General features: G+C 38.8%; 6 protein-coding genes and 2 long non-coding RNA genes across 26 annotated transcripts; 6 read left to right on the top strand and 2 right to left on the bottom strand.

Annotated features, from left to right (window-relative positions):
* The first annotated feature begins 34060 nt into the window (after window positions 1–34060).
* On the top strand, window positions 34061–255299 carry robo3 (roundabout, axon guidance receptor, homolog 3 (Drosophila)). Of its 6 annotated transcripts, none has more exons than XM_088088606.1 (28): window positions 34061–34630; window positions 153837–154163; window positions 186535–186692; window positions 188062–188182; window positions 190343–190481; window positions 191784–191911; window positions 194553–194564; window positions 207467–207591; window positions 211975–212146; window positions 216680–216885; window positions 225337–225418; window positions 227154–227322; window positions 229805–229971; window positions 230101–230222; window positions 230350–230566; window positions 233036–233160; window positions 234268–234454; window positions 235988–236236; window positions 236585–236624; window positions 236828–236967; window positions 237736–238017; window positions 238666–238813; window positions 239355–239573; window positions 244694–244890; window positions 245035–245142; window positions 247071–247238; window positions 250502–250644; window positions 254440–255299. In XM_088088606.1, the coding sequence occupies exons 1-28, from the start codon at window positions 34477–34479 to the stop codon at window positions 254449–254451; spliced, it is 4317 nt and encodes a 1438-aa protein (XP_087944732.1). In that variant the 5' UTR covers window positions 34061–34476; the 3' UTR covers window positions 254452–255299. The 6 variants fall into 6 exon arrangements, with proteins under 6 accessions (XP_087944732.1, XP_087944731.1, XP_087944733.1 ...); XM_088088605.1 differs by having other exon boundaries at window positions 244691–244890; XM_042499029.2 differs by lacking the exon at window positions 34061–34630 and adding an exon at window positions 129495–129980 and having other exon boundaries at window positions 244691–244890.
* A 13656-nt stretch (window positions 255300–268955) lies between these two features.
* On the bottom strand, window positions 268956–302783 carry robo4 (roundabout, axon guidance receptor, homolog 4 (Drosophila)). 2 transcript variants are annotated; one of them, XM_088088685.1, is made up of 19 exons: window positions 302406–302783; window positions 293463–293789; window positions 288592–288749; window positions 284952–285072; window positions 284668–284806; window positions 282711–282838; window positions 282171–282286; window positions 281859–282090; window positions 281603–281724; window positions 280492–280663; window positions 280148–280345; window positions 279329–279371; window positions 278901–279013; window positions 276723–277046; window positions 276018–276122; window positions 275670–275805; window positions 274878–275123; window positions 273738–274087; window positions 268956–271138 (listed from the first exon to the last, which is right to left on the bottom strand). In XM_088088685.1, exons 1-19 carry the CDS (start codon window positions 302608–302610, stop codon window positions 270957–270959), a joined length of 3417 nt encoding a protein of 1138 aa, XP_087944811.1. In that variant the 5' UTR covers window positions 302611–302783; the 3' UTR covers window positions 268956–270956. The 2 variants fall into 2 exon arrangements, with proteins under 2 accessions (XP_087944811.1, XP_042355984.1); XM_042500050.2 differs by lacking the exon at window positions 302406–302783 and adding an exon at window positions 297410–297695.
* LOC148187353 (uncharacterized) lies at window positions 277170–280288 on the top strand. Its single transcript, XR_015778966.1, has 3 exons — window positions 277170–277517; window positions 278944–278993; window positions 280173–280288. It is a non-coding gene; the product is annotated as an uncharacterized LOC148187353 (long non-coding RNA).
* Window positions 302784–314699: 11916 nt separating the features above from the next.
* tmem218 (transmembrane protein 218) lies at window positions 314700–327616 on the bottom strand. 2 transcript variants are annotated; one of them, XM_088088374.1, is made up of 4 exons: window positions 327483–327616; window positions 327044–327221; window positions 325388–325490; window positions 314700–315123 (listed from the first exon to the last, which is right to left on the bottom strand). In XM_088088374.1, exons 2-4 carry the CDS (start codon window positions 327151–327153, stop codon window positions 314989–314991), a joined length of 348 nt encoding a protein of 115 aa, XP_087944500.1. In that variant the 5' UTR covers window positions 327154–327221; window positions 327483–327616; the 3' UTR covers window positions 314700–314988. The 2 variants fall into 2 exon arrangements, with proteins under 2 accessions (XP_087944500.1, XP_087944501.1); XM_088088375.1 differs by having other exon boundaries at window positions 327044–327168; window positions 327483–327568.
* pknox2 (pbx/knotted 1 homeobox 2) lies at window positions 315659–481013 on the top strand. Of its 4 annotated transcripts, XM_088088362.1 has the most exons (14): window positions 315664–316665; window positions 326365–326441; window positions 331675–331879; window positions 368132–368213; window positions 422378–422484; window positions 428101–428237; window positions 449281–449452; window positions 455429–455614; window positions 455792–455927; window positions 460707–460804; window positions 469345–469464; window positions 470564–470640; window positions 474387–474559; window positions 477561–481013. In XM_088088362.1, the coding sequence occupies exons 5-14, from the start codon at window positions 422398–422400 to the stop codon at window positions 477824–477826; spliced, it is 1452 nt and encodes a 483-aa protein (XP_087944488.1). In that variant the 5' UTR covers window positions 315664–316665; window positions 326365–326441; window positions 331675–331879; window positions 368132–368213; window positions 422378–422397; the 3' UTR covers window positions 477827–481013. The 4 variants fall into 4 exon arrangements, with proteins under 4 accessions (XP_087944492.1, XP_087944488.1, XP_087944491.1 ...); XM_088088366.1 differs by lacking the exon at window positions 422378–422484 and having other exon boundaries at window positions 315659–316665; XM_088088365.1 differs by lacking the exon at window positions 326365–326441.
* Window positions 481014–485638: 4625 nt separating this feature from the next.
* On the top strand, window positions 485639–498121 carry panx3 (pannexin 3). Of its 7 annotated transcripts, XM_088088373.1 has the most exons (10): window positions 485640–485834; window positions 486039–486131; window positions 487280–487397; window positions 487947–488513; window positions 488826–489018; window positions 493285–493427; window positions 493790–494004; window positions 495351–495426; window positions 495523–496102; window positions 497389–498121. In XM_088088373.1, the coding sequence occupies exons 5-10, from the start codon at window positions 488835–488837 to the stop codon at window positions 497445–497447; spliced, it is 1257 nt and encodes a 418-aa protein (XP_087944499.1). In that variant the 5' UTR covers window positions 485640–485834; window positions 486039–486131; window positions 487280–487397; window positions 487947–488513; window positions 488826–488834; the 3' UTR covers window positions 497448–498121. The 7 variants fall into 7 exon arrangements, with proteins under 7 accessions (XP_087944494.1, XP_087944493.1, XP_087944496.1 ...); XM_088088372.1 differs by having other exon boundaries at window positions 485641–485834; window positions 495351–496102; XM_088088368.1 differs by lacking the exon at window positions 497389–498121 and having other exon boundaries at window positions 485639–485805; window positions 495351–497375.
* A 4377-nt stretch (window positions 498122–502498) lies between these two features.
* Window positions 502499–606003, top strand: LOC148187351 (uncharacterized). The gene is made up of 5 exons (XR_015778909.1): window positions 502499–502709; window positions 514689–514800; window positions 595765–595900; window positions 602909–602988; window positions 603436–606003. It is a non-coding gene; the product is annotated as an uncharacterized LOC148187351 (long non-coding RNA).
* A 9726-nt stretch (window positions 606004–615729) lies between these two features.
* On the top strand, window positions 615730–1069428 carry opcml (opioid binding protein/cell adhesion molecule-like). Of its 3 annotated transcripts, XM_088088419.1 has the most exons (8): window positions 615730–616038; window positions 805983–806058; window positions 932834–933069; window positions 987660–987785; window positions 1061438–1061575; window positions 1062338–1062458; window positions 1064399–1064550; window positions 1064949–1069428. In XM_088088419.1, the coding sequence occupies exons 1-8, from the start codon at window positions 615978–615980 to the stop codon at window positions 1065047–1065049; spliced, it is 1011 nt and encodes a 336-aa protein (XP_087944545.1). In that variant the 5' UTR covers window positions 615730–615977; the 3' UTR covers window positions 1065050–1069428. The 3 variants fall into 3 exon arrangements, with proteins under 3 accessions (XP_087944545.1, XP_087944544.1, XP_087944546.1); XM_088088418.1 differs by lacking the exon at window positions 615730–616038 and having other exon boundaries at window positions 805416–806058; XM_088088420.1 differs by lacking the exons at window positions 615730–616038; window positions 805983–806058 and adding an exon at window positions 913472–913797.
* Window positions 1069429–1104857: the final 35429 nt, after the last annotated feature.

Here is a 1104857-nt window from a genome sequence, read left to right as displayed (position 1 = left end):
TATAATTGCTAGAAATTTGTATTTTAGTTTAGATAAGAACTTTGATGTTTGTCCTAAGTATCAGATGAGTAATGTAGATCAGTTAAGCTGGTCTTTTCCTGTGCTCTCCTGTCAAGTCTTTTTTTCTGACCAAATTCATGCAAAAATAATTTCATTTCATCCAAATGCTCAATGCACAATCATCTCTTTAAGATGGCTCATTGTTCTGTAATTCCGTAATGCTTTTATTAGCTGAGAACTCATTGAGAAACGCTGAACTATCAGAAAAGAGGGCCTCACCTGGGTTGGCACGTGAATCAGTGAGGTCAAGTCTTCTGTGGTCTCATTTGTGTTTTAATATTCCTGAGAGCACATCTGAACAAAATAGTGAGGATCTGTGTTAATCTATGTACCATCAAGAGACGGCCGTTATATTCTGGGACATGTACTGACATAACTTAGAGTTAATGAGACGGCTCTTTATTTGCACACGTTCAGGACACTGGCTTCACCTTTTAGTACCAGCAGTTCTGCTGACGCCTAATGAATCTGAAGTCTGAGAAGAGCTTTTTTTTGTAATTAGAGAGTGGTTGTGATCATAATCCTGGGCTTATCATCAGAGGGATGAATAGTTTTTTTCAAACTGTAATTGATTGCTGAGAGATTGAATTTGGCTGAGATGGAGGGAGGATATCAGTGTAAATGTTGTGTGTTGCTGAATGCAGATTTTCTCTTGGTGGACTGTAATGTACCTAATAGTGTTTGTGTTGCTTAATTTCATATGGGAAGGATGCTTTTAATTGTCTGCAGTTAGGGTTTGGTGGTTGGATGGATAAACTGGCTGGCGACAATAGGCTGAGTACATTGCAGGCTGTTTGTTTAAGGCTTTTTTTCCTTTTTATTTTTCTAATTCAGCGGTCTGCCTGTGAAAAACTAGAGAGCTGCTGCTAAATGGGCAACTGACACTAGATTTGGTCGGTATGTATTATTTCATATCTTCATAGCTTCCTGAAATTTAATTGAGGTATACATTATATGACATAAAAAAAGTGATACAGAGAGATACAGCTGTGCACCTTTTGAATTTAACTTTCTCTCGGTCACAGATGACTGATGAGGCTTAATTTCCTCTTTAACTCATCATAAAACACACATTCAAACTCAGCACTAGCAAAATAAAACTCAAACCATCTTCGTTCCTCTTGCTAGTAATCTAGTTAGTAACTTCATTGTTCAATGTACAATCACCAGCTTGACTGAAATAAATCCTTAATTCATCAAGTTAAATGTAAAAAAACATGCTGTTATTCCCCACAGTCTCTGACCAATTTGGTGATGAAAGCAGACTCCTGCTACCTGGAGCAACCAATAGCAAAATTTAATAGCAATTTCAGGTTTCAAACTTATAGGGCAGTAACTATGCATATATATAACACAATAGGATTTTAATATTTTGTGCTTAAATGTCAAGAGTTGGAACTAAATCATTCAACAGCACTACTAAACACCCAAATATTGAACTTAAATAAAAAACCTTAAAATTTACTTTTCAGCTGCAAAAAGTGGGTTGTTGGTTTAGCTACTCTTTAGGGAAAAGGCCTATTTGAAGAACAATGATTCACCACATTAACAGGATGAACAGGACTGTTGTCAAACTCAGAATGTTAACTGTATTGTTAATAGTCTTTGCATGTCAGATAATAATGCTAAAATCTATGTCAGTATGCAGAGTTAAGGAATTAACTCTGCATATTGACATCGTTTTATAGTAGGCTATATAATTAAACAGCAAAATGCTTTTAGTGCCCCCACCTTGTCACCCTTATGAAAAAATTTGGGGGCACCACTGGAGACAGAAAGATTTCCTCTAACTCCCGCTCCAGCACCAACAGCGGTGCACAGACCTTTGCATGTGACCTTGGGCTGGGGTCATCTCTATCCTTTGACCCCCCTCACAGTGGGCCTGTTGGTGATTAATGGAACCATGGAGAGATTCCAAAGGAAGGTTTCAGTTTTAAGTTGTTTCTGTCGAGTTTGAATGAAATGTGTTTTACAGTGAAAGAGAGAAATTTCAGAGGGCGTCAGACTGTATTTTTCTGTCTTCACATTTTGCGAGTTTATCGTGTTTATTCATTAGTCTAAAAACAGCTAAGAGAGCTTATATTGAACAAACCACTCGAACACATCCCACCGCTGAAACAAATCCTCCTCCTCAAGTTCAGTTATGTGAAAGGAGGTCTAAAAAAATCAACCTTTGTATTGCTGAAGGCTGTGAGATTAATTTTCCCTTTCAGTTGGGTGATGGATTTATTTTTGTCTCCATGCTCAGCTTTGATTTGGTCACATCTGTTACCCATGAGTCTCAGTGTTAATGACACTGCCAGGGATGCCCTCAAGTGTTTTCATTTAAGCATATCTGAGTGTAGTCCTACATATGGCTCCAAACTCATCACTTTACACTTGACAGGATGATTGTGGAGTTAAAGCGCATCCTGTCAGTTTATTTTCTTTTATAAGTTCAGGTTGGTAAAATTCATTTGGATACAGCAGCTTGTTTTCATACATGCTGGAAAGTTTCAACATGGAATTATTTCTGCACTGCAGCTGCCCAACATGGATGGCCCTGTTAGCGCTCTACAGGAATGTAATATTCATGTGTTAGAAATGGCAACCTGCACCTCACTCATCATACTCATTTTCAGGTGTTCTTTTCACCCTTTTTGCATTTTTATGTATCTGTAAAGATTCAGCTTCAACTGCACTCTGCAATGAATTGAAGCAACATGAAATACTCTGCATGCATGTCTAAATTACTAAAAGTTCTCAGATACTAAATAGTACTATGTTTTTACTGCATTTAACTCTTTGTGTCAGGCACACAGATTCCATAATGGATCCTGTTCTTTTCAATGCAATGTGCAATGAAATGACTTACTTTGTTGTTATAAAAATGGATGTATTGTGCAATTTGATGTACTGATTAACTGATCAGTTTATTGATTCATTCAGCTCCCAACATCCTTGCAGCCCAATATGCTCTTCTATCATCACATTAAACATTCATCCAGCATCAAAATGCTGCTAAAAACAGTAAAAAAAAAAAATTATGCAGTAAAATAACATAATTGCTCATCCATATTCAGTCTTTCAGACTTTTTCCTCCTACACTGTTTTTTAGGAAGTCTTTGAGAATGAGCCATCAGTTTTAGAAAAGGTTTTCCACATCCTGCATCAATTTTAGATGCCATCTCATCGCCATCATCACAGTGCTGCCACTGGATCATTACCAGATAGGTGTGAAATGACCATTACGTGGGCTGTTTCCTTGATACTGATTGCGGGAGACATGTCATCTCAAGCACACCAGGCAGAAAAAGAGCAGTCATGGTGGAAATCATGTCTCTGCCCCCTGCCTTTTTTTTTTTTTTTTTACACAGCAGCAGAGAGAGCAGTTGAAGTAGTTGAGCACTTTTTGAACTTTACTCTTTGTTGTAACAAGTTACTTCATAGGCTACTTCATAAGAGAAAACCTGCACATATTCATGCTTTAACTTAATCCGTGTACTCTGGTGACCTAGAGGATTAATGCAGTGAGCATCTCCAGCTGGACTTTGGCCATCAATGTAATCTTTTAGCGAGCTTTAACATGTTTTCCCCTCCGGATGCTCATCGCTGACACAGTTCAGAGCCCCAAACCCCCACTGACTGTGTCTGATACCAGACCACATAAGACTCGCTGCTCTCCACACTTCCTGTACATCAGGCCCAGTTCTGGACTGCTTTGAATGGGGGGGCAGTAAAAGATGTTGGCGGGTGATATGAGTTATTCTTTAGGTCCTTATGCAGAACTATTTCCAGTTTTATCCAAAGCTTTTTGATAACCAGGCTCAATGTTGAGCCTGGTTATCAAAAACTGATTCACACTGGGAATTGTTTTTGTACTTTTAGTATACATAAGGTGCCAGAGTGCATAAAACAGCATCAAAATAGAGCTTGTTTTATCAAAAACAGTACTAGTGGAGGATCCCCCACACCCCCCGACAGAGGTCCTAGCTAAGACCCTACTGTCTTAAAATCCTAGAAATGTCCTAAAATCCTAGAAACATCCTAAAATCCAAGAAATGTGCTAAAATCCTAAAAATGTCCAAAATCCAAGAAACTTCCTGAATCCTAGAAATATCCTAAAATCTTAGAAACATATATGGACAAGTTGAATGTCCTTGCTTTAGTGACATTATAGTAATAATTTTTGGTGACTAAAGATTCCTATGTTTTGCGTTAGTAGGGCAGGTGGAGCCCCCCCTTTCCATGTGTCCATGCCTAGAGCTGGCCTAGCTGTACATGCTAGTTTGATTGATAGACATGTTTTCATGCCTGCTGTTACTAATAATTGCTTTGCATTCGGATGTAAATATTCCAGGTTGTTCCTTATTTTTGCTTCTGTCATGATACAATATGCAAAAGAGTTGAAAGAGTTGATTTACTGTCAAATACACACACCCCAGATTTTGCTGCGGAGTGACATTAATGCTACTCTTTGATACAAAGGAGCTGCAGATCTGCAGACAGCAGCAAGGAGGAGGAGAGACCTTCTGCTTGGAAATGGTAAATTTACGGCTAACAGCAACTTCATGTGATGCAGCTTTTGTTTGACATTTAGTGTCTGCAAAAAAATCTTGTTGCACATTCATGACCCGTTAATTGTGCAGTTAGCTTGTTTACTATATTAGACGAGATGTCCAGCAGAGCCTGTTCAAACTTAAAAACGTTATATGGAAAACAATATGAATTGCTGAAAATTGTATTGAACAGCCAAATCCAAGTTGACATAATTGTGAGTCGGATACAGCCCTCATCTTTTTATACCTAGTTTTTATGTTTCAGATTTTTGTTCAGTTATTTAATAACTTATATATTTCTGATTTGTTTGTCGTTATGATCAACTTATACATTGCTGTTTGTTTTTAACTTACAAGTTGTCCTTGAGTGCTCTGTAAGGTGCCTATTAATAAAATGCATTACTATTATTATTAGCAGTAGTGGTAGTATATTAAGTAAGTACTGACACAACATACACAATATCAGTATGTGTTTGATGTTTTTATGTTTACTTGAAAATTACCAGCCCACTGTTTTGAGTACGGACACACAGTGAGGTGCTGACCAGGTTAAACCTCAATAAAGTTCACCAAAATAAAAACACATTTGATTTTTGTACTTGCCCATCACTAACATCCAATGACCCCCCCCGCTCTTACAGAAAAACCGTGAATCAATACGTTCCTCAACTCTGGAATTTTCCATAGGATAGTTTTGTTGGATTCTCCCACATGTCCTCAAACAAAAGAACCTCCCGAGGTCCCCCGTTGACTTTCCTGATGCTTAAACTCAAACACCTTTCTTATCCAAGCCAATCAGCATTTAGCTCTTTAACTTCTTCCAGCTGGGTCCACCCCCCACCCCCCCAGTGGATTCCCCTACCCTGAGCTAACCTCCCCCGAGCGACAAGGGGCCCAGGTGCCATCACTGAACGAGACGTTGGGGTAATTTGGCCCGACGCGCCCTAACACACACACCCTCCTTCCATCGGGGGCAGACAGGGACTGTGGACATTAAACACTGTCTCATTAGGTTTATTCTGAAGAGACGGGAGACCTAATGAGAGGCGGTGTAATGACCAAAAACATCTGATCTCCACACGCTCCAAACAAAACACCCAGGTAGGGCCCAGGGTCAGGGCCAAAGCCATGTCACGCCTCCCTGCCTCTGGAGGAAGCAGGAGGGGCGGGATGGAGTGAGGGAATCCAAGTTCAAGCACTTCAGAAGAAGAATGCTGAGGGACAATGCAGGATTCTTGAGTGAAGAGCTGCTCTTTGTCTTCTGGATGCTTCAAAGCTAATCCATCCATATTTTATAGATGGGTCGTATGTGGATTGGGTTTAAACTAAAGGTTTGTGCCCCTGTGTTTGATTTAGGCTTCTTTAATTTATGTTAACCCTTTGAAATGTGTGCAAATTGGCATGATTTCTCTCAAAGACATGGAAAGAAAGCAATGAGCAATGAAAGAAATGACCCCCAAATTAGCAAGAAAATAGAAAAAAAAGGATAAGAAAATTATCTGAAAATTAGCACAAAATAAATGAATAAATAAATACATGGATAAATACATTTTAAAAAAGAAAAATAAAGTTAGAAAACAAGGTTATGGCCTGAGAAAAGTGCTTAAAATTATAATAATTCTGTAACCTAATTTCATTGTGTAACTGTGATGATTAAAAATATAGTTTTCCAGGTAGTTTTTCCCTAGCTTTTAAAAAATAATATCTAAATATCTAAATGTTCTAATTCTTGTGGAATCTTTCTGATCAAGTTGCTCATTTTCTTTGTTCCCATATTTTGGAAAAAAATCAAAGGTGTAAATATTTGTGAAAGGCTTCTGAAAGCACCACTAGAAAACTGATGTCGTTCCAGATTTCACAGGGTTAATCAAAAGTTACCAGAAATGATCTCCACCACTTTGTTCACAATCAGCCCTCTCTGCAGATGTCGCCTTGTTAGTGAAGCAATTTTACACGATGTCCTAACCAGTGCATCTGAAAGTTTTTAATGCCACCCAAAAACGGTCAGCAGCTGGGCACCATTACCCAATTAAATCTAAATATCACAGAAAGCTTTTAGAATTAGGGCCATTTCTCAGCTCATTACCATCTCATGAATGTTAAATCAAGAAGCAAATAATTGGCGGGTGATGATATAGTTTGCAGTGTCATCACAAATGATATTCATAAATCACAATCTGCTTTTGTTTTAGTCATTTGACTTTTATTGCCAGACAGCACATTGGGGTATGTTCTGAGAGCTAACACGGTGAACAGATGTACTTTATGTTGCAAAGAGCTTTGGTTACTTAAATCAGAACCCCCATTTGTTGTTCCTGCAGTCAGTAATATAAGATGGACTGTGCTGGTTTGCAATTCCCCAAATGTCAGGCATCAGTGGAGAGACAAAGGCAAACAGCTGACAGAAATGAATAAAGGACTGCTAACGGTCATCGCTGTCCGCTGATCCGCAGTCCCCTCAGAGAGGGCTGTTTGGGGTGTGGGGGGGGCTGATTCATGAGGTGTTGGAGGTTGGAAAGATGGACTCGATGAGGGATGATGGAACCTCTTCATGGTGGAGAGGACTGCTGAGATCCACCACCCACCAACCCACCCACCTACACCCCCACCACCTCCTCTCTGCTGGACCCCAGGTGTGGAGCAGCTGCACCCCCCCGGCCTCTTGACCCTCAGTCTGTCCACAGCTCAATACACCATTAGCCTCTGCAGCTGACCTGAGTGCTGCGGCCACCTCACTGTCCACTGTCCGCTCTGCAGGATGCAATAATTGGTGTCTGCTACTAAGAAATGTTGGACAATGGAGCAGTGTATTCATTGTTAAATTATGGATGAGAATTACAAAATGAATAATTTCATTTTAGTTTCTTAAAAAAACTACTTAATTTGGCACTAATTAGGAGACACAGAGCTGAGTTGGGAAACTGAGTTGGGAAACTTTATATATATATATATATACATATATATATATATCTATATATATATATATATATATATATATATATATATATATAACTGGGGGGGGGGTTCCAATTGATTACAACTGAACCTTCTTAGGCGAAACATCTACAAGGAACTTAAACAAGTCCAATTGCCAACAAAATAGCACTAATAGGTTGTTGGGGGACTTCTAAAATCTTCAGTCGAAATTGACATGCACAGTCATTTAAACTGCCTCATTACTTTTGGCGATATATTAATTAATTCTATTAATTCTATGCCTGAGAAACGTGACAATAAATTAATCATAAATGAGCTATTGTAGGTCTGTGTTACACTTCTTGCAATAAAATGTTTAATTAATGGATCCAATAAGCTTCACATTTCAAAAGTAATAGATCCAGATTGTCACCTCACTTATTGCAATGCATTTTCTCCATGCCTCCAAAGTGTAGAGCAGAAATGGCTGTGTTCTACTTTTTTGTTGCTGTTTGTTTTGGTTAAGTTAGAGCCTGTCTCCTAACATAGCTTTTGTGTTCTGAAATCAGAAATTTTAAATTGATGTTTTGTTTTTCCATCATTCATCAAATCACATGGACATTTCAGCAAATAAATCACCACACTGGTTGCAAAAATAAGATGTCCCTTTAGAGTAAATATTGGTCCTGGATGGGGTTGTCTATTTCATTTTATTTTATTTTATTTTATCTTATGCTCTGATATCTATCCCTGTAAAGAGGCTAGGCTCTGATCAACTTTGTAACCCTTTCATCAGAGCTCAAAACGTGCCAAAGTTTTAAAAGTAATGATTTAATTTTACCTGACAGAAGTGAACACCCATGAATGACGCTTGTTTTATTAACTGAGCTTTTGTTTGAAACCGTCACAATACAGACAAAGGACACAGAAATCTCTGATTGATTTAAATAAATATGAAAGTCCAAATGTTAGCAGGCTTCACCAGCTCAGAGACTAAATTCTGCACCGCCCACTGATTCACTTATAAGTATACAGAGATGCAATCACTGAGTAACCGACATGGCCTTGAAATGGCCTTTAAATAATTGCACAGATGAGTGAATATTACTGACTTTGAAAATTCATATTCCTTCCCTAAGGAGTATTTTCAGACACTGCAGCGGGCAGGGAAGTTTTGATGATATTCTGAGCGTTCACACTAAATCCTTCTTTAATGTGACTTAGATAAAACAGTTAAGAGTGTGTCATTTTTGACCTTCATGTATCAAAGATGCCCTCCCCTCCCCCTCCTGCATTAACTGTCAGCACAACTCAACTCATATGAACTCATATGAAGCGTGCATCTGGTGTGTAAAAATCACAGTCCCAGGTGACAAATCAAAGCTCAAATGTGCTTGTCCGTGTTCATGAGATGTTTCTCCAGGAGGATGGAATGATCTGCAGATTTTCACTGAAACACATTTGGATTCAGCGCTAAGCAATAATGTTTTTAGGGTCTGTTGTGTTTGGGTGACTTTTGGTGTCGCTGACCAAATGTCAGCAAACAGAGAAGTGCAGGCAGATGGCACACTGTGTTTAAGTCCCTCTGTCTTCAAAAAAAAGATATTGTCAATAACTCAAATGAGCTGACATACTTAAGTTTCTGCTTGAAACCATGCACCTGTGTTTTTGGGCCTGCTTTAATATCACACACACTCATATCGCTCTGCACACAACATGCACTTTTCAAATTAAAGCTTTAAAAAATATTATAGATTAATATTATTTTCTACTTTTATTGAGTTTTTAACCAACGTCAGTCCTCATCATATATATCAAATACTCATTAATTTTCATAATGTCAACCCGTTTAATGCCAAGTTATGTAATGATGCAAAAAAACAAAAACAAAACAACAAATTATTTTCAGTGCACTAGATTATTTATTATTATTACAGCCTAGGATATGTCAATGATTCGCAGCAACATTGATTTTTATTTTTTGTGTAGTGTCAAATACTCACACTCATATCACTCTGCAAACAAAATGAGCTTTCAAAATCATGCTATCAAAATATTATACATTAACATGATTTGATGAGCCAAAATTATTAAAAACTAACGAATGAAAAATATGGAAAATGCGTCGAACAGTCCCTAAGGGTTAATGCAGTGGAGAATGAAGGAGTTCATTCCTTTCAGTTTTACAAACGCTGAATTCCCACTTAAGTTGTGGATTTTTTGCTAAAATGAGTTAAAATTAGATCTGAAAATTGAAATGATCTATTAATTAAAAGGCATAAAACACAACTTTCCAGAAATACATTCAGATATAAAACATAAAATTTGTGGTGTTCCTCTTTCAAATCTGTGAGGAAGAGGAAGAGGAAAGTTTAGTTTCCATGTGGTCTGTAAAGTGGTCACGAGTTCAGGCACATTTATCATGTTCTGGAGAACATCATGTTCACTGATCAGTCAGAGGGCTCTGTTTTCATCAGATGAAATGTGGTCGCCCAGAGGGAAAATATGAAATATGTCACATACCTGAGTTACCAAACAAATCACTACTGATGCATTTAACAATATCTTACTCTTACTCATTACACTTTTGTTAAATTTAATTTAATCTTGAAGCCACTGAAGTAAAACAGGACTTTCCATCCTAAGCCGCCACATAAAGCCGAGGGGAAAGGTGCTCTACGTGATTCTCCTCTCCTCCTCTCAGCCGCAGAAGGGTCACATGTGCGCCAGAGATTGAGGGGCATTAGTGCTCTGTGGCAATCAAAGGCAGAGGATAGAGAGGGAGGGAAGCTGGGATATAAAGGGACTCGGTTGGGCGCCAAAGCAGCCCCTCTGCACCCAGTGCCTTTTAATTAGGCTCACAGCAGGGACGCTGCTCAGACACACACACCGCTCATCACTCACACACAGATGCATACACGTGCTCATATAAACTGACACTTGCATACCTTTTTCTGCTTCATTATTCCAGAGTGTGTGTCATCTCTGTTTTCTGTTAAATTGGGGGTTTTCTATCCTGGAGCTGTCAGGGAGCAAAGACATTGTGGTCACGCGCTCTGTGACCCTTTGCTTTCAGGTAATCCTGCAATGTCATCGGCTTTTTGTCTGACAAAGGGATTATAGGTGTCATATATGTTCAACTGCATCAATTTATGACCTCTAAAATATTTAAGAGTCTCTGTATGTACACTGTAAAACTATACTATTTGTTTTTACTTAAAAAAAAGGTAGTGTCTGGGCTGCCATAAAAAATTTTAAGTGACTGAATTTGAGAAGACATGTTGAGGTAATTTTGTAATAATTCAACTTGTCTCCAAATTTGGTCAACCTAAAAACTGAAGGCAGACCGGACATTAATCTTTTGAAACCTGTATTGACACTGGGTTTCTTTTGCTGAGTTCAATCACCTTTCAAAATCAATTTAACCCTTTGAAAACTGAGCATATTGATACAATTTCTTTCAAAAACATATGGGGAAAAAAAAGATTAAAGGCGACAAAAAGAAGGGAGGATTGTTAGGAAATGATCAAATTCCTGGGGAAAAATTTTATTGAAACCTATATTTATAATTTTTACAATTATATATTTAATATTCTGTCAGTCAGTCAGTCATTTTCCATAACCGCTTGTCCTTGTAAGGGTTTTAATATTCTGTTACAAGAAAAAAAGTTTACATATATACAAGTATATTTTAATTGTAAGCACTTTTGGGGGGCATTTTCTTGTTTATTTTTGTTTTTTAGTGTATTTTTTTCTTGTTATTTTTTCCACTTTTTCAGATAATTCTCTTTTGTCTTCTTAAGTTCCTCATTGCTTTCTCCTTTTTTTAATTTATTTTATCAATGCATTTTACATATGTGAAAATGAATAGTTTATGTTTACAGTGTGATGTCTACCTACAAAATATACAAAATCATATTTTGATGGCAATGCAGATGATAAATCAGAGACTTGACAGATGATTAACACAAATCTATGTTTTCACTTTGATCTGTTATTTTAAGGCAATATTTGGTCAAGATGTTAATGTGATCACATGTTAAAGATTGAACTGGACATTACATTTGAGTTCATCCCATGAGCTGTAAAAATAAACTGTTTGTTTCATTGCCTTAAAGTTGACTCAGTTTGAGAATACAAGTTAAATCAATTCAAAATAACCTCAACATGTCTTCTCAAATTCAGTTAACTTTAGATTTTAAGGCAGCCTGGACTATAACTTTTTATAGTTGAAACAAAATAGTTTAGTTTTACAGTATATCACGTCCTTGTGATTGAAACACAGTCGGAACAAACTCCAGACTTTCATGCAGTCCTGAGTCCAGTGTTCTCTTCCTGTCTGAATTTGATGGGTTTTTTTCACCTTTTTCTATGTGCATGTTTTGCCTAAACCTAAACATCTGTGCCAGTATGTCCTTTTATTGCCTAAACAGAACCACATACAGCATAATCCCACTATGTGCATTTGTTGACATCATAGTAGCAGCATCCTGTCACATTAGTAGCAGACGCAGAAGGGTGAAATAGACGCAGAAGTTCACTGCAAAGTGGCAAAATGTGACAACTTCTGATAAGAAGTTGTTGGAGTATCCTGCCCCTCACCTTATGTCAGATGGGGCTGCTCCACCCCCCAGCTACCCACAATAAGACAGATATTCAGATCTGTATTTCTAGATTACAATGATGTATTGTAGATATGCTTCGTAGTGCAGACTCAGCTTCACTTAGAAAATGTTACTTGTCATTTTGTAGGTTGCAACAACTTCACAAAATAATTACAGTTAAAGCTCAAGTAAATTTAACACTTATGTGTAAAGTAAACATAAATTAAGATTAATATTTATATTTACTTTCCTTTTTCAAGGCAATTGGTTTCCAAGATTATTTAAAGTAAAATCAGCTTGTCAGATTGTACAGTTAATGTCCTCAATCACATCCAAGTCTGATGTTTAAGGTAAAAAAGCTGAGGGTTGTTGACTTTGAGCAACACGTTCCGTTCAGTTCAGCTCTGACACCAATGACAGTGGCAAAGGGTGTGTTGATCTGTCATGTAGAAGTACTGTAATACATCCACTTCACTGCAAAAAACAGTTTGAAGTCACATCTCATAAACATCAGAAACACTTTGAGTGTCATCACTCAGAACACAATATGAACGTCTTTTTGCCTGCTTCTTCAAAGGGCTGCTGCAGCCCAAACAGGAGGGCCTGCAAGATGAAACAGAGGCCTTGAGAAGGGGACCAGCTGCCAATAACAAGCCCTGCCACTTCCACATGCACAAGGAAAACATACACTTAAACACACACTGTGGCCAATTTGAGTTTATCCTAGTGTGGAGTAAGGGACATAATCCCCTGCTGTAATTGCATTCGGGAGGTTTCTGAGAGGCTTGATATGCCTTTAGCAGGGAAAGATGCGTCTCAGGTCTCTCCAAGGTCGCTGCTTGACAACATATGTCTCTCAATTCCTTAATCTCTCTATTCCCAAACAAGATGGCTAAAATACATGCATCAGGGCTGGTAATTAGTCCGGCCCTGTGATGCACCACTTGATTTGACATCATTTGAAATGAGCAGCTGAGTCGGGGAACAATGGCAGACATATGAAAATTGACTCAAAGAGAGAGAGAGAAAAGTAATGGGAAAGAGAGAGTTGTGGAGTGAAATGTGTTCATTTTCCACTCTGACTTTTAATTAAAGCAGCTTTCAAAGAGGTGTGGGGATGAAATTGGAAGAGATCAAGTCTGTCCTTGGCTGGAATTAGTGTGCGCACTGTGCTGGGTTCACTCTTCTGTAACCGTGGAACAAGAGAAAAGGGTGACTTTGGCTGGAATGACTTCATTTTGGGAAGAAGTGGTTGTTAATGTCACAGTTTATTTCAGTGCCATCATTTGTTCATAATTGTATGGATAATAATTTGCTTTATTGTAATTTTGTAGCAGGGAGGCATGCAGAGATCCTCCATTAACTATGGGCCCTGATTTAAACCCCAGAGTTTCAACATAGGTGCCATTAGGAAAGACACTGAATCCTTCTAAGATCCAGGGCAACTCTTCTGCCTCACTATGAGCCTTGAGCTCCGGGGGCCACATTTACAAACATTCAGAGAATCCTCTCAGAAAGCTCCTAACTTAGCCAAAACATTTCAAGCAAGGAGTTTGGCTTGAGAGTAATTTAGGGAAGGTCTCAGAGCAACTCTGAGCAACAAAGGGACAGAAACTTTTATCTGAGTGAGGAGATGTGATTGACCTCGTTGTCTGCTATGGTGCTTCTTTTTTAACAGATGTGATTGGTTATCACAAACATGCCCTTTTGTTCCACCCAGTGGAAATAAAATGAACTGTATCACATTATGAGACTGTGAGAGTACTGTTTGTGTGATCACATTTTTCCAGTTAACATCTTAGGGGCCATTTACACATCAATGGTTCTTACATGTAATCTTAAACTTCTGTTGCTGTCTGGCTTTTTGTTCACACAACAACGGTGTTTTGTGGGACCAAAAAAGTACTTTTGATGTTTGAAAGTCGAACTGTTGAACCGGGTTCCAGAGTGTAATCTTTAATGTTACACCTTCTGTCACCGTGTAAACTGGCAATGCGCGCATCCTGTGAGAACGGTGATGTCACAGCCGCACTCTGCTCAGGTGCATGTTGTTATTTTATGGTGTGCCATTACAAAATTACACTGTCACCAACTGGCCTGGCAGCATACTACAGTGTTTTTTGTTGTTTTTACATATCTGTGTACTCCAGGATTGTTTCACTATGTTATCACATGAATGTGGATATTTTTAAAGACACAAAGGAAATACTTTTCCATTTTAAGTAGGGCCGTGCTCATCTAAATGTGGCCTTTGTGTTGTGATCACTTTATTTCTGGCATTATATTATTATTTCATTGGCTGGAAGATGTGAGTGCGTCTCTAATGTGATTGACCACAAATATTATTCCTGTATGATGTCATCTGTGGTGTTTCATTGATTTACTGTTATCCAGCGTTTGGAGAATATTTCTCTTATTTCTTTGTATTTCTGTGATTTTATCCTCTGCTTGCGAATTGCTCAAGTATCTTAAAAGTCCTCCTTCCCAGTCCTGATGGAAAAAAAAACAGAATAATTCTAAGAATTTTTTAGTAATTTGTGACTTTAGCCCTAAATCTTTCTTTTTTTTTAAGATTATTTTTTGGGCATTTTAGCCTGTATTAGATAGGACAGATCAATAGTGTGAAAGGGGGACAGAGTGGGGACGAAATGCAGCAAAGGGCCTCGAGCATGAGTCAAATGAGGAGCCACCGACGCTCCAGCCCTAGATCTTTTGTGTATACCATCCTTCTTTACATGTCATTTCTAGCCCATTATCTGTCTTTCATCAGAGTTTTTTTCTCACCTCTTATTCTCTGCTGCTACATTTCCACAGTCTCTTTATTAACTCCAATGGAACTTGCAGCCCCTTTTGTTTCGGTGTGAGGGACCCCAGACGATGCCCAACCCGGGTCATCCATCACTCCTGTCACGTGTCCCTGCACCCACCAAACTACTCCACAACCCACGTCGCAGCATGCATATTCACAGGAGCTGGTGTCCCGTCTGAGGAAACCAAATTGCCCCACCCTGTGTATCTCTTTTCATCGTCAATATTAAAATGGGCTAATAAAGAGGGGCAAGATTCCCTCGTGGTAATGGCTCCCCAGAGACCCACGACTAATTAAAGGGCTGCCCCTTCCAATGAACAGTAATCACTCACAGCTTTGGAGAGACAAACACATGAGCCTGTGTGGAGGAACAAACAGGGGAGAAGGGTTTAAAGAGATAACACGCACATTAGAAAAAGGGTGACCAAAGCCTTCTTTTGTTGTTAAGAAGTTCATTACATGTGTCTGTGGGAATGACATCAGGGGACTGCACCCTGATCGTGTGGCTACAGGTAAAAGCCATTATCCTTCACTGATTTCACGAATGATATGAAATCATATTGAAGAAAAAGAGAACTGGCTTTTAAGAATTATTTTTTAAACTTGTAACACAGTTTAGAGGTGACAGCGTAAAAACTCAAGTCTAAATATAATAGCTCATTCACTGAGTGCATATTTTGCAGCTGAGTCAACTAGATTTTTTTCAAAGTGCAGTTTGATTATATAATAAAGGTTTTTATACTTAAAACTGATAGCAGTCTAGTTATTAACCCTAAACATGAACAAATTGTCTGACTTTCAAAAAATATGTGAAGAAGGCAATGAGCAACTTATGAAGAAAGTGACCCACAATTTTTTTTGAAAAAATATACCTGAAAATTAGCACAAAAAAGTAAAAACAAACAAAAAACAACCAGAAAGTTAAAAACAACAACAATAACAGGACAATGACCTAAAAAAAACCCTGCTTAAATATTACAATTCTTTAAAATAATTTAAAATTTATAATTATGAATTACACTGTGGTTCTCTGGAAATTGTTCCCTAATTTTTAAATTCAAAAAATAATTTCAAAAATCTGCTGATTTCTTGTTAAATGGTTCATTGTCTTTTCCCTTTGTGTGTGATTTTATTTATCAAACAGATTTACATATTCAGTTTTATCAACTATCAGCTGGAGCAAATTATTCATCTGTAAGATTTAAGATACTAACAATATGTGTAGCATACAGAAAAGGTCTGATGTGTTGCAGCATGCTGCTGGTTTAGTATTGGCTGTTGAGTGAACTGAGGCCTAACATGGCATCCTGTTCAAACACTAACATCCTTAAAAATCATCATAAAAGCGGGGAACAGTGCAAATAATCTGTTAATTTCCTTAAGAAAAAAAACTGTATTTTAATGTGTGTTGAGTCAGCCCGAACCAATATGTGACTCTGTGTGTCTGAGTAGGACCTGCTGTGATTGGATGAAAAAAATACTGTAAGCTTTACTCATGCAGTGATGTTTGTGTTGCTGCTGTCACTGTGCTGCTATCTGCATGCAAGAAGGAACAGTGGAATGAGGACCAAAAGGGACAGAAATTCTAAAGACATTAACAGCACCTCTCAACAAGCATATTCGTAGTCATTAATAATGCAAAATTCTTTGGAAAAATCTTTTTGTGCTTTAAGCTCGGGTGTTCCTTGTGATTGAGAACATACTGAGTCAGAGTCAGGGCCAACTCAAAATACTGAAAAAAAGGAAAAAAGAGCCTTTTTTGTCCAAACATGTTATACGTTTGCCAGACTGTGTCTGTGTCTGTTGCTGACACCACCAGGCTGCAGCTTCAGAGCTGATCGAGCATCAAATCTTAACAAGTCTCTCTTAATGATCTCAATGAAATGCTCAGTGACTTAATTAAATGATGTGCTGATCACTGTGCCACTGAGATCTGGTCTGTGTGTAAATGTGTGTGTGCAGGGGAAGGATCTCCAAAAAGATCAAATCTGGATTTTGTATTGTATTCTGATTTGTATTCTAAAATGTGTAGAAAAGGCTTTCGGTGAAAATGAGATCAAATTAAAGACAGAGGGTCTTATGATTTATTCACTGAAGTGACAGAAGAATGGTGTCAACATATTTTGCTTTATCAGAAGATGATTCTTTCACATACACCTGGTGATGATGTGGCCACCTTCAATATGGTCACACTTTTTAGCAACCATGTCCTAAAGAGAACAGATAGAATAGTTATCACATTAAATCCATTACTATGATGAACCATGCCGTTACACTTATGCACATATTCACTAGCTACAGTTAGATTGTAAGTTTACAATTTGTAAGAGCTGTCCCTGTTTTTATTTATGTCGGAGGTGCGACAGGCAGGTATGCCAAGCAGCTGGAGCCACCTGTGCTTACATCTAGCTTCTCTGGTTTGCCAGTGACTCCTGAGAAGAGGTTAGTTGACGTCCAGGAAAGACTGGAAGGGCGGCCAGGGAAGACTGGTTGACGGCAGCAAAGACTGCACCAGGGGTGGCGGGGCTAGTTACTCATGTCACATGTCCAAGTAGTGATCCCTACTTGAACACCCTAGCTAACTACAAGCGGAATAAGAAGATAACAGCCCAATGGTCCTCCGAGAGGTGGGATGGAAGATGGACCAACTTGGACAGACAACACGGTGACGAAACAAACGGAAAGGACAAACAACCAGAGGATCCCAAGACATTGCAACTGTGGATGGTCCAAATTAACAACCTACCAAGGTCTGCACATCCACCTTGGAAAGGCAAAATGTGTTGGCAACAGCCAGCGACAAGATTGCACTGCATTAGCAGGTAAGACAAAGAGGTATCACAGCCAGGTTGAGCACCACAGCACTAGTGATCCCAATCTTGCGGTTGGAGCAGGAGAGGAACACCAGTCTTCCCTGCAGATCTCACAGCAGCAGCAGAACACCCCACAGCAGGAGCGCAACATCACAAGTTCAGCACCCACAGAACGACCACCAGAGAAGTATGCCCACAAACCTAAAGTCAAGTGGCCAAAGGCCAGCGACAGGGACGCGTGGAGAAACTTTGATGAGAGCCTATGTAGCACCCTCCAAATCTCGCTAAGAGGCAGCACAACCTTCAAACTGAACATCGTTGGAGACCTCATCCACAAGGAAGGGAGAAGCTGCTTTGTAGACATACCCCCAAAGAAGCTTGCACCAAAACAAATGGGAAGACGAGAAAGGGAAATCCTCCAGCTGGTCAAAGAGCGACGCCTCCTGAGAAAATCATGGAGGAGAGCTGAGGCCCAGGAAAAAGACGGCCTAAAGATCCTTTGGAACAAGTTCAAGGAAAGGCTCGCACACCTGTGGAGAGCTGAAAACTCCCGCAGGGAGAAAGCAAGGACACGCTTCTTCCAGGACCCCTTCAGATATGCCAAAGCCAAGCACTTACAATATTGCAATATACATTGCAAAGTTGTTTTTTTTTCCTCACAGGAGCCTGCAGTTTATCATGGTGAATTATTATTATTATTATAATCTTTATACATCTCACCCGTTTATATATTTATTTAAGCTTAAAGTTAACGGTGGGCTGCTTTGAGGGACAGGATATCTGCTAGAAATGTCCTCAGCTTCATCAGATCCACCCCGCTCCTCCACAGCGCCTCCTTTTGCCCTAATATGGTCTATGGTCAAGTGAAAAAAACAAGATGACGAAGGACGACATGCTGTACTCAAGGCTTCGGAAGCCATTATGTATACAGTCAGTGGTAGGCTACCCAAGGGGACAACTGGTACGCATTAATGTAGGTTGTAATATGAAGTAATCATATTTCTACACTTGGCTATGTTTTGTCACTATTGAACCTTTAGTACTATCTGTTGATTTAAGAATGTATGCCATTTAGTCTGCCTATGCCAAAGTCCCTATCCAATGTTGTCAACAAATTTATAAAAGAAATAGTGTATTTGCCTCGTGATTTGGACCAGCTCCAAACCTCAATGGGTTCTTCCTTGGCTTATGCTACAGTCTTCAATGAAGTCTTTTAGTTCAGTTTGTCCAATACCGCACAGTGCCATTTAAACTCAGGTGTTACCAAGAGACTGCAGTGAATACACACTCCTCACCCATTTATTATTTTATTTTATTTTTTATTTATTTAAGTTTTTATTTGCTTCATACAGACAGTGTCATTATCTATATTTATACAACCTCAAGAGGTCTGTGAAAAAAACATTTTTATAATAGCTAAACTAGACACTTAATATTTCCTTTGGGACTTCCAAAATATATGGTAGTGGTTTGCAGATTGAGAGCCGCATTTCCTCCAGCAATGACAACTAACATTGCCATAGTGTACAGTTACACAAGGGGTAATAAAGCCACATTTTTCCAGCAAAACTCTTTCGATGCGTGGAATCTTGTGCTTTTCCACTGAAATACATAGATATCTTGCCATTCTTTATCTGTTACTGACAAATCCTTCTCCTGTCTGCTTATATATTTTGTCGAACTAGCTTTCAGACTGTGGAGAGACTTATAGATTTGGGAGATGACCAATTTTTTAATGCTTGATTTATGTGAATAACTCGATGAAGGGTTTATTGGCTTCTCTGGTATTTTTCTTTTTGACTAATTGGTTGTAGTAATTCCCGTAGTAAGTTGGAGGTATCTATAGAAATGTATTTTCTGATGAAAAAATCTCCCTTAAAGTTTGAAAAGACATAAATCTATCTTTCTGTATAAGGCAAGATAGGGATGTTATGCCTTTTTTGACCCAAAGTTTAAATCTGTCATGTAAACCTATTTGGTGTAAAATCTGAATCATAAGCGCACCAACTCAAACATTTTTTATCTTTTTCCATTTTCTGCTTTTTTATTATCTATCTCCACACCGTCAAATTAGATGTAATCCATGGGTTTTCCAGTTTATCTATATATCTTTGCAAGTTTTTATCTGGTAGTACAGCATGTACATGGACATTGGACATTATTCCACATTCTATGTCTTTCCACTGTGCTTTGTAGGATGGGTCACACAAATACGGTGATGCTTTAATCTGTGCTGGGATTAAATATTTTTTTTAGAAATGTTATACCCCAGCCTCCTTTTTCTTTTGGTAGTTGTAATGTTTTATATTGTATTCTGGGTCTTTCTCGGCAAAACATTGATTTTAAGTGCTTCAATTCTTGAGCTTAAACTTAATTGATTAATTGATTCCACCTTGCAAGATCACTCCTCACCCATTTAAACAATCAGACAGACATCAGTACCATTTACACTTCATTCCCAAGGCAGGTATATCCCACCTCGCTGTTCTGTATATATAATGTACAATTGTGGAATGGGGTGACAAAGTTGTCTTGCCTTTTAGCCGTCATGAGAGGGAGTAACAATGCCAAAATGGTGTCTGTTTAAACAGTGTAGCCAGGACGGGATCACGAGCAGGATGAGAGTGACGTTTTGATTGGGTGTTATGTGTGCAACCCGTTGCAGGAGATCTAAAAAGCGGCAAAGAAGAACAGTGGTAGTAAATGGGGAAAAAAATGGGGAAAAAAAGGTGATTCAAAAGCTCCTTACCCTCTGAGCAGTGGACCAGATCAGCCACCAAATAACAGAGAGGGTAAATGATTGTAATGATGATTTAGCGATGCCACATTCAGTCTATAATCACATGCTGGTTCTGTGTAAAAATGCAAAGGAGGCAAAAAGAAAAGACTTTGTGGTGGCTCTACAGCAGAATCTCTGTGTAATAAGGGCTGTTGCAATCACACACACACACACACACACACATTCCTAAGCACACTTCACAGTCTCCCAAACTCTACATAAAATGTGGTAAAAACTCAACCCTTAGCATACAGTTATAATGGAACTTTATATTGACCAGAATTTGGGTCATTTAAACAAGTTAAGACAAGATCAAAGTGCTTAGCAAAGTGTAATGGCACAAATATCCAATGACAGCATCTGAAACCTGTCCAGTAAAAAGTATGTCTGAGTTTTGAACACCTCCAGCCACTGTAAACCAAACGTCTCTGATCTCATGGAGCCTCTAAATGAAAGCACGACCATTAGAGCCACTGTCATTTCCTGAGAGGCCAACAATTAGTCGTTGCCAGCAGGCCGGCCGTGCTAATGGCTTCAGTGTGAAAGATGTGAGAGTGTGGGTACCAGTGGCAGAGGACGAGCAGTGGGTGCCTGGAAAAGAGCCACTCCTCTCTCCACCCTAATTGCCATGAAAACTCCATCTAGCTGGGTTTATGGAGTGGCAGGAGGGAGAGGTGAACTCTGAGAGGTTTTGTTAAGCTGGCCCTGTTTTCTCTTGCTCCCAAGCCCCCTGAGGGCCAGAGGAGGCACAAAATGGACACCAGATGGAAGAAGCATAACAGAGGAGCAGAGCAGGAGGAGGAGGGGGCTGAGCATGGAGCATGGTGGGCCACTTGGCTGGCTGCACGAGCCCTCTTGTTCTGTGTTGTATGGGCACATGTCAAAGTATTATCTAAGATGACTGTGGAAGAAGGCTGCTGTGAAAACCCTCTGCTGGGAGAAAGTTTAACATGTTCTCATCCCAGTTTGTCTCATGTTGCCACATTACATTGGACCTCCGTGTCTATTATGCTCTAGATATCCTTCTGCGTGTGCTCTTCATGTTCTGGGATGACGCTACCGTGATGTCAACAAATGCACATGGGCGGATGATGCTGCATGTGGTTATGTTTAACAATAACAGCACATGGCAACCAACGCTGGGACGTCAACAAATGCACATGCTGGCATGGATGGTTAGGATTAGGGGAAGAACGCATCTGGTAAGGTGTAGAAAACAAAACATCCCATTCAGACAGGAAGTGAACACTGGACTCCTGCATGAAAGTCCGGGGCTTGTTGGACCCATCCACCGTCCCTCACATCTGCCCTATAGGCAGCCTCGCACTCCCTACATTAAGTAGTTACCGGTGGTGTTTTAACCTGACGCCATTTTGCTGTGTTTCATGCAGACGTGACAGGTTTCATTCGACCGCATTCTCAAGTGACACTGCCCTTGTGTCTATCATGCAGATGCAGCAGGTGCTGTCCAGTCATCCAGTGGCATATACTAACACTGCAAACAGCTCTGTCTGGCCACACTCTCAGCTGATGCCATCAAGCAGCGTTTCATGCAAACTTTAAAGGTGGCTTGTGGTGTCATGATCTTACACTAAAAGCACTGGCCAAGCAGCAGTATTTTACAAGTTCATAATGAGAACGAGCTGGAAACGTAACAGTAAAAACGTAACAGTTTATGCTGTATTTAGCTGGTTTTAGCTGGTGGAAGATGATCTTAGATGGTCCTGACCCAGTTCTTGCTGGTCTTTGATGGTTTAGCTGGGTGGGTCACCAGCCGCACATGCTGGTGTGACGAGCCTGTCAAGCTGCTCACATTTATCCTTATGCATATCCCATGACAGCAGACTGAACTGATTTATGCCCTTTGCTTTTCATACTTCCTCCTCATGACACTGATATTTTTCCATACTCAAGGACATTGATTTGGTTTCAGTTTTGCAGGAACTTCAGTGGATAAACCAGCTAGATATGAGTAGCCATCAAAAATTATGCAAATATATACCTGAAGCAGGTCAAACAAGCTGGTCAACCAGCTTAACTATCTTAAACTGGAAAAGCTGTTTTTTTCACCAGGGATTTTGGGGGCAAAGCTCTTCTTCCCAAAAAAGTTTTCACTGAAGTCGTCCAACATTTTTAAGTTCTAAGAGAAACACAGGCACAAACAAACCTTGATTTTGGCACCCACGCTGCACCCGCTGTGTTATTCCAGCCAATTTTCTGGGGTCTGAACAGCGATGGCACAGTTAACCAAGCAAGGCTGTGCATTTGCATCACAGAGACAGCAGTGAAAATAAATGGATGGAGACTAAATTGAGAGGGAAAGGTTGACAATGGGCTTGTCTTGTTGTTGCTGTCTGTTAATCATTTTCCAAGCCCCTCTGGCTTCAATAAAGCAGAATAAAAGAATATAAAAGAACAATTTGGGCTGCCCCAGCTGTGAATAACCAACCCATCACATCGAACAATGGCCCAGTCACGCTTGCTATAATTCAGCTTGTGATCTCAGACACGCCCCTCTCTCTTGCCACATCTTTGTTAAAGTCGTCTGTCAGCCATATCATTTTCCTCTCCCCACCCCTTCTGCACGGCCAGATGGTTAAAATCCATAATTCAGCACCAAAAAAACAGACCCTTGGACCCCCACTTCCACATCCTTTTCTCACCACGGCTCATTATTGGCCAGTAGTGGCCCACCCCCTTGGTTAATTAAGCTCAGCTTTGTTGAGCCAAGGCGCAATAGCTTAGCGAGCTGAGAGGACGTCCCAGCACCTGGGGAGTCTACCTGTTACAGTGCCTGGCTCATCAGCCTCACAGAGAGGGAGAGGCAGGCAGGGCCCAGCTGGCCGGCCTGCGCTGGCACTTAGAGAAGAGGCGGGGTGGTGGCTGCTGGAGCGTGATGCAGTTGTTTTAGCAGCCTTGAGGGCATTTTAGGCAAGACACACCTCAGTGGGTATGCATGTAGAAGTACACATGCCCATGTTTGTGTAACTTACTAAAATACACTTAAGGAAGGATAAAATCATTAACCATAGAAAACTCTGTGCCTGGATAAGGACTGCAGGGCACCCACTAGCTCAGTTGGTAACGTCATCACTGCAGCGGTTGTGGGTTTGGGTCTGGCCTTGGCCCTTTGCTGCATGTCACCGCTTCTCTCACCCCCTTTCATGCCATGTCTGTCTTAGCATGGCGACTGTGGCTCAGAGGTAGAGTGGGTCGGCCTGTAATCGGAAGGTCAGTAGTTTGGTTCCTGGCTCCTCTGGGCAACATGTTTAAGTATCCTTAGGCAAGATGCTGAAGGAAGAAAACTCTGTGCTTGGACAGGGACCCCCTACTACATATATTGTATAAAGCTGAATTGCACTTGAGGTAATTCACTGAATATTTTTGTGTCTCTCATTGCTTGACTGTAGTTGCTGTTCTTTTAGTGGTTTCTGCAGTCAAGACGGGGAGTCAGAGTTACTTGCTTGCAAAAGTTGCAAAATAATAATTTGTGGCTCCCAAGAATGTCCATAAAATTGGAATAACAGTACAGCTAACTGGCCACTATGTTTCAATAGTATGTGCGCTATAGGGATATCCCAATCACATGTTTTCGCCCCCAATCCTGATCTGAGTCATTTAATATTGACTATCTTCCTAATAATAGCAGCCCCTGCACTGTGAAACTTTGAAGCATGTATAACGCCCCAAGACCTATAAAAAAGTCTCTTGGAGCCATACCGTAAACCCAACAAGAAGTCGACCATTTTGAATTGAAGTTTCAATTTTAGTGCATTTTTTTGTCATTTACAGGGGTCCTTCTTTTTTCAAACTCATCCTAGAGACTTAATCAGATTGATTTTAAATTTTATGGCTACCATCACAAGACCTTTAAAACCAAAAGTTATCAAAAGCCTGAGTTTTCGTCACACTGTGTGACCCTTACGAGACATCTCATTTACTTGTTCTGCCATGGACCAGGAAGTAAACAAGAAGTGGTATGTAACTGAAACTGCCCCAAACTTCACGTTTGATAAGAGTTCTGCCCTGAAAAAATCAATGACAATTTTAAGTGATACTCAGAGCGCCACCTACTGGCAACAGGAAATGTCATGTTTTACATTGTAATGTTTTGTCCACATCAAGTTGACCTGATTCATCTCAAAAATGGGCAAGAAAACCTTAAGACACTGATAATGGTTTATTATGACTATTTTGAGTTTTCGTTAAACGGCTTTCCTGTTGTGTAGTGAGAATTTCGATGTTTGGACATAAAATTGAAAATTGTTACATTATTTCACACATTTGATGAGGGCCCAGGCCTGATCAAATCTGCAGTCAAATTTTGAATCGTAGGTATAGTGCCACCTATTGGTTACAAGAAGTTACATTTTTTACACTTTGACGTTCTCCTGTTAGCAGGTTAACCCAATCAACCTCAAATTCACTTCTGAATAATCTCAAGACCTTGATGATTCTATTGAAGATATTAAGCTTTTGAGTTTTTATCAAACACTGTTGCCATGGTTACGCATTGTTTGCCATAAAACAGAGGTTGTGTTTTAGGGGCTAGGGAAGCTTGCATTGTCACAAAACTTGACACACACATCAAACGTGCTGAAATGTGATATCTGATATCTGATTTTTTTGCTTTGGTATGCCAACAGGGCTCTGTAGCACCCCCTAGAAAATGTCAACGAAGCAGCCCCTGCGGTATGTTTGGGAGTTACCCCAAGACCTACAAAAAAGTCTCACGGACCTATACTAATAGGATAATTTGGTGTCATCCCGTGCCACCTAGTGGCCACAGGAAGTACTACACCATGTCAAATAGCTCACTCTAGGGTCCAAACTCTCTGCGTGAATTAACTGATTTTCACTAAAATGAGCAACCACATCAGCCAGAGTCGTGCCAGTACCCCCGACGTGCTTGGAGGTGTGAGGGCCCGTTCATCATTGCTTGCAGCTTTAATAATATGTTGGATTCATGTAAATGTGCATCTTCAGACATGTTTTCATTTTTTTTTTAAAAATTAAAAGCTTACAACTTAAAACCTTAAATTTTCAAAAAAATAATTTGGCGGCCTCCATGCAGTAACTTTGAGGAGCCCCTAGGGGTCACGGACCCCCTTGTTGAAGACCCAGGCTCCATGCGTTTGTTATTTATCACCACTGTCAAATCTATTTTAGCTTTATTCTTTTTTTGTCACTGACAAGATGAATGGTCACTGTGAGAGAACTGAGTATTGCACCATTTTCATGGCTCTTAATTGATGAAGTGATTTTCATGAGATATCCGATTCATCAGATAACACGTTTGAGAGAATAACAACAAATGTTGGTAATCTCTCCAGGTGAGTCCCGCTTAAAGCACTTATTAGGCTGTGACTGCAGCTCACCATTGATTTTCCCCTGGAATGCGTGCTCTGTTTGAAGTTGGTCGTCTGCTGCGCACGTCACTGTGGGAAAGCAATCAGGCTCAAAAGTTTTCTCCTCCTTCAAATTCTAAAGCTGACAAATAACTCATCTTTTTTAGCTCCAATCAATACGACGCAGACCTCTTCACTCTTGCGCCGCAATATTTTCTCTCTCCAACTCTGATTGAAATGAACTCCAGTGTTTCAAAGGTCCACGTGCGTTGATTGTGAGCCTATCTCATTCAATGGTGCTAGGTCTTTTTTCCAAGCGAGTCATATCAAAAGTCTTGCTGCAGCATGGTGCACAGGGGTCAGTCTCTGAGAAGCACTTGAAAACGGTGGTGCTCCGCTGTAGCACTGGAGGGGTTTAACTTGAGGGAGCTGAAATGGTCTGGGGCTCACAAAAATTACCACCTATGATTTGGGAAGGTGGGGCCGGTTCTAATGCTAATGCATATTTAAATGACTACTTTGCATTTATCTGCATTCATCTGAAAATAAAATAGTATGAAAATAAGAACAGACTGAAATTGATATGATAAGGTGTGCGGAGGGGGATTCATGAGATGCAAATGTATGATAGGATAAATGACAGGTCCATCTTTGCCTACTTAATATCCATGGGGTTGCAGCTAATTGTGCTTTTGTTGTGCAATTACTCAGAGTTTGCTCAGGGTTTAGATAGCCGGGCCGTGGGGCGCGGCTAGTGCTTTGTTTAACTTCCTCCCCTTGTGGCCTCGCATGTAACTTAGGCCTCTGGAGATGAGATAATCCCCTGACTAAAGCATATTGGCTCTGTCACTCACGGTTATGCTACCCGCTATGTGACTGAGAAGAAATAGATATAGATGACACACAAAGATTCCCCTTGCTCTTAAAGAGGCACGGGTGTCGAGGTTTCAGCCGTGATAGTGCGGGCAGTCCCGACGCTTTGAAGTTGGCTTTGATGTTATGAGGCAATTGGAGGAAATGGGGAAATTGGCCGCAGGGTTTCCTGGAGAGCCAGTTTGTGAGAGGCATGATTGGACACAGCAGCCCACAGGGAGACAGAGGACTCTTTGCTCAGGGGGCCTGTCCTTCTGGCCGCAACGCTAAATGTATAGGACAGAGGCACCAATTATGGCACTTTGGCATATGGGCAGTGGCAAGCGCCCAGCTCCATTGATGGACCCTGCCAACTGCTCCAGGTTAGTGACTCACCCCCTGGAAAAAAAAACAGCCCCAATTACTGCCACCTTTCCTGATGGCAGTTGAGTATCTGTGTATCAGTGCAGGAGGCAAAAAACAAGGGGGGAGTATGACACACCTGCAGCCTGGTTGGGATGCTGCTGGATCTGGCTCTTTGCCTGCTTTAACCCTTTGAAACCTGAGCAAATTAGTATGATTTCTTTTAAAAACATGGGAAGCAACGCAAAAACTTGCAAGAAATTAGTAAAAACGTATGATAACATTGCCTGAAAATTAGCACAAAACAAAACAAAACAAAACAAAACAAAAAACAAAACAAAACAAAACAAAACAAAACAAAACAAAACAAAACAAAACAAAACAAAACAAAACAACCAAAAAAGCAAATGGAAAAGTAAAAAAATAAAAATAAAATAAAATAAAATAAATAAAGTTAAAAAAAAAAAGAGAAATTACCTGACTTTTTTCAATTATAATAATTCTGGAAAATAATTTCAAATTCTGATAATTAGAAATGTATTTTTGTGGATGTTTTTTCCTTACCAAGTTGCTCAAAAAAAATCAAACAAATTTGCTTCAGTGGTTTAAATACTTGTGAAAGGCATCTGAATGCAGCACAGGAAAAGTGATCTTGATCCAGATTTCAAAGGGTTAAGGCCTCCACTATCCAGCTGGGAGAGAGGGGTGAGGGACGCACCCAGCTGTCACTGCCCCAGCTCTGAGGTTCCCAGGGGAGCAAACTGCAGCAGCAGACCCCAGAAGTGCACACAGCCAGACCCGGGCACAGATGTTCCACCCCGGTGTCGTGTGGCGTCTAGTGGCACATCTTTACTTTCCCGATGCCCGTCTGACTGCAGGTGCTGGCAGTGAACGCGTCTCGCCGTTCAGGACAAGTCAGATGTTAACCACACTTCATTTCAGCTGACGCTCATCCAGGGGAATAGAACTCACACCCTGTCATTACTCTGACAGACAAAGCAGCTGACATGACAATGAGCTGCTGCAATGAGGCCAGAGTTTTCAACGGGAATTATGTTCAGAATCAGAAGCCCTCACCTTTAATGCTTTTAAAGGTAAAGCTCTCCAGGCCATAGCACATGCACACTGATGCATCAACGTGTTTGTAGTTTTTAGAAAGAAAATATTATTTATAAAATGTGCAAAAAAAACACAGTGAGATTCATGAAACATGCATGGGCCGGGGAGTTGGCTCTAATTCAAGTTTAATGAATCTAAAATGGTCACAGCTTAAGCAAGATATGATACAGCTCTTTCATTAAAGTTTCAAACATTTGAAGCAGTTATATCTGTGCAATATTAATGTGCCTGTGTGATCAATAAATGAAATGCAGTTCCCAAAGTCAATAATCAAAAGTGTCGCCCTTTATTAGTGGTTATGTTGGAGTGCCTCTGAGCAAAGAGGTTAACTTTAAAACTGCATGAGTGTCCAACTGTGTACAGATAGATATGGTTGAACTGAGCTGGTTCAAAGTTTTAAAATAATGTACCATGAGACAGTTCTGGGAAAATGCATGCAAATTCGGCAGATCTAAGAGAAAAAATGTTGAATGTTGCTCAGCTGTATTGTTGTTGTAGACCAGATCTCTCTCTGTAAACTATGGTGCTTCGTGGAAACTGTAAAATTGTTTCAATAAGTCAGCTTACACAAAAGAGAAAATCTAATACTCCTGTCTTTTTAACATGCAAGGTTGTGTCGATAGGTTCGGGCTGTGTGCTTCTCACTTCTCATCATCAGAAACACTGTGGGAAAGGGAAGTGGATATTGAGAGTTCAGTCAAGATTATGTAATATAAAACTGGTTTTCACCTACAAAAAACAGTTAGCTATCAAGTTCCGATCCACCTTGACTTTGTGCAGTCTGCTCTATTTCCCAGCTCAGGATGTTGAAATGTATCGACCCAAAAGAGGGTCAGGACCCTCTGTTGTTTCCAAATCATTTAAGAACATGAAGGAGCAACATGCTGGATCAGGGTGCTGCTATGCTGTGTATGAACCCATTAAGTATAATCTGTAGGCAACAGGGTAAGATTTTGGTATTGGAGGAGTTCTGGTTGGCGTCTGTAGACTGAGTAGTACTGATCAATCATGTTTGAGTGGAAGGTAAACAGTCAGAGAGGTACTGTGCACTGGCTGAAATGCAATCTTGGAACCCATCAGCTATCGACTGATGAATAGTTAGCTTTATGCTAGCTTTGTGTAAAAATGTATTTGCACATTCATTTACAGATATCTGTGTTTTAGCACTGGCTGACTAGCCACAGAAGAAAAAGTCTTGGCCCAATTATTTTTGTTATTAGAACAGATAAAGGCTCCCTGACTTTTCCTCCGGTGCCATCATCAGCTCAAAATGCTAACTTCGTCCAAAACTTTGGTTTACGATTGTAGTTGTTTCTTAAGTAGCAGTGATGTGTGGAAGATGAAGAAACCTCCACTGACACTGACTTGGTTGCATAATAATCAATTTATTACAACAAAGTTCAGCATCCACCAGGCACCATGGTCTGCCTGGGAGAGGATTCAGGACCAATGCGAATCTCTCTATCTTACAGCTCATGCAAGTCTCTTATATATGGGTACAGGCATCAATATATTCGTCAGTAAAGCTTCTCACCTGCTGTGATCAATCACAAGACCCCACAAATATGTCCTTTTATGAAAGGAGCCTCATTCCATGTTACTTTTAGCCTGGTGCCAGTATTCTGCACACTTGGCTTCCAGGCCTAACCATCCCTAGACCTTTGACCTCGAGGCCTCCTTGCCTAACTAAAATAAGAACCTTAAGAAACTGAGCATAATACACCACACGATGAATAATACTTTCAGTCAGCTAAAAATATTTCCAGTCAGAATCAGCTGTAGTTTGCATTACATGCCAACATAAACCAAGATGGCAAGCATGGTAAACATATAAATGACCTGCTAAACATCAGCATGTAAGCATTGTCCACCCCATTCTCATTCCGAACTTGTGAAATACGTCCGCTCTGTCAGTGCTTTCAGTGTATGAGTGTGACACCAAAAGCTACCTTCCACATCCACCTGGAATGCAGTTGAACAGCATCAGCTGAAAAGGTGGCCAGACAGAACTGGTTATTATATGTTGGCAAATGGCACGGTTGACGTCACTTGAGAATGCAGCCAAACAGAATTGGTCATCAGTTCCATCATGCAGACTCATGCAGGAGTCTAGTGTTCGCTTCCTGTGTGGATGTGAGGGTTTTTTATTTTTCTACACCTTACCATGTGCCTCTTTTGCCTAAACCTAACCATCTGTGACTTTGTTGCCTAATCCTAATCATTGTGAGGGTCTGTGTTGGTTGCCATGTGCATTTGCTAACATCACAGTAGGGGCATCCTGGAGTGTAAGGATACATGGAAGGATACCTAAAATGTCATAAGTAGACTCAGAAGGTCACTGCAAAGTGCTCCCCTTGTGAGGAGTTGGGATGAGAACCTGTTGTACTGTCACAGTGAGCATATCAGCATATTGATGTTGGCATATAGCTCAAAATACTGCAATGCCAAAGTACAGCTTTACAGAGTTCACAGCTGTACACAGGAGAGCCATGAGGATTATGGACAAGAGGACAGAATTTCCCCAAACTGTGGTCCTCGTCCACACACCCCTTCAGCACTAGCACAGAGGTGCATAGACCTTTGAATGGACCCCCCACTATGGCAAGTAATGATATAATAGTTATAAACTTGTATTAACTAGTGAGGACAAAATAAAAGTTTCTATTAGAATAATTATTCATTATGATGCTTCATTTGAAACCAGAATGTTGGTCTGATTCTGTCTATCCAGCTACAAAAATAGGTACAAGTAGTGATTCATTCATACCGATATGAGAGAATTTCACTGTTTTCTTTTTCTTTTGTAAGAGCTCTGTGGGAATGTTAACAGGATTCAAACTGGTAATGATTGTCATAGCGAGACAAAGACATCCATCCAACTGGATGTTGACATTAATGACCCATCTGCATCCATCTCTGCATTTACATTTGTATGAAAGGCCAAACAGTCAGTGTGCCACCACCCATCCCTCTGTTTGATGGATTTGCATGAAATTTGGTTTCATGCTTCAAACAGACGTCCTCGTGTCACTGACAAAAGCACCTCAGACGAAAGGTCACCATGCAGTTCCCCGCTATTCTAAACTGTGGTCACACTCAGTTAGCAAATCACTTCTTATTAAATGAGGGATTTTACTAACTGATATTACTATTGCCGATACTTTTACTGTTCCTCTCACTGTTATACTACAATATGGTTATTGAAATGATTTTGGATGCACAGGTAAATGTATAATGTTGTACCTGTGCACATGAATAAAAAAACACATGATAGTTTAAATAACTTTAGAGAAAAAAACAGAGGCCATAAAGCAGTGATACTTAAGTTATGGCCTGTGGGCCAAATCTGGCTCCTGATATGGTACTGGGTGGCCCCTAACCAATTTCTAATTGACAATAAAATTAAAGTGGAGAAGTTATGGCTAAGCCTGTAATGTCCTAAAATCCTTTAAATGTCCTGAAATCCTAGGGACGTCCTAAAATTCTATAAATGTCTGAAAATCCTATAAATATCCTGAAATACTAAATGTACTAAAATTTGAGAAACTTCCTAAAATCCGAGAAACGTCTTAAAATCCAAGAAATCAGTTCTGAAACATTGAGCTTCAAATTTTTTCAATCCAAATAGCAAAAATGTCATCAACCTTTTTGTTTTCTAAATAAAACATCCAAAAATGAATGTAACTTAAAAAAAAATCTCACAAAAAGGTAATAAATGTCACATATGAATATATGAATTAACTCAATTTTGACAAAATGCCAGATAGAATCTTGTAATTCTAAGGTGACAAGACATCCTAAAATCCTAGAAGCATGTATTGCGCTGCGACTTGCCCCTGGGCTCCTGTCATTTTGCAATAGTGGCCTTTGAGCAAAGCAAGTTGAAAATCACTGCACTACAGCAGCAATGGAAAGTAAAGTGCAGAACATGAGGTTGTCTGTGTCTAACCTGTGATACACATTAACTCTTCCCACACTGTGTTACATGGGGAAAGTGTGAAGCAAGGCGTTAATCACCTTGCTGAAGACCTGCCTGTGGAGGTGGAAAGTCTGTTCTTGAGTAGATTGATTGAGGAATTACTGAGTGTGAGTGTGCATGGAGTGTGTGTGAGAGCTTTTCAAGAAGAACAGAACACAATGAGGGCTGCAGTCATGCTGTATGAAACAATCATCCATCTCTATGGAACACACACAGCTCTCACATCTTCTCACTTTACAAGCACATCCATGTGAAATCACAGGAACACAATGACAAGATAACATTGACTCCCAAACAAAGTAGTCTGTCAGCAGCTATTGATCTTACACAAACTCACCCTCCTTCCATACTATGCCCATATTGTCCGCCCATTAGCGCCGTATGTGTGGATGTAGCTGGCACACATGCCCCATGAATAGAGGACCCTGTGAAATGAGGGGGGACCGGAAAGGACCCAGGAACGGGGCATTGGACGGGGGTCGTCACGGCAACTTTGTCGATGGGATGGCTCCCATTGTCACAGTGATGAAGCAGGAGGACAGAGTCCTGATGGGGGACGGGCATTGTTAATAGGAGTCACACTGAGGCTGTCAGCGGGGCCTCCGTGCACCACATGCGACCATACTGCTGTGATCGCATGTGCATGTCAATGATGATATGTAGACTATGCATTAGGGCTATAGCATGCTTGAGCATGATTGAAGGTATGTGGGTAAATGTGTTTCATCCATATGCACACACATGCACACACTCATGCAATCTCCTTAATGTACAAATGCATAACAACACAGAAGCCCAGCTGTCATGGTGGTTTGGTCATAATAGTGTCTTCAACGGAAACTGAACTGCACAATAGCAAATTAATAGTTAATGCAGAGCTGCTGTTTGACTGTGTGCGTCTTTGCTATTTTCCTTATGGAAAATTAATACTATGACTTTAAAAAGTAACCATTCTTGACTTTTTTTATTACCCATTCCAAGATCTGGGGCTTTCTTGGGCTCCAAAAAAAAATCTAAATATATTTCTTAGGCATTACTTAGTTGAAAACACAGTTTTTGCCATGAAAACAGGGAATGAAATGTTAAATGTCATCTTTTTGCAGTATGCAGCATTATCAAGCTGTTTTCTGACCCAAATTTTACAAGACATATCAACTCTGATCTTTTTTTTTTTACCCTTTGAAACCTGAGCAAAAAGGGTTGGTTTCTTTCAAAAACCAGAAGGCAAGAAGCAATAAAAGAAGAAATGACTCACTTATTAGCAAGTTGCTCATTGCCTTTTCCCACGATTTACAAATTAATAGCATCAATTTGCTAAAGGTTCAAAGATTTAAATACTTGTAATAGTCATCTGACAGCAGCACAAGGAAAGTGATGTCGGTGCAAGTTTTAAAGGGTTAATACAAAGTCCAGTTTGTGATGCTGACAAAGGAGAATTTGGAACTCTCTTTTCATGAAGATATTGCCATGCAATGTGTTTTTAGAATGTGTGACAGCAGAAAAACAAACAGTCTCTACAGACACAGCAGGAGTTTGGTGTGCCCCGTGTTTGTTTGTCTAACACATACAGTATGCCTACATTTATGTATATGAGAGTGTGTGTGGTTTATGGATAAGACTGTGACAGTAAGTCTATTCTCCCCCTTTTCTCCCCCGCCTCGATTCAAAGTCTCCTGGGATGATTATTAATCTAATAATTAAACATTTATTGCCAACAGCACCTGCTCTCTCTCTCTCTCCTGTGGACCCCCCGGGACCCCATCACAGAGAGGGAGAGAGGAGGAGAGCAGGCGATGGGAGGGAGGGACACAGGAGGAGCCAGAGGGAGGGGTTGGAGAGTGGAGAGCAGCAGCAAATCCAAAGGGGTCATCATCACATTGCTGGATTCTTTTACACCGGCGAGAGGCTGTTTTTGTGTGGTGGCAGACAGCGTGTGAAGTTATGTGATCCCAGAACAAAAGGAACAAGGAGGAAGGAACAATCCGATGCTGGGGAGGAACTGGAGGGGATCACAGCGAGGGGCCCCCAAACCCACCTCTGACATCTGCAAACAACTCATCAACTAAAAAGGCAAGTTGGCTTCTTTTAACCCACTTTTTCATCAAGATTTATGTTTTTCCCCCAGATTTTTGAAATCATTTTGAAATATTTGGGTCAACTTGGGATCAAAAGGACATCACTTTTAACTCCTGGAAAAGGACATTAAAAAGTGGACAGACTCCTACTTTTCACAAGGACAGATTGACAGAGAGACGGTGACAGCTACGGGGGAGTGCAGATCCCTCTGCGCGGCAAGATGCTGCGCTATCTGATCAAGACTCTGCTGCAGATGAACCTGTTCACCGACACCATCCGAAACCCGAACAACGGCACCGATCTGTTCTTCAACAGCTCCCTGTCCTCCTTCAACGGCTCCCTGCTCGACTGGGGAAACTTCACCGGCTTCAACGGTGAGCACATGGATTTTGCTTTGGCATGCTGTCCTCCGTCCTCCCTGTTTAACTTCCCTTCGGTTTGTCTTCTTTGCCCTCTTTTATTATCTGATGCAGGAGGACACATAGGGTTTCTGTGTTAAAAAGGCTGAAAACACTTACACGGGGGCGTCTTTTGTGATGGTAATGTGGAGCTGAGTCGGCGAGCGACTTGATAGAGAAAGTGGAAGAGTTGTCATGAGATCAGTGGTTTAGATCAGATAACGCGCTTTTGACAGATTATTTTCCAAACGTCACATTTCTACTCTCAGATAGAACATGCATAATTAGCATCCAAGAACGTGTAATGGCAGCTGATAATTATGCATTTTTATTACTAAAAGCCGATCATAGAATAAAGTGTTTTGGGAAAGTCCCATGCTTCCTGATTTCACAATAACAAGGATGAATTTATTATTTTAGTGAAAATGAATTACAGGACAGGGAGATGTTGCCATTGGATAAACTTCTTAACCAGATCTTTATCTCCAGTCATGACTTGTATCCTCGAGCCAAATACTGAACCAACACTTGCCTCAGTCTTCTGGAGATTTCTGTCTGAAAATAGTCTGCCATCCCAAAAAATAAAAAGGGGGTCAATAGATGATCGCAGCACGCTGGGATCACACGCCTGTCAGAGTGTTTTGTGGACTGTGAGTAAAGAGTGACAGAGAGACAGTATTACCCAATAACACGGTCGATTTTACAGAAGCATGAGCGGCGGCGCGCTCACTCTGTTAAATGAAGCCGTCTGCTGTCAGCCACGACGGACCGGAGCTGTCACATCTCCTTAACTTTTGCCACTGGGCTCTCTGTCAGTGTCGGAGCTCAGTCTCACTGTGCTCATCTGTTTGCTCCAGAAGGAATTCATAAAAGCTTCGTTTTTATGGCTGAGGAGGGAATTTTGTTTTTGCTGTGTGTCTGCTCAGGCTTATTAACATGGTGTAATGATCTGTCCCTGCTGTGTGCTGCTCTAACGACAGGGCTGAATGTGTGTACATGTAAGTGTGTGTGTGTGTGTGTGTGTGTGTGTGTGTGTGTGTTGATGTGTATTATAGGGTGGCGTTAAGTTAACAGATCACCTTGATGTCTGCTATAATGAGCCCACCATCTTTGTCTCCATGTCAGTGCATACCAATGAAAGCTGCATTAAGACACACACACACACACACACACACACACACACACATACACACACGTACGCACGCACATGCGCGCACCCCATTGTCAGGTGTATGTGCCATTTTCACTTCATATGTTACTTGGTTTTCAATGGCACCTTACTCTTATGTTCTTTCTTTCTTCCTTCCTTTCTTTCTTCCTTCCTTCCTTTCTGTCATTTTCCATTTCAGTACTGAGCTATATATTCATTCTATATGTTCCTTGGTTTTCAATGGTACCTTATTCTCCCTGTGCTTCTCCCTTTCTTGCTAATTTGTTTCCTTCCTTCCTCCTTTCCTTCCAGTCTTTCTTTCAATTCTGAGCTGCTTCCCAAACTATCCAGCTGCGCCCCAGCTTGCGTCCTTCGACTGATGGTAAAGAGTCAGTAAGAGGGTTACTACGTGGGTGTGTTCGTATATATGAAGGTAATTGGCATGTATTTTGCCAAAGAGGGGAGTGAGCTTCGCCTTTGATGAGTGGACATGGGTGTGAAGGATAGATTTGTCTCTGCAGCAATGGTGTTGTCTGTATCAATAATACTGAGTTTATAGCTTCTCTTTCATTGCACGCACACTTGTATTTCTTTCTCTCTCTTCATCCCTCCCCTCATCCTTACGCTCTAATAGAGTGTAGATTGAGCACGGTGTTCACTCAGAAGATCTATAGCTGCCCGATGAGAAAGTAAGCATGAGAGGCGAGGAGGAGCAATGAGTGTATTGAGAGGAATCTATGTGGTGCAGAGTAACATGGACTGATAAGCTGATGGATGGACGTGCCTTGTGTGCACCTGCCTTCATATTCTGGGAGATTTTTCCCCAGAGCTCACAAAATCTCCTTAAGACCTTTAGGTGGCATTGATGCATTCAGGGAGTGTAAATAAAGGCAGGGGGTAGATGGGATAGTTCTACAAACGAATGATCAATGAGATAAAGTGTATCAGCTTTGTCTATTGTAAACTGGTGTGAAGGAAATGGATTGACCACCTGGAAAGAATAAAACTCTGATATCTAAAATTCCACCTGCAACAGAGATCCGTATCACTGTTTCTCAACAAGTACATCCAGCTATTTTACTCATACAAATGTCCTTTTTCACGTTAGCCCACATTTGATACCCCACATGCTTTTATTTTTTGCCATAACAGAGATGTATTACGCTGGTCATTATCTGCTGATTCATCAGTGGGGGGCTGCTGGTCAAACCGTGGGTATCCAGGCGAGGAGCTCGATAGCAAGGCTGTGGGCGGACAGTCTGTGTGGGTCAACCTGGAGCTCAGAGGGAGGCTCAATGGGAAAATCAATGCCGCCCGATAACCAATTTAGGGAATAATGGACAATTCACTCGAACACAGCACTATAGTGGACTGCTGGGGCCCGGCCAGTTTATCTATTAGTTCTCTCAGTTGCTTCCTCTATAGCACCTTCTCTGGTTTCTCTATTGACAGTATTTTTTAGGGATCTGGGACTGATGCACGGCTGCTGACTATTAACTAATTATCAGTGACAGTCAAGTTAGTCACAAATGAAGGCTGATTAATGGAGGCTGAGTCAAAATAAATTATTTTTATAGTTCTTAAAATGTAAAGAAAGGTAATTATACTGTATGAATGCTACTATTTGTGATCTGTTTTTGTATTTATATTAGCATTTTTGCCTATAGACTGAACTTCTTTACAGCTTCAATTTGTCCTATTTATAGACAGTCAATGGAGCTACGGTTATAGCTCCATTAGGCCATTTAATTGTACTGCTGTCCTTGTCCCAGTATACAAGCAATTAGCAATCAGTTTATTGATAGAAGTATGTTCGACTCCTTTACAGTAGGTGGCAATTGCTATTAAGTCACATACAAAACAAGTTAGAGAGCGGTAAATAGGTTGCATGTCAAACAGTGACAACATAGATAACTTTTCAGCACTGTAGGGTTGCACGTACTCTACACTTTATTTGGTACCTTTGCCTTATTTTGTTTTCTTCCCCTACTTCTTCTTTTCCTCATTTGTCATGTAAAACTTTTGACTCTGACCTGTAATGCCATTTACTGGCTGTATTTACGCCAAAATAAAGGATGCAGTATGACGGCAGTGACGATTACAACACTTGGAACGGACATATGTTTTTCGTACGAGTCTTGAGTTGAGCTATCAAAATGAATGAATTAAGCATGTGCAAGCTCAAATCTTTAAAATAAAGCAAACCTTCAGTCAGAGACCTTTAAAAAAACTTACAGTGTAAGTGAATTTCTTTAATTTCAACTTAGAGTTTTGTTGTGTGATTTAAAAGCATTTTCAAAACAACTCCAGTAGAAATGACATCTGAATTAGCTTCTCTCTTTCCACCCACACTTCCTCCTGTCACACATTCGTTTGTGCTCTGGATGCAACTTTTGACTGTGGAGATACATTCATAATCCATAAGAGACTGCAGAATCAATAGGTGGTTCCCTCTGGGGAACAGGTGCACCTGCAAGAAAGACAGCTTTGAAGACGATGTTTGGCTTGTGAATACCATCTTTAAGAGAAGCACACGGGAGTCATAACACAAAAAGAAGCAAGTTCCTTTTCCCCTGAGTTGCTCTGATGATGTTAAAGCCCTCATTAGAGTGGCAACTGTGTAATCAATAAAACTTCAGGTCAATTTTGCCTGTATAAAGCTCAGAGTGAAAGGAGAGGAGGGAGGAAACTAAGCTCTTCATTTCCATCTGAAAGTGTTGTATTTGAAGTGTTAAGAGCTAATTTTTAGATGAAGTCGTGGTTCTGATGCTGTAAGCCCAAGTGCGTGTGTGTGTGTGTGTGTGTGTGTGTGTGTACACATACATATAGTCATCTTTGCGTTTAGGCAGCTGGCGATGTCTTCTGCTGTGCTGTGTAATTGTATGTGTGTATGAATTGTAATTTATGGGCGCTAATGCAGCCATTTGTCCCTTCATGGAGGTCAAGTAAGCCAACCTTTGCTCTTTTCACCATAAATCTGCCAGGGAGTCATTAACGCTGTCTGTGTGTGGGTCTGCGTGTGGGTCTACATATTTCCTTGCTAATTACGTCGAAATATTTCAATATGCAAATCCCCGCCCCCACCAACACAACTTCCACGTCTGATTTTGTGCAGAAGCAGAGCTGCCTGCAGAATCTTTATCAGTGCAAATCAGCATTTTGTGCAATCAAGCCTGCACACTGCCGGAGACACTCTGAATTCAAACTACAGATGAAACGCACCCACCATGAAGTCCTGATGCCCACCAGGAGCTCTGAGAGGAGTGTTAAACTTCCTTTACCACCCTGTGCTGGGTGTGAAGGGGCTGTTTGCTGCTTCTGCTTCTGTCAGTCTGCAGCTGTGTGCAGCCAGGTCCTGCAGAGGCTCTGGACATATAGCTCAAAATGTGAAGACGAGAAGAAAGTGACGAAAGTAGGGCTGCAACCAACGATTATTCTGATAATTGATTAATCGGTGGATTATTTTTTTGATTAATCGATGAATCGTATTTAAAAAAATATAAATAGAAATAATACTAAAACAAGCATTTTTTTTCTCCCATCAATTTGCCCAAAAACAGATTATCATTGACAACAGTGCAAAAAGTGCAGTGCATAAAGAGGAGGTTGCTTGAACATCCCTGAGCTGTCAAAATAACATTAAATTATAAATAATAAATAGCTACATAATAAAGCATGAAACAATTCAAAAACTAAATATTGACATTGTTTACACCATACCGTTACGTTTCCTTACTTTAAAACTGAACATACATGTTTTTTTGTCAAGACTTACTCTGCTGTTAAGCTTTCCTCCTCCTCACTTTCATTTTAGACGCTGCATCGTAAACATCGTGCTTGCGTGCCGTGCAGTGTCACTTTTGCATATTTTGCAGCTAACACACTTCCTTGTTTTGCATAACTTAAAGTGCTCCCAAACTTTTGAAGTTTTCGTACGAAATGTCCTATCTGCCTCTGCCATGCCTTTTCAAAACACGGGCTTCTCTCATGTGCTTGTGACATAACCAGTCCCGTGACACAGCGAGTGACGTAATAATTACGTGACACAACAAATCACCAATTTATTTGTCGCCAACAAATTTAATAATTGATTAGAATCGAATTTATCGATTAGTTGTTGCAGCCCTAGACAAAAGCAGTGATACTCAACTTATACATCGCAGGCCAAATGTGGCCCTTGATAGGGTGCACATCCATTTTCTAATTCACAATTAAAAAATAGAAAGATTTACTCCGGGAATATTTTTGTACTTTTATTATACATAAGGTGCTAGAGTGCATGAAACAGCATCAAAATAGGGCTTGTTTATCCAAAAAGAGCCAGTGGAGGATCCCCTGCAGCCCCCGACAGAGGTCCTAGCTAGTCCCCTAGTCCCCTGCTAGAAATGTCATAAAATCCTAGAAATGTCCTTAAATCCTAAAGATGTCCTAAAATTTTAAAAACATCCTAAATTCCAGAAATGTCCTGAAATCCTAATGATGTCCTAAAATCATAGAAATTTCCTAAAATCCTAGGAATGTCATAAAATCCTAAAACTGCAGCAACTGGCCCCTGGTCTCCTGTCACTTTGCTAAATTGGCCCCTAAATAAAGCATTTGAAGTATCCCTGGACTAAAGCAGGAGACAGAGAAAAATGGTAACAACAGTTTTCCTAGCTTCCCACCAGATCCTCTAAATCCATGCTGCTTTATTCCTCATTTATTCACAGGGAATAGCCGCCTAGTAGAGATGCATTATTAATAGATTTCTAGGGAGCGTTTGGGAAGCCAAACATCTTTATTCATAGCCAGAGCCAAGCGCTGGGAACCACCAGTTGTCTCACCTGAGCTTCACTCTGCCACAGCCGAAAGCCAACCATTAGACAACTGTGGCTGCGGTCTCTCTCACTAACTCGCATCACACACTTTGGCGTGCCTGCACAAACGCACTGACATGCACACTAATTCAAAGTCTCCAGAAATGCAGACACAATCACTGTTTCACCTCTGGACCCCGTACTTTCTGTCAAAGCTGGTTGCTGCTCCAGCGTGACGTCTGGATCATTAAATGTGACCTTTCTCTGCGCACTGGTGCTGATGCTGGTGGTGCGGCCATGACTGGGACTTTGTAGTCAGCTAGAAAGAGAATGTGTGATGACCGGGGAGGGCTCAGCAGCGGCTGGCTAGACAAACTATGGTGGAGATCAGGAGGTGGAGGGATTTCAGCCCCCCGCACCGATGGCATCCAGCCAAAACAAAGCCATTATTCTGAGGAGGGGAGGGGAGGGTCAAGATTTCTCATACACAGGCCTGGAAATGTATTTGCCCATGATGGACCTGTTTTTGTTGCAATCTCTTCATCGCTGATAACCAGATCCAGTATTAATTAATGGTTGTGATCACTGAGCAGTTCACAGTTTTGCAGCCTGATTATAAAATAAACCTGATGTTGACAGAGGTAGAGGAAATCAATTAACACCCTCTGCATCTGCATCATTCCTGACATGAATAAAAACAACCCGTTAGTGCAACTGGGGTGCAAACTATGCTCCACGTGGTCCAGAATACTCAATCAGGCCATCAGCCAACTCCAGTGTGCTCACAGATGCTTCTCTCAGTCAAATGTGATCCTTTTAGCACAGCTGCTGCAGCAACATTATGTGAAAAGTTTCATTTCAGATGGTAGTTATACAGTATATGGTGGATTATTTGCAGCACATGTGAGAAAAAAAGTTATTTAAATCTAAGATATTCCATTACAGTGAAGCTTGTACATTGCATTTATTGTAAATGTAGTGTTTCAGGGCTTTGTAAGGGATCAGTTTTTTCAATATAAATATCGACAATTCATTTTTGTTTTCATTGGTTTTTGCAAACATTTAGGAAATATGGTACTGAGAATTATGTTTTATATACCTTAGCTCAAAAGAAAAGATCCCTATATGCTGGTCAGAGATCTGGTGTTTTACCACTGATGCTTGAAACTGGACGGTATGTAATTTAGAAGAATAAATGCAGCTCTGTCGTATGTGTTGTTTGGCTGATACAGAAAACAAGTTTCATTTTGGTTTTTACTGCCCTTGTTTTGTGGGACTGCGCACATTTATGTTTAGTAACATTAAAACAGATATTGATTTAGTAAATGTGAATGATGCACAGAGATTCAGTTGGTTATTTAAATATGAAACATTAGATTAGCTCGTTATCTGGAGAAAGCATGGGAGATGAGAAAGCAAACTCTTTATCAAAATACAATGTAGATTTGTAAAATTTGTAAAATTGATTCTTCACTGTGCAGTTTCTTTTGAACTGTGATTGTGTCTTGTAATCCCATGTGGGTGGTCCAGAAATGGCATGGCAGAAATAAAAACTAACTAAGCAACTTACCAACTAACTAACTAACTCACTCACTCACTCACTCACTCGCTATATAGTAAACAAATCTGTTTAGCTCCCCAAGCTAAGGCTTTCTAACTACGTTAACGATGGATCAGAAATTTGCAAACTACTTTTTTTTTTTTTGACACTCAGTATCAAACAAAAGTCAGGGACTGTATCATTTTGAGTTTCTGTGAACTCTAAAGTCACTTCTGAACAGAAGAAAGAAGATGACCCAAAGCTTCCTCTGGCCAGCTGCCTCCATCTCTCCTAGACCCATCCCTGGGTCTGGGTCCCCACTGCCTGTATGCAAGAGCAGCATGAAAGCATGAAGTGCTTACTCTGAAGCTAAATCTGGGGACTGAAACAAAGTACAGTGGCTGATAAAAACAAAATAACGATTGCTTGACTTGAAGAATCTCAGTCTATTGAGGGGTCTTCATCTGATGATTTGAATCTTTGACTTTGGAGGGAGCAGCCCTAGTGGGATGTTACCCCAGTGATAATTAAGCATTTGGAAAATTAAATGATTTGAAAATCATCTCTATTAAGGATGGAAATTAATATGAATACATTTTATGATGTGAGCAGATCAGTCACATCACAGAGGGATAACTCAATGGCACATACACTGCATGTCACTCTTTACATATGTCGCAGGATTTCTGATTGGGGCCAGTGCATTTCTTACATATACTTTCACACTGTCAAAACCTGTATGTTTCGTTATTTTCCACCCCACTAAAAGACAGCTATATTGATGACTCAGATTAGATATTCAGACAGTTGTTACGCTTAACTTTCTGTGTTCCAACTTCTCCTGGCATGATTCTAAGCACAGATGTTTTTGTGAAATAAATTAAGTACAGATATTGGGTTTGTGTTACAATTGAAGTAGACATCTCTGTTTTTCACTTAAACAGGAAATAATAGGTTTTTTTTCATCATAGTCTGCAATCTGACCTGCTGCTCCTCACAGCAGAAACAAGTATGTCGAACTAAATGAGGGGATGAATTCAGTAGGGCTGCCCCCTGAAAGTCAGACACTCAAATCATCAGCTGTAGACCCCTCAGTCGACTGATTGATTTAACACACTGCATCGCAGTGTACTTTTGGTCCCCAGACTTTGCTGTGGAGTGAGTGCTCTAGACTGTCACGCTTCTCTTTGGTAGAGACTGTTGTGGATCATGCAGTTGCACAGAGGAAGAGAGTCTCTCCATTGTAAGGCTCCAGGATAACAATATCCTCTTCTTAGAAGCTGTGATTTTACAGCTCACAACAACTCAATACAACACTGTTTTAAATTTGTATTTGATACCTAGTGTCAAAATTCTGAAACTTAGTGATAAATGTCTGGCAAATTGCAAGAAATTAGTGACAAGAAAAATTACCTGAAAAGAAGAAAAGAGAGAGAGAGAGAAAATTATCATAAAATTAACAAAAAAATCAAAAACAAAACCAGAAAACAGTACTTCCAATATGTATTTATAACTATGTTATAGAAATAAAATCTATTTTTCAGCGCTTCATTTCCTTGTTTCTCTTTTTTGCTTGTTACAAATTTTCAGGTATTTTTTTGCAAATTTAATGATCATTTTCTCATCATTTTAACAAATTTATTGACAATATTTTGGTTAATTTCTAGTAAAGTTACTTATTATATTCTTGAATGAAATCAAGCTAAAGGGTTAAAACTTTATATGGAAAAACTGACAAATCTGTCTAAATAATAATAAACTAAGCTGGGTACAGCCCTAGAATTCATTGATGTGATAGTAAGAAATGGCTGGAAAAAAAGGTTAAAAAGATGGTTGTGCTCTATGTTGGTCATCACCATCACAGGGCAAATAGGCAACAGTAAAAACCTAAATCAAAGCAAAAATGGTGCAAAACTAAAGATGGATGAAGTAAAACTTTGCTCATATTCTCAGTCAAATCAAACAAAGATGACATCATGCTGTTTTCATTGGACACTTTCAGCATCCTCTCCTCTCCTTCATCACCTGCGCTGTACCTCATCTGTTTTATCCTGTGCACTGTTATCCTCCCTCCATCTCGCTCTGTATTTGCACCCCTCCCTCTGTCTCACTCACTTCAATTTTGTTCCAATTCACCTCGAGTTATCAGCAGGGCTGTTGCATAAACAGCAGTGCCACACTGTGTGAATACATAACCAAAAGGAAAACAAAAAAAACAACCTTTTATTGTATATCTGTGTGTAGTTTTTTGTATGACAGCATTTTGTTAATGAAGTCACTGTATATTCACCTCTCCTCCCTCTCTACCCATTCTGTGCTCCTTCACCTTATCCCTCCATCTGTGCCTCCTACCTCTTCCATTAAGAATCCTCCTCAGTCTCTCCCAGTAGAGGATGAATAAAATCAGGCGGTCCTCTGCAGCACGACAGCAGCTCAGCAGTCCAGCTAGGAGCCCAATTATCGTCTGATCGTCTCGACGTATTTTCAGTTGCCATCAGCTCTAGCCTCCCCATCACGGTTTCCATCAAGCAGCGGCCTGCCGCATCCCTGATACGCTTATCATCCACAATTTCACTTTAACGCCCCTATTGTAACTACAGCAGGGGTCTCCTGTTGAATCATCGCCGCCTGTCTGCTAACCTGAATGGACCATTTGAGCTTTTGCAATCCAAATAGAAGTTTCACTTCATTTTTTGTGATTGTAGAAGTTCATATGAGTACATTTCAATCTACTGACATTCTTCCCAAAAACTCTATGCAGACACATTTGGGATTGTTGCCAAAAGCACTCAAAAATTCAGCATTAGCAACAAACTGTTCTGGTTTTGTTCAAAGCAAAAAAAAAAATTTTTTTACTTTCAGACCTGTTGCGATGGACAGCATTTGCAGTGCGTTCCATGCTTAGCCTCCTGTGTCTGAGATAATATGCAGAATTATGTACATAACCGAGCAGGAATGGAAATTAGGCAGCATCTGTGGCGACGACCAGCACTGAAGGGGAAGGAGGAGAGAGAGAGGGGAGGGCATGAGATGCTACTTTGTACGCCGGAGACAGTTCTGCGTATGCTAATAGCGGCTTGGACAACTTCCTTCATCACGACGAGGATTTTTCCAGGTGGTGAGCACACAGGCAGATTGGATGGTGATGAAGATATAAGACGGTGGTTAGATTTACTCATAAGGTGCAGTATGGGGGCAGGGATTAGTGTCATGTATTTGCAAAAAAAACCTGGATCAGGGGAGACAATAACTCCCCGGAATTATAATTGGCTCGTTCAATTTCCCAACTGTTTGTGGGAAGAAGAGTAGCGACAAGCCACAGAGATGAGAGAATGATAATGCAGCTTTGTTCCTGGGGTGGGCATGCAGTTGACAAAATTATTGGAGTGAACGAGAATTGTGTCCTTTTTACTTTAGATATATTTAAATATTATTTACTTCATTTTCATTTTGCATTTCACAAACGATGGAAAATCAACATTTTGGTTTCCCGCCATCTTTCTCTTATTTTTCTGTCATTCTCGTACGACATGTTTTCTTGCAGTACAGGTTCGTTCTTGAAATAACATCTCCTGTGCTCTTTATTAAGATAAAATCAGCACCCAAAGTAAGAAAGTATATTTACAATGTTCCCGTTTCATGGCAGGATGTACACAGAGAGCGGCAGCATTTTCTTTGCATTTAACCAATCAAATCATTGCACAAAGTAGTCAACAATTTGCCAGTTTCATTGGCTAGGGGTAATGGCTAACATTACCAACAAGTTGCAAGTTTTTTTTAAATAAAATATTTTAATCTAATTCCAAATAATGTCCCTTTAAGGTTAAATATTAAAACGTGATGTTATAACGGCAACATTCTCAGGATGTTTTGGTGATGTTGAGAGGTGACAGATCATAGAATGTTCTTTTATAAATTGTTCCCACAATGTTACATGAGAACAAAGAAGGAATATTTTCAAAGCAAAATTAAGGACATGTTGTTAAGGCCTCAGATTAGTTAAAATCACATTTACTGACACTGGAAGGTGGCTCTGCCAGCTGAACTGTCAGTCAAACAGCTGCTGGTGTGAGCACGCCTTTTCCTTCAAGCGCCTGAGAATCTTTTATATTTAGATAGTTTTATATTATTTTAGCTGTGTCCGTGCACCACGAGCTACACTAGCCTCTCATTAACCGAAATCCAGAGGTTAGAGGATAATGGCCTGCTCACATTTGGGTTAGATAAATATTTATTTCAGGATCAACTCTGATGAACTTTGACATGCAAATTTGCGCCATTGAGCAATAGAAAGCCGTCCTGACGGTGCTGATCTTTGAAGGAGCGGAAAGCCAGACAGTCCTGAGGGAGCTATTATAAAGAAATGTATAAAATATAGAAAGCCTTTATTGTAATTGTATTGTGCAGGAAACAAGAAATTAGGAGTGCCACTCCTGGTTGATGCATGTGTTGTAGGTCATTAACAGTTTTTCACAAAAGTTTTTCAGGAAAAGCATAAAACATGCAATGGAAATGGATGTTTGGAAGCCATTACTGACATCTCTGTTACTATCATAAGACTTTGATTTTTGTAGTTTCATTTCCGACACATACTTGCAGGTGATGGCTATATTCTGTAACTGCCCCCACACAGCAGGCAGTGGGCTCACAGCAGACTGTTCTTGGCTATCCCTCTTGTTTCGGGAGGAGGAGGCGTCATATTCATGAGACGTTGGACAAAACTTTAGAGCCTGTAGTTTTTTGTTGTATGTGCTATTTGCATCCATTAAAAAATGTAGTTTAAATATTAAATTACTATGTTTTACCTTGTATTTCAGTCAGTATTCATCCATTTAAAATGTATCTGCCAAAAACTGCTTGAAAATAAATGTGGCATTGGGAAATAAATGTCCCCTAAAATATATATAACTGTCCTTTTGAAAATGCCCTTTTTTTCAAATAATGAATGTATTTATTGATTGATTGAACTATATCTGATTTTACTGTGCCACTTTCTTACATGACAAAAGCCTAGATATTTCCATTTTCACACATATATAAATGATTGATTTTTGTTAATGGTGGAATTTAGTTAAGATTCTTTAACACCCTATATGGTAATTCAAAACATCATTATACTGTATCTGTACTGTAATTCTCTGTTATTCTAATAATTTTACGAGTGCATGTGTTTCTAAAATTGAAGACATTTTCAATTTTCTTTCACAAAGAACATTTTTGTTAACAGCAATTATACAAATTATGTCTTAATGTTTTAAGGATATTAAAATGCACATTGTTTAAATAATCAATCACATCAATGGGATCACACTACGCTTGCTTGCACACTGCAAACACACAGGACACAAAAACAAAGCATTTTCCTCAATCAATGGCTCCGTAAATGATCCACACTTTAATTCTCAACAGCTCCTTCTTCACACTATTACAGAGGCTGGCTGCTCCATTCATGTGGGCGCTCACGTACAAGGAGGTCAATCAAAATGAGGGGTTAAGTGTGCTGATGACATAGGGGTCACCCAGAGAGGTCGTAACCCTTGACCCATCCAACCCCCCATAACCCCTTACACATCTTCACTGAGGGAGCTTCGTGGATGTATTGAGTGTGATGACACAGTCCTTTTGTTCAGCACATCTGCCCGGTACCATTGTTATTCCAATCAGTGCCATTAGTTATGAGTGGGTGTCAGCACTGTCCACTCCATGCCACATCGTTGCTTTAAATGTAGACATGTGTGCACAGTTTGAGTCAGATTCCAAAACTGAGCTTGAAGTAAAAGCATTGATGTGTCTGATTTAAAACACTTGTGTCATTGCTAAAGCATTGCTCGCCTGAAGTCAGATGTTGCATCATGATCATGGACTAATGGCTAAATTTGTATGCTTGGCATTTTTCTCTTCCAAGTAATCACTTTTTGCCTATGTTCGAAAACAGAGTTAAAACAGAGTGCTTGAAATGACAGCATGAGCGGAGTGAAGGGCTGAAGTTTATTTGGTAAACTGATTTTAGCACCTAACAGCGATTATTCAAGTAACTGTATTGTTGGTGGAGCAAAAATAATTTTACATTCTCCTCGATAAACACACACCTAAACAAGTCAGTGTCAATATACAAAAACACACACAGGTGAAATCACAAAAGCCATCAGTGTAAGCATGACAAATCTACCATGCTCTGTTTTTCCTTCTCTTACACACACACACACACACACACACACAAACACACACAGAGTTATACATATAGCTGTCTCCAAAATCCATTTCACATCACAATCCCGTTACCAATTATCTTCTGATCCCTTGGTGGGAGAGAAACACGCAATGACAGCCCTGCAGTGTCAACACAATTGGTCATGCATGCCTTTGAATAAGATTTAAAAACAGTGTGATAAGTGCAGACCACGCTGGCTTTGGGTCCCATACCATAAAATGTTCTCCTTCTGTTACTCTGGATGTTTTGGGTATATTAATTATTGGTGAGCATGCACAAATATGAGTGTTATGCAAAATGATTTTAATTCAAATCAATCAAAATAATAAGAAGTTTGTTTTGCATTTAACTTCTTTACTTTTTTATATTTTGTTTTTGTCTTTAATTGACCTTGGTGTAGTCTGAGGTCATTTCTCCTGAGGGAGGTAATATAAGCACGGCTGTCTGAAGGATTCTTGTTTCTATTTGTAAGGTCAAAACTGATGACACCATGGAGTATGAGTGTGCGGGAAACTGTCAAATTGCTTTCGTTAATGAGATTTTTTTTGACTGCATGTGTCACTGCATTCTTCTTCTTCTTTGTTCCCCCTTTTTTATTCTTTGTGCATGTAATTGTAATATCCTGTCTTGGCTAAATCTCCATTGGAAATGAGACCCATAATGTCAGTGGGACTACCCAGAATGAATCAGGTCGACATGAATTAAAAAATATTGCTCTTTTTTATTGTTGTTGCACTGTTAAAATATTTCTTAAATAAACTATTTTCATACTAGATCAGTACAATATTTGTATGTAGACATTTTATTTGTATTTTTTGTATTGTTTTTTAAATAAATATTTGTGTAATATTTAAAATAGAGTATCCACATGTGTGCATAGCGCCAAATTCTGAACGCTAAGTAGCCTAACTAATTCTTACGCATTTTTTTTTTTTTTTTTGCCAAACTCTTGAAACCTGGAGGGACATCACATTTCTTGTGCTGTGATCGAACGGCTTCAACAAGTATTCAGACCTCTGAACCCAAAGAGAAGTGGTTTTCTTTCAAGAACAAAAAGGCAACAAGGACCTTTACGAGAATTGTCCCACAAATTGCAAGAAATTCATAGATTTAATAAATCATCCAAATTATACCATATGTTCTAAAATAATTTTGCAGGATATTAAAGCACTCTCATTTTCACTTTTTTCTTCTTCTCCTTTCTAATGTTTTTCTTATAGTTTTATTTTTATTTAATTAATCTTTTATTTCTGGGTGTGTGCTGATTTTCAGGCAATGTGCTTGTATTTAAAAAAAAAGTTTTTGGGTCAGCTCTTATTTAGTAACGTATTGCCTTCTTCCCATGTTTTTGAAGAAGTCAAATCAAAGTGTTAAACAAAAAACTGACTTAACAGCTGTACTCAAGCATGAAGAAGAGGAGTCAGATTTGATATTAGCCTCCTTGCTCAAAGTCTAACATACAGTAAAAGAGGCTATAATGCTGTACAATACTGTAGCTATGATGCTAATTTATGACACTGATTAATTTATACAAGGTACTTACACTGTAAGCTGAGTTATGTTTAGCCCATTTTAATTTAGCAATGGTATCTTTGAAACCTGTCTAGACATCATTTTTTTGTGCTGCGTTCAGGCAAATTTCACAGGTATTCTACCTTTTAAAACCTGAACAAACTGGTTTGATTTCTTTTGAAAACATGGGTGAAAAAGTAATGAGCAACTTGGCAAGAAGTGCTCCGCAAACTGCAAGAAATTAGTAGATTTAGAATTTTGTAAAAAATGTAAAAAGAAAAAAACATCCAGAAAACTATATTTATAATTATCATAACTATATCATTAAATCTATAGGAGAATTATTGTTATTTTAAAACAGTTTTTTCAAATTATATCCTTGTTTGTTTTTGCTTTTTACTTTCTCCTTTTTTGGCCAACATTCTGGTAATTTTTTGCAGTTTTATTATAATTATTTCTTTTTAGAAATTTCTTTCACTTCCTTATTGCCTCCCATATTTTTGAAAGAAATCAAAAATAAATCAACCAATTTGCCCACGTTTCAAAGGGTTACTTTGGTGTCCTTGTCTCTAGCGGTTTTGTTTATTAAAATTAAAGAGTTAGATTTTTTGTATGTGTACACACTCTTGGCCAATAAGTGTGATTTTGCTACAGAATTATTCTTAGTATGCCACAGCAATAACCTGCTCATGATAAGATTTGTTCATTATTATTTGACGCATGATATCAGTTCATGGTTCAGTGTATCTGTCATGCCACATGCCAATATTGATTCATTAGCTGAGACTGTAATTGTGTGTGTGTGTGTGTGTGTGTGTGTTTGTGTGTGTGTGTCTGTGTGTGTCAAGAGGATAGTACCCATGGGCCGTAGCTGAAACAATCACTAGGCAATTACTGAATCAACACTAATTAATCAATAGAGTCAGCCTGTGACCCCCCTGACATCCTCCACCCATCCACACGCACATTAACAACACACACACACACACACACACACACACACACACACACACACACACACACACACACGTGCACAAAGCAAACAAACCTCCCAGTGAACTGTCTTGAGATAGTATTCTCATCTCCTCTTTGTCCATGTCCTCTCCTCCATCTGTCTCCGAAGGACCAACACGGTGATCCTGACTGAAGTTAACTTTTAATTGCAGTTCTGTAAAAATTATTATGTGCTCTGAATAATGTTTGCAGAATATTCTAATTTTGACATTTAGGATAATATTGCCTGTGTGGGCCGAAGCCACGTTCACTCAATTAAATGTGAAAGTATGACTTTGGGCTAATTAAGTGACAGTGGACTGTAAAGTAAATGCCACTTTGATTACATTCGATTTGATTTGACTAAATAAAAACATAAACACAGACACACATATATGTCTATCAATGTCACATTTTTTTATCTTAATTATGCATACAGTATATACGTATTTTTTATTGTATGCTCTGGGTTCTTTTAGTAATTTATTTTGGACTAAATATATGTACACACACACACATCTGCACAGTATATAGTATTAGGCTGTACATATATGTATCACCACAGTTCAACAGTGTACAGCTGTAATTTAAGAAATAAAACACAGCAACAGTAATCAGCTATAAGCAAACGATGATTGTTAGTGTTAACAACAACTGTAAACTTGAAAATATCAAAAACAAGTCAGAGCAAATCAATGCTGGCCTTTGTGAAGAGTTTTGCCTTTGTTCTTTTTTGGCCCCACCCTCATTATGTGAGCAGAGATACACACATTCACACCTGAGCGTCCCAGTATGACCAGTCCACCGGTGTGGGCCAAGTGGGGAGCAGATGGCAAGCTCACACTCAGTCCCCTCCCCTCCCTGTTTCTTCCTCGAAATAGTTAGTGACTCAATCCAGCAGCCATCCTGTCACAGACCGGCTTCCGTCAGCTTCAGGCTGTGTGTCACTCAAAATGAAAACAGTGGACTTTTGCAGTGGTTACTGTGTAATAATGGGATGTAGACAAAAAGCAGGATGACAGGCCCATTGCTCAACTTTCCAGTAAACTGATTATAACAAGCTTATCAAAATCTTCAAAGTGTCTCTGGTAGATAATCCATGTGTCCTCAGCATGTCACCCACCAGTGTGGTGGCTGCAATAGAAATAAATATGCTAATGTTTTCCATCACCATGCTTTTTGAATGTTATCGCCAGAGGAGAAGTGCACTCATTGAAATTACAGTCATCTCGCTATTGTGTTTTATCAACATTTCTGAAATATTGCTGAAGTTTTGCTCACATCTGTAATGGAACCCACCTTATAAAGGGTACACTAGAAAAATGATGGCAGGTTGAATTTTACAGAAATGGTCAGTAAACACACACCCTGTGAATCAGATGATGTAGGAGCAGATAGGCGTAGAGCAGCAAAGGTAGCAGCTGCTCTGTCAGCTTACATTGTGGATTGATACCACGTAGCCAATTCTCTCAAGGAGCGGAAGTCATGATGACTCCAATTTCAAACAGCAAGATTACACTTCTGTGAGAGAAGAGCTGAGGATCTTTAAAAGGAAGCAAACACTGAGGGTCTCAAGAAGTCTTCTACAGGTTTAGGGACTGAAACATAATGTTTTGATGCTCAGCCTTAGATTCTGTATAAAATGTTTGGCTTTTTTTCTGTCTGATCACTAATATTTGAACCTATATTTGTTCTTTAAACTGTGAGTATGCTACCTGGAAAATACATTTAAACATTTAAAGGAAAAAGAAGACATGGTTCCCATCATGATCGTGTTCACGATAGCTAATCTTGTTGCAGTAATTTACATCACTGCCGACATAACAAATAGAGGAAAAGAGACACTTTGAAATGTCAGAAGCAATCATTAAAACATATATCCTGTTAATCTCAGGAAAATGATGAAGATTATCATTAGTATGAAAACTGTTCATTCATCAACTTGCAGACTTTCGTGTAATGTCATCAAAATGCCACATTACAATAAATTCAGAATATTAATCACAATCAACTTTATTTATGGTTATCTTTTTTTAGACAAGTTCCAAAGGGAGGTTGCAGGCGGCAGAATCAAACATATAAATAACCAAAACATGGAACAAAAGGGTAAAGGTCTATCTATCTATCTATTGATTGCTAGATAGATCAACAGATAGATATACACATGTACAAAGTTTTTTTGAGAGGAAAAAGAAAATAAACAAACAGAATTCCAGAAGCAATATTTTGATGAATGAGCATATACTGAGGTGTGTCTGTGCTTGTGTGATTGTGTTTCCATTTGTATGTCTGACTCTCATGTGTATGTGTCTTGAGTAGATGTGTGTGTTCCTATATGTGTTTGTTCGTATATGTGAATGTGCTTGAATGTTGTATGGATTTGTTGTGGCAATAGCTCACTGGCAACTCAAGAGCCTTTTGAATTTTTTAATATTTTTCATTGAATTGTTCAAATTGTTTGTTGTTGTTGTTCTGAGTGTAGTTCCACTGTTACCTGTTCTGTTAAAAGATTTAACCCCAGTGAGGTATTGAGTTGTTTTTTTGTCAGAATAGTTTTAGCTTCGACACTCCTGTTGCATCTCCATACGGGGGTTGCACCGACAGACATCTACTGTGTAATACACTGGATAAGTGCCCAACAGAGCCCCAATTCAAAAAACCCAAACAACCCTTTAAATGTTAACAGTAAAATCAAAAACAGAGATATCCTCCTCCTCATGGATGTGGATTCTTTAGGCCAAAGCTAGGGGCTGAATGTCTTTGTAACCCCAACATGAAAAGAAGTGGAAACCTCTGGCCTAACACACTGACAGGGCAGCCGAATCATCACGTCACCTGTACTGAGAGAGGTGTGAACAGCGGCAGGATAAAGATGGTGGCAGCAGAGCAGAGTGACTGCCGGCACAGAGAGTGAACGTGAAGCGACGGTGTGGCGAAGGCCATGGGGCAACAAGGGAGCCTGACATTTTCAGGCACTTTAAAAAGTGAATTAAGATTGGCAGCTCCTCTTGCCGCTCAGCAGCCTGATTACCATAAAGCTATTTATTAGTCTGATTTCCCAGGCTGAGCAACGTGGAGCGGGGAGAGCAGAGGAGGGGGGAGACACCATGGGGGAAGGCTAGCAGAAGGTTAAGGGTAAGTTGCCATGGAAACAGACTGGGAGGGTATAGTGGGGAGTGATTGAGAATAGTGGATGTCCATTTACAGGTGGAGGCAAGACACATAGCGCAGGGTTAGAGGTCAGAGATGGCTATCTATTCAGACATTAACATCACGACAGGGAGTTCCTATAATAAACTCCAGCTCATGCTGACATTCATGCTGGTTTATGAAAAGTAAATATGACTCTTACAGGTTGAGCTCATGAAAACCTTTAGTTCAACTATGCGTGCACACATTTCACATGCAATTAGTCTCATTACAGCACCTTCAAACGCACACAGTTGCAGCTCTAATCTATGTACACCCCCTTACATGCTTGAAGACTTCCTGCAAGTCTTCATTAGCACTAATCAGGGTCTTGCTGCTGGCCCCAGCGGGGGCCACTGACACCTCTTTGAGCGTCCATGCTGCTCTAATACTGCTCACATTATGCCCAGGCAGGGGAGAGAACAATGGCAAGTATGTGTGAGTGTAACAGGCTGCAACCATTCCATGCAGGGCCGCTAATAGAATCCAACAAATTGCTGTATACAGTGACATGAGGTGTAAATAGGTTGTTGTTGTGCAAACATGTGCACATATCCACAGAGTGTGAGGGCCGAAACCAGCAGAGATACAATTGTAGTCTACTTTGTAACCATATCTTACACAAAACACACACACACACAAAAAGGAAAAAAAGGGCAAAACAAACACACACAAACAGAGGAAGTGATATAGGAAAATGGAAAAAATGGTAAAAACAAACAAACAAACAAACAAACAAACAAACAAACAAACAAACAAACAAACAAAAAGGAAATAATCCAGGAAAAGTGCTTAAAAATTAATTTTGTGCCATAATTTTACATCTTTATAATGATTTTTACCTAGTTTTCCCTTAGATTTTACATTTTCCAAGGCATTTTCCCTGGTTTTTTCCCCTTTACTATAGCTTTTATAAAATAATTGTTTAAATCTAGCAATTTCTTGCAATTTGTGAAAAAAATTTTTTCAAGGTGCTCGTTGCCTTTTCTCATGTTTTTGAAAGAAATTGCACTTATAAGCTCAGTCTTTAAAGGTTTAAGTGTCTTAAAATTTTGTCATATTGGGGTGCCTAGTAGCTCAGTTAGTAGAGCAGAAACCCCATGTACAGAGGCTAAGTCCCTGCTGCAGCAACCACAGGTTCGATTCTGGCCCAGGCGCTTTGCTGCATGATGTCCCCTTTCTCTCACACCCTTTCATATTTGAACTGTCCTATGTGAATGAAGGCACAAGCCAAAAAAAAAATCATTAAAAAGTTTTTAAATTTATTAAAAATTTAAAAATTTATTATTTTTTTTAATTTAAAAATTTAAGATGTTGCAACTTAGTTTTAGTAGTGAACTAGTTGCAATGCAGAGGTGATTGCTGGGTAATGAGTGTATGAGGTTGTCTAATCTTAAGTCTTTGTTTGATCACATGACAAGATGATAAGACTCTGGTTACATGAAACGCAAAATGTGTCAATACTGAAAAGCCACGCACACTGAGGCAAGCTGAGCGAGCAAGCAGGTCATTCAAACACAAAATAAAGGACAAATGAGAAAAGAGGAGGAGGAGAAGGTCGCAAAACTCCATAAATTGTTTTTTTAAAACAGTCTCCAGCTCATGGACAAGCCCCTGGCCGCTACCCTCAGTGTGTCAACAAACATGTAGCAGGTAAGCTAACGTTAGCAGTAAGCTACATAACAATGGTCTGAATAACTGTAACGTTTGGCTGTTGTGTTAGATATTCATTTTAAGACAAGGCAGACATGTTTGTATGAAGGCTAAGTTATAAGCTGCTAATAAATTAATGTACCAGGTGTTTATCCAGCCTATGAATTATTATGGGAAGCTAACTAATAGCCTAGTAGATGCTAAATGCTCCTAGCATTCGATAACCGTTATATTTACATATTTGTGGTTGCAGGCCGAACTAGTCAGAGACAGAAGCATTCAAATAGGTGAGTACAAGTGCTTTTTTTAAGAGGATTTGGTGTATCTGATGGGCCGCCCTGCTGTTTCAAAGGCTGGTATTATTTTGGAGTCAGGTTGCTGCTGAGCACCTGTGCCATTGTGTCTGTTTGTACTTTTATGGGTAAACTGTGCGTGTTCTGTCCAGTTTTTGGTGCTGTTTGTTGATGAGTATTGCTGCTCTCTTATTTGCTATGATATTTTGCCTTTACGTGGAGGAGGGCAGTTGTTGTGAGGTTGTTGTACTAAAAATGCTTGAAAAAGTCTGCAGTGGTTTCAGCAGACAGTGAAATATTGCGCTCTCTGCTCTCGGCTGCTTGTTGTCATGTTTGTGATGTTTGACTGTCACAGCATTGTTCTTGCTTCTGATCACTTTCTCTTTGACCTCTGGACTCCGCAAATACAGATAGGCAACAGATTCTCACTGTAAAGTCCAACTTATGGTTGGTACTGTCAATATGCCCCTAATTGTGTGTGCATATTTAAGTGTGTGTGTGTATGTGTGTGTGCTTTGTAATTAACAAGCCCATCATAATAGTCTGCACTAAGGCCTGTTGTTACTAATTTACTAAACTGGTCAGATAGAGTTTATTCATTTATTAATTTAAAACAGCTCACAGCATACAGGGTCAGGTGGCATGCGGTCATCATCTCCTACTTTAAATGCAGAAAATTAGTAAAAGGGGAAAACAAATTTACCTAAAAAAAAGTTTAAAAAGAGAGAGAATCATTGGATTTTTTTTTTCAAATAACAAAGGAAAAATAGCAAGAAAATTAAATGAACAATTATTCCAGAAATTGTCAGCATTATTATTGTTTTTATCAATATTAATGTTAACATTAACATTGATATTGATTTATTTATTTTATAGCACTTTTTAAAGACGATTCTTGTTTTGTTCTTTTGCTTTTCTTTTTTGTTTGCTAATTTCAGATCATTTTCTTGTAACTTTTTACTAATTTTAACTCATTTTTTTAAAGTTGCTCATTTCCTGCTCATGTGTTTTTGAGAGAAGTCAAATTTGCTCAGGTTTTTAATTTCAAAGACTCAAACACTGTGTTGAAGACCGCACACACACACACACACACACGCACACACACACAGAGTTAACAGACAGGTCACTTTGTTTACATCCCTCCATCCCAGCGGCCCTGTTAGCCTCATAACTTATTTATATTAATGGCTGCTGCTGGATCTCTGTGTTTAGCGTGTTGCAGAGGTAGCTGGCCTCCTGGCTGGAGCCTTGAATGTGTTTGTCTGTAATAGTGTGTGTGTGCTTATTTGCAACAAGTCACCATTATTGTGTCATAAGTGCATTTTTTGTGCATAACTGTAGCTAGTCTACACATACATTACCATCCAACATCACATCCATACACACATTCTGACTACATCTCATTTTGGTTGCTTGAATTTGATTTCACTTGCAACACTTGCTCGTTGCATTAGGCTAATTTGTGAAACATCACACGCTCTGTACAGCCTTTTAAAAATAGAATCACTTTATCAAATATACATGAGCTGAAATACATGGTGACGGGATTTTATTACAACGCTGAAACTATGAGGACTGCTTAATTAGTATCAATACAAGTGACTGAAAATGGTGACTTACTCTGAGTTACTCGCACGTTGGTGTGAGATCATACTTTGAGAATGAATGGCTGCAAAGAAAGGCTGTGTGTTACTTGACAACTAATGACCCAGATACATATAGAACAGACTCATGACTTCATTTCCAAACAGCTCCCCTGCTAAAATATGCATGTATCAACATTTCTATCTGACAGGGACAGTTCAGAGCACATTTCTGTTAAAACTATGATCTTATATGCAAATAAAACAGGTGAGCGCAGCAGAATACGCAGCTGGGCGAGGCTGACCTCACCAGTTTGGCACTGCGCATCATGACGTCCTGACAGGAGGTGATATCATAGCCTGACATCACATCATCTGACCTTGCGCTGCAGCTGTGCTCACCTTGACACAAAAGAACAAGCTGCTCGGTAAAGAATTGAAGGTGGGCAAGAAAAATGAGGCTACACAAGATGTGAGTCAGTGCTTCATGACGTCACCTCTGATTAACACAATTGCCAGGCCTCTCACTTCGTTTTGTTGCAGAACAAAGAGACACCTTTCCATGTATTTTGTGCCAAATTTAAACTTTTACTGAGTTTGAAATGCCTGCTCTTACTCACTTCCTGGCATGAAATTAAAGCATTATTTAATGTTTTCTGTACTGCAGACCAAATTATTTAATTTTAGAGTGGATTTATCTTGAATAAATAAGAGATTGTAGGTTCCTCTGAAAACAGAAGCATTTGGAAATGACACTAAAATAAACAGTGACTGAAAACACACAAAAGATGATATTGTTTTGGCCTTGAATGCACAATCAAAAATCTGTTATTTTCCTTTGGTAAAAAAGACAAACTTCACAATAAACCGTTGAATATATATATATATATATATATATATATATATATATATATATATATGTTTATATATATAAATTGTTTATGTATCATTTGTTAATTTTCACTTCTCTACATAATGTATTTGCAGTGGTGGAAAAAGTATAAACAAGTAAAAGTACTAATTCCAACCTGTAAAAATGATCTATTACAAGTAACAGTTCTACATACATAAGTTCACTGAAGTGGAAGTAAGTAAGTATAAACAGAAACACGTACTTAAAAAAAAAAAGAAATTATATACTAGTACAGATGAAAATCAGACAAGAGAACTAGCAAGAAACAAAACAGAACATACACACAAACAACAGCAACTAAAAAAAACAAAAACAAACAGATAATGAATATTTTATTTATGAAAATAAATAAATACAAGGGTTATTCATAAGGATTATAAACTTAGGAACGTGTAGCATAAGTATTTCAATAACACAATTCAGAAAAGAAAAAAACTCAAAATTATTCAAAATAAATTAGAAAACTACTGAAATGTTTATCAAAATATTTTTATATTATTTCAGTTGGCTAACCGATTCACCAAAGATCTACTTGTAAAAACTGTTGGGTAGTTTAATTTATAACAAAGAAAAACCCCAAACAAAACAAAACTCTTTTTTTATTATTATCATATTATTAAATCTTAATTTCTGGAGTAAAGCCTTCAGATAAATGAAGTAAAATAAAGAGCACACAATTTCCCTTTAAAATGTGGTAGAGTACAAGTGGCATGAGAAGAATCGAAGTACCTCAAATTTGTACTTAAATACAGAAATTAAGAACATGTACTTAGTTTGAAAATGTAGAGAATGGACAAAAGCTGAATTCAAGCAGGTGACAGGCAGATCCCCGTGCAGCTGTCAATGTAATTTCACTTAAAGGGAGTTAATTTGTTTCTTTTTTGTAATTTAAAGAAATAAAAGTGGCTTTGTGGCCTTATGGTGCATGCTTTGTACATATGAGAAAACAGAGGAGAAAACAGTAAAGATTAGAAATATGGAGTGAGGAGAGAGGAGGAGTAGGGAGTCACGTCTCCTCCAGAGGAAGCACAATCAGGAGTCGTGCTGCAGCATTTACTCCAACAATTAGCAGCCACCTTCCTACCTGGTGAGCAAGCGTATCGACAAAGGGAGTGTTGGGGAGGTGGCAGGGGACAGGGTGTGTCTCTCTATCCCTCTCTCTGCCCTTTCATACCCTCCTTCCCTCTCTCCATCCACTCTTTCAGCTCACTGCAGCTTTGCCTTTGAAAGAGCTCTGCCAGTCAAAGAAGCCCCCGCACATGAAAGCAAATGTCAGGGCCAAAGGGCGTCTCTGACGGAGCGTCAAACGCAGACGACTATTCGGACTCTCAGAGACGACGGCTACGTTTGGAGATTAAGACAGGAGAGCAATTATCATCTTAGATTAAATAAAACTTGTTTGGGAAAGTAGTGTGAAGATAATACAGCATTGTTGATGTTTGATGTTTGCATGTCCCTCTGCTCAGGGCATCAGCTGAATGAACTATAAAAACTCCCTGTCACGACTGAAACACTGCTCAAATATTCTATGCTTTATATAAGAATGAGGGCAACCTCCAGTGATCGCAGAGGCCTTTGTTCTTTTTGTGCCTCTAACCCTTTGAAACCCGATTGTATATATTTAGTTAGCTTTCTTTCAAAAACATGAAGAAAAGGCAACAACACATGACTCCAAACAATAGCAAGAAATGAGTAAAAAGCTATAATCTGAAACTAAGCAAAGAAAGAAAAGTAAAAGAGAAAATGTGCAGACAAGAAAAAAATATAGGTATATTTTTTCTGCAAAATAATTTTAATTTAAAGCAGAAATGGGATACAGAAATGTCTATACAACAACAGAAACATTCCAGCCGAATACAAGCGAGAAGAAACTAGGGTAGAGTTAGAATAAAATAAAACCAGAGGAGAAATAATGCAAGATGCAGGACGCATTATGTCAGTATAAAATAATACAAAGAAATAGACCAAAAACATCAGCAACTGAAGCAATAAAAGCAATAAAACCACAAATAAAAGGAAAAAGATAGATAAAACATAAATTAAGTAAGTAAAATAGATAAAAATAGACAAAAAGATTTCAAAAGATTAAATCAAAAGACAACATCACATAAAAATAAGTCTATAAAAATGGATTTTAAGAACTGATGTAAAAGAAGTCACTGACAATGATTGTAAAAAATGATTTTCTGGACATCCATGTTTTTGAATTGAATTGAATTTTCTAATAATTCATAATTTAACTAAATTTCAGGTCAGTTTCATCATCACCTTTTACCAATTTCTTGCAATTTGTGGGATGTCTCTTGCCAAATTTGTCATCACCTATTTCCCCATGTTTTCCTTTAAATAATTTGGGTTTTAAAGGGTGCATTTGTAACTTTCTCCAAGACAAATGTTCTGAAACCTATTAGCTGACGCCTCCACTGCAGCCATTAATTCCTGATAATGGGCACCTCTCCTGGCATTATCCCTGTCTTCTATTGTATTATTACTTTTGCCTCACAGGAAGTCCCAAACTTTGTTGGCAAATACATAAGATGACCAGTATGTAGATCTGTGGTTCCCTCTAGTGGCCTGACAGGCAAAGCTCAGCCACATCAAACTGGCAGCTAAAGACATGATGTCCTCTGATATGAGTTTGGTTGGCGTTAAACTGTTTTGTAACTCCAAAATATTCATCCCCACCTATAAAGCCTCTTAGCTATTAACATATTTGATTATAGTTTTTGAATGTTAATCTCTTTAAGACATTCACTGTTCGTGATGAGGAGCTTTCTAACAGCTGCTGGATTTATTCATGAACACAGTCAGCAGAGGAGAAAAGGTCCCCTGAGAATTCCCATGGGGATTATCACCCTCCTCACCACCCTGTCACTGTAATGCCTCAATCAAACACCAGAGGTCAGCATTACATCACAGTGAGCTGCTCACACACCAGCAGCACTGTTAGCACTGTATCCACGCCTGCACTGGAACATTAACCAGTGAAGGGTCAGATACACTGATGATGCACTTTCACTCCAACAATAGGTAAACATCATTTGAATTAATGTCATACACAAAATGATTACAATATTCTCATTTTGTAATCATTTTGTGTATAACATTTAATAACATTTCTCCTTAATTCAAGGAGTGTGTATAATACCTAAAATGCGTGGCTACAGATTTTATGAAGTCATATATGATTACTTACCTGGGTATGTTAGGGATTGAAAACTGTTCCTAAATGAATCAGTGTTTATTTTTATCAGAATACAGATTTTTCAATAGTTTCCGTTCATTTGTTTAAATCTTTACCTATCAGTGGGAAGATTCAGCACTTAGTTTCATTTCACATTTGGTACAAATGTCTAATTACTACTCTTACTGACACACGCAAAAATATCCTCAGTATCTGTAACATTTAGTGGGAGTATTTAGATTTTGGTGGAAAATTACAATAGATCAAATTCGATCAAATACTAATAATAATATTAAAATGAATTTATATAGCACTACACTACACTCAGTACAGCTGATCCAAAGTGCTTTACAGAACATAGAGAAAAACAAAAATAAGAAAACCAACACAGTAGAAGAGAAAAAAAATATTGGAGCACTATATTACATAATAATGATAAGAATAGTAAAGGCACATAGTCCAACACAGACCTACAGAGACCTCAGGAGAAACACCTGAGCTGGTTTTTAGGTACAGTTAAAAGCAAATAATCAGAAGTGTGTTTCATGATGACTTTTAAAGTTCACAGTGGTGGAGGAGAATCAGATTAGGGGAAGAAGAGAATTTCATTGTAATAAAGAAGGTCCTTTCACCAAAACTAATAGCCCCGGGCCCTGGGACAGGCACAAGTCTGGTCAGACAGACTGGGCTCTCTGACAGTTTAATATTGGGACGAGAGTTCTGTAATATAAGAGGGGGCAAAATAATTAAACATCTTGGGAAATAAAGATCAACTCTGTAGCTACTGAGCAGCCAGTGAAGAAGAGATTTGAAGTAATGTCCTCTCTGGCACCTGTAACAAGTGTAAATTATTATTATTATTATTATTATTATTATCATAATTAATATAACACACACACACACACACACACACACACACACACACACAAACACACATATATATACAAATAAACAAATGTATATAATAATAACTTTATTTGTGTAGCACCTTTGAAAAACACAGTTTACAAAGTGCTTTCACAAGCAAATCTGAGCAAAGGCAGAATTAAACAGTAGATTAGAGGCGGATACATGTTGTAAAAATACAATTATTAAATAAAGGCAGTTTACACAGAACATTAATAATATGATGATAATAATAAGCAGGATCAAGACATCATTAAAAGATAAGTTAATATATATATATATATATATATATATATATATATATATATATATATATATATATATATATATATATATATATATATATAAAAAGACAAACTAAAAGACACATTTAAAGATGAAAATAAGATAATGTTTAAATAACATAATAATACTTACAATAATATACATTTCTAGAAAAAAAGAACTGTAGAGTAAATAAATAAACCCCCTCTTTTTACTTTGTCATATTTCTTGAATTTTGTTAAGTTGGGGATGAGATAAACAAGACTGGGTTATATATAATGAGTTGTAATAATTGAGACCGGAAGATATAAAGGCATGCATGAAGTCAGAAGAACAAAAAACAGATTTGAGTTAGGAGATGATGCAGAGCTGCATGAAGCTTAATTCTCTACCTGAATGATTTGTTTGTCAAAAATCAATCCTGCATAGAATATGACAATAATAAAAAAATATTTTGCATTTTGGTTTAATCGAGAGGGCCATTGGGCTAAAATGAGTAGAAATAATGTTGATGAAATGCTGTGGTCCAAATAAAATCACTTCAGTTTTATTTTCAGTGAGCTGAGGAAAGTTTACAGTCATCGAGATGACAGTTATTGAGGTAGTAGACTCAAGGGTGAGGTAGATCTGTGTATCGTCCATGCAACAGTGAAAGCTGATGTACTGTTTGGTCTTTGTTGTACATTAAAAGAGTGTTGTGTTTATTTTTAACCACCAGAGGGCGACAGAGATCTTTAACATACAGTCCAATGGACAGAAAAATACTTAAGTTTAGGGCTTTCACCTCATATACCTACTTGATATGTTGGCTGCTATGTTTATGTTATGTATCTTTTAAAGGTTTTCCAACTCCACAGTATGTATCCTCCACTCTTGTATCTCTGCATATCAGATGTCAGTTCCATCATTAATTTGCCTGTGCTTTGGTGGCTTTTGTTGGGTGGCTGTGGCAGGTGAGTGGGCGTCACTGATGTGATACACCCTCCCTGTTGGCCCGCTCCGCCCTCAGACATACCTCCATCCATCACTCTCGCTGGCACGCAGACACGCCCACTCTCCATCTATTATGGATATGTGTGTTTGTGTGGGCGGGCCCACTGTCCTCTCCTCATGGAGAGCTAAAAGTATAAATGTATATGTATGCACCCTGAACGCTATGATAATGTTTTATGCAAAGTCGAAGTGAAGTGAAGGATGGGGCATAATGGCAGCAGCTTGAACAGAGCCTTGACTGTGAGAATCCCGTCTGTTCTGAATATCTTTCTGTCACTCTCACTGAAGATGCTTATTCATTCGTTGAGTGTGGATGTAATTAAAAAAGGTAAAAAAGGTTTCAAAAAGACATTTTAAGTATAAAGACGTCTTGACATTTTGAGTTCAATTTATGGTTTTTATCACATGGTGGAGGAAAATGTTCTACATTTCTACTGGCTGCTTGCAGGTATTCATTGTTAAAACTAAATTAAAACCCCTGTCCTTCTGCTGTGAAACGCTTTATGCTGGTGACTGGGTTTCAAAACCTGGTAATGTTGCTGCTGCATATGAAAGCTAAACTACAAACTTCATTAGAAATACTGCCACATGGTTGTATGTCTCCTGCACCAGTCAAGCTGCACTTATAAAGTTTACATCCATGTCTGTGAAAACATGGATGTTTCACGCACATCTTCCCCCAGACAGCACAGAAGATCTCTACAGTCAGCACAGTTTTAGGATTAGTGCCACCAATTCAGTATCTGACCAAATGTCTCCCCTTCTGTCCCTGAGATATGACTCTGAGTAATGGATAAGTGTTTCTGCACAACATAATTATGTCATAGCTGACATTTGACCTCTTATATAATATGTTTCAGAACTTCATCATTGTATCCTTAGACATTTGTGTGAAATTTGAGCATTTGAATTATTGAGTTATGGCCAGGAACATGTTTTATGAGGTCAACAGGACCATGACCTTTGACCTTCGACAACCAGATTCTAATCAGTTCATTCTTGAGTGCAAGTTTGCTATAAATTTGAGGACACTCTCTCCAGGCCATGTTCAGATATTACATTCATGAAAATGAGATTGATGCAAGGTCACAGAGACCTTGATCTTTAAACACCAAATTCTTATCAGCTCACTGATGAGTCCAAGTGAATGTTTGTGTCAACTTTTAAGAAATTCCCTCAAGGTATTCTTGAGATACCACTCCCACAAGAATGGTACAAAGGCAGGGTCACCATGACCTTTACCTTAAACCACCAAAATTGAATTAGATTATCCTGCAGTCCACTCAAGTGTGTGTGCCAAATTTGAAGACATTCCATCCAGGTGTTCTTGAGATATTGCACAGATCTTGTCTGCCTTATACTTTTAACTTGTCACAGTGACCTTGAGCTTGGACCTTTGTCTACCAAAATTTTTATCATTTTATCCTTTAGTCCCCAAATAAACATAGTGCCAAATTTGAAGAAATTCCCTCACGATGTTTAAGAATTAGATGTATGCAAGGTCACAGTGACCTTGGCCTTTGTCCAGCGGCCACCAAATTTTAATAAGTCCAAGTGTATGTTTATGTTAAAGTTAAAGAAATTCTCTCAAGGCGTTCTTGAAATAATCAAGACACCAACAGACGTACAAGCTGTAAACATAATGCTTACAGTCTTCGCTATCATAGGCGAGGAGACATAAAAACAGGTTTATGGCAGGTGCACACACTATATGTTAATGCGGTGACGGAGACACCTCTAAAAGCTCAAATGAATCCCCCACAGAGAAACACATCCTTCCAAACAATGCTACAGTCTATAGAATTAGAGGACACACTGAACAGCTGTGGGTTTTAATTGACCATGCAATCTCAGTCACATGTCAACATGTAAACATGATGTGTCTTTGTGCAGATGCTCATGAGAAGCACGTTTCTTCACAAATATCTTCAGGTGGCGTCCCAGTGACGGGGAATCTAGGAGGCGTGAGAGAGGTGGCAGCTTGTTGGCGTGTAAGAGCCCACATATGGTTCGCTTTGATAATGTGGGCCGCTGATATCAGATGTGCAGGTAATTGCTATAGGTGAGCAGCATCTGGCATCAATGAGCACCTCAGGGAGACTGGATGCGTTCCAGCGGCGTCCCCAACCTCAACCTCACTTAATCAATTAACTTAACACAAATCTCTGCTATTTCCTTTTTCTCTTTCAGTTTCTCTCTCTCTCTCTCTCTCTCTCTCGTTCTCTCTCTCTCTCCTCTCCGCTGCACTTGCAGGTCTTTTTTACCTTTCTAAATATATCTTTGCCATGAGCGATTTTGCCTCCCCAGCCCCCACCGTGCATTGATTCTCCTCTGGCATTGATCTGAAATCCACTGTCTGTGTGTGTGATTGTGTGGGCTTGCGTATCAGGGTATATGTGCACCTCTCTCCCTCAGTGTAGGTGTGTTTATGCGTGTACACAAGCCAGCATGGGTGTGTGTATTCTGTGTATGTGTTTTCGGTTTTGTAAATGGATTTTTGTGCCATCCTCACGTCCCTTTGGTTCTCCTCTCGAGCTCAGATTCCTGAATATAGACCCTGAAAGAATCTTTAAACTCTTACTGCTGGAGTCTTATTTTCTTATTTTAGTAGGACGCTGCTTGAATCAATGCGAGTATCTTAAATGTGAGCCTCTCAAAACACAATGGCTCCTCTCACTTAACAAATGAAAAGAGCTGCCGAAGCCAAAACGCCTTTTATCTTACAGTCCAATCCCACATCTCCTCCTGTTTTAATTATAATAATTGTCACGTGAAGCACAGAGAGAATGTCTGTATCGGTTTATCAGGGTATGAAATAATTCTACTCTGCTGTACATACAGAGAACAAAATACGCAATATATGATGCATATGTTTGGAGCACAGGTTTAATTCACATGTGTACCACAGTCACTTCCATTTACACTGACTCCAGGCAAGGCTACATTAACCCTCTGAAACAAATCTGGTTTGATTTCTTTCAAAAATCATGGGACAGAGAGCATATTAACAACACATGGCACAAACAATAGCAAGAAATTAGTAAAGGGTTACAAGAAAATGATCAAAAAACAAGCAAAAAGAAGAAAAAAAAATGAAGAAAGAAAAAAGAAAATTAACCATATTTTTCTACAATATAATTTCAAATATATATTTATTATGATTATAAATAATAATAATAATAAAACAATTATTTGATTAAGGACACAGAAAAAGATCCATGGTGCACTACATGAAAACAGACAATAGTCTTTGCACGAAAGTATAATAGATACAATAAATAAGATTTAAAAAAACAAACATCAAAAACAAAAACAACAACAAACAATAGCAAGAAATGAGTAAAAGGTCAACAGAATATTTCCTAAAAATAAACCAAAAAAAGCGATGATGAAAACTTAAAAGACAAAAACAAACAAGAAAATTATCCCACATTTTTTTGTAATAGAATTTTAAATATATAATTATAATGATTATATTAATAACAACAATAACAACAATAATAATAATAATAATATCCATTGCCAATGTCCATTGCGCACTTCATGAAAACAGATCATAGTCTATGTACAAAAATACAACAGATACAATAATAAGATTTTTTTTTTTTTTTTTTAATCAAGAAATACACAACAATACATTTTACAAAACAAACAGAATTTTCTAGACATTTTCCCAGTTTTTGATGATTTTCCAATTATTCTCTCCCCTTTTTTGTCACCTCTAACTGATTTCTTGCAATTTGTAGGACATTTCTTGCCAGGCTGGTCATTGCTTGTGAGAGGCATCTGAACACAGTGCAAGAAAACTGATGTCGAACCAGGTTTTAAAGGGTTAATAAAATAATGATGGGCAAAAGGGAAGAATTCACCTCAGTTCCCCCTTGTTGGGGATATCAAAACAAGACTCCGAAGGCTGAAATTCATTTTTCCCCTTTCCACAATCCTCATCACAACCTTCGATCGATGCCCAGGCAATATAGTTCTGATATATGCTGCTGCCAATGGGGTGTGATTTATGTCTGCTGCACTGTCGACATGCTGCGTGCACTCATAGTTGTGCCAAATTTCCTCACAAGTTATAAAACTGATTAGAGAAATCAATCTGAAATGCAGATTGTTTAGCTGGTGCTGAGGTAGTAGAGTAAGGTTAGAAGCTGGACTCAGGCAAAGGCTAATCTTTATCTTATCACCTGATTAATGAAGGGGTTCATATTTAATGATAACACGCTGCAGGTATTGTTTAATGTTTGCGATCAATTCCTCTTTCTCATACTCCTCAGGTACCCCCTTTCCACCAAATTAGCTACTGGTTTTTGAATGGGTTCCATTCAGGATTTTTTCCCACCAGTTTTGCATGGAACTATTGTAATCAAGGATGTGTAATCAATGGAAGGCATTGCACAGTGCAGAGTGAAAGTAATCAGTTATAGCAAAAAGGTGGTTTACACTGATTATCTACGAGCTCATGTTCTGTTAGAACAGAAATTTGGTTTTACCCCCCAAAACAAGCATGGGTCAACTATGAATGAAACCACTGCACACTCTTGTATTCTGACAGTTTCTCACTTGATTTCTTTATTGTTGTCTTCTCCATTCTATGCAACGAGTAGAATATGCCACGCCCACTGATGTCATCAGGGTTCACACTCCAGGTTATGATAAACGTGCTATTTTTTGCTTCCAGCTCAGAGCCAACTTTGAGGTTCCGAACCAATTTATTGTTGGTCGAAATGCTCTGAACAGATCAAAATTAAGTGTGGGAGCCATGACGGAACCAGTTCCATGTTGGTGGAATGGTGTCTCAGCATAACTAGAAACATCCAAGCTCAGGTTCCTCTCTGCAAAATTTGCCAGCAATCATTTTTCTCATATGCCTTTTCCTCCAACATGGAACCAGTTCTGTTTGGGTTCTGACACTTCACTTTTAAGACAAATATCTGTACAGCCCATTCTTATTCTGAGGTCATCAAATTCTGCCACTTTGTCAGTGATTCTGGCATAAGATACTGATGCCAAAAGTCACCTTTTGCGGTGTTATGATATGCCGCCAGTTTGCACGACAGCACCTGGCGCAGCCATATGATACAAGGACGGGTGGCATCATTTGGTGGATAAGGGGTATCAGAAAACAACATGAGGTTCGATCTTGTGAGTTGATGTATTCCTGCTTAGTGTCAATCACAGCTACAGGAAGGAACAAAAGACACAGGAAAAAATCTTTCAGACACCTGCTACAAACCTTATTGACGCCTGCATATTTTATTGACGGCATCTTTGTTTGCTGTTAATTTCAAGCTGTAAAGATTGCAGTCAAAATGTCAAATAATCAATGCAGAAAGCATAAATCAAAACAGAGCCCACTATGCACTGAAAAATCAACTGGATAAACGTAAAATGAGACATAATTCTGAATGTCACCAGTATTCCCCTTTGAGGTCAGTGTGTAGTAAGAAGGTTGATTCTGAGAAAATACACCAGAATGTGTGTGTGTAAGACAAACAATGTGATTATTTCTCACCTTTTTCTTTCTTCTTGTTCATTGAACTTTTGCAATTAAACTAAATGGAAAGTCCAGCATTGTGTGCAATTGCCAACCTTTTTGTTGCTAAGTGCATGTTATGAGCAGTCCCACACTGACCTGCAAGACATAATGGCTCACTAATAGCTGCCAGTTAAATAAAGCAGACCTAGTCTTTCTGAGCAGCAGGTATGAAGAAGTGCTGTATGACATGATTGCCTGGAAGTTGCTCTGTTGCATGCTTTGTTGATGACACTGTCTGTATCATTGCCTGCACTATACAGCAGTTTCTGAGATATCTCACATTTTATATCCAACAGTTATTTGCTCCCTGCTGGAATTTGCAATCAGAAATGTGCTTCACTGAAATCCTCCTATTTGTGCTTTATAATCTGATTACTTCCCATTTGACTCCAAAATCTATACAGCACGCGCTTTAACAATCTATTGTAAGCTAATTTACAAAGACTGCAATTTGCAGAACGCAATTATTACGTCCAGCCGTCATCAAGCATTATGTCCAGACGAGGGAAATCATCGTATGGTTTATAATTTTACAATGGAATTGTCCTAATTGCAAATCTATTTGTCATTGTCTCTTCAGTCGAGTTTTGGTGATAGCCTGTTTTCTCTCTAATTTGATTATCGTTTTTGCAGTAATTGAGACAAATTGGAGTTTCCTTTGGGGTAATTAGATTATTCCAACCTGTCACTCTGTAAATCTGGCTGTTACTGGATTAAACATGAGCCTGGAATCTTTTGACAGAAACAAAGCTGTGCACAAAGTGTTGACTCTCTTACTGACACTCAGTTATCTCTCATATTATCCAAGGAGAAAACATTTTATTGACCACAGCAGAGGATATAACCATGACGATAATACTGTGATGTCATCCAACCTGCATACGAACAGGTTACAAATCATAGAGGGAAAAAACATCATGAGGTCTCTTTGCAAGATGCTGTTTCCGTCACAGTTTTAGTAATCCTGCTCACAGAGATCAACAGTAAACCCGCTAAAAACTACGCTATAGACTCCTTTCCCATTGATAGTAGAACAGAGCTGTGTACATGGCTGTGCAGCAGATGATATGAGAAGGTTTTTCTGGTGTGTTATGTCACAGACAGGCCAAAAAAAAAAGATTAGTAAACAGCAAAAAGCAGCATGGAGGCCAGTGAAAACTTTACAATGATTGCTTCTTTTTATATTTGTCTCACTTATTCAGTCTCTCGTTAAACTTGGTGCTGACTAATTTGGATCAATGTTTGAGCGCTGCCTGGGCAGAGATGGACAGTATTTTGTGTCATTGCGTCATTGCCTCTGCCAGTTAGGAGCTAAAATTTGCGTTGACTGGGCAAAGAATGGCGATTGTAAGCTTTCCCATTTTCATTGATGAAAAGTGGGCTTGTTGCACTATAATATACAACACAGACAGCAGCACTGGGACCGATAGAATCTCACCGTTTATTAACAGATGGTCTTCCCACTGGTTTCCACTGACTCTGTATTTAAAATTCCATTCTCTCATCCTCAGTGCACAGTGTTTACACATCTTTGAGTATCACTCTGTGCATGAGGGGAAAATGGTCATTCTAATGAAGTGACCATGTGGTTGGCGTGGGATGCAGGATACAGGAAGGACAGCAGCCGTGTGTCCTGGGTTCAGGCTTCCTCCTCCACATCTGTGCACTGTGCATCCTTCTTTAACATCCTCGCGTATCGTCCGACGCCGCCTCTTCCAATCCAACACCAAGCAGGAAACGGAAGTCCTCCTTTTCAGCCATTGTCTGCATACGCGCTTACTGCTGTAGCTCTTATCTATATGTGGTTCGAAGGAAGCCTTTCACCATGAACCACAGCCAAACAAGACACTTCCTGTTTTTTAGTTGGAGAATAAAAGACATCACCTTTTCAGCTTCTATTCAGCCTGGAACGAACTGTATCTCTGCATCATTTTCTAGAGAAAAAAAGGAAGAAAAAAGAATAAAATGAGCTCTTTGAAAGGTATTAAATTCCATAATAGATCGTCTTCCTACCACAGAGGTGGTATGTAGGGGGATGCACAAATAAATCAATACAACAAAGTGGGCTGTGCAGGGAGGAGAGACAGTGGGCTGAAATATTAACCAAGCACCATAGGAACACAAGCCAAAGCCTATGAAATAGAGAATCCATTATGGGCAAGGCTGGCGTTGTCTGTGGAATTGGATTCTGTAACAGGAGGGAGGGAGTGTAATGCCCATTCACCGGTTTTATTGAGAACTCATTGCACGGCAAAATTGAGAAGCCATTGGTATCGATCAGCAACTGTACGAGAGAAAGAGAGAGAGAGAGAGAGAGAAAGGGGAGAACGCAGACTTCCAAACAGGCAGCATTTGCTCAAGTTATTTTTCTGTTACCCCTCAGGCGCTGGATGGAAGACACACTTCCTCACACACGTCTTTGTTGGCACATCTTTCTTTTATAATTTCTTCTTCCAAATTTCTAACTGTGCCATGAACTTTGTTTTGCATCTGCGGTTGCTGACTTTCCATTTCTTCCCTCCACAGTCTTTCTTGTTTTCCCACTTTCTTCTTCACTTTATCTTTCATTCTGCGGCTCAGGGTGTCCGTTAGTTGTATCAAGCTAGATAAAAACTTTTTAAAGATTTTTCAAAACCAATTATTGTGGAATCTCAGACAGAAGTCTCTGTGACAGGGCTGTGGACCTTGTAAAAACAATAAGAGTTTAGCAGATCATTCAGAGGAGCTTTTCTTCCACCTCTTTAAGCAGGCTCTCCACTGCCTCTCATCTTGTCTGGAGATATTCTGCTCATATTAACTAAAGGGATTTTCATAGCATTTTGGGGGAATTAACAGCAATCGTCTAAATATTATTGCACATACTGTAACAGGGCCCCGGATGCTCTCTTTGTATTTTGCTTAGATCTGTCTTTTGTCCTCAAATCTTTAGAAGCTCGGTTGTGTTGAGGAACTCATCCACAGTCAGTGTATTACCTACATTAGATGGCGGTCAGCTCAGTTTGGAGTTACAAAATGTCCAAGATATTTTACCCTATTACATACATCAAGATTAGTATTAGACAAGATTAGATTGGAACATTTTTTACCTTTGTCCTCTTTGGATGGACAAACGACCACAGGGTGATCTGCATACATCATATGATTTTACAGGAGTATTGCCAATCATGCAAGCTTGCCAAACTTTAAACCTTTGAACCTGAGAAAATTGGTGCAATTTCTTTCAGAAAACACGAGAAAAAGGCAATGAGGAACTTGCTTAGAAATGTTCCACAAATTGCCAGAAATTAGTAAATTTAGAATTTCTTTTTAAAGTTAGGGAAAAATGTCTTGGGAAAAGGCAAAAAAGCTAGGGGAAATTATTACAACTATAACTATATTTATGATTACCATAATTAAATATTCTAAGTTTTAAAAAAAAATCTATCATGATTTTTAAACACCTTTCAGGTCATTCCTTGTTCGTTTAACTTTCTTTTACTTTGTTCTTGTTTTCTTTTTTTTGTTGCTAATTTTCAGGTATTTTCTTTTTGGTACTTATTTTTATTTATTTTTTATTTATTATACTAATTTCTTGTTAATTTTCGGGTCATTTCTTCTTCAGTTGCTTCAGTTGCCCTTTTGCAGTGAACAAGTCCTATTTATTGAACAGGTCGTGACTAAAAGATGCTTTACTCTGACTGATTCATCATCATGAAAATGCAGAAATCAGAGACGTAGAAGTGAAGCACCCCTTTCTGTTTGGTTTCAAGTCTTTTGTCTTCCTGGATTCTAAATTAATGAAACAATGACATTAGATACTTTGAAATGCAAATGGAAAGAATAAGTTCCACTTACATCATACTGGAAGTGTAATTTAATGGCCTTGAGAATCATTTTTATTAAGACAGTTTCAGACACCTTCTGCGTATGAAAGACTCTCAGTGCATGTCACCGTGTCCTGCAGCATCTCAGCTCCTGTCCCTCCTCCACATCTTCTTTCCTTCTCCTCCTGCTCTCTTCATGCCACCCAGCACCTGCCTTGATAATGACTTTGGAAATCCCCAGCCACAGGTAGTGCCGACACAGCTCTTGAGAGCGCCTGAATGCTGGAGTTGGTCCTGTAAAGTTAGATTGCACGGTGAGATTGAAGGTGAAAGAGAAGGAGGGCGAGACAGAGATGAGATGGGATGGCGGTGGCCTCGTTCACAGGAGGGTGATTGTAGGGTTGTGTTGTTGCTGAGGTCAGGGAGAAAGCTCATCCCCTGGATTTACACCCACATGATGCTCACGCTACAGTACAGCAGGATTTGTGACTGCACTCCTGAAATCCATTTTCTCCTCCTGCAAGACTGTACATGAGCATGGACCCTGCTTTAACTGGGTAGGATTTATAGATCTCTGTGTTGTTACAAGTCTTCCTTACATGCTTCTTTTAATATGTCCCACTACACAGCCTTACAGTCGGCTGTTGGTGAGCACAGGTATCCCACCTCATCTATCCTCATCCTGTACTTTTTCTGTGTTTCTTAATAAAATATGCATAATCATTTGGCTGTGTTTATAAATCATTGCAATATAAACATACATGCATACAGTGCTGTTTTTGGTTGAAAAAAAGTGTAATTAACTATTTAAAACCCTAGCAAATTGGCTTTATTTATTTTAAAAACATGAGAAGAAGGCAAGAAGCAACGTAAGAAGAAATGACTCAAAATTTTGAAATAATTAGTACAAGAAGATTAGAAGAAAATTTGTAACACACACACACACACACACACACACACACACACACACACACACACACACACAACTTAACACAGAAAGTAAAGTTGAAAAAAAAACCAAAGAAATTACCTGGGAAAAAGAAAACTCTAGCGTAATTTTAAATATATAATTCTGATAATTACAAATATAGCTTTCTGGACATTTTTCCTGAACTTCTTTTTTTTTTTTAATTTCTAAATCAATTAATTGCACAATTTTAAAATTTGACATACTGCACTATTTCACATTTCCCCACACACATCTATCTCAGGTGATAATGTGACGGGGCACAGACTTGTTCTCCTTAACTTGCTGTTTTACTTTTCATACCTCGTTTGTATGCGTGTCAGCTTGGGTTGCCAGGTTGGCTCTGCAGAGCCCGGTGTTACAGCGTTGTGCTTCTGCTTTTATTGTGTGTAATCCTCTCAGAAATATGCTTGAGCTTCTTGCCCAAAAACCCCTGTATGCCTATACATACATATAGTATACTGTATGTACAGTATATATTGTATGTTCATCATCTACCGTGAAAAACAATGTTTGGCATTGCTATTGATTTAGAGATAACCTGATACTCAGTGAGTTTATTTTGGGTTTTGAGTCTCAGTATGATTTATTAAAAAAAAACCAAAAAAAAAACACAATTACCAGAAGAAAAGATCGTTTTAATGCATTTACAGGAAATCTATAAATGAGGAGCAAAAGCTGAAAAAGGTATTAGGTGTTATACAATGTTCAATGCCAGAGGAGGGAAAGTAAGTGCTTTTCAGTGTCAATTTAAAAATGAAAAACTGGTGTTAGACTAGAGGTCAAGTATTCCACAGCAGTGGAGCACAAAAAGAGAATACTTTGCAACCAACTGACATTAATGGGGAGAAGTCAGCTTGTACATTTAGCTTGTTGGTTATTCAACTACATTCAGTGATTCAAATGTTTAAATTTAGTTGTGTCACGTAACAAAGTAATAACACATAGTTACAGTACTACATTACTTTTTGGGAGTATCTGAACTTTACTCTGGCTTTTATATTTCTTGCTTTTACTCCTCTACTCCTACTATACATTTCCTCTAAGTGTTTTAGTTTCTACAAAATAGGGAAGGCAGGGAGGAAGGGACAGATAGACGAATGAAGGGAGGGAAGGAAAAACTGATAATGTTCTTTAAATTCTTTGAGTTGTAAAACGAAAAGGTTTTCCTTCAAGTGTAATGAATACTCTTTAAAAAATGTTTCACCGGCATGTTACCTTTTTATTATATTTTGATCTTATTTCATATCACATATACAGTAACAATATGATTTTTTTTTTACAAAGTAGTTTGAACTTCTCTTTCTAAGTAGCCCAGTTAACCAAAGTCCATCTTCTTCCACTGATGTACTTCTTAGCTTTCAATGCTTTCAGCGTTGCTTTCTCAACACTGCCAATAGATGCTCATCAGTCTTTGGAATAATGGAAGCCTTGGTCCTGTGGGTGGAGTGTACATGAAGGATGAGGATTAGTTTGTATAAGGAGTCAAATGAAGAGGTTCTTTTTCATGACAACTTCTATTGATAATAACACTTTGTAGTCTGACCTAACAAACAGTAGGTGGCATTTTTTAAATGCGACAGAAATTAAGACCTGAGATGAGCATGTTCTAATAGTCTGGATAAGACAAATGCAGGAACACGAAATCCTGCATTTGAATGAGCAAATATCTTTTTTGGCCATAATCATGATTTCAGTTTTGTCTTTGGTAGAAGAAGATTGACAATAGCCAAGATCTAAGCGTAGTACGTGAACAATAATCCAGTTTGAGAGCATCTCAGTACTAATCACTTTCATTTGTATTTCAAAATTTTTCTTTCCAACAAATAAAGCTAGTTTTTGCACCTGATAATGAACACAGAACACTATCAAAAAATGTCACAAAGATCAGAAAAAAAAGATTTTTGATTGATTTTAAAACAGAATATTACCAGCTTGTTCTCTGGAGATGAATTGTTTTTTTGTTTTTTGGAGTGCACATATATTTCAGGTAAAGCTGTACCAGGAATAGAATTATGTACAAACACAGTAACTGAGATCAAGCAAACTGGATATTCAGCTGATATTCACATACCTACAAAAAGAACATTCACATTTTGACAGCGAGGTGATGGCCAAAAATACCACTCGCTGCTTTCCAAATATTCTTAAAAGATCAGTGAAAGCTTAAAATCTCATGAAATCATAATGATGATAATGTAAATAAATGTTCTCCTGACAGGATGAGACAGTGCTTTGGAGCTCAGAGATGAGAGGTTGCTGCTATCAGGGCTGTACACTCCAACATGAAAGTGTGTGACTCAGATGTTTGATGTTACTGGTGGTGACTCTGGCATCATCAGTGTTCAGAAGAGAAACTTCATCTACGTGAATTTGTTGGAGAACGCGGTGTGTTGAAATGAATACAGAAGCAGTGACAGTTGTGTCGTCTTTCTCCATAGAGCTCGTTAGAACAGTTGATTTTATTCAGAAAGAGGCTTGTTTGACAAAAATCGTCAGGACACACATCAAGTGTGGCTCTCTCTTATTTGAAACGGTCGCTGTGGTTCCACTGCGACTGCTTCTTCAGCTTTTATATCTGCTTCAAGTTGAATGGGAGATCAAAAAGAGATACAGGTCCCAGAAGTTAGTCCAATTGCAAAGAGCAGCCTGTGTGTGTGTGTTTGTGTGTGTGTGTGTGTGTGTGTGTATGTGTGTGTGCACGCATACAGCCAGTGGGCAATTTAATTCTGATTCAGTGAAAGGGTGGGAATTGTTGTTTTCCCTAAACTGTGGGTCTATATCGTACATGAGTGAGGTATTAAATAATGTCAGCCAGCCAAAGCACGGCCTGGTGCTGGTCTCTCAGTCTGGCTTCTCAGGTGCTGCAGGAGACATGAAGGATTACGTGCTCAGAATACAACCGAACTGAGTGCTCAAGCAATACAAAAAAAAAAAAAAAGAAGTGAATTTCTAAAGAAATACCTTAAAGTAAAATCAGAATCACAGATGGATGAAGTCACATATTTCATTTGGAAACATAACAAGAAAACTATCCATTCATTCATTAATTGTCTGTAACCGCTTGTCCTTGCAAGGGTCGCGGGGGGGCTGGAGCCAATCCCAGCTGTCATCGGGCGGAAGGCGGGGTACACCTTGGACAGGTCGCCGGACTATTGCAGGGCCGACACATATAGACAGACAACCATACACACTCACAGTCACACCTAAGGGCAATTTAGAGTCACCAATCAACCTGCGCTGCATGTCTTTGGACTGTGGGAGGAAGCCCGGAGAGATCCCACACAGACACAGGGAGAACATGCAAACTCCACACAGAAGGGCCCCCGCCCCAAGAAAACTATATTTATTATTATTAATTATTATAAATTATTATTTTTATTATTATTTAAATGTATTGCTCTAGCTGGGCAGCATGGTGGCATCATGGTTTGCACTGTTGCCTCACAGCAAGAGGATCCCTGATTCGAACCCAGGTTGGAACGGGGTTCGGTCTGTGGGCGGGGGCCCCTCTGTACGGAGTTTGCATGTTCTCCCCGTGTCTGCGTGGGTTCTCTCCGGGTGCTCAGGCTTCCTCCCACAGTCCAAAGACATGCAGCTCAGGTTGATTGGTGACTCTAAATTGCCCTTAGGTGTGACTGTGAGTGTGTATGGTTGTCTGTCTATGTGTGTCCAGCCTGCGATAGTCTGGCGACCTGTCCAGGGTGTACCCCGCCTTCCGCCCGATGACGGCTGAGACTGGCTCCAGCCCCCCCGCGACCCTTACGAGGACAAGCGGTTACAGTCATGTCTTATTTTTGTTCCTTTCATTTTTTTCTTTCTTTTTTTGTTTCTTGGTAAAATTTTTAAAAGTTGCTCATTGCCTGCTTTACATGTTTTTGAAAAAAATCAAGCCAATTTGTTTAGGTTTCCAAGGGATTAATTAAAGTCCTCTAGTCATTATTAGAAGCAAGACACATATTTTGTTTAACCAAAACCAGTCTTTCCCTGGCCTTAAAGTGGCTACAATTAGATAAGATGAGGTAAGATAATCCTTTATTAGTCCCGCAGTGGGGAAATTTGCATTTTTACAGCAGCTATAATTGATATTTTTATAACAACAATGCCTAAAATAAGAGGGGTGGTTTGTTGTGATAAATCAACAGATAATTATTAGCTGAATCTGTGACTCTCTTTGGTTTCTGGAGCTTTATAGTGAGTTTCAGATCTGTAACAGCCACAGCAGGCAGCTGTTTTCAGAGAAAAAGCTCTAATAACCCACTGAACACTATACCTGCTCAGCAGTAACCTGCACACAGACAGATCAAGACTACCTGGTGAACAGTGGAATTAGGATTTAGCAGCTAAAGGTTCAGGTTTAACTAATTAGTTGTTGGAGATAAAGAACAGAGACAAACATGATCTCACAGAAATATGTAAAATGACCTTGCCCTCTTAACTTTTTTTTTTCTTTAAGATTACTTTTTGGGGCATTTTCCCTTTATTGGTAGGATAGTCTGAGATTGACAGGAAAGGTGGGAGAGAGAAGGGGGAATGGCACGCAGCAAAGGGCCACAGGCCGGACTCAAACTCGGGCCTCTGCAGAAGCCTCAGCCATATGGGGCGCACACTCCAGCAGCTGAGCTAGAGGTCGCTCCGTCCTCTTTACTCTTAAGGTTTAGGCACCAGCCACTTGGTTAAGTTTGGAAAAGGTTGTTTTCTATTGCAAAGATTTTGTTTTCCTTTAAACTATGTTTGTTATGTACGAATCAATGTTCTGGTTAAAAGTCCTGTGTTTGTTTTACCCACAACCTCCTGCCTACACTGACTTTTCATCCCGTTGTCATTCAGAAGTCGTCAAATACAACTGCTTTGGTAGTAATTTTGGTGCAAAGACACTGATGGCAAAAGCCACCTTTCATGGCAGAATGTTAATGTCACGACTGGGCAGCATCTGTTTATAACACCGCAGGTAATAATGTGATCTAAGGACTGCGAGAGTGCGGTAGGGTTGGACAGTCTTATATTTTCTATGTTATCAGAAACATACTTCTCATAGGTGGAAGTTGCTTTGTAGTTGCTGGATGTGTAAGTACGCAACCATTTGCTAAGAAGCACCTGCCCCCCATGTGGCCAAAACAATCAATCTTATTGCAGGTTTAAATACTGAAGAAGTCATAAGTGACTGTGAACCAAAAGGCAGGATGTGCTGATGTTCATTAGCTGTTTTTACCAAAGCCAGAACCAAAGTGTTTTTGCTGCATAGATCTAGCCACAGGCTGGTTTTCTAGTTCGACAGACTTCTGCAAGAAAAACACCCTTCACTGGAACAAAACATCTCCACTTACCATAACCTAGCAGCGATTACGTTTCCTCCAAAATGTATTTGACAAGACAAGTAAGACAAATGAGTGAGATAAACATAATTTCCTGAAGACCTAGCTGCAAAGGATTATTGGTAATCATAATATGTCTACAATGTAAGATGTGATGAAGATACAAGACATGCTCTTTCAGAAATCATGGTATAAAGTTGAACAAACACATTTTCAAATCCCAAATCACACGGTAACAGATGATAGAAATTTACATATTGGCCCTTTAAAGCTTTTGAGGTTTTGCCCTTGTGCTTTATTGAGAGTGACGCGGCACACGCTGCATCTGAATGACAAAGCTCGGGCCATGTGTTGCTCCATCTGGCTGGGATCCACAGACACACAGCTCCACGCTTTGACTTCTTTAAATGAAATGATAGGCCTCATCTGACAAGGCACGACATGCACTGTGTATACAACAGGGGCCAGTGCAAACAGGGGTCACCCTCTGTCACCCCTCCCCACCCTGAACCACTCTGCTTTTATCCCTTTCATTGGTTCTTTTTCTCCGTCTTTGCTGTCTGGGCGCCAGTTATGGCCGAGCTGGGGTCACTTCACTTTAATTTCTATTCATGTTGGGAAATTAACTGTAATTCAGACCACACTGCCTACAGATCCATCTTAACAAGTCTATTCATGTTGTATCCAGTTTGTATTTTCCACAAATCAGGTGTAAAATCTGCCAATGGGCTGAGAACAGTTCAGTTGTTTGAATGCAAACCAATTTGTCTCACAAATCAATAATAATTCCTTGAAGGTTTGGAGACGAGTGGAATTATCTCACTCCATTTTGTCTCAACTTGGAAAAACTACATTTTATGACTGGCTGAGAGTAAATAAATGTGGTGCATACTGTTATATTAAGAACGGGGATTTCATGTAATTACATGTAATTTCTGAGCCTTAATGAGGAATTTCCTCAATATATAAATCTTACCCCAACACAGAATTTAAAAGGACTTAATTGCACTGTTATGTGGTCCATGTTCTTGGTGGTCTCACTGGTTTGTGGTCATGTTAAAAACACACCAACAGTGGGGCAAAGGGAGGGGTTGTATTTGGGTGCTGGAGATATGGTGAGATTAGATAAGATGTTTATAGAGCCACAGAGAGGACTGTGTCTCACTGTAGTTTAAACAGCACAGTGCAGCGCTTTAAAATGTGCTCTTATCAGTGTGAATCTATTAGCGTGGCATCCAAATACAAAGTTATCAGATAACAAAATGCAAAAATAATGGATAGCCCAGACAAGAAAGGCTTATTGTGGAGAAAGTGACACAGTTACCCTATCGCAATCTCAGGTCAAAGATTTGTATGAGAGTGTTTCATGATTTTTTTTCTTTTCACTGTTTATGTTGTTAAGTTGCATGATACATTGCATGTCATCCACCATATCAACCCATTCTCATTCCCAGAACCAGGGCGTCACTGTCAATGGATTTACTTAATAATACAGTTATGTCAACAATTTCAACCAAACTGACTTGAATTAGATATAATTCAATATCATTAAGATTAATCGTTAATGCTAACATAAAGATATTTTATTATTGTGACTTAACATTTGGACCTACATTACCCAGCTGTATTTAGTAAGACAAATTAAATCATACCTTGTAGTTCCAGCTTAACTGACTAAACTGGCTTGCTTTCTTTCAAAAAAAAGAGGAAGAAGGCAATGAGTAATGACAGAGAAAATGACTCCAAAATTAGCGAGAAATTAGTGAAATGTACGAAAAATTACCTGAAAATTAGTTTTTAAAAAAAAGAAAGAAAGAAAAACATAGAAATGACCTGGGAAAAGCTTAAAAAAATATTACATTTGAAACATAATTTTAAATATGTAATTATGATAATTAGAAATTATTAATTATACAGTTTTCAAAATATCCTTTTTTTTATCTTGTGGAAATTTTCTCCTAATTGTTGGGCAATGTCTTATTAAGTTGTCCATTGCCTTTGGATGTTTTTTAAAAAAGGAATCAAGCTATTTTTTTAGACTTCAAAGGTTTAAATACTAGTGGAAGGCATATGAAAGCAGTATATATACACAATATATATGCACTATATTTGTGGAGGTGTGTGTTGATTTTTTTACTTTATTGTTTTAATTTTTAAACGTGTAGTCAACAGTGCCACACTACAGTTGCCAATTTCACACCGCTGAGGAGACACTAAAGGCTTAATTCAGCTATCACATACAGTATGCAGTATTGATGTGCTAGTGGAGTTCCCTTTAAAGTTAATGCCACTCCTGAAAGACTGAGCATTATTAAGACGTGATTTGAAACTTTCCTGTTTTGATTTTGGACTTTGGTGGTAGGACTTAAAACTTTCTGGACAATGACTTCATCCCACCTCTGGTTTCTACCTCTTTGAACTTACTGAGCTGAAACATTAAATCAGATATGGAGCCGTCCGCCTGCAAGAAGTATGGGCTCACATACAGACCAATACCAAAGACATTTAAATCAGGGAATGGGAAATATAATTGCTTGACGCTGACTCGGATCACCTGTTTCTTAGCCGCTTGACTCTCCTGCATTCCAGTGATCACCCCCTCTGTATGAGGACTGATTGATTATCCGGAAACTGATCACAGAGATTGATTTCTCTTTGAGGCAATCAATCAAGGTCTCTCTTCTTCTCCCCCCGTCCTCTCACCTTTTCTGTCTCCCATTGTGGAGATGAAATGTGGGATGGCGGGTGCGGTGGATGCAGAGACTGTTTTCTCTTCCATGCAGCCTAATGTACCTCTATCTCCTCTGATTGCTATTAAGCAGCCAGGTGCCAGGTGGTCTTAAAGCAGTCAGGATGCAGTTGAGACAAGACAGCTACACATGGACAAACAAATAATCCTGATTTATGTGTTTAGAGGAGGGTAGCAGCAGCAAAATGGAAATGAGATCATTAGAGTCCACAGACAGACAGATCTGATCCTGTCTGGGCTTTTATATTCCACTGTCTCGATTAAATAATGGCGTTTTCTTGATGATCTCGTTTTCTCTGGCGCTCTGCCATCGCGGACGAGCCAGCCGGGCCACGATCGATTCTCATGTTAATACATTACTTCTGATTGGCTATGGGCTCAACTGCAGGGTAATAGCGCTATGTGACCCATGATGCTGATGACGAGTCTCTGTGGGGTTCACGTACCAAAAGCGCTAATGAAGAGAGATGTTGGAAACTGTCAAAAGAAGATAAGAGTCAGGCAATGCAACAGAGGATGAAACTATTTCTGTCTGTTACAGTTGGTGGCAGATTGGAAGGTTTTGTCAGTTTTCCATTAGATTAACCCTTTGAAACTTAGACTGACATCACTTTTCTTATGCTGCATGCAAATGCCTTTCACCAATTTGAAGTAAATCAAGTATTAAGGACAGTAAATATATATAAATATACAAATAAATTTATGTAAACCTTTGAACCTTGATCAATTTGGCAAGGAATTTTGGCTACCGAAAATTGCAGGAAATTAGTCAAAAAAAAAAAAAGTTGGACAAAAGCAGAAGTGTCCAGAGAACTATAATTGTCATAATTATATATCTAAACTTATTTTACAGAATTATCATTTTTTTTTAGTTTTTCACAGGTCATTTCCTTGTTTGTTTGTTTGTTTGCTTTTTTAAATTGTTCTTGTGGTTATATTTTTTTGTGTGCTATTTTTCAAGTAATAGCTTAAATTGCTCATTGCTGTCTTCCCATTTTTTTTTCCAGAGAAATCAAGTCAATTTTCCTATGTTTCAAAGGGTTAAACATATAATAAAAGCAGAAATAATGCAAACTGATAGACTGTCATTAGAGAACATGATTCACATTAGATTTGGATGAAGTAAAAATGTGGTCAGCTGCAATAAATGTGAAATAGCACAAAAAAAGAAGCCAAATTTAACGGAATCAGTCCATTGTTCAGGTCATTTTAACAGCACAATCACATTCCACACATTCATTGTCATTCTTTTGTGTGACTCAAGACAGTTAGAGGTCCCATTCTGTTATTTCTGTTATCTGCCTGCCTGATAGTCTGCTCGGAGAAAAATGGTGGAGAATGGCTGTTGCCTGGCTATCACAGGTTGCTTATCAGAGCTGCATTGAATTGAAATGAACCACATTGCCACGGCCATAAATACAGACACGGGGCTCCATGCAGGCTTTGATTGTGGCTTGTTTGAAGGAGCCTGAAGGGTTAATGCCTTTCCAACATGATGGCCAAAGGAGAAGGGAGGAAAGGTCATTCCTTTTTGGTGGCAGCTCATCAGCTGGCCCTGCAGGAGTACACACACGGGTCACACACCAACATAAAGTACACTAACAGCAGATGCAACCAGAATAAATGTGTTCAAACATGCTTCCTCTTCTGTTATTGACTGTAGAGATTTGTGAGGACGGACAGTATGCATCAGATGTGGTGAGATTTGGATTTGGATTTTGTTCCAATGCGGAATTTCCTTTTTTTTTATTTTTATCATGGAAAAAGTGATGTGTAAAAGGGAAATTTTTCACATTTGACAAAATATTCACAAATAGCCAAAATGTCAATCTTAAAATAATAACTATATTAATTTAAGTTCTAGCTCGTCTGGGATTTAGTGACATCTAGGGGTGAGGTTGCAACCAACTAGATCTCTTTAGTGTGCCAAGCATGTAGCAAAATTACGAAAACACAAATGGGCTATTCTGGAGCCAGTGTTTGGTTTGTATTTTCTGGTCAACTGTAGACAAAACATGGCTGACTCTGTGGAAGAGGACTTGCCATGTCATTGGTTTGTCATTGTTTCATTGTTTGCCATTTCCCATTGAAAGCCCATTTCTTCCACAGCCAGTCATCCCAAAACCAAATGGCCATTGCTCCAAAAAAAAACTGTTCCTCTGAAAATGTACACAGTAGTAATGTACCTGCAGTTAGTCTCATTTTCCCTGCAGCATCTCATCCATTGATCCCTGCTGTTTTTTCAGACGCTTTGTGGCCTATACCAGCGGCGTTTTTGCCTCTGAGCATGGACATTTTCTGCCATGTCTCTGGTTTTCCAGCAACTTTTGTGCCACCAAATGTTGGTATTTTAAGCTAAAATCTTATCTTTTCATAACCATAACCAAGTGATTTTTGTGCCTAATCCTAACATGTTAACCAAAGCATTGTTGATGAATGCAATGTATCTGTGGTTTACAGAAATGTACAATGCCAACATTTTTTCTGGTGATTGGTTTGTTGAACTTGATTGAGTTTTAAATTTTGAGTGTTGGTTTTTGGGATAACGGGCTGTTGGAGAATTGGGCTTTCAGTCTAATGAGACATTATTCAGATTAACGGGGCTTTGGAAATTTAGGCCATCGGAACAATGAGCAGTCCCCCTCCATATGTATATAAACGGCTCATTCTACACTCTACAAAATAATTCAAAGGGACCTATCACCATCACTTAATAGAATGTGTTGTAGCAGGATAAAAAAATTGAATTTATTGATTAAGTTAATACCTTTTATTCAAACATTATTTTGATGAGTTGTGTTGACATAAAATTGTTGATAATTACATCAACCTAATACTGCCTTGATTGATTTAAAACATAATTCAAGCTGTAGTAAGGTGATAAAATTGGCTTGATATTTTAACTTTTCTCCACCTGCATTTCAGGAATTCAAGTCCCATCCTCTGACCACTTTACATGTCTGGACAAAGTCAGACACTTGAGACAATTTATTAGAGACCTGCAGGCCACAAACTACAACACAAAGGACATTTTCTTACTTAAAAACTTGCTATCAATTAGTAAGTAAGTACTACTTAACAATACATTTAGTGGTTGAAGAAAAGCTAATTTCCCTAACTTAATGTAGTGCATTCACTGCATGTGATGATGAGACATCATTCGTTTTTAGTCTAAGGTCAGGAAAAAAAAAGAATTCTTATTTTCAGGTAATTCTGAACAAATGACAACATACTCATGAATATCATAATTAATTTCTGCCAACATCTCCATCTGTGTCCCACACACTGCCTGGACCTTTAAATCTGCAGCAGAGAGAGGGACAAAGAGCTTCCATGTACATCACTGTAAAGAGCCGAATGTAAAGAGAGGCAACAAACTCTTTGTCTGTTGTCACTTATTGAAATGTTGGACAAATGCACCATGCAATTATGCAAATGTACATTTAAAAAACAACTTCCATATAAGGAGCTTCCCATAAAGAAAAATGACACTGTATATTCTCAGGCAACTTTTTATTTGTGTTTTACATGAAATCATAAACTAAATTGTACACACTTAACTACTGATCCATGTACATATGTTAAAAGATAAACAGCAGATTTCTATTCAAATTAAATTGTTGGTGAGCGCTAGTTTTTCGGCAGTAGACTGACTCACTTGTTGGACCTTCAGTCACCAGGTAACGGCTAATTTATTATTCATGAAAAGCCACTTGTATAAAGCCGCCCTCAGCTGCAGCAGCACCTAAATTGCCCAATTACGCTAATGGAAGACCATCTCTTTGTTCACAGCGGCCATATTGGCGCTGGTGGAGGTGATGGCGGTGGGAGCGTGTGGGAGGTAAAAAAGTAAAGAAAACAAATGTACGTGTGCACACAGGGACACACACACACACACACACAGCAATTTCATCGCTGTGTGTGTGTGTGTGTGTGTGTTGGAAGGAGGCCTCCATTACGCTTCAGAAGGGTCCAAGATTGGACTAAATTACTGTTCATGTGTTTGGAGTGTTCTGGTGGTGACGGCAGTTCGGAACGACGCTGGGGGGTTTGGATGAAGTGCAAAATGTCACCAAAGCAGCTGGAGAGGGCTAATGAGGCTAGCAGGGGTTACTATCTCCATCAGTGTATCTGTGGCCCAGGTCGGCTAAAACTGGAGGAAATCATCTGGAATTAAAAACAGCAGAGCTCTTTGGGTCAACCTCACAGCTCTCCCTCCACATTTATATTTTCAGCATCCAATTCTTTCCCGCTTTAGCTGTGAGTTTAAAGAAGACCTCTCTCATCCCTGCATGCCCTGCTGTCCTGTGCTCCCCTGCTCCTGCTACAAAAGAGTATTTTGCAGATATTAACATGGAAATGATTGGAGAGCGGCTCCACAGGCAGCTGACCACTGGTTTTTAGTCACTGTCGAAGGGACGCAAATGAAAAGCTGCCTGCTGGGCCTTGAAGTGAAGAATGGTGTACATGAGGCTCCACTGTGAGATCTGCAGCCACCGCGCATGCCTGTGTGTTAGAGAGAAAGAGAGACAGAGAGACATAGAGACAGAGAGACATAGAGACAGGGAGATAAAGAGACAGAGGTGGGTTCATGTTTACACTCATGCTTGTTCTCACTCCGAAATCATCAAATAAGTCCTCTCGGTCAGTGCTTTTCGGCTTATGAGTGTGATGCCAAAAGCCACCTTCCCCTTCCAACTGGATCGCAGTTTGACAGGTATTTTAGACTCACATGCCCATACGCACACTTTAATTCATGCACATCAACCTAAACTTTAAATTTTCTGTAATCATCCCCCCTGTCTCTGCCAGCTGTACAGAGATCATTTCTAAACCATGTCTTATGTGAAGGCCCAGGCACACCAAACCAACATCAAAGAACTTGCGTCGACAAAGGCTGACTCTTATGTCGCCCAGCGCTGCATGAGTATTGGCCAAACAGTTGCACTTGAACACACTGCAAAGACTAAAGTCAACAACAACTAGCACATACGATCTGCGCCTGTGTGACAGGAAATAACCCTCTATACCAGCAGACAGCGGCAGTCTGTAATCATTCTTCAAAAAAGGAAACCAGATGACTGACACAAGAGATTTAAGATGCAGGTTAGCCAGTTAGCACAACATGATGTTGAAATAAGGAATTAAATTTACTGTGTGCAAGCAAACAATAGCACAAACTATTACAAACTATTTCTGCTAAAAACCTTATCGGCCAAAAAAATAGTCTTGCTTAATAAATTTGTTCAGACTCATATCTCTTGACTATGTATACTTTCCTTACTTCAGTTTCTCTTCTTGTGCACCAAGCCAAAGGCAGTATTTTAACCTGATGATGTCCTGCCGCATTTCGCGAGACGCAACAGGTTCTGTCATACCGTGTTCTCAAGTGATGGCGCCCGTGCACCTATTGTGAACACAGCATGTGCTGTTCTCAGCTGATGCCTTCCGGAGACACTTCATGAGCATGCACGATGTGTCTTTGGCATTGCGTACTTACGACAAAAGCACTTTTAAAGTGGTGCTATTTCATGAGTTGGATATGAGAACTGGCCGGACGGCCTGACACTGAGCATCAGCTTAGGGCCTTTAAAAATGGAAGATAAAGTCCTTGCTCCCCATCCTGAGTAAAAAATACATTCTAAAGTTCAGCTGATTCCGCTCGAATCACATTAGGACGTGATTTTATTTTTTCAGGATAGTATCTGCTCACTATAGAGCCACCAATTAATTATTAATGCACATGTTGAATACATAATATCCATGTATTTTACAGTTGTACTGTAGGAAATAGGAGTGATATCAAGAGAAACTTGAAAAAATTTGAACATATCCTTTAATTTATCTTTCACATATCCAAATCACATTGTTAACTAGGAGACTACTAACCATTTTTTCATCACCACTCATAGATTTGATTTATTCTTCAATGCATTTTAATATTGTATGGATTTAAGGCTTCTTAAACACTTGATTTAAAAAGAAAAAAATAGAGGGCCAAACAGTTCAGGTAAAAAGTGCCACTGATCTCCAGTATGAGTATGCAGGTGCAGAATGTGCTGTATACCAGTGATCGACTTGTAGATCATTCAGCCCTTTAACCCGCATTTCCAAACATAACCACAGTACACCGCGTATGGCAGATTATAATTGCAAACATTCACCGTTTGACATATACGCGTGTTCTGACATTTTGATTCTGATTGCTTCGTGACAGCTACAGCCTTAATAAGCATGTGATACAAAGGTATGAGTCCACACACGCTTTGAATCACAGGCAGGAAGGAATGACTTTAATTAGCTGCAAATGAAAAAAGACCTAACACCTAAAAGTTTGCTCGCAATCTGCCACCAGTCCTTTAGTGTCTAAATAAAGAAATTACGATTCCACGGGAGTTTCAGCACACTTGCCATGATGCTTCATAATTGGCAAGCACACCGACGGGCCTCGTGTGACAACTGTTCTCTTCATTAACATTCCCAGCTTATATTGCTTTAATATCATCCCAGAGCTGTGATGGCGATTCGCACGCAGCCGCTGTGAAGTCCAGACCTCCAGTTTTTATGGCTATTGCTGCACAGCACATGAAATCCAATTAAGGCAATGACATCAAATCAAGGCAGCTACATCTGGATATGCTAATTTCTAACTGCTTTGCTGCTAAATCTAATTCTTTCCCAAAGGTCACTTTTTGACATGCATGTAGCGTGTTACCGTACGGTTCTGCAGAAGCCCCCTGAGGACATCTTTGTGGGAAGTGATTTGGCAAAGCTCTGGGTTTTTATTGGCTAAATTTCAATTAGATACAATTACAACCTGTTTTTGGTAATTGAGTGACATAAACGGCAGTCCTGTGTATATGAGCGTGTAGTTGCACATATGGCAGCTTTGTGTGTACTATGATGCATCTTTGTATCTGCATACACGGATGAACATGCCCAGCTAGCAGGGAACATTCCCACAACATTGGCTTACGATACGATACGAGTTGCAATAATGCATTAATCCAATTTTCAATGAAAGTTTTAAGGATTTTTATCATGTTCAGATAATGTCCCTATTAGGTTAAATGCTAACTGAAATGTAACATTATAACTGCAACAAGTGATTTCCTCTGGTGGAAATTTACGTTGACTTAAGTCAAAGTAGAAATACCACAGTCTCAAAATACTGTACCAAGAAAAAGTCTTGGATTCAAGCTGTTACTTAAGTAAAAGTTCAGAAGTATTACCAGCAAAATGTACTTTTAAATATCAAAAATGAATAGCAATCATTTTGCAGAATGGCTCCTTTTAAAATATCACAACCATATAAATACTATTTCTGTGATCATCGCATTAGCTCTTCCATGATAGAATATCATATGATTATGATGATTATGATTATCTATCTATCTATCTATCTATCTATCTATCTATAAATCTATCTATCAACATTCACAAGTAAGTACAAGCGTCAAATAGAAGGAGTGGAGTAAAAAGTACAATATTGCAAAGGTGGCGGAATTTAAGGTTTTGAATGGCTTGACTGGGTTTTGGAGGTGTGTTGCAGGATTTGTGTGACATGTGGTGATGGGACCCATGTCGTGTGGGACGTGATTATGATAACTTTTCATAGGGCCCAAATTTCCTCGCGGCGCCCCTGTCTGTGCACATGTGGACGGATATACCTCACAAACAAATATATCTATAGGATATACATTGTTATGGTTTTAATCCAAAGATGTGTGTAAAACACCTTGGTGCAGGCCTCAGTCACTATTAAGCCACCTTTAGGAGAGACAGACAGACAGACAGCCAGCCGACAGGACAGGAGGAGGAGGCCCTGTAAGAATGAAATATTAATGCCTTCTCTCTTGGTCGCTGGCCTTACAAGGTCATATGCTTGCTATTCATTGTTTGAAAACATCCTGACGGCTGCTGCAATTGAAACTGAAGAGATTTCCTCCTTGTCCTCACACAAATTAAACCAAGGAAGCCATGACTCTTTGTTGTATGACCTCGGTCCACACTGTTACCTGCAGGAGGGGGAGAGGGGGGAGAGGGAGGGAGAGATCTGCTTATGAGACAGACGAGAGCTTTACCTTCATTCATTTGCTCCTGTGTGTCTGCGACATGGCTGTCATACAACGGTGTTGTGTTATGAGGTGTGTGTGTCTGTGTGTGTATGTGTGTGTGTGTGCCTTTATGTGTGTATGTGAGAGGAAGGCGTTCCTGTGTTGGGGTGTTTTATGTGAGTCGTCTCCCCCGTGTTGAAGGACAGACACAATCAATAGAAGCAATCAATGTTGCATGAAGGCTGGAGGGAAGACAGTTCTAAGGTCTGCTGGACTACACACACACACGCACACACACACACACACACACACACACACACACTCTTACAGTAACGTATCCCAGGATTCAAAGCAGCTCAGCCAGCGGTGTCTGTGTACACAAATGGCCGTTCTTCATACACATGTACAGCAGCACGTCTTTGTGGGGACGCTTGCATTTGGCTTCGAATCTAACTACAGCCATCTTCTTTCATTACTCTCCCATGATGCCTTTCAACTCCCCCACCTGTGTGCACACAAACAGATAACCCGGAGCCAACAGCCGATTACAGCAGAGGGAACATGCAGGAATACTTCTCTGCCTGTTACTGTACACGCTGCCTAGCTGGCTGTGATCTGTGCAGCGCTGAGGCAGCTGACACGATAACAAGCAGGCAAAGCAAAGATTGCTTTTAGAGCTCTGTCATGCAGTGTTTCACTGATTCACTAATTACACATTTAAATTTCATTTCTGAAAAACTCATCGAAGATGGTTAACACAGATGTATGAAAAGTGTTAAACCTTGTGAATAAAAGAGAAAACAACTTTTTATAACTGCCCACTTGACATCAAAGAGACATACAGAGATGCTGTTTACTTTGCTACAGGTTTTTAGTGGTCTGGCTTCTGTCTCACACTTCTAAGTGAGTAAGTGCACTGCGCAGAGTGAAAGTCAGCATGCAGTGAAACTGAGTACTGTTGGTTTAGGCAACAAAAGCAAGAGGCAACTCGCAGCATATTACACGGCCACGCCAGCTGACCGTCTGCGTATTATAACACCGCGAAAGGCCGAGTTACAAACTGACGGCAACTGGGGATGCATCCCACCACCAGCGAAAAGTGGCTCTTGGTGTCAGAGTCTGGCGCTGAAATCACTAACAAAGCGAGAGTGAGAACGAGCTGGGTGGGCAGTGTGACGGCAGGCATGACAGTTTAAATACAACAGGAAGGAAAAAAGGTAACACCTGCACGCTTACTCCATGACAAGTTTATTCAAGATGTTTTGAATCTATTGGATCTTCGTCAGGTCAAAATGTTTGAAAAGAGGAAACCACACCTATATTTATACATAATGCACAACAGTAGGCTGACAAATTCTATGGTGGCAGGTGTGATTTACCATTCAGGGTGGTAAAACAACTGGCAATCAACAGTTAAATAAATTACATTACATAAATACATAGAAAAAGTACATAGTTTTGAATCCACAATTCCTCTGTGAAATTGTGGACTATCATCTCCCAGAAATCCCTCATATGTGTCCGCTCCTACGTATAAGGGGCTTGCCTTTCCATTATGGCTCCATAACATGCCTACGTGGCCTTGGATTGTAAATAATGACAGCTAGTGTGGTGGCTGCAATAGAAATGAAGCTGCTAATGTTTGAACATCCATCACCATGCTTCTTGGAATGTTTTTGCCAGAGGAGAAGCTGCAGAACATCATTCAGTGGAAACACAGTCATCTTGCAATTGTTCAAAAAGGTTTTGAAAATATAGCTTAAATTAAAATCAGAAATGGAAACCCTAATGATGCCTTTTCTCTGTTTTTTGAAATCATTAAAGGACTGCCTGGATGCACACCCAAAACAAATCAAGTTTGTTTGCCCGTGGCCTAACTTGCTACCTAATTTCACTCAAATCTGTTGGTAGATTTACAGATATGCTGATCAGCATACAGACAAATGAAACCAAATGCCTGGAATCATTGTGTTTAATGCTTCTGTTCCAAACTCATCTGTGAGTGCTTATAAAATAATCTGCAGCATGTTCCACTCTGAACCTCTTCACTCGACAAATTCACACTCTCGAGACTCAAGCAAACAAACACTCCAATCATTGTACTTCACACTGCTGAGACTTCTCTTTAATATTCATAAACACTTTAATTTGACTCATTAATCTAAGCTGGCCTTCAGATGCACGTGTGCACGCCATGTGCGTAGTGGAGCTGAGCTGTAAACACAAGACATTAATAACACCCACCAACATGGAAATGGGCTGTAAACAGCAGGGGTTGATGTGAGGAGACAAACATACTGGAAGAGACAGACATGTCATAACACCAGTCTGCTCCTTCAAATGAAGACGCACTCCTCTCAAAGTGTTTATCCACTAATGGCTGGAAAAAAGAAACAACTTGGGGTTCTGTGAGAATCTTTGCTCATCATCATACTTGAATAATTCACAAGTTGAGCTGCTATTGAACACAACATTCATTTCAATCAAAAGATGAAAGAGATGTGTGTGTTGAAAAAGCATGAGCTATATTACATCTGGCACATAAAGAAACATAGTGTTTTGACTTGATAAAAAAATCCATGACATCCCATGAAGGCATCTCTGAAAATGATGTTTAGAGTGTCACACATCTGTGCATTTCACAATTGCCCCGAATATGTTTCTGCATGCATTAATTGAAGTGCAGATTGAGTTCATTTCTGAAAAGTGAGTCATTTGAAGACAAACAGTGGAGGAAACAAAGCGAGGAACATCAGATGGGGCGACAACTATGAGGCTTTTTTCTAGTTTACAATCACATCTGTGGCCTTTCATGCCACTGAGCTCTTCAGTTTTCCACATTTCCAGACAAATGATACTCAAAAGCTCACTCCCACTCCCACATAATTAACACATTTTTACCGCACTAGCCTTCAACATTCCAAAACACTTCAGGCAATGTGCCCGTGCAATTTTAGACCGAGGCGAGCGGAGGCGGTGAAGGGAAGAGCTTTGTGAGACAGCTCTCTGATGTACTGCAGAGCGTTTTGCAGAGCTTTATTAGATTTAGTCGCAGTGTACAGACTGTGTGAAAATGGGCCGCTTGATGAGCTCAACATTGGTGTTGCCTCCCCCAGCGAGCATGACATCCGCACTGTCTCCAAGCATCTCAATCCCGCCTAAACAATCGGCCCCCCACTGTACTTGCCATTTTCGTTGGACGTTTTTTTTGTTAGATCTTGTTAATTATGTGGCTCATTTCTGCTAATGTTTTGAACAATTAGCTGAAAAGGCGTGAATTTCGTTGGTGACAGAAGCTGAAAATAGAAGGCGCAATCCCTCGTTATTCCATATGACAGCATGAGCTGAATGTACTGTGAGCTGTGTGAAGTGTTGCCTGGTTGGATCAAAAGACATTTGAGGTAGAAATTCCTGTGTGTAGACAATAGACACAAGGACTTTTAGGACAGCAGCCCCAAAGACAGATGGACTTCTCGTGTAAATGCCACAATTTAAATGATGTGGTTGACGACCAAATTTAAGTGACTATATTCTCGTTGCACATGAGTCAGGTAGACTGCAGCACAAACACTATCAAGATAAGATAACTATTAAGAATAATTTAACCCTTTAAAACTTTGAGTGACATTGCTCTTCTTCTTTCCGATGACTTTCACAAGCATTTAAACCTTTGAACCCAGAGCAAATTACAACTGTTTCTTTTAAAAATATGTGAAAAAAGGCAATGAGAAACTTAAATTAAGGTATTTTTATTTTATTAAGGTACTTTTTTACTTTTTGTGTAATGTAATACTAACGTTTGGGTCAATTCTTTCTTTTGTTGCTCATTGCCTTCTTCCCCTGATTTTGAACGAAATTAAGCCAATTTGCACAGGTTCATTGTCACTTTCCTTCTGTCAGATCCTTTTCACAAGTATTTAAACCTTTGAACCTTGTGCACATTGGTAATGAGCAACCTGTTGTGTTCCACAAATTGAAAAAAATAATTTAGAAAATAAAATAAATTAAAATTAAATTTAAAAAAGCTAGGAAAGAGTGTCTGGGTACAAAAGAAAAAAAAGCTAGGGAAAAACTATATTTATAATTATAACATGTTTTATTACATATTTAAAATTATGCTACAGAATTATTACATTTTTTAGTCACCATTTCCCATTCTTGTTTGGCTGTGTCTTGTTTTTGTTGTTTTTGTTTTTTAAGTAACTGTCAGGTAATTTTCTAGTTCTCTTTTACTAATTTTTTGCTGATTTTGGGGTCATTTTATTACCTTATTCCCATGATTTTTAAAGAAATGAAGCCAATTTGCTCAGGTTTCAAAGGGTTAACTGAACTTTTCATCCATTTCACATCTCTAATCTCCTCACATAGGCATAAAGATCTGAAATAAAGCAGCATAAACTATGTTTCAATGCAACCAGCACAGAGACACTGTATAACACTGACCGGGCCAGCTGCAGAACTGTTAGATATGCTCAAGGTCACTTGAGCGCGGTGGGTGTTTGCTGACACATGGGCTCAGCACAGGTTATCAGGTGAAAAGATAACAGTTTAACCATCGGACCACCCTGTTTTACCCCAATTCTGTCAGTTTCCTGATTTATTATCATTGCAGCAGCTCCACACCATTCATCAGTTAAACATCTCTGATAAGAGACTGCTTCCTCTGGTTCCCAGAAACCAGTTTGACATTAATTGAAATGTTCTTCACAAAAAAGTTATTGAGGATAATTTGGTATCATGTTTTGTCTTGAATCATGGTCACACCTAGTGTGTTTACATGATTCAGACCACAGAGTTTCATTGTAAATAGACAGTTTTTGTGTATTTGAACAGATTAGCAAGGCCACAGCCACTGATGGCAACTAGCACATTGCAAAAACACTTACAGAATACAAATACAGTGGGCCTCTTTTTGTTTTAAATTAGAAGCATATTTTGGCAATTTTACTGTTAGCAGTTGCTGAGAAACAGCTACGTCATGGTCTTCATGTAACATGACTGACTGTATCCATCCCAGTCCCCAGACAAATATGTTGGCATTGTACATTTCAATAAACCACAAATATGTTACATCTCATATGTATGGTATAAACGTGTCTAGAGTGATGTAAGCTGACTTTAATATCAGGAGGGGGAGGGGATGGTGGATGGCGTGTCACCACGGAGAGATGGCTGCTAAACTGTAGGGGTCCTAAAATGAATTGTTTCTAAGATGCGTCGCAATACAGACATGGACGATTCTGCATCGATGCAGTGACAGCACATAAACCATTATAGCAACATAACATTGCTTGTTGATTTTATGGCCGCAGCAGGACAATAAAGTTGAATAGTTCAAGAGAACTTCCTGGTAGCAACCAGAGCCGTGTGGTAGCATCTTCACATTGAATTGTGGGAGAACGGAGCTAGCTGCTGACTGCTTGTATTTATTGCCATGTGCATCAATATAGAAAACTGAGGTTGCAATACATCGTGATGCGTTGTGGAATCGAATAGAATAATATCATTGACATGATAATTGAATCAAAATTTGAGACCAGTGAAGATGCACAGTCCTACTAAACTGCAGACCACTGTTTGTGACCAACAAACAACAAAACTGGCTGTTTTAGTGAGTCATCTCTGCGTGTCTAGCTGCTTTTTAGCCACTAAATGTAAGAGTTTTATGGCAACCAGTCACTGTTTTTCAACTGGGGATGGTGCCACAAAAAGCCATTTTTATTTAATTGCTGCTTTTGCAGCCATCACTGTGCCTCTGAAACCGGCTATTTTACTCCAAACTTGATCTTTTTCTAACGATAACCAAGTGTTTTTGTGCCTCAACCTTACCACATGTTATCCATAACGTTTTTGAAACATTACATTTTTATGGATGCAGGGCATAATAATGTGCAGATGTAACATATCCACAGCTTGCATAAATGTACAATGCCAACATTTTTTTCTGGCAAATGCCTAGCTGTATGATGTTCTCTCATCCACCATGACTGCCTCTCATCTACGGGGCCGTTTACACTGCAACAGTTCTTGCATGAAATGCTAAACTTTTGTCACGGTTTGGCCTTTGTTCACCTGAAAACACAAACTTTTTAAACCAGACTCCGGAGTGTAATCTTTTGAAAATGCTGTGGCCAGACAATACACGGATTCTGTTAGAACAGCGACATCACAGCTGCACTTCATGCAGATGCGTGGTGTTCTTCTATACTCATACTCATACTACTGGCCTGGCATGCAAACTACAGCATTTTCGATTGTTTTTGCAGATCCGTGTACACGAGGATCATTCTCATAGGGTTATCATATAACCAGGGATTTGTTTGAAAACGCAAACACACTTTGTCATTTATAATAGGGCCTTAATCATGACTTTTTGTAGTAGTTAGTGTTTTTTTTTAGCATCTAAATGAATTTCAAATCATTGTGTTTTTATTTTTCATACAATGCAGTGCCGTTATTACAACATAATATTAAAATAAGTGTTTCATCTTCCCTAGGCCTACTGACACATTTGTCCTGTTTTGTCTGCTAATTTCTGAGTTCGGACATCAAATTCCACTTTATTAATTTCTTCTCATGAAAAAGTCTGAAATATAATAATTTGAAGAATTACACTAAAATACACGGCCGTAAAGATTGGATTAATTTAACAAGTAAAAATTATTTGAGGCAAACATGTTCAGGCCCTAGACATACAGGGTGGTGCATGAGTGTTTCTGTCTGCTGTTGACTATTGTGTGTTTTCGGCTTGAAAATGACTTTTGTCCCCCTCTGCAAACCAGGAGCAACTATTAAAAGCAGTGGCCATCCTGACATGCATTCATGGTGATGTGCAGTGCTTTGGATAAAAGCATCAACCCCTCAGCATATATTACGTTTGTGCGTCATGCTGAACAGACAATAGGGTAACACATCAAACCTCCAGCTCGTAGTACAATAAGTGGTGGAGGTACAGTTGTAGGGGAAAACAAAGGGGAGGTGGGGTGTGTTGTGAAAAAGATAATTGCATCTTTTTAATTAAATCCCCGGAGCACTGAAATGCTGGAAGGGTGATTGGAATCAAACCAGCCTTTGTTTCTCCCCTCTTCCATAAGCTAGAGCAAAGCATTCTGGGATATCATCTAAGATCTTGTGTAGTAAATTCATATCCATACCCCCGATGTATTTCTGTCTTGTTATTTTGCCCTCCACATTTTGATCTTCGTCGGTTCATCCGTTTGTTTACAGCTCTTGTCTCTCATGGTTTCTCCTCTGTCACTCTCCTCCTCCTTCCTTTAGTCTCTCCACGTGTGTGCATCTCTTTGTTGTTCCCTTGCCTGCATTGTCATGTCGCAATCCATCACAGAGCAACAAGTCAAAGTGCCTCTTTGTATTCTCTTCTCTGTTCATATTGTCGTTTCCCTCTCTGTCTTACCGGTGTTTCCTTATCCCAGCGTCACTCTTTCTCCTCCCTCCTCAGTTCAGGCCCAATTAGTGAGATTCATCTCTGATCAATAGACCGCCTCACGGGAGCACAAGAGGCAGAAAGTGACAACATGTGTGTGTGTGTCTGTGTGTGCACACATGCATGCAGAGTGGGGTGTCAAAGGGTTATGTGCAGAGTCTACTTAGCAAACAGATACTTTATGCATGCACACACACTTTTGTTCTTGGCAAATAGCCTGCTTTTTACTTTTTACACACGCTACTTTATTTATGCACGTATTATGACCTGACATGTTACAGTGACTTTAATTCATGTCTGCATCAGCTGTTAACATGCAATATATATTTACTTTTAATTGTTCATAGTGATATGGCCTAAAAATAAAATTTCAAGTTTTTTCACATCAAACCAGATTTTGATTTTGCTTTGATTTTAGCAGTTAGAATTAACAATGGCAAACTAAAACATATAAAGGGCTTTAAGCCAGTTTTGCATGTTGCCCAGTTTTGCAGTTGAAACAAAGTATTGTAAATGACCAATTCTGAAGTCATACAACAATAGTTCAACATTCCTTCCCTTCTGAGAAATAATGTGATTGGTTGTATTGAAATGACTGGACTGTAGGTGTGTTGTAGTGGAGTCAAACCACATCTGCTCCAGCTCTCTGGGATCTTTTCAGGTGTACAGTTGTACATGTGAGGCAGCTGGTAGCACATAGCTGGGTTAGATAGTTTTCAGCATGTGGATAAAACTACAGGCTTTTCCACTGTATATGTGGACACCATATCTTTGGTGATATGCAGCGTGACTGCATCAGTAACAGCTTTGCAGCGGGTCACTTTCCTGTCATACAGGACACAAAATGATTCCACTAATGTTGGCTGATTTGTACTGGCTGTTTGTGGGCAGACACACTCTTGTGCATCTCAAAGTCAAGTCAAGTCAAGTCAATTTTATTTATAGAGCCCATTATCACAAAACTTGGTTTGCCTCAGAGGGCTTTACAGTGTACGACATCCCTCTGCCCTTAGACCCTCACATCACCCAAGAAAAAACTCCCCAAAAAGAACCCCTGTAACAGGAAAAAAGGAAAAAAACCCAGGAAGAGTGGTAGAGGATGATGAGGGATCCCTCTTCCAGGACGGACAGACGTGCAATAGATGTCATAAATAACAAATCAAATACAATCATGGCAAAAAGGAAAGAGAAAGAGAGAGGGGGAGAGAGGCACAGCAATAATGGAAACAGATGCATGTCATATTACAATAACGATAGGTGTGAAATTATTAAATGCACTCTATGATGATGTTGAGGGTGATGATAAGAGTCTCATGTGTATATTGATAGGGAGGTGTCCAAAGGCAAGATCAACATCACGCAACCAGGACCAGACCACGAGCAGGGTGAGCGGGGGGTACAGTATCAGTACAGCCACAGCACGAGCACAACCAAAGGCAGGTCACAGCATCAGCACAGCTATCACCACGGTCAGGCACAGCCAAGGTTACGGCCAGGAATGAGACACATTTCTCCCACTCGGCTGCGTGCCTCTGTTTAAGATGTTGTAATAAACTGGTCGTGCTGCTGCCTTTAATTGCAATAGCCTAAAACAAACTTTGCAGCAGACCGTGGTCTGTTCCAGATCTGACGCCGCAAAACTGAGGCAGTTCCAAACCACTGACGAGACTGCCTTGCTGGGAACGTACTCTTTATTATCATTGACGCTATTATGTTGTAGTGTGTGTGTATCTCTGGGAGGTAAACACGGGGGGAGGGGTGGGCACAGGCCACTATGAACTATGGAAGCCCAAAGGGAGCAGCAGAGGAAGTTCGAGAGAAAATCTAGATTTTTGTTTTAAAAATCGTCTTAAACCACAAGTTCACAGTAATCTATAAAATCTTTTTATCTGTGAAAGCGGAAGTGTATTTTTAAAAGACACAATGCATGCAGCAAGCTTAAATTGACACAGTGTCCCTAAATGTCCAAAGCTGGCACAAGGCATCCCAAGCACGTCATGTTTTTTCAGGTGTAAGTCCACTGAAAAAGCGCTGGTATTTAAGAAGTTAGGACAAGAATGTGTCGATAAATGTCTGCTTATAAAACCTCAAAGACAAGTCAAGAAACAACTGAATGATAATGATGACTTATAACGATTCACATTCAGCAGCATTATTCATCCTTTGTTTATACTTTAATCCTTTTGTGAACTTACCAGCGTGCTTTATGCTGGCTCAGAGTAATTCACCTTTAAGGAGTGGGTTTGGCAGTTTAATTATAACAAATATATTTCATATTTTATTTTACGTATTTAGGTGGGTAGTTATGACTTATACAGCTTCATATAAATTCTTCCACCCCATAACCTCACCCAAACAAAGCCTGCCACTCGCACTACATCCATAATTAACAATACATTTTTGCTAATTTCCCCTGTTAAAGCTGACGAGGGACAGACTCTGCCTCAAGGTCACAGCAGAGGCAGTATATTAAAATTTAATCGCAGTCATACACAGATTTAAAGAGAGCTGTGCGGGGAATTAAGCAGCCAAGAAAAATCATAAAAGGGAGGCTGCATCTAATGAGTCAGGAGTGAATGATGTGAACGTGTTTACGTGCCACTGATGTGAGAGCAGAGGGCCCAGGGCCGCGGAGGGCCATCTGGGGCTCCGAATTTGACAATTACATGGAGCAGTGTGGCCACAGGCACATTCCCTTTGCTGCTGTCAAAGAATGTGTGTGTGTCTGTGTGTGTTTGTGTGTGCATCACACGTATATGTGTGTCCCCAGTCGTCTATTTTCATAGAAATCCCTCATAATCTTGTTGGAAAACAACAGCCAATTAAAATAACTGCAATCTGTATGCATAAGCCTCCGCCAATTTATCCTGGGAGCCTTGTGAAAGTACAAGGTTTCAATATGCAATGTGTTTGGGCTTGGCTGTGAGTAAGCATTAGCTATGCACAGCAATGGGGAGGCAGAGTTAAACAAAACTACAAGAACTAGCCACTGTACACAGACTCCAGAGAACTTCAGTCCCAGACGACTCATTAGCTTCTCTGGGAGGAGAATAAATTCAGCCCCTGCTCAATTAGTGAGGAGGGTCGGGGATATATATTTAGTTATATGGCATCAAAATTTTCTCCGTCTGTTGAATATCATGGATGCATATTGCAACTCTAGGCCATCACTTTTTTGTAATTTAATTGTTTGTCACTTGGATATGACAGCACATCACTTTTATCAAAACGGTTGTTTCAGCTTTTGCCCAGTTAGCTCAAATTAACACAACAGAAGTGGTTAATCTTTTCTCACCGGGGTCTGATCCTGAAACGCCAAGAGTTTTCCCCGCAGATCAGCAAACTGTCTGTTGATGCTATCTCCAGAGCTACCCTCCTCCTGGCGAACCATCATTTCACCTTCTGCATCTACTCATGATGTTGAAGGTATCCTTCTGCTTCAGCTGTTTAAGCTCTGGGCTGTTGTTAACATGGTTGGAATTAGGCAACAAAGTCACAGACGGATCGGTTCAGATGAAAGAGGTACATGGTAAAGTGTAGAAAAAAACCCACACATCCACATTGGAAGTGAACTCCGGACACACAAAAGTCAGTTGTTTTTTGGGACCCATCCACCTCCACACCCACCCGCACTAGAGGCGCTCTCGTACTCCTTATATGTCATGGTTACCAGCAGCGTTATTTCCTGACGCTGTACTTTAGCATTTAACAAGCTGTTCCTTCCAGACACGTTCTCAAGTAACGCTGCTCGTGTGCATTGCACGCGGACGCACCGGTGCCATCCTGCTGTCACCACCGTTTCAGTCCAAGGGCCCTTCTCATCTGACGCCATCCAGCTGCGTTCTGGTTGGACGCGTTAGGTGGCTTTTGGCGTCACGCTCCTATGCTAAACGCACTGACACAACGGCACAATTTGTCAAATTTAGAGTGATAACCAGCTGTCATTAGACACAAACCTCCATATGTACAGAGATGCTCATTATATTTTGACTTTTTTTTTCTCTATCACACTTGTGTACTCTACCTGTTTTTTCTCTGTGTGTGTGTGTGTGTGTGTGTGTGTGTGTGTTGCTGCCTCGGTACCGCAGCGTCTTTAGGCTGATTACTACATGCCTTTAGGGAGTACTCCATTGTTTATGTTATTTATGAGCTTGATATAATTGGGCTGAGAGTCGCGGGGCTCCGGCAGAGGCTCGCTCCTGTTGGCTTAAGCACAGTTCTCTGTCAGTACTGGGGCCTGTGTGGGATGTGAAGCTGTGATTAATGGAGTTTATTTCAGCATGTTGCAGGCAGATTGGAGGCATGATGTGACAGTTCACAAAGACCAGCTGACTGTCACACAGGAAGCCAATCTCTAAACTTTGCAGCTGACTTTTTTGAGATATTGTGAGGTAAATGCCCATTCCACTGACTCGTTGATTTCCTGTGTGGATATCTCTATTAAAGAAAGTGTCGTGCGCAAGACCTTACCTTGGATGCATTAATGCCTTGGATCAATACCAGTGAATGAATGAATACCAGTATCCCAGGTAATTTAGACATTTTACAGCGGTCTCATTCTGCATTCTTGCCATGTGCTGGAACTCAGGGGAAATTATTACTACAATGCCTCTTAAGTTGGAAGCATGACAGCAATATCTAACTGGAATAACACTTAGGAGGATCTTTTCCACTGAATTATTTTATCTATAAATTAGAGTAAGCTTCCCAATCTTTTCTAAGGAAGACATCGGTGCTAAATCATTTAAATGATTAAATGATCGATAGAAAATTAATTGCCAGCATTTCTGAAAGTCATTATATAGAAAAATAAATCAATTATTCTCTAGTTCTAGCTTCTCCTGTTTTGTTTTTTGTTTTTTCTTTTTTACATTTAAAAGGATCTCTGACTCAAAAAACAGTAATTGGCAGAATTATCAATCATGAAAGTAACTGTTTTGTTAAAAACCTACAAGGGCTGTGACGATAATACCATGGTTATGTGATGCTTACCTGCTGGTGAAAGTTACAAGAATGCGTATGGTGTGTGTAATGAAATATAAACATAGTAATCATTGTGTAGTTATTATCATCAGTAACTTTCTTCCATATGTTGGGTGAGGGTTTTTGGGCGGCAAGGGGGAGGTAAACCACCAAACCATGGCAATATGTTGCTCTATCACTGCAGTGACAAAAAAAATCATGTTGTCACAGCCCTAAGGCCTACATATATCTACATATCTAGGAAAATAACAAAATATATATTATTGTGTAACCTACTGTTTATGTATTAAACTAATGAATTCTTTTCTGAGAAGACAGTTGCTTTTTTTTACATGGTTGGGTTGTTTCTGGACAATTCACATCAACATCAAAAATACATATTTTTGCACGCTTCTTGTGTACGGTGATATGGTTAGCAGGTGTAGTTTCATGAAGAAAATAACTCCTTCATGAAACTGCTCACAACATGGTCTGTGATATGCCTTATGTAATCAGGTCATGTTTTTTGGAAAGAGGAATTACTGTCAAGGTTTTTAAATTAGTTTTTTTGGTGCTTTGAGCTCCAGCGGAGTGCCATCTAGTTCCACTATAGTGGAGAGAAGACATTTCTTTCCAGTTTTTACTTTTTAACATAACTGCTCGTCTGTATTAGATAGTAATTAGTTCGTAGTTTGTTAATAGTTAGTTCTATTGCTTTCCCACATGCTTATCACTAATAATGTTTAAAGTGGCAGTAAATTATCAACATATTATAGTGAGAATGTATCAGATAACAATATGAAAACAATGTGAAAGGGGTCACTCATAATGAAACACATATCTACAGCTCCCCTCGGCTTGATTGAGATTCAGCTCAGTGTTCATCTGTCTGACCCACAGCGTATCTGTTTTCGTCACTCTAACCGCTCTCATAGAGTCATCTTCGGCCGCAGCAGGCAGCTGTTATTAGAGAAAAAGCTCTGAAAGCCACTGTTCACACAGTGCTCAGCACCAGACAGACACAGTTGTATGTCAGTGTCAACACAGTATTAACACATCATCACCTTTTACATTTACGAGGCAAATTTTCTAGTTAACAGTTGCTCAATTACATATTCATCAGATACTGAGCAGCATTATTATTGATGTGGAGTCATGTGTGTATCCACTCACTTTTATCTCTGTTTTTCATCTTTTTTAACTCCTGAGGGAAATATCTGGAAACATCTTTAGCTGTTAAATCCTCCATTGTATTCATCAGCTTGTCTCTAACTGTGTCTGCCTGCCCTTTGGTGTTTGGCTTTGCTGGAAACAGCTGCCTGCTGCGGCCAAACCGACACTGTGACAGCAGTGAGAGTGAAGCAAAACATTCAAGTTTGGAGAAACAATGAGGCCCAAGCTGCCAGAGAGCTCTGTTGAGCTGAGGGGAACTGTGGAGTCGGGCGATAAGTCTCTGTCACTGAGCGATGCCTTTTCACGTAGAAGAAGTCATGTGATTCATTGTTCTTAACCCTTTGACACCTGAATGTACTGGTTTGATTTCTTTCAAAAACATAGGAAGAAGGCAATGAGCAAAGAAGGAAGAAATGACTGAAAAATTAGCAAGAAATTAGTAAAAAAGTACAAGACAATTCCCTGAAAAAATTTAAAAAGACAGTTCAAAAAGAAGGAAATGACCTGAAAGAAGTGCTTAAAATAATAATTCTGTTACATAATTTTAAATATAAAATTTTCTAAATAATACATTTCCTGTCCTAAATAAATTTCCTGAATTCCGTATTTTAAAAGTCAAACCAAAACAAACAACAACAAAAAACCCCAACAAAAGAAGGCAAACAAGACTTTGAAAAGGTGACTGAAAAATCCAAATAATTCTGTAACATAATTTTAAATGTATTTTAATGCGTAATAATTTTCTATCTATCTATCTATATATATATATTTATATATATGTTCTTATAGACATTTTCCCCCAGCTTTTTAAAAACAAACAACAACGTATTAATCTATTGCAATTTGTGGAGCATTACTTAATGGGTTGATTATTGTCTTTTTCCCATGTTTTTGAAAGAAATTGCACCAATTTGCTCTGGGTTCAAAGGGTTAAAATGATTGAATATAGCTGCTTCATAAAAAGAATTGTCCAAATGCAACCAGCAGTTTACACATTTGTGAGCATTCTCTTAAAATCTCATATAAATTTAAAACTTTAAACTGGAGCAATGAAACCATCCATTGTTTCACAAATAAGCAGATTGTTGTGTATTTTTCATATTTTGTGGAACCTCTGGCATGGCTTATTCACAATTATTGTATTCTAATGGCTTTATCAGCTGTCATTGTTTGCAGTCTGAGCTGTCACGTTCAACATTGTGGTTTGAGTTTTCTCACCAAGCCTCATTTTGGATATCAAAATGAAGCCCAGCTCAGGAGACACAGCAAGTCATATCCTAATGAGTTGTTGGCAGGCCGGCCCCGCTTTCGCCTGTCCAGAAAGACAAGACTGGCAGATAATTGGCCAATTCGATGGCTGGGATGTTTTCTTTGGCTTGAGACTGTGAATTAACGAGCTGACCATCACAATATCACGGGTCATTTCCAATGAAAAGGAAAAAAAAAGACAGAAAGTGATGATGCTCTACAAAGCTAATGATGCCTGCCATTAGCTGTGGGAGCTTTGCATCGTCACAGTCAGCTTTGACAGCGTCCGACAGGAGCTGCGCTGGCTGTTTTGATTGCATCATGAGTCACCTGGGGTTAGTCAAGTGAGAGGCTGTTAGTGTGCCTCATAACTGTTAAACACATGCATAGTATTAGCAGTGAGGATATGGATATAAAGAGCTCAGAATCTCTGATACACTATGCCAGGAAGGGAAGTGTGTTGACACAGGTTGACAACACATGGTGTCACTTGTCCCTGTTCTCCTTTTTTGACTAAATACCATGCTCCTTTTGGGTTTTTTTTAAGGCTTGGTAACAAGTCATAACCTCCAGGCTTAACAATGAAGCAAAGGTGGAAGTGCTAAAAACTGCAGTTCCTCAATTCGCTCCAAAAAAAGTCAATTTCCATAGACCCTCATGTTAAAATGCCCAACTTTACAGCAGAAGTAAATATGTTTACTGCCTGGTACAAAAGCAGTTTCCATCTTTATAGTTAATCTCAACATTCTTGACAACTATAAAGGTGGTAAATTTTAATATAACTCATCCATTTACATTTTATCAAGGCTCAAAGCTACGTATAGTTAAGAGCAGGGCTGCTTGAGTGACAGGCTTTCTGTTGGCAGCTACCACGGCTTCTCAGACAGATCAACCAGTTCTCATTCTCAAGTCGTCAAATACTGCCGCTTGGTGCCCTGTTCAGTAAGCTTGGGGAATGTGTAATACATTTCATACCTTCCTGATATTTCACAGGGGTATATGGTGTATCACAGCTATTTTTCTTACTAAACAGAGAAATACAACTGGACAACTTTTAAATTCAGCTTTCTCTCAGTCACAGAAGGCTGACGAAGCTTAACTGCCCCGATAACTCATCATAAAACACATTTTATCAAACACAACAGAAACAAAAATAAACTCACCCAAACCGTCTTGGTTAGACTGTTCCAACAATCAGCAGCTCTGGTTTGATCAAAGTAAATCATTTCAGCAAGTTAGATGTAAAAGACATGCTGATATTCCTCAAAGTCTCTGTCTGCCTGCTGGTTGCCAGCTGTTTACAGTCCTTTAACTTCTTCTTCCGCCACTCAGTGTCACTGCCTATCAGCTCAACCTGTTCTACCAGTAGAAACCAGAGACTGAGCTCTGGTGGTGTGTGCTGTGCACTACATACCGTGAGTTTAATAGAAAGAGTAGTGCCTGTATTCAGAATGCTAATAAAAACATACCTTCAGGATTTACACCCTGGTGTACCTTAATACCATGATACCGCCCCAGCTTACTTTTCAGCTCCTTATATTACATCATTACTGGCAGCGTTTGAAGCTGATGCTGTCCAGCAGTGTATTATACCACAGTAACAGGTAACATTTTTACCCTATGCCACCCCTCCGCACATCTCAATACCATAATAGATTCCATCCAGCTGCATTACAAACTGACACTGCCAGTTTGTAATGCTAGTTTCTGTGTTTAATACTGAAATCACTGATAAAGTTGCAGTATTTGACAACTTTGAAATGAGAATTTGCTGGTCACAGCTACCTCTGGCTCCTCCTCTGTCATCCAAATACTGTCACAAATGGCTCCAAAAGAAACAAACTTGAGCCTTAAAAACGGGAGTCCACAAAACGGTGGTGTCACAGTAGCTACGCTCATTTTTGATACAGTTTATGCTTGGGAAATTGTCAAATAAAAAACTGTCTGGTAGCAGTTTGATGGTTACTTTGGCAGCCTTGCAGCTGTGTGTTTTTTGTTTCAGTGAATAGCTGTCGACTGACAGTGAGTGTTTCAAGTGAGTGGTGGTGCCGACATAAATCAGTGATTTGCTGCTATGAAAGAGACTTTTATCTTTTGACGAGACACGAGGTTTTACACTTACGCTGGTTTGTGATGATTGTGAATGTTTTTGCTGTGTTTGGTTGCTTATGTTTGCTGTTTCAAGATCAGTTACGAGCTTTAGAGTTCTTCTGGGTTATAAGTATAAACTACAGTTTGTGTGTGCCATACAAGGCTACCCCTGCAAAATGTTTGGAATGTCTCCCGCTGTTCTTCAGTGTTATCTGTGTGAATAGGCAGCGTTAGTGCAAGTGTAAGATGGCATGTGAGGGGTAGCTGGTGCTTGATAGTGTACTGACTAGTGGAGTTGAAGCTGCAGCATGAACGACACAAGGCCAAAAAGATCAGCCAGCTGAATGTTAGTCTTCCATCCTGCAAATCCCAAGGCACTATTTTTCTTCACACCTCTTGAGTTACATTTAACCACTTTCTTCGCCGTTGTCTAATCAGCAAACCTGCAAAATAAGTTATATTCAAATCACAAGGATTTACTGGATGTGAGTGTTCTCCAGAAGTCTAAAAAAAAATGACTCGGAAGCATGATTTGGAAGACAAATACAGCAGACATAGAGATTTGTAAAGCAAAAAATACACAGTGCAACATCCATTGAATAATTTTGCTTAATCCACATTTCACCCGCAGCGGGTCAGCTTTTTAAACTCCCACTGCTCTGTTTCTTTTCAATGCTGGAGTGAAAAAACAGCCCTCAAGATGCATCTTTTCTCAGCGGGGACCATCCAATGAAGCAAACACACATTGAAGGTGCATTTGCACTTCTTTGCGCCCACACAATTTGGCCTCAGTGCAACAAATGCTCTCATGACTTGTTCACAGTTTGCCCTGCCATTTTTATTCCGTCCTGCTACAGTGGGAGTGGAAATGATAAGAATGGGGATTGCAGTTGACGCAGGCTAAATGTGATCTTTATGTGCATCCATTTGTTTGCACATGTACAGTATGTATGTGCTGTTGACACTGACCTGACAGGAGTGATGCATGTTGAGGGCTCCTTTTTCATTAGTATCTAAAGCAGCACAAATATTGTTGTCCTACTTTTATTCTCTTTCATGTCTCTTTAGGTACATTGGATTTTTAAGAGTTACCCAGGCCCAATAAGTACCTTTAACCCCTTAAAAACTAAGCAAATTGGCTTATATTTTCTTCAAAACTACAGGAAGAAGGCAGTGAGCAAGGGAAAAAAATAGCAAGAAATTTGTAAAAAACACAAGAAAATTACCCGAAAATAAGATATAAACAAGAAAATAACCCTAAAAAAGGGCATTTTTTTCTGTAACATAATTGTAAATATATTATATATCACTGATGTAGATGCAGGTTGTAGAGGGTTAACTGTTCAAGTAAGGTGAAATGTTAATTAAAGCTTGAGTATGATTTTATTGTTGAAGATAAAATATGCTTCAGATAACTTCTGAGAAACTTTTCAAATTTGTTTTCTCTTCTAAGCTCATCTTGTAATCACTTTCATGAAAACGTCCTCATTATGAACCAGTTTGAGGGATGCATCAAAATGAGGAAAGATTTAATTGGAGGATCCTCATCAAAATTCTCATCTCAGTGTATATCCATCCTAATCTACATTCATTTTGTTTCTTAAATGATCAGCGCAGTGTGTTTCTGCTCCCTTGGAAGTCTAATTTATGGGATCCACCATGCAGATTTTTTAACTCAGCGTGCGTTCTGCCTCATAAATGTTAACCAGGCTCAATAAGGAACTAAATATGTAGATGGTGCATGCCCTTTCTATGGGCGAGTCAGCCCTCTGCACACCCAGTGGTTTGAAGGTTTTTACATTAAATGGTGACCTATACATGCTTTAAATCATTACTTCTTATTTAAACTGGAACCCTTTGAAACCTGAGTAGCTTGGTTTGATTTCTTTCAAAGAAATGGAAAGAAGGCAATGAGCAATAAAAGCAGAAATTAATTAATTAGAGAGGACAAAAGAATTTAACAAAGGGAAAAAAGAAAAAGAAAAAGAAAGAAAAAAATTATAATACTTTTTTTTTTTACATAATTTTAAATATGTAATTTCGATCATTATAAATATCGTTTTTCCCAAGTTCTCTTTTCTTTTTCCCCCACACATCTTTCCCTTGCTTTTTTAAAAATAATTTTCTTAATGTACTAATTTCTTGCAATTTGTGAAACAGTTAATCAAGTTAAGCTTATTGATTTTTGTCCCCATGTTTTTGAAAGAAATTACACTAATTTGCTCTGGGCTCAAAGGTTTAAATACTTGTGAAAGGCGTCTGAAAGCAGCACAAGAAAAGTTGCTCCACGTTTTAAAGGTTTAAATCATAAAATTGAATTGGAGCTTGAAGTGTGCATGTGTATTATTGTAGCCAAATTTCCACTGCTCTGATGAACCCTGTCTGCCCTCTGCAACACAGCCTGGGTGTGTAAACACTGTCATGACCGTAGCCACAGGACTCAGGAAAAGGTAATGGAGTGTAAATAATGTGCAACAACAGTTGCCTGAACAGCTGTAAGGCTGATTCATATCAGGGCTTGTGTTTATTGAGGATGCTATTCTCAGATACTTGCAGAGCTACACACAGCCATCTTTCCTGCGACAAAGTGCTTCCTGACAGACTCGGGCCTTTGCTCTTTGGCCTGTCCACCTGCTCTAAAACTCTGTCAAACAGGTGTTCCTGCTTTGACAACCTATTCCACAGTCTGTTTAACAACCGCACATAGGTCATTACCTGCATGAGCTCTTTGTGGGCTCATGTCTTGACATGAGCTGCTGAGTCAGAGCTGCAGTGCCGTGCAGGCAGACCTATAAAAGGCAGTTGTTTGACAAGTGTTTGTGGCCTTGCTAGTATCATGGTGGTGGGGATGGCGATATTGATTCTGTTGGTTGGTCCACTGCTTTGATCCAGGCTGAAATGTGCCAGACAATAACTGATGGATTTCCATGGTTATCTGTATAGAAATTCATGGTCCACAGATGAAAAAAACTTTATCTAAAGTGCCACAATGTGTTCAACAATTGTGCTTTTAGTGAAATGTTTCAACATCTATTAGACGGATTGTCATGAAGTTTGATTTACACATACATGACCTCTGTAGGTGGAAGTGTAATAACTCAGATGATCTCCTGATTTTTTTTTTCAATACTACTAAAAAAAAGATTTATGTCCAAATACCTACAAAACCAATGACATCAACCTCAGCTGTAGTTCATGTTTAGTGCTAATTAGCAAACGTCAGCATGCCTAACACTGGCATGTTTGCTTTGTTGCTGTGAGCACTTAAGCTTGCTGATTTTAGCGTTTAGCTCAAAGCACTAATGACAGCCCCACATAGAGCGTTTTCAGATAGAAGGAACTTTTTCATACCATAAGAGCCCTCTTTTGTCAGCAACTTAAGAACTAGGAACAATTGGAGTTTGTAAAATGCCATTTTAAGGGTGATTCTTAGCTACCATTTCAAAATAGGTACTCTCCCCGCCCAAGAGAACCCATTAGTGATGTTTGGTGACTGGAACAGAAATAAGTGTATGTTTAGTGGTCTAACACATGAGCCAATATAGCACCAGCAACTGAATCAAAAATACCTATTAGTCATGTAAACAACAGACAATGCAAAACACAAACAGCTCATAGTAACAACACAAAAAAAGAAAGGAAGAAAACATGTTGAATAGACTGACTGTGAAATTGAGGTTTTACTGAGCATATAGTGGTGGAAATACAATGAGATCGTGACTCATCGAGTGAAAGTGAGTGCTATACAAATCGCTGGCTGGCTCACAGTACGTCACCTCAGCGTTCAAATGTCCTTGAAGATATGTAGTTCTTGGGGAGCTCCTCAGTGGGCAGCTCCTCTCAGGGACTCCCTTGAACTGTTTGGTCCTACAACATCTAAAGCTGCTAGTTAGACCCTTACCTGACTATGCTTGCATTATCAATCAGAGATGGGAAACGTGTGTCACTTGACTTGACTCGAGTCAGACTTAAGTCAGAAGTTTAAGGACTGCTGACTTGATTGACTGAAAAGATACTGATAAAAAAAAAAGTCAACTTGATTTTCGACTTGATATTTATGACTTGAGACGGGTGACTTGAAAAAAGTTTACTGCTTTATTAAATATTTGCATTTTACAATAGTTATGTTTTTGTTTTTGAAACCCGACTGGGGGATTTCTAGTGCAATGTGCACACAACTAGCTACCTACTGGGACGAGGCAGAACAGCGGGCAGTTACCATGGAGCAGGCTAGTCCAAAAAATAATAACATTTAGATTAAAGGATTGTGATTTTAATAAAAGTTGAAGAGGAGAGCAGTGGTATGCACTGTATAACAGTGACACAACCACCACAACAATTTCATTGGTCACTGAAAAAAACACAAAGAAAGGTGTGTGAATGTGTCTGTTTAGCTAACTTTTTAGGCACTTAGACGTTAGTTAGAGAGCCAATGTTTGACCAGATCATCCAAATTCCATACGATTTTGCCTTGTGACTTGTTTGAGCTGAACTATGACTTTACTTGCTTGATTCTCACCATAGTAACTTCAGACTTACCTGAGAATTGAAGGTAAAAACTTGTGACGTGCACATGTGTGACTTACTCGCACCTTTGCAAACAATTAATCATTATCAACTTAAATCATTACTTTCAATTATTCCAGTGTCATTTATCAATATGTTTTTTTTAATAAATTTGTAATATTAAAAAAAAGGTTTCAAAAATCTGTTCAAATGGGTATTGGAAGACGACATCCATCTAAATATTCAGTTTTTTCAGTGTAGTACATTTACTGGACACATAGATACTGATCAGTCAGAACACAAGAGTCAAAGAGAGACATAAATCAAGTGAAACCCAATGCTGCATTGCTGCCTGTACACGTGTTGAAACTGTTAAATCTTAAACGTGAAGGTTAGTTTGATCATGAAAACACATCCCACCAATATGGAGCCAACAGATGGTGAAAAGAAAAAGTCAAAGTGATCCCCTCTCTGTCCTTCACATTGTTCACTTTGGATTATAGAAGCATCAAGGTTGCTGCTTTCCATCAACAACATTGGACAACAATACAAAACATGTGACACCTCCCTGAGGGACGATGTCAGATGACGGCGGCAACACTCATTGTTACACTTAATGCGTTAAACCTCCCACTCCCCCCCTGCACTCCCAGACATAACCATTATTCACCGCTCATGGTCCAACCTTGCGTGCGATCCTGTGATAGCTCTCATTCACCTAAACTTCAACCCAGCTGACTCCCTCAGACTGATGGGCAGGGGGGCTATTGTTTTGTGATCAGCCAGAGAGCCACAACACACGGTGAGGTGCACCTCGGGAGTCACTGTCACTAGCGTGCCGCACGTTCTCCCTGGGGTCACGGCATGTCCCCGGTCAGGCTGGAGATATCATGAATAAAGAGAGACAGCGGAGAGAGAAAGAGAACAATGAATCCCCCCTTTCCCCTGCTTCCAGCATTGCCTCTCTCCCCCCGTCAGCCACCGGGGATGCTGTAAATCAGAGAGCAGGGGCGGAGAGAAACCTGAGCCGAGAGCAAGGGAGTAAGGCAAGGAGACATTAAAGTGGGAACCTGGCTCTCAGGGAGCCCGGCCGTTCCTGTCATCATTAGGGAGCGTGGGAGACAAAGGCAGGAAGAGATGATGATGAGGCATGGGATGGAGGGAGAGGGGGGTGGGCTTGGACACACACTCTTAGGTGGACATATATAATGAAAATTGCAAACACGAATACATGTGTCGTCCCTGTCGTGCTTTCTGCGTCACTCCCGCACTCGCACAGGTCATAAATCCAGGTTGGCGAGGTTTAGCTCTGACAGCAGCGCCGCTGGGAGACAAAGGTAATCCGGCAATAATTTTCAGTGAACAAGGGATTTTGATTTCTACCCTGCCAGGAGGGAGAAAGCCAAAATCATGTGCGAAGGGCTTTCTTTCAGTGCAGCGCTGCCTAGCCTTCAGCCAAGTGATGTCCTTGCATTCATGGGGATAAAGCCATCTCTGACAATGGAGCAAAAAAAAAAAAAAGAATTGCTGATGGAGAGGGAAGAGGCTGAAGTGAGGCAGTGATGAAAGGGATAAGACGTGTGTGTGTGTGTGTGTGTGTGTGTGTGTGTGTGTGTGTGTGTGTGTGTGCGTGTGTGTGTAAGTGAGTGATGGGTGAATGGTTGTACCTTTGTTTCTTATTGCCTTTGTGTGACTCACTGTACTGCCATTTTTTGACCACCAACAATCACAATAACAAATCACAAAAAGGAAGTCTTTGTAAAAGTAAAAGCATCCCACAAAATGAATGATCCTGACTTTATTATATCAGTTCGTTCTCACTCCTAGCTCGTCAAATCCTGTCAGTGATGTTAGCATCTGAAACCAACGCACTGAGGCTCCCTTTAAGGTGGTATTGTACAAAATGGGCAGTGGGCAGCAGCTTATTCTGATGCTGCAGTAACAACCCAATTTGTCAAATAATACTGACAAAAAAACATGTTCACAGTCTGTTTCTGTTGACAACTGCATGCTTCACGTGGGAAAAAAATGGCGAGCCACTGTTTCTCTTGATGTGCCGTGTCTGAGAGTCAGCTGAGAGTGCTTGGCCAGCGCTGCTTACAGTGTGGCTGCTATAACTTGTTAACATGGGCACTGAAAAAATTAAAAATGCTCACACAGGCAGTGTGTTACAGGCATCGTAGTCTCAGTTATGTGCAACAACAACAGATTGTATCATCTACAACTAAACTGAAGTTTAAAAATGAAAATGTATTTCAAAAAGACACAATGAATGTAGCAAGAGTAAACTGACACACAATCCATTAACGCCCAAAACTGACGCAGAGGGGTACCTAAAATATCATATTTTAATGTGAAAGCCAGTAGTGGCAATATTCGACGAGTTGGGTTGAGAACCGACTAATGATATATAATTTTAACTTTTTAACGAAGGAAAATAAAGATAAAAATAAATAAATCTGACAGCACCAAAAGTTTCACATTCACCTTCCCTGATACAGTCCCAAATCCTTCCTGGTTGATATATGTTCTCTCCATTCTCTTTGTTTACCGAGGCTGTCAAGATAGGTTTACTGAGTGCTACCTCGCTCTGGCTGACATTGATCAGTGTCCCTGTAGCCTCAGGTATCTCTCTCTTTCTCTCTCTGAGAGGTAACTAAGCCTTGTGGAATGTTTCGTGCCCCTCTCCCCGACCTCTGCAAGTGTTTGGACTCGACTCTCACCCATCATCTCACATTTTCCCCTTGAGGTAGTGAGGCTTAACCCTGACAGCCTATGAAGAGGGCTGAGAAGGAAAGCCAGTGCCACTTTTCACTGGACGCTTTACTTTTCCTCAGCGCTGAGAGGCAGGGAATGTAACTCTGCGTAAAAATAGGAAAGTCCTTGAGCGACCTTTAGAGCTTCTTTAAACCAGAGCTGTAGAGGAGCTCCCATAGGACTGCTGAGAAATCACACTACATTCATTCACACATTTAATGGAATTGTTGTGTGAAGTGCATGAAGCTCAAGGTTTTACAGTTTTGATTTCAGCTAATTAGGTAATACAGTTGTTTCTCATTACCACAGAGTAGCTTCTGACTGTAAGGTTGTACTTCATACAGTGGAGGGAGAATGTGATGTAATTAGCAGAGACAAAAGCAAATCAAAGCACCATAAACTATCCAATCTTGTAATTGATTACTCACATTTTTTCGTGCATGTTTTCAGTACAAGACCATGAGAAACATATTGTTTTTCTCTGTGTGTAAGGCACAGCAGTCTTCTACTATAAGTTTTATGTGAACGGAGACCAGGCCTCATAAAGGGCTGAAACAACAACTTCACTTACACTCAAATAGTAAAAAGGAACAAAGCAAATAATTATGAAATGACTTAACTGAAACAGCTTCACCACATCACTGTATGAAAATGATTTCCCCTGTTTCATTGTACTTCTCAGATCTGTATTTGAATGCTGGATGCTGTAGTAGGCAGGTTTCCATTACAGATTTGGGTAAAACTTAAGCAATATTTCTGAAATGTCAATAAAACACAATTGATGATGAGGATGATTTAATTTCCATTTAGTGATGTTATGCCACTTCTCTCACTAAGTTATGCCACTTCTCCTCTGGCGATAAAATTCCAAAAAGCATGGCGATCAATGTTCAAAACATGAGCAGCTTTATTTCTATTGCAGCCACCACTCTAGCCGCCATTATTTCCAGTCGAAGGCCTCATAGGCGTGTTTTGCGAACAATAATGGAAAGGCGAGCCCCTTATACGTGGGAGCAGCCACATATGAAGGATTTCTGAGACGAGATAGTCCACGATTTCACAGAGGAATTATGGATTCAAAACTTCAACTTTTGAAGAGTTATGTGATGCAGTAACACCTCTTGTAGCTCCTGCTGCATCATGAGAGAGCCAGCTCCTTCATCATGTGACCTAGAAAAGTGAAAAAAATGTGTGAAAAAGTGTCTCCATTGCAGTTTTGTGATATATGGCTTTTTCGAATCGACTGAAATACCACCTCATGCTGGTGTAAAAAACTTTTTTGTTATAAATGGGAGTTTTTTTTTAGATTGACATATTCCCATTAGGTGTATTTTATATTCACAATTTCAAGTTTAGCATTTTAAGCGTTAATGTAAACCCACCCACTGACTTTAGTGATTTTTTTGTCAAAACAATTTAAAACAACACTTACATACCTCTGCAGTGTAAAAGCCATGATTCCTATTAGCTTTTAATTTGAATGCCATGTGTTGAAGTTCAAGTGACAATTCAAAGCCACCAAGAAGGGCAAAAAAATCAAATACTACATTATGCAAACACTGATTATTTAATTGTTAGTGTATTCCGTGTATTTAGCGTATCATGCAAACGTGACAGGTTCCGTCCGGCCACATTCTCAAATGCAGCTGCCTGTCCACGTACCTGGCTGCCACGGCAGGTGTTGTCCTGCTGTCCAGCTGTGTATAATAACGATGATCAACTAGTTATGTCTCAGCTCATGCCGTCTGGTGGCGTATCATGCGGACATGAAAGGTGCTTTTTGTCGGGATCGTGTGCTAAAAGCACTTTCAAAGCAGCAGTGAATAACTTCAGAATGATGATGGGCTGGTATTGCTGACCTTATAAAAAAAACTTTGATTGCTGTATAAGCACATAACAGTAGCCAGACAACAAAAAGCACAAATATATTCTAATGGAATTTTAACCAGAGTTAAGAACAAACCACCAAAGGTTTTATTTTAAATAGCAATCATCATTAAAAAACACCCATAAAAGTCTCTGGCTTAAAGAAATTAAGTAAAAATAAGACCAGATATGCTTTCATGTATTTCACTCCTCTTTATTCCCCAACGACCTCTGAGACATTTCCATAAGGTCTGGCTGGTAAAGGTCCATGCTTTCAACAAATGACTGCAATATCGTATGCACAGTCAGTACCTCACTATTTATTGCCATCTCCCATTAAAATGGGAACATCTCTGCTGTGAGTGTTATTTTGCTTTATTAGATCCATTCTCAATACTACAAATGAGCTGGCTGTGTATATTCATGGTGTAATTACTTTCCCTTTCCAATTTGCCAGACACAACAGCTCTGTCCTGGAAATATAATGGGCTATTTTACATCAAACACAGCTAAAGTAATAACAGAATATTAGCTTACCTCTCAGCAGGAGTCCAATGAGATGGGGTCAAATTCAATGCAGGAGACAAAAGCTTCTGGTATTTGCTGTTCACAGTCAGTGTGGAAAACATAGCATTGTCTGATCTGTGCATGTTTGGGATAATTGCTCCCTGGAATTGGATATGATGAAACAGGGGTGCGATATGGCCAGTTTTATCAGGCGACAATCTCCCTTCCGATTCCAATCTCACAGATACTATCTTCATTTTTAATAATTTCATGTGACTTTCCCATCACATCCTGAGAAAGCCAACTGCAGATCTCTTGATGGGAAAACAGGCTTTGCATGCTATTCCACAAAAAGCAGCCGTAAATGAGAAGGCTTCAGGTGAATGAACTCTTTGCATGCTGATTCACTAGTTAGAAAACTCAACCTGTTCTCATTCTGAAGTCGCCAAATGCCGCCACTTTGACAGTTCTTTTGGGGTATGAGCCCAACGCCAAAAGCCCCTTTCATGTCCACATGATACGCATCACGGCATCAGCTGAGAACATGGTTGGACAGTAAAATCTCCTACATATCTATTTCATTCACAATTGAATTATTAATTATTCATCTGTATAATTATTAAGATGGATATGTTTTTAACTAAAAAAGCCACAAATCTTCAATCTACTGCATGTATGACGATGTTTTTATACTGATCTGTATAACTATCAATTTTTGCATGTTTTTGGACCTAAACATGGCAAAAGTCTTTGCTCTGGCTAAAAACATCAACAAACAGAATTTAAACAGACAGAGAGGGAAAGAATGTATATGTATATGTAGCCTACTCAGCCATAGTGCCATTACTAAAGTCAAGGAAAATGACCACAAAATCAAGGGAAAATGACAAAATAAGCACAATCTCAGCAAGTCTTCAGTATCAGCAGACAGGGAGCTCTGCTTCTGAAATGCTCACAGATGCTCCCGGTGGAATATAGAGATGTGTGGAGGACGGAGTAAAACAGCACCACTGACGTAATGTAACCAACACGCTGCTGGAGGAATCAAGGTGTGAACCATCTCTGCCAGCATGTGCATTTGTTGACTTGATGGCGTTGATTGACTTGTGCTTGTCTTGCCTGAACATAACACGTGCCCCATCATCCAACCATGTGCGGTCATTTTAGTCACCCTAACGGCATCCTGGAATGGGAAAAGCAGACACAGAAGGAAATCTAGTGTGTAATATGTAGATAAGAAAGTTCACTGCAAAGTGGCAACATGTGACGACTTTTGATGAGAACGTGTTAGAAAGCTACACGTTAGCTGATCAGTGGCTTTTCTTCCCTCTTGCCTGTGGCATTTCATGTATCCTGACTGAAAATAAGGCATCTTAGGAAAGGCAGCTAACTGCTAGGCTTGAATGGCTCCTGTCACACACCATAATAGCTTGTGTGAAAGGCCAGGACTGCCTGTTAATGTCAGGTGAGAGCAGGGATGGAGCCGGAGGAGCTTGTCTGTAGAGCACAGACAATTTTGTTCTGGCTCTCCAGCAGCTTCGCCAGAGTGTGTGTGTTGCAGGGAGGGCCGTAATTGCTGCCGCCACCCCTCCTCCCCAGAGCAGACTGGGAGAATTGGAAGAGTCATTTCATCTCTGAGGAAACGAACGGATGGGAGCTCTGTGGGGAGGGGAAGCAGAGGAGGCTAAATTACAGAGCAGTGCGGTGCGGCAGCCGGTTGTGTACTCTGACCCTCTGTCCTGACACCACTTGGAGCCAAAGAAGAAGGCTATTTCAAAGAAGATGCACATCTTCTGCCAGAACCACCACAGGCTGGACACAGTAACATGACATCCTGTGCAATATCATGCAATCCAATATGACAGCTGTGCAATAAATCATACCTTTGTAGAGATTATGTTGTCAAGTGATGAGACAATTTTGTCTCATTTTTCTTCTGTCCCAAATATGCTGTTAAGATGTCCAACAGTTTAAAACAACAAATCCACAACCTGTTGCCTTGGACATGACCAGAGAGTTGAATCAACACCTCGCTTTCACAGTCTCAACATGTGTTACAGAAGTGTTAGATGCTGCAGGGCTGTTGTATGAGGGCTGGAACTAAACACAAACCTTCACTGCTCTCCTCTGTTTGCTTGTAAAGCTGTGATAGTGACATTTCAATGAAGCTTGTTTGGCAAACATTCAGTATTGACTGAACTGGAGATACAGTCTAATACTTTTCTTAGGGGGAATAGTTTCCATCATACTGCACAAGATATTAGACGTGAGAGGTGAACATGAATGCACATTGTTTTATGTGTAATAAAAAATACTTTTGCTCCTGTAATGAGGATAACCTGACATGATAATAAATACTTTGAGTAGATGGAATGGTGCATGTTCTGCCTTAAGGCCCAGACATCAAACTGACCTTTAATGGAGACGAAGACCGGCTGTTCTGTTGCCCTCTGTGTCTTGGCAAAAAAAGTTGCACTTGAACAAACCGCAAAGACCACAGCCAATGGCCAGCTAAAATGTATGTGAGAGGAAATAACTGTCCATACCAGCAGTTGGCGGTCATCCACATTTATCATGCAAAAGGGGGAAACTGAAGACCGAGATGACCAATTCAAGATGCTAGTTACCATTTAGCACAATGACACAAACTGTTTCAAATTGTTTCTACTCTTTCAGAGCTCAATTGCTAAAAGATAATCTAATCATAAAGAACATTTGTCTCGGTCAGGGCGGCTGTGGCTCATAAGATAGAGTTGGTCGTCCACTAATCAAAGATTGGTTGTACGATCCCCAGCTCCTCCAGTAAACATGTGGAAGTGTCTTTGTGCAAGATACTGAACCCCAGATTACTACAGATGGCTGTGCTCATCACTGTGTGAGTGAGTATGAGTGTTTAACTGAGTACCATCTCATGCCTCTATATGAAAAAAATGCTTTGTGAAGTATGTTTGTGTTTACAGTGTACATCTTTATTTAGTGTCAGAAAGTGAGCACTTTAAAAGGTTGCATCTTGAAAGTTAAATGTTCTGTCAACAATAAAATTCATGAACAGTTTCATGGTTAGACACGTATATATTTTGCTGAGATATTATGATGTGACCTACCAGCCCACCCATAGGTCACCTCCAGAAAGTGAAGAGTTAAGAGTGTAGTAGCGCCGCTGGGTTTATGGTTAAGGTTACCTGTAAGCAGAAGGAGTGAAGGAGATGTTGAATCCTGCGATGAGTGCACTCTGTGTGGTATTGAAGTTAAACACTACTGACTCCATTAGTCCATTAGAGATGTGTGATTTCACTCACTGATGGGCTCTATCAGCTCAGACGGTTATTCAACATGTTAAATCTGTCAAAATTCAGCTGGTAAGGGCCAATCTTTGGCACTAGGCCAAAGGTACGGGACAGACTTTAAAAACTAGAGCAAAAGATGCTCATGGGCGGCCAAACTTTGACCAATTGCTAATCGTCGGCTTGGTCTGTCAGGACCATCAGGTCTAGTACAGATCTTATAAAGGACTGTGTTTACGGACTTTTAGTGTAAAGATTTCTCTCATTAGGAGCTTTATGTTGGTAAAGATTATCAGTCATCCAAGCTCTTTCTTACTCCAAACTCGTGAAATACATCTGCTCTGTCAGTGTTGTCGGCATACAAGCGTGATGCAAAAGCCACTGCCGATGGTGTTGTTATTATATAAGAACGCAGCGGGATGGAACCGGTAGTATCATGTGATAAAGCTGCCGCTATCAGCTTGATAAAAGATGTGCAGGTGCACTTATACGGCGGGCGGGAGGGGAAGTGGATGGGTCCTACAAAAAACTGACTTTTGTGCAGACGTTTGCTTTCAGTGTGGATGTGAGGTTTTTTCCCCACACCTTACCATGTTCCCCTTTTTCTGAAGTCTAACTGTGTTTTGTCACCTGACGGTAACGGCACCCCGGAGCATAAACAGCTGACACACAAGAAGTTGGGATGAGAACATGTTGGTCAATATTATTTCAAAGTGTAATACCTGAAGTAACTGGACTTGCTCGAGTTTCTTGAAGATGTTTCACCTCTCATCTAAAGCCTCTCTTATGAGAGGTGAACATCATCAAGAAACTCAAGAAAGTCCAGTTGCCTGTTATATAGCACTTAGAACTTATGAGCACTGGTGTGTCTGTGATGGCAGTTTGTCAACCCACAGAGCACCACTGGTCAAGAAATTGGTGGAATGAAAAAGCCATATGAAGCACATGCCATCTGTGTTACTACAAACCCCAGTGAACAATTAAGGGAGATTGCATAGTGACACCCTTGCTAAAATGTGTTCTATGATGCACTGGAGCTGCTCTGGCTCACTACCAAAGAAAACACATTTAGGATTACTTCCTGTCCTCATCATCTTGCAAACTCAAAAGACAGCCAAGTCATAAAACGCAAAATTGTGGTTAGACATTCAGAATAACCATTTTCACCCCATTCAGTCCCCTTTATGACCGATTTCCATTATTGGCAACCCTCGACTGCGGTCTTCAGAGAGAGATCCATAGAGCTCACAGTGTGCGTGCCAAATGTAATCCCCACTCATTACAAAATACAATCAGTATATGAAACCAGTTGAATGGTTGAACCCCAGCAGACAGACAAGAGGTTAATGTTGCCTTTGACACTCTAATCTGCCCTCCTCATCATGATGCGTGGTGGCAAACAGACGCCACAGCCCACTCTGTCTTCATACAGTCATATCAAATTGGTGGATTTGCAGAGAGCGGTTAGGGGAGGAACAGAGGGCACGTTTCGCTTCAGAGCCCCCAAATTAATAGGGGGCCCCTCATTACAGAGTAACAGGAAAGACAAAGAGGTCTCGGTGAAGAAAGGGGACATAGAGAGGTGGATTCTTATATAATGAGACCAGAGGAGAGAGTGTGAAGGAAAAGGGGAGAAATAAAATGATATATGTGAAAGAGAAGTCCAGCCTGAATTCAGCCCGCTGGATCTCTCATATTTCCTCACTGTGGGACTGATTCCAAGCTGAGAGAAGCCAGCGAGAGAAACAGGAAATTAGTTGCCCCCTTAACAGCCCTGCTTTACCTTCTCCCCCTCTTATTTTCTTCCCTTTTTTCTCTCTCCATCCCTCAGGGAGGTTGGGTAACAGCCAATCTCATTGAAAGGCAGATCAATAAAGAGATATATTGTCATCTCAGAGCACCACCCTCTTAATCAATTAATCTATAATAGAATCCATTCACTGGAGCCTCTTAAAGGGCCAGTCCTCCATTACCAGCTCTGGGTCAGAAAAGGTGCAGACATATAGGGGTCTCATTACTAGTAATGAGGGAGGGGGACTGAAGTCGGTTCTGATGCGTGACTATAGATACAGGTGATATGCATTTAATGGCGTTTCTTGGGAACAGAGCACATGTTTGATCAAGAACAGGCCAGCATGCTAAAATTCCTAACAGTCCTAATGACTTATTATCCATGCTCTGCTGCAGCATCAGATACAGGGACACATGCATTACATGACTCCCAAACTGCACACTGCGCTGTTGATGCTATCTTAAACCTTGAAAACCTGGTTCAACATCAGTTTTCTTTGGACACCTGAACTAGCTGTTTAACGCTTTGAATAAAGGAAAAAAGGCAATAACCAACTTGGCAAGAAATGTGCCGCAAATTGCAAGAAATTACAAAAAGGTGATGAAAATGACCTAAAAATCTATATCTACCTACCTACATACACCTCAGTCACATTAAACAAACAGTAAAATGTCCTGAAAAAGTGCAGAAAAATAAATGAATAGATAAATATTTATTTTTTGCACTTTTTTTCCTGATGATTTTTTTGTTTGTTTTTGTTTTTACCTTTCTTTCTTTGCTTATTTTCAGTTTTCAGGTAATTTTCTTCTAACTTACTGATTTCTTGCTGTTATTAGGCCGTGTGGTGTTAAGCTGCTCAATGCCTTCCCATGTTTTTGAAAGAAATCAAACCAATTCCCTCATGTTTCAAAGGGTTACCACACATTTCTGCTTCTTGCTTTGGCAGTGGTGTTGCAGCGGCCATAACCACATAATAAACCTTCCATCATGGTCAGCGACGTGGGGACTGTGAGGGTACTTTGAAGATGAACAGCCACTGCTGAGCAGGCTGTGTTTGGGGTGTAAATCATGCTCCTTAGGGTTGGAGCAACTAAACAGCAATATTTTTAAGCAACTTTTATTGCACAAATTTAACAAATGACACACTTTCAAAGAAAGCCTATCTCTGTCATCAACAGCCGTGGGCGTTTATATTGGTGGGACTTTCCCCCCCTCAACTTTATCAGCTCTAAATGCTAGCATGCAAAATTACCTCTTGAGTACTCCCAACTATATCACAGCTGCCATTACTGTAGGTCATACATGTTAAAAGGGATTAATACCCAGGAAGAAAGTGCTTCTGGTAAAGGATGTTGGCAATTTCTCAGCGGGCATATCGGCACAGAATTTCATATGGTGTTCTAAGGACAAAAGAAGCTTGTTCGCCTTTCAGTCGACAAGACAGCGATTGTTCTGTGAGGTTTGAGGCTATTTTATACCAAGGTTTGGCCCATGAAGTATCCACAGTCAGTTTTACACTCTGCATTTACATTATACATGTTGTGCTGGTTTATGTTGAGGGTTCTTGAGCACGAGGCCCTGTCATGTGCCACACAGCATTGCTCATTTCAGGCAATTCTGCATTCTGTTAAGAAAATATGATAGATAATACATATTGTTTAAAGAGAACATGTTGTGCCTATTTTCTGTGATGAAACACCTCTATTCGTCTTCTGTCTGATGAGGCTCTGTTTAATGTATGACTCTTGAGGCCCAGTCTGCTCTGATTGCTCTGTGTTTCCACGTCTCCCATATCTCTATGTGTCAGCACCACCATTACAGCAGAGGAATCACTGTAATGGAGAATAGTGATGCATTTTACCATGAGAGATCAACGATAAAAGCTTCTGAACAAAATCAGACATATTCCAACAGGGATATAATCTGAAATCAGAGAGAAATTTAAAACATCAGCACCAGGGTTTAGCATGTGGCTACATGGAGCAGTGTAGACTATGTAAACACTTGCAGCAGCATACCTGAAGCAGATGACCATTTAAGAAACCTCAGCAAATTGGCTTGATTTCTTTCAAAAACATGGGAAGAATACAGTTGGCAACTTAAGAAGACATGACCCAAAAATTAGCAAAAAATAAAAATAAATAAATAAATTAAAAACAAGAAAAGAAAAGTAAGTAAAAAACCAACAAACAAGGACATGACCTGAAAGGGGGACTTTAATAATAATAATAATAATAATGATAATAATTCTGTAACATAATTTTTCATTTTAAAATCAAAACAAAAAAAAACAAAATTAAAAAGGAAAAATTTAGTTTTATTTAAATGTGAAATTCTGTAATATAAGATGTAATTTATTATTTATTTTTATTTATTTAATCTATAATTTAAGATGTATAATTATTATAATTATAAATTTAGTTCTCTGTAAATTTTTCCATAGCATTTATTTATTTATTTATTTTTAATAATTTTCTAAATCTACTAATTTCTTGCAATTTGTGGTACATGTCTTGCCAAGTTGCTCATTGACTTTTCCCCATGTTTTCAAAAGAAATCAAACCAATTTCCTTCGGGTATGTTTAAATACTTGTGAAAGGCATCACAACGCAACACAAGAAAAGAAATGTTGATCCAGGTTTCAAAGGGTTAACTTTGGCCATGTTTAATAGGAATATCCTTCATTTTAACACATTGTAGTGACATGATGAGGTCCCCTTAAGGAATGTAATTTTTGTGGTTACACAAGTAATGTCTATACAGTGACACTATATGAAATTTATTACCAAAAATGTGCTCAAAATACATAACAGCAATAAAGTGAGCCTTGAATTCTGTCCTCAGTGGTCAGACTTCAGATACAACATTAATCGTTTAGCCACCAAATTAAACCCACAGCGAAAAGTATGAACAACTGAACCATGTCCCTTTTTCGTTTTATGAATACCTCCAAGGTCACATATTAGAGGTGAGAAGGTGAGTCACATCTATAGGTGTCCCTGGACAGGAAATATAGCTGTGCCTGACTATCCATGAATCATGGAGCTACAGGTTTGACCTGTGCATGCTGCTGAAAGGAAAAACATTGAGCAAATAGAAATAAACCTTTTCAAGAATGACTCTTTTTTTCAGAGCAATTGAGGCTGTTAACATTTTGTCATAAAATGGCAAAGCAATAATGTGGCTTCTGAGGGAGGAGCGTAAATTATAAAAAAAAGTAAAATCACTGTGCAGTTATTCAAACTTATGACTGACTCATCTTAAATTAATAACACTCTTGCAATCACTCACTTCTCTGTGAGCTACTCATTTTGTCTCAATTGAATTTTATTTCTGGGGAAAAAGTGGACTCTTGATATTACTCTTTCTTCTTTTAAGTAAGCATTTAATCAAGTCTAAACAGGGTGGAATAATGGAATTGCTTGTAGTGGCAGCTCAGGCTTGGCCAGAATAAATAAGCAGTCCAGGTCAGCATACATCATAGTCTCAATTCCTTTAAAGTCATTAGTTTATTCATGAACAGGATCCCAGTCGCCCAATGCATCACGCCGAGTACACAAGTTACTGCTGAAAACGATGACTCATGTCTCCATTTTGCTTGATTCATGGTAAATATCAGCTGTCTTTGTGGATCTGTGCTAATTATTGGTCTAATGTTTAAGATTTGTTATCATCTGTAAAGCTTTCACACACAGTTGTTCCTGTCCAGTATGTTTACATGCAAGTTTAGCTGAGCTATGGTTAAAGCTCGATTAGGTCAATTAATGGGACTACTGTCCTCGCCCAGGCTACAAGCAGCTAGGGAGAATTCATTTATTGATTGAAATATGTCTGACTCCTCCACGACAGGTAAAGATATGCACTCTTTCTTTCGTATAATCAAATGGTGCTGAGTAATCTCTGTCTTCACTGATTCATTTTAAGCCACCTAAAAAATTCAATATCAGTTTAAGTGTATGCTACATTTAGAATATTTTCACTGCTTTACTTTGCTGTCAGACAGCCCTTACTGACAGGGATTTGAAGCTATTATATCAAAAACACCAGACTCAACTGAGAAAAAATCATTTTACTCCACTGAACGGCGCTGCTGCTCTGCCGCTGCTGCTCTGCCGCTGCCTCCATCAGTTGTTGTGGAAGGTAAAAAGGAGACAATATTCAAGTAAAATCAACACTTAAGCCAAAATTAAAAATACAAGTCCCCGTGTCCGTGCCCCCCCGTCTCCTTGCTTGCATGTTTTAAAAGTACCTGACCTGTTTTGTAGCTCCGCTTCCCCCCTCATGAATACAGAACAGTCCCTATCTTTAAACACCGGGGTTAAAGTCTGACTGAGGTGCTGACATGATGGAATAGCTCAACTTTCAATTGAATGATCTGTGTGTGTTAGTCTGGTTTTGAGAAATTCAGTTTTGTCCGATTTCAGTTGGACAAACATGTTTACATATTTAAATGTCCAGTTTTAGTCGGACTGACACAGTATTTGACTTTTTCTAACATCATGTAAACGTGTTTCATAATCAACTTGATCTTCTAACTCTTCCACTATAAAAAGCCAATCTGGATTTATAGTTTATAAATACCAGCATTTGACTCCAACTATGTTGCATAAATGCTGAGAGCGAAGGATATGAAAACTCCCTGACCACCCAAAGCTCTCAGATGAATTACACTCTATAGATCATAGCGGTGGTCTTTTCATAATGCTACCAGGAAATGTTTTAATGCTGGCATTTCCCACAAGCTGACTCCGAAGGCCTTTACAATACATCCAGATGAATGGCAAAAATCACCTCATAAAAACGAGCCTTTGTGTGTGGAGAGAGGGCATAATTCTATGATCTATGGCTCAGCTGCAAGTGTGCCGCGCAGCAGAAAACCCCACTGATGGGCCGTCATTGTAATTCAGTCCCTAATGTGGATAATTAGTCTAAATTCATGGAGTGCTTGATTCCACTGACAGCAACGCCAAATGTTTGACGAAGACACCATAGTCGCAGCATCAGTCACAGACGAACGGAAATGCATTTAGTGGAGGGCCTCATCATGTTTTATTCAATCACAGAGCGATGCTCAATTAATCAGTTTCTGCAATTAAATTAAACATGTACATGCATAAAACATGAAAGAAATATCAGGGGTGTTTAAGCCCTGCATGGTTCTCAGTGCTCCCGTTAACCCAAAAAGAGAGTGTTTATTCTGTGCCCTCTACAACAGCCTCGGTGACTTTACTGATGTGGTATTATTCCTGTTTCACCCACTGTCAGGAGCCGCGTGTGGCACAATGTGTAAAATCTCATCTTAGTATGCGCTCCTTGATGCATACCACCATCCAATGCATTTCTATAAATGTCAAGAGCTGTATGTTTACTAGGTCTGTCTGACCCCTAATATTTATTCAGCTCAACAGCCCTCTACCCAATCTTTCCTTATTGCTTCATTGCGGAACCGTGGCTCCTGCTATGTCAAGTCTCATTGGCTGCAGTTTGCCATATCTCCTGGCACATGTAATATTGCTTTTCGCTTTCCATCAAGTATAGGCAAAGCCCGCACTCAGATAAATAGTGACATTTTGCAGTGGTGTGTGGGGTTTGTTTGTATCTGGTAGTGCCTGAGTCATTTCCATCGCCTGATTTGTATACATAGCACTGCAGTCGGCACGATCAAAGGTCTTTCACATGTAAGACAAATTTGCATTTGGATTCATACTACTGCCAACATAATTTATGCCTCTGTGCTTAGATGACAGCTTGGAGATAAATGTTGACATTTGCACCACATTGAATAGTGTGACTTCAATTAAATAAGGTTGTTTCTAAATAGATTTAATCCGAGTAGAATCTGCAGGATTATGAGGAGCCTTAGGAACTTTTCACATTTCCTATTTCTAAATAGGATTGCATGTTGCGTTGTGAAAGTATGAAAATATTAATTCTTGCTCTCATGATTTAAAGATACCAAATGCTGCTACATCCTTTGATGATGGTAACAGTTGTGTCTCGTCAATTGTGTTTCTCTAAGATGTTACCTCAGAAAGATGGTAAACTTTTGCAGCATTTAAGAGAAGTAAACATATAATCCAACATGATTTGGGAGATTATTCAACCCCAATTAACCAGAAGACAGCTGTAAACGTGTGGCAAAATTCAAATAAATAAATAAAATAATACAGCAACATACCTGTCTAATCTCTGTGGTCAAAACAAAGGTTGAAAACTATAACCTTGTATTTATGTTTAACATTTTTGAATAACTGATATATGAAATAATAATAATAATAATACTTGATCTTAAGATGGCTGTAAAAATGTGCTGATTGAAATAATAAAAATAGGAAACATACATTTCTTATTTACCTGACGACAATACAAGTTTAAACCCACAAGCTTGTATTTATGTTTAACATATTTAAATAACTGAAATAATAAGTAATAATGGTTACTTTATTGTTATCTTTATTTGCTGACACACTCAATACTGCAACTCTAACATTGCATTTAAAAACTATTTATGACTGTCAACAAGCAGAACCCAGATACAAGTTACTTACATAATAATTGTATCCAAATAGCTCAAGAGGTTTTTAAATAATAACCAAAAGAATGGTACTATTGCCCCCAGTCTCCCCTACATGTATGTCGTTTTGCTCGAATTAATGCTTTTATTAATAGAGAACACATTAAAACAGCATATGATGGGAGAGGATCTGCAGGCCACTTGAGAAATCGTCATACATCTCATTTAGAGTTTAAATTGTTGTCAATATTCCATGCTTATGTTTAAGTGAAGTGAAGAACCATCATTCAGGTGCCCGTCTGAGCAATGCGGTCGAGTGCGCTGGCCCTTTAAGAGGTCTGTGCTGGGATGAAGTCAGACACAACGAAGCAGGACCAAACCGGAAGCTGTATAAGTTTGCCTTCAACATAATATCACAGTAGGCGATAACCTGTCACAATTGAAACACAAATTGCATGTTTTAAGTCAAAGACCACAAAATCACAAACTGAAATCTCTAAGATAAAATCTTTCCTACAGTATCTCACCATGTCACATTGGATGTGTGAATGTATAGCTGGCTTTGTGAAGTATTAGCTAATAGAGCCTGGAAATGTATGGTAGACATTGGAAAAATCATTGAAAATGCATGGCTTTATATGGCCTAAAAAAGTGTATAAAATTCTTGAATGGTAATCTTTATCATGCAAAAAACCAAAACAAGCAAAAAAAGATGAATCAGTTTAATCACACAATTGTGTTCACCACAGAGTTACCGTATGGATTTGTTTTGAATTTTATTTTATTTGATAGGGTTGATGCCATATATTTAGCATAGTTCTAATACAGAGTATGATAATGGTGTGTTGCATAAAGAGTGTATATGTATTGCTAATTTGCAGCTCTTGTCACTAGTTGGGCTTTTATTCATAGACCTATGTTGTTATTAAATGCATTATTGATAGAAAAGCATTCTAACTAGAGCGGCAAGACGTTTGTAAATTTTGGTTTTATTTTGAAAGCAAGGCCGGAAGCTGTATCTCTCAGTGTGCGTGCTTTGACTGCAGTGTGTTTGGCTCCGGACCGTGCTCCGCGTTGATGTGGCTGTAGTAACTCAGTCCTAGCGGCGGAGCGGTGAGGAATAACGGAGACAGAGAGGAGAAATGGAGTTGTGTGTTTAACAAAGTGGAGTTTTCCTCTCAGCGCGATGACTTCATGTACTTTCGGACTAACTGAGTGTCAGAGGAAGGGGGCATGAGTGCTTTTTCTGTGACATTCATGTGAAAACGGGAGAGACCGGGAGTGAGTGAGTGATAGAGTGAGCGGGCGCTGCTTGCCACTCACAGCCGCCTCTCCTCTCATCACCTGCGGCTTGCTGTTCGCGGACTCTCCGCTTGTTTACGTGCAGTTTCGAAGCGGTCGGAAAAGTTGCCGTGTTTGACGCCTGCTGGACAGCGTGTCTCACAGACTGCTCCTCCTGAAGACTGGGACCAACCTCATTTACCTATGAACCATCTGAGTGTATAATGGAGTACCGCCACACGTTGGGTCCCCTACTGGTTTTATTTGCACTCAGAACTTTGGCATATGGTAAGTTTAAAATGGCATGTCTGGCTGCTTGTTTTTGGGGTGATGTTTGCACAGATGGAGCTTATATGCTCAATATCGGTGGCTCCCAAATAGCTCTCGCACACTCCCCAGGGCTTTAAAGGGGGTTCCACATAAAAGATGAGAATATTGCACATGCAGTTTAACTCACGCACTTTTAATATTTCACAGCCCTTTCCATACACTAATGTATGGCTCCTTGACATGAACCCTGGCATATATATGCCTGTGCAAAAGTGAGTAATCCTCTTGGATGATGTCATTTAAAAGGCCTCTTAAAACCTGCAGACACAAGAGTAGCCCATATGCAGCCTCACTGTGCGTCTTGCCCAAGGGACCTTGGATTCACACCAGCATCTGCTCCCCACTGAAATCTGACTTTGTTGTGATTCGAGCCTGCTCATTTATCTCTATTATTAGGCCCATTAGGTGGAGACATATCCTCTGCACAATGCAATGGTGAAACAGAAACAGCATGAAACATACAGTTTGCATTTACTGGTGCAGTGTACTGGAAGTGAGCATGGCAGAGTTTGGAGTTTGATTTCTCCCTGTGGGTAGCAGTGCTTAAAAATGCATGATTTTCTTTTGCTATAATGTGCTTTGGATAAAAGTCTTCACCAGATGTTGTATGTGAATTGTGAAACTGTTCTTCTATTTGCATTTGATTGCACTCTTGTGTTGTGTAGATTTGGGATTTCATAGTTGCGTTGAGCAGACAGATGATACAGTGATGGTGGGTGAAGATGTAGTCTGTGGTGCAAAGCTTAGTTTCCTTGGGTTTAGAATCCACTTAATCCCGAGATGTTCATATCCAAAGCAGCACAATGGCCATTTTGTTTAATCCTTTAAAACCTGAACAATTTGGCTTGATTTCTTTCAAAAACACTGAAAGAAGGCAGTTAGCAACTTAACAAGTAATGATCAAAAATTCGGCAAAAAATCTGTAGAAAGTTTCCAGAAAAATACCAAAAGATAATGGGAAAAAAGAAAAAGGATTAAAATAAAATATAAATGATAAATGTTTTTTCTCTGCAACATGATTTTAATACGTAATTGCAAATACTTTAATTGTTGTCTTATTTCTCCCGTTATTTGATATTTTCCCCCTCTCTATCTCTCTCTTTTTTTTTTAGCTAAGGTCATGTTCTTGTCACTTTTTACATTTTTTTTTTTACAATTTGCAGAACATTTGATGCCATTTCAATTGCTGATTGCCTTTTTTCCCCTATTTTTGGAGAAAAAAAACCAAACCAATTTTTAATGTTTTCAGTCAGTTCACGTCTGAACACAGCACAACAAAACTGATGTTGATCCACGTTTCAAAAGGTTAATTGCATATCTAAATCACTCTGCATACAGTGCCTTTATGCAGAGGGAAAGCTGCCACTGCAGGCACACCATCAGCCACAGTCTGTTTTTCACTTGTAGACTGAGTCACCTCTGGGATGATGAAAACCTGCTTAATTGAGCCTGGATCCTCAGCTCCTCCATCAGTCACACATGAATACCTGGTAAATGGCTGCCAGTGGGCTGCAGCCTCTTTGTCAACATACCTATGTCTTTGTGTTCTATGAAAACACCCCCGACTGTGATATGCAGACGCATATTTTTTTGCTCCAACATGAGTGGGATGTTATAGTTTGTGACAGCGTGGTGTCTTTGGGCCTGGACCTACAGCTGAGACTCCCTTTTACAAGGCTGTAAACGTTGGCTATGAACCCAGAGCATATGAAGTCAGCATCTGTGAAAGTGCTCCTTCAGTGACTCCAGATGCTCCTCTGGGACTACAAAGGCTGGATTAAAGCTTCTTATTTTCACTTTAGCAAACACACAGTGACTTTTAGAAAAAGTGTACTTTTTTTAGACACGAGACCTTTTTTTTTATTTTGTTGGAATTTACATTTGAATAGGCATTTGTGTCACATTCTGACACTGTTATCTAGAGCTGCTCAGATTAAAGGGAGAGTAAGCTTCAGATCAGCACCAGCGTGGATATGTTAGGCTGATACATTTGATAAAATGAGCTTTATACAGTATGATAAGAAGAACTTCAGAATCCTCCTGGCTGCCCGTCCCTGTTTTCCTTCTCATATCTAAAGGGCCCTTCATGTGGAGCCAGAGTCACGTTTCAGGGGCCTGCTTTTCAGTCTGTTTGGCCAGTAAGGTGACACTGGAGTCTGCACTGTTATTGTCAGTCATCTCTGTCGCCATCAGTCAACACAGCTCTCTCCCTCAGCGCTCCCCAAAGACCGTCAACGGGCCGTGTGTTTGCTGTGCTCTCATTGAAGTGATTGGGAGGCCGGGTTTGAAGACAGCTGCCTTGTTGTCTCATGACTGTCCCCAAACAGACCAGTAACCAGATCAAATAGCCCTCTGCCAAACCCTTATACCCACACTGTAATTACAGTCTGAGCGTACAACTCCATTTCCACCAGGGGAGGAAGTTTGGCAGTCTGCGATGTGGCTGAAATAGCACAATTAACAAGACGTCTCATTGTTCAGACTCCTTTCTTTGGTTACTGGCAGTTGTTTCAGTTTTACGTGAGGCATTTGAGACGCGCTGTCATCCACAGTGACTCACTGTGGAGGTTGGGAAGGCTTTAATGGATTGGTCAAGGACAGTTTGACAGGAGTTATAGCTGTTGCTGTGATTTAATTTGCGACATTCCAGCAACTGTATGGCCTCTCAATCTTGGGATACACTCACATCACTTAGATCCTAGAAACTAGCCAGTTAAAGGTTCAATTCACCCAAGTGACAACAGGAAAAAAAAAATCAACAGCAGCAATTTTTCCAGGAAAAAATGTCCCTGATACTCAGAATCATTTAGCCCACATTCCCAATTAAACCAGCTGCCAGTGGGCTCTATTGGCAGCTAGATTAATGGGGACTGTAGGCTGGATAATTTTGAAAACAATATAATTGCGATTTTTTTGACTGATATTGCAACTGGGATGCGATTTGTGATATAAAAAAAATGATGATTTTAACATAGTTATTTTCATATTCCTTGGAAAAAATAAATAAGTAATTAAAGAATTATTGTATACTTTTTGCTGGGACTTTTTCTTAAGTCTGAAGAATATGATGTTTACGCTAGGACATTTCTGCAGTGGAACAATATTGCATTTAAAATGGCATTCTGACACACAATTCCAAAATTGCAGGAGGCCGCATTGGGATTTTTTACAAAAATTTCAATTTTTTGTTTAGTCCGAACAGGGCCGATCTCTTTGTTAGAAGGCGTTGTTGGGCAGTTTTGGGGAATGGGACTCAGCTAAGGGTTGTCTTCATTACTGATCAATAAGTCTGTGGAATTTTATAGAAAAAAACAATGAATCTGTTGATAAAGAAAAAACATAAAAATAACAAAGATATAAAATAACTTATTGTTAATTCCCGAGCCTAAAGTGTTGTACTTAAATGGCTTGTTTTATCCGACCAGCATTACAAAACCCTAATGTTTGCTGACATAAATCCTCACATTTGTGGGACTGGAACTTGGAAAAGTTTGGCATTTTTGCTTGAAATTATATTTAAACAATGATTAGAAACTCGGTGTTTAATGATACATTACTCTGGCTCGACATATTGAATCAATGACCAGTGATCCAACATTAGCTTAGGCTATAAATGTTGTAGTATGTGGCATCAGTTTTATGCTATATACCTGTGCCGATACAAATAAACATGAAATGAAATTATTGATGCAAAGACTGAAAAACGTCGATTCTTATTGTCATCTACAAGACACGCCTTTATTTTGAAATTCCCATGGCACGTCTGTATCACAATTTTCATCCATTGACAGAGAGCTAGCGGTCTAGCACCAGACAGAGGATATTTACTGATATTGTCTTGTATCGATGACAGGCCTTAGAATTAAATCAAATCAAACTGAATCATGTTGTGGCTAGGGTTGCAAGTATGAGACTTAAATGGTACAATAACCATCTCAGAAAATGGTTTTGTTATCATGATGTCATGATATCAGGGTATTACAGAATTATTATTAGTATTATCAGTTACAGTGACTCCTAAAGGAATGAAAACAGTTTTTTTAAGTTAAGCAGATTATTACTATTATTGAAACTTTTGTAAGTATGTGTAGAACATCTCCCTTTTGAAAATAAATTAAATAAAGGTGAGGTTCTCCATCCAGATAAATTTTTCCCAGTATCACAGATAAGCAAATATACACAATATAATAACCGTCTGTTTTCATATCACAGTATACCTTCAAACCGGCATATTGCTTCAACTGGAATCATGGCAAATATTGAATCATTAAGAATTGATGTAGTATTGTTTAAAACTTGTGATTTCCACTTAGAGACCTGAACATATTATAGCAGAACTATCTGTATCTCACTAGAGGTAACTAAGAATCAGTACATGTGATCCAGATCCAGTTTGTTTGGTAACATATTGCTCACTCTGTCTTACTGCTCAGGTCATTAGTCGGAAGCTCTTACAAAGGGTTAATCCAGATCCAGTTTGTTATTTTACAATCACAGCTTACGTTTGTACGCCATTGTACAAACACAGTCCCTGTCTCGTCGTCATTTCCACGTAGTTGACGTGACTGACTTGTAACAGTGAAAGTGTGGAAGAGTCATAACAGCACAACAAGGCAACATCCAGCAGCTCGGCTTTTTGCTATCGGCATATTGACAACATGTTTTCTTCAGTAGAGAATAAAGAGGAGACAGTGAGCTTTGTAGTCATTTTAGAGGACCAACACACACTCACACACTCAGCGTACCTTCCTCCTCCCCCACCTGCCTGCCCATCTGTTCTTTACACATCAATTAGCCTGTCAATAGCTCAGCAAGCGCTGGTATGATACATGACAAATGAGCTCTGAAAATCGTTGAGGGACGAGTGAATCCTCATTTACGCCCATTGAAAAATAGTACTGAAAGGCAGGGCAAGAAACTAAACATCCTCTTCCTGTCATCAGACAATCAGCGACGTTAACCACTCGCTGAAATTGATGTTTGAAGCTTAGTTGCCTATTTCCGGCTTTTTTTTTTCTTTTTGTTTTTTTAAACACAGCTCCTTTCTTTCTAAATTTAGAAATAAGAAATGAGTAATGAAAAAGCTTGAGCTGTACTTTGGTATGCATGTCACTGAGCAGCCACTCATTATGTATACCCTTGATAATAGAATTTCACAGTCCCAAATATTCATTACACAACAGCCTGACAACGCCTCGTGATGCATTATTAACAAGTTATTTGTGCATTTGACTGTAATAAATGAAAAAAAAGGGAAAGAGAAAAGAACACGCCCCGTCACTCTCTTTCTCCAAATGTAACCGCAGGACTGCACTCCCCAGCTTAATGGCCATGTGTAATATCTCGCCTGCACATTCGTACCACTGAGAGCCAAAATAAACACATGATGGGACACCAGAGACGTCTCCGTCGGCCATCAAAGGAAGGGGAATAAACTGAACAGGAACTCTATTTAGCAGCGGGCGCTGACAGGACGAGTCAGCTTCTCGCTCTCCTTAAAGGTCTCAAGTGTGACCGCCTGAGGGGCCCGACACAATACTGCCTGAACTCCACCTCAGGCTGCAGACAGATGGATGGCCCCCAGCATTAGTTCCAGTGGTTTTAGGAGGTCTGACCTCTCTGTTGCTGCTCGTAATAGTGAAATAGACATGGAGTGAGGCGAAGGGCTGCAGCCGTCTGACTGTAGTGAGTCACAGAGCACAGGGTACCCAGTCCGTTTACATGCACAGTTTAGTGGGGCTATAATCACAGCTCCATTAGGTCATTTAACTGGACTACTGTCCTTGTTCCAGTATACAAGCACCGAGGGAGAATCCATTTATTTACAGAAGTCTGTCTGACTCCTCCACTGTAGGTGGCGATATGCCCCCTTTCAGCTAGTTGCAAAAACCTTTATCATTTATACAGTCTATGATATAGACCCAATGATAATCTTTGTTTATTTTAACACAACGTTGGGGTAGAAAACTGCTGTATCACGTACAAACAATGCTGAGCAAACTCTGCTTTCATTGATTAGTTTGAAGCCACCTAAAAAAATCTACATCAGTTTAAGTGTATGCTATATTTAGAATATTTTCACCGCTTTACTTTGCTGTCAGACAGCCCCTACCAAAGAAGTTTTTAAACTGTTATATCCAAAAAACCAGACTCTATTGAGATTCATTTTAGTCCTCTGAACGGCGAAGCTGCTGCTCTACAGCTACCTCCATCAGCTGTTGTGGAAGGTTAAGCGGAGACAAGATTCACATATAGTCAACACTTACACTGAGATCGATTTTTTCGGTGGCTAAAGAATGTTTTGCTGCGGCCCTGTCCACTGCAGGACATCGCTTAGCCTCCTTGCTGGTGCGGTAGGACTTTATTCATCAGAGGAGTACGGGTGGTTGGAGTGTGACTTATTTATTTTAAATAAATATAAGATACTACCTTTTTAAGTTGTACGTCCCCTACCTAAGCCAAAATTAAAAAGACAAGTCCCTCTTCATTGCTTACATTTATTTTGAAATGTTTGACCTGTTTTGCAGCACCTCATAAATAACGAACAGTGCCTATCCATAAACACTGACGGAGGTTGCCGTGGCGACTAGGAACATGCACAGAACGCCCAGTTAAAGTCCAACAGAGGTGTTTATGTGACGGAATAGCTTGACTTCCAGAATTATCTTGGTGTTCGTCCGATTTTAAAGAAATTCATTTGATTACGTTTTCAGTCAGACTATCAAAAGTCCAGTTGTAGCTGGACTGACACAATAATTTCTTTTTCTAACACCATGTAAACGTACTGAGTGTTGCTCTGGCGAGGCTGTTGTTGTGCTGCATGGGATAACACAGCTACTAATTGAACAATACAGGTGCTGAGGTGTTGTTTTGTGTTGCATTTACAGTATAAATATTATAATCGTTTTTCCCTCTAACTGGAGGAGTTCTCCTTACTGTCGCTGGCGGAGGATTAAAGTGAAAAAAAATATGTGACGTGCATAAATTCACACGCTGTGTCAAAACGTCCCCATCAAACACCGACTGCAACAATCTGCCAACTTCATCTCCAGAGAGGCGTCTTCCTTCCTGCGCTTTCTGCGCCCACAAATATGGGACACATCCAAAATGCCTTCAAAGAGGCCTTCTTTCTTCACAAATATGTGTGTAAGACAGAGATATGAAAAATGTGTGTGTTGTGATATAGATAATATCACACAAGGCAGCTGACCTACACACTGTGTACCTTCTATTACATTATAACATATATCCTTGATATAGAGATGTATTTGTGTTGAGGTCAGAGGTTCAACAAAACACGTGAACAAACATGAACAAAACACACAGCATACAAGTAATATAAATATTATTTTCTTTATTGATATACATGTATACGTAAGTCATCAAGCAAATACTTTACGATTAAATACGATTAAAAAATTATGTTTTCCACAATAAGGTTTGTATTTCCAAAAAAACACTGAAAGAGCTACATTATGACACAGCCAATATTCACCTATAATGGCCTTGAAAGAGATCTGATACTTTTTGATAAATATAAAGTAGTTATTATGATATTAAGTCATACTAACATTTCCAGTGTCAAAAAAGAATTTTTAAACTCAACAGATGTTTTGTTGTGCCCTTCACTGCAAAGAGTTCTGTCTTTTACTGCATTGTCTGCAAATGAAAACAGTTCAGTGATTTTTTATTAGATCTTTTTCAGCCCTGAGCAGACGACACAAGCTGCATGCAGCCCCAACAGCCTCCACCAACAGTAGAGCTTGTATGCGACCTGAGTCCAGCCCTGGCTTTAAAAATATATGGTTTATATACAACGAATTTGAAACAGCAAAGGGAAACACAACACAGAGAGAATGACTTTTTCTATTAACATTACGAAGACATGTTGCCTGGCAAGTCGCAAAAACATTCATACATAATGTATCAGCAATATGTTCACTGACAGTGTATTTCATCTCTCTCTTTAAAAAAAGGCAATTTTGCAATACACTATCCATTCATCGTGACTAAAGCATTATCTATTATGATTATTCTCCATCAACATAACCAAAATCATGATCTTTCCTTACCCTGCACCAGAATGCCTTCATTAGCTTTACCTGACCATAGACAGAAGTGTGGACATGAAACTGGCATTTTCCTGTCACAGCCCCGCGTCCTGCACGACCTCCATCCACCACCTCCTGTGAATCCTCAAAGCGCTTTACAACACAAGCACCATTCACTCATTCACACACTGGTGGCTGAGGCCACTGCACAAGGTGCCACCTGCTCATCAGAAGTGACAAAACAGTCACACGCACACTCACACACTCGTGTCTTCACCAAGGACACACAACATGTGACTGCTTGGTTTTTTAGGGATTGAAACTGCAAAACTCCTGATTAGTAGACAACCACACTATCTCTGCGTCCATGTGATGTCAGAAGGTCGTCGTTTCCGAGTGAGGAAGTCGTTCTTGCGACTTTGTCGTGTTCAAGTGCTTTGAGATCAAGTGGGATCAACATGGAAGCTACAAAGAAGCTTGCAAAGAAGAGGCTGCATTTTAACACTAAGAGCGTTTAAACAAGAGTTGTATAGCTGTTTCCAGTTTATTCATGTTTTCATATATTATTTTGTTTTATTTATTGTATATATTATAAATCATATTTTTATATTTAATCTAGGTCACTCTCCAGTAGTTAACATTAATATCATATTACATTTTACATGTGATCAAAAAATGATATTTAATAAATGACTTTTTAAAAAAGTTTTTTGCCATTGACTGAACGTCGACTTTTGCTCGCCATGTATATGCATTGATGACATAAAGTCGGCAACTCGTGTTTGCTTCATTGTTACAGCTAATAGATGCATATACTAAAATGTGCAACTACTAAAAGTTAATGACAGCCACTAGGAACAAAATATATAATTTTTTACTTATAAAGCTTAGAGTAATAACTAAGTATTTACTAAAAGAGATCCCTTTGCCTGCAATTGTTTCATTTGGAGAGGAACTAAACTGGCATAGCTGAGCAATGGACTACTTTTTGCATGGTTTTAAGAGAACACTGACAGCCCTCTCTTTTTTGTCTGTGGTGTCTGACCGCTCGTCTAACAGAAGCACATGCTTTTCATCAGGTTTGGCTGGCGAGACAGTCAGCCAGATCCTCATGTTTACCAGTTTTAACCGTCCTTAGACTTTTGTGGCAGTTTGAAGCCCGACCAAACTCTGCTGTGGAGTCAGAGGGAAAGCCCAGGGGCATAAAGCTGCAGCTGTCACCACCCGTGACTTTGTCATCGGGTTGGACGTATTTGTGAGAGTCTGCCACTTGAAAGCTCGGTGTGGGAAAGAGCCAACTGATAATGGATCATTTTCAGCAGCGGCGTATCAAGGTGATGCTGCGGTGGAGGGATTCTGACAGCCGCTGTCGATTATTTAATAGCTGGCTTCGGAGCTGACGCAGACAGCTCTTTTTGAGAAGTGACAGTCGCTGGGTACCTGTTATTTTGTGATGGGAGTGTTGATACACAAAAAGTGACTCGGGGATCGGAGCCAGAGTGTCTCTGTGGCTATTTGTTCACTGTAGCGGCGGTTTGATGATTGACGGTTATGCATTATGTCCTGAAGGGAAACACTTATTAAGGAAATGTGACTTGGGTGACAAGGCAATTAGAGTGACTCCTCTCCTTGTTATCTCTTAAGTGCAACTCACGGCAGAAGTCAAAAGCATTCAGAGAAGTGATAGGCAGTTAGATTTGAATCTTGCTCCCGCTCCTCTTAAACTTGTTTCCCCACTTCATGTCTTAATTATAACTCCAAACCTCCACATCTCTTCAGCAGTGTGTGAAGGAGGCATTTATCCATTTTCCTCTTTCACGGTAATGTTATTCCACTCATAAATACAATATTTTTCACGACAACAGCTACACATTCTGAGTGTTTCCTTTATGATTAGGGCTCATTCATGTAATAGTGTGATAATCTAGTCTCTTTACAGGGCTGGCAGTCTATCATCATGAAAAATGATCAGTGAAACCTTACATTTAATACAAGCACTCTGTAGTGCTGAGAGGAGGACAGAGCGGCACGTCGGGAGGCTGATTAGTTCACTCTGTCTCCCATCATCATTCACTGTTGACCCCTGAAGCTCAAATTATACATTTCCTCATGTAGATTATTTCAAGTTTGACATTAGAGTGAAAAAAAATAGCTAAAACTCAAAGCCATGCTGAGGGTTACTCTGCCTTTTCTAGACTCAGGCATATCAACTCTGATGGCTATCAGTTAACCCCTTGAAACCTGGATCAGCATCACGTTTCTTCTGCTGCTGTCAGAGGCCTGTCACAAGTATTTAAAACTTTGAACCCTGAGCTCATTGGTGCTCTCTCTCTGTAATTCTCTTTTTATTGGTTTATGTTTTGATTTGGTTTTGACTTTGATTTATTTCGAAATTGTAAAAAAGGAAATAGAGACATTATTACACAAAAGTAGACATCCAAAAAAAGAAATATTTACAGACAGTGAAAAACTGTAAGCAAATGAAATGGTCTAAACCATGATGACGTGGTTGACATATTCAAAAAGGAGTTGGAAGAAGTGCAAACTTACCCCCCCCCAATAAATCATTGAATTTTAAGTAACCAACTTCCTCATTAATTTGAACATACAAAGACAAAATACACAACCAAATGAACATGAAGACCTTTTAGTCATATAAAAATGGGAAAAGAATTAAATAAGTAGATAACAAAACAAAGAAAAAAAGGCAGTCAGCAACTTGACAAAAAATGTCCCAGAAATTGCAAGAAATGAGTAGATGTAGAAAATTCTTTTTTAAAATGGACCTGCACTTGGACCTGTGTAGCGCTTTTTTAGTGAGTTTAAAAATTCCTTGTTGACATTGGAAATGGTAGTTTGAGTTATTATAAGGCCAAATATCAATACTTGTCTTTATGGCTGCTTGTTTAGCGCTTTTCTAGTCATTGCGACCACCCAAAGTGTTTTCACACTACAAGTAATCCACACACACATTCATACACTAGTGGCCAAGGCTACCATAAAAGATGCCACCTGCTACTCAGGTTATCATATATTCACACACACTCACACACTGATGGGACAACCATCAAGAGCTAATTTGGGGATTAGTATCTTTCTCATGGATACTTTAACATGTTGACTGGAGGAGCCAGGGAATTTGTAATGATTATGCTTATATATTTTGATTTTTCAGGTAGTTTTTTTATTTTATTATTTTATTGTTTTTTTTCTTGCTAATTTCTGGGTCATTTTTTCTTACGTTGTTTTTCAAATAAATCAAGTTAATTTGCCCAGGTTTCAAAGTATATTTGATACTGTAACTCAGTTGTTTTTCTTTTGAGTTTTGGACTCAGGAAGTCCCTGTCTGGACCCTTTCCTCCCTCAGAGTGTGATCTATGTGTTCAGACGGAAAGGAGTAGATAGCAGTCAGCCTGTGTGTGTATGTGTGTCTAAGTGGTCAAGATCTAATAGGAGCTAATCTTGAAATATGTTGCTGTGGGACAGGAAACCAGTGGCATTTCCCCACAGCTGTGTTAGGCCACCCGCAACCAGTGCTGTGCCCGTACAGGGGCCCCTCAAGGATTTCCTCCCAAAGGGCCCAGACATACCAAGCCAACGTCAAAGATCTAGTGACGATGAAGGCCCACTGTTGTGACGCCTCATGATTGCTTTGTCTAGGCCAAAAAGTTGCGCTTGAACTCATCATAAAGATGACAGTTGATGACCAACTAACTTGTATATTCTACGCCTGCATGAGAGGAAATAACTATATATATCAGCAGGTGGCGGTTATCTGTATTCATTATTCAGAAAAAGGATAAGGATTGCTAACCGGTCTTCTTGTTTCTCTTTTTGAATGATGAACACAGACTGCCACCATCTGCAGGTATTGAGAGTTATAGTAGAGGAGTAGTAGTAGTAGTAGTAGTAGAGTAGTGAGTACGCAGAATGTGCATGCATGTTGACCTTTAGTTTGGTGTGTTCATGTGCAAATTGTGCCCAAGACATGGCGTCCAGAGGCAATGCAGTAGCGTCAAAGAAATATTAGCTCCACTGCTGCCTCACGTTGCCTGTGTCTCGACCAAAAAGTTGCTCTTGAAAACAGCGAAAAAACTACAGCCAATGGGCAACCAGCACATACGCTCATACATGCCTGCATGACAGAAAATAGCAGTTATCAGTTTCAGCGTTAAAAAAGTGAAACCAAAAGAATGAAAAGATGGATGTAAAATGCCACTTAGCCAATTAGCACATTAACAACACAATCTGATTTTGAAGAAACAATTTATCATGTGCTAGCGATCAGTACACAAATACTTACAAACCATTTCTGCTTAAGAGACAATGGCAAAAATAACAAAAAAAAAAACGATTTTACCTCATCGAGCGAGTTTGTATCGACCTCACTCGCTCTTGACTTCAGTTTGCTTTCCTCACATCAGTTTCTCTTCTTGCAAGATGAGCTGAACTGACAGAGTGATTTCACTCACTAGTGGGCTCCACTGTCTGCAATGCTGATTCAACATGATGAATCATCTGCAAAAACAGTGGCCCACTAGTGCCAATAATGCAGGAAACACCTCAAAAACTAGGGCACTCACTGATGCCCCGAATTTGACCGAGGGCGGACTGTCGGCTTGGTGTCTCAGAACAGCAGCATGGTGGAGAGAGAGCCCAGACACTGCTGTGACCTCAATGGTGAACCTTCATGGACCGATAAGTATTGATAAGAAATCATGCAGTTATCAAACTATCATTTAATGGTTTTTCAACCAGATGTTTGTCTTTTGTTTGCTTTTTTCAAGCATCACTCTATCTCTACTCCTCCTTCCCTTGCTCCAGGATTTTCTCCACCACTTCCTCTTGTCTCCTCTTGCTCTCATCACATACAACACTTACAGCAAAATCAAGTGAATAGTGAAAGTCTAGTTGCCACATACAGTATCTGCTCTGCTGGTCTTTCAAAGCCCAATCCAACCCCCCCCCAGTGGGACTCTGTGGAGAAAATCGATGCTTGTTACTGGCAGGCTACTACATCTCAAACTGACATCTCTTGGCAGGGTTTGTGATAACTTGAAGGATGCTGGACTGGTTATATTTAAGTCCTTGGGACTGCTTTTTGTGCGAATGCCCCTCTACGCTACATTCAGAGTTCTCTGAATGTTTAAATATGAGAGTTTAGCTCAACCATCCTCCACATTATCGATGGTGATATTTGATGTTTTTGCAGAAGTGCTTGATTATTCAGAGCAGGATGTGCTATAGAAACTTGAGGAAAGTGCATTTCAAAGTCAGAGTAAACAGTTGAAATGTCCATGCAAAGAAGTGTGGTGGTGGTGGGGCAGTGGGGGGTCTGTGTTTGGAACTCAATCAAAACTTAATCAACTCCCAAGCCTCTCAGCCGTGTTTCACTATGAGTAACTTTTAGTGTGAAAATGCTCTGTTAGACTCATCTGTCTGTTCCTGTCGGAGCAGAAAAGACGCCACTGTTTGCTCTCTATCTACAGCAAGCTGCTTTTGCCTTGTCAACTTGCCCAAACATCAAGCCAAAACTCATTTCAGCTGCTTTGACAGTGCAAGAGGCCACACTCACAGGGAGCATGTAACAGAGTTCTTAGTGGAAAGGGCATTTTGTGGAACTGCCGTGAGAGTTTGGATCTTTTTGCTCCCAATTTCGACAATGCCCTCTTCTAAAGGAGGAGCCGCTTCAGCCCTTCCTCATGAATCTGTTCACAGCCCCAAGAGAGACATGATAAAAACAACCAATTTCCTTTTGCAAAGTTGACCCTGCCCATTCAGACGCTTAGCATCAACACAGGCTCAATTAAGAAGGTTGTCTCTTTATGGCCGGCACGTTGTATTCTCATGCAAGTGCCTCATTTGGCCGTCCTGCAGGGTCAGAGACTCGGAGGCTGCAGAGAAAGAACTCCAGCCTGCCTCCCTCACTGCTGCCAATTTAACTTTGAATGCTCATTTGCAAATCAATTCCTGTGGCTTTGGTGAAACTCGAGAGACGGAGGAGGAGGTAACAAAGCTGTAAAACAACAAATTCTGAGAGAGGGAGGCCAGCCTACTGAAAAGAAATGCAGATGAGGGAGAGATGGGAAAAGGAAAGTTTTTGAATTGTTTTTGATCGTCTTGGTATGCCCTTTGACACCCGATAATGTAGTTATTTCCTGAAAATGGAATAAATCTTGCACTTAACTTGATGGAAAATGTACTAAAACCCTGATATAATTAAAATATTCCAACTGATGTTCTAATGACATTACAAATCACACAATTATCTGACCCCAACCTAAAATACTAAACACTAAACATAAATGCATAAATACATGCAATATAGAAGGGTTCCCAGTAGAACCCCCTGGATGGGTTCTAGATCAAACCCTTGGAACATGAAAGGGTTTTTGGTAGAACCTCCTGGTTTGGTTTTCATTTAAAACTTTGGAGTATGAAGGGGTTCTCAAAACTTCCTGGGTGGGTTCTTGTGTGCACCCTAACACTAAAGAACCCTCAGAGAAGGTTCTGGGTGGAACCATTACACCATAAAAGGGTTCCCCATAGAACCTCTTGTGGGGTTGTGACTGGAACTTTTCACAGATGGTTCTATTCCTCATGTTGGTTTCAATCGCTCTGAAAGTGTTCCCATTGGAACCTTAGTAAAAAGGTTCAATAATGAATCAGAAAGGGTTCTCCTATGGGAACAAGCTGAAGAACTCTATGGTTCCAGTTAGCGCCTTAATTTGCAGTAGTGTGGAGTTTACATTGTCAAAAAATGAAATCGTTGTGAATGTTGATGGTTTCAGTGGGCTGACATGTATTATGAATTTGGTGTAATTGCACAATTTGTATTTCTGAAAAATTGTCTGTATTGAGATCTTATCTGCTGAAGTTATTATATTATCAGTTTGAAAACAAGATCCACATGTAAGGTATTACATAGTCAATATAAGTGTTATTACAGTATCAAGCATTCAAGCAGGTTGCAAGCTAATTTTATTACATTTTTTAGGTGCTTTTGTATTTTCAGGAACTAAAGACATTAATGGGTGCTAGAAGGCCTTCCCCTGTGTCCTCTGTCCCTCCTGCACAGATTATAAAGCTCATTGTGTTGAGCAGTGGCAGGTCCTTTTATTGTACGCCGCTAGAAGTTCAGCTTAAAAAGACTTTTCTTAGCCATTAGCAGCTATGTCTTTTTAAGTAGAATTGGGAGGGGACTGGGGAGGGTTATCTCGAGTGCAGGGTGAGCTCAGCTTAGCCTTAATTTTAGTAGCTAAGCCAGAGCATGGTTTAATCTTTCTTTGTACCACAACTCACCAGCGAGTGATAAGAAGTGCAGGCTTTTGATATACAGCAGTGTTCTGATTTATTTTCAAGTCCTTCATGCTGAAATGAAAGGCATTTCTCACCCTGCCGTGACGTGATGGGGCTGAATGAAGTGCCATCCATGTTTTATGTCCTTTTCCCTGCAGGGCTGTAGTGAACAGAATATTTTTGAAGCTGTGTGTGATGACACACACACCTTGTATGATCTGGGAGGGTTGTCTTGGGGGCGGGTGGCATGTAGGAGCAGCAGCAGGGGGGACAGTTGGTAAGTAGGTGTTGAGGATTTTTGTCAACCTCAAGTTTGAGCCGCTTTTGTATCAGACAAAATGATCAGCTTGCATGGCTTTATGTATGAGTCAGAGCATCATCTGAGCATATCACCATCTGTGTTTGGGAAATCTGTGAGAGGCAGGGAACGATGCAGGGGAAAGCGCATATTTGCATACAAAGCTGTTGAGGTGCAGAAAACGGTTTAACAGCCTGTCACCTAAAGCCAATAGCTTGTCAAGTCATATTATGTTAAGGTGAACTTTTTGCAGCTGAATCAGAAGATCTACACAAGATAACAAATAGTTTTCTTTTCTTTTTAGTCTCCGTTTTTTTTTTTTTAATGAATAACCTTACAGGGCCTTTAGTCAAAGGCAGCATAGTGAGCACATCTGTGGCAACAAGTTGACAGTCTCTCATTTGACCTGTGACGTCTTGGCTGGAGATTATTTTTGGATAATTGGAGCAGAATTATTGCTGTGTTAGAAGAAGCTGCATTATCATTACATTGTCAGTCAAAGTATCATCTAACTCTGTTGAGGAAATTGGCTTGATTTCTTTCAAAAATATGGGAAGAAGACAATAAACAATGAAAAAAGAAATGATCCAAAAGTCAGCAAGAAATTAGTAAAAAGTAAGAGAAAATGACTTTAAAAAATTAGTTGAAAAATATCAACAACAACCAGACAAGACTTGGAAAAGGTGATTAAAAACTTGAAATAATTCTGTACATATTTTAATATATGTAATGAAATATTTAATAATTAGAAATATAATTTTTCCTAGCTTTTTTCTTTTTTCCCCCTAGACATTCTTTGTAAAAAAAAAGAAAAGAAAAGAAAAGTTGAGAATAACAACCTGTCTGGAAAAAGTGCTTAAAATGTATAAAATTCTGTAACACAATTTTAAATATGTAATTATGATAATTATAAAGCTTTTTTTCTTTTTTCCCCAGACATTTTACCCTTGCTTTTTAAAAACAATTTTCTAAACCTACTAATTGTTTCCAATTTGTGGAACATTTTCTTACCAAGTTGCTCATTGCTTTTTCCATGTTTTTTAAGGAATTGCACCATTTTGCTCTGGATTTAGGTTTAAATACATGTGAAAGCAGCACAAGAAAAGTGATGTTGCTCCAGGTTTCAAAGGGTTAATACACTTCTAATTTAGTATTAAAATAGAAAATATTTACTTTGAACATTTCGAAGTTGGTCTTCACAATCACAAAGATTTAATATCTCTCCCCTTCATGTCCATACTACAAACAAATCACCCCCCCACCAACAGTGATGGTGACGCGTGTGAGTTGCTAGCTGTTGTTCTGATGTTTTTGCCTTCTTAGAGGAAGTAAATCTGCTTAGGGATGAAAGCCCACTTGTGTTTGTGCTGAAATAAAGCTGGGGAGTTGGCAGAGAGGAGGGGCGGGGGAATCCACTGTAGATCTTTGGCAGTGGCCCTCTGTTTTTGATTTATATCAGCAGGACACAGCGAGCCACTTGTTCTTGTTCTCGATGAGAAAAAGTTGTGCCTCAGCACTTTGCCATCCTCCATTATGGAGAGGACATTACAGCAGGAGTTTGTGCTCCCCTTGGCTGTTTGCTTCCAATTTCTCTCATTTGTTTTGGTGCACTTTTGTCTGACGCACTATTTCTCTGTCACACTCTCAGTCTTCTTTATTCTCTTCCCCTCCCATCTCCCCGGTTAAAATGACTTTGAAGTAGTTTGACAGTAATTCACTGTGTGTATGCATTTGTCTTGATGTTTGAATATATGCTGAGTGCACCATGTGAGCCTTTTTGATTTGGAGTCTGTCAGGTTGGACACATCAGGCACGCACTGAGTTAATTAAAGAAAAAACAGTGCTCTGTTTTTCTCTGCTGGATTAACCAGCCATAATAATTACACCACAAGAGAAATTCAGGTGTATAATATTCAGAGGATGGAGTGTGGGCTCCTTCTTAGCTCTTTCAAAAATAGAGAAATTCTGCTCATTGATTTGTGATGATTTGTGAGTATATTGTGAGTTTTGTTTTGTTGTGTGTTGTAGTTGGAAAGTCTGGTGTGGAGGATTTATATCCTGTACCAGAAAAGTTTTATTAAATTTCACATTTCCAACTGAAGCAAGGCCCCGTTGTTTGCCACTGGTGTCAGTGGGTCTCTTATCGATATTTTTTCAGGCAGAAATCTGATAACTCTTAAGGCTATAGCATATGATTTACATCAATTTCATGTACATCAAAACATGTACTGTATAGAGGATTTTTTAGCTATAATGTTAAAGTTTGCTGTGGCCGTTGGGTGGTGCTTTGACTGTATCCAGCATGGCAGTTGTGTCACAAACTTTCTCAATTTAGAGCTAAACAGCAGACTAAAATATGTCTGTGAGAACATCTGAAGTGAAAAATAGGCGATGCAGTAACAGAATCTTCAGGGTTTCTAACACATTGATTTATTTATGACGGCCTACCACGATTAAAACATCTGCCACCACAAATAGATTTTCTAGTTTTGGAGCTGGGCTTTTGTTTAAGAGGGCATGAAGTATATATTGTAGTATACTTTCCTACTTGGAATCAAGTTTCTTAAAGGCATGGATATCAGAAATATAACATCTTTAATGAAGTAACAAAGACCTGAGTCAGTTTGCAAAGCGACTCAAGAAAGCCACATTTGACAGACAGTGATATAACCTTTAATAGGGTCAGTCCTTTTTCACACACACAGTCAAAACAGACTTTGGATTCACTCTTCCTGATTTTGAACCATTCCCCAAAATCATCTGATTGTGTTACCATGGAAACACATTTGTTCAATAAACAGAACATTAGATGTCCTCGTTCCAGGATGAAGCCAGGGTAACACAACCTGTTAAAGTGCCCTAATATTTGTCATTAACTTTGCTGAGTCATACACAAGTAAGACAAGAAGGACCGTCATGATGGTTGGGATTGGGCAACAAACTCACAGATGGTTAGGTTTAGGAGAAAGAGGCACGTGGTAAGGTGGTGGTAAGGAGGTAAAAAAAACCTCACATCCATATGAGAAGCGAATTTTGGACTCCTGTTTGTGGGACCCATTCATCTCCCCACCTGCCCAACCTATAAGGGCACTCGCGCTCCTTATATTATGTCCCTACTGGCAGCATTTTTACCTGATGCTGAAGCAGCGTTTCATGTGCATGCGAACCTTTCTGTCCAGCCGCGTTCTCAAGCGTCGCCACCCGTGTGTGTTGCATGTGGATGTAGAAGTTCACCACAGTTCACAAGCTGTTGACATGATTGACAGCAGTGCGAGAGGATCCTCGGCTCTGATTGTTTTTTTCCTTTGAGCTGCAGTAGATTCTAGCTAACACCTTTGGAGGCAATAGGAGGGGGAGGAGGGCCGTGATTTTGTGCCTCTAAAGGCAATTTACAAAAACATTTTCACTACGACTGATGACTGACAGCTGTCAGATCTACCAGAGAAATCACACATATATCTTTCAAGTGGACTACACCTCTCTTTTGGCATGGGAATTCAGACAGCAAGTCATCTTTTCTCCACGCACCATTCTTGTCAAACAGCCTCTCTCAGGCCGAACTCTCCCAGCATCCCTGTGGTTTCATTAGCTCACATGTAGCAGTGAGAGTTGCTGCCATCTTGGTGTAGTCCACCACCGGCAGGAGCTAATAGGTCCTTAGAGGGGCCAGACTTTCCTATTAGACACCCTTCTCCAGACAAGCAGTCGTACTCTCCAGACTCCGGCTGTCCATTTAACCCAATTTGAGTTCATCTTTTTCAGTCTTGCCCTTATCTGTTACATGCACTCACTGTGAGATATAGAGCCTGGGAATAAGCTGCTCAGAAATTCAAATGTCATTGAGTTGCGTGGCAGTCGGTCTACATCAACATGCAGATCTGCATTATTGTACTGTCATACTAATGTACAGCAGGCAGCTGCACAAAGGAAGCTTGTGCAAAGATTACTATCATTATAGTGATATCAGTGCAGATGTCTCATCATCTTGAGAAAATCATCTCAGATGTTATTTTTTTCTTTTCCCCAAGCTAACTGTGCATCTGTGTAACATCCCAGAGTAAGATGCCAATGCTTTTCTGTTTGCAGAAGACAGTAGCTGAGAGATCATTTCATTAAGTCTAAATTTCCTTGGATGATAGACGTATCATCTTTAAGAGCTGTTTCTCAGAGCTTGTCGCTGTGGTGTTCTCCTGGTGATATTTAGCTCAGTCAACATGGTGGTCTCTTCCTCTTTAAAAGCCTTCCCTTTACATTTCCACATGGCTTGTTCCAACCAGCTCGGACTGCAAAATTTATGAGTCAGCTCTTAAAGGCTCTGTCCTGCTGAGCTCCCACCCTAGACAAAACCCCATCCTCCATCTACACCCCCACCAGACAGAGGAATGGTCAGTCTGCTCAGAGAGCTTTAGGGAGGAGAGGCTGTCAGAAAAATAATGACTGTATTTAGTTCGTATTCCACAGGATAGATGGCTTACAACAAAGTGTTTGGGTTAGATGTGTATTGTGGATAGCACAGATAACACTGGACTTTCATGGATCTTCCAAAAAAAGCACTATGGTTAAGCCACGATAATTACTTTATCCTAATACTCTCTTTTTACCTCACACTTGATTTTACCTGTTAGCAAAATTTAGATTCACCTAACTCACTCCAAAAATTTAAAACCATATTCTTACACAAAACCTACCTTTGCAAAGTACTACTTGTATACCGATTTCCATTACCTATGTAATGCTTGACTTAAGGACAGTGTTGATTTTGTCTACAAAAATTAGGATGGAAATTATTTGTCATAGAGGAGAACGGAACGACCAACAACGGCCGTGTGTGCAAGACTAAGACTAAATTAAAATAACTGCCAAAATTGATATTGACTTAGAAAAAAATTACATGTCCAATAATCAGTCTTTGGTTGAAGCTTATCTTGAAATGTCTTCAAAAGTATTAAATTTAAGCATCTGATACCAGAAGATACCCTGATGTAAACCCAATTTATACACACACTTTAGACAGTTGAAAGATTTGATTAAAGGTATAAAACTGCTTTTAAAACCCTTCAGCTGTTTTTCTTCAGGTTGTTATGACTTAAATGCCATTTACCTATATAACCTATACATTACTAGACAATACAAGACAATACTCTGTGAGTTGCCAGTTTCAGAAAGAAAGAAACAAAGAAAGGAATTTGCAGTTATGTGTTTTTTTCTCCATTAATGGCAGTGAAATATAACCCTAAAAGGTATAGCTGATCCATTCTGCTGTGAGCTTGGAAGAAGATGTCAGACAGAAACCAGCTGCAATTTGATTCTAACCTAACTTCAAAGCTTCAGTACCATTTCCTCTTTTCCAGAGTTTCCTCTTTCTCCATCTCTCTGAATGTAATAGCATTGAGAGCAGGGCCATTAGACCGTGCTCTATATTCCCATCGGCGACAAGAACTTAAGTTGAGTTCTTAATCCCCTCAAAACCTTCTGGAGGATTTGTCACTTTGAGGGCAGGAATTTTGACTGCTTTTCTTATCAGGTGTTATCAGCAAAGTGTGAACCTTTGAACTCCTTCTCATTCATGCACCTGTGGGAAGAACCATTACAACGGGCCTTCTTATTACTCTGTTTGAAATGCTATATACCTGTGCTGTGTGCACATTCTCAGTTATCTCTCAATAGTGCAGCAGAGGAAGAACACAGGAAACACGTAGCTATTTTGATCACCTCCTGGAGGTTTGAACTCTTGCCTCTTTCTCTGCCGGATAAGTTGTGGCTCCATCTTCTTTATTTATTTTCCAATGCTCTTTGTTCACAAACTAAAACCCCACAGCAACAAAAACATCACCCCAGGTTATTTTTAATTCCTATTTAAACATAAGTTATTTAAACTTCAACTAAGAAATGACTTATTACACAAGAACAACATCATAAGAGTGGAACAAAACCCAAGTGACAGTGACTTCTAAACTCTTAAACGCTGCACAAAGCAGTTCTTGTTTTCTGTCTTCTTGTTATGTGCATAGCCGCTCCCGCCAATCTCCCACTGTGAATGCTCTGAAAATACAAAGTTGCATAATGCACCGCTTCATGGCATGGCTAAAGCGTGCAATACTGTGACAGTGAAAAATGGTTTTAGTTTAAAAGCAGCACAGAAATCTCCTGTTGCACAGTCATGAATGCGGCAACAATCATCGCTGGAACAAAACCTGGTTATTCAAAAAAAAAGAAAAAAAAAGAAAAACAGGCGAGATGCACCTCCTGTTGTCAGTCTTTCATATGCTCTCCAGGGGGAAATTTCACTTGTACCTCATGGTGCTTGAGTTTGTGTTATTGCTTTTCATACATAATTGTACCGCCAACGTACTGTCATTCAAATTGGAGGAGGAAGAGGAGAGATAGAGGGGGGGGGAAAGCAATTTCTGGCAAAAAAAACCTGTGGGAATTACCTCGCCTCCATCTCTGTCTGCTTCTGTCTCCGTCTTATTTTATTTCTTTCAATCAGACTTTCAGAAGAGAGTCTGCAGACTGCGTAACCACCACCCAGAAACACTATACATTTACATTGATGAGTCATTTTAAGAAGCTTGCACCTTGTGGAGCTTTTAAAAATGATTCTATTAAATAGACAAGATCAGTTTAACCCTTTGAAACTTAAGCCAATTGGCTTGATTTCTTTTAAAAACATGTGAAGAAGGCGATGAGCAACATAAGAAAAAATGAACCCCAAATTAGCAAGAAATCAGTAAAAATTTGAAGAAAATTGCCTGAATTTTTCTTGTGCTGCTTTCAGATGCCTTTCACAAGTATTTCATCCTCTGAACCCCGAGCAAATGTGTGTGATCTCTTCAGAAAACAAGGAAAAAGGGCAATGAGCAACTTGGTAATAAATGTTTCTCACATTGCAAGAAAGACGAGTAAAAGGAGCTAGGAAGAACTATATTTATAATGATCCGAATTGCATATTTAAAATTATGTTAAAAAATATATAATTTTTAATCACTTTTTCCGTGTTATTTCCCTGTGTTATAAATTCTTTCTTTCGTTTTTTCTTTTTTCATCCCTTCTTTTCCTTCATTTTTTTTTACAGACTTAAAGGTAATTATATTTTACTCTTTTTTTAAACAAATTTCTTGCTAATTTTTCAGTTGTTTCTGCTGTTGCTCATTGCCTTCTTCCCATGGTTTTGAAGGAACTCAGTCTAATTTGCTCAGGTTTCAAAGAGTTAAAAAAATTTGAATTATGTATTATCACTTTAAACATAGCCATAGCCATTCTATAGTTTTCTGAAAAAAAAAAAAATCCTAGCATTTTTAAAACATTGTTTATTAAATGTCCAAATTTCTTGCAATTTTGGGACATTTATTGCCAATCAAACCAATTTGCTCAGGTTTCAAAGGTTTAATCAGAAAAAAAAGAAAAGTAATATATTTATTGCTGTTGGCTGTATATTTTTGAATATTTCAATAGTTCAGTCAGCTCACTTTCCCATGAGCTTGTGATTAACACTGTTGTGTCATGTTTACTCCTCTCCTGTTTCCCCTCCACTGCCGCAGAATTTTGTTTCGGCTTGATAGATGCAGAATTTAGAGCATGTAATTTCACACGTCCTCTTGATTTATACTTTGAATATAAGCGTTGAGCAATTACATTACATGCTCGCTTCACACAGCCGTGTTGTCAGCGATAAAACTGTGTGTTTTTCTGCAGCCGTTCACACGCCAAGCTCGAGAGGTTTGGAGAGATGGCAGCTGAGTGTGCTTTTAGAAGCTGAGCCGCCCGCTTGCCTCTTGTGTGCAGCGGCGTGAATGTAAAAAAAGCAGAGGATTTTTATGTTCTGTTTATTATAGTCCTAACTCTTCCCACATGAGTGCATCCCGAGTCTGTGAACAATCTAAATGTACCGTGTTGTCACTCATGCTCTTTAGATACACTTAACAAGTTTCAACAACACGCACTGCTAAATCTGTACCTTTTTTCAATCTATTGTCTACTGTGTAGACTTTAAACACCAAACGGCTCTGGTTTGGAGAACTTTGAGGTCCTGTTGCTGACACTTCACACTCAGACTCTAAAATCATATTTGACCTATATTTAAAAACAAGCATCACAAAAGAGCCGTCAAAGGGCCCTTTGATGGACTTAATCTTAACCTCTTCTCTTCCCCTCTCTTATCTCCAGGATCCCGACTCAGGTCAGAGGATGTGGCTCCCCGGATCGTAGAACACCCGTCTGATCTGATCGTGTCCAAGGGTGAGCCGGCCACCTTAAACTGTAAGGCAGAGGGACGACCGACTCCGATGGTAGAATGGTACAAAGACGGGGAGCGCGTGGAGACGGATCGAGAGGACCCTCGATCCCACCGGATGCTCTTACCCAGCGGCTCCCTCTTCTTCCTGCGCATTGTTCACGGGAGGCGGAGCAAACCGGATGAAGGCGTCTATGTGTGTGTGGCGCGCAACTACCTGGGGGAGGCGGTCAGTCGCAATGCATCGCTGGAGGTGGCAAGTAAGTCTTTGATTTTTTGATGTTAAGACTTGGAGGCTCAGGAGTGTGAGTGTGTGATGGATCCATTGACAGAAACTGAATGCCGTTGAGTGCTAATGCAGGGAGGACACATGGGAATTGGAGGCAGAGGACATACTGTACAGTATTACATGAACATGTTACATACTACACTAAGGCCAAACCCCATATTTTATTTTTGCCCCTACTCTTTGTGTGTGAGAGTCCCTTTGTCCCTCAGAACAGAGGTCCAACAGGTAGTGGTTGAAATCTCCCCTTATAAAATGGGACAACTTTTCAGGACCCTGATATGTCATCAGTCGTGGGAGATTGATGATATTATTTAACAACGTGAAACAGTGTCAGAGTAAAGAGCGCTCACCTTGCATCAGAATCTGGGGACCACACTGAACACTGACCAGCGAAAAGAAAGAAGAAAAATGAACTGCGATTCTTGAAGGAACCTCAGCAGACTGTCACTGACTGATGATTCAAATGTCTGACTTTGTTGGGCAGCCCTAAATTTCACATTAGCTTGCTTCTTAGCTATTGAGACATCAGCATACTGAAGACAGTCTTACCCCGAGTGGTCACATATTGCTGCTTTGCTGTGGACTTTTGGGTCTTCATTACACTCTAGGTATCTGTGCTGGCACAGATGGTCAGGATCAGGGGAAGGAGGCACATGATCAGGTGTAGAAAAACATCACATGCAGACAGGAAGCTAACACCAGATTCCCTCATGAAAGTCCGGGGTTTGTTGGATCTGTCCATCGTGCCTCTGTCATGCTCCTTATATTACTGTCAGTGTTTCAACCGGATGCCTTCCTGCGTCATGTCATGCGGACATGACAGGTTCTGTCCGGCCGTGTTCTCATGTGACGCCGCCAATGCATGTATCATGCTTATCATAACAACTTGACCGGTTCTGTCCGGTTTCATTCTCAGCTGACGCTGTCCAGACGTGAAAGGTGTCTTTTGGCATTGGCGTCTTATGCAGTGAAGCCCTGCAATAGTGGTGTTATTTGATGACTTTGAAGTAACAACAGGCTGGCATATTGGTAGCATTTATTTTGTTGTTCTTACTATAAAGAAAGGAGCATAATGCAGCATTAAAATAAGATTGTGTGATAAGATCAGAATTTTTCAAATCTTTACTAACAAAGAAAATACATTTGTAGGCTTTTTGAGTATCCATCTTGCTGTTGATTTCTCATATCACTTGGTTTGGAGTGTACCTCTAAAAATTGAAGGGCCATGTTTTCTTATAACACAAAAGGATTGGGACACCCTTACCCTTGATGGAAATGTGCAAAACAGAGGGACAAGAGTTAAATGACAGGGACATTGAGTGCATTTGAATTGAGCCGAGCCTTAAGACAAAATATCAAGAATTCCCTTCGTCATGCTTATTAGTGTGTTTTCACTTGTAATCATTTTCATTGTGAAGTTTATGATGGTAGACTGAAATCCACAGGACTGTTTTAGAGGAAATGTTGAGTGTGTAGTGCAGAACAAGCCTGTATAGACCAGGAGAGACAGCAGCCCAGTGCTTGTCCACATATCAGGTGTCAGACATCATGTCTGGATTGTGTAGCTCCAGTTATAAAGACCAAATTAAATCCCAAATAAATTTCTCAGGTAATGTTAGCCGCACTATAACAGCAGAGCGTTGCAGAGGCAGCTTCAAATGGCTCTCTTATCATCGCCATCACTCGGCTGAGTTAACTTAAGACGCCAACCCTGACCTTGGTGTCAGATCTCTGCTCCCACCACCCCCATCCTCCTCTCTGGCCTCCGACATCGCGTCCTATCTTCTCTCGCTCCGGAGAGCCTGGCCTCTGTCGTGTTGTGACTGCGCCTCTGCGAGCGGGCCTGTTAATGCAGATGGATGACAGCTCGCTCTGCACACAGATAACAGTTGTCGCCACTGGACAGGAGAGCTAAAAAAAACTCTTGCGGGGAGGAGAGGAAAGGCCACTGCTGGTTGGCAACTTCTTTCCAGCAGATGTTAATTCCTTAAAATACAACAAACTCCTGTCAGATGGGTTTCCAACAGACACCCCATGTTTTTTTACCCTCCATAACAAGGCTGCTTGTGATCAGTGGCACTTTAATGAAATGCAGATAAGGCCAATTAAATCTAATTGCTGTTACCTTTAGTGTTAAAGTAACACTATGAAGTGTAACTTTGTTTTGACAGCAGCAGCATCAAGTGATTTCTAGAATCACTTTATATGAATATAAATAGAGTATATAGAGGACTAGTTTTTTGCTGAATCTAGCTTTTGTTTTGTTTAGGGCTGCACCTATCGATTATTTTTCTCTCCATCAATCTAACGTTTATTTTTTCAATTAGTCAACTAATCTAATGACTACTTTATTTATTATTCTAAAGATTTAGTTTTTATTTCTTGATTAATATAAAAATGAATTTATCCAAAAGTAAATCTTAAAACTTTTCTCATTAATATTTAAATAATTTTATTCCATCATCTTGTCTTAAAATACATGATAATTGCAGTAAATTTTAAAATCAATTTCCATGTCACTGCTGTGTTTAATAATAATTATTATGATAGACCATATTTTTCAGATGCCAGATCTGAAAAAAAATTCTGGACCTCAACCTCAAAAGCATCGCTGTGACACATTGCAGTGATACATTAATTAAAGCTCTTTCCCTGAACTGGAAAATCACTTTCTTTTCTTGAGTTCTTGATTATAACTTAAAATGGTTAAAAATTGATCTATTTAATCACTGGAGTAATATGAGGTTCAGATAAACACTGGCTAATGTGTGTTTGCACGAGTGTGTGACGAGGAAATTAACTGTAACGATTCACAGACTGTTATAGTGCTCTGTAGCGCTGGTTTAAGCTGTTTTCTCGCTCATGCATGGCTGTTAAAGTAACCAGAAAAAATAAAACGGCTGAATAACAACAATAGGTGATGCACTGTGTAAAGTTAGAAGCCGTGCCAAAAGTTTACATAACTACTACCAACAGAAACATGTTCTATGTGTTGATAATCCAAAAATACTCTTAAGTGAGGACAAAAAGGTAATCAGGACAGAGCTGTCTGCTGCCGTCGTGACAGAGTCTCCAGGATGCTTCCTCTTCAGTTGTCTGTGCAGAGAAGCTGCTCCCCTGTGATAAGTCATTTAAGCCACAGCTATAGGCACGTTTTGCAAATCGGCGTATGTCCATTCGATGATGTTGATTACGTGGATGAGTCACCCCAGCCCTGTCAGAAAATAATGTGACCTGTGTTTTTAAAATAGACTACAAATCAGGTGCTGTTGAATAAGTTATGTTATGGATAAAATCATTGAAAGTCCATGTGCATACCTAACGGAGAACTGAAATACTAAATCCAAAATGAACTTTTGCCTCCGTTAACCTCCCTTATCTACCATTTTAGGTCGAAATGAATCAGAACAGCAGCTTTTTCAGAAAGTAAAGATTTAAACCTTTCCACTAATCCCTTCACTCCAGCCTCTCCATCCTCATCATCCAACCTTAAAAACAGAAACCATCTCAGGAATTTCTCACTCCGCTAACACAAACCAGCTGAAAGCAGTAATACAATCTCCATTCCCAGTTAAAAATCAGTGAAACTCAAAACTTCAACACCTTACAGCCGGGCGTCATATTTTCCTGAAAGGCTCCAGCCCTTAACTTAATAATCAGGCTGAATTTCCCCTGACTGCCTCCACAGAAAAACAGCCCATGAATCATCCTCTTTCCTCCTGTAACAGCTGGGATGTGTGCAGTGTGCCCGTCACCTTTCCTAAAAGCAGTATGAAGAAGTACTTTTTACCTTTTTGCTCTGTTTTTTTCTTTCGTCAGCGTAGAGGCTGCGGGAGACTTGTGATATAAGCCGTATATGTTAAGCAAGCAGGTAGAATAGGCGGAGGTGTTGTGGATCAGGTTATAAAAAACAGTAAAAGAGTGGAGTAGTGACAGATGCTAGAATATTCTCACTCCCCATGAATAATCCCTAATGTGTTTTTCTGCTGTTTCTGCACACCGTGCTGGATTTAAGATCTCCTTTTAAGTTGTCTTTGCTGTTCTTTATTCATGACAGTATGATTGGCTTTAGTCAAAACTAGGACTGGACCCAAATATTCAGCTATTTGAGTATTTGGTAATTGGGTAGGTATTTGGTTTTCAATTTAGGCATTTGGATTTTTTTTGCAGAGGATGAATGCAATTTCAGTGTTTGTTATCCTGCTGCTGTGCCTGTAACACACACAGTGACAGGAATGATCATTTTACTCAACAGTTATTAACGGGTTTATTGACTAAGACACTTATCATTTCAGACACAGTATTTAACAGACTAATTTAGAACGCTGGGCACAGATTGTTGTAGCGATAGCTTTTGATCTTTTTTTACAAACTATAAAGTGCCACAACTGCTGACAAGCAGTCGGAGGCACACCGGGCTCTCTCTCACCTAACACTGAAGCTCTGTGGCGCACGGTGTCTCTCTTTCACCTGAAACACTGAAACTGTTGGGATCCCATCTCTCCCTCACCTCTCTCATCGTCACTCATTCTCAAAGCACAGGGTTTCTCCCCGTGTTCAGTGTGCTAAAATTAGTGTTTTTGTCAGTGGAGGTAGGTGGCTTTGATGAGAGCAGAGATCGTGAACTGAGGCCACTATCAGATTCCCCATCAGAACGGGCTGTCTGAGGTAACTGAAACCTGAGCAAATTGGATTTAAGACAACTTCAGAAGAAGTTCCCCAAAAATTAGCACAAAGTTTGTTAAAAAAAACCCCAACAAAAACCAAGTACAACAAAATTACCTGAAAATCAGAATGAAATAAAGTTGATAAAAGGCTAAGGAAATTAACTGAAAAAAATGCTTAAGAGATAATAGTAATTCTGCAACATAATTTTAAATACATAATTATGATAATTATAATCAGAATCAGAATACTTTATTGGGAAATTGTGGTTCATTGCAGTTGCTCTGATGCCAGCAAAGACAATTATAAGTTAAAAGGATTTGGAAATGCATTTTCCCTAGCATTTTTTAAAAAATAATCAAAATGTACTGTTTCATGCATTTGTCCCATGTATTTGAAATAAATCAAACCACTTTGCTCAGGATTCAAAGATTTACATTCTTGTAAAAGGCAACTGAACTCAGCACAAGAAAACTGATGTAGATCCAGGTTGTAAAGGGTTAAGCAGTGAATATACTCCAAATATTTCTGGTCTTGTTTCTCCAAACTGAGAGCATAACGACCGCCATCCTCTACACTCTGACTATAGATAAATACACCATGCACTTCCGAAAACTGGAACCATCCCTTTAAGATCTCACATACAGCTAGCTTTGTGATGTTACTCAGTCGCATGTTTGTAGTCAAAAGAGTTTGGTGTGTATTCTGAGCCTCTTGATTTTAATACCAGTGTCTTTCAGTGTGTGAGGCCCCGCAGCTGATGAGTTGATCTTTGTCTCTGTGTATTAAGCTCTCTGCTGCTCTCTCTCCTGATGCTGGGGTCCATCGGGAGGTGACATTCCCTGCAGCTGTCTGCAAACAGACACACGCACAGGGACTTAAACTTGGCACACAGCAGTTGTTCTGAAAAACAGTGGTAGAGGACAGTCTGCAAGTGTGTGTTTTACTTTTGCCTTCTTGCGTGCTTGTCTGCCTGCACAACCACACTAACACACTTTTGGAGTGTTGCCTCCGGAGAGCGAGAGAGAGAGGTTATATAGAACAAACAGTGGTCGGTGCCAAGGCCCAGGCAGTGCCAGCTCCTGCCAGCCCCCTCTGCATGGCACCAATGGGGCCGGAGATAAGGCCACAGGCGCATAAGCCGGCGCAGAGCTGCCAGGGGGCTCGGCGTGGCACCAGAGGAGGCGCAAGATGGCACTTTGTGGCATGGTGTCACTTTAGTCCCCAGCCTGTGACTTGGAAGCACTGGGGGCAAACTGAGAAGGAGCTGCATTGTGTATTGGTGTGTATATTTGGTATCAGGGTGGAAGCCAACACAGCGGGAAGGGTAGAAGGTTCAGGAGGTTTAACCCTTCACAGTCCATCTGCCGCAGGCTGAGAGGCAGGCAGGGTGATGGAGGCCACTGAGCTTCATTGTGGATGAACTGGCAAAATTTTGCTGACAAAAATACCTGACTGGAGAGTTTGTCTGAGACTTGTTTATTTTGTTGTGTTTCATTTCATATGTTAATCTCTTTGTGCGTGCACCGAAGGGGCCAAGAGCGCAGATCTGTTTGAAGTAGAGCTTCCACTACAGACAGCTTGTCTAGACATTTTCACATGTAGAACTGAAGCAGCAGTTGATAAACGAGTCCTTAGAGGTCAAACAAATGCAACAGCAGACACTCCATCATCCTAGCTGTATTTTGAAAGTGTGCAAAGTTATGGATTTCAGCTTTAAAGTGACACACCACCCGAAATCTATCACTTGAAGATCAAACACACTGTGCAGGCTTAAAGGTGGCTGTGAAAAGTTAGTAGATTCCTCACTGACAGAAAAGTTCTGCTGTAGTCAGCTTGAATACACCAATAGTATTAAAAGAAATATCTAAAAAGTGTTTCATGCAGTCTCTATGATCAATAATTTATAATCATCGGTTTCACAGCTCCCGTTGGATTTCCTGTTGTCAGTGTGGACAGAGGTTCTGTACCGTGTCAGGAATGGAGGACGGGTCAGTGACTGTAGTGGTGCCAATAGAAAGTCAAGAGATGACCAGATTAGGATTCGTCCCCAAGGCAGTCTGTTTAATAGTTTGGACTTTTCAGTTTAGACCAACATGTCAGACATGTCAACATCACCTTGACCTTTGTGACAAGTGTGAATAAAAAACACTCAAATTTCTCAATACTTTACCCACAAAATTACTATTCGTATACCAGCTACTCACCACTTTATGTTAAATTGGTTTTTATTGCAAGCCTCCACTGAGAACATAGAATCCAAAAAAGGTGAACTATGTTTTACACTGTTTTATATGTTTTCATTAAAATTCTCCCTGTAGAAGTGTGTAAAGATCATTTTTCCTGTGCAAACATTCATACTGACAATTAGGCACTCAATAATTCATAAGGAACGGTTCTGTTCAGTTACATCAGGGACAGTTTCACCTCATCATTAATGACAGGTTTGATAAATGGATGTTTGATGCATGACCTGTGAGAGTCTTTTCAAGCTCCGGTAGATGAAGTTTAACCTCAAATATGATGCAGCTGACAGGTTTGCTTATTTTTTAAACAAACATTGCACTGATGCCTCTGCACAGAAGTGTGTATTAATCCTTTGGAACCTGAGCAAATTGACTTGATTTCTTTCAAAAACATGGGAAGAGAGCAACGAGCAGCTTAAGAGGGAATGACCAATAAATTGAAAGAAATTCTCTGAAATTCCCTAGTTTTTAAAAATAATTTTCTAAATCTATTAATTTCTTGCAATACGCAAAACATTTCTCGCCAAGTTGCTCACTGTCTTTTCCCCCTATGTTTTGAGATAAAACAAACCAATTTGCTCTGAGTTCAAAAGTTTAAATACATGTGAAAGTTGTCTGAATGCAGCACAAGAAAAGTGATTTCTGTCCAGGTTTCAGAGGATTAAAGATTAAAGCTATAAACAAATGTGTCAAAGATGTAGGCTGAAATAAAAACACAACTTCAGCAAAGTTACCTAAATTCATATGTGCTGTAAGTGTAGCTGTCATCCTGCAGTAAGCCTTCGAAATCCTCTGTGATTTTCCTAACTGTACGTTCCATTATCTTGCATTAAGAACAGATCCCGCACCACGTTACTGAATATTTCCTTCCAAAATGTGTGTTTTGTGCCTCAATCCTATCCGATTTCACGCATTAAAAGAGATTCTTTGATCCTGAAAATGTGGCCCACAAAGTTATGTGCCAGGAGCAGAGGCCAATTCATGTCAGATGCATAAAAGTCAGTCAAGCACAATAGAGCTAACGGGCCAGACACCCCTGGGTGGGGATTTGACATTCAGAGTGACTCGCCCAAGCTCCTGGCGGCTGTTTCTTTGAGTGTTTTACACCTCTGACGTTTTTATTATGCCTGGTACGTCTCTAGCGCCTGGCTTTATGGCTCATGAATATTCACGCCAACAGGGGAGGGGCAGAGGTGCTTTTTCTAAGGTGCTGGGGGCGGAGTCAGAGACATTTCAAGTAATGCTGGCTGGGGTAACCTCTAAGGGTTTTAACCAACCCCGCCCCCCTTTTTTAAGGTTGTTTGGAGGTCAAGCCTTCAGTGTTTAAGGTGGCAGCTGCCTCCTGGAATTTAGGGAATAAACAGGTGAAGATGTGATCAAACTCCTGTCTTCCTGTGCTGTCGTGTGAATTTAATCTTTTGTATGTGTGTGTGTGTGTGTGCGCGCATCCTTAAGTCTTTGTAACGGCAGTCCGACCAACTTTCTCACCCGTGGTAATCCGAGACACCAGTGTGGGTGAAACAGCTGAACAGCACTGTCTCCACTTGGATCCTCCTTTCTCTTTCTGTCTCCTACTCTCTCTCTCACACACACACACACACCTGTCACACTGTTTGTGATCACTGAGCCCCCTGTGCAGAAAAATGGATTTCAGGGTTTATGCAGGGAAGGGAAAGGATTTTAGGGGAAGGTTGTGTTAGGGAAGAGTTATAGGAGAAGAGAGGTTGCAGGGCTCAGATAAAAGAGATAAAGTAGACCCCCACTCAGTCTTCTGTGCCCCGCTCCCTCTGCTGTCCGTGTCCCTGTTATTAACCTCAGTGGTCTGAAGCCATATGGGTCGTGATGGGAGCTTGGTGGTGCATGCAGTCATACGCAGTGGAGTGCAGTCACACTGATCTGTACATGTATACAGACTGTACAAGGACCTGCAGGGTGCAGCTAAGTGAGCGCTGACCTGCTGTCAGTTTCTGTAGACACCTGTTAGCATGATCAATCACAGCGTGAGTAAGGTCAGTGCTGCTCCAACCACCAGGTCAGTGTGTTTTAAATAGACTTTCCTTACCCCCATGCTGGGCTTTAAAGGAATACTTCACTGATTTTCAACCAGCTTTGCATCATAACAATGTGGATAGTATATGAGCTGTGGTAAACTTCCCTCCATCTAACCAGTGCGTAGATATCCCCTCAGCGAAAGTTTGCCTGCTCTTGGGGCTGTTGCTCAAACTTTAGGCTGTACTTCCACATTTTCTTACTGCCAACCAACTCTGCTGCCCTCATCTACAGACACAAAGAGTATAGCGTTGATCTGGAGACACACCCGCCCTTCTCTGGGTCTCTCAAACTCAGACTGAAATCAGACTGAACTGTAAAAAAAAGGCATGACAGCCGTGGCATGTAACACAACAGCGTCAGTTTGACATATAAAGTAGGTGCTGGCAGCACTTTATAAACAATAACAAAGGCATTTACATGGCTATAACAATCATTTATCATCTCTGTTACATGGCGGCTGATCTCATCCTCTGCTTAGGGGGTCAGGAGCTCATTGTTTTCACGATTTTTGGAAATTTATAGCTGCTAATCATCTTTGAGTTCGCGCTAACTGCTGCTAGCTGCTTTTTAAATCTCCCATGGCGGGTCACATGCATCACACATTTTTAAAATGTCATACTTATCTTGTCCATGGTCCTGTCCTGCCAGCTGTTCTTTTTATACAGCTGTTACTTATTGGTGTGCTGGCTTAAAGGCGAGACAACTCTGTCCCCCCATTCCCTGTTTGTATCTTATGTACAGAACACAGAAGAACAGCGCCATACTCCCGCCTTGAAGACAGTGTTAAAAGGGCTTTAGATGTAGACGTTAATGTTGGAGTGAAGCTTTTACCATCGAGACTAAATGCATCTCTTCCTATTTGCCGAAACTGAATAACTGTTTCTCAGTTTTTGAACCTGTTCTGTACGAGCTGCTTTTAGCCGTCGGCCTACTTTGCATGAGCTGATATTATCTGTTCAGCTATTAGAGACAGCTCATTTCATCTGTTTGTCTTTTGACCTATTGAGGATGAGCTGCTCTTGAGCCTGCCAGTCAAATGTTGGAAGACAGAGAGGCAGTTGACCTGCTGCAGCTCAAACCTGAAAATGAAATCTTAAGTGTTACTGTAATCACTGCATATGTATCTTTTACCTCTTTTAATAGTGTTAATTCTAGATGGCATCAAAGAGTAATCTTCACATTATTATTCATATTTGCAAACTTTATGAGTTCTGGCAGTAAGGAAGGATGGTTAGGTTCATATTAAAAAAAGTGATCTTTTTGCACTTATTCTGTCCTATTAAATAGCCATTGCTAACACCATGACAGGATGAGAAAAAGTAAATTTTTGGATTCTGTAAATGGTGTGAGTACACATCTGACATGTATGAGTTTCACATCCAGCCCTCCCTGCATCCCCCTGTGCATCCACAGGAGCATGACCATGTTCCCACCAGCTGTCTGGAGCCACTCAGATCAATTTTTCAAGACAACAACCGTTAAGTTTCATTTTCCAGTTACCTCCCACTCATATGCTTATACCAGTTGAGATATGTTGTGGACATCACAATATCTGAAACACCGTGCTTCGTCGTGTCCGTTCCTCACCATGGATGAGTTTGTGTGGATTTGTATTCTGCACAGTGAGCAAAGAGTGAGTGATAGAGAAACACCAGCTCTATCAGCTCTCACACTGAGCTCCTCAGCTCTGACCTTCTCAGCTGTCTGATGATAACAAGCTCTCCTCTCTGTATTTGTGTGTTTGTATGTGTGTGAGCACTAAGGTGTGTTCATGCTTCACTAATGGGATTGCAGGTCCCAGCCTTGTGGAGGACAGAGCCAGTGGCCATTCTGGTCTTAAAAGAAGGGGATCAGATGGCCGAAGTGAGGCCGAGGGCCTCTGGCTTATCCCCCTCTGTATGATCTGGCCGTCTGCTGGCCACCGAGCCAGAGCCACCAGCCAAACCCTCCTCCAGAGGATAGCCATGAATTAATTAGACCATACTAAGGGCGAGCGCCACCATTGACCAGCGTGTGTGTGTGTGTGTGTGTGTGTGTGTGTGTGTGTGTGTGTGTGTGTGTGTGTGTGTGTGTGTGTGTGTGTGTATGTGTCATAAAGGGTCAGTAGGACAAAAGCAGAAGGATGGGGGTGGTTCATGGGGGGAGGAGGCGTTGACAACAGGTGGTGTGAGGAAGAGCTTTAACCCCCCCGCCTTTAACGACAGTGTGGCTCAGGGGCCACGGGGGCCGTGGAGAACAATAAAGGCCCCTTGCTCCAACTGTTGTGTCCAATCACTCCCCATTATCTCTCCGAGCTGCTCATCACAGGCGCTGCGCTGTGCTGCCAGACTCACCAGTTCCTCTGTGATAAATGACTTTCCTTATTGGTTGTTTCCTGGGTTTCTTCCCACGTACTGAGTCTTCTAATGTATATGTCTTTTTATGTACTCATACATGTATGCACATACTGGGGGTGGACACATGGAGAGCAGCAAATCTGGTGAATACATACAGTATGGATGCACCATGAGTTTTAAAAGCAACAGACATCGCATAGACTTGTTGTAAAGTTGTATTTAACACTAAGTATGTTGGCCTGATGTTAGAAAAAGTCAAATGATTGTGTTAGTCTGACTAAAACTGGACTTTTATAATACATGTAAACATGTTAATCCTGTTTCATGCATGCGCCTCAACCGGACCTGAACTGACTGAGGTGTTCTGAGCGTGCTCCATAGTCCCCGCGCTGGGCTTTGACCTGGACATTGAACAGCACAAATAAGTAAAAGAAAGCCGGGAAAAACAAACGGGAAGAAAACAAAAGAAGATGAAGATACTGAGTAAAGCGTTTGAATATGTATGAAATGTACAGCGCTGAAAAGTTGTCCGTGTTTTCACAGTCCAACATGTAACCCGTTTGCTGCTTAATCTATTTTCTGAATACTTGAATGCATTTTCATGTTTTTTTTTCCTAGAGTATCTTGACTAAGATTGTAGTTAATTGAGAGTCATTAGTCATAGTCTTACAGGATGCAAATGACCCCCTGTTAGGGCTCTTTGAGCCAACAATAGCCCTCTAGCAAAACTACACAAGTGGCTGTGTGGTGTGAGAGTGTGCTTCAGGGTGCAGATTAAGAGAAAGAAAAACAAGCCAGGAAGTCCAGTTGGAAGCCTGATGAGAAACAAAGACTCTGCACAGCAGTTTCTACAGCTTTTGGGCAGAATCTGAAATGGAAAGTTATCAGCAATTATTTGCTGTTTTGTCTCAGTGTTGGTCAGACACACATGCTGTAAGGTATGCATTATGTAATTTGTACTTGCCTTTAGTTGATTTGTGCAGGGGCCAATTCCTTTCCCTAGACTTCTCTGCTTTTTTGAGCCTCTGCAGCAGTGCCCCAATGCAGCAGCCTCATTGAAATTAATGAGGAGCCTGTGTTTTTAATGTACTGCTAATGTCGGCCTGAATGCACCCATGGGGGGTCATGATGGGGGCATCACGATGAAACACAGTCAGCACAGAATCTGTAAAGAAACAACAAAAGACAACAATAATATGATGAGATGCAATGGGGAAATAGACTAAAGATAACACAAAAAACTGATTCTACAGCAAAGGCACACGGCAGTTGGGCGTGAGCAGTGCGCATGCGCAGAGGGGGAAGCTCAAACAAATCCATCAATTCATCACAAACAACACGAGAAGCGGGATACATCTGGGGAGTTTCAGGCGTCATTAATGACAGACAGTGAGCGCCAGAGGCCAACGCAATCAATACGAGGTTCAAACGAATCAGTTAAACGCAAACAGAGCATCATTACAGAGCGGATAAAAAGATCGAGCGGTAAAGAAACAGAGGGAGAAGAATCTGGTTGATGGTTACCAAGCTGGAAAATCAGTGTAGGAGTTAATGTTGTTTTAAAACCATCTTTACCCAGCCTGTTGTGGTCTTTGGATGGCATTGTGGTTATTGAATCAGTGGAGTCATTGGGAAAATCATTGTGTTCATTGAACAACGCTTTGTGGTGATTGAGACAGCTCAGAGTACTGAAGCTGAGGGACGTTTGACAGCAGAAACCAGACAATTTCATTCAGTTGCAGGACAATCCAGTGAAATTGTTATCTGTTAGCTTATTCAACTAATTGGAAAATTTAGTTAAGACATCAGATAACAAATTCTGATGGGTGGGAAAATGATTGTTGTATAACTCGTTCTAGCTTTTTGCCATCCCATTTTAATTATTGGATAATTTATTGCCGTGATTGGATAAGACATTCTAAGTTGGAAACTAATTTATGGTTGTCTGGAAACTTATTCTACTCGCAACCTGGACAACCCAAACCAATGATTGGACACTTGTTGTTGGTGAGAAATGTTAAATTAACATTATCTAAATTGACATGGTTCCCCTTCTGCATATGAATAAGGGACTTATGTTCTTCCTTTGTATGTTTACAACTTTTTGCTGTCATGTCAATAGAATCTTGAGCCGTGTGAGCATGCTAACAGTAGCCTAATCTTCCATGTCAGCTTTGTTGGATGTGCTGAGTATGTACATCTTTGTTCACTTCTGTCTTCTAGTCCTTCCTTTCCAATTCCTCGACAGGTAACAGCATAGAGTTTTTCAAAAGTCTCTCACTTAAAATTAACCTTTGAAACTTTTCTATCAACTGAAGCCTTCACCTTTGGGTGTTGCTGAAGTAATACTGGTCACCAGCTCTTTGTGGCCAAAAAGGTATTTCAGGGGGATTTAGGTATATTCGACCTGTCTGCGAATGGTAAATAGGAGGGCAAACAGCTGTAGAAAATGCTTATTGATTTCTACTCGTGTGTATTTGTACAAGATTCATTTCTCCTTAAGACGTGCTCCCACCTCCGAGATCTAAAAGGTCAGCGAATGGGGGCTTAAGTCATTCAAGTGGAGCTAAATGGATTTCTGCTCCAAGATCCATCTGTTTTTGGAGTTTGTTGACAGGGTGGAAAATTGGAACTGTTGCTCTTCCCTCCCCCAGTCGCACCAACACCTCCACCCCCCCTCCCCTCTCAGTGCAGGGGTATGAACAAACATGGCACAGTAGCAGGGTAAAAAGTGTGCAGGGCACGAGGCAGGATACAAGGCCTGACCATCTGCTCCAGCTATGTGAACACACTCAGTGTACGTTTGACAGCGAGGACTGCTGCTTTAGCTGGACTTTGGCCATAAGTTGCGTTAGCAGACAGGGACAGCTGACGATGGGGGGGGGGGGGGACATGGGACATGGGCAGACTGGACATGGGCAGACTGGCCATTTCTCCACCACAAAGACGCTGATGTCGGAGAGACGAGTCACCTTCTTCACCTCTCAGGCACCGGCAGGGAAAGTGGACAGTGTCTGAGTTAGCAACCTGACAATGAAACAGCACACATTCAGAAAATGACAGGGATGTGTGTGTATGTGTGTGTGAGAACAACAAGATGCACTACAGAGAATATTGACAAGACTCACAAGATGGTGAGACAGCAAAGAAAGCTGCTCACACACTGCCACCGTCTATCCACCAAAATTAGTGCACATTTGAGTCTTTGTTAAATGAGTAAAAACACGTTAAAAAATTATCTAGACTAATTTCCCATTGCCAGTGCACTGCTGTGCAACCGACTAGAATACCCCTATGTTTTTTCATACTTGTGTGGCATGTTTTATGTCAGAAACATGTTGAAAACTGAGTTAGTAAACAGGACAGTGTTTCCCATAGAATTAGAGTTTATGTGTGGCAGCAGCTGATAGGGGAAGGAATCTGGTCAGAGGTAATCAGATCAGCAAACTTCAGTGGTTTTTAATTTTTTTTGAATGTGTGTGTCCCTACTGCATCGTTCTCTGTCCCCTCTCTAAATTCAGAGGTTTTTGCCTGTCAGTGAACGCAGCACTTTTTTTCCTCAGCAGCAGTTTGTGACTCGGGGGGTGGATAATTAATCTGATGATCGGTTTGCAGCTGCTGCGAGTGAATGCAAACTTTAGACCCAGCAGAATGAACAATTAGCACCTGAAGTTCTGCTGCTCCTTTGTGCCCACTCTGCGCTCTGATAGTGTGGTGCAATGAATAACCAAACAGTATATATATATTTCAACAGCCTCCTCCTCCCACTGACGCCACAAACAAAAGAATGTTTGGGTGAAGCTGCTGTAGAAAGCACCTTATAGGCCAGTGAAAATGTTGCAATTGTTCTTTTTTGATATGTTACTTCTGTAGTCTCTCTTTTAAACTTGGTTAGAACTAAGTGCTTATCTATGCTGAACGTCAGATACAGAGACAGACGCCCTCCGTCCATTCTCTGCATTCATTTTGTCGGTATCAGTGCACGTTTTCTGAAGGCTTGTGGATACGGATGAAACAGAGCAGCACCACCGCAGATCATGGCCATAGGAGATGAAGAAGAAATTTAAATTATAGCAGAATGAAACAAATTGGTAATATATATTGAAATTAGAGAAAATATTTCTCTGTCCAATGTAGGGATGTATATAATGGCCACACACTTCTGACGTCTATAACGCTGCCTCAGTTTAAAGGTACAATATTACAACTTGGACCACAGGCACCTTGTTTGTTGTTGTCAGAAACTTTTGACTCCGCCCTTTAGGGCCATCCATTGGCTGTATATGTGCCAACAAAAAGAACACATGGACGAGGATATGAGGACAGTGACATTTACAATGTTTGAAATAGTCGTACGTATTTTTGTATTTAAAGGGAGTAAAATCTGGGTTTTTTCCACCAGCACTAGAAAAAGCTTTTATCAATACTTGCTGTGTTGATACACCTTTTCTTATTTTGGACAGCTCTGCATTTTTCTGTCAGTGCAGTGTTGTCATTGAAGTGAATGAGAGGGCTGTACCTTATGACGCAGTACTATAGTCGGTCTGACCGCAGCCTAAATCACCCCAGTTAAAATTTCACTTCACATTGTTGGAGTGGAATTCTTGGAGGTGTTCACTGCCACCATCCCACTGCATTGCTCAATAATTAATGGCCTGTGTGTGAGTGTTGGAGGGGGCACCCATTGTCCACCCCACTCCCCTCGAGGTCGAGTTAAAGAGTGTTTCTGGTTTTCCAGATGGGTGAACTACAGTAGCCTTGATTGGGCTGGGGGGTCAGCTGAGGGCAGTTCGGGGCAGGCGGGTTGGGGGGTGATGGGGGTGTTGAGGGAGGGGCTGTTTGCCTGACAATGGGCTTCTCAGCAATTCTTGGTGACCCTCTTACCCCGCTGCTATAGGCCGCACGACGTCGGCCATTACTAGATTAAAGTAATCCTCTTTTCAGGGCCAGACAATTGCTTTATTAGCTGACCACACACAGGAGCCCGACCACCTCTGTAATGGTATTGTTGTGGGGGGGCCCTCAGGGTCCCGGGGAGGGTTTTATTGGTGGAGGGTGGGCAGAGGGGGAGTTGACAGTGTGTTGCTGTTGTTTCTGCTCTTCTTAGCAATGCCATGCATACATTAATCTGCATTACTGCTTGTTGTTTAACCCTCTAGAACCTGACCAATTGGATTTCTTCAAAAACATGGGAGAAGGCAATGACCAATGAAAGAAGAAATGACCCAAAAATTACCAACAAATTCATGAAAAGTATGAGAAATAACTTAAAAATTTGAAAAAAAGATAAAAAAAGAAAGAACAAATTACCAATATGTAATATTGATAAGTATGCTTTTTCCCTAGACATTTTCCCCTAGCCTTTTAAAAATAGTTTTTCTAAATCTACTATTTTTCTGGCAATTTGTGGAACATATCTGACCACATTGCTCATCGCCTTTTCCCTCATGTATTTAAAATAATAAATTTGCAGCAATTTGCTCAGGGTCCAAAGGTTTAAATACTTGTGAAAGGCATCTAAAAGCAGCTCAAGAAAAATGATGTTGCTCTAGGTTTCAAAGGGTTTACTCTTCATACTAGCAGTATATGTATGTCATCTGAATTAGAGTCTGATCAATATATTGGTAAGCCAATTTTATCGAATGATATTGGCCCATCAGATACATCAGTGTTGGTCTATATGGTGTCAGATATGCATGATATGAAAAGTTTATTTCTAACAGAATATAATGCAGAAAAAGATGCTCAGGGAAATGTATAATTATCGTATACCCAATGAAGTTTACTGTTTCAGTGCACTGTCATTTTTGACGATAAAGTTTATTAAAAAACTGTAAAATATACTGTCTTTATAACATATTTTTGTCACAAAGATATAATAAATATCATCATCATCCCCAAAAACTTAGTATCGGTTGGGCTCTATTCAGACTGTATGTGTTGGCGGAGGGGAGGATCTTTGTTTTTATGGAGCAGCACACACATAGTATAAATTAAATGTACACATAGCCCCCTCCACACCTCATTTTCCATATAGCATATCGGTGGACATATTGCCTGAATTACAATCAGATTAAGAGCGGGTATAGATGTGCATGTTTGCAAATCCTCCTCCTCATAGTCCTCCTTTGTTAGCATGCGGTCCAGATTTTTTCTCTCTGAATCTCTCCACTGGCTTGTCTTTGCCAAAAAAAAAAAATCCCATCAAAATACTGTTTCATCTCCTCTATTCCTCAATTTCTAAAGGCATGGTGCATTTCCAACTAAAGCAAACATTTTCCCTTTAAAATCCACTCCAAATTGTGTGTTTTTGCTGACGGATTTTTCTTTTTTCAAAAGGGCATTTTTTTATGAGCCTGTCAATCAGGCACAAACGGCTCCACCTGATAATTTATTCAGCTTTATGAGGAGTGCGGAGCCACTCAAGCTGAATTAAGCATTGTCAAACAGTCTGAATATTTCATGAATAGCTGGGATAATTTGAAGAGACATGGTGTGTTTCTATCTATGCCATTTACATCATTGTGTCCATGAGAGATGCATACATTTTCTTTTGTGACACAGAGTTGCAGGGCTGCGGGATGCATCTCTGCACGCTCGCTATAGAATATACGCCAGATTCAATTAAAGAGGAGACTCATGCTGGGGCAAGTTTATCACGTCTGCAGTTCACTTATTTTCTGTCATCATGAAACATCTCACCTGTACACGGAAATCCTCCACCTGCAGACAGATAAGCAAGTAAATGCACGGCTTCATTAAGTTGATAGATGTGACAGGGACTGAACATGGAACCACCATTCACCTTGACTGTACTCCATGTGATGTATCTTTCCTCCTCTGAGGTCACCAGCCTTCATTGTTTATCATCACTTCCCATTAAGAGACTAAAGAGAGGGAGAAATAAATCTTAAACACAGCTTTTTGATAATGTGATATTATTGATCCACGCCAGGAAATTGTTTTTTCTTTCTCCTCACTGCAGGAGGTCAGAAGTCAGGGTCAGCTGCACGACAGTACCCTGCAGGAGGAAACAAATCATCGCAGCAACATTCTCTTAAATGTCTCTTATATTTCTTTTGATTTTCTGGCCTGTATGTGGCCCTTTCACTTCCCCGGAGCTAAACCCAGGATCCGCAGTGTTACTTTAATTCCCAGAGAATTACAGAGTCCATACTCTGCTGAGTTTGGTCTACAAGTCGTCAGGGGAGTCATGTGTATCCCATCAGGAATGGCAGAGATGAATTTCCCTGTTTATTGGTGTTTTTTACTTTTCTGTTGCTTTTTAATTGCTAATTTTCAGGTAATTTTCGTGTTATTTCTTTTAGATTTTTAAAAAATATATTTTTAGTTTACTATTGTTTTCTAAATGCTAATTGTCAGGTTATTTCTTTGTTGTTGTTGTTTTTTTTTTAGAATATTTTATTATTTATTTATTTATTTATTTGAATAATTCCCTTTTAATTTTCGGGCCATTTCTTCTTCAATCGCTCATTGCCTTCTTCCCATCTTTTTCAAGGAGATCCATTCAATTGCTCAGTTTTCAAAGGGTTAAACAGTTTAAATGGGATTTTCAAGTGTCAGTTCTGGTGTTACTGAAAAATCCAAAACCCAGTAATGACAAACATTTGCTGTGTCAGCAGCAGTAGTGGATGAAGCATTCAGATCTTAGTAAAAATACTAATACCACACTGTAAAAAATACTGTAACTAGTAGAAGTCCTGCAATCAAAATGTTACGTAACGAAAGGTATGCAAGTACAATCAGGGAAATGTATTGACGTATTAAAGGTATAAGTGCTCAGTGTGGAAAGTTTTAAATACATTTAATGAATCAAAATAATTACAATAACTAGAAGGAAAATTTAGCACATTCTCATAATTAATTTAATATTCTAATTAATCAACTTATTATTTTAGCTTCACTTTTGTATTTTGTATATTTTCAATTAATACATGAACTTGAAAGTTGTCAAAAAATTGTAATGAAGTGAAAAGGACAATATTTTCCTCTGAAGTGTAGTTCAGTAGAAGTGGAAAGTGTCATGAGATTAGAATATTCAGGTAAAGTTCCTCAAATGTGTAAAACAATACTTGTGTAAATGTACCAAGTTACATTCTGGTCAGCAGAGAGACACGCAGTAACTGAAATTACAGTAACTGGGATCAATGCACAAAGTATAGCAGTATTACTTGAGCCCTGAACTGTAATAATCCAGTCATTATTATTATTCTAAAGCATAATCTGAGTTATATTACATGAAATTCATGCATTTATTCAATGTTTCTCAAATACAAAACTTGTTTTTCCTTGCACTGGGAAACAATTTGTGGATTGTACAAAATGAGATGTTTTTCTCTTATCTTGGTAAACGGATCTGCACCTGTATAGTGCTTTTCTAGTCATTTTTGACCACTCGAACTGCTTGCACCGTACGAGTCACGTTCACACACACACCGATGGCCGAGGCTTCAGTTTAAGGTGCCACCAGCTACTCAGTTTTTACATATTCACACGTACTCACACACTGACAGAACAGCCATCCGGTGAAGTTTGGGGTTCAGTATCGTGCCCAAGGACACTTCTACATGTTGACGGGAGGAGCTGAGGATCGAACCACCAACCTGCTAATTAGTGGACGACCTGCTCTACTTCTGAGCCACAGCCGCCCTCGTAAGAGTGCTCTTGACCACTCGTAAAATTTTCTCTTACCTGAGTGAAGAGCAAAAATAAGAAAACATTGGTGAATCCCAAAAATCAGCAGGTACTAACAAAATAAGAACAAATTGTAGATGTGCCTTGCCCTGCCGTCAGGGCTCTCTGTTCGAACCATGTCTCTCTCACCAGCACTCTGCCCTGTATATAGCCCTTTCACTTCCCCGGAGCTAAACCCAGGATCCACAGTGTTACTTTAATTCCCAGAGAATTACAGAGTCCATACTCTGCTGAGTTTGGTCTACAAGTCGTCAGGGGTCGGGGGAGTCATGTGTATCCCATCAGGAATGGCAGAGATGAAAAACACAGATGAAAAATTGGCAGAAAAACACATGGACACACACACACACACAGGGCCAACATAGCATGCCAGGGGAGGTTTGCGGTGGATTAACCTCCGGGTTGCTGGGTGGGTGAGCACAGCCGGAGCAGCAGCAGCTCAGAATTGGGATGGGAACCTGCTGCTGAGCCTCACATAGGTGAGCGCTCCCCATGCCGGGAGACTGGGGGGATTTACACGCAAATGAGAAGAAGTTTGTGTCAGTGTGTGTATGAATTTACACATGTTTGTGTTTACAGTAGACTGGCTTTATCCGTGTCTGTGCACACACTTGGGTCATTTCGTGTAGCACCAGGTTAATGGGAGGGGCTGGATAGGGGAGGGGGCTTCAATGTGAGAGGATTTTTAATACGGCCCCCTCTTGACTTGAAATATGGCTATTTCAATCAAATGGGCTTGGCATGCCTCAGGCTGGTTCTACTCTGTGTGAGTGTGTGCATGAGTGTGTGTGTGCATGTGTGATGGGGGAAGGAAGGTAGATGGCTGAAGATCCTGCAGGATGGATGGAAGGTTATCCGAGGCTTTTAAAGCTCTCCAGACACACATATATATGCACAGAGTACAGTGTGAGGCTCATTACTAGATAAGTCATGTACTCCTCATTGATCATTAATCATTTCAAAAGTACCAATATTATTTCATCTTTTTTTATGTTGTCTTTTTTTGGATGGAACTACCTGGATGAACCTACACACGTCAATTAAAAATCTCTGGTGCAGCTCAGTAACCAAAGGAATTCAGGCTTAGTTTGATGGTTCTTTTGGGCATGATATATATCCAGTGCCAAACATTCAGCCCATGCAGCCAGTAATGTGTCCTTTAGCTGCATTTATACTTGAAGCAGGGGGTTAAAAAGAGTCCATCTGTAGATAAAAGCCCCTTTTAAACTGCTTCAAGGCAGAAAATTCCATGCCATTATGCCACCACGCCATACTGTATAAAGGAACAGTCGCAGAATGGAGGGACAGAGTTGTCTTGCCTTTAAGCTGGCATCAGTGGTAGTAACAGCACCGAAACTATGTCTGTATGAACAGCCGGCAGGGCGGGATCATGGCCAGCTCAGGTGTGATGTTTTAACGATGTGTTATGCAGTGGGAAATTTAAAAAGCAGTGAACTCAAAGAACAGCAGCTGACAATGTCTGGAAATTGGGAAAACAATAAGATTTGGAAGCTCCTCATCCTCCAAGGTGAGGACATGATCATCTAGTGTATAACAGACAGTAAATGATTGATATTGCCATGTGAAACCAATGTTATTATTTAAAATGGGCTGCCACCACGGAATTTATATGTCACGCTATAGGCCAGTATTGTTGTGTGACGTATCACTGCTGTCACACCTCTGTTTTATTCGCCATGCTAGCATGCTGTCTAAAATCACACACAGGAGTGACATGATGCTTCAGCTGGTTGGTTCTGCAAAGGCAGAACAGAGAAGGTACTTCATAATGTCCCTATAGTGCAATCTCACTTTACAAAGACTAAAGATGACGTTGGATTCGGTGTTGGATTTCATGCACTGAAGGCGTCCTGCCAAACTAAATTGATGTACTGTATGTGGTTCAGCCACATCACACTTCAATTCATATATAAACTGTTTAAATTCTGTCATTCACTTTGTGATAACAGGCTTCATTACTAAATATAAGACCACTCAAGGCGCGGTAGTTGTAATGTTGTGTACTATGATAGAGAGTGCCAGTTGCATTGAGCAGAAGGTTTGCAGTTCATGTGTGTTACAAAAAAGGAGAAGATAGCTGAGCCTTTTGTCAACTGGCTTCATGCTGTTTCATGTGGTTACAGAGGCACTGGTTAGCTATGGAGGAGCATACAGTGCAGCTATATGTGTAGGCTCCTCGGCTGCTCTGCATACCCTTAATGCAAAACCATAAATCCGGTAGAGAGCTTCTAGTAGTGGAAGGACATGCAGCGTACTGATTTTGGTGTTAAACATTATCCAGTGATAGGGTTTTTTGCTATGTGATGTACTGCAAGCTGCAACATTAGTTTGCATCATATTGCTGATTGTAGTTTTCGAAAAAGGAGAAATCATGCATTGAAACCTTTGTGTGACCATTGCATGAACATAGACATTTATCACTTTCACATTTCATGTGACGCCTGCGTGACTCATGGCTCGAGTTAAGTCCACATATTGACATCCCTCACCAAGAAAAAAAAATCATCTGAATCAGTCAGTCTTTGTTTCCTCCTCCTGTTTGCAGGCGGCTCAGTAGCATCTGTGTTTGTATCATATATACCTTGTAAGACTCCCCGGCACCCAGTCATTTTTGTAGGACTTACATAATATTGACCACGTGTGCTGTGCAACATGTACTGCCATGTAAAGCATGAGCCAGCTTACACATATAATCTTACTGTCACATGACTGCAGCTCTGTGCTAACAGGGTGCCCACAAGTTGGCCTGATCATCCTCAACCTCTGTTCTGCAGCATGTTACGGGCCATGTGCTTCATTATAATACACACACACACACACACACACACACACATACACACACTAGCACCCCATTTCCCTCTAGTGTCTGTGAGGCTGATAATGAGTGCCTCCTGTGCCGTCCGACTGCTGCATGTGGGGCCCACAGTCATATTGGCTGCAGAATAGACCACTGCCTAGTATTAAGCCCCCCCCATCAACCTACACCCCGCCCCCCTTCCAACACGTCTGGGTGTGACAAGACACTGTGGTGGGGCCAGGCTCGGCATTTATGAGCTCTTAAAAAGCTATGAAACGTTGCACCTTGACAGATAATCTCATCTATTTTTTTCTTAGCAGCTCTGGGGCCTCTGTGGGTCGTGGTGGTGTTTTCACATATTTTATCACTTAATTCAATTTTGGACAGTATTTTACATAACCTAGCGGTGGTGATAACACATAAAGCATCATAAACAGCATTGGGCAATATTAATTGAATGTAATTTTCTTGGGTTCGCCTGATGATTATGTTGTAAGATGAGGTTTATCTAATAGTTTTATAATCTGCCTGTAATGCATCATGGTGACTTGTGGATTTCATTTCAGTATTATCTGAGTGCAGCAGCTAATAATTGCTTTTCCTAAGGTTTGCTGTGAGAAATGCAGAGCTTTCATGTGATGTTCGTTTGTACTGTAGAGATCTTCTGTCTACTTCTGGCTCAAACTGACCATTTGATTCCATTTCCATCCTCTCACTAATCACACTAAAAAGATCTTCTGAGCATTTCCCTCAACCTGTAGGGCAGTGATACTCAACTCATTGCTCACAGGCCAGATCCGGGTGCTGCCCCCCCATAATAAATTACTAGAAATGTCCTAAAATCAAAGAAATGTCCAAAAGTCCTACAAATGTCTTAATATCCCAGAAATGTCCTAAAATCCCACAAATGTTCAAGAATCCTTTAAACGTCCTAAAATCCTAAAAACGTCCCCAAATCCTAGAAATATGTATGGTGCTGCTTGGACTGGCCCCTGGCCTCCTGTCATTTTTGCAAAAGTGGCCCTCAAGCAAAACAGGGTGAGTATCCCTGCTGTATGGTGTCATTTTTTGCATCTCTTCATGGAAATGATTTTTCATGCTCTTGTCATCATGACCAGTGGGACCAGCTGCTTTCCAACCATCAGCCCAGGTTTGGTGGCAGCATGGGTGGGAGGGCTCTAGATGAGGGTGCTGGGGATTGGGTGGGTGGGGTCGGTGCAGCTTTTGTGGCTGCTAAATGGACTCAGCTGACAGTACTAAGCAGCAGCGACGGCGGCCTAAATGGCTACGCCAGAGGATACGCTGAGGGACAAAAGAAAATGGAGGGAGTAAATTTGAGGGGGAAAATGCATCAGACATTGATGAACAGGTTATGTGTGTGTGTGTGTGTGTGTGTGTGTGTGTGTGTGTGTGTGTGTGTGTGTGTGTGTGTGTGGAGGGTAGGCGGTAACGCCTGGGCTGAGAAGGTGACCCTTCTGGACTCGTGAAAGGAGTAATTGAAATGCCCTGTCGCTGTGATTCCCATTCATTTAGCTTTAGTGCCGGCTCAATTTTGCTGTTGGCTATATGAGCATTTCCAGAGAGCTGAACCATGTTATGTCGTTTACTCAAGGCCATAAAATACCCTCAGGCCCAAAGAGCCGAATGACAGCACCATGAGAAAAATGGAATAACACTTTAAACCAAGTTGTTTTTTTTAGAAGAGAGGACATTTCAGGTCAGCTGTCAGAAAGTGTTGATAGAGAAATGGTAAAGGCTTTTTGACAGTGTGTGTGTCTGTGTGTGTGTACAATGCAGGGGAGTTACAGTCTCCAGTCAGCCTGTATGTTGGACTGAGCTGGTGATATTGGATGCAGACAGTGTTTTGCTGTATTTGCTGCTGCAGCTGCCGTGCAGCATATCTGCGCGAGTGTCTGTGTTTGTATTGGGGTGGGGTGGGGAGGTGGCGGGTGCTTAGAGGCAACACGGACATCTGTCTCCAACTGTGAGACCCCGCCTCCCCTCCATCGTCTCCAGACCCTCCCATCACCACACACACACACACACACACACACACACACACACACACACACACACACACACACACACACACACACACACACACACACACACACACACACACACACACACACAATATCCTGTGCGGGCCGTTTCATCATGGTGTAATAGTTGATAGGGATCGGAGGGGGTCCACTCTGGATAATGACAGTGGCTGATAGAAGGTGGCTTCTGATGGGGGCCCCTGTTGGGCCCATGGGCTTGGACAGATATTGCCTTGGGGACGAGGCTGCACCTATAGAGAGAACAGAGAAGATGGTTATGTGTGTGTCTCAGTGGTCTTGATAAACGGATAAGAATGATGTATGTACTTGGGCGAAGAACAAAAATGTTGGTGTGTTTTCGCATGTTCTGACACCAAAGCAGATTGCCTCTTGTCCGTACAGGCGGTAAGCTGACGGATGGACGGATAACCAGCTCAATCCACCACAACAGAGCATGAACCCGAGGATGCTTTTCTTGATTCCCTCCGTCCATGCCTGTCTTTGCTCCGCTGCCAAGGGACTATCCGTCACTCTCGCTCTGCCATCTGAATATTTATTCTTGAGGGGGTGCTGTCACACACACACACACACACTTGGAACATTAACGACAGCGATAAAGCCATTTAATTAAAAGTGAGCCTGGGCTTGCCCCAAAGGTGTTTTTTATGTCCAATTAAATGCTCAAATGATGCCCTGATCTACAGCAGGGTCGTGATACTGTGAACATGTGGTAAATCACACAACTCTAACAGTCGCAGATACATACTACTTCCATATAATAACACACTTTGTTTGGCACCGAGTAGATTACTTCCTTTTGTGATCTTTAATTTTCATAATGATTCTGCTTAATTTGCAATTCACACATCCATCAATGGACATCCCAAGCTGATAGATGCTACATGCAGATGGATGTCATTATTTTTCTGTGACTAATGTGTTTGTGAATGGCTGACAGCAATCTGTCACACACACAGACACAAAAAGCCTCACACATCTGATTTTGATTATTGTCCAGATTGAGATGTTTATGTTTAGAAGCGAATGATGAAATTTCTCAAGATATACATAATTTTATATGTTAACGTCGCTCTGCATGCATGGTTTCCCACACATTCATGTATTTGTAGTGGAGCCACAGTTAAACATCTGCTACCACAAATAGATTTTTGGAGCTGAACCATTCATAAGAAGTGCTATATATATATATATATATATATATATATATATATATATATACATGTACACCGTTGGGTTATTTAAAACACACTTGGGGTAGGAGTACGTTGGATGCATGGAAAGTGAAACTTAACAGTTCATTCTGCTGGGTCCAAAAGTTTGCTTTCACTTACAGACAACTGCTCCTCTCATCTATTTATGTGATCAGATCAGCTGTGAATGAAACAATACATCAATAATCCACCCAGCAAGTGATACACTGCTGCAGAGGAAAAAAATAAATAATTGAGAGCTCTTCCTGTGTAGGGTTCAAGGATCACTGAAAAACCTCCAAATTTGGGGGGGGGCATAGATAGATACAAGACAACACACAGGAATTAAAATGATGTCAAAAATACAAAAACAAACTAAAAGCAGTTTTTCAAGAAATTAAATGGAGAAACTATGAGGGCTGTGACCAACGATAGTTTCAGTGAATTGTTTTGTGTGAAATGCTTGCTTAAAAATTTAAATAAAAGCTATTTATATATCTTATTTGACCAGTTGTTCAAAAACCCAAAGAAGATGTTCGGTTTGGTATCACACCACAAAGAGAAGCATCAAATTCTCATATTTAAGAAGCTGGAACTCAAGAATGTTTGGCATTTTTTCTTCAGAAATGTGTTTTCCAATTTCTTTCCAATCAGACATGTATCTGAAATATATGCACCCGTAGCTCTTATCTTTTAGCCTGTGTGTGTTACTGTGTGTCTGTGCTCTGATTAAAGCACACCGTTCAGGCCCAGTGGTGAGGATTACTCTGGCTTTGTTGAAGGGGTTTAAAGAAAAGGTCAAAGTACACCCACTTAATATGGGCCCCAAAGGGCCTCATGGGTAATTGCCAGTGCCTAATAAACTTCTAGACACCCTCTTTTTGCTCAGATCTGGAGGGCAGAAAGGGAAAGATCAGGGGCCCCTGGAGCCATGATCTCAGAGTGGTGTGTCGGGTCATCACGGCGGTCCTTTAACCCTGTGGCATGGTAATTCAGGCCCTATTTCCCTCCTCACTCTGCATGATGGGACAGGTTACTGAACGATTTAGTCAAGGTTCGGTAATCTGCTGTGAATAGCGATTGGACGGACTGTCAGCGGCAGGTACAGATCAGGTCAGGGGTGTGGTTTGGAATATCATTGAAGGATTGCAAGGGCCAATGGGATTTGGAGTGCCCCAAATGCTCTGTGGATAAGTAATTGGGCATCAGGATATGGGTCAGACTGAAGCCATAAGTGGCAATTTGATCCCTGGAAGCGACGCCGATAAAAAAGACAGCACTAGCGGTTCAGGAGCCCACAGTGAGTTTGGTGGAGATGTTTTTATCAGGGCAAAGGCAAGCACAGACTCCGTCAGCTAATGAGGAAATGAAAAATATCCTCCTTTAACACTGACATGACCTTGATTACAAACAAAACAGGCTGATTTATCTCCTCACATGCACGCCCACGTTCCCACTCATTCAACGAGGACGCCGCGCTATCTTGACAAGAAGAGAAATGAGCCTTTGTGGCATACAGCCTGACATTGAGATACAATGTATTTCCCACACAAACACAGGTATTTCAGATAATGAAACAGTAGTATAAATCTGCAATAGAAATCAGTAGTGTGAGTGTAAGAGAGCTCATAAGGATGGAGGGAAGGATACACAGTCATTTCGATGGCGATAATAATGGTATAGTCCTGTGCTGTGGATAAGTAATATGTTACATTACTTCAGAATTTTTTGGGAGTATCTGTACTTAGCTTGAGTTTTTTTGTTTCTGTCAATTTTTATTTCATTTCCCCCACACATCTTTGTTACTTACTACAAAATAGGGGAGGAAGGGATGGAGGGACAAAGGAAAGTAATGGAAGGGAAGACGAAACTTATGCTTATTCTGCGTTCAGACATCACTCACAATCTATTTAACCCTTTGAAACCTGAGCAGAGTGGTTTGATTTTTGATTTATTAATTATCAAAATTAATGGAAAATGTCCAGTAAAATGTAGAAAATGTAGAAAAATATATTTATAGTCAGTATGGTAATATATTTAAAATTGTGTTACAGAAAACAATTTAACACAAATTTTATAGTATTATTTTTTGGGTTTTTTTTTTCTTGTATGTTTGTAGTGGGGTTTTTTTTTTGTTGTTCTTTTTTTTTACTTTACTTTTCTTTTTTTGTGCTTATTTTCAGGTTTCTTCAATTGTAATGTGCACTCCATTTTTACGTGGTGTGCTACGAAGAAATAAACTATAATTCTCAAAAGTCTTACCACTAGCTTTATATTAACAGCATTTACTTGTACTTTTGCTTTCACTACCTAAATACATTTATTATTATAAATTTACTTTTGATACTTAAGCACAGTAACAATCAGATACTTTTAGAATTTTACTCCAGTTATACTCAAATTGGTGACTTTAACTTCTACCAAAGTCATTTTATAGTAAGAAAAAAGTCTTTTGGGTACTTCATGCCGTTGTGTGCATACTCGCCCATGTACTTAGACATACATGCAGACATAAAAAAAACATGACGTGTGCAGTACACATTCAGTTACTGATCTATATTGTTAGATGCTTCGGACAAAATGCCTGCAGGATACATTCAATGATAATAACGTGTGCTGTTGCTGCTTTACATGAACATAAAGTCAGGTGGATGGGCAGAGTTAAATATTTGTTTTTAGCCTCTGGTACCAAGGGAAGATGCTTCAGAGCAACCACAAGCTTTACATTTTTTCCCACTGCAATAACACATCATATATTCTCTGTCTGCTTATTTGGTCCTCGAGGCTTCACATATCAAGTGAATGTGGGAATATGTCAACAGAGCTTTGAAAACGATCCTGTGTTATTTTCATTCTCAGGGCAAATGTAAAGAGAACACTTGTATATGCTACTGCAGACACATTTCAAAAGGACCACCCTTTGGATCCAGTACATGCCAAATAAATAAGGGTGTGCAGGGAGTTACGGAGGGACAAGTCCTGTTCCTCAGGGCTGAATAGGGCTGGAAGGAGAAAGAGAACATTCATTTGAAGAGCTGTTACTAGACTTACAGTACATATTGCTCATGTAGAAATGAAATGACTTGTGTTGTTGCATGGTGTTAATGAAAAGGCAAATATTAATTCAGTATGAGTGCTCCCCACCCCTCTGACAGTTCAGTGATGCTCGTGAATGTAGTGACCAGCATCAGTAAAGGTTCTGCTAAAGAGCTCAATGGCTAAAGAAAATTAATCTATTATATAAGAATTTTGTTCTGATCTCACGCCATCTTTATTTTAGCTCCTTGTTAACTTTCTTCACTTCTGTTGCTCTTCTCGTGCACTGAGCTGAACTAACAGTCAGAGTGTTTTCATTCACTGACTGGTTCCGCTTTCACCGATGCTGATTCAACATGCTGGATCAGCTGCAAAAAAGCTGACAAGAGCTTACAAGGACCAACAGTGTAGGACTCACAACAGCGACTACAGCAATGCTGAACGACAGCCCCACACTGACCAACAGCTGACCCTCAGCTTGGTGTGTCAGGGTCTTAAATGCTCACAACGCCGTCACTTGTATAGAGCTATAAGCTGTGCTAAACTATACGATACATTCTATATTATACTGTACAGTGCTTTACTACACTACACTGTACTATAATACAGTGTTTCCCACAGATTGCCAGTCAGTCTATGGCAGAGGTGTGTGGTGGTTTGTGTCGCTTTGTCTGTGGTGTCATTCAAATTTCCGACGTTTCTGCAAGTCCGTGAATGCAACACAGCAGGCAAAGTTCTTTTTATCTGTTTCGCAGCTCATTTGTGAGGTGGATAATTAATGTGTTGATATGTTCACAGCTGATCAGCTGGATAGATGAGAGAAGGTATTTCCAAATATTTGTAAGTAAAAGAGAGTTTTAGGTTGAGCAGAATGGATGGTTTAGTTTCACTTTTAATGCGCCTGATGTCTCTGCCTCTACTGTTCTATAAATAACCCAACTGTGTTTTAATACGGCTCTTAATTAACAGTCCAGCTCCATTGAGACTATGGCAGGACAAATTAGACTATGGCGGCCCGAAATAGTCTTCGTTATTAATGGGAATCACTGATACTATACTACCATCAACTATACAGAACATACCATACCATACCATACTTTACTATCTTGCCCAAGGATACTTTGACATGTTGACTGGAGGAGATGGGGATCGAACCCGAAGGTCCACAATTTGATCCCCGGCTCCTTCAGTCAATGTTGAAGTATTCTTGGGCAAGATACTGAAACCCAAATTGCTACCAATGCGGCATCATTGGAGTGTGCGTGCATATGAATGATTACTGAGCAGCAGATGGCACCTTGTACGGTAGCCCCGGCCACCAGTGTGTGAATGTGTGTGTGAATGGGTGAATGTGATATGTAGTGTGAAAGCGCATTGAGTGGTCAAAAAGATGAGAAAAACCCTATTCAAGTACAGTCCATCTATAAATCAGCTTTTAATTGTACACATTATCTCAGCAGATAAAATAATACGTACTTATTATCTTAGTGCCTCATTAGAATCCTATCCAGCAGAAGTTAAGTATTGACTCAGAAAAGTACAACTGTTTGAAAAAGCTGCTCAATCAGAGTAAAAAGAGTATTTACATAACCCCTGGTCTTGACTGTGTAAATGTTGCCTCTGTTAGCACATTTCACTTCAATTTGAAATGATGCTAAATATGCTTGGTTGAATCAGAAGGTGAGTAATCATTGAAGAACTGTGTGGCGAATAAGTGCTCAATTTGCACGTCAGTTCTATCAAGCTTTGCAGACGTACATGTTATGTAATATTAAGAGCACACTTTAAAATCTATTTCCCCCCAAATATAATGAAGTTATCTGTCAGTTTTGTACAAAACGGCAGTTTAAAGAAGCGTGTGCTTCGACAGGGATGTGATATCCTTGACAGCTTTTTAGCAGCAATGTTCCAAAGTCTGTGAGGAGTGTAAACGAGGACATGACTTGCACTTTTTAAGCTGAAGTAAGTACGTGAGTTCTCTGCTCGTCTTTCTGACAGCCTCAACAGCCCTGCAGATCTTTGCACACTCAGGAGAAGTTTGAGTCAAGACATGAGCGGAATGCCATTATATTGATATAACTTATTGATATCCTCAATGAGATATATCAATATAATGTATGAGAGTATGCAAATCCATCATGCTCTCCAATCACATCAATTAATCATCCGCCTACTCCTTGATGTCCAAATCTCACATCTTCCCTTCAAAGAGAACTTTGTGAAATATGTGAGGGTATAAATTTGGTACCCCCCCGAGTGATATTTTGAAAGAGTTGCCGCTTGACTTTGGACATTTCTTAATAAATGCCTAGAAATGTTTGTGATGTGAAAAGGACTTTTAGGGGCAGCTGATTTGCAACTGTCTTTTGGAGCGATGTCTTGCAGATTGGACTGAAACAGTCTCATTGGTTTACCCCCTTCAGAAATCCCTGGAGTGGCTGAGGTCAGACTGAGCCTGCGGGCCTTTGTGGCTTTGGCCTCTTCCTAGTAGACTGGTGTACATCATTCGAAACTACAAAGCCATCCTCCACACGTGTAATATGAGAGTTCACAGAGCCTTAGAGACCGAGATGAGAAAGAGAAACCCTGATGCCTCCAGGTTACAGGCACAAGATGTTGACAGAAGTAAAGAGGCGGGCTGACTCGAAGACAAAACTGTTTGTCTCTGTTTTATGAATAGACTCCATAAAAACAAAATTCTTACAGTGTTTTCTGAATCGCATATTTAGAGTGGCCTCCTGCAATTGATACCATTGATTTCTATGACACTGTTGTTTGAGTAATTTTCCTTTCCACCTATCCAAATCTATTTATACATGTGTATTTGCCAAGGGAGTGTGTTTGTGTGTGTGTGAGGGTAGAATGAATAATTCATCTACTTTGTGTGTAAGAGCCTTCATTATTGATGTGGTGTGATGCAGCACACATGTCACAGAGTCAATGAAGACCAAAGGGACTCAATGTTGAATTCAGTCCTACAGTATCGATAGCAATGTCCCATCATGTTCTGAGTTATTCTACTCAATCAGACTGCAAGAAGTGATAGTAATTTTTGATCTGCAGTCATGTTTGTTTGTTTTTGACTCCATGTATGCATGGTCTGAAGGTGACATCAACAGGTTGACTGTCAGCTGCAAGTTAGCAGAACCACAATCAGCTAAGAAGTCTGTATACATAATAACTAACCTTGTTGCTCTTCCTCTTTTCTATCCTTTTCCCAGTTTTGAGAGATGACTTCCGTCAGACGCCCAGTGACGTGGTGGTAGCAGCAGGCGAGCCGGCTGTCATGGAGTGTATCCCTCCCAGAGGCCATCCTGAGCCCACCATCTCTTGGAAGAGAAACAACATCCGAGTCAATGACAAAGACGAAAGGATCACTGTAAGTTTTTCTGAAAATTATTGGTTTGAACTGACCCCCCCGCCCCCTAAACTATTAAATTTACTTAAAATTTAGTTATATTTAACTTAAGTCTTTTAGCAACTTCAGTAAACAAAGTTTACTGTGCTATATATCTGTATCCTGCTGACTGCAACTAGTCAGTCATATTTGTATTTTCTTAAACATGTTAACAAACATCACTTCATCACTGGCGAAATCCTCTTCATCCTGATCAAGTCCAACTTAGATGTAAAGTTAACATAAATTTGGATTTTAATTTATATTAATTTTCCTTTTTCAAGGCAATTGGTTTCCAAGATTATAATAAGTAACATCAACTTGTCAGATTTTACAGTTTAACATCTGGCTTTTTTATTTAATAGGAAAGGTTACAATCAAGAATAATTCCTCCCATCAGCTTCAATGGAAGAAACACCCAAATTATTTTAGCCCCTTTGCTGGCACAGTGCCAGCATAAAATACCATTCGTCTCCACCCAAGAAGCCCTCTTTCATTATTCAAAATAATCTGATTTTTGCCAGTCAGTGACGTCAAACATGACAGTTCAGTGAACACACACACACAAAGGCATTCTCATCTGCTGCAGAGCCATGTACACAGCTCTGCTCTACTGGCAATGGGAAAGGAGTAAATAGCCATTTTTACTGGGTTTTCCAGCCTTTAAAAAACCAGTGTACATGGGCTACTAGATGGGCTAGTAGAAAAAGGGTTTTGAATTTGTGAACTGTTGTACAAATTGTGTTTGTACAAATAATACACTGCAACTTGTCAGGATTCTGCATTTTGGATGTTAGAGCTACTGAGCAATCAATAATTTCGAGTTTTAATTATTGATCAGAAACCCTTAATAAGAATCAATCCCTTTCCATCATTCTTGATAATTAAAAGACAGCATTGCTTATTTAATTGAATCCTTCAGGCGTGTTTATCAGAAATAACTTCAGAATAAAAACGAGATATGTCGACCTGCTGTTTGGGATGCATGTGTGTGCACACGATATGCCAGCATCAATCAATGCATCTATTATTACACACAGAGTGGTGGAAGATATTTCTATGGAAATTGGCCTGGAGCTAGACCCATTGTCAGACAGCGTAGGAACCAGCAGAGGAGCCATCTGTCATGACACACACTGAACATGGTGGCGTGGCCTCTCTCTAGATGAACATGCCTCAATATCCTGTTTCCAACCTCTCTCCATTTGTCTTCTTTCTTTTCCCTCCTCCTCCTCCACCACCGCCACCACCTCTCCTCCTCCTCGTCATCTTCAATGTCCTCCTTCGCTTACCTATTCATCCATTTCCTTCTTTGCCTATCCTCTTCCCCTCTTCTCATCATCATTTTCAGATCCGAGGAGGCAAGTTGATGATTTCCAACACCAGGAAGAGTGATGCTGGCATGTATGTGTGTGTTGGAACCAACATGGTTGGAGAGAAAGACAGCGATCCTGCAGAACTGGTGGTGTTTGGTGAGTGAGTCTTAAAACATCTCATTAAATTATGGTCAACATGCAAGAACTGCATGGGAAATTAAATATATGGGACTTAATGTAAACAATAGAGTTGGGTTCATTTCCGGTTTTGCCAGTCCAGTCAGGTGTGCGAGTTCAAATCGGTTAGATTTATGCAAACAATCTGAACAGGCATTTGGCATTATGTCTCTTTCTGGCAGTTTAAAAGTAGTCTTAGTCACAATTCAATATGCATCAGTAATAGCAATATGACAGTGTGATTAATATATCATGTTTCTAAACTTACTATTTAAAAAAAACTAGCGTCATACAGGTTGTGTGTAATTAACTGCTGTGCCGGTCTCAGCAACATGAGAGAGATCAAATTTCAGCAGAGGGGGGTGAGCGGTTCACATTTGTTTTGTTTTTGGGATGAAGAGAGGAGACATGGCGACATGTAGTTATTCTCTTAAAAAGACTAAAACTGCACCAATACAGCAAAGTTTGGATTTGAAGCCAACAAAAGCGCTGTCTTTGCTGACTGGTGTTTTTGTGAGCTGAACTTTAGGCAGATGCTGTGTTACTATTTATAGCAGTCGCTTGCTTTGAAAGCGCCGGAGTGAACGAGGACCAGCTGATTTATGAAGTTGAAATGAGGAATTATTTACACAGAACCTCCTTTTTTCACTACAAAAACCTAAACACAGTGTCAGCTGGCTGGAGGGAGATTGCTGGGAAGCAGAAAGTTTCTACTAGGACCATGGCTGAAAACAAGCTAGGCTAACGTTACTTGCTTTTGGATATATTGTATGCAATTTCCAGTAAATATAACAATATAAAACATGTTTTCTGAATTAGAAAGTAACTTTACAAACATTGGAAGATGGCAAGCAGGCTACTCATTTATCTTTTTAAAGTTCATGTCTCCAGTCTGATCTCGAGTACACAACTGAAAGCTGCATGGTTTGTTTACTTAACATAACAGAGGTGCAGATTTTGTGGCTTCAGTGTGGACAGAGAGCTCCGGTGTTGCACAGTGTCACGTAATAGACACTTTCTGTTGGGATACTGTGAATATGTTCCATTGAGGAATGACTGCTGAATCAAGTCAGATACCTGGTAAAGTTCAGTAAACCCGTCCTGTCTAGTGTTTAGCTTAATATCAAACTGTTTCAAAAATCTTAGCCAGCCCAACTCTGGTTAACAAAAGCATCGTTAGTTTTCTAATTACCCAAAATGCAAACATCTATATGTTTAAATAATTATGGTCAAGGTTGAATCTAAATTGGAATGAAAGATATTTAAATTTCCATGTAAATTTCCATGTAAATAATCAGTATAAGAGTTTGTCATTCATCTGCTGGACTTAAATTATTGTCTGTTTTGTTTGTTTTCTTCTTTGTATTTCTTTTCTTTTGGGCTGCACTTTTCTCTCCTCTGCTGATATTGTTGGAGCAGAAGATGAATGTCTCCTTCTCAGCTGCCCTTTACTTTGCTCTCTTGACCTCTCTGTTGCCTTCCCTCTCTCTGATTCTCTGCTCTGCTCTCAGCAGCATTCTCAAAAAGTGTATTGATCCAGGGAAACAGATAGAGGATTGATATTTTCTTTTCAGTCCCACCAAACCTCCTCCTTCCCCTCCTCCTCCTCCTCTGCACAACCACCCAGATGCTGCTTCTTTTACACATTGTGGTGCAAGACATAACCAAATTATCAATTTATGGAGGCTGCAAAATGCATGGCCTGACACACCATCTTATATTTAATATCACTGCCATCTGTCAAATTTGCAAAGTAACATCTGCACTAATTTCTCCAGGATGTCAGCATTTAAAAGTGATTATGATCATGATAAGAGCTTACACTGCATATCTGTCTCTCCAGACATATGTCTCTGGTGGGTTGTCTTTCTTACCTGTGTTATACAGTGTTCTGTACCTGTATCAGGCCTGTTACTCTCAATGATGCAGAATCTTCTTCTTCTTCTCTTTTGACAGTGTTACTAAGTTTAGTTGTGATGATTTGGTTTATTTTTACATTTTATTTCCTTAGTGGTCACTATCTGTCTTATTCTCACAGTCACTGCTGCTGCAACAATCTAATTACCCTGGAGAGGTCATTGAAATGTAATTTTAGCACCACACTTTAATCCTCTCTCCTCTGTCTCTGTTTAATTTCAGAGAGGCCAGTGTTCACCAAACAGCCGGTGAACCAGGTGGTGTTGGCAGACGACACGGTGGACTTTTTCTGTGAGGTGCATGGAGACCCGACTCCCTCTGTCCGCTGGCGGAGAGAGGAGGGAGAGCTGCCCCGGGGCAGGTACGCTAGAAACAACACTCTCTCGTTGTCTGTCAGACCTGATGATGCATCATCATACCAACAATGCGTGCTGGTTGCCGGGGTGTAACTGAGTAGCACGTTGCATCTCTGGTAACAAGTGTAGTTATCATTTCACTGATAATATAACAGCTTCCAATCAGAGAGCAACCGCCTGCATGTATAAGTGTGTGTAAGTTCTGTGCCAAGCAGGGCAGGATGAGAAAAGGTGATTAATTCAACAAAATAATCTCTGTGAGTGGATGTATTTCCACTGAGTTTATCAAAGAAAACAAAAGAGAAGATTTTTTTACCTCTGTTTGGCAGGGTAATGGACAACAAACTGAAACAAAGCCCAGCTCACATGGAGCCATGATAATTGATCAGTCCTTAGTCCCACCTCCCTCAGTTACTGTTGCAAAGTTGAACAAGATCAACAATTTACAGAATTAATTTAAGCCTTGTGAGATTAACTGAACAGACAGAAAATACTAATCATACACAACAGCAACAGCTGCTCTGAGCAAATCACATATACCATACAAGATGAAATAAAATTAATAATAATAATATCAGCATGATATACATACATATTGTTGCTGCAGTGTTCATTAGATTACTTAATTTATCTATTTAGATATTAAATATGGACCATGTACAGTTTAAATCATAATTGATAACATTTAATGCACAATATTGTATCTTATAGTTTGTTCGCATCTGCAGTCCCTCGGCAGGTCACAACAAAGACACAGCCCAATAACATAATGTAAAGTTGGACAAAACAAACAAACAAAAAACACACACAAGACAAACAACACGCACAATAGCACATGATGTAAAGTAAACAAAAAAACACACAAAACACACAACACAAAGCTACACACAGCAGCACATCACAAGTGAATGCTTGTCAGATTAAAAATCAGTTAAAAAGTCCAGAGTTCAGGTTCAGTGAGTACAGAGCTGAGTAGCTTTTTTAGTCATTCCAAGGTGGTTTTGAAAGTCCTGACAGAGCGGCAGCTCCTCACATCGTCAGACAGAGTGTTCTGATTTGTAGCTTTTACAGAAAAAGCTGATAGTATTTGACCATCAGGAGTTCTTAGCCTGACAGCACAACATTTCACTTTGTCCCATTTTTTAAAAGTTTAACAGAGCAGAAAACTTTGCAGTTTGCATTACAAAAAGGAAAAATTAAAAAGAAATTCAACAAATTGTGTGTATTATTTTATGTGGCAGCCTTTGTTCAAGGCAAAAATAATCTTAAAATTTTCTTTAATTTCTTTTGTATCACTTTCCTTCCAGATTTGAGATCCGCAGCGACAACAGTCTGCGTCTGACCCAGGTGCGAGGGGAGGACGAGGGCACTTACACCTGCGTGTCGGAGAACAGCGTTGGCAAAGCCGAGGCATCGGGCACCCTGCAAGTGCACGGTAAGACATGTGCATGCATCAGAAATGTTTCAGTTAAAGTTTGTTGTTGTAGCGACTGAATCCAGCTAGTGACAGTGCCAGCTGGCTGCTCACTCATACTGGAGCTGTTAAAATTTGAGAATGAAAACAAGCAGATTTGCAGAATGTCTAATTTGCAAAAACAAATCCTCATAGCAACTCATTTCATTTAATATTATGTGTGAAAAAAACAAAAAGTGACATAATATGTACTTATTTCCAATATATTGATACATTTCTAACTGACAATATCATTCTTTCAATAACACAAAGACAGATCTGCAACCAACTACGAAAACTCTTATCTGGCTTTATTTCAATGTGTATCGTTCAACAAGTGAAACTTCAGTGGTGGCAGCTCTGCACTGGCAAAAATTTGATTGTAACACTCAATACATGAAAAAATTAATTGCACAGATGGACAGTCTCTCTATGATGAATCACAAAATATCTCACCTACCAGAATCCTCTTATTTTGCTGCTCTTTTGATGAATTACATGTGCTTGATTTTGAAGATTTTCCAGGACAGGGGCAAACGCGCTGCTACTTAAGAACACAAAAGCGAATTAAACAAATTAACCCTTTAAAACCTGGAGCAACATCAGCTTTCTTGTGCTGCATTCAAACATCTTTCACAAGCAATTAAATGTTTTGAAAACTGAGAAAATTCATTTGATTTCTGTCAAATTATGGTAAAAATAATAATAATAATTAGTAACTTGGCATGAATGTCCCTCAAATTGAAAGAAATTAGTAAAAGTAAAAAAAGTAAAAAAGAGAAAAAAAAAGAAAATGATCAAAAAACTACTACTATTATTTACTATTATTTATTTTATTTCAGTTTTTAGCACTTTTTCCCCCAAGCAATTTCATTGTTTGTTTTTTTTACTACTCCTTTTTTCTTGAAAATTTTTGCTAATTTCCAGGTAATTGTAACTTGTAAATTGTAAGTCGCGAATTTTATATTTTCCAGGTTTTTAAAAGAAATCAAGAAAATTTTCTCAGATTGCAGTTTAAGAAAACATATTTATCAGTGTGAAGACACATGCACAGCATTTGGAGAATGCACTGCAAATACCACAGCACACACATTAAGAAAATGCGCTACAATGCAATGTGTTTCCAGATGACACTTAATTGTAAAGCACATATTGCACTTGTTTTGGTTGCAGATTTTGACTTGTTTCTGGAGTCGTCCATCCATCAGTGGTTTTGGAAAATGAGTTAATATGTAAGATGGTTTTACCAGCCGCTCCGTTGTCTAGTGGTTTGCGTATATGATAGAAATTATGGTGAGAGTGTGTAAGAAGTGACTTGAAACAGAATGATCCGTTTTAGTGAATCACATTCATTTAACAAGTCACTCAGTCAGTCTGTTATATATAAACAAATAACTAAATGAATGAATCAATGAATAAATAAATACACAAGTACAATTTAATACACAAATAAATAGAAAAGACAGATGAATAAATATAGCAAAATGGTTAATGTTAGATAATACTTTAAATCATAATACAACAGAATAACTGCCTGAAAACTGCATTTCAGGCAGAAAATAGGACTCTGTAGTAATCGCTGTTCTAACAATATAAATATAAATGTTTTTTGTTTTTTAGTGGTTTCATAATGAGGTCAGATGCTGCACATGTGTATTCTAATTGATGATGTTTTATTAATTTGCTTGTGTTTTTCCTATTTGCATGTTTTCTTAAGTTGCACCATGTTTGCCCCTGTTGGCCACTGTACAATGTTTATGCAATATTGCCTGAAAAAATGTCGAAAAAACAGTGAATAGAGAGCCAGGCAGACACTATGGCTGGTTAAAACTCCCCATAATGCCACTGCTAACACACTGTTAACTGAAACTACAAGAGAGGAAAAAATGAAAAATGGATTTTAAGTTCCTTTCAAGCGTCGGCTCATCATCCCTCTAGAGAAAAAGCCGAGATCAAAAAGCAGTGAAATTGCATTAGAATAAAGTCAGTCCCTTGAAGAGCGGCACTCGGAAGAGAAATCTGTCATTTGTGATGATAAAAGAGAATATTTAGAGTGTTACTCTGTAACTGTTAATTCAGTGAGCGGGCCCTCCAGTATGTAACTACATATCAAACATCTGTCAACACATTTATGCTCACATGCTATATCCACATGCATGCAATGACAAACAAAGCAACATGTACGCGCCCCTGCACATGCATAAATGCACTTTACTTGCAGCAGAATGAAGAAGTCGTTCTTGCAGCAGCTGTGAGACAAATGGAGATTGATTGTGGGTTGGTGCATGCAGCTGCAGTATTAGGGATAATAGCTAACCCCCAATGTCTAAAACCACGGATCAATCAGAGCACAGCATCTTATCTTCACCTGTGTGTCCACATTCAGCTCATCACTCCTCCTCCCACTCCTCCTTTCCTGTGGGACCACTTCATTTAAACAGCAGACACTCACTTCACATGCAGTGATTATTCATGTTGAATACACCTGAGTGGCTACAAAGTTTCACTCTGTCTTAATGAAATATTTCATCCAGTTCATCATGAGCTCATCGCCTCATTCTCATTCATCTTTCTTTTTCTATTTTCTTTTTTTTCCACCCCTTTCTGCATCACTCCATCGCAGTCGGCCCAACCAGTGAGTATTCCATTTCATCCCATCTTATATATCTGTGTGTGTGTGTGTGTGTGTGTGTGTGTGTGCGTGTGCGTGTGCGCGCGTGTGTGTGTGTGTGTGTGTGTGTGTGTATCTGTGTGTATCTGTGTATGTGTGTGTTTGAGAGAAAGAGAGTTATACGGATACAGACACTTAAGATGCCATGTTGGAGGTAAACCTCTGCTGCTACTGTTGCTTTCTTTTTTTTGCCAGTTAGGGATAAAGAACAGTCAATTAGTATTTAAGTACCTCTGAAAACTCAGGGAGGCGTTTGATTTTTCACAACTGCGCTCCGGTGATGCGTCTAGGTGGCTGGTTCCTGTGGATTCTTAAAAAGGCTTAAAAAAAACATTTAATTAATTTAGCTAAAAATAATGCCTTAATTGGTATTTACCTTTTGAAACCCGAACATATCGCCTTAATTGTTTTCACAAACATTGGGGGAAGGCAATGAGCGGCTTAAAACAAGTAAAAACAAAACAAGTTTAAAAATAATTACAAGAAAATTGCCTGAAAATAAGGGAAAAAAGAAAAGTAAGAAACAAACACAAATGAGAAAAAAATGCAGAAAATAAAAAATATATATTTATGTTTTTTTTATTTTCTTCAGCATTATTTTTAATTGTACAGTAAAACTCTTTATTAATATATTTTTTAGAACAATTCCCTAGTTTTTGATAATTTTTCCAAACAATTCTCCCCCCATTTTTAGAACAAAATTTCAGGTTGTTCTCTTTGTCACATTTTAATAATTTCTTGCAATTTGTGTAACATTTCTTGCCAAGCTGGTCCTTTCACCCCCCCAGTGCATGTAGACTTTGAAAAATAGTCATTTTACAGCTAACAGAGCAGTGTAGTTTGGAAGCTGACCGACTCATCGTATAACACCATCTGCTTGGGCATGATATCATTTCTAATTGTTCAGTGCACTCATGGTGATTAACTGGCAAAAAGCTGTGAATGAATGGAAGCACGGGATGCTTCAGTTGTGTGTTGTGAAGAGTTAAAAATAAACACTAAAGCGACCAAAGTAAACCTTTTTACCCTGGAAGCTGAAATGTTTTTTCAGCACAATGCATTACAGTGGAGGAGCTGTTCATTGGCATTCCTGGAAGGCAAACATGTAATTGAGAGGAGATGCAATTCCTCCCAGGTGTCTGAGGAATGGGCTGTCAGACGGTTCCTCTCTGCACTGTCACAGCGACAGAAATGGAATAAAGAGTAGGGAGTGTAAATGAGGGGTTTCAGGAGCAGTTTGGAGTGTTTGTTTGGAGAGCGGGTTGTCTCGGTGTATATCTGTTGTTTTGACTCCTCACTGTACATTTCTGAAAGGGCCTTGATGCTTTAAAGGTTGACATCATTTAAACTTTTCATCTATTCGGCCTCTCAGTCACTTTACATGTGCGTAGGCATGAAATAACCCTTTTAAGCTCTGAGACACACTAGCAGAGGGCACTGGCATATTTACGCCCATTAGAGAAACTTCTGAGGTTTGAAGAAATGTGAGCAAACAGTGTGAATTATCCCACAGTGATCAACATTACATGACATAAAGTTATCTTAACTCTTTGAAACCTGATCAAATAGGCTTGATCTCTTTTAAACTTAAGGGAAAAAGACAATTAGCAAGGAAAGAAGAAATGAACCAAAAATTATCAAAAAGTACGAGAAAACTACCTGAAAATATGTGTGCTTAAAAAAATTATAATAATTTGGTAATTTGATTTTAAATATGTAATTATGATGGTTATGAATTCAGTTTTTCCCTAGCATTTTTCTTTTTTCCCTGTACATCTTTCCCTAGCTTTCTAAAAATAATTTTCTAAATCTACTAATTTGCAAAGCATCTATTACCAAGTTAAGAAATCATCAGTTTGCTGGGGTTCAAAGGTTTTAATACACGAGACAGGCGTCTAAAAGCGACAGAAGAAAAGTGACGTAGCTCCAGGTTAAAAGGGTTAATACAGGTTTGGGTGAATGGGATAGATGTGGAGTGCCCAAATCACTGAAATTAAACTCTCATATACTCATCACAACAGAGAAATGTCAGAGAGCAGAGAGGAGAATATGAACATTTTCTAAAGCACAGATTCCTCATCTGACTTGATGCGTGTTAGATGGAGTTCTCGGATGTCTCGCATTACGTGGTCATGATTTCCATGTTGACATCGGTCAGAATAACAGATTAGCTCGTTGGATCGCTCCCTCTACAAGACCTCAGACCATAGCGCATGTATGATAGCGATCAGGACTTCCTGAGGAGGGCTGAGGGCAGGGCAGCAAATAAACTGGAGCACACCAATCCTCTCACAGCAGGGGGGAACAAGGCGCCACTGAGCCCTCGCTGACATGACAATACCAAAAAGTAATCTGCTCTAGTTGCCCATTTGCTTTCAAATGCACCAGAGGTGCTGTATGGAGAGGCTGAGTGCAATGTTTTATTTGCTCCATAGTCAGTTTGGATTGTTTACTAAATAAAAAGTACAGAACAGGGGCCTCATTACAGAAAAAAATCTGCCTGTCCTATCTTAACTTAACCCGTTCAGAACGTTTTTTTGATTAGGATACTTAACCATTTGTTTTTTTTTCTGTCTGTTCAAATGGATGAAGAATCTTAATGCAGAAATTGCCTGATTGTAAAAATGACAAGAAATGGTCTTTTTTTTAACAAAAAAGATGAAATTATTTATTTTTTTATTAATGATTAACTCATACCAATGAATAAATTGATGCTTTAAAAAACATTACTTACATTTTTAAAAAATCATTACTGTCATTGTTCCTCAAAATATCCTTAATTTTTTAAGTATATACTATTTTTGAAAAAAAAAATCCAGAGTAAAAGCTGTAAATCTTTAACGTGATATTCTGACGCATACAAGTAATATGATATCTCATATTGACTTTAAATTTACAGTTTAAACACAAATTATGCACTTTAACAATATGATTTATAGACAGAAATGTGTGTTGTGCTTCAGTGTAAAAGTAGCTTGTAGTATCAAACATCCCAAATGTCATCCTATACTGGGATAAAGTATGCTTTTAGACTATGGAGGTTTCTGTAATGAGGCCCCAGGACTAGAGAAATAAAGAAGGTTAAGGAAGGGAAAAACAAACAAAAAAACTGAAAGTTGTATCACAAATTTTGAGAACTAATGCTTTTGATATTCTATGTACAGACAGAGTGAGGGTGACTTTTCTATGAATGAGGGTCAACTTCTTTGTCTTGTAGCCTGTGGCTGCTTCAACAGTTTAAAAGCAAATACTCACAGTGCTGCTCTATAACTCACACTCAGCCCTTTTAAAACTGTACCAGACCTCCAGTTCATATATTGATGTTGGATAAATAGGCAGGAGTTGTGGGCACAAAGGTCCCACTCCAAATTAAATAAAAGCAAAGATGAATTATGGTCCTGTTAGAGTTCATTATGAAGTAACCACTTCCTCGATCATCATATCAGAATGGAAATAGCTTCTGGAAAAAGTGTGTATGTGTCTGAGAAAGAGAGGGTGTTCTATGTAAGGATAAAGCCAAAGATTCACCTAGCAGCAGCGTGAGAGTGTGTTAACTCAAGCGTACGTGTGTGAGACAGGCTGTCTGCATCAGCGTGGGACTGTGACAGCTGCCTGTCACATCCAGGCCCCTGAGGAACTCCTGCTGGGAGTGTGTGTGTGTGTTTTCGTGTTCCCCCATGTGTGATAGCTTCAGTATGTTGGTGCAAATCGCACGTCAAGTGTGCATTTGGGGGGGTGGAGGGGGTAAGATGCTTTTGGTTGTAAGCACTTTGTCTGCCTTTGCTATGTGATTGAGCAACACACCGTCTTCATACAGCCGCCGTGGAACAAATGGCGCCCTCTGATCTGTCTTAGTGGGAGCACAGTATGTGGTGAGCAGCTGAGCCGGCTCAAACATGTGTCTGCTCTATTTAGTTTTTAAGCATCTTCCATTGATTATGTTCCTTCCTAAAACCCAGCTGCACTAAAGAGGGGATCAGCAACCCCACCAGCAGACACGAATTTCCAGTACTGTATGACTGCAAAACCCCTGACTACTGTTAATGCCAACACTTTATGGCATTCTCGAAAGATTACAGTCTGGAACCTGGTTTCAAAAGTTTGCATTCTCAGGCCCCCAAAACGCTGTTGTCATGTGAACGAAAGGCAAAAGTGGGACAAAAGTTTAATGTCTCATGCAAGAACCCGTGCTGTGTTAACGGCCCCTAAAACACCTTGAGTCAGCATCTTATGTCTCCCTGCATTTAGCCAAACTCGCTACACACCCATCCACCACCTTGACCTCCACACCGTCACTTCCTGCCTCGCTACATAAAGGGCACACTACTTCCTTTATTATTAGCATATGACCATGATTCCCAGGTACTGATCTGGGATGACCCTAAAAGGACCAGCTGCAACAATTCTGAATGTCAAAATTGAAAATGAGGGCAAAAAAATGGCCTTTTATAGGTCTTGGATGCCACAAAACAGCATGTCAGATTTGTTGTGCCTGTTGTTGCAGACCTTGACAATAGCCGTTTTTACATAGATATCACATGATAAGGCCACAAAGTCCCTTTATTGTGCCACCTTTGCTTTTTTTACGCAGAACCAAATAACTGTGGCATCATTCGACACCAGTCTATCACCGCTTTGACACAATCACATTTTGGGCTGCAGTAAAGTCCCCTCTTTATACCACATTTGCATTTTTACACAGAATCAAACAACGGCGGCATCATTCCGCTCCAGTGCGTGATTGTACAATGCATTACGGCATCCGATGATCCAAAGAGGCATGATGGGCTTGACATGTGACACAACAGTGTCAGCCTCCAGTGTGACATATAATATAAGTGCTGGCAGCTCTTTCTAAACAAAAAGAAATACATAACATGTCAATCACAATCATTTACCTTCTCTGTTACATGGTGGCTCATTCTCTGCTCGGAGGGCAAGGAGCTCCTGAATCTCGCTGTGGACATTTACAGCCCCTATCCTTCTTCTTTGAATTAGCTGCTAATTGCTAACAGCTGCTTTCTAAATCTCTTGTGGTGTATTCGCCAACATTATACATGTTCAAATTAACACACTTATCAACTGTCCAGCTTTACTTTTTACCCAGAGCTTGTTTCGGTGTCATAACTACAATACGTAACAACGTTATATACAGAAAGGCAAGGCGGCATAACGGCACAAAATTCCGTCTTGAACAGGCTAATATTTGTTAGGATACAATATATAGTCTGACTTGGCATTCCGCTAAGTTGTTGCATGACCTCGATCCCCTGACCTGCCACAGAACTCTCTACAGACACATTTTGTGTTTTGATTCCATTATTAAAGTAATTCGAACCCTCACCACCTATTCTAAGCTTACCCTGAAAGGCTAAACTTTAAATGGCCATTTTAAAGAGGAAGGAGTGGCCGTATATATCTTCACTTTAGCAGGAGTCACACAGAAACACATAAACTCAAAGAGACAACGCACTTCACACTCAGACAAAACCTTCCTCCCTCAGTCTGACTCTTATCATAAAAGCATGGAAGTGAAACTCACAGACCTTGTTTATTTTTGCTTCCTGTTGGAATGTTAGCCTTGTTACGTGTTCTCACAGCTCTGGAGACATCCAGCAAAAAAAGAAGTCTCCAGGCTCCTTTAAATTCCTATCTCAAGGGTTTCTATTCTTTATTTAGATGTTCCTCAGTTTATCTTCCTGCCTCTCGTACTTATCAGTGTATGTGCTATCATTTTTGAAGACCTGGTTATATATTTTTTAAAAATCTAAAAATCAAGGTGCCATGGTGTTTGATAAGCAGTGACAATCTTTCTATCATTTTTTAAGGGCGCTTTAAAAAATGAAAGTTGTCATACCTAAAAGCCAGCAGCCAAGAATACTAAATTACTGTACAAGCACTGTTCTGTGCAAACAGCTTCCATGACATGCAGGCATTGTTTGCTGATTTTTGTCATGTATATTTTAGCTGCTCTGTTCCAATCCATCTCCCTAATTCCATCCCATGTGAGGATGCTAATGTTTCTCCCTGCCCTAAATCTAAAGCTCAGTGTCGCGCCGAGTGCACCCATTATTGCTAATTATTTATTACAGCCTCAGGCAATGTGCCGGCTTGCCTCCTCAAATCAAACATTGTTATTCTCCAGACACGGGTGCGTAGCGCACCAAAAACGGCATTTTAATAGCCTGAATATTCTAAGCTGTCACTGTATGTGGGTCAAAGTTTCGGCAACGTGTCAGGCGTGAGGGGAGAATGTTCAGGTGTTGACAAGTTTTTGTCAAATGGCCTGTTTAGCACTGTGGCTCGTATACAGCCTCTTAGGTCCTGTGTGTTTACCACATGTGTATGTGCACAAGCCTGGAGTCGCATTACATAAGAAGTGTGTATTACACTGCATTTCGTTAATATTTCAGGCCTTGCATCAGTCGTGACAGGGAGCCAGGAAGTGCAGGCAGGGTTTCAGTGCCACTGGCCCATATTGCACTCTGTGGTTCACATCCGAAACACTGGGATCATGTTTGACCTTTAGGGTTACTGGGATGTTGCTTCTGTGATCCCAGGATGTGACCCTGCCCACCCTGGCCAAGGCCATCTTAGCTGTGATTTATCCTGACGTTGACACATGGATCCCCTCCTGCTGTGTGAAGGGGCCCAGGGTGAAAGTGTTCTGAAGTCTTGTTTCCACTGCACAAAAGAAACGCTAACACCCGCTAACATCTGGCTTTTTAATGCAATGAGAATGTGTACAATAGGCATTGACCCCCAGGTCAAATGACTGCTATAGTTGCAGGTATATATCGCTTCTGGCTCCGTTCGGCATTGATGCAAAACGTGCTAATTTTTTAGCAAATGTTATGAAGGGCTACCACAAAATACTGTCCATCTCCTCCTAAGCAGCACTAAAACTTCCAAATTAATCCAAATTAGTCTGCAATGAGTTTGAAAGAGAGAGTAAATAAGCAGGAAATAAATAAAGAGAAGTAAACACTGTAAAGTTTTCACAGACGTCTGGCTATTCTGCTGTATACTGTTTACCTGTTTGCTGGCTTGTCTGTTACATCAAACTGACACACCAAAAAAAAAACATCACACACACACACACACACACACACACACACACAAAGGCATGCTCACCTACATGGCTCTGCTCTTCTGGCAAATGGGAAAGCAGTATATAGCTTATTGCTAATAGGTTACCATGTCTGAAAAATCCTGCGTGCACACAATAATGTTTTTTTTTTTAAGGGTATAAGGATAGCAAAGGGCAGATTAGAACTAAATTAGAACAAAACGTGTATGCAGGGCATGAAATTAAGCTTGTACACTCATCTGAGGTGAGCAATTAAAGGCAAGTCACAAAGAGGAAGGCTAGATATAAAACATTTCATGTCAGAGAAAATTTCAGCACTTCACACTCATCTTCTTTGAGTGACAACCTGTATTTCTGACTTGACTTTTCAATTTTTCACTGTTTATCTTGGTTTCTTTATCTTGCATGGTGCATCCTTCTCCTTTAAGTATTCAATTAAACTCTGACCCTCTCAACAAAATGTAAGAGACATCTGCCTTTTCTGTGGTAACTAATGTCAGCAAACAGTTCTGTAAGTGTAATTGCTTTGCTGATAAATTGAAGCAAAGTTAAAAAATACAGTACCTGTCATGGTCATTTTTTTTCCCTCACAAGGAATCTTTCCATCTATTGGCAGGGTTCATACGGCCATTAAAAACCTGGAAAAGTCACAAAATTTGCAAATAGCAATTTCCAGGCATGTGGGAAAACTGCATATATCCTGAAAGTTTTGGAAAAGTCATGGAATTTGGTTTCGCAACTTGTAGAATAACACATGATGTGTTCGAGGACCGTCAGAAATGTGAAAATTCAACGACAAATTCTGTTTGTACAGTTTCTGGCTGTGATAAATGTTGTCTTTTTGGCGATTTTTAAAGAAAAAAAAGCCAAAAAAAATTTAAAAGAAAAACAAACATGGCTTTTTATTTACAAAATAGAGCTATTTCAAGTTGTACTCCCTCCCCGAAACCGAAATAAAAGTACCTCCCCGGGGCTTAAAAAATGATTTGACATAGTACGGCTAAATACTATATTTAAAAAACTATTATATAGTCATGAAAAAGCATGGATAAGGAGTATCAATGGTTGTTCAGAGAATGTATGGCCTCAAAAATTTTGCTTCAGAGTCATCAAAATTTATTGGTAAAAATGTGTGTGAACCCTGTTTTGACTTATCATTTATTGGGTTTTTAAATATAAATGAAAGGCAAATTATTGCATGTTTACATGAGTATATACCTAATAACAAACCTAATAATTTAACACACTGTTTGCAAGAAACCCCAGATGCTCCACTGTGTATGTCAAGGTGCAATATGACATTAAATAGTTCCGCAATTTTGTTTTTTCTTTCATTTGTGCAAATTTCAATTTTATCGATGAAAATGTGGATGGAAACTCTAACTTTTATTCTCTCACTTTCACTTCAGCTGTTCAGTATTTTTTTTTCTGTTACTGCTCTTTGTATTCGTTAGGAAGCATCTCCATCTCCCCGTCTTTCTTTCTCTCCGTTTCTCTCGATGCTAATTGAGACAGAGAATGAAAGAGAAGCAGGAGATCAGGTGGGAAGATGAGAAATCAATTAGGACTGGTGGAGGGCATCATTATGCATTCACATCCCCTGTGGAGGAAGGGCTGTCACTTGCTACAGAATCAATAGAAATCAAAGACGTGTGTGTGTGTGTGTGTGTGTGTGTGTGTGTGTGTGTGTGTGTGTGTGTGTGTGTGTGTGTGTGTGAGAGAGAGAGAGAGAGCGAGGGAGAGAGGACACAAATGCAGACTTCCCCTCCTGCCCTCCATCTTGGCTCAAAGACATCTGATTAGCCTGGTGGCTGGGATCATAAAGGTGACCCACAAACCTGGATTCAGGCTCCAGTGGGTTCTGGGCTGGCCTTTTAAAAACACTCTCCACCCAAGCGCCCAAGCATAGGAGACTGACTGCGCTGGCATGCAATTTAACCAGTAAGCATCAGTCAAAGCCAAACAAATCAAGGACACAGATGATCTATTTTGTCGCCCCACCCTCATAATAACACTGAGGAGCCACTAAATTCAGCCAGCTGCTGAACGTTTTCTTCACATTCCAGTTTGCATCTGAGGACTTTAAATTAGTCTGATAATGGATTAAGAGCCACTAAGGTTTGTGCAAATTCTCACACACAAGAACACAACACAGATTCCTCTCTGTTTCACGGCTCTAATAAATGTGAGAAAAAGGCTGAAAACTCTGAACACCTGCCTCCAATTCAACCACTTGTTGAGCGTTTATTGTTTCATTATTTTTGTTTAATAGGCTTCATATCCATGATAAAACAATTAGCAAAGTGAGATTTGTTTCTCTGGCTCACATGTGTTGTTCCCTCATGGCCTCTCTCCCTCTCTCTAGTTCACCAGGTAGCTCTCTTTGCTCCTTCGCTCATTCACTCTCTTTAGGGTGCTCTCTTGCTCTTTTTTTTAACTAGTAGGAGGGAAACAACATTTTTTTTAATTCAGTTGACATAACAAGACACAAGACAAGCATTACACTCCACTTCTAATACTGCTGCTGGTCTCGTGCATGCTGCCCTGCTGGATTAACGAGGATTCATACTTCTGTGTTGAATCAATGCTGGACTGACGGCGTAGGCTCTGCATGGACATGTACTCTACCATGCCGTAACGTGCACCTCTTCATGAATTGTAACTACACGTCTTGGCAATGCAGACCCCCTGTGTATTTTTATAAGCTGAAAATAATTTCCCTCTGTGAAGACAGAACTTTAATTTACTTTCATTTCACAGATAAGATACAACAAATTGTGAAGACAATAAAGCCCTCAAACAATGCCATTTAAAGTCTTTTAATTTGAGCCGCCAGGCTTATTTATACAATGGAATATGCCACAGGCTTGTGCTGTATTTGTTGAGAGAAGATTTCTGGTATAAGACAAGTCTTTTGTCTGTGAACCTTGTCAGTTGTAATTAGCAGATTTGTGTTCTTGTGTTTGAAATTGTCACTATTTAGCCATGTTTATAGTGTGTTTCAGGTGTGTTTTAATTCGATCAAACTTCATAACACTACACCGAAACCTAACTGCCAACCAGTGTTTGGAGGTGTTACTGCAGAGAATCACACCACTGCACAAGTATAAATGCTCACAACAGCGTAGGCCGACATGACTTTAAATCCCCATTGAGGTAAAGCAGCTGCTGGGTTTGTGACCAATGTTCAGCCCTACAAACCCACCTCTATAGTTTCTGATCAATTGGAAACTCTGCCTCTTAAGCAGTTTTTTCTCGCTGCGCTGAAATGATACAACATTATATTAATTTTGAACAATTTTTGAATAATCTTCAATGGACTGGCCATCAGTTTTTGTGTCTTCCACCATTCAGTATCACAGTAACCAAGTTATTTCTTTTACGGCTGTGCCAGCCTGTGACCCAGCAACACTTCCAGGCAATCAAACCTCTTGCTGGTCTGCTTGCTGGAGAAGCTCCTGATCTAGTTTTTTTGAGCGTCTCTCAGCACTGTTCGCAGGGTCAGCAATGGTCAGCTGAAGATTTTTTGGTACACCTCATAAGTTCTGGTCACTCTTTCCAACTCCTACTTGATTCCAATTTCCACATAAATGCTTAGTAAGATAACCCATTAAAGTAATCCAGACTTGGTTATTTTTTATTTGTTGGCTTTCTTCTGCACCTCCATATTGATGTGTTGATGGCAATGCCTAAAGAACAACAAAAACTATCCCTTGAATTTGTGCTTTGACTACTTAACCATAAGAAATGTTCAACCCCTAAGGTCCCTATACTTTAAGGAAGTTCTTGCTCCCAGTAAAGGACCTTTGAAGGATAAACACGTCTCTTGAACTTATATTTGACCCTGGTGTTGAAATGCAATAGGTTCCTCAAAAGGTTTTTAGTTCTTGCAAAAAGTACTAGAGGAACAAAATGTAGTCCCTGGTTCCTCCTAGTGAAATGCAGTTAATGTGTCAGAGTCACTACAGCCATGAAAACAAAGAGCAAACACTGCCCTGACTGTGGAGACTACAGTAGTAATTTTCTAGTAAAGGAGAAGCTTAACATTTTAGCTGTTTTTATTGCTTTAATGCCGTAGAGTTGTATCTGTGCCGAGCCTTGTTTGGTATAATTCAAAAAGAATGGGCTTGTTTTGAATCACCAGTGATGATAACTTGCCTCTAACCATTCGCGTCATTTCTTAACCAAACATTTACAGCCAGGACCTGCTGTGTGCAAGTGTGTGAAAAAATACCGGCTCAATATTTGCTTCTCTGCTGAAATCATAAATAGGATTCTCTTTTTTTCTTCTCTATCCGAACTCAGAAAGATTGGTTAATTATCAACCATGATTGTCATTCTCTGTTTTTTGACCTTTTCCCCTCTCTTGCCTTGACATAGTGTGTTAGTACCTGATACAAAATCCTCTTATGTAAAAATATTCAATCAGTAACCTTGATTCAGCATGATGAATATCTGAGCAGAGCTAAGTGAGGGTTAACAGCGAGTAGCAGCTGATAATAGAGGAACAGCAGGGTGATTTATCAGCTGCCACAAGGGTGCTGACTTACATTCTCCTCAGTGAACTATGTTTATGAACTATGTTAATTGAAAATTTTAGCTCGTGTTTGAGAGAGAAACTTCTCTTGAGTTTGTTGCCTTGAAAAACCTTCATATTCATACTGTCTTTAAAAGATATGCCACATGTGACCTGTTCTGAGAGTGTTTAAGTGCTGAGGCCACCAGAGCAACACCTCCTGGTCTGTGTGACGCAGAGATAAAGAGTCAGGAGCACGAGAGAAAGATAGTTGTCAGTTATGAGTTGCTGCCATCACTGATTGCCTGTCACAGCTTAAAGGGGAACTATTATGCTCAGTTTTAGGGTTCATACTCATACAGTTTCTACTGGAGCATATTTGCATATTTTAATGTTCAAAAAACACTTTTTGTCATTATTACATAGAACTAAAGAACACCTAAATCCTCTCTACACGGCAACAGTTCTTACATGAAGTGTTTGGCCTTTCATTCATACGACAAAGGCCTGAAATTGCTTTTATGGTGTATCATTACAAAGTTACACCACCAACTACTGGCCTGGCATTCATACTACAGATTTTTGCTTGTTCTTGTGGATTTGTGTACACGAGGATTGTTTTCGCGATGTTTCTACATGAAAAATCACGTAAAAAGTGTCTTTACAACCAGACAGCACGAATATAATCTGAAATTGCATGTGTTCCTGACATTTGCATGTAAACACTTGCAGTAGTGTGCCTGAAGCGGATATTTTTCTTTCGTGTTTTTATTAAGCAAGGACCATACATAAAAATATTCCTCAAAATGAGAAAAGATTCATACCAGATTTAGCTATTAGCTAGTTTACATCTGCAGTCCCTGGCAGGTACATACAGGACAGATACCTAAAACTAAAAACAATTATCACACATGATAAAAACTTTACATTAAAACAGAAAATAGAAACAGATACAAATACACATCAACATACCAACACATCCATCAAATATATAATAATAATCAGACATCAGCTTGTCTCAAGAGTAGAAAAAACGTAAGTGGCAAAATCAGTATTTAAAACTTAGGTCATGTTCAATATAAACATCTGATATTGTAACAATATATTTGACAAATGGCAAGGAAAAACATAGTAGGTCCCCTTTAATGCACTCAATGTCACTGATGGCATATTGTCACTAGATTAAGCCCCTTTTTCACATACATGCACACATTTCCATTTTGCTCTGATAATGATCTCTATCCATTCTCTGTGTTGCAGTGCCCCCTCAGATCGTAGTTCGACCACGTGACCAGATCACAGCTCCGGGTCGCACTGTAACCTTCCTCTGTGGCACCAAGGGAAACCCTCCGCCAGCTGTCTTTTGGCAGAAAGAAGGCAGCCAGGTAAGAAGCTTCTTGTGACTTATATTTAAGTCAGCTCTGCTTTTGCCCTCTGAGGCATCCATCAGAGTCTCATGGTCAATTTGTGTCTGACAGCTGGTGTATTGGAGCACACTGTTTGAGTGGCAGGGTGGCCTCATGGGTAACAAGACTCCCACTGGTGATAGAAGTTTCTGTACTATCAGAGAAATAGGAGTTAGAATAGTGAAGCCATGGGGGATGAGGCATTTTTACAAATGTACACATCACAGGAATCTTCTGCATATATATTCAAATATCTTGTACTACTTGAAATGGATTCAGTGGTCGCTGTCAGCTGTTTCCAGTTGTGTTTTTCAAAGTATAGTTAGGGTAATATAGCATATACATCTTTCACGTACTTACATAAGAAGGAAGTCAAATCATCAAATCTCTAGCACCAAAGTGTAGAAAAACATTATTATAAAGGCTTGAGCCTGTGGGCGTCATCAGGGTGTGGACCAAATAAGTCAAACATTTGCCTTACTGTTTTACCTTCCTTTCATATCTACCCAAATGTAGATGTACTTGGTTGGAAATACCTCTAAAATTCAGATCACTGAAGTGCTTTAACCCTTTTAAACCTGGACAAATTGGTGGGATTTCCTCCAAAAACATGAGGAGAAGGCAATAAGCAACAAAAAGTATATAAATAACGTTTTCTGGACATCTTTTGATATATTTTATAAAATCCTTTCTTTTTTTTTAAACAAATTTTTGGGGCAGTTTTCTCCCAGTTTTCTCCTTTCCTTGTCACCTTTTACTGTTGGGTGTAATTCCACTTTTGGCCACTATGTAAAATTTGCTTCAAAGCCTAGCACACTTCCTGGGGGCTTGGTCTATGTGGATTATCTTAAATAACCAGGTCATGATTTCTGGAAAGAGAAATTGCTTTGGATTTTTTCAAATGTATTTTTTGGCTCTTTGAGCGCCAGTGTTAGGTGTGAGAGAAGTTTTCCAAACAAAGTTTGCTTTGGTAATTATTCTACACCCAGAATTCATTGTACAAAAATACAGCTCAGAACGTGTTCAGATACATCTTCAAAGGTGAAAATTACCCAACATGAGGGACGCGTTGTGTTTCCTTTGCGCTGTAGTTTACAGAAAACAAGCACAGCTCAAATGTGCTTCCTCTAAGTTAAATAACGACTGTGCTCACGTCAACATTAACAGCACAGCATGAGAAAGCGGCATCATCATGGTGGGAGCACTAACACAAGGACTGGAGTAAACAGACAGAAGCACAGAGCAAAATTCTGAATAACACAGCTCAACGTCTGCTACAAATTTACACAACGTAAAAAACATTTTAGCTGATTTCACCTATTTTTAGTAAATTAAAAGCATCTTAAAGATAACTTGTCATGATGCTAGATGAGGTTGGTTTCTCCACATGCCACCGCGATACACACACTTGAGAGAAGGAGAGCCTGCATCTCGTCTCACTAACATGTTCCTGACTCTCATCCTTCGCTCGTATCACTGTGTGCTGTTGTTTAGTGCCAGAGTGAGTCACACACACACACACACACAAACACACATTCATACACACCACATTTTCCCATCATCCACACTGGGTATTATTCACCAAAGCGTGAGTGTCACAGCCTTCTGTCTGTGTGTGTGTGTGTGTGTGTGCGTGTGTGTGTGTGTGTGTGTGTGTGTGAGTGTGAGAAAGGCGAACGTGTGATAAGCATTGCAGCCTGTTGGAATGCACTGAAAGGCCTGATGAGAGTGCGTGGGTGCCTGCAGCATGGCTCCCAGGTACAGATTACAGGGGGAAGAGTAAGTTTGGAGGAGGCCTGCAGAATGTGTGTGTGTGTGTGTGTGGGAGAGAGAGAATAAGAGTGGAGGAGAGAGATAAAAAGGGAGAAAGCATGGAGGAAGAGGGGGAGGAGAGGAAGTATGTGGATAGCATGTTGGGGAATATTGGCTTCCTCTTTGTGAAATACTCAGGGAATGTACAGTTATTTTCATCCTGACAAATGAAAAAGGGAAGTAGAGAAGTTTAGGGATAAAAGTTTAGAAAAACTTCTGGTGACATTCTTCTGTAACAGCACACTGACAATACTGAAAATTAGCTAAAGTAATTTGTTTAGTGTAGTGTAATATACAGTAGATCCTTCACAGACAGTGGGTCTCATTCATGAATTGTTATTAAATCTGTGAGTAGATTTGGAACTAAAAACTATGCAGGATTCAAATCATTCATAAACTGACAGCTTGTTCCTGCTAGTCAGCCATTAGCATACATCCCTGCACATGAACAGCCAGTGAGCACCTTATAAGGAGGTGATCATTATTATGGATAGGTGCTTTCTGTTCACCTGCAATCATCCCGCAAACAAAGATAAGATAAGATAAGATAAGTCCCACAACAGGGAAATTTGCATTATTACAGCAGCAAAGAGATATCAAAGGAAGGTTTGACAAGATAAATAAAGCAAAAAGAACAATATGAACAATATAAACATGACGCAAAACTCAACATTAAAAAAAATATTTTCACCAATGGCATTCTCAGTCCAAACTTGCCACATGGTGCCACTCTGTCAGTGACCTTCCATGTATACCTATGACATTTTAGGTAACCTTGTGCATCCACTGTTTACACTCTGAGATGCTGTTACTGTGATGTCTACAAATGCATGTGTGGGGGGATAAGGCTGCACGGTCCTTATGTTTACAACAGCGTGGACCGTCGTGATGATTGGGATTAGGCAAAAAAGGCACAGATGGTTATGGGAAGTGAACTCCCACTCCAAAGTCAGTTGTTTGTGGGACCCATCCACCTCCACACCCGCCCGCCCTGTGTGGAAGTGACGGGACTACTTCTGGAGAACCAGAGAGAGAGAATGCATGCAAGAGAGGGACGGAAAGCGAGAGAAAAATAAAGGAGGGCTGCAAAGTGACTTTGTCAGCAGTGTTTGCTTCTGCTTCCCCAGCAGTGGGAAAGATCTGCGTAACATGCGAACTACACGCATCAAAGAGCTTTGCCATGCACAAGATAACAGACCAACAGATGAATGAGAAGAAGGAGAAGTGGTTAGAGGGAACACGCCAGCCCTTGGCTTGTAATACATGTTTTAATAATGAAAAATATTTATTTTATAACATATAAAATATAATTTAATATAGGCCTATTTTTATAGTACAAATTTGTGTTTTTAAATAAGGCTAGGGCCAAAATCTGAACATAACAGAGCACAATGCAAGTTAAAATTGTAATTTCTAATAAAGATAAGCAATATTTATGTACACTTATATATATATTATATTTATTTACACTTATATGTACCACTGTCTTAAAATGATAAAAAAAAAAAAGTTTGCATCTGTTCGTCCATCAATCCTGTCTCTAGTTGATGCATTTTTTTTCTGTCTCGCCATCCTGCATGTTTTCATGAGTTTCTTAGTGTGAGGACAAAGAGTCAAATGTTCAGTTTCAAGGACTGCCATTTGAATGACAGGCCTTAGTTCATCTGTCCATGGTCACTCTCTGCTCTCTATTCTCTCTCAGGTACATCATTCTCTATGTCCTCTGCATCTTTATTATCAAGTTTTGTCTAAATCACCATGTTACCACAAGCTAACAAAAGGTCTTAACCTCGAACATTCAACACTCATTCACATTTCTGAATAATATTGTGTATGGCTGCAAAATTCATATTCTTAAGTGGAACAGCTTATGTCTGGCATTGACATCTGCGTTGAAGCTTGAGGGTTTCAAGACGTTTCTTTCAGTATCAGCTTACTCAGTAAAAGCACAAGAAATGAATGCCTGTGTGTTAAACTAATTACGAAAAATTGTCCACATAAAGGATTGATGAATACTTCTGCACCACACTGAAATCAATTACAAAATTTTAACCCTTTGAAAACTGAGCTATTGGGCTCAATTTTTTTCAAAAACTCAGGAAGAAGGCAATGAACAATTGAAAAAAGAAATGACCAAAAAATTTGCAAGAAATTAGTAAAAAGTCAAAGACAATTACTTAAAAATAAATTTAAAAATAGAAGGAAAAAAAGGCAAACAAAAGTTATTATTAAGAATTATAGTAATTTTCTAAGATAATTTTAAATATGTAATTCTGATAATTAGAACTGTAGTTTTCCCCAGACATTTTCCCTAGTTATGTTAAAAATGACTTTTTAAAAATCTACTAATTTCTAGCATTTTCTGACCATTTTCTGACCAAGTTGCTCACTACCTTTTTCCAGTGTTTGTAAAAGACATCCCACCAAAGCGTCTGAAAGCAGCACCGGAAAAGTGATGTTGCTCCAGATTTTAAAGGGTCCACGAAAGGACTGAGTGAAGGATCATAAAGACACTAGAGTGACTTATTTGCTTTTTTTTTTCGTCTCCAGATCTTGCTTTTCCCGATTCAGGAGCCATCACAGTCAGGCCGTTTCTCTGTGTCGCTGAGCGGTGAGCTGACCATCACCAATGTCCAAGTGGAAGACTCCGGCTATTACATCTGCCAGGCCATCAGTGTGGCAGGCAGCATCCTGACCAAAGCCCTGCTGGAGGTGGAGAGTGGTAAGTGGAACAATCAGCCATCACATTACCTAAATAGATGCACAGTATGGCTGCAGGCTTGATCTTAAAAGGTTATTGGCTTTTTTAATTTCATCTCAACCTTATCTGTGAGAGAATTTTATGAGATATTTAATTAATTTGAGATAAAGTAAGACATTAATGAATAAATGTTGTATGCTTTGTTTACAACAGCAGCACATCCATGCAAGAAAAACTGGAATGGACTCTTTTTACACACATATGCACATCCCTATTTTATGTGCAGCTACAGTTACTGCATGTACACCTAAACACAGTGTTTAACCTACCACTAAACTGGTCAAATCAACTTTATTTTATTTTATATATAGCGCCAAATCACAACAGGAGTAATCTAAGGTCACAAGTAACATAGGTCTAGACTGTTTTTTTATTAAATAAATTTACTAAAAAATATACTTATCTAATTATGTTTCAGTCTCTACTGCATCGCTGTCAACTGTCCTCCACTTCGACAGGGTTTTGCCCGACACACACACACACACACACACACACACACACACACACATACACACATACACACATACAGATGTGCACACACCCACAGTCAGACAGACAGTAGAGTGGAGCAAAGGAGAGATTCTACACGTGTTACGATAAATGTAGTGCAAAGCACTGCAGCTTTTGCAAGTGATACGTCACCTGAGAAAGACAGAGTCTGAAGGCCAACAAGTAAATCATTAATGTAGAGATGTCGACCCCAACTGGCTGAAAAACAGGAGAAAATATCGGCATTTTTTAGATGTACACAACATGAAATTAGCATAAGTGGCAAGGATGCAAACAATAGCTTTGCTGCTACTCAGAGTCCAATGGTCAAATCCCGAACAGAACTCTCCTGCTCAAACTGCATCCCCTGACATGCAGCACAGGACTCACCACAGGATAACAGGCTTTGATCCAACTTGAATGTCAGAGAGGAAATACTACTCTTGGCTCTATAATACTGAACTTAGTCAACTAATAAATAAGTAATAAATAAATAAGTAAGCTATAGATAAATACAGTGCAAAAGGAAATTAATAGGGAGTTATTTGAGTTTTCTTTATTGGTTGGTAATAGCAGTCACAGGCTGGCTTTAACTTTACCCATGTGCGCCTGCAGCCTTTAGTCATCACACAAAAACTCGTGGACATATAAGGCGGCGCTCTGTGTCTTTGTGTCTGTAAGTTGAATGTTAAATGTAAACATGGTGGTATGAGTGTTGCCAGCTAGTAGAGTTATGCTTAGTTTGGACTCAAATGAATTCCTGCACATTCACAACTGGCTGTGTACAACACTAAAACTTTTCTTGTGTTTCTGCCAACCGGCGCTCACAAAGTCCTCCCGCACAATGACTGAGCAAAAATAGAACATTTCACTCAACCTGCCGTTTGACATTTGCCTGCAGACGTGGAGCGTACCCTCATCAGTATTCTGGGCTGTACAGAGCTCTGATAGCATCAGCTAACTGAAGCTAACTGAAAGTGTGAAAAGTCAATAGAGGAGTTGGTGTAGATAGAGCTGAACAAAATCCCTGTTTACTCCCTGGATGGAGGGATGCAGGGGGGGCAGCATATGTTGCAGTGGGTTATTTGCATAGAACTATCACCAGTTGTCCCTTTTGATTACATCAGATAAGGAGTCCTGCTGTTCGCTCGTTTGGGGGAAGAATATTTTAATTTGAGACAGATTCAAAGGGTTTCTGGGTATATATCAGGGCAAAGGGGAGAGAGGTTACATCAACAGATTGTGAGAAGTGATTACTCAAATATGAAGCTTGAAATTTTAAATTTAAGGGGGTACCAAATATTTGTTGTTGGTGTTTATATTAGGCATGGTTTTTATTTTCAACGTAAGTCATTAGTCTTGTTTTGGTTTTTTGTGGGGTTTTTTTGTGTTTTTTTTTTTACTTCATCTAGTTTGCAGTGGAGAGGTTCACACTTTAAATTAGGTGCCAGTGGAGGACACGATTCAAGTTTTAAGAGAAATATCTATCCCACACAAATGCCAAAAAATGTCAGTCAACCAGTGTGTCATTTAGTTCAGTTATATCTTCTGAAAACCAATAAAAAGTTCTAGCTGCTGTGCAGCGATGAGTCGGGCATTTTGAGAAGGAAGAAGAAAAGGGGGTAGACGAGGAAGACAAATGAGAAATATGCTGCCCCAACAATAACTATTTAAAACTTCTTAAATTATTGTAGAAATCATGTATCTCTAATACGCACAGCACAGTGCCTGAGGAGACATTAGCATGTTCATTCTGCATCCCTCAGGATTCAAACTCACAACCTCAGACACTAATGACAAGTCTTGATGTTGTTGAGCTTTCTGCCAGGAAAGAAACAACAGACTGGCTTCACACTAACTTCCACAATTACCAGACTTACATGTAAAGGCAAATTCCAAACTAATGTAAAAATTCAGTTATCATGACAATGTTAAGAGAATCTATGTACTTTATCTAAACAATATAGAGATGTCTGTAATTCATTTTTACAAAGGCTGATCGCTCCATAAGTGATAAACCTAATGTTTGATCTTTTGAAACCTGAGCAAATTGGTTTGATTTCTTTCAAAAACATGGCAAGAAGGTTATGAGCAACTTCAAAGTTTCAAAAAAAAAAAAAACAATAAGTAACCATCATAATATTTTCACTGACCTCCATGCTGCTTTCTATTATTCTACTAACCTGTTTTTCACCCTGTCCTTGATGTCCAAAGTGACACACCGGAAAAAAGCACACACACAAAAGGCATACTTAACTAGAGCCATGTACACAGCTCTGCTCTACTGGTAATGGGAAAGCAGTCTATTGCATATTTTTAGTGGGTTTTTGCATTTTTACAAAATCCATGTACACTCTACTTTTTCGTGAAAATAACATTTGTATAAAATTATATGAAGCATATAATGGACTTCATCTATCTCCGTCATGGATGCTTCTATCCCGTTGGCTGTTTCAGCATCAAGGCCTCACTGTTATGGCACACCCACTTTCCAATGATCAAATCAAATCCCACCTGCCTATGTAATTTCACTCTGAAATACATCACAATACTGAAGCTTGACACTCTCAAAATACTGTTTTCACAAAGTTTTAGTTTGGTTTAGTGCCAATGTCCCCTCAATGTATGCCAAGGATCTCTCACCATTTATGTTCCTGGTACCAAAATGTGAGTGTTGTGTAATTACCTGGCTAACACACGCAATGCAATCGCATTTCAAATGTAATAGATACAACTTGGCGAGATACAGTAGATGTTTAAATGGTTAATAACCAGGTAATCAGGGTATTGAAGTCAATAATACCTCACTGACCGCATGTTATAGGGAGAACAGATTTAGGTTTTGGGTCATGATTGTAAAATGGTAAATGGACTATACCTGTATAGCACTTTTCTAGTCTTTGGACCACTCAAAGTGCTTTTACACTACATGCTACATTCACACACATATTCACACACTGGTGGCCGAGGCTACCATACATGGTGCCACCAATCGCAACGCACTCACACAATGATGGAACAGCCATCGGGAGCAATTTTAGGTTCAGTATCTTGCCCAAGGACACTTACTCAAGGATATGTGCAGACTAGGGAAGCCAGGGATAGAACGGCTATCTTCTGTTAAGTGGACGACATGCTCTTCCTCTGAAACACAGTGTATGTAACAAGACTGTATTCCAAAATTTCAAACTTGCTCAAATGTGTAGTTTTGGTCAAAAAGATACTTACAAGTATAATATAATTACTGTTTTCATTTAGGTACTACTCAATATCTTGTCAAGTGCTCCATCACTGTAACAGAAGGTGAATGTATCAACATATTCCTGCCGGAGATAAATGTACGTCATCGATTTGCATGCTGAACTGGGTTAGGACCTCAGAGAGGTGGAGTGGAGAGCCTCTGGGAGTGGATGTTCTCTTATCATGACATTTTACATCTCACTTGGCAAAGAAAGGCTCTTACAGGCAAACATGAAGACTTGTCGCCCAAAAAGCAACCTGTTTACTTGGAGTTTGACTTTATCAATAAATATGGTTTCCAGGACGATGATAACAAAACCAAAAAGTGACCAATAATTGAAAACCCTGCATCAAACTAATCTGCAATGGATTTGAAGCAGGAGGTGAGATGTAAAATTTCCATTTAGCCTGAGATTAAAATTAGGCTCCTGAAGTGTTGAACAGAATGCTTAAAGCCCTGAAGCTGTTTATTGTTGTGATGGATAGCGAGAGTAGAAAATACCAGATAGGATGTTGTGGATTTCATAGAAGCCCAAATGTCTTAACAAAGTCAAAGCAACATTCTGTAGGTTTCAATTTAGCCAGTAAGACAAGGTCGGTCATAAGGATTGCATCTGATCTATCTTTAATGCTGTCCTTAAAGATATTCGTGGTTGTTTTGGACATGAGGAGTTTTTTTGAGATTTTCAAAAACCTCTAGTGAATACCACCGTGAAGTTGACTGTGAGAGTACTTGATGTTACATTTCATTCTGTGTCCCTAAAGCACCCTCGGACCGCGTCCCGCCCATCATCCGACAGGGCCCAGCCAATCACACTTTAGCTCCTGGTTCCACCACTCAGTTGCACTGTCACATCATGGGCAACCCCATCCCCAGCATCCAATGGGAGAAAGACGGCCAGAGGATCCTGGGAAACGATGGTCGAATCAGCTTGATGGAAAACGGCACCTTCCAAATCACCAACCTCCAGGTATTTAAATGAAAGACTTCCACTTTAACTGCATGCAGTTTAGTTATTAATGTAATCTCAGACTAATAAAACAGGAAATGAGATCGAGATAGAGAAACTTTTCATTTGTCATTTTGACTTTATAAATGCCCAGCTTCCTACAATGACCTTCAGCTTATTTTAATTCTTTGTATAGTAATTCCTACTTGTCATTCCATCACTCCACAATTTCCACCGCACTCATTAAAATGTATTCACAGTCCTCATGCATTAATATTTGCACATCAAACATGATGCAGTTCACGCGATATAAACATTCCACAAGATAAAACACCACTTTTAATTATGGGGAAAGTAGAAAGCACTTAAACCGAGGACATTTTTACCGTTGACTCAAATGATGAGTTTTTATGAGAGCAGGAGAGGTGGGGAATGTAGCAAAACCGCATCTGTGAGGCGTGATCGCCATGATAATGAGCGCACGAGGCCATTAGCAGTCGTTAGCATCGTCTTACTCCATGCTAATGAAATCCATTCTGCCCAGAATTCCCTCCTGGGCACGAAGCAGCACCTGAGGTCACCACAGCCTCTGCGAGACTCGATGAGGCTCACACATTAATTGATTGTGGGTTCTCAATGATTAACGATCGCTGAGACTTGTAATTAAATCCTCGATATATCACTGCGAGTGAGGAGTGGATGAATGAGAGAAGGAGATAGAGATGCAGGAGCAGGAAGCTGAGTGAGAGGATAGAGGGAGACACACTAAGAAGCCAAAAGAACATTTTTATGCTGCATTCATGTCATGTAGGAATAAAAGGGAGTGACTTGACAGCTAAGAGCACCAACTTGGAAGTGCTCATGCTTTGGAACCCATTTGAAGCTGTCACACTGTGTGTTGAGGTTCTCTGTAGACTTTGGCTCCATTTGATCAGACTCTACACACTGACGAGACATGCCCTCAGTGACTCCCCTGTTTTTGATTTTATTGTTTTACAGCAGACACAACAACACATGGAATTCATGGCTTTGGATTTAAGAGATGAGATCTCAAATGTACTTGTAGAGGTCATTTGTTAATTCCCTTTTTAGATGTTGTTAGGCACACTGTAGTTTCGGCTTGTTAGTGATGTCAGAGGTTGGGCACCAGAGCCCATCACTGAAACAAAGAATTAGGCCCAACAGTTACATCAAAACACTGCAGCTGTATTGCATTTTGGATTTTCAAGTCAAGTCATAGACTGTTTCTCTCCATTCTTTTATGTACACATTTTTCTTGAGGTCATATGAATTGAATGATAAGCCAGATACATTTCAATCTTACTGGGATACTTGATACCCCTTTGGCAAGGAGACAGGTGTATAATCTAACTTATAATTCTATTATAGAAACTAAATCACAATATCTTGAATTTAAAATTCTATACGAAATCTCAGTCGAAAGCTGTCGCTTCTGTAAAACTGAAATTGAAGTAATGTTGCATCTTTTTTGGTTTTGTCCACATGTGGTGACATTTTGGAGGACCCTGGAAAAATAGCTATCTTTACAGGGCTTATTGTTACCAATGTGTCCTCAAACAATAATACTTAACTAACTTAATTACCCTTAAATTGTATGGCGGCTAGTGTGGTGGCTGCAAAGAAATGAACCTGCTAATCTTTTGAACATCCATTATAATTCAAAGAACATCACTCAGTGGAAACAGTCATCTTGCAAATGTGTTTTTATAGACATTTTGAAAATATCACTCAAATTTTGCTTTAATTTGTAATGGAAACCCACTTTCTTTCCTTCTATATCCAGTCCACTCAGCTGCATGTAACTAAGTCCTATAACATTGTAGGTGTGTTTGATTTCTGACCACTGAGGGGAGGTGGAGAATTTAATAAGGGGTTAATTGAGGTAAATTCAACATAATAGTATATAATAATCATTTTGCAAGGAATCAGTTTTCATGATATTGCACTGATTGAGTGAATTGCTGAGATCTGGCATGTCGCAGCATCACTAAAAAGAAGTTCAGTGGGTGAAAAACAGAAGCAGTCAGACAAACAGGCAGATTTTAAATATCCCCTCAGGTTAGTCAGAGAAAAGCATCCATCCCAGTTTATACACCAACAATCTGCTTTGGCTTTGACCTGCTGTACTTGCTGTTTTAGCACTTGTTGACTTAATACTTTAGCAATGTCGCAGTGGTTCAGCATCACAGCTTGGTGAGTACAACCGGTGCCAAAGCTATGATAGAAATGGAGCTGAAACAAACTGAAAATGTCCTTTCATCTAAGACTTTGATGGTAGTATTATCATCATTGTTAAATAAAAGTGCATAACACTGAAAAAGTCAATGTAGACACTCATTTCTCACATACGTTTATTTATTTGATTATCTAATGATATCAGGCAGTCTGGCTATTTTCATAAATAAGAATTTTACCAAATTGTCAATAGTAAAAAAACTTTGTTTTCCTCAAGATTCAGCATTCAACACTTAAGTATCTCTAAGTATCCTTGTACGTTAGCTCTGCTATGAATTAACTAACAGTTAAAATTGAAAGACAGTGTAAAACACCCATCATTAAGCATGTTCTTAATTTTGCATTATAGGGCAAGAAAGAGTGAAATCGGCATTCATAGAACACATGTAACCCTGAAATAATCAGGCTAAATAAGGCGATTTCATCGGGGCCCCTGCAGGGGGACAGATGGTCCGTTTGTTCCTCGTACCCTGGCAATGAGGAGGTGCCATTACCCCGGGATCTCTGCCAGACACACACCACCACGCTCCCTCGCTGCTGCCAAGGCATCCTGGACAGACGGGAAGTGTGTCTGTGTCTGTGTGCGCTGCTGGTGGGGGGGTTAAAGAGGTTTGTGCTGCCATTCTGCTAAACGGTTGACGTGGGCGTTGGTCAGGGGGTGTGTGCGGGTATGGCGAAGTAAAAAAGGAAGGGGAGAGGGACAGGTGGGAAACAGAGGAGCCCAGACAAAGCCTGAGGAGTGTGAGAGGGACGACGCAGACAAAAGAAAACAGATCACCAAAGTAATCAGGTTAGGGTAGAAAATCGAGTTCAATTAGTTTATTTCTTCACTTTTTTCAGGTCGTTGGCTGTTTTTCTTCTTTCACTTTTATTGTTTATTTGTTTTATTTTTTGCTTGGCTTATAACAGGTAATTTTCTGGAAACGTTTTACTTTTTTTTGTTGCTATTTTTGGGTAATTTTTTGAAGTTGCTCATTACCTGCTTTCCATATTTTTGAAAGAAATTAAGCCTATTTGCTCTGAAGGGTTAAATCCCTGTGTACATTTGTTGTAGTTGGTCATCACATGTCCCTTCTGCACCGTCCTAAAAAGCTCAGATCTCTCTGTTTGACTTGCAGATAAATTCAAGAAGTGCAGAGCAGAAATATCCCAAATGTCAAAGATGTAATCAAACTCTAATAAATAAATGATAGTCCCTCTTTAAGTGTGGAGCTCCTCTTCTCCTGCCTCCCTCCCTCCTCTTCTCCTCTTTTCTTCTTGCCTAATCCATTTTTCAGCAATCTGTTTCGCGCAGTGCCCAGAGCTGCCTGCCTTGATTAATAGTCAGGTGTCCCGGCTGTTTACCCCACCCGCCCTCCGTGCTGATTCCCCATCCACTGATCAAATGCCACCATCTGGGGACGCGCTTTTTACCCCCTCAGGGAGACGCACCATGAGCCAGCCCACAGGTCAGCTCAAGGTCAGGGCCTAAAGAGTGAGAGGCGGGGCAGCCAGGGAGGCTGTATGGGATGGAGAGTCACCTGTCCCAGGTCCTGCCGGACGCTCTGACAAGCCACTTAGGCTTGAGTAATTCCTCTGTCAGCTTTAGTGATGAGACAGCCCAGACGTGTACGTGTATGTGCACACCACTCAGCAGGGCATTAGTCATGATAGGCTCTGCCTTGCACATCCTCTGCATAATGTATAAGCTTTTCAATTGGAGTAATATGGGCTGTGTTCACAGAATAAGTGAATAAGGGGAGGCTGATTATGTTTGCGGTGGATTGGGTCTGCATGTAAATTGATGAACTACAGAGGACTGAAACCTCTAGCAGCAAAACAGATGAAAAACTAATTAAAATTCCCCAACACTCCCACACACATACCTGCACGCAGATGCACACACACACACACACACACACACACACACACACAGTGCAACAGGAGAACTATTTAGAGAGCTAGCAGCCCTCACAGGTGCAGTTAACATTAAAACACAGTGCCCTCACAATGTGACTGTAAATGGAGCCCAATTTATAATGTATCCAGTTTTACAGCTGCTCTCTGGAGGTTATATTGTAAACAAATGTGGTTTTGTTTCACACCAGAACACATTGTTTTCCCAAAAGACCCAAGCAAATTGTTCAATGCATTTCATACCTCCTAAAACCTTTGCAAAGTTTTAGCTGTGAATTTTTTAAAACCTGCATTGTTCACGTTTCTCGCTGTCTTTTTCTTCGCTGCCTGTTTAACGTGTGCTCAGCTACCTTTTTTGGTGCATTAAGGCCACCAGTATTTGACATCTCTTTTGCACTCAACAGAAATTTCTTATCACAGATTAGTGGCATGAGTGTGCGAGGGCTAGTTAATAATACAAGGTCATCTCTATGCAAACATTGCCCAACAGTACCACAAGTGCTGAAATATTCTGCAGGGCATATTTACTTTCAGGGTTTTAAAGTAAACCCTCAAATGGTCGTTCTCATTTTTTCCTTTTGCTGATGCATTGCTGTGCGTCTTGGCGTGTTGGCATCAGATTGAAAACAGCCCTTCTTTGAACAGAAGCTTAAGGGGCTTTGGTGACGGAGCATTGTTTCCTGTAGTAGTGAAATGATGAAATGATAATCCAGTTGGAGAAACAGCTGTTAGCATCCTTTGATTTGATCCTCTGCTGCGATGGCCAGGAGGTAAACAGTTGAGATATGGTGTTACCTTTACAAAGTCATGTACAGTGAATTAGTATGTGCACATATCTGAATACCGTTCGGTACTGTACAATACTGTTCTTGCCTTCAGAAGTATCACTGACCAACGATCAGTAAGAGAAATTCCAGTTACCTTTGCATCTTTGTGCTGCAAACATGTTTTGCTTGAATGATCTTGTAATTTGTAATGTATTTATTTAAGAGGGGACAATGTATATTAATCCACATTTAACAAATGTTAATGCACCTGAGTTAGCTGGGGAGCTGGTTTTCATCGGCAGTCCCTTGCCTACACAGTGGTTCAATGATACAATGGTTAAGAAAAACAACATTAAGATAAAAAGTATAGCTAAACATGTACAAGATAGGAGTATACAACGCAGTTTGACAATATGAATAGATAAAATCCAAGTAGCAGATGATGCAGGCACAGTGTAAGTTTAGTCATTTTTAAATGAGCTAAAATTAGCTTAAATCAGCTCTAACATGGTTGGTTCTTAATAAATAATGTATTTCTTTAATTTTTAGAAAAAAGAGTGTCTGGATCATATTTCATGGATCCATTTCCTTTGGTCTTCGTTATCAATATATTTTTTAAATGCTCTGAGCAGTAAAATACAACACAACTTCTTTGCAGCATTCATGTTGTTTCCACATTACAACTTAAAGCTCATGAATACACAAAAGTCAGAAGAATGACGAATAAACCACTGGCTGGCGAAGGTCTCGACTTGATTCAACCCAATAAAAACCGCAAGTTGGAAAAGTTTTGGATTCATGAGCACTTGGATGCTTGACCAGCTAACTCAGTACATACCTAAAAAAGACTTGTTTAAAAAGGTTTTTTTATCATTTGTGCCCAATTACTATTTTCAAATGAGTCAGGGGACAACTTTTTTTCATCTAGTGCTGTTCTCTCTTGACCTGCTCAAAAGAACCATTTCTTCATAGCTCCATTAGTTGTCAAAAAAGCCAAAGTGGAGTCACTCCTTTATTCACCAAATCTTCAAATGGTTTCCTGCTGCATTTGTTTATTCCAGAACAGGTTTATTTCTGCAGTTTATTCACACGTCCCTCAGCTATTAGACTGCAAATCATTTGCTAATCTTCTAGTGTCTTGTGTTTTCTAATGCCTATTTATAGATACAGAACATCCTACATCCTGAATTAAGGATAAACTGAAGTGAAAGAAAGTAAAAAGAAACAAAGAAAAACAAAAAGAGTGATGTGGAGCATTGGAGCAACAGAAACACGTTCAGAGGCTCTGCTCCTGTGAGCTGTTACCACCTCAGAGTCACATTCCCCAGCGTAGAGACCCCCAACATCTCCCTCTGTTGTAAGCAATTTCACAGCCCGTCTAGCTCTTGGCTTGTCTCCCCAAAAATTTGATAGCCAGCATTCACATGGGCAGACACGCACACACAGACACACACCCACCTCTTAATTACATCTGCTCGTAGCCTGTCCAGAATGCTAAGCAGTGGCTGTTGAGTATAAAGACTGGCGCCTCAGAATTTTCTAGACCTCTAGCTGGTCATTAAAATTCTGTCCTTTGATCCTCGTTTTAACTCTCCTCCTGTGCCGTGTAGGAATCAGACAGGGAACATAAAAGCCACCAGCTTGACTTCAAATAGGTCCAGTGAGAATTTATCATTTACGGAAAAATATTAAATAACTGCAATTGACAAAATGTCCAAAGTAAAAGCAGTTAATTAAGGCAGATGTTGTGTAAGGCAGGCCTAATGAGACTGCAAATATTCATATGCGGTTAGTGATAATTGATGCCCAAGAGAGGCAGGTTTATTTAATATAAAGGAGTAAAGATACAGATAAACATGCCCAATTTATTGGCTTAATGTTGCATTTTACTTAAAAAATAAACATTGACTGAAATTTAAAAACACAAAGTTATTAATGTTTAATACAAAGATAAGGGTTTTCACGTAAATGATCTGCCACCACAAATAGATATTTTGGAGCTGGACTGTTAATTAGGAGCAGTATTTGACTAGATATACTGTTCCGTTACTTATAGCACACTCACGGTGGAGACGATGCAGCAGAACGACAGGCACATTAAAAGTGCTGGGTCTAAAAGTTTGCTTTCACAAACAAATAGCTACCCCTCTCATCCATCCATGTGATCTGATCAGCTGTGATCAGACTGACATCAGTTTTTCACCTCGCAAGTGAGAAAACTGCTGCTAAGGAAAAAATTAAGTGATAGAAACGTTGCTTGCTGCGCTGCATTCACAGATCCACAAAACATCAGATTTTAAAGTGTGGAGACAGAATGATATGATTTATGAAAGTGATTTTAAAAAACTTAACCCCACATCAGCAGCTACTGCCATACTCACATGAGGCAAGTTTCTATTAACCCTCAAATTGCAGAAATAAACTGGGAATATAAAATGAGCTTAATGGAAACATGTCGATTTTGAGAAAAAACTCCCATTTAGCACAAAAACGTTTTTACGCTTGCATAAAGTGTTATTTCAGGCGATTCGAATAACCCATATTTCGCAAAACTGCAATGGAAACCCTTTTTTGGCTTTTCTAGGTCACTTGATGCTATGGCTATATGCCTGTCAGATCTTGATGCAGCAGAAGCTACATGAAGTGTTGTTGAATCACATAACTCTTTGAAAGTTGAGCAGATCATTGGAAAGTTTTGAATAACAATTCCTCTGTGAAATTGTAGACTATCGCTTCCCAGAAATCCCTCATACAGAGCATCACTTACTGGAAACGCAGTCATCTCACAATTGTTTTTTATTGAGATTTCAGAAATATTGCTTAATGGAAACCCATCTACTGTCATGATGTGTAAAGACTGAAGATATTACCCAAATTATTCCCAGGATGTCTCTTTACATCCAAACCATGCAGAATAAATCCTTTTTGCATGGCCTTGTGTGCCTCTGAAGTTCACCTGTCTAAGGACTAAAATGTGTTAATATATTTGTCCATGCATGATTCAGTCCCTACTGCCAGCAATACGTGCTCATTTTCCATCTTAGATACTTATGTGTTTTGATTTTCATGCCTGCAGAGGTGAGAAGATTCTTTCATGCCCTCATCATGATGCTATAATCATCCAAAAAATACAGAAAGACAAAAGGCAATGGCTGCTGACAGTGTTTAAGATCCACTTTTTAAAACTCACTGGCACCACTGGGTGTTACAAGCTGCTCTAAACTGATACCAAAAAGCCAGACTTACTTTGATGTGAAAGGGGAAAGAGTCACCTGGTCGACTCTGTGTGAATAACAGCTCTCTGTTCTGCCAGCTCGTCATCCACGCCAACTTCCCTCTGCTCAGTATTCTGAGTACAAACATTCTGCGCTGAGAGATATGACATTTAGTCTCAATCACTGGTAATGGCTACATTAACATAGTATCAAGGTGTCGCTCACATACACACACACACACACACACACACACACACACACACACACAACACACACATACACACACACACACACACTCTTACATACTAAACTAATGATACACGTTTTACTGTTGCCAGGAAACGGACTCTGGGGTTTACACCTGCCTGGCTTCCAGCTCCAGCGGAGAGACGAGTTGGAGTGGAGTGCTCACAGTCAAAGGTAAATTGTCGCTGTGTGATTTAAATACATGCAAATGACAGCTCTATGAAGTCGAACAACACAGAGAGAGATTAGTTTATAAAGAAACACAATCCTGATTATAACTCTGCTATTTTGACACTATTATTAAGTTGTCTAACTTTGGGAAAGTAAAACTTTCCTGTTTTAATGAACAGCAGTGAAGTTATAGAGATTATAGAGATTTAAGTGACTGCAGAAAAGCACATGTACCAATTGTGAAGTCATTCTTCAAGTGTGATTTCTTTTATCAAAAGTCTGAGTCACAAGGTTGCATGTGACCATTTCAGTGTTCTGATAAATCAAGTAGCCAATCAAAACATTTGCTGAGGCTGCTGACCAGAGGGCTGCAAATCAAGTGCTTCAGGGGTGACGTTGTTTGGAGGCCAAAAGGCGGCAGAAGTTAGCTTCACCTTGGTTACCTCGTCAAAAAAGCCAATGGGAATTTTTTGTTGAATCTTGGATTACTGCAAAATAAAGCTCTGTGTCAAACTAAAGGTTATTATACTTACAGGTTTTTCACAAATGAACACCACTTTCATGAATTTTGAAGCCTAAATGCAATTACTAGAAATAAAAAGCCAACTTTAAGCTACAAAAACGTCACCATGGTCATATGACTTCAGCAGCTCAGACCCACCAAACCGACATCAAAGAACTAGTTGGTGAAGGTAGACTGTTGCTTTGCCTCATATCACCTGTGTCTTCACCAAAAAAGGTTGCTCATATGTTCTGAACCTGCGCCAGCAGGAGGCAGTAGTCTGTGTTTATGATTAAAAAAAGGGAAACTAACAGATCAATTCAAAAAGTTATTTGCCAGTAACACAACCCAGTGTTGCAGAACAAAGCATATTCAATGACAATTACAATACGTTTCTGATGATGTGCTCACCCAGGAACATTGTCACAACACTGGATAATGACTAGAAAAGCTTCAAAATTCACAGTGGGGTATTTACTAATGTATTTTATGTTGTTCAACAAAACGTGAAAGTCTCTTTAAATTTAGGTGTCTTACCAAAAACCCATCGAAAAACCCACTGACTTTGAAACAAGGGAACTGGAAGTCCGAAAATTGTAATTCATTTCTAGGTTTTAGGACTCATCCCCGAACCACCCTATATAAATGTCTGTTAGTGTATAAACGTGAAACATGATCTAGACAAAGAGCACTTTCTGGTAATGAATAAAGGTTTAAACATGTTAATTGCCTCATTCAGGACATAATATAGAGATATTCTCAGCCGCTGCTGCAGCTGAAAGCACACACCACTTTGTCAGGCTTTGCCCTTTTTATTTCTTCCACAAGTCATCAGGCATAAGTACATAAAATATTTCAAGCAGTAGAGATTTCATTAGTGGCATTAAATGAAGGAGTAACGACTTAACAAGCTGCTCTGATTACACCTATGTTTGTTATTTGACTATTAGCGCCTTAATGGTTAATTAAGATCCAGCACTTGTGAGAAGCAAAATTGTGAAGTCTGTTAGAAGTGAAGAAGGCAGCCTGCAGCAGCACTGATGCAAATGTTCAGTCAACATTAGCGGGATTACACAGAGGACATTCTGAAGCGGTAATGATAAAGGCGGATGTTACAGTTCTAATCAAATGTGCACTCCCCTCCTCCCTCCACTTTTATTTCTCCTCCACCTCCCTCCTCTCTCTCCTCCTTCCTGCCTCCTTCTTTGCATCCTCCACTGCTTCATCACCATCCAGAGAGTGCAGACGCATCAGCAGCTCAGACCACAGAGCCCTTCCAGCTGCCAGGCCCGCCACACAAACCCATAGTCACAGATGTGTCCAAGAACAGCGTCTCACTGACCTGGCAACCCAACGCCCACGAGGGAGGAGCCGCCGTGACCTCTTACATCATCGAGGCCTTCAGGTGAGTTTCACAAATCTAAGCGACATCACACGCAGGTGCAAAAACATGTATGGGCACACGCTTTCCCTCGTTTTCACCGGATTCTGCAGTCAGACATCCTTCACTGCTTTACCAGTGTGCCTTTTATGCCTCAGTGCACACCATAGCCGAGGCCAAGGGCATTCGCTTTCTGGGTTGTAGGTACGTATGTACGTGTGTCCAGTCATGTGAATGCTATATCTCAAGAACACCATGAGGGAATTTCTTCAAATTTGGTACAAACGTTCACTCAGAGATGAACTGGTTAGAATTTGGTGGTTTAAGGTTAAAGGTCAAGGTCAGTGTGATCCATAAAACCTGTTTTTGGCCATAACTCAAGAATTTATTAATTTAAATTTTGTGTTAATGCCGAATAGGATAAAATTATGATTTGGTGACATTTTATATCCAAAAGGTCAAAGGTAAACTTCAGTGACACGCCAGTTCAGGCCAGGTGTACCGACTCGTCAATGGATAACCAGCCAAAGCATACACACAGTTCACAGTTAAGGCCTCTTTCTTGTCCTTCAGGGCTCATCTACACACTCATGAGTTTGAATGCACCTCAGCAGAAACTTTCAGGTACCGCCGCTTGAGAGGAAGTCCACGTTGAATTAATTAGGAGAAAAGTAGATTTAGCTGAGCAGGATGGGTGGCTCCGGTGATGGGAGGAGGCCTCCAGATGAAGATAGGCAGCGTTATGGGGAAATGTGTCCTTCCAATTCGATAAAGAGGAGAGCACCGGCAGAGCTTAATCAGATCCAGACGTCCACCGTGGCCCATGGCAGCGGCGGAGCGTTTCCAAGTAACGCAAACTGATTCTTTATAAAGCTGCTGAAGGGGACCGCTGGGATGTTTGCAATAACATTTCCTTGCCTGAGGTGCTAAGGTTTGTTTGTAGGAGCACAGGGAAGAGTCAGGGCTGGTGTGTGAGTGTGTGTGTGTGTGTGTCTGTGTGTCTGTGCATGTGTGCGCAATGTGTAATAGAGCTCATTTAATGTACGCAGGCACAATTTCCATTCTCTTGGTGAGAATGCATTTATTGTCTCCTTTCTGGTGCCCCAGACTCGTGTGTATGTGTGTGAACTCCCTCTGAGCATCTCCTCCTCAAAGTTACCTTGGATCTAGCCCCGACACAGGACAGTCTGCACACACACACACACACACACACACACACACACACACATACATACAAGAGATGAGTATTCACGAGCTGTTTTCCTCTTTGGTCTAATTGTGCAGTTCAGCAGTTCAGCAGTGAAGCTAGTTCACCACAAACCCCCACAGTACCCTTGGGGAAAATGTGAAAGTGTCAAACAAATGGTTGTGGAGGCCTTTGTGACTGCTGCTGTGCCAAGGTGACAGTAAATTCACAGACAGAAGAGGAAAGACGGTGGAACGGGGGTTGAGGGGGATGGGATAATGCATCTGGGGGAGTGCCACAAGGCTAAGAACATGCCCTCATTTCCTGCTGGCAGCTGTGCGAACTTCCAAGCCTCATTACATTATTCATCAGGACAGCAAATTGTATCATTTGGAGATCTTTTAGTGAGCACAAACTTCTCGGCACTGAGTGACTTTGCTCACATCTGCTATTGTTTACCAGATAAGGCATATTAGAGGAAGCCAAAAATAGATTGTGCTATTGCCTGGAGATCTTCTTATGCATTGGTGGCTTCACATCAAATCAGCATCGCAAAGCAGTCCTGAGTGCAGTTTGAAACTTGTGCAGACACACACAGTCCTTAGTGTGCAGTCTGCCAGTGGTGAAATGTTACTAAGTGAATGTACTTATACTACTAAGTACACATTTGTGGTGCTTGTACCCATTTTTATGCCTCAGCACAGGAGATAACTGCGGCCATTATGTTTTGGATGTTTTCTTTACATCCTGTTCTCGTGAACATGATTTTTTGAGAACACCTTGACAGATTTTCTTAATATTTGGTACAAACATCCACTTGGACTCAAGGATGTACTAATTAGATTTTGGTGGTCATAGGTCAAAGATCAAGGTCACTGTGTCATTTACTGGCAAATGAGCAGGGAGATCTATAATACGATGCTGGTCAAAAATTGGCAGTGTCCCTTTAAGTACATTTTGCTGATTATTCTATAAGGACAGGTATAGAAAGGTATACTTTGTCCACCACTGTTGTCTTTCCACAGTGAATATCAAATATATTTGATGTTTCTGCTCTCCAGTGAACTGTTGTTGTTGAAACAATTGGACATGACACACTGTACAAAGGTTGTACATAGAGATGCTTAGATTCTGTCTCAGGAAACATGTAGATGTGCAGTAGGTTTTAATGTACCAGCCAGCAGCGTCTGTCAAACACTGATGTAAGGCACAATCAAAGCTGACATGCTAAGTTAGTACCTGTGTCGTCTGAGATTACAGATCACAATATCATATTGCATGTGAAACAGAGCACCAGTTTTTCCCTCTATCCTTTCACAGCCAATCAGCAGGCAGCACCTGGCAGACTGTGGCCGACATGGTCAAGATGGAAACACACACCATCACCGGCCTACTCCCCAACACCATCTACCTGTTCATCGTGCGAGCTGTCAACGCATACGGCCTGAGCGACCCGAGCCCCATCTCCGAGCCTGTCAGGACGCAAGGTCAGTCTGCACCTCGCTCGCACCAAATAAAACATGACTCCCTTCCAGAACAGTGGAAAACACCACAGTGGTGTGTGCTAATGCATTGGCAGCAGCACTCTGAAAAGTGAATATGTGTGTTTCTTTCAGATGTGAGTCCTACAGGTCAGGGAGTGGACCACAGGCAAGTGCAGAGGGAGCTGGGAGAAGTGGCCGTCCAGCTGCAAGAGCCTGTCATGCTAACAGCGGCGTCCATTCGAGTGTCCTGGACTGTGAGTGCCTCTTTGTTTTATTTTAGGAAGCAGAGGAAGAGAATAGAGAGATTCTCTTTCACTTTATCCCCATCTCTGCTCTCTCCCTTCTTTTTCTAATTCCCCCTGTGTCACCTTTAACATCAAGGTGGACCGTCAGTCTCAGTACGTCCAGGGCTACCGTCTCTTCTACCGACCCAGCGGGGGAAACTGGCTCCTCCAGGACATCAACTCCCCCTCCGAACGCAGCACCGTCCTCACCAGCCTGCTCAAAGGAACCGAGTACGAGATCAAGATCCGTCCCTATTTCGATGAATTCCAGGGCAAGGACAGCCGGACATTACTGGTTCGAACCCAAGAAGAAGGTAACATATCCAGTGACTTCTGAAACCCGTCTGCACCACAAAGAGATTCAAAGAAAACCTGTTTTATTAACCCTTTGACACCTGGAGTGACATCACTTTGCTTGTGCTGCTTTTAGACATCTACCACAAGTATTTAAACCTTTGAGCAAATTGGTGCGATTTATTTCGAAAAACACCACTTGGTAAGAAATGTTGCACACATTGCAAGAAATTATTGGATTTAGAAAATTATTTTTTAAAAGCTAGGGGAAATGTCGAGGTGAAAAATAAAAAAAACTTGTGAAAAGCTACATTTATATGTTATTATGTTACAGAATTATTAAAATTAATTATTTGAGTACGTTTTGTAGGTCATATCCTTTTTCCTCCAGTTTAAATTTTTCAACCAAATTTTGAGGTAATTTTCTAGTACATTTTCTGTGTTTCTTGCTTACTTTTGGGTCATTTCGGTTTTTGTTGCTCATTCCCTTCTTTCCATGTTTTTGAAAGAAATCAAGCTAATTTGCTCAAAGGGTTAAATCAGCCTAGGTTTTCTTGAAAATAAAAAGGCTTTGGATTTCTAGCACTGAATATTTCTGCAATGAATTTATGTATCTGAATTTTGAATTTTGACTTGATCTGGAATCGACTACTTTTCGTTGGGTTCCGGAATGTTTACTCTGAATTTTAGACCTGGTATTCTGGCATTTGAATTTGGCCAACAGAATTTGAGCAACTTGAATATATATTATTACATTTTTTTAAACATGAATTTTTTTTTTTTTTTTTTTTGACCAAAACTTTATTGGCTTTTTAAACAATTATAACATTAAACCAACAAAACAACCATAAAGAAACTGCAAGGATACACAAAAAAAAAAAAAATAAATAAAAAAAATAAACATGAATTTTTTATTCTGAATTTGCGTGGAAAAAAAAGAGGTGAAAATGAGTTACTGAAAATTTGATTGATTTCACTCAGAGGCAAAAAATTCAGATACATATTGTCAATGCATGGATATTCAATGCGAGAAGTTCAATTGCTTTTTAATTTCAAAATCAGATGGAACACATTTACTTCCATATTAATTCAGCCAGGGTTTTCTTTGACATTGCAAGGCCTTGAAAATGGCTGTTCATTAGCCTGTCTGACACCGCATGAATCCCGGTAATGTTATCTCAATTTGGGGTTAATTTTATATCCACTACAATTTGGGTTCATTTATATTGATCCCTATTTCCATTAAATTCAGCCTCCACACACGGCCGTCTTTTCAGCCTGAGGTTCTCAGCAGGTTTATATTAGTTGATCCAAACTCTAGATTAAAAACAAGCGCGCAGACTTTTTCTTTTTGCCGTCAGCGTTTACAGACTTCGGATCGACCTGCCTGAGTAGCTCAGTCTGGCAAAAAAAAAAAGATTATTAACTTTTTAAAGCACTCAGAACTTAATTTCTCCTCCTGCTACAGCTCACACTCTTGTTTCTTGACTTGTGTTTTATATGTCCTCACTTTTATCCTTTCAGCCTCAAGATGTCAGATTTTTCAGTCGAAATGTTTTGTGCTCCCTCGTTAAGGGATAGTTTAGAGTTTTTAAAGTGGGGCTGTATGGACTGCTCATCCATAGTCAGTGTATTATCCTCAGTACATGTCAGTTTGGAGAAGCAGGTTGGAGTCAGATATGGAAGCTAAGCAATCTACCGCTGTGAATGGTTCAGCCCCAAAACACATTTTAGCCACTTATTAGTAGTTCCACCTCAAAAAATCTAAATCACATTAAGTGTACGCTATATTGAGAATTTAACAGCTTTGCCTTTCTGTCAGACAGCCCGTTCTGGCAGGGAACCTGTTAATGGCTTCAGTTACCCATCTACACTCTTGTCAAAGCCACCAGACTCCATTGACAAAAACATTTTGTCATTTTAGCTTCCTGAACACAGGAGCTGCCGGTCTGCCGCTGCCTCGATCTGTTAGTTAGTGTTATTGTGTGACTTTTGAAATTAAACATTTTAAACGGCAAAGTCACACAATAACGTGAACTAACTAACTGATTTGGTTGGCTGGAGACCAGCAGTTCATGTGTTGATGTTGAATTATTGTTTTACTTAATGGAGTTTGGCTTTTCAGAGAGCAATATAGTAGCTTCATTGTCCTGTCAGAAACCACTCTTTGACATTAAGGTAAAACAGTGAAAATGCTCTCAAAATAGTGCACACATGAACAGACACATTTATTTTTTTTTATGTGGGACTTTTTTTAGGTGGCTAAAATGCATTTTGTTGCTGATCCCTCCACAGCACGACATTGCCCATGTCACACTCCAGCCTGCTTCTCCAAACTTGCCAACTGACGTCTGCTGTATGTCATTTACTGACTCTGTATTAGTAGCCCATATAACCCCGCTTAAACAAAAAATGAACTGTCTCTTTAATTATTACTCTATAATTATGTTGATGAAATGGCATGAATGTTGTCTCTCCTCCTCTCACAGTCCCCAGCGCCCCACCCAGAGCTGTCACAGTGGTAACAGTGAAGCTGAGCAACAGCTCCAGCATCAGCGTCTCCTGGGAGCCTCCACCCAGCGACATGCAGAACGGCATCATCCAGGAGTACAGGGTAAACACACCTCAGCTGAGTCCGGCCACAAGTGTGACGCGTGAGCAGTGTCACTGTGTTATATCTGAGGGCAACAAGCACCAAACAGCTGTGGAAAAAGCTGCGAGAAAATACCTAACACATCAGGAAACACTCCTACTACTGCAGCACGCAAGCGTCTTCCTGTCGCATAAAACTTACACATTACATAAAAAATGTTATTATTAATGAAGTCTCCTTAACCCTTTGAAATCTGGCTCAATATCAGTTTTTCTCAAAGTCAGATGACTTTCACAAGCATTTAAGACCTTTGAAAACTGAACAAATTGGTTTGTTTCTTTTAAAAAGATGGAATGAAAGCAACTTGGCATAAAATTAGTTAAAAAAAAATAACCGGAACAAGAGGGGAGAGAGAGAATGAGAAATTTACTAAAAAATTAACAAAAAATAGAACAAAATGTCCAGAAAACTAATTATTCTAATTATTTAAATTAAATATTTATTTAAGTTTTTATTTAAGTTTTGAGGGTATGTTTATTTGCTTGTTTTTATTTCTTTAATTATTCATTCATTTATTTATTCAGGAAAGTTTCTTGTAACTTTTATTAATTTCCTGCTAATATTTTAAGTGATTTCTTATGAAGTTGCTCAATGCCTTTTTCTTATATTCTTGAATTAAGTCAGGCCAATTTGGTTTGGCTTCAAAGGGTTAATTCATTTTGTACCAGTTGCAAATAAGGATGCAGAGGGTTATTGGAGGACTCTGAAAAGTCACAAGAGGTTGCAATCCAGTCTCCAGATGACTTGATATTTTGTTCATTCAGTGTCCGCGCAAAGATAAAACCTCGTCAGAGGGAAAGAAAAATCCTCAGGCTGTTTTTAAAACTTCAAACGCAGAGCAGAGCCCACTGGTGAGTGGTCAAGTTCAATGACTACTGTACATTTAACACAGGGAATATCTGTCTGATCCAACTGATGAAATATTGCAGCCTATAGTTGGCTATTTCATCAGTGAATGAAAATTCAATCGCACCTTCAACTCTGGACTGATAAGTTTCGAAAAGTGTCACAAAAATGAATTGGAGAGTGAAATGAGGTGAATAACAAATTCACTGCTGAATCCGACAGGTTTGGTGTGTGGGCAGTGGCGGCGGCGACAACCAGACACGCTACTACATCAACAAGACGGTGGATGGAAACACCCTGTCCACGGCGTTGAAAGGCCTGATGGCTGGCGTGCTCTACCAGGTGGAGGTGGCGGCGGTGACCAGCGCCGGCGTCGGCACCCGCAGCCAGCCGGTGTCCGTCCTCATCAGTGAGTTACAAAAGCAGCTGTGAAATAAGATTAGATCAGCCTGAGACTAACTTATTTTTCTGCAGAGAAGTTAAAAGAGGCACATTTGTTACTTTGAAAATGAGTTCATAGATATTTTTAGCAACACATTCTCTCTCAAAACTCAAAACTACTGACGCTTGACCGACACATCAAAGTATGTTGCTTGTAGCATGCTTTGTGTCTTTTCAGAATATATAAAAACCTAGGTAAAAAGATTCCTTTTTTTTTTTGGTTTAATCTCTTACAAGGTTTGCACAAGGTGTGCGAGGTGCTTGAAGTACTTGTATTTGACTCTCAGAAATTTAAGTCCTGGAATATCAGACATGTTTTAACTGTCTCTGAAAAACATAATTGAATACAATTGAGAAGAGAAAATCATGATACATTATTTTAAAGTTTGAAACATTTTGTCCCTTTGCCAGCCCCATACCTGAGTAATTTAACCAGTTATGAATAACAAGGTTTTCAAGTGTCAGTGTTTGACAAGAGAAAGGGGGTGATTTTTAGCCATGCTAACAGTCTTGCCCAGTGGATGACTTTGCCTGTCCGCCATTGTCATGAAATGGCAAACACTCAGACGATGATTAATAACGATTTAAGTGATCAGTAATGTTGCATCTTAGGTAGAGCTGCAACGAATAGTCAGTTAATCGATCAGTCAATTGCAAGAAAATGAATCGCGAACTATTATGATAATGTATTATTCATTTCAGTCTTTTTTCAAGCAAAAATGTCAAACATTTGCGGGCTCTGGCTTCTTAAATGTTATCATTTGCTGTGTTTCTTTGTTACTTATGATAATAAATTAAGAGTCTTGGGTTTTGGACTGTAGGTTGGACATAAGCAGAAATTTAAAGACACCATTTTAGGCTCCCGGAAAGAAGAATTTTATTTTACTTTATTTTTTTACTATTTTTTTTCGATTTTATACATCATTCATTGGATCAATTAATATTTAAAATAATCATCAGATTAATCTGTAATGAAAATAATTTTCAGTTGCAGCCATAATCATAGGAGCATAACCCCTCACTATAATGTCAAAATCTTAATCTGTTCAACACTTTGGTTTATTAACCAAATCGCTGCAAAACTAATGACATCCTATTCAGCCTCGGCTGTCCTTTGTGTTTAAAACAACTAAGCAAAGGTTAAAAGGCTCACACGCTACATGCATGAGATTATAAATGAGTTATGTTATATCTGCTAAACATAAACACATGAGCATTGTTTTTTTGAACATGTTGTTGTGCTGATATTAGTGTTTATCTCAAAAGACCACTGAGCCGAGTCAACTCTCTTCCATTTCCCATCTGCTGTAGGCTTATTCACGCATTATAAGTGTATTTTTGCTGTGTACACATGGTTCATTTTTTTTATTGCATGCTCTGTTTGGCTTTGATAACATTAAATATATGCAATACAAGACACTGGACGGATGAAACAGATAAGCAATGAATTCTCATGATGTTGTCTTTTTTTGCCCTCCTCCCTCCTGCTCTCGTCCTCCAGAGCTGCCAGCTGAACAGCCCTCTGTGCCAGGCGGCGGGGGCGGAAGTGGCACCAGTGACAGCGGCGAGGAGAGCAGTGTGAGCCTGGCCGAGCAGATCACAGATGTGGTCAAGCAGCCGGCTTTCATCGCAGGCATCGGCGGCGCCTGCTGGGTCATCCTCATGGGCTTCAGCGTGTGGATCTACTGCCGCCGTAAGAAGAGGAAGGAGCTGAGCCACTACACCGCCTCATTCGCCTACACACCAGCAGGTTAGGGACGATGATCAAGATGTAGAATGAGAGATTGTTGCTGACCTGAGGCTCTCTGCGTCTGCAGTCGCGTGTGATACCTCGCACTTATGGCAGAAGTCGATGGAGTGAACTCCAGTGGCATTCAGATTGTAGCCGATGGCATTTATTTAAATACATTTCGAGAAGGTTGGATTTATTTAAAAAATGACCATTAAAAATAGTTGCCATTTACATTTGTGCAGTCCTGTGGAAATGGGAACAGCTGATGTTGGATAATAGAAACCTTGACTCAACAAAAAGACAAATTGGAAGTAAAGTAGGCCACGATAACTTCCCCCCCTCTCATCTCTCTCTCTGTCCCTGCAGTTGGTTTCCCGCACGGAGAAGGAGCAGGACTCAATGGAAGGTAATTAAATGATATCCTGAAGGACACCTTTATCCTGCGATGTATCTGTATTCTTCTCTGTAAAATAGACTGATGATTGTGAATGTTTCTAACCGTCTGTCCAGCTTGCTGTTTGCTGTTGTTGCTGTATTTCCATCTGGCCAGTTGTTGCTGTTGTTCTGTGTCCCACCATGTCTTAAACTAATGCCAGAATGTCTCTGTAGACCCGGCGTGCTGGGAGGCAACATGGGCAACTACCCATGGCTGGCAGACTCTTGGCCCACCACCAACTTGGTCCACAGCGGTAAAGAGGCAGTCAACTGCTGCACCACCAATCACGACACAGCTGAGAGATACTACAACGGTAGGCTGCTGCTGCTTCAACATGACAGTCTGGTAGATACAGTGCATGAATGCTGGGTTTTTAATTATTCTTCTGCTTATGTCATAGTTTTTTTGGCAGATTTTCAGACTAAATTGAGACATCATTGAGTACTGTGATAAGTAGTGTCATTTAATAGGAACAAAGCCTTTAGTTGTTATGCACTAACAGTATCTATATATTATAGTATAGTATATATTTATTTTTTTCATCATTATCTTTTTTTATTGTTATTATTATCTATTAATTACATTTTATTTTATTTTATTCTATTTGTTTTATTTTTACTTTATTGGTTTTAACTTGGATGTGTTTTTACCTTTACTACTTTTTTATTACTACTTTTTATTTTTTGTTTTCATTAGTTTTGTTGGTCTTACTTGTGATATCATCTTTTATTTGTCTATTTGTCTTATTTTATTCTATTTTATTTTTTTTTATTTATTTTAATTCATATGTATTATCCTCTTTAAATAGTCTACTTTTGGTATCATTACTTTAATCAATTTAACAAATTTTATTAGTTCTGACTCCCATGTCTTTCTATCTTTTATTGGTTTGTTCTTCATCTTAATAGTTACTTTATGAGTTTTTATTTTATATTTAATGGATTTCATTGACTTTTATGGTCAAATAACAGCTTTTTTTTGTTCCTGCAACTTGTAACTCACACTTTGTGCAACACATTGTGTTTCCACGCGAAATGATATGTGCTATATAAACAGGGTTTTGCTTGCTTGATCTATGCAGAAGCTGGTATCTCCAACTACCTGAATCAGACGGAGAAGTACAGCATGGGAGGCTCCACTGAAGGTCCCATCTACAGCACCATCGATGCCACCAGCGAAGACCTGCACAGCTTCACCTACGCGCAGCATACCTCCACCACTCCCTACGCCTCCACCTCCATCATGCCTTTCAGTAACCAGACGCAGGTGCCGGCCCACAGCGGCGAGCAGCAGGATGATGGACACTGGATCACCCAGCCAGGGCCGTCTGGAGCTCAGTACGCCCAGCCAGACCGCTGCAACGGTGAGGAGAGCTTCTCCTTTCTGTCTTTGTTCTGTATAGACGGATCTTGGAAGTTACCAGCAGCTATTGTTTGTTAAGAAAAGCTTTGCACCACTTTGCATCCCCAATCTCCTCTGTAACAAATTTTCTTCCAAGCGCTTCAGCTCTACTGAAAAATCACGACTTCTAATTCCATGCTCACAGTTAAAACCAGAGGTTGGCCTCCAGACTATGGAAATTACAGTATATCTAATACATTCTTCTTTTCTTAAGCTTTTTGCTTTTTAAATGTTATGATGACTACATAATTTCCCCAATTCTCCTTTTTATTCAGTGTTGTTTTTTAAAGATTTGTTTTTTTTTTAAAAATATAATAATTTATTTTCATTAGAGCTACCTGAACAAAATAGTTGCGCAACACTTTTAATTTTGCTCCCAGGTTGAAAATGTTGTTGCTTATATTAAGGTGATTTTCTCGTAATTTTTTGAAATTTCTTGCTTTTTTTGGCCATTTCTTTTGAAGTTGCTCATTGCCTTCTCCCCATGCTTTTGACTGAATTGAAGCCAATTTGCTCAGGTTTCAATGTGTTATTTAAGCCGATGGCATATCAGCTCAATGTGGCAAGGAATCTTTGAATGAATCATCGTGTTTCTCTGTTGGTTTCACAGGTAAACCCAAGCAGAAGGCGATGGGTAAGGCAGTCAAGACCCCGTCTTTGACCTGGATGGAGGCGTTGCCCCCACCTCCCCCAATTGGTGAGCTGGAACAGTGCGATGTGGACGAACAGCCCCCAGAGCACGAGGACATGGACATAGGGTGAGTCTGACTTTCACTCCTTTTCCTTCTCACACACATACAGATCTCTATAAATTAGTATTACACTGCTCCACCATCATTTCGACTTAGCATCACCTCTAACAGGCACATTAAGTATCGAACCCAACGCGGCTCTTATGCCTCTGGCTTTAACAACTCAATTACCTCAGCCTTGGTCAATTGCTTTAGTGATTAAGCTGTTTTCCCCAGCCTTAAAACACAATTTGCTGTGTTCCTCCTTAACAGTCGCTCTCTGCAGCCTCAGAGCAAACTATCATTCAGTATGACGCTCGTAGCAGCAATCCCACCCAAGTGGAAACTTTGCCTCCTGCCGTTTTGCCAACGGCAAGGCCCTTTAACTTAAGTCGAGCCTGAAAGAGCAACATTAATGTTTTAGTAGCCTCATAGCTCGCTGGAACTGAAGGCACTGATGAGAAAACAAGCCCCTCAACAATGTCTTTAAAGAGCATGCAGCAATGAGATCCAGCTCCGTGTCTTACGCTGCATCATCCTGCTTGAACACCCCTCTCTGTGTGTGTAGCTCTGATGAGGAGTGGTGCCCCCCCCTCCCGGAGAGGACCTACCTGATGGAGGGCTGCGAAGACGGACCCTCTCCCCCGCAGAGAAACAACGCCTCCTCTCCAGCCACCTCCTACAGTCACCAGTCCACTGCCACGCTCACCCCGTCGCCTCACGAGGAGACCCGAGCACCCCATGACCTCCCCCGCCACAACCAATCAGAGGGCCAGCAGCTGTCACGGTATGTGAACGGGCTCGAGGGGGTTGTGTTCCTATTTGAATCTATAATATCTCGTGAATCTGAACTCTTCTCTTGAACAAACACACTGCTTTACAAAGTGCAAACCTCCTTTCTGCTTTGTGGAAGAACATGTATTACATTATTAATCCTGTTTTACTGGGGATTTTACTGTCAGCTGCTCAGTTACGGAAAGACACTGAGACAGAAGGCATTATGTTTTCAGATTGTCCGTCCATCTGTCTGTCCCATTCTTGTGAATGCAATATTTCCAGAAAACCATGAGCGAATGTTTTCAAATTCAGCACAAACATCCACTTTGACTCAAAGATGTGCTGATTAGATTTTGGTGGTCATAGATTAAAGGTCAAGGTTCTTGCGACCTTGTCTGTCTCATTCTTCTGAAGGCAATATTGCATAAGAGATTTCTTTTTTCAAATTTGGCACAGATATTTACATGGACTCAAGAATGAACTGATTAGATTTTGTTGGTCATAAATTAATGGCCAAGGTCATGGTGACCTTGAATCCATCTCATTCTTGTTAACACGATATGAACACACAAACGTTCACTTGGACTTAACTATAAGTTGATTTGAATTTGGTGTGCAAAGGTCAAGGTCACTGTGACCTTGAATTTGTCTCATTCTTGTGAACACAATATCTAAAGATGGCTTTAAGGGATTTCCCTCAAATTGGCACAAACGTCCACAAGAGTGAATCTGGCTGTCAATGGTTGAAGGTCACGGTCAAGAAAACCTCATAAAACATGCTTTTGGCCATAACTCAAGAATTCATATGCGCCAGTTACACACAAATGTCTCATAGGATAGGAAGGTCAGCTGTGACAGCATAATGTTCTGCAAAAAGACTTTTCTGGCCATTAGTCAACATTTTATCTGAGAAACAGAAGGGAACACATTTGGTCAGAGACTGAATTGGTGCAAATTGTGCAAATTGACTGGTGCACTGGGGCATACAGCCACATGGCAGTATTTCTAGTTTGTTAGTGCTATTTCTAGCTTGCCAATAGCAATAGCTATTCAATGAATAAATAAATGTATTATTATTTTATTCAGATCAGTCTTTTAGCATGGAGAAATTCCTCAGTGACAGAAGGTTGTCAGTCGTAAAAGTTAACAGCACTCTGTTCTGTCTTTAGCATTATTTTAATTTGAGGCCTCACTGTTGACTTTAAAATTTTAAAATACCAATGTGTAACAAAAAAAAAATTCCTGTTACCAATTAGAAGTGAAATTCACAAGCCATACAACACGTTCGTACTCATTCAAATACACTCAGGGGTTTTGCCACCACAGCCTTAATTGGGCTGGTATGACCAGTAGCATGGGGGCAAATTTTTAATTATTTATTTTATTTAACACATATTTAACTAACAAGTCCTCTTGAAATCAACAATCTCTTTTTCAAGGAAGACCCAGCCAAGACAGCAGCATAAGAAAAAGTTACAAACAAAAACCACAATAAAAACATGACAATATACAGTATCATGTAGAGATATTAAAACACCTACACACAATGAAGAGTACCAACCGACTCATTCACCCTTGTGCCTATAAGAGCTTTAAAATCAGACGGAGAGAGCAGCTCTCGTAGTTTTAAATTACAGATTACAGACTATATCTACAGTCAGATCTCTGTTCAATCAAGGTGCGAATATGAGAGGGGAGTTTACCCAGTAAGACGAACAAATACCAGGGACTGAGCCTATGAGAGGTCAAAGGTGGCCATCCAGCTTGAGAGTAAAGCATACAGGGATGTGTGAGAGCTTTACAGTTTGTGACATATCTGCACTATGATATCCAGTATCTAACATGTATAAGAAATGTGCAGATGCATTCATGGACAACAGATCAATTTAAGATACTAAAGGCCAGATCCACAAAGAATTGTATTGGATTGTGGCTGCGAATAGCACCATGATTAGCACAGAATTAGCACGGACAATCTGCCCCGTTTTCACTCCCTATCCATTAAGAATTTGCACTAATTATATGCTGGCAATAACACACCCACAAAGTTTGGCAGCTGAGCTCAATTTGCCCTCCTTTAACATTCAATTGAGTAAGCAGATTTTTTTACCAGTGTTTCAGGCTTTTCTCCATATTTCAGAACACAGATTGGTTCATAATGAAAACTGCAGAAAGTAGGAAATGCAGAAAGCGTCAGTTTAGTTTGCTGCCCAGAGTTGGCTGTGTGTTGCAGCTGGCTCCATCATCTCACAGCAGCTGACGCTATACATGTATCTCCAAAATTAGACATAGGCAGTTCGCCTTTAAGCACAGTGCGACTGCTCATTAAGTGAATTGGCCAGGACTTGAAGGTAATTTATGTTCTGTCTTGTTCAACATCCTCACAGGTCGGCTGTTCAGATCCCAGATTTATTCGCTGAAACTGTTTGTAATAAGCCAGCTCTAATGGAATGAATCCTGAGCTCCATCACAACCGTTTCATTTCAAAATCTCATACAAGCTCACAAACCACTTGAATCCCCCCCTCTGTCGATTTCACCCATTATATCGCTCAATATCAATTTAACATCATTCAAAGCTCCAAAGCTTTGAAGACAGAGACACTGCGCCTATTTAATACATGAGTCTCAATCACAGCTAGCAATTTTTGGTTCTAAAACCTTGGTACAATGCAACCAATGCAGTGTTTTTGTAATGTTCTCAGCAGTAAGTTTTCTTTTAGTTTGCAGAATGTTCTTTATAAAGTTAGGGTAACATTCTCAATAAACATCAAAAATGTTAAAAATGTTTTTTTAATGTTTTCAGCTGCAAGTTTTCTTTTAGTTTGCAGAATGTTTTTTTTCAAAGTTAGGCTGACATTCTCTATAAACATCAAAGAATGTTAAAAATGCTTTTTTATTGTTAACGTATCACATTCCATTCCATTTTCATTTTAAAAAATAGTCTCAGGCCTCAATAACATTTTCTGAATGTCGCTCTGAAAATGTTCTTCCTTTGTTCTTATGTAACATTGTGGGAATGTTTTATAAAAGAACACTCTATGATCTGTCATCTTTCAGTATCACCAAAACATCCTCAGAACGTTATAGTTATAACATTACATCTCAGTCAGCAGTTAACGTTTTAGGAACATTACTTGAAATAATAAACATCCTTTAAACATTCTTTTAACATTAGATTAAAATGTTTTCTTCAGAACATTATTGCAACTTGAAGGTAATGTTAGCCAGTGTTGTGGGAAGGTTTCCTGCTAGCCGGGATGGTGTTAAATGGAAGCACTGTAACTGCCTGTGGCAATTAGCACTTGTCTTTGTGTATTCGATGATATTTGCAGCAAGGCCTATTTGCATAGGAAGGGGGCAATTTTGCACCAGATTCTTAAATATTTCATAATTTACATACATGCAAATGGGACAGGCGCACCCAGGACACTGTCTGCTTGGCAGTGCAGTTTGCGTGCATTTCGCCCTTTGCTTGTGCTTTGTGGATTGCATGGTATCTTTTTTGTCATTTGCACAGGTTTAGCAGACACAAAAGCAGCAAAATCCGTTTTTTGATCTTGTTTTACATCAGTAATGGCACTTTAGCTGCTCAGACTGCTCAATTAATAAAATTCTAATTTCGATCACTATTTCGACTTAATAATAAAATTAACATGATCAACTGTGATATTGATATATAAAATGCTCCACTCATAGAAAACTCTGCTGTATATCAAATCAACAACTTTCTAAACTAACTGCTGTCATGCTGCGCCGTGTTACAGCTACATTCTAGAGCTGAGCAGAAGAGTAATACACCACAGGCTGTAGAGCGGACGGGCAAAATGAAAATCTAATGTCTGAAGCAGAAGGCAAAGAACTAGTCCCTCCATCCAGATCAGATATGAGACATGTCTGTGCTGCAAAACAGTACATCCAACTGCTTTAACTAATGTATGTATTTTAATAATACTACTGCATGTACCTGAAAAAAATCTACAATCTGCAGTACGATTAACAAGCAAATTGGGCTGATTTCATGCAAGACCATGAGAAAAAGGCATTAAGAAACTTTATAAGAAATGACCCAAGAAATAATTGCATGGAATTAGTAAAAGTTACAAGAAAATTTCCTAAAAATGAACACACAAAAAATAGAAAATAATAATAATAAAAATTAAACAACAAAAATAAGAAGGAATTATCCTAAATTAAATAAATATATAATTAGAAGAATTAGTTTTCCGAACATTTTGTCCCAGTTTTTATTTTTTACTTTTACCATTTTTTGCAATTTGCAGGACATTTCATGTCAAGTTGCCCATGCCTTTTTTCCATCTTTTCTCAAGAAATCAAAACAATTTATTCAGGTGTCAGAGGTCTTAAATTCTTGTGAAAGGCTGAACACAGATTAAGAAAACTGATTTTGAGCCAGGTTTCAAAGGGTTAAGGCATGAAGGCCAAGATGAACAATGCTGCTAACATTACCTCACTGAATCCCTGTCCTTGTCCAGCGTCAGCTCAGAGAGACAACAGTTCTGGACAGCGGATCACCGTATGCGTCCAGCTCCCAAAGACGGACTGAAATAACTAATGCAGTCGTATCTCATTTGGCTAAAGACATGTGTCCAAAAACACTTTTATTTAAATTTTCCTTCCAGGAGATGCACCATAAATAAGGAACAGTCTTATTTTGATGCAAAGACTTGTGTTTTGGCAGAAATGTAGCACAACATGGAAGTGAAAGCAGTGCTCTGTGCATTTATATATGAAGGTGCAAAATATTCTTTTTAAATAGTCCCAAAAATCAATGAATAATGGTGGTGATTATCATTTTGGCCATTATCATGCAGGCCTAGTAGCTGCAGATTTTCACACATAAACCACAATCACTTTTTTTCCATGTTCAGCAAAAACTGCATCATTGTCTGTAATTTATTTATTTATTACAGCACAATGCACATTGACCATTGTTAGCCAAGTAGCTAATCCCTTGGCCACATGTTAAATGATTCATTTAAATAAAAATGATGCAGATAAAGTCATAACTCATAAAGAGAAAACAATAATGATGATGCACACAGTTTACTTTTTCCACTCAGTAGATTTGTTGCCTCCAGTAACACGTTGCCCTTACTTCCCATAGCAGAAGGTTACCCTGCGGTCCAGTGCCAGTTCCCCAGGCGCCGAGCCCGCTGCTCACCCAGTCCAACCCCAACCTCTCCGGCCAACAGCATCACGGCTCATCAGAGGCTGGCACACTGCAGTGCCAAAGTCCTGCCCATCGCTGCCTCCACAGCCAGGGGCCAGCTCTGAATGCAGACAGCGGCAGCGCCACAGCACCCGGTAAAGTGACTCTGCAGACACACACACACGCACACAAAGGCACGTAAGCAAACAAGATGAACATTCATGTATGCAACTGTGTTGACTCACTAATCCATACGCATGAGAAAAACTTTCTTACTGTTTGTCTCTTTCCTCGTACAGTGCAAAGCCGCTCATCCCCAGCAGATACATGCACTCCTCCCAACCAAAAATCACGCGTGAAAAAAAAGGTGTCGAAGAGTTCGGCGTACAGGAGAGACGTACAAGGAGGTGAGTGGATTTCATTTCAGGGACAGGGAACAATAACAGCTCCATTTCTGTTCTTCATTTTCACATTTTCTCAAATTCAGTGTTATTGAACTCACAGGGAAGAGTTCAGGAAGAAAGGTATTATTTTGCATGATTGTGACAATGACGCTGTCACAGGGCATCAATTTTTCTCAGCAGCTGAATATGCAGCTCTACTGCAAATGAGAAAATCATGTCCACGGTTATTTTCTGTTACTATTCATTGCATTTAAATTGTAAATTCATTTAAATTTCCTACTTCAAATTGTGGAGTGAAACTGTGGAACAGTCTGAATGTGAAGCTAAAGCCAAACATCCTCCAGCTTAAAAAGACGTATAAAATAGATTTATCATGTGGTACAGGGATGAGGAGGAGCTTTGATGATCAGCAGGAGGATACATAGATTTGTGTGTAGATAGGAATGTGTAAACAGTTTGTATGAATTATATTATTTTATATCAGATGCATTAAAAGACGATAAAATAGTAGGTCAGAATTTGCAGTGTTTGATGATAGTTTAATTATTGAATAAAATAAATTTGTACTTTTTTTGCATATGTAAATTAAGGCAATTTGTGGCTAGAATTTATTAAATCTTTTTTTTTCCTTTTTTTCTTTTTGTTATTCATGTGTTCTACCTATTGTTTGTGTTATAGACTCTCACAGATTCTCACATTGTTTGTTTTTTTATATATAACAGTCTAGTTGGGCTGGTTCCCTCTTATTTGTGTGCATGTGTTAAAACTAAAATCAATATGACCTGCGCTCACACAATGTTTTTTTGATGTAGGTTCCCTAAGGTTCACGCAGAACTTAGCAAAAAAGCTTTTAAATATGCTGCCCCTCTGACTGGAATAACTTACAGGAGGAGCTGAAATTCTCTGAGCACATAACTTTTGGGGAATTTAAGTTACTTTAAAAGATTGAGAAAATAGCATTCTTGGTTCATTTGATTGCTACTCTACTTCTAATTGAATTCAAAAAGTTTTTTTATTTATTTTATTTTATTTTATTTTATTTTATTTCATTTTATTTTATTTTATTTTATTTTATTTTATTTTATTTATTACTTGACTGTTTTGTGTTGCCTTTTAACTGGAGGTTGTGCTCGCTCTTTGGAATGTGTGTTAGTTGTATTTTTCTGATTGTATTTAATGCTGTAACAATATTTTAAGCTGCCCTCCTGGCCAAGTCGTTCCTGAAAAAGAGATTTTAAATCGACATGGTGGAGTGGTCTTTTATGTGGTCACCGGCACTCTTGGATTCGAGAGAAAAATAAGGAAAGAGTAGAAAGATGGGAAAAAACGCCAATGCGTTTCGGCACAGCGGCCCTTGTCAGGGCGTTTTTTTCCAGGTGTGCTGGGATATAAAAGGGGACTCTAAAAAAAGACTTGTTTTGTCCCAGATGGGTGTGGTTTATCAGGACAGAGTGCTGAAACGCGTCAGCTTTTTTTTCTTTCTTTTCTATTCTTTCCTACTTCTTTTTCTCTCCAATACAAAAGTGCCTGGGACCACTGAACACCCATGTCACTTGGAAATGATAATTATTTTGAGCTGAATTGCCGTATGAATCCAATAACCTTGAAACCAGCACATGGCTGCACGTGAGTCCCACAAACAGAAAGCTCTTTTTAACAAGCACAGTCAGTATCTATTGAAACGTGCTCCTGTTTTTTAGAGGATAACAGAGCTGGCACCAGTCTCTCGGGCTCTCTCAATTATGCACCAGAAAACAGACAACAAAAACAAAAAGCTCTCATTCTGTTGTTAAAGCATTATAAGGCTGTTACATAATAGAAATCTGACACTAAAATGAACTCATCAAATGCAAAAAGGAAGTAAAAACACTCTTCCTCATATCCCAAACTCCTGCATTCTAATGCATGTTTGTTTTTTACTCTGTTTTCAGACCTGCCCCCACCTCCAGAGCCGCCCCCAGGGGAGGACAGGTTGCAGGGACCCCAGGAGTGCATGGAGGTTGGCACTGTGGTGAACAGCGCTCTGTCGTCCCTGGAGAGGAGCGAATACAGCAGCAGCAGCCACCAACGGAAAGGCTCGGGACAAAGACACACCGACAGTGAGTTTTGCAGAGTGTTGCATTTCAATGTGAATTGAGTTTAAAGAAGTATTTCATATAAAGAGAAACGATGGCGGCTGGCCGGATCTCGCTTTCCAGTTCAACAGCGAGCCAAAACATTTCTGAAAACATTTGAGGTGAGAAATATGCAGCTCAGTAACAGAATCTTGGTTTTATATTTGATCAGCGTTGCTTAGTTTCATTATGGTGCATTAAAATAAGTTTCAGAAAACATGTTAAAATAATCTTTATTTCTATTCGATCAGCACTGTCTAGTTTTACAGTAGGACTGGATATTGTCAGAACTTGAGAGACAGAGAGAGGGGTGTGTGTGTCTTCATCAGCCTGTTATCATTCTGAAGTCTAATATCACTTCTTTGGCAGTACCTTTCAGCAAACGATCCCAATTCCAGAATCTACTTTTTGCATTTGCATGATACGCCACTTGAAACCTCGACTTTGCCCTCCTCTAGATAGTCGAGTTTTATTGTCTCCTCTGCGCTTCACCAGAGCTGTGACTGACCCCAGCTGGGCTGATCTGAGGACCTCACTAAACTATCCAATTGGCACTAGCGACAGGTGCAGTGTACAAAAGGGCACAGAACTGCATCAGTTTAAAAAACTGCCCGTAACACCCTTAATATAAGCAGCAGGAGCTCCCTACAGGGCGTGCAGAAGGGGCGATGGATGGACCCAACAAACCCAGGATTTTTATGCAGGAGTCCAGTGTTCACTTCCTGTCTGAATGTGACATTTTCTTTCTGTGCCTCGTTCCCTTAATCCTCACCATCCATCTTTGGGGCCAGAACAGTGACAGTAAACATTGGCCTTAAATATATGATGTCAATTTACACAAAACGTGAGGTGAAAAAGGAAACAACAGTCTTCAAAAATGAAAGTTTTTTCTTAATGTCTGTCTTTTTTCAGTGACAGGTTGTTGGTTTTTTTTTTACAATGTCACTATTTTTTCAGTCTCCTGGTTTTCAGTTTTTAACTTACTGTCACTGTTTTGGCGTAGGGAGGCAGGGTGTAAGGGGCGGGACACTATGCACATAGTTTACATATAATTTACATAGCCCCCAACATTAGCAGTTCCTACTAAACTAGCTTGCTAGCTGCTACCCCGCAGTTCCTCTCTGCCTCCTGGTCTAAGAGATTTCTTTTGCGGCAAGGAGAGTTGATGGCACCTCTGGAGAGGCAGAGACAAACCGGCTGCCTAAACATAACTGCGTGTAGCGAAATCTCACTGTGTGCTTGTGTGGAGATCACAGTAGCGGCTTTCTGAAACATCAGCAGCAGCATCAAAGCAGCTGCAGAGCGGCAATGTTTTAAGCAGTTGGGATGAGAACATGTTGATGAGCTGTATGATCTTTGTGGCAGGTTGGCGGGCAATACGAAAAAAATGCGCAAGTACAGCGTGTAGTTCAAGCAAAAGCTCCAAGAGCCCTCAACAGTGCATCACATGATGGAAAAATTGTTGAACTGCAGAGTTTGGCTGTAGGGGTGAAGAGAAGTCTAGACACTGATTAGATGGAGGGAAGTTTACCACACTTCATCCACACATTCTGCCTACATTGTTATGATACAGGGCTGGCTGAAAATCGGTGAAGTGTCTCTTCAAGAGTAGCACAAAGCACAAAGTGAATGTTCCCTCTGAAATATTTCTCTCCAGGTAGAAATCAGAAGTGGAATGAAAAGACAACACTTGTATATTCCACTAAAGTAGAGTAAGATTTGTGTAGAGTTTTAAGCACGTTCAGATATAGTATTTTCTATATTACTGTCCTTCTGCTGCACTGCAGTGTTCCCTCCTGCAGCATCTCACAGGAGAGTAAATGGAACAAAGACGTGTGTCCATGACTGCTTGCCAGATCATTCCTTATGAATGACTTTATAACATTTATAACACGCAGCTGTGGTGCCATAAATAAAACACAAGGAGTTGTCCACAAAATCCAGAAATCCTGCACCATGATGTCTCCCAGGAGCAGAAGATCACAGCTCTTTAAGATAAAATTATAGATTTCGGCTGCATTTTCAGTCACCTCCTTCTCCAGAGAACAGTTAGAGCTAATAACCATAGCCAACGGCAGAATTAAATATAGACAAATACAAGGAATATATAGCACAGAAGAATCCGGCCTGGAGCAGTTTTAAACCAACATTTATATCAGGAGATTTAGATTCACCTTCTGTTTCCCACCAACACCCTGTGCTTCCTTTTAACCCTTTGAAACTTGGTTGACATTGCTTTTCTTGTGCTTTATTCTGATTCCTTTCACAAGTATTTGAACCTTTGTTCCTGCAGCAATTTGGTTTGATTTCTTTCAAAAAAACATAGGGAAAAAAGTCAAAGAGCAACTAGGAAATGTCCCAAAAAAGTAAGGAGATTAACAATTACATTTATAAAAGCTGGGGGAAATGTCCATAGAACTATATTTAAGATTGTCATAATTGTATTCTTAAAATTATTTTACAGTTATTAAATTTCTAAGCATTTTTTTCTTTTAATTGTTTTTTGTTGTTGGTTTTTTTGGGGGGTTAAGCTTTGAGTTTTTACCAATTTCTCGCAAATTCTTGGGTCACTTATTCTTGAAGGACCAGAGTGTAAAATTTAGGGGGGTTATATTGGCAGAAATGGAATATGACATAGTAAGTATGCTTCCTTTAGTGTATAATCATCAGAAAATAAGAATTGTGGTTTTAAAATGGTTTTGCTTGCAACACTTTTCTTGCAACGCTTTGATTGCAACGCTTTTCTAGCAACGCTTTTCTGTGTGATCGGCCCTCTACACTGTTTGTGAGGTGAAAGTGTTTTTTTCAGTGTGAGAGAAAAGGGGTGAGCATGTTGTTGGCGAGCAGCCCCACTTTGAGATGCCAAACCACATTGAAGATTCACTGATTTGTAACATGAAACTGTTTTATTTGGTGTTTATAGCTGTTTTAATCTCCTGATTTGTTTGTTTTGGAGAGGAAGAAACCTCTGTGGATAATTCAGCTCCTGATAAAAACCTCCTGAACAATGAAAACTTAAGGATTTCTCACCAGGAGAGAGGTTTTTCATGGTTGCAATCTGCAACTGCTGGACGCCAGCAAATCTCCCTACATTTTACGTACTTCACCTTTAAGTTGCTCATTGACTTCTTCCTATGTTTTTGAAAGCGATTAAGCCAATTTGCGAAGGTTTCAAAGGGTTAAACAACAGACTGAGAGCCCTCGATGTCATTAACCCTGTCTTGTCTCTGTCCTCTTTGCCTCCCCAGATGAGGAGCTGATGGCGTACAGCAGTAAGGCCGGTTACCTCTCCAGGAGTCAGATGTCCAGTAACTGCTCCACCACAGGAAGCTCCTCATCTAGAGGCTCCACGGGCTCCCGGGGGCTCAACTCGGCCAGGAAACACAACGAGGTAAGCTACAGCCACGCTAATGATTTTATAATTTCCCGGTAGTTTTATGCAAGGAAAAATGGTCTCTTTTCACCTCAAATGGTTTTAATAATTGATGCTTTTAGATATTTATGAGATCAGGAACAAAGACGATCCCTGCCATCATGGAGAGGTTCCTGTGGTTTAGTTTTATCTACATATCATTACTCGCGCTCCATAAAACACACAGAATCTTATACGTGCAGGCGCATGAAAAGAGCCTCAGCATTCCCTTGTTGCCCACACATGCACGCGCGCACACACACACGCACACTGCAACATGCTCTTAGGCTCATACAGATCTACCATTACCGTCTGCTCAGGATCGGCTTTACAGTAAGAAACAATGTTAAGCGTGCACGCCCACCGCTCTCTCTGGAGTGCACTTCTGAGGCCGCACTGCACTGTGGGAGCGCTCCTTTAAACGCACCCCCCGCAGGCTCCCTCGTGACGAGCCGGAGTCTTTTATGGCAGAACAAGCTGTGCCAGCCGAATGGAAAGCTCTACGGGTATTTCATGCTACTGAGGCAACACTTACAGTGTCTGACATGTCCCTCAACATTACTGTAGGTAGACGGAGGCAGGAGCTGACAGAACGCACACAAAGTTATGTAAATCACTTTGCATAACTATGGCTTAGGAGGTTGTATTTTGTTGTGCTTCTAAGGATAATCAGGCCATTATTAAATGTTAACAAAAAAGGAAAATGTATTTTGAAATGACAAATTTTGAATTTAACCTTAATTTTAACCTTAATTTCCATCAAAGCTTTCTTTTCCAATAAAGGTTTTTCAGTTTTCTGTCCATTAAAAAGGTGATTTGTATTGCATATTATTTTTATAATAGTATTTCATTATCCAATTTTTCTTTTTAACATTTATTCATGATTATCCATCTTTGAGTGGGATTTATTCATTATATTTAGAGCTTTTACCAAGTCAAAGTAGGAATAGCACACTAAAAAACTGTGGCAGAAATGTGGTGATATTTTTGGTCATGGCTGTAAAACGGTGGTCCTACGTTGCACAGTGAGAGACGTGTGAGGAGGGCTGTTGTCACAGCTGTGCGATCAAAGACAGCCTGGGAAAAATATCTGACAGTGTCCGAAATTTGGGATGAGAATCTCAATGTGTGAAAGCTGTTATGACCTACGTCTACTGACCAGCCAATAGAAATGCAGCATGAAATGACGCACTTAGCAGCGCGGCAGTGCTAAATGCTAATAGATGCTAATACTTTTTTTGAGCTTGCATTGCAAAACTGGCGTGCAAAGATGGCCTCTTTCCCCCAACCATGACCGCATTCCTCTTCTCTAGTTTTTTCCCAACCTTCATTAATGCCGTTGATTTGTTTGTTTACATTTTTCTCTACCATTACAGCAGCGTAGAAGAACCAATAAGGAACTGTACACATGCCACAGTTTTTTATGCCCTCAAATCCACTGTTTTCAATACTTATGCACGGCATGTGCACTCCAAAGCACGACAAGCGCACACAATCCTTCCTGAGAGCCTGTTTTTCAGGGTTTGAGTGCATGACTTCAACAAAGTTTTGGAACACAGCAGTGTACACGGCATGTGTGAAAGGAACAGCCAATCACAGCCAGATATCGTTACCCTGTTCCATACATATCAGTCTGTGGCAAATATGAAGAAGAACTTTATTCTTTTAGAGCAAGGAAACCCACAGCTTCACATCTGTCCCACAGACTATGTTTTAATACACGAAAGACACAATAGAAGAAACGGCAGCTGGAAGAAGAGCAGCTCTGCACTCTCCTGCTGGTTATAGTCACTTAACAACCTCAGGCGCAACCTGCCTCTGCACTCTTGAAAGTTGGCACCTTGCAGGCACAAGAGTAGCACCCAGCACCCAACCTCACATTTTGCAGGCTGTATAAGACGCGGCATGTGCCCCGGCTCTAGGGATGTCAAAATTTGGACGTGAACATTATGACTTTTTCAGATGTTCGGTTTTGTTCTCCAAACTCTATGATTAAATGTCAGTGTTGTACCTCAAGATGATGTTGGCGTGAGACATTTGGAAGACATTAGATTTAATCAAATAACAAAACAACGTTAAACCAACAAAATATCAACGTCATCTGTCATCAATATTCTTCGTCAGATTGACATCGATATTAGACGACGTCCATTGACATTGAATTTTGGTCACACAACATGACAACCCAAATTCAATCAAATATCAACATCAAGTGATGTTGGTGGCCGACTGGAAAGACTCTTTAATAGCTGGTTAAATTTCAAGAGTAAGAGGTTTTAACCCTTTGAAACCTGGATCGACATCAGTATTCTTTTTTTTTACTAATGAGAAATATATATATATAGTACGTGTGGGTTTTCAGTACTTTTTTCAGTACTTACTAGGTCTTGCTTTTTTTAACCTTTTTTTTCTTACGTTCAGGTCTTTTTTATGTATTTTTTGCGCATTTTGGGCTGTGCTTTGTTAGGTTCCTTGTTACCTTCTCTCCCTGTTTCTGAACGACATTGAAACCATTTTGCTCAGGTTTCAATGCGTTAAGCCCATAAAAAAACACTTAATCCAGTTTATCAGAAAAAATGAAATTCAAAATCTCTACATATTGAGATGCGTGGTTTCAAGCCAGGAGGAGTATGAAAAACTGAAATCTCTGTTAATTATTAATTAGTTAGTTATAGTCCATAACTTAGTAACTTGCACCAATGCCTTTAGTGTACATCAAAGCGATCCTCCAAAGTAAAACTTTCTGTATACCAACAATCAGAGAGGTTGTAAGTGAACATTAGAGTTTACTTTGAGAGGAAATGAGCGGACTAAAGTGGCCAACATGAGCATGGCTTTATGAGGAGTGGACAGTGTAGCAGCTTTGATGCTCTGGTTTAGTGTCAGAGTTGTTAAGTTTAATGCTGTAACCCGAGGCGTCACCATAAAGCGGCCTGTGTATGCAGACAGAGAAAAGATGTCCATGTCACGGGTCAGTCCTCGCTGACCTCGACACACATCTGACATGGGAATGTAGCAAGGTAACTTGTAAAAGTGACACACTCACACACAACTGCTCTTTTCATTCACTCTCAACACGTACACACACACAGAGCTCCCTTATATCTGGTGGCTTTCAGGTCACCCCCCTGTGGAGCAGTAAGGAACACCTCACCCCCCTAACTGACCCCAACTGGCCTTTTCACGCCTTGCAGGGGACATGAAAGCTCCACACTGAGGTTAGGGGTGTTTCTACAGGAAGCCTGGGTTAGGTTTCCCCTTCTTCCTGCAGTGCTGCTGACTGCTATCTCTGCCCTTTGACCCCAGCGGACAGCCAGGCGGTTGTTGCATCCTCGGCTCTCTTACACCGTCTCTGAGGCTGGGGACACAATGCACACGTTAATCACTGGCTGGCATAAGGAAACTTTTTCTAATGCAGTCCTCCACAGAGAACGAAGAATCCAAAAATCTGAGAAAAATCTTGATGAACTGACGTCATTTCGTTTAGCAGCAGTAAAACTATATTACAAACATGTGTTTGCAAACTTTAACATAACTCCTGCAGAATTGTCCAAGTCTCATTTGTTCATTCATGTGCTCGGGACTTAACAAACACATAGATTTTCACTAAAACATTGCTATTTAAAACACTTCTGCGTGAGCATGCCATGGAAAAATATTTATCTCTTGTGGCTGAAACCTTCCTGATGTTCTGTTTTCTGTCCCTCCTTATCATCCATGTTCTGTGTGATATTTTGGCTTTTTCTTGATGTTGAAATGTTTTTCTGTTCCCAGGAAATGAGATAAGGACACCAGTGAGTGTCAGTGTACCTTCGATGCCTCCATCATCCTCCATCTCTCCACTGTGGACACACTGAGCCGGACACGAGGGAAGATTTTGTGTTTCAGGATAATAGACTCTGTGTCTTTGCTGTGAAAGAAAGCAACAACGGACTTTACATCATGTTTTTTGGTATTACCGCGATTATTTATGAGCAATCGAGTTCATTCCTCTCCCTTGATTTGTAAATACCTGTGTCTGTACTGTTCTTTTGTGGGCTCTGGATACAGGGAAAGAGACGTATATTGTATTTATGAGGATTAAAAAAAAAAAAAACAATGTAAAAAAAAAAAGTCTGTTATTATAAAAAAGCTCATGTCTTCTTGAATGTGCCAACCTTTTTTGTCAAAATGTATACTTTTTGGAAAAGCATTAACTACTGTTGCACTCTCTTGTTGTCATGGCAAAACAACAGAAAATATGAAGCACAAAGTGTGTTTGCTGTTTGAGAGGGGGCGGTCGGAAAAGCCAAAACGAGCGGGTCCTCGCTCCCTGGAAGGACGCCTCAGCCGGAGCGCTTCCCCCGCTGGGATCCCTGCACCCATCTAGTCCGCTAAGAATGTCATACTTTTCTATGTTTCCTTTGGTTTGGCTGCAGCAGTGTGCCGGCAGACAGACAGGCTTTATAAAAGTTTGATTGTAACCCCCCCGCTCCTCTCTCACCCTCCTACTCGTCGTCTGAGGGAGTGTTTGCTGCAGTTGTGAGATAGAATTTGCATATATACTCCTTCCAAAACAAAGAAAAAAATGTCTGTGGACTGACTTTTTTGTACTCTTGTTGTTTTGTAAATGTACAATAAAATACATTTGCTGATCTAAGGCTTCACTCATTTCTTTTGAATCCACAATTCCTCTGTGAAATCGTGGACTATCACCTCCCAGAATCCCTCATACGTGTCCGCTCCCACGTATAAGGAGCTCACCTTTCCATTATGGCTCCATAACACGCCTACGTGGCCTTGGATTGGAATTAATGACTAGTTAGACTAGTTAGCTAGTTTGATGGCTGCAATAGAAATAAAGCTGGTAATGTTGTGAACATCCATCACCATGCTTCTTGGAATGTTATCGCCAGAGAAGTTGCAGAACATCACTCAGTGAAAACACAGTCATCGCCACATTGTGTTTTATCCACATTTCAAAAGTAACGCTTAAGTTTTGTGCAAATGTATAATGGAAACCCGCCTGGTAATGTCATGCTCACACTACGAGCAACAAAGCAACAGCATTACCAGCTACATTATAGCCCGGTCACTGCTGAAATGTTGCCAAGTGCTTGTTACCATAGTAATGTTGTCACAGGATTTTGTTTACTCCTTGCCACAAAGATTTGTATTACTGCTGCAGTGTTCATTTATTGTCAGAATAATTGGAATGACAACTTTCTCACCGTGAAATTCATATGAACGGCCACTCGTCAGAAAAGAAAACTCTGCAACTCTAATTTGTATAGTCTTTTATTCTGTGAACTTGAGTCTCTATTAACACACATAGTTCTTTTGTAACATGGCCATGGAACATACTTACCTTCAACTGGCTCTCTATTTAATCAGTCTAACCGCTGATGTATAATAATCACTGGTTACTCCGATTTGTGGAACTAATGTTAATGTTAACTGCTGTCCATGTAGAGTGACCAAGCTTAGTCGGTTAGCTCTTAGTGTTAAAATGCAATCCATCTCCTTTGTAGCTTCCATGTTCCCACTTTACCACCACAAAGCACATGAACACTATCTGTGCTTATTGTGATGCCTCTCCCACTGTCCTGGGGGCAGTCCTTACAGACCTCATCAGGCAGCTGACTGACATGTGAGGGTCGTTACCTTGATCATGCTCACCTTGGCCTTGCAACTTTGAAAGCTGGCCCAGGTTTTAACTCGCTTGTTGTTGTTGTTAAATTCAGCCCAAATTCACTTAAATTCATCAAGAATGTTCACCTTTTTTGGATTCTTCTTTTACCATGGAGGTATGCAATAAAAACAACATTTTCTTCATGCATTCAAAGTAATTGTGGTGAGTTACTGATATACACATGGTCATTCTGTGGGTGAAAGTGTTCCTTGAAATGACACGTTTGTTTTTTATCAGCTCATGATGCCCATGTGTATGTCACAATAGCTTTTGGTTGCTGGTGTTCTTCTTCCTGTCCAAACTTGCTGTTAAGAGAAGTCTGAATGTGATTCCAGTGGAAAACAAAGTGTGCAGATTTTGTTCTTTGTGAAAATACATTCCAAAGGTCACCTGAAGCTAATGTGAGCCATCAAAACAAATCAAGTATCTTTCACAGTCAAAATCTTGTTATGATGAAATTCCACCCTAACCTTTCACTGTTTCCTTGATGAGCTGCAGTAAAGGGAAAGTGATAGACAGAAAATGTCATGATAAAAAACACTATAAATACTTGATTTGCCTCATAATAGCCACAGCCAAAAAATTAGAATGAATTTTGCACAAAACAAGGACAGTGGATGACTGATGCCTTCATGTGATGTCGGAAGGTCACAGTTTCTGAGTTGGGAAGTCTTTCTTTTGACTTTGTTGTGTTCACGTGCTTTGAGGTTGTAAAGTGGAACTGCAACATGGAAGCTACAAAGATGATGGGTTGTATTTCAATGCAGAAAGCGTTTAAACAAGTGGTTGATAGCTATTTCCAGTTTATTCATATTTTTATGATTTTATTGTTTGACATGTTTTATATATTATAATTTTAGATTTAATATTGATCACTTGACATGGGCAGCAGGTAACGTTAATACCATATTACAATTTACATTAAATCAAAAATTGATATTTAATACGTGAATTAATAAAGTTTCTTACCATTAACCAAACATTGACGTTTGCCCACCATGTTTATGCATTTATGATGTCAAGTCAACAACTAGTGTTATAAAATAATGTTATTAATGTTAGTATATTCAACTTGCATGCTTTAGAATTCAAAGTTTGCTTGCTTGCTACAGCTAATAGATGCAGATATTAAAATGCTAAAAAAAAAACTACTAAAAGTAAAAGATAGCTACAAGGAACAAAATAACGAAATATAGAATTTTTTACCGTCAGTTGTTGACACCGTTTCCAAAATTTCACAATTTCCCACTCGTAATTACATCTTAGGAGGGCTGTTCATGTGCTCTTAACTCGTAAATATGGTAAATTCAGTAAAAACAGTATTTCCGAGGGGGACATGAAGGCAGTTAAAGTCTTCCATCTTGTAAATTAGAATGAAACTCAGCAAGTATTGGCCCGACATACGAGCAGCCAAAAACCTTTTTCACTGTTCTTGTGGGCAAACGAATTTTACAATTTTTAAGGCCAATCACACATGAAGTACATAAAATACAAAATGTGATAAATTCATGTACAGCCAATGTGGTTGTGCATTGATACTCTACTGGTGAGTAGACCAGGGCATTTTAAACTGTCATCCAACTGTTAAAGGTCAGTCATACCTTGATGTCACATGAGAGTCACTGAGGTCTCCAGAGTCCTAAAGGTCACATGGCCTGATATCAGACACAACTGTCAGCTGGTTTCTCTTCATTTTCATCCTCAGTCTGACACTGTCCAATCAAACCGATTTCTGTAGGGGAGGGGGATTCTGTTTTATCCTAATCACTCACTGGAGACCAATGTATCCACTTGAATCCAGCATCATTTTACATACACACTTGTTTTGTCACAGAGGTTCCACACAAATTATGAAGTGGGGTGATACTGAGAATACATGTTAATTTAGAAAGGCCTCATTAGCAGCATCCACTATAGCACTAGCCATTTTTGCTATTACTACTCATTGGTTCCAGCACACCACTTGACAACACTTGACAACAGTGTAAGTGCTGTCATGGCCAACACATTCTCATCAGTCATCATATGTTGCCACTTTGCAGTGGACTTCCACATCTACACATCAAGCTCCAGATATCTTTCTGCAAATGTAATTTACATTCTGAATTGATGTTAACACAATCTCATAGTGGGATGATGCTGTACCTGGTTATGTTTAGGCAACAAAAGAAAATAGCAACCAGTGCTGGGACAACAAATGCACATGCAGGCATGGATAGTTAGGATTAGGAGAGGAAAAAAAAATCACATTCAGACAGGAAGTGAACGCCGCAGTCCTGCATGAATGTCCAGGGTATGTTGGATACATCCACCGCCCCTACAGCCTGCCCTGTAGGCACCTTTGTGCTCCTCATATTACATTGTTATCAGCAGTGTTTCAACCTGACGCCTTTCTGTGGCACATCATGTGGACACAACAGGTCTCATCCAACTGCATTCTCAAGTAACGTCAACCCGTCTGTTTTTAATAACATTGCAACTGGTTGTGTCTGGCTGCGTTCTCAGCTAATGCTGTCCAGGGGCGTGTCTTGCAGACACAAGAGGTGGCTTTTGACGCCGGGATCATGCAGTGAAAGCACTGTCAAAGTGGTAGTATTTGACAGCTTCACTGATTGGCTAAGTGTTAGTCCCCGCTGGCGCTCATTTGTTGTTTTTTCTAGGCTATGGCGGTATCAAGGTATTATTGTATACTTGAATATTTACAAAAAGAAGGTACGATTTTTCAATACTGTAAAAAATACCAACCCAACCTCTTTCTATGAAACTGATAATGCGATGCTAAAACGGGATGTAGTGCACAGTGCATACCACCAGAGGTCAGTCTCTGCTGGTGTGACAGGCAGCTTAGCTGAGAGAGATGGCGACGGTGAGTGGTGGGGATAACGTTACAGGACTAAATAAAAAACAATGTCTCTGCCTCTGTTTCGGGGGTTTGCCACATATAACTTTGATTTAGGATGACTTCCAACTACAAAATCATTATGTTAGCAAAATAATTGTCTTCACATTATCACCATTTACCCCGCTGATGTGTCGGTATCCACCAATAATAGATGTCATCAGGTCTTCTAGCAAGAAGGGTGCTTATTTCCTATCTTTTTATTATTCTATGAGCTATAAGTGTTTAACCACAGCAAGACTTATCTAAGGGGGCTTATTGCATATTAGACACACAGTGTTGTATGCTAGACAATCACATACATGCTAAAATTGTCACAGTCTTGATTTCTTTACACCTTTGGGCTGACTGGTCTAGTGTATAATACTCATTTAAGTTGCCTTTATTAATAAGTCTGTCACTTGGTCAGAATATTATGCAGATATTTTTTTGTTTGTTTGTTTTTTAGGTTTCAGTTTACTGTGTTTACCCTCTCCTGTGTGTTCCTGCCTTTCCCTCATTTAACATCCAACAGCTGTCCTGCATCAGCCCCGTTAGTCCTTCCTGCTTCTCACTTCAGCTGCCTTCCTGTTCCTCTGCCTCATCACCTGATTCCTCTTACCTGAGCTTCTCAGCTGTTTTCTCCAGCTGCACTTTATCCCCTCATCAGTCTCGTCTGTAGTTAAGTCCTGGTTTTCAGTTTAGTCTCTGTTTGCTCTTTGATTTGGTTGTGTGATGTTCAGTTGTTGGGTTTTTTGGCTTGAAGGGTGATAGTTTTGAGTTCATGTTGCCTGTTGTCTCCTGCTTTTGGCTCCACCTGCTCTGCATTACATGACAACACTGACTTCTACCACCAGTAGCTCAGCTTTTATATTTCATACACAACTGCTGTTACACCACAGTGAAATGTCAGTCCTGAATGAAGGCATGAAAAAATAGATAATGCCCAAGTTTAATTTCAACTAACAAATTGCTGTTTCATGGGTGAGCAGATGCCAATGTCTGGGCCCCAGCAGGTGGGAATCACATGAAAGTAATCAGTCACAGGAATTAGGGTGTAAATTTGAAAGACATGCATACAGCATTGAGTACACTAACGTATTTGGTTCCCTATCCATACTCTCACATTCTTCCAACATTTTTAGAGTATTTGCCCAAATCTCTGCATTAGATTCAGATCTAAGATTCTCCTTGATATTCAAGAAGTCAGTGATCCAACATGGGCCAAACCTGCCCTCAGATAGGGTGCAGGGTGTCCTAAAATCCTACAAACATCCTCAAATCCTAGAGACATCCAAAGGTCCTAGAAAAATCATAAAATCAAATATATGTCCCAAAATCCTAGACGCATCCTAAAGTTTGAGAAAAATCATAAAATCCTAGAAGCATATATGGGGCTGCTGTGATCGGCCCCTGGCCTGTCATTTTTCAAAAGTGGCCCCTAAGCAAAGCAGGTTGAATATCCCTGCAGCAAGTCATAAATAATCCATAAACTGAAGACAGACTCTGAAACAAACCTGGAACATTCAGCATCTAAACTTCTTAAAGCCTTAAACTCCCTGACCACACTTTCTCTTCACACCCAACTAAATAAATAAATAAGAAACTGTCTTATTGCTGAAGTTGTGTTTGCGTCTTAATCTCCTAATGCTCCATTCTTCCTCCAACTTCACAGTGCATTGCACCTGGCTGAGTGCTGTACGCGCCGAGGAGCATGAAATTGCCAAGCGCTCTACTCTGAGAGTGCAACACACACTCCCTCCCGCTGTCCACCTGAGACAAGGCATGCATTACCCTCTGGTGCTCTACAGATGCTCACTGTGTCTTGGCATCCACAAAGTCACTAACTCTGCAGCCCAGACACACTCTCAGCTCCACAGCTACATGAATAGCCCAGGGTGCATTTCTCTCTCTTGCAGTGATCAGCTGAAAGGAGTAGAGAAGATGCTGCAGCACAGCTTTGTGGCAGATACAGATGGTGGAGGAAGCAGCAGAGTAAACACATAAAAAAAATTTAAAGATATGTAACGTATAGAGAGAACCCATGTGAATATACTGACATTTGAATGACATGCCCTTTGAAAGGGACAGTTCACCCCAGATCAAAACTACATAGTTTCCTTCTTTAGTGCTGTGTATCTGTCTATATTGTCTTGTTGCCGAGTGATGAAAATATCGGCCATAGAGACGTCTACCTTCTCTCTGATGTAATGGAACTAGTTTGCACTGGTGTTGTGGTGCTAAAAGTGCCAAAAACATACATTTAAAAAACTCAACAGCAATGTCTCTTTCCAGAAATCATGACTGTATGACATGAATGTCAAGAGAATCCACAGACCCTGTTGTGAGTCTATTTAGAAACTATTTTATTTCTATAGAACTACACTTCCCAAGTGTTTACATTTACTTCATGTTTCTTCATGTCTCCATAATTCTACTACATTTCAGAGGGATTATTTTACTCCATCACATTTTTTCAACAGCTAACATTTTATTTTCTGATTAAGAATTTACATAAGAACATGATATTCTTGTAAATGCCATGTATAATAAAAGATAAAATCAGCAGCTCTAGATCTTTAATATTACACCAAAAGGCAAAGATGAAAGAAAACCACAGAATACGAACACAGACACAAAGACCACAAAGATGCAAAGGAACTAAAAACAGACCCCAAATAACTACAAAAATGGACAAAACAAAGAGACACAAACTGACAACAAAGCAACACAAATTGACCAATAAAAGATAGAAAATTACCTCAAAGACACACAAAAGACCACAAAGAGATGCTAAGGACACCCCCAAAAAAAAAAAACCAGGTAAAGCTATCACAAAATTACCAAAAAAAGACACAAAGCAACCACAAGGAGACACAAAATAACAATTGACAAAATATGACAATAAAGAGATAAAAAAAAAACAGCCAAAAAGGCACTAAAATGAAGACACAATGAGACACAAAATGAGACACAAAATGACTACAAAGACACATAAAAGGACCAGAAAACAACCACAAGAAGACAGGAAATGACGAAATGACAAAATTACCACAAAGAGATGCAAATTCAGCAGAAATTCCATGTGTGTCCTGTACCTATATCATCCCATAATTTAGACATGAGTGGACTTATGGTTGACTGTCTATTGTAGTTCACACTAGCAGCACCTGGAGCTATAAACTGTGAAAGTGGAAACTGAAGACTATTTCGAGTCTGAACAATGTGAGAATGTCCTCGGTAATAATCCACAGTCACAGGGAGCATATTGTCCACAGAATCACTGCTTTTAATTCTAATACTTAATGTCAGTTTTGCTGACAACATTTTTCTTGTGCTTTCATTTTTATTTGTGGTTTTTATGTGGGTTTTTTTTTACATCCTTGTATATGCACTTTTACTAATGTCAATAATAGTTATTTCACCACTGGATTAATTACAGTCATATCACAGTTATCCTGGAGCCCCTGACAGACTTTCACTCCATTCATTGCCTGGGCTGAGAGTTTTAATAAATAGTTGTTACTGAATAACTTATCTTTTCATTTAATTGATCTTAAGCCAACCAATAGAAATTGGGTGGTTTCTGAAAAGCATCAATTTATATTCTAAAAGGACTAAAGATGATTTATCAGACACAGTCTGAATGGGCTGTTTGGGACGGCTGCTGCTGCAATCATCTCAAGAGGTCAAAACTTTTTGTGTGGGACATATTTCAGATTTTCAGAGGGATTACATATTCTTCTAAACTGAGCCAAATATTTTTCTTCTTTTTAGGGCCCTCAAAGTTTTTTAAACTGTTTTTTTCTGTCCTTAAGTAGTTGCTGTCTTGGCAAGGACACCACATGTCCTTATTTGTCCTCACAGGGATTATTATGCATACGATGTTAGCAGGTTGTTAGCTTTTATGAGCCTGTGGAATTAAAAAACAAACATGAGCAAAGGACAACAGATAAGACGATGAGAAGATTTACGTTGCTGACCTTCTACAGCGTGACCCAGCACCCCTTACCCTTTGCATGCCCCCCTCATCTTTCCTCTCACCCTCCATCCCTCCCTTCTCCTCCTACTCCCGCAGCTATAAATCACCTCGCTCATTCATTAGGCTGGTGTCAGGGCCACAACGCCCACTGGGGCCAGAGGAAGAGGGCCGCCGGCCTGAGAGGAGAGAAAAGAGACAGAGACAGAAAAGGAAGGATGAAAGGGAGGGGACGGCGTCATTTAAAGCCCTGTTCCCTCATTCCAAAATGCAACACACCAATTTCCATGTTAATTTTCCCGCTGACAGCCGAGATGGATGCTGGTGACTTTTTGGCTGCTGTGATGCATACATAGAGAGGCTAAAATGAAGCCATTATGTAGGCAGCAGGGTCACAGAGTGTAGAAGGTAAATCATTTAGGGAAGTGATGCTCCACCTACGTCCCGCGGGCTAAATCTGGCCCCTGTGAGGGTGCCAGGTGGTCCCCCAACCATTTTCTAATTCACAGTAAAAATGTGATTCTGGAAATTGTTGTTGTACTTTTTTGTTTGTACTTTAGTATACATTTGTTGCCAGAGTGCATAAAACAAATTTAAAATAGCTTGCTGATCAAAAAAAGTGCCAGTGGAGGATCTCTCACACCCCCTGACAGAGATCTATGTTAAGACCTGAATGTCTCTAATTCTAGAAACTCCTTAATATCCAAGAATAGTCCTGAAATAAACATAAAAATGGTAAAACCCTAGAAACGTCCTAAAATCCTTCAACTGCATGCAGTCAGATTTTGTAGTATGCAGCATGCTTTACTGGCTATTCTGACCCACAATCCTCTGCACAGCAGAAGATATGTCACATCGACTGAGCTGCGAACAGATGACAGCTTGACAGCTGACCGAGGCCATAATAACGGATGAAAGCACATTTTGGTGACCAGTTGAGTTTAGTAATAGGAATGTTAATTTATTAAGTCAGGAGTTGGCAATCTTTAACATCAAAAGAGTTTTCCCCGTTAGTGTTTTTTGGGCTGAGTTTTTTCTTATCCACTTTGAGGGTCTAAGGACAGAGGGATGTCATCTGCTGTAAAGCCCTCTGAGGCAAACTGTGATTTGTAAATAAAATTGACTGATTTTTTTTTTTACTTTAAATGGCAGCATTTGTGATGGAAGCAAACAAATCTTTCCACACTATTAAATTTTTTATTTGCTTCCGAGACTTGTTTTATAGATTCTGAACCTAGCTAAGGAGACCTGAAATGAGTCACAAGGTGGGTTTCCATTAACCCTCAAATTGTGCAAATTGAAATTGCAAATATTAAATGCACCTAATGGAAACAGTGGTGGAAAAAGTGCGCCAGTTGCACAATACACCATAAGTTAAAATATTGCCTAAAAGCCAGAGTTAAGGTTTCTTTAGATGAAATCAGTTGCACACACTACTGAAGTTTTCCTTAAACTGTCTTTGAGGTTTTATCCTCATCTTGGCCCTATATTTCGGAAATCCTTTATTGTTGCACAAAACATGTGAGAAACCAAAGGGAAAAAAACTGAAGGTATTTTCAGGCATGTTTCCATTAACCCTCAAATAGTGCATATTGAAATTACATATGAAATAAGCCTAATAGAAGCAAATTAATTTTGAAAAATAAAAACCCTCCCATTTATTGCAGAATTTTCATAAGCTGGCATAAGGTGGTATTTCAGGCAATTTGAAAAAGCTATATTTTGCAAAACTGCATTGGAAACACTTTTGGCTTTTCTAGGTCACATGATGCTGTGACTATGCGTTTGTCAGTAGGAACTGGCTCCCTCATGATGCAGCAGGAGCTACAAGAGGTGTTATTGCATCAACATAACTTCAAAATTTGAAGTTTTGAATTCACAATTCCTCTGTGAAATTGTGGACTATCACCTCCCAGAATTCCCTCATACGTGGCTGCTCCCACATATAAGGGGCTTGATTTTCCATTATGACTCCATAACACGCCTATGTGGCCTTGGATTGTAAATAATGACGGCTAGTGTGGTGGCTACAATAGAAATAAAGCTGCTAATGTTTTGAACATCAACAATCAACATTTGTTAAATACATTTTTTTGAAAGAGCTGTGTGTGACTCTGTAGCCACAGTTTGCCTAGCCCAGGTTGAACTGAACAAAAAAAACCCATAAAATTATCAACAACAAAAGGACATGACTATTAAATAACAGCAACAGAGAAATGCATAGCCTATGTCATTTTACTGATGTAAATATAATATGTTAGAATCTTCAATGTTCGCCGTTATTCTGGAAAAGTTTATATTACTTACATTGCAAAGTAACAACAGCAGAGGCTCTTCATGTTGACCTCCATCTTTTGCTAACTCTGCGAATAGCTTTTTAATTTTCTCTCCAAGGTAACAATAATATGAACACAAGGGTCAAAGTTCAGGGTACAAAGTTATGGGGATGTAGTCCTGATTGTGTGTATACTGTATGCAACAGAATACTCTTTGTGAGGACAGCTGCAGCAAAAGGAAAAGGAAAAAGACTTCCATTCAGTATGCACTCATCGTCACAAAGCTGATGAAGCGATGATTTTAATTGCTTGTTAAAGGTTGATGTTCTGGAGATACGTGGTTTTCACAGGACAGTTACAACAGGCTAAAACAAAATGCTAAATGAACGGTGACATATGGACAAACCTGGTCTCCAGAATTATTGGGCAAGTTGACCAGCAGTCCTGTCTCCAAATGAATGTGCTAATGTGCAACAAAATCCTGTGTGTTTGTGTGTGTGTACCTGAGTAGTCAACTACCCCTGTGTGACTGACAGCGCAATATTGAAACAGATCACCCATACGGGTGCCATTGATTTCCAGTTAATTGAATGATTACCACTTCAGCATGCAACAGCACAGTTAACCACAGCTGTCAATCACTGTGAGCGCGTCGCTGCCACCTCGACTGCTGCCTGCGTGATACAAAGAATCTGTTTCAACCACAACACAGAGAGACTGTAATCCCACTGACCGCAGTGATGCTGCATGCATTTAGTGCAACAGTGTCTCCTTCTTTTTTCTGCTCATGTTATAGTCTATTTGTGTCTTATATTCTATTTCTTTAGATTCCCTGTAGTATTCTAATACTTTAGAGGCTGCAAAACTAACCTCATTTCCCCACAGATCAATAAAGATTCATTGTGTTGTGTAAATACTGGTGTCTGTAAAGGAACTAGATCGGAATAAATGGCCGAGGATTTGAACTATGACAACCTGATGATGTAAACGTAATCCTGTTATTCTGCTAAATGATTTATCACAAATAGATTACACACATACCTCCATAACTACCTCACCCTGCTGCTGGTGACACCAAAGCCCCCACCTCCACCTACCTAAAATACTCACAACAATAGCTAAACATTTATTTATTTACTTATTTACTTTATTTGCATTATTTATTTCTATTCTTTCTTAATCCCTCACTTATCATTATCTACCTGTTACTTTTCAATGTTTATTTCTATTATTTGATTATTGTCATTTGTCAATGATAACATGACAAAAAGTTAATAATAATGATAATAATAATAATAATAACATCAATAACAACAATAATAATAAAGAATAACATTTATTTAAAAAAAATTATTATTAAATGTATCATTATTATTATAATTTTTTTTTCCTCTTTTCTCTTCAATATTTCACATCTAACAGATTTCACAAACAACATTCTGTAATTCTGGTAATGTGACAGTAACTCCAAAATTTTAACAGTAGAATTATCCTTATTTGGTTTGCTGTATTTTTTGTATTTATTTATTTTTCTAATTAGTTAATCTTTTTTCATATACACCTTGTCAAGCTCTGTACATCATTCTTTTTTCTTTCTTTGTATGTGTGTATATCTGTTGATTTTATACATAATAAAAATAAATAAATAAATAAAACAGCAACAACAAAAAAATACATAGATTGCACATATAAAGTGATAAAACGGTTCTAGTTTCATGATCAGGGTCGTTTTCTCTCACGTTGGACTGGCAGGTGTATAATAAAGCTAGAAGTCGAGTTAATTCTACTCACACACTGCTGCCTGTGTCTGCTCTGAGGATATTAAAATAAAAGATGACAGTAAATCTACATGTGTATTGATTCTGTGTGTGTGTGTGTGTGTGCGTGTGTGTGTGCAGCGTGTCCATGGTTCCAGGCCATGTCTAATATGGGTCATTGGTTTGCTGACATGCTATATAAAGCTGGTATTTTGGCATAAACCAAAATCTGTGATGCACAAATCCCAAGGGCGGTGTGTGAGCATGTGTGTGTGTGTGTGTGTGTGTGTGTGCATATGAACTAATAAGACAGGCAGATGTACAGTAGTGTTTGATTCATTACTGTGTGAGCCTCGTAGCGTGTGGTCTGGTCTATCAGGGAGTGTGTGTGCTGCTCGCTGGAGCTCGGGGCTTCGTCAAGAAACATATGGCCTTTAGTGAAGGAGACAGATGATGGATAATCTCTCTGGCAGTCCAGTTCTCTCACACACACACACACACACACACACACACACACACACACACACACACACACACACACACACACACACACACACACACACACACACACATAGAGAGAAATAATCCAGTACTTGCTGCATTACTTATAGACCGTAAATGTGACTTGCTGTGATAGTTTCACAGTTTAAAGCTTTTTTTGCGCTATAAAGCCTGTTTTTGTTTTCATAATTATCCATGTTTTTAACCTGCTTTGACTCTTCCTGCAATTGCAGGTCTGTTGACTTTATCTGACAATAACTGCAACTGAATAGTGGCTGATTAATCTTCAAAATGAAATTCAAAAACAAAAACATACAAAAAAGAAAAAAGCTTTATCTTCATTCTATCGTATTTTTGCAGAAAAACAAAGCTTGCTCCTCTTTTGAAAAGAAAAAAAGTGACCCCTGTAACTCACATCCTTTTTTTTTTTTCCTCTGGTAATTATGGGCTGCTTTTGTTTTTGATTTTTAATACTCCACGCATAGATTCTGATCCCTGTGCAGCTTATAAATGAAACAGACAGCAAAGCACTTCTTAGCTCAACACTCCCAGTCTCATTTGACCCTAAGAGCCTGGAGACGAGACACGGATTACTTAGAAAAGAGCGTGTTGTGCTTTGCGGCTGCATGACAAACACTCATTCTGAACACTAAGTTATTGAAGAAATCATTTTAGATTAGATACATTTGAATATCTTCAGCTTTTCCACCTTAATACCTCATTCAGGTGAGGTTGGAGTGATACATAAAGTCAGAAGTGTGTTAAAAAAATCTGCTTTAAACAGAGAAAAACACCTGAAATTTTTCTTTTGGATTATTTTTAGTTAGTGAGTGAAAAATCCCATTTCCTGTTTCTGTAGAAACACAAATATACTGTAGATTAGAGTTTAATTATGCTCTCCAATGGGTTTGTAATTAGCAGCCATTATCAGGTAGAGCAGCATTGTTTTCTCTTGGTTAATCAAGCCCAACAGATGAGTTCTAAACATCACCTCCCTGCTCCACACAGCCATTAAGAACAGCAGGGGTCAATTAACATCCTGCCCACAGGCCACAAAGGGACACTGTGTAATGCAAAGATACTGTTCTTCCTTTATTCACTTCATCCACTTCCACTGAGACCACTGTACCGCGGCAGGCTGAGGCAGTGAAGCAGTGAAAATGAAAGAGAAAAACCCTCAAGAAAACAGAAAATGAAAGAATTGTCAAAATAAACTGTTGTCCAACTATTATTCAGAGTGTGTATAAAGATTTTTTTTATTTGGGACAAAAACATAGAAAAATTAAATCAATGTAAAAAATAAATGTAAAAAGGGAAAATAGCTTCAGTCAAACATTGTTAGGTAAAAAATATGACGTGGCAGGAGCTTTTATTCCACAGCTCAGTGAGGACACATTCCAAACAGTGGAGTCCTTGCAAAATGTAAAACTTTGTCAAAGATTTCAATCAATTCAAAGATTTTATTAAAAACTACACAACTTTAACGTGAACAAAATAAAATGGAAATTCTTAAAAAATTACATTTTCAATTTTGCTACCGTTAGTGAATTTCTATATAAAATAAATCACCACGAATGCAAAGACTAAGCCATGCAGAAAACACTTCAGTTTTTGCAATAGTTTTTTTTCACTAAAATTGAGTTATTCAAAAGGTAAAATCTCAGGTAAGTTCCATTAATTGTGAATAAAAGGACTTTATAAAAAGAACATTTTGTCTGATGCAAACTTAGGGAGAGACACCCCAGGTGAACACGATTAACTGTTTTTAGGAATAAAATGTTCAACTAACCAGGCTATGAATGCTACATGACCAAGACCTCCATAAAAACCTTCAGGATACAGACTGAAAATGCTGGTGAATGTAGGTGTTACTGAAGTGGAGAATTTTGGCTCAGAGTGTGAGAAAAAATAATTCTAAGAAAACTGCCTTTAAAGATATTTAATGTAAAATTCAGTGCAGTTTTAGAAAAAAAAAAACATTGGGGAAAAATTTGTTTTTAAAAAGCTACGGAAACATTGCGTCCGTAAAAACTCTCTAATTAAAATATTTCACAGAATTATTATTTTTAAGCCCCTTTTTAAGTATTTTTTCTTGGTATTGTTGTTATGTTTTTAATTCTTTTTCTTTGTTTTTTCTGATTTTTTAGGTAATTTTTTGTACATTTTCTTTGTTTTTGGCATATTTTTGCATCATTTATTCTTCAGTTGCTCACTGCCTTCTTCACATGTTTTTGAAAGAAATAAAGCCAAATTTGTTCAGGTTTCAAAGGGTTAGGACACTTATTTTAAGGCGTTAACTAACAAAATATCTGCTTTTTGCATACATTTCCAGAACAGAAATTGGATCTAAAATAAACATTTAAATCTGTATTTTGAAGGTTTTCTGAAGCGAAGTCACGGAAGCAAAATAGCCAAAAAACTCAAACTCACTGTTTATACCCAGGGTTTCTCGAGTAAAAAAATGGACAGTGTTCTAAGTAAAAAAAAAAATTTTTTAAAAATATAAAAAAGAGTTCCCAGAATGCAAAACAGATCACCAAAATAACCGAGAAGACAGACAAAGATTTGGAATATTTTAAATTCTTTAAATAACATTTGTCGAACAAGCTGAATATATACACTTGATCAGTAACACAGTCTGTACAAAATCACTATGCGAAGCTATGTTTGGCGGGACCTCAGCCCTAATAAAAAATCTCACAACAAACATGAGGAAATAAAAAACAAATGAGCCGGGAGGAAAAACTCCAGCGCTGTATTTCTGCCTAATGACTGCTTCCTCTCTGTCTCTCATCCCGTCTCTGTGTCTCTCTGGCCTTTTCAAAACACACTGGGTGAGAAGATCCCGAGGGAAGGATCTCATTATCCTATTCTCTAATGAGCGGGAAGGATGCAGAGAGGGGAGGAAAACTTTAAAGACTCAATGGAAGTCGTTTGAAGGATGCAAAATAGTAGCTGGACTGCCCTGAGGTAAACTTGGAAAACTATAAGAGACAAACAACAGATGCGCAGAGGCGTCCAAACATCAAGGAGCTGGCTGTAATTATTTCTTTCAAATCCAGATATTTACCTGTCTCTGACTGGGAAATCACATCAAACTCTGGAATATTTTTGACCTTAAAATTCCTGCGCTTTTCAATAAGTAAATGTCTTTTTGTCCTGCAGCTCTGGCGTTGCTTTGAGGTGTTTGTCAAGTTCTCAAAATCTTTTACCTTCTTGGCAGAGTCCCCTAAGTGTCAAAGGGTTTGGAGCTTCTGCCAGGATAGTGTGCTCTATATTGAGCCTCCATTTCTTCCACCCAGGCCATGTTCCAGTCCCACGCAGGAACCGGCTCCAGCTCGCCAAACGAGTCGCCTTCTGCCCGAAACGGCGGATACAAGGCGCTGAGCGGGGAGGCTGGCGGAGAGAAGTCTAAACACAGAAGAGGGCAACATGTTGACATGCATTTCAATATGAAGTGTGGGGATTCCATTAAAAGAGAAACCTTTTTTTTTCGCCCGTGGAGACGCTAACAGAATGAGCAAACATTCCAGGACCTCTGAGGAACACCTTTCACGCTGATTCTCAGAGGACTGGCACATTTGGAGGCGTCTTTGAAGCAGCTGTCTGTCACTGGAAATAAAACTATTCTAATATGTTTCAGGCACCAAAACAAACATTGCCAATTCAGAACAGCCTTCTTGTGGATTCTAAAGCTGCTATTATATTTCAAAGAGCTCAGAGAGTGTGGCTGTCCAGGAATAATAAGAGTTTATTCCAAGCTGAAGGGTTCGAGCTATAGAGGTGCTGCCAATTTATGTCAGTGTGAAGGTGCATATAGCTCTGCGTCCTAATCTGAGAGGAGCCTGTTTCTGCTGCTCCACTGTTTTCACATGATTAGTCCGCACTGTTTTTATCCTGCAGAACAGGTCTTTCCATAAGCTCACTTAGCCTCAGTGTGGAGAGCTGGAGGGGAGATGTGAAGCTTAATATATTCTCCTGACTGTCCCCTTACTGACAAAGCAGCTTGGATTCAATAAGAATATAAAAAGGGATAGTTCAGATTTCTGAAGTGGGGTTGTATGATTTAGTCATCCATAAACCGTATATTACATATAGCAGATTCAGTCAACACGCCCCCAGTTTGGAGAGGCAGCCTGGAGTCCTACATGGAAGCTAAGTAATGAACTGCTGTGGATGATGATCTGGAAGTTCGATTCCCATCATGCCCAGTGTGGAAAACTATAGCATTAAGTACACAGTGCCTTGCTACCTTGTTCCATGTTAAGCCATGCCAAGGAAACTTGGTTAAATAGCCAATTTGTATTTAATTTGCACTTCACCATGACATCAGGCCTTTTTAGAGATGATGCTTTAAAGCCGCTATAAGGTCCCTCTTTTACGCCTTCTTTGCATTTTTACACAGAACCAAACAACAGCATCATTCTCGTGTGTGATTTTAGACAGTATGCCAGCATCGTGGAACCAAAAGTGGTGTGACGTTTAACACAGCAGGATTGACCTCTAGTATGACACATGATATATGTGTCAGCAGTGCTTTGTAAACAAAAACAATGACAAAACATGGCAATAACAATCATTTTCCATCCTTGTTATATGCGGCTCATCTCATTCTCTGCTCTCTGCTCGCTCTTTTTTAAAGATATTTTTGGGCTTTTTTGCCTTTAATTGATAGGACAGCACAAGTGTGAAAGGGGGAGAGAGAGAGGGGATGACATGCAGCAAAGGGCTGAGGACGGAGTTGATCCTGTTACTGTATTTTTGATGTGTTTTTAGTTTTAACAATACAATGTTTTTTTTTTTAAAAACATTAATAAAATCCTATATGTCATGTTTTAGCATTTTTAAGATTTTTGAAGGATTGACTCAAGACATTTTAATACTAATTAAGGTCTTACTTTTAGATGAATATAATGAGCGCCTTATAAGGCGTTTTAAGGATCCGCAGGAACAATGAAAAAAAACGTTTTTGCCTCAAAGTTGCTTTTATATCCAGGCTTAATTATAACATGTAATCCCATGCATGAATGACCTAATTCTCTCTTTGATTCATATGATTCTCCAGATCTTAAAGATGAAAAATGAGCACAGCTCAGCTCAAGTTTAGTGTATCTTATCTGAGTTTTGGATGATATTAAAGTTTCACATCAGCCATTGCGAGACTGCATTGCAAACTGCAGAGAAAACATTTAGGGTTTCATTCACATTGTGCCTCTGTATGTGTGAAAAATAGCCGTGGCAAAAAACAGCTTAAAGTGCGAGTTTGGCAAATATAATAAAGCTGAACAGTGTGTGTGGAGGGAGAGCAGAGTGACTGATGAGGTGACAATGGGGGGACAGATGACTCATCTGGAGGTTCAATCTGCTGAAAGGTCTTAAGTAATTGCCTGGTGACACCTAAGAAATTAGACTTAATGTCTTTGTGTCTTACAGCAATAGACACATGCACAACCATTTGTGTTTAGTGACATAAACACACACTTTCTCCAACCCCCCAAAAAAGCTTTTTTAAAATTCTTTTCAGGGATTTAAATGCTTAAACACTGAAACTAACGTGTGTCGTGAGTTTCATGGTTGTGTTTGACGGATTTCCTGCATCAATAGTCTGTCTACAGGGCTGCTTGTTACCAACTGGAGTCATTCACTGACAGAAGGCTCCATCTAGTGGAGAGATGCAATAAACACAACAGACCACGATCATCTGTCTGGAGAGAATGTTTTACCCTTTGAAACCTGAGCAAATTGGCTTGATTTCATTAAAAACAATGTCCATCCACGTGTAAAAGGGTAATGCACCTGTTCTACTTTGTTGATTTGTTGTTGTTTCTGACACTTTGAAATAACACAATATTCTAAAAAGTGGTCCCCAACCTCTGCAAGGCCAATCTAACACACCTCAAGATGATTTCAGGAACTGAAAAGCAGAAAAAAACGTGTGTTCTTTTGTTTTTCTTTGTGTGTTTGCAGTGAGCATCAGTCAGACATGAAAAGTGTCTCCCCCTCCGCCTACCTGACAAAGAGGCTCCACTCATGCTCTCCGCTGCCGCAGCCAGCAGGCGGGCGAAGTTGGCGCTGTCGTTGGTGTAGCAGCTGTCCACCGAGCTGATGAGGCTGGTGCGGGCGCTGGTCATATTGCTGTCCATGACGGAGCTCCAGGTGTTCCACAGCGAGCTGTCCCACTCACTGTAGCAGGAGGAGGGGGTGCTCTGGAGGCGGGAGTGCCGCAAGCCAATCGGTGGGGCCTCTGGCTCTTCGGTGACGGGGTCCTCCTCCAGCTGAGGGGAGCGGGCTGGCCCACAGAAGTAGCCCAGGGTGGGGGAGAAGGAGTGGGGCAGGGAGGGGTGCTGCTGAGGCAGAGCACTGTGGACAGAGAGGAGAAGCATCATCACATGACGACGTGATACAACTGAAAGAGACTAACTAACTGCTGTATCAGTGTCAACATCTGCATTATAATAATACATGTACATACCAATCCAACAGTAAATCCTAATTTAGATCATTTACGACTGCATTAATTAAGCAGCTGATTAGTGGTCCAGCGTTGGTCACAATTTGTTCTTGCTCTCTGTTGACGGTCTTTGTGGCTAATTCATGGACTGATCATGAGACTAATTATGTGATTGTTATTAAATATATATCACTATTGGTGCTTCAGTGAACTTCTACCGTCAACTTAATGTCACACAAACTGAGGTACATGTGTGATGGAATTAAGGTGGGACAGATGTAATGCCGTGCACAGCGTCTTTTGTGATTAATCTAAGGTACATCACACACATGCCTGTGCACATGATATGATTATATGAATATGATGTAGTGAATTTTGGAGACAAAGAAGATCAGCTAGTGTCACTGGCATTAGCTAATGGGGATCCTTTTCAAATAAATATATGAATGAATGAATGAATAAATGTTTCTTCTTGAACACGATATGTATTACAAAAAATGTACTAACATCATCAAGGTCATTTTATTTTATGTTTTTATGTTCTTAGGGCATGTCTTTATGTCATTTATGGTGAAACTGAAGACAAATTTTCATATCTGTGGACAATAAAGTTTTCATAATTTCTTAATTAGTCAGCCGACTAGGATCAGCCGAGTAAAATTCAGCTGTACTGAACTTCAGTGTCCGCTGTGTCCTCACCTGCATCTCTCAGGTTTGGGGCTGAGCTCGAGATACTGTGTGGCCTCCTGTGCTGTCAGCGTGGCCCCCTGTTCTTCATCCACTGACGTGGAATATGATGTGTTAGACAGGTGGTTGTAGAAGGGGAAGCTGCTGCTGTTATTGCTGGTGGTGGTGGAGGCTCCTGGTTTCCCTCGGTGGGCTGATGGAGCACAAACCGACTGCAGAGAGCCCATGTCCACTGTGAGCTTTGTAGAACGACTGGAGCTAAGAAAAATGCAAGAGACAGGACGAGCATTTAAGACTTTTTCTTCCCCCAGATTCCTGTGTACACCACATAATCTACTTCCTCATGGGAGCTGCAGGGTGGCACCTGTGGCTGCTAGATAATAAGTCATGCATCAGCAATGCCTCTGTTCAGAATGAGAAATACTTTAATGAACTACAGTTTCTCCCGGGGATTAATAAAGTGGCTCTTCTAAAAGAGAATTATGGCAAACTGAAATAAGTACCAGCAAAAAGTATGTAAAAATATAAATATGTTAATACAGTAATAGTAAAACAATTGACACTCATATGTAAATATTTAAAAATATAAGTAGGTATAATGTACTGAGTATGTAAAGTGTGTAAAAATCTAGAATCAATAAATAAAGTAAAAAACAATTAGGTCTAGAATGTGAATATTCCAAATTTTAGATATTTATAATGTTCTGAGTGTGTTAAGTGTGTAAAAATATAAAACTGTGCACCTGTACAATGGACCACCCAGTCTGACCTGTGTGTGTGTGTGTGTGTGTGTGTGTGTCTCACCCTTCATCTGAGCTGAGGCTGTGTGTGTCCATGGTGTCCTCTATGGGCAGTGGTGGTGGGGGGGGCAGCATGTCCATCAGGTGTAATGATGCAGAGTAATGCAGCAGGCGAGGACAGCCAGCAACTTTATCACGCTCTGGATGGACAAAGACACAGGACACATTGAAGAAAAAAAATGGTAAACTTGCTAATTCCCAGTAACAAGTTTTAGGTTCGTGTTAAAGTACAATTTCTACTCAATAATGAGCAGCAGCTTAAATTACAAGCTAACAGTGCAGTTTGTAGAGTCTAAAACTGAGTGTGTCTGTCAGTCTTTGTGGTGAGACAGGTGCTGGTGTGTGGACATACCGTGGCGGCCTGATGGAATGTGACTGAGTCTCTGTTTGTAGACACTGGATGGACAGGCCTGGTTCCTGGTTGACACTAAGGGGACGCTGCTCACTGCATGCAACTCTGGAGAAAACAAATAATTTTAAGAAGTGTTTTACCAATATAAAGAGTGTCCTGACATACACATACAAAACACCAGGGGAAAGGTACAGCACAGGTAAAAAGAAAAAAAATAAAAACATGCAATATATCTGAAAGATATATTGCATGGATACAGTAAATACAGGATACAGTGAATAATAAATAAATAAAGAGCAAGAAACCAAACTAAGCAAAATGTTTAACAAGACAAATAAACAGATGTACAAACATACAAATACAAAGTACATTCAGAGGATTCTGGGAAGCCAGTGGCATCATTATCCAAAAACTTGACACTTTTATTGTTATTAACTAAGCTGACTGACTAAAGAAGAGTTCTCAGTTCCAGGAGGAAAGATATAAACGTGGAAGTTGACTTTCTGTTAAATTTCTGTTTCTGAATGAGAAATTTAGTGCTGGCTGGCTATTTCAAACAGACCAGTCCACATCATATCATTCACTGGCAGTAGCTTTCATTGGTCTGATCAGGCGTGCTGCATTGTGGTAAGAAGGCGGACTGTGAAAATAAAGAAAATAAACTAGTGTTATTAGAATCATTCCCAGCTATCCAGCACTCTATACCTTGCTTGCTGTGGCTTTTTTCCCATGACTCTCTCAGCACACCCATCCTGGGCTGGGGACGTATGGCCTGTTTCCATGGCAGCGCCTCCCTGCTCCCGAGGGGAGAGCTCTTTGAGACAGGCTGAGAGAAGATCTGGATGGTCTCGGCTCCTTGCTGATGGGGCGGACAATGAGGCATTTTAGGGCAGCGTCCTGGACTGTTGAAGGTCTTGAGGCCGTTGCCCATCAGATCCACGTAAAAAGTGCCATAAACGCCACAGCTGTCGGTCACGATGGGGACAGCTGAGTCCACACGGCTAGAGTCCTTCCAGGACACCGGGAGGCCTGATGAAATACAGACATATTTATGGACACTCTAGAGCAGATATGTCAGAAAATAAAAGAAATATTATTAGAATGTGATATTCTGTTAAGTTTCTGTTCATGTTTTTGTGTCCACTTGCTTTTTTTTAATGCGTTTTCTTGGTGTTTAGTGCTACTTTTACTTCTTGAGTTTTCCCGTCTTTTCTGATTGCCTCATGTGTCTCACCTGCGTCTAGTTTCACTCACCTGTGTGCATTCAGTAATCAGCTCTTGTGTATTTAAAGCTCAGTGTTTCAGCCTTTCACTTGACAGATTGTCTTTGTCTTCATGCTGTGTTTCTGCTCTGCAGCCTTTTCCTCCTGTTTGCTCACCTGGTTTTTAACTCTGCTTTGATTTATGGACTTTGTTTCTTGTGTTTATCCCCTGAACATATTTTCCTGCCTTTGCTGACTGCCTTCACATGTATGACCCCTGAACACCAATCAAGTAAAGGTTTGGACTTAATAAACTGTTGTTGGTATTTGGTGCTTTTCACTGCACTGGCTCCCAGTTTAGTACGAAACCTCTGCAGAGGTCCACTGTCAAAACACAAAGGTGTCTTTCTCATCTCTAGACAGTTTATTTTGTCTGGACCAAGGGACAAAATAACTTTTTTTTGTTCTGTGCTGTTTATGTCAACCCTGACTTAGCATGAACAAACCTAGAGGATAATGTAATGAGCACTGACAGATGACTCACTTATTAGACAGTTTTGATAATGTCAAAAAGGGAAATCAAATTCTGGAGACTGACAGTAAGTCATTTAGCACTTTACTGCAGTTTATAGGTTTATTAAGCTTCTCTGGTGTAACAAAGAGCTCACCAAGAAATGACTGGTTTTGAGCATAATGAGTTAAGACTTGTTGTGTATCATAAATATTGGAACAACTGTAAACAAATAGAACCAAAGAGGTATTTTTGCAGTAATATCATGAGAGGACGGTTGCTGCGTAGCCACTATGATTTATTCACTTTCTAAAGAGTAGCCATTGAAGTAAACTCATATGCTGATATGCACAAGTGTTACTATGGTTACTAAATGACCTTTTTTGGCAGACTTCTTTCTTTTTTTGTTATTTGCTTTTTATATGTTTTTATTTTACACATAAAACAAAAGAGATAAATATGTGTCCACCAGACACACAAACAAAGCTTCAAAAATATTAAAAACTAAGGGACGATCCTTCTTGGATACATGCAAAACCTGCACACATATACATACATACATATGCATACACATATGCACACACATACATATACATACATGTGCGAAAGTGAAGGACCATGTACACATTCTAGTCAACAATTCTGTACTTGGATAAAATAAATATAATAATATAATATAATAAATAAAAAATGACTTTAATTTTGAAAATATGCCCACAACATGTGAGTATTACTGCAATACAAAATCAGGCCTTACAACTGACACAATCATGGTTAAGACACTTAAGCTGATTTAGCAGATTATAAAAGTGCTGTACAAGTGGACTTCATTGAATAATAGTCAAGCTTTTGAAATCATACATAAAAACTACATCATTAAAAAAATAACATCAAAAACACATCTCATCCTTCTTTTCAGCCAATCTTTGTTTTTTTGGTTTTTCACCAGACTGACAGCTCCCATACCAGCCGAAACAAACCAAACTCAACAGTTCAACAACAAGTTAAATGTAAAAACATTCTAGAAACTTCTGATGTCTCACTCCAGCTGACCAAAGTAACCAAATTATCCATTTCATCTCAGTTGGATTTCCATTCATATCAAGTTTATCGTGATCAGCCAGAAATGTGTCATTGTAACACTTTTCATATGTGTCAGTCAGTACTCACTGGTGCTCCTGATCCCTGGATGCTTCTGATCTTGGGCCCACAGGTCCTGGTACTTCTGGCTGAAGGCAGGTCTCCAGCCTCCAGAGATCCACGGTGAGTCTGGAGCCGCCATCCTGCACATGAGGCAGCACAGGGAAAGTTTCTGAGATGTTTTATATTTGTCATTTCTAGTGAAAATAGTTATGAGTCATTCATTCTGAATTGAAACCATAAAAGTTCAAACTATAAAGGTAACAGTACTTCACTTTGGTTGAAGTGAATCTCAAATCTGCATCAGAAGTATCACATCGTAAACGAAGATGAAGAATGAAGAATCATAGAGCCACATTTAGCTTTAGTAGTTTGAACTTATTCTCATGATTTCAGTGTGATTATATTTTGATTCTAAACCATATTTGTAATAACAAACTCAACTGTTTGCACTTTACCTGTGTTTTATGATGAGATCTTCACTGGCTAGTCTGTGCAAACCTAAGATAAAAATACAAATAAAATGATTATAAAAATGTATACAGTGGTGGAGGAAGTATTCAGATCCTTTACTTATTTAAGTAAAAGTATATAAGTATTAAGTATTGTGCTTAACGGTACACTATGCAGGGTTGTTGTGAATTTGTCGGTTTGTAAAGACGCTGGTAACTAAAAGCAAAAGTCGACCTCAGATTCACTCTCGTTTGGCTACACACCACCACACACTGAGAGCGAGTCATGAGTGATGGTAAAGAGGAATTATCCTGCACGGTATAACTGTTAAGCTGTTGTTGGTAACTTTTGAAAAAGTAACCTTTGGTCATGTTTTCTAACTGTCACTATATTGACGTGGGTGGTACATAAAGTCCTCTTTTCTCTCTTTGTATTGACTCTAATGGCATTAACACATGAATATGAAAATGACTAATCAGAGCTGAGGAGTCAGACAGGTGAGCAAATGTTGTGATTTCACAACAAAACATGTTTTTGAATGAAAGTCAGAATCTTGATTCATATTGGATTAGCACTGCACTAGGCATGTTTCCATTAACCTTCAAATTGTGCAAATTGAAACAGCGAATGTAAAATAAGACTTATGGAAACACGTCAATTTGTTTGTAGTCTGATTTGTTGTAGACTATCAGTCTTGGGTACTGCGTACTGTGAACTGTGAACTGTGTACTGTGTACTGTGTGGATATAGTGACAGCTTCAGCAAATATTACAAAAAAATATTTTCATAGTCCTGCAGGTGATGCTGTTTGTCTGTAAATACACCTTTACTCCTGCCATGTCTCGGCAGCAGGTGACCTGTCCTGCTGTGGCGTCTGAAGAGGCAGACAGCTGCAACCATCAGGACGCACCACAGGAGGGCGCCAACACTACCGATCAGCACCGGATCCTGAAGAAGCGCCAAGACCTGAGACAGATCCTGTCTCTGGCTGTCTGACTCAGGGGAACCGCCTTTTTGTGGGTCTGAAAAATAAACAGATAAAAAATAAAATTAGATATGGAGTCATGATAATCGCTTTATAATGTTGTCAGTTTACACACTGAGGACACATTTTATCAGAGCACTGTCCTCATACAGAAACAAACAGCTCAATTTTGCTTCTGCTTACTGATGACAAATCCATGAGGGTCACTGAGTGTTCCCACTCCAGCTCCGTTGACAGCTGCTATGGTGATCCAGTATCGTTTCCCCGATCTGAGAGCAGAGATATCAAGGTTGTGTCGGCCACTGTCCACTGTCCAGTTCTGGGACAGCTGCTCCTCAGACTCCACACACCACACCTGGACAAACAGCGGTCACAGAAAGGGACACACTGTCAGGGATTATATGCGTCCTACGTGTAGTCCTAACAGTGATGTTCACTCTGCTGTTTTTAGGATTTTAGGACATTTCAAGGATTTTAGGACAATTCTAGAATGTTTTGGGATTTAAGGAGTTTTCTACAATTTCGGGACATTTGTGGGGTTTTAAGACATTTCTCCAATTTTGGGAGGCTTCAAGGATTTTAGGACATTTTTTGGATTTAAGGATGCTTCTCAGATATAAGGACGTTTCCAGGTTTTAAGGATGTTTTTCCAATTCAAGGATGTTTCAAGGGTATTAGGATGTTTCTAGGATTTAAGGACATTTTTCAGATTCAAGGAATTTTCTAGGATTTTAGGATGTTTCTCAGATTTTTAAAAATTCCTCAGATTCAAGGATGTTTTGAGGAATTTGGGACGTTTTATGGATTTAAGGAAGGTTCTCGGATTCAAGGATATTTCTCAGATATCAGTGTGTTTCTTGGATTTAAAGCCATTCCTCAGATTCAAAAACATTTTGAGGAATAGGACCTTTCTGGGATTTAAGAATGTTTCTCAGATTCAAGGATACTAGCACATTAGTACATAGTACATTTTTGGACATTTCTAGAATGTTGAGACGTTTCTAGGATTTATGACATTAGGGGCGTAGCTATGACCTCTGTCACAGTGTGGAGATCCTCCACCAGCACTTTTTTTGATCAACAAGGTATATTTTGATGCTGTTTTATGCAATCTGGCACCTTATGTATACAAAACCAATTCCCAGTGTGAATCACTTTATTTTTATTGTGAATCAGAAAATGGTTGAGGGGGTACCCGCCACTCTATCTGGGGCTAGATTTGGCTCACTGGCTGTAAGTTGAGTATAAGTGCAATACCACATCTGAGAGTCAGGACCTGTTCTCCAGTGATTACCTGGTAGCCTTGTATGATGCCGTTGTGGGTGTCATGAGGAGGAGGCTCCCAGCTCACATGGATGGTGTTGTTCTGCTCGTGGCTCACTGTTACGGACACAGCCAGTGGACAGGCACTGGGCACTGCGTACAGAGGACAGAATATACTGCTTTATCTTCTGAAGATGGCTGTACTGTATATTAAAGGTCTGACAACACATGAGTATTAAACAGCAAAAGAAAGGACACAAATATTCTTAAATTAAAACACTCCTCACCTGTCTCGGGGACTCTGAGGTGCCGGGTGTTGCTCTCCCTCCCGTACAAGTTGCTTCCATAGGGCCGTACTTTGAACTCATACTTGTAGCCCCTCTTTAAGGGGCCCACCTGAGTCTGGAAGCTGGGCAGCGTTGCCTTCTTTGCAGCCCAGTCGGAGCTGGCAGGCAGCAGAGAGCGATAGAGAACCTCAAAGCCATCGAGGTAATGAGGCTGATCTGGGAGGGACTGGAGCTGCGCAGAAAGAAAACACTATATGGATAACACACCTAGAATATTTCTTGCTTTCTCTGAAACTCTTAGTGTGCCCTTACCCTCCACTGGACTTGTGATATGTTGGAGCCAGGGGCCACGATGGACACGTTCTCCAGAGAAACTCTCAGGGCTGACAGCTCTTTGTGGAGGTCTCTCTGTGTGGTGCTGGGAGCCTCTGGAACACAGGTTTTTCTGTTTATAAATGTTATTTTGACCCAGTGGAATCTGGATCAACATCACTTTGGTGTTGCATTCAGATGCCTTTTACAAGCATTTCAACCTTTGAATTCTGACCAAATTAGTTGTTAGAATCTTTTGAAAACTTGGGAAGAAGTCAATGAGCAACTTGTCAAGAAAGGCCTCTCAAATTGCAAGAAATTGTTTTAGATTTTTTAGAAAACTATGTTTGTAATTATCATAATTAGATTTTTAAAATTATGTTACAACATTGTTAAAAAAATTTAAGCACTTTTTTGGTCATTTCCTTTTTTTACTTTCATTTTTTATTGTTGTAATTTTCAGGTAATTTTCTTGTACTTTTAACACATTTCTTTCATGTTACATTTCGGGACTCCCTGCTTTTTCAGACATCATCTTACCGTCAACAAGTAGCTGTGCGCTGGCCGTGACCACGCCTACATCATTTACAGCAGTGCAGGTGTACCTCCCAGCATCCTGGGTGGACACATAGTGAATCTGGAGAGTCTGGTCTGGGTTTACAAGATACCTATAGACAAACATATATAGCGTAGTTAGTTTAGACATTTACTGTCCTGATCTCTTCTACAGTTACTGAAATGCTGATTTAGCAGATATAAAAGCTGGTGTCGTTTACAACCAAGAATGTCTGGAAAGAGGGCCATGTTTATGCCTGTTATTAACAGTGGACAGCTTTAAGTGCAGGTGTGAGTGCACCTTGTGTCTGGAGGTGGTCTGGGCCACATATGGCCACATTCTCTGTACTAATGTGTTCTGGGCCACATTGAAGTACCACTTACTCAGCTGTCGTCCTTGCTTAATAAACTGACAACCAAAGTCAACCTGATATTGACTTTCTCTGCTGCAGAACAACTCCACTATGTCTTTACACCCATTAATAACCGTTAACAGATGACAGAAAACATTAGCTGTGTGATGCTAACAGTTAGCCCTGTCACGGTGTGTGATTGCATGTGTGTGTGTGTGTGGGTGGACTCTCATCAACTGTCCCCAGTGCAGAGCTCCCACTCCCACAGCAGCATTCTCAAAGCAGCAGAGAGGCAGAGATATGCTCCATAATGACGCATTTTGTCTTTGCAAACGAAAATGTCGTGTTTATTTGTATATAGAGCAGGAACATGAGATCCGATCACTAGTGGTAATTGGAGATTCATGTGGAGACACATTCTAATGCTAGGTGTGAACAGAAAGACATACAGCTGTCAACTTCTGATTTGATCACCCAAAATGCATGTTAACAACACGCCTGACTCTAAAAGTGAAAGGAAAACACCTTAAATGAGTGTATGGCAATATGAAACGAGATAATCAAGGCCATTTTGAAGTATATGTTCAACCTAATATTCAAGCAAATAGTTAGAAGCTAATGTTCAAGCTTCCAGCTACAAGTTAAATCGGTGCAAACTGTCAAACCAGAAAAGTCTGGCGTCAAGTCTTTTTTTAAAAATGTGAATATTTTAGAGCAAATGGAAACAAAGTTAGGCAGCAACACTGTGTCACAAATATTTCCTGTTTCTTGCATGTTACAGTAATCTAAATGCAAATAAATATATTTTAATAGATGAACATTGATCAGATGTTCACTCTATAAATGGAGTGTTGATTAGGCTTGGGCAGATCATGGTATTACGATATTGGGATATCCTGATGGTATGTTTTTTAATACCATCACAAATTCAGGTGTTCCTCTTTCTATTAAACTCATTGTATGTAGTGCACAGCATGCACCACCAGAGCTCAGCCTCTGGTCTCTCCTGGTGGAACAGCTAAACTTACACAGCGACACCTAGTGGTGGAGAAAGAAGTTACAGGACTGCAAACAGCTGGCGCCAGCAGGCAGAAAGGAGCGTGGGGAAGCACGGCATGTTTTTTACATCCAAATTGGTGAATTAAAGATTAATTTCGACCAAATAAATGTGGCGATTGTTGAAACAGTGGATTTACAAACTAGATTACTTACAAGAGTAACCAAGATGATTTGGTTGAATTTTATTTTGTTTCTGTCGAGTTTGAATGAAGTGCATTTTATGATGAGTTAACAAGGCAATTAAGCCCCATTAGTCTTGTGTGAGCAAGAGAAAGTTGAATTCAAAAGGTGTCCAGTTGTATTTCTCTGTTTAATAAATAAATGGGGGTGAGAATATTATTTTCTTATCATTTTGTGGGTTTGTATTGTATATTGACAAGCTGAAAGTAAGTAGCACGCTCGCCAGGGGGTGAACTTATACCATCATATACTGTATACCTTGGTGAAATTTCAGGAAGGTATGAAGCCATGACATATGACATACTGCCTAAACCTAGTGTGCATTTTTGTGTCTTGCCATGATGAAGTACCTGCCGTTGGGCAGTGGTCCCTGCTCTCTGCTCCAGACCACAGCAGGTGGGGGGTCACCTTTAGCTCGGCAGTGGAACTGGGCAGACTCCCCCAGTCTCACAGACACGTTTTCGGGTTTCATCACCAACACAGGCTTGGCTGTAGGAGAAGAGAATAAGAACTTAATGCTGCATTGTAGCATTCGGTACCAGAGTGTACATATGTTTGTATTCACAACATGGGGCTCCATGAAAAGCTGATATTGTTAAGGCAGTAAAAAGTAGTGATGGGAATGTCGTCTCACCGAGCACAGTGAGCCGGGCCGCCCTGCTCTCTCTCACTCCCACAGTGTTGCTGGCCACACACATGTAAGCACCAGAGTGCGTCCTCTCTGCAGGAGCGATGATGAGCTTCCCACTTAGCTCCTACAGAACAAGCACAGCGCAGACAGGACGGAGAGGACACAAGATGCACAGCATGTCAAACATACACTTCATACAGGTTGTGTGTTTGGCATCAAGCACTCAGCGTATGATAAAACTTCGAAGACTGTATATTTAAAATCAATATTAAAAATGTGTCTTTTGTGACACTTTCAATACCAAACAGCTCTGGTGGATTGTAGAGAACCGCAGCCACACGTCATATTATTATTGATTTTTCTATGACTTTATCAGAGTAAGAAGCCACTAAACTGGGGGCTCTTTGTGTGAGGAATAATATGTAGAAATATTTAAATAATAATGTGACCTAGCTTTATTCAGAGTTAATCTATCTCTTGAGGCTGACATGATTTTTTAAAATGTAATTCCAAGTTTCAAAATGCAACACAAATGAATTAATTGCTGATTGGACATCATGGTTTATCCACTTTTGAATTCATCAATATTATCATTATATTCTAACACAGCAGGAGGAGACCTGAGGCTTCACAGCGTGTGACTCTTTAGCTCCTCTCCACTGGCTCTCTGTGGCTTTAACAACAAACATCTGGAAATGAATAAGTTACTCTTTAACATTTTAATTATCATCTATCATTATTGCAGGTTGAAGATGATTTTAATATTCTCCAGGTGTAAAACTGTGTAGCCTATTTTGACCAGATTTGGCCCCTGGCTTGAAAGTTGTGTATCACTGCTTGATGTTTTTGCAGCTAGTTTTGAGCCTCCCTGGCTAGGCTGCTATGGATTCCCAAAAATGAAAGAATTTGGAGAAAAATATAGAATTAAAAGTGTGTGATCAGATTTGTTGGCTCTCATTAATGCTGCAAATGTAAAAGACCAGTTAATTATAAACAGCCCACTGCAGCAGAGTCTCCTTGTTTTAGAACATATTAATGAATGCTCATTTAGACATATTAGCAATGTTGATAGGCTAATTCAGCTTCAGCCTATGACCTTATAGACTGTGTTCCAGGGGTTATGCTCTTTCTATAGTAAATGTGTAAAATTTAGTTCTATTCAGTCAGAATATGCAACATAGTCGGCTTCGTTTATCTGCAACGAGATTCAGATGCCTGTTACATAAATGTTACTTACAGCTTTATTCAAATACAACAGCACATAGACAAAAAGACACACAATGAGTGATGATATTTAGACCTGGTGCACGATGATGAAAGTTGATAAAGAAGAGTTTTCTGTTTTCTCTGCATCACTGATGAATTTTTATAATGTAATTTGCCATTGAAGCCTTGAGTTATGAGCATAGTGAGCATATGAGCTTCTATCACAGTCACACTGATTTCTTTAGACTTCAGATTGGACTAAGTGGTAATTTAAGCTGCTTTTATTGGTTAATCTGTGTTTTTCTTCTTATAAAGACAATATTTTTTTGTTTACAGTTTTTTTCCTCTTGTGTTCCTGCCTTTCCCTCATTTAACATCCACACAGCTGTCCTGCATCAGCCTCATTCGTCCTTCCTGCTCCTCAGTTTCTCTCAGCCAATCAGCTGCCTGCCTGTTCCTCTGCCTCCTCTGAGCTTCTCCTCTCTTTTTCTCCAGCTGCACTTCATCCCCTCATCAATCTAGTTTGGATTTAAGTCCTGGTTTTCAGTTGAATCTCTGTTTGATGTTTGATTTGGTTGTGTGATGTTCAGTTGCTTGTTCTTTTAGATTTAAGAGTAATCTTTTTGAGTCCCTGTTGCCTGCCATCCTTTGCATTCGGGTCTGCATGCTCCACACCTCATGATAGCTTCCTGTTCTACAGCTTGATTTATGAAATCCAACTGTTGCATGAGTTGGGAACCTCATTTAATTTTAATTTGCTCACATACCGGGTCTAAAGCATTTTACCATATATTCAAAGCTTCATCCATACAGCTTGTATAGGAACGTGGAAAATAAAGGGAAGGAGTGTTGTGATTGTCAAGATTTGTTAGTTTTCCTGAAACTCTGGAAGCCGTCACATCCCTCCTTACACACTTTAATTGCCAATATGACGGGTGTTTTCTAAAATAGCAATTTTCACAATTTAGGCTAAAATAGACTACAAAATGCATGCATAATGCCAAATGCATTTCCAAATGGTTCAAGGTGATTTTGCAGTGTTGTCTGAATCACAAGCATTCATGGTTGGAACGCCTGTTCTGTCAATCAAATGCATATCAAACTTTGCAGTGCCTTACCTCGTTTCAGAAGAATGAGGAATTTACAGTCATTATAATCTCACAAGCAGAAGGACATGTTGTCTAAGAGCATGACTGATGAAATAAAAATACATGAGCTTTAGTGATTTGGGCGGCTTCAAACCACAATATGTAATTTTCTGCCTCTTGAGGTCTGTCAGTCAAAAAAATAACCTAAAACGGATTTTGATGACACTGTGAAGTAGCATTGGATCATGGCAGTTGTTGTTTTGATTTTTTAAACATCCACCATTGCTATTTTATTTTTAGGTTAGAATTCCCTCAGTATTTGTTGTTCAGGAGGTTACTGGGAGCTGAAATATCTGCAGAGGTCACCTCCTCCTCCTCTAATAGGACCCGATAATTAACTATTTAATTTCTTTTAAAAACACGTGAAGAAGGCAATGAGCAATGAAAGTCAAAATTAGCAAGAATTTAGTGAAAGTACAAGAAAATTAGTTTTAAAAAATTTTAATTAAATAAAAAAATAAAAACATAAAAAAGTAAAAAAAATTAAAAAAAAGAAATGACCTGGGAAATTATACCAATTTTGTAACATAATGTTAAATATTTTGTAAAATATGTAATTATGATTATTATAATCATACTTTTTCCCTAGCTGTTCTCTTTTTTCCCTAAACATGTTTCCCTAGCTTTTTGATGTAATTTTTGTAAATCCAATCATTCTTTGCAATTTGTGAAACATTTAGTGTTAAGCTGCTCACTGCCTTTTTCACGTTTATTAAAGAACAAGTCAAACCCAATTGTTAAGGGTTCCAAGGTTTAAATACTTGAAAATGTCGTCTGAAAAGCAGCACAAGAAAAATTATGTTGCTCCAGGTTTCAAAGGGTTAAAAAGAAAAATAAACTCACTAAGTAAAGCAGTTTTGCATTAAATATCAGGGTCTCTCCGGTGATATGGCTGACACAGGACATTTGGGGGGTACAGTGTTGGCTGACAGTAATGTTAACCTCCAATCAAGACGTTCAATGACTAAAATCTTCAGTCCATTTTCCATATTCATCTAAAAAGTAAAAATGAGATGACTTGAAACATCAGAAAGTAGTCAGCTGTATATTTTAACGTGCAGCCGTTCAGCTGACTGCTGGCGTTCACGGAAAACACCGCTTTTTTACCTCCTGCTGCAACCTTTACATTAATCTGGCAAACTCAGTTCAGACTTGTGCAGTGTTGGAAATGTCACTGTTTATAATCTGGTAACACTGATGTCTTCCCTAAAAGTGTCTTGTGTGCTTATTCAGACACGAGATCAACATGTTAACCTGCCATCAAAGTCACAATGAGGCAAAGAGCTTACAGTGTAGTGGTGATCCGAGCTGTTGATGGGCCAGCCATTCTTCTTCCACATGACATTAGGTTCTGGGTGTCCCACTGGGGGGCTGCAGTTTAGGACAGCCACCTCCCCCTCTGCCACCTCCACATCACTGGGCTGCACACTGAACTCCTCCTTCAACACTGCAACAACAAAGTCAGGGTTAATGCACACAGACATATGCAAGAACTGAATGTTATTCAAATTCCTACGGTGTCACCATCCTCTAATGTGCAAGCTGTTTGTGACAACGGGAATTACCATTTCAATACTTTTCTGCATATCAGATCATAACTAAATAAAAAAATAGCTGATTTTGTAGGTGTAGTTATTATCATTATGTCTACATAAAGAGCAGTGGGGTTTTTAAGCCCTATAGTTGCAGCGATAGGAGATTTTCACGGCACGATAACCTTTTCAGACAGAGGGTGGGTTTCCATTACAGATTTATGCAAAACAACATTTTTCAAGATGTCGATAAAAAACAATTGCGAGATGACTGTGTTTCCATTGAGTGATGTTCTGCAACTTCTCCTCTGGCGATAACTCTCCGAGAAGCATGGCGATTAATGTTCAAAACATTAGCAGGTTATTTCTATCGCAGCCACCACACTAGCCGTCGTTATCTACAATCCAAGGCCATGAAGGTGTGTTATGAAGCGATAATGGAAAGGCAAGCCCCTTATATGTGAGAGTGATATAAGGGATTATATAAGGGATTTCAGGGAGGTGATAGTCCATGATTTCAGAGGAATTATGGATTCAAAACTTCTGGATGATCCGCTCAACTTTTGAAGAGTTATGTGATGTAATAACACATCTTGCAGCTCCTGCTGCATCATGAGGGAGCCAGTTCCTACTGACAAGCACATAGCCATAGCATCATGTGACCTATAAAAGTAAAAAAAAGTGTTTCCAATGCAGTTTTGCGAAATATGGCTTTTTTGAACTGCCTTAAATACAACCCTATGCAATTGGAAAAACTTTTCTACTGTAAATAAGAGTTTTTTCAAAATTGATGCATTTCCATTAAGCATATTTTATCTTCCCAATTTCAATTTGCACATTTTGAGGGTTAATGGAAACCTGCTTGATATCATGATATAACAGAATTATCATTATCCTGGTTACAATGACCCTCAAGGAATGAAAACAGAAGGGCTTTTTTTAGATAAAAAACCACTGAAGATTGATACTTTTTACGTAAAAGCATCAATAAAAAGTCTAATTTTTTTTAAAAAAAAGGTGAAGTGAGAACTTTGAGGAACTTTGGTCAATGTTTGCCGAACACAGGGGTGACATTGGCGTCAAACTATGACCTCATACACAGTCAGAACAGTTTGAGGACTGTGTATGAGGTCATAGTGGATAGTTGCTGCTGTGTCTCTTTATTCAACATACAATTTATCCATCTCCACAATCCCATAAAAGTCATCCAAAAACACTGGCGCAAACGTCCTGAGTGAAAACTGCCAGGGCCTTTAATGTGACGTCAAAACATAAAACTGTACTTTTTCATTAGTACTGTGCATACTACTGACAATACACTAGTAGACATGCATGCAGCAGAATCAGTCGTCCCGTCTCTGACCAAATGTCACTGTGATTTAGAGGCATTAGTCAATAGCAGCTACAAAAACATGCAATAATACAACCTTTCAGCAGTTATTAAAGGGACTAACGCCTACAAAAGCAAACTGGTGACAACAGCAAACACTACTTACAGTACAATTAACCTGCAGTGGAACATAAAATACTGATGAGAAGACAGACATTTGAAAGATGTTTTCATACACAATCAGCGACTCTTTGATGCTGTTAATGTCTCTGTCCGTGCCAAAGTCAATGGACTTAAACAAAGCTTTCTTTTAACTTTAACTCTGTCTTTTTGTCCGCAGTTTTCAGTGTCCTGTAAATAGTCCAAGACAAACAGCTGCTGCATGTCGGCAGCCTCACTGGGATCCAGAGAAGTAAACAGTGAGGGTCTGCAGTCAATTAGCACACTGTTTGACCCCCTCCTGTCAGACAAACATTGACATTGGACCTCTGCCCCCCTCCTGTCACCACATACCTCTTCATCAGCCATCTGCATGAGCACGTGTGTGTGTCTGTGTGTGTGTTAGCTATGCCGTCATCTCCCCATCACTCTCCTCTAAAAGGGATTAACAATTCAACTTTCCTGTGTGTGTAAGAGTAAGAGGACAGAGATGCAGGTGATCATGCCTGTAAAAGCACACACTATATTTGTTTCCTTTGCTACTTGCTCACATGGTCTAAGAACAATGATATTTTTGGCATTGGAAAAGGCCAAACCTTTACTGACCATACACAGGATATGCAGTTACTTTAATAATAAGAGCAAGATTTAAGGGACGTAAAACTCTGAATTACTGCGCTGCCTGTTTCTTACCGCAAATGTTTTAGATTGTTTTTAGTACAAGGTACAAGGTAACTTTATTGTCATTTCTTCTTTAAGAAGAAAAGAAATTTTAAGGTGATCCTAAATCCTGCTCCATCTTTTGGCATCAAAGGAGGATTGAGTCGTATCACAGCCTGGGGAAAGAAGCTGCTCTGCGGATACTTGTCTATCTTTTTCCAGATGGCAGCAGGGTGAACAGACTGTGGCTGGGGTGGCTGCTGTCTCTCAGTATCCTTTGGGCTCTGTGCAGACACCTCACTTCACCGAGGTCACTGATGCTCTGTAGATGGGAACCAGTGATGTTCTGGGCACCTCCGCTGATGTAGACAGGGGTGTGTGTCTTTGCCTCCTTCTTTCTAAAATCAACAATCAGCTCCTTGGTTTTACTGACATTGAGCAGTAGGTTGTTCTCTGTGCACCACTCTGCAAGATTGTTGATTTCCTCTCGGTATGAACATTCATTGATTCATGAACTCGTTGTTTGTAACACGGCCGATGATGGTGGTGTCATCTGCATACTTCACAATAGAGTTCTCCTGATGTCTGGGAGTGCAGTCATGGGTGTACAATGTGAACAGGAGGGGGCTGAGCACACAGCCCTGGGGGTCTCCGGTGTTGAGCACAAAGGTAGAGGAGGTTTGACCACCAATCAGAACTCTCTGATGTCCAGTATCCAGTTACAGAGTGTTGTACTGAAGCCCAGAGTGTGAAGTTTTCCAATCAGCTTCATGGGAGAGATTGTGTTGAATGCTGAGCTGAAGTCAACAAACAGCATCCTGATGTAGCTGTTCTTATTCTCCAGGTGAGTGAAGCCTGAGTGAAGAGCAGTAGATATGGCATCCTCTGTGGATCTGTTGGTTCTGAAAGCGTACTGGTGAGGGTCCAGGCTGGCAGGGATGTTGTCTTTGATGTGCTAGAGAACCAGTTTCTCAAAGCTCTTCATCAGGGTGGGGGTAAGAGCCACAGGGCAGTAGTCATTAAGACTAGACACAGCAGAATTTTTGGGAACAGGAACAATGATGGCTGTCCTGAGGCAGGAGGGAACAGTCTCTTGTGAGAGTGAGGTGTTAAAAATGTCAGTTATAACATTAATAAGCTGATCTGCACGTCCTGGGATGTTGTCTGGGCCTGTGGACTTGTTTATATTGAGTCTCAGCAGGAGTTTGCTCACATCTGCTGTGGTCACTGAGGGTGGCCGGTCCTCTGGAGGCAGAGTAGACTTCACAGCTGAGTCCTTATTGTGGAGGTCAATGCGAGTGTAAAATGTGTTCAGCTCGTCTGGCAGCCTGGTCTCACATATGACGCAGGGCGCTCCTGCTTTTGTAGCCTGTGACATTTTGAACAGCCTGCCACATATCTGTAGTGCTGTTGCTGTTGAGGTCTCTCTCCAGTCTCTGCTGATGTCTCCTCTCAGCCTCCTTGATGCCAGCTCTCAGTCGTGCTTTGGTGATGATGTATGCCTCCTTGTCCCCAAACTGAGAGGCAGCTTTTTTAGCTCGGAGAATAGCCTTCACCTCCCCATTCATTTAGGCTTTCTGGTTGGGGAACTTACTGTCTTTGTGATCACCACATCATCAGCACATTTGCTGATGTTTGATGTCACAGAAGATGCATATTCCTCAAGACTGATCTTGTTATGTTGAGTGGCAGCATCTTTAAACATCTGTGTACTCAAAACAGTCCTGTGGAGCTGCTGTGGCTTCATCTGTCCACATTTTAACAGTTTGTTGGTTTGAACCTTGTTATCAGCTGACAATATGTCAGCAGAAGGAGCAGAGAAATATGATCTGATAGGCCAAAGTGAGGTCGTGGGAGGGCTTTGTAGCTGTCAAGAACATTTATGTACACATGGTCCAGGATGTTTCTTCCTCTGGTGGGGATCTGGACATCCTGGTGGAATTTAGGTAAGATGGATTTGAGGTCTGTTTGATTAAAATCAAATAGACCTCAAATCTGTCTCTGCTTACTGAGGTTGTTAGTTACCAGCCTCCATAGTCTTGAACAGGTGAGTTTGCATTATATCACCCTCTGGCCGGACTGTTTATTGGTCTGGTATGGTGCCTTCTGCAAAGTGAATGCCTAAGCCCTTTTCCTCTGTTTTCTCTGGTCATCAGTTTCAAAAGTATTTGGGTCTTTCTGCTGCAGAGACAGCTGAGTTTTATGAAAAGATCGTCTTTCTAGCAGTGAAATACTTCTTTTAAAAAATCTTCTAATGTTCGAGTTACAGTAATGGTTTGGAAATGTATGTCACTACACTATGCAGATGATATACACTGATCAGCCAAAACATTAAAACCACTGACAGATGAAGTGAATAACATTGATGTCGATGAATGCTTCTCTATCGTAGAAAAGTTGTGCTTCAGTTTTATTGCTTTTGTTGGTTTTGGTTGATATGTTTGTATTATTTTATATTGACATGACACATCAGACTTACCTGCAATGTACAGGGAAGCGTTACGACTGGTGGCCTTTCCTGCACTGTTCGTGGCCACGCAGGTGTACACGCCCTCATGCGACTGACTTCGCCTGCCTCCTCCCACGCTCAGGAAGAAGAGGCTCCCCTCTGACAAAGCCAAGGGCTGCATGTATTCATCTCCGTTTGTCATATCCAGAGGCTGCCCGTTCTGCAGCCACTCTATGGTCGGCTTCGGGTTGCCATCCGCCCGGCAGGAGAGCGAGGCGGGATTCCCAACCTTCACCACTACGTCAGAGGGCTGGTGGACGATGCGGGGCGGCGTCTCCTGTGCATGAACTCTGGAACCTGAAGGCGACATAGAGATTTTGTAGAGACTGTAAAGAGCATCCAAGTGTAGCAGAGTGGTAAAAACTGCATGTCGCAGTTTTGTTTAATCCTTGCCCTGAAGAAAAGACAAACTGGTTATTTTATTATGACAGAAATGTGAGTGCACTAAGCCCATAAGTGCATTGCAACTTTTTCGCTCCTGATACTTATTTTGTTATAAATATCAGAAAGGATTTGCTGATACCAAATGCCAATGTGACAACAGTTTTTCTATGTGTTTGAATTTTAAATTGATATCTCACTCCCTGAAACCCATTCTGATCATTTTTATTTTTGGGTTACGTATATCAAGAACTCACCCTGTGTTAGATTGAATTTGTTAAGAAAATGATTTCTAGCATAACTCATGTGAACAAAGAATTCCAAAAACTGAGAAAATTCTTGATGAAATGAAGTCATAGAGGTCCATGTTTAATGACAGCAAAACTATATCAAAACATATGTTTACAAAATATAAAACAACTCATGCAGAAAAATCCAAGTCTCATCCATTCAGTCGTACTTCCCAAAATAGACCACACCACTGACGGGGAACTTAAAGCCTCAGGAAACGTGGCTTGAAATAGTAAGAATGCAAATATTATATTAAAGGTAAGTGTCTCATGAGAGAGAGAGTGTAAAGAAATGTTCCAAACTATTAGAAAAGCGGGTTGAAAACTGCTCATTTTGAGAATAACAGCATTTCTCTGGACTGTGTGGGAATGGCAGATCCTTTGTCAACTGTCTCTCGTCTCCACAAGAAAATCCAATATGTCGCGCTCCGAATTTACCCACGGTCTAGTTTATGCTGGAGTGCGCTCTGGCACTCAGAATGAGTGTTTCTGAATTACTGAAAAGAGTGTTGAGGGATTTCACTTTGTTAAATTAGTATTAACTGACTCCTGGCTTTGAATTTTTGATTGTCTTTAGCCATATTATGTGATATGGATCTGGGATAAACATGCCCAAATCAACCCAGCTTCAGGAAACTGTGAAAAAACTAAAATTACAATATTTCACATTTGGATTGAGGCTGATGTCTGATCATGTTCAGTGCTTTTTATTATCCATGTATGACAATAAATTGCATATTGAGAAAGTTTTTGGTGATCTGGGTTCCCAGGGGCTTTAACAGAAAGTCAAACTTATCTTTGCTCTCTTCAAAGCCAGACTTCATTGACAAAAACAGTCATTTTGCCTCGCTGAACACAGGGGCTGCTGGTCTACCACTGCCCTGATTTGTAGTTTGTTTGTGTTATTATGCAACTTTGGTGTATTCAAACATTGAGGTAATTTACTGTTTTTGTCAATGGAGTCTGGCTTTAAAGAGAGCAGAGAGCATAGAGCAGGTGGTTTCTTTCTCCTCAGTTCCATGGAAAAGGCTGTTTTTTACTGCTGTTAAATGTGGTTGCCTATGACTTAAATTCATCAAGACTTTTTCTCAGTTTAGGACTCTGTTCACCTGAGGCATACAAGACAAGCAATATTTTCTTCATGAATTCAGTGTAACACCAGGTGAATAACTGGCAAACACGTGTTCAATTGGGGTATCAGCACTGGCTTTGATACAATCAAACAAATCAGTCAAATCAACATACTGAAGGGTGATTTAGGTGAATAACTTTTTCTATTTGAGTTTATTCTTCTGTGTTCTTCTGAGTGCAAAATGTAAATGTATGTAATGAGTATTATTTTTTCCTGCATAGAAGAGCCACACCTTACCAGCAGAGTTTAACACCATGCATCTCTGAGCTGATTCAACTGGAAACAGAACGCCCACAACAAACAGGTTTAAGCCTCACTACTAACAAACAATGTCTATTTGCAGCCCGCAGCAGAGGAATGCCATTGTTTGAACTTCCCATGAAGTTGGATGACCACATTGGAGGAAACCGGGAGACTGTGATCAGCTTCCTGACAGGAGAGGAAACTTGAGGGTCTCAGGAACATCAGCCCTAACAAAAGCTGCCTGGAACTCCCCCCATCAGCAGCATATCCGCAACAGAACAAAAGACACTCTGCTGGAACCTCACCATTTTGATTGGTTTGCAAACAAAAAGAAAACCTTGAAAAAATGAGGCTGCAGTCACTTAATGTCATAAATGCCCCTGAGGCTAAAGGGATTTGGGAGTTGAACCCTCACAGATGCTGCTTCCTGCCTCATACACACGTTGCTGAAATAAAAGGGCTCCAAAAAGATTCCAAAAAACATTAAAAGTCTGGAGACGCTTTATCGCTGCAAACACTAAGAATAATCTGAGAACGGCATTTCTATTTCACACTTTCACTTAATATAATCCTAATCTAGCCAGATATCTTTGGCTGGTTGATATGGGCAAGGACAATTAACAAAAGGGTTGTAATGTTGAGCTTTTCATTCATTCACTATAGCCGGAAATACCTTCAGATTACAGCTAACAATAGCCTGTTTAACCCCACTGTCACTGAGCAGAGAGTCAGAGGAAGATGCAGCCAAAACAGTGTGTCTAAACAGGGCTTAGTGCACTGTAGCATTGTAATTCATGACTCCATCTACTGGAGGGCCAAAATTATATGTATATAAATATACATAATATGGTGTTAATTCAAATGCAGACTTGATGATCAATAAAATTAGGTGAAAAAAGTGGATATATTGATATCGGCACCACTTGTCAGCCAAATGAGTTATATATATATATATATATATATATATATATATATATATATATATATATATATATCGGCATATTGGATATCAGCACAAATCTAATATTGTGCATCCCTATTATGTATTGTGATTATATCGTATCATCAGGCCTCTGGTGATTCCTGCCTCTAATGATTATTACCTGACAGCAGCAATAGCAATGTGTAATATCTAGGGCTGTCAGCTTTGACATATTTATTATGCTGTGATTGAGGTCCATAATTAATGCACTGATTTTTAAAGATTGCGTTAATCGCCAGTTGGCATTCCCATCTCTAAGACCAGGTTGAGTTATAAAGCTAGAGTGATGATACTGGTATTAAATGAAACTAGAAGACCTAGCATCTCAGTAATGACACAGAATAATGCTCTAAAATTAGGCTAAAATTTGGCGATGGCAAAAATGGCATGGTCATTTTACAAGGGTCCTTTACCTAAAGATGTCTTAATAAAACAGTGTTCTGTTGGTACCCATGAGTCTCCCCTTTCAGATATGCCCACTTTATCAATGTCCCATGCAGTTTTTTGCTGTCATTTAATTCCTAATCAAGACAATATGGAAAAAATAGCTTCACCTTGTCAGTATGGACTTAAGAACTGTTTTGAAATGCAAAATAATGGAATTGAAAACGTGGGATTAAAAAATGAAATTAATCGCCATTAACTAGAAATTCTGTGATTAATCGTAACTTTTAAAAAGGCCCTAGTAATATCATATAGGCCTGAGTATTACAGCCCAGTATATGATAAATAAACCATCAGCAAGATACAGAACTTGACAGAAGTAAAAATCAACAAGTCATGTTTGATGTCTTTAAAACGAACTCACTCTCAGCACGACAGTCAAGACTGGTACAATGTAGGTTATCTATCCCAGAATGTGGAGTTAAGCCATGATTATTTCACTTACCTGACAAGAGAAGTCCAAACACAGATGCCACAAAGCCCATGAAAACACTCCTGCTCATCATTAACAGTCACAGAGATCCTCTCCGAAGCAGATGATAAAAAAACGGTTTGTGGTCTAACTGTAACTTTTACAGCCTCACTGAAGGTCCAGCTTTCATCACTGTGACACTGTGTCCCCTCTTCTCTTTCTAACTACGACATTTTCAATTTAACGTCCAACTTAGCTTGAAAAGTCCCATTAAGAAGATCAGCCCAAACTTCATCTCGCGCTCTGAGTGACCGGCGACTTCAAGGTAACGCAGCGACCTCAGCTTCCTGTCAGATAGCTTTTCAAAATAAAACTTGAGGACACGTGCATTTCTCTTTCAACTCTTATTTTACATTATAGATCCTATTATCAGTTATGTAGTGAAAGGCATAAGCTACTACTACTACTACTACTTTTTTTTGCTCTTTACAGGATACTCACCTATCAGCCAAAAATCCATTAAAATATATAGGAGTAGTACTGGTACTGCTTGGTGAAGTGGTAGTATACCTACCTCATTGGTCACCATTACACCAGTGTGTGTAATCCTTATAGTCCTTTTAGTATTTAAAATGGTTTGGCACACTGCACAGATCATCATTTCTTACTTTAACCCATTAAAACCAGACTCCACAGAAGATTTCTTGTGCTGTGATCAGATGCCTTTCACAACCTATATGACCCATTGAAACCTGAGCAAATTGGTTTGATTTCTTTCAGGGGTAAATAATAATCTCTTGGCAAGAAATGTTCCATAGCTGTGAAAAATAAGTGTTAGTTGACAATTAAAAATTAGTTTTGTAAAAAGAGTGGAGGATTATCATAAAATTATTATCAAAAAAAGGAAGAAAACGTCCCAAAAACTATATATACAATTTTAACATTTTTTATGTTTAAAATTATGAAAAAAAAAAAAAAAAGAAAAAAGAAAGAAAAAAGATAAAATATTTAAAATAAATAATGCTTTTTTTCCAGAACTTTTTAGATCATTTCCTTTTTTTATACTTTGTTTTCTTATAACTTTTTTTGTGCAAATTTTTGGGCCATTTCTTGTTATTAGAAAAGTTGCACTTTGCCTATGCATATTTTTGAAAGAAATGAAACCAGTGTGCTGTCAAACAGTTAACTGAAATTGTATTGATTGTGTTGCTTAAAACACAACACAACAACTCTGTCAAACTGAAAAATTATTGACGATATTCTTATATATATTCTTATATATATATTATATATATATATATATTATATATATATATATATATTTCAACCACGGTAAACTCCTCTGATTCCTGAACAGGTGTTCAGCCAAACACAAACTTCCTACCCTGAAATCCCTCAGGAGAGTCTGAGTGTGACACAAATACTGTGTTCTTTGTATTTCACAGCAAACAAATTAAATTCAGTTTGCTGTGGTGGATACTATATATCCATTTTTACTGTCTAAACACCAGCCACTGTCCCGTCTTGGCTGATTTTCTTTGAGTTTGTTTTAAACAGTTTGTGGCAACAGCTCAGTCAACACTACTAGGAAACAGGAAGTTCAGAGTCTCCCATGTCTCTAAACAATAGAAGGAAATTATGTATCTCTCACTCATGCAATGAGTCCACAAAGTATTTCAACTGGAAGTAAGCAGTTTGTTTTGGTTTCTGAAATCACACTGAATTGGAAATAATTTTACTTGACCTTTGTATTTAAAAATATTGACTTTGTGTACAAATTCCATACATTCCATGCTATCTAAAGCATGTTTTGGTAACACTTTCTATGAAGCCCATGTCTATAATGCATTAAAATGCATTATGAACATACTTAGAATGTATTATAATGTCTTTATAGTGCTGTATAATCACAGTTATCAGCGCCCATGGTTATCTATAATGCTTTACAAAAATAACTCATTGTGATGCCAATGTCTATAATGAGTTATGCACATGCTTATAATGTGTTATAGTCTGCATATAGTTATAAGCATTTATAAATATGCTCGTAACTATTTATCAGTAACACTCATGTATGTTGTACTTTCTTATGTCATGAATCAGATGGCCATGAATGGCATATCTGTTGTTTCATCCTAACCAGTACTCCATTCAACAATTCAATCACTCTGAACAGCTTTGTTGTGCAATTCCCACTGTGTGGTAAGTTACAAAGCATTCTGAACTATAAATGAATTTATAAATGCTTATAACTATATGCACACTATAAAACATCATAAGTTAGTTCATAACTCATTATAGACATTGGCATCGTAACGATTTATTATTGTTATTTTTTTTATAAAGCATTAAAAATAACCATATGTGCTTATAACTATAATTATAGAGCACTACAAAGGCATTATAATGCATTATAAGCATGTTCATAATGTGTTTTAATGCATTATAGACATGGGCTTCATAGAAAGTGTGACCCAGGTGGGGTAAGTTTGTGTCAGTATACTAAAAAAAATGCACAAAGGAAATCTGATGGTGTAAAGTATAAAAAATATAATTTAGCTGAAATGTAAATTCTGAAAGGATAAAAGACACTCTAGGTGCTGCATTAGTTTCCAAGTTCCATCATGGCAGAGCAAGGCGACCCAGAAATAAGTGAACTACCACTAGTTCATTCCTCCGAATGGCTCACATAAATGAAGTATTGTTTAGTGAGCTGTTCATTGTGAGGCTCAGAAAGGCCTGGGCTAAGTGATGGATGTTTATATTGATCCAACAACTTGGGCTTGATGGCCCCGGCATCGGCCAGCTTTCAGTCTGCAACAAAAGCTTTAGAGAGGATGAAGGATGAGTCCCAGCTAAACACAGCCCATGGGAATGGTGCTGGGCTGAGATGTGCCGAGGGAAGGAACCTCTTTCAGCCCGCAGCCCAAAGGTCAGGAGAAGTATTGGAATGGGCATAGAGGGCGGGATGGAGTAAGAAAAAGAAAGAAAGTGTCAGCTCTGGTGAGGAATGTGATAAAAAGTGACTTCATAGTAAACTCTGAGTGTAATTTAAGTGTGTTTTGTAAAGGAATAAACAATCGCTGTCAGCATGAATGACAGCTTTGGGCAAGTTAAAACAAAAATGTATTCTGTGTTGTTACACATGCAGGCTTTTTTCTTAGTGACTCAACCTACCTGAGAGAATCCAAGACTGGTCATGAAGGCAACAATTTATCTTTAATGTGTTTCTCTCAGAAACAATGTAATTTAATTTAATCTTGATTCAGTTTTCCAAACTCTAATGAATTTGCATGAATAACCTCTGAAGAATACAACTTTAGATGAAATACTTTGACTTTCTTACAGAATATACACAGATATATGCAATTCCTTTACTGAAGTAAAAGTACAAAGATCACTCTGTGAAATGCCTCTGTTACAAGTAAAAGTCCTACACTGAAAAGTAAAAGTAAATAAGTTTAATCAGGAAATTGTACTTAATGTAATAAATGTTAAAGTACCCAATGTAATCTGAAATAAATAAATACATATACATGGAAATATGAATACATAAATGAACTGATAAATATATAAATAAATAAGTACATGAATTCATAAATAAATAGCTCAATAGATAGATCAATACATAAATAGAGAAAGACCTAAGTTCAAAAAAGTTTTAAAAAATAAATTTCTGTCAATTTTCAAACAGATTGATCAACTAAACATTTAAGTTGTAATTGCATAAACTATTTGGTAATATAATTATAAGAAAACATTATGTTTTATAAAACTCCTCTATAATTTCAATGCAAAAAAGAAAATCGTTAAAGCAACTATTAAGTCAAGCTATCAGATAAATGTTAAAGTAAAAAGTATAGTATTTGCCTCTGAAATGTGGTGGATCAAAAGGATAAAGTGGCATGAAAAGAGTAGACTTAAATAAAGTACAAGTACCTCAAAAGTATACTTCAATACAGTGCCTGAGTAACCATACATAGTTACATTCCACCACTGGTCTTTTGCAATTAAACTTTTAGAAGTGAGCAAATTAGTGTTGTGTTGTTGTGGTGTTAGTTTTGTGTGTAAAAATAAATAAATAAATAATAACAATAACAACAATGAGGACACTTAAACATATATACATCTGTGAAATCTTTAACACACTAATTTTTATTTGACTATTTCCTCAGAGACCGTTTAATGACGTAATCTCATAAAGTTTTCTAAGTATATAATAATTGCTTGTAAACACGACTTTAAAGTGATTGTTTTCATTTTCATGTAGTTCAGTACAATACATGTTCATACAATGTGTTCTATATCTGTAATACATGTCATATAATACTACACTTCTCAAATCTCAAACCTGATCTGTAACTTTTAAGTTTGTTTGAGATTCTGACCTGTCTGGGGTCTACCCAACATAAATCACATCACACATTTATTTGTAAAAACCTTTTTGGTGAATTATTATTTTGTTTTAATCTATTTGTGTGTGTGTGTGTGTGTGTGTGTGTGTGTGTGTGTGTGTGTGTGTTAGTGTGTGTGTGTGTGTGATGATGATATTTTCTATTTTTGGTGTAATTTTTATGGTCATTATTGTGATTTGTCACTTTGATCCAATGTGGTAGCTCAGTTTGTAAAAATTTACTTTTTTCTATATCATTTTTTGTTTGTTTCATTAGTCAAGTTTGAAATTATTATTTTATTTTTTACACATACTTCAGTAGCATCAGTGGGGCATTAGAAAATTATGAAGTTATTCTAAAATCATTTCCTACATGTTCAAAATACTCAAATTACCAGCTGATTTTAGTGAGACACTTTCAGTTTTATTTAATTGTAATATTATTGTATTATTTTAAAATAATTATTGTATTAATATATAATTAATTCTGATGTAATTTATTGAATATAATTACATCGATAATGTTTACCCCTACATGCACAGTCGTTGCATTTGAACACATCACATCGTGCGCAGGATGATGCAGGATCAGTTCTGTGTTCCTCTGGTTGAAAGTTGTTTGAGTTAAGTGCTCACCTTTCTTGCGGTGTGGCCTGCTCCTGTGTGGCGCGTGTGTGTGTCCGGCGCTGTGACGAACGTGCTCCTTGAAGCGACTCTTTGACCTCCTGTCCACTTCTCTGTCTGACTCTGTTGGACAGATATCCTGGCACACGCACCTCTGCGAGTACTCAGTCCAGGTGTAGAACCAGGACACCCAGAGCAGCCACGCAGTGACCCGCATCTTCAGTCAACACTTCCTGGATGCAAGACCCAAATTCTTATTGCAGCTCCACTGTAGCATCCATATCCTGACTGCTCACTACTGTGGCACTTCACACAGCATATAACATGTGACCTGTCCTATGCACCACTTGTTGTTTGGAGATAGTTAAACAGGATGTTTTCTTCATATTCCTTAAGCATGGCTGTGTGCTCCTCATCCCTCCCTCTCTAATTTGGCTGCTCTCCCCAGCTCCCTCCTCTTTGGGTCCTTTTTTCCCCCCGCCGAGGGAGAACTTGGGGGGGGGGGACAATGATCAAAAAACAAGTTTCAGACCTCATGCTGAGCGAGTAGTGAGGGAAAGGGGACTAAGGGGTACTGTCTTGTCTAACAACATCTGTGCCATTCATTCTGCATGGGATTGGGGGGGCAGAAAACAAGGCTCAGTCTCGGGGAGGAGGAGGTTGAAATAAGGGGGAGGTAACACAGAGAGGCCTGTTTTCTCCACTCACATCACTTCCATTAATCAAATGTCCAACATGTGACTGATCGAATGCAGCACAACACTTTTTCATTATGTAGACCATTGCTGGAGTAAAGTTATTAAATTTCTGCTTTAATTGTGTGTAAAGATTAGTATTTCACCTAAAGTTAACCCTTTAAACCTGGAGCTACAGCTTTCACAGGAATTTTAACTTTTGAACCCTGAGCACATTGATACAACTTCTGACAAAAATATGGAAAAAAAGGCAATGAGCAACTCTGCAAAAAATGTTCCTTAAATTGCAAGAAATTATTAGATGTAGAAAATTAATTCTTTTTAGAAAGAGCTAAGGAAAAAAGCTAGGGAAAAGCTGTATTTAAAATTATCACTATTACATATTTAAAATTATTATTTTACATAATTGTTATTATTTTTAAACCCCTTTTAAAGATTATTTCCTTGATGGTGTTGTTTTGTCTTTGTTTTGTCTTTTTTTCTTCTAATTTTTGGCAATTTATTGTACATTTTTCTTTTTTTCAAAAAAAAAAAAATCGAAAAATCAAAGCCAATTTGCTCAGTTTTTAAAGGGTTCACAATACATTTCTAAAAATGCGCAAAGTAAGGTATGAAACCCATAAGACGAAAAACTTCTTTCTCCTGCAATAAGTGCAATTTTTAGTTTTCATTTTGTTTTCACATGCAGGGATGTAAATGATCAGACCAGAAGAATGTTTCTTTTGACATCCGACAGCCTCAGAAAAGACAAAATGGGTACAAAGGCTTCTTTTTCTTTCACTGCAGTGCTTTAATGTGACAACTCTAGCCCCCCCACTCACCGCCCAGCCTCCCACCAGTCAACTAGCCAAGCAAATTTGTAGCTGCCTGTCTGCACAGTATGAGTCTCATACATCATCTTGGCTCACTCATAAGAAGCAGACCCAGTCAACCTTGTCAGAATGTTCTGCCTTAATTTCCAGCGCAGTCAGTTTGTCTGGTTTGAGTGGACTCCCAGAGTGTGCACAGATTACACTTCTGATTTGGTTGGTGTTTTATCTGCCTGTAAACAAAAACAACTGGGCTCCCATACAAAATACTGTCAAGAGTTTGCCATTTAGACATTTGTCTGTGTAATGCATTCCTGTATACCCCAAACCGGGATTATTTGGTTGTTTTCTTTTATAATGATATTATTATAGGCTTTCTTTACAACAATATATTTAACTCTCACTTCATGCAAAAACTGCTGCTCATGTTTTCTGTATGTAGAAGAAAATCTGGAAACAAAGAATTCCACTACAGGAATGATTAAAACCAAAAGAAATCATCAATTTCTGAGTTGACTTCAAATTTACTTTTAGTATATTTTGCACTCTGCCATTATTATTGATACTAATACATTGCCTTGTTAAGGCAGGCCAGTGTGCAGATGAAATCCAGCTGGCTGTTTCCAGTCCATTTTCATCCCAAAGCTGTCAAATACTACCAATTGGACAGTCCTATTGGCGTAAGATCCCATCGCCAAAGGACACCTTTTGCGTCCGCATGATACACCGCTGGATGGCTTCAGCTGAGAATGCAGCCATAGAGAAGCAGTCTTGGTGTAATACTATGCTGTCAGACAGCCCGATGGCACCTGCATGATTTGAAGACAGGCGACGTCACTTTAGAAAATGAACGTTTGGAAATTGTTATGTCTGTATGATATGCAATAAAATGGTGTCAAGTTGAAACATTGCCGGTAAAGACATAACTTAAGGAGCATGGGGGTTCCCTTAGGATGGGCGATGGGTAGGTCCAACAAGCCCCAGGTTTTCATGCGGGAGACAAGTGTTTGCTTCCCATCTGAATGTGATGGGGATTTTTCTACATCTTACTGTTTGCCTCCTTCCCCTAATCCTGCTTGTGTTGACATCACAGTAGCAGCATTTCAGCACATGCAGAAGGATACCTAGAGCGTGACATGTAGACGCTGAAGTCCAATGCAAAGCGGCAACATGTCACAACTTGGGGAAAAGAATGTGTTGCCACAGCGCCAACCAGCCAAAAATATTTGACCCTCTGATGAAAGTTTAATTTTCCCTTCCATAGCTTGTAACAAAGATAAGATAATAATAAATGGCTCATTTGAAGTCCATAAATATGACCCCATAACATCTAATACTGCAGACAACAATGTTGGCATTGTGATGTTTCTGCAAACCACAGATATGTTGCACGAGCGTGATGTCAAAAGCAACCTTCCATGTTCTCATGCAACGTGCATGAACTGCATCTCATGAGAGCATGGTTGGACGGAACCAATGGTGCTGGTATTGTACTCTGACGGATTGCTGCTAGGCACCTTCCACATGCGACATGCACGGATGGCCTGACTTTATAACTGACTGAACCTGCAGCACTGTTATCATATGCTAACCGTTTGTGTCTTTGTTGCCTATCCCCAAACATCATGACTGTCTGGGCTGTTGTGTGAATATTGGGACCGTGCTGCTCCATCCCATCATGTGCATTTGTTGACTTCACCTTAACAGAATCCCAGAGCATAAACAACTGATACACAAGGATAGCTAAAATGTCATAAGTAGACGCGGAAGATCCTGACAAGGTGGAACCATATGACGAGTTAGGATGAGAACATGTTGGTCTGTCCATTTTCTGTTCCTCCTCTGTGTGTGTGTGTGTGTGTGTGTATGTGTGTGTGTGTGTATGTAGTTTGTCTGGAGCTGGGCGGAGTCATGGAGTTTGGCACGCTGATTATCCACACACCTTCAGTTCATCACGCACCTGCTGCTAATCAGGCAATCAAGCCTCCTCCACTGCTGCAGGATAAAAGGAGCGGCTCATTCCTCCACTCTCCTCCAGATTGTCTGTTACCCACCAGTGCTACACTGTCTCCTTTTGTTCTCATGCTCTGGTTGTGTTGGTTACTGATATTCTCTGTGTGCGGATCCCTTGAATCCTGTCAGCAGCTCACCTCTAGCCTCACCTGTTTGTATGTATGAATATACAGCAGGGTTGGGGTAAAAACTAGTAAAAAGTAAATAAACTTGTGTGGCATGGAGTAATTGTGCAGGCGTTTCCTTTTTCCTAGCCTAATAAAAATGCATTATTAAAAGGGAGGTGTTTTTCATGCATTGTCACCATGTAAAGGAAATGCCTGTGATGGTGCTGATGATGTGAAGTGGAGCTTATTCATTGTTCACTGCAGCCTGTCTGCTTTTACAGAGCAAGCCATTTAAATCATAAAAGCAGGGAAAGCTAAGGTGTAACTAATGACAATAATGATGGCTCTGCTGTGTGAAGGTGTATTTATAAGCAATGTGAGTGAGCCAGCAGACACAACAGGCCTTTTTTTACGCCCCTAACACATTTTACTTTGGAAGAAAAGCACAGGTGTCACTAAAAACATTAACAATGGCTCAGAGTCCCACTAAGCTGTGAGAGAGAGACAGCGTGAAAACCACCACAGTGACCATGAAACTGAGACAGAATGGTTTTAACACACATGTATTATTAATGTGTCTGTTTGAACTGGCTTTACTCAAGTCTGATGGTCTAAGTCCTCACTGCCCACATGGTGCTTGTGGCTGCAAATTCCACAGTAACTCACAGGAGGTAGCGCATTGTGTTACCTGGAATGAAATCCCAACTAGCAATTTTTGGTTCTACAAACGCTCTGACAATGGTACAATACAAGGTTTAAATAATGTTTTCAGCAGAAACATTTATTTTAATGCCCAGAATGTTTCTCTAAAAGTAACATTCTCTACAAACATCATCATTTTTTTTTCTACGTTACAGGAACATTTCATAAAAAATGTGTAATATCAGGTTTCAATAACATACTGAAAACATGTTCTAAATGTTGCTTTGAAAATGTTCTTCTCCCACATAACATAATGTTTTTGTAAAACATTCTATGATCTGTCACCTCTAACATCACCAAAACATCTTCAGAAAATTGCAGTTAAAAGTTGCTCACTATTTAACATTTAGCCTTACAGGAACATATTTTAAAATAATAAACATCCTTAAAAGGTATTTCAAATATCAGATTAAAAGGTTTTTGTTTTTGTTTAAAAACATTAGCCAGTGTTGTGGGAATGTTCCCTGCCAGCCGGGGTCCCAGCAAGCAAATTTTGGCTCTAAAAACATTCTGAGAATGGTACAATCCCGTGTTTTAGGAATGTTTTCAGCAGCTGGTTTTCTTTTGGTTTCAAGTAACATTCTCACACAAGCACACTAGGTACACTATACTCAGGCCTCAAAAAACATCCTGAAAACATTTTCTGAATGTTGCTTTGAAAATGTTCTTCCTCTGTTCTCATATAATATTTGTACACTAGATTAAAATGTTTTCTTTAAAGTTTTATTACAACTTGTAACATTAACCAGTGTTATGGGAATATCCCCTGCTAGCTGGGGTGTTCTTTACTTTAGTTTGAATAATAACACACTGGCTATGGATAAATCACCCATACAACCCTGCTTAAAAAACTGAACTATCCCTTTCATGCAAGCATTCATTATGATTTTTTTTTTTAATTACAATTGTGTTTGACAGGACAAAATATCTGTCATATGTTAATTTATATGATCAGTATGTTAAAATATCTGTTAACATATGTTTATTTCTGCTGTAAAGTTGAGCGTTTTAATATGGAGGTCTGTTGGGACTGACTCTGTTTTGAAACCAGCCTCAAGTGGATCAGAGCAGGTGGACACTAGAACCTGAGAAAGGTGGCAGCAACTGAACTGTTGAGAGGCTCATGGAGTGCAGGTGTGTCAGCCTCACTCCTGATCTGTGATCCCTCCTGTGCACATGCTTCCCTGGTGAATAAAACAAATTTTGTATTTAAAAACCTAAAGGGCCTGCTTTAATATTACTCAGTCATGTAGCTGTGTGTGCAAAATGCAACATGTTTCAAAATAGAGCTTTAAAAAACACGATACATTAACATGATTTTTTACTTTCATTGAGTTAATTTTTTTAACATTAGTCCTAATCATAAATATTAAATATTCATAAAGTTTCAGAATTTTAACCCTTCAAATGCCAGATGTTTGTCATGATGCCACTGTGTATTTTCAATATACTACATGCAAAGTAGATTTTTTAAATCACAGCCTGGGATATGTCAATAATTGGCAGCAACATTGATTGTGACAGTGCACCTAGTGGATAAAGCAAACATTTTCTACACACACAAAAAAAAAGCCCAAACAAAAAAAAAGATGTCGTCAGGTAGAAAATGCAAAATAGCAAAAATGACAAATTCCAAGGCAAAAGTCCAGAATGACAAACAGAAATAATACAATGCATGTTTTTGTGCTTTGATGGGATCCAAAAATTCATTTTGAATGGGTTTCAATGGCACATTTTTAACTTAACAGCATGAATGTAACAATTTATAACAAATTTAAAATAACAAATTTCCACAGTGTATTCATTGTAGGAACTAAGCTGGAAATTCCACGATAAAAAAAAAAACACAATCTTGCCAAAATGTATGCCATTTGCATGAACACAGCCAAAATTATTTAAAAATGAAGAATGAAAAGTGCGTAAAACAGATTTAACTCTGAACCTCCAATTTAATGTTGCAGATTGTGATATTAAGTACTGGTATATTTCCATAATGATACCCAGCTATGAACATTTCCATCTATTTTTTATGAGCATCATCATATTTTGAAATCATTTCACTGTTGTTCCTCTGTTGATGGAGGCAGGTCAGTCTAAGGGCCTGTGCAACAGCTGAGCATGTTCTGGATCTCCGCGGCCACCCATGTTTAACCATTGTGAGCATTGTCTTTAATCAGTGTAGCCGTTGCCTTTTCTGAGCCCGGCCAATATTCAATCATGTCTTCAACACTGTCAAAATAGAACCCCCCACGGGGCCAAGCTCCGGCCCGCAATGGGGCGTCATGTCCGAGCAGCAGAGGGCCATTGGTGAGCGCCCTGACCTCTAATCTCTCATCACAGTCCAGCCGAGACCCGGAGCTTTAGGCTAATTCTGCCTGAGAGAGAGGTAAAAGGCCAAGGCAACACCAGGATCTTAGATTGAGGATTTTGCCCCCCTAGTGTGTGCTGCAATGATAGCATCCCCCAGCTTTACACAAAGTTTATAATAGAGCACAACCAGGCAGCGCTGAGAAAAAACTCCTGGCCCCAACGCTGCATAGTTTGTTGCTCGGGTGACAAGGCCCGGCTTCGTTTCCACCTTCTATCAGCAACTCTTTCACAGCGTAGTGAAATACCCAGCCAGTGAACCCTGATGTCTTCAGGTTTGCCAAACATCCACTTGTTGGCTAATAAACCCAGATTTAATCCATGCCTATATAAGGATTGGAAATTAACTGCTTCAAGTTTTACCCCGAGGAGCACTCATCAGAGTTTTATTTACCAAACTTTTTGAAAGGATTGCAAACATTGCCATCTGCTTGATTTAACATGAACTGAATCACATTCTTTGAGGATAAGTGCACCAACTTTGACCGAAATCTTTAATGGACATTGTGGGAGGTGGGTGGGGCGGTGACGGTATCCATATCACAAACAGAGGCCGAGATGGCCGAGGATGTGAACGGCAAGCCAGGAGTTCTGCTTGAGTGCGTCTGAATGCAGGAGAGGAGGGGGAGAGGAGCGCACCCCATCCCCTCCGCAGTTTGAAAACCAAGCATCCCAAGCTTTCTGCTCACACCTCTTTGCCCTCACATTGCTCCCCCCTTTCTCAATCTCGCCCGCCCCCAGCTCTTTATATGTCCAGCTGGCTGCGCCACAAAGACTCCGTCTCCCAGCTCCAAATGATCCTCAAACCCCCACATGCTTTGTTCTTGTCATTTTCCCACTCCCCAGAGACTGAGGTTAGTAGCAAAAATTAAAATGAGGAAAGAGGAACAGGATGATGGGGGAGAGAGAAAGATTCAAAAGGTGAGGTAGAGAGAGTGTGTGAGAATATGGGATCTTGTAGATGCAGACTTGAGGGATTCAGAGACCTTGAGTTTGCAGACTTCAAGACGGCAAGGAATTGATGTAAACATCTTTTGCATCATGACCTTGACACATAAACTGCAGCTGAATTATCTCAAACAGGAATTTAGTTGATGAGTCAACGTGATAGAAGCAGAAAGTTTCTGTTGAAGTTAACCCTTTAAAACCTGCTGCAACATCACTTTCTTGTGTTCATTCAGACGCCTCTCACAAGCTATTTAATCCTTTCAGATATTGATTTTATTTCACCCGTGTATGACAGTCACATCCACCTCCCTTCTGTACTTTCAGCTTTTCAGACTAATAAATACACAATAGAAACCAACAAAATGCCAAGAAAAGTAAGACTATCACATCTATTTTCCTTATTAAACAGAGAATAAAACAGTACAACTTTTTCATTCAACTTTCTCTTGGTCACAGTAGACTGACATGGCTTAATTATGTCATCAACTCATAATAAAACACATTTTAATCAGACTCGACAGTGACAAAATAAAATCACTCAAACCATCTTGGTTCCTTTTGCTAGTAATCTGTCCACTATTCCAACAATCACTAATCCACTAGTCCAATTTTTCTCGAAATAAATCCTTAATTCAACGAGATAGAAGTAAAAAACATGCTGTTATTCCCCACACTCTCTCTGCTAATTGGCTGCTGGCTGTTTTCAGTCCTGAAACCTCTCCCTCCACCACTAGGTGTCACTGTGTCTTTCAGCTCAGCTGCCTGTTCCACTAGTAGAGATCAGAGACTAAGCTCTGGTGGTGCATGCTGTGCACTATATACAATGTATTTCATAGAAAAGGGAGCCCCTGTATTTATGACAGTATTAAATACTCTGGTATACTCTAATACTGTGATACCAGCCACATCAACACACTTTTTTGTGAATCAAATTAGACAGTTTGGTTGCAACATAATTTCAGGGCAGTCCCAAAACATGTGAAAAAATGTTTCATGTGACATGTCATAGACTGTATATAAAGATGGATAACATGACAATTCTCCCAAACGTGTAGCTTTTCAATCTGGATCGCCCCCTGGTGTCTGACTGCAGTATAGGACATAAAGCCCTCTCCTCCCTGTTAGTATATGGGACATGGGCCAAACTAAAAACTCAAAGTACAAGCCAAATATTTTTTTCCAGCGATGGAAAAAAAACTGAAGGTAGTTCTCAGTTTTAATGAGTTATTCAATTCTACAAAAGGGGTATTTTCTGGCATGATTGACAGCAGTGTAAACAAATCCATATGCTCGCATTCAATCTGTCTGCTAGTGACTGGTCGAACAGGTGCTTTGGCGGGAACTCTCCAACGCAGAGATCGTTTCAGCGCAGACTCTGGCTCTGAATGATGTTACCAACACAAGATGGCAGTCGCCGTTTCAGGGATATTTTTAGGCTTCACTTAAGCGTAGCGGGGGTAAGTGGAGACACGTCATCCATTTTTAGATACAGTCTATGGGTGAACATTGATAGTGGTAAGATAAGCTCTGTGTAAGGGTGAATGTGCTGATGATCTGGGTTATAAGATGCCTCATGGATGCTGGACCACATAGCATTCCAGTCAAAATCCTGGCTTAAACCTGGGCCATCTAGTCTCCAAACTCTCTCCATTGGGAGTGTTACAAGCTCTGTAGTCAGCCAGTTTGAATACCGTAGCCTTAGTTTTCTTTCATTCAGTTTCGGTGCACTGTAATCGGCTCGTTTCCCAGCGCCACTTTCTGCGGGGGCTGGGATCATGTTTTGCGGTAATCATGCGGTCAATTACAGGCAACAAGTCCCTCCAGGTTGGAAGGTTTCAGATCCCCTGTCCCACCCTGCTGAAATCCCCTCCGTTCCCTAGCTTGTGTGAAACCATGCGGTGGATTGTTGTGCAGAAAGAGGACCACAGTATGGAGATGTGGGCTGGAACTAATAGGATTGGTTTTGATTCATTAGATTCTCTTTCATCATCCTGGTTGGAATTCCACTCCACGTCTCCTCGGGCTTCACACTTTTAAAATGGAGGTGGGAGGGGGGCAAGTGTTTATAATTGAGCCTCTAGACTGCAAAAGCTCATTACTCTCTATGGAATCATCTGCTTATTTATACCCCATGGAATCAGCATCATAACCATGTGAATGCAGCGCTGTGTTTGTCAGAGCGCTGACAACACAGGACAGGATATGATTCAATGGCTGGCAAAATGCGGAACCAGAATGCAGAATAGTAAAGCACAAAAGCAAAACGCAGTGATACATGTTTAGCCTCTAAATAACTTCTCACAGATAAATCTACAACCTGCTGGTTAATGTTACATATGCTGTGAAGGAAATGGAGAGGAATGAGAAATTTGCAACCCATAGATTGCTGGGTCGTAGTAGAAGGATAGTAGTAGAATAAATCACCTGTACAATCCTCCTTTAAACTTCTTACTACACACATAAACAAATGATGAATCTTAATATCAGTTAAAGCAGCTAGCAGTTTCTTTCCTGGTGATTCTAGAGGGATAGTTTGACACTTTTTGAAATACATTTGTAGAGCTGTCAGCGTTTAATGCCTTAATCATGATTTAATCAAGGTTCATATTTAACAGAATTTTTTTTGGTTTTGTAATCGTCTTAATCTCAAGCTGACATTTCCAAGTTAAGACAAGGCAGCCCTACTAAAAATGGAAAAGAATTTCCTTTGCGTTTTTTAAAAAAATCAGATGATAACACTGTGAAAACAAACTTTGTGTACAAGGATCTGCAAAAACAACTGCAAATGCTGCAGTTTGCATGCCAGTACACACCATAGAGAACACTACAATAGTGGTACAACAAATCTACACTTTACTGGAGGAGCATTAATAAAGTAATTAGAATCAGCAGCACAAACACAGCTCTGTAGTCCACTGTTTTGGTTATTGTTGTCCTTGTACTTGTGCATGGCTATTTGTCTGAAACGTAATACCCATGCAGCTGTGACGTTACCGTTCTCACAGGATCTGTGCATTGCCAGTTTGCACGGCGACAGAAGGGCTTTGGTTTTCAAAAAATTACATTCTAGAGCCTGGAAGCTTGCATTTTCAGGCCCACAAAATGCCGTTGTGTGAATGAAAATCCAAACCACAAAAAAAGTTTAATGTTTTAATGCAAAAACCATTGCTGTGTAAACAATCCCTAAATTTTGACGATGGAAATATGGTATGGCCATTTCACAAAGGTACCCTGACCTCTGACCTCCATATATCTGAATGAAATGGGCATGGGTACCCATGCGTCTCCCCTTTACAGACATGCCCACTTTATTTTTGTCCCATGCAGTTTTTTGGTGTCATTTGAATCCTAATTAAGACAATTTGGTGTGAATTGCTTCAACTTGTCAGTAAGGATTTTAAAACTGTTTTAAAATGCAAAATAATGGAATTGAAAACATCAAAAAATGTGATTAACCATAGAAATTGTAAATATCATCATTTGACAACCCTGCTTAAGGTAAAACTCCAATTAACAGCTCAGGCTTTTATTTGCTTAAACCATTAAACTCTGCAGGCTTATATTTGGGACAGGCATCTATGGGTCAGGCTTTTCATTCCCTCATTGTGGGAGGCCCACTTGTCTTGTAGTTTAGTCAGTAGTTTATTAACTGGTTAAGTCAACTTCTATGCAATATACACACGACTTCCTCATAAAAAAAAAAAATGAATGTGAGGAATTAGAATACTCCCTGGCACCATGAAAAAAGCCATATGAGCTTCTTAGTTAAGACTAAAAGACAGAAAAATGAAGAAAAAGTAAAAAAAAGAAAGCCTCTTTTAATGGCATCTGTTGGCATTATTTTAGAGTAAAATTGTCTTCATGTTTGCACAACGTCAGACAAACTATCTGCTCCAGTTTCAGATGGCTGTACAATTGCTGAATGCAATTAAATGTTTCTAAAATATCGGTATCCATGCAGCACCAATAGCAAAATTTTAATTGCAATGAAATTTACATTTCTTTGTGTTTCTATGTAGAACAAAAAAACTGCATTTTGTCACTATCATGTCAGTAAAATGCTGTATGCATATGTTCAGTGATATAAAAACTGTATGCCAACTGAATTGTTTATCACATTGTGTTATGTCATGTTTTTTTATGTGTGAAGTTACTCTGTGCGGAAGTTATCATCAGAGTAATGCAATTTATTGGCATAATTTAAATAATCTACAGCAAATAATAATAATACAAACGATTAACCATATTCACATTTTTTTCTGTTGTAGGGTTACATATTTGCAGGCTTCAGACACCTGTACTGTCAAGGGGGCATCACGTGAGATGCATTTAGAATTCAGATGAACTTTGACTGAGTGCACTGTTTCATCCAGAGATAAAAGTGTGTCGCACTGTTATTTACATTGACATTAACTTGACAAAATCAGCATGGCAATGTAAATATTTACTTTATTTATAAAAGATTGCGTAATTTATTTCTTTATTCATTATTATTTTTCTTTATTTTATATGACTATTTTCTCCTATTTTGGTTATTTGTGTAATGACAACCAAATATATACATGTATTCACATGTCAAACACTTTTATTTTGAAAACATAAAGTTGCAAAAAAAAAAAAAAGATGGAGCGTCTGTGCTGTTGAATTGAAAAAAACAACAACAAACAAACTCTACAACATTTATTCATATAATTTACTGACTGATACAAAGTGCTGTTAAAACAACCAGCGTACTGCTGGATATCTCACTTCTGTTGGTTGTACAGAAACAGTCAACAACCTACAAACAGTTTCCTTCTGAGGAAATGATTGGCTCTCCTGCTGTTTGTGTTTGGGATGCATTCTGTAGTCTGTTTCCACATGAAGAGGCAGTAGGGGCTCTTGTCGGCCCTGCTTGTCTTAAGTTGCGTACATCAGTTATGTGGTCCCGGTGCCAGCTCTGACCCTGGCAGCTCTAGTGTGTTCTTAAGGCCTTGGCATACACCGGCTCCAGGAAATGAAAGGGGAGCAGCATGAAGAACAGCAGCAAAAAGACCACGCTTACCACCGCCAGCAGCACGTAGCGGCCGATGAACAAAGTGTCCACTATCTGTAGAGACAAAGAGGGAATGCATTCACCTTTTGGAGGTCTTAAAGCACATACTGGAGCTGTTTTTACAGAGTAAATAGTGTTCAATGTATGCAAATGCATGGTTGTTCAAAAATTCAGTATTTGCTCTATCAGCCACTAGATGTCAGGAGAGGGCCTTCACAAAATCTGTGCGGAGAGATTTAATGTGGCATTATGTGAGGACTTTCTGCATACACACACACACACACACACACACAGACACAGACACAGACACATACATACACACACACACACACACACACACACACACACACAAATTAAAAATCCAATACCTTGTTTAAATTAACCCTGTGAAACCTGAGCTTTCCAAAGCATGGGAAGAAGGCAATGAACAATTAAAGAAGAAATGATCTGAAGTGTATGAAGTTTAAAAAAAAGAAAAAAAAAACACAGAACAAAATGACCTGGGAATATGTGTACTCTAAAAAAATGCAATCATCATTAGAAATATACTTTCTCCCGAACTTTTTTCATTTTTTTTCCCTAGACATTTTTTCCTTAGCATTTCTTACCATGTTTTTGATTAAAAATTAAGCCGATGTGCTCTTGGTTCAATGGTTTTAACACTTCTGATGACAAAATAAGTTGATATTATGTTTTTTCTGTTTTCTTAGTTGACATCTTATCATAACTGATGGTCAGCAGCAGTTGAGTTGTACCAGTGCTGAGATATATCTGCCCACGGACTGACAACTTTGCTGCCAGTTGCATTTAAGCTGACTTCTTTTTTTGTGGTGGACTGGTGACTGCTGTCTGCTGTGGGCTCTGAGAGAGGAGGGCATATTTGGCTCCATGAATGCACAGTTAGATTTAATTTGAGATATTTCTGAGTGATAAATTGCCCAACTCTGCTGCATTCGGCAGGCCTGCATTGACTGTTTTGTTTTGTTGTGAAAGTGACGGAGACCTCAAAGCCGACACAAACAAACTGTGTATGGTACATTTTGGGTCCTGAGTGGTGAAAAGAGGGCAGAAAAATAAGTACATTCCCTCTTCAGTAAGCACTCTCACTGCAATTTCAATTTGAGATCATACAGCTACTTTTACTATTTGGCTAAAATTAACACTTACGATACAATGCTTTATGAGTAGTGATTAATTCCCTTCATGTACTTATTGGAGCCATTTCCAGTAAGCACTTATAATTTCACTTTTTTGTGGGGGTTGCTTGAATGCATCACCTGACCTGGCATCTCAGGCTGCTCTCATCAAAGACAGGTGTGCTGGATGAGTCAAGCAGAGAAGAAGCCAGAGAGGATCTAGTCTTCAGCTGCTGTGTGTTTGGTTAAATCTCAGTTTTTTAGTTTGATAAATTCATTCATGGCCACATTGATTTGAACTTTGTTTTTGTAAAGGCCTGTGTGGGAATGTTTTTTGAGTTTTTTGGATTTTGTTTGAATGTGACAATCTGACATATCAGTTGAATGTCACACAGCAACTCTCCTCACATCCTGCAAATCAATGGACACCTGAAGCACCCTGGATCATCAAAAGACAACAGTGAGTACAAACGAATACAGCAAGCTGGTCACATATATATATATTTTTGTTAAGAGATTAAAGAGTAAAGATTATTTTCTTGGGCTTTTTTATTGCCTTGAGACATGCAGCAAAGGGCAGAGGCCAGAATCTAACCCACTGCCCCTGCAGCGAGGACGTAGCCTCTGCACATGGGGCGCCACTTTATCCACTGAGCCACCAGGCACCCCAAGTTGGTCATATTTACCATGATGTATGTGCACAGCTTTTTCAAGGTTATTTAGGAGCTGCAATAGTACTGGAATCATTTCTGTTGTATTACTGGCCTTATTTAACCCTTTGAAACCAGATCAAATTGCTCTGATTTCATTCAAAAACACTGGGAGAAGGGAAGAAGCGAGTTAGCATGAATAAGCAAAAAAGTTTTAAGAAAATTACCTGAAAATATGCACAAAAAAGACCTGTAAAAATGCAGAATAATATTCAATATTTTTTTACTGTAGCATAATAAAAAAAAAATTATAAATATAGTTTCCAGGATATTTCTCACTATATTATGGATAATGTTCTGAAAATAATTCCCTCATTTTTAAAACTATTTTTCTAGGGGTACTTTTCACTTTTTTTTTTTGCAATTTGTGGGACATTTCTTGCCAAGTTGCTCATTGCCTTTTTTTAAACAAACAACAAAATGGCCTGCTGGAAAATATTTAATTATATTTTTTCAGTAAAATAATTGTAAATAAAAATATTATAATTATAATTAATAATATAATTATTTTTTTAAAAAATCACTAATTTTGGATGATTTTCTAATAATTATGCCTTAAAACTATTTTTAGGTTAATTTTCTTGTCTCATTTTAGTATTTTCTTGTTGGATGTTTCTTGCCAAGTTACACTACCATTTTCCTCCAGGTTTTATAAAGAAATAAGTCCAGTCTGCTCAAGTTGGAAAGGATCATATAGCTTGTGAAAGGCATCTGAACGCAGCCAAAGAATGCTGAACGCTGTCAAAGAGTTAACAGATCTGCCAGACAGAACTGATCCACATTCAATACTGTTTAGGAGGCCATATTTACACTGATGCATTTTCATTTTAAAACAGCATTTTGAAATTAAAACAATCTCTGTGCATGAGCATTTTAGCACTGTTTCAGAAATAATATTCATCATGCTAGCATATCTGAATGTGTTTGTATGCATACAAATTAAATGCCTGTAGTTGTATTTATTTTACTGCTGATTTTTAATGCGAACATGCCCTTGCATATTTCCTGCATTTTGGCCATTTTTTTTTTCTTAATTTTTTTTTCGGCAGTTTTAGAAGAAATCATGTTTTCACCAAGAATTTGAGATGCAGCATCTACGACTAGTGACTTTTCAACAGATTTGACAGTCAAACCTATGCCTATCTCCTGATTGTAACCGAGCCCGTACCGTACGTAGGCTCTGACATCCAGTCCAGTGGCGATAACTGATTCAATTACGCTTGGGCGGTATGTAATATTTCATCTTCGTACCTTCCTGAAATTTCACCTGGGTACATGTTATAACAGTAAAAGTGTGCGGTGCTACTTTCTTGCAGTTTTTCAGACTAATAAATACAAAATAGAAACCCACAAAATGTTGAGAAAAGTAATAACCCTCACATCTATTTTCCTTATTAAACAGAAAAATACACTATACACTTTGTGCATTCAACTTTCTCTTGATTGCTGAAGACTTATGAGATTGAATTGCCTCATCGACTTCATTCAAACTTGACAAAAACTAAATATAACTCACCTAAACTGTCTTGGTTATTTAGTAAGTAAGTCCACTGTTCCAACAATCACCAGCTCTGGTTTAGTAAAAAAAAAATCCTTAATTCACTAAGTTAGATGTAAAAAACATGCTGTTATTCACCACGGTCTCTCTCTGCCTGCTGGCCGCCGGCTGTTTACAATCCTGTATTTTTTCCCTCCACCACTTGGTGGCACTCTGTCTTTCAGCTCAGCTGTCTGTTCCACCAGTAGAGACTGGAGACTGAGCTCTGGTGGTGCGTGCTGTGCACTACATACAATGAGTTTAACAGAGAGAGGAATGCCTGTATTTTTTGCAGTATTGAAAACCACACATTTAAGATTTCTAAATACCCTGCTATACCATGATACTGCCCAAGTCTAACCGGAATAAGACGTGTATGTTCAGGGAATAACTTGTGCAGTAGGGTATTTAAAGACATAGCCGGTTTGTTGTTCCACTGTTTCCTCACAGCTTCTAATTCTGGGGTGCTGTTTATTTTTTGATACTGCTGTTGTTTTATCTAGATGGATGATAAGTGGGGACACAACTCAGGGAGCACTGCGTGTAATGCGTCAATTAGCAGATCTGAAGCAAACGAGGCGCAGAGACAATAGATCTCCGAGATGTCATAAGTGTTGCTTAAGTTAGACAAAGTTTGGAGTTCATAAAGTTGCCATCGATAGATTTAATCAACACTTTGCTGATAGCTCTGGGTCTGTGTTAATATTTAGATCATAAGCCAACCCTGAATACACAAATACAAACTGAGAAAATGCCCTTAAGCCAGATAATACCAGAAGAGTATCAGCCCTACTGCTGACTACAGAGAGATTTCACAGGGACTGTTGTGGAATGAGTGTGTATGTGTGTGTGCGCAAATCCACTGGTGTCTAGGAGAGGTGGGGATGATATATGCCGTCTCTTATGGATGCATTTAACACATCTCACTTTTTAATTTGCCAATTACACAGCAAGCAGGAACCCAAAGTGTGGGCCATGTTTTATTAATGTGCCATTGAGCGCACGGGTGGTAGCTGGCAGGCGGGTGGGGGGCAGGTGGGAGAGGAGGGTGCAGTATAAACCACCCCCTTCCCTAGTCTGGGACTAGCCTAATTGGCACTATGATATTTTACTTTTAGTTAACAGCGAGAGGTTAGACATTTCTTACACAGTCTGCACACATTCTTACACAGCGGAAAACACACGCTATCAACTACTCTCTCCTAGCAAGCAAGATTTCAGGTTTTGTGTGAGTTAACTAATAATTAGTCTACATCAGAAAATGATATGAACACAAAATGTCATTGACTGTCCTCAATACAGCAGTTTTACACCTTCACATGCATTTTATTTTTGTTTAATGTAAGTATTGTATATGTCATGTATGTTGTTTTATACTCATAATTTAAGTTTTTCATAATTTAAGGGATACTCAGTGTTCTTTGCTTAGGGGCCACTTAACAGAAATGACAGGGAGCCAGGGGCAAGTCGCAGCAGCCCCATACATGTTTCTAGGATTTCAAGACATTTAAAGGATTTTAGGACATTTCTAGGATTTTAGGATGTGTATATGATTTTTGGAGTTTTCTAGGATTTTAGAATGTGTCTAGGATTTTAAGGCATTTCTAGATTTTTGGGACATTTCTAAGATTTTAGGACATTAGGGGCTTAGCTAGGACCTCTGTTAGGAATGTGGGGAATCCTCTACCTTCCGCTTTTTTGATAAACAAGCTCAATTTTGATGTTGTTTTAAGTACTCTGGCACCTAATGTACACTAAATGTACAAAAAACATTCTCAGCATGTATATCTCTTCATTTTAACTGTGAATGAGAAAATTTTGGGGGGCCACTCGGCACCCTGTTGGAGGCCAGATCTGGTCCACAGTCTGTAAGTTGAGTATAACTGAACTACAGGAAGCCTCTAGCTCACAGACTGTATAAATAATGGACATAGCCACCATGAAGTCACCCATTGGTTTGTAGACTGCCGTTCAGAAGCCTTGAACTGGCATTTCCACACATGAGCCCCTTTCCCACCACACACAAAACTCACTAACACTTACTAACATCTGGCTTTTGTATGTTATATGGAAAGGTTACAACTGGCAGTTACACCCGCATCAAATGACTCTGCAGTAGTAACAGGTATTTATCAGCTCCAGCTTGGCAATCAGCAGGGATGGAAATAAAATGTCCTGGGTAAACGAGCTAATTTTAGCCTCTTAGTAGTGCGGTGCAGTGTATAACCACACACTGGAGCAGAAAGATGTCACCATCGTTTGGTCCTGTGTAAAAATGCAGGGGTGGTAGGTATAAAGAGGGGACTTCATTGTGGCCAGATAGCGCCATCTCTGTTTGAGAGTGGCCAATGACAAAGTGACAGTATATGACAACTTCAAAATGAAAACTAAGCCATTTTATTCTATTCTAAAAACTACCCTTTAAAATATGCAAAAGATGACTACATTCCTTTCATGAAAAAAATTGCAAATTACTTTGAGAAGCCTCTTTACGATTGTTACACACTATAAACATGTGAGCTCCTCAAATGAAATATTTTGTTACAGATCGTCACAATTCAAGAAATAAAAGGGGACCATAGATTATTGATAAAGGTTGCTGTACAAAGCAAACCAATGGGGTGGTGATGACTTTGGGACTTTTTTAAATACTGCGGTCAATGTCTAAAGTAGCCGTGTGTTGACTTTAAGCCTTAAACAGAAAACCAGGAAGTCCCATTTTGCTGTGTCTCTCTGTTGCTAGTCTAGTATCTGCTTTTGCACAAAGGCTATAAAATGTGAGCTAGCCGGGACGGGGCTCTGCTCCGCTATTTCTATGGGGTGGCAGCTTGCTTGGCAGATCTGGCCGGCTTATTGGCACGACCCGGAGGCAACATGGGGGAGTGTTTGTTCTGTGTTGCTGTTGGACTAAGATAAAGCAGAGCAGGCCTTTATGACAAGCACATACACAGACGTGCACACACAATGACACATGCCATTTACAGGCACACAGCGGATACTGGCTTATATTAGAGTCTTTGGGATAGGTTGTTTAGAATCACCTACCTCAAAACTACATAAAACCTGAATCCTTAGTCAGAGGATTCAGAGCTTTGTCTGTTGGCATTTGCCCCCCACCCCCACACACACACTCACACTCACACAAAAAAAACATGAATTACCTTTTGACATACATTAACTGTAATCATTAGGAACTAAGAGAACTTTTATTTCATTTACTATTTTTAATGTTAAATAATGCATCAAGTGAACTGAGCCATGTGTGCTTGAATATCATTTTTGGGAGCATAAAAGTGAGTATGAGATGACCAGTGAGTTAAAATAAGCTGTTTGTTTTCTGGGCACTGAATCCTCTTTTTCAGTTGTCCCAAACATTTGGTAGTAATGAAAGCCAAATGGCCTCACAATAGAACTGAAAACATCCCAGGCCTGCTGTTATTTCCAGCTCAAGTACATTATGTTGTCATTATGCATTAGCCACAATAACAGACAATAAGAAAGCAAGACTCAGTGTTTTTAATGCAATAAAAGGTCTGATATAATACTGATTTGGAATATTTCTTTCGAATGGATTCCACAGCTGATTATTTTTATTATGCCTCTTCATGTAGTGAAATGCCCATTCAGCATGTTGGCACCTTTCAAACCAAATCATCGACATTTCTTAAACTCTAGAGTGAAATAATTTCTCTGTCGTTTTTGGATTTTAATGTAGAACAGCATACTCATTCATACCAGGATGGACCACTGTTTTTGCTAGAATGTGAATCACAATTGTTCTCTCTCAGGATTAAGATCACGATTTTCTCACACAACTCTTATTTTTTCATTTATTGCACTCTTAGATGCTTAAGTGAAAAAAACATGTCTGAGATGCTTGCTGGGTAGACAGGGCTTTATATAGACAACGCTAACATAAGACAAGTGCTCTTGTAACAAAAAAAACCCTCAAGTCTCTTTTTGTCTCTTAGATACATCAAAATGATGAACTTATATACTGTTAATTATACAAAATAGAGTGTAAAGTTACAGCTTTTGAATAAATAATACACATACTGAAGCCTCATTCCCACTGCACAAAAAAAACTACTAACAACTGCTAACATCTGGCTTTTCAATGCAATGGGAAAGTGTACAACTGGCATTCGCACCTGCGTCAAATGACACTGCAGCAGACAAGGGTATCCTTGTCCTAGCTGGCTCTGATAGGCTCCAATGGAAACTAGGGATGTAACAATTCACTCAACCCACGATTCGATGCGATTCACAATACTGGGTTCACAATATGATTTTCTCAAGATTTTTTTTTTAAATACAAAATGAGATTACAGAAAAGTTATGACTGAAAAATATTCCATTAATTATTTCAAACAAAAAATATACAAAATACTTCATTTAATCTTCTTTTTATTATTTCTAAAGTAGGGTATACATGCAAGACACCAACTATGCAATAAATGCATTTCTGGACATTCACAATGTCCCCTGATGTTAAAGAAAACCCCCTTTCACTGGGACAGAGGTGGCTGCTGTGGAAAGGGGAAAGTTGGCCATTTCCCACTCATGGATGATAAATTGGGCACTCTCTTTGGCTCTTGTACTCATTTGGGCAAGCAGGGTTGCAAATGCACTTGGTTTGACCGTGTAGTTGTGGTTAAGGAGTAACGTGCGTAGGCGGGGCTGACCGGAGCTCCTTTCTATGATGCCAGCTTACATGCTGCATCATGTTAGTTGTACTATTTGTGTAGTTCAACACCCTCTTGCAATATTTACAGATTGTTTTTGTCTTTTCTGTTATCTGCTCGCCTTTATTTCTTTCTGACTTGAGGAAGCTCAAATGCTGCCACACTCTCGATTTGAAACTGGAGGGTGCGTCTTCTATTTCAATATCACCTGTCGCAAAGCCTTTGTTTTGTCTTATTTATGTTTGCGAGTTGTCTCTTGTGTCAGACATGACGTAGGATGTTGAACACAGTGTCATGACACATTGAGCAAAGTCAAAAACAGATTACGCCCAATGCTGTTCAAAGAAAGTATCGCAGTTCATTTTTCATTTCACCAATTTGAATCTCACATATTTTGACTGATCAATTTTTAACTGCCTTGCAATGCATCATTACATCTCTAATGGAAACAAAACACCCAAGTGAAGACATTCATTTCAGCTACATAACCACGAAATGCAATGATGCGGCGTCACTAATTACCATCCGTCACCACCGAGGCAGTGTTAAAACTATCGATCCAAATTAGTCTGCACCGAATTTGAAACGGAGACTCAGTAAGTAAGATATATAAGGAGAAGTAACCACCATTATGTTTTCTCAGGCCTCCATGCTGCTTTCTGTTGTTTACTAACCTGTTTTCCGGCCTGTCCATAAAGTCGAACGAACACACCAACGACCCCGACACACAGAAAGGCATACTCATGTGCTGCAGTGCCGTGTACACAGCTCTGCTCTACTGACAGTGGGAAAGCAGTCCATTCCCTATTTTTAGCCTGTTTACTCGTGTTTGGAAAACCTGCGTGTTTGCACCAATTTTGTTGGGAAAGGGATATGACCAGTATATGACACACTTGTCTTGAGTGGCTGTAAAACAGTGGATATTTCATTTTCTGTAGATTCTTCACAATAAAAGTCCAACATTTTGCTGTATAATAGCTTTTATTGTGTAGCAGCCTACACAAGAAATATTGATTTTTCATCGAAAGAGACTTAATACTATCCATCCAAAAACGAGCATGAATCTGTAAAATGATACAGATATCTGAAAGTACAAACAGCAACGTGGGAGAAAAACTTCACATCAAACCACATAGTTAAAAGCTACAGTGAACACACAGGAAGTTTAAAAACTCCGGGCTATTGCACAGACATGAGTAAAGCCACAACACATGCAGCCTGTCAGCTCTGACGTGACTAATTTGGGGTCGACATGTGTCTATCTGTGGTTTAAAGTGGATTATAATAATAAGTAACACTTGTTTGTAAGATTTTATTGCACTTACAGTAATATAACGAGAGGTTAACTAATGTCACCTGTGTTGGTCACATTTCTTTTTCCTCCAAGCAACAGGAAATCAGCTCTCACACTGAGCTAAAAATGAAACAAGTGCACATAAACTAGCTAAATAACGTAAATAAAACACTGAAACACTGGATTGTTCCGTAGCAAAGAAGTCAACATGTGAATGCTGCATGACATGAATACATAGGGAAATAGGAGTGAGTGAATTATTATTATTTAGAAATTAGATCACAGGGCCGCATGAATCGAAATTGTGATTTTTTTTCTCAATTAATCCTGCAGCCCTAATTCATACTTAAGCCAGGACATGAGATGTGAATTTAAGTTCACTTAGTTGACAAACTAATAGCTGATAGATGCGATTTAAACTAACATATAGTTGTGTGAGTGTCTGAGCCAGTGTGTGTAAGTAGGGGTCGACAGATTAGCGGCCTAGCCAGTTATCAGAGCCGATGTCTGTGTTATCTGCATCTGCGTTTTATTTGAATGATGAAATTAATTATTAAAAAAGTGTGCGTATCACACTCAAGCAACACCAGGGAAGCCAGTCTGCAATATATGCAAAAAAGTGTAGCATGGGAGGGTCTTTTACTTTGTAAAATTTCAGGGAGCTATTTTCATTTATTAATTTTTTTATTAAAACATGTCATCAAATTTTATTTTTAAACAAGTTGCTGGGAACTTGTTGTATATGATGTTGAAAGATTCAGTTTTGATTAAGCATTTGCTAAAGGCATTTCAACGAAGTGTTGTATTAGTTTGTTATATTCCAAATTCATATTTGTTCCAAATATCAGTTATCAGTCTCATTAAGTACCAATAACTGGTATCGGTATAGCCCCTGAAAAACCAATATCGGTCGACCCCGAGTGTAAAGATGTGTGAGATCACTGTGTAGAGCTCACCTCTATCTCTTTGAATGGGGGAGCTGTCTCTGGGCTGCGAGGGAAAAACACCAGCACTAAAGTGATGGTGAGAGCCAGTAAGAAAATGGGGATGACGCCCAACCTGGAGAGACACAACACACACACACACACACACACACACACACACACACACACACACACAAGTTAAACAAAGAGAATGATACAAAGTCTCCCACTGCTGATTTGTGGCTAGACTTGCAGTAAACACAAGGTTATCTGAGGATAATGTTATTCTAAAGTACCAATCAAAACAATGGTGTTCTTTATTATGTTTATAAAAAAAGTTGTTAACTTCCCAATTAAGTAAACTGCACCATGTTTCACCCCATTTAAACGCCACTGTAATTGCCCCTTATACCAGTTGTTGGTTCACAGTGTATTCGACATAGAGATGAACATTTACTGACTTAAACAGTATTAGGTTCCGTTGCACTTGTATTAATCAGCAGGGACTGGGAGGTGTGCGCCCTTAGCAGTCCACTAGTATAGAAGCATGTGGGTATAACAAATTGTTTCATAGAATTTAGGTGAGAAACTATTTTTTTTTTTTTTTTTTTTTATCTATTTGGGTAGACAACTAAACAAATAAAATTATGAGTTACGTATTTGTTAAGATATATTTTTAAAGCATCTCTTTCTCATATTTTATGTGAATTTTCTATTAATTTATCTGTCTATTGCTTTTCCTTTAATTTCAGTATCCCAGTACAGAAATGATATGTTTATTGTAAGCACCCAAAACCTAGGCAAATTCCAGTAACACATTTTTCTCCATTACAAATAGATTAATAACTGCTAAAATCAGCTAAAGGTGTCTTATGAATCCACATCCACTCTTCAATGTGACACCTAATTCGACTATATTTCAGCATTAAATTTCTTTATCTCTACATCTTTCCTCCCTTTAACCCTTTGAAACCTGGAGTGACATCTCTTTTCTTGTGCTTCTTTCACAGGTATTCCTATGTATGACCCCTGAGCAAATAGTTGCAGTTTCTTTCAAAAGCATGGGGAAAAGGCAATGAGCAACCTGGTAAGAAATCTTCCACAAATTGCAAGAAATTAGTAGATTAGAAAATCATTTTTAAAAAGAAAAAAACAATAGCTAGGGAAAAAGATAAAATAAAAGAAAAAAAACAAGGGAAAAACTATGTTATGTATATGAACACATCTAAAATTATGTTACAAGTTACAGTTTTTCCTCTGATTTTTAACTTTCTTTTACTTAAAAAAGAGTTGTTTTTTTAATTCATTCATTCATTCAATATTTGTTTAATAATGTTCTTTTATTTTATTTTTGGGGGGTTAATTCGTCTGTCATTCTCCTGCGTTCAATAGTTAGTTTTTTTCCTCTTTTTCTTTGCGTTTTATTGTTATAAAGGGTTACCTCATTGGTCAAACATATGCCGAATTTTCGAGACAACCTTACTTATGTCATAGTTTACGTTATCTATGTTCCAGATGATGTGTGCTTTGGCTAATAAGCAAACCAAAATTAAAGTGAAGGAAATTTTAACGGGATAAGGTTTACACTGATAAATTCCCCCCTATCTGGACTACCGTCCACCAATCTCTGCAAACACGTTCAGACCGGGTGCGTGTCGGGAGTGTTGAGGAGCTGCTGTCAGCACTCACTTCGCGGATCCAGAAGCTCTCAGCAGCATCATCCCGAACACAAGAGCTGCGATCCAAACCACCGCGAGGACGAACACGCCCGTCCCGACCTCCAGCACGGTACTGGCCATTTTCGTTAAACGACGCTTCAAGGTAGTTTAGTCGACAGACAGAAGAGTTATTCCGTGAAGTGGTTAAACTGTGAAATTAAAACCGACGTTCGGGACATTACTAACAACGCAATGCTATCGCTAAACAGGTTAACTAACGCTACTTTATATACTGTAGTTAGCTACAAGCTAACTAACTTCCTCCGTTGTGTGGCTAAGTTTATGCTAACTCTAGCTACCTCTATGCTACGACCGACAGATGCATGCTTAGTGAAAATTCAAACTTATGGTGATCCTAACGCATTTTCCTTGTATATATCAAATTTGTTGTACAATTATTGAATAATTACTCAAGTAGTAAGCAGCTCGAGAGAAATATCAGTGGTTCTCCACCGCGTCTTTTGCTTCCTGGTAACAGCAAGCTGGAGTTTGATTGGATACACGAACGCAAGCTGGGCCAATCATATGCGTCGTTACTGAAAATCCAGTCTCATAACAAAACACCAATGGTGCACATGGCAGAAGCTTGCATTAAGAGAGCCAAACTTTTTTCCTTTTCTATTTTATCAACATATTATGTAGCTTATTAGGTCGATCAGTTCATCATTCAAAAGCCACATCATCAACCTCATCATAACTACCAACAACTCAGTAACTAAAGTCAACAAACAGTGTAGGACCATCATGCACCCACTAGACCAGTTATACTCAATTTACGGCCCTTGGGCCCAATCTACACTGTTGTTTTATAGTGGTATACATAGGGTGCCAGAGTGCATAAAACAGCATCAAAATAGAGCTTGTTTATAAAAAAGTGGCAGTAGAGGATCCCCCGCAGCCCCCAACAGAGGTCCTAGTTGAGCCCCTAATGTCCTTGAAATCATAGAAGCATCCCAAACTCCTAGAAACACCCTAAAATCCTTGAAAAGTCATAAAAAAAAATATTAGAAATGTCCCCAAATACTAGAAATGGCCTAAAATTCCAGAAACATGCTAAATATGTTGAAATGTCCCAAAATCCTAGAAATGTCCCCAACTCCTGGAAATGTCCGAAAATCCGAGAAGCCTACTAAAATCCTCGAAATGTCCTAAAATCCTTGAGACATGCTTAAATCCAGAAATGTCTCAAATTCCAAGGAACATCCTAAAATCCTAGAAATGTCCTAAAATTTGAGATGCTTCCTAAAATCCAAGATACGTACTAAAATTTGAGAAACATCCGAAAATCCTAGAAATGCCCTAAAATCCTAGAAAGATACATGGGGAAGCTGCGACTGGCTTGGTATCCCTGCATGATGCTGTAACCTACACAGACATGTTGAGTCTGGATTGGTATGCAACTTTAGATGCTATTTTAAACAAGCGACAGTAATGACTGGGAGCATAAAGCACATTTGATCCAGGCACACTCACTACAGCTCCAGCTCCAGTTATCACCACAGGTGTTAACATAGTACCTGGCTTCACTGGTGGCTGGTCACTGCAGACAGCCTCTGCAGCTTCTACCTGGTTGCTTCAAACATATTATTCAAAACAATTTTCTGGTTGTTAATGGACAGAGAGTGTTATAATGGTTATTTCACTGCCTCCGTTTAAAAGTTATAGTATTTTAGGATGTTTTTCAGATTTTAGGACGTTTCGGATTTTTGGATGTTTCTTGGATTTTAATACATTTTTTTTAGGATTTTAAGGATGTTTCTAGAATTTTAGGACATTTCTAGGACAATATCATGTTTCTTGAATTTGACAATATTTGTCATTTTAGGATTTTAGGATGTCTCTAGGATTTTAGGACGTCTTTACGATTTAAGGACCTTTCTCAGATTTTTTGGACTTTGAATGTTTGGATTTGAGGACTAGGATTTCAGGGTGTTTCTGGGATTTCAGAACATTTCTAGGATTTTGGGACATAAGGGGCTTCGCCAGAACCTCTGTCGGGAGGTGTGGGGGATCCTCCACATGCACTTTTTGCTCTATTTTGATGTTGTTTGATGCACTCTGACACCTTATGTAAACTCAAAGTACAAAACAAAATCCCACTGTGAATCACTTTAGTCTGCAGTGTGTTTTCAGCAGGGGGGTGTCCACTATTCAATAGAGGGACATTTCTGCTCTCAACAGGAATCTCCCTCTCTTATTTGCAGCAGTAGTTCAGGTTCCCACCAGTCCACCTGTCTCTTTGAAGCATGTAATTATTAATGCAGACCGACAGGGGGCTGGCCAGATCCGCGATTCAAAGGCGGCTGTTTCAGCGCGTGCCTGTATGTGCGTGTGCGCGTGCGCTCCAGTCCCACTCCGAAGTGGTGCTCTGAGAGCTTACTAGAGGAAGACATGTTGCCTTTAAGTGACCCTCGTAAGATCCATGCATGCAGCGTTCGTTAATGATCTGGGATACTTATGAAGTCACTGAGAGAAGTGAACCTTAAAGCAAACAGTTACCCTCATTTACACCAGAACACCACAGTGTGTGTGGCGTGGAGTATTCTTACTATTTTTTGGTTTTAATTGACAAAAATAAAATAACAAAAACCCCATCTAAATGATAACAGCACATGTAAACAACAACAGAATGGAGGACTTAGTGGGAGACTAACAATGTGATAGATTTAGATTATTGGTTCAACAGTCAAAAGAAGGAGCACAATGTGTGTTTTTTTTACTATGGTTGTTATTATTTTCCCTCCTCCTTATTTATTATTCTAATGATATATCCAAGGTCCAAAGTTACTCGCAATGTGAGAGAGAACATAAGAGAAGTGGACCTGAAGGGACGAGGGGAAGGGATTATTGTGTTAGTTCATTTATGACTTAAATATCTTATCTTTGTGAAGTCTCATGGTTTTTAATTTCGAAAAAAATGAAGGATAAAAAATTTGAATGATAGAGCCTATATAGCCTATATTTGAAGATTAGGAATGACAAAAAATAAATAAATAAACAGATGTGAATAAATAAATAAATAAATAAAAATAAACTAAATAAACAGGGCTTCAAGCTAAAACGAGTATATTCAATTAGAGTAAGCAGGAAAAAAATCCCTACGATTTCCAAAAGCTTTTTTTTCTTTTTTTTAAAAAATAAACTCATTTGAGGAGGGATATATACAGGAGGAATGATAAAAAATGCTGAACTGACTTAAATAATTTTTGTTTGTGAATAAAAATTGTAGAATTCAGAATAACAAAATTAGTTACATTCTAAAAAGAAATGAATTGTTTTAACTTAAAAAAAACTCTAGTGTCCTGGCTGCCTAAAAATATTACATCAATTTGAAAAGACAAATTCAGGTAATGCTTTCATGATTCAACTCGTTTTCTCAAATTCAGTTAACTTTAAAATTTAACAAAGCCCAGACATCAACATATTCAAGTGAAAACAAATAGTTTCTTTTAACAGTGTAGATATTCACGAATGCTGTTGTTGGTGTTTATGTGCATTTCCTCCATGAACATTATTTTCTGAATCCTGTCATAGGTGATAAAAATATCTGAATTAAGAGCATATTTGACACCTAGATAAATTAACAAATGTTAAAAAGAGTTTGTAGCCATACTGTACATGGATGTCGTGAATCAATTTTTCTGGTGTCTAATTCAGTAGTAACATATAGGTCAGAATGAGGGCATGAGCTTTGGCAAGGCTGCCCAACCTGCTTTGCTCAGGAGCCACTTTTGCAAAATGTGTGGTGGGCCAGGGGCCAGTCAAAGCAGCCTCATACAATTTTTAATTTTTATGTTAAGGATTTTAGAACATTTATGGGACTTTGGCATATTTCGAGGATTTTTTTTAAAAATGTTTTTAGGATTTTGGAATGTTTTCAAGGATTTTAGGACATTTCTCAGATTTAAGATTATATTAGGATTTAAGGGACATTTCTATGATTTTAGGAGCTAGGACCTCTGTTAGGGATGTGGGGGATCCTTCACTGGCACTTTTTTGATAAACCAGCTCTATTCTGATGCCGTTTTATGCACAATATCTTATGTATACTAGAAATATAAAAACTATTCCCAGTGTGAATCACTTTATTTTATGAGAATTACAAAATTGTTCTGGGGCCCCCTCGGCACCATATCGGGGGCCAGATTTGAGTATTATTATTATTATTATTATTACTATTTTTGGAAAACTGCAAGATGAGTAAGATGTATTTATCAACAACAAATTTAACAAAACATTATATGCGTTATCTGTCTTGCAGGCTAAAGTAACTGAAGGTTGTTGACTAATGTTCCTTACTCTCACAGCCTGCACCACACTCTTGCCATCGGAGATACACACCAAATCTGAAAGCAAATGAAATAACTGAATGTGATTAGGATTTATAATATTAAATGCAGTGATATGTTGGTATGTTGTTTTTGTGTGTCTTTATGCCTAAATAGAACAGTGGAGACATTTCTTGTTTATTTGTGATATCTAACTGGGACAAAAAAATTAATTCTAGGCAACAGGAAGAACAAAGCGTGATTTGTTGATTACTCTGAAGCAGTATCCCCAAACAACCTCAGCACTCATGCAGTGTTTCCTCTGTGGTTGCAGGGGTTACGTCGTGAAGCAACCCTTCCCCACGCGTGATTGCCGTATTTCCCATGGACACTGGAAGGCATCAGCAGCCCGGTGTTGGAGAAACGGGGAGCGGAGCTGGAGGTGGGAGGGGCCTGGCATGGCTGACGTCACCAGCTGTGTGGAGGAGTATAGGCTGTGCTGTCAGCCCAGTGTCAGTCTGATGAAGATTGGCATGCAGGTAAGCTGTCATTCATTTTCAATGTCAGTGCATGGGAGCAGGGCTTTACCACTTCAGCGTCCTTTTTTCCCCTTTCCCCCCCCCCTCCTTCATTACAAAAGGCAGGACATTATTCATACAGTCAGACAGGCAGCCAGGCCAGAGTGAGAGAGAGGGAGAGAGAGAGGGAGGGAAAGAAAGAGAGAGAGAGAGTCAGGGAGGGAGAGAGAGAGAGACCAAGGGAGGGGGGAGAAGAGGAGGGGGAGAAAAAAGAGAGAGGGAAAGGAGAGGAGATGCATTTTTGTGCTGGACTGAAAGACCAGTGGATTTTTTTTCTTTCTTTTGCTTGATGCTGCGTTTGGATTTTTTTTTGTTTTAAAATGAGTCGGTGATGTTTGTGATGCAAGTATCTAGGAGGTTGTGTTTAGCGGAGGATGCTTATGTGCAAAAGGTTTCAGTTTTAGAGAATGATCGCAATAATAGTGACAAGAGGACAGGACGAGCTGCAGGAAGCTGGCGTTTTATTTCTACGGCTTTGTCAATTAGCAGCGGAGCGCCACATCGCATTCTGATGATTTATATCTGTACTGAATATGTGACGGTGTGATTCTACCGCGCAAAAAAGCGTGTTATCTCGTATTTTGACTGCCATTGCAATTGTGTTGGTGTTGAAGTTGCGTGGTGTGTTAAAAATGCTTTTATTTTGGGTGGCCAAGGGAAAACGGAAAAGGATTTTCCGTGTAAAATAACTTTAGATTTTAAATTGATTCGGCCGTTTTATTTCCATAATACATTTTTATTATAGACAGTATTGTCTCTCTGTGTGTGTATGTAAGTGTGTGTGTGTTTGTTTGTAACAAAAACAAACAAATAACCAAGGCATATGTCAAAGTGAAGAATATGTCACCTTATTTAGAAATGTAGTTTTTCAAATCTGACTGCAATAGCTTTGTGAATTTAGCCCTTTTTTCCAACTTGTGAGAGGCATCTGTCTTTATTTTTTGCGTTCTTGCAACAGTAGTTTTTTCAAGTAAAACAAAAATATTATTATTTTTTTTACACAATGCATTTATTCCAGAAAAAAAACATGTATTTTCCTCACCTGTGTGTATTTTAAAAGGTCAAACAGGAAGTCTAACCCTCTTTGCATTTCTTGCTGAATCCATCTCTGATTGAAGTGTTTCTAAGGCTTAAACTATCTGCATCTCAGTGAGGTCTAATGTTTACTCCCAGCCTTCCCTGCCCTGCGAAACCTCTCCATACTGAACACTGGCCCTCTTTGTGCGCCACTCACCACTTTCTGACTAGTTTATTCCACAATTGCTCGAATGACTCTTTCATTCATATAGGAGACGCTTGACTGGCGTGAAATGCCGTCAGTGTGATTTGACGCTGTCTCTCAGACAGCTTGTCTCGAATACCAGGGCCACTGTTGGATTTGATTTGGATCGTGCAATTCAAAAGGCACAGATTCACAGGCTAATTTTTGTTAGTTTTGAGAGCGAAAGTCGACTCGTCTGTTCAGTCGCTCTCAGCTTTGACCTCTGCCCCTCAAATATCACATTACACAGATTTGGCAAACACGTCTAAATAAAAAAAAAAAGATGGTGCTCAATGCAAATAAATGCAAATAAATTTAGGATATATAAATCCAGTTTTACACTATAAAATGTTTTTACATTTACAGTAAATAACTGGCTGCTAGTTGCATTGCTTTTGCAGTAATGAGCTGCACCATTCAATAGTAATTTTTATGAAATATTACAGTTACATATTGTAAAATCCTGAATTTAATAACCACAGCATCTTGTATCTGTTTCATTTTTATAGTATTTTGATTTAAAATATTTCAGTTACATCCTATAAAACTCTGGGAATAATCACAGCATCTCCATATCTGTATTTCTCCACATTTTTACAGTAATTTATTGTGAAATATTACAGTTACATTCTGTAAAATCTTGAAATAATCACTGCATCTCTATCTGTATCGCTGTATCATTTTTACAGTAATTTATATTAAGATATTATTTACAGTCTTTTAAACCCTGGAAATAATCACATCATCTCCAAATCTCTATCAATGTATCATTTTACAGTGATTTACATTAAAATATTACAGTTACATCCTGTAAAACCCTGGTAATAATCACAGCATCTCTGTATCTGTATCAATTTTGCAGTATTTTATATTAAATTTTACAGTCACATCCTATAAACCCCTGGAAATGATCACTGCGTCTCCATATCTGTATCGCTGTATCATTTGTACAGTAATTTATATTAATATATTACAGTTAAATCCTGTAGAATCCTTAAAATAGTCACGGCATATCTGTATCTGTATTGGTTTATCATTTTTACAGTATTTTCTTATGAAAAATTAATTACATCCCGTAAAATCCTAGAAATATTAACAGTGTACTTACCAGTTTCTTTGTTGTCATCTGGTTAAAACGTTACAACTTTATATTGCAAAGTAAAGGCCCCTCACAGCAAAGACTATAGTCTGAGCTCTGGGACTACATTAGCTTAATTAAATATGCCTGAACCATTTGTTTACTAATCATCTGCTTCCCTGAGAAATCACAATGGCGATTTAGACCACTTCAGCTTCCTCCGTCAAACACATTCGGCAGGTGCAGAGTGCTGAGCATGAAAATCCCATGAGGAGCTCAACTCGCACCCCCTGTGAAAGTAAATGCTTTGAAAGACACCGTTGTTGTTGCTGTGAATCGCTGCTGAAAGACCAAAAGAGGGTCTGTTACCTTTTACATTATTCAAATGATTGTGTACCTTTGTCAGTGTCTCAAAGTGGATGATTCAGCTGGGAACGAATTCTGACAGCACACACGCACACACACACACACACACACACACACACACACACACACATGCTCAAACACATGAGTTGAAACGCATCACTACTAATCACCCTCAGTGATGTTTGTTCTTTGTTATGATGTACCCCACACGATTCTACATATTTTCAGAAAGGGATAATGCCAATTTAGTTTATCCCCAAACCCTGCTGAGATCTTAATTGATGATTTGTGTCATTGGACAAGCAGCCCCGGGGCATATTTGGTGTTGCAAAATACTCTCACAGTATTTGCATATTCCCATTTCTACTATATGGGTAAATTACATGATGAGGTGTGATGCTGTGCATTCCTGCAGCTTTTGAGGGGATAATCACTAATAAAGTGATTCAGTCACACTAAATGAAGGAAGTAAACAGAGCGAGGAGAGCATATGTTACAAACCAATTTAAGCATTTATGTATGGCCATAAAGCAATTGAGGAAATTAAACCACGAGCAAATGTCTTGTCATTTCCTTTGCCTTTTTCCCTCTAATTCCACCCTGCGTGATGCCAAAGCAACCAATACATCATTTCTGAGAAGAATAGATTTTTTTAATGTCTTGTAAGGCTAATAGGCCTTACGTTGCAAGATTCCAATCAGATTGTGAGTTGTCTAATTTGTTTTTGAGGGCCTCGCTCTCTTAAATCAGGCAGGAAAAAGAGGGAGGATGTTCAGAATTATTCATAAGGTTTTAGTCTGCTGGGTATCCTCAGTGGAGTGCATCTAGGTCCTGTTCCGGGCCCGTGGGCAATGTGATGTAGGCTAGTTTTTTCATGTTCAATAGAGCAGCAATCCTTAAGACAATTGTGTTGTGTAGCATGTTTTGGCCATGTCTGGGCCCTCACAGGTCATGCCCACTAAGCCCGCTTGATCCCTATTGCTCTCAGGAGGAGACAAGAGGCCTGTTTATACCGTCAGACAGCTCGGCTTAAGGACAGCCCTTGCATGCTTACCCTTGCTCATTCCGCAGCCAGTGCTGCGTTGGCATGGCTCTAAGTAAGCCACCAGGGAGCGGGGTCGGAGAGAGATGGATTGGCTTGATTTATGCTCCAAGAGGAGCAGCAGGCAAATTTAATGATCCTCCGCACTGTCAACATCACGAAGCGTTGTTTCTGGAAGGACATAGAGATGTCATGAAAATACATGCAGTATAGGACCTAAGTCAGAAAGTTATTGTGTGTAGCATTTTAACTGACAGACCAGTTAAACAATAAAAATAAATGTCTGAAGTTTCAAACAGATCAAACAAAAACTTTAACCCCTAACAACTTGAAAAGAGTAAAAAAAAAAAAAAAGATCATAACAATTTAGTTTCATTATCATTTTTTGTCATGTCTATCAATATCTAATGTGGTTTTTCTCTATTGAAACGGCCATATCAGTGCCTTCTTAATGAGCTTTCAAATTGAGACAAATCACATCTTGTATTGCTTCACTAAACAATAATGCCTCATGCAGCAACATTCTCTTAAATATTTTCTATTAATTTTCTGTTAAGAGAAAAAATGGGAAGTCAACTCCAGATGCAGAAAATGTTCTCAACCATCCAAATCTCTTCTGACCAGGTGTGCTTGATGATGAATGCCACCTGATCATTAGTCAGCTAGCATAGTTAACACCCCCTAAACACTACATAAGGGCAGGTTTTGTGCTGTGTGCAAAGCCTTTGGCACTTGGTCAAGACTGAAGACATGACACCAAAAAAGGCTGTAAAAAGAAGAACTTCTGCAATAGTCAAACTGATGTACTCTTTTATACAGAGTAAGTGATTTTCCAGAGTGTCAGTACTGGTGTTGAAGAAAAACCAATAACCTAGCTTAACAAAACATTTGCAGTGTGAGCAGCAGTGCTGAAAGATGTATTCAGATCCTTACCTAAGTAACAGTATTAATGCACACCGGAAAAATACTCAGTTTCTTGCAAAAGCCCTAGATTGAAAATGTAACTTAAGTTAAAGTATGGAGGTACAATCAGGGGTATGTATTGAAATATTATTGAAATATTAAAAGTAAAAGTACCCAGTGCAGAAAAATGTGAATAAATTTAATGAATCAAAATAATTGAAATAACTAATATTTTAACTAAAATTAACTAAATATTTTTGCATGAAAAATGACTCAGTGACTCAATTATGAAAATAGTTTCCATTCATTTTCCAGGTAACTGACCAATTGTTTCAGCTAGTTTTTCATATGGTTTGTGCACAACATTTTTGATTTGTAAAGGAGCTAGTAAATTATTGAATAATAGTAGTGGAGTAAAAAGAACAATATTTCCCTCTAAAGTGAGTGTAGTAGAGGTGAAAATGAGATGAAAAATACTTTAGTAACATAAAAGTTCCTCAAATTTGTACTTATGTACATTACCTGAGTAAATGTACTTAGTTACATTCGAGCTCTGGTCAGTAGAGGGATGCACAGTAACTGAAATTACAGTAATTGGGATTGATGCAGTATTTCTTTAGCCTTGAAATTTAATAATCCAGTCATTATAAATACTTAAAAATAGATTAAATATAAAATTTAAATATAAATTTAATTAATTAATTTAATTTAATATATAAATTTAATGAAATAAAATAAATACATTTTTGTGTGTTGGTCAACAATTTGTGGGCTGTGAAAATGAGATGTTTTGAGTACTCTTGACAACTCGGAAAATTTTCACTTGCCGAAGAGAAGAGCAAAATAGTTTCTTGCATGAGGCCCATTGTCGTTAATTTCAGTGCTTTCTTAGCCCTTGGAAATGGGGAGAGGGCAATGAGCAACTTAACATGAACTGGCTGAAAAAAATGGCAAGAAGTTTTAAATAAATAAATAAATATGTAAATAAATAAATAACTAAAATAACCTTACGAAAGAGAGAGTCTGGACATTTCTTTGTAGTTTTTTTTGTTTTTTCTTTACAATATCAGATAATAACTCTTAGCTAATTGTCAGCTTATTGCATTCCAAGTTGCTCATTGCCCTTTTCCTCTGTTTTTAAATGAAACTGGACCATTTCTTCAGGTTTCAGAGGTTTACTAACTTGTGAAAGGGATCTGACCGCAGCACAAGAAAACTGATGCCACTCCAGGTGTTAAACGATTAATGAGCATGTATTATTGTAAAAGTACGTATAATTTGGGACAAATCACATCTTATATTGCTTTACTACACAACATGTAACATTGTCCAAATATGGCTTTGTTCATCAAAACCTACTCTGCTGAAATATAGATATTCTTTAAAGGAGTCTACAGTAGTCTTTAGTGTGTGATTCAGTGGTTGATCAGGCTGACCTCATCTGAATCAGTCGAGCCTGCAGACAGCCAAACAAACTTCCCGAAATGCTCCTCTCTGCGCAGTTTTATGTGATGTGTGCTTGAACAGTGAAGGCCACAGCATGGAAGAAGTCATACAAAGGCTTTAGTCATTAGGTAATGATTTTAGCATCAGTACTCTGATTGCATTCCTTTTTTCAGACAGAGGAAATGAAAACCCAGCAGGGACACATTCCATAAACTAAGTCGAAGTCATGGCATAGAAAGGAGGACTCCAATACGACTTAGGTCTGTCACCAGCAGGATGCACACATACTGCATACAGAGTGTTTACTGTGGGTGAAATTTCAAAGATTTGTAAGAAGTAGGCTGTTTCCTCACTTTAATATCTTCAGTATTCATAGTGTTTGTATAAATTGCTTTTGATGTCATTATTTTTGCAGTAAAAACAATTAAAACATATTATTTTTAGACATCAGTGGTTATTATTCAAGGATCAAGCACAAAATCAAATTAGCAACAGCTTATTATATATTCTGCATTTAAAGACCTCTAACAAGACTCTGAACCTCATTGTGCCTTTGGTTCTTATCTCTGGTGGAATGTAGATAATCCTAATAAATGAGTAGAGCTTCACACAGAGAAATATGAAGCCTGCCAGTAAATCCTGAATTTATTATATTTGAGAGTCCTGGTAACAGCTGAGCTGGGTGAGGTTCAAAATATTTGATTTGAATTCAACAGCAGATCATAGCAGAGAAAATCCCACCAAGCACTGTGGGGCTGCATATTTGTGCTTCTCTTGAAAATGAATAAATGCATGGGCCAAAATGGTGTCACTACTATTGAAAATCTCCCCCAGTGTAATACTCTTTAAAACTTGGTTCTGACTGAAATGTTGTCAATGCTGGTTTTCTAGGCAGCTCTGACTTATACCATGCATTAATGTCTTCACGCAATATGGACCATAAATGTTGCATTGGCTTTCTCTTTCCAAGTGCGAATGTAAGTTTGCAGTTTGACATCTTCAGCTGAATTGCTATTGTTTTATGCTTCTTTTTTTACTTAAAATTCAGCCATTTCATACTGCAGGTTTAGTTCCAGCTTTTGTCAGCAGTGCAGTGCTTGTTCCTCCTCAATGAGTCAGAAGACAGGTTTCCAATAAAAAAAAATCCTAAATGGTATTAAATAGATATTTTCAGGGTAAAAATTTGCACAAACTTAAGTAACTCACAGTACTGGAGTTTATACACTCAAAAAAGACAGAAGTTTCTTTCACCATCTAAGTCTGTTGGAAAAAGTTTTTTTGGGCTCAATAGCGTCATGTGATGGACCCGGAAGTTGAAATTCTCTTTGGCCACTTTGAATATTGCCTTCAAAGCCCAGTGCGCTTCCTGGGGGCCTGGAGTGGGTCCAAATGGACTAAACAAACATTGGCTCCAGATAGACCCAATCACATTGGCATGCTGACCACCGAAGTTAGCAACCCTTCCACAACGAGCTGAACAGTGTGACAAAAACATACATTTTTAATGTGAAACTGCTTTATTCATCGCTTTTAGCCATTTAAGTCACTTTTGGACACATTTTGGACAGGAAGAGACCCTCTGTGGTTAATAAGTGCACGTGGTAAAAACCTCTGAAACTCAGGGAATCCTAACTGGGAATGTATACCTGGCACATGAGAGTTTCAGCTGGTTGTGGTCGAAGTGCTCACCGCTAGATGTCACTAAATTCTACACATTGCTGCTTTAAAAATTTTATTCATATGCCCTCAATATCAATTTTGCCTAAATGGTGTTAAATAGATATTTTTCAAGATATTGTGTTGAATTTAGAAAATTCCAGTATCAGGACAACACCACAAAGTGCACATAAACAGAAGCTACTTTTGTGAACACTAATCTAACTTGTATTACTATGGTAAAGTGTATCTCTGACAGCCGTCTGAAGTAGTTTTTTTATTTATAATTATTATTTTTATTGGCCAAGTCACATGTGAAAAGTGTGCTACAGAGATGAAAATTTTGCCTCTTTGAAATGGTGGTGGCTGGCCTTTTGAAATCATCCTACTTTGATTATTGGCAGAGCAGCCCGTTGAAGTCTGCTGCACTTTGAATGGAAATGCAACAATGCTAAAGTTGTGACCTCCAAAAGGCTATTTACTGGAGCACGGTTCCATTTTTCAGAATCCTCTCCAAAGATATTATTCAAGTGTATTGCTCTTTCTGCCACTCACATCTCATCTGAATGTTTCAGCCTATTGCACTCCAGGACACAATTGATCTGAAGGACAATATTTTCACTCAGCCTATAGCTGCTCCTTATTTTGACATTAGGCTTTAACTGAAACAGCTTTCTCTTCAAATCCATTTGTATACCTTGCTGTTAATCTCCAAGTGGTCTTTGCAGATGCCTGATGAAACACTTGTTAGTGTGCAGGCTCTCGGGTGAAACAGCAGCTTAACAACAGACTTTGGTAAAAGCTCTGTACAGTGGCAAGGACAGAATAATCTGCACTAATGCATTTTAGTGATCACTCTTATTAGCTGCAAATGACTTCCTTTATGTAGTTCTGTCCTCTGCTATAAAAGTGCCATGATTTTATGACGGCACAGGCTTCAGTCAAAGTGCATTTCATTTTCCATGGGAAGGCTGCCTCTTTTATGGTGTTTTAGAAGACTTTTGGCTCTTAAAATATTAAAAGAGGACTACACTGTCTCATTCTTGTGTAATCTTTCATTAAGGCTTTTGGCATCCCGGATGCCTTGGTGCTGCTGGATTTATCTCACTTCATATCCGTGCCCAAAGGATCTAAATGCTTCTGACACTGTATTACAAAGTCTCATGTTTCCATGGAGTTTAGCCAGTAGCTTTTAACTTAAAGTGCTGTTCATGCTACATAATGAGTCACATTTTATAAATATGGCACAATAAAAAAATAACAAAATGCACATTGTATCATAACCAGACACAGCAGCTCTGTCTGCTGAGACTGTTTTACAAAATAAAAGCACAAAGCTTTTTTTCACCAGCAGAAATCATAACCCATGTTTAGTTTTTTGCAGTAAGTCAGGTGACCAAGTATCAAGAGTGACAATGTCCACATAGATGGATGGACTGAGACACAGGACTTTCTAGCCAAAGCCACCTTTCCCGGTGGTGTTATACAGTGCCAGTCAGCTTGATGGAACCTGTTGTGGCCATATGATACACTGCTGGACAGCATAAGGTCGAAATACTGCCGGTAATGGCATAATTTCAGGAGCATGAGGGTCCCCATAGGGCGGCCAGGAGGGGCAGTGGATGGGTCCAACAAACCCAGAACTTTCATTTTGAGCCCTGGACTTTCACCTGGGAGTGTGGTGTTTGCTTCCCATATGAATGTCGAGCCAAACAATGATATTTTTTTCTTCAACCTAACCATCTGCTTCTGTTGCCAAAATCTAACGACCTGTGCCTTTGTGGCCTAATCCTAACCATGTGCTTTTGTTGATGTCTTGTTGGTTGCTGCATTCCTGACATCAACAGCAGACACAGGAGGATATATGAAGATGCGGAAGTCCACTGACAAAGTGGAGATATGTGACAACTTGGGATGAGGTTGTATTGGACTTTCATCCAGGAGACTGGTGGTTGTGTCCCATGTGAAACCAAAAGTCAATGTTAAGTTATTTGAACAACATAATGTAGTTTCCAAACACTTGTCTTGTGGGATGTCATTTTAAGTTACCTTAGTAACAAACCTACTTAATTTAAGCCAGACCATGAACTTTTTTCCCCACCTAACAATGTAGTTTTGGTGCAACTTCGACTGCTTTTTTACCATTAACTACGTGTTAAAAACTGCAACCTGTAAAGTTTAGCTATTCTGTTGTCCAATAGTAGGGATACTGGTGTAGGAAAAGCCCCTGTCGGCTGTACTAAAGGGAAGAAACATTTGACCTATGTGGCTGTAAGGGTTGGAGGACTTTCCCAGGAATGATGTTTGTATTCTGTATAGAACTAATTTGCAGCAGCAAATACGTTTTGAGAGAAATGCAATGCCACCCTAATTACTTTTCCCCAACAACATAATAAGGCAGTGTTTTAATGGACATATCTGCCAAGTATGTTGTAACAGAATGTCTCTGCAAAATGCTGACAATGTATTTAATTAGTTCTCCTACAATATACACTTATAAACACAATAAAAAGCATAATTATTGATGAGCACTTAAAAGGTGATGGTGTTTGCTGCATATTGAACTAGAGACTATCTTGGGACCATGCCAGCCGCAATGCATTTATACGCCATTTAAAAAGAATTTGCGCCAGTGACGTAAATTTAGAAGGCCAATGCCCCATTTCTTACTTCCTGCCCCCTCTCTTGCTTGGACTGCACCCATATGTGAACTTTGCCTTCATTATATGCTTTTACACTGCCTCTTCTTAAGGTTTTGTGCCAGCTTGCCGTTTTGTATATAACGATTGCCAAAAGGGGGACGAACTTGTTTCGCATCTGTACCGAGACCGGGAGTAGTAACAGCCCCGAAATGAGGTCTGTGTAAAACATAAAGCTAGAAAGACATGATCATGGGCGGGTAGGTGTGACATTTTGATTAAGTATTTTGTTAGTGACCACACGGCGGGAGATTTAAAAGGCAGTTGTTAGCAATTGAAAAAGAGCAGCGGCAAAATTCGGGAGCTCCTTACCGTCCGAGGATGACATTATACCCCAGTTATTATTAAGAGAGCGTTATGCATACGTTATATGCTGCATGAGAGGCGGACGCCATTGTTTTACATGCCATGCGTCTTTTGGTTCCACAAAACGGCAGACGCTATTTAAAATCACAAAATGGAGTGGAGTGATGCTGCTGTCATTTGGTTCTGTGTAAATATGCAAAGGAAGCATAAAGAAGGGACTTAGCAGCAGCCCTATAGTGTGATCTCTGTGTAAAAAAGGCTATTGTGATCTCGAAAGATAAAATTTATTCCTGCATCTTGATGTGCTGTCGCAGTAACAAAATCTGTCCACAGACAGACAGACATATAAACACCTGGCATAGTACTCAAAATCACTTTCTGTGGTAGTTCCTGCTCCAATAGTTGTCTGCAGGACCACATTTTGCCATAGTGCAACACAGAGACAGACTCACAATATCAGCTATCTCAGTGTTGTCACTGCTCATAAAAAAGCCGCTTGAAGCACAATACACTTGTACTTTATTAACATTTAGTTAATAAAGTAACTAACTTAAGTGCTTCTACTGCCTAAAATGAACCACACGTGAGCTCTGGTTTGAGGTGTACCATACACCCCCTCTGTTTTGTAGTAAAATAATGTAGCACTTTGTTCCCTAGAAAAAAACATGGTTGACATAATGTTGTCCTTTATAAATAACAAATAATTATTTTTATATAAAAGCATAGTAGACACATTTGACACACACTGCATTCTAAATCATGCCAAGGATTGTAATCTATATGGAGTTCCAATGTGATTATCACGTCTATGAGAAAGTCATTAATGCAGAATCATACAGTAGACTGGTTATTCCGAACATCAGCTGTCCATATGAAACAGCAATTGCTGCCTTGGCCGTATATTCATCGTCCTTGCTCTCTCCTCTCCTCACTTCATTACATTCAGAACATTATGACTTTGCTGAGAGTGTAAGGAAACATGAGTGCCGCCGATATTAACCTCCACTTTAAAGCTACAGAGCACAACAAGAGCTGTCGCCAAGTCCAGTCTCTTTGTTCACATTCGCTCAGCCATAATCTTTTCTGAAACAGGATCAACACCTACAGTGAGACATTTCTTCCAAGAACATGTTCCCGAGCTGATGTTTGGTGTGAATTTGAAAATCTGGCATTCCTGTTCAAAGCGACTCGGTATTGTTTGTGAGAGCCGTGCTCTGGACAACTCTGAGCTTTGTTGACTAGTGTCAGAGTATCATGTTTGGCCTGAAGCTGCGACTCTGCAAGCAATCATGAGTCAACTCCAGCAGTCCAAGAGAGACTTGGACTGGGTAATGGGTGACAGAGGTTTCCGGAGGAGTGTGAAGATGACGTGTGCACTCCTGAGTCACATAAATGTGCTTATAGTTAGAGGTCAGTAAGACAATCCTCCTGCTGATAATGTCTGTTAATATTGTACAAATTATGCATCAGGATGTTTTGTTATATGGGGTTATATAACCCCCATTTGATCTATTTATTAGTTATGTTTTCTTTCTTGCGTCTGCTGTGGTAATGGCTCAGTTTGTATTTTACACTGTAAAATCTGACGAGTTGGTTTTACTTGAAATAATCTTGAAAAATAATTGCCTTGAAAAAAGAAAATATAATTACTTAATTTATGTTACTTTGTATCAAAGTTTACTTGAAGTTTAGCTGCATTTACTTAATTTTGTGAAGTTGGTGCAACTTAAAAATGACAAGTGAAATTACCTGTTACCTGTTACTTCAGCAAAAGAGTTAGTCTGACTTCACTTGATCATCACAAAGAGTTCCCTTTTTGTTAATATATTTAAGAAAATACAAATATGACTGACTTGTTCTGTAACCAGCAGAATACTTCACAGTATTCAGTAAATATGACTCATTTAGTTTCCAGGATTCTACTGTTATTTTACAGTGTCAATACTGTATATTGTGTAAATATTATACAACCATTAAATTTATTACAAAGTTCTACAATAGAACATGACGGTCTGTGTGCTTACAGTGTAATACTGGCTCCAAAAAGCATCAAGCTTTACAGTGATTTACTGTTTTTTGGAAAAGCTGTATATTATCCTTAAAACTTGGCAGTATTTTTGCAGCAATTTCACTAAAACAACTTTTCCCATAAACTTGCAGTATTATTCAGTAGAATTTAAAGATTTACAGTGTTTTACTGCAAATTTAAGAAAAAAAACCCATTCATTACTTTAAGAATTTTGCTGTATTTTTACAACAATTTGTTACAGTGTAAACTTAACAATTCGATATAAAGTGAAAATCAGTAAATAATACTTATATTTTTAGGCAATCGGTTTCTGACATTCTTTTAAGTAGAATCAAATGTCAGATTTTACAGTGTATCCAAAGTATCCAAGAGCAGCCGTGAAATATTTCTTTCCTTCACTCTGAGCAAAGTGCATGCCGACATATTAAGCCCTGTCAAACTCTGTTTCCAGGCTGCCACATTCCATCACGTAAAAGTTTGATTTACAACATCATTCAAGCCAAAACAGTCCCAGAAAAATCAAATTACTGTGGAGTCTCTGTTTCCTGTGATTTGCGGCAGCAGGCGCACAATTTGTCAAAGAAAGCTGTGCTGTGTTAAGTATGTTTGTACAGTGGTGCGGGCTAACCGCACACCAGCTCTGATTTTAGAAGTGGTAATATTTAATGACTCTACAACACGCGTCTGATTTGCGAGCGCGAGACTCTGAGCACCACTCCTTCGCTTCAGTGTCCTTTCTGATTTGCTGCCGCTGACGAGACCCACGGCATCCAGTCATGTTGCCTTTCAAGTCGTAATGTAAACATGTCAGATTTCTGGAGTGTGTGAAGAGTCTCAGGGAGTGTGCATGCACAATTATCATAACAGACACATAGCTGTAAATGAATTGATGCAGAAAGCAATTCCTCAGCAGCCTTTATTTTTAAAATATTTTCTCACTCAGTAAAAAAGTCTATACATCCTCAAATGCTTACAACAATAACACATATCTGAGTTAGTGTAATCAAGAAAATATTCCTTCAACATTATCAGGGAGTGCAGACATGATTCCACATGTTAATTGCAGTGCTGTGAACTGAATGGAAAAAAAAGTAGACTGAACCCCCTTTTTTTCCAAACCGAGACTTCTTTCCACTACAAAGAATAATTACTTTTCCCAACTCCCGCACCATAATTGGTTACTACTCTTTTATCTTATCTATGTGCGCATAATTATCACAGTCATCATATTAGATTATTTCATGCATAATAAATGAACTCAAACTGTGTGTGGGGTAATTAGCATGTTAGGATATGTGCCACGATAAGAGCTTTGCTCTCTCAAAGATTGTATTGTTCAAGACATTCCTGAAAAGTGAGAAATGTGGAAGGAATGGAATATCTTAAGAAATTTAGTGACTGTTGTGTTAAGAAATAATATTCTTTTAAATGTAATATGTAGTGTTTGTGTGTGTGTGTGTGTGTGTGTGTGTGTGTGTGTGTGTGTGTTTGGTTTGCACGTCTGTTTACTTAAAGTAATGTACCTTGTAATGTATTTTACTTTGGATTGGACGTCTGGCGCAGACAGTAGTTCATATGCAGAAGACGTAACAAGAGAGACTATTGTGAAAGACAGACCAATATGCTGTTTGACTTTGGCAGCTGTCTGCTGCATAGATCCCCGACAATCCAAATGACAGATGTGCATCACTTCAGTCGAGCTTTCAGTCATAAGTAAGCAGCTTTTGATCGTGCTGATGTGTTGAGTTTTCCTGTAAATTTCTATTTTTTACATATTAGTATATACTATAGGGCTGTTGTTTCCAACTGGTGCATCGGGGTCCAAAAGTGGGTCGCAGTTCCATTCTGAATAGACTGCATGTGGCTCATGAACAGTTGGTTAAAAAAAAAACATTTTATTTTGAACTAACAGTGAATTTCAGGTACAGAGCTTTTTTTTTTTGAAGTGCTGTTTCTGTTTCTTCTTGTGTGGTGTTTAGATTTTGTGAAATGAAATTGAATTTGTGGCAATTTATTAAATGTGTGGAACTTGAACTAAGAACTAAGAACTGAGAGATCTGAACCCTCTGGCTGGACCAGTTGGGAGCCAGTGTAGATCAGGTATACCCATTTTGCTTTGCTTGGGGGCCACTTTTGCAAAATGACTGGAGGACAGTTGGATTTTAGGACATTTCTGGGATTTCAGGGCATCTGTAGGATTTTAGGACATTCTAGGACTGTAGGGTGATTTTAGGATTTTAGGGACGTTAAGGATTTTAGAATTTTTTTTAGGATTTAAGGATGTTTCTAGTTCTTAAGGATGTGTCAATGATTTTAAAACATTTCTAGAATTTTAGGGCATTTCCAAGATTTTAGCACTTTTGTAAGACTTTGGAACATTGCTAGGATTTTAGGACATTTCAAGGATTTTAGCACATTTCTAATATTTCAGGACATAGGATTTTTGGACATTTCTGGGATTTTAGGACATTAGGGGTTTTGCTAGGACGTCCACTGGCACTTTTTTGTTAAACAAGCTATATTTTGATGCTGTTTTATGCACTCTGGCGCCTTATGTAATTCCCAGTGTGAATCACCTTATTTTTATTGCGATGTAATGATTGGAGGGGCCACCCAGCACCATATTGGGGCCCAGATTTGGCCTGTAGGCCATAAGTTGAGTATCACTGCCATAGGTAATAAGGTAATTACAGGTTGCCATCAAATTTTGCAAAAGGTTTAATATTATTATGTAAATGTACAATAAGAAGAAAAATGTTTATTTTAGTGGGTTTTACAAATACATAAAGGTCATTCAAAGGTTGCTTTAAACAACTTCCACTGTGGTAAAGGGAGATCTGTCCTAATACGACTCTTATTGACCAACAACAGCAGTTCTTTCAATTCAAATGAGGTAAACCTGCTGCAGGATGCTTTTCCAGTTTACACTATCCTGCTTGGAAACATTTCAGGAGTTATTTAATGAGGGGAGCCAATCAGGACCAAGTCCAGTTGTGATGCTTTGCCTGGAGTTAATCTGAACTGCCTATAAAGTAATGGAGGTTTTTGAAAATGCAATAACTTCAAATTTTACCACCCAATTAAAGTCTAATTTTCACAGTGTATTAAACACCAGTGAAAAGTCATGTGTATAAAGAATATATGGGAAAATGTGAACCAGCAGTGATATAGAGTTAATGATCTCCATGTCCACAGCTTCATTTAAAAGGCCTTAATAAGTTGTACATTTAAGAAAACTTGCAGCCACACAAAATGATTAGCGAACCTAACTTATTGTAATGGCTTAAACGTTTCTCCACAAATCAGCCTCTCAGATTATAAATGTACAAAAAACATTTTTGGTCATATTGCAAAGCAGCATCTCAGAGTCTTTTTTTCCCACCACTAAATAACAAGAACAACTTCTTTGACGCCAAATGTTTCAGTTGCAGTTTTTTGGCCCTGCAGCATTTTTGGCAGTGACACCTTTCACTAACCTGTGCCAAAAGCCTGTAAAACACAAACATAATGAGCTATTTTCAGCAGAGATGGCTTTTTTTTTATTCAGTGAGTTGTTGAGGGGGAAAAAAGGCAGAAGAAATTCATATTCAGAATGTGATGACAGCCATTATTTAAAAAAAGATGGTTGTCAGAGATTATACAATTAAATTCTATGTGGTTCCTGCTATTATCAATTAATGGCACATAATTACCTCAGAAGACATCCTTGGTACAAAGTTTTCATCTTTTTTTGTGTTGATTGAAAGGTAAACAGCTTTAACTGCAAAGATTTTCGTTACATCTCTGTGCCTGGCAGACACAGCATGACAAAGCAAGGCCACATTATTCTTCCCACCAAGTCTCCATAGATACCCTAGTTAGTCGCATAACCCACACAATCTCTAAATAAAAATAACAATAGGATGTGAAAATGATCAAAACCCCACTGAGGTTCTTCCAAATACAAAAGTTTGCTGCCACAGAGGTGACGGAGGATCTCCGAGGAATACTAACGGAGTTTAGACAACTTTAATTATCACAGACTCAAAAATATTGAATAAAAGATTTAAAAAAAAAGAGAAAAAAAAGACCAATGTACTGACACACACCTCCAACTCCCTGTGTAACTTCATAAAGGTTCATCTCCAAAGAATGATGAGGGCTGGCTGCTAAAAGTGAGTTGGAAACAGCTGTCAGTGTGCTGGTAAATAAGGCAGCTTGGAGGCAGTACAGCGTCACGTCTGCTGCTATGTGGCGAGGAGAGAGAAAGCTTTCCAACTGTCCCTCCCCGCGGCCACTCTCCTCCGGTCAAGGTCTCACTACCCCTGTGGTATGTCTGTGCCCGTCTCCCTGCTGGCACCGCTCTGGCATTGCTGCAGTGTCAGTGTGGTGTAAATGGGAGTTAGTAACGTGATAGTGCTGATTGCGGGTCAGATTTGTTTGTTTAGCTTCAAAGGAAAAGTTTTTTTGGGGGGACTGGCGAGTCGGTCAACTGATCGTCTGTGTGAAATCATCTGTGACCTCAGTAGACGGCTCAAACGCTCCACTGAAAAGCAGAGAAATATACCCCTAGTGAAGGCCTTTACCATTTCACATGCAGTTAATATGCTCACAACATACACACAGCAGGAGATATGTGTTGTGTGTGTGTGTGTGTGGTTTGAACAGCTGTCTGTGGAGATTATGCTTAATTTTGTGAGCAAAAGAAATGGACTGAGAGTGCAAAAAAGGCAAGTAGGGTCTGAGGTATCTTGTGTCTCGCACTGTGTAAATTGTTACAGTTGGATAAAATAGAAGCATATCTACACTCTGAGACAGGTGTCTGACACTCTGTGAATTTTTCTATCGTGAAATTTTAAATCACATTCAGTTTCCTCCTCTTGAATTACAATTTAAAAGGTATCTTTAATAATTTTCAACTTGTTCACTTTTTTCCCATGTTTTTGTTTTTGGGAATAACAGTTTTTGAAGTTGGTCCAGTATTGGGTGACAGAACTACAGCCAGGAGCAGCAAAGACGGCTCTGTGTAATCACATGGGACAATTAGACACTATCACTTTAAATCCATTCAAAGTGTTTGTTTTTGCCACTGACAGGCTCAGATTGTTGGAAATGACCCCTACAGAGATAGACCTTTTTGTTACAGAGTCAGATCAATTCTGTTTAACCCTTCAAAAGCTGTGAAAAATGTCTTGATTTCTTTAAAAAACAAGGAAAGGCAGTGAGCAACTTAACAAGGAGTTACCCAAAAATGAGAAAGTACTTCAGTCAAAAGTTACAAGATGAAAATTAGCCCCAAAAAGTAAAATAACAAAAACAGGAAATGACTGCAAAAGTGCTACAATAAAATAGAATAAAAATTATGAATAAAAATATTAATAATAAATATAGATTTTCTGTGTAACCTCATTTTAAATAAGCCTGTGTAATAATAATTTTAATTAATTTATATTTATTTATTTTTTCCTAGTTATTTTATGGCTTTCAAATGATTTTCTCTCTCTCTCTCAGCCAACTTCCAGGCCATTTTCTTGTTACCTTTTACATTTTTCTGCAATTCGACTACCCTTTTCCCCCCCATGTTTTTGAAAGAAATTAAACCAATTTGCTAAGGGTTCAAAGGTTAAACTAATTGTGAAAGGTGTATGAATGCAGCACAAGAAAACTGATGTCCATCCAGGTTTCAAAGGGTAACCCACCAGACTCCATTTAAATAAACACTAATTTTAGTGTGTAAATTATTTTAAATGTTTGTGAAAGACATCTGAAGACAGTACAACAAAACTTGATCAAGGTTCTAAAGGGTTAAACAACAGAAAAACCCTTTTCTTTGTTTGTTTTTATGTTTTCATCTCTTTAAGCTCAACTTTACAAAAATCCAAATCTCCCCAAAAACTTGGTGAACTTCTTTAATGGATAAAGGTCAAAACGGAGGCGGGGAGATGCTTCTCTGAGAGTAGTGGCTTGGAGAGCGTGGTCAGTCGGACTATGAAGGTGAGACGTGCCATGGCAAGAGATGAGGAATGACTTGACGCCTACTTCAAAACGGACCTATTTATGTGTGTGTGTGAGTCTGTGTGTGTGTGTGTTTGTGTTTGTGTTTGTGTGTGTGTGTGTGTGTGTGTGTGTGTGTGTGTGTGTGTGTGTGTGTTTGTGTTTGTGTGAGTGTGTGTGTGTGTGTGTGTGTGTGTGTTTGTGTGAGTGTGTGTACGAGGAGGGACAGAGAACGAGGAGAGAGAAATTGATTGAGATGTGCTGTCTGAGTTTTTGTCGCCATGTGTTTGTGTGAATCTTTCTCCGTCTCAGTGAAGCGACACACTGCTTTCCCTCTTTCCCCCCGTGGTCAGTGGTATTTATAAACCGCCATAGACATTTAATACAGATGGCAGAGCACCTTAAATTTAAAGACACTATTTTCCATGCTGGGAAATGGAAAGAAAGTACTTTGTATTTAAGTACCCGGATATGGAGCTAAAGGGGGCTGTGAAACAAGTGATGCATCTCTTATGTGTTGAAATGCATAGGAGAGACTGGAGATATACCTGACCGTCAGTGCATTGTGTAGGCTCAGTCCATAGGGGTGGCTTGCTTTATTATGTGCACACTGAACAAGCAATTGAAGCAGACATGCAGCATGTCCGTGAAATGGTTAACTTTCTTCCTTTGGATTTTCACCAGGAGGGAAGAGTCAGAAGGAAAAAAAAGCAAAGCAAGGTTAGCTCACTTCAGACGCTGATGGGGAATTCCGAGTTCTGCCTCAGTCGTCTCTGCCAAGTCCATTGTGTTTGTGTCTTCCCTGCCTGTCCTGTCTGTTTCATGCCCAGACAGTGAAAGAGTGTTCAAATTCACCACGAAAAATATAATTACATTATACATAAGAGTTACCTGTATATAAAGCTGCATTCTCATCAGGCAGACGGCTTTAGAAACAGCGCAGGAACAAACATCCAGTCAGGCTGAATGGCAAGACAGTAAATGAAACACACATGACAGTACCCTGCAGTGTCATATTATTTACAAAAATATAATAAATAAAGAAAATAAATTATTTTTTCTTTTTTATTTTATGTAATTATTCTAGCAATGTCAAGTAATTGTCCAGAATGCTCCTGATATAGTTATAACTGCAATGACGTCTACTATTCCAATCCCCTGTATTCTCTGCTGGCCTTAGCTTAAGTTACCGTCCTGCCCTCAGCCAGTAAAATGATAAGCAGTTTGCCATGAACTGTCTGCAGGATTGCATGTGAACACAACATAAATAATGAGTACAGTTCAAATAATTGGTTTAAGGTGTATGTTTAAAATCATGTCACAGAGAGAATGATGCTGCTTCCATTGAAGCTTTCGTATGTTTATGACAGAAACTGAACTGTGATTGAAGTCACTCCCAGTTCATGTATTACTACGCCCAATATAATGTCTATCTATCTATCGATCTATCGATCTATCTATCGATCTATCTATCGATCTATCTATCTGTCTCTGTCTCTGTCTCTCTGTCTCTCTATCACTACATCTGTACATCGCTACCTATGTCTCTACATCTCTATCTATGTCTCTTTATCTCTATTTATGTCTCTATATTTCTATATCTCTATCAATTTCAAGTCAACTTCAATTCAATTTGCTTTAATGGCATGGATGTTTGTAAAACAATATTGCCAAAGCCTCAGATACAATTAAATGATAATATAAATAAATATCTATCTCTATGTACTGTATATCTCTCTATCTTACTGTCTGACTAAAATTTCCACCACAATTTCATGGCATTATACGCTTCTGGGCGTTGTCAGTGGCTGGTCAGGACCTTTTGTGGTGTTATGATATGCCACTGGTCAGCCAAACAGCACTTGGTGTAGCAGTAGGATACGCCCATGGAGCGGTAGATGGGTCCAGCAAAACCCAGACTTTTACTCAGGACGCTGGTGGTCGCTTCACTGTGAATGTAGAGTCCATATCAAGATGTTTTTTATAAACATAAGCACCTGTGCCTTTGTTGCCCAATGCTAACCATGTGCTTTTGTTGATATCCTGGCATTTGTTGCAGCATCATAGAAGGTCAACAGCAGACGCAGGAGGATACCTGGAGTGTAATATGTAGACACAAATGTCAGCTGATAAAGCAGCGGTATGCGATGACTTTGAATGAGAATGTGTTGGATATCCTATAAATTAGCACCCCATAGCAGCCAAAGATTGCCTCACAGCACGTACAGTAACGTAGTTAACGTAAAGTCACTGTGGTTAGGTTCAGGAAAGAGACACGTTAGGAACGTATCTTAAAATGACTCAAAGGTTTCTCAAATTTACACAGTTCCAAACAGGTGTCTGAGGGGAAAGTCTTGATTTCTGTGACCCATCCACATCCAGAAACTGCCTCCTTAGAAGATTGCTCAGACGGGTTCTTAACTCCTGCTTTGGTCACGTGATTACAGCCTTTCAAAATACCTGGGGATATGTACAAATTTGGGCGCATTAATTTTTGTAGGAATACATAGGAACAGCCTGACTTTGGAGAGCAGTACATCAAGATTTTTGACAAGTACATGAATAATTGTTCTTTTGAGTCATCACAGAGGTGTTGACTGGCACACTGTTCTTTTAGCATCTGTAAAAGGCAATGCATTGCATAGTGGAATTGTCAATAGAGAGCAGTGTGCATGTCATGGACACACTTTTTATTTTGCACTTAATACATTTCATGCTCTTCTGCTTAAAATAAAGATTTAAAAAATGATACAATATATATATATATATATACTAATAAAATAGTGTAGGGCAATGTATTGCAATAAGCAAAATCCCTAATTGTCAGTTAAAGAACAACTTCCTGTTTCCTGTTTGGGGCCATAAAGTTATCTCCTTTTCTGAAGTAAAGTAAGCTGGCATGTTTTCCTCATAAATCTGAGAGTTTGCTGATGGTTTTGTAAGCTACATTAGGATCACATAATATCTCACAGTCAATACAGTATAATGATTTTGAGTGGTTAGACTGTCTCATTGACCTCTTAATTGTAGTCTGCTGTAGGATGATGGTGCAAAAGTGAATCCAATCTGTGTTGAGTACAGAAAAGTACAAAATAAACATATTTATATTGTCCCTTCCACTATGCGCTATAATTTCACTGTTACATTATGGAGGCCATAACAAAAGGGATAATCAATTTCACTCACTATCAATGCACATCAGTTTATATTAGGTAGATTCATGTGCCATTTTCTTGATAATGAAGGGATAATTTCTGAGATATCTGAGGTCACTTGAAGTGCATTTGCACTGGAAAAATAACAAATTATTCATTTGATTAATGACAGATCTAAACACTTCGCCGAACTGCTACCTGTGGTGGATATGGCATAACACTCAGATGGCTTTGTATAACATGCTTTGACCTTCAGAGTAACAAGTATGGATTCAACATGGGATGTTTGGGCAGTGTCTCCTCTGTGTTAGATTTGACAGTCAAGACAGCTGGTGTAATGTGTGAAGACATGCTTCAGTTTTTGTCTGTATGACATGACTACTGTGTCTCTTTACCTGCTGTTTAACTCATACCATACAGCAGTGTTGACACATGATTGTGCATTAAGTTTGAGTGCACATGACGTGTATGCATTTGTTTGCATGTGAGTTTGTTTTGCTGTACAGTATGGCTGTGTTGTATTGCAGTTTGATATTAAAAATCATTATGATATTTGTTTGCTTTTCAACACGAGACCATTGGAAAAAGTTCACCTATAGAGGTTGTATATCATGAGTCATATTTCCAAAAACAATGCACATCACATTAGTCAGTCTTTCTGAGGTTTATTTTAGCAGGATAATTGCTATACTGCATATAAAAGTGGCAAATAAAATCATTTTTGAAGTAAACTGCCACATTTAGCTGTTGTTGTTCATTCAGTAAGTGTCATAAGAAAATAATAGATACAATATTAGGCCAAAATAGAAAAATCCTCTAAGTAGTAGAAGTGTTTTTACACCTATTAAGAATTTTAAGTATGACTTTTGACCCTTTGAGCTTGCTGTAGCTGGTTGTTGGAGAGTTGAAGAAGAGTCACAGGTTGAGTTCTAATGGGAAGTCAGTGGCTATAAGTTTGTTTTCTACAGAGCATAGAAGGTACATGCCTGTAAGTATGAGCACAGGTGTAGTTTTAGTTGCATGTGAGGTAAAATGGATCAACTGTTAAGATAATATCATCGTGATGCTAAATTCTGTTAGCGAGTTAACTGTAATTTCCATTATGTATTAGCATCGAGCTAATTGACTAAGGGCTTGCTTTATATAAAATCAATTCAGGAATAAAACATTAAAAAAGAAAAGAAAAAAAGAATTGTGATAGTGAAGTGAATCAATTTTCCCCATTTTTTCAGTATTTTGAAGTAATTAAAATTTTGTCCAATGTGTCATCATTTTGGTAAATTTTGAGATTTTAACCCTTTAAATTAAATGATTATTTAAAAAACAAAACCAAGAAAAACAAGAAAAGTAAAAAAAAAAACAAAAAAAAAACAACAACAAAGAAACAAGGCAAACAAGACTTGAAAAACATGCTTAAAAATTAAAATAATAATTATGTACCACAATTTTAATTCTGTTATTATGTCAGTAATGATAATAATTATATAAATCCAACTGTCTAAGATATATATTTTTTAAATCTACTAATTTCTTGCAATTTCTGGAATATTTCTTACCAAGTCTCTCATTGCCTTTTCTCCCATGTTTTTGAAAGAAAGATATTTGTTCAGGGTTTAAAGGTTTGAATTGCTTGTGAAAGGCATAAAAGCAGTATAAGAAAAGTGATGCTCCAGGTTGCTCCAGGTTTCAAAGGATTAATATGTTTACACAAGGCAGATCTGTTAAAATCAAGAAAAAAAAAGAAAATTTAGAAAACAGCTCATTTTGCTGGTGCATCATTGTGCAAATTCAATGAAAAATTATCTGAGTCTTGTACCTAGCATCATAGCGTGATAGATGTCTGTGATAGCAAACTATTCTAGAAACACACTTCTGAATTGAAAAAGACTGACTTCTGCATAGCTGTTATTCTCCCTGCACTCCACATCTCCCAACAGCAGCCTCAGCTGGATCCTGCCTGTTATGTCAGTCACGGCAGTAAAAACCAGAGCTTCTGCTCTTAAGTCTAAAATCCAGCAGGTCTTGTGTCCACCAGCATGACAGCCAGCCGCCTCCTTGCACCAACACAGGGTGTTTACTCTGGAGCCGGAGAAAGGATTCTGTTTCTACCAGAATCAGTGTAGTCCACCTCTGCTCAGATACACTTGCTGTGCAGTTAATGGATTTTTGCACTACAAAAATATCTTGTCTAAACAAGTAATTTAGTCTAGTATTGAATTTTTTTCTGTAAAACAAGTAAAAATATCTGCCACAGGACTGATAGAATGTATCTTTTTTCCTGTGGCATTATTCTGAATAACGATCTCTAAACTAGTGATCATGATCATCATTAAAAGGCACAAGAATGTGTGCATTAGCCCACTATTTAAAACATGTAACATAGCATTGCACAAAAAAGTGTAGCATGGTTTAAAACCAATTTGCTGCAGTTGAAAACCAGATCCTCATATTTGCCTTTGTGTAAGTGAGAGGGCATGAGTGCAACCTAAAGGGGTTAAAGAAGCATACTTCAGATCATAGACACTATGTGCAGTAGCATACTACTTACGGTACCTTACTTTTTATTGCGTTTGGGAAGCTGGTCTGAGGTAGAATAAGATCAATACACAGTGTAAAATATTGTATACAGTATTAAAAAGTCATGCTGAGTTGTGGCACTGTTGAATGGTTGATCTATGGAGAAATCATAGACTGTATAAACATAACGGATGTACCCATTGGTGTCATGGATGTATTAAAAAGACCCTGATATAGCCTGGAGGCGGGGCCCCATTTATTTCAATGAGTTCTACTCAGTTGCAAAAGAAGCAAAAAAGTACCCAGATCTTTCGCATTAGGCTTGTGTACTAGAGACTTGAGGAGGCGGAGCGACTGACTTCCAGTTTAGCACTTTGTTAGCTTAAATATAGATAGTGAAATGAGTCATTACACAGGTGTTTTGCTGCTCACAAAAACGTATCAACTGATTCACACATGGCTCTTTCCCAATGTAAGTCACTTGGAAAAAAGTCTTTCTGGACCACATGGCATCATGTGACAGACCTGAACGGTGTAATTCCACTTTTGGCCACTATGTAACATTTTCTTCAGAGCCTGGTGCACTTCCTGGGGGAAGGGGAAGAATCTCAGGTGGCAAGTGTTGCTAATTTTGTTGTGGACTTGAAGCTTCTGGTCAACAGTTGGATGTTAGTGGTAGCAGACAGTTAAACAGATACAGCGGTACCTTTAACAGTGAGGATTCATTCACTGTGAGCAGGCAACAAACTAACAGCTCTCCAGGTCATGTATTACTAATATGCATTGCTAATTTGCACTGGTGCTGCGTGGTCGCAAAATGTGACTAAATAGAGCTCTGCAAATGCAAACGCATGTCTCACCTGCTCACACTACCGCCACTACCACTCATTAAGTTAGACTGTTATGGTAAACATGATGATTTATTCTCTGTGAGATGGAAACAAACTAACTGCCCTCCAATTCATATATTAATAGTAATTGCAAATTGCAGTAGTGCTCCATGGTCACAATGTGACTAAATACTCACCGCCTGGAGCTCTGCAAAAGTCCTGTTTTGTGTGTGTGTCTGTGAGAGGCGGAGAGCAGTAGAAGAGAGTGAGAGAACCAAAACGCTGGTGGCTTAAAAAACTCGATGTTCGCAATATAGTCATTTTGTATTTTGCATGTGGTACAAGCCACAATACACTCAGTATATTCAATACATTGCCCCCCTAAGTACAATATAATATAAATGTAATATATAATTACTAATGGCCTAGCTATTAAAGCATTTTAGCTAGTAAACTAACAGAAAGCTTGTAAGAATAAGCTTGAAAAGAAAAGGCCTAAATTTCAGTTGATTTTTATTAGCTGGTCGTAGGGAAGGGAAAGACATTAAAAGCTTTTATTTCCATTTATTAAGTGTTGGCGAGATTGAGAAATTAATATACTGCCTAATGGTAGGCCTGTTTACTAATAGAGGGATGATACTTTTTTGTAGTTAGCTTCACCTTGGTTCTCTTGTCAAAAAGCCTGTGGGATTTTTCCATTTGATTTTGAATCATGGTTAAAAATAAGCTCTGTGGCAAACAAATGTTTGTGATACTTACTCATTTTGTTCAGTTACATAATCCTCACAAATAAACACCATTTCTTGGATTTTTGAGGCATAAATGCAATCACCAGATGTAAAAGATAATGTTAGGCTATATACGAATGACATCACTGTTGCATGATTTAGCAACCACAGGTCTTTTAAATGCTTTTCAGCACATTTCCGTGTGATTACTTTGTTTGCTTGTTTGTTTATTTCGAACAACTAAAAAGAAAGAAAGAAAAGAATAAATAAAATAAAAAACAACGACATAGTTGAAATAAAAATAAAAAGTAAACATAGCTTACAAATATGTTAGTCAAAACTGCAGCACCACTGTCTTGTGTTCGAAAGGGAGTTGGAAGAAGCTATCAGCTTATCTAGTCCTATCTCCACTCAAGCTGTGTCCATAGTATGCACTATATATTGTATGTACTATATGCAATACTATTACAATAATTACAATCATATTTACTAGTTAATTATAATAAAACAGTTATATATAGTACCTAGTAATAGTAATAGATCTGTAGTCTCATTTATTCCCCTGTTAATAGCAGCCATTTGTAAGACAGATAAAAGCTTCAAAGTTTGCAAATGGGGCAAAAGAACTGGAGGAGCTAAAATGCTAACTCATTTTAGGTTTTTACGACGCACTCCTAGAGCACTCTATGTAGAAATATTTTTGACTTGTCCATTGCGTTTTACTGACATAAGTCGGTTTTGGTTCTCCATACACATGATTGTGTGTGAAGTAGGTTGTCTGAAGTTTATACATCTATAATGAAGTCTATTAGCTGCCGAAGAGCGTCACTGAACACCCACAAACATCTCAGTACAAAACATTGTCCCCGCACCTTTATTCTCTTTAAGTCTGTGATCATTTTTCACATCATTAGCCTCCATTTAGATAATCTCTTTTTTATCCCACTAGTCTGCACATTTTTTTCCTCCCTTCTTGATGCAGCTCGATTCATTAAATAGAGAAATCCACTGGTGGCAGCGAGGATTGGAACTTCTTTTCTTAAAGTCTTTATCCAAAGCCCAGACTGGAGGATATTAGACTGGTCTCTTTTTGTTTGCTCAATCCATCCTGACTCATCACGACGTGGGTATTTTTAGCAGTGGATTCCTGTTTGGCTTTCCCCCCACTGTTCACAAGGGGCTATCATATTCTGTGAGACAAGGAGGAATAATCAATGTCAAATATCAGCTCAGAGTTGATTAGCGGCAGAGAGACAAAGTTGGAGAATCTTGTGTCATGCTGGAAGTTTCAGAGTGTCTGTTATAGCAGGAGAAAGTGCTTGTAGTTGTGTGTGTGGACTAGATGTGTGTGTTTGTGCTGTGTTTTGTCTGGCACAGCTGCCTGTATTAGCTGCATGCTCGTTAAATGTTGGGCTTAAACCTGCGCTGACGCCGCCCCGGCTCTGGTTACTCCTGTGGGAATACCTGCCATTGTCACCGTGATCCCCTTATAATTCCCTGGAATTAGCCTCAAATGGTTGAAGTTTGGCTGGTCACATAGAGACTGCAAGAACTTAGCTTTGACTAACTGTTAAATGCAATAAGCGTATTGTAATTTACTTCCTGCTTGTGATGCGTCACCTGAATTTAGATTCTATTGTCCTTCATGTAAACCCCAACTGAGGCTGGTTCATCGTGGCCCCTGTACAACAGTGTAAACCCCACCCCCCACAGAGTCTGATTCCTCACTGTTAAGGTGGCCAAGTGACCCGATATCCTGTTTGTCAGGAGAACAGAAATATTTCTGATTGTTGCACATCCTGCCGGTCAGTGATCTGTGGCACATACAGCTGCCGGGCATGAGGACTTATTTAGCTTCTATTGTATGAGCTGGGAAACAATCACACTCTGTAACGACTTAATCTTCAATGCCAGAGAATGATTTTGAAGTGTGAGGTTGCTGGGTTGGTTGTCACTATGCGTGGGAGATTCTTGTGAGTTCTGGGCGCACGAGCCACGGGCATTATCATGCAAAATTAATTATTTTCCCTCTTTTTTATGTCCCCCTGAATCTCAGTGCAGTAAAAAACCTGCCTGTGTTTTATTGAAACGAAATTATGGTATAATGTCACTTTTGCTATTAGCCCAGAGTCTGTGCATGCCAATTGATCCTGCTGTTGTCATAGCAACATGAACCACTAAACCTCTGCGCAGCTGTTGTTATGGAAGCCCTTGAACAGCTGGGGGGCTATAGCTGCGGAGGGATTGTGGGAAACGGGTCTTTTGGTCCTCCCTTCACACCTTGACCCCAAAACTCGTGCTTGCGAAAAAGAGAAGGATTTGGGAATCTTAAAGATGTCCATCTGGAGTTTTTCTCTCCACTGTACAGAGCCTCCATATGATCAGAGAGAAAGTTTCGGCAGGAAGTTGTGAATATTTAATCATGTCTGTGTCTTCTCCAAATCTGCTTTGCCATGAATGCGAGCAGTGAAATCAAATGAGTCAAATGAGGCTAGATTCTCTCCCAGGGTTTCCCTGATGCATCGGAGCATATCCCATTATTGATATGAGCAACTGTTGTACACAGTGAAACAATAAAACAATCATTTCACAAGAAGCACAACTTGAACGGGGAGCAGAACTCTCTGTCCAATTCCTTCAGCCATAATAATGATGAAACTCAAGCCAAGAGCAAGGTCTTATCCTCTCACTGTTTGATTTTATGCACAATTTATCAAATGTGGATAATAATTGGCTTGTGGATTATAATCAATGCATCAATTAATAATCAATATTGTTTACACTAGGATTAGGTAGTATCTCATTAATATGGTATATGCAGTTGACGCATTAACACTAACAGCCATTCTATATACATATACAAATTAAATATACTGTTACTGTAAACCAGGGTATTTAGAAATCCCAAAGGTATGTTTTTCAATATGGTCAGAAATATAAGTGCTCCTCATTTTATTCAACTCATTGTATGTAGTGCACAGCACGCGCCACCAGAGCTCAGTCGTCGGTCTTTATGGGTGGAACAGGCAGCTGAGCTGAAAGACACAGTGACACCTAGTGGTGGAGAGAGAACAGGTGTTTACTGGACAGTAAACACCTGGCAATCAGCAGGTAAAGAATAATAACTGTGTGGAATAATGGCATGTTTTTTTTTACATCTAAATTGGTGAATTAAGGATTTATTTCGACCAAACTGGAGCAGATGATTGTTGGAGCAGTAGACTTACTAACTAGATTACTCACGAGAGTAACTGAGACAGTTTGGGTGAGTTTTATTTGATTTTTTTTTCGAGTTTGAGTGAAGTCATTTTTATAATGAGTTAACAATGAGTTATCGATCTTTTGTGATTGAGAAAAAATTTAATTCAAAAGGTATACAGTTGTATATCTCTGTTTTAAAAGAAAAATAGTGTGAGAATATTTCTTTTGTCAACATTTTATGGGTTTCTGTTGTGTATTCATTAGTCTGAAAAGCTGAGAGTAAGTAACTTACTTGCCGTTGCGGGTGGGGAGTAGGGGTGGTGGGGTAAGCACCGCACACTTACATACCCTGATGAAGGTTCAGGAAGATTATGATGATAACGAAATATTACATACCGCCCAAGCCTAGTGGACACCGCCTTTTTGGGACTCAGAAAGTACTCAGATACTTGACTTAAGCAAAAGCAGAACTATGATGTAAGATATACTGTATTAGAGGTTTTACATTCAAATTCTTTCTTAAAGTAATATTATTTAGCTAAATGTGCAAGGCAAATATTGGCCAAAACTGATATGCAGCTGATAATTCAATGTATCTGAATGATCTAATTATTTAAAAAGTTGCTCATAAGTAATTTATTGTTAAACTAACCAACTAAATGGCAAATAGTTTAAACAAATTTACTGTCGGGTAAGTATACTGGTTGGTAGTTCTGCCTGTGGTGAACAATAGCAGAGGCTCACACAAACCTTTAAATTTACTCTCTAATGGATTGATAATACCAGCACTTTTAATAACTTCGACTGTCGTATTGTGCTATGTTTCATATTTTTGTTTTTATGCTGTCTTGCTGCATAAAGAATTTACTCTTTTGGGACAATAAAGTTTAAAATTGAACGGAACCTAATATTTTAGAGGGTGATTATATGCTGCATGAAAAATCTTGATCTACAAAGTAGATTATTAGTAGAAGATGCAAATAGTAAATAGTAAAATGACCATGCTGCTTGCTTTCACTGGCTGGATATGTGTACCTGTACACACATGCAGAGGCCGCAGTGAGTGATGGTGGGCAGATTCAGGAATGCTAATGTTTCCTCTGTGGCTTTTGTGAGGAAAACAGTGATTAGCCCTCCAGCCCCCTGGGTGGAGCCCCTCGCTGCACCGGCTCCCGCTCTGCTTTACTTTGACGTCAACAGGAAGGTCAGCTGGGTCCCAGAGGGGTCATGGTGAGATGGTGGTGCTTCGGTATACAGAGACGCTCCTCTAGACGGGGCCGGAGGGATGACCGAGGGAGGAAGGGCCCTTGGAGCTTAGGGAGGGCTTCGGGAAGGATTACTGTGAGGCTAAAATGTTTTCTTTGTGGCTGAAAGAAACCTAGGAAATGCTCTCACCCAAATCTCCCATGGTCTGAGGGGGCTGTTTGGCAGGGAAACTCAAGCTACATCTTAAACACTTTCTCCTTTTCTCTGGCTTTGAGCTTGTCTTTACTATCATTAACATAACCTATTTTCTTTCAGAGTTTGAGCTCCCAGTCTTTTATTGTAATGAAAGAGCTGAGTGGAAAGAAAGCCAAGTTCAACCCATACTATAGCTGGATTTCCCTCCAAATAAAGAGCATTCATATGAATTATGATGGAAGGAGTTGAATAGACAATATGGGAAAGGAAAGAAACTGAGATATACTGCTTAAAGTAATTTGCTCAATCAATGATAATTTCAATCAGCCTGCTCTTATTCCCAACTCATCAAATACTACCGCTTAGTCAGTGACTTTGGCGTCAGAAATGGACACACAAAGGCATGTGTCACAACTGTATGATAAGCCGCTTGATGGCGTAAGTTTGAAACACAGGTAAGATAAAATATAAGAAGCTGGAAACAGATGGTGGGTGGAAGGTGAATGGGTCCAGCAAACCTACGCTGTCTGATTACCTTGTGCTTTTGTTGCCAACACTTAACCACCCATTTTTGTTGCCAGTCCCTATCCACGTGCTTTTACTGCCTAAACCTGACCACCCACTTTTTTTTAACCTTAACCTAACAACCCACTTTTGTTGCCCAAACACCTAAACACCCCCCCACCCACCCCGGTGTATTTAACAGGCATAGATTGACACACCATCCCTGAGCACCAACAAAGGACGCAGGAGGATACCTTCTTCATCATATGTAGATGAGAATGGCCACTGACCAAGTTGTAACGTGGATGAGTTGGGATGAGAATGTGTTGTTTCAACCTCTCCAAACGTCTCCAGAACACCATCAGGCACACTCCGTTTTGTTTTCAGTAGAAAGTGTGAAAAATGACGGCACCAAAAAGTAATAGCAACTTGTTTAACATTAATTCTTCAGAAACCTCCCAAAAATGGTTCTGTAATTTTCTCATAAAATCTTCTCATGTCTAATGCAATGAACTACTTTATTTGCCACATTTCTGATGATGTGAACACTTCTTATTAAGGTTCCTCAAAACTGGCATGTCAGTGGGATATATTTTTAACTTTTTATTGTTTTTTCACTTGCCCTACCTTCAGAGAGACTGATAAAACTCTGAAAAGAGAAAAGTTTCGGCTCTCTCCTAAGTCTCCACAGCTTTCATTCCAACCCCTCCCATCCACTTGGGGCCTCTGGTAGTACCTACCACACACACAGTAGTCCCCACTGAGCTGTGCAGGACTGGATAAATACCATCCCTTCAGTGGCTCTGTGTTAGCAGATTGCTGGAGGTAGGCGGCCTGCTGTGAGGCCCAACCACACTCCCACTGTTCTGGAGGAGCTTTAAGCGAAAGATCAGGTGTCCAGCCCTGAATGCTTGATTGAACTTAAATCTTTTGCATGTGCGCCATAACTCCCTCTTCTGCGCTATGCCCCATGTGGCTCAGACACAGCCAGCCAGTCAATTGCTCAAAGGAATTTGAGTCACAGCGGCTCTCTGACCTCCCTGTTTTCACCTATGTCATTTAAAATTGTAATTTGATGCATTTTGTCTGCGGTGATTGGGAGTTGCAGTAGAGTGATGAAATTTAATTTCTGGTCATTATAAGGCAGTTACAACCTGACAAATATTGTCAAATAAAGCAGTAATTTATATACTGATGCCTTAAAAAGCATCTTTTTTTAAATACAAGTACTTTGATGTGAAATGTGTACTACAAACCTACAGGTAGTCAACCAATCTGAGTCCAAAATAATTTATTGACATTTAAAAGTTCAGTGTGTTGGATTTAAGGGGATATATTGGCAGAAATGGAATAAAATATAATAGGCATGGGCAGTATCACTGTATTATGGTAGCCTATACCAGGGTGTTTAGAATTCCCAAAGGTATGTTTTTCAATACTGTCATAAATACTGTTGCTTCCCTTTCTATTTAACTCATTGTATGTAGTGCGCAGCATGCACCGCCAGAGCTCATTCTCTGGTCTCCACTGGTTAAACAGGCAGCTGAGCTGAAAGACACTGCAACACCTAGTGGTGGATGGAGAAGTTACAGGACTGTAAACAGCTGGAGGCCAGCAGGCTGAGAGAGAGCGTGGGGATTGACACCATGTTTTATACATCTAACTTGGTGAATTAAGAATTTAATTTGACCAAACCAGAGCTGATGATTGTCAGAACAGTGGACTTACTAACTACATTGCAAGCAGCAGTAACCAAGATGGTTTGGGTGAGCTCAGCTGCCTGTTCCACCAGTAGGGACTGGAGACTGAGCTCTGGTGGTGCATGCTGTGTACTATATACAGTGGGTCTTGATCATGAAACACAAGCAGAATGAATTTGGGTCTAAAGTGTTAGCAGAAGGAAATGTATGTGTGTTCTGGCATTCATCAGTATTTTAGTATTTTCGTTAAGTATCTTTTTGTAGGTACAAACAATATCTACACCTACCTTCGACCACTTGTAGTGTGTGTGTAAAATAAGGAATGCAGATAAATGCTTAAGTGCTTGTCATTACAAGAAATAACAATTTGAATTCATATTTTGTTTTGTTCTGTTCACAATCAGAATCAGAATCAGAAATACTTTATTGATCCCCGAGGGGAAACTGCTTTTAGTTACAGATGCTCCCATTCAAAAGTCTTAAAAGAAGTAGGAAAGTATAGAATATATCAATAAAATGTAAACATAAGTACTAATAGAAAATAAATATATCTAAACACTAAAATAAAAATATAAATGTACATTTTGTTCTTGTTTCTACAAAATATTCTACAACATTTGAATATAGAATATTACACATGGATGTAGTTATTGCACTGGATTATTGCACATCAAAGTAGTTATTGCACATTATTAGGAGTCCAGAGTAGACTAATTGACTCACAACAACAACATACACAGATGCCTGTGAAACACACAAGTTAAACATAGCAAAAGAGTAGAAATATAAAACATTTAGATGAAATAGTTGGCAATTACCAGATTCAATGAGAAAAAAAAGAAAAAAAAAGATTAGTGATGGCTTTGAGAATGTAAAGCGATTTGCAGTCAGTCTCCACTACACAGGATGTTTACTGCCCCACAGTACATTTAATAAAGGTGAAGGCCTATTTTTATCATCAGCACACCCATGTGCAGACCAAAACCAACAGTGAATGTCTACTAACTCTGTGTGTGTGTGTGTGTGTGTGTGTGTGTGTGTGTGTTTGTGTGTGTGTGTTTGTACTGTGTGTATCAAGGCCTGTTGTCATTTCTCTGTGCTATAGAGCGCCATTGTTTTGCAAAAACACTAAACTAGCTCTATTATAAAGCGTGAGCCACACTGTTGCTCTGGGTGACGTTATTTTTTTTACAATGAACACACACTGTAGTTTATTTTGACTCCGTCCCACAAACACCAAACTGCTGCCCCAAATACTCACTAGAGCACCAAATGGGATTAATGTGCAGCCGAAAATAGACCCCAAGCAATATTTACTCCTGTTTGAGTGACGTTTAATAAAAATGAGAAAAAAGGAAATTACTGAGCCTTTAAAAAACAAATATACTTATATGTACACACCACTGCTTTTGGTCATTCTATGGGATTAGTTGACTTATGGAAAAATTGTCTAGACTGTATAAATAATGGATGTAGCTGCCAATATCTGACTCAAAAGGTGCGTGTCCACCGAAGAGATTTTTTCTAAGGCCCGCGTATTTTTTAACATTTTGCAATGGGAGTGCCACTTATTTATGCCATGCTACAAACACTTGCAGTGTGACGGGACTCTGGGGGTGAATTCTGTACAGAGTGCTGCCAGTTGAAAGATTTAGGTTTTTTTTTGAGTTCCCAAATTTGAAAGATTTTCAACTTTGGGTAGAATGGCTGCACTCGTCGCTAGGTGGGTTTCCATTACAGATTTGCACAAAACTTTAGCAATATTTTTGAAATGTCGAAAAAAACAATTGCAAGATAACTGTGTTTTCATTGAGTGATGTTCTGCGTCTTCTCCTCTGGTGATAACATTCTGAGATGCAAGGTGATGAATGTTCAAAACATTAGCAGCTTTATTTCTATTGCAGCCACCGAACTAGCCGTCATTATTTCCAATCCAAGGCCGCGTAGGCCTGTTCTGCGAGCAACAATGAAAAGAAAAGCCCCTTATACGTTGGAGCGGTCACATATGAGGGATTTCTGGAAGGTGATAGTCCACAATTTCACAGAGGAATTGTGGATTCAAAACGATTCAAAATGATCTGATCATATTTTGAGAGACGCAGAACACCTCTTGTAGTGCCCGCTGCATCATGCCCGAGGGAGCCAGTTCCTACCTACAAAAGCCAAAAAAATGTTTTCATTTCAGTTTTGTGAAATATGGCTTTTTTCGAATTGCCCAAGATACCACCTCATGCAAGCAAAAAAACTTTTTTTGTGATAAATGGAAGGGTATTTTACATTCCCAGTGTTAATTTGCACAATTTGAGGGATAATGAAAAACTGCCTATTGTCACTTTAGCCTTTCATCACAATGAAAGGGGGACCAATTTCGCAAAGACAAACATCTGACATGTACAAGTGCTAACTATAACAACAACAAAGCAAAACCTGTTTATATAAAGTATATAGCCAGTATATAGCCTAAACTATGTTTCCTCTCATTAACCCACGCAGACCGTCTTCTCTCCTTGCATGTTTCACCATTCTCCTCATCCAAAGCAAGGTTTCTATCTTGTGCAGATATGTTTACTTCAACAGATATTCTGTATCATAGTAACCAGAACCCGAAGCATCTCAACTGAAAAAATGCTGCGCCTCCAAAGTGCTTTCAATTTGCTTAGAATGTTTAGTTGTGGCATGTAAAACAGACTAATGCATTAACCACTGCCTCTGTGTCACTGCCAGAACTAATGCTTCAAAGGCTATCAGTGCTCCTGTGATTTTAAAGTGTTTTATCAAGTTAAAATAATGACATACTTATACTGCCAGTAAAAAATAACCCATATACTGCATCTGCTTACATGGATATCTTTCACATTTAGTCATTGTTTTTCTGCAGGTGGCCATTTGTAACCCTTTGAAACCTGACATCACTTTTCTTGTACCTTGCCTTTTACAAGTTTGTAAACCTTTGAGGGACATGATAATTGGTTTGATTTTTTTTTTTCAATGAAAACATGAAAATAAAGGCAATGAGCAATTTAGCAAGAATTTAGTTGATCCAGAAAATTATGTTTAACAAGCTGGAGAAAAATGTCCAGAAAACTATACTTCTAATTTTCATAATTATTTCTAAATTATTTTACAGAATTATTATATTTTTAAGCACTTTTCAGGCCATTTTCCTGTTTTTGTTTTATCTTTTTTTCCTGTTTGTTTTAGGGGATTGAATGCTCATTTTCACATAATTTTCTTGGATCCTTTTTCTAATTTCTTGCACATTTTTGGTCATTTCTTGTGAAGTTGAGCATTGCCTTCTTTCCAGGCTTTTGAAAGAAATCAAGCCAATTTGCATAGGTTTTAAAGGGTTAATGTCATTTTTATCCATAATGATCACCTTAATAAGTTGTAAATCTTGAATGTTTTCATCTTTCAACAGGTTTTGTGTGGAGACTTGGATATTGGGCCACAGAGCAGAGAAAACCTCAGAAAGCTGCTGCGTTGCTGTGGGCAAGCCAACAGTAAGTTTTCAGTTACCTTCCTATAACCCTCATAGTTTAGCCAGGTTGTAAGAACTTGTGCCTGTTTGTTAGTGTCATTAACAAAGCTGTGGGCATTTTGTGTTGTGCTGTGTGTGTTTCCTTGGAGCCCAACACCATTCTGATTTAATTTAAGAGCACACAATCAAATGTAATTCATGCTATAAACACGTTGCCATGCCAGAGTACACAGCTAACGATTACCCTGCTGTAGTTCACTCAAGCCGCTTGAAACCAAAAGAGCAAAAGAGCCCAATTCACTTGAGCATATTTTCTCAACATTTCTTCAACCCCTAGATGAGAATTTTAATTTCTGTACTCAGTTCTTGCTGGCACTTCAATCTATAGCTTTTTAAAAAAATGATTGATGATTCCCATTTTGAACAAACACACTATTTGCATCTTGGACCAGGATAAAAAAAAGCATGATGTTAGTGCTGTGTTCCAGTATTAGGAGGCCCATGACTTATACTGTAGAGATTATATTTTAACTTACTGGCTATTATTATGTTTTCCACAAATGTTCATTTCTGAAGCCCATAAGACCATAAAAGGGACCTTAAACACTGAACATGTGCTTGTTTGTGGTCTTGCCAAGACATAGTGAGGCAGTGACAACCATAGCAAATGTAAGTAGGCTCAGATGAAATATGGCAACCATTTATTTGCAAAACTCAGTGCTTCTAGAGATGAGTAGGGCAGTAAACTGTTTTTTAACAAGTGCCTGTCTTCAGTGATGCTCTGGAGTAGATAGTGGTTCTGTATTGTATTGCCATGACAGAGCAGACTATTGATGTCCAAATGGCCAAATGATTTGTAGATGCCCATGACTGGAACTTGAGTTCTTTCCACAATAACACTTGTAGCCCTTTTCCACCAAATTAGTTCTGGTCCTCGAAGTGGGTCTGGTCTGTTCAGGACTCTTAGAACCTTGGTGTTTCCAGCAGTTTTGAGTGGAATCATTGTGAGGATCAGGTGTGGAAGGCGTTGCACATTGCAGAACAGAAGAATACACTAATTGCAAAATCACAGACTACATTGGTAACCTGAAGACTTTTGTTCTGGTATTACAGATAATTATCTTTACAATCATATTGTTGCCTTCTGCATCCTCTCTTTACAACCTCTAGAATATGACATGCCCACGATGTCGTCACAGCGTTCAGGTCATAAACCTGGTACTTTTTGGTTCCAGCCTAGAAAAAACTTTTCAGGGTCAAAGTTGATGTATCTGTGGTTGAAATGCTGGTGTCATGTTGGTGGAAAAGGGGATAACAGTGAGTTTGCTGCTGAGTTATTCAGTACGTTTACATGATCTTAGTTGTATGTTGTGTTAGTCCGACTAAAATACATGTTAAGATGTTAGTCCGACTGAAATCTTACTAAGTTGAATACCTCAAAGTCGGATGAACACACCTAGATAATGCAGTTGGGGGTCGATTTACTCTTTCATGTATACGCCTCAACTGCAATTGAGCTGGCCTCAGCGTTCTTCACACGCTCCATAGTCCCCACACGGGGCATTGACCTGGAAATAGAAAAGCATACATTTGTAGAAGAAAGCCAGGAAACACAAAAGAAGATGAATGGAAGAAAACAAAACAAGACGAAGGTATCAAGTAAAATGTAGAGCACCTATGAAGTGTACAGGACGGAAAAGTTATCCATGTTGTCACCGTTTGACATGCAACCTGTTTGCCGCTTGCTAACGTGTTTGGTATGTGACGTAATCAACCAGAGGAAGGTCCGATAGCAACTAGCTGAAAGGCGGCATATCATCACCTAATGTGGTGGACTTGGACATACTTCTATCAATAAATATATTCTGTCCATGGTGCTTGTATACTGGGACAAGCACAGTAGTTCAATTAAATGGCCTAATTGAGCTAGAACTGTAGCTCCACTTAATTGTAAAGGTACTAACTAAGAAGGTGAGGAAACCATGTAGTGTCTCATGAGTCTGTAGTTACCAACATAGTGAAATCAGTGCAGGTTTGGTTTATCTTTCTTGACAAGTGGACATTTCATGGTGATGTTGTGTCCACGTTACATACAAAGACAGAATGAGCTTGATATGTCAGACGAGTAAGTTATTCCATGAATTGTTACTGCTTTAGGAAACTAACTGTTCTAACAAGTTCTTTTTGCTCTAATATAGTTCACAGAGAAGATAATGAAGTGTTCATGTTGCTGTAGCCGTTATAATCAGCAGTGTGTAGCATGCTCTGATGATTTTAGCTAATACAGCAAATAGCAATACTGGCATATCTCAAAATACTTGCTCTATTTAGAACTGCTCAAAAAGAGATCATAAAACAAAGAAGTACTTTAGGGATCACATCCAGTTGTTATTGGGCTACACATCTAATACTTAGTATGGTGATGAAGGATTAGATCACGCACAAAGACTTGTTAGCCAGAATTGTCTTGCTGGTTGTTGTTGCTGCCCATGCCCACCTCCACCTGAGTCCCTCCAAAGACAATGATGTTAGAAATTAGTTTGAAATTGCTGTCTTGGAGCATTTTGATATTACTGCCTGTCCCTGTGGTTCAGATTGAAATAAGCCAAAGGACTTTAATGTCCTCTGCAGTCCCATGTTTGCAACTAATTGCAAATTGATTTGAAGAGCTGAAAAAGTTGTGGCCGTTCCTGCTGAATTAAAATGATTCAGGTTTGTTTTTTTTTTTTTTAATCTGACGGCTTAATGAAAACCCCATTCTATGATTTTTTAAATTATTTTTTTAATTTATCTATGAATGTGAATTATTGTTCTCTTTTCAAGACACTGAGTTAATATTAAAAAGAACTGATGTTTGTGCCTTGGTGTAGTGGCTGGTTGCTCATAATTTTGTTTTTAACTATGGAAGGACGCCACCATTTGAGGAGTCCACCTGGTTGCTTGTAACTGACACTTGAGGGAAGAGTATTACATGGTCACTTTTGACACAGCTTTGTAGCCTTAGGATTTAGGTATTGGAATATGGGATCCAATTTTGATGATTTTGCACCTCACAATTTTCATTCAGTGCAATATTCTGTGGTAACATATTAAGCACAGCATGTCCTTTATATAGCAAGTAACAATTTAGAGGTCGGGTGGTAGGTGGGTGTGTAGAGTGTCTGACTTTCAGAGCTTGCATCTTATCCTAAACCTGCAATTACAATAGTGCTTATTAAGTGGAACTATGATCTTTCCCTGAGTTTCACCAAGTGTTCTAGTTGTCTAAAGCTGGGCTCATACTACAGGAGATTTAAAGTCTTTATAGATTTTGAAATCAGGTTGCATCACGCACAGAAGGAGAAACTACACAGATGTTCTTCCCTCTAATCTCCAACATGCACAGACTAGAAGATATGAGAATAGTGATGCATTACACTAGGGCTGGGCGATATGGCCTTAAAATAAAATCAATTTTTTTCAAACCAAACTCGATTTACAATTTTAATCGATTTTTTTCCCCTCTTTAAAACAAACTACAAATGACAAAGAAATCACTCAAAACAAATATTGCTTTGATTTTAGCGAGAAAAAAAGATGAAAAAAGGCAAACTGAAAAATGTAGAGGGCTTCAAGTCAGTATTCCGTATTGCACAGTTTTGCATATTGTACAGATTTACAATTGAAACAGTAGAGTATTGAAAATGACCAATTCTGAAATTATACAACCGTTGTTCTACATAAGTTCCATGTTAAGAAATAATGTTATTGGTTGTGTTGAAATGACTGGACTGTATGTTTGTTGTAGTGGAGTCAAACCACATCCCCTCCAGCTCTCTGTGATCTTTTCAGGTGTACAGTTGTACAGATGAGGCGGCTGTTAGCACATAGCTGGGGTGGATAGTTTTCAGCATGTGGATAAGTCCAGGCTGTACATATCTACTGTACATATGGGCTGAGGTGCTCTTTTGCATCTCGGAGTGAGACACATTTTTCCCACTCGGCTGCGTGCCTCTGTTTAAGATGTTGTAATAAATCAGTCGTGCTGCTGCCTTTAATTGCAACAGCCTAAAACAAACTTTGCAGCTGACTGTGGTTTGTTCCAGATCTGATACCAAGCCAGTTGTAATTGTCTGAAGAGACTGTACCTTTTTGGCAACGTACTTCAATATTCATTGTTATTAAAGCTTGCTGTCATGTTAGTGTGTGTATATCTTTAGGAGGTAAACCACGGAGGAGGGCACAGCCCACTGTGAACTGTGGAAGCCCAAAAGAGAAAAGCCCAGAAGCCCAAAAGAGAAAATCTAGATTTTCATTTTAAAAATGGTCCTAAACAACAAATGATCATTAATCAATAAAATCGATTTATCACCCGACCCTAAACCCTGCCAAAATCAAGAATTCCGATTTGTTTTATCAATGGCCTAGGAAAGGTCTATCACTAGTTGTGAGCATGAGCTACTCTGTCTTAAAGCCAGACACCAGAGAGGGAAGTTGCAAACTTGTTATGTCATCAGGTATAAAATCTGAAGCTACTTCATAGACAATGAATGGGACATTGTTTTTGTGCACCCCCAGAATGTTTGTTTTCTTTGTTTTTTTATACCCAAATGACCTTTATTCTGTTAAAGTATTTCTAATTGTGAAACAGAAAGCATTCCCCTGGCTGCTCTCTGTGTTATTTAGAGCATCTTTCACCATTCACTGTCTATGCAGCAGTTCCAGACTTTACACCCAATGACAAATACATTTTTTCTAGAGTTTCTAGAGTTTTAGGACTCTAGTTTTTGGATTTGGTAAATAGATGTTCATGTCTGCTAATATTTTTGGTCTGTCTTAGACCATAGGAATAACATGTATGAATTTTGAAAATGGGTGTAGTTTCTGATTGAGATTATTTTATCAGAGGAAGCCATTTAAGTGATCTCTTTAATGTGATTTTGTGGGTAAATGGATGTAAACACAACAGAGATTGACGTTATCTGACCACCTGCTATAATGTTAACAACTCTTGATTTGAGTCAAGATGAGGAAACTGGAGGTGAGGTTTTAACTTAACTCAGTTTTAATATCTGTCAATAGTAGTATGCTGTTTATCATTAGCGACCAGGTCTAGAATGTTAACCGCAGCTTGACACCACTTCCTGACTTAATCATAACCTTAATCATTCATATTTTCAATCCTACATGTCAAACACTGTCTTTCTCACATTATCAGATAATCTGGTCTAAACATTGATATCAACCAAGATCCCACACCAGATTTCTCCTCCAATTGTTGGAAGGGATGGATCATGGGCAAATTGGCCCAAAATTCCTGTAATCCTAACTTAACTTTAGCCATACTCATTATGCCATGACCATAGACTATATAAATAAAGGAAGTAGCTACAATGACTTCATCCATTGGTCTATGGGGATTGACTCTGTTTTGGAGGTTGCCTTGGGCGGGGGCCCTTCTGTGGGGAGTTTGCATGTTCTCCCCGTGTCTGTGTGGGTTCTCTCCGGGGTCTCTGGCTTCCTCCCACAGTCCAAAGACATGCAGCTCAGGTTGATTGGTGACTCTGAATTGCCCTTAGGTGTGACTGTGAGTGTGTATGGTTGTCTGTCTATATGTGTCCAGCCTGCGATAGTCTGGCGACCTGTCCAAGGTGTACCCCGCCTTCTGCCAATGACAGCTGGGATTGGCTCCCGTGACCCTTGCGAGGACAAGCGATTACGGAAAATTAATGAATGAATTGCCATTTGGTCATAACCACAATATTTCCCCAATCTAAGCCATAGCTTCCATTCGGGTTACAGTGCTATAAATCAAACCCAATATTCAGAACCTCTAACCAATGTAATCTTGCCCATGTTTCATTTTTTTGTGGGTTTTTTAGATTCTGGTAATCCTTTTCCGACCAGAGTTTCCAACTCTCACGCATCTGGCGTGTGTCTCATGCTCCGTCAGGCTCTGTCTCACACTCTCATGACACTGAGGAAAGTGTTGAACAATCATGTGATGCAGTGAACGACTCTAGAATACAGCTGAGTATTTGACAGTTGAGTCGTATTCAGATCAAACAGCTGATGGTCCGGCAGCAGCCTGCTAAGCCTGCTCAAAACTTTTTTTCTCCCAAGTAAATTGGTTAATAGCACACAGCAGAAGTTTAAGTCAAAGTCCTACAGTCAAGAGAGGTTGGCCTATTATCAGAACAATGTACTTTAATTAACTTTAAGTCTGTTTCAGATGGAGCGTTTTATTCTTATATAATGCTGGATAGTTTTATAAAAAACTATACATCATATGTTTATTACACTCCAACACACCATGGTTACATTAAAAACCGTGTCAGCCAGCTGTGAAGGAAAAAAAAAAAAAAAAAAATTAAAAAAGGCAAAAAACAAGTAATTGTTCATTAATTGTAATCGAGGTAAAATGTTCAAATCACCCAGTCGTAGCCGCCATGCACTCACATTGTTTAAAGGAATAGAAAAAGAACATTGTCATTGGATGTTAAAAAAATGTAGGGGTTGTGTAACCCTGACGCTCTTGTCTAGCAACTGGATTGTTCTGCAACAACTTTTCTCTTTTGACTCCAGCATTCAAACTTGCTATCCTCTGTCATTATCCTACTTCATGCAAAGTGTTGCTTTTGTCAAATTCTTCTAAATCCTAATTAGTCTTTGTAGTCAAACATTGCAAATGCTCTTATATTGGGTAGGGGCCTTATACAAAATAAGAGCAAGGACAATGGGGGATCTGTACACACATGGCGGTCTCTAGCTGATTGCCAGAGGAGGTCTGCTCATACTGAGCCATTTGTCTCTTCCTACACACAGTCCAGACTAATCGCACAGCCAGTCTCCATGTCCTCTCAGCCCCTAAGTGTTCCCCCCCTCCTGCCCTCCCCCCACCCAAAACCTCCAGCACGATTCCCCACCAAGGATTGTTTTACGCTTAATTTTGTTAGACTTAATGAGATTTCACTAATTAAATCTCCTCCTGGTTGGAGACCCCCCCACCTACATCACCACCCCACATCATCCCCCCCATCCACTTACAATCACTCCAGCCCATGGGGTGATTGCTTGTAGAGCTATTTTAGACAAATAAACTTTTTCATGAAGAACAGGGACAGTGGGTTGCACAAGGACAGGACTGTGTTACTCGCTGGATTTCCAATTTCGCGCCAAGATGCTCCGCTGCACTTGTGATAGCCAATAGGTTTCAAATCTGATTTGGTGTACAAGGGGAGGAAATAGTTGTCGAGTACATCAAGATGTCTCTGCATCATAAATATGAGCTGCAGAGGATTTTGTAGGGTAGTGTTGAGGCTGTTTGTAGCAGCTGTTTTGGTGATATTTGTGAAGTCATTTATGGTCCTTTACAACTGTTTTGTTCCAATTTGAACTCAAGAAACTGTTTAAAATCCTTTAAAATGATGATATAGTAGTAATTCCTTGTATTGCGTATCCCTTCACTGCTGTTTACCCCTTGAAACCTGAGCAAATTGACTTAATTTCTTTCAAAAACATAACAAGGCAACAAGAATTTTTAGGAGAAATGATTAAAAGATTAAGATTAAGAAAATTACGTAGGGAAAAAAGAAAAAATGTAAAGCAAAAGACCAAAAATTAGCAAAAAAGAAAACAAGTTAAATATTGTACCAAAACTAAACAATAAAATTACCTAAAATTTTGACAAAAACATTAAAAATTGTAAAGTAAAACAAACAAAAATAAACAAGAAAATTACTTGAATATTAGCAAAGAAGAAAAAAATGAAAATAATCAAGACAATTACCTAAAAATTTGAAAAAAAAGGAACAAAGAGATAAAAACCCCATAAATAACTTAACATGGGCCTGACCTAAAAAAAAGTGCTTAAAATAATAAAAAAAATACTATGCACACTTATCTGTAAAATACTTATCAATAAAAAAATAATATTAAAAATACTGTATAATTAAAATAATCACAAATATAGGTTTCTGTATATTTTTACCCTAGATTTTTTAAAATAATTTCTAAATTCACTTAATTCCTGGAATTTGTGGGACATTTCATGCCTCATTGCTTTTTCTGTTTTTTTCTTTAACATTTTCTAAATAAATCAAACCTATTCATCCAGGGTTCAAAGGTTAAAATACTTGTGAAAAGGTGTCTGAAGGCAGCACAAGTAATTGATGTCGACTCAGGTTTAAAGGGTTAAATAGTCATATATTATAGCACAGTAGCCAAAGCTGAAAAGCATATCCAAGTGACAGGACTTCACTGACAAAATGCACACATGTTCCAGATACATGTCCCTAATAATAATCCCTGCATTAGTTGTGTGGCAGCGCTCAAAGGGAAGTGCCGAAGGGTGGGAGAATCTCGGTTCAAGCAGCGAGGCCTTGGAGGTCATTGTTGACAGCAGCCACTTGCCCTGCTATTGTTGACGACCCTCTGGGACTCTGGCGCTGACTATTGTGGGAGCCAGCCTCCCGTTTCCCGTTTGAGCCCTGGACACCCGGTGCCAGCTCCGCCGCTCGGTTCTTCAGCCAAAAAGTCCATTATACCTCTCACCCCTCTCTCCCTCCCATGGCTGTGTGGCCATTGTAGCCCAGCTCCCCAATCCCCTGCCTCATTTATGCACACATACACACACACAAACACACACACACATTGACACACACCCTGTCCAGCCTCAGAAACCCCTGCGCTGTGGCCCTCGGGTGGGCGAGTGGGCAGCGTGCCCATTTCAGATGGGAGTGCTTCCTTGATGAAGGCCCGTCCTGATCGGGTTTCTGCCACCTGTCATTCAGCTTAGGGGGCAGGGAAGGGGGCAACAGTGGTGGTGGGCGGTGGGAGTGAGGGGGCGGGGTGGAGTTGGGGGGTTGATAGGAGAGATGCCATGGCAATCTGGCACCAAGCCTGCAGCCTGCTGTTGTTTCAGTTTAGCCTCCCACATTTCTCAAGTAGTCCTTTTAGCTCAGGCAGTGGTGAGTTCCCTTTTTGATCTAATCATAAAGTATTCCAGTTTCACACACTGTCAAATTATTTTCTCCTAATTTTACGTAACCTTATAACATTTTGCATGACATGCTATTCACTGAATATATCATACAAGACAAAACAAAGTGTAGTTCAGTGCTCTTTTTTATTGCGTAAGAAACATTTTAGTTCTAAAGTGAATCATATTATCTGTCACAGTCTATATACTACACATAAAGGTCAGAGTCTCAGGGTTTCGTAAAACTCATTTTCATTCAGTGTAGGTCTGATTACTTGATTTTCCTAGATATTTTTTATGAAATATATACTGGATTTTAGTATGTTTCATGTATTCTGTAGAAAGCTGAACAATTGTAACAAAGTTTTTAGTTGTACCTTGGTTGATGCTAGGGCTGTGCGTCGTCACTGGTCTCACGATTCGATATGATTACGATTTTCATGTCAATGATTCAATTCGATTCCACGATGCATAACAATGCATTGCATCCTCAATTTTCAGTATACACATGGCTACTTTTTCATCAATAAATACAAACAGTCAGATAAATATGAACTCCCTTTTTTTTATTAATATTACTGCTTCAGCAGTCTAGCTGCCACTTCTGACAACTGTCTCCTGCTTTAAGAAAGGAAACTGAATGTTGAACTAATATTTACAACAGTGGATATTAAAATGGCATCAAAGTTTTAAGTGGTTAATATAGTACAGTGTACTTCTCCATAAAATAATATATTTCAATGTCAACATAAATGTTTAAACATTAAATTAATGGCTGCTACCATAAGATTCTCTTTACCTGTAGAACTTTGTTGTCCAGCTGCAGCCAGAAAATCAGCAAGAATTGTTATGTAGTCCACATCTGCTTCACGATGCATCTTCGAAAAAAATAATTTCAACACCCCTGTATGATACTCATAGGACTACACATCGTGATGGCCAATGACAAATATTTTTGGACACTCCCTAAGTCATGGAATGTGTACAGTCATAAATTGTGCAGAATTTCAAGAGAGTCAAATAAATAGTACTGACATTGACCATTCATATAAGCCTTCTCACCGAAAAACAGGCGTATAAGTTGATCATAGGCCCGTTTCCACTCGTGGGTAGTTTTACTGGGTCTCATCTGTTGGTGTGTGTCTCCACCAGAGACAATTTTTGAGAACACTTACGAGGTGAAACAAGTCCCTGCCTCGGGGTAGGCACTTAAGTATGACCCCAAAAAACTGCCAGGTGGGACATCCCCAAAATGCATCGCACATTTTTAATGGCATTCATGTGATGTCTAAATATTATGAATGACGACTTTCCCACTGGAAAAATCCACATGAACGGCCTCTAATATTGGAAAAACAACTCAGCAACACAAAGAAAATATTATAACACGAGTTGCCGAGTTGATGTCATAAATGCATAAACATGGCGCCCAAAAGTCAATATTTGGTCAGTGGTTAGAAAATCTTTTATTAATTCATGTATGGAAGCAGTTATCAACCTCTTGTTAAAATGCCCTTAGTATTAAAATGCAACTCATCTTCTTTGTAGCTTCCATGTTGTTCCCACTTTACGACCTCAAACTCATAAACTCAACAAAGTCGGACAAACAACTTCCCAGCTCAGAAACTATGACCTTCTGACATCACATGAACACAGCGTAAAAACAAAACATCATAAAACCAGGAAGAAGAATAATAACACAGGGGCTATTCCTGTAAGTGTTCCCACCACCCAGATTTTACCCTAAAAGTTCCTGCAATGCACCTTATTACAAACCATACTTATATTTATTGTGGCTGCAGTAATTATCAAGGAAGCAGAGGATGAAGTGACGTTACATAGCATAAAAGCAAGAGTCTATGTAATGTTTTGTAAAGATGTAAGAAGTCTTTATAGGATGTGTGGGAGGGGTGGTGGATTGGTCAAAGAAGAACAGCGAGGTTTGCCAATATGCTAGTGATGCTAGTGATGTATTTGATGTGATGTGTGTCATGAAAATTAATTCAGGTTACATTAGTAACAAAAGCAATTATTTAAAGCCAAAGCATGATGTTTTTTTCTAAACCTAAATGCCTAGTATTGTTGCCAAAACCTAACCACAGAGTTTGGAAGCATAACAGCAACTGATGATGTTCAGGAAGTCTTAAAAACTATGAGCATTAGGACAGTTATATACGGCATTTTGCGGGCAGTTATATATAGTTTTGGAAGTCAGTGGAAATCAGCCTATTCTGTTTATGAATATTGGAGAGTGTTGATTAATGTGAATGTTGCTGTAGCCCCACCTGCCATTCAGTGCCGAGTTCAGTGACCAGTTATAAGCAAATGCTGCTTCACATCGGATACATGAAAAGGATCTTTGCAAATCATTCAAAATAATGTTTAAATCTAGTTGATTTGGTGTGAGTATGGTAAATATGGGTTGATGCATGTTGTAAACCAAATAATATATTACTTTTATACCCACCAACATCATAAAACCCCAGAAATACACATTTATAGGTGCATGCTATCCACCCCCAAAACTGTCATTTCCTCCTTGACCATGCCTAACTTTCCACCAAATCTATTAAGAATCTATTAAATCTATAATTTACCAAGGATTAGTAATTTGCTTAGTAACTTTTATCCTGCTAACACACAAACAGACAAAAACACTGGACCAAACACATAACCTCCTTGGCAGGGGTAACAAAATAATATAACCTGCTGTAATTCATCACAGGAATTCATCTCACTAACACAGCATGTTAGTACAAATGGGATGCTGGTGGAATGCTGGCAGTAAAGTGTTTAGGGCCTCATTTAGCCGTGCTCATGGAGAGAAATTCATTTGTCTTTCCTCCTGACTTAGAGGAGTTAGATTCATCCGTTGTGATTTTTTAGCCCTGCCAGGTTTATGTGCTCATTCTGTGAGATTTTAGTTAAATCAAGATGTCTGGGAGTGCATATTAATCATAAGTACTTCATAACTTTGGGAATTGAGCTAGAGGTAGTTGTTGCTGATAAACATAATTTTGAAAAAATGCTGTATCTATTAAAGATAGCATTTTAGCTTTTGGTTTTCGAAAACTGTGGCTGCTATTTCAAATTTGGCAGAAGCTGAGCTCATGGTGGAACCCCTTTGGTCTCTTCTAGGTTGATATCACAGCATCTTTAGCAAAGAGTTTGTCTGTTTCTTAGGCGTGCAATCTGGCCTTGGGTTAGGGGATTTTCTGAGGTAATGAAATGATTCTTGACTCTATTTTGGCTACAGGATGGAAAATCTGACTTTAATCAAAGATTGGAAGGCAAACTGGCACACGACAACACACTCTCTCTGACCTCTCCCTTACATGAATTTAGGGTCACGCTTATGCTCTACATTATTAGCTCCACTGCGTGATCCCACATTTCCCTCCATCACACTTGCTACCTCTACGCTTAACCATCACCGTCCAATCCATCCATATCCATTTCTCCCTCACCCGGGCTCTTTACCCTACCAACCCTAATTGTAATTATGTTGATTTAACTTAGACACATGCGGCTCCCTCCCCGTCATCTGAATGGAAGCTTATTAGTTTGAATATTTTTTTAATATTTATTTATTCCCATTTCTCAGGGTCCCTGTCGGCATTTCCAATTACTCTTGTCGTGCGGCTGTAATTGCCTCCATGCTAATGGCCGCCAGACAATCGTGCTAAATGAGGTGAGGCCGAGAGGCTAGGAGCCCGACTTCATTAAGAGCTAATGGGATTTTATAAGGGGGACTGAAGACCCAGCTCATCAAAAAGAGGGAGATGGAAGGAAAACAAAACAGATGGAGGGGGAGAGCCAAATCACCACCATTCTAACTTAGTCTGCTCCTTTTCCTGGCACTCTGATGAAAAAACGAACAGGTTAGTCTTCCTCTAGAGGAATACTAGATGAATATAGAGGAAGACAATGCTCCAAAAGACTCTACAGCAGAAAAATAGATGAACTGATAAACAGATAAGTGTGCATAATTCCTCTGGCTGTCCAGTTGAACATGAAAAGCAGCTATTTTTATGTGTGCCATGCTCTTGGAAGCTGTCTCAAGGCGACTATTTCATTTTTTGGCAAAGTAACAGCCGCAGATATGTATAAATTATATATTTTAGAAGTGAGTGGACAGTCCAGTCCAAATCCTCCCACATATTTCACACTTCATTTAGACAGAGAGAGACTTAGATGGCTGCAAACATAGATGGATATGAATATATGGCTTAAACACAACAGGATGTTATGAGACCGAGGCAATAACACATACTGTAAATCTGCATATGGGTTCATTGCCAGCCTATGGCTTCAGAAGCTCAGCAGGTCATGAGATAATACAGAGCAGTTTAATCTGTTCTTCTTGTTGCCTAATGATAAATTCTGCTCTAATTACTATAAAATATCTATAAAATATCTTGTCTGTCCTGTTTTTGATTGAAGATGAATGGAAAGAATGTAAGAGGCTTGGTCAGCACAGAAATTTCAAACCTTCCTGAAATTTCATGGGGTATATGGTATATGACAGTATGCTGGCTGTGAAGGCACTAATTACTTTCAGCTTTTCAGAAAAACAAACACAATTGAAACCCACAAAATATGAACAAAAGGAATATTCCCACACCTATTTCCATTATTTAACAGAGAAATACAACTGTACACCTTTTGAATTCAACTTTTTTCTCTATCATGGAAGACTGACGAGGCTTAATTGCCTCGTTAACTCATCATAAAATACTTCATTCATACAGAAACAAAATAAAATCCCCCCAAACCGTCTTGGTTACTCTTGCTAGTAATCTAGTTAGTAAGTCCACTGTTCAATCACTAGCTCTGGTTTGGTTGAAATAAATCCATAAGTCACCAAGTTAGATATAATAAACATGCAGTTATTTTTCACTGTCTCTCTCTCCCTGCTGGTGGCCGGCTGTTCACAATCCTGTAACTTCTCCCTCCACCACTAGGTGTCACAGTATCTTCCAGCTCAGCTTCCTGTTCCACCAGTAGAGACCTTAGACTGAGTTGTGGTGGTGCGTGCTGTGCACTATTTAAAAAGAGTTTACCAGAAGTACAATATTGAAATACATACCTTCAGGAGTTCTTAATACCTTGGTATACTGAAATACGGGTATATCAGCCAAGTCTATGTAAGAGTTCGGGTGAATGAAATAAATACTTTTTTGTGATTTCTCTGTAGTTTTGATGTGTAACAGAGCAAACCAAATCAATTCTTAGAACCATTTCATTGTTTTCATTGTGTATGTGTGCTGGAGCAGCATCACTTTTCTTGTGCTGCTTTCAGACGTGTATCACAATATTTAAAGAATAATATGTACAAAACATACAAAAACAATGCACTTTTACTTTTTCCTCTTCCATAAAAATGCTCAGTGCAGTCATGTTAAAAAAGTTCTCCATTCAGACCACTAACCCCCCACAGAAGTAATGATCCCGCACTGATCTGTCTGCCCTTGAAATGCACTGAAAGGCGGCCATCCATCTTGGTAAAATTGCTCTGTTCCCCATTGGAATATAGTTCCATTGTGCGCTCTGCAGTTGCAAGATCAGTTGCTCTATACTTTAATTTGCCGCGACATCTTAAAGCTGACACGGTTTGTCTGCTGTTGGTTTCAGCCCAATGGCCTTTTTGGCTCCTGCAGATGAGGGGCCTGCCAAATTCTATTACACGCTGAATAAACCAACATGTTCACCTATGAGAAGCAAGCATTATAGAGTCAGTGGGGTAATGGATACTGTAAAGTGGGTGTACTACTCCCATAACCTTCAATCAGATCCATTCCCTCACTGTTATGTATCTGCTAGTTTGTTTATGGGAGAATGAGAAAGAATCAGTCTGTCAGCTATTGATTATCAAGCGATAACATTACCGGGAAATATTTATTGACTTTTTGCACCATTGGCAAAGACAACATAAGCTGACGTTTGTGTATGTAGCAGAATGCACGTCCTATTCGAAGTTTAACAGCATATAAGCATCTGCAAATCACAAGTGTGTCTGACAGTTTCATAAAAAACGGCCAAATTCTCTTTTAATTGAACCAGCCCTTCGTCAGTAGTGAAGTTTAGGGCTACTTCTTCACAGTGCGGCCAAATGGGAGATAATCATCTCTTTTGGGGACAACATGCAGATAGCAATCACAGAGTAGGCATTGAGGGAAATTGAGCAATATCAGCAACAAGGAAGTGTTGTACTGACTGTCTAGACGCACACAGGATATTAGGCCAATTATCCACAGGCTATATATGTTGTGGTCAGTGAGCAAAGGTAAAACTATTGTCATTTGACAGGAAGATAATGCAGTCTGTTGTTACTCTTAGTTAAAAATACAATTTCAAAAATATATCACTGTGACTTTAGTGAAATTGTTACACTTTTGTGCATTAAAAATGCCACTAAGTTACCAAATAATACAAAATGCTAGTATGCATTGACCGAAGTTATAAAATTAGGTGACATTTGACTGTCAACCACACAAGATGAGACCTACCAGTACAGAACATGCTTTTATTCTAATTGGTATTTTAACAAATATTTTATTTTCTGCATTAAAATCCTAAAAAGTCAATAGGTTACAAGTGCTGATCACAGCAACTAAAAGTTAGGTAATGATAAAATATTTATTTTTGAATAAATACCAATAATTAAAAATGATTTTGTTTTTTGAATAGAATAAATATAAAGTCATGTTTTATTTTATTTTATTTTATTTTACATGATTTCTCTTAACATTTACCATACATATGGTTACATGAAAATGTAATGAATATGAATATGAATGAACATGAATATGTGCTGAAATGTTACTAATAATACTACAGCCCGTTCTCATTCCCAACTCATCAAATACTGCTGCTTGGTCAGTGATTTCATTGTCAGACACCGAAACAAAAAGGCACTTTTCGCAGCTGCCTGCTCAGTTTATAACGCCGCTGGATAGGGTTAGTTAGAAATGCTGCCAGTAATTACGTAATATAAGGAGCTGGAAAGTCCCTATAGGGTGGTCGGGCGGGACAGCAGGTGGATGGTTCCATGAAACCCTTGACCTCCACCTGGGATCCCGCTTTTCCGTATGACGTGCTTTTGTTGCACATGGAAATAAACGCAAATTTGAGGTGTTTTACCGATGTTGTAAGTTTATTTTGAAAAAGACTGCATGCATCAAGTGAGCAGAAACTGTGCATTTCCTGTGAAAACAGAAGTGTATTTTGAAAAGACACAATACATTTAGCAGGTGTAAACTGACACAGCGTCCTGGAATGTCAATAATGGATGCAGGAGTGGACTTAGAGTGTCATAACGTCTACTGACCAAGCAGTGGTATTTGATGGGTTGGGATAACAATGTATTGCAAAGTACCATCAGTACTGATTTCAAACCAGCCTTAAACAGCCAAACTTAAACTGTGTCAGAAAAAGTTTCACTAATAACTAAGGGCTGCAACTCTTCATAATATAGTATTTTTAAAGATTTGTTACATTGATTATACATCTGTGTGTCTCTTTTTACCCTTTGAAACCTGGGTCGACGTCAGTTTTCTTGTGCAGCATTCAGACGCCTTTTACAAGCTGTTTACCCCTTTGTAACCTGAGCAAACTGGTTTAATTTCTTTGCAAAACAAGGGGCAAAAAGCACAAAAGCAGAGAAATTTGGCCAGTAATGTGCCATAAATTTCAAGAATGTAGTAAAAGGTGACAAGAAATAAACCCTGAAAATTTTATTTTTTTTTAAATAAGGGGAAAATAAACAGGGAAAAATGTCTAGAAAACTATATCAAAATTATTATAATTATATATTTAAAATTACATCACAGAAAAAGATATATACTTTTTTTTCCTTATTTTTAGGTGATTTTCTTGTAACTCCTTGTACTAATTTCTTGCTCATTTTTGGGTCCTAAGTTGCTCATTGCCTTCTCCCCATGTTTTTGCGAGAAATCATCCAATTTGTTTCAAGGGGTTAATACAGAAGTCCAGCTGATCTATAATGTAGCATAAAGTTTAGTCGTTTTGAGTCATTTAAGCAAAGGAAACAAACCTAACGTGACTGTGTCCGTAGAAGAAATGAAAGCATGCGAGAGCTGACAGCATACTGAAATGTACAGTAAACTCAGTCAGGTCTTTATTGCACTGTGCATAATCTCCTGCTCCTTTCCAGACTTTTCTGAAGAATCCACTAAGTGAGGCAGATGTGTCTAATCATTTGGGCTGCAGGGTGTTTTTGTCCCCTAAAATGCCGTCCAGGCTGCGCTGATGGTAGGATGATGGTTGTGGTTTAAAGACTTGGGCCTGGTAGGAACAGCTGTCCTACAGCTGCCATCTCTCCGGCGTTTGGGGGGGAGGGGGGGTTGCAAAACAGTCCCAAACCTCCTGGGTCAGAGCCCTGGTATGGCGGTCTCCCTGGCAACTGGAGCTGAGACTGTGGTGGTGGTGGTGTGTGTGTGTGTGTGTGTGTGTGTGTGTGTGTGTGTGTGTGTGTGTGTGTGTGTGTGTGTGTGTGTGTGTGTGTGTGTGTGTGTGTGTGTGTGTGTGTGTGTGTGTGTGTGAGAGAGAGAGTGTGTGAGCGCACGCAGGGAGAACAATCTGGCCAGTGAGAAGCAGAGTATGGGGTTAAGGGTACAGAGTCGATCCTCACTTTATCTGTATCTCTTTCAATTCACAGACTCTTAGCATTGACTGAGACGATAAGAGACACCGTGTGACACAGTGTCACCTTTTTTCCCCCCAAAACCGAACAAACAACCACATCCAATAAGATGATATTAATAATCTGTCTTTCCTTTTTTTCCTCTAACTACTCTCTAAGCTCAGCACAAGGGAATGTGAAGCTCCCTGAGCAGGGCAAGACGTTGAGAAAGGGGAGAAAGGGGTGGGGGGATCAGTGAAAAGAGGAGAATGTGAGTTTAGGAAGAAAGACGAGAGAGAGCAATGGCGAGAGTGAGAAAGACGATGCGGGGAAGGCGAGGAGGGGGAGGGCTGTTGAAGATGGAAAAGCAGGGAGGACGGGATGAATGGGAGAGGGAAAGTGGATATGTGGAGATACTTGGCTTTGGCCCCATCAAAATAGCGGTTGTCATGCTAACTCAGCCCTCCCTCCTCTCTCTGTCTCTCATACACTCTCTGAGACTCTCTTTTCACCTTCAGACTCCAAAAAAACTCTCTGACAGTCTCTAATCAAATGCAATAAACTGGTTTTACCAACATATTAACCCTTAGGGACTGTTTGTCACATTTTACAATTTGTGCGCTTTTCATTCTTCATTTTTTGATAATTTTGGCTGTATTCATGTATATGGCAGACATCTTGACAAGATTGTGTATTTTTGTTTAATCTTGGAATTTCCAGCTCAAATTGTCACATTCAGGCTGTTAAGTGCAAAAAAATGTGCAATTGAAACCCATTCAAACTGTAATCTTTGATCCCACAGCCATCAAAGCATAAAAACACGCATTGTATTATTTCTGGGTGTCATTCTGGGCTTTTGCCTTGGAATTTGTCATTTTTACTATTTTTCACCCATTGAAATCATTTTTACCATATTTAGCATATGGAGAAAATACATGCTTTTTCCACTCAGGGAATTGTCGCAATCAGTGTTGCTGCTAATCATTGACATATCCCAGGCTGTGACACTAATAAAATAATCTACTTAGCATGTAGTGTATATAAATAATATAAATAATGAATTTGTTTGGGTTTCTTATTTATTTTATTATTATTATTTTATTCTAAAAACATAGTGGCATCATGACAAAATCAGCATTTAAAGGGTTGAAATTCTGAACATTAATGAATATTTGATATTTATGATTGGTAAAAAAAATTACTCAATGAAAACAGAAAATAATATTTATGTATAATATTTTTTTAAAGCTTGATTTTGAAAAGCGCATTTTGTCCGCAGAGCAATACAAGTGTGTGTAAATAAAGCGGGCCTTAAGGGCTTAAAACCAGTGTGTTGTCTCAGAGGAGTTTGTTTTTAACAAGTCAAAATGATTTCTTCCTCTGCTTTCTAAAATGTCAGGTTTTGCAGTGACTTAAGAATACATTAAGTTTTGCGCAAATGCACCAACAGGTCATTTTAAAGTTTTAATCAATGCTGTTTTTTTTTGTTTGTTCGTTTTTTTACTTTGATGTACATCCAAGCTGCCTACTTTTTCTAGCCAGTGGTTGCCCAGTTCTGGCAATTATCATCTACAGTGTATTCTCACACTTAAACTTCAAATTATAGCGCCCACCAACCTTCTGTGCAAACACATTTGATGAAACAGCCTGAGTTTGTGTTGTGTTGAGTGAGAAATACCGTACAGTCTATTACAATAAGTTCGCAAGACAAAAGCACAGTAACAGGTGTTAGCTGCGACACATGAGCAGCTACTGTGTATTGGCTGATCAAGGTGTGAGAGGAGTGTGTGTGCTTGTGTGCGCGAGTGTGAATATATGTGTGCGTTCATGGAGAAGGACTTGACATCAGCAGCACATAGTTTGGTACAAACAGAATTTCACTTCACTGGCATGTTTTCTTAAAGTACAGCCAGTAATCAAACTATTTGGAAAGCAGCACAGTTTAGATCCAAACTGGCTTGATGCTCATATTTAGATGGAAATGCATGCACATATATTAAACATTCATCAGCACCACCTGAACTTTATTGCACTTTAATGGTACTTTCCAACCTCCTGTCCTGGGCTATAATACTGTAGGATATACTGTAGTATTGTGTGATAAGACTTTTATTGATCTTTTTAATGACGGATTCAAACCTAATACGAGCTCTTGATATATACTGTAACTTGTGTGCTTCTGTTTTATATGCAGCTCTTTTACACCAGTTTTCTTGAGCTGCATTCAGATGCCTTTCATAAGCATTTAAACCTCTGAAACTTGAACAAACTGGTTTTCATCCATTAAAAAACAATATAATGAGCAACTTCTCAAAAATGAACAGTGACAAGGAAATGCTCTGAAAATTAGCCGGGGGGAGGAGTATTACATTTTTACATATTACGTTACATATTACATTTTTTTTTTTAAATCAGGGGAAAGTGTCCAGAAAAACACATTTATAATTAAATTAAAGTAATATATTTTTCACATGCTTAATGTCATTTTCATTCTTTTTCATTGTTTTTTTTGTTTTTGTTATTTCCCTGTAACTGTAAAAGTTCTTGCTATTCTCTCTTGCTGTTGTTTATTGAAATGCTCGTCAGCCTCTTCCAAGGTTTTTGAAAGAAATCAAGAAAATTTCCTCAGGTATCAAAGGTTTATATGTAGTTTTTATTACTACTACTACAACTACTATTGCTACTACTACTACTACTATTACTATTGCTACTACTACTGCTAATAATAATAATAATAATAATAATAATGTATTTAATATGAAACCCATTGCTTTTAAGATGAACTACAAAATACAGTAAATCCTGGCCTGAGCAGCAGAGCAGCAGAATGATGATTTAGAATTGCAGCAGGTCTTAAATATAAAAGCCAAATGCCAAGTTAAAAAAAAACAACCCAAAAAACAATCCTGCCCTGTGGCTGCAGTAGCCAAATTTGATGACTGGCCAACAGAATGATTTAGGTTTGTAGCAAATTTTCAAAACGAAAGCCTTATGACATTTTTTTTTAAAGCAGGAAAAATACATATCACCAAAGGTTGTTTTTTTCACTCTAAACTGGAGTAGCTGAGTTTTTGATACAAAGAGCACCACTAAATATAGCAGCCTAACATGAGTGTTACAATGTAACATGCAATGTTAATTTTTGTAACAAACTGTTGAGACAAAGCATACATCATAAAAAACATTATATTATGCAGTGGTTATTGTGATTTTTTTAAAATAATGTAATAAAACTTTTTTGTGGAATAATATCAGACATAAATTACTTTTCAAAGCTGAGATACCAGCTTAAATACCACAGTGGTTGAATGAATAAATAAATAAAAGTATCACTAAATCACTAAAGGTACTGTTAATAAAAAAGTGGGTTGCCTGCAATATAAGCCAATGGTTAAAGACAGTGATGGGATGGTTACATTTGAAATGCAATAGGTTACAGATTTGTAACACTGTTAAAAGTGTGATTTTACTTTTTAATTACTTCATCCAAGTAATGTAACTTATTAAATTAGGTTACTTTTTGATTACTTTTTTAATTACTGTTTTAAACTGGACAATGAAGCTTAAAACTCTGGCAAAAGAAGGCATTCCTGTTTTATCTTACATATAACCTTTTAAAAGATATCATATATTAGGGTGTAACCCCTTTAATCACCATTATTTTGATTAGTAACTGTAACTTAATTACACATTACATTACATTACATTACGTTACATTTATTTTGTAATTTAGTGACCTGTATCTAGTTGCTCACCAACCGGGATTAACCATTTAACATTTTATAAAACAATTCATACTTTATGTTTTATATCTTAATGTGCAATTCTAAAGATGCATGATCAGACTAACTGTCTCAGGTGATGCCTTGATGCTTTGTGGTCTCCTTATGCAACAGTCAGGTGCACAAGTCAAACACAAACGTGAGACAGGCCGGACGGTGTGCGTGGGCGGCGGACGCTCCCTGCTTTCTCCCAGGCCTGCACTGTGGATGCACATGAGTGGAAACATGAAATAAAAGACACAGGGACAAACCTTTAAATGTGATGCATTCTTCCTCTTAGTCACAAGTGGGCCAGTTTTGGCTGCCCGATGACAAGAAAACACCAAACATAGAGGGGCTGGACGTGGTTTCCATAGTAACAGACCTCATACGAAAAGGTCACTGTCAGAGGTTTTTCTCAGAAAAAAGCAGAAGGATTATGGAGGGGGGGGCTGAGACAAGAACAAAAAAAAGGCAGTTTTATTATCCATTTTTATACACACACACACACACACACACACACACACCCCAACGAAAATTCTAACAATGATAAAAATGTAGGATTTAAATAGTGCAATTACATGGCTGCGAATGGTGAGAGCCCCCTCTCTTTTTTATTATTATTTCTTTATTCTCTTTTGAAGTCGGGAATTGAAAAGGGAGAGTGGTCGACAGCCTGCGCGATGCCTGAGCTTTGTGTTTCGGTGCAGATACGTCGCCTGCCTGCCCCCTCAATCACTGGCAGTTCCTTCCTCTCTCCCCTCCCTCTCAAGTCGTTTTAATTAAGTCAGTCTCACTGGCATGGTAGGCAAAGATAATTGGAGAGGGTTTTTGGATGCCATTTACTCTAAATGGCGCCTGTTTCTTCCCATTCTCTCGCCTTTTCTCCACTCCCACAGCTTTTCCCGCCACCCCTCCCCTCCCTGCTCCTCATCTCCTGGCAAGGAGTTACCTATCTTCCCTTTTCCTTTCCTTTCTCTCCGCTTCCATCTTATATTCAAACGTGAAATATGGATTAACGTCTTCTGTGCGGCTGAGGGGACGACTTCCTGTGAATTGCAAATTTTGGCCAACACTGCAATTTATTTGAAATGGCAAATCAGGCAAAGCAATTTACTAGAAATGAGGAGGTTCTTTGAACTTTCCTCCTTTGAAAAAGTTTGTGTTTTCTCGTCGTGTGCGGAGCATCTGCTGAAAAAAAAATTCCTATAGAAATGTCTTTCCTTTGCTTTAATGAAACACAACTCAGAAAACAAGATGTGCTTTGATTCCCATCTTTATTTGTGTGAATGAGGTGTCAGAGAATGCTTTGAAAATCTTCAGACAATGTAGAAATTGCACTCTGTCAATAAAGTACAGAGTTGTATTCATGTTGTGATATTGCCTCCATATGTCTGCAGTTGTTAACTTGTATTAACCCTTTCAAACTTGTATCGACATCACTTTCCTTGTGCTGCTTTCAGACACCTTTCACAAGTGTTAAAACCTTTCAACTCTCATCCAATTGATTTCTTTCAAAAAATATGGGGAAAATGCCTAGGAAAAAAATATAAAGGCTAGCGAAAATTATTCTAAATATAACTATGATGACGATAATTACATATTATTACATATTTTTTTATGTCACAGAAAATTATATTCTTTTCAGGTAATTTTCTTGTACTTTCAAATAGTTAAAAGCAAGCCAGTTTGTGTTTATTGATTACCAATTTTTACTACAATGCAACTCATCACAGCAGCTTTAGCTTCATTTGTAGTAAATTGTGGAAATGTGCAGCACATGAAGTCTATCATGCAACCAATGCATCATTGCAAGGCCAAAGTAAACACAATAATGGGTGGAAGAACATTTTTTCATACTAATGCATGTTAGCAGCACCACCAACGTTTCAGTTGTTTACTTACAAGTAAATACAACAGAGAAAATGCCAAAAAAGAGCAGCAAACAAACAAACAAACAAAAATAAAAATAAACAAAATAGACAGACTGCCAGCACTCAGACAAACCAAAGAAAATAAAATGTACATGTACACTCAGAGCAACAATTCATAAATTTGGGAGTCAGAAATAAGATGCAAGAGACCAGTACCAAAGGGGATCAAGGCAGGCCCCGTGCAAGCTAGGGTAATAAAGTTCCAGGGTGAGAATACAAAAAAAAAAATTGTAGAGTACAGCTGAGCAGGACAATCCATTCACAGATTGTGATCTCTCCCTCCTGTTATCTTCTATGAAAGGACCCCAAATCTTATTAAACTTGGCGTGAGAGTCTAACAGAATGTACTGAATCTGCTCGAGGTAATGACAAGAAACCATGTCATTAAACACTTTTGGAAGCAGGGGGGAGATATTGATTTCCAATAGAATTTAAATAATAAAAAAATAAAAATGAAAAATATTTTTAAAAAAGCTCGGTGAAATGTATAGCAAAAAAAATAGAGGAAAGCTAGGGAAAACAATTGTAAATATAACTATGTTTATGATTACCATAATTACATACATATATATATATATATATATCATTTTTTAAAATCTATTTTTATATAATTATATATAATCTATATTTTTTCAGGTCATTTCCTTGTTTGTTTTTTTTATTTATTTTTTGCTCATTTCCAGGGGGTTGTTTTTTTGCTTGCTGTTTGTTTTACTAATTTCTTTCTTAGTTGCCCTCTTCCCATATATTTTAAAGAAAACTGATGACCAATTCATAAAACTCTGCACTTCATCACACCAGATCTAACTTCACCTGTAAAGTATTGTAAAAATGTGCAGCACATAAAGTCTATAATGCAGCCAGTGCATGATTGATGGGCCAAAGTAAACACAGTGAAAGGTGGAAGTACATGTGTCCATACTAATCCATGTTAGCAGCACAGCCAGTGTTTCAATGGTCCATGCTGTATGTCAACTGTGTGGGATTTGTCGGTGTGTGTGAGTGTTAAGTGTGCGTGTGGGGCTCCTCTATCAATCAGGTAGGGCTGGGCCCTGCTGCTGAAAGGGGGCTGCAGTGGGCCACCCATCCAGCCGGGCGCTCTGGGGAGATCCAATGTCCTTAGTGCCTTAATGTGCTCCAGATGTCCCCTCAGCCGAGAGAGCGAGAGACTGGGGGAGAAAAAGGGGGTGACGGAGAGAGAGAATGTGAAGCTGTAGTTCCTCAGAGTAGACCTCAAGCTGGCTCATGAGTGAAGCTCTGGTTTGTCAAAAGTTCTCGGGCAGGCTGATGCCGATGCACCGTGTGTATGCATCTTTGTGGGTTTGGGTCCCAAATAACAGTTGTAATATTTATAGGAAGTCCATTATTCCCAATGCCATTCAGGCAATGGACACTGAATAATTATATCAGGGATAACTACTATTTGTAAGAAATGCTCTCTTTTATTAATTCTGTAATTATTTGCTCCTACATGTCTGTTTCCACTATTGTATCTTGTATACTATACATTTTTCCCATTTGTAATGGTGTATCGCTAAGTCAAGTCAAATTTATTTATAAAGCCCATTATCACAAATCTCAATTTGCCTCAGAGGGCTTTAAAGCAAACGACATCCCTCTGCCCTTAGACTTGGGCATTGACTAAGGAAAAACTCCCCCCAAAAAAACCTATAACAGGGAAACAAAATGCTAGAAACCTCAGGACGAGCAATCCTTCTTCCAGGACGGACAGACGTGCAATCGATGTCATCAAAAAACAAATAAATTACTATAGATAAATAGATAAATAAATAGATAAAAAATACTAAAATGACTAAAAATGATTTATAGGAAACAGAAAAGGGAGAGAAGAGAAAGAGAGTTAGAAAGAGAGGGGGAGAAGTGCACAGCAACAATAATGGCAACAATAACAAATAGCAATTGTAATAGACATAAAAGTAATAAATGTGATTTAGCATGTAATGTTACATGCAAATATTGTTTGTTTTTGTAAGTGGCAATAACAGTCATATTTGTATATTGGTGGCAAAACCGATGATAATGGCAGTAAATGTTGGCGTTGAGTAGGCTCACGGCATATGTGTTTGTATGTACCTTTGATGTGTTGCCTATTGCCTGCAGACTGGTGTGGCTTTATCTTCTTTGCCACTGTCCACTCTCTCCTTTAAAGAGTAAAAAAAACTTTTTTGAGCAGTAAACATTTATTTATTGTCTCATAGAATAAAACAGTTCTAGTCATATATCACATATTTGCTGGTAGATGTATAGATGTAAAATCTGGCTCAATGTGGCACCAGAAGGATGAAAGAAGTAGAAACTTTTTCTTGTAAAATGTTTGTTGGTCTGGATTGACCCAACATGACCTATACATTTTTGTTTGTTTGTTCCTTTTCCGTTTTTTTGTCTTTTTAACTTCCTTTCACTATAGCTGGCTATATTAAACTCACGTCAGAAGCGTTGGTGTTGACTGGTTCATACAACTGTTCATACATTTTTCACACCTGCAAACACACGTTTATGAGGAGTTAACACATTCTCATCCCAAGTTGTAACATATCATCGCTTTGTCGGTGGACTGCGTCCACATATTACACTTGAGGTATCCTCCTGAAGTGTCATGGTTTGACTCTACATTAATATATAATAATATAATAACACCGACCTCCTGGGTGAAAGCCCGGGGGATTGTGAGACTCATACACCGCCCCTCCCGCCTGCTCTATATGCACTTTCGCGCTCCTTATTCTAGGTTTTTTACGGCAGTGTTTCAACCAGATGCTGTACACCCCAAAAGGTTCCATCCAGCCATGTGACAAACTGATGCCGCCTGGCAGCATATCATACTGCTGCGGAAGGTGTCTTTTTGCAACAGTATCTTACCGTAATACTTTTTAACAAAATTGTTGCTCTTTAAAGATGTGAAATACAATCAGTTTATTTAAACCTCTGGTTTGCATCTCTCTTGTTTGCTCTGCTGATGTTACTGTCTTCTTTGTTGCTGGTTTCAGTAAAATTAACTGAATGATTGAATGATAGAGAATTGCTAAGAACGCTATTATTCAATCTCTACTTTAAGATTCTCTAATCTGAAGCTAATCGTGTGTCCTACACTAAAATGAGAGAAGCCATGGAGCATTCTGTTTCTTCATTAATTAACCAATAGTTAAGTTCATTACACATCGTTGTTCGGCGCTTTGCTGCTCCAGGATGCACTCTGACACTCCCAGAGTGCGTTGCTCTGAATAACTGAATGGTGCATTCTAACAGCGCTCCGAATTTATGAACAGCGCAGTTTGTGTCAGAGTGCGCTCTGACACTCAGAGTGAGTGTTTCCAAACACACCCTATTGAAAGGAGCTTTCAGAGATTTCAGTTTGACATGCAACATAAGTATCAACTGACAGCTGTCTGTGAATGTTTGATTGGCTTTATCCATATTAGGTGATATGGATGTGGGATAACAACGCCCAAATCAACCCAGCCTCAGGAAACTGAAAAAACTAAAATGACAGTATTTCAAAATTGGATTGAGGCTAATGTCTGATCATTTTAGATGCTTTTTATCATGCATCCAAGGCCCTAAAATACATGTTAAGATTTTTTGTGTGATTTGATTCCCAAGACAAAATAACAGTCAGAGCTCTTCCCTGCTGAAACCAGGCCCTTGGGAACAGTACCTGGCTTTAAAGCCAGTTTTGCAAAGAGGCCAAACATTGAAATTACAACGTCAGGGTTGGTCTCGTGGTGCCATGGGGCCCACAAAGATTCAATGATTTACATTGTAAAAAGGGTATCTATAAATTAGTGGAAGCACTTTTTGAGCATCAAAACTCTGCAAAATGATTCATTTCATAATCGTAATTTGATCCACGCAGTCCAATAACATTTCTACAGTCTAGAAGAGCTGCATGACTTAATTCTTTTTATGTCCATTCATTTAAGCAAAGAGCAGGAAGTTAGCCGCTTGGCCACTGTAACTCTCTTGTGCACTTGCTATATGGGTACCTGCTCTTATTTTCATAAGGGATCAGATTCTGAGCTGGGGAGTTACTGAGGGTTACATGTACATAATTTTAAAGTAATAAGTAGTGTTTTCCATTCTTTTTTGTTTCAGTTTTGAACAGTTTTTGCACCTTTTGACCTTTTTCTAAGCTCATTCAGCATGGCGTAGCTTGAAGGGACGGCTTAGCACATGAATAAGAGATTAATTTCTCCTCTGTGGCAGTAAACACAACACTTGCTCATACCTGTGCTATATTCAGCTTCACTAGATACTCAAAGTTGACGAACAGTCACGTTAGCTTCGCCACTATGACAGCACAGGAGCAGCTGGGCAATGACATGCACTGACACTCCCCCACAAACACTAGGAGAGCCACTTGTAGGAGACTCTAGCTGAGCTTCATCACAGGTACCCACACAGAAACCCTCTCACATGGGAATAAACATGCTTTTAGAGACTGTCAGAGCTCCAACACTCTGACTTTCCTTTCAGCGGAGACAGAGGCTGGGTTCAAAATCACAGACTAACATGCACACTACATACTGCCTACTGCACACTCTATCTGTACTGTAGTCATGTACTGCATACTGCATACTAAATTAAGGTTTAAGAATACCTTTACCATCAGATAGTTCACATGACACACAAATGAATGTATCAATCATGACTATACCAGTCTGAGCTACCGCTGAATTCATTACATTACCTCCTCTAACCAGTGTAATGTTTTACAGTATTAATATATGACAAAATACAGATTATTAGGTATTTTTTTCTAATTTTAGTGTTTTTCTAATTTTAATGTCACTAATCATCAAAATTTATCCAACAAGTAAATTATTTAATGCTTTTTAGTCAAATATATTGCTGTTTTGTATATTCCTATATGTCCAAATGATATGTCCAAATTTGAGCGCATTACTTAACATAGAAAAACTTCTGAAAAGTTTGTGAGAACAGGATGCTGTTAACGTAAAGTTCATTAGTTTGTCGAACGTGGTTTCGTCAGACCCTAAAATAACTCATAATTCACTAGGTTTCACATGGTTCTGAATACTGGTGTCCTGGGGTAAAGTCCTGTGTTTCTGGACCTATCCACCAACCCAAATTTACTCAGAATTGGATTTTATTGCCAAGTACATTAACATATACAAGGAATTTTACTTGGTATTTTGGTGCAAAACAGTTAACATAAAGGAAGAGTAAAAGTTATAAATTGTAAATTTAAATAGTGTAAGACATCAGATAAAAATAGATTTGTATCTGATTTAGAACCATTAATGAAAGTGGCCCAAATCTGATTTGAAAATATCATATTCCATGTGATTTTGCGTTGTTCACATTGTCAATAATCAATCACATCTGGGTCACATAGGGGTGAGAAAAATCCGATTTGGGCCACTTGTGTGAACGTGGTCAATGGGACCTGAAATCAAACTAAAAATATCCAATGTCATATTCTTTTTTTCCTGCTTACATGTTCATGATACATATCTGATCTGTGCCACATGAGAGGAAAAAAAAATAAAACTAGGCCCCTTGAACCATGTAGTGTAAATCCAGCCTTCGTGTCAGAGCAATGTAGGACAGCAAAAAGTACATTGTTTCCCTCTGAGTTAACGTGAAGTAAAAGTATAGAGTTTCATAAAATAAAATAAAGTACAAGTACTTCAAAGTTTCAGGTTAGTACAGTTCGTGTGTAAACTTGTTTTCAGTTCCTTGGAAGGGAGGCTCCTGCAGAATTTGAAGGTGAACTCTTTTATGAACTCTTTCTCATGCTTGGTTGATGTGTACTCATACTGCCACAGTTTCTTTCTTTTCTGGTCTAACAACTTGTCCTTTACCTCCTGCCTGACTGGGCTCTCTCCAGTCTCCTCAACATTCTCCATGTCCACCACACAGCCTGCAAACATCTCTTTCCCTGCCTCTCCTCGTCTTCCAGCTCCTTTCTCTCCAACTTTCCCTTTTATTTAGAGCTCTCTAGACACCCACCCCCCTCCTTTCCCTCCCTCTCCTGCTCGCGTCTCTGGATTTGTGTTGTCCACTTCTCTGTCCGTCCTCCCCTGCCACGCATGCTCCATGCCTCTCCCCATGGCATTTCAGGGGAAATTTAATATGGGTTTGTTTGGTGTTTCCAAGAATTCCATTCGGCTGCCGGCTCTCTTTGCCCCCCGACACTAAGACAAACAGAGGCCGTTCAGCCAAGAGCAGCAAACACCGCTGCTGCTGCTGGCCTCGTTATTTGGTCCCCACATTCAGTGGCGTTTTTTAGATGGGAAAAATTGGTGGGGCAGCGACTAATTTGCACAGATTTACTTGACATTATTTTGCAGTTTGACATGATACGTGCACTATTTTTTTTTTCATTTCCCACACACGTGATAATCTGACTGGGCACATACCTGTTCTCAGCTCACTGTTACACTGTTGGTTTGTGTGCGCTGTCAGTTTGGGTAGCTGTGTTTGCTCTGCAGAGTGAGCAGCGTTGTCTTGCTGCTTTCATGTTGTGTAATCCTCTCAGAAAGAGCTTGAGATCCTGAAGGGCTGTTCGTCACCAGGTACCATCACCTCCAAATAACACAAGCAAAAATCGTCTTCTCTAGCGAGCTAGCAGATTGTTTCTTTCTGATTATTCTTACTCGCTTTTTCTTTTTGTTTATATGACCTATGGCTGCTGGGCACTGAGGTATTAAATTTCGGAAGTTTTTCTTTAACAGGCCGTGCTATCAGATGTGCTCTGTAGTGGATAATCCACGTTATCCATGGTGATCGCAGTTACTGTCTTTAACCCTTTGAAACCCAGGCACACTGGCTTGATTTCTTTTAACCCTTTGTAACCTGAGCAGATTTGTTGATTACTTTGAGTTTTTTTTAGTTTATTACTTACAGTTTGATTACTTTCAAAAATATGACGAAGGCAATGATCAACTTACCAAAACGTCCCAAAATTAGTGGAAAAAAAACTGTTGCAAGAAAACAACTAGAAAATAAGAAGGAAAAAACAAACAAACAAAAAAAAAACAAAGACAGACAGGTAGATAAATAGATTTTCTGAATATTTTTTTTTCTGTAACATAATAAAATAAATATGAATATAGTTTTGTTGATATTGTCCCTAGTTATTTGATATTCATCAAACCTTTCCTCCCTTTTTCAACTCATTTTGAGATAGTTTTCTACTAATTCTAATTTCTTGGCAAGATGGTCTTTGCTTTTTCCCCATGATTTTTCAAAGAAAATTATTCGAAGGCAATGATCAACTTACCAACTTACCAAAACCAAACCAAAAATTAGCAGGAAATTAGTAACAAAGTTACAGGAAAACAACAAGTAAAATAAGAAAGAAAAAAAATAGATAGTAGATAGAGCAAATGAATGAGCAAATAATTAGTAAAAAAAAGTTTAAAGAAAATTACCTGAAAATATGCAACAAAAAAAAGAAAAAAAGGACATTTAAAAAAGTGCTGAAAAATATTGAGTGATTTTTTTACAACATTATTTAAAATATATTGTTATTATCTTTATAAATATAGTTTTGAACATGTTTCACTTTTTAGGTTGGATAATAATATTAGGTTATTTTCTAATAATCAGAACAATTCCCTCATTTATAAAACTATTTTAAGGTAATTTTCTTGTCTCATATTACTTATTTCAAACAATTTGTGGGATATTTCTTGCCAAGTTGCTCATTGCCTTTTTTTTGCAGGTTTTAGAAAGAAGTCTAACCATCTGCTGAAGTTTGGATCAAATAGCTTATGCAAGACATCTGACCACAGCACAAGAAAGCTAATGTCAATCCAGGTGTCAAAGGGTTAAACACCATGTTAAACCTATTTTATCTGCCACTGACATTGAATCATAGAATATTTATTTTAAAAAAGCAGGTACCCATTTTTATGTTACGTTTCCATCAAGAATTATATGAATTTTTAATTTACTCAGTGCCACTAAAAGCAAACGTTTCCAGTCATCGAGCTGTCGCCTTTACCTCCATCTCAGACCACTCCAGCTCTAATACAGCCTCTGTTTGTTTTCCTCTGCCTTCTTCTAGCTCCAGTTTTGAATCTACTGCACTTCTATTTCTGTGAGCTTATATGGAAAAAAAAAAGAAATCTGATGGTATCCATACACTGCTGTGCAGTTCATAGATTGTATCTAAAGAGCATTTGGTTATGTAAAGGGAACATTTACCAGCTTCTTATGTCACCTTCTGGGAATGGAAACAAACATGAATATCTCATTCGGATATGAACAGATAATACGCTCTGAACAGATACAAACAGCATTCACATATTTGCAATATGGACTATACAGTATATTTTGCCTGGCTGTAGTACTAGATCACAATTTGCCAGAAACATCACACCACTTCTCAGAGTCATAGCGCAGACAAATACATACATCATGTAAACACTGCTACAGTCAGAAGAATTCTGTCTTTTTACTGCCTTTGTATTGTCTTCAGTATCAAATGATCCAAGTGACTGTTGAGAGTGATCAGGAGCTGTGAGCAGCCAGAGCTGCAGGACTGCCAATGATGCACTCTGACTAAATGTAAACAAATAGCTGCAGGCTAAGAACACAGAGCTGTACATAATCAAACATTCAGAATCCCCATCCTCAATCACTTTTGATCAGTTTTCAGCAGATTTGTTGGTCAGTGCAGAATAAAGCTTGACTCATGTTGCATGTATGTGCACTGAAATGTATTTTTGCTCAAGGATGCTGCAGTATGAATGTGTACTCATGACTATACACGTGCACAGCAAAACGGCTGCCAACTGCAGACACCTGTTTGAGACAAACTGAAAAAGTAGATGTTTTAAGTGAGACATCTGCGGCTTTTCCAGCGGGGATTGTGCCACCAAAAGTGGGTGTTATTTAGTAAGACACTGGTGGCATTTCCAGCCTTGATGGTAAAGGCAGGTATTTTAAGCCAAACATGGTCTTTTCTTGCACATAACCAAGTGGTTTTTGTGCCTAGACCTCCACCCAGAACCCTCTCTGAGTCCTCTATCCAGACCTTCCCCCCCTCTAAGGGTGTTAACAAGAACCTACCCCAAGGGATTCTACCGAGAACTATTCTAAGGGTTTCATCCAGAATTCACACAGAAGGTTCTACTGAGAATCCATTCATAGCCCACCCAGGGGATTCTACCAAGAACCTTTTAATATTCCAACGAGAACCCACTCGGGGGTTCTATCGAGAACTCTCTCATAGTCCAAGGGTGTCATCTTCAACCCACTCAGGAGGTTCTACTGAGAACCCATTTATATTCCTAGGGTTTCTTCTGGAACCCACCAAGGGAATTCTATCAGGACTTTTTTATATTTCAAGGATTTAACCTAGATCCCACCCAGGGGGCTCTATCAAAAAACCTTTCATAGTTTAAAGTTTTCATCTAGAACCCACCAAGGGGACTCTAAAAATAGTAACTGACTACATTCTCCTCAGATCTCTCCCACTAACCAGTGGTTTTAGTTAGTTAGTTTTAAGAATGTTTGACAAACCCTTTCTGAAAAGAGGGTTCTCTAGAGGCAAATGGTTCTGGGTAGAACCTAAGCCCTCTGGGATAAACCCTTTTGAAACCTTTATTTCTAAGAGTGGACAGATATTTTTATGACATAAACATAAACACACAGTAGCTAGTCACACCCATATTACCAATGTACAGTATATCTCAGTTCTGATGGTGTTGGCAGTAAACAATGTAGAAAACATTCAGAGGTATCTTAACATGGAACAAAAAAGGTTTTTTACACATCTTACACGTATTTGTAAAACATACAAACACGTGATACATTTTATAGAGAGCTTCTCGTAGTATGTCGAGAGTAAGTAGTAAGTTTGGCTGTAACATAGCCATCACTACCAAACCAAGCTGCCAGATGTCTCCTCTTTCCTCCCTGCTTTGCATGCTCAAACAGTGTGACCTGTCATTACCCTGGCTGGGCTCCCTGATGCAGACTTGTCGTACATGCCAGTCTGCTCAGTCATCCCCTGCTTCTGTCTGGCCTGCAGCAGCTCTTTGCCTGCCTGCCTTCTACCTCCAGGACAAACGCACCACCCTCCCCTCCTCAACTAGATCTCTGCTGACACTCAAGTGGCTAACACTGCACATGCACACACACATACACACGCACGCACACACACACACACACACACACACACATACATAGAGAGAGAGAGCCACCCACCTGCTAATCCCCTTCTCATTAATCCCCCACCACTCTCCTCAAATATTCCCTTCTGCTGATCTCATTGTGAGGGAGTGTGTATGTGTGTGTATAGGTGGTGGTGATGGGGGGGGCTGGCAGTGCAACAGGACCTTCTGCAGATGCCTGGGTCCATTTAAAGTGATATTTTACTTTAAGTTTGGTAGAACATGTCCAATTTACAGCATATTCACACCTCCCAAAGAGTTCAGGAGAATTCCTCTTCAAACATCGTTGGCCATGCAGCCTGGAGGGGGGTTCTGGTGCTGCGTCTAACACTGTTCAGGATTTTCCCCTCAGCTCTCAGTGGACTTAGATCATTTAGATAATTGCAAACATGGTCATGTTTAAAGGTCAGATCCAAGATAAATAGAAAACATTATTACCAAGGGGTCATTTTCCTTACAGAAAGGTTCACATTTCCTTAATCAAATCAATACATCAGTTCTGTACATGGGAACAAATTACTGCCAGTTTTGGTGGACAAAAATCTTTCACCTCTATCTGAAGTTTATGTATTTAAAGTGACCATTTTCAGTTGAACCTTTGCTATTGTGGTAAACAATATCTTTAGTCATCTTTAGTATAGTGTAAATTTTATATCTTCAACCCAAGCTGAATTCACGTTATTTACAGTATTCACATGATATATACAGATAATAAAAACCTAAGTATGGCATCCTCTAATATTATCTTTCTCTCACTGAAACATGTGTACACCTGAACCCATTGACTGTTTTTCTATGGTGTGCATTAGCTGTGTTCCCATGGTAACATTCATCCTATTTATAAAAGCCTATGAATTTGGATATAAAGACATCTCGACTCAGAGTGATTTTCTGGGATACTGGATTGGATTGCTTACATGCTATTGTTAGCATGCTAATCATTAAGGATGCTAAATTTTACAAACTAAATACAAAAATCTCTATGAGGTCAAGGTAGACATATAAACCTTACTTAGCTCAAAGCATTGCTGAGTTTAAGGAGGCTGCAATTATTTTGAGGTCAAGCAAAGTCTGACATAGCAACCTTGTCTCTTAGAAATTATGTTTATTTATGTGCAACAGCATATACCTCTTGAGAGAATTGTGAACAACGTTTTTCTAGCAGCATAATGGAGGAAATGTTTTTAAGAAATGATTCCTTCGAGTTGCAAAATGTACAAAATGAATAAGCAAAATACAATATCTCATCTTGCAATACAGCAGCAATACTCAATTTATAGCCCTAACACTGGAAATTGTTTTTGTACTTTAGTATATATAAGCCATAATGTCCTCAAATCCTAGAGGTGTCCTACAATTCTAAAAATGTCCTGAAATCCTAGAAACGTCCTTAAATCTTAGACACCTTAAAATCCTTGAAATGTCCTGAAATCCTAGAAGTATCTGTAAATCCTAGAAATCTGCTAAAATCCTAGAAATCTGCTAAAATCCTAGAAATGTTCGAAAATCCTAGAGACATCTGAAAATCCTAACATTCTAGAAAGGTCCTAAAATCCCGGAGATATCCTAAACTCCTAAAAATGTCCTAAAATCCTAGAGACATGTATGGGGATGCTGTGACTGGCCCCTGACCTCCTGTCATTTTGCAAAAGTGCAGTATCCCTGTAATGCAGTATCCATTAATTACAAAGAAAGCAAGATTAAACTTTTTATCATTATTTTTAGGCACTCGCAGCACTTTGGTAAAGGTTGGGGATATATGGCAGTCTTACTTAATCATTAATGGGTCAGAAATTACAAGCAACACAGCAGCTACATTTAACCAAAACCATGATCTTTCTCCGACCTTAACAAGAGTGCTTGGGTTGCCAAACCCAACTACATGATGGACTCAGGGTGCAAACCTCAGTCCCTGTTAGCAAAGTCATGTGCTTTGAATGATCCCCAACCACCTTACCACTTTCCTACAGAAACAAAGCACTTCCTTCACTCATTGCAATGCGCAATATTTACATCAAACTGTATAGGGCAAAACACATGTGTAAATAGAATTTTGGGAGACCTGGCTGGCCATAGAGCTTCGCCTAATAAGCTGATTATGTGGCGCCACCCTCAGGACAAACTTTACAATAAAGGCATACAAAGTTTTAAAGTTTGAATGGTCTCAGTGCGATGTTCAATATGACAGCAGAATCAAAGTCACATAGTAAACAAGCTGACGGATCACAAATGTGCAACAGCATTTTTTGCAGACACTAGATATTAAATAAAAGCCAGGGACGGTATCGTATTAACTTGCTGTGAGCTGTAAATTCACCACTTTTTCACCTTACAGTGCACTCTCTCTTTCCCTCTGTGCCACTGCAGCGTGTCCGCAGCTATAAAGAGCAATGTGAAAGTCAAGAGCACTCACTCTGCAGCAAAATCTGGGGAGCAAAACATCCCCAGAAGAACACTGCACAGTAAAAAACAACAGCTCGACTGAGGGTCTCCGACTGATGATTTGAGCCTCCGACTTTCAAGAGGCAGCCGTAGCTCTGTGCTTGTTTGAAATATTCTGGTCATGGTCAGAATACTGCAGACTGTAGATGACAGAGTAATATTTTTTTTACACAAAACCATCACCTCGTCTTACACAGTCAGAATAACTTTGGTGATATAACTGTGCCTGTCACTGATGAATGCAATCTGTGAGTATAAGCTTTGGCCATGGTACATATATGACAAAAGAAATGTAGCAGACTGCACAGTAGTCTGTCCTTGACTTTTAGCCAGGAGAGAGCATTGTGCATGCCATCAACACTTGTTCTGGGTGAGCACTGAAGAGCAAGATGAGCAGCTTTATTGTTAACCTACCCTGTTTGGTTCAGTTAAAACAAACTCAGGTTTGTTTGCACGGTGAGTACGGTTCATTTGGGCTGATGTAAAAGCTGTCAGGTTAACCTTGGTGTGGACCAAACAACCAGACTGAAACCATTTGAAAAGATTAAAACATTAATCAACCACAGGATTTTATGAGAGCAGATATGCGATTTCAGCAGGATATCCTGAAATCTGTCCGCGATCTCATAATTGATCCAGATAAAGCTCCACTGCTACAGGCACACCCATCAGCACAGGGGCAGCGCAAGCATGCTTAAATGCTATTACAGCTTTTGATGCTGAGCAAAGTTTTTCTTTTTTTGAGATGTTTTTTGGCATTTGGCTTTATTAGAGGTAGGACAGCTGTAACATGAAATAAGGAGAGAGAGTCGATGACATGCAGCAAAGGGCCGAGGCTGGAATTGGCGAGGATGCAGCCTCTGTACATTGGGCGCCCAGTGGCTCAGTTGGTAGAGCGGGCTAAGTTTTTCAAAACTTAATTGCCAGTTTTCTCAGTCTTCAAAATGTGCGTACACATGGGTCAGATTTTCCCTAAATGTGAGCATTTCCACATCAAGTTTCTTTTTATAAATCCCAATTTATGCTTAGAAAGTGACACACACATTTCAACCTTTTTTGTGCATATGAAGTGATTTAAATGAGGCCATTAGTGGGTCCTGATAATGCAGGATAACAAACACCACAACTGTCCAGTCAAGGAGTTATCTGTCAGTTGGTAGAGCTTCATGTTTAAGTCTCTTGGCTTGTTTGTAAAAATCAGTGTGAAGTAGAACAGAGCCAAAACTAAAATGCAACTAAGTATCAATTTTTCCCCTCCTAGTCCTGATCAAATAAAGCCAACTACAGGTGTGAAAGCACAGTCAGTACACACACTGCATCTTAATTCTGAACAGACTTGTATGGTAAGGTGAATAAACCACCCTGCATCCTGTGTCATTCACTTGTCAGTCACGTCACCCCACCAGTAGCTCAAGTTGTTCCAGAGTGACACGGATGGCACTCACTCACTGTGATAAGGAGGTATCTTTTTTAAAAAAGGAACCTCGCAGATGCAACGGCAGATTAGCACAATGTATGTGCCAGCAAACATGACAGTGGAGGAAGAGGCGGTCTGAAGTGGTGGTGTGGGGAGGGGCAGGCGAGCGAAGCAGAGCAAAGTGTCTGGAAAGGATTCAGCGGGAAACTCTTGTAGATTACATTTCCTCTCCATGAGCTTGGCTGTTCCAATTTCAGCTTGAATTTTTCTACCTTCAGTGTTCTGATGGTTATCAGCTTAGCAGAGGAAATGCTCCTCCTGTGTGTTTGTATGTGTGTGTGTGTGTGTGTGTGTGTGTGTGTGTGTGTGTCAACTGCAAAACGCAGACACTCGGCCCTGCACCACCTTTCAACATCAAAATGCCTTGGCTACTATTCTTGGAGTTGGCTGAACACAGCTGAATGGATTACAGGGTGCATGCAGGAGTACATGTGTATGTGTAGGCCACATACTTCATACTAAAACGTCCATATATCTCTCTGGCAGGGAAAACAGGATGGCTTCGATAAAACGTCAATTCCCTTCTCTTCTGTCCCTAATCTTCCTTGTTTGATTTCAGTAAAAGGGGCCGATGACACTATTAATCAAGACTTGATTAATGAAGCTGTACATTCTGACATTCTGATGGAAATTTCTCATCATCTGGAGGATGGAGGACTTTTTCTACTTTAGTCCAGCCTAAACCTATTGGATATATTGTGGCATAACACAAAAGGCAATTCATTAACTGTGAGTGGGCAACAAGCAGCTCTCCAGTTCATGTATTACTAACATTTGAAAGTCGCTCTGGTGCTCCATGGTCACAAAATGTGACTAAATAGTCACGATTGGAGCTCTGCAATACAAACACACGTCTCACCTGCTACCACCAGTACCAGTCATTAAGTTAGACTGTTTCCGCAGCACTGTTAAACTTGATAATTTATTCTCTGTAAGCTGCAAACAAACTAACAGCTCTCCAGTTCAATATAAATAGTATTTGCAAATAGCAGCAGTGCTCCATGGTCGCAAAATGTGACTAAACAGTCACTGTCTGGAGCTCTGCAAAAGCCCTGCTTTGTGTGTGTGTGTGTGTGTGTGTGTGTGTATGTGTCTGTCTGTCTGGACAAGGCAGAGAGTCATAGAAGAGAGCGAGAGAACCAAAACACTGGTGGCTTATAAATTCGACGTGACAATTTATTCTCGATGTTCATTACAGTCATTTTATATGTTGCAGGTAGAACAAGCCGTGTTACAAATTATATTGGTATATTCAATATATGCCCACTCCTATGGGCAACGTTGGATAGACTTGGCAATATGGTACTGATTGGAGCAAGAACGGTCATACTCAAAGCACAACTGTGCACAAGCACAGCCTCATATAGCAGCTGGCATGACTGTAGACTCCCAGTCTTGTTTAAAAAAGCTTAGAAATTTCCTATAACAGCTGGGCACTGTAGTTTTTAGCAAACACTACTCAGACAGGAGTAAATAGTACGTTTGCTGAGGACTATTTTTAGCTGCTGATTTGATGTGTTCCTGAGTAGCAGGACAGTGTGTGTGGGATTGAATGAAAATAATCTGGAGTGTCCATGTTCATCATAATGAAGGACCATGTCATCCAGTGCAACAGTGAGGCTCATTGATTTGTTTTTATTAGTTTTTGGACAACAGTGGAGCTCTTTGACTCAAAGGAAGAAGATATAACAGAATACACACACAGCGCCTTTTAGTGGATACAATGTTGTTTTTTGGTCTTTTCATTGGATTTGTTGACAACAAGTAAAAATAGGACTTGCGCTCCATGTTCCACTAAACATCATATCATCCATGGTTCTCTGAGCCTTTTGCACCATACAGACGCTGATGCAGTGCTATTTTTGTTGGTGGAGGGGAGTGCAATGTTGGCACTCTCCACCCACCCCACCCACCCGCTTCCCAGGAGTGTGTGTGTTCATGTGCCTGTATGAGAGTGTGTGTTTGTTTTAGGAAATGATGCAGCGCCAGTTTGTGTAAATTTATCCACGACAGAGCTGAAACAAAAATAAGTCCACTGAAGCAGGTCCGACAAGCATTTGGTGGCTGCACACCGTGTTTGCCATGTGTCGTAGCCTATATGTGGCGGAGCATGTCCATGTTCTTGTTATCATTTTCTATGTCGGGGGACTGAGGAGCGTGCTGCAGCCTACTGGGAGGAAAAAAACCTCCATGCTGGCATATTTGAGTTGCAGCCCATGGGAAGCTGGTTTCACATTAGTGAATGCTCACTCAGATGTTTTGGCATTTTACTTTACAGTAAAGAGGGTTTCTCTTCTAATTAAGGAGATGACTGATTACTGTGATAACCATGTGACAAAAATCTGAGCTGTTATATATTGTCAAAAATTAGGGAAAATGTTCCAAAATGTTTTTTTTTTTATAAATCTTATAATTATATGTTTAAAATAATGTTACAGAAAAAAATATAATAAATATTAAAATTGTTTTTAAAATAATTTTTTAGATAAAAAAATCATGTTTATTTTCTTGTTATTAGGTAATTTTATTGGGCATTTTCACTGGTAAATTTTGGAGCCATTTCTTGTTAAGTTGTTTCTTGACTTCTTCCCACTCTTTTGAAAGAAATCAAGCCATTTTTCTCAGGTTCAAAGGGTTAAATCTGGGTAAAACCGCTAGTACTGGTTATAGACTTTCCCATTGCTAGTAGAGCAGAGCTGTGTACATGGCTCTACAGCAGATGAGTATGCCTTTTTGTGTGTGTTGTTTTTTTTTTTTGTGTGTTTTTGGTGTGTCACATTTAGGTCAAGGACAGGCCAGAGATCAGGTGAAAGAGTAGAGGATAGAGATCTGTGAAAACTTCACAGTGGTTACTTGTCTTTATATATCGCTTACTTATTCGGCTCTCTGTCAAACTCTATGCGGACTAGGTTTGATTGATGTCTGAGCGCTGCTTTGGCAGACACAGGCTGTCATTTGTGTTAGCGCGTTGTTGCATGTTGCTGGTTAAGAGTCTAAAATAAGGCATTAACCCAGGTGTTGTGTTTCCATCAATGCCGATCAGGGCCTGAGCTCCCCCCTTGTTTATCCAAACCAGTGAAATATCTGTTAGGATGTAGATTGGAATATATCAGCCCTGTTTTCAGAAGAAAATGTTGCCATTGCATGTTTCTCTAAACCACAAAAAGATAACGTTTGTACATTACAGACCAGGATGTTCTCACAAAGTCGTTGTATGTTTGCATACTAAAAGTAACACACCCAAATTTGTACATATCCCACGTATTTTGAAAGGAATGCAATCACATGAACAATGTACTGACTGGGGTAAACAAGGAAGCAGTCCCAGGCAGTCTTGAAAGGAGGCCTTTGCTGGAGTTTTCTTTCCCCTTGAGACGCATGTCCATAACCATGGGAAATTTTAGTCATTTTAAGGAACATCCTCATCATGTTCCTTTTCCTGAGCATAACCACAATAACTGTGTGTTAAGGATGAACATAATTTGTGGGATGCAAATTTATATGATGTCACACAAATGTTGTATCATATAAATGCCTCTAAAGTGACTTGAGGTATGTGGACTGACATTTTGAGTTTGAAGAGACGGCATATGGCATGACAACCTGACACCTGTCAAGCTGCAGACCAACCAACATCACAACTATGTTGTGTTGTTGATGCTGTGTTTTTCGAGCAAGGAGTGTGCCACAATGAGTGACTTTTACAACTTTTGCGTCTAGATTGGATAGAGGAATTAAATGCGGGTATTTCAAGTCACACCATGATCTTTTCCTGACTGTAAAAAGGTGATTAATGTGCCTAAACAAAGTGGCAACCTCCAGAGTTAAAAATGAAGCCAGTGAGGCAGTGCCAAAACCTGCACTTCTTTAAATGGCCAATTGAGGCTGGCTCCAAAACAAAATCAATCCACATATATCCCCATGTCAAAACACCCAACTTTACAGCAGAAATAAACGTGTTTACAGCCTGGAACAAAAAAACAGTTTGGATCGTTGAAGCTAATTTCCTTGTTCATGACACGGGATGAAATTTCATTGAACTTAACTGTTGCAATGTCATTAAGCTTTAAGTTACGCATTACGTTAAGGGATACTTGAGTGACAAGCTGTTTCTGGATAGTGTCCTTGTGAGTCTTAGTCAGCTCCAGCCCCTTATCCAAATATTGTCATTTTCAAAAAACCAAGACGGCAAGGGCCTAAATGCCAACCTCTAGGCTTCAGTGCAAGGGTCCACAAACCAATGGATGACATTACTGTAGCTCTGTCTATTATTTATACTGTCTATGACCTAAACCTACCCACACCCTAACCACAGACATGTTGAAACGCAAAGAAATTTAAAGTTTCATCTCAGGTTGCAACTTGAGATTTTTACGATACAGTTACCATCTTAGAAAGTAGCACAGTTATTATTATTATTATTATTATTATTATTATTATTATTATTATTATTATTATTATTATTATTGTTGTTGTTATTGTTATTATTATTATTATTAGTAGTAGTAGTAATAGTAGTAACAATGACCCTTAAGGGAATGGAAACAGAGGGTTTTGAGGAGGTTCAACAAATGTTTTGTTATAGTTTAATCTTGAGTAACTTGTGTAAAAAGTCTCCCTTTTTCAAAATATATAAAGTCCAGTTGCAGTTTTTTGTTTTTTTTTCAAAACCATAGATAAGTAAATGTACAGTATGATAAATGTCAGTTAAAACCGGTACAGTTTCTATCTGCTTCATGATAACATACAAATGTAATGTATCCCTGGTTTGCAGACATGTACAATGCCAACACTTTTCTGAAGAGTGGGTTAAATATGTGACTGTTGCTGTTAACTTTCTGCAAACACAAGACTAAAACTACAGTTAGTATGCACTAAAAAAAACATTTAGTGTTTTATGTCATATGCATTGTAACATTTTTGTTAAAAATTCTAGACTCCAGTGACACAATGGTAAGGAGACCACTTCTAGTCATTATTTTTATTCATTGCTTAATGTGTAAATTGTATGAATTAATATTGAAATTTATTTTAAATGAATAAACTGTTACACATAAACATCATTGTATTGCAGAAGCCTGTTGAAAACAATTCTAAGTTATATCCTACATTTTTGACATATAATTTGCATTTGCATCGACAAAGCACGAATAGAGACATGAATATGAACTTTATGGCTTTGCTTTTTTCCCTTAATGTTGTCAGAAAAAAAAGGTTGAAAATTAGGTACCTCTTGATACAGATGATTAAAGATGGTACAGTCATTTACCTGCAGCTTGAATATTCTTTTCATCTTTGTCTTATATGTTTAGCCTCCTCGGAAAAAAAACCCTCACCTCATTATAAGAAGGGCTTTTAGCTATGCTAATAAGGTTATTTGCATGCAAACCACTTGTCCTTGGGGAATTACAAAAAATTTCCACTGTACTGTAGTTTTACCACTATCCATTTTACTTGAGACTTCAATCTAATTTTTAAAAGCAGGAAGGAACACAATCAAACCGGAATCTGTAATATCCAAACAAACATTTGCATAAATACAAAGAAAACAAGGATTGCAGTCACATTGAGCACTGACGCCATTGTCAGCAGTTAGAAAGAAAGCGATGAATCTTGCAAACTGTCACACCCGAGGGAATTCCTTGTGTCTTCATTATGGCTCTGGGGCATATTTGAATATGTGAAGGACGTTCATTAAGAAGTTCAGTGTGAATGAATAATCTGGAAAGGTTATAGATTTAAATTCAAGCATAAAATGTCACTGGAAATTGATAAGGACGAGGCTGAGGAGCCCTTTGAGTGAAGCTCAGCTCAGTGAGTGAGAAGAGAAAGAATGCCAAAGGACATGTTTAGCGTCATGTTGACACTGAGTCCATTTACGTTCACAAAATAGTCCAGTTTTTAAGAAAAAGACAATATTCCTACTAGAGCCCAACCAATACTGGACTTTTTTGGGCCGATGTCGATACCAATATTGGGAAGTAAAAACATCTTACATTGATATATCGATGTTATGTGTATATGTATTGATACAATGCAATTATCCCTCAGATATTTTATAGTCTGACAATAAGCTTTTATCATCAAAAATGAAATCAGTACACTGACTCTGTTAACTTCATTGGGCATTTGATCATTCTGAATTACTCTTAGCATCTTTTTCAGCATCATGTTCTGAAAGAAATAAACCTTACATATCCTGCATATTGAAAAACACACAAGCCAATACTGATGTATCTGTGATGGGCCAATATGGGCCAGGAATACTGGCTGACCAATACATCGGTTCTAATTAAGCTAAACAAGCTGAGCTTTTTCTATGGCTAATGAAAATGAATATTTCCCCAATATTTCCCTTGTTTTCAAGCAGCTGTGATTACTCTGATTAAGGCATCCTAACATGTTCATCCTATCAAAATCTAAAACAGTGGAATGGCTGGATCTGCTTGTCATTTTTCCTTTATAGGAGTTGTTGGACCATGGCTGGATCTGCTTGTCATTTTTCCTTTATTGGAGTTGTTGGACCATGCATGCTCAGCCTCTCTCTTTTGTTCCTTCAACAACCCTTTTGAAAAGGTTGGCACTGTAATAGTTACGCATATCAAAAACATCTATCCAAGCCTGTCATAATCTTTAATAGCAGGTGTGTTTCTTCTTCAGGCCAGAAGTGAGGGCTTTTCTGTATGCACCTTAGCCTCCAAAATTGTTGGTGAGCTGGTTTGTGTACAACATATTCATGACAACACACAGCAGAGTGCTGCACGGGCCCATTGTTGGAAACCTGCACCTGCCCATACCCATAAAGCTCAGTACCAGAATCGAGCCGTTAACCGTCATTATGTCAAAGTCAAAGCTGTACCCGCCCACATGCGTTAATCCACTAACCTTCAAATTGCATAAATTGAAATACTTCGAATGGAAATTTCAAATAAACTCCCATTTATTGCAAAAAGGTTTTTACGCTTACATGAAGTGTTATTTCAGGCGATTCCAAAAAGCCATATTTCACAGAACTCCAGTGGAAACATTTTTTGGGCTTTTCTAGGTCACATGATGCTATGGCTATGTGCTTGTCAGCAGGAACTGGCTCCCTCATGATGCAGCAGGAGCTACAAGAGGTGTTGTTGCATCGCATAACTCTTCAAAAGTTGAGCGGATCAATTTAGACATTTTAGCATGCTCCATCAAGTGTCTTGACCTCGATGTAGACTGCCACCTCTTTCTCCATGTCAGTCAAATCACTAGCTGTTGGTCCTAGATGGGGTCTCTCCTCTGATGGGCCCGCCCAGTTTGAGGCAGGCCGCAAGAGGCTTTCACCGCTGTCAGATCAGTAACAAATGTGACGATGGGGTCTGAGGTTCAACATGAGTCATTGACTTCCAAGATAAAAGGAATTACAGCTTGATAAAAGAGATTTAGATGTCAAAATATTATACACATACCTTACATTTTTTTAATTCTGAAATATATTACTGCCCACCTGCATGTGGGCAGTAATATATTATTATATTTATTATATTTATTTATATAGTATATATATAGTGTATATGTATATATATATATATATATATATATATATATATATATATATATATATATATATATATATATATACAGCCAAGAGGTAAAAGCAGTAAAAGCCCAATTGAGATTAATATTCTGAACTGGCTGTACGCATGTCCAAATAATGTTTCTAAAACCAGAATAATACTGGCATATCCCACGTCTTAATCAGAAAATGCTAAATTCAGAAATGCCCTGCCTCAGAATATCTAAATAGGATATGCTATAATAGGGTGATACTGGCGTGCGTGTAACTGTAGCCAGTGATGATGAAGCCTATTGGTTTAATTTAAAAAATACCAGAGTACAAATCTTTGACATTTTTCTCCCAGTGAGCTGCTAAAGGATAAAGTCACCTTGTGTAGCTTTAACCTTGTAAGACCACAGCAAATTCTGAGCATTCCAATTTGTTTATAGCTGACTGTAGCTTGTGATTATGTAATTATTTCCCCCTTGCTTTACAGCCAACTCCGCCGCCAGTTTGTCGAGATTCATAAGCAGCAAGGGGCACGACTTTTTGTCAAGTGTTTGTGGGTGAGTTGCGTTCTGCATCTTGTGACTGGACTCACATGGAGCGTGCTCGGCCATGTGGTGACAACGGAACCACTCACTTCTTTGTGTGTTTGATTTCAACAACAGACCCTCAATGCAGAGCTACAAAACCACATACAAACATCTCTCCTCAAACGCTCAGCTCAAAACCTTTCAAACATCCACCTATATCAGTTCACCACGCCACTTGTGCCACAATCTCGCTGAACCCGGAGTTAACAATCTCCACAACAATGTTGAAACGTCCTTCACTGAGCTTTAAATCCATGTCTTATATATCTTGTGGGATGAGGCCAATCAGCGAGAGCGGTTGAATAAATGATACGAGTATGAATTGTAAGTGTGGGCTGGTGAGGGTGAGGGGGGGCTGCTGGCTCAGGTTAATGAGGTGGTCTGGGAGTGTGGACTGGGTCCTGACTGCAGTATGTGTGCAGCTCGCTGTAGCCTGGGGGGGATTTGTAGCCCTAAGACCACTGGTGAGACTATCTTTGCCTCCGGCTGTGTATGCACTTGCGCCTTTGAGTGTGTGTGTATGGGTGAGAGACTGTGTTTGTGTGTGATATTGCCCTCAGGATGACACTGGTTGAAGCTTTGCAATCTCTGTGTTTATTGTTGGCATTTGTGCATTAATATACATGCCGATGTTTGCATGCATGCCCATTCCCACATGTGTGTGTGTGTGTGTGTGTGTGATGTTTGTGCTCTGATCTGTGTGTTTTCTGATTTCTGCGTCGAGTCCAACCACAAATGTGTACACAGGGCCCCCCTCCCTGGCCCCCAATCTCATTACCATTCCGCCCTTCCCTCCACCATTTTACGCAACGCCATCAAGGCCTCGCCTCTTGGTGTTTGCATTGTAAATCAGGCCTGACAATAAGGCAATGATTAGATCCTACTCATATTCAAAAACACCTGATTTATTTATTCATCTTCCTCTCTTGCAGGGCATCAAGATGCATAATGTCTGACCAAGGTGACATACCCACTTCCAAATGTTATTCATTGCCTTTGCAGGTCAACCTCTTAACCAACAAACTCAGACAGGGCAGATTAAATGAGATTTTGATGGGAGGATGTGCAAATGACAGCTCGCCTGCTCTGTGCATCCAGCAGGAAGGCTGTGCATCCAGCAGGAAGGCTGCTCAGCTGCTTCTCTCTCTCGTGTTGTACATGTGATATCAGATCAGGTATCAGGACTGGTGCCGCAATCTGTCACGGTTTCAACATTTGGAGAGCAAATCTAGCCTTGAGTATAAAACAGGGATACGCCGTCTCTGTTTTCATGAATATGCGCGAGGTATTATTTATGGAAAGCTTCGGGATTCGGAGAAGCGGATCCAATTGATCACGAGTTAAGTCAGACAAGCCTTTGCGCTGTTGTTGTTTTGGTTTTTTAAGAAATTGGCATCATGGGGATTGGGCTAATTTCTCTCCGAATTGCAGACTGCCCTTGTGAAATTATTTCTTTCTTTTTAGCTAAGCATTTCTATGGCTAATGAAAGCACATGGACTTTCTCTCATGTGATTTTGAGAGGCTTTTTTACGAGTTTGCTGAAAACAGCACAGAGAATTTAGAATGCCTTAAGAAGAGCTTGGGTGGTAATCAATACTTGGTGGAGTAAATAAATGTATATATAAACATCAACATGATTTACTTTAAGGCCGAGTTGTTGGATCAGTGTTTTTATAAGTGAAATTAAATGAAAATCCCCAGGTTTTAGATGAACTATGCTATATTCTCTGTTCAGACATATACATCTGCACACATGCATTATGCAAAAATAAAACCATGAGATCAGATAACGTGTCAAATAATACACAACAAACACCTAAAACACAAAGAAAGTATCGGCAAGAAACATTCACAGACACGTTTTGGAGTGGGAATCGATGGATGGCAATGTTGGACCAGCCGTTGACATTCTGAGGATCCTGACACTGAATTCCCGATTCCCCGCTTGATGGCGTCAGCTGAGAATGCAGCTGAACAGATTTGGTCACAGTGTTATTATATGCTAACAGACAGTCAGATGGCACCTGCCTCATCCGCATGACACGCAGCAGGACATCATCAGGTTGAAATGCTGCCGGTAATGACGCAATTTAAGTTGTGCGAGAAAAAAAAAATCAAGGACTTTTATGCAGGAGTTAGGTGTTTAATTCCATTTTGAATGTGATGTTTCTCTCTGCACCTTACCATGAGCCTCCTTCCCCTAATCCTAACCATCCATGCCAACAAGTTCTCATCTCAACTCGTCACATGGTGCCGCTCTGTCAATAACCTGCCACTTCTACTTTCATGTTTTATGTATCCTTGTGCATCAGCTGTTTATGCTGCTGGATGCTGTTACCTTGATGTCAACAAATGCACATGGTGAGATGATGCAGCATGATCTTTATGTTTACACAACAGCACATAGCAACCAAGGCAGACCATCTCAATGAGTAGGTTTAGGCAAAAGAGGCCCATGGTAAGGTGTAGAAAAAAACTCATACCCACACAGGAAGCAAACTCTGGACTCCCGCACAGTTGTTAGGGGATCCCACCCCCCTCCCCACCCGCCCGCATTATAAGCGCACTTACCTATCTTATATTACGTTGTCACCAGCAACATTTATACCTGACGCTGTCCCTTAGTGTTTCATGCACACGCGATCGGTTCCGTCCAGCCATGATCTCAAGTGATGCTGACTGTGTGCGTTGCATTTGGACGCCGCCATCACCCCCTGGCTGTCTGCGTGTGTATAATAACAACGCCACTGGCTCTGTCCGAGAGCATTCTCATCTGACGCCATCCAGCCACGTTCTGGTTGGACACGGAAGGTGGCTTTTGGCGTCACACTTGTACACCAAAGCACTGATAGAGCAGATGTATTTGATGAGTTTGGAGTGAGAACAGGCTGTCCGTGCTCTTGTTGTCTAATCCAAACCATCCGTGTCAGCATGTGCATTTGTTGACGTCCTGGCATTTGTTGCCAAGTGCTGTTCTTGCATAAGCATTACAACATACAGAGTCATCCCACCATATGCTTGTGTTGACATCATGGTAGCAGCAACCCAGATCATCAGCAGCAGAGGCAGAGGGATAACTCAAGCGTAATACGTAGACATGGAAGTCCACTGCAAAGCAGCAACACGTGACGACTTTGGATGAGAATGCACTGACAAAAAGACGATTGTTAATCAATTTAAAGTAATTGCTTTCATAGGTAACACATAAATGAATTACATTTTTCAGAATAAGTTATCAAGTTTGATTAACACAACTGCTTGGAAATCAAATTGAGAAAACTTTTTTGTGTTACCGATTAAAGTAATTATTTTAAGTTAGTTGATAATTCTCTTTTTTCAACGTGTGTTGGACTTTTTCAGTATTTTGGTTTATGACTAAATTCCTGCAAAATGTATGTCATTACCAACAACCTCAACTGTGTGCTAAACACATTAAGCTAAAAGGTGTCACAGGTAAACATTACACCACCCCCTAAACATCTAAATGCTAATGTTAGCATTTAGCTCAAAGTACCACTGTGCCCACACAGCCTCCCAGAGCTGCGAGTACGGCTGTGTTGATCCTTTATGTCAGTTCATGCATACCTGGTTGTAAACACTCATCATAGCAACATCCCTCCACTTCAATCACCAACCATCTTTTGGTTCTTAGGAGCGTGAGTTGAGCTGTGTTCAAGAGCGCTATGAAAATCAGAACATCACAGTCTCTGTTGCATCAAACAGCCATCTCACCACCATGGTTATTTTCAGATGAACATGTGAGGATGGAAGCTTCCCGCGTGTGTCTGTGAGCCGTCGCACCTTTCTTCGTCAGTCTGATTTTACAGAGAGCAAAGTGTTGATAATGCAACATGAGAGAGGGTCACATCTTTGTCTACCACGAGTCTCCTTTTAATGAAGTAGTGCAAAACCCCCGCCAGGTCACAATCTGGAGTGCAAGAAATGTTTTCCATGACGCTCTCTGTGTTTAAACCACAAGGAGGATTGGTTTTCTTTTCTTGGCTTGTAGCTGGAAGTGTTGCCCTTCCACGTTTGAACACTGTTCAATAAATTCACCTTTAAACCAAAGCAGACTAGGAAAGAAAGCTTTGGACATGGTTGAAGTGTGAAGGCTAGAGGCAGTGATCACATCATATGTGACCAGATATGGATTTTCATTTCAATGCGGGCGGTAAACGGGGTGAAACTGCAGCTATGCCACTGACTAACCTTACATCAATACAGCACAGGCCCATTCTATGCCCGAGAATTGTTGGAAAATTGAATGCTGAATAGAAGCTTTTCTTACTGCACAGAATCCGATGAAAGAGTACGACTGCCTCCGATCCAAATTCACACAACCCTTTGATGTTTGTTGGAATAATTTTATGCCTACTTCTCATTTTCCATTTTATGCTTGCTTTTGAATTTTGATTGCGACTACAGGCACTTTTCAATTGATATGCATTATGAACTCTGTAATAATTCAAAGGCCTTTGTTGAGGAACAAACATGTCGTTTGTCCTCAAAATGAATTTTACGACTTATTGTGTAACCGCGCACCTTTGGTGAGTTCAGAGAGAGCACTTCCCAGACGTTTATTGTCTCCTTTTTTCAAAGAGATTTCAGTTTCATGAGTGTATGTGTGTGTGTGTGTGTGTGTGTGTGCATTTAATTTCACCGCTGAAATTAAATGTCTTGTTTGTTAGTGTTTTGCAGTGTTCTTGTATGTACATTCACGCTTCAGCAGCCGTTGTATGGCATGTGTTTGTGCGCATATTATGTCTCGCTGTGTGTATATTTTCGGATGCACGATTGCCTGCTCAAATTTGGCGTTTGGTGGCCCGTTCCTTCGAGGGATAGCGAAACTTGAGAGGCTGCCTAAAATACTGTGCAGTAATTGGAATTGCTTTATCTTCAGTCTCATCAATTAATGTGCAATTTTCCATTTAATCACTAACACGCTCACTGCATTTGCAATTAAAATGAGGACTGATAACAGAGAAGATGCCTTTCAGCTGATACCAGTTGGAATGAGAACAGAAACCAGGAGACGCAATCAGTACACAAAATGACTCGCGGAGACATGCACATGGCACACAAACAAGTGTGAACACACACAGAGCAAACAGTCATGCTCATATTATGCTGTGCCGAATACACACACACATAGGCACAAACAGCACACACACAAGCACAGTATGACATGATAAAACATGCAGATTTGCAGCTAAAACCCCAAATTACAACTTGTCAATGAAACTAAACCAGCATTTAACATCAAAATGTTGGCAGCAGCCGCGGATTCGGATGCCACTCAAACAGAGAAGGGTCTCAGCCAGTTGTCTTGTCTGTGACGGTGAAGTCAGAGACATTGCCAAGGTCTCTGTCTCAATGGGGAATGAGCTCAGTGGCGGGGAACGTCTGTCATGTATTGTCCTGATTCTGAAGAGAGGGATGAGATGTTCACATCTTTTCCTGTTTGGCAGCAGGAACCTGAAAACGACCCAAAAAGAGTCGTTTTTATGTGAGGCTCTGCACACAGATGTGTGAAACTATAGGGGGAGCATACAGCAGGGGTTTTATCGTGCTGCTGAGTGCTGTGCAATGCTGCAGTGTTCAGTTTAGACAGAGTTAAACACACACTAATTGACCCTTTGAAACTAGGATCAATGTCAGTTTTCTTGTGCTGCATTCAGATGCCTTTAACAAGCATTTAAACTTTTGAAACCTAAGTAAATTGTTTACTTTCTTTTGAAAACTTGGCAAGACATGTCCCGTGAATTGCAAGTCATTTGGAAAAGGTGACCAAAAGAAAGAAAGAGGAAAATTATTAGAAAATTGTAAAAATAAAACAAATGAAAAAGTAGGAGAAAATGTAACAATAAATACATATATCTATTTATTTATTTTTAATTTTTTTTCCTTTGCCCCTGCCTTTAGTATACATAGGACAAATTAAGCATAAAAGGGGAGAGAGAGAGGGGATGACATACAACAAAGGGCCACAGGTCGGAGCTGAACCCACGGTGCTGCAGCAAGGACACAACCTTTGCACATGAAGCCCCACTCCACCAGGCGAGCAAAATGAATCAGTTTGCAAGAAAATTTCCTGAAAATTTGCATTAAAGAAACAAAAAGAAACAAGGAAAAAAAACTGGAAATATAGAAATATATTTATATATCAGCACTTTTTTCAGGTCTTTTGCTTGTTTGTTTTTGTTGGGCTTTTTTTATTTTTCTTTAATGCAATTTTGCTGTATTCTTATAAGCTTAAGAAAATTAAGACCAATTTGCTTAGATTCCTAAGGGTTAATGTTTCTGTAATATTTCTACATAGAGCCCACAGAACTGTAAGATATCAGCATATGGTATTCCTTTTATAGTATTTCTAAGAATCTGGCGTGGCATTCTCGTAAAAATTATTTGATTCTAAAAGTTCTTTTTCATCATCCATAACCTCACAACTCGGTCACTTCCCCTCAAACCTCGGCTTTAGCAGTCAGGCGGATTTACTGCACATTTTTATTTCCTGAGGCGATAGATCTGAACGGATGTTGCAAGCGGAGCAGAGATTTTGCTCAGATGTTCCAGTTGCATTTCACAAGCTTATAATCAAGCGTTTTCCTCCAGGTCGATATTCAGTCCAAGTGCAGCAGTCCATTGTAATAACTGCCTGTCTGTCATGGCCACACAAGGCTGTATGTGGCATTAGAGGACATTTTTCTATAAAGTCCAGTAGCTCAAGGTGTCCACAGGGCGTGTGTCAGTGTTTAAAGCACCAAACTGAAATTTAGTGTTTATATCAGAGTTGTTATAGCTTTGTATTTTTTGTTATTTTTTTTATTTTTGTTTTCAAAACAGTTAAGTTTCAGGTAGTTTCTACGTAGTAGTAGTTTTTATTATTTTTATTTTAATTTTTTTGTCATACTGTGGAGATTTTTTGACAGGAGTTAGATTCAAGAGGTTTAGAATGGGTATTAAAATACAAACACAGCATTTTGTGAAGGTAGATGACTCACAGTCATGTAGACATCTCAATAAACAGAATTCCTCCTGATGTTTGTTGTGTTGACAAATTTGACCAAATTGACAAAGACTAAAACTAGGTCTGGGCAGTATGGCTTCAAATGTAATTGTGACAAAAATGTTTATCAGTCAACACATATAATTATCACTCCAACCGTACCGTAGATAAGCATATATAAACAGTATGATCACCATCAGTTTCATACCTTGAAAGTGGTATTTTGCTGCAACCTTAAGAAAGACATTTTTTGTATATATTACTTTTGTAAGTAGTTTTAATTAACCCTTTAAACCTGGACTTTTCTTGGGCTGTCCTCAGACACCTTTTACGGTTATTTACACCTTTGGACCCACAGCAAATTAGTTTGATATCTTTCAAAAACCTGGAGAAAAAAAGGCAATGAGCAACTTGGCAAGAAATTTCACACACATTATAAGAAATTATTATATTTAGAAATGTATTAAAAAAGAAGCCAGGGAAAAATATTCAGATTTGAAGTATTTTGTCCTTGTTGGTATGATTTTTACTTTCCTTTTATTTGTTTTGTTTTTTAATGTATTATTTTATTATTTATTTATTTAACTCATTTTCAGGTACTTTATACTTATTTCTTACTATTTTTTGGGTCATTTCTTCTCAAGTTCTTCATTGCCTTCTTCCGCATTTTTTTTTGAAAGAAATCAAGCCTTGTTGTTTAGGTTGCAAAGGGTTAACTATAATAATCCTTGCTTCACATACATCAGATTGTGAGCTTGAAAACGGTTTAGAAAATAAAGGGTGTGATAAAGTTTACCCTTGCATTTATCAAAACACCCTTTACCCCCTCAGGTCAAATAGTTAATTTACAGGAGGTTTTCATGCAGCATATACACATAGGTTAGATGTAGCTTCAGGATGGAGCACCTGCTGTGCCTGCATATAGTAAGTTAGGGTGATGGTAGGGGGTCTGTGTGTGTATGTGTGTGTGTGTGTGTGTGTGTGTGTGTGTGTGTGTGTGTGTAACATAGCCCTGAACCAATTAGCTCCTTCAGTGGGGGTGGGGGCGACGGTTACAGCGGTGTTCCACAGGGTACAGCCCTCAGCCCTGTGGGGTCCCGGCCAATAGCAATTAGCCCACCAACAAGAGCTCTAATTAGCCCTCTTGATTGGCTTGGTAACAGTGCAACAACAACACCAGCAGCCAACACATCGAGACGACCAAGGTGACTCCACCAAGACGCAATGCTTTAAAGCCAGCTGTAGTGTAATTAGTAAACAAGCATAGCTGTCTGTAATTGGTAAACAAGTAGTCGGGTTTGTTTGCGGTGTCATTATGAACCTGCTGCTATGTAAAGTATTTCTGTAAAGGGCTCCATGATTGAGTCTGTGTTGCTTTGTTTTCTTTCTGCTTGGTAGCTTTATGAGATCAGCCAGTATTAATACATCAGCGTCATGCAGCACATGCAGAGGGAGACTGAGACGGAGCAAAGAAATGAATTAGTAAATGGAGAAGGGGAAGAAGAAGTGTGAGAGAGAAGAGTGAGATGTTGTGTGAGAATCCCATTTCCTATTATTTAATCATAGCAGCACCTGGTGGCTGCTGCTGTAATAGAATTTGCAATCACTCCTCGCACCGGCTTTATGTTGCTCTCTTTTTTTTTTTCCTTTCTGTGTCTTCCCCCAGTCTAAATGTGAAGCTATCCCATGATGCAACATGTGTCCCCAGCACCTGCAGTGACAATGATGGCCACCCAGAGTGTTCCTCCACCATCGTACCAGGAGAGCCAACAGGTCAGAGCTTTTATCAGAATTGACCCTGAAGCTTAAACTCCGGCACCTTAAGCCAACAGTTTTCTTGTGCTGCGTTCAGTCTTTACAGGTGATCTCATATATTTTTTGCACCAATCAGGATGTAGCAACCTAAAGAGTTTGAATCATTATCATATGAAAACAAATTGGCGTTCAGCCTTAATAGATCATGACTGAAAAAGTTTTTCTCCCAAACTTAAATGTAAATTGTTTCCTTTTTAGCCAAAATTATTTGATGCTTGCACAGGCTGTACATAAAGTTTTAAGTTTTCAGGTGATTTAAATTTTGAGAGCAGATACCCAATATTTTTTGTGTGCGAGAAACCATTAAGTTAATGACTTCTACTCCCACCAACAAGTAATCACTGTAAAGCCTAGAAAGGTTTTTATGGGAGATAATAAATTTAATTAAACAGTAAGACTCTGTGGTAGTTCTAAAGTAATATTACAATGATGCCAAAAAGAGAATAGTTGCAGTTAGGCCAGTAGTTTTGAAGACACTGACAGACACCAACACTTTTTTGTGTTTTAACTAGATTAATAATGTAATAATAATAATAATAATAATAATAATAATAATAATAATAATTAATGTTATTCATGTTATTTATATTTTTATTTTTACTGGGAGTATACAGACCTCCACCAAGTCTAAATAGGTCTCTCCACTATGTTGAAGGTGCACTGTACTGCACAGCATGGTACTGCACGGCACTGCACTGCACAGCACGGCACAGCACGGCACGGTACGGCACTGTACTGCACTAAAGATACTAAAGAGACTCTATAACAAAAGGTACCTCATTACAAGCTGCACCAATGGCTTCCAGTCTCCAAAGTGGCCGTGGTTGTCTCTCCAACGCATACCCTGACCTCATTTGAAAGAGTAGTAACTGTTGCATGGATGGAAGATATATGATTCAAAAAAACACAACACTATATTAAGGACCACATCAGTCTTTCTTCTTTATTTTGCCACTTGTTTTTATCTTCTAGCGTAATTTCTGATATTGAGTGTAAGATCAATTGTTGACAACTCTCAAGCAAAGTTCATATTCTCTTGATCTGTGTGTCTGAAAAAATGCCGTTTCAGTGTCAGAATGTTTAGAAGGGCCGGGGCTTATGACAAATGGGTCCATTATTTACTTCAGTGATTATGGGACGAAGGAAACTTTCATGATCCAGGAGTCTGGAGTTTTCTGTGAACTGAGGGTGTTTTTTCTACACCTTATCATGTTGCCTAAACCTAACCATCCATGACTTGTAGCCTAATCCTGACCATTGTGACGTTCTGCGTTGGTTGCCACGTGCTGTTGTGTTTAACATAAGGACCATACTGTGTCATCCCACCATGTACATTTGTTGCCATCATGGTAACAGCATCCCAGAGCTTAAACACCTGACACAGAAGGAGACTACGTCATAAGTAGACTCAAAGGGTCACTGACAGAGCTGCACCATGTGACGAGTTGGGATGAGAACAGGATGTGCAGTTGGTTATGGAGGGTTTGGAAGGGTGGACTGGTATAACATTGGCGTATTCATTTTAATCAATTCATTTTAATTAACAAAATGTACTAATTTTTCACACACTTTGTGTAGTTTATATCTGTTTGAGTGCCACACAGTCGTGCATAAAGAAAAAAAAAACATAGACCAGCCTCATGAATGAAAAGAACAATGCCTGTGCTGGTAAGCATGGCTTCTGTGGTCAGTGTAGCAGCTGCAGTTGATTCAAATGGACATGCTGCTGTGGAAAAGCTTCGGTAGACATGTATTTCCGCTGCAATGCTGCGAAAAACTATTCTCAACTCCAATCACATAGACAGAGCATTCACCATTTAACCATGTTCTACAGCTGTGGTCTCTGAGTTCCCACACGAAAATCTCTGTAAGAATATTAAAATGATTTTTTATGAGGTTAAATTGCATTTTATAATTAAGACATGAGTGATACATACTGTAAGTCAAAGTGTAAGAATAAGAGGTCAAGCCCCAGCCTGCGGTGTTCAACATAATGTGATGCCACCGACGGGTCAGTGTAATTAATGCAGCCTAACGGGGCTGGACTGAGGCTCAGGCTCACACTGCAGACCATCCCATGGTGAGGAGGAAGAGCAGGTTCATCTGACCGCCTAACCCTCCACCTCGTCCACACCACCTCTGTCTGCTTTCGCCCAGAGGATTAGTGCCATGGGAGAGCTCCCGAGCTGCAGTCTGCGCGCTCGGCAAATGCAAATGAGAGCTAGTTAAGTGTGAAGAAGCTAATTTATTTCCCATTTGGTGCTGGGATTAAGACTTGAAGCTTCCTCCCACCCCACCTCGACTCAGAAAGAAAAAAAAGGCGGGGGATGGGGGTTGTTCGACTCATTTCCTCAGAGAGAACGAATGAGAGACGAAAGTGGGGTGGAAAAGGGATGAAGAAGACAACGGATTGTGTTCGTAAAGCATGTCACTCCCCCGGCCACCCTACAACACAAATAACAGCAAAGAGAAGATTCTCTAATGATCTCATGTTGAACCAGCAGCACTGTGGCTCTTCACAGCAAAGCAATGCAGTCTGCTTCGGCAGTACGGATGGTTACAAACATGTTGTTAAGTACTTAAATACTAATTGAATATTTATCATTTAACAGGAATCTATATATGACCTGAGCACGCCTTGTTCAATTACTGAATCTATCTGATCTCATTCATTTTGCTTAACAGCACCATTACAAGGCTGCTGACCTGTCAGGCAACAATGATTCATTCCAGCTACATCCTCATTTGTAGTCTGTTGACGTTGGAAGCATGTTGCACCTTATTGCTTTTGTACATTGATTAAAAAAATTACTTAGACCTCTCAAGCAGCCACGTGCTCATTACAAGAAGTACAACAACTCTCTGGAAGGATTTTAAATCATTCCTAAAGCTGTTATTTTGGTCATGTTATTTTCAAATTTGGCGCAGCCAAGAGGAGTTCAGGGAGCAGGATTAAGTGGTACATGGTTTGGTTTTCGGGTAGAAACCAGACAAATATCAGATAATAACCAACTTGGCAAGTGAGAAAGAGAATTCTTTCTTTACTTGCGTAGTCTGTTGGGATCTCACCGACAACACCGAATTAATGTAGAAAAAAACTTGCACTCTTGGTCAGTCTTCATCTTGATGAATAATAAAATAAATTCAATGAGCCACAGTTGATCTCACATGAGTATATAGGTTTAATGGCAACATAAATTGGACAGTAGGTAGAGCGAGAAGTCCTCCAATCAGAAGGTCAGTGGTTGGATCCCTGGATCCTCCAGCCAATTGTCAAAGTATTCTTGGGCAAGATAGTGAACCCCAAATTGCTCCCAATGCTGCGTCATCCAAGTGTGAGTGTATTGAATGGTTACTGAGTAGCCGGTGGCACCTTGTACGGTAGCCTCGGCCACCAGTGTGTGAACGTATGTGTGAATGGGTGAATGTGACATGTAGAATTAAAGCGCATTGAGTGGTCAAAAAAGACTAGAAGAGTGCTCCACAAGTACAGTCCATTTACCATTTACCATTTAACATGAACATAAGATATACTAAAAACCTGCATAAACAGAACAATGATTCATCCATATGAACTGTACTTCACACATCATACAGCTGTGTCCAGCACTGGAGTCTAAACATCTACAACGTCTCCGAAAGTCCTTTAACCATAACCATGTATGAATCATATCTTAATACAGTTACTTTAATACATGATGAAATTCAATACTTTCCTATATAATAATTTGCTACAACACTATGCTAAAGCTAAGTTAAAGCAAGTTATAGGCTGGTTTGTTTGCATATTTTCCCCATTCAGTTTAGATCATTTTAACTAACATAGATACATTTGAACAGACAATCATTTTGTTTTCACTCAAAGTCTTTCTATGAATTTCCGTCTCAGTGGTAATGTTGGTCTGTTGGTCCATCACTTTCATCCTAACAATAATATCTCATCAACTATTCCATGCATTACCAAGAAACCCATGCAGACAATAACAGAGTGCCCCAAGGATAATGTTTTTCTGTGGGCAGATGCAGAAGTTAGCTTCGCCCTGGCACCCTTGTCAAAAAGCCTATGGGATTTTTCCACTGGATTTTCGATTATTGTAGAAAACAAGCTCTGTAGCAAACGTTTATGAATTTTACGTGTTTTGTTCAGCAAGATAATCTTCATAAATGGAGACTCTTAGCCGCATTTAGCTCAAAGCCCCAAGGTGCCTAAGTACATCTTCTCATACCTCTTTTCCACCAACATGGAACCAGTTCTATTCCTTATTCCTTTTACTTTATAAGTTGGTTTTCAGCTGGAACCAAAAATTAGCAGTTTTTTTCATAGCTTGAAGTGCAACTGTTCTTTCTTATTCATAATTTTTAAATTGTATATATATTTTTAAACAATTATATAACTGTTTTTTCTTATCAATGATAACCTCACCTGTCAAGCCCCTTGAGGGTTTTCTGGATTTCCCCTGCATGTCTCCTTTTATTGAAATATATAACATTGTTGTATTTTTTATATGTGCTAAATAAATCAAATCAAATCAAATCAAACCATGACAATATCAGTTGATGTGTCATCTTCTACAGGTTGAAAAGAGAGGGTGGAAAAGTACGAGAAATCATCAAAGAGCATGCAGGTGCATGCTTGTTTTTAGGGTAAAAACAATTATCTGAACTAGCGGAACATGAGTTTGCATGTTATCAATGCAATCTACAATTTTGCTACTAGTGTTTACTTCAATTGTGCACTGTGCAGTGACCCCTGTTAACCCCAACTTGTCACATGGTGCCACTCTGTCAGTGACCTGCCACATCTACTTATGACGTTTTAGGTATCCTTCTGCATCAGCTGTTTATGCCTGGGATACCATGCCGGGATATCAACAAATGCACATGGTGGGATGAAGCAGCATGGTCCTTATGTTTGCACAACAACACATGGCAACCAATGCAGACTGTCATGATGGTTTGGATTAGGCAAAAAGTCACGGATGCTTAGGTTTAGGTAAAAAAGGCACATGGTAAAGTGTAGAAAACAAAAAACACACACATCCACACTGGAAGCGAACTTTAGACTCCCACACCTTAAATTATGTGGTTACTGACAGTGTTTTGACCTGACGTGATGTTCTCAAGTGACGCCGTCTGTGCTCATTGTGTGTTGGTGTGTCCAGTGCCGTCTGGTCATCTACTGGAGTATAATAACGATGCCACCGGTTCTGTCTGTTCATACGCCACAAACATTGACAGAGCGGTATATTTGATGAGTTCAGTGAAAATGGGCTGTGATGACACATCCTTGATTATAATGATTCTGCTCAAAATTGGTGGAAATGTGGACTAGTTCACAAGATGGCAACAAGGTTCCAAGAATCCTGAACAAAACCGAGTCAAGAACTAGAGCTAATTTGGTGGAAATCAGAGCAATTAGCATGCTAGCTGTGGGCTTTTCTTATTACTCACTGGGATCCAAAGCCTATCAATTTCATTTACTCCTGCTTCACTTTTCAGCTATACGTGAAAACCCACTGGACTGTAACAAAATAGTTTTAAATATAAAGTAATTTTTGTTTTCTCTGTCAACAGATGACGGGCACCACTCAGCAGAACACCAAGACCCCACAGGTCCATATCCCAGCAGCCTCTGCAGCAGGAAATACCTCTGTCAGTGTGACCCTTGACCCCCAGGCCCAGCTTGAGTCCGACAAGAGGGCCGTTTACAGGTTGGTTCCATCTCCCATGAAAGGTTCATGTGTCATTCGAATTTTTACATGTCTATATTTGGTGAATGATGCACAACCATGAAACACCATTTTGTTTTGCAGCTGGTAATCACACTGCCTTTTGCTAAAGAAATTGGATTACTTGTCAGACTAGTTTGGGCTATGTGCACTGCCCTTGAATTTCCACTTCACTTGTTTTCCCTTTGAAATCATTTTTGCATGTTCTCTCTAACCCCATGCTGACTTTCAGAAATTGTACCTAATTGACTTGATGCGCTACTTGCTGATGAAGGCCATGAGCACGAGTGTTGTTTTTAATGTGTTCTCTTAAACTAGCCATGACTTTAAAGGTTTTGAAAATTGCACTTGAAGGGTGCCTCCTTCAATTTTCACTTAGTGTCGTTCATAAACCAAAGAACACCTTCAATAAATGCTCTCACTCATCAAAGGCGAGCAGAAGCACCCTCAATTTCTTTTTCCTTGGATTTAATAAATTGACTTTAAAATAAGCATTTGATATACTGGCAGTAGTGCGGCTGTTTCTCTAACTGCTGCACAGTGTATACTGAAATATCCTCAAGCTTCTTATGGCTGATTTTTAAGGTGAGACAATGATTGAATGCACAAATGAATGAATGCTTTGGGATGCTCTCAAGTCATTTTATTTGGGTATAACCACCAAAGAGGACAAAGGGGAACCAAAAAACATTTAAACCAACAAATGTTTTGTGTTCCAGACTTAAATAGTAAAACAAAATGTATTTCTCTTTCACGCCAACAGTCATTTTCAAAGGTAAGCATCACTCTCCAAGTGGTAAAGAAAAAATAATAGTGCAAAATAGTTATTGGTATATAAAGTCCAAATATTAAAATAAATCACACTGAGGAGGACACTGTGAAAAGAGGTTTAAGCATGTGTCAAAATGAATGCACCGAAACCATTATTGTTTCTTGAAGGTAGTGTTGTTGCGTTTTTAAAATAAATCTTTTAGTTTTGTAAGTAATATGTACAGAGCCAGTGTGTAAGACTAAGGGGGATATATTGAAAGAAATGGAACATGATACAATAGATGTATTTTCTTTGGTACGTTATCACCCAAAAATAAGAATGGTTGCGCTTTCGTTACCTTAGAATGAGCCGTTTATATCTACAGAGGGAGCAGGTTGTAGTTTATGGAGAGGTATGTTTGTTTTGGAGAAAAAGAGACCTCCACGGATAATTTGGCTCACAGTGAAAACCTCCCGAACATCTGCACTAGAAAAAGTTGAGTATACATTAACTTATGAGAGAAAAGGGGTGAGCATGTTGTGGGCGAGCAGCCCGTCTTTGAGATGCCAAACCACATTGGGGATTCACTGATTTGTAACATGAAACTGTTTTATTTCGTGTTTATAGCTGTTTTAATCTCCTGATTTGTTTGTTTTGGAGAGGAAGAGACCTCTGTGGATAATTCAGCTCCTGATGAAAACCTCCTGAACAATGAAAACTGAAGGATTTCTAGCCAGGAGAGAGGTTTTACATGGTTGCAATCTGCAACTCACTGCTAGATGCCAGCAAATCCCCCTGCATTTTACACACTTCCCCTTTAAAGTAAACTTTAAAGATTATTTTGCAGTATGCTCTTAGTAAAAGCATTGTGAATTTTTTTACACTGAAATGTAGATAAGCTTTTTGCCTTTTTTGTCTTTTGTCACACAAGTTTACAGTTTAACCCTCTAGACATGTGTTCCAAATTGTATTTTTTATTTACCATGTAGAATCCCTCGAAGGCACCTCCTTGTTAGGTGGAGAAAAATAAGCAAGAAATTCACTTCTGGGTGAAACCCAAAACTGTAGTAAAAAAAAAAAAAACACACACACCTCACTCCTCTCTCAGCTTATCACTAGAATATTGATGCACCCTTATAATGAGCTTGTATTATCTATTTATGAAGTAAATTATTCAAAATACAGACATTTTTAATCGAGCTGGTGGAGGCACCAAACCAACAACTTACTAGATTTGTTGAGTGGAGTAAGACACCAGCGGCCCTGCTCCGTCTGCTGCAGCCCATCCTGTAACGATGACACTGCAGACTATGTCGGGGCCGTCTGTCCTGGCTCCTCAGGTCCCTCCTGCGGGTATCCACCACTGCCGTCTGAGGAGGTGCGAGCCCCCGTGCTCATGCCCGAGGCGAGCTGCTGTAAAGTCCTCAGCAGCTCCTCTGAGAGACAAGGCTGCCTTTGATGTGAGCAGCCATGTTTGGAGCCGCTCCGGGTGCTGATGGTGCTGGTGGTTATGTGTGTGTGTGGGGGGGGGGGGTCTCAGTCCAAGCCAGCCCCTCTTCCACCTCCAAATGGGCTTTTTGGATCTCCTCTTCCTTCAACAAACCACTGACACAGGAAAGCAGGAGCAGAGTAGGAGCTAAACACAACAGTAATGTTTGTCGCAGTGATATAGACCTTATTTCTAACTTTATTTAAATGTGATCTCAGCACTCTTGTTGTGTTCTAGAGAGAATACATTAATGTTAATAATGCTAATGTTCTTTATTAGCTGCTTGATTAGAGTGCCTCTATAAGAGCTAGGATCTGCAGTCTTGGGTGTGTTAATTCATGTAAAACAGTTTTAAACATGCACAGAAGAGGGGGGCCTGCAGCAGTGTGTGGTGTTTGTGATGAACTGCAACAAACAGGATGACAATGTACATCCACGCACATGGACAGTATGAAGCTGATGCATGGATAGGAGATACTCGAAATATTGTGAATAACACTAGTTATTCTCTGTCTGAGAGTAAAAGGAGAAGATCAGTGTCAACCTCATGTCTGCATGTTAATTCGTAGCTGGAGTCAGGTTAGCTTAGCCTAACATAAAGACTGAAAGTAGTGCAAAACAGCTAGCTGGCTCCGCCCAACCAAAGTGAGAAAAAAAAGTCATCTAATACCCCTCACATCAGACTAATTAATCTGAATCTCATTTTTTAACCTTACCACAAATAAAATTATAGTAGTTGTAAGTCTTGGCCGGCCCATGATGAAAATCTGGTTCTCCAACAAAAACATTTATCCCCCTAATGGAAGCTAAAGGAGGCAAACCAAGGCTTTGAGGAAGAGTGTTGGATATATCGGCCGTAGAGATATCAGTCTTCTCTCCAACATAATGGAACTAGACCGCACTCGGCTTGTGCTCAAAGCGCAAAAAAAAAAAGTTTGAAAAACATAATAGCAATGTTGCTGTTTTGATAATAAAAACAAACCCTCTGGTTGGTTAGATTGTGCATCACTGAAAAAAACACTGCTTTTGCAGTTTAAAAATGGCATCCAAATAACAGCAATATCAATTTGAGTTAGATTATTTGTCAAGCCCTGGTTATAATGTGTTCAGTTAAGGCTCGGGCGGTATGTGATATTTCATACCCTCCTGAAATTTTACAGATATATACAGTATATAGCGGTATAAGGCCGCTGACTGTTTATAGTCCTGTAACTTCTCCCTCCAACACTAGGTGTTGTGGTGTCTTTCAGCTCAGCTGCCTGTTCAACCAATAGAGACCGCAGGCTGAGCTCTTGTGATGCCTGCTGTGCACTACATACAAAGAGTTTAATAGAAAGAGGAGCACCTGTATTCATAACAGTATTGAAAAACATACCTACGGCATCTCTAAATACCCTGGTATACCATAGTACATAATATGGCCAATATTTAAAACACTCGGCATCTCACTCCTAAACAACCTAGATTAACAAATAGCACAACAGCTACATGAAGATGGATTTCTTTATTTAGCCTATTAACATATTTTGCATTAATAAAGAGATTTATTTAATGTTGTAGTTTGGATTTTTGTCGGGCTCATCTTCCATGAAACAATACCAGTTTGTAAGATGATTAATTCTTCTTATCCTCAATTTAGCACTTGCATCTTCAATAAATCCCTTTAAATAGTATTAGAGGACCATATTATTTCATTTTACAAGCGCATATAGCTGTATATTGTAAGTGTCTATATGTGGCACAGCAGGAGGAGAATAAGGTAAGATGGGAACTTTTTAAATGATGCTTTGGAGAATATAGAGCCAGCTGAGTCTGTAAATGTGTATGATGGCCAATTAAAATGTTGTGATCAACAGTGTCAGAGGCAGCACTGAGCTCAGGGAGCCTCATGAGCTCTGGATTCACCAGCATGTGCTGTTAAAATATGATTATTTGTAGCTCTTAAGTGAAAGCCGTGCTGTTCCGTACCCAGAGGAGGCAGAGCAGATTAGAATTTTTGAAATTATTTTTGCCCATGCAAGGAGCTAATGACTAAACGCACCTTGTTACCTTGTTATAAACGCAATTAAATTTGACTTCAAAAGTCACCGTCTCCCACAGTGAGTCAAATTATGCAAAAAAAAAGAGAGAAAAAAAAGGGAAAACACAAATAGCACTCTTATTTTAATAGAAGTCGGATCTGCCAGTGTTCCTGCCTCGACGCAGTGTTCATATGGGGGCTGTAGACTTTGAAAAGAGAAAAGCACAGAGAATCAGCATCTCTGCCATTTTTCTTTAATTATTTTGCTCAGGAAGTCTGTGTGGGCTTTAATGTTTCTTTTCACTAATTGCTAGAATGCCAACTTTATGAGGAGATGTGTGGTTTCCTCTCTCCCTCTCTCTGTCTCTCTGCCTACTTTGTTATTAGCAGTGGAGTAAATGTGTGATAGGGTAATTAGCCTAATGAGTTGTGGCATTTACTATAAAGATCCTTCTGGATTCTCTGCATCTTATTAAAAAGCCGGTGAGGCTTTTGTTTTTTAGGCTGCGAATGTAGCGGCTGATGGAAGCTGAATCGGCTGGAGATGGAAACATGCACTTAATTGAAAGAGACATCATAATCGTCCCCTTTTTTTAAAACAGAAATGTCCTTGTGATGCTGGGAAACAACTCGGGTAGAGGAGCTGTGTTTACCAGAACATGCTGTTTTAAGGTCACACTTTTATGTTTGTCGTTTGTTTGAGTTAACTGCTCGCTTGCTTTACATGTAGAGAACTTAGGGAATCAATAATAACCAGTAAGACGATTATTACACTTGCGGTATCAGTGAAAGCTGCTACATTTTTCACTGTTGTAGACAGAGAGCTATTACCTAAGATATCTGAAACAGAGCTATGCAACGTGCTTTGCTATGGGGCCACTTTTGAAAAAATGACAAGAGGCCAGGGGTCAGTCACAGCAGCCCTATACATGTTGCCTTGGATATCCTAAGATATTAAGACGTTTCAAGGATTTTAGGACATTCTGAGGATTTTAGGATGGTCCTAGAAAGTTAGACTGTTTCCCGGATATTAGGTTGTTTGTACAATTTTAGGACATTTCTTAGATTAAGGGACATTTATAATATTAGAGCATTTCTAAGATTTTAGGACATTTTCTAGGATTTTAGGATGTTTCTAGAATTTTAGGGCACTTCTAGGATTTCAGGATATTTGTATGACTTCAGAATGTTTCTAGGATTGTGGAACATTTCTTAGATTTTAGGACATTAGGACATTCTATGACATTTATTTCAAGACGTTCCATGGATTTCAGGACATTTCAAGGGTTTTAGGACGTTTCTAGGATTTTAGTATGTTTCTAGGATTTAAGGACATTTCTCAGATTTTGGGATGTTTTTAAGATTTCAAAACATCCCAATTTTCCTATCTGGGATTTAAGTACATTTCTGGTATTTAATTATGTAGGAAACTAGGGACACGCTCCATTGTGATGTTGCTTAATTCACTCTTGCACCTTATGTATACTAAATGTACAAAAACAATCCCCAGTGTGAATCATTTTATTTATATAGTGAATTAGAAAATGGTTGGGGGACCACCTGGCACCCTATCGATGGCCAGATTTGGCCCAGGGGCCATAGGTTGAGTATTGCTGGTCAAGAATATAAGGCACAGTCTATTCTTTAGATTCATTTAATATACTGAACTCATCTCAGCGTGATAAACAGTTGTTGATGATATGTACTATATTTTATTAGCATCAGGAAGTGAAAGAAAACAGGATTAAAATGTGAATTATTCTGTGTTTTGACGGCAGTGGGATCCTTTGACAAAGCTGCCAGTGTTGCAGTGTAGAGCCCTGTATGGTGCATATTATAATTCACTCCCCTCCATAGTGGGTCTTTGCTGAAAGCCTCTCCCATGCTGGTCAGCCTGGGTGTTTTGCATTGAGACTGGATTTAAGGGTTTGTGTGTGTGTATTTGTGGGAAGGTTAACATGCTGTCATGCTGACAGTCGCCAAACTCCAAGACATACAGGAATTTATCCAGCCTCGGGTGTGTTTATGCTTGAATATGCACTTGTTGTTAATGGCGTAAAAAGAAGTGAAGATTTGAAGACCTCTCATGTCGTACACAACAGGAGGGAGCGCGTTTAATTTGACACGTCCAAGGATGCCGTTGGCCACATTTGCGCTCGCCTGTGTGTTTGTCTGCCTCTGTAATGCACCATAAAGTCTGTTTATCCTCACTGCCACAATGCATCAATGCATCCTCGACCACTGCGCTGCTTTTCCAGCAGCGCAAAGACTCGCGCCGTCTGAAGGGCTTAAAGCAGGCTGTGCCTCCCCCATTTAGCAGGTCAGCATGTGCTGGTGCTCAGCCGCTGCTGAATGCAGGAAACTGTGTCAAAGCTCAAGTGGTTTTATTGGCTGTTTCTCTCAGATACTCATTTTTATGAGTTTCCTCTCTGCTTGACTTTGGATGAGAAAGGAAGTCCACAATTTTCTTCTTTTTTGTTTTTTACTTGGGCAATTTAGTAATCCATGTTATCTTTTCTTGGCATAAGAGTGGCCTAAAGCAAACACAGAGGAGAATAGAACACTATTTGCACTTCACAGCTGTCAAGTAATGCCCTCTGGAAACACTCATTCAGACGGAAATGTTATCTTCATTTCTTTGTTTCAATGAAAAGAACTTTACTGGATGCAGAATCTATATATGATTGACTTCTCTGCTTCACTGATTGGTTCATGCAAGGGTGTGTGTGGGCGCATATATGCACAGTGTAATATACTTAATACACACACACACACACACACACACACACACACACACACACACACACTCAGTTGCTACCTAGCTAAAACCAATTAATTCTACTACAACATGCTGACATGTTTGGGTTTATATATGAGTCCAAAAAGGGGACAAAATAGACAGACCATAGGTGTATGTCATGGATAGTCAACTTGCTTTGCTTGGGGGCCACTTGTGCAAAGTGACAGCAGTCCAGGGACCAGTCACAACAGCCCCATACATTTAAGACATTTGCAGGGCTATAGGACATTTATAGGACTTTAGGCTGTTTTTTGGATTTTTGGATATTTCTGGAATTCTGGGGCACCAACCAACCAACCAACCTGAGAAAGAGAAAGAGAAAGAGGAGAAAGAGGAGAGGAATAGACGACATACCTTAAAATGACTCAGAGCTCACATTGTTCCTAACAGTGGTCTCTAGGGGAAAGGCTGTGTTTTTTGTGACCAATCCACCAGTCATAGACAGTATCATGTTATTATGGTCTAACAGGGTATTTAAAGATCCTGAAGGTATGTTTACAAAAACCATCATAAATACAGGCGCTCTGCTTTACATTCAGCTAATTGTATGTTGTGACCGTGGGGAACAACAACATGTTTTTTTACATCTGACTTTGTGAATTAAGGATTTGTTTGGACCAGACCGGAGCTGGTGACTGTTGGAACAGTGGGCCTACTTACTAATTTGCTAGCAAGAGTAACCAAGACAGTTTGGGTTAGTTTTATTTGGTTGCTGTCGAGTTTGATCTAAGTGTGTTTTATGAGTTAATGATGCAATTAAGCTACATCAGTCTTCAATGACCAAGAGAAAGATGAATTGATAAGGTGTCCGGTTGTATTTCTCTGTTAAATATGGAAAATAGGTGTGAGAATATTACTTTTCTTAATATTTTATCTTAATGTATTATCTGAAAAGCTGAAAGTAAGTAGCACATTTGTCATAGGGGTTAGGGGGTTGGGGTACTGACAGTGCTCACACTTATACCGTCATATGGTGTATACCCTGGTGAAATTTCACTGGATACCAGCCAAGCCTTCCAGCCACCTCCTCCCTATAAGACTGCTTCCCTGTTTACTACTGTCAGCTGACTGGTCACATGATCGCAGTTTTTTATAATATTTTGGACATGTAGAAGTTTGGGTGCATTACTTTACGTAGAAAAAAAGTACAAACCGTCTGATCTGTCACACCAGTGACAGTGGGAATGTGAACGGACCAAAGAAAGGAGAGTGGTGACAATAAAAAACACCAAGGAAAACAGGAAAACTACACTTCTGTCACATCTGTATACATCTGCTGTGGACTTCAGCCATAAGTCCACACAAGTAACTGCAGACTCATCATGCATTTTGCTGGTTTTGGCTGTTGTTGGGAGAGATGTTGAACAAAAGAGTGGATGCAGCTTTTTTGTTCAGGAGGCCTCAGATGAACAAAACCCCAAGTGAAGTTCAGAACCAGACATGAGAATGAAACATGGAGTTTGAAAAGCAGACAGGATTTATTCAGATAGTGCTGGCAGTTCTTTGTGTGTGTGTGTGTGTGTGTGTGTGTGAACCCCAGCTCTACACACACACACACACACACACACACACACACACCCTTGCGCAGGGTGTGCTTCAGACATGTAGCCTGGGGAAACAGGGGCCTTGTCGGGAGCAAACGCAGCAGGACTCCACCACAAACTGGCTTCTAATATACGGGGTACAGCAGGCCTGATTAGGCTGGCAAACAGTGGGGAGCAGAGAGAGCGAGAGACCTCCATCCCTCCCTCTCCCCAACTCACACACATCCACATAAACACATACCTTCAGACCCCTCCCCCACCTCTCTCTGCACCCCCTCGGTGGCCTGCCAGATTATTACGAAAGCAGGCAAACATGACTGGTGCCGTCAATGTCTACGCTGCTTTGATTGGAGCTTGTTTTCATGCACAGCTCTAAATCTGCAACATTTTTCATTGTAAGGAGGATTTTTGGTGACCACTTTAAAGAACAATTCCTGTTGAGACTGGAAGTTATACTTGATATGGAAACAGTTGACCAAACAATCTTGGATCTTGGATCTTCTGACTGTATAACACAATCTTCTTCAGCAGATGGAGTTGGGGTAGCATCGTAGGTGTTCACTGTTTTTCTTAGCTTTCTGTCCTGAGTCTGAGCACTGTGTTTTCGCTCAGCTTCTTTTTCATCAGCCTCTTAACCCTTTGAAATCTGAGCAATTTGCTTTAATTTCTTGGGGAAAAAATGGGGAGAAGGCAATGAGCAACTTAACAAGACATGGACTAAAAATTAGCAAGAAATAAGGAAAATTATACAAAAAATGTCCTAAAAAATAAGTACAAAAAAGGAGTTCAAAAAAACCTAAATAAGAACATGATAACAATGAAAACAGTGCCGTCTAAGATAAATGTATAAAATGGACATGACTTCTTAACAAGGCATTACATGCTGACTGTGATGCAAATTCAATAAATGCACTGCAGGAATTGAATGATGCCACCAGCTGCAACATGCCCAAGGAACTGGATGGAATTTTCATAGTAGCTGCTGATTTTAATCAGCTCATCCTTAAACTCCAAAGATGTAGCAGGATCAAGGACAAAAGTAATTTAGTTTTTTAAATTTGGTTTAAAAATGACCAATAAATATACCTTCTACCTTCTGGTCTACACAAAATGTATTAGAATTACATACTGGCAACATCCTCCAACATCCTAAACTCTTACTATCTGCATACCCTCTATTTCAAACCTGTGCTGTATTTTAGTTTTAGTTTGTTTTTCTGCCCTTTTTATCGTGTATTGTTCTTATTTTATATGATCTCTCCTGACTATTTATCATTCCCTTGAACTTATTTTTCTTGTTCTGCTATCACTTTATTGCACAGAAAAAAACAAAAATCAACATAGATACAGGACTTTACATACTGTAACTATGCAAAGTACTTTACATGGGTAGTTTACGTATCTACTCAAAGTACTTAAGTTTCTGTCATTTATGTTCTGTATGTAGTTATTTTAAACAAAACCACAACCTTTTTAAGGGTTTACCAGGGGGAAAAAGCCTATTAGTGGAACTGTCAAAATGTGACAGCACAGTAACAGCTAATCAGTATAATATCTGGTATGTAAGTATGAACAACGGCCTCAGAACTGATAATTAACTCAACAAACATTTACGCCTTTAATCTATATATTATAATAACAATATATCAAACAATGACACAAAAAAAATCATGTGAAAGGGGATGATTGCAGTGATGAACCCTCAGAGATTTATCACCTAAATCTGCAGCTTCTTCGTGCTTCACAGAGCTTTATATTGAATTTAAGCTTATTGTTTATCTGTCAGGTCTGTAACTCTACACTTTTGTTTCACTCGTACCACTCACACGGATTACGCATTGTTTTGCTCTAAACACACTCTAGTGTACACTACCTGCCCAGCAGCAAACAGCAGACTGACAGAGTTTGTGAAACTAGAGCTACAAGAAAGTTCATGTTGGACTGAGAGTCTGACTTTATAGGGGTCAAGACTCAGCACCTAGAATGTGAGGAAGTTACTACATTATAACCACAAGATAACGGATATACAGATATAACAGATAACGTGTTACAGTTTCTTCTCCATTAAGAGGAAAAAAAAACGAACTTTGGCAAAAATGTTAAGCTTGTAAGCTAAAAAAAATATTTTTGAGGCCACTTTAGACAAGAACAGCCCTACTAAAAACTGTAGTTTTTCCTTTGTGTTTAAAAAAAAAAAATCTTCGTTCATATGATAACATTGTGAAAATGATCCATGTGTGCATGGAACCACAAAAACCAAAAGCTTTGTAGTATACATGCCAGCCCAGTAGGTGGCGGTGTAACTGTAATGACACACCACAGAAGAACACCATGTACCATGCTCACAGGATCTGCACATTGCAGATTTAGACAGTGACTGAAAGGGTGGCAAGATTACACTCTGGGACCTGGTTCAAAAATTTTGGCCCCCAAATGTTATTGTCATGTGAATTATAGGTCAAACTGCAACAAAAGTTTAACATTTCATGTAAGAACCGTTGCCATGTAAACAGCCCCTAATTGTCACAGTAATTTTCTACCAAACATGTTATGCCTTTTGAGGAGTACTGTCTTCCAAATAAACAACAAATTCAAGTGACAGCTTATTTTCTTCTTCAGCCTCAGACTGACCAACCATAAAGCAGACGCCACCAGAGCTGCCACGTCCCTCACCTTCATGTTTAAGTCATCACGTTCCCCCGCTGGCCTCTGATTCTCTGTTTTGGGCTTTTTGTTGGTGACCCAGCACGATGCAGTGCTGGAGGGTGGGGACCGTGCTGACTCCACTCACTGGCCGTCCTGTAAATCGCTCTTTTATGGCCCTTGTAATGATCCCCCAGCCGGCAATCTCCACTCCGTCACACTGCAGAGAGAACCTGCCGCTTCTGGCAGCCAACATGGGGGGGGGGGGTGGCTCAGGATGATTGCAGGAGGCAGACATATTTTGACCATGCACACATGCACACACACATGAACAGACACATGCGGTATGTTAACGTTCATAAAAATGCATGCCTTTTCACACCCCATCTACCTTAATCCTGACTTCCTGTGTAAAGGTCATAGACAGAGTCGAAAGGTAGGGTTTTTACCTCTCGAGTTGGCAAGGTCCAACTGTGCACCACGGTACATCGTCAAGGATACACGTTTCCTTATGCAAACCCCTATTCCCTTATAGCGTTAGCCTTTTGCATCATTTATTCCAAATCTGACTGGTAGCCACAAAGCACCAATGACAAGATGGAGCTTATAATTCCCATAGAGCAGTAATACTCAATTTGCAGCCCGTGGGCCAAATCTGGTCCCTGATAGGGTGCCAGGTGGCCCAAACCATTTTCTTATTCACACTAAAATTAAAGTGATTCAAACTGGGAATTGTTTTGTACTTGTAGTTTTCATAAGGTGTCAGAGTGCATAAAACAGCATCGAAAAAGAGCTTGTTTTTAAAAAAAAAAAAGTGTCAGTGAAGGATCCCCAGCAACCCCCCACAACAGAGGTCCTAGCTAAGACCACAGTGTCCTAAAATCTGAGAAATGCCAGAATCCTACAAATTTCCTGGAATCCCATAAATGTCTTACAATCCTAGAAATGTCCAAAATATATAGAAATGTCCTAACATCCTATAGATAATCTAAAATTCTGTAGAAATGTCCTGAAATCATAGAAAGATCCTAAAATACTAATGTTTAAATATCCTAGAAACGTCCTAAAATCCTAGAAATATGCCAAAATCTTAGAAATGCCCTGAAATTTGAGATGTCCTGAGATCCTTGAAACATTTCAAAATCCTAGAAAGGTCTTAAAATACAAGAAATGTCCTAAAACGCAAGAAATGTCCTGAAATTCTGGAAATATTTAAAAGTCTTAGAAATGTCCCAAAATCACTTAAGCAGCTGCTTTGAATGGCCCCTGGCCTCCTGTCATCTTGCAAGTAATCCCTGCTGCAGAGCATCAACACTAAAGCTTATCTCAGAAACCTAAAATGATCCCAGACATATCATGTCCAGTTTACTCAGCTGAACACTTTCACAGCACCTTCACAAAGGCTGAATATCTACAGAAATATTTCATTTACCTATTTGAGCAACAAAATGTCAGCTAGAAAACATTGATATGTATTATTGTAACACTTTCATTTTAATGACTCCATATAACATGATAAAGAACTGTTTGTTGACACGTCTGTGAATGAGCAATGGAAAGAACATAATTGCAGCAGGAAAAAAAAGAAAATGCGAATGTATTTTATGCAAATGATCCACATCAAGCTTTAACAAAGCTGTTGTCTCAATAAAATTCGCACCATGTATGTTAACACGTTTACAGATTTCAGAAACATCATCAACAAAGTCTGCAGTTTCAGTTTAATGTACTTTGCTGCTTGTGAATGTTAATTAGACTCAGTGTCATTAAACAGAAACATGCTTTATTGTTTCTCTTTAACAAAAGAAGCAGCAGAAAGAACAGTGCTGATAAATGAGACATAAAAGCTGCCATAGCTATAAAAAGAATTTGGCTGAATTTGCACAGAAGCAAAGATGCATCATGTGAAACAGAACCAAAAGATTTATCAGAGTAGATTCAGTGGAGAGAACTGTGCATCAATCTACTAATGTGTAGTCACTGTGAAATACAGATTTCTTTTGGTTCACTCCAAGAACATGTATGTATGATCATATTTGATTAAAAAAAAACAAAAAAACAATAAACCTCAGAGCAGAATATGTTGAGTTCAAAAATAGATTTTTAGTAGTTTGCATCCATGAGCTTTACTCAATGAACTTTTTAAAGATCATCTGATATATTTTACTAGAGACAGCTTCTACCATTAAAAAACAACTGTATCTCCATATTTAGACACAGCTGAAAACGATTCCATTGTAACAAGAAACTTTTCTTGATATAGAAACATATCAATGTAAACTCAAACACTGATGTGTGTGTTTATCTGGAAACTTGATGTTTCCTTTTTTCTTTATGTTGCTGAAGCTGGGTAACTAGAGAACATCTTGTGATGGAATCGTGAAGTTGGCATGAACTTATTGTCCCCCCTCTTCTGGCGCTGTTGCTCTGACAACAACCATCTTTGACCTTGACCCTCAATTTGATCTCAACTTAATGACTGTGGAGTTTCTTGACTGCATCTTGTACAGAGATGATGCTGTCATGTGACAAAATCTGTTCAAGGCAGACAGATGGACGACAAAGTGAAAACAATACGAGCCGTTGCAACGCTGTTACTTTTGATAACAGTAGAACTACATTTCCCAACACCACTGACAGGGAGCTGACTGAATAACTACAAGGGCCAAATCCACCACTAGACTCAACGGTCATTTCCTTTTTTATATATGATTTTGTTTTTGGTAATTTTATTGTACTTGTGACTAATTTCCTGCATATTTAAGATTTATTTTTGTGAAGGTTTATATTATTTGGTTGACCTCATTCTGTTACATTCTGTACATTTAAAAAATGATTAATAAATAAACCTTTTACCTTGAAAGGTCAAGGATGATTTAGATGGCAAAGTGATATGAGAGTTGTGAAGTGACGATTCACCTTGCTGTGTGTTCAGTTGAGTTGTTGTCCTACTGATAAAGCGGGCATTTAAGTGACGGAGAACCTGAGAAGAAGTTGTCCCTGTGCTGTTCTTACCCACAGCCCTTAAGTGATTCAGCTATTAGAGTTAAGGCTAGAAGCAGGCAACTTTATGCTAATTTCTTGGTTATTTCTTCTTTAGTTGTGTTCTTCCCATGTTTTTGAGAGAAATCAAGCCAGTTTGCCCAGGGTTAATTTCTGTATTTGCTTTGTTTAACATTGCTTTTAATTTCATGCACAGAGTGCAGTGTTTGTATTTACCAGCTGATATAGGTGTTGCATACTCTGTAGCTCTACCCACAATGCCCCTGGGTCCTCAGGCCCTACAGTGTTACATCTCCTTGACAGCAGATATCTGTGAATAGATGCTCGAGTTAATGCAGTTTTCTGTCTGTGATGTTTATGAAGCAACAAATTGTCATTTAGTCGACGCTCGTTGGCTGACACGTCTTATTCTTCTTTGTTCCTCCATATTAACACAAAGAAAAGGTTAAATTATCTTACCACAGAATTATCCACTTTGTGTAATAAAAATAACACTGCGTCTGAACATGAGAGTAAATAACTTGTTAAGACACCATCTGCAGTGCCGAGGCTCACCCTGTTTGCTCTCAGTTCTAGCCCCCCCCTCTCCTTCACCCCCACCTGGATTCTTCTCCACCCCACCAGCAGACATTAAACAGACGAGGCAGAGGCTCTCCACTCTGCACGTGACCCTCCTGTTTAGTATTCCTGCCACGTCTGGCTGAGGGAGCGGCATTAAATTGGGATCAGGCAGATTAGAGTATAATATAGACGACTATTAAAGGCTGCAAATGAGAGCCATGGGTTAGAGCCTGAGCAGGGGCCCAGCCTGCCTCCATGTCAGCACCGTCCCCTGCAATACACACTCAGCACACACAGACACGCACACAAAGATCCATGTCGACAACAGTGACACACTCTGGAATTAAAAATATGAGAAGAATATAGCAATCATCAAACAACTGCCAATAAGAAAAAAAATTAATATGATATGCATTGCATTCTGTATTTAACCTGTATTTATCCAAGGTTGAGTGGTTTGGATTGTATCCTCTTTTAGCATTTACTTTTATGGTACAAGAAGCTCCACCATTATGCCAGCTTTACTTTTTACGAGGTCTGTCAAAATAATGCTTTCGTTTTGATGAAAAAACAACGCACCATCAGAGTACTGAGTACTGAGCATGTAATATCACCTCGGCCCAAAGCATGTAGCAGCAGTGCACATGTTAACAGGTATGCATGAGCTCAGCTGTGTGTCAGCTGCGGCACATCTAGAGAAACGGTAGCTCGCCGATTTTTTCCGCGTGCTGCGTGCGTTTGTCAGCAGGAGTAGACAGTAAAAATTGTGTTTTGATGATTATATTGACTCTACACCACCTTTTACTTCAGTTTAAATGTCTGTCTCTGACATAGAGATAAGGAAATACAAAGAAGTCTGTTTTACTTCCCTTCCCTGCTTCCATTTCAAAATAAAAGTCCTCTCACAACGTCTCTGTTGACAGAATCCCATCAGTTCTTGACGCAAGGCATTTTATTTATTAATAATTAATATTTGCAGGGCTGTGCTGTTGACAATGCAGGAGCTGCACAACTTCATAAATGAGTGGAACATATGCTTATAAATTTGAACTGAAGTTTTCGAAATACTTTTACGGCAAAATTTGTTGGGTGCGATTAATTTGGATGAATTAATCACAGAACATGTGATTAATTAGTTTAATTTTTCTAATTGCTTGATAGCTCTACTTTTTACATTGAATCAAAGTGTGACTTTAAACAGCATGCCAGCGTTCCATAAGCAAAACATTTGTAAATTGTAACACAACAGCGTCAGCACTAGTGTCATTTCACCCAGACATCGACTCTGCCCTGTAACTATCTTTGCAACAGGCTTGTATGTGTAATACATAACACAAGGCAGGAAAATGATGCAACACTCCAGCCTTAGACAGGTTGTATAAAGGAGCTAGTGACCCGTCTTCAAACTCATATATTCACACCTGGACCTTATCCACAGCTAAGTGATGTCCTGCTGTGGGCGCAGCAGCAGCAAAACATACTTTAGCCACCAAAAAAAATCTATATCAGTTTAAATGTTCCCTATATTTAAATATTGTCTCCTCTTTACCTTCCACAACATGGAGGCAGCGGCAGAGCAGCAGCTCCGCCATTAAGTGGAGTGAAATGTTTCTTCGTGGAGTCTGGTGTTTTTAATATAAGGGCTTCCCATCTCCCCGCCGGTAAGCAGTGAAGATATTCTAAATATAGCATAAACTTAAGATAACACTGACTTTTAAGGTGGCTTCAAACTAATCAATGAAGGCAGAGTTTCCTCAGTACCATTTGATTATATGAATATGACACAGCAGTTTTCTACCCCAAAGTTATTGTAAAAAGTCAGCTGTGATTGTGATTGATGGGCTGAAAGCAACACATAAATTGCACCTTGTTCACCATTATTCAGTTTTTTTTTTAGTTTTTTTTTTTTACTCACAGCAAATTGTTGCAATCAGATACATTTGAAAGATGCTACAATCATATTAATATTCCACACATAGGGGCTTTCATGCAATCCAGAATCTGAGCAGGAAATGCTTGATGCTCACATGATGCTTGCCTCACCAGTTAAAATCTAAAAAGCCTGAGCAAATTGGCTTGTTTTTGGCTTTAAGAAAAGAGAAATGATAAAAACATGATTTTACCTGAAAAAAAAGATAAAATACAATAAAATATAATTGATATAAATAAGAATGACAACTTTTTTTGTAACTAATGTTAAATATATAAATATAATAATTACAAAAATACACTGCTTGTTTTGGCTTTTTTTTTAGTTGAATTCTTTTAAAAACAATTTAATTTAATTTTTTAAAGCAATTTTCAGGTCATTTTCTCATTGCCTTTCACATTTTTTTTTAAGCCGGCACATTTCATAGCAAGATGCTGATTGCTTCACAACAATGTGCTTAGGTTTCAAAATTTTAAATGCTTGTGAAAGGTGTTTAAACACAGCATTTTGATCCAGGTTTCAAACGGTTAAATACTTGTAAAAGGCGTCTGAATGCAGCACAATAGAAGTGATGTCGATCCAGGTTTCAGAGGGTTACATAATATAAGGAAGCAGTCCTGGATGTGCTGTAAAGCTGTGAGCAGTGTTTGAATGACAGTGTCTTGAATTTCAAATCCTGAAATGACCATATCCAAAATAATAATTAGTTCTATGTCACTGCTGTTTGCCTTTTGAAATCATAGAAACATCACAAATAAACTTGGCTTCATTCCTGTGTACAGCTAAAACCAGTGGATGTTATGGATGAAAATAATCAAATATGCCACTAGTAAGCAGCTTACAGCAGTTATATAACATACTGCCAAGAGTCCTTATCATAATTAATTTGACAGGGACGTATTTTGAGAAGTTCCTCTGGGCTTCCTCTGAGTCAAAGGTAACACAAAGGACAGCGTGTGAGAGGATGTAGGCAGAGAGCAGAGAAAGAGTCAGGATGGAATAAAAGGAGAACACAAGTCACCATTTAGGTCTTTGGGGCTAAAATATTCATCTATTCTGAGTCTCCTGTGAGTTTGTGTGTTGTCACTCTGGTCATTAGGGCAGCAGCTTTCTTTCGTGTGGAAATGCTCAATAATTTGGCGTGTGTCACAGCCTGTACAGCAGTGCAGTATGGACCATTGCACCGTATATCTGGGGGATCTTGTGTGAGTGACATTCCCTATAAAAGGCAGATGGTAACAATGTAGGTGACACTGGGAAGCCTAGTGCTGTCACTGGACCATGTCCTATCCACTTAAAGATCTTTTTTTGATCTCGAGCTGAACCTTGCCGTATGTTCAGCATGTCCTTTAGGGAATGTCATGGAGCTGCCATGCTGTTAACAGCACGCTCTGCCCAGTGAGCTAGAGGTTACCCCCAGTTACTCTTTCAAGAGTATGTTCATTCGTCTTTGTGTAGGTAAAAAGACCATAGACAGAGCACTGCACTGGCAACATGGACATGCACCCTGCAGTCAAGGGGGGTGTTTAGCCACAAGCACTTTTTTGTAACCCTTTAAAGCCTGGGCAAATCGTTTTGATTTCTTTCAAAAACATGAGAAGAATGCAGTGAACAACTTATGAAAAAAATGACCCAAAAAGTACAAGTAGATGACATGAAAATGAGCAAAAACTAAATTAATTAATAACATTTAAAAAATGTAAAAGTAAAGGAAGGAAATCAGAGGAAATAACTTAACTAACTGCTTAAAAAATATAATAATTTTGGAAAAAAAACAACAAAAAACTAAATGCATTATTATGATTCTTTCAATTCAGCTCTGGATATTTTGACTAGTTTTTTGCAACTTGTGGGACATTTCTTGCCAAGTTGCTCATGGCCTTTTCTTCTGTGTTTAATCAGGGTTCAAAGGTTTAAATACTTATCAAAGGTGTCTGGCTGCAGTGCAAGTAAAGTGATGTCGATCTAGGTTACATAGGGTAAAGTGGGCAGGAACAAGGGGAAAAAAGAATCTGTTTATATGACATCAGGACATTGTGGTAAACTTCCCACCATCTAACCAGTGACAAGATATCCCTTCTCATCCCCTGGCGAAACACTGCTACATGATGTATTTTTGCATAATGTGGCGGTGTTTTGCCCTTGGGGCTGCTGCTTGAACTACAGGCTGTACTTCCACATTTTTGTAATGCCCACCAACCACCATCAAACCTGCCGCCACCACTCTGTACACAAATAGTACACAGCCAATAGCCAATCAAGAGACAGGCCTCATTCTTTCTCTGTCTCTCAAACTCGGACAGAGAGGAGTCAAATAAAAAAAAAAATGGAGATCAAACAGTAAAACTAAGCAGGGCTGATCGAATATAAACCAGGATCTGTTATTGAGTTTCATATTTCTCGCCTCAGATGTTTTCTGAAACATGTTTTAGCTCACTATTTAACTGTAACATGAGATCTGGCCGGCCAATATTGTTTCACACAGACCAATCCATATTACCTCAGGCGCACAGCATTCTGGTAGTTCTAGTTTTTCTACTTCTTAAGCAAAAGTGTCCTTTTCTCTGTTTTCTATGTTCATGTAGCAGCAATTTCAAAAGTATTTGTATCTTTCTACTGCATACAGCCTAGTTATCTGTCAGTATATCATCATAATACTTTAGAACAGTGAGTGCTTAGTGCAAATAAAGTAACACTGGTGTCAAGTGTCAAAAGAGAAAATCACGCTCGTAGTGTGTCTTTCAAAGTGGAAACTTAAAAACATAAAGAAGCTGAGAAGAGATGCTGCTAGAAACTGGGGAAAAAACAGTATTGTAGCTGAAAGAACAAACACTGACACTCCTCTGATCAATACAAATAATTATAATAATAACTTGCTTTGTATAGCACAGTTCATATGACAAGTGACACTGATTAATAAGTGACAGTGATTAATAAGATGAGAAAAACAGATAGAAGACAAGCGGAAACAGACGAGGGCCAATGGCACAGAACGTATCACCATACTTTTTAGTTCTACTCTGGGGGACAATTAGTAGATCAGATAAATAGAGGATCTTAAGGGTCATCGGAAGTTTGTTCAAAGATTTCTCTGAGACGCCTGAGAACAAAGCATTCCAATGGTCAAGTCTGACATTGTTCTTGATTTTAAAATACCGATTACATATACAGTATGAATGACCAAATTACTTTCAGGAGGTGGAATTATTTTGAGTTTGTAGCTTTTAAACAGTATCTGGATGACCAAGTAAACAACTCCATGGTAAACTGTAATAATGTCAAAAACCTAGTTTTCATGAGGAAACAGATGATGCTATGATGCTACAATTACCACGGTTTCCAGCACATTCTCGATTTACTACAACAAATAATGTTAAAATAAAATAAACAATAATAATAAACAAACAAATAAAATGTAAAAAATATTTTGATGAATGAGCCAGGTGTTGCACTGCAAAACACACAAATTTAGTTGATTAAACAACAATATAATCCTCATTTCAACTACATGTAAAACACTGATTGCAGATTTTTTGTTGTTGTTGTTGTTAACCCTTAAGAATCAAGAAACAAGGAGTTTATATCAGCACATCCAGCTTTGATAGAGAGCTCACACCCATTGTTTTTGTCTGTGATAAGGCTTTCTGGGACATGTAGGAAACATCAAGTTGACATAAAAGTAGAGCAGACAAGTTAGTGGCTGCAGCAATTTCATAAATTGTAAAACACAAAATGTCCCAAACTCCTACAATGCATGGATGACCTTTTTGTGTAACTTAAATGCTGTGAGAGATATTAAGATTTTTTAAAGCTCCCATTATGGCTTGATGCACTATTTCCTGGTAATACACAATCAATCATGTAGGCATAAATTAAGATGGAAGACAACATCTGTAGAGGGTTCCCATGGTCATGGAAAACATGGAAAAGTCATGGAATTAATGAAAATCATTGAAAGTTTTGGAAAAGTCATCAAATTTTGTTGTGTGTAATGAAATTGTTGCTGTAATCTGCAGTGGATTACCTCCTACGTTATAAATGCAAAATGTATTTTTTGTAGCTGTCGACCTAACATTTTTTCTGGGTTCATCTCCCATCATGTATATCCTTTTCCTGTAATTATGTATGAACAGTGTTTAAATCTGTTATGTTTTAAAACACACAAGGCAGTTTTTGTTTTTTTTACGGGTCCTTGAAAAGTCATAGAAAAGTTTTGAAATTTTGTCCATGAAAACATGAGGAAACCCACTGACACATATTGTTCCTGTCCGTCTTTCTCCTCAGACATCCGTTGTTCCCACTGCTGGCGTTGTTGTTTGAGAAATGTGAGCAGGCCACGCAGGGATCCGAATGCATCACATCAGCCAGCTTTGACGTGGACATTGAAAACTTTGTGCACCAGCAGGAGAGAGAACACAAGCCCTTCTTCAGTGAAGACCCAGAGCTGGACAACTTGGTAAGCTTAACTCTGTGACATACAGAGCAAACATTAACCCAACATGGGCTTTGATTTTCAGAAGTCATTATATTGTGGTGCTTCTTTGGCGACATCACTTGTGTGCTGCTTCAGACACCTTTTGCATGTATGTAAACCACTGAACCCTTAGCAGAAAAGACAATGAATGAATAAATGACTTTATTTCGAACTAAAAAATTAAAACATATTATAAACACAAACAAAAAACAAAAGTACAGTGTCTAAAAAAAGAGTAGGTAAAAGTAACTTATATATATCCCTATCCCTTTCTTACTTTTTCTTGTAACTCATGTATTATTTCAATAAATTCCCAAATTTATTTCCAACTTAAGTACAAACAAACCACCAGTTTACTTACCAGCCAAATAAATAAATAATTACCCCAGGTTTAATAAATAACTAATCCATGTTTTAATGAGCTTTGTGGCAAGAAATGTCCTACAAATCACAAATTAGTAGACTTAGAAAATAAATAAAAAGCTTTGGAAAAAATATAACTATATTTAAAATGATCAGAGCATGTATTTAAAATTAGTTTTTATTTAAAAAAAAAAAAATCATGTCACTACTTTCATTTTACTTTACCATTTTTTAAATTTTATTTTTATTCATTTATTTTGATTGGTTGGTTGTGGTTATTTTTTATGTCTTCATTTGTAAATTTTTTGCTAATTTTCAGGGAATTTTCTTGTACCCTCTTTGTTTTTTTATTATTTTTATTTATTTATTTTTTACTATTCTCTTGCCACTTTCTTTGTCATTTCTTCTTATGTTGCTTATTGCCCTCCTCCCTTGTTTTTTAAAAGAAATCAAGCCAATTTGCCAGGTTTCAAATTAAGGTGCCTGCTCAATAGAAATGAAGAATAAGAGAGAAAACAACGACTTATGGTGTAGAAATGCCAGTTTGTGTGTTTGCAGTGCATCCCATCATTACTACTCCTAATCATTCCCTCCTTTTTCATGTAATCTTTCTCATCCTCCCCCTGCACTTCCCCTCACACAACTGCCAGCAGTAATTACAAATTAAGAGAAGGAGGATGCTGATCATGTTCACTGAGAAAAAGGTGGGGAGGAGTTGAAGGCAGACAGAGACAAAGACAGAGACAAGGGGGAAAAAAGTGCACTCTTGCCATTACAGTGCTTGGGACGGCAGGCCGACAAGTGCTGAACAGTCAATTAACTCTGCATCTGTGTGTTTTATGAGGCACTGGGTACGGGCATCCCTCCCAGAGGGCACTAACTCTTCCACAGGACAGTAATGTTACACTGGGCCTGACTGGCTGCAATGGGCAAAGAGTTACTGGTCCCTTGATTAAGTGAGCGCAGTTTAATTAGCTGATTTATCTCCTCCTTGGCCAAGCACTTTTCTGTCCATTCTGTTGACCTTGAGTGGTGACTTTGACAGAGAGCACTACGGAGTGCTGCACAGACTGGAGAAAAGTCACACTGTTGATGGTCAGATAACTGCAGAAGAAAAGAAAATTCATATTTACATGGATACTGTATGTTAACTGCAGGATTCATGCCTAAAAACATGGAGGAACTACTGAGGTTGGACTAGTGTTAAAATGTTCATATCGGTTTGATATCATGCCAAAGACCAGAGCAGGCCAGTTTACTGAATTGTCCCACATGGTTCAGTAGTCAGTCCTGAGTGGGATACAATGGCACCGTGTCCCATCAGAATACAAGCATCTAACCAGTGTGCAAATTATCGCTGGCAATCAGGGGGTCCCTCCTATTTAATGCTCCAGTGTTACAGTCTTACACAGATTCATGACGCAATATACAAGATTATAACAACTGCATATACATGCTTAACACATACATCACCAAGGCTTGTATCATTAACAATAAGGCCATTCACACATCTACACAACCCACATAACTATGCTCTGCTGCTACAGCAAATCCGCTCAGCACCTTTGCGTTTCTTGTGCACACACACATGCACTCAACCTGACATAAGCACACAAAAATGTTTCTGTACAAATTTTCACCTCAAGCACAGCAGGTGTTCACTCGCTTATGCTCGGAGCTGCCACCGCATCTCTGTCTCAACCAAAGTCAACGAACTTTGCCTTCTCTTTGACATTTGATATTTTCCCAACTCGTAGCTAGGCTTACTGAGTCCACACTTTTTAACCAAGTGTAACCATGTTGAGGCGGAAAATTGTCTGCTGCTTTCAGGCTGTATGGCTGGGTTACGTTAGGTCATAGTTTATGGATCATTTGAAACAGCGCAACCCATAGAGGGAGCATTTCCTAGAGGCAATATTTTTGTGTATTCTTATTTGCAATAAGTAGTTTGCTATTTCAATAATTACTACAAACACAGTGAACTTTCAAATGGCATTTTCAGTAAGAAATAGTTGTTTTAAAGATTTTTCAAGAGACCCCCCCAAAATGTTGCAGTTAGGGCTTTCAGGGTGTCTCTAGTGTCAATCAAGGGGTCTCAGACCCCCGAGACCCTCGTGCATCGAAGCCAGCGTCTAACTATCATAAAACATTGCGTAACACCAGAGATCTGTGTCCACACTGAATCAGCTCAATCTGCACCTCTGTTACTTCATGTAAACAAACCACATAGCTATCAGCTGTGTGCTGGAGATCAGACTGGAGATGTAAAAGATGGATGTGTAGTCTACCTGCTATCTTCCTCCATTTGTACCATCACTTTTTAAATCAGAAAATACATGTCTAATATTGTGATATATTAATGGGAAATTATATACAATATAGCCAACATTAAGTAATGCTAGCCTAGCTTGTTTTTAGCGATGGTCATTTACCTCAGTAGAAACTTTTAGCTTCCCTGTGATCTCCCTCCCAAAATACTCTGTGTTTAGGTTTTTATAATGAAAAAAAGGAGGTTTCATACAAATGTTTCCTCATTTCAAAAGTCTGCATAAAATAACACAGTAAACATGTACAAAATAAACTGTCAAAATAGATTCCAGCAATAAGCAAAGCAAAGCAGGTTCGGGATCAGAAATCACTCTGTATTCGCTTCTGTTAAATAGATTTACCATATTTAAATTACTGTGCAGAGGTTTAGGGCAACAACTACAAAAGTTAATTATGTTTTCTTTCTGTTTTCCAAAAAAGAGCAATACAGATCATTCACAATGCCGGGTATCTGGATCACATTAACTCATAATTCATACAGTCAAAACGATTGAAATTTACAGATCTTCTGGACTTTCAAATGGCACAAATAATTTTTAAGGCTAAAAATACTGCCACTAAATATTAAAAAAATGCTGAGTGATTGAGAGTGGTTCCAATTAAAGGGGAAATTTGAATTTCAAAACTAACAGCGTTTGTACCAGCATGACATTTTTGTATACAAATCTGTGGAGTGAAACTATGGACGTTTTAATGTGAAGCTAAAGCAACATCCAAATAAAAACCAGTTTTAAATAATGCAAAAATCAGGATTTTCAGCAGGTACAGGAATGTACAGAAATATTTATTTTTACTAGTTATCTAGAAATTGTAGATTTAGATTTTGGGTATGTGGTTTTTTGCCATAGACTGTAAATAAAGATGGACGACACGCTCCCACTAACACCCGCTGTGCTGAAGTGAGGTAAAAATATCTGGGATACAAGTGTTGCCATCTTGCGAGGGTGATGTCATTGACAGCCCTGCATTGCAGATGTCTGCAATGGGGAGTTCCCATCCAAACACCCGTCCGACCAATCGTGAGCAGCCCCATTGAATGCGAGCACACGGATTGGCTGTCATGGCTGTCAATCATGGCAGGAAAGCCACTTTTGTATAATTTAACTCATTAAAACCGAACTTATAAAAACAATCACTTGAACAAACATTAGAGTGATGAGAACTACCTTCAGAGACAGAAACTATTTTTGGGAAAAATGTTTTTGGCATTTACTTTGAGTTTTTATTTTGCCCTGTGTCCATTCACTAACATAGAGGGGTGGGCTTTATGACTTATACTGCAGACAGACACCAGGGGGCGTTACAGATTGAATAATCTCACTTTGGGGGAGCTGTCAAGTCGTTCATCTTTATATACATTCTATGGTGTATGCATATATGTTTAGTTAATTAGAGTTTAGGTTTAAATTAATAAGGAAGCTGGTTAATTAAAATTTAATGAGTTATGGAGGAGGGGTGGGATTAAATACTTCTTACACCTTTTCGAATATGTAAACCAGATCATTATGTGTAACCATTTATTTTGCTTTATGTTTTTAGTTGTCTGTAAATATTACTTTTATTTGTGTGTCTGCTTGTTTGTATAATAATTTCTTTATTTTCTTTTTTACATGTTTAAAATCATCAGATCAGATGTTTTGCTGAAAATAAGCCACTTAATTTGTTTAAATATTAATAAATATTATAAAGCCGGCCCAACAGACAGAAAGTGGAGAAGCTTCACGTTTAACCTCTTAGCATCACATATTAGAGGCTGGATCTTTGGGAGAGTGAAGGATGAAAGGATAAGGACTTGATTGTGCTCCTAGTAGTTTCGGACACACATTGGCAAAATACTAAATATAGGTTGTTAAGAAAATGTGTGCAAGCAAGCCCAGGGGTCACTTCCACCAAAGTGAAATCTAAATTTCAGTTGTGAGGACAAATGCTGTGGTCAGATGTGTGTTTTTCCAGGGCTAATGTGGGTGATCCTCTGTGCATTTGTATAATTTAGAGCACATTTTTATCCATTCATTTTGACCTCATGATATCTTGGGAGATATCTCATTTGTTTTGTTTTGTTTTATTTCTTTGTCTCAAACAGCCTGCAACTTTATTTTAAAAAATGTTGCAAATTCAGTAGCAACTTCGCTAATTTGTAAATCATTTTAGATTTGATGTTAATTAATGGACAGATTAATGTTTCAAATTATTTATTTATTTACTTATTTACTTTTTTATTTTTTCTGAGGGTGAATGCCTCTGATTTTTTTCCGTCATAGTCCCACCAGCATGGCTGAAATACCTCAACAACTATTTAATGGATTGCCTTGAAAATTGATACAGATATTCATAGTGCTCAGAGGATGCATCCTTATAGTTTTTATGATATACTGATTTCCTGACTTTTCATCTAACACTGCCTACAAGTCAAGTATTTACTTTGGCCCAACAGTTTTTTTGGTTTGGTTCATGAAAAACCCAGCAGCCTGATCTGTACTTTGTGTTTAGTGCTAATTAGCAAATGTTTCTACATGCTACAGCACCCAGCTTAGATAGATGGTTAACATTGTAAAGATCATTTATTTCTGTAAAAATCAGCGTAACGGGGTTCAGTTCGTGGGTGGGGGCCCTTCTGTGCAGAGTTTGCATGTTCTCCCCGTGTCTGCGTGGGTTCTCTCCGGGTGCTCCGGCTTCCTCCCACAGTCCAAAGACATGCATGTCAGGTTAATTGGTGACTCTAAATTGCCCTTAGGTGTGACTGTGAGCGTGAAAGGTTGTCTGTCTATATGTGTCCAGCCTGCGATAGTCTGGCGACCTGTCCAGGGTGTACCCCGCCTTCCGCCCGGTGACAGCTGGGATTGGCTCCAGCCCCCCTGCGACCCTTACGAGGACAAGTGGTTATGGACAATATATGAATGAATAATCAGCATGCTAAGATTGTGATTTTGAGTATTCAGGTAGCATTTAGCTCAAAGTAGCAATATGCTTCATGGAGACACACAGAGCCATTAGCATAGCTGTAGACTAATAGACTTGTTCCACTTTTAAACTCCTTGACATTTACATTAGACCTATTTCTGTATATTTTGTGGAAAAATAAAGCTCATTTAATTCTATTCGATAAATTCAAAGAGGTATTTCCTCCTAAAAAATACCTTAAACTTTGGAAAAAAATGCATGAATTGTGTTTTAAAATTAAAAGCAAAAAAAAAAAGAAAAAGATGATTTAGTTGCGTAGTATGTGGTGACTTTGATCTATTTCTGGTTTGTCTCTGTTTCCTCCAGATGGTAAAAGCCATTCAGGTGTTGCGAATCCACCTATTAGAGTTAGAGAAGGTCAATGAGCTCTGTAAAGATTTCTGCAACCGTTACATCACCTGCCTCAAGACCAAGATGCACAGCGACAATCTCCTTCGTAACGACCTGGGAGGACCCTACTCTCCATCACACACCAGTCTCAACATGCAGCAGGTCAGTCGTGGTCTCTGTGGATCCCCAGTTCTTCTATGGTATTTCTCTCTAAGTAGCATTTCCCAAGAAACCACCATTGATCAGCAGCTAGATTTTTGCTTCTGGGAGTGTTTCAGTCACAAAGAGTAGAGTTACCTCTTCACATTTGCTCACTAGTGTCTCTCTGTGATCCCCCAGGAACTAATTCAGACCTCCTCTCCATCCATGACCTCTGTCTCCAGCTCTGTTAACCCTTCAGGGATTGTGGTGCCCGCCGGGGGTCTGCAACAGGGCAATGTCGCCATGACTACCATCAACTCTCAAGTGGTATCAGGTAAGCATGTGATCACATACAAACATCAAAATATAGGAACTCTGACACATACACATGCAATATTTATTTAGTAGTGTCATTTTAGTATTTCAAGTTTGAATATGAAATTTAACCCTTTAAAACCTGGACCGCCATCACTTTTGCTGTGCTGCGATTACACTTCACAAGTATTTAAACCATTGAGCCCTGAGCAAATTGGTTAGATTTCTTTTGATAACATGAGGAAAAGCCAATGTGCTTTAAAATTTAAATATATTTACAATTAGAATAATTAGATGTTTAAAATCATTTAACATAATTATCATATTTTTTAGCACTTTTTTAGGTCATCTCATTTTTTTTTTTTGTTTGTTTTTTTACTTGTCAGCTCTTTGTATATATATTTTTTTGACATTTTATTACTTTCTTGCTATTTATTCGGTCATTTCTTTATAAGTTGCACATCACCTTCTTCCCATGTTTTTTTTAAAGAATTCAATCTTACTTGTCCATGTTTCAAGGGGTTAAATGCAGGGAACAACTGAATTTCTCATATTCCCCGTTAATAGTAAAATCCGCTAATAATATCCATGGGACTGTGATTGGTTCAGGCCTCTCTGGTCAGACAAGTTTCACTTCACACAGACAGTGGAGCTTCTTTATTCAGACGTATTATGATTTTTTTAGGTTTCATGGTCACACCTGCTTTTACTAAGCACCAATTTTTTTCACAATTCCTCTATTACCAGTAAATGGAAACATATTGTCTAAAATCTCTAAATCTTTCATTTTCAAATGGACTACTTTTTTTTTATTTGCCAGCACTGACCTGCAGTACTGTCTGAATGCATGGTGGAAGATTTGTGACATTCTGATACTCAAAAGTTACTGGTCTTAGTTCATCCTGTCATTGTCAGGGGAAAACACAGAATCAAAAGGTAGAGAAATTATGTTTGAAACTCCAAGTTTTAGAGTGAATACCACAGATGTATAAAGAGACCTTGATGCAGCCTTGGAGACAGGACCCAGATAATACCTACAATAGATGCCCTGTGGTGCATGAAGCCAAAATGTTCAGTTGAATTGTATGAAATTACCTGGATGGTCGGTACTGCTTTAGCATTGTTTGGCCCATACAGCAGTTATTGTAGACTTCTGCAAGCCAAGTTGGCTGCTTCCTGTTTAGCGTTCCCCTAACGTAAATGTGGATAAATTAGTTTAAACATATGGCTCTTTAACACTTTCTAGATATTATCCCTAAAAACTGATCAAATACTGATAGTGAAAAGATTCATTTGCAGTCACTCCAGAAAATGTATCGACTGATTTACAAAAGTCTCTTTTTCAATATTCGGGGGAAAAAAGGGCTCCATGGAATCATATGACAGACTTGTAATTGCAAGTCTGTAATCTTTCTTTTTTTATTCCAAATTTGTAATCCCACTGTTTGGCCTCCATGAAAGTTGGGAGCTGCTGATGACAGCTGTATGTCTGCCATAGACCTGATGACAAAGCTAAATTAACCCAGATTTTGTTATGTGCGTTGGATATTAAAAACTTCTTAGATGTCCCAAATCTTAACCAATCAGAACTGAACAATCTAAATTGAATTCCTTCTATGTGACCCAGCGTCTTTCGCTCCTCCTGTCCAGTCACAAAGGATGGGGTATGCAACATGGGAGTAATATCTGACTCTAAACTTTTGTTTGAAAATCAAGTGAAAGGGTAGATCATGCTCGCTCCAGCTGAGCCCTAACCGAGATTATATAATTTTTAACTCATAGCTTTTGAGACAGTATTTCATGCTTCCATGCACTGTAGTTTAGACTACTGCAATTACCTGTATTCATGTTTTAGTTATAAAGAATCATAATTTCATTTTCCATCTTATCCAAAGTGCTGCTGCCCAGCTGAAATAGCTTATTTTAATTCTAATTTACTCCATTTGATATTTTTCATCATTTGTATTGTGTGTCTTTATTAATGTTCTTCTCCTCTGCCTTGTTATTTTGTTAAATGTTACAATTTCTCTTAGTCAGAGAAGGCTTTAGTAAGTTAAGGCTTCTGTCTTTCATCATGTCCTGACCTTATGTTACCTTACCTTAGGTGCCGTGTGTAGACATGATATTTTGCAGGAAGTACACTGGTATTTCCCTGTGATAGTCACAGAGATAGCTTTTTCCATAAATATGTATATATATATATATATATATATATATATATATATATATATATATATATATATATATATATATATATATATATATATATATATATATATATAGATAGATAGCTAGATAGCTAGATAGATAGATAGATAGATAGATAGATAAAGAATAATAGAACTTTCATTCTTAAATTAGGGCTTCTATCTTTCATGTCATCACCTCCTGACCTTATGTTACCTTACCTTACATGTGGCACAAATATGGTATGTTGCCGTAATAACGACGTACTTTACCACGAATTCCCATGTCATGGCCACAGGAGATCATGGTTTGTATCATCCCAGATATGTCGATCTAACATACGCAGCAGAATAGGTAAAAAAGTTATTCTTATTGCTGTAGAAAGCTAAGGCTTCCATCTTCCATTACATCTCATAATGATGTCATTGCGCCACGTGACCTGCGGTGCATATACATGCAGTGGCACCAGAGGAATTAATGATGAATCCATCACAATTTCTTTGCTCTCTGCTCATAAAAATGAGCATATATCCAAAACTAAATAATGTACATAGTTCACATAACTTATGGATTGTTAAGAAATATTTAGTGCATGTTTCTACATTTAAAAATCTTTTAGATCAATGTGTTTTGTGTGTTTATTTTATAAAATCGAATAAAATAAAACGTCCAATATTTGTATTTTGTTTTCAATGACACAAGTTCCATAGTTTTATCAAGTATTATGGTTAACTGACTTACATAACCTTTTAGCTTAGGTTGTATAGATATTAGAGATATGAAGCATTTGCAGATACTTCAAGAAATGACATCACATAAGCAAAAATACCAATGTAGGCCCTGATTGACCATTTCTATTGCAGAGTTAATTAGAGCACTTGAGTTGTGATGAAATGACATTTGAAACTGACAAGCTGACACTCGAGGTGTGGAACATTAAATAGTTTACTGCCTCCCCACTGCTGGCCTGTTTTTGTCAACATTAGGCAGGTTTCCATTAACCCTAAAACTGCACAAACTGAAACTGCAAATATAAACTATGTCTACTGGAAACGCGTCAATTTCGGGAAAAAAACTCCCATTTGTCGCAACAGTTTTGACGCTCGCATGAGGTGGTATTTCAGGCGATTTGAAAAGGCTGTATTTCACAAAACTGCAATGGAAACACTTGAAACTGGCTTTTATAGGTCATATGATGCTATGGCTATGTGCTAGGAACTGGCTCCTTCATGATGCAGCGGGAGCTACAAGAGCTGTTATTGCATCACATAACTCTTCAAAAGTTGAGCAGATCATCCAGAAGTTTTGAATCAAAAATTCCTCTGTGAATTGTGGACTATCACCTCCCAGAAATTCCTCATACGTGGCCTTTCCATTACCATGCTTCTTGGAATGGTATCACCAGAGGAGAAGTTGCAGAACATCACTCAATGGAAACACAGTCATTGTGTTTAACTGACATTTCAAAAATATTGCTTAAGTGTTGAACAAATCTGTAATTGAAACCTGCCTTTTGTTCAACACTTACATCTCCGAGAATAGATGACTCCATACGACTTCAAAATGATTTAGGAAAAAAAAAGTGTGGGAAAATGGTGCAATTATTTAGCCAATGAGACAGATCTTTCACAATCACTGTTTGTTTCATGTATATTAACCTACTGTAAATTAGGAAAAATTTCCCTTACGCTTTAAATATCCCATGGCCTTATATTTATCTGTTTGTTTGATTTTTTTTCTGTTTGCTCTGCTCCTTATCTGTTTTTATTTTTCCACTTATTTTCCCTGTAATGTAAAAAAAAGTTGTTGTTTTTTAAGTAGTTTGCTACCAGGTATCAACTATTTGTTGATACCTGGTAGTATTTATCATGACTTAATAATCCATACTGTCAAATATGTGTAGGAGGTTTTGTTTAGAAAAATAAGTTTTGTTTTTAATTTCAACCATTTACTGAATATGTACGGTGGCCATTCTGATGTTGTTGTTTTTGCTCATGTTTTTATTTTGTTGTCTTATTTTTATTTACCATGTTTGAAATAAAGATATTTAAAAAAAAACAAAAAAAAAACAACCTTAACACTAAGCCCAAGCGTAAACAGTACACTCCATTCTGCAATGGATCATAAAATTTTAATGCTACAGATTTAATGTTCTCAAAAAGCATCTGCGGTGACGGAGCTTTGTGTAAATGTGTGTCCAATCCATGATAGTATCCTTCACAAGGCGCTTGGCGGATAGTTTCTTCTAATGTCAAGCCTGTACAGTGAAATGTTAATCCTGCCCTCTGGAAATCCCTTTAAACCCAAAATAAATCAATATCTGCCTTTGATCACTACACACTGAAGAGCTCAAACAGACTGTGATAAGAGTGTCTTGATCAAGACTAATTAAGCCAGAAGCAAAAACACACTCCCTTCTTCTTTTTCTGTTTTTTTTTCTGGGTTAAAGGACATTGACGCACCTTGAATTTAATCATTTCGTCTCTTGTTTGCCTTGTTGTTGTTTGCGGGGCTGACAAGAAGTTAATAAGGCTCTGGTGGTAGTGTGAGATGTGGCTGCCAGTAGCTGCTGAAGCCACTTGATACTCATGACGGCAAATTATCCCCTCAGGTGGGACCCTGTACCAGCCGGTTGCCATGGTGACATCGCAAGGGCAAGTGTTAACGCAGGCGCTGCCGCCGGGAACCATTCAGATCCAGAACTCACAGGTAAAGCCGTGTGACCGCTGATGCTTTGGCTGGCACCTTGATTTCCTCCCTGCACCCTCTCCACCAACTCTCAATTTGTTATTATTAAAAGGAGCCTCTTTGCACCTCACAGAAACCCCCCTGGGCGCCTTTCATTGTCTCTGTCTGAACTCAGCCCCCCCCCCCGCTGACAGACAAAATGGAAATAGTTTATTCCCATGATGTTTTGGGGCACCTCAGTGATCCTGACAGGTTCCACTGTGAGGGAAAGTCATGTGAGGACATGCACTAAAAACTGCATCTAGACTGTAGATTAAATATTTTTATGACGTGATTTACACAAATGCAGGAAATCAAACTTAGTTCACAACATTTTCACTTACCTTTTACCAGAATGGTCTCAGTAAAGTGCCACATCCTTTGAGAAAGGAAAAAAAATCTACAGTTTTGTGGGATTATTATAGACAGGAAATATTATGACCACAAATGTTTTATCTCCTTCCCACGAAAGGCCTTAAGACAGTCAAACCCACATGAATGCCTGGAATTGGATTTTTTACGACACAAGGACACATTTGTGGTTTTAATATTTCCTTTTTTTCCACCTCAAAGGCTTCTGCAGTTATTTCAGGATTTTTGGGACACTCACTGTATCCTTTGTCTTGTGATGAATAAGCCTCGTGCCTGTTTTTAGTAATCAATTACAACTGAAAGCCACAGCATTCAAAAGAAGAAACTGTTTTAGGGTGTTTTCACATATAGGCCGTTTTAAATGAACCAAACTCAGTCCTCTTAACATTGGGAAGTGACAAAACATCATCTTGAATATTAGCAATAAAGGAAACTGGAAAATAATTGCCTTAAAAAAGGAAAGTAAATATAACTATTAATCCTAATTTATGTTTATTTTATATCTTAGTGTTAAGTTTACTGGAAATGTAGTTGTAATCAATTTTGTGAAGTTAATTCAACTTAAAAGTAACAGAAATAACCTTGTTCTTTTCTAAGTGTTTGAAACCTCAGTAAGTCAAGTTAGTCTGACCTGACATGGTCATGACAAGGAGGATTTTGCCACTGATGAATTTAGAAGATCTGCGAGTTCTGTTTTGTTAACATGTGTAAGAAAATACAGGTATAACTGTCTAGTTTTTAACCAGCGTAATACATATATTTAGAACAGTAAACGTGGTTTACTGAATGTTGCTAAAACTTAGAAAGATTAATTGAATAAAACTTTTTATTTTGAAGTTGCAACAACTTCACAAAATTAAGTAAATGTTACTAAATTTTAGTTAAACTTAACAATTAGATATAAAGTTTAAAAAAACTAAGACTAATAGTTATATTCATGTACATTTCATGAGGCAGTCAGTTTTCTAGATTTTTTTAAGTGAAGTCAACTTTTCTTCGATTTTACAGTTAGTAACACTGCTTAGAGTGAATGTTTTGACGTAGTTTGCTGAGCAGCATGGTTGAAGGCCAAAAGCACTGACAGCTAAGGGGCCATTTACACAGCAATGATTCTTGCATGAAACTTTCGTTGCTATTTGACCTTTTATTCACACAACAGCAGTGTTTTTGGGGCCTGAAAACTTTCAAAACCAAATTCCAGAGTGTAATCTTTTGTAAACGCAACCCCTTCTGTCACCATGTAATCTGGCAATGCCCAGATCGTGTGAGAACTGTGAGGTTACGGCCGCACTTGGCGCACGTGCATGGTGTTCTTCTGTGGTGTGTCATTACGTAGCTATACCGCAAACTACTGGCCTGGCATGCATACTACAGCATTTTCTATAGTTTTTGTGGATCTGTGATCGATGTCACAATGTTGTCATATGAACGCAGATTTGTTGAGTGCAAAGGAAAGACTTTTCTGTTTTTAGTAGGGCCATTCTTGTCTGAACATGTCCTAAGAGCACTTGTGTTTTCATGAAGTTCTTCTCACACTTCGCTAGTGTTAGGCAAACAGCCAAATTAGAAAACCACTGATAGGCCTCATGTGTAAATACAGTGCACTTTATTTTTAAAAATCATCCGCTCATCATGTTTTATCTCTAAATGATGAGTCAGAGTGGATTTTACACTTGCTTACTTGTACTTGTGGAACTCCACTCTTAACATGTCATCACAGCTGAGTATAGAATGGTAAATGGACCTGCATTTGGATAGCGCATTTGTAGTCTTTCAACTGCCCAAAGTGCTTTTTTTAAATATCATGAGTCAAATTTACTGATTCACAAACACATTTACATGCTGGAGTACAAGATGCTACTTGACACTCATTTTTAAGACACTCACACGATTTATGTTGATACGTTTTTTTGCAAGTCCATGAACTCAGTGCAGGCAAAACTCAAAATGATTTACAATGAACAAAAATATAAACGCAGCACTTTTGTTTTTGCTCCCATTTTTAATGAGCTGAACTCAAAGATCTAAAGCATTTTCTATAAACACAAAAGACACATTTCTCTCAAATATTGTTCACATATCTGTCTAAATCTGTGTTTGTGAGCACTTCTCCTTTGCTGAGATAATCCATCCCACCTCACAGGTGTGGCATATCAAGATGCTGATTAGACAGCATGAATATTGCACAGGTGTGCCTTAGGCTGGCCACAATAAAAGGACACTCTGAAATGTTCATGTTTTATCACACAGCACAATGCCACAGATTTCACAAGTTTTGAGGGAGCATGCAATTGGCATGCTGACTGTAGGAATGTCCACCACAGAGATACTGTGATGAGATCCTGAGGCCCATTATTGTGCCATTCGTCCGCGACCATCACCTCATGTTGCAGCATGATGTTGCATGTTGCAAGGATCTGTACACAATTCCTGGAAGCTGAAAACATCCCAGTTCTTGCATGGCCAGCATACTCACCGGACATGTCACCCATTGAGCATGTTTGGGATGCTCTGGATCGGCGTATACGACAGCGTGTTCCAGTTCCTGCTAATATCCAGCAACTTCGCAAAGCCATTGAAGAGGAGTGGACCAACATTCCACAGGCCACAATCAACAGCCTGATCAACTCTAAGCGAAGGAGATGTGTTGCACTGCGTGAGGCAAATGGTGGTCACACCAGATACTGACTGGTTGTCTGACCCCCCCAGACCCCCCCAATAAAGCAAAACTGCACATTTCAGAGTGGCCTTTTATTGTGGCCAGCCTAAGGCACACCTGTGCAATATTCATGCTGTCTAATCAGCATCTTGATATGCCACACCTTTGAGGTGGGTTGGATTATCTCAACAAAGTAAGTGCTCACTAACACAGATTTAGACAAATTTGTGAACAATAGTTGAGAGAAAAGTGTCTTTTGTGTATATAGAAAATGTTTTAGATCTTTGAGTTCAGCTCGTGAAAAATGGGAGCAAAAACAAAACTGTTGCATTTATATTTTTGTTCAGTGTATTTTTATCCCTCAGCAGAAGTTTAAGTCACAGCATGGATAATTGATTAGTTAATCCACTCAGAGCTAATGAGATCAGATTGAGCAGTGTGCAGAGTGAGTGCATGCAAACTTTTAGTCACAGCACAATGAATGCTTAAGTTTCACTTTCACTGCAACTGCTGTTCTGCTCCGTCTGTGACAACAGTACACTGTGCGCTCCAAAAATGTGTTACAATAAATAACTGCACAGTGTTTATATTTCAATAGTGCTACAAAATCTATTTGTGGCAGCAGATGTTTTAATTGTTGCAGCCAGCTATGAATAAATAAATGTGTTGGAAATCCTGTGCTCTGCCTCCTGAGCCTCTGCTGGCGAATTTAACCATAACACCGAAAAGAATTTTTAAAAAGGGACATTCTGTTTTAAAAATATAATACAACAAAACAATTTCCGTGAACATTCTGTCAATTTAATACATTGTTAGTTGCCTTCTTGTTTTGTCAGAGTCATCAGAAAGCTGTTTCTAATGCTTTTCAAAAGTATAATTGTTTTATTAAAGTTAATCCAGAAGAGAACAATTGTCATTCAAAACCTTTATGACTTCCCTTTTTAGACTCTAGAACCTTGTCTGTTGGGAAGGAGGTCTGAGAGGATGGAGAGTAGAGACCAACAGGCACCTGAGCCCTCGTTAGGTGCTCACCGGACAAATGTTTTTGTTTGTTTCCATACATTGAAAGCACAAGGAATCTGACCGGGATAATTAGTGCTGACTCATCAAAAGAGAGACAACACAGGACTAAGATGCCAGACAGAAGGCAAAATAAAAAGCCGACAAATGCAGAGCAGACAGAACATTCTATACGAACATTAAAAACCCTCAAGGATTCAATTTGCCAGTTAAAGGTCTGTCATTGACAGGAGCACAGACAACGCATTTCAAGCTGTGCTCCACAGGACTTACTGGTTTCTGTTTGGAAACCACATCACCAGCAAAGTGAAAATGAAAAGCCTGCTTCTGACTGGCATTTCGTTTCATAATATTTGAATTTCTTAGCATCTGTTTGGATGCACACTAATTATCGTCTGACACCAGGTTTCTAACTATTTATAATGTTCTGATGTCACCTGCACATCATGCCCACAGATGTCCTGAACCAGGGATGTCAGTTTCAGCTAATATTACTTTTGAAAGTCCGACACTCATTAAGCGTTAACTCTGAGACGTGTCATGCCAAACCACCTGTCTTTGTAGTCTGGCGTTTCGTCGCTTCAGTGAGCTTTACCGATGCTTTTCAAAGAGCTATCCATTTGACTGAAAGTATGTAGAACCCATTTCTAGCAAGTTTTGCATTTGAAACCACCTGAGGAACTTGTTTGAATGTTAACACGCTCTTTAGCAGGATCTATGGTGTAAAGTTCATGTGCATGAGCATTATTTTTTCACCGGTTTTGTTGGAGACGCAACTTAGACTGATAACACCAATTAAAACATGCAACAGAAGACAGATAATTTCGCTGTAAAGAGGGGGAGTCTGTTTAATCAGAAAATGAACTTAACCGTTTTTTTAACCAAAAACACGCCATCCGAGTGAGTGGGTAATACAGAATTACAGATACAAATTTAGTCTGAATTTTAGCATTTAGTTTTATGATCGCCCCTTTGTTAAGACATTTCAAACACATGTCTCAGAGAGGCACCAGGTCAGACAGACTGAACATCTCAATGGCGAGGCCAGTCTGTGTCTGGCCTTGATAGTCTCCACGCTTGCCTATAGATATAAATAAAAAGGGGGAGCAGGGGAGTTGAGACAGTGATCCGCGTGCAGCAGCAGTGGCCTGAAGAGCGGCTCGCTTTCCGACAGGTAATTCCATGCTTGACAGTCAGAGGAGGCCTCTGTGAATAGCCGCGACCCAGCTGAGGCAGAGTGCTACATGTGGGCTGGGAATTGAACACAGCCCCGTTGCTACTTTGCCGACAAGCCCCGAGTAATCACACTCTCGAGCTCGGTGCCGCCAATTAATTCAACCTTGCTTTCCCCCCGCAACCCACGCACTCCCAGGGCTGAGGGGGTATAAGAGGAGGGTTATCCACGTGACATCCAGCTGCAACTGTAATGACTCTTGTTTCGTGCGGGGAGTATGAGGGGGATGTTAGTGTGTGTGAATGTGTATTTATGGGCCTTGTGTGGGTTAAGGGGGGTTCTGCATGGCTGTGAGTGCATATAGCTTTGTCTGTTATTTATCTTCCAGACAGGCGGTATTCTTTCCAGTAGCACACACCACATAAAATTAATGAATCCCTGTCTTTAGCAGACCTGTGTTTTTTATGTATTCATGCATTTTGTTCGACATGCTTATGCATATGAAATTTTCATACAGTATGCTCCCCTCTGAAGTGTTTTAGCCTTCACATGTGGGTAGCTCATTGAAGGAAATCATAAAAAACTCTGTGGTGCTGCTGGGTACAATTATAATGACAGATTAGAAAGACTTATTTCATATAACATGTTTACGAATATGCAGGCAGCAAAAAATGGTGTGCAGTGTGACTGTGAGTGTGTTCATCTTTAGTATGTATTCAGAGTATGAATAATAGCTTTTTGCAGATAGTGTCAAAGAGGGTTTGGTAATGGTCGCTATTGAGGGCTCATTGTGTTTCATATTATCTGCCTCAGAGCACACATACACATTTATCTCCACAATGACATGAGCACACTCGGAAACACACACATACACACTTTTTTCCACTTGCATTAACTTGCATTCCTTCTCTCTAACAGTTTACCATCACCAGTACCAACCATCCAACATGTTCTCAGGCCAAATCATCACAAAATATTACATGTTAGTTATCTTTCTGTGTCTGCTGTTGATGCTCTGGGATAGCGCAACCAATGGCAGCATGTCAGCAAAAGCACATGCTTAGGATTAGCCAATAAAATAATAATAATAATAATAAAAGCATGTGGTTATGTTTCAGCAACGAAAGCATGTGGCAGGTTTCCCATGGTCACGGAAATCCCGGAAAAGTCATGGAATTAGTAAAAATCATTGAAAGTTTTGGAAAATTCATGGAATTTTGTTGTGTGAGTGATAAAATTAACCCTCAGGGCTTGCTTTAATATTACACACACATGCATCACTCTGCACACAAAATGCGCTTTTCAAAATCAAGCTTTAAAAAAATACATACATTTGTATTATTTTCTACTTTTGTTGAATAATTTTTTTAACCAACATCATTCCTACTCATAAATATAAAATATTCGTGAAGTTTCAGAATTTTAACCCTTTAAATGCCAGGTTTTTATTATTGTGTCACTATGTTTAAAAAAAAATAAATAAATAAACACAATTTTTTAGATTTTCACAGACTAGGATATGTCAATACATTTCAGCAACACTGATTGTGACAGTGCACCTAGTGAAAATATATATCTCCATATGCCAAATATGGTAAAAAAAAAAAAAAAAAAGATGTCATCAAGTGAAAAATAGTCAAAATTACAAATTCTAAGGATCAGAAATGTCAGTTTGAATGGGTTTCTATGGTGTGTTTTTTTGCACTTAACAGTATGAATGTAATTTTGTTCACACAGTGTATTGCTGATTGATTGAAGGAGCTGAGCTGGAAATTTCAAAATTAAACAATCTTGCCAAAATGTATGCCGTATGCATGAATAATGGGCTTCTGTGATGTCACCCACTGGTTTTGTTGATTGCTAATTTAAAGAGTTTGCCGCCATCATGTTTTGAGGGGGTTTTTTTAGCCAGAAATGATCATATTTAGTGGACCTGGGGAGGAGCGAGGGATGGATTTAACTGAGAAGCTGAGGAGCCTCTGCAGACGGCCTGTCACTCAAAGCCACCATGTCCTTAAATATGTGTAACTTTAAGCCTTAATAAAATGTAAATGGGTGCGTTATAATAAAATTCACCTCCCGTACAGTTGTCATGAATGCTGAAATTAGCTATAGAGACCAAAAAAGCTTTTGTACCAGATTGGAAACATGTTTATTTCTGCTTTAAAGTTGGGCATTAATACTTGGGGGTTGATGACTCCCTCTTGGAGCCAGCTTCAAGTGGCCATCAGAGGAGCTGCAGTTTTTGGCACTTCTGTGTTGGCTTCAGTTTTAGCTCTAAATGCCACAACTTGATGTCATCTAGTGTGATGTCTTGAAACCAAATATAGTGCAGCCCTAAGTCGCCGTTTATTAAAGCTACCTTATGTAAACACCTAACTTACAAAAAACAAATTCACCAGTATGTTACATGAAGCGAAAGGCTATCTTCAGAGGAACACTGTAACAGTTAAGGACTGATTTTACGCGCTTTTCATTCTTCGTTTATTGATAATTTTGGCTGTCTTTATGATGTTGTTTAAAAATTAACTCAATGAAAGCATGAAGTAATATAAATGTATAATATTTTTTTAAAGCTTGATTTTGAAAAGCATATTTTGTCCACATTTTGTGCGCAGAGCGATGCAGGTGTGTGTAATATTAAAGCGGGCCTTAAGGGTTAACCTGGACTGTAACCACACAACCCCTGATGACCATCCCAACCCAAAATGTCCTCGCAAAAATAGTGGACCACGAAGTCAGTCCTCACAAGCACGGCTCAGCCAGACCAAACACATGGACTCACACACATCCATATGTACACTGCAGGCTGTCAAACACTGTCAATACTCTGAGAGCTTCTTGTCCTTCAGCGCTCACACTCCAAACAATAACATCTGAATAATGATTTCTCACTGAATGCAGACAGGCTTAGGTCAACACAGATGAAAAAACAAGCCAAACACAGTCACACTTTATCGCAGCGCTCCTCTGATGCTCCACCACATTATCACATCCAAACTTTTGACCGAAGCCCTGTCCGACCCTTTGCTCCTTAAACGTCTCGTCAAACACACTGCTGACCCTCTTGTGCGTCCACACCGTCAAGGGTGCTGCTTTTCTTATATTTTAAGTATCATTACTCAAATTCAGTTTCCATGGTGACACTTGAGGAGGTGTTTCTGCCCTTGCCACTGAAAAAAAGATAGGTAATTGGTAGTCTCCCTTTGTTTCCGTGGCAACAATAACTAAGCCCCAGCATCCGCTCTTTTCTTTTCTTCCTCTCCCTCTTGTCTCTTCCTTGTGTTTATCGTAAAGGTAAACGTGGACCTGTCCTCCCTGTTGGACAGCGAAGACAAGAAGTCCAAGAATAAGAGGGGGGTCCTGCCCAAACATGCCACTAACATCATGCGCTCCTGGCTCTTTCAGCATCTCATGGTGAGGCACAGAGCGTGTACACGTTCATCTGACATGTTCTTGGCCTTTTCAAGGGAATTTTTATGAAGTGGCAGATATGGAAGCAGAAATGGAAGTGATGATGTAAGATCATGTATATGAATATCAAATTTCAAATCAAATTAATTTCATTTGCGTCATTTAGCATGAGAAATGATAGGGATTGTGATAAAGTATCAATCGATGGTCTCAAAATAAATTTTAAAAAAGCGTGAATTTTATTTGTAACAAAATTGAAGTTTTGTAAATGTTTCTTGTTCATTAACTTTAAATTGTTCCATGATTTATCTCTATTTGATTTGATTGATTTGTTTGGGCATATACATCCCCCTCCAATCTTCAGGAAGGTTATTTGCTGCAAAAATGAGGCCTCTGTTTCACTTTTCAGGAATCTGGACATTCTCTCAGTATATGACATAAATATTCATCAGATATGTGTGTTTATATATCAATACATATTTTTACCGCCTTCTATACCACCATCCTTGAGCTTGTATATTTAATTCACAGATTTATTCATATAATACTAGACAAGCCGATCAGCTTCGCCTTCTGTTTTACAAAACATAACATGGCCAGTAGTCCCTCATTTATGATCACATTGTACTGATATGAAATGATAAAGTACATCTTAGAAAAAGCTCATCATCTTTTTAAAAAAATGTAAAAGGAAATTATCATTACATGAATATTTACTGACTGGTTTCTTTTTCTGCTCTTTTTTATTATTTTTGTTTTTGTATTTTTCTGTAAAATGGTAATGTAGGAGTTTTTGTTTGTTTTTTCTTCATTTTTCTTCATTTCTGTTTAAGTTTGATGTTTTTCAAGTATAAGCCTCTGGATTCTTCACCTCCCCTCACACATTTTTTTCTTCAGCTGGATTTTATGCAGTTTTTAACTGTATGCAACTAAACTAAACCAACTAAACCAAACTTAAACTAGTTCAAGACGGTGGTTTTCGGAATGGTTAGAGAAGAAAATTTCTATTTCACATGAGAACTGAGCATCAGTTAGGAGTGATGCATAAATGCCGCTGATTAAAATACTTGAAAACTGAGGTGTTCCTTCTTGTTGTTTTCAGCATCCGTACCCAACAGAAGACGAGAAGAGGCAGATTGCAGCACAAACAAATCTAACCCTTTTGCAAGTGAACAACTGGTAAGATGCCTTTTTATGACAATAACAGTCTTATCACATGTGCTGATGGAGACAGAAAGATGGTGCTTTCCACTATTGTAGTTGAAAAATGTGTGGAGAAGAGCTTTTACTCAAACCTGAGTTGCCTGTTGCTCCTCAGCACATTGCTGGTACTGTGGCGCCATCTGCTGGCTGTATATATCAAGTACACTTAAGATGAAAGTCATATATTGGCACTTCTCTTTTGTTTTTGTTGTCAGAGATTTTTTTTTGTTTTAGAAAACGAAGTTTGAAAAACATCACAATTAAAATTACATTAAAAGTAGAATCTGTTACTTTCTCTTAAAAATGGAGACAAACCTGTTTGTCTATTGACATTCGAGATGTATGATAGTATTTGATAAAGCAACAGTATGTAAGGCTTAGTGGCATCTTGCAGTGAGGTTTGCAGTTTGTAGCTTGTCCCATGTGCCGAGGGTGAAGTCACGGCGGGGAGTCCTTTACTGTTGAGGTCTTTTACTAGAAGAAGAATTATCCACAAACAAATGCACCATAGTGAAAGAAGCAGTTTCACATTGTATGTTTCAGCCCAGCAGTCAAGTCTGCATCCACATTCAGTGCCCTTGCGCTTCTGTCTTTAACCGCTGTAATACTTCACAGGTTTTGCTTTTCAAAATCAAGCTTTAAAAATATTATACATTTATATGATTTTCGACTTTCATTGCTTTTTTTAATCATCATCCCTAATCATAAATATCAAATATTCATTAATTTTCAGAATTTCGTCATGAAACACACACACACACACACACACACACACACACACTCACAATAATGAATTATTTTCAATATACTACAAGCTCTTTTTAATACAGCCTGGGATATGTCTATGATTAGTAGCAACACTAATTTTTATACATTATTATTTTTTGTGCAGTGTGAAATACTCACACTCTTACCACTCTGCACTGAAAATGTGCTTTTCAAAATCAGGCTATAAAAAATTATACATTAATATGATTTTCTACTTTCATTGAGTTTATTTTTTAAACTTTTAACTTTTAAAATCAGTCCTAATCATAAACAGCAAATATTCATTCATTTTAGAATTTTAATCCTTTAAATGCCAGATTTTTGTCATGCTGCCACAATGTTTAGATTTTTTAAAAAAGGACTAATTTTCAATACTACATGCAATGTAGACTTTTTTGATGATAACAGTCTGGGATATGTCAATGATTTGCAGCAGCATTGATTATGACAATTGGAAATGGAAATTTGCATTTATTTTCTTCATATGCCAAATATGATAAAAATGATGTCATTAGTTGGAAAGCAGTAAAAATGACAAATTCTGAGGCAAAAGCCCAGATTGACACCAAGAAATAATACAATGCATGTTTTTTATGCTTTGATGGCTATGAGATCAAAAATGTCAGTTTGAATGGGTTTCAGTGGTGCATTTTTTGCACTTAACAGTATGAATGTAACAATTTTATTTACACAGTGTATTTAAGACTTATTGTAGGCGCTGAGCTGGAGATTCACAGATTAAACAAAAATACACAATCTTGCCAATTTACGCAATATGCACGAACACAGCCAAAATTATCGAATAAAAAAAGAAGAATGAAAAACAAGTAAAATGCACCAAACAGCCCCCTAAGGGTTCAATGTTAAGTCACATGCAAAAAAATCTTATTATGGGGCACCTGGTAGCTCAGTGGGTAGAGTGGCGCCCCATATCCAGAGGTTGTATTCTTGCCACCGCAACTTCGATTCCAGCCTCGACCCTTTGCTGCATGTCGACCCCCTCTCTCTCCCCCTTTCACGCTTAAACTGTCCTGTCCATTAAAGGCAATAAAAGCCAAAAAAAACAGAATCTTTAAAAAAAAACAAAATCATATTATTTTGGTGTGTCTGCAAATTCTGGTTTAAAACTTAATAAACAAATCAACACTAGCTTCTGTCATCTCAGATCACTTACAAAATTAAAACCATTCCTTTCCGTAAAGATTTAGAGATTTTAGCCCATCCTTTTATTTCCTCTCGCCTTGACCACTGTAATTGTCTGTATGTAGGAAGTAGTCAGTCAGCCCTATATGACCTGCAGCTTGTTCAAATGCTGCATGAGGGAGTCCTCTCTCTCTACCAGGAAAAGAAACCGTATCTCTCCTGTACTGGCCTATCCTCACTGGTTACAAGTAATATACAAATTAGATTTTAAAATGATTTAATTGTGTTTAAAGCACTAAATGAACTCAAATCTGATTATATGTCTGAGTCCACCTGGTGACCAATCACTCATCACACGCCCAGTTCAAAACTAAAGGGATCAAGTGTTTTCAGTAGTTGGTCCTGAGGTGTAGAATAATCCCCCTCCAATGATCAGATCTTCCCCGTCCACTGAGAAATTTAAAACTTGTCTTCAGACCCATCCCTTTTCTTTAGCCCTTTAACCCTTTGAAACCTGGAGCGACATCACTTTTCTTGAGCTGCTTTCAGACACATTTTACAAGTATGTAAACCTTTAAAACCTGAAAATTGGTGCGATTTCATACAAAAACATCGAGATAAAGATAATGAGCAACTTGATAGGGAATTAGTACATTTAGAAAATATCTTTTTTTAAAGCTAGGGGAAAATGTCGAAGGAAGAAAGACAAAAGCAAGGGGAAAATCTATTTATAGCTAATTATCATTATTACATATTTTAAATTATGTAAAAAAGATATTATAATTTTCATAATGCAATGTAATTTTATCGCAGGATGACCATTGAGACATACATACCAGAGTACTGTGTTGTCTTGGGCGTAGGGGGGCAATGCTGTCTCTCATTTCTCACTGAAAAAAGTTTAAAACAAGATATTTTTTTAAACATTATTAAAAAAAATTGCAGTTCTTCCAGGTTATTACTTTTTTGTAATTGATTTTTCTTTATTTGATTTTATTTTCAGGTAATTTTCTTGTGTTTTTATTGTTGGTTTTTTTTTTGTTTTTTTTTTTGCTCATTGACTTCTTCCAATTGATGCCTCTATAGATAATTGTGACTTGACTTTCATGCATTACATTTCAGCATGTCATAGATTGGCCATCAGCCCAGCACCTGCTAATGTGTGTTGACCTGTTTTCTCTGCTAACATATTATCCATATGCTTGGAGGTTTTTAGCAGAAGCTGAATTACCAACACAGACACTGAATAATGGAGTTTTATTTCACCAAGCATTGTTTTATGTTGCTTTCTTACCTTTGCTGCAAGGCTGCTAAGGATGGTGGCTGACGCAAAGAAAAAAAGCATAAAAAACATAGAAATGGCCCCTTTGATGGAGCCAGTGTTTGTTTTGTCCATTCTGGGCTGCTGTAGAAACACGCTGGACTCTGAAAACGAGGACCCTCTCAGTATGTATATATATAAACGGCTCATTCTAAAGTAACAAAAATGTGCCGATTCCTATTTTCAGGTGACACGCTTATTTTATTATATCTAATTTCTGTCAATATATCCCACAAAATTGCACACGCTGTACCCTCAAAGGGTATTCTGTTGTGAAAATATAAGTCGATAATAATTTGTATGCTTTGTATTTTTGGATCATTTACATTTCTCTTACAAATTTCTGTATTCATTAGAAAAGTATATATTATTTCATAAAACATATTTTGAAATTATGACTGCAATGTTCTACAGTTGGTATCTCTTTTGATTTATACGTCATATGACTGATCAGTGGACATTGTCAAACCTCTTCTTCTCATCCTCCCAGGTTCATCAACGCTCGCCGGCGTATCCTCCAGCCCATGTTGGACGCTAGTAACCCAGACCCGGCTCCTAAAGCCAAGAAGATGAAGTCCCAGCACCGTCCAACGCAGCGCTTCTGGCCTGACTCCATCGTGGCCGGAGTCCTGCAGACACACAGATCAGGAAACAACTCAGACAGTATGCCAACACTAACATACCCCAAAAAATAAATCAAAGCCCAGGATTTTTATTTCAAACTGGTGTGTTTGAAGTGTCCCCACTAGATGTCACTGTTGACTTGTTCCTTGCTTTAATGTGAGAACACATGAAGGCCAAAGTCAAGAACAAAGAGTATAAAATTATTTGGAAAAATATCTGCTTTTTTTTTCTTACAGGAATCTTAAATTAGATCTAAGCGTGTGTTTGAACACAGGAGGGGTCCAACTCTCTTGAGAATAGTTAGATAAAGAAATAGTTTTCAGTCATCCAAAGAAACTGCAAAGTTTTTCATGTGGAGGCCCTTTTTGGGATATAGAATTTAGCCATTACGTGTAATTTCTTATCTGCTTTCTCTGTGCTGCAGCTGCAGGAGAGAACAACAGACCAGTGTGGCTAAAGCAAAACCAAACTTCACTGTCATCCTTTAACTGAACTGTGATAGTCATAGCAGTAATAACAGGAGGGTCATCTTCAGTGTAGTTTTCATTCAGGCAGAGAGGGAACATTTGCAAAATGAAACTCTGCTTCTAGGCCATAATAAACCATACAAAAAATAGTTTATTGTGTAAGTACTGCCGAATACATAACTTTGCATACTGTGATATAAAATAATATCAATAAATAGCCACCACTTTAACCCTTTAAACCTGGAGCAACATCACTTTTCTTGTGATGTGTTCAGACACCTTTTCCATGTGTTTGAACCTTTGAAACCTGAGCAAAAATTGGTGTGATTTCTCTCAAAAACATGGAGGAAAAGGCAATGAGGAACTTGGGAAAAATGTTCCACAGTTTGCAAGAAATTAGTAGATTTAGAAAAAAAAATGTTGAAAGCTAATTTTCTAAATTACTACTTTTTATGTTTTTAAACACTTTTTTGAAGCAAAATTATTTAAGAAATATTTTAAATTATCATAACTATGTATTTAAATTATTATTTTTTTTTAGAATTATGTATATATTTTTGGTCATTACTTTTTTGTAGTCAGGTATTAGTAAGTTTAGAAAAAATATCTTTTTTAAATAATAGGGAAAAATGTAAAGGGAAAAAAGAAAAAAAACAGAAAAATATATTTATAATTGTTTTAATTACATATTTGAAATTAAGCCACAAAATTATATTTTTAAGCATTTTTCCAGGCAATTTTGGTTGGTTTCTTTCTTTTTTTCACTTTTCTGAGAGCCAAAACCTTCTTTCTTACTTTTTTCGGGTAATTTCGTCTTTCACTGCTCATTAACTTCTTCCTATGTTTTTAAAAGAATTCAAGCCAATTTGCTGGGGTTTCTAAAAGGTTAAACTCCAGATCAACTTGTAGTGCAATCATATGTGTCTCCATCATTACTGTCACTGGCATTGCATTAACAAAAAATCATCCGATTTGGTCATATCTGGCGCTTATGTGTACAGTTTTGCCATTGACCTGTCTGTTATCATAAGTGCATGCAATTTGAAAACTATTCAGATAATTGCTTACATAAAAAAGAGTCAAACCACAGAATCCCTGAGGACAGGCACTAAATTCCAAATGAGTTAAGAGTAGCTGTAATATTTTGGATCTCATATTTGAGGCAAATAACCATTTTAACCTGATCCTGTGTTGGAATATTTCAATAGCAATTGTCCTGCACTGCCAAGTCACCAGAAGAAAATGTTGGAATTGTACATTTCTGCAGTTTACAAATACATTACATTTGCATGTTTCATATCATACCAACATTTCCGTTTCCATTGCAAAAAACCCTCTAACACCCCCTAACATCAGGGTTTTTAATGGAATGGAAAATTTAACAATCAGCATTCACACCCAGATCAAATGACTCCACAGTAGTCACGGGTTTTTATCAGCATTGATGGAAAGACAACACCTGAGGGAACGCACTACTGTGGCCCTGAACTGGCTGGATATCATGATGCACTGGAAAAAATTACATCTCAACCAAAGCTGTGCACAAACATCGATCAAAGTTTGAAAGAGAGACTGAATAAGTAAAAGATATATAAAGAGAAGTAAGTATTGTAGAGTTTTCACAGACCTCCATGCTGCTTTTTAATGTTTACTAACTGTGTACACAGCTCTGCTCTACTGGCAATGGGAAAGCAGTCTATCGCCTCCTTTTTCTCAGGTTTCCCATATTTAAAAATCCCACAAACAGGTGCTAATTTTGGTGGAAAATGTGTACAAGAGTCTTTGAAAAGCAGATGTTTTCTACCTAAGAATTGCTGCATTTCCTGCAGGGATTGTGTCACTAAAACCGGGCATACTAAGCCAAAGCATGACCTTTTTTTAACAATAACCAAGCTGTTTTTGTGGTTAAACCTGACCACTCATTCCACATTATGGCTACACACACAATGCCAGCTGGTGATTGGGTTGGCCTGCCACCCTTGGCCACCTAACCTCTGCTGCTTGAAAGCAAACTTAGATAGATACAACAAAAAGGTGAGCAGATGAATGTGGTCCAGCACTCACTACATTTACATGCACAGTTAAGTTGAGCTAAGGTCATAGCTCCTTTAGGCCATTTAATTAAACTACTCTCTCTTTATTGATGAAGTATGTCTCACTCTGCCACAGTGAGTGGAGGTCTCCCTGCTTTCAGCAAGAGGCTATTGGACCTTCTTCCTGTTAGCAAGTTAGCAAGCGGCAAACGGGCTGCATGTCAAACAGTAAAAACATGGCTAATTTTTTGTCGCTGCACATTATTTGTTTTTCCCGGCTTTCTTCAACAAATTTATGCTGCTTAACTTTTGGGTCAATACCCGGTGCGGGGACTATGGCGCATGTGCAGAACACCTAGGCCAGTTCAGGTCCAGTTGACGCGTATACATGAAAGAGTAAACTGAAGCCCAACCGCACTATCTAGGTGTGTTAGTCCAACTTAAAGAAATTCAACTCAGTATGATTTCAATCAGACTAACATGTTTAGACGTATGCAAACGTACTGACTGGGTTTATAACTCCTCCCTGTGTCCCTTCAGACCCACTGAGTATGGACAGCCTGCAGTCGCTGTCCTCAGACTCGGCCACCCTGGCCATGCAGCAAGCTATGCTGGGAGCTGACGACTCCATGGACGGCACCGAAGAAGAGGATGAAGAGGAAGAGGAGGAGGAAGAGGAGGAAGGAATGGAGGAGGAAGAAGAGGAGGAGGACGGAGAGGAGGAAAATGACAGGGGGAGGCAAATGTCCAGCGGAGGAGGTGGAAGGAGAGATCTGCGCATGGAGCACAGAGAGGAACTGGAGTAGTCGAGCAGAGGAAAAGACGATATGAACTTTGATGCGGCCTCATTCAAACTATGACGACTCATGAGATGTGACTCTTGCGAGCATACGAGGGCATATTAGGTTTTCTCCAAATTCATCAGACTCTTATACAGAGCCACCATGGAGTCTAATCAAACACAATGACCATCACAATTATAGAGGACAAATATGAGTTTAATGATGAATCTGTGTTGTTTCATTTTACTGTAGTATGGTCTCATGCAGTGAGCTCTTGGAATATTTGGATAGTTGCACATTTTGACTCTATAGCTCCTGTTTATATATGGACAGAAACGAGACAGGAACTGAAAGGTTGAAAACATTACTGACAGTTTTGAATTGAGACATTTGAACCACTTCACAAGACGTTTGATGCTTTCAGAGAGCCATGACATTTTGAGGCTGTCTGAATTCAGGTTAGGGTGAACTGAGGAAGGAAACAGGAGAAAGAGCAGTCGTGATTAGTTGCACATACATAAAAAAAATCTTTCTACAGAGAGATCTTTTGACTGTATGTGAGAAACAAATACTTCATTCAATGTAACAATGTAATCCAAATATTCTGGCACCATGAAGTGAGTTACGGAAAGGTCTGCAGTAGGGCTGCCTCATGAAGGTCGGAGATTTAAATCATAAGTCAGAGACAGCTCAATCGACTGAGATTGTACAAGTCAGTTGTGAATTTTTTTAAATTATTTTTTATTTTTGTTATCCAGTTTGCAATGTGTGCCTGTTGACATTTTGGTTCCCAGATTTAGCTACGGCGTGAACTCCACGGTAAACAGCCTCTTTTTTTGGCAGCTCACTTTTATCTGCTTGGCCAACACATTCTCATAACAAGTGCAGTGGACTTCTGCTTCTCCATATTACTTACTGCGTCTGCTGTTTATGTTCTGGGATGCTGTTACCGTGATGTCAACACAAGCACATTGCGGGATTACGTTGCTTGTGTTTATGTACAGGCAACAAAAGCACATGGCAACCAATCATGATGACGTGATAGATCTTGTCTGGTTGCATTCTCAACTGGTGCCGTCCATCCATATATCATGCTGCTGCGGCAGGTACCTTTTGGCTGTCCAGCGGCTTATCATAACACTACAAAAGGTTCTATCTGGCTGCATTCCCTGCTACAGACATGAAAGGCCGCTTTTGGATTTAGGATCTTATAGCAAAACCACTGAAAAAGTGGCCATATTTGACAACTTTAGAGTTAGTACAGTCTGGCTCTCCAATAAATATCCTCAGTGTCTTTTTCTTGGCTACTTGCCATTATCTGCCTGTCGCTGTTTAACAGTGACACAGATGTGCCATGGGAATTTTAAGTATTTCAAAATAAAAGTGTATCTCGAAGACAATGATATGAATCTATGTTTCTACTTTTCATCAATGATACTGGATAGCTGATCATTGAATTGATACATTGATCCAGTTTGATGGATTGTTATTAGGGCTGTCCCCTGAAAGTCAAAGACTCAAATCATCAGTTGGAGACCTCTCAGTCAATTGAGGTACTTTCAACAAGAAGTAGGGTTTTTTTTTTGTTTGTTTTGTTTTGTTTTGGGGTTTTTTGTTTGTTTGTTTTGTCAGCCAGTTTTCAGTGTACCTAAATTTAGCTTCAGAGTGAGTGCTCCTGCCTTTCATGCTGCTCTCTGGTACAGAAAGCTGCAGACACAGACACAGAGTGAGTCTGAATGAGACAGAGGCAGCTTCCTGGAGCAAGAGAGACTTTTCTCGGTCAGGCTCTGATATAACGTTACCATTTGCCTATTACTTAGAAGCTCACAGCCACCTAATAGCCAGCATAGTCAGCACACATTAGCCCAGAAGGCTAACTTAGCTTGTTTACAACATTACATGAATGTCGCTGTCACCCTGAACATCTTGCCGAACCCCATTCAAACTCTCAAACTTCATATGGAAAAATCAGAATGTCAAATAGTCAAATATTTGTGTTGAACGGCCAAATCCGATTCAGGTACAGCCCTAGTCTGCAGCTTTTTAAACAGTTTATTTCATGTAACTGAAAGTACTCTCAATTTACAACTGACAGCCAACATGTTACCCTTGCAGTTAATGTTTCCTTTTGCTTCCTAAAATAGAAGTGAGGAGCCAAAGGAAAGGAGATTTTTATTTTAAAATAAAGGTGTAATGCTGTCCAAATACCCGCAGAAGTGCAGAAGTGAGTATGTGTTGGCTTCCACTGCTGGGACATCATTCACGCCTTTTAAATGACTCATAGGTTCTCAGGTTGACGACACTCTCACTCGGTGTGTTTCTTCCTCATGAGAGAAGCACTTGACTCATTGCTGCAGCAAACCTTTTAGAGCATGACGTTTGAAACAATCTTAGTTCTTTTTTTTTCTTCTCCCATGAGCAAAAAATAAAATAAAAAAAAAATTGTAGTAAACCAGTGTATACTGACTGCACATATAGTATGTATATCGGATTTCTCCTATGTTTGCATTCTGGTGTTGAAGGTTTGCATATTTATTCTTTTTTGTTTGCCTCAAGGAACATCATGAGAATTGCTTCTGCATATACTGTTTGTAGGTTTTGCAAACTTTCTGAATGAGGCTGTTGTATTCACTGGTGGCCATGCACACATTTGACTTCAACCATCAAGTCTTAGAAATATGCTTGTGTATTTTTGTGACCTTGGTTGATTCTGTCACAAAGGAGCATGGCGAGTACTGCCAGTCACTACAAACTGTCACCCGACATGGAGGGAAATCACACAATGACTTTGGAAACCCCTGACTGACAGAGCCAGTGTCTTTTACTGACAAACTTTTTCGAGGACGAAGACAATTTTGAGGAACACGAGAAAGAGGACAAAAAACTCTGTAGTTACATCCCTTTCAATTTTATGTGAAGGATTTTGAAGAAACTGTGAAACAATTTCAGCTCTCTGTTTTGTACTAAAACACAGAAATGGAGTCGCTCGTTTCTAATGTGAAGATGTCTAGAAAAAGAAACCCCATGTTATATTGAATGTTCTGATTGTTCATTGTGAAGTATGTTGCTCATTAATATTCTTTTCTCGATTGCTTTTTTTAAATGGATCTTCCAGAGCAAGTGACAGACAATAGGGAATATTTCTATTTCATTTGTACACTTGGTTGTCATAATCTATTGTGTTTCAATAGACCAATTTTAATAATTAAAACATGTAAAGGTACTAATTTTGACTTTGTGATATGAATGTTTAGGCTCAACAAACCCATCCAGGGCCATGAACTCCAAAATGGGAGGTCAGCAGTTTGATTTGTATTTAGCAACAAAAAGCTCTAAACAAAAAGAACAAAACACTAGATAAGGAATACACAAACTGCTTTGCTTGAAGGCCATTTTTGCAAAATACTGGAGGCCAGGGGCCAGTACCAGCAGTTCAATACATGTTTCTAGGATTTTAGGGCATTATTAGGACTTTAGGACATTACTAGGACTTTAGGACATTCCCCCGATTATAGGACATTTGTAGCACTATGAGAAATTTCTTAGACTTTGGGATGTTGCTAGGATTTTAAGACATTTCTTTGATTTTAAGACATTTTTCAGATTTTAGGACATTTTAAGGATTTTAGAACATTTCTCTGATTTTAGGGCTTTTCTAGGATTTTAAGATGTTTGTAGGATTTTAGGACATTTTCCAGATTTTAGGATGTTACTTCAGTTTTAGGACATTTCTATGATTTTACGACGTGTCTAGAGTTTTAGATGGTTCTTGGATTTTAAGACACTTCTCAGATTTTAGGACATTTCTATGATTTTACGACGTGTCTATGATTTTAGGACTTTTCTCAAAATAACAGACATTAAGGAATTTAGGATTATCCTTGGATTTTAGTGCATGTCTTGGACTTTAGGATGTTTCTAGGATTTTGGGACATTTCTAGAATTTTAAGAAATTAAAGGCTTAGCTAGGACCTCTGGAGGGTGCCATGGATCCTCTATTTTTGATAAACAAGCTCTAATTTGATGCTGTTTCATGCACACGGTCATGTAATGTGTATTAAAAGAATAATTTAAATGGTTGGGGGACCACCTGGGACTCTATTGGGGGCCATAGTTGGCCCGTGGGACGTAAGTTGAGTATCACTGCACTAGATAATTAACATGAGCATTGTTCCCTGCTGCACATATCTGAGCCAGGATCACAATAGAACAAAGCTGATATGTGCGTGACATATCCCAACCCTCTCCTGCCCTGCTTCTGTGTAACCTATTTCCAGATGCAGAGTTAGCAGTCTAAATATTGGTTTAACTTCCCTCATCTCCTTGTCATGTGTTGTCCCCACCCATTGGTTATTACTCTAGCCTGTGATTTAACTTGTTGGAAGACGCCCACCAAGACACTCTCCCACCTACCATGAAAGAACCCAGCAGAGCTCACCACCACAGGGTTTCAACTTCAGAAATTTGGGATTCTGCTCCCTCAGAGTAAAGTGGTAATCACTCCTGTGGGTGCTTCCTGCATCAGCTGCATTGTATTGTTTTCACATGGCTTGTATGCTTGTGTATAATTACACCCTATTCCTTGCATTGTTTTCTGCCCACTCCCCCCAGCAAAGGTCATTCTATAATTGCAGCAAAGCTTATTAAATATCTGTTCTGGTCTACCTCTGCTGAATTTTCCTCCTTCAGCCACATTCTTTGGTAGGAGGAATTTAAATTGCAGTTTGGGGCTTCAATTTGATAAATTTGGGGTTACAGGCAACATGGAATGATTAGTATTTGACATTACCATGATGAAGCAAAACTTCTCACATATAGAAGAACATTGCCATATTTATAAAAGTTATCAAATAAAAAACTTACATAAAAGTACAGGCATCACAACATTTCCTCTATAATTATTCCACACAGGACTACAGCAGTTCAGAGGAGCAGAGGAGCCAGGGACCCTGTCTGAACATTAACAACACATGTGGGATAAAATGTAACTTTAATCTTTCCCATACAACTGCTAAGATAGGTATTTTAATTCATCGTGCAATGGTATTAGCTACACAGTTAAACTGGTTATAAATCATACTTGAGGTTTTCTTTAAAAAATAACACAGAGTCAGGTCAACACATTCATGGTCAAGTTGTTGCTGGATAGTGAGTCAGGTTCACTTCAGGCCAGAGAGGGTCAAGGTTCAATTAATACAATACTTAATAATGAAACAAAAAATGTCAACTAAAATCTATTTTAATATAGTGGAAACATAATGTAAAAGATGTGTTTTTTTTGTTTGTTTGTTTGTTTTTATCAGTTATACAGGTCACCAATCTATCAGTGGGCCTTGTCCAGACAGACAACTAAGGGAAACGTTAAACTTTGTTGCAGTTTGGCATTTCGTCCACACAACAATGGCATTTTGGGGGCCTGAAAATGAAAACTTTTGAAACCGGATTGCAAAGTGTAATCATTCGACAATGCAACCTCTTCTGTCACCATGTTAACTGGCAATGCGCAGATCCTGAGAGAACGGTGATGTCACGGTTGCACTTAGCAAATGTGCATAGTGTTCTTCTATGGTCTGTCATTACAAAGTTCCGCCCACTACTGGCCTGTCATGAATACCACAGCGTATTTGGTTGTTTTTGTGGATCCATGTACATGAGGATTGTTTTCACTATGTTATCATATATAAAAGCAGATTTTGTTACAAATGCAAAGGATATACTTTTCCATTTTTAGTAGGGCTGTTAATACCTAAAACACAACCTTCATTCTTTTTAATGGTAGCACTGTTGATGTGAGATTTATTTTACAGCTCAGAGTTACATGTCAGCTTTGCTAAAGATAACATGGTGCTTGATAGCAGAGTGCTATTTTGTGATATATTAGTATTGATATGGATTAAGAGTGCATATTTGAGACTGATAAATAATGTTAAAATATTACTGTAAACAGAAACATAGGGTGAATGTTTTTAGCTTTGTGATTCTGTTGACTTCATTTTTCTTTATTATGTTTCAGCTCAGCTGATTTTCCATTGATGGCAAAAGGAGGGAAGCTGAAAGACCTGAATGAGATTTAAACACGGAGTAAGTCATTTAGAAAAATGAAACGAACTAGGCTTAATGGGGAATTATTCTAAACACTGACATTGTTACACTATTGTATTATATTATTTTTCATGATGATGTTATATATGTAATCCTGTTATTGTATATTGGTAAGGAGCACTGGGTGCTGGAGGAGCAACTACTTCGAAGCGGGTTATAAAACGCAGAAGGCTCTAGTTTAATGTAGTTCATTAACGTATAAATCCAGTAGAGGGCAATATTACACAGTCTGATGAAGGCTCTCCTCTGGAGCGCAGATCTGACTAATACATGCATTCACATGCAGTGGTTTACACTTTGTATTAAAATCACTCTCTTTTATTAACAGTAGTGAAACGAAATAGAACAGTGAAGTAGCTAGACCTTTTTAAACAATGGAAAAAGCTTAGACCCAGGGACGGGCAGGCTGACAAAGGATCAAAGTCTGATAAATGATTAAAAAAGGATCAATATTTGTAGGCCTTTCATATGAAACATTATAGACAAATGCTGAGGTTAGCACAGAAAAAGCTAATTTCCAAGCTAGTAATTCACTATGATAAGAACAAACTTTACACAACAAACAAAGTTCCATAAATTAAGTTGGGGAACAAACACACCTCATCTCCCAAAATAGTTTCCCACTTAGGCCTATAAAAGGCATGTCTCTCACCTGTCCTTTTCTCCCTCCCTTTTTCAGCAAAGGAGCTACACAGGTTTCAGTGGAGCCTGGAGACTCCCTGCACTAAGACAGCACCCTCATCCTGAGTATCAGCTCCCTGTCTTCTGCAAGCCTTTCCCTGTTCCTTATTTTTATTAAATCATATACAAGGCTTCCTAATGGTGTGCTCTTTGTTTGGGTAAAATGTTCTAATGCAGTTTTTGAAAATGATGACCTCACATATTTTTTGTGGTTGTAATCTGTGGTAATAGCGTAAGACTACTTCTGCTGGCATTACTCAACAACATTTTCCTCATCTGTGTGTCAGCGTGCCTTTCTCTACATGCCTGGATCGTCCCCATGCAGCACAGCAAAGCATGGTGGAGACTATCTGAGAGGACACCACAAAAGGACATATACCATCTGCTTGATGTACTATTAATGTTTCTGAGTTTATTAGATATTAATGAAATTAATTAATTGCAGTAAGTCAGTAAAAAAGACAAATATAAATAAAATACATGTTTATATATATATATATATATATATATATATATATATATAAGCAATAAACAGCAACCTGCTCCTTTATCATGGTAAAGTCAGTCTAAAATATGACAGCTTAACCATATATGTTATATCCACATCACTCATATTTATACTATGTAATTATACATTTTATATATATAAGCACTATACCTATAAATATGTGTGTGTGTGTGTGTGTGTGTGTGTGTTTGTGTGTGTGTATAGATTTGATATATTTTGTATTTTAAAATATATTTTATTTTTTGTATTTTAATCATATTTAACCCTTATTTAGCACTTTTTTTCTGTTGCCTCCGACTCTTGAGCTGCTGAAATGTGTGACTCTCCCGAGTGTGAGTCTAATCTAACCCTGGCTATTAACATTAATCCTTAAATATAAGCATGTTTTACTTTAAAAAACAATACAATAATGAAACTACATACGATGTGCTTCGTGTATATTGTAAATCAATGCAGTTATTGAATGCTATTTAGCAAAAATCGGAGTTTTGTCTCTCCTATAATGTATTCAAATGGCCTGCCAGACACTTCCGGGAACTATTCGAAGCCTCCGTGAGTCACGTGACACCCGAGCATTTTGAACTTCCATCGTCAGTACTCTGTTCTAGTGCACCAACCCGAAGCTAACGGAGCTCCAAAATAAAAGCTTCCAACATGAATGTCTGGCTACCACAAATGAAAAGAAACAGGTGAAAGGACTCAAAGGGCGAAGGTTTGTCACCCAGTCCCTCACAGAGAAAGGTGGGTAATGGTGACTGATAAAAATGAACCTTTTTAGCACATAGTGAAATACGCTAGGTTTGCTCTGCTAACGTTAGCTAATATCTTCACAGAAAATGCCGTTTACGTTTCGCTCCTCTTTCAACCGTCATTCAATCAATATAGCCAAACTTTTATCAAGTTATACAGACTAAATCAGCTGTCTCTGTCCCCGCCTGGTTTCAGGCCAAAGTCTGGATGCAGCTTCATCCTCAGCAGCCCTGTCTCCCCCCACACCCCCCACCAATGGACCAGCCCGACTCCCAGCTGAAGAAGGAGGTGAGCACATGACAGCGCAGCGCATACTGATGTTTCGGTTAGGATGTTATGTTATGTTATGTGGTGGAGAAAGTACTCGTTTTTGCTTCTTTTTTTAAACTAAGGTGAAAGTAGAAATAGCACAGTCTAAAAATAGTCGAGTACAAATTCTGGATTAAAATTGTTACTGGTAATGGTTGCCAGTAAAAGTTTGTCAACAAACTGTATTTAAAGTATCAAAAGTTAAAAGTACCACTATTGTGCAGAATGGCTCCTTTCAAAGTATCAGAACTGCAGAAATATTATTTCCGGCTATTATATAATTGTTGTGATTTGTCAGTGTGGAACCAATTTTAAAAACTTTGTAAAAACTGGGTGGATAAGTGAGTTTTGAAACAACTAAGCTAGTTTCACGACATGGCCATGGAATTGAGGAAAAGTCTCCATAAAGTTCTTGACTCCCAGGTGAGCCTCTCACAATTTTCAAAAGATGCTCACAGCAACTTCGTCTTCTCAGGAAACTTAGTAGTCTGGGTGTCAGTCAGCTGATTTTATAATTAATGTCAAATGATTGAGTGTTTTAACATTTCAACTTCCTGCCTGCTATTGTCACCTAAACTGTACATGTAGGAGTACACTTTGTGGCAATGGCAAGTAAAATAGTAGGCAAACCTCAAAAGCCCTTATGCTAACTTTTACAGAATTTAGGAAAAAAAGCGAGGAATATCCTAACCCTTTAGAAACCTGGGCAAAGCCTGGGCAACTTAAAAAGAAATGGCCAGGAACTCTTTTAGCAAGAAATTAGTAAAATTATCTTGAAATAAATGAAAACAGAATAAGGAAAAAAACAAAAAAGTGATTAAAAAAAGAGAAAGAAAAAAGGACAAAATTATTTTTAAAAATATGTTTTCTTTCTAAAACAATACCCACCCTGACCTATTTTTAGGTCATTTTCTTGTCACCTTTATTTATTTACTATTTATCTGGTTTTCAGTGTGCAGACTTTTCTTGCTAAGTTGCTTGTTGCATTTTTTCCCATGTATTCAAAATAAATCAAACTAGTTTTCTCAGGTTTCAATGCTTTTGAAAGGCGTCTGAATGCAGAAAAATAAAACAGATGCTGATCCAGGTCTGAAAGGGTTAAAAGATAGCTTCCATCCTCTCTTTAGCCAATTTGAGCTCCAGAGCTCTGGGAGGCGCTATAGCGTCCCTCTGGCAACAGAAAATGTATTCAAGAAGTCCTTCATCCCAAGTGCCATCAATCTTCTTAACCCGACAGAGTGACTGGTGAGTTCTAAACCACACAGACAGTGACGTGAGTAATTTAATGTGTAGCGTGTTTCTAATGACCTCGTCTATATGTTTGTTTCACTATGTCTGCTTTTTATTGTGTTGTTTCCTGTGTCTGGTAAGCCAAAGACAAATTTCCACCCTGACGAACAAGAAAGATCTATTCTATTCAATTTTATTTTTTTCTTTTCATAGTATAATAGTGCGTGATATCATATAAGCAGAACACACACACAGATAGATGGATGGATGGTAGGATGGAGATATAAACCAGTGTAGGTACTTTGTGGACCTGCTTTCAAACAGATTTGAACTTTGTATTAAAGCATTTCAGCAAAGTACCAATGCTGTTTTTTAATTTTTTTAATTTATTTCCTGGTGAAAACTATTCTGTCTGTATATGCAGTCCAACTCATCATTTGAAACACTGAACAGCGCTTCATCTCCTTAATTCACCGCCCAAAATATAATGGAGATAAATATAATTCATATGGCATGCAATGGCCAAATGTTTGTTTGTTTCATTTATGTTCCAAATCTTTTCAGTTTCAGACACACCACAGTGGAGCTGTTCCCGTCCACAGAGGTCCTGTCAGATCCATCTCATCAGATACATTTTTCACACACTGTTAGTGTTTCTCTCACACACACACATACAGGCTACTGCAACAAACAGAAACATGACCATCCCTGTTGTATGGCACAGTGTGTCATCCAGCAGTCACTCTGAGGCTGAAGTGCAGTAAAAATAGTCTCAGAATGACAGAGGCTGAAAAAGCCACTGGCGATGGTTCACTAGTTTGAAGTGGGCCACAGCCACCATGCTTCACAGTGTGGACCAACCAGAGAAACACACACACACATACATAACTGCATTGCCCAGTGTTGAGTACTGGAGGTCTGCTGCAGTCAGTGCCATCTGGGCGCCTACAAGCTCCCAGATGTCCCCTCTGTAATTAGAGCCAGACCCGGCTCGGCCTGGTCCAGCCCAGATCCAACCTCTCATTTACTGAGGCCCTCCCTGAATACTTAAGCAGCCTTCCAACAAGTGCGGGCCCTTAGAGGAACTCATTGGCTCTAATAGTATCACCAAAGAAAGCTGGAAGACTTAAGGTGAGTTGGCTTTTGCTTCCATCACATGTTGAGGACATTTTCTAGGAATGATGTTAATTGCATTTCTGATTAAATTTCCCCAAAACTGGAAAAGCAATACACTCCTCTAGAGGTTTCTTTTATAGGTTTAAAGATATTTCTGCTTTAATATCACATATAGTGAAGTGCCACAGAGCAGATAAGGTAGAGAGAGGCAAGCATGTGACAAAGGTCATGAGTCTGATTTGTACCTACAGCACAGAGAGCACACAGTATCTTCCTTTGCTACTCGACTTTGTCAAAAAAATAACCCTTTTTCTTATCGCCGGCTAGGAGTTCAAAATGTCCATCGCCCAGGCGGCGGCCAAGGCCATGCTATCTGATGCCCTGCTGCAGGGAAGCCCCGGGATAAACCGGATCAGCCACCTGGAGCTGGAGCTTCCTCTGGACAAGGTCATCAAGTTTGTGTCTGTCGGCCTTCCGCTCATGCTGGTGTGCATGGCCTTCGCCCGCGAGATCTCCCTGGGTGAGCAACGCTCTGTCTCTGTCCTTTTATTAAAACTATGAGAGGACATTTTCTGTGATTCATTATACTGCTATCCCTTTGAAACCTGGAGCAACATCATTTTTCTTGTGCTGCTTTCAGATGCCTTTCACAAGGATTTAAATCATTGATTCTTTAGCAAATTGGTACTTTTGTTTTCCAAAATGGGCAAAAGGCAATGAGTAACTTGGTTAGATTTTTTTTAAATATCTCAGTAAAGAAAGCAAAGCTATGAAGAAGTTATATTCATAAATAGCATAATTACATAATTAAACTGTTACAATATTATTAGCATTTATTTTTAGCATTTTTTTGAAAGTTATTTCTTTATTGTTTTTTAAACAGTTGTTTCAGGTAATTTTCATATACTTTTTACAAATTTCATGCAAATTTTGAGGTCATTTCTTTTGTCACTCATTGTCGTCTTTTCATGTTTTTGAGAGAAAACAAGTCATAAAGTAATCCTGTTTGTCCTTGAACTAATAATTCTTTAATTGCTAAACTGCATTTAGTTGAAGTTGCTTTAAGGAGGAATATTATACATACTAATATAAGGACATCATTCCCGTGGCAGCCCTTTTTATTTAATTCAGAGTATAATTAGGGTTTGGACAGAAATCTTTTTTCATTTACTGGAGAAGTGACCCAAACGTGTTATTATTTCAGAGCCGAGTTAAAAGTCCTGAACTGTAACAAGTGAGCACATCTGCTCTCTCCCAGCAGGCTTTTATTCCTGCACTCAGTTACCTCTCCTCATCTTTTACAATCCCTACTTGAGGAAACTAAATATTAAGAGGGATAACAATGAGAGCTGTAATCACACACTAGCACCTTCCTCAACAAAATGAGGGTGCTGTAAAGAAAAAAGGAGAAAACACTTAAACAGCACCTGTCATAAGAGGAACCCATTAACTGCTGATTCCATTAAGACCCCCTCAGCATAACAGATACTGCAGTGGCAATAATGTCAGACAACACGGAATTACTGAAAACATAAAATATAAATTGGCTCCGAGTCTATCCATCAGCTTATTGACTGTTCTGCTTTTACTACCCAATGTGTTTTAGAGCAGGGGGAAAACATGTTTTGCTAAATTCGGCTTTCTTTTGACATGAAACATGCTCACAACCTGTCTGTCCATGGTCATACAGAGTATACAAAAAGCACAGCTGACAGTCCAAACTACACGTGGCAAGTCTGTAGCACAAGTCTGTCGCAGAGGAGGCTGACTCCCTTGACTTTGAACGTCTCTGCAGAGCTGGTCTGCAATCAGTGTGACGCTCCTGATGCTAATTGCCATGGGGGATGATTGAGAGCAGCGTTCACTAACGCTGGCACGCTGTAATTACACGGCGAAGTTCTTTCTGTGGCAGCTCCCTCCTATTTGAGTCAAATGAGAGGATATGTTGATTAACTAGACGGGGGCGAGGGTGTGTGGGGGGACATGATGTGGTGCCGGCATACGCGAGCTCAACTGATGGATCTTGGCTGCCTATCTGCTGGGTTGTCAGTTTCACAACAGTGCTTGATTGCACTGCTGTCTGGAGTCTGGTTTACTTGCACCTGGACTCTCAGCCAAGAATTCTTGTACAAAGCACAAACGCGGGGATGATCTGCCAGTGTTAATTGGGGAGTGGGAGTCGGAGATAGGAGCAGTGGCAGAAATTTAGGTTCCCTCGCTTTGCCAAATGACTCACAGGGGTGGGGAGCGCAGGGGAAGAATATTTTACAAGATTTCATGAGCAGGCGTGTGCTGTCGTTTTTTATTTAGGGTGACTTGTGAATGTATGCGCCTACACATACACTTACAAGGAAAGTGGAAAACACAGTGAACTGCCAGGAGATCATGCAGTGGTGTCACTTAGTATCATAGCTAAAGCACTCACGTAACTTTAACCTAAACATGTACCAATGTAGGTCCTATCAGTGTAGTGTTCAAAAAGTAATGTCCCCAGCTCGACTGCAAGCAGAGATTTTTTTTTTCACTTGTTAAAATTTGGTGCACACATTTCTGTGTGAGTCTTCTTGAGATTAATGAAAACTATTTTGTTGTTTTCAGGAATTTCAGTCCCACAGCAAAGTTCAACATTGACACTGCTCTTGAGGTTCATCAGAAACAAATAGTTGTCATCGAATTCCTCGTTGCAGATGGAGAAGCCCCAATAAACATCCACAAAGCACTGGAAATGTGTACAAGGATGACATCCTTGACTCCAGAGATGAGAAAAGATGGATAAAGTGTGTGAAAGGCAGGCTTGGATGGTGTTCAAGGAGCTCAGTGCAGGTGTTAACATTCTGGGGACCCAGTGGGCACACACCTTCCAATAATCAAGTGATTCCACAACATAATGAGCACTGCCTCTGCTTACATCAAGTGCTGGGGCTAACTCATCAATAAGTGATGCGCCGATCAGCTTTGATCAGAACATCAATTTGGGCCGTGTTAGCAGGACTGACAGCTGTGGATGGGCAACCACTGCAGGGCATGTCGGCCATGCTGGCTTTGCCCACCTTTTCTCTGCCTTTCACACGCTTTATCCATCTTTTCACGTTGCTGTAGTCAATGACATTATCCTTGTGCACATTTTCCAGTGTTTTGTGAATGTTTATTGGGGTTTCTCCCTCTGCAACAAGGAAATCTATGACAGCTTTTCTTCTGATGAATCTCAAGAGCTATGGGCATTCAGAGCTATGCTGCAGGACTGACTGGCAGAGTATCATAACACCGAGAAAGGCTCCATCCGGCTGTGTTTCAGAGTAACACCGCCCGGCAGGGGATCATACCACAGTGAAAGATGGCTTTTTTGAGAATGGGCTGAAAATACTATTTTAATCTCAAATCAAATACATCACATACATTTTTTGGAAACATTTTGGCTAATTTAAAGGTTATTACTGATCTTCTATATCATACTGCTTTCATCTGCAGTATGTGAAATAATCTATGTTAAAATAAGAAATACCTGTGTATAGTCTTCATGGCTTAGGAAACATTAATCAGTACCTGTGAACTTGTGAGGGGAGTCTTAAATTTGTGATTTCATCAGGTATAAAATCTGAAGCTGCTCCAAAGACAATTAATGGGAGACTGTTTTTTGTTTTCTTTTTTCAAATGAGATTTATTTCATTATAGTGTTTTTAGTCTTGAAACAGAAGATATACCCATATACTCAGAACATTCTCCTGGGTGCTTTCAGCATCATTCGATGCAATGCCGTGCATTGCATTGTGTTGCGTTGTGTTGCGCAGCATTGCAATGCGATGCAATACGACTCAACTCAATTGTCAGTTTACACTGAAATTCATTTTATATTATATTTTATATTTTTGGACATTCTTTGAACATAGGTATTACGTGCAAAATTTAAAACTGGACCAGTTTTCCTTGAACATGACTATACATTTTGGGTAGTAACCAACAGACAATACAGACTACTTTGAGTTCAGTGTCAATATAAAAATACAAGCTGCAATCTCTACTTTATGTAAATATATAGGCCACTTTTAAAATGAATGTATTTCACCTTTACCTCAGCTGCTAGATGTATATTTTAGGTGTCACTATCTGTATGTTCATATGTGGTTGATTAATTACACACACACACACACACACACACACACACACACACACACACATATGGCTGTAGTATAATTGGATCATGTAATGGCTGCCTATAATGAGGTGGACTGGCAGGAGTAATCCCATCCTGACTTGAAATTAGTAGCAGCATGTTTGTACTTACAGAGGAGCTGGGCAAATGTGGTGGTGTAAAAAATAGACGCTCCATGTTTCTCTTCTAAGGCTCTGAATTAGGGGGGCACACCCTTGGTTTGTTCCCTCCCAAGCTCTCTGTTTAAGGGTGGAGCACCCATGGGAAATGACAGATGGGTGCAGAGCATGAATTCAAGTGGTTGGACTACATGTGGTTATATCAAGGTGGACTAAATATAAGGTGGAAGAGGCCAGTTTCGGAATGGAGTCGGCCAGGGTTTTTAAATGCCAGGTTGTCATTTGGAAACATATGATTTCTCCAGTGAAAAGCTGCACCACTGAAAAGAAAAGGGCAAGCAGAAGTGTACATGTCTGGTAGCGGACCTTCAGTACTCTGTGTGTGTGTGTGTGTGTGAGAGGGGGGGGGGGTTGATGAGATGTTAAGTGCTTAGAGAGTGCTTCAAGGCAAATTGATAAAGCAGAATTCCCCATATTAGCAGATGATGTTACAAATCAACTTTGGTTTATTCTGCAGGGCCTCAGATCAGCTGTTTCCCTCCCAGCAATTTCACCGTCAAGCAGGCCAGCTATGTCGACACATACTGCTGGGACTCCCTCATGCATCATGAGTTTGACAGCGATGGGAACTTCGAGGAGCGCTCGCTCTGGGTACACAAAGTAAGTTGAGAGATTCTGATCAACCTTGCTTGACTTGATATATTGGCTGGCAAAGTTAAACTACTTTTTTTCCCTCACTGCATCTTGCAAAACTTCATTTTGAAAATGTCAGTGTACCTCTTTTATAAAAGGCAGAGCACCTGTTTTGTTGCTGAAGCCTTTTTCAAAGCACCATTTGCAGCTCGGTTGGCATTTACAGCCCAGTCACAAACAGGAGAGTAGTTCTTAACCTGGACTTGTAGTTGATCATTTTTAATACTGCGGGCTGAAGCTGTTGTTTATGTGACTCATCTTCTTGTTTTTGACTCTTTTCTTCCACTCCACCTGTCTCTCCTCTCCCTTTTCTCACATTGTCCATCCAGATGTTTCCTTACTCTCTCCTGGCCATGGCGGTGTTGATGTACCTGCCGGCTCTGATCTGGCGCCAGCTCGTCATGCCCTCGCTGGGCTCAGACCTGCTCTTTATAATTGATGAACTGGACAAGTCATACAACCGCTCGATCCGACTGGCCCAGAACATTTTGGATATGCGCCAGAACACTAAGAACCCCCTCACATTTCAGGCTGAGCTGCAAAGGTAAGACACCAGCTGTTGGCTTTTAGCACGAATTATCATTATTCCTTATGTCCGTGTTATCAGGAACTCAATATTTTTAGTGTTGATATGCTGCCAAACCAAAATACGCCGTCTTAAATTGAACTTGATTCTTGTAAACAATTTCGATCATTGCAGCAGCCAATAAAGATGATCGACTAGCAGTGGCATCATAACAATTAAGACAACAACTAAGAATGGGCCAAAGGGACTGTTCTTTATTTATCAGAGGAGCGGGTGGCTATTTTTTTTTTTATTTTTTTTTTGACCCTCCCAAAGTTACAAATATTTCTTTTACTTGGCCCTCTTGGGTGCCTTGAGGAAAATGCATGAAGTGTTTGTTAAAGGACCACTTAAATTTGAAAATACAACAATTTCTAATTTTACAGTTTCTGGCTATGGTAAATAGTGTACATTTTGCAGGCCCATGGGTTTGGAATGCATAATTTCTTTAAAAATCACAAAAAAAATAAAGAGAATTGTTAAAAAAAAAAATTTTTAAGGAAAAAAATAGCCAAAATTTTAAATAAAACATCCCTTTCAAACCTATAGGCCTACAGGCTTGGAATGGATGTTTTCTTTAAAAATTGACTGTAAAAGAAATACAAGATACAGCCATTTTAAGTTGGATGCCCCTCTGCTTTGCCAAATTAAGAAACAGCAGTACCTCCTCAGTGCTTTAAAAATGATTTGACGTGCCTCCTCCTTTTGCACCACCCTCCTTTCTCTCATAAATAACAAACACTCCCTAATATAACAAAAAAAATCATCTAATCATCTGTCCATTCTTAACTAAATGTACTTAGTTTGATTCTGCCACTTTTAACAAAAATACAGGCAATTTTTCCAGCTCTAGTCAGTAAGTTTTTAATGATAGCAGTTGTAAAGTATTCGGTGTGTACTCAGTACTAATTACTAACAACTAGTAATATTTACAACAGTAAAATTCATAATTGAAGTTATACAATTTTTTTTGGTGTAAAAAAGCTGCCAGAGTGCATAAAAAAGCATAAAAATAGAGCCTGTTTATGAAAAAGGAGGATCCCACTGGACACCCCTACAGAGGTCTAAGCTAAGACCCCAATGTCCTTAAATCCTAGAGACAACCCTGTCTTTCCTCTCCCTCAGCAGGACAGACTGATATACCCCTGTGCCAGGGACAGTGCAGTCTCAGTGGAGGGAGGCTGTGGGTGGTGCTGTGGGCAGCCTCTAAAGCCAAAAGTAGAAGAGTGTGTTTGGACTGGGACGCTCCCAGCTGGAAAATGTGTAGCTGCATGAACATGAAGGAGAACATGGTGCTCAGTTATTTTCTCCTTGTGTAATTGCAGGGCAAAGAAGAAGCGGTACTTTGAGTACCCTCTCCTGGAGAGATACATGCAGTGCAAACAAAACTCCTACTTTCTGGTAAGCATGCTCTTCCTGCGGGGCTTCCTCCTGCTGACCTTCATGACAGCTGCCTGTCTCTACCTGGCCTACTTCCACCTCTCCGCCTTCATGCAGGACGAGTTCAGCTGCTTCGTGCGCACGGGCATGCTGCGCGATCACAACTGGGTTCCCGAGCTGATTCAGTGTAAAATGATTGGCCAGTTGGTTTTTCAGGTGATCAGTGTGGCCAACGGAGCCATTTACGTCCTGCTGGCTCCGATCGTCCTCTTCAGTCTGATTCGACTCTTTGTTTGGGACACGTCCTTCTTCTCCGTCTACGAGGTCCTCCCTGCTCTCGACATCATCAACCGCCGCAGACTTGGCTGCCCGCTGAATGACCTCAACGTCCTCCTGCTCTTCTTGCGCGCCAACGTTGCCCACCTGATGTCTTATGGAAAGGTGAGGGCGCTGTGCTCGCTGGCGCCACCACAGGTGGGCAGCGCCACAGCGACGCAGGGTTTGGATGCAATGTTGACCCAAGAGGAGATGGAAGAGCGTGAGGAGGCTGCGATGGAGCTGGCAGAGGAGGTGGAGGAGGCCAAGGAGGAAGGGAAACTCAACCTGGTGGATATCATGACTATTCTGGGAGCGGCGCAGGGACGAGTGGTGAACTGCAGCGAGAAGAGGCCTCTGGTGGAGGAGAATATGAGTCTCGGTACCGTAACACTTATCTACTCACTCAAACGCATTCTGCTAGTGGCTATTTTTGTCTACATCATTTGGGATGTACAGAAAATTATTAAGTGACCTCCAGACTACACGTAAAGGCTCTGAAAATGAACACCGAAGTCATTTCATTAACCCTTTGAAACCTGGCTTGGCGTCAGTTTTTCTTGTACAGCATTCAGACGCCTTTTACAAGCATTTTGCCTTGAGCAAATAAGTGTAATTATCTTCAGAAACTTGGGGGGGAAAGCAATAAGCAAACTGCAGGAAATTGGTTAAAAGATAACAATGTTAATGTTAATGTTAAAAATAGGAGAGAGCATTAGAAAGAGAGAAAAAGTATTAGAAAATTATCTCAGACACTCAATGTATGATTATAAGAATTTTATATTCAGGTATGTTATGAAAAGAGTTAGTTAGTCAGTCAGTTAGTTTGTCATGTATCCCATCCACATGGGATTACAAGACACCATCACAGGTCAAATATGTCTTCCGGTTTAACGGATATCATCAAAAAAGAAAACGTTGGTACATAAAATAAAAGAAGTTACAGTTCTGTACAAAAAATGAATTGTACAGTGAAAAATAAATTTTACAAATTTTCAAATCTACATTTTATTTTAAAAAGGACTTGATTTCTCATCCTCCATGCTTTCTCTAGTTAACGAGCTCATGTAAATGTTTTATATTTAAATAACCAACTGAATCTTTGTGCATCATCTATATGTACTCAATCAATATCTGTTTGAATGTTACTAAACAAAAAATTGCACAGTTCCACATAACAAGGGCAGTTAAAAAAACCAAAAAAAAATGTTTGTTTTTGGTTTTTACCGACCTTGCAGATTTTGGGGAATTTTAATGTGACTTTTTTACTAATTTCTAGCTAATTTGGGGGTCATTTCTTGTTCATTTGCTTATTGCGTTCTTCGCAAGTTTTTGGAGAAAATCAAGCTGATTTGCTCAGGTTTCAAAGGGTTAATAAAGGGTAGCATAAGCAGTTCCCACTGAACAGACACTGAATACAGAATATGTTCATATCCTTGTGGACCTGAGGAAGCAGTCTGGGAAACATTTTCAACTGTAGGCAAACTCAAATAACAATGTTTAGTATTTTTTTGGCTTCATTGTATGTCCTTGCGTTTGCTCTTTCTTTTTGAGGCCAGACTGAACTGCCTGTATTTCTAAAAGAGTCTTTTATAATGACTGGCTGATGTAGAGGGGAGAGCTTTGTGGTACTTCCTAGCCCTAACTGCCCTCTCTGTCTCTTCACAGAGCCAAACCACCAGGGGTACCATGAGTTGAAGGAGACTGGACCATTTAGTCATTACTAGGCCTCCTATGGACTGAATCAATGTGATTACAATGGGGGGGTTGGGTCGCTCTACAGTAGTACTGTACCCACAAAGACTGTGGACATCAATCAAGGGTTTCTGCTGTCTGAAGAAAAAAGAAAAGAAAAACTCTTTTAGAATTACAGGGCAAATAGGTCTGGCGAGAAATGTCAATGATTTGAATTTGTCACTTTTTAAGCATGTGTGAATGTGTAGCTGCCACAGATGATCTTCCTGTCTCTTACTTTGAGCCAGTGTATTTTTTAAGGAGGTCAGTGATGATAGAAGGTGAGCACGCAAGTGAAAGTGGCTGTCGTAGTTATGGTGCAAGAACACAAAGCATGAGCGGGTATTAATATTTAGAAAACAATATTTGTCGCCATGATATGATAAAATTGCACATTTGTGAGAAATCAAAGAACTGAAAGTATGTGTATGTACGTCCAGTGAGAGGCAGAAAGACATTTTCAGTGGTAACCTCAGATTCCATTTTCTTAAATATTCCATTAATTAACTTAATAAGATGTAACATATATGATATTGTTGTACTTTCTTTCTCTTTTACTTACTTTTACTGTTATTCACTTTTTGAGTAAATAATATTAGTTGTATCTGTTTGTGAATTTAAATAGCATATTCTATGTAATTTTAAATAAATGAACTTTGTATAATCACTGGTGTTTCCTACATCATTATTCCCAATGATTACATTTGTCCACATTTCTGCAGGTGTGTTATTTTTTTTACAAAGTCCTCCAGCATAATACACAAGAAAGACAAACTCAACTGTCCACTTAAGTCAGGGAGAGCAGCTCAAATCTTGAGTGCTTTTTGACACATGCAATTTTAGAGCTGGAGAGGCTCAAGCAAGTTTCTGTGCACAGGTGATGAATATCTTTTATGCAAAAGGTACATTGGATGAACAAAAAAAAACTTTCCCAAAGGTCATTGTCAGTGACTGGCAACTTGCTGCATTTGATTTTGAAAGTTTCAGTTTTGAGTAAACATTTGCTAAGGGCATTTAGGCAAAGTGTTGTGATGGAGTTTGTTATATTTCAAATCCTAAATATTGATTTTCATTTTTATTGTAAATATCGGTTCCAAATATTTGTTGTAGGTCTTCAGTCATTCATTCATTGTCCGTAACCGCTTGTCCTTGCAAGGGTCGCGGGTGAGCTGGAGCCAATCCCAGCTGTCATTGGGCGGAGGGCGAGGTACACCCTGGACAGGGTCGAGGTCGCAGGGCCGACACATAGACAGACAACCTTTCACGGTCACAGTCACACCTCAGGGCAATTTAAAGTCACCAATCAAGCTGAGCTGCATGTGTTTGGACTGTGGGAGGAAGCCAGAGACCCCGGAGAGAACCCACGCAGACACGAGGAGAACATGCAAACTCCACACAGAAGGGCCCCCGCCCGGGCTGAACCCTATTCCAACCTGGGATCGAATCAGGGACCCTCTTGCTGTGAGGCAACAGTGCAAACCACGATGCCACCATGCTGCACCGTGCCACCGTGCCGCCCATTATAGTTCTTATTAACCAATAATAATTAGCATCCACATAAGCCATGTTTTTTTTTCTCCTTTAAAAAAAATTGATAATGATAGTTCATTTGTCTGTTGCTGTGATTGTGTTTTGATGATTTGGCAACTTTGTTCTGGGAGTTTACATGCCAGTAAAGTACTTTGAAATTTAAGCAATTTGTATAGAGCTTTATTCAAAATTGCTCATTTTGTATAATTACATTAATCAGAATGAGGCATGAGTTTTGGAAAGGGGTTGTGCACATTTGTGCATTTCAACACAGCAATTAGTTGACTGAGACTTGTTTTTGGTCAAAGTGCTTGTAATTCACATTTAACTGTTAAACAGATGATACAGCAGGCAAGCGGTAGATAGTGAGCGTGCGGCATTCACCTTTATCTGTGTTCTCCACAGACACCAAACACCATCTGAGGGTAGGCCCCGCTGGACACAAATTAGAGACCCGCTGCCTCTTTTACATGAACCAGCCTTGGCCAAAAATATATGTAGCAAACTGTTTCACTTGTATGACCATGTGTGACCGTTCTTCCGAATGAGCCCACAATGACTTCTGCAGCAACGGTGAATTATACACCTGGTAAAGCATGCAGTTACTATGATGTAATCAAAGACAAAAAGGCAGGCCAGTTGCCTGATGGGTAATAGCAATGTAGACGCAATGTAGATCTGAGGCTTATAATGAACAAGTCCCTCTATTGTTTACCACCTTTGTCTTCTCCAATTATAGGATGTGTGTGGGCCTTTGATATTTCGCAATAAATTATTATACTACTACTACTATCCAGCAAGCAGGGAACATTCTCACAACATTGGGTAACGTTAACCTACAAGTAGTAATGTTTTAAAGAAAACATTTTCCTATGTTCAAAGAAAGTTTTAGTTATGATTATTATTTCAAATGATGTCTCTATAAGGTTAAATGCTAACTCAGATGTAATGTTTGAACGGCATTACTTTCACAGTAAGTAAGTAGTTTTTACAGTTACATCCAAAAAAATCCTGGAAATAATTAAGTGTGTGCTAAAAAAAATAGGCTCCCATGCTTCTGTGCTCTAAAACGTTGAAGTAAATGTGATGATTCTTCTTGTTGTCAACAGCCATGCATGTAAGATCTTACCTCCCGCATCCATCAGACACAGCGCTAGAGAAAAGCAGACAGATGGTGATAATGAATGCTCTCATGTGTGTCTGACTGTGTAAACTGAATTCAGAGCTTAACACAAAGACACAAATATAAGTATATTCTGTTGGTGATGGAAGTGTTGCTGTCTTGGCTGCAGCTGGCTGGCTCAGGCCACTTGAGGGCATCATTGAGTCATGCTCAAACCAGACTGCCCGCATTGTTTTCATAGCTAAAATATATTAATTTGGGGCTGCATCACAAGTGGGGTCAGTGTTGATATTTATAATTCCTGTAATCAAAACAAAGGAGAATGCAGTTTCATTCAAATCAGCCTTATCAGGCGTTCACCAGGTCCACACTCCTCTGCCAGAGTCTGTGAAAGCTTCTGTGCTGCAGCCAATTTTCCCAGAGTCACTAAGTGTGAGGAGGCTGCTGCTGCTGCTGTGATTGGCGCGCTGCCTTTTTGGAATCAAGAAATTGCTGGCAATCTTCATTGAGTTCAGCGATGTCAGCAGGGTGGACAACCCTCTTCCACTGTTTGCACTTAGTGTTTCCCAAAATGTTATGCATAATGCTCTCGCTTTAAAGCAGGATTTGATTGAGTGAAATGAGAGATCAGAGGCGTCCTCAGCTTGCTCTACACTCGCAGTCTAGCCTGCCTGGATAACATGACTCTGTTACATCCAAACAATGCTGAGGCGATATCATCACAGGCTTTACATCACTCATGCTGCTCACAGTAAAGCAGAAAGCTCTGTGCAGTTTGAATTTGTATGTTTTATGTACAGTTTACATTTTCGCTCACCTCTGCATGAGAAATCTAACAATAGATAGAAATATCAATTTACCTTGCATTAAGAATTTTTCTTGCTGTTGGACTGTGAACTCACAAGCCAATCTTCCTTCTATAAATCTAAGAAGCCAATAAAGATAAAGAAATATAACTATTAGTTTTAATTGATGTTTATTTCATACCTAATTGATAAGTTTACTTACATTTTAGCCGTATTAACTTAATTTTGTGAAGTCCTGCAACTTAAAAATGATGTGTAAATTAACTTGTTCTCAGCCAAGTTAGTCAGACAAGTGAACACTTTTGCAAGTTTACAGTAAATCTGACAAGTTGATCTTACTTGAAATAATCCTGGAAACCAATTGCCTTGAAAAAGTAAAGTAGATATAAAGTTAATCTTAATTTATGTTGACTTAATACTGAATTCAAAATTTAGCTGTTATTTAATTAATTTTGTGAAGCTGTTGCAACTTAAAAATAACCATTAGAAATACCTTGTTTATTCTAGGAACTTCAGCAAACCAAGTTAGTCTGACTTAATTTGCAGAATACAGCTACACAATGACTGATACTGAAGCTGCCATATTTGATGGGACCCATGTGAGCGTGGTTTTCATGGGGGTGCAGCCTTTAAGGCTTTAGTTGTTCAGAAGTAGTTGTTTCATCTAAAGTTGGTTGGAAAATTATAGATGCCACCCTGCTACCATCTGGCAAGAGATACAGAGGTATCTGCTGCTGTTGCACCACCAGACTACAGAGCAGCTTCTCTCCTCAGGCTGTTTGACTACTCAACTCATCCTCTGCACACCTTGGTAAATAGATTAAATGTACAAAAAACAAACAAACAAAAAGAAAAAACAAACCAACCTAGACTAAATTACTTCAAAAGGACTTTAAAAAAAATGTTTAGAAAATACTGCAATGTTTGTTTGTTTTTTTTTAATTATGCTCACTTAAGAAAATATGATATTGGTATGAAAAATATCCTATTGATACAAAGAAATTCAATTAATTTCACTGAGAGAAACTAAAGAAGTTGCATTAGAGAACCTATATAATATAAGCACGCATGACACACTGTCTTTATTTGGACTGTCCTGTATGCCTTCTCAGGCGAAGTGTGGTGGGTGGGCTTACCTGGGTTGCATTCCACCCCCACAAAACGTTGCAAAAATGTTTATTTAAACAAACAGTGGTACCTTTAACACCCTATTTTGTCAATATGGCTGAGTTGAATTCAGTCTAATTCAAAGGGCCTTAATTGGCGTGGGAAAACGGACGTCTACGACGCCAAAGCAAGTGAGAAATAAAAACAAAAATCGTAGGCTATAAACTTACACAAAAAGGACAACTCCAACAGAATTTGTTTTAAACACACGTGGCTTCTGATTTGGGAACACCTCTGACACACTCTCAGAACGGGAGACAATGTACCTCAAAGTTTCACACCATTTCCAATTCATCATTCATCCCGAAACAGTATCAAACAGTTGACACCTTTGTGATTTTGAACATGCCCCTGGCCGTTGAGCGTTTGAAAGGGGGTGTGTCGCAGTAATTAAGAGTCGATTGGGAACAGGTGTGGGACTGCCTGACCGGAATGGGTGATGTTTCTGAGTGGCACGAGCGAGACGAGCGGTGGAATTTCTCTCTTGGGACCTGTTTAGTTTTTGTTTGAAGTTCTAGTGCGTGTGTTTAATGTCGACAATGAACTGCCAGGACCTGCACGAGCTGTTTTGGACCAGGGAGACCAAGCCGACCAAGTGACGGGTAACTGCCAGGACAGCGAGCCAACAGGTAGGCCCTCATCCCTTTAGCTTTGCAGCCGAATGTGAACTCTGATAATTTATCTGCATGTCTGTGCAGTTATTTACTTGTTTCTTTCATGACACTTTATTTTTATTTATTTAATTTTATTCTACTCTAACATTTGAATATCAATTTATAGTACATTTCCTGTGTGTGTATCATAGAGGGAGTCCTCACTGTTACATTGTGTGATGCTGTTGTCTATTTTAATAAGATAAAGATAAATCTTGACCATGTGTTAGAGTCTGGTGAGACATACTAGGCGGGTTTCCATCACAGCTTTGCACAAAACTCAAGAGGTATTCTTGAAATTTCAAATAAAAGAATTGCGAGGTGACTGCGTTTCTATTGTGTGATGTTGTAGGAACTTTCTCGCAATGTTATGCGATTTTCCTCTCGCGATAACATTCCAATAACCACTAATGGCATGGATCTATTATAAATCTGGATACAGCAGTGGGAGCGGGGCCTCGTTCATTCCAATGACAGCTGCTCAGTGGTGCATAGATTGATCCATGGGTGCATGATTTATAATAGATCCATGGCATGAAGCAGCGAAAACTTTTTCCGGGTTAGAAAAGTGTAAAATACCCAGATCTACTGGCCCATAGAGCATGCGTAGAAATGATTAACGACAGCCGAACGCGGCCGAGTGTACCCGAGCATTGACTCCGACTCACTGGCTCACACACACAAGTTACCCGAGTGCTCGAAGCAAACAGCGCTCGTTCACGAGCATTCCTCTCGTAGTAGCTTAGCTTATTAGCAACAGACGCTAATAGACGGTGTAATGACGGCGGTGCTGTCGGTTTTAATATTTATGTGATAATCAGATAATGGTATATCTATCTCTCTCTCTCTCTCTCCACACCCACACACACACACACACAAATATACATACTACTTATCAGGGAATCATATCGTAGTCCGCACGGGAGAAATGAAATTAGCAGAATCAAAAAGTGATGTGCCCACAAAAATATAATAAAAGGTGGTGCCTTGTAACATTGCCCTGTGTATTATTACACTGCTCAACTTGAAGTAAATACTATGTTCAGTACCTTTTGGTAACTGTCACTAGCGCTCCGCGCTGCTCACTGATAACCGGTAGTTTGAATACTGACTGTAGGCTGTATATACGGTCTCTGATACAGACACGGTAAGACGTCCATATTACAGGCTTTACAGCCAGCAGCGTATGGATGTGTTGTAAAATGGTAAAAATGATGAATTATGATTCAAAAATATCCATTACTACGGCCGGCACAAAGCCTCTGTAGTGTCAGGGACTCCAAGATTTACATGCGCGTGCACGCGGTGGAGTTCCGCGGGTCCCATGCGCGTTCATTTTCTGTCTGGAGAGATATCTCTATATAAGGAAAATAGCACATTTTACGTCTTTAGGACTTAATGTTTTTAATAATGGCTATCAAAAAAATCGTTCTGAAAAGTCAACATGTCTCAAAAAACATTTTTGCAATAAACTGTTGTTTTTTCAAAATTGACGTGTTTCCATAAGGCGTATTTTGGCAGTTTTAATTTGTGCAATTTCAGGGTCAATGTAAACCCGCCTACTGTTTTCCAGCTCATCAAGTATGGCAGCTTGGTCAGAGGCCACGCGCTTCAAACTGTGATGCTCTAGGTACTGGTTTAATGTCGCCGTGGCAATTTTCACTCATAGTGTTTTTTAAAAATATACTTGTGTTTATGGGAAGTGGAGATTACCGATATATCAGTCAGCTGACTTTATCAGCCAATATTGGCCCATCACAGATACATTGGTATTGGCTTATATGCTGTCCCATATGAGCAATATGAAAGTTTAGTTTCAACAGAAAACAATAAGAAAAACATGTAGTAATTTAGGACTGTCCAATTAGGTTTACCATTTCCAAGCGCAGATGTCATTTTTGACAAAGTTTGTTTAACGATATGCTGCCTCCATTACAAATTTTTGTCACAGTGTCACCATATCTGAGAGATAATTTGTAGGGCTGGTCAATATGGCTTTAAAATAATATTGCAATATTTTAAGATAATATTATGATACATGATATAAATCTCAATAATTTCAATGTCATTTAAACTGTTTACTAAAAAACCTAATGGGCTTTTCTGGCCATGCCTAGAACCAGCCTCAGTTCATGTTAAAGCATACAGTCCTAAACAATAACTCATATTACCCAACAACATCTCTTACACATTCACATTCAAAGTCTAGTCTAGAAGTCTAGAAGCAGGCCTGCTTGTGTGTAGGATTCAAACGCTGATGGCCACTGACCGAGTGTCTGACAGCAGGGGAATGAGAACAGGCTGTGAGAGAGGGGAACAGTGGGTGTGGAGGATTGGGCCGCCATCTAATTAGGACAGATGTGTAAGGAAAGTTGTTATTTTTAGTGATGACGGATGCTGTCTTCATGTCCAGTAACAGCTACCTGAAATACAGTCAGCTTCTTCCATGTTGTGGTTCCAAAAATCCCCTGTTATGCTGTCTAGATTTCTGGCTGTAAAAGAGTCAAGGTCAGATGCCTGCAGATCAGATTCTTTTTGGAATTTAAAGTGGTTTTAAAGCGGTGACAGCATGCAAAACAGGAGCTGATAGTTAACCGTTAAAAACAGTTGAGGTGACCCCTAGTTCATGACACGATTGATCTCCTGTTCCTCACCTGCTTGTTCAGACGGCCACTTGATGAAGACAGAAACTTAATTTAAAAGTGCTGCCACACTGAGCAGACAGTTCTCTCTCACACATACACACACACACACACACACACACACACACACACACACACACTCTGACACACACACACAATTTTGTGTTGTTGCAGTGAATAAAGGAGCCTTGAGAAGCCACAGCTGCCTGTCAGGGAAGGCGACGATTATTGTGGCATGTTTAATAAAAATCAGCAAGAGTAATTGGACATATTTCTATAAATGATAGATGTCCTGAAACTTTTCAAACCAGACGTTAACTAAAAAATTGGATAACAGATTTTGGCCAAATTTTTAATACATACATTACTTCAGTGCATTTACTAGGTAGGTAGAGTATTGTGGCTGTGTATCACCACATCTGAATGCCTTAAAACATTTTCTATGAATACATTTGAATGTGTGAATCTGTGAAAAAACATTTTGATCAAATTAATTGAAATGTCTGAATGTGTAAAAAATATGAACAAATTAATTTATGAATCTGTGAAAAGATGTTCAGCTGTGAACAAATAATGAAAAAGATTTTCCCATGTAGTTTCCAAGGTGTGAGTGCGTAAAGAATATTGTCACAGAGCTACACAGTTATACATCATTCTGTTAAAAAAAGGGTCAAAAAAGTTCCCACAAAACTCAGTTGTAAGAGGAAATTTAAAATGAACAGTTATGAATCAAACTCATTAGTATAAGACACTTGGTAGCAAATTTGACACTTCCTCCAGAATAGGAATAATCAGATTAACCCTTAAGGCTTGCTTTAATATTACACACGCCTGTATCGCTCTGTGCACAAATTTGTGCTTTTCAAAATCTAGCTTTCAAGCATATTTATTTTTACTACGTTCATTGAGTTAACCGACATCACTCCTAATAATATCAAATATTCGTTAATTACAGGAATTTTAATCCTTTAAATACCAGGTTTTTGTCATGAATATAGTAAAAATGAAACAATACCATGCATGTTTTTATGCTTTGATGGCTGTGGGATCAAAAATGTCAGTAATGCCACTCCTTGACTGTAAGTAGTGGTATTTATTTATTTATAACAATACTTAAAAAACTTCATTCAGTATTTTATTTAATTTTGTTATAACCGTATTTTATTAAATGCTAGATTAGATGAGATAGACTTTATGGTCCAAGTGGGAAAAGTGTCTTGGACTACAGTGTCTAAAGTTAAAAAAAAAAACCCAATAAAAACAACAGTACACACACATTAAAAATACAACAAATAAAAACAGCAAATACATTCATTCATCAATTGCACATGCCCATCATGAAATAATGCACATATGTTACACAATACTTTGCTGAACAGCAAGAAATTATAATGGACATTATAACTGTGGTGTGTTCAACTTTATAATTTGACAGCAGCTACTTTATTTAACTTAATTGTAGCTGCAGTTCATTCAGTAATTTTGTATTTTAGTACTTAACGTTAGTTTAAAGGACATTTAAAAGTATTGCAATATAGCCTTAAAATATCCAAATAGTATTTTAAAGCCATATCACCCAGCCCTAACTTAAACCATGGGACTGGCTCTCTCAACAAAAACATTTATGATGTTGTTTTCAACATCAAGTATGTTATGCTACCTGTGATATTAAAGGTATAATTTTCAACTAGCTCTGTATCAAAAGAATGTGAGTAGTGTGTGTGGATGAACTGTGGTAAACTTCCCTCCATCTAATCAGTGCCGACATATCCCTCCTCTCCCCACAGCAAAATTCTGCTAAATGATGTAAACTATGTCATCCGGCAGAGTTTTGATGGCTTTCAGGGAGTTGCTTGAACTACGCGCTCTACTTCTTCTACCTCTTGGGTTGTTACTACCCGCCACCCATGTCTCCACCTTGGGCACAAACGGTCTCATTAATGAAATGGTAGTAAATTTGTGAGTGAATCTGCATGTCACATCACATCTTGGTAGTAAAAGCCTACACCGGAAACTCGGACTTGATTGAAGGCATGTGTGTACGTTCATGAATGCCATCAATTGTAAATTGACAGTACACCGGTAAGCAATTAGCATTCATCCCCACCCATGAACAGCCAGTGACTGCCATGTAAGAAGGTGAAAATAACTATGGATAGGTGCATCTCGCCCACCTGCCAACATGTGTCAAACAAAGAGCGAGAGAGAAAAAACCTTTTCCAACGCTGAGATTTTAGTTATTTTGGGTGAAGTGGAGAGGAAAAAATATTTTTTCTTCTGTTAGTAGTAGTGTGACAGGGACAGATAAATCAAAGGCCTTGAAGGAGGTAACGGATGCCATTAACTCTGTGTCCTCTGTTGTAAGAACCATCCAAGGTGTTTAAAGAAAATGGTTTAGTATGAAACTTGAAGCAAAAAAATAAGTACACACACACACACACACACACTCACACACAAAAAAAGACACAGCGGCTACAGGGGGAGCCTCTTTCCAGTCACAGCTGTCTGCTGCAGACAAGCGCATTGCTTGCATCATCGGAGAGATGTCTCAGTCAGAAATTGTTCCCGACTCACAGCGACATGCCTCCACTGGAGCAGTAAACAGCAAAGTCAAACACATGGATTAAGTCGATTTAAATAACCCATTCACGTTTAAAAAAAAAAAAAAAAAAAATTAATCTGAAGCTTCTTCTCTGAAGGTCGAGTATGTCTTTATTTCAGCCAGAGCTTGCATATACTGCACTGGCCACCCCAACTGAACAGCTTTCATCATGAATTGCAATTCACCATCCTCTGCTGCTGCACTTTGTAACTGGCTCAGTCTTTATTCTGAGATTGGAAGGTGCACTGATAAAAGATTAACTTCTAATTCCTGCTCTAGTAGTAGCATGTAGCAGGCTGTTCTTTCAGATAAGCTCAGCTGAGTATATCTACAGTGTGCAAGTCTTTTCCTGGATTGTAGGCTACGAGCAAGTCAAAAGCCTGCAATCTCATCAGCATCCTTGCGGTTACGAGTCCTTTTTGAACATTGAACTCTAGTGGTTTATGGTCAGACTCCATCTGTACCCATTTTCCATAAAGATACAATTTGAATTTTTCCCCACCCATACATAATACCAATCTTTTCTATTTCTGCATATCTTTTCTGTGTCGTTAAGACCCCTTGGGCCATATGCCACTGGTTGTCCTTCCTGCAATGAAACAGCTCCCAATCGTTCAGAGCTTGCATCCACTGACAATGTGACTTCCTTGATTACACAATAAAACCTGAGAACTGTGGCATTGCTTCGCAGTTTCTTCAGACTTTTTAAGCTGTGTTGTTGCTTTGCTTCCAAATGCCACACAGCATCCCCTTCCAAAGGCTTTCGGAGTGATGCACTCACATCAGAATGCTTCTGAACCTCATCAGCGCAGCTTGGTCGTGTGGTTGTGGCAAGTCTATAACTGCTCTGACCTTTTTTTGGTCTGGCTTCAGACCCTCTGCACTCAAAATGTATCTCTGTAAACCATCCAACCATGCACCTGTCTTTGTTCACCTTGAGACTTAAGCTTCATATTCAGTGACGAAGCTGTGCCAGCCTTTTGTTGTGGTGTTTGTTATCTACATCCCACACCAGAATGTTGTCCGTGCCATTCACAACTTCTTCCAAGTCCTCCAGTCTCTAAGCAATTGTTTCTGGAAAATCTTCGGAGCTGATGTCACACCAGATGGAAGCCAGTTGAATTGGCACTTGCGAAATGGTGTCTTAGAGAGACATAACTTGGACGCAAACCATGGGTTCTTACAAATACAACTGGATGAGGACAGTTCCAATACCGATAACAACTTTACATTTGGCATCTCTGACACAACTTCATCTACTGGTAGCAGGCAATAGTGTTCTTACTTTATGGCTTTGTTGAGGTCTTGAGGGTCAATACAGTTTTTTTTTTTTTGGCTTTTGTACAGTTACCATGCTTTTTAATTCTGATAGATGTCCTCAATTGATGAGAAGGTTTTGCTGGCACACACCGTTACCCTGTGGACATGTCCTTGTGTTTACCTTAAAGCCTTTTAATTAGTCCAGTTAGTGAGCAAGACCCTTCTCTGCATAAAACTGAGAATTTTGCTTCTAGTATCTGTAATTCCAGTGGGTAACATATCTAGCGTCAAAGGTTAAATGTTAAGCTCTAATTATTTTACATCACACACTCTACATTTACAAAGGTTTCCTTTTAAGCATGCTTCCCCTATTCCAAGAGACGAATCTGTGGCTTTTTTCCTGGGGTTTTCTGCTCATCAAGTCAAGATTAGGTGTCCCTCTTTTCTTTTTTTTATAACACTGCCAAAGCTAAGTAACAGGCCACAACCTCCGGGGCTGAAAAATAAAGCCAACACGGAGGGCCAAAAAACTGCCGTTGAATGGCCGCTTGAGGCTGGCTAGCAAAGCGAATCAATTCCCATGATGTCCCATGTTAAAATGCTCAACTTTACAGCAAGAATAAAAAATGTTTATGGCCTGGTACAGAAAACAGATAATTTTCCCACTGCATGGGGGGTGGATTTTTATCTAATTCACCCATTTAAATTTTATTTAAGCTTAAAGTTATAGATAATGATGTATGTGGATTTAGTCAGCTCCTCCGCAGCTCCACTCTTATCCAGTCGTCACTTCTGGTTCCAAAAATCCAAGATGGTAATGGCTGAATTGCCAAACTTGAGGCTTCAGAGTGGGAATCCCCAAACCAAAAGCTAATGTAATGGTGGCTGCATCCATTATTTTTATACCATCTGTGGTCCACCCTACTTACAGAAAGCACTATTGCTGTTATGTTCACAAAAGCTGCCACCTGGTGTGTGGCTGTCATGGACTGGTTTTAGCTTAAACTGCCTGTTTATGTTTTAGTGTATTGAGTTGTTCCTTCCTTAAAATCACAAACATTCATGTAAAATATCTACATATACTCTCACACTCTCTGTGTAGCTGAACTTAACTCATAAAACACAGTCAAGTGACAGCAGTAATATAATGATCTGAAACCATCTGAGACTGAACAAAAAAGACTCACTCAACACAAAATGAATCATCGTGATTGTTCTGAAGCTCAGTAGAGCTCATCAAACTGGGTAGAGGCTGATAATACAATAATGTAGGGGCTTGTTATAAACATGTGCACAAAGCTCAGTTGTTCTTGGAAGCACCAGTGGGCAGAACTCCAAATTGACAAAACATTTTTTTTTAATTAAACAAGAACTGTTGCCCTTCAAAATAAGTTAGAACAAATGGAATTAATTGCTCAGGAGTATACACCTTTACCTCAGACTGCAAGGGTCAGGACTGTTAAACAGAGAATCGTAAACAGAGGACAGATGGATCTACAGCAGGTCTGTCTCAGAGGACCCCGGGTTACCTTGAAAGTCCTGCTCATGTATCTTGGACTCTTAAAGGACATCTTGGATCTCGAATCTGAAACCAAAGACCTTTCATATAAAAATCTTTACATGGGATAAGTTAATAAAACTCATACATGTTGCAGAACTTTTGCATTTCTTGACCCACAGCCCAGGAAAAATAAATCAATAAAAAATGCTTTCATAATTGAGTTGCTAATGAATGTAGTCAAGCAGATGAGAAGGTCAACAACCACTGCGTTGCCTAGGAACATAGAATTGTGTGTGCATGTTATTTGGTGGATAAAAAACTGTTCAGTCCCTGCTTTGCTTTATGGGCTGCAGGAGCTGTAGAGTTAATATTGTTTAGAGCTTACATGTCCATGTTTTATACCTGTGACGTTTATTTTCTAACACAACCATTTAATTTAGCTTAGTATTGCCTGTTGCATCCAGAAATGACCAATGATAAATAAAAACAACTATGGGCAAAGTTGTTTTTATTTATCATTGGTCATTGTTGTTTAATTGTCCAAAATGCTCTGGTTTTGGACAGTTAAACAGTTCTCCTGCAGCTACACTGAGGAAAGCAGTTGTATATTCAGAGTTGATAATCAGCTGTAGGCACAGACTGCAAAGTGCTGTCTGTAAAAAAGTAATTTGTTTTTGTGCAGTTCACATAGGATAATTGATTGGACAGGATTTCAAACCTTGTGGACAGACCATAAGTTGGAGTTGCATGAACTGCTCACTTGTAGGTTGACTTTATATGAGTGTGCTTGTTTGTCCTCGCTCTTTTCAAGTCCGAAGACACAGTGGTACTAAACGTTAGTGTGTTTGCACAATTTGAAGGCTGTAAATTCTAGTATCTTACATCTCTCTTAAAATGTTTCTGTTTTTGAGCTGAAATGCACCTGATTTGGCCACATGCTGTTGGATGATGCTGTTGGCCACATGCTGTTGGGAGCCCTTTTTCAAATGGATTTGTTACTGGTGTGGATATCATGGTACTTGTCGTTTATGTTGCTCCACTGGTGTGTGGATTGACATGTAATACAATTTATTTAAGCAAAATTAACAGGGATTGACTGGTATTTATAATATCATTGTAGGTTCTCAAGGTTACGACCCTCACCTATGGTCATGAGTAGATTGGGCCAGTGTGAACATTTTCAAACCAGGTCAGTATTAAGCCAAACAAGAGAAAGGACTGGTTCATCAAATTTTACCAGGTGTCCTACATGATTGAGCAGTCAATCCTAAGTGGAAAACAAAGCCACTATGTCCTGACAGAAAGAGAATAACTATCACGTTACATTGCATACCACCAGCTCTCTGTCCACTCTGAAAACATTAAATATGTATGCTTATTCATATGACCAACTATGTAGCTATTAGCTGCGCGTGCAAGATAAGACGTAAACGCTTAAAAGATGGGTAAGTAGCCTACTTACTTTCTTCCTTTTTTTGTAATGTTACTTTTTAAGTCATCAAACGTGTTTTATATTGTCATATATACTGGAAATTGCATACACAATCTAGCCAACAGCAAGTAATATTAGCCTAGCTTGTTATTAGCGATGGTCATCACCTCAGCAAAAACTTTCAGCTTCCCTGCGATTTCTCTCCAGACAGCTGACACCGTATTGAGGTTTTTGTAGTGAAACAAGGAGGTTTCATCTAAATAATTACTCATTTCACCTTTGATTGTCTGTATTTTTGCCATCCAATTGACATCGAAGCAGGATTATTACGCAGTGCCTTACGTCAGGAGAGGATTTTCAGATCTCGATTGAATGTGCTCTCATTCCCCGATGAATATCTGCTAGAACGGCACTGTTTACTGGTGTCATTTATCTTAATAACATTTTGCGGAACACCAAAATCACACACCCCGGACATGCGCTCACATCAGAACACATTTTGTGCATCATGCTACATTTTTATAATTAGTATTTCATTGAATTTTCATATACACATCACCACATTTTAGTATAGAAATCAATGACTCCAATAGATATAAAATAAATACAATTTTGAAGGAAATCTAAAATAAATATATTCAAAATAATAAAATAAAACAAAACTTCAATAATAAATTTAAAAAGCATCCGATAAGCTAACATACCAGCATATAATAAAATAAAAAAACAAAATCAATAATCAAATATCAGTTATCTAAATAAAAGCACCATCCCCACATTTGTTTGTAGGCTACCAAAATCTAATACACAATCATCATCGTAATTCTCAGTCCCATGAAGAAAGTTAATATCGTGTCGACAGTGTGTGCTTTATATCAATATCAAATGTTAATTTACTCAGCAGGATATTAGGGGAGAGGACATATATGTGTTAAAACAGCATTCTGTTGGGAGTTTAAATGACTACATGTTGAAATAGCCACTGAATGAATATTTACTTTGTTTAACGTCAAATATGAATAAAACAAAAGTGAGGTCGGCCTCCAATCATGGCGGAGTGAAATATGGCTTACCTTTCTGAATGATGTTTTAAATTTCATTTTCAGTTGCTTCAAAGTGCATTTTCTCCTGTGGGATTGCACCTAAATGAAAATCAAAATGTAGGCTATTCAATCCACCACTTTTTCACCTGTATACTACGATTTTAATAAAGTGCGGTTAATGGACACATGCATTTAAACTTACGCATTGACACAAATTACATGGGCAGTGATTTTCTCCCATGATGCTTTTCTCTCCTTAGCTGCTGCAGCTGCGTTACTTTTCTTTCTCAATATGGGCTCTTGTTCTCCATAGGCAGCATGAGGACCTCTAGGTCCAATGGAGTAAAGAAGCTTGGTCTCTTTTTCTCAGCGGTCGCCATGGTGAATCGAAGTATCGGGGCTCCATTGATGATGGCTTTTTATTGAGGTCGTGCACGTGCTGAACTCAGAGTGAACATACTCAGAGTCAATTAAACTAATTCAGATCAGTTTAATGTCGAACCTCTTTTCTGGAATACCCCCCTGATCACCTTACCCCAAAGAAAACAAACGTGGCATCCGCTGCCCTCCCCAGTCTGGTGAAATTGGCTGCACTGGCTCAGCAGTAAATTACACACACCCTGTATGACACAAGTTGCTCCGTTAATACATTTATAAACTTGATATTGTGTTAATCATGCTATCATATTGCTTATTAGTAGTGCAATATGAGTTGGATTCAGCTCTGTGACTATGGCTACTTTTAAAATTGCCAGAGCATGACATTTTGACAAATGCTGGTTTAGCCGATTTGCATAAATCAAACCGGTTCTCTTACACCAGACCGGACCGGCACAACCTCTAGTCTAGTCATGAGCTTTAAGTGGTGACAGAAAGAATAAGATTGAGCTCCCTTTGCAGCATCTTGTATTCACAGAGTAGAGATGCTGTTCCTTTGTATCTAAACGGGCCAGTTGAGGTGTTTTGGGCATCTGATCAGAATGCCTCATGGTCAGAGGTTTTTTAGGCACGTCTAACTGGTAGGAGACCACAGGGTAGACCCAGAACATACTGGAAGCATTATTTATCTCACCTGGTCAGGGAACACCTCGGGATTCCCTAGAAGAAGTTGGAAAATCTTGTTGGAGAGAAGGATGTTTGGAATGCCTTGCTTAGCGTGCTGCGAATGTGACCTTAACCCGAATAAGCGAAAGCAAATGGATGGATGGATGGACATTTTAATAGATCACCATTTTAGCATTTAAGAACTTTTGCCTGATTTAAGAACTTTTTTACACAAGCACTTTAAATTGAATAACATTTCTTAAAAAATAACTGTACTTGAGTATTTGATTTATTTCTACACAGATGGAACTACATACACACAGCATAGCTTTGTGTTCTCTTTGAATGACTCATTATTTTAAATACTTAAATACTATTGGATATCTACTAATTATTATAACAAAATAAATGCACTGAATCTGCATTTACAGGAATACCAGGCCAAGTCTTACCTCCAGCGTGACTCCAGTACATCTTTCACTCCTGACTCAAGGAACTAAGCTGCTTACCTCAGGTGTCAAAGTCAAGTACAGCTGTCAGCAGGTAAGAATGTGGGATGACACAGAAAAAGGGGGGCTGACATTGTATTTCAGTCAGGGTTGTCAGCTTCTGACACTGATAATGTCCTGACGGGTGGATATATCTCTCCACTACTCGGTTTGTGCAGAACACTGAGCGAGTGCTACAGTATCATTTCAGCCCATTTATTCATTTGTACCACACGCTCCTCAATAACAAGCAGGCTGTTGGGGAAAACAACTGACTTCACAATAGTGAACGTAAGCTGATGTTAGTTTTTGTCTGCATGTTGCTGCTGCTCTCTTAAAAATGACTTTGTTTTGATCATATTACACCAATCTTGCTTCCATTTTTGGCAAAGATAACATCCCATGTCATTGCTTTGCTAATGATGTCCAGATCCCTTTACTGTTGAAAACAAATAAAATGATACTGCTTTACTGGTCTAGTATAATAATGATAATAATAATAGATTTTATTAGTAATGCACTTTACATTTGAAACAAATCTCAAAGTGCTACAAGATAAAACCATTATCATAAAAAACAGACAAAAAACCCAACCAAAATAAAAGCATATTTAAAAGTCATAAATAAAAGCATAAAAAAGCAACCATCTATAAGTCACTTAATAGTCTGTTCATGTGATATCAAGAATTGGATGAATTTAAACTTTTTCAGTCAAAATGAAATAAGACAGAGATTGTTATGTTTAGTCAGCCTGACTGATTTGATTACTCTGCTGGTGTTCTTGGCCCTTTAACATCACACAGTTGACCTTTTGTGAAAAAACTTCGTGTGATTTTTGACAGCTGTTTTAAATTCCACAAACAAATCAGTCCAGTGGTCAAAACAAGCCTTTTTCAATGAAGGCTCTTAGCCAAGGTTTAAGACCTATCCCCCCCCAAAGATCTTGAGATAGCTACTCGCGCTTTTATTACTTCTTGGCTATTTTATTGTAATTCTTTGTAAGTGGAGTTAGATAAGTCGTCACACCTGCAGTAAGTACAAAATGCAACTGCTATTCTTCTAACTGAAAAAAGGAAACAGGATCATGTCACATCAGAACTGGCCTCCCTCCACCGGCTCCCTGTATGTTTTAGGCTCAGTTTTAAGTTTTTATTGTGGTTTTTAAGGTTTTAAACGGTCTGGCGCCACAGCTAGAATAGACAGAGTACTGACAACGGAAGTTCAAAATAGTCTAGCGTCACGTGACTTATGGAGGCTTTGAATAGTTCCCAGATGCTGGCGGGCCATTTGAATACATAACACAGAGAGACAACTCTGATTTTTGCTAAATAGCAGTCAATACCTGCACTGATTTACAATATCCACGGAGCTCATCATATGTAGTTTCATTATTATATTGTTTTCTAAAGTAAAACATGCTAATATCTGAAGATTAATGTTAACAGCCAGATTTCACACATTTCAGCAGCTCAGATTCACACATTTCAGCAGCTCAGGAGTCAGGCAATTGAACATAAGTGATTGAGTGCTAAATAAGGGTTAAGATATGATGGATATACAAAAAATAAAATATATTTTAAAATACAAAATATATGAAATCTATATACACTATATATGCACATTCTCTCTCTATGAGTGATGTGGACATATGGTTATGCTTACATATTTTAGACATACCTTACCATGGTAAACGAGCAGGTTGCTATTTATTGCTTTTTAAATTATAACTTTAGTCTTGTACGTTAGTCAAAAGCAGTCAAATCCTTATTCATTCTTAATAAAGTAATGATATGATTTACTCACTAGTGTCATCTTTATTACTTTTAGAGGGACAGAAAGAGGCCAACAGGTTACCATTAGTGATTGTAAGCTGACAGCACAGTGGGTCAATGGACTAGCAGCAGCACCAACAGCAGTTTATAAGTTTATAGACATATAAACATGTGTATTTTATTTATCTTTGTCTTTCTACTGACTTAATAACTGCAATTAATTAAATGAATTATTATCTAATAAACTCAGAAACAAAAATAGCACATCAAGCAGTTGGTTTATGTCCTTCTTTTGTGGTGTCCTCTCAGTTAGTCTCCACCATGCTTTGCTGTGCTGCATGGGGACGATCCAGGCATGTAGAGAAAGGTACGCTGACACGCAAACGAGGCAATTGTTGTTGAGTAATGCCAGCAGAAGTAGTCTTACACTATTACCACAGATTACAACCACAAAAAATATGTGAGGTCATCATTTTCAAAAACTGCATTAGAACATTTTACCCAAACAAAGAGCACACCATTGGCAAGCCTTGTATATGATTTAATAAAAATAAGGAACAGGGAAAGGCTTGCAGAAGACAGGGAGCTGATACTCAGGATGAGGGTGCTGTCTTAGTGCAGGGAGTCTCCAGGCTCCACTGAATCCTGTGTAGCTCTTTTGCTAAAAGTGGGAGGGAGAAAAGGACAGGAGAAAAGGACAGGGGAGAGGGTTAGAAATACCTTTATAGGCCTGGGTGGGAAACTACTTTGGAAGATGAGGCGTGTTTGTTCCCCAGCTCCAATTATGGAACTTTGTTAGTTGTGTTAAGTTTGTTCTTCTCATTGTGAATTACTCCCTTGGAAATTAGCTTTTGCTGTGTTAACCTCAGCATTTGTCTATAGCGTTTCATGTATAAGGCCTACAATTATTGATCCTTTTTTGATAACTTATCAGACTTTATCCTCTGTCAGCCTGCCCGTCTCTGTGTCCAAGCTTTTTCCTTTGTTTAAAAAAAGTAAATGCTACTTCGTTCCATCACACTACGATTAATATAAGAGATTAATTTTAATACAAAGTGTAAACCACTGCATGCGAATGCATTTATTAGTCAGATCTGTGCTCCAGAGGAAAGCCTTTATTAGGCTGTTTAATATTGCCGTCTACTGGATTTATATGTTAATGAACTATATTAAACTAGAGCCTTCTGCGTTTTTATAACCCGCCTCCAAACAGCATGACCTTTTTACATTTTATAATACCTACTCATTCTTCTGAGGTTATTTTGGTGCAGTAGTAAGTAATGCAAAATTTGTGTAATGCATTATTTTCCACAGAGAGTAATATTGTACAATAATGTTTTTCATTCAAATAAAAGCTAACTACTAATATGCTATGTATAACAATTTTAAAGTAACTTGCCAAACAGTGTATATTAAATATCCAGTAGAATTACTTTGATCATTAATTTAAAATGAAGTATAACAGGCTATCATGTAAGTATGATTTCTTATTGCTGGAACTATTTGAAACATACCTTGTGTAGTGGTTTAAATAGGGGATTTATTAATTAATTAGCAATTAATTAAAATAATTAATTAATTAATAAATCAATACTAAAATAAAACCAAATAATTATTTGGCAGATCATTTACTAAGTAAAACAGTATTAACCACGTTTAACAAACATAACAAATATGTGTGAAAATAAGTAAAACTGCGGTATCAAAAAACTCTGATATAATTAAAGGTTGTTAAAGATCCTATTTGAGTAAAGACATACAAGTACTAGCATCACAATATAACAAAGTATGAAAGTACTTAATATGACCAAAGGTCAATCAACAAAACCTATAATTAGAAAATCACAAATTGCATGATTACAAAACAATACAGCAATCTGCCCACAACAGTGTAAAGGAAGGATAAATAAGATACAGATAGATGAGATGCATATCAAAATGCAAGTCTGTACTAGGAGTCTTTCCGTTCAGTGTGTAGCACGCTGCTGGCAGGGGGTTACGAAATGTCACACCCCTCCACACACACATCTTGTGTTTGTGAGTTTGGCCCCAAAATTAGCATGTAAGTAAAGTTCGAGTTCTGTAGGTATGAGATCTCCACACAACATTTCAAAGTACGTTTTACTTCTGTTAATTTAGTGCTCTCTTACAGTCTGGAGATGTGCAGGTGTGTCACGTGTTGGTTGTGCAATAAAGACATAAATTGTTGGTTTCTATGATGTAGAGATCTCCTGATGTCTCCTTGAGTCTTTGCAGGAGCTCAGTTGACAGCTCCTTGCCCCAAATGAGTCGTAAGTTAACTCAAACTGTTGGTCGGGCAATAAAATCTGTCGTAATTTAGTTCTGCTTACAAGAGTCGTAAATTCAACAAGGCAGTTAGGTTCATTAGCTGACCCTGAGGTTCATCTTAGGAATCTCCAAAAGAAGTTTCAGTTTTGGGTAGGCATTTAGATATCTTCTTATCAAGAGTTCTCCTCATCATCCACTACACTTATTAAGTTTTCAGTTCCACAAAGGTCCACTCAGTACTGATCCGCAGCATCCTCCATCACATAGCAGTCCATCTATAGCCGTTCCTCCAGCACCCAGTGCTCCTGTTGGAAGTTACCAATATCCAATAACAAGATGACATATATAATGACATAATTAAATATATTTTCATGATTAATAATATAATACAGTAGTGTAGCAATTTCAGTATTTAGAATAATTGCCCATTAAGCCTAGTACTTTTAATTTTTCTACATGACTTACCCTGTGATCTCATTCAGGTCTTTCAGCTTTCCTCCCTTTGCCATCGATGGAAAATCAGCTAAGCTGAAACATAATAAAGACAAATGGAGTCAACAGAATCACAAAGCTAAAAACATTCACCCTTAAATTACATTTCTGTCTCCAATAATGTTATTTTTACATTCTGTGTAGATGTCTCAAATATGAACTCTTAATCCTTATCAATACTAATATATCACAAAATAGCACTCTGCTATCAAGCACCATGTTATCTTTATCAAAGCTGACATGTAACTCTGAGCTGTAAAATAAATCTCACAAACCTTTTCTCCCTTTTAACTCCCCAATCTTAGATGAAATTATTCAAGAGCAGGACATTTTAAATTAACAGACTGTTAGTGGCTAACGAAATGTGTTCAGTATATACAGTACAGTGTACTAACTTTAGCTTACTCCGATAGCATGTCTGTTATTGCTCTGTAAATCTACTAATTTAACAGCAGATAATCCAATATCATGCTTTAATGCACATGTTAATTTAGTTAAAATATGCTGATAATATAAAAAACAATTTTTTTTTCTTACCCTGTAAAAGCCTGTTATAAATGGTCTTCTCTGCTGCAACTCCAGTGTGTTGCTAGCAATTAATGCTACTTCCAGGAACTATTTAGATGCTCCACGTTCCACTATTGCTGTGAAAAAATGGTCCATTGGAGTAAACGATGATGCGTCTCGCTCTTAAAGCGCTCTGATCTAGAACAATTACTGTATCTTAATACTCCAGTTAGAGCACTTAGTTGACTGATCAAATGATGCTGGATGTTCCTAGAATTAGGCAGAGAAACAGTGGCAACCATGCCCTTGCAGTGGAAGTGCCCCTGGAACAGCTTTTCCATACAAATAAAAACAGCTCTGACATTAGAAATCTTTCAGTCACTACTGAAGACTCACCTCTTCTCATTTGTCTGTGACTGATTTGAGCCAGACAACTTATTTAATTGTTTTAATCTTTTGTTGTGCCTCATCCTTGTTGTGCTGCAATTTGCTATGTAATGTTTATTCTTTCCCACGTTCCTATGGCTGTTTGCTTGTGTATTTCTCTGTTTGGTATTTTATGACTGTTAAGCAGTTTGGTCAACTGTAGTAGGTTTAAATGTGCACTACAAATGCAGGTCGAGCTGACTTGACTTTGTTTTATTGAGATATCTGTACAGCATTTTAAGTTAAAGGGCAAATTAAGAGCTCACAGCTCTGCTAACACTGAGCAGTTCTCCAAATTGCTGTTGCCCTTAAACCCTCCATTTCCAACACTTATCCTTTAACTTGAGCTGATCTTTTTGGTCTTTGCAAACATATCCCTTGGATTTCAAATCAAGTCTACTTCTGTCAGTTTTATAATTATGGCTAAAAAATGGTAATTCTCTGAACGGCAGAATTCCCACGCCCAGATGACTACAAAAATCCAATCAATTCCTCCAATCTGTCTACCAGATTTTGTTGGAAATCTGTTCTTAGTCTGTTGGCATTTCCTGCCAATAGACAGACCAAATAACTAAGTGATGGGTAAAAACATAACCGTTTTGGCAACAATAATACAATTTATTTGATCCTCACACTTAGATGTGTTAGTAATTCACATGCCTTCCACCATGCACACACTGTTCAGTCCCTTGTGTCAGTCTGTAGTAACTGCATTAAACCAGTAAACATTCCTCCTCACCATCACCTTCTTAACTGCCTTGACTAGAGTGTATCTGTATAAATAACGTGTAGACTTCTAAAAGCCAAGTACAATGTATAGTGTTAAGATAAAAAAAAATGAAATGCCCTCAGGGGAAAGCTGTTAAAACATCCCAAAAAATCCATTTTGGTGTAGGTTGATTGAACTTGAGACAGATTATTTATGGAACATGCATGCCTGCCAAATTTCACATAACTCATATCAACACTTATGCTTACAATATGAGAGTATAAGTAACGTACATACAGAATGAGACGGAACAATGCTTCAAACCCCACAGCAACACATCACAGTACATTTTCAAATGAGTCCACGTCAGTGGTGTAACGGCTTATGCTGTATCAGGTACATCGTTATGCAGTTCTTCATGAGCTGGAGTGTGTCAGATCTGTTCAGTTTGATGTCAGATGATTTTCAAAGACCCACACGAGTGGAATGAGTGGAACAGTTTGAAACCGTTTGACCTCTGCCTTGTAGCTACAAATTCAATTAGTTATGTTGTCCTTTAGTTTCGGTAGGAAAGAGCATAACCAATTTATCAGAAAACTTGCATTGCTCAGTGAGCCATCTAAACAAACAGGGATATGTGTGCCATTTTCAAACAATCCCTGATGCCCTGTACATATGCTTCTTTTATGTCTGGGCAATAAAACGATCTCCAAACGGGATTGCGAAGTGTTTTTTTTTTTTTTGTAGTTGTTAGACATCTGTCAATCAGCAGCAGGGGAATACACGTCACAGTACAGCGCTGCATTTTTCACTGCAAGTTTAGTTTGTGCTGAGGTGAGGAGAAATTCAAAACAGTGTATAATAGGCTGCCTGACCTGACCCCTCGCCGTTCAAAGCGTTGTCTTTTTCTTTTTAAAATTTTTTTTTTTAAAGTCTTTCCCCACCATTGCCCGTCAGTTGGTGTTTTTACTGTAGTATAGGGGACACTTTTACAGATGTTGTGCAATAAAACAACATTTCCACATCCAAAAACAAATGAACAAGACAATCTAAGGTCCCTGGGTGACGGTAGAAGAGGACTATTAATGTGCCGACTTTATCGCTATTAAGCGGCTTTTCAGATCCTCTCGGCAGCATGCTTGCTTCTCTCAGTAACAGAAGAACACAGCTGACAGCGATCATCAGGCTGGTGTTGTGTCAAAAAGTGATCATCTGCCAGAAATTGATTGCCATCCACGGGAGCACACGCAGCCTGTTAAAGCTGTATCGCCCAGTATTCATGTCTTCAGCTGCTCTCACATGGATCAAACAGTCATAGCATGTAAATACACATGGCTTTATGTCCGTGGTAACAGCATAGCCATGACTTTGTGAAACATTAATGTTTCTTGAAACCCAATTGACAGAAAGGTTGTTTCAGAGGTAAAAAGGACTGGTGAGCTACAGTCTATAAAATCTAGTCACTGTCATTTTGAGGCAAAAACAACCTTTCAGTAACAAACTAGCAGCTGGAATTACTTTTTGGCAAGTTGAAAATGGCATTTTATTTGTTGCATTGGTCTTTTAAAGGTATTTAAACCGGTAAAAAGGGACTGGATGAGCTACAGTCCGTCTGATATATTCATTATGAATGCAATCAAGTGATTATGAGGCAGAAACAACTTTTTTAGTGACGAGATAGCAGCTGCAATGGCAAGTTGAAAATTTAATTTCATTTGTTGCATTGGTCTTTAAAGATATTTGCACAGGTAAAAATGGATTGAGTGGGCTATAATATGTCAAATGTATTCACTCTGAATGAAATTCATTCAGTCATTTTGAGGCAAAAACTACTTTTCAGTAACAAGATAGCAGCTGCAATCACTTTCTGACAAGACAAGAAATTGCAACTTATGCATTGCATCGGCCTTTTTAAAGGTATTTATAAGGTAAAAATGACTGGAGTGATTACAGTTAGCCAAATAAAAACCCCAGGGTGTTTACCACAGGGAATAAGAGGGTCACCTCGATATGACTGTGAGTTGCAGAGAGGAGGTCTCTGACTGTTGTGTGTGCATACACACCCAACATCAGTTCAAAGTATCCAGCCTTCTTGGAGTCTCTGGGCGGTGGCCTGGATAGGGTGCCGACTGGGGACTCCATAATTCTTCTGGGTGAGATCAACGCTCACATGGGCAATGACGGAGAAACCTGGAGGGGTGTGATTGGGAGGAACGGCGTGCCCGATCTGAAACCCGACTGATGTTTTGTTACTGGACTGCCAGTCATGGGTTGTCCATAACAAACACCATGTTTGAGAATAGGGATGTTCATAAGCGTACCTGGTACCAGAGCTCCCTAGGCAAAAGATCGATGATCGATTTTGTAGTTGTATCATCTGATTTGAGGCTGCATGTCTTGGACACTCAGATAAAGAGAGGAGTGGAGCTGTCAACTGATTACCACCTGGTGGTGAGTTGGATCAGGTGGCGGGGAAGGCTCCTGGACAGACCTGGTACACCCAAGCGTGTAGTGAGGGTGAACTGGGAACGTCTGGTGGAGGCCCCTGTATGCGAGAACTTCAACTCAAGCCTCAGGAAGAACCTTTCGTGCATCCCGAGGGAGGGTGGGGACATGGAACCCGAATGGTCCTTGTTCAAAACCTCCATTGTTGAGACCGCCTGCTAGAAGCTGTGGTCAGAAGGTCGTCGGTGCTTCTTGTGGCGGCAACAGAGGACCCGCTGGTCGACTCCAGCGGTAAAGTAAGGCCATCAAGCTGAAAAAGGAGGCCATCAGATTTGCCCTGAGATGCTGAAGGCTCTGGACATTGTGGGGCTGTCTTAGTTGCCATGCCTTTTCAGTGTCGTGTGGAGGTCGGGTACGGTTCCTGTGGAGTGGCAGACCGGGGTGGTGCTTCCCATTTTCAAAAAGGGAGACTGGAGAATATGCTCCAATTATCTGGGTATCACACTACTCAGCCTCCCAAGGAAAGTCTACTCAAGTAGAACGGAGCGTAAGATGGACTGGTACTTGGTACGGCATCCGCAGTGATGCGGGAGCTGCATCGGACGGTCATAGTGAAGAAGGAGCTGAGCCGGAAGGCGAAGCTCTCGATTTACCAGTCCATCTATGTTCCATTTATGTTCCATTTATCCATTTATGTGTTGTATTGGCTCTTCAAAGGTATTTCAACAGGTAAAAGGACATAAAAAGGACTGAAGTGGTTATAATCATGGGCACAGAGAAGGTAACATAATGCAGGCTCATAAGGATAATAGCAGATAATACCTTTATTTTTACATTACCCATCCGTAAAGTATGGTAGACTACTTTCCAGATGTAAACAAGATTTTAGACATATTAAACACATACAAACAACGGTAACAACAATATTCTCTATAGTTGCGTACGCATGCCTGATCAAACTATAAAATGCCAACAAGTAAAGAACTGGGTTTCAAGAAACATTTATGTTTCACAAAGACATACCTATGCTCTTACCACGAACATAAAGCTTTGTGTATTTACATGCTACGAGTGCTTGATCCATGTGCGAGCAGCTGAAGACTTGAATACTGGGCAATACAGCTTTAACAGGCTGCAGGCCCTCCCGTGGACGGCAATCAGTTTCTGACAGATGATCACTTCTTGGCAAAACACTGGCATTTCTTTTCTCTCTCCTGCGCCAGGTGTGTGTGTGGCAGGCAGGACGAGAGGGGATGCTGCTTGCGGTGTAAGTTCAGGTGTAATGAGTTTCCAGCTAGGTTTTTCTGAAATAATAAACTGATATCTGATGTTTTATTCCTTCCAACTCACAACAAGCAGAACAATATGTAAATATGCAGAGTTCATAGCAAAGCAGTTATGTAGGGACTGCTCTGTAGCTATGGTGCTTCCGGACACTTTCCACTTTATTGTTCCATTATAACTCAAACAGAATATTGTTTTAAGCATTATTTTTGAACAATTCAAGTTGACATAAGAAAATAAGAGGAAAAAACAAAAAAAAATGTAAACATGAAAGTGATTTTGCTCTTGGAAATGACTTTCTTCAAAAAAATGTGATTTTCTCAGCTAATTGTCCAAAATGTCGGGGTTTTTTTGTTATGAAAAAGCACAAATTCAGATGTTGATAAAAAAGGAGCGGAAGAAGCTAGAATTAAGTTTTTTTGTGTATGAAAAGTTTAAGATCTGTTCTTTATCTTGATGTATTTATTGTTTATATATTCAAAACACAAAATATTCTGTAGATCTTGAAAGATTAGTAAATATGACCAAAAATGCTGGCGCTGACTGGCAATTTAACAGAAATACTCCTGTGGGGAAAGAGCAGCATTATTGAATTATATTGTGATAAATATTGATATTGATAAGTATGGGGAAAATGATCGTAATAATATTTTTTGCCATATCGCCCAGCTCTAGTTTCTTTTAATTTTTTGTATTGTACTAATCTGAAATAGCAAATACCTTTTTCAAGAAAATGAAATGCAGATTTTTTTTACATTTCCTCTCTATTTAATGTGGCAAGTGGCATAAATGCTGATACTGAATACTGAATACTACTTTTTTAAAACGTTTGTGACTGTCCCTTCTTATCATGCTGTGTCCACTATGAGCTCGTCAGAAGTTTTTTTTCTTTCCTTTTTTCTTTTACCTCAGCAGCAGTTTTGAGGAGTTTGAGTTGTGGGGGTGTAACTTATAACGTATATAGATCCGATCAGAGCTGATAATATCAGTGGCTTAGAGAAGCAGTTGCTGCAGATGGAGAGCAAGTAAACTTTTCAACCCCATCACAATGAACAGTTAAGTTTTACTTTCACTGCACTAGGAGATCCGCTGCTTTGTCTGTCCCCAGAGTATGCTCTACACTCCAAGATGAAAAATGAATAACCAAACTCTCCAATAGCGCTCTAATGAAAGACCCAACTCCAAAAATATAGAATCAGTAAGTGGTGGCAGATATTTTAATTGTGGCTGGCTGCCACAAATAAATGACTGTGGGAAACCCTGCAATTAAGTAACATACGTAAAATTACAGAATTTCTCGGAGACAGGGTTGCTTCATGGGGCTAAGATTTTGGGCAGGTAAACTAGTTCATCAATCACAAAAAAAAATGTCAGTAACTTCACTGATTTGACATTGACAAGGATGTTGGCTGTCACAAGCTCTATCCGTGGTGTATGTATTATGGTTTGCCCTATAGTGGAATAATTCACATCAAAGTGCCTTTTTGGGTGTTGTCGGGTGACAAATGTCCTAAAGGAATGTCACTTGAGTTAGCTTTCGTTGGGTCTGAAGACTACAAGATTGAAAAATTTAAAGTCTTTAAAATCTTTTGCCTTCTGCTCATTTCTGCTTGAGGCTAGGGGCTTGTGGCTACATTAGCTTGTGTCCGTGGTCGTGTTGCATTACGTAGCCCCCAGCTTTAAGAGAAAAGAATGCATGGAATGTGTCCTAGTCCTCCACGAAGTGTGTCCAACTTTGAATCCAATTTTACATAGTAACCAAACCCTGTGCCTAGAACTACCAGGTCCATCACATGGTGCCATTAGGCCCCAAAATGTTTTCCTGCAGACTTGCATTGTGAAAGAGATGTCTGTAAATCAGCCGATAACATTTCCACTCTCTCTCTGTCCGATGATGAGTTCAGGTGACTATGTAAATGTAGGAAGTTGAGCACAGCACCGCCTCAAACGCAGATGGCTGCAGCAGGAAGAAACACGGAAGTTAAATAGTCGAGACGGATGTTCAAAAATGGAATGTAATGAGGGAATAAACACACAACATTGACATATTACTTCTATATTTATGATTATTATTTTTTTAGGAACCTGTATCTGCAATAAATATATATTCTGTAACACAAAAGTGATCCATTTCTAGAGCTTCCCCTTAACGTCTCAGGCGAGGCTTTTAGGTGAGCCGAGCTCCCCTTAGCTCCCCCATAATTTGAACCATGCATACACTCATACTCGCACTTGCTGGATAAGCTCAGCGGCCAGCAATGTGAGGAATGTTTGCACCTCCTTGAGTGACCACGGCATGATCTTTCTGGTTGCCATTTTGGGAAAGAAAAAAAATGAAACAAATTGCGTAGCTTTTTACGCTGTTGAGGGTATTCCATGCGTGTCGTGCATTGATGACACAGAGACATTTCTCTCTGACCAATCAGTGGTCTGCAATTTGTCCATGTCACCTTTTAGTACCTCTTAGTACCCGGTCAGCTGTTTTTGGCACCCCAGGAGACCAGTTACTAAAAAGGGAGTCGAGTCGAGTCCATGTAGTGGAAAACCGTCATATGATATATTGGTATACTGGTGGAAATAGGCAGCAACACTTGTGGTGCAGGGAGAAATTACAGAAAGTTCCAGATGACCTTGAAAGTCAAGAAGAGTTGTATGATTAAATCTTTACAGTACATTTTTCCATTATTGAAACAACAGTTAACATTGCAACAAGCTCTTCCTTAAGGGCGAAGACTGAAGGCTTGCTAAACCACAACTGAAAGACATTAGAGGTATCGCAACTAATCCAGTCCAAAACAGTCTTTCAAAACTGTCCTCGTCTCCATCCTCATCTTAACTTGAAGTGGATGGAGACCAATTTAAGAGTGCATTTCCTTCAATGGTGTGACTATCAGCCTGTTCTAGCTAGGGCTGAAACGATTCCTCGAATAATTCGAGTAACTTGATTACAAAAAATGATCGAGGAATTTTCTCTGCCTCGAGGAATCGTTTAATTTTGCCAGCTCAAAGCATGGTATTTCGCCTGGACTACTTTTAATGCGGCACAACGCGCTGACGTCACGCACGTAAAGGAATAAAAAAGAGGCGGCGGATATGTTTGGTTTTAACCACGGATGTAGAGGTAACGACGAAGAAGGCGACGAAAGCGGAGAGAAAGGCACAAAGAAAAGGCAGAAAATGTTAGAAGTGTGGGAGCATTTCAAGCTGGACACCAAGGCGAACACTGCTGCGTGTATTCACTGTAAGACAGCGCTTGCATACCACAACAGTACGTCTTCAGTGCTGCAGCATCTCCACCGAAGGCCCCCTGTTTACTCCGAGAGCGGAGGACTGTCACCCGAGACAAGGCAAAATGAAGTTAACGTAGCGCTAATTAATGAGATTAACGTTACTGTACCTTGCTAACATAATGTTAGCCCTGCGGAGGGCTAGGTTTCTATTAATTATGACTACTGTCGATGCGTGGCTAACGTGCCTTTCATACAGGCTTTATTTAATCTGTAAAAACACAGCGCTGCAGAGTGATGAGGGTGGAAAATAAAAACATAATAAAGCTAATTGGGTAGTTAAAAAAGGAAACCAATGGTTCATTGTTAGGTGAAATGTCTTATTGTCTCATGTATATTTATAATTGCTCTTTAACTAAACAAAAATATGTTTTATCCGATTACTCGATTAATTGATGGAATTTTCAGTAGAATACTCGATTACTAAAATATTCGATAGCTGCAGCCCTAGTTCTAGCAGACTTGTATGTCATGGTTCAACTTTTATTCTTCCATGACTTGTGCCTTAGCACAGTCAGTCAATAGAAACAGTGTTGTCTTGATGCATCTTGTGTTTGGAAATGGAGATGTTGTCATTGTTTAGCGGTGTATTGTTAACTTGTGAACAAACTGCAGTATCATTCACATCCATTGTTGGCAATCTATGATATCCTTCTTAATATTTGCACTGGTGACAATACAAATGTTTTAAGTATAGAGCCTACAGTATCTTTGCTATTGAAATAATTGCCAATTTTTCAGTTCTGCGTCAGTTTTCTTTATTTCCAACACAAGTCTCCTGTGCTTTAACCGGCTTGCCTAATTATAGAGTTTTATCTTTGAAACGAAAGTTCAGTGTCTTGGTTCCACCATGTCATGCCTTGTGGTCAAATACATAATAAATAAAGTAGTTTTCACATTGACAAGAATGTGCGACCCATCTTTGTGTTATTGTCACATGAGCCTCTGGTTCGTATGGCTCTTATCTTAGCTGTCCCTCATGATGATTTCAGCCTCATGAGTCTAATGAATTCATAGTTACTTTACAATAAATCATTTCAGAAACCCTGCTGAAGGCCACATCTTGAAACAGGTCGGTGTTGCTGATAAATATTTATTCTCATTACTGTAAGTGTTTTCTGATTCCTAATTTGTAGAATTCTCCTGGCACTGCCTACAGATCTTGTTTCAGTGTTTCCAACACACAATGGCAATCCTCATCGGCATTCTGTGTACCAAATGGTGCCTGGTAGATTTCACTCCCCGGGTTTCGCTGTGTTGGAGGTTCAAGATGTATTCTTAGTGACTGAAAATGACTACAAGAATAGGAAAGCCTGAGGGGGAATGCTATTCTATTTTTTTTCCCTCAAAGATAAGGCATTTACAACCTTGGATTTTCATGTCCTTTTCTGCTTTTTTTTTTTTCTTCACACCTACCTCTCAAGAGGGACGCTCACATGAAAAGCTCTCAGACATGTTCATTTTCTCTTGAGGGAGAGTGTGATGTGGTGTGGAATTTACTGGCACACCAGGTTCCGCTGTTGTGGTTTAAATGAGGTGAGCTGCAGAAATCTGTTTGGTTCCTTTACTGACTGTAGGGGGAGGGCACATGTGGTGCTAGTTGTGTGTTGCCTCCATACAATAAATATCATGGCGGTACACCTGATGTGGCTGAGTGAAAGCTCCATGTTGACTGATGACTTGCTTAAGAGAGACAGAAGGGGAAGGAGGGGGAGGAGGGGGAGGAGGGGAGGACTGATCGAAATGTACAGAGTGTTTGGCCATCTTTTTCATCTGTCAGCAGCCCTGATGCATAACATGCTAGAGAGTTTGTGTGGGTTTGTGTGTGCATCATGTAGCCTTGTTAATGTGTATATAGTAAGGTGAGAGACAGCTGCCCAGAAGTATTCATGTTTTCTGATTGATACCCTTTTATGACTTAGGTGGGGATGTTTCCAGTTGCCTCTCTGTCAGTTCAGTTAAATTTGTGCTGAATTTCAACTTTTATGTCCAGTGTAAGTCTTAGTGGTGCTTTTTAAAGTCCATGTAAAGTGATAATTAAAATGTGTTCTGAGTTTGTCACATCACAGAAAGATTTGTTATTAAACACCTGACCACATTTGAATGACCAAAAAAATCACCAAGTATGTATAGAAAGGTTTCAAAATCATGAAAAAAATACACTGTATTCTCTGATCTAAAACGCTGGAGGCAGGTCCGCTGTGGGAGCGGAGGCCACGCCCAATCACAGGACTATGCTATTGATGCTTCTTGTTTTTTACAGCTACATTGTCAGGGGCGGGGTTATGCTGAGTATAGCCCCAGTGTGTCATTGAGCTATGGTTTTAGGCCCGCCCAAAAAATCCTAAAACAGGAAAATGGTGAAAAAGGGGTCCTTGTAACATGTTTTTAACAATCATTTTCCAACATTTATAATGTGTTCTGAAACAAATCTCTGAATTCACTTTGCATAGACTTTAAAGATTCTTTTTAGGGCTTCTCTGCCTTTATTTGATAGGACAGATGTGGAGAGAAAGGGGATGACATGCAGTAAAAGGCCGTGGGCTGAAGTCAAACACACGGCCACTGCAGCAAGGACTTAGCCTCTGTTGCTCCACGGGGTGCCAGCTTTACCAGATGAGCTACTGGGCGCCCCTTGGTGGTACTTTTTCTGGTTGGCTTTAGATGGCGGTGATGTGTGGCTGTGAAAAACTCATTGGCATGTGGAGATCAACTCACCAGTCTGTAAACTCTCCTTCTGCCAACTTCTAGCTAACTAGCTGCTAGCCAGGTTGAGGTTTTCATATGTAAACATCAGTAGGCACTGAAGAAAAGATGGAAAAGAATGAGCACCATCTGAACAAGAATTGTACATGTATTGGAAAATAAACTGGATTACTTCTGTGTCTCATGAGTTTCCAACAGATAGCGTGAACTGTTATCTTTTGATTCATTGAAACTCTTGCTAAATCCTGGACAGTGCCATTCAACCAGGACGCTCTTTTTTATTGACCATCTGACAGAACAGAGGACTCTTGTGAGAGGTGGAGAGGAGGTGTGTGCTTTCTGGTGAATAAGGACTGGTCTGGTGTTGTGAAATGTGAGGTGCTGTCCTGTTTCTGCTGTGAATACTGCTAGACCATGAAGAGGCAGCTGCAGAGCAGAGTTGCTGCCTGTGTTCAGGAGGAGCAAACATATGGCCCTCAAGGTTGGGATGTGTGGACAATTACCAATGTAAAGAAGGCCCTTGCATAAAATAAGGCTGTCTGTGCAGTCGTAATAGTTTTGAAGTTGGTGCTGCATAACCAGAGAAAACCATGGAAAAGGATGCTTTTGCTCAAGAGGTAGAAAAACCTACAACTCCCAGAATGCTGTGTGCCTGTTCAAACCAATAAAGGCTCCCCCTGGTGGGTGACATAATGTCGGGGTAACTAATGGCAGTCTTGTATTAGTTAAATGGTAAGCTAAAACATTTTTCTCAAAACATTTGAGGAGAGAAATATGCAACAAAGTAACAGAATCTTAGTATACATTTTGATCAGCATTGCACAGATTTTCCATTTGATCAAATATCAAACAGCTAAACTAAGAAAGAGACTTTGAGAGGTGAATAAGTATCTTGGTCCAGCTCTATACTCTTTGTGCCTACAGCTGAGGGTAGGGCTGGGCGATATGGAAAAAAGTCTTATCAGAATAATTTTATTCATATCAGTCTATTGATATAAATCACAATTTACATCAAATCACTATTTCTGTTAAGCATAAAGGTTCCCTTTTACTCCTAAGTAAGATATAAAGGTATCATAAGTTTAATTTTGGTTTAAATATTTATTTCTGTCAGACATTGAACATGACAAATATACTATAGAATGTCAAACAATCTTTATTTCAATACAATCAATTACAAATAAATAAAATAGGTATAAACTAGGGCTAGCCGATAATTCGATCTCAATTCGGGATTGTGATAAAGTTTTGATCGATTTCGATAATCCGCTTGGGACATATTTATTTGATAACACATGGCATAAGTAAACGCAACAACATAATCAGAGTCTGCTGGCTACCGTCTGCAGGTAGGACACGCCCACTTCCCATCATGAGCAGCGTGGCTACAGTTGCAAACCAGAGGGAGACTGAGAGAGAGAGAGAGAAAGAGAAAGAAGAAACCAAAGACATTGTTGAAAAGAAAGGTAACACGACGTCAGTTGTGTGGACATGGTCTGGATATGGCAAAAGAGACGAGGAGCAGACGAAGCCGGTCTGAAAAATATGCCGGCGGTTGGTACCAGCCAGGACAAGAAATACAACAAATCTTTTCCATCACCTGAGACTGCACCATCCCGCTGATTACATAGAGAGTATGACTCTGCGGGCTCAAGCTGGCACAACGCCACACACACAGCCAAGCAAGACCACTACGTCTGCCGTTAGCATCGCTAGCGGGAGCGGTTCTGTTATGTTAAAACAACAATCCATCCAGTCATGTTTTGCAGCCATTGCCCCATATGAAAAACAGTAAAAGCTGAACAAAAATATAACGAGCGCTATTACTTACTGCCTAGCTAAAGACATGATGCCCCTAAGCACAGTGGAGAAGGACATTTTCAGGAAACTGAAGTGTTAGACCCCAGGTACGAGCTCTCTGGCAGAAAGTATTTTTCTCAAATGGTGCTGCAGCAGCTTTATGATGAAAGCTGTCGTAAGCTGGAAATTCATCTTAAGGATGTAAAATACTTTGCCACTACCACCGATCTTGGGTCTAGCTGTACATCCCGGCCATGTATGAGTCTCACAAGAGGAGTGGGCTCTGCACAGCAAATGTTTACAGACAGTATACTTTCCAGAGGACCATACGGGGGAAATAATCAGCCAGGGGCTGGAGGATGCACTCAAATCCAGGGGCCTTAGGGAAGACCGACAGGTGTGCATCACAATGGACAATGTAGCAAACCTTGTCAAAGCTGTTTCCCTCAAAGGCTGGTCCCTGCTGCAGTGCTTTGGTCATTGGCATTACTTATGCCACATTAAATTGACTGGTTTACTATGTTTACATATTGTGCAATTTTGGCTCAGATTTCATTCTACTTATAAAACATTTTTAGAGATCTACCTTCATCTTTCAGGTAGGATTTGTGCGAGGGCCATGTTTACTCTTTTTGTACTTGAGATGATCACTGTCCAGCCAAAGCAATTTGATGTGACAGTTGTCACAGCTGTTAGTTATAATGTTTCAACAAGTAAAAGCTTTTATTATTTAGTAAAGGGAGATGACTCATGTTAGCAATTACAATTCGCTTTTCAGATTCCGATCGTGGTCGATGAAGTGGGCAGTGAGGCTCATGTATGGCTCGGTTTGTGCGACTCGACCACATATCCGACGTAGTAGCGAAGTACGACACACTTTGAAGCCCTCTTTCAACTGTCTCTCTACACTCGTGTACAGCCGGGGAAGTGCTGTCTGAGAGAAATGTTTATGGCCAGGGATTTGGTAACGAGGGTCGATACTTTAATCGGCCACTTGAATCCCTCACTTTTGACCGTGCTTACGGCATCATGTCTTTTGTAATACAGCAGGCTATTGCATCTGTGATATCTCTGTTCCTCTTCGTTTTTTTGTTGTAAGGCATGGCTCTTGAAAAAGCGTACATTATGGTCTGTTGTTGTGCAGGTATTCCACAGGTTGTTTTAGAGAGGGCACCAGAACTTTCTTGGGCCTGAGACTGTAAAGTCTTGCATTGTGCATGCTCTGGAGGATGGCACTGCTTCAGGTGGCAAAAAAGATTGGTGGTATTACCTGTCTTTGTGGAAACATGCTTGCGACACAGTTTGCAGTGCATGCAGCTTCGTGTCGGACTATAAATAGCCAAATATCGCCACACTGCTTAATTCCTCGGGTCCTTCTTTTCAACAATGTCCTCATCCTTTCGGTCTTGGGCTGTGTCCATGGGGTTGTCCTGTTCGGCGCTCATTTTCTCATTTCTATGTCACTCCCACTTCTGGCGTATTGGTGAGCAAGGCTACTGCAGCTGAAACCTTAGCACGTGTGCTGCTACTCCAACGCATCTATCTGTGCTGTGTGCATCAACCTAACCTGATGACATCATGTGACTCTATTCCAGCTACATGTTTGGTTCGCCACGGCACTATTCTTAATATCATCAGCTGTTCGTGTTGTCTGTCAAATCATGGCTGGTATGCGTTTTATCAACATTCTATCGACTACGTCTCATATTCCAGTCGAGGATGAGTTATTTTGCAATAGATGTAGTTATCATTTTATCACCCAGCCCTAGCTGAGGGCATTACAAAAATGGGGAAGTGTAGCCTGTAGTTTGAGCAACAGCCAGCGAGCCAATGAAACACTGCCAAATCATGTAAATCATGTTTTGCTGGAGGGAAGTTTACCACAGTTCATCCACACACACGACCCACATTGTTTTGATACAAAGCTGATTGAAAATTGGCAAAATGTCATTCTACAACCGTGAAACATGGATTACCAGATCCATCTGGAAACGTGAACAATCATAAAGCAACAGCTGACAATGTAAGAATATGGGCTCACATTTCACCACAGCAGTACCTTGTACAGTTCCATGTGACAATGAAATGACTGTTTGTATTGCTGGTCTATTATATTAAAACAGCATTGAGATAAATGGCCATTAAAGGCTCTGGTGATGTTGCATAATGAGTCTGTGAAACATGTTCAACAGCACTTTGGAATATTTGGAAGCATTGTGATGATATAAATATGGTTTTATTTCAAAGAGTCAGTGTGATTCCCAGTTTTTTTTAACCATGACCGACTTCAAACAGCTGCCTTTTTAAGGAGAATATATCAGCTACATAAAAGCTTTCACTATATCTAGGTTCTCAAGGTGAAACTGCATTTTACCTCCTTAACATTACCTTTCCAAAATAACTGAGAGCCTCATCCAGTTTTTGCATCTGTTCTCAGACTTTTACTGATTATTTGACATTATTCAGGGCCCAAGGGATTTAGTCTGTTCCTGCCAACCAGAAAAACACAACACCTGCAACAGTAGAATCCTCCCTGTCTGCTCTCTATAGATTCATTGTGTGGCATATCATGCAGCCGAGAGGTTTGAGGAATTAAGCATACTTGTACATACGTTGGTGTTAGGTGATGCTTATTGCTTCCCTCTGTCACCATGTGTTCTTCAGCACACTCTCTTTTGCTGATAACATGCCCTTGGCCTCTCGTCAATCCAGCTATTTATCAGGGTACTCTGAGCAGCAAGAGACTGGCTCTGTTGGTGTTTCTCTTGACTGAAACCTCAAAGTGGCACCATGTGGCACTTTCTCAAATTCAGCTTCTGTTTCTGTCGATAAACATCCACATCTGGGTCAGCCTTTGCTGCTTTTGACTTTCACTATTTTCTTTAAGCACCATACCGTCATTCTGTTTCCTCCACCAACAATGTGTGTCTTCTTGCTCTCTTTCAAAAACATGGAGGTGTTACTACCTGGAATAATGTGGTATGTCACCAGCCAGGTTTCCATTAACCCTCAAACTGCACAAGTAGAAACTGCGAATATAAAATATGCCTAATGAAAACAAATTTCAAAAAAACGTTGGAAACAATGTGGCTGCAATAGAAATAAAGCTGCTGATGTTTTCAACATCCATCGCCATGCTTCTTTGAATGTTATTGCCAGAGGAGAAGTCGCATGACATCACTCAGTGAAAACAGTCATCTCGACATTTCGAAAATATTAAAGTTTTGTGCAAATCTGTAATGGAAACCCACGGAGAGTTGGACTGTATATGTGCAGAATTATGTACCTAGTGCTAGCGGCTTCCACCAACTCAAGGTTCCACTTGTGAGGACTCATGAATATCATATTGAGCATTAAATAAAATAGTTCAATGTTATGGAAATATGTGTTATCTTTTTGCTTTTGCGCAAAGAAATAGACTATCAAACTGACTTTTCTGGGTTTTGTATGAAGGGGAGAGTCCTTCAGGGTAATGCATTCCAGTTGTAACACACATGTTTTCTCTTGCTATGTAAATGTCATCATGATGTCATCATGTCAGCTTGTGTCCAGCACACTAGTAAACATCTCTGAGAAATATCAACAGGATTCGTTTGCTCTGCAGGGAACAGAAGCTGGAAAAGTGACAGTAATGACTTGAGAATTTTGGTAATTTGTCTGGATATAAAATTAATTGGACAAAGTCGTCATTAGTGCCTCTTGGGGAATTAAATGGGCAGACACCTCCTTTTGATATTCCTGTTAACCATTTCAAATACCTAGGGGTCAATATATCTTCTTCACTTCATACATTAACTGTCAACAATTACAATAAAGTACTTAATGATATCCATGACAACTTAAAGAGCGAGTGCAAACTTTCTACTTTATTTCAGACAAGACTCTCTGTAGCAAAAATGAATATTCTGCCTTAAATCAATTTCTTAAGTTTGATGATTCCGTTAGATGCCCCGGTGGGTTCTTGGAAAAAGTTGAACTCCGTTTTTAACACATATGCATGCAACAACCAAAAAAACCTAAATCAAACCTTCCACCTTGCAGAGACATAAAACAGCAGGAGGTATAAACATGCCTAAGTTTGAATGGTACGCATGGTTTTTTGCCCTTCGTCCACTTACCACTTGGCTGAATTCAGAATCTCGAGTTTCATGGTGCCCCATTGAGGAAAAATTAGTATATTCATTTAATCTGACAAACTTGATATACTCCAATATACCCCCAAAGACACGCAGACAGAATTTTGTACCGATAATTTCTTACATCTTAATGGTATGGCATAAAGTCCAACAACTAGCAAAAATTGGCAATAAATTATTTTGTCAATGGCATGGAGCCCAGATCTAGAAAATCACCCCCTCAATTCAATTCCAGGCAAAAAAGCTACAAACAATAGCATTGTCTCTGACCTTTATGAATTCATAACTGTGTCCTCATATAAACCTTTGCCACTTAACAATTTGTGGAAAAAGGACATCAGCGTTTCCTCAGATCTAAACTGGCAAACTATCTGGCTAAAAATAACTCTGTCTTCTAGAAATTTAAACCATCAAATGATTCATTACAAATTTATTCACAGGTCCTATCTCACTCATAGAAGGCTGCATCAAATGAAATTTAGAGATAATCCATATTGTGACTTCTGTCCAGACAATACAATTGTGACCTTTATTCATATGATTTGGCATTGCCCGGAGGTTAATAAGTTCTGGGGGAGTATCTCAAGCATCCTGTCCAACATCTTTAAAAGAGCGGTCCCTCACTGGCAGTGCTTGCTGTTGCTTAATGATACCTCATCCTTGGTTGCGGATGAGGTATTGTGTGTGTGTGTGTGTGTGTGTGTGTGTGTGTGTGTGTGTGTGTGTGTGTGTGTGTGTGTGTGTGTGTGTGTGTGTGTGTGTGTGTGTGTGTGTGGGGCGGAACGACACTGCCATGTCAAATTCATCTTATGTCCTACTACCTCCCAATGTCTGTAAACAACCAATAAATACTTGATCACAAATAAGGAAAAGTGACAGTAAATGTTGGCATTGAAAACAAAACCTGAACTGAAAAAGAAAACGCTGGCACTGAAACATTTGTATTTGGAAAAAGTTGTATTGGCATAATCTAAATCATATTAGCATTTTATTCTAATTTAACAACTTCCAGCAATCAGATTTGCTACCTGTGTGGGTTTAATTAATGCATTTGCTGATGAGGAAGGAGGCAAATGTGCCAGCTGCTGCATCCGATAAGTTTTAATAATACAGTATTATGTTTTATAGATTATCTGAATACATCCTTGGTATTAAGTCTATGTAGAAACTGTTGCTCTAGTCATATTGTTGATTTGTCATTAATACTTTTAGTCTGATGCAGTTTTTTAGCAGTGTTACAACCATAACTCACACTGTTCAATCAAGACTCACATGTGCTTTATTTTTCAACATTGGACAGCGTCCACTTTTGCTTTTATTCCTCGTGACTTGTTTTCTTTAACGAAAGCTTGATATTGTTTTTGATAGTAGACATACTTAAATGTTTTGGCAGAAGATATTACATAAATAGGTAAAACAATCTCAGAGTAAAGGAGTGAAAAGTGAAAAAAAAATGATAGAATAGTGGAGAGACTCCCGCTGGGACTGCACTGATAGAAACTACTTCAAGAGAAATAACCACAGCCTCACATTCTGAAAGCTCTCACCTTCTCCCACCCACTGTGCTTTTTTATGTCACCAACCTAACTGCCAGAGATTGAAATACAAGTCATACGATACTACAAATGTGAAAAAGTTTAGTTTGATTTTTTTTAACGATAGCAAAATTAATATCATAATTGATGCACAGATATGAAAGTGCATTGTTCCTGTCATCCAACATTTGGCAAGAAAACCATTAGGCTCATTTCCAAACATATATGAAACTACTTCTTTAATGTATGACGGGAAGTGCTACACCATGCAGGAGTGGCACAGTTCTTTATTCATTATTTAGTCTTTATTTGGATCCGGTGTGCTGCAGCTAAAGGCTCAAGGTTGTGTTCTGGAGATCAGATTTTGGATCAGCTGTGCAGACAGTTGTGACACATAAAAAAACAGTGATAGTTCAAAAATAGTTTCTTAAGGCCCCGATATATGCAATTTGAAAAACTTTGGTGCCTGCAGCGATGGGGGATAAAAAAACACTGTGGCAGAGAGAGAGACATGCCGAGGTTGGTGTGCACTGCATGCGCTGGGTTCCTCTCTTGTCAGACATGACAGACAGCTGGCTGACAGCTGATTCTAGAAAACTCAAGTTTTAAAGTTAACAGATTAAACAATTTATATCATCTTGTTTGGAGCTGTAGAAAACCAATTAACCTAATAGGAATGTCACAGAAACAAATAGAAAATGGGTACACATATTTGTGTGTGTGTGTGCGTGTGCGTGCGTGTGTGTGGCCAAACTAGTGGTTGGTGGTTTTTCAGTGCAGCTGTAAAATAAGCTGTATATAGGATGGAGTGAGACTGTCAGTCAGATGCTTATATTATGCACTCAGTTGCTTTGCTAGTATAGCAAGTACTATAATATAAAAAGATAGTACTAATAGAAATGAATGAATAAAGTATAGCATTTTATATAAACCAAAGCTACCTGCAAGGAAGCTAAACAACGCTCTGCTGGGGACGGGGCTGCAGCAGACATATTTTAAAATCTATCAGTTTAAGTGTACACTATACATGGAATATTTTTTTTGGCTTTACTTTACGCACTAACTAATCGAGACAGCTGTAGACCAGCAACTTCAACATTCTTTTAAGTACTACTACTGTTTGTCAGTGGAGTCTGGTGGCTTTAACCCTTAGGGACTATGCACTTTGAATTCTTTACTTTTTGATCATTTTGGCTGTGTTCATGCATATGGAATAAATGTTGGCAAGATTGTGTATTTTTGTATTATCTTGGAAATTCCACGTCAAAAAGTCAAAAATACACTGTGTAAACATAATTGTTACATTCATATTGTTAAGAGCAAAAAATGCACCATTGAAACCCATTTAAACTGCAATTTTTGATCCCACAGCCATCACAGCATAAAATCATGCATTGTTTTATTTCTGGGTGTCATTTTGCATTTGGCTTTTGCCTTGGAATTTGTCATTTTAACTGTTTTCCACCTGATGACGACAGTTTTTTTTTTTTTTTACCATATTTGACATATGGTGAAAATAAATGTTATTCTACTTTATATACAGAATATCGAAACTAATTCTTTTTTGTCTGTCAAATACATAGTGGCATTGTAACAAAAACATGGCATTTAATGGCTTATAATTCTGAAATTTAATGAATATTTGATATTTATGATTTGCACTGATAAACTCAGTGAAAGTAGAAATCATATTGATTATGTTCACTGATATATCAGGTAATTTCCCAGTGGTATTATTTATTGATATTGCTAGTGAACAAATCAGGTCTCATTATAAAACAAAAGTTAAAGTCCTAAATTAAACTTTACAAAAACTGTGTGAAACCCTAAAAGACATATCATGGGAGTCCGTTTATGACTGGAGTGATTCAGATGATGCATACAATGTTCTGATAAGACTTTTGTAGACAGTGCCATCGATCAAAATTCCTGGATTACTAAGAGAAGCTAAAATCTATTAAACATAAAAATAAACTTTATATATGATATACTGATAACCCAAACAGTACAAACAAGCAAGAATATACTACTTATAGAAATAAACTTACACATATTTTTCGAAAGAGCAGAAGTAGCCATTTCATAGAACTGATTAAAAAAAAAAAAAAAAAACACATGGTGACTCTAAAAAATCTTGTAAGGTGCTTATATATAACTCCTGTAAAGTTGACCTAAAATGCCTGTCCAAGATGTACCCAAAGTAAACCGAAAGCTGTTCTTATTTAATTTTTAGTACATGAACTTGCATGGTTTCATTTGAAACACTCTGACGTTTTATCCCCAACAGTCAGAATCACAAAGCGCTTTTGTCATTGAGTTACATAAGTGTAAACACAATTGAATAAGACGTTTTTTATCCTTGGCCAATTTTTTTGAGGAAGAATATGCTGCAGATGACTGTAACTGGCAGGTATTAGCTGGTACTAACTGTGGGACCTTAGTATAAGAGCTTATGCAGTCCAAGCTGAAAGTTGATAAAAATATTACAGAAAATTACTATTTAAGCAGGGTTTTTTTTTTAACATGAACAACAATTTAACATAGTACAAACTAAAGACATAAACACAAATAAACATAAAAACAACAGAAAGAAAACAACAACCAGAGAGTCAAATAAGTTTGTCATTTGCACGTTCAAAATGGAGTGGGAGGAAGTCAAAACTTATCTAGTTCCACCCCTTCACCTTGCACGAGTCATTCATAACTAATTTACCTGCCTCCAATTAATAATAATAATAATAATAATAATGATAATGATAATGATAATAATAATAATGATGATAATCACAACATAAACAAAACAACCAAATAATATAATAAAACAAATATTAATAAAGAAACTAAGAAAAGGAACAAGAAAAACTATGTCAACCTCAGTGATATTTATGCACTTGCATCCTCATACCTTTTTTAAAGATCATATTTTTATACTTTTTCTTAAACTGCTCCATGTTTGGACATTGTTTCAATTCATCATTCAGACAGTTCCAAAGTTTCACCCCATAAACAGATACACAAAAGCTTTTCCTTGTTGTTCTTACTTTTACATTTTCAAAATAAAACAATCCCCTTAAATTACATTTTCCCTCTCTCTGACTGAACATGCCCTGAATATTTCCTGGTAGTTGATTATTCTTTGCTTTGAACATGATTTGGGCTGTTTGATATTCTATTTGATCAGTGAACTTTAACAGTTTCGATTGAAGAAACAATGAATGTGTGTGATCCCTATAACCTGCTCTGTTATTACCCTAACTGCTCTTTTTTGAAGAATGAATAGAGATTGTAGAGAGCTCTTGAAAGTGTTACCCCAAACCTCAGCACAGTAGGTTAAATATGGTGAAACTAGAGAACTGTACAGAATGTGAAGTGAGTTATTATCTAAAACCTGTTTTGCTTTATTTAGTACTGCAATCGTTTTTGAGACCTTGGACTGTAGATGTTTTATGTGAGGTTTCCAATTAAGATTTTCATCAATTATTACTCCTAGAAAATTGGTTTCTGTTACCCTTTCAATGTCCACCCCATCAATTTGAACCTTTGTTCCTTTGACCTTTGTATTCCTTAGGGAGAGTTAGATTATTATTGATGTGTGGATAATCCTAAGCCATCATAGATGAGTTACAACACTTTTTCTTGTGAGGTTGAGATTGTTTGTTTTTCTGATATAAGTGGTTGTAGAACCTGCTGTGGTGGTTGTATCTTGAAATGTCCAAAAAAAATCAAATCACAAGATTCTCAGCTTTCTGTTAATTACGTCATGCAATATATACCGCATTGAATGGCTGCTCTATTAATAGCACAATGTAATCATGACGTGTTACGGCCCGCGGGCGGGGCCCCCTTGCCTTATTTCAGGTTAACCAGAGGTTAACCAGAGGTGGTAAAAACTGCTATGACCTCACATTGTGCTAATAATCTCAACAATGAGACTAATGATGCAAATCTCGCTAATAGCTTTAATAACCATTTCATCTGTATTGGAGAAAATCTCTCAAATAAAATGAGTCATCCTCAGGGTGCGTCATTCAAGCAATATGTACAAGGTAGTTATCTGAATTCTTTTTTCTTTTAGCCAGCTAACAAAAATGAAGTTCTTGATTCTTCATCATGAAAATTAAGAGCTGACAGGTGACAGAAGCAGATGAAATTTGTATCAAGATCCTGAAAGCCGTTGTGAATGAAATAGTGGTGCCACTAGTTTACTGTATAAATTTAATCATTCACATCTGGGGTTGTGCCAAAAATGGCAAAGATTGCATGAATTGTTTATTTAAGTCTGGTGACAAGAATGATGTGAACAACTATCGAAAGCTAAATTTAAAAGGTATTTCTGTTCAATAAGAAAAATGCATGTGAGAATATTACAACATTGTGTGGGTTTTTGTTATGTATTTATTACATTTCAGGAAGGTATGAAGGTATTACATTTTACCTACCACTAAAGCCTAATAAATAGCACACTTAAAAATATTTCTGAACACATTTGAGGAGAGAAATGACAATGCAGTAACAGAAACTTGATACATATTTGATCAGCGCTGCTTGACAGTTTGACCCCAGTTCACGAACAGTCATTGACATGAGTGACAGCTGAGTAAGAGCTGTGGCTGATTTTAGCAAATGCTATTAGAAAAATAGGGAGTGAAAGGAGGAAACAGATTTTTTGACAGACATCTGTGTTGTGCTTCTGTGCGTATGTAGTGGCAGTTTCAGCAAATATGACAAAAACTTATTTTCATAAGAGTTACCAGCTGTACCTTAAAAGCTGCATTTTTGATATAATAGAAAACTGATAAGAAAAATTCACCTGACTGCTCTATCCATAAACATAATAAAATATAAACTAAAAAGTAAAAACACGAAACTGTTATGAAGGACAACTGTCTTATTTTAAAAGTTGCATTCCTCATCTGCTCCCTCAGCCAATCGGGTCAGCTCGGCCCAAATTTTCTCTCCTTGTAAAATGATTGCTCGAATTCAGTTGATTTGGAATTCAGCACCTCAAACTTGGCCAGCAAATCAATTTGGATGTCAGCTGCTCGGGCGCTACACAAAGTACCAGCACATGGTTCTCACAGTGTGCTGCAGTCTGGTGCTGTTGTTGTCAAGAACTATTGGCAGGACTAGATTTTCTCTGCTACTCAGTCTGCTATGTCCTTCATGTCAGTCTCAGCTCTCTCTGCGCCTCAGAAGGAGACTGGCGCGCCCACACATACACACACACACGCACACACACACACACACACACGCACACACACACACACACACACACACACACACACACACACACACACACACACACACCCACCCATCACAATATGACAGCAACAAGGATAAGATAACATTTTTTCTTTTTTTTTTTAATCCAACAACTGCATCCATCAGAAGCCTATATCAGATATTCCTCAACCCAGCAAGATGCACAATATGATTTTCGGTAAGTCAGGATCAGATTTCATTTATTTAGCAATGCAACATTTAACAGCCAGTTATTTGTCCACTTTTGATGGAGCCTGTGGCCTGTGTTTGTTTATCCTTTCCCTCTGATGATTAAAGTGTCTGGCATGCTTGCAGGTTTCAAAAGACCTTTGTGCCTATAGGGTGTGTTGACATCCAGGATATAGTGATGATGTTGCCTACAGAAGTTGGTGAAATCCCAGCCTCTCTCCTTCCAAATGAGGCCACCTAGATCAGCTGTTTCTGACTGCCATTACATTCACAGACGCTCACTGAGCTCTTTCTCTATGATTCATCTCAGGGCAAACAGATTTCCTTATATAGATAAGTGGGGGTGTGGCAGTATGCTAATGGCAGACAGCGGTACTACTGCACTAGAATAAACAACATAATGACAACGGAAGTTCAAAATGCTCGGGCTTCACGTGACACATAGAGGCTTCGAATTGCCTGGAAGTGTCTGGCGGGCCATTTGAATACATTATACAGAGAGACAAAACTCCAATTTTCCCTAAATAGTCAATAACTTCATTGATTTACAATATACAGGGAGCGCATCATATGTAGATTCATTATTATATTGTTTTTAAAGTAAAACATGCTTATATATGAAGATTAATATTAACAGCTAGAGATAGATTAGACAGATTAATCTCACACTTGGGAGATTCACACATTTCAGTAGCTCAAGAGTCAGAGGCAACAGAATAAAAGTGAGTGCTAGATAAGGGTTAAATATGATTAAAATACAAAAAATAAAACATATTTAAAATACAAAATATATAAAAATCTGTACACACACACACACACACACACACACACACATATATATATATATATATATATATATATATATATATATATATATATATATATATATATATATATATATATATATATATATATACACATACATACTGTATATGTATAGTACTTTTATATGTGATATGTATAATTACATAGTATAAATATGAGTGATGTGGATGTGACATATATGGTTGTGCTGACATATTTTAGACTTACCATGGTAAAGGAGCAGGTTGCTGTTTATTGCTTATATATATATAAACGTGTATTTTATTTATCTTTGTCTTTCTACTGACTTACTGTAGTTAATTAATTGCATTAATATCTAATAAACATAGAAACATAAATAGAACATCAAGCAGTTGGTATATGTCCTTTTGTAATGTCCTCTCAGATAGTCTCCACCATGCTTTGCTGTGCTGCACCTTTATCATCAATGGAAAATCAGCTGAGCTGTAACATGATAAAGAAAAATGTAGTCAACAGAATCACAAAGCTAAAAACATTCACCCTTAAATTACGTTTCTATTTACATGAATGTTTTTACATTATTTATTAGTCTCAAATATGCACTCTTAATCCATATCAATACTAATATATCACAAAATAGGACTCTGCTATCAAGCACCATGTTATCTTTAGCAAAGCTGACATGTAATTCACACTGACCTGCAAAATAACTTGCACAAGCCTTTTCTCCACTTTAACTCCTTAATCTTAGATGAAATCATTAAAGAGCAGGACATTTTAAATTAACAGACTGTTAGCGGCTAACGATATGTGTTCAGTATATACAGTACAGTGTACTAACGTTAGCTTACTCTGTTAGCATGTCTGTTATTGCTTCGTTAATCTACTAATTTGGTGGCAGATAATCCAATATCATGCTTTAATGCACATGTTAATTTATGATAAATTATATGATAATAATATATGTATATATAATAATGTCAAAAATGATTCTTCAGACGTCTTACACTGTTAAAGCCCATCACAAATGGTCTTCTCTGCTGCAACTCCATTGCGCCGCTAGCAATTAATGCTACTTTTGGGAACTATTGAGATGCTCCACGTTCCGCCATTGTTTTGAAAAAAATGGGTCCATTGGAGTGGACGGAGATGACGTGACTCTCTCTTAAAGGGCTCTGAGCGGCATGAGCCTGCCAGTTCAGAGTGATTCTGATTCACCAACAAGAACAAAATCAGCTGGTGCGCACATGTCATGAATCTAACAGTAGTTTTAGTTGAGTGTTATTTTATGCGCAGAGTAAGAACATTTCTGCGCAAACATTAGTTACTAAGGACCATTGTCTTTCCAATTTGCAGAAATGTTTTTCCTCTCAGAGTTAGCTGCTAACTGCTGCTAGCTGCATTTTAAATCTCCTGTGGTGGGTCGCACGCATACACTCGCTGTTAACTCTGCTGCCGACGTAATCGGGGTTTCAGACTGCACTAATGTTTGTCCATTCCAACAGTCATTGAGTCAGATTAGGTGATTATGGAGTCATTGCTGACAAACAGATTACATGTTGGTCCATGAACACCATATGATGCTCCTCTTTCATGACTTGCGTGATGTTATTAGATTATTCCTATATTTCATCGTTATTATTATTAATATTATTGTTTACATTATTGTTATTATTATTTATTATTTTTTTCAACACTGTGGGTCCCAGCCAAAACTGTGTTTTTAGCAACGAGTTGCTGAAGTGCCTCTGCCATTTTTCGCTCAAACATTTTTTTCTTCTTGGTCTAAGTGACAGTTGAAGGAGTTGTAGACAACAAAAAGAAAATCAAACATGTTGGACTTTCTGTTGGGATGTGGTGAGGCATCACAGGTGCAGCATCAATTGTCCTTTACCATGACACACTGCACAGGATAAAACAATCGATTGTGTCACACGTCATCATTTTTTATGAGGCAGGTCGAAGCTGTTGGACGGCCATGTTGGTCTGTAATCAGGCTGATGTTGTGTAGTCTGAACCCGGGATCAAAGCAAGACAACTCTTTGCCCCCATCTTGCAATTGTAGTTTTACACAGAACAGCCAGGTAATCTTAATTTAGTTGATGAAAACAGTGACGAAAATGATTCATCAACAACCTTTTTTTCCATGACCAAAATGGGATGATGCCGACCTAAAAATAGATCTCAATAATGAAAACTATGATGGAATCTATGTTGCATTTCTGTTGACAAGATTGGACAAGATAAAAATGTCAGCGGTGAACTATTTAATAAGAGGGGAGGAGAGGAGAACAGACAGCCAGCAATGGCCATACGTGCAATAATTTTCTAATGCCATATGAGCAGCAGTATGGGATTGGAGCATCCGCTGGCTGTGAACTCCAGTAAACAGGCACCAGGATGTTTTGTGATGTGAGAATAAAGTACAATGTAGCAGCATCAGCTGTTTGTATGAGTTGTGGCGGTAGTTCAAATAAGTAGCCGTGTGTGTGACTGTGGAGGGGGGAGCTGTTGATGGATTTATGGTGTTTGATAGCAGCAGCAGTGGCCATTATCAGCTAACGTTAGCTCCGCTTGTTAGTCGGTGAATGTCAAGGGAGTGTGCAGCCACCAACACAAGGCTCTCCTCACATCCGTTCCCCGCAAGAGTCCACTCAGATCCGGACTGTCTAGAGAAGGTTTAAAGTTTGATGCTGTTTGACAAGCAGGTAGGAGCCTCTGTGATCTGTGAGAGGAGCTGTGCTGTATGGAAACAGTCTGAAGTCAGCGCAGTTTTCATTGACAGCCAAAAGTTTAGATTGGAACACCAACTCTGTGAAAGGAGCTGAGTTTCAACCTTTAGACTAACATGTTGCAGATTAACAAAGAATGTAGGCTAAAATTGAATTATTTTTCTTCACAGTGAGATCAATAAGCCAGAGTTTACAATGAGTCTGTGAACAAATCCTTGTCTCAGATTAGTTATTTGTGGTGTTTGAGATCATTAATTGAGGGATTTTGAGCTTTTCAAATGAAATTTTTGACCTATTTTTTAAAATGATCTTTAATTAATTTTTTACAACCTGCCATTTCTACTCTTAATTTCTGGGACCTGTATTTGTGTATTTGGATTACTTTATACAGAAATAAACATCCCAACTAGAATGTCATGAATTTTAAAAAGAAAAAGAATTTTAAGCTATGAAAGATAAAAATGACTAAAATGTGTTGTTTTAAGACTAAGACTAAATCTAAATTTCTGCCAAAATGAACACTACAGTGAGGTGCAATAATGGTATGATATTCCCACCTTGAACAGTATGTGATAAAGGGGCTTCTGACTCTGCTGTTCTTTTTGTAAGTTAATAAAAGTTAGAATATCTATCAGGAGCCATAGAGCAGTGCAATCTTTGAACTTATGAACTCAACATCACACAAGATATGCCTTGAGTTTTTTTTATGACAGTGTAATATCACTGGCTGGGTCATCAGCATGTTTTCGAGCACTCTCCAAGGATGTGCCCCACATTTGAAATTTGATTGCTGCTTCGAGAACAGAAAATCTGGGCTAGGTTTAAATTTGCCTGAACTGCCAGACACTAGACAGGTCATCCAAGTCCACCACGAAAGGTTTGAACCTGACCATTGAACAGACAGGATTATAGCTTTCCCCCACTCTTACACTGATTTACATTTTGCATACCATCAAAATACTTTAATTATAGGGACCCTGAAGAGACCCTAGAGTTTCCTCAAGAAGAATGAAACCAGTGTGGTTATCACTTATATTATATCCTTGAATTCAAATCTTGCAACTCATAACTACACTCCATCACATCCTGGAAAACACTAGACATAGTGCATAATTTGACAACCTTCCCCCCTGACATCAGTGTCCATCACTTGAAGCCCGGTGACTTTATGTAACAGGTCAGCGTGAGAATTTCCGCGTTTTGCATTTTAACTTCTCATTGTTGAAAAAATGCCAGCTAGTGTGCCAAGCAGTTAATGAATTATGGTCCACAGAGACATTAATTCTAGCCCGGGGAAAGGATTGCTATAGAGTTTTCAAATGATCAATTACCCAAAGTAATGGCTTATTGTTTTAGGGCTCACTCCCATAAGCCTGGGCATTAATCTCAATCAATAGTCTGTAAGCATGACCTACACAATTTATGTGCTTTTTTCCTCTCACAGGAGAAAATTTTTCTTTGCCAATATCCCCAGCGGGGCGAGTGCCTTCCCAAACCTAATGTGAATATTATAGAATGCAGAATCACTTGGCGTTGTCATTTCCAGCCTGTTCCTCTTGTTGAGTAGTTTAATTTGCCTCCAAGATGACTGCCTACTCAAATGTTAGAGAGACAAAGAGTGTACTGTCCTCATCCCTCTCACTGAGAGCCCTGGTCTACGTGTGAAACTGTGGGGCTGTACAATCAGTATTTTCTTGTAAATATTGTGCTAAGTGGCATATCACGTTAGGTAAACACAATGTAAGCCAGGATGATTGCGCATATTAATTGTTGGGAAGCTAAATGACTGTTTGCCTTTGTGTGATCTTTGTAAATCCACAGCAGCTGACAGGCAAATGACAGAGGCTTTATGAAGTTGATGTCATTGGTTGTGATGCCTTCTGCATTTGAATGTGTTAAATCATCTCTGATAGAAACCCTATAAATCCATTGCTGTCATTTGATCAGCTTTTGATGGAAGGTTTTTTTTTCCCCAACAACCTTTACTTTTTCATCCAAACTGGTCACATCCTAACTGATATCCCTCTGGTTTACTGGTCTGAGTCCAGCCTTGAAATTCAGCTAGAAAAACATAATATTTAGGAAGAAAACTTTTTGTCTGTTCATGTTTTTTTGTGTTGGTGAAAAAATGATAAATGAAGACAATTTAGTGCATTAAATTTGTTATTACAGCTGATTAAAACGAGAATTTTCCTGCACCCCAAACCCCGGCCCTCCAACTTTCTAAAATTAATGAATGATCTGTTATTTTCTTAAGTGTCAAAACTAACAGTCCAGCAGGGTGAATTGATCATCCAGCAAGATGTTGGCAATGTTTTTTAATGTTTTTCCATTTTTATGACTGAATAGTAACATATTTTTATAATATTTGTATGCAAATACCAGCATGATGACATTCTGAAGTTGTCAATTACCGCCGTGTTTGCACTAATTTCTGCTTAAGATCCTAATGCCAAAAGCAGCCTTTCACAGCTGTATGATAAGTCGCCTGGCAGCATCAGGCGGAACCAGTCACGGTGTTTTGATACACAGCCAGACATCACCTGCCATGTCAGCATGATACAAGCACTGGTGGCGTCAGTTGATAATGTGGCTGTTTGGTACACACCGCGGCAGTATTATACATAGGTGGATGCCATCAATTTGAAATGCTGCCGGTAGCAACATAATATAAGCAGCACTATGGTCCCTATAGGGTGGGCTGGAGGGGTGGTGGATGGATCCAACAAACCCCGGACTTCCGCCGCTCGCTTCCCATCTGTATTTGATTTTTTTTTTTTTCCCTACACCTAACCGTGTGTCCCTTTTTGCCTAAACCTAAATCTGTGCTTTGGTGGACATCCTGGCATCTGTAGCAGCATCCTGTGACGTCAAATGCCAGCTTCCACAGCATTGGTTGTCATGTGCTTTTGTTGCCTAAACATGACCATATGCAGCATATTTCCACGATGTGCTTTTGTTGACACCATGGTAGAGCTAGGTCTGTGCAATATCACAAAATACATATTGTCTGAAAATAAAAATAAAACATCTATTGTTTCACATTATGCTATATTGTTTATTTCTGTTGTTTTGATGTGGTTTGGATATGAAACGTCAGACAAGGCACCACTCTGACTTTTATTATGATTAGTAATATCTGAACTGGAGAGCTGTTAGTTTGTTTCCAACTTACAGTGAATAAATCATCACATTTAACAGTGCTGCAGTAACAGTCTAACTCAATGAGTGGTAGTGGTGGGCATGTGAGTAGGTGAGACGTGCGTTTTTATGTCTGTAGAACTCCTATTATGACTATTTAGTCACATTTTGCGACCACAGAACACCAGTACAACTTGGAAATCTTTGCAGTCTATGAATTGGAGAGCTGTTAGTTTGTTTGCAGCTTGCAGTGGGTGAATCCTCATTCCACATTTACAGTAAAATTTTCTGCTAACATCCAACTGTTGGAGGGACACTTCAAGTCCTCATAAAAAGCATTGACACATCTGGCCTGAGACAAACTGGGTCCTTAAAAATAAAAGCACCATGAGTACCGCTTTGATTTATTATTAATTATAAAAATAACTTGTTCAGCTTTTTTAAAAAGTTAATACTTAACCTATTTAACATTATAACAGTTTTTGATGAAACTGTATTGTAACAGTAGTTATGTAATTTTTATGGCAATAGTCATTTTTTTTTGTAACTATAGTTCTTAATAATTTTGTACTTTAGTCGTCAACGTTAGTTTAAAGGACATTTTAAAATCACATCCCGACAGAAAGTCCAACATGTTTGATCTCTGTTCGCCCCCCCACCTGCCCTGTTCAGGCACCTGTCTCAGTGTTTTAGGGTTAAGAAGACACACTTGTCAGCAGTTACTTAACGCTTATTTTTGCATCAGTTAACTGTTCATTCATGTTTTTTACTATACAACCCAATGTTAATAGCACCTTTATAAACATATCAAGTAATGTATTTAATGAATAACCTCAGTTAACATAAACACATAAATCATAAATCATTACTAGACATATTAGTAAATTGTTGATTAGGGATGGGTATCAATTCAAGTTATTTTGTTTTTGCCACAAATTAGCATCTCGGTGATTTGTATGACCTCTCATGTGACACAGGCTATTCATATTTCCTTAGACAAACTATTTCCACAAACTGACATGACCCGCAAGCTTTCTTCCCTGTGCTGTATGACTATCATGTTGCTTTTTCTTGACTGACCCTACTTCCACAAACTGAGTCAACTTTAAGGTTTCTCTGCAGTATTACTTCTCATGTGAATCTTCAGTTTCCTTTGAAGAATAATAATTTAAAAAAACAACATAACTATAGTTCTTGTTAATTAATGTTGACTGTTACTAGGGCAGCTTAAACTTCATTCTTAGCATACCTATCAGCAGCTATGTAGTATACCTAAACCAACTTCACTCCACCAGTAATCTAGCAAGCCTAAACCAGCTTCACTCCACTGAAGTAAAGAGCTGTCTTTCACAATAAACTTGGCAACAACACTGTGGTATTCTGCTGTTTTTTCCTGTGTCATCTACCTTCGCTTTGTGATGGTAAATGGGTTGGAATTGGGTGTCTGACTTCCATCTACTGACAACGAAACAGAGGCTGCTGCTTTATAAACGTTCTCTATGGGATTAAATAAATAAACTGGAATATAATGTTACATTAGAAGTGCTTAAAATTGATAACAACTTTACATTACATTACAGCCTTATAAGTGTTTACAACTGTTGCCTGCATTTTCTGTTTTGCTATTCCCTGTAACTTTGCCTTTGGAGCCACTGGGGCTCTGGGGCTCTGCAGCTGCTAGCTGTTTTGCTAAAGCCATTAAAGCCACTTGACTGCCTCATTTTTATGGAGTGCTTTAACTACACTTTGGCACAAATTGCATTTAACTGAACCGCTGTGACTTTCAGAAAAGTGAGCCCAAACTGTCAACCGCTTGGTCTTGGTGGCTTTACGATCACTACTACGAGCAGAGCAGTGAGCCATGGCACAACAATAAACATCATATGTCATCACCTGATGCTGGCAGTTGTGTCATCATGAGGGGCAGGTACTTTATGGTAGAATCGGGTATTAAGGAATTAATTAAAATCAATGAATGAACGTTACACAATTTATGGTATAAATACCAAAAGCATTACGGACCCAATCACGTACCAGTACCAATTAATACCGTTTCTGGATACCCATCTACCCATCCCTAATGTTAATTTACTGTTAGTTATTGCTTATTAATGCACTAAATAATGTAAATTAGTGTACCCTCAGGGTGAAGTGTCACCTCAACATGTTCTGATCTAATTTCTGTCCTGATTTACTTTTTCAGTTGTCTGATTCCCTGCAACCCTGAAGTAGGTAAATCATTAGTGTCAGCCTTTTTTTGTCTGTTTTGAGGGATTACTGTGTTTACTTATGTGTGTATCAAACCCCTGATTTACAAAGAACAGGAAATACTCTTTCTCTCTGAATACTCCTGTGTAATGCAGTGTAAGGCAATTTGCCAATCTCCAGAGGGATTGTGGTGGACAGACCGCGGGACTATTGACCATGGTACGTTAGGCCCAGCAGGAGGTTGCCTTGAATCGCTAGGTGAAAAATCTATTTGCAATGCTGATTTGTCATTTGGGAACTTGGGAAAGAAAACAAATAACAGCTTTCCTCTGTCAGCCTGTCTGCTATTGTACACTAAAAGTGTGATGACGCTGGGCACTCTGATTTGCAGACACAAACAAACAGCACTCACATCTTTTGTCTTTTTAATTGGTGGCTTCTCAGCTTCTTTGAAAGCTTTCTCATGAAGAGTGTAATATGTGTTTTTCAATCTTCTTGTAATAGACACAAGGTGTGCGTGCATGGGTGCGTGCGTGACTTGCTTGGTGGATGCACTTTTAGTACTCTTGAAGCAAATATACAACAACACAAAAAAGTAAATAGGAAGTGTCCTGTTGAGTTGCATATTTGTGCTTTGGGGCCTTTTGTAAGTTATTTTTGGGGTACAGTGCGTTAGAATAGTTACAGAATTTAATATTTTTAATTTCTAACATAGTAAACCTCTTGTCTGCAAATATTAGCTTCTTGCCAAAATTACTTCTTGCTCACTTTGTTTAATTATTTTGTTATTTGGTTAACATAAATCAATAAATGAGAATTTTTTTTATCTTTAAACAATGCATTTAATTTTGTAATTACTTTAACTTTTTAGTAATCATAGTAAAGCTAACACTTGAAAGATTTCATCGAGTAAATTCAGGAAAATCAGAGTAAATTAAGAAAAATGAGAGGATGAATGAAAGATTTTGTGTCCACCTGACAAAACTTAACACGTTAAGAATGAATATCCCTTTGGAAATATGCAGTCGCAACCTCAAACCTCCAGAAAACCATAATACAATATCTGAACATTACCTGAGCATTAAAGGGGAGCAGGGCAAATTTAGAGAGGGTTTAGCAGTGGCCTATAAAGGCGTAATCTCCAAATTGGGCAGTTTGGGTACATTTGCATGTCATCTATGACTCTCAGGTAACTGTAAAACTCATTTAGTGTCACTTTTATGTCACTTCAGGTCAAAATACTATGCAACATGACAATGTTCTCATGTGTTTAAACCTGTTAATATCTGGTCCCCTTTTCTCAGGTCTCTGCTCGAAATTGTCTTCCAGCCATGTTTTGACAGACAACACAAACAGCCAATGATAATAAGAATTGCGCCGTGGCAAACCAAATGCAGTGAACAACTTTGACTCTAGAGTACAGCTGAGGGTTTGCCAACTGAGTGGTATGTGCTTCCACGTTTCATTATCGCAGACCAAATAGCTGATGGTCTGACAGCAGTGCAGTGAGACAGACAAACAGAGCAGAGCTTCTCCTCATAGCACCAAAGTTTCTGAAACAGCCACATTTGCAGAGGTGGAAAGTGACTTCTTTAGACTTCTACAGACTACTTGTTAGTTTCAGGTTTAATCAGACTTTGGATGGAATTATTTAGAAATGCAGGACATATCGCTCTGTGTCTCCTCCAGCTGCTTGCGCTGAGCCCTCGTTATTATCATCAGGGGCAGATGTAATGTTTTGGGGGCCTGGGGCCACGGGCACATTACCTTATTTTCACCCTTTCTCTAACTGGGACTGTTGGCAGGCTGTTGGCAGCTATAGGAGAAGCAGGCCTACTCAAAAGTTGTTGTTTTTTCTGGAGTAAATTAATTAATTAATGTTAATTAATTAATTAATTTAGGTCTTAAAACATAACAGATGGGAAATGTACTTGAGAGCTGTAAGTACAGATGCTATTGGATCAAAATAAATGAAGGAATAAGGCAGAATGGCTGCGGGAGTGGACACTGACACGGTTCGCAGTCGCCACTCACCGGTAACTTTTAAAGTGTTTTGCGGTTTTATGGCCTAACGGATTGTGTAATTGCTCTCAAGTGTGAGTTAAATCGTTCACTATCCTCTAAACAATCAACGATTCTGTTGTCAATCCTGCATCTTTGTGTGTGAGCGGGTAACTTCAGCTGGCTGAGTGACCGACTTCCAGATCAGCGCCTCGCTAGCTTGAATGGGGGTCTAAAAGGAAAGAAATTTGATGCTCACAAAAAATTATTTACTAGTTTACAGAAATCTCTTTCCAGATTTAAGTCAATGGTGAAAAGTCTTTGTGGGACAGTGTGCATCACGTGACGGACCATGACGGTGTAATTCCACTTTTGGCCACTATGTAAAATTATTACATAGTGGCCATAGTAAATGAACTCTGGCTGGTTTGGTCCCATTCTCCGTGACCTGATGGTGTCATGTAGGTCTGCTGTCTCCACTGTTGACAAACCTCAGACTGGACACAGAGACACACACATCATCATATTGTTGAATTACAATCTATTAAACTCTCCTGCAGACCCATCAGTGTTTTTAGCATAATACATCATAGCGTATATTTTACAGAGATTACAGAAACAGAAATGATGTCAGTATCCAAATACGTATGACCCCGACTGTATCTTCAAACATCTTCAACTATTTAAGTGTCATAAACATTATAAAAAATTTTGGATGCTATAAGCACAAATTCCACTCATTTATGAAGTTGTGCAAGCTCCTGCATTGCAGACAACACGGTCCTGTAAATGTTTCAAAATAAAATGCCTTGTATCAGCAACTGATGGGATTCTGTCCACAGAGACACTGTCAGGGCTTTTGTTTTGAAAGGGAAGCAGGGAAGTTGGAGTAAAACAGACAACCTTGTATTTCCTCATCTCTGTGACAAAGTGAGACTTTTGAACTGCAGTAAAAATTGGTATAGAGTCAATATAATTATCAAAACACCATTTTCAGTCAATGACGTCATGCAAAAAAATCAGGAGCTCCTGATGCGCTCCTGATGTACTCTTGAGGCGTGCTGTGTGAAATGGGCCTAAAGCCCTCAAGGGCAGTGGCAGTATGGACTAAATTTGGCCTGTGACGTGTTTCATCAAGAGAGAGCGGCTCTGCTCCGGCTTCTGAGGGGTGTTTGGGCTCTCAAAAAACAAATCTTTTTAAAAACCTAACAAAGTAACACTTTGTGTTACTTGCAACAAACTCACAAGAAAACATTCAGTTTGATTCAACTGTGTTTGTATCACTCCATATCATACATTAGCAGTTTAGTGCTTTACATTAAAATAACAAATTAAAACCATAACAACGTGCAAATGAAATGACATGCATGCATACATACACATAAAAACACATTGATACACAAACATACTGACTAATAAAGTGTGTTAATTTAAGAGCATGCATGGGTGAAAAGGAAGGTTATTGGTTTGTTTTTAAAAGAATAATGGAGCAAGTCTAAGATCAGCAGGTGAACCACTCCATTTTTTTAGGTGCATGAATGCGATCTTGACAGACTTGGAGTGCTCTAGGCACAGGGAGATTTCCACTTTGTGACAGGTGAGATCTGCTGGGGTTATAAACTTACAGCATGTCTGAGACGTACTGTGGAGCCAGACCAGCAAGTGTTTTGTAAGCCAAAAGGAGGATTTTAAATTCTCATCTGTAACCAACACGGGTTTCAGAGGTCTGAAGTTATCTGGATATAGAACTTGTACACAGTTCTGGATAAATTATGCTATCTGGATTGTTTTGTTTGGTAGATCCATAATGTAAATCATCTTACATGTATTTATTTGACTGGCCTAGAATGCTGACTTTCCATGTTGTTACTTTTTATGCTTTATGAGTCTAGAAATGGGAAATATAAATAGTTGCTCCAAAGTCCTTATGAAGTTCATTAAATCTGCACAGTATTCATATCAGCATATCTAATTAGTCTGATACAACTCCTTGATTAGATTTAAATGATCTGTTGGCCCTGCTCTAGGAGTGTGCAATTAACATTTGCCTTTCCACTCAAGTTTGATTTTATTTTCTCCCTGAGCACTCAGTTAAAATAGAAATGGCTCTTAACATTATGCTTTATAAAACTTTTTCTCAACTAAAACACCTGATATTTGCTGTACAGTAGAAACCACAAACACTGGTGTTCGTAAGCTAATTCCAATGTTCTGAATGGGCCGAAGCTCAGCCTGTGGAACAGCAGCCTGCAGCTTTCACAAGAACCACTCATTCAAACACCTTTGCACTCCCCACTGTGCTTTCAGACAGCCATAGATCTTTCATGGAGTTTGGATATGAAAAATACTAAATTATGTTGCAATTGTTACTGATTGACCCCACAAAAACTTTAGTGCCGTAAATCACTTTTAAAAAATGCAACGTGACAGTATACTACTTACTTACTTAATTACACTTTAGAGATAAACATGTTAGTGCTTTAAAAACCTGGCAGAGAAATGTTACTGGTTACATAGTAGATTCAAGTTCTAATCATAAAATATAATAATTAAAAGGTGATACATTATTATTCATTAAACTGTCCAGCATTATATTAGAATTAAAAGTGGCACGTTAAACAGATGTTAAAATTTAAGTGCATGGTGCCTTTATCACATCATATTGTTCTCCTTTCATTCTCTGCTTCATACATCCCTAAACACATGCATTACATTGCCTTAGCACCTGTATGATGTAGAAAGATGTTAGAACACTTGACATTTTTTTAGAGAAAGCAATTGATTTAATTAATATATCATTTGAGTCTTGACAAAACATTTAAAATCCTAATGATTTGTTTTAAATGGGAAGATTATTATTACATCTACATTCATCTAAAAAAATCTAGTGTGTTGCTGATTTTTTACGATGTACAAGAGTGAATTCATTGAATATTTTTTCCAAAGAAAACACCACACTTAAGTGGAATATTTTCTGGGAGGAACTCTCGTTGTTGCACTTTGTAGACTGTTCCTGCTGGACAGCAGGCCGAACACAGAGAGCCATGTATTCTGTCCAACCTGAAGGACGGCTCATTTTGATGAAATATAGCTTGTTGTCTTGGTTAGAAAGAAGCTTTAGTGTTTTAACAACGTTTCACTTATGAGTTGCTGATGCAGGAAGTTCAAATCTATGTTCATCTTTCCAACTTTACCGAACTGCCTTAGTCAGACAGCTGCTGTTCTCTCTTCCCTGCACTGTGCACTGGCACTGAATCTTTTAGTGGTACGGACAAAGGGACCAAACTGGCCTCCTTTCACTCATTGCTTAAAGTTAAATATGGCAAGGAAATAAACCAAAGATCATTTCTACCCGTGCTCAGAAACACAATGAAATACACACAATGTGACATGCATGTCTACTCACTGCCTGCTCTCTGCAGAGCCTTGAAGCCTCGAGTGTCCTCTGCACAGTCAAAGGGGCTGTTTGCTTATTCTTTCTGTTTGGTTTATTCAAAGTTTATTGATATCGAACGTGTCAGGTGTCCAAATCACACCAAATTTGACACTGCGCATCCTTGGGCCCCCAGCAATACACTCGCCAAGTGCGAAGTAATTCAGATGAATGGTTCTCAAGATATGCAGAGGACTCATGCAGGCACGCATGCACACACAAACACAAACACACACACACACACACACACAAAAACAGATTCCTTGCTTTTATAGATAGATGTGCAGGGGCATTGCCTGTGGAATGGTGGACTCTTTGACCCCCTCATTTAAATAGGGAGATATTAGAACACATTATTCAGTTGTTTCTGCACTGAAAGCCAGCAAAACATTCAGAGATGTGCCTTGCACCTGTTATGACCCTCATGTTCAGCTGTTACTTGTTGTATTTTAAATTGAAGTTCAAATTAGGTATCACCCAGCAGGATTTCATCTTCCTCAGACAAAGGTCAGAATAGAAGACATATTCATTATTTCCATGTGGGACCGCCATTGTCATTAATTTATGATCCAACTTTGGCTTATCCAGGTAAATCAGTCTTTTGGAGTGCAACTTCTCATTAGCATGGGGTAAGAGGTAGGAGAGAAGACCAGAGTATGTTATTTCCATATAGGAAAATTGCAACTTGAATTCAAAATGACTGGACAGGAGAGCAATACATACAGTAAAGGTAGAATAGGGTGTGTGCCAGGAATACCAGCAGTGTCCTTGTTGTTGAAGTTATGCCCTTGCTGAAAAACTTGATCATCTCAAAGCTTATTCATTTTGGTAGTGAATGGAACTCTTTTCTTGATGTTCACCTTGAAACATCTCCTCGTTCACAGTTCGAAACAAGGATAAATAAATGCTCAATATATCCAGTAAAGAACATCATTGTCAGGCAAAACTTACACCCTAGCTTTGAATTACACTGCGGTCTTATCCATCTGGGTTTATGTGTCCGCAAAATAAGGTTTAAAGTTAATGGGCCTTAATCACCAATATCTTCTACAGTCTACATCCGATTTATGTAGTGAAGTGCCTTGTTCTGAAATGGCAGCAGTATTTGCACCTGTGTTGTCATAATTATGAATCCCATTGTCTTCGTAAGTTGAAAGTGTGTGCAAGTTGATCCTAAGTAGCATGGTTAACACCGTGCAGAGGGCATGAGCCTGCAGGGCTATGTGCACCCCCATGTAGTGGAAGATGACGATGATGAGGAAGAATGATTGGAGTGGTGCACCACCCAACAGAGGGGAAGACAACAACAAAGAAGAAGAAAAAGAGGAATAAAGTAGGGGAACACCACCCCACAGAGTGATAGACAACGATGATGAAAAAGAATGAAGGGAGTGGAGTGCTGCCCCATGGATAGGAAGATAAAAATGACAAGAAGGGAGTAGAGCAGTGCCCTTATGGAGGGTAAAACAAATAAGGAAAAAGAAGAGAAATAAAGGGAGTGAAGTGCTGCTCCACAGAGAAGGAGATGACAATGAAGAAGTAGAATGAAGGGAATGGAGCACTGCCCCATGAAAGGAAAGACAACTACAACGAAGATGAAGGGAGTGGAGAACAATCAAGGGAGTAGAGTGCCACCTCATGGACAGAAAGACAGAAAGGAAGGAAAAGAGGGATAGGAGTGGACCATTGCCCCACAGAGGGTAAGATGACTATGGAGAAGAATGTCATGGTAGGATGATACCCAGCCAGCTGGCATCAGTTTATAACGTGCTGAGCAGAACCCACATGATGCGTTATTGGATGACATCAGTTTCAACACTGCCTGTAACAATATAATATAGGGACCATAACGGTCCCTTTAGGATGGACAGGGGGATTGATGGATGGGTCTGAAAATTCCTGGACTTTCACTCGGGAGGTTGTGTTCGCTTCCCGTCTGAATGTGATGGGTTTTTTTTTTCTGCACTTACCATGTGCCTTTTTTTTGCCTAAACCCAACTATCCATACCTCTTGTTGCATAATCATCAGCATGCGCTTTTGTTGATGTCTTGGCATTGGTTGCAGTGTACTTATGTTGCTTAGACATAACCATGTGCTTTTGTTGACATCCTGGTGTCAGTAGCAGCATCTCAGAGCGTCATCAGCAGGCACAGAAGGATATCTTGACTGCAATATGTAGACGCAAAAGTCCACTGACAAAGCGGCAAAATTTGACGACTTGGGATAAAAACATGTTGGCTATCCACTTAATACTTGTCCTGGGTTAGATTCCAGTCTGCATTATAAATGTCAACCTCAGTTTTGTGCCAGAAGACAAGTCAGATAGTCATCAAGGTCAGTAGGACCATGAATGTTTCAACAAAATTCATCAACACATGAAGTGAGGCCAGTCAGAGGCAGACAATCACTTTTGCCTTATGTCAAATTCAATGTTTTTTCTTTCCTTTTTAAGGGAGGTTTGCAGTAATTCAGTGTTCATCTGACAATCAGAGTTGTAGGTTGACCGCAAAGGACAGTTAAGAGTACAAGACATGCACTTACTGGGATTTGTGGTTTCTTTTTGTTAAAATCATTGTAGGGCAAGACCAATGCAGAGAGTAGTTTTTGTTACAATGGAGCACACAGTATGAGTGGTGACCACCTTTACTTATTTGTCTCATCCATTTGATTGGTTAAAAAACAGAAATCTCGTAGCTGGCTTGAAATAAATGGAGCCTTTAAAGAGTCCATGACACAGAAATCACCACACAGTTCGTAATGGAAATAAGGGCAGGAGTCATATCAGATGAATAGTGGGAGTGCACATGGAGCTGATGACGATGTCACCCAAATAGCAAAAACTGCTTTATCTTGGAGATATGCTCGTCCTCCAGTGTCCTTTCATGCCATTCAAACCTCTGCTTAGTATGAATAATGCTGTGGCTTCAGCTACATGATGATGATATGTGACAGATAACCCAACTGAGCTGTGGCTCTGTTATATAATCTACAGCAATCAATAACCTGTAATGTTAGCACTCAACATACTCTCTGAATGCATCTTCTTGAGTTTAACTAAGAGATTATAAAATGCTAATTAACACATTAAAGGTCCCTTATATAAGTTATGAATATGAATACTTGCTTGAGCCTACAATCTCCATTCCATTAACTATTTATAGTAAACTGTGGTGAGATCTGCTCATCATTTTAGTAGTAGTTTGAACAACAAATAGAACTTCCATACCCTTGTGCAGGACAGTTTTTCAAACTATAGGCCTCATTGCCTTTACGTCAAGCAGTGTGGTATACAAACTCTGATGTCCTTGTGATCTGCCTGCGTAGTTAAAACCAGCAGATGTTTCAAGACCAGGATCAGTGAACATGACAGCAGCATATGCACAGGGGAGAGTAGTAACTTTGCTGGAGCCAACTTTATTTGTGTGTGTGTGTGTGTGTGTGTGTGTGTGTGTGTGTGATGTAATTATCTGGCTTAGAGGATGTTACTAATTGCATTGACTCCTTCTTTCTGAATTATTTTTTATTTTCATTTAACCTTTATTGATATGTTTCCATTTCTTGGCTAAAACCATAGACTGTGTATAAAGATAGAAGATATGCCCCCAATTTCCCCCCGCGATGCTTAAGTTAGGTTGAAATATCTGACATACGGGCGTTGCCATCTTGCGAGGGTGTTGTCATTGAAAGCCTGCCTGCCTGCCTGCCTGAGCCTGCACAGTTGTGTTATTTGCAGTGGGGGAGTTCCCGCCAAAACACCCATCTGACCAATTGCGAGTAGCTGCACTGAATGTGGGTGCACAGATTGTCTCTCACAGCTCTCAATTAACTTATCATAAAAAGAATTAGTTGAACAAACATCAAGGTTATGAGAAGTACCGTCAGTGTCAGAAACCTTCTTTGGGAAAAATTTATTTAGTGTGTGCTTTGAGTTTTTTAGTTTGGCCTATGCCTTATACACTAACATGTAGGGGCAGGCCATAGGACCTATGCTATAAATTAAGATTGCAAGACATAACCTTATCTCACAAATGATAAATGACAAAAACAATGCCCGGTTTTTGTTGTCTACGATAGATTAACTGATAAATCCCACCAGATCAACTCCTGCTGAACTCTTCTCTTCAGGCAAATGTAATGATTTTGCCACTTGTTTTCAAGAAAAAATCTTCAGCATCAGAAACAGTATTTCAATATCACACACAGAGTTGGATATAACGTTTCTCTTCCTTTACATCAGCATTCCAGCTGGATTACTATTGATACATTTTCACTTACTTTTGGTGATGTTGATGAGGTGTTCCATCATCTTAAAAATTCTACTTGTATTCTTGACCCTGCTCCCACAAAACTGCTTAAACATCTTCATAGCTGCTTATCAAATGATTTTCTGAACATCATTAATGCCTCCCTACAGTCTGGTGTTTTTCCAACTTCTCTCAAATGTGTTGTTGTTACTCCATTATTAAAAAGGAGCCATCTAGACCTATCTATGATCTATGACTATAGACTTCCAACCTTCCTGTTCTCAGTAAAATCATGGAAAAGCTTGTCTACCAACAACTGCACAGTTACCTCACCCTCCACAGCCTGTATGATTTGTACCAGCCAGGTTTTAGTGTAAATAACAGTACCGAAACACTTCTCGTCAAAACAATCAATGATCTCAAAATCAACCACGATGAGAATAAAGTCTCAATTCTACTACTGTTAGATTTAAGTGCCGCATTTGACACTGTTGATCATGACATCCTGCTTAACAGACTTGCAAATTATATTGGTTTATCAGGACCTGTCCTTCATTGGTTTTCAACCTATTTAAAGGGAAGGACCTTCTCTTTTCCCTTGGAAACATTACATATGAAGAATTAAGTGTTTTCTGTGGGGTACCACAAGGGTCAGGTCTTGGTCCACTTCTCTTCAATCTATCCATGCTCCCCCTAGGTACCATCATATGGAATCACAATGTAAAGTGCTTTATGTCGCACTTTCCCCAGATAACCTCAGTCTCGTAAATGACCTTGTTAGATGCATTGATGACATCAACCACTGGATGTCTCAAAATGTTTTACAACTTAATAAAGACAAAACTGTAATTCTGATAGTATGACCAAAACTACAAAGGCACGAAATTGAATCAGTATTGCCAGTATTTAAGCTGAAGCACAGTGAGCATGTCAGAAACCTGGGAGCTATAATAGATTCAAATCTTGACTTCCAGCATCACATCACCACCATTACAAAGACGGCCTTCTATCATTGAAAAAACTTCTCCAAACATAAGAGCTTCCTGTTCCAGTCTGACTCAGAAAAGCTGGTCCATGCATTAATTCCCAGCAGATTAGATTATTGTAATGGCCTCTTTTCTGGTCTTCCCAAAAAAGCAAGTTGGTAGTCTCCAGCTCTTTCAAAATGCAGCAGCGAGAGTGCTAACTGGGACTAGAAAAGTGGAACACATTACACCTGTACTGAAAACACTCCCCTGGCTGCCGGTATAGTACAGACATTTCTGACCTGATCACTAGTTATAGTCCAACCAGATCCCTCAGATCATCAAACATGGGTCCCCTGAATGTACCCAGGATTAAAACCAAATCAGGTGAAGGTGCATTTAGTCACTTTGGTGCTGTTCTTTGGAATAAACTGCCTGACAACCTAAGATCTTCGGCAACCGTACACTCCTTTAAAAGCAGTCTCAAAACATTGCTTTTCACTCAGACTTATGGTAATTACTCTGTGTATGTATGTGTGTGTGTGTGTGTGTGTGTGTGTGTGTGTGTGTGTGTGTGTGTGTATGTTTTTGCCTTTGCATGCGCCTGTTGTTGTCAACTGTCATGGCTAACAACATTCTGTGTAAGTGTGTGCACATTACATGCTTTGTTAAGAAGCTATTTTACCGATGCTTTACACCTGTATGCTTTTTATCACATTGTTTCATGACTTCTGTTTTTTCTGTAAAGCACATTGAGTTTACCTGTGTATGAAGTGTGCTATACAAATAAAATTTCCTTGCCTTGCCCATACTGCAGTCAGACAACAGGGGGCAATTGAGATTGAAAAGTTAAACTTTGGGGAAGCTGGTATCTGTCATCTGTCTTTATATACAGTCTATGAGTAAAACTTTTTCAGTCAGTCATTTTACACCAGCAGGCTCAGCCTGTTTTCATTCTGATAGTTGAAATTTCTGAAAGTTGTCTAATACCACCACTTTGTTAGTGATTCTGGTGTAAGATACCAACGCCAAAAAACACCCTTTCGCGATTGAATGATATGCCACCAGTCAGCTGGATAGCACCTGTCGCAACTGTATGATATGTGGACGGGGACATTACTTATGTACTTATGTTCTGTGAACCAAATGCAGTGAACGACTTTGACTCTAGAATACAGCTGAGTGAGTTGACAACCGAGTCATATGTGCTTCCACAGCGTTTAATTATTGCGGATCAAACAGCTGATGGTCTGACAGCAGCGCAGTGAGACAGACAAACAGAGTGGAGCTTCTCCTCATAGCACCAAAGTGTCTGAAACAGCCACATTTGCAGAGGTGGAAAGTGACTTCTTTAGACTTCTACAGACTACTTCGTGTTAGTTTCAGGTTTAATCAGACTTTGGATGGAAATATTTAAAAAAAAAAAAAAAAAAAGGACACAGCGCTCTGTGTCTCATGCAGCCGCTTGTGTTGACCTCTCATTATTATTACCGCATGTAATTTTTGGGGGGCCTGGGGCAACACACAGCACATTACCTTATTTTCACCCTTTATCTAACCGGGAATGTTGGCAGGCTGTTGGCAGTTATTGGAGAAGTAGGTTTTTTTCCTAAGTAGAATGATTAATAGCACAGACATTTCACAGAAGTTCAAGTCAGAGTCCTGCAGTCAGGAGAGGTTTGCCTATTATTAGCACAATGTGCTTAAATTTATCTGAAGTTTGTTTAAGATGGAGCTTTTCTTTTTTAAATAATACTGGGAAGTTTAATAAATAATTATAAATCTTATGTTTATTACACTCCAACACACCACGGTCAAATAAAACTGTCAGTGAACTATGAGGGCAAAAAACAAACCACAAAAAAAGCAGAAAGCAAAAAAATTGTTCATTAATTGTAATCAAAATAAAATATTTAATTAATTGTGATACTGATTTTAGGTATGAGGTTCGGACCTTTGCTGGGAGGAAATTTTAGTAACTGGACCTCTTTGAATTTTAGCAGAATAGGTCTGCCAGTTGGTGAAGCCTGTTCTACAGTATATTTGTCATTTTCAATATCTGACAGAAAATAAATATTTAAACCAAAATTAGCCTTATGATGTCTTAATGTCTCACTTAGGAGTAAAAGGGAACCTTTAAACTTGACAGAAATGGTGATTTAATGTATATTGTGATATATATCGATATCGACTGATATGAAAAAAAAATCGTGATAAGACTTTTTTCCATATCACCCAGCCCTACTCCTAACAATTAGCTTTTTTGACATCTGGCATATCAGAATGCCAACAACAGACACTGAGGGATACCTACGTCATTATATGTAGATGCCAAAGTCAAATGTGATGACTTGTTAATCACTTTGCTCAGCATCTCGAAATGCTCTCTTATGTCCACAGCATGAGAGAAGAAAATGTGACTGATTGCACCTTGAGAAAAATCATTTGGAAATTAATTCATATTTACAAGAGTCATGTGACTTTTAGTATATTATGTTCATGCATCAAAACAGGGCAAAGTGACTGATATTTACAAGTCACTCCATATTCCAACCTATTAGTCATTAGTTTAGAGAAGCAGCTGATACGTAGATTTCAGTTATTTTTCACAAAACCCTCTATACTTTTCATTGTGTCCTTGGCATGTTGGAACTTTGTCTGCCCACTGCACACGCATGACTGTGTACCCACAATGCCCAGCCCTCATTTACCGGGCTGCTCTGCTACTGACCGTTATTTCCACTCATCTGTCACAATTTTGGCGCTTCAAAACACCAGTGAATCACAGGGATGGTGAGCGGCTGCAGATGCTCATACAAATGGGTCACATCCCAACAGTCTCCCCTAATTAGACCATTGTTGTGCAAACGGGCAGTTGCGCGTATTAACAAACCATTACAGTAAGTGCCTTTCATCCATCATAAAAGCTAGCTTTAATTGGGTTTGTAGGCTTTTATTTATCTGATGGGCCAGGATGGTCATTATTTTTCCTCTTCAAAGCAAATACATCTGATTAGCAGGTTTTGTCAATGTGCTGCTGTGTTAATTTGGAACTGTAACCCAGTGTGCTTGCTGACAGCAAGGTTTGGGACTTTGATATCTCAGTTTAGCAAACCTCTCATATTATGCACCTGTGGGTCAACACATTTTCAGTAATTGTTTCTATTTTTTAATATTAAGGTACTGTTGAGGGCTGTGCAGAGTTCATTCATCCTGCACCCTCACCCTGGTTATGCTTTTCTCAGTGTTTACTGCTGTTCCAAAACTACTCATGCAGCACACGTTACCAATGTATTATGCTGAGCCTGTGCCTGTCAGCTTAAACACCCATAGAGAGTACCAATGAAAGGAGAATGGCCTTTTTAACTGATGAATTCCATCCTTAACTGAAATGTAAATTCATTTCAAGCAAAGTAATACAATATGCATGCAGCGTTCAGTTATCTGGAGCAGTTAGAATATAATGGGAACTCTCTCAAACAAATTATGTGTAACTTATAATATGTTTAGTGGTCCCCCCCATCTGGAAGACATTAACAAAGAGCTCCAAGTTATACCTTAATTACTACTTAAGGTCAAATCTCAATTTGCTGATTTTAAGCTTTGGAGAAATCTCTATATTTGGTTATTTTGCAGTAATACTGTAATACTTGTGTGTGTGTGTGTGTCATTGTTCAATAAGTTCACTTTGCTATTAAATGTATACTATGCAGCAATTGCAAGGCCATTTACCCAAATAAAATGTTGGCATTGTGCATTTTTGCAAACCACAAATATGTTCCACTTGCAGGTTTCGTAAGTTTCGTAAGGGACCTGGAGGAAATTGTGGATGGCTTGTTCCATAGGTGAGACCAGACCTTTCACATTCCTAAGTGACTTGTTTTGTGGCCAGACCGAGCCTCTTGTGTTGTTATGATTCGCTGCCGGACTGCCAAACAGAACCAGGTGCAGCAGTGTAATACACAGATGGGCAGTGGCAGTTGATAACACGGCTGGACAGAACCTGTCAGGATGATATGCCAGTGGATGGTGTAACGCTGAAATGCTGCAGATAACAATGTAAAATAAGGAGCTGGAAGGTCCCTATAGAGCTGCAGAAGGTGGTGGTGGATAGGTCCAACAAACCCAAGACTTTCACCACATGAGCCTGATGTTTGCGTCCCATATGAATGTTGAGCAAAACCATGATGTTTTTTTTTTCTAAAACTATCCACTTGTCCCTTTGTTGCCTTATCCTAGCCATGTGCTTTTGTTGATGTCCCAGCAGTTGCCACATGCTTTTGTTGTCTGAACAAATCAAGTGCTTTTGTTTCCTAGTCCTACCCATGTGCTTTTGTTGACATCCTGGCATTGGTTGCATCTATAGCAGAAGTGGGGGGATACCTAAAGCATAATATGTAAAGGCCACTGACGAAGCAGCAATATGTGACTGCTTGAGATGAGAACTTGTTGGTGAGATGCTTGCAAAGCTGCAGGCCACTGTTTGAGACCAACAAATGACAAAACTGCTTTTGTTTAGCAAGTCATCACTGTGTTTCCAGCGCCTTTTAATACTCCAAATGTTTTGTAGCAACACGTCTGAGAGGAGGGTGGCACAAAAAGTGAGTGTTTTTTACAGGGACATTGCTGGTTTTCCTACTTGGATAGTGTCACAAAAAAAGATTTTTTTATATTAACATCGCATGCTTTTTTCACCGGGATTGTGCCCTCCAAAATTGTAATCCAAAACATGATCTTTTCCTAACCATTATCAAGTGGTTTTTGTGTCTAAATCAACCACACATTGTTTACAGTGTTGTTGAAACATAAAGTTTAAGCATATCCATTACATATTAATGTGCAAATGTGGTACCATGCCATTGTTCCAAACCCCAGTCCAGAAACCCCAGTAGCCTGAAAATTGGCCCCTTGGACAAAAACCCCATTTATCCAACAGCCTGTTATCCCGAAAACAAATGGCCATTGCTCTTAAAATACACGCTGTCCCTGTAGCTGGAAAGAATTATGGTCCATTGGCAGTCAGCCCACGACATTTTCAGTCCTACTCTGCCTCTTATTGGTCTACACTGTCATTCTTACCCTAACTAATCTCATTCCTTATGCCTAAACCTAATCAACCCAATCTACAAAAGAAACTAGTACCAGCCAATCAGAAGCAGAGTAGGCTGGGACACACAATTGTAAGAAAAAATAAATTAAAAAATGGTGTGTATTTTTGGACCAATGGGCCTTTGCAGCAATGGCTATTTGGTTTTGGCATAACAGGCTTTTGGACAAATGTGCTTTTAGTCCAATGGGACATTTTATGGACGGGATTAATGAGCTGTCAGAATAATAGACAGTCCCTGCAAAGGTGACTTTTTCATGGTTTGCAGAAATGAACAATACCAATATTTTGTCTGGCCATTTGGTTGAGGAATTGTTGGCTACTGTTTGCATACAATATTGCCAGCAACAGTGAAACTCAGCCCCAGATTCACTATATTTGGTTTTTTTTGGTTTGTTTTTGGTGCTCTGTCTGCATTATTTTGGTGTTTCCTCTTAGATGTGTTCTGCTTAAAGTCTGGTGTTTTTATAAATTCTCAAACTCACCTTCACACGGCCCCCACGAACGTCCCAAACACAGGAGAATAGAGCATAAATCCAGGCAGAGGGCAGGCTCTCAGCAGATAAATACAGCCCCACACACTTGAAGTGGGTCATAAATGATGATTGAGGGGGGTTACTCTATACATTGTGTTTGTTTTTAAGACACATCCTGCATTGTGTATTTTTAAAGCTAGTGGAGAATGGTTGATTGTTAAAATGCAGCAACTTTTAGTGCTTTCATAATTTTTTAAAGTCTTACTTCATATAAATTCTGCAGTGAGCTTCTCCCTCAGATACTGACTGCTGAAGGCTTCTCAGAGCTGTGCGGGAAAACGTTTAGCATACAGAACTTTGAAGGTGACCAGGTCCTGAATATTAATTTAGAAATCTCTGCTGTTCTGAGCTGGTTGCCCATTTCATGTTTTCAGTAAGAAACACTGTCCTGTTGATGACAGTGAAGACAGAGTGTCTACTGGGAAATATTAAATGGAGTACACAGTATGGCAGTCAACGCCCAGATGTCTCATATTAAAGCAGACCGTCCTTTTTTTTTTTTTTACACACCTTTACCCTTGGCTCAAACAGCTTTTGGAAGGTTGTCTATTTGTGAAGTGCTATGATATAGTATGATAAAATGTGTTATTGGATTTCTGCATGCACACAGAAAAAACAGATCTCTCATATCATTGGTTCAAAGATTTGAGCAAGCCAAGCTAATAAACGCTGAGATTCAAGTGTTGTTCTGGGTTCGACCTCAGGCAGACAGCTAGTTGTGTACAGTATCTGAGGTGTGTCCTTCAGATGTATTTCCAAAATTTATACATGTATCATAGTGCGGTTCAGGTGTAATGTTTAGTTTGCTTGCTTAGAAATCTAAACTTCATTTATTTGATGAATTATTCTAGGCTGTGATGGGAATAAACCAGAACTGATGTTGGTCGTTGGCAGCAAAAGAGAAGGAAATAGCAGCAGCAGGCATGGGCAGTATATAGTTTTTCATACCTTCATGAAATTTCACCAAAGTGTATGGCTAGTGCTAATGTTATTGTGAGAGGAGAAGTCATGTAACATAACTCAATGCAGTCATCTGGCTATTGTGTTTTATGGACATTTTGCAAATATCACTATAGTTTTGTACAAATCTGTGATGGAAACCTGCCTACTGATAAATGAGCAGAGAGATCTGGATGCTGGCAACATGGAGGGAAGTTTACACATAATACCCATATTTCAATGACACAAAGCTGGTTGCAAGTCTGCAAAGTATTCCTTGAACTCAAACCACGATTTTTCACTTGTTTTAATCAAAGAGACTTTGTTACTTAACTACACATAGGTCTGGTAAACCCTGGTCTGTCATGTCTAACCTCTACACTTTGTACACCCACCACTCACCCAGAACATTTTCTCCCGTTTTGAAGCCATGAGCTTGAGATTTTGTAAAGGATCTGATATCTGCCTCCTCTGAGCCCTTAAGAGCACACATTAGACAGATTACAAGACCCCTGGTGCCCCATTACATGTAGCCTGTGCAAAGGAAACTGCAGACTTCTTGTACACATGATCACGCAGTCACTGCTAGAAGGGGACATTGTTGAAAACAGATAAGATTTATTGCCCACAGGGTAAAATCAGATTTTAATTCCATTAAACACTCTGCTGTCTGCTCAGTGACTCTTTACAATTACCCGCTCCATCTGTCTTGTGTTGTGTATCCAAATTAATAACCACTGGTTTGGGATTTTGTGTATCTTACAGAACCTTATGTAATTATGTAAGGATCTCCTCAAATCCGCTCCAGCACACAGGCGTTTATTTCTGCACACACTCAACATAGAGGCTGGTCCCAAACTTTATTGAGCAGGCAAGGTCAATTACATGCTGCAATGATTCAGATGTTGTAGTCACAGCAGGGCCATTGAATGTCACTTGTTATGTATGACTAGCAGTGTTTTTCTTTTCACATAAAGAAATTAGTATTTTGTTTTGAGATCTAGTGGAAAATGATGAGGAAAAAGGGTCAGCTGATTACCATTTTCTCACCACTTTGAACTGCAGTGTTTTGAGTTATTTCAAGTTGACTGTGGTCTCATTCGCCCTTTTTATTTAGATGATCATGCTATAGAGCCATGTGAAGTTCCTTCTTCATGCCTTCTTTGCTTTTTTACACAGAACCAAATGACAGCAGCATCATGCTGCTTCAGGGTGTGATGTAAAATTGGTTCTGGCATCAGGTGACAAAATGATGGTCATGATGTTTAACACAACAGCGTCTGCCTCTCATGTGACATATAACCTATGCGTCAGCAGCCCTTTTTTTTTAACAATAACAGTGGCATAACATAGCAATAACAATAATTTACCGTCTCTGTTATCTGGTGGCTGATCCTGTCTTCTGCACAGAGGATAAGAAGCTCCTGAATTTCATTGTTTTCCCAATATGAAGACATATACAGCCCCCATTCCCCTTGTTCTTCTTAGTGTAAGCCACTAGTTGGTAACAACTTTTTTTTAAATCTCCCACCCTGGGTCACACACGTAACACAACATCAAAACGTCCAACGCGTTGTCATCCCAATTTGTCACAAATTGCTGCTTTGGGCTGTACTTCCACGTCCACTTATTATGCTCTAGGTATCCCTCTGCTTCTGTTGACGTTCCAGGATGGCGCTACCATGATGTCAACATCAGTGCAGGGTGGGATTACGCTGCACATGGTTATGTTTATGTAGCAACAATATATGGCAACCAATACTGGGACATCAATAAATGCACATGCTGCCACAGATATTGGGGATTAGGGGAAGGAGACACATGGGAAGGTGTACAAAAAATATATCACATTCACACGGGAAGCGAATGGCGGACTCCAAGTAATGCCAGGCTTGTTCTATCCATCCAGTGCCCCTCCTGCCTGCTCCTTATATTATGCTGTTACTAGCAGCGTTTAACCTGACAATATCCAGTGGTGTATCCTGCAGATGCAATAGGTTCCGTCTGCGTTTTCAACTGACGCTGACCGTCCGTGTATCATGCTGTCACGGCAGGTGCCATCTGGCCACCCAGGAGCAGATAATAATGGTTGCGAATGGTTCTGTTCAGCCATTTTGTCAGCTTACACTGTCCAGTGGCGTATCGTGGGGATTCCCAATGTGGTTTTTGGCATCGGGATCTTATGCTGAAAGTGCTGCAAAAGCTTTGGAATGAGAATGGGCTGAAACATCAGCGCCGTTACTACCCCCTGTGGCGGCTTAAAGGCGAGACCACTGTGATCGCCCATTCAAGATCATACCTTTTGTATAGAACAGCGAGGCAGCATAACGGTGCAATATTCCCGCTTTGAACAGGCAGTGTAAAAACAAGTGTGTGTCTTCCAGTCAGAAGCTCACATACACTCCATAACGTTTCTGTATTTTTAACTTGATTTAACAACTGTCTCAGTTGGAATGCCAACCAAAACTTGTTGGTCTCTGGTCTCTCTGTCTTGCCCTCCTGATGAAGCATTTAAAAAGATAACTTGAACTTTTAATAGATTATTTTGTGGTGTTGACTGACACTCTTTATTGAGTAAAGGATGTAATTGCTGCTTCCACAGTGTTTTTTTTCTCCCCACATTAAGAAATTAATTTGTTTTCGAGATCTATTGGAAAATGGTGAGGGGAAAAGGGTTAGGGTTAGATGAGTGCTGCGTTAATATTTACTGATACTGATTACTGCATTGCTTACAATGTGTGACTGTGAAAAAAGCAAGGTTAGGTGAAGGGAGTAAGAAATTAATTATAAAAGCATCTGAACCAGCCCCCTCAACTAGTACATCAATATGCCCACACTCAGCCAGTCAGAGGAGGTTTACATTTTCCAGATTCAACACAGTCTTATCTTTGTCACCCATGTGGCTACATGTGTGAAGATGCATAGATTCACCATTTGAAAGCAATGTATAAATACACATAGCATCTTTAATGTGAAATACTGCATGACTGCGTATATACAATCAGAAATTTCTTCTGAAAAACACACATTGTGGATTTATGTTCAAGTAAATGAGCTTAAAGCCAATACCTTTTCCAGTCCCACTAACAGTCTGCTCAAATACCTATTTATCACTTTATTTTTTCATTTAGCACATTCATTTTTGATATGAAAATTGTGAGAGCAAATAGCATTAAGCATAGACAAGCGAAAGACATTACTGACTTTGAAGTGGATCATATAGTGTGTGTGTGTGTGTGTGTGTGTGTGTGTGTGTGTGTGTGTGAGTGATTTTACCACTTGAGTCCTGAGAAATAGAGGATATTGTTTTCAGGGATTAGCGCCAGCTGAGCTGTAAAAGAAAATATGTCAAATGCTTGGAAGTGACTGTGGTTAAGATAAGAACAAACTCTCTGGTGAAGATAAGAGCAGTGGTTAGCAAATTGGCATAAGCTCGAAATGCACTTTCCTTGTCAAGTCTGCCATTGTCTTCCATCAGCGCTTGAGCAGTTCTTGAGCATCATTACGCACAAACGTAACTCACCTTAATGAATCACCCTATGAATAAATGACCATAATGACGGCAGTTACGCTTGCATGCAGGCGTACACAAAATAGCTCTACAGGATTGCTGAATTAGTCTCATGGGCCAGGCCAGTTTTACAGCTGCATTACTTTTACCCTTCGGCAGTACAGACCTTTATGTTTTAAATTTCATAGAAATATTTGTATTCAATCCAGCTCTTTATTAACTAAGTCAACATTAAATGTCAGAAATAAGTAGAAGTACTTCTTAGTCAATATTATGAGTTATTATGATATAGGATTTTTGGACATTTATAGGATTTCAGGACATTTGTAGAATTTAAGGAAGTTTCTAAGATTTGGGGACTTTTCCAGGATTGTAGCACATTTCCAAGGTTTTTAGGACATTTCTAGGATTTTAGGGCATTTCTAGAATTTTAGGACATTAGGGGGGCTGGTCAGGACCTCTGTCAGGGTGTGAGGGATCCTCCACTGGCACTTTTTTGATCACCAAGCTCTGTTTTGATGCTGTTTCAAAACTTTTTCATCTCACTTGGGTTTGCAGGCTTGCATCACAAAGATCTTTAAGGAAGTATGTCACCGATAGAAAGAGGATCCTCTCATAAAAGTAGGCCATATCTGCAACAGAAGTATGTAAATAACTTTGAAATTGGTGCTACATGGCCAGAGAAAAGGACTGTGGCATTTTCTTTCACTTAAAAGAAAGAAAACCTACCAGAATTCTTCCTGTCGTAGCAGACCAATAAATGCTTCCTTTGGTGGGTGACGTGTAGGGCTGGGGCGATGCGTTGATGTAATTAACGTAATTGATTACATCGATTCACGTAACGTGCGTCGATGCGTCACACCGTTCCACACAGTGCGCGTAATGAGAGCCTGAGCAGCACTTGTCAGGCTCTTGTCAACTGTGTCTCAGCTGCAGCACATCTAGAGAAATGGTGCCTCGCCGTTTTTTTATGTGTGACGCTTGCATTTGTTGACTCTGTTACACTTTATATTGCAGTTTAAAGTCTCTCTCTGTCACAGAGATGAGGAAGTACAAAGATGTTTGTTTTACCTCAACTTCCTTGCTTCGTTTTCAAAACAAAAGCCCTCTGACTGTGTCTCTGTGGACTGACTGCCATCAGTTGCTGATACATTGCATTTTATTTTGAAACATTTACAGGATGCGGTTGTCAGCTGTGTAGGAGCTTGTATAACTTCATAAATGAGTGGAATATGTGCTTATAAATATGAAAATACAGCACTCATGTCAGTATCCAGCAATATGCTTTAAGACCCAGTTAGGGCTGGACTATTTTGATGCAGTAAGAATGTACTAGTTATAGTTACTTATGTTAGAGAAAAGTTATAGTGTTATTCAAATGACACTAATTTTACTGTAAGATGTTTTGCTGGACTGCTAGATTTGAGGTTTGTTTCTATAATACAGAGTAACTGTTTTGTTACTCCTCCTAAATGTGACTTGTATTTTACATTGTTTTATTTATTTTGCTGTTTGATTGCTAAATGTAGATTGCACTACATTCCTTTTACTTGAGTGGAACAAGCTCTTGCATCAATTAATTGTATTAATTTTATTTTGGAGAGAATTTATATCAGACTGTGAAACACAGATTACCAGTTAAGATTTTTTTTTGTTGGGGAATAATGCCCTGCAGTGTATGACAAGTTTTAAAATGTTATTTTTGATAATTTTGTTGTTATATTAATCGAGTAAAAAAAAAAAAAAAAAAAAAAGATAGGTCAGGTAAATAAAAAAAATAATAGATAGATTAATCAATAAAGAAAAAGAAATAATCGTTAGGTGCAGCCCTCGTGGCATGATATAGACCGGTCCGTGTGAAACAATGGCAGGAGAACACTATTTACTTGGAAATAAATCGCCAGTGTGGAAATGTTTTGTTTTCAGAGAAACTCATGTTTAACAGAAAGAGCACGTTATATGTAAACAAAAGCCGTACTCAGGAAATATGACGTACATGCCGGACATCTCACCTCGCTAACTTCTTGCGTCAGCAACATTAGCTGCTCAGTTTCAAAAATGTTAGACTGGAAAAACGTGCATGCAGGCTAAAATTCATCCATGCTGTTCTGTCAGGAGACGCAGTGACTTAAACCAGTGGTGAGCATAAATGATATGTGTGTTGTTTAAGTTATGAGTAGAGAAAAAGTTTAGAAGCCACTAAGCTAATTTATGCAATGTAAAATGGCATAGGCTTATGCTCATAATGTTAGCATGTTGTATATGTGGGGGGAAACATGACTTACAAAAGACAGTTGTTTTGTCTTGATCTTCAACGGTTTTTATTGAGCCGAGTTTTATACTTTTGTTGAAAAGGTCTGTTTGTTTACAGGTTTTGAGGATTTTGGGAGAAGTTTGTCTTGTGTCGGATAGCCCTGAAGGTTTAGGAAAAAGATTGTGGTTTGAGTAAAAATGAAAACATTCATTCTGTTTTCAAACAGAATGAACCAGTTTTAATTATTTCCATTATTCATATGTCTTAATATTCTGTTTTTTATCTTTTGTGGCCAAAAGCAAAAAGTGGGGTGGCAGCTCCCTCTGACTGTGTTAAATGAGCATCTGATATCGTCTCATATCGACCACAGGCCCCTAAATAGAATCAAATCGAAATTGTATCATGGCAGACTTTGTGGTATCTGCAAATATCGTATTGTGGTCCAAAGTATAGATATAATATTGTATCATGATGAAAACAGTGATTTACATTCTTACCAGGCACTGGCTAGATGGAGGGAAGGTTACCTTAAGTGATTTACTACCCACATTAATTTGATCCAAAGCTGGTTGAACATTGGCAAAGTATCCCTGTAAGAATTGTGTTTACGTTTTGCCCATTGTTCCCTCTGCTGTTGGTTTTCCTGCAGCTATCAGGCAGCTTGTGTTAAATCCAAAGATGCCTTAATTACCATATTTGAAACCCAAAAATTAGCCAGGGTTTTTGGTTTTGATTAAAGTCCTGGCAGTGGCTGGGCTGTGTTGAGTAGAATATCCCACGCACAGATGGGGCAGCTAGCAGGGAAGCTCAGAGCACTGTGACATGATGGATCCACTCTTAACACTAGCCTATATTTGCTTCTGCTCCTGCTAATCAACGTCCTCCCTTGGAGGAGTTCCCATCAGTGTGGATGAATCTGCCATGTCAAAGGTGACGGAGAAAGACAAGAAGTCCCTCTCTGCCTCCTTCTCTCGCGCCTGCAATTTCCCCTCTTCATCTGCTTGTCCTCCAGCCTCCCATTCTGTGGCCAAATGGAGAGTGAAGTGCGCACTACCATCTGTGCAGTGGGGTTAGAGGGAAGCTAATAGTTTCACACAAGGGATCAAAAACTCATCACTCTTAACCCTGCGAGGAAAGCCAAGTCGTAAACGGCCTTCTCAGTTGGACAAACCATTTACTTCTAATGTGTTGCTGGCAAGTTAAGAAGGATGAGGGGGAAGGCATGGATGAAGCCCTGCCGTCGTACAGTAAATCCTCAGAGGAACCAAAATCATTCTGAAATAGTTCCACTTGTATCGATGCTCTTACTGAAGTAGCCTTGTGCCTGAGGCAGAAAAATAGAATGACAGTTTCCTCAAAAGCTGTCATCAGTCAGCAGCTGTCAGTGGACGCTCTCTCCTCACAGCACTTGTATTTACCACAGTGTGTACAGGTGTTCATTGTCAGTGTTTTTGACTTTTTTCACATAGGGAGCATGTCTCGTCATGGTGATATTAGGATTCATGTCAGGTCTGACCACCTGTGGTCTGTGGTCATGTAGTGAGAGCTTATGGGAAACCAGGACAGTGTCTTCCCCCAGAAGCAAACATCAAAACAGACTCATGTGGAGAGACTGTGGTGTCCCTCTGCTGTCTCATACACAGAGCCTCAGGTGCTATGTTGTCAGCTGTGCTGTTCTAAGAGAGACAACTAGTGCACTGTCAGTATTTTAAAGGCTCCATAATAATTCATTTTTTGTTATTTGTAGAGCCTGTTTTTGGATGACAAAAATAAAAACAAAAAATGAAGCCATGTAGCCTTGTTGGTTTGGCAAAAATGGATAATTCATTAAGAACAAATATCACACCAATTCTATACAGATGATGACTAAATGCACTCTTTAAAATGCAACATCTGGCCTTTTAGCCAATAAGTTTTTAGGATGGTAATTCACTTTCATAAGGCACGTTTACATGTAGCCTACTAATCTAATAAGAATATGTTTAAAAACCCAAACAGATTAAAAATGATCCATATTAACTCCTTAAGCAGCTTAAACAGGCCCAATCCAATTCAAATTTCAATCAGTTGCAGAGGGGAAGTTTAAACCTTTACAAAAAGCGATCAAAAGAAAATGTGTATCATGTAAATGATGAAGCTGATTCATCTCTGGCTGCGTTCTTTCAGCGCATGCTCCGTATGCTCGACTTCTTCTCCTCCTCATTCCCTTCAGTAGTCTATTGGTATCATGCTGTTGCTCAGTTGCAAATACGCAGCAAATACTGCGCTTAACAGACGCTAAATATCCATTTAAGCCTCAAGCAGCCCCGTTTCCATAGTAACAACTCACTCACTCCTGCCCATATGCAAGAAAATGCACCTATGGCGTGAGAGTGTGTGAAAAGAGTTGGCAGCACTGTCAAGTTACTTTATACATGCATCGTCGCATGGAAACACCAGATTGTATTAGAGGACATCCCATGAAAACAGCTGACCCAAAATCTCCAATCAGATTGATTTCAATCAGACTGATAAAAAGTGAGTGTGTAAATGCTGATATTGGAATTAAAAAAAACAGGTAGTTTTGAGATGACCTTTTGTAGCTCAGATGACATCTTATAAAGTTGATTTATTGTATGTACTGACTTTTTTTCCAGAAGCAAGGTATATTAACTCTTTAGAGTCTGGATCGACATCATTTTTCTTGTATTGCGTTCAGACACCTTTCACAAGCACAGAAACCTATCGACCCTAAGAAAATATGTTTGATTTCTTTTGAAAACATGGGAAAAAATCAATAAGCAACTTGGCAAGAAATGTGTGGAAAATTGCAAAACAACAACAACAACAACAAAAGGAGGTGGCAAGAAAATGACTAACAAATTAGCTGTGGGGAATAATAATATTCCCCACAATAATAAATAATATCCAAAAATACAAATCATTTCCAGAGAACTTTAAGTCTTAGAAATATATATTCAAAATTGTTACAAAAAAGGTATATTCATTTTATTTTATTTTTCACATGTTCTGAAGGGCATTTTCTTGTCTTTTTTTCCTTTTTGTGTTTATTTTTAGATAATTTTCTTGTAAGTGCCATTTCCTGTTAAGTTGCATATTGCCTTCTTCCCACACTTTGGGGAATCTTGCTCTGTTTTCAAAGGGTTGAGAATGTACAATCCAAGGTAAATTTATCACTGGCTTAATTTCAGATATTCAATCTATTGAGATTTAATCAAATAGAGGCCTTGTGGAAAAGCATTAATCATGCAGGAGGGCTCATATTTAGGTCTCAAACACCATGTCGTCATTAGGCACCATATATGCAAAATAAATATTAATTTGACCTATGAAAATTTATTAGATTAGATTAATCTTTTAATAATCACATGATAATTTACAATGGGGATCAGTGATTGGCTATTGGGTACGTGTATCTACAGCTCATTCACACTGGTGATTGGTCAACTGCTCGTGCGGCTTATATTCTCCCTTAGCAAGCACAGTCCAACTGCCACATGAGTGCAAATCCTCTGAGAAAAATAGGCAACTTCCTCCAAGGAAAAATAGTCACAGTCTAAAGTGCTGAATAAGTCACTGCATTTGGAAGGTGTCTTAAAAGTTGTTAGCAGTAACCTATTTTATGTGCAAATGGATTAAAAAATAATCAGTGTTTTCCAAAGATCTTCAGCATGTTTTCATGACCATATGATGATAAAAAGTGCTTCATTAAAATGTTCTCACTTACGGAAGCCCTGAGAGGCAAGATTAATATTTTTATTTATTAAATTTTTTGCAAGGCGATATTGGCCAAAAGTTTATCTTCTAGGTACAAGTTAATAAGTAGAAGATATTTTTGCCTGCATAAGAGAACCTACTACGGCTGCTTTGAGAGTGAGAAAGCCACACAGAATGAAGTGCTTGATACAAGCCATTCATGCATCCTTGATTCACCCCAGCCATCCTACCACATACTTCTGCACTCTAAATCGAATTGCCATTGAACAAAATCCATTTATTTGTCAAAATGTAGCCATAGTAAATGAAGAAATAGGACTACGCAGTATGTGCAGGAGACTGGATTGCAACCAGCGTACATTAAAATATAAAGAACATTGTAGTCGTTCAAACAGTGTATTTACTCTGTTTTTGTAAATAAGCACCATTACCAAACATTATCAGAGACTAACAAGAAGGAGCAATATGTCAAAATGTAAAAAAAACAAAACAAAAACAAGTACATTGTGTATGTGAGTGTCGGCCATTGGTTGCACTGTTGATGATGGGATTCTAAAAGCATGTGTGTGTTTCTCTGTAGTATAGTTTGTGTTTTCGCAGCTTAAATCAGTGAGATCCTGAACAACACCTCCCACATGAAAGCAGAAGCTGCACTATGTGACTGAAGAGACATAAAACAGTGCTTTCTTCCTGCCTTCTCTGCTCAAGCTGTACTTTCTTCAGACCCCCCACTGCTTTTCCTGCTCCAGAAAAAAAACCAGTTGCAGATCTGTGTCAATATTTGTTTAACCCCCTTATGTTTACTTGTCTTTTGTAATGGCTGAGTTGTGTTTTATTACAGTAGGTTATTTCTCTGCATGAGGTAATTTTATTTTTCTCGTAAAGTGCTGAAATACTAAGTCGTAATAGAGATTAGAGCCGTACTGACAGGCACAATCACCATCTACAGCTGGGAATACAATGTATGATATGAGCCCACTGCAGAAATGATAATTCAGACTCCCACTGTACGAGTACATTGTCTTTAACATAAAAAAAACCAAAGCTCACTTTTCTCTCTCTCTCTCTGTCTCTCTCTCTCTCACACGCGCACACACACACACACACACTCACACACACTCACACACACACACACACACACACACACACACACACACACTCACAGATATAATATTTAATCCTTATATTATTGTATAATATATGTTTTACATATATTCTGTTTTTTAAAACAAGACAGGAAATGACCTGAAAAATTGCTAAAATTAAAAAAAAGTATTAAAAATAAAAAGGGTACTCGAACCTTCATGTAAAAACCAAATTAAAAAAATCATGACAATAGTTTTCTTATTATTTTTTCATAGTCATTTGTTAAGTTTCTAATGATTCTCTCTCTCTCTCTCTCTCTCTCTCTCTCTCTCTCTCTCTCTTTCTCTCTCTTTCTCTCTCTCATTTTTTTAGCTCTGCCATTTTCTTGTCACCTTTTACAAGTTTTGCAATGTATGGAACATTTCACAGCCATTTTTTCTATGTTTGATTTTTTTTTTTCCTTTTCAAAACTTTAAATGCTTGTGAAGGCATCTGAACGAGAAACAAAACTGATGTTGATCCAGGTTTCAAAGGGTTAATTTCCTTCCATCTTGGTCTCTGTTACTCAGCCTCATAGAGTTATTCAGTTTTTGACGTCCAGCTACAATATCAGATGTTCTGTTATCTGATTAATTAATGTGACATTAGTACTGGCACGATATCAGATTTTCACAACATGACTATGATTATAATATTATCACAATATCAGTAGAAAATTGAAAAAAAGAAAGGAAAATGCTTTTATCAAATTCATTGTCTTGTCTTTATTTGGCAAATGAATTAAACTTAAAATTGCAGTGAGGGAGATAGAATGTGTAACCAATAACAATTATTATTTTATTATTCGCACCATATTATCATATCTGTATTATTAACAGGATATCAGTATATTCTCAATATCCATATATATCCACACCAATGTGACATATGTAGTGGGGTAGCACAATCCATGCAAAGAAGGTGCACTTTTTTGTTGTGTCATGTTTTTAGGGTTATAGCCCTTAGGGCTAGAACCCTGTTGAGTTTGTGCCGGTTGGTAATTATTTTGATTTGTTGTCTTCTGTTAGGTCTCTAATTGGTGTGAGCTGGAATTAGCTGAAAACACAAAACTAGGCCCAGTAACTTGATATGATGTGCAAGTGCTTCCCAAAACACAGGGACCAAATTGGCCACATGGCAGTGCTATAATTAACGTTAAAAAAAAATTCCCCCAAAAGGCCACAGCCCACACACCATAAGTCTTGAAACTGAGTGACTTGAAACTTGGCTCACATGCAGTTCAGTGTGCTCTACAAAACAGCCTCAAGAACCGTAAAGATATACAGTACCTGACAAGATTCTTTGCTAATTTGCCTTATGTTAAAAACAGTAAAATGAGTAGAACCTGATTAATTTTAAGTGTATTAACACCAAACTTGGCATACATCATGTTGGGATGAATGTACAAATTTCTGTTATAAGTGAGCGTTGGTCAAAAAACATGGCTGCAATTAGCAAATACACAGTCACAAATGGTGGGGCTTAGACAAAATTGGACATAATTCATTAACGATTTGACCAGTCTTCACAAATCTTGATAGATATGCTCAGTAAATGTTGGGGAATAAGTGCAAGGAAGTATTCTTACTTTCACCAAAAATGTGTTCCCCAAAAAACATCAGACAGAATTTGACCAAAGTGATGTGCATGCTCTGGGGCCAAGTACAAACCAAAATCTGAAGTGCCATATTAATTGATGGAAGAGGGCATGGCCTGTTAAATTTCAACTAATAACTCAAGGTGATTGCTACCAATGCCTATAAAAAAACTACCCCAAATGGCCACATGGTGGTGGTGTAATTAAGGCCATTATTTGAAAGATGACCCATGACCCTCACACCATAAGACCAACTGATAACAAATTTAACAAAAAAGCCTTAAAAAAGCCCTAAAAAACTCTTGGCCCGCTAAGGTAAAGAGGCAGCTTGCTGCTGCTTGTAGCTTTGACTTTAGCCAACTTTCTACTTCCTCCTGTTGGCCAAAAAAGGGCTTGAACCTTGCCACTTTTTGCCACTTGTGGCAATAGAGTGAAATCAGATCAGAAAGTGAAAAAAATGTATCAGTAAATTACCAAGCTTGCCTCAACCACCCTGCCTAGATCTTATTTATTAATATCAATCCCACCAGAAAACAGTAAAACAGACAACAAAACACATCTTCATCCTCAGAAAAAGTGTAAGTCAACACAGCCTGCCTCTGAAACACTCTTTAAACCATCAAGTTTTTTTCAAAATGAATAAATTAATTTAGTGTTTGTTTATGATGATTAATGTTAGTATCAGGGCATCTGTGTGTGTGTGTGTGTGTGTGTAGTATGTGTGTGTGTGTGCGCACGCCAGCATCAAATGGAAAATCGTCCACTTTCAGAGTGCCAGCCAAGAATCTAAGTCTAAAATTGAAAGAAGTGGGTGTGTGTCCATGTGAAAGGCAAAGAGACGGCAGCGTAGAAACTCTGTTCAGCTGCAATTGACAGTTCAAAGGGTTCAATTTGAAATTGAGCTTGTAAATTATCTTGTAGGCTTGACAGGCTATCTGAGGGGGATGACTCTTTCTCTCTCTGCATCTCCCACCATCATAGTACCCCCCCACATATCTAGTGTAACAGTCCTGCTCACTTAATTATCTGGCAGCCAGCCATTTTATTAAAACCTACAATTACTGCGATCCGATTATGTTAACAGAAACTCACTCACACAGCAAGAAACCTCACCCAGTGCAAGATAGCATGAGGTACAGATGCAGCTGAAGATCGACTACTACAAACAATATCCTCTCATTGGTGGAGAAATACAAATGAATATACTAATTATTATTAGTCTTAGAAAAATCACTTCTTGGTCATAAGTACTGTCATAGTTCCCAACAGTCATACTATCAGTTATTTCCAGTGACGAGACAGTAAGGATGATTTATGTTATTAAGATTGTACATCTTTAATATGTAATTTGTTTCTGACGAGTTTTACTTTGGAGCATAATTAGGTTGGATTTAGGGTTCAGATGACTTCATCTGTTTAACCGTGCTGGGCCAGTTCAACTATTCACTTTTAATTTTATGATTTATTTACATGTTAACCACTTGTGTCTGGTGATAGCACACTGCCACAATCTTTTAAAGGATTAAACAATAATTTTTATATATCATCGATCAATTGTAAATTTTTTCCTTTTTTTTTTTTTTTTTTACTTAGCCTTTAAAATGTAATTCACACTAATATTTATGTATGACATTTTGTAACATGTTAGATATGGTAAGAAGTTTTATTTTAATTAATTAATTGGAATGAATTAAGGGTTTGGAAATTTGGGGGGGGGGGCAAAATCAGTGAACCAAACAGAGAGAATTGTAAAAAAATTAATGAAAACAACTTTGGCAACATGGCAACACCCACAGTAATAAAAATAACAGTTTTAAACATGTTTTTCTTTTTCTTTTTCTTAAATTTCCCTGAGTAATCCAGTCACTGTGTTCCCTGTAATGTCTGGAACACACTGCCTGCGTGGGCAGAGCGTGAGCGTTGCCAAACCATTTTTTTTCTCTTTTTTTTTCTCCATCTGTGTTAACATGTTAGAGCAGCCTCAACATACCCTAAAACACACGCAGACAGAATTAGGACCGATTATTTCATACATCTTCACGGTATAGCATAAAGTCCACTAGCAATTAGCAAAAAATTTGGTAATACATTCTCCAGTCTTCCGTAACCCCTCCCTCCTTATAGATGGTCAGCCAATAATTTTTCCACAGTGGGAGGACAAAGGTGTTTTTAACCTCAAAGACATAAATGGGCAAGAAGGACTCTGAGATCCATGACTTACAAAGGTCCTGTAATCTCCTGAGCACTTCGTTTTTTTCCATTTACAGTTACATGCAGCAATGAAGACCCTTGGTGTGCCATGGGGCTAAGATCTAGAAAATCACCCCCTCAATTCGATTCCAGGCAAAAAAGCTACAAACAATAGCATTGTCTCTGACCTTTATGAATTCATAACTGTGTCCTCATATAAACCTTTGCCACTTAACAATTTGTGGAAAAAGGACTTCAGCGTTTCCTCAGATCTGAACTGGCATACTATCTGGCTAAAAATAACTCTGTCTTCTAGAAATTTAAACCATCAAATGATTCATTACAAATTTATTCACAGGTCCTATCTCACTCCTAGAAGCCTGCATCAAATGAAATTTAGAGATAATCCATATTGTGACTTCTGTCCAGACAATACAATTGGGACCTTTATTCATATGATTTGGCATTGCCCGGAGGTTAATAAGTTCTGGGGGAGTATCTCAAGCATCCTGTCCAACATCTTTGAGAGAGCGGTCCCTCACTGGCAGTGCTTGCTGTTGCTTAATGATACCTCATCCTTGGAGCTCACCATAAATGACAGGCGCCTTTTGTTAGCTGCTCTTACAGCGGCTAAAAGAATGGTAGCTTGTCGCTGGAAACAGCCACATGCACTGTCGGTGAGGGAATGGCTCTCTGCCTACAAAGAAATTGCCCACCTGGAGCTCTCGCCAGCTTGGTAACACTATGCAAAAACACAAAATATCATTTGTTGGTCAGTGCTGCTTCAAAAAATCTGTACCCGGTTATAGTTATTATTTGTGGTTCATCTCTTGTGAGCCATGTTATAAATATCTGTGTCAGCTCACTCGCTCTTTTTGAGCATGTATAATATACTATATGTATACCCCATCGTCCTATTCTTTCATATACATATATCTTATGTATTTCTGTGGATATCATTGTAGATGATGGAATGCATCAGTTTAACTCTAATAATTCTTGTCTGTTCAATGTAATGGCTCATCATGGATTCCTTGGTGGTTGGGGAACGGGGTGGGTAGCTTATTGAGTGTTTTTTTCTTTTTCTCCTATTGTTATCTGTTTTTATTTGCTACTTCTTCCTCTTTATTTGGGTTAATTCCTCTTTATTTTTTATTTATTTTATTGTATTATATTTACTTTTTAATATTCTTATTATTATTTTTTAATAACAATGATGGGGTATTGTGGGGAGAATACCAATAAATACTTGATCACCAAAAAACACCTGTTAGAGCAGCCACGCTGCCTGAATGAGCAGCGCTGCTCGGGCGCATCTCAGCTTCGTGTCAGCCGCAGCACATCTGGAGAAAAAATGGTATTTTGATAATTGTATTGACTCTATACCGTCTTTTTCTGCAGTTTTAATTAATCTGTCAAAGACATAAAGAAATAGAAAAATATCTATTTTACTTTCCTACTTTCCATTTCAAAATAAAAGCCCTTTGACGTTTGTCATCAGAATCCCATTAGTTGTTGACACAAGGCAAATTTTATTGTGAAATATTTGCAAGACCATGTTGATTATGCAGGAGCTTGCACGGCTTCATAAATGAGTGGAACATGTGCTTATGATTTGGGAACTAAAGTACTTACAGCAGCAGGCAGCCCTGCAGAAATGTTGCAGCAACAACACAGCCGGCTTCAACACCGCGAGCATGTAAGACACAGCAGTTTGCGAGGTTGTTGTCAGTGCTACTCATGCATGCATTGTGTTCCAGGTGTGAGTCACTCTGTAGGAAGTGAGTGAATAGTGTGCACATGTTGTAGGTTGCTGGGTTTGGTTGACTTAGTAAGGCTTCGCCCTCCACTACTTCCCTGTCTGTGACTGAAGCTGGGATTGTTCTGGTTGGGATAAGCTGAAGAGATTCTTTTCTGTTCTTGACCCAGTTCCTCATGGCTCATTATTTTCTGTGTGCATCGCTTTAGGAGAATTTTCCTGGTCTTTTTGCTCCAGTGTGGTCCTAGTGATGCTTTTCTTTATTCTCCTCAAGATACAAAACACACAGCTCACACCACAGTTCCCCCCATGTCAAAAGATCATTTTACAGGACACAACTTTCACATACCATTGTCTTTAAAGTGTGTTCACATAGCATGGAAATCACTCACAAAAGGGAAGTAGCATGGTGACCCTGCTGTTTCTCTGCTTCCATCTTTTGCTCTCATGTTTCTGCTGGAAATGATGCTGCTTCTTTCTTTCCTTTTACTTTCATCTGGCTCGGTCTCTGCTGCTGCTTCTCTTTCTTTTCTCAGTTACAGTAGATTTTGATCATTCCTCTTAAACCCTTTGCTGGTGTGGTTGCCTCCATTTCTGAGTCATGCTCTCTTGGACAGCTTATAACATCACACACATGATCACTGAGCATCAGCAGCACCATATTTAACAACTACCATGCATAAGTACATTTTTAGGGTTTTTGTGTTTGACTTGGGTATTATAGATTCTGCAACTTTTTACCTTTGCACTACTATTCTGGGAAATACTGCACCTTTTACTCCACTCAGTTTGATTTATTTGACAGATTTAGTTATTAGTTACTTTGCAGATTCAGATTATCAATACATGGATAATTTACATGTTTATCCAAGACTATCATCGCCATGTTTGTGCATGGATAGATTTTTGTTATTTTGATCTGAGACCTTCATGTTGATCCTGGATAATTAGTTTAGGTAGATCCAGGAGCATCATGTTGACACTGGATAATTTTGTTTTTAAGAGGCTACAACAAAGGAGGGAGAAATGTGTTAATTGCAGGTCTTTGCAACTGCAACATGCACTAATGCACCCTAAATTTACGGGAATCATCCACTGGGCTTTGACATGACAGGTAAGACTACACTCTAGAAAAACACAGATTTCACAACTTCAGTGTTGTGGACTGCCTGTTGACGTGCTGTTTTTTTGTGTGTCAAATGTTCTATAATTGTTGTAAAATGTTGTTCTAACTATTACATACAAATGTATCCTGGCCTTTTAGTCTCGCCCTGTCAGCACCATGAACAGCTCCGTCAGCAGCATGAAAACTGCTGAGAGAGAGGGCTCTGGTTCTCTATTCCATTTAATGTAACACAGGCTATTAGAATTATCCCAGCTTCATTTGAAAATTACGTAATGTTCCTCTTAATTATTAAATTGTTCAAATTTGTTGTTTGTTTGTCTTAATTTATTAGTTTAATGGATAATTTTAAAATGTAGCACATTTTCAAATGATCTTTTTTATATGTAAGTAATATCAACAATTGTAAAAATATTTAACCTCTAAAAACTGAATTTTGAAAGTTAGTTTGTCAAGACTTACATATTATTTAAAAAAATAGATAGAAATAAACAACAATCCTGCTTAAAAAAAAGACATCTTTACTGATGCTGTTGCAGCAAGGGGTCAAAATGCCTCCCCCTTGGCAGTTCAAGGGGTATTGGAATGTTGGGGATTCTTGTATTTAAGGTAATCCTGGACCATTGCTGCCATCTTGAAGCTGGGTGATATGTTTTAGTTGATCCAGGGCCACCGTCGCAATGTCTTTGGGAGGTATGTTGAGTCTACAGCCAGGGTTTTCTTTCTGTCTTTCCTATGTAACCAGGCCAGATAACCATAGCAATTTATGAGGTGAACTCAGTCTAGTCTGAGGCAGATTAGGTTCCATGTTTTGGCTAGAAAGTGGCAAAAAAGCACCTTTCACAGTTTTGTTAAGGAGTGTCGCTCTGTAATCAGTGTCCGCATACGAGCCCTACAAATTCTCAGTGGAGGAAATGTGTTGTAAATGCAATTTATCCAACTTGTTGAGCTGTAGCTTTGCCTAAATACCACTGAACAAAGCAGTGCTTTTACACATACTTTTTTCTTTTTACATTGAAACCTTCAGTATATCAGTGATGCAGAAATCTGTGCAAGAATATTGTTAAATGTAGTTCAGAAAGAAGCCCTCTATAAAATCACAGGTATTACACATCTACAGTTCACTTTATTTTTGATCATGACTGCATACCTGCATATGGAATGTTCTTTTTTCTCTTCAAATATACCACAGTGTTACCACTTTGGATTATATGTATATGATTAGTTCTGATGTGCTGAAGTCTGTTTTACACTGCTGGCATATTACAGTTGATAGATTAATGTTTATCAAAGATACAATTCAATCAGTAAATTAATTTCTCTTCATTTGTCCAAAAGTGAATGTATTGTACACATTTCCTTCAATACAGGACAGAGTCAGACCGAAATATAGTTCTTGAGTATCATGTTAAATCTGCTGCATCAGGTTTAAACTTAAAGAAAGAATTTTCAGCTGTCAAACAGAATGGTGAAGCAGGCTATATTAACATCTGTATTCACACAGTTGTTAATGTTCTGCCATTATTCCTTTCTCACCTGAAGTGCAACAGTGCTGTTTTTTTTTTTACTGTAATACCTTTTAAATATTCTTCCAAGGCAGAAGTAGGCGGCACGCTATCAGTCATTTATAAGATCTGAGTTTAACGAGGCATTAACACATTTTGTGGCAATTCACACAGAGTCAAGGAGCAACTTCATTAACTTCCAAGGTGCATGAAGGAGGGAGATGAATCAAAGGCATACAAACTCCAGCAGCACTTGTAGTACGTAGACGACCAAAGCATTTCGGATTATGGCCTTCATGACCCTGATAAAGGCCACAGGCTGCAGTAGGAAACCTAAAACATCATAAGTAGAAGCAGAATTTCACTGACACTGGGCACCATGTGACGAGTTGGGATGAGAACTTGTTCTTCTGCCACACAGCTGACTTCAAGGAAGCAGGAGGATTTTACACTTCTGATGTTGCTCTGACTGTTATCTCTGACTCCAGCAGTAACTACGGTGTCTGGAACAGTGCAGGTTAATGTTATTGGTAAGCTCTACTGTGTGGTCTGTGAGGTTTTTTTTTCCCTTCGGACAGATGCAAATTGCTTTTTTAAACAAAAAAGATTCCACATGGTAGACACAGCTCTTCTCTTGTGGTGCTCATCTGCCCCTCAGGTCCCTCTCTGAATCCTCCATCTCTTTTCTCATCTTGAGTCTAGCGACAGAGCCTCTCCCAGCTGTTGACATACTGTTATACTATCTGGCTAGCTAGCCAGCTGTATTGTTACTCAGCAAGCCTTTCAGCGGCATTATTAGTACAACATATTGTTTATATGTCACACGTTGTTTGGCTGAATGATTTGGCCTGTTGGCCTGTAAGTTGTGAGTTATAAATTGTTATGTCATAAAGTTAATCCTTAGTGACAGGCAATGCAGTTTAAAGGGATCCGCTCTCAAGCCTGCTTTGTTTTCCACCACCGTGGAGCCCTCGAGATACACGCCCTCATTTAGTGTGCCTCTGTTAAAGGGACACAATTGTTTGTGTTAGCTATATGCTGTATGACGGTATATGACATATTGATATCACATGGAAACTTATAACGGATACACTGGATGAACTGGTATACCACCCAGCACTGATTCCATGTGTTTCAATGAGAGAAACATGCTATCTGCACTCCCCAGAACAACAGAAAGTGGTAACAGCAATAGCATTTAAAATTTGGGGAAAAAAGGGCAAAATGCTGAAAATAATATTGCGTTGCAGCTGTGCTGCAATGTTGTGTGTTATTGTAGAGCAAACTGAACATACTGAACGTACCGGTGAACTCACCACAATGAGGTTAGTGAAAAGAAGTCATCATGACAGGGAGGATATCACAGACTTTAGGATTAGCTTTATTAAGCAAGGTGATCATTATGAATATGAATGAGACTTTGAATGGCTTTCTCTATCTTGATTAAGGTTGGTGTGCTGCATAAACAGCAGACAGAGATGGCAGTAAGTCCAGGACATTATTGGTGTGACTTTAATAATAATAAGGTATCAAATGATTGGAAGTAATGGGAAGGCTGGTATACAGTGCAGAATCTGAGTAAAATGTCATGTAGTGTATTGCTAAGGACCCAAGGACCTGCACTGTCAAATGGAAGGTCTTTTGATCTGTGGGACCTTTATTAGTTGTGTTGTTTACACTTTACGTATATAAAGGGATATTTATTAACTGTCACATCATTGGATGGGGTGCTGGCTACAACTCACTCTCTGATGCTCGCAGAGTACAATCAAGAACAGACGAAGAAAGAGAAACCAGACATATAACATTGTAGCAAACTCAAACATTTCAAGCATCAGTGATGTTTCTTTCAGAATCAACACTTTTGTTGGTTTGCCTTGTCGAGTGTGAAATTATTTGGAAGAGGGAGGCCAAGCAATCCACCTGTTCTGAACAGGTACATTTTAATGGGCACTGCAACTACTGTAACAGCCAGATATTTTCTATCAGGAGTTAGTTGGAGACCAAAAACAAAGCTACAAGGGCAACAAATGTTGGACTTACATTTGCCAGGTGCTCAAAAACACGACTCCAAATAAATGACATTTTTGCATCATACCTGCTCCATGTATGAATATTTAACTGTTTGCTGACAAGTTTAACATATCAACTTAAAAAGGTGATATTTCTGTGTTGTGATTACCACTTCACTGTTTCTGATGGCATCAAGTGGTCCAAAAATCACATCATCAAAGCTGATGTAAAATGTAGTTTATGTAAAATCTTAAGCAGAAATGCTCCAGTGATGCCCCAAAATATCAGCTGGTAAATGTTTTCAAAAGTATGCTTATTACAATTATAATTATAGCAATAAAAATGATGATAATGATAATGATCATGGTGATGATGATGATAATAATAACAACTATAATAATGATAATAACAATAGGTTCATTCTTAAGGGTCCTTGATTCCTCACTTTGAGTAGTAGCAAAAAAACAAACCAACAACAAGCAAGTGCATGTTTTCTTCTTTGTTTTTTTGTAAATTTCATATCCTCAGTATCTGGTGCTAACAGTCAGCACATGCTGAGTGCAGACTGACAGTGATCTCAGAGTGGCTTGATGTGTCAGTCACAAGTAATTGGTCAAGGCAAAATCAAATCTCCCCCTCTACAGAATTACTGCTTCAGTAAATCCACTGCACTTCTTTAGGAAAGACAAATGGAGTTTGAGTCCTGTAGACGTGGCAGCTGACTCCCTGAATATTGGCATCACTCTGTGAGAAGCTTTTGTAAGCCTTAGTCAAAAGTGCTCACTGGAGACAATGTTTACAAATTGGTAATGGAAGGCAAAGATCTTTTTCTTCCTTAATTTGAGGGAAATAATAAAAAAGAATTAAAAAGCATGCAGCTACTAGACTGACCTGCCTGCAGTCCAGACCTTGACTCCCACTGAAAGTGTGAGGAGCATTATGAAGCACAAAATATGACAAGAGACCCTAAATTGTTTAGCAACTTAAGTCTACCAAGAGAAGAATGGGAAAGAATTCACTCAGTGTCCTCAGTTCCCAAACACTTACTGAGTGGTGTCCAAAGAAAAATGTGATGCAACACAGTGGTAAACATGCTAGTGTTCCAACTTTTTGGGAACGTGTTGCAGGCATCAAATTCAGAATGAAATTCACCAAAAAAAAATTAGAAAAAAGTTTTAACATCTAATTGCTTTACATTCTGTGTGAATTTACCCAGCATTTCAAGGTAGTTAGTTAGGTAGGTAGGTTGGTAGGTAGGTTGGTTATTTGGGGTGGTTCTGTATGCAGCAGGTGCTAATGTATTAACTTTGCAACCCGAGGTGATATAACAAGTCTAAGCAGTGGAGGATCAAATTGGACAAAACACATTTGAATGTTAGGTAATGGTTATGTGTGAGTTCAGATCAAATATAGAGAGACTATCTATTATTTTAGATAAGTGACATTAAAAAGTTGGACTCCCTGTTGTGAGTCATCTCTCACTTTTTAAATTATTTTTGTTCTGCCACCTTTACAGTTTCAGTTGAATTGACTGACTAAAATGTCCTCTTACTGTCCTGATGCTCGTCTGAGTCACCTCAGTGCATGCACTGAGCCGTTAAAGCAGCAGCTAGTGCTCTGTAGACTTTTTGTTTTGATTACTATAAAATGTATTGATTATAGCCTCTTAAAATCACAACTCAGTCAGAGCAAACTATACACCCTGAATAAAGTTTAAATAAACAAGCTCAAAACAGCAGCACCAGTAAGATTTCATTATAAATGGAGTAAGTCACCTTTCTCCATAAATAAATCCACACCTGACTTCTGAAAGCCCCTCTTGTTTTTGTCACCTTCATATTTAATGTCAGGCTGTTCCAAAAGCTTCTGGTTGCATTATTAACTTGAGGCACAGCACATGAACACTGACTGACCCTGCTGTTGCTGAATATGGACTGTTATTGTCTGTACACACAAATACTCAGTAGCATGCTGAAATATTTTCACAGTGCCTTATTGGAAGAGTTAGTGTTGTTGGGATTAAATGCGGCGGTCCAAAATCACTATTCACTTTCTCTCTAATAAGACACTGCAGCTGAACATCAGTCAAAGATAAAACAGCGTAACACCAGAGGCACTCGGTGAATCTTCAAACTGATCATTATGAATCACTGTTGTCACTGAGTGAATCAGTAGCTTTTAGCCGTGGAGCTCTTTGGTGGTGAAAGCGACTGTCAGCTCAGTGATACACACTTTTACTTTCTCCTTAAAAGCATGTTGCAAGATGTTTATCAAAGCGAGCCACAGAAACAATCATGGTGTGATAACTCTGTTGTAAATAGCTGCTGTTGAGCTGTTAACCTTGTGAACAGTACTTGTATGGCTTGGGTTTTCAGCTGAATTGAATTTAACAGACCATCAGTAGACTAAATGTACTGAACTAAAGACAGTCAAATCAGCAGCAAATGTCACGACATAATTACTGTTCTGATGTGTGCACTGAGGGGCGTTTGGAAAGGGATGTAAAGGCGTAGATCCGAACAAAGTAGTCAGTGACTACGAATCGCACACTGCACATTATGATTTCATAAAGCAAAGTGATTCATAATTTCTACCACAGTGCAAGTAAAGATGAAAGTGAATATGATCTATCACTAAAGAAGTATTTCACTGAGTCCTCACATAAAACCAGGCCATCTCTGTTGTAGAAAGACCCAAATACTTTGGAAATTGGAGCGACATGATCAGAAAACAAAAGAAAAGAATGCTTTTGCTCAAAAGGCAGAAAGCCTACAACTACCAGAATGCAACATGCCTGATCAGACCAACAAACACTCCTGCTGGTGAGTGACATAATCTGCTTAAAATAAAAGCTGGTTAGATGGAGGGAAGTTTACCACAGTTCATCTATTGAGCAGAGGATGAAATTGGAAACAATACATTCAAATGTGAAGTTGGTTTATTAGTTTGTTCAGACTAATTATAGAGACATGAGTTATGATAAGTGGCACTAAAAAGTTGGACTCCCTGTTGTGAATCATCTCTCACTTTTCAAATTCCTTTTGTTATCCACCTCTACAGTTTCAGTTGGACGTTTAACCAAAATCTCTGAGTGATGCTGTGCTGAGCTTTATAAGCAGCAGCGAGTACTTTGTAGACTTTGTTTTTCGCACTGTCATGTGATAACTATAAAAAATTAATTACAGCCTCTTTAAAATTTCAACCCAATCAGAACAAACTATAGCTTAAACTTATATGAAGTTTAAAAAACCAACAAGCAACTCCAGTAAGGTTTCTATAGATATGGTACCGCACATCCGACATGTATTGAGACACGCTGAATCTTCCTCTGGCATAGTGTATGGTATGGTAGTATGGGTATAAAAACTCACAGTCAATCTGGAAACTGTAGCAAAACTGTCGAGAAAGTTTTGAGATTGAACGTGCCTCAGGTGTGCTGTTCCACACAGGTGAAGGGGGCGTGGCCTCAGAACAAGGAGAAGGTAATTGTTTGGGGAGAGGATTTTGAGTTTGTTTGCTGAGGAGGAAACAGAGGGTTGAAGCCAGGCAGCCTGCCATGGAAAAGAACCACAGTTGTCTCTTTTTTTTTGGCGATACCTCGACTGAGTGGAGGCAGAAATAAAACCAGTGTGTACAGAGGATCATAAAGTCTGAGCAAGGAGTGAAATTAAGGCGGGATTGTTTCCATTACTGATTCTACAGGGGATGAGTTTGATTACTTTTCTGGATTTTTTTTCCTGTTGCCATGCATTGCTTTTTCCTGGTTTAAATCTGTGCATTTTGAGGGGAGGACATTGGACATTTCTTTTTCGGCTTGATTACTTTCATGAGACTGTTTTTGGACATAGAACAATTATTAAAGTGGACATTCCTCTTTGTGCACCTTGTGCTCATGCATTATATGTTTTAGAAACACTAGAAAGCTGAATCTGAACTTTTCACACAGAGCTCTTAAGTGTTAAAACTCCACACTGGTGATGTAAAGGAACTGAACATTTGTTGGGCACCATTAATCGTGGTGTGGTCAGACTGAGACTCTATGAGACTATGAAACACAGCAGAACATGAATTAGGCTGTCATGAAACCATTAACTGAGGCTTTTGGCTATAATGGAAACTGTGCTCGTTTTGTCCACAGATACAGCAACTTCAGATATAACTGGTGCCTCTTTTTTTTCCTGAATCCCCCTAAAAGAAATGAATCGGCATTCAGACAGAAGGGCCATCTCATTAAACACATCACGAGCCCCAAGTCAGCGATGAACTGTTGTGAGGACAGTTTTTACAGCACAGCATTGTTCTGTTCCCCCTCTGTTGTAGTGCCAGTGGCATAGTGCTGTAAAATAGTCATGCACAAGCCACCACTGTGCAAATGAGCCGCTCACCCAGTGGCCATCAAGTACCCAGCATCAAGTGGCAGCTCCAGTGCACAAACTGTCTGTGGTTTAGTGGAAACCACCTTTAAAGGCAGTGTGGTGTGTTCACAAATACTGAGTCAGAAACATAGATAGACAGATGGAAGCGAAAGCTTTAACAAAAAATATTTCCATTAATTATTCTCACACTGTGCAGCTGATTACTGTCTCTTTTCATCTCAGTCATTTCAAATGCTTTGGCACTAAGACGAGGACTCTCATATGATGTGGATATGTTTTAGTGGATGATGACGTCAAACAGTGTTTTAAGCAGATTGGTCAGTATCTACACTTTAACCCTTAGAGACTGTTTGGTGCATTTTATGTACTTTTCATTCTTCCTATTTTTTTTTTATTTTGGCTGTGTTCATGTCTGTGGCATACACTTTGTCAAGACTGTATTTATGTTAAATCTTGGTGTTTCCAGCTCAGCTACTACAATAAGTCTTAAATACACTGTTTAAATAAAATTGTTACATTCAGACTGTTAAGTACAAAAATGCACCGCTGAAACCCATTCAAACTGACATTTTTGATCCCATAGCCATCAAAGCATAAAACATGCATTACATTATTTCTGGGTGTCATTCTGGGCTTTTGCCTTGGAATTTGCATACTATTTCCACAAGGTGCACTGTCACAATCAATGTTGCTTCTAATCATTGACATAGTCCAGGCTGTGATCATCATCAAAAAAAGAAAAACAATATACTTTGCATGTAGTTAATAATTGTTAGTAGCAGCCCCACATGTGTAATTTGTTGATGTTTGGACTGCTCTGATATTGTCAGTGTGAGAGTGGTGCTCCACTCACTTCACATTTTCAGTTTGGCATTCTTGACTTTATTTTCTCAACTTTTCTTTCTCTTCTTTTTCAGTCTCTGTGTGTGCTGTCGGCTCTGCAGTCTCATGCCCCTTTACGAGGATTTGAGGGGTGATCACCTCGGCTACTCGATCATTCAACATGTGCTTTGAAGTTACAAGGTCATGGGATTCATCACTCCAAGAACACAGGTAGGAACAATTCTGTCATTTAAGAACATGTTATCAATCAGACGTAGACTTGTCTTTGGACTTTTCTTTAGAAAAAATTTAAGATCAGACTTGGGAGATATTGGTGAATGAAGCCTATTGTTTGTGTTACTTATAAGTCTATCACTGGCCCAGATGTCTTCAACAAAGAGGTTGTATTGAGATACATAAAATCATCTGAACTGCTCACTGCTTAACCCCTTGAAACCTGGATTGACATCACTTTCATTGCGCTGCATTCAGACGCCTTTCAGTATTTAAACTTTTAAACCCTGAGCTGAGTTTGATTTTCTTCTGAAAACATGGGAAACAAAGGCAATTGGTAAATTGCAAGAAACCAGTAGATTTAGAAAAGGTTTTTTTTTTTTTTTTTTTTTTAAGGTGGGGGAGATGGCCAGAACACTATATTTCTAATTATAAAAATTATTTATTCAAATTTTGTATACAGTATTATTATATTTTTAAATTACTTTTTAATGTTCTTGTTTACTTATTTTTACTTTCCTATCTTTTTATGGCTGATTTTCGGATCATTTCTTTGTACTTTTTCTTACTGATTTCTTGCTCATTTTCTTATCATTTCATTTTCTTTTTAAATTGCTCCATGCCTTCTTCCCATGTTTTTCAAGCCAACCTTGCCCAGGTTTCCAAGGGTTAAAGATACAAAACATTTTGTGTCTCACAACTCTACCCCTGAAACTGTGGTAGATACCTGAATAGTAATAATAATAATATCAATAATATAAGCATCTGATCTTTTGTGCACAATATTAGCAAATAACAAAGATCCCAAAGCTAAGTGGTCCAGTCCAAAGGTAGGTAGTTAAAAAGTATAACATCAAGGTGTATGTCATTGTCTCAGCTTGCGTACTGGTGAAAAGTTGGTTAACTGTTCTGGCGAAAGTTAGAGAGCAAATTAGCCCGTTTGCAGAAAAGTACAGGATCTTTCTAAAGTGACTTTACAAAATATAGATTAATTTTTCAATGACTTGCATGAATTATCATCATTTTTAGTCACAGAGGAATGTTTATTACACAAAGGCATCGCTAAGGTGTGTCGGTCATTGTGTCTGAAATAGACAAGTTCATTTGTCAGTGCTGAGTTTGTCTAATCAGCTGTGTTAATGCCAATACCAAAGAGAGCAGTGTACATCTATTTTCGCCATGAACTCCTTGTTCTCTGTTGGTATGTCTGCAGGGAGTTTCAAATATCTGTTTGTGTGCAAAGATGAAAAAGTCACAGAAAGGTTTCAAAATTGTGTTTGTGTTGCAAAAGTAGGTCACTGTTAATATTGCAGCATTCCATCAGTGACTGTGCTGATCTGGGACCTTTGGTTGCTTTCTTAGGGCCGTTATATCAACAGTCATAAAGCAGCTTATGGGAGACAGTCAGGCATGGTCATCAAGAGCATGGAAACTACTTTCTTAAATTTCTTTTACTAATTCCTTGTGATCAGAGTGGTGTTTGGAGTGCTCACTGTGTAACTACGCAGCAACAGAAAATGGAAAACTGGACACACTATTTTAATAACATGCTGATTTCAACATTCATTGGAATATGAAGGCGCAGACTGAGCTATGAAAGTATCACTTTATCTTACATTTAGATGCTCTTGTTAGTATTTCTATCAACATTCTTTCTTTCCTTTTGTTTAAAGTATTGGTCACTTGTGATGAAAGTAAGAAGCATTTCAGCACTTATTAACATGAATATATGGATATATTACCCATGGGATGGGGCATCTAAATATGGCACACCGTTGTTTTCAAGTTCTGCATTTTTGACTTTTTTTCATAGTTTATCAGTGTCTCTCTTTGATGTCACTTGACGAGGCTGTGTATGTGCAAAAACATGTTCATGAGTCCTACCTAATTTTCTCTAACTATAGCCTTGTCTTGAGGGATCTGGGAGCAGTGGTTACAAAGCCCATGGAAGTTTTTTGGTGTAAATTCGTCTACCTTATCACAATTCATAGCAGAAAAAATAAAAAATAAAATAACAGACATAGCTATCATGACAAGTGATGTCGCAATGACTTGTTTGCCCCCAATTCAAGGAAGTTAATGTTTAGTACCTGCCGTTACCAAGTTAAATACTTATATTTTCCTCGAAAATAAAGCTGCACAGTGCACACTTTAAGATAGCTTCCTTTAAGAGATTAGAATAAATCCAAAGTATAGCCTTTGCCTGATTATATTATTAAATCAGACTGTTCTCTCAATCAATTCATGTTTTCCTATGACATGTAATGCACCCAAATTTGTACATATCCCTAATATTTTAAAAGGCTGGGATCCAAGGGACTTTCCCCTGGAGGTGCTTGTTCAGAACCATGTGAACTTTGAGTCCACTGTGACTTTACTTGCCTAAACCTAACCTGTGTAACTGTACGTTAATTACATTGCAATTACATGTGCATTTTCGTAGGATATCATTCGACCTGTTCTATGTGAATAGGTTGAATTAAATGAGTAGATCTGCAATGCATTAGCCTAATAGTACCATAATTTATTTATTTAACAAAGCAAAGTGTAAAATAACAAACCTTTGTAATCTTTTTGGCCTTGTTGCTGTCACAAGGGAATGTCTCTGTCCCTTCGAGAGGTATTCTCCAGTGTGTTGCTTCGATGCAGCCTTGCTTGAGTTATCTGAATGAACTGAAATCACTGAGTGTTTATTTTTGTGGTCCTCACATCTTTTGGGTGGATTACATTCCATTAAGAAATTTGCCATGTTGGCTTTGTGTTTGCAAGGCCTTTATTGCACTTGCAGTGGTGTGGCATATGTGCCTGTAGTAAGCTCTGCACTGCTGTCTTTCTCTCCTCCGAGCAGGGCAGAGACGCACCATGCATCATCATTGAAAGCAAAACAGAAGACGCTCACACTGAGCTGAAATAAAATGAGTGCTCATTACTTCAGTAAATAACGTAAATGATCTGTCTCGTACTCCTTTTTGTGTGGTGTGGGTTGTTTTGTGGTGGGTAGGGTCAGCCCCACAGGAGCTCAGCAGAGTGAGGACAGAGAGGGCAGAGTGGAGTGTTTCTATGCATGAAAATAAGAGCACCACATTAGTCAAACAAATTTCTTGATCAGCCCTGATACTGATCTCGACAGTCGGATCGGGACATATCTAGCTGTGATGTCAGCCATTGGTTTGTGAACTGCTGCTTTGAAGCTCAGAGTTTGGCATTTCAGCCATATTGGAGTTTTGGAACCAAAAGTGACCATATTTTGACAAGGGTGGAGCTGCAGAGGAACAAGGGCTGGATTTGACTCACAGACTGTAGCAACATCTTGCAAACAGTCCGTCACTTAGGTGGCTGCCCTTAATTTTGCATAATTTTAGCTATTAATAATATATAAATGGTTAAATTTAAAACAATAATTCAGATCAGAGATTAGATTAGAGACCAAAATGATTATTTGCACAAATGTGTAAACATTTTTATTTCTGCTGTAAAATAGTGCATTTTATGATGGGGATCTATGGGGACTGACTCTGATTTGAGCCAGCCTTAAGCGGTTATGAGAAGAACTGAGGTTTATAGCACTTTTGTGTTTGCGTCACTGTTTAGCCTCAGGGTTATTGCTTGCATGAAAAAAGCTAATGCTGCATTCTGAATTCAAGATTCCCTTTTTGGGGTATTGAACATTTTCCACACATTATTATTTTTGTGATTCATGCACTTTATGACACATAAACAGCTCCATGTATTGTTTTGCTCATGTGTTGTTCTGCTCATAAGGCCTCAGTCATTCTGTTTGTACTCTACCCCTCGTATGTGCACATCTCACCATGATATCACTTGGAATTCCATCTAAGCATTAAGTTATGTTTTTTTGCAGGGAGACTAGCTTATAGGATGCCAATTTGTGTTTTTCAGATGTTCCTGATTTGAACCTTGTTTTCCAGAGAAATCTAATAAGGTGTTGAATGTACGTGAAGAGGTTTTGAAGTTTAATAACACAAAGGTGTCACGGTAATGATCTGGCTTTAGGTAAGAGTTGAATGAAGCTTTGAGTCTCGTGTGGAGAGACTGTTTACCATGTGTTTACTTTGTTATTTGGAATACGCCTGACAAATGTTACTGATACTGTATGATATCAAATGCATACAATGCTGCTACAGCACAGGCACCTACTGCAGTCTACAGTTTCCCTTAAAGACAATAATGAACATGCAAACATTCTGAAACTTTTAGTTTAGAACCAGAATAATGCATTTACTCAAATACACTCACATATATCATAGTCAGTGATTTCAGCAGTTAATTTACTGTGATCTCCAATGTTGCTTATTAAACACAGCCGGTGTGGTGTGATCTAACATGCTTAGGTGAGATGATGGGAATACATAAAAGAACGATTTCACCTTAATGAACCTGCGTTATTAAGCAGGCTAAGAAATAAATCACAATCCAACAGTCACAAAGGACCAGCAACAGTGGAAATAAATCTTTATTTATTTATCATCTTACACTTGTTATAAAGAAAGAACATTTGCTGTTCCTCTACAACTGTGACTAGGAAAAAAGGATGAGTTATCTGCCAAATCGTACCTCTCAAAAAAATGTAATACAGTCTTCAGTTTCTTTGCCAAACAGTAAGTGCTTCAGTATTTGTGCTGCTGCTTCCATCAGTCAGTAGGTGTGATGTCTTCTCCTGGGATACAGGGATGGTGAGGATTCACTTTCTGTAGGTGGTGCTCTTTTCTTTATCTCTACAGCTTAACATCTATCACTGTTCAACTTTCTGAAGGCAAACAGCAGCTGTAATCATTTGAAACTAAAGTGAATATCAAATCGCAATATAGACTGAATCAAGTCAAGTCATTTTTATTTATAAAGCCCATCATCACAAAACAAGGTTTGTCTCAGAGGGCTTTAAAGCATACGTCATCCCTCTGCCCTTAGACCTTCACATCGCCTAGGGAAAAACTCCCGACACTTAGTATGTGCGCATGATGGTGATGTGTTAGTCCAGCTAAAACTGGACTTAATTTTAATTTAGCTTTTATTTAACCATGTTGGTCATTTTGAATTTAAGAGTCTCTTTTTTTAAGGGAGACCTGGCCAAGACACAAAGGGAGACAAATACAATTCCCAAGCACTTAAATTTGCATTAAAAGAGAACTATCTACAAGCCAAAAGAGACTCTTGTACATGTAAACATTTTAATCTGATTGAAATCATACTAAGTCTAATTTTTTTGAAGTCGGACTAAAATATCTACATAATGCAGTGAAGGGGCAGAGTTACTCTTTCATGTATACACCTCAGATTGACCTGAACTGGCCTAGTTGCTCTGCACATGCTCCATAGTTCCGGTGCTGGGCTTTGACCCAAACAGCATAAATTCATAGAAGAAAGCCTTGAAAACCAAAAAAAGACGAAGAGGAAGGGAAGAAAACAGAACGAGATTAAGGTACCAAGTAAAGCATAGAGTACAAAATGTCCAGCACCAAAAAGTTATCCTCCAGTATAGCAGCTAGCTAAAAGGAGGTGTATCGCCACCTACTGTGGTGGAGTCAGACAAACTTCTGTCTTTAAATGGATTCTCCCTCTGTGCTTGCAAACTGGGACAAGGACAGTTGTCCAATGAAATGGACAAATCAAGCTATTGTAGCTCCACTGAACTGTGCGTGTTAACGTACTGAGTGGGATGATGCACTAACTACAGAGATAAGTGAAATCTGCAAAATTGTCAATTTTTGTTCCTTTTCAGATCTAACTGTAATGTTTAAAGATATATAGCTAAACATTGTGAGCCTAACATTTCTGCTGTGCTTAGTGCTGTCAGTTTGCTAGCATCTTTGATAAACCCAGTCTATTAGCAATGAAGCTATGCAATGGAATCTTGTGGACAGGGCTACAGCAAAACATATTTTTGCCACCTAAAAAGACCCAACTAAAAAAAAAAAAATATATATATATATATATATATATATATATATATATATATATATATATATATATATATATATATATATACATAAGGTAAAACAGTTTAAGTATACAAATATAAAAAATATAGCGTACACTCAAACTGTTATTGATAGAGTGGGCATTATTTTTAGTTGAATAAAAAGCAACTAGTTGAGGCAGCATTTGCTCAGCTCTCCATTATTTCATGCCATAAAGCTCCATCCTGATGGCTGTGCCTCACAGTAGAAGTACCTCAATTCAAGATATTTTATGGATCTAAAGAGCAGCTCTTAAAACAACAAAACACATTTTCTGTTCTTCGGTAGGCTTGTAAGTCTGCCCCCAATATTTATTAGCTGCCCCTACCCCAGGGGTCTGCAACCTTTAATATCAAAAGAGCCATTTTGCTCCCTCTTTCACCAAATAGAATTTGTAAGGAGCCGCAAAACACAACACAGCTTATAAAGTTGGAAATATAGTTAAACTACATATACAAAAACTAAAGTTTGTCGCATTTCATGGAATATAGAACAGCAATTAAGAAAACTGTTGACATTTGACTTTCTATTTTTTATCTGCTACAACGAAGAAAAACGACAAACTTTTATGAAGAGGAAAAAAAAATGTGTAGTGTGCATGTTTAGGACTACTATGCACTTTGCAGGGCTATTTGAGTCCCCCCCATATTTGTGGAAAATTGATAAAAATAAAATTAGCCTACCTAGCTATATATAAACATATAGCTTCAGCCTAACAGCTTAAAAAGGGTAAACATAAATATGGGCCAGTTTGTATTTAATTATGACTAAAGTCCATTTCAGTGTTCTGTCCTCCTCTTCTGTTTTTTTTTTTCCTCAGCCACATTCAGCAATCAGCTGATGCGTCTGAATATAAAACACATCTATATCAGCTCTGGGTCTAAAATATATATATGTATATATTTGCAAAATAATAGCCTACTAATTGATAGTTTTCTCACCTGTTTAATGTGAATTCTGTTTCTGAACAGTGCTGCAGATCTTCTGTGTGTCAGGACTGTAAGATGTGACTTTGATCTTCATACAGGACTGCAGGCTGTCATCTGTCAGGCGGGAGCGGTATTTGGACTTTATGAAGTTCATGCTTGAGAAAACCTGCTCGCATAGGTATGTTGATCCAAAGATGGACAGGACTCCAGTTGCTTCTTCATGTTCACATAAGTGTCGGGAATGTCATCCAATGTTTCAAAAACTAGCTTGTCCGGTTTGGGGAGGTTTTCAATATCGCTCCATTAGTGCTCTTCAGCGAGAAAGGCCTTCTGACAGGGGGCATCTTCAACATCAGCTATCAGGCTTTTGAACTTGGACATCTACAAGTCTTAATTAGCTATGTCGGCCAGTTCAATTTCAAGATCGGGCTGACTTACTCCTGTGAATGCAGACATATTCAGCAGGGATGGGTCAATGTCCAGGGGTATGACAGGGAAGGACAATGTGTTTTTTTTCCTTTCTGAACTCGCTGAATCTTTGCCCAAATGCAGTTTGCATTACATTAAATGCACGCTGTAAACACTCACAATTTACGTGATTGTGTTCTTCTTTGAACTCTCTCAGGGCAGGGAAGTGAGAGAGCGTACCTCTCTGTACATCTCTGGCAAACACTGACTGTCATCTTGTGCCGAAACACCAAAACATCCTCCAGCATCTGCAGGGCTGTGCTTCCCCTCCCCTGCAGACTTTGTTCAGCGTGTTTAAGTGTCTTGTCATATCCACCATGAAGTGCAACTTTTCCAGCCAACCTGGATCTTCCAGTTCGGGATAGCTGAGGCCTTTGCTTTGCGGGAAGGTTTTCACATGTTCCAGACAAGCAGCAAACCGTTTCAGCACCCAGCCACCGGACTTTGTTATGCAACAAGAGATCTGAATATGCGCTGTCGACAAAATAAACAGAACTGTTGGTGGTTCAACCCTTTTGCCATCATTTTGTTCACGATCTGATTAACAAGGTTCATCACCTCCATACATTCGGGGGGAAATGTTTGAGCACACAGCGCTTCTTGGTGCAAGATGCAGTGAAACGTCAGCAGCTTTCGATCCAGCGTCTTTTGAAGTGAAGTCACAAAGCTCATCTGTGCTCCTCTCATACTAGTTGCCCCATCACTATCCACTGACACCATGTGAATGGTGTTTATTTCTTTGGTTTTTAGACAATTCAGAACAGCCTGACAAATGTCCTACCCCCGTGTTTGGCCTTTTAGCAGTATCAGCTCAATCAGTTCTTCCTGCGACCCATCAGATTTCACATATCGGCATAACAGTGCTATCTGCTCAGTATCATTTACATCACTTGACTCATCATAGGCCATTGAATATGCTTGAGCTGAACTGATGTCCTCAATGCAGCTGCCCGTCAGTTCTCTACCTGCTATGCCACTTTCAACCACTTTAAACTGACTTTTATCTAGTTTTAAGTTACTCTTTTAAACTATACTTTTTAATCATAAGTGTTTTTGCTTATCTCTTTTAACTGGTTGTTGGGATTTACATATCGGGCACCTGATTTTGGTGGATTTTGATCTCCTGTACTTCCGCTGACAGCGTTGGAATTTTCCACCTCCAGCTGTCACCTTCTGATACACTGATACTCTGCTCCTTAACTGAAACTTTCTTATTCTTAATGAAATGACAACTTTTTGCGGACTATGGGCCACTCGAGAAAGCAAATAAAAAGTTTGCTGACCGTAAAGAAGACATACAGACAGCTGTCTGATGAATTGCAGAAGAAAGACTCTCTTTTATCCAGCTACATGGAAGTAGCATGCAGGCAGTCCAAAAGGATTGCCTCCCTCAGTGCTGCCTCGCCACCTTGTCACAGCCTCCCCCTCTTCAACTGCTTCGAGGCCTTGATGCTGTCTAGCGCAAATCCGTCTGATGATCCTGGTCCGTGCCCGACGTCCGGGAATTCAGTTGCTGTTTCTACCGTGGGTTCTGTTGATGCAGCTCCCCGCCGGCTCGGTGCCCGGGGATACTGCGGCTCCCTCCCTGCGTCTGGCTGGCGGAGATATGGCGGCTCCCCAATCCTGTGGCCCGGTGTCTGCAGACATGGTGGCTCCCTCCCCACAGGTGGTTGGTGGTGAAATCTCCATTGGAAAGCCAAGTCAACTACCTTTTTCCCAGACCTTGACCTCCTCCGCCTGGTGCAAGATCCTAAAAGAGGCTGTCCTCCGATGCTCCGGTAGGCTTCCTCGCTTGGACTCGGCCGATGCCGCTGGCTCACCTCACTTGTCCACCCAGTCACGCAGTATAGATTGTGCACCCTCCATCCGTCAGTCTTCTCATCATCCTCATCTTTCCCCTTTTCGTCAACTATTCTCCCCTACTACGTTGATAGCAGATGACAGCATTACTAGGAACATTCGCTTTTTCAGTGCCACCACACTCCTGGAGCCACAGTCCCGGTCATTCTGCATAAACTTCCTGGGCTGCTGCACTGTCTCCCATCCTCCATAAACCAGATAATAGTCTATGTGGGCTGTAATGTCATGGCTCGTCGGCAATCTGAGCTGACAAAACGGGATTTTAACAACCTTTTTAGCTTTTTAAAAAGCTGTTTTTGTCAGTGGTCCCCTCTCAACACTGTACTGCAGTGCAGAGCGTTTTAGTAGACTCCTCAGCCTCAGCTCCTGGATCCAGTTCACCATCAGAGCTCTCAATTTTGGTTTTATTGACAATTTTGACGTTGTCCACCCAAGTAGTTTGGGCAGCTCAATGTTGGCGGCGGACATATAGCATGCCGTCCACTCTACTCCACGTGATTGACTGTTTTCAGTACATCGAAAACAGTACAGTAAATCGTTCATTTTGAATGACTTTTTTATCACCAAAGACTTGGGCTTTCTGTTCCTCACAAATACTTGGCAAAGAAACGAGGAATATGTGTCTCTGAATGAACTTTGCCCACCGCAGTGTTCCTTCACCTGTGCCCCCAGGACCACTGGGGGCCCCCCATTGGCTCCCATTGGCCCCTGTCTGCTCACCATCATTGATAACTCGCTGGCTACTGGTTGCATCCCCTCCTATTTTAAACAGGCTGTTGTTCAGCCTCTCCTAAAAAACAAGCCTCTCTCAAGTCTGTTGCCACTAGAAGGTGGAATGCTCTTCCAAAGGACTTGAGAGCTGCGCCCACTGTGGACAATTTTAAGAAGCAACTAAAAACGCTTTTATTTAGACAGGCGTTTGCAGAACATTTGTGACTCTATGTCTATTTTATTTTTATGACTGTAATTGATTGCAGTCCTGTTTTCTGTGTTTAAATTGTCTATCTTATTGATTGCATTTTATATTTTATTGTATTTTGTATTTCTTTTATCCTTTGTAAAGCACTTTGTAAGTCCTCTCTGTGAGAAGTGCTATATAAATAAAGTTTACTTACTACCTACTTACTCATTTTTCTGACTGGTTGTCTGTTGTTTGTTGCCATTTTAATGGCCCTGTCCTTGACGGTCTATGCAGAGAGAGGCATATCTTTAGTTTTCTGAACAATTTTATGTTTGTTTTTGAAGTATGTGAATAGATGCTCTGATATTTTAATGAACAAGTCTTTGATGTATTCTCCATTTGTGATAGGCTTTCCACACCTTACTGAGCTGCCGCAAAACTAGCAGCAGTAGTTGTGATTGGAGACTTCATTAACTTCTTGAAAGTATGTTCCCTCTTCTCAGCTTTCTGCAGCAGATCTGAAATCACTCTCTTTCGCTCATCTCCAGTTTGGTACTTTTCAGCAAATGCTGTGTGCTTGTTCTGAAAATTTGATGTTACATTTTTTTGTTGTTTGCTAATTTGTCACCAAATATCAAGTATACAGGTATGCCAGCATCGTTGGCAATGTAGGCAAATGAATCTGTCCATGCAGAATTAAATTCTTTATTTTCTTCTGAGACCTTTATTTTTTTGGATATATCCATGGTTAGCCGTTATTTATTTCCATGTAATTTTTTTTGCCAAAGCCAGAGGGAGCCACTGCAGAGGGGCTAAAGAGCTGCATGCGGCTTCAGATCCGCGGGTTGCTGACCCTTGTCCTACACCGAATCTCTCCTCAAATTTTGCTGACCCATGAACTGACTGATCCTTGTGCTTTGACCAGACTGGATGATGCATCTTTTGTCAGATTGGAGATATAAACAAATTTTGCGCAGATTTAACTTTTTTTTTGGTATAATTTCTGACAGCACTTTATCATGTGCTGTTCAAAATTAAAAAAAAAAAAAAAGGTTCAGATAGCCCACTAGTTATGGTAAAATTATGGACTGTTTAAATGGAACATAGCTACGGTGACATCACCAATTGGTTTGTGAGTTCGGGATTTTGGCTGCCACCATCTTGTTTTTTGGGGGTTTTTGAGCCAGAAGTTGCATTTGGATGAGAGGTTGAAGCTGTGGATGAGTGGAGGGTGGATCTGATTCATAGACTGAAGCGATGCCTGGCAGGCAGCTTGTCACGCACAAACCTATGTTCTTAAATATGTCTAGTTCTTTATAAAATGTAAAGGGGTGAGTTATATAAGGATGGCTTCACATTAGGGACCCAGGTCTGAGTACATTTGACCCCAAGGCCAGTTCATTTGATTAGTGTGAACACAAATGTATTGGACCATGCCTGAGTCACAGTCATGCCCAGGCATGGTACAAAACAATCGTGCCGAATGTGAAAACACCCTCAATCATTACAGTTGTCTTGACTGCTGAAATTGGCTATGGTGACTAAACATTTTTTTGTACCAGGCTGTCAGTATGTTTATTTCTGCTGTTAGGTTGGGCATTTGAAATGTGGCTCTGTGGGGATTAAATCTATTTTGGAGCCAGCATCTAGTGGCCATTAGGAGAACTGCAGGTTTTGGCACTTTAGCATTGGCTTCATTATTTTCAGCCCTGGAAGTTGCTGCTTAGGTACAATAGCCAACTGTTTCCACACTGTGGTGTTCTGCTTTTGTCAGTAGGGGACGCTGCAACGACCTTTAGCACTCACCCATTTCCAAATTAATAGTAATATGGAAACAAACATATATGAGTAAATAATGAAAATAATAAGAGGCTCCTCCTATTAACTGGAAATGTTTTTTTAATCACTATCATAATAAAAAATAAACAGCACAAAGCATAAAAACAGACTGTTTAAACTTATGATTACTTATATTACTAATGTATACTTATTTTAACTCCATTCTACTACAGTAAAAAAGCAGTCATCATTGCACTGCATTAACTTTGACATGGATTGGTTACTTAAACAACGAAAAACCAAACTACACCAAACTACAGGAACGGTATCAAACTGAAATCCATCAGGTGAACTGCACTGAGCCATTCTGAAGAATTTCTCTTGAAATGTGCTGCAGTTAAACCTTGACTGGGCTAGACTAAAATTCAAAGCATTGTTTGTAATGATGCTGTGAAGAAACAAACATTGTTTTTCAGATCACAGATGGTTTATGCCAAGGGCAAGAAGCAGGAAGCAAAGCACCTTGGGAAATGCAAGTGTATTCTCAGTGGGATTTGTTCTTGCTTTCATTGTTGGTGGATAAACCAAAAGAGCAGAGACAACAGAACTCACAAAAAAAACAAAACAAAAAAACATTATTTACCAAGAAAAACCATAAGTCTGTAACATAAGCATAATGTCACACTGAGGATCAAATTAATTTACACTCCCTCATCTGAGCTGGCCTGAGAGCACTTTGGTATTTAGGTTAGGCTTGGTGTGGTTTGTTTATTTTGTGTGCTGTTTTGTAAATTACATCAGTGTGTGAGAGAGATGTGATTGAATGAGAATACAGCCTGATTGAACTTACACAAAGCTTCGTTAGTATTATTGTTTATCTAATTATTCATTTGTTGTTTACTGTTTTTTTTAATGAAATGCCTCTTGGGTACAACACAGAAACCGTTTTTGGTTCAGAATCCAATTAAGACTGGTGACCTGGCATGTCCCAGTGATGAACAGCAACAAATAACTGTGCCCAGAAAACAAAAGCGCAGCAGTTATTTTATTTTCCTAACAATTTTGCATGTCAATACACTTGTTCTCCCACGTGCATTTTGTACTTTATTCAAAAATGAATTACTCTACTGGTGTACAAAGGCTCACACGTGCAAAGACTGGGTAATATGACTGTGTAGCAGCTTGCGTCTTCATCCAGCCCGTTCTTATCCTCAGGTCGTCAAAGGCACCCTTTAGTGTTGTTATGAGACGCATCGGGTTTTCAACTAACTCCAGTATTAGTTAGTAAGATAGTTAGATCTTTATTTCAAACATGCCACATAAAATAGGAGAACAAAATAAAGAAAAACAACACAAGAATGCCCATCAGACATATCCAGTAAACAAACTGAAGCATTTCATGTCAAAAAAGATTAGAAGGAGATAAAACTTTTGGAATCCTACCCATTTTTTAAAATTTCTTACACACTTTTATTCTATATGAGCCCCACTTAGGCAATGCAAATGAATTTCATTGTATTAAAATGTACAATGAAAAAAAAGATATTGTATTCTTTTTATAAATTTCATATTAAAAAATCATTTTAAACATAAATGTTCCCAATTTCTGCCCCAATATTTACCATACACACCTTGATCTAATAAAAGATTATTGATAAGTCCGCTTTTAGTTTCTCTGCCCCCAGCACATGGAACATCTCACAAACCACCTGGGAATGCAGTTCACTTGTATTCATTGGTCAGTTCAGATCTCTGAGCACCAATACTTCTGTCATAGTCAACTGTCTGAAATAATTCATAATCTTTTCTAATCTCATTTTGATTTTATCAATTCATTTTAACTGTATTGTTATAATTGCTTTTAATTGAGTAAGAATATTTTATTACCCCTCTTTTTGTGCACTTTTACTTCAATCATCTGATGTATTTTTCTCAAAGTCATTGTAAATGAGAGCTTGCTCTCAATGATCCATCGAGACTACAGATTGAGCGAGTTTGCAAACAGAACATGGGCACCACGCCACCTCCTGCACAGTGAAAACAGAGGCTGAAAAAAGTAGAGATTGAATGGTAACATTAACCAGTGCTGATCAAACATACACCAAGATTTTGTTTTTGCACTGCCTCTTTGTCACTTCAGATGTTTTCAGTAATGTATTTTAATGTCCTGTCTCGCCGTTATGGCGATAGTTTGTGAACAGGAAGTGGGCACCATAGTGCTTTCTGCATAGTCAATATGGAGGCTGGAAAAAAATGTAGATCAAACAATAGAACTAAACAGCGCTGTTCAAATATGAACCAAGATTTTGTTACTGAATTTCATATTTTTCGCCTCAAATGTTTTCAGGAACATATTTTAGCTTATTGTTTAACTGGAATACCAGATCCAACTGGACTGGACACGGCCGCATTACGTCACCCACCAGTGAGAGTTTATTGGTCTGATCAGGTGCATAGCATTCTGGTAGTTGTAGGTCTTTTACCTTTTGACCAAAAACATCCCTTTTCTCTGTTTTTTGTGGTCATTAGCACCAATTCCAAAATTATTTGCGTCTTCTTGCTGCAGATGGGCTTGTTTAATGTGACGGCTCTCTGTATATCTGTGAAATATAGCTCTTTAACTCTTTGGCGTGCTTTAGTGTTCAAATGCTTTTCAAACTGTCTGCATGCCATGTATCTTTGTAATCTGATTCATCTCTTAGTCAACAGGAGCAATTTTCCTTTGTATTAGTATCGAGGCCATCAATGCAAATTAGAGAGGAGAATTAGGCAACTGTCTAACTACACTGCTGATACTGTGCAAGCTGAAAGCAGCTGAAGTGAAGAAAACATTTCCCAGGCAAGCACTGAAGCATCAGTCTCCTTTATCAGAGATCATCCTGACAGGACTGTACACCGCTTTAATAACAGTGATGACTGACCCGAGTTATTCCGTCATGTCATCCCCCGCTCCCCTCATGTTCATGCCACTCACTGTCGTGTAAAACAAGAAAGCACACATACCTTAAGCAGGAATATAATCTTAAGGGACAACTTATCTTTACAGTTTTATATAATATTTCCATGTCTCGCAGAAAATTAAACTCTTGCTCACAGATATCTGCAGTGAACGTGCCAAAAACTGTGTTTTCTGGGGGTGTACGCCTGCAGGGGGGTCATGGTTTAAGGGTGTTGGCAGCATTCACAAAGAATAAATAAAAATTTAGCAGAACATTTGAAAGCAGTCTGAACTTGACCTTAATATGTGGAAATGTATGTTCTTGGCAAAGACTTGGTCTGTCTTTACATTTTTTGTAGGTGGTAGAAGAACAGGCAGCATAAACATGCAATAATTAGTTCTGGACATACATTTTTGTTAGTAGATACAAGTTGTGGATAAAAGCACAAAGAAGTAAAAGATCATTTAAATTGTGATCACTGGGAAGGAGCGAGCTGATGGAAGATCTGCATGTCATGAAGCAGCAGCAGCTGTGGGGGCTGTGGAGAGAATAGCTTCCATCCACACTAAAATACATATTTACTGTCTGATTCTCTGTCTGCATCATGGTCCTCCGTCTCTGCATCTCCTTTCCTGTCTCACAGTCCAAGATGACTCTGCGACGCAGAATGTCTTTTGACAGTGAAGGTCGTTTTTTTATTTATCTCAGGTTCTGTATTAGTTTTATGTTTTTTTACTGCCGACAACATAGCAACAAAGCATCTCATAATCAATTGTCAAAGGGACAGGTTGCCCCAAAATCGACATTTTTGCTCTTACCTGTAGTGCTGTGTATCAGTCTACATAGTTTTGGTGTGAGTTGCAGAGTGTTGGAGATATCGTCTGAGATGTCTGCTTGCTCTCCAATATAATGGAACTAGATGACACTCTGCTTGTGGTGCTCAAAGCGCCAAAAATACATTTGAAAAACTCAACAGTAATGTCTGATTCCAGAAACCATGACCCGGTTACTCAAGATCCTCAGATCCACAGACCTTGTTAGTCATGTGGGAAGTATTTTCTTTCATCTGAACTACACCCACCAACTGTATCACCATGCAGAGGGAAGTGTGCATCTACTCATGGACGAGAGGCTCATGACAGCAGTAAATGAAAACATTAATGCTGTCCTCCTCGGCTGAGCTGTTGCAATAACTAGCTCAGTGGTGCTAGGTGAGCTAACAGTATTGCATGCAGTGTAACTCTCCCATTGTCTAACCTGTCTGCCTGCTGGCCCACATTATCCACCCATCATTTCTACCAGCCCACACCAGTATAACAGGCTAAAGCTAGCTCTTAATGTCTGTCCCAGTCAGTCCAAGTCCCAGTGCGTGTCAATCAAATGTTTCTCTGATTTGAATCAGAGCTCACCCCTGAGAGCATTTGCTGAATGTGAAATAATGTATTGAAGAAAAACCAAAATATGTCACTTTAATCTAAAGATAAATCCTAATTAATATATGATAAAAATCCATTAGCCACACTGAGGAAAGTCTTGTGAAGCCACGTTCAAAGAACAGTCCGGGAACTAAATGTGGTCCTCAGACCAATTTTGAATGTCCCTTGGCTTGTCTTGATATTATACTTACCTTTATACTCTACAAATATAGATATACACAATATTAATCAAGCATGATCACTTTGCATTTATCATCATTCTTCTTATGATGGCAGGACAGTCATGCAGTTTGTAGACATGCACAAAGTAGAAACAGGATTAACTAACATGTTTTCATACACAGATGGTAAAAACTAACTAATGGTTATCGAAACACCAGATATTTCCTCCACTGTATTAGACATGGCCAAAGCAAAGAAGCATGAAGTTGATACTGAGGGCTGCTGCTCTCAGGAGAAGTAGGAAGTTGAACACTTTTTTTTTAAATTTAAAGATAAAAACAGATGTATTTGTGTCATTTGTATGATTTTTTTTTTAATTAGCCTGTATGATATAAAAGGTGGCTGCCCCCCTGGTATTTTCACATAATCTAATCTGGCCCCCCATTCAAAAAATGTTTGGACACCCTTGTACTTGTCCACTGCCTGGGAGACACTCAACATTGAAGAGACAGCTATTCACTGAGATCTGAGCTAGTAAAGATGTAGCCTACATTTGCCAACCAACCATGAGCAATTCTGATAAAACAGAAGTCTCACCCATTGACTTGATTTAAAGGGAGTAGCCACCCTGAAATTGACCATTGGGTTGTGGACTGCAGTTTTTAAGCCTTGAGTTCAAAAGTCAGCCGTTGCCATGTTGTTGTGGTTCTCGGTTTTTTTGGAGCCAGTAGTGACCATATTTGGATGACAAGTTGTAGCTATGGAAGAGCAAGGGGTGGATCTAACTCACAGACTTTAAGCCTTAATATAATGTAAATTAGTTAGTTCTATAAACTTCACTTCCAGTACAGTTGTTATGACTGCAATTAGCCATAGAGTCCAAAACTTTTTTTTTTTAACATGTTTATGTTGACTGTAAAGTGAGCATTTTAACATGGGGGTCTATGGAGATTGACTCGCTCCTGGAGCCAGCCTCAAGTGGCCATTAGATGAACTGCAGTTTTTTGCACTTTAGCATTGGCTTCATTTTTCAGCCCTGGAGGTTGCTGCTCACAGGTGACATTATATTACATTAGTAATGAGAACTTATTTTGAGCCAAACCATAATTTTTTTTCTTTTCTAAAACTAACCGTGTTCTTATGTTGTTGGTTTTTTTACCGATGTTCTCAGTCTATTTTTAAAAAAGGCCGTATGCATTTAACAAACACAAACTGGACATTTCCTTTGAAACCATGAGTTTATTATGAAAATGAAAAAGTATGTAATGAGTGTAAATTCACACGCCATTCCTGAACTTCCAAAACGGATGCAGGAGGGGTTCCTACCATGGCACATTTTGATGTGATGGACCATAGTCTTGGTATTTAATGAGGTTGGAAGGAGAATGTGTTGCCCTGCAGCCCTCGTTGTTGTGGTGTGTCCCGCACTGATGGCCCTTACTAACCCTCGTTGGCTTTATTCCAGCATGTTGAGTCAACGGCGGACATTGAGTCCGTCAGTGAATGAAATCACTCTGATTGGCCATTCATGGCAGTGCACAAGAAGAGAAACAGAAGGGAGGAAGTTAACAGCTTAAGTTAAGAGTGAAAATAAACTTATGTGAGGTAAGAATATTTTTCATTAACCGCTGAGCTTTTTAGCAGGAACATTTCCTGGTGGTTTGTCTTGTTGTTTACTGATGCAGAGCAAAATATATTTTTTATGTTTAAATTTTTCAATTTTGGGTTGTGCTGTTGATGTGCCAACTGGCTGACTAGCATTAGCTGGCTAAATGGTGGTCTTCTAGTGTCCCGCTTTGAATGAAAAATACAGACGACTTTCCACTGGTATTGAGGGGAATCTCTCTCACGCAAGTGCAGAGTGTATGTGCCTGTTGGCCGTGGGTTTGGTGTGTTTCTCTACGTTTTGGCCGAGACACAATGATATGAGGTGGCGCAGTAGGGGACTTTTGTCACTGCTAGTTTGTCACAGCCTTTAGATTGCATTTGTCAGTGTGGTGTCTTCTTCGCCTCATTCTTGTGTGTCGATGTGATGTGGGCTCATTACTGCCCCCTGTGGGAGAAAGGCAGAAACAGCCCCTTTCTAATTGATGTTGGTGTAAACTTGAGCTGTATTTTTGTTGTTCACTTAATCTGCCACAAGGAGTAAAAAACATATTTGGACAAGAAATGCAAAGGGGTAATTTATGCTTCATAGTTAATATTATTTCTGTGTTAAAACCACCCATACCCAAACTGTAAAAAAGAAACTTTTTGTTTAAACTTACATAAGTTAGTGTCCCAGGCTGCCTTAAAATTTTAAGTTAACTGACTTTGATAAAACACCTTGAATCATTACAGAAGTACCTCCATTCTTCTTCTCAAATTTGGTCAAAATAAACTGTCAAGGCAGCCTGGATACTAACTTTTTTAAGTTAAAACAAATAGTTTCTTTTTACTGTGAAGGTGTAGTTAGAATTGATGCAAATTTATAATATATGTCAAGAACAAATATAAAAGTGTTTACTCAGTGTCAAGGAGTTTGTAGCCCCAGAGAAAAAATCTCTACACTGCTCTTTATCAGAGGCAGAGAAGTACATCAAAAAAACATTTGACTAACTGTCATAAGTAGAAAGTAAAGAGCTGAGCACATTTTAAAAACTTGTTTAGCATTTGTTCTTAAAATTTAATTAAACTTTACAGAATTTCTAACTACATCTTGAGTACGGGTAGATTTTAGCACAAGAATATAATACACTTCTGCAGCAGGGAATTTCAGCATGGTTTGAAAATGAATCACACCTCAACTCCATTGACTTTCCTCAAAATAGCAGCAGTGAGAATTTGAGGGCGAATTTCATCACACATTGAGTGTCACCTCATTATGTTTCCTTCTTTCCACCACTGTTTCTATTTTCCACGAACCAACACATCTAGGTGCTCCAACAGGATAGAGCGGTCCCAAACTGTCACAACACTGCATCACAATCATTCATTAAAGCACATTCTAGTCATGTCAGAACAAACACACACAAAAAAAATCTCATCAATGGAGTGATTTTCAGAAAATTGCCCCAATCCCAGATAACCTTCTACATTAATTAGGAGGGTGCTGTTCATTTAGCCTTCATTGAATATCAATCCTGCATCATCTTTTTTAATCCTGCTCTAGTTCTGTCAGAGGGCAGAGAAAGGGAGAGCAGGGTTGGGGATTCAGAGCAGCCGGAAAAAAGAAAAAGAAAAAAAAAAAAACAGAGCTAGGACTGTTTGTGTGAGCGACACAAGCTGCAGCCAATGCCAGCTGAGCAGAGACCGCCCTCCCCCTCGTCTCCCCCCAATCTTGCAGAGTGCTGGTCCCTCTGTGTGCTGTAGTACGTGGAGGAGAGGGAGATCGAATACTGCGTGAGGAGCCAGCCTCTCTCTCTGTGTGTGTGCCGCCAACTACTACTTGCACTGGATTTAAAGCATCTTCACTACAACCCGCAAGTGGGGATGAAAAGCTATCCAAACTGACATTCAGGAAAAAGGCAGAGAAAGGGGAAAAAAAAGTGGGCAGCTCTCTTAAGCCCTGTTGTGGGGGAGATCCAAAAAAGAGCGTCTATAAAACTAACGAGCAGATCAGAATCAGCTCTGTTTAGGAAGCATGTATAATTCGGTATGTTTCATCATCCTGTCATGGGTGTTTGCTGTGCTTGTGTTCCCAGGTAAGACTTCTTCTATTCCCCTGTCTGTGTTCTTTGTAAGTGTGTGTTTACATCCCTCTGTCTGTCTGTGGCTCCTCAGCTTCTGTTAGCACAGAGTGGTGCACTGTTGAGACATAGCCTTACACTCTCTCATGCTCTCTTTGTACAAGTCATCTGTCAGTGTGACTCTGGGAGGCTTGTTGGGACATCCACAGATGAGAAGTTTTATTTCAAGTTTATGGAGAAGCTTTTGGTGTTGGTTCAGTGCTGCAATGGATTCTCCCACAGGGAGTGAGAAAAAGTTCTCTCCACCTCACACACTTGTCAACTTGTCAGTCTTTAGGAAGTCAACATCAAAGGGGTAGTTTATGTTTTTTGAAGCAGGCTTGTATGGGGTACTTATTTATAGACAGCATATTCCATACAGTAGATGGTGATTGGCATGTCCCCAGTTTGGAGAATCAGGCTGGAGTCTGACAGAGCTAAGCAGTTAAACTGCTGTAGATGGGGGCCAGCAAAAAAATAAAACCACCAAAAATAGCATTAATATAGCGTTTAACTGTATACTATATTGAGAATATTTTCACTGCTTCACCTTAATGTCAGAGAGTGATTTCAAGTGGGAAAATGATAGATTGCTCTCTTCAGTGCCAGACTCCACTGAGAAAAACAGTGATTTAACATCGCTGAACACAGGAGCTGCTGCTCTACCGCTGCTTGAAACTTGTCTTGTTTTCATGATTGTGAGCCTTTGGTGATTTAAAGGGTTAGTTCGGGTACACAACAAGTCACATTAACTAGTTTACCAAGGCAGAGTTCCCAGAGCTAAAATGACTGTTTTTCTCATTTGAGTCTGGTGACTTTGCAAATATGGGCAACCAAGACCATTAACAGCTACCTGTTCAACGAGGTCATCTAAAGCAAAAGTAAAGTGGTGAAAATACTCTTAATACAACATACACTTGATCTGTTATTGATTCTTTTAGGTCTCTATTTCTATTCTTTTTTTAGGAGGCTAAAACACATATTGTTGCTGGCCCCCATCTACAGCAGTATAATTGCGTAGCTTCCCTGTCAGACTCCAGCCTGCGTCTCCAAACTGGGGGCGTCCTGAAAGCCATCTACTGTATGTAACACTAACTATGCATAAGTACCCCATACAACCCAGCTTCAAATCTATACTCTTTCTTTAAGCCCTGCAGCAACCATTGACACCTGTAAAAGTAATAAAACTTGCACTAAACCCAATCCAAAATGTGAAAAATTGCCCTGACTAGCCTCATAATATCCTGAACCCTGGGCAAATTAGTGTGATTTCTTCTTCTAAAAAAAAAAAACAAAAAACAAACATGGGGAAAAATGGCAACGAGCAACTTGGTCAAAAAAATTTACAGATATTGCAAGAAAGTAGGTTTAGAACTTTTTTTTTAAATCTAGGGAAAAATGTATAGGAGAAAAAGAAAAAGCCAGAGAAAAACTATATTTATAATTATCATAATTACATTTTTGAAATAATTTTTCATTTTTTAAAGCATTTTTTCCATGTCATTTCCTTGTTGATGCTGTTTTTTTTAACCCTTCTCTTTGTACTTTTTAAAGCAGAATTAGTTTAACAAGTAAATGATTTTGTTGTACATTTTACTTTTTCGTACTTTTTACTAATTTCTGATAAGGCACAGTCTGCATCACTGTGTGTTGAATTAATCATTATGGTAAAAATGTAAATTTTAGTCAGAACATTTTATAACATTGTTTGTCAAACTATGATATTATAGGGTTTTATTACATATTGAATCAATATAAGTGCAAATTGTATTACATATTTGGCTGTTATTACATTTTCAGGAAATTATGACATCATGTGGTGCTACAAGCCCTAATTTCAAAGATTTCTTGCTGGAATAACTACATTAATCTTTAGATTGAGTAAATCAATAATTCAGTGACAGCTACATAATCATCTGTTTTTCAGAAGCTCAGCAGCATCAATAAATCGCTATATGGTGGACATTGATGTAAACATCCATTTTTATTAGCTGCCATTTGAAATATATATTGATCATCCAAACAATGTAGGCAGATGTCAATAAAAATGAAGGATTATAATAAAGTGTGTAAGCAACCAGTGAGCGTGTAAATAATGGCAGCAGTGCTCTGTAACCTTTAGTCTCTGTATCCTCACACACAGAAGGGAAGATATTTCCCAGAACTGGACCTGATCACGATGCACAAAAGCAGCTTCTCGGTTGTGTCACAGGGGATTCTGGTGTCCTGAAATTACGTTAAATGAGCCTGACATCTAAAAATGCAAATATGTGCCCAAAGCACCTGAAGTGAGAAAAATATGATTTCCTCCCTCAAAGGGATTATATGAAGGAGATTATGTGTGCAGGCATGTGACAGAGGAAGAATGTGATGCATGGGTGTATGCATTTACCTTTGATTCTACCAACTCAGAGCCTCCAAGTCCTCCAAACAAGTTGGTTTCATCACCAACGGAGCCCCCTGTCACCACCACGTTGCCACCTTCTCACCACCTCATGTGTGTGCACGGGGTAGGGAGGAGCTGTGGATGGAGAGACTGCACAATTGGGTGACTTGGTGTGTCTTAGCCCCCCTGCTAGCCCTGCTCATTTTTGAGACTTTTTTCACATTACCCAGAGGAGGCACTCAAGCTGAAGTGGGGGGTTTAGTTACACTTTAAAATCAGGTGTCCCATTGATGTGAGACCACAGGAGATCATTGTTTGTATGATCTTTTTTAAATTGATCAAAAATAACGATAATTGCCAGAGCATTCATTGTTTTTGCAGCAGAAGGCTAAGGCTTCTCTCTTCTTCATCATCACATCATGATCTTACCCTACCTTATGTGCCATGAAAGCGTGGTATTTTGCTGTAATTATGTCAGAATTTCCCCACAATGGCTGTTGGACATCCTTGTTTGCATGACCCTGCATTTATATGGATCTAAAATAAAGAGCCTAATAACTAGAACATTTATTTTTTCTGCAGCAGAAAGCTAAGGCTTCTGTCTTCTGTGCTGTCACCGTTTATGCTTATAGTGGTGTCATTGTGTGTGTGTGTGTGTGTGTGTGTGTGGGGGGGGGGGTATATATAGATTTGTGGTATCATATAAATTACTGTGTGTTGGATAAAGATAAAAGTTGGCCTGTCCTTTCATCTCAGTGTCAGAGTTTGTACTCAAACCACAAAACAGCTGTGTTGCACAGAGTTGAAGTTCCACATCGGCTGCATTACGTCCATGGCAGTCATCGTACCACAAATGAATGTGTGAGCACCAGGCTGGACGGACTGTGACAGATTGGCTCTGGTGCCTGATAGTTGCTGCAGCATGGATGAATTTGGCAGGTTGCATTATAGTTAAATCAGGGAAAGATCAATGGCTTTCTTCACCTTCACTATCAATCTGGCTGAAGTGCCATGTCTCCTACAGGCAGCGGTGACATGAATGAGCCTGTGGAGGCAAGGCAAGACAGCTTTATTTGTATAGCACATTTCATACACAGGGCAATTCAAAGTGCTTTTATTACCCTTCGAGGGTGGTGTATGGAGGAGGTGTATGCGCTCAGGTAAAATTGGAGGTCTTACACATACACATGCAGTGTTGGGGTTGTTACTAAGAAACAAAGTAACTTAAAAAAAAAGTTAAGAATTACCCAACACTCTGTCAGAAAAGTAATTAGTGTCACCATTTGTCTGGTTTTTGCTTTGTAACCAATAATAATTGCATGAGGCTTGTTGTCTTTGGCTATCTTGTTGCCTTGTTGTTGACATTATTAATGCCTGACGACAGACGCACATCACACATGCTCACATCAATTAATATGAAACCTTCACCAAATCCACAACAGATGGCATCATCAAAAGTCATTTGGAAAATCAGAGGCCCTGCAAGGAAAACCATAGTTTGGCTTAATTGAACATAAGATTAATTGCATATATGCTGTAAGTTGGCTGTAAGTCAAAGGGAAATATTGTGAAACAGAACATGAAGACAAACAGAAATATTCAAAAATAGAAAAATGACAATCTGGAGCTGCTCAGCTGGGTATGAGATATATTTATATTGCATGTTCTGACATCAGCTCTCCCTGTTGTGTCATGTGTTGCCCAGTGTGGACCTCTTGCAGTGTGTATACCTCAAACTCCATGTGCACTCAGCATGTGACTGATGTATGTGCAATTTACCAACTGCACTGCAAACATTCATTATTAAGTGTTTCATGAACACAGACAGGTGGTATGCATGTTTGAAACTGTGATGACATGATTTAGGTTCAGTTTTAATTGCTAACTGTGCTCCGAGTCACCACAGTGATGCTGCTACTACATGGAATTCATTAGCAAAGCTCTGAAGATGCCTGTTTGATTTTATTTCAGACACAGGAGTCCTAAATGAATCATTAGTTTCTTACTGGGAAAAAAAAAAGAAAAAATCAGATGTTTTATGTCCATGTTGTTAGCTACGAAAGAAATAATCACAACATCAAAAATAGCCTTGAAGGTAGTGTGATCACCACACATTACCCAGTGCTAAGTTCCACAAGCCTTATAGGAATAGTCTCTTTAACCCTTAGGGCCCACTTTAATATCACTCGTATCGCTGTGCACAAAATGCGCTTTGCAAATTCAAGCTTTATAAGATATTATACATTAATATTGTCTACTTTCATTTTTCAGTTATTTTTCTTTTAACCAACATGAGTTCAATTCATAAATATCAAATATTCAATAATTTTCCGAATTTTAGCCTTTAAATACCAGGCTTTTATCATGATGTTACTATGTTTTAAGATGACCTTAAAAACAAACATGACATGGGGGAAAAAAAAGGCAAGACTCCTATTCTCCAGATTTTCTGCAGCTGAGCAGCAGCCAATCCAGGCCTTAGCAGCGCTGGTCGAGCAGGCAGTGTGGTTGCTCAACACATTCTCATCCCAAGTCGTCACACCTTGCTACTTTTTCAGTTGGCTTCTGTGTCTATATGTTAGGCTCTAGGTATCCTTCTGCTTCTGCCATTGACATCCCGGGCTGCCTACCAACACTGGGATGTCAACAAAGCACACTGGTAGGAATTGGGCAATAAAGACCCATGGTAAGGTGTAGAAAAAAAACAACAACGTAACATTCAGACAGGCAGCGAACACCGGACTCCTGCATGAAAGTGTGGGTTTGTTTGACCGGCAGCATTTCAACCTGCATCACATCATGAGGACATTACAGGTTCTGTCGCGCCGCATTTTAAACTGATGCAGCCTTTGCGCATAAAGCTGCCGCAGCAGGTCCCAGTCACTTAGCCTATTTTTCCCATCATGCCGAGTAGTTTTTAGTTTGCTGTTAAATTTGCTGTTTAATGTTCATACACAAGAATGTCAGTTTTTCTCAGTGTTTATTATGTGTCTTTTCAGAACATGGTGATTTATGCTGCCTTTTTTCCATCTTTGTGGTACTTTATAGTTTACACCATTAGTGAGTTGGTTGTTACTTTTCATTTGGTCAGCTGTATTTTCTGTTTGGAAGTTTTCTCTCCTTGATGTAGTGAAATTAGTGTTTGTTGATATTTTCTATCTATATTTTGATATCTAAAATGCCCCTTGTCTCCAGCCTGAAATGGTGCAATAATCATGATTTCTTCAAGAGCAGTGATGACCTTGTTTCCAATCTTTAAGCAAAGCTAAGTGGATCTGCTTCTGGCTCGAGCTTCATGCTTACCGTTAAGGTTAGATCTTCATATCTCAGTCTTAGCCAGAAGGAGAAGCATGGTTATGACTGCAATAAAAATACCTTAAGTGTTTCAAATAGCAGCCCTTTCACTTTGATCAAAATGCTATCATGTACTCTTGTTATTAGAGTTATTATGTATGTTCTTTTCAAACCGTTGTGATTTTGACTATGGAAAACTGCTAGGACCAAATAGGGCAACACAAATCTCACGCCTTATCTCCCATGTTTTCTTCCTCTTTTATTCATCCAAGATTTTGCTGAGTGTGCATGTTCTTTTCCGCTGCTGCTCTGTTTCACATTCGTATACATTCTGTACATCCCTACACACCTGGGAGCTGCCCAGCACCACTGCACTTTATCTCACATCTACCGACTGAGCACCTGCTTCTTACCTGCCTTGCTCAAGGGCACCTTGTCGGCAGCTTTTGATAGAATGGAAAGTGTTGGGAGAGACATTCACTTTGAAGTTTTGAAGGAATATTCTTCTTGTTTGCGGTGTGTGTGTGTGTGTTGCAGAGAAAGAGCTGACTTTGAAATAAAGCAGTGCAAATGTTTTCCTATGACAGTGAGTTAAGGATTGCAGACAGGGGTGTGTTCTTGCTGAATGACATGCCCTGCCGAAACATACACCCTGCTGTTGGTTTTGTTTATCTCTTATTTATTGGGATTAATTGGACTGCCACTCTCACTGTTTTTTGAGTCAGTAAAAGCTTTGCCTTCGTTTTTTAGGGTCTGTAGAGAGTTGAGGAAAATGACCCAGTGCGTCCCGAGTTCAGGCAGGTAGAGGAGGTTCCACAGCACTTATTTGCATCAGAAAATTAAGCTGTCGAAGAATAAATGTGGAAAAAAAACATCAGGTGCAAATGAACGCCAAGTTCAAATGACTTACATTTTCTGGCTTCTACAAGGAATTTATCTCGAGTTCAGCATTCTTAAGTGAGCCTGTCCAAATAAAAGCAACGTAAGACCTTCTGTTTTCCATTAGTGTGGGCAAAGTGTAATTATGAGGATGCTTGATTATCCCTGAGCAGTAGCTTATAATGTCAGCCTAATTCATAAGAACTGCTGAGTATTGTGCGTTTTGTCACCCTTTGAAACAAAATACCTTACAAGAAGCCCACACTTCTGAAGAACACCACATGAAATGGCATTATCAGCTCGTTTTTATTTCATTTAGCTCCATTAAGGAGCTCAATTGCTTCTTTGTACCAAATCAGCCTGAATAGTGAAGCATAAGTCACTTTTGATTCAGCTGTGAATAATGAAACTACTTAAATATGCACAAGTTACAGCATACAGTTAAAGGCTGCATACTGTAATGCACACAAAATGCACATAGACACCCACACACTCTCATCGTGGTTGTGCACACTTACTCTGTCTGCACTATCTATGCATAAAACTATGTAGATTGATGGCTAAAACTGCGTCCACACAGAGGCAGAAACGTGTATACATATTCATACATAAAGCTGTGTGTGTGCTTGATTCTGTTTAATAAATCTCAATCAGCGTGGCGCTCTGGCACAAGCCTCATTTCCACACACACAGTTCACCATAAAGGACGCAGAAATGCTCTGAAGGTGCATTTTATAATTACCAGTCCAACTGAATAGGGGGCAATATTTCAGCCATTCTCAGTGTCACACCTGAGATTCCTACGCCTTGCCAATCTTCTATGCATTGTTCTACTTTATCATATGTGCCACCTGAGCAGGCATGTACATCCCTCATCTACAACTTTACAGTCAAACCTGCAACATCGTGCCATCAAGTATCGCTGTATCTGCTACTGTGTCCATTCAACCGCAGTTTACAGTCATCAGTCATAAATGAAGGCAAGAATACAGCTGGTCTTCAGATCTTTGCGTGTGCTGTTTGTGTAATTTACTTTATAGCCTACTTTACTCAATTTTAGCAATGCCACAGTGACAAGAAAACGGTCACATCATGCCATCTGAATAGTTTATTGCGAACTGTAAGCCCCCAACTTGCGTTATCATTCGTTACACTAAAAGATATGTTTCGGTAAATAGCCGACGTTAGATGTTATTTACAAGTCTAAAGATATGTTGTGAGTTCAACATCAAACCGTGTGTTTTTACTCTCCAAGAGCTGTCTCCAGCACTGGAGAGCCACACAGATATTTACTCTAGATTTGCCTTTTCTCACATTGCTTTGTTTCTTTGCTGTGGGACATTGCTTCTTTCCCAGTGCTGCTTGTGATGGGGATAATGGTTGTCACTGAGACTGTAACTTATAAAATGGACGTCATAACAAGGGTTATGTCATTGAGAGCCGAAGTCTGCGCAGTGGCGATATCAGCGGTGGGGGAGTTCCCACCAAAAAACCCGTCAGACTAATCGCGAGCAGCTCCATTGAATGAGAGCTCACGCATTGGCTGTCACAGCTATCAGTCATGGTGGAAAAGCCCCCTCTTGTGTAATAACTGAACTTATCATAAATACAAATACCTTAACAAACATCAGGGCGATGAGAACTACCTTCATTGACAGAAACCATCTTTGGGGAAAAATTTATTTGGTGTGCACTTTGAGTTTTGATTTTGTCCTATGTCCCATGCACTAACATGGAGGGGCGGGGTTTATGATCTATCAGGGGGAGATCCAGATTGAAAAGTTCCGCTTTTTGGGAGCTGTCATGTTGTCCATCTTTTTATACAGTCTATGGTATCCATTGACTCTATGCTCCAGCCGGCTAAACTTCTTTGTCCTCTCTTCGGCTCACTAGAGGCGACAGTGACTCACTGTTGCCTTTCAGGCCAGGATGTCTCATTACAGAAGTGACGGCCTGTCCCTGGCTAGTGGATATCTTTGCAGTGCAATACATAGGCAGTTTAGACATAATGTCAAAGGTGTTACTTCTTCACACTCTGTTGACAGGGTTAGTTCATGTCTTAAAATATTTTCAACTAAAATTTTGTCGGGATCTCACCAAATGCAGCTGGCCTTAAGCATGCGTTTGCATATTGGCACGTGTGCCCTTCCATCACTCATTACAGAAATCCAATTTCAGCGACTGTGTTGCATCAGTAAAGTTCTTCAGTGGTGTCAGAGCAGCCGCCATAACTCACGGCTGCAAATATACAGTATGCAGCCTCCAAACCACTATTCATTACCTATTTCTGCAAATCACTGTCAAATGATGATGATGATCAAAATCAAACAATCACTAATAAGGTGATGAATTTAAATGAAAATAATGAAATGCATCTCAAATAAAAATTGGGGATTAACTTTATAAATGCGCCTTTGATTGACATTTTATAAAACATGTTATCTGCAAATAAAGGAAAATCAGTGACATTGGCAAATGACCTTAAAACAATTTATATTTAATCTGCTTCTCATCATCTCACCTGCAGCTGTCTTAGCTTAACTGTCAGTCTGCTGCTCTGAAGAATGTGTGAGGTGTTCATTCTCACCATAAATTCATCTTCATAAATACCAATTTATATTTGGGAAAAGGCGTGTGCATGTTTTTTTTTTTTTTTGCATACACATCGATTATGCATCTGGCCCTTGGTGTCTCTGGAGAGGTTTAAGTGTCAAGCAATGCATGCTGGGAAGTCTGCTACTATGCAAATTGTTTCCTTTGAAACTGAAGTTAGTAGCTTGTTCGGCTCTGGCCCTAAGCTACATAACAGAAATGTTGAACCAATGTGAGCCAGTTGGCACTCTTAGATCCTTGGTATGGGCCCTTCTGGCTGTTGCAAGTTGAGGCTTGAATCTAAAGGTGCTATCCCCAATCCATATCACATAATATGGATAAAGCTAATTAAAAACTCAGAGTCAGCTGTCAGTTGATACTAATTTAACATGCAATGCTGTATACTGACGTAATCTTGGTAACAAATCTTCTTGTAAACTCACCATTCAGTGACAAAGTAAAATGGATTATTTTGAGAATGTTCTTATTTTGAGAGTCAGAGGGCTGGAACAGATAGAGCTGTACCACACCGACTCTGCTTTGCTGCATGGCTGTCGTCCTAGAGACGAGAGACAGTTGACAAAGGTGGGATCCAAGGAGGCGTCAATCAAATTGTGATCTGCCACGCCCACACAGCCTGAAGAAATGCTGTTATCTCAAAATGAGCTGTTTCCACCTCAGTTTTCTAATAGTCCAGAACATTTATTTTCACTCAGACACTCAACTTTGATAGAATATGTGCATTTTTACTATTGCAAGACACATTTCCAGACTTTAAGAACCTAGCAGACTGTAGTTGTCACACTTTACAAATTTACATCAGTGTCATTTATGTCCATTAATGAAGATTTTGTGGCCCATCTATTGAAATATTGTTCAATATTACTTCATTATTACCACATTTTCATTCTAATCTCTCTGTATCTGAAGCAGGATTTGTACAATATGTCACTTTCCACGAGTAAAAAACATATCAAAGTAATTACAGAAACAAAGTAATATTATGTCAAGATGTAAGATGCAAATAACTAAATAAGTCGTGTTTAATAATTCAAGCTCATTTATCTCCATGTGCCATCTGCAGTGTAACATCACCTCAGAAACTCTGATATTATTTCTAAGCATCCACCATGTTCAGTCAACTACCCTATCTAACTGAAGAAAGCACCTGCATTAAACATATACAATTGACGACTAGTCACTATCTAAGTTGGCAGTGGCATTTGTTATTGGAGATAGTTTTTAGTTTGTCTTTTTGTTTTCTCAGAAGGTCAGATGACCTGCCTAACGTCGGGGTTACAGGCAGTCACAGGCTGCTACCATCATTAGTACTGCATGTCTGCCTCACAAATCATAGGCTGCTACTGTTTTGGAAAATCCATTACAAACAACTCACAGAGACAAACTGCTGCATTTGTGAACATAATTGTCCTCTCAAGACATTTCAAGTTTTTTGAAGATTTACACATTTATTATTCCTGCCAACCAGCATGTGGATGGATTCAAATAGATCACACAGAAACAACAGTCGCTGTTACCCAGTATGACATCAGATTCATCTTTTCCGTCATTTCCTTTTCCAGTAATTCTTTACATTCAAATCCAGCAAAATGAAGCTCATTTTAGTGATCTTACACAGTGTGCCTATGCTGTTAACCCTTTGAAACCTGGATCAACATCAGTTTTCTTATGCTGCATTCAGACCCCTTTTACAAGCTGTTTAACCCTTTGAAACCTGAGCAAATGCAGCTAGAGCCCAGAATACACTGTGTGATTTTCCCAAACAAAAGATGACCAACATGAAAGAAATGTGTCAATATCTTTGATTATGGCTCTAAAACAGTGATAAGTCACAAATTGAGAGAGGTTCAAGGATGGCCGTTGTCACAGACTAGTGATCACAGACAGCCTGAGATCAGACTCTGATATTTAGGATCTCACTGTATGACTGCTGTTAGGACCTACGTCTACTAACCAACCATTAGAAATGCAGCATGAAAAGACGCACTGATCAGCGTGACACCTTGAGAAAAATTGGCATGTCAAGTTGGCCACTTTTCCCCAGCTATGACTGCGTCCACACTATCTTTCTCCTCCTCTTCTTCAGACTTTTTCGACACACATAAAAACCACTGTAACAAGAGCTCAATTCATGTTTGTTTACATTTTGCTCTTACCACGGATGATGCACGATGATGACGTTTTGTTCTTGCATGTTGATGTTGATGATGTACGTCTTAGCCTGTGATTGAGGCAACATCATTTTAAAGTAATTAAACTTTGTTGTCCCCAAGTTTATTAAGATCTGTGTGGGTTAGTGTAGCTTGCGCTAATGTTATAAGATTGCTAAAATCTAACAGTCGCAGGAGGCTTAAGGGGCAGCTGTTGCTCAGGAGGTAAAGTGGGTTATTTATTAACCTTGGTGGTTAGCGGTTGGCGGTTGGCGTTCGACCCCTGGCTCCTCCAGTCAACATTTCAAAGCAAAAAAAAAAAAAAAAACTCAGAAAGATGACTCTTAGGGACGGCATACATTCTGGCAAGATTGTGTATTTTTGTTTAATCTGGAAATTTTGCAATAAGTCTATAATACACTGTGGAAACAAAATGGTTACATACATAATGTTAAGTCAATTGAAACCCATTCAAACTGGAATTTTTTGATCCCATCAAAGCATAAAAACATGCACTGTATTATTTCTAGGTGTCACGCTGGGCTTCTCAGCACTAGATGCAGTGTTACAATTAATGTTGCTTCAAATCATTGACATATCCCAGCCTGTGATATTAAAAAATAAAATAAAATTTACTTTGCATGTAGTTTATTGAAAATAATTATTTTTTGTGTTTTTTTTTTTCATCTGAAAAAACAATGGGCATCATGACAGAAACCTGTGTTTTAAATGGTTAATATTCTGAACATTATTGAATTTTTGATATTTATGATTAGGACTGATGTTTGTTAAAAAAATTAACTATATGAAAGTAGAAAATTATATCAATGTAGAATATTTTTTAAGCACATTTTGTACATAGAGAGATCTGAGAGTGTGTAATATTTTTTTTATTTTAAGGTCATTTGCTTGTGTTTTTTGTTTGTTTATTTTTTTTGTTTTCTTGCTAACTTTGAGCCATGCCTTGTTAAGTTGTTCTTTGCCTTCTCCACTTGTTTTTGTAAGAAATCAAACTGATTTGCTCAGGCTACAAAGGGTTAAACATGATGCATTACGTCAGTGGTGCAGCACTTTGTGTCTGTAGGCAACAGAGTTTGTTTTGCTTTCCTAGAGGTGAGCCAAATCTGTATTGAAACAGGTGTAATTGACAGGTGTGTTTAGACTCTTGGTTGAGATTTTAACAACAGGAGAGGACTTATACCAGTGTTATCCTTCAAACAACCTGCTGCTCCGGGCACACTCTCCTCCGCTCCACACTCTAATTCCTCCTCAATACATGATGCTCCACCTGAGGCGGTGTATTTGTCAAACTGATAGTGGCACAAGATAAAGTTGTGGCCAAAACTCCTTTAACTTTTCTGATCTGTGTGTGACTCATAAGGTATAGCCTCCTCAGCTTCAGCTGATTGAGCCATTTATCATAATGACACGCCTACAGCCAACTAGACAACATCACTGCTCTGTTCTGCCCATTGATCCCAGAGACTCAGGATGATGGATTGCAATTATCAGAGAGTCAAATTGGTTGTGAAAATGAAGCTTCAGTTTATTAACTGTTGATGATCAGTGTATGCATCCGCTTCTACCTAATATTTATACCATCAAATGTCACTTAGCCTAAATTGGGATTGTAAATCATGCTAACCATAGTGCCCTTCATCCCACACAAAGACCACATGAGCAGTTGAAAACAGTTGGAAACACAGCACAGTTAAAGTTATTTTTTGCTGCTGTTGTTTTCACCGAAATGTATGATACGTCAAATTTTATGGCCTCATATTACTCACAGTTGACACAACTTATGTCTGCAAAGGAGATGGAAAGTGTGACAATTTATCACCTTGACACCCTTCCTGGGAATCACATCACTCATGTGGCTTTGTAGCACATATTTTGTCAGTATAAGTGAAGCAAGGCTCTTCAAACTCCAGAAATATATCAAATGTGCAAAACACTTTAGCTGTTAACCCCAATGAAAGGCAAAGCTGCCTGCAGTATTTTTTTATGTCAGTGTTATTCTTGAGGTGCAGTGATGCGTACCTGCACCTGTCACCCTCAAAAATGTGTAGATAATTCCATTTAAAGAAAGTATATTTCACCATATAAACTCACCTGAGATGTCGAATTTAAAATATAAAAATGTATCTACTGGAAGTTTGAGCTCCCAGCCTTTAGGGAATGAGTCCCTGAAATATAAATTGAAATCGTAAAAAAGTTACTTAAAGAGCAGTAACCAAGTTAGATAAGACATAATCCACTCAGGTTCGGGACATTGGGGTATTGTCTGGAAAGCTTTACAATGGAACAATCATTGACAGTGAGTCACTACTTACAGACAGCCACGACATTGTAACAATAGTGAACACAGGCTAACATTCATTGAAGGAGATACATTTCTGAGAACACTGTCTCTTGGCATCAGTGAACAATCCCCAGCGAGCATTCACCAAGCGTTGTTGGCTGAATGAAAGCATCACAGTCTTTGAATGGATGCAAGTAACAGATGAATAGGCGACGGATGGCACAAGCAAGTACAACTATTCAAGTGTCATCAGGGCTGCAAGGCTGGACTGCCAGAATGCAGTTGATTTAAAAGGTATTGGTGCAACAGTATGGCAGTGTTCCTGTTGCATACAAATGTGGTCAGCTTCATTTAGGGCTGTTTTCATTCAGAACAAACCTTCATTGACTTGTTTATGCATTATTTACCAAAACAAAAAAGGTTCATAGCACTGGGAAATCAGTGTGTCTATTGGAGCTTTGACTATATGCACGAATAACACCCCGGGGTGGAATTGGATTGGGCGTGGGAGATCGTGTCCCATATATCTGTTCCTGCACTGAAAAAACTGTCTCTCAAACGTATGAAACAAGTTACCAAGCTGCAAACAAATCGCACGTTGAACGGTGACTACATGGATAGCTTTTCAGCACTGTGCATTTCATACATACTCTAAGTTTTACTTTTTACCTTAGCTCTAGTTTTGTTTTTTTCCCTTTTTCTTTTTCTTTTGCTTTTATTTTTCTCGGCTTTTTTTGTACGAATATATCCTGTTTGTCTTCCAGGTCAAAGCCTGGCGCGGGGACCATTTCAGGTTCTATTGAGGTGTATACATGAAAGAGTAAATCAGTCCCCAGCCACATTATCTAGGTGTACTAGTCTGACGTTGAGAAATTAGACTTAGTACTAGTCAGACTAGCACAATTATTCAACTTTTTCTAACATCATTGAAATGCACTAAATGATAAATCCATTGTAACTCACTTGCACTTTGCTCATAAAAATTAGCATATCCCAAAAACAAAATAATATAAATAGTTCAAATAACTTTTTGAGTGTTAAGACCTATTTTGTTTTTATTTTGTTTTGGGTTTTTTTGTTTGTTGTTTTTATCTTGTAAAATGTGATCAAAAAACATTACTGTTTTTGTATTTTTATGTTTTTAATGACACGATTTCATAACGCTTACCAATTATGGTTTATTAACTTATGTATCCTTCAGGTCTTTTATTGGGCTCTGGTCCAAAACTGCTGCAATGGTTTGGTATCCGGTCAAGAGTAGACAGAAACTATGTAGGGTAATGTAGAGTCAGACCTGATCATAGCTCTGGTGCCAGTAGCTTGTTTTTCCTACAACAGCTTGCATGGATTTGCTGAATGGAAGTAATGTATTATTAATTTGTAAACGCTTACATATAACATTTATAATGTTTTTCACTGTGGTGGGGAAGTGGTCACATTATTCTCATGGTAATGTGGATAAAACATGCATGCTTGTTGTGGCAATACAGATCCGATCAGTTAGTTTTTTTTTTAAGTTTCATATAATTAAGTTGGCCTTAGTGGCCGGCCATCACAACAAGCTACAAGTCTCTTCCTGATTTTGAAATTGATTATGTGCTCGATCCCTTTAAAAGAGGTTACTGTAATGAACTACTTGAAAATATTTGGCCATGGGCTTGTTTTAATAGTTTGCTTTAATGGAGAACTTGTGTTCACTGATCCAGTCTGTTGGGCAGCAGTGTAAAGATAGCCACAGGGACGTCAGTGAGTCAGTAAAGCAGAGTTACAGCTGATGAACTCTTTGTAGCTGCACTCATCAATATTTTCATATGAAGAATGACTCAAATCATAGTCATTGATAGTGACAAATCCCCAAAGAGTTATCACCATATCTGTAGTTTCTCTCCACTCTACAGAGTTCATAGGCTTCTTTCAGCGCATAGTTTCTGTATTTAAAGCCAAAAACATTTGGAAAGGCCTAAAATCCACTGTACATCACCTGTCCAGCACCAGACTGCAGATACAGCTGGTGACTTGTTGTTGAAACTGTCTCTTCAGCTCGGGAGCTAGAGAGATAGATATGTTTATCAGGAGTTTATGGAGACTTATGGAGCCCCTAAAGTCCTCTAAGGTGTGTGTATGTTTTTTTGGGGGGCGGGGTGGGGGGTTGCCTTCTGCAAAGAAGTTATTATGTTGTAGGAACAAGTTATCTTTGGGAACAAGTAAATATCATGTTCAGTTAATTATCTTTTGGGAACAGGTTATTATCTTGTGCACACAAGTTAGTTTTCTTGTGGAAAACAAGTCAGTTATCCCCTGTGGACAAGTTATCTTGTGTCTACAAGTTACTTATCTTGTGGAAATAAGTTATTATCTTGTGGGAACATGTTATTGTTTTGTGTGCACAATTTAATTACCTTGTGCACACAGTTTAGTGTATTATCTGGTGCAAGAAAAATAATAACTTGTTCCTACATGATAATAACCTGTGCAGACAAATGTAAAATATTACCTTTCTGGACTTAAGGGGCTTGTCCAATTAAGTTTTCTGTTGTGCGCTCTTCTTTACCTTGAGGGTTTGAACATATTGTACATGTTAGGGCTAAGTGCAACAAGAGCAGAAACCATATGGGCAGGTAATGAGGCTAAACCTGTGAGCTACATATACAACTTGCATTGATACTGGTACTCATTGACCTCTCTCTGTAAGCTGACAAACTAGCTGCTGATTTCTGCTGCTTCTACAGCTGCTGCTGCCTATGCGTGTCACGCCCCACCTCCACCTCACAATCCACCTGTGAGCTCTGCTTCGTCGTGGTTCCCCATGGGGAAGATTCATTGATCTCTCCCTGCTCTGGTTTTAAAATATGCTTCACGGGGAGAGATACAAAACACAACCTTGACACCAAATTTAAATATATTTACATTTATTCTCATGAATGTATCTAGTTTTAAACATAAATTATTCGACCAAAGGGTGGTTACACATCTTTGATAGAAGAGTACTGCTAGTGCCATAATATCCAAAATCTTGTTCAGTATCACAAATAAATAAGCTGCATCAACAGATTAAATGTAGAATTTAACACTGGAACATAGGGTTGACTCAGGATTTTCACACGCAATACATATTTGAATATCATAATTTGAAATATATATTTAATTGACTTGATCACAGCTGATTTTCTTTGTTTTTTGTATTTCATTTATTTTAACCCCTAAGCTTGTGGATGGTTTCTAAGTACATATGCGCTTTGGTGCCCTTGGCTCCCTCTTGTTTGTATCCAAACACATTTTGATGGAATTTCTTAAGTCGAGAGGATATAGGAGGATATACAGTGTGGATGGCAATGTCAGTTTGTTCACCACTTAAACCCAGACTGAAATAGCTCAACAATTATTGAATGGATTGTCATTACACATTTATGTGTCCCAGATGATAAATCCTACTGACTTTAAAGGTCCCCTAACCTTTTGTCTTGACGTTTTTTGTCCAAAGTGAAATCAGTAACTTTGGGTTGGATGGCCATCACACCTTGTTCCCCTCAGGAAAAAAAACAAAACTTTTTTTTATTACTAAATATATTTGTATTGTCAGTATGATTGGGCAATATCATGATTTTACCATCACCAGGGTATTTAGAAATCTGGAAGAGTTGTTTTTAAATACTGCCTTAAGTACAGGCACTTCTCTTTCTATTAAATTCATTGTATGTAGTGCACAGCATGCACCACCGGAGCTCAGTCTGTGGTCTCTACTGCTGCAAGAGGCAGCTGAGCTGAAAGACACAGTGGCACCTAGCGGTGGAGGGAGAAGTTACAGGACTGTAAGCAGCTGATGGCCAGCAACAGGAGAGAGAGATTGTGGAGAATAACAGCATGTTTTTTACATCTAACTTTATAAAAAAAAAGGATTTATCCTGACCAAACCTGAGCTGGTGATTGATGGAACAGTGGACCTACTGACTAGATTACCAACAAGAGTAGCCTAGATGGTTTGGGTGCATTTTATTTTGTTTCTGTTGAGTTTGATCGAAGAGTGTTTTATAATGACTTAACGAGGCAAGTAAGACTTCTATGAACAAAGGAAAGATGAATTCAGAAGGAGCACAGTTGTATTTCTCTGTTTAATATGGAGAATAGATGTGAGAACATTACTTTTCTAAACATTTTGTGAGTTTCTGTTGTGCATTTATTAGTCTGGAGTGCACTTGCCATCTGGGTAAGTGGGCGTTGGGGGAAGGTCGCCACACATTTACTCTCTCATATACAGTATACCCTGGTGAAATTTCAGGAAGTAATGAAGTTATGAAATTTTAAATGAATCCCAAGCCTAATTGTCAGTACATTAACATTTAGCCTGAAATGTTGCTGTGCCTAAGTACAGCCTCAGAGGCCTGTTGGCATGGCTGTAGACTCTAAAAATCTAGTGTAAAATTTTAGACCCTTGCTTTGGATAAGCGGAGGGGATATTTAATAGGCAAGAAATATAGGAAACTTACCTCATAATCATCATATGATAACTTTATGCATCAATAAGTCACAAAAAGAGGGTTTTTTAAGTTTGTCTGTGCAGTGAATCATAAATGCATCAGTATACCGTATTGCCATACTTACCTGTAAAGAGCTACATCTCTCAGTTGTAAAAGAATAAGACAGCACACTGCCATACACACTGCCTCACACTAATCAGACAAGTCCAGCCCCTGGTATTGTATCTAGGCCAGTGAGTGTTGGACTTGCCTACCAACACAATGCTACACACTCATATGCTGCATTTTACAAAAGGAACTCTGTGCACCCTTCAAAAAGAGCTCACTTTTCCTAACTTCCAGCAGTGTGTTTCTGAGTGGAGTCATGGCGAGGTCATGGCACTAACTCAGTGTTTACACAAGAACTGCAAGCTAGTCCCCCAAAAGAAAAACACTGTCACTACCAAGGTCCTGCATGCTTAACCTATTAGGATAAGAAAAAGCAATCATTATTTTGAATGAATAAGTAAATATTTTATAATCCTATTTCATGTGTTGTCTGCAAAGATTGTATTCAGCCGTACACCTCAGCTCAGTACCATTGCTGAGTGTGTTTGGAAATGGCAGTGACCTTTCTAAGCGCCTCCCTTGGGGTACATCACCCCATTTTGTGATGAGTGGTTTTGAGCATTAATGGCTTGGGGCATTAAATGTGAATCATGAAGGTTTTCTTAATGTAATCTTTGTTTGTTTCTAACAGCAAAGATTCTTAAAACATAATCACATTTTCTCTGAAATTCCTGGATATCATTTGGGCTGTCGGTGACCAACGGGTTTGGCCCAGAGTGGCCCAAACCCTATGATTTTATTTTACTTTGTCAGCTTTAGCTGCACAATTGTAACATGAGTTTCACTGCAGCCTCACAGCAAGGGATATAGATGCAGAGTAAGCCTCCAGGAAGTGCACCAGACTCTGATGCAAATTTTACATAGTGGCCAAAAGTGCAATTACACTGTCTGGGTCCATCACATGATGCCCACAGGCCCAGAAAGACTTTTCTACATCTTTGGGAAAGAGAAATCTGTAAATCAGTAAATTATCTTTTGGAAGTGCCACAGCCCCCCACAAAACAACTCATTTCACTATCTAGATTTAATCCAGTTCAATAACATATGGAAAGTCCAAAGGAGCCTCAAGATTAGTTTGTTTGGACTAAAATTCCAGCTAGCGAAGTGCTAAGCTGGAAGTCAGTCACTCCGCCGGCAGATGTTACTTGCTCGGGCACACTTAGCTGCGCTTGGCTGCCTTAGGTCTCAACAACAAAAACATTGGTTTTGTCTGTCTGCCAAATGATTATTTTAACACTGATATCGGCCCAGAATTTCACAGCTGAAGCATCCCTAGTCTCTCCCAGTGATTGGTGTCGTTGTTTCTTAAGTAGCAATGATGTGCAGACGATGAAGAAACCTCCGCTGACACTGACTTGGTTGCATAAGAATCAATTTATTACAACAAAGTTCAGCATCCACCAGGCACCATGGTCTGCCTGGGAGAGGATTCAGGACCAATGCGAATCTCTCTATCTTACAGCTCATGCATGTGTCTTATATAGGTACAAGCATCTACACATCTATCAGTAAACATTCCTTCACCTATTGTGTCCAATCACACAAACCCCAAGGGGACACATTCCATGTCATTTAAGCCAGGTGTCCGTACTCCAGACATCAGACCCCATGGCCTAACCATCCCTTAACCTCTGATCTCAAGATAAGACCCATATAAACAGAGCATAATACACCTCATAGGCTTTCTCTGTAGTTTGGAGTTTAGTTTCTCTCTTATGTCCATGTCTGTACTTTTAGATATCATATTCCATACAGCAATATATAACATAAAGCAATACATCTTATCTACAAGATAACATTTGAAAAACACAATTATGTATGAGCTGATAACGTCTTTTAATAATGATGCATTTAAGGTCAAGAACTTGGGAAGAAAATATCTAACCCAAAGTCTTGCCTATACATTTGCATTTTTTTTATCTGTAAAATAAATAACAATATATGAAACCGACACACCGTAATGATACAGTAGCAACACAGCAGAAACAGAGCATGAATATTCTTCATGCACACAGCAGAGTGTGAGAATCCAAAAGGTCAAGAACATCAACCTTTCCTGAGCTGAACAGAAATGTGAAAGAAAACACCATTGCTTAAGGATGTTACCACACAAAAGAAATATGACAATAGAGAAAGAAGTTAAGTGCAGAGGAGCAGATGTCGGCGCGAATTCAGTTACACACTGCTGGTGTCACACTCACTTTTATAGTTGCACATAAAAAAACCGGGGCACTGCCCTGGCCTGATATTGTTCAAACAACCCAAGTCTAATGTCATGAGCTGTACCCGTTAATGTACGTCCACTGTAACCTTACGGTGATGAGCTTTGCAAAGATGGGGAGATGTTGCTTTCTCTCATGAGCAGCCTGTATTTTCAGGTAGCAAACAAGACCTTTTGCAGAGATATAGTGCAGGTGCCCAGCAAGAGTAGTGTTGATATTCAGGTGCACACAGGCAGGAAGAAGAGGCAGAGGAAGAGAGATGTAAACAGGCTGAAAAAAGTCAGTGCCATCAGCAGGAAGCTGTGAGTAAAGTGCAGAGAAGGCAGCCGGAGCGTGATTGTTGAGAAAGTGTTTCTAAAGCAGGTAAAGGAGAGGGCAGACATTGTTTGAAGGAGAAGAGGGAGGTTAGAGGAAATGGGAAGGTGCTGTCAACAGGAATGACACCTTCATGTTTTAAAAGAATCTCCAAACTATAAATATAAACTTAAAAACTATTCTCAATAGTCCTATTAGGGCAAGAATTGTACCATGATTTGCTGATGTATTGTCTGATACTGTTATTGTAGGTCCAATAAAGAAAAACCCAGTAAATACATATAAACATCTTCAAGTGACGAAAGAATCTTATACGGTTGAACAGAATACTCCAACATATTTCATCTCAAGTCGTCACATATTGCTGCTTTGTCAGTGGGCTTTCGTGTCTACATATTACACTCTAGGTGTCCTCCTGCCTCTGCTGATGACATACAAGGATGCTGCAACCAACGCCAGGCAATCAAAGAAAGTACATGGTTAGATTTAGGCAACAAAAGCCTGTGGCAGCTGCCCAGACCTCAACAAAGCACGTGGCAACTGCCCAGACGATTTAGAAGAAGAAATCCTGGTTTGGCTTTTCATTAATACAGGAAGCAAAAAGAGGTCTTCCGGGTGAAAGTCTGGGGTTTGTTGGATCCATCCACCACCCCTCCCAGATGCCCTAAAAGGACCTTCCAGCTCCTTATATTGTGTAGTTACCAGCAGTGTTTAAACATGATGCTAATCAGTAGCATATCATACGGCTGAGATGTCTTCCTTTTGCATGATAGGTGGTGTTACCAACTGACACCATCTGTCCGCAAATCATTCTGTTGCTCCAGATGCTGACCAGCCAACCAGCGATGTATCATAACACTGCAATAGACTTTGTCGATTTACAAACCACCTTACAAACTTATGCTGCCTGACAGTATATCATATCATGTCAAAGGTGATATTTATGACTCTGGAATGAGAACGGGCTAGATACTCTGATGAAATGTGTATTTGATACAGATAATGTACTTTTTTAGCCCTTTCTCATTTCGAAGTTGTCAATTACCACTGCTTTTACAGTTTTTCTGCTTAACATCCTGACTCCAATAGCCACCTTTCAGTTCTGTATGATATACCGTTGGATGTCGTCAGATGAGAACACAGCTGGACAGCGCCTGTCGCATCTACATGATGTACAGCAGGATAGCGTAAGGTTGAAATGCTTCCCATCATAATGTGATGTCTTTTTTCTACAACTCACCACTGCCTCTTTTCCCTAATCCTAAGCATCCATGCCCATATGTGCATTTGTTGACATCCAGATGTTGGTTGCCACGTGCTGTTGTTCTCTAAACAGAACCATGTGCAGCTTAATCCCATCTTGTGCTTGTGTTGACATCATCTGAAGTCCACTGCAAACTGGCGTTATATGAGGACTTGGGATGAGAATGAGGGATGAGAATGTGTTGACTTTTTACAAGTATCATTCAAGTAAAATGTGTCTATTTTGACTTGTGATAAAGGAAAATCCTCATTTGGATAACCATGTTTGGTATCTTACTTTTGCGATAAAAAATGATTTAAAGCTCAGTTCTGAAACTGTTCAGGACATAGTTTTGAAATACATAATGAATATAGCATCATCTGATCAACCCATATTTTTTTCAGGCCTAGAACAACTCCTGGTTAGTTGAGTGTGATATCCCTAACCCTTTTCCACACACTTTCAGTGTAAGACTCACCATGCACTGTCTATTTGAACCCTGCCTGCTTTGAGTATGAACACAGATTGTACTCCTTACTACATGAAACTGAATTACTACCAACATGAAAACGCATACCATCAGTGTAGTTATGTTTGCCTCTGGGCGAGTGCATGGCATTCATTAAGTTTTTCTAGCTCTTACAGTCTGAATAATATTTTTAATATCTCTTTTACTCTTTGAAACCTGAACTGACATCACTTTTCTTGTTCTGCATTCAGATGCTTTTCACAAGTGTTTAAACCTTTGAATATTGAGCAAATTAGTTTGATTTATGTTAAAAACATAGGAAAAAGACAATGAGCTATTTGGCAAGAAACAAGCTGAATTTTTAATTACTAGAAATGAGCAGATTTAGAAAATTATTTTTTAAAAGCTGGGGAAAGTTTTTATATTTATATTTGAAATTATTGTTATATATTTTAAATTATTTTTAATGAATTATGATTTTCAAGCAGTTCAATTTCCATGTTTATTTTTAACTTAACTTTTTTTTGTTTGTTGATTTATTTGTTGCTTTTTTTGTTGATGATTGATTATGTTAATTCTGATTAATGACATGATTGTCCATAGTAAACTAGTGTTTAATCACAGTTAAATGCAGATTTTGTATCTGTTCTAAATGAACCTTAAAGGTTTATTTTTCAAGTTTCTGTATCAATATAGGATTGGCCAAATATGCTTGCTTTATGCAAATTTGCGTATATTATTATTGCAACAGTCCAGTACAATGGCAATTACTCTCCATAATATTCTCCAGAATAACCTCAAAGGTACTGCATGCTCAAAAACTATACTAAAAGAGAAACGTGAGCATATTTCTGTAGAGAAACTGTGATAGCTGGTTGGTTGCTGTGTGTGATGCATAAATGAACGGGAGCTGCAGTCATGTAGCTGCATTATCAGTGGTCAGTGTTCTGACTCTATGTTCAGTGTCCTGCTGTCTGGCTATCTGCATAAAGTGCAGGTCTGCTGCAGCTGTCCAGCGTGTTCTGCCTGTGGAGAGGGAGAGGAGGGCTTTGTGCATCAGCTTTGTGTTTGGCTAATGAGTGGTATTTGAGACTAGATGTCCTTCACATCAACAGTAAATGCAAATAGCTTTGGTCTTGTTGAGAGAACTGTCTGGCAGGGCTTTATAGCAAAACTTGTCATTAAAAAAAACCCCTTTCTTTATCCATTTCTGTGCATGGAGGTTTGTTTCTGCTGCCATCCACAGTATTACTGCTGCATCACTTCCAGATTTCCAGAACTACGGGGTGGGTCGAGGGTCATGATTACAGAACGTGCGTGCATTGATGGCATGTCAAAAAAATTTGTGGCCTTAAAATAGCATTAACTTTGAAAGCCATATATATATATATATATATATATATATATATATATATATATATATATATATATATATATATATATATATATATATATATGTATATTAGGGCCGGGACACGCGTTAATCACGATTAATTAATTACACAAAAATTCATGCGTTAAAAAAATTAACGCATTTTAATCACACCAATTTTTGCACCGCGGAACCTTTCTCACTTTATGAGTTTCCAGGGGACCGATTATACTAGCGCACCACCTACTGTTCATGACTTCAGACCATCCATGCTACAGACAACAACAATGAACGAAGAAGCAGATGAGACCGCTTTGGTTGGCCCCATGGATGGGAAATTTTCAAAATAAATTGCTCCTCACTGTTCTCTGGCCAAATATTTATATGCGATTAAAATGCGATTAATTTCAATTAATTAATTACAAAGCCTCTGATTAATTAGATTAATTTTTTTAATCGAGTCCCGGCCCTAATATATATATATATATATATACACATGTCTGGGCCTGTGTTGAGTCAAATTAAGCCGCAGGCTCCACTCCTGGTGGTGCCCTTCCGTCAATTCCTTTAAGTTTCAGCTTTGCAACCATACTCCCCCCGGAACCCAAAGACTTTGGTTTCCCGGACGCTGCCCAGCGGGTCATGGGAATAACGCAGCCGGATCGGTAGTTGGCATTGTTTATGGTCAGAGCTAATCGTCTTCGAACCTCCGACTTTCGTTCTTGATTAATGAAAAACATTCTTGGCAAATGCTTTCGCTTTCGTCTGTGTGTATATATATATGTATGTGTGTGTGTGTATATATATATATATATATATATAATTTGTTTTTTGTGACACATTGTTTCAGGGCAATCTGGCAATTTACTGCCAATAATAAAAGCAAGTCATTGCCTGAGGGAGAAGAAGTACCACCACATAACGGTTTTCATTTGCAATACCAACATGTCAATACCTAAACATTATTGGCCTCTAAAAACCAGTCATCTATCAAACGTATTCCTGCAGAATCCATAAAGCAGGCCCTCAGGCTGTGCAGAACCTCCAACAAACAGCATAACTCCTTCGCATCATATCCTGCAGTGTTTTCTTTTTATATAAGTATGTGACTAATACAGATGGTTACACAAGCTGGTACCAACAGAATTGGCAGAAATTCTGAAAAACCAAAAGTCTGGAGGTAAAATCCTGGAAGGCCACCTGCCTTAAAAAATCCATCCCCTTAGGGGGAAAAGAGATGATGAGAAGAGGCAGCAAATAGATCAGCAGCAACACTCCTCACATCAGAAAGTAAGGTGAAAATATTCAGTTCCAGAGAAGCCGAGTGTGCGGAGTAAAGCCAGGATATCACTCCTGACAAGAAAAGGTTCAAGCACTCACTTGGCTTCTGAGTGCAGGAAAAACTGGCTGGAGCCCTCAAATCTACCCACTGGAAACAAGAGGCTTTGTGAGCACCTTGAATCGGAGCAAAGCTTGGAGGGGTAGATGCAAAGAAAGCTGCAGAGGAAGCTAAAGCTGAGGCTCATGGGAAGTATGGGAAGTGTGATTGAGAAATGACCCCACTTCAGATTTTAAAAGCATCGTTAAGAGTTCAGATTGCCAGAAGACAAACGGACTTGTGTGTGCTGACACATGCAACTGTCTCTGTGTGTGTGTGTGTGTGTGTGTGTGTGTGTGTGTGTGTGTGTGTGTGTGTGCGTGCGCGTGCGTGCGTGCGTGCGTGTGTGTGTGTGTGTGTGTTTGATGCATGGCGTGTGGCTGTATTTGCAGTCTGAGAGCAGGACAGTGCTTTCTGTTTGATCAAAGATCAGAGACGCTGTGTGGCCATCAGACTTCTGTCTGCCATTATTTATTGATGAAACAACAATTTCAGCAAGAACCCCCAACCCCACAGACACACACACAGACCTCCCCCTCTACATCAGCAGGACAGCTCAGATCTTTCACTAACAGACGAGCCCTGAGCTGAATGTGAAGCTTGCTTATTCCTCATACTTCACAATAACAAGGTCATTGAAAGGCAGTAACAGCTGAGCACTGGACACATACAGTCTTATTCAAAGGTCAGCATAGCAGTTAGCTTGAATTTAAATGAACAATATGTATTTAACAAGATAAATCTAATTATCACACACTGAAACTCTTTATAATTCTCAAATATTCACCTACATTTTTCATACTGTACCCCCACTGTGTAAATTCTAAAGCATATGATAGAAAGGACCTTCTGTTCTCTTTTTGCCCCATCAGCTGGGTCTGTTTTCTCTTTCAGCTGTCACATCTCATTTGGTGTTATTTCGCCTTTAGCAACGCAGGCACCGGGCCCTCAACACTGTGTCACTGCTGTTGGTGCTGCTTGGACTTCCTCTGGGCAGTGGTGAGGTCATATTTGTTAAAGAGGAACATCTTCCACTGGGCAAAGTCAGAGAGGATGACCCAGTGGATCAGGCTACTGGTCTTGGTGCACGTCCTCTCTCAGGCTTATTTTAGGCATGGTAAAACTGTGGTTATACGCTAGATAAGAGGTCATACTGGCTTGTAGCAGGACATTATTAAAGTTGACCCGTCTATTAATTTACTCGTCTTTTTTAAAGCTTTAACAGAAATTGTCCCCATGTATCAAAATAGACTGTATAACTACCAGGCTAAATACATTTTATTTCTGCTGGACGTCTAACCATGGGATTGAGATTAGGCAGGTTTCCATTAACCCTCAAAGTGTGCAATTTGAAACTGCAAATATAAAATACACCTAATGGAAACGCGTCAATTTCGAACAAACTCCCATTTTTACAATTGGTTTGAGGTGGTATTTCAGGCCATTCAAAAAAGCCATATTTTGAAAAAACTCCATGGAAACACTCTTTTGGCTTTTCTAAGTGACATGATGCTATGGCTATGTGATTGTCAGTAGGAACTGGCTCCCTCATGATGCAGCAGGAGCTACAAGAGGTGTTATTGCATCACATAACTCTTCAAATATTAGGAGGGGATCATCTGGAAGTTTTGAATCCACACTTCCTCTGTGAAATCGTGGACCAGCTTAGCTCCCAGAAATCCCTCATACATGGCTGCTCCCGCATATAAGGGGCTTGCCTTTAAATTATCGCTCCATAACACGCCTATGTGGCCTTGGATTGGAAATAATGACGGCCAGTGCGGTGGCTGCGATAGAAATAAAGCTGCCAACATCCATCACATGCTTCCTGGAGTGTTATCACCAGAGGAGAAGTTACAGAACATCACTCAGTGGAAACACAGTCATCTTGCAATTGTCTTTTATAGACATTCTGAAAATATTGCATAGGTTTGGTGCAAATCTATAATGGAAATCTTCCTGTTGTCTCTGTTTTGGAGCTAGCCTCAAGTGGACATTGGAGGACCTGCAGTTTTTGGCATTGGCTTCAATTTTGGGCTTTGGGGGTTGCTGCTTGATCAGTATTATAGTGGCCATTGCTTACCAAAGTTCCCAGGCCCCTTCTGGTAGGTGTCTTGGTTTTGACTCGTGTTCCAGTTCCATTTTGTGAAATCAAGGCACCCACTTGAGGCAGGGAAAAACTTGAACAAGGTTTATTTGAGAATACAAAAAAAAAAAAAGCACAGCAGGCAAGTCCTTCCAAAATAACATCTCGCCTGGTCCACTACCAACTTGATGTTCCATGTTATCTCACATATCAGTAATTATCAAGTTATATCATGGTAACATGCTCAAAAACTGAACGATCCACACCAATGCAGACTTCAGGTTTCTTCTGGCACATCATGGCATTCTCTCTTGTCATGCGCACTAAACTGCCTCATACCATAGCATACCATACCATAAGCAGAACTTGTCATAGTCCTTTAAATTAGCCTGTGTATGATGTTTTGTTGGTTTTATGACTAGTGATAAGCCTCACAATCGTTACAAATATTCAAGGAAGCCACAAGAATGAAATGATGCCATTATTCCTGTTTTTCTCCATTGTATGCACACAAAGGAAGAAACTATAAACATGATTCAGAGAACCTTGAGGCATTTTTATCAACAAGAGGAATCCAGGCTGCTAACTTTAAGCATAATTCCACAGTTTTCACATAAATAGGATACTAAATCACTGAGCACAAACTGCATCATTTATCACACTTTGTTCACCTGGAAAACTCTGGCCTTCGAACTGCCACATTCTTATTACTAAATGGTCTCACTCACGTCTCACCTGTTTAGACTGAGTAGGTAAAACACTCCAATCATGTGTCAGAGTATAGAAAGGCCTCAGGTAACCTCTGCTGTGTTGGGTAAAAATGGAGCAGCATGCAGAACAGAAAAGAAAAGCTAACAATAGAAGTTGTCATATTCATTTTTGCCAAAATACATAACATTTGTGTATTTGTAGAATTTTGACATAGTTGCACTATAAACTATAGGTTCGCAGTGTGACTCTGTGAAGCTGGGCTGTTGGTTTAACCCAACAGAAGCTCATTGGATAGACTGATGTGCATTGTATCGTCTACTGATACAAAAGCTGTGTTTACATGCACACTTTTTGTCAATTTGATCGAAATCAATCTGATTAGAGGTTTTAGGTCAACTGTTCACATGGGATGACCTCAAGTGTGGTTTACATGCGCCAACTCATGTAAATGAAACAGCTGTGTGACATGTGCAAAAATGATGACTGTAGTAACTTCACATGGCTGCTAGCTCTGAGCATGAGGCACATGCAACTGGCACTTTTCACACACTCTCACGCCACAAGTTTTTTCACGCAGTGCCATGCCTAATGATTGTGTTGATGCAATATGATAAGCAGTACGATAAATTCACACTATTGTATTAAATTACAGGTTTTCACTATTGCTAAGACACATTTCTTTAAACCTTTGACCCTCCTCCCAAAACTGTAAACAAAAAAAACAGTTTTCAAACTACATTTACAAAACCTTCAACTCTTCTGGCAAATCCAAACAATCACATCGAAACAGTTATATCTGCTCAACACCAAACAGTGTTTTCAGATCATACACACCGCATTCAGTAAACACTGCATCAAAATACAGAAAACCCAGTTTTCAGGGATGTAGCTAGAAAGAAATATATAAATAATATAAATAAATAAATAATATATATAAAAAAAACCTCAGTTTTGATATTGCACAGTGCAAGTGCGATTTTTCATTTAGCTCAGCAGGACTTTGTCAACAATGCGAGTCTACCAACCCATAGCCTTGCAAGTCTACAAAAAGGAAACAATTCCAGAAATATGCATGCAGTAAAAACAGCAATGGAAACATCTGCGCACAGAATTCCAATGGCCAATAAAAACAATAATGTTTCTCTTTCTCTAAATCTCCTGCTTATGGTACTCACAGAAAATCTGCTGAGATTGGTTTGTACTCTTCATCCTGCATCCCTTGTTTTCAAGAAAAAGAACATGGTCTATCACAGTTGCTTGAATTTCCCCTTCCTCCTTCTCCTGGTTTGCCACCTCTCACACACACACTTCCTCCTCTACGTCTCAAATTGTTTTCATCCATCTTTGATATCAACCTTCAGCTCATCTGTGCACTCTGAACCAGCTTCTGTTGGTTTCATAGCACCATCAGCAGCAAGCGTTTTCAGTTTTAAACTGTTGTGTGCAAAGTGTGACACTTGCGCTGTAGTTGTGTTCAACTTCTGCCACCTTTATACATCAAAAGTTCATCACAGTGCAAAATGGGTTTTAGTAAGTGAGAATGTGTTTAGAGTTTTGCAATAAGAGTGAATTAAATCTGCAAATTGTGTCTAACTAGGGAAAACTGTTTTAGGTTTGACAACAATCTTTATACTGTATACACCAAAAAATGAACTCTATCTTGGGACAAATAAACTAAAGTTTAACTGTGAAAAAGAAAAAAAAATCCTACATCTGGTTATCTAGCATGGCCTCATGAAGCCAAAACACATACAAACAGTACTTTGATAGTTATTGTTTTAAATGTATCACAGTGGTGTCCATGTGAGGCATTCATGTGAGACCTGCGTGTATTGTTTTGGTGGAAAGAGACAGTTTTTAGAAGAGGGAACATAGTTTTGAGAGCATTGTTTTATTTTGCAAGAGATTTGTGGAGTTTTGACAAAATTATTCACTTTTTTAGTTTTATGTTAAGAATTTTAAGAAATTATATTTTCAGGAAACATGTTTAGATGATTGGTGTATTGGAAGTGTAATAATGGAGAAGAGTGGCGAGATTCATCTTTTCCTTTTTTATAGCTTGGGCAACCTATAACTTATACTGAATATGTAAGCCTGGCATATCCAGATGATAAATGAATAACATATATCGGTTGGCTGTTTCCATTTACTGTCAAATTTCACAAATTGAAATTGACAGTATTGAAATATGCCTAATGGAAATATGTCAATTTTGGAAGAAAAAAAAAACTTTTTGGGCTTTTCTATGTCACATGATGCTAAGGCTATGAGCTTATCAGTAGAAACTGCATGATGTAGCAGGAGCTACAAAAGGTGTTATTGCATCATATTACTCTTCAAAAGCAAAGCAGATCATCCAGAAGTTTTGAGTCTACAATTCCTCTTTGAAATTGTGAACCTCCCAGAAATCCCTTATTCATAGCCGCTCCCATGTATAAGGGGCTCACCTTTCCATTATGGCTCCCATAACCTCGGATTGGAAATAATGATGGCTAGTGCATGCTAGCCATCATGCTGCAATAGAAATAAAGCTGCTAATGTTTTGAACATCCATCACCATGCTTCTTGGAATGTTATCGCCATGGGAGAAGTGGCAGAACATCACTTAGTGGAAACACAGCCATCTTGCAATTGAATTTTATTAACTTTTAAAAAATCTGTGATGGAATGCCGTCTTGTATCAAACAGTACTGAGATGAGCTAACTGGCTCCTTTTAAACTTTCTTTGTTGTATAGTAGATCATTTACAAAATGCATACAGATACTAAGGAGCTAACTGGTTTCTCTTTAGCTGTGCTGTAAAGCCTTACTCAATTCTCGCCAGTGATCTGGGGCCTGCTGGCCAGTAGTGCTGAAAGAGACATATGTCATTCTCCCTTTTGAAAGTTAGTGAAGTTTGTGAGAATGAGCAGTTTGGATACTCCTTATTAATATGAATACTGCCTTTTAATAATGTTGAATTTCTTAACTGCCTGAAGTGGCATGATACTTACAATGTGTGTGGATGGATTATGTTTTGCTGAGTAGTGCATATGATAGACCTATGTTTAGCATGCAAATCTTGGCAGCCAGTGGTCTTCATCTTTCAGGACAGTCGTCTGGATGCTGTGCCATAAGATGTCCCAAAATTGTATATTTGCTTTATATAGTTCTCATTTATGTGTGCTGTAGACTATATGATGAAAGGAGTGTAAAGGCACATTTTTAGCTGAATAATACAATAACAGACCCAGATTATTGAAGAATTGAAGGTTTTTATATTGGTTTTTATGAGAAATTCTTATTGTAAAAATGGCAAATTCATACAAATTTTTACTATTTAGTATTTGATTTTATATATTAAATACTTCAAGACACTAACCAATACAAACTAAACTCCTAACATGCTGATATAGTGGTGTTGAGCACAGCATAGACCCCTGCTGGTGTGTGTTACCATCAAACAAAGGCCAAACCTACACACTGTGTTCCTCATGTGTGTGGAAACTGAAATATTTAGGCACAGCTGCAATTGTATGTCACGACCTTTTCAACTCTGCCCGGGAAAAGTTTCTAAGGACAGAAAGCAATGACCATGGCAGGGTGCATAGCAGGACACAGTTTGCTCAACTTCTCCTTTGCTGTCTGTTCTCATAATGCTGAGACACCCAAACACTGACACGCATGATTTGGGATGTCCCTGAGCATTTTGAGGAGCTTTAAATACCATTATGTCGGAACAGTGGTGAAATATGTCCGTCGACATCTGCATGAATTTTTCTCAGCCTTGAAAGTGTTGTACATCTTGAGGTGCTGCTTTAAAGTAGAAATATGAGAGGGGGTACTTTCAAAATGATTTCTTGCTTTTCTCCCTAAGGATACAAACTTACAGATTCTGCATGTATTAATTCTAAGTTTTGATATGGGTTTCTTGACAATTTTATAGACATGTTCTTCCTTATAAATATTTAGAAAAAAAGTACAAACTAGTATGTATATTTTGAGAAAGATTTCTGTCACAGATGCTGCACTATTGAAGAAAGTAAATAAAAGTTGTGAACAGCACAGCGAACTCCCCAAATATAGAGTGTTTGGTTTTAGGAAATGGAACATAACATTATAACACTGTTTTCTTTGGTGTAGAATCAACTTAATATAAGAATCGTAGGGAGAGGTTCCTTATTCATGGAGATCGCTACAATACACTGCCATGTTTCTTCAGAAACCCAGAATGAACATACCAAACACTGAACAGGGCCATTCATGTTGTGACGTTTTCGCATCAGCCATCATAGTTTGTTTTAGAGAGGAAAAGACCTCTGTGGATAATTTCTTTCCAGGTAAAAAGCTCCTGAAATAAGAACACTTAAGGAATTCTGTCAGGGAGAAGATCCAGCCAGTTGGAATCTGCAAACCATTCAGCTACAACAGAACAGGCTGCTAACTGCTAATTGCTAATGCTATGGGGGTTAGTTGGAGCAATGCATATATATTTGTCGGTTAAATTATTCCATTTATCACTAGTCAACTAAATGTTAATAAATAGTTAAAGTAATGTGAGAAATACTCATCACAATACCCCATAGTCTAATGTTCAACTTTCAATGTCAAAAAACAGCAAACCATCATATTTACACATATTGATTCTAAATATTTTAGTGTAGATTTACTGACTTTTTATGATTCATGGTTGGCTATTTATTCATAAATTAATATTATTAACATGCACTTATATATTAATACAACCATAGACAGTCTGAATTTGAATATCTCAACTGCATTCAAACTTGACAAAAAAAATGAAGAATACAATTAAACTTGCAAAATCTTCTTGGTCAGTGTTATTAGTTTTTTAGTTACCTAGTCCACTGTTCCAACAATGACCAGCTCTGGTTTGGTTGCAATAACTCCTTAATTCACAAAGTTAGATGTGAAAATATGCAGTTTTTCCCCAGCTGTCTCACTCTGCTGTTCCTGTTGGTTGTTTACAGTCCTGTAACGTTGTCCCCACCCCTGGCAGTCACCATGTCAGCTCAGCTGCCTGTTCCAAGAGTAGAGGCTGACCTCTAGTGGTGCGTGCTGTGCACTACAAACAATACATCTTCAATACAGCCTATCTGTCTAAACTTAACAGAAAGATGAGCTTCTGTAATTTTGACGGAATTAAGAATTATACCATTGGGATTTCTGAATACTCTGGTATAATGAAACGCTGTGATACCGTCCAAGCCTACTGTAGTAGATTTATTATGATTTAAGTAAGTGAGTAAACCAGGCTGGCTCCTGAGCTACCCCATCCTCCCTGTCCTTTTGGAATATGTATTAGAGTGTGTCTTAGAGTAACAACTGCTGCTATGATGGTTCATATGATGTTCTTTCTTGTCTGACTCTTTTTTTTTGTTGTTAATTGTCACTGTTGGAAACACCCACCCACATGCTTAAAGAAACAGTTCATCCCAAAATCAGTTTGTGTGTGTAGATTGTTTTGGTCTGAGTTGCCAAGTGTTATATATCAGGTATAGAGACGGTATTTTAGGGCTCTTATTGAGTGTTTTATTAGTATTAAAAGGGAGGGATGGATTGATTTATAAATGCTTACACGGTTTTAATAGTGTAAATGGAGAAACCTGGTGCACATCATTATGGTTTTGGTTATAATGACAAATCTCTCTACTGTCTTTTGATAGTGTCTTTTGATATACTTTTTTTCTTTTTTGTACATAATCCTCAATTTCACACTTTCAGTGGAGAAGATGTGGTGGACCTTCAGAGCTATCAGGGTTTTTGACTGTAATGATCCAATGTGATACAGTCACAGCGAGAAAGGAGAGAAAGTGATGGCCACACACACGCGCACACACGCACACACACACACACACACACACACACACACACACACACACCCTCTGTCTCTCTCTCTCAGAGAGATGCAAGCCACAAACAGATGTTTGTATCCACCTCCCGCTGATCATTTTGGCAATTATTCAAATTGTTCATGAGTTCAAAAAATATTTTGCCCTCAGTAAGTGCTGCGTTTTTATGTGATTGCTTTTATGCAGTTGCGTGCACGAATAGATTCCATGTGGTGCATTGGCTTGGTTTTGATGGGCACCATTGCACATTATTATAATGGGCCCTAGTGAACGCTATTGTGCACATACCGTTTTATCATACCCAAATTTGGTGTATGTCAAAAGCGTGTTTGGTGCCAGACAACTGCATCTGAGTTAAAGCTCTGCTCCTCCCTCTTCATCTTCCCTTGTCAGCGCCTTGCAAATTTAGCACCCTGCAGAGCAGTGTTTATCCTGAGCATCAGCATTGTTTGTCACAGTTGTGAAATTGAACCACTATTAAAACATGTCAGTATAGCCACCCTAACTTTGGCAATAACCCACCATTAAGTATAGCGACAAGCAAGCTAGTCAGGCATAAAATCTCATCGTCTCCCTCCAACATTCTGTCAGATTCGGATTCACCAACTGCTCGGTGCAAGAGGAAACAGACGCCGCATTGCTCTCCCTCTTCCACATCTTTATAAACTAAAACTCGGCTTGAAATAATGTTGATGTCTCTCACATTGCGGCTCTGATCATTCAGTTAAACAAATCTGACATGAGGTTTGATTCTGCACATGCAGGGGAGGAGATGAGGAGTGCAGAGCTGCAGCCCCTTCACGTGTCTGTTCTCTATGATTCTTTAAAAAATTTAAGTCAGATTTAGAAGACAATCATTATGGTCTACTACTATACTATCATTGTTAGTGTGTGACTTTAAAAAATGAAACAGGGTAGAAATTGAGAGGAGGAGAGCAATGAAAAGGTATGCAGAATAAAGTGAGCAGAACAAAGTGAGCAGAAGGGGAAAGCAGAACACACTTAGCCTTGTTATTTCAACTGAAAAGAGGCCCACTTTGTAGTTTGGGGGGTTGAGTTATGGTTTATTATTTTACTTATTCAGAAAACAGTGTTTTACAATTTTATGTAAAACTGATTTTGAATGGTTATCTATTTATAGACCACTAAAATGTGCACAGTGTGGTGTTGCATTTTTTGTTGTTGCCTGTTACAAATAAATTATAAATGCAGAAAGTAATTGTGTATGGGTAGCAGCTGTTAAGTGTAAAATAGATGTTTAGACGCCTCATATATAAGCTAAACAGACATGTCCCTGCTCATTGCTATGCAAAAATGTACTGTATGTACTGAGACCTCAAGAGCCCTTCTGTTGCCGGCAGACCCAGAGGAACCACACAGCAGGGCAAACTTTGCAAGTATACCATTTATTACTTTTTTAAAAATGCATTTTATTGATTTATTTTAAACAAAAAGCATGCATTCTCACAAATTTCACTTAATTACTTAAAGGTAATATAAGAGTGAACTCATAATTAGTTTGGAAGGGGGGGGGGGGTAGGGTAATATCCAGAAAACAATATTTGTAATAACATTATTACCACACTACATTTAAAAATAATAATAATATTTTTAAGCACTTCTGGGGGTCATTCCCTCGTTTGTTTGTTGGTTTCCCTTTTCTGTTTTTTCTCTCTGTTTTTTCAGGTGATTTTCTTGTAACTTTTTGCTGAATTCTTGGTCAATCTTGGCCAGTCCATGTCTTGTTTAGTTGCTCATTGCCTTCTCCCAAAGTTTGTTTATTTGTTTTTTTAAAGAAATCAAATCAATTTGCCCAGGTGTCAGTGGGTTAATAAATATATTTTTCATCTTGAATTTAAAAAAATAGCCCTCAATTGTTTTATTTTGTTTTGTTTTGCTTTGCTTTTTGTTAGACTGTCAGAAGTTAGGGCACGTTTAAATCAAATTGCCCCCTTGCTTTTTGTAACGGCCCCTTCAGTCACGTCATTGTTGCGCCCGGCCTGGGCAGACTCGCTCATACAAGAAACAATGATGTGTGCCAAATGAGTCCTCAGTTATTAATGTGAGCTGAATGATAGACAGCATGTATTGTTGATGTGTTAAGGTTTGAGACAGCATGTCTATAAATAACATTGGCAGAGTGAAAGGTCGCTTCCACAATCCTTCTCCTACAATAGAATGAGAAAGAAAAACCAAGTGGCATCCTCAATGTGCAACTTATCTCAACTTATGTGATTTTTAAAAGTCATCAGTCCGCAGGCCTAATTGTTTATAATGAGGAACTTTCTCAATCAGTGTCCCATTGATGTGCAGATGTGAAGACTGGTACTATTCTTGGTTGTAGAGAAAATCATAAACTCACCATTCCTGCAAATGCCTCCTAAAATGCCTTTTCAAGACACATTCAGTCAGTTGAAAGCTGTTCTTGAACCAGCTGGAGAACATGCACATACATGGTCTCTTTTGAAAGGTAACGCTCTGAAGTTGTTTTTTTCCCAAGAGTCCATCACTGTGACTGCTGCTGGCATTGAGTAATAGAAGTTTGAACACAGAAATAGAAGGTTTTTATTTCTGCCTGAATATTTTCTTCTTTTTTTAATGCCTGCAGATGACTATTAGAGGGGATTATTACCTGGAAAATACTACAAACAATTTTGCATAAAGACAGAAAATCTAAATTCATGAGCATTGGATATTCCCCTTTTTTATGTTTTGGGAACCATCCGTTTATTATTTATTTAGTGTATTAACAGTCTGTTGAGGTACCGAGGCAAAATGCATATTATCATGTTCAGAATTTAATGGGCTAAAAGAGGCATCAGTCATTGGCTCAACCGGATCTTTGCAAGAAGACAACAGGCAGAGGCATTAGGACTTTTGAAATGATGTGAGAGCAGTCCATGGATATTTATAGATGTAGAAATGTGTATGGAGAACATATTTTACTGGATTTGGATCGTCTTGACCTTTGCAAATGTATCAGAACTTTTTTTGTTTGAATGTTATAGATCATTGAATTATAATAAGGCTTCACTGGTGAGTTGTACTTCTTTGATTGTTGGTGGTCTTACAGATGCGTTTATTGACTGGCAGCTGGCACATTCCTTTGCAAGCAGTGTATAATAAAACAATAAAAACTTTGATTATCCAGTTTAATGTGGACAAAAAACAGGTGTTTAAGAGAGCAATTAGGCTACTATGCCTATAATCTTACAACAAAATTGTGTTTTGATTCAAACTGACAATATTTGTTCCCGCTTTTATATTACACACATTCGTATTGGTCTGTGCAATGATGAATCAAGCTTCAGAAAATGTACTACATTAATATTATTTTCTACTTTCATTGAGTTATTTTTTAACAACATCAGTCCTAATCATAAATATCAAATATTCATTTATTTTCAGAATTTTAACACCAGGTTATTGTCATGATGCGACTTTGTTTTTTGGTAAAAAAAAAATACATTTTAAAAAATTGTTTTCAGTACACTACATGCTAAGTAGATTTATTTCTTTCCTTTTAAATGTCACAACCTGTTATATGTCATTGATTAGCAGCAACACTGTTTTTAAAATATTATTTTTTGTGTAGTGTCAAATACTCTGGGATATGTCAGTGATTTGCAGCAGCATTGATTGTGACAGTGGCTTAGTGGATACAGCATATATTTTCTCCATCAAAATTGACATCTTAAGGTGGAAAATAATAAAAATGACAAATTCCAGGGCAAAAGCCCAGAATGACAAACAGAAATAATACAATGCATGCTTCATGCTTTGATTGCTGTGGGATCAAAAATGTCAGTTTGAATGGGTTTCAATGGTGCATTTTTTGCACTTAACAGTATGAACGTTATGAGTATGAATTTCATTTACACAGTGTATTTTAGACTTATTGTAGGAGCTGAGCTGGAGATTCAAAGATAAACAAAAATACACAACCTTGCCAAAATGTATGGCATATGCATGAACACAGCCAATAATATAAAAAAAATAAGAATGAAAAGTGCATAAAATGCACCAAACAGTTTCTAAGGGTTAAGAGAGCAAGTAGGCTACAGTTGCACTTAATCTTACAACAAAACTGTTCAGGAAGATTAACATATCCACGTGCTCCCAGGTGATTCTTGTTCATAATCTTTTGACCATTAGCAGAGAACACCCACTTGAAGGACACCGATGTCCCGAAGGTGGCCAGAAAGAGCCTCACTAGGATGGCGAGCCTTGGGAATCTTCTCTCGTTTTCTTTCGACCAGTGAAGGGGATTAGTGTCAAGGGATGGCGAGGTTTCCCTCAAGTGCCGTTCCACCTCACTCTCTGCCTGTCCTCTCTAATGTGTCGGGTTGTGGTAGTCTCCACCCAGAAGTTCCATCCCATCATTCCTGTAGGGTGGCTTACAATAAATTAATATGATACATATGTACGTTTTCCGATGAGCTCCAAAACTTTAGCCATGAACTCTGATACCCTCCTGCTGTCAACCTCTGCATGGAGTAAATGTTTTTCAGGAGGCTGAGGGTGATGGGGTAGATGTTGTGGATGGAAATATGTATTTTCAGCTGACATCACAACAGTAGCACACTTCAAGCTGCTAACCATGGGCAAGATCTCTGTCATAATTTTTTAGTGGTCATCCTCAGAGTCGAGAGTCCTGGCGTCCTGGAGTTTTGTGATGGTCCGGCCAGGTAGAATGCTGTGACTACCCATAGTCAGTCTACCAACCTCTTGAACATGTTACAGACAGAGCTCCATTATGTCTTTGTAGACTGGATCAGGGTGTGCTTTGGAAGCTCCATTTAAACCTGCTTTGGCTTCTGTGCCACAGTGGCGAGATGACTATGGCTATGACGCACCAAATGGCTTTGGACCGACTCGCTTTCTCCCCACCAGCAGGAGCGACGTGATTTTTGGCTGTGACTATGAGCCATCCTCGAAAATTGTACCCAGGTGCTTAATCTTCACGCGGCACAGCTAAGTGCTAGTGCTACTACTAATACGGAGCTAAGTTTAGCGTGCCTCATTGTTTACATCAGACTGCTACTTTGCAAAGCTGTTTGTGTGTGTATGTATAAGAGAGAGATTAATATGTGTAAATTGTGTGCAACATTAACCTATTGATCTACGTTGGAAGCCGGTCTCAAATAGTTCTGATAGTTAACTGTTGACTCCCCTAGATGGAACCCTGAGGTGAACCCCGAGTTATGAGAGGAAAACTTACACCGCTGTCTGTCTGAAAAGTTGCTGCTAAACCACTAAGTATTTTAGTCCATGCTTATATCTGATAGTCTTAGGCATGCAGAATTATCCATCCATCCATCCATTTTCTACCGCTTATCTGGGGTCGGGTCGCGGAACACCTCACCAGGGAGGCAGAATTATTTTGGTGAAAACTTTAATTTGGAATGAAACTGCATATTTTAAGGAGGAACGAATTACTTATTGCGCTTGCAGCTACTAACTATTTTCATTACGGTTTAATCCATGAATTGGTATTATTTTGATTATTCCATAATTACATCATTTGGTGTCTTTTGTTGGGTCAACAGTCAGAGCAGGATTTCTTGCACAACCTGACCAGCCTTTAATATGCCAACTCGTTCTTATTTCAAATAGTTATATATTGCAGCTTTACATATTCTCTATGGCTGCGTTCTCAGCTGATGACGTCCAGCAGCATATTATGGGGGATCTTGTGCCAAAAGCACTGTCAAAGCGACGGCATTTGAAGACTTTAGAATGAGAACGGGCAGAATCTGCATGGAGAATTGGAATATAGAATGACTTTGTGAGACCAACGCGTCAGCAGAAGCTACAAGCTGAAAAAACTTGGTCTTACATTGAAGTTGTTCTGTATACTGCAAATGTTAGTGCTGTTTTTATGCCTCTTCAACCAACAGTCTGAAATTTTAGAATATTATGAAATAGTGAAAAGCATCACATCTACATTTTAAAAAGTGGAATCAACTAATTTTTTTTCTCTTTGCTCTATAAATAACTGTAAATAACAATACACCATTAAAGCTGTTTCAGCACAGTTTTGCCCATTGCAAACAAGCTCCAGAGTGTGCTAAAATTCACATTCATGTAGAAATGTAGAATTTAATTTTTAGATATTTTTGAGGATGGATTTGATGGTATACAGCCTCAGTGCTCATAATTAGTCTGCATAACAACAATCAAGTTCATAAATACCTCTGAGCAACAGACACAATCCCAATTAATGAATATAAAGTCTATATTTAGCTCACATATGCATCAGTGTCCTCCTGGGAGCCTGACGCCAAATGCCCTTGTCTTGTGCGCAGAAGTGTATTAAGTGAGGGATGTATCGTAAGGGAGACATCAGCTGTCAACCTGGCCTGTCACACTTGTCAAGAAGTGGATTCATTAATCATGTTTGACTCCACATGGGAGAGCAGCCTCCATTTGGCTGAGGTCTGAAACACCTATGGCATCGGGCCAAGCTCTCTGCTGTGAGCTGGAATCACATCTGGAAGTGCTATATGTCAAGAGCACGCTTTGAAGGGAGCACATTAGACAGGATTGATGTCCGTCATCTTTCTTTAAAGTTTGATGAGATGAAACTTTCACAGGAGTCGTTTATGCAGGGGATGAAAAGGCTTTTATCTGTTTGGAAAAAAACTGCTGAGGCTACAGAGGTTGAGAAGAGATGTTGAGGACACCTGGACAAAGTAACTGAATATCTGTGAAAATCTCTGGATGTGTCATAGTAATGGAGCCTGACTAACACCAGCTATCATTACAGCTAAAAATCACTCTAAAAAGAAAAGCACTATCTAACACTGGACCAGACTGCTTTAATGGACAATAAGCCTTGTCATATTGTTTTGGAAATTGATGTTATTTGAATAGCACCACAACAATACTGTGAATGTAAATAATTAAGAAATTGTTTTAAAGGCTTTTATCTTGAATAACTGATAATTTGATAATTTCGTATTCTATGTTATATAAGAGAGGAGTTTTTAAAGTCCGTCAAACACAGAATCGAAGCAACAGCAATTTAAAATTGTTTGAAGTTAATATCAAAGGCTTCGTTCGCTCCCATTACTTCCTTTCTCTCACTTTTGTTTGGGAGATAATTGTGCTAAAGTTTTTGAAAGTCCATGTAAACAGAAAGTAAAATGTTGCCATGATATTTCCCCTTTGCAATGCAAGCATGGATGTACAGATAACTTAGCAGATGTATGAAAGTTTATTCCATAAATAATGGACATCAGAGATAGTTGTATCCTCCAGAGGTGTACGTCACACTGAATCTAAAAAATATGTATATATTGTCGGTGTGTTTTGATTTAACCGTGTTATAACTGAGAGGAGCACGAAATTTGACACCAATTGTGGCAAATGGGCTAAAGGAGCTTAAAACTCCAATAATGTCCTTGGTCACTTTGACCTCAACAGTTCCAAAGGGTGAAAAAAGGAACATAGTACAATGGTTAAAGCAACATTATATAGCTTCTCCACCTTAAAAGTAGCTTTGAGGTCGACCTAATAGCACACTAACTTTCAACAGGGAGAATGGCATCAATTCCACTCCCACCAAGCCCTACTCGCCTACTTTCAACACTATTGGCCAGCAGGCAGATGGCATACACCAGCTTCAGCCAAGAACAACGCCAGTTAGCTGTTATGTATCTGTATGTATTTTGTAAATGATATACAACATTCCCACCAAAATAAGCATGTGCAGGCAAGATTTTTAAACACAGGTAAACCCGCTCAATATGAGCGAGTGGCTGTAATCCCACTGCCACTGATCTCACCTTTGGAGAGCAAGTCAGCCTTCCTGTTAGCTGGCATTTGTGCGTGTGTGTTGTTTCATTTATAGTGTGTCTGTGCGACGTCAGGGCAGAAAGGCAGGAGAACAGGTAAACAGTAGACAGCAGCGGGAACCAAGGTCTTTAAAAACTTTAAAGTGGTTTCTTCTCTTTAAATTTCCCTTGCCTATTCAGTTTCTCTTTCAAACTGTTGCAGACTAATTTGGGACAATGTTTTAGCATTGCTTCAGAGGACACAGACAGCAATTAGTAAAGGCACGTCATTGCATCTCGCCGGTTAAGGAGCTTAAATTACTGCATTCACCCGGGTGTCTCGTTTAGATCAAAGCTGATCAGAGCTGGAGGCCATAAGAACCTTTGTCTACTGCAGAGTAATTTGACCCGGGTGTAAATGCTGATCATACGCATTCCCATTGCATTTAAAAGCCAGATAGTAGTAGTTAGTTTTTTGTGCAGTGGGAATGAGACTATATTGTGTGCAATAAAGAAAGTTAAAAAAAAAAAACCAGCCAGTTAGCTAATCTCGTTACTGTTTGATATAACGGTTTAGGCTAAATGCAGCAGGTTTCCATTACAGATTTGTGCAAAACTCAGCAACATTTTCAAAATGTTGATGAAACACATTTGCAAGATGACTGTGTTTCCACTGAGTGATGTTGTGCAACTCGTCCGCCGGTGATAACACTCCAAGAAGCATGGTGATGGATGTTCAAAACATTAGCAGGTTTGTTTTTGTTGCAGCCACCACACTAGCCGTCATTATTTCCAGGCAAAGGCGATGTAGGCAATGTTGCGTGTTAGGCGTGTACTGATTGTGTGTGCACTGAAGAGGGGTAAAATAACTTATTTGTTACTGTCATGATAAACCACGAGCCTGGTGCATGTGTATTGTACCACTGAAGTGATGGCTTCGGCATTAGTTTACTTTGGCTAATGAATCCAGCAGGTAACAAAATAGTTTGCACAGTCTTAGGGTCAAACAATAGATAAACACTTATTGACAGAGTACATGGAAAAATGAAATTTTAGACATCAATTAGTGCAAAATAATTACATTAGAAATTCATATCATGCAAGCTTTCTATTGCAGCACATACCACTGCTGTTTCTTCAGACTTAAGTTTTTGTGACCATGATACTCAACGCATCTCTAGATCAGAATATATCGGTACCAGTGGACTTTAGTTTTTGGTTTTCAAGACTTTCATCTGCAATTTTCACCTGCCAAATATGATTATGCCTCATGAATCCAGACAGAAATATTTGATTTTTGAAATGTAGGAAGGAAGAGTTGTCTCTCTCTTACACAGTCCATGAGACCATGTCACAAAACACTTTCCTGACAGTCCCAGAATAAAGTGCTCAGCTTAAGAGAAGGCCTTCTGGGCCAAAAAACATGCTACAGAGTTTGGATGTGTGCTCTGCTGTGCTGGGAAGGGTGACATGTCATGTTTGTCAGTGAGAGGTTTTGTATTTAGAAATTTCAATTGTTGACAAAAGCCATGGGACACCATGAGCAAACCAAATGAATGGACTTATTGATTCCCTGAGTGCAACAGCACACACCACTGACATTAACACCTGTAATACATAAAAAATAATCTGTGGGTTTTTTTGAGTCTTATTTCGAAGTGATTCACATGACAGTCTCTAAGTAGTCATTTGTAAAGGAACACCTTCATGTAGTGTTCAAGCGGATGGAAATGAGAAATGTTTGTAAGAGAAACCCAAAGCTATTTGGCCTCATTTGGTTCCTTGTTATGGCCATACATACTGCAGATTTGAGTCACAGCTGCTCTCATCAACAGCCACAGGCAGCCATTTCCAGACAAAAAATGACAAGACTCTACAGCCACGCTCACGGCTCCGGGAGGCTGAGCTAACATCAGCATGCCCACAAGCTCACGATGACTATGCTAACATGCTGATGGAATGCAAGTAAAAGGTTTACCATGTGCAGCATCTTAGATTAGCGTTTAGCATGCCATTTATTTTCTTATAAGTGCTCAGTACAACTGAGGGTGATAGGAAAGGCTTTAGTTTTGCACGCATTTGAATAATTTCTATCTTGACAAATTTGTTAGATGACACATCAGCCAATCTACAAAGTCATTGCAATTTGGTAGCAGATCTATACCAACCAGTAAGCTATACAATCATAGATATTTCGCTCAAAATAAAAACACCAACCTTTGTGACATTTGTGGTAACATCAGGGATTGGACAATATCAGCAGGATACATCCTCTGGGGACTATGAATGCCTGTACATTCAGGATATATCTGAGATATTTCAGTCTGGACCAAAGTGGTGAAATAAAAATATGACATTGCAACATTTTCTCATAGAACAGGTCGTATGAAATCCTAGGAAAATGCATGAACAACAGTTTGAATGATATACAAACTAGCAGCCCACTCATGAGGTTATGTCCTAACATACAGTTACCGAGGATACCGAGGCAATAAAAGTTACTATGGTTAGGATTTGGAAAAGAAACGTGGTCAGGTGTCTATGGGTTTAGACAAGTACAGTCACTGGGCGTGTTTCCATTAACCCTCAAATTGCGCAAATTGAAATTGCCAATAGGTAATATGCCTAATGGAAACATATCAATTTTGGAAAAAACTCCCATTCATCACAAAACGTTTTTATGCTGGCATGAGGTGGTATTTCAGGTGATTTGAACACATCATACTTTGCAAAACTGCCATGGAAACACTTCTGTGGCTTTTCTAGGTCACATGATGCGATGGCTATGTGATTGTCAGTAGGAACTGGCTCCCTCATGATGCAGCAGGAGCTACAAGAGGTGTTATTGCATCACATAACTCTTCAAAAGTTGAGTGGATCATCAGAAAGTTATGTTGTTTCAGTGTTGCGCAAATCTGTAATGGAAACTCGTCTAGAGTTGGGAAAAGAAACACAGTGAGGACAGTTCTTAAAATGACTCAATGTTCACACGATCCTGAAAAGTTCTTGGAGAAAGTTTGGATTTTAGTTACCCATCCACCCTCCCAGTCTGTCTCATTACAAGACTGCTCGCAACTAATTTCTTGTTTGCTCCGTCGGTGCAATGGTCACAGGATCGGAGCCTTTAAAAATCGGTGGGTTATGTGCAAACCTGGGTGCATTACTTTTTGTAGGAAAATGTACAAAAGGTTTGTGAGAACAGTCTGAACTGCTAGAATTGCCATACTTATAGCCCTGCCATCAGCTTGGATAATTAGCTCCAAACCCAATGCTATCCTGCCATACTAGCTCAGTATTTTTCCTATGTAGCCCTGAATCTGTACTGGCAGTGACCCCTACTCTCATAGGCGTTGGTGCAGAGGGTGCTCCAATACTCCCAGGTGGACAGCAGACAGTGTGAGTATTGGAGTAGATTTTGGCTTACACTTCAAATAAACCAGGAGGTTCAGGTTTGGGTTGTAGCAATCTGGGCTGGTTGATACATTCTTACTGGACACTCTGAAATACAAAGACAAACACGCCTCTGCAATCCATGCTCCTAATAGAGAGAGGAGATGTTTTTGTATGTTAAAATGACAGTTTAGTTATTGTGCATTTGGAGGTTACGAAGTCACAAGACATTACCATTTGAGCTAAATTACAGTTTTTCCCAACATTCCCCCTGTAGTGCCGATGGGCATCCTTAAAATCTCTGTCACTCCAGGTCACACTAAACTGAACAGCAGCCAATCACTGTCCAAGCTTTTTAGCCTATATGTGTGAATGGGAAAATAGTCTTGTTTTGTCTAGTGGCCAACTATCCATTAATGCATCTTTTAAAGAAATGACTAGACCTGGTCATGGCATGTGGGCGTTAGCCTGAAGGCAGTGCAAAAAAAGGTCAAGAGTGTAACAATGGTATGGTCAATAACACACCCCTTATGACACCACTTCTCCCATTCCAGTGCACTGTGAGCTGCAGGAATGGTCTCAGGCAAAGAAAAAGTCTCATTGCACCTTAAGAAAATTACACTTTCATAACGCAAAATGCACTCTGCACAACACAAGGCCTTTTCTTTCTTACAAAGCCTTTATAGGTTTCTGTAGTTGTAATGATGTGGATGAGATTACACTTTTTTTTTCTTGTTGTGAAATATATATTACTGAGGTTAAAAATTCAGAAGTTTCAGGAGTTACTCGTTTTCATAGAAGCTCCTGAAATGTAAACTTACACGTAACAGATGTCATTGCTCAAAGCTCTGCAAAATTCAATGTGCATTATGTACAAGAAGCACGTTTGAAAGTATGACATACTAGTACCTACAGTTTGTTACGGTGTGACACTGTGATATTGCAAAATATCACACATTTTATTATCCTTATAATACCTACTTATTAGGGCTTACTGTTGTTATGCAAAATCCCAAGAGGTTGTAGCAAAATGAGTATGTATTTATGTTTCAGTGTAGCCTATTAAAGTAACATAATTATTATTTCACAAACTGAGGGTCTATTTGGATACTGTATGTATAGCGTATATGTTTGAAATGTGAAAAAATGCTTTTTGAAGAGTAAAAGATAGAAATAAAGTAAAAAAAATAATTATAACGATAATGATAACAATAATAATAATAATAATAAATAGTAATTCCCATTAGAAGATTATGAAAATGAAAATGTGTAGAAAAATACCAAGTTTGGATGTGATAGTTTTTATTTATTTATCTATTTATTTATTCATGTGATAGACCTGCAGTTCTATTTAAATAGGAATAGGTAAGCAGACGTAAAGTGAACTTCAGGGAAAATGAGATCAGCATGCTGATTTACTTGATATGCCTTCGGGTGAAGTTTATGGTGTGTATCTGTGCACATGTCTTAATGTGTGCCTGCATTTGTCAGTGTGTGTGTTTGTGTGCACATGCATGGTGTCATTGGGTGAGCTCGGGCTCAAAATACAAGGAGACTAGTAGCGTATTACTCAGGGGACTTTGAACCAATTTCACCTTATGTAATATGACTCTGGGGAAATCAGCGCTGTCACACAGTGTTTATGGAAAAAATATCATGGCGGATACATTTGCAAAAGTGAGGAGAAAAAGAATGCAGAGGCAGCATACATGCCAGTGGTTGGTATCAGCAAAGGTGTCAAGGGAGTTCTGTTGAATATAAAATAAATAAATAAATTTTAAAAAAGTGAACATGGAGCCGTAAATAGAATGTCTGTTTCCAAATTCAATAAATATGGTCTAGCATATTGTCCTCTGGGGACTTCAGATGTATGGATAGTCAGAGCAGCATTTAAGCGAAGAAAACTCCATTGGACCAACAACAGTTTTGGTCTGTACTTGCAGACAAAACATTTATAAGTTTATGAAGGGAACATTATGTTTCCACCATCACATTTTGACTGTTTCAATGCACAAAAATGCTGTAATACTTCTGTTACATTCACTCATTCATTAAAATGACAGTCATTAAATTGTATCAGCTACCTAGCAGTGTAACTATTAGTCATGCCTTAACAGATGTAAATATGACTTTAGGGGATGTGTTTATTCAAAGTGGTATTTTTGCAACGGCTACGGCTTCAGAGTGCCACGCTGTCAGTACCAATTTAAGGTTTCCAGCTGGTAGTCTGAAACAGAAAGGACTGATTTGCTGTGGAAGGCAGCTACCATGCCTCTTTGATTATGTCACTTTTAAAATGTTTTTCATTTTTGATGCTGAAATAGCTTATCGTCCCGTAATGATACTGTTGTATCAGTAGCTTGTCAGGAATGGGGCAAAATAATGAAGTTCGGCTTTGGCAAGTGAACAACCAACACCTTCTCATCCCAACTCATCACATGGTGCCGCTCTGTCAGTGACATTCTGTGTCTGCCATTTTAGTTATCCTGCTGCGTCTGCAGCTTTGGGATGCCGTGGTGGTGATGTAAACAAGTATTCATGGTGGGATGAAGCAGCACAGTATTTATAATTACACAGCAGTGTGAACTTTAATGGTGGCTGGAATTAGGCAACAAAGTCACAGCTGGTTTGGTTTAGGCGAAAGAGGCAAATGGTAAAGTGTAGGAAAAATAAAAAAAGACACATCTACACTGGAAGTGAACTCCGGACTCACACACCAAAGTCAGCTGTTTGTGAGATCCATCCACCTCCCCTCTGGCCTGCCCTACAAGCGCACTCACTCCTTATATAATGTGGTCACCGGCAGCGTTATTACGGGACACTGTACTTCAGTGTTTCTTGCACATGCAACCGCTTCCATCCAGCTGTGTTCTCAAGTTATGTCGCCCGTGCATGTTGCATGTTGATGCGCCTGGTGCGTCCCGCTCTCCACCAGTGTATAATAACAACAGCGCTGCTTCTGTCTGAACGTGATGATGTCCAGCTGCATTCTGGTTGGACACAGTAGACACAGAGATGTCCATTTTTAAAGTATTCTAAATGACAATGAGCTCCCACAAGTCTCTCCTAAACTTAAGAAGGCTCGTTTACAGCTTGTACTGAGGCGATTTATCAACATATTCTATGTCAGGGTTTACAGAAATGTCACTTGGCAAACATGCCTCCGCGTGTCGCCATATAATAAGCTGCACCTTGTCAGAGCATGGGTTGCACTGCAGAGCTGCAGCCCGTGGCTGCGGCTGGAATGACTTCTCACAGGCGGGCAGCTGCTCCACACAGACACTTAAAGTGGAAGCATTCCAGAAGCAGCACCGTCCTGTATGGTTTTTGTCCCCAGCCAGGCTTGATATATTAGGAAGAATTAGCAATGTGCTGAACATGTAGAAGTTGCACTGCTACTGTTACACCGTTCATCACTTATCGTTCTTATTGGGCTGTTTTATATTTTCTGTTTAACAGCTGTGCAGAAAACTGTTCCAACTAATGTTACAGTCTGTTGGCACAATATATGAATTGTTTATTTCTCTCGCCAGACACTGATGCAAAAAGACATCTGTCAGTGATTATCTAAACTTTATATTACTGGCTTTCTAAACTGATGTGTTTCCAGTAGGCGTATTTTATTTTCTCAATGTCAGTTTGTGGAATTTGAGTGTTAATGGAAACCAGCCTACTGTCAGATTAACTATTAAAAAATTAGGTTTTTGTTTTGTAAACATCCCTGTGTCTGCACAAACAGAAAACAGTCATCAGAAACTGAATATTTCTTCCACTGTCACTTCAAAACAGTTTCCAGTGCTGCTGATATTTCTTTCAATCGCAAGCATGATGGGTAAGGTGGATGATTTATCCTTCACTGTTGTTACTTTTCAAACAAAGGAAAGAGTGCTATCTATGAATAAGTATTAATCTGTAATCAGTTATACTTTTCTGCCAGCAGTCATTCTTTATGAGAGAGTGTCATTGTGGCATGTTAGGGTGGGACTGAGTGATGCTGGAGAGGCAGAAGGAGACAATGAGCTGTTGTGGGAGGAGACAAGTATCACCTGAGACTTGTTTACCCTCTCCTCGATTTACTCGTTTTCAGCAGAGAAGACAGAGACGTGTGAAGATGCTTTTTGAAAACCACCTGCCCAAAAGGATTTGTTTTTATTTTGTCAACTAGTGATGGGATTTATCCTTTATTATATGCATCCTATTGCCTGTGCATCTTATGAAGTGGACTACTATTGTAGCTACCATTTTTAAATAGCAGTTTGGCCACTGCTGTGTCAGTACCACAGTGTGCATTAATGCTTGGTAATCAAAGTTAACCATAGGTAAGCCTACTGAAGCTAAATAACCTGAAATGGGTGAAAAAGTTATGTTTTCATAATTTACTTTTCAGAAAAGGCTTGGATCAGTAACTGCATCGTGTTTTAAGCTTGTGAACGCACTGGTGCATGTAACTTTAGTTTTTTTTTTTTTAACCTGCACCAACATTTTTTTTACTTTACCATTTTAGGGCGGTACACAACTCAAAATAATGTCAGTCAAATCAGATTTGGCTGTTCAATACAATTTCCAAGATTGGTTTAAAAAAAAAAAATCCATACAAAGTTTGAAAGCTAACAACAGGTCAGAAATGTGCAACATTTTTGGCTGACACTAGATATCAAACAAAAGCCAGAGACTGAGCTATGTTAAGTTGCTATGTCAACTGCTTTGCAGTAGAAGAGAGATGTTTTCTCTTCTCCTCCTTCTGCCTGTGTGTCTGAGTAGTGTATAAGTGAAGAGGGCTCACTCACCAGCAAAATCTGGGGACCAAAACGTCCCCAGAGGCATAACATGTCAATCACAATGATCTACTGGCTCTGGCTCTGTTATATGGCTGCTGGTCTTGTCCTCTGTTCAGAGGGTAAGGAGTCTGAATTTCATTGTTTTTCCCAGTTTGTGGACATTTATGGCAGCTCTTCTTCTTCTTTGTATTAGCCACTGTGTTAACAGCTGCTTTTTACATCTCCTGCGCTGAGTCGCGCACATCAACACATCGTCAAAACGTCACACCTGTGCCGCCCATGATCAGTCCCAGATTGGACGTTATATACAGAACAGTGAGGCGGCATAATAGCATGATATGCTGGCCTTGAACAGGCAGAGTAAATGCGGCTACCATTTCAATTTCACTGGATCAGTTGACTCCAACAAGTGATGACTTTTAAGATCACAGCCTGGTTGGATTTCCAGTTTCAGAGAAAGAGGACTTCCCTGTCCAAAATGAGCACACTGGAAATTCCTTGTGAAGAAGATGTCATGTATTATAAAGGTCGTTATCTCATTGATGGAATGATGTTTCAACACACCTGAACAAGCAGGTAACAAAGACCACGTTCTGCTCCCAACCATCTGTGTGTCAGTGGGGAGGCAGACGAGCGGCCAGGTGGGCACCGGTGCACTGGGACCCAGGTGTCCCGGAGCCGAGATCCGCAGATTACAGCCACTAATTAGTCAGCGGGTCGGAGTGCAAGCAAACTCCTGTGCTGAGATCTGGTGCACAAAAACGCACACAAACTGAGCCAGACAATCACATGAAGTGTGTATGCATGCATTTCAACACGTGAAAGATACTCTGTCACCACCACGGGGTCCAGACTGCATATTCCACATAATCATGCCTGCCAGATGAGTATACAGTATAATGCCTGAAAGCCCTGTATTATGCTGAGGTCACAGGCTTAATTGCTCATTTTGTTTATCCCTCTTACTTATGCATATTTATTACAAGATTTGTGATTTTATTAGCTTATCAGAGGCTTAAATAATGTGTTTCACAGATTTTATAAATTTAATTTTAATTAGGCTTTGATTAAAGGAACAGCCTCGAGCAGTTAGCAGGTAAATAGGTTTGGTAAGGTTTTTTTCTTCTTTCTTAGCCGTGTTGAGAAAACACAGGAGAGATAGTGATACAGGATTTTTGGCTCAGTTTTAATTATTTTGGTTCTGCTACATTGCAGATGATCTGCTATAGCTATACTCTGAAATTACTTGTCTGAAATATGTTGTTGTATAATTTTAATAATAGAACTTATATAAATTTGTTGAGATCGCTACAGATTTATGTTGGTGTGCACAACCAACACTTGGCTACTTTCATATGATCTTCAGAGTGAATCATTTGAACTTTGAACTTTCAATAGACCAGTAGAAATTTGCTGTCATGTACGTAGAATAAAACACTACTACTGCTACTTCAGTTGGTTAGAATTTAGCCCCCTAAAAACGGGCCTCTTACAATAAATTTTTAAAAAAAAAAATTAATATTACTTTAGAGTTGGTGATCTGCCCCAGCCTGGATTAGTTAGTGGATCAGATAAAGCAGTGAAAATATTGCAAATATGGCAGAAACTTAACCCTTTGAAACTTGAGCAAATTAACTTGATTTCTTGAAAAATTTAAAAAATATCAATTATTTCAATTAAAATTAGCTAAATATGAGCAACAAAAAACACACAATTAAATGAAGAAAAACAAAACAACAAAAAATGAAAGAAAAGTAAAAGACAAAAACATTAAAAAAAAACCAAAAAACAATTAAATATATAATTATAAAAATTATAAATGTAAATTTCTGGACATTTTCCCTAGTTTTTGATAATATCTAATAATCCCCCAAGCTCATTTTTCAGGGCTTTTTTTTTTTTTTTTTTACCTTTTACACTATTTTTTTCTTATGTTTTTGAAAGAAATCAAACCAACTCTCTCAGGTTTGTGAGGTTTAAATGTTTGTGTAAACTTGTGTTGATCCAGGTGATAAAGGATTAACCTAAATGGCTAAAAACACATTGCTGTTTTCCACAGTAGTAGGCTACATTGTTTTGCTTCCATGACAGTAGATTTGGTTTATTAAAGATGCTAGAAAAGCAATTAAAATGTAATTGCCAGTTGTCTGCCTGGCAGTCATTGTTGTTGTTAGTGCGACGTGGAGTGGCCCCGTTCATCCTTGCATGAGAAATGCAGAATTTTACTGGCGCGTCGCTTTTTTACTGGCACATTTTACTTTGGGTTTTGCTGAGGCTTTTTAATTTTTTTTATTTCAAAGATTATTTTTTGGTCTTTCTTTGCCTTTAATTGATAGGACTGACTAAGCATGAAAGGGAGAGAGAGAGGGGGAGACATGCAGCAAAGGGCCGAGGCCAGTATTGAACCTGCCGCTACTGCGGCAAGAACACAGCCTCTGTGCATGGGGCGTCTGCTCTATCCACTGAGCCACTGGGCGCCCCTTGCTTAGGCATTTTGTGCCCATATCTACACTACTGCTTTAAATTTTCTTCAGCTGGATTGAGAAGATGTTGTTGCTATGGTGCTGTGGGAGTTTGGCTATGGTTGCTAGGATGTCTAGGGGATCAGTGATATGGGGTGCCAAAATATACAACACGCCCAATATTATACCCCTTTTTCACCAAAATAAGCCCATGCAAACAGGTTTTTTAAACATGGGTTAACCCGCTAAAATAAGGAGTTGTTTTGGTGTGTCCATGTGATAACAAGGACAAGTTGGAGAACAGGCAGCAGTGTAGACAGAGCTCTCTGAAAGCTCTATGGTGTTACTTTTGTTTAACACTCTATCTTTTACTAATTCAGTCTTTCTTTCAAACTCGGTAAGGACTCATTTGGAACAGTGTTTTAGCGCTGCTTAGGAGGAGACAGACAGTAATAAGGGATGGCACGTCATTGCATCTGGCCAGTTAAGTAGCTGAAATTCACATGTTCTGTACAGCTGGGTGTTGTGTTTCCATCAATGCAAATTGGAGCAGGAGGTGATAAAAACCTGTGACTTCTGCCATTTGAGTCATTTGACCCAGGTGTGAGTGAAAGGACGTGTACCAGAATACCTGAACTGATAAAGTCCCTTGTTTACTGTGGTCCGGCCCTTGAGAGCCGAACTCTTTACCTTCAAGGTAATTGAGGCTGAGTATGCGCATTGCTGCAGAGGATGAATTGTAAAGATAAAATTTACGAGCTGTGAAGATGCTTGATGCTGTTTCTGTCCTCCTCTTAAGATAACGTGGCCAATGAGGTACAGACGTTTTTTTCTCCAAGATGAGCTTATTATTTATGTTAATGATGTAGCGACGTTTGTTATGAGTTTTCTGACTTTTTGTATTGATCATCTTGACTGAGCCATCCAACTGCTCAGACTGCCTCTGCTGCAGACTTTGTCTTTCTAGAAGAACATCACAATATTTCTTCCTTTTTTTGACAGACTATACTGGAGGGCTTTGTTACACAAACCATGAACCATGTGAATGCAATACAAATCAAGGCAGAGTTGATAGTGTGATGGTTTGCTGTATGGAATGGGACTGAGACTGGGTCTGAGTCTTTCAGCACCATGGACAGAGACACAATAACAGAACAGATTTCTACTGACTGTTAACCCTTTCAAAGCTGTGCATATTGGCTTGATTTCTTTCAAAAACATGGGAAGAAGGCAATGAGCAACTTATCAAAAATGTTGATGATTTTATTTTTAAATGATATTTAAACATGTCTGTTCTGATGGATGTAGCATGCACAAGCAGCTTATGTAGCTGTGTTTGTGGACGGCGCAAACATCATCTGTTGACTAATTTGATGAGTTTTATACATGTTAATTTCAAAGGCAGCTGTATTTAGGTTTAGTTCTAAACTTTTTAATGAAGCAAGGACAATTAAAGGAGGATTAAACCACAGTGATGTTGGCTATTGGAACAAAATAGAGCATAAAGTAAATTCACAAGAAAGAAAGCAGTTGCCATGGGCATTATTAACAGGTCAGCAGCTTTAGGTGATGGGACAAATTCACCAAGAGGTGGCAGGCAAGTAGGAGAGATGTGGGCAATGTAGGAGACTAACTGTGCTTTCCCAGACTTGCTCTTCCAGTGTCAGAATTCTGCATGAGTGCCAGGCAGGAGGAGGCAGAGGCTAACTGTGTCAAATGCAGCAGGCAGGTCAAACAGGATGAGGGCAGAGGATAGCAAGGCAGCCCGAGCACTCTGGAACACCGAGGAGTCCAGTCTGGGCTCAGTGTGCTAACATGTTTTGACGGTTTATTTTTCTGGTGCATTTCCTGATCTTCATATGCGTGTCAGGTCAGTGAGTGTCAGCAGAGTGCAGTGTAATGAATTCACTCTCCATGGATTGTGTGAAATAACAGCTTTACTATGACTTTCACGTTACCAAATCATGGAGAGGTGATGTCGTTCTGCCAGCTCAGGTTGGTTCCCTGAAGGTAGAGAAGAAAGCTCAAACTCTATATTTCTAAATACAGTGACTTTATACTCACGTATATATATATATATATATATATATATATATATATATATATATATATATATATATATATACTTGGAGACAGACGTGCTAACTAGAGTAATGTAGGGTTCTACAGCATATTCCCATAGGAGAACCCTGTCAGAGGGATCTACCTAGAACTCAACATAAAGGGTAATACCTAGAACTATCTGTGAAAAGGTTACAACTAGAACCCCCTATGAGAGGTTGTACTAGTAGTGTTTTTGTTCCACCCATAACCCTCTCAGTGTGTTCTGACCAGAATCTTTCCACCTTCTAAGAGTGCTAGCAAGAACCCACCCAGGGGATTCTACAGAGAACCCTTTTATATTAAGTGTTTAATCTAACACCCACCCAGGAGGTTTGATTTATATTCCAAGGATTTCATCTGGAATCTACCAAGAAGGTTTAACCGAGAATCCTTTCATACTCCACGGGTTTAATCTAGATCTGCCACGGAGGTTCCACTGAGAACTCTTCTATATTCCAAGGGTTTAATCTAGACACAGCCCAGGATGTTTTAAGATTATTGCTGTAGGAGAAGCCTTTTTGGTTTCCCATAGAACCTTTTATTGAAGTTCACACTGGAACACTCTCAGAGGGATCTACCCAGAACTCAGCGTAAAGGGGGAAACATAGAGCCATCTGTGAAAGGGTTATAACTAAAACCACTGATGAGAAGTTCTACAGAGTACTCTTCTACTGTGTAATGGTTTCACCCACAACCCTGTCTGGTGTTATACCCAGAACCTTTTCACCTGAGTGCTAACAAGAATCTATCATGGGGGTTCTACTGAGAGCCCTTTTATATCCAAACAGTTGCATCTGAAACCCACCCAGGAGGTTCAACTGAGAACCTATTTATATTCCATGGTTTTAATTCAGAACCCACCCAAAAGGTTCTTCTGAGAACCTATTTATATTCCAAGGGGGTTTAATCTAGAACTCACTCACTGGGTTCTTTTAAAAATTCTTTCATATTCCAAGATTTTAATCTAGAATCTACACAGGAGGTTCTATCGAAAATCCTTTTATATTCCAAGGACTTTTTTTCTAGAACCCACTACGGGGGGCTCTAAAAATTAAAATTAAATGACCCATAGCACTCTCTCCCACTAACTAGTGGCATTAATTCTTAATGGAATGTTTAGTCATGCAAAGAACCCTCGGAGAACCCTTTCTTTTCTTTTTTAAAAAGATGAGAGGAGTAGCTTAGTTGTTGTTGTCCTGTAATGGTTACCATTTGATCAGTTCAGTGTTCCCTTTGACACGGGGGACACATTGAGTCCTGCAGTCCTCACAGCACACTCAGGGTGACAGATGGCTATTGTTTGAAATAGTCAACACGGCAGCAGTGTGAGCCACATCAATTTAATGCTTTAATGTTTGATCAGAATTAATCGGCTCCTCGTGCGAGATCCCATACATTAGTGAGGAATGGAAGCCATCCCTTGTGGAGTCAGTTGCAGCTGTGTGACCAAAATATTCAATCTGCATCGTTGTGGACTTGAGGCATTACATTTATTAAATTTAGCTGGTTTCAGTTACAGAAGAAACCCCACTCAGTAATTGAAAATAGCTTCTTCATCAGAATATTAATTTTCACACAGCAAACCCCTCCAAACAGGAGATGGAGAGAATAGGAGCTGGCTCCAGTTGGGGTTGTACTTTCATTTGTATTCCTTTACAGTTCAGCAGGTTTGCTTAAAGTGCCTTTTAACGCCCCGAGAAGGAATGGGATGTCAATTGTGAGAGGAATTTGCAGGTGACAGCCCTTGACCACCAGTTCAACCACTGGTGGTACTAATACCTCATAGTGATTGTGAAGCAGCAGCTTCTGCAGCTCTGCTATTTTATCATTAGAATTCTTGCGAGAGGGTGACTGGAAAAAACAGCTCGAAGCAAGCGAGGAATAATGGAGCACAGGATGCTCGGGGAAATGTGCGACGACTGTAATCAGCATGCAAAGTGTGCAAATATTTGTTTACACACCAAGGATGAAAAATAAAAAAATCAAAATTAGTGCATGTTTTGGTATGATTACAAGCCTGCCTAATAATGCTATATGATGTTTATTTTATCTGTCTTTCATGACTTTTTGGATAATCTTAGGATCTTGGTTATCACTGCACTAGTGCCAATAACAAAAACAGTCACACTACTGTAATAATGTAACACCAGCTCTAGGTTATTTTCTTCTTGTCCTCTTTTTAAATAATAATAATAATAATAATAATAATAATAATAATAATAACAACAATAATACTTATTGTATTTTTTTGTCTTCATTTAAACAAGGACCATGCATAAAAAAAGCATTAATCTCAAAAAGAGAAGAGATGATTCATGCCAGATTTTGCTATTAGCTAGTTTACATCTGCAGTCCCATCTGCAGGTACAAACAGGACAAATACCTCACACTAAAAAACACTTACCACACAAAAAAACATTACATTACAATAGACAATACAAACAGATAAAAAAAACACCAACATACCAACACATTCATAAAAGCTGGATCATGGTGAAATTAATGTTAACATGTCTGGTTACTCAATATCCATTTTTTGAGACCATGGGAGAAAGTCTGATGGTCTGTGCCTGTTTTTAGCTCAGTTGGAAGCATATTCCAATGTATTGCTATTATTATTATTGTTGTTATTATTGTTGTCGTTATTTTCCATTTTCTAAATGCCACATAGAAAATAGGGAGCATTATGATTATAATATGAATTAAAAAAGCTAAAATATTAGGTGAAAAAAGTACTACCTACAGGCAAAAAAAAAAACCCAACACAAAAAGATTTATCTTGTCTTCTTGTCATCTTGTCATTTAAAATATTTACTGTGAATTTTATACACAGTATAAAATATAGCATAGCTTATAGCATATAATGTCTGATTTCTAGAATTAGTGCAGGATTTTATTTAATATTGATAGTATCTAGCTCCTCTCTTAGTAATCGTAAAGGCTAAACTACAAAAAAAATTAGCCTCTAAACTTTCACTGAACTCAAAAGAGTACACACTATAACTTTAGGTACTTTAGGGCTCCTCACTTTGAATACTTACATTAAAGCTTCACATTATTTACACTCTGTTTCATCTGAAAGAAGCTATTCAGAAAGCCACCTGATTGAAACTGAAAAATAATCCACACCATATGGTTGGCTTGAAAGCAATTATTTGTTGCCTAATGATTGGAAACTCTTTTGCATAATATTTTCTTTTCATTTTCAGTTAATGAAAAATCAATGGTGGTAGGCAAGGCACCTCAACATCTGTTGGCACCAAAAAAAAGTAAAAACAATAAATAAATAAAAGTCGAATGAGCGACTCTTTCAAATAATTGGTGTGTTTTCCGGATATGCAAAGACATAGTCTTTCCTGTGGTTTCCTGTTTGTTAAACTGAAAGTCACTTTGTGTAAGTCAGTCAAATAGTCTTTGTCACCAACAATCCCACCACAAAAAACCTTTTGTGGCTGTATGATTGGCCACAGGGCAGCATCAGCTGAGACTGCGGGTGAACAAGACTGTTTGCGGTGTTATGATACACCGCTGGATGGCCAGATGGCAGCTGCCACAGCAGCATGTGGATGGCCGGTGATAGTTATTAATGCAGCCAAACAGAACATGTCATATCTGCATGATTTGCCATTACATGGTGTCAGGTTGAAACGCTACTAGTAACAACATATTAAAAGGAGCATGAAGGCCCCTACAGAGTGGTGGACAGATAGGACAAATTTCGGAATTTCACTCCAAAGTTCAGTGTTGGCGTCTCATCTGAATTTGATGGAGGTTTAATCTGCATTTAACCATGTGCTGTTTTTGCCTTATCTTAATCATGTGCTGTTTTTGCCTTATCTTAATCATGTGCTGTTTTTGCCTTATCTTAATCATGTGCTGTTTTTGCCTTATCTTAATCATGTGCTTTTGATGATGTTCCTGCATTGGTTGCCAGTTGCTTTTGGTAGCTAAACATATTCAAGTGTTTTGTAGCAAAATCCCACCTTGTGCTTTTTGTTGACATCCCGGCATTGGTTATGGTATCACAGAACGCTCACAGCAGAAACAGAAGGTCGCCTAGAGTGTAATATTTAGACACAGAAGTCCACTGACAGAGTGACAGTATGTGATGACTCTGGATGAGAACGTGCTGTGGTCAGAGCCTGTTTCTGACTGAACAATATGAGTTCTGAGGTACGTCACATTGTGTCATAATGTCTGGTGAATTGCACTGTTACAATTTGGAAAGAAAAAAAACAGATGGTCTTCCTTCTGTACTGCTCTCATTTAAAAAAATGTAGTAAACAAAAGACAACCTTTGGCTCTAACACCAGCTCTGTGAATTAGAAAACCTAGAAAGAGGATAAAGAGGAGATTGTGACGCTGGTTGAGGCTAGAAAAAAGAGAGCAACATGAAAACCCAAGTCTGCAAAATGAGTTTTATATCAGCATCATTTTATATTCTATGTGATTGTTTTTTAGTCATGGGTCATAGCAGCAGTCGCATTGCAGGACTTTGGTCCAAACATTGTGGCACTGCCTGTCCTTGCACACCATAGCACTAAAACAATGCTTTTAGACAACCACAGATTTAGCCATGTTTGTCTCGTCTCACAGCTGTCAGTGGTCAACAGGGACTACCAAATATTAACAGTGTGAAGGCGTTTTGGATTTGCAGTCAGTATGATTTGGGGGGGGGGGCATACAAGCATTGCTCTTTTATGACCTAATTCTAAAGATGTTAGTGTTGACCTAATTGTGTTTTAACTGTTTTTCTCTTTGAACTGAACTGAATAAATTTAGTGATATAAAGTAAAACATGACAATTAATTATACAAAATATGTTCTACATTGCATAATTTGAGAGCTTCCTACCTAGTTAGAATAAGAGATTCAGCTAGTACCCCTCTGATGTCCCACCGATTTTTTCTTCTTTTTATATTATATTCTTTAGAGGATTTTTGTTGGACAGAGCTAATATGTTAATATTTAGAGTTAACTCCTTTAAACCTGGGATGACATCAGTTTTCTTGTGCTGCATTCAGATACTTTTTCTGTGCATTTAAAACTTTGAAACCTGAATTAATTGGACTGACTTTTTTTTTTTTTTTAAGAGGGGTAAAAAGGTTGTGCGCAACTTGGATAGAGACTGAACACAATTAGGAAAAGGTGGCTTAAAAAAAGGCCTGAAATTAATTTGAGAGAGATGAGAAGAGTGAGAGAGATGAGAAATTATTAGAAGTTAATAATAATTATTTTTAAAAGGGGAAAATGTCCAGAAAACAACATTTATATTGATATTTGGGGGGGGGGTTCTTGCTTTTTTTTTTTTCTTACCTGTTTTCTTTTATTGGGTGGGGGGTCTCAGGTATTCTCATGTAACTCATAGCTTGTAACTTCTCCCTGTGTTTTTTAAAGAAATCAAGCCCATTTGCTTAGGAGTCAAAGTTTAAGCTGGTACCATAAAGCTGTCCTGATGCAAAATTTCCTTGGGGGTCTCACCCATCAGATATTTGTGTCAGGCTGATTTGTGGTATTGCTTCTTTTGCTCATCACCATCATGAAATGTAAAAAGTGTAACCCTTGTTTATTATTGACATAAAAATGAATTTAGGGCAGGACGAGGTTGGGTTTCTCCTTCTCTGTCTAGCAGAGAGAGGCTCCACAGACACCACTCTAGCTGTAATGTAATGCTTTAATGCTTTAAAAAATGAAACAACAGTGGATGTTGTGGCTAGAAGGTGTAACAGATCTCAAGCACTGTGATCAGGGAGGCACTGATCAAGTGTTTTCGGCCTGATTTTTTGGCCCCTTTTTGGAATTTTACCCACAGTGTGGAGCATGGCTGTCAAAAAGTAATAGGCAGCCTGTTCTCAGTCCGTTGTCTTTTTTACGCCACTGGTGAGCCGGACATAACCTGTCGTGGCTGTATTATACACCACTGCTCAGCCGGACATAACCCGTCGGGGCGGTATTATACACCACTGGTCAGCCAGACATAACCTGTTGTGGCTGTATTATACATCATATAAAGCTAGGACTTTCACCCTTTAAACCAGGTGTTTGCTTCCCATATGAATAGAAATCTAAGCCATGATATTTTTTTCGAAACCTAACCACATCCTTTTGTTATCTAATTCTAACCGTGTGCTTTTTTTTTCTTGTTTTCGGACATATTTTTATTGAATTTTTTACAAAGCAGGGGAAACAAAGAAAACACAAAACATAGCAATAATACAGTAATACAGTATACAAATTACTGGCAACTTAACCTGGGGAATAAAAACAAAAACGAACAATAGCTAACAAACAGACAAAAAAAGATAAAAATAAAAATTAAAAAAGTTTCTGTTAGTCAGCCTCCCCTCATTCATGTAAACAGGATAGGCAAAATATTAGAAGCACCTTTTAGTAGAGCACAATACAGTTTCATGCAGCTGTCAGTGGGGCACCAGTATGAAAGACAGACTGTCTTTTTACGTGAAGACCTGGCATTGCCTTTTCCTGTCTGGCTCGGTCTGTATCTTTTAATCTGTTGCTTTTGATCATATTGACAGAAGGGTGCACACCTCTTGGGCATCAACTTTTTCAAAGAAAATCCTCACATGAACCGTTCTCTTGTCGGCCTCTGTCAGAGGAGTCACAGTGATCTTCCTGAAGCTAACAAATATCCACCCTTAAACTTCTTCGAGCACGTCGGCAGAAGTATAAATGCTCCATTTCAATTGCTCATTTCCTCTATTTTTCAGCGTTCTGATGCCGGATGCCTCCCTGCTGGAGCTCCAAACATTCAGCGCTGGGAAAATGGCTTATAGCAAATGTGTTAGTAGTTTTGATGGGAGGTATCAACCGATTTTGTATGACCCAATTTGATAGCCAGGCATTGTGGCGGCCTCCTGATGATACTAGAAACAGCTATGCTGTCATGTCCTGTATTTTAAAGATAGGACTGTTTTGTCAAACAAGATGCCAGACTGTCAGGCATAGAACTCCTACTGTACATGATACACACTTTGATACACACTGAACAGAGAGGCAACAGAGATGTTTGCATTCATACAAGATGCCTCCTCTGTGTATCAGATTACAATCTCTTCTGTTACTTTCCCAGCAGGACCAAAAACAACTGTCAGACACATGCAGCATGCATGATAGCAGCTATTCCTCACTACATAACACAAGCAGATAGAATGTATGAACTATGTGTGTATTAGGCTATATTTTTCAAGTTTGTGTGCAGTCTAAAAGCTAGTCTGCAGCAGCCATTTATCCAACATGGTCTTGGTGAATACTGGTTTGAGATTGGCTGAAGTTATTTCTTTTAAATGCTCATTTGTATCATTCTGTGTCCCCTATAAATTCTGAGAGTTTTTGGGTCCATGAATGCAGAGCCGGCAGAGCTCTCCATGAGTTCTTTTTTCCCCAGCACCACTTTGTCACTTGTGGGACTGATAATTGATCTGTCGATCTGTTCACAACTGAACTAATCAGTTTAATGAATGTGAGGAGCAGCTGTTTGTGGGTGGATGCGACTTTTAGACCAAACAGAATGAACGGTTAAGTTTTACTTTAAAAAGCGCCTGAAGCTGCTCCATCTGTGGCCAGAGTAGGTTTTGCACTTTGAAAAAAATAGAAAATCTTTTTGTAGCAGCAGGTGTTTTAAAAATTTGAAATGTGGAGCCACATCACTTTGTGCTGCTTTCAGATGCCTTTCACAGGTACTGAAAACTTTGAATCCAGCACAAATTGGTGCACTTTCTTTCAAAAACAAAGGAAAAAAGGCTATGAGCAACTTGGTAAGGAAACTTCAACAAAGTCCAAGAGGCTAGGTGATTTAGAAGATTATTTTTAAAACAGGGAATAAGGGATAAATGTCTAGGATAAAAAAAGAGAAAAACCAGGGGCAAATTATCATAACATAGTTATCATGATTACATATTTAAAATTGTGTTACAAAAGTATTATAGTTTTTAAACACTTGTTACCATATCACTACCCTGTTGAGTTTTTTTTTTTTTTATTGCATTGTTCATGAGGAAATATATTTCTCTTCAGAGGAGCGTTGAGCAGGAGTTGTGAAGGGTTGGCTGAGAAGATTTGAGCAAAAAATACTTTTATCAGACTGATACATTGCTTTAAGAACAAGTCCAAGGGTCCACAGTCATTTGTTACTGGAGCACCTATGGCTTATGACAGAGATACAGTCATCAACAGTAGAGAAGGAGGATTGGGGAATGGATTAAGAGCAGTGGACCATGAGACAATCACTGCCCACGGCATCTACCACCCAGCCTGACCAGCCCGATCAAATGCCACCTAGGGCAGTGTGACTGCAGCAGGAACATAAGGAAAAGAGTTAGAATGGGAGCTAGGCTGCCCCAGTTTGGACCTAGGGCTCATTAGCTACCCAGTCAGCTAATTTCTAGTTGTTGGAAATTGAAATGGATAAAAGAGGCTTACCCAGCAGTGCGGGACTGAAAACTGTTGTGTCCACATATTGAAGAGACCTGGCTTCATGGTGGTACGATGGTACAACATGTTCTGCTTGCAAATAAATTGCTGCTGCTTTGACAGTGCTTTTGGTGTAACACTGCGGCACCAAAAGCCACATTTTACTTCTGCATTAAACACGACTGCATGGCATCAGGTGAGAATGTGGTAAGAGGGAAAACGGTTGCAGTGTTATTATACAGCTGCAGATGGCCGAACAGCACCTGCCTCATCCTCATGATACATGGATGAGCACTGTCACTTGAATATGCAGCCCGACGAAACCTGTCACGTCCCCATAAAATGCAGCAGGACGGCAGCAGGTTGAAATGCTGCCGGTAACGACTGAATATAATAAGCACTGCCCCTGTCAATGGGTCGCAAACCCTGGACTTTCATGTCGGAGTCTGGTGTTCGTCTCCTGCCTGAATGTCTTTTTTTTTTTTTCTACACCTTACCATGTGTCTCCTACCTCCTCCAAACTTAACCTTCCTTGCCAGCATTTACGTTTGTTGTGTTTGGTTTCCATGTGCATTTGTTGCTTTAACATAACCACATACATAATCCTACATGTGCTTGTGTTGACATCACAGTAGCGGCATCCCGGAATGTCAATAGCACACGCAGAAAGATATGTAGAACGCTATATGTAGAAGCGGAAGTCCACTGCAAAACAGCCACATGTAATGACTAGGGATGAGGACTTGTTGGGTGATACCATGGTGGTCTGGCTGTTGTATTTGACGGGCGAGTTGTGTTTCATGAGAATAGAGAGCACTACTACGGTGGGATGATGGGAAACAGAGAGTCTGACATCAGAGCTGGAGACAACTTCTTGAAGCGTGACTTGTTTTGAGTTCCAGCTTTCAGCACATGTTCACACGGGCGAGTGATGCGCTCTGCGTTACCGCAAGGCAAATCAAGAGTCCATTAGTAATCAGCAGTAATTGTTGCATAGTCGTGTGCATTTTTCGATTGCTGAAGAGACACCTCTGGAAATTTACATTGTAGAGTGCACATAGATTGCTGGATTGCTTAATTGTACTTTGGTTGAATCCGTGCTTCTAATCAGTCTCAAATAACAGCTGTGTCAGTACAGGTGGAAGGATTTAGTTGCTGTGACAATTTGCAATCTATAGGTTTTTATCAAACAAGACAGATCAAAGCAGCAATAGTAGCGTCGATATTTTTAACAATTTAAAACCTGAAAAAATTGGCTTAATGTCTTTCAAAAACATGGTTACAAATTACATGTTACAAGAAAATCACCTGAAATGTAGTACAAAAAAGAGAATATATGTAAAAAAAAAAAAACAAAGAAAAGAAAAGAAAAAGGTAAAACAAAAAAGAAACAAAACGAAAAATATAAATATAAAGATGAAAAAGTTAATCAAAAAATACTAAAAATAAATAATAATAGTAATAATAATAATTGTAGCATGTTTAAATATAGCTTTCTGGACATTTTCCCTACTTTTCTGATCATTGTTATTTTTTGATAATTTCTACTTCTTTCTCTGTCTTTTTACAATCTTATTTTCAGGTCATTTTCTTGTCTCCTTTTCTTGATTTCTTTTTAATTGTGGGACATTTCTCACCATGTTGCTCATGTATTAAAAGAAATCAAACCAGTTTGAGGTTTCAGAGGTTTAAATGCATGTGAAAGGCATCTGAACGCGGCACAAGAAAACTGATGTTGTTCAAGCTTTCAAAGGGTTACCCATTCTCTGTGTTTCCATTTCATTTGTCATTGAACAGTATTGAGTGACAACATTATTATTTCTGCATTCAGTTGGTGAGGTGAGCTGGTTTCAGTTAAGCTGCGTAGTTATGACCGTGCATAGAACATGTCAAACCCTTTAAAGGTGAGGCGTTTAAGATTTAGGGAAATTATGTAGCATCCAGTGGTGAAGATTTGCAGATAGAGTTCCTTTGTTGTTCATTGAACTGAACAAAGCAATTTAATGTTACAAATCATATTTTTTTTCCCGACATTTTTTGGCATGTCACTGCAGATGACCCGTCTGACGCATGCTTATGTGTACTCACCTTTTTTCTCTGATGACTTAAGATAACTTAAGATTCAGGAGGTTTTTAGCAGGAGCTGAATTATCCACAGAGGTCTCTTCCTCTTCAAAACGAACAGACTCTGTGATTGAACCCTTTGAAACCAGGACAAATAAGCTGGATTTATTTCAAAAATATGGAGAGAAGGCAATGAACCACCTAAAGAGAGATGACCCAGAAATTAGCAAGAAATCAGTAAAAAAAGTACAAGAAAATAAAGTAAGAAAAAAGCAAAAAAAAAGGAACATTTAAAAAAGAAAACAAACAAACAAGGACTTCATCTGGAAAAATGCTCAAACATGTAAATAATTAATTAAAAAAATATATAGATCCGTTGGAGTTAATGCTCATTTTGGCAGCTATTTATCTAAATTTATTTATTTATTTATTTATTTATTTATGTTTCTAGTCGTAGTCATGTTTAGTCAATCTCATTCTTTTTTATTTACTGTCAATATTCAGCTCACTTAAACTCTAGGAATTTTGTCCAGTGTTTGAATCACATGATTTTGAAAAACTACATTATTTAATCTTCATAAAGAGATATTTCATTTTTTTTATTTCAGTTTTAAATTCTGCTTTTTACATCAACAATATTGGATGAAAATTTAGTCACGTTTTTTGTTTAATGAAGCCAGTTTTGTCCCGTCATCATCTCATCATGAAAACAAGGGCTTTTGAAGAATATATTTGTTAAAAAATTTGTGAACAAAATGATGCTGGAAATAGTGAGTCTACAGTAATTTTTAAGAATTAAAAAAACTACTCTCAGAAGGAGAACAGAGTTTAAAAAACTTCATTCATAACATTCAAATAATGTCAGTGTTTCTTTGTATTTTCCACTGAGTAAAAGAAGGCTAAAAGTACCATGAAGTGGAAGAAGTGACTGCTGTCTAGCCTTCTATTTGTCCATTAACCTGAACAGCCATTACTTTCCATTATCCCATTATCACCACCACTTTTCTGTTATCTCTCAGACACTTCCTTTGGGTTCCATTTGAGCCAGTTTGTGATCCCTTGTGTTTTCTTGTTGAAACAGAGCGGGGCTGATTTGCCAAGTGGCCATCAGTTGAAGGGCACAGAGTCATCTGTATCAAGTCAAGTCCTAGTTATTTATAAAGCACATTCACTACAATGTAAGTTCAGAAACAAATGTGCACGCAACAAATATGAACCGAATGAAATAAGACAAGAGTGCATATTGAAATACATATTAAAGATAAGAAAAGAGAATCATCCCCTGCCGAGCCACCATCATAAACATACCCAGCTGGCAGGGAATGTTCCCACAACATTGGCTTACTTTACCTACAAGTTGCAATAACGTTTTAAAGAAAACATTTAAATCTAATGTTCAAACAATGTTTAAGATTATGTTAATCATTTCAAATAATGTCCCTGTAAGGTTTAATGCTGATTGAGACGTAACGTTGTAACTGCAACATTCTGAGGATGTTTTCATATAATGTTCTTTCATGAAATGTATGTGAGAACAAAGGAAGAACATTTCAAAAGCAATATCTAGAACATGTTATAAAGGCCTGAGATTGCAGAACTTTTTTTTCAAAATTAAAATGTAATGTAAAAAAAGAAAAGAAAAAAACAACAACACATTTTTAACATTTTTGTTACCCTATGTACCCATGTTACCCTAACTTTAAGACGAACATTCTGGAAACGAAAAGACATTACTAAAACATTGCATTAGCTTGCTGTGAAGTTGATCTCTTTGTAGGTTCGAGCAGGGGTTCTCAAAGTTAATATTCAAAGGTCCAAATCTGATTTCTAGCCAAGGCCAAAGGTCCAAAACGATTATTGATAAGCAAATAATCTTTATTAAACTTGCTTATAACTTACAAGCAACGTACATTCAAGTTTAAGGCAGTCTGAGACAAAATACATTCATGCCTAGTGGAAAATACGCCACTGTTTGACTGCAATCAGTCCCTTAAACCATAGTGCTGTCCACTTGGCTCTAATAACTCATTTTGGGTGGTCAACTTTTTCTTTTCTTTGCACATTTGGATAGTGACATCTCCACTGCATTGGTGACGTAATGTTCATTGGCAGACGCAGCCGAAGTCTTGCTTTCTGGTGCCCGCAGGACAGAACGTGAAAGCTCTTTAGCCGTGAACTAGCTTGCTAAATTTGAATAGATGCCTGTCGGCCAACCTTTGAACTCTGACACATGATGACTTACTCGTCATTGCTCGCTCATTACAACATTGTCAAACAGGGAAACAATTACGTTTAATCTCAGGCCAGGGTCACTGTAAGAATCTCAAGATAGATTATATTCTAAAAAACTATCAATTTTTTTGATAAGTGTAAAGCTTTGGGGGGTTTTTTTCAAAGTAGAAAACACACACTTTATTACATTATATTATTGCATTCACAATATTAGGTATGGAACAAATCAATGAAATATATGATTTTTTACTGTCAGTTGCTGACACTGGTTCCATGCTTTCCACCATTTCTGCTGCCCTGAAACATCACGCAAACGTCACAACACAGCAACAACTTGTATCAATTTCCCACTTGTAATTACAACTTTGGAGGGCCGTTCATGTGCTCATACCTTGTAAATACGATATTTCCAAGGAGCATGTGAAGGCAGCATATGATGCATTTGAAAATACTCCATGAAATCATCAGAATGAGCAGAAATACCAGTGTGGGACTGCAGGCCATTTCTATTGCAGAGTTCAAATATAAAATCCCATGGTCAGCAAATTCTCTCTCCACAAACGTTAAGCTCAGTGTCAATGTTCAGTTCAGTCAAGACGCACATGTTGCAGCACTTACATGTAATGCCACTCTTAGGTCTGTAACCACACAGGGTGCCACTCTGTCTCTTTGAAGCACTCTGTTAATGAACACCTCCTACATACGTATCACTTTTCATGCCTGGGTGGTAATTACCTTCTTCTCAACCCAAAAATTAATTACTAACCCATAAATTGGCAATTTACCCACTGAGGCAAAGCTTACGCCTGTTTTAATATGATTCGCAGTGGAAAGATGGATGGCACCTCCAGCATCTGCCAAACTGCCTTCATTCCTCTGCTCTCCCTGAAGGTCAGGCTGCCTGCCGGCTGCCAGCGCAGCCCCGTGCTCAGCCTCCTGGTCATTGCTTGCTGGTCTCAGGTGTTATCCCGGGACCTGTAATCTATTCTCTGTAATCTACTTGGTTGGATGACACCGAGAAACAAACATTGGAACAAGCATTACATGGAAATATTTAGGTTCACGTCATCCTTCTTCTTCTGACAGTTTCTGAAGAGGTAGCAGACAACAGGCTGACAGCTGGCCCTTATTCACATCACAGGAGTGACACCTGTGTCTTTCAGTCACATGAGTCACTTAACTTAACCCTTGTGAAACCTGAGCAAATTGATTTGGTTTCTTTCAAAAAATATGTGGTGAAATCAACAAGTAAATTCACAAGACATGACCCAAAACGACTAGAAATTAGTTTAAAAGTTAAAAGAAGAACCTGAAAATAAATCCGTATTTAAAAAAAAAAAAATTAAAATTAGGTAAAAACAAAACAAACAAACTCACTTCTCATTTTATATATCCTCCCCTCTTTTTAAACTAATTGTAGATCATTTTCTTGTCACATTTTATTAATTTCTTTAAATTTGTGGGACATTTATTTTCAAGATGATCATCCCAAAAAAACATGCTGGGAAGGCAACAAGATAAAAAGTAAAAGAACATATATATATATATATATATATATATATATATATATATATATATATATATATACAATATTTTCTCTAAAACATTATTTTAAATACACAATAATTATTAATGTAGTTGTGGAACATTGTCCCCTATTTATTTATATTCACATTTACATTTATCTTGTAAGGTAAAATTTGTTTGTTTGTTTTTAAAAACTTCAGTAATAGTAACAAGTATACTGTGCTATATATCTGTATTCTGCCATTTGCATACTAGTCAATCACATTTGCATTTTCTTAAACATGTTAAGAAAACAGAACTCCTAACTTCATTGTTGGCAAAATCCTCTTTGTGATGATCCAGTTAATTTAGACCAACGTGCTTTACAGAAGTTACATGAACAAAGAACAAGGTAATGCCACTTTTCATTTTTAAGTTGCAACAACTTTACAAAATTAAGTAAATACAGCTACATTTACGATGATGGCAGCACATGTAGATGCAGCAGCCAGTGGCTCCTCAAATCCTTGCTACTTTTTTGCTATATTTTGCTAGATTTCTCGATTTTTTCGACTCCATGGCCCCTTCTCCTGAACTCCTGAATGACTTTTCCATGAAAGAGAAGCACTTATCAACACAGAGAAAAGCTGTGTGGGTTTTGGACTGGAGGCAGCAGACCGTGAGAGGATCCCCACCAACGGCATACGCCGAACAGCCAGTCTGACCAGAGGGGAGAAACCAAATGGAAAGCGCCGGAAGAAGAGTGGCAGGAGAGCTGGCATCAGGGTGAGGCTGGCCTGACTTGGACCGAGAACTGTTCCTCTACCAAGACTTCTTCTGTCTAATGTCGAAATGCAGGAGAGTGGAGTAGATGAGATGTGATTGAGGCTCACTCAGCAATGGGAGATCAGAGACTGCTCTATGCACATCTTCACAGAGACATGGTTAACCCTGAATATCCGGGACCAAGCTGTTGCACTGGATGGACGGACCTTGTTGGCAGCCAAAAGGACTCAAAACTCCGATGCAGATTAAAAAAATGCACTGCAGTAATTGAAAAATGCCATCAGCAGCAACATGTCCAAGCAACCAGATGGAATCTCCATAGTAGCTGCTGATTTTAATCGTCATCCTTCAACTCCAAAGATGTAGCAGGATCAAGGACAAATGTTATTTCATTTTTAAACTTTGTTTAAAAAATGACAAATAAATCTACCTTCTAATTTCTACATTTTGAGTTAACTTAAAACTAGATATAAGGTATACATAAATTAAAATTTAAAGTTATATATACTCTCCTTTTTCAAGGCAATTGGTTTTCGAGATTATTTTGAGTAGGATAAACGTTTCTTGCAATTCGTGGGACTTTTCTCGCCAAGTTGGTTATGGCCTTCATCCCCATGTTTCTGAAAGAAGTCAAACCAATTTGCTCAGGTTTTAAAGGCTCAAATAGCTCTTAAAAGGCATCTGAAGGCAGCACAAGAGAACTGATGTTTATCCAAGTTTCAAAGGCTTAATTGAAGCATGATACAAAAATAGTTGATGTATCTTTTTTCTTCTCTTTTAGTCTTTGGGGTTCCTTTGTGTGATTTACTCTAATACAGCAAGAAAACATTAGATTTAGGCATCATGGATTCAGAGTATAAGTTTTCAACATAGCCATTAAATTTAACCCTTTGAAACCTGAAAAAAAAATGTCTTGATTGCACTTAAAAACATGGCAATATTGCAATAAGCAGTGATAGAAAACATGATCCAAAAGTTTGTGAGAATTTTTTTTTTTCAAAAGTGCAAGAACTTTACTTGGAGAAAAAAAAGAAACACAGAAATGTGCTTAAGTAAATTAAAATATAATAATTTTGTAAAATATGTAATTGTGATATTTTGAATATATAGTTTTAGCCATAGGTGATTCAGTAACAAATCACTGTGGACCCTTGAACTTGTTAAAGTGATGTATCAGTCTGATAAAAGTATATTTGCTCAAACCTTTACATGGGACGCTCCTCAACTCCTGCTCAACACTCCTCTGAACCAAAATAATTTTCTGTATAATTAATAATTCAGCATTTTCAATCATTCAAGTAAAAAAAAAACGGGGAAAATGCCTGGGAAAATTAGTTTAAAAAATATGAGAATTTTGTAGTGTCATTTTAAAGATGTAATCATGATAATAATTATCTCTTTTTTTACACTGACAATTTTTCCTTTGCTTTTTAAAAATATTTTTCCAAATCCAGTTTGCTCAGGATTGAAAGGTTTAAATACTTGTGAAAGGCGTCTGAAAGCAGCACAATCAGTACACATATTAACTTATGGTTGTCTTTATATAAATGTATTTTCTGATGAATACAGACACACCAGTATCATTCACTCCCTCCTCCCTGGAATACTATGTAGGTGTTTGAATCTTATAAATGCGTTCTTTCTTGTGCAGCTTTAAGATTCAAAGTTCTTAGTAATAAAATTGTACTTTGAGTTCATAATTAGATCCAGTGTTTGACTGCATGAGCAGTCAAACCCTAAATTAATTTTTTTTGATGTGTGTGTGTGAGAGTTAGCGTCTGAGTGTGAGTGTGTGTTCTGATTTAAATTTTTTTCACCTGAACCTGAGCACTCTGCATTTTCCCCTATACACTTCCTGTTATGTCACTCAGACCTCTGTGGTCTCATTTTGTCTCTTTTTACCAGAAAGTAGGAATGCATGCACACATACATGTGAGTAGTGTTTTCTTCTTCTGCTTTGTGGTATGTCGTTACACTGAGCACAACGGATGCTGCCTCCATTCAGTTGAGTGTAAAAATACACAAAAGAGTACAAGCTACAACCTATATCGATGGATGGATTTTTTTTTTTTTTGGAGGGGGGTCAAGTTTCTCTCTTTCAACCCTTTGGGAGGGGGGCATGTCTCCCAATCCCCTGTGGCAATTACGTGCATGGTTGCAGCTAATCTCCCCTGGAGCAGGATATACTCTGGCTGCCAGTTTCACATGTGTAAAAAGTTTGCCATCCAAATCAGCAGCAAGCTATCCAGAAAAACTGGCTGCACATCTCTGTGTAGATTCTATAGACTATGTGCACATACACTGTAGTAAGAGAAGGAACTGAAACTGGAACTGAAAAAAAACTGAGTAATGGTTTGGTTCTATAGACTGAAGCCAAATGCATTGCATGTTGTGTATAATAGCTGGTTGTGATCCTGTTGTGTTGCTGTACATGACTGCTCTCAATGTGCTGTATTAACTTGTACCAGCCACCAAATAGATATATGCAGATCTCAAAGGTTTCAGGTAAATGTTGCACTTCAGTAGTATCAAATTACTCAACTAGGAAAACTTTGCAAAGATATTGAGGATTGGGGCTGTGTATTGGCAAAAATCTAGACATAAAATACACGTCATTATACAGGGGTTACAATTTGATATATTGCGATACATTGTGATAATGTAAACAAGGCAATACATTGCAATACTGTAAGCAGGGCAATGTATTGTGATACTTTAAGCAAGGCAGTATATTGCTATACTATAAGCAAGGTGATATATTGCAATACCGAAGTAAGGCAGTATACTGCGATACTGTAAGCAAAGCGATATATTGTTTTTGTTTTTTTTTAAATCTAATTTTAGGAGCTAGTGGTGCACCCTTTGTGAATTTGCCATGTTCCATAGGCATGATTTCTTTGTGATTTTATACCAGCAATATCTGGTTGCATTGGAGTGGAACAGTACTGCGGCTAAAGATGGATCACCACACTGAGGAATCGAGCAGTCGATGGTTTAATCACAACAAAAAATGAACCACTGTCACAAATCTGTGCATGAACACTTGTAATTAGAAACTGATACAGTGTTTCTGAAATTCAGTACAGTGACAAAAAACATAATATGGCCAACCTGAAGAGTATAGCTACACCATTATTGAAGATATCCCTGATGCCAGACAAAGTCTTTTCAGAATGATTTACAGTGACAATATTTTTTCACATCCATGAACACCACCATCCAACTGCAATCACTGTAAAACTGGAAAATAGAGTTATTTACAGTAACTGATGGAGTTGCCTCAGTTTCCTCGCAGAATTGAAACACAGCACACATCTTATCACAGAACTGATGCCAGCATCCATTTGGCTGAGAGACATCAGATAACTGATTCTGTCAAAAGTAAATGCTCGATAATTTCCATGGGGGACGCCAGTCAAGACGCCATCCAAAAACAAGATATCAGGCATCGCTTTGTCTGTAGATGTAAGGCTGTTACCAAAATCTGATGTCTTTGTTCATCTTCATTGGTTATATCTATCACCATTTAAAAATATATATATATACCACTGATATTATTCAGTGCACATGTGTTTTGATTCATTTAACTTTTCAAATCTTTATCTCTCAGTTTATGCAATTGTATTTTACTGACAAGAATTTAAAGACCTACACTTGTGCTCAGATTGGCTGTTTCTTGTGGAAGACATGAAAATCCATGACATGACGTTTTTTTTTGTTGTTGTTTTACAATTATAACCATGTAACTTGTGGGTCCCGCTCAAGGAAAAGTCTCATTCCAAAATCTTGCAGACTTTCCCACATTATGGTTCTCTCATCAAAAAGCGTATAGGATTTCTCCATTGAGTTTTGGATAATTACAGAAAATAAGCCCTGTGGTAAACAAACAGTTATGATACTTACACTTTTTGTTCAGCAAGATAATCTTCACAAATGAGCACTACTTTCAGGAGTTTTGAAGCTTAAATGCAGAAGTGAAAAGCTCTTTCTAGGCTAAAATGAACTACACTATGGTCGCGTTGCCACTGCAACGAGGCTCTAAAGCAAGAAAATTTAGAAAGCAAAAAGGCTTGGGGAAAAATATATGGGAAAACTATATTTAGAATTATTGTCATTGCATATTTAAAATTAAATTACAGAATTTAAAAAAATAGTAGTAGTAGTACTAGTAGTAATGGTTAGTAGTAGTATATTTTTATTAGTTTTTGTTTTTATTTAAACAAAATTTTCAGGTAATTTATTTGTACTTGTAATTTCTTGCTTATTTTTGTGTCATTTCTCCTTTCATTGCTCATTGCCTTATTCCCTTGTTTTTTAATGAAATCAAGCCAATCTGCTCAAGTTTCAAAGGGTAAAGTCATATACAGGTTTCAAAGTTCACAGTGGGATATTTACTGATGTATTTTATGTCATAGAATACGAGTCTCTTCAGCGTGTGTTAACCACAGACCTTGTTTCAGGCTTTGAACCAAAACACTATTCAAAAAAACCCATTGACTTTGAGACGAGGAAAGTGGAGGGGCTAAAATGCTACATCATTTCTGGATTTTAGGACTCATTACTGGGGCCCTCTATACAGTACATCAAAGACAGATGTCATGTAGTTCAGAAGGGGAACAGTCCCCTGGTTTGCTGCTGCAGGTAAGTGGAATGAGTTGCAACACTTGTGTGCCTTTGTGGATCTCATTACAGACATGAGGACGTACAAATGAAATCTTCTTTTAGCGTGATTCAGATTTTAATGACTGTGATAAATGATTCTTGCAATGATATAGCTCATATGTCACCTTCCTCTAATTCAATTTGTAGTTGTTGAGCAGTCATAGTGTTTGCGAGGCCATTTATCACCGTCAGTGTCATCATTGCTGCATGCTTGCTGCTCCTCACGTCCCCGTCATGTCCTCTCTGTGCTCACCGTCTTCTGTGCTTTGATCCTTTAAACTGCCTGGAGATGTGTTTAAACTCAGGACATCGTTTCATTTGTCGGGCAGGATAATGGAACAACATCTATTTAAAACAGTGTGAATAAATGAAATGTCAGGATTGCATTTTCTTGCTTTTGAGAATGGCCACAAAATAGCACGTCCCCTCCTTCACTCTTTATCTTGTCAGTCCATGAAGCTTTTTCTTTTGTCAAAGCATGATATTCTACGTGTCATGTGGACAAAAGCATGTTGACACCAAAACACAAAGCATTGTGGCTTTGGATTTTCATGCTGACATTTTTGCTTTTATCTTCCATCCACTTGCATTCCCCTCATAAAATATGACAGTGTAGATTATGGAGGGCATTAACCCTTTCAAACATGAGCAACTTGGCTTAAAAAAAAACAACAAAAAACATGAAGAGGAAACAATGAGCAATTTATCAAGAACTGACCCAAACATTGCAATAAATTTATTTAAAAAAATACAAGAAACATTGCTGAAATCAGGCAAAGAACACAGACAAAAATTGCTAAAATAAAAAAATATAAATAATGATTTAAAAAAGCATACTTGAATATTGTTTTGTAGTCTTATTTTGAATATATGAATATAAATACAGATTTCTTGATATATTTACCTAGTTATTTGATATTTGTCTAGTGATTCTCTCTTCTCATTTTTAAAGCTAATTTTCAGGTCATTTTTTGTCTGCTTTCACTATTTTTTATTTATTTATGTATTGATTTATTGATTGATTGATTTTTTTATTGCTTTTTCATGTTTTTATTTATTTATTGCTATTTGTGGGGCATTGCATGGCAACTTGCTAATAGCCTTTTTGTTTTTTTCTTTTCTTTTCTTTTTTCTTTTTTTTCATTTTCTTTTATTTTCTTCTATTTTCTTTTATTTTTTTTATTTATGTTGATAAATCAAACCAATTTGCTCTGAGTTCAAATGTTTAAATGCTTGTGAAAGCCATCTGAGCGCAGCACAAGAAAACTAATGTCGATCCAGGTTTTAAGGGATTAAATCACAATTCTATTCTCAAAAACAATTCAGTGAAATGCAGAAGAACCACACACCAACGGGCAGACAAACGCACTTGCTGACATAACTGGTTAGACGTATGAAATCAGACCGCATATAATTGGCTAAGCCTGCTTTGAAAGGGAGAGCAATCTTCAGCGTGTTACAGACGGCTGGCTTTCATGCTGCTGCATGTTCCTCCTCCTTCTCATCGCTCTCTTGCATCTTTACAATGTTTGCTCATCAGCTACTTGTGTGCATTACATGTGGACTTTTCACCAATGTATCTGCAATTTAGAGGTGTACTTGCAATGGAAATGATTTTGGCAGCTGAGTGAAGGAAGCATTGCTTTCTTTGCTCAGCTGTACATACAGTCAGTAAGGCTTTCTAAATAGCTTGAGTAACACTGACATCTGCTGGGACAGTATGTTGTAACTGGCCAGAGGAGGACTTCACTTTAAAACCCACTAAAACACTGAGCTGGTATTTCTATGTGAGTTATAATGACCTTTGTTTTGTCCTTGAGACTTGATTAAAATTAACAAAAAAATCATACAAATGCAGAGCTAATTGAGCCAAGTGGCTGCTTAGAAGTGAAGCAAATATGGTGTTGATTAAAAACATGCCTGAGCTGGTTCTGTGTGATGTGACTCAGTGTGGCATGACACTCCATCCATCAACATATTACTGTACTTTACACCAAATCTAAAAAAAGAAACCAGTTTACTTTAAAAATGTGTCCACACTGTAAAAAGTAACCGTTAACTTAAACCCTTAGGGCTCGTTTTAATATCACACACACCTGAATTGCACACAAAATGCGCTTTCCAAAAACAAGCTTTAAAAAATATGACACATTCATATGACTTTTACTTATGACTTACTTTCACTGAGTACATTTTTATATGATACATTTTCATGAATATCAAATATTCATTCATTTTCAGAATTTTAAACCTTTAAATGCCAGTTTTTTGTCATTATGCCACTATGTTTTTAGATGAAAAAAACCCAACATTATTTTCAATATAATTTGTGCTACTTTTTCAAAAATTGATTTTGAATAGAATTTGAACATGTAATTGATTTGTTGCAATATTTATAATGACAGTGCACCTTGTCTATGTATGTATGTATGCATTTCCTCCATATGCCAAATATGGGAAGAAAAAAAAAAGACATCAGGGGGAAAATTCCAAGACAAAAGCCCAGAATGACACCCAGAAATAATACAGTGCATGTTTTTATGCTGTGATGGCTGTGGGATCAAAAATTGCAGTTTGAGTGGTTTTCTATGAATGTAACAATATTGTTTGCACCATCTATTTTAGATTCATTGAAGGAGCTGAGCTGGGAATTCCAAGATTAAACACAGCCAAAATAATCAAAAAATGAAGAACTGAAAACAGTGTAAAATGCACAAAACAGTCCCTAAGGGTTAAAAAAAAGTGTCCAGTCTGCCTTAACTTTCTATACTGACTAAACTTGAGAGGAGAAGTTGGGGCAGTTTTGTAGTGATTCAAAACAGATAAACTTTTCTAGTCAAATTAAAGGATTTAAGCACAACTGAATTAATATTCAGTTAATCTGTATATTCATTTAATATATATATATATATATATATATATATATATATGTATATATATACAATCAAGAGTTTATTTTTTAAATCATTTTGAAATGATCTTAACTTGTCTCAGTTCAGTTAACTACAGTGTACACATGCGGTAGCTGCAGCTGCCTCATGAAAATAGTTTTTCTGATGTTTTAGAAAGTAGCAGTTTACGAGCTCAACGTTCACCATGTTTGTCATTTCTCTGAACTAATTGCTTTTTTTCTGTGTCTCGCTTTAGGTAAGATGTTTTTTGTGTCTTCATCGCTGAAGGGTACGTAAGATAAACTCTCTGATTGGCATTTCAAAAGCACTGGTTAACCAGTAATGTAAATCACGGCATATCTCCTGTATGTGTGTGTATGTGGGGGCAGGGTGTGTGTGTGTGTGTGTGTGTGTGTGTGTGTGTGTGTGTGTGTGTGTGTGTGTGTGTGTGTGTGTGTGTGTGTGCGCGCACTCCCTCCATGGTATTCTGAGTCAGTCTGTCTCTGTTGATATCCATCTTGCTAATTTACAATTCACTCACTCCTGCAAAGACTCTCAATTTGTCCTGACCTTAGTTGTTGCCCAGAGACTTGGACAGAATGAGTTTATATTCATGCTTTGGGGTCTCCGAAAGAGACACACCATTTTGTGTCAATTTGTGTGCGTGTGTGTGCGAGCGCGCATGTGCTTTTGCATGTTTGTGTTTGTGAGCGATCAGGTGCCATTAAGACCTAATTAGGTCCAAATTGCTGTTTGTTACTTCTCTGAATAATAATGAACCCCTCCTTCCCCTAAAAAGTACTCCACTGCTCAGAAGGCGTGACTGCAGCTCGATTAGCCGAGCCTGAGTGATCACAGCTGAAGATCGACTTCAGTGACAATCACATGAGATGTTTGGCCATGGAGAATGAATAGTGTTTGCCGAGCACAAGCTGCGGACTGAATCATGCCGCCCGCGCTGTCAGCTTGGCAAAGACCATGTCATACAATCTCCTTTGGAACAAGGCATTTCATTTTTTAAAATTTTTTTTTACCGGCTCCTGAAAAGAACAGCAGATGAATCCCGCCTCCCTCCCCGTGATGGTATTTTGATTTCAGTTTCCCATTTCCAGTTTATCACAGTTTGATAAGGTCACCTCACGCTGTCACCTGCAGTATCCAACTCCATTTACTCAAGCGCCCTGAAATGCTATTATCAATATGAAATATTGTCCAGACAGACTACAGCTCTTCCAGCGAGGAAAACATCAATGTTTACTGTTCAGAAATCAAGCCCTTGCCCCAGGTGCCAGCCACTATCTGTCTTCTCTGGAGAGAGGAAAAAGAAAAAAACAAAAATCTCCAACAGGGATTACTAATCCCCTGCTTGTTTGTAGTGCTGCTGCGATTCAGCAAAACAAGATTATCCCAGTCACTGCTTACAATTTGGGCCCCTAGATGAAATGATAATTGCCAAGAAATATTTATTTTGTTGAATAAACTCCCTAATCCATTCCAATAGACTCCACTTGTTTTAGTAATTGCACGGCTTTTCTCTGAGCAAACCTCCCAGACTGTCAATACTTGAATGGGACTCGCCAGCTGCAAGATATTATGATCAGGATGACCCAGATTCTTTCCTCCTGCCTCTAATGAGGCGCTCAGTCATGTTGAGATAGAATTTTTTACATTGTTGTGTTTTTTGTGTTTATGTCTGCCTGTAATACTCTTATGAAAACAGGCGAACATATACATGGCTTACAGCTTCAGTTTGTGTCTTAGTGAAGAGCCAAATTAAATGATTGAATGAATGCGTTTTGAGTGATTAATTCTGTGAATGGAGTTTTCATAAGATAGGTGTAACCATCCTTATTGAGATGCAGGATTAAGTTTTCTAAGCCTTCAGCAAAAGCTGTTTAAGAATAACACAATTGGAATTCACTTAATGAAATAGGTTCCACTTTATATGCATGACAGTCTGTGAAAATTGCACACAGGGCTGTGCACAAGTCTCTCCGGACTGACTACAAGAAATAAAAGCAATACTTTCCAAGCTGGAAGGAGAAAACCAGCCGCATGTCACACCACTCAATATCATCTCACCTCCATGCTAGCTCGCCCCGCCGTAGCTCATCGAGTGCGAAGATGGCCGTCGTGTAGCTTACGCTGACAGACGGTCAATGTTTCGAACGGCTGTTACTGCAAATTAGAAGGAGGGACACTGGTTCCCGGGTGGCTTTTCCAGCTGCTGTTATTGGTCCCAGGTTTGTACTTTTAAGGCGCTGGCAAATGATGTGCCAGCAAGCAGCAACCTGGTCTGAAGACGCTGTGCAGACAATCTTTACCTTCATTAACATTCTCTCACACAGAGACGTCTGTGCTGAGGCTTTGCTGGGCATAATAATATCAATACTTCCAACAAGAAACACAGTATTACTTTGTACAGACTCCCTCTGCATCACTTTAAAGTAGATTCACCTCCAGAGCCCATATGTAAAAGGGTAAAACTTAATAATTTGAGCATAGCCTTGGTAATTGTAAGTATTATATAGCTGTGTCATGGTGTTAGTAGAGCTAGACTGATAAATTGGTTGGACTGATATATCAGCTAACATACGTGTATTTCAGATACATTGACAGATACCTTGATGTTCAATTAAGCAATATTACGCAGGAGGGTGTGCTTTAACCTCACTGAGCAAAACAGTGATGTGGTTAGGACTGGGGTGCTTGCACAGGAATATAGATGATAATAACTTAATTTATATAGCACATTTGAAAACAGTTTACAAAGTGCTTTGACAGACAAAGGTGGTAATATAAACAGAGCCAAGCAGAGTCCATCATGGGAATTAGCTCCAAATACCTACTCTGCATAATCAAGTTTATGTGTGTGTTCTTATAGAACAGGGGCTCTCAGGAAAAACCCTCAACTTGCTTTTCTGTGGGGCCACTTTTGTAAAATGACAGGAGGCCAGGGGCCAGTCACAGCAGCTCCATACATCATTGATTTTTGGACGTTTCTCAGATTTTAGGACAGTTCTAGGATTGTAGCATGTTTCTTGGATTTTTTGACATTTGTGGAATTGTAGGATGTTTATCGGATTTTTGGACATCTCAAATTTTTTCTGACATTGTTAAAATTTGTAGGACGGCGTTCGGATTTTAGTAAATTTCTAGGATTTTGGGGGCATTTCTAGAATTTTAGTACATTTCTCAGATTTTAGGACATTGCTCGGATTTTGGGATGTTTACAAGATTTTGGGACATTTCTTGGATTTTAGGCTTTAAAAATCTATCTGCAATTTAGGACAAATGTAGGATTTCAGGATGTTTCTTAGGTTTTTGGACGTCTGATGGATTTTAGGAAACTTCTAGTATTTTCAGACATTTCTCAGATATTAGAACATTTCAAGGATTTTAAAGTTCCTACGATTTCAAGACATCTCTGGGATTTCAGGATGTTTCTTTGATATTTGGATGTTTCTTAGATGTCAGGACGTTTCTAGGATTTGAAGATAATCTCAGATTTTAGGACATTTCTAGAATTTTAACATGTTTCTTGGACTTTAGGGCAGTTTTAGAATGTTTCTCAGATTTTAGGAAAATTCTAAGATTTTAGCATGTTTCCTGGATTTTTGGATGTTTCTCGAATTATAGGGCATTTCTCTGATCATTTACAAAATTCACATGTTGTTATCTCATGAAATATTCTGCTTCATTCTGCTTCTTGCTGGTATTTTGCATTTTAAAAACAACATTTTTACTGTGGTTCCAATCACTTGTATTCTCCATCATGCCTCATGCTGGACTGAGTAATTTTTAGTTTGCGGTGAAGTTTGCTGTTTAATGTTCATACTCGCAACTGTAAGTTTTTGTCAGTGTTCATGATGTGTCTGTTCAGAAAATACTGGTTTATGCTGGTTTTTGTCAGCTTTTATCAATAGTGAGCTGGCTGTTTTCTTTTGGTCAGCTGTATTTTCTCTCAGGAAGTGTCCAGTCTTCTTTGTAGTGAAGTAGATGATCATTGATACTGCTCTAAAATGTCCTCAGTATCCTGCCTGTAATGGTGCAATAATCATATGATTTCTTCAAGAGCAGAAATAAATGGAGGAGTAAGTCTTTTAGTGATGAGGAAGGTGTGAACTACTTGTGTGTAACCAGGAACAAAAAACAGAAGAAATATTCAGTGTTGAGCACATTCGCACCAGCCAGAGCTAGCTCAGTTCACACAGATTAAAATGAACCAGTTCATGGTTATAGTTCAGAATTTGATTTTTGACGATTCACAGTCTAAACAATTAACTAGCTTTCCCTCATTCTTTCCATTTTCAAATCTTGTGATTGTCATTCATTGGTTGATTTTTCCCAAAACTGGCTTTTTGCTTCAACTTGATGCGTTGTTTCAAATATGTTGCTGATGTGGCTAAAATTTGTAGTTGATTTTTTATTTTTTTATTTTTTTTACTGGGTTGGAGCAATTTGCATAAAAATGTAAGATTTCCTTTATGAGAATCTGAAATGATTTGTTTGTGAAATTCCTTCAAGTGTTGGTATGAACTGATCTCAGCAGTACCACGCTGTTTAAATTGCCATGAAAAACAGCATGTGATTGTTGGTAACTGTCCCGAGAGTAAACGATTACATTCATTAGTGAAAACATGTTCAGTTTACTGTTTACAAAAAACATGCAGATTCAAGCACATTCAGTTGGCATGCTGGGTATTTTTGAGGTCATAAAGAAACAGCATCACATTAAACAGTTTTTACAGTGTTAAATAGCCTGCTCAGTGCATATCTTGGTCACAATTCTTTGGAAAAAAAGGGATCTTAATCAAAATCACTGTGAATTTTATGTGTTTATCTCAGTAAATAAGTATATAAATGCTGAAATACAAATGTCAATATTGGCCTTAAAAATCTTGTATTGGTGTTCCGATGCCACAAAGCAAATGAAACAAGCCACATTGCCAGGCTGCTGATGTGAGACAGATATGAAGGTTTCAGCTGTTCCACACAACAGTGTGTTATCCTTGGCAACTGATAAACATATTGCAGAGAATAACCAACCATTTTATTCCATTAATTCAAGTTGACAAATTAGTGGCAGAGGTGTGAATGCTTCTAGTTAGCATCTCAAAAGCAGGGAATCCACCTGGCTAGAACCTCCCATCCACAAGCACTGGATGAAATCACCACTTTTGACTTGTGCTTGTAATTGGTTGGTAAATCTGTCGCTTATTATACAAGTGTGGGTAAACTCGTAGAAATACCAATACTAATACCAATACTAATACTAATATAATAATAATGATAATAATTATTTTTAATAATAATAATAATAATAATAATAGTAATAATGTTATAGAAAATAATAGAACAGAACAACAACAATGTGAATAATGATAATAATAATGATAGTAATAATAATAATGATAATAATAATAACAACAATAATAATAATAATAATAATAATAGTAATATTGTTATAGAAAAGAATATAACAGAACAACAATAGTGTGAATATTTACAAGATATAAAAATGTCAAATGTCACATTTCAATACACAGTCTTAAGTCATTGCAGAATTTTGTAAATTTCTATACACATTACTTAAAAGTAAATGGTTGTTATTACAGTAACAATAATAACAAAAAACAACTATAATTCTACTTCTAATCATTACACTATTACTGCTACTACTATTAATAATGATAATGATTATTATTAGTAGAAGTAATAGTTGTAGTGTTATTATTATAGAATAAAATAGAATAGAATAGAATAATGTGACTATATACAAGATATAACAGGTTTAATTAATACAGTCTTAAGTATTTTGTAAATTACTATACACATTACTTAAAATGGAAATATTATTACAATAACAATAATAATAACAACAACAATACTACTTTTAATCAAAATACTATTATTACCACCACCACTACTACTACTACTACTACTACTACTACTACTACTACTACTAATAATAATAATAATAATAATAATAACAATAATAATAATAAATACAATCATTTAACTTAAGTAATGTGTATGATAATTTTAAAAAACTGCAATAACTGAAGACTGCATATTCATTTGATATACGTTATATCTTGTATATCATGCTTTTTCTATTCTATTCTATTCTATTCTATAATCAATGAAATAGATTTTCATTTATTTGGGTGGGCGGCATTTGTGAGGAAAATGTTGATATAATTGCAAGAGTTATATTGTTACAGCAGTAATAGCAAATGCACAAGCACAATTATTTTTAAACAACTTCTGGCCAAGTCCAAATAGCATGTTTCCAGTATCAGTTGTGGTTTCTTTGTATGTTCTTTAAATTATTGCCCTGTGCACAACCCTTTAAAGAGTTCATATCCTGTGAACAACGATAGTAACATACTGAGTTCTGACTGTATATGTTAGTTGGAAGATATGAGCCTGAAGATTTTCCTGCCAGATACAGATGTGTGTGTTCACTGTGGGAGAACACAGATAATATCATCCTAGACTATAAATGACATACGATAAGGTCTCTCAACAGCTATAGGTACTTAATATCTTGTCCATGTGAATTCATTTGAATTCTATGGATGTAGATGTGTGTGTGAGGCCTGTGTGTGTGTAAGAAGTCAACCCCCACATGATATCAGTGGCTCTGGTACAGCTGGCCTTACAGTGCACGTGTCCCCTGCTGCAGCACTGTAAAGCTTTGTGCTGCAGCTCCAGGCTGTGTGTGTCCCCTGACGAGACAATGCAGCTTTGACATGCTGTTTGTGTGTCATGTTTGGACAGATAAATGCACAAGTGAGAAGAGCAGTGTGAGAAAGTAATGAGACGGACAGATTGCATGCATGTGTCTGTGTGTATGTTTGCACGTGCTTGGCTCGTACGACTTGTCTCCTTCCTCTTCTTCATCCTCTTTGTAGACCACAAAGAGGATCAGTGTGACAGTCAGTACAATGGGGGACTAGATACAGCCGATTCAGCTGAGCCTTTCTGCCGACACCCAGGCAAAGTTGCTTGTCGCAATCTATTAATGAGCAAAGCTTCTGTCAATGAGTAAAGCTTCTGATTTCCATAAAATATTACTGCATTTTTGAACACAGCAAGATCCTTCCAGTGATCCTGCATTCATGTATTCATTAAGCAAACACAGTGCTGTGCAGATCTGAGGTCAGTTCCTTTCATGCACCTCATAATGAAGACATTATTATATGGAGAGATAGGCAGGAATATAGATGATAGTAGAAGGTGACGATATAAACAGAGCCAAGCATAGTTTAACATGGGGATTATCTCCAAAAACCTGCTATGAATTATGAAGTTTATGCCTGTGTTCGTAAAGACCAGGGATGGGAACTTGCTTTGCTTGGTTTTTCATTTTTGTAAAATGTCAGGAGGCTAGGGGCCAGTCACAGCAACCCAATACATGTTTCTAGACTTGTAGGACATATCTTTAGGACAATTCTCGTTTTTTTGGACATTTCTTGTATTTAAGGATGCCTATCAGACTTAAGGACATTTTTAGGATTTCAGGACATTTCTTTGATTTTAAGATATTTCTAGGATTTTAGCATGTTTCTCTGATTTTTGGATGTTTCTGTAATTGTAGGACATTTATCAGATTTAAGGACATTTCGGATTTTAGGCATTTCTTGGATTTTAAGGTATTTCTAGGACATTTCTAGGATTTTAGGACGTTTCTAAGTTTTAAGGACAGTTTATTGGATTTTAGGATGTCTCAGATTTTGTGGATTTTAGAATGCTTTATGGACTCAAGAACATTTTTCGGATTTTTGGACATGCCTAGGGTTTTAGGACATTTTTAGGATTTTAGGATGTTTGTAGGCTTTTAGGACATTAGGGGCTTAGCTAGGCCCTCTGTCGGAGGGGTGTGGGAGATCCTCCACTGGCACTTTTTTTGATGAATGAAATCTATTTTGTTGCTGTTTTACACGCTCTGGCACCTCATGTACACTAAAAATACAAAAGCAGTTCCTGGTGTGAATTACTTTTTTGAATTACTAGTTTTTATTGTGAATTAGAAAATGTTTGAGTGGCCATTGGCACACTATCAGGGGCCAGATTTGTTCTGTGGGCTGAAAGTCGGGTATCACTGCTGTAGACTGAATCAGTGTGTATTTACAATAACTTATTTGAAGAATACCCTCACATTACATACATAAAATTAAACAGTGTTTAGCAAACGCTGCCTCAGTTGGTTAATGTTTAGCCACCTAAAAAGGCACACCTAAAACAATCAACCTTTTTTTAAAGCGCTGTATTAATAAGATTTTCACCTTGACAATAAACAGCCTTTTTGCGACGGGGTATTATTATTATATCAAAGCCACCGGACTCCATTGACAGACACATTAATTTTACTTTGCAGAACACAGTGGTTGTGGTTAGTAGAGCTGACACACCAAGCCAACAGTCAGCTGTAAGTCAGTGTTGGGCCATCAGTGAGCATCCATCGCCCTAGTCACCAAGGTGTGTTCTGCATGTTTTGCCCTCGTTTGCACTAGTGGGATTTTTTCCTTCTGATTCATCATGCCGAGTAAAGAAACAGAAGTGAGAGGGGATAAGATCAAAACAAACTTGTTAAATGAGGTAAGATTTTTTTTTGTCTTTAGCCATTTAACTCTTTAACAGAAACTTTACTTGATGGTTTGTGTTGTTGGTAATTATGCTTTGTGCTTTCAACATTAGCTAACTGGTTAACTAGTGCCACGATGGTCTTCCGGCTTCCCTTTTTAAATGACAATTACAAACTTCCACTGTCTGCTGGTATTGAGAATTATTTTCTCTTACACAGGTACAGAACGTACGCTATTGTTGGCAGTTGGCTGAAGTCTTTGTGGTGTTCATGTGCAACTTTTTGGCCGAGACACAGGCAATGTGAGGGGGCACATCTGTCAGCTTTCATTGCTGATGTCAATTTGGTGTGTCTGGGCCTTTAGTGTGCAAGGTGGAGTGGAGGGAATATTTAGGTAAAGTATATACTGATATAGATGGTGGATGGGTCCAATAAACCTTGGACATTGATGCAGGGGGTGTTTGCTTCCTGTCTGAATGTGATGGTTTTTTTTCTACACTTTACCATGTGCCTCTTTTACCTAATCCTAACCATCTGTGCCAGCATTTGTGTTTGTTGATATCCTGGCGTTGGTTGCCATGTGTTTTTGTTGCCTAAACATAACCACATGCGGTGTAATCCCACCATGTGCTTGTGTTGACATCACCGTAGTGACATCCTGGAACGTAAAGAGCAGGCACAGAAGGATACCTGCAATATGTGATGACTTGGGAATGAGAACATGTTGGGATTTGATTTATAGAGCCACACACAGAAACTAATCAGTTCTATTGTCACAAAAAAGCCTGTTGAATGGATAATTTATTTTGCTCTGCATACCAGGCTGTGATTGATATTTATACATCCCAGCATGATTTAAAACCTGTGAGGAAAACTATCAATCATATCATCGTATGGGATGGAAATCTGTTTGGCTTGGCTTTAAACAGAGCCTGCTGACCTGCGGGGATGTGATTTGTATATATATTCCCCATTTAGGTACATTAAATGAAAATAGTGTTGGTTTAACTGCAGCTTCTGAGAGGTGATGCCAAGTGAATTTAACATATGAGTCATCCATCACAGCAGTTTGGAAATGACTCACTAGAGCAAAAACATCCAAGATGTGAGATGGAGAAAAAAAAATCTGCTTCAGCCTACAATTAAAACCACAAAGCTGCAGTCAAACACAAAAGCAGGGCATGTATTTTTTGGCATGTCACAGAAATGCTTGTAGAAAATTAAACCCACATATTTTAAAAGAGCACATATGCAGCCTATCTATATCCCTGCTACTGTGTGGAAGAAAGTCAACAGCCTGAAGGTTATGATAATGAAACGCTCCTCGTCTGCACTGAGTCTGTGTGCCACTGGGGGGCAAAGTAGCACTATCAACATTTAGCAGCAATGACCTATTTTTCCAAATGTTGTGCATGTCTCGTGCATTTGTTGTTGCCCCCTTTGAAATGAAAATATGTATGTGAGCATAAACATATAATGCATTACCATATCAATCGGCAGTGCTGAATGCTGTGTCACTCGCAGCAAAGGCCAAGCATATCATTAACAAGTTGCGGACATCAAATAATGACACCTCATTTTTTACCTCTCTTGTCATTAGCAGAGACATAGAGAGGCAGAGCGAGACCGAGGGAGATGTGAGAGGCAATGCAAGCTGAGCTTTTCACAAGTGCTCATACCTTATTATCAGCCACAGTCAACTGTCATGTGTTCATGCCACTGCAACACACTCTTATTTATTTACCAGACCTCCAACATATCAGTTAGGGCTTCTTTGGAGACTTAACAGGATTTAAGACTACAGCTATGTGGCCATAAATAATCCACCTCAAGTATCCTCTTAGACTTCAAAGAGATGCTGGCTGAAGATTAGCATTTTGCTTTCACTGTGGGGGGAAACAGCTAAAAATAGTTGTGTTCTAGGGGAAAAGCATTCTTGGGTTTGGGGGGACTGGGTAGTTGTTCTCGCATCAGGGGGATGGCTGAGCATTTTCCTCCCAGTCTGCTGACAGTTTACTGTATGCTCAATAACTACCGGTGTCCTCTGGAGCTGATAAACTCCCAACACCCCTGGGAGGTTAATTCAAATTCCAGTGCTGCAATGGGAGGAAATCCCGGTGACAAACCAGTAGAAAACCCATGTTAGAAATAATACCATGTGGTTGTTTGCCTCCATGCAACATACAAGTTGCACTTACAGTTATGCTTCACACACATCTTCCCCCCGGCAGCATAGAGAATCTCTACAATTAGCACCGTTTCATGATTAGTGTCACCAATTCAGTTTCTGACCAAACGTTTCCCTTTCTGTGTCTCAGTTATGATGTTGAGAAATAGCCAGAAAAGTGTTTTTGCACTACATTATTGTGTCAAAGGTAAGTTGGCCTTTTACCTTTTGAATATAAAATGTCATAACTTCATCATGATATCCTAGAAGATACTTGTGTGAAATCTGAGCGTATTAATTCTTGATTTATGGCCAATATGTTTTAAGAGGTGACTTTGACCTTCGACCACCATATTCTAATCAGTTCATTCTGGAGTCCAAGCAGAAGTTTGTGCCACATTTGAGGAAATTCCCTCAAGGCCATCTTCAGATACTGCATTCATGAAAATAAGACTTATCCAAGGTCACAGTGACCTTAATCTTTAAACAACGAAGTAGTCAGCTCATCGTTGGATGTTTGTACCAAAATTGAAGAGATTCCTTCCAGCTATTCTTTAGAAATCACCTTCACAAGAATGAGATGAATGCATGGTTACTGTGACCTTGACCTTTGACAGCCAAAGTCTTGTCAGCTCATTGTTGAGTCTAAGTGGGCATTTTAGCTTATTTGAAGAGATTCTTTCAAGTTGTTTCTGAGAAATTGTTTTCACAAGAATGAGAGGAATGAAAGGTAACAAACGTCCAAGTGGCTGTTTTTGCCAAATTTTAAGAAATTCCAAGGTATTCTTGAGGTACCACGTTCACAAGAATGCCGTGAGGTGTCGCCGTGACCTTGACCTTTGACCACCAATATCTTATCAGTTCATTCTTGAGTCTACTCGAACATTTGTGCCAAATTTGAAGAAAATCCCCAAAGGTGTTCTTGAAATACCATGTTGATAAGAATGAATTTTTATTGAATTTGTTTTATTGAGGGATACACACACAAATCTTTGTCCTCAAATTTTACCCACGGAAAGCATTCATAATTTTCTGAATCCCTTTTTGGTTTCCTACAATAGCTGCACAGTATACAGACGGTGTCAGTGCGCCCAGCCCATCCCGTTTCAGGGGAAGATTACTCTGCTTATCAGCATTTTCTAAGCACTCAAGGTTGCAGCATCTCTTAGTTTGTATTGAGAGGCAGCATTGGAAAAGGATAGAAATCTGACTGAAAGTATGTTTGAAAAAATATTTTCACAATCATAAAGGCACAAAAGCAGACAGCCACACAAAAGAAAACAATGCGGAATAAATAAATAATATACGTTTATAGTGTGCTGAGAAAGACGACACTGTGTTTATAGCCAAACATCAGGCAGCTGTTTCACATTGTGGGGACTCTGGTTGTAACACTAAGCTCATGGGTGGCTTTGATTACTTACATGGTCTTTCAAGTTGTGAAGTTATGTTAGCATTGGGCAAGGAATATTTTTCTTAGATTTTATCTTCTCTTCAAAACTGGATTATATGAGGATTGAAGGAAAATAACTGTCTTCTTTCTTCTTCTTCTTCTTCTTCTTCTTCCTCAACTTAAAGGAAAAAATAATTCTCTCTCTTTCTCCCTCTCATTTTAAAAGATACTGTCTTGCTACCTTTTCCTAATTTCTTGCAATATGCAGGACATTTCTTTCCAAATTGCTCATTGCCTTTGTCCACGTTTCCAAATAAATCCATCCAATTTGTTAATTTTTCAAAGGTTGAAATGTTTGCCAAAGGCATTGTACTGCAACAAAACTGATGCTAATCCAGATATCAAAGGGTTAACTTAATCTCAGCCCTTTTTTGTCTGTGTGTAATGGAATCTTGTCTAAAGAAAATTAAGTGTGTTAATATGTTAATATCTTAAGCCTCATTTCCACTGCACAAAAAAACCATTAACACCCACTAACATTGCAATGGGAATGTTTACAATTGGCATTCACACCTGGGTCAAATGATTCAGCAGTAGTTGTGTGTATTTATCACCTCTGCCCCTGATCGGCTCTGACAGAAATACAAGACCTGGGTGAATGTGATGCAATGACATGCCACCACTGTTTACCATTTACCGTCTGTCTACATCTAAGCAGCGCTAAAACATCGATCCTTCTCCATGATAAGCTGTAAGCCAGGTAGCTTTTACTATACAATCTGATTAGGTCTCTTCGTGTTTCTCAGACTGTCATCGTGGTGGAACATAATAGATATAGCCACTGTTTTATGTAGGAACCCTGTTTTGAAGCCTTAGCAGACTTGTATTTTGGCATAACCATAATGTTTTTTGGGGGGCCAGAAATGACCATATTTAAATGAGAGGGAAGAGCTTTGTCCTGGGGTTCTCAGGACAATGCAGAGGTAGCAACTTGTCATTCACAATGTAGCCATGCCCTGAAGCATACCCTGCTTTATTGTCTGTTTTACTCTGAATAGGACCATAATTTACTAAATGAACATCATGATGTGTAAAGAAGGCTGGAGAGTAGTTATTGATATCGTATACTCATAAGGAAAATGTTTAGGTAATAAATCAAGCGAGCAGTGTTATGTCCCCGGCCTGGGGGATACCTAGACACAACATGAAGACCAACAAAAGACAACACAAAAAAACACACCCTGGTCCCTAAACTCACCTAAAAACAAAAGACGGGTCTCCAACATAAATACCTAACTTAAAAAAGGGGAAATCGTTAAATAAAAGAAAAATGGTTACTCACTCCGTGTACTGCTCAACAAATTATCAAAGTGCTCGATTACTGCAATAAACCAAGAAGAGTATTTACACATGTTATGAACCCAGAATCAACATTAAACACAAAAGAAGGCCAAAAGGCACTCATTGATTACCAAATCATGAAGCACAGAATTGCAGAAAACCCTCTATCTCTAACCTGCTCTGTTGAGAGTGGAGTAGGCAGGAAGGGCAGAGCTGTGGGTTTATTCATCTTAAAAAGCCCTCCAATCCCTGAGAAGCCAATCCTATAGCAACCAGGCCCCCACAACACCCAATGATGGCATCCCACCTGCAGCTCACCATCAGCCATGAAAATGCTATATAAGGACACAGGCACAGACACACACACACACACAGGGAAGGAGAGAAAGCACGGGCACAGAAAAGGCCGAGATGACCCCAGGGGTCATAACAGAAGTCGAGTCATTTATTCATAGACCTGTATAAAGTCAGACTTCTTTTTGCACCCAGTGGAGCCGAACTGTGCTGGACATTTGAAAAAATGCAGGTTTAAGGCAGCTGATAACCATAAGCCATCATCTTAGCTGCGATTCAGGGCTGTTTGCAGGGCAATGGTTCTTGCATGAAACATTAAACTTTTGTTGCAGTTTGGTCTTTCATGTTTTAGGGGCCTGAAAACGCAAACTTTTCCTGAAAACAGGTTCCAGAGTGTAATCTTTTGGAGAAAAACACCATCCCTTCTGTGGCTGTGCAAACTGGCGTAAATGCGTAGATCTTGTGAAGACAGTGACATCATGGCCGCACTTTATGCATGTGCGTAGTGTTCTTCTATGCTGTTACATTACAAAATTGCACTGCCAACTACTGGCCTGGCGTGCATACTACAGTTTTGGTTGTTTTTGCGGATCTGTGAACAGGTGGAATGTTTTCACAGTGTTCTCACATTAACACTGATTTTTTTTAAACACAAAGGAAAGACTTTTCTGCCTTCAGTAGCGTCATTTTCATCTAAGCATTGCATTAGTTTCATTCACAGGTTAGTAGATATTCACACACTCCAAAATAGTTTGCCACTGCCAACAGTGTGATTAGCTGCACCTGTATAATCAGCTCTAAGGGGTAAGCAATTTCAAGACTATTAAAGGACCCCAATATGCAGAAATATTCAAATACAATAGGCAGAAGTAACACATTGATAATGCATGCAAAAACTGCATGGTTTTTGCCCAAATATCCATGGGACTAGCATAAAGTGGGCATGTCTGTAAAAGAAAGACTCATGGGTACCCATAGAATCCATTTTTATTCAGATATCTGGAAGTCAGAGGTCAAGTGACCCGTGTCAAATGGCCCCACCATTTTTCCATTGACAAAATTTTGCCTAACTTTGGAAAGTTGTAGCCCCCTTCCTCATGGTGCCACTGTATTCCTTAGGTTTTCTAGGTTCATTTGATATCAGTATCATGACTGATCTGATTTGACTGAGCCAAAACACTGAAGCAACTCATTCCAGTGGCCTACAAAAGCTGACGTGACCATTTATACTTGATAATCACAATATAGACATTTTATATATCCCATGTGGGACAAGCTGCACTACTACACCCTTGCAACACACTTTGTTTGTACCTAAGGCTCAGAGTTGGCAACCACCATTGATATATATATATATATATATATATATATATATATATATATATATATATATATATATATATATATAGCTACAGATTTAATTCTTTTATAACTGAGAGCTAAGGCTTTAATCTTTTATGTAATCACATCATTATCTTGTGTTTTTTTACCATGCATGTGTTGCAAACATATTATTTTGCTGTAATTATGGCAGAATTTCTGCTTTAATTTTCCCCTCATGGCCACAGGAGATTTTTGTCGGCATAATCCTGGATATGTATCGATTTACAGTAAAAACCATAGCAAGTACATTCATTCTTTTTGCTGTAGAAAGCTCAGGCTTCCAATTTCTGTTTCTTCATGTTTTATGTCATAATGATGTCATTGCACTGCAGTACCCAGGGTGCAAAAACATGCGGGGGTGTCAGAGATGAATCCATCACACTGCCTTTGCACTCTGCCTATAAAAATGAGCATATCTCAAAAATAAAATAATATTGTTCAAATAAGCTATGGCATGTTAAAAATTATTTTGTTTATGTTTCTACCTTTAAAAATCTTGCAGATCATTATATTGATAAATTTATTATATTTTTGTTAAATCTGATGAAAAACATGACATTTTTGTTTATTGGCATAATTTCAATACTTTGATCAATTATTGTGGTTTAATATACTTAAACTAAGGTTTAAAAATTAAGGTCATGAAGTATTGGAAGATACTCCAAGAAATCACATCACAATAAGCAAAACTACCAGTGTAGGCACTGGTGGACCATATCTGTTGCAAAGTTAAAAGGCTTAACATCAGAAAAAAAGGAATTTGTCATGATTAAAATGTAAAAAAAAAAAAAATAGAATATATATAAATAGAAGAATATAAGAAAAATAAAGTAATAGAATAAAAATAAAATAAAATAAATTGAATAAAATAAAATAAAATTGAACAAAATAAAATAAAATTGAATAAAAATAAATTAAATTAAATAAGAAAAATGAAATAATTAGTCTCTTTCTCTTTTGCTCTGGCTTGTTGACATAAAAGACATCACTTCTTGTGTACCTGTGTGGAAAAGTCAAACAGTTCCTGACATCAAAACTGTAAGAAATACGCATAGCTTTGTCTGGCAGCGATAGGCTTAATTAGCATTATGTGATGTTCATTTATATGTTAAAGTCCCACACTCTATCTTTAATTTAATAACTGTAAACATATGAGCACATATCTTAAACAACTTGACATTTCAAACTGTAATAATAAGTTTCTTTTACTTTCCTTTAATTTCCTGTTTCTACTTGGTTGTAGACATGTCATACATGTTGTGTTTTCTTATCTTGCACATTAAAATAGAAAGTGAACAAAATTTGCAGATGAAGTGTGCAATCTGTATTAAAAGCTCCATTTCCACAGTGCAGATCCGAGCCGAGAGCAGCCTTTTCTCATTGCTCCGTGACAGCACTGCCGCTAATAAAAAAGACCGTGCGAGTGAAGCAACACTTGGACGACCACATTCATATTCATTAATGCAAAATTGAATGTTAATACAAACACTGAGAGTGTAAACAAAGATCATTTACAAATTGAGTATACCAGCAGTTGAACATCACAAACACACACACACAAACACGCACACATACCCAAAAAGTATTGTTGAGGTGTTCAGCTTTTTAATAATGTATTTTCAAACATCAGCAAGTGATTCATAATTTAGCTCAGCAGTAGGTAGGGTGTCTGCCAAAAACAAAACCTGTGTAGGTCTTCACATGCACAGCACGTTACAGAGAACCTAATGCTATAAAACTTGAGTCATTTGGGGAAAGTGGGAGGCTTGTGTCTAACCATACTGCTGAGATAAGTAACTTGAGGGACTTCCCAAGGCCGCGGCCTACTTTGCTTCAAGTCTGGGTGAAGGCAGGAGGAACAGAAGAAGAAAAGCACAGCAGCTGCCAAGCAGACAGCATGAGGTGGTGCCTGATTCAGGCAACAACATCTTCACTTGATACACAAAGCCCGTGATGTCTGGGGCTTTTAAAGGTCTACGATCTTTCAGCCTTGCTCTTTGAGCCTGTGTCTGCTGTAATGACACATTTCAGTGTACCAACATATCCACAAGTCAAACAATGCTCCTTTTAGGCAGTTTGTCGGAAATACCTCCACTCCACCAACTTCAAATATCCAGACACCAGAAGAGGCATTTTCAGGGGTATTGCTGGCTTACATGTACAGACGGTCTAGCTTGGAAAAGAGAGCTTCTTAAGAATTTTTTTTCCATTTGAACTGTTCATCCTGCCGCCTTCACATCAGTGATAATAAGCTGGAATATGTGCCATTTGAAGCTTGCATCCCACTGGCTTGGGAGATATTGAGTGTGCCATAGATGATGTTATCTGGCACCCGTCACAGTCGGAGGGCTGGCTATCTAGAGTGTAGCAGATGTACAGTAGTCGGTAGTAGGAGTCTGGCTCACAGGTTCTTCACTGTTGGTATGAGCCTGTCATTGGCCGCCTGTTTCAGACTGTAACATGCTTCCTGCCAGTTACATTTTAGAATCCCTGTCGCTACGTGAAAACGTGGCCAGACAGATCTTCACCCTTTGTTTCAGCAGTGTGCGTCAAACAACAGCTTCAGAGCTAGCATCCGATTTATTTTAATGAATTGATCACATTTTCTCTTATATATTTTTAATATTTGTTTTATTATTTGTTAATCATGCCTGTAATTATTTTAATTAATTTTCTGCTCAACATTATTGTAAATAAGGGCTGAGTTTAAATTTAACAATAAGTAAATGAACTGAAAGCATTTTATTGAGAGGGGTCAATTTGCACAAGTTATTAGCAAATATACACAAACATAGAAATTACTGATGAATATACAAATGAAGCATGAATATAATCAGTGCATTAATGTAACTAGTGCAGACACTGACCTTCTGTAGGATTTTTTAAAAGAATTTTAAAAAATAAAGATACTACATTTAGTTGATAGCAAAAGTCATCAAATGGCAATGCTGTTGGGAAGTGTGAAGCCTGACACCAGAATATATATATATATATATAGTATATTTAACAATTCATGCATATATCAGGCACCTTTAAACATTTGCTAATTACATTCAGTGTTAAGGTAATTCCACACAGGCAAAGGCAGAGTGGATATGAGCAGGGGCAGGATAGAGTGACAGAGTGGATTAACTAACACAGACTGCTCCAGGTGTTATCTTTAAAGGAACTACAATCAATACTTTCTATATTAACAATGGATCACATGTCTATCTGTATGTGAAAGGGGTCGCTTGTAGAGATGAACCCACAGAGAATCATGACCCGACTCTGCAGTTCACTACCTGCTCGGGACCAAGCAGCACAATGACAATAGTGTCTCTGGTGAATATAGGGGAGCATTTAGCAGCTTTACAGACAGTGGGGGAAAAAAACAAACAAGGTAAAAGAAGAGTATTGGACTTTTACTGTTCAGGTCGCAAGAGACATGACTCCAAATGAAAGATAATGTTGCTTTATATCTGCTAAATGGGCAACAAGGTCAGCATATCAGCTTTATAAATGTCAATATCTCAGTGGGTACAGTTTCTTTCCACTGCAGTATTCATCTTTGCATCATTGCCAAATATGTAGTGCCCAGGGCTTGCTGAAGAAGGGACTACTGCTAGTTCATGGGGACAAAGTTAACGCCTGCACACTTGCTCCACGCCACACACGTTTATTTCAGACAATGTTTTGATCCTGCTTAGATTGCACTTTATCGTTAGCTGTTGAGTTTATAATCGAGGAATAAGTGTATGAGGGTTATGTGTGAGAGGGAAAGGGTCAAGTAAGATCCTGGTGTGAGAAGACTATATAAGATCAGTTTATGATGCATGTCAAGTATAAAGGCATACATATAATTTATATTATTGGCATATAATTTGTATATTTGGTCTCACATGGAAATTGATAATCTGATTTATAAAGCCATTTGGGCTGAACATCTATTGATTACATTAATGTAACAACACCTTGTAAAATCAATCCTGCTTTATCCACAGCCAGGATGATATTATTAAAGATCATTGAAAAACACATGGATAAGGTTTCAAAGAGGTCTTAATTTCCATTATAAGGCTGAATATAGAGAGAAAGAAAAGTCTAAATAAGCTGTAAGCAGAAAGATCACAATATAGATCCATTATATATTTACACTAATGTTATGATCATTCATACCTGGTGTTAGACTTATCAAGTAGAATAAATACTTCACAAAGAAACTGAAAAATCAATGAGAAAAGGAAGCTGAATGAACTGATCTATTATTGGCTGATTTGATTTGGTGGCTTTTGATGTCTTGTGGTTGGGTGGCTTAACTATTGATTTTTTCCTGCTATTATGGCTTCCATTGAAAAGACACTGAATATAACCTCTCTACAAGGTGCTGGGCAGCAGGGGTTGAGGGGAGGGGGCACTCTAATATAAATGTTGTCCCCCTGCAGTGGAAATAATTGAAGGCTGGCATTACTGTCTCAAGCAAGACTGTGGCGCGCTCATTTTTAAAGCAAAGGTAGTGGGATCTTGTACAACTAGACAACCTAAGGTACCCACTGGTACCAACAATACTGGTATAGCTTATTGGAGCAGGGCTGAAAAATGCTCCAAAGGTTTTTTTTCCTCCTTAATTCTTTATTCACCATTAAGTGCATACTTATAACCAAATACAAAGTCAACAAAGCCATGATATTAGATCAGATATTGGATAAAGATGCTTAAAAAAAGAAAGAAACCATAAATATGAAGAAAACAAACAAAAGACAATGAGTGTTGATTGCTTGGGTGTAGTTACATTTCGCTTGACTTGCTCCAGTTTGAAAGTCTGGGGTTTGTTGGACCTATCCACTGCCCTATATAAAACTTTCAGCTCCCTCTATGAGATCATTATTGGTAGCATTTAAAGGCTACGCTTAGATGAGAATTGCCCCACTAAAACCCAAAATGTCTTCCCTTTGCGTTTAAAAAAAAAATCTGCATTCATATAACAACATTGTGAGAGTCATCCTTGTGTACATGGACCCGCAAAAACAACAGAAACACTGTAGTATGCATGCCAGGCCAGCGGTTGGTGGTGTAACTTTGTAATGACACACCGTAGAAGAACACCACACGACTGTGCAAAGATCGGCTGCATGCATTGCGAGTTTACACATTACAAACTGACGCTGTCTGGAGGCATATTATAACACCGCGAAAGGTGGCTTTTGGCGTCTCTATCTTAGACAGAAATGACTGACAAAGCAACAGTTTTTGATGACTTCTGAGAGAGGACAGGCTGGACGAACACATTTCATAAACCTAAGCAAACTTCCCCGGGATACTTGTGACAATATAAAATTGAAAATAATTAAATAATATTTTGACAGATTTTATTAGACAAACAATCATTACCTAATGTTACTCTGTAACAACCAAGAACCTTTTCTCTTTTTTTTGTATCATCCTCGAGGACAAGGAATCTTATCAGCAAGAAGTAGCTCATATTTGGAGTGTAGTGTTAATAGCTTTGGGGAATTAATTCATCCTTCTTTGCATTTGTGACATGTTTATTTGTTTGTTTGACTAGTTAAACAATTTCTCTCTGGTGCCTCGCAGGTGTGGCAACAACATACTTTAGGGAACATATTAAATGAAGATACATGTTGTGGTCTGTATACCAACGAGGAAGCAACAAATAATGCCATCCAACGTCACTGCCTTGAAAGCAGTGTGCAAGCATGTTTCAGCTCCGTGGCTTTAGCTGCTCAGCTGTCAGCTCCCCTTATCTCCAAATAAAGGTCCCTCACACCCTCTGTATACAAGAAATTCAAATTGGAGGCCAAAACATGGAGCCGGTCCAAAATGTTTGCCTATTAGAAAAGTGGGTTCGGGCTTGTATTCACCTGTCAAAAGTGGGCTGAGGCGTTTAAATCATCAGCCATATGCAGAGAAAGATAATGCAGAAGTTCAGAGACTGCCGACCAAATTATTTCAGAGGATTAGCTTCCTCGACTGTCATCTTTGCCTTGCTCAGCCTGGCATTCAGAGGCATGCTGACTCCCTGGACAAACAGCAACCTCTGACTTTGAAAGAGTTAGCCGTAGCTCTCTTTCCACCCGAAATTTCCTCCCAGCATCTAAAACCAAATAAAAAAAGCACAAATGTGCATCTGCAGACCGCCGATGGAATTAATTTTATTTCATTTGCACAGTCACCACAATTAAAATTCTCATTGTTAAGAGCCGCTGAGATAGGATGAAGCAGTAAACAAAGCACTTAGTTTACTTACTGCAGCGGGGGAAAACAGCCCCCTATGCGCAGGACAAAAGCAACATCCCCTTGAGTATATTTGTACAAACAGACAATAACACCAGCTCCTTCCTTCCCTCTCAACAGTGAAGGCAGCAGCTACACTGTTGTGATGTCAAATGTGTGTAAAAGTGTGTGTGCGTGCAGGCAATAAGTCAGATTGCTCCCTCAAGCAAAATCTCAGCTGACCTACAGCTGACATCCTGCCACACTCTGCCTGTATCCTGAGATATCTGCGAGACGGGTACTGTAAGGCAAGATTAGACTTCATAAGAATAACTCCATCTTGGCTATTTGTTTGCAGTATATTGCTGCCTGATTGTTGCTTGAATATTCACTTCATTAACTCATCCAGGCTCCAACCTGCTGCACATGAAAGAGGAGGAGGAGAAGGAGGATCACTCAGTTGATGTAACTAATGCTGACAGACGATATGGAAATAAATGTTACCTTTGCTTTGAACTACATGTACATTTTACGGCGCTCAACTTATCTGCTAGAACCATCATTTATGTCATTGGGTAAATGCAAATGACAGCCAAAATGGTTCCTTCCAGCGGCAGTCATTAGGCCCGGGAGTCCAAGGCTTCAGCCTTAAATGCTTTATATATAGCCCCAAGTCTACACGTGTAAATGCATGAGGCATGCATTCAAGGACCATCAGAAATTCGAAAATCCAACAATAATTTCTGTTTTTACATTTTTTGGCATTGATCAATTTTGGCAAATTTTATTTTTGGAAGGCCTGTGCATTTGGAAGGCATTTTTTGCTTAAAAATCACCAAACACTTTTTCAAGAAAAAAATCCCCAAGAATTTTTAAAGAAAAAAAAATGTCAAAAACTTTTTCCTAAAAACAAAATTCAGACAAAGAAAAAAGACAAAAAAAGAAAAAAAAGAAGCCAAAGCCAAAACAACATTGGAAAAATAAATACAATTTAATATGAATGCCCTTCCCTAACCAAATTTAAAAAAAAAACATTGCTTAAAGAATCATTTGACTAACCCCTTTTTGCACCAAGCCCAGTAAGCTCTATGGTGCTCCACTTATCTCTGCTGGAACAAACATTTATAGCGCTGAATAAATGCAAATGACTCAATCGATATCTTGTGTTTTAGATATGGGAAAGGACAGACTGTTTACAAAGCAAAAAAAGTCCTGCAGTTGTTCTGCCTTAATAAAGGGAGCATGTGACTTGGACACACCTACGAGCCCACACCTACATAATTAATATTTCGGCAGCTCTCATGTTGCCGCAATTCACATGCCAATCAGACACCGCTGGGCAATTAGACCGAAGGCTGAACAACTAAGCTAAAGCTAATCTGATGGGAGAGGAAGGAGCGGGAACCGGAGATGGAGATGGATGGAGCAAGAGGAGGGGGTGGTGGTGGGGAGAGTCAGAAGCAGAGGAGGGGGGGGCGTTTTTGTAGAAGACACAATGCGCAGTGATAGAGGGAGAAAGAGATGGATAGTAGGAGGCAGGGAAATTGTCAGAGACAGTGCTGGATATATAGCGAGCCAAGATAATATAGACTCTTCATCTGGCTCCTGGCAGATGTTTAAAGAGCCTCCTAATGGAAGACTGGAGCCTCCATAACAATGAGACTCACAAGTATTGTCATATTCAGCTGATTAAACCAAGGACACTATATTTGCTCTCGCCACTGTGAAAATAATTCCTTGGTTTTGCTTTTCTTTTCCTCCCCCGCCTCTCTTTGTCTTCCCTCCTAGTTAATTACTATCTAATGAAAAAAACAGAAAGGCCATAGAAAATTCCCAAAGGCGTAGCGCCGGAGCAAAGGGAGAGCTTCTGCCAGCTACTTCCTCTGACAAAAAAACTTTTTTCCCTTTCTACAAATGTGACACAAAGGTATTTTGGGTTTTGAGGGGGAATATTTTTTCAATCACTTTTCTGTAATGAGCAATTATGTTTTTTTTCAGCATAGCAAACACAGAGATCACTATTTAAATAATGTAGCATCTTCTTAAAATACATGTAGGCCTGTTTCATTGTCCAAGTCCTTTTATGTGACTCAGTGCTGCGTGATCACAGGAAATAATTGTGACAGTAAATGAAGCTGTGTTGTTCTTTGACCGGCAGAAATATCTATAAAACAAAATTAGAGCACCAAGCAGGTAGTGAAGGCTAATTTTTTTTTACTAAGAACTACAGTCACATTAACTTACTTACCTGTCTAATATTTGCACATTGTATCATCATGTATTCAGATAATTCTGTGCTACCCTCTAATCCTATGCCCAAGAGCAGCTACAAATAATTACTGGCCAATATTTCATTAAATATGGAGTGCCAAATGTAAAGTTGTGCACTAAATGCTAAATGTTATATGTAACTGTTCAATGATAGAGCTAAATGTGAAGAAATGTTGCTGGTGCTTTCAGAGTACGCAACTTTACAATCAGCGCCCCTCTGTGTTTGAAATTTGTGATGGGTTTACAGCATAAAAGTATTTATTTAGGTATGTTGCACCGAAAGTTAATAGAAAAGATCTTCTATGCAAGTTGCGATACACTTTATACTTTTTTTTTATTAACTGTGTGCCCTAGCAACACAGCCATCTGCCATCCAGGTGGGCTAAAACCAACTCTAACTTGAGTGTGTTTTTTGTTGTAACATATTTATTTATTTATTTATTTCCCTTTTTCCTCCCTTCTCCCCTCGTCTTGCAGGGGTCCCAAGCCAAAAACCTATGCCTATAGTCTGTAATTATCTTGTAGACAGACATGTTTTTAAGTATTTTATGCATTAGCATAATTGCCATTACTGCTTAGTTAAAAAACTGCCTGTTCAAGGCAGGGCTACCACATCATTGCACTGCCTCCCCATTGTGCTGCAGCTGACTTTAATCTTGTGAAAAGTGCTCCATAAACAAAATGTATTATTATTATTATTTTTTAAAAACTCCAAAGTACGAACAATACATAGCGGACCAGATGTGAGCTTTATTCTTACATTTAGGGCAACTCAGGAGAGGGCATGAGAGGAGAGGCTCCAGGTCTGCATATATAGATATAGTATTTTATTTGCGATTATTAAAATAGCATGATTCATGATTGCCAGATGTGAGCTATTATTCTGAAAATTCAGGGCACCACGAGAGAGGGCACGATAATACATCCACGGGCACGAGACGAGACTTCCTTATAATACATCCATGACGTGACTTGAGGGCTGCGTCATCTGAGATGTCAGAGTTGATTGGCTAATGTTTCAGAATGGAAAGGATGATTGGCTGGCCGTCAAGTGTGGCGCTAGCTGTGAACTTTAGCTCATCGGCAAGAAGTGGGTTTCGTACTGGACCACACAAGTCTGAAACTCTGAATTTGCAGAAGAAGTTGGACTTAAAGCGCCTGGGTGCCCACCAGCCTAGAGACTCTGTCCTTACTCAAACTGCTTGTGCAACAAATCGTGGATTTAACGCTGAGTAGTTTTCATGAAAAGTGGCTAACGGTTAGCATCTAAAGACAGGCACTCTTCCGTTTTCGTGTCTGCTAATTGGTGGAGAGGGCACCTGGAGGACAGGTTTCAGAAATTTAAAACATCGTTCTGAGAGGATTATGAAACGCGAAAGCAGCGGGAGTCATCTGGTGATTGCCGTGAAACTGGGCTTACTTGGAAGAGTAAATGTGGCTGCTCAGACTGACAGACAGGTGCTCCACTCACCAGCGAAACAGGTGTGCTTAGTCTGATGATTACACGCATTAAACTGTGTGGAAAATATGAAACAGCGCTGTGGCACCACGTCATGCGGCAGACTCTTGAAAGCCGTGAATATTCAGGTGCATTTTTTGAGTCAATGCGTGAGGGTGATTGAAGGCTTCAGAGGTACTTTGACGCTCAGTCCATCTTTAAAGGGACATCCAGCATTACACAAACTGAACTGTGAGACTGTGTGCGAACTGCACAGGGAGGAGGTAGCCAAACAAGTGGGCGGGACATCATTGGTGGCTGTACAGGCAGACGAAACAATTGCCTTGGTGAGTAAACGCATATTTAATTTCACTTAGGCTTTTTTGCTGGATTGATTGATATACTGTATTTAAGAGGTTGTTGTCAGTGGATCTGCAGCTCTATAGAAATATGTCTGTATGCTTTGTTCTGGCCCTCAGTTAACCCCTTAGTCAGGGTTATTTGTATTGAGCTCAATTGTGTTGGTTAATGGCGGTAGAATATTGCATTCTTAATTTAGGCTTGTGACAGTGATGAGGTAAGGTGTGTAATCTGTCACTTTCTCTCTCTCTTACTCCCTCATTCAATGTATGTGTGCAGTATGTGTTAAAACATGCCACTCTGCACTCTTCCCTAAAGCGTGTTTAGTGGAGCAGTGCACGACCCCTTGATATGTTAAAAATGACATGATTAAAAAAAACAACAACAACAACACATCAGTAGTGTGAGTATTGTAGTTTTCGTAGTATTTAGGATATCAGTTAAAGTGGTTGGTGGTACCACCAATTTTTTACATACAGAAATGCCACTATTGTACTAAATTTCAGGTACTTTTCTTGCAACTTTTTTTTGTTTTTTGAAAGAAAACAAGCCACTTTGCTCATGTTTCAAAGCTCTGTAAGGCCCCATCGTGTGCATTGCATCCATCTAGGGTTGCAGAGGTTTCTTCAGCAGAAGAAACTCGACACTGAACTATAAATCAAAACTTGTGCTGTAGGTATCTGCGGTGAGACTCTTAACCCATGGCATCAAGTATAAATCCAGTTTAAGGCTTTGTGCAGACAGACAGCAAAGCTGGGAGAAACAATGCAGCCCCTTTTTCATTCATTTCTACAAAGATGTGAATGGCTTGATAGCAACAGACATAAGCGAGAAAATTTTGTTTTGTTTTGTAAATTGCCTCTTTAAGATGAAGTTGTGATTGAACACTGGATGATAATAAGAGGGGGTGGGGAGGAGGGGTGCTACCCATTTGATCAGCTGCAGCTCTTTAGGTGCAGCACTGAGTTCAGCAGTGTGAAGCCATTTGGACAGGGAGTTAAGTGGAAGACTTTCATGCATTTCTCAAGTTAAATTAACTCCTCTACGCTCACATGACATGCTCTGTTTCCTACACAACAAGCAATGACCTTCATTATCTTGAAAGCTGTAATTAGGCAGCTTAAAAGCACCATAAATCTATTCTAAGTCGCCCCAGTCAGATGCTTGTCCTGATTGATAACTCATTGGCTCCCCGCTCAAAGAACAGGCATATAATGTGGCACATATTTGGGTGTATTTTTAGATGACATGACTTATTTTTTCCAATATCACATAGTTCATCCCCACAAAATACACTTCAGTTTTGGCTGTGAGTTCAGCAGGATTTGCAACAAAGCCAGGGTGAATATTTAAAATAGACTGTGCCCCAGCACTCTTTGCACAGTCAGTGCAGAGGGTTTCATTTTGGCGAGACATTCTCGTTGTAGCTTTGAATGATGATCAGCAGCCTGGCTTGGGCACTGAGGGGGCAGTGTTGACCTCCGGGCCTTTTAGGTGCAGCAGCAGAGGAAAGAGCCACATAAACCGGGCATAGTCTCACCCACTTCCACTTGCAGGTTGAGAGGTTAATCGACTGGCTAAAGGAAAGCATGTCAGGTATTTTAGAGTGGGTAGGTTGAGAAAGTGCTCAGATCTACCTATGTATAAATTAGTGATGCACGATAATGATTATTTTAACCGATAACAATAACTGATAATAACCAGCTTCTTGTGGCGTAGAAGATACCAATAACCAATAATTTCATTTTGTTTGTTTTTCATTACCTGAGGTTATGAAAGGCTGAGATGTAGTGAGAACATATGAATTGCAGTCAACACAAGAAAAAACAACAGTTCTGACTCTTCGAATGGACATTTAGTTTTTTTGAAATGCTCTGGCAGTCTGTCAAATCAGAGTAACTGTAAATTGTATTGGCTGCTTAGTATGTAGATAAAACACTGATGAATACAGATAGATAGTAGATTGTTGTGACCTCCTGAATATTTTGTGTTTTGAATATAAAAAACAATGAATACATCATAATAAAGAACAGACATTGAGCTTTCATACACAAAAAACATTTCATTCTATCATTTTACGTTCTTTTTTATCAATATCTGAATTTGTGCATTTTCATCCAAAAATGACATTTCAGACAAAAAAGCTGGGAAAATCACATTTTTGTAAAAGAGATATTTTCAAGAGCAAAATCATATTCATTTTTATATTTTTTGTTTTTTTTTCCTCCTTATTTTTTTATGTCAACTTGAATTGTACAAAAAAAAAATAGTTTTCTGTTTGAGTTATAGTGGAACTATAGAGTGAAACATTTCAAAATGTCAGGAAGCAGCACAGCTACAGAACAGTCCCTAAGTGTAACGGCTTTGTTGTGATGTCTGCATATTTACCTGTTGTTCTACTTGTTGGGAGTTAGAAGGAACCAAACATCAGATATCAGTTAATTCTTTCAGCATAACCGAGCTGGAAACTTACTATACCTGAACTCACAGCGTGTGCAGCGTGTCCTCTCGTCACTGTCACACACACACAGAGCAAAAAGGGGGAGGGGGGAGACTGCAGCCACTTACAGCGGAGTTCAGCGGTTACTGTGAGCAGTGAGCATCGTAATAAATGTCAGTATATTTCCTCCTTGTTCACTGATGATCTAAATAAGTTGATTAGTGTTTCTCCTGTTGCGTTTTTATTTTTAAAACGATGCTGAGAGGATCCGGAAAGCCACCAAAGAGCGATAAAGTCAGCATGTTAGTAGTCCTCTCTCCTGTTACCCTGGGAACTTAGATCATCTTGCTTGTTTGTTTTTGGATGTGGAAATGTTGTTTTATTGCACAACATCCGTAACAGTGTCCCCTACATTACAGTGAAAACACTGACAAAAAATTTCATCAGTGGCGGAGAAAGAGTTTAAAAAAAAAGGAAACAGTGGTGGAAACCCTGCTGCTGACTGTGATGACATGCTTTGGATTGATCTAGCAGGTGTAGCACTTTGATGTCACATACAGCATGATGCAGTGTGTGTAGTACTGGCAGAGCAAAACCATGGGCAAAATGGGCGAAAATAAAGCAATTTATGCACATTATTATCAGTTCTATTTATGGGTAAAAAGTTTTATTATTGGAATTATCGGTATGGCCTCATAAATCCCATTATCGGGTCAATAATTATCAGTCCAGATAATTATCGTGCATCCCTAGTATAAATCATTGAGAAGTCACATAAAGGTGCCGGATAAGGGATGCTGTCCATTGTCTTCAGAATCATGGGAAGTCAAAGGCAATGCAAAATAATGGTGTTTCTTTGTAACAGTTTTTATGATTCATTGGGCCTCCTGCAGAAACATTCTCTTTCTCTTCTATTTTTTCTTAATTTTCTTATAAGAGTCAACGTATATAAGTCAACTCCAGATGCACCAAATGCTCTTAACCACCCAAATCTGCTCTTACCCAGGTATGCACAATGATAAATCCCACTTGATCTTAAGTCACTGGTGGTGAATCCCCCAAATCAGTGGGTACCTACATAATAAAAACAAATCCTGGATACAAGCAAAAATAAGAGAACATTTGTTTGTAGGTAGTTTCTTGCACGAGGCCCATTGATTTATTTGTGGTGACCAGCCAAAATGCATTTAACATTGACAACAATATATTGACTCTTTTTTTTTTTTTGCTATTTAAAAGCTGATAGCTAATTAAATAAATTAATTTAGAAAATGTGCTACTTTGGCTCTGGTGCCAGGACCTGCCTGGAAAACTCGATACGGCATTTGAGCAGGGCTCAGTGCGTTCCTATCAAAGTTGGTCAGTGTGGCAAGAAGTCAAAAAAGTTTATCTTGCTAAGTGTAAAATTATCATGCATAGAGCAGGCACAGTCACCATCCAAGTCAGCTACTTCCGGGTAAGCTCTCTGCTGCTCTGCCACAAACACCTGGTGTTTCTGCTGGTAATAGTCTGCTGTTAGTAACAGTAGCTAATGGTTGTATTTTTCGTTGTATGAATTGTAGAACTGCAAGGAGAAAAGGAGTGAGACGGCTCTTGGATGCGGTGAGATATATGTGACCAGATTATCATAGTTTTTTAACATGCAGTGCACTGACAATACGGCCATTTCAAACACCAGATGGATATTACCATGTAATATGTAATTATCATGAGTCAGCTTTACCGTCACTGATTGTCTCTGTGAGGAAAGACTTCAGTCTGCAGTGTAGTTCATACACTTAACTGATAAACCTGAGAATTAGACAGCAACATAGGGCTGTGGAAAACACTGCATAATCACTGAAACCATGACTTATCTTGCGCAAACGCGCGTGTTCCCAGCCAGGCAGCGAGTAGGGTTATGCCAGCAAACCTGGGGCTTACCGACAACACTGAGCTGCAGATGTGTGATTTCAGCAGGCTGAGGTTTGCCCTCCTCTCTGCCCCTCCTTGTCAGAGCCCAATCCATGATCCAAATACAAACAAATTTGCATTTTCTCGAGCAAAAGGTTATGAATAAGCTCTTGATGCAAGAGCTGGCAGTACTTGAGAGCTGGTGTGACACAAATACATCTAATTATATCTTTTATTATGGCTTGAGGATGTAAAGTGGCTTATGTCTGACTTACCTGTGCACAGTGGAGTGAAACTGACCTTTACTTCCAACTGCAACAACAGGACAAGAATGCTATGCAAAGCTTCTCTGCTTGCATTCATCATGTCTCCAAAGTCTGCATATAGTTAACCAACAGTAAAACTCACAGATCACAGCTTTAGAGAATGAGCTCAACTCTCACATTTTCCGTCTACAAGTGAAGGGATACAGACATTGGGTCTCATGCAGCAACATTCTTTTAAATATCTTATAATTTGTTGTAGTTTTCTGGTTTATATGAGCAAAGTCAGCCTCTGATGCAGCAAATGCTCTTAGTCATCCAAACCTGCTCTTCCCCAGGTGTGTTCAATGCTGAATCCCACTTGATTATAAGTCACCTGTTAGCACAGGTAACGCTTCCTAAACACTATGTAAGGGCAGGTTTTGTGCTGTGTGCAAAGACTTTGGCACATGCTCTTGACTGGAAGTATGCCTCCAAAATAATAGTAGTGGAGTAAAAAGTGCAGTATTTCTCTCTGAGTTGTATTTAAGTAAAAGTGGAAGCAGTTATGAGATTAAAACATGTAAAGTAAAGTTAAAGTTTCTCAGATTTGTACCTAAGTAGAGTACCTGAGTATATGTACTCAGTTACATTCCAGCTCAGGGATACATAGTAACTGAAATTAAAGTCATTGGGATCAATGCACCAAGTATAATAATATTTCTTTAGCCCTCAAATTTAAAAATCCTTTCATTATAATTATTGTAAAACATCACCTAAATTTAATTATAGCACATTCATGCATTTTTAAATATTCCTCACTGGTAAAAGTAATTTTTTCTTGCGCTGGGCAACAGTTTGTTTACTGTGAAAAATGTTTTTCTGTTGTCTAAGTAAAACTGCTCTCAGCCACTCATAAAATTTTCTCTTACCTTAAAGAAAAGAAAAAACACACATTGGCGAATCCCAAAAATCAACTGGTACTAACAAAATAAGAACAAATTGTGGAAAAATAAGAGAAAATTTGTTTCTTGCATGAGGCCCAGTGTCACAAAAGATAAAAGCTCTCTGCACTGATTCAGCCCCAGCATTAAACAGGAGAATTTTGAGAGCAGAGGGCAATGCCAAAGGCTAAAAAAAAACACAAATAAGGAAAACTTATATTAGTCTGCAAATTGTGATAATGTCCATGAGGGATTCAATAAAATGGGGTTATATATGTTTTGTACACACATACTGTAAATACAACTGCGCCGGCTGCGTTGTGTAGTTTTTAGGTAAAACTGTCTCATCCCACCACAGCACAAAAGTATGTTTGGCACCATTCACTTAGCTGTATTCCATCCTGCTCCATGGCTGACCCTGACCTTACTTGGTTGACACCCTTTTCCAGAATTGCACAGGCACTGAAAAAATCTATGATGCACTGAAAAAAAATCTTCCATACAGGGATTCTGTCTTCTTTTCCAGTCATATCAAATCATGATCTGCATTCCCACAATGTTTCTCATATAAGCTTGAAAGCTTCGAAGTTTGCAAAGCTGATACCGACCACTGACATGTCCTTCACTCTTTGTGAACCCTTTCATCCAAAGTTGCCATCAGCTGTGATAACAGGACCAATTTTTAAGTTACCCAGTTCATGTCGTTCACTTGCCATAAGCAAACCAGCTTATGAATGACTCAGTCCTTTTATGTCCCCCTTTTGGTATAGTACCTTTTGAACCTATAGTAACCCCTATGAAGAGATACCAAGGCCTGTTCAGATCTAGATCTGTTTAGCGTTTCCACTGCAGACAGCACTCACTGTATTTTCTTGTTCACCAGTGTTACATAGGGAAGTCTGCACCCTGTTTAACATCCACAGAGTAGAGCAATATAGCAACATTTTCAGAACAAAAAAGAGCAGGCTGGAGTGAGAGTCTCTCCTTATGAGACATAAAAATAGTGAGTTAATGCATTGAGTACATCTCAGGCAACAGCAAGAGTTGTGAAACATCCTTTCATGTTATATTTATTATAATTTAATGTATGAAAAGCTTGTTACAGAATGAACAGTGGTTAAAGTAGCCAACGCTCAGCCCTGACCACAGAGTGTTAATGTTCTACTGACCAACCAACAATTTATAGCTCCAGCTTATTGTTCCAGATCAGTGTGTTATGTACCCCAAGCAAAGGGCTGACTATAAATGAGGATGGTAAGGAATGGTTCCAGATGTGGAAAAAAAGCATTATGAAATGAACTGAACTGCTTGGTGGAAGCACTAGCTCTAGCCTTTTGTGTCTGACAAACAACTCTTACACACCATAATCTTACTATAAAGCCAGCATCAGGGATGCAGCTTTAGGAATGAAGGCTTTTGTTCCTGGACCCAAGGCAGCACAAGGCTCTGTAGAGTCATCATGTTGTCTGCATCATAATACATCTATAGCTGTTTGGGGCCCCAGGCAGAAGCCTACCTTGCCTAATGGTAAAGTCTGTCCCTGGTGTTTTTTCCCCATGAACCAGAATGTATCTCACCAGTGTTTCTGACTATGTGTAGCCCCGACTGCTGCGTGTCATGACAACTATGACAAGGCAACTAGGACTCAAAGAACTGCAGTGTCGGGTGTGAAGTTGTTGAGCAGTACTCAAGAAAGATGCAAGCACCAATCTCAGAAGCCAAGTAATGTCCAAACAGCCATGTCTTGAGCGGGCACTGCACTTGTCATATGAATACAAGCAAAAAAGCTGACACAAATGTACCTCTAACAAGTTTGTTTGCAAACCTGACATCACTAGCTAAGTGAATGTCCTTGAAAATAAACTTGTTTTTCATGAATTACAATGTGCATGCCACCTATGATTGAGAAAAACACTTTTTATTTTGTAGAGTTCAAAGCTTCCATTCTGTGATCCTTTGAGCTATTTGATACTGGTGATAAATCATCCATTTCATGGCGTGGGCAGCTCCTCCTATTATGGAAGGACACAGACTCTGTCTTGATCAAGTCTTCCTTTCAGAGTTGTCTTGTTTTTTTAGACAAGACAGATACACAGAGGAGATACCTACATTACTCAGTTGATATTGCACAGGAGAGTACTTATAACATCTATTATCCTTTTAGTTATGAGCGGTTAAAAGATGATTCTGATTCATTATACCTGGATTCATTACGTCTTATTTTTGTAGCTATGGCTATCGCTTTCTTTTTATTGTATTGACCATTGCAATTGCTCTAATACAGAGATGTCAAACTCAAGGCACGTGGGCTGGATTTGGCCCGTGTTGTAATTATATTTTTGCCCATGAGATAATATCAAATGTCTATTAGCGCTGGCCCGCTGGTATATAGCACATGCACCGCTAATAGTACAAATAATAGTACGAAAGGCTACAGATAGAGAGAGGGGCATAAGAATTTTTAAATTTTATTTTATTTTATTTATTTAAATAAAAATAAGAAACGAATACCAGTGATGTGTCTTTTATTTGAAATTTGATTTCTCATGTGTTTATGATATTAATAAGCTTTGCTTGTTTCAGATGTTTAAGCAAAACTTAAGTTTTTTCCATATAAAAAAGTTTATCATTATATATCTGGAGAGAAGGAAAACATGCTCAGTTGTAGTCAATTTTTCAATTAATGTTGAGTCTGTATTTGAGTTTGACGCCCCTGCTCTTATAGATCTGAGAATGTGAGAAAGTTGCTGAAATAGCATTGAGACCAGCAATTGAGACCAACACAAGCAGTCAGATGATGAGACGGTTTCTATACAACCCCTCAGGTACAGACTTTTTTGAAAGAGGAAATCATAGCAAATGGCCAACAAACCCCAGACTTTAATGTGAGAGTCTGGTGTTTTGAATATGATGTTTTTTTCTACACTTTACCATGTGCCTCCATCCCATAATCCTAACCATCCTTGCCAACATGTGCATTTGTTGACGACCTGGGGTTGGTTGCCATGTGCTTTTGTTGGCTAAGCATACCCACATGCAGCGTAATCCTACCATATGCATTTGTTGACATCATGGTAGCAGCATCCCGGAACATTAACAGTAGACACAGAAGGATACCAAGAGTGTAATATGTAGACACAGACGTCCACTGCAAAGCAGCAACATGTTACTACTTGGGATGAGAGCATGTTGAAAATATTTGAAAGAGGAAATCATGCCAAATCTACAGTCTTTGGGTGTGCACTGCATTGGTACAAATTAAGAGGTTAAGATAATCTGGCTAAACTTTTTTCTTGTTTACAATTTGTCAAGTATTTCAAAATCAATATTTGGTTAACTTTTTGATGGAAAAACAATTTGGTCAGTTTTAGTGAAAGGTCATGGTCACAGTTCAATAACCAATGTTAGTTGTCAGAAGAAAACAGGAAGCAAGCAGCATAGATGAATTAAAAGCACTGGAAATGGCACCACCACTCAGTTTTGCTGCTAGTTTGTCCCAGTAGTCAACCACAGTGCTGTAACAAAAACATCCTCTCCAGACCCAAAAAACCACCATTATGAAAGAGATGTCTGTGCAGCTTTGACAGCACACCTCTGACTGCAAACATGGTCCATTATTACTTCTTCTATTATTTTATCTATAAAGGGAGAACTTTCCCAGAATGAAAAGAAAAGTGATTTTAAAGTGTGTGATGTCATCCCAATGCAAAGTTTACGGACCAAGCAGCAATGCGCGGGCAGGGTGAGCAAGAGAAACACTAATGAGCACAACATGCACTTCGCTGAAGCAAACCCCAAAGCGATACAACTTTTTCGGCTTATGTGCTCAGTGATCCATTTACATTCATGTGACTGGGAGGCATCTATTAGTCCACTGCCCAGTTCCTTTAATACATCTATGGGTCTCCCAAGTCAAAGCCCAATATTTTGTTGGCTGTCTTGAACAACTCGACCGCCTTTCTCTGCAGATTTTGTTGCTCTAACACTATTACACTGTTTCCTCCTAAAATGGGATTTTAATTTAATGTCCAAGGTCATGTAGAGCTGAAGTGGGGGCTTCACACTGTGGCAGGCTCTTAGTGCAGTAGTTCTCGGATAGACTACAAACTTTGAAAGATTTAAAATGCCTCAATAAAAATGTATTTTTATTGTCATGTGCACAGTAATCTCGGTGAAGCACATATGTGGAACAAGACCTTACCTTAAATAGCCCAGCAGCAAAAATATAGCAATACATATTAAATTAAATTAAATATAAAGTTAAATGATTTCTTCTTCTTCTTCTTCTTCTTCTTCTTCTTCTTCTTCTTCTTCTTCTTCTTCTTCTTCTTCTTCTTCTTCTTCTTCTTCTTCTTCTTCTTCTTCTTCTTCTTCTTATTATTATTATTATTATTATTATTATTATTATTATTATTATTATTATCATTACTATTATTGTAAAAGGCAAAGCAAGATATTCCAGACATCCCTCTCCCCAGCAAAGATTTCCAATTCTCCATGGGGGATCCCTAGGGATTTCCTGGCTAGATGAGATATGTAATCCCTCCAGGGTGTTCTCAGTCTACCCAGGGGCCTCCTACCAGTTGGACGTGCCTGGAAAAGCAGGACGCACCCAGGAGGCATCATGGACAGATGCCTGAACCATCCTAACTGGCCCTTTTCAACAAGAAGGAACAGTGTCTCTACTCCGAGCTCCTGCCTGATGTCTGAGCTCCTCACCCAGTCTCTAAGGCCAAAACCAGCCTACCGAGGCAACTTATTTCAGCCACTTGTATTTAGGATTTCCTTCACTACCCAAAGCTCATAACCTTAGGTTAGGGTCCCTGACCAGATGAGATACACAATCCCTTCAGGATGTTCTTGGTCAACCCTGGGGTCTCCTACCAGCATCCTGATGAGATGCTCGAACCACATCAACTTGCCCCCTTGAAGAAGCAGCGGCTCTACTCCGAGCTTCTGCCAGATGTCTGAGCACCTCAACCTATCTCCAAGGCTGAGCCCACTAACCGTACAGAGAAAAATCCCTAACCAAAGCTCATAATCATAGGTCAGAGTCGGAGCGTAGATAGACTGGTAAAATCAAGAGCTGTACCTTTTGGCTCAGTTTCCTCAGTGCAATGTCTGTATCACGTATTATATTTATCTCCCTACTCATAAAGATCTCATAAAGAAGTTTTGCAGAAGGCACAGTCAACTTTGTCCAGCTCTGACCACACACTCTTCAATCATCATCCTCTTCCTTCTGGACGGAGATATAGGCTCCCTAGAGCAAGGACAAATAGGTATACATCTTCTTTTGTTCCATGTGCATTTAACATCATTAATGTGCACAATTCTTAAGTGCGCTGTTTTTGTGACACTTTCAGACTTTGAATGACTGGAAATGACTGTTATCACTCCTTTAATTGGCATCTCTATATTTGAATTACTTTTTTAAACGGTTGACCAAGCTCACTCCTTTTATTGACACCTTCAGATGACCTTCATTGATACATTAAATTTTACTGTTGATTGAGATTGCTCTTATTCAAGTTTGGTTGTGTGCTGCTATAATGTCCTATGTGCCTGTTTATTGTATTTCTGAATTGTTTTTTATGGTAATTGATCTGCAAAGACCTTGAGGTATGTCATCAGGTCCAGGGGTTGTATTCACAGTTTCCTTGTACAAAGAGTGGCTCCATGTGATGAAATTATAAGAAATTTTCAAAATTCTGATATTTTCTAAGAATTTCCCCTTACAATTAAGACCAGATTCAAGTAAAGATAAGTTATTTAGAAAGGATCTTAGCCCTTAACAGAGCTTCTAAGATGAAAAACTGTTTGAAGGAAGGAAGACTTTTAAGGTGCATAAGAGTTTCCACAGAGGAAAAAATGGAAGAAAGGAAGAGGTCCAAATGCAGATGATGCAGGGATGTTAATGATTGATAGAAGCTCTCATATCTCCCAATCAACACAACAGCTTTATATAGCCATGAAAGTGATCACAACACTCAGATATTTGGCAATGGGAAAATTGCAACAGAGCAGCAGTGATCAGTGTTGCCAACTTGGCGACTTTGTTGCTCCATTTAGTGACTTTTCAGACCTCCTTGGCAACTTAATTAGTAAAAAGCGATCAGTGACAAATCTAGCGACTTTTTCTGGTCATTTGGGGAATGATTATGTTGACAAAGGTCTGCAAAAAGCATCTAACAGATCCCATTCTGCGGTTCACGTTACAACTGAGCTCAAGAGAGCCTAGTACAGCTCAGTCAGCTGCCGTCTCCTCCTCACCACTCACAAAGCACTCATGCAGCCAGTCAGACCAGCAGACCCAGTCCCAATCTGCAGCACACTCTGAGCGAGAGCTGCCTGCCTTGCAAATGAATCGTGTGTGCAGCTTACGACTAATCACAGATGATGATTTTGTACATTTACAGCAGAGATGTTTTGTTTTTGTGTAAATATTCACTCTTTTTTTAGTTTCACACCCCAAAATCCCTCACACGGTTCACTCTGTCTCAGTCAGTCTCACTCCGTCAGTTTCTTGTCCCTCTCCTTGTTCCTCTGGCCAAATATAAGCTACAAACCCACATTTTTGTTTTGCTCTACATTCAGTAGGTCACTAAAAAAGAAAAGAAAAAAGCTAACATTCTAGTCATATGGCAACAAAAAAAGTTTGTAAATACATAAATAGCTAGTTTGTAAACTACCTGGTCAGCCTTTTCTATTAATTTTGCCTCTCTCAGAATTTCATATTATGCCAATAAGTTGATTAGGTCATCTAGCTACTTCTAGCTACTTTTGGAAGAGCCAACAGCTACTTTCCATATAGAGGAGTGGGCAACACTGGCAGTGATGACTTGGGTCTGACTGAACCCTCCATCAGCAGAGTGATCACACTAACAATGACAACACCTTCACAGTTTCATATTGTGAAACAGTTCATTTAATTTTCACAGGGTGTCCACACCTTGCAGGCTCAAAAAAATGACAACTAATCACATTTGTTAAACGAATGCATCATACCTAGCAACGGGGTCAACCAAACCTCCCTAAGGTAAGGGTTTCTCTCGCTTCCTTGCTCAGGGTTGCTCTGAGAATTTTTCTAAATCACTCCTAAGCTTGGACTCCATGTTAGAAATATTTATGCTAAGTTAGGAGTATTCTCAGAGTGTTTGTGAATATGGAAATAAAAGTTAATGTTGTTTACTATAACCTAATGCTAGCTACCTAGCTCTCAACATTTACCAAGAATTCTGCCAAAACAATTCCAACAAACAATTCATCCCTTAAAAAGTGCTTATTATCAGAAGCGTAACTAAAGTACAGCTGGCCCTTTGGATGATGCTGGATGTTGCCAGCTGATGTACATAAAACAAAGTCAATAAAAATCAAATCTTAGGGTCAACAGTCACTAAATATACACAGCACATTTACAAGAGAATTTCACTCTTTAGAAACACATGCTGGTCTGGCAAAAATAAGGGGCAACTTTAGGTCAGATGCATAAAACTAAGAAGACAGCAATAAGCATAGGCATTCTTGTCATCAGAATATAATGCATGGTGTTGTTTTTCTCAGTCATTTTGGTTGCATGCCCACAAGCCTAATTTTCATTCCTACAGTTGTAAATGTATGTAGTCACATATTTAATCAGCAATATACATATCGATGTCTGCCTGCTCAGTCTGTTGTTAGAACTGTCAATGAAAAGAACAACAAAGAAGAAGTGCAATTGCACAGATTTTCCAACAACACCAGAGTAGCTATAATTGCACATGACCATTAGGCACGACTGTGGCTATTCACCTATACAGGCACCGGCAGTGATATATTAATTATTTATTATAATTATCATGAAAGGTTATGAGTGAATTAAGCCATAAAGAGGGGGGAAAAGAAACTTGAAAACTGCTTGCAAAACAAAAGCCTCCATTGTAAATACAAATGATAAAAAAAAAAAAAATTCGCACAAAAGAAATGAATTGAAATTTAGCATAAAAACACATAAAATAAGACAAAATGTCTACAGCCATGCTTGCGGCACTGTGAGGCTGTGCTTTGGGCAAAATGCTACTGTCAGCATACTAACATGCTCACAGTTACTTTGCCAAGGTGTTTATATTCTGCACCTTCACCATCTTAGTTTGCATACTAATAATTGCTCATTGGCAATAATCACAGTACAGCAGAGGCTGGTGGGAATTCTTTTAGTTTTGCAGACATTTGGTCATAAACCAAGGTTAGGGCAACAGTAGTTAAAGCATCTCCAAAGTTGTCAGGATCCATGCTCTTCTAACCACCAATTAGGTTTGGGCGGAATACGGTATACAAGTCCCGAAGGTATGATTTTCTTTTCTTTTTTTTTTTTTTAAGTTATGTTTATATAAGCTGCGGAGGGCTCAGCTTATATCGGGTGCACACCCTACCTGGTGAGCTAGAGGTCCCCCAATGAAGGTATGATTTTTAATACCCTCATAATACAGGAGATCCTATTTCTATCAGTTTCATTGTACTGTATTAAGTGTTCAGCATGCACCACCAGAGCTCAGTCCCCTGTCTCTACTGGTGGTAAAGGCAGCTCAGCTGAATGTCATCGTGACACCTAGTGGTGGAGGAATAAGTTAAAGAACTGTAAACAGCTGGCGGCCAGCAGGCAGAGAAAGACCGTGGAGAATAATGACATGTTTTTTTTTTTTTACATCTAAGTTGTTGACTTAAGGATTTATTTGGACCAAAGCAGAGCTGGTGATTGTTGAAATAGTGGGCATACTAACTAGATTAATAGCAAGAGTAGTCAAGATGGTGTGGGTGACTTTTATTTCTTTTATTTTGTCTCTGCCGAGTTTGGATGAAGTGTGTTTTATGATGAGTTAAAGAGGCAATTAAGATAGTTCTGGTTCGGTAAAAGATAGAAACATGAATTCAGGGGTATGGTTGTCCTTCTCTGTTTTATATGGAAAATATGTGTAAGGCTATAACTGTTGTATACAGAGTGTATTGTGTATTGAGTAGACTAAAACTGGAAGGACAGCCTGCAGAACCTGGCAAATTTGCTGCTTAGGGAATGGTGTACAGTTGTACTCCCTGGTTAATAAGGAAGCAGGTGTGAGAATATGACTTTTCTTAATATTGTGTGGGTTTCTACTGCTTATTTATTAGTCTGAAAAGCTTAAAGTAAATATGTGGGTTAACGGCACACTCTAATATCGTCATATAGCGTATACTAGGGGTGTGCCAATACATCGATTCTTAGATGCATCACGATGTGACGTGACGATCAATAATGATTAACAAATGTTCAAAATCAATTATTTTCCATGATAGCAAAATCACAGAAATACAACCGCAGCACCCGGAAGTTGGCCAGAACGAAGAAAGCCGCCCGGACAGTTTTAAGGGAAGGACTCATAACAGACTGTTAACCAACATGGCCTCAGCTATCTTGGTGGCTACTGTCACTGAGTGTGAGGTTTTTGTATTAAACTTGTTAGTAACGAAATCTGTGAAAACAGCAGACAATTTTGGTCAAAAGAAGTCTTATTTCTAAAGGCACTTTATTTATTACACTTTATGTAATAAGAGCAGCTTTTTTTTGTGGGAAATGTGTTGGATAGTTTGGTCTGATATAAATAAAAGATAATAGAGGTAAATTTGTTGTTTACTTTATTTAATGTATGCTGACAAATACAGTGCCTTGCGAAAGTATTCGGCCCCCTTGAACCTTTCAACCTTTCACCACATTTCAGGCTTCAAACATAAAGAAATAAAATTTTAATTTTTTGTCAAGAATCAACAACAAGTGGGACACAATCGTGAAGTGGAACGAAATTTATTGGATAATTTAAACTTTTTTAACAAATAAAAAACTGAAAAGTGGGGCGTGCAATATTATTCGGCCCCTTTACTTTCAATGCAGCAAACTCACTCCAGAAGTTCAGTGAGGATCTCTGAATGATCCAATGTTGTCCTAAATGACTGATGATGATAAATAGAATCCACCTGTGTGTAATCAAGTCTCCGTATAAATGCACCTGCTCTGTGATAGTCTCAGGGTTCTGTTTAAAGCGCAGAGAGCATCATGAAGACCAAGGAACACACCAGGCAGGTCCGAGATACTGTTGTGGAGGAGTTTAAAGCCGGATTTGGATACAAAAAGATTTCCCAAGCTTTAAACATCTCAAGGAGCACTGTGCAAGCAATCATATTGAAATGGAAGGAGTATCAGACCACTGCAAATCTACCAAGACCCGGCCGTCCCTCCAAACTTTCATCTCAAACAAGGAGAAAACTGATCAGAGATGCAGCCAAGAGGCCCATGATCACTCTGGATGAACTGCAGAGATCTACAGCTGAGGTAGGAGAGTCTGTCCATAGGACAACAATCAGTCGTACACTGCACAAATCTGGCCTTTATGGAAGAGTGGCAAGAAGAAAGCCATTTCTCAAAGATATCCATAAAAAGTCTCGTTTAAAGTTTGCCACAAGCCACCTGGGAGACACACCAAACATGTGGAAGAAGGTGCTCTGGTCAGATGAAACCAAATCGAACTTTTTGGCCACAATGCAAAACGATATGTTTGGCGTAAAAGCAATACAGCTCATCACCCTGAACACACCATCCCCACTGTCAAACATGGTGGTGGCAGCATCATGGTTTGGGCCTGCTTTTCTTCAGCAGGGACAGGGAAGATGGTTAAAATTGACGGGAAGATGGATGGAGCCAAATACAGGACCATTCTGGAAGAAAACCTGTTGGAGTCTGCACAAGACCTGAGACTGGGACGGAGATTTATCTTCCAACAGGACAATGATCCAAAACATAAAGCCAAATCTACAATGGAATGGTTCACAAATAAACGTATCCAGGTGTTAGAATGGCCAAGTCAAAGTCCAGACCTGAATCCAATCGAGAATCTGTGGAAAGAGCTGAAGACTGCTGTTCACAAACGCTCTCCATCCAACCTCACTGAGCTCGAGCTGTTTTGCAAGGAAGAATGGGCAAGAATTTCAGTCTCTCGATGTGCAAAACTGATAGAAACATACCCCAAGCGACTTGCAGCTGTAATTGGAGCAAAAGGTGGCGCTACAAAGTATTAACGCAAGGGGGCCAAATAATATTGCACGCCCCACTTTTCAGTTTTTTATTTGTTAAAAAAGTTTAAATTACTCAATAAATTTCATTCCACTTCACGATTGTGTCCCACTTGTTGTTGTTTCTTGACAAAAAATTTAAATTTGATATCTTTATGTTTGAAGCCTGAAATGTGGCGAAAGGTTGCAAGGTTCAAGGGGGCCGAATACTTTCGCAAGGCACTGTATACCTTGTTTAAAAGAAATCCTGTATGGGGAAAAAAGATGCATCGATAATCGTGATAATCGTAAAAATTGTTATAATCGTAATAATCGTTATAATCATTTAATAATCAAATTGTAGCACTATGAATTGTAATCAAATCGTGAGGTGCCTAAGATGGCACACCCCTAGCGTATACCCTGGTGAAATTTCAGGGAGGTGTGAAATATTGCATACCAAATGAGCGTACCAGGAATGTCTGCATTGTTTAATATAATCCATCAAATGGTTATTGATAATTCAGTCTGGGCTACAGGGGTGCACCAGTCAACCAACAGACCATTGCTTGCATGGCTAGAAATCACACAATCAGTTAAACAACCTTGACGAACTATGTTTATTATTTAGATTCCATCATTGCTTGCTCCAGGCCTTTGGTATGCATCCATATACATGCATACATATACATACATATATATAAAAAGTGTGAAAGTGGAGCTTCATTCTACATAAACCCCTACCCATTGCTGAGTAGTCCAGCTAGTTCATTTCTTAGAACAACCTGCATAACAGACTGCTAGCAAATGAAAAATAGCTTGTGCTGATGGAGCCCTTTTCTTTGTCTGCTAAGTCACAGTTGCTCAGAGGTTAATAAAAGAACACAATGTTTATCCTCCTGCATTAGAGGGAAGACTTACAGTAAAAGCTTTTATAAACTGGCCATAAACTAAATCACTGTTTTTATAACAATTAATGATACACCAGTAACATAAATATGTATATTCAATAAAAATGTATGTATGTCTCTGTGTCACTTTCATGTTTAATGTTCTTAACATCGTACGTTCAGGTAATCCCAAGCTAGACACTTAAGGTTGTGGAAACTGGCACATCAGAAATGTAGACAGGATATACCTGTGTGTCTTCCAGTGAAGGATAGTTTTAAACAGCTTCTCTCATCTCCTCCCTGACTAGGACAGCAGCTAACATGACGACATGAAGATTACTGTCTGTGCAACAGAGAAAATGAGGTGGGAGAGGATGAAAGGAGGAGTAGGTTTCGGAGTTTAAGGTTACAGCCTGTGCATGTAACAACATCGAAACATCTTTTTATGCCATTTCCCCGACCCAACTTTATAAAGTAGGTCTTTGAGAGGATGCGCCTTCCCTGTAGTTGTTTGTGGTGCTAAACCAAAGTTCAAATACAACCCCAATTCAAAAAAAAAATTGGTACACTGCGTAAAACATGTATAAAAAATATACAAACTAAAAAACTTTTTTTTTCTTTTTTTTTTTGTAAATTTACACTCATTATGAATTTGATGACAGCAATACATTCCAAAAAAGTTGGGACAGGTACATGTTGACATGTTTACCACTTTGTGAAATCCCCTTTTCCTTTGACAACACTCAGTCAGTGTTTGTGAACAGAGGACACTAACTGTTTAAGGTTTAAAAGTGAAGTCTTTCCCATTCTTGCTCGATATACCACTTCTGTTGCTCAACAGTGCAGAGTCTCTGTTATCATATTTTGCGCTTCATACAACAGCACACATTTTCAGTGGGAGACAGATCTGGATTGCAGCAGGCCACTCTAGTATCTGCAATGTTTTGCTATGAAGCCACGCTGTTGGAGCACAAACAAAATGTGACTTGGTGTTGTCTTGCTGAAATCAGCAGAGACGTCCCTGAAAAGGATGTTATCTGGATGGCAGCATATGTTGCTCCAAAACCCGTATGTACCTTTCAGCATGCATGGTGCCTTCACAGATGTGCAAGTTACCCATAAGTTACCCATAATGCGATAGGCACCAACACATCCCATTCCATCACAAATGCTAGCTTTGAACTCTGAGCTGGTAACAATCTGGATGGTCCTTTTCCCCTTTAGCCTGAAGGACACAATGTCCATGATTCCCAACAATAATCTGAAATGTGGACTCGTCAGACCACAGCAGACTCTTCCACTTTTCAGTCTGTCTCAGCTGAGCTCGGGCTCAGAGAAGTTGATGGGGGTTCTGGATGTTGTTGTTATGTTGCTTTCACTTTGCATGGTAGAGTTGTCATTTTTATTTTTAGATGCAACAATGAACTGTGTTTACTGACAGTAGTTTCCAAAGTGTTCCTGAGCCCATGTAGTAATATCATGCTGTTTTTTTATGAAATGCAGCCTTGAGGGGTCAAAGTTCATCAGCTTTCAGTATTTGTTTTCAGCTTTGTCCCTCATATGTGGAGATTTATCTGGATTCTCAGAATCTTTTGATGATATTGTGTATCATAGATGGTGGAATCTTTTGTGTTTTTGCAATTGTGCTTTGAGAAACATAGTTCTCAAACTCTTGGGCTGTTTTCCAGTGCAGTTTTTCATGAGCTGGAGAACCTTACATCTTCCTTGCTTTTAAAGATGACCTGATGCCCCTTTCATACCCAATATCGATACCATTATCTGTTACCAGTCGACCTGTTTACCACTAGAATGTTTCAAACTGGTGTTTTTTGAGCATTCCACAAACTTCTGAAATCTTTTGGAACATGTTGCAAGTATTAAATTCAGAATGAAAGTATATTTACAGGAAAAAACAAAACAAAGTTTATCAGTTTGAACGTCACATATCTTGTATTTAATTGAATGTAGGTAGAAAAAGATTTCCAAATCATTGCATTCTGATGCTCTTTACGTTTTACACGTCACCACTTTTTTTGGAATTGGGGTTTTAGTTAATTTGAATATCCTAAAGGTAGCCCAATTTTGCAAATTTTATCCAACATGCTAACCTATCGGTTAGTTTGACTTTGTCAGAGCATGCAAAAGACAAGTGACTGAGTAAAACTCAAATCTTCATCCAGCCCCCTGACAAACACCCGTCCAGCTGTGTTCATCATCACCAGCAGTACCACACTGGTTTATATTTAACATGTGTATCAGTGAAGATGCCATTGAAACCGACTGTGTTTTACCTGTTTTACCTGTGCAGTAGACGTGTGATCACCTTGTGTAGAGATCAAGCACCGCACGCTGAGTGTACAGAACTGTCAAAAACGTTGGCACACGTTCCAGAGCCTTGCATCTGTTACTGATGTTACTGCTGGACATGTGCATCAACGCGAGGCAGGAGTTCAGTGAGCATCCAAATATCTAGGGGAGAAAGTCTGCTTTCTTTTTAAAAAAATATTAGGGAGGAAAAGATGCTTTCATGCATGGCGTGGGATGTGACTCCCCCTCCCCCTTCAGGGTTAGGGAAAATACCAAAAGACCAAATTCCATGGCAATCTGGGGAGCATTTGACTAGATATCTTGATCTGGATCAGAGTGAGGGACAGACAGTCATGGGCATATATAGCTATTAATCCCCTCATTATCATATCCTATGCCTTCTATTCATCTGTGTTCAAATAGCTTTGATAATTAGGTGTTTGTCAGTAAGTGCATGTCATAAAAATGCTTTGGATTCTCATTCTCACAATTGCCTGACAGACTATTTCAGGGCCCCTTTGGTGTATAACTTATTCATGTGAATGCTAGCATCCCTGTTGGTGCAAACAGACTGAGGTCTCATCTCCCAGTTGGTTTCAGCCGTGACACAGGCTCGATTTACCTGCTGCACAGCCTGTACTGCAAGCTTCAGGCCTCTTTGGAGAAATCCCAATTCTAGTAACTTGTGATAACACATGGTAAAAATATTGGATCTCTCTTTGAGATATGAATAGCTTGAAACTGGAGGGATCTGGCTGAACTGCAGCGCCTAAAGTCACATAGAGAAAAAGTTGGGGGGGATGGGGGCGAGACTGCCTGACCTGATTTTTAGAGCAACAAATAACAAAGGCAATATTTCCACGCTCTACTTGCTGAATCCTTCATGGTGACAGGTGGATCTGGTGTGAGTGTGTGAGTATGATTTATTGGCTTCCATACTGGCCCATCTCTAATGGTGGACACTCCCGCCTGCAGGATGCAGAGTGATTACTGTCCACTAATTCTTCTTGGCGAGCAGGGTAGAAAAATGACAGTGAAAGTCGTGTAGAATGGCTAATCAATATTGTATTTATGCCCAGTGAGGAGACAGCATTGCTCACTCGCCGGCACAACAGGGCTCCCATCGATACATCCCAGTGGATTTCAGAGGGAAGATAATGAACCTTTCTTTATTTAGAGCAACCAAAACAGAGCAGTCGATAGTTATGGTGGAAAAACTCAGCGTCTTGAAAAGCGCTTTTAAATAATTATCGCCTGTCAGACATTCTGTTTAGTGCCACTCCCTTCGTTTTAAAGAGCCTCTTGACCAAAACAAACTTTTTTCATCGACTCTCTGTCTCGTCAAATCCTCATTTACATTGTACATTACTGTATGTGAATGTAAGCTACACTTTCAAATATTGTTCATTTTATTTCAGGTCCTCTCATAAACTGGAAATGTAACAGGCATAGTGACTAAAATATGTGCAGGATGAGCATGATGTCTTATCAGGCTCTGGAATTTGAGAGTAGGAGCAATGCTCTCAGTATGGCAAGCTAAATGTAAAAAAATGAATATTTCATAGCTTTCTGACAGTTTTTCATCTTCCCATATTGCTGCTTTGTAGTGGACTTCTGCGTTGACATATTACACTAGGTATCCCTCTGCATCCCAGGATGCTCCTATCATGATGTCAAAGCACACATGCATAGGATTATTCAAACTACAATTTACCATAGCCATTACATGGTCAAAATTGAGTTATCCATATATTCTTATTCTGTGACAACTTATTAACATTGTGTGAGGTGTTTTTTTTTCCTAGTTAAATGCATTTTGGTCTTTTTATTTAGAAAACAAAAACAAGGGTTACATCATTCGTTATTTGGAAGCTCAGTATCTAAAAACTTTGCAGAGGACAGATATAACCATATAAGTCTAAGGTGGCGAAACACTATATTTGTACAGCACTTTAGGTGAGTGATATAAGGTCATGACGGAGAAGACAGGAGATGTAGCCTTTTGCTACAAAAACAATGAATGCTCTGGCTATTATGGTTCTTATGACTGATTAAAACAGAATCATGCAATCGACGACTTCCGTTAACGATAGGCTGACTGAACAGGACACACCCGTCACTAACCTGATTCAGCACACAGCAGAGCATCACATGCAGTTGAGAGTGCATGAGAAGTAGCTATCAAATGAGCAGAAAAGTCACCGTAGGAGTAGATAAGTATGGGATGAATGGTGTTGAGTTATTTAGGGTTTGTTCTATCGATGGTCTGGCAAAATTTTTAAAAAAGGCCAAAAACAAAAACCTCCCACAAAAAATACAGAATTAATACATTGGCAAATAACATTTTCATGTTGGAATGAACCATTTTATCAGCATTTGAATGTATAAATGTATTTATTAACTAATAATAAATTCCAAATTATTTTATTGTTATTATTATTAATATTTAACTAAATCAAATAAGCTGCAAAAACAATACAAGTTTGAAAAATTAAAATAACATATTGAATTTTAAATTTTGACTTCATAAATGGTTATATGAAAGCTACGTTTAGACAAAACAAATTTGATATCATCATCAACATTACCCTGTTTAATTGGTATTTTTTGTCATTGCTGACGCTGCCAAACAGGCCATTACTGTGTCAAATGCTAATTGCTACCAGCGGCAGCATCAGTAGTCCTCATCTCAATCCTGATATATGATGTAGGAAGACACTCTGGAATCACTTGGACTAAAATGAGGACTGGATGTGTTGACTCCTCAGTTGAGGAAATCCCCAACCTGCCAGCTAATTAGTAAACACTGTGATAAATGAGAAAGAATTTACTGCCAGCGAGCAGGTCCAACTCAAATGAGCTGATGATGCAGATCTGCTTTTTGTGCAGTGGACCACAGTTGTGTTTGAACTCGAACAGTGTGTGTAAGGCTTCTGGCCTCTTCAGTAAACACACTGGACTAATTAGATGTTGAAGTGAACAAATGTTTGCTAAACTGAGCTCTCATAGGTATATAAGGTCCATAGTGTTGAGTGTGAGACCAGCTAAGCTGCGACCAAGTGGGGATTTCATTATATATTACTTTATGCCCCCACCCCATTACATGTCAGAGGGAAATATCGTACTTTTTTAACTCTACTACTTATTTGTCACCTTAAGTTACTAGTTACTTTTCATTAATATTTAAAATGAAAATTGGATCTGTAAAATGGTTAATTTTTCAAATCACAATCCTTGGATTGCAACAGTTAATTACCATTAACTGCATTTTTTCATTGCATGTTTACAATTCCATTAATTTGCATCTCAAAACACTTTTGCAGTCCATATTAACCCTGAGAGCTTACGTTAATATTACACACACCTCACTCTGTGCAAGAAAATCCAGTCAGTCAGTCATTTTCTGTAACCGCTTGTCTTCGTAAGGGTCGCGGGGGGCTGGAGCCAATCCCAGCAGTCATCGGGCGGAAGGCGGGGTACACCCTGGATAGGTCGCCAGACTATCGCAGGGCTTGCAAGAAAATCCCCTTTTCAAAATAAAGCTTCAAAAAGTATTATAAATTGATATGATTTCTTACTTTTATTGAGTTTATTTTTTGAACTAGCATCATCTTAATCAAAAATATCAAATATTATTTAATTTTCAGAAATATAATCCTTTAAATACCAGATTTTTGTGATGATGACACTATGTTTTTAGATGTTTTTGATTATCACAACCTTGGATATGTCCACAATTAGCAGCAACATTGATTTAATTTGATTTTCCCCACATGCCATATAGGGTGATAAAATAACGTCATCAGGTGGAAAATAGTAAAAGGTAACAAATTTGAAGACAGAGAGCCCAGAATGACACCCAGAAATAACTGAATAGTGTCAATGGATTTCAATGGCACATTTTTTGCACTTAACAGTATGAATGTAACAATTTTGTGTACACAGAGTATTTTAGACTTATTGTAGGAGCTGAGCTGGAAATTCTAAGATTAAACAAAAATACACAATCTTGATAACATGTATACCATATGCATTAACACAGCCAAATTGATCAAATAAATGAAGAATGAAAAGTGCGCAAAATGCACCAAACAGTCCCTAAGGTTTAAAAGGATAAAGCATTTCTTACCAGATTGTCTTTAACTCAAATTACAGCATTTGCACTTTTCAGGAGTTCCAGTTGAGTTCTTTTCTGTGATTCATACAGGCCCTGTACATATGAAACTATTATTCCCCTCTACAGAAAGACACAATATGCCATAATGAGGATGTCTCTTAGACCCCAGTCTTCCTCCATGTTGACTGGTCTGCAGTCAGTTTCTTCCCATTTAGCAGCATTGTAGTTAACTCCTTCAATTTAGTGTCATCCACAGGTCTGTGGTCATTCACACACTCCAAAATAGTGCTTTGCTTGCTTTTGCAATGCAATTTCTCTCTGACATCGGTCTGATCAGACATACACACACAAAGCATGGCTTTTGTAGGGCTCCAGACCTTGTCTATATAGTCACATTTTGCTACTATGGAGCACTACTGCAACTTGCAAATACTATTAATATGTGAACTGGAGAGCTGTTAGTTTCTTTTCAGCTTACAGAGAATAAATCATCACATTTAACAGCGCTGTGCTAACAGTCTAACTTAATGAGTGGTAGTGTGAACACACGAGGCTTGTGTTTGTATTTGCGAGCTCGCATAGTGAGTGTTTAGTCACATTTTGCGACTCTTGAGCACCAGAGCGACTAAGTATTCGTAATATATGAACTGGAGAGCTGTTAGTTTGTTGCCAGCTCACAGTGAATGAATCCTCAGGGTTAACTTATTGAGTGCCAGTGACGTATATATACGTCATTCAACAGCCAACGCTTGAGTGCCATTGACGTGTATATATACGTCAAAGTGTGTTTTCGGCGGCTGGCACAAGGGGGCGCTCTCACGCTCCCTGTGTGTAATTTTGGGGCTGCTGGGATTTGTAGTTGTAGTACAAAAGAAGGTAGATCAAAACATGAAGTGGAGTAGCCGGGATCAGAGAGCAGAGTGATCTGTACGGAAGTGATTCAAAACTACGGCAACGAAGCTACAACAATTCAATATCGTCATAAAATGCCCCCCCAAAAACGGAGAGGGTCAGGTGGCCACTTTTGCCAGCGGACGCTGAAAGAAAATCTCATGGATCTTGGGCTTCACCCCCCACCCCCTCATGCTCTTTACTGAGTGTCCCGTGGGGTCCGAAGCGTTTACTTTGAAAAAATTAGAGTGTTCAAAGCAGGCCCGGTCGCCCGAATACTGCAGGTAAGAATAATGGAATAGGACTCCGGTTCGATTTTGTGGGTTTTCTCTCTCTGAACTGGGGCCATGATTTGTTGCATTGTGCTGTACTTTGCATATTTACACATTTACACACATTTGTAATACAATTTTCAGATGTCTTTTATGTCATTGAAGGCAAAATTATAACATTAAAATCACTGTTTTTCTTGACAGACTCCCTTTCACAATAATGCATTTTTCTCAGCTTTCTAGAAAAAAAGAAACAGTAACATTGACACTTCCTGCCTGAGATGAAATGGGTCCTTCAAAATAAAAGCACCATGGGTCCCATGCTGATTCATTTAATTATAGCAATACTTTTAAAAGTTCATTTTAAAAGTACTTTATTTTGCTTCCTTATAGCCATATATCACTAAATATTATTATAACAATGGTGTATGCAACTTTAATATATGAAAATAGCCACTTTATTTAACTTTATTGCAACTGCAGTTCATTCAATAATTTTGTAATTTTGTAGTTAATATTATAGGACCTTGAAAAATATCAAGATATATATTCTGTATCGCAATATAGCCTTAAAATAGCGCAGTATTATTGTAAAGCCATATCACCCAGCCCTACTGACAAGTAAAGAAAGCAGATCACAGGAAAGAGCTCAGTAGCAAACTGGCAAGATAGTCTTCGGCAGCCACAACAAAGCCGATCATGACACAGCCCCGTCCATGTAAAAAGCAGTTTCAGATTATCTAATATTATTTTTGGATTGTTGATTTTCCAATTGAAATATGAAAGATAATTTCAGACAGGTCTTTACCGTAATCGAAGTATGACTAAAGGAGCTTTCCCAGCATTTTGTAACGCCACATCCATGGCTGTTGAGTTGCTGACTCTAAAGGATTTATGTGCAATTCCGGTGCTTTCTGTAAGCCACTACATGGCTGTTGAAGTGATGGTTTGCACACAATACGGTCTATCAGGTAATCTCACTCTCTCAGGTATCAGTTGTGAAGAGACATATCAGCACCACAGCATCTCAGTGCTAGTTGATAGTGTAAGAATCACAATAGGCGGCTGGGAATACATGCAGTTTTATTGAGGCTGAAAACAGCACATTGGAGGGGGTGGATGGGGGGTGGGGGGGTTACTGAGCAACCGTGCAGTGGATCAGTGTGCCATGATACAGAAATAGTGTATGAAATTGCTATGTGTGCCATATGTTGAGAAATCCTATCACATGAACATAATTGAGGCGGACAAAGAAAGCAGTTTGCAAACTCTGCTTACAATGTGCAGACAATGCTGAGGCAGTAATAACCTAATACATTATATAATATTAAAAAAAAATGCCTAAAGACACATCTCTAGAGGCATTAGAGAAAGAAATGAGATTTTCAGGGTTTGTGGAAGGTTAGGAGGATTCTTAAGGGGGCTTTTAAAGTGTGGTGACACATCTTAGAAAGAAGCTGTTGAGGTGACAGATGCTTTAGTCATGATGGACTGCTACTTTCTCTTAAAGGAGGGTTTTTTGAAAAGATGGTTGCCTGGTGTGCAGGGCTGGTAGCAGTGCGTCCTGTTTTTTTTGTTTATCTTTCCTGGTGTAATGCAGTTCTCTCATGCAGGGAAGCTGAGAGTCAATCGCTCATCAACGGAGCAAAGCAGATAACACATTGGAAGAGGAGGAGAGTAAAAGGAAACAATGAGAAAATGTGAAAATGTGTTATAATGAAGCCTTTTGTGTTGCAGCTTGACACAGAAGGGGTCGGTAGTTTGTCACATATGTTGAGTCGTGTGACTAAAAGCGTTTGCACACCAAGTCCATATTTTTTTTATGTTTTTTTTTTCTAAAGTCATCTGATAAAAAATGTTGTGTTCACCCTGCTGAAAAACAGCTGAAAAAACAGCTTATGCTGGTTGCTGCAGTTGGTTTTAGCTGGTCAAACATGGTCTTAGAAGGTCTTCAACCAGTTCTTGCTGGTCTTGTCTTTGATGGTTCATCTGGGTGGGCCACCGGTCACATTTGCAGCCCATTCTCATTCCAAAGTCATTGAATACCGCCACTCTAACGGTGCTTTCTGAAAATGATTCCAGACCCAAATGCCCCCTTTCGCATTTGCATGATACACTGCTAAAAGGCATCAGCTGAGAATGCAGCTGGACAGAAGTTGTGATGGTGGATTGATTCACCATGTGACGTTGTATGGACAAAAAATATGGACTTTGTGTGCAAAGGCCTCACAAAGGGGTCATCAGTTATGTTTGGGCAACAGAACTACTTGGTTAGGGTTAGGAAAAGATCGTGGTTAACATTAGTCTCAAGACCAACAACTAGAATGGGTACCAAGAGAGTATTAACTGGTACCAGTATGTGATTGGGTTGGTACTTAAGCACCCATAAACTCTGTAACAAACAGTGCTGCTTCAGTAATTGTAACATAAACTGTAACGTTCATTCATTCTAACCTGATTCTAACCATGCATGTATTAAAGGGAAGTCAATTCCAACACATCTGGCAACCTGCTCCTCATGATGACGAAAGTGGCAGCATCAGGGGATGACGTATGATGTTTACTGTTGTGCTGCGGCTCACTGCTGTGCTCATAGTAGTAATAGTAAGGCGACCGTCGGATAAGCATAAGCGGTCGAGAGCGTGGGCTCACTTTTCTAAAAGTCACTGCTGTGCCGCTAAATGCCCTTTGTGTCAAAGTGTAGCTGCAAGTGCAGGATTTCATAAATATGAAGCTCGCTTCGTTTGTGGAAGTAGGGTCAGTCAAAGAAAAGCTAAATGATCAGTCATACAGCACAGGGGAGAAACCTTGCAGGTTATGTCAGTTTGTGTAAATAGTTTGTCACAGGAAATTTGAAGAGCCAGTGTTGCATCATAGAAATCATTGAGTTGCACAGATTATATTTTTTTTTCACAGCTTTACATGTCATGTCTTTGTTTTCTGCATCAAATTATAGAGAGCAGTATCGATAAGAGTATTGATAAGTATCGGTATCAATAAGCAGTATCAGTATCGATAAAATCCTAACGCTATCTATCCCTACCAACAACTCACATGACAAAGTAAGTCAATGCTGACTTTTTGTCTCACACTGGACACAAAGACCAATCTGTGGGGTTAAAGTCCATCCCTTCCCCCACCCCAAGTGCATTTTTGCCCTATTTATATACTGTGTCTGTTTTCCTGAATGTCTAATAAAGACGTTGATGGATTTTCATCGGAGTTGGTTAAAAGCCAAGTGTGTCTCGTACAGATTCTACAGTTTGTCTTCTGTGTCACTAAAATGACGCTGAGAACTTAAGTGAGTAAGACCAGGGTGGAAAACACATGCCTGCAGTTCCTGTAAACAACCTTGATAAGACTGAAATATGTAAGTGGTAAAACCAAAGCAATTAGATAAAGGAGGCTAAACATAGGTCTAGTCATTTTTTAGACTTTATGTGGAAATGTTGCATATTTTAAAATGAGGTTCCCTTGGTCTTAATGCATGTTTTATTTCAAGTATTGCACTAGCAACGAATATAACAATGACAGAAGAAAGGAAGGAAGAATACTAATTTCTTAAATTAAAGCAATATCATGAGATTCAAAACTCAAGGATTAATTTGTCACATACTTATTTTTCAATATGTGCAATGAAATGTGTGTGTGTGTGTGGGGGGTATACCCTAGAGGATTTGCTAAAAGATTAGTGTGAAATAATAATGACTGTAATTAGAGTCCACTTAGCAACTCTGACTGTGCGTCTGACTCTGTAGGACGTCACCTTGTCTTCTTCCACAGCAAGTCCTGAGCTGCAAGCAGCAGCATGCCTACACAAAGCAGCATAGATGGATCCATCAGCACATGGTCTCGGGTTCAGCAATGACCGTAGAGTCACTGTAGGGATAAAACAGTTTATGGAGCTTCTGTAGAGCAGCCCATTCTCATTCTATAATTGTCAAAATAATGCAGTGATTTCAGCATAAGATCCCAATGTCAAAAGCAACCTTTCACAACTGTACGATCCACCCCCGGACAGCATGTACCACAGCAGCATGATAAACAGATAATAATAATTATAATAATGTTTATTTTTATAGCACTTAAAACAAAAATAACACTTATAGCACATTACAAAGTGCCTTACACATAAAATCACGACAAAAATTTTAAAAAGCAAAAATACAACACAAAATTAAATTGTAAAAATAATGGTTGAATTCAAAATCAACCAGCGCAATGCAAGACTTAAGTGCAATGTCAGGAGTAAGGTACAGCATAATAATAATTATTTAAAGAGTTTTTATAGGAATGTCGATAAAAATAAGTCTTCAAAAGTGATTTAAAAGAAGATAGTGATGTAGCAAGCCAGAGTTTCTCAGGCAGATCACTGAGAACTGAGGAGCACTACCAGCAAACACTTGTAGTCCTAGGTGGCATAGGTTGAGACCATGTCCTCAATGAACATGTTGCAGTCGCACCACTTGACCGCGTCAGGTTAAAATGCTGTAACAACATAATAACAGAAGAAACGCTAGTCCCTATTAGGCAGGCAGGAAGCGATGGCTGAATTCAACAAACCCTGACTTTCATCCAGGAGTCTGGTGTTTGCTTTCCATCTGAATGTGATGGGTTTTTTTTCTACACGTGTGCCTTTGTTGCCTGATCGTGAACATCAACTTTTGTTGATGCTCCAGCATTGGTTGACATGTGCTTTTGTTTCCCAAACATAACGGCATGCTTTTATAGCAATCCCACCATGTGCATTTATTGACATCCAGGCGTGGGTAGTGGTATCTCTGAACATCAACAGCAGATGCAGGATACTTAGAGTGTAAGACGTAGACATGCGAGTCCACTGACAAAGTGGCAATATATGACAACTTGGAATGAGAACATATTGTATGGAGCATGTCAGTATATCTGCCCAATGCCTTACGACTCTCATAACCACAGCTTCATGTACAATCCTTTGTTTATATTCTAGTATGAAGTTATATTGGCATTTTAACCTTCCATGAGTCCTACCCCTTTGGATGGGCTTGAAATGTGTTGATAGAAGTTTAACAGAACACTTTGCTTTGCCAAAAAAAAAAATCCGAAAAGGGCAGCATCTAGGTGCCTGTTCTGGTGCTGGCATTGAATGCCATGTAGCTCTGTTAATGCTGCCTGCTGTGGTATGCACAAAGAGAACATGAACATGTGGCAAAGGCAGAGTGGACGGCATGAGGTCGTCAGATGCTCAAAGCCAGGCGAGCAGGAGTGGGAGAGAGCCACAGTCCCCTGTGTCCCGTTGGAATTGGATCCTTGCCCTATGATCATCCATCCTGCTCTCAAAGTAGGATACTGGGCAGGGTGGATGGTGGGCTTGGGTTCACAACCAGCGGCATGCATTACACTCACTATTTAATGCTGTCCATGAAAGCGTGTTTGTACAGACACACCTCTTCCATAGAATTCAGCAACAGGACAGCTGAGGGTGAGACGAGTTCGGTTCTTATGTGTTTTCATTCAGATGTATACCAGAAAAAGAGCAACTTTGGCACGTCTTTAAGCTGTGATAACAGGTGAAAATGTAAGAGATTTTCCCTTCTTTAGTAACACAAGAAATATGTGAGAAATGGCAACCCATCAGGACACATCTACTGTAAATGAGAAACTTCATGTGAAACCTGTAGAGCGGGTAATGTTGAATTCTTATCTTTTACAGTCACAAAGACTCCAGAATTCCTGATTTCACCCAACAGGGCAAGAGTTTTATTAAACTTTCAGGCGCACATGTTCACAGGGCATGTTACTCTAGTACCTCTAGTTGCAACTACAAAACAGGTCTGTGCTGCAACATCAATACACCTGCGCAGGTCTACTGCAACAAATACCTTAACTATAATTCATATTGTTACAGATAGGATTGTGCAGGTTTCATTTTTAGCATATGTGATGTTCCATGCTGGTAATACCAACTGTTGGCTATGAATATAATGCAGTATATCACTATACATGCCATAATAAGTCTGCTTGGCAGCTTGCGAGAGACCCACCAGTTTGTTGTGTTAGGAGCAGTGTGATGAAGGAACAGCAGGAGTTCCAGTCATTCATAATCAAGGAGTGGAGCGACTAGAATAGAGTTTGATTATAGGCCTGTATGAAAGACAGCACTGATACCTGTACTTTTCTACTGAGGCAGATATTTGGTGATGGTCAGACGGTCAGTCTCACACTTTTTAGATAATAAAGAACAGTCAATAGTCAATAGTCAATAGTCAACAGTCAATATGCTGCCTTTTGTCACCAGGTGTAGTCAATACATGCATATAGAACCATGAAATACTATAAAAGGGATATAACACCATCTGAAATTGTTGCATTAGTAACTGCTTTTAATGCTGGTAAGTTGCAGCAAATCACCCGACACAAAATAATATTCAGGATGCATGTGTTTTCTAAAGAAGGAGCCCTTTTAGCTTCATTGCAAGTTGCAACAATGAGTGCAGTCAACCATGGGTTGGGGGGCGTTTGTGATTTTAATGGCTTGTGCTTATCTGAGACGCAGGTGAAAGCCAATCTGAGGAACGAATTGACTGAAAAGATTTGATCAATAGAATTATGTTGCGCACTGTACCGGTTGTAGCAGCAGAAAGTGATCAGATAGAAGTTGAAAGTGCAGATCTCCTTTTTTCTCTTCAGAAACCACAGTGTGGAAACCATTGTCATGCAGTTAACTTGTCTATACTGGCTGGAAAAGAGTTACACTGCTTTTTTTCTGCATACTGTAGCTTGTAAACATTGAACATATCCTCACAAAACTGTTTGCATGATATACTATGAATAAGCACCCCATGAATGATGTTACATACATTAGGCAAGTAAAGTTACTGTGGTTAGATTTAGGAAAAGAATCGTGGCGACAACAAACCTTTTAATGATTTAAAGTTCACTTAAAGTTCACAGGGTTTCAAAGACCAGTCTCCTGGGGAAAGTTCCGGAGGAAAGTTGTGTGTGTTTTGATCCATCCCCAACCTTCCTTCTGACGGTACCGCTTTGATTTTTACTCCCCTCAGTGCAATGGTTATCACGGCCTTCCCAAATGCATGGATTTTAGACAAATAAGTGGCTCAAGATTTTGTGGGATATGTATAAATTTTGGTGCATTACCCCTTGTAGGAAAATCTATGAACAGTGGATGAGAGCATCCTGAAATATGATAATGCATTGTTTTTTTAAAGACATGCAATAATAAACTGAATCAACAAATCAATTGTAACATACATGATCAAACCAAGTGACAACCTCCGAAGCTGAAAAATGAAGGCAGCACAGGAGTGCAAAAAAATGCAGTCCCTCTAATGGAAACTTGAGGCTGGCTCCTTAACAGAGTCAACCCCTACAGAGCCTCATGTTTAAATGTCCAACTTTGCAGCAGAAATTAACACATTTACAGCCTAGTACAAAGACCAGTGTTCAACATTCATGACAAGGGTTTGGGGGGTTCATTTCTATATAACTCACCCATTCACATTTTAATAACGCCAAAAGTCACATGGAATCTCGTCCAAATATAGTCACTTCTCACTACAAAAAAATAATTGCTAAACCTGAGGCTTCAAAACAGCAATCCACACACCAATGGGTGATGGTAACTACGTTCATTATTTATACTGTCTATGAATTGACCTATGGCTTAGTCCCGCCTCCGCAGCTTACTCAGACAAACAATCGGCGCACTGCCTCAATAACAAATTGGCAGCGGTCAGTGTCAAAGACATCCAAAGATGCTATACAGAACTTTTGTGGACAGAAGCTCCTTGTTTCACACATATGCCATCAAAAGGGTCTTCACTATGCTGCGGTGTTAGTACTAGCCAGCCTTTGCTATCTTTGTAACGCTGCAGCCAAGTTACATTTTTTTTTGTTGGGTGGGCTATAACTACAACCTTTTGCCACAGCTAACACTGGTGTCTGATCGTAAATGAATACAAATAGTAAAACAAGGCTAAACAGATGACATGATGAGCTAATGATACAAAGCTGAAGTCGGCCATAACATTAGCTGCTATTAGCTAACATAAGCTATCATTTCCTAGCAAAGTTTGCTGCAAGGTGACATAATACACGATGTTGACAACATAATGTAAGAGGTTATATATACTTGTTACTTTGCTGTAAATTTTGCTAACACTGTGTTGCCTTGTCTTAAAACAAATGTAGACATCATATTAATTTAACTTCTTAATGCACACAGCTTAATCCAAAGGAGACACTTTGCTCTGTTTATGTGAGGTTTTGGGAACAGGATAAAATACACTCCACTCACCAGCCTCTCAGGATACCTCGAATCAGTGTTGCATTTACCCCATGCAAGTTGTTTGACCTTTTAAAGTTATTATTGCATAAATTTAAATAAAATCGCATGAAAAATTAAATTTTAATGATGCTTTTCTTTGGTGGTCTAAGAGCAGGATGTCCGAGTGCATTGTGTAGCTGCACAAAATGTGTTTGACTCATGCCATTTGAGGGCGGGGCTTAACAATAAGTCAATTAAACTAATAAGAGTAACAAAATAAAATGTAAAAAGGAGTATCTTCAGAACAAAAACATGAAGCAAGGGTTCATCCCTAAATTCTCAAACTTGCGTACAAGCATAGCATTACAGCATTTCTTACTCCAAACTGATTTGAGTGACATCAACTTGAGTGTGAGTAAGTGTCGACTGTAACACTCTTGTTTGCCTTCTGTAATGACCTTTCATTTTACGATAGTTTTTCAGCCCCCATGTGTTGATTGGGTTTTTGGGTGTGTTCCAGTGTTTATTGTTATCATGGGAACAGTTGCTCTCAGAAAGAGATACCAGACTATGTAGGTGTCAGAAGTATTACTCACACTCTTAAAGGCCTCACAGCCTGTCCCTCTGATTCAGTGTGTGAGCCCTCCCTTTGACTTTGGTCCACCCACGAACTGTGAAGCTTGACTGCCCACAGATGCTATCTATATTCTGAAACCATCTGGACAGTTGCTGAAGAAGGACGTGAAGGCTTTTAATGACAAATGTTGGCTGGCTGATTTTAGTGGAACTATTTGGAGTAAATTGACAATGTTAAAACTGATATAAGGCATACAGAATTCAGATATCTGGGTCTTTTAAATATCTTTGGTGCAAAGTATTGAGTTTGGTATCTGCTGACAACCCGGTGTCCTAGAACATTTGCCTGCTATTGAACAGCCTTCTTAATTACCTTGTTATGGCACCCTAATTGCTGCCTGGATTATGTTCAGAGAGGTTTCTGCCAGGTAATGAAACACTAGTGTACCTCAGGAGCTTCACAAGGAGATGGTTGATGGGATCTTTACCCCAAATCTCAGGTTTCATGTTGAGACTCCTGTCTTAGTCTTCTAGAACAAAAAAAGGTAATAAAAACATGCTGCTGGAGTCAGTATCAGTGGACAGTGTATTGCTAGATTGCTTATTTTTTTGAAATACAAATAAAATGCATTCTCAGTAAACATTTTGCAGTATCAGTATCAGTAAAATGTGTGTGTGTGTGTGTGTGTGTGTGTGTGTGTGTGTGTGTGTGTATGTGTATTTAAATATATTATAGTTACTACTGGTAATGATTTAATAACTTTTTTTAAGATAAACAAGAGTCTATTTATATGGGTGTGTAATAAGTAGAATTTATTATGGTCAGAATTGCAAATATTTAGAAATAGTGTATGTAATTGTTGGAACATATATGAAAAGCCTTGAATGGGTATAGGGGAGTTTCTGATAACAGTTTGATTATGTAACAAAGGGGTAGGTGTGAATAAAGTTATACTTCTTTCTACTTCCATTGTGGATGGAAATCATAATATCCTTTTTTCTTTCTCTTTTGTTGATATGTTAAACTACTATCTATCAATCAATTGAGCAATCAATCTTTTTTTATGTCTCGGCAGATATGCTCATCAGTACCATTTCTTCATTAAAAAAAAAAAAATCTATATGCTCAGTACTGTTTCCTCAACATGTATTTGCTGTTTCAAATTAGCGTTTTATAAACAGTTTCTCTGAGACAGGGCTGCTGCTTAAGTTCACGTAGTGCACACTTGTGTATGGCTCAACTGAGACCACAGCTGAAGACTTTTTAATATTTTTTACATTCCTGATAGACTTAACAGCAAGCACTGATACTAGCGCAGTTCCCTAAAGTTTTTGTAACTTCTCTGTTAAGAACATCGTTGTTTGCAGGAATTTGTTGAGGGCTTTTAAAACGTGTATAACTTCTGTACCACATAAGTTCTGATAATCAGTTCATCAAAGGTTTCACTTGAATTGCTGCTGTTTCTGCAGTAACATATTCTGTAGGCTGCGATGTAAACTTGTAATATATTTTATTTCACAATGTGGAAACAATTTATTTGTTGTGTGTATTTTAGCAGCATGTGAATTGCATATAAAAAGTTCTCACAAGGAACCCCCTGTAGTTTAAAGCAAATATAAGGGCATCTTATTAACACGTATCCCTTTCTACATTTTTAATTTTTAATCCATACCCCTACAAAGGATTTGTAAATGCACATATTCACCAAACAGAAATGCCAAAAACTGCTACTCATCAACTGTCGACTCGAGGCTGGCAAAACAGAGTCAATCCTCATAGACCTCCATATTAAAATGTCCCAACTTTACAGCAGAAATAAACATGTTAACAGCCTGATACTGGTCGCTGCAGTCTGAGTTCGATCCACCCCCACTCCTCCACACAGCTTAAAATATCTAAGTTGTTGAATCAAAAATAAATAAATAATGAATAAATACATTTTTAAAAATTGATTTAAAAAAAATAATTTATATACTTTTTTAAAATGTATATGTCATTGTTTATATTCTTTAGGATTAAACAAATAAGAGCAGTAAGAGCAACAAAATGTTGCTCTTACTGTTGTAGTAAGCTGTAGTAAGCTTTAATAAAGACAGCATATATTTAAATATGTATCTTAATAAGCATTTAATTACCACTAACAATATCCTCAATATCTGTTTACTGCAATATGTTATGATGTGCTACAAACCGTTTATGTCCTGTTTATTTACTGCTAATAAATGCTTAATAGGAGGGGTTCCATAAAATATTAACCACCATTTCTCATCATACAATAATGTCTCATATAAATTAGTATGATTAATGATATTGCTATTTATTAAACTGGCATTCAGACACAAAATGTCATGTTTTGTTTACTTTTAAGGAATGTGATCACTTTTCTCCAGAAGGAGTCATTAAATAACTGCTAAAAAATGATAATTACAGCTGAAGGGCAAATCAATGGTCTGATTAGGATGAAAATGACAAATCCAACAAAGCTTCGCCCTGCATACAGCCTCTTTGTCTTTTCATTTTTCATGCTCACAGGGCCCCTGATTGCCTCTCTGATTCTCTTGTTGTAGACAAATATTCATGGCCTTGCAGGGCAGTTGTTCGGAAAACTGTATTTGTATGAGCACAAGTTTGTGATTATGATTTGAAATAACTTGAGTTAATCAATGGCTTGATCACAACTGTGTTTGAGTGGTGATTCAAGTCACACCAGTTGGCTGTATTAGTCCTAACTGCTATTATTTTGCATCCAAAGGTCAAATGGTGATCTGACTGAATCTACACATAAGCAGAATCCTATACTAGCTGCACAGTAGTCCTGTAAGTTCTCAACAAGTGTAGTTTAAATGGCAAGAAGGCACTCTGTGTTCTTAAGCCATAGCTAATTCAGCTCCAAAGCCTACAAACACTCAGAAATAATCCTGCTATCTTTCTATACAGTTGAGAACCTTTGATGAAAGTCAGTGGAGATCAAGGGGATCTGTCAAGTGCTTTCCAATTTTCCCAACCTAATATAACAGAGAGCCATCCTTCAAAGGAGCCCTCTCGTGGTACCATATTCTCAAAGTTCATCTTCAACAGTTCTACATCAACAGTGCACATTTCTGCCATATGGCAGGGGCTTTGCCTTTGCCCCATGGCAGCTTTCTCCTTTGGGTAGACTTTCAGTTCAGAGGTAATCAGCACATCCACACACAGCCTTAGCAGAGCTTCATAAAAAGCCCCATGACTTTCATGTCAATAACGTGCCAAGAAATTGTTCATGGAACAAAATTAAGTGTCATGACAGTTCATGACTGCCAACATTGTGTGTGACAGCTGAGCTGACTCTTGGGAGATGCAGGATGGTAATCAGGAGTAATCTTGCATAGAATTGCCACATTGGTCTCTCATAACATAATGGATTACTTATTGCCTTGTGTCTTAAGTCTTCAAATTATATTATAAAGGGGGGAAAGCATGCTTACAATAGTGCTTTGTTTTATGAGGGGACTTTTAAGACACAGTTTTTTTTTATACCTTCTCGCCAGTGACAGGATATGTTCTCGGGTTGTATGTACATATGTTTACCCATTCTTTTGAATGCAATATCTCAAGAACTCTCTCAGAGATTTTCTTCAGAATGAGCACAAATGTTCACTTGAAGTCATAGATGAAGTATTAGATTTTAGTGGTAATAAGTCAAAGGTCAAGGTCATTATGACCTTGCAACTCTTGTAAACGTGTTCTCTCATGAGCACATTGGGGGTTTCAATCCTGGCACAAATATTTACTTGGACTCAGGATGAACTGATTAGATTATGGTGATCATGGGTCAAAGGTCAAGGCCACTGTGACCTCATCTGTCTCATTCCTGTGAATGCAATATCTTAAGAACACCTTAAGGGAATTTCTTCAAATTTGTCACGGATGTTCAAGTGGACCCAAAGATGAGCTGACTAGAATTTGGTGTTCAAAGGTCAAGGTCACTGTGACTTTACATCCATCTCATTCTATTGAATACAATATGTAAAGATGGCCTGGATGGCATGTCCTCAAATATGGCACAAATGTTCACTTGGACTCAAGAATGACCTGATTAGAATGGTGGTGAAAGGTGAAAGGTCAAGGTCGTGGTGACCTCATAGAACATGTTTTTGGCAATAATTCAGGAAATCATATGCTTAAATTTCACACAAATGTCTATTAGGATGTAATGATGAAGAGCTGATATTTCAGGTGAGGGGTCAACTTTGACATCATAATGTTTTGCAGAAATACTTTTCTTGTCATTACTCAACATTTTAACCCAGGAACAGAGGGGGAGACATTTGGTGAGATACTGAATTGGTGACACTAATCTTGGGTGTCCACCTTTAAACTGTGCTGATTGTAGAGATCTTCTGTCCTGCCTGGGGAAGACGTGTGTGAAGCATTCATGTTTTCACAGACATGGATGTAAACTATAAGTGCAAACTGATTTGTGCGTGGATGCCTACAACCACATGGCAGTTATTCTAGTTTCAGTCTGAAATAAAATGATAATCTTAACACTGGCTTTTACCAAACACACCAAGGAGAGTAAACATAAGGTCATATGGTCCGACAAGTAACTTTGCTTATCATCGTGCATCATGAGTGCTGCACAGACCTGCCATGTGGGAAAGAAATGCCTCTGATTGACAGCAGGTCAGGCCGCTCTTAAATGAACCAGATGTATTTTCTTATCTTCTCTGGTTTCACAAAGAGCTCATGAAGAGGTAATGGATAGTGAGAACTAGTCCAGACTGCATCTCAACCTCATTTTACCAATAATGACTATCAGGCACACACATAAAAGGTGTCTTTCACAAATGTAATACCATGGTTACTAAATGTGATGTATAAATGTTATGTGACTTATGTGGATCACTTCTAGAGATGTGGACAGCTGTGGCACAGCAGGTAGAGCAGTTCAGCCATTAATGCAGGGTTGAGTAAATCTACCAAATTGCTCCCGATGGTTCAGCCAGGATTCATAGAAGCCCGCTTGGATCGGGGTGTGTGTGTGAATGACTTGAAGACTTGTAGCAAAAGGCTTTGGAGAAATGGCTGTATAAATGCATTCACCATCGCTCCTTTGACAGTTTCACGTATCTGTAATAAAGTCTTCTTTACAATAGACTGCACCAGAGTTCACTCTGAGGCAGACCAAGACACTCCTTTTCAGTACAGCCTTGATGCTGTTGTTCAGTCTGCACCAGGATGTGACTGACAGCTTTCACACCAGCCTTAAAAAACATCCAACAGACTAGTCTCTTTAAAACCAAGCAGGTTTGGGGTCAAAGCACCTCTCAGGGGCTGTTTAAAAGAGTAGTGTTATCTTAATCATGAATTCAGCTTAGGTTTTTACGTTATATCAAAAAAGTGCACAAATCTGTTCTGTCATCTGAATCTAAATAGACAAGATATTTTATTATGCGAGCTCATGTAATTGTGAAAGCGCAGCCTTGCAGAACACACACACACACACACACACACACACACACACACACACTCTCTCTCTCTCTCTCTCTCCACACAGTTGTTGTGGCAGAGGTAATGATAATTAAATAATATAACTTATATCAGATAAATTGAATCAATCAAATAAAATACCAAACTGTTATTGTTGCAGACAAAGCTACCTAGATTAGGAACACTGTGGGCCCATGCTTGTGGTAACTATGTATGACCACGCTCTTAAAAAAGACCGCTGTCAGCTGCAAATCACTGTTTGAGAAAAACAAACAATAAAACTGGTTGTTTTTTGCAAGCATTTCCAGTGGGCTAAATAGAAAATGTGGGCTACTTGCACCCAGCTGTGCACTCATGGGCATGTAGGTCCTAAAATGAGATGGGTCTAGCATTTTGTTAGCACATTGTTATTTTTGGGCAGCAGAGAGCAATTGAATCATTGATCAACAAAAACCTGGTCTAAAGTCAGAGTGGTGCAGTATTTCCCTGCAATTTAAATTATTCAGATAGTAAGATGCAACTACATAAGCGGGTTCATGACAGAGTGCACACTCTGCTTGTTACACACAAGTGGATGCATTGCGGTTGGGTGAAATAATACATCATTAATGAGGAAAATATTAATTACAATCTCCTAAATATGAACAGAGCAGAGAGAGACTGTTTGTACTGATGTGTTTAAATAGGAAAGGTTATAGCAAAAATGCAGGAGCACTGAGTAAACTACTGGAGTTTGTAAAATGTAAAATGATTTAGAGGACGCTGTAAGAATCAACATAAAGCCTGTTTTCTGCACAGAAGGTCTACATGTTGTGTATCTTTGTAGACACAGCAGCCTGTCCACACTTGCAGGGAGAAGCCCTGACAGCAGTGTGTTTACCATTAACCTCGTGGCTTCTGTCAGGGCTTTGTCTTCTCTTGAAACCTTCTGTAGAAGACCCCACTGTGAAGGATCTGACATCTCTGAGATGTAATGTGTAGTAGTTGGTGAGGGTTGGAGATCTCAGGAATTATGTGCTTGTAACTGTCTTTGGATTTATGTCCAAAGTTGAGTAGTGCCTCATAGGTGGATCTTGACTTTGTGGCTTTTGGTGTAGCTGGTAGTAACAACATGTTGCAGATATTCATTCATTCATTAACTGCTTATCCTATAAAATGTTACAGGGGGGCTGGAGCCTATCCCAGCTGCCATTCGGCGAGAGACACCCTGGACAGGTGGACAGACTATAGACGGGTTTCTGTTACAGATTTGCACAAAACTTAAGCGATATTTTGAAATGTCAAAAAACATAATAATGACTGCGTTTCCATTGATTGATGTTCTGTCACTTTTCCTCTGGTGATGACATTCAAGAAGCATGGCGATGAACATTAACAGGTTTATTTCTATCGCAGCCACCGTCACCGCTGTCATTATTTCCAATCAAAGGCCACATAGGCATGTTATGGAGCGATAATGGAAAGGCAAGCCCCTTATATGTGGGAGCGGGCAAGAATGAGGGATTTCTGGGAGGTGATAGTCCACGATTTCACAGAGGAATTGTGGATTCAAAACTCCCAAATAATCCGCTCAACTTTTGAAGAGTTATGTGATGCAATAGCACCTCTTGTAGCTCCTGCTGCATCATGAGGGAGCCAGTTCCTACTGACAAGCACATAGCCATAGCATCATGTGACCTATAAAAGCCAAAAAAGTATTTCCATTTTGCAGTTTGGGGAAATAAGGCTTTTTTGAATTCCTTGAAATACCACCAATGTGAGCGTAAAAACTGTGATAAATGGTAGGTTTTTTTTAAAAATAGATTTTTTTCCCTTTTGCGTGTTTTTTTATCCCCAATTTTCAGACACATAGGCAAACAACTTTTTACATTCACACTGACACCTATGGACAAATCATAAGTCACAGTTAATGTCATTTGGCAGTGTTTCGCTGACTCTCAGGCTGTTGCTCAAACTACAGGCTTTACTTCATCATTTTCATATTTTCCACCAACCATGCCGCCACCTCCATGGACACAAGGAGTCTGCAGCTCATCCACAGACACACCCACCCTTGCAACGCCTATTTCTCACCTAAAATTTTTGCAGAAACATATTTTAATGCCCTGTTTTGCACTAATGAGGCAAGTTTGTGTACAGGAAGTGGGCGCCATCCTGCTTCCTGCACAGTAAAAAAATGGAGGCCAAAAAAACACAATCAAACAGTAAAACTAGGCAGCACTGATCAAATATAAACCAAGATTCTGGTACTGAGTTGCATATTTCTTGCCAAAAATGTTTTCAGTCACATGTTTTTGCTTATTGTTTAACTGGAATACAATTGCTGATTCACAGCTATTGTTTCACATGGACCAGTCCACATTATGTCACCCTCCAGCAGGAGCCTTTATTGGTCTGATTGAGCACAGTGCATTCTGGTAGTTGTAGATTTTCTACCTCTTAAACAAAAGCGTCCTTTCTCACTGGTCATATAGCACCAATTTCAAAAGAATTTGCATCTTCTTACTGCATAGACGGCCTACTTTTATTTTTTGGCTGTCTTTATATTGGTGAAATACTTGTTTAACTGAACCTACATGTCTTTGCATGTGGGAAGAAGCTGGAGAACTGGAAAAAAACATGCTGACATAAGGAGAACAGGCCCCCTTAACCCAGGATCAAACCCATTATCATCTTGTTGTGAGGCTACCATGCTAACCGCTGCACTGTAGCTGATGTGAATGTTGTTTTTAGGAGCCATGGTTGCACCACGGGCACGTCCACTTCAGTTTTTACTACATCTCTCTGGTGTCCACTTCTCCTATCTGCAAATTAAAAAAAAAAGATTTGCTACACTTCCAGTACTGTCGCAATATTGTGATTATAAGACATTTGATTGGATCATCAGATCTAGATCTTGTGGGCTTTAATTAAAAACAGTTGAATTAATTGGCACATCCAGTTTAATCAATGCCCAGTTGAAATTACCAATTTAGAGCTGATCAGCTCAACATAACAAGACAACATCAACACAATGATTGATGGAAACCATCTCCTGTTGGCAAAATAGTCAGTGTTGTGCAGCTTTTAGAGATTTGACTTTTTCTTTTACTTTTTTTTTTAACCAAATGCAGTAAAGGGTATAAAAGCATGCAAAATGTCCATGAACATTTTCATAAAAGGTGCAAGAGTGAATAAGAGAAAACATTTTTTCATGTTGAGGTAGGAAGTTTCAGAGCAAACAGACGATGTAAATAAGATATCCACTTCAGCTCGTGTCTTAGTGAAAAATGCAATGTTTCTCCAAGTAGATATTGGTCCCTGAAAAACACAATATTTGCACAAAACAATCAGATGTTCTGGTCTGGTCATGGAGAGGTTAGGAGAGAGATAGGGAAGCACAGTGAGTTACTGATATTTTTTCTTCCCATTTTATAGGTGCATGATTTTTTTTATTGATATGGCAAGTTGTTTGGCATGACCTTAAATATCTATATATATCTATATATATATATATATATATATATATATATATATATATATATATATATATATATATATATATATTTATCTATATCTATATCTATATCTATCTATCTATCTATATGTGTGTGTGTGTATGTGTATATATATATATATATATACATACACACACATATATATACACACATACATACATATACATAGATGTGTGTGTGTGTGTGTGTGTGTTTATATATCTTTTTTAGATGAATTTAATTAATGTAGTATTCAAATCAAACTAAGTGTAAAGATTAAAAATCAAGTTGAAGTTTGAGATATTTTCCTGGATTGAAATAAAGTTCAGCTCAGTAATCCTTGCTGTACGTTAATCACCAAAACAAAGACAGCAGGTGCCACCCAAGGACACAGCGAAGCAAATCTACAGTAAAGTCCAGTAAACTGACTTTTAAAAATCAGATTTCATCATCTGATGGAGGTATAAAAGCCAGCTGATGTTGGTCAATGACTTACAGTAGTTAATGAACCATTAAGATAATGAAAAAAGCTGGACAGGGGAGCAGTCAAGCCTGGGTTCATGCATGGTTTCCTTCTCTGATTAACACTGAAAGCTTAGAGGAGTGTGATGGATTGTTCTTGATTTTCAGCCTTTTTAAAGACTTAAAATGTGTTTAACTTGTGTAGCTACAGTGTCCTGCAAATGTTGATCAAACAAATGTAATGACAGTCATCCAGGGTAGTACAAACACCCGAGAGGCTATATCCATTCATAAATTTAGTCAAGCTATGCATCATGTTCATTTGAATTACATAGAGTACCATCATGTTTTCAGTGTTTCGAGCAAAAGCAGGTTTTGCTCTGCTGAGCTGACTTGCTGGCCACAAAGTTGGCCATTTTAGAGAGATGCATCTGTAGTACCTGCTGCAAATGTAAGGCAGAAAGGAAGTGCTATTTGGCTTCGTGGTGTCTCAATATCTGTGTATAATACATAAAGGTGGCTTGATGTTAAAGCTACTTTAAGCTTGGGCAGTATTTAATGTTTCATACCTTCATACCTTCCTGAAATTTCAGCGGTGTACACGGTATATGACTTTTTACAAGTGCTTAACTCCACCACCCACTAATGGCAAATGCACTATTTACTTTCAGCTTTAAAGACAAATAAATATGCAATAGAAACCCACACAGTGATAAGAAAAGTAATAGTATCATGCCCATTTTCTTCATTAAACTGAGGAATATAACTTTATGCATTCTGAATTCAACTTTCTCTCAGTCTTGGAAGACTGATGACACTTAGTTGCCTTGTTAACAACACGTCATTAAAATTCGACAGAAACAAAATAAAACTCACCCAGACCATCTTTGTTACTCTTGCTAGTGATCTAGTTACTAAGTCCACTGTTCCAACAATCACCAGCTCCTGTTTGGTCCAAATAAATCCTTAATTCACCAAGTTAGATGTAAAATACATGCCATTATTCCTGAGGTCTCTGTGCTGTTGTTTATAGTAGTATAAAGAGCCACAAAGGCTGCTTATGGAGGAGGTCAGGTGGACAAAGTGTCAAACACAGGACAATCAGGAAACAGCTGTTTGTGTCCCATGTGAAACCAAAAGTCAATGTAGTCAAACATATGTATTTTACCCAAACCTTATGTTTCTCAACCTAACCAAGTAGTTTTGGTGCATACTGTAACCATAAGCATTTCACAGCATTAACCAAGCTGTGACCATTTGAACATGGAGCTATCACCTGGGCAGTCTTTGCAAACAGCTTTCTTTATATATGTTGAAAAAGGGAAAGGGAAAGGGATTCAAAATGTTAAGGGCCGTCCACACCAAGTACAATAACTATAAAAAGATTAAATGAATGATATAAATACTAAGTGGCAATCAGAATCTTACCCAAACATCACATCCAACATCGATCCTAACATCTAATTTGCATTCACAAAATGTCTTTTTTCATGTTGAAAAAGATGTATGGAGCTGTGGACTATTTTACAGTTTTCTTTTTGTTTTTATTCCTGTGAATTCAGCCATCAATAATGGATTCATCTCCCTGATTATAGCAGATTCTGGCCAGTAGATGATGGTGCTATCAGGAGAAGAAGATGAAAGAAAAAAGTCCCAAGTGTTGATTAAAAGGAAATCACCTTAATATGATGATTTATCAGCTACATAACCAGTTTTGAGTTTAGATCCAAATGCTCTGAATTTAAAGTGTTCAAGTTGGGTGTCATCAGTACATGTCAGGGACATTTTAATACAAAAATAAATTTCAAGAGTGCTTAAAATATTGGCTTCTTAATTGTATCTTATCTTTTTCATTTAGGACTTAAAAACAACCTTTAACATGGTAAAATCACTCAGTCACCGCTATATTACCTGTCATTGGGCTACAGAAAAGTATTTTTTTTCCTGAGACTTGCAGTCAAACGCTCTCTGGCACTGATGAGGTCTCTGAGTCTGGTTTTGTCTTGACTGATGTCCTCTTTTTCCATCGCCACAATGTCAGCAAACTGATGTTGACTCAAAGCGTGAATGAAACTTGTCTTCAAAAGATGACAGCTCTTTTAATAGAGTCTTTGATTCTCCCAGTTCCTGTTGTTTTTAAGAATTTGGTGAATCCATATCCTTCTAGTTTTCTGTTTGTTTCTCCTCAAATTTCTCGCAGCGTACAGCAATAGCAGCTAATGATCATCCATTTTCGTGGCATGTGTAGAGTGTGCTCTGCGCCTCTGTTGACAGAACGTTATCGTTCATCAGTGTGGATGCTCACATCGCTATCGTTATAGTTATGGTTATTGTTTCAGTGCCTGGTGTGGACTGCCCTTAATACAGCTTAGCCCCACAGGCAGACGGCACAATCTCAATTTTCCGTGTTTACATCTGCTTCTCAAGGCTACGTCTAATATTGTATTATGATTTAGATATTTGTTGATGTTTTTTGTTTGGTTTTATTAAAGATTACAGTGTTCCAAAATCTTAATAATCTGAACAGTGCATCATGAATCAATGCTTCACAAGACTGAATGCTGCAAGTTGAGAGTGAAAATATAATGTTCAGCAAGGACAATAATCAAGTATTGACTGGTTATGGCTTTTACATGATCTCTGTTTAATATCATTATAAAACTGATGCTCAGATGAAATGAGCATGTCCCTTTGACCTCTGTTAATCTGTGTCGATCATTATTCTATGACATTCCTACGTTATATGATGAACAATGAATGGTGAGAGCATCCAGCAGCTGCAGTGCAGTCTGTAGTGTATTGACCTTTCATTCTCAAGCCTCCTCTCTTACCTCTGCTGCCGCCCCCTTATCAACCTATGCACTGATACTATGCCCGGCTGCATAACGGATTGATTTTTTCCTTTATGCAGGTTGGCGGGAAATGACATTCAAGAACTGACACCTCTAATATGGTTTCCAGGGACGTAGTTTATTTAGGTAATAGCCTAAATAAGACTGCGGGTGCTTTCCTGCAAATGAAATATGCTTCACTTTAGCCTCATCAAGAGCTGCAGTGATAAAACTGAAATTTAGAGTTAAACAAGATACTAGCAAATCCGCTGAGGAATGACGGCCTATAAAAATACCACTATACCACTAAACCTTTCTCATCAGTAACGAGCACCATCTGCACTTTTATAAAGCATTTCTATTTAGATTCAAGTGCGCTCTGATATATGGGAGTAAACACTGTAGCATTGTATTAAAAGATAGCATTAAACCTAAATCTGCAGTTTATACATGCCAAGGAGCTGTGCCTTAAAACAGACTAATATTAGATATATTATTTTTATGTGTGTATTCGGACCACAGACTGTATATAAAGATGGACAACATGATGGTTCCCCTTTGGCTCTCAATGACATCACGTGCGCAAAGTGGCAGGGGCGATATCCGGGATATTTTAGCTTCATGTAAGTGTCGGGGGGGTAAGTGGGGATGCATCGTCTATCTTTATATACAGTCTATGATAAGGACTGTCAAACAGTTATTTTTATCGTGATTAATCACAGAATTTCTGTGGTTTATCGCGATTAGTATTGGGTTTTTTTATGATATTTACAATGACATTATTTTGTATTTCAAAACAGTTTTCAAGTCCATATTGAAAGGTAAGGCAATTCTTACCAGATTGTCTTGATTGGGAATCAATGACAGCATTTGCACTTTTCAGGAGGTCCACTTTAGTTGATTCCTCTGAGTGGTGGTAAGACATATGACTTGTCACAATATGCCAACCTGAGGATGTCACCCAGAACAGAGCATGGGCAGTATCATTGTGTTACAATTTACCAGGGTATTTAGAAATCCTGATGGTGTGATTTTAAATGCTGTTAAAAATATGGAGCCCTCTCTTTCAATTAACTTCATACTGGAGAGGCCCTAATGAGGATGTTTTGCATGCAGTGTGCATCATGTGCCACCAGAGGTCAGTGTGGTGCTGCAGGCACCTGAGCTGACTGTGAGCAGTGAAGAGAATGTTACAAGACTGTGAACAGCCGGACATCCCCGGCCTGTGTTGTGCCCTAAACAACTAACTAAACAACTAACAAGACCAAAGAGGACAGTTTTGATGAATTATGTGTGTTTTACATAGAGTTAACAAGGCAGTTAACCTAGTCTTAGTATGGTTTAAGAGAGAAACAGTCATTCAGGTGTATGGTGTCTTTCTCTGTTTTATAAGGAAAATAGGTGTAAAAATAACAAAAACATTTTTCTCAACATCTCGTGAGTGTGTTGTGTATTGAGTTGACTACAAATGGCAGGGCAGCCTGCAGAACGTAGCGAATTCACTGCTCAGTGGTGCCGAGGGGGGTTCTCATTACACATTGATACCATCATATACTGTATACCACTGTGAAATGTTATTGTTAACCAACTTTAAAACAATAACTTAATCTGTGACATAAATGAATTTAGTTTTTTAACTGGATTTCCAAGCAGTTGTGTACAGTTGAAGAAATAAGTTTAAGTTTATACACATATCCTCAGAGCAAATGTAGTGAGCACTGATATCTTTAGAATAAGAATTGGCTGTCTACACTGAAAAAGGAGAATTTTTAGCCAACTTAAAACAATAACTTCAGTCAGTAATATAAATGAATTACATTTTTCAACTGGATTTCCAAGCAGTTGTGTGCAAATAAAGAAATAATTTTAAGTTTACACACATATCTTCAGAGCAAATGTAGGGAGAATTGTTCTTATCTCTCTCTTGTCTTTACCAAACTGCATCTGCAGAGGAAGACATTGCTGTATTTATAAGAGGGAATAAACAGATCTATATTGAATCTTTTCATTTTCACTCTTAGGGTCACAAATATGCCTTTCACGTGGGATTTGCCCAAGATGAGTGTGAATTCTCTCAGTCTGCACTGTAGCTCACACAGGGAGTGGCAATACCTCGAGCCAGGAGGAAGTGAAAAACACAAGTCCTTGATTTCGAACAAGATGCTGATTGGATCAGACAGAATCTTTGGCAACCAGTTTAGCCTCGGCTGTATTAGCCAAGGTCATTCCACTGGAGACATCTCAGACTCTGTCTCAGGACCGACTTGCCTTTTCATTTGGTTCTTTTTTTTTTTTTTGCAAATGCCACGTTGCCAATGCATCTGCAGCCTACCATGCTTGTCTTAGACTTCATTGAAATGATAGAGCATTTCAGTCCTACACCTTAACAGCAACAATTCATCAGCATTGGCTAAACCTCTAAGTGCCATTCACTTCCTGACAAATGGGGCATAGAAATAGGTGTAGGGTTTAATTTCCTTCTCCAGTGCCATGCAATTAGGGTAATATCAGTATGATGAATGTTATCACATTTTTCTATTTATCTGCTTAACTCCAGTGTTCCTTATAGGGTCAAATATAGCAGGATGTGCTGCGGTTACAATTTGCTTTGCTTTAATCTCAATTTATGTTAAACCACATATTAGTAAGTGTAGGGTGGAAAGTAATCACAAGGATCATGAGCGAGGGCATGGTGTGTGCAGGGGCTTGTTTTCTGCCAGCTTATGTTAGTGTATACATGTCTGCACACTTTAGTCAGATGTATGACATATACAGCTACATATACATCTGTAGTGTATTGAAAATAATTAATTTTTTTGGTTGGGGGGGGTCATCTAAAAACACAGTGGCATCATGATGAAAATATGGCATTTAAAGGGTTAAAATTCTTAAAATTAATTAATATTTGATTATTATGATTAGGATCGATGCTCAAAAAATTTACTGAATGAAAGGAGAAAATAATATGAACACATATTTTTTAAAGCTTTATTTTATAACGTTTTTATACTATTATATTATTTATGTAGTGGACTGCCTTGGCGTGGTCTTTACATTTTCCCTCTGGGGAACTCCAGAGCTCAACCTTCCCTATACAAGTGGGGGACACGTCAAGAGAAACTGTTTTATGAACCCAGAGGAGTTAACAGAAGATTCTAAATTAACTTTGTTGAGACTCCCCAGTGGACATCCCCAAACAGGTTCTGCTTTTAAGCCACAAAAGGTGTCAGCCTTTGACACTTTCCTGCTCAAGATGCCATGAGAGATGGCAGAGGTGTTTTTTTTTGTTTTTTTTTTGTGGTCTCTTCTAATTCACAACAGGGTGTTAAGACATCCAAAGAACCCCTGAGGTCATTTAGACATTAAACAACAGTTGTTTATCATCCTTTGTTGACACAAAGACTGAAGTTTGGTGTAGAGGACTAGAGACACATTTCTACCAACAATTTGAGAAGTACTAATAAGATTAAATGATGATCCTCATTCTGAAATGGAATCCGCTGTCTACCTCTCTCTCTCTTCGTCTCTCTCTATTGCCTCTCTCTCTCTTTGTCCCTCTCTCTCTCACTCTGTTGCCTCTCTCTCTTTGCTGTCTCAGTCCACACATACACTGACAAACAAACACATCATCTCCCCTCTCATGTCCTCTTCCCCCCTGCTGAGATGACAAAGGCAGGACATGTTGTAAACTCATTCTACATTCTTTTGTTCAGACCAGCATTTAACATGACCACTTGGACAAAATTGTGAATTAAGGTGAACCTAGTTCCCTAATCCTTCTCCTAGTAGGTCAAAGTTCACCTCTGTGTTTTAATGAGTAAGTAGAACCAACTCCCAGTTCTTTATTATTTAATTTGAGGGAAAAATCAAATTTTATTTCTTTTCTGTGAAGGAGCCATACTGCCATCTAGTGATGTCCATTGGATAACTTTATATTATATGTGATTACTTAATAAGGTCAAACCTAGGATCTTCAAAGTTGTGTGTTACATTTATAGTTGCCTTTAGGTCTCCTAGCATGTGTTCGTAATTACTGCAGTAGGAACATAGTGGTGATGAGATATATGACTTTATATGTAACGGGTCAAATTAAGTTATTCATCACAAAGTCGCTACGAGAAATAAATGTCTCCTAAATCATGTTAGGTCCTCTAAAACTAAACGCCAGATGTGCGGTCGCTCCGCACGAAGGTTCGCTACCCCGCCTCCCATTCGCACCCCAAAATCCATAGATTAAAACTTGGTGAGCCCTCAGCTCTGGGCTTCCTTCTACTTTTCCAATCACCGTTGCGCTTCTCGTGTATCCTCGCTCGCACCTTTTTTTCCCTTCTTCAATTTTACAAGAGGAGCCGCAACAGCTCACCAGAGCTTTGCTGAACTTTAACTTTTGAAGCCTTTTCTTTTTAAATCTCTTTGAGGCTTTTCTTAATAACAGTTTTTGGTCAGTAAAGACATACTTGCATTTCGTTTTAAATAAACTCAAGATAATAATTTAAAAGTGACTCTGTCAGACCAAACAGGACTGCTTTTAATTATTTCTGCGAGTTTTAATTGAGAAGGACACTTTGCGATCCGCCTTCAACTCTGCCACGGATCTAGAAGCAACACCTGCTGCACAAATTATCAGCATTTGTTGCCTGCCCTTAAAGACTTTGTTTAAAGACTTTTACCGATTCGCCGAGGCGGACACCGAGGCCAGTTAAAGACCACTGCACACCGACTCCACCTGCCAGCTGGTCAAAGTTAGGCAGCAACGAGACACTTTGATTTCCAGCAGTGTGACAATCATTTACCACTAATTACTGTGCAGTGCTGATAAGATCAGTTCTCCCTCACAGCTCTGGGATCGGCTGGTCATCTGAAAGTGACTGATCAGAATGTATCTATGTTTTAGTATGTGGTCATATATCTACATGTAAATTATATTTGTTTTTTTTAGCTTGTGGTCTTTATAAGTACCAGAAGTCTTTACCCAAGCTGTCTGTGATTGCACTTCATGGCTCTTTTGCTGGAAAGTCAGGTGATGTAGTTTAAAGATCAACAACAACATTAGAAGGAAGTCCTGCTGGATGAATGGGTCAAGCACAGGACTTAAACCCAGGAGACCGGAGTGCGTCTATTGCTTTTGCAGCCCACTTAGATAAAACCATGCCCACTTCTGCATGATGATAGTAGGCTGCCACAAGTTAAGGCTCAATAATTGTCTGCCAGTCTACTGCTAGCCAGTTCTCTTGAACGAGATTGCTGTTAGCTATTTTAATACAAGACTGTTTCTTGCTGGCTGTCCGCTATTGATCCACAATATATCCCATTTATTGGTCTGGTGTGGTGCACTGCATTCTGGTAGTCGTAGGTTTTCTACCTCTTCAACAACAGCATCTATTTTCTCTGTTTTCTCTGGTCGTGTAGAACAAAAGTATTTACGTCTTTCTACTGCAGAAACATACAAGTTTTATTTAAAGGCCATCTTTCCAACAATGAAATACTTCTTTAAGACAAAGATTGGGTAAATAAACAACATTTTAGTTTAACAAATTTGCAAGCTTGCCCAAAACATTTGTGACCAATGCAACCAATGCAAGCCAAAGAGAATGTTCATCACTCTGTGACGAAGGCTGTAAGGAATTGCCCAGATGAAATATCAAGTTTTTGAGAAGTTCTGTGAGTCATTGTTGGTTCATTATTTCTTTGTTGTAATGTCATATTTTAATGTTGCCTGGACACCCGGGAACTGCGTCCAGGACACATTAATTGAAACCTGGAGCGACTTCACTTTCCTTGTGCTGCTTTTAGACACCTTTCACAAGTATTTAGGTATTTGAACACTGAGTAAATTGATGCAATTTCTTTCAAAAACCTTAGAAAGAGGCATAAAGCAACTTTGGAATAAATGTTTTACAAATTGCAAGAAATAGGTAGATTTAGAAACATTATTTTAAAAAGCTAGGGAATGTCTAAGGGAAAAAAAGGGAAAAATATCTATTTGTAATAATCATAATTACAAAATTTGGACTATTTTTCAGGTAATTGTGTTGTACAGTTTGCAAATTTCTTGCTAAGTTTTGGGTAATTTCTTCTTTCATTGCTCATCACCTTCTCCTTGTGTTTATTTGAAGAAATCATGCCAATTTGATTAGGTATAAAAAAGTAAAAAAAAAAACTAATACAAAACATTTTGCAACTTTGTTCCCAAAACTTTAATAATGGTAATGTGTGATTACTGTGGAAATTCCCAAAACTGCAAAGAATCACTTTTAAAATCTAACATAAGAGCATTTTTTTTAAACAAAACCTGCTAATTACTTCTGATGAGTCATATAAAACGTTCTCAAAACAGTGTCTGGGACATATGGTAAGCTGTATCACTCCTCTGGTGGGTATCAATTTCAAAGTTGTAGAGGATGATATAATACTCACTGCACACTTTAATGCATCTATTAATTGTCTCTGCCTATATAGTTTCATGGCAACTTCATTAAACAGAGGTCAAATGTGGACACACTCTTTCATGTAATATTTTATGTCATATTCAATGTTTAAAAATGTAGACAATGTCACAGAGTATGTGTCCATATTTGATGTGATCATTCTTATGCTGTGATTGTTATTGGAGAAAAACCCTTAGTGTACAGGGAGCTGCATGATCTGTGTGACCTCTGTGGCATCCCTAAAGACAGAGGTCATTGTGAAGCTTGGCGGGGCATCACACTCTGTCCCATTCCATCTGCACTGCCACTGTTTATGCAGTCCACGTTACTAAATTCAGGATGTGCTGCTGTACTCCTGAGCACCTCTTGCCAGCATTAGTATGAGCAAATTATAGGTGCTGTTGATGATAACAGGCTTTAAGAACAGTCCGCTATAAGAACATGGAATTGAAAACCACTTGTTTACCTCAAGTATTGTTTCCATAAAAAGTGCCCCACATCAAAAATCACTGAGTTTAAAGTGATGTTATCATTGAAACTTTCATTTACCTATGAAACCCGAGTAATTTCGCCTGATTTCCATTAAAAACATGGGAAGAAGGCAGTGAGCCACTGGAAATTATTTACAAAAATAGATAAATAAGTAATAAATACATAAATAAATCACAACAAAAAACTAACTAGTAAATAGCCTGGAAAAAACATTTATAAAATTAGAATAATGTAATGTAATTTTGAATATGCAATTTTGGTAATTAGCCTTGATAACTAGCCTGATTTCTGTCAAGAACACAGAAGAAGAAATGACCTCAAAATAAGTAAGAAATTGGTTAAAAAAAAATAGAAACAAATAAGAATTATTCAAAAAATAATAACAATAATAAATACATAAATACATTTATTAATTACAAAGCAGAATAATAAACAAACAATTAAATGACCTGGGAAAAGTATTTAAATATTATAATATCTCTGTTAAGTTCTTTTGAAAATTCAAATATAATAATTAGAAATATAGTATTTCCCTATTTTTTTTTTCTTTTTGCCTAGATGTTTTTCCCTAGCCTTTTAAAAATAATTCTCTAAATCTACTAATTTCTTGCAATTTGCTGGATATTCTTATTAGGATGCCCATTGCCCTTTCTCGTTCATTTTTGAAAGAAATCGCACCAATTTTGCTCTGGGTTCAAAAGTTTAAATACTTGTTAAAGGCATCTGAAAGCAGCATAAGAAAAATGATGTTCCTCCAGGCTTCAAAAGGTTAAAGTTGACAGATTAGTAACAGTGCTCTTTCAAAATAACAACTCCTGCCTTCACCCAAACACAAATCTACATTCAGAGCGAGTCGCTCTGGAAACACCAGATTAAAACCCACTGCACTCATTTCCTTGCCGATGAGTAGATGTTGATCCGTAAGCACCTATTACAGTGAATCAAATGACAACATGCTTGAGTGGTCTTCCGCAAAAAGACTGAGCTTGATTGACTCTGACCCCTAGCTTTTTTGCATGGGGGCTTGTCAGTTGGCCCAGTCATTGATAAGAGACAGAAAATCCGTCCTCTCTAAGAACGCCAGCATCACTCCCTATATTCGCTGAGCCCTACAAACTGTCAGTAGATAGCGGCATTTCAAATGACAGCCGCTTATCTGAGCAAGCTCCAGTGCATTTGCCAAGGGTGGAATTGGTGATACACCAACCACATTACTGTTGGAAGTTCAGCATCCTTTACTAAGTCTTGAGGCTCCTTTTAGCACAGACATTTTTGACTTTTAATTCGGTCCCAATGAAGACTGTGTGAACCCACACTGTTTCCTGTTTATAGGCGTTATTGCATTCATGTTTGAAGATCAATTGCATTTTCAGAGACAGGAGGGGGAAATGCATTTTAATTGCTAATATGAAACAATGTTTGTTTTATCTCATTGTTAAAGAGACTCCACTGTTTCTAATTAAATTGAAATGTTCCACTGGACCATTTATATCAATAGCATATCTATGTACATGAAATTAGCTCACATCTTAAGATACCTCTGCAAAACAGTGAGGGGGGGGGGGATAATTACCACTGAGTGTAATGCATCCAATTAATGTCAATGAGGGCTAATTTGACAACTACTCTTGACAGCCTGCTCTCTGTACCTACTCATCTGAAACATGAAGAACTAATTACAGGTGATTCGGAATGTAATTTAAATCAAAAACATTTATTCTTTGCAAATGATATGCAGCGGTACCCAATTAACAGCAGACATTAATGAAAAATATTGCAAAGATACAAAAAGAAAAAAGAGCGCATTCACATTCTAGGTGTTGTGTTAACATTGAGCAGGCTTTTTCTGGTTATTTATTAATGAAGCGGGTTGGTGGATAACAAACTTCTGACTTTTGCTGCGTTCATGTGATGTCGGAAGGTGGTAGCCTCTGAGTCGGGAGGTCGTTCCTCTGACTTCAAAGCTTGGTTGAAAATCTGCAAATTATAATCATCCCTTAAATTGTCATGTCCTTCACTCTTTTGCTTCAGCAATGCAGGCATGCTGTCTAAAATCACACACTGGAGTGGCATGAATCTGATCTGTTCTGTACCAGCCTGTTCTATTTACGAAATCTTCAAATACTGCAGCTTTTGCAGTGCTTTCAGTGTTAGATCCAGCCAAAAGCTAACTTTCGTGTCTGCATGATATGCCCCTGGACGGCATCAGCTGAGAATATGGCCGAACAGAACCATAAGCAGCGTTTAGCGGTATTTTATGCCGCTGGACAGCTGGATGGCACCTGCTGTGTACTCTAGAACATGGCCGATGTAACCTGTCATGTCCACATGAAACACTAGAGGATGACGTCAGGTTGAAACGCTGTTGGTAATATAAGAGGCATGAGGGTCCCTGTAGGAGGGGCAGTGGATGGATCCAACAAACCCCAGGCTTTCATATGGGAGTAAGGCGTCCGCTTCCCATTTGAATGTGATCTGCATGTGCATTTGTTTACATTCTGGCATTGGTTGCCATATGCTTTTATTGCCTAAACATAACCATGTGCAGGATTATCCCACCATGTGTTTGTGTTAACATCATGGTATCGGCATCACAGAATGTCAACAGCAAACTTCGAAAGACGCCCTCAGCGTCATATGTAGATACGGAAGTTGACTGCAAAGCAGCAACATGCGACAACCTACATGTTGTTTGTCCTGTGTAAAAATGCAAAGGAGGTATAAAGAAGGGACCTTGTTATGGCCCTATAGCGTGATCTCTGTGAAACAGAAGTACTTCGGAAAGGGCGATTTTCTGAAGATGCTCAAAGTACTTAGATTTTACTTGCTAATTTACTGCAAGTTGTCAAGCACTTTGTGGCAAATAAAATCAAAATAGCCGCATCTACAATATTTCTTCAAATCTATAAACGTTGAATGACAAAAAGGCCACAAGCCTAAGCTGACCACAGTAGTAAAATCCAGGGGAGGGTCTTGCGGCTGAGGCAAACTTTCTGACAGTGAGAGATTGTGGCTCTACAAGTCCTCCCTGCTGTGACATTAGTCATCATAGCCAGCTCAGTCGTTTCAGGGTTAGGCCGGATATTCATCATCAGAGACTCTTGTTGAATGAAGGAGGATTGGGATATTTATGGACAAAGGAGGCAAATATCCCAGCTGCCAGTGTTTGGAAGCACTGACACTGAGTTACATCATTGGTGACCTTACTTATTTATGACTGGTGGCTTCTTTGCACTCATGTCAAGACATACTGTCAAGGACCCGCTGTCTCTCAGCTGACAGAGAAATATATGTTTATGAAATTATATCTGAGAAGTGCAATAACTCATATGTCTTAAGCAAGAGAGCCCACCTCTTCCCATTTCTCCCAACCCATCCTCCAGTAAACACCTGTCATGACTTTAATTTTGCAGTAAGAAATGCATTAATAAGTATCTTTGAAAGAACTATGTTGAAGTGATCTCAGAAATGCAGTCTGAAAAGATATACATTTTTGGTGTTTAAAAGATTTTTTTTTTTATCTAAAGTCTGTATCAAATCTGCTTGTTGAATATGATTGTTTTAGAATCTATTGCTCTTTTCCAATTTCCTATAGAGTGGTTAAGTAATGAGTCCTAAAACGTGGAAGTTTGTTGGCCTTTTAGCACTTGTGGTTCCCATTCAAAACACCCATAGACTTTAAGACGAGGCTTAAAGTCTAGGGGTTTTTTGAATGGGTCTTGATAAAATGCCTTAAATAAGTTCTGTTAACACAGGCATTTAGACATTTTGTTCTGCAACATAAAATATGTCCGCTTAAACCAGATTTTTGAACTTTTACGGTTTTGCTCGTCTTTAAAAAAGGAGGCTGCTAACAAGTGGCTAAATGGGACTACAGTGTTTGTCGGGGATGTAAGACATCATCACACTGGACACAGAAACTCAGTAAATCCACTCATCCGCCTTTACAGCTTTACAGAGTTGCACTTGAACTTGTAGATTTATCTGTTTATAATATTTTTCGATTGTGTTTTAACATGTTTTTACAGTGTTTGTAGTGGTGCTGTTTATGTCAAGCGACCACGATGTAGTTCGTGTACAGCTTAACAATAGCTTTTTGCTATAAAGTGGTGTTCATCTGTGAAGATTATCATGCTGAACAAAACGTTTAAGTCTCATAAACTTGTGTTCATCAGAGAGCTTATTTTTGGCGATAAACAAAAATCCCATAAGGTTTTTGACGAGGGAACCAGTGCAATGCTTACTTCCTGGTTGGCCTACAAAAATATGTCATCCCTTCACCACTCTATTAACTAAAGTTAGATTCTGAGACCTGCAATGGCTGAAAAGCCAGAAAATGTAGAGTTTTGAGTGAAAGCCTGTTCACAACCAATAAGTACTAACTGGAATTGATATGCAAATGGGAGTTTAATTCAGCACCCTCTGGAAATCCTGTTTCTGCTGACCTCCAGTGGCTTGACTTCTCCCCTCGCTGACAGACTAAGGACTCAAAATTTCCGCAACCCTGCTGGTAGTTGACGGCATGCTCAACCTCCTGAGGCACGGCTCAGAGGTGAAGCAGTGTTGAAACTTTGAACCCAAGAGGGCAGATACTCAGTAACTGTGAGATTCCCTCTACTGAAACTGACATGACATAATTAGCCAGATAATTTCACGAGAGAAAAACTCACCACTCTGTTAGACTGCAGAACAACGCATCTGCCAACAAACAGTTTTAGGCTGAGTGCAGACTTCCGTTTGCATCTAGGCAAAAGAAAAGTTTTATCATGTCAATATATGCATTGTGATATGCACTGTATATACTGCCATATCTACCTACTTCATGGATATAAAGCAACTTGTTACATTAATAATTCCATATTTCTTCCAGCACTCTCTGCTCTCTGCTTCACTGCATCACTGTTTAAAATTTCAGTGCGTAGTTGTTGATAAATATCGATTCTTCTTATAAATATGTATATGTGTGCATGCTGGTCAAATGCTCATGTTCACCTTTGCTCAGGGTCTTTGTTTTAAATCTATATTATTTCTGTGTTTGTACATCGAGAACACAAAGAACTGTAGTCAATTCCATGGTTGTTGACTCACTTACTTGACCAGTGAGGGTCCAGTGTGAAGGATATAGGGAGATATGTTGGCAGAAATGGAATATACAATACTTAGAGAGCTGGTCGATGCCCACACAGTTCACCAGTAGCCCAGAACTGACAAACCAAGTGCCGGTTCTAGATAGGTCCGGTTGCATTTTCACTTTGGCCACTACAGTTAGCAGCCCTTCTGCAGAAAGTCTAACATTGTCAGGAAAATACTGATTTTTAATGTGGAGCTGCTTTATTCAGTGTTTTTATTGATTTAGGTCACCAGGTCCATTTGTTTGGAGAGGGAGAAACCTCTGGTTTGCAATAAATAAATAAATTCTTCTTCCCATTAGTTAGTAAGACACAAAAACATGATGGAAATCAGGTCCAGTTTGAAAAATACTGAACTAAAGTTTAAGCTGATATCTGCTGCTGCAGACTTGCTGTTATTTATAATAAGGAGAGCGTGATGGGGGATAAATAAGACAATCATTAGATATTGGAATTGAGATGTCTTATCATATTTTATCATTCAACTTTTTTGTGGAAGAAATCTTCCTAAAAAGTCTGACAAAATGTCTCAGAAGTTTTCCAGAAGCCAAGTAAGGAGTGAACATATATTATACTGGGGATAAATGAGAGGAAAAGGTGAGAGATGAAAATTTAGAAAAGGAAAGTCAGTATTGCAACATCAACATGTAAGAAGGAACAAAAACTTTGCAAAGTGAGTTTAGTTTTGAACTTTAGTCCTCAGCTGACTCTTTGGTTCTCTATGAAAATTAAAAGTAAGGATGTCATGTAAGGTGTCCCTCTTTAAGTTAACCTTGGAGATGAGATGGAGCACTGCATCCCCAGCCTACATGGCCTGCCAATATATTTATAAGATTTAATTTGATTTATTTTGAACACACAAAAAAAAAAGAAAATAGAGCAATCATTATACGAACAAGCAGACAGATAAGAAAAGCAATATTTACAGACAATGAAAAGCATAAAGCAAAAAGGTCAAACACATGGTGACTTGCTTTACATATTTAAAAAAAAAGGAGTGATAAGAAGGACAACCTTGTGTAATCCCACCCCTTTTCCATAAGTCACTGAAGTTTAATTAACTAGCTTACTTATTAATCTAAACCTACTGTATACTTTATTCAGTTAAACATGCATGTATATGCATACACCACATACCCAAAATCTAATATCTGCTTTTTTTAATTATTATTTACTGGGAAAAAAAGTTTTTTATGTTATCCACTAGGCAATTGTCTGAAGTATTGCATATTTTTGTTGAGATTATCTTGATTTTTTTTTCTTGAGGTGCCCATTAATACTGTTAGTGTGATCCTCCCTTCAGATGGAGATGTTCATAGACCTGTAATCACAGTGTCACACCTTTGCTGCACAACTCTATTCTCTTTAGGCCTAAATTCACCCAATGTGTTTCTCAGTCGTCTTAAGATATATCCGAGATATTTTTAGAGCCGCAGACATTTAAAAAAAAAAATAACATAAAGTATCAGCAGGTGACATCACAACCATATTTGAAGATATAACCTCACATCAGCGCACACTGTGGTGGTTAAAGCGAGTAGAGCTGACAGCAGGGTGTGTGGTCATCCATCAAGTTGTGTTTGGAGAGCTATCTAAACCTTTCACAGAGGCCTGGGTGAGTTCACACAGCCTTGCAATCAGTTTACCCAAACGGCCTCAATATTTTACTGACATTCCGGAAACAAAGTGTTACGTGTGGTCATTGCTCAAAGGAGAGAATCATAAAACTCAGCGGACTGACAACTCATCCTGTACACATGTAACAACAAAAATCTCCCTCCACCTGACACTCCACATATCTCAGGTAAACACAAAGAATCATAAATATCTGTACTTTATCATAACACAAGCCAACAATTTATTGCTGGACTCATTCTCATTTTTTTTTTTTACAGTTCTTTGGAAAAGGCCTTTCATGCAAGTAGTGTTATTCAACCTGACAAACTTTTCATATTTGTAAGGTTCAGGTCAATTTTGACCCAACCCCAATAATCCCATCATAACAAGAGTCTGTACCAGATTTTGAACTACAGATGGATTAGGAATGCATGAATAGCCTATTTGATATTAGTACTTGGCAGATTAATTCTTAATGAATGTTTCAGAGAGCAGAGACAAAATATTGAGAAAAAACTTCCTCTGTGACACATTTTCACATTGTTTTTTACCAAAGAAAAAATGTAGTTTATTGATGAATAAATAAATAAAGATGTAAATATTTTTTATTGAACTAAAAATGGCAAGAAGACTCTGGAGCTGTGCAGTTATTATATAACCATTTCTGATTATGATATAATTAGTTAAAATTAGTTAGTTAAAAAAAATTACCTTAAAGCATCACAAAAAAAATGACAAAACAAAAACAAACAAGCAAATGGACCAAAAAAAAGAGTGCCAGGAGGATTGGAGGATTTAGTGGCAGTAAGGCTGCAAAACTGAAACTTCTCTTGTGTACCAAGCATGTTGGTCAGGGGTCAACAACCTTTTCAATGAGAAGTGGCTTTTTTGCTTCTTTTTTTTTTCTCGTGTAATCAGTTTTTCCTCAGCAGCAGTTTGTGGAGTTTGAGTCACTGGGTGGATAGTTTATCAGTTAATATGATCAACATTATTTATGAAGTATTTTTAGACAAAACGGGCACAGGAAGTGGGTGAATGAGACAAAAGGCTTCGTCAATCTCTACCTGTGGCAATTCGCAATGCCCTTGTGCAATTTCAGATTGATTTTAACTGCTGTGAAAGAATGAAAAATGACTTTTCCCCATTTGTTTAACATTGGGAAAGAGACGTCCTTAAATCACTAGATACATTTTTTTAAATCGTTTAATAGCCATTATTAAAAACATTAAGTCCTAAAGACGTAAAATGCGGCATTTTCTGAATAAAGATTTGGAATTCGGTATCTCTCCAGACATTAAAATGAACGTGCGTAGGACCCGCAGGACTCTACCGCGTGAAAGCGCATGTAAATCTTGGAGTCCCTGACACTACAGAGGCTTTGTGCCAGCCGTAGTAATGGATATTTTTGAATCATAATTCATCATTTTTACCATTTTACAACACATCCATACGCTGTTGGCTGTAAAGCCTGTAATATGGACGTCTTACCGTGTCTGTATCAGAGACCGTATATACGGTCTACGGTCTGTATTCAAACTACCGGTTATCAGTGAGCAGCGCGGAGCTCTAGTGACAGCAATTAAACGGTAATGAACGTAGTATTAACTTAAAGTTGAGCTGTGTAGTCATACACAGGGCAATGTTACAAGGCACCACCTTTTATTATATTTTTGTGGGCACATCACTTTTTGATTCTATTAATTTATTTTCTCCAATCATGATTACGATATGATTCCCTGATAAGTTGTATGTATATTTGTATATCTGTATGTAGAGAGAGATAAATATACCATTATCTGATTATCACGTAAATATTAAAACCGACAGCACCACCGTCGTTATACCGGCGATTAGCTGCTGTTGCTAATAAGCTAAGCTACTACGAGAGGAATGCTTGCAAACGAGCGCTGCTTGCTTCGAGCACTCAACTCAGGTAACTTGTGTGTGTGAGCCAGTGAGTCGGAGTCAATGCTCGGGTACACTCGGCTGCGTTCGGCTGTTGTTAATCACTTCTACACATGCTCTATGGGCCAGTAGATCTGGGTATTTTACACTTTTCTAAACCTGGAAAAAGAGTTTTCTCTGCTTCATGTGCCACTGAGCAGCTCTCATAGGAATGAATGAGGCCACGCCCCCACAGCTGTATCCAGATTTATAATACTATTATAAGACTATTTGATGTCTTTGCGCGCCCAGCTAACATGCAAGTTTTCAAACTGAAAACTTAAAAACTGAAGCAGCTATGTAAACTTATAAAAACTTGCAGTGGCAGTATCCTGTTTAAAATTAAAAATGGATGTATGCAAATGGTTTAAAAACAAGGACATTATGTCATTGCATCAACAAGGAGAGAAGCAGCACTGACTGGGAGGGCAAGTGGACTGTTTTCATGTTTCTGGAGTGTCTGCATTCTTTGCTGTAGATTACAGTTTTATTTTTCTGTATTGTGTCTATAAGTTTGCCTGTGGTCAGCTGGTTGGTCGAGTGTCGGGCCTAAACAAAGCTGTTGTTTTAGTGGCTTTTGGTGTGCAATTATGTGCCTTTACAAAATGGTTTGGCCAGGCTGCTGTTCTGTTGTGTGTTTGTGCCTACTTCTACACTTTTACTCAGCGCTGCTGGTCATGCTGTTGTCTTGATTTTTGCGCATTTATGTGCTATGTGCATCTTTCATCTATGTTGTTGATTGTTGGTGATGCTCAGCCGATTTTTCAGCAGTATTTGAGCCGCGAATTGTGTGCCACCTTCTAACAGTTGCACCTGTTGCTGCAGTTGAATTTTAAACATGCATCTGTTGTGATACCTTTCTCGGTTCCCTCATCTACATCACATGCTGTCTTTACAGATACGCTCTGGCGCCAGGGCTGAACGCCACAGGCAGAAAAAGAATCAAGTCAGCATTATTTAATAAGTATTTTTATACAACATATACACACGGGCAGGAGGAGAATAAGACAAAGGGCTTTGTCAGTTTTTATCTACCTCAGATTGATTGGCAACCCATCAAGGAGAAAAATGGATGCATATGGACTAAGGGATGGAGTTTTCTTCATTTAGTGACCTAAATGTCGCATTTAATTCCAATGGCATGGCTGTTCATATGAGGTTGCATTTTTAAAAAATCAGATCTGCACCTGATTCACACTGTCATTAAACAATCATGTCTTGTTCACATAGGGAGCAAAATCAGATTCTGGCCACTTGGGCCCGCATTGTGATTGTTATCTTATTGTAATTTTTCTATGAGTTCATATAAAGCTCTACCCCCCCGTGTGTTTTCGAGCTGCCCTTTGTGAAACCAACTTCTCAATCTCCTACAGTAACTCAAGTGACAAAACAGGTCAGTGCATTTAAAGGGGTTAGCCTGCATTTTTTTAATGGAAATTCATAACTGCTGAAGGTTAAATGTGGGCTTTTTTTGTCTCCTTTCTAACCGTTCTTCCCTGCCAACATATAAAATAACAAAAGCAACATGTCATTGACCTGCTGTTCCTTTGTGTGTTCAGTGCACACGGAGCAGATTAGAGGGAGTGTTCAGGGCCACAGTGCTGCACCACAGAATCGATACAATGGAAGCAATAACAGGTTAGGATAGGAGTGTAATGTGCTGTGCTCCTGATTGTATTAATGTAGGTTTTTGAGCTTCCCTTTAACACCATGCTTCAGCTGTCTTTATGCCACCCCCCCGAGGGTCTGTGATGAAGAGGCCAACAGCTGAAGAATGCTTTATATTTGTCTTCTCTTTGGCTTTTGATAAGGATGATGAATCCATCCTCCACGCCTTTTCAGTCATCTGTCCAACAGACATACAGAAAATGGAAGGCGCTGTCTTACATTCTTAGCTCCATTTGCTGAGAATCAGGAAAAGGCTTTCAAAAGCAATTTTCTCAGTATGAAATAAACTGTTTATTGCACGTTCAGTTCACAGGGAAGCGTAAAACTTTGAAATGTATCTAGATCAACCGGGGAGAAGATATTTCACGACCGATTAATTTTTAAAACAGTTCAACCTTTTTTATAGGATTAATTTAACATGAAGGCTTTAAATGGGAGTCTTTATGCATCTGAAGACATAAGGAAGATATCTTGATCTCAGGAAGGACCTGCTCTGCCCCGTGAGAAAATGGAACAGGGAGATAATGAATACTGAATGAGCATATCTACTTCATGCAATCATCCCTATTGACCAAATCCCATCGGCACACAAATCATCTGTATGGTTATGCCGAGTTAATTAAGATCTAGTGTGTGGAATTAATCGAGTCACACCGTTGCGAATGTCTTCAGTTGTTGGACCTGCGCCTTCTTATCTGTGAGTACCGTTACCACTGTGAGACAAGGGGCTGAGATGATGACATTATATTGAGGATAATCACTATGAAAATTGTAGCATTTTTTAGCTCAGTTCAGTTTTCATTCAGTCGTCACACACAAGCTGTGATGAATTCAAACTGGATAAAGGAAATCAACAGTCCATGTATGGAGTGGTGACTGGGAAGGCTCACAAAAGCTGCTACATTCTTAACAAATTAAACTGCCCTCCAAAATTTAAAAAAAAAAATAATTCAGACTTGTAACATTCAAATATGTCATCCTTTACCATTCTGACCATTCTTTTTAAAATCAAAAATGAGGTAAACATTTTTAAAATTTATATCGACATTGTTCCTCATTTTTACCCCACAGTGTACAAAAAGACAAGTTGATCTTCATAAAAATAATCTTGGGGGCCTTGAAAAAGTAAAGTAAACATAGTTGTTAATTTTAATTTATGTTTACTTTATATCAAATGGCAATAAGAGATTAATTCTTCTTGGTATTTTGCATCATTTTTTTTTTACCATCAACATTAAATTTCATGGTTTTGGATAATAAAACAGTTCAGTATTGTGATCATAGTAACCAGGCTTATTAATGACATGTATGACATGTTTTTGTAGTAAGACAATTTAATTTGTCGTAGTGTTGAACATTTACTCCCATAACTCCACACAATAAGACATATTAGGTAATATAAGTGAGCAATCAATTATATACAAGGCCTTAGAACTTAATAGTTAATGACAGATTTATACAGGAATGCTGCTGACTTTGGAATTTTCTTTTTAACTTAAAAAAAGACAAAAAAATTAGCAATAAATTAGTAAAAAGTGCAATAAAATTACCAAAAAAGACAGTTGAAAAAACAAACAAAAATACAGTACAACAAAAACACAAGAAATATACCTGGGAAAAGGTGCCTAAAATTAAAATAATCTTGCAATATTTTCTCCTTGATTTTTAAAAGTAATTTTCAACATCTATTAATTTGTGGAACATTTTTTGCCAAGTTGCACATTGCCCCTTTTTTTCCGAAATTGCACCACATTGCTCAGAGTTCAAAGGGTTAAATATTTGTGAGTCATCTGAAAGCAGCAGAAAAGTGATGTTGCTCCAGGTTACAAAGGGGAACTATGGTCAATGTGTTGTTTCCATATTAATTCCAGATCAATCACAAAATTTTATCTTACACAAATTTAATTGAATTAATATTAAGAGACAATTTGTTCACATCAAACCAAATTTTGAGTGTCCAACATCCTTTCAATAGGTTCTTTTAAATGTTTTCCAGAGCAAAATAAATTTGTATCTTCTGAAAAAATATTTTTTTTACAAATCAGGTAACATTGCAAATATGGTTTAAGTATAGTAATAGTTTTTACAAAGAGCCAAATCCATGTGCCTCAGAGGCGGTGAGGAAAAGGCGTTGGCTCTCTTCTATTCAAAATAAAGCAAATGCAGATAGTAAAGAGTGTTCAGTAGTTGTGCGTTGCTGTTTGTGTGGGTGGAATATGGTTTGTGCTTTTATCTGGGGAAATACTGTACCCTCTCAGCCTTCTTGGACTTCCGCTGATAAGAAAAATGAGCGAGATTACTCCTCATTTTTCTTCTCAATGCCAACATTTTCCTTTCCATTGCCAGTTGTAATTGTGCCCTCCAGACTTTTATACAGTGAGCGCAGAAATTGGTTGGCCAAAAGAAACAGCCCTGACTGGATCAAAATGCCCCAGTGAGCCATTCGCTGGTGTTGTTGTGACACAAGCAGGAAAGCAATCACCTTTTATTGAGTTAAGTTAATTAAATATGGAAATGAGTAAAAAATTGATATGTTTAATTGTTGTAAGTGATGATCTATCATTTGTCGGTTCCAGGGAACACAGTTATCCATGTAAGAAACAAATATTGCGACTGTGCACAGTCCATCTCACCGAGTTTTTAGTTTGGAGAACATTTTTTGTGGCAGCGGGGCGGAGAGAGATCACAGGAGATGAGTCACGTCAGCGCGTCTGCTGCCTCTGATAATGTCACAGCTGCGTGTGTGAGTCAAAGGGGCAGGTGGGTCTGTCGCTAACATTCAGTGAGTAAGAGAAAATAAGTTCACAGACTTTGCATATACTTTATACAAATATGAATTAAACTGTTTGCGTCGACACAACCCGATCGCTGGAATAAAGTTTGGAGTTGTACATTTATGCAAAACATAGATACATTGCATGTGTACATTATTGTGTAATGGATACCTTCAATTTTATGTTTCAACATAGCTGGTGTTAATGTGTGGTTTGGTTTAGGCACAAAATTCACTTGCTTATGGCTGGGAAAAGATCATGTGTATATGTTAATTTTAATTTATGTTTACTTTATATCTAATGGTAATAAGAGATTAATTCTTCTTGGTATTTTGCATCATTTTTTTTATCATCAACATTAAATTTCATGGTTTTGGATAATAAAACAGTTCAGTAGTGTGATCATAGTAACCAGGCTTATTAATGACATGTATGACACATTTTTGTAGTTGGACAATTTAATTTGTCATAGTGTTGAACATTTACTCCCATAACTCCACACAATAAGACATATTTATACAGGAATGCCGCTGACTTTGGAATTTTCCCTTTAACACTTAGAAACCTGAGCAATTTGGCTTGATTTCTTTCAAAAACATTGGAAGATGTGACAAGTTCCAAGAAAACTAGCTGAAATTTAGAAGAAAAAAACCCAAACAAAATGAAATAAAATAAATATATGTAAACAAATGCATAAAATATTTGATGATTATATTAATAGTAATAATAGTACCAGTAATAGTAATGACATTAATAATAATAATAATAATAATAATAATTTTAACTTATTTTAATTGACTCCTTGTATTATATTACTTATTTATAATTTAGGATTTTTCAAACTATTTTATGTTATTGTGAACTCAGGTCTCCCTTGAAAACAAGATCTCGATCGTTAATATTATTAACTGTAATAATAATAGATCGTCAATTTCAGGATATTTTGCCATATTTTTTAATATTATTAACTTTGTGGGACATCTGTTGCCTTGGTGCTCATTGCCTTTTTAGCCATGTTTTTTTAAAAAAAAAAATCAAATCATTTTGCTTAGGTTTCAAAGCATGTGAGAGGCATCCAAACGCAGCACAAGAGAACTGATTTCATTCCAGGTTTCAAGGGGTTAAAATACCCGGTTTTGGGGGCACAGTTTCGGCTGGAAATGCAGCAATGTTTTCATACAAAAAACAACGGCTTGCATTATTCTGGCTGGAAATGCAGCAATGGCTCATTAAAAACAGCCCGTTTTCATGGCATGTCTCGATTTAAAAAAACAACCGCTGTTCATGGCACTGTCCAGGCTGGAAACACAGTATACATACACAATACACACAGTACACAATATCCCAGTAAAATAACAACCACTCTTTGTAGCACTATTCCAGGTGTCTGTAGAAAACAGCCTGTTTTGTTGTTTGTTGGTCTTAAACAGTAGCAGACATACGTATATCCCAGGAGTCACCATACACCATCCATTCCACTTTAGAACCCCCCTCTCCCCCCGCCCGAGCCAATACCAAAAACAATGTTTTCATTGTCTTGCTTATTTTGTATTTTGTTGTTAGTTATTCTTCTTTTGTGCCAGGTATACAAAGAAATCTTAATTTTAGCCCACCTATGTATGATAGATTAACATTTTACATATTTGTGATTGCAGAAACACACAATGCCAACATCTTCTTGCCCCTAGGATGGTTTACATGTATGCATAACATAATGATGTCATTTTTTTTCTTTTTGTTTTTTTTTTTTTTTACTTTATTGATATCTTTAAATATAGTCATTTGGCTTGCAAATACATATACATACTTGTGTGTCATTTATATCCATCCAGGTTTACACAAATCACCAAAAAAGGACAAAAAAAAGATGTCATTCATTTTGCAAACTAACAAGACAAAAACAGAAGGAAAGAAAGGCTGAATTTCTCTTTTTATTATGGATGCAATAGTTCTTCTGACCTGTTCGATCAGTTTAAAAGCATCATTGGTCTGACATCGCTTTGATACAGTGTGGGGTTTGCAAAGAGCGCATGTCCTCCCATTATTGTGGCCAATGCTTTTGTCATTGTGATTGGAACACACACACACACACACACATACACACACACGTCAAACAGAGCTGTTGTTAGGGATGATCCAAGGTCCTGTGTGAAGTTGGTGTGCAAGGCTGTGACCATTGGCATGTGTTTGTGCACAGCACAATGCACAAAGCTATTTCTAGTTCAAGGTCAAGCTTAATTGCAGGGCTGTTTAGTACAAATGTGGTTTGAAATGCCGTTCACAGTGATAAACACGAAAACAAAAGACAAGATAAATATATGAGTAAGGAAGTGAAGAAAGTGTGTCACGGTTAAATGAACAAACATGTATGGGCACTGTGCGGCCTCCACAACACCAGAAACACACCGATACCCGCATTATTTCCGCTCAGCAGCATGACAGCTTGTTATTAGGGGCTGTAAAAGAAAGACTGGAACGTTACAAACTAATGAGATGGACATGAATTATATAAATGGCAGCACACTCTGTAATAAGATCTGTGTAATCCAGATGCAGGTTTTTTTCTTTCCAATGGATAAAATCACAAGTCCACATATTCTGTCCTGAGGCATTGATGTGTGCAAATAGTTTTTAATTACATTCGGCTTAAGAAAGTTTCAATCACCCACGCAGTCTCTGAGACAGTCAGTAGCAATCAAGCACAAACTTCTATAGTTTTCCTCTTTTCCTCAGCCCCGGATGATCAGTTGAACATTAAAACAGTATGACCTTGACCTGGCATAGAAGCTTAAACTTAAAGGCAAAATTCTGAATATAAATGAAATGCACACTTCCTTTCAAATGCGTCCAAGTTTAACATTTTTATAGCTTAGTCCAACTGATCATTACTTTCTCTGTGCAAGTTTACTTGTGTTTGTTTCTTCATTTTATTCTTAATTTCATTTCATTTACCAACACAACATAGTGATCTAAATAAACACTGAACACCCTTTAGAAACATAAAGGATGCAAAATGAACACCCTTTTTGTGCAACCCCATAATCAGAAAAAATTGTTGGCATTGCACATTTCTGCACGTAATTATGTGGTGGAAAGGTTAAAACATTACATTTCAACAGCATGGTCCGCATGCAGGATAAGGCACAAAAAACACTTAGTTATGTTTAGAAAAAGATCATGTTTTTGCTTAAAATCCTGGAAAAGTAGCGTTATATTAGCAAAAAAAAATTCGTACCACTATTCCCACTGGTTGTGGGGATAGGGAATGGTTTTGGAACACAGCTCTAGATTACTACTCCAGCAAGTAGGTTGATCTTTAGTAACAACCTAGCAACAGACATGTTTTCTAGTCCCTCCTGAGTCCGCTGGCCAACTTGCGCTTAAGCTTTCTAGAGATTGTGAGGTTTCCCAGCTTAAGCAAATACACCAGACATAAACACAGAAATTCTCAGCTTGCTCAGTGTTGTTATGGCTAAGATATCTGCTGAAAAGTATTTATTTTCTATATACAGATTTTATTACTACATCCTCAAACTTAACCTGTATTTTTAAGCTAGTAGCTTCATGTCACAGCACAGCTGATGGAGGATGACAGAGGGTGACAATCATTTCCAGTAACTCAAGAGCAAGTCCGAAAGTCAGAATTAATTTAAAAAAAAAACAAAAAAACAAAGAGAGAGCGAGAGAGACATCATTTCCAAAATTCACAGCATGTAGCCTATATTTCCCATCATGCCGAGATAGTTTGCAGTGAAGTTTGCTGTTTTATGTTCAATATTGCAAATGTCACTTTTTGTCAGTGTTAATAACATGTCTCTGCAGAACATGGTGGTTGATGCTGGTTATTGTCATCTTTGTGTTAGTTTATAGATTACATCATTAGTTTGTTGGCTGTTACTTTCATTTGGTCAGCTGTATTTTCTGTTTGGAAGCTGCCACTCGTTGATGAAGTGAAAATTATGTTAATTGATATTGTTGCGAAATGCCCTTTGTCCCTTGCCTGAAATGGTACGAGAATTGTATGACTTCGTCAAGAGTAGTGATTATGAAGTGGCGAAGTCATTCTTTCATTGAGGAAGGTGTGCTGTCATGCAAATTTGAAAACATTCTAAATGTTTTGTGGACCGATCAAATTGCTTGATCGGAACTACTTGTAGTATAATCTAGCAGATGTTATGTTTAAACTCCATGAAAGTTAAACTTCCAGTTATGTACTGTATCTGTACTGCAGAAAACCCTGAGAGTCATGCACTCAGCTACATCACCTGGTTTTAGAAAATAAATCAATAACAATGCACTGACTTGTACTCTGACTGCATTGACCGCATATTTCTTTCTTTCTGCATATCTTTGCAACACACAGTCTCTTAAGCAACATTTTTTTAATTGATTTTTTTCCGCCATTAGCCCGGAAGGCTTTTGATTAAAAAAAAAAAGGTCTTTGGCCAGAATCAAACCAGCAATTTAATGACAGTATAAGCAAATATTTGTGTTAAAACTCTCACATGCACATATGCTAGATGTGAAACAATGTTATCACAGGCACTGTTTTAAAAAAATACTGTGTCTCAGGCAACTGTGCATTGCAAATAAGGGCCATCATTAACATTTTGAATATGCAGAGGTCTACCATGGTTTAGTTGCTTGTGGCTACCAAGGGCATCATTCGAACACAAAAAGAAAACAGTGCAAGACTGCAGCACTGTAAGTTTCTATCCAGCAATGAAAACAGTCAGTACTTTTACAAACTAAACCAATCCTTACGGGGATACACACACTGTTAGCACATTCCCACCTTTAGGGTAACTGCAGTGGCACTGACAAATAATTTATCATTGATATAGCTTCCTGATTGACTCCTGCTGATGTGGAAATTGGATGATTAACTACCTGAAATTGTGCGTAACCCCTCTTTAAATATTCCCTCATCCTGTAGATATTTTTCCCAACTTTTCCCAAATCGCCATCCATATGTCAGTGTCAAATATGATCTGAGCGGCTGATTCATTCTATCCCAGGGTATTAGTTCCATTTGACTAATATTTGAATGGAAATTGCTCATTCAGATGCGTTCACCTTGAAGTAAGCAGGATCCATCTCTGGGATGACAGTTTCTGCCTAAATAAGCATTACAGGGAGCGGCTCCTCTCACTTCAGATAGGACACTGTTATTGTCAGCGCCTAAATTGTTTATAACCTTAGGGTTAAAGACGACTCTATTTGCGTACATACAAATGAACAATTTAAAGTTGATGAGACTGACATTAGGGTTGAAATGGCAGCCATGTTGTCTCTTTTGTCCTCGATATCCACAGTCTGTAGCTCTGAGAGTCTCACTGGGACTGAGTACAGTTAGCAAAGTGACTTTGTCAAGTGGTTTCAGAATCAGAACCAGAATCAGAAATACTTTAATGGGGCACCCAGTAGCTGAACTGGTAGAGTGGGTGCCCCATTTACAAAGGCTGTGTCCTTTCTGCAGCAGTCGCAGGTTCGATTCCAACCTCGCCCCTCTGCTGCATGTCATCCCCTCTCTTTCTCCCTTTCACCCGAATATATCTGTTCTATCAAATAAAGGGAAAATCCCCAAAAAATAAAGAAGTAGAAAGATAAAAGAAATGCTTTATTGATCCCCGCGGTAAAATTGTGGTTCATTTCAGTCGCTCTGATGTCAACATAGAGAATTATTGTAGTAGAAATGAGTATAGAAACATATAAATATAAAAGTAGAAATACTGTAATAGTTACCAAATGGCACTAGTATGTAAATATTTAAATATTTTCTTAAAAAGTGTTAATAATATGCTTAGTATGTAAGTGTGTAAAAATATAAATATTTCCATTATGGTATAGCTAATATACTAAGTGTGTAAAATATAAATCTGTGCCTTATGATTCAATGCAGTATATAAAGTAATATGTAGGTTCAAAATGTAAAAAAATATAAAAATGTGTGTAATGCTACAATGAACAATAGAGATGTACATAAGTAAGAATACCAAAAAGAATATATACAGTATATACAATATGTGTCACATGTTAAATATAGCAAGAGTTGGAGGAATATTGTGCATGTGAATAGTTGCACAGAGGAATGCAGTGGTTGAAATATTATACCAATATTGCAGTTCTTATCCGGGAATTTTTGGGTCTCTGTTGAAGTATTGTGCTAGAAATTGCTGTAAATTAAATGTCTGGACTTTTGTTATGATTTGCAGTTATATAAATAAAAGTGACTTAATGAAAGTTTGTGTAAATGACCCATAATAATGGGGTTTACTAGTTAAAAGTAACTGTTATTTGTTGAGGAACAATACAGTAAATGTGTACTGGAGAGGCTGTTGTGAAAGTGTTTGCGTTGTGAAAATAACTAAATGCTGCTGGATCATTTCGCTCTTCATTAGTCTTATCTCTTTGTCTTAACACTCTCTAAAACGTATTAGGCTTTTCCCCCCAAGGTAACTATTGAAATGCCATCACAAAGCCATCATTATGCAAAGCATTTACAGAGCAGCAATCCTAGAATTGACTTCATTCAGGCAGATCTGTGCTACATTAACCCTTGAAAGCTGCATTGTATTCAGAAGCCTTTCACAAATATTTCAGCCTTTGGCCCGTGAGCAAATTGGTTTGATTTCTTTCATAATCTTGGGGGGAAAAAAAGACAATGTGCTGCAAATTGCACAGAATTAGTAGATTTAGAAAATTATTTTTGAAAAAAGAAAAATATTTAGAGAACTATATTTATAATTATCATGATGATATATGCAAAATTATTTTATTTTCCTGAATTGTTATCATTTTTAAGGTGTTTTTTCAGGTCATGTCTTTGTGTGTTTTCTTTTTTTCTGCTATGTTGTTGTTTTACTTTCATGTTATTTTGTTTATTTGTTTTAGGGTTTTTCATATATTTGGTGGGTTTTTTTTGGTAATTTTCATGTACTTTTTACCAGTTTTTTGCATGGCAGTGTTTTTGAAAGTAATCGAGCCATTTTGCCCAGGTTAAAATAACTGCCTCTATTGACTTGCATTGGACTCAAGTTTAAATGTAACACTACAGAGATGAATTATTCAAGATATCACATATCTTCACTCTTCTCTGTGTCAATTGAAGCAATAAGCCAGAAGAGGCTGTTGATTATAGTAATTTTACAACACTTGAGGGCCCTGACACACCAAGCTGACAGTCAGTCATCTGTCAGTGTCGGGCTGTTGGTGAGCGTCTGTTGCCCTAATTTTTGCGGTGTCTCTTCAGCACTAGTCGGCCTGTTTAATTGCTATCATAGACAGTGGGGCTTACCGGTGAGTGAAATAACTCTGACTGGCAGTTCAGTTTAAAACATGAGAAGGCAGGTAGCTTTATTTATATAACACATTTCATAAAACACGGTAATTGAAAGTGCTTTACCAGAGCAATAAAATATAAAACATAATAAAGGATACAGATTTACAATAAAAGAGTAAAGAGATAAAATATAGGAGGTAAAATTAATCAGTAAGTAATTTAAACATTTTAAAATAAAAATGACCATTAAAATGCTATAATCTGGTATAAATAATAAATAAATAATAAATAAATGAATATATAGCAAAAGTGCAAAAAAGAGGTGCAAAGATGAAAAGGTGATTCAAAGTGATTTAAAATCAAGTTTGAAATAAGTTTGCTGACCTTACTGGGTGGAGTAGGCAGTGTGTAAAAAATGAACATAATTAGCTTTGACTTAAAAGTATTCAGAGTCGGGGCTTATCTGACATCATCAGGGAGGTTATTGCAGGTTTGTGCTGCATGAGAACAAAACGCTGCTTCACCGTGTTTAGTTCTGACTGTTGGGACGCTCTGGCTGATGTCCTGAAGGTTCATATGTGGGTGCTGAGCCACAGAGTGATTTATAGACAAGCCGTGAGATTTTAAAATCACTGCTCTGAGTTACAGGTAACCAGTGTAAGGTTTTTAGATCTGGGGAAATGTGGTCATATTTCCTCGTTTTTGTCAGGACCCTCGCAGCAGTATTCTGAATAAGCTGAAGTTGCTGAACAGCTTGTTTTAAAGGGCTACGAACAGACCGTCGCAGTAATCTAATCTGCTGGAAATAAAGGCGTGGGTGAGCCTTTCAAGGTCTCGCTTTGACATTATCCCTCTGACTCTGGCAATGTTTTTTAAATGATAGTAGGCAGATGAAGGTAGTGATTTGATGTGGTTGAAGAAATTTAAATCTGAGTCCAGGATAACCCCGAGGTTTCCTGCTTGACTTTGAGTTATGAGAGAGAGGGATTCAAGGTGAGAGCAGACACTGTCGGAAGTGAGAAGAAACAGAAGTGAGCAAGCAAACAAACAGCTAATGGTTCTGCGATTGAAAAAAAAAAAAACAACAAACGTTTTATATGAGGAAAAATTCACTTTTAGCCATTGAGCCTTTTAGCAAAAACAGTTTGTGCACTAGGGCATGGTAATATCATTTGTTCTTTTGGATTGTGTTGTTTTAGAGAACACCAATAATGAGTCCTGGATCCTAAAGTCTTTTAGCATTTCAGCACCTCCAGTTCCCTCGTCTCAAAGTCAGTAGTTTTTTGAACATGTTTTGGGTTACGAGACTTAAATAAGGTCTGTGGTTAAGTCAAGCTGAAGAGACTCTCACCTTTTAATCTACGTCAATTGTGAACTTTGAAGCTTTTATGAGTCTTAAAAAAGCAGGTTGCTAACAATTGGCTAAATTAGAATACAGAATGTCATCACGCAGGGGGCAGAGTTAAGATGTTAACAGTAGTGTAGTTGGTTCATAGCTTAATGTTAGCTTTTTACTTCTGTAATTGGATTTATTTCTCAAAAGTCCTTAAAGTGGTGTTCATCTGTAAATATTATCTCAATGAATAAAATACTTATTTCACAATAATCGCACACAATTATCATGAAAATAAAAATTATAAAGGTATTACTAACTATCAGGAAATACCATGATAATCATGATAGCCGTTACATCCCTACTACAGATAAAAACATGGAAGCTAGCTAAAGTTGCATAGTTAACTTGCTGTGGATGGACATAAAAGGCTGGTGGATTGAATGGCAGCACTGACAGGTATTTCTCTAACAAAGCAACAGGACACAAAGCTGGCTGCTAAAACATAAATCCCTGTACACTCTCTTTGCTTCTTTTGCCAACATCTTTGTGTATTTTTTCCCACATTCACGGAATAACAGCATTGCATTTTTTTGATCATTCTCTCCCTGGAGGATGTTAAATGATGCCCTCTTTAGCTCCAAGTCCCATATGATGATAGGAGACTAATTAATGCAGTCACAGCTGTGTGTTTATAGAGTATTTTACAACAGCCAATGCAGCCCAGCCAGTCCTAATCAAGGACTGGAGCTATCTGTTTTATTAATGCTGGTGTGGCTGCAGAAACACATGCACTCTTTGTTGTCCTTGTTGATGCCTTTCATATTTCTCGACTCTCATAAAGACCGGATGCCTTAATGCAGGAGGATTTAGTGTTGACCTTCAAGCGGCTTTTATGTCCATTACTTTTAGTCAATAGAGCTGCTCAAAATGGTTGAAATATCGACAAATTGGATGAAGAAGTTTTAGAAATTGAGTGCACAGTTAAGGCTAACATGTTTCACATCAACACTGCGTCTCTGTGGCTTTTAATTCCGACACACGCACAAAATACAGTCACGCAGAGGTCAGTGGAAGAGCCTGTGATGGTGTATCAGCATATCTGCTGAGCGCACGCCTGCTGGGAGCACAGAGAATATTACACCTATTGATAACACAGGATGTCTGAACATTCAAATCATTTAAGGGTAGCAGCTTCTTAAATAATTCATGCCCTCACGCCATGCATACATTGACTGACTTTGCAACACATCGCGCAGCATTAGCAGAGCGGGAACTGGGGAGGGCCGGGATCGCATCAGATGTGACAAAGACCGGCACAACTCCTTGAAAGCAAAGAAAGACCAATCTTGCATTTTAAAGGCTGGCTGCAAACATAAACAGCCTTTTGTTCCACACGCTGTGACTGAAGCTGAGGCGTCTGATTAAAGCTGTCTGATAACTCTAGACTGAGGCAGATGTAGTTATCTGAGATCAAAGTTGGAGTCATGTGCAGCTCTCCATGCCAGGAGCACTTAAGCTCCTACACAGTATAAAGCAGACCTGAATCAAGTTGCTATTTGATTAAAAATAAAAAAAATGTCAGACAACAGAAGCAATCAGTCTGTTCTCGAAGAGAAAACCCAGCTAGTTCTGCACTACGGGCAATTATGGTGAACAAAACAAAGCAGTTATTAGATTGGAAATTATTGGCGATACTGATTTGCAAATGTTTCTGAACTAATCATTTGAGCAAAACAATACTCAAATGCCCACACATGCCCATGATGAGTGATGGGGGCAAACTCCACAGTCTTCGTTGCACTATTGCAATCAAAACGTACATGAGGCTGATGGAGTAGAACATATTGATCCGCATTTATCAATCCTGCATACAAACCAGCGCAGATCCAAGTGGAGAAATCACTCTGCCATAGAGTTTGCGTAGGGCTGGGCCATATGGCTTTAAAATAATATTGCGATATTTCGAGGCTATATCATGATACATGATATATATCTTGATATTTTTAAATGTCCTTTAAATGAGCGTTAACTACTAAAATACAAAATTATTGAATTAACTGCAGTTACAATAAAGTAGCTACTGTCATATACCAAAGCGGAATACACTACTGTTATAAAATTTGATAAAATACAGTCATAAGGGAGTAAAATAAAGTACTTTTATAATGAAATTTTAAAAAATATTGTTATAATTAAATAAATCAAAGCTGGACCCATGGTGCTTTTATTTTTGAAGGACCTGGCTCGTCTCAGGCAGGAAGTGTTGATGTTCTTGTTGTGGACTTGAAGCGTCTGATCAACAGTTGTATGTTAGTGTTAGCAGACAGTTAAACAGATACTGTGGAGCCTTTAATTGGAGGATTAATTCACTGTGAGCGGCAACAATCCAACAGCTCTCCAGCTGAAATATTGCAAAGATTTGCATGTTGCACTGGTGCTCCTTGGTTGCAAAATGTGACTTAATAGTCGCGATTGGAGCTCTGCAGATACAAACATGCCTCACCTGCTCACACTACTGCCAATACCACTCTTTAAGTTAGACTGATACCACAGCGCCGTTAATCATGATGATTTATTCTCTGCAAGCTGGAAACACACTGGCCGTGTTCCAGTTGTAAACTAAACTGGAATATTACACGCAGTGAAAAGCATTGTGTTTGATGTTTCAATCTGATGGTGCACCATCTTGATAATTTTATGCATAATGTGATGTTAATTCCACTACAGAAGAGACTTGATGATCACTAGGTGTGGACAAAAGTGCATATATCGATATCAGTATCAGTTATCAGCCAAATGAGTTGAAAAATATCGGCAAATGGGATAACGGCAAAAAAAAAAAAAATCTAATATCATGCATCCTTTATATTAAACTGTTTAAAAGACTCAATAATACCAAAATCCAGAGAAGTCTGGACTTACTGTGACTGACTGCAGTACTTACTACAGGCTGGATGGTATCTAGGGACAAAAATAGTTAATTATTTAGCTGTTGAATAGTTGCAGGAGATTTCATTGCAGCAGGAGAGAGTATTCTTTGCTTGGAAGTTTCATCATAATGGATATGTCTGAATGGTAAATCCTGTTTTAGTTCAATTGTAAATTGTTCTCTTGTAAGGATCGCTTTTGTTGGATAAAATAATTGTTCTGTTAATGTGTTTTTAATAGTTCGTGGTAATAATATTTATTTTATTTTATAGGTCAGAATGTTGTCATTTTGGACTGACCATCATTCTGTTAACAGACATGCAAACACAGAGCGCTCAGTTACATGTTGCAAATGAAACATCCCCCAACATCATGGTGCTGGTAATAAGAGGGTTCAAATTACCAGACATGGAGGTGACTTGAAGGAAGCCCTGCTGAGACAAGAAGCATATTGGATCACTAAATTAGAGACTGTTAAGTCTTTGGGAATAAATGAGGACCTGGATCTCAGAGTCTTTCTAAAATGTCATGTGAAAGAAACTCAGAATCCAAACCATGAGTACGGTAGTGGGCAACCTTTAAGTCGAGCTGCTTTCTCACAATCAAATCACAGCATCTTGCCATGGCCGCCGAACATAGTATGTTGGTCACCTACGCGCTCTAATCAAGTTCAATGCTAAATACCATGGCTTCTTTCTAACTGCTCCCCCGTATGTTTTCTGCAATGTCTTCAGTGCATTGTGCTGTCTGGGAATGTCTTTTCTTCTTGATTGTATTGTCTCTTTGTTTGGTAAGCCATTAAATAAGACTTCTGAGCTACAGAGCAAAACCTCCTTGAACAAACAAATGCAATAGTTTGTTGCTTGCCGTGGCAAAGACTTTGAGGGTGTTCGCTTGTTTTCCATGCATCAACAGGGCACATTTGATTGGTTGTCCTTAAAGATTTATTGGTATCAAAATGGCATTTAACACTTCAAACATTTTAAAGACATAAAGTACTCAGAGCATGGTCCCCCTGAAGCCCCACTCTTATGTCCACGAGGGCTGGAATACTAGCTAGCAGGCCTCTGACTGTCAACCGAGCAGGTCTTTGCAGAATGTGTGTGGCTGTGATAAAAATGGCTGCAAAAGAGGTAACTTGGCATGCAGATGAGATAACACTTCAACATTTGCCAGGGGCGTAAATATAGACAATGCAGGCGGTGCAGTTGCACTGGGGCCCATGACGTGGGGGGCCCAACAATGTGTTCCCTGGAAAGGAGATGTTTGTGAGTTCAGATTGCCACCTCACTTTTGTTCAAAGTTTCACAATCAGAGTCGGGTTTTATTGCCATTTACATATACAATGAATTTGACTTTGTGTTTTGCTGCAAAACAATTAACATTAAGGAGGAATAAAAATAGTAAATTTAAATTTAAATAGAATAAGACATAAGATAAAAATATAGACACAATACAAAAATATAAAATGAAAAATAGAATATAAAAGAGAACTTATTTAAATAGTTGCCATTTATGTCATCAAAAAGGCCCACCCCACCTGCACCATGGTTTTGCATGAGGCCCAGTGTTTCTCTGTTGAAGAAACACTTTTTGTATATTGCCAAGAAATTGATTATTTCTTGCTTTCTGCATTATTTTGCGGTCTTAAATTCCACCAGATCCATGAATTTCAAAGTATGTGACTTCAGAAACAAATTGCTTGTATGTTACCAATATCCAGCATTGTTTATGGTCCTTATGGCTCTGTTTGTGGTACGCATATTGATTAACTTGGAAAAAAAAGTAATTTCATGGTGTCAGTGTTGAACATGCTCAACCTGAACAACCTGTGTTGTATGCTCTAATAGTAGGGGGAATCTTGAGTTGTGGGATTTGTGTGATCATGTTCACACCTCCAATGTAGATTTAGAGTGTTATGAAATTATGAGCTTTATTTAAGCATGGTGTCGCTAAATGAGTGTTGTATATGTCTTGAGAGAGGTAGCTGTGACTGAAATCTCAACACTTTATTAATAAACCAACATAGAGGTGATAACAGTGTGCAGGAATTCACCTTTTTTCGTTGAAATTTGATCTTTGGGGGATTTAATTTGCCACACCACAAAAGAGACAGCAAGTGGTGTGCGTGTTGCTTTCATTTGTAGTTCAAAATGAAGTAGTTGTTTATGTTTGCAGAATAATACACCATAAGTCAGTGAAGTGGATGTACTTTGTTTGCTGTCAGAGTGAAGAAGTGCTGAGGAGTCTGTCACCATGCTATTACTTAATGTCCTTGCTGTTTAACAGTTAGTGCTCAGAGTCACAAGAATTACAATATTATAGTAGCGGATGAGTTCATGAGATTGGTGATTGACTGACATCCTTTATTATCTTCAGTGACAGTATGTAACAGTACATATGACAAAGTATGACCAACGTACATACAGTTACAGTATGAATATTTGGCATTTAATTTTCTTACTTAACCCTTGAAATCTCAGTAATTTGGCTTGATGTCTTTAAAAAACACGAAGAGGTCAATGAGCAACTTAACAAGAAATGACCCAAAAATTAACTTGCAAGAAATTTACCTGAAAGTCAGCAAAAACAGAGAAAAGTTAAAAAACAACAACAGAAAAACATGGACATATGCAAAATATATATAAAATAATAACAAAATATTAAGAATAATCATTATAAATATATTTGTCTGGATTTTATTTATTTTTTACATTTTCTTCTAATTATCTCTGTCTTTCTCTTTCTCTTTTTCACGTCATTTTCTTATCACTATTTGCTAATTTTTGCAATTTGCAGGCCATTTCTTGTTAAGTTGCTCATGCCTTTTTTTCTTTGTTTGCTAAAACAAGGTCTTGTGGAGAATGTGGATTATTCTGATTAACCAGAACATAATTTCTGGAAAGACACATTGATGTTAAGTTTTTCAAATGTAGTTTGAAATAGAGCATTACAGTTTAGAGTATAATGATTTTGTTTTTAATTCATTTATTTTGTTTCTTTGGTGTTGCTGTTATTCTGGGTTATCTTTTGGTTGATATAGGTTGTGCAAAAATGAGCCTTGGGCTTCAGCCTGAAATAATCTGTTTTGCATGATGTATGTAACTGAAATAAAATTATTTATTCATTCATTCAAATATATTATTTGGCACTTTGAGCACCATAAGCCAATTGTTATTTAGTTCCATTAAATAGGAAAGAAGGCAGACATCTCTAAGGCTGATACATCCAACACTCAGAACCTCACACCTAGTTAGTTGGATAGACAGCACCACAGATAAGAGGAAAAATATGTATTTTTGATTTTTGGGTGAACTGTTCCTTTAACCAAAGCTGTGTAAAACATTTATCTATGAGCTTAGACAAAAGAACATGATTTCTGCTATTGTTACAAACATGTTCTGTCTCATTTCAAATGATTTCACAAAACTTTGCTGGACTGACCTCAGAATGTCAGCCTCTCATGAATAAGTTGCATAACATTAGTGGTGGTGTGCCAGCAGAATCCGAGCGTCTGCAGATGACTGAATCCATTGAGCAAGCGCTCTTTATTCAGTCTACCCATGTTTTTGCTTGGGTATGAGCTTGCTTTGGTCAGAGGCCGGCCCATTGTCTGCTAGCTCTGCCCATCCTTGCATGATATGAATGAAGATTAGCATGGATTGTTTGAATAAACCACCCAGGGTCTGGTGTTAATGCGTCGCAGCAGGAAATTATGTGAATGTCACTGCATGTATAAGTGAAATAAATGAGAAACACAATCTGCCTGGAAGAGCCAGACTGTATACGGCTGCAACCAATCAAAAAGACGATGACTTAAGTGAAATGGCTTTGTTCATTTGAGCATGGTAAAATCAATATGTCCACCCCCTGTTTTAGAGCATGGGTAGTTGATCTAGGCCACAGAGTTTCGCTTGTTTTTTTTTTTGCTCTCCCCCTCTTCTTGTTTGTGCGATACATCAGGAGTGATTCATGTGGACTGTGCAAAGAACAATGCCATTCTAATTTGTCATTTCTGCATGCTTGGCACCTGCGCTCGTGCTGGAGCTGTGGCAAGGTCATCGGATGCACCTGACCTGCTGTAAGCCAGAACAATGAGGGTCAAAAACGTAATGCACGACATGGATTGAAATGGATTGCAGGGTTATTGTATCCCCCAAACAGCCCTGTGCAGAACTGATTGCTGCAAATACTTCTCCTTTCTCTTAATGGTGTTATTAAACCGTCTTCATCCTCAGTAGTAAATTGATAGCCACCAAGATGTTAAAAGGAAGTCACATGACCAAATGTAGCGGCCGTAATCGACTGAGATGGGTGTCTGTGAGCAAGTGCCTCAGCCCAACCCCCCCTCTCTGTACCCTTGACTCTAATTAAGACCACATATCTTAGATTTTGCTGAGGTCAGGGAGGGATTTTAATTTAAAAACCATTAAGACGTGCACACAGTCAGGACTTGTGTTGCATCCAAGGCAGATATAATTTTAATTAAGTCTTATCTTTGCCCAATTTCTCCGGCACAAGACATCGTCATAATTCCTCAATAATAACCTTCGAATAAACTGAACAACATTAGTAAATGCGATGGGCTGCTCGTATTACAAGTATTTACTGACCTGTGTAATGCAGGCTTTTACCTTACATCATGCCTAATCATGTATGTTAGTCTGGCATTAGAATCAGGGTCATTTACATGGTATTTATCATCTGCTTTAAAATGGTTGGAGCAGAAGAAATAGGATATGCACACAGAGAAATAGAGTGTCTCAGGGATTACTTTTTTCTGTAGGCCAATGCCGAAGTTGTATATTCTGTCTTGTGTCTACCTGCCACAGGGGCTGCTAATCTGGTGCAATTAACCTTTTCTCCATCTGAGATTAAAGTCCATTGTGCATTGCCCCTGACAAATAAACAAAAATTATAAATAAATAAAGCATCACCATGGTTTCCTTGACAAAAAGCCTATGGGATTTTTACATTGGATTTTGGATTATTGCAGAAAATTAACAACAGCATAATATAAAGGTAATGATGCTCCTTACAGGGCAGGTAGTAGCAGTAGCAGAAGGATACCTAGAGCTCAATATGTAGACACGTAATTCAGCTGAAAAGCAGCAAAATGCAACAACTTGGGATGAGAACCTGTTGGTTGATAACAGACCTTATTTTTGGCACTCAACCAACAACCCATCCAAGAAACCCATTGACTTTGAGACGAGGGGACTGGAGGTGCAGATATGTTAACTCATTTAGGACTCATTTCTGGTGTACTCTATGTATTGTTAATGATACCCGAAAGTCCACTACCATTGTACTGATGTTTTTTGTTGTACTGTTGGGAAAGTGGGCGATAAAACCTTGAGAAAGCCTAACACCTCCTAAAAGGTATAATTGACTTTTTGGCACTGTATTGTTCAGTGCACTTAGTAGGTTTATTGTACAAAGAAACACTTTTATTAAGGAGTCAATTGTATTAGACACAAGATTGATGAACTGACAACATACTCAAGCCTACAAACACAAGCCATTAATGCTTTCACACTTCTACAAATATTTGATTCCAGACAAGAACAATACAATGTGTCACTAGTATCTCTCCCAGCAATGCCATCCGAAGCCTTCTGCGCTTTCCCATTTGTTGCCTCCCATCCAATATCTTAACAGCGTGCCCAATTGATGTTAAGGTAAAGAAATTATCTTGTTCAGTTTTCTCATGAGACCCAAAAGCTGTCATAGTAATCCTGAGTGCTGCTGTTAGATGCACAGCAAAGTGCCACTCGCGTCCCCAGTGGCCAGCATCCCTGTCGTGCATACAGATATGATTGGGCAGGAGCACATTAGTAAACAAAGTCAATGTGGTTTGCTGAAGTTCAGACTCTCTTTCCTCAAAGGTTACTCTCCTCCCCACCCGAACCATCAAACACATGAACTAAATAATCTATTATCTGCCTTTCAAGTTTGTATAAAATGACACATTACAAAAGCCTGAGGCCTCTGAGGAATCACCAAAAAAAGGGATCAGTCATCTGATATATTTAATTTTTGACTACATGTGAGCACAATGAGAATGTACAAAAATGACTTTTCTGATCAAAGGTTTCCAGCGTCTGCCTACAGGGCGGTTATCTACTGTAGCTTTTAATTAAAGACATCAATACAGATCTTTCCAGGCGGAGGTCAACGGGACAACATTTGATTAAAATGAACTCTCTCATGTCATTTTGAGGGTTCTTGAATTGAAAAAAAGCCCCTGTAGAGAGGTTTTCTAAATGAATCCATTTCATTTTAAACTACAGCATGTCACACATTCTGACAGGAAACAAACGCCTGATGTACACACGGATCTGTAGGCTGAGTCTTTGCTTAAGAATCATTGCCTAAAATGAGCGATGACAAGGGAGTGGTGATGTAAAGGGTGACAGCACAGAATTATACCCCAACCCAGTCCCCAGAAGCAAATGTAAGCTTTATACATTTCTGAAAACAACAAATATGTAACATTTCAAATTCCATATGTATCATAGCAACATTTCTAAAGTGACATATATGAGCTGACGTCTTCTTCACCTAGGTGAGATGGCTGCCAATCTGCAGAAAACTGTTCGAGAACAAGAAAACAACAAAACCAGTCGTGTTTTAGCAAGTCATTGCTGTGTTTCCATCAGCTTTTTAGGCCCCAGTGTTCATGTTTTATAGCAAACTGTCGGTCTGTTTCCATCAACTTGTTAAGCTCCAGTGTTGGTGTTTTGTAGCACTGAGTTTCATTGATTTTTAAGGCTCCAAATTTGGGTGTTTTGTTATGACCTTGTGATGTGTTTCAGTCATCTTTTTAAGCTCCAAAATTTGGTGTTTTGTAGTGACCAGTTGGGGTGTTTCCATCGGCTTTTTGGGCTCCATTGTGGGTGTTTTGTAGCAAAACGTTGATGTGTTTCCCTTGGCTTTTAAGGCTCCAATTTCGATGTTTTGTAACACTGAATTTTCACTGGCTCTTCATCTCCAAAGTTGGGTGTTTTGTACTCACCAGTGTGTGTTTTCATTGGCTTTTTGAGGCAAAAATGACCTGCCAACCCTCCATTTCTCCCCAAAAATGTGCAATGCCAACATTTTTCCTACAATGCAATACAACCTGGTCCCAGGTTTGCTGTGCTGTTACTTGATCAAACACAAATAAATTTAGGGCATCTTGGTACAAAATTCAAATAATGCAGGTTTTGAAACAAACTTGCATGCTTTGCCTGGCTGGTGGTAACCTAAGTTTGGCTGTTGATGTTAAGAACACCTGAGCATGCACATTAGGCCACACAACTCAACTTTTTTTTTTTTTTTTTTTTTTATAAAACAAGGGATTTGTTTTCCAGGTCTAAATCACGCAATAAGTAGAATTCTTGAGGAGGATGATGAACATTCTCCCTACAGTTCAATTCAATTCACTTCATCATGAGGGGTCCTTGACTGGCTTCATGTCATGGTAGCTAAAATAGATTCTCCCTGAACTCACATTTGAAGAGATTTTGTTGTTCTAAGTGCTACAACACTACACACAGTGTGAAACATATTAATAGAATAGTGTCCTTGAATCATTCTCTTATTGGAATAATTTCAAGTGAATTTAATTACTGTGAAATGTAACGTCCTCATTTTGTTGTGTAACCTTCAGGCCTCTTGGTGCCACAGCTGGTCTCCTTCGTTAAAGGCCACAGTCTGCAAGTGATCTCAATTAGTGTGAAAGTGAATATTCTAACACATCTAACCATCTCTTTGTATATACTGTGAGAACTAAATCCTGTTGATTTCGTTGCTAAACTGCAGACCACAGTTCAAGACCAACAAACAACAAAACCAGTTGTGTTTCAGAGTTATTGCTGTGTTTCAATCAGCTTTTAACTTGGGTGTTTTGTAGCAATCTATTGATGTGTTTTCTATGGCTTTTTAAGGCTCCAAACAAGGGAGTTTTGTAGCAATCCATTTGTATGTTTCAATCTGCTCTAGGATGGGTATTAAGCAACCTGACAGTGTGTGGCATTTTAGGCTCAAACATGGGTGTTTTGTAGCGACATATCAGTGCGTTTTTATCAGCTTTTTAGGTTTCAAACATTGGTATTTTGTAGTGCTTGTTTTGTAGCGACCCCTCGTGTGTATTACTTGGCTTTTTGGGATCTAAACTTAGATGTTTTGTATTGTCCCGTCAGTGTGTTAACATCTTGCATTGCCACTGCATTCTTCGTAAAAGTGAGCTGCTTACCTCCTTCATTCCTCCCCGAAAGTATGCAAAGTCTCTTTTTGCCAAAGGTTCATCTACTTTTCAGGCTCGATGATTTAATTATTACTATTATTCTGATTTTATTATTGTGAAGTGTAATAAGTCCGCATTCTGTAGTGTAACGTCCAGGCTTCTGGTGCTCCAGCTGGTCTCCTTGTGGTTAGAGTGTTTCCAGTTACTTTTAAGGCTCAAAACTCAAGTGTAAAGAGCCATTTGTTTGTTTCATCAGCATTTTAGACTTCAGATGTCGTTGTTTTGCAGCGACCCGTCTGTGTGTTTCAGTTGGCTTTGTAGGGTCCAAACACGGGTGTTTTGGAGCAACCCACTGATGTGTTTTCAATGGCTTTTTAGGCTCCAAACACAGGTAATGTGTAGCGACCTGTCAGTATGTAGTTGGTGTGTTTTTATTAGCTTTTTAGGATCCAGATGATTCAATTATTATTATTATTATTGTTATTATTAGTATTATTATTCCAATTTAATTATTGTGAAATGTAACAAGTCCACATTTTTTTTGTGTGACCTTTAGGCCTCTGGGCACTCCAACGGGTCCCCTTTGTTAAGGGCCACAGTCTGCAAGTGATCCCAATTAGTGTTTAAGTGAATATTCAAACACGTCTAACCATCTCATGTATATATTGAGAGAACTGAATCAAGAGTATGCATGGGTGCTAGCTGTGATAAAACCTGTGTAATATAAAATAAAAGGACATTTGTCATGTTGCTAAATAGAAGTGTCTCCTGTAACGCCCCTTAAGGGCCCACTGGGGGTCCCTGGACCCCAGTTTGGGAGGCACAATGTGATCTAACCAGTATGAGAACACTGCAGGCTGCAGACCATATGGTCCTCATGGTACAGGCAAGTGATGCTACCTGGCGATTAGAAGGGAGGGGGGAGGGGGGGAGAGAGAGAGGGAGAGGGAGAGGGGGAGAGAGAGGGAGGGAGAGAGAGAGCGAGAGAACTACTTCAGGAGCTGTAGCCTACTTATCGAAAGAAAAAGATACTGAAGCGAATTGAGCCTTTTTGCTTTGAGTGTACACAGCTTTGCACAGTCTCACCGAGACGACCAAAAGAAAAGGGGAACACCGAGGGAGAGAAAAACATACAAGACTTGGCTGATGCATCTATCGGAGAGCATCCATTTCACGGCGATTACAGTTTGAAGCGGAGGAGACGGTGCGCATTTCTCCGAGAAAACGCGGCGCTTTTTTTCTCTCCTCCGAAGTCAATTTCCTAGAGCGGCTCGCGGGCGGAGAGACACTTTTTTTCTCCCCCCTCCTCCTGCGTTTATCGACACGCACAGTATTTCATAACAAGCCTGTTTACTTGGAGCAAAACCAGGTCGTCCACAGTTCCAGCAGCTGACACCGCATCTTGTCTCGTGGAGTGGAATTTGCGATCGAGACGCAAACGGGAATTATCAAGTTTTCCTGGAAGTTGCGCAGTGACAGAAAATCATGGGAATTTGTGGCTATTTGGCGGTGCCTGGGAAATGCCTTGTGGTCCTCGGACTTAAATTGTTATTCCTTGTACCTGCAGGAGTTCCGGCCAGGAGCGGGGATTCTGTATTAAAGGACAACATCACCGTGAGACAGGGGGACAGCGCCGTCCTAAAGTAAGTCTTTTCACTGTATTTCATCTCCACATCACTAAAATCATCTCCTCTTGCGCGCGAGAGGGGGGTTGACTTGGTGTGTTGGTCCAAACAGCTAATCAAGTGCAACGGTCCAGGAGTTATTAAAGGTCATCATAACTGATATGAAAACGCACAAATGCATGTTTGTTTTTTTTCTGTGGATTCGAACTAGTGATAGAATGCATGCGTGCCATTTGCAAGTTATATAACGTGCAGAAGTCGGTGTTTAGCTTCTCGTGCTCATTGCCCTTGAATGTTATTGATTCGGTTGGTTAATGTCTTGTTGAGGATGCACAGAGCTGAGATACTCCACTTCAGCATCGGGAGGGGTTGTGCACATATTGATTTGAGTATGTGATACAAATGCAATTATAAGTGTAATTTTCAGGGCTGTTTTGTTTTCGTTACACTTCATGAAATGTTTTGGAAGACTGGGTAGAGTCTACAAATCCCTATAATACTGACATGTTCTCCATAAATCATATATGGATGATAGAACTGGAGATTAAAAATATATCTTTAAATCTTCAGCTCTGAAATAATATTCATGCATAGTTGATATATGATAGTGTCCTTACACAATTACTTGGCCATATTCCTATTTTTTGTGCCTATAAATTGTATTGTGTGTTTGCTGTAGTTCTTTGTGTAAGAATAGACCAGGTGTGGTGCTAGAACTTCAGGATCCCAGTGAAAAGATGGGAGAAATGGACCTGCTCCACCCACCCACCCACACACACACACACACACACACACACACACACAAACACACACATATATACATACATACTATACACACACACATACCCACATGTATACATGCTGTATACACATACACACAGTCAGTCTTGTATTGTACACAGTAGTGCTTTTGCATCCTAAACATAAATAATAAACTGCCACATAATTAAACTGTACTTACCTGTTATCATAACAGATCATCAGTTAGCTGTCTGCTTATCCTTAAGGACTGCGGGGAGGTCTGAGTCAATCCCAGCTGACACTGGGTGAGAAGGAGGGTAAACTGGACAGGCCACCAGTCAATCATATGGCTGACATAATATAATATATAATATATATATAATATAATATAATATTTTTAAAAACAATTTTATTTATGTTAAGAAAAAAAACGAAACTGTAGTGATCAGTGGCGAGGGCTGACTATTAGGAAAAATTAGAAATCTAAAAACAATATGTGCATACAATAGAAAATAAGCACCACAAATGGACGTGAAAACAATATAAAGAATCAAATTGTATCCATGATTTACAAGTCAAGTTATTCTTATAGAACGGGTCGTATGATTTCAAACACATTAGCGCCCCACAAATGACGTTACATCCTTAACACATAGTTACGTAATAAATGTTAACAGAAGTTAAATGTCGGCAGTAACAGTTATGATGGTTAGGTTTAGGAAAAGAAACACAGTAGGGATGTACCTTAAAGTGATTCAGCCTTCAAGTCCAGGAAGAAAGCTTGCATTTTTGTTGCTATTCCAACACCCCAACCTGCCTCCTTCAGGGTTTGTATGGTCATGAAAAGTCATGGAAGCCTAGAAAAGTCATGGCACTTTCAAATAGCAATTTCCAGGCCTAGAGAAGTTTTGAAAAACTATATATACCCTCAAAGTTTTGTAAAAGTCATGGACTTTTGTTTCACCTCTATAATTACACAAGGAGTGTAGGAAATTTGAAAATCCATTTTGGTGGTTTTTAAAGAAAAAATAAGTTTTCTCTCAAAATCTCCAATAACTTCAATAGTCAATAGTTTTTATAGAAAAAAGGGCCATTTTTTTTTTAAAGAAAATATGCTTTCTTAACCCGTGGCATGCTCTTTAAAAATTGCTATTTAAATAAATGTAAAATATAGCCATTTAAAGTTGTATGCCCCTTCATTAAAGCCAAAATAAAAAACTTAAGTCACTCCCCAGTGCTTAAAAGACAAATTGACATGCCTCCCCCTTTTTGAACTACCCCCTCCCCTCTCATAAATAATGAACAGTCCCGAAGTTATATTCACTTCTAATCATGTATGAATTCTTTTTTTATGTAACATATCTTTAAAAAAGCTATGATGAAGTCATGAAAAAGAGTCGATAAAGTGTATTGATGGTTGTGTCAGAGAATGTATGGTCTTTAAAATTTGCCTCAGTCAGGAAGAAGTCATGGAAATTTATTAGTAAAAATGTGCCGCTCAGGACCGCCTTCTTGTTTACTTCAGTTGGCGCAATGGTCACATGATCCCAGCCTTTCAGAATATGTGGGATATGTATGAATTTGGGTGCATTATTTTTGGTAAGATAATATACAGTTTGTGAGAACAGCTTGAGCAGTTCCACATATCTGTCTGGTGTTACAGATGTTGATGACAGTCTCAAATGCCAACTGAAGTGTGATTTACCAATGTGCCATAAAAGCAGACATGTGAATTTGTGCGAATAATGCAGCTTCTTGGTACTGTAGTTATTATCATACCTTCAAAAGGCTGTACATTCACCACCTTGAGCCATCAGTGCAGGTCAGCGCAGTTCAGCTGTCTCCAGGCTGGCTGAGATATGAGCCATTCAGACAAGAATAATTGTAGCGTTTGATTACTGTTGACACAGATGAGCAGCTAAACAGCTTGCTGTAGCACCTCGGGTAGATGAGGTGGAAGGTGCTCATGCGCCATAGCGCCATAGCCGCACCAGCTCACCACAGAGGGGCGTGGGGAGGTGTTGTCCAAGATGGAGTTCAATTTAGTTTCTCTTGTGCAGCATCAGAAAACAGTCTTTCTCAGCAACTTGTTAATCACGTCTTCATTCTCAGCCGTCACAAATTTGTGCTGGCCTCCGCTGATTAGTAGAACTTGTAAAGTAGTCTCTTGGATCCGCTGAAACCAACCATTTCACTCCCTTCACTTTGCATGGCAACAGGCTAAAATCCACCTCTTGGTCCTTTGTCACGCTGATGCTGAGCTGAAATGGTTGCACCTGCAGCAGCTGACGAGACTCTTTCGGCAGCAATTCTCCGTTTCTTGCCCTAACCTATGCCCCCCCACAACAGAGGAGTCATCAAATCACTCATGGAGCTGCCATGACCCTGAGTTGAATCTTAAAAGGAGAGGTGTAGAGAGCGAACTGGAAAGCCGACAATACAGCTCGGCGTCCCTATGCTTGCTCCACAGTGTATCCAATGCACTGCCCTGGAGGGAGATGAACTGCTGCCTGTTAGTGAGCTAGTCAGTCCATAATCCAGGAAACCATGCTATCCTACTGCATCGCTTTGAGCTTCTCCCCAAGCAGGAGGGGCTGGATGGTGTTGAAAGCACCAGAGAAATGAAAGGACATCATACTTATCCTGCTTCCAAGCTTCTGCGGGTGGGAATAAGGCCTGTGGAGCTGGTATATGATAGCATTGTCCACACATTTGACAGCTAACTGGTACATGGCTGAAGCACCCTGGGGCCAACGCTGTGAGGAGCCTCAGCCTCGCTAGTGAGGAGCCTCTCTAACTCCCATCACACAAGTGGCAGAAGCTTCGGAGGGCAGCTGGCTGGTGAGCTTAGCACTAGATTTGGGTGGCATGTAATATTTCATACCTCTACCTTCGTGAAATTTCAGCGAGGTATATCGTGTATGACAGTAGAGTGTGCGGCGCTAACACTCACCCCCATGGCAAAAGTAATATTCTCACACCCTTATTTACAGAGATATACAACTGTGAATTCAACTTTCTTTTGGTTAGGGAAGACTGATGAGGCTTAATTGTCCCATTAACTTATCTTAAAACACACTTCATTCAAACTCAACAGAAACACAATAGAGAACGAGAACTGCCCTTCTAAAAACAGAAATGTCTCTCCTTTGCATTTAAAAAAAAATCTACGGTCATATGACAACACTGTAAGAACAATCCTCATGTACACTGATCTGCAGTAACAACCAAAAAGTGGTATGTAATATGCATGTCAGGCCAGTAGTTGGTGGTGTAACTACGTAGTGACACACCATAGAAGAACATAATGCGTGACGTGCGACCTTGACATCACGGTCCACGCATTGCCAGTTTACTCGACGGCAGAAGGGAGTGTGTTTTTAAAAGATTAAACACTGGAAGTCAGTTTCAAAAGTTTGCGTTTTCAGGCCCCCAAAATGCTGTTGTCATGTGTACAAAAGACCAAACCGCAGCAAAAGTTTAATGGTACATGCAAGAACCGTAAACGGCCCCTAAAACTCTCCCAAACTGTTTTGGTTCGTCATGCTAGTAATCTAGTAAGTAAGTCCACTGTTCCAACAATCACCAGCTCTGGTTTGGTCGAAATAAATCCTCAATTCACCAAGTTAGATGATGTGGCCGCCAGCCGTTTACAGCCCTGCAACTTTTTCCTCCACCACTAGGTGTCACTGTCTCCTTGAGCTCAGCTGCCTGTTCTACCAGTAGAGACCGGAGACTGAGCTCTGGTGGTGCCTGTTGTGCACTACATACAGAGTTTAATAGAAAGGGTAGCACCTGTATTTATGAATGCAGACCGTTAGAATTTCTAAATACCCTGGTGTACTGTAATACCATGATACCACTCAGGTTGGTGGGCCAGGAGCAGGAACCCTCGGAGAGGAAGCCTGAGAGCAGGGTGACTGTGGCTTTGACCTCTAATTTGATGGACATAATAGGAAGAGTAGACAGGCTAAAATTGGTAGGTGCTGCAAAATTGTCTGGAACAACTAATTTTCAAATAAATTACAGTGTTTGGAACCTGCATTTTTGCCACACAAAAAGCACTCTAATATATGATGTATTTTTATTATTGCTATTTGGAAGTCAGTCACGTCAGTCATGTCACTTTGGCATGTCTGCGACAACACTGAAGGTAAAATTGCTTCATATCAGGAGCATAAAAGTTGTCAAAAAGAGAGTGTTAAACAGCAATTCAAGGTTCCATTCCAGTCTGGCACTGTTACCTTCTCTATCTCAGATCAGGAGTCCAAAAAAAGGATGCTGTAAGCCAATTCACAGTGGCTCGTAAAGGGTTAAATGCTTTTAGGGCCAGAGGATCTACAACAATAGTGTGATCCTGGCAATATGTTTGAATGAAAGATTGTTGCATCTGAGTGATTTCTTGTCACTGGCAAAATTCCTAGGGTGCTATTTTATTTCTACAGGGCTGTATTATTAAGACAGTCAAGGGCAACACAAAGCAGAATCATTCTCACATAAAGAAAGCCACTGCCAACGGGAACTTAAGCAGATGTGAGCGGCAGAATAATTAGCATCATTCAACACGGCTTTAGTAACAACATTATATTATTTTTTTTAAGGAATGGAGATCACCAGGAAAAAACACTGCCTGGATGACAGGTTAGAGGAATGAGAAGTCGATGCTAATTTTGAGCCAATATACTATGGACACAATTTTATGTACTTGTCTTTAGAGGGGGATTTTCACGTGCTGGTAATTTCATTCATATCTAGATTATTTGCACATGACTGATTCTAATTGGCCAGGGTGTTTCCAGTATTTGTGGCAGTTGTATCAAATATCTGATTCTTATTAGCTGAGAGATTTGAGGTTGGGTGACACACTGAACATACATGCCTGATGATGGAGCAACACGGGCATAGTTCAAAGTGTATTTGGGGATAATTAAGCAGCAAGATAGGTGTTGCATAATGTCAGTGACTAAATATGTCAGAATCTCAGCAATATTAGTATTGGAATTATAGGCTCCAGAACTGGTAATATCAACCGCTGTACCAATATTAAATAGTTTTAAATAGCATAGAAAAATATCAAAAAGTACTGCTGACAACATGAGCAATCAACAGTGAAAATACTCAAAAATACATGACCAGCTTACATTATCACCTTGCCAAGTTCTTATTCGATCAAAATGTTTTGTAAATGGAAATTGAAATACAAAGCACAGCGGTGTGATTTGGTTTTGATCAACTACCCCCTTTTGTTGCTTGTGTTGTTTAATTTCCTCCCAATTAAAATTCCTCTATTTTACGACTTTAAATTTGATCACATCCAAAGCACTCACTGAGCAATGAATGGCATATCAAGGTTGCCCAACATTTTTCAGGCCAAACATTTGTTTGTTGAAACAGCATGCTTTCAGATGAAATGAAATTATCTGGGGGAGCTAAATAAGGTGTTTTGTTTTTTTTTGTTTGTTTATTTATTTTTTATTTTTTTTCAAATTTGTTCCGTTTATTTTTGACTGTTCTAGCTGGCATTTAGAAAGAAAATCTATTTTCTCCCAATTTCAAATGCCCAGTTTCTTCTACACTGCAGTTCTTGTCATTGCAAAGCCAACATTTAGTAATCCATGGGTTCCCTGTTGGCCCCATGCCGAATGCCAACATGGTTGGGTTTACCCAAGTGGGCCCCAGATAAGATGCACATTTTATGTCCATACCCACTTGGTACCCAGGTAGCATGATCCATGTGAGGCCCACTCTGGTAAACCTACTCACATAGCCAACCAGTGATTTACCATGCACATGGGCCCCATACAAAAATGTTGGCTAGGTCTAAACTTGGGCAGTATGTTACATTTCATACCTTAATATCCTCCTAAAATTTCAGTGGGGAATACAGTATATGACAGTGTAAGTGCGCTACTTACATAGTAGGTGAGCTACTTACTTTCAGCTTTTCAGACTACTAAATACACAATAGAAACCCACAAAATGTTAAGAAAAAAATACCCTCACACCTATTTTCCTTATCAAACAGAGAAATACAACAGTACACCTTTTAAATTCAACTTTCTCTCTGTCACAGAACACTGACAGGGCTTAATTGCCTTTTTAACTCATCATAAAAAACAAACTTCATCAAACTCGACAGGAACAAAGTAAGAACTGTCTTGGTTATTCTCTCTAGTAATCTAGTTAGTAATTACCATATTCCAACAATCACCAGCTCCAGTTTGGTGGAAAAAAATACTTAATTCACCAACTTAGATATAAAAAAATGCAGTTATTCCCTACGTTCTCTCTCTGCCTGCTGGCCATCAGCTATTTACAGTCCTGTAACTTATCCCTTCACAACTAGGTGTCAGTGCTCTGGTCGTCTGTGCTGTGCACTACATACAATATGTTAGAAAGAGGAGCGTCTGTATTTATTACCGTAAAGACATACCTTTGGGATTTCTAAATACCCTGCTATACTGCAATACTGTGATGCTGCACAAGCCTTGCAGGAACTGTAGAGGGCTACAGACAGACACCTCTGTGACACCTGCAAGTGATAGAGTAAAACCAAAGGGTGGTTCACACTGTCCCACTTTCAGGTCCACCCCTCATAAACAACTACAGTCACAAGTGCAACAACAAAAACTAACACCCCTCTCTGGCTTTCGCCCTGTGATCAGGGCCAGCTGTGCTCATTGGAACATTGGAGTTGTTCAATAATGTTATTTTCTTTGACCTGTATATGTACACAGGCTAGGGAAACACAGCATCTTAACACTAAAGCTTTGCTTGCATGTGCTCAGCCACCCATGTTGAACCACTTAAACTGTGTGTAAGGGTTCGTGCTCACACCACCTCTCCTGTAGTCACAAATGAATTTCATTCGACTGACCTTCTCTGCTTCTAACCACAGTCAATGTGCACCATCCATGCCTTTTATTCCTGTGTATTCAGCCAGCTAGCATCCAGGAGAGAGGTGCAGGACCTTGACAAAAAAATTCTCCATTCAGCTTTGGGTAACAGCTGTCCAGCTTGCATCCTATGTGTCACTGATCAGAGAGAGAAGAGAAGCCTGGTTTTGGGGAGCAGGTTGTTAATCCTGTTGTCTCTATTGTCTTTAAGCAGAGCAAAACCTGCCTCTCATTGTGACAGTAATGTTGTCTTATAGCTCACCCCCCACCCTGAATGAGAAGCAGCACACAAAGCTTTGTCACTACCTTTCTGCTGCTGTTTTAGGACAGGTCTGAAAATATGAAGTGAGGGCTACTGCCTTCTCTCACTGTCACTGGCCCCGGCGCTCTGTTTCTGACAGGCCCTTTATAATTTGGCTCCCTGTGGCCCTTCTCCCAGGTGGACAGATTAGCACCAGAGGTGGCTGAGGTAATGTGCGGCTGACCCTTGGCACAGTCCCCGTCTTTGCCTTGTAAGCCAGAGTGTGGAGAGCTGAATGGCAGCTGATGACAGGCCTATCTGAGTAAAGGTGCAGTCACATGAGAATTGACAGCCCTTTTTTGAAGAATGGTGTGAGCTGAATAGTTTCATGTGCCAGTAGAACTTTTTCTTGCTGTAGGAGATTGGAGGTGAGTGTGTTGCAGTCATAGTGCTTCTTTTCTCATCATGTGACCACCCAGCTCTGTGTTGAATGACTCTGGAAAGTGAGCATGTTTGAGGGCCGGCTGACGCAGAAAACTCAGGGTGAGCGCATTTTCTTGTTGTCAGCTCTGCACTGAAGTGGAGATGGGATATGTTAGGGGGTGTCTAATAAAAGTGAAAATCGAAATCTACCTTCCAGACAGTCAATCTCAGTGCCAGCTCGGTAACATAGGTCAGATTTTAGATCTCAGTAACCACAAATGATGTAGATTTTAGCCCAAGGATACTGCCTGCTCTCACTCCCAGGGTGCCAGAGTACATTGCTTGGGCGGCTTTGCCCTTTAGTGTCTGCATGAGACGCACCAGGTTGTCAACCAACTCTAATACAAACCCACTTGTGTCTTAATTAGACATATAGAGCGACGGTCCACCATGTACAGAACCATGTATAGAGGCTGTGTCCTTGCTGCAGTGGCTGCAGGTTCGATCCGGCCTCGGCCCTTTGCTGCATGTCGTCCCCTCTCTCTCTCCCCCTTTCATGCTTAAAACTGTCTTATCGATTAAAGGCAAGAATGCCCAAAAAATAATCTTAAAAAAAAAAAGCCCATGTCACTTTGGTTTATGCTCCTAACACCTCCCACCCAGTAATTTTTTAGGGGTAGGAAGAAAATTGAGTCACATCAATATTGTGATTTGTTTTTATTTATTTTTTTTACTCTTTTGTCTCTTCCTTTATTTTTTTCACTTAATTGATAGAATAGTTACTATATTTAATAAACTTTAATAGACTTAATAGATTTTTTAGGTGCCTGAATCGATATAATTGAAATGCAGAGGTGGAAAGGGTTGGCACTTTCCTTGTGGTAATATGTAAGTAAAATGATTTCAAATTTCAATTTCAAGAAAAAAATAAGGCAAGGCAAAAAAAAATAGACAATGCCAAACGGTCCAAGGACGTGGACCTTCAGCTAATTTAGCAACCTGAATTCAGCCAGCCCATTATTTTCCCTATTTTTAATAAGAAAAAAATGAAATAAATAAATAAACAAAATGTCACCACGACTAGATTGATGAGCAGGGACAGCCAAATATAGAAGTTTTAGTTAACCTAAAAAATTAATTCTATTGTACCTGAACAATTAATATAAGTAGGTAAAGTTTATTTAATATAGCAGCTTATTCATCGCAAGGTCATGAATTTTTTCATGAGTACAATTGCTAAAAATAACACTATAAACAGCAGTTAGTAGTTTCTTTACACCTTTTCTATGCAGTATAAGATGCTGCTGAAATAAAACTCAGAAAGCGTAAGGTGATGCTCATTGTTTCTGGAAATATATCTCATGATATACAGTCAGAAGAATATGATTAAATGTTTTCAAATGGTCTAATGTTAGAAAAAGCAGACAAAAGACAAAAGTCCCAATAACTTATAATCTCAATACTTAAAAATGGCAATACATATGGAATCAGCACCACGTGTTGAATTGGGACATTAGTGTATTGTCCCAGCTGAAGTGATTTTCATATCTCATTCAGAAGTGTTGAGAAGAACTTGCTCTCTAATGAGTAGGTGTGTATTATTTCCAGCCGCCATCACAGTAAGCACTTCCTACATTGCATGTTGTGATTGAAAGGCTGATTTCAAGTCAAAAGAAATTACACAAAGGCTTACCCTTAACTGAAGCCTTTTCAGAAAGCTGTGCAGAACCATAATGCTGCCCGTTGTTCAATAGTGTGCCATTTAATAAGGACGGCTTTTACTGATTCCCAACAACAAACCAAGGATAAGAGTTTCATTCTGCTCTTAATAACTGAGGTTTGGGAAATTTGAAAGCCATAAGGAGCATAAAAATATCTTGTAACTGTATAATGACAGTCTGATGAACTTTCTCTCTTGCTTTTTCTTTTTTTCTTTCAACAACACACAACTACGGGGCTCGGGTGAGGAGATGAAGGTTTTTAGTATAAAGTATGAGCCACATTAAATAATTTAGCAAGCTACTGCTCCCACCGACTAGGCTTCCACAGGTCTGCGTATCTAGTCTGGAGAGTTTCAGAGTTTTGAGTGGTATCTCTCAAACAGGCATTATATCTCTGCAACATTTGATGAAGATTTAACCCTTTTAAACCTGAGCAAATTGGTTTTAGCAACCTAAAAATTAGCAGGAAATTAGTAAAAAAAAAAAAAAAAGAGAAAAAAAATAAAAAATGTTTAAAAAAGACACAAAAATATATACTTCTTTCTGCAGCATAATTTTATGTGTATAAAAACTATACATACAACTTTCTGAACATTTAAGGCCAACATTTAACATTTAATTTCAGGTCATTTTCTTGTCACCCTCTACTACCTCTAGCAATTTTAGGCAAATTTCTTGCCAGGTTGCCATGTTTTCAAAAGGTATCAAACCAATTTGCTTAGTTTTCAGGGGTTAAATAGCTTGTGAAAGGCATTTCAACAAAAGCACAGGAAAACTGATGTCAATCCAGGTTTCAAAAATCAGGCAAATTGTGCAGAATTACTCAAATAAATCAGGAATAAAGGACTGTTTTCTTTATGTTGCGTACTGCGCTGCATTGATCCCCCAGTAATCCTTACACAAATGAGCCCATGCTATTGTGCTTTTCTTTTGCATATTTTGTTGTATCAGTTGTGCATAATGACTGTGAGTTGCAGCGAGCAAGCTCCTGTCTCTTTGTTTAATCGAGCTTCAGACATTGACCCGAAACACTACGATGCCCCAAGACTACAAAAATAGGTAGTTAGTAACAACTAAAACTGATAGCAGGATCACGGGCAGACAAGGGCATGTTGCAAAGAGAAGCCTAAGGGGAGTATAATGAGAATGGACACGGTGAGCTTAGTTTCTTTGTTCAGGATCTTACAATGATGTATCATTTTAACTAATACTTTTCAAAAAGCCACCCAGTCATGACAAAACATGTTCAAATTTTTCCTCTCTGCTCAGTGAAGTTGTCTGTAGCATAATGAAAAATAAAATCACAAATAGAAAGAATAAAAAACAGAAAATAAAGGAATTTAATAATAGAAAAACTGTGACCTTTTTTACTCACTGACTGGATATCCTTAGATGTGTATCTGAGCAGTTCAAAAATAAAATAATATAAAATCCAACTTGTATTTGTCATTTAACTTGTAAAGTTACTAGAGGCTTTTTTCAAGTATTTAGATCTATTTTTTCACAGATTCCATATAATTATCATTCTATAAAATTGCTCTACTACATTTTTATACAAGATTTTAATTGTCATAATAAAGGGTTCTTTTTTTGAGTCTGTTAATATTATGTGTCTGAGCCTGATCCAATACTTATATTTAAGTGAATGTTGTTTCAATATATCTCTGACAAAATGAAATGAAAGCTGCAGGCTACTTAATATGGACACTTTTTTTTCACAAGTCACTTAATCCAAATACCAAAGTCCTGGTTCAAACTATCAAGTTATTGAGTTGAATCTATTGATATGATATGTATGAAAGCTTAACCCTTTCATGCATGCATTATCTTCTTGAGGCATGAAAAAACCTGAAGGTCAATTTTTAGAGAGTTGAGAGTTTTTCACATCCATTTTGGTGGACAGCATGTGTTTGAGTTTTTTATCCAAAGAAATAAAAAAGAATACATAAAGTGATATAGTATATGAAACATTGAACATATATATTATTGATGCTTTTATATTGGTGTATTCACATATTTCCATTAATTTATATTCACATATTTCTAACATATTTTAGTACTGTTCAATGCGGTGTAGAAGCAGTAAACCTTGTGCCTGACTCCTTAACCTCTCTCTTTCTACGCCTACCTCCTGACCCCCGCCCCCCACCCCACCCTCCCTCCTACTTTTCTTATTGCCCTTGACTCTTCAGCTGTCACCCCCACCCACATGCACCACTCCCCTGTTAAACTGTACACTCTTTTGAGTGAATATTTTCTACAACATAACAACATTGTCAGAAATACTGTTGTTGTTATTACAAAAACAGTAAGTTACATTTAATACATCACAAATTGATTGATTTTCAAGAACAGCAAAGTTACATAAATGCTATTATTTGAAGTTCAAATAGAGCCAGTGATGCATCTTGTCCACTTTTGCGGACAGATGATTGATCGGAATTTCCCCCCAACGCAAATACAGTACTCATTTTAACAGCTGTATTACTCCTCAATTGTTACTTGGTGTTACAAAGTTTATTTACCTGTAAGGGCCCCTGCTATAGAAAGATTGAGAGGATATTTCTGAGCTGCACATGATTTCTTGCATTATGTTGGCCATCTTGAGTCTTGTGATTTGTGATGGACTTACAATGACTGTCCAGTGGATGGCAGTGTATGGCATGATGCACTGGGGTCCGTTGTGTGGCTTGTATCACTCTGAGTTGATGAACCTACAAAACCACTCAGCCTACTGGCATTAGCACAGTGGTGTTACACAGAGGTGTGTCTTTCCTCACAAACAGGTGCACAAACCCAGCAATGTTCAAATTTTATTTTTTGGCCGTCATCAGTGAATTAATGTTAATTAGTGTCAGCTGATACGACCTGCTGCTGGCAATGTTTGTCATTTTAATTGCTGAAAGTGACGGTCATCGCTAGCTAAAAATAAAAAGCTGCTATCTTAATGTTCTCTACACTATACTGATCAGAAAGAGAAAGGAGAAATGATTGATTTGTTAGCATTGAAGATCAGCAGATCTCTGAATTTTGCCAACATTAATGGAAGTGGTTATTAGAAGTTGCAACACTGAGATTTTCCCTCACATGTACAGTGAAATTTTGCAGCAGGCATTATCCAAAATATGTACTTTTTTTTTGTAAACTTTTTTTTCAGGATCTCAAACAGATGTATATGTTTAAAGTAAATAAAGTATAATTGGAAAAAACAAAATTTTAAAAAGAGTCACTAGGTGGGTTTCCATTACAGATTTGAGGAATACTTCAGAGATATTTTTGAAATGCTGATAAAACACAATTGCGAGATGACCAGTTTCCATTTAGCGATATCACCTTCTCTGACGATGTAATGCTACTTCTTCTCTCGGGAAACATCTAAGAAGCATGTCGATGGATGTTTATAATATTAGCAGGTTTCTATTCTTCTTTTATTAGGGTTCTATTGCAGCCACCGCACTAGCTGTCATTATTTCCAATCCAAGGCCATGTAAGCATGTTCTGCAAGCAGCCACGTATGAGGGACTTCTGGGTGGTGAAAGTCCACGATTTCAAAGAGGAATTATGGATACAAAAATCCCAGATGATCCCCTTAACTTTATATACAATATTATATATTATTATTATATTATACAATTCAGTAACACCTCTTGTAGCACCTGCTGCATCATACCCGAGGGACCCAGTTTCTACTGATGTCGAGTGTACTACCTACTTTCAGCCTAATAAATGCACAATAGAAATCCACAAAATGTTATGTTATCATCACACCTATTTTCCTGATTAAAAAGAGAAGTACAACTGTACATCTTTTGGATTCAGCTGTTTCTCAATCACAAAAGACTGACGAGGCTTAATTGCCTCTTTAACTCATAAAACACACTTCATTCAGGCTCAACAGAAAAAAATAAAACTATCTTTACTACCCTTGTTAGTAATCTAATTAGTAAGCTCAAACAATCACCACCTCTGGTTTGATTAAAATAAATCTTCAATTCATCAAGTTAGATGTAAAAAACAAAACACAAGAAAGAAAAAACATGCCATTAATCCCTCTCTGGCTGATGGCCATTTACAGTCTTGTAACTTCTCCCTTCACCACGAGGTGTTGGTTTGTCTTTCAGCTCAGCTGCCTGTTCCACCAGTAGAGACCAGAGACTGAGCTCTGGTGGTGCGTGCTGTGCATTACATACTGTGTGTTTAATATAAAGAGGACTGCCTGCATTTAAGACTGTACTGTAAAACATACCATAGGGATTTATAATACCCTAGTGTACTGTAATGCTGTGATATCAAACCTAACTGCCATCAGATCCATGTCATCAAACCATTCACGTCTGCGGACTACAGGAATACCACACAGCAGTGTATTCAGCAAAAATGGTGTGCAAGACGAAGGTCTTTTTCAATTGCCTTTTACCATCCCAGCATTGAGTGCAGTGGTTAAATATGATAGAAGGTTGAAGTGGGGTAATGTAACACAGTGAGGCTGTTGAGTTCAAACTTTCAGAAAAGAGTCATTCAGCTCCGTTCAGCCTACCAATCACAGTGTGTTCAAATGACTTATGACTCTCAATAACACTGAAGCAGTTTTGTAGCTCACTGCACCAGGAAGACCCACAGGATATACCAAAGGACAAGGTTGGTGCATGTCCCCGTTCCCCCAGTAGTCCACCGGGGTTGTATCAGTCTTCCTCCCGAGGCATCCATCTTACACAGGTTGGGTTTCAGCATCTTTGTGTTGTCGTAAATCACTGAGATAGTCATTAATTTTTAATATCCAGGAACCTATGCGGCGTGCTGCAGTCCAACTAGATCCCCCACTTATGAGAGCCAGCCACATCCATTACAGCCTGTCTTTGCTGTCCCCTCCTTGTGCATGTTTGGCTGCACTTTTCTGATATCATTAATACTCATCAGCAACACCTTCCATTCATGCCACATTCTGCCAGGCAATTTACGCTCTACTACTTTCACTCTCCTACCTACTTTTCTCCGTCCTTTTTTCAGCACAGTCTCATCCCTCTTACTCACACACCTCTGCACTTATAGCTCAGCACTTATATGGACAAAAAGTGTCCTTAAAACTGTAAAAAAAAAAAAAAAAACCTGTTCCGTAAAACAAAGACCACACATTATGATTGTTGTTGTAGTTTTGCTTTTGGCTTCGTAAATGAGATTGATAAGAACTGAGTCTGTTTCAGTCTGGTCCAGGTGATGTTGACAGGAGATTACATTATGCTTTTTGGGGTGTTGGAGGATTTTAATTGTTTGCCTTTTGATCAAGTGGCTGCCCATTGTTTTTCATTAACATATTTGATTTTTGCAAATGAAATCAGGATTGTCAACATAACCTAGTGGAAGAGATAATTGAAGTTCAGATAGTTCTCTGCAGGGCTTAGGCCATATTTCCTGCACAAATTTTAGCATTAATTACCCAGACAAATTCTTTTGATGGGTATATGGTCTGTGTTGGTACGAGAACAAGCAAAAATTTGCACAAAATTTTGGGGACTGCCTGATGTTGCAACTCCACTTTTTATCATGTAGCTTACACGCTCAAAACACTATTATTATTATATTATTATTATACTATTATTATAGCTGATTGGACAGTCCTGCATTTTGACATATGTGTCCAGCCATGGAAGAACCAAGAACAATTTGCCAGAGGGGCATTTTGAGTTATTTAAAGATTCTGAAAGTGTACTTTCTGAGCTTTCCAACGATGTCTAACACATAAAAATCTGAAAATATTTGAAGAAGATGTGGACATTTGAATGTTGGCACTTCTCAAGCTAGTTTTGTGAGAAATCCCGCCTCAAAGTTTCTGAAAGATTCTCACCTAACAGGGGGGGCAGGTAACAGTGGCTGCTCATTTGCATCACATTTACATAAATCCAACCCCCTACCGGTCTAGCTATCAGTGACATCTGTTAGCCCACAGGACAGCCAATGCTTTATTCATGTACCCATGAGTGTGTTATTCACACATTATTCAAGCACATTATCGGGTTGGTGTGTTATTCAAATTAATAGCAGATGCTCACAGTTTCGATGTGCATATCATTTCATTTTAAAACGACAATACGGAGCTAGCTAGCTAGATAACTCGGACATTAATGAAACTCACAGTGGATTATTAAAAGATAATTAAAAGCTTCTAGGATGAAAAACAGTTTGTAATCCCTGTATGTGACTTTGAATGAACTTTAACGTAACATAAATAACTTGGACGTTCATGAAAACTCACCCCATAAGAAAGTGAAACGTATTCCTGCAGACTTTATTGCCTCCGATCAGATAACAAGTTCGGGGATGCTTTGTTTTCGTCGCAGACTTTTTGGTGGATGTATTCATCTCAGAAGTAACTACTGTCCGCCTGTTTGCCTCAAGGTGTCCATTTATTCTCATGTCCTGCCACTCTCTTTCAGCCGCTAACGAATCCATCCGTATGTTGTACATTAGCTCTGGAGAAAGTTTGCGGCTACACGACTGTGTCCCGAGGAGAGAATTATCTTTTCTTCTTCTGTAGCATTTTGCTCTCGTTGATTTCTTCAGTTTCATCTTCTAGTTCGGGTTCAGAATCAGAAGTGAGATCGGCATCGGCATGACCTGAAGCATCTGGCTTCTTGAGGAAGTACTGCCAAAGATTTGCGCTGTAACAGCCCCAATTAGTTCGTTACACACAGCTTCCAGAAGTAGCAGTAACAGTTATTAGCCTACTTTAAATGCAGGTGCGGCTGCTCAAGTAGCCATGTGGTTCCTATTTAACGTGCAGCTGATTGGCCAAAGAAAGCCAGTATGCTAATTTACTGCGGTATCACCACACCCCCAACTAGGAGCCGGCTTTTCCTATAAAACAACCCAAATTCAAATACAAAGTTTATGGTTTTAAGGTCCCCAATACTGTTATTTGAAGCATGGAATGGCTTTTTTGTGATTTCAACTTGCATATTCTGCGAAAAAAACAAAAATCACTGATTTAAAAAAAATACAAAATGATTTTTCTTTGTTTACACGACTTGTGCTGGGCTGACTTGTTGCTGGTTTTCTGGTGGCGGGTCACATATTTCCAGGCCACCAACCCCCCTTTGAGGGCATATGATGCCCAAAATTTAACTTTAGTCTAGTGGCAAAGTTGCTGCACTTGTTATCACTACTACTGTATATCTTGATACATGATATATATCTTTATATTTTTAAATCTCCTCAAAAGCAGTGCATTAATGCTAGAAATGGAAGATTTTTAAACCAAATTCCCTCTTTGATTTGACAGTATTGTAGGAATGACTATTGATACTTTGAAAAAAATATTGATACAGTTACTTTTTTGATCAATAATCATTAGTAATGTAGATATAGTGACTAAGTGGGTATAAGTTGTGAACAAATAATGGGTCTCCACACTTTTCAGTTTCCATCAGATAAATGTGATAATACCATTGTTGCCATAATTACATCCGTTTACGTAAATGCCATATACCACTTTTGATGACTCATGCCATTTCATAGGGGAAAATTTCAACCACTACCCCTAACTCTGTTTGAGTGGGGCAAACAGCACCCGTAAGATTGCATTTGCTGACTTTTTTCTGTTTTTACATGTGCCTCCTTTTCAGTATGGCAACATACAGTTCACATCACTTTTCCAAGTCATTCATCAGGCATCTGTGGCATCTAAGTATCCCAATTCCCTCAGCCAGCTTGGCCTTTTGAAACAATGTACAGTGGTTCCAAGTATTGTAATCCCTCGCATGTGAGCAATGATGCATTTGACCTACAGCAGTAGAACTACAGCAATAGTACAAAGCGTTTAAATCAAATTCCAACATGGTAAGCGACATTAATATCCTCACAGTGGAATCTCCCTGCCAGCCTGTCTGTCATGTGAACATAGTGACTGTATTTCATAGAAACATCATATCCATGCCAGAGGTCCCCCCAATACAGCAGAGAATCTGGTCAGACATTGGAGCACTGAGCTGTATATATTTGCAAAATAATAAGTGAAAAGTGATTTTCTTCATTTTTTTACCTCCTTAAGGCTGAGAGACTGGAAGTTAATTTTAATATTTCCCGTGTGTTATGTGGAGATAAGTATGTTGAGATCTGTTAATTAATAGCAGAGTAACTTAAGTACTGACCTTCCCCGGCATAAACGGTTATTTTTAATATATCATGGTGATAATGGTGAGAAAAGGCTGTTCATACGGTCTTGTTTTCTGTAGTAATGGCTGTTGATTGTATCCAGAATATGACTATTGGATGCTGAGAAAGTAGGGCATACTCTCCTGAGGTGATGGAGGTGCTCCTGGAAAGGTTGTACATTTTGTGTCAGCAGGCTCTGGGCATGAGCTCAACGTTTCAAGGATCAGTCTGTAGCACAACAGGAAAGTTTCAGGTCAGAGAAGTCAGGGGCACAGCGGAATATGGCGAGAAAGTGGAAAACAAAACATAGAAAATAAGTAGTCAGCGGAGTCACCACAGTGTTGCAATTTCCCCCTCATTTCAGGATAGCGTTACTTGTTGTTGAACCTTGGCAGGGAGGGAATAACACTTTCATCACTGCAGGTTTTCAGATTTAAGTGCTGCCATATGAGTTGATGCACTGCTGGTGGGCATTAAAGCAGCTCTTGAGATCTCTGGTGCCACGCTCTTCGTCCGTTCTGCTCGAGATCTCCCTCATTTCAGAAATGAGATGTCTCCAGCCATCTGTCAACACAAAGTACTGGCCTCCCGCGACCAGACAAATCATTCCTAATTCTCCCGCCTCTCCTCGGGACCTGGATCCCAGCCGTCGGCCCTCTAACGAAACAGATCCCCCTAATGAAGGAATATGGCAGAGAAAAGTGCCTCCCATTGATTCTGTTCCCCGGCCAATGCCGCCTCAAGGATAGTGCAGCTGAGCTATACTTAGAATCAAGGATAGGGTTGAGGTAATATTTTTTTGTTCTTATATCGTGTTCAGAATGCTCTGTTAGGGTAGCGCGGCGATGACACTTAACTGATTCTGACGGAGCAATCTCAACATAAACCATAGAAGCTTCAGCAGACAATTGGCTGCAGAATGCAGTAAATATGGTTGTTAAATGGGACTTGGAAGGCAGCCTCAGCTTCCGAGCTGATCACAATGTGAGAGCCTTCCCATGAACATGTCCATCATGGAGCAGACAGTGCATTACAGTGATTATGTTCAGATTAGCAACATGTTTTTTTTTTGACTCTAAGACTGTTTGTGGTGCCCCCATCTGCCTTCAGTGCTAATCAACTAAAACTGCATAAAACTGACACTTTCTTCTTTGGACATATTGACTGGCGTAGTGGCAACTGGACAGGCTAAGTGCAGTTTCTTTGATTTGTTTTTTTTTTTTACAACTTAAAATACACAAAATGGCAAAGAAAATATCAATACAGTACAATATATGCTGTATTCATGTGATGACAGAAGGTCGTTCATTCTGAGTTGGGAAGCGGCTCTTTCGACTTTGATGGGAAGATGGGTTGCGTTTTAAAGCTAAGATAATTTAAGAGTTTGAGTTTGATAGCTGTTTTCCCTTTATTTATTTAGATTTTTATATATTATTATATTATATTATATATATATATATATATATAAAATCTAGGCCACTGTACAGGACAGCAGTTAACATTAATACCATTTTACACTTTACACGTGATCAGAAATTGATATTTAATATGTAAATTAATAGAAACATTTCTTACCATTGACCGAACAGTGGCTTTTACCACCATTTTATGCATTTATCACGTCAAGTTGGCAACTCGTGTAATAAAATAACGTCGTTATCAGTGATAGTATACTCACTTGGTATGCTTTATGGTTTAAAGTTTTCTTGCTTGCTACAGCTAATAGATGCATATACTGAACTGTACAACTACTAAAAGGAAGTGATAGCTACTAGGAACAGCATAACAAAATATACAATTTTTTACCGTCAGTTACTGACAGTTTCCATGCTTTCCGCCATTTCTGCTGCCCTGAAATGACTGGCAAACGTCAAGACTTGGCAACTTGGTTAGCATCAAATTTTCCCAATTTCCCATTCATAATTATGATTTTTGAGACAGTTTATAGCAACAAGATAGGTAATCTTTCTTATTATACCACTAGGTAATAACTAATAATAATAATAATAATAATAAAAAAATAGATCTTGTATTTGACACTTGAGGCATCTCTACAGACTCAACTTATTTTAGATAGATACTTAAAGTGTTTTTTGTTTGTTGGGTTGTTTCTGCCACTGTAAATGATGCAGTTCTTTTTTTTAAATATGTTTATATATTATTTATTTAATTTCAGCCATGTAGTATTGGCAGTCAAACCAATATTAGTGTTTTTAACCAGTGAATTAAAATTCATAGTGTAACTGCTGCTGACTGCAGACTGGCAGTCAGATGTCTATACGTCAAAGCCTACTGGGAAACACAATAGCCTGTTGGACCTTTACTTGACGCTCCACATCTTTCTGATTGATATCACATTTTAAAGCACATAGTTTTTGGCGTGGCTGGTTTAGGCACCTTGAAATCGATAAATGCCTGTGATTTATTATTGCAACCAGATTTCACTGTCTGAGGGCAAGGCAGGAAGGAGGGAATTCATCTCAGTCTGCCAGCTGATGGTGCTCATTAATATGGATAAAACTGACAAGGAGTCATCTGGGAAGAATGTCATACCACATTAGACAAATAAGTGGCTGAAACCACTGGCTGTAATGAATTGATTTGCTTCACATTGATCCCCCCGTTCTCCAATGTTAATCACATTTGGGAGTCATGTTCATGTTCGGAATTTCTGCAGTTGTGAAATATTTAAGGAACAGAGTGGAGGATTTAGGGGGATTTGGGAGCAGCTAGCGGTGAGGAGTGCAGATTGCAACCAGCTGAAACTTCTCCCTGTTAGAATAACTTCAGTGGGGGCGACCTGTGGTTCACCTGTGTGCACCCCATGTAGGCTGTAGCCTTTGCAGGGTCCTAGGTTCAATGCCGTGGCCCACCACCACCTTTCCTGTCTGTCTTAAGCTTTACTATCATGAAAGGCAAAAAATGCACCCCAAAAAGTGATTTAAAAAGGAATTCTTTCAGTGTTCATTCTTCACAAGGGTTCTTACTGGGAACCAAATTATCTGCAGAGGTCTCCTTCTCTCCAAAACAAATGGACCAGGCGATTAAAGCCAAAAAAACACTGAATACAGCAGTTTCAAGTTACAAATCAAGCTTTTTCAACTTTATTTTTTGGCATGTCAGAGACAGGCTGTCAGTGTAGCACCTGCTTTTAAGTGCTTACCTTTCTCTGCTAACTTCAGATCCTGACGTTCAGCAAGGTTTTACAGGGAGACGAATTATCTGCAAAGGTCTCTTCCTCCAAAACAAACAGACTAGTTCAACTAGATTCAACTTTGAATAAAACACTTTCAGATTTAAAAAAAAACAAAAAAACAGCGTTTTTCTGATTCTGCTCATTGTACAGGGCTTGTAACTACAGCGGCTGTAACAAAATATGAAAATGGCCTTTTCTAGAGCCAGTGGTTCCCAACTGGTGGGCCGCGGGTCCATTACGAATCATCTACAAGTCACTTACAAAAATGTTAAGTTTGTGAAAAAGATACTTTATTCTGAATTTCTGGCACAGGTCTTTTATTTGAAAGAGCTGTTTTCTGCTGTTCAGCAACTATTTTATTGCCTTTTTCTTAGTATCTTTTGGTCTATTAATGAACTGTGCCTTTGCAGCATTTTTATGGCACTGATTTTGAAGCAATAATATGCATTTTTTTTTTCGGTTGTAGAGCTATTCATTTGCTAAGTTTTAGGCAATTTATTCTTTTGTTATTATTTTATTTCTTTCAGTCCTAAGCCTACTAGTCTAGATGGAGAAATAGGTCCATGCGCATAGGGTGGATGGAGATCTCTGTAGACTTGGACCTGCTCACTATGTAGATATAAACCAATCATTTTAAGGTAACCAAACACAAAAATTCTTATTTCCAGGTAATTATACACTAAAGAAAAAATTGTAAAATTAAATTCAGTTTTTGCAGATAACCTCGTTAAGGCAACATGCTGGATCCTTAAATAATTTAAGTGAATGGGACTTAATAACACATTTTAGTTTTGCATTATTCAATGCATGTGTTTTATAGAAAAAAATAATACTTCCAGTTTGCTTAATGTAAAATAATGATGAATTATTGGGCAGATGAATCATTACTAATAAATATAACCGGTTTTCTAAAGTTACATACCAAAGGACCAGGAGTTTAATCTGCTGTGCCTTTATCTTTATCCAAAGGAAAACCAACTGAGACTACTCTTACTTTTCTCAGCACAACAACTAGCTAGACCTAGCTTCACATTCACACAGTCAAAGGCACTCACACTCAGGAGCTGCCCTGTGCAGCCGCAATCTTCCACTGCCGCCACTGAGCAGCTGCGGCGGAGCAGTTGGGAGTTCACTTCCTCGGTCAAGGGCGTATTGACAGTGATGATTAGACAAGTACAGCGTGTGAGGCAGCTTTTATAAAAGCGTTTGTAATGCAGAAAAAGATGTACAATATCTGTATTTCAATGAGACCTATGTCAGGATAGATGAACTGTATTGAAGGAATGTTGTGAAAAGAAAACCCCATGAAGCTCAGTCACTCTTTTTTGCAATCATACATAAACTCAGACTAATTCAGCCGGTTAAATTTGTGCTAAAAAAGAAAGACACGTCTACAACAATACTATAGTTAGCATCAAAGTGTGTGTTAAAGTGACAGCTCCTGATTAGTCCACATGGACAGTCCCGTGCCGTTTTACCCACTCAGTGTGCGTCTAGTCATAAGGCCACTTTTCAAACCTTTGGAGTATCGCCACCTTGTCACCCAGAGAAATTCTGTGGCACTATTGTTTAGATAATAAATAGAAGTCCACAGGAGGAAAAAACAAGGAGCTGTTGCAAAACATTTCTGACATACACTGTTTAACTTTGGAAAATCAATAAAGCCAATTTAACAGAAAGCTTTTCTTTTTTTTTTTTTTTTATCAGAAATGGTCCACCTGAGTCAGGCCTGTTTCTGTTTCTCTCTTTGTGTCTCTCTTTTTAGAAGAACATTATCCCATAATAGTAAAAGCTATGACCTTTCTCCCAGGGACTCACGATCGTCTGTGTCCAAATACAAAACTTCCTTCGACTGGCACACTGGGACCTTGTTTCAAAGTCTTGGAGGATTCTAACACTAACTGTAAAAAACGGTTTTATCATCCAGCATTAGCCGCACAATGACATATTTGGTTTAAGTGACACATCTCAGTAGTTATTCAAGGAAGTCCTACTTTTATTTTGTATTCAGGAGTTTAAAAAAATCTATAAATGGACATTATTATTATTATTATTATTATTATTATTATTATTATTATTATTATTATTATTATTATTGTTGTTGTTGTTGTTGTTGTTGTTACGAATTCCATAACATTCCCAAAGATTTTGATCAGATTCTTTCAAAATTGGGTTTCTTTCTTTCTCTCTCTCTTTCTTTTTTTTGGGGGGGGGGGGGTATTTTCTTTTTTTTCAAATTTTCAGGTACAGGGCCACTTATACCTTACACATTTTAGAAGTGACAAAACAAAACCATACTGACAAATAAATAAATATGCAGACAAATACATTAACAAATAAACAAGACCCTTAAAACAAAGTAAAAAAGTTAATAAATTCTTCTTATTATTATTTATTTATTTTTTAGCACTTGCATTAATCATAACAACAATAATAACTATAATATAGGATCCAAGCATCCAAGTGTCCAATTTGCATTTTCAACTATTACACATGAGAAATGTACTGGACAGTAGGCTTGGGTGGTATCACGGTATTATGATATACTAGGGTATTTAAAAATCCTGATGCTATTATTTTCAAAACTGTTTAAGATACAGACACTCCTCTATCTACTCTCATTGTATGTTGTGAACGGCACGCACCACCAGAGGTCAGTCTCTGGTCTCTACTGGTAGAACAGGAAGCTGGTGTTGGTGGGGATTATGTTACAGGGCTGTAAACAGCTGGCTAGCAACAGCAGAGAGAGAGACCATGAAGAATACAGTATATTGTGGCATGTAACTCAGTGGGTTTACAGTTTATTTCAATCAAACCAGAGTTGTTGAGTGGTTGAGCAATGGACTAACTAACTAAATAACTAAAGTGGCAAACCAATACAGTTCTGGTGAGTTTCATTTATTAAGCATAAAAGAAAAAATCTGAATTGAGAAGGTGCAAGGTTATACGGCTCTTTAGAGATTTTGAGAATTTCTGGTTGTCAGTTGGGTAGTGGGTGGGTGGGGCGCTAATACCATCATATACCCTGGTTACATTTCAGGAAGGTATTAAGACATTTAACAATTAGATGCTATTTTCTATGGAGAAAATCAGTTTTATCAAAGAGAGACCAATTAAGTGAGAAAATAGCTGAGCAGCTTTTGTACAAAAGGGGTCTGATCATGAGAGGCAAAGAAGCAACAAATACACAGAGTATTTATACAGTTTTTTGTCCAACATGTGGTTGGGGTAAAGGTCAAACAAGGGTTATGGGGGGGTGAAACATGGTAGCTCCCCGTCTAACATATCAGACAGCTGACACCCTGCTGACTAGCCACTTCATACTGACATTTTCAAGTTCTTTATCGCAGATCACATCTCTGTCTGACATGCTGTCAGACTTCCTCTTGTGCAGCAAGTATGGGTGATGCATAAAAGCAGAAATGTGCACAGTGTGAACTCTGTGTCTAAGACATCAAAGTTCAAAAGGTTAAGTCATAAGAGGTTAGCTCATTAGATAACATTTTCCAGTTGAAAATGATGCCATCATTTCAAAACATGTCTTGGATACCTGTACGTCATTTTTTTGTCATTTATCATCTGACATCTACACTAAAACAGATATATCAGCCAAATTATTGATATCTGGATTATGTATTCTTATTGCTTTTGGGATCCTTTGATTTGTCATTTAGCACCACCATAAGATCAAAATTTTCAACATACAGTCCAGTATTTTAGTTTTACAGGTATTTGGTCATCAACCAAAGACTTCAGCTGCACTTTTTGTTAAATAAGCACTTTGTGTTAAATAAGCAAACGTTATTATGGTAACATGCTAAACTAAAATGTAAAAAATAGTAAAAAAAAAAGCACTCCTACAGCCTAACAGAGTCATGATCATGAGTTGATTAGTAGTTGATTAATCGTTGCTACCCTTGATATTCCACACCAAAAATACTACTTGGTTGAGCTTATTATTAAAATTATTATGATATTATGCTGTTGCCTTCACCCAACGAAAATGCTGTGAAAATAATGAGGTACTTTTCTTATGCCTTATTCCTTCCACCAAAAACCCTAGTACAACCAAAAACACCTGCTAACATCTGGCTTTTTAATGCAATGAGAGTGTACAATCTGAATTCACACCCAGGTCAAATTAATTTGCAGTAGTCACATGCATTTATCGCCTTCAGCTCTGATCGATTCAATAAAGTGTTGCAACAATTACCGTTTGTCACCACCTAGGCAGCATTAAAATATCCATCCAAATTAGTCTACAGCAAGTTTGAAAGACAGACTGACTAACTATTATTTCGATAATCGATTAATCGGTTGATTATTTTTTCAATAAATCAATGAATCTGATTTAAAAAGAATAAAAATAGAAATAATAATAAAATAACCTTTTTTTTCTCCCATCACTTTGCTCAAAACAGATTATCATTGACAAAAGTGCAAAAAGTGCAGTGCATTAACAGGAGGTTGCTTGAACATCCCTGAGCAGTCAAAATAATATTAAATGATAAAAAATAAATAACTACAAAAACTAAATGTTGTCAGCTTTTACAACAAGTAAAACAAGTGATGTGCTCCCAAACTTTTGAAGTTTTCATATGAAACGTTTTGCCTTCTCCATGCCTCTTCAAAACACCGGCTTCTCTGGTCTGCATGTGACGTGAACAGTCCCACGACACAGCGATTGACGTAATAATCGCGCGACACAATGAAGCGATAATTTTATTAGTTGCCAACACATTTAATAATCAATTTTATCGATTCGTTGTTGCAGCCCTACTGCTATCTGCTCTTAACCTGTTCTTCGACTGTCTGTGATGTCAAACGGACACACCAAAACAACTCACACAAACACATACTCTGCTGCAGAGCCATGTACACAGCTCTGGACTACTGGCAATAGGAAAGTAGTTTAAAGCCTATTTTTAGCAGGTATTCCTGTGTTTAGAAAACCCAGGCGCATTCACTAGTTTTGGTGTGAAAGGACAATTGAAAAGATATTGTTTTAAATAAATGTTAACAACTTTTGTTTAGTAAGTTGTAATGTTTTGTAGGATAATGTACAAACCACTTTAAAGTATGATTTGGTAATAGAAAAATGCGATTCATAATTTTAAATGACTCTTACTGACTCTGTTATTTGAGACATTTTTTAACCATTTGTCCAGTAGCATTTCCTTTTCTGTAGTAGTGTGTTGTTAATGAGATTTAATATGCTTGCTGTGCTGTTTGCCTTAATCAAGCTTTGTTAAGTAGGTGGTGATATGCATTTTGACTGTGCAATGTTTCAGAACAAAACCAGTTCAGATATTATACTGTAGTATCTAAAATGAATATCAATGGCTCTTAATGACCCGTTAAAAATCACTGTTATTAAGGGACTGCCAGTTATTGTGCATACGTGTAGTGATTACATTATTCATCTGTGTAGGACAAGGTTACTACATCCCCTGCAAGGCATGTTCTTTTTCTGTTTAAATCGACATGTCTCTCGACTTTGTGCTTTCATCACTGTGCAGTACTGCTACATGTTCACTCTCAGCACTGAGCGTTGTACTTTGAGAGAAGCTGAAGTACCAACTCCACACTACTCAAGAGAGAGGATGATGTATAATTGAGAAGGTCAGTGTTGAGTTTGACCCAGATATTTGGATTCCTGTCTTTGGATTCCTTTGTAGAGGGCAAATCAGTAAGAAGGCGACTTTACAGAATATATTTGATAGAGCGATGTGAGTCACTACAACTGCGAGGGCCAGTAATAAGCTTCTTTATCACTTACTGTTAAAGCTAACAGGAATGCTTTTACAAAGGTGCATCTGTGATTTTATTCATTTCTTCTTTAACAATGAAAAAAGACAGACTGGATTGGCTGATGTTGGTTTAGCCATGAAACATGTTTTAGGGTAAAGTACCATTAAAGTAGGCTTATGCTGTATGTAATATTTCATACCTGCTTATCAAAGTACTGTAATTTATTTTATTACTTGTAATTTATTGTATTACCTCCAGTGCTATATTTCTATAAGCCCATTTGGGATTCTAGCCTCTCTGGCACTTATTGTTCTATATTCTTTTTGATCATTTTTTTCTGTCACTGTTTCTTATGGTGCAAATGTATAAAAGAAAAATGAAATAAAATAACCTTCACCTATACCTTCCTGAAATTTGGGCTGGGTATACGACAGTACAAGTGTGTAACCCTAACCCTGTACAACTGGACATATTTTGAATTAAACTTCCTCACGGTCATGTAAGACTAATGAGGCTTAATTGTCTTGTAACTCATCATGTAACACACATCATTCAACTTGCTAGAAACAAACTAAAACTTACCTGAACTGTCTTGGTTACACTTGCTAGTGATCTAGGTAGTAAGTCCACTATTCAGACAATCACCAGCTATAGTTTGGTCGAAATGAATTCTAAATTCACCAAGTTAGATGTAAAAAAAACATGCAGTTATTCCCCAGGGTCTCTCTCTGCCTGCTGGCCACCGGCTGCTTACAGTCCTGTAACTTTTCCCTTCACTACTAGGTGTCGCTGTGTCTTCAGTTCAGCTGCCTGTTCCACCTGTTCCACCAGTAGAGACCAGAGACTGAGCTGTGGTGGTGTGTGCTGTGCACTACATACAATTAGTTTAATAGAAAGAGGAGCACCTGTGTTTATGATGGTATCGAGAAACATACCTTCAGAAATTTTGTTTCCTTGCCATACCGTAATACTGTGACACTGCCCAAGCCTATTATGAGGAAAGATTAGATTGTCCTTCATTGTCTATGTCAGCCATCTTATCATGGTTCAGTATCACCACAGCATCTTTTGTTCTAAGTGAAATTAAAGTCCTAGTGGATGTATTAGAGGCTCTCTTAAATGTAATGTCTGAGCAATAAAACCCGAAGAGTATGCGCCTGCTTTCAAACAATGATACTTTCCACGAGGATGCTGATACCTCTGGTTGTTATCCCACTTACTGTTATTTCCTTAACCGACACATCCTGATGCATCTGGATGTGATTAACCTTTGTAGTTTCTCAGGGTGAGGGAGGATGGTAACCTGGTCTAAATAATAAGCCCATAAGCCTGACAGGATGTAATTAATTTCTCTGTATAGGCTACCTTATAACCTTTCCACTCACACTCGTACTGTCTGGCAGTCACACCAAAGCCTAATGGTCGCCTCCAAGTGCAGTGAGCCATAAGGAAGATATAGACTAATGATCACTTGGTGAAAAGTGCTATAAGAAATGAAGTTGAGGGTTAAAGACAAGCTATAAAAAGCCCAGTTTTCACCCCCATTTGATAAAAAGCAGAAAGGTTACATTGATCAAGCATTTAATAAAAAAGGTATTTCATGTCTTAAACCTCAGAGGGGAAGAAATATGAAAGAAATACCACTAAGTAAGCCTTTTTTTATCTTTGGTTTTCTACTGCTTTGAAATGCAAGTCTGTTATAAGACTGGTGACATTTTTTTTAACCCTCATCCCTGTTGCAAGCCATGAACAGCATGTGGCTGCCTTTATTAATGGCTCACCACATTAGATCATTAACCCTTTGAACTCTGCAAAATCATCCGCTCGTGCCTACATTTACATCATATCTCTAATATCTCTACAACCTAAACTTAAAGGTTATGTAAGTCAATTAACAATATTCATTATTAAAAGTATTAAAATTGTAATAACACTAAAATCTTATATAGTTTTTCATCAGATTTTACAAAATAAAAAACAAAACATTGATCCAAAAGATTCTTAAATGTAGAAACACTCCACAGTTTATTTAAAACATTAAAATGATTTCGTTTTTAGGATGTACTCACTTTTAAGAGCAGAGTGCAAAGGCATTGTGATGAATTCATCTTTAATTCTTGTGGCACCATTGTTTGGTTTTGTACCGTAACACGATGTCATTACAAGCATACAATGTGATGAAACGGGAGATGCAAGACTGAGGTTTCCACAGAAAAAAGAATGAATGTTCTAGCTTTTATGGTTTGTATTTTAGATTGATATATAAAGGATTATGCAAATATGGAATGATGGAAAAATTCGGCTAATTACTGCAAAATACTACATTTGCACTGCATGTGACTTAAGATGACATAAGGTAGAGAAGTAATGACATGCAAAACAAAAATTTTTAGTTGTAAAAAGAACGCATGCTCTATCTATTGTGGTTCTTATTTAAGATTGATATAATAATAATAATAATAATAATAATAATAATAATAATAATAATAATAATAATAATAATAATAATGATAACAACAACTTTGTTTATATAGCACCTTTAAAACTGAGTTTAAATTAATGCTTTGGCAAAGCAGAAGCAAGAAGGGTTTCTTGCAGAGGCAACAAACAACAAGTGCCAAATAATAATGCCGAAGTAAGGCCAGAAAAAATTTAGAGTAAAAATTAAAAAAGAGAAAAACACTTACAAAACAAAAATATCAGAAACAAACAATAGTAAAGGTACATACAATTTAAAGAATAAAATCAGCAAGCATGGAAGAAAAAGAACTAATAATAGAATTAAACATGACCAAGACAGAATAAATTTTAGATAAATTGAAAGACAAACTAAAGCAGATAAATTAAAATAGACAACAATCACATGAAAAGCAAGTCTACCACAGTCATTACGGGAAAATAGCTGCATAATAACGGCAAACACCGTTTGACAGCATATCATGTAAGGTAACCTAAGATATAATAACAAGGAGAACAAAAGCCTTACTTTCCGTTGGCTAAAAGAATGGATGCTCTGGCTATTATTGTTCTTATTTTAGATCTATTTAAACAGAATTGTGCAAACAGCGACAGTCCATTTCTGTAAGAGTTAAATAGAACTGAGAACAGTTTTGTGTTTAACTCTTTGAAACCTGAGCAAATTAGCCCAATTTCTGTCAAGAACATAAGAAGACAAAATATAACCCAAAAAATTGGCTAGAAATACGTAAAAGTTCTAAAAATGTTTCTTGAAAATTAGCACAAAAAAAACGAAATGAGGAAATCACCTAAAAGGTGCTAAAATAAGAAATATAATTCTGTAACATACATCTTTTTACATTTTTCCTTAGTTTCCTTAGTTTCCTTAGTTGTTGTTTTTTTTCTTTTGTTTTTTTTTTTAACAATTTTCAAACTCTATTCATTTCTTGCCGAGATGCACTTCTGCACCTTTTAACCGTGTTTTCAGTTTTAAAAGACATCAATGCAATTTGCTCAGGTTTACATGCTTGCAAAAGGTGTCTGAATGCTGCACAAGAAAACTGATGTCAGTGCAGTTTCAAAGGGTTAAAGCAATGTGGTCCTTCACAGAAAACAAAGAAAAAGGATGGAATTAATAAATCCATCTTCTCTCCATATACAGTGTCATATTCATGCACACATCTGGTCCATATTTACCATTAAATGGAGCATACAGCTAAACTAAACTAAAACATAAAGCTAAAAAGTGTGTGAATCATGATGTTGAACATGAAATCAGGAAGCCGAAGCAACAAATACCTTTCTGATATACGTGCACCTTCCTGCTTATCAGCCTCTCAGCGAGGACGTGAGGGGACACATCTAAAGCCTGATCTTTTTTAATCAAATGACTCACACTGTTGACTGCTTCCTGCAATATTTTCTGCCTTTCAAGGGCTTTTTTTTTCTTTTACAGAAAGCTTTCCCTTTATGACCTTTTCTCTGCGCCTCAATTTTAATCAGTAGATGCAGTTCCAGGTTTTGAGGTTTGGGCTCACACTGGCTCCTAAACCCAGTCGTCTCAGGACTGGGAGGAAATCAGCCTCCTTGTAGGGGTTGTCTGAGGTTACTGAAGAGGGAATCCTCTCCCTGTTGATAGACACACTGAAGGTTTTAATTGCTTGTTTCAGTCGGGTATACAACACCTGGATTCTGTGACTTCACTTGGGTTCACCTTCCCAGCAGGCTTCTTTAACAAAGCCCCAAACAGACCCAGCGTCTGCTTCTCAGGGGTTCTTTCAGGCTACTTCTCCCTCGAGCTGATCTGTGATGCTGATAGCTAGTGACAAAAACTCTTCACTCCCTCAAAACCAAACACACAAAAAAAGAAACCAGACGCTACCTCTGAACCATTTGAAGGTCATGTGACAACCTCACCCATGTGAGAGGCACATGGATGCGAACTCGCTGATCCTTTCAAGAATAGCAGAGAAATAGAAAGGAGGCTAGCAGGGGCATTTTCTCAGTATCAATAAATATATATATATATATATATATATATATATATATATATATATTTTTTTTTTTTTTTTTTTTTTTTTTACTCTCTAAGCTCCACAGGATGGGCTTGTTGATCAAAAGTTTGTGTTGGAAATCTCAGACAGAAAAAGGAACATTTTTACATACAATTTGGGAGTCTAAACTTGTTTACCCATTCTGGGAGAAAGAACTGGAATACAAAGAAAAGTGGCGAGGTTCAACAGTACCTGTATTTTCAAAAAACTCTCCCACTAGGGGATTAAACAGATTTGCCCAGTATATCAAAATATGGCTTTGCAGTGATAAAGGTTAGGGTTGTGACAGCTGCTGGAATGATCCTCAGATTTTAGAAAAGTCAATTCTCTCCAGAGCTTTAAAAATTGATGAAATCCTTTTGAAATAGTATTTTCTGCACAGATGTTAGCTAGAGTCAGTGAAGGTGAGAACTTAAAGAGGTCATTGGACTGCTGACAAGAGGCATTATGTTTTTTGTTTTGTCCATTCCTACATCTGTCCCAATCTCATCAATATGATATCTCAAGACTGCAGTGAGGGAGGTTTTTTCCTTGTAATTTTTTTTTTTGCAAATTTTTGTGCCTTGCCTTTAAGTTGCCTCTTGCCTCCTCTCTGTCTTTTTGAAAGAAAGTGAACAGACTTGCCAGGTTATAAAAGGGTTAACTTACAAGTACAGGTGACTACTCTTTAAGTCAGTGATGTGGTGAACTGAATAGAGCAGAGAGGTTTCAATTAATATAAGAAGAACAACCAGGGACACTGTCAGGTTCACTGACCAAAACCTCAGCAGAGGAAAACAAGCTACCTGTGTGTGTGTGTGTGTGTGTGTGTGTGTGTGTGTGTGTGTGCGTGCGTGCGTGCGTGCGTGCGTGCGTGCGTGCGTGCGTGCGTGCGTGCGTGCGTGTGTGTGTGTGTGCATGTGCGTGTGTGTTTAAAGAGCAGATATACTTCTATTAGGACTATTTTTTGACCCATTAAATGCACCAACTGAGCCATGCCAATGTTTCCGTTTATTCCAAATTACTTTTTTATTGACTTGATAAATGGGAAGAAGAGAATGTGAATAGGTGTGGCAGGTGACAGATGATTCTCAGTGGCAAAACCCGAGCACAATTTGATGGCAATATTCTCCTCAAATTGTAATTGACAGGTGTGGAAATGGCACAAATAGTATTGGATATGGGAAAGCATCACACTCCGGCCAGACAATTATGGGCGGCTCATTACGTGTTATTACCGAAGCAGAAATTAACCTACCGCAGAGTATAGCATGTTTAAATTCAATCTGCAATCTGAATCAAAAAATTCCAGTTTTCTCTTACAACACAACTTTTGTCTTCACATCTTGATTTGTATGAAAGCTTGTTTAACAGCGTGAGGACTGTATTGATGTCATTTCAAGGCACAATTTTACGTACTTTCCAAATTTGATTCAGACCTTGGTTGGGCCAACTGAAAAAGGTCATGAATGTGTTTTCACGGGTCTCATAAATTTTGAACCCAAGAGTGGGTAATCACTTTTCAGCCTACACATGAGCGAGGTCTCATGCATCACTGTGCATCAGTCTGCATGCCATTCGATTTGCGTACCAGAGTATTTATGCCCCATTAACTGTCAGCATCAATTAAAACTTGTTAGTTTGTGACTGAGGTGGCAGGCAGAATGAAAAGCTCACACAACATCACCAAGTGTGTTGTTGTGTGGTGTTGTGCCCTGTCAGAATTAAAACATTTGGTCTTGTTTTGCTTGTATGATTCCAGGTTAGTTTTCAAAAATGTTAGTGCTGGTTTATTTCTGTATCAAACAGGGAAAAAGTGGAAAACCATTGAACACCATTGAACCTTGAAATGTAGTTCATTTAATAGTCTGCAAGAACGTCATGTAGGCCTGTGACAATAATTACATTATTGTCTTATCTTATGATTTATGGACTTGACCTCGGTCATTTTGCTAACCTTGATATTGCCTGTTTTGATTGTTTTTTTTTCTTTTTATACATAAGATTATCACCAACATTTCAGCTAAAATGATGGCAGAATAAACAGCAGGTTCCCTGGCCATTATAAGTCCACATGCAATTTTTTAAAAACAGAGCTTTTTCTCTGCATTTTGGCCTTTCGTCCACACACAAACAGATGTTTAAGTCACTGAGTTCTAGAAAACTCTTTGTAGGGTGAAGATATTCAGAAACTCCGCTTTCAGGGTTGACTAGTCCACAGGAAATCTGTTTTTTTTGGCTTATCTTCTTTGTGTGACGTCAAAGTGTGCGTTATTTGTAAAAAATTAAAAAAGAAGCCATAACTGCTTTTCAGACTGGCACTACTGCTTGCAATGTATATCCCGCGAGCTTATTGGTGACACTGGTCCTGATTATATCCTCCTTGCGATGATTGTTGTTGTTGTGCCTTTTACAGTAATAACTTCAGGCTTCTGATTAGCCAGTGTGGTCTTAGAGATTATAATAATATAATTATAATAATAAAAACAACAATGCAGTGCTTACCGGTAGCCTGCAGCAGCACTTTTTAAGTGGAAGAGGCACAGTTATGATAGCTGCTCGCCAACCTCTGGCAATGAGCCAAAAAGTCTGTTTGTAGTTTCATTTTTTTTCTGCCAAATTTTAAATTAAGTCAAAAAGTGAGTATTTTTGGGCCACTTCTAGTTACTAAAGTAACTAAAGTTACTATAATTATATGTAGACCTTCTTACATGTATTAACAGGTGTGAATTACTTTATTTTTTTTCCATATTCTTATATCTGAGTATTTTTAACAATTATAAGTCCATTGCTCATTGGAAGGTTGTTCTTAATAATAATTATAATACATTTTATTTAAAAGCTCCTTTCTAGACTCTCAAGGACACTTTTGCATTATTCTTCTTATTATTATTATTATTATCATTATCATCATCATCATCATCATCATTGTCATCATTATATCAGTGCCATTAAATGGTCCCAAAATGACAATAATATCATTTAACAGAATTATTTCTGGGAAAATGTATTGTCCAACAACAGAAGTTATCGTGTCCGTCTCAAAGTGAGTCATTAAGTAGCCATCATTCCTTATAGTACAATATGCAAACAAACTGTGGTGCACTGTCTTGCATGTCTTATAAGGATATGTTATGAGACTGACTAATCAGGAATGTACCTGGCCTGGGGGCAAAGATAATATTAGATATTGGCATAAACAAAATGTTCTGTTTAGACAAGAGGTCCCAAACAACCACGAAGAAAGCCATGGTTACAATAACACAATGTAAAATAATTTATAGAGGGAGATGGAAGGAGGAGAGCTACAGATAAAAATGAGGTGGAAGGTTGAAAAAGTCAGTTGTTGACTGGAGCCTTTACTGTCCAGCTGGTAAACCCGGCTTTACTGTCACTAATATTAGTTCTGTAATAAGCACGTACAAGTGGACCAATCTTCTTCTGGCTGTGTTTTATATGTGTGTATAGTTTTACTGTGTCACTCTCTGAGTTAATGCATAGCAGCAGCAAAAAAAAAAAAAAAAAACTACAAAAGCTTCTGCAGACTTCAAACTTATTTGGCTTGCCACAGCATGTGAGCTTTAATTAATTTTTGACTGCTGATATAGTTGGTTAAGGGCTATTTCTATAACACTTTAGCACAATAGCATTTTTTCTACCTTTCCATGAGCACATAAACACATCGACAGCAATCAGTCTGGAAGTGTATTGTTTGCTTTAGATAACATTTTTGCCAGTTTTCAAAATCAAACCCAATATATTCTCTCCGTGGTAACAACCGAGCCACCATGCTTCTTATGTTAATTTACCAGTCAATATCATTCTGTCTGTCTCAAAAGGGTTGTCCTCTATGACGGCAATAAAAAATCACCAAATGGTTTATTTTGGGCCATAAGGTTTAATATACAGTAGCTATAGTACATTGTAAAAACAAACCTATAGAATCTACTCAATAAATGTGAGGTAATGATTTTAACTTGGTTTCAGTGGATTTCATCTCATGTCTTGAGAAAAGACTACCTAAATTTAACAGTGTTTACTCACTTATTAGGCAATGAATACCTAAGATGTTTCAATATATTACACAATTACTCATAAAACATGAGTAATATTAACTCCTAATTGTAAATAGGCAACTGTTCATCTACTTAATAAAGATTATAAATGTGTAATCAATATGACTAATTAACCATGAAAATTAATTTAATTAATTTAAATTTATTTACTGGGAAAAATTGTCATACACTGGAGAGGAGCCTATTCCAGAGGCGAGAGGACAGGTCTGGACAGGTCTTCAGACTATCACAGGGCAGACACAGAGAAAGACAACCACGCTCACATTCACACCTACTGGCAATTTAGAGTCACTATTTAAACTAATGTGCATGTCTTTGGACTGTGGGAGGAAGCTGGAGAACCCGGAGTCAGCCCATGCCAACAAGTTCTTGTCATGGCGGTTGGTTCGCACCCGGAACCCTCTAGCTGTGAGGTGATATTGCTAACAACTGCACCCCTATGGAGACAATACTGATCATATCAATATTTTAGGTTTTACCATTTATTACAGCATGCTCTACTAGGGCTGGGCGATTAATCGGATTTTAATTTCAATTACAATTTTAAACTCCCTCGATTTTCAAAACAAGATAATAGAGATAAAATGATTATGTGCAGCATGATGAGTGACAATGTTGCTCCCATTTTGTGTTTTATTTTGTAAGTCAAGCACACCCTTACCTCAGGCTCCAAAGTCCAGACAGAAGTTTCAGCACGGGTTGAAAACAGCGAGTCCCAGCGTGCTGCCTCTCTGGTTGTTTTTAAACTTTGCTGTCACAATTTGAATCCAGTCAGCGTGTGCAGAGAGAGAGCACGAGCATGAGAGGGGAGAGCAGACGTGTACGTGTCGTGATAGTGAGATTACAGTGAGAGGATTAGAGAGTATGACATGAAACGCGACTGTGTGATGTGTCAACAGTTGAGGCTGAGAATAAATGCTACAACTCCGAAAGACCCGAGACACGTTCCCATGTCTGGTTGGCCAGCTGCTGATTAAAGTGACAGAAGTTAGTCCCGAAGTTAACAAGCTAAGTTAGCTTCCCACTGGAGATAGGCCAGGCTCCCTTAAGGTGGACTGTTAAGGTGGACCAGCTTTTCTCATTGTAGTGACACTCCTAGCTGCTTCTAAACAGATAATGGAGAAATGCCTGTCTGCTGAGTCTCACCTGAGTTAGTGAAACAATCATTAATCCCAATTTAAAATGCATTTTGCTGCTGATACAGTAACTGTTATGTATTGTTATATTATATTAGTTGGGTTAGGTTTTATTATAATGGAAATGTGAACAAACTACAGTAATATGCAAGATGTGTTACAGTCGTGGCTGCACCACAAAGCTTTCATTGTTTTTCAGTTCACTTGTAGGCCTATTTAAAGTTAAAGGACATCTAGGTGTTTGAAAATAAACATCAGAGTTAATGTTCAATAACTGCATGATGGTCTGGAGGCCAGTGAGTAATCATGTTTAATAATCGTGATTTCAATATCAATCAAAATAATCATGATTAATATTTTTTGCCCTAATCGAGCAGCCCTGTGCTCATCTGATTAGTTCTGTCTTCTGACAAACAGCAACCCAAGAGAAATATGCATTGTTTGAATGCAGCTCACACTCTCTGATCATAAATTAAACTGATTTAAGCCTTGCTTTATAAGCAATATATATATATATATATATATATATATATATATATATATATATATATATATATATATATGTATGCATTGCATGTTGCAGCTGTTATTGTTAAGAAAAAGGTAATAGGATTAGGCAGTATACGGTGGTGGGGTATTCCTTAGAAATAGTGAAGATATGTTTTTCATTGCAGTAATAAATACAAGCACTCCTCTTTCTATTAAACTCATTGTATGTAGTGCACAGCATGCACCACCAGATCTAAGTCTCCGGTCTTTACTGGTGGAACAGGCAGCTGAGCTGAAAGATACTCTGACACCTAGTGGTGGAGGGAAAAGCTACAGAAACGTAAACAGCCGGCAGCCAGCAGGCAGAGAGAATAACGGCATGCTTTTTACATCTAGCTCAGTGAATTAAGGATTTATTTCAACCAAACAGGAGCTGGGGGATTTTTGGAATAGTGTACTTACTAACTAGATCACTAGCAAGAGTTTGAGTAAAGTTTATTTTGTTTCTGTTAGGCCTGGGTCATACATTGATTTTATTGATTATTGTGAATTTGTGGTTTATGAGGATTTTTAAAAATGAAAACCTAGATTTTCTCTTTAACTTCCTCCGCCGCTCTCTTTGGGCTTCTGCAGTTCATAGTGGGCTGTTTTTACTCTTTCAACTGAAAAACTCTACAATATGCAAAACTGTGTAATGTGGAATATTGACTTAAAGCCTTCAACATTTTTTCAGTTTGCCTTTGTCCAATTGTATTGCTAAAAATTTGTTTTGAGTAATTTCTTTGTCATTTGTAATGGGGAAAATGGGAAAAAAGTTGATTAAAATCCTAAATCGAGTTTGGTGTGAAGGACAAAAATTTAATTTTTAGACCATATAGCCCAGTTTTAGTTTCTGCTAAGTTTGATGAAGTGTGTTTTATGATGAATTTACAGGGGTAATTAAGCCAATCTTCTGTCACTGAGAGAAAGTTGAATTCAAAAGATGTGCAGTTGTATATCACTGTTTAATAAGAAAAATGGAGAGAATATGGTCTTTCTTAACATTTTGTGGGCTTCTATTGTGTATTGATTAGCCTGAAAAGCTGAAAGTGAGTAGTTAACTCAACCTCGGCCCTACAAAAACTTTTTTTTCAGTGCAACCTCAGCGTGTACAAAAATACAGTGAAAATGAGCATCAGCATTATTTGCTGTGGAATTTTCTGATCATTACATTATACAGTTAAATGTCATCAGCTTAGTTTAACTGTGCCGTATGAGCAGAATGTATGCATTTGCATTTGTATGAGGAGTCCTGCATGAAACGTATGATGTTTTTTTGAAATCCAGCAGTAAAGAATCGGAGATGAAAGTGCAATAATTAGCAACTTCCATCTGTCACATCACCTGAGGAAACAGCCCTTCTGTAAATGTTTAAAGAGGCGAGGATGAATCAAACAAACATCTTGGCTATGATACAAATGTTTAAGGAAAGCTCAGCAAGCCCCTCTTTTAACCTAGCTTTTCATCTGAGAAATAAGCCGATCCGCCCAGCACTTAATGGGCCTCCAGACTTTTGGAAAGACAGAATAAAATTAAGCATTGAACTTCAATATCATTATTCCATCATTATTATTTGTTCCTTTCAGGAGAAAAACCAACGCGTACGCCTCTAATAGTATACTCACCGGGAGGGGCTAATTATGACACATGGCCCACTTATCTCAGACAGCGTTGTGTTAAACATTCAAAATGAAACTGCAGGATATTTCTGCAGCGGCGGCTGAATGGCACTCTCCTCAATCTTGCAAAAAAATAGCAGCATGGCTGGTGCAGGATGAGTCCAGTCTCAGTATTGGGGCTTCGTGGTGTGAACAGTGAGACTGTGCACATTTGACCTTCCGCTGGCCATCCAGTGTCCCTTACTTGGCATTGAGAATAATGAGAAGCATGAAAAGCAGACTGTTGACAGTGACCCCTTTGACTCTGTACTAAATTTATAGCTGCCAAGTGGAGACGGCACTCTCAGCTTCTGTGGGGTCAACGCTATCATGGCCATAAAGCTTTAATTACAGGAACCCGAAATGGTGAGAGCGCACGATCATGCATTGTTATATTCGGGTAATGATCCAGTACATCTGCAGTACATGGAGATATGCAATACTGTTCATTTACAGAATTTAAAGCCCCACTCCAGTGTACGTTTGCATTGTTATATTTCATAGTAATTTCCTGACTATTTTCTTTAGCCACACAGTTTGTGTTTTTGACAAATAACTAAATTTTGTGCTATAAGTCAAACAAGAACATAAACTCCTGCACACTGTTCACCTCACTGTACAAAAACCTTCATCAGGTTATCTTACAAGACAGAAGGACTGATCATCTTAAATAGGCTAGTTGACCAATGTAGACCAATCAGGACACACTACAGACATCATATTATTACCATTTTAAACACATGGACCTATTCAGTCAGCTACTAACTGAAACATTTTAAGAATTTCACAAATCTAACAGTTAGATAGTTATGGATGGTTGGATGGTTGGATGGATGAATGGAAGATATATAGATAGGTAGATGGGTAGGTGTGTGCGCGTGTGCGCATGTGCGTGCGTGTGTGTATTATTTTTCCTTTAAGTACTCCTCGTCTCGAAGGTCAGCGGTTCGATCCCCGGCTCCTCCAGGCAACATGTCTAAGTATCCTTGGGCAAGATACTGAGCTCCAAATTGCTCCCCGATGCTGCGTCATCAGAGTGTGTGTGTGTGTGTGTGTGTGTGTGTGTGTGTGTGTGTGTGTGTGTATGAATGGTTACTGAGTAGCAGGTGGCACCTTGTATGGTAGCTTTGGCCACCAGTGTGTGAATGTGTGTGTGAATGTGACAATGTAGTGTGAAAGCGCTTTAAGTGGTCAATAAAACTAGGAAAGTGCTTTACAAGTACAGTCCATTTACCATTTACCCATCTGGCTTAAAAATGGAGTTTCAAAGTTCATCGTTGACAAGATTCATTGTTCAGTCAAAGCTTCTCTTTGACAGAACAATGAATCTTGTGGATGTAACGGGATGGATGATAGAGGAAAGCTTCTTCACTTGTCCACCTCTGTGGAAATTTTTCTTTGTCTTTGGTCAGACACAGCAGAGATACATACAAATATACATATGGGACTGGTGTCTGTATGGGACGGGCTTTTAATTTGCACCAGAAAGACTGAGACAGACAGGACATAGGAAGAGAGAGAGAGAGAGAGACATAGAGATGGCCTGTGATGTTACCGTCTTACTCAGGCAGACGTTGAAGTTCAGCTTTGGTTTTTTGGACGGAAAAACGTCTTGCTGCTGCTTCGCCTGAGTTTTGTTCAGCATATTTGACAAGGACATCTTGAAGTGCATGTTTTACTTTTTTCTCCGAGTCGCCATGACAGCAATGAACATGAACGCCGCTTTCGCAATGGTGAGTGCGGACACCTGAGGAGTTGTGACACCCTGCATATTTATGAACAAACCCACAACAAACTCATTACCCAATGATAATAAATAACTGTCAGTGAAATGGTTCAGCTTAGCCGTTTTCTTTCAAAAGTAACTAAATTCCAATTAATTTATTTAGCAAGAGGAGGTCGAGAAAAATCCACTGCCGAATTACTTAGAGTGACCATTATTATTATCTATGCATATATCCATGTTGTTGCTGTCTTTGCTAATAATGTTGAACATGACACATATGTTAGAGCAGCAGTGTGGTTGCCATGGTAATGGATTACATCCAGCAACTAGCCGCACCTGCATTCACTGTTTGAGAAAAAAACATTAACCAAAAAACAGGAAGTAAGAGTGGCTGGATTGGAGCTTTAATGGCAGATAATACACGCTGCAGTGGAGAACATAAGTGATCTTGTCTTTTGCGAGGGGAGTGTTCGCTAACATTTGTGTTCGAACCAGGAAGGCTCTATTAGGTGTAGTCTCCATATACATTACTGTTGAGTGTTAAAACAAGGTCCTGTTTCCCTGTAATTTATTATCCTAAATGACCTGACTTGTAGAAGGTAGTGAGTTTTTCTCACCTCCCCTCTGCTAAATAAATCATGTCCGCTGGCAGGATGGATGCTGCCAGGAAAGAGCCCTCTTATGGTGCTGCACTGGTGAAAGGTCTGCCATTTTACATCATGGGTTACATAAAACTGCCAGTTTCCCTTAGTTATTCTATTCCTGCTAATTTCCAACTTGAAAATATTATAAAATATTGCTGGCTTGCAGGTCATGCTCAACATCTCATAGAAAATCACCTCTTCAAGTGTTTTGCACTGTGCCAACCGTTTTACTGCCGAAACTAAAGTGATCATTTTAAAACGTTTCCCTGCTAATGTGGGTTCATTTGCTGGGTCAAAACATTTTTCTACACTTCAGGACCCTGGATTGATGTGCTCCTGATATATTTATGCGCATATGTATGAATTTATTATTATTTTTCCAAGAAGAATCTAGAAATAAGCAGAAAATGTGTCTAAAAGCACAAACATCAGAGGGGAGGTTAGACAAGGCTGTGAAAAACACTGAGCTCATGGCAGGGAAATAATTACTCCGAGGTCCACGGATACATGTTGAGCTTTTAGTAAACATCCTCCTTGTATTTTAGAAGCACAAGTGATGCGAGGTAAGAGCAAGGTTACCTTGGAGTTTGTACAACATGATGTGCTTCATGCTGTGTGAGTCTGTTTATTGCTTTAAGATGTAGATTGGTCCACTCAATCCACATGTTGTGGAACATTGAGCCTTATGCAAGAAACAATATAAACACATTTTCACTTGTTTTTTGTTTGTTTTGATTTTTGGGATCCAATATTTTCTTAATTTTGCTTTTCTCTAAGTTAAGAGAAAACTTTACGAGCTGTCCAGAGCACTCGTACCAAGAGAAGAGAAAAACATTTTGCTTTCACAGTCCACAAATTGTCTCCCAGCGCAAGGGAAAATGAGTTTCATATTAGAGGAACATTTCAGAAAATAATATCATTAATCAAATTTTGATAATGTTTTAGAGTAATTATAATAACTGAATTATTAATTTTTCAGAGCTAAAGGGATACTACTATATTTGGTGCACTGACATCAAATAGTTCAGTTACTGTCCTGAATGTAATTAAGTAGATTTACTCAAGTACTGTACATAGGTACAATCTTACTTGAGTATTTAATGTCATGCCACCTTTCACTTCTACTCCCCTACATTTCAGGGGAAATATTGACTTTTTAATTGATTGAAACGTTGTATTAAAAAACCTTGTGTGACATTTGTGCAGGCATTACCTTTTTTCTCTAAAAAATGAAAAATAGTTTAGCAACTAAAACTAAAAAAAAAAAAAATGGACAAAGACTGCATGGAATGGTAATGCACAACTTAAGAAATGACACAAGTTGCAAGCAAAAAGAGGAATATATAAACAGGATATAACAGGCTAATAAAAATAGACATTAAATTAAATTAATTTATATATATATATATATATATATATATATATATAAAAATTAAATGTTATATAATTTTTTAAAAATTCTCTCTCTCTCGCTCTCTCTACTTCTGTCTTTAGCTAATTTTCTGGTCATTTTCTTGTCATTTTTTATTACTTACTTTTTTTCATGCCAACTTGCTGATTGTCTTTTTTCTCCATATTTTTGAAAGAAATCAAACCAAATTGCTCATTTTTTAAAGGTTTAAATTCTTGTGAAAAGCGTCTGAATGCAGCGCAAGAAAACGGATTCCGATCCAGATTTCAAAGTGTTAATCGATTAGTCAATGAATTGTGTCAGCTTATATAATGTCATGTAACAAGATGCCATAGCGTGCCATATCCACTTGTATTCTGAATAGTTACATCAGATATATAGTCAGTACTGTAATATGTCTTGTAATAAACACACTTGCATGGATGTGGGGAGTAGAAAGTTTTCTGTTTTATTGAACCCGAGAGCAGCAATGAGCAGCTTCATATCCGAGCAGCCTCAACATTATTTTTTGCAAACTGCCACAGGGTTGAACTTTTAAGTGACCATCCCCTGCTTGTGTATGTCAGCATGAACCATTACCAGAGCCTGCCCCTCTGTGTGCTGCCTTTATACATTACACAGTGCAGCTTCTGAGCTTTATTTCTTCACCTGATGGTGCTCCTGTCTTGCAGAAATCCATCCCAAAGACAAAGTGGAAGAACACACACAACAGGGAGAGAGCTGATTTTGTTCGGAAATATTTTTCAGTTACCACACGGGAAAAAACCCAGCACTGTAGGATGTAATAAATAATAGATAAGGTCTCAATTTTGGAAGGAGGCACAAATGGTATAGTAATTTTCTGACATATGAAAGACTCTGGCAAGGTGCCCCAATAGATTAATACCTAAACAGGTACAAAAGTGCTTAAATTAATCATTGGCCGGGCCTTGTCTGTGCCCTCGTGGATATGGAGCTTGCACCGGAGGAAAATCTATAGCTGTGAGGGAGCACAGGGTCAATGATGTTGTTCTCCACAAAGTGCATTGCACTCATTTGTCTGCCTCACGGGTGGCACATTTGCCCGGCAAATAAAATAGAATGCTTCCTGACCATGGTAGTACATCTGATAAAATTAGCTCCGGAACAAGGGCAGCGCCACCTTCGTAAGCCTTGATAGTGGTCTGTCTTTCCTGTGCACTTTCAAACTTTTTAGGACACTCGGCACCCTGCTCTAAATCCATACGCTTGTCTTGAGTCAAATGAGCCGTGTCACTTTGGATCGGTGCAGGGCTATCAGCAGCGAGCTGGAAACAGCCACGCTTTTCTTCAAAAAAGTTTGCAGAACTTCACAACTTTGATGTTTCATCCGAAGATTAGAAGTGGAGAGAGTTATGTTTTTTTTTTATACGAGACTAACGTCTGATCATGCTCCTCTGTAGTCACGTTTTTGTGGGAAAGGAGAAAAATGCTTTACATGGTCATTAGATGGTGGACAGAAATCTTTTTTCTTTGAGGAAAAGTTTTAAAAATAATGAAAAATAGAGGAGTTATTTAAATAGAATTGGCAGACAGAAAGAATATGAAGAAACCCTTCTTATTGTTCTCTCTGTGACATTCTCTTAATATCCCTGTAATTGACTTCGGACTGCTCTTTGCAGATTACAGAAAGGTCATCATTTTTAAAGCACAAGGCCTGGGAAGTTCTTTGAGAGTGATTCATATCACTGTGCATGCTCTGATTGACTGGTATACAGAGATATTCAGTCTAAGCAGGGATCGGAGTTGAGGCTTCAAGAGATTACTTTGAGTATGAGAGGCAGAAAATCTGATGCCATATACATAATCTCTTTATCAGAAGGATGGATTTCATCCATTGGAGGAGGGGTCAGTTTCATAAACATAAAGCCTGAGATTGGTCTGGAAATCTCAAGGTGGAGCAGTCTGAGGATGAATCTAATCCATTTTCTCAAACAGTCTATTAAAGCTGCATTTTGAAATGTTTTACCCAAATACACAGCACACTAGACTCCTCAGCCTGAACCAAAGTGCAACACATAAGATCTTGCCACTCCTACTAATTAAGACCCTAAAAACCCTGCGTTCATATGATTACATTGTAAAAACAATCCTCGTGTACACGGATCCTCAAAAACAACCAAAAATGCTGTAGTATGCATGCCAGGCCAGTAGTTGGCGATGTAATGACATACCATAGAAGAACATCACGTGTATGCACTGCGTCCATTTTTTTCCTCCCAAATTGTTGCAAAATATACAACCTCATGTCATGTCATGTCACATTTGCACAGTACGCTGGTTTCCATTACTGATTTGAGCTAAACTTAAGCAATAGTTTTAAATTTCGATAAAACGCAGTTGCTTGATGGCTGCATTTCCACTGAGTGAAGTTCTGCGACTCTTGCTCTGGTGATAACATACCAAGAATCATGGTGATGGATGTTTAAAACATGAGCAGCTTTATTTCTATTACAGCCACCACACTAGCCATCATTATTTCCAATGCAAGGCCACGTAGATTAAAAATGTCCGGATGATCCACTCAAATTTCGAGGAGTTTTGGGATGCATTAACGCCTCTTGTAGCTCCTGCTGCATCATGAGGGAGCCAGTTCCTACTGACGAGCACATAGCCATAGCATCATTTGACCTTGAAAAGCCAAATACTGTAAGTGTTTTCACTGTGGTTTTTCAAAATATGGCTTTTTGGAATCGCCTGAAATACCACCTCATGCATGTGTAAAAACCTTTTTTTTTTTTTTTTTACAATAAATGAAGTTTTTCAAAACTCTTGTGATTCCATTAGGAATATTTTATATTCGCAATTTCAATTTGTGCTATTTGAGGGTTAATGGACACCTGCCTACTGAGTCCAAAACTTTAGTCTGACATTAAAGTTTTATTTTGTTTGTTTTTCACATCCGTGAAAAGAGAGAATTGTTTGACCAAGAATCTTCGACGAAAATGCGAAGGCAGGACACAGCCAAGACAATACAGAGGAACAGGTTGCACAGTACCCTTTCATAACTCAAATAGCATACTAATAACACGTTAGATATTAATATTCAGGTGGATGAAGATGAGAAGGAGGATGTTGACGGAGACAAAGACAGAAATAGCAAAAGTGTGGAGACAGAGAGGGAGGACAGCTCAGCCCCTTCAGGTAGCGGCGGTGCCAAATGCAAGATACTGAAAGAGAGTGTCGACAGTCAGATTGGCAAAGAGAGGCAAGAGAGGACATGTCTTAATTTTGTCTCATATTATTTTATAATTTTTGCAACAAAGAAAACAGTAAATGGCATCATACTCAGTGTGCAAGTTTCTCTGCTTATTTATTTATTTTTTTTGGATGATGGAATGCATCCAAAAAAACGCCTTAAAGACGTTCACATCGAGTGGACCTTAACATTATGATGTTTTGCAGATAATGGGTTTTGTTCTCCATACCTTCTGAATTGGGGGTCGACAGATTATCGGCCAGGTCGATTACTGGGGCCTATATTTGGCAGTTTGCTGATTATCTGTATCGGCAATTATTTTAATGGATGCTGATCACATTTATTAATGAAAAAGTGTGCGTATTACACTCAGCCAACACCAAGGAAGGCAGTCTGCAGTGTATGAAAGGAAAGTGTCAGCATGGGAGGAACTTTTACTTTGTAAAACCTCCAGGAGCTATTTTTATTTATTCATTTTTAATTTAAATTTTCACTGAACTTTATAGGGCGGCGCAGTGGATGGGCGGGGACCCTTCTGTGTGGAGTTTGCATGTTCTCCCCGTGTCTGCGTGGGTTCTCTCCGGGGTCTCCGGCTTCCTCCCACAGTCCAAAGACATGCAGCTCAGGTTGATTGGTGACTCTAAATTGCCCTTAGGTGTGACTGTGAGCGTGACTGGTTGTCTGTCTATATGTGTCGGCCCTGTGATAGTCTGGCGACCTGTCCAGGGTGTAACCCGCCTTCCGCCCGATGACAGCTGGGATTGGCTCCAGCACATCATATACAGTAGAACTTGCTGTATATGATGTTGAAAGTTTCAGTTTTGATTGCTAAAGGCAAAGTTTTCTGTTGGAGTTTGTTATGTTACAAATTGTAAATTTTGGCAAATGTTTTCATTTTTATTCTAAATGCATATCGGTTCCAAATATCAGTTATCGATCTTGTAAAATACTAATCATCTGTATCAATATCAGCCCTGAAAAAACAATATTGGTTGACCCCTACCCCTGACTAAATGTCACTGTTCTATGTCATGGTGCCTTTTGCATGAGGCATTTAGAAGACATTGGATTTTGATTACTCAACAACACAACTTAAAATCAACAAAATATAAATGTCATCTGTTCATCATTATTGTGAGTCAAATTGAATGTGACATTAGATGCTGTTGAATTTTAGTCATTGGATAACAGAACATAAATTCATCCCAATACGTTAGGATACTTGTGGCCAGCTAAGAAATAACTTCCCAGCATTTTAGATTTTCCAAAGTCAAACAAGTCACCTCTTGCTTTCTTGCTATATTTCCATGTATACACCAACAAACAACGATTCCTAATTGATATCTGCTTGGTATCATCTAATCTGTTAATTAAAAACAGTTTGGTATCCGTGCAAAACAATTTCCAGTCAGAGCGCCCGTTAAGATGGTTGAAGATAACATTAGCGACGAGGTACGAGCAGTCTGAACTGCTTCAATTTGTCCTTTGTCTGTAGTCAATTCCTTACACTTCTTGCTGCTGAGAAAAAGTAATTAATTAGTGCATTAGTGATAGTTAATAAAGGGAAAGGATAAGGGAGATATAGATCCATACATATTTGATAAATAAGACAGATAAGAGAAACGGATAAGGGCAAGATTTATCGTATGTATATTTTGAGACGGTAAGTGTGGTTCTTATCTGAGCCACGCAGGGTTTTAAACTAATCAACAATGATTCACCGCAAGTAAAATGAAAGGGCTTTATCTGCAAGAAATGGTGCAGATTTAATGGGGATAAATGGTGTGCTGATGACGGGAGGACAGTTCTGTTAGAAATATATTAAGGACAAAAGAACTCCAGAGCCACTCAGTGTGTGCAGGACGAGTTTGAGCTGGTCTTACCATGTGGAAATATCCCCTAAATTGTTTACCATGGCGCATGTTTTTTAATACTTTCTGTGACCAGAATTTAGCTGCCATGTGTGGAAACCACATGTGAATTCCTCCTTATTTATTTCTTTTGAATGTTCCTGCAGTTGGGCTAGTTCATTTTCAGCTAACTTATTGGTTTGTTTGAAACCCATTTCCACACTTGGAATGGGTGCGCTTGGTAGCAGATGCTTCAATTTCAGACCATAGTAGAGGTACACACACACACACACACACACACACACACACACACACACACACACACACACGCCAGCACACACGTTGGACTGAAATCATGCCTCCATCAGCTTTGCCTTGTCTGTTGTACAGACATCGATTTACAGGCCAGTTATGAGCTGGCTCTGAAGCCACCTCTGGAGTTTCATAGAAGCATGATAAACATCATCAATCTCTTTGTACAGCCTTCAAAAGGTGGCAGATGGTTCATAGCCTTTTAATCAATCGGGATTCGATGGTCCAGTATACCACATGTAATGGTGCTTCTGCTGCTTTGGCCTACTGTGGTGTGAGTTCATGCTGTTAAAAGTCAATTCTGTGCACCTGTTACTTTTAACATCATCCAAGAACATTTTGTCTTTGTCCAATATTAAATTATGAAGCAGTTTGCATAGTTTTCCCACTACTTCTGGTTATCAACATACTCCCTGAGTTGAAACTGTGATTGTGAAATATATAATGATTGATCTCTAAAGGCTACTCCTTATCGTATAAACCCCAGCTCTATAAGTGCAGCCATTTGTCAAAAGGAAGCATTTACAGGGTTATTAGGGGTTTGTCTCACTGCCAACAGAATAATCTAACTTCTACAGACTGAGTGTTACTTTTCTGTGTGCTTACCAGCCAGCTTGGGTTGCTTGGTTATTAGATAAGATTCCTGTTTGGGGAGGATTGGATGCAAAGGATAAAGATCATCTAAAAGAAAAGTTCCTAAAAGAGAAATCATTCCAAGTTAAAGTTGAGATACAGATATGTTAAAAGTGAAAGAAAGAGTTTGAGTGGGATTAAATGTGGCTTTTTAGTCTCCTGACAGACCTGGTTGTGGTAAAGGCCATGGGGATGGTTTAAAGGTCAAGTGTGTAGGATATAGGATTCATAATGGCAGAAATTTAGTGCTTTTGTTATTTTAGGTCATGTTTAGAAGAATGGCCCTACTAAAAACGGAAAAAGTCTCTCCTCTTTAAAAGAATCTCCGTTCATATAAAAACATTGTGAGAACGATCCTTGTGCACACAAAACTGAAAAAACAACCAAAAATGCTGTTATATGTATGTCAGGCCGGTTAGTTGGAGGTGTGACTTTGTAATGACGTCACCGCTCTCACAGGATCTGTGCATCACCAGTTTACACAGTGACAGAAGGGGTGACGTTCTCAAAAGATTACACTTTGAAACCCAGTTTGTGTTCTCAGGCCCTCAAAATGCCGTTGTCATGTGAACAAAAGGCCAAACCTCAACAAAAGTTTAACGTGTCATGTAAGAACTGTTGTCGTGTAAAGGACCTTTTAGACTGAGATGTTTATATCTGTGTACAGAGTTGGTTTTCTCCCACAGAGCATTGTCCACCATTGATCTCCTACATGTTCTGCACATGGAATTTTCACTTGCTTGCAATTTACAATCTCACCACTAGATGTTACTCAATGCTACACACTAGACCTTCAAAAGATTTCATACGTAGATTCACAGACTTTATCTGCATATACAATTACTGTTCAAACCTGATTAAAACCACAGCCATGCTTAGCTCTGTCAGGCTTCACATTGGCATATTGGTGTGTTAAGCTAAAACCTTAAGGCACCGTGGTTTCATGCTCACCCCGAAAAGCACAGGCAGTTGTGGTTCAGGTGGTAAAGCAAGCTGTCCAGGTTCAGCCTTGACTCCTCTAATCTACATGGTGAAGAATCCTTGAGCACGATACTGAACCCCAGTTGCGTGAATGCCTTTAATTGTTAAGTACTGAGCAGCAGGTGGGACCTTGTGCGGTAGCCTTGGCCACTGCTGTGTGAATTCATGTGTGAATAGGTGAATGTGATACGTAGTGTGAAGGCGCTTTGAGTGGTCGAACCACCAGAAAAGCAATATGCAAGTGCAAACCCATTTATCAGTCCAAGTCCTAAAATGCTAACATGCTGATGTTTACCATGTTCACCTTTCAACTGTTGAACTGTTAGCATTATACAGAGAAAAATCAGTTAGTCTGCCCTAATTGGGGTGGCACAATATGGGGACACAATAAAAGGTGATGTTACATTATCTAAAGTGGACTGCTGTAGAGCTAAAATACATGTCCATTCAAATCTGAGTGTCACTGGACAATGAATAGGTGATATACTGTTTAGACAGGTAAATATTGTTCTGATCTGATTTTCAAATGATATAATCATCTTATCATTAATCTTATTTATTATGCTCACAGAATATTCATCACCAGAAGTTTTCCACATGCAGTTTTTAGGAGATACTTCAAAATTTCAGGTTATTCTTTCGTCACCATGACAAAAATGAAAACCTCTATATATGTTATATGTTTTAAAGCATCACTATATTAATGATATGAGTTAATTATTCGTGACAAATAATGACTCTCCCATTTTTTGTTGAAAAAAGGTCTGTTTAGACCACTTGTTCTCATTTTTACTTTCCTCATAAAACAATATTTTTTTTTCCTAATGATTTATGAGCGCATTCAGAGAAGAAATCCACAATCACATTTTTTTGTGTCTTTTAGAACATAATTGGGTTCTGAACAAGCTAGAAAATTATTTTTAGTCGATTAGAGCAATAATGTTATTTAGATGAGTTATTCAGAGAAATGTTTTAAAACCTCTAATGTTTCATTGGTTAGTGTTTTGACATGATGCCTCATGATAAATTATGGGGCTTCATCAACAAAGATTCAACTCCAACAGTTACTATTACACTGCCACAGTGTGCTTTATCCTGAACAGCCCCTGAGATGTATTTATTGAGCTACCGATTAGCTTGTATTAATCATGTTTTAAGAATTCCATGGCAGTGCTACATAATAGCCTAATAAATCTGCACAGTAATGTTATATTGTATGATGTGTATTTAAACATGAGCAGAATATATTATATTTCACACGTAGCTAAGACGAATAATAAAACTATATCTTCTTCCATTCCAGCTTAGATCATCAGACAGGATGTTAAAGACAAGGGCTCAAAGGAAGCCCGCTGTCAGATGCCCTGAGGGGTCTTTTAAATGTTAGTCTGGGCCTTTCAACTTATACAGGTTTTCAAATAGTATCCTCTGATCACATACACCTTAAATGTCAAGATCATGTCTTTAAAACAAGCATTTATAGGGGTTTTTACATAGATAAAAACTGTCAGTGAATCAAAAATCTTTATTTCATGGTGTAAAGAAAACGATCAACCAGTGTTCTTTTTTTTATAGCTGAGAATGGCCTTGCGTGTCATCCAGCCACATTACACTGTCTCCTCAACAAAAAAGAAAATAATTATATAATGCCATGACTTTTGAGGTTTTAGTGGTATTTGTTAGATTGGCATACTTGGATGTCTTTCAGGTGGGACTGAATACCTACAATGCTGTCAGGCTTACCTTGAGACATCATTTGAGCGCTTTAATTGAGACTTCACAAAAGACTCTATCATAATTTGAACAACAGTTGTATTGATGCTGTTGGAATCATACAAAAGAGTCTCTTGCAGCAGCACATGTAGATGCAGCAGCCAGTAGCTCCTCAAATCCTTGCTACTTTTTTGCTATATTTTTAATTTTTTTTTTTTTTACCCCATGGCCCCTTATGCTGAAGCACGACTTTTCTGTGATAGAGTAGCACTTATCAACATCGGGAAAAGCCGTGTGGGTTTTGGACTGAACGCAGCAGACCGCGAGAGGATCCCCACCGGTGGCATGTGCCGAGCGGCAAATCAGACCAGAGGAAGGAGAAACAAAACCGAAAGCGCCGGACAAAGAGAGGGAGGAGAGCTGGCATCAGGGTGAGGCTGACCTGACTTGGACCAAAAACTGTTCCTCTACCAAGCCTTCTTCTGAGCAATATCTGGACGCATGAGAGAGTAGTGGATGAGATGTGATTGAGGCTCACTCAGTAACAGGAGATCAGAGACTGCTCTGCGCACATCTTCATAGAGAGCTGTTGCACTGGATGGACTGACCTTGTGGGAGCTGTTTGGACACAAGACTCTGATGCAAATTTAAAAAAAAAAAAGAACTGCAGGAATTGAATGATGCCATCAGCAGCAACATGCCCAAACAATTAGATGGAATTTTCATAGTAGCTGCTGATTTTAATCAACTCATCCTTCAACTCCAAAGATGTAGCAGGATCAAGGACAAAAGTAATTTCATTTTTTAAACTTGGTTTAAAAAAATAACCAATAAATCTACCTTCTTCTTCTGCTTCTTAAAGATTTTTTTTGCAGAAATGTTGTTCGTCTATACATGCCACTTAGAGAGTGTGGCGCTCTGAGAGCTCTGCCTCCTACACACGCTAGATCCTTTGGATTAACAAGCTCCAGAATAATTTAAGAAGCCATTTACTGGGAGACAGTCAGCTTTCAGTTAGAGATCTCCTCATTAAAGGAGCCCCAAAGTAGCCAGCCAATTTGGCTGCAGCGGGTCTGGCAACAAAGTGACAGTGAATAGAGATACACAGAGTGATGCTACTGTAGCATGTGGAGATGTCAGAGTTACAGGATGATGGAAGACATGATATTGGCTGCAAGATCTCACTATTGGTGCTGTCACACAGCCTTTAAACAATGCACCTTGAACTAGAAAAAGGGTGGCTTCACTTCATGAAGTAATGGCAGTTGTGTTAAAAGTCTGTCTTATATACTACTTAGTGGGTTTTACCCAGAAAAAGTGGACTGTGCTTATTTGACTCCAGCTTCTTGAGTTACACAACAGCCTTTTGTTGGCGAGCCGACATCCAACTAAGAACACATCTCCATAAGCACTGAAATATAGTATGTCTTCTACATCTTCCATCAGTACTGAAGGCTTTTATCAGTGACCAAACACATTGTTATTATAATTTCTTAACTGTGAGTGGCCCTTCAGGAGTGTGTAGGCTGTGGAGATGCACTAATATTTAAGCTGAAAGAGCCGAGATGTTGGCAAGTTAGCATGAGCAGGCGAGAAGTAACCAAAATCAAAGGGTAAACAAGTCTGGACCCCATTCAGCGCAAAGTAATTATTTTTCATATTTTATGCTTATGTGTTATGAATCCATTGCTGGAAGAAGACAACACCCACAGATAATAACTGAGTGTGAAGAAGTAACTCTGTGTTTTTTTTTTTTTTTTTACTTCTTTCTGTTATGTAACTTATTTATCCATTGCATTGATGGCATCTAAACTAACAGCAATTCGTGGTATGTTTAAACCACAGAATTATTAAAGGAAGTCTGGATACAGCCATGGAGGATTCCTATGAGAGCTGCTCATCTGCGCATGAGGCAAACAAAGCTCCTCTTCCATGTATAAAATACCCCGATCTACGGGCCCGTGAGGCTTGCACACTAGAGACTTACGGTGACCAAGCGTGACAAAGCGTGTGTGAGCCAGTAACTTCCGCCGGTGGAGCAACCAACTTCCGATATAGTGCTTTGCTAGCTTGAAAGGGGGTCTAAGAAATTTAATCATGCAGCTTTTTTAGACTTTCCAAATGTTATCAAACTAAACGCTTAAACCTAGATAATGAAATGTCTTAAAAGTCTTAAATCTAACTTTCCTTTAGCTGTAGGATCCCTGAGGGGATCAGTGTGCTTGTCAGTCAGCTGAAAAGTTCATCTTCTCCATTCTTGTGATTGACATCTTGAGAACACTTTGTGGAAATTCCTTCAACTTTGGCATCCGCTCAGACAGGGAACTGATTAGATGTTGGTGGTCAAAGGAACATTACAAAGGAATTTCTTCAAATTTGGCACAAATGTTCACTTAACCTCAACACTGAACTAATCTGGTTTTGGTGGTAAAAGGTCAATGATACTGTGACCTTTCATCCTTCTCATTCTTGTTTTCACAGAGACATACGACTTAGAGGCATTTTATATCGTTTCATTTCATTTGGATTATTTACTGAGTAATTCAGTATCTTAACAGCAGATGAAAATCTCATTTTTACAAACGAGGAGTGGCAGACTTCTCACGTCTCACTTCTCTCTGTGCAGTGTACTCCAGGGTGTGTCAGTGCACTGTGACATCACTGTTAGGTGTGGTTACAGGAGAAAAAGAGGGCACTTTCTCTCTGAAGAGTAACTTCACAATTTTGCAGCAATGATTTAGAAGTGCAGTCGAGGTGTATAATAAACTGTGACATCATTAGGGGAAGACGTGCAAAACAACCTTAGCCAGAGTGAGTCAGTTTCTCTCAGCGTCCACAAACCAAACGGCAAGCCAACCCCTCCTCCGTGAGTCACACTCCTGTCCATGTGGGAGTTGCTCTCTGACACTGCAGTGTGCACAGTTGACAAATCTACAGCAAGCGCACAGATGAGCCACTGCTGAGGTCAACAGACGCTGGAAAACATTCTCATGACTTGTCTTTTTTGTGGCTGCAGGGCGCCATTGCACATGTGCATAAGTGTTTTGAGTTTTTTTTTGTTATACCAGCTTTCTCGTTCTTGTTGTATTTTAGAAAAATAAATTGTCTCTCTGATTACCAGTATGTTTTGATGAGGAAGTGGTTGATTCAGCAGTTGGATGTCACATAACATCACTTGAGTTAGAGGCAGTTGGGGTTGGGGTTTAAGTTTGAAAATCTGCGGGTCTGAAAATAGAAAGAAATTTACTTGGGACACTCAGTAGCTACCTGGTAGAGCAGATGTTCATAGGTACTTCTTTTAAAGGGACAGTTCAACCCAAAATCAACATACATGTTTTCCTGTTACACATAGAAAGGCCGCTGCCATCTTGAACTGGTGACATCATTTGGAGCCGAAGTCTGCGCAGTGGCAATATCTGTGGTTTCAGAGTTCCCACCAAAACACCCATCCGACCAATCATGAGCAGCCCTATTGAACGTGAGCACATGGATTGGCTGTCAAAGCTGTTTGTCATGGTGGAAAGTCCCCTTTTTATATAATTTGATAACTCAATAAAACTGAACTTATTATAAAAAAAAAACACTTGAACAAACATCAGGGTGATGGGAACTACCTTCAGTGACAGAAGCCATCTTTGGGAAACATTTATTGGTGTGTACTTTGAGTTTTTAGTTTGTCCCATTCACTACATTGAGGGCAGACTTTATGACCTACGAGATGACCCGAGTTGCTGAGTGTTGGAGATATCAGCTGTAGAGATGTCTGCCTTTTCTCCAACATGATGAAACCTGATGGCACTCTGCTTGTGGTGTTCAAAACAGCAAAAACTCACCAAATGTATCACCGCATAGAAGTACGTGTACATCTACTGCCAGCTCACCTAGACCACTGAGCTTGCTAACATTACAGCTGAGCAGAGGAGGACGCCATTGATATATTGCAAAGAAAATAGTCCTATAACGAAACTGCTCACAACAAGGTCTGTGGATTATCTTGTGCAACCAGGTCAGGATTTCTGGAAAGTGACATTGCTGTTGAGTTTTTCAAATGTATTTTTTTGCCGCTCTCAGCACCACAAGCAGAGTGCCATCTAGTTCCATCATGTTGGAGAAAAAAAAAATTATTAGTGAGTCAAAAACAATAACAAAAACAGGGTATTGAAAGGCAACGCTTACATGGGGGGAGATAGAGACAGAAATTAAGACAAAACCGGACAAGCAAACAAACAAGAAACAGCAACAAACATACAAAGAAATGATCAGGAATGATGGTATTCTTACCGTTGTTGATGTGCAAACCAATTATTTTACTCTGCTGTGGGTGCTTATTGAGGTCATTCATGTACATGTGTGTAGGTAAGAGAGAGAAGATGGACTGAGAAAGTAATACTAAGAGGAAAATATAGGACATGAATAATGATAAGAGGTATATATATATATAAGTGAATATGATGATAATAAAAAAGTGGAAAAATAAGAAATAAATAAAAAAGAAATAAGTTAAATGAATAAATAATAAACTTTATTTGTATTGCACCTTTCTTACAAGAAATGCAGACCAACGTGCTTTATAAAAAACAAATTACATGCACCAAGTGCTTCACATCAAAAGACATAGAAGACAAAAAAGACATAATAAAACATGCATGGAAAAAAAAAATATATATATATATAAATATACATAGAATGCATCTTCAAATAGATAAATGTGACTTGATGAAACTAGTAAAAGTAAGATAAAATAAGGATAAAAATTGTATACATGGAATCCATAACATAAGATGGAAGATAAAATGATAAAATAAAACCCACTGACATTAATAAAAGTAAGTATAAAAATATAGTGTTTAAAATGCATAAAATTAAAGAAATAAAGAAAATAAATAGGCTGACATCTATGTGGACAATATCTCTGACACTCAGCTCACACCAAAACAATTTAGATTACTACATTCAAGAGACAAAAATAAGTTTTTCACTCTAAGATCAAGTGTCTCTTTTTCATTCCGTCCTGATGATAATTTAATAAGAGTGCTAAATTTGTGGGGTACTGAAATATGCATCTGCACTTAAAAGGGTGGCTGTGGCTGAGGAAGGGTCGTCCAGTAATGGCAGTTTGATCCCAATCTCCTCCTTTCTACACACCAAAGCGTCTTTGAGCAAAATAACGGAGCCCCAAATTGTTCCCGATGGTCAGACCGGTGCCTTGCATGGTAGCTTGCTGCCATCGGTGTGTGGGTGTGTGTGTAAATGGGTCAGTGAGATGCAAATTGTGAAAATCCTTTGGATGAAAGAGCTACATAAATGCAATTCATTTTTACTTTGTAATCCAATGTTATCATTATAAAACGCATTACAGAGAGGATGTGAGTGCCGGTTCAGTATAAACTGCAAGTAAATCAAAAAAGAGATACAGGAATAAACAATATGCTAAACCCAGCAGGTAGACTGAAGCCAACAAATACTCTAACTGAAGGCTGCTGTGGTGGGAGGTGGCAAACTGTTGCTGCACACACACCCTTCATCCTCCCACACATCCATTTTTCATCCTTTTGTTTTCCTTTATAAGAAAGATTAGATGAATGTAACTCGTGCAAGTGTTGTAAACTGATCAGAAAAAAAATGAAATTAATATACCCTTTGAAACCTGAGCAAATTGGCTTAATATCTGCCAAAAGCTTGGGAAAAAGGCAATGAGCAACTTCACAAGAAAAAAAAATACAAGAAATGAATAGAAAGTGACAAGAAACTTGGTAATAAGGAAATGCAAAGAAAATTCAAAACAAAAAAACAACAACAAAAAAAATAAGTTCTAAGAATAGAAAATGATGTCTGTCTGTCTGTCTGTCTATTTATCTAACATAATTTGAAATATATAATTATACAATTTATGAATATAAACTTCTGGACATTTGTCCTTAGTTTTTTTATAATATCTAATCTAGTACCTAATAATCCCACCCAGCTAAATTTCAGGTCATTTTCTTGTCACCTTTCTTTTGCGATTTGTATAACATTTCTTGTCAAGTTGTTTATTGCACTCTTGGCCCATGTTTTCAAAGGAAATCAAACCAATTTTTTCAGGTTTTAGCATTTTACATGCTCGTAAAATGTGTTTGAACACAGCATAAGGGATAAATAGATAAAGAAATATGTTTCTCTTAAATGTGTTTCTCATTATTGATAATACCCCTTTCCCACCGAAAATTGTGTTGTTGTTTTTTAAACACACATAAAGCCGCTACAAATAGGCGATTGGCTACATTCTCACTGCCTGTGAACGCACTGCTGCACCACGCGAGGAGCAGACTAATTTTGGGAAAAAAATGTTTAGCGCTGCTCAGGAGATGGACGGTAATTAATGACAGCGTATCATTGCATCTCGTCGGTTAAGGCTGAAATCATCGTATTCACCCTGCTGTTGTATTCCCTTCAATGGCCCCGGATGGGAATGCCGTTCTTGTGCATTCTCATTTCATTAAAAAGCCAGATGTTAGAGGGTGGTAGCAGTTTTTTGTAGTTAAAATTAGGCTTAAATGGTGATTTCCTTGATGATGACTTTCATGTGTTCAACTGTAAAGAGTTTATCCATCAGGATTGGTGCGTCACATCACTGTGTTGTGTCCACCTCCGTGTAACTCTCACCATGTGTGCCGTGACATACATGTGAGTCATATGTGAGACATACCACCATAACATTGTCAAGCTTCCATCTGTTACAGTGATGCTTCTCAGCATTATGTTAACAAAGACCTTTGGGTGTTTTTCTATATGTCGGTTAAAATAGCCGTTTAAGTGGTTAATTATAATTATGTCTAAGCATCGTAATCTTTTAACGCGCTCATTTTGTGGTCTGTTTACACTGATTTTCTCGGTAATTACTTGTCAGTGAAGCTTGAATTTTTTTTCTTTATCTTCAGTTCATGAAGTTTATATAGTGGGTGTTTTTTTCTGGTCAGTTATGCTGGTTATCACGGCTCGTGCTAATGATGCTGTTTTTATTCTGAACAGAGCACAGATCTAACATAACAAAGATGTGTCTAGACATTGACAGTTTAGAACTGCATACAGTACAATATTAAAGCAAAAAGCTTTCAGGAATTGGACATAATACAAGTTAAATCATAAAGTCATACCAACTGAAAATAGAGCACCAAATGCATGTTAATCTATATGCAAATCCTGTTAAGGATTTATGTGAATAATTCACTTTTAAAGACCCCTCCGGACATGTTTTACAGTATAAAATACTTATAGACTACTAATACTGATATTAAGTTTAACAAGGTTTTCCCACATAATGGTAAAAAAGAAACTCTGAATATGGGCCATAAGCAGATCTTCTCTTTCTCAGTCATACACTGCCCCGGGCGTGACGTTTTCTGTGGGCAGATGCAGAAGTTAGCGTCGCCAAGGTTACCTTGTCAAAGAGCCTATGGAATTCCTCCATTGGATTTTGAATTTAAGCAGAAAAAAAGCTCTTCAGCAAACAAACAGTGATGACACTGGCACAATTTGTTCTGCATCGTCATAAATGAAAACCACTTTTTTGAAGCCTTAATGGAATCCCCAAAGCCTTCCCACGCATTAATTTGTTTGTGGTGGGCCACCACAATTAAAACATCTACTGCCACAAAGATTATTATTATTATTATTATTATTATTATTATTATTATTATTATTATTCACTGCACCACAGTCTTGGAGTGGCTAGCATACTGTTGTCACAGATAGAGAGTTGAACACCAAGTGCAGTGAAAGTGGAATTTAACTATTCATTGTGCTGGGTCTTTAATACCCCTTTCCCACTAAAATTAGCACGTGCATGCAGATTATTCAATATGTATTTGATTTGTTTAATAAGGCCCTGTATAACTTGTTACTTGTCATTACATTTACACACTTATCTTTACAGCTGGCAATAAACTCACTTTATACGTTTATTTTTTTATATCATAACTCAGTTATCAATAGTTATTAATGCATTTATGATTTTTTTTATCTGCCTGGAGATTTTAATTAAAAGCAGAGTTCAATAAGCTCCAGCTCAGAATCAATGCTTGCTTTCTTTCTTGTCAAAAAAAAGCAAAATGTCAGGGACTTTTTTTTCTCCATCCATCAGCTGACCCTTCAGAGCTGTTTTCAGCTCAATTGCCACTGTTACTGCTGACACTCAAAGTGTTGATTTCTTCATTTGGAACAGACATCACTTATGTCACCCAGAGTCTGCTAATGAATCCGGGGGGAATATGTTGTTATTGTAATACAGTGTCTCTCGGCTTTCCGATTCTGAGCTCAGTGGTGTTCAGCATGATGGCAAGTAGATACATGACTCACTTCAAAACATCAATTTATCTCATATTACTTCCCTGGTGCGGCACATAAGAGTGTCTGCAGGATGCATAATGGACAACAAACAGGCAATTGATGGTTAACAAATTGGTTGAAAAAAAAAAAATACTTGAAAGGTTATGCAAAATGTCTTACACAACACTAAGTTGTTATATTTTTTGTTAGGGTTATTTTTCAGCAGTATGTGTGTGTGTTTCCTGACCATTTTGTCTTCTGAGGGAGGGCCAATAATAGGTTATAACGTTTAATTTAGCATAATAAAATTAAATAAAATTCAGAGACACAAACCTGGTCATTCCATTTCTTTATTAAGAAGGACGACGCACATTCATCATCATTTCTGTAAATGTGCCAGTGTTCGCCAGCTGGCACATTTTCAGCTGCAGTCGTTTGGCAAGCACTTAATACTAAAAAGGCCAGAGTAAGTCCAAAAATGGACAGGACGTGCATGCAGCTCGTTTTCTCCTCCATGCAAGGACGTGTTCGCACATTTGTAAGCATTAAGGCCGTCGACTACGTGGATTCATAAAATATAATTTTGGCTGATGCCTGAATATTGTGTTGGATTTTTGAGGTAATGCTGATTGTGAATAAGCATCTTCATCTTCTTCATCATCATCATCATCATCATCATCATCATCTGTGGTTACTCAAGGCAAGTATGACTGTCTTTCATGATGGGTTGTCTGCTTGTGGGTCTTCAGATGGCTGTAGAGGCCGATCGGTGATCCACATACTGCTGCAGTTTGAGCACGTGAATGTGCTGGTGGTTGTGGTTGTTGTAGTTAAGCCTGTTTCTCTCCTGGTGTTGTGGCTTTAAGGCCGTGCACACAAAGAACAACTATGACTATACTTTTAAAAAATCATTCCAACTCAAGTGGATGGCAGCGTCCACACTGCAACTGTAACCACAATGAAAATGGAAAACATGCTGTTTGGATCACTGCTCAAGCAAATTCATGAACGATAGAAATAACAGCCAATCAAAATCTGTCTTTTTAGATGTAACATCCAACATAGTGAATTTTCAATAAAAATCCAAATCCTCTCAGTTTAAAGTGTTCAATTTGGGAGTCCTCAGTACATTTCAGGGACATTTTTTATACATAATACCATTTCAGGAGTGCTTACAATATCAGCTACTTAATTGCAGCTTATGTCTTTCATTTAGGATTTAGGAACAACCTTTAACATGGTATAATCACTCAATCACCACTATTAACAGCTATATTACCTTTTGTTGGGCTGAGGATTACACAAAAAAGTAATGTTACCTGAGACATCCAGCCAAACTGTCTGCTGTCAGTCAAACACAGTCACAGCTCTCCTGTACAGCTCCATTAATTTTCATATCTCTGTGATAGAGAAATTCTCCTTTCCTTTCTCTGATCCTTCATAATAACAATGCTGCAAATTATAAATAACAAGCTTTACATCAGCAAGACAGATGGAGAATGATAATGTATCCCAGCAACACATGCGCTGCTCGACACTAGCCGTAGGCGCTGGGCATACATGTGACAGCGCATTGCTAAGACACAGCATTGCTAAGACTAGGCTTAAGTTTGGTTGGTGCAGCTGACCTAAAGTTTCTCCTAAAGACTGGTCTTAAACAAGACTAACTTTCCAGTGACACTGTGTCCTTACTGGACGCGACCATCAGATGTCGTGCTGCATCGTGTTACATCACATGCTTTTGTCCACACTGCATCTGTTAAAATGGAACTCCGTCATATCATGTAAACAAACCACTTACCAATGAGCTGTGCACTCAGAGACATAACCACCGAAAAGATGTGAGACTAAGTTTATGTCCTTATTATTCATATTCACAACAGCACTATTGTGGGTAACATACAGATATTATTGTTGGAGCTTCCACAGTACATCATGCCACCATCTCCACTTTGTAATACAAGCTAACTTGATATCAGCCTGCAATATTTTATAATAATTACAGAAACATTCAGCTCCCTCACTATCTCTTTCTGCCAGAAGCTGACTTTATTGATCGATGCCCATATAACCGTCATGCTGAGTACAGGACTGAGTAGTTTGTAGTTTGCTGGTTTATGTTCCAAAATGCAAATTTCACATTCTGTCAGTGTTTAAAATGTATCTGTTCAGAACATGGTTGCTTATGCTGGCTATTTATTTAATTTGTGAGTTTATAGTTTACACCATTAGTGAGTTGGCTGTTACACTTCATGACTACAGCTCAAATGCCATCTGCAGTGATGTGAAGAAAGAGATAGTGTTCTGTCCCATCATTGACTGAGATAACGTGTAATGTTAAAGCATGGATGTATGAAGTAAGGCATGATTTTCAAGTATGTTAATCTCTAACCCTGTGAGGCAATTTCTTCTCAATTTCTTCTGTATCACGCTGTATCGCTCTGTATCACTCTGTATCACTCTGTATCACGCTGTATCATGCTGTATCACTCTGTATCGCTCTGTATCACGCTGTATCATGCTGTATCACTCTGTATCGCTCTGTATCATGCTGTATCACTCTGTATCGCTCTGTATCATGCTGTATCACTCTGTATCGCTCTGTATCGCGCTGTATCACTCTGTATCACTCTGTATCGCGCTGTATCGCTCTGTATCACTCTGTATCTCGCTGTATCGCTCTGTATCACTCTGTATCTCGCTGTATCGCTCTGTATCACTCTGTATCACGCTGTATCACTCTGTATCACTCTGTATCGCGCTGTATCACTCTGTATCACTCTGTATCACTCTGTATCGCGCTGTATCACTCTGTATCACTCTGTATCTCGCTGTATCACTCTGTATCACTCTGTATCACTCTGTATCACTCTGTATCGCGCTGTATCACTCTGTATCACTCTGTATCACTCTGTATCTCGCTGTATCACTCTGTATCACTCTGTATCGCGCTGTATCACTCTGTATCACTCTGTATCACGCTGTATCTCGCTGTATCACTCTGTATCACGCTGTATCACACTATATCGCACTGTATCACACTGCATTATGCTGTAACACGCAGTATCATAACTCTGTATCACACTGTATCACACTTGCAGGCAGTCAGGACAGTCTGATAGGAAACAATGTATGACACCTGCTCACATTATGTACAGTTAGGGCACAGTGATAGGACCAGTCTGAGTTAAGACCAGTTGGTTCAATAGGCTCCAGGAGTTTTGTATTGGCCCTCAGATCTCTGTCCTCAAACACTTTCACAGAGTCAGGCGTAGGCTCCACTGGCAATAGCTGAGCTCAGGGTCCAATGTCAGCTTTTGAGGATAGAAAGCTGCAAAGATAGAGGAAGTATTCAATGTTTTTTAAGACTGGTGTCGTCCACTTTTATGGAGGAGTGGGTGGATGGCTGCTTGGGTGAAGGTTGATGTAAGACTACTTCTTCTTGACGTTTAGGCTGAGAGCTCTGTGGACAAGCAGCTGCAGAAGGACAGACAGTGTGAAAAGACACAGTTACATTACAGTTTCACAAGAAAACCTAAAATACAAACTCATTATCTACTCAAGAAGAACAACTGCAATGATTTAGTTTGGCAGTGGACCAGGCCTGTGTAATTTCTCCCATTGAAAACCTAATTTGGGCTGATTTTGTGGCATTACACTGGCTCTGTTGCGAAAACAGGACGCCAGCTGTGCTGCCATGGATCTACAAGTAGATGTATTCAGCCACCGCACAGCGACACTGAGACACACTTTGTTTCTGACAGCACCCACAGCCAACTGCACAGCTAATCTAGTTAGATTCATGAGTCAGAAGACTTGAATAATAAACCAAAAAAAATACTTGGAGTTGCTCACTTAAAGAAATAGTGAAGTGTTAGCAGCTGCACAGAACATGTCTACATCTGTATTGATTAAAAATTAAACTGATCAGACGTGCATGAGATGACTGAAAACCTGGAACGCATCAGGTGTAGACAGGGTGTTAGAGGGGGCTTTAAATAATTGAAGACCTCTACTGATTATGAGAAGAAACTGCAACAACTCAGAAAATGAAAGTTTTAAAATAAATGTGCTGCGTGTGTACCTGCGCTCAGTCTGAGAGAAAAGAAAGAATCTGCTCTGCCATTTCCTTTTCTTTTTTTTTTTTATTTTGCTGAGAACAAGCCATTTTACCCTTGGAATCTTCAACTTCTTGCAGTGCTGTCTGGTAAGCACCATCCTCCATCACTGAGAATAACTGAGAATGAAAGCAGGTGATGATGGTGGTGGTTGTGGGTTTCTTGTAAAGCCAGCAGAAAAGGAGATTTTGTGCCAGAGAACAAGCAAGAAAAACTATTTAAAAAAAAACATCAACCAAAAAAAAACATAGAAAATGTCTCCAAGTGCCTTGGTCAAGCTTTGTTTAAGTCATTGGATAGAAAGGTAAATTCAGTTAAAGGTCCAGTGTGTCTAATTTTGGAGGATATATTGGCAGAAATGGTATACAATATAGTAAATATAGTTTCTGTAATAACCTAAATGTAAGACTGGTGTGTTTTCATTACCTTTACCGAACTGTACCGCGCGGGTTCTTGTCCATAGAGTCCGCTTTGTCATACTACCATGTTTCTAATGAAGCCTAGAAGGGACAAACCAAACACTGGATCTATATACACTGGCTGTATATACACTGGCTCTCTAGACATATGCAATGATTTCATGGCCAAATATGGTTTAAAAACGACATCATCATCTTAATTGGGTTAATCAATGGCAATAATTCATCTAAAGTTTACGACAGTGTTTAGTATCATTAGGTTGGTTTCCATTACAGATTTGCACAAAACTTAATATTTTTAAAATGTGGGTAAGACACAATTGTGAGATGACTGCGTTTCCAATGAGTGATGTTCTGTGACTTCTTCTCTGGCGATAACATTCCAAGAAGCATCTGATGGATGTTCAAAACATTAGCAGCTTTATTTCTATTGCAGCCACCGCATTAGTACATTAGCCGTTATTATTTCCAATCCGAGCCATAAATGCAAAGGCAAGCCCCTTATATGTGGGAGCGGGCACATATGAAGGATTTCTGGGAGCTGATAGTCCATGATTTCAGAGGAATTGTGGGTTCAAAACTTCCAGATGATCTGCTCAACTTTTGAAGAGTTATGTGATGCAGTAACACCTCTTGTAGCTCCTGCTTAATGATGTCCAAGGGAGCCAGTTCCTAACTTTTTTTTCAATAAATTGGAGGGTTTTTCTTTTAAATTGACAGTTTCCATTGGGCAAACTTTATTTGCACAATTTCAATTTGCACAGTGTGAGGGTTAATGGCAACCTGTGTACTGTTTTATTCAGTGTTTTCACTGCTTTAAAACACCGTTTGTGCGTTTGTGATGGAGAGGAAGAGACCTCTGTGGATAATTCGGCTCACCATGAGTTCAAACTTGGCACTTGGCTAGATGCAAGTAAATCCTACACACTCTTCCTTTAAGCTAAGTGTACATACACATTTTAATTGCCTCTGTATATCTGCCTTTATAACATATCAAATTAACAAATCTAATTCACCATATGTGCAAGTTTACAATAGAAAACATAGCATGCTTGCTGTCTGATGTTTGATAAAACACAATTTAATGCATGAAGATATCAATTATGTGTTTGTCTACAATAGCATTACAATAGCATACAAGCGTGTGTAATTAATTCCAGGTTACATCGAATGGTTACACAAATTCACTTGAACGAGGGTTTACGGTTTGACGGGAATTTATTCTGTCATTTAATCTGCTGCTGCCGATTCTCGGGTGGAATGAGAGAAAATGATGTGTACATACAGAAGGACACAGAGGCTCGCCTGTGTTGCCCTCTCTCTGCCAGGCTTCCCCTCATCAATCTTACTGTGGAAGGCTCATAGGGAGCCAGCTGGGCCTGTTTTGAGGCTGTGATGCTTGACAGCTTAAATAGAACAGCAGGCATGATGTCCACTCAGTGACAGAATAAACAGCGCTTTCAGACAAGTCTCAGTCTTACCTGTGTGATTGGGAAAAGCTCAAGTGCCAGGCCTGGTATTAAGGTATACTGCGAGCTTGAATGGGTCTTTGATTGACCAGAGGTCAGTGAGGTGGCGTAGGCGGACTGGCAGGATACACAGGCGAGGGGGAATGATGGCCCTTTGCCTTCAGCTTCACCGCCTCGCCAGATTTCACACTTTCTCCCTCCTCCTCCGTCACTTTTCTTTGATGCTGTTTTGCTGGGGATGTGTTGACAGCTTACAAGTCTGTGTAGCTAAGAGCTGTTTTATTCTGCCTTGTGTCTGCGTCAGAGATCAACCACAGGGTCAGTCAACAGTTCATCAGCGGTCTAATGATTTGTGCAGTAAGAGGCTTTTGTCATGGAGGGCTGTGGATAATTTATGATACTTAACATGCCACAGGGATGCTGCAGTAGCTCTGTGGCAGGGTGCAGGGAATGCAAGGACACTGACACTGCATGCTAAACTGTACATTGTTCAAAAACAAACATTTTGTATGCAGAATTGCACTCTTTCCTCACTGAATGCAATGTAAAAGAGCAGGTGTAACAGAGTTTAAAAATGCACTTTATTTAATTTAAATATTATGTTGAGCATTTGTGAATTTTATCTAAATTAGTTATTTTCATTTGCTGTTATTTAAAAATTTCTGCCGAATTTATCCTTTTTGCTAATTCATGGCACCCGTACCTCCTGGGTTACCGTATTTCTGTCCCTCACAGTGCTGGTCTGCATTGCTGAGGGTAAGTTGTTTGGAAAAATGCCTAAATTATTTGATCATTTATATTGAAAATAGAGATATTTAAAATGTAAAATCTTGGTTTGCATTGCTTACTGTAGGTAATATGTTGTTACCCTGTGGTTTTGTGCTGCTCTAGACAGTAAAATATGAGTTTTGACAATGTTTTCATATAACCTTTTGGACACGATTTGTAATTAGTTGCACCGCCAGATGTCACGTGATGAATGTAGAGCTGCTAGATACTGTAGGTACTGCTAGTAGGTACTGCTACTTTATTAATGTGTAAAATCTGTTGTTCAGGAGCTGAGGTGCAGAGAGTGAGACCAGAATGCAATTTTTGTACCATTTTTGTCTTCTGCAGTATTAAATGCAGGAAAATAGCTCTTTTGGCGGCCTCGTTCTATGCTGTGACCACATCCGTTACAAAAGCATCAGATTGTTTCTTTTTTTTTTCCAGATAAAAAGTCCCAACCTGCTCTGTGCACCTGCCCAGTGACATGTCTCTTGTTAATAGGGTTAGGCCGTGTGCAGATTTTTAAACTGTTTTGATATGCAGCCAAACACCAGACCGGGCCAGTTTATCGAATTTTACCAGCAGTCAATCACGCTGTGACACTGTGTTTAGATTTTTGTAGTGAAATGAGGAGGTTTTCTTGAAATAATTTCTCATTTCAACCTCATGCGTCAGCAGGCCCTCTTACACTGCTGTGCTTTTAAAGCGAGCAACAGGAATGAATAGAAACAAAGCGTCCGACCAAAGTTCAGCTCAAAATAGTTTGCAGCCAGTAAGGACAGCTCTTTTTTCAGCCTCAAATCCAAAATATTGTCATACTGGTGCAGTTTTTGTCTTTTTAATAGACTAACTTTGCCATGTGTCCTCTCATCAGCATGCTGTGCTCCGACCGCCACCTCTGCTAAAATTTGATCTCATTCATGTGCACGACCTATCTGACCTTAGTTGCTCCATTAGTAAGTTTAATATGATATTATATTGGTAGTATTATAGTATAGTACTATGAAGTAATAGTGATATTGTTTGAATTTCTAATTCAATTTGACTCGGATTTAGCTCTGCGACTGAGGCTACTTTTAAAATTTCCAGAAGATGACATGAACTTCAGCAGCCCTGACTGTTAATCCGGGGGGGACTGAAATATCTGATACCTGAATTTCTCACCTAAACAGTGGCAAGCACACCTTCAGAGGTGATAATGAAAAAACATTCTATCACCATATGCCACAAGTCTGACTAATTAATTTGAAATTAACAGGAAAGGAAGCAGTGTATGCAGGTCTGGGGACAGATTTGCAGACTGTCTGTTTGCTGGTTAGATATTGGCAGCATGCTCTCACTTGGATGGTTTCTTGTCTGATTCATCTGCTTTCTTGTGTTTCAAGTCCAACGTTTCACCAGATGCTTGTTTCATAAAGAAGCAGCGGCTGCTGCCAATCAGCATCTTAACACTCCGCTAATTTCTCAGCTTTCCATCTGAAGCCGCAAACAACAAAAAGTAGCTTGCTTTGCCCCTTAATCTGACATGTCACTTGTCTTTAAAAGGGAATTAGGAGGATGCTAAAAGGGTTTCATGATGATTTTACCAGAGATAATGGCAGATCTAATACTTCAAAGCTTCAAAAAATAATAAAGTGAGTATTTTTCATTCCCAAAGGTGATATTTCTTGATTGGTACCAAGCTGATCTTTTCATTCTGCGGTATTTTAGGAATATTGCAAATGATCAAACAGTGTCACTCCCTTTGAAAGGAAGAAAATACAAAATGTGTTGTAATTTATACGGTAGATTGGTAACAAGAGATGAAAGATGCATTTTGTGCTATATCGAAAGAAGCTTCTTATTCTCTCCTGTACATCAAGCAGCTACATTTGTGTTTCGGCATAACAAGGGGGGAAAAGGGAGGAAACAAGATATTTTAGATGTACACATGCAGACACATACACACCAGGGGATGAGAAGCAGACAGCTAATAACCCATCAAAAGAATAACCGCGGCTGCCAGAGCATATGAGTTCAAGCAGAGAAGACGAACACCAGAAGACCACAGTATGTACTCCGGGCTCCAGGCTCCGGGCCGAGACGTACCGACGCCTCACAACATGACCTCCATTTTACAGACAAATCAATCTATGAACAACGGGCTAATTGCCAGGAAACTCGCAGCGTGACCCATTAGGCTCCTCGTTCCACCCACGCACACACGGAGTGACATGACAAGCCGACGAATGATGAGGAAGAGCTTGCAAAAAAAGAAAGAAAGAAAGAAAATAACATGTATCTTTAATTGGTGGTGCTGCCATATTGCGCACAGATTTGTAGTTTTTTGGGCAAAAAGAAAACACCCTAATTGTGGACTTCAGACAGACAAGTCGGTTTTAAGGTTTTCAGATGAGTGATGTTTCCAAGTCTCATTATCTGAAGTTTTGTGGGTACAGTCTTAGTTTGTCCAAATGACCTTGGGTGAGCCAATTGACATTTGTTGTTCAAACGTATGTCAGAGCTTCTCTAATGGTCTGGTGGGCCTGAGGGGGGGTTCAGTAAATGTCTTTCCTCCAGTAATACTGACTGAAATTGTTTGTTTCGGTAGAGATTATGACTGTGATGTCAGGGTTCTTTTCTGGCATCATTTTCCAATGAATGTCAACTCATTTGAGACAATTTCAAGCAGCCTAAACGAGACTTTTAGAGATTAAACCCTTTGAAAGTGGATCCACATCACTCTTTTTGTGCTGTGTTCTGATGCCTTGTGCAAGTATTTCAGTCTTTGAACGCTGAGCAACCTGGTACGTTTTCTTTTAAAAACATGTAGATGAAAAAGGTAATGAGCAACTTGGCATAAAATGTCCTGCATATTGTGAGAAAAAAATTAATTAATAACCGCGTGTAGATATCAGAATAATTATATTTGTATGCACTTTTTCCAGGATATTTCCCTGATTTTATTTGTTTGTGCTTTTATTTTTTTTTTGTTTAACATTCCTTTATGTTAGTTTTTTGTTTACTTATGCCCCCCCCCCTTGAAGAACAATTATAACTTTTACTCACTTATATACATACATATATATACATATGTGTGTGTGTGTGTGTTTCGCAGAATAAATGAGCACCTTTTTTCATGTCATTTCCTCGTTTGTTTTTTTAACCTTTTTTTTGTTTGTCTGGTTTTTTTTGCTGATTTTCAGGTAATTTTCTTGTGCTCTTTAAAAAAAATTGTAACTAATTTCTTAATCTTTGGATCATTCCTTGTTAAATTGCTTATTGCCTTCTTCCTGTTCATGTTTTTGAAAGAAGTTAGACCAACTTTGCCAGGTTTCAAAGGGTTAATTTTTTTGAATCAGAACGTACAGCTACTATAGATACAGTGTCCACACAGTTATAAAGCCTGAACCTCGAGCATAACTTCTAACCATTTCTTTCCCTTTCAGCGGTTTTCAAAGCATCGAGCTCATAGATGTCAGCTCAGATCCAGGGTTTTGTGGAGAAAGGCAGTTTCTAACTCATGCCAGAAACTTGACAATGCTCCGTTTTACAGCGCAAAATGAATAAGCACAAGACAGCTGCGTACCTCCGCACTGAGCGAGCTTGCTGTCAAAGCATCCTTCTCATTTCCCCTACCGTTATCTCGCCTCCTTTCCACACATACACACGTCCATCGTAAACAGCAGAGTACACCCACTCCGCATGCAGCGAGACAGTTTTTAAACACTTGCTGAGTAGCTATCAAACACTTCCTTGATCAAGGAAGACTCTGCGCAAAGCGGGCCTTCCAGCTGTGGATAGACAATGTGAATCCACTCAGTGAACAAAACAAGAGTACACGGAGCAGCAATCAATAAAGCCTTCCCTTCTTCACTTTAACCCACACTGCTTGTATTTTGCTACAGGAGCTGCTGCACAGTGACCCGACTGCTGCTCTAAAATATTAATTCAGAAAAAAAAAACCTTAATGTATGTATGCGCACCTTCTGAGGAGGACATATGATACTTTCAAGGGTAGAATCAGAGAGGACAGGGTTTAACAAATGCAAATCACACATTTTGGACTGGCTTCCTGGAGATCTCCGCACCAGCTAACAAGGTGAGGTTGCACTCCATGAAGCCAGAGCGCAATTACAGATGCTGTTACATATAGTTCAAACAAGCTAGCACTTATCTGAGCATGGAGATAGCACAGGAGATAGCAGACACGGTGTCAATTCATGTGCTTCTAAAGGTTTAATGATGTTAAAGCTAAACTTGCGAACATGTGTGAAAATTAGGTGGAAAGACACCTTAAATAACCCACCTGCACTGTATCTCAGATTGATGGTGAGGAGCACCCAGTCCTCACAAACACATCCTAGAGACATGCACAGACATTCTGTAGCAGCTACCGCTATAATGCGCTGCTGCAACTTTTTTTGTTACCTGTGTTGGACTATGTTTTGTACATGCATGCCTCTGCTCAGTGCCTCCATATGGTTGATTCAGCTTGTCATGAGTCCTTGAGGTTCATTACTCTTGGGTAGGATGGCCTGCTCTGGCGACCCATAGGCTCTTACATTGGTACACCTTTATTTATAAGGCAGTTCTTGGTCTGCTCCCACACTACCTCTGTGTTTTCATCATGCAAAAAAGTACCGGACAGGAGTCATTGCGTTCTCACAGGACCTCTTTATGTTCTTGGTCCAAAATGCTTGGATGGAAATTGGGAAAAGCGCTTTTGGGTATTCTGCACCCTAAGCCTGGAAATTGTTGCAGAATGACTTGAAACTCAAGGAGCTGGTGTTGTTAAATGTTTTTAAATCTAAAATGAAAGACTTAGAAGCAGATTCTATAGAATGTAGTTGATTTTAACCTTCCTGGTTGTCGAACTGAGAGTTCTCTTTTGACTCATACATAGTTCTCTTTTGATGCAAATTTTAGTGCTTGCGAATTGTATTTTGTCTCCCTTTGTGTCTCTGTCTGCAACTTTGTGTTCTCACAGTTCCTGACTCTTGGAAAAAGAGATTCGTAATCTCAATTAGCCCAACCTGGTTAAATGAAGGATAAAAAAAGCACCAAATTCTAATCATCTCCTTTTAACTCTAGATGGATGTTTGAGCCAGATTTGAGGAAACTCCCTCAAGCTCCTCTTGAGATTTTGCGTGAATAAGAATGACACTTACACAAGGTCGCAATGACATTTGACCTTCGACCACCAAATTTTAGGTTGCATTCCAAATTGGATACTAATTCTTTTTTTACTTTTAAGGTACTATAGCTACCCTACATAGTGCGGAATGTTGCACGCAGTAAACACAATTGGGATATACTACTTTTTCATTGCACTGAACCCTGAACTTTGACCCTCTGCTCATATATTGGTTACCATGGAGATCAAAGAAAACCCCCTCGCTGAGATCATTAGAGACGAAGAGCTCTGCTGGTGTTAATTGGCAATGTGGGGATTATGCAGTTTAACCCTTAGGGTATCACTGCATAAATTACAGATTCACACTTTTTATATTGCTAGAATTAGCTTAGATATGCATTTCTCTACTGTAGTTTTGTTCATTTTTGTCTTTGTTGGTAATCTCTATGATCATGTTGTTCACTTAAACGATTAATCTAAAATAGAGTGATATTACCATTTGACTGGTCATCAGTCACTTGGTATACTGTGCGGCTCCTGTCAGCTGTCAATCAGCTGTCGTCTGTTTGCAGCTCAGCCAATGTGACGTATCTGCCGCTTTGTAGGAGATTGTGGATAAGAAGAACCAAAAAGTATGCTGGCGTGCATACTGCAAAATCTGACCGGATGCAAATGAACATCCTGGTATTTTCTGTATTGTACATCTAACATAATATGTATTGTGACATACTAAATCTTTTTGGAAAGAAATGTGGAGACTTTTTTTTTATCCACAGGGTTTCCAATTGGTTTAAAGCTATTTGTTGTAAATAATTCCAGCAAATTAAAAAGAATGACGCACCAGAGCCCTCAATAGCGATGATACCAAGTGGATGCTACACTTTTATATGAAAGAAGGCACAGGGCATCACATTGTGTCTTTGTTTGTTTTGTTTTGTTTTTGATTTATGGTTTTTGTTTTGTTTTGTTTTGTTTGATTTTGTTTTTGGGCCTCTGTCTCCTCATCTCTGTCCCACAGGGGCATGCTCATCAAAAAGTTAGGATAGTAAGGAAATGTGGTGATTTAATTGTGTCTAACTTTAGCTATTGGGCTACCTGTATCAATGCAATCACAACAGCAGAAATAAAAATAAAACTTTTTTGCTCTGGAGGAGAAGCTCAGGCAAAGACGCTAAATTGCCTGCTGCTCCATCAGCTATAGCCCGGCCTTCTGCAAGTCCTTGCAAGATCCAATAATCATTTTTTATTTACCAAAAAGAAATTCTGATGTTTGGAAATTAAAAAAAAAACTGGACAGAGAAATGGAAAGCTTTTGCCTAAACTGCAGCGAGCTAGATATCCAAAAAGACAGCCAGAGTCTCACAATGATAGAAGTTGTATTGAAAATAACTTTTTCACAATCTCAAATCAGCAACTAAGACAGAGTTACAAGAAGTTGTGGTAACTCACATCCAAACAGCTGACTCTGACTTTAACATTTAGATTTTTATTTAGATTTTTTTTAGGCTAACAGAGGGACACATTTATTGTGAGAAAACCAAAAAGCAGTCCAATCCGCATTTGTGTGGTCCTTCATGTGAAGCATTCAACATATTTTAAGCTCTGTACTGCAGTCTGCTGCTGACTTCAGTTATGTGATGGACCGAAATCATTAACAGCTTATATTGCAACTTGTGAATAGCTGCATACATTCTTCAGGGGCACGAAATTATTTTTCTTCCGCCATTTATCTTCTGCCAGCGGCTCCTGCTTAATGACAGCAATCAGCTGGATTACTTTGCAGGAGAGACACATTTTGAATGTGTATAAAACAGCATTTTATAGATATGATTACTCAGCTGATGTATGGACCTGAGTAGAAGTGAAATTCTTTCAATCTGAAAATAAATAACTAAATAAATGTATAAAACATTCAATAAACAGAAAAAAATTAATTAATTTTAACATTCTTTTAAATAATTCTAATTAACCCTTTAAAAACCAAGTTGGACATCAGTTTTCTTGTGCTGCCCTCAGTTACCTTTCACAAGCTATTTAACCCTTTGAAACTTGAGTAAATTGGTTTGATTTCTTTGCAACAAGGGGGAAATGTCATGGCTTGCAAGAAATTTGTTAAAAGTGAAGAAAATTACTTGAGAATTAACTGAAGTTTTTACAATTGTTATAAAATTATTAAATAACTACGATAAGTGTCCAGAAAACATTTTTATTACAATTATAATTCTATGTTTAAAATTATGGTGGGGGGGGTCATTTTCTTGTTTTTAATTAATTTATTTTTTACTTATTTTCATTTTTATTCCCACTTTTTACTAATTTATTGTTTTGTTTTTAGGCAATATGTTGTTAAGTTGTTCACTTTTCATGTTTTAAAGAAATCAGAACAGTTTTTGTTCAGTTTTGAAAGGGTTAAATTCTATTTTGATAATGTAATGGCCTTGCCACAAGCCGCCGTTAGGTCGTGTGTGACTAACAACTCAGCTATTCAGCCAGTTTGAATGGACACCAGAGGCAGATATGTGAGACTGACTCTTCAGCCGCTTACACAATATTTTGTGCCGTTTCGTCTTTTTTCACATCTTGCCCTTTGCTTCTATCTTCTTTCACCTTTTTTAATTTTAATTTATACTCTGGCCACATGAGGGAAAATTATCAAATCCACAGTGGCATGAATAGTTGGCTGGTTTGTTTTGTTCATGTTTTGGTTTTGTTCAATCACTGACTGTTTTCTTCACGATGCGTTCATGTGCAGCTTGAAACAGAGGACGTTTGGCTGCGCGACTGTCTGTTCTTGTCTGCGCAGCTGTCTGTTCTTGTCTGCGCAGCTGTCTGTTCTTGTCTGCGCAGCTTTTTTGAAGTGGGCTCCGTGTGTTAGGGCTCTAAAGGGCAAAGCAGTGAGTAAACCAAATGACATTAAGGGAGGATATGAAACACCCCGTGCACTGATGACTGAGTGTTGACCTTTTAAATGTGATGCAGTGCAATGTTTGAGTCAGCCTCAGTGTGCATACTCGACATTAGTATTACAGATGCTCCAGCAGCATGATATTGCAATAAAGTATTTATTATCTCTCACACATACGCTTTGCATCACAGAGCGCTTTATCATTTTAACAATGTTAATGCTTCTGACTGAAGCCACAACAATATGCTGAGCTGATGACCGGCGCGAGGGCTCCGCTCCAAATCATATTCAGACTCCAGCAGCCATCACATGCGAGACAGAGTTAATTTCACATTTGGTTTGGAGCGAATGTTGTGATTTTATTGTTGCTGATTTCAGACAGCTGAAAGACACGGAGCTGTTGTGACTTGAAAAGTCCCGTCTTCCCTTTTGTTCCACCGTTCTTGTTTATAAAACCAGGACGTTTGGAACGTTTGATCCTGACAACTCGAAACTCCAGGGCCATCAACCAAGGCTAAAATGTTTCAGTGCTGCTGTCTGGGAGAGAAAAAAAATGTTGTGAAAAGATATGCACAATGGAGAATGTATTCCTAATGTGTTTTTGTGAGCGCCTGTCTGCATGTCATGTCTATTTGCGATGCTTCCCAGCACCACAGAAAGAAAAAAAAAAAAAGCCTTTTCTCCGTCTGGCTATTGGAGTAAAACTGGCAGATTCTCTGCACAGTGAATGCGAACACATTGGCCTTCTAGTAGAATTTTCTCCAAAGCAGAACGACTTTGTAATTGTCAGCAATATGGAGCCAAAAACATAATCAAGTTTTGAATACACCCTGGCACGAGCTAGCTCTCCCAGCACACAATGCTTCCCTCCCTGAAGACTGGACGTAAACATGTGCACGCACACAAATGCTTTCAACCACAGGCATAAACACATCTCACACACACATGTATTCACCGATCCCCCTTTTGCTCTCATGCTAACACACACACACACACACACGCACACGCACACACACACACACTGATCGCACCTGCAAAAGTGCATTTAGGAGGATTTCAGGCAGCCTGAGTCTGCAAACCAGCATCCGGTCCTCCTTTAATTACGAGCCAGGCTATAATAGGGAGACGGAGCAACTATTTCCTGCTCCCCATGGGCAATCTGGGAGGGTGCAAATTGAAGATGATTCCAACACATGGCCTAGATTCAGCCTGCAGTCAAATTCCCCTCTGCCCTGTGGAACAGCTTATCATTGTGCAATAACAATGTCAGAGAAAATAGTGCACCTGACACCCCCCACCACCCACTCATATTCTTGTTATCTGTCATCATGATGTTCTCCCTCTCTCAGAGCGACGGCACACCTGCATCGGTGGGGTGTGATTGAAATTCCTTGCCTCGTATTAAACCCAAAACGTTTCTCGCGGTCTAAAAATTCTACACTTACATGTACAATAGTGGCTCGATGAAAGGATCTACTTAACCCGCCTTTAAATGGAATAATAAGAAATCTGAAGCCATTCACTGCTCTGTATAGTCTGTTCGGCTCTGCTGTGGGATTTCGGGAGCGGCTCCTCCTCTGGGCTCGGTTAAAGTTTGGATTAGGGGCTGCCGCTGAGTTCGCCATGTGTGAGGCTCAGTCTGTTGAGCATCTGGCTGGAGACTGTCAGTCGCTTTAATTTATATTCCCATTTCCCTCAGCTGAGGAAAAGGAAACAGGAGAAAAGTAATTTCTAACACCTCTTCGTAACGGTACAGCGAGAGAGCGAACTCTGGTGGATGGAGCACCAAAAATTGTCCAGATGAGAGGGATATGGCAGCACCAGGCGAGGATGAGAATTTTTTCTCTCCTTCTACAACTGATTAACTAAGTTATTTAATCACGAATGGCAGTTTTTCTTACATGTATATTATGCAGAATTTGTTGACTACTGTTAAAGTAAACATGAAAGCCAGCCTGTACTTGTGTGCTTGGTATTTCGCCTCACTATATTTGCCTTTTTTTCAGCGCTGTTTTTGCGCCCTGCTTATGGTCTCTACCTTTTCACTACCTCACCTGTGCAATGTGTCTAGGAATGTCCCAAACAGAAAATACACAGAAAAAGAGAAAATACAGGCAGAAGGCAGACTCTCTGCAGAAAAATACATCACCACATACTGAGGGAAGGTCATTTTTTAGAAAAATCCTGCATCATATATTTTTAAGTTAGAATCAGTTATGATTAATGTTTGTGATTTACAATGCAGGCTTAAAATACATAGGCTGTAATAAAGACTAATATTGATTAGCTTGTTTGTTGTTTAGGGAGTTTAAAGGTAAATTAGATGTAAATCTAAAACACAATGACTGAGGGGGAAAAAAAAATCTTTAAAATATTATGCTTGTTTAAAATTTTTTTACGAAACAATTTACAAAATTTAGGGACATTTAGGGAGTTGTTTTTTAACATTTATAAGAACATACAAATATGATTGACTAGATTGCATCCAGAGTCATGCAGATATAGCACAGTATGCTTGGTTTACTGAAGTCGCTAAAACTAAGAAAGATAGATTTAATTAATCTTGTCATTTTTAAGTTGCAACAACTTCACAAAATTAACTAAATATAACTAGATTTTAAATAAACTTTAAAATTAGATATTAGGTTAATATAAGTCAAGATTAACCCTTTGACACTTGGAGTGACATAATTTTCCGTCTGCCGTTTTCAGATGCATTTCAGAAGTATTTAAACCTTTGAACCTGGAGAAAATTGGTGCAATTTATTTCAAAAACATTGGAACTTGGTAATAAATGTTTCACAAATTAGTAGATTTAGATAATCATTTATAAAAAGCTAGGAAAAGGGATAAAGAAAACATTCATAATTACATATTTAAAATAATCTTACAGCATAATTTTTAAGCACTTTTCCCTGGTCATTTCAATTGTTTTGTTTTTTTTTATTTTTAGTTTTATTTTTTGGGGTTTTTTTTATTTATTTTTATTTTTTATTGAATTTTCAGGTAGTGTTATTATACTTTTTGCATTACATTTTGGGGTCATTTCTTCTTTCCATACTCATTGCCTTTTTCCAATGTTTTTGAAATAAATCAAGCCAATTTGATTATATTCCACTGGGTTAATAGTTATAATTACTTACATTTTTCAAGGCCATTGATTTTCTAGATTTTCTTTTTAGTAAAATCAGATTTTACAGTGTATGTAGACTGCAGCATTTCATTGAGACAAAAATACCTGCATGCTGGATCTGGTATCCAGTCCAAGATACAACAAGATGATCAACTTTCACATGATGCATCTTTGCTTTTCTGCAGTCTGCAGAACATATCACGCCTGCCGTCTCTTTCTCCCAGTGATTTGTGGAAATGAAAACTGTGGCTGGAACCTGGACGGCCCGGGGCTGGGATTTGCTGTGAGATATCAGACGCTGTCCGTAGTAATTCAGATTGATGAGAGATAAGGAAAACTGATTGTACGGGATGATGGACAGCTGTATCACGGATAAATCTGGCTATCTCCGACCCAGCCGAATTGACAATTGTGAGCGCGGAGCGGCTTCTATTTCAGACTCTGGTAGTTATTCTGCCTCCGTCACGCATGTTAGTGAGATGTCAACTGAGAGCTGAGGCTCCCAGTGCTCTGCCATGCAAGCAGGGATATGTGTGAAATGATGTGAAAATTTCCAGACCAAATAACAAAATTGATATGAGTCTGAACAACACAGAGGTCTGCTCCGTCTTATGAATATGCCTTCAAAACCACTGCAAGGGTTTGAAAGCACAATTCTGCAGGAATACATCACATATCAGATCGAAGGCGAGTCTTGCACTACCCCATTATTTCCAAATACTTTAAGACTTTGGTATTATTGAGCATTATGGGTATTTGTTTAAGTCCCAGAGTCCAATACTTTTCTTCTTGAAATAAACATATTCAGAAAGATTGTCTAATAGATTAATATGATTTTTATGGAAGCACAAACATAATTATGTGGTCCTTTTATAGCCACAGAGTGAGGATGAAGTAGGACTGACACTTCTAGGGTTTTCATCAGCCCATTCTCATTCCAAACTTGTAAAATAAGCTTCGATAGTGCTTTTCACCAAAAGCCACCTTTCATATCTGCATGAAACATCCCTGCACAGCATCAGGCAAGAATGTGGCTGATCAGAACCAGTGATGATGTTATTATATGCTGGCAGACAGCTGGACGGCACCTGCACCTGCCATGTCTACATGATCCTGACTCTGTCTGGATCATGTCTACATGATCCAGACAGAGTCAGTTGAGAGGGCTGCCAGACAGAACCTGTTGTATCTGCATGAAATGTTGCAGGATGGCATTAGTTTTAAACGCTGCTGGTAACGACTGGTGCGGTGGATGGGTCCAATAAACCCCAGACTTTCATGTAGTCCAGTGTTTGCTTCCCATCAGAATGCAATCATTTTTTTTCTACACCCTACCATGGGCCTCCCTCCGCTAATCTTAACAATCTGTACCAGCATGTGCATTACTTGGCGTCCCATTGGTAGTTGGCATGTGCTGTTGTTGCTTAAATATAACCACGTGCAGCAAAACCTCACCATAAGCTTGTGTTGACATAATGGTAGCGGCATCCTAGGTTACCTACAGTATAAAATGTAGACACTGAAGTCACTGCAAAGTGGCGATACATGGTGACTTGGAATGTAAACATGTTGTGTGGACACACAGTGCTACCAGGTAGAGTGCATCACTTAAGGTTTTGTTAATCTGGGAGTAACATGCAGATTTTCTTTCTTCCATCAGCCAAGCAATTGATTGAAAAGTGGGTAAAATTTCAGTCGACCTAGATGTTCTATAGTTGTCTACAGCCCGAGGATGAAGCAGATATTGTTACTTTGTCTGTGCATGCATATAGCATACATCAACTGCTGCGACAGGGCACAGCCTGCCAAGCATTTTACTATACATTAGCCTGGACAATACAATTAGAGCAACAGTGCAACATCTGCTCTGACAACAGCAAACAACTGTGTTACTTTAAATGATTGCAAAACTAAAGAACATCAAGCTGCATTCATATTAAAATGCAATAAATTTAAGGTAGTAACAATAACTCATGCATGAGGACCACAGCACATTGACCTGGTTATGATGCTTTCACTTATTACCCATTAAGAAAGCAAATGCTGCCCATGCTCTGCCCATGAATACTTGTTGAGCCGGTGACCAGCTTGGTAATATTTGGAGCACAGGCTCATTGTACCTGCTGAATAGTAAATCGCTGCATTTACATGGTGCTTTTATCCAAAGCGCTTTATAATTTGCCTCTCATGCACCCATTCACTCGTATGATCACACGCTGATGCCAGTGAGCTGCAGTGCAACCATCGGGGGCAATTAACACATGGACAGTCAAACCACTAACCCTGTGATTATCAGACAACCTGTTCCACCTCCTGAACACCCTGATGCTCTGCACAGATTTACTCAAAGTACTGGACTGTTAAGACCAGTAAAGGCCTATTTCAACCAGTTCAGACCATCACAAAGCTGGGCAGCTTTTCTTAAATAAAAGTAGTCATTGTTAGGGCAGGGACACTATTACGAAACTGACAGTGAATCAACCCAGTGTAAGGACTGAGTGCAGTTTTATAAGTTCATTACCATTAAAGTATCTGCAACCACATAGTTTGTAACGCAGCTGGACGTAACTTTTTGTGGTGTTCTAATATGCTGCCAGTTGGTCGAATTTCATGGCAGTATGATAAGTGGACAGGTGGCATCAAGTTGATAACGCTGCCAGTTACAATGTGATATAAGAGTGTAATATGTAAACACTGACAAAGCAGCAAAATGTGATGACTTTTGATGAAAACGTGTTGCAATTTCCACCAGCACTGCTTTCACAGAACTGCAAAAACATCTGCATTTAGAGTGGTACTTATTAGGGGCCCTCTTTAATATTACACACAATCGCATTGCTCTGCTCACAAAACGTGCTTTTCAAAATCAAGCTTTAAAAAATATACACATTAATATTATTTTCTACTTTCACTGAATTGATTTATTTTCAACTAACATCAGTCCTAATCATAAATATCAAATATTCCTTAATTGTACCCTTTGAATACCATGTTTTTGTCATGATGCTACTATGTTTTTAGATTAAAAAAATACACAAAAAAATGTTATTTTCAATATACTATATACTTTTTGTTTGCTTGTTTGTTTGTTTTTATTGTCCTAGCCCAGCAGCAACATTGATTGTGACATTGCACCAAGTGGAAATACCATGTATTTCTCCATATGCCAAATATGGTTAAAAAATAAATAAATAAATAAATAAATAAAAAGACATCAGGTGGGTAATTGTAAAAATGACATATTTCGACGCAAAAGCCCAGAATGACAGCCAGAAATAATACAATGCATGTTATTATGTTTTGATGGCTGTGGGATCAAAACTTGCAATTTTAATGGTTTTTAATGGTGCATTTTTTGCACTTTACAGTATGAATGTAAAAATTGTTGTTAACACAGTGTATTTTAGACTTATTGTAGGAGCTGAGCTTAAAATTCCAAGATTAAACAAAAGTATGCAATCTTGCACGTAAAATGCAAACAGTCCCTTAGGGTTAATCACAACAGTGAACCAACAATGAATGTTGCCAGGGCTGTCTGCCTCTGTCATCCAAAAATTTTTGAAAGCACACCAAAGAGCCAATACGTCTCCCTGGAGTAAGACATTAAATCATCAAACTAGTGTAACTATCACTTATGAGCATGCTCAGTGATGTCCACCTGAAGTACTGGAGAGAGACAGAAACTGCAGTTGCAGAGTTATTCAAGAAAAAACTACAACTGCCATGTTCATTGTAATGAAGAAATATGTCACCCAGTGCAACAGTATCTCTCTTTTATGGGTTTTTAATTGTTTTGGGGGGGGAATAACAGAGTTGTGTGGCACAGCGACAGAAAACAGTGACTGCATGCAGTTCTTATCAGTGAGATAAATTCTTAAATTATGATTACACTATTTTGGTCTTTTCTGTTGATCAAAATAGAGAAAAACAAAATAATGCCAGTGTTATACTTTAATAACGTGAAAAAAGATACTATGCTGAATTGTGTATTCATTTTTTAGCACGGGTTGTAGATTTGTACTTTCATGAACAAATGTGATTGGGGGAGTTTAGTGTTTTAATGATAGGAGTAGGCTGCATGCTTCAGTAGTGTGTGTGTGTGTGTGTGTGTGTGTGCACGTGTGTGTGTAGAAAGGAAGGGTTGTGTGTGCTTGCGTGTCTGTACGTGTCAGGCCTCTTGGTTGTTAGAATATTGATCCACGATATTCAGTTGTCCAGCTTGTGCCACCATTTAGACTTTCTATAGTCACTGCTCTGTAATGACGAAAGAACAACATGACAATTGTGGACTGAGGAAGAAATTCTCACACACACACACACACAAAAGGAATGTTTCTTTTTCAGTTTTTTTTTTTACTCCATCAACACAATAGGATAGGAGGGCCCTATGAATGACAGAAAAACAGCATTGATCGGGCGTCTCAAAGACTTGACAAATAATGGCGTTGTATCATCACAGAATTGTTGTCTCTGTAATTTCAGTATACCTACATGTGAAGATATGTGTGTGTTTTTTTTCTTGGTGAGGAAATATCTTGTAGAGCTGCTGCTTGTACAGTATATGGCCATTCAAGCAAATCTGAACTTAGTGGCTGAAAGGGGTCATGAATACTAAGCAGCTGGCTCTGCTGTGGATGAGCGAGTTGCCGCCAACAGTCCGGTCAACATTGCCGAAGCTATTAATTGTGTTTATCAGGAAGTCAAGTATAAATCCTGGCTGTAATCATCCCAACGTCATTATCCCACAGCAACAGAATATTTACAACACCTGCTCTATTGACTCAGGTGGACTTCAGCAAAATACCCCCCAAAAATGTTGATTTACATCATATTATTCAAGGGGATATTATCACAAACAGGCTTTATCCTCGGCTTTACATGTCAGCTACATTGTATTATACAGCTGTTAATCCTCCACACAACAGAATGTCAAGTGTATTTTGTATTTTTATCACCGGTGATGAGGACTGACACTCCTGCCTACCCACTCGCCAGAAAGAATTTTGGCATTGTGCATTTCTGCACACCACAGATATGTTATATTCACATTTACATCGAATTTACATCAGTCTTCTTGTGCTGAGTTCAGATGCCTTTAACAAGCATTTAAACCTTTGGAACGTGAGCGAGTTGGTTTGATTTCTTTCAAAAACATTTTAAAAACAGCAATCAGCAATTTGGCATAAAATGTCCCACAAATTGTTTTTTTTTTTAAAAAAGAAAATGACCTGAATATTATCTTAAGAAACAAAGAGAGATTTTTTAAAAAATCATGAAATAAGTAGGGGAAAATATCAAGAAAAGTTTATTCATAATTATTACAATTATGTATTCAAAATTTGGTTACAGAAAAAATCTGTATAATTATTCATGTTTTTAGCATTTTTTAAGTTAAACGAACAAAACCAATAACATACAAAAAGTGTTAATATATATAAAAATGTATAATAATTGATTTTATATGTATGTATGTGTGTGTGTGTGTGTATATATATATATATATATATATATATATATATATATATGGTTTTTAGACTCCCATCATGTTTATGTTTTGTTTTTTTTACTTTTTATTTATTCATTCATAACATAAAGACCACACATAAAACACACATGGCATTTCCGAAGACACACAGAAAATTGGAACTACGGTACCTATATTTCTGCATCTATGGACTGGGCTGCTCCTGCCACACAAAATTACAGACATACACTTGCATTATCATATTCAAAAATATACAACCAACACACACACATATAAACATGTAGGACCCAGTTGTATAAGTTAGATAAGTCATTGTTGGGGTCACTGGTCTATAAAGGCTTTACTCTGAGGACAACTTGCAGTGTTATTGTTCTACATTTTGAAAAGGGTAGAAAGTGTCATGAGGCTTTTCAGCTATAAAACTATGGCCATTACCTCATATCTTTATCGTCTTTCATTTCTTTCCATCTATGGAGGAACATTTTCTCTTGTTTGGGTAAACTGCAATGTTGAACGATGATGCCTTCAGCCCTCTTTTTTCCTCCTTTTCCGTGAGAGGCTCAGGTCAAATTAAACCCCGCTAAGGAGGCCTCCAGGGCAAATCAGATTGCAGTTTCATGTATGTGGCAGATTATATTCTGCGACAGCGCCCCGTGCTGTGCAGTCGTATCTCCGTTCTCTCATCTCATTCTCCCCACCGCCCCTGAGGAATGTGTTTTTGCTACCATATCGTTCATGATGCACCAAGACCAAACTATTGGCAGCTTGTTTTAAAACCTGTTCACTTTCGACATCTTGAGCCTGGAGCAGATGATGTTTTTGAGTTTGCCTCGAGTGCTAACACATACTTCAGAGCTCTTTATTTATTGATGCTTTACATCTAAGTCAACACGCTAGCTGGACAGTGAGGGCATACTTTATGGACTACTGATAACAAATAATGTTTCAGAAATGTTAACCTGAGTGGTCATTCATGCTGCTTGGCTGGAGCTTAGTGCTGCAAGCTACAGAAAATGTATGTTAAAACTGCAGCTATAAAATGATTGGGTAGACTGTAGTTAACCCTTAATTATTGCCAAAAAATGGGAAGAAGGCAATGAACACCCAAAAAAAGTATTAACCCTAATATTAGCAAGATATTGGCAAAAAATAAATAAATAAAATAAAAATAATAATAATAATAATACATATTTAAAAAATTACCCAAACATTATTTTAAAAAAACAACAACAAAAAAGCATCAACACAGAAATGACCTTTGAAAAAAGCTTAAAGATTTTAATTATTTTGTAACATATTTTAAATTTGTTATTTTGGTAATAATACATATTCATTTTTCTTACCAAGTTGCTCATTACCTTTTTTTCCTTGTTTTTAGAGAAATTGCACCAATTGCTCAGAGTTCAAAAGTTAAAATTCTTGTTAAAGGCAACTGAAAGCAGCACAAGAAAAGTGTGAATCACTTTATTTTTATTGTGAATTAGAAAACGGTTGGGGGGCCACCAGGGGGCCCTGATTTCACTGAAAATCTTTTGTTCACAAATCATTGCTTTACTAATGGAGTCTGGCTTTGAAGAGAGTGATCTAACGGCTTCATTTTCCCGTTGGAAATGACTTTCTGACTTTGAGGTAAAGCAGTGACACTTCAACTGATATTGATTTTTTTAGGTGGAACTTATTTTTAGGTGGCTAAATTATGATTTATTGCAGACCCCCTCCACAGCAGTACATTGCTGAGCTTCCACGTTGGAGCCTGCTTTCCCAAACTGTATGTAATAAAACTGTCTATAGATAAGTACCCCATACAACTCCATTTAAAAAAAGATCTTAAGTATACCTTTAATACAGCAGATATCTGAGATCCATGTCTGTGGATATAACGTGTTTACACACCTCGACTGGACATGACAGGCATTCAGTGTTTCCCTACCTGGATGGATGCCTCCAGAGGATAAATATAAAATGATGAATTATTAAAAGCGTTCCATCACTGAACTGACAAACCAGATAATAACTAAAACCATACATAAACCAGAGCAGCGCAGAGAAAGCGTCTCTGTACAAGTGATCAGCCAAAATGAAAACAAAGGCTTTTGTCTTCTCTGTGAAATTGGATCAAACGCACATGTGCCGCATTGGTTTTCAGCCGGATCTCTCAGTATGAGAACACTAAGAATCATGGCGGGATCAGTGCTGCAGGCTGAGATTGTGAAAGTGACAGTGACCTCCAAAATATGAAAGAGAAAATCTAAAAATGGGGAGCTACTGTGCAATATGCAACACTTGAGAACTCGCACACAACAATGACAGGAACTGGTTGACAGATATGAACTAAAATAAGAAAGAAATGTAGTTTTCTCAGTCCTGCATGAGGAGAAATATTGAAATGATTTTTTTTTTTAGCTTATTATGCAAAAGTTTCCTCCAAGTTTTTTGGACTAAAACACGGTTAGAGCTCCTCTGATGCCCAGCACTCCCAGCAGACCACAATATTTCAAAATGCCATTGTCATCTGCATTTCAAACGCCTGTGTCGAGGTGCTGAAAAGGACACCGTTTTTCTTTTTCTTCAAAACACATCATCATCCGCAGACCGACACGGTGCTCATGCCTCCACGTGCTGTAGAATAAGGGACCAGCTGTTTCACATTCCTATCCACCTGTGATTTCCCTCTGAGTTGTTTTGACTGGCAGGTATTTGTGCAGACAGACAACTCAAATATCTTGCGGAGGTCTCTATCAAAATGGTAGATGTTCTATGATGTGGCAAATCATCGCGTTTCACAAAGGAAGCATTCTAATCATTTGTTGACACGCGCACACTCTCAGTGAAAGGTTCTTTCTTGTTCTCATCATTGACAGAATGAGTGAAAGAAAGATGCAGTAGTTTATCTCTTTCCTCCACCCACCACACAAGTCAATCATCCACTTCAGTGCTGTCATGCCGAGCTGGAAGGTTCAGCACAATCTATTGTGTGAGCGATAAAAATAGTGTTTTGTTAATACAGCCCTTACACCTTTCTTTTTTAAATTGCTCGCTGCAAACAAACAGCAAGGTAAAGACATCACTTATGGCATTTAACAAAAGCAAATATGCAAAGCAGGCAGTGAGAGAGCAAATCTGTTATATCTTGTACAAAGAGGTATTGAGAAATATGATGCTGCAGGAATCACCTCTGCAGGAGGAATAACACTGGGAAGAAAAATCTACTCACAAAGGTTTATTTTACGATAAAATTACAAGAAGTGTGTGTGTGTGTGTGTGTGTGTGTGTGTGTGTGTGTGTGTGTGTGCGCGCATGTGTGTGTGTCATTCATAGGGCACTCGTACTGTTCAAATAGAGAGTAAAAATAGAACAAGAAACATTACTTGTGTGTGTGTGTGTGTGTGTGTGTGTGTGTGCGTGTGTGTGTTTGTTGGGTAGGCTACTGACCTCTGTAATTATACTGCGAGGTGATTATTGTCGTTCCAGTGTATTTGTTTTAGTTGGATTTCATTATTGTGCTATTTTTAGGCATTTCCTGTGCCATCTTATTTTTTGCTATGACTAATTTTGTTGAGCAGCTCATCTAATTTTTTTAACTGAGGTGAAGGCAGGCAGTCATGTGAAGTTACAATGTGTTCTTGTCCCAAGTTGTCACATGTCACTACTTTGTCAGTGGGCTTCTGCATTCTACGTATTACACTTTAGGTGTCCTCTTGCATCTGTTGTTGACATTTCGGGATGTTCCGGGGTGTCAGAAATTGGGTAGTTTGCTCAGGATGGAGAAGCTTGTGGTGGGATATAACAAAAAAACGTAATGATTTGGCTCTACATTTAGACATCAGCCTCATGGGTGGAAGTCCGGGGTTTGCTGGATCCATTGCCTGCCCCTCCCAACCGTCCTATAGGCACTCTCCGCTCCTTCAGTCATTATCTACACACCCTCAAGCTGATGGAAAGTTTTTATAGTCCACAAAACACTGGAGTTTTATGGGGAAAAGGCATTGCACTCATCTCCCAAACAATTGAAGCAAATGGTGACCAGGATTCAAACACTGAAAAAGTACATAATAAAACCACAAAATGTGTCCATACTGATCGTCCAGTGTAATCCAAGTGTGCTGAAGCCCTGACCTCACTGGGTTAGCCCTGGTGTGGGAGCCATGTTCATGTATGCACGCTCATGCAAGACCAGTAAGAGCTTGCATTATCTGATCTGCAGTTTTTACATGCTACCCGGAAGCCTAACCCACACAGAGTAGTTTTTAATCCTAGAAAGGGACTTTCGCTGCTAACTCCACAAGTCTCTTTCTGTGTGTGGGGGAGGCTTTCTGGTAGCATGTAAACACTGCAGATACCATGAGCTCTCGTTGGTCTTGCATGAGTGCAAATATGTGAACGTGACTCCCACACTAGGAGCTACAAGCTGCAACAGGGCTAAAAACGTGACATCATATAAAACTTCACCCGACTTTCCATCGGCATGATTTTGAGTAGATAATGACTGAGTTTTTATTTTTGGGTGAACTATCCCTTTAAGATATAAATAGGTTTAGTGATATTTTCACTGTGGCTCACTCTGTCAATGATGGTCAATGTCAAGGCTAAAACCTCCAACATGTTGTAGTGTTTGGTGCTGAGAATAGCTCCAAGGCTAGATGGATTAAAATAGAAGATACAGAAAGTCACTTCATGTTCTCCATGTGCTCCATATGGCTCAGTGGGTGGAGCATAACACCAACAGTGCCACTACGGCACAGTCAGTGCACTGCCATATTTAGAGATTTTAATTAGCATTAGTATTAAAAATAGAAGCAGCAATGGGACTGTAAAGTGATCTGGCAGTTTTTAATAAAGAGTATATTTGTTTTATGAACATGAAAAAGAACAGCTGCTATGCCATAAAATCTGTGTCCATGAGAGAGCGGTTACTGGTGAGATCAATGGGCTCGAAATGATTTGGTGAACTTCAGTGAATTAAAAGACATTTTCCTTTGAGAAATGTCACCAAACCAGACTTTCACATATCTGTCATTCATCCTTCAAGGAGATTTCAGTCACGCACATAATTGGTGAAAAACCCCAGTGTGCTGATGACGGCTGAAGTGTGTATCAATGACCTTTTTGAGCGATTTGTGTGGCGTAACATTCAGGGGAAAGGTAGCCGACTTTGTACAAGATATAATCTCCCCCGGCATACGTGGTGAAGTGGGAGCAGAACAGCTTAAATCAGCAGAAATCCAAGAGATAACAGAACGGTCCCGGGCTATTTTTATGAAACTTGCCAGGAACTCTCCACTTCTCCAGGGAGACTTGGCTATGATTGCTGGCAGGAGTAACAACAGACTACTGCGATGATAGAAACCGTGAGAGATGACAAATTTTGTCGAAATGATGTCCAGCGAAATTGAACTCTTGATCCGGCGAGGCTTTCGGGTTCGGGTCGCATGACGGACACGAGGTTCCAGGGGGCCAGATGTGGTAGCTGCAAACTTTCTGCCAACTCACAGATGAGTTTCATGAGCTGTCAATTCCTTTTGATCCGCTGCTTCTCCAGAACTTATCGGTCCCACAACACAAATTAAACACGCTTCCCACTCGCTGCTCTGTGCCAGTGCTCTGTACATCAGTGAACGAGCACACACAGCAATAACTCACTTGCAGGTATCATATTTGTAAATAGAGATGCATAATCAAATGCTCTCATGGACTGCTGGAGAAGGAAGTGTTTATCCGACAGTAGGTTTAATTGTAGCCCCGGTCTTGAGCTGATTAACACTTCAAATTTATGACTGCAGCATCTGTGTTTGCGTGTGTAAAGGGAGAAGATGCAGGTGGATCCTCTCATGCTGCTCATTGTGCAAAAATATGAAAGTATATTAAGTCTTCAATACTCAAAACCAAATGGGCATCTGAATAGACGCCTCACATGCTGCTACTGAGCAGCATCCATCCTGAGATGTTCTTGTGCGATTGAGCTCAGCCTGTGAAGGTCTCAGAGTTTACTTCCAGCAAAATTTAAGGCTAAAATGGAGAACATTTTCTTATCCTTGTAGAAAGATATACCGTAAAACTTCAAATATGAGCCTAGTCTTAATAAAACACTCTGTCCTTTTTATTAGCCTGGAGTGGCTGCATATTTTGACCAATAAAGGCCCATCTCAGTTAGAAGCATGGTTTGGTTACCATACATTTTATTTTTATGAAGGCTTTTTGGATGTATAAAATAGGGTTGTTGGCTTTCTGCTGGAGATAATGTCCAGCTGCTTAGATCCTGTATAAAAATATAAATGTCGATAAACTTTTGTCAATATGGACATGCTACACACATGGTAAGCTTGGTTAGATTCTCTGAAATCATGTAGTTAATTTTACTAAAACCATGAGCACAAAAGAGGACAGTAATACCAGCACAGTAAACAAGAGAGAGGCAAAAGAAAAGTTTGGTTGTGTGAAAGGAAATAAAAGCCCATTCCAAATAGGAGCTTGTAGGGTTCAGCGGTTTAGACAAAATATAGCCCAGGCGATAAGTTGAAGTTTAATCGATAATAAACGCTGTGTTGTAATATTAGATGATGTTATCTCCAAAGATGGCAAATTTCTCAAGTGCGTGAAGGCAGGAGACAGATTAAGACACACCTCCATCAATCCATCCGTCACCTACAATACGCAGGTTTTTATTCAGCACGTCCTCATTCCAAGTCATCACATTTTGCCTACATATTAAGCCTCTGCCACTACTATGATGTCAACAAAAGCACATGGTGGGATTACATTGTACATGCTTATGTTTAGGAAACAAAAGTACATTGCAACCAAAGCTGGGATGCCAACAAAGGCACATGCTGGCACAGATGGTTAGGATTAGGCAATAGGGGTATATGGTAAGGTATAGAAAAAAACATCACATTCAGATAGGAAGCAAACACCTTACTCCGGCATGAAAGTCCAGGGTTTGTTGGATCCATCCACTGCTCCTGCCCTATAGGGACGTCTGTGCTGCGTATATTATGTTGTTATCGGCAGCATTTCAAACTGACGCTGTCCTGCTGCGTTTCATGATCATGTTACAAGTTCCATCCGGCTGCCTCTCTAGTGACACGGCAGGCACTTACTGGCCATCCACTGTTGGTAATAACACAGCGACCAGTTCTGTCTGGGCCACATTCTCTAGTGAAATAGCAGTTGCTTTCTGCCTGTCCATTGGCATATTGAAACACCATGACCAGTTCTGTCCAGCCTTGTTGTCTAGTGACATGGTAGACGCCCTTGACTGTCTACCGACATATAATAACACCACGGCCAGTTAGGGCAGGTGCCGTCTGGCCGTCCACTGGCTTATAATAACACCATGACCGGTTCTATCCGGTTGTGTTCCCACCTGATACCATCCAGCAGCATGTCATGCAGACACAAAAAGTGACATTTGGCGTCGCTGTCTTATGCCAAAAATACTGTCAAAGTGGCAGTATTTTACGAGTTTGGAATGAAAATGGGCTATAACAGCTAACATTTTGCCGATCGGGATCTGTTTGGCTGGGCTGATGTTATGTTGTGACAGGGCATATATTTATCAGGCTCCACACACTGTACCAACAGAGTCCAGTATACAGCTGATCCTTTACAGGAAAAATAGAACGTAAATTACAATATTCTGTTGGCACAGGTGGAGGATATCAGACAGTGAGATGTGCTGCCCTATAAAGGACCTACTGTGCGCTCTGTAGCTATTCAAGAAGGCACAGCCTTAATGGAAGGCTTTGTAGCAAATGCAAATTTCAGTGGACAAAAGTGTGCCTGTGATTGGAGGAGAGTATGATCCATAGAGTCCAGTTGAGGGTGGATGGTGAGATAACTGAGCATTTTTTAGCGAGACGTTGGGGTATTTCCATCTGTGATTGTGGTACTAAAACTGTGTATTTTAAGCCAAAAACTGATCTTTCCCTAAACACCCATTATCAGTGTTGTTGAAACATAAAGTCTCAACATATCTGCTTCATGTAAAAAGTACAATTGTATAATCCATGGTTTGCAGTAATGCGCAAAACCAACATTCTTATGGCGATGTCGTAGTCACATGACAACGCTTTCACTTTGGTGCTATCTTTGTGATCACCACCACATTCCCACACAGTATCCAGCTCCAGCTTTATAGAAGACAACAAACTGTTTCCAACATTTGCATAAGAGGGGCTGCGTCAATCTGCTTGCGACTGTTTTTGTCACAAATCTCATGAAACATTTATTTGTAACACATCAAGAGACACTTTCTAGTCCAGAGACAAACTGCATTTGAGAAAAAAAAAAGAGCTTGTGAAAAATTAATTCTGCAAGACTTATCATGTAAACTCTGTTCTTCTGACAACGCGCTCCAGGCGTCGTTGTGAGGATTATTATGAATTCCTTTGATGTGCCATTTGACATTCAAGATGTTGCAACATTGTTTTAATATCAAGGATGCTTTAATAAAGGGTTAAACCTGTGGGCGTACTACATTCAATGGTACATTACTGAAACTCTGCAAAACTGGCTGTGAGAAAATTCAGCATGGTCCTCCTTAGACAACACCCTCTATAACAGCACCATTTCCTGCTTTGCTCCTGTCACACAGCCATCACTGTCAATTGAAGGTAAACAGACATTGTTTTAGGCTGAAACGAGTTATTCTTAATGGGAGAGCAGTCTTTGAGTAAGCCTGCATTGTTGGTTACATCTGGACGGGAGCCATTTAAAGTAGAAATGCATCATTAGTGACCTTTGTGAATTCAAGGTTGTAAAACATGGGCGCAGTAAAAAATGGATGTAGAAAAGCAGAGGTAATATATGTTTACCACTCACTGTCGGTATTACAACGCAACTGTTTGTGAAGTGTTTTTCACTGAATATGTTTGACCTCCTGCCAGAAACACTTAAAGGCGCTCTTTTTTATTATCTACAGAGAGATTCTGGAAGCTGTGCATTATTATAGTTACACACAGAAGTAGTCTTTAGATTCTTTCAATTCATGCATTTCACTTTTGACAAATAAATTCTCTAGTGTGTTGGGAATGATATACAATAATCAAGGATAATGAAGAAAAAAGGAGTTCTTAGTCAAAGTTCATGTGAAAAATGCTTCTGTGTGGTGTAGCACACATATTATCTGACCTAAATCAGTAAAAATCTGAAAATCAGAATATCCGTCATAAAGTAAGCTTGGTACAGCTTTTTTTTAGAGAGAGCAGAAAAAAGGAGAGCTGTATTCAGCTTCAAGGGCGTATTGATTGCATTCATAATCCAAAAGTGCTTTTATTTTTCAGACTGTTTTCTGCAGTTTAAAGCAGTTTCCACCCCAAAACAATTAATAATAATTTAGATTTTGTTTCAAAATATTTTTTATTTATTTGAGTAATTTACGGGAACATTCAAAACTTGTAAACTGAATTAAAGTAGGAAATGAATCATATTCTATTACATAAATAAGGATCTGTTTTTCACAAATGCTTCAGTTGCCTTTTGAATCTTCAGACCAGCTGTGAAACTCAAAGAAATATTTGTTCCAAGAGAAATATTTCTGTGTAACTGGTACATAATTACATAGGCATTCATAAGTACACATTCGAAAGACAAAACATACTTACAAATATTACACACTAAACCTATGATTTTGTCTCTATTCCCTTTCCTGCAAGACATTAATGTGTTGTTGATCAGCTGGTGACACGTTTGCAGCCCCACAAGAAACAGAATTAAATTGAATAATTAATTAAAAATATTCTCTATTTTTTTATGAATTCAACAAATAATTCAAGACAGCTTAACCTTTTTGAAACTAGAGCAAACTGGCTCGATTTCTTTGAAAAAAATGAAAGGCAGTGAGCAGTCGAAGAGGAAATGACTCCCAAAAATTAGCAATTAATAAAAAGTACAAGAAAATTACCTGAAAATAAAAAATAAAAAAGATTAAAAAAGGACACTTGAACACCTGGAAGAAGTGCTTAAAACATATAATAATTCTGTAACATTTAACATTTTAAATATGTAATTTTGATCATTACAAATGTGAATTAGCAAGAAATTAGTAGCAGGCAGGGTTCAACCTTTTAAAAATATGCATTTATTATTTTTTCTGTAACACAATTTTTGACATCAAATAATTATAATTATGAGTACAGTGTTCTGTATTTTTTTCTAGTTTATATATATATATTTATTTTATAGTTTATGTTTATATGTATATATATATATATATATATATACATCCAGGTCGTTTGTTTGCCTTTTCCTCCGTGTTTTCGCAAAGAAATCAAAACAATTTGCTCAAATGGTTAAACAGCTTGTGACAGGCATCTGAATGCAGCACAAAGAAATGGATGTTGCTTCAGGTTTTAAAGGATTAAAAGAAAGGTGGAAAGAGTCCCACCTACTTGGGGAAGAACATATTTGACACTGCTAGTAGCAGTTCTGACAATGTCAGAAGTAATAGTTTTATTAGGTAATTTCTTAACATGCAAGATGGTGAAACTAATAATATGATAGGATCTCACACAGCAGGATATTGTCCCCTGCTCAGAGAAGAGACAAACACCATAATGTGTGCTTGTGTGTGTTCTCCAACAAGTGACATCCCAGTTTACTTTCACCTTGACAAAAGCAGCTGCCCTGCAACACATGACTGGAGCACACTTAAAGGAAAGTGGCTACTTAATATTGCAACAGTGCACTATTGTTTTCTTTGCCCCGGCTGGCCGCTAATGGAAAACAAAGCTTCACTTTGATTTTGCTGCTCTGGGTTGTGATGTAAAGCATTACACTGTTCTCCAATATTCAATGTGCCGAGGAGAAAATAGATTCTATGAAGTGATTTTTAGAAGGGCATTGTCACTTTGCCTTGACTGTGCAATCATCAACCCTCAAATACACCATTAGGTGGTTAAACTTCATAGGCATGTTTTGACTGGAATTTAACCTGTTTGTGTTATGGGGCTCCACACTACTATGTACGTATGTGTGTCCTTAGCATATCTTACAGCATTCTGATTCCAGTAGCCTACCGTCAAATACCGCCACTTTGACAGTCCTTTCGGTGTATGATCCCAATGCCAAAGGCCACCTTTCATGTCTGCATGATACGTCCCTACGGTATCAGCTGAGAACGCAACTGGTCGCTATGTTCTTAGAGGTTGCCAACGGGCCGCAGCGGCAACCTGATATGCGCAAGGGCAGTGTCAGTTGAGAATGCATCCAGACAGAACCTGATTTTTTTGTCGTTTATTGCTGATCCCGTCGTATAATGCCTGTATCAAAGTACTGTAATTTAATGTATTACTTGTTATTTATTGTATTACCTTTGGTGAGGTATTTTTATGAGCGCATTTGGGTTTCCAACCTCTCTGGCACCTGTTTTTCAGTATTCCTTTCTGCCTGTTTTCTGTTACTGTTTTAATGGTTCAAATAAAAAATAATACTAAAAAAAAGAAAAACCTGACAAATCTGCATGATACGCCACTGGATGCACAAAGGTCTCCATACTATGGGGCGAAAGGGGCGGTGGGGGGATCCAACAAAACCCTGGACATTTATGCAGGAGGCTCGTGTTTGCTTCAGTCTGAATGTGATGGGGTTTTTTTTAACACTTTCCATTGCGCCTCCTTCCCCTAATCCTTACCATCCGTGGCTGCATGTTTGTTTGTTGACGTCCCAGTGTTGGTTGCCATGTGCTTTAGTTGTCTTATCATAACTACATACAGCATAATCCCTCCATGTACTTTTACTGACATCATGGCACCATCACAGAACTTGTCATCATTTTGCACTCTGCACAGTAGTGATTACTGAAGAGGTGAAGTTCACTACCAACACCCATCCGACCAATCACTAGCAGGACCATTGAATGCGAGCTCATGGATTTGCGCAGACAGCTGTCTATAATGGCATCAAATGCCCTTTTATAAGCCTTTGAAACCTGAGCAAATTGGCTTTTTTCAAAAAAGTGCTTTCAAAAACATGGGGAGAAGGCTACAAGACATGGCCCAAAATTGAGGAAAAAAAATGTAAAAAGCACCAAGAAAAAGAGCAAAAAAACCCCCCCCCAAAAAAAACCCACCAAATCAAACAAGAAAAGAAAGTCTAAAGAACTAAAAAGTGCTGGAAATAAAAAGTATATTTTCACATATTTATTTTATAAAATTTCTTTTTTTAGAACATACTTTTATATATAAAATCATATGATAAGGGGCTTGCCTTTCCATGATGGCTCCATAACATGCCTGCATGGCCTTTGATGGAAATAATGACGGCTAGTGTGGTGGCTGCAATAGAAATAAAGCTGCTAATGTTTCAAACATCCATCTCCTTGCTTCTTGGAATGTTATCGCCAGAGGAGAAGTCGCATAACATCACTCAGTGGAAACGCAGTCATCTCACAATTGTGTTTCATCATCATTTTGAAAATATCGATTAAGTTCTGCGTAAATTTGTTATGAAAACCCGCCTTGTGTCATGGCAGATGTTTTGCTTAGGACCCTAGAAAGAGCAGTTATGAGTGTGAGGTTGTTTGTTACACAGCACAGACCGTTACACAGCATCCGGAAGAGGTGTGTTTTGATCAACCCACAGCGTTAGTATAATTAATTTAATTCTGCAGCCTCTTAAAACTACAAGAATTGCTACTGCCTCTTATCTCCTGCAAGAGCCTTGGAGCTTAAAAATGATGTAATCATGTCAGTGATCATCTTAAAACAAGAAAAGTTTCTTGTTCAATCTGAGCAGATAAACGTTTCTGTGCATCTGTATCCTAAATAGGAAACAATCATTAGAATAAACACAATACTGACTTAACTGAAAACCGAAAAGACAGATGAATAAAGATTGTTTATGAGCAACTTTCCTTTTTTTCTGTGCCTTTTTTTCATAAGGAATGTCAGTTTGAGCTTAAATGATGCTGATTGCATATCTACCTTTAATAACACAGGGAGTGCTGCTGCTTCACCTACGCCTTATTTGATTTATAGTCTGATATCACAAATTGATAGAGAACAAATTATCATTCTATTTATTCATTTTGTCCCTATCTGTAACATTTTTTTTTTTCCCCCCGCAGAGTAATCAGCCACTGCTGGCACACAACATTTCTAAAGGTTACAGTGGCATATGGCTCGGGGAGCATGTGGAAAACTGTCATGGGGTAATCAATTTATAGATGACCAAATCAGTTCCAAATGACTTTCTTGTGACTATGATGATTCGAATGCACACAAATTGATGCCTCTGTCACTCCTGCTTAGCATTTTAACACGGGCAGAATAATGCTGTTGGAAATGGGAAAGCTACTGGGTTTTATAGGATATCTTCTTTTCAATGAAGGAAGAGTATTAGCAAGTTGAATGTGGCGACAGTCTGAGATGTAAATCGTGAAATAGGTTTCTTTTTAGAATCTGTATTTGTGTAGAGGATCAAGTTAGGGACACACAAAGATGGCAGCAATGACACTGCACAAAAACACAGTAAGGAGTGTAAAATAGGAGTACTGCAGGGATGTTGTGTAGGGTAAACTTGCTTTTACTAACCCTTTATTTGTGTAATATTTGAGATCATTTGTGTCATATTTGAGATTGTGATGCATGATGTATTTCAACATACTATAAAAGTGTAATTGTTGTAATTGTAATGTAATTAATATAGGTTGTCCACGGGAGGTTGTTTTTTTGTTTTTTGTTTGCATGTTTCTGTTTAAATAGATCTAAAAATAAGAACCCTAACAGCTAGAGCATTCTCTGGTTTTGCAGCACAGAGCTTTGGCTTCTGTCTTCCTTGTCATGTCATGACCTTGCTTCACCTTACCCTACATGCCGTGCAAACATGGTATTTTGCTGTAATTATGCCGCTATTTCCCCGTATAGCTGCAGGAGATTGCTGTTTGCATAATCCTGTACATATATCAATCTAAAATAAAAACCATAATAGCTAGAATGTTCAATGTTTTTGCAGCAGAAAGCTAAGGCTTTAGAGTTCTCAATCTCAACCCGAGCCCGACAGGTCCCATTGGGTCCCAAATTCTCAATGGGTCATATATATATATATATAAACTATTTTAAATATAAATACATTTTTAAATGTATATTATATAAATATAATATATTGATTGGTAAATTTTGATTTAAAAACACGTCCAGTTTTTTATATTATTTTTAATGATACTGTTTCAGTACTTTCACATCTTACAGATTTTACCAATATGAAGCATTTGAAGGTACTCCAAAAAAACAACATCACAATAAGTAAAAATACCAGCGTAGGCATTTGCGGATTATTTCTATTGCAGAGTTCAAAGGGTAAAAGGTATTTAAAAAATAGTTGTTTTGGAAAAGCAGTAAGTAAAAGTGAGATCAGTGAAGACTCAAAGGTAATTGATGGAAACATACATAGGAAAGGTAGGAAAGTGAAACATTCCTTATCATGTCAGATTGCAACGCAGCAGCACTTGGAAATCCATTCTATTGGCAAATAAAATGTGAATTGAAGGCGCTCTGCAACATTGGACTCTGCAACATTGGACTTTCATACTGAATCAGCCTCCTATGGCAACAATGCATGTCATTCCAAGTGGAACTGTTAACTTGCCAGCCCCCCTTTACAAGCTGCAGCAGTTTATTTACCACTACAGGATCGCATGCACTCAGCATTCACAATGTGTTTACATTCAAGCAGCAAGGCTAACAGTCTGATTACAGCTACAGAGAGAATGCTCTGAATGCCCTGCAGCGCTTTTGTCAAGTAGAAAGCAGCGAGGAAAACGAGGCACATGAAACATGTTTTAATTATTATACAACACAAGCATGGTTCTTGAATAATTCCATGGGTTCCTCAAATCATGCAGGGTTGTGACATATGGAATGGGCAGGCATTAATAATAATAAATACCATAAATCACACTGAGGCTGCAGAGCAATCATGTTTTCTATATTTATAGGCCACAATAATTAATATCTAACACTTACACACACCAGTATACTGCATGTCAAAAGATTCTCAGTCGCTGACCTGGAATACCAAACTGAAGCATGAATATTGCAAGCAGTGAGTGACAGAATGAATGAGAGTGTGCATGACAGACTGGTGGTCCATGACTACTTTTTCAGTCAGTACATTTACATGGTGTTAGAAAAAGTTGAATTATTGTGTTATTTTGACTAAAACTGGACTTTTAAAACGCATGTAAACATGTTAGTCCAACTGAAATCGTACTAAGTCAAATATCTCAAAGTTGGACTAACACTAATACATAGATAATGGGGCTCAGGGCCGATTTACTCTATTGTTTATACGCTTCAACCAGACCAGATCTGGCCTAGACGTTCTGCACATCATAGTCCTCACGCTGGGGGAACTATGGAGTTGAAAGGTCAAACAGCAAAAATTTGTAGATGAAAGCCAAGAAAAACAAAAGAAGAAGAAGGGAAGAAAACAAAACAAAAAGTAGTACAGTACGTACAAAATGTACAATGCCAAAAAGTTATCCATGTTGTCCACTACTGTTCGACAAGCAACCCACTTGATAACTTGTTTGGTATGCAACGTAATAGGTCAACCGGAAAAGGTCCAATAGCAACAAGTTGAAAGGGGGCATATCCAGCCCATTGTCACTCCAAACTTGTCAAATATGTCTGCTCTGTCAGTGCTGTTGGCGTCCGAGCTTGACGCCAAAAACCAGAATGCAGTTGGACGACGTCAGATGAGAATGCACAGACAGAACTGCAGACGTTGTTATGATACACTCTTGGACAACCAAATGGCCACATGCAATGCACAAGGGTGCCATCACTTGAGAATGCAGCCAAAAGGCATCAGGTAATAACACTGCCAGTATCCACGTCACGTCGGAGCACCACCATGTAACAAGTTGGGATGAGAACGAGTTGGCCTATCGCCATCTACCATGGTGAAGTCAAACATACTTCTGTCAATAAATCCATTCTCCTCCAATGCTTGTATAGTGGGACACAAACAGTAGTCCAATTAAATGGCCTTAACTGTGCATGTAAATGCACTGAGTTACTCTTCCCAACCTGATTAGACTGAGTATAAATTGGACCTGGTCTGACTCGGGTTGCGGGTCAGCTGTCGATTTCTCAGAATGAAGTGGACCCGTGAGGACCTCTAGTCTGGTTGTTATCATTAGCAAAGGACTCCAGTCTGCCATGTAGGCTGACAGAGAATTATACTCAGTGACATTATATGATCCAATTAAGTTTTTATTTCACATCTTCACTCTTGTGCATATATGCATGGCCCCTGCCTCTCAGGTACTCTCTCTCTCTCTCTCTCTCTCTCTCTCTCTCTCTCTCATAAAAAAACAAAACCACTTGATCAATGAAATTACTTAAAATAAAAAATGTATACAACCCTCTGGACTTTATAGCTACCTCTAGTTAGTGGATCTGTTTTTATAATCAAGAGCTACAACCTTATGAAGACATTTGCCTCGCAGTAACTTGTTCAGTCGGTGTTTGATTTTAATTTTCTCTATTTGTGCATTGGGCATTTTTTCTTTAAAAATATAACTGTCTTATTAGCGAGACATTTTTGTTTTTGTGTTTTGAAAAATAACTGACTTGGCCTTTTGTGCGTTGATATCATATTAAGTATATGCATGGAGACAGAGCATGGCCTGGATGGCTCTAAAATACCAGGTTTGGAAACATTTGTTAGAGAGGCCATCTCTATCACTACACACTTATTTTAAATTGCCCCTCTTGGTGTTAGAGCTAAGGGTGAGTGGTGGTGGTGATGGAGTGGGCGTAGATGAGGGGCCCAAATTTTTGTTCCCCTCTAGTACTTTTCAATGGCTGGCCTAGTATATGCAGAGACAAATGTGATGTATGACGCATTTGTGCCTTACTTTGACTCTTACCAGCATCAGAGTTTAAGGAACTTTTACTGGTTGACAAGTATTTGCATTTGCAGGCTGTTCTTACTTCGAAGTCATCAAATATTGACCCAATTGCAGTGATTTCGGCATAAGATCCCCAAAGGCCACTTTTCGCGGCTGTATGATATGCTGCGAGCAGCATCGGCTAAGAACACGGTTGGACAGACCCGTTGGCAGTGTTATGATACTGCGCCAGATGGCCAGACAGCACCTGCCGCGGCAGCGTGATATGCAGACAGGCTGCGTCAGTTAAAAAAATGGCCAGACGGAACCAGCTGAGTCCACATGATACACTGCTGGATGACGCCAGGTTGAAACACTGCCGGTAAGGAGCATGAAGGTCCCTAGAGAGTAGATGTGAGGGGCAGTGGATGGATCTAACAAACCTCGTACTTTCATGCTTGATTCCAGTGTTTGCTTCCTGTGGAAATGTGATGTTTTCTCTATACCTTATTATGTGCTTTTTTTTTTTTTGCTTAAACCTCACCATCTGTGCTTTTGTTGCCTAATCCTAAACATGTGCTTTTTTTGGCATTCTGGCATTGGTCGCCATGTTCTTTTGTTGCCTAAACATAACCACAGGCTTTTGTAGCTTAATCCCACCATGTGCTTTTGTTGACATCCCGGAGTTGTCAGCAGCATTCCGGAAACATCAACAGCAGATGGTACCATAAAAACATGTTTGATCAATAAACAGAACTTTAGATGTCCTTGTTCGAGGATGAAGCCAGGGTAACACATCCTGTTACAGTCACCTAAAATACATCAGTTACTTAGCTGAGTCATGCATAAGTTAAGATAAAAAATAAAATATGAGGAGTGTGTCTGGTATATGTGAAAATATGTGATTTACAATGACACAGCTATAAATTTCCTCCACATTTGAAATGAGGTGTTCTGCTTATGTATGGCAAATGCCTGACCTGCTGTTCTTGGACAGTTCTTATCATATTCCCACAAACCACTCTACTTTCTTAAGATCGCAGAGTGACATCCCATCAGTTTCTGTCATGGGATCATTAAAGTTTCATCTAATCTAACCTCACCACTGGAAAGGACTTAATGAGAATAAAAACTTGTTGAATGTTGTGGTCTTTGACCTTTTTGCCATGGTGAACAGATGAAAGACTATCCGACACATACCCAAGCAGCTCTGAGGAAGTCATTTGTCAGCTGCAACCACATATATTTCAACAGTTTGTTTAGTCAAATATTAAGCCTTAAATAGCACAGAATGTATGGCTTTGCATATCAATTATATTAAGGCTAAATAAGTATACATAAACTCTAGGAAAAGAAGTATAAATACTGTACATGCACAGGCCTTGGAGGATCTCCAAGAGTTCTTGGCACACGGGAAAGGGGAACATAAACAATATATTTCAATCTGAAATATAAATATTAATGCAGTCACGACATAACATTTAGCAGCATATCTAATTAACACCCATGGGAGATGCGATTTGTTACATGGACTGCAAATGCTTTTGAACAAAGTCAGGGCTACCACCTTTGTGTTGTATACTAACACATTCAATGCGGCCAACTGAAAGGAAGAAAAGAAAAGAAAAAAACCACAGAACTTTCATACTTCTCATTTAACACCAAGTGCTTTACGGCATTCAAAAAAGGAATAAAGCAAGCAAGATAAAAGGGAGAAATGAAAAATCAAAAATGAATAAAAGGGCAAAGAGCAATTTTAAGTAGTGTGAAATTTTAATGGTGCTCAGAGGAAGAAAATAAAAGCTTTTAGACTAATTCCAAAGGAGTGAGAGTCAGAGCAAGTCTCAGATCTGCTGGAAGGTTCCTCTCACTGTACATGCAGCATAAAACTAAACCCTGCCTCACCCTGTTTTGTTCTAAGTCTGCAGCAGTTAGCCGACTGCTCCCAGATGATCTGAAAGGTCCAGAGGGTTTTTATTGTGAGAGCATGTCAAAGATGTATTCTGGCCTCGAACCATCGAGTCATCTATAAACAAGCAGCAGTGCTCCTTCCACATCAATCTTACAACACGCTGGAAGCCTGTGCACAGATCTGAGAAATACTGTAATGTTTTCACTCTTCTGACTCTTCAATAGACCTTTATCAGCAGTCACTGTTTAAATTCCAACACTGGTGGCTAGGCTGTGAACGTAAAATGAAGTCAGCAGACAGGGTGTGAAGTACGTTTTTAGACCTGTTCCATTTGCCTCTGCTGTTTTTTTTTTTTTTTAAAGAGAAGCTGCATTTATTGACTCTTAAATTTAGATATTCTGCGGCTGCAAAGGAATTATTTTTGTTTGATGTAGTTGCACTTTTTAAAATTTTTTTATTCTTCATTTCGATATTTTCATGCCTCCAGGCATGCAATAGCCGAGGCCTAAGGCATAAAAATGCTTGCAGGTTGTCCAAACATACATACATCTATCCCATTCTTATGAATGAGATGTCTTGAGGGAAAATTTTCAAATCTAGCACAAATTTCGGACTTAAGGATGAACTGATTAGATTTTGGTGATCATAGGTCAAAGTACTAGGTCACTGTGACCTTGTCTGTTTCATTCTTGTGTACACAATATTTCACAAATATTGTTAATGTTTGTGCCAAATAAATTTGGCATTAACATTAACTTGGACTCAGCAATGAACCGAATAGATAGGTTAGGAACCTTAAATCCATCTAAATTTCAGAATGTGATATCTCAAGAACACCTGAGGGGAATTTGTTTTAAATTTGGCACAAATGTTCACTTGAACTCCATGATAAACTGATCAGATTGTGGTGGTCATATGTCAAAGGTCAAATTAACTGTGACCTTGTCTGTGTCATTCTTGTGCACAAAATATTTCACAAATACCTTAAGGGAATTTCGTCAGATTTGGCACAAACATTATCTTGGACTCAGCAATGAACTAATTAGATTTAGGTGATCATAGGTCCCTGTACAGTTGCTTTAGGGACCAAAATGTTTTTTTGTACCAGGCTGTAAACATGGTTAATTCTGCTGTGAAATTAGGCATTTTAACATGGAGGTCAATAGGGATTGATTTGCTCTTGGAGCCAGCCTCAAGTAGACATTAGATGAGTTTTTGGCATTTCTGCGTTGGCTTCATTTTTCAGCCCCAAAGGTTGCTACTTGGTAACGAATGGTGGGGGAGAGAGGGTGGTGGGGGGTTCTGAAAATGTTTTGCCCAGGGATCCAAAAATGCTAGATTCTGCACTGCATTTATGAATTTTAGCTGTGCTAGTGACATGGTTTTATAAATAGCATTGTCACTCAATCTGTTCACCACTTTGGTCCAGAATGACATAGCTCAACATGTACTTGACAGATTGATGTGGAATTTGTTGCAGAAATTAATGGGCCACAGTGCCAGTTTTTATTTCGAAGTCATCAAATACCATCACCGACTCAGTGATTTCAGACACCAATGCCAAACACCACCTTTTGCAGCGGTATGATATGCCTCCAGTCAGTCAGACGGCAGCTGGCACGGCAACTTAATACGCAGATGGACAGATCCTGTCATGGCTGTAGGTTATGCTGCCGGACAGCGTCAGGTTGAATTGCTGCCAGTAACGAGTGTATGTTCCCTTAAGGATGACCCATAACATAATGAATGTAATGTTTATGAACCTAGACTGAGGGTAAAGAGTAATGTGAAAGCAATCTCCCATCATGAAATTTGAATTCTAAAGGAAATGCTTCTGGTAAAATGCATAAAGACTGAGGTACAGTGACACATGCAGATGGCTTTGTTTTTCATCCAGTTCATCCAATGGCATATGACATCTGGTTATTGTTATCTCCTTGTTCGCATCCATGTTGCAAATTTGATTAATTTGGCACTCTGAGCCTCAGATTTAGGCATTTTGCCCACCAGTGATGTGATAGCCTGTTTTTGGCTCACTGTTAACATGTCATTAATGCAAAATATCTCAATAAAAGGATTTATGTGTGTAAATGCAGTAAAGCATCTATTGTTCAGAGGATCATGCCTGGGTATCAGGTATCATCCTTACTCTGACATAACACTTCCCTGTTCACTCGCAGCTGTTCTGCACCAGCTGATTTTACAACAGCTTAATGACAGAGTCATTCACTCCAACTTAAACTGATGCCATTCCCCGTTCTGACTTGCTTGCTCATGAATTGGCTTGAAATGCATTTTAGTCTTGAGACACACTGATAGAAAGTCCTTGTTAGTGTGAGACCCTGAGCATCTGTGTCATTTGCCTACTTTCTGTGTTAAATGTGTTTGTTTCTAAATGGCATTACTCATAAACCATTTAAGTTCTTTTTTTCTTTTGTTGCTTCAAGCTGTTTTTCAGAAGGAATGACACTAATGGTGCAATGATTGCATGTGCTGGCCATTATCAAACTGCCATGATGCACTTAAAGCTGTCTGTGCTTACACCCACCATTGTAACGATGAAGAATCTTTGACATGAGCTCCGAGGCTGCCCACCAGCCCCCTGTTTCTTATGATTAATTGTGACAAGGCACCAGCATCCACTCGCTGTATACACCAGCCAGTGCCCATGACCTTGAATAGATGAATACTGAGTGAATAATTATGAATAATGTATGTTAATAATTTGTTGTATTGTCGAATGCCTAGTGTTCAAAGAGCATTAGCACATAAAGTGTTTCCACCATATGTAGCTGTCCTGTTGGTTCTGGTGAGGAGTTTAATCCAACAAAGTTTTCCATGAAGGGGAAAGGAAATCCACAAGGTCAGCCGTGCAGCTATGCGTGACACCATAGCAGTTGTTTTAGCTAATTCATAGTGTCCTACAGTGTGCTGTAGCACAGTGTAGCCCATATGAATGTACTCTTAGGAAGGTGTTTTAGTAGTAGCTGTGCGTGTATGACAAAAAAGTTTGTTACACCGAAAAGAAAAAGTTGGCAGACAGCACATAAGAACAAATGTGTTGACTTAAAACTGTTTGAAACTGTTCATTATTAAAATGCAGTGTCTCTTTCTTTAACCATTTGAAGCCTGTGGTGGTTACTTTCTTTGTGCTGCTTTCAGACACCTTTTACAAATGTTTAATCCCTTGAACTCTGAGCAAAATGATTTGATTCCTTTAATAAACTGCAAGAAATTGGTGAATTTAGAAAATCATTTTTAAAAAGCAAGGGAAAATGTCCAGGGAAAATGAAATAAAGCTAGGGAAAACTTTATTCATAATTGTCATAATTACATATCTAAAAGTTAAAATTTTTGTTGTTAATTTAAGTTGTTTCTGTTTTGTTTGTTTTTAATTTTTAATTTTATTTTTCTTTTTGTTTTCTTTCTTCTTATTTTTTAAACAAATATTTAGGAAATTGTCTTGTTTGTTTTTTTGTTTTTGTTTTTTTACTAATTTTTGTGGTCATTTTTTGGTCATTTCATATTTTGCTGCTCATTGCCTTCCCATGTTTTTGAAATAAATCAAGCCAATCTGTTTCAAAGTTTCAAAGCTTTAAAAAGGGCCTGTTATGCTCATTTTTGGGTACGTTCTTGTACAGAGGATTTCTTCTAAAACTGTGATTCCCAGCCAGTCCATCCACAGGTTCCAGATTTTGGCAGTTGCCCACAGTTGCCCAGGGCAGCACTTCAGTAAGGGCGGTGACCAAGCTCCGAGGAAGTGCGCCACCCTCTGAAGCAAAATTTACATAGTGGCCAAAAGTGGAACTACAGCGTCACGTGATGTACACTGGCTCAGACAGACTTTTCCCCATTTGTTAACATTGGGAAAGAGATCTCCTTAAATCACTGGATAATTTTTTTCAGGACATGTTGACTTTTCAGAACGCATTTTTTAATAGCCATTATTAAAAACATTAAGTCCTAAAGACGTAAAATGTGCTATTTTCTGAAGCACGATTTGGAATTCGGTATTTCTCCAGTCATAAAATGAACATGCATAGGACCTGCGGGACTCTACCGCGTGAATGCGCATGTAACTCTTGGAGGCCCTGACACAACACAGGCTTTGTGCTGGCCGCAGTAATGGATATTTTTGAATCATAATTCATCATTTTTATCATCTTACAACACATCCATACACTGTTGGCTGTAAAGCCTGTAAAGCCTGTAATATGGACGTCTTACCGTGTCTGTATCAGACACCCTACATACAGTCTAGCTGCTGTTGCTAATAAGCTAAGCTACTACGAGAGGAATGCTCGTGAGCGAGCCAGTGAGTCAGATTCAATGCTCGGGTACACTCGGCCGCGTTCTGCTGCTGTTAATCATTTCTACGCATGCTCTATGGGCCAGTAGATCTGGGTATTTTACACTTTTCTAAACCCAGAAAAAAAGTTTTCTCTGCTTCATGCATGCATATATTATAAGGAAGTCTGGATACAGCCGTGGGGGGCGGGGCGTCATTCATTTCTATGAGAGCTGCTCAGTGGAGCACTGTCACTAGAGCTCCGCGCTGCTCACTGATAACCGGTAGTTTGAATACTGACTGTAGGCTGTATGTACGGTCTCTGATACAGACACGGTAAGACGTCCATATTACAGGCTTTACAGCCAACAGCGTATGGATGTGTTGTAAAATGTTAAAAATGATGAATTGTGATTAAAAAATGATGAATTACAGCAAAAATATCCATTACTACAGCCGATACGAAGCCTGTGCTGTGTCAGAAACTCTTAGAGTTACATGTGCGTTCTCACGGTAGAGTCCTGCGGATCCTATGCATGTTCATTTCATGACTGGAGAAACACTGAATTCCAAATCTTGATTCGGAAAATAGTGCATTTTACGTCTTTAGGACTTAGTGTTTTTAATAATGGCTATGAAAAAATGCATTCTGAAAAGTCAACATGTCCTCAAAAAAAAATATCCAGTGATTTAAGGAGATCTCTTTCCCAATGTTAACAAATGGTGAAAAGTCTTTCTGGGCCAGTGTGCATCACGTGACGCTGTAGTTCCACTTTCGGCCACTATGTAAATTTTGCTTCAGAGGGTGGCGCACTTCCTGGGAGCTTGGCTTCATGCGCCACTAAGCAGCTCTCATAGAAATGAACGAGCCCCCCCATGGCTGTATCTAGATTTATAATTGATCCATGCTTCATGTGCCACTGAGCCCACTGAGCAGCTCTCATATGAATAAACGAGTCCCCGCCTCCACTGCTGTGATAATAGATCCATGGCTCTGCGCAGAACTGGGTAGGCTCAAACGAACTTAGTAATGAGTAAAATGGCGCAGGAACTAATAGCAATACCTGCAGGCTATTAGCCGCTCAGGCTCGCATGCTTTAAGCGCAATGACTTGTTTCGTCATATGTCAATCACTCTGTAGCTGCCTCTCCCCCGAGCTTTCACCAGCCAATGGCAGCCCGGACACCAGGTTTGAGCGTCTTCGAAAAAAACAACCCCTGACAATTGTCTGTGTGTCATCGTGGTCGCGTGAGAACAAGTGGAAACCCTTAGAAAACGCTCAGGCTCGTTTATTCAGCAAGAAGGGATGTTTCGTTTTGCTTCTGTTGTGAAGTTTTTTTTGGAAGTGAGAGAAAGTAGGCTCTTGCACGAGACAGCGTTGAAGACCGGAAAATATCTTGAGCGTCCTTCGCGCGCATGAAAACTCAGCTGAGCGTGCAGCAAGTTTTCATGAACGTGGAAGTGTTGGATAGAAGGTTGGCCTCGCCAAACGCTGTGTTGTCTTCTGGAAGGTAAGCTTTGTTTACTCTCTTGTCGTTAAGTTGCACTCCATTGGTCATACGTGTTTGTTTGTTGCACAACTACATACTGAAAAGTAGTGATCGCAATGGTGTCATTTAGTTTGAAGAGCTGAAGGTGTATTATTCAACGGTGCAATCCTGTCGCAAAAATCGCCATTTTGAATACAAAAGGGCTCATTTGTGGGATTCGTGACAGTGTTAGCATCGGGTTAGATTGCGACTTTGTCGCTAACATTAGCTGTTAGCCGCTAGCACCGCAGCTATCTGACGGAGGCTGCATTGAGTTACATTGTGATGCGTTCAAGCTCTATTCGGTAAAAATGACAATTGGCGAAGGTATATTGTAGTGTTCTCTTGAGGTGTTCAATGTCATCGTGTAAAATTCAGCGTTTGTCGAGAAACGATTAAATACAGCCCTTTGGGGAGAATTGTGTTGATATTTTCAAAGCAATGTAAAGTAGATATAATATGATGTAGTAAAAAGGCTGTCAAAACAATTATTAAAAAAACAAACAAACACATTGTTGTTGTGAAAGGTTGTTTTAAAAGTTCTTTCAGAGGTTGACCATAATTGAATTTGTGCTCAGCCAAAAGTTGTGTTGTGATGGATTTATTTATTTTCAAAATAGTTTATTTATTTTAAATTAAGATGTCCTTATTTGCCTTGCACAATGTAACAACAAAACAACAAGATTAAGCTACAATAACAAAAAAATTGTATTGGAAAGTGGCTAAATTGTTGTTTTAAGCATTGATAGGCCAATGGGCCCAGAATTTCACGATCAATATATCACTAATATAAATTTAAAAAATGATGACAGTTATCTAAATGGACCCACTTGGACTTACTTTTGATATCTTTAAACAGAATGCTTGTCAAAGAAACCTAATTATGTTATCCAAGAAACAGGAAAATTTTGAGCTTTCTGGAAAACAACAAAGGCTGAAGTAAAATTACCTTGTGGCAGATTTTCATTTAGATGTTATGGTTGTAAAATAAATCAATAAACATGTCTAAGCCCTCTGTAAATTGTCCAAACAGTAAGTGCCATAGCTGTAAACGGGAAAAACCACATTAATGCCCCTCTTACATTGCTTTTATAGCAGTAAGATTAGGCCTACATTAATCTACGTTCTCGTCCCTATTCTCATGGAATCCACATTTCAAAGCTGATATTTTTACATAAATCTTGCCTTGAGCAACAAAAGTGCTTAAGGGATCTATTTTATAAAACTGTGTTAGGCCTACATACTATCCTGGGTGGGTGTAAGTTTTTCGGCAGAAGTCCATTTTAGTCTCAGGCTGCACTCTGCACCTGTATTTGCTTTTCAGGTAGTTGAAGTAAAATCCTCTTAAAAAAAAGGTACGCTATTGCAAAAGGCAAAATTTGATGGATTCATGTTAAAGGGATAGTTCTTTTTCTTTTTTTGTAAGTGGGGTTATACGAGGTACTTATCCATAGTCAGTGTATTGCATATAGTAGATGTCAGTCGGCACACCCCCAGTTTGGAGAAGCAGGCTGAATATTATATATTCATTGTATTTTCACTGCTTAACCTCCATGTCAGACAGTGATTTCAGTGTGTTATTGTGTGGCTTTGGTGACAAGAAGAGTTAGTTTGGATTCACCAAAGTCACACAGTAACACAAACTAACGAACTGATCGAAGCAGCTGCAGACCACCAGCTCTTGTGTTAATAATACTTAAATGTACAAAATAAAGGGGGAAAAACAAAGCTAAAATGGCTGTTTTAGTCAGTGTGTCTGGTGTGTGGTGGCTTCGGCGAGAGCATATGAGAACTGAAACAGTCTATGGCTTCCTCTTTGAAATGGACTGTCTGACATTAAGGTAAAGCAGTGAAAATACTCTCAATATATTTCCCTTAAAGTGATACTGATTTCTTTTTTATGGAGTTTTTCTTTTTTTTTTCTTTTTTTAGGTTGCCTAGCTTCTGTGCCGAAATACTTTGTGCTTGTGTGTGTATTTTCAGACATATTTTAATTGTTTAAAAAAAAGATAATAATAATAACAATAATAGGGTTCATGCCCATGTTGAAGACCCAGGTCATAGTGTAAATGTTGTCTGTGCTTGATGTCTTGTCTGCGTTTCATAGTAATGAACGAGCAGTTTTCACTTTTTTCTTCTCATCAGCTCAAAGTTGGTCTAATGAAACAGCTTTAAACTTCATTCTTTTCACAAAGAGCCTTGATTTTCAGAGCCAATAGCTCAGTTCTATTAACACCAGTGCAACGTGTTGACATGTCTAAAACATTTAGTAAAACCACATGGGAAAAAAAGAGTCTGAGGCTAGATTTAACTGCATATCATATAGTGTCCTCACCAAGAAAAAAACAATGACTTGGGCCTATAATACCAAAATCAGACCCCATATTTTTTGAATATAGGCCTCTATCAAACAGTTGAGATGGCCCTTGTTGGTAATAGGAAAAAAAATGTGTGTGTGTGTGTATATATATATATTATTTCAATCTGTGTATTCTAGATATTTTAGATATCTACATTTACAATACTTTGAAAACATCTCAGAAATGGTGAAAAAATACATTTACATATTTTTGTTCTCTTTAAATGTACAATGAAATAATATTATATAGTATATTGTATTTAGCATAACATACCTAATCAAGTGGTGCAGACAGCCCAATGAGGTTGAGTTCAGACACAGTTTTTTTAAGATATGGTGAATCAAAATTTGCTCTACCAAACAGCTCCGCAGGATGTTAAAGGGATATGTAACCTAAGGGCAGAAGTTTTTTTTTTCTACTTGGCACACTGACAGTGTTAGAAGTGTCGGCTCTGACTTAATTTGATTTGTCCGTATGATTACATCTTGTGATATCTACAAGTTAAAGTCAACCTTTTTGGGGGGATATAGAAATCTATATCTATCTATATCTATCTGTCTGTCAATATATATATATATATATCCATATATACTGTATGTGTGTATATATATATCGCTATTATCATTATTCATATCCTGCATTCGCTCTGTTTTCCTCTTAGTGTAATTTGCTCAGTCCGGCTTTTCTCTTTTTGTTCTTAGCTGCTGACACACATGCACCTAAACACATATAAACAAATGACCTCAATAAGCACCCATAGCATAGTAAAATAAGCCATTTTCATATTACCAGCAGTAAGAATATCATCATGCCTGATCATTTCTTTGTATGTTTGTTGTTGTTTTTTGTTTGTTTGTTTATCCTGTTATGTCCCGTCTACCCCTGTGTATGCGTTACCTTTTAATACCCTGTTTTTGTTATTGTTTTTGTAGTGCCCTTTTGTGCTCAATATTTAAAAAACCCCAAAACGAAACAAAACAAACAAAAAACAAGATAAACTGAGCCAATTTACACATGTGAACAATCTGTAAACAAAAATACACTTTTTAAATGTCAAAGCCAATTTTGATGCAATACCTGCAGAAGTAATTATCTGTGAGTAAGGCTTTTAGGTCAACCATGGCTCGGTAACATATTCTTTATTTAAAATGTCTGTCACACTTGGGCGTCCTGTGGGGAGTATTTCTCCACTATTTCTGATTCACGTCTCGACTTTGATGGAGCACTGTGATAGAAGTGGATTCCCATTCGGCTGTCTCCTCTGACCCTGCAGTGGCAGTAGGAAATGACAGTATGAGTAATGCTATTCATCCAGTGTGGTCCATTGGATTGAAGGCCAGGCATTGTGTGGTGAGAAAACAATAATCTGTCTTTAATATGAATCCTTTGTCACCCGCTCTGTCCCGGGGACTCTGCGGGGGGAGGGCTCGCCATGTCGTAACCTTCTCTTTTTTTTCCAAGATGCATTTTCCAAACTGCTTTCAAGAGAATGCTAAAGATATGCAAATGTGGGACTTGGCGTGGATTCATGGTGAATGGAAATTTTCACAGGTGCTGACATTTTGGGCAGTGTAGCATGATGATCATTATGGCGTACATTCACTTTATGTTTGGCAGTTGCTGGCTCTTCAATTGCTGTTCTGCATCATTTTGAACACTGCGGCGTGAAACGTTTTATTTAATCCTCATATCTCACAAACGCACAGCACTCCACAAAACAATGCATTTCACTTTCTTGTGACTACTTTTTAGGCCTGCGAGGGCCACAGGTGCCAAGTGCCATACCATCCGTCGAGTATTTTTATCCGTTTACAATACAGAGTGTCTGTGTTAAACTACATTTGTTGGCCCATGAGGGGAGAGCTGACTCACAGAAGTACGTGTATCTGTTCTCAATGTCTGTTTTCGTACACAGTCCTCATCGCAGCACCAGGCGTATATTGTAGACTTGTATTATTTCATGGTTTATCGAATGCTGCAGAGAAAGCAGCTTCTTCTTGGATACACTTCTAGTTACTGTTTTCTGTTTCTGACACCTGAAATATTAATGCAGTGTGCTGCATATCACATAATCAAAAAAGATTCCATGTTTGGAAAATAATGGCAGGAAGAGCAGTACCTGTTGGTAGGGTGAGCAGAATGTTGACAGTCTTCATGTGATTGTCATTCTGGGGATTCTGTCGCATATCAAGAGCTCCCAGTTGATACTTAGATTCCTGTGAAGAGCGTGCTCCTAAAGTTCTGCTGAGGAAATCAGGTTTTCTAAACATAACGCATGAGCTGAACGTGTTCTATTTGTCATTCTTGTCCTACTTTCCAGTTGTCATATTCCCAGTGTGCACTAAGGTCCATGTTGCTCTTGACAACAGCCCTGGACTGGTGAAGAAATAAAGCATCATTTGACCCCAGTCACTGCTATTTTAGCCTGATAGCAAGGACCTCATATTCTACAATTTAAACCCACCTGCAAATTTTGCCTCTTGTGTTTGGAAAAAACAGGAAAAAGCAACAAAACAAGAAAGACAAAAATATAAATATTTGGATAAAATGGTTAATAATAATAGTAATAATAATAACAATGAATGCTGTACATTTTTTTCCTACTTGAAATGTTGAAATGGTTATTAACTATGAACCATTTCTCCCTCTATCCCTCTCTCTTGAAAAACAAGAACAGATGAAAGGTTAAAAAAAACGGGGAAAAATAACGAAACAAACCAAAAAATATGGACTTAGATAGAAAAGTTAAAAATAATAGTAGTAATAATAATGATGATGATTGATGATAATTTAATATAGTGAATAATAATAACATTAATGATGATGATGATAATTATAGTTTTCTGGACATTCTTTGTTTTTACTATTTTATGAAATTATTCTTAACTTCTAATAACTCCTCCCTGTCTTTAAAAAACAAAAACAAACAAAAAAAAAAAACAAAACTAATTTCAAGGTTATTTTCTTGTCAACTTTTCCAAATTTCTTGTGGGACATCATTTTCCTCAGTGCCTTTTTTAGCCATCTTTTTCAAATAATTTAAACCTATTTGCCGAGGTTACAGAGGGTTACAGGCAGTGCAGAGAAATTCCCTGTAACTAATGTTCATAGATGTTTGGCGCAGAGCGCTCTGTCCACGTTACCTTTGCTTAACACATGAAATTCAGTAGATATTCTTAAGTCACCCGCAGTTTTAAAAACTGCCTGCACAGTGTATTATTAGAATGCAAGTAACAGCAGAGAACATCAGCTATTGAGTTAAAAATAATTTTCCAGAGGGAAATGTGGGGATGTGACATAAAGCAAAGAGATGCTGAAGCACTGTGTGTGTGTGTCTGTGTGTGTGTCTGTGTCTGCAGTTTGAAAGCGAGAGATAGAAATATTCATCTAGTATTTCTAAGAATGCACACAGAAAAAGTGATAAGTACATTTTAAGTAATTATTTCTGTGTGAATAACCTTGACTGATGAAGTCTTGAGGATGTGGTCTAAATGCCCACAGGGCAAAAAAAGTTTAGGAGACTCTGCCAGGCTGTGCTTCAAGATAAATGCCAGTGTCAGCATGCTAACATGCTGATGCTTATAATAATGTTTACCATGTTCTTAATCGTGGTTTAGTATGTTAGCAGTATGTTGTTGTTTTTTTTAGTACTGGTGGTACACAACACAAAAAACCTGAACGGACGCAACTTCTGGGATGACTTATTGGCATGGTTAGCTTCAGTCCAGTGGCACAGGGGATCAGCAATGTAATTATTTGCATGAAAATTTTTGTTCACTCTGTATATTAAGAACTTAAAGTGAACACAACAAGGAGAGGATGTCTGAACAAGCTGTTTATATTTACAAAGTAGTAGTACATCGTGAGCAAAGTGTGCAGAATTCACTGCTGCACCTCATTTGTCTTGGCTTTGAGGAAAATTTCACCACAGCATCGTTCTCCTTTCCCATCTTTATTTTTGCTCCCTGGCTCAGTTGAGCCAAAGGTGAATATATTGGGTTGTGTTTTTCAGAGTTTTTTTTTTTTTTTGGATGGTGGTGCTGTGGTCATTTAGCTAACCTTTGGCCTTCTCTGCCTTCCCTCGTGAAAAAGGAGGTGCACATTTTTTTTTTATGGCATTTCACCTATTAGTTAAGAAGATATTTTAGTGTGGACCAAAGTGTAACTACAGACGATCATTGCCTTCCATAGGGCCCCTCTGCTGGTGTGGCTAATGGAAAAAAATACAAAAAACAACAACCATGAAAACGTTAAAATGGTCCTTCAATCAACTTTATCCAGCCACAGTGATGGAGCTGAGCTCTAAAGAGAGCATAGACAATTTAATTTGAAACACAACTTGAAGTGTCATCACAACAGACACCAAACACAAACCACTTTCTGGCATGAAGTGCAATTGAGAAAAGTATACTGACTGTCAGCTGAGTGTAACGGCGGGACAGTTTTTGACAGTTCAACCATTTCCACCTTTTCCAAGTGCTGGAGTTCACATGTGCAACCAATTTGAAAGCTGTCTGCTGGCTGATGTTAAGGTTTCAGACCTATATGCCATCTTGTCAGAAAGATGTCTTAGTTGGGAAAAACCTTGTCAAAACTTGGAACTAAATACCTCACATGAAGGTCCTTGATAAGAACAGTATGCTACTGTTTTTCTTGACACATGGGCTACATTCGATAAAGGTAACCTTTAGTGGATTTTGATCATTAAAATTATAAAGGCAATTCCCTCGCCTTGTTGCATACACATTCTCTGTATTTTCTATGGCTGATTTCTCCATCAGTTTAGCAGAGTTGCTGTTGTAGCTGAGCAGGACATAGCTGGATGTGTTACTGTCTATATTTGTTTTATCCACGCATCCAAACAACTAAATAGACCCAGGAGTGTTAAGTGGTTCAGGGTGTTGTATGTGCTTTTTTTTAAAAGGGCACTTTCCTCAAAGTACACAAACAATATATCCATCCAGAACTCCCAGTGTGATTTACAAAGGTCTGCAGATGTCTGCCGTGGAAATGTTTGCTGTCGCCCCCGAACAGTGGAAACCTAAAAGCAATGTCTCTTTCTTGCTTCAGAAGTCTTCAGACGGTTACTCACTGTGATATACAGACCTCGCTGTGAACAATTTTGCTGATAACTGTGTTTTCCTCCCAAAGGCGCCCACAAACTATGTATTTCTGCAAAGAAGAAAGCAAGTGACACCACCATATAACAATCTGTAGGAATATTTCGAGTTATGTTGTTGTTTATTTTAGAGTTTCAGGTGCATTTTTGTTGATGGTGAGCATCAAAAACAAGCTCCTATATTTGCTTTGACAGGAGACATGCCCTCAAGCAGGGGTACTCAACTTGCTTTGCTTTGGGGCTACTTTTGAAAAAATGATAGGATGCCAGGGGTCAGTTGCAGCAGTCCTATGTCTGTTTCTAGAATTTTAGGGCATTCCTGAGAATTTAGGATGTTTCTAGAATTTTAGGACATTTCTAGAATTGTAGGACATTTGTAGGATTTAGGACATTTCTAGAATTTAAGGATGTTTCTAGAATTTTAGGACATTTCTAGAATTTGTGGACATTTCTAGGATTTTAGAACATTTCTAGGGATTTAGGATGTTTCCAGCATTTCAGGACATTTTTCGGATATTAGGAACTTTCTTCATATTCAAGGACATTTCTAGGATTTCAGGATGTTTCTACCATTTTAGGACATTGATAGGATTTGTGGAGTTTCTAGGATTCAGGATGTTGCTACCATTTTAGGACATTTGTAGGATTTTAGGACATTAGGGGCCTAGCTAGGACCTCTTTTGGAGTGATGCGGGGGATCCTCCACTGGCACTTTTATTTTATAAACAAGCTCTGTTTTGACACTGTTTTCTATGCACTCTGGTGCCTTATTTATGCTAAAAAGTACATTAACAATTTTCGGTGTAAATCACTCTATTTTCACTGTGAATTAGAAAATGGCTGAGGGTCACTCAGCATCCTATCAAGGGCTATGTTTGGCCCTTATCTGTAAGTTGAGTATCACTGTGCTAAAGTATGACAAATCACAATAAAGCCATTGGGATAAAGAGATACCCCTGTAGGTAAGCGAACTTATTTCCACGTTAAAGGTCTAAGACACACACTGGAAGGTCAGTGGTTTGAATCCCAGGACCAGCTGGGAATGATAGTTCTCCTCAGGACAAAAAAAAGGATTACTAATGCTCTTCTCTTCCGAGTAGCTGACAAGGTGCCCTTGAGCACTTAATCTCTGGTAGCTCCACAGGAGTGACTCAGTAGCTTGCAGAGGAGGTCTGAACTGAACAGCTCCCAGTGTGAACGCGTGCACCATTATGAATATGAAACAGGACAATGCTGAACACAGCATGCACTTGCAACAAAACTTCCCTCATCATTTTCACAGAGTTACTACAGAGGAAGACTATTAAAATGAATATAAAAGCTTCCTCCTGTTGTACCTTCAGCCTTTTCTCCTATGTAGCCACTTGGCATGCATTCAGCTAAAGCCTACAGTAGCACTGCAGGTCCTGCCAGGGAAATACCAGGAGAGGGAGATAACCTTTTATATTTATATTTTATGACCTAATATATTTATATACTAAGGCAAAACTTAGGTGAGTGCTTTTTTTCAGCTGTTTTTTAAGTGTGTGCAGTGCTTTTCAAGTATGTTGTGCTTGCCTTAATATTAACTTCATATTTTTATCTGTTGCCAGGATTTGCCACTGGAACATTTTTCTCCAAAATGAATTACCCTGTGAAAAATTGCTTCCTGTATATTTCTTCAAAGAAATGTTTAAATAGATGTGAATAATTTAGTTATATTCCACACAAGAGCAGAGATTTGGTTTTAACAATGATAGGAGCATCTTCTTTTTTTTTTTTTAAACAACTAGTATCCACATTTAAACTTGTGTTATTTCTTGGCTTCACTCACTTTTTCTTTGCTATGCCCACTGTAGATGTGTGCCTATATATGCACAGAGAGAAATTATTCCCTAAAACATCTGAAACATTTGCTATATTCAGGATGTATTTGCTTGTATAACAAAACAGGACTTGTATCAAATGCATTTCTATTCAGAAGGTGCTTTAAAGAATTCAGAGGGTATGGGTTGCCTGGACATGGTTGTCAACATGTAGACTGCAGAGCTTATGGCTAGCAGCTGGTTGTGCTAAATCTGTAAACAATGCAAAACAAAAGCAACAGTGCTAACAGAGCTAACAGCTCTGAGGTTGGGTGCTATGCTGTGGGGACGATGCCATCCTGATAACATTGATAACCGCCATATGGGCACAGTGCAAAGTGGCAGTGATGAGCACGCAAATGGGGGTACGCACATGCACTAACATGCATGCTTGGCTGGACTGATTACTCCAACAAATCAAGGAGAAGCTCTTATTACAAACCAAAGATGGAACAGGGCTTCATTCCCTGCTCAGGACACCTTTACATAGCTAATAGCGGTTTAATGCTATATAAATGCTCTGAATTTCACACGCAGAATCTTTCAACATTTTACTTTTTCAGTGTACATTTATTTTTAACATTTACATACAATAGCTTTCCAAAATAAATGACTACAAGAAATTAAATTTTAAAAAAATACCGTTAATGCTCTATTACTTATTGCTAAAGTGGTGTATTTTATGAAATTGACCTTAAAATATGTAGATTCTGTAGCAGCTGTTTGTCACTGTGCTGCTCAAGGTCCAGCTACTTTAAACTTTTCAAATAAAATCATCAGTCATGACTTTGCATGTGAATAATGTGGAACACGTACAGAACCAGTCAAGAAGACGACCCCTCAGATGTGAAAGACTGACAAATTATAATCTCTGTGGATCTCAGGAAATAGGTCAATAATAGGTCCGGGATGCTTGTGTCAACATCACAAATGGTGCTTTTCCACTACATGTTACCGGCTCTACTCTACTCTACTTTTTTTAAGCTTTCCATTAGGAAAAAGTACCAGGTACCTGGTACCTGGTCTTTTTTAGTACCTCATAGTACTGGCTACTATGTGGTACTTACCAAAGGCAAGTAGTGTAAAGAGTAAAGCCGGTACCATGTAGTGGAAAAGCGCCTAAATTGAATAGTCTTTGGTGGTTCATTGTATGGGGATTTTAGCATGACATGAATTTCTAGTGGGAGGAATTCAGTAGCACTTTGACATACATGTTTACCCAAATCTATTCCTATGATCCTGTATATCTGTTTTTTTTTGACATCTGGTGACAGGCATGTAATGTCAATACAGACAGCCCAAATAAAAGAACATTTATGCTTAAGTAAATGAGTTTAAGTGTAAAATAACAGAAAAATGTCCATGCAGAATGTGTGTCTTTTCCAAGCTTAAGCCAGAGGGTCATATTTTAATAGTCATTGCTGACCTTTGGACCTTTAAAGGGAAACACCACCTAAATTAAGAACTCCAATATGTTTTTTCTATGCCCTAGGGAGGTTCAATTAATATTTGTGCACATGATAGACTCTCATAGCCAGAAACCAGAAGCCAGAAGTAAAGGCCAAAACACAGTGATGCAGAACGGCATGGGTCAAAACAGCCATCTCCCACTATTTTCTATGAACAACCCAACACCAACAAAACAGCCTCACTGAAAAGAAAAAAAAAATCCTCGATTGCTCCCCCTCTGATAGAACTACTTTTTCTCTGCTCCTGTGGCAGCTTGACTCCTCTCCCCACCATGAATGCATATGGAGAACTCTTACCTCTGGATGTTGCTTTATCTAGTTATTTAGGTTGAGAAATATTCCAAGCTATATGACCCACTATCCTTTCACCACAAAGAAAGTTATAACCTGCAAGCCACAGCTTGGAGATTGCCAGTTGAAGTGGAAAATCCTGTTTATATGTGGGTGGCCACACATGAGTTTAAGATAATTCAGGGGTAGGAAAAGTAAAGGTCTTTTAAATAAAAGTAGTGCAACATTTCCCAATAGTGGTAGTTGCCAGTGTTTTTCAGCTCAATACCCCTTTCCCACCAAAATTAATGCGTGTGTGCATGTTTTTTAAACATAGGTAAACCTGCTAAATATAGGTGATAGTCTGCATTTCCGCTGCCAGTGAGCACACCGGTGCAGCAGAAATCCGTTTGTTGGCTTTTGTTACTTACTCAGTGTCTCTTTTAAACTCAGTGTAGACTAACTTGGAATAGTGTTTGAGTGCAGCTTGGGAAGGATAGCAGAGGATAGTTACTGAAGGTGTGTCATTTTATCTTGCTGGTTAAGGATCTGAAATTACTGCATTCACCAGGGTGTTGTATTCCCATTAATGTCACTCGGAGCTGGAGGTGATAAAAACTTGTGACTACTGTGGAGTCATTTGACCTCGGTGTGAATACCGATCGTATGCATTGTTATTGCATTAAAAAGCCACATGTAAGCGGGTAGTACTGTTTTTTGTGCTGTGGGAATGAGGCTTAAGTCACAAACTTGTGATATCACCAAGTATAAAGTCTAGAGCTTTCAGTGTAATTTAGAACTTTTTTCCTAATTCATTCTTTATGGAGCAGCTCTAGATTTTACTTGATGGCATCGTAAATTTGAATGTTGGCGCACAAGTTGTTCTTACTGTATGGTTTGTTCTTACTGTATGGCGCTGCTACACCCCAATTTCTCAGTTTTGAGATCATTAAAGTATATCTATCTATCTATCTATCTATCTATCTATCTATCTATCTATCTATCTATCTATCTAAGTTGTGGATTTGGGAGACTTGTCCAAGTTTACTTATATTTATGGACTGTCTTGGACCATGCAAATAACATGTGGGATTTATGAAAGCTGGTGTAGTTCTCTTTAATGTTTTATTTTCCTGCTTTTGGAGACCATACAAGACATGTTTGTGCTTACTTACTTTGGGGGGGGTTGGGGGGGGCTCTGACCGAAAGTCTTAATTTCCTTCCAGATTTGGCAAATATGAATGATCCTCCACAAATTGATGGAAACAATGAAATTGATTTAACATTTGTTCTGTGGATTGTGTACTTTAAAGGTAAACATGAGGAAATCTCACTGTTTGAAAATAAACCCTTGTTTCCATAGTTATTGTGAGGCAGTCAAAGTGGTGATAGCGTTCAGTAAATAGTGGCGTTCTTCTATCATGTCTATATCTTCATCTAAATTGACTGCCAGCCCTTAATTTTTTTAATATTGGCATGATTGTAAAGCAACTCTGTGATAAGTTTCCAGATATTTTGATAGGTGAATGTGATTCTCACCTTGCCACAACCTGTTCCGTGTAATTTTTTTTCTCTTCAGCTTCATGCTATTTGTCTGATTAACCTCCTGTTTGATTCACCTGCCTCCTCCTTTCACAAGCTCCTTAAGCTTTCTTTTCTGTTACTCTATTTGCTGATAGTGAGTTTCCTTCCATTTACAGCCTCATTCCCTCAAAATCCCCTCACACCTTCATTTTCCATGCATTCAGCACCACACACAGTATGCACACATTAGTTGTGGATGGGACGTGTTAATCTGTGAGCCTGAAATTCCTTGTTTTGCTCTATTTACTGTGAATACTGTGTTTGTGACTGAGGTTAGTAAGCACTGCTGAGTGTGTGAAGCTCCCTGGTTGATGTGCTTTTGTGGACTATGTGCGATAGCTTGTGCCTGCAGAATAATGGACCAGGCGCTGGTGCTTTTTAAACTGAACACAGCACATCTGTAAGTTTACTTTAACTTCAGGGCATGTTGAATTTTAACTATTCTATTACCCTTAGGGTCAATTTGACCCCATTCAGTGTTTAACATCTTTAAACAAGTGCTTGACGTGAGTTTATGCCTCTTCACTGATGATAGCTGTGGCCAGAGGCATTATGTTTTTGGGTTGTCCGGCCATCCATCCCTACATTCTCATGTCTTGATAATTTAAGAACACTTTGAGGGAATTTCTTCAAATTTGGTGCAAACTTTCACTTGGACTCAATGATGAGCTGATAAGATTTTTTTGGTTAAAGGTCAAGGTCAATTCATTTTTGAGTGAATGTTGGTGCCAAATTTAAAAAAAAAAAAAATCCCTCAAGGTGTCCGAGATACAGGATTCACAAGAATGAGAGAGGTTCAAGGTCACATTGACCTTGACTTTCGACCACCAAAATCTTATCAGTTCATTCTTGAGTTCAAGTAAACATTTGTGCCAAATTTGAAAAAAATCCCTCAAGGTGTTCTAGAGATATCATATTCACGAGAAGGTTGGTATGACCTTGCATCAAAAGTCAAGGTCAGTGTACCCTTGCCTCTGTGTTATTCTAGTGAATGCAGTATCTCAAGAACACATTGTATAAACATATTCAATGGGGACCACTGGTTCAAAATGTCAACATGATGATGTGGTTAAATGTCCTGTACACATCAGTTTTCTTGAGGCTCAATTTCAGTTAAACATATAGAAATATGCATTTCAAACACATTTGATTTGGCTCTTTTGGTTGATACAGAGCTCCATGCATTTTTTTTTTTACATTCCAAGTGCCATTACCCGCTATGACCATGCTTGCAGTAGTGCTAGAACTCCTTATATGTCTTACACTGTGGGGGAGGGGAAATGCGGTTCCTGCAAGGACATAGATAGTTTAAACAACACAGGGGAGGAACATACATATAATGCTCACACAGCAGCTCTGTAAACCTTTCTCTTGGTGCTCTGTGTGCTCTCTCTTTTACTAAATTGGAATTTACCTGGAAGCAAGTGTCTTTTGGGGTTTTGTCACAGCTCTTTGACAGTGAACGTTAAATAAAGGAGAATGTGTGTGAGGCAGGGGATAATGTTGTGGAGGACCCTGATTATGTGGCATGCTCATCTGATGAGAAGGACACTCTTGGGGTATCACCCTCCTGTTGTCTCTCAGTCACAGCTGGAAAGACTTTACTAAATCGGGTTGCTCAGTGTTCAAGTCAAAATGCAAAGCTAAAGCAAGCCTTTAGAATGCTAATACTTAAATTGCAAAGTATCCACCATGTTTCTGAACCGATTCCTCGTATTCTCTCATATCATACGCCTTTTGACAAACTGACAGCCAGACTAAATGTAAAGTACAAGTAGGTTTAGAGGTTTAATTTCATCGGTGCTGGCCCTTTTGACAATACATACAAAACAAACCTGAAAAATGCAGTATCAAAACATGGGCAGTGATGCAGAGTCCAGCTATGTGTGGAATAAGTGGGTGCACACTGGGAAACCCTATGGGGTAAGGAAAGATCCTGGAGAGAATCAGGGCATGAGGGTGCTACCTGACCGAAGGACTGAGTGATTATTAAATTGCATGTCATCCTTTTTTCACATTGTGTGCTCTGGGGTGAGGAGCTGCTGAAAAGGAAGCTTACAATGTTGAGGACACTGAGGAAAAAAAAGCCAAAATTTCTGTATGAAGCCACGAAAACTGATTACAGCTTGTGCAAGCGCATGAAAAGTTCATAACAGCCATGCATTAAAAAAAAAAAGGATGTTTGTTTTTTTACCTTCACTTTTGAGGCCCATGAATGTCTGAATATAGTGTAATAGGGCTGCACCTAATTATTTTTTTATGGATAATTCTATTGATTTTTTTTTTTTGATTAATCGATAGACCTATCGTTGTTGTTGTATTTTTTTTTAAATTGATCTTACTATTATATTTTTATTACTTGATTAACATAACAAAGAATTTACAGAAAATAACATTTTAAAACTTGTCTTTACAGTATACACTGCAGGGCATGCCACCCCCCCCCAAAAAAAATAGCCCAGTCTTAACTGGTAATCAGTCTGATATAAAGTCTCTCCAAAATAAATGCAAGATAATGAAACAATATAAATTTAAGTCACTTTTAGGAGGAGTAACAAAACAAAACATCTTACAGTAAAATTAGTGTAATTTGAATAACACTCTAACTTTTCTCTAACAGAAATAACTGGTACATTATTTCTGCATCAAAATACTCCAGCCTTAACTGGGCCTTAGGCCCGTTTCACACAGCGTGTGTCATGAGAGTGTGAGCAGTGCCGAGTGTGTTGTTTTTTATTTTGGCGCCCATGCTATCAAATGAGAGTGTGCACACTGCCCACCTGAGCAGCGCTTGTCAGGCGCCTCAGCTGCATGTCAGCTGCGTGTCAGCTGCAGCACATCTAGAGAAATGGTGGCTTGCTGTTTTTTTATGTTTGACGCATGCATTTATCAGCAGGAATAGACAGTGAATATGGTGTTTTGATGATTTTATTGACTCTAAATGTATTTTTACTGCAGTTTAAAAGTCTCTCTCTGTCACAGAGATGAGGAAATACAAAGACGGCTGTTTTACTCCAACTTCCCCGGTTCCCTTTCAAAACAAAAGCCCTCGGACAGCGTCTCTGTGGACAGAATACCATCAGTTGCTGATACAATGCATTACATTTTGAAACATTTACAGGACATTGTTGGCTGTGCAGGAACTTGTATAACTTCATAAATGAGTGGAAATTGTGCTTATAAATGTGGAAATATAGTACTAATATCTGCAGGCCGTGACGCAGCAGCGACGTTACAACAACGCTGTATGTGTGAACTCACTCATGACGCACACTGCCCTACGGTGTAGCCTGAGGTCCTCCTGTGGGTCCTTTTTTAGAGATTCCAAGAGGCAACCAGGCCTTTGCTGTCAGGGGCTGTCCCTCTGGAATGATTTACCATAGAAGGTCAGACATGTCATTGTCCTTTTTTCAATATTAAAAAAAAACTAAACGCACGCTGATATCTTATTTTTGGATTCTGCACATAAAGGTTTAGTACAATGTGTAATAACAAAACTAATTTTAAAAAATATATGTAATAATAATATAACAAACTATTTTTGATATATTATTGTTATTATTATTATTATTATTATTATTGTTATTATTTATTATTAGTTTTTATTTATTTATTTATTTATTTATTTATTTATTTTTAAGCATCTCTGTCGTTCATGCAGGAAACTGAAGCCATATGCCCAATTTTGGACCCAGTTTGAGGGTTCTGCATTGTGCTACCTGTTTTGATTTAGCATGCTACTAATCTAATCCAGGGAGCATTTTAAGAGTATAGATTATGATAATGTTGCTCCATAACTGCTAGATATGTAAATGGGAAACTCTGAAGTGGCCAAAAATTCTATTAATAGTAATTAATGCTACAGTAATAATAATAACAATAACAATAACAATAACAATAATAATAATAATAATAATAATAATGATGATGATGATGATGATGATGATGATAATAATGATGATAATAATAATAATAATAATAATAATAATAATAATAATAATAATAATAATAATAATAACAATAATAATAATAATAATAATAATAATTCATATTATTTATAGAACACTTTTCCAGGTACTCAGACACTACAAAAGTAAAGAAAAAGACCCTAAAATAGAATACACTAAAATACAGAATAAAATACAGACAGCATATGACAAAGGTCATATGACATTACTGACACATTAAAAGCAGTTTTGAACAGGTGGGCTTTTGATAAGCATTATGGAAGTTGGTTAATTAAAATTTAGTGACTTATAGAGAAGGGGTGGGATTAAGTAAATTTGCACTTGCTGTCACTCTTTTTTGAATATGTAAACCAAGTCAACATTTTTGTCCATGTGCTTGTTTGTATAAACATTACTCTATTTTCTTTTTTACGTGTTCAAAATAAATCAAATGAAATGGAAACAAATTGACCCTTAGGTCAGTGAAGTCATAAATGTGTTTTGGGAGGGGGCTGCTATGGAGAGGGCTCTGTGGCCCCAGGTTTGGTACTGAGTGAGGTGAAGACCAGGAGTCAGCGGAGGTTCTGGAGGACAGGGCTGATGTGATGGTGGGAGTGAGTGAGCAGATGGGCAGCAGAGTTGTGGATGTGCTGGAGTTTATTGAGGACTTTGGATGAATGCTGTTGCAGTGGTCAATTCTGGAGGTGATGAAGGCATGAATTAGGGTTGTGGCTGCAGAAAAGAGATAGTGATGGGCGGAGACAAGCTATATTTTTAAGGTGGAAGAAGGCAGCTCTGGTGATGTGATTGACATGTTCAAGTAGAGGTTGCTGTCGAGGATGACACCAAGGTTGCAGAAGTGTTGGGACAAGTACAGAGTGAAGGTATACATGGTTAGGCAAAAGTTGTCATTGAAGTGAAGTTCACATTTTTGAAATGTGCCTTTGGCTTTGACCATCTTAGAATCTTTACTTCTATCATACTCAAGTTGGAGTTGTTTAATTATGTTTTAATTAATAATACAAACACATTATCAGTTTCAATATTTACCAATGCTAGCTAACTCTAAGTAACTCAAATCTGCATACTGTATTAACACAGACAGTCTTTTTTCTTTAATTTATAAACCATATTTGGTCTGATCCTTTCAATCGTATTGGCTGCTGCACAAGCAATAGAGTGCCCCAGGGATGAGGTTTTTCTGTAGGCTGACCACAAAGTCAGCTTCGCCCTGGTTCACTTGTCAAAAAGCCTGTGGGATTTTTCCATTGGATTTTGGATCATTGTAGAAAATGGAAGTGTAATACTTACATGTTTTGTTCAGGAAGATATTCTTCACAATAAACACCACTTTCAGGACTTTTTAAGTCTAAATTAAGACCCACAAGTAAAAAAGGTAATGTTAGGTTAGAAACTAACTACACTAAGGTCACATCACCAACACAAGATGGCTGTAAAGCTGTGTTTGGCGTGGCTTGATATGATGACGTTCTGCATTCTCATTTAGCTACTTCTTAACAACTGCCTTTTTTAAGACACGTAAGAGCTTCAGATGTTAACAGCGGGGTATTTACTGACATATTTTTTGTTGTAGAACAAAATGTGAAAGTCTCTTCAGCTTGTGTTAACTGCAGACCTTATTTCAGGCTTCTAAATAAAAACCTATTCGAAAAACCATTGACTTTCAGACGAGGGAACTGTAGGTGCTAAAATGCTAACTCATGACTTGGGCACCCTTAAGAAGCAACTATTTTCATTTTAGTTTGCAATGTTTTTATGATCAGAAAATAGATCTGTGAGGCTTATCCAAGGCACTCTCTCTCTCTCTCTCTCTCACACACACACACACACACACACACACACACATAGATATATTAAAAAAGTATATAAATGTATTTAGGAAAACATGAAAATCTATAGCTTTTCAAAGAAAAAAAATCTAATCGACATAATTTGATGAAATAAGCCCACAATTAGCTGTTTGGTTAACTGATTTTAACCCATTATTATAAACTGTGAAAGTAACAACCTGATAATTTCAGTTGACCTGACTTTATACTGACAAGTGTATCTAATTAGAGTGAGTTAATGATGTAACGTTTATTGATAGTTTTTTTAGCAGTTTTTCCTGCCATTCCACATGAAGGATACACGTTAACAAAACTGTCTCACTTTGTAGGAAACCACATACATATTTCCATATTTCACGTGTACTCTGTTAACATATACTTTTTATCAAAGTCCCACTACCGCAATCAGTGTTGTACCTTCTAGAGTGTGCTTTTACCTCTTACAAAACCTCATCAAAAATAGCTGAATGTCAAAATATCACATTTTAAAAAGTACTTTGAGAGGTGTTTCTGTTGCCAAATATTATGCTGAAAGCCTAAATCTCTGATGTGTTTTCTGTCTTTCTTCCTAACAGATGCAATGTGGACAGCAAAGTTTCGCGAGTGGCGTGGCTCAATCGCACCACCATTCTCTTCGCAGGAAGTGAGAAGTGGTCTCTGGACCCTCGCGTCATCCTGATGGAAAACACTGCAGTCACAGAGTACAGCATCAAGATCCAAAACGTGGACGTCCACGACGAAGGGCCCTACGTCTGCTCCATCCTCACAAACAAGAAACCAAAATCCACAAGAGTGCATCTCATCGTCCAAGGTAAGATGCTGTTTCCTCACGAGCCTGAAAGTGACTGTGTTCAACAAATCACAGAAGGTGTCAAACAATGATCAGTGCCTGAGTGCCTGAGCAGTGTTGTGCGGGGTTGTTTTGCAGTCGTTTTTACACATGGACTTATGTAAACTCAAGTTCCTGTCTGTATTTGACTGAGTCTTCGGTCAAATCAAAAAAGAAATCTTACCTCCTCTGTTTTAGGATGGTGTGATTAGATGGAATTCAGTGAGCTTTGGACCCGGTGATGAAACCGGGATTCAATCTCGATTTAATTTCAGATTGGTGATAGATATTGATTTAGGGAACAGTGCATTGAAAAATGTCCTGGCTTGGTTTCATTGCAAAGTCCCACTAAATCACCTGTCAGCATTCAGACTTTTGTTTTCTTTTCCTTGTGAAATCAATTTCCTTCACGGTGAGTTTTCGCAGACAATTAGCACCACTGCCCTGAGTCTGCTTCTGAGGTTTAGATCATCTGGCTGCACTAAACTGACACATAATTAAAAGAAGTAGATGAAGAAGTTGTATCAGATGCCTCATGGAATATCACAAAGAGAATACAGTACATCAAGGAAAGGCTTTCTTTGAGGATACATTTGGTTTTTCTTTTGACATTGCAACTCGCGCTTGTGAAAAATAATTGACGTGATCTTCCCAAAAACTGGTTCAACTTGATGATATTCGCTTTCATGCAATCATAATTAACGTTGGGTATTTTTCACACTGTATAATTCATGATGATATCTCATTAACTCTTAATTGATGCCAAGAAGCGTCAGGCCATGGTTTTAATCAAACAATAGACAAGCATATTTTCGCACAGACAAGGAGACATGTCTCCCAATTATACTTTCCCATGGATTTCTATCTGTCCTTTTCCCTGACCTTGAATTACCCAACCATCTGGATGCTGCGAGCTCACACTCGAAACTAAAAGCAGCCACGAGATCCACAGAATGAGTGAAGCTGGGCTTTGATACGCCAACAAAACAATAATGGTGGTGCTCTGTTGTTTTACCAAAGGAGGGCTGCACCTGCTCCAACAATCAGTGAGTGTGTGAGAGCAACTCTGTCTGTCATTGGCACGAGGTAGCAAACCGCAAGCCACAGCTCGCCATGTGAGAGGGATGCAACTTTCAAGATAGTTACTGTACGTAACCCATTATTGGTTGTGTTAACGATCAATAGTTGATTAATCATTAGAAAAGTAGACAGAACAAAGTGAATGTTCTTTTCTTAATAACGTTTTTAGCCTGCTGTGGCCCGTAATTGCTGCAAAATTAAAGTTAATTAGTTAATATAGAGGCAGCCAAGCATTCCCTTAAAACTGTGGTGCTCCATCTTCCTTTTATCAATATTCAACAAATGACAGACAAGTTCAAAATGTTAAATGGCTGTAACAAGTAGACATAGAAAAGGTTACACCCATCTCTTCACAATAGACCTCATTCTTACTGGTTTTATTTTGGATAATTGTCATAAGTTGGCTACATGATTGTGGTGTATTTAGCACCGATTACTCACTCTTTCTAGTCTGATCTGGTGACCACATGTTCCGGAGGTGCACAAACATTGTCACAGCCGGTGACTTTAACAGTCAAGGGAACCTTTCTACATTTCACTTCCAGCAGTAAACTGTATCTTCACCCAAAAAATGGAGAATGTTTGTGTTGTTTGCTGTCAGCTTTCAGACCTGTAGTTTATTTTTCATCTGTGGAGGTCAGAACTAGAGGAGCTCTTTGTTTTGTTAGTAAGGCCCTGAAAATTATAATACCGTTTAGCCCATCTTTGCTCTGTCAGTTATTACATTTAATTAAAAACATTATTTAGATAGACAAACAAATAATCAGTTAATCATTATCTGTGTTTTTGTAATATATATATATTTGCAAATTTTTGATTATATTGTAAGAAAAGCTGAAAGGAAATGATAAAGGTGGATTTTACTTCCTCAACTGCAAAAAAAAGTTCTTATGTGCCCTTGAGGTGGTTTTTGCTGAATTTTGTTAAAAAAGAGTTTGTGTGCAAAATGGGATATGGAAACGCCATTGCCAGATAAGTTCTGATGTAGTGAATGATGTAGTGATTTCAGTCACAAGTGATCAACATATTCTCATAGAACCGGCTGTGTATAATTAGAAATATAAGGAAAACGCATGCAAATTGGCGCCCCACAAATGATGTTACGTCTTTAACCCCTTGAAACCGGAGCAAATTGGCTTAATGTCTACCATAGGAAGAAAACATTAAAGAAATGACCCAAAAATTTACAAGAAATTAGAAAAAAGTACAAAAGAACTATCTGGGTAAATTAAAACGTGAGAAAGAAGGGAAAAAAACATGAAAAAATATACTGAAAAAAAATGAGGAACAATTACAATTTAAAGCCTTTAGTATATAGGCTAAATGGCTAAAAAAGCCAATATGTTTTGGCCACACCCGTTTTTTTTTAGGGCTTTAAAAACATAACATAAAAAAACAAAGACTGACAGAGGTTTAAACTTGTTGGATTTAAAAAAAAAAAAACATGTATAATTCCTTCTCCTTTTTCACGATTTTCCACATTTATTTGGATTTTCCTCCTGTTTATCTTGTTGGTTCCCGTTGTCTGTGAACACCCGACAAGTTTTTGACCTGTGTTTGATCATAGCCTACAGAGCAACCAGTCATCTTTCTTCTTCAAAACCTTTATACTTTGACACTGTTTATTGGTAGATTACACCATACGCAAAGAATGGTTTATTAGCTCCAAATCAGTTTATGGTAATGAGGCTCATTCAAATTTCTTCTCTTTTTTTTTTTTTTTTTTTGACATTACTGAAGTTTACTTAAAATTTACTTGAAAATTGAGTGGAAACAAGGCTATTGACATCCCTAATTCTGTAGACACGGCACTTATGGTAGGTTGAATCAGAAAGCATCAACATATCATAGATTTTGTCCAATATAAATAGCATTTATATTGATTTGTGCTGTAAAAATAAAAATTGGACCAGGACAGACTGGATCTTTGTCAAGTTATATTTTAGGGAAAGACAGCTGTAGAATCTATCTCAGCTCTCTTATGATTAAATCTCTTTCAGATGGGGTTTGAGATTGAGCGTCCTCGGGCAGAAAAACATTGATGCTTCATTTGAAGAGATATAAGAGGGATTTTTTTTTTTTTTACAATGCATGAGGAGACATTGTCACAGATCTCCCCATACATTCTTGTTAAACTTGTTTTTCTGACGTTGCATGGTGGAGAAGGGAGGATGGGTGAAGTCGGAGAGGACTAGTATAATAGTTCTTTCATACTGCCTTTAGTGCTGTTTTTCTGTATGGCTTCTGCATATGAGTGTAATGCATAATGTCAGTTGCCATGGCAGTGGTGAAAGAGACTTTGATATATGTATGTAGGCAGTTGTGTTGTTTTTATGGATAGAGGAACAGACGTGGCCCAGTATTTCTCCCATGCTGGCACTGGTTTTAGGCCGTGCAGTGTTGTAATGCTGCTTTGGCCTGATTACACACATGCCAGTACCCAACATGAACACAGTGTTAAAATGCAATTGCTGCCACTTGTTAAACTTTGTTTCATTTTTTTGAAGATGGAGAACATTTTACAGGGAGGGGTGCAGATTTCTGTCACATCCTGGAGTCACAAATGAATGCATACAGTACATACTGCCACCCTTATGGCAAAGACAGAGCAGGAGGTCCATGGGGGATGTTAGTGGTGCCTTTATTCCCCACAGGCACTCTCCTCTCTAGCACCTCAGAAATGGAGATTGGTGTTGAACCTGTACACAGAGAAGGACTCTGTAGGCTAACATCAATCAGCCCAGTGACCTTGTCAGCCGATACCCTGAGGAATATAGGGCATCTGCTTCCATGGTGACTGCACACAGGGAGTGGACTGACTGCAGTTAAGCCACACTACAAGAAAGAATAATACCTTGGAGTGTTTTGTAATGCATAGCGTATGTATTCCAAGGACTAGACATAGCCAAGAAGCTGCCAAGGACTCTGAAACAGCGTCAAGTGGTAGTTACACTGTGATCCCAACTTTAAGGACTTCACTTTTGTTTCTTTAATGAGAGAAGAGCCTTGCTGTTTCCCCTCTTATCGACTAACCCTGAAACACCACTGCAGTTTAAGTTTGGATACTTAGAAATAATGTCAAAAGAGGTAGTCCTGCCTTGGTCTATTCAGGTATTGGCTGTGGTGTAATGTAGCAAAATGATAATAATAATAATAATAACCAGAGGACAAATAATGCAGATGTAAGACATAAAAAGGTTAAACACAAAGAAATAGATCTAGAAGAAGAACAGAAGCAATAAAAGCAATAAAACAACAAATAAAATAAATAAAACATAAAGGAAAAATGAGATTGGTGTATCCTTTATGGTATCAGCTCTACCTCCATCAATAGACCAATCTTCTCTCCACCCATAAATCCATCCTCCACGCTTTTGGGGACAGAGTCTTCTCCAGGGCTGCTGCCAGGCTTCAGAACTCCCTTCCCCAACAGATCTGTCATTCCGAGTCCCTCTATGTCTTCCAGTCCCGCCTCAAAAACCTCAAAACCTCTTCTCCTCTGCCTATTCCTAATTTCATCCCCATTCAGGTTAGCTGTTCAGCTAATCTGTGTGATCCTGATAATTTCAAACCCTGGAAACAGAGCTTTTAGGCTTCATGCACCGCTGAGCAACTTTCAGGGCCCTACCTCTTGTGAAATATCCAGGTCTCTTAATACATCCATGCGAGACGAGCTGCTCTGTATGACTCTTGTAGATGCCTCTAAATCCTACACACTTGAACTTTTATTAAAAATAATTTTAAGTTATGTCATTTTTTATGCTGCGGTTAAAGAGCATGGGACAAGGAAAGCAGAGTTTACATGGAATGCATACATATAATCTGCATTCCAAAGAGATAACAGCGCTCTTCTGGACCCACAGTCCACTCTGAAGCCTCCTCCTCCGACATCACCATCATGCCTAGCATGCAATTCCTGGCATTGATTTAATACATTGATGATATACAGTCATAAAGTTTTCATGAAGGTTAAAATATGAGGATGTTAGTTTGTGTGTTAGTTAATGTGTTAGTTTGAGGTGACTTTTCTCGGAATGTCATGTGCAGCAAATAGGTTTTCATGGTCATGGAACATTTTGAGCAAAAATTGATTGCACTACTCAGCAAATCTATTATCGGACCAGCTGTATTATATATGGCCTCCTTGATGACATCACATATTCAACAAGCCATTTCATTCTTAGTGTGTTATTGGAAAGTTTATTCCAAAACAGTGGAAAGAAGGCTCTGACTGATTGTTGAGCTGTGGAGTCAGAAGGAGCAATGCAGATTCTGGTCATGGAACAGTGGACTAGGGGCCTCATGTACAAAGGGTGCGTACACACAAAAACGTGGCGTACGTCCTTTTCCACGCTTTCCTTCAGATGTGAGAGTGAAATGACCGTGGAAATGTGCGGTGCTCCACGCCAACTACGTGGCTGGAGTACGCACGTTTCTACTTTTTTTTAAATTTGTTGGCGACACTTACAGGTGATGCTGGGAAACTGGGAAAAATAATGTCAAAACTACTCCTGAGTGATGTGCACATCAGAGACACACTGATGAACTTTTAACACGTCTTCCTGTTGGCAGTGAGATGAGTGGATATAAAAGAATGCTCAAAATGATGCAGAAAAGAATAACAATTACAAACAATGGCAGCTTTAGCTTTATTAGCAGATACTGCAAATGACACAGTGTGAAGAGATAGCATTTTTAGAGACCGAGAGGTTTTTATGGGCACACAATGACGACTGGCTCATCAGCTGCTTTAGGTTTCTGAGGGCAATCCTCTTGGAACTGTGCGCGGAGCTGCGGCCGGTCTTGGAGTGCGACACAGCGAGGAGCCATGCGCTGTCCATACTGGTGTTGACCACACTGGGCTTCCTAGCGACAGGGGCAGGGGCATCTTGAAAGGGGCATCTAGATCGGCCCTGGCCGACCGATCGAGACTGTGCCAGTCGACCCTGAGCCAGGCCATGCCAGCTGTGTAGGACGGAATTATCCGCATATCAGCCAGGTCTATCAAATTCCCATACAGTGCAGCTAACAAGGCCAGCATTAGCACATTTTGCAGCGAGAGACGGTTTTCCTAATGCAACCGGGGCTATCGACTGCACACACATTGCTTTAAAAGCACCATCACAGGGTGAATATATTTATGTTAACAGGAAGCATTTTCATTCGATCAATGTACAGACCATACCTGATGCACAAATGCCATTAACAAATATTGTGGCAAGGTGGCCTGAATCAAGGCACAGTTCATTCATTCTAGCGAGCACCATGGTTGGGAACAGGCTACAAGCTGGTACCGTGCACGATGCGTGGCTTCTTGGTGAATAAATAATTTATTTGTTTAATTGTCCTAATATTAATCCCCCTGACACGCATCGAGCATATTACTTGTCAGTGGTTCAAGTTAGTGACTTGCGATTTTTTGCTGGTTAAACTACAGATTACGAGCTTTCCAAGAAGCCTGTGTGTCTCTGTGTGTAAACTAATTGTGTCAAAAAACATGTGCGTAAAGTTTGAAGAGACTTGATCAGCCTCACCTTTTCCCCAGCGCACTGCTGCATTCATGTACAACAGTAGTGTGTAATCCTTTTAAGTGGTGTGTGAAATTAACAAATGGAAACTGTATATCAATTTTGCATATAAAATATACCTTGAGGAGCATCTCCAACTCACATTCTGAAAAATTTTTCTTCTTCCCAGTTTACTCATCGCTTATGTTTGTGTTATCTGACGGTGCAGAGAGGGGAATCCTACGTGCAGGGCCTATTTAAATTAATCTGCATATTTAAACGAAGGCGTGGAGAGTGAGGAGTCTGGTACTCCTAGACGTGTGCTCAATTCCACGTTGATTGGGATGTACAAAGGAAATGTGCTTGGATTCATGCGTGCGCACAGTTTAATACATCATTTTTAGTGTACAGTGTTTTCTGGATTTCTGTGTGTGCCATGTTTTAGTAGGGAATCCACGCAAGTCTGTACATGAGGCCCCAGATCTTTACCCTTGTAGAGCTGCTGGAGGGGTCATGGGAGTTTGCCCATCTAGTCTACATGTGTTTTGTGGACTTAGAGAGGGTTTACATCCACCTCCAATGGGATCCCTGTGGAGGCCACTGCGGTAACATGGGCTACCAGGCCACCATGGCCACGAGCCCTCCGGTCCCTGGATGACCAGAGTAAGAGTTGTGTCCGCATACTCGTCACATAGTCAGACAACTTTGTTGGTTGTTGGCTTCTTCCTGGGTTGTCTCGGGTCTCTGATTCTGTATGTGATATTCATGCTCTTTGCAGATGATGTGGTTGTGTTGGTTTCATCAGACTGTGACCTTGCACTGGGGCAGTTTAAGGGCAAGTGCAGTCTTGATGCAAGTTATTACCTCCAAGTCTGAGAACAAATTTCCCTGCCAGAATACTGAAGGTTGGCCATTTGGGTTGGGTTTATGGTTGTATTTCTTGGATATAGTAGGAATCTTTCCAGGGTCTGTGCTTGCTGAAATGACACTGGACTAGTGTGCATACCTTAATGGAAATTTCCGTGGATGGATGTTTGCTTCTGATTGGATGAGAGTATTTCCCATAGAGTCCAGTAGAGGGCACTGCCTGTGCTAAGAGAACTAGAGATTACAATATTGTAACCTTTGTCACCAGGACTCTTCAAAGAGCACAAAACTGAAATGTTAGTTTATAAAATCTGTTTATTTTCATTGTCCAGTGTATTCTCTGTTCCTTCTTATGAGGTTTGACTGCTGCTTTTTGAATTATATCATTTAGGGGTGGGCGATATGAGTATAAATTGCCACGTCATTTTTATAAGCCACTGGTGTTTAGTTTTTTCCCGTCTTTCCTAGGGCTCTCTGCCCCTCAGACACACACACGCACGCACACACACACACACACACACACACACACACACACACAAAGCAGAACTTTTGCAGAGCTCCAGACTGTGACTATTTAGTCACATTTTGTGACCATGGAGCACTAGTGCGATTTGCAAATACTATTAACATGTGAACTGGAGAGCTGTTAGTTTGTTTTTAGCTCACAGAGAATAAATTATCAAGTTTAACGACGCTGCGGTAACAGTCTAACTTAATGAGTGGTAGTGCCTGGACTGTGAGCAGAGCTCCAATCGTGACTATTTAGTCACATTTTGTGACCACGGAGCACCAGTGCGACTTGCAAATAACAGTAATATATAAACTGGAGAGCTGTTAGTTTGTTGCCTGCTCACAGTGAATGAATCCTCACGGTTAAAGGCACAGCGGTATCTGTCTTCTAATGCTGACATCCAACTGCTGACTGGAAGCTTTAAGTCCACAGCAAAAACATTGACACTTCCTGCATGAAACGATTTATTTAGTTAGTAACAAAACTTTTAAAATTTTATAAAAGTACTTCAACTTCCTTATCACCATAATTTATTTAATGTTAGTATAACAGTGGTGTATTCAGCTTTAACTGCATTGTAACTGTAGTTCATGCAGTAATTTTGTATTTTAGTAGTTGACATTAATTTAAAAGACATTTTAAAATACTGAGATATATATCATGTATTGCAATATAGCCTTAAAATATTGCAATATTATTTTAAAGCTATATTGCCAGGCCCTAATGTCATTTCTTCTGCAGTGGCACCTGACTGTGGAATAAAGTTGTACTTACTGGATTAGCTGTGCCTGCGTTGTAGCTGCAAGCATCAGAAATATGCATTGCTCTGTGATGATTATTATTTTTTCTCATTAACTTATTAGAAATTGGTCAGTTAGAAGTGTCACTCAGTCCGCATCCATACTGTGGTCCTCCATTTGGTAAAACCGGAACTAAACTGTAGAAAGTTAATATTTTATGGTTTCAGTCAGATTATTAACGTTATAGTGTTATATGTTCCTAGCTTTGACACTAGTACATGAATAAATCTTGTTATTTGATAATGAAATCCATTGATGTCAACAGCAACAGTCAGCATCGTTAACCATGAGACCAACTTATTTTGGTTGTAATTTTATTCCTGCCACCTGCCAGCTGGCCTGTAACCACTGAACTTGTCCCCTACCATCCCTGCATGCTGGTTCAAAGTCTCAGCACAGCAATAGCACATAGCGTTGCAGCATGCAGTCTGCTCTGTGTCTCTGTCTCATCCAGCAGGCTGTAATGCTTTTCATGATGAGTAAAAGAGTGGGCCACTAGAGGAGGACCCAGAATTTTGCCTTTAGTTGTAGAATAATCCCAACTGAAGGCAAAATACTGGGTCCTCCTCTAGTGGTTTGTCTGGATGAAACCATCTAATATTGTTTAAGACAGCTTTTTTTTTCTCCAGCAGGAAAGCTAGACCAGCTCAGTGCTTTGCAATCTTGCATCAGAGCACAAAAAAGCTGTTCCTGTGTCTGATCTCTCACAGTGTAGTCACATGCAGGTCAGTCCTGTGGAGATGTTTAGTTTCTCATTTAATTCCCCCTCGACTCAAAAATATGTTTTTCTTTCAGGTTTATGTCCCCTAAAATGTGTGACCTTGACTATACCGAACAGTGTCTGTGCAAAGTTTGGCACTAGAAAAGTGTTTTCACATCTCTCTGCTGAAGGGGCGATGTCTGTGCACTTCCCTGAAATGTGCAACTCAAACATACACCTGGCAGCTAGATAAGGAACATCACTAATCTGAAAGTCAGTTGTATAAAAAAACTGGATGTTGATCAGCACTGTGTGCGCACCGTGTGGATAGAGCAGGTGCACTTGAGACTTCTGTTGGCCAAGCTGGCTGCTACCTTGAATAGGGATAAAAAAATATTAACTTCTAGACTCTCTAGGCACATAACATGTTATTGGACTGATTGGATTAAATTCTTATTGTAAAATGAATCATGTTACAGAGGCTGTTACATGACTGATGTAATTTGAGTTTTAGCAATTTCGAAAAATTTGCTACAATGCACAGTGCACTTCTTTGGGCGCTGATATCAACGGTATGGATCTTTTTTTTTTAACACTGCGGTGATAAAGCAATGTTATACTGTGCTTTGGCTGTTGACTGAAATTTTGTTACCGCATACAAGCTGAAAAGAATCTGCACACCCGAATGTGTGACAGGTTTTTCTGCAGAGGGTGCATTTTATAAACAAAGTGATAAACTCCTGCACACTGTCCCGCTTACTGCTGACAGTAACAGACCTTCATCAGGAATGTCAGATATACCTGATGAAGGTCTGTTAGACCAAAGTGTTGTTTCATTCATTCATTAAAATATGTCATCAATAAGCAGGAAAGAGTGCGGGAGAAATAATCAGACTCACAAGAAAGAAATCCCCTAAGCAAGCGGTGGAAAAGTTTTGATTGTTCAGATGCCATTGAACGTATAGAAGAACGTTAATGATAACTACACAATGATTACTATGTTTATGTTTCATATCACACACCATATGTATTCCTGCAACTTTCACTAGCAAAAAAAAAGAAGAAAAAGAAAAGCGGTGATGAGACAGTAATGAGCTCCATCCTGTGGTAGGCATCACATGACTGTGTCACTGCAGTAATGCAGTTACCGTCACAGCCCTCTAATTGACGGGGGAACAGATTTCAACACATCATTGAAGAATCCTGAAACCTCCAGCACAGAGCAGACTTCTCAGTAACCGACAGAGAGCAGAGTTAGCATCAGCATAGTAAAGGTTTTGACAACAAACATAGATGAATATGTAGTTTTTGGATGTAAACTGGACCAGAAGCTTTCTTCTCAACACGTTCTCATCCCAAGGCTTAACATATCGCTTCTTTGTCAGTTGACTTCTGTGTCTACAAATATGCTCCAGGTATCCTTCTGCGTCCGTTGTTGACATTCTGAGATGCTGCTACCGATGGCAGGATGTCATCAAAAGCCCATGTTGGGATTAGGCTACAAAAACATGTCGGATATTCTTTAATTGGTTAGGTATTAGGTTTTCAATATAGGGATTTTGATATTCTTTTTTTTTTCAGCAGAGGACAACTGTCATTTCAGTGTTTTTTCCTTCGTGGCCCTTATATTATGTTGCTACCAGTTGCAGTTCAACCCACACTATCCAGTGGCGTATTTAGCAGATACAACAGGGTCTGTCAGATGGTGTTCTGAGCTGACGCTGCCCAGCGGTATATCATTCAGCAGTGAAAGTTGGTTTTTGGCATTTCAATCGTACACCAAAATCACTGCAAAAGTGGTGATTTTTGAGGACTTTGAAATGAGAAGGGGCTGTCTCTCCTCTGTGGCAGATCTTATTGTATCTTTCAAACCCACAAATGCTGTGTCAGCTACTGTCAAGCTAAAAATTTAGCCAACAACATAAACAAATTAAAGATGCTAACTGCACTTAACCATTCTGATACGTCTGCTAGTTGCCAATTTTGGTGCACAACAAACTCCTCATCCGAGTCTGGGTCTGACTGAGACTCAAACATGTATTGCTGGCTTCCTCTCACGCTGCCTTTAGCCATCTCGATGTGACTACTCACCAGTCAACCTAGTTTGCACAACTCTGGAGAAAGCGGAACGCAAAACCTAGCGGAGCAATGGTGGTTGTCGGGTCGAATGCCAGATCTAGAATTTCTCAATGAGGAATCAGCAGATTGCCTCTGGCTCTTTTTGGAGGTTTTTTTTTAATTTAATGTAGAAAAAACATGTTAAACATTGGTATTGGCATATTTTACTGTAAAATGTGTTACACAAAATTTATCCTATTTTTGTTGGAAATACAACCTGTAAAAACATATTTGATTAAATGATGAAATGACAAATTACCTGCAGATTTAGCTTTGCTTCATTTGTAGGTATCAGTTCAAAACAGTTTTGAGGCTGTATCAGAGATGGCTGGGCACTGTGGCTAGTCCTCCAGGCATGCATGTTTGAAAACGGCAAAGTCCCAATGTATTCAGCCCTGAGGCTGTGAGGATGCTGTGCCTTTAGCATGGCCCAACATTCAGGAGGTGCTTCTCCTGGGTTATTTGTGTAAACCCAGACAACTGCAGGCTGTATTATAGCAAATGCAATGATGACATACTCATACAAGCTGCTGTAGATAGGAAATGCATGCCTTCAGTAAGCTCCATAACATTTTTGACATTTCTGATGATAATGTACAGGAAAGAGTGCTTTAACCTAGGGCTGGGCGATATGGTCTAAAAATCAAATCTCCAGTTTTTTTTTCCTAAACTCCCAACACGATTTATGAATTTAAATTATTATTTTTTTTGTCTTAAAAACAAACTACAGATAACAAAAAATTACTTAAAACAAATTAACAATAGCAGGCTGAGAGGTGTAGAGGGCTTCAAGTTAGTATATCATATTGCACAGTTTTTGCAGCTAAAACAGTAGAGTAATCATACAATATAATTAAGTAATCATACAACCATTGTTCAACATTAGTTCCATGTCACCAAATAATGTCATTGGTTCCGTTGAAATGACTGGACTGTAGTGGAGTCAAACAACGTCCCCTCCAGCTCACTAGTGATGTTTTCACGTGTACAGTTGTGCTGCTGCCTTCAGTTGCAACATCTTTAAACAAACTTTGCAGCGGACTGTGGTTGGTTTGAGATCAGACACCACAAAACCAGCCCACTATGAACTACGGAAGCCCAAAGAGAGCAGTGGGGGTAGTTTAAGATAAAATCTAGACTTTCGTTGTAAAAATCTTCCTAAACCACAAATTCACATCAATTTATTGACTAGCCCTAGTTTAACACTCCATAGTCTTGCACCAGTTGAGCCTCAGTACTGTAAAACACCTGCCCCTTTTACTAGTCCAGCATGGCTGCATGTTTTGACAAATAAAGGCCTGTTTCAATTAGAGACTTGGTCTGGTTACCATGCAGTTCATTTTTATATAGGTTCTTTGGCTACCTACTGGAGCTAATACTGGTTATCTAATGTTTAAACTTAGATTTGTCGCTGTGGTCGCAAAATGTGACTAAATAGACAGGATGGGAAAGATGCAAACACACGCCTCACCTGCTCACACTACCACTTCGTAAGTTCACTGTGTGCTGGAAACAAACTTACAGCTCTCCAGTTCATATGAAATTAGTTAGTTAGGCAGAGAGCTGTAGAGGTGACTGAGAGAACTAAAACATCAGTGGCTTATTGACACAATCTGGCAATTTATACTTGATGTTCACGATGTAGTAATTTTATACATATCATGTGGAACAAGCTGCTGTATACTGAGTTTATCTGATATGTTGCCCAGCCCTAATTCTGATCAGTACTCTACTTCATCTAACATGGTTGCAAGTAGTGTAGTGTGCCTATAAAAACAGCAGGGGCGTTTGGAGGTGCTGGCTTTGTGGTTAAGAAAACGGAAGCTTCCACAGAAATTCATGCTCTTGAACTGTAACAAATACATTGAGTAGTCAGCAGTGACAAACAGCTATTCACTGAGCTCAGTGCATTGTCATGTTGCATTGAATTTGGTGTGTTTTGACACATGGGGAAAGTAAAGTCTGCTTTAAGTATTGAGTTGCTTTTAGAAGCTGGATCATCAACTCATTGGACACGTACGTGATTTGTTAAGCAAAGTTAACTAAGTTTAAGCATCAATTCACTCTGTCTTTTAGTCATCAAAGCTTCTGCCAGTGCACAGAAAATAAAACCTGCCATGTGAGATTTGGAAAAGTTAATGAGATTTGTTTTCAATAATGATGAAAAACAAATTAATTAGTCAGAATTACAAATGTACAATTGAATAATTCTTAGAGGGGATGATACTAAAGTTATGGATTTGCTAAATAAACATCCCTTCAATGCAATACCTTTATCTTTAGCACCATGGTCACACTAAATATAAAGGAACACCCCTTGCCTCCCACATGGCCTGCTGTGGGGAAACACTGTCACTGGTGCCAATCTTGATCTTGCTCCTTCAGTCAATATCAATCAGGGGAGACAGCTGAAATTAGTTCTTGAGCAATTGCTCCTGGACACAGATTGGGGTAGTACCTGGGTGTCGTTTGCAGCATGTGTTAACCTTAGACTGTTATTTGTTTAAAACAAAGGCAAGTTGGTGTTTGTAGCAACTGGTTTTGGGTGCTTCCAGTATGGATCACCATTCATGAATAGGTCAAATGTAATGTAAAGTATATCTTGCTGTTTTTGTTGTTGTTCTGAGGTATTAAGGACCAGAATTTAAAGTTTAATTCTTCAGGAAAACTGTCATAGGACCAATTCTTTAACCCTTTCAAACCTGAGCTTTTCCCTTAGCTTTTTATAAATAATTCTCTAGCTTGACTCATTTTCTCAAAGATTGGCAGGATCTGTTTTCAAAAGAAGTTGAACCAATTTGCTTAGGGTTCATAGGTTTAAATACTTGTGAAAAGTGTCTGAACCAGCACAAGAAAAGTGTTGTCAATCCAGGTTTCAAAAGAGTTAATTTAGCAGGCCGAGGCTTGGAAAGGGGCTAAGTAATTTGTCCATTTTAATCAGTTATTCTTCTTCACAATACACACGCTCAGTCGCAAATTGATTTTTTCAGGTCTGTTGTAGTGTTAGAATGACTTTTAATTGGATTGATCTAAAATATTGTTTTTATATTTTTATGTATATATTAAATAGCAATTTATACAGTTAGATGCATTTGAAAATAAACCCCAAATTGACAGCTAGGAATTGGATTTGCAGCATGCTCATAAAACCAGGCATTGGTTTTAACCACTGCGGCACAAATTTCCATATGAAATGCAAGCACTTCTTGCATGGTGCATATTGATTTATTAATTGCCTTCTTTTATTGAATTAAGTGTTAACTAATGCACACCTAGAAGACAACTGTGTTGGAAAATGAAATGTGTTTAATTCTGCTCTAGATGTCATTAAAATGCAAAGAAACCAAGAATACACCAATTGAAGAAATTAAGGAATTTTATTTTATTACAACTGTGTTATGCTATATTGTCCTTCAATATCATTATCAATACACCAGCCTGCATTTTTGATGAACTGGCAGGAGGATAGGTTGTAGTTTTTGACAAATACAAAAACACTTTTATCCGGCTAATGCTACATTAGAGTGGGTTATAAACATTTATATTTTGCTGATATATGCCAAATAGGAGGGGCTGAAGAAAAATGTTACCTATAGACCTTCATCAGTCATCAACGTTTTTTTTTTTTTTTCACGTGTGCACTTTCAATATGCAACATAAAGTCCCATATATACATAAAAAAGACAAACGAAAAAGAAAAAAACAAATCCCAAATCCGGATCACCATGAAGTCATTTGGTTACTAGATAAAGAAAGTTATCTTTGTGCACTAAAATATATTCATATTCAATGTTTAAAATATGGTCTCCTAGGGATAGAGATTGAAGAATCCATATTTAGACACTCAACACATTTCCTTGGGCCTTCCTCCCAATGCATGAATAAAAGATGTAATTTAAAGACTAAATTAACTAAAGAACATTTGTTTGACCAACAAATTGATTATGTGAACCAGTGGGCTGGCCAGGTATCCAGAGAAGTACACCGTTTGTATGGTATTGTTTAGATCACTCGGATTATAATTCATAACATGTATTTATATGACCTTACCTTAAGGCATGATAGCCAGCTGGAGGTTGAGTCGGAGTTTAAATGTTGGTAATGACACACAGGTCCTTGGTGGCTGACAGCTGGCATACAATTAATAAGAATACCATAATGAAATAATGAATGAATCTTTAATATTGTGTAATTATGATTGTGCTATGCGCTGCATTAATCTACTTCCCGTTCATTGAAAGCCCTGTACAGATCCAGCTCTGACCTATTTAGAGTTTCCAATGTCAATATACTGTATATAAACCGTTTCAAACTAGACAACATGAACATTTTAAGAGTGGGCGATATATCGAATATACTCAATGGTAGCTTGTTCTACATGAGATATATAAAATGACTATATCGCCAACATCGACTATAAATTGTCATGTTGTTTTTATAAGCACCTGGCACTTTGGTTCTCTTGCTCTCTTCTATGTCTGCCTCCTACAGACACACGGCGGAATCAGGGCTTTGCATTGCTCCAGACGGTGACTATTTAGTCACATTGTGAAACCATGGAGCACTACTACAGTTTGCAAATACTGTTAATATATGAGCTGGAGAGTTTGTTTTTAGCTTATAGTGAATTAATCAAGTTTAACAGTGCTGCGGTAACAGTCTAACTGAATGAGTGGTAGTGGCGGTTATGTGAGCAGGTGAGGTGTGTGTTTGAATGTGCAGAGCTCCGATTGTGACTATTTAGTCACATTTTCGGACCACGCAGCACCAGTATGACTTGAACAGTTGAACTTTATGCTAACACTAACATCCAGCTGTTAGCCGGAAGCTTCAAGTCTTTGTTTCACACTCAATTCTGACATATTTCTCGAAGCCTTGTGATGATGTAAATATTGTAGCTAAATTCTTTCACACACAGTCTCTCAGACGTAAATGAGCCATCACATGCATCCAGTAATATAACAATAGCAAGCCTCCTATTTTTGCCAGACGCTGGATCACTTTGCATACATTCAGGCGAATTTAACAGAGCAGACAGGAAATCACTCCATGTTTATGTCTGATCATATTTCACTTAACTACATCAACAAAACATCACGATAAGCGGTTACAGGCTTGTATTCATCAGGTCAGAGGTTTTCGGAGGTCATAACCAGCAACCCGGATGAAGAGAAGCTAACTAGCAAGCGAGCTAATTATTTTTTTGACAAAATGGCATGAAACAACTTATTGAGAGTAATGGGAGTGAATTGATTTCACTATAATACATTAATGGAGTGAATGGAGTTATTACTTTTTCTTCTGTACTGAAATACTGTGCGTGACTCTGTAATTACCGCGAGAACTCCCCGGTCTGACCCTCAGCTGATCCGGCAGCGCTGCACCATGCCGGACTCATAACATAACCAGTGGGTATTGACGAATGATGATGCACAGATCAAAACCACAGCGGAGCCGTAATGCAATGCACATGTAAGCGGTGGAAATCGGGCCTTATGAGCTCCACCTTTACACTCAGCTTGTAGGTGTTAGTTCACACTGGAAGTACTTCAGTGATATTTTAATTCCGTTTGACACAGTGTGCATATTACTTTATACTCGTTTATGCTTACATCCCAAATTTCACTTAAAGTAAGATTATATCAGCTCCACAGAGAGAGATTTGTGAAGCTCTCATCAGCAGTAGAAATTTCATTCTGCTTGGGTATATCAACAATGCATATTTACAATTAAAACTAAGAGGAATAAAAAACGGAAGCCAATATTTTAATTTGCATACACTTAACTGGAATGCCTTCACCAGCTAAGCAAAGATTAAAACTTATGTGAACATGTACAGCTAACTGATGTGCAAAGAGAAAATCAGCAACTATATCACTGTCTTGTCTATTCATTTCTAAAAGCATATCCATTACTGTAAAATATTACAGCAACATCACCAGAAGCATTTAAATGCTGATGAAATTAAAATAATAATTTCTTCAGTCGTGGTTTTACTCCATGGAATTTATTGAATGCAATTCCATATAGACACACTTATCTCGAACCTCATCTTCTTGATAGTTTCAATATCAAATGGCATACAGTAAAAAGAAATAAACCAGCCCGACAATTTGTGTGAAGTGCTGCATGGAAACATACACAAATATGCCCATTCATTCTCTGTGATTTGACATGCTCGTCTCCTCTCTCTTCTCCTGCCTCTCATCTTCATACACACAGTCAGGATTTCTCTGAAGTCGTTCTTCTGTATTGGGTCGTCTAGAGGAAGTTAAATCTGTTCAAACATTTGACCATGTTTGTAGATTGCCAATACAAAATTTCATCCCTTCAAGTCTGGGAACTGTGTGTCCACTGTTGCTCTGAACAGGACTGAACTTGGATAGTAATTTAGGCTGGCAATCTAACATCTCCACATATTCCCAAGAGTCCATGTATATTGTAACAATTTATTTTCTGCTCATTGTTTATGCAGCTATCTTTTAGTTTTATTACTAAATACTGCTTCAAAAGAAAAACATCCGTAATGGTTAAAAATGTGTCCTTATTTTTAATTTGACTTCCATCGTTTAGGCTATAGTATTAAATATTTACATACTATAAATATAATGATTGTGCACTTTTTGTAGTGTTTTTGTTTTGTACCTTACATTTCCTCAGAGCTTTGACGTCATAAAGCTCTAGTCCCTCTAAGTTACTGAAGGTACTTCTAACAGAACAAAACGTACAACTCAACTCTCCTGCTCACTGTAATGGCATTTATACAATGGTCTACAATACTGAGTGACTATGGCTGCCCTGTATTGTTTTCTCTTTGATTTACCCATTTAATTTTGCATCAAATTGGCCAATTGGCTCCCAATGGAGAATTGGGCTTGGCTCTAAAGGTACGGTATTGGAAGTGCCACATATATCAAGTAGGTTTTATTGGCATTCACTTTACTTCAGAGGGAAGAAGGTACAGGAAAAGAGAAAGAAGCATTCACAAGTTGTCTTTTGCTGTTCCTGTAGACCATTGTATACTATTTGGGGTATATTGCAGAGACAGGACAGCTAAAAGTAAATCAGATTTGCAGCCAACCCAGTCGACAGAAAAATGTTTGTATTATACATTTCTGTAAAGCCTGAATATGTTATTACATTTTGAAGAAACTTAAGTCATCGGACAGGCCCATGAATCACACCGCCTTTTAGTGGTTGAAAAGCCAATGGAAAAATAGCTGCAAGTCGGCCAAAACGTGTGTTCAGAGCCTAGAAGACCGCTAGAAACAGCAATGACTTGCTGAATCACATCTGGTTTTGATGTTCGTTGGTCTCGAACAGTTTTTTGCTTTTTTACAGCTTGGCAGCAACTCAGCAGGTATCTTGGCAGGCATCTCGGCTAGGTGACACTCTATCCACCATCCCCTCCACCTCCACATCCTGATCACAAATACAGCTCATAAACTATTTCACTTTGAAAACGTCATGATATGTATAAAAGGTAATGTATTCAAGGTTTGCAGAAATGTACCATGGCAACATTTTTGTCTGGGGACTGAGCTATTCCAGAAAGAGGGGAAAAAAATGCACATTGCAAACGTCTGTCCACAATAAACAGTCTGTGTCCATGTTTAATCTGTGCCAAAGTCCAGTATAATCCTTGGGCTCATGTTTAACACATGATAGTTCTATGAAATCCCTGTGAAGGAAGAGGACTGGTCTGGGTGCCCGCAGCTTACAGGGAAGAATCACTTTGGTTAAAGGTAGACTCAAGTACTTTGTTGGGCTCACAATCTTTTGATGCTTTAGCTGTAGGGAAAAGTGTGTCATCAGGCTTAGCAGAGTCAACTGCTACTTTCGCTAGAAATGCAGAATATGTGAAGGCAGCTTTGCATGTACCACACTGAGACACACCAGGGAGGCATCCTTTGTATCCCTCCCTGCATGGCTTAGATACTTGGAATATTTGCTAGTGGCTAGCCTTGTGAGCTCCACCAAATTTCCCCAGGGGAATTCCCAGTAGTAGACCAGTAGGTAAATTCTTCAATTTTATTTCCTGAGTAGAAAAGTCCATTTTAATAACATTACTGATACCTACTGTGCATTGCTGTTTTTATGGTGAAATGGAAACACTTTTTTTTTCAGATGTTTTAAGGCATTACAGGCACTTAATGATGTGTCACATGGAGATCTTCATGACATGTTACACGTTGTGCACTGTGTTTCCTCTTTTTTATACAAACCAGTAGGTGTTGCAAAGTGATATGCAATGTAGGGCAGATAATAATATAATAATCAGTGCTAATGTTGATTATTAATGGGTTCACACATAATTATTAATTACATTCTTGGAAGTACCCCTCTGTTTTGCACCGTCAAAGTAACAGGCTGCTTGGGAGTTGCAGGTAAAGAATCCATCAGAGAGCAAACTGCCAGTGGTGTCCCTGAAAATTTTTCATTGGGGTGGCAAGAGAGGGCCTCTTAAAATCCAGCTCTTTTTCATTACAAACTCTTAAAATAATGTCGCATTGTAGCATAAGTTCTCTACGCCAAAAGGCACCTTTCACATCCACCGGAAATGCTGTGGGACGGCGTTATGTTGAAACACTGCTGGCAACAACGTAATTTCAGGAGCACAAGGGTGCATGTGGGGAGGACAGGAAGGGTGGTAGATGGGTCCCATCAAACCCTGGACTTTTATGTGGGATTCCAATGTTTGCGTTCCGTCTGAATGTGATGTTTTTTTTCTACACCTTACCATGTGCCTCCTTTCCCTAAACCTAACCGTCCGTGCCAGCATGTGTGTTTGTCAACACTCTGGCATTGGTTGCCATGTGGTTATGTTGTCCAAACATAACCATGTGCTGTGTCATCCAACTGTGAATATATCTTGACATCACGGTAGTGCAACCAGGGTATCACCGTCCTGGAGCGTACACAGCAGATGCAAAAGGATACCTAATATGTAATATATAGACCTGGCGGTCCACCACAAAGTGGCAACATGTGGCAAACTGCGAAGTCACAAGCTGCCACAACATGGGAGGAGAACATGTTAGAAAATCTTGGAATAGCACATGAAAACCAGATGCCATAACCAAGTTTCAGGAATGCACTTGTGTTGTTTTAAGTATAAAGGCAACTAACCTCCAAACTGTCAATATGGAGAGTTGAGAAATTGCTTACTGATATCCTTTGGTTTCTTATTCAACTGTTAATATTACTACTTATCTAGTGTGCATAGGCTAATACTATTACATTTTGAGTTCTACAGCGGTCCTGTTTTAAATATGTTATGCATCTGAGCATGATGATTCATGGCTCTTTAAATAGGCTAATTGTCCTTTTCCTTAAAAAAAAAATCTATAACTTTAATTTGAAGGAGTACATTGAGCCATGAGCACATTTTCATTCAGATATCTTAAGGTGAGAGTTCAAAGGACCCCTTTGAAAATGGAAATACAGTTATTCCCTAGCCAAAATGTAGCCTAAATTTGTAGTATTTTTAAGCCTGCTTCCTGACATGCTATGCTGACATAATTGGTGCAAAGGATGACTTGGGTTGTCTTCATCTCATTTTTTTTCTAATGAGGAAAAAGACAAATCTCACTACTTGAAATGTTACAGGATTTTGGAAACAGCCATACTAAGCTAAGCTTATTAATCCCTGACATTGTGCAAATATCTACAGATCCATGGAAAAATGCATAACAAGGCAGCACAGCATGATTCCAAAATTTCAGAATTAGGCAGAACAGTGCAGCTTGACTAAGACAGGAGCAGAGAGCATAGCAAAAGCCTTGGTATGAAACAATGAGTTCTTGGTTTAGTACTTCTACATTGCTTGTTGATAATATTGATTTAATTTTTGTGAAGTTGGAAGAAACGTGTTTACACAAGCTTGTTCACTTGAAGGTCAGATTTAAGATTCTTGACAAAGATTGCAACCAGGTTCCTTGTGGAGGGTTTGACATTAGTGCTAAAGGGCTGATGTAGGATTTCACATCAGACACAAAGTTATCAGGACCAGTAAGAAAAATCTCAGATTTTTTTTGAGTGTAGTTGAAGGTAGAACAAGAAAAGAAAACGTAAAAACCAGGGACAATGACTGCATGTGGGTAATCTTACACCATTTTTACGTGCAGTGTGTGGGCGTTGCTGAACCTGTTTTTTTTTTGTTGCTGTTTTTGTTGTTTTTTTGGAGAACACGTTAACAAGCTAGAACTTGCACACTGCCTGCATGAGCAGCGCTGGTCAAGCTGCGTGTCAGCCATAGCACATCTAGAGAAACGGTGGCTATTGTCTCTATGCCACCTGTTATTAGTGTCAATGTCTTTATCCGTCACAGAGAAGAGGAAATACAAATATATCTGTATATGTATCTGAATATATAAATATATACATAAAAGCCCTCTGACAACTTCTCAGTCCCATCAATTGTTGACACAAGGTACCTTATTTTGGAATATTTGCAGGACCGTGTTGATGACAATGCAGGAGCTTGCATGACTTCATAAATGAGTGGAATTTGTGCGTAGAAATGTGGAAATACAGAGCTCATAGCAGCAGGTAACTCTGCAGAAGCGTCACACCCACGACACTGCCAGTGTGAATGCCAAGAGCATGAAACATGCTGCAGTTCTGCAAGGTTGCAGTCACGCACTGCTTCCGTGTCCACTGTGAATCTGGCGTTAGAATAGAAGGCCTGTTAATGCTGTTATATCCATATTGCATACTGTACCTGTAAGTACTACACTGTACTGTACTGCATGGACATTATTAAAAATCTGGCCAGCGTCATATTTTGCATGTCATCTTGCTCACTCCCCATGCTTCCTGTTAGCTAATTTCTTCATACTTAATAAGACAACAAAAGACTCTGTCTAAAGACATGTCTGATGATCCTATAGGACATGCCACAGTGAATTGATTATAAATAATGCTGCTTTTATAATAATGTCAAGATCAGTTTTGATTAGTTAAAAAAAGTATTTGATTTAAAATTGTTGTTTTCACAAGTGGAACAATAGAGTAAAGCCAGATGTTGTCCCTTAGTCAGTTAATAATGGAATGACTCCCATAACATTATGACAACACCCACAGTGTTTTTAAAATTCATTAGTGAATATCTCAAACCCACATAGACACTAATTGATTTTCAATCGAACAACTCCAGAAAATGTCACCAGATGCCATAAATTATAGTCTCTGCTGTTTTCTGTTAAAGAAGTATTATAATGCCATTATGTGTAATAAAAGAAAACCATTTGCAACAGGTGTTAGCTTGGTGAAGTGATACATACAGTATTTCTTTCTAAGGAATGAGTTGTTAGCATTTTAACGGATTAAAGTGAATCCCATAGAAACCATAAACACACTGACTGGCAGATCTGCCGGTAATGACGAGAGCTCCGTTCTAAATCTGTTTCTAAATGAATCAAATTGACACTGAAGAAATGTTTAAGACTACTTTATTTAACAACATTTCCTCAATGAGGTAAACTGATGTAGTTACTGTTTGTAAAAATATATTTCAGTGGCCACACAATGACTTCAAGGAGTCTGATTGCCCTCAACTAACAGTGACAAAACAAACTGGGAATTACCCTTTTTACTCTTTGGTTTTTGAGTGGGTTAAACAAATGAGACAAAAGTCCATTACTGAATTTTAGATGTGCTGCAGATTGATTTTGTTACTTTGGGAGGGAGCCAGACGAGCTGCTTCTCCTTGCTTCAAGTCTTTATGCTAAGCTAAGATAGCTGTCTCCTGGCTGTAGATTTATATTTAATGGACAGATGCAAGGGTGGTATTGATCTTCTCATCTAAGTCCTGGCAAGAAAGAGAACATTTCCCAGCATACTGAACTGTTTCTTTAACAGTGCTTGGATTTAATTGTACAGTGTTTAACTTATCTGTTCTCCTGTTGAGCTAAGGAGACATCAGGTTATGACTACCACTCCTACATTCAGACAGATGCATCCTACAAAGGGCTAAAAAAAATATATCTTTTCAAAAACAGAATCAGACTTAATGTCACTGAAAAGTGCAAAACTGGGGTCATGTGTTGCTCTATCACCGCAGTGACAAAAAAACCATACCGTCACAGCCCTAACATTCATACTGTTAATTGCAAAAAATGCGCCATTAAAACCCACTCAAACTGCAATTTTGAATCCCACAGCCATCAAGGCATTAAAAGAACATGCATTGTATTATTGCTGCTTGTCACTCTGGGCTTTTGCCTTGGAATTTGGAATTTTTTACTACTTTCCATCTGATGACAATTTAAAAATAACTCAATTTTTGTGGGGGTTTCTCATCTAAAAACATAGTGGCATCATAACCAAAACCTCGCATTTGAAGGGTTAAAATTCAGAAAATTAATTAATATTTGGTATTCATGATTGACTGTTGTTGGTTAAAAAATAAACTCAATAAAAGTGAAGGATAATATTAATGTATAATATTTTTTAGAGCTTGTTTTTTAAAAGCGTATTTTGTGCACAGAGTGAAAGTGTGTGTCATTTTAAAGCAAGTCCTAAGGGTTAACAGGTTTAAAAACAGAGTTGAGCAGTTTCTTTGTTGGCATAAGTTTGTTTGTTGGGGCCTTTTAACCGCTTGGTGTTGGTTAGCTGCTTCTGCTTCTTTAGTGCATACTAATGAGCAGATGTTGTACTAACCCTTTGCTAGGGGGAAAACGGCTCCGGAGATGGCGGCAGAAGCATGTTTACTGATATGGTGGGGAGTCCAGATGATCTTGATCATACCCCCAACACAGAAAAGACTGAATGCAGACATATTGTTTGTCTGGAGACATTTTAATACCATTTGGTATTGGGATATTTTGGTCGAGTACCAATACCCAGCTCTAGCTGAAACACTGCAGCATGTTTCACAATAGAGTAGCCACAGTCAGAAATGAATTTTGCCTGACATTCTGGGACCCAGAAAAACTTTCCCTGATCTCTTACCACAGAAAAAGCTGCGAAACTAAGAAGAAAGACCCCTTAAGCACACCCTCGCATTACACATTTTCTCAAAGGAAGGAAGTAGGAGAATATTCAGTGGGTGAGCAGCTTTCACATTCAGAGAATGTGGCACCATGTTTGGATTCCTTATGCATTCAGATTGTAACATTCAAACTCCAGTTTCAGTGTCAGCACTTTGGAGTTGTTCATGTAAAGTTTTAAGTGCAAAGAGAAGAGGCCTTGAAATATATTATGCATGCTGCGTACAGTATAGTGGTTGTACAGTTTAATGCCCTTTTAGTGTCCTAATACTGGGGATCCTAATCATAATTCACAGGATGAACTGTTTATATAATTGAGTGGAGCGCTCAAAGAAACAAGGCGGCTTGCTTGATGAACTTCTCACCATTTTCAGCTAAACAAGTTTTCTGAAAATCGACAGATTTGTTATGTTTTATTCTTCTCTACATCTGAAAGTTATTCAGAAGGTGACAAAAGTTCTGGTGTTAGACCTTTTTTCGATCAAACTAAGACCACATTTAGAAGAGAATGGCCCCACTAAAACTGAAAAGTCTTGGCATTCAAATCAGCGTTTATATGATAACATTGTGAAGCGTGTTCACAGATCCGCAAAAATAGAAAATGCTGCAGTATGCATGCCAGGCCAGTGGTTGGCGGTGTAACTTTGTAATGACACCATAGAAGAACACCATGTGTCTGTGCATGCATTCTTCTACAGAGCGGTGAGTATAAACAAACAAGAAGACAATGGCGAAAGCGTTAATAACCTCAGAGTCAGGAGCATAGACACAGCTTGGTAGTCCGCCATTTTTGTTATTGTTGTCCTCCTACTCGTGCCTGGCTATTTGTCTGAAACGTAATGCACATGCGCAAAGTGGGACCATGACGTCACCGTTCTCACAGGATCTGCGCATTGACAGTTAAAAAGGCGACAGAAGTAGTAGTGTCTTTTTTTTTCGTTTGTTTGTTTTTTATTTCTTTTTAGATTACACTGTGAAACCTGGTTTCAAAAGTTTTCATTTTCAGGTCCCTAAACTGTCATTGTCATGTGAACGAAAGGCCAAACCTTGCAAAAGTGTAATGTTTCATGCAAGAACCATTGCCATGTACACGACGCCTAATACTGTATATGGCTTCCACTGCAAGTAACGCTGAAGGAGGTAGTGAATGGACACTGTGTTAATCTGTTGAGTCTTATCAGAAGTGCTGCGACTCATTGCCAACATGGGGCCGGACCATGGGGAGCCTCTGCACAGCTGACACACTTTTGGTCTGGTAGGGAACCCTTTGATTCCTGTGCCCATTTTAGGGCATTCATCTGAGAGAAACTTTGACAAGATATGTCATCTCCTGATGCCAGTGCACCATGATCTGTGAGAAAGCAGGAGTAGTTCAATTCAATTATAAAATACCCTAAACGGACTACAGGATTATCCTCTTTAGTTTTGTCAAGTGTAATGATGTGGCTCTGTGTTTTTCTGATTAGGGCCCATGCCTTTCTGTGCCATAAAGAGAACAAGAAAAGAGAAAGCATCGGTCCTTTCAATTCAATGCACACTGGTCTAATAAGCTTCAGGGCTCATTATAGAGTAGAGAGAGGCTTCTCCCTTTCTCTCAAAATGCAAGTAATGAGGCATTTGAAATATTCCACAACATTAGGATAACTGAAATTGGAGAGTAAGCCCTTTAAGCTTTGCTTGTGTAACACGTTTAAAAGTGCTCGTTCTTTCCCGAGGCGGGTGGGGATTTTACTCTCAATTTCTCACCTACCGATCTCAATGGCCATTTGGCCCAGGATGCACAGTTTTCATTTTCCTGTTTTGTTCAATTGCCGCGTTCACATGATGAGCACACGCAGAGATGTTAAAGCAGCTTCCTTGGCTTTTATTCAAATAAATAATTTGATATTTTATATGCAGCAGTGCCGTGTGTACTATTAATTATTTGCTCAGAGACATTTTTACATCCCATCGTGCAGTTTGCATTACCCCGAGGCCTAATTTTGGTCGTCCTAATCACTCCACCTGATTTTTCCGAGGTGTTTTCATGAGATGAAAGAGCGTCAAAATTGCACAATGGTACACTCATCTGATGGGTAGTCTGTCTGTTCAGTCTTTTAAAGTAAGCCCTGTTTAGCTGATGTGGCCCATTGCTAAGGAGATTATCTACTGTTTTTGAGGCGTGAAGCAGCTTAGCCATACATCCCTCTGGACAGGAAGCCAGTCCATTGCTGGGGCTCAACCCACATCTATCTTTTAAACACAAACTTGCAAGCAGGGAAGCACTGGCTTCCTTTTTTAATTATTTCATATTATTCAAAGTATTACAGTATTGGGACACTGATCTGGTTTTGTTGTTGATCTACCTCTAAGAAGTCATCTGTTCAGATTTGATACACCAGACCAACCAGCAAGTTTTTCTATTGTTGGTTTGAATCTGCAATTTCCTGAATAGATTTCATTTGTTAAGGCTTCTTTTATGCTATGATAAAGAATATATTTGTAAACACTTTCTGAAATATGTATTATAGTGGCAACGGCCAAATCTGGTACGTCCATGGGTGTTTCTTCTTCAGTGGAACTGAGCCTTTGGTCTTTGATTTAAGCCTATTTTTGCCAAACATCTTTGAGAGCGTCGGATGCTGTGGAGACCTGATGCAGAGTGGTAAAAACAGTATTCTTTGTAATGTTATGAACTTATGATGTACTTGGCCAGTTATAGAGTCGGTCCAGAGGCTGAAATTACCGAAATAGTTCTTATCATGCGGAGCTCAGGCCCAGTGTGTGTTTACATGTTGCTCGCAAGCGCTCCCTCCTGAAACGTGTCAGTAACTTCAGTTGATTATCACATTTGTGCCTTTTGCTGGAATGGCTTTTAATTGTAGGCCAACAGGGAAGTTAACAACACCCTGATTCCCTCAACAAAAAGCCTATGGGATTTTTGTTTGGATTCAGGATTTCTACAGAAAATAAGATCTGTAGCAAAAAAAAAAGTTTGATACTCACATTTTTTGTTAAGCAAGACAATTTTCACAAATGAATGCCTTTTTTATGACCTTGGAAGCTTAAATGCAATTGCCAGAGGTAAAAAGCTAACCATAGGCTATAAATGAATGACATTGCGGTGGCATGAACTAACTTGACCACCACAACAAAGTTTAAAGCCGTGTTCGGCATGATGACGCCCTGTATCTCCTCTTGGCAACCTTCTTTTTAATACCTGAAGGCTTCAAAATTTACTTCAGGCATACAACCGAAAACCCATCCAAAAAAACATTGACTCTGAGATGAGCTTTGCTGGCCACAGATGTCGTTAGATGTTGATATTTGGTTAAATGTAGGCTGTGCCATCAGATGACCTACATTAAATGTCAAGGTAACGTCTTATGCCAACGTCAATTTAATTTAGAACACAGACGACAGGTGACAGTAATATTTCATTTGTTAAGAAGCCAAAATCCAATGTCTTCAAAACGTCTCATGCCAAGGTCATCTTATTACAGAATACCAACATTTAGGCGTAAGGTTTGGCAAACAAAATCAAAAGCTGCAAAAGGTAATGATTTTCACATCCACAAAATGTGAAAATCTTATGTTGTTAGACTTTAAAATATTATAAACCGGATTAGCATTCCAACCAAAATTTAATGTCTGTGTGATATAAGAATCCTTATTTCTCTGACATTGTCACTATATAGTCTATTTGTGACAGAATTTGTAGAATTCAAAGACTTGGCAATTAAATTTCATTATTTTAGCAGGGACGACCTAAATCCATCATAAACACTTTTCAGCTGAAAAAAGGGGCTTTGGGGGCTTTTGTTACTGGTTTAGAAGGAGATGGATGTAACATTTGTTAACTAAAGTTGAAGGCATATATTGTTGAATATTGCTAAATTCTTGGTTGGATTAAGCATTATCCTTTTTGAAAATCTGAACATAATGAAGGAACAATGTCTGTACCTTATGGTCAAAGCAGTGCATTAAAACGTCCCTACATCTCTCTGCCATTATATAGCAATGCAGTGTACAGTGACTATTGTCCCGGCTGTACTGGCCTCCATGAAGTGGTTGCCCAAGTCATTAAAGATAGAGCTATCCTGCAGGCAGCAGATATTGTGCACAGAAGACACACAATGTCAGATCCAGAATACATTTTTCTGCTGTCTGAAAAATAAACAACCATCAGCACATTCTGCACTTTGGGACACAAACTTTAAAATAGTGAGCTAGCTCACACAGTATACAACTGTCAACTTCATCATCTATAGTGTCTGTGGATGTAAATGTATTATGTTTCGGTTATGCTACAGAATAAAGCCTTTTCTCACATCATTATTCAGTATTCTACATGTACAAAATGAAGAATGAAGAAAATAGACTTGAACTCTAATAGACACGTCATTTTCAGTTATTTGCCTAAAAAATTGCGAAACACAAGTTAGTGTGTGTAGACATCTCTGTTGATTACCGATTTGAAACCTGAGCAAAACCTCAGCTTGCCAAAAAATACCAACAGAATAAAAAAGAAAATACAAACTAAAAAAGTATTAACAAATACATAAATTCTGTAATAAAACTTAAAATATATGGTTATTAGGACTTTAAATATAAATGTCTGGACATTTTTTCAATTGTTTTTTAAATATAATTTTCTGAATCTACATATTTCTTGGAATTTGCAGGACAGTTTCTGCCAAGTGGCTCATTGCTTTGAAAGAAATAAAACCAATTTGCTAAGGGTTCAAAAGTTTAAAAACTTCTGAAAGGCATCTTAATGCAGCACAAGAAAAGCGAGGTCAATCCAGGTTTTAAAACAGTTAAAATATGAGTGTATAGCCCATTTCATACATTTAGTCTATTCCTGAAACACTTGAGGCAAAATGTGTTGTGAATCTAAGCAGGAACATAACAGCAGAAGCACGTACACAAGGGTTAAATATATATGATGAAGGACGCTTTCAGGTGGAGCAAGCAAACCAGTAACAAGACTAAGCTGAGTGGAGTGTGTGTGTGGGTAGGAGAGTGTGTGATGGAGAGAGAGAGAGAGTTAGTAAACATGAAAGTGGACGAGTCAAGGAGCAGATCAAAGAGTGTTATAATGGTGAAACATCAAGCAGCTATGAATGTACGGTAAGAGTCTGCAGTTTGTGCACAAATAAGTGCTGCAGCTCCTCAAGACCATCAGAAGTTTCCGATGTCTTGTTTCCTGGCTGCTGAGTGGACTGACCAGGCTCAGCTCCAGAGTGAATGTCTTCCCTGTGAAGTTAAACTATAGTAACATAACATAAATAACAACATAACTGTTCCTAGCAGTCTGCATAGAGGGATGAATTGGTTGACAGCTGTCTGGAACAGTTAGAGATGCTGCAGTTTATGACAAAATCACAGGAATTCTCTGTGATTCCTGGTCACATATATGACTTGGCCCATTTTCTTCTTCTTCTGTTGAGTATTATGGCAGTTGGCATCCACAAGTGCTGCATTACTACCATGTGCTGGACTTTTCTCTGACCTATGTATTCTGCCATTGCCATTGCCATTGCGTGCGTGAAAAGCACAAAACAGATATGTTTCTGAAGTTGTAAATATGTGAAAAGGGAAATTCACTTGCAGTGCCTGAAATGTTATCCTAGTAATTTACCAGGAAATATGTGCGAAAGAGGCTTGTTTTGTCAGAGGTATGTGAGACAAATGATGAAGAAAGTGCCCCTTTTTAAACACATGGGTCTTTTCTAACATTACACTTGAGAGTTCATTAGCAACATGGATCCCATCCCTCCTCTAATTATTAGGCTTGTCAGGATGAAACTAAATTGACAGAAACTTTACTATTGAAATCCAGTGCTTAATAAAAAAATTAATCGGCCCTTCTAATCATTCTTTTAATGTAAAGTGGGAGCTATAGCTGCAGTTGCATTATTTCTAGTGCAGAAACTGTTACTCAATTAAAAAATCAGTCAGTGATTAATCAGCACCTTTTTCGATTATCAGTTTATAAATTTTTTTCAATGTTTTTTTCTCTTTTTTTTTTTTTTTTTTCAAAAATGCCGCAACAGTCTATGGGCAAAATTCAAAAATGTCTTGTTTTATTTTCTTTTTTCTTTCTTTTTTTCCAAGATTATCTTTTTTCCCCCTTTATTAGACTGGACGGTTTTTAAGAGTGAAAGGGGAAAAGAGAGAGGATGACATGCAGCAAAGGGTCAAAGGTTGGACTCGAACCTGTGGCTGCTGTTGCATAGCCTTTGTACCTGGCGCGTCCACCTTACCAGCTGAGCTACTGGGCTTCCCAATTTGCTTGTTTTCTGAGACTTCTGTGACTTTTATCATCTTTGGTGAAGTATGATGGGCATTTTTTTTATTTCCTGACACTTAATATACCAATTGATTGATTGATGGATAGAGAAAATATTCCCCAGAATAATGGAAAATGAGTAATTGTTAGTTTTAGCCTCTTTTAGACAGAAACTTTGGTTTTTCAGATCCCTCATTGAACTACTCATTAGCCATGAAAAAAGTGGAGCTTTACAATGACAAGAGACACAGACTTTTCAGTTAAAAACTAGGATATCCAGTCATCATTAATTTTAAGTTGGCAAAGCCTCCTCGTCTTCATGTTTGTGTTGTCATAGATCAAAGAAGAGTCTCGAGGCTGTGTGTCCCGCCAGGAGCCACTGTCTCAACTAGGATGACATTTTGTGATTTTTTGGCTGTTTCCATATAAGAAACATCACTACTTGTAAAGCATTTTTATGTAGCATGTCTGCGTAATTCAATAAACTAAATGGGCTGGGTGTGGAAGTAAGAGGTTGCCAGTTTCTGCTTAAAACATAAAGGCATATTAAGAGGCAGACTCAGTTGGCAGTTTGATCGGCAGCGAGGGGATATACAATCCTTGTTAGCAAAATGACCAAAATGTGTCCCCTTGTTGACCTGCCATCATTCTCCATCCGCCGGGTCCGGATCCAGAAGCCATCCTCTCTGGACCCATTTGTGAAACCAGTTTGTTAAAAAAATTGCAAATCACATATGCTCCGAGGGTTTATGGCCCTAATTGAGGTGCTTATTAACTAATGCCATGCATTCAAATCATATCAAATGTGAATATCTAGAATGTCAATACTGCTGTGTGATATATGTTGTACATATGAACTCACTGAACCAGAAGAAGGTAATTTAGTTTAAACAAGTACTTTAAAGAGAAAAAACATCTTTAAGTAATTCACATAAATCCGTAAACTGTAATAGGCCCACATGATGGCCAGCAATATCTGACATAACAGTCTTTTACAGGCTGTGGTGCGCTCATCTTTTAAGCAAGCTCAACAGTAACGATGCTATCATGCAAAAGTACACCAAGTGGCAACCTCAGCGACTGAAAAATGAAGCCAACAAGGAAATGCCAACTAAACAGTCTACATTTTAATAAGGCTTAAAGTTCCGTTTTATTTAGAGCAGGGCATCTTTCAATGACGGGCTGCTGCCTTAGCTTCTTAGTCAGGTCCCCTCCTCACTCGTCTAAACCACCAACCTCTCACTCAAATAGGGTCTCCCCTGGCTCCAAAACATCATGATGGCGGCGCTCAAAATACCACACTTAAGGCTTTAAGACGTGAGTTCGCTAATTAATGGATGACATCACGGCAGCCGTCCATTATTTTTACAGTCTATGAACCAGACAGCCTAGGGCATTCATCAGTTACAATGCAGACAGTCCAAATTTTGTCAAGGGTGCGACTTGCATGGTTGTTTTCAAAGGAGTCCCTTGACCTCTCACCTCAAGATATCACAATAAATATGGGTTCTATGTGTACCCTTTAGTCTCCTTTCAAAGAAACTCAAGTTACCCTTTGTTTACACCACCTGTCATGGTCCAAATAAGTTCATTTAAATATCATAAACTGGTTATGAAATATCCAGTGTGTTGGATTTTGTCTGTTGGCAGAAATAGCAGTTTTTTACATTTGGAGTGGGTCATCTTCCATGGAGTCTGCCATGTTGTTTCTACGGTAGACAGTGAAGATGCCAAGAAGGTGTGGTAATACAGACAGACAGGGGTGGCATATTGGATACATTTCCATGCTATACTCATTCTTTATGGGATGAATGAGGCCACTTTATTTGGTTGTTTTTTATGAGGTGAATAGTCCTTCACCTATTGAAAATATTTGTGAATACATTTGTGTTGTTACATGCTGTGGTGCTCGAATTAGTAAGATGTTGTGTCTTGAAAAGTTTTGTCTCTTTCTGCTGGGATTGACTGCTTGTGTTGGTTGGTGTTACTTATAATTAACCCTATCTGTGGACTTTGTTTCTAACATTACAAATTTACACACTTAAGAAGGGCGTATTGCCCAAAACGTCCATTGTGGATCCAGCACCCAGTCTAAAAAGGCTTAATCATGAGTGAGAATGTTGTGTTAATGTTGTTTCTGCAGTAGCCCAGGATAGATAGATCTAACATTAGTTTAAGATAAGGACAAAAGGCGTTTTTCACGTCTTTGTCAGCTGACTAGCTTAGCTCTCCTACATGGTCTTTGGATGGAGATACTGTAAACACAAGAAGGCATTGCTCTGTGTTATGTGTCCTCTCCTTTCAACCATTGCTCAACTGCTGCGTTCCCTGTCTGCAGTCTTTTGTTATACACATGCATACATGTGTACTTGTAAAAAAGCCAATTAGAAGACTGGTTATGTGAAACCAGTGTTCTCTAGGAGAAATCTATCTGGGGAAAACAGGTTTCCCCTAATCCCCTTACCTGATTATAGAAAACAGGCGTCTAGTTTACATGACTTTTTAAGAGATCAACTCGCTGGAGAAAACCCACTGAAACCCAGATACTTAAATGCATGTAAACACACAGAAGTCACATATGGATGCGAAAATGCAGAAGGTTGCACCGACCCTCTAATACCCCTCAAACTCCTTAATAATTAGTCTGGGAATATTAAAATCTCCTGACAACCTAGTTTATGCACGCAAACTGGATTGATAGGATGGTAGATTCTCATCAGTTTTTTTCCTCTTTTTTTTTCTTTCCTCACATTCTGCATCATTAGCATAAATCTGGACTGCCAACTTCCCTAACATCAGTGGTGTGCATACTGTCTCCTCAATTAAATATCAACAGTCCACATCAGACAAAGTTCTGTTCAGACTAAAATCCTCAATGGGAAGTAACAAAAATATCTGTGGATTCAGAGTGAAGGCGGTGCCATGGTACAGATCATCAGATCAAACCCAACAGGATGGAAGTTGTCTCACCCTGCTGTGAAATCAGTGATGCTCTTACTGCAGCAGGAAGCAGCAGCAGCAGCAAAGAGAATGTGCACCACATTCAGGGAGGAAATACAGCAAAGCTTTATACCTGAGTGACTATATTTTATACCAAATGTAATACATACGTATCTGACCCCGTAAACAACTTGCCAAAGGACTGCAGCTGAGCTGGCTAACACTGGCACATTTACATGAATGTTGATTAATGTGGGTTGTCCTTATAAATAAATAAATGGGATGAATTAACGTTGGTCATGCATATCTTGCATTGCACATGGACACATGGATGGAGAGGCAGATGGTCCCTATTCATTCCAATCTCTGCTAGGTTTTATGATGTGTAACTTTTTTTTTCTTCACCAAATACTGTGGCACGGTGTCTGCAGTCCAATTTACGGTGAATCTTGTAATTACCAGTTTCGAATCTTAGACATTGTAGCCCAGCCGCAAAAAAGATTTTTCACACTGTATGTTGATGCAAACGACTTAGAATACATTTGCATATTTCAATATATCACATCAACATTTGTATGGTGATGTATTACATTTCTTTAAAAACGTGGGATAAGGGCAACTGAGCAGCAAGAAATGTCTTGCAAATTGCAAGACGTTTGTTGATTTTGAAAATTATTTTTCAAAATGTCTAGAGAATAGTCATTAATTTAATTTAATTTTTTTTGTAATTTTCATAATTAGGCATTTAAAATTATTTTTACAAAAGTATTATAATTGTAAGCACCTTTTTGGAAGTCATTTCCTTTTCCTTTTTTTTTTTTATCTCTGTATGCTAATTTTCAGACAATATTCCTGTACCTTTTACTTAATTCTTGATCGTTTTTAGGTCATTATTGAGGGTTTATTTATTTATTTATTTTGCCTTAACCTAACCACACTATCCCTTTGAAATTTGGATCGACATCAGTTTTCTTGTGCTGCATTCATACCTTTCACAAGTATGTAAACCAATGAAACCTGAGGAAATTGGTTTGATTTCTTAAAAAGACAACGAGCAACTTGGCATGAAATGTCCTGCATTTTGCAAGAAATTAGTACATTCTGAAAAGTATTTTTAAAAACCCAAGGGAAAAATGTCTTGATCTCAGCTATTTGTTCTTCTTAAATAGTGTCTTGTATCTTTCTGTCTGTCTTTCTTTTACAGCACAATTCATCAACCCTGACCCTACACCTGCAAAGTTAGAAAGAGGCCGGGTTATTTATCTTTCTATGCACAAGTAGCACTGCAGGAGGACTGGTCAAAGTCCTCTCACACTTCCTTCCTTATTTTTGAAATTGAATAGAGTTGTGAGCTTAAGCTGGGAGCCACTTTCCTATTTTGACACATCGCTTATTGCCTCAAGTTTGCCTGTAGCCATTGAGAAGAATGCTTGCTGAAGCCAGACTCTGACATTTTTTTATCCATCCAGGGCTTAACATTAAGACCATGGCATTTGCAAATTCAAATTTCTGGCTACTTGAGAGGTTGATTCTTTATATAAATTACTTTTACTGTAAGTATATATGGTTGTCCAGCCTGTCTCACTAGTTCAGAATGTAAAAGTAGTATCATAGGATATTTTCCACTCATATCCCTTAGATTTTTTTTTTTTCCAGTTTTGGGCCCTCAGTTGTATTAATGTTGGAGGCTAGAATTACATGACAGATCATCGGCATGACCTTTTTGAGATGTAACAAGAGCAAACACCTCATCAGTGAATCCAAGCTCGCCCCTTGTAGGTTATTAAACCTGATACTTTGTGGGCATTTTTTTTAAGGTGCTCTGCTGTTTTTGTTTTTTTAAGTCCTGTCGTGTTTGATGAATGTTTGATTGTGGTCTTTTTTTCACCTGTGACCTGTCAGTGACATCCTCCTCATGTGAGTTTATGAAGAGATCTATTGTTGCCTGTTTTGTTTTTAGACTGAACAGAAGGTGAATAAAATAACAGCCTCACCTTACACCCTAATGAGATCAAACACCTAACAAAGGGATTTGCCTTCTCGTCTTGAGAAGTTTTGAACAGTGTAGCTTTTTCCGTGAGAAAATTCCAGCTCTTTAACATTGAGAGGAACCACTTGATTCACTCAGGTTTTGTTTGCAGTTGGGAAAACAAAAAAAAGGCAATCAGCGGAAGTTTGTGAAACACTTCTTGAATTTCTTTAGCAGTCTTTGGTTTAACCCTTTAAATTCTGCAATAGAAATTGTCTACCTATGCCTTCATTGGTGTTTTTGCTTATTGTGATGTCATTTCATGGCTGTCAGCGATGTATCATGCAGACATGACTTCCGTCCGTCTGCGTCCTCAACTGATGCTGACTGTCTGTGTATCATGCTGTTGAGGCAGGTGCCGTCTGGCCATTCGGCAGCATATAACAACACTGTGAACTAAGGTTGCAAATTGTAAGCATTCCTTTACCGGTTATTGGTAAAAAAATAAATGGCTGATTGATCGATTAATATTTGGAAAAAACAAAAACTAAAGTATGCTAAATAGGGCCGGGCAATAAAACGCTAACGATATATATCGTGAAATAACTTATCGTCGACTGGAATATGAGACGTAGTCGATAGAATGTTGATAAAACGCATACCAGCCATGATTTGGCAGACAACACGAACAGCCGATGATATTAAGAATAGTGCCGTGGCGAACCAAACATGTAGCTGGAATAGAGTCACATGATGTCATCAGGTTAGGTTGATGCACACAGCACAGATAGATGCGTTGGAGTAGCAGCACACGTGCTAAGGTTTCAGCTGCAGTAGCCGTGCTCACCAATACGCCAGAAGTGGGAGTGACATAGAAATGAGAAAATGAGCGCCGAACAGGACAACCCCATGGACACAGCCCAAGACCGAAAGGATGAGGACATTGTTGAAAAGAAGGACCCGAGGAATTAAGCAGTGTGGCGATATTTGGCTATTTATAGTCCGACACGAAGCTGCATGCACTGCAAACTGTGTCGCAAGCATGTTTCCACAAAGACAGGTAATACCACCAATCTTTTTTGCCACCTGAAGCAGTGCCATCCTCCAGAGCACGCACAATGCAAGACTTTACAGTCTCAGGCCCAAGAAAGTTCTGGTGCCCTCTCTAAAACAACCTGTGGAATACCTGCACAACAACAGACCATAATGTACGCTTTTTCAAGAGCCATGCCTTACAACAAAAAAACGAAGAGGAACAGAGATATCACAGATGCAATAGCCTGCTGTATTACAAAACATGATGCCGTAAGCACGGTCAAAAATGAGGGATTCAAACAGCCGATTAAAGTATCGACCCTCGTTACCAAATCCCTGGCCATAAACATTTCTCTCAGACAGCACTTCCCCGGCTGTACACGAGTGTAGAGAGACAGTTGAAAGAGGGCTTCAAAGTGTGTCGTACTTCGCTACTACGTCGGATATGTGGTCGAGTCGCACAAAACGAGCCATACATGAGCCTCACTGCCCACTTCATCGACCACGATCGGAATCTGAAAAGCGAATGTCTTCAAACTTCCTTCTTTCCCGAAGACCATACAGGCGAGGTCTTTGCTGCCGGACTGACAGAAGCACTTGCATCCTGGGGACTGAGCGAGGACAAACAAACCCGCGTTACAACAGACAGTGGGACGAATATAGTGAAGGACACATCACTAAACAACTGGACATGACTGCAGTGCTTTGGGCATCGACTTCACTCAGCTATAGTTAAGTTGGGGAGCAGAATTTTATAGAAAGTATCTATCAAAATTATTTTGATAACGTTAATTGTATTTAAGATTAAAGAATGAGCCTGAAATTCCACATTAACCTTAAGCATATTATCAAGAGTGACCAGTGGTGGAAAGAGTACCAAGTACTGTCACTAAAACATCAAAACACAAGTAAATGTACTGATGTTAGAAAAATACTAAAGTAAAAGTACAAAGTATTCTTTTCAGAAACTGATCATTACTTATTTTTTAACAGTTAAAATCAGAGATTTTTAGATTTTTTTTTTCTTCATTCTTGTCAGTTTAAAAATAGGTGCAAACCTGTGGAGTGTCCGTAACCTTTATATGTTTGCACCTATTTTAAAACCACATTCAGTATTTATTAATCTGATCATTTTCTTCATCAGTAAATTAGTTCTTTGGTCCACAAATTGTCAGAAAATGTAAAAAAAAGTCCAAACCAGAAAATATTCACATTTGAGAAAATGAAATCAGAGAATATTTACTTTTTTAATAACAAATTGACTTAAATGATTAATCAATTATCAAAATAGTTAGTGATTAATTTAACAGTCTATCAATAATTGACTCATAATAACTTAATTGATTAATTATTGCTTCTCTAGTTTGGATATTGATTCAGATTGTACTCTGTACTCAATTACAATTTTAAAAGTAACTAAGTAGGTTACTTAGCGTAATAAAAGACAAGAGGGTGGGACGAGATGTGGGTGTGTGTAAGAAAGTGGTGGCTGCCTTCATTTTCTGCTGGAAGAAGAGGAGAGACTTGGCTGTTGCACAGGGGGAGCATCCTCTCCCCCAACACAAGCTGGTGACAGAGTCATTCACCAGGTGGGGTTAATGGCAAAGAATGATTGGAAGGGTGTTGGAGCAGCACAAAGCCATCTCTGTGGTACTCAGTGCAGATAAGAAGACCAGGCATTTGGTTCCCACTTTGCAGGACCTGGATGTGATGGAGTCTGTGCATGAGGCCTTGAATCCACTACAGAAATTCACTGATTCACTCTCGAGTGAACTTTATGTGAGCGTGTCCCACATCAAGCCGATGTTGCATCTCTTCAGAGCACAGATTCTGAGCACATCTGAAGATGAAACGCAGCTTACAAAGGACATAAAGATGACAGTCATGGCATACTTTGATGAGAAGTATGCTGACCAGAAAACTGATGACCTGCTTGATGTGGCACCCTCATGGATCCACTCATAAGCTACAATAAATCAACCCAGAAAAGACTGATGCCATCAAAATGAGAGCTGTGTCTGAGATGTTGGAGGGAAACCAAGATCCATTCAGAAGAGGGAGGAGCTGCAGCAACGCTATCCAGCCAGAAGAAAAAGAGAAAGTCACTGGGCAGTTTCTTTACGTAATCGTACCCCACCAGCACAGGACTCACTGATAAAGAGTCAGTGGAAAAGGAGCTTGACAACTACTTGCTGACACCAGATGCAGACAGAGAAATGGACCCCTTGCAGTGGTGGAAGATCCATGAGGGAAACCTCCCAAGAGTGAGCAGCCAGGCAAAGTGCAACTAACTTGTGCATCCCTGCAGCTTTTCAGCACACAGGGTAAAATTGTGATCTGCCACAGGGCAGCTTTAAAACCTGAGGCAGTGGACAGACTTGTCTTTCTAGCCCGCAACCTGTAGGATAAAGTCTGGTCCAAAACACTAAACACACTGCGGGACTGTAGTGCACTAAGTGATATTTCTTGTGCCTTTTTTTTGCCTTAAAGTTTAAGCTCTTCACAGTTGAGTAAATGTACGTATTTTGTTAAAGTTCTCTTTTGTGAACATTTGAAAGCTGCTTGACTTTGCACTGAATATAGTATATATAGACTTGTTTTTTTTTTTTTGTCTATGTATTTGTTTATAGTTTAAGAGTTAAGATTTTAGAAATTAAATTTTTTTTACTTAAGATTTTATTTTTTTTAACTGGAATTGACCAAATAATTTTGTTGTTCATTTTGTTTATGTAACAAACAAAACATGTAACACTTCAAGCTTTTGACAGGTCAGAATTGAGATTTTAGTTTATACCTATTTTACTTATTTGTAATTACAGTTGTATGATGTTCTACATTATATTTGTCATGTTCAATGTCTGACAGAAAATAAATATTTAAACCAAAATGAATCTTATGATATCTTCATATCTCATTTATGAGTAAAAGGGAACCTATGAGCTTGACAGAAAGATGTGTATTGTGATATATCGATATCGACCGATATGAAAAAAATTATTGTGATAAGACTTTTTCCATATCGCCCATACCTAATGCTCACTAAAATGCTCTTTTTGCCTTGGCCATTATATAGCTACACAGTGTAATTATTGTACCTGCTGTACTGACTTCTGTGAAGTGGTTTCCCAAATTATTACAGATAGAGCAGGCAGCAGACACTGTACATCGGGGACGCACAAGGTCAGATCTGGAATACATTTTTAGCTGACTCTGACCAAACTTTCAAAAAACAATAAAATAGAATAAAATAAAATAAAATAAAATAAAATAAAACCATCAGCACATACTTCAGTTTGTGGCACCAAATTCACCCATACCAGCTGTAGCTGCAAATGTCAAGGGTGCAGTTAAGACAGAATGAAGACTGAAAACAATAACTGTGGTTTGTGTTTTTGTAGCTGAACAGTGCCTCCACCAGCTTGAAGAGACGGCAGAATACATTCAATGTTGAAATGTTCTGCAAGATAGCCTCTTGGTGCTCTGCAGGATGCATTACATTTTAATTTGGCACAAACCTTAAAATCTGTTGTGTGAAAATATGACTGCAGGCATGAAAAGGCAGCAGACAAGGATGTGGAGTGGAAGAGACTGCGGACATGGAATGGAAGAGAAAATAAGAGAAATTTCTATCTTGATAGCTGGTACTCTGCTTCTTTCCATTTCTAAAGTGCACATTCACATTGCACTGCCACTTATTTAATTTGTAGGCTGACTGGGCATGTTGTGAATAAAAGCCACGCTGCGTGAGATTCAAATGATGCACTCTTCTCCATGTAAAATCAACCTGATATTACTTTTACCAGTCACCAGTTACAAGTCATGATTAGTTTCTAGATGGCATTTGAGGGTATGACATTAGGTAGCAGATGGACAAACGCACCATGGAGGAATATTCACATTTCTTTCAACGCATCTCGAAACACACTGTGCTGTGTGTTTCCTGTCAAACAGATATTTTCACTCTTGTCTCAGTTATAGCACCTTTTGTGCTTGTTAATCAGACTCATATGACATCAAAGCCTTTGGTTTCTCAAACAAGATGAGAGCATCAATACTCGTGCTAGGCTTAGACACTTTTAACTGTTAGATCACTTGACAAGCATCTAATCTGACTGTGACATGACATCAACAAAAAAGGCATCCCACCATATATCTGTCTCCTGATGGAGTCTTTTTTGATTAACAAGCAGAAATGACAGTATTTTCTGCTGATTTAGTTACTTTTTTCAAACCATATTGCTGACAAGTTTGTTTGGTATGATGTTGTCATACGGTTTAATAGTTTGCTGTATTTTATTTCCTATCTACAATCATTAACTTTGTCACTTATTTACAACTCTTCCTTTAAAAAGCAGTCAAATATGACGGTCTACAATTTCTTAATGGTAATCTACAAATGGGATTCATTCACTGTTGGAATAGTGGGAATGAAAATCTCTGACCAGCCAATCAAAACCCAGCCGGGGGGGCGCACAATGAGCCATGTACAGCTCTACCGCTCTCTGTTTTGTTTTTTGTGTTGTTTTTTCAAAGCATCAGCTAAGTATGTGTAGTCGCCCACCTGGAAACCTCCTGGTCCTCTGATGGCCCTCTGCCCTTCTATATCCATGTTGTTCAGTTCTTTATTTTTAATCAATAAATCACCAAGGTTTTTTCCTTAATGGATTCTGGCAAACTGCAAACTTATTCTTTCTATAAAACCTGAGCCTTTGGGCTCTGTTTTTGTAAATGAGTCATGCACAGCTTGTAATGCAGTTGATGGTGCGTGGGTGGCTCAGGGTGCTTCTTCCTACTGTTAGTAACTCTGACTATAAAACATGCATGAGGGGTTATAAGGAATGCATACTCTATAGGTGTGATCAGGCATGACTAATAGCTTCTCTTCCTTTCTTCTGAAGCAGTTTGATCTCTGTGTCGTGGTGTGCTGACAATTGTGTGTTAAAGAATAGAGTCAATAGTGGATACACACAAAATCTACCAGCAAAACCAGACTGCTGTAAAAAAAAAAAAAAGAAAAGGTGCAGACGGAGATAGCACATAAGCTCACAGTGCTGCTGTGGTCGAAACAGCTCCGATCTGCACTTAGGAGTGAGCAATGATTTAATCAATTTGTTAATGAATGTGTAAAGGAAGTTATTGACATGTGATGTGAGTGTCTTTTATCCAAATGAATAATGGCTGCTTTAATTTCATTCAGCCCACAAGCATAGGCATCCTGTCACTGACCACAGGCTACTTTGGAACAGGTGATGAGTTCTGTGGGACGTCCACACATTCTCAGCCCAAGTCATCACATATCACTGTCTGGTCAGTTGACTTTCACATCTACATATAACACTGTTGATATCCTCTTGTATCTGCTGTTGGCATTCTTGGCAACCAATGCTAGGAAGTTAACAAAAGCACATGGTTAGGTTCAGAAAAAAACATCATGGTTTTGCTTTACATTTATATGGGAAGCAAACACCAGGCTCAAGGGTGAAAGTCCTGGCTTTGTTGGACCCATCCACCAATCCTCCTCCCACCTTATAGCGATCTTCCAGCTCCTTATATTGTCTATGCTGGCAGCATTTCAACCTAATACTGTTCAGCGGCATATCATACGGCCGCAAAAGTTCTGCCTGGCTGCGTTATTGACTAATGCTGTCATATTATACTGCCACGCCAGGTGCCGTCCGGCTGTTCAGCCGACTGGAGGAGTATCATAACACCGTGAAAAGCTGTGTTTGGCTGTGTTACAAACTGACGCTGCCTGGCGGCTTATCATACTGCCACAAATGGTGGCTTTTGGCATCAGTGCCTGGCGTAGAAATCACTGATAAAGTGGCTGTGTTTAATCGCTTCGGTATGAGGATGGACAGGGGATTCCCAGAAGGTGGGAGAACTTCGAAAGCAGTCTCAATCTTATCACTTTAGAAGTGCTGCTTATTATGTTTTGAACTGCTTGGTTTCTTGAGATAGAAACTCTAAACTCAGTGTGGGAAATAATTACCAAGAACAACATTAAAGTAAACCGTTATAAAAAGGAGACGATCAGGCAAAACTAGTCCGTCCTTCATCTTTAATTCACAGGTCCGCTTGTTTCTTTCACCCCACACTATCACATTCAGTTAGTTGTACCATTTATTGCGATTTACTTACAAACACAAACACAGTCACAATAAAGGCAGTGTATACTGAACTGCTCTTGCCATCAAATTTTTATTATATTTAATAAGGAAAATACTAATAATTTGATAGGAGCGTATTCATTCATTCATTTGAAATGGGATTTTAGCGGTCATGATTTTTGCCCTCCAATAAATGGTAGACTTTCATGTTTAATTCCCTCTTCTGAAGGCTGTATCAGCATACTAATTCATCTGCCACACACAAAGACTAGCTACAGAAACATTTTCAAATGCTTTCAGATACCAGAGCGAGTGAGTTGGGTTAGCATGAATGCTGCATGTGGAGGGAGAAAGAGAAAGGTAGAATATGCTGAAGGACTCATAGGAAGTTGTCAGGTCTTGTACTTGGCATCTCAGAAGTAAAATATACTGCCTTTTTATGCTCAATTTAAAATCAGCTGGTTGTTTGGGAGAAAATAAAGATAGATCTACCAAATACATACTTTCTGGTTGAACACGTATCAGCCAGGATGTACTGAAGAAGGTATGGGGGGCCAGCAGTACTACTAATCGCTAGTCAGCTCATCAATAAACTGAACACATGGCTGGCAGTCTGGACTTGTAAATACAAGGATTTAAAGGCCCATCTCAGCCAGCATGTGTGTGGTGCTTTTCTCATGCTGATCACAAGGAAATATATTTACGCACTGCATCATACCCTGCCATTTGGTTTCACTTCAGTGCTGCTGTCATAACTTTGGACTGGATCCTGGAACATAAGATGCGATGGGTCCCATATGAAAAGCTGCCTTTGAACTGAGAAAGCTTGGAAGTTTGAAGGCAGGTGTCACCGCTTGTACCTTCTACCAGCCAGTGGGAAAACTAACCTAGTTTACTTCCACCTCACCAAAGCATGAGCAGCCGCCCCAAGTGTTTTATCACACTTCCCAGGCGGGAATGTTTGGATCCGTTTCTTGTTCCTTCTCTTGGAGTTGGGTGTGCCTCTGAATTAACAATAAGCGCTGACAAGAACACTGAATGTTCCTGAGATATCTGCCACACATGTCTGTTGTTCCGTAAATGAGATGGCAGATTGGAAAACTCACTGACAGTGATGCCTTTGATGTTTGCGTCACATAGTAATTTGTTATGAAAGAAGAGTTAGCATCTATTATAGATTTGGCGAATGTTGGCACAGGAGCAGAGGCTTTGATGTTGGGAGATGTCAAAGGTCCATGTTCACCCTAAAACAATCCTCAGCAAAGCTTCTTTTATTCCTTCAGTTTCCTTATAATCTTTTTTAGTCATACAAAAAATCACTTCTTTTTTATTTCGCAAAAGCAGTGACACAAATTATGCTGTAAATGAGAGTGCTGTTACAAAATCCAGTCCCTCTAGAATTTTCAGGCTGTTTTTGTGATTGTTGTGGCCTGAAATGCCTGAATCCACAGCAGCTTTTCTAAAAATCTGCGACACAAGTTGCAGTGCTTATAGGTGGTTTTTTGCATTACAGTTGTTGGGGCAATTGAAAATTCCAAAAATAGTTGTCATTCTTTCTTAGATTTAAAATGTCTTATCATGAGGCTTCAGTGTTTCCCATGGAATTAGCATCTATTTGTGATGATATAAGGGGTGGGAGCCCGCAACAGCTGATTTTTGTCAATCAGCTTATTGCCACGATCAGCTGTTAGATGCAGCGCTGAGGGACCGTTCACATCTGACATCAAGCCGTTAATCTCACAACTACAGCAAAATCACTTGATTGTCGTTAAACCTGTAAGTAAGTGTTAGCCATGTAATGTAAGCAGCACTGTCACCGTCCCCCCCCTTTTTTTTTTTTTACCAACATCGACCCAGAGCTGTTCAGGGTCATGAGCCAAATTTTCGACCAGTCAGAGCATTTCAACCAAAAATAAATTGTTTCAGAATCCCAAACGTTGGTCACCAGCTAAAACCAAAAACAGCGGGTTTTCCTTAACCTGAACTGAACACGTATGTCATATTCTTAAGGTTAGAAAGAGAGCATAGCGAAGTCAACAGTGGAGAAGTCAAGTGAGAAATCGTCAGACAAAAAAAAGTGTGAGATGCTCTCTTAATAGGTACCATTTTTTTTGGCTAAAAGCAAATATTAGTAAAAACAGAATTAACGTTTGCAAGTAGTCAGTGTAATCTGCAGTTTCGCTACAACTGTGCACTTCTGTCATGTGTTGCACAGAACCTTTTATTGACAGCACATCCTTGATTACTGTGGTTTGACACAAAACTGGTGGAAACACTGTCTGGCTCCTATATTGTACCAAGGTTCTAATGCCTATAACACACATTTCCTACGTGAGCAGCGTGTGAGCGTTTTTTTTTTTCTTTTGTTTTTTTTTCTAAATCAGTGCCTGTTTTAACAAGTTAGTGCAGCCACACTGCCTCCATGAGCGGCGCTGGTCAGCTGGCTCTCAGCTGCGGCACATCTAGCTGGCTGGCTGATATAGACAGAAAAAGCAGAAATAGAGAGTGAAAATGGTGTTTTTATAATTAGATCAATTCTGTATCGCCTTTTACTACAGTTTCAATGAGTATCATTTACAGAGGAAATACAAATATCTTAGTTTTACTCAGATTTTCTGTTTCAAAATAAAATCCCTCTTACAACGTCTCTGTCGACAGACTCCCATCAGTTATTGACACAAGGCATTTTATTATAAAACATTTGCAAGACCATGCTTTTGATAATGCAGGAGCTTGTACAACTTCATAAATTAGTGGAAAATGTGCTTATTATTGTTAAAATCCAGTACTAATAGCAGCAGACAGCTCTGCAGAAGAGTTGCAGCAACAGCGCTGCCTGTGTGGACACCAAGAGCATACGATGCAGTTTGGCGAGGTTGTCCTCACGCGCTGCTCACACATACAGTGTGTTCCAGGCCTAAGAATCGGGAATTGTAATTGGAACCAGTTCAAGAATCAGATTTTATTTGGTGGAAAAGGGGTATGTGTGTCTGTGATTCCACGCACAAAACTCAGAAGCAGTCTTATGATAGAGAGAGAGAGAGAGGCTGAGAGGATCAATACCTGTGCCCCTTTTAAAGAGTCAGATTTGTAGTACAGTTGCAGTGATTGTACAGAATTGCAAGGGCACTTATAATTCATAGGAATTGGCTGAATTTGCATTAATTGTTAGGATTGAACCTTGCAAAATCCTGAAGGGACTGAAAATCACTCTAAAGCAGTCTCTCCTGACGGTTTACATGGATGTAGGCCTAAAGAATGAAGAGCAAAATTGGTGCGCATGAATGTGTGTTGCTTTGTGAATGCGCAGAGCTCTGTGGTGTCAATTGGAATGTAAATAGAAAAGATGAGTCGTCACTCCAATGAATATTGCAAGCTTCCAAAAAATTAATAATGCAACGTTTTGACCTTCAAAGTCTTCATCAGTCTAACATCCATCTGAACAAAAGCAAGCTGTTATAGACAAGAAATAATCTCCACCTAAAATTTGGGATACAATCCCAGCATCCCTGAAATGATTTATTTATATTTTAAAAATGTTGGAAAAGGCCTAGCACTTGTACAAAATATATATAATATGATTTCAAACATCCATAAAAAATATATCCTAAAAAATTGTACAATTTTGTAATGATGCATGAGACTTTGGAATGCCAAAAGTTTCACGCAACCAAAGTTGAACCTTTTAGAGAACCGTGCTCTAATATTCTTTGAATTATATTTACTCTTATTGGTATGAGTTGTTAGTTTTGTTTTTAATTGTCTCTCTCGTTTATTTCTACTTCAAATTTTGTCACACATTAGTTCTGCATTATTGTTAGGCTGTTATAGTTATGTTGCCTTTATTGATGTCAATGAGACAACCTAATCAGATGCTGAATCACTTCAGCTGACCACTTTCAAAGTGTAGAAGCAACTCCTTCCAGATATCTGAGCCCTCCCCTGAGGCTGAGCCCAGTGACCCTGTAAAGGAAAATCATTTTGGCCACCTCAGCCAGTATCTATGTAAAAACTTTGCCTGGCTTTAATCCTTGGTGTCTTAATTGTTTTTAATATAAATTACGTTTTGCCACATTGAACAGATTTTAGCCTTTGTCAATATATTCTCAATTTGGACATCAGTGACTGTGATCTGATCATAGCTTGCTTTGACACTGTTTACTATGTTTTGCAGTCTGTACTTGAGTGACAAGGTTTAATACTAGACTGTCTATTACAGAGTCATCTGTTCTGCCTGACCCAGGTCAGAAACGGATGTCCTGCTCCCCCACTGTCAGTAAGGAAGTGTTTGCCAACCACCTGCCTACTTGCAAGGACTGCCAGGTGCACGCTGGGCAGGTGGCTGCTCTACCATCCATGGTAGACGCACTGAAAAAGTTCCACTCAGGTAGGGAGGTGGCTGCCTGTGATTCCACCATCTCCTGGCCTCTGTTGTCGGCCGTCTGGAGGAGCCCACTCCCCAGCTAGCAAATAATGAGCAGGAGGATAGGATCTCCTGTTTCAGTCCTCTTCCTTATTTGACCTGGAAAGAAGTGATCATCTGAGGTAGAAGGAGTGCTGGCTGCTGTATGACTCTGAATGGAACCTTGCCTATGCAGCTTGCCACCTCACATAGCTTCCTCCCTCTGGTTAACAACAGTCCTGAGCAGCTATCAAATTTTGTCCCTTGGAACCAACAGTCTGGTGGTGTCATATAAAATTCTGAATGAACTGATGTGTGCTTATCAAAACACAGATGGCACATGGTCTATGGGCAAACTGCAGCACTTCTCTTTTCTGCAGCCTCTCTTGCTCAGTCGTTCGAAGGCTTTTTCATTGTGCACTTTAAGGGAAACAATTGCCAAACTAAAGCCTTCACAGTGTCCTTTAGTTGTTATGCCTGCCAGTACATTCTTCATTTAATGGATTTTTAGACTACTGATGTCTATATACAGTGTACGTGTGTGTGCATGTGTGTGCTTTTACATCCTAATTTTGAAGGCAGAACTTGTATTGCAGTATTTCAACAATGAGTTATTGCTACCTTAGCTTAAACCTTTATTACCTTTATTAACCTTAGATTAGCAAGTAATTTGTCAAAGGGTTACAAGAAAAATACCTGAAAATGATAAGAAAAAAAAGGAAAGTAAGGGTAAATCAAAAACAAACATGACTTAAAAATTGCTGCTGAAAATACAAATAATGATTTATGTCACATATGTTTTCTTTTTTTTTAATGAAACATAATTTTAAATATTAAATATTTTAATTACAGGTTCATTTTTTCTGGGCATTGTTCTTTTTTAAAAAATATTTTTCTAATAATCCTCCCTTTTTTAAAAAGCAAAACAAAAGAAAAACATTGTCAAATATTGGAATTGTCTTGTCCCCTTTTACTAATTTCTTATTCTTGTGATGTTTCTTGCCAAGTTGGTCTTAACTGTTTTTCCCCAAGTTTGTGAAAGAGTCAGCAACCATTTTACTCAGGTTTCAGAGGGTCAAATAGCTCACAAAGGTGTCTTAACGCAGCACAAGTAAACTGATGACGATCCAGGTATCAAAGGGTTAAGTAAAGGATCTGAATCCCTCTTTAACCAGTGGCTGTGGGCACAGGGGACTCCTTGGAGAAAAGCACAATGCTGTTGCTCAGCCTACTTTGAAAACTTCTTGTAGAATAGTCCTGACCCTTTAAACCCAATTTCTTTCTTTCCCCACATATGTCACCATTTCATTGTCAGACTGGAGAATTGCCATAAATGTAGAATTCATATTGGAAAAGAAAACAATGTGCAGTATCGTAACAATGCTTTCTATACCAACGTGTTCTTGTGGCCTGCAGATAACGGCGCATTGCCGCACGTCTGCCCTGTATCTGCTCCTCTCTCTGTGAAAGAAGCACATTTACCAGCACAATGACGGTTGACATTGGCAAAAAAAAAAAATATTACAAAGAAATACAATTGCATCAGTCGAGCCCTGATGTTAAATAAACACCCAGAGAAAGCATCCTTTCCTCTTTGGGAAGCCTCTTGATTCCATTTTCTAATTAATTACGGGCTGTAACACCTTGGCTGTGCCGACATGAAGAGTGACGTGTCCCCGGGCCCCCAGTCACATCCAGCAGCAGCCCTGGTGGCAGGGGAGCGGTGTTTTTAATCACCTGGCCACTGGCATTATCAAGCTGGAGGACCCGTCACCTACTCTGCACACAGATGCTGGTTCATTCATCTCTACCGGAGGTCAACGTGTCTGAGAACGTGTTGCCTGCCTGCTGCGTCCTCAAACCACAGTGCTTCCTCTTCCCTGTTCAGTGCCTCTTAGAGGCGCCACATTTAGCCCTCAATGAATCATTACCATGTTAGTTCTGTGGCATTAGTCTAATTGCTGTAAAAAGACAGTGATTGCTGAAGCCTCCTCAGTGCGCTCTGCTTACATGCAGGTTTGGTAGAAAATCAGATCACTTAACAGCTTTTCTTTGGGGTTTGATTCATGGAAACTACAGTATTAACCCTTTGAAACCTGGAGCAGCAACTGTTTTTGTGTTTATAATGTGTCTGTTCAGAACATTGTGGTTTATGCTGGTTTTTGTCATCTTTGTGTTAGTTTATAGTTCACAGCATTAGGGCTGAAACGATTCCTCGAATAATTCGAGTAACTCGATTACAAAAAATGATCAAGGAATTTTCTCTGCCTCGAGGAATCGTTTAATTTTGCCAGCTCAAAGCATGGTATTTCGCCCGGACTACTTTTAATGCGGCACAACGCGCTGACGTCACGCACGTAAAGGAATAAAAAAGAGGCGGCGGATATGTTTGGTTTTAACCACGGATGTAGAGGTAACGACGAAGAAGGCGACGAATGCGGAGAGAAAGGCACAAAGAAAAGGCAGAAAATGTCAAAAGTGTGGGAGCATTTCAAGCTGGACACCAAGGCGAACACTGCTGCGTGTATTCACTGTAAGACAGCGCTTGCATACCACAACAGTACGTCTTCAATGCTGCAGCATCTCCACCGAAGGCCCCCTGTTTACTCCGAGAGCGGAGGACTGTCACCCGAGACAAGGCAAAATGAAGTTAACGTAGCGCTAATTAATGAGATTAACGTTACTGTACCTTGCTAACATAACGTTAGCCCTGCGGAGGGCTAGGTTTCTATTAATTATGACTACTGTCGACCTTTCATACAGGCTTTATTTAATCTGTAAAAACACAGCGCTGTAGAGTGATGAGGGTGAAAAATAAAAACATAATAAAGCTAACTGGGTAGTTAAAAAAGGAAACCAATGGTTCATTATTAGGTGAAATGTCTTATTGTCTCATGTATATTTATAATTGCTCTTTAACTAAACAAAAATATGTTTTATCCGATTACTCGATTAATCGATGGAATTTTCAGTAGAATACTCGATTACTAAAATATTCGATAGCTGCAGCCCTACACAGCATGAGTGAGTTGGCTGTTACTTTTCAATTGGTCAGCTGTATTTTACATTTTTTGGTGGTTTCCACGCTTTGATGCAGTGAAATTGATGTTCATTGATATTGTTCTATAATAGCTCTTGTCCCTTCCTTGAAATGGTGCTATGTATGGTGTCTTAAAGAGTAGTGATGAAGAAATGGCACAGTAAGTATTTTAGTGATGAGGAAGGTGTGCTGTCATGCAAATTTGGGCACATTCTATCCATCTCTGTCTTGTGAACCAATCAGATTGCTTGATCGGAACTACTTGTTGTATAATCAAGGATTCAACGCAGTACATGGTGAGGAATTGATATACATACATCTTGTTTTTTTTGTGGGGGTGGAGTATAATTTTAGAATTTGATCTACACAGTATTACTCCTGTTGCAGTATCACATCAGGGAACCTTTTGGCTATTAAGGGATTGTGGTTTCCTCTTTGTCCTCTAAATCTTCAAACAGACAACCACTAAGAAAAAGTTTTTGGGTTTTGGGAGCCTTAAAGAATTCCTGCAGAGTTCAACCATTCTAAATTGGAGACGACATAAAACAAACTAAATTATCGTCTTCGTCCTCATATCTCACCACCTCTCTTTTCTGTCTGCAGAGATGCTACAGCCTGTAATTTCTCATAAACTTACAAACAAAAACCAAAAGCCATTCTGCTTGCCAAGCAGTGAGATCCAACATAGCTGGAGGACGGTGGCTGATATACAACAGCATATGGACAAAATACTTGATGTGATATATAATTGTTGGAATCCCCCGCTCATGCCTACACAACAACTGTTCGCACCCAACTTTACACCAACTACCTCCATATAATCACAGACATCAGTTGCTCTCCTGTTGCAGCTGGTTGCATTGGACAAATAGTAGAAAACTTTTTGTGATCCTTTATTTGCATGTTTATAAACTAGTTTCAGCAGTGTCTTCAGACCAGACTTTGTTTGGTTTTGATGTTGCAGTTGTCTGGAATGTGCTCTTTTGGATTCCATATCATGCCCCAGTGCGCCACAGGTGCACCATGGGAGCCTGGCCACAAAATGATCAAACTGATGTACTGGGCAAGGCACACATGACTGCAGTCTGGACACATTGTTTGGTTCCCACAGTGTCCTCTTGTGCACATAGAGCAGCAACTTACCATCTATTTATAGAAGTATAGAGATTAAAAACACACTCTCTGTGCAGAGAAAAAAGTACTGACAGCTGGTGATAATGAAGACAGGGTCGATGTACTGTATGAAATATGATGCATTACTAATAACATGCTGAAGTTATGAGATTGAGACATTTATGTAGAGATGTTTCATTTCCCCCAGTCCACTAATTCTGGCCTTGGTATGGTTTGGGGGGGGGTAACCTACTTTTTGTTAAGTGGTCATCTTCTTCAAATGACTTGTTATTGATCCATTATCACAAAAGCTTGTGCAGGTTTGCGCAGGGGGGTATACTAGGAAGCTAGTTCAACAGCCAGGCCAGGCTCTCTTTGTCTGAGCTGGCTCGACAAACCCTGCAGCCTCGGTCAGAGCTAACAGGGGACCACGAAGGTGGTTATCAGCTTTCTTTGTTAACCCAGGCTTTCTGCTTCAAACTCTGTGAGCATTCACAGAAAACGAGTCGAAAATGACATATGGTGAATGCACAAGTTCATATATGTGCTCTATTTAGGCGATATGTCACTCCGTTATTTCTAACGTGACAGCTGCTCAATCTGCAGCTCTGAAACTTCAAACTTGATGCAGCGGATTTAAATATAATAATCAAGAACTATATTTAGGTCTGACACTGTCCTGTAATGAAGGACGAAAAATCACTTTAGTTTTTAGACAAGTCAAAGTCAAACTAATTTTACAAATTGAAAAATATCTGTGATAAAAAAAAATATAATAACAGACGAATTTATCAGCCGTAGTATAACATCAGGACTAATTCACAGTGTGATCTACTTTTACTGCAAATACAGATTACTGTATATGCATAGTACAATGCTGGAATGTATGCAGATTTCTTTTTTTTTTTCTAAAACCATCTTTGTCTGTTAAGCCGATTTTGGGATGAAGGCAGTATAGACAGGCAGTGGTAAAGACAGTAAACATTAATGGGTGAACTCAGCACTGATCTTTGTCATTTCATGGAATGGGTGTTGCATGTAATAGTTTTCCTCATAATACAGTTCATTTTGTCATCAGTTTTGTTTGTGGAGTCCAGTTTTGTGAATGGGCGCATCCCTAATGTATAAATGTCTGAAGAGAAATGAAGCATTGGTTACAAGTAATTACCTAAAGGAGGGACTGCACAGCTCATTTCATTTGAGCTACAAAAAAAAATATAGTTAAGATGCTGTGGTGGGTAGCAAACACAAAACATGGTGTATAAAACACGGAATAGGCCATCATTTGTGTGCCTGAATCGTGTGTGTCAGTTGTGACACTGGTTTGAAATATGCAATAAACTTGCTTCCATGTCAACAGTCAGTTTTTGAGTGGCATTTAGAGAATCAGCCTGCACACACAGTGCCCTAAATGAACCCATTGAGCTGGCTTTAACAATGCATGCTAATCGAATCAGTAAATTCAAAGGTCAATGGGATGCACAGCAGCATATCACTCCAGCTCTGATCCCCTGGCACAGACCACACATTATGACCATCGAACGCATGATGCATTTTTTCATTTATATTCAAAATATGAAAAAATAAATAAATAAATAAATAAATAAAATCCATTGTGCTATTTTCTATCATTGTTAAATTCTTTTAGATGTATCACTTGGAATAGATTACTGTCTTTTACCATTGTATTTTAATAATTTCAATTAAGGCATAAGCTGTCTTAATCACATTGAGTGAAATGAAATTTGAAGCTAAAACTTTAACATTATAATTAGAGAGTTATGGGACTGATTGACAGCAAGAGAACAGTGGCTTATTAGTCCTGTGGGGAGCCATGACAACTGCTCTGAAATTAATGAACTTCCATTAACAGTTACATAGACCAACAGACCAACCTAAAATGTTGGTCTCTGTGGACTGAGCTGGTCTTGTCAATGTCATTACAATGTGGTGATAGGACACCCCAAATGGTGATACACTTAAAAAAAAAAAAAAGAATTCTGTTCAGCACCAGCCAGAGTTGTGCTCATTGAGTCCATGCATAAAGAAGTGCAGACCAGAACCTCACCTTATACAGAACAGAATATAGGTTTAAAAAAGTACATAAATGACCAGTGTGTAGGTTGTTAAGTAGTAATTTTGTTAAAAGCAATTCTGTCCTTACAAATGATAAAACTCTGGGAAAATATGATGTTCAGCTATACTGGAGAGAGTAATTTGGCAAAGGGGAGAACATTTCTTCATTAAAAGCATGCCTTTTCAAATGGACTAATGACCTTAACCATTTAAAACCTGTGCAAATTGTTTTGATGTCTGTCAAAAACATGGAAAAAAGGCAATGAGCAGCTTAACAAGTCATGACCCCAAAATGAGCCAGAAATTAGTTAAAAGTTGCAAAAAAAATGACCCAAAAATTCCTGAAAAATTGAAAAAAAAAGATCCCACCCAAAAACAGGTTTTGGGACATTTTCCCCTATGTCCTAAATAGTTTTCTAATAAAATAAGCGGTTTTCAGGTCATTTTTTCAGTGCACATTCAGGGGATTTCTTGCCAAATTGCTCATTGCCTTTTCCCCCATGTTTTCGAAAGAAATCAATTTGCTTAGGTTTCAAAGGGTTAAATGTCTTGTGAAAGGTGAACGCAGCACAAGACAAGTGATGCTGATTCGGGACTCCTAGATAGTCCAAGATGCCTTGATGGAGTCAAATTCTAGTGAAGAAGAATAACTTCTGACTCTCAATTTCAGGCTCCAATCTCACAGGGTACACTTAATCAAGAACCCAGACAAACACACACACACGCACACACTTGCATACAGAGATCGAGCTGGTCCAGTAAGAGAGATGAAATTATGTCTTACTCCAAATCAGTCTGAAGCTTGTCTAATGAGCAGTGTGGCAAAGACACATGATGAAGAAAATCAATCATGTATAACACCACGGCAAGCCAGAGAATTGTCAAATTTGTCAGCTAATTTCATGCTAATTGAGTCCCCCAACCCGGGGGTTATTTTTAACCTCATCACCGTTCTGATCACATGGAATAGTGAGCTCCTAGCTCACGTGTCATTAGTTAAGCTAAAAACATCAATCATGATTTTCTTTCTCCCCTCAGTACCCGCCAGGATCACGAACATATCAAAGGACATCACAGTGAATGAGGGCAGCAACGTCAATCTAATGTGTCTGGCGGTCGGTCGTCCTGAGGCCAATATCATATGGAAGCACCATTCCCCAAGAGGTAAGCCAGAAGCTTTTTAGTTTTTTTTCTTAAAGCGGTCATTTATGTAAAATGTACTATTTAATGGATTTAATTTGATTTGTACAGACAAGGGCATTTGTTTAGTTTCAACAATGGGGGGGTACACATATGGAACACTGGGTTGGGGGTCCTCCTCCTTGGTGAAGATTCTCAGTCAGCCAGATCAGGGTATTTCGAAGTACTGCATCCTAGGTAACTGGACTTGCTTGAGTTTGTTGAAGAAGTTTCACCTCTCATCCTAACACTTCTTTAGTTCTAAATGGATGGGTTTCCATTACAGATTTGCGCAAAACTTAAGCGATAGTTTCAAAATGTCAATAAAAACACAAATACGAGATGACTGCATTTCCATTGATTGATGTTCTGTGACTTCTCCTGTGGAAATAACATTTTAAGGAGCTCAGTGATGGATGTTCCTATCGTATCATGTCATAATGTATCCTATCCTATCATCCTATGATAGCTGCTGTCGTAGGCCACTTCCTTTGTTTAATAGTGGATGTTCCAGTTTGACGTAGATTACTTTTTTAACCCCTCCTTCAAACTATCGTTTTTTTCTCTGGTCAAGATGTGTACATTACTGTCCTTGAAGGAATGTCCCTTTTCCTTCAAGTAAAAGTTACATCTGAAAGAAAAGGGACTTTTGTTGAAATTCCATAGAAAATAATCTAACATTCCTGCATTCTGGTGTATTATTGGGACCGATTTGTGTTTTTTTTCTCCATCAGTTTGTAACTGAACATTTTCTAAAGAGGGGGATGTGTCCCCTGTGCCCCCCATGAAATCTACTCCTATGTATACATGTAGAGCGTTCAGATGAAGAGCAAAATCCAGTTGTAAACTAGATATTTTTATGCGCTCTTAGTCACAAGACACAGGATTACTGGACACAGCAAACACAGTCTGTGTTAAATGTGCAGCAAAGTGCAGCTCCAATTGAGTCGATGGAGAAAGTACAGAATCTGATGTTGAGATTTATTTTCGGCTTGTTAACAAATATGTGTCATCTACTTATTTAATCCTTGCCTCAGCTCAGTAGCTCTGTAATGCAGATTTTGTCAGAAAGTTTTCATCATTTTCTTTTCCAACTGTCAAAAGTAATTCGGAAATTTTACAAAACAAATGTGTCAGGCAAAGCTGCAGCAGCATTACCTCAGAGTAAAGGTGACTGAACCAGTCCTCCTACGCACACGGCCCTGATGTCGACATTCCCACACAACACACACCTCCGACACTTGCCTCACATGTATTTTTCGCCTACGTGCTGCACAGCCATTTACCTCCAGCAGGATATCAATCTGTAGCTTTTGTGTTAACACAGCCACGAGAGGATTTATGATGAATAATGCCGGGCTTTAATCTATTGACTAAGGTCTTGTTTTCTTTTCAACTTGGTGGATTGGAGGGGTTGAAAATGCACAACCTGTGGCCTGACAGGACCCAACTCCAATCAAGCATGATTTGGCTGGAGGCCACAGCTGCTTTGGTTGGTTTCTGTTGTGCTGGCGCCTCGCAGCCTGCAGGAGAGCCAAGAAGCTCTGTGCGCCTGTATGTGTGCGTATGCATGTGTGTTCTGTGTTCTAATTGTGTCGGCCCCACGCTTCCCGCTGAGCATTCAGCAGTGTGAGTCATGCACCGCTTCTCTATAGGATCAGATGTTCAGCCTCCAACATGACATGAATGCTTACAGCCCAGCTGTTCCACTCGTACCCTGCATTATCTAGAGCCAGCAGAATCTAGTTCTCACAGCCCAGTGGCTCTCCACAGCCTCAGCTATCCACAACATTTCCAACCCTCCATTTATTGGTTCCCTAATATTTACTCTGAATATCATGATCCCCCCACAACTCGTTTGTTTGAAGTGTAAAATGTAATCACATTCAAAACGGACAACTTTAATGACTGATACAAAACCACCAGCCAGATGGTCCCATTTACTCTGCCTGCATACTTACAAGCACTCTCTAGGGTGTGAGTTCAATCTGATGTTTTGATATACGTAGCAGTCGGCACTTGTTTAGCACTTAAAAGCTAATATTACCCCCTATAATACTGTTAGATTTCTCTCCAATAGAAATTACTGCAAGCAATGAAATCTTTTGCCTGTAAAGGCTGAAAAATGTCACATTAAGTAATGCTTTTTTAATGTTGATATCCTCTTGTTCAGTGCAAGCTCAGCTTGTTCAGTGTAAGCTCAGATTTTGTTCGCAAAGTAAGAAAAGAAGAGGAAAAACTGAAGGACAGATGTTCTGAAGTAAAATAAGACACAAACACACTACATTATTATATTATAGACACTGTAAATGTTTTTTATGCCTTCACACCAGCAACAGCCGTGGCCTATGGCATTATGTTTTCAAGTTGTCTGTTCGGTCATCTGTATGGCTGTACTTCCTGTGCTCGTCAACATAATATCTAAAGAACACCTCAAGGGAATTGCTTCAAATGTGGCACAAAAGTCCACTTTAAGTCAACAATGAACTAGATAAAATTTAGTGAAGGTTAAGGTCCCTCTGGCTGTGTTCGTGGCATTCTTGTAAATGTGATATCTAAAGAAAACCTTATAAGAATCACCTCAAGTTTGGCACAAACATCCACTTTGACTCAAGGATTAACTGATTAGAATTCAGTGGTCAAGGGTCACTGTGACCTTGTCTGTCTCATTCTTGTTGACGCAATATGTCAAGAATACCTTGAGGACATTTTTACCAGTTTGGCACAAAGATCCACTTTAGTGGTCAAAGGTCAAGGTCACTATGATCCTGTCCATGGCATTACCATGAATATGGTGTCTTAAGAACGACTTGAGGGATTTTTTTTTTCAAATTTGACACAAAAGCCCAGTTGGACTTAACAGTGAACTGATTAGAGTGGGCTGGGGCGACGTGTTAACGTAATCGGCATAGTTGATGCAATCGATGATATGAGTACATCTATTCATGTAACGTGCGTCGACGCATCGCACCGTTTTACACAGCGTGTGTAATGAGAGCGTGAGCAGCGCCAAGCATGATGTTTTTTGTTTCGTTGCTCATGTATCAAGTTAGAGTGTGCACACTGCTTGCCTGAGCAGTGCTCGTCAGTCACGTGCGAGCTGCATGTCGGCTGCAGCACATCTAGAGAAACTGTGCCTCGCCTTTTTTTATGCATGATGCTTGTGACTCTAAACCACTTTATACTGCAGTTTAAAGTCTCTCTCTGTCACAAAGATGTTTGTTTTACCTCAACGTCCTTGCTTTCCTTTCAAAACAAAAGCCCCCTGACTGTCTCTGTGGACAGAATGCCATCAGCTGCTGATACAATGCACTTTATTTTAAGATGTTTTGTTGGACTGCTAGATTTGAGGTTTGTTACTGTAACAAAGAGTAACTGTTTTGTTACTCCTCCTAAAAGTGACTTGATTTTTACATTGTTTTACTTATTTTGCCGTTGGATTGTTAAATGTAGATTGCACTACATTCCTTTAACTTGAGTGGAACAAGCTCTTGCATTAATTTTATTTCGGAGAGACTTTATATCAGACTGTAAAACACAGATTACCAGTTAAGACTGGGACGTTTTTTGTTGGGGAATAATGCCCTGCAGCGTTTTAAAATGTTATTTTTGGTAAATTTCTTGTTATATTAATGGAGTAATAAAAAAAAAAAAAGCTAGGTCAATTAAAAAAATAATCGATAGATTAATCGATTAATCAATTCATTGTAAAGATAATCAATAGATTAATCAATATAAAAATAATCCTTAGGTGTAGCCCTAGGTTAGAGTTTGGTAGCGAAAGATCACTGTGAACTCTTCTGTCTCATTCTTATAAACATGATATCTCAAGGACTTTTTTTAAAATATTTGGCACCCACTTCCTTTTTGAGTCAACAATGAACTGATTTGAATTACGTGGTCAAAGCTCAAGGTCCATGTGATCATGGCCATGGCATTATCACTAATAACATCTCTAGAGCAACTTGAGGAAACTTCTTCAAATTTGGCACGATCTCAAATATAAACTGATTCGATTTTGGTGGTCAAAGGTCACTGTGAGCTTGTCAGTCTTATCCTGGTTAACATGATGTTTCAAGGACTCATTAAAAGGAATTTCTGTCAAACTTGGCACTAACGTCCACTTTGAGTTGATGATGAATTTATTCTGATTTAGTGGTCAAAGGTCAAGGTCACTATCATCTCATTAAACCTGTTTTTGGTCATAACTCAAGAAAGCATATGCTAATGACAAAATTTCACACAAATTTCTTTAAGGGTCTAATAATGTTGTGATGACAATTTATGTCCAAAAGGTCAGCTTCACTGTGATAACATAATGTTCTGCAAAGCACTTTCCTGGTCACTACTCATCATCCTAGAGGAGATATTTGGTCAGGTGCTGAGTTGGCGACACTAATCTTGGGTGTCCACTTAGCAACTGTGCTGTTGGAGACATACAGCCACAAGGCAGTAATGGTAGTGTTTCTTTTTTACAAGCTAAGTCATAGAAAATATGTCATGTCATCAGTTGTCATGTAGTTTCAGATTTCTAAAAAGAAATAAAATCTCTCCTCACAACCAATCCTCAACTGATGCCCAGCAGGAACAGTATTGGCACATGAAGCAAAAGCATAACGCTTGAAAAGTAATATACAGGCATCCGTTGCCAGGGAGCCCAGTATATGTGTTTATGTATGTGTGTATGTGTTATTGTCAGCACGGAAGATAATAGGTTATCTTCCTTGACATTTTGTCTGAGTTGCACTAATGAAAAGAGAGACTGTGTGGGGAGATGTTTGGGCAGCTGAAGAAATTCTCACTGGCAGTCTGAATCTTAAATGTTTTTCCTGCCGAGTGGCATTTTCCTGACTTGCTCCTCACCGTTTGCTTTTCATGTTTGTCACCAGCGATAATGGACTGTTCCCTCAGAGGATAGTGTTTGTGTCTGTTAGTACAGCAGTAAAGAGAGAAGCCTTCTCTGCTTTTTTTTATTTTATTTTTTTTTATAAAAGCCTCAAAACAGCAATGTAACTGCCTTTCCATGTGATCCTTGTTTTTTTTTTCCCATGGCATATCATTTCAAATTTTCACACTCACATGGTGTCAGGAACATGAGCAAATGTACTGTAGCAGCCGATGATGCAGAAAGATGCCTCACCTTTCACTATAAAAATGACAAGTGACGTGAGAAAATTGGCTTCGGCAAAGATGAAAGAAATATGGAAATACTGAAACAATATTAGAGAGTTGCATTCCCTAATTTGAGTCTGAAGCCTGTTAACAGAATCTAAATTGAGTTATTGTCAGATTCCCTGTCACCATTTAATACGAACCGTGCTTACGCTATTGAATGAAGGAAGATTCTGAAGCCTCATATGCCAATAAATCTTCCAATACAGGCGGTGACATATGTAGGAATTTTGCAGAGAGTAGCAGCCCGTAAATGCGTAGTCGCCGTGGTCGTTTACTTAATGTCAATTTAAGTCTCACCTTTATTTTGTGCACTGCAAGACTCAGTCCCCATTTCAACTCAGTGGGGACTACATAAATTATTCAGCAGTGTCCACTGAATCTCTGGCTGCTGGCCACTAAAAGGATTAGAAGATATATGGTGTGGGAAAACAGTTTATTCAGGGGACAATGCATTATGGATCCCTTCGACCCATTACGACTCATTAAAGTGGATAGGCTGTGAATGTACGATCTCTCAGATGTCAGCTTGTGCCTTCGCTTTACAAAATAGTGCAGATTATAAGATTGCGGTAATGTGGGCTGTTCTTTAGAGGTGCAATGACTGAGTGTTATTCTTATGTGACAACCGTGTAACTCCAGCGGTAGTGATTTTTATTGTTGCTTGTTAAAGGTCTAGTGTGTAGGATTAAGGAGGATATATTTGCTGTGCCAATGGAATATTATATTATAAGTGAGTTTTCTCTAGTGTACAGTCATCTGAAAATAAGAATTGTGTTTTGTTACTTTATAATAAGCTGTTTATATCCCCTTTGGTGCATTTTACGTGCTTTTCATTCTCCTTTTTTTGTTTTGATAATTTTGGCTGTGGTAATGCATATGGCATAAATTTGGCAAAATTTTGTTTTTTTGTTTCGTCTTAGAATTTCAAGTCAGCTCTTACAATAAGTCTAAAGTACACAGTTAAACTAAATTGAACATTCATGCTGTTTAATGCAAAAAATGTGCCATTGAAATCCACTCAAACTGCAATTTTTGATCCCACAGACACCCGCAGCATAAAAACATGCATTTTATTATTTCTGGGCGTCGTTTTGGGCTTTTGGCGTGGAATTTTGACTTTCTTTTACTATTTTCTAACTGATGATGCCATTCTTACCATATTAAAAAAATAAAGGAAGACATGCCTTTCTTTAATTCCTGCATCTTAGAAATGATATACTTACCACTGAGCTGGCTTAATATTTCATTTTTCATTTATTCATACTTTTGCAGAGTTTCAGAGTTTCATTCCTGACAAGTAAATTGTGAGACAAAAAGCTACTGACATCTGAAGGCCAATCATTTTTTAAAAAATTGGCAGTGCTGAGTGTGATTGACGCAACCACAGCAGTACAGACAGCTGTTGTCAACTTGTGATTAGTCTCCTGATGAGTGTCATTCGCAGTGTTGTACAGCAGAAATGAACGGCACGCTATTCACAGTGAATTTGCCTTCCAATAGGAGCCACTCGTTCATTGCCTGCTGACACTGGTGAAGCAATGATCACTGGGAGTAAAAAAACAAACCCGTGCAGGTGTTTCTCACAGAAAATAGAGAAATTGTTTCTTGGAAAAGATTACATCTCATGACTCTTCACCACATGCCACCCACACTGGGAAAAAAGCCTTACATGTACTCTGTCTCTTTAGATGGGGAATAGAAGACACAGGCTTGTTTGATTGCGAGTTCCAGTGTTCATCAAAATCGGAGGAGTAGTGATTTCTCGTCTGTTTGAAACAGACAGGCTCAATATCCAACAGCAATGCAGGAATACAAGCCTTTAATAAGAGGATTGGAACTGGCAGTAACAGTTTTTAGAAGAAAATAGACTCATCTCTCTGCATGGTCTACCCGCAAAACTATTCATTACAACGACAAGACCTATCACAGAAATAAAGAGTTGGATAAAATAACAGGTGAAGCCTGCTGAGTGCACTGTGTGCACAGGAAATAATGTATGTCTTTGACTTACTGACTTCTAAATGCTACAGAGGGGGGGTGATATTGCAGCCTTTGTTTTAAAGTGCCATTTAGATAGAAAGATGGCCATTGCTTTTTCTTTTTTCTTTTTTGAAGTAACATTTGGGGGACATTGGGTGTCATGCAGTAATATTCTCTAAAATGTTTCTCATATTTTCTTTTTTTCTGTCAGAGAACATCAAAGAGAAGTTAACTCACCAAATGTTCTTATCCATCCAAATCTGCTTTGACCAGGTGTGCTCAATGATGAATCCCACATGATTATACGCACTGTATAAGGGCAGGTTATGTGCAGATTTTGGCACGTGCACAAGACTGGAAACTGGAACTTCTGCAGTAGTGAAACTGACGCACTGTTAAATAAACTTCAACAAAGGAAATGTGATTTAAGGGAAATATATTGAAGTAATAAAAGTAAAATTATGCATGCAAAATGGTTTAAATAAATACAATAAATCAAAATGATTAAAAAAGAAATTAAATATTAGTTAATTTTTGTTTTTTGCATGAAAAATGACTTACAAGATTATAAAAATAGTTACCAGTTAATTTTTTAACTGATCAACTAATTGATGTAGCTGCATTTGTATATCTTCTAGGGCACCACCTAACGATTATTTTTTTTTATCGATTAATCTATCGATTTTTTTTAACTATTATTTTTTTATTACTCAATTAATATAACAACAAATTTACCGAAAAATAACATTTTAAAATGCTGCAGGGCATTATTCCCTAGTAGAAGTAAAGTAGCCCAGTCTTAACTGGTAATCTGTGTTTTACAGTCTGATATAAAGTCTCTCCAAAATAAAATTAATGCAAGAGCTTGTTCCACTCAAGTGAAAGGAATGTAGTGCAATCTACATTTAACAATCCAACGGCAAAATAAATAAATAAAACAATGTAAAATTCAAGTCACTTTTAGGAGGAGTAACAAAACAGTTACTCTTTGTTACAGTAACAAACCTCAAATCTAGCAGTCCAACAAAACATCTTACAGTAAAATTAGTGTAATTTGAATAACACTATAACTTTTCTCTAACAAAAATAATTATAACTAGTAAATTCTTTCTGCATCAAAATAGTCCAGCCGTAACTGGGCCTTAAGGCATACCGCTGCCTGCTGATACGAGTGCTGTATTTTCATATTATTATTATATTATATATTATAAGCACATATTCCACTCATTTATGAAGTTATACAAGCTCCTGCACAGCTGACAACCCCATCCTGTAAATGTTTCAAAATAAAATGCATTGTATCAGCAACTGATGGCATTCTGTCCACAGAGACACTGGCAGGTAGCTTGCTTTTGAAAGGGAAGCAAGAAAACTGCAGTATAAAGTGGTTTAGAGTCAACAAATGCGAGCGTCATGCATAAAAAAAATGGCGAGCCAGCGTTTCTCTAGATGTGCTGCAGCTGACATGCAGCTCAGACGCGCCTGACAGGCGCTGCTCGGGCGAGCAGTGTGCACGCTCTAACTTGATACATGAGCGCCGAAACAAAAACATCACGCTTGGCGCTGCTCACGCTCTCATTATGTCCGCTGTGTGAAAGGGTGCGATGCGTCGTAACACATTACGTGAATCAACGTATTTACGTAATCGATTATGTTGATTACTGACGATTATTACATTGACGCATCGCCCCGGCCCTAATATCTTCCTGTTGTTGTGCGCAAAAATCTTACTTCTCTTTAGTAGCAATTGGTGTGTGTTGGTGTATGTGTGCGTGTGTGTGGGTGGTAAGGGTGGATGTTCGGGTGCCTTTGCGAATATGTGTGGGAATATCTACATGATTGTGTGTGTGTTGTTGCGTACGTTTATGTGGGGGTGGGAGGGTCAGGCTGTCTGTATTTTTCTTGATTTTCATTGATGTTTGTCATTTCTGTTATTGTTTTTAATCTCTGTGAGGCACTTTGTGTTACTCTTTGTATGAAAAGTGCCATACAAATAAAGATTTGATTGATTTGATTGATTTGATTTGTAAAGTAGTTATCTAATAATAGTGGGGAAAATAAAACATTTATTAAATAAAACAATATTTTCCTCTGAAATGTAGCAGAAAGTGGCATGAGATTGAAATACCGAAGTAATGTAACATGCCCCAGATTAGCTCTTAAGTACAGTACTTGAATAAATGTAATTAGTCACATGCTAGCACTGAACAGCACAGTGATGCACAGAAACAAAAATTACAGTCATTGGGACGAAATGGACCCAGTATAGTATATATAGTATTTCTTAAGCCCTGAAATGTAATAATCCTATCATTAGAATTACTCTAAAACATTATCTAAATCTGTTTAAATGTATCTGCATATTCCTGCATTTTTAAAATGTTCCTCTAATGTAAAACTTATTTTTCTTTGCATTAGGCAAGAATTTGTGTTCTGTGAAAACGAGATGCTTTTCTCTTATCTAGTGCTCTCGACCACTCTAAACATCTTCTTTTTTCCTAAGAGAAGAGCAAAAATAAGAAAACATTGCTGAAGCCAACAAATCAGTGGGTACTAACAAAATAAGAACAAATCATGGATATGGGCAAAAATAAAATAAACTTTGGTCATACATCGTTTCTTGCATGAGGCCCATTGTTGCTTGGAAGATTACACAGTGTTTTTGGAGACATCAACATATTTTACATTCTCGCTGTATTTTCTTGAGAGATACAGTTTAGTCAGTCAGTCAGTCAATTTCTGTAACCGCTTCTCCTCGTAAGGGTCGCGGGGGGCTGGAGCCAATCCCAGCTGTCATTGGGTGGAAGGCGGGGTACACCCTGAACAGGTCAGATACAGCTTAATATAGTGCAAATGTTTCTGCCATCTATTCTCAGTTTGCATGCTATTTACAGTTGATTAGCCTAACCTTTTCCATACTCAGGGTAATCTGTAGTGTATTTGCTTTTCCATGACCTCCTCAGCTTCCAGAGCTTCCAGAGCCATATCATACCATAATCAAAACTGGGCTTCATTATGCAGGGATTTCTGTTCAGTCTTTCTCGGTCATCCAACCTCTTCTTTGCAACCGTTCTAATGCCTCTCTAGCCGGGCATCTCCAAACTCTCATTAACAACACCTTGAACCTCTTCTTAACTTTTGACCCTCTTTTGCTGCTGTATCTTCGTTATAACTGCTCCAGCCTCTTAAGTGTGGCCCTCTCCCCCTCCTTGCAATGACTGTAGAGCCTCACAGATGGCCACAGAGAAGAACTTTCAAGGACATTCAGGAGGTTCTCACTCTGTCCTGTCTGTCCACATAATAACACTGCAAAACCTTAAGTGCTGACATCAACAGTGAAGGCTAAAACAAGTCTAATTTCAACAGGTTTTGCTCAATTTCCTGTAGGAATCTACAAAACTATGTACAGAGCCCCAAGGCAGTTAAACTAAAGCAGATGAGAGTCCTTGCTAGTGTTGTCAAAAATGGCAATATATTAATTTATAAATATTGATACTGAATGTTTGAAACAGTTTAAATTTTCATTTTTCCGCTGTATATATACACCGGTACCAGCTGTGCTCTCTCACTGTCATTGTTAATTTTTACCAGGGGTGGATGAAGTACCTGCAAGGCATACTTGAGTAAAAGTACAGATATCTTATCAGAAAAAGACTTTGGTATTAGTTAAAATCCCCTAGTAGAATATTACTTGAGTCTGAAAGTATCTGATATTTACTGTACTTAAGTATCAAATGTAATGGAGTTGTATTAAATGTAATTAAATATTGAATACAAAAGTACAAGTAAATTCAATAACAAAAAAGCAAGTGGTCGGTATTAAAACTTCTTTGCAATATACACCACCTTAAAATGGAGCATACAATACACTTAATACACTTAATGACTGTTTTTTTTTTTTTTTTTTTTTTACAACTTACAGTATTTAATTAACATAAGCCAGTCTTTATTTTCCTCCCATTCCTTCCATTCCTTTATTTGTCCATCCATCCAGTCCAGTCAAATGTTCACTTCTTGACAATATGCTTGCTGTATTCATTTCTTTCAAGTTTCAGACAAGCATATTTCTCTCTTCTGACCTGGCTGTATTTTTCATTTCATAATAGTTTTTCAGAGTTTCAGATTTTGAGTCCAGACTGGTATGCAAGTATAAGAGTCAAATGCTCTGTTTGCCAAGAAAGCAGGGAGGATGTTTCCTGGGTGACCACTTGCTGCATTCTTATGCACTAACTATCAACTAAAGTCCATTGGAAAAATGAATCAAAGAGCCAACTGAGTATGTATGAGTATCAAGGGTTCTTATCTTTTTTTTTTTTTTACATTAATGGACTGTCATGTCCAGACATAAGTGTTGGGCCTTCTGATCATGCATGACAAGATGAGCAGTCCAGTTTTGAAAGTGCAACTTAAAACGTACTTTAAACTTCCATGTATTGCATGTGGGAGAAACGCTCTTACACACCACTCTCCCTGTCGGTAAAAACATAATTAAACCTTAATCCAAGGCAGGCTGTGATATTCAAATTAAGTCATACCCCCCAACTCCCCACCCACTGTTCTCTATTCCCTGCCCTTCAACAGCAACCACCTCAACAAGAAAATTGTCAGCTTATAAGAACACTGTGGACACCGGGCGAAGGGCCAGAGAATTGAAAAGCCTCACCCTAATTGGTTTAGGTAGTGCATATAAAATTACAGTGAGTGGTCAAGCCAGTACAGCCTTGTTAGAGGGTGAAGCCTGTGGGAAATAGGACAATAAATTATACATCTGCAACCTACAGGATAGGACAGGATTTAGCCCGCCTCTTTGTTATGACATTGAACCTATTGCTGCCTTGTAGAAGTGACACTCAACAACCATATATGACACTTGTGAAAGTCTACTCGGAACACTTGTACACGTTTAACTTTTTCTTTCATTTTTGTTTCGGTGTACAGGTTGGCCTCTTTTGGGCAATTACTTTAGATAGCTTTCATAAAGCTTTGTGTAACATACTGTGTCTTTCAGGACCTTCAGTGGCCATTAAGAGTTTGGCACTTCACCCAGGTCAGTTTTTCTAATTCAAGCACTCTCTTTTTTTCATTTTGGGCTTTTTTGTTATACCTTCGTTATGTGTTGGTGGTAGCTGGAGGAAGTAGGTTATCAGATTTTTCCGTCCGTCAGCTCCATTCTTGTGAATTTGATATTGTAAAAAGCCTGGAAGGAATTTCTTTAAATTTGGCACAAACATCGCCATGGACTCAATGATGGACCAAATAGATTTTAGTGGTCAATGAACTAAGAATAAATTGAGATTAAGTGATCAATGAACCTACTAGATTTGTCTAAGGTAGACCGATAATAAGTTTTCTTTGAACAACATCCACTGTGGTCAGAAGTGACAATGGCATAATTGTCAATCAAGGTCGGAGTAGTTGAAGCTCATATACCATAACACATATTTGAGTGGAGGATGGTATGGGTGTTTTGTTTTAAGAATTCATGGTAACACTTTGTATGAAGACCAACTCTACAATACATTATAAGGGCATTCTTAGTGAATTATAATGTATTCATTAACAACACATCGCCTTTAGATATCAAGGGAAGTCAGCCTCCAGTCTTTTAGATGTATTTTCAAAGTTTTCTAGTGTATGGTAGTCATAAGAATGAGACATTATGATGAAGCGTACATTATTTTAAATGCATTACTATGTACCTCACTTTACTTAGCACATACAATGATAACTTATGATACTGCATGGACTGTTATAGTTGATTATTGATTTGTGTATATGGTAAGTACGGGTATGAATAAAGCATTAAAAGCCCCATCAGCCTACTACTATTTTATAACTAATGAAGAGCGTCCAAGACACTTGACACTTATAATTTACAATAAGTCACATCCATAATGGTTTATGACTGTTGATATAGTGCTTCAGTAAGCAGTATGTGTATTTATGAGTGTAGTCCTAAAGCATTATTAATGCATAAAATTCTCTATGAATGCCCTGATAATGCATTTTAGATATGGTCTTCACAGAAAGTGTTACCAAAATCACTTTCAGAATATTGGGAAGGCCTTAGTTGCCCCTTTTTTCTTTAATATTAATGATATTGATCACCTTTAAAGAAAATAAGTTGAGCTGTTTTCAGCTCCGAGAGATGTCTGCAGGTAATGTTTTTAATATTTTTTTTTTTTTTTAGATCCAACTACCTTCATCAGTAAGATAGGGCAGTGTGTAAGTAGCATCAGGAGCAAAACCCATGGTATGACAAGTCAGCCCAGCACTGAACCACTCTTTGCGGCTCCTTAACTCACTGCTTTGAGTACAGTGGTCACTGTAAGAGGATGGTTAACAGTAAGAGGACAATGATCAGAAAGACTGAAGCAAGAAAAGAAAATAGGATTTTGAAAAGTAAGGAGGACATGATTTTATTGACAGTGCTTTGTAGCTGTTAGACCCTGCAGGGAGGCGCTGTATGCATATTAAATTAAATGGAATTTCTGGTCTTACCACACGCTGTGCAGAGGAAGGGCGCTGTTATCAAGTGAATAGAGCTACACAACTGCAATGAAATATAATTTTCACATAGACAGTCAACATAGAATCCTTTAAGGGAATTCCTCACGTAACAGAGCCAAGTATTGTGAGGTGCTTTTGTGCCGCAACCAAGATGTCAGCAGCTACAAATGCCAGCTATCATATAAAATGTCACCAAGGACAAACCCTCGATTCTAAGGGAGCAGTTTCTGGCCTGTATTAGTCCCTCAATCAATAGAGCTGGAGTTGCCCACCATTATCCATAAGAGGCTGGGGAAGCTTGATGTACCCTTTCAGGACAATCATATAAGAGAGTAAGAGAACAAAGATGAAAGGCAAAAAATAAAGGCATGCCAGCCTGAGTACTAGAGGAAAACCCTCCTGTGTTTGTTCCCTGGGGAGCAAACACTTGAAATCTCATGATGACTTATATTGCCAAAGAGTCATTTCATTACAGTAGCCTCTGTGGAGTTGTTCAGAAACTCTACAGTCTGTTTTCAGTGTTGAGACAGTCAATTAGAAATAACAAAAAACACAAATACATATTATTATACATATATTATTTAGTGCCTGAATGAGCAAAGGTGAAGACAGAGTGAGACTGAAAGATTACTAGAATATCCCAATAATTAAGCTTGGATTAAGGTCCTGCTGTACAGTAGAACAGGTACAGTCCTTGGAAAAATGAATTAGATTGTATTGTTAGTTTTCTCAAAAGAATGAAAGACAAAGACTAGTCAGGAGTTTGTTATGTAACTATAACAAACAATCTATTTATTCATTTTAACCTTGCAACTGTAGCACCATTCATTTGAGTTAAATTATTTTTTTCTTTCATTATAAGAATTGCACAAAAAGTGGATTCCAACAAAACCATCAATATGGCACTTAAAGTAATTTATAACATTTACAATACAACATCTTGATTGGAGCCACCTGAGAGTGCCTGGTGGTATATTCTGCCACAAATCAGCTGCTAGTCCCTTCTACCTCTTGCTGCAGATAGATGCAGTCTCATAGGATGGAAACATCATTACAGCACCACTTATTTCTCAGCATCCATGTCACCTAATTTATCGTGTCACCTAAGTGTCGTTGTCTCGATAATCAATGTTATTATAATGTCATTTGAGCAGGCTTTTCCTGCAAATTTCTCCAAATTGCATGAAATCTGACATGTAGATAGGGTTGTCTTGAATAGAAATCCTTTTAAAATTTCTTATAACCTATTAAGGTTAAATTACAAATAATAATAACTAATATGAGGAAATGATGAATGTGTTATAATGCAATTTCAGGGGACATTATATTTTTTTGGAAAATACACAATACAACCATGGGAATCTTTGTAGGGTCATAGTCAGGGTTGTCCTTTCAGCTAACTCATGAAAGAGAGGTTTTTATATTAGGTCAAAGATGATAATTTGATGTTTTAACTTTGGAGCTTCTTCTTTAATTAAGAAAAATAAACTTAAAATAATCAGTACAGTAAAATAACTTTTTTTTAATTTTTAGATTTCATATAATGTGCAATATAATGTTGTTTTACTTGGTATATCAAATGTGAGAGATTACTGCATAAATACAGATCTGGCTTTGTGATTTTTGGCCACTCCAGGAAGTTATACTGGAACATGCATCATGTGACCAAAACTGACTAACGGCAGCCAGGTCATTCTAGTTAGAGCTAAATTATTAATAATTCTAAATTTTTCTACTTGACTGGGGCCTTAGGCAAGTCTTCTCTCACACAGAGAGAGAAAACAAGCCTTGACAAAAGGGCACTTTGGACATTCAGGAGTTTTAGCAGCATGAATCCGTGTACCACAATTCAGAGTTCCATTGCAAGTAAAATAAAATAACTGTACAAATGCAGCTACTTGTGCTTCTCTCTAATAAAACTGGGTCAAACTAATTGGTGCCTGATTGCCACCCAATAAAGAATTTGCTGGCACAGAGACTCAACTACGCTTCACACAGCAGAGCTATATCAATCTCGTAATGATTAAAAAAATTATCTTCCTCATGCATATTTATGATATTTTTCGGTTTAAAAATGAGGATTTTGGAGAGACCTCTGTCACATTCCAAAAATTTTAATGGTTATAACAAGGTGATGTTGAAGAACAAAATATCAACTAAAAACTTTAAATCTTATGGTACTTTTACAACTCCACACTCGTTGCTGCATGTCATCCTGTCTCTGCCCTGCCTTTTCAAAGCTTGCAGCCTCGCTCACATTCTAGAAAGACAGCACAACTTAAACTGTTGCCTGAATGCTGAAAGATCATATGATCTGTTAGCCATCCATTTTCATCCGTTGAAATAGGGTCAAACCACGGGGGCAGCAGGCTTAGCAAAGTACTCCAGACGTCCCCTGCAAGGCTTTCCAGCTGCTCCTGGGGGATCCAGAGGTGTTCACAGGCCAAACAGGATATATATTCACTCTAGTGCCTTCTGGGTCTGTCCTGGAGCCTCATACCAATTGGATATACTGGGAACACCTCTAAAGGAACGCAGCCAGGAGGCATCCTGACCAGATGCCCGAACCATGTCAGCTAGTCCTTTCAGATGTGAAGGAGCAGCAGCTATACTCTGATCTCCCTCCAGGTGTCTGCGCTCCCTCACTATGCATCCGCACTCATTCTTTCTGCCATCACCCAAAGCTCATCACCGTAGATAAGAGTCCAGACGTAGATGGACCAATAAATTGAGAGCTGTGCTTGCCGGCTCAGCTCCATCTTCACCACGATGACCTGGCACAATGCCTGTATCACTGCAGACCAAACCACCTGTCCATCTCAAGCATTTTACCCTCCATTTTACCCTTGGGAACATTTTGAATTACTTGAACTCTGCCTGAGGCACTAACTCTCTTTCAGCCCAATAGGGGAAATCCAGTGTTTAATTATATGAACAGGACAGACCTTTGTAAGTAACCTGTTTTGCACAGGTTAAGTCCTGTGATGAAAGGTGTTGCACCCATTTGGACCAATTTAGATCCATGCAAATATGAAGGAGGAGCATATGGGTGGACAGCAAATAGGTGGATATTGTTTGAGTCCTCTGTGAAAGACAAGTCTTTATGTTTTACTGCCACTTTTTAGTCTACATGAAGTGATCAAATTAATATCAGTTGTATAGCTGGCAGGCAGCCGGTGAAGAGATTTTATTTATCATTGCCTCAAAGTAAAATCCCCCTAGGCAGTAAGGTATGAAATTAAGTTCTGTCTTTTAGACTGCTCATTGATAATCTCTGTTTTGTCCTTTGACAGGACAACATTTGGAAACAGTGAGTCACTAATGTCTACAAAGTGGAGGTCTACTTGAAACACCAATTGCAATGAAGTTTGGACGTTGTGTAAAACATAAATAAAAACAGAATACAATGATTTGCGAATCCTTTTTAGCCTATATTCAATTGAATAGACTACAAAAACAAGATATTTAATTTTCAGACCAAAACTTTTTTGCAAAAATTCACTCATTTTGAATTTGATGCCTGCAACACGTTCCAAAAAAGCTGGGACAGGGGCAACAAAACACTGGGAAAGTTGAGGAATGCTCAAAAAACACCTGTTTGGAACATTCCACAGGTGAACAGGTTAATTGGAAATGGATGAGTGTCATGACTGGGTATAAAAGTAACATCCCCGAAAGGCTCAGTCGTTCACAGGCAAGGATGGGGCAAGGTTCACCACTTTGTGAACAACTGCGTGAGCAAATACTCCAACAGTTTAAAAACAACATTTCTCAACGTACAATTGCAAGGAATTTAGGGATTTCATTGTCTACAGTCCATAATATCATCAAAAGATTCAGGGAATCTGGAGAAATCTCTGCATGTAAGCAGCAAGGCCGAAAACCAACATTGAATGCCCTTCATTGAGTGACCTTCGATCCCTCAGGCGGCACTGCATTAAAAACCAACATCATTCTGTAAAGGATATTACCACGTGGGCTCAGGAACACTTCAGAAAACCAGTGTCAGTTAAGACAGTTCATCACAACATCTACAAGTCTAAATTAAAACTCTACTATGCAAAGCGAAAGCCATATGTGAACAACACCCAGAAACGCTGCTGGCTTCTCTGGGCCTGAGCTCATCTGAAATGGACTGATGCTAAGTGGAAAAGTATGCTGTGGTCTGACGAGTCCACATTTCAGATTGTCTTTGGAAATCATGGATGTCGTGTCCTCCGGGCCAGAGAGTAAAAGGACCATCCAGACTGTTATCAGTGCACAGTTCAAAAGCCAGCATCTGTGATGGTATGGGGGTGTGTTAGTGCCCATGGCATAGGTAACTTACATCTGTGAAGGCACCGTTAATGCTGAAAGGTAGGCTGATTCAGATTACATTAACCACTATCAGGAGTGTTTATTGGTCCAGTTTGGCACAGTACAGACTGGTAGCTGTTGGTTTCCTACTTTTTTTCTGGTCATACAAAACGATTTCAAAAGTATTTATATCTTCCTCCTGCAAAATGTAATGAAAAGACCATCTTTCCAGCAGTGGAATGCTTCTTTAAGTTTGTATTGTATAGCATCTTTGTGTTTAAATTTCTGTTACACTGCAACAAAAACTCAGGGTTGGATAAAAGGGGCAGCAGGGCTAAGTGTTTTCAGGATGACCTAACTCTTTTTCACATTACAACAAGCTCAGTGAACAGAAAAATGGAAAGCTGTCCACAGTCTTATGCAGTTCAACACAATACAGAATCTGTTGCAGCTATATGATACGCCACTGGATAGCGTCAGTTTGAAACACTGCAGGCGACAATGTAATATAAGGAGCTCGGAGGTCCCCAAAGGGCGGGCACAAGGGGAAGTGGGAGGATTCAACAAACTCCAGACTTTCACCCTGGAGCATGCTGTTCACTTACTTACCTTATGGATGTAGAGTCAACCCATTTTTTTTCTTAACCTAAGTGCCTTTGTTGCCTAATCCTAACCATGTACTTTTGTTGACTTCCTGATGTTGGTTGCAGCATCGAGAAATGTCAACAGCAGACGTAGCAGGATACCTAGAGTGTAATATGTAGATGCGAAAGACCACTGACATAGCACCGATGTATGACAAACGGGGAACATGTTGTCAGTACAGGTTGAAAACAAGTTCTGAAGTAAATGTAGCCCTCAAAATATACTGCTTCTTATACAACTAAGATAATTAAATTCCATTTTTCTTTGGTAACTCGTCACTGAGGTCATGTTGTAGGATCATTGGCTACAGTTCAATTTCTCTGGAGCTTGTACAGGGACTCAGAATCAGGTTCCCCATTCAAAGAAACGTCCTTCTCATCTCACCACCACCCCCAAAAATACATACAAGAGGATACATGCATAATGTTTAACACATTTGATGGACACTTTAATCCCAAGAGAACGTTTCTGACTAGGATGGAATCTTTTTTTAGTTTTGCACTTGTGTGGGATCACAATGTGCGTTACAAATTTCTCAGCACCAAGGATTAAATGCTCAAAAACAAGACAAAAAATACAATACGGTTTGTGACCCATTTTAAGCACTGAAGGAGGGAGGGGCTTTTTCCCCTCCAAATTCAGCCTTTACAGTTTAGACAACAGTGGCTCTGACAGCATCCCTGCCATTCATATGTATACAGCCTGCCTTGGAGGCCAAGTGAAGCGGAAACCAAGCTCCTGCCTTGTGGAAGTGAATTTCCCCTTGAAACCTATTTTGGAACAATTGGTAGTATCATTAAAATAGCGATTGTTGGTCATTTTCAGTCTACACAGTTAAACTCACAGTTGCAATCTGTAGAAGCATACTACGTCTGTAGAGAGACGCTTTGGTACTGTAAGCCAATTACTATAAATCAGACAGGGTCCAGTTTGGGGAATATGTCTAGAGATGCTGATTGTTAGCCAGCCAGGCCAAAATACAGCATTGGCTTGCGAAAATAAAGCATATAACATTAGAAGAAAGCATTTCCCAATAACCTGTTCTGTGGCCTGTGTACTTTTGGGAAGTCTCCAAGCAAGCTTTCTTTTCAAATTTATTGGCCAAATGCACTTCTAAAATCACAGCGTGGGAGTGTGGGGTGTTGTTTGGCTGTTAGAGGTGGCAAAAGTAGTATGCTGTTGCGTGAGTACAGCATGCTGATGTAGGTGTGTGTGTGTGTGTGTTTGCTTTGCAGGGGACCTGGAGGGCTCACTCAAACTTTCTGTTTCACCCCACCACCCACAGAAGGCGCAAAAGGCTGTGTGAAAGAAGTGCAAGGCATTGAGAAAAAGTACAGGCGAGGGTTGGTAAAAAGGGAGAGGGTCTGAGTGCAGTGAGTCTGTGAGTGAGACAGAGATGGAGAGGGGGGAAAAAAAGCTGAGGAGGAACTGAGGGGCACAGGGGGCTAAAGGAAAGATTAGTGCGCCGTGGAGCTCCCACTTTGCTCTTAGCGGTGTCTTATCCAGAGCATTTTCCAGGTAAAAGCCATCAGGACGCCTCAGACAGGTGCAGACTGTTCCGAGTGAATGGCTTCTGCTCTCCTGTCCTCAATCATTAATCACAAAACCAATGCCAGTAATTCCCCCTCGAAACTAAATCATTAATAACACATAGTTGGTGGACATTTGCAATCACATCTGTTTCCCTTTTCAAGAGTGGTAGAGGGGAGGGATTGCTCCGCAGCGTCTTATCTTGTGACTGAGGGTTAGGAGGAATAATGTTTCCTAATTAATTGCTATATATCATCGTAATGAGTTGTTGAAATACCTGTGTTGTAGAGGGCTTTTATCTGGAGGGAGGGGAATCTGGTTTAATTCATTTGGATGAGATGCCTAGTTGTTTGAAGACCTTTTCAATAGGATGCTCAGCAAAGGAAGCTTTGTAGTTTGCTTATTAAAGATCACATGTTATCACTTACTATCAATGTGCATTTCTGTCCTCGAATACACAGAGCCCTGCTCAGAATAGACATTCAAAGAGGTAAAAAATCTTGCGCTATAATAAGATCATGCTCTTGTGAGAAATAAGAATACTCAGAACTCGTTTAAAACAAGCAATAGCTTTTTTGCAATCAGGTGACTATGATGATGGGCAGGAAGCGATATATCCATACTGCGTTCACATCCCAAGTTGTTATATATCATATCGCTGCTTTGTTAGTGGACTTTTGCGTCTACAGATTACACCCTAGGTATCCTCTTGCGTCTGCTTTTGATATTCCAGGATGGCATGACCAACGTCAGGATGTCAACTAAAGCACATGGTTAGGTTTTGAAAAAAAATGTGGGTGGCTCCTGAGTGAAAGTCTTGGGTTTGTTTGAGCCATCCACTACCCCTCCCAGCCACCGTCAGCCCTGTAGGGACCTTCCTGCTCCTTATATTACGTCATTACCTGCAGTTTTTCAACTGACGCCATCCACTATAGTCTTGACAGTTTTTGTTTGGCTGTCTTATCAACCGACAATGCCTTGCCACATATCATGCTGTTGTGCCAGGTGGCTATTGGTATCAGTATCTTATGCAGAAGCCACAGACAATGCGGCAGTATTTGAGGACTACAAAATGACAGCAGACTGCTATGTACAATGTAAATTGTAAATGCCGGAAAGTAACTACATAAAAGGGTTGGATAACCCTGCAGGCAGCAGGTATCGTCACAAAATTGAAACCCTTGTTGGATGTGATGCACACAAAATGGAGAAATGTAATTTGTCCTTAAGGCTGCACCTAACAATTATTATTTTTATTATTTGATTAATATAACAACAAATTTACCATAAATTACATTTTAAAACTTGTCATACACTGCAGGGCATTATTCCCCAACAAAAAATAGCCCAGTCTTAACTGGTAATCTGTGTTTTACAGTCTGATATAAAGTCTCTCCAAAATAACATTAATGCAAGAACTTGTTCAACTCAAGTAAAAGGAATGTAGTGCAATCTACATTTAACAATCCAACAGCAAAATAAATAAAACAATGTAAAATTCAAGTCACTTTTAGGAGGAGTAACAAAACAGTTACTCTTTGTTACAGTAACAAACCTCAAATCTTGCAGTTCAACAAAACATCTTACAGTAAAATTAGTGTAATTTGAATAACACTATAACTTTTCTCTAACAAAAATAATTATAACTAGTAAATTCTTTCTGCATCAAAATAGTCCAGCCGTAACTGGACCCTAAGCCATATTGCTGCCTGCTGAAATGAGTGCTATATTTTCAAATTTGTATGCTGATATTCCACTCATTGATGAAGTCATACAAGCTCCTGCACAGCTGACAACCCCATTCTGTTAATGTTTCAAAATAAAATGCAATGTATCAGAAACTGATGGCATTCTGTCCACAGAGACACAGTCAGATAGCTTTTGTTTTGAAAGGGAAGCAAGGAAGTTGAGGTAAAACAAACATCTTTGTGTTTCCTCATCTCTGTGACAGAAAGAGACTTTAAACTGCAGTATAAAGTGGTAGTCAACAAACGCAAGCGTCACATGTAAAAAAACGGCAAGCCACGGTTTCTCTAGATGTGCTGCAGCTGACACGCAGCTCAGACGTGCCTGACAGGCGCTGCTCGGGCGAGCAGTGTGCACGCTCTAACTTGATACATAAGCACTGAAACAAAAAACAACACGCTCAGCGCTGCTCATGCATTCATTACGCACACTGTGTGAAACGGTGTGACGCATCAACGCACGTTATGTGAATTGAAGTATTCGATTACGTCAATTACGTTGATGCGTCGTCCCAGCCCTACATGAATGCATGCCATGTCAGGTTAATGTTGCTAGCTTACAAGTTGAGCTACTGTTACCTACTTACTAGTTAAACTGTTTCCAAACGTGTGACGCCATTATTAATATGGGTCATGACTACACAGAGAAGTTGTTCGAGCACATTGTAACTGCATCTAACTTGAGGCATGATTAACACAAGACTTTAACGATTTACATTACCTGACCCTTGATCCACATCTGTCGCTGTTTTTCATAGATTTAAAAAAATAAAAAGAAAAAAAACCTTCTTCCCTTTATGTCCTACTTGTTTCAGGACTTAAAGTGGCCTTTGTTTATTTGCAATTTAATTGAATGGAACTGCCTTGAACAACATCAGTCACATGCATTTGTGCAGTTGTTAGACTTTGCCTCTGGTTGCCTGCCCTCCATCTGGACAACGCACTGATGTATGATGTCATGTGCAAAAAAGCTATTATCTTTAACTTGAGTGTAACCAAACTGCTGTCCAGTTTGCACCCTGGGGTTGCGAGGGACATGACTTTCTCAATATTTGCTTTCACAATAGCGACCGGCCAATGTTTTAATCTCCAGTGGGAAACTGGCCGCCAGAATCACTGGAGATTTTCCTCTCCTGCTCACTCATCAGAGAAGAAAAAACTCAGAAAGAGATAAAAAGAAGAAGAAAATTAGCCAAGAATTAACAAGACATTTAGCCAAGAAGGACACAAGGTTTAATGAAACCTAAAACTAAACATGTGTGTTTTTAATTAACAGTTGTTACCATGCATACTATCAAAAATCTCTGCTGCTTTAGAATTCAGAGGACAGCATGCCTTTTGTGCCCTGCTTTCCCCTCCACAACAGCTTGTTTCACTTCACCACTACTTTGTCTGTCTCTGGTGAGCCATGCAAAGATCAAAGTGGATAGTCCTGCACATCATGCATCAGTTACTCTTAAATGACTCGTTTTGTTGTACTTTTTCTGAAGTTATAGTCAGAAAAGATTTGCGTCTTTAATCCGAGGAGAGATTCACTAATGCTCTTTTGATGTCATCCTGGCAGTTTCAATATTCCCATGCAGTGATGGGATGATGAGACAATAGAAGCTCATTCTGCTGATTATGTCACGGTTATGTATGATTAGACTTGATGTGGAGTTTGACAGATGTAGGTGGTTTCCGAGACCCCCACTGTATGGTAGTACAATACTAAATAGCTGGAGTACTATTTTGGGTGGCTGTGGCTCAGGTGGTGGAGCAGGTCATCCACAAATCAGAGGGTTTGCAGTTGGATCCCTGGCTCCTCCAGTAAACATGTCGAAGTATCCTTGGGCAAAATACGGAACCCCAAATCTTCCTGATGGCTATTGTATTTGTGTTTGAATTTGTATGAATGGTTAAAAATTGAGTAGCAGGTGACACGGTGTATAGTAGCCTCGGCCAGAGATGTGTTAATGAGACATAGTATTAGTAGCAGTTGTTAGGAGTAATGCGTTAATGTAATTCCACTGTTTTGACCAGTAACTAAAAACATGAATGGGCTCATGCGTTACTTTTGTCTTGATCATAGCAGACAAATGCAGCCTATTCCCAAGGTTTTGTTTTTGTTTATTTTTTTCCTGATGATCTGAAACACCCCAAAATATTGCACAAGTCCTACCCTTTCTGTTCTTACTGCTTGAGAGACAGAGGTAGAAGGTCGACTATTCCACACAGTCAGTACACTTTCACGCACAGTTAAGTGGAGCTATGGTTATAGCTCAATTTGGACATTTAATTGGACTACTGTCCTCGTCCCATTATACAAGCACTGGGGGAGATTCCATTTCTTTACAGAGGTATGTCTGACTCCGCCATGGTAGGCAGAAATACAGTATGCCCCCTTTTAGGTACTTGCCATTGGACCTTCTTCTGGTTGACCTATTGCGTCACATACCAAACACAGTTTGCATGTAGAACGGTGACAACTTCTGGTGCTGTGCATTTTGTATGTACTCTACACTTCGGTCAGAGCATGGTGCGGGGAATATGGAGCATGGGCAGAGGGCCTAGGCCAGATAAGGTCTGACTGACACGTAAACGTGAAACAGCAAATCAACCCCCTACTTCATTATCCAGGTATATCAGTTCAACTCTGAGAAATTCAACATTTTAAAATTTTAGTCTGACTTAGTCGTATTATTATTGTGTTAGTCCCACAAAACTGGACTTTTAAAACGCATTTTTCGAACACTTTGTAAACGTACTGAATGTTCTTTCAAATTATTAATAACTTAATGTTACTTGAAAGACCCCAGGATCTGCAGTTCAACCAGAGTATCATTAGTCACTGGTGAATCAATCACTCAGTCAATTAGTCAGCGAGTCGGTCAGCATTAGACTGCCAATGCACACAACGGCTGATGGTTCATGCAAACTGAGCTTGCTTTTCTGAAACACTGTTTTTATTTTTTGTCTCATAGAGATCAGGGACAAATTAGGCCCACAGTGCTGGGTTGCAGTCTAAGTGCGGGATTTGAATTACTGACAAGGTTACACGTAGGAATGCAAACCATCGTGCAAAAGAATGAATCATCTGGTACTAGGAAACTCAAAGACATGTTCCACATTGAACCGATATGGGATGCACTTTGCTGTCCATAAGTCTGAGAATTAATTTTGTGCAAATCTCTGGGAGAGAAATTTTACAGGTAAGACTACTGAGACAGGCCGGTTTGTATTTGATTGAAAGAACCCCCCTCCTGATCTATCATCCCTCAGCCGTACTGTCATGTTATGTTACACTACTCAAACAGAGAATGCGCCTCTCATTGGTCATGACTCACTCACGAGTGACGAGTGACAGGGTTGCTATGATACGCCTGACAGCGGTGCACGATTTTAAAAACAAATGGCATCATACAAGCTGAGTCCACTGGCAAAAAAAAAAAGAGATTACAGGAGTAGAGGAGGGAATGGGGAAATGATTAGCAGTGGGATGGATGAGGATAAGTACAAGGCCAACTGAACCGTCTGCCACTGGGTTTCCTCCATTAGTCACAGAGATATTGTTGACATAAAACAACATGCATTAGAGTGTATATAGTCAGGTAGCAACCCTAGTGTGTTAGTAAATGACTTCAATCACTGTGATTTCATTAGGCCTATCGTAATGAGAAAGGCCTGTCAAGGCTAAATTAAGCAGACCTATCAAAACATATCTATTGTGTTTTATTGATACTTACTTACTTCTCATCGTAGCGGAACAATCATAAATACAATTTGGCAGTTATGCACATGAATGCACCACTGTCAGGTGTCAGTACGGGGATGACAGACACCGTGCTGACACCTTGCGCCCCAGGCTTTATGGCTTCACCACCAGGGGTGAGAGAGACCATGCGTCAGGTGAGAGAGAGACACTGTGCGCCACGGAGCTTTTGTGTGTGCCTCTGACTGCTTGAGGACTTTGTGACATTTTATAGTTTTTAAAGTTTAAAAAACGTTAACAATTATAAGTACAACAATCTGTATCCAGTGTTCTAAGGGGCTTTTTAAATGGTAATGGTTCCTGCATGGAACCCAAAACTTTTGTTGGGGTTTGGCCTTTTCCTCACACAACAGTGGCATTTTGGGGGCCTAAAAAGACAAACTTTTGAAATCGGGTCTGGTGTGTAATCTTTTGAAAATGCCACCCATTCTGTTGCCGTGTTAACTGGCAATGCTGCACTAGGCACAGGCTTGTGGTGTTCATACTACAGCATTTTTGGTTGTTATTGTGGATCTGTGTTCACGAGGATTATTTTCATGATGTTATCATATGACCGAAGATTTTTTTTTAAACGCAAAGGAAAGACTTCTCTGTTTTAGTAGGGTCGTTCCCATCTAAATGTGGTCTAAATAAGTCTGTCAAATTTCATTGCACGTCTAATTATTATATTTCAGTGCACAGCACTGGTAACAGTTGTATTGCCTGTTTTCTTCCCCCTTTACTCTTGCACTTTTACAAAAATCGAGCCCTTCACATGTGAAGAACTTTAAACCCAGCTGTTTCGCAGTCTAGACAGCACAAAAACAGCTGTTGTTAACATGAAGAAAGTAAGTTTCAAAGTTATGAAACTGGATAATTTGGCAGGACAAATGCTGACACATATTGTCGTGGTGATAGCCGACAGATTGCCTACCTGGTTGCAGAAGGCAGGGTTCAACAGTTAGTCGACTTGAGCCACACCTTGTAGGAACTTTAACTGGTCCCAGATGCAGAAGCAGGTGTTTTTAACAGATCTAATCAATAATGCAGCAGTTCCTCTGAGGATCCTCTCCCAGCCCAGCTGGAAGGTGTCTCTCAGTGTTGGCTTGTAAATGTAAGTTTGGGTAGAATGATGAATACTACCTCAACATGATGAATACTACCTTAACATGATGAATACTACCTCAACATGATGAATTCTACCTCATCATCGACTCTTTTTTTCCCCCATCGACTCTTTGCTTCTCTACAGCACAGCAGCTCACCTATGAATCAATCTAGCATAAAGACCCCTGACGATTGGCCTTCTTCCCAGCCTGAGTTACAGCACTTGCACTTCATAACTTCAGCACCGAAAGGCTTTTAATTCACTCAGTGGTTTTAATTTGAAAGGGCCTGATGGGGGGAAAACACCTATTGATTGATCATTGTTCTCAGGAAAGGTCATGCATTTGAAATGAATGAGGCGATCCAGGGGGGGAAATGGGAGAATGCTCGACAATTAAATTATGATGCAGCGGGAGGCGGGCCTGGGGAGGCTTCAAGTGGAATAAACAGCACATTCAAGGGAGTTAACGTGACCCATCATCAAAGGGGCGCTGAAGAAAAAGGAAAAATGATTCTGCTGTCAGGCGAGGAGCCGGAGCGGCATGGAGGCAGGAGGAGGAGGGGAGGGTATCATGACTCCTGGCTGCTGTTGTGCCTCGCTTAATAGCACACATAGAGACAAACAAACACACACAGAGCACATAGAACAAACAAAAGCTTGATGCAAAGGTACATAAAGAGGTGCACTGGGGCCTAACTGCTTGTCACTATTTGCACAGAGCAACACGGGGACTTCTAATTTATCAAGCAACTTCTGGGATGTGTCAGGAAAGTCAAACATGGGAAGAGTGGATCGCTAAAGGATATTCTGTTTGTTGCAGAGCAGCGACAACATGGCAACCTTTTGTTCAAATGAGAAATGGGGGAGGTTTTTAAACAATGGGACTTATTGCAAGGTCATTGCTCTTTTAACCCTTTAAACTCTGCAATAGAAATGGTTTGCCAGTTGCTGCACTTTTTTTTGTAGTTTTTGCAGATGCTGCATATCTTTAAAACTGTACAACCTAAGCTAAAAGATTATGTGAGTCGATAAACCATAATATTTGATTAAAAACTGAAATAACAATAACAATAATAATAATAATAATTAATCAGATTTTACAAAATAAAACAGCATACTGATTGAAAATATTTCAAAATGCAGAAACATTCACTTGATATTAACACTAACACTACCAGTACTTGTGCAACAGAAAATTCAAAAACCCAACAATCACAGAACAAGTAGTAGTTGTGAAAGAAAGTCAGATCCTTTACAGAAATAATAATACCTACAAACATACACTATAAAAGTACTCTGTTACTAGTAAAAGTCCTGCATTAAAAGTAGTACTAAAGTAAGTGCCATTTCTGGGATTATGTAAGTCAATAAATAATATTGATTTATAAAAATGTTGAAAATGTCTCATTAAAAAAATACAAAAAGCAGATTTTGTTTTTTCCTTCAGATTTTACAAAATGGAAATACAAAACGTATAGATCAATAAGATTTTTAAATGTAGAAACATAAAGTGAATATTTGTTAACACTCCATACATTATTTGAGCTATGTACATTGTTTAGTTTCTGAGATATGCTCATTTTTGTGTTTTCGTGCAGTTTTGCACCACACTTCAAACAGAAAATAATTTTAGATAAGAGGCTTTTGGTTGTGTGCTGCAAAAGGAATGAATGCTCTAACTATTATGGTTTTTTGTTGTATATCTATTTAAACAGAATCATGCAAACAGTACGGTCCGTTTGTCAAGGGTTAAAAAAATGGGATTCTCTGTAATATGAATACATGTTGTAGTCGCTTACCAATATGGTAATGATAACTCTGATTAGTCTGCCTCATGTCAGCATTATGAGCCAGGTGGTCTGACAACGACAGTTTCACAGAGGAAAGGGATTTTTATTATTTCCACATATCCTGAGCACACTCGTATTTATTACAAGACTGAAACAGCAGGAACTTCGCTTTCATCTCTGTTGTACTGTATGTATATTGCAGACATAAAAACCTGCCGACTTCTGTGGGTTGCTGAGTCATATGCAATACATTTTTCCCATATGTTCAATAATATGTTAGTGCGTCACACTCAGCACTGCAAAATAAATGCAAAGCATATTCCATTTCTTTGCAAGTTTGCGAGTGTGTTTACAGCATGTTTCTGGGTGTCTCACCATCCCAGCAACTTTCTTTTTTTTCCTATATTTGTCAAGCATTTAAACAGCCTACATACTGGCAAAGTGAAGCCATTTTTTTTCATAATTAAGCCGTCATCTTGCCATAATTAGGGCATTGTGAAATAAAGTGTAACCATTTTTCAATATATAATTTGTTATGCTCTGCTGAGAAAGCAAAATTTTTATCGCCATATATCAAATTAGACTGTCCCCATTCTGTCAAGATGTGAGAAACTGAGCCAAGAAAGTACAAGTAGTTTCTTGGCTGTGAATGGATTTTTCTTTTTTTTCTTTCTTTTGCTTCAGAAGAATGTGGGTCACAAGCAAGTGGGGGCCCGTCCACAGGACTTTAGAGGCATCGGATGGAATTGATACTGTGTGATTAATGTCTCTCATTTGTTACGGCATTAGGGGCATTTTGATACATTTCAGCTGATGCCAGCTCAATGGTATTATCCGCCTCTGGTGAGTGACTCCTGTGTAAGCAATTTAAAATTTTCCGGAAAAATGGACGCAATGCTGTCCTTTCATCAAAGTTTCACAGGGGGTTGGGAAGTCGTCTTTATTTTACGGCGTTTAATTTTATTTATTTTTTTTTACCTTCAAAATCTGGATTGACGTCACTTTTCTTGTGCTGCTTTGAGACACCTCTCACAAGTATTTAAACCTTTAAACCTTTAGCAAATTGATTTGAATTCTGTATGGGAATAAAGACAGTGAGCAACTTGGCAAGAAATGAAGGTAGATTTATTGGTTGTTTTTAGGGCTGGGGCGAGGCGTTGATGTAATCAATGTAATCGACAACGTCGATTCGTCTCACCATTTCAGACAGTGCATGCACTGAGAGCGTGAGCAGCGGCGAGCGTGTTGTTTTTGTTTTTCAAGCAGCGCCTGTCAGGCACGTCAGAGCTGTGTGTCAGCTGCAGCACATCTAGAGAAACAGTGGCTCGCCCTTTTTTTACGTGTGATGCTCGCGTTTGTTGACTCGATACCACTTTATACTGCAGTCTCTCTCTGTCACAGAGATGAGGAAATAGAAAGATGTTTGTTTTACCTCAACTTCCTTGCTTCTCTTTCAAAACAAAAGCTATCTGACTGTGTCTCTGTGGACAGAATGCCATCAGCTGCTGATACAATGCATTTTATTTTGAAACATTTACAGGATGGGGTTGTCAGCTGTGCAGGAGCTTGTATAACTTCATAAATGAGTGGAATATGTGCTTATAAATATGAAAATTCAGCGCTCATATCAGCAGGTAGTGTTATGCCTTAAGGCCCAGTTAAGGCTGGACTATTTTGATGCAGAAAGAATTTACTAGTTATAATTATTTTTGTTAGAGAAAAGTTATAGTGTTATTCAAATTGCACTAATTTTACTGTAAGATGTTTTGTTGAACTGCTAGATTTGAGGTTTTTTACTGTAACAAAGAGTTACTGTTTTGTTACTCCTCCTAAAGGTAAGTTGTATTTTACATTGTTTTATTTATTTTGCTGTTGGATTGTTAAATGTAGATTGCACTACATTTCTTTTACTTGAGTGGAACAAGCTCTTGCATTAATTTTATTTTGGAGAGACTTTATATCAGACTGTAAAACACAGATTACCAGTTAAGACTGGGCTGTTTTTTGTTGAAGAATAATGCCCTGCAGTGTATGACAAGTTTTAAAATATTATTTTTGGTAGATTCGTTGTTATATTTATTCGAATAATAAAAAAATAATAGTTAAATCAATAAAAATAATCTATAGATCAATTGATTTATTGAAAAATAATCAATAGATTAATCGATAAGAAAATAATCGTTAGGTGCAGCCCTAGTCATTTTTTAAACCAAGTTTAAATTACAAAATTACTTTTGTCTTTGATCCTGTTACGAGTTTAAGGATGAGTTGATTAAAATCAGCAGCTACTATGAAAATTACATCCAGTTCCTTGGACATGTTGCTGCTGATGGCATCATTCAATTCCTGCAGTGCATTTTTTGAATTTGCATCAGAGTCTTGTGTCCAAATGGCTCCCACAAAGTCAGTCCATCCAGTGCAACAGCTTAACCCGAGATGCCAGGGGTTTAACCATGTCTGTGAAGATGTGCATAGAGCAGTCTCTGATCTCCCATTGCTGAGTGAGCCTTAATCGCATCGCATCTCATCTACTCCACTCTCCTGCGATTGGACATTAGACAGAAGAAGGCTTGGTGGACGAACAGTTCTCGGGCCAAGTCAGGTCAGCCTCACCCTGATGCCGGCTCTCTTCCTTCTCTTTGTCTGGCACTTTTGGTTTCGTTTCTCCCCTCTGGTCTGACTTGCGGCTTGGCACATGCCACCAGTGGGGATCTTCTTGTGGTCTGCTTCTTCAGTCCAAAACCCACACAACTTTTCCTGATGTTGATAAGTGCTTCTCTATCGTAGAAAAGTAATGCTGCAGCAGAAGGGGATATGGTGTCAGAAAAAATATAAAAATATGTCCAAAAAATTAGCAAGGATTTGAGGAGCTACTGGCAGCTGCATCTACATGCGCTGCCATCATCATAGCAAAAAAATAGATTTAGAAAAACATTTTTTTATGCTAGGGAAAATGTCAGGAGAGCTACAATTATAATTGTTATAATTACATATGTAAAATTATTTTCACAGAATTTTTGTAATTTTTAAGCAGTTTTTGTGGACAATTCCTTGTTTTTTGTTTGTTTTTTTATTGTTTTTTGTGCTCATTTTCAGGTGAATTTCCAATTTTTTTTTCACAAATGTATTGCTATGTTTGGGGTCATTACTTTTTGAGTTTGGTCATTGCCTTGTTCCCATAAATTTTATAAATTCTCTGAACAGTTGTGATTGTGTTGCGTTGTGATGATGTGTTGTGCAAGCTCCTGAATATACTCAGCGCCGCCGTCTGGCCAAGAAGTAGATGGAAGTCTGTATGTCAGAGCCATTTCAGTCTTGTGATAGAGTTCAATGCCATACTGTCACTGTGATGATGCTGATTAATCTGCTCTTACATGATGAAAACTGGGAGGGAAAAGATGAGAGCTCAGTGTGCTGGCTTTGTTTACATAGTCAAAGCAGGAAGAAACAAAGACGGTACGCACACTTCTATTGTTATTAATAAGGATTCAGTTCCAGTTACTTTCACTGCTCCGGCTTTAATTACACCACTGGATGAATTACAACTAAATCATGACTGCTTCATTTTTCTTCCTCCTATGTCTGAGTTAGGCTGATAATATTGTATATTTTACTATTGTAGGACATACTAATTCAATTCATTACAGGATACATTATTAGAGGCCCAGTGAGTATAGACTTGACTCATGATGATGTTATCCATAATGAAAACAGAGCTGAAATAACACCACTGTGATTATTAGTTTTAGAAACACAGTACTGTCTCCTAAAAAGAAAAAAAAAGTTTTTGTACTTACTACATATTATTTTATTAGCTAATATGTTTCAGAGATTCCAAATGCCACCAACATTATGTCAACATAATTAAGAGACTTTTATGATGAACTTTTTGCCAAGTTGCAGATGTCTGTCGTAAGCTAGATAATTTATTTTATTTCTTTTCTGAATACATGGGGACATTTGCAATGAGCAACTTGGCATGAAAAGTTCCACAAATTGCAAAAAAAAAAACAACGTAATTTAAAGAAAACTTTTGTGATAATCATTTTACCAGGTTGTAGATGCCTTTCACAAGCATTTAAACCTCTAAAAGCTACGAAAAATAGCTTGATTTCTTTTGAATACATGGAGAAAAATGCACTGATCAACTTGGCACGAAAAGTCTCACAAATTGGGGGAAAAAATTATATATATAAATACATAATTAAGAGACTTTTATGATGAACATTCTGACAAGTACAGACACCTTTTTGGATGCTAGGGGACTATTGGATACTATTACTTTTTTTTAAAAAAAAATAGGGAAAAATATCCAAATATATATAAAGTTATAATTATATGTTTAATAATATTTTAAGATATAAAACATTTTCTTGTTTGTTTTTCTTTTTTTTCCTTTCTTTATTGTTACTTATTTTAAAGAAAAATTCTAATAACTAATTTCTTGCCTTTTTTTTATTATTGTTATTTGGTTGGAGTGCAAGACTGTGATCTCTGAATATTGAAAAATTCAACAATGATTAGTAACACAAGAAAAATACATTTTTATTTTATATTTTTGTCCTTAAACTTAACCACAGATTTTTAAAGAAATACACAACACTGAGGTGATTTAACAAGGTAGTATGCGACCTAACAGAGTGACAGGAGCATTACACTAGACATAGACAGCAGATAAAGCGTAGTGTTATTGAGAGCTGGGGGATGATGTGGTGCCAAACATCCTGTTTTTGAGTGTGTGTGTGTGTGTGTGTGTGTGTGTGTGTGTGTGTGTGTGTGTGTGTGTGTGTGTGTGCGCGTGTGTGCGTGCGTGTTTTGTTCATACTCATTGATTTCTCGGATTCACCAATGATTTCTTATTTCTGCGCTTTTCTTAGGTAAAAAAAAAAAAAAAAAAAAAAAAAAAAAAAATCCTTGTTTTCACATTCCACAGATTGTTTGTCCAACATAAGCAGTCATAACTTTAAGGAACATAATTTTTACACAATATGAGTTACAAACATAAGTATATTAATCTCATGCCACTTTCTGCTTCTGCTCCACTGCACCTACACAAATCAAGATTTTTGCTCCCAAACCATATGAAAATATACAAGTACAGCTGAAATTATTAATTGGAATATTTTGATAATCTTTTAAGTTATGGCATGCTAAAAAAAAAAACAGTTTCAGCTTCTAAAATATCTTTCTGCTTTTCCTTTCAAGTCTTTTTAAAAAGACGTCCATGGACAGCAGCAGCAGGTCGTTGTTTGCTATTCATTCTATTTGCAGCAGACAGCTAAAGCTTCTGTCTTCCCTCTCATCACATTTCATGCTCATAATGATGTGATTGCGCTACGTTACCTGTGTTACGAAAATGTGCAGTGGTGCCAGAGGAATGTATGATGAATCCTTCAAACACGCTTTTGCACTCTGCTCATAAAAATCAAAAACTAAATCATTTGCATCATTCAAATAACATGTCGATTGTTAGGATTTTTTTCTTCTTCAAGTTTTTACATTTCAAAACCTTTGGATCAAAAATTGCTCTGTTTTTATTTTGTAAAACCTGATGGAAAAGTGTCTGTTTTATGCATGTTTTAAGCAATACACCATTTCAATTCTTCTATTAATTGTTATGGTTTATTGTCTTTAATTAATTAATTAATTATTCTTTTAAAATTATTTTAATAGGAAAACTAGCATTTGAAGATCCAAGAAATGACATTACTTAAAAAAAACAACCAAACAACTAATATAAGCACTGTTGGACCATTTCTAGTGCAGAATTCTAAGGATTCAAAACTTAACACGAGAGGCCATATTCAGAGTTTTAGTTCTTTTTATCAGAAATTTTCCCAAATTACCTGACTTCACCCGAGCGAAATCGCCACTTTCCATGGATGACATTGCCATGACGACTGTGGGGTCAGCTGCAAGCGAATTAATCATGTGGGCCCCGTGATTTCTTTTTCAGTATGTGAAAATGTCTTGGTCCTGATAGAATTTGGATGATTTGAAGCATAAAATGTGTCTTAAGAGCTATTAGCAATTTTCTACAGAGTGGCTTTTTTTTAACTCAATTATATGCCAGTGGGTTCCCTATTGCTTGACAGAGTGGCTAATTCTGTGTTTTAATGCCGGATTTCTGTCAGGGCTCAGCTGAAGCTTTTATGGCAGACCCTCTGACAGGTATTGCTGTTCTAACCCTATAGGGATGACAGGTCATCTGTAGAGTGGTGAGAAATGCTACATGTTAAGTGGCTGTCACACGTCTGGTTTTGCGAGAGAACAGATGACAGTCACTTATCCTCGTAGGTGGACACGGCTGTGTGGCGCTCGGCTCCGAGGCTAAGTCGTGATGAAGTGTGGCTGCTTCTCGGCGGGCCTTTAAAGAGGAATCCCGCTGCCTCTTTGCATCACGGAGACTTTTTATCCCTATGATTTCTGTTTAATTAAGCTAATGAAGCCTTGGTGGTTATCAGAGAGCAAACAGTCTGTGCCCAGGTAAACATCATTGTGTCGAGTGAAGCCAAGAGTTGCCGATCATCATTAAAAGCTGTGTGACATCAGCGCCTTGACAAAGAGGTTAATCTTGACTTCAGAGTGAACATAATGGTTCCGTGTCCCGAGAGCGATTCATCACCTAATCTGCAGCGCTCTGCATAAATACATAGATATGTGAAGTAATGGATGCTTTTCGAGCCCTCTCACTTGTCTTGCTGTGATTTTAGCCTAAATGTCCTTTGTTCTAATCTAACCCACCTGCACACTAATGCCCCAGAGCATATTTCCGCTGCTCTTCCTGTTGGTTACAAAAGGAGCAAAAACATTAATGAACTGTTCAATAGACTCAGGCACTCTGGTCCCTAAAGCAATGGCTAATGGCTTGTGATCTCTCCCGAGAGCTCCCTAAAACCTTTTCGACTAAAGCTCCTATATCAGGCCATTATTGCACTACCCTCAACCGCATTTTGCGCACAGTCAGTCTTTTTTTTTTTTTTAACATATTATAAAGCCAGTCGCACACCTGATGAAGCTTGAATGCAACGCGTATTCCCAGTTCATGTCATGTTTCCTTTCATCTCACATGTGTACCCGCTGTCTGCACGCCGGCTTTGTCGAGTGCCACGGGGGTGCAACTGAGACGGTGTGCATGACTGCCTCGCTGGTGGATCGTTATTAATTATCATCAGGTGGAATTATCAGGCTGATGCAACACAGGCTGGGGAATTTCACACTTAGGCGTCACACTGAATTTCTGGAGGTTTTAGCGCTCTGTGCTAGCTGGTGATAAGGGTAGGCAGATTTTTGACAGAGTGACGATCTGGGACTGTAGCATGTAACATCCACCTGCCTTAAACATAGTGGGTCAGCTCAGAGAGCCTCCGCACTCACAGAGTGTTTTTCATGTGATTTTCATAAGAATTTTTCAGAGTTTCTCCAATACATGCTCTGTATTCACATCCTGTGCAGGTTGTTATTTGTGTACAGAACAGATGTTGTTTTTTACCCGTATTACTTTTCATTTGCATTGTTGATTTTCCAGAGAAACATATAGGGTAATGCAAATAATCACATTGAAAAATAATAAAGAAAATAATTACAAAAAAAGAAAATAAAGCCTAATACGAGAAATGCCTGATTTATCCTTATTAGACATAATTTACTCATGCATTTTAAATGTCTTTAAAAATGTCTCATTTGTTGTTATCTAAGAAGATCTGCAAAAATTATCTTTGAAATAATGTTCTTTTACTTTAGTACTGTATGTAGTTCGTAGTGTGGCAGTCTTTTTCATTTTGATGATTTTAGATTCAGCGATGTTAAATCACTGTTTTTCCAATGGACTCTGGCTTTAAAGAGAGCAATATAACAGCTTTATCCTCCAGTAGGAAATCGCTGTTGGACCCCAAGGCAAAGCAGTAAAAACATTCTAAATATAGAGCACTGTAAAACTGATTTTGATTTTTTTTATTATTATTATTTTTTAAAAAATTTTTAAGGAGGCTAAAATACATTTTGTTGCTGACCCGCACACAGCAGTAGATTGCTTAGCTTTCATGTCGGACTCTAGCTTGCGTCTCCAAACTGGGGGCGTGCTGACTCAAATCTACTGTATGTAAAACACTGACTATGGATCAGTACCCCATACAACCCTGCTCCAGAAAATCTGATCCATCCCTTTAAGTAAAAATATATATTCCCATGTTTTTCAGTCGTCACATTGCTGCCAAAACCGCACTCGAGCAGTGTTGATGAGATGCAAGCTGCATTAAAAAAAATCATCATCAATGAGCTACAGGAAAATCTATAGAATTGTGGGAGTAATTGGATGCTCTCAAAACCCAACGAGTTAATATCTGACCCTAAACTTAGATTAAAAAAAGGCAAATGAATAAGTCCTCACAGATTATTTGGAGGAAGAAGATTGATTGTTAACCGATTTTTACCCCTGTGTTAAATACCTGGGCTCCGTTTCCCAGAAGTAGTTGGAAGTGTATTCAGCATCATCTTCAACACCACTGACAGCAGATGTTAAGGAGCTCTTTACAGCATGTGTACTCTTAAGTGCTGCTCTGGGAAATGTGTGTCGAAATTTAGTTGAAAAGCTTGTTGAAAACTTCGGAGATGGATCGTTAGCTGAAAACGGGGCCCTGCGCTGTTTTTCTTGCTGTGAAGCTGCAGTCCTCTTGCTCACACCTGTTATATCTGACTTGTGCTAATCATTCACATCAGGCTAATTGGCTGACCTGTTCGAGGGAACATACAGCCAGGCTCAGGTGGTTGGTGGTTTGATCCCCAGCTTCATATAAAGCCCCCACCCCAGTGCCCTCTGACTTTTAGCTTCAGCGCCGTGGGTCTGTGAGTGTGTGTGTGTATTGATGAGTGAGACGAGTTATAAAGCACTTTATATGAAAGCCCTATAGCCTTTTCAAGTTTCTCACCAAGACCTTGATCTCTCCTTAACCTTGATCATGGAAACATCACTAGTGAGCAAATATTGCAGATAAGACAAATGAAAAATACTAACAGCAAACCTTTTCCACACAACGCTTAATAAAAAAAAGAAAAGAAATGTTTATCACGCTGATAAGAAATGTGATTTATACGGTATTACATTTCCTTCAAAATCCATCAACCAGAGTTAAATCAAATAATTTGAACCTAATTCAGAGGAGGCAGGGTTGAAAAATGTACCTCCGGGAATGTAAAGTGAAGAGAAAAATGACAGAAAAATTGGAGAACAGTCAGGGTCACTTGATGCAATTTTAGAAAATAATGAGTGAGCATTTGCACTGGAGATGGTATTTTAATCTTCTGTTTTTCACCCACAGCTGAAAAAGTCTTTTAATGTCTGTGACAAGATGGTTTTGGATTTGTGTTCAGAACCAAATTATGTTCCAAAAAAACAAATATATTGTAATGTAGGCTTTCTACTCTAAATGCACATAAAAATCATTAGCAAAAGAAAGAAGGAAAAAAAAGATTCAATACCTTATAATGTAGTATTTTTTCTGTCCATTTTCAGAATCAGAATTGCGTTATTGATCCCAGGGGGAAATTGTTATAGTTGCTCTGATGCCAGCATAGAGAATTTTAGCAAGAAGTACAAGTATGTAAAAATCAAAGTACAGTTATAGTAACCAATTAGTACAATATGCAAAGATTTAAATATTATAAAAAAAATAAAGTATGTATAGTATGCTGAGTATGTGCTTGTGTAAAAAAAAAAAGAAGAAATACAGCAATAGACAATTAACACCAACATGTAAATATTTAAATTATAATATGGATAAAGTGCAAGTGTGCAAAGTGTAATGTATAAAAAGTGTGTACAATATAAAACTGCTACAATACAATATATAAAACTAGTTTGTAAGTTCAAAATATAAAAATATAAGTGTGTGTGCAATGCTACAAATAACATCAGAGATATACGAGTAAGAATACAATAAGTCTATATACTATATAATATATGTTAATATGTGTTCTAATGGACAGAGAATCTCACAGCGAGAAACCACCTATAAAAATAACAAATGGTCTTAATTTACTTTTTTCAGCAACAAAAATCATGACTTTATTTATAAATGGTTTCATTTTAGTGAATACAGTATTTCTTTAGAGCATATTGCATAGTTGTATTTTGTTTTTTACTTGTAATCGCTACTTAAGATATCCTCAATTTCTAAAGTATCTCCTGAAAACGCTGCGTTCAGAACTACCTGAGATGAATATTCTGTAAACAAAATCCATCAATTGTATCATTAGAAAGTCCACTCTGAACAGTATTTCCCTTTTTAAATAGAAGTACAGTCAGGATATTTTTTCCAAAACATCTGTCCATTCCAATGGACAGATGTTTTGGAAAAACAAAATCCTCAGTCCTCAGTAAAAGCTATGAATCTCTCGTGATTTTTTCTGAGTAATATAACATCTCGTGTTTCTTTAGACTGAAATTATGTAATTTAATGATATAGACCGATATTGGCTTTGCGCTTCCTTCTTGCTTTTTCAAAAAAGAGGCATGGCTCTATTGCAGGCAGCTTTAGATGATTTGAAGCACTGTGATTACCTTATAGACATCCCACCAAAAACGTGTGCATTTTGGAGGATTCAGATGACAGTAATCCTAGATTTAGACATTGAAGAAAAGTTATCTCCATAGGAATAGATGAGGGATCTGAACAGGTGAGGGAGCTGTTTGGGGCATATGTATTCTTAGGTGCTGCTTTGGGAAATGTATGTTGAAATTTTGTAGAAATGCTTGTAGCACAAAATGAGCCTCATGCAAGAAACAATATATAGACAAATTTTCTCCTATTTTTTTATATGCCGTATGATGTATTCTTATTTTAGTAGTATCTATTGATTTCTGGGATTTAGCAATGTTTTCTTATTTTTTGACAAGTGGTCCAAAGTACTTGTACAAAGATAAGAGAAAACGATCCTGTGTTACTAGTCCACAAATTTTTGTCCAGCATGAGAAAAAATATGTTTTATGTTTTAGAAACATTTGAAAAATGCATGAATGTCATTTAATAAAATTAAGATAATGTTTTATAGTAATTATAATGACGGGATTATTACATTTCAGAGCTAATAAATACACTATACTTGGTGCACTGATCCCAATGACTGTAATTTCAATTTCTGTGTGTCCCTCTGCTGACCAGAGCTGGAATGTAACAAAGTATATTTACTCATGTACTCTACTTAAGTATAAATCTGAAGAACTTTTATGTTACTTGAGTGTTTTAATCTTATGTGACTTTTGATTTCTACTCCTCTACGCTTAAGAGGGAAATATTGTACTTTTCACTCCACTATTATTATGTAGCTACTTTACAAATTAAGCGCCCAAACCAAAAATATGAAAATATACAAGTGCAACTGAAAAAATTAGTCGATCAACAAGAAAATTAATTGGCAACTATTTAATCATTGTGTTGTCCAGTTTTCATGCAAAAAAAACATTTTATAGTTCCAGCTTCTCATATAAACTGTATGTATGAGGACTTGCTGCTTTTCCTTTTAATCATTTAAATCATTTTGATTTGTTACATTTATTATAACCTTTTTGCATGAGTACTATTACGTTAATACTTACTTTTCCGTAGTACTTTTCCGTGAATCACATTAATTTAAAATTTATTTAACAGTAGGCCTGTTCTTTTTCTTACAGCCTTTTTTTTAGTGATGTCTCCAGTCGTGGGCATGTGTCTTTGCACACGGCACAAAACTTGCCCTTAGGGGGCGTTATCTGTGCTAATAGGTGACATGATCATTGAGCACACCTGGTCAGAGCAAATTTGGATCCTTAAGAGTGTTTGGTGTATCTAGAGTTGACTGCTGTTTTTTTTTCTCTCTTACCAGAAAATTATAAGAAAAAATAAGAGAAATATATGAGAATGTTACTGCAAGAGGCTCATTGTGTGCATGGCACAAAAACCGCTTTGATATTTAGCAAATAATTGGCAAACTGAGTGAGTGTGATGATTTTTTTGGAAATGTTAATGTACATTCTTGCCCAGTAAACATGGACAGATGTGTAGATTTTTTACTGTGTGCTGTTTGCTGTGTGCAGTGAGAATGCCCTGCTATTCAGTCTGGTATTGATTCCTCTGAGATGGAAACGATAATAACATGACATTGCATGACACTATTAAAAACACACTGTTAACAGCATCTGAGGGAATTTATGCCATTCACTCTGAGCTATGCTTACTAATGGCTCAGATGCTAATTCTATTTAGCAGGTCAAGTAGCCTAATGGCGCTGTTTTCTTAAGGCACCTGATAGTGAGTCAGAAAGCTGAGCTCAGACATACACTCACACACACACACACACACACACACACACACACACACACACACACACACAAACTGATCAGAGGGATATATATTTTCGCCTGAAATACGCCATGGGACTGTACAAAAATCTGTTGCAGCATTTGCCCTGCACACAGGCATATCCCTGTTTAAAGTATCCAGGCTGTTTGGGCTGCGGTGTTGGCTTGAATAAGCTAAATAAAGTCAGTACTCTTTAGAGGTGTTACTGATGGCTCTTGTAATGAATCTTGGCCCCTGGTTGTTGAGAAAATCAATTGCAAAACTGCTCTTTTATGTTGCATTTGATGTGTAGTGCTCCTGGTGTTAGGTTGCCAGAGCTCTAATGCTTTAATAACGACGTGCAAACGGCTCTTTATGTTAGGCGAGGGGGCAGTCCTTTGTTCTCTGTGTTAACATTTCTACACACTGTCATGTGTACAGTTGTTCAGCATAGCAATTTGCATTGATTGATTGAATTAATGTATATTAGTAAATATCATTGTGCATATTGTTATTCCCATAAAAAATAAGTTAGAAATGATAGAAACTTCATATTCACACAATATGATGAAGGAACCGCTGTTGCTCAGGTAGTAAAGCGGGTCATCCAAGAAGAGAAATAGGCAGTGCAGTAACACAAATTTGTCTTATATTTGATCAGCACTGCCTTGAGAGTTAGATAGGGTCGGGTAAGTCTCTTGATCTGCCGCTATGCTCTTTGTGTGTGTTGGTGGGATGGGTGGTGGGCAATATAAAACTGTGAAAGTACAGCATGCAGTTCAAGCAACAGCCCAAGAGCCACAAAACTATGCCAGATGACGTAAAACACATCACCCGAGGCTAGAGGGATATCTGGGCACTGGTTTTAAGGAGGGAGGTTTACCACTGTTCATGGACACATACTACCCATATTGTTTTTATATAAAGTTGGTTGAAAATCACTGAAGCATCCCTTTAAAGCTAATTTATCCTCCTTTACATATTAAAATAGATACTTAGGGCCCACAATTCAGCCCATTTACTGCCTGCATGGGCCCCATATACAAATGTTGGCTGATACTACTGGTACTGTTGACTGGTCACAATTATTCATTTAGACTCAATGTCAGTAAAATAAACTGAACTTTTGAATACATGTAAACATGTTAGTCTGACTGAAATCATATTTAGTCAAATTTCTTGAAGTCAGTGCAGTTGGGGTCATATGATTCTTTCATGTAAACACCTCAGCCGGACAGCTAAACAAGTGACTTGTTTAGCTGTAATAGCCAGAGATTGTGAACAGGAAGTGGGTGCCATACTGCTTCCTGCATAGTGAAAATGGAGGCTGAAAAAATGGAGATCAAACAGGAAAACTAAGCGGCGCTGATCAAAAATAAACCAAGTTTCTGTTACTGAGTTGCCTATTTCTCGCATCACGTTTTCAGATATGGTTTTGCTTAGAGTTTAACTGTAATGTGAGATTGTTTTTTTTAACCTGCCAGCTGCAATTGTTTCCCATTGACCCGCATCACACATCAGCAGGAGCATTGAGTAGCCTGGTACAGCACTTTGCATTGTGGTGGTTGTAGGTTTTCTACCTATGGAGCAAAAGTGTCCTTTTTCTCTGTTTTCTCTGGTTATGTAACGTCAGTGTCAAAAGTATTTGTGTCTCTCTACTGCATAGGCGGCCTAGGTTTATGTAAGGACCCTCTTTATATTGGCGAAATACTTTTAAATAGCGCTTTAAGTGCTCAAAAGACTAGAACGCTGCTATAAAAGTGCAGGTACATTTACTATTTACATGATCCACACACAAAGTGATTAAGCTTATTAGATATTGCTGCCAATTTTTTTCATTATGTACAGAATATGGCTAGCTGTAACTGCATGAGAACCATGTCAGTACTAGAGTGCTTATAGATGATAACATACCTGTGTAAGGCACAGCAGGAAGAGAAATTGTTTCAATACAGCACACAAATCTTCATGGTGGAATATTCATAAAAATGGCTTATATATGCCTCATAATCATTTTGAGATTGATATGTAATAATATTTCACCACTTATTAGTGTTTTCTGACAAATGACAGTCTTGCATGACCTGAAATACTTTAGGTGGTTTCTATAACATTTAAGAAAACTTCAATTTTGTGAATAGCTTGATGGATTGTTTTGATTAAATGCTTCATATTTACCATTCTGAATGCAAACAAATTATTTTTTGATGTGTATTTTCAAAAGGAGGTTTGTACATTTTTAGGATTCTTAATCCACTAGTGTGGCGTTTCTATCCAGCGATGAGGACGCTTAGCTCCTCTGCTGCACATAAGGGCAGTAAACATCCCTCATGCACTCCCATTATTTTCACTATAGCTGGTTTCTTATCAAATGTCAGCAGTCTCTTAATTAGTCCGCCTGCAGAGAAGTCACAATTGTCTCTGGAAAGCCTATTCTGGGCATCTCTTCCAGGGATGATTTCATATCGCAATTAGAGGTGTTGCCAACAATGATGGTCAGTGGTTTATTATGAAATCATTTGCACCAGGGAATGTAATAATTGCTTGAATGTTACCCCGTAGCATGTCAGCATTAATTAACAATAAACTGTGGGGCTGTGAGAGGAAGAGGATACAGATGAAATCCTGACTGTCTGAGCAAACAAAGCGCAGTGGAACAGAAGCAGAGGACAGTGATGAGGGCACGGTGTCACAGCAGAGCACAGGCGTGACCTCAGATCACAAAGGAGTCCTGAAAATCTTTTCTGCTTTGTTTTTGTGACGAATTACATTAATGCCATCCACACATGAACTACAGCACTGTCCTCATTATTCCACTTTTATCTGTGAGAAACTGGGAGATAATTTGCTCTGCCTTTGAGGCAAACAGAGGCCCCGACCACTAATTTAAAGTTAACTGTCTTTAAGTCTATGATCACCTTTAGAATTTGGCAGAAAACATTAAAAAAAATTCATAAGTTTCACCTGAAGGCAAATAAAGAGAACAGAAATTACTAAAAAATAAAAGTACAATGGAGGTGAGCAGCACTATAGACCCATGCTTTCTAAAATAGTATAGAATATCATTATTAAAAAACATTATTCAGTTTTCAATATATTTTTTCCTTTATATAATAAAGACTAGATGTCTTCCTCTCCTTAATTTGGAATCGGCATTCCCCATGGTCCTTGTCATAGCTAACTTCGCACTTGGTTGGAGAAGGTTGGAGACAACCACTCCTCATTAAGCACAGAGCCATCACCATGGTAGGGCTTCTTTTCACCTGACAGTGATTGTCTTCACTGAAAGGGTGTAACAGGGACTGCTCCAGATCCCACCCTGTTAACACTGGTGCTCTTACCAACCTGAAGGGGTGACTAGTGCAGTTACAAGGCCACGATCCCTCACCGGCTTCCCACATGAAAACAATGACAAATGTATGTTGCCTGAATTTCAACACAAATATGAACCTCAAATCACATTTGTACACAGCAAATGCCCCACTTCAAACATCTGGTAACAACTAGGAATTTAGCATAAATACAACTGAAATGAAAATCCATTGGAAAAATTAAATACCGTAAAAGTTAAATTAAAAGCCCAAATTTTTATTTGCTCCAATAACTAATCTCAACCGGTATGTGTGTATGTGTTTGGGACAAGCATCCGTGTGGGTTATTTCTTTTCACGCAGAACTGTTGCTCAGTCAAGATAGTAAACAATATCAGATTATTATTATTTAAAAAAAACTAGTGTTACTAGTTTGACTATTACTTGCATAAACATTATGCTATCTAAAACCATATCAGTTGAGAATCATTCATTGTAACTAGCTCTGTCAGACTGTGTATCAGAGAGAGAGAGAGTCGCAAGGCTCATTATACGACACCTGAGGATAACAGCACCTGGCATACCAACTCAGCACCTCTTTATCCTCTTAAAACTATAATAATAGCTTTGAATATTTTTTTTGACAAACTGTGGTGGTTGATTGAAGGACCCTTACACACTAAGGGAATATAAATGATTGACGAATATTCACAGTCCGGCATGATGACTGATTCAGAGGTAGGGAGTCAAAACATTTTTTCTTTTTTCCTTTTATTTTGAACTCTGTCCTGCCATCACTGACCTGTATAAATGTACATAAAAGATAAACAAATGTGTCCGCTGTTGTCTTAAGGGGGGAAAGCAGTCATTCTTATAAATTTAGGTTTTCTATAGATTTTTTCATATACATTAAGCTCCTGAATAGACATTTCTGTCGATGTTGATTTGTTTTTCAAACATATTCACACATTCAGTATCTTGTTTTACCCTCTTTTTTTGAAAAGTGCCAGGACAAAACCTTTTAGAAAAGTGCAATATTTTTGCTGTTGTTTTTTCTTTTGTTTGTTTTGTTTTGTTTTTCGTGATATTTTTGTCTACTTTAAATTGGTGGAAAAACAAAAAAAAACTTCAGTGTTGCCTTCAAATAAGACCATGCATGTGCTAAAAATGGAACAAGAATATCTTTAAATTGCTTTTGGGTATGCCTTTGATAGGGGTTTGAGGTGAATTTCAGTGAATTTTACAGGATGCATAAGGTAAAAAAAATAAATAATTTCCTGTAAAAAGAAGCAATGCATCTAACAGGCCTTTATTGATGCAAAGTGCCTGCATGTCCAAAAAGGGGTACCGAGTGCGTCGTACTGTGGTGTGACTGACCACTGACCAAGCATCAGTATTTGATGAGTCTGGATTGCGAATGTGTTGATGGATAATATTTTTTGCTGCGTAGACTCAGCAAAACTCATGAGGTTGTGCAGAACATTTAAAGCGGAATGTAAATAGCACCGTGTGTGCATGTTAGAGCAGGTGGGAAAGCCAGAGAAATATGACTACATAGCAAAAACAAGAAGCTTCAGTGGGGAACAGCAGCGGTCTGTTTACCCTGCCGAGCTTACACTGCAATAAGAGGACACAGGGGGATGGAGAGAAACTGAAACACACTGGCTGAGGAGCTGAGAGTGAGAGTGCACCCTGTGGTCAAGTGCCATGGATTTGTCACTACATTCACCACCGATTTACTCACAGAGTGCATGCAGGGCCAGGTGGGGCCGCAGTGGTACCCTCGGAGAGTTAAATAAAACACCAGTTGGGATCCGCAGTGTAGGAGCCTGTCAAAACACAGAGTTTACATATCATATGATGGGTTGCAACACATATTTACAGCTTGTTGTTTTCTGCTGTTTGCATGGGGCGATTTTATCACCTCAGTTTGGTGCCATTTGGCTTTTGAAGTGATGAGCCATCAATCACCATTTGAACATTTACATTTGTTTTTATGCTCTCAGTTAATCCAATTTTGACTAAGAACATTGCATGAGTAATCCAGCTAGGATTTACATTTTAAAAATCTGGAATTCAATTTTTTCTTATTAATGAAAACGTAACAGTTACAATAAAGTCCATTGGATCTGTTTGTTCCACTCTCGAGTGGAACAAAGTGTCAACCTTCCAGGCTGAAAAATGAAGCCAATGTTAAGCGCCAAATAATGCATTTCCTCTAGGATACTTGAGGCTGACTCTAAATAGAATGAATCCCCATAGACTGGTTGATAACTATATATTCAGAGAAAATGTAAGTAGATCAAATGGCTAAAACTTGCAACTGAGACAACTTCAGTTATTTATGATTAGTACTTTTCATTTTCATTGTCTAATTAAATTCAATGTTAGACTTAATCGTCTATTAATGTTTCTCCATGTGTTTTGACTTTGTTATTTATCCATTTCATAATCTTAAGCTTAATTAGGAGAAAATCAAAATACAGTTGACTACCCATTCTAAAATAATTAGCATCTTGTCATGGCTGCGATCCTTCTGTCAAACACATCAAAAAATGAAATGTTTTTGACATTTATGAATCCCTTCTGTGACATTGGAAGGTGTTTGAATAACAGTCTCGACTATCCGTTGGATAACTTTTTGTTTCCAAAGTCAGGTGAAACTGAGCCGGTCCCTTCACACATAGACAGATGGTAATTGAGTGAAGCGGCGGTGGTTAATATTTAGGGTGCATGCTAAACGACCACTCGAGCTTTAAAGGGCATATGGCACAAGTCATACAGGAATTAAATTGCGAGCAGGAACAGAAGGCAGACATCTTCTTCACCTTTTAGCTGACAAAAACAGCCTTTGCATAATATATTACGATGCACATTGTTCTGGTGGAAAGGTGACAACTTTGCTGACTCTCAGTTTACCCAGTGGGAGCTGCTCAAGATGGTACAGGGCGTAGTCAATGCCTGCACTTACACATTTCAATTTAGGAATTACAATGGATGTCACAGGGGATGACATTATTTTAAAATGACATGCATTGCTTATGTATAAGGTATAAACACGTCAAGCTGCTGCCTGCTAAATATGACATGGGAAGTCTGATAGAAATACTCTGACGCCAGCTGCTGCTGTGTATGAAAAAGATAGGTCTGTAGAATAATATAATAAAGCGCTCCGAAAATGACATAAAAAGAGAGCAAAGAATCAATCTGTGGTTCAGATATAGAGATCAAAAGACAAAACATGCCTCAGGCTGATGTCTTTGAAGAGCAGTCAAAGCAATATCAAATTTGTTGACCATCTTTGTAAAAGTTAATAAAGGGCCATACTCATGGCCATTCTGACTATGAGTCATGATGCCTTTGGCTCTTGAGATATCAGGAATCCCAATTCAGGCAAAATAAAGTGTATCAGTGATATGAGCCTCCCAGCTTTCCAATTAACATTCCACTTTCGAAAAATCACCAAAGACATAAAAAACAAAGAAACAAGTCCCCAAGGTTTGCTACTACTATATAAGGCATATGGATCTACTTCCAAAGCAATCAATTTGCTAAACAAGCCAGCAGAAGTACATCCAACGGGTTCTTATCTCAAGTCATAACATAATACCGCCTCCACATCTGCATATCACGCGCTATGTATCCTTCTGCGTCTGCATTTTACATTCCAGGATGCCACTACAGTGATGTCAACACAAGCACATGGTGGCATTATGCTGCATGTGATTATGTTTAGGCAACAACAGCACATAACAACCAATGCTGAAATGTCAACAAACGCACATGCTGGCATGGATGGTTAGGATTAGGAGAAGGAGGCACATGGTAAGGTGTAGAAAAAAATTTAAAAAGGATTGCAGTCAGAGGGGAAGTGACCAGACTCCAACCGCCACCCCTCCCGCCTACCCTTTAGAGTTCTCAATCTCATCCCGAGCCTGACGGGTTCCGAAAAAGCCCAAGGGGTCGGGCCAGGTCAGGGCTTGGTTGGGCTCAGGCTCAGTACTTTCGGTTATGATGTCAGATGAGCTTAGTTTGGGCTTGGACTCGTTTGGATCAAGTTTGGGTTAATTCGTCCCATTGCAGACTCTACGCCCTATAGGCGCCCACATGCTCCTTATATTAGATCATAGCATGATCATCAGCATTTCAACTTGACGCCATCCTGCTGCGTTTCATGTGGATGCGAAAGGTGGCTTTTGGCGTCGCAGTATTATGCCAAAAGCACTGTCAAAGCAGCAGTATTTTACAAGTTTGGAATGAAAAAGGGCTGGTACATCTGCAGTAGTAAAACATGTTTTATTTATAATTTCATTTATAACATGATTTTATTATGCCCCTGCACTGGCAACAGACATGACTGGAGGCACTATGTTTTAATAACCACGTCTGTCCTATTCTTATGAATGTAATATCTCTAGAACGCTCTGAGGGAACCCCTTTAAATTTGGCACCAGCATCCACATGGACTCTAGGATGAACTGGTGGTCAAAGGTTAAAGGTCGAGCTCATTGTAACCTTGTGGCTGTCTCTGTCAGTCAGTGGATGCAATATCTTGGTATCACCTTCCAGAAAATTGGCACAAACATTCTGTTGGACTGATCAGAATCTGGTGGTCAAAAGTCAAGTTCAGTGTTACCTCACAGAACATGTATCTGGCCAGAACTGGAAAATTTCATACAAATCTCTAATATGTTATAGAATTAAATAATGGAGTGTTGCTATTATGTATCCAATAGTACAGACAAGTCTGGACAGACAAGTTGTAAAATGTAATTTGACTGTTTTTTAGAGGCATACAACGACGGGATAGTAATTCTAGATTTAATAGAGGTGAACATGTATTTTAACATGTCCTTAGTAAGGATGCAGGATGTTGGATTTTTTGCTGATATCCAATATATTACAACTTGTTTGGCTGAAAACTGATAGCAATATTGATAATTCCACTTTTCCTCACCTAACTTTAGTGATCATTAACTTTATTATTTAGGATAAACTAATGAAGTTTTCCATTTCATATCCAAAGGGTCAAAGTTCAGTTTTACTGTAACATAATAATATTCTGCCAAAACACTTTTCTTGTCGTTATTTAACAGCATAGCGCAGGAACAGAGGAGGAGATATTTGGACGGATACTGAGTTGGTGAAACTAATCTTGGATGTTCACCTTGAAACTGTGCTGACTGATATATAGATAATCTGTGCTGTTTGGACTAAGTTTGGAAATAAGTTGTTCTTCCAGAGTTCCGTTTGCCAAATCTCTGAGAGGCAACAAGTGCAAAGTATTTATGATATTTGGTCAGAATGAGTTGACCCTTTGCTAAGTCCTGTCAAGACGCCAATAGTGTGGTGTCAACTCTGAGGCAGGGTCCAACAACTTCTTTGCGCTCCATCATGAAATCTTTGCCGATTGTCTTCATATTCAGGCTGGTTTTGTGGATTTCTTGCTAGTCATGGTTAAAGGTTGTGCCTAAGTTTTGTGTTATAGTGACAAATGTTAGCTGGAGAGGTTGGAAAGAGATTAACATTATACATTATGTTATTCAGTTAGTACATCTAACATCATCTACATCTTTGCAAGCTAATTAAGGTAAGCTGGATGGATACACATGCTACTTTTGCTGTGTGCGTATTAAGACCTACCTTGCTTTACAGGAACAATGTTGCTTCTGCAGTCACTAGTTGCCCCTTAAGTTCATTTTAGGAGAGTAAAGTCACTAGTTAGGTTTAGGAGAAGAAACAGCAATAACGTCCCTAAAAAAAGCCCTTGAAGACTTTCAAAATAACTGGGATATGTACGAATTTGAGTGCATTACTTTTTGTAGGAAAACGTACAAACAGTTGGTGAGAACAGTCTTTGGTTCAATTCTTTCTTTAGAGCCTTGTTATACATTCATGTAGTCATTATAGCAATTTTTTGCAATAAGTGCTTGCAGACTCATTAATAGACAGTACATTGTTGTCTGAAAATCTAGGGATTTACTATTGAAGTTGCTTTGCAACAATCCACTTTATATTTGTTGTCAGTAAATATGCATTTTTAGCATTTCATAAAAAGTCTTGCGTACATATTCATATATTAATGTATGTCTCTCTTCACCCTCTAAACAGCCATTGGAATGTAGTAAATACTTACATAATTTTCTTTTACCCTGACATCTCAGAAATCCTTAACATGTTGTCTAACCATTGGAGCCGTAGTTAATATCATATTTACAAGAAGTTTGTAATATTAGTGTGTCCAGGGACTACATTTACATGTAGCATTTTTTGGTCAAGTAGAACATGATATGACCTTAAGATCAAACACCTTACTGAAGACTTGCCAAATGTGATTTAGATCAAATGATTTCACTGCTTTTGGTTTGTATCAATAATGCAGACATTTTATTGAAGTCACAAGAGAGGATCTAACAGTGCTGTACTTTATTTGATGCCCTACTTCTGTTGAACTCACGCTACAGTTGTGTGCTATCAGACTGCAGGACTCTGCTTTCTTTGAAAGTCAAAAGAAAGTCAGAGTTTACCTTTTGTATGCTCTTATTACTCATACTGCAAAAGTTTCCGTCAGGGTATGAAATATATTTCATGTGTATGTGAAACACTGTAATGCATAAACATATGCTTTCTCTTGACTGTGAAAGTCCCCAAGGAGCCTCTTCACAATTAACGGATTATGAATTCATTTAAGGTGTGTGTAAAACCATTCTCCTTTGTGTATTATGAGGCACTGTGCATGATTTTTGCCTGCATCAGATAATTTCTTGATTCTCAATCAAGGACACGTTTATCATTGAAAGTATCTGTTGAGCAGCAAAGATAGGAACACACAGGTTACACAGGTTATTGCTACATTTTCTCCTATAAGACAATTACATACCAGACAAATGTGCTTTGTTCTGCAATCAATTGTTGGAGTTGGCATTTTGGGTTTGGATTAGAAAATTCCATCCCTTTGTCCTGCAGAATTCAACCTAAACATAAGCAAACAGCACCTGACAGTAACATGCAGGCCTTTTTGGATTATGGAAGCAGCACTGACAAAGTCTCATTGGTGAATGGATTTCCTGATAAAATCAGGTCAATGTCTTTTTGTCATTGGTCAGTGTCCCTTGTAGTGGCTTATGCAAATAAGGATTCAGAATCCCTGCACAGTGACTTCTGGTACCACATGAAATCCATAAAAGCTTCATTTTTTTAAAATCAACAGCATGAAGTCTTTTACCCTTTTTCCACAAACATGGAACCCCATCTGTCCTGGTTCCCACTCCTAATTTTGAACAGTTCAGGGCATTACGTCCAAAAATGAAAAAAAGTTCAGAACCAAACCAAAAGTTTACAACTAGTCATGGCCCATTCTCATGCCAAAGTTGGCATATTCTGTGGCTTTCAGTGTAAGATAGCAACATCAAAAGCCACCTTTCACAGCGGTATGATGCGCTGCTGGGCAAGTTTGTTTGTTTTGCTTTCAGAATGATTTAATTTTTTGCAGCTGGAAGGTCCGTATAGAGTGGTGAAATAATGAGTCCTAAAACCCTTTAAGCCAGTTAGCCTTTTAGCTCTTCCGGTTCCTCATCTTAAAGTCTGGGTTTTTTGAATGAGTTTACGGTATAATACCTTAAAGAAGGTCTGTGGTTAACACAGGCTAAAGATATTGAGACGTTTTGTTCATAAAATACATCCGCGTAAACCTAATTTTTGGACTTTTAAGGTTTTACTTGTCTTAAAAAAGGAGGTTTCTAACAAGTGGCTAAATGGGACTACAGTGTTTGTTGGGGATGTTAAACGTCATCACACTGGACACAGAAACTCATTAATAATAATGATTATAATAATACATTTTATTTATAAAGCACTTTTCACAAACTCAAACTGTACAATAGATAGAGCATTTCAAAGGACAACAACAAAAAACATAACACAAACATATCAAAAACACACATCACAATCACACTTTAAAAGCTTGTTTAAAAAGATGACTCGAGCAGTGATTTGAACATGGATGGGTCAGTGCAGTCTCAAATATTTTTGGGGAGTGAGTTCCGGAGGGAGGGGGCCGCGATGAAGAAGGCTCTGTAGCGCCAGGTTCGGGGCTTGGTTCTGAATGGTGGAGTGAAGAGGTCGGCATCAGAGGCACGAAGGCTGCGGGGAGGAGTGTGGCGATGGAGGAGGTCAGTGAGGCAGGAGGGGGCTTGGTGGTTGAGGTTCTGGATGTATTGTAGTTTATTGAGGACTTTGGATGATGCACCATATAGGATGGTATTGCAGTAGTCGAGTCTGGCTGTAATGAAAGCGTGAATCAGCGTTTTGACAGCAGAGTAGGAGACAAATGGGGGAGCCGGGCGATGTTTTTAAGGAGGAAGGTGGCGGTTTTTGTGAGCTGAGTGATATGTTGATTAAAAGAGAGTTGATTGTCAAAGATGATAGCCAGATTGCGGATATGGGGGAATGGTGAGAGGGTGCAATTGTAGATGTTGAGGGTGAAGATTTGGGCAGAGTTGGTGAGGGATTTGGGGCCGAAAAGGATATTTCAGTGAGGCAGTTGGTGAGTGTGGAGCGGGTTACTGTGGTGACAGAGTTGGTGGAGATGTAGCGCGGGATGTCATTGGCATAGCAGTAGAAATGAAGACCGTGACAACGGATGATGTTGCCAAGGGAGAGCAGGTAGATGATGAAAAGGAGGGGACTAAGCATCGAACCTTGTGGGACGCCTTGAGGCAGAGGAGCAATGGAGGAGGAGTAGTTGTTGTTATGGATGAATTGTTTTCTGTTGGTGAGGTAGATTTTGAGCCAGGAGAGAGCAGTGCCGGTAATGTTTAGGGAACGTTCCAGACAGGAGAGGAGAACAGTGTGGCTGATGGTGTCGAAGGCTGCAGTGAGGTCGAGGAGGATGAGAATGTTGAGATGGCTGGAGTCTGTGGAGAGGAGGTGGTTGGTGACTTTAAGGAGTGCTGTTTCTGTGCTGTGCTGTGAACGGAAGCCAGACTGAAATGCTTCATAGAGGGAGTTATGGGTGAGATGGGACTTGATTTGGGAGGCAACAGCTTTTTCGAGGATTTTTAACAGAAAGGGGAGATTGGAGATGGGCAGGAAGTTTGACATTGTCTAGGTTTTATGAGGATGGGGGTGACAGCTGCCAGTTTAAGGGAAGTCCTTTGCAAAGCTGAGGACTTGGAGTGAGAACATGTTGGTAATAAATGCAATCCTCATTTTTGCTTCAATTGTTTACTTCCGTTTTGCATTGTTAAACTCCCTCTGTTGATAAGATATCCTTGATTACAATGGTTTCATGCGAAAATTATGGAAACACTGGCTGACTCGCTAGATAGCACCAAGTTTCCAAGACTCCTGAACAGAACTGGTTCAAGAACCAGAGCTAATTTGGTGGAAAAGAAGTATTAGTGACAGAGAAATACTGTATGTACATGGTAACTATACTAGGGCAAGCTTCCACAATCTCAAAATGTATCACAAAACATCAGCAAAGTTACAAAGCAATTTTGCACATGGAGCAGGATGTTACATTGGACTCCAATTTTGTTTAACAAGGAAATAAGGCAAACTTTTGTCAGTTTTTTTGTTATGAGGTTCAAAAGAAAAAGTGTGTCTGTTTTTTTTCCCCAATACATACAACTATTTTTCACATTTGCATAACACCCCACCTGCCTTTTGTTGCCTCGCTGTTGATGTGATATGAGTGAACATTAGCGGTGACAGTTTGACAGCTGTTATATTTTCATTTCTCCTGTCCAGAGTGTGAGGTTTGCTCAACATCAGTTTTGAAGACACGTACGGAGCTTTTCTAACTATTATTCATTGCACTTCATGTTGAGACATTTAACTGCAAAAAATTCTGTGGTTTTGTTTCCTAATGACAGGCTCCTGGGTGTAATAAGAGCAGACTGGCACAAATTAGAGCGTGGCACCAGGGAGAAACATTCGCTTTGACAACACATCTTTTCTAAAAATATGTGTTTGTACATTTAATAAGTACACAGTGATGGTCTTCATCTTTCTCACAGTGCTAAAAACATGCCATTTGATTCTATAAAATTGTACTTAGCTCAAGAACTATCTGTGTTATGCACAATTAAAATAATTTGCAGTGTAATTTCCTAAATTAAGCAACTCTTTACAGTGACAGTACACCCATTGGCACAAAAATACTCAACTAGACAGGAGCAGTTTATCCGACCTGTTCAACCCTTTGTCCTTGATATTATGTTTGTGTGTTACTAATTGAATCCATAGATATGTGGTGGTGATAATGAGAACAAAAGAAAATGTTGGCATGTATGTTTCTGCAAACCACAAATATACTACATTTGTATGTTTTATACATATCATATTAACGTTTCCGAAGTGACATGGTATAGTATGAGCTGAATTTGCCATCAGGAGGTTGAGGGGATGGTGAATGGTGAGACGCCTGCGGAGTTACAGACCAATGTGAAACTAACAAACAATAAAACCAGTTGTGATTAAGTGAGCTATTGCTATGTTTTCAGCCACCTTTTAGGCACAAAAAGCTGTTCATTTTCACAGAGACATTGCTGCTGTTCCGGCAGAGATGTTGACTCAAAAAGAGAGCCCAAAGTCGTCAAATAACACTGCTTTGTCAATGATTTCGACGCAACATACAGACCCTAAACGGCAGTAAGATATGGTGCAGGGGGGTGTCAGTTTGTATTACTTTTGATGAAACCTTTTGCAGTGCTATGATTTGCCACCAGTGGGCCAGCCAGCACTTGGCATGGCAATAAGATACCCTGACAGGCGGCATCAGTTGATAACACGGCTGGTAATAATGAAGCACGAGGGTCCCTTTGGGTCTGGCGGGAGGTTGCCTAAACCTAGCCATCACTGCCTTTGTAGTGTCACCCTTACCATGCACTGTTGTTGACATCACAGCACGGGTTGCCACATGCGTTTCTTGCCTAAAGCTAACCATGTACTTTTGTTGACATCGCTGCATTGGTTGTGGCATCCTGGAAAGTTAACAGCAGACTCAGAGGGATACCCAGAGCGTAATATGTAGACACACGTCTACTGACAAAGCTGCGATATGTGTTGACTTGGAATGAGAACATGTTGGAAAAGTGGTTATTTTTTTACTAAGACAGTGCTACATTATTCCAGAAGAGATTGTTCCCCCCATGCTGGATATTTCAGCCAATGCATTATTTTTTCATAGCTGCAACCAAGTGATTTTTGTGCCTAAACAAAACCACATTGTGGTGGTTGAAAGGTGAAGTTTTAACATATCCACTACAAAATCAATCTCCATGTCCTGTACAATGACTTTATTTATTTTTTGTATTTTTCTATTTATAAATATATATTTGTATATATTGTTAGGTTTTAAGTTTTAGCATTTTTGCATGTAAAGCAATTTGAGCTGCATTTTATGCATGAAAGGTGCTATACAAATGAACGTTGTTATTATTATTATTGGGTTTTTTGTTATAAAGTACAATATCTGTCGTTTGCAGGAATGTACAATACCATTTTTTTTCATAAGACACTTAATCAATTCTTTATGAATGAAAGATTTATCTACCACTATGGATAGGCACACCACTACTACATAAATATATAATATAAATAATATATAAATAATAATGTAGTAAAAGGTGAAGAGATGATTAAAGATAGATAGATAGATTACACAATTATTGGCTGAGTAATGAACAGTGAATGATTTATTTTATGATATGATGGCTTTGTAGTCACAAAGGAGACCACCATAAGGGAACCAAAACTTTGGCATTCACCCTTTAAATGAATTGAAACACATTCAGCAGCTGAGAGAATATAGGGAAGTAAAACAATACTAATGGTGGAACCTACTGCTAATTTAACTTTTTACCTTTTTTTTTTTAACTGACGAGTCTCTCGCTCCTTCCAGGTGGCCTCACATGTCAGATGCACTTAAGAAGCAGCAAGTTTATGAAAGCCTTTGTAATATCCAACTGCATGCTTCCAATCGCAATATCCCTTTATGGTGAAAGTTGAATCAACATTGGCACATGCTTAATGGAATTTCCTAAAAGGGAACCAGACAGCTTCATCTGCCTTTATTGAGTACTCCAACCACTCTCTCCCATGATACCAGTTACTAACAAATTTCCCATGATAACTATGGCTTGGATACATTTTACCTGAGTTGTTTTTTTACTACTGAAATCCTCAGGTGGAGTAGTTGGTGGTAGAGGAGCCTTTGGTCCAAATGTTCAGCTGGTACCTTGTGTGCAGGCTGATGAAGCTGCTGCAGTGGAGTCTGCACTAACGTTAGCCGTGCTAGCTGTCTGGGTTGCATGTTGAGAAACATTGTTGATTGTACTTCGAGAAGTTGCCAGGAATTGGGTAACTGATGGTGGTTCTGAGTTTGAAGGAGGTCTTGGGGTAGATTCTGGTGTGGGCGGTGCAGATGGGGTTTGGAGCCATTTCTTTAAGTTTGTGAAACTTTGCTAGCTTGCTTCATTGAAAGTGAAACATGTCATGATGATGACGTTATGATTTCGTCCATCCATCTTACCATCCCATTCTTAGGAATTTGATATATGTCAAGAATGCTTTATGGAAATCTCTTTAAATTCAGCACAAACATCCACTTGGTCTTAAGGATAAACAGATTAGAATTTGGTGGTCAAGGTCACCGTAATGCAGTTTGTCTTATTCTTGTGAACGCAATATCTCAAGAATACCTTTTTTTTTTTTTCGTTTTTTTTGTTGTATTTTTTAACATTTGGCACAAACGTTCATTTGGAGTCAGGAGGAACCGATTAGATTTTGGCGGTCATAGGTCAAAGGTCAGTGTGACTGCAAACTTGCATACATCTCATTTTTGTGAACACAGTATCTCAAGTGCACCATAGGGAATTTCTTCAAATTTGAGATAAAGGTTTACTTGGAATGATGACCTGACTACATTTTGGTGGATACAATTCAAAGGTCAAGGTCACTGCAAACTTGCATCCATGTTATTCTTGTGAAAGCTATATCCCAAGAATGCCCAGATTTGACATAAATGTCTACTTAGTCCTAACACTGAACTGTTAAGAATTTAGTGGTCATGGTCATTGTGACCTTTAATCCATCTAATTTTTGGCATAAACATCCACTTGAACTCAAGAATGAGCCTATTAGAATTTAGTAGCTTGAGGTCAAAGGTCAAGGTCACCACAACCTCATAGAATATGTTTTTGGTTGTAACTCAAGAATTCACACTTTGAAATTTACACAAATGTCAAATAAAATATAATTATGGAGTGCTGAGATTTTATATCCAAGAAGTCAAATGTCAACTGTGACATCATAATGTTCTGGAAAAAAAACACTTTTCTGGCCATAAGTCAGTGTCACATCACGGAAACAGAAGGAGGGACAGGAGGTTCCATATTGTTACGTTCCCTTTAAAGCAAAGGGATGATAACACAATAACCAAGAAAGATGAACCAGAGCAGAAGGGGAAATTAAGTAATTTATTGCTTTACCAAAGAAAGGTTTCTCAAAATGTGAGAGGGGATGGGATCAGGTGGTTGTGCCAAAGAAAATAACTGAATAGAACAAAACTGGGCCTAACTAAACCACTATCTCAGAAAACAAACTAGAAACAAAAACCTAACTCCCTTCTCTGAAGAACAGCTTTCACAAACAAAAAACAAGGGGGTAGCAACAACCACTTAACCCAGTGTGTCTAAACAGAGATTTCCTACGTGTGTAAAAAATGTAAAGGGTACCCCCAACTTACCTAAAGTCCACAACCTCTCATCACATACCATTCACCAATTGCAAAAACACAATTCTGGTCACAGGTCACAAAAACACACAGCCAGCTCAGGCACAGAAGGTAAAAGAAAGGAGAGACTGGCACTCTGTGGGGCATCCATTTTGAAAGCCATGCCGACAGATGATTGGCCAGGTTGGAGTGGAGGGAACCAATGAGCATCCTGCCCCTCTGCACAGGTAATCAGTTGGAATGCACAAATGGAAACACTCAGGTCATTAGCACCTCGAAAAAACACAAGGGAGGAGGGAGAAAACGGGAAAAAAACAGACAGCACTGTGCCCCTGTCTGGCACGTAACACATATGTTCCAGCTCTCCAGTCAATAAGTGATGTCAAATAAGATGGCAACTTTTTTAATCAGCCCTTTCTAAATAAACAAAAGCAAATGCTGGTCTCTTCTGCTGGAAAGAGACGGCCAACCCATTTCTTGATAGAGATAACAGTGATGGCTTCCATAGCTGTCTCTGGTTATAAATCCAAGGGCAGAATGGTAGACAGCATTTAGGGGTACAAGAGTGGAAGTTGATGCATGTCGATAAACTGCATCACCATAATCTAGAACTGAAAGACGGTGTTCAAGTCCCCAATAAAGCACAACTCTTAAGAAAAGTAGTTTTACTTCTGTGAGTTTAATTTAAAGTTTGATTCACGCAAGAATGCAGCCTTGCAGAAATATTCACCTGCGACAACTGCATTCAACAATTAAAGAGCAGAAAACTGGCTACAGCAGTTAATGTGCTCAACCCTATGGGACCGCTGCTATCCCAGCAGCTCTGCAGCAGTGTGGTAATTGTGAAAGCCTCATGGGACATGGGCGGGTACGTTGATCTAGTCTTGTTGTCCATGCATTAGTCACATTGTGCTGCTACATGCAGAGGAGAGGACTAAGAGGCTATCCAGATACAAGAGCAAACATGGCTTGCAGCAAATGCCTGGCTTCATGAAGCATCTGCTCAATTTAAGCCATCTTGCCTTTTCATTAAGGTGCCACCTCCCAGACTGATCACGTCCACCGTCTCAGCACAAGCTGCTGTTCTACATCAATGCTGCCAATTATGTGGCTCCGTCAGTGGAAGAGAAAGGGGATGTTTATCTCCTCGGAGATAAAGATTTTCATTTAAGTTATTTTTGAGTTGTTTTTAAAGACTATTTTTGAACCATTTCTGTTTCTGACCAAAGGTCTTCAGCACCTGAAACGTCTTTATTTGTAAATACAATGTTGCTCTGAAAAGCCTTTTCTCCTGACTCTGTCACATCTGCCACTGATTACCATTCTTATGTTCGATCTCTAAATTTGGTGTGAGAAATGCTGTTAACACTGTCATTATCAGAAAGAATGGAAAAAAAAATACCTAACAAGTGTGTAATCTGGGGAAAGTGCTTCCAGTGCAGGTACAGGAGGAAGGGGCTGTAAGAAGATTACCTGTGCCCAGATGCCTCCTTTGAGACCAAACACTGCCAAAGGATATGGCCACACTGGCCTCCATATTGTAGCAGTATTTTCACTCCCGAGGGAGGCGGTGAAAGGAGAGTGAAGGTGCTCCGAGAAGGTCATCAAAAAAAGATAAAGACGATGGCAGATGCAACTAAACTTTAGTGTGCCCTTCAACACCCAGACCGACGCCTCAGGCGGCGGTATTGGTGGTATGTGACGGCGAGGTGAGGGAGAAGAGAAAAGGCCAGTAGTCTGTGTCAGCGGGAAACCAGTCCTGAGGGAGACACCGTGCTCGACGGGGCAGCTGGAGTGTCTCGCCATCAAATGGACCATGGACTGTTTCAAGTACCGTCTGCTGGCTACAGTGTTCAGCTTAGAGAATGACCACAGGGCTCTGAAATAGTTAGAAACCATGAAACTCTAGAATTACCTGCTGGCTGCAGTCAGCACAGACACACTGCTTCCTATCAAGTGTTCTCAAGTGTCTTTTTGGGGCAAGTGACTCCCTGTCCTTATTCTATAAAAAAGAAAAAAAAAAAAAAAAAGAACACCCCTCCATATACACACTTCTATTCACACACACGCACATACACACGAAAACATTCTGTATTCAGCTCTGTTTCTTGCACTAAAATAGGTAGACAATTGCACGTGCAGAAATTACACTTCAGATTTATCTGCCTGCTCCTGCATTTGAGGATGCTGCTACTCCATATTGATGCTGACAATTACATGGTGTGATTAATGGACTGCAGGGAGGGGTAGTTTTCCTTCCCAGCCACAGCTTGTCAAAACTTTACAGCTCCCCATATAGAATTTACAGTGACTCATTCTTACTGTACATCTGCTGCTGTTTAAACTGTGGCATGTTATTATATGTCCCTGCCTGACTGGACGTCTCTGGCTGAATACTGAATGACTGTGACTGAATATATTTACTCATATTTCAAAGTAGTTAATCATAGTAATTCTTTTTTTATGTTTTTGATCAAAAAACGCAGCAGGTGCCGTCCAGCCATTCTGTCTGACTGCGTTCTCAGCTAATGCCATCCAGCGGCATATCACACAGACATGAAAGGTGGCTTTTAGCGTTGTGATCTTACGCTGAAAGCACTTCAAAAGTGGCGACATTTGACGTCTTCGGAATGAAAACAGTCTGGTCTACCCACTTCTTCCATGGGTACCTCCTCATGTACACCCACCTCATCAGCTACCACCACACAGCTGTCTACACAGCCACTCTAGTAGCTCTGTGGAGCCATATTCACAGAAAACACAGTAGAATTTTGAGCTGAATGCTAATATCAGAGTGCTAACATGTTTACAGTAGGCGGGTTTCCATTAACCCTTAAATTGCGCAAATTGAAATTGCTATTGCAGTAAAATTCACACAGTTAAAATGAGTCAATTTCAAAAAGACTCCCATTTATAGCAAACTTGTATACACTTTGAAAAAGCCATATTTTCCAAAACTACAATGACAGCACTGTTTTGGCTTTTATAGGTCACATGATGCCATGGCTATGCACTCGTTAGGAGAAACTGGCATCATCTGTAAGTTTTTCACTTTTGAATCCATAATTCCTGTGAAATAGTGGACTATTACCTCCCAGAAATCCCTCATACATGGCCGCTCCCAAGCATAAGGGGCTTGCCTTTCCATTATCACTTGCATAACACGCCTACGTGGCCTTGGATTGGAATTAATGACCGCTAGTGTGGTGGCAGCAATAGAAATGAAGCTGCTAATGTTGTGAACATCCATCACCATGCTTCTTGGAATGTTATCCTCAGAGGAGAAGTTGCGTAACATCACTCAATGGAAAAAGTCATCTTGCAATTTTTTTTTTTTTTTGACATTTTGAATATTAATACACAGTTTTGTGCAAATCTATAATGTAAACTCGCCAAGTGACAATGCTAACATTAGCAAGTCATATTTTAGAATATATAAATTGGCATTAGACACAAGGCTTATCTCAGGCTGGTGGAGACAGCAGCGGTATCTGACGACTTTGGAATGACAATGGGCTAATTATTTCACCCACCTGTGTGAGTAGGAGTGGAGTGCACATGTATTGTTCAGGTGCATCTTACTATCTGAAAGCGTCAAAATAGCAAAAAACCAACAATGCACACATTGACACTTCATTTAAAGACCTACAGTACATGCCCAAGGGCACACAGATGGGCACAAGGACATTTGCTACTTACTGTACTCAACGTGGGTGCTGGCCCTGAAAATGAGGAATAGTCTGAAACTAGCAATGACAGTTAGGTACCACTGTGTGCAGCCTTGCACTGCTTGTAAGATAAGGCCCCCTAACTTTAGCTTTCAAAGCCCAACATTTAACTCTTTGAATGACAAGCAATTGTGCATTTGTGTGCATCCTCCTAACAGACTCAAACAGGCGTGAAAAGAAGAGGCCAGTGCAAGATCACACAGAAGCTAACAGTAATTACAGGTTATTTTCTTTTTTCAGAATCCCTAATGGAATAGTCTGCACATGTTAATGTGTATTTTGGTCAGTTAGCATAGAGTGAGATGAAATGATTTCCTGTAGTAGCCATCTGAAATTGCTGCTCCCCACTCCCAGCCAGAGACTCTTTGGCTGCCAGTGATTATCCAGCCACATATCAATGCATATTGACAGCAGATAGATTTAGCCATCACATTTCGCATGAGCAACTTTGAATTTAAGAAGTACTTCTTATAAATTATGTATGGAGTTGTTTAAGTTCCTCATTGAAATTACACTATATGTTTGTGATATATTCAATCTACACACTCCATGTTTTTATGGCTATACCAGTCAATCAATGGGAATTATTTTGATGTTTTGTGCATCACACACTTACCCAAAAATTCAGCTTAGAACCAGCAGAAGGTCTGTGGGTGGCATGGTATCATACTGTACTGTGCGTGGCCAGATAGAAATGGAATTACAGATCGGTGACTGTCTGTCAAAATTAAACCAACATGATGCCTGCAGCCAAGAGAACTATTCTGCAGCTTTTTCTCAAGATGTTGGGACGTTTCCCCTCGTTTGTGTGCTGGAGGATTGTTGGACATATGATGCTGGCTTGGCAAAGAAATTAATCTCTTATTCAGAATAGTTGGTGCAAAAAGTGAGGAAGACAGTTTTGTTTTTTTTTTTTTTGTTTTTTTTTTTTATACGACCAATGTATTGCCTCCAAAACACTAATCTGAGTGGGATTAGTGGAACTTTAAGCATTTAGTCCTGTCATGTTGTTTTTGTCTGTGTGTGCTACTGTGTGGATGTGTTTGAAGATAGAGCAGTGTTTGCAAACACTCTCTGTTTCAACTGATTTCACCATTTACGCTAAACATATGAATTTGGAAACCAAGAGAAAATTGTATTGACTGTAAACATATCAAGTCTTACAAACACAGTAAACAGTAACTCGAATATTCTCCCTTATCGCCCAGGGAGAAAGTTCTCGGACTCCCTTCAAAAATTGCATGGCTAACTCTGTAAACTTTGTGAAGCTGAATATTTGTGCCGTCTTGGGAGTCTGGCAAATGCAATACCTAAGTAATTTCTTTCTTTGTGTAAAAATCATTGTGCCAGTTTGTCTCGGCCTGCTGCTGCTCCAGTGTGTAGGCTACGTCGTGTCTACATAAATGATGGCTTGTTAACAGTAGAAGAAGCCAGCTGCACAGATGAGTGAAGTTCACACCATCACACACACTGTTTCTCACTATATATCATTCATTTTCCACCCATATTACTTTAATCCTTCCACAGATTCATTACTAAGTACAAGCCCCTTATTCATTACTCGCGTGGCGGCACAGCTCAACATATCATAACAATCATTCATTTGTGATAAAAGCACAGAATTTGGCAGACATGATTATGGATACATTAGAAATCATCTGGATATTGGGCCATCACAAACTTTCCTATCTCATTGGATCCACATGCAATAATGGACATAATTTGGATCCTAGTAACCCTGATAAGCAAATAAAATACTGACTAACAATTCTATGGAAATTTACAAAGAAATTGTTCATTTCACTATATTGTATTTTCATTATATTGTGCCGTGAATCAGTAAAGACTGTTCTATTGTTTTGTTAGATGGTGGATACCAGAGCAAATGTGGCACGGATGATTTTTATATGTAATGGCCCAGTTATTTATGTGTTATTCATGTATGCACTTTATTTTGCATGTTTACAGACACCCCCATTCAATTCCAAGCATTTCAATTTTGAGTATTAAAGGCACGAGATCACCTGTGGGTAGTTGTGAGCTCTCACTGTATTCTTCATTTGGCAGTTAGCACCTAATACCAGTAACACCACTGAAGACCAGCCAACTCACTGGTTGGCTTTCCATCTATTCTTTCAGTCTTTAAAATGTCACCCAAGCACTTTTGCAAGTTTTACATGTCATTTTTACATGTCTATATTGTTGCGTTCAGATTATTGTGCTTTGTTACAATACTTGAGTAAATGACAGTGCTAGGTACTGTAGATTAGTACATTAGAAGTTTACTACTGAATGAACAGAATGACCTATGCCACAGTTCACTACATTTATACAGGAAGTAGTACATTCTGATAGACATTTGTAACTAATAGAATGACCTACAGCACCTGACAGAATGACCTACATATTTAGATTTATTTATACAGGAAGCAGTCCAGTCCCACAGACATTTGTAACTGAAAGAATGAACTTCACCACCTGACAAAATGACCTATGCCTCCTTTAACTACATCTATACAGGACGTAGTACATTCTGATAGATATTTGTAGCTGACAGAATGACCTTCGCCACATTTAACTGCATTTATACAGGAAATACTCCATTCTGATAGATGTTTGTAGCTGACAAATTGACCTATGACACCTATCAGAATAACTCATGGCATCTATCAGAATGACCCACGTCACCTATCAGAATGACCTACCCTGGATTTACCTGCATTTATACAGGAAGCTGTCCATTCTGATATTTATTTATTTATTTATTAGAATGGACAAATGATCTATTACACCTGACAGAATGACCTATGCCACAGTTCACTAGATTTATTCAGGAAGTAGTACATTCTGATAGACATTTGTAGCTGACAGAATGACCTTCAGCACCTATCAGAATGACTTATGCCACATGTAACTACATTTATACAGGAAGCATTTCACTTTGATAGACATTTGTAACTGAAAGAATGACCTACACCACCTGACAGAATGACCTACGCCATACTTAACTACATCTAAGAGGGAAGAAGTACATACTGATGGATATTTGTAGCTGACAGAATGACCTATTTTAAATGGAAATAGTGAATGAATGTTCTTCATTGAGAGAAATATTGTTAGAATTTTGAGATAGTGTTATTTTTGTCAATATATTTTGTATTGTCATAGTTTTCCACCTAAATGCAGTTGGCATTTAGCATCTAATACCAGTAATAATAATACTGAATAATTATTAGAATAATAATTCTAACAGTAGTCATAATGATTGATTGATTGATAGATAGATAGATAGATAGATAGATAGATAGATAGATAGATAGATAGATAGATAGAACATACATAGTGCTTTTCTAGGTACTCAAAGACTCTACACGGAATGCAGAAAGGAAAACATACAGATGCAAAATAGAGAATACAAAATAATGAAAAACACTAACATGCAGAAAACAGAATGCAAAAGCAAAAGTCAGGGGATATAAAAGTTCAGAATTGGGGAGGCAGTGGGAGACAGTTATTGTAGAGAAAAGGTGGGCTTTGAGTTTATTTTTAAATGAGGAGTGAGTCTGAGTTGTGGATGTTTATTATTATTATGGTTATCATTATTATTATCATTATTATTATATTGTCATTTAAAATACATAAGTAACGTACAGATAATTAAGTAGAATGCTGACATTTTCTTGATGTCAACATTCAGTGGCAGTACATTTACTCAGCATTGTCACATGGCCTGTGTTAATATGCAGCTGTTCTCTCCACTGCTGCAGTTGAATCCAGTTATTTCTATAACATGCAGAGGCAATTTCATAATTTTGTTGCATTTTCTCTTATTTATTATTGCCTTACATTGTAATTAACATATTTTCACTTTAATTTGTATGTAATCAATATTTGTGGTATTGAAAACATGGACACAGCAGCTTGGGGGTGGTTTAAGTGCTATATACCAGGAACAGCAGGCAGCCATTTTGGAAAATGGCTGCCTGCTGTTCCTGGTATTTCCATGGTCATGAGAACACCAATCTGCAGTTCCCCGATATCCAGATTTCTTCTAAATACATGATAAAAGCATCAATTTTGGTACAAATATAGCTTATTTGTACCAAAATTGATGCTTTTATCATAAAAATGAACGATAGGTTAATTAGGCTGCCCCACTAAATGTTCTTCAAAATGCTATACTATGACTTTTTTTTACATTTGGAACGATTCATTTTTTGACCATTTTTTCCACATACTATAGTATGGTGTTTTTCGACATTTTAAATGTTGACTTTTTGGGCCATTCTGCTCTATAATATTCCTCTTAATGCTATACCAAATATTTGTTGACATCTGGAATGATGACTTTTTCAATCATTTTTCCCACATAGTACTATAGTATGGCGCCTCAATACACATGACACTATGACAAGAAGAGAAGAAGAGCTCATTGCAGGTGCACCGGATAGATGAAAATGTCAGCAGCAAACTAAAAGTAAATTTGTCACAATACAGTGGTCTGATTGTCCCTTCCAGCTTTCACAATCACTGCTCCCCCTGGTGGATAGATAAACAATTGCGACTTGTTCCCACACATGGTGCTTAGGTGTTTTTCAAGGCTGCAGTAGGGGGATCGAATTTCAGCCAAGTACACAGCAGGGACCCAGCAGGGACCCAGCAGGGACCCACAGTGGACCCAGTCAATTCAGCCAGAGCGCTATTAAGCCCCAGCCAGCAATTTTAGATGGCTGCTCCTGTATAATGCCAGTCCCAGATCATAGGCATTTTTCTTTTCCTGCTTGTGGTAGAAAAATGTGCCTACTGAATTGCACTGCAGAACACGCAGGATCACCTGTGCACCTGTTTTTCAGATTTGACATATTCTGCCCCACATGCAGTGTATTTATCAAACAGAAGCAGCAGGCTGAAGTCTGACTTTGTGTCATTTAAAAAAAAATGTGTGGGCCAGGTGTGTCTCTGTTTTTATTGCATAAGCATTTAAGAGAGGAGGAAATTATAGGTGGGGGTATGTTAACAGATTATGTGTTCACTTGATTCAGATAATGTGTAGGCTGCTGTCAATATACACAATTTAGTATTTGTAACATCTGAAAAGACATAAAGCCTTCAGGGAGATAGTAGTGGGAGTGTTTAGAATGCTGCACTGTGTCAGCTGACTAATAACAAAGAGTCTACACACAGTGGTGTTGTGAAGGGTATATGCCAACATGTTCTCATCCCAAGTTGTCACACATTGCAGCTTTGCAGTAGACATCCGCTTCTACATATTACGCTTTAGGTATCCTTCTGCGTCTGCTGATGATGTTTTCAGGATGCAGCAACAATGAAAATGAATGAATCAAGAAATGCACATGGTGGGATGACGCTGCACATGGTTGTGTTTAGACAACAGCTCATGGCAAACAACACCAGGAAGTCAACAGATGCACACGCTGGTACATATAATTAGGATTCAGGGAAGTAGCCACATGGTAAAGTGTAACAAAATCCCATCACATTCAGATGGAAGGTAATTACTGGAATAAGGGATCTTTGTGCGTTTGAACCTGATGCTGCCTGTATGCATGTCATGCTACAGCAGGTACCGTCTGACTCTCTGGCCATCTGGCTGTCTGACTGTCGGTCATCATATAATTACACTGTAAATGGTTTTGTCCAATCGTACTCTCAGCTTTTGGCATCTAGCGGCGTATCATGCACAAGCAAAAAGTGGCTTATGGCGTCGGGATCTTACGCTAAAAGCGCTGCAAAAGTGGTAGGAGTGACCTTTCTGCTCCTTATATTACATCGTTACTGCCAGTGATTCAACCTGATGCAGTCCTGCTGCATATCATATGGATGCGACAGTTTCTGTCCGTGCCCATCTGTTCATGTGCATGTCATGCTGACACAGCAGGTGCTGTCTAGCTGTCCACAGGCGTATAATAACACCGCAACCAGTTCTGTCCAGCCGTTTTCCATCTAACGCCATCCAGCAGCGTATCATGCAGACATGATTTGGCATCGGGATCTTTTGCCAAAAGCACTGTGCAAGTAGTGGCATATAATGACTTTGGAATGAGAACAGGCTGGTATACCAACTTCCTCCATTGGTAACTCACCTCATCAGCTATCACTTCACAGCTTTCTACACAGCCATGATAGCAGCTCTGTGAACACAGTAGCACTTTGAGCTAAATGCTGACATCAGTATGCTGTTAACAATAGCAAGTGATATTCTAAAATCTGCAAATTATCATTAGACGCAAAGTTCACCTCAGGCTGGTGGGGATGGCACAGGTTTTGAAGGTATTCATATCATAAATCACAGACTTGGGGAAAAAAAGAATTTTTACCTTTTGCCTTTAAAAGTCAGGGAACCAGAAAGGTAATTAGAATATATCCTCATTTGAAAATTCAAATGCAATCCATCAATATCTTTCACTCAAAACTAAAAATATCATGGTGATGCTAGAGGGAAGGTCAGGGGATCACTAAAGCCATTCGAGTCAATCATCTTAGAACCACAAATGTCAAATTTTATGGCAATCCATTCAAGAACTGGTAAGATTTTCAGTCTGACACATAGTGGTGGAATTATCAACTGACAGACCAACTGGCATCAACACAAAATGAGCTTGTTAAGCATCCAAACAGGGGACACTGTGTGGTTTGTGTTCATTCATTCATTTATTGTCTGTAACCGCTTGTCCTTGTAAGGGTTGCAGGGGGGCTGGAGCCTATCCCAGCTGTCATTGGGCGAGAGGCCGGGTACACCCTGGAAAGGTCGCCAGACTATCGCAGGGCGGTTTGTGTTCAATTAACTTCAATTTGAACTTGGCATTTAATAAATTTTGATATCTATTAAGAAACATGCTTTCTTTAGATGGGATATTTAGGCATCTGCTGAGGTTGCATGCACCTCTATTTTCAGACAACAGTCAAATCAGCACCTTGTTGTAGCTTACCTGCACTAACTGCTGGGGTAGCTTGTGTTTCATTTTGTCTTTTCTGTGTCTAAAACATCTTTCTCCATAAGCTTGTCAGACTTCTTTTATTATATTAAACCTAAAAATTTCTTTCATTTCATGAGTAGTTTTTTTTCTCAGATTCATTTTATTAAGTGCAGGCACAGTAAATGTTTGAAAGATCACCATGTAATCACAAATTTTCAGAGCTTGATGATCTCATTTATTATTTGCCATGTTCATAGTAAATCTAGCCCACAGTTTTTTCAGAGAAAAAAGAGACATTTTTTGACAAAACTAATGCATGAACACATTTATCTATTTTTTATATCCATATATTAAACAGTATGTGCCCTAGCAGGCCAGGTTGCTGCTCTATCACTTTGCCATCAAAATCAGCATGTGCACGTGAGTTTTTCAGTGGTTTCTTCTCTTTCTAGATCTCTTACTTATTCAGTCTTTCTCTCAAATTCTGTGCAGATGTATTTGGATCTGTGTTTTAGCACTGCTTTGGAGAAGACAGGGTAATTTGTGACGGCATTGCATTGCATGTGTTTCATGTTTTTTGTGCAGTGGGAATGAAGCTCTACAGACATCTCACTGATATGCCTGTGAATTGTGAGAGGAAACCAGATAATCTGGAGAGAACCCTCACAGACATGTTGATAACATACAAACTGCACGCAGAAAGTGCCATTTAGTGGATTTGTTTCAAAGGCATTCATCTCGTAACACATAAACACACATATTTGTATTGATATAATTTTGCTTTTTTGTCTATTTGGGAGCATGCATGTACAGTCATGGTGGCCCATTTTACAAAAGCATTTTGTGAGCACCACTTACTGGCAGATCACAAATTGCTACAGATGCACATTTTATGAATGACTGCAGTTTGAAAATTGCAGCTTGCATGATTTAATTTTGGGGAAATGGGCCCTTGGTTTTAAAATGCGTGGTCCTGTAGGACAAAATCATATCTCAATAGCATCACAGCATTGTACCACTGGAAGCCAAACATGATCTACAAACTGGTTTTGCCTACTAAAGGGATCATTTTAGCAAAGCCCATCAATAACTAAAATAAAATGTCTCTACTTTAATTCATCTGTAAAGTTAAAATGAGTGCCTTCCAGCTTCTGTTAGCTTCAGGTCACCTTTTCGACTTTTTACAAAACCGATTATCAGTCGTAAAAGATTTTGATTTTCTTTTTTTTTTTATACAATCACTTCTAAAGAGAACCTGTTGCTTGCTTTCTGTCATGGTACCAAGCCATTTCCTACCATCTTTGGACTTTATATTGTAATGCTTGTAATTGGACTGCAGTAATCTTTCTACTAAAGCTGCACATAGTGGCATCTAGTCAGCAGAGCTCCTTAAGCTAATGGCTGAATATTGCTGAGGTGCTCCACCGAGTGCTTTTAGACGCTCATTTGTGCCGGCTGCCAGCCGGTACTTTAATGGCTCTCTTATTAGTCATCCAGTCATGCTGTACTGACACTGATGTTGTGCTGGAATTATGGCCATCGCTGCAGACCACTGATGTGGGTGTTGATGATGATGGTGATTGTTTTTATAGTCATTCATCCACAGTAATATGTGATGATTATGACTTCTTTATATTCATTCATCTGGGTAATTTAGATTGACATTTATATTGTAGTACTTGTAACAGTTTCTGGTCAATATCCTATAGTTTTTCTACATGTCTACATTTTGTCAACTCTGCTGTGTGTTTTGGCCGTGGAATCAATACTGTTTTGATCGTACTCGATTTACTCCTGCTCTGTTTTTATATTGCTGTTTGAATTCTGACACGTTACTGTTTACAATGTCATAATGAGCCCTCACTCACAAACTCACTTACTCACTCTCACACACACACACACACACACACACACACACACACACACACACACACGGGTGGCCAAGGCTACCGTACGAGGCTCCATTTAGACGAGAACAGCCCTACTTTAAATGGAGAAGTCTTTCCTTTGCATTTAAAAAAAAATCTGCGTTCTTATGATAACATTGTGCAAACGATCGTCTAATGAACATTATGATGACATGGGAGCAGTTTGGGGCTCAGTGTCTTGCCCAAGGATACTTGTACATGTTGATTGAAGGAGCCAGGGATTGAACTGCCAGCCTTCCGATTAGCTCTACTACCTGGGCCACAACCACCCCAGATGAGCATAATCTTGTGATTATTCCAGTCAAAGATCTTATTTTAAGAAGATAAATAAACTCAACAGGCCATAGTTGCAGTCTGTCTCTGAATTTGGGACTTGCTCTGCTTCCAAATGTCTCCAGAGGGCAGACAGCTCAGGGCATGCACTCATTACACAAAGAAAATAAACTAATTGCATCGAAACAAGCCCACTTGAGTTACAGCACAAATTACCCCTGACACCAGCAATGTTAAAAGCATGTTCTGGTGACAGAGAGACCTTAAGCTATTGCTGCGTGGGTGGGAAAATGGATAGGAGCACTAATCCCAATCAGCAGAAATGTCAATCCAGCAATATCTCTACATTAGCATAATATCATTATGTATTCCAAATCCTCAGCTGCAGACACTGTTGCAGCTGGCTGGGGATTCACTGAAAAGGTTGTGGGCTACAGATAATCAGCTTGTTGCATGTAACCAGGGGAACTGCTAGCACAGGTATTGAACATTCTCATCATGGATAACTATATTAGGCAGACTGTGGGGGATAGCATGCTGTTGAGCTACTGGCTGGAACTGTGTGACTCCTTTAATGACGGCCATGGGTGGAAGGAAGTTTACTGTCAAATTCGAATCTGATTACATCATAATGGCTTAATACTCTCTAGCTTGATTAAGCAGTATATTTAGGGGCGGACTGGCCACTGGGAAGTTAGGGAGGGCCCCCCGAACTGCATGGGTGGGTCTGTTGCCTGGCCTTCGCAGATGTAGACAGCACATGCCGCCTGCCAGACTGGGCCAGTCTAATACATAAAATATTGAGGGGAGATATGAATGGCCTCTTTCAATTTGGAATAATTCTTGTTTTTGTTGAAAGCTGAATGGCACATTCAATTTCACTGTGAAGAGTTCTGTCAAATGTTTTAGTGGTAATTATATGTTGAAAGCAAAAACCTTTTTGCAACATACTGAAACAGATTGTTATTTTCAAGTATTAGCTGATAAAAATGTATTATTATTGTTTTGTTTTTAATCACTATTAATGGCTGAATGAGATTAAAAAGGGGGGGGGTGCTCTAAGTAGTCAGAGTAGTCTAGAGTACAGTGTGACTTGTCTATAAATCCATAAAGAACCCAGATAATAAAAAAAAACAATCATATGATAAACATGTTTTTCAGAGATAAAACCTGATCAGAACAGTGTATGATTAACCAAAATAAAAACAGACACCACCACACTTGAACGATGCATATAATTGCATATAATACGTAAAACAATGAAAGTTTACGGAAAGAATTTTAATAATATTTATGAAGGGAAACATAAATAAAGTTAAATTAATTAATTAATTAAGTAATTTAATTAATTGAATTGGTCTTAGCACAGTACCTTGTGGAACTCCATGACTAACTTTGGCATGCACAGAGGATTCATCATTAACATGTACAAACTAAGATCAATCTGAATAAAAGTACTTAAAACAGGTTAGTGCAGCTCCCTTACGGTTAATAAAATGTTATTATCTCTAATTTAATGGAACTCCATTGAGTATGTGACTGTACATGTTTGTGACAGCACTGGTAACCATTTTAGCACTCTATTGACTGCTTATACACATTTTCACAGTAGTTAGCAGTACACTTGTACTTCGAATCCCTGCTCACCTAGGGTTACACGGCCTGGTCTACATTTGATTCAGTGCAGCAGTGAAAAATGAACGTGTCTTAAAGGTCATTCGCATCATTAAATTCTTTTCTCAAAACAAAAACTGAATCAGTGAAAAAATTAGACAAAATAAATAAATAAAATAAAAATTCAAGTCCAGAGCTAAATTTCAGTTCCAGTATGTCCCTGAGCATATTACATTTTTGTTGCTCAAGAATACCATGCCTCAGTAACCTACAAGGAAAACTCTGTGGTAAGTTAATGTTTTTTTACATTCAGGCTTTGAGGATCTAAAACATTTCTTGTCTAATGATGCAAATTTTATTCAAACCACATAAAATCTTTTGGTATTTGGAATCCATCAAGCCAAAAACCAATATATACTTCAAAATGTAATATACCACATTTATTTATTTTTTTTTAATGTTCCATTCAATATTCCAGCTCGGGTCACAAAGCAGCTGCTAAGTAAACACATTTTGGTTTAAAATATTTATCTCCTGATTTTGTCAATCGCCTCTTATTTCCTATAAAAAACTTTCAAAAGTGATTCAGAGTGTGACAGCCTCAAACTCTGCTGTTTTTTTCACAACATATGATGCCAAGTACTGGTGTGTGGACTCTTTTTCATCAACTTTCTGCTGATTCTCACTCAACCCACAGCTGACACTCAATGTGTGTGTGTGTGTGTGTGTGTGTGTGTGTGTGTGTGTGTGTGTGTGTGTGTGTGTGTGTGTGTGTGTGTGTGTGTGTGTGTGTGTGTGTGTCGTAGTGTGAAAGTGCTTTGAGTGGTCCAATGACTGGAAAAACGCTATACAAGTACAAGTCCATTTACTGTTTACCATGATTCCGTTAATATGCTTTTGGTTAGCAGATCGTGTTTGTCATCAGTTTTGCAGGTATGTGTCATACAACAAGTAATGGAGAAAGTGAAACCTTATGGTGGTCAGTCATTTAGCTAAACCAAATTCTGAGGCAGTCCATGCAGTATCTCAGTTAAGCCCATAAAGGTGACCTCACCATTGCGGGAGCCCTGCGACTAGTGGAGCTAAAAACCGACAACTGGAGGACTATGCATTTAGGACGATGCATTTTTATTCCTTCTATCAGTTAAAGACTGCTGTGATTTAGTTGAATATCTGCACCAGTGATATGTATTTGGAAAGTGACAATTCAAAGGTCAGTACTGGGCCGTTATTAACTAATAGTTACTAATGCACTTCTTCTTGTGTCTTTCCTTCTCCACAGGCACTCATAAATTTGTGATGGAGGGGGAACATCTGGTGCTGACAGCCATCACCAAAGAACAGTCAGGATCGTATGAATGCATTGCTTCTAATGACATCCTGAGCCCAGACGTCAGGACGGTGCAAGTCACAGTCAACTGTAAGATTCAAAACTTTCCCATTCATGGTGAAAACATAATGAACAGGACAGACACATCCTCAAAAAAGCCTGATTTTTTAAAAAAAAAGTGTGTTTTAATTTTACTGTTTCGTGTTATATGCATCCCTGTTCAAACTGGTATTATAAAATACTGTGTACGGCTTTGTGCCTTCAGAAGGCGGGTAGTTTACCACATGTGAGTGAAGATTCAACTGCACACTGTTCCAAATATGTAACAAACTACTTAAACTTACCTCCTCTGTTGATTCACTTTTAACCCTTTGAAACCTGGAGCGACATCACTTTTGTTGTGCTGCTTTCAGACACCCTTCACAACATTTAAACCTCTGAACCTTCTTTTTGTTTGTATTGAAAGCCAGAAGATTTACAAAAAATACAGTTAAAGAAGTTTTACATCAAGCCTGTTTTGGGGCGATAATAAATCACAGCAAAGTCAAGTCCTTGAAGTATTAAATAAAAGTACAATCCAAAAGACTAGTTCGTAGGTAAACAAGTGAAAGCACACAAGGACAGATCAAATTAAAAAAGGTATATTAATATAATAAATTAAAAAGAAGAAAGGGAGAGGTATCATTTCTTCATTCATTACCCATGTTTTTGAAAGAAGTTAAGCCTTTTTTTTTTCAGGTTGTGAAGGATTAAAGAAATAGGAGTATGAAATATGGATCCCCAAACACCAATTCATGTGATGATGTTGTCTGTATGACATCATTGTGAATCACACTTCTCTCCGTTTTACAGATCCTCCCTTCATTTCTAAAGCTAGGGGTACGGGTACTGCAGTTGGCCAAAAAGGAGTCCTGCAATGCGAAGCATCGGCTGTCCCAAGGGCAGATTTTGAGTGGTACAAAGAAGACCGCAGGTAAGTTTCTCCTCTGAGCTCTGTGATTTCAGGCTTGTTTGAAGTCGCACAAAGATACTCATTGTGCTGTCGGGTGTGGACTTACTTTATTTGAAGAAAACCAGACTACATGATCTTTGTTGATAAGTGAAGGTTTTATCCAAATAGGCCTCTCCATGTTTAAAATAAGATCTGGCTTTTGATGTAATGAAATAATTCATCATGCCATGCATTTTTCCTCTCTTAATGAGCAATGTAACCCTATAATCACATTTAGAAAAATCTGATTTTTCTTGTTTTTCTCTCAAATTCTGGCAAATTATTAGCAAAACAGGCCCGGACACCAAAGGCAACTGTTATGTTCTTTCTCTGTAATTGGTTTACGTCAGTGTGTTGTGGCACTCTGAGGTCTAGAGGATATTATAGTATAATATATTTTCCAACTGAAAGCTGGAGACTGGAAAGATGTTTATGAGCAGCCCCAGAGCTGCTAAGCTGATGTAAACACAGGCTATGTTGCACTGTTAAATGGTCCCTGACAGTGACTTCAGTCCCCAAAAGACAAAATCACTCCTCAAGAACAGAAAGATGGAGGATGCTGATAAAATAAATGGCATCCGCTAACATGAAATAAGGCAATGAAACTGAAAATGCAATAAGTGAAAACAGGAGCAAGGTTGTCGCGCACTGAAGGATGAAGTGCACAAACAGACACATGCAGTTACTCTGATAAGACAGTGAGCTGCATTCAGAGTTTGAAAATGAAAAATGTTTGCCTTTTACAGCCCACAGGTGCAAATGTTTGTCTAATTTCATGCAAATCTAAATTCACAAAAGGCAACGAAACGAAAGAAAGATTGTGGTACACTGAAAGGTGAAGTGTACAAATGCATACAGTTAAGGTGGATTTACAGTTTTGCTTACAAGGTTTACACGATTGTGAGCATTTACAGCCTGCTTATACAGTGGTGTGTCTGTCACTCTGCAGTTACACCTCCAAAACACGAGTTGTTGTTGGGATTTCAGACAATTACATTTATTGTCAAACTGTAAAATATCCTGCCTTTATCACAAATCTTTGGCACAGGTATATTTGATAACCATATCGTAGGGATAATTGCATTGCACAATACTCTCTTTATAGATAGATAGATAGATAGATAGAACGTATACTTCTTTGTAATATACATCACCTGACAAATGGAGTATAAAACACACAACACACACTACACAATACACAACATAAAGGATTTAAAGAACAAAATCCATTTTTTCCTTCCCGTCCTTCAATTGTCCTTCTATCTCTTCCCTCTTTCCTTCCTCCCTTCCTTCCCTATTTTGTAGTGCGTCACTAAAATGTATAGGGAAATGTAGTGGAGCAAAGCATACTTTTTCATTAGTAAATGTAGTAGAGTAAAAGTAGGTATTATTACTCCGGGTCAGTTGTTCTGCTGGCAGAAGTTACCTTCTCGGGCACACTCAGACGCACTCGGCTGCTATAAGGCTCTAGTGTGCATGCCTAATGGTTCCAGTTATGCGGAAGATCCCAATACTTTCACACCATGGAAATTAGCTACTGAGCAGCTCTCATTGGAATTAACGGGGCCCCGCCTCCGTGCTGTATCCAAATCTTCTTAAAACATCCATGGGAGGAACATGTCAGGCTCCAGCGTCAGGAACACATCTGCACAGAGTTTACAGAGTAGGTATGGTGTCAATTTTACGCAGTATATGTATAATTATAAGGCAGTGAGCTGTAGTCAGAGTTTTAGCCATAGTACGAAAAATGTTTGTCTTTAATTTGCCTGCAGATCTAAATTTCAAATACATGTGCTTGACTAAAGGCCGAAGCAAACATATGGCCTCAAAGAACTCCTTTCCCAAGAAAAGCACAGTCGCAGTGTCTCTCCTGCACATCAGCAGAAGCCTTGAGAGCTGCTCCCTTTTCTCTTCCCTTCCAGGCTCTTCAACGGACTAAACGGGGTTAAGATAGAGAATCAAGGCAGACAGTCAATGCTTGTCTTTTTCAACGTGTCGGAAGAAGACTATGGGAACTACACTTGTGTTGCCATGAACACCATGGGCATCACTAATGCCAGCATAATCCTTTATGGTAAGAATGCTGCCTGTATAAAAACCCACCGATGTGAATGAAAGTGTTAATTATGATTAAATTATTGTAATTGATTTGCAAATGGACTATTACCACAGCCACTTCTTTGCATGTCAACAGCTGCCCACATAGAAATCCTTACATGAAGATCACCCACCGTATGTTATTCACTGGTTTACATTTTTATTCCCACCATTCACCAGTTTCCATGGCAATTGCAGCACCGATGTAAAGTTGTTGGTTTGTTTTTTCGTGCTGAGATAATAGGCCACATCCATGTGAACAATCCCAGTTAATCACAGTCCATGTTGAAGCACCGCCACGGTTCAAGCAGTGATTTGAACTGTAGGAAATACAAACGTTGCTGATGCAGTAAGTGCTGTGTTGTTCTCCTGCAGGTCCCGGCGCCATGCATGATGTGAACGGGGCCGCCGTGTTGCCCCGTTGCTCTGTATGCCTCCTGCTGACTGTAACCTCACTCCACTTGCTCAAGTTCTGATGTGAAATGTGACAACCTCCGAGCTTCTCTCAGCATTGAGCAGCAAGAACAGACTATTAGTCCTATAAGAAGAATGGAAATTTAAGAGTGCCAGTGGTTCACCCTTAGTTTTCTTTCTTTTTCTTTCTGGCTTTGCATCAGAGTCTGTTCTCTGTTGGCTCGCCAAGAGTGAGCGGCGTCAATCCGAGGAAGGGAAAAATTTGAATCATGCACTAATTTGATGATGGTAGAACTACCGAATTTGTGTCTCCCCCAAACCTTTTTGTATGTGAAAAGGGAAAAAGAAGAAAAATACATGTAACTTGTTGATAGTTGACTGTTTATTGCCCAATATTGAAGTGTACATTCAGATTAATATTATTGTGTCATGTCCTGTTCAATATCTGTACAATACCATTACGCTTTTTTAAGTAAATGACAAAACAGGAAAAAATGCAATGTGATTGTTGAATTTTACTGTATTTTTACAGTTGTATGCAAAACCGAGTAAAAGATCCTTCATGACAAGCAGTTCAGCATAATAAATAGAACACCATGATTTCTCAGGCAAAGTCCTACTGCATAGTGCATCCAAGTTTTTATTTACATCGTAGTGTGTGTAGAAAATGTACAAATGTGTACAGACAATTCCTGCACTCTTGTTTTTCAAGACGCATACTCAGACGCATTTTTGAAACACCTTATCACAGCATCATAGCAGCTTCACGGCATATTTAAACTAAGCACTAAAAATCAGAAATCAGACATTTATGTGAAGTGTAATGTCAGACAGAAGTGTAGGTCAGTGCTGATTTGTTTTCTAAAGTGTCAACTGGAATGCTCAGAGGTGAAACTTGTTGAACAGTTAGTGCTGATGGCGTCGTTAAAGCGTCAGGTTGGTGGGTGCTCTAATTAGCAACATGGCACTAAACTGATATCTCACTCAGTGCAGCTCTCAAGTGAGAAATCTTAGCGTGTCAAATAAGACTTTGTAACAGCTCCTAGTGTTATATTTGACTTTTAAAGTTTTGTTTTTAAGATGCAACTAGTATGATTTCGCAGGTGGTTATCAATCTGTCTCAAAATTTAAATAAACATTTAATAACTAGCCTTTCAGTTTCTCAGGCAGCCACGGTGGTTCTCAGGTTCCCTTGGTTGGCCAGTGGGCTTTTGTGCAATTGAGGCTTTTCTTTGGATTCACAAAGACAAACAGGTTATCACAAATCATGTGTTTGTGTTTATTATATTTTTGTATTGATCTTTGATTACAAAATAGTACTCAATTAATTTTACTTAAAATCCTAAATATCTCTGAAAATGCAAACACTCACTATGAATTCAGAACTAGTAAGTGAGAACAGTTAGAGGTACTTGAATGACCACCATTTTTGAATTTGTATATATTTTCTTCATTCTTATGTGAATGATTTAAAAAGTAAATGCAGTGACTGGGAATTTGCTTTGCTCATTCAATACCACATCTGCTTTTATTGTGAGGTTGAGTTAGCCGTGTGGTAATGTGAATCAAAAGTATGCTTTACATCAGTGGTTCTTAACCTTTTATTTGATAGATAGATATGATTAAAACCAGAAATATATACTGAACTTGAGCTGCAACAAATAGTTGATTAATCGACAATTCAATGGATAGAAGATAAATGGGCAACAACTTTGATAATCAAATAATTGTTTTTGTTATTTTATAGTAAAAAAGCAACACATTTGCCGGTTTTATATTTAGTATTGGAATTTAATGTTTTTCTTTGTCATACATGATCAAACTGAATTGCTTTAAAAATGAATACAGGGCATTTTTCATTATTTTCTGACATTTTATTGACAAAATGATAATTGATTCATCTGCCCTTATGTTTCTTGATTAATCGATGTAATTATTGTGTCTATAAAATGTTGAGAAAAAAAATCCTGTGCAAGTTCCAATAATGAAAATAATCAGTCTTTCCGCCGTATTGTTAACAACCTAGGGAATAACTGTGGAAGATGAATAATCTATGACTAGTATAGTAACTTGTATGACTCTTACAGACATTTGAGTCACTTCTACAGTAAATTAAATAGTGAAAATAAACCATAAACCTTTTTTCATTACTTTTTCTTTTCTTTTTTTTTCTGGAGACCTCCTGGAACTCTCTCAAGGACTCCTGGGGGTCTCCGCACCCCTGGTTAAGAACCACTGCCTTATGTTACCACTGTACAATAACATCCAGAACAATAAAAACATAGATTGTGTGCACTGGGATGGATAACTAACTTGTATCTCAAATAGGAGTTGGAATCACCAAAGGCCCCACGATACAATATTATCACAATACTCAGTATTATTACCCTGTTACATGTCTTGCGATATGCTGAGTATTGCAATAACATACCTTGTAATATAATGAAAATTGTTGCAATATTTGCAACAATTTTCATTATATTTCAGTATCTGTTTTCTCTAATAAGTTGAAGTTTTCAGTTTGTCAATCACACTAAATTGCAGCAAACTGTATCTAGTGAATTAAAAAAAAAGCATTTGATTTTCTTATCCTGGTAGACTGGTACAAGTTGAATTTTATTTTAATATTAATTTATATTATTCGAAAAAAAAAACAATACTTACATTGATATGATATTGCCATGCAAAATATCAAGATACTATGCTGTATAGATCAAGATTTCTAAGTACCCTGTTTTACCATGATACTGCCAGAGCTTAGTATGTTTATTTAAACCTCTAAAATCTAAGAAAAATAGTTTTATTTCTTTTGAATACATGGGGAGCAATGCAATGAGCAATGTGGCATGAAAAGTCAGAAAAAAATGAAATAAAGTAAAATGTGACATGAAAATGACCAGAAAATTACTTGGGGAGGAATTATTCGATATTATCAAGAAGAAGAAAAGAAAGGGGGGCAAATATCCATAAAACTTTATTTGTTTTTGTTTTTTTTCTTCTTTTTATTGCTTATTTTTAGATTACAATTCTTGTAACATTTTACCAATTTCTTGCTTTTTTCTTTTCTTTTCTGGCCACTTTTTAGATTGCTCTTCCCATGCTTTTAAAGGAATTGAAACCAATTTGCGCAGCATTCAAAGGGTTAGTTCGCCTCTTCACATATTTGAAAACATTACTATCAAAGTTTCTACTCAAACATGCTCTTCAAGTCAACTATATAAAATCTGTTTAATCATATTTGTCACCCAAGTATTTGAATGTGAGGTTGTGGAGAAGCTCAAAAAACATCCTTAAAACTCCTTCAGTTTAAATACAACTTGAGAGGCCAGGGTGTTTTTCACATTTTTAACTACAAAGCTGGCACATAGCTTCAGTCCACATCCAATCCACAAATGACTCAAGCTAGAATATTTTCTCAAGATAGTTAAGTCAACTTGAATGATGATGAATGTTCCGCGTAGCTGCTATGAAGCTCTTTTTCAGGTGTTGTGAATGTGTGCTCTTAACCTGGTTTGCCCCGAGATAAAAAGCAGACGCTGTTCTCAAGACTGCAGAAGTGATTGTTGTGTTCTGTAGTCAGTGGATGCATTTTCAAGGGACTTTTTTTTTTTTTTTTTTTTTTCTTTTAAGTCTGCCTCGGACAGAACTTTCCAGTGAAGAGAATACAGCTAAAGCACAAGTGATTGATAATGTGATGTTCTGCTATTGTCCAGTTCACTCCTGTGCATACCTATGAGTAAGACGTGTGTTGAAGACAAACCAACAGATGAGATTGATGTATGTGGGAATGCTTTCGTTGTGCTCACATGTTGAATTATGTGCTTGTAATGATGGTGAAGGAGTCAGCTGCAGACTGTCACAGGATGGGATTTTACCTTTCTAGGAGTTTGCAAAAAAAAAACAACAGGTGAGATTTAGAAGCCTGCTAAACTAAAGTGAAGGGTTATTGTGACCCTTTTCATCCCAGATAGATTAACATGATAAGTATTGATGTCAATAAGCTTGAATCAATTTGTTTAAATTCCCCATTAAAAGAGAACTGATACTGGAACTTACTTCAGGTGTATTTTTGCATAATGGCACCATGAACAACAGTGTTGTTTTGTTTTGTTTTGTTTTGTTTTGTTTTGTTTTGTTTTAATGGTGGAGAAGGATTTTAGATTTATGCATTTCACATTATCTTTTACTCGCTGAATGCATAACGGGCATTTTAAAGTTTGCAGTATTCACAAATCATTTGTCATTTACAATTTTTTTTTTCCTAAAAACAGTTGATTTTACCGTGTATGATCTCATTGATGGCTGCATTGTTGACCTGTTTGATATGTTTTCTGACCTTACTGGAGGTTCAGCATAGGGAAGTCACTATTATATGGTATATAGTCATCGTATCATTTGATTGAGAGATTGCAAAAATGTTCATAAACTGGTTAAATGTGAATTCAAGTTGCCGGTCATTTGTTGGACTACGATGTCATACATTAATGTCACTTTTCAGTTTTTGTTGTTTTAATTTAAAGCTGTACTAGCCAATATTTAGTTAGTTATGATTACATCTTAGCCTCTTTCTATTCATTGTCATGATTTTACAGCCTGCAGCTTTATTGTTTTGTTATCAAAAAATGGTAACACTTTCAATGAAGACCAAAACTATAATGCATTATGAGGCATTCATTGTTAATTGTAAGCTAGCTAGCTTGCTACAGCAAACAGCATACTCACTGCGGATTTCAATGTGCATTAGTCACCTATTCATGTCAATGATAGATAGATAGATAGATAGAGAGATATACTTTATTGATCTCAAAACTGAGAAATTGGGGTGTAGCAGCGCCATACAGTAAGAACAAAGAGAATAAAGAGCAAACAATATTAATAGAATATAAAAGGAATATGCTTAAAAAACTAAAAACTAAGAGACTATACATATAAACATATATTCAAGTGTAAAGTGCGGAGTGACTGCAGTTGCAGAGTGAGCTTGTGGATACGCACATATAGAGACAAGAATGCATACACATAAGTGCAAAAACATGTATGTAACATATGTGTATACCTATGCACACGTACGCATACACACACACAAACACAAACAAACTCCCCAGAACGATGAACAAGATGACCCCCCCGCCCCCTCACCCCACCTCGACTTGGCTCAACATAATTAACACAAAACACTGGTTATTCATACTTAGAGACACAGAAACAGGCACACGTTTAGATGGGCAGTACCTTCAAGTTTATGAAGTAAGAGATAAAGGGTTGCCATTTGTGGAAAAATTTATCAGTGCATCCTCTCAAAGTATACTTAATCTTGAATGTGGTGTCCCTAAGCCACTGGGAGATGGAAGGATACTTAGACTTCCAGTGTAATAGTAAGCAACGTCTTGCCAGTAAAGATGTAAAGGCTATAATGTCCTTTTGAGTAGAATTTAATGCAAATGAAGCATCAGGAATCCCAAATGTAGCAATCAATGGGGATGTTTGCAGATTTACTCCAAGAACAGTGGACATAGTACCAAAATACAAGATCCAAAAAACATTCAGGTTAGGACAAAAAACATGTGACTATGGTGACAGGGAGAGCCATGACATTTGTTGCATTTATCCACCACATCTGGATATATTTCAGAAAGTCTGGATTTAGAGAAATGGACCCTATGCAGAACCTTAAACTAGATGAGCCCCAGACAAGCACAGGACGTGGTAGACCATATCCTGTGTATAGCATGATCCCAGAGGTTATCACTTAAATGTATTCCCAATTCCTTTTCCCATGTATTCTTGATTTTGGTACCCGACTTGTTGCTTAAAGCTAAATTGAAGTCATATATGTTAGAAATCATTCCCCTATGATGTGGACTAAGTGAGAGCAAACTTTCCCAGGACTGCCCTGGAGGTACAGAGGGGGACATTGTATACATATAGATTTTTTTATTGTTTAATACCCTTGTTGCACCATACTGAAAATACGGAGTCCAAAAGTGATGGAGGAAATAAGTGGTTGTTGTTTAATGGACCCAAGGGGGATGCATCTAGAAATTTAAAGCACTGTCTAAATTGGTACCAGATCAGAGTATTGATCATACCAGAGTATTGAGAACCACTTAATTAACTGTATATATTGAAGGTTTTGTAGGTAAAGAGGAATAAAGTACAGCAGGTATAGAGGAACCGCTATAGGATGATAGTTCCAGTTTACACCAAGAGGAATCACGAGAATTTAACCAGTAGCAAAGTTTGTGGACATGAGCGGCCCAATAGTAAGATTGAAAATTGGGTTATGTAAGTGCGCCACTGAGTCTACATCTTTGCAATAATGTTTTACGAACTCTAGGTGGCTTCCTGCACCAAATAAAAGAACAAATTATCTTATCCAGGGAATCAAAAAAATGTTTTGGAAGACCACACTGATCCTGCCAATTAATGAAAGGGGGAGGTTGCCCCATCTTTGAATATCGGATGAAACCTTTGAAATAAGGGGAGTCAAATTAGCTGATGCAAGGTTAGATAGAGACCGTGTCACATTGATACCTAGGTATTTAAACCCTGACGAACTAAATTGAAAAGGTAAGTCTGGCTGCTGCAGATGACATGCTGTGGCAGGATAACACTCACTCTTCTGCAGGTTCAATTTATAGCCAGAAAACAAGCCGAAATTCTCCAGCAGAAACAGAGGTTGTGGGGTCAGTTACATATAATAATAAATCGTCAGCATATAATGATAATTTGTATTCAATTCCATTTCGGATGATTCCCCTAAAAAGGGAGAAAAGTCTCATTAGCAATGGCAAAAAGCAAAGGCAATAACGGACAACCTTGGCGAGTTCCACGTCCAAGAGTAAAATAATCAAAATAAATATCATTAGTGTGGACACTGGCTTTAGGAGATGAGTAAAAAAGGCGAATCCAAGAAATAAATTTATCACCGAATCTGAATTTCCTTAAAACAGCAAACAAGTACTCCCACTCTACTCTATCAAATGCTTTTCAGCATTTAACGAAATCACAATCTCAGGGAGTTCAGCTGAATGTTTATTAGTATATTATATTAAAAAAATGTATGGGTATTGAAAAGCAATTGACGTCCCTTTATAAAAGCATTCTGCTCTTCAGATATAATGTAGGGAAGCATGTTCTCTAAACGAGATGCAATTACTTTAGCCAACACCTTCACGTCAGCATTGAGCAGAGATAGTGGCCTATTAGAGCCACAGGAGGTTGGCTCTTTGTCCTTCTTAAGAAGGAGGGCAATAGTGGCTTGTGTCAAAGTAGGTGCTAATGAACCACGTTCCAAGGATTCATTGAATATGGACAGAAGTAGTGGTGCCAGTTTTCCAATACATTTTTTAAAGAATTCAATAGGAAACCAGTCTGAGCCAGGGGCTTTGTTAGATTGCATAGCTTTAATTGAATTTAATAACTCTTCAAGAGAAAGCGGAGAGTCCAATTGTTCTGCAGTATTAGAGTCAATGACAGGGTTCGATAGATTTTGGAGAAAATCATTCATTTTAGTACTGTCTATAGGAAATTCAGATTTATATAATGAGGAGTAAAAAGATTTGAATGTAGCATTAATTTCCACGGGGTCTGTAGTAATTATATTATGAGTGTTTTTAATGCTAGGTATCAAACGGGAAGTGGCCAGACGCTGTAGCTGATGTGCCAGTAAACGACTTGCTTTGTCACCATATTTATAATATGAACCACAACTACATAGTAGCAGGTGCTCTGCTTCTCTAGTTGAAATGAGATCGAATTCTGGTTGTAAATCAACACGCTGCTTAAGCAATTCTGGAGTAGGGTTCAGTGCATATCTTTGATCCAGATTACTAATAGCAGTTGTAAGTTCAGTAAGCCTAGAATTAAGCCTTTTATTAGAAAGCGCAGGGTAAGAAATAATTTGTCTTTTGAGATATGATTTGAGGGTCTCCCATAACGGTAATATGAAATTGAGTTGTTCTGGTTAAAAGAAAGGAAGTCATCAATAGAATTTGAAATAAAGTTGCAAAATTCTTGGTCTGCCAAAAGTAGGGAATTAAATCTCCAGAGTGGAGGGCTACAATTATAATTAGGTAGTTGATTGTCTAAGAGTAATGGTGCATGATCAGATATTATGATACCCAAATAATCAGAAGAGACTACACATGAATTAAGAGTGCTATCTATAAAAGATAATCAATCCTAGAATATAATTGAGGCACCTGGGAGAAGAAAGAAAATGTTTTAATGGAAAGGTTACGATATCTTCATGGATCAACAAGACCGTTCTGCCTCATAAAATCAGAAAATGTTTTAGACATAGCAGATTGAGTCAGATAACGCATATACGTTTACTAACAAAGCCTTTCTTTGCATTAGGGTACCAGCTACTATCAGATACCTGCCATTCTTATCAGCAATAATATTAGTGAATGAAAACTGTACTTTTTTTGTTGATTAAAATGGCATTCAAAACTTTTTCCACATTCAAAACATCTCCCTCATATGTGTTCTCTGAGAATTAAGGAATAAAGTCCTAATATTTCGAGAGCAAAGTTGTAGAGGGCGAACGCCATAGTCTTTAAAGAGGAAATTGTGACTATGGCGTAGGACCCCTTCAGACAGTCTGACACACAGTTTGTGATTCTATCTAGATGAGATGAATAAATAATTGAAGCACTTCTGATCAGGCAAAAATCTAACCATAGTGTAACTTGTTGTCCACACAAATTTTAACTTCACCACCTCTGACAAAAGTGCAGCTCCCAGTGTATCCCCAGGCTTATCTGTTGGAGGCATCCTGGAGTTGGCAGACTATCCCAAACAGAGCAAAGGTGTCTCTAAGAGAGAAAAACAATGTCACAAAGATGCCACTCTGCAGTCCAAACTTTTTACAAGTCAAAATAACTGGAGGCTAGTCATCTACATCTGGGTGACAGAGCTTTGCCACAGAGACAACATTATTCGGCAGTAGCTGGATATTGGTAAGGACATGTCCCTACATCCCTGCCAGATCATACGCTTTTGACTACAAGAGAAAGGAACAGAAAATGATGAAACATGGGACGATCTCTAGCTCACTGGGTAGAGTGTGTGCCCCATGTGCCTCAGGGTCCTGCAGTGGCCTGGGTTTGAGTCCAGCCTGTTGCCCTTTGCTGTTTGTTGTTTCCCCCAACTGTCCCACCCTTCCTGTGGCTCTCAAACTGTCCTATAAATAAAGGGAAAATGCCCCAAAATATTCTTTAAAAAAAAAGAAAATGATCAAATATAATCAATCACAACTGATCTATGTTTCCAATCTGTTCTCATTCCCAAATCCCTTTGCTGATATGATATGCCGTTCGACAACGTTAGCTGAAATCACGGCCAGACAGAACCATTTGTAGTGCTATTAAACCCCACCAGACGGCACCTGCAGCAGCAGGTTGATACGCAAACGGTCAGCATCAGTTGATAACACAGCCAGACGGAATCTTTTGCATCCTCATGATACACTGCTGGACAGTGTCAGGTTGAAACACTGCTGGTTACGATGTAATATAAGGAGCACAAAGGTCCCTATGGGGGGCTGGGAGGAGTGGTGAAAGGATTTAACAATCCTGAATCAGCAGATGGGTTTACATTGGAGACAGTTGAAAGCGTGGCTCAGGGGCCTTTGGCATTAATATCACACACCGAGGGATGTGACAAATCATTGGCGTTTGATGCCTTTGGACTGATGTTTCAGATAAGAGACAAATGACTGCACAGTCTTTACCTGAATGTGTACTGGAGGGCTGAAATGATGCAGCAACAGGAAATGGCCAAACAAATAAAAGGTTACAGTTTGCGAACACATTCACCTAAATAATAGTATAATAGTATAATATAATATAATGTGATAGTATGTTAGTGTTGCTGTCAGATGGTTAAACAAGTTAATAGTTTGCCTACAAGTAGCTATTATTATTAAAGAATATTAGTACATCTATTGTTGCAGCTTTAAAGTAAAGATTTGAAAGAGAGCTAAGAGCCATCATGGAAGGAGAGAGATAATAGGTGTGAGCATTACCGGTCCAATATAATAAAAGAGCTGTATTAAATCCAACCATAAAAAGGAAACTATTCCTGTCCTCTGAATCTTAATCAGTACCAGCACAGCAGCAGTTGTCTTTTATTTTGCCCTGTTCTTAACAAACAGGGATATTCAATGTCGTTACTGTCAGAACTGATAGAGATCCATACAGTCTCAGCACAATGACATCAATATCTGCATGCGTTAGATCCCGGGCTGCTTCCAGTGCAACCCTGTTATCACAGCAAAGCTGTAAAAAGAGCAAAAATGTGGGGCGAGTTTGGCAACTTTGGTGTCAGTCAAACTGCCTGTTACCTCTTTGTGCCTTTGAAGGAGTAGCAGGAGATGCACTCCAGTGACATATCTTTGAGATATTAATGCAAATTCTTGCCTCAAGATTTTGTGTGCATGAATGCCTCCCCTACAACTTCCACAATTTATAAGCCACAGTGAAACTATCACTACTTGTTCTTTCCAAGGTAATATAGATGTTTTGATCGTATTTCCATTTTTAAAAAAAGCAACACGTTCTCATCTTGAGTCATCAAATGTTGCTGCTTTGCAATGGACTTTGGCATCTACATATTACACTCTAAGTATCCATCTGCATTTGTTATTTAAGTTCCAGGATACTGCTACCATGATGTCAACACAAGGACATGTTAGGGTGTGAATGTAAAACCCTGTTATTCAATTCTGGGAGGTTTAGAGAACCAAAATGAGCACAACAGTCCAGAAACTTTGTTCAGAGCTCTGCTTTTTACTGTCTTTAAACATCAATACACGTCAAGCACATGGCATCATCATTCACAAACAAAACTCACTGACATGGAGAAGGGGTCCCCAGCCGACAAACAGAAAGCCCAGTGTGTCCATACAATGGCTTTAAATACTACTGGGTCACACCATTGCTGTGAGGACTGAGGTGACAACAAACGAACAATATTAAAGGTGTTACATCTGTTATATACATAAATATTTAAAGGATGCCTTATCTTAATACATCTCAGTAACTCTACACACACAATTTGGGCTAGAGTTAATTTTACTAAGGCTAACAGAAAGCGAAACACAAAAGAAACCCCACTTCTACCTCTGCCCTCCAAAGGTCACACTTGGATCACCACATTCTGGTGAAGCAAGGAGCATTCATGTGCGTGCGTTCATGAAAGCACCAGCCCGAGACAGGAAGTGGACCTCAACAAAGAAAACAATGATTAGAAATCATAACCAACAACAAACAATAAATGAGGCATGTGGCATGTATTTATCAACCAAACTGGATCCTGAGCTTAGCCGATACATAACAGAAAACAAATAACTCAACTGAACTTAAACAAAAGGTTGGACCTATCTCCCTCCCCTCTTTGTGCTTCCTATATTGAGTTTTTACTGGCAGCATTTACGTCTGACGCACTCTCAAGTAATGCGGCAGGTGCAGTCTGTCCGTCCACCGGCATATTAAAACCCAGTTCTCACCTGACACGGTTTAGTGGCATTTCATTTGGACGCAGAAGGTGGCTTTTGACGTTACGATCTTTAACCAAAAGCAATGTCAAAGTGGCAGTATTCAAACTCAGCTGCTGAAGTATGTTGTCCCAGCGTCAAAGCTCTGTCAACTACAAACCCCAATTCAAATGAAGTTGGGACGTTGTGTAAAACGTTAATAAAAACAGAATACAGTGATTTGCAAATCCTTTTCAACCTATATTCAATTGAATACACTACAAAGGCAAGATATTTAATGTTCAAACTGATAAACTTTGTTGGTTTTTGCAAAAATTCACTCATTTTGAATTTGATGCCTGTAACACGTTCCAAAAAAGCTGGGACAGGGGCAACAGAAGACTGGGAAAGTTGAGGAATGCTCAAAAAACACCTGTTTGGAAACGGATGAGTGTAGCATCCCCGAAAGGCTCAGTCGTTCACAAGCAAGGATGGGGCAAGGTTCACCACTTTGTGAACAACTGCGTAAGCAAATATTCCAACAGTTTAAGAACAATGTTTCTCAATGTACAATTGCAAGAAATTTAGGGATTTCATTGTCTACAGTCCATAATATCATCAAAAGATTCAGAGAATCTGGAGAAATCTCTGCATGTAAGCAGCAAGGCTGAAAACCAACATTGAATGCCCTTCATTGAGTGACCTTCGATCCCTCAGGCGGCACTGCATTAAAAACCGACGTCATTCTGTAAAGGATATTACCACGTGGGCTGAGGAACACTTCAGAAAACCATTTATTACAGTTCATCACAACATCTACAAGTGCAAGTTAAAACTACACGCAAAGCGAAAGCCATACATCAACAACACTCAGAAACACTGCTGGCTTCTCTGGGCCTGAGCTTATCTGAGATGGTCTGACGCTAAGTGGAAAAGTGTGCTGTGCTTTGACAAGTCCACATTTCAGATTGTCTTTGGAAATCATCGACGTCGTGTCCTCCGGGCCAAAGAGAAAAAGGAGCAGTGATGGCATGGGTAACTAGCACATCTGTGAAGGCAACATTAATGCTGAAAGGTACATACAGGTTTTGGAGCAACATATGCTGCCATCCAAGCAACGTGTTCTTCAGGGACATCCTTGTTTATTTCAGCAAGACAATGCCAAGCCACATTCTGCACATGTTACAACAGCGTGGCTTTGTAGTAAAAGAGTGCAGGTACTAGACTGGCCTGCCTGCAGTCCAGACCTGTCTCTCATTGAAAATGTGTGGCGCATTATAAATGGCAAAATACAACAACAGAGACCCCGGACTGTTGAGCAACTGAAGTCATGCATCAAGCAAGAATGGGAAACAATTCCACCAACAAAGCTTCAACAAATAGTGTCCTCAGTTCCCAAAAGGAACACAGTGGTAAACATGCTCCTGTCCAAGTTTTTTTGGAATGTGTTGCAGGCATAAATTTAAAATGAGTGAATATTTGCAAAAAAACAATGAAGTTTATCAGTTTGAATATCAAAAATCTTGCTGTTGTAGTGTATTCAATTGAATATAGGTTGATTTGCAAGGATTTGCAGATCATTGTATTCTGTTTTTATTTACGTTTTACACAACTTCCTAACTTCATTGGAATTGGGGTTTGTAGATGTGGACTACTGTAGCCTCCAGTTATTGTGACTTGTAAAAAGCTTAGACTCCGGTATGACGTCTTTACTCTGTGTAACTGTGTCAGTGTTATTGTTAAACTGACAGCATGATGAGCCTAACCTGCCAGTGGTCTCACAAAATAATGGCCGCCAACAAAGTCCCAATTACAAGACATAACTATTATTTCTCTGAAGAGGGAACCAAAGTCTTTTTTGTGTGTTCTGCTCAGACCAAAGTCAGCAGGGAACAAGCAACAAAAGTGAATTTGCTTTTTTTAGATAACAGCCTATATAACCACTCAAATATAATCAAATAATACCCATTTGAGTAGCCTTTTTTTTCAATTGAGGTCCTGTGAAAGTGTTCTCATGAGGGCTGATGGTAACCAGGGCCTTTTCTGGCAGCGTGCAGTGATTTTGTAACCTCGTTTATAAAATAGTTTTAAAAATAACTGGATTACTTTGCTGTTGCATCTCTCACAATCTCCATTCTCCTGTGCTAAAGATATGACAATACAACTGAGCAATGGAAATCTTTCAGGTATAACAAATTCAACGTGGATTGTTCTCTGCAGACAGGTTTAATGTAAGGTGGAGTTCTTGCTCACATTGATGAATCACTTTATTTTGACATTGTTTGCAGAGGAAAATGTTTTTCACTGCTTTGTCCTCAAATGCCCTCATTAATTTAGCTAGCCAGGTGAGGATTAATAGGCAACTTTACAAAATGATTGCAAAATGACCTTAATGATTGATACAAGTGTTCTCCAAGCCCCAATCTGGAGACATATATTTGGTCTTCAAATAAAAGGGATGCAGGGAGTTGTAAATGAATGCAATTAGCTTAGCAACTATGCACATATCAGCAGTCAGCCTCCCCTTATTTCCCTTGATTAAATTCTTTCCACAATAATCATGTTGTGCACATGTAACATTATTCTTCCCATTCTTGATATTTTTATTCCATGCCATGAAAACATGCCAGAAATATCCCTTTAACATCCTGCCCAGCTGTTAAATAGTCATTATGTCTAAATGAAAAATGTGTTGGACCTTAGCCTGACTGAGCCATCTTTACCATTCAGTTTAAGCATGTTATGCTAAAGAAAATCCTAGATGTCGTTGTTCTGCCTTTCAGTTCACCTCCTCCATTAAGTTAGTAGTGAAAAAAGTCACTCTAAACATAAGGGCTTTGTGGGGTTTTTTTGGGGTTTTTTTTAAAGCAAGCATATTTTCCCTACATGTTATAATATAGAAGTCTTACTGAACACTTTCATGTAACCAAAAAATAATTTAAAAAAACAACAACAAAACAATAACTAATAAATGTCAAGTTTTCCGGGGGGGGGGGGGCAAACACGCTGTACAATCGGTTTTTTTGTGGAAGCTAAACTAACATAAGTAAAACTGACTATTTGCTAAAGACAAATGAACATCTGATCATCCGTTATTGTTAAATGCCACATTTAATGTTATATACAGTATAGGCTGAATTAATTTCATAAGTTTAATTTTTGTTGTCTAAAGCCAGGCTCAACAAAACTGATTTTTTGGGTAGTGCTACTACAATAATAATATCACAATTTATATATATATTTATATATTTATATATTAAATCTTTGTTCAATATAGCCCCAGGATAGTATAATACAAAGAAAATATCCATTGCTTGTTTCTCACTGAGGATTTTAAAAGGTTACGTCATGTATCATGTCATTAGTAGAAAGAACCACCATACTGTACTTCTGTACTTTTTTCCACATGGGCACAAGTCTGCTGTCTGCTGTCGTCACAAAGGGCTGTCAAATAACTTTAATGATTCTATCCTAATTATAATATAGTGGTCCCTTGTTTATCGCGGGAGTTACGTTCTAAAACTAACCCGCAATAGGCGAAATCCGCGAAGTAGTCAGCTTTATTTTTTACAATAATACAATAATACAATTTACATTTTTTTTTTATTATAGATGTTTTAAGGCTGTAAAACCCCTCACTACACACTACACTACACTACACTTTTCTAGGACAGGCATTATTATCATAACATAACACATCAACACAAACACAAAGTTCAAACCTTCTTAGAAAAATAATAAAATGAGACCAAAGATCAAAACCTGTTTTCAGGCTCAAACATTTGATTGAGAAATAAAAATATAAACGTTTTCCTATAAATAATTATGATGGCTTTTAGAACTAACAAATTTAATTTTAACGATGAACCTACGAGGTTGGACACATAAGAAATTATTAATAGTGACTCACGAGTATTTCACAGTTCCTCCGACCGTGCCTAGCGATCGAAGATTTATGTAAATTTGGCAAGCTGAACGCATTCTGTACTGTACAGGAGACACGGCACAGAGGAGATTGATTGACAATGCCAATCAGGACGCAGAACACAATGTGCTGTAAAAAAAAAAAAAAAAAAAGCATGCAAAATTGCACTAAAAAAAATCTGCGAAACTGCGAGGCCGTGAAAGGTGAACCACGTTATAGCGAGGGACCACTGTATACATAAACCCAGAAGACAGCAACAGACTTACTGCAAAGCCCTGAAGAAACACTCCATGCAAAAAAAACATAACTGAGTCCCCTCAAAAAAAAAAACAGTACATTTTATTTTCCATTTATAAGAATATTTCCTTTTTTTATTGCAAATGTATGACCAAAACACTTTGCTGAAAAAATACCAAATATAAGAATAAAGACATCAGCCAGTCTGTAATACATTAACATGAAAGGAGGCGGTCGGGTGGCATGGCCTTCTTTCTGGTCGTCGTTGTGCAAACTCTCTAACCACATGATTAGAATCCAGCTCTCTGATGACTTTTGACTCAATGCCAGCACTGACAAAACTGAAGTAATTTTTTTCTGAGACTTTGACATCTCTGCTTGTTCTGCTCTGCAGAAATAGTTGGCAGCCTCTCTGCCTTTCTTTTGTCCTTGTGCTTTTTTAACATTTTTTTTTTTAGTATATCTGCCACACTATCATGTTTAACCTTACAAGTTCTCCCGAATTGCATAAACCGAACCATTCCCACAGCAACCTTCACATCACCAATAAAAACATCTTAATCTCAACTTTACTTCCTGTGTACACAAAGGCTATTATGATTACCAGTCAATCCAAATTCAGGCTTTACCCCAAAGTCATTCATATGAAAGCAACATTATGGATGCATTTTTTTATCCATAATTATCTGGGCCGCCATCACATATGAAGCCATGTTAATGTGCTTAAGATGAGCCAATTAATGCAGGATTTTATTACTGAAGAAAACAAGAATATGAAAATGTTTTCACTGGCTGCCTGATGAAGCAGGGAAGGTGGGTGACCCTGAGAAAGTGAAAGCTCTGAAGACATGAAAGAACTAAGATCCTTCCTCGGTTTTTCAGAATACTATAGGCGTTTCATCAAAAATTATTTGAGCATAGTGAAGCCCCTCACTGAACTGCCATTAGGTTACGCAATTTGCACCATAACAAAATACAACTAATAACATACAGTAGATGTCATCAAAATTAGTTGGGATGAACATAAAACACTGAAGGTTCATCAGCAATTGTTCAGCACAAGAGAGAATGTATATGTCTTCCTAATGGCAGAAGCTGAAACTCTGCATGGAGAGGGTAATGTTGGTCAGCTAAAATGACCTTTGCCCTCTTTATGGCTCTGTATTGGAAGACATCATCAAGATTATGCCATTTAGTGCCAGTGATTTTTTGGCAAAGTTCAGCAATGTATCCAAGCCTCTTTTTATTAACCATGGTGAGGTTGCCGAACCAACAAATCATTGCAAAAGTTAATGTTGACTCAATAAATGACGAATAAAACATTCTCAAAAGCAATCTGTCAGCATTAAAACCCCACAATTTCCTCAGAAAGAGCAGTCTCTGATTGGCCTTTCTGCAGATGTAGTCAGCGTTGGCCTCAAAAGTCAGTTTGTCGTCCAAGATGGTGCCCAAATACATTTATGAAAGTAGATGCTGAGGCAGGTGGGTTCCTGCGAAAATCAATTAGCATCTCTGTAGCTTTGCAAGCATGAGGTGTTTAACTATTCAATGAAACTGTCCAAAACAGGACCATGCACCCCCTCATGGTCTTGAAGGCGGCTGATGATTACAAAAGCATCTGCAAACTTTACAATGAATCTTGACTCAACTGCACTCTGCCAATCATTAGTATACAGCACAAATCATAAAGCTAACAGGACACACCCTTAGGGTGACCCTGTAAAGCATGTCAGGGCCCCAGACAGGGTGTCACTGACAAGTGTTCTCTGCGACCTCATAGTCAGGAAGTCAACCAACCAACATATAGCGCCAAAATCAAAGCCAGGTATTCTAGAAAGCCCGTTGGCTAGAATGCGAATGTGGGGCTGCATACACTTAAAAGCTGCCGAGAAATCAGTGAAACATAAGCAGTGCAGTGAACAGTGTTAAAAAAACAGATTTCTTTAAACTGCTTAATTCAATACTTTTGCACAATTAAGTAACCTGGTCTTTTAATTTTGGAGAGGAAAAGACCTTTGTGGATAATTTGGCTCGTTGTAAAAACCTCCTGGACGTCTGAATCTTAAGTTATCAGAGAAAAAATATTTGCTGGGCTAGCAGCCCATTTCTGTCGAACCAAACAACATAGGAGAAACACTTATTTGTAACGTCAAACTGCTTCATTCAGTGTTTTTACTTATCAGTGGTGTGTTTGTTTTTGAGAGGAGACCTCTGCAGATAATTTAGCTCCTGGTTAAAACCTCACAAAAAAAGATGAGTGCACATCTGAGGATGCTTGGCTAGCAGCCTGTCAATGAATTTATTTTATGTCGGTATCAGATCTTATTGAAGGAGAAACACTGATTTATGACATGTAACTGCTTTATTCAGTGTTTTTACTGGTTTAAATCGCTTGGTCTGTTTGTTTTGAAGAGGAAAAGACCATTGCAAATAATTTGGCTCCTGGTAAAAACCTCCTAAACAAAACCTAAATCTCCTAAATCTTAAACACTGAACCTTTAACAAAAATGAAACTTGGTGAAAGTTTTTTTCCTTTACTCAAAAGCACTGAGTCACTGTGCTGGTATCAGTCACATCATGCCATCCTTTGTCTGATTGGATTAAAGAAATGGTTAAATGAGCATGTTGTCCAATGGGAATTGGCTGTCTGGTGAAAAACAGATGTCATTCACGGTCAGTGCCTCCTTCAACCTGCGAGGTAACTGTCCGCTCACACGTCACATAAATGCTGTGGGATCTCTGCCCTGGACAATGCTCTCGTCTTCAGGTGGAACAACAACATCAGTCAATGCCAGCAGCTTACCGGCACATTCATCTCTCTTGAGGAGAGTCCCTTGATGCCTGTGAGAGAAAACGTGTCTCTGCTGTAATCTGAACAGGCCTTGCAGTTTCATAAACAGAAGAAATGTTGGAGGGATCTGATGTGAGGTAACACAAATGAAAACTATATTTGTGGTGTAAGGTGTCAAACTGTTTTGTGTTAGCAGCTTCACAAGGTTACATACACAACACCAAGTAAATAAAGGCCTTTCGCTAACCCATATTCATATTCCAAACTGTTTTTTATAAGATTCATCTGAGATGAAGGAAAATGAGTTGGTACTTTAAGCACCTCTGGTTCCCACATCTCAAAGGTGATGGGATTTTTTAATGGGTTTTTGGCAAGAAGCCTGAAACTAAAGAACATCATCAAGGCCACCCACACCAAACACAGCTTTACAGCCCTGCTGTGGTGGCAACGTTAAATCATGCAACTGTAGTGTAGTTTTTTTATTGCCTAACATTAGCTTTTTACTGTTGATGATTGCATTTAAGCCTCAAAAATCCTATTTTGAGGTTCATTTTCTGCCATAACCCATAATCCAATGGAAAAACCCCATAGGCTATTTGATGAGGGAACCAGTGCAACATGAACTTCCACTTTGACCTACATAAAAATGCTATCCCTCTCAATGTGTGATTTAGTAATGTGTGCATGATTAAGTAGAAGAAGGTAGAAGGTAGATTTACAAGTCATTTTTTAAACAAATTAAAAAAAAAATGAAATTACATTTGTCCTTGCTCCTGCTACATCTTCGAGTTGAAGGATGACTTGATTAAAATCAGCAGCTACTATGAAAATACATCCAGTTCCTTGGGCATGTTGCTGCTGATGGCATCATTCAATTCCTGCAGTGCATTTTTTGAATTTGCATTGGAGTCTTGTGTCCTTCTGGCTGGATGTTAGGGGTTAACCATGTCTCTGTGAAGATGTGTGCAGAGCAGTCTCTGATCTCTCGTTGCTAAGTGAGTCAAAATCACATCTCATCCACTTTATTCTCCTCCGACCAGACACTCACCAGAAGAAGGCTTGGTAGAGGAGCAGCTCTTGGTCCAAGTCGGGTTATCCGAATCCTCCCGGCAAAGAGAGCTCAGAAATGGCTGCATTTCTAAAGGTAACGAACCATTTCACCCTTGAAACCTAAGCAAATTGTTTTGATTTCTTCCAAGCACATGGGGAAAAGATAATGCACAACTTGGCAGGAAATGTCCCGCAAATTGCAAGAAAGTACTAAAAGGTGACAAGAAAATTACCTGAAATTAGCTTTAAAAAGTGTAGAAATTCTATGGAAAAATGTCTAGAATACTACATGTATAATTATTTTCTATATATTTAAAACCATGGTACTGAAAAAAATTATATATCTTTCATTTTTAAGGATTTTTAGGGGGTCTTCTTGTTTGTTTTTGTTTTACATTTTTTTTTTTTTTTTTTTGCTAAGTTTTAGGGTAATTTACTTGTAACTTATTAATTTATTTATTTTTTACAAATTCCCTGGGACATGTTTTTATTTTTAAGTTGCTCATTGCTTTTTACCCATGCCACCCTCCCACCCCCACCCCAAGTAGTCATGGACCAGCTAACTGTGAATAGGCTGGATGTGTAACTCGGACAACTGAAGATATATTTTAAGCCATCTTTGAATTGAAAAAAAAAAAAATCTAGACTTGTATCAAACTATCAATCAGTCTTCAATCAGAAATTAGCTAATTTGATTTTTGATAAAGAAAAAAAAGGAATTAAATTCTATCCAATTTCGTGTCACTTCTGAAATGAAGTTTTCTTTTAATAGCCATACCTAACGTGTATTTATATCAAATATCAAACCTACAGGATAGTTGTTGAAGTCAATTTTAATGCACGTCAGAGTTAATGTAAATCCAGACTCCTCCTGTATAATAAATTAAAACATTAAAACTTGAAATAGGCAGAATCTCCTCGAGCATCAGTCTACTAATGATGCCGCCATGTCACACTGTTCTTTGCTGCTGATTGATCATTGATTTATGCCTCTCTTCTTTGTGCATCAGGGCACATCGATGCTTCTCTGTCCCTGGGGAATTTTGGGTATCCACAAACCATAGTGTTCATTTACAGCACTGTTTCAAAGTTTCAACCCTCTGTCTCCATCCACATATCTGGTGTCACAGCCTTGTTAAAAGGATTAATTTTAGATCAGTTTTTATTTTTTGTATACTTTCCTGGCAATTTAAAAGAAGCAACCTGGTTTTTTTTTCTTTTTCTTTGTAGACATTTTAATTTATTGAAATTGAAATCCAGAAATATCCTGTTTGAAAGAATAATTCACTCCCCTGACTAGCTGCCAAAAATGTGGCTATAAAGTAATGACTTTATAGCCACATTTTTGGCAGCTAGTTCAGCTTCAAGGCTTCTTGAAAAAGTGTGCAATGACACATCCTGATTTAGGATTTTCTCCCATGTTTGCCTCAAAGATTTTTTTAAGCTTGATGCAGTTGGACTGGGGGTGTTTGTGAGCCGTTATCATCAAGTCATTCCACAAATTCTCAACAGGAAATCTAGGCTTTGACCAGCCTCCTAAAGACTAACTCATGATTGTTTGAAACCTTTCCAGTTTGAATTTGGCTTGGGGTACGTGTTGTTTTACATCCTTACCCAGATGTGTCAGTCTTTGTGTGTCTCCACAATTCTATCTCTAACTGTATATGTTTCAAGTCTAGTCCTTTGAATGAGATTCAGCTATCTCAAGGACATTCAAAAGAAACTGGGTGTAATTAGGAGTGACAATCCAGAGAAAGCTGCACACTCACTGACTGACACACTTTGAGCTTTAAATTTCTAATTAATTTCTGGAAAAAAAAAAAGAAAATTGTGAACAGTAGATCTGTGACAAAAATGAATTAAAACCTTGAGACCTTATCTATCACTATTGCTATATGATATGTTGTTGTTACCATTATTGCTGTGCACCCCCCTTTCTCTTTCCGTTATGTCATTGCTGTAATGTAACTTTTTTTTTTCAGACATCTATTGCATGTCTGTCCGTCCTGGAAGAGAAATCCCTCCGAATGCGGTTTCTACTATTTTTCTCCCAGTTTTTCGATGTCGATGTGATGGGATGTCTGTAAAGCCCTCTGTGGCAAACTATGATTTGTGATAATGAGCTTTATAAATAAAATTGAAATAGAGAAAGAAATAACAGTGGTTGAAATCAAATGAGAATCAGGAGGGTTTAAAATCAGCATGTGGAATTAATAATAATAATAATAGAATGCTTAATAGTTTGCCAAAAAACCTCATTATATACTATGTCATCATAAATGTCATTTTTGAAATCATACTATACTATGATGTTTTTACAGCAAAGAAAACATGGAAAAAGGCAATCATCACAGTAATGAAAGAGGGGAAAAGATAAATAGTAGTAACTATAAACCTATATCAATTCTCAATTTAGATTATAAACTGTATACATCCATTATTGCAAAAAATATTGAATCTCCTCCCAGAATTAACTGATGAAGACAACAGGATTTGTCAAAAATCGACAAACGCAGGATAATATTAGAAGGACACTACATTTGATAGAATAGAAAAGGAAAATAAATCTGCAGTACTACTAAGCCTTGATGCCGAAAAGGCTTTTGACAGGGTTAATTGGGAGTTCCTTTATCAAACATTAGATAGATTTGGCTTTAACGAACAATCAGTTGAATGCATTAGAACACTTTATCAACAGCCAACAGCGAGAATAAAAATAAATGGATCACTGTCCCCCAGCAATTGTATTGGAAAGAAGAACTAGGCAAGGCTGTCTCTGCCCCACATTATTTGCTTTTTACATTGAGACATAAAGATCACTTAATACATTTATTTGCTGATGATATCTTGGTCCATTTAGTGGATCCTGAGACTCAACACAAGTTTTATCATTTAACTTTAATCCTACAAAGGAACTCAAACATAAATATGACTTAAGATGGAATCTCTAAAATACCTGAGGTGGATGTTACAAAAAATCTGGGAAAATTGTATGAGGTTAATTATGAGCCAATTATCCAAAATTTTAAAACAGACATTGAATTATGGTCTACCTACCCATTGGATTTTGTTTAGCAAGATCAGTGAAATTAGGATAAATATTTTACCAAGGTTGTTATATTTATTCCAAGCTTTGCCAGTAGAGGTCCCTCGACACCAGTTTTTGAACTGGGATAAACTTATTTTTAGATTTGTGTTGGGGGGGGAAAGAGGCCAAGCACAAAGGAAGAATGACACTCCCAAATATCAAAGACCACTTTTACGCAGCTCAGTTTTGACCCTTGTTTCTCTGGTGTAATAAAAAATTATTTTGCTAGAAAGATTATTATTAGATTCAATTGGTTTTAGGTGAAAAAGATGTTCCCCCAATAGTCAAAAGTAAAATATATTCAATAACCTCCAGTGCATTACAGGTTTGGTTTACCTTTGTTACGGAATTCAAACTATGGAAAGACCAGAGAGTCTTTTTGACTCTTAAGTTTAAACTGGGGGAAAATGATTCCACATTCATGCAGAGGGCGAGTGAGTTTTTCATGATGTTTTAGTCTCAGCACTGGGCGGTTAATTTATGTTAACTGTATGATGAATCCATTCTTTTTTCATACTCAATGTAGGAGCCATTTTATTTTATTTTATTTTCTGTTGTATGTAATTACCTCCTCCAAACGCTAGGGGGGTGTATTGGTTTGGTATTGCCGGAAGACATTTAATCCAGAGAGCATCAGTAACAGGGGTTGCAATTGGGTGGAAGTAATCAGTTTTTGACTGTGCTCAGGGAAGATCGCCGTGTTTTCGTTATACTTTAAGTTCTTTATAAAGTGCCGGATTATAGATGTGATAAGTGCCGGATTATTGATGTGATGGCGGAACGACGAATAAACACGTGTGATGAGGAACCTGTGAGCCTGGACCGTCTTTTCCGAGTACACGTCGAAACAACAGTAGCCCAATTAGCAGCCGGTAGCGGCTAAAAGTATAGGACTTAGCCACTACACTCAATGATTTATTTTTTTATGTTAGGTCTCTGGATGCTATAGAGTTTAAACTCTAATGGCCTTATTTGGTATCAAGACAGTGTTACAATCATGAAAAACATGAAATTGCAGAATTTCCAGATACTAAAAGACAAATTTTCTCTTTACAATCTGGACTAGGTACATAGAGAGAGATTAGAGATTACTATAATAGAGAAGTGGATATAGAGTCTACAAGAGATAAACCCAGTGATAAAAGTCATGATGGATGCATATAAGCCAAATAAAAAATGTATCAAAGAAATTTCCAGGTTTTATGAAAGTATTATGGACTGTAAAGGTAATTCAACACTATATCTGAAATCAAAGTGGGAAAAGGAATTAATTGTGGAAATTTTATCAGGGTATGATGTGTGAAACTAAACATACCTCCACAAGGTCACACCAGTGGAGTGTATTTAACTGGAAAAATTTGGTGTGCTTTTTTATAACACCTAAAATCCTAAGTAAAGCATCTCTTACACACCAGCCCTGATGGAGACTTTATGGCTGCTTAGGTGCTTAGGAACAAAAGACAGAAAACATCATAGTAAAAATGTCAAAATATGACATGTCCAAAAATCAGCTGAAAACCACATAAAATAGCATGTTGAAACACAATTCAATTTTATTTATAAATCACAGTTTGCCTCAGAGGGCTCTACAGTGGACAGACGTGCAATAGATGTAAAAAATAATTTAATTGCAGTAATGACATAAAGGTAAGAGCGAAAGAGGGAGAGAGAAGGAGAGAGATGCACAGCAATATTGGTAACATATCATACAGCAATAATGATCGGCATAAAATTAATAAATGTCATTTATGATAGCATGCAATGTTACATGCAAATATCGTAAGTGTTGATAACAGTTCCATGTGTATAGTAATAGTGGAGGCATGACTCATAATAATGGCAGTAGAAGGTGGCACAGAAGCAGTCGGAGATACAACATCAGTGCAGCCACAGCACAAGCACGACCAAAGGCAGGATCACAGCATCAGCACAGCCATCACCACGATAGAGGCACAGGAGAGATTGCAGCCAAGATCCAGGAAACTACGAAACGAGAATTTATGATGTGTTTGGCCATTTTTTAGACTATCATGCGTGCCGACATGCTATTTTATGTGGTTTTTAGCTGTTTTTTGGACATGGTCATATTTTGACAATTTTCACTATACAACACTATGATATTTTTGGTCTTTTTTTCGACATGCTATAAATATATATATATATATATATATATATATATATATATATATATATATGCTATATGTTTTGGGCCTTTTTTTCAACATTCTTTACTGTCTCATGTGTCAACATGCCATCTTATGTGGTTTTCAGCTGTCTTTTGGACATGTCATATTTTGACATTTTTCGCCATATTATACCATGACATTTTCATTAATTTTTTTGCCATTATGATGTTTTGGCTGTTTTTTTGACATCCAATACTATTGGCTTTTCAACCATTTTTTGGACATGTCATATTTTGACATTTTGTAGTATACTATACTATACCTGTCATTTTTTTGATATTATGTTTTTGAACGTTTTCTTGGCATTCTATGCTCTCAAGTGTGCTTTACTTTGTGGTTTTCAGCTGTTTTTGTTTATGTCATATTTTGTCATTTTTTGCCATACTATACTGTAACATTTTTGGTCATTTTTTCGATATGCTATATTATGGTTTTGGACATTTTTTGACATCCTATACTATGACATGTCTTGACATGCAATACTATTAGGTTTTCAACTACATACTATTGTATGGCATATCATGATATTTTTGGCTGTTTTTTCCACATAGTATCGACATACGATTTTTATGTGGTTTCCAGGTGTTTTTTGTCATATTTTGACATTTTTCGCCATAGTGGTCGCTTTTTCGACATGCTAATTATAATGTTTTTGGCCGTTTTTTCGTCATTCTACACATTCTACAATCTGTCTCATGTCTAGACATGCTATTTTACTGTGTGGTTTTCAGCTGTTTTTTGGACATGTCATATTTTGACCTTTTTCGCCAAAGTATACTATGTTGTTTTCTGTCTTTTGTTCGATATGCTATATAATGATGTTTTTGGAAATTTTTTCAACATTCTTTACGATGATGTGTCTCAACATGCTATACTATGTGGTTTTCAGCTGTACCATGACGTTTTCTGTCATTTTTTTGGACATGCTATATTATAATATATTTGGACATACTATATTATGATGTTTTTGGACGTGTTTTCAACATTCTATACTATGACGTGTCTCAACATGCTATACTTTGTGGTTTTCAGCTGTTTTTTGGACATGTCATTCTGACATTTTTTGACATACTATAGTGTGGCGTTTTCGGTTGCTTTTTTGACATGCTATATTATGATGTTTTTGAACGTTTTTCGTCATTCTACACTTTGACATGTCTCAAAATGCTATACTATGTGGTTTTCAGCGTTTTTTTGGACATGTCTATTTTGACATTTCTCATCATACTATACTATGACATTTTCTGTCATTTTTTTCGACATGCCATATTATGATGTTTTTGGAAGATTTTTCCACATAGTATGACGTGTCTAGACATGCTTTTTAAATTGGTTTTCACCTGTTTTTGGACATGTCATATTTTGACTATGACATTTTCAGTTGTTTTGTCAACATGCAAAATAATTATGTTTTTGGACGTTTTTTGGACATTCTATTCTATGACATGTCTGAGCATGCTATACCATGTGGTTTTCAGCTGGTTTTTGGACATGTTATATTCTGACATTTTTTGTATAGTATGGCATTTTTGGTTGTGTTTTCCACATGCTATAATATGATGTTTGTTATTTTATGTTGTTTTTCAGCTGTTTTTAGTCGGTCATTTTTTTTTTTTGACATGCTAAATGATGATGTTTTTGGTCGTTTTTTTGTCAACTTATACTATGAAGTGTCTGGACATGCTATACTGTGTGGTTTTCAGCTGTTCATATTTTGACATTTTTCTGTTGTTTTTTCAACATGCTATATTATGACTTTTTTTGGCTGATTTTTGACATTCTTTTCTATGATGTACCTCAACATGATATTTTAATTTCATGATGTTACCAAGGCTTACAGCTCTTCACCTCTCCCCCCCCTTGGGAAGATCTGACCACAACCTGGTCCACCTGAACCCCTGCTATGTGCCCCTGGTGAGGAGGCAGCCTGTGACTATTAGGACTGTTCAGAAGTGGTCTGAGGAGGCCTACCAGACACTGCAGTACTGTTTTGAAGTCACTGACTGGGATGCACTCTGTGAGCCACATGGAGAGGACATCGACGAACTCACAGAGTGTATCACCGATTACATTAATTTCTGTGTGGACTCCAATGTCCCAACAAGGACTGTGAGATGTTACCCAAACAACAAACCCTGGGTAACAAAGGACATCAAAGCCATCCTGAATGACAAGAAGAGGGCATTCAGAGATGGCAACAGGGAGGAGCTGAGGATCATTCAGGGGCACCTGAAGTTAAAAATCAGGGAGGCCAAGGAGAACTACAGGAGGAAGCTGGAGTCCAAACTCCAGACAAATAATATACGGGAAGTCTGGAGTGGCATGAACACCATCACCGGCTACAGACCTAAGGGCAGCAGGAAGGTTGAATCTGTTTTTCAATAGATTTGACTCAGTGGCACCGGTTCAGCCCCCATCAGTCCCTGCTGGTGTCTGTCCCCGACCAGCGCCCTTTGATCTCCTGACACCGCCCCCTCCTTATCCTCACTCATCGTCCTGTGAGGGTCTCACACCTCCACCTCACACCTTCGCTCAGCCACCCGCCCCCCTTGTCACATCAGAGCCCATAGACCCCACCTCTCCCCCCTCCCCACCAGGTCCTCCATTGTCCCTGACTGTTGACCAGGTCAGGAATCAGCTGAGAGCCCTCCACTCAGGCAAGGCAGCAGGCCCTGACGGTGTCAGGCCTGGGGTGCTCAAAGCCTGCGCCCCCCAGCTGTGTGGAGTTCTACATCGACTCTACACCCTGAGTCTCAGCCTCCAGAGGGTCCCTGTGACGTGGAAGACATCATGCCTGGTTCCAGTCCCGAAGACTCCCCATCCCAGGAGCAATAAGGACTACAGACCAGTGGCTCTGACGTCACACGTTATGAAGACCCTGGAGCGCCTGATTCTGGATCAGCTTCGGCCCATGGTCACTGCATCCCTGGACCCCCTCCAGTTCGCCTACCAGCCCCACCTGGGAGTAGATGATGCCATCATCTACCTGCTGAACCGAGTCTACACTCACCTGGACCAGCCAGCCAGCTCTGTGAGGATCATGTTTTTTGATTTCTCCAGCGCCTTTGACACCATCAGGCCGGCTCTGCTGGGTGAGAAGCTGACGGAGATGCAGGTTGAAGCCCCTCTTGTGTCCTGGATTATTGACTAGCTGACTGGCAGACCACAGTATGTGCGCCTGCAGAGCTGTGTGTCAGACAGAGTGGTCAGTAACACTGGGGCACCTCAGGGAACTGTTCTCTCTCCCTTTCTCTTCACCCTTTACACCACGGACTTCAGCTATCGGTCAGAGTTCTGCCACCTTCAGAAGTTTTCTGATGACTCTGCCATAGTTGGATGTATCAGCAGGGGTGAGGAGACTGAGTACAGGGCTGTGGTGGAGGACTTTGTCTCATGGTGTGAGCTGAACCACCTGCAGCTCAATGTGGCAAAGTCTAAGGAACTGGTGGAGGACCAGGCCTCCTGTGACCCCTGTTTCCATCCAGGGGGTCAACGTGGACACTGTGGAGGACTATAAATATCTAGGAGTCCACAAAGACAATAAACTGGACTGGGCTCGGAACACCGAAGCCCTTTATAAGAAAGGACAGAGCCGCCTCTACTTCCTGAGGAGGCTCAGGTCCTTCAACATCTGCAGGACGATGCTGAGGATGTTCTATGAGTCTGTGGTGTCTAGTGCGATTCTGTTTGCTGTGGTGTGCTGGGGCAGCAGACTGAGGGCTGCAGATGCAAACAGACTCAACAGACTCATCCGCAAAGCTGGTGATGTGGTGGGGGTGTAACTGGACTCCTTGGAGACAGTGATGGAGAGAAGGATGCTTCTCAAACTACGGAGCACCCTGGACAACAACACCCACCCCCTCCATCAGCTCCAGCACAGGAGCACACGGACCAACAGACTCAGACCACCCACCTCAAAAACTGAGCGTCACAGAAGGTCCTTTCTCCCAGTGGCAATAAAACTGTACAACTCATCTCTGTAAATTCACTGTCATCCTTCCACACTCACTGCACAGTGTCAGGTTATTTCATAATAACCTGACACTTATTGTACAGTCTTATTTATTTCTTGCGCACTGCTCTTTGCACTATGTATATAGTTTTATTCTGTCATTATGTGCACTATGTGCATTGTCTTGTTTTTCTTACCTGTTTGTTGTTGTTGAGCGGAGCACTGTTACGAACAGAATTTCCCTTGGGATGAATAAAGTATTCTGATTCTGATTCTGATTCTGATTTCAGTCAATTTTTTGACATGCTTATTATGTTTTTGTAGCATTTTTGACAACTTACTATCATGTTTTTGATGCATTTTTGACAACATACTATACTATCATGTTTTCAATGCATTTTTGAAAACATGCTATACTTTGACATTTTTGCTGCTTTTTTGACAACATACACTAAATAGTTAATGTTACATTCAGAAATGAAGCCATTTCTGAGCTGTCTTTGCCAGGATGGAGCTCCACGTTCGTCATGTATGAGCTTCTTTGTGACGCCGATTCCCAGGAACCTAAAACTCATCAGCCACTCCACCTCAGTCCCGCTGATGATGATGATGGCCTTAGATGAAAACACAGATGATGGAGAAACAATTTAATAGTTACAAAACAGTTAAATACCTACACATGAAAAAAGTGACATTTAATAAATAATCTCCCTGAAAAAAGAAAGACAAACTTAACAATCTGGCAATCTGTGGGAATCACTGTATACTATGATGTATTTGGTGCTTTTTTGAAGACATAGTATACTGTCACTATTTTGTGACATGTTTGGCGTTATACTATACTATGAAGTTTTTGATGCATTTTTGATGATATGGGAAAAATGGGCCAAATACATTTCAGGCCTTGCTGTAGCTGCCATATCCAAGCTACCCAAGTTGGGGGTCAGGTCAGTTAAGGGCAAGAGGTGATGGATTCAATCTCGAATAGTTATAATTTTATCATTAAAGAAACTCATAAAGTCATCACTGCTTAGGGCCGAAGGAATACAAGGCTCTATGGAGCTGTGATGCTGAGTCAGCCTGGCTACAGAGAAATGAAACCTGGGATTGTTTTTATTTTCTCCAATTAATGATAAGCAATAGTTTGCTCTGGCATGGTGGAGGGCCTTCTTATACATTTTAAGACTATCCAGCCAGACTGATCGGGACTCTCCAAGATTGGTTGAACGCCAATTTCTTTCAAATTTTTGCAATGTTTGTTTTAATATACAAAAAAGTCACAGTATAGTATGTTATTAAAAATGCATAAGGAATGCCTTAATGTAGTACATCAGAAAAATGCAATAAAAAAACCCTGTCATAGTATAGTATGTCAAGTAAATGTCATAGTACAGTATGTAAAAATAAAAAAAAGTTTAGTATGTCATCAAAATGCATAAAATCCCTCATAATTAATAATAGTATAATTTGTCACAAATACATCATTACATAGTATGCCATAAAACAATTATATATGTATGTCATTAAATCCAAGAAATATGTTGCAGTGTAGGTTGTCTTAAAAGTGCAAAAAAGTCAGCAGAGTTAGTCAAAAAACATCACCAACAAAAAAACATCATATTATTGTATGTCTTATAATGTGTTTTACTGAAGACGTGTGTTATCAGATTTTCTTTAAAACACAGCTTGTTTTCTGCAATAATAGCACACAGGCACAGGCAGTTCTGTGACCTCACTACTAGATGTCTCTAAATCCTGCACACTGGACTTGTAAAGGGATATAATTAATTAAAACAGCCAAACCATAGGCAGCCCAAACAGTCATGCTCCACAGTACAATTTTGATGTTCTTGTAGATAAGGTTTACATTCACCACAACTTGCTGTTCATAAGCCTGTGTACCCAGCATTTTATTAATTACTTAATAATTCGATGTTTTCCATTCAGCTTTATTTTGCATACTGCAGTGAAATTTGCCCACCGAGCCATTTGCTTCTCAGCAAGCTGAAACAGCCTGCTCCTGTTCAACAGATGTAATGGGTCAGAAGAGCTACATGTCCTGCAAGCCGTGAATATTTTCTTTGACAACATTGTGTGGTCCTGCCTTGGCTTCAATATGAAAGCGAGACTTTTTTTTTTTCCAACACTGATCACTTCGGAGACCCACATGTGATGCTTTTTTTGGAAATAATGTTTGCCAGCGCATCGAAACCCAAGAGCCAAACAAAGAGACAGAGGGTTAACTTTGCAGAGAAGTGATGCTGAAGAAGGCTAAAGGAAGCAGTGGGAGGTTAGGTGGTGGTGGGGTGTTGAGTCTGTGTGCATCACAAACTTGTCTCATGCAGAGGTGGGCAGCAGGGATGGGCTGCTTGTCCAACAGAGAAGGCTGGGAGAAGGGAGCTGTGAAGCTGTGAATGTGCTGCCAAGGAGCTGCTTGAATAAACAGGCTGTGAAGAACAGACAGAAGAGGAGAGAGAAAGCCAAAAAGGCATAGGAGAGCCTTCTGTGCCGCCGAGGGGGGCGGCAGGGGGTGAGAACTGGTAGCTGACATCCAGGCTTGGTGTGAGAGATTATGGGGAATGGACACTGTCTGGAGCAGAGATCTGCTGAGGAGCCAGGGCCGTCCTGGCAGCCAGCGCCGATGGCGGGGCACTCTTGGAGACTTTAGTACAGTGGTGGATGAGAGAAAACTTACTACAATGGCCCAAATATTTCCATTAGAAGAAAGGTACTGCGGCTTCAGAAATCATGCCAATTCAAAAACACAAAAATCCATAACAAATACAAGCAGCTGCAATGGGGGAAAAAAAACATGCTGCAGAAGGCTAAAACACATACATTAACAGCAAAAATGCAAATACATCAACCATGCAAAGTCAAAACCATGCAAATCCCCAAACCAGATGCAACAGAAAACACTGAAAATCCAGTCAAAACAGCAAAAGTTCTCCAGGCCTCCAGGGGGAGTGCTAAGTGGAATAGCCAACACGTTCTCATCCAAAGTCGTCACATATTGCCACTTTGCAGTGAACTTCAGCGTCTACATATTGCACTCTGTCTGCTGTTGACGTTCAAAAAGCACATGGGGGAATGATGCTGTACATGGTTTTGTTTCGGCACATGGCAACCAATGCTGAGGCTTAAAAAAAAAAGCACATGCTTACACGGATGGTTAGGATTAGGCCCAAGAGGCACATGGTGAGGTATAGAAAGAAACCCATCACATTCAGATGGAAAGCAAACACTGGACTCTATGGAATGGGATGGAATGGATGTCAATCTCTGTGGCTGTTTCTGCTTTTTCGTCCCTCCCTGCTGTATATGTAAACTTATCATTTTTGAAGACAATCTCGTACTAAAGTTCCGCTAATTCAGTGATAAACACATTTAATTTCCCATAGATTCCCCATAAAGTCCTCTGATATTTTGTTTTGTAAAAGCTTTCATTGTGAGGCAGAAAAACAAGGAAATGTTGAGTTTTCATCAGCAGTAACTTAACACAACTCCTGTACAGCTGAACATACAACACTAAAGTAAAGCACATATCTAAGATACAAACACGAATGCAGGAGAGAAACTGAACTCCAAACCATAGAGATTCAGTGAGAAGTTACAAAAGCACTGAGAACTGAACACACAGAGACTTTTAAAAACACCTTTTTCTCTGGTCTCCTGCACAGTAAGACGTGGGTTTAATCCTGCAACACATATGTTGGGGTCATTGGGTCTGACTGCAGGACGTCATCGCTACCTGGAGCGGCCACACTTTTGGCCCTACTTGAGATTGCAGAGACAGACATAGCCTGGCATCTTAACTGATAATGGAAAGATAAATTGGTGTGACATGGTTTGACTCGGCACGGCCAAAAGTGGTAATGGAAAAAGGGTAGTAGTGGTCCAGATATTGCATTTAACTCTTGCTAATGTCTTGGCTAACTACTCTGCGGAAGACCAATGCCTGATTCTTTTGATTGCATTTAGTTTTCTCGCTTCTACATTGTATGACATAAAGTGGTTTACACTAGTTACCATGACTACCATGTAAGTGACTCAAAAGGACAACACATTTTTAAAATCATATTATAATGACAAAACCTTGTTAACCTTGCAAACTCTCCTCTTTTCCTTGTTTTTCCTCACAGAAGTACTGTCCATTCTGTGGATACATAGTGACAACTTCCACTGGCTTTATCTATGTGGCAGAAATATCAGATTTCAGAAATATTTGGCAAAGAAAGTCCTGGGGGATATGCCAACCACCACTGCACATCCTAATGCACAGCCTGGCACTAGTGCAGGTGAATAGATCTGTAGCTGTAGTGCAGAAAAATAAGCAGTTAGGAGACTCTGTTTGGAAGTTCAAATTGGGTTCTTGTATTCAAATTCATCTCTGCGCGATGTGGCTTGCCTTATTTAATAACTAGCATATTAATTTTTCTCTCTCACACCTCATAGACACTTTCTCATATGAAAACTACAACGTTCCCCCTTAATATTATGCCCTCTTGGCTCCAAAAACAACTTATGAACTCTACAGGTTCCTGTATTTTCCTTATTAACAAATCCTCAGGCACTGTTCCATCCTGTCTCAAGCACGCAGTAGTCAGTCCTCTCCTTAAAAAACCCAACCACGACCCCATAGTTCCAAACAATTTTCAATGTATTTCCCATTTATTTCCAAAATCCTTGAAAAATTGTCCTCAGCTGCTCTCCCATCTGAACCCTCATAAAACCCATGCCATTCTCCAATCAGGTTTTAAAGCTGCGCATAGAACAGAATCTGCCCTACTAAAAGTGCTGAATGACCTATTTGCTGTTTGCACACTCAGGTGACTGCACAATTTCACAGCTTTTACTGCGGCCTCTGACACAGTAGATGCCATTCTGATTGACAGCCTTGAGCATGTGGTTTGTGTAAATGGCACAGCCCTTGACTGGTTTACTTCATACCTCACAGACAGAACCTTTTCAGTAAATCTGAGCATTTTCTCATCCATATCAGCCAGCATCTCCTGTGGAGTCCCTCCTGTGGAGTCCCTTTAGGCTCTGTTCTCTTCTCTCTATGCACTTGGTCAAATCATTCAAAAGTAGGCTTATCATATTTCCTTCCACTTTTATGCAGATGACACCCAGTTATACCTTACTTTAAAACCCAGTGATCTAGGCTCCAAAAATAAACCCAGGGGATATCTCAATTCCATCAAAATTAGGATTACATGCAAACTGGTTTCAGACTGGTTTCAGACTCTCTAACAATCACAATCACAATCAAAAACATTAGCCAGCTGTCTGCTAATGTTGGACCTAGTCTGTTTTCATTCAGACTATCGTTATCATTGAAAAAGATGTGAAATGATTACACGGCAACAATTCTTGAAATGAAACGTTAAACTTCTGTTGCAGTTTGGCCTTTTGTTCACGTGACAATGGCACTTTGGGGGCCTGAAACTGTAAAATTTTGAAAACGCTACCTCTTCTGCCTTATGTAAACTAGCAATTTGCTGATCCTGTGAGAACGTTGACGTGACAGCTGCAGTTAGGGTAGCGTTCCTCTATGACAAAGTTAACATGGCCTGGCAATTTCGTTCTTTGTGAAATGAGTACACAAGGATTGTTTTCACTATTTTATGATATGGACACAGATTTGGTTTTTTTTAAAGCGCTTTTCTGTTTTTTAGTAGGGCCGTTCTCATCTAAACATTGCCTGAGCGGTATATCAGAATAACAGTAAAAATCAAGCCCCTTCCTCTCCTCAAGTTATTCAAGCTATGACTTCCTTCTGTCGTAATTATTCCAACTCCTTGTGTTCAGATATCAATCTCTGTCTGTTCTGCAATTGGTCCAAATTTCATGTTTCAACACTTGTTGTACGTGTTTCAATTTTGTAAGAGAGACTGGGGATGGTTACAACAACTCCATTTCCTCCAAAAAGAGACACGCTAGAGTGATGACTGTACATGCTCAGTTAGTCATGGCTGATAGCTAAGCAGCCATATCAAAACAGACCACACAACGGTATTGTCCAACATGCACAAGTCATTGTGATAACTAAAAATGCTAGATCGCCCAAATATATAAAATTTCCAACTGTTGTCTGCTGCAATGGCATATTTTATTGCAGGTAAATGTTGACCGTTTCTACACTGAACGGATTGACAATTTAGGTTCACTTGGGATTGGTGGGTCTGCTCCTTAAAATGCCATTGATGTTAGTATCACAGAGGCAATAACTACTTCAAATGTTTGTTTAGATTCAAGGATGGGCTTTCGGCAACAGATGTCAGTCATGTTTTTGGGCAGCATGTGTCCATTTCCAGGCCCTTCATGTGCTCAAGTTGGGAACAGCTGACATCTGAAACACTGGGGGAAATCTTTGAGGATCAGCTCAGTAAGAAAGATGAGGTGGCAGGAAGAAACAAGAGCACTGGGATTCTGGAGAGACTATCCTCTGGAGACAGAGGGTTTATTTTAATTAGACTTATTCTCATCTTGATATCATCTCCTATTAATGGTAGTTCTATTGAAATATGATATTGTATAATTAAGCTCAGTACTTTCTCAAAACTTATGACCAGTTTCAAAACAAAATGGACTTTGGAATTCAAAATTTGCCTAGTTTTTTGCTTCACCCTGGTTTCCTTGTCAAAAAGCCAATGGAATTTTCAACTAGATTTTGGATTATTACGGAAAAAAACGTCTAAAAAAACCCTAATCTTCACAAATGAACACCACTTTTAGGATTTTTGAGGCCTAAATGCAATCGCCAGAAGTTAAAAGCTAAGATTATACGAACTACACATAAACAAAGTGGCATGATTTGACATTGCCTTTCACAGTAAGGCTGTGATCAGGGTGACTCAGGGTGACTCAGCCTGATGATATTCTGTAGTCTCAGTTAGCCACTTGTTTGAAAATGCTATTTTTAAGAGATATTATTATTATTATTATTATTATTATTATTATTATTATTATTATTATTATTATTAGGCTCTCTATTAGGGTTCATCTCTAAGCAGGATGCATTTTTGAAGTTCATCCTGTATAATGCACAATTTGATTTGTGGGAAGTATCAGTATCAACATGCTCCAATGATGTACTAAATTGTACTTTTATTTATTTACTCATTCATTTATTTAATTTAATTTAATTTTTTTGTCACTTACAATAAGTTTGTAAATCAAAGGGGAAATAGACAGAGGTGGACAGAAGCATGAGTTTCTTCTATAATGGAGGCATAAAAGCAGACAGAAACAATGCCAGCCTGACTGGATTGCCAATCAGCCTTTATTTTCTTGGGAGAGTTCGTGCCCGGTGGCAGAAAGATTCACATAATGAAACTGAGGTTTAAAGGGACCAATCTAAATGCTGATGGTGTCAGTATTCTACAGCCATTACACTGTGCAATCACCATTTATTTAACGATACATTTAAAAAATTCTTGTCAATTGCCAATTGAAATAATTTTCTGTCACACCTCAGATTAGTGCTAGAGTAACGGCTGACACAAGATGAATCTTACTTTTAATTTTTCAGGGAAAACTGTATTTTGATTGAATGCCACTTAACAGGCAACTAAGTTTGATTGCATTTTACACAGCAAATCTGATAAAAATGTAAATAAAATTAAAAAAAGACTTAAATTGATGGATAATAAATCTGCACAGATCGCACATGACATCTGGTTTACCAGATGGACAATGAGACTGGTTAACAGGTCTGATGATATACGTGCTCCACTTACCCCCACATCCATCAAGGTCCCTTCGTACACGAGCTGCACATGGCTGCCACTGACGAGATGCCTCTCCCTCGGGTCATTCATCAGATCCATCCAGAACTGAGACCTGAACATACTGATTCAAATTAGAGCTGTGGTTTGTTTTAGGTGACACATTTCCATCTAATGGATTCATAATTAAGATAATGGTCGCCATGAAACAACAGCAAACCTGCAGTTCCACAGAGAATATTTAACCTGCTGAATAAAAGGGGCCCATCTGTGTTTTAATTGGTGATTCTGATCATTTCAGTAAAAAATATTAATGCTACAGCATTAATTTCATACTAGATAAACTACTGAAAAGGCACTATAATTCTGATTTCCAAAAATTGACCAAGTGACTAAAGATAAGATAACTTGTGATGGTATTGGGATCACCTGTGGAGTTTATATATTCCTACCTCAGTATGGGCTTGCATGCTCTAATGCATCTAATGAAAATGCTAAGCCTTTAGCTCCTCCAGATTAAATCCAAAGTCCAAACAGAAAGTTCAGTGATCATTAACTGATGAAGATTTGAAGGTGTAGCTATAATGCATAGGAGTTATGTAAAATGTACCAAAAAAATATATCTTGATGTCACATGATAAGGCTATACAATTCTGCTATGTAAGGAAGAAATGAAAGACATCCTGATCCTTTTCATCCATCCTTCCTGTGATTATTCTGACAGTATCTACTTGGCAGCAAGTTTCATAAGGCTTTAATGATTTGCCAGTTATTTTTGCCTACAGGAGTATAACAGATACTAGATGTTCCCAGTCATTAACAAAAATTAGAACAAAGAGAACATCTCACACGCTTTAAAAAAAAAAACAATTAATTGATTAATTAACAGAAATATATAGATAAATACATAAATAAATAAATATATAAATCAATCTGAGAGTTGTGAATTTGTGCGAAATGTTTGGAAATTCTGTGAACGAATCAAGATCTTACACTCTAAAAACAAATATTCTGGCTTAACAAATAAATAAATAAATAAAAATACAACAGTTTGCATCTGAGTTATGACAACTTTGAATGAAATCATGTACAATGAACACTGAGTTCAGGAAATTAGCTTTTCTTCAACAGTCAAAGGTATTTTGAACTAGTGCTTACATGACTGATAACATAAACATGTTTTATGTTGATTTTTAGTTATTTATGAAATGACACCGTGAAAATGTCCTTTGTGTCATAGTTGTTTGGCCTACACGTCCCTCGCACACAGCCTTAACTGTCTGCATTTTTCCAGGCATGTTTAGTGGTCAGGGAAGGGATGCGACATTAAATCATCCAGCTAATTCCGTTTAGTTATGACAACTTGAATTTTGTTTTCAACCAATAAACACAGAAATTTGCAATTAAATTGCACACACTATTAAGTTGACGTTATTGTGAACATTATTATATCAGTGCAACTCATCAAATAATGTGTTTGCATTTTAAAAGGTTTATCTAAATTAATAAATTGTAATTTTTATACTGCAACCCCTGAATTACTTTTTAGAGTGAAACTGGATTACCACCATTGTGCCATTTTTTAGTGCCACAGTCTGTGTTAAGCTGCATTATTATGATTGCACATGCACGTAGTTTATAGCAATGACCTAAGGGTTAATGTTGCCTGCTTCACACAACAACCATTATTTTGTTGGACAAGTTATCTATACAGCCACTACAGGCCAAACCTTATACCTGTCAACATGCCAGACATGGTTTAGTCCATGGAAGCTATACAAATCTACATCTTGCATGAAGTTAAACTCTTCAAGCCATGATGGCATCCCTTCTCACTGTTGAAGGGTACTTCTAAAGTACTTCTTGTATGGCAGTATGCACAGTCGAAGGATTTTTTTTTTTTTTTTGCATGGACAATGCAAAACTTTCTCATTTACTTATCTGAGAGCATCCAAAATCTGATGGTTGCTGTAGCCATCATGGAACTACTTTCAAATCGGATTGTTTTGTAGGGCAGTCTGACGCTGACCCTGACAAATATAACGGGAGAAAAAGATTTTGAAAAAATAATAAACTACACCTGGCAAGGACAGGCTGCAGCACATCATCCGATCTGCAGAGAAGACCTTCAGCTGCAGTCTTTTCAGGACCTGTGCACTTCAAGGACCATGAGGCATGCAAGAAAGATGATGACAGACCTTCCCAACCTGGACACTATCTGTTTACAGAGTCAGACAGAAATGCTGAAAATTAGCCATGTAAGAGAATAAACCCATACACAAAGGGCAGGTGCGGAGGTGGTTAAATACTACAGGAGGAACGCAATCAGGGATGAGAGACAACAAGAAAACAACATACCAACACATTTTCTCTTATTTTTGCGTATAGGATTTGTTCCTATTTTGTCTGTACCCATTTATTTTGGGGATTCACCAATGTTCTCTTACTTTTGCTGTTCTCTTACGAAAGAGAAAATTTTATGAGTGGTGCAGAGCACTCATACCAAGCCAAGAGTAAAACTAATCATTTTCACAGACCACAATACGAATTGTTGTCCAGCACAAGGAAAAATAAGTTTACATTTAAGGAACATTTAAAACGTGTAGAAATATAATTTAATCAAATTTGGATGACGTTTTACAATAAATAATGACGGTAATATTAAATTTCAGGGCTAAAGAAATACTATAATTCTTGGTGCATTGATCCTGATGACTGTAATTTCAGTTACTGTGCTTCCCTCTACTGACCAGAGATGAACGTAACTAAGTACATTTACTCAAGTACTGTACTTAAGTACAAATCTGAGGAACTTACTTTACTTACTTTTACTTTAGTATTTTAATCTTGTGCCACTGACTACTTCACTGCAATTCAGAGGAAAATATTGTACTTAATTAATTGGCAACTATTTTTATGAACGTGCAAGTCATTTTTCATGCAAAAAATAAAATAAAATCACTTGCTGCTTTTGTTTTTAATTATTTCAATTATTTTGATTTATTAAATGGATTTAATTAAAAAATAATAATTATATGCATAGTTTTACTTTTAATACTTAAATCGCATTTACTTTGTTTACGTTTATTTAACAGTATTTAACAGTGATTTCACTGCTTGGTCTCATCTCTCCAGTCTTATAGTTATAATCTCTACTCACCTGTGAAGCCTCTCCCTGACTGCCAGTGGTCTCTGCCCTGCATGCTGCATCGACAGAGTGACATGTTAGTCCGTTGGGCTTTTTGCTCTTCAAGTTCTCTCGTCTCAAAGTCTGTGGGTTTTTTGAATGGGTTTTCGGTAAATGCCTTAAATAAGGTGTACATGTCTTAAGAAAAAAGCGGTTGCTAGTAAGTGGCTAAATCATGGATGTATTACAGTGTTTGTTGGGGACGTTAGACGTCATCACAGCGGACACAGAAACTCAGTAAA

Source organism: Plectropomus leopardus, chromosome 15, assembly GCF_026936395.1.
Source record: "Plectropomus leopardus strain MGB_pleo_1.0 chromosome 15, ASM2693639v1, whole genome shotgun sequence".
NCBI classification, from domain to species: Eukaryota; Metazoa; Chordata; class Actinopteri; order Perciformes; family Serranidae; genus Plectropomus; species Plectropomus leopardus.
Note: the sequence above shows the minus strand (reverse complement) of the source record. Positions and strands in the feature narration are given on the sequence as shown.

Coding starts and splice junctions, on each gene's coding strand:
- robo3 (XM_088088605.1), top strand. CDS start 34,477: ATGCTGCGCTATCTGATCAAGACTCTGCTGCAGATGAACCTGTTCACC. Junction 190,482..191,783: donor GGAGAGCTGCCCCGGGGCAG/GTACGCTAGAAA, acceptor CTTTCCTTCCAG/ATTTGAGATCCGCAGCGACA. Junction 225,419..227,153: donor TGGAGTGCTCACAGTCAAAG/GTAAATTGTCGC, acceptor ATCACCATCCAG/AGAGTGCAGACGCATCAGCA.
- pknox2 (XM_088088365.1), top strand. CDS start 422,398: ATGATGCAACATGTGTCCCCAGCACCTGCAGTGACAATGATGGCCACC. Junction 428,238..449,280: donor GACAAGAGGGCCGTTTACAG/GTTGGTTCCATC, acceptor CTTTCTCCTCAG/ACATCCGTTGTTCCCACTGC. Junction 474,560..477,560: donor ATCAGGAAACAACTCAGACA/GTATGCCAACAC, acceptor GTGTCCCTTCAG/ACCCACTGAGTATGGACAGC.
- robo4 (XM_088088685.1), bottom strand. CDS start 302,610: ATGCGGGTCACTGCGTGGCTGCTCTGGGTGTCCTGGTTCTACACCTGG. Junction 288,750..293,462: donor CGCTTCCCTGTACATTGCAG/GTAAGTCTGATG, acceptor TTGTTGTTGCAG/TGTTGAAGGAGGAGTTCAGT. Junction 280,664..281,602: donor GCATCATACAAGGCTACCAG/GTAATCACTGGA, acceptor CTGTTTGTCCAG/GTGTGGTGTGTGGAGTCTGA.
- tmem218 (XM_088088374.1), bottom strand. CDS start 327,153: ATGGCCAGTACCGTGCTGGAGGTCGGGACGGGCGTGTTCGTCCTCGCG. Junction 325,491..327,043: donor AGAGCTTCTGGATCCGCGAA/GTGAGTGCTGAC, acceptor GTGTCTCTCCAG/GTTGGGCGTCATCCCCATTT. Junction 315,124..325,387: donor CCCCATTCAAAGAGATAGAG/GTGAGCTCTACA, acceptor TTGTCTCTACAG/ATAGTGGACACTTTGTTCAT.
- panx3 (XM_088088368.1), top strand. CDS start 488,835: ATGTCCATCGCCCAGGCGGCGGCCAAGGCCATGCTATCTGATGCCCTG. Junction 493,428..493,789: donor GCTCGCTCTGGGTACACAAA/GTAAGTTGAGAG, acceptor TTGTCCATCCAG/ATGTTTCCTTACTCTCTCCT. Junction 494,005..495,350: donor TTTCAGGCTGAGCTGCAAAG/GTAAGACACCAG, acceptor GTGTAATTGCAG/GGCAAAGAAGAAGCGGTACT.
- opcml (XM_088088418.1), top strand. CDS start 805,901: ATGGGAATTTGTGGCTATTTGGCGGTGCCTGGGAAATGCCTTGTGGTC. Junction 933,070..987,659: donor AGTGCATCTCATCGTCCAAG/GTAAGATGCTGT, acceptor TTCTCCCCTCAG/TACCCGCCAGGATCACGAAC. Junction 1,062,459..1,064,398: donor TGGTACAAAGAAGACCGCAG/GTAAGTTTCTCC, acceptor CTTCCCTTCCAG/GCTCTTCAACGGACTAAACG.